This window comes from Anser brachyrhynchus, assembly GCF_964034855.1.
Source record: "Anser brachyrhynchus genome assembly, chromosome: 3".
In the NCBI taxonomy this organism is placed as follows: Eukaryota; Metazoa; Chordata; class Aves; order Anseriformes; family Anatidae; genus Anser; species Anser brachyrhynchus.
The window spans coordinates 124,021,831-125,098,051 of NC_137696.1; the positions used below are offsets into that span (position 1 = coordinate 124,021,831).

General features: G+C 49.8%; 24 protein-coding genes and 9 long non-coding RNA genes across 125 annotated transcripts; 15 read left to right on the forward strand and 18 right to left on the reverse strand.

The window, feature by feature from the left end:
• Window positions 1–2,420: 2,420 nt before the first annotated feature.
• Window positions 2,421–3,733, reverse strand: LOC308192202. The gene is made up of 2 exons (XR_013948646.1): window positions 3,343–3,733; window positions 2,421–3,110 (listed from the first exon to the last, which is right to left on the reverse strand). It is a non-coding gene; the product is annotated as an uncharacterized lncRNA (long non-coding RNA).
• Window positions 3,734–9,046: 5,313 nt separating this feature from the next.
• On the forward strand, window positions 9,047–133,936 carry KIF13B (kinesin family member 13B). Of its 4 annotated transcripts, none has more exons than XM_080585492.1 (41): window positions 9,047–9,240; window positions 19,484–19,577; window positions 57,419–57,434; window positions 59,432–59,492; window positions 61,090–61,182; window positions 61,904–62,084; window positions 62,492–62,579; window positions 64,015–64,149; window positions 66,163–66,275; window positions 66,710–66,821; window positions 70,867–71,079; window positions 73,957–74,067; window positions 77,567–77,701; window positions 79,642–79,772; window positions 80,852–80,938; window positions 82,101–82,291; window positions 83,132–83,342; window positions 84,440–84,602; window positions 85,632–85,778; window positions 86,264–86,413; window positions 87,053–87,181; window positions 88,759–88,929; window positions 89,847–90,004; window positions 91,363–91,495; window positions 92,465–92,611; window positions 95,252–95,281; window positions 96,746–96,845; window positions 97,174–97,300; window positions 98,837–98,892; window positions 100,193–100,317; window positions 101,072–101,248; window positions 102,981–103,073; window positions 104,006–104,158; window positions 105,130–105,207; window positions 105,873–105,926; window positions 106,897–106,917; window positions 113,705–113,822; window positions 114,742–114,875; window positions 124,153–124,215; window positions 125,789–126,812; window positions 129,268–133,936. In XM_080585492.1, the coding sequence occupies exons 1-41, from the start codon at window positions 9,186–9,188 to the stop codon at window positions 129,558–129,560; spliced, it is 5,871 nt and encodes a 1,956-aa protein (XP_080441618.1). In that variant the 5' UTR covers window positions 9,047–9,185; the 3' UTR covers window positions 129,561–133,936. The 4 variants fall into 4 exon arrangements, with proteins under 4 accessions (XP_080441618.1, XP_080441619.1, XP_080441620.1 ...); XM_080585493.1 differs by having other exon boundaries at window positions 57,422–57,434; XM_080585494.1 differs by lacking the exon at window positions 106,897–106,917.
• LOC308192203 lies at window positions 11,266–18,925 on the forward strand. The gene is made up of 2 exons (XR_013948647.1): window positions 11,266–14,094; window positions 15,096–18,925. It is a non-coding gene; the product is annotated as an uncharacterized lncRNA (long non-coding RNA).
• LOC308192201 lies at window positions 23,389–41,983 on the forward strand. Of its 2 annotated transcripts, XR_013948644.1 has the most exons (6): window positions 23,389–24,818; window positions 26,183–26,483; window positions 26,887–27,952; window positions 29,369–29,535; window positions 30,187–30,391; window positions 30,954–41,983. It is a non-coding gene; the product is annotated as an uncharacterized lncRNA (long non-coding RNA). The 2 variants fall into 2 exon arrangements; XR_013948645.1 differs by lacking the exon at window positions 30,187–30,391.
• A 2,602-nt stretch (window positions 133,937–136,538) lies between the features above and the next one.
• On the reverse strand, window positions 136,539–255,572 carry HMBOX1 (homeobox containing 1). Of its 25 annotated transcripts, none has more exons than XM_080585729.1 (12): window positions 255,393–255,571; window positions 213,428–213,511; window positions 212,181–212,264; window positions 200,388–200,867; window positions 198,344–198,429; window positions 188,314–188,424; window positions 181,232–181,385; window positions 161,213–161,295; window positions 158,940–159,035; window positions 157,140–157,234; window positions 156,799–156,930; window positions 136,539–153,409 (listed from the first exon to the last, which is right to left on the reverse strand). In XM_080585729.1, exons 4-12 carry the CDS (start codon window positions 200,852–200,854, stop codon window positions 153,272–153,274), a joined length of 1,362 nt encoding a protein of 453 aa, XP_080441855.1. In that variant the 5' UTR covers window positions 200,855–200,867; window positions 212,181–212,264; window positions 213,428–213,511; window positions 255,393–255,571; the 3' UTR covers window positions 136,539–153,271. The 25 variants fall into 25 exon arrangements, with proteins under 25 accessions (XP_080441855.1, XP_080441871.1, XP_080441872.1 ...); XM_080585745.1 differs by lacking the exon at window positions 212,181–212,264 and adding an exon at window positions 240,451–240,525; XM_080585746.1 differs by lacking the exons at window positions 212,181–212,264; window positions 255,393–255,571 and adding exons at window positions 240,451–240,525; window positions 255,243–255,275.
• A 393-nt stretch (window positions 255,573–255,965) lies between these two features.
• INTS9 (integrator complex subunit 9) lies at window positions 255,966–325,075 on the forward strand. Of its 4 annotated transcripts, none has more exons than XM_080587823.1 (17): window positions 255,966–256,076; window positions 259,949–260,076; window positions 264,849–264,909; window positions 267,354–267,416; window positions 270,495–270,634; window positions 272,365–272,451; window positions 277,193–277,313; window positions 279,116–279,250; window positions 284,223–284,334; window positions 290,100–290,280; window positions 292,809–292,869; window positions 300,851–301,022; window positions 306,149–306,273; window positions 308,410–308,577; window positions 320,418–320,516; window positions 322,548–322,685; window positions 323,625–325,075. In XM_080587823.1, the coding sequence occupies exons 1-17, from the start codon at window positions 255,987–255,989 to the stop codon at window positions 323,799–323,801; spliced, it is 2,058 nt and encodes a 685-aa protein (XP_080443949.1). In that variant the 5' UTR covers window positions 255,966–255,986; the 3' UTR covers window positions 323,802–325,075. The 4 variants fall into 4 exon arrangements, with proteins under 4 accessions (XP_080443949.1, XP_080443950.1, XP_080443952.1 ...); XM_080587824.1 differs by lacking the exon at window positions 255,966–256,076 and adding an exon at window positions 258,827–259,069; XM_080587826.1 differs by lacking the exon at window positions 255,966–256,076 and adding an exon at window positions 259,357–259,416.
• A 4,845-nt stretch (window positions 325,076–329,920) lies between these two features.
• EXTL3 (exostosin like glycosyltransferase 3) lies at window positions 329,921–461,727 on the reverse strand. Of its 11 annotated transcripts, none has more exons than XM_080587816.1 (11): window positions 437,609–437,701; window positions 423,489–423,752; window positions 423,262–423,384; window positions 421,108–421,174; window positions 382,380–382,477; window positions 362,067–362,191; window positions 355,558–358,176; window positions 337,416–337,543; window positions 334,442–334,586; window positions 333,944–334,072; window positions 329,921–333,247 (listed from the first exon to the last, which is right to left on the reverse strand). In XM_080587816.1, exons 7-11 carry the CDS (start codon window positions 357,703–357,705, stop codon window positions 333,038–333,040), a joined length of 2,760 nt encoding a protein of 919 aa, XP_080443942.1. In that variant the 5' UTR covers window positions 357,706–358,176; window positions 362,067–362,191; window positions 382,380–382,477; window positions 421,108–421,174; window positions 423,262–423,384; window positions 423,489–423,752; window positions 437,609–437,701; the 3' UTR covers window positions 329,921–333,037. The 11 variants fall into 11 exon arrangements, with proteins under 11 accessions (XP_080443942.1, XP_080443941.1, XP_080443944.1 ...); XM_080587815.1 differs by lacking the exon at window positions 437,609–437,701 and adding an exon at window positions 422,284–422,377 and having other exon boundaries at window positions 423,489–423,740; XM_080587818.1 differs by lacking the exons at window positions 423,262–423,384; window positions 423,489–423,752; window positions 437,609–437,701 and adding exons at window positions 442,401–442,490; window positions 461,538–461,726.
• On the reverse strand, window positions 338,203–355,551 carry LOC308193303. Its single transcript, XR_013949527.1, has 2 exons — window positions 352,401–355,551; window positions 338,203–352,273 (listed from the first exon to the last, which is right to left on the reverse strand). It is a non-coding gene; the product is annotated as an uncharacterized lncRNA (long non-coding RNA).
• Window positions 461,728–466,978: 5,251 nt separating the features above from the next.
• FZD3 (frizzled class receptor 3) lies at window positions 466,979–527,340 on the reverse strand. Of its 6 annotated transcripts, XM_080587829.1 has the most exons (8): window positions 527,256–527,340; window positions 521,758–522,269; window positions 497,081–497,277; window positions 495,164–495,320; window positions 494,303–494,377; window positions 474,015–474,163; window positions 472,033–472,266; window positions 466,979–471,395 (listed from the first exon to the last, which is right to left on the reverse strand). In XM_080587829.1, exons 2-8 carry the CDS (start codon window positions 521,944–521,946, stop codon window positions 471,182–471,184), a joined length of 1,215 nt encoding a protein of 404 aa, XP_080443955.1. In that variant the 5' UTR covers window positions 521,947–522,269; window positions 527,256–527,340; the 3' UTR covers window positions 466,979–471,181. The 6 variants fall into 6 exon arrangements, with proteins under 6 accessions (XP_080443955.1, XP_080443956.1, XP_080443953.1 ...); XM_080587830.1 differs by lacking the exon at window positions 494,303–494,377; XM_080587827.1 differs by having other exon boundaries at window positions 494,303–495,320.
• LOC308193305 lies at window positions 474,170–486,619 on the forward strand. Its single transcript, XR_013949529.1, has 2 exons — window positions 474,170–485,343; window positions 485,493–486,619. It is a non-coding gene; the product is annotated as an uncharacterized lncRNA (long non-coding RNA).
• Window positions 527,341–527,805: 465 nt separating the features above from the next.
• On the forward strand, window positions 527,806–568,680 carry FBXO16 (F-box protein 16). 11 transcript variants are annotated; one of them, XM_080587847.1, is made up of 13 exons: window positions 527,806–528,463; window positions 528,919–529,095; window positions 530,183–530,239; window positions 530,765–530,882; window positions 532,346–532,403; window positions 533,629–533,770; window positions 538,454–538,489; window positions 546,527–546,754; window positions 548,141–548,305; window positions 549,145–549,350; window positions 555,605–555,710; window positions 560,189–560,414; window positions 562,660–568,680. In XM_080587847.1, exons 6-13 carry the CDS (start codon window positions 533,675–533,677, stop codon window positions 562,725–562,727), a joined length of 1,131 nt encoding a protein of 376 aa, XP_080443973.1. In that variant the 5' UTR covers window positions 527,806–528,463; window positions 528,919–529,095; window positions 530,183–530,239; window positions 530,765–530,882; window positions 532,346–532,403; window positions 533,629–533,674; the 3' UTR covers window positions 562,728–568,680. The 11 variants fall into 11 exon arrangements, with proteins under 11 accessions (XP_080443973.1, XP_080443972.1, XP_080443971.1 ...); XM_080587842.1 differs by having other exon boundaries at window positions 527,808–528,463; window positions 532,346–532,480; XM_080587841.1 differs by lacking the exon at window positions 530,765–530,882 and having other exon boundaries at window positions 527,808–528,463; window positions 532,346–532,480.
• ELP3 (elongator acetyltransferase complex subunit 3) lies at window positions 553,851–653,240 on the forward strand. Of its 2 annotated transcripts, XM_080587834.1 has the most exons (16): window positions 553,851–553,855; window positions 568,701–568,755; window positions 569,736–569,835; window positions 571,322–571,460; window positions 572,711–572,781; window positions 575,026–575,089; window positions 576,986–577,054; window positions 578,308–578,462; window positions 597,233–597,394; window positions 600,690–600,816; window positions 617,251–617,444; window positions 622,548–622,638; window positions 626,188–626,253; window positions 631,424–631,651; window positions 634,003–634,084; window positions 652,717–653,240. In XM_080587834.1, exons 2-16 carry the CDS (start codon window positions 568,737–568,739, stop codon window positions 652,791–652,793), a joined length of 1,644 nt encoding a protein of 547 aa, XP_080443960.1. In that variant the 5' UTR covers window positions 553,851–553,855; window positions 568,701–568,736; the 3' UTR covers window positions 652,794–653,240. The 2 variants fall into 2 exon arrangements, with proteins under 2 accessions (XP_080443960.1, XP_080443959.1); XM_080587833.1 differs by lacking the exon at window positions 553,851–553,855 and having other exon boundaries at window positions 568,685–568,755.
• Window positions 634,095–644,356, reverse strand: LOC308193304. The gene is made up of 3 exons (XR_013949528.1): window positions 641,237–644,356; window positions 640,071–640,154; window positions 634,095–639,626 (listed from the first exon to the last, which is right to left on the reverse strand). It is a non-coding gene; the product is annotated as an uncharacterized lncRNA (long non-coding RNA).
• Window positions 653,241–660,295: 7,055 nt separating the features above from the next.
• LOC308193300 (serine/threonine-protein kinase PDIK1L-like) lies at window positions 660,296–670,856 on the reverse strand. 2 transcript variants are annotated; one of them, XM_080587848.1, is made up of 5 exons: window positions 670,519–670,856; window positions 668,264–668,873; window positions 666,982–667,198; window positions 665,097–665,347; window positions 660,296–663,022 (listed from the first exon to the last, which is right to left on the reverse strand). In XM_080587848.1, the coding sequence occupies exons 2-4, from the start codon at window positions 668,807–668,809 to the stop codon at window positions 665,112–665,114; spliced, it is 999 nt and encodes a 332-aa protein (XP_080443974.1). In that variant the 5' UTR covers window positions 668,810–668,873; window positions 670,519–670,856; the 3' UTR covers window positions 660,296–663,022; window positions 665,097–665,111. The 2 variants fall into 2 exon arrangements, with proteins under 2 accessions (XP_080443974.1, XP_080443975.1); XM_080587849.1 differs by lacking the exon at window positions 670,519–670,856 and adding an exon at window positions 668,956–669,474.
• A 5,624-nt stretch (window positions 670,857–676,480) lies between these two features.
• On the forward strand, window positions 676,481–686,339 carry PNOC (prepronociceptin). Of its 3 annotated transcripts, none has more exons than XM_080587851.1 (4): window positions 676,481–676,668; window positions 680,115–680,251; window positions 683,720–684,137; window positions 685,188–686,339. In XM_080587851.1, the coding sequence occupies exons 2-4, from the start codon at window positions 680,132–680,134 to the stop codon at window positions 685,235–685,237; spliced, it is 588 nt and encodes a 195-aa protein (XP_080443977.1). In that variant the 5' UTR covers window positions 676,481–676,668; window positions 680,115–680,131; the 3' UTR covers window positions 685,238–686,339. The 3 variants fall into 3 exon arrangements, with proteins under 3 accessions (XP_080443977.1, XP_080443979.1, XP_080443978.1); XM_080587852.1 differs by lacking the exon at window positions 676,481–676,668 and adding an exon at window positions 676,695–679,632; XM_080587853.1 differs by having other exon boundaries at window positions 676,486–676,668; window positions 683,720–686,339.
• A 1,534-nt stretch (window positions 686,340–687,873) lies between these two features.
• Window positions 687,874–702,898, reverse strand: ZNF395 (zinc finger protein 395). Of its 2 annotated transcripts, none has more exons than XM_080587835.1 (10): window positions 702,573–702,898; window positions 697,063–697,303; window positions 695,057–695,244; window positions 694,621–694,733; window positions 693,779–694,014; window positions 693,587–693,687; window positions 692,564–692,828; window positions 691,678–691,770; window positions 691,485–691,588; window positions 687,874–691,203 (listed from the first exon to the last, which is right to left on the reverse strand). In XM_080587835.1, exons 2-10 carry the CDS (start codon window positions 697,291–697,293, stop codon window positions 691,092–691,094), a joined length of 1,443 nt encoding a protein of 480 aa, XP_080443961.1. In that variant the 5' UTR covers window positions 697,294–697,303; window positions 702,573–702,898; the 3' UTR covers window positions 687,874–691,091. The 2 variants fall into 2 exon arrangements, with proteins under 2 accessions (XP_080443961.1, XP_080443962.1); XM_080587836.1 differs by lacking the exon at window positions 702,573–702,898 and adding an exon at window positions 701,344–701,427 and having other exon boundaries at window positions 690,881–691,203.
• Window positions 702,899–707,383: 4,485 nt separating this feature from the next.
• Window positions 707,384–714,781, forward strand: LOC308193680 (uncharacterized protein; the record flags this gene model as incomplete). The annotated part of the gene is made up of 6 exons (XM_080588615.1): window positions 707,384–707,417; window positions 707,738–707,787; window positions 709,354–709,451; window positions 710,601–710,881; window positions 713,000–713,203; window positions 713,861–714,781. The coding sequence occupies 6 exons, from the start codon at window positions 707,384–707,386 to the stop codon at window positions 713,962–713,964; spliced, it is 771 nt and encodes a 256-aa protein (XP_080444741.1). The 3' UTR covers window positions 713,965–714,781.
• Window positions 714,782–717,064: 2,283 nt separating this feature from the next.
• On the reverse strand, window positions 717,065–722,442 carry LOC308193301 (uncharacterized protein). The gene is made up of 5 exons (XM_080587850.1): window positions 722,359–722,442; window positions 721,096–721,191; window positions 720,843–720,909; window positions 719,859–719,910; window positions 717,065–718,478 (listed from the first exon to the last, which is right to left on the reverse strand). The coding sequence occupies exons 2-5, from the start codon at window positions 721,179–721,181 to the stop codon at window positions 718,018–718,020; spliced, it is 666 nt and encodes a 221-aa protein (XP_080443976.1). The 5' UTR covers window positions 721,182–721,191; window positions 722,359–722,442; the 3' UTR covers window positions 717,065–718,017.
• Window positions 722,443–738,422: 15,980 nt separating this feature from the next.
• Window positions 738,423–740,545, reverse strand: LOC308192212. Its single transcript, XR_013948649.1, has 2 exons — window positions 740,054–740,545; window positions 738,423–739,508 (listed from the first exon to the last, which is right to left on the reverse strand). It is a non-coding gene; the product is annotated as an uncharacterized lncRNA (long non-coding RNA).
• A 3,552-nt stretch (window positions 740,546–744,097) lies between these two features.
• NCOA1 (nuclear receptor coactivator 1) lies at window positions 744,098–910,744 on the forward strand. Of its 6 annotated transcripts, none has more exons than XM_080585501.1 (23): window positions 744,098–744,539; window positions 792,619–792,787; window positions 846,485–846,587; window positions 851,044–851,210; window positions 872,153–872,247; window positions 877,114–877,291; window positions 880,114–880,293; window positions 881,344–881,439; window positions 882,607–882,747; window positions 883,626–883,773; window positions 884,463–885,825; window positions 890,658–890,832; window positions 892,598–892,783; window positions 895,928–896,054; window positions 900,116–900,284; window positions 902,746–903,063; window positions 903,223–903,324; window positions 904,419–904,818; window positions 905,807–905,981; window positions 906,928–907,111; window positions 908,028–908,117; window positions 909,151–909,207; window positions 909,301–909,441. In XM_080585501.1, exons 3-22 carry the CDS (start codon window positions 846,502–846,504, stop codon window positions 909,193–909,195), a joined length of 4,425 nt encoding a protein of 1,474 aa, XP_080441627.1. In that variant the 5' UTR covers window positions 744,098–744,539; window positions 792,619–792,787; window positions 846,485–846,501; the 3' UTR covers window positions 909,196–909,207; window positions 909,301–909,441. The 6 variants fall into 6 exon arrangements, with proteins under 6 accessions (XP_080441627.1, XP_080441626.1, XP_080441622.1 ...); XM_080585500.1 differs by having other exon boundaries at window positions 909,298–909,439; XM_080585496.1 differs by lacking the exon at window positions 909,151–909,207 and having other exon boundaries at window positions 909,298–910,744.
• LOC308192213 lies at window positions 802,219–825,371 on the reverse strand. Its single transcript, XR_013948650.1, has 2 exons — window positions 803,399–825,371; window positions 802,219–803,338 (listed from the first exon to the last, which is right to left on the reverse strand). It is a non-coding gene; the product is annotated as an uncharacterized lncRNA (long non-coding RNA).
• Window positions 910,745–911,952: 1,208 nt separating the features above from the next.
• PTRHD1 (peptidyl-tRNA hydrolase domain containing 1) lies at window positions 911,953–913,313 on the reverse strand (the record flags this gene model as incomplete). The annotated part of the gene is made up of 2 exons (XM_080585522.1): window positions 911,953–912,319; window positions 913,107–913,313. The coding sequence occupies 2 exons, from the start codon at window positions 913,311–913,313 to the stop codon at window positions 912,149–912,151; spliced, it is 378 nt and encodes a 125-aa protein (XP_080441648.1). The 3' UTR covers window positions 911,953–912,148.
• On the forward strand, window positions 913,219–920,740 carry CENPO (centromere protein O). Of its 2 annotated transcripts, none has more exons than XM_080585516.1 (7): window positions 913,219–913,342; window positions 914,834–915,044; window positions 915,520–915,689; window positions 916,043–916,154; window positions 916,940–917,199; window positions 917,715–917,886; window positions 918,881–920,740. In XM_080585516.1, the coding sequence occupies exons 2-7, from the start codon at window positions 915,014–915,016 to the stop codon at window positions 919,027–919,029; spliced, it is 894 nt and encodes a 297-aa protein (XP_080441642.1). In that variant the 5' UTR covers window positions 913,219–913,342; window positions 914,834–915,013; the 3' UTR covers window positions 919,030–920,740. The 2 variants fall into 2 exon arrangements, with proteins under 2 accessions (XP_080441642.1, XP_080441641.1); XM_080585515.1 differs by lacking the exon at window positions 913,219–913,342 and adding an exon at window positions 913,369–913,486.
• On the reverse strand, window positions 919,836–933,730 carry ADCY3 (adenylate cyclase 3). Of its 2 annotated transcripts, none has more exons than XM_080585503.1 (20): window positions 932,744–933,730; window positions 929,411–929,560; window positions 927,163–927,293; window positions 926,707–926,818; window positions 926,290–926,417; window positions 925,812–925,970; window positions 925,560–925,722; window positions 925,323–925,481; window positions 924,998–925,140; window positions 924,761–924,922; window positions 924,578–924,665; window positions 924,224–924,340; window positions 923,691–923,950; window positions 923,522–923,603; window positions 922,970–923,128; window positions 922,511–922,657; window positions 922,300–922,413; window positions 922,099–922,225; window positions 921,870–921,994; window positions 919,836–921,545 (listed from the first exon to the last, which is right to left on the reverse strand). In XM_080585503.1, exons 1-20 carry the CDS (start codon window positions 933,416–933,418, stop codon window positions 921,363–921,365), a joined length of 3,384 nt encoding a protein of 1,127 aa, XP_080441629.1. In that variant the 5' UTR covers window positions 933,419–933,730; the 3' UTR covers window positions 919,836–921,362. The 2 variants fall into 2 exon arrangements, with proteins under 2 accessions (XP_080441629.1, XP_080441628.1); XM_080585502.1 differs by having other exon boundaries at window positions 923,522–923,606.
• Window positions 933,731–935,526: 1,796 nt separating this feature from the next.
• Window positions 935,527–942,337, reverse strand: DNAJC27 (DnaJ heat shock protein family (Hsp40) member C27). 2 transcript variants are annotated; one of them, XM_080585514.1, is made up of 7 exons: window positions 942,122–942,337; window positions 940,702–940,784; window positions 940,142–940,211; window positions 939,273–939,437; window positions 938,710–938,832; window positions 938,317–938,477; window positions 935,527–937,070 (listed from the first exon to the last, which is right to left on the reverse strand). In XM_080585514.1, exons 1-7 carry the CDS (start codon window positions 942,206–942,208, stop codon window positions 936,938–936,940), a joined length of 822 nt encoding a protein of 273 aa, XP_080441640.1. In that variant the 5' UTR covers window positions 942,209–942,337; the 3' UTR covers window positions 935,527–936,937. The 2 variants fall into 2 exon arrangements, with proteins under 2 accessions (XP_080441640.1, XP_080441639.1); XM_080585513.1 differs by having other exon boundaries at window positions 941,978–942,337.
• Window positions 942,338–942,390: 53 nt separating this feature from the next.
• Window positions 942,391–981,270, forward strand: EFR3B (EFR3 homolog B). 8 transcript variants are annotated; one of them, XM_080585507.1, is made up of 24 exons: window positions 942,391–942,753; window positions 943,060–943,104; window positions 956,052–956,128; window positions 956,737–956,864; window positions 959,741–959,891; window positions 964,103–964,224; window positions 966,302–966,451; window positions 967,638–967,772; window positions 968,113–968,191; window positions 969,390–969,525; window positions 970,040–970,201; window positions 970,785–970,896; window positions 972,699–972,750; window positions 972,980–973,152; window positions 973,854–973,929; window positions 974,667–974,828; window positions 975,247–975,378; window positions 975,468–975,535; window positions 976,277–976,404; window positions 976,773–976,864; window positions 977,386–977,434; window positions 977,731–977,837; window positions 978,031–978,080; window positions 978,369–981,270. In XM_080585507.1, the coding sequence occupies exons 2-24, from the start codon at window positions 943,089–943,091 to the stop codon at window positions 978,472–978,474; spliced, it is 2,463 nt and encodes an 820-aa protein (XP_080441633.1). In that variant the 5' UTR covers window positions 942,391–942,753; window positions 943,060–943,088; the 3' UTR covers window positions 978,475–981,270. The 8 variants fall into 8 exon arrangements, with proteins under 8 accessions (XP_080441633.1, XP_080441632.1, XP_080441635.1 ...); XM_080585506.1 differs by having other exon boundaries at window positions 942,406–942,526; XM_080585509.1 differs by lacking the exons at window positions 942,391–942,753; window positions 943,060–943,104 and adding an exon at window positions 943,119–945,625.
• Window positions 978,655–986,444, reverse strand: POMC (proopiomelanocortin). 2 transcript variants are annotated; one of them, XR_013948648.1, is made up of 4 exons: window positions 986,138–986,444; window positions 984,164–984,321; window positions 982,074–983,334; window positions 978,655–981,567 (listed from the first exon to the last, which is right to left on the reverse strand). XR_013948648.1 is itself a non-coding variant. In XM_080585512.1 (3 exons), exons 1-3 carry the CDS (start codon window positions 986,427–986,429, stop codon window positions 982,705–982,707), a joined length of 1,080 nt encoding a protein of 359 aa, XP_080441638.1. In that variant the 5' UTR covers window positions 986,430–986,444; the 3' UTR covers window positions 978,655–982,704. The 2 variants fall into 2 exon arrangements, 1 of the variants encoding a protein (XP_080441638.1); XM_080585512.1 differs by having other exon boundaries at window positions 978,655–983,334.
• An 8,959-nt stretch (window positions 986,445–995,403) lies between these two features.
• Window positions 995,404–1,008,540, forward strand: LOC308192216 (techylectin-5B-like). The gene is made up of 6 exons (XM_080585524.1): window positions 995,404–996,790; window positions 1,001,116–1,001,338; window positions 1,004,306–1,004,443; window positions 1,005,771–1,005,987; window positions 1,006,766–1,006,961; window positions 1,007,373–1,008,540. Exons 1-6 carry the CDS (start codon window positions 996,395–996,397, stop codon window positions 1,007,517–1,007,519), a joined length of 1,317 nt encoding a protein of 438 aa, XP_080441650.1. The 5' UTR covers window positions 995,404–996,394; the 3' UTR covers window positions 1,007,520–1,008,540.
• A 1,615-nt stretch (window positions 1,008,541–1,010,155) lies between these two features.
• On the reverse strand, window positions 1,010,156–1,016,657 carry STMN4 (stathmin 4). Of its 6 annotated transcripts, none has more exons than XM_080586083.1 (6): window positions 1,016,540–1,016,654; window positions 1,014,013–1,014,070; window positions 1,013,471–1,013,566; window positions 1,012,666–1,012,871; window positions 1,012,203–1,012,394; window positions 1,010,156–1,011,490 (listed from the first exon to the last, which is right to left on the reverse strand). In XM_080586083.1, the coding sequence occupies exons 2-6, from the start codon at window positions 1,014,023–1,014,025 to the stop codon at window positions 1,011,431–1,011,433; spliced, it is 567 nt and encodes a 188-aa protein (XP_080442209.1). In that variant the 5' UTR covers window positions 1,014,026–1,014,070; window positions 1,016,540–1,016,654; the 3' UTR covers window positions 1,010,156–1,011,430. The 6 variants fall into 6 exon arrangements, with proteins under 6 accessions (XP_080442209.1, XP_080442208.1, XP_080442206.1 ...); XM_080586082.1 differs by having other exon boundaries at window positions 1,012,666–1,012,874; XM_080586080.1 differs by lacking the exon at window positions 1,010,156–1,011,490 and adding an exon at window positions 1,011,501–1,011,956 and having other exon boundaries at window positions 1,016,540–1,016,657.
• Window positions 1,016,658–1,021,526: 4,869 nt separating this feature from the next.
• Window positions 1,021,527–1,026,609, reverse strand: TRIM35 (tripartite motif containing 35). 3 transcript variants are annotated; one of them, XM_080584135.1, is made up of 7 exons: window positions 1,026,232–1,026,609; window positions 1,025,062–1,025,509; window positions 1,024,019–1,024,150; window positions 1,023,393–1,023,623; window positions 1,023,216–1,023,238; window positions 1,022,608–1,022,729; window positions 1,021,527–1,022,266 (listed from the first exon to the last, which is right to left on the reverse strand). In XM_080584135.1, exons 1-7 carry the CDS (start codon window positions 1,026,465–1,026,467, stop codon window positions 1,021,701–1,021,703), a joined length of 1,758 nt encoding a protein of 585 aa, XP_080440261.1. In that variant the 5' UTR covers window positions 1,026,468–1,026,609; the 3' UTR covers window positions 1,021,527–1,021,700. The 3 variants fall into 3 exon arrangements, with proteins under 3 accessions (XP_080440261.1, XP_080440260.1, XP_080440259.1); XM_080584134.1 differs by having other exon boundaries at window positions 1,024,019–1,024,114; window positions 1,025,062–1,025,569; XM_080584133.1 differs by having other exon boundaries at window positions 1,025,062–1,025,569.
• A 180-nt stretch (window positions 1,026,610–1,026,789) lies between these two features.
• On the forward strand, window positions 1,026,790–1,050,111 carry LOC308191595 (uncharacterized protein). 6 transcript variants are annotated; one of them, XR_013948161.1, is made up of 6 exons: window positions 1,040,782–1,041,538; window positions 1,044,994–1,045,101; window positions 1,045,938–1,048,042; window positions 1,048,795–1,048,996; window positions 1,049,150–1,049,253; window positions 1,049,499–1,049,517. XR_013948161.1 is itself a non-coding variant. In XM_080584136.1 (5 exons), exons 3-5 carry the CDS (start codon window positions 1,048,850–1,048,852, stop codon window positions 1,049,713–1,049,715), a joined length of 468 nt encoding a protein of 155 aa, XP_080440262.1. In that variant the 5' UTR covers window positions 1,040,782–1,041,538; window positions 1,044,994–1,048,042; window positions 1,048,795–1,048,849; the 3' UTR covers window positions 1,049,716–1,050,111. The 6 variants fall into 6 exon arrangements, 3 of the variants coding, with proteins under 3 accessions (XP_080440264.1, XP_080440263.1, XP_080440262.1); XR_013948162.1 differs by having other exon boundaries at window positions 1,044,997–1,045,101; XR_013948163.1 differs by having other exon boundaries at window positions 1,044,997–1,048,042; window positions 1,049,499–1,049,516.
• DRC1 (dynein regulatory complex subunit 1) lies at window positions 1,027,261–1,040,555 on the reverse strand. 4 transcript variants are annotated; one of them, XM_080584131.1, is made up of 17 exons: window positions 1,040,353–1,040,555; window positions 1,038,772–1,038,865; window positions 1,038,429–1,038,541; window positions 1,037,022–1,037,205; window positions 1,036,676–1,036,813; window positions 1,035,860–1,035,946; window positions 1,035,505–1,035,627; window positions 1,032,033–1,032,172; window positions 1,031,466–1,031,600; window positions 1,031,112–1,031,341; window positions 1,030,480–1,030,733; window positions 1,030,182–1,030,271; window positions 1,029,240–1,029,326; window positions 1,028,447–1,028,538; window positions 1,028,048–1,028,191; window positions 1,027,537–1,027,639; window positions 1,027,261–1,027,422 (listed from the first exon to the last, which is right to left on the reverse strand). In XM_080584131.1, the coding sequence occupies exons 1-17, from the start codon at window positions 1,040,538–1,040,540 to the stop codon at window positions 1,027,306–1,027,308; spliced, it is 2,319 nt and encodes a 772-aa protein (XP_080440257.1). In that variant the 5' UTR covers window positions 1,040,541–1,040,555; the 3' UTR covers window positions 1,027,261–1,027,305. The 4 variants fall into 4 exon arrangements, 3 of the variants coding, with proteins under 3 accessions (XP_080440257.1, XP_080440256.1, XP_080440258.1); XM_080584130.1 differs by having other exon boundaries at window positions 1,028,447–1,028,631; XM_080584132.1 differs by lacking the exon at window positions 1,040,353–1,040,555 and adding an exon at window positions 1,039,022–1,039,205 and having other exon boundaries at window positions 1,028,447–1,028,631.
• Window positions 1,050,112–1,068,529: 18,418 nt separating the features above from the next.
• LOC308191596 lies at window positions 1,068,530–1,069,777 on the forward strand. Its single transcript, XR_013948164.1, has 3 exons — window positions 1,068,530–1,069,042; window positions 1,069,197–1,069,300; window positions 1,069,548–1,069,777. It is a non-coding gene; the product is annotated as an uncharacterized lncRNA (long non-coding RNA).
• Window positions 1,069,778–1,076,221: the final 6,444 nt, after the last annotated feature.

A 1,076,221-nucleotide genomic window follows, 5' to 3' on the forward strand; every position in this document is an offset into this window, starting at 1 on the left:
GGCAGCACCACCGACCTCTGCAGCGTTTGGGCAGACGGACACGGGGCTCGTGGCAGAGCTGCCACCTAAAAGGGGAAAGGACCATAAGGCATCGAGAGCCTGAGGGTTTCCTTTTACTCTCAAAAACTAAAAGTTAGGTCTTGTGGGCAGCTCAGCTGCTTGTATGGCGAGTCACCCACCTGGCTGTCCAAGGGAAGGCAGCTAATGGTTTCGGAAATTATTTATTTTTTGATGGTTTTTAGAAACTTTTGGGGTTTCAGCAAAGCGTTCCCAATATCCTTCTGGACAAAACGTCCAGCATAAGGCTAGACAAATACGTAACGTGATGGGTGAACAATTGGCTGGTGGGGCTCTAAGGGTACGGAAAATGGGGTCACAGCATTTGGGAAAGGCTCAACGTGCAAAGCCCTGGTCTATGTACGACAGAGGGGTCAGAGAGCTCAGTGCTCTGTCCTGGCTTCAGGACATATCAGTAAAGGCAAACTCTGATATGGGACAAATCTAGGTGTGCTCTGGCAAGCCTAGAAGCACCCATTCCAGCATTTCTGGTCCTGCTGCGAATTCATAAAAGCAGGCTTCCTGTGCGGGGTGATTTGTTAAGCTAATTCGTGTGAATATTGACTTTGCAGGTGTCTGTTACAACCCAAGTCCTGCCTCAGGTGCGCGTGCAGCATCGCCCGTGAACGCCGATGACTTGTACAGGGGAGAGCAAGGGGCGGCTTGAAGAAAGAAAGGGATGTGCAGAGCTTAAAATAAAAGAGACCCCATGGCACAAAGAGGCAAAAGCCCCCACTGAACTCTTGGTTAGCAAGAGGGTTTCACCTTCTTTTGTATTTTATTTTATTTATTTATTTTTTAAAATGCTGACAGCTCATTATTCACAAAAGCCTAGCAGTGATTTGAAAGGGAAGCTCTTAACACCACAGGAGACATCTCACAAATATTTGGGGCAGTTAGGGCTGGCTGCAGCCAGCAAAGCCCCATCCACATCATTTCCATGGGAATTGCCAAACACAACTGTCACGAAACAGCTGCATCGGCCCTAAGACTTGTTAGCCAGCTGATTCTTCCTGATCCCTTACATGTTGATGCCTTTATCTGGCTTTCTACCATTCTAATTTCTCAAGGGAGAGAAACTGGAAAGTCAAAGAACCGAGGTCCTGTACTGAGCCCAAGCAGGATTTCTGCATGGCCTCAGGGCTATGAGATAAAGATTCATAAAACTCATATTTTGCTAAATTTCCACCAGTAACATTTCATGAAGAAAAAAAAAAAAAAAAGGAGGTGGAGGCAGAAAAGTGAACAATTAAGAGGAAAAAGCCACCGGGCTGCCTGTCACCCTGGAAAACCTTTTTCACTCTAGAACCACCTTCTCCAGACGCAATTTTTGATCCTGTATTTGCTGGATATATCGCCAATGACATCATAGACATTAAGCTGTGGAAGAGCTTCTTAAGAGACAATATCCCCTCCAGACGAGCAACGGGCCGTAGCCTGTACGACGAAACTCTGCAGGAGAGGGATGCGTCTGCGGAGAGCCAAGTCTGGGAGCTGAGGGATGGCGGAAGGGGGGACTTGGTCCTTCTGGCAGCTATGCTCTGCTCCTTGCTCCAGCCTTGTGCTGTGCTCAGCAAGCTCTCAGCTCATAATATCACGGCTCCTTGCTTTTTTGAAAACTCTAAAAAGTTACTGGCACAAAAACAGTGCTCCTTCCCAGATAGTATCACTCAGGAGAGCTCAGCTCTTTAGAGAAAATATTTATTTATTTATTTATTTATTTACAGAATGACTGAGGGACCGGAGTACCATGACCTGGCCCTCCAACAAGCCTCCCCTGCTGCATGTTTCCAGTTAGATACAGCACCAGTGAGCCCTAAATCCAGACGTCACCGGATGAAGCAGAGGTCTGGAGGCAGAGGCAGCAGCGAGGTCCAAGTATCAGAGCTGGGTTTCATTTTCCCACTAAGCTGAACCAAAATGCTTAGACCCAAACTTCAGGCTGGGTTCCCTCTGCGTAACACACTGAGATATCCATCGGTACGTCAGGCAACATGTAACATCAGGGCTTACCCACACGGAAATACCACGGGGACCTTTGATTTAGGAGCCAAGCTGGGTTGTTTGTTCCATGGGTTCTTCCCAGCAGAGCTCTGTGATGCCAGTTTTTAGCAGCACGCGGCCAACACTTGACTTTTTATTAAAGCCATGGGTCAGTGAGTGATACAATTACCTGGGCATTTCCATCTTCATTTTTAGCAAGTCCAAAATAAAGTTCTAACAAAGTGCATTTAGTCCTTCACCAGTGATTGCTACCTTATTTTTTTAATACTTTCCTTAAGGTAGTTACCATTGATAGTAGCTATCAGCTCTCGTTTAGCTGAAGATATTATTAGGGTTATATTCACACTAGTGGTCAAAAATTGTGTTTCTTTTTCTTTTTCTTTTTCTTTTTCTTTTTCTTTTTCTTTTTCTTTTTCTTTTTCTTTTTCTTTTTCTTTTTCTTTTTCTTTTTCTTTTTCTTTTTCTTTTTCTTTTTTTTCTTTTTCTTTTTCTTTTTCTTTTTCTTTTTCTTTTTCTTTTTCTTTTTCTTTTTCTTTTTCTTTTTCTTTTTCTTTTTCTTTTTCTTTTTCTTTTTCTTTTCCTTTTCCTTTTTCTTTTTCTTCCTTTTTCTTTTTCTTTTTCTTTTTCTTTTTCTTTTTCTTTTTCTTTCTTTTTCTTTCTTTTTCTTTTTCTTTTTCTTTTTCTTTTTCTTTTTCTTTTTCTTTTTCTTTTTCTTTTTCTTTTTCTTTTTCTTTTTCTTTTTCTTTTTCTTTTTCTTTTTCTTTTTCTTTTTCTTTTTCTTTTTCTTTTTCTTTTTCTTTTTCTTTCTTTTCCTTTTCCTTTTCCTTTTCCTTTTCCTTTTCCTTTTCCTTTTCCTTTTCCTTTTCCTTTTCCTTTTCCTTTTCCTTTTCCTTTTCCTTTTCCTTTTCCTTTTCCTTTTCCTTTTCCTTTTCCTTTTCCTTTTCCTTTTCCTTTTCCTTTTCCTTTTCCTTTTCCTTTTCCTTTTCCTTTTCCTTTTCCTTTTCCTTTTCTTTTTTTCCATATATTCTTTAGTGTAGTATAAGCAATACCTAGAAGGCACAAAGCAACAAGGAGCCCCTGAGTAATTATCACACTGATAACCTCCATTAACGTGTTTTTTGTCATATTAGCTGAAATGTAGGTAAAAGAAATCCCATCTCGTGACCACATGAGCACAAGCCCTGAGCCTATACAGGCCCTGGGAAGAGCCATGTAGGAGTTGCAGTGAGGATCGGCAGAAATCCTCTGCCCAAATTCAGGCTGCCAGGACCACATCTTTACCTCCGAGCTCGGCCAAGTGTTTTAGGAGGCGTGGGAGGGTTGCCAACATCCCTTTACGCTCCCTGCTTCTCCCCAGAAGAGCCGGTGCAGGGGAATCAGTGCCACCAGGCAATGGATGCTGATGCTACGAGGCTGGGGCAAGCACCCTTCTAAAGCATGCAAGAGCAAAATGGTTAATAAGGACAAAAAAGAGAATTACAATTAGACCCAATTTTATGTTGCTCCTTAGCCACCGGGTGTCACTCTTGTCTATAGAGTCAGAAGGGATTTTTTGGTCGCTGTTAAAATCTTATCAACAGATTCTGCCGCTGCCAGCGGCGACAGCAGCGTCCCCATTTATCACACTTTCCCAGGTTTCAACATCAAATCACAAGCTTATTAAATCTGGGGATATTGGAATATGTCATTTTAGCCTGCAGTGCTGTTTGCCAAACACAGGCAAAACACATTAAAATGTTTTTTTACTTATTAGTAGTAGTGTAAGTGCAGCTGGAAAATTTAGATCTGGGTTTGGATTGGGAGCTCTGAGGGTGTCTGAGGGTGTCTGGCTCACCAGGACTTACCCCAGGTCTTCACAGCTTCTGGAGGGAGGGAAGGGGAAGAAGAAAATGTGATGGGCAGAAAAACCAAAAAAAAAATGTGGATTTGCAGGCCTCTCCTCTGCAGAACTGGGGCAAGACGGACAAGATCCAGCAGATGAAGCTGTCACATACTCCAGTCCTTGAAGTCGAGGCAGTTCAGCTCTCGCAGCTCCTGTGTGAGGTCCTAGGAGATAAATGCTGCAAACATTGCACAACTCTGCAGGTATGCAGGTTCCAGCGCAACAGCGATTGTCATTGCGCTGGGTTTTTTCATTTTCCTAGGACTACAAGCTTGTCTTGCAATCGCTAACCCTGTCTGCTAATTTTGTGTTTTCCAAGTCCTCTGGAGATTCTCCTCTTTCTCTAAAGACAGAACTCTGTTTTGTTTCCAAACAAATGAAATCCAACGCGGAATCTTTGTCTGAGGAGAGCCCAAATAAAATGCGACGCGGCTGGTAAAACCAGTTGCTTTGAATCACTCTGTATCAACAAACCCAGCAGCCGATAAGAACAATAAAGATTTGTAGTCAACAGGAGAGAGAAAACTCTCATCGGGCCCTCACCCAACAAGCACGGGAATTGCTAACGTTGCACGGCCCTGCTTTGCCTTCGTGGCGTGAATATGCGCTGAGATCCCACTGAACCAGAGCAGCACCCCATGGCTATAGGAAATCTCCCTGCCAGGGTTTAGGGAGAGATCAGGGCCTGGCTGTTGACTCGGGATTCCTTCAGGTAATACGGGAAGGAGCGTTATGCCCTGTAACGCCACGCAATTTATGACCAGGACTTTGAACTTTGGAATACCATTTTTAAAAAGGGAGGGAGGCGATCTACAAAAACTTTGTTTCAGGCTTTGCAGCCCTGCGTTATAAACTAGTACAGCAAGAAGACTTCAAGAGCTCATTTATTTGCCTGTGGACGCTGTTCACAGAGAGGGCAGGAGGCCACACTCAAATACCTTTGAAAATCCATCCTAGGATCAGTAAAAAATGGCAGTTATCCGTGACCCTGCCTGATAGGAACAAATCCCTTGATTTTAAAAAGTTGTTATTAAAATAATCGAGCACAGAAAGCAACTTGTTGAAGCTAATGTCCCCTGTACCTGCAGATTTGTACAATAATAATTGGTAAATAATTATTGTACAGATTTGTACAATAATAATAGGTGATGTATAAGAAAATTCAGCAATTCTTTTAAGGGAAAAAAAAAGAAGAAGAAAAAGACAAAAAAAACCAGAAATGTTGATGACACGCAGAATTTTGATACAACTGATTTGGAGAAATTCATTTTCTGTTTTATACAGACTTCCTGACCTGTTCTTAACAGTGGTTTCCCAATTTATAACAGACTTATCTTAGCTTTTTGCCTTTAGGTTCCTACAAATTTCTATCACATTTATATATTTGAATATATTTCCAGATGGAAAAAATAAACCTGAAGACGAGATTAGCATATCCCCAAAATACTCAGCATCGACATAATTACCCGTGTTATCCCAGGTATTGAATTAAAAAAAAAAAAAAAAAACACTGTGAAACATATACATCAACAAGAAGTCTTGTTTTCTAAACATTTCAGCCCACTCTTCTGTGCTGAGGACGAGTTCACGGAAGGTGCTGAAAAGCTGCAGGGCTGCCGGGTGCCCCCAGTGCCTCCCAGTCCCATCAAGGACTGTCCCAGTGGTGCTCAGCTTCTTGCAAAAGTGGACGCCAGTGATGCTTCAGAGCTGACGTACAGCTAAGATGACAAGATCCTCTCTTTGAGTTTTCCAAAGCCTGAATGATTTATGGGCAGAAACTAGGTCTCCAGCAAATTCATAATTGATGCGTCTCTTTTGATACACAGTCTAGCAGATGAGAAAATGGATTTAAAATACACCTGATCTGTTGCTTGTTATGGTTTGGAAGAAGAGACAGACAAAAGGCTGCCATGTTTTCTGGCTTTCCCTGAGATACCATCGTATCTAGATGATCTGAGATGTGTTCATACCTTCACCTAGATCAAAATGAAAGCCAATCTCTTCCCTCGCAGCCTGGTGATACGCACACCCCAGGCATCACAGTTATGTGGGCCACGTGAAATCCTTATGCCTTGGCTGCTTCTAAACCTTCTTAGTTGCTTATGAAGAAAGGAGGTGAAGGGCCCTGGTCTTCTCCTCTCCGCACTGCTGCTTTAATCCCTGCTGTGACCAGGTAGGTATAGCAACAACGGTGGCTCCTCGACCTGATGAAAATAGTGTTGCATTCAGAAAACTCGATAAATGAATGGGAGGGACAAGCAATGCCTCCCCCCCAAGGATGTTTTGTTAATTAAATTAGCATTTAAATAGCCAGAGCAAATCTGGGAAGTCAGCCCCTCATTACAGTAACTAGGAAGGGGGAAAAGAGCTCCAGACAATTCCCTACAAGACGGGGTTAAGTTGGCGTTTCACAAACTATTTGCCCAGCCTGTCCCTCCCAAGTGAATGCTGCCATCCCCCCCCTTCTTCCTCCCAGCATAATTAGCATGTTCCAGTGCTGTGAATGGAAACAATATCCTCCCTCCAAGCTGTGCCCCTCCAGGGAGATGCTTCCCACAGACTGTGAAACCCCGGGCCAGGGAAAGGGCTTGTCGAGGAATTCACAGTGGGGTAATTACGCCGAGGTAGCTTGTGCCAGTGCGAGTTGCGTTACTGTAATTCATCGCAGGAGACAGCGGCAGCGTAACGAAAATGTCCACAGGCACAAACCGCAGAGAGCCATGAGAAGTTACTGCTCCGGAGCCCTGGGAAGAGTTGATGAGGAAGGACACCCAAGCTGAGGACGGGTCTTCGGGCTCTGAGGATGTCTCCCAGATTTTGAACAAGTTTGCAGAAAGCAGCAACGATTGCATAAAGGATGTGTGCATGTGAAGTTTCTCTTTGGCAGTCAGAACTCGAGTAAGGCTGAAAGGGAGATTTTTTTCAGATTTTAAAGTAAATTCATTTGAAGCAGAAAACTGGAGGGAAGCTTGCAAAATGGCATGCTTGCATTTCGTATTGCTCATGCACACTCAAAACGTGCTGTCACCTTTCTCTAACAAATGAAAAGATGGATATAATCCTTTCCCCAAATGACTTACTGTTTCATTTTACATACAGCAGAGAGACCAGTGGCCGCTAATACCGGAGGAGAAGATGCAGGAGGAAAGCAGAGCCTGGATTTGGGTCACACCTGCTATCCACAGCAGTATGTACATCTGGCCAGTTTCATCCCATTTGTTTAGATCAGATTCCAGGTGACTCAACCCTATGCAAAAAACCCCTCCACTTGCTGCAAAGCCGAGATTATATTTATCTCCATCGCAAAGCACTCGGTTTCAGAAGACGTTGGTGCGGTTTGCTGAGGCCCCAGCTGGAAAATACCACAAGAAGTTCAAAGCCCGGTTTCATCCTGTAATCGGAGCCTCAAGTTCACAAGTGCAAGAACCAACTGTGCAGGCTGCGAGGGGGACGCCCCAGCTCCCGACAAGGCACCGCACGCAGCACAGCTGAACGCAGCACACCGAGGAGTCAATGCATTCTGCTACTACCTGCAAAATCTGTTTGCATTTCAAAGCTTCGGCCACCCTGCTTGGTTTGACCTCCTCCTCCTGCTGTTGTTGTTATTATTATTATTATTATCTACCCTCAAGACAACTTGCTAACCCTCGCGTGCACTTAGGATGCTCTGGCACTCGTGTTAAAAACGTGGGCATTAATCCCCATGTCAGTTAAATGCCAAGTTAATATTGGTATTCTCTCTACCTTGACGAGATATTCTTCTGGTCAGTGAGGCGTGAGATGATATACATTGAGTGCAATTCTTCTGGGCAAAAAGTGCCCTTCTGAAATCTTATATCAAAACCTCTCAGAAGAGGGTGTTATTTATCCTGTCACTGTCACAAAGCCTTGTCCCTGTCCTTGATGTTGATGGGAGTACAATTCTGAATATTTCTTTCTGTCCTCGCTGAAATCTGGCCTTTCAAAATACCACGGAGAGAGCCCTTGTTTTGAACTAAAATAGCAGTGACAAGGTTTTCCAACCGTGACCGTTTAAATGAGATTTTGCATCTCCGCATTAGTTTCATTCTTGCTCTTTGTGGGCAGTGGCTGCAGTTGAGCAGTTGGGCCGTCTGATGGGGAGAAATTCTAACATCATTCGAACAATTATTTAGTTATTATTTTGGTGAACTGCCTTCACTAAGCGAGCTGCAGCGAGCCAGTTAATGACGTGGCCGCAGTGTGTTGCTCTGAGAAGCCAGACCTGACCATCGTTAAATCCACAGTCTCTACACTGGGTTGTCGTTCACGATCTTTAATGTGATGGGATCTTTAACATGATTTTTAATAGCCAGAAATCCCCCACAGCAGCAAAGCAAGGCCATGCTGCTTCATAGAGTAAATCTTGTGGTGAGGTGAGGGTTTCGTCTCAATCCTGTCTCCTCACAGTGGGTATGCTCCAAAATAGTAGATAACTTGAGATTTTCAGGTTTGGTTTTTGCACCATTATTACCGTGAATTCTTGTAATGAATACCAAGTTATCAGACACACAACATTAGCTATCACGTCAAACATTGTCACCTACACTCAGATACGCCCGTCTTCATCCACGTTCATCCCAGCACTCAAAAAGATATAAAACTTTTAATTTTTTTGATAGAGATGGCTTGGTTCAGTCACCAAAGCTGCAGTTTTGCTACCCGTGAGGGTGCAGCAGGTGAACACGAGAGGCAAAGTGACCAGAAGAGACATGTTTAACCCCAAAAGCGGTGTGGAAAGCTGTCTGTGTGCATCACGAAAAATGATTGTGTTCCCCTCAGAAGGTCCCAGGGCACTGCTGGGGACTGAGGTGTGATACCGCTCACTGGCAGCCGAGTGGCAGCGCCTTGGGGCACCCCGAGACCCACCCTGCCAGCACCCAAAACCACAATTTGGCCTCCACTGAAGACCTCTTTCCCCGAGGACTACATATCCCAGCATGCAACGCCACCCCAGGCCGCGACGGCGGGGCCGGACTACAACTCCCATCGCGCATCGCGCCACTCCACCCCCCCTTCTCCCGGCCAGCCCGCCGCGCTGCACGCTGGGGGCTGTAGTCCGGCCGGACGTTGGTCAGGCACGGTGCCTCCCTCCCACCGCCTGCCGGTCTCGCCCCGCTCCGCGCTCCTCCCCGCGCCGCCGCCGGCTGTCCCTCCGCAGACGGAAGCCGAGGAGGGGCCGAAGGGGACCGAGGTGGGCGGGGGGGAGGCCGGAGGGGGCGCGATGGGGGACTCCAAAGTGAAGGTGGCGGTGCGCGTCCGCCCCATGAACCGACGAGGTGAGCCCTTCCTTCCCCTCCTCAGCGCCGGGCGGGGGGGTGTCCGTGTGTCCGGGGTGTCCGTGTGTCCCGGTGTCCCGGGTGTCCGTGTGTCCCGGGTGTCCCAATGTCCGTGTGTCCCGGTCTCCCGGTGTCCGTGTGTCCCAATGTCCCGGTGTCCCTGTGTCCCGGTGTCCGTGTGTCCTGGTGTCCCAATGTCCCGGTGTCCGGGTGTCCCAATGTCCCGGTGTCCGTGTGTCCCAGTGTCCGTGTGTCCCACTGTCCCAGTGTCTGTGTGTCCCGGTGTCCGTGTGTCCCGGGTGTCCCAGTGTCTGTGTGTCCCGGTGTCCGTGTGTCCCAATGTCTGTGTGTCCGTGTGTCCCAGTGTCCCTATGTCCGTCACGGGCTCCAGCTGCGGCTGTCCCCTCAGTAGGGTCGTGCAGCTGGGGGAACCTTCCCCCCTCACACCTCTCTGCCACCTCCCTCCTCAAAACCAACTTATTTCTCCTCGTTCCGCCCCGTTTTAGGGCTTTTTGTGGTGTCCCGGGTGCACGCCTCCCGCACCTGTTTCACAGCCGGGCCCTGCCCTCCCCCAAAGATCTTGTCCTTCTCTCTGATTTGGGGGAAAATTCCTCCTTTTCTGTATTTTCCCTGCGCTAGCCCTCTGCCGTGTCACTTCTTCCCCTCGCCGGGATGGAGTTGACCGGCTGACAGAGGCACCACAAGGGAAAAACAAACGTGGAAGAGGAAGTGTGAACTGAGGAGAGAAGGTTTTGCTGTTTTGTTTTGTGTTTTTTTTTTTTTATTTTCTTTTCCCCTCTCAACGAAACTTGCCTGAGGGTTTTGTTAATCACACCGCGGTCCGGGCATCTGCTTAAATGTTTATGACTCGTCTTAATTAGGAAAACTTGCTCGAGATTACGAGGAAGTAAGCATGAAAAGGGAACTGCAGCCGGGGAGCGGGGAGGTGAAGAAGGCAGCGGTCCAAGGAACGTATAAGGTTTTGTTTTCCCACATTCTCACAGAAGTGTGCCAAGGCCTCCTTCTGGGGAAAGGGGATCGAGGGAAGGCAGGTTAATAGCTGGAGCAGAAAGGGAAGGAAATATAAAGCCCTTTATCTCCTATCTGATCGGAAACAGAATAACTCTTTAACTCCTTCCAGTGAACAATAATAATAAGTTAAAGTCACTGAATAAAGTATTTCCCTACCTTTTAAAATAAAAGCAGGGGAATGTCAAACTATATTCGCAAGAGCTGTCAAGAACCTTGTGCAAAGTAAAGGAGATGGTGTTGATATCCCTATGGTCTGGTGGATTAGGTCAGCTGAGGATAGTTTGACCAGAATCTGCGTTTTTAAAATATTTTTTTTTAAAGTTGTGGCAACGATGCTCAAAACAGAGGGAGGACACGTCCTCCTTGTGAGGAATTGATGGGCGAAGGGAGAGGGACAGGGGGGATGAGATGTTGGGAGCTGGCATCAAATGGGTTGCCCAGGGAGGTGGTGGCGTCACCGTCCCTGGGGGTGTTCAAGGAGAGGCTGGACGTGGTGCTTAGGGACATGGTTTAGGGGTGACATTGGGGGTAGGGGGATGGGTGGGCCAGATGATCTTGGAGGGCTTTTCCAACCCTAATGATTCTGTGACCTGGAAGGTGGTGCCCCGTTTTGGGGATAGTCACGGTCTTTCCTCTTGCTCACGTCCCTTTCCTGTCATAGATCATTTCCTTGCCTGTGACCCAGACCTCTTCTGTGTTGTGCTCTTCACTGCCCAGATTATGGGATCGTACAGCAATTCAGGGCGGAAGGGACCCCTGGAGGTCTCTAGTCCCATCCCCTGCTCAGAGCAGATCGAGCTTGATGAGGCTGCGCAGCTTCTGTCAAGTTGTGGATCTCCAAGGGTGACTAACGCGCCTTTCCCTCCCGGCATATGTTTTGCATATGTTCAGCCCCGACTTTGGGCACGTGTAGTGGTCTTCCAGCTATTTCCAGATAGACACTGAGATCTGCAGAGAATGTACGTGGAGGTGCTGGAGGACGAAGTGGTGAGAATAAAGGGGAAGAAAGGGGTGGAAGGGCTGTAGGTTTAAAGATGTACATATTTGGGAGAATAAGGGAATGTATTGTTATCAGAGCCACCTTATTCTCTCTAAACTTAAAATGTAATGGGCTGAGGAGACAAGCTGGAACCTTGTTATGAGGTGGCTCATCCGGGAGCGATGGATATCCAAGTATCACCCTTGCTGTTGACAAGAGAGAAAGGGGACTCGAATCCCATATCCTGCACGTAGCTCGGCAGTCGGGGCGTTACCTCTCCCCTGTAGGAACAGCTCTGCACCTGTTAAGCATCCCGTTATTTTGTGAGTGATAGCTAAAGCCATGCAAGTCTAGACTCAAAAATCAAATTATTTTTCCTCCCCAAAACAAACTGTCCTGGAATAATTTATTTACTTTTTTAATCAGGTTATTTGCTGTGATCCAGATGCTATAGGCAGTTTTAAACAACTGATACTTGTGTACAGCATTTCTGATGTTCGTAGAAGTTGTAGAAACAGACAGCGAGAAGAAGCCTATTTGTTTTCTCACCGCCACGATGTTAAATTTAAGAATTTGTGTAACTGATTTTCTTACGAGTCATCTAGCTGTAAGACTTCTGTGGCTTTGCTTTTTTAATCAGCCGTGAGGTAAGAGGCGGCTTTCTTGGAAACTCTTTAATCTGCACTTTGTTCTTAATAACGTTTGTATGAAGTTCTGGGGCTTTGGACCTGAAGCAAGTATTTGTTTTCTTCAGGGTCACGAGTAATGTTCTTTCCCTCCCTCTGAACCGAAAGGGCTTAAAACTGCAAACCTGTCAGATGGCTCCAACTGTAGGAGCTGAAGCTCTGAAATATATTCTCAGCGTTTACTTGTGGTGGTGGTGGTTGTCTGTAGCGTTTGAATTATGAATTTCTTAAGGCGAGGGTTTATTAGGTTAATAAAAGCGGTATGTTTAACGATTACTAATTTATACAGCTCATAAAAGTGTAATAGGTTCTGCATGCGTGTTGGAGGGATTTCTACGTCAAATAGTTGGTTAAAGGACTTGCATTTCAAGGTGATCTTATTGAGGGTCCTGCTTCTGTTTCATGCAAAGTGGCAATCCCTTAAGTAAGCTTACAGTACTAATTTTTAGCAGTGAGGGGAAGCATTCATAATTGTACTTGAATTATTTTTTTATTTAGGCTTTCTTTTTTTACATCTTGCTTCAAATTAGACCCCAATCCTACAGGCTGTGTATGGAAGCCATGATTTATAAAACAACGTCTGGGTCTTTTCACCTGCAGTGTCACACTTCCGAAGTTGTAAGCCCTTGTAGGCAGTAATCGGGACTTCTTTTTTTGTACTTTGTGAGCAGAGATCTCGATTAACATGCAGTTATAAAGGAAATAGTTCAGCTTGTTTTATTTAAGAAGACTCTTAAAGTCATTTTTTCCTTGGTTTTATTGCAGTACGTCATTCGCTAAAATATTTCCTAGTGCACCACTTGTTCAGATGGGTTTTTGACACCACTCGGTGACTTCAGGTGTTGTATTTTAGGGTTGCAGCGGGTTTCCCTTTATCAATGTTGTCAGTGCTTCACTTCACTTAGCAGATATTCATTACGTTTCAGGTAAACGCTGCGTAGAGCTCAAGCCATACCACGAGGCAAAGCCAAAGACAGCTTGAGGCTTTTTATTTAAGATCTGTCTTACTGAATATTTTGGTTTCGGGTGACGTTGGCGTACACGCATCCCATAAGCGGGTTCAAATCCTTGCGTTTGTGTGTCTGTGAATCAACCGCGCGGAGCGTGGGCATCCGCTCTTCCTGCAGGTTTGTGGCACCGTGGCACGGGGTCGATGGCTTCCAGGGGAAATCTCTGGGTTGCCTGTAAATAGACGTTGGCGTCTATCACGTTGAAGCGTGTTCATCTGGACTAGTTTCTGGGTTCAGATGCTGCTCGTTGACGATAAAGCTGCTGCATGCAGCGCTTGCGAGGAAGGAATTTGCTGCCCTGTCTGTAAGCTGAGGGCGGTGTTAGGTGCTGGTTTGCTGTCCTCCTGCTCCCTAGAGGAGGTTGCATTCCCAGTCCACTGAAATGGAGACAGGGGCGGTTCTTCTGTGTTTGTTTGTTTTTTTCCCCAGCAAAGATTACAACAGAAACGTTTTATCTATAAATCGGGGTTTGTGCAAGCGGTCTTATAGGGTTAATTATGGTATTAGAGTAAACGAAACGGCACCTGTTGTGTTCTGATGGCAGCGTACAAAACACCAGGCTGTCCTGCCCTATAAACCTTGTGATAAACGAGCACCTCGACTTTTTAGTGCTTCCTGTTGGTTGTTGATAACCTATGAAATAGTGTTTGCGGTGTGAGCCGGATTAACCTGGAGGAAGGGTGACAAATGGGCAAAGCACGCAGAGTCGGTGTTTCACCTTGCATTCCTCAGCCAGGCAGTCGTATTTTAAGGACTCCGCAGGTGCTACGAGCTTATTCCCCACCGCCAGAGAAACTGGTGAGACTACCACGCACTCAAACGTGGATGCCGCAGAAGGCAAGCAATTCCTGTGCTAATTATATCTTTAGAGCTAGCCGTAAGTGCAGTACGAGGTTACCTTTCTGCTCTGGTTTCACGTTTTGTCTTCACGAAGCCAACAAAAGATCAGATGCGCTCACTGCGAATAGTTCTGCCCTGGCTTTTAGTGGCAGAGGAAACGTTAGTGCATTTCGTTCCTGGTGACTTTGAAGGTGAAACAAGAAAGCCACCAAGAAGACAACAGAAAGCCACCACCCCGATGAAATCGCCTGGTCCTGGGAGCTGAGCAGCGCACGCAGCACTGACCACGAGGCAGGTTAATGTCCAGGTACACGGAGCGCCATCACTGAAGCTGTTTGGCAAGCTCTCTTCTTGCAGAAAACGAAACAGCGGAAGGTCAAATAAACAAACAAGCAATATTTACCCTTTGGGTGAAGTAGCCTTAACAAGCGAAGGGCTTGCTTGCGGCCGTGCTCATGCGTGAGCTGACGTACGCCTCATCACGGAGATAATACCGTGTGCCCCGCCAGATGCGCTCATGCATATTTGATGACCTCTAATTGCTGCAAACTGAAAATTTCATGATCGATATTTGTGCAGTGAATGTATAGCAGAGAAGCTTGAAAGGTGCCTCCTTAGACTTCACGTAGGCTTAAGGGACGAGTCAAATCAGTGTAGTATTTTTGTCCTGAATGTGTAAATTAGTGTGGCTTATAATTAATGTCCTAAGAGTGCTATTAGGCTAACTATTTTTTTTTTTCCATTTAAGCTCTTAGCGCTGTCATTTACTTATAAGTTATTTTTGCTCTCTGTTGTGTAGCCAGTTGGTTTTCCCTTTTATTTGTGTTGGCGTCTGCATAGTGAAGGGCAAAGAGAAAAATCACTCTTAAGGCAACAAACACTGGCAGGGAGACGTGGGGACCTGTTGTGTTTGAACTGGCTTCCAGCTTTCTGAAAAAAACAGCAACAAAAGCAAACAACAGCCTCGTGGGTTGTTTTTTTTAGCTGACTTTCACTTAGCGTGCGATAAATATTTTTAAATGAGTATTTAAACATTTTTCAGTGTTCTTGCTGTTTGCTTTTTCGGACCGAGGAAGGCAGAGGAAACTAATTTCTTATTCAGTGCCACTTGCAGGCACGACATTCCGGTTCTAACCTTCAAGGGAATGTTAAGCTTGTGAAAATCTGCTGGCAATTTACAAAACACAATTTCTGTCGTCTCGGTCTTTACAGGAGATTATTCTGAGCTGTTGTATTTGGGGCCAGTTTTGACTTACGAGCTTAGTACGTGCACTTTAAGCCTTTCATGTTTTATTTTTTTTACCCCAGTTAATTTCTCTGAAGCCCCAAGAGCAGCCGTGCTGGCTCCCAGTGACTGCCGACCCCAATGTCCTGTCTCCGAGGGGACCTTTCTGCAGCTGCCCTGCACCCAGTAGTAGGACCAGGAAGAATCTGGTGCAGGTTTTATTTGACCTGGCTCGTAGCACCAGGTTCACATGTTTGTTTCAGTAGGATTTGGGATCAAATAGTATTCAAAAGGGCTGAAAAAATGGTCAGCCATCAGAAATAAGAGTTTCTTAAATTGAAATCTGGTGGAAAAAAAGTTGTATGGAAATGAAGGCTTTTGATGGCTTGGTAAGTGCTTTCCCTTAGTTTATCTTATAGAATGTGGCAACAAGTCAAGTATGTAAAGAGGAAAGTATAGAAGGCCAAATAAGTCGCAACAGACATTTCAGCTACTCCGGCTGTTGGACTAGAAGCCGTTATGCCGCGGTCCCAACCACCAATTTAATAAATTGCAGACAAACTTACTTACTGTATCATCTTTCCTTTTAAGATCATCTCAAACCTCCCGGTGAAGGCTGTCGCCGAGGATCATTTTGTCTGGTAACCTTTAAGGGGATGACTTTTTTAGGGTAGTGGCTGTAAAGCCCGTGGGATCAGCACGTGGAAAACACCATGGAAAAAAAAAACAACGTTAAAAACTGTTCTGGAAAATCTGCTGTGCTGAGTTTACAAGTACCAGAGGCGTGACAGCTATTACGGAGGGAATGGAAACTCCTACCTGTCTTTGGGAGCATACCAGCATATCTCTAGCCTGCTGAATCCACCGTGGTGTGCAGTGGTATGCTGCCCCAGGGTTTGCTTTTCCTGCTCGCTCTCGTTTTCTGACTTTTCTCTACCCTGTCTGAGCCATGCTGAATTTCTTAGGTTAGTGAAAAAGGCCAAAGTGTATGGGTGGTGTGATTTATTTAATTTTTTTTGCAATGCCCGTAAGGCTTATCAAAGACATAATGATTTAGGATTTGCACGTGAGTATGGTTTCACCTAAGATCTGCGTTGCTTGAATCCCCGTTTTTATTGTCTGAGGAAACTTTTTGTAAGGAGTAGAGAAATCAAGAGAAACGGTAAGGAGAGTGGCCTCCTTCAAGGCCCAGCTTCCACTTTGACAAGTAAAATAAAAAGTCAACTCTGTGAGTAGCTTGGATGCACATGGCTTGACAACGAGTTTTGTGCTCAGCCCAGCTTCGCTGAGCAACTTCTACAGCTCTGAAACGTAAACGTGGAAAAATGATCGAGATGTTACCCGTTTATTATGGATGTCACAATTCCCTTACGCTGCAGCAATGGAAGAAGCTTTCGTTCCCCTCAATACGCATCTCTTGAGATGCCGAGAGTTTGAGTTCTGATTTTTTGGAAGGCAATTAGCTGATGAGTTTCTTGATTTGATGAAGCAAATGAGCAGTTGATTGTGTTTGCTCGGGAATTAATGAGTGAAGGTAGAAGAAGGTTAGGAATAATAATAGGTGAGATTTTTAAGTCTTGGTGGTTTAATGATGAAAACACAGAGCCACGATGATTTGTGATAACACTCTGAAGTTTGACTGTGTGAGCCACTTCTGTCATCGTTTCGCTCCTCAAAGCCGTGCTGTCTGGAAGAGAAAACCAACAAAAAACTTATCTATGTCTGCGTGGAAAGAAACAATAATCCCCAGCCCTGACAAACGACGACTCCTCCTCGCTGCAAGATGAACTAACCAGGGGTTTTGCTTATCCTCTTGCTTTGATGCAGCCTGATTGTGCTTGTTGTTCAGGGGCAGCAAGAGCACTGCTTGCTTGGGAGATGCTGAAACTAGTAAAAGTAAGGGCGGAGTACGTGTGATCGTATGAAAAGGAGGAGGAAGGTAGTTTCTCTATAAGACTAACCTGCTTTAATGACATTGAAGACTTAATGAGGTGGAAATGATGATGATAGGATTTGCAGTACTAGCTAATGTAAGATTCATCTCTGAGCCTACCGGGATCGTTAAAGAAATCAGAAATCAAAGAATACGCTTTGTGATGGAGACAGAATTTGTAAAAAGTGTACGATGAGCTATGGAAACAAGTTTTAAACTACTTTTTCAGCAAAAAGAAGAGCTGCCCTGTGAAACTTTTGCCCAGGTAACTGGAATACGTGTCCGGAAGGGGATCTGATAGCTAACCCAGCTTGGAGGCTGAATAAAACCCTCTCTTAGGATTTATTCCCCGGGACACCGTGAGCTGGTGTAGCAGTTCAGGCTCAGCCAGGAGAAGGGCTTGCTCTTCTGCCTCCTCAATCCCCCTGTACCCTCTTGTTTGCACTGCCTTTGGCGCTCTTCAGACCTCTCACTGGGCTGATGTAACCTTCTGTAGTGCCCGAACACATCCCTTTTTTACCGTTGGGTGGTTTTCTGCCAAGGGAGCGACTTAATGACTTGCAGAGGAGTCCGGCGAGCACGGCAGTGGTGGCAGGTAAGCCGCAGGCACATATAGGCAGGAGGACTGTTCCCTGCCTGGCAATAGCTGGCTGTTAGTTCAGCTCACCTCATCTGTGCCCTGCGTGTACGATCCCCAGATAAGGGATTTTAACATTATCTTGCTGATGGCAGCAGGCAAGGTGTGCTTTACACGATGAACTGGCTTTGAATCGTCCCTCTTTTCCTGCAAGGGCGTCACTCTGAGGACCTCCTGTATCCTGTCTGTGTGCTCTCCTAGAGGTATTTCACAAAGAGATGTACAAGACCTCGAGTTTCGTGGGCAGTCGCGGATACAAGACCTGCCATCAGCATTCTCTCTCAGGAGGTAGATTAAAAAAAACGTGACAGCGACCACAGTGCTTACGCCCAGAGCGAGCCTTCTGCTTTGCATAAGGGAAGTAGCATATAAAAACCTTGGTCCGTGGTTGAGGAAAAGCAGGTCACTGCAACGCAGAACGTTAATCACTAACCAGCCAGGCCAAGATAAAGTGGCATGTCAGATCTGGGACGTACGAAGAGTATAATTTGAGCTAAGCAAGCATGCGTTGCGTATTAATGTTAGGTAAATTGGCTTTCAGGGTGTGGAGAGAAATTAAAATAAACAGCAGCTTCTGAAACTTGTCTGTCTCTTCCTTCCACAAAAGCGGAGTTTAATAACAGAGGAGAAGTTTGTTCAGAAAGAATTCCAGTTTCAGTTTCATGTGGCTGCTTGCTCTGACCTGGTAATCTTTGGCTTTCTTTGCTGTCTTTCAAATAGTGAAAAATGTATCACATCTCGTACAAAAAGTCAAGGAAAGAAACTTCCTCTTGTATTATTTAACAGTAGAAAGACGCCTGTGAGGTGCCCTGCAATAAATTAAACCTGTGGTCTTTGCCTGAGAGATTTGCAGTGTGAGTTTATAAGGTGCTGCGAGGTAAAAGAGCAGGCAGAGGTGACACGGAAGGAAGGAGCAGAGATGAAGGAAGGTGAGGATTATAATTAACGTGATTAGACGGGAGCGTATTTCGGTGATTCAGGTGAGGTGCTGAATCTTTACGGAGGTGGTTGTGCGTTGCCTCTTGCCATCACAGCGCTCGAGAGCACTCGGGGCGTCCCATTTGTGTCTCCTGTTTGTAGGCACCAGCGTCTGGGTGCGCTTTCCAGGCTCAGCATCGGTGTAAGAAGACAGGACTGCACCGGTGTCTGTAGGCAGGGACTTGGGTTGCAAGTGGCAGTTTGCTTTTTTATATCTAACTCCCTCTGTCATTGGGTGGATACCCTGCACGGTTGTCGGCGTTATCTGAAGCTTTTATTTTGTTTTCCCCGCCTCTTCCGCTAAAGAGTGGGATTTATTCTAAATATTCCTATTACTCATAGGTCATATCCCATTGCTTAGCATCGTTTGGAAGAGTTGGCCTTTCCAGCTTCCTTGGAGCCCGTGGGGTGGGCTAAGCCCCTTTCTGCACACTCAGACCAAAATTATTTTTGATGGGACTTGAATTTCCCCGAGCAGGTGCCCCGGGCCGGACAGCTGGCACGGGGTGCTGCGGTATCACACGAGTGGCCGGGAAAACGTGCTGCAGATGGTCGGGGCAGCTTTCCTTCCAAGAATTGAGTTGTCTCGGAGGGAAATGAGGAGAGTTGTCCAAGTGGTCCCATGCCTAACGGTTCTGTCCCCAGCAGAAATTTCATACCGCCTCGTATCCGCTGATCGTCCTTCAGCAAAACCTAAAGCGCTCCTTCTTGGCGTGAAAAGAGCGCGTGCTTTAAAGCTGGACAGAATCCATCCCAGCAGAATATCTCTACGAGAGGAATTTGGCAGTAGTCCTGTTGCTATTCTCCAGCTGATGGGTGGCTGTCAGGCTGCGTGAATAAATTTGGTGTCTGGAGGAAGTAATGGTGGATATAATCCGGGAGCTTTGAGAGCGGCACTTGACACTTTTCTCATTTCTTTATAGAGCTTGATCTGCATACAAAATGTGTGGTGGATGTGGATGCAAACAAGGTTATTCTTCACCCCGTAAACACCAACCTTTCAAAAGGAGATGCCAGGTAAGATGTTTTGAATGAGAAAGGTCAGGTTTCATAAATTAAATATGAGGCTAACAACTGGGAAACGTAGGCCTTGATAGAGGGCTTTCATATTCCTTCTGCTATGTAGTTACCAGCATCTATAAGGTAAAGCTGACTGTGCCATGCTGGGAAGATGCTTTGAAAAGCAAATACTGCCTTTTAAAATGAGTGTTTGCTTCCTGCTCTAAACAATGTGCTAGCAATTAATGGGTCTGAACTGTTTTCATTCCTTCTCGTGCGCTATTATGGGACTGGAGATATTTAAATCTGCAGAATCATTTGAGCAGGGCACAGTTTGTCGTTTTGGAATGAAATCAATCTTCACAGTTATTTTCTCATCACGGGCTTGAACGGAATAGCGTGTATGAAGGGGTATAGGGACATGCTGGAGAGGTGTAGCTCTCGAGGGTCGTGACGGCGGTGGGGCATCAAAAATGCATCAGAAATACTTGGAGAGGTGGCTAAGGTAGGGACTTGTGGAGTAGGGTTTGTGGAGGAACGGGCATAGATTTGTTAAACTTGTGAAACTGAAAAGTCGTGTTGTTGTTGGTAGGGTTCAGGTTGGGAGCAGTTAATTTATTGCTTGTTTGCAAGGGAAGGAAATGAAAAGCTTGTGTGCGTGAAACAAAATAACAGGGGTCCAGGAAAAGGCAAAAGCTGTTCCTGGCCATGTACAGTCGATCCTGATCTGTTTTCTGGTAAGGAAAAAAAAAAAAAGGGGGGGTGGAGGGGTGACAGAACTGAGAGAAATTCAGCTAAACACACAGAAGAGCTTTGTTTAAATGCAACGTGTTGTAGTTTTCACGGAAAAAAATGTTTTTATCATGTTTTATCATGTGAAGCTGCGCTGTACATCACAGATGGGGTGAAGGACGCTGTTAGGCTTCACCAACCCCAAGTGGTAACATGCCGAAAAGCCAACATAATCAACTGAATCAATTGCAGTATGCATTTTCTATTGACACCAGCTAAAAGACTTACTGCAGACAATGGGGTTGGAGCTTTAAGAAGGTCCTTAAAAATGGCTGTGTGGGGCGGGGTGGTTTTGTTTGTGTTCATATCTGCCTCCTCCAGAAACACGTGTATTGTTCAGCTGCCAAATACCTGTGCTGACTTGAGCCTCTCAAACCACGCAAAATGGCAGGAAAGGGAGATTCTCAAAAGCCAGGTTAGTCAGCGGTATTAAGGACGTTATCCGGAGTGTCTCTGAAATGTGGCAGCCGAGCGAACGCTGCGCAGTTTATCCTCACTAATGTGTGTTTGCAAATGTTCATACTGCAGTCGTGAGAGAATAACGTAATGCAAATCGTGCCCCCCGGCGAGGGAGGGAATCGTTTGGCAATCGCCTTGACTTCCCAGGCAAGGTGGTGAGTCTTGTGTGAGAACCCAGCGCCCCGGACTGAAGAATGGCTCATTTGCATTTTCACAAATACCCATTGCTAATCTAAGCAGCAAGCAGGGTGAATTTATACGGGGTGATTACTACAAGGGGGAGAAGCGGAGGCCCATTAGCTGCCCTGAAGATTTGCCTGCAAACAGGGAGACAACGTATCGCAGAAGCATTAATTTGAAGCAGTGAGGATTTGGAAGAGGATCCTCTCCAGAATGTAATCCCCTCGAGAGGGGCTGCCACTCAGTTGCCTTGGCTTCTGCAGCTCCATCAGAGGAATCTCGAATATCAGCTCAAGGAAGAAGTTGGTTTTAATTATGGTTTTCTAGGTTTGGGGTTCATTTGTTTTCAAATTCTGTGTCTATTTCCAAATCTACACTCAACAGCTTTGCCTTGTGCTATAAAATCATTTTGATTTTAGGCTTGTGTAGTGCTCAAAGTGAGTTCAGGGAATTCTGACACATCTCATATGCTCTTACTTCGCAGAGAAAAGAAAAATAATACTGTAAATAAACTACTTAGATGCTTGCAAAGCAGGGTACATTTGAAAACCTTAAGACCTTGTCTACATTTCTCATTAAGATGCTACAGTCAACTTAGGAACCAGGAAAAGAATTTGAGGAGCAGAAATCTGCTGTTCCAACCCTGCTTGTATATGACTCAGCCAACAGTTGCAAAAACAACCTGTGACTTTGGGAAACGTGTATGTTTTCCCACTTCCATCCTCTCTGGTAGAAACCAAGTCTGGGTGATGGGTAGGTATAAATAACCAGTAAGTGAATTAGCCCGGGTCACAGGTAGGTATATTTGTTGTATAGGTTATAGGTATATTGCTGACAGTGCTGTTAAAATGGCAAATACCTGACACAATGTTCTCCATCATCTCTTAGTTAAAGACAAGAAGTAGGTTTTGGAGATCCTGAGTGATATACCCACCTGCATCTGCTTTCCTGTAGGACCCTGGGAGGAAAAAAAAAGTCAGAAAATCCACTTTCTATGCACTTCATGTTTTGATGGATACCCAGCTTGAGGTGTGTGAGACCTGACTTGTGGAGGCAGCGAATTGTGTTGATGTAATCGCTGTTGAAACATTTTCAGGTCTTCAGAAAAAGAGTCTGGCAGCTTCAAATTTTCCATTAAAAATGAAGGAATGATTTGGAGATCCAGGTGGCAGCTGATCGGCCTCTTTTTCTTCTGTGTCTACAAACTGAATATAATATTTGCACATTTCTCTAGGGACTTGAGGATTAGGAAATGCATGTAAAACACTTGCTCTCAAAAAAGGAAGTTTGTTTTTGTACAACTTCAGAAATCTAGCATCCTTGTGTTAGTTTTCCTTAACCAAGAAATGACCTTTCTTGAGACAGAAATGCAGCCAGTTGTGGTATTGAGCGATCGCTGATAGTGCTCCGCTGGTTTCAGTGATCTTGTGCAGAAGATCAATTTTAAAATTGGATGACCTCTGGGCTGGGTAGACTTTGTTACCAACCTTGGGATATTGGGCTTGGGTTGGTTGAGTTGTGGTTTCTCATATTACAGTTAAAATTGTGCTGCCTGGAAATGGACAACCTTTTCTTCAGTTGCTTTTATACAATGATTTGCCACAGCGCCTGGAGTTTCATCACACGTTTCCCCAGATAATGACCTTTTAAAATCAAAATCTCCCTTTTCAAGGATGTATGAACCTCCAGGGATTGGGTATAAACGAGCAACATCACCAGCGTGACCTGTCTGCCGTGTGTAGTTCTCTGTTGCAAATGTCAGGGCTAAAGTTTATCAGCACAGGATTTACTGTGACTGCAGAGGTTGCTCAGAACATGGTTACTTGGTGGCTAGGGCTTGAAAGAGGCTCTGAACTTATGAAATGAAGAGAGAAATCTGACAGCAACAATTGGAATATTTATACGAATTCTTTTGAAAAACATCTAAATAGACTCTAATTACTTTAGGTTCTTCAATTTATATATATATTTTTACTATCAATTTGCTTGTGTTGTGATTTTACCTTTCCCAAAATAAACCTATTAAAAAGAACTATTCTGATGGGTCAGAAAAAGGAGTTTTATTATATACTGCAGGCAGAACTGTAGTTGGTGTGTAGTTGATGAAAAGCTTTGAAATCAGCTGTGTGTTGGTCCGGAGCAGGCTTGTGAAGGAGCTGGGATATTTGTAAAACAAAGCTTTAATAAATCTGCCCAACAAACCAACGTTGAGCCTTTTTTTTTTTTTAAGAGAATATGCTTAAAAATGAAAGGAATTGGAACTTCTGTGTACTTTAGTCTTTATTTCTGGTTTATAGAAGCTTTGCTTCTTACTGTAGATGCTTTACTTCTACAGAACAGAGCGATTCCAAAGGCTGGAAAAACTTTCCAAAAGGAACTTTCCAAAGTTTCCAAAAAAACTTTCCAAAGGAACAAGTGCAGCTAACTGAAGTGGACAACTACGTTAAACCAGGCTGGGTTTCCCTGTTTCAACTATATTAATATCTTCAAGTAGTACATTGTAATAGATATTTCAAGAACTGAATATCTTCGTAAATTTAAACACAAGCAGATGTGTTTTTTACTTTTAAGGTACGTGTTCCAGGATTTAAACTTTTTTGCTTGTGAAGTTGAGCTACAGAAAATCAATTTGATTGTTTTCTAAGGAGTCCTGAGAACTGAGAAGGGGTGTGCTGGTATCGTAGTCAGACTTGAGGATCTTTGTAGCCTTTCAGAATCTGAGCTTGATGATTTCTGCTTTGAGGAACTGGATAGAGCCCAGGTATGTTTTATTTCCAGATGAATACTTTTATACATTTAGAAAATTCTATACCATTTCAATTCCACCCCCACCTGTTTTTCTTGAGATAAATGACAGCCCTGAAGAAGACTTGTGGGGCAAATGATTTTGGACTACTTTCTTTGCAGTTAAAACAAGATCACCTTTCGTGGTTACCTTGTTGTGGCTACTAATATTCAACAATACTTCAATTATAATTCAGTAATAATTCAGCAAAGAGAAAGTTCTGAAGTTCCTCTGTAAGTGAGGTTGAAGATTGTTAAGAGAATAAAACCAATATCCATAGAATTTAGGAAAAAGAACAATTAAAAAAATCCTACTTATGCAGTAAGTAAGTAATAAATTACAGATTTCAGGTGAATGATGGAGTTCAGGCGTCATTTAGGATGAGATAGTCCAGTGTGTTAATCTTTCCATAGGTCATCTTTGGATTAAAGGTTTTTTTGGTTTTTTTCCCTCTGACAAAGCTGAGGGACCTTTCAAGACTTTTGAAGAAGTGAAGATTAGGACCAAGACAGTGATCTTGATGTTGGAAAAAATGGTACTGGAGAACGCTAATAAGGGAGTCTCAAAGACCTAGTGCCATCAGTTCACTCATTTTGAAGGGTTAAGTGTGAAGTGAATGAATGCTTATAACCATATGGAACCCCTAAATTTAGAAAAAATGCAATAAAAATAGGTGTGCAAGTGTTTACTAATTACAAAAGACTAATGCTGTGGTCCAGGGAGTTGAAATATGTATTGTGAGCCAACCTTTGTGTTCTAATCTAACTGGAAAGTTCATAAAACGCCTAGATACTCTGTGAAATAATGAGTTCAGCACGCAGAGCTTTTGCCAAGCTCAGAAAGTCTGTTCAGAGCTGAATAGGATCTTATCAGGTCCTGCTCTCACCTATTCTTTGCGCAACTACTAAGAGGCAGAAGACGGCGTCTGTGCAAGCCCACGCAAGCTGCCCCTGCTCGCCGTCAGCCTGGAGCCTCGGGATCGCCTTGCCAGGGCGTGCGTGCTGAGAGGCAGGATAAGCTCCTGCGTGGCTCTGCCTGAGCAGGTACACAGCTTTTGGTCCACGCAGAGCACAGGTGAAGCCATCTTTCAGCTTCCTGCACTGCCTTGCGTGGCTCGAAGTTTCTTTAAAGCTTACTGAAAGCTGAAAATCAGTTAGGACTTATCAGCTCTCGCCGTGCGGAGTATTGCAGATCTTGTGCTCGCTTGATAACTGGGGAAAATACCAATCTTAGAGTAGCTGATCGCATGGGAACTGCCTGAACAGCGAAGTGGCAAAACTTGCACGTAAACAGATTGCATTTCCAAAAATCTAGAAATGGGTAGAGCGCAGGTTTGGGAAACTGTACACCAACCAGTGGAAAAACTTGAATTAACCAATTATAAATAAATTTTGTGAAGAAGCATATTATCACTCGTACAATTCACTAAAATATTTGATATATGTGGAACAGTAGTCGAAAGCTTCGATTTCAAGATGGGTTAGCAAAAAATATTGTGATCCTTTTGTCTAGGTCGTAGTATTTTGCTGCTCTTGTGCAGTTGTTTCTCCCCACGTCTTCCAGAACAGCGTGCAGACATTCAAGGTGCCCAGAGAGGAAAGGCTGATGTGATTATGTTTGCATTCTTGGATGTGTGTGTGTAAATATGGACTGGAAAAGCTGACCACGGGGGTAATGGAAATACCGACTTTTAAAAATACTGTATGTTAGTGGGAGTGCATGGGGATGCATGCTTCAGTTGCTCTGCCTTCGGAAAGAATGTGCGTAATCAGTAAACGGAGTAAAAGTATGAATGCAGCGCTATATACGGAGTTAATCTGCAGAACTCCTTGCCCCCCAAAACCAGAGGCAATTACTGGTATATATTTAAGGAACAATACACACATTTTCTTGAAAGCACACCGTAGCCCTGCCTGCTGTTAGGTAAGACCCACTTGAAGAGCTGCCTCGTCCTAGGCAGTGTTTTGTGCATGCGTCCCCAGCTGTTTCACACACACTGCTTAGAAGTATCAGCTGTTGGACACAACCAGAAATTGAATATTGGGCTCGGTGGGGCATTTGTATGATGTGCTGTGGCTGCCATTTGACAGCAAAGCAATTCAAATGAAGAAATATTATCGTGTTTGAAGACGGGGGAAAGCTGACTGCGCCGCATGCTGCTCTGCCTCTCCGCATCGCTCCTGGCATCGTATTAATGCCTGCTGTGCTAAACTGCTTGGGATGGGAACAAATCGGATTGGGATGTGAGTGTGCAGAGGCAGCATTAGGCACAGAATTGGCCCTGTTACCTCCTGGTGCTGAGGGGGACTCGCTCGCCCTATTCCTATTAAGGGTTCGTACTGATATCTAAAGCTCAAAATGAGAACGAAATTTTGGGGTTGGATATTAATTCAGCTTTGTCTTGCAGAGAGCAGATCCATGCGAGGTTTCGTAATGCAGAAACGTTCCAGGAAGTTGTGGGGGAGGGCGAGAGAGCGTGCATATTCCCAAGGCTGCCAGCTGACATGCAGAAGAAAGGGAAGCCTGCCTCTGTCTGCATCCAGACTGGTGCTTTGTGGGCGCAGAGCAGCTCGGAGGAAATTCAAGTTTGCAAAAGCAGTGCCGTGAGATTTTCCTGTGTTGCTGACTCTGCTTGTGCTGCTCTGTTGCATCTGTGCGTGCAACTTTCACTTCAAGCATGACACTGGTCCGTAAAATCATTATTTACGGTGAGTCCCCTGACGTTAGTATTGCTGCATTTATTTATTGATTTTTTTATTGATTAGCCGATTTATTGATCAGCTTACTGAACAGCCTAAATACATTAGAACAGGAGGGAAAAGTACACTGAAGTCTCACCTTCGAAAATGGACAAAGTTGTTTAAATGGTTGAATAAAATCCTGGTAAAACCGTTACATCTTCAGTCTATTAACAGAGTTTATTGTGTAGGAAGCCATATAAAACTAGATTACAGAGCACATTCCTTTATATACAAACTAAAGCTGGACTACGTTCAGCTGCCAGTCATCTGCATTTCATTGCAGAATGCCTTCTGATGTAAAATAAATTATCTGCATAAAAATGTCTGATGAGTTGCTGCAGTACCTAGAAATCATCATCTTTCTTGGAAGTCTGAAGGGCAGCTTGTCCTGGAAGGATCTTAAATCAGAGCGGATCTGGGACGGATGGAGGATTGGGATGATGCCTGGAGGAGAGCAGGGGTAAGCAGCTAGCCTGCAGGGTGCTGTCACTGTGCACCTCTTGAGCCCTCGGTTGTTTAAGTGAGGTGGTATTACACTGCACGAGGAGGTGAGTGCTTGCTGTGTGAAATACTTATCTTGGGCAAAATTGAGAGGTAGGAGCTCTGCCGGGAGAGAAGGAGGCTGCTGCACTGCAGGCCGTGCAAGGAAGTGTACTTGCCACAATGCGCGCGCTTTGACTGAGTAGAAGTGAGAATGGGAGGCAGAAACCGTCCACAGATCTTTGGTGTAAACTGAAATGTTAACAAAGCTTTGAACTGTACCTCCAGCTTGCGTGTGTCTGTGCACTTAGAAAAGAACTTTATCCCATTTTATATTCCTTAAGGAAGTAAAACGGCGAGTCTGACAGATTTTTAAAGACAGTCCCCCGCCCTCCGGTCGGGTCACACCTATTTATTTCTATCTTTTTTTATGGCTGATATAGCCATAGTAAATTAGGATTATCTGTTATTTATAAACTCTGCCCATATTGTAAGTGAAAGCTACTTTTAACACAAGCTGTGTCCTCTTGAAAGGCAACCACACCACCACTAGCAATTGTTGTTGGCCACCTTATATTGCTTAGCTGAATATGAGAGAAGCTTCTTTCAGTTGCTGCTGATCTGGCAGAATTGGTCCCAACCTCCTGCACTTAAGGGAAAGACTTTTCATAACAGATGAAGAATTCATTTGGCTCACATGCCACGTGACGTGAAGCATAACCACCTACTTGTGTCGGATTCCTAACTTCTGGTCCCTTTCCTTAAAACCTAATACAGCTGGAAAGTGCCTGCAACCTCAGTTCTTCACTAAACTGAAGGATTTTACAGCAGCGAGCTGCGGAGTGCCCGTAACAGGGCTGAGCTGCCTGCAGACAGTGTTTAGAGGTGGATGCTGATAGTTGCTAAGCAGCCTGTCCTTCACCAGACTTCGCTGGACTTGGCAAAGGCTTCTGATTGTGAGTTATCTAAGGAGTGGACTTGTGCTGCAAATAGAAAGCAATTTGCAATCCCTTCCCGTAGCAAACCAGCAGTCAGGGTCAGTTCCCAGAGTGCAGAAAAAATAAAAAAAAAAAGAGAGGAGAGCCCTTTTTGTGGCGTATCAAAACTACAAGAATGAACATGTTAAATATTTCACTGGAATGGAGCTCTTATCTCAATATTCGCAGCAATTTTGAGAGAACCATCTACAGTTTAGTTCTTAAAGCCAGGCTGTTTTAAAGTCAGGACACTGAAGCTTCAAGGAGACTATGATGAGTTAATTGTCTTTTGACTTGTTAAATGAAATGCCCAGGTTAGAACAGACAGATCCGTTGGCTTTGGGAAGAGTTGGTAGCAGTATGGCTCAAACTTCAGTTTCGATGGAATTAGGATCTGACCCAGTGTTTTCCGGTTTAGCCCAATGGGGTTTTTTGACTTCACTGCAGTGTAAGTTTCTCTCTTATGAAAATAATTTGAAAGGGCATAATGTTTGATTTGACTGTAGTAATTCTTCAAAATGGTAGAAATGGAGTGAAAACTGAATATATGAAAATAAAGAAGCAACACTAGCAAATTGTCCTGAGCCCTTCCGACAGCGTGAACAGAACAAAATGCTGGATAGATGATGAAAGCTGAGCTTTAAGTTCAAAATATTTATTTATTGTGTTGATTTAATAGGTTAACAGAAGACTTAAAGGCTTTAAAGCATATTTACTGTTAACAAATCAAGAAAGATAGGGCCATACACTGCAGGAAAAAGGAACGGGTAGGGGGGCAAACCCCAGGTGTGCCTGCAGTGCTGTGAATAGATGCTGCAGCTGTGAGCACTTTTGTGGAATTATTCCTTCTTAATTCTCAACTCTTCAACAATAATGCTTCATGAGGTTAGACTATAAAATGGGTTCTGCATGCTTTCATGCTGGTCAAGTTACCAGTTTTAAGAGCAGAACCTAAATAAACATATTTGTAAGCATGCTAAACTACTTAAACTATTTTTTTGCCTACCAATTTTCTTCTGAGGATTTTAGAGATTAAACTCCAAAATCTCTATCTCAGATGCATATATTCATGAGATATGCAAGAAAAAATATTTTTGCAGTAGCCAGAATAACTTTGTTCATGCTGAACATTTCGTAACCGTCTTTGTTGCAGTCAGTTTAGCTTGTGTAGATGTATCCCTCAAGCTAATTTGGGATAAGCTAATCTGAGTGTTGAGGTTGAGTATCTGGCATCCCATGCTAACCCGAGCTTTGGTGGTCTTCTGAGAAGCTGGTTAAATAATACATCATAAATATAATAAATAATAAGTCTCATGATATTAGTGGTGTTGACTTTTATGGTCAACTAGAATACATAGGCAGACAGTACCACATTGACTCTTCTCAACGCCTTAGGTTTTGGAGAATGGAATACAAAAACTGTCAGGGTTTGCTTTCTGAACTATTTATGGTCTTGATATGGGAAGTGAAGAAAAGGAGAAACCTCGTACCTTTTAGTCTCTTATCATCATTGTCCTGAGGAACTTTGAACAAGTTTTTGGAGTTGTGTGCATCAATTTGAGGTAACTTTATTATTATAATAATATGCTATTATATATTACTATAAATTATTATTATTTTGCGGTGGTGGTAAATTAGAGGTGGAAGTTCAAAAGATGATGCATACAGCTGATGCTGAATTACGTTTAAAGGGGTTAGCCTGGTTCAGTCATCATCTTACGGCTCTGCACGGTTGGAAATAACACTGCTGAATTCAGAGGAAACCGCTTCTTCGTTTTCAAGCTTTTACAATAAGAGAAGGGAAACCTGCAATTGCTGCAGCACCTCAAGATTTGCTTTTCCAGTTGATATTTACCAATTTTAATTTCAGATGGCAAAGAGCTAGGAGGAGATGAGAAAGCAGTCTCTGGTTCTATGAATCAACATCTTGTCGGTATTTTTGTTTTTGTTTTCCATGAGCTAGGGCTGCAGGAATGCAGCATCTGCTGCTCTTGCACGGGCAGCACCCATCCCCGTGGGGTGGAATGTCTGTCCTCCTGGAAGGGAGCAGCAGAGGTAGGGCAGCTCGTGGCCTCGTCCTAAAAGGCACTCTAAGCATTTGTTGTTGTTGTTGCCTTTTCCTATTTATTTTTTTAAATAGAGATACTAGACTATTCTCCCCTGGTTCTGATTTACGTGAAGATAACTTCCCTTTATCTGTTCTTTTGGTCTAGGGCAGGATAAAGTTGGATAATATCAAGTGTGGCTTCCCATGGACTGTTACGGTGTGAGTTCAGCATTTGGTGCTGTGGGAATATGTGATACAACATTTCAGTTAGTACATTTAACTTTAAGACAGCTTGGATAAGCACATACCATCCTACAAAAAAGCAAAGCACAATTGGCCGATGAACTTTCCTTTGGGACAGAAGCCGTCAGGTTAAGTAGTGATGTTTTTTAGCCAAATGAATGTAAAGGAAGAGAGCTGAACTTTTAATGTGCCTGGGGAGAGGAAGGATGGACTTCTCATAAGGGCAGGGGCTGCACTCGGGGATTTGGGTCTCAGCTCTGCTCTGCACTATCTGGCTGTAGGATAATCGCCACAGATTCCTTCTTTTTCCGTTTGCAGGCCCTAAAATCTAGCATTTTTTTCCATTTTCTTGGTTGATACCTAATGTGAGAAAGGTTTTATTGTTTGGGGAAGGTGGTTTTTTATTGCTTCAGGAGGGTGGTTTTTGGTTTGGGGTTTTTATTTTTTGTCTTGGTTGGGTATTTTTGTGGTGTGCATTGTCTTTTTTGGTTTAAATGTAGGAAGCTTCTTGTGCTGGTATGTAACTAATTAGGTCACATAGCTCAGTTGGACCAGAACTTGGGGTCTATATTGTGGTAGTGCTGAAAAGAAACCCTACAAGTCAATGTGTATTGTCTGAGGTTTTTAGGCTAGGCCACTTACTTCCAGCCTTTTGCAAAGCACAATCCAATTTTCTTTCTTTCTCCTCAGGGTTCACAGACTTTTGCCAGCATTTTGTTCTGTTCTTCAGCAGAAGTAGCTCTACAGTGCTGATCAGATTAACAAAATGAAGAAATAGGATATCCACCCGGCGTTTATCTGAATAGCCCTTCAGTGATGAGCCTTTCAGCTCTGCATTTTTAAGTGTTATTTATACATGTTTATGATCTGAATTTCATTTATACTTGGAAACAAAGGTACTTGTAAAAAAAAAAAAATTTACCTAATGAGAATAACGCTGATTAAAAAGGGAAATATCAGTGGTTTTATTCTCCTGCCCAGTCTTTTCCTGGCGTGAACGCTCTCTGCTCTTCTGAGCTCTTTGACTGGCACGTCTCCAGCAAGGCTTCGTCTCGTAGCCCATAAAGCTCTGGTTTCTTTGTGAAAATGCAGCTGGAGGTGATGACTTTGCAGAGCTTGCAGCTGTGGTACCGCAGGAAGGAAGATTTACGGTGTGCCGAGCAGAAAAATAAAACACTTTAGAGGTGTGGAGGAAGAAAAAAAAACGCATGCAAACTTCGTGGCAGAAGAAAGAAATAGGGATGGTTCTGGGAGGAAGCAATTAGCTGGTTGCTTTGCTAATCCACTGAAACCACTTAGATGAGACTTACAAGCGTCTCTACCGCCTACAAGCTCGCTAACTTAGTACCTGCACTGCCCACAAGTAAGTCATGCAGTAACTTCGTGCTAAAACCTTACATCCTTGCTTTGCTCCAGCGTGCAACTGCTGCCTGCAGAGTTTGCACAGAGTTGTTATCTCTTCCTGCCACCACTAAAATACCTTTCTTTGCTGCTTCTAAGAATTTAATCCAATTGCAGCAATGGCAAGAAATTACAAGAATTACGCCAGGGTGGCAGAGCCGTGACGGGTTCATGTTGTAATGCAGGGCTATGAGCGGTGCGGGGTGAGCACGTTTCTGCCTGCTGAATCACTGCCGCAGCGCTTCGCCACGGGTCTGGGAGCTGGCAGAGCAGCGTCCTCCCTGCCCCAGGCTCTGCTGGCGATGAGCAGCCTCGTGCCGATGTAGGATGCACGCCTCTGAAGGCAACACAAGGGGAAACAGTTCAGTAATACGGGATGTATATCCTGGCACAGCCTCTCCTGAAAAAGGTGGTCAGCTCTCGAGCTAAGGATGTTGCATGGTTTGTAATCAAACATTTCCTCACCTGTGTTTTCCTTCTCTGCGCTCAGTCCCCGCCGAGGTTTCTGGGGTTGTTCTCTCCCAGGTAAGGTCCTGGCACCGATTCCGTCCCAAAGGATGAAGGTTACTGGTCCGAGCTGGTTAGGGTTGGCAGGGACCTCTGGAGGTCATCTGGTCCAACCGCCCTGCTCAAGCAAGGTCTCCTGGAGCTGGAGCACGTCCAGATGGCTTGTGAACACCTCCAAGGGCAGCTCGTGGAGCTCTGCCCATGAATAAAACCAGAAGTTGTTTGTGGACTGTTGAGGAGCGAGCTTATTCGGAGTGGTAGACTTCAGAAAACACCTACCTTGCAGAGATGTGGCGACCGAGCTGGCAGTACTCTATGTAAATACCAGCTGTCCCTGTCTAATCGTACCTATAATTATGTGGAAAGCGAGAGGTTCATTCTCAAGGCTGTAGCGATGCAGTTAATTGTAAGTTAATTTGGAAGGGGTCATTATAAAGATGGAAGTCTTAACCTCTCGGTAAGTTATAATTAATTGCATCCATCCAGAAACTAAAAAGTGAGTCATGATCATGAAATGTAGACATTGAATTCCTTTTTTTTTTTTTTTTTAATAAAAAAGGAGTTGATACCTCAGTCTGGAATGGGACCCAAAGAAATTCCAGCTCAAGCTGAATGCTTTTGCCTCAGTGATGTTTGTTTCTTGTCTCTGAGCTGTGGCTGCTTTGGCTCCTGGACAAGAAAAAAAAAAAAAAAAGCTTTGAAGGAAGGGAAAGGTTTCAGCCTTTCTAAGCAATGGTGATGGGACGTTGATCCATTGGTGTTTTTAATCATGTATCATGTGAGCAGTTCCTTCGGTGGCAGAGATCCAGCATCTCAGTTGTCTGCAGACTTGGCCGAGGAAGCATCGTGAGACCTGCTGGGTTTTGAATAGAGCCCGAGCAGGCCTTAGTATTGTGGATATCATGTGAGATAGTGCTGATGTTCAGAGGCTGAGATTTCATGTGGGGAGTACGCAGAAATGTGGGGTTTTTTTGCTTCCACAGTAAATGTGGAAGTAGCTTTTGTTTCCGGAGGGGAAAACCAAATTTCCTATTTCTTCCCTCCATCAGTTCCTAAATTCAGTTACCTGCTCCAAAATCATCTTCTTTAGCACCCAATGTAAATAGCATGTAGATTATTCTGAAAGTCACTAGCTGGGAAATAATTCGTAAAAATACCTTAAATTAAGCTCTCGAGCTTCCTTGACATGCTTGCATTTGTAACGACGGTATTGCAGGTGGTGCTGTCAGGGTTGGACGTGGGCGACAAGCAGCCAAGGTTTGCTTTCGTGCAGGCAGCTCGCAGCAAAGCCATACTGCCCTGCTGGGCTCACAGTGCTGGGTTTGCAGTCCCCAGTGCGTCTCTGGGGTAATTCCTGCGGTCGTCTTGCCCTAAATGATCACAGATTTTTCTTTTTTTTTCCCTTCCGTTAGTTGTCAGCTGAGGAGGAGACAGTATGCCTGTCTTCTAAGGTAATTCTGAGATTTCAACCTTTAGCAAAATTTGCCATACTCCATGTTATAATGGAGTTGTCTTTTCTAATAATAGGAATATTTGTGTTATAGGTGGTCAGATATCTTAGTCCAGAATGAATGCATCCCCAAACCTTGCGATAGAAGGGAGGGAGATATTAATAACAAAATGTAAGAGCCCAATTTGATCGTGGATATTGAAATACTTTGCATTTTGAACATTAACTGCCGCTTGCATTCTTGAACCTTGCCAATATGCCAGACATCTTCCTGTTCCTGAGAAGATTTGCACGGGATTTTATGCTCCCTAATAACATATTAGCAGTGTTTGCAGCACTGAATGCACCCTCTGACTAAGAAAGCAGCCTGCCCCGCAGCAGCTGCTGCTCACAGTGCCCGGACAGAGATGCTTAGATCCTAATGCAGAGCATTGTACTGATACCTGCAAAGGTGAAGTCTGTACCTCCAAAAGCTTGTAGGATGAAGAGGCTGTGGAGCAACGTGTTAGAAAGGAGAAGCTGGAATTGGAATATGTTCACTTAGATGCTGCGGGTTAGGTAGGTCAGCATCTAGGAATCCATGGGGTTTGTTCAGGTCTGTGCCTTAGATTTGCTGTGAATTTCAGCAGATTTTGTTCTGAAGATTTTATTGGCTCTAACAAATTCAAAAAATGTTGCCAAGCTGCACAAAAGTCATTAATCCTTGTTTATTGTCAGGGTTAATGCTTAGGAAGAGCTTAATTCTTTGGGGAAGTGCGTTAACGAAATCCATCCTTGCAGAAAAATGAAATTAATTTTTATCAAAAAGAAACTGATTTGATAACTTAGTCCGTCCTGGCACCTCCAGGCCAACTGGAAACTAATTACAACGTAACAGTGGTTTCTCTCTTGCTGTCTTCCCCATCTGTTTATTTAAAATAATAATAAAATGGCCATAACTTAAATCTCTCTGCTGTTTTGCGAATGATTATGATTGAGATTATAACTGAAGGTTTTGAGCACATTTTTAATCGGTAATGTAATGAAATATAACGAGTTTATATTCAGGCTTGAAAATTATCTGTTTATGTGACCTCAAACAGGAGCAGAAATCATATACTGAAGCAATTCCTAAATTAATTGTGTTTTAAACCATGCCATGTGAAGACCTTTTAAAACTTATTTTAAAAATTCAGTCCTTTTAAATGCAGTAAGTAAAATGTATGATGAAGATAGGAGTACAGCAGGAGATCTTTGTCCTTCCTCGAAAGGAAACCTCATTGAATTAGCTGAGTTCCAAGCCGTTGCAGCCTGTTCTAATGGGAGCCTCATGCCATTGATGCTTGCAGGGAATCTTTTTAATTGCTAAACCAAGTGAGTATATTTAAATTATGGCTTCCCCTTTGCAATACTTGCTTTGTAGCCTTTTTCTCGTCCCGCATGCTAAACGTTGCGAGAAAACCCATCCTGATGGTGCATCTGAAGGCACCACAGGGTTTCTTCCCTGTTGTCAAACCCTCCTGTTCAAGGTGTTTGAGTGGCAGGTGGGGAAGGACCCCGAAATATTCTTAAAAGCTCACTTTGGAGTGACTTGTGCTTTTGTCATGGTGTTGTTTTTTGACCAGGTGGCTGAAGCAGCCTCAACACAAAGCAGATCACTCAGGATCGCCTGCCTGGTTGAACTGACTCGGCAGAGTGGCTGTTTTCTGAATTGGTTGTGAACTTCGACATTTTGTTTTATTTTGTATTTTAAAGGTGTTTAGTCCAGTAGTGTGTGCTGTGTAACAAAAACAAATACCTGGACCGTTGTTACCTTTAAAAGCAATAGGAAGGAATGACAGGAGAAGCAACAACTTATTTAAATCAGTTTCTTACAGTTGCTCGCAAGAAAGGAAAGAAATAGCTTATGAATGGTGGAAGCAAAGAGCAGCACTGACCTTGTGGTAAGGTATCACCTTCATTTTTGGACAATTGTGTTACTTCAGGAATAAAGTTCTGCAGAATTAATTCCTATGCATATACTTTACCCTATTAGGGGGATGATGCACCATTTCTTGGTCTGTGAAGGAGCAGCAAACAACTGCTTTTTCTTTCCTATCTTAAAAAGAAGATAAAATGCTGTGTATTGGTTTGTATTCACATATCCCAGATCTTCTGCAGGTTATCTTCTGCTTTGCTGCATCATCAAGACTGCAGTCGTCTTTCTGTAGTGTTGCGGGGAGCACAGATCTCATTCCTGCTGAAACGTTCTTGTCTGCAGATCAGTTACTAATTTTAGGGGTTGGAGGCAGTTGTTGAATGCTGTGCTGTAGTTGTAACACCAAGCCAGTGCGTGAGGCTGGCCAGGAGGTTTGTACGTTGTCCAAATTTTAAAGGAAGTAAATAGTCTCCTAAGCTTTTCAGAATGGCTTTGGGAAGGATGCCCGTCGAAGGAACAAGGATTGGGAGGAACGCCTTGGTTGGGCTTTGTCTCACCCAACATCTTGGCGATTTTCTGATATCCAGGTTTGGGCTGCTCCTGTGGTTCCTGAGGTGTGTTGCACGCCCCATGCTGATGAGAACCATTGCTGTAGGGGATGTGTATATATATATGTACGCATCCTATACCCCTCCAAACCCCTGGTGTTACCTGTGGTCTGTAGCCACTGTTTCACCGCACATCCTGCAAACGTGATGGGCGTAAGCTGCCCATGCTTGTGCCTCTGAGCGCTGCTTTTCTGAGCCAAGTCATCCCCTTTTTGGCCTTTACTGAGTCTGAATAGCACCTTTCCGCCCTTGAACTTCCATGTATGGGGTGCTTATTTAAGTTACAGAAGACCAACCCCAACCTTTAGCATTGCCTAGGAGAAAACAGCATCTTCTGTCGTCTTGGGTGGATTCTCCCTTTTTGGAGGACACAATTCCTCTGCCCCGATGTGCCTGCCTTGCGTGACCACAGGTGCTGTTAATGTTTTAGTAATTTGGAGCTACTTAACCAATGATTTGGAATCCTTCATGGAATCAGCAGAGGGAAGCGAGTACGTGACAATTCTGCCTGCTGGCTGACACCTCTCCCTGAAGCTATAAAATAGCTGTGAGTCTTGGAGGACCCCCCCCCCCCCCCCGAAAGTTTGTCTTGCCGTTTAGCAGTCGGAACAATGCAGCCGTGGAGAACTTCAAAGTGACTTTGCTTTGACAGCAGTAGGATCCAGGTTCCTTCCTGTAAACACTCACTTTTCGTGGCTCAGATCCCTTGTTTTTAAAAGCGCTTTATTATAACCCACCTCGTATTCTCTGCCCGGGAGTTTGGCGGTGTGCGTGATCCTCCTGGGCTGCGCTTTTCTTCACTTGTGGGGAAGCCAGCTTCATCTCCCCACGTGCTTCGTGCGACAGGCTGGATTGAATTGTTTTTACATTAATTTTTTCTTTTAATGTCTCCATGTTTTATAACTTATTTCCAGCGATTAAAGGGAGGCCTTGCACGCAGAGGCAGCAATGCAAAAATACCACGCTTATCTCATCAATCGCTGCTTCGGGATAGCGTGCTCTGTTTTATCAGGGTTTTAATTAGAAGCGGTTGAGGATCTGATGTGGGTAGAAACCGTATTTTTTGATCGTCGCAGACTACTTATTGCAGTGGGAGACAGGCCACTGATAACTGGTGCCAGCCCAAGGCGATGCTGGTTTGACATCGCTCGCTTCAGCTGTGAGTCTCACGTGGGAAATAGGGGGCATTGAGTTGTTTGAAACCACAGCGATATTTTCTAGCAGTTTACGCAATATTATTTCATTATTTTCCCTTTTCTACCTTATCCTGCTTGTTTACTGATGTTGTGTGCTGATCTGCTGGCACTCCAGACTGGTCTGATACCATAGAGGATGGTCACTGATCTTTTGGGGTTCCCTCCTCCAGTGGGGTATCGCTGTTGCCCTGTCCGTGGCAGAAAGGTGACGTGCAGGTTGGCAGACTTTCTATCTAGCCAACAACCAAAAACTAGAAAGAATTTTAATTTCTAGCCTTTGCTATTTGAAAGTGAGGGGGGTTTGTTTGCTTGGCACCAGTCATTCTGTGAAAAGAAAACTGTTTTCTGAGCTGCAGCCTTGCGTAGCTGCTCCTTGCTGTCTGTGTTTCACTCTGGGAATTTTTTAGAATTGTTCAGTAAAATATTTAGTCCCCTGATGCAAACCCGATACAAAACAGAAGTCTTTGTCACATAGTTTTAGGTCAGTAATATTAAATAGCTTTAGCTGCTTATCCTTTAGTTGTTTTTTTTATTATTTTTTAATTTTTATTTTGGATTTGCTTATTGATGTAAAGGTTTAGAAGTAGAAGACCCCTTACCATAAGGTTGAGTATACAATGTGATGTTTTGGGTATGATACCTGCTGACTGCATGTATTTGTCCCACTGCTTAAATTACTACTTTTTGCCCAAATACGTCTTCATGTCATAGGCTTTAGAGACTGAAGGGTCTCTTCTATGCACATAATGTAAATGGTGAAATACTTCTCTTGTTGGAGCTACCACGTGGCTTTCTTGTAAGTCTGGTCATCATCTTGGGAAGTTGTGTTGTGAAAAGGGAAAGATATCTTAAGAACTAAGTGCTCAAAAGCCTGAGACTGGAGAAACACAAATTAGGAATTACACATGTGTTTTGTAACGGCAGAGGCTACGGGCTGTTGGAGCGAAGTGCCGCAGGGAGCGGGGGGCTCTGGTTTGCAAGCAGCAGAGCCTTGGCCAGAAGGAGCTGGGGTGGCCAAGCACAAGGTGAGGGGTATAACCGTGCGGCTGGTGTTACGAGGTCAGCTTACCTGTCTTGCTTTAACATCTGTCTAGCTTTAATTCCTCTGAATATGTCGAGGACATGATGGGTAGTAGTTTTACAGGGCCGTGCGTGGTTACAGAGCAGGTATGAAAGGTAAGTGGCGTATTGAACGGATTCAGTTTTATTGCACACTGAGTCGTGAAAATTGAAATCAGCTTTTACGCAGGCTGTGTGACCGTGTCTAGCATCCTCCTCGAAGCCTCTGTTCATCCCCGTTCGACAAGCTGGTTGTGTTGGCGTCAGCGAATGAACCTCAGTTAACTCGGCGGCTGAAAGGAAGGCTTGATTTGGGAGAAAGCAGGGTAAGCACTGCTACGAGGTCCAAGAAATACAGCCTCCCTCCTCCTGCCTTCTTTCTAAAAGCTCTTAGATGCTAGACAAAATGACTGGTGTTGTGAAACCCTCTTCCTTAGATTGGCATGACAGGCCATAAAACATGTAGTGGGGAGGGAGGATAAAGGAAGCCTCCGAGCTCTGTCCCTGCTGCCAACAAACGCGGCCTCGGGTAAGTTACCATTCCTCTTTATCAAAGCCATACAGCGGGAACAATGCAAGAGGCTTCAAGAGACTCTCCGTGCTTTTCTGTTACTGAGAAAGGAAAAAGAAAAGCTTCACATTTAAATCGTACGGGTTTTCGTGTGGTTTGTGATAAAGCAGGTAGCTGGATTAACGCCGTTGAAGCAGGTGACAAATGCACTCACAGACCCGGCCGCTGTGTAATGGAAGCTTTGTAAAACCTGAATGTAGATTTTTTTGACTCATGTCTATATGCTGTGATAGTTTGATAGCCACGCTTAACAACCTAAAGCATTGCACAGCAAGCGAGTTTACTGGGCGTGAAAGACAGCTTGCTTCAACGTGTGCTGCCGGCTGATAAATACAATCTCCAGGCTCATTAATTAAACTAAGCAGGCTTATTTTGAATTAAGGCTTTCTTTGCATGAAATACAATCACGTTTAGAGGTGTACTTTGTGGTTTTCATTCCAATGAACACGTGCTACGAGGGGTTGTGTGATATTTGAGAGGCTTTGAGTCTCTCTGAAGTGCTCCTAAGTCACTGGAGAAAATCCATTTAGCAGTTGAACTTAAGGACTGTCCCCATTGGAAAAAACTAGATAACTTGGTGAAGATGTTAAGAGATTTGATTTTCTGCTGCTAATTTCTGATGGGTTTGCTCGGTGATTTTGGGCAAAGGCAATTGCCTGATGTCTGAAGGGAAGCCTGGGCTTGGCACAAGCTTTGAAAATCTTACAGAAGGGCTCGAGAGTTTTGAAAGCTTTTGGTATCAGAATCCTACTTGAAACCGTATTGCAGCTAAAAATCATATCAGGTATTCTTCGAGTTTCTAGTGCGTATTTATTTCCAAAAAGCTGTGGGGAGTTGCAGCGTTGGCAGCCTTTCAAGCGATCTCTGACAATACGGCTTTATGCCTTCTAACATATTTTCGCTTCCTTTCTTTTTGCAAGTCATGTTTTAACCAGATTTCTTTCCTTTTCAACTCTGGAAGGCAAATGTACTGTTTGAAGCAGCGTGTTGTACTTGGAGAGGCTGCATTTTCCTCTCATTCTGGGGAACAATAAATGGAAACTTGCATGTTTGGCACTGCACGGCCCAGCTCTTCCTCTGGGAGCGTTCAGTCGTGAAATTGCTGATGGGAAAATCAAAGTTCAAGGAAAAAAATAGAGGGGTAAGGAGGGAGATGGAAGCAAGGGAAGGTCTTTTCAGGTGCTGGCTTTTAACATACAGCCAAACACAAACAGCGTGGCTTGAAGCTCTTCTGCGTGGGCCAAGTGTGTTTGAATTCTTTCCTGCACAGACTTCGGAAAGCCTAAAAACCTCTTCGGTTTTAGTATCAGGCTCACACCTGACTCTGCGTGGTGCCAGACAGCGCGATCAGCTGGGAAGGTGAAGCTGTATTTCTTCGTGCCACGCCAGATCTGCAAAAATATTAATTTTTGGATTGTATTTTGTGGGTGTTTGGGGGGGAGAACTGTACAGAACCTCTCCCCTCCTTCTGATTTAGAAGCGTAGCGTTTCTGTACGGGTCATTGTTCACCGGGGACTGAATTCCTGGTCACTTCTGTTAACCAGCACAATAGCAGCAGTGCATTGCATTGTCCCATTCACTCCAACGCTGCAGGAACTAGAGTGAGAGCAGGTCGCTGGCGAGGACCGATGCCTCTGCTTCTCCTGTGCTTGTCCTGGCAGTGACAGCTCACGTTGCAGCCCTGCGAGCAAGGAGTTAGGACAGCAAACTCCACGTTGCGCTGCGGTTAAGTGAAGCACGGTAAGAAGCTGCTATCGATTGTTACTTACACAAAGCACTTGGGTGTGACGCCCCATCTTCACACTGCTCTTCTCCATCCTGTGCCTAAAATAGCACCGTGAACGTCTGCGTGACTCGGTTCTTTTGGGAGCTGGTTATGAAACCAAGCTTGAACTGTTCTGAGAGCATGGACAACGCTAGCACGGTGATAACCGTCACCGCAGTACCTGCAGAGGGAAACTTTATCACGGTGTCCTGGCTTTTGTAGCATCAAATGACAAAATTGGATATCCAGCATCTTTTCTCTGTTTGTGGTTATGCTTGGACAGCCTCATTCAATCAGCTGCATGAGCGAACACTTAGGGATTTTCTAAGCCAGAGTGACCAAATTATGCTAATTAGACATCTTGTCTGTTTTGTTACGCTGGCTGCAGAACAGTAATGAGGGGAAGGGAATACCGTCAGGTTGATTAAGGCACAGAACTGACTTACCTAAAAGCTGTCATCGTTCTCCTGTATATGTCTGAATACTTAGATTTTAGTATATCCTTTCCGCGTATGTTTGGTTTCGTGTCACTTAAGAGGTAGACATAAAATACACGGCCCGGTGTGGAAGCTATATGAAGGAGCCAAGCAGGAGTTTTTTTGCAGTTTGTTTCTCTTTTAAATGCTGTCAATAAATTGACAATCTCTGACGTTCGTTTTACATAGTTGCTTTCCTGTAGTGGTTCTAGAAATGCAACACCTCTTGTTCTGCAGGGTACAGCAAACACACACATAATATTGCAGAAAACTAAATGCAATAGAGAAATTCATAACTTCTCAGGGTATTGCTGCTTGTGAATTCTCCTTTTGAGCACAGCTGTCCTAAGGCAGGTTTTCTGTACAGAAAAATAATTGTGTTTACATGGCTGAGCATTTCACGTGTTAAAGCCTCATAATTGAAGGTGGTTCCAAGAAAAAAATGCTGGTTAAATAACCCCAAAATCAGTTAAGATAGCTCATCCATTAAAATCAAGCAGTAGCTGGGGACAGCAAGGCGATATGCTGAAGTCTGGTTTTTGAGGAACTTACTCGGCTGGAGCATGTGATCTTTATATGAATTTCCCTTTGCTCCTCTTTCCTCTTATATACTTTGTCATGTGTTATGTTCAGTTCCTGTGATGTCCACAGGCTTTTATCTGAACGTCTGATACTAATTTCACATGTGTTTGGTGGTTTTTATCAAAGCAAGCTACTAGGTTTTGTCTTTTTGCAAAAAATGCTGGAGGGAAAGACTTTTTTTTTTTATTTCAGGGCTGTGTTTTGGGGAACACAACTGCTAACAAATCGTTTCTTTAGCAATACAGGCTTCATCCCAGCGCAGCTGACCTTGGGTAATCTCCCCACCTGCCTGCGAGGTAACAGATTCTCCAGTCGTGTTTCCTGCTGGCAGGCGGAGGAGGGATGAAGAAGCACATCCAAATGAGTTGTTTTCAACCTGGGTTTTTAGGACTGATGGTAAGAGGTGGGCTTGAGTATCGTGCACGGCTACTAAAGGGTCTGAAGAAGAAAGAAGGTCTACTGGAAACCATTTGTAGGTGCTATAGTAGCTAAGTAACTTGACTTCTTTATCACTATAGCTCCAGCCATTGGCACTGAGGTTTGCATCGTGCTCTTGCCAGCAAGAGTGGGGAATCTGGAAAAGGAAAGTACAGACAGGGCTGTTTAAAATGATTTAACCAGGGGATCTGTGTGTCTCCCGAATCTCAGCCCTGGGCTCCAGATGAAATAAACAATGCGGTAACTCTCCAAGATAATTTTGGCAGACCTTCTGGCTGTCGGGTTTCATTTGTTGTGTGTTTTTTTTCCTTTCCTCCCCTTCTATGCCTTCTATGTTCCGTTAGGAAATAATAACTACATGTTGTCTTTTCCTTTACGCTGCAGATTTTCAGTTTCTGTCTTAAAATACCTGCTAGCTGGCGGAGTTGGTGGGGTACAAAAAACTTGTTTGTGTGCTAATCACAAGTACTGTTTTGTGGTTTTCGTTTTTTTTTTTTTTTTTCCCCCACCACATTAATTGCTATTATGAATTTTTGGTGTTCTGTAGCGTTAGGGAGTGTGAGCTCTGTGGAACAGCTGATCTGCAAACACACTCCAGTTTATTTTTGGCGGGGCCACCAGTCCACTTTCATGCGATAACTTCCTCTTGGAGAGCCCTCTTTCCTTTTCCTAGCCTCCACCAAAACACAGGTAGACCTTGAGGATAATAGTTTCCTTTTAAGCAAGTTGTGCGTGTGGCTCTTTTTTTATTTTGTACGGAAGTGGCATGCGACTTGCTTGATACATCTGCACAGTTTGGGAGAGTTGCAATTGGGAAAACATCCAGGTGGAAATGAAGACTTGGATTTAACTGATGTACGTGGTCTAACAGTAAGGAGCTGCAGCTGCTGCCCATCTGAGTTTCTGTGCCTGCCCTATGTAGCATTTAAACTTGAATGGGAAGGGATATAATCTTTTTGGTTACAACCTGCTTGTTTCTTATTGCCAAATAGTTTAACTGGTAATGATACAAATTGGAAAGAGGACGGCTGACTTTGAAATTCCACGTTGAGTTATGTTCCCAAGCGCTTCGCTGGTTGTTTTTTTTTTCTTCAGTCTGTTCGGGAAACTGCCTTGTGAATTCTGGTGGATGATCCAGTAACCACGGAATCCAGCCGTGACATTTCTAGAAGTGTGCATTTGATTTATGGCTCACGATTTGTCATCCCGGACAAAGTATCGTGCATTAAGCATTAGCCGTATTGTGTAGTTTCACACTAACAGAAATCTTGGGTTTTGGCTATTGGCTTCTCAGACTTGTCTGATGTCTTTTAGATTTGGAGAAACAAAATGTGTGTGTGTTGCTTCAAATTGTTGGAGCAGAAGTAGGTCCTGTTCATCCACTGGGATTCCAGAGCCTGCCTATTTCTCAACGTAGATGCTTATAACTGCTTTTTGTAATTCAGATTAAATGCAGGTATCATTTAGCATATATGAAATCTCTAAATTTGGTTTATCATTAGCAAAAATAATGCTTTTCTCAGTTATGTGCCTATTTAATTAAGAGTAGTTCTTGAGATATGTGTAGGAACATCTGTTTTTATTATTTTTTGGAGGAATGCTACTGTGAAAAGTGCTAAATCACGATTGTGTGCTATCGAGTGCTTTTGCATGTGCTGTCCCATATGAATCGCAGGCAAGCAGGCAACAAGTTGCATCGAAAAGCAAGAAGTTTCTGGGAGACAACCAGCAGGGAATTTAGAAGTTCAAAGGTAGAATTCAGCAGAAACCCTCATTTGGCTCCTCGGGACATGTGAAAGCCCTACATCTCCTTATTGTTTATGAATACCAGCATCTGGCTGTGAATCGTACAGCAGCAGACTTAAAATAGCTCCTTCCCAACACAGACCTGGCATCAGGAGCCGACGAATGTGGTACCACTTCCAGGTGTGTTTGAGGAAAAGACAAGGCTCAACTGCGTACATGAGACTAATGAATTACCATGCTATTATGGAAATAATCACGGAGACCACAAAATATTAAACGCTTTTCCGCGTGGCGCATCCCACACGCTGTATCCCAAACAGAAAGCTGGGAAAGGAAAAGAGAAGCTTAAGCGAAACCAGCTGATTGCTGCTAGCAAGTATCTGCTGTTAGAGGCTACTGTGAAAGACAAGAGCAGTGCATGGAGGTAAACACTAGTTCACATGTGAGGTTAGAGCTGACATTTTTCTTGTTTTAGGGTTTTGGACTTCCAGACTTTCAGCTTTTTGCAGAGAGTGTTGTACCCACCTCGAACATATGCTGCATCTGCATTCACTTCATAAAGAAGTAACACAGCGTTTGCTTGTGACTCCAGGCTTTTAGTAACAATAGAATTATTTTTAAGAGTTGCGCATTTAGAAGAAGAATTAAGAAGTATGAGCAATAAATTTTATAAGGGTCCAACAAGACAATGTGGTTGATCCACTAGGCCCTTGGGTTCTTTCCCCCCTTTAATTACAATGCCTTATGGCAGAATTGACTGGTGACACTTCAGAAAACCGTTTTCTCTATAGCTTTTACAAAGAAGGTGAAAACCACCTCTGTACCACCAGACCAGAAGCTATTTCGAGAGCAGATTCCCCCTTCTTCTAGAGCACTGACAGTTTTAACAAATGAACGTCTTACAGGGCTGCAGGACGCTGGCAGCGGTGAGACGTGAGCTATTCCTACGTTTTCTGCAGCGCCTGCGCACGCGTTTGGTGTTCATCATTCCTGACAGTGGGAACCAGCACACGGGTCTCAGTTTCTCGGTGATTGATCGCTCAGTTCACTAGGACTTCATGTAAAGCTATTTTATTATGGCAATGTTCCCAGAAAAGCCAAACAGTTGTTATTAGCCAAGATTGGACGTTGTGGATGCTTTAGCCCAGAAAAATCTTCTGAGCTTTGAATTCACGACTGATGCAGCATCTGTCCTGGAGGTGCTGTGTGTTTGTTCCCTGTGGCCAAATTAAGGTTTGCTCGTGCAGTATTTTGTGTCAGCCAGCTCCGTGGCTCCCTGGTTTTCAGGACATTTTTGCCAAATCCCTTTTGAGGTTCTTTCTATGGTAAGTGGAGGGATCGGTACCTAATAGCCTCGTAACTCCGTCCTTGGAGCCCAGGACATTTGAACACACAATGAACTTTTAATTAGCCTGTGTCATTCAGCACACATGTAAGTCTGTCATGAAAAGGACTTCTTTTTAAAGTATCTACAGCCACGAATGCTTTTTGCTTCAGAAACAGCGTTGTGAAAAGGTCGAAGGCTCCTTTTTAGGCTGACAGCTTTTTGGAGGGAGAGGCGTTGAAAGGGATTTCAAAGGAAAAGGCCTGCTGGGGAGATAAACAGCTCCGTGGTAAGAGGAGTGCAGGAAGCAAATAGATGGTGTTGCCTGTGAGAAGCTCTTAGAAGTAAGTAATTAGCGATAAGAGCGAGGAAGGAGGAAATCTGGTTGGCAGCTGCTGCGCGCTCAGCAGCGCCTCTGACCTTGGCCTAGAGGTGCCTCGAAGCAGCTGGGGGATGAGAGGTTTGCTGGGGGGGGGGATCACAGAGTTGTAGGGGTTGGAAGGGACCTTCAGAGACCATCGGGTCCAACCCCCCTGCCAAAGCAGGTTCCCTAGAGCAGGCTGCCCAGGCAGGCGTCCAGACGGGCCTTGAATGTCTCCAGAGAAGGAGACCCCACAGCCTCCCTGGGCAGCCTGTCCCAGCGCTCCGTCACCCTCACCGGGAAGAAGTTCTTCCGCATGTTGGTGCGGAACTGCCTGGGCTCCATTTTGTGGCCATTGCCCCTGGTCCTGTCCCCACAGAGCACTGAAAAGAGGTTGGCCAAATCCCTCTGTCTCCCACACTTCAGGTGTTTATACACATTGCTAAGATCCCCTCTCGGGCTTCTCTTCTCCAGGCTGAACAGCCCCAGGTCTCTCAGCCTTTACTCACAGGGGAGCTGCTCCAGGCCCCGTATCATCTTTATGGCCTTAAGGGATGAGAGCTTTGCTGCTGGGTTTGCCGAAAATCCACGGGCAATGCCTCTGGGTCACTTCTCATCGTGTGTCCTGTGTTCAGGTATTATTTCACGTACGTATTCCAAGCCGATACCAGATCGCAGGGCTGTTGTTGGCACTGTCTCGGTGCCTGCTAAGGGCACTGGGAGCTGTGTCCCCATCCCAGGGGAGCTTTTTCCTCCCCCTGCAGCAGGACAGCCCCGGAGCTGAGATCCCACAGGTTGTTGGCCGGAGTCCAGAGCGCAGGAGGTCGGCTGGCAGGAAAGCACCTGGTGGGGATTCAGTCTGACACCGTTTATTTGGGTAAAAGGGATAACTGGTGGCGCACGGTGCGTGTTTCACCTTGCTGAGTACCTGAACCCGTGCCAAATCTGCGAAATGATAACTTAATCCGCAATTGCTCCCTACAGCGCTGTAGGCGATACTCTCTGAAAGGATGTTTTGTCAGCCAAAACGGATATATATAGCGTTACCAACCTCAGCTACAATGCCTCTTCCAGCTAGGTAATTTCTGAATTAATTTGCGGCCAGATGCTTTTACATTATCTGCGTTGTGGCTTCTGCAATTGGTACCACTAGTTGTGCGTCTTTGCTAATCCACGTTACTGATTTATTTATCGTTTCAGCATGAATAAATTACCAAAAATAGTGTACAAGCTTTTAAGCAACTGCCATGTGTGGTTTTGAAGGTGATGGGTGCTGGTACAAGTGTTCAGTGAAAGATTTTTTTTATATATAAATAAAGGTTGTTGGAACAAGAAGTACAGAATAAAAGATTATTCAAAATGACCTTCCCTGTTAAATATTTCAGGATTATCTGGCTCCCCAAATGAGAGCTTTCAGCTGGAACGCAGTGGGCATGAGAGAACTGCAGTGCTTTGAAATAGTTACGCGGTGTGATGAGTCAAGAATAGTTCACCAAATATTTCCAACACTTAAAAATGGCCACGGAGATTTGCTGAGGTGGGAGGGAGAAGAATAGACAAAGCAGATAAGTCAGTTCCTCTTTCGGACAAAAGCTGAATTTAGGAAATTTAAGGGCATGGGGAAATGCTACGGCGAATTGGTAGCACTCAGGCAGAAATAGTTTGGGCTTCTCCCCCCAGATGCTGAAGAAATTCTGCAAAGAGAAAGAAATGGAAATGCTAAGTACCCAGGCGGTGTTTTAGTCCTGCTAAGGGCTGCAGCACCTTGGGGCTGTGCCGGGGCTGTGGCTGTGCATTCATCTGCCCCTTGTCCGTGCCGTACACATCGCGAGCCCGCAAGGCTTTACCCTCTAACCTCCAGGGCTCAGTCTCCCATTTTCACTCCAAAGACTCTTTTTTTTGTTGTTGCTTTCAAAACAAGTTCTTTATACTATTCGCTTTTGTGCAGCTCTAGGTTTAAGAGAATTAAGTGTTTGCCTGGAGCACTATGACATTTTCTTCCAGCAGTCCGGAGCCATTAGCAAGGCATATATGGGACATGGGAGCTGAGCTGTCGTGGGGAAGGCTTGCCTCTAATTTTCATAATACGCTGCATTTTCCCTTCGCTTTTCAGCAAGCAGGTCAATTACAGCTTATTCTCCCCAAAGACTTCCCACCCACGTGCTGGGAAAAGAGCAGCTGATTTCCGAGTCCTGGAGCAGCTCGGGTTGGAAGGGACCTGCCTTAAAGCTCATCCCGTTCTACCCCCCGCCAAGGGCAGTGATGCCACCCACTGGGTTTGAAAGCTGCACTGAGGATGAGGATTTCTTTACCATGGCAGGCAGAAGAGCATCTTGATGCAAAAATATTACCCAAAAAAACAGACAAAAAATTTATTTCCTCATGCCAGGTAATCTAGTAGTCAGGTTGCAGTCCTGAGAGAATATTATAGTTTGGAACAATGTCAACAGAAAATTATTCCTCCTTTTCATAGCAGGATTATGGGTAGGTGAGGGAAGCAATCCCTTCTTAACATCTTTTGTTAACACTGACTTTGCAGCTGCTGAGCTGTTTGAGTGAATTTGGATAGAAAAAGTACTGCGTAGAAAGGGTTGAAATCTTCGTGAACAAGAAGTAACGTATCAGTGCATGCCAAATATTTCATGTTTCTGTTGACGTTCGGCATCTGGCAAATGTCAGAGCAGGTATTGATGGCTGCCTGCTGTATTATCGTGCTGTTATCAGTGAGTGGAGCTAGCCGAAATGGATCGGGGGAATATAGACACTACTGAGAGGGTGGTGGTCGGAGGGGAGGGGAGGTGTGTAGTCTGTTCTCTTGGGAAGAGCAAAAGGTAGTCTAACACTTTTTGTTTTGAAAGATATGAATGCTAATCTTACTGTAGGCAAATGATCGAAGCTCCTAATACATGAAGACTTTCTTAAAGTGCTGTTTTTGAGATGCCGGTGTGTTGACAAGCTGCTGTGCTCAGACTGCGTTTTATAGAGCAGTTCAGACACGTCGTGCTGTTCTTTTACCTCCCAGGCTCCTTGGGCATCAATGGGCTGATAGCGCATAGAGGTTGTGCAACAACCTCTTCCTTATCGCTATCATCGTGGAATGTGTACGTGCTGAAATAAGGAAATTCAGGCAGTTACTGAACCATGGAAGCAAGACAAGTATCTCTTATGCTAATGACCAAACCTTTCTGCCTGTAGCCCTTCTCTTCCCCCCCCTACGCAAATAGATCAACATCATTTGTGATTTCCAGCATGCGTGTAGTTTTAAATACTGCTTGACTCCCCTAACGTGGAGCTGGATCCAAAGCACGCCGTGCATAGACTTGCCAGTTGACAATAAAACCCTTTGCAGAGCAGCTGCCTAGTTCTGGAGGCACCGAAAATGGCTCCGAGGTATAAACTTGGGCACCGTGCACGTGCTCTTGAACACCCAAACACCCAGTGATGGTGAAACTGCACGGAGGTTCAGAAACTGGATGGTATATCCAACGAAATTCCCAACCTCGGAAATACGTTGGGTGTGCACCCAGCACACCATTGAGGTTGAGTTCTTCACAAAAGACGGCCGCAACAATTTTCTCTGTTGAACTGCAGCTCTTTCAGATGTTGTCTGCTTGCCTCCTCAGATAGGCATCCCCTCGAGGAAGATGTTATTTGAAGACAAAAAGGTAAATTTTTGGAAGTGGAAGACAAGGTGATGGAGGCAGTATGACTTGCTGCTTAGCCCACCAAGCTGGAAGGTGTTTCCTCAGCTGCAGCCTTTGTGGCTATCTAATATGAACCGCATGGGTAATCATGAGATAAATGACTGAGTTCTTTTGGGATGTGGACAACAGAAAATGTGTAATAGTAGGTATTAGAATATGGAGTTTATTCATATCTGAGGGGATTCAGTGGAAAGAGGAGATATGGAATTAGCAAGCACTCAGATGCACTTAACCACAGAATAGACACCTCTTCTACAAACTGTGTTTAGAGGGAGTTAGTGAACATTTAAAACAAACAGCAAACATTACCAAAATGTAATGTTCTGCATGTACCACCTCTGCATTGAAGAGACCTTGTGGCAATTTCTGCAACTTGCAGCGATGGTGAGGGGGGAGAGCTGCTCGGCTGCTCTGGAGGCTTGGTGCCTGCATGACTCCAGATGCTTTCGTACTGCTGTGAGTGGCTCGTACTCTTTATCACAGGCTATTCTTTTTTTTCTTTCCTGGTCTGAGGCTTGAGAGGTGTAGATTATTATTATTTTTTATTATTTTTGGCAAATGATAAGGGAAGTGCATGTTCGTGCTCCTATCTCTGTCCCTCTTTCCCACCTTTATTTTCTACTCCCAGCTACCCGTAGACTCTCCGTAGAAACTTCTGTGGATGTCAGCAAGTTTTCCTTTCCGAAGGAAGGGGGCATTGATATTTCTCCAGCCATGCACAAGGGCAGGGCTGTCCCATGCAGTTTCTATCTCTCGGTGGTACAGACATCACGGTGGCTTGCTCCAACTTTCTCCCTTTTGCTGAGTCTTTAAGAAAAACCGCCTTGCATCAAGGAGTTGCGGTAGGCCTTGAGATAATTTTCCAGTCAGAAGAAAGGCAAATCTTTCCAAAATGCTCCAGGTGACTGAAAACGGATGCAGAAAAAGTTGCTTTGAAAGGTTTTTCCCAGGAGAGTCGGTACTGGGTCCTCTGTCTTGGTGGCTGTGCCGTAACGAATGCCCGTGCTGAGGTCAGAGATACGAGGTGTAGACATATGGCATGGCTGCGTGATGCTGGGAAGGCCTCTCAGGATGCTCTGTGTTAAATTTATGGTGAAAATGCTCTTTGTGTTTAAAGTCTTTTTCCCCTCTTTGAATATTCTTGGTGTATTTGATTGCAGAGTTGAATAAATTGTTGATACAGAATTCAAACATTCGTGTTTGTCATGTGAGCTCTTGTGAATCCCACTTGCCACCCAAGGAAAACATATTCCTTGTACTTTTTCGAGGAAAAACCTACAATTTAAAGGTGGGCACCTTAAAACCTGACAGTGAAGAAGGAAGAGGTAGGGAGGGCTGAACACAGTTTTTGCAGCGTTTCCTGCATGGTGAATTGTCAACTTGCTCAAAAAAAAAAAAAAAAAAGCTAAAAATATCCCAGAATGGTGCTGTACTGACATCGGGACTTCGTGGCATGGTTTCTGCATTCATTGCAGGTTAATTCTGCATTCTTTTTAAGTTAATTCTGGACATTGACAGGAACTAGGACTACCGGTGTGAACAAAGCTTTGAGCTGGAAGGCTTAGATCCTCTTAGAAACGAGAGCTTTTGGTTTGGGGAAAGTGAAGGGGACAGGCTGAGAATCATCCGTTTGGGAAGTAAAATGCTTTTAAAAACAAAAACCACCTTCACAGTCGAATGAGAAGCTCTGCACGTGGATGCTTTTAGGCAATAATTGAGTAAGGAGAGAAAAAAATAAATAATTAGCTGTTAGATTCTAATGTCCCAGCCAAAAGGGATTTCTGGTTTTCGAGGGAGGAAGAAAGCAGAGAGCCAGCTGCTGGGTACTGCAGTGTTTGGGGCAGCTCTGATGAAATCCAGAAGATTTTCACGTGTGCAATGCTGTACACACGTAAGTACACCCCCCCCGAGCTGTGTGCCTCTTTGGGAGCTCATCACACAGCTCCTGGGCTGCTTTCTTGGGATTTAAGCAATTTGTGCAGCTGGCCCGGAGGCAGGAAGGGTTTTTCACCACATCCCAGACCCGGGAGCTTGGTGTTCCCATCTGGAAATCCATCGGTGGAGTTAAAACGCCGCCAAACCACAAGAGGTTTCTTCCCGCCCCCCCCTCCACCGGTTATAAAATGCTAGCTGCAGCAGGCTTTATTAAAAAATAGTCCAACGCACAATGGTAATTGAAAGTCTGGGTACTGGATGTTCACCAAACATTCTCCAGAGCACAATAGCATCCTGACATCCAAGTGTTTACAAACAGAAGGACCAAGTTGTAATCCCCTTGTCATAACACGGCTTTATGGGATGCGCGCACCGCTTGAACGTGGCCGGGACGATCCAGGAAACTTAGCTCTGACTGGAAAATACCCCAAACCCACAGAGCTGCTGTTCTGCCCAAGTTCTTGTTTTTCAGGCCTTTTTTTTTTTTTTTTTTGGGTGAGCTGGCAAAAATGAGGTTTGTCGGTAGAAACCGCCAGCTATGCCTGGAATGCAGTGAGGCACCGGAGGAATTTTGGAAGTAACACTGATTCCTTTTGTTCCTTTTAGCCACAAGAGTTTAAGCTCTGAACTGTGCATGCTCTTTCACATTTTCTTTTGACGTGTTTGGGGATTTTGCTTTAAAGGGACTATTTCTGTTTGCTGTAAAAAAAAAAAAAATAAGAAAAAAAAGCATGGTTTTCAGCCAAAGAGGTCGGTATCGGTATGGACATCCAATTGAAACTCCCTAGGAATAGGATTAATTGTAGGGTATCATCTAGAAATTGGAGCAGTCTAGTGGGACACAGTGTTTTAATCCCCCTTGGTCTATGCGTAGAAGTGGGGGAAGAATATTTATAGGCTGTTAAACCCAACAACCTTAAGCACTTCGTCTTCTGAAACATTCTGGGAAAATGGATTGCGAAGCATTGCGGTGTAAAGAAGCCTGAAGTGATCAGAACTTGATTTAGGAGGCATTTCCTCTCGTTGTATAGCAGCAAAAAATGGTGCAAGTTGTATTTGTGGGATGTGCGGAAAGAGAAGAAAACTTCTCAATTAATTCTACTTTCTCTTATCAGTTGTCATTACTGCTGCCTTTCAGTTACGTCGCTGCTAGACAATAAATTTAATTATGCTACTCAGTTTTACTTTGCCATTAACTGGCTTTTATGTCAGGAAAGAAATTCTGCAACCCCCTTAACACTGCAGTGTCTTTTCTAACCAACTGCTGGCTCTTCAAAACCAACTTGTCGTGGATCAGATAGAAAAGAAATGCTACATTTCGAGGATCTGCAACTGAAAGATAGCCAGGCTCCCAAGCTTCAAACAAATGCAAGATCTTCCTGATATCTTTTTGTGCCTGCCTCCTTATCTGGTGTGCCTGAAGTTGTCTGCCTCGGGACTCTGCTAGAGCTGCTCGATAATTCCTGCACCTTATCAGCCTCTGCACGCTAGGAAGCTCCTGTAGGACAATGGAGGATGTATTTGCTGCCTTGTGGAGACGGTAAACTTGGAAATCATCAGCCTCGCTATTCCAAAATATAAGACTGCAGAAATGTTTGTTAAATCCTGCCTCCCGTTACAGACAGAGATCTGATGGTGGGGCAGCGTGAGCAACGCAGAGCTCCTTGTGGTATTCAGCTCCATTCACGCCCGGTATTTACCCTCAGAGATACAGCTCGGGGTCAAACTCAGAAGTCTGGTTTGGAGGATGAGGCTTCTTGAAAAGCCCTTCGGTCCATGAAAGCCATTAACTTTTAACCCATTGCTCTTCAAACAAGGCCCACGTTGGCTTAGTAAAGCCCTGTGGGAAGGTTCCCTGAATGGGATATTTGTGTTTCCCAAGCATCCTTCCCCGGCTGTTTGTTTGTGGTTTTTTTTTTTCTAGAGGTAAGGATATGAGTCTCAGTGGGAAAGCTCGTGGCAGGTGAATGAGCGAGTTACTGAACTGCTTTTACCTGTGATATGTGCAAATTGTTAATAAAATATCCCCGAATCACAAAATGGCGGCAACCATTGGAAGGCACCTCTGGGGACCTCTGGAGCTCATCTGGCACCCGTCCTGTAGGTGCTGTGCCACAGGACAAATGGGGCTCGATCCTGAGACCACCTCTGGGTCCTGCTGTGCTGCTGCTCCCACCGACCAAGGGGGAGGAATAGTTAAAACACAGCATTTCTCCTCCAGGTTTGTGTGTGGAGGCCCCACCACTGTGCCATGATGGGGGCTCTAACTGTGGTACAGACAAATTGCCTGGTGCTAGACTGAAGAAGTCTCAGAAATGGAGCGACTGGGATCCGTACAGACCTTAAAAACAATAAACTTGCTATAAAGCGGAGTCCTGTTGTCCAGAGGATAAGTTACTGTGGCACACGATGCCAGCTTTACTTGAAATAAGCTGTGAATACGAATTGATTTAAGGCAAACCAGCCTTGGCAGCTCCTCAGGAGCATAGCTAAGGATGCGATAGTGCATTGTGGCTGTTGGGAGATGCCAAAACCTTTCGGCTGTTAAGCTCCGAGTGGTTTTTTCCCCATCAGTATGTTTTTCTGGTTGTCTTCAGCTACTTTCTGGAGCCTGTGCTGAGCAGTTCCTGCTGAAAGGCCCAAAACAGCTCCAGTTATGTTGGAATCTGATATACTTATTTTTGCCATGGTTATGGAAGATTAAAAGTGGAAAGCAATAAAAATTTCCTGGGATTTTTTGGGACTTCCCTAATTCGTGGTTATTGCTGAAATTGTTCCCTCTCCCTTTCTCTTTTAACCTGCAAATTATTTTTTCCAGAAGCTTCTGAAAGTGTTCAAATGTTGTGGCACAAATCCAGCTTAGCCTTGTGCTGGTGAGCAGTATCATCAGTTTATAGTTTGGATCGTAGAAATCACAGAATCATAGAAACACAGGGTTGGGAAGGGCCTATAAGGTCATCTAGTCCAACCGTCCTCTTATCACCAGTGCTGCCCACTAAGCTATTAAATCATACCTCGGATGCTGTGGTTGCTACTGACATAGGAAATGTCTTTTTTTCAGGGAGAAAAAAAAATCCTTCCTTGTCAGATGATGTCCTACAGCCCCTGTACCCCTTCACCCCGCTTTCTGACTTGCTGTCCCCCACGTTTCCCCTCCCATTTGCCCCATCCGCCCAGTCCTGATCTAGGCAGAAATGTGCTGTGACTGATGTAGGGCATGTGCTGATGTGCCAGCTGGCTGCTGTTTCCAAGCTAAGGAGAAAGATAGGTCTGAGCTGTCCTTGCCTCTCCCCAGGAATGTTTCACCTCGTTTGCTGTGTTGTTTCCCCCGCTAGATTTGCAAAAACTCAGATGTAGTTAATGTCACTCCACCTTCCTTCTCTTGAACATGGAAAGCCAGAGAAAAAAAAAGTGATTTAAGAGACTATTGGAATAGCACTAATAACGAGGGCTGAACAGAGCAGTTTATTCTGCTTGAATATATGATTTTAATTATTGGGGATTCTGCGCTTTCTCCTGTTTAATATGCAATAATCTGGTATTGCAGGAACCCGAGCTGCATTAGCTTGCCCTACTTTGGGATTGGGTTGAAAGGAGGGCTGGCCAAGGCAAATCCTGTCACTCTGGATTCAAGTGTAAACGTGAAGCTGAGAACATTTTAGTGACAGCCTTCAGTGGCCAGAAGAGGAGCTTTCCCTTCCTCTCCTTTCCTGGAGCTTTTGGATCCTGTTGATGGAAGTTTCGGTGCTCAGCCGAGGAGTGGCAGCAATTCTGCCCGCACCTCCGAGCTGGGGGCGGCGGTGGTGGAAATGTCCCATGATCACCAAACTGCCCGAAAATCACCAAGATAATTCACGATTCATTACAGGCTGTCATTATTGGAATCCAATGGGATGGTGGTTTCTTTTTTTTGTGATTTTTTTTGGCTGACATCAACCACGTAGTGGACAAGGAGCATCCTCTGAACACCCGGCGTTTGCAGGGGGTGTTCGTGGCTCGCTGACTGCTCGGGGGCTTCTTCCTTCTCTCCCTTTGTTTTCTGTAGGGTTTCCAATTGGGCTGAAAATCTTTTCCTGGGTTCCTGAGCCCGGCTGCCACAGCTGCAGGATGACGGGGCCATGCACGGCGTGATGCTGCGGCACATGGTGGGCACCCTTAGTGCTCTCCTTAGGGAGGCGTTTGTCAGATTTATTTTCTTTTTGGCCCAAAGTGCACAGAGCCTGGTACAGCTCTAGGTAGTGTGCTGAATCCTAAATTCCATGCACTGCGTTCCTTTGATGTAGGGCTCCCTTTTGTGTCTGTTTGGTTAAGCGGGGCTGCGAGACACGGTTTCATGTGTATATGCGGTTCTTTAGAAAACGAGACGCTTTAAGACCTTTAGTCTAAACTAAGCTTGATGATTTACATAGCCTAGTGTAATCCATCCTCTTAAAGCTGCATATGGGATAGGACTTTGGAGATGATATCCTTCTTGCTGCTTTAATCCAAATGCTCAATAATACGTGCTGGATCGAGGGCTGGAAAAGGTCAAGTGCGTCGTCGTGGTGTAATCCTGCCTTGGAACGGGGCTGGGGAAATGTGCAGGATTGCTTTTTGAATTATGGGCAGGGTAACATACCTGTGTCCAAAACTCATGCTCCAAATCCCAGCTTGCTATTTGCTTTGCTTTTAAGGTGAGTGGTCTTCCTGTAGGAACAGGAGCGAACCTTCCTCATAAACCAGAGCACCCCTACAAGCCTCTTAGCTGTTTTCATGAAAGCACGCTGCTAGCTTTTCAGAGGTTGGATAGCCAAAGTAACGCTCTTGCATCTCCTAAAGTACTCCAAATCATTATGGGAGCAAATCTCCTGGCTTGTTGGTGCCTCCTGTACCTGAACCGACGCCCTGGTGAAGGCAGTCCCTCGGTCGCTCCCTGTCCACAACCTCGCTAGGAGCATCAGAGACCATGGAGAGCCCGTGCTGAGCACGCTGCAGGGACCAAGGGAGAGCTTTTGGTCAAACGTAGCCAGGTGGCAAGGGGAAAAGCCGTCCTGTTGGGGCTGCTCGCTTGAATGACCCCGTGGTGCGGCTGCCATGAGGTAACCTTGGCTTAAATAATCGTCCTGCCGCTGCGAGCCAAGGTGCCTGTCGTTCTCGGTGTGTGAAACATGTATTCATATTAGATTCAAGTCTGAGTAAAGAGAAACAGTGGATTTGAGTCGTGAATAATGATATTTGAGAGACAGTGCTGACAAATTGTGATTCTTAAACTCACTTCTCAAGCCACATGAGCAGCAGGAGCGTGACCTCTTACAGCCCCTGCTCTGTCCAAAGGAATCAGCGATGCTTGCTGCAAGACTTTCCTCACGTCAGGAGCTTACTGATGTCCTTTGCGAGGTCCGGGACGAGGAGAGCATCGCTTCCTCACAGCTGGGCTTGCTGGATTTCTCCGGCCTTCTGTAGGGGAGGATGCTGCCAGGCCTGCTGCCAGTTTCCATGTCCGAGGTGCATGGGCCGGTGCTGGGCTCTGCTTTTAAAGGTTTTTCTTGTTTTAACTCCGGTACTTACCGAGTTGTGTTGGAAAGTTTTAAACTATGCACGTAACAGAGTAAGGGGAGTGCTATTCTCCACTCGTTCTTTTAAGAAAACATCTCTTTGCTGGGCTGTCCCAGCAGCTGTGAGAAGCCAAGTTGGGCACGTTCAACAGCTGGACTCTGAAATCGTCTCTTGAATAACTCCTGTGCAGGTGTTCTTGGAGGTTTTCGTATTGCTTGGGTACTTTTTAATTAAAGAGTTTTTAAAACAAAACTATAGAGAGAGGTGTCACAAGAAAATAAATTAGGAGAGAGTGAGGTAGAGATGGCAGCAGCATGAGGGAGAGAGTGGCTCCGAGGTCAAAATCAACTTGCCCAGAGCGGCATCTCCAGTCCTACGCTTGGAAAGAGTTGCACGTTGGTTCATAAAAATATTGGGATCTGTCAGCAAGGGGAGAGCTGGGGAAAGGAATGAACTTTTTAAATAGTGTCCCAAATAGGAGGTATTAACGGTAGAGTAATTAAGCTGAAATGATTGTAGCTAACCATCTTTGGTTTTCTTTTGTCTTTCTCGCCCCGCGCTGTACCACATCCTTCGTGCTGGTGATGCTCTGGGAGCAGCAGGACCCAACCAAAGGTAAGGGCCGTTCCTGAACCTTCCCTCAGTGACTGAAAATTGTCCTTTCCTTCAGCCGGCCGCGGGTTAGCCAGATATTAAAAGCATTTCGAAACACAGCTCTGCAGTTGATCAGCTGTTGAGTAAGAAACTCGAAGCATTTCCTTGCTGCAGAAGAGCCTCTGTAAAAGCCTCTGCCAAAAAAATGAGTCACAGGAACAAATGAGAACATACATGCTCGGCATTACAGGCCGGGAATGGGAGACTGCTTGTTGTCTGTGGGTTTTTTAAAGCCTTTTCTGGTTATTAGTGTTAGAGCAAACTCATTTTGTTGTTACAGCTTACGATCCCATGACTTTGTATTTGGTGTGCAGATATCTATCTCTAGCCTGGCGCATTAGGAGTCAGCTTTATTGATGTGGTCGTAGATCCAATGATGTTTGGTTAAATGCTCTGAAGTCTTGGGACGTTGTGACAATCTGGGTAATTGTCTAATAAATTCAAAGAACAAAAAAAAAAAAACCCCTTAACTTTAAATACACCAGCTGCTATTTCCACAACTAGAGGCTCTAAAGTAAATCCTTTCATCTCTTGATGATATTGTTGTACTTTTAAAAAAAAGGCAATGTATTTCTGAAGATAAGTTGTTTAAATTCAAAGGATTTTGCTATATTAAACATTTCCATAAATGTAAGTAGTAAGTTTGGCTGTGCTGCTAGTACAGATTTTCAACTCTTGTATAACTTTTCCAACTATTTTAGTCGGTATAAATACTCGAGGAAGATTTTCTTTATTGCTCTGTGAGTCCTTAAATGATTTTTCATATTCCATGACACAATCCATTAGGGGACGGAATAACTGAGTTCATTTGCTACAGACTCAGTATTTCTCTGTAGGCTTTTCCTATTATTAATGTGGATATGATGCAACATATTTTGTTCCTACAAGCTTTACTAAATAAAAAGTGTTAGATGTGATTTACCTATGCAGATGCTTGCGCATGGTTAATGCCTTTAGCATACAGATCACAGCCTTCACCAAAACTGAACGTGGAAATGGGCTAATGGATAAAAATGAAATTTTCAGAAATAATGGGATGAAGGTCAGAAGGTGGATGTGGGACATCTAAAGGGGAAGGAGCAACCTTAATTAAACTTCGATGAGAAATAAGCAGCCAAAGAGCAGCCCATGGCACTTCCCTTTTCCTATAGCCTACAGAGTCGGTTTTGCCCATGTGAATATAAATCAGCTGTTACCCAGATCTTTGTTTGTTTGTTTGTTTCCTTACATATACATAGCCAGGGGAGATGTTTCGCAAACATCTCCTTTTGCAGCCTGAGGTGCAGGAGCAGGCACTGCCCTACTGGAGGTCAGCTGGGATGATGGAAGGTGCCTGCCAGCCTTTAAATGGATTCACCACAAAACCAACCCTTTTTTGTTTAAAAAGGCCACAGCATTGCTCTCCTAGTGATAAAACTCATTTGCTCCATATTGTTCTTTACAAGACTCTGGTGACGGCTGCTTCTGCTTGGCTTGTATGGAGAGAGGTTCCTGCCCTACGGCGTGGTTTTAATTTATGCAGACAAGAAGCACGGGGGTGGCAGGCAGAAACAGCCAGGGGACATCTGTCAGTTTGCAAAATAGAAAGTCTTGTGAAAAATGAATCGCGAGGATGGGTTTTTAAAGGACGATGAGGAGAGCTCCTTGACATCCACGGGCTTGCCGCACGGGCAGCTGTTGGAGAGCGTTGAACAGGATTCACACAATAGGAAGGAAGAAATAAAAGCAAAGAACGAATAAAACCAAGGAACAGGCTTGCAAGCAGGAAGATAAGGTGTTTGGGTTTAGGTGTTGAACCCATACAAAATAAATAATTCTGCAGGAATGTGTATTGTATGTCAGCATGGCCCCAGGAAGCATCCTGTTAGCCAACATAATGCAGCACTGTCACAATTGGGATGATGTGTTTGACGTGGCAATGGTTTTTATAAGATGCCCTCCTGCTTATTTTTCTGCAGGTGTTTGCTTACGATCACTGCTTTTGGTCTATGGATGAATCCGTCAAAGAAAAATATGCAGGTAATATTTACTGGAGCTTTGTGCGTGTTGTCTCCAAGAACAAATGATCTAATTATAATGCAGTATTTGCTAAAGGGCACGGACCATATGGCATGGAGGATCTTTCCCCTATACGGCTGCTCGTTGTCAAAAGAAAAAGGAAAATCTTAAATCATTCCTGTTTTTCTTTTCTAAAGACGATGATTAGGATAGCAATAGGCAATGCTACCCATCTGCAGTGCAGGAAATTGAGAAATCCATCACAATAATGGGTTACTCATATTTACATCTATAGTTAAAATACTGATCCAAGGATATCACTTGGAAAACATCAAATCCATTTCCTTCCAGGATTAGAAGAATATTGCTAAAATACACCTTCTTGTTTGCCAGTGCGGATGGGGGGTTGACATAATAATAGAACTTAGTAAATGGAGTATTAAAAAAGGTTAATATATTATTTTATATATATCATATGTATTATACATATTACATACATCTTATATATAATATGTATATCTTTGTGTGTGTGTTATGGACGTATTTTGGCAAACATGGTAAAATCTGAAATTTATTGACTTACCATTTTGTGATCTTTTCGTTTTTTTCATACTTATCTTTTAAAAATTGGATTCATTTAAGCTTGTTTCCATGGATTTAAAAGAAAAATCAATAAAATCTATAAGCATATGAATCTTTTAATTTCCGCAACAAATAACTAATGAATAGAAATCTAGTGAGGACTTGAGAAAGTCTTGAGTCGACCTGAAAGTAAAGTTATGGACGTAATGAGAGAAAAGAAAAGCTTTCAGGAATGTTAACGTTGTGGAGAAAGGATTTGTCAATCCATGTAATTCCATCAGGTGTTGTTCAGATTTTAATTTCTCATAAATTCTGAAAATACAGGTTTGCTTTATAACAGAATCACAGAATCATCTAGGTTGGAAGAGACCTGCAAGATCACCTAGTCCAACCCCTGTGGTTTGGTTTAAATAAATAACACTCAAATATAGTTAGCATTTCTTCCTCCACGTGGAAAATGAGCCAAAAAATGTTCATGCAGCTTTAGTTCAATTGCAAAAAGAAGTGTTATACCCTATATTTTGCTAATACGTTATGTCTTCCATATAGATGTGATTCCTTCTCTGCAAAAATATCATGGAATTATTAAATATTTTGTGCATACACAGTGAAATTATTTAGTGCTCAACCAACAGCCCTAAATTAAAACCAAATGGCAGTTGTTAGAATGTATGGGTTGAGTATATTTTGAAGTTCTGTCATTCACCAGTGGGAGAAATTCTGCAGCTGGTGGTAGATTTTGTGCTGCTGAAACTTCGGAGTACGAGCACTGGTAGCACGTTGCTGTAAGTGCACACACATGGATGCATGATAATCACACTCTGATTTTTGTGCTGGTAGAAACCTGGAGCACACCTACCAATCCATGTCCATGCTCCTGTAAAGGGAGTGGGTACTGGATGCTAGGTGATTTATTTAGGCAAGAACAGCCAGAAAACCCCAAGTGTTTGCTTTTACGTAATTACTGAAGAATCCAAATCATGAAAAAACCCACTCTCTCGCTTCGTTACATTAGCTTGCATGTTTTATTTCTTAGGTCAAGATGTTGTTTTCAAGTGCCTTGGAGAGAATATTCTTCAGAATGCCTTTGAAGGCTATAATGCTTGCATCTTTGCCTATGGGCAAACTGGTAAGTTCCTCCAGAATGTAAGCAAAGCCAGCACTGACGCAAAAGGCGTTAATGTCCTGACCAGAGACTCCTTCCATGGCTGTTTTGACATTGTTTCAGGACAAATGCCTTGCAGCCAGCATTTTTAAGTTGTGCAAACATAAGAAATGATGTTTTGTAACATTAGATCTGAGGTGAACAGGGTAAGAAATGAGATTTTGTCTGTTGCTGGCTACCCTTATTTCTCACGCTTCTGATTGTCATCTTTGGAATGATCGTGGCTGTCCTTGAGTTCAGTGCATCACTTGTATTTTCTGCCTCTGCAGTTAGAATAATCTTTAATCATCATTTTAAATTTAAAATGCAAAAATGAGTATGGTAGTGCAACAGATTTTTCTTGTTCTGGCAGGTATTTGGGTGTTAGTGGGTTGTTTGCTACAGTAGGAGTATCCATCTGAAAGTCTTCTCATTCAGTTTAACTAGATTTCTTGTTTTCCTTTTAATCAAATAGTTTTTAGCTAAATGGTAATGTATTGGTTGCATTAAGATAGAAAACTGTACAAATATCTGTCACTGAAATGTCTTTTTTTTCTTTGCTTCTCTCCATTTCTTTTCCATGTTTCTCACAATAAAATAAGATAAAATAAGATAAAATAAAATAAAATAAAATAAAATAAAATAAAATAAAATAAAATAAAATAAAATTGTCGCATGTCCACTAATTATCAGTTCAATCACACAGGATCAGGAAAATCATACACAATGATGGGTACTGCTGACCAGCCCGGATTAATCCCCAGACTTTGCAGTGGACTCTTTGAAAGAGCACAGAAAGAGGAAAATGAAGAGCAGAGTTTCAAAGTAGAAGTATCCTACATGGAGATATACAACGAGAAAGTCAGAGATCTTCTTGACCCAAAAGGGTAAGTAATGTGCCTGTGAACAGCACTGTAATATGTTGCCATATCCTCTCTTTCCACATATCAATTTGCTGTAGTGGATCCCCTCTAAGGCATTTGGGATGCCTAGGATGTTTTTTTCATCTGATCTCAGCGTCCTTTTATTTTATATCAAAATAAATTGGTAAGACTGAAAGCTTGGAGTCAATTCACCCTAATGCCAGCTTTTATGAAGTGACAAAAACGTCTGTCAGCATTGTACATGTAGACATAAGGCTTTTCAGTTTGCGTTACAGTCTTTGCTCTGTGCTTCATTATGGTAACTGTAATACCATCGTGTTTGAGATATGTCAGTGAGAAATGGATTTTCTGTAAATGTTGTCTTACATCAGTCACGTGCTTATAAATAAACTTTTTTTTTTCCCAACCAGAAGCCGTCAGTCATTAAAAGTTAGAGAACACAGTGTTTATGGGCCTTACGTAGATGGGCTATCCAAACTAGCTGTTGCTAGCTACAAGGTAAGGATCAGTTTTGTGAAGGACTTGTGTCGACACCCTGTACAGTAGGGTACTGTCTTGAAAGCAGGACAACTTTATTAACTTACTCCTAATTACCATGGCAATAACATGGATTTTAGAGTAAGAGAGCTGTATGATTGTTGTATTGTGATCACTGGGAAAACAGAGTTAATAGCAGAAACTCATCTTCATCCTTTGCTCTTCACTAACTCTGACAGTCATTCAATTATTTAATGAAGCAGCTTTCCTCCCAAATATAAGATGAGTCTAGCCTGTATCCACGAGAAGCAGCATTCAGCAATTAATTACAGAAGCAGCAGTTAGCAGAGACAGGCTTTCAGTACCACACCTTGTCACTTTTTGGCTGTCTTGCTATTGCCTAGTAATTTCACCTGCAAGGAGCATATAATTTCACCTACAAGTAGCACACAGGCATGCTGGAAATATAAACAAATGGTTGTCTACAAGACAAATACTTGACAACATTGCCTGAAACTTGCTTATTGGGGAGTGCTATAGTCAACTGGACAAGAAGCATATATATATATGCATATTTATCTATATTCATTTGCAGAATGCTGTAATTTTTAAGTAGTATTGATGTACTGTGGGAAAAATTAGTAAATATGGGATACAATTCTGTCATCTTTAGCAAAATATAACAGTGTAGTCCTTCCTTTTCTAGTCTCTCCATGTATTTATCTCTCCATCTCTGGTGGTTTCTGTTAATAAAAGACACGTTGCATGCATTTCTGTTGCACGTTGCCCAGCAGCTTTGCATAATTCGGCATACAGAGTCAGAGCGGTCTGTGGTGTGCTTCTGTTTAATTGGTTTTGGTTTTCTTTAGCGTGATCCAGCTCGATGAGTAAATAAAAGTCGAGCCCAGGGCTCTGAAGTTTTAACTGTTTTACAGGATTGCTGTAAAACGCTGAAGCAGGGGAGCTGCCTGTCTCTTGAGTATCACAACGTATCAGATGGCTTTATAAGCTTTTATAGCTTTTTTTTATGTGCAAGAGGAACGTAACCTGTTCCACAGTGTTTCTGTTATATAAAACAAGCCCGGTGTCAGTATTACACTTTTCAAGAATATGTTTGACAACTGAGACTAAAATGTTGCAGTGCTCAAACATGAACTGCTGTTTCCTCACGTTTTTCTTTGCTCTCAGGTATTTTTATGTGCAGCCAGGTGCATTAGTTTTGTTGGTAATTTAATAGCCAGGCGGAGGTAGTGGATGAATAGGCACGTAACAACATTGTTTAATTTCTAAGCTATGAATGGAAGATCACAATATTTCGTTCTCACATTCTATGAATGAACAGTGGGAAACCTGGTGGGAAATACTCGCTGTATTTTACCAAAATGAGATTGTTTGGGTAGATAATCAAAAAGAATGATAATGCAGATATGCTTATGGCTGTGAAAATTGTATCTAGGACATCGAGTCCTTGATGTCTGAGGGCAACAAATCTCGCACAGTGGCTGCAACCAACATGAATGAGGAGAGCAGTCGGTCCCATGCAGTCTTCAAGATTATCCTCACCCACACACTCTATGATGTGCAATCAGGGGTAAGTAAAACAAGTTACGAAGTCCAAATGTTAAGCTTGCATGTGTGCTTCTTGCTTTAATTGGTTTCATAGACTCAGAGAAATGCTGGGGGCCTCAGGAGGTCTTTTGCTACAGTGTCCTGCTCATGTGCACTGCTAGCACTGGACCAGGTTAGCTGTGACCTTGTCTAGCACAGTCGTTGTAATGCTCATGTGCCCAAAAGTGGGGAAATCAATTTTAATAGGTAAGTGAAGTGTGTTTTTTGAAATGGAAAGCAAAAATGCAGGTCCAGACTTGCAGCAGAACTGCTGGAGGGCAGAGGAAGCATCTCCTAATCCTAGAACCTAAACTAAAGAAACTTATTCTTAAGATACAATTTGTAGTACAGACTTGGAGGAGAAAGTAGAGACATAATATTTAGATGGAAGATTGAATTACATGAAGAACATCTGAGTGTACATCTGGTAATCTCCTTCAAAGGTTTATTTCATGCAAATACATGTAAACAATCAACTTCACAAACCAAAACTTTTGATCATTTTTTTGCATTGTGCCACATGCATTTAATATTTTTATGTACACTAAGTGTTGAAAAGATATTTAACTGTGGAAGTATTTTTCTCTACATTTCCTTATATATAAATTTTCCTTGGAGGGGGTGTGAAATCCATTTCTATGTTAATATTATTTAATCCCTCACAGAAAATGGTGATAAACTAAAATTGAAATAGATCTCTGATACAAGTTCTAAGCTTATGCTCAGACAATTCTTTAAAGTCTCCAAAGCCTTGAAGAAATTTTGAATACTCCTGGAGCAAATATAAGGCTTGCATGTGTCTAATTATTGAATTAATGGTAAAGCATAATTAGCATTTGTATTTTTTTCCCCTTCTCACATCTCAGTCTCCACCAATCTACTTAGCCAGATAATTTTCTTGGTTCCCTATTTGGAATTTTTTTCCCATTTGCACTTCAAATCAGCAGTCAAACTATGCTCAACTCCTTGGCTTGCCAGCATTTGTTGTTCTCTTTTTCCTGCGGCTGTACTGCATACTTAACTTTCTGTGGTCAGCCTGGATGCAGGGCGGTAATTCTGATTGTTTGTCTTTTCTGTAATCGGGCAGTGACCGCTGTGTGAGTTTCTGGAATAGATTCCTCTGGTTTCCTGTCTGCTGGTCCTTTCAGTCCTGGAAATGACCATTTTGGAATGGCCTGATGATCACATAGTATTTTGAGAGGCTTAATGTTTTTGAAAGCATATTGATTCTAAAATTATCCTGTTCGTTTAGGGCAATGTAGCACTTTGCAACGGTGATACAGATGCACTTCAGTCGTAGATGCTGCAGAAAAGCATGATGTAACGTCGCTGTTCTCAAAGGCAGTGCTAGCTCTTCAAATGCATATTGACATAGGAAATTTATGGAGTGTTTCAGAATGTCATTTCGGGTCAAGTGAGATAATTAGCAAGAATTACGAGGAATAATGGGGATTTATTACAAAATCTGTGTTACGGGATTGAAATACCCACATAGCTTGGATTTCTTTCTCAGAAGCCGTTAAGGATCTAGGAGACTTCTGTGATTTTTAGTCGTTTTGATAAATTACAGCATGCTTCTTGTCATGTTCAATCCTACTTGCTGAAAAAAAAAAAAGAGATGAAACTTATGGTATAGAATTTGAGATTTTTAAGCTGTTTTCAAGATTCTAAGGGCAGAGACTGTAGACCCAGTGTCTTTTTATGTGACTCTGGCTTGTATTCCCTCTACATTTGTTATTGCTTTGAACATTTAACTAATGTGCCCCATATTCTGCTCCTCTGGAGATTGCTGGGATGTCTTGAAGATAGCAGTGTATCAGACTTCAATTCAAATCCTCCTGTTATTTCTGGAGCAGCAGCTCATGAGTTAATGCAGAATACCGTTCAAGTCTACACCAAGAAAAGCAGCTTGATTTTTTGTATGAAAACATATCAAACTATGTAATTCAGTTTAAGTGATGAACTAACAGTAGCTCTTCTCTGGTTCCTTCTGCAGACGTCAGGTGAGAAGGTGGGCAAGCTGAGCCTGGTCGACTTAGCAGGTAGTGAAAGAGCAACCAAGACTGGTGCTGCAGGAGACAGGCTGAAAGAAGGAAGCAACATTAACAAGTAAGACTCAGTGATTATTTCTTTCCCTTTTTTCATCAGTGCAATCACAACTGATAAATATAATATACTACTGAAATAGGATAAAAACAGTCTAAGCTTTTATAGCCAGTTTTCTTCTTCCCCCCTCTCTGCTGTTCCTTCTGACATTCAGAACTCAGCTGTTTGAATGAGATCTCTGCCTATTTAACACGGTTGGCATTTCTGTGCTTGTGCTCCTACAACTACCACATAATTGCATTGTGGAGATGTGATTATTAAGGCTGAAAACATAGATTGAAAATGAGCGGTAGAGATTCTGTGATGACAGAATGATCGAAACCGTACTAGGAGCTTTTTCATCGGAGCTCATTTTTGGAGAGAAAGTGGCTGTCTAAATATGCATGTGACCTATGACTATTTACATTTGTTAATGGCTGCTTGTGTTCTTGGTGCAGATCCCTCACAACTCTTGGTCTGGTTATTTCTGCCCTGGCAGATCAGGCTGCTGGCAAGAACAAGAACAAATTTGTTCCTTATCGTGACTCTGTGCTTACTTGGTTACTTAAAGTAAGTAGTCTGATCTTTTGGATTTTAAAAGAGAAATAAAAGGGAGGAAGGGGGGAGAAGAGTCCCATTCAGTGAAAAAAACACTGTTCTTTTGCCTCATTTTCTGTTTTTTATGTTAACCACACTTGTCTTTGGAAAATTAGCTGGCCGGAAGCCAGAAGTATCTCCACAGACTAAATATGTTCTTTGTCTTCTGCTGACCTGCAATGGCATAAAGAATAAGGACTTTTTTTTTTTTTAAACATTATCTTTTTCTGTGTCAGTTTAGATACAGCTTCACACAGAACCTTGGGGCTGATTTAATTTTATTACCACATGTAACTGAATTTTACATACTGGCATGGTTGGCTTTGAAGATTTTGATTAAGACTATTAGCTTCTTCCTAATTGTCTAATATATTTGCTAATATACTCTGCTTTTGTCAGCAGAGTGTAATTGCGGAACATTATCCCAGTTACAGTCTAAGGAACAGGTCAGAAGAGTTTGTGCATCATATTCATCTGAAATGTACAGTTAAATCAATTTCTGTACTGTGTAGGACTGATATTTTCAGGAAAAAAAAAAAAGAGCCTTTATTGTGGTGACCCTTGAACTGAGATCTGTAAGATCTAAATGAAAAACAGAGTTGATAAATATGACTCTTATGTATGTCAAATTAAAAGGCAAACTCTTATTGTTATTGTGCTTCCCACTTCCTACATACTTAGCAAGTTTCCTTCTGCTCCTTGTGATTTATTGTTATGAAGGAACAATTAAGATATTTGTTAGTAGAAAAATATAATCTGACAAGAAATTGATTTTTGGTACCAGTCGCCTTGTTCTGTTTTCTTACTACGTAGGCCAGAATTTTTTCTTCTTGAATACTGTGCTGTGCTTCCCAACTTCGTGAACCTTTTAGCATTACTACTATGAAATGATTTATCTGTTCTCCCCAGTATAATCACATACAGGACATCAAACGGTACAGTCAGGGGCTGTCTAAAAGTCAGATGTTTTAACAGAAATAGTGTGTATTCTCTTCTACAGTAAAATAAATCACATTTCACAGAGTTTCTTGCCCTAAGACTTTATTAGTGCTTAAATATACTTTTTCCTGTGAATATTTTGCTTTTATACATTTGTGTGTGTATGTAGTTTTTGCTTTTTTAAAGAAATAACTAATTAAACACATGCTTTTGGCTCTCTGACCCTCTTCAGGGCACTCCAGTGTGCTTAGGAGCCCGACTCTGTAATAATCTGAGCGAGCAGAAGTGGAAACTTTTCTAATGCATTTCTAGCGTTATTGTTGGAATTAGTTATGCTGTTCCCTTTCTAAACAAATCCAGCAAGCAGACCCAGATTCCTGTTTAGCACCTGTCTGATGCATTGTAGGCACGATGGCCATGCACAGCACAGGCTGTAGCTCACAAACAGAGGCGCACTTTTGTCCTGCCGCCTTTCAGGCGAAGCTTCTTTGTGTTTTTAACACCCAGCTATATTAAGTGCAAACAAAAGATTTGGGGCTTTTGGATTTTATTTTTTTTTTAACAAACAAGCTCCCTGAAGAGAATTCCTTATTTTGAAAGGCAAAATTTTAACAATTCTTAATTAAAGATCAAAGGAGGGATTTATTAGTTTAAAGTGACTTATTTAGTAGAAGCTATGAGATGGTGGGCTATCTTTTTTTTTTCTTTCTTTTTAATAGCTTTCAACTTTTAATTATGATGCCAAAGTGGAGTAAATGTGTTCTAACACATACAGAGTTTCTCCCCAAATCTGAAAAATGAGTAGAGTTCAGGAGACCTCGAGAGCTAACACTTCGTGTTCAGTTTTGTTGAGGATCTCTAGACAGAAGTACCAGCTGAAAAAGCATTATTGCAAGAAGAGGCTTGATGAGTGGCATCATGTTAGGTGTGGGAAGCAAAATAGCTTATCAGCTCTGTAAGCTCTTAGCTTTATGGAATTGGATTGGCATGGACCTCTTGTTTTCCCATTTTGCTCAGAAGCCCTGCATATTTTACTGGTGGCTGCTCTTAAAAATATAATTTCTAAACTTTACGATTTATGTTGTTGTCACAGTGATCTTGATGCTGAAGAGGGGGCTACCTTACCTTTAGAAACAACTAAATTTATTTATTTCCATTCTGTCCCTGTTTTTAAGGCATGTAAGGTCAGCCTTTCCAGGGTAATTTGCAGATGCTGTCTTCACTAATGAGAAACTGGTTTGCTATTTGTCTACCTTCTTGCTTAACGTTAAAGAAACCATTGAAATCAGCACAAAAGTTTTATACAGAACTTTATCAGCCAGCCTGGCACTGGGCTTGAAAAGCCACAATACAAGAGGAACTTTCTCCAGCTTATAATGGGTGTATTGTGAATTGCGGTGTATCACTGTAACAGCACTCTCAGCTGCCTGCGTAGTGGAGTTGCGATTCAGATTGTGAATTAATCCTGTTTTGGAGCTAATTAGTGCAGTGGATGGAGGTTCCCAAAGTGCAAACTGTTATCTGGAAGCAGAGTACCTGGCCAGCTCGGCGGTAACTTCATCTTTTGCGCAGAGCAGGGATTGCAGTTGCAGAATGCCACCTCTAATTTTTAGAAGCTGTCGATGGATTGAAGAAAAGTCCTGGCTTCTGTAGAGACAGAAATCCTTGTGGAGTGAGTCACAGGCTCTTGTTAGGCTTTTTAAAGTTTTCAGTAGACGCTTTGGAAAAAACGTTTGTGTTACAGAGCGGATCCTCCCAAGCCATGCGTTTATTGAAGTAAATAACGTCTGATCCTCATGCAAAAAATGCAGGGAGCAGCCAGAAGGCAGCTCTTTCTGCATGACCTCTCCATAAATACCGTTACCTGCGAGTCTTAGCCATGCTAGTGTACCACACTATGCAAATGGATTTAGATTCCCTTCCCAAAAAGCTGACAGCCCCTTGCATGAGCAGAGCGAGCAGAGTGCTGCCAGGGCAGCAGCGAAGCAGCAGCAGTCGGTGTGGCCAGCCGCTGTCAAATTAGTTTTAGGCATCATGCAGAAAAAAAAAAAAAAAAAGACAGAGAGTCTTAACGAAATACTTAAAGGGGCGTTTTAATGATTGCTAGGAAAAGCTGTGTGTTTGCTTTGTGATTGAAATGGTTAGACAAGCACGCTAATGTAGTCAGATTGCTCTAATGGCAATGCGTGACCCAGATTTCATGGGTTATTGAAGATGAAAGTTAATAGTGTGGTTCTTCTCCGAAAGGGATATTGGGTACAAAAAGGGGGGGGAGAGGGAAGAACAGATCTGCTGCAAACTTAAAACAAAATATTTTATTTTTTGGCCTGGCTAAAATCGTAAAGCATAATTTTGTGATCAATACAAAGATGGAATTCTTCCTTCCTTTCCCTCACCCCCCCAACACATTGCTTTGCAGGAATGTGGTTTCACGCCCTTCTTCTGTCAAACAGATTCCAAAAGGGCAATTTCTTACATAACTCAGTGTAGATTTGTGAGCTGGGTATGTAGGGGGGGAAGGGAAGCACCCGATTCTGAAACGTTTATAAAAATAAAATCAACTATATTGTTTATGAGGAGATCTTCAAGTAAGTTGAGTAAAACACATATCAGAGACGTTACTTCCAGTCTTTAAGGTATTCTGAATTTGTCATGATCTTTCCTGAGCTCCTTCAGCAGTATCTGAGAAGTCTAGTGCTGACATGCTTGTGTTTCTAGTTTATAAACCTAAGCAGAAACATGAAAGTAAACCTTTCAAACCCTTACTAAGCACCATAAAGCACAAAGCAGGGACTGTGTTCATTCCTGTGATTCTGAAGCCAAGAATGACTTTTCCTGAACATGTTAAAAAAAGAAAAAAAGGAAGAAAAAAAAAGGACAACTGAAAACAATAACTTTGCTTGACTTATAGGGCTTAAAATATTAGTTTTGAACGGAGGAGCTCTGCCAAAAACATCGCTGTTACTAGTTGCCCCCATCTACTACCAACCCTTAGTTATTGTTTGTTGCATAAGTTCATTGACAGGATACAACCGAATAAACCTTCTGTTTTAACTTGGTTACCTCTACCACTTTCCAGGATAGCCTTGGTGGCAACAGCAAGACTGCCATGGTCGCAACAGTAAGCCCAGCAGCAGACAACTACGATGAGACCCTTTCAACGCTTCGGTACGCGGACCGGGCCAAGAACATCGTGAACCACGCCGTGGTGAACGAAGACCCTAACGCCCGCATCATACGGGAGCTCCGTGAGGAAGTGGAGAAGCTCCGAGAACAGCTCACAAAAGCAGAGGTATTTTAGCCTTGGCTAGCTAGTAAGTCCTGTAGACCCCATTGTCTGAGTTTTCTTACTTGGCTCTTGAAAAGAAATGCCACAGGATGCTACTGCATGATATCTATGCGAAATCTCCCTTTATATCACTGCATTCCAGTTTTCTTTAGGTCAGTGTTGGAACATGGGTCATAACATGAGATACCAGATTCCCTTTGAACACACCATTGAGCGATCATGTTTTTATTGTGGGATACAGATCAGAAGAAAGAGGACTCAGAGAGAGGAATAGGGATGGAGTCTTCAGATTGTGTGGTTTATAAGTAGAGCTTTGCCCATGGATTTTAAGAATTCGATGCAGCTACATCCTGCAAATGTGAATTTGGTTAAATAATGCTTGCTTGTTTACAAGCTTTAACAGTTCTAAATTGAAACTCTTACAGGTGTTAAACAATGAACTTCAATAAAATTGTGAAGGCAGCATGGACTAAACGTTAGATGAAGGTCAAGAATTAGAGTAATGCTGAGTTCTGTTCTCAAATGTGGCAGAGCAGTAGTGATATAATCTGTGTGTTGTAATCACAGTTTTTCTGAATTGCACAGTATTTGCCTCTTGAGGTTTGCAGGGAGTGCTGGCTGTGATAGTACAAATGACTAACGAATTTTGGACTGTTCTCATTTGAGCTACCTAATATGCGAAGCATCCAGTAAGTGAAAGTTTCTTTAAGGTTTGATCTCAAGTTACCTAATACCTAACATTTCCTCTAAAATACAAACTGTGGACTTCTCAGTTCTCTGAGAGTATTCAAGTACTCCCTATTTGTTTCATTTGTGAGCATTAATGCCAAAATAGTGGCAGCTGTCCAAAGCAATGAAGTAGTGTTTCCTAAATATGAGGTAATAAATATTTCCCTTCCTAAGTATTAAAATCCCACCCCAGTTGTCATCTGAATGGCATTGACAAGGAACATGGAAAAATGCTTTTAGTTTGCTATTAAGCTAAACCAAAAAAAAAATGGTTTAGTTTGCTATGGTTTAGTTGGCTCTACAGGAAAGGTCAAAAAACACATTCATTGTCTTGGTCTCCTTTGGGTTTACTACATTTGTAGCCCATCTAATTGTTCATACAGAAACGGTGCGTAATGGTTCATTTTTTAAATAAAAAAAAGCACTGACCCATTATGATAGTCAAGTTACATTTTCAATGCTCATTTCTAAATATAGAGATTACCAAGTTGAGTTTTTTTTCCTTTTGGTGTCAGTATCCTCTTTTTCTCCTAAATCGCTGTGGCAAAACAGAACTTGACAGTTGACTTTTTTTTTTCCCAGAAGAATAAGGCTTATCCTCTTTTCCCCTTTTCTTTTTTAATCCATGCATTTTGATCTTTTCTTGTCGGAATTAATATCACATGTTTTAATTTGTCTGTGCCAAGACCACCAGCACATCCTTCCTGAGCTGGGAATTTAAACTGACTCCAGCAGAGCAGTACACCTGCTGGTCTAGTTGGAATTAGGTCTTTTTTTATGGTTTCCTTACAGATAAGCAATGGAGGGAATGAGGGGAATTACCTACCTCATTTTACAGTTGAAGCATGTGAAAATGATGATCTATTTTGCCCCGGGTCCAAATAAATAAACAAACGAGAACTTGAGAATAACTTGAGAATAATCTTCCTGTCCTGCTCCATCGTGTCCAGTGCCCTTGCACTGATCATATTTCATTGGGCATAATTTATCTTCGGAGGCTGCGTTGCCCTCGCTTTCCTTCCTGGGTTCCCTTTTACCCTGTATTTAGGTATTTGGGGTATTCAACCAGAAAAAGATGACACAGGACACATCAGCTGGCAGTTCCTAGATTGCTATGTCTTGAGGCAGAGGAAACTCCTGTCTTAAAACAGGATTTTCCACTCCTGACAGCTGCTCCTTTTGAAGATATTGCCCTGCAGTGAGGCCACTCTGTTTGATGTGGATTCCTGGGAAGAATTGATTTTTGTGGTAAGGGAACTCTCTGATGGAGAACGATACTCGCACAGGTTGGTTGGGATTGCATAAATACCTGCTAGCCAAAAACGCTTCCGTGTTGTTAGCCATAATCAAATAACGACGTTCTGTTCAAGGCAGTACAGAAAGAATATGCCAATACTGAGACTGGAGGAAGTGAACATGTATAGTATAAACACTTTTATGTCTTTACACTTTTTGGATTGTCCGATACAGGGTGGGTTATTTCCTTATTCTCAGGCTAGTCCTTGGGCCTCTTGCTATTTCAGAAAAGAAAATTAGAGTTGTGGTGGATTAGCAAAAAAATAGAATTCCCATGTCTGGAAGTACATCATAAGACTTTTTTTGATACCAGTTTTATGAAATGCATATACAGAGGTCTTGATTTTTCTGTTTTTTCCAATAGAAATTTCCAAATCAGGCCATATCAAAACCAATGTTAAAAACATTTTGTTGGCATGGCTGGGCAAATGACAGAGATGCTAGCTACCATTTAGAGGAAGAGAAAGCTGAGACAATGGTGGTTATCTAGATCAGCAGTATGCAAGATACAGATTGTTTCATTTGTGAGTCTTTTTGGAAACTCACATTGATATAGAAATGAGATTAGCTTGTGTTTGAATATCTTTTTGCAAATCTGCCAGTATCATGTAATTGGTTTGCATTAAAGTATATAAACTTCACTTTAGCATCTGTACTCAAAACTAATTAAACTAAGTTTTTGATGGATTCTGCATTTATGTGCAATATGTATTTAAAACAACCCTTTACTTACTGATCAAGTATGCCTTGTAAAATGAGTAATGATATGTTTCCTTTTTCCCCATCTGTGTGAGAGTGATGTGAAAGAACAAAGCACAATAAGCTTTCTTGTTTCCTTTGCTTTACTTTCTGCAGGCTATGAAATCACCAGAATTAAAAGAACGGTTGGAGGAATCAGAAAAGTTGATTCAGGAAATGACGGTGACCTGGGAAGAAAAATTAAGAAAAACTGAGGAAATAGCACAGGTTTGCTGCTTTTTTTTTTTCCTTTTGGTGTTTATAAACAATAGGTTTGTTTCCTTTGTTTGTCAGTTCATAGCAATTGTCTGAATCTCTCCCCACATTTATGGGTAAGTAGGTCAAGCTTACTGCCATTTAGAAAAGCTTCACTTAATTCCTGTGATAGCTGGATGCCTCTCAGATTACTATTCTAGTGACAACAATAAATTGTCATTCAATGCCAGCTGAGAGATTGTTTAAAAAAATCCATGGATGAGAGGATTATAGGGATTTTATATTCTTCGGACAGTAAAATTGCTGTTTGTGATGAAAGATGAAGCGTTGAGAGTGTTAAATGCAAGTTTATGTATGGAGTGCCTTAATACTAAAGGCAAAGAGCATTCAGAATATTAAAAACTAGAACTGTTCAGATCTCCTGTGTGTTTTAATGCATCTTACACCACTATTTAGAACCTCAGAACATAATTGAAATGATGGTTACACTGAAAAATTGTGCAGGTCACCATGATTATTGCATGACACTTCCAATTCTTACCACACAAATGCTGATGTATATATTTGCAGCGGGGAGCTTTGGAGGGGGAGAACTATTGAAAGGTGATGAATAGCTTGTAAGAAAATGAAACCTCCGATACAAAGCCCTTTTGTAGATGACTTGATCAGAATAAGCTGTTGACTTCAGTTTTATACATCCATTGTGAGAAATGCTCCTTCAAATAAGAGGGCTTCCTGGCTTTCAGTGCAGAGTCGTACCATGGATTTTCCTCCTTGTGTATAAGGGTGAAATTTAATAATAATAATGATAATAATTTCTGCTCCCACCTTACACAGTAGTGTCTAGGCATAGAAACCCCGAGTGTGCAAGGAGGTTGACGAACCAGAGTAATGGGATCAAGGCTACAGAATAAATTCGCCTTGATGCTTGCATACAGCTACTTGGTTTTGCTCTCCTCTTTGCCTCTAAATTCTTAACGTCATATAGCGTTATGGAGGTGGCAGTTTCATGAGCCTTGCAGCTGTAGAAAAGAGTGGTTAGAAAGCTGCCTGGCAGAGAGGGACCTGGGAGTATTGGTTGATAGTCAGCTGAATATGAGCCAGCAGTGTGCTCAGGTGGCCAAGAAGGCCAGCAGCATCCTGGCTTGTATAAGAAGCAGTGTGGCCAGCAGGGCTAGGGGAATGATTGTCCCCCTGTACTCGGCTCTGGTGAGGCCGCACCTCGAGTACTGTGTTCAGTTTTGGGCCTCTCGCTACAAGAAGGACATGGAGGTGCTCGAGCGAGTCCAGAGACGGGCAACGAAGCTGGTGAGGGGTCTGGAGAACAAGTCTTACGAGGAGCGGCTGAGGGAGCTGGGCTTGTTCAGCCTGGAGAAGAGGAGGCTCAGGGGCGACCTTATCGCTCTCTACAGGTACCTTAAAGGAGGCTGTAGCGAGGTGGGGGTTGGTCTGTTCTCCTACGTGCCTGGTGACAGGACGAGGGGGAATGGGCGAAAGTTGCGACAGGGGAGGTTTAGGTTGGATGTTAGGAAGAACTTCTTTACTGAAAGGGTTGTTAGGCATTGGAATGGGCTGCCCAGGGAAGTGGTTGAGTCACCATCCCTGGAGGTCTTTAAAAGCCGTTTAGATGTAGCCCTTAGTGATATGGTTTAGTGGAAGACTTGTTAGTGTTAGGTCAGAGGTTGGACTCGGTGATCTTGGAGGTCTCTTCCAACTTAGATGATTCTGTGATTCTGTGATTCTGTTGAGAACTAGTGTTTGTGCAGTACAGGGCTGTATCAAGCCAGTGGAAGGAACCTTCTGACATCTGTGGTAGGCTTGTGCAGGCCCAAGGTTAAAGGCGTGTACATTATGGCCTGTCAAATGATTTTGTTCCAGTCCAGCCTCCACCAATGTCTGTCTTTCAAACTTCAGCAGGGCAGGTGGGTAGGATGGAGAAAATCTTTGAAAAAAGGATGATTCCTCATAAAGAATAAGTGCCCCGGAAGAGGCACTTTGTAGTGATGGAGAGTCAATAAGGGCTCAAAGCCCTACAGACAAACTCTGTAAACAGGCACTTTTTCACATTTGCAGTGAATATTTGACGTACTTTTAATGTATTTTGAATTCTTAAGTTAATTAACACTAGGTCTTGATCAAAAGTTATCAAACTGGCTCATTTTCTTTAAGCGACTCCTGTGAGTTTTAGATCATGGGCCAAGTCCTCCTTTGGGCAACAAATTCTTTATCTTTGAGTGTAGATAACAAGGAGTGATGTGAACATCAGAGCCTGGCACTGATGATTAGAAGAGAGATCTTTGACATCACACTGCCGTTTTCCTCTGTTCTTTGTTTTGCTCTCTCTCACAGACACATGAATTTTCCTTACAGGGACGTTATGTTGGTTTTGTAGGGTGTGGGGAGACAGAAAAGAGAAAATCAAGAGGTAGTTCTGCTCGCTATTTGCAGTTTTAATCTTGGTTAGACCTGATAAAACTGATGCTAAATGAAGAACTGTACTTGATACTATGACATAATAAGTTTTAAATACAGAGTAAGCTCAAAGGTGAAAATCAGAGCCCTCATAAACTTTCCTGCATTATCCCTGTATAATCTCTTTTAAATATTTTTGTAAAGTCTCAGTGTCACAGGTGAAGCTGTTGCAGGTCTCATTTCTTTACTTATTGGAGTGTTTCTACTTCTCTAATAATTCCATGAGAGGCCTCCCATGTTAATTTCTTTTTTATTTTGTTTGCTGTTGTGGATAGGGAATCTCATTTCACTTTCAGTTTCTGTATGATCCTGAGAACAATTCTCAGCATTTCTACCTCAAACTTTTTTATAGAAGAACCCCTTTTTTTTCTCAAGACAGAAACGTTTAATGTTCCTCTTTCACTGCACTAGTCATCACCCTACCACTTCCCTTTGAAAGATGGACATTTTCGCACAGTAATGCTTTGTTGTTGACTTCTGTGAAGTCCATTGACAAGAACAAAACACCATCCCAAACGCCACTGCTCTTGTTTAGCAGGAAGTGTTATTTGCATCGCTTAAACAGCAGGTTGTCAGTTTTTTGTCATTTTGATTTCTAGGGAATAAAAGATGGACGTGGAATTCGGCTTGGCGGGGAGTTGACTTAACTTGTTGCTTTTTAGCTCGAAAGAGAAGATAAAGGGCTGTAGAGATGGCTCTGGAAGGACTTGCTGTTCCAGTGAGGTCATGGAGAAGCTCCCACAGTAGTGCAGTGTGCTGTGCTCAGCTGTGGTCATTTTTCACTAAAAGGATGCAAATACATGAGCCCATGGCACGTAGCACTCTGAGTCCAGAGGTAGAAGGACCGGAGAAATTACAGATATCCTAATGTAAACCTTGATAAAATTAAGGCTTTTGTATCTAATCATTGCATAAGAAAGAGCTACCTTGTTCAGGAGTAGCTGTCCCTCGTTTTGTCTTGTGGTTTTGGACAGGTAGGAGTGCATTTCCTACCTCAATCATCAGTCAGCCTAATTTTGTGATGGCTACTCTCCTGCAGGAGCGTCAGAAACAGTTGGAAAGCCTTGGCATATCGCTGCAGTCTTCTGGAATAAAAGTTGGGGATAATAAGTGCTTCCTGGTTAATTTGAACGCAGATCCAGCTCTCAATGAACTTCTGGTGTACTATTTAAAGGTAAAAATAAATATTGATATGTATATATTTATTTATTTAACAGAAGTGGAACTCTAATGCCATTGGCATAGGTGTACTTAGGGAATGTTATAAAAAATGCATATCTGAAGCATTCTCTGCTATTCACTGCTTGATTAAAAGTAGTACGAATATAAACTTTTTATTTCAGATTTAATTGTGGCAGAGGAAGGTCTGGGGGTTTTATTTATATATATATATTTTTATTTTTATATATGTAAAAAAATGTAGAGGTGTTTTCTGTCATAAATTGTCTTCTGTTTTCCAGATTTCACAAGGTTTTACCCAAAAAAAGTGATTTATATAAAAATGTGGTCGTATCAGTAATCAGCTTGCTTCCACATGTGTAATCAGAGTACAGACTTCAGTTTATAAAATACATTTCTATTCTTTTATACACAACTCACCACGAGTGAAAATCGAGTTCTGTTCTGCCTTAGCACTTCTGCTGACGAGCGGTCCCCATTACTGATGTTAAACATAAACTGTGTAACACGACTTTTGGACTTTGCACCGAAACAACCGGGCAGCTTGTTCTGGTGTAACAGACTTTGCAGATGTGATGTAGAGACAGGGAGAGAATGAGATGCAGATCTTTTTAAGTCACATTTTAGAATACAAGCTCTAAAAATTTAGCAGCACAAAAACTTTGGCAGTCTGATCTTCACGTTAAATCATTCTCTTTGAAGTGGTGCGTAGTAACTCTCAAAGCAGCCACAGAATTAGCAATGGGGCCGCAAGATGGGTTTGTTTCAACCTGTCTTCCTATAAAAGAAGATGTGTGATCTTCTTTTATATCAGTCATCTTATCATTGCTCCGTGATATCTCAGTAAAAGCACAGGAAAAGTTTTCATTGTTTTCTCTGCTAAAAAAAAAGACAAAAGAGCTGAGGTTTTGGGAGAACACGTAGGTGTCCAGAGTGTCACTCAAGCTGCTAAACCAGCTTCAGCACTGACAACTATTGAAGCAGAACTGACTTTTTGTGGTGTTTGTTGTGATTATATGACGATATGTTGATATGACAAGAACACAGTGAAGTCAAAGCCTGTTCAGAAGAGGCCTTAACCCATCAGTACCAACTGAAAAGTCTCAGGTGGCACCATGATACTTACCCTTTCTAGAGAAAAATCCCTTTGCATGGGATAGGGCTTGTGTGTTTCAGTTTATTTTTATTTTTCCTTTAATTTTTCTTTTGTTTTGGATAACATGAGTTCATTTTGTTGGGAATTATGGCGTAGAAACCTCCTGAGTTTTGAAATTCTTTAGATAAAATGACTTGTACCTGTTTTGCCTAAAATCCTGAAATTAAGCTCTCAGTTCTTACAGTACATAGCTTGCCTGCATTCTCATTAATACTGAGCTCCAAACGTACTCATTCTTATAAAAGCACTGAATAAGAACTTCATCCCACTTATCTAAACTGTTGTATCTGTTTCTCAACAAATGCTGAGAGGTGCCTCAAAAACAAATAGATGAACAAATGGAGTGATTCTTCCGCTGCCAAACTTCTTGTGCCTTGAGTACTTTGGGGATTTACAGAGGATAATCTAGATGGAACCTGTGCAATAACCGTGGGTCTAACCACCACGAACCTGTCTTAATTCCTCTTTAAACTCCTTTATTCTTTTGGCTTCTGCAGTGTCCTGAGGCACTGAATTCTGCAATTTAATTATAGGAACTTCTTCATTTTTGGATCTAACTGTTGCCTGTAAAATTTCCTGTGTGCTCCTTACTTGTTGCTGTAAGAAATAGCGGGGATTTGTTTGCAACGTTTCATTGTCTTTTTTTCCCTTTGCAGAAAGTATTGAACAGCTTTCAAATTTTAGAATTAGATGAGAAGATCTATCCAGAAGGAGAATGGATTAGTTAAAACTAGTGAACCTTTGCAGCCCATTGCTAACGCCTGAATTAATTTTCACAGGAGCACACGTTAATAGGATCAGACAACTCTCAAGATATCCAGCTATGTGGAATGGGAATTCTTCCTGAACACTGCATTATAGACATCACCCCAGAAGGACAGGTTATGTTAACACCTCAAAAAAATACTAGGTAAAGGAACAAAATACAGTTCTAGCTGTGTAATAGCTGTAGTTTTATCTGGTATTTTATGAGCAGTGGGCAAGAGGGTAACCAAAAAGGGATGTTTTTCCAGATAATAAAAGTAAGAAAATTCTACCTCTTGTATTCTGCTTCTAGTCTTTGTTTGAGTTATCTACCTTTCTGTTAACTCACATATTTCATTCTAAAGAGATTTCTTTCAGTAATGGCATTTATAGTCTGCTTTCAAAGAGAGGATGAGTAAATTGCATATGCTTTCAGCAAGTCGATGTGCACTGATTTGCAGCTGTGTAGATTTAACTCTATCAAAATCTGAATTAATTTTATAGGAAATCTGTTGATATGCAAAAAGCAGCTGAAGCATTTGTTGCTTTATTTGATTAAGTAGCAGTACTTGAAAAGCAGATGGTATGTTCAAACTGATCACAAAATGACATGCATCGTCAGCATCTCCAGTAATTTATTGTTAGGTTCACAGAATTCGAGAATTTCATTTTCATCTTAGTTCATAGTTGGTCCTGCTGTGAGCAGGAGCATGGACTAGATGACATCCTGAGATTCCCTTCAAATGTGTTATCCTATTTTGACTGATCCCATTTTCAGGCTTAATCTAACTCTGAAATAAAGTAGTTTCTTATTACTCAAATTAGGTTATTGTCTTTAAGCTTTATATATACCAAAAGTTCTCCAATGCCATATTCGAATATTTATATTTTGTGTCTGTATTTCAAAGTAGAGTGAAAACTACTTATTTGCAGTGACATCTCTTTCAGGCCTCTCATTTTTAAGCCCTAATTGTACTCCCCAGACGTAGCTGTCATAATATCCATCCAAAAGTAGTGAATGCCATAGAGCTTAAGCAATCAAAAGAAGCTGAGTTTAAGGAGTTTATGAAGCGGCACAGAGTAGATGAGTGAATTTTCTGGGGATATTTTGCCTGTTTGTAATCCATAACCCCGTTTTCCTACCTTAACAAGCTACAATAAAGCAAATGGTACTGTAACAAAATAAATAAAAATTCAAAAAGCTTTCTATTGGTGGCTTTGCTTTAGCTTGTTGTCTTTTCACAGGACGTTTGTAAATGGTTCTGCTGTTATGGGTCCTATCCAGCTACATCATGGAGACAGAATACTGTGGGGAAACAACCACTTTTTCAGGTACAAAAGATATTAAATAAATTGCAAGTCTGAACCAGTTTTTTTATTATTATTATTATGAACATTGAGGTATAAGGAAAAGTAACAATGGAGCACGCAAGCTGCAGGAGGAGGTGATTTCTTTTTACTTTGAGATTATAAAGGCAGTGCTGATGAGTGGATGTTCTCGAACGCTGGATGTCATAGCAACTGTGCATAATTTTAATTTCAGAGCAGTAGGTTGACGTAACTTCTTATGTGTTCAAGGGAAAGTAATCTTACTGATGAGGACCTTGCTATCGGTTATCAGGACTGTTATCTCACTGAGGAGATTTAATTCTTGAGGTGGTAACTTTAATTTGGTTCGGTAACGAAGAGTGTTGTGCAATTTGGCATCACGCTAATACTAAGCACCCTCTTTTCCATGACGAAAATATCACACCCAAGCTTTAACTCGGATAGGTTGCCTTTCAGATTTAGCAGCTAAGGTGTTAGATATCTGACCGATGTTGTACAGTGATCTCAGTCTTACAAGGTCGCTGTGTTCTCCCTTCCTTGGAGTTCCAGACTCCAGCTGAGACCTTCCTGTGTCAGACAGGATCGCTGGCAGATGTCTTCTGTTTTCTGTGAAGGGCTGCATGTGTGAGAGCCTGGTCTGAGATACCTTAAAGATCAGTGGATTTAAATGATAATTTAAAACATAATTGTTTTCTTCTATGCTCGAAAGAAACATCCTCATAAAAAATGAGATATGATTTCATTATTGCCTCTATCTTATTTATGTATTTGTGTTTTTGTTTATATATAAAATACAGAATACATAAAATACATTATTCAGAAGTTTATAAGATATGTAATACAAATATATATTTAAAAACATTTATTTTTATATTTCATTGCCTCTAAATTCTTTAGCTATGGGAAGACTGAAAAAATCATGGTTATATAAGCTATATGATTAGTATTTTCAGGTGCTCTGCATTAGTAGAGTGTAATATAAATTAGTTTGCCTTGAAGTCCCTTATTTACTCTGAGGAAAATTTCACTCACAAGATAAACAGATTTCAAAAGGGAAAAATCGACTTATTTGGGTAACCTACTTAATATAAATCATTTTTTTAAGCAACCCATTGCTTCAGTGTTGATCAGTTAATAGCTTAAACATTTTCCCCTACTTCTGAAGGCTGAATTTGCCAAAGAAGAAAAAGAAGTCGGATCACGAGGATGAGGAACGAGACAACTCTATGAAGTACAGTAATAGTGCTGAGCAGCTGGATGTGGATGGAGACAATTCCAGTGAAGTGTCTAGCGAGATCAACTTCAGCTATGAATATGCCCAGATGGAAGTCACTATGAAGGCACTTGGTAGTAATGGTAAGAAGCAACGAAAAATTATTGGAAATACGTACAGAATATGAGGTTACACCTTCAGGGACTCTTTACCGCACGCTCTTCCCCTTGCACCTTCCTACTGGAGAATTCTTCTTGTGAGTGACTCGTCGTGGCCATTTTTGCACTGGAGGGGAAAAACACCCCTGCAGAATGTTTTGTTTGGCAGTTCTTGTTGAGAAAAAAGCCAAAACTGGAACACTGGTGGAACTGCAGCCTCAAATCAGGGTGTTTTCACTTCACTGTTTATTTTTCTTGTGTTATGTCTCGCTCAGGCATTAAATGTTGTGATTTCTGTCTCTGAAAGCACATTCTTTATTTTTTGTGGTCTTACACAGCTGCTCCAGAATGGCTTTATTTTGGGACGCAGGAGGAGGTTTTTTTCAGTGTGGTCTTTCCCTTTTCAAAATTCTCTTAAATCATTCATCCGATGTGTTCTGGCAATGTTTATTTTGCTTCATGTTCAACAACATTTTTAAAATATGCCTTACAACAAAAACATACTCTCTTCTTCCTCTTATGTGATATAGTGCTTTGTTTACTGTATAGGACATACTTCACCGTGGATCTCAGTGGGCCATTGCAGCCTCTAAAATGGACCACTGTAGATCTAGATTGGGGAAGCAAAGTACCAAAATATAGTAATTTGTACCTTGCCCAAGGTCATATGGAATATTTGTAGCAGAACCTGTGAAAGAGTTCATATTTCTAAGTCCCCGCTCCCTGCCACATATTCATGACATGACTTTTTCCATTTAATTTTATGCTTACTAAGTATTTGACCCCCAGAAGTACTAGCTTCTTCATTTTTCAACATCTGCCTAGATCCAATGCAGTCAATCTTGCAAAGTCTGGAGCAGCAACACGAGGAGGAGAAGAGATCTGCACTTGAACGACAGAGACTGATGTATGAACATGAACTGGAGCAATTACGAAGGCGATTGTCACCGGAGAAGCAGCATTTCCGCAGCATGGACAGGTTCTCCTTTCATTCTCCCAGCGCTCAGCAGCGTCTACGACAATGGGCAGAGGAGAGGTGGGTAATCAAATCTGACTATCAGGAGTGTTCATGTAAAGTTCTTTAGTGCCAGTCAATTTTGTAAGACATAAATTGCATTGCACACCTCTTCCAGCTTTCTGAGAAGACTCCTGCAGGATGCTGGGGAGGACTGAGTGAAAATACTAATCTAAACCCAATCAGACCATTAATTCTGAGGAAGATTAGAACGGAGGAGTGTCTGTTTTGTTGTTAAGGAGAAACTCTGTCCTCACCAGCATTAAATATGAGTCTCTTCTGTGGATTTATGACAGCTGCTGGAAGGTTGTTTTTCCAACTGACTTATATCCATATGTCTGACCTGGGCAGGTTCTGGCAGCCAGAAGAGTGCAGAAAGAAAAGGGAGTAAAGGAATGGTAAAGGAGTTTGATCCAGAGCATTGCAGGAACTGTGTAACAACCACAGAGGGGCCACAGTCCTCTCCTTCTTCCTAGACAATTGCACTGAGGATAATTTCTTCTGCCTCTAAATGGTCTTTGCCAGTATTACTGTCAAAAAGAGCAGCTGCAGGAGGAAGATTAAACTCTCCCTAAAACAAGGAGCATGGTGAAGATGTTGTAATGAGAAAACGGAAATCCAATTTAAATAGCTTAAGAAGCATCTTCTGAAATAGAAAATACTTGGGGCAGTCTAACAAGGTGTTAGCTGTCTGTTTGGAACATTTTGTGGTCCCAGATTGCTGCACTGCACAGTTGTCTCTCTGATACACTTGCCTGGGAGGCCAGTGAGCAAGTGGGTCATGGGCTTTAAATAAATCTTTCTCTGTAAGACAGAACATCCACATCTGTGGTGGGAAAACTCTGGAATAAGCCACACAAGTGCTGACTGTTCAGCAGATGCATGGAGAAGTCTCTAAAGCTGGCAATATGCTAATGTTCATACTACTAAATTCATACAGATAATCTTTTTTTTCCCCAGAGGAAATGCAATTTAATTTGTTGGATTTGTGTGTTAAATAGCTGAATGTCGACTCCTTCGCTGTCAAGTGATCTTGTGCTTCGCATTCAATTTCAATACCTAAATGCCATGATTTTTTCTGTCTCCCCTCCTCCCCCCAACAAATTGCCTTCTTTTAGAGAAGAAATGTTGACCCACAGCCTGAGAAAGCTGCGAGAGCAGATTGTTAAAGCCAATTTGTATGTGAGAGAAGCCAATTTTATTGGAGAGGAATTGGACAAGAGAACAGAGTATAAAGTCACCCTCCAGATCCCAGCTTCCAGCCTTAATGCTAACAGTAAGGTAATGTAGCCGTAATGGAACTAAATCTTTGCTCATTACGTTTGCCCCTCAGAGTTCATACTTGTCTTGTTCTGACTCTGATGGTCCAAACAGTTTGCCTTTGTATTCACCTGCATTAAACATGGCTGAGTTAGCGGTAGCTACGTCTTTATCTTATTTAGTTACTGTGGAAGTGTTATGATATGCTAATTTACTGATAAATCTTACCGTGCAAGTCCTTTCCACTGATGTTGAAGTTTTGCTCATTTGCTTCTGTTGCAGAGTGGTAAAACCCATGTAGATTAGGTAACACCTACCTCACCTATTTGCCATCGCTTTATAGGCATTTGCCTTTCGATCATGCTAGTGAGGTGAGAAAATGCTGTCGTCCCCATTGTACAGGGAGAAGCTGGAGCAGAGAGGATTTGGATGATTACTTCCAGACATCTTAGAAATTTTGAAAGGAGGGAACTGAACCCAGACTTCCCTGTTGCAAGCAGGCTACCTAAGTTGTCTTATCCTTTCTGTTCTTGAGGTCAGCTCAAAATCTTGGTGCTAGTAAAGCTGTCATTAGTACAGTAGATGTATTTTATCCCAGGACTAGAATTCTTATCTGTTGATTTAGAAATGTCTCTCGTTTACTTGTTTTTCTTGCAGTCTTCTGGCATATCTAGAAACAAGATGGTAAAGAGTATTATGTGTTTGCAGAGCTGAAAAGTTGCAGAGTGTAGTAACCTTAGCTAGAACTCTAAGATACTGTAAATTGAGAATATTTGTGAAATGCTTAAATGTTCCTATTTATAACATCCGTGTGAGGTGAGGATCCACGGAAACTACTGCCCGTGGGATGAGACGCTGCAGTTAAACTGAATGTGAATGTACTGTGACAGCCAAACAATCTGTCACACTTGCATTTGTTGATTAAGCTGGAATAAAAAAAAAGAAATCCCAACTATTTGCAGAGATGCTCCCGGTTTTCAGTTGCTCTAAAACTATTTTTCATTGTTGTGACACAGGTTCTGCATTAATGTCTCTTTACTTGTTTCTCAGAGAGGTGCAATTCTCAGTGAGCCTGCCATTCAGGTGAGAAGGAAGGGGAAAGGCAAACAGATTTGGTCACTGGAGAAGCTAGAGAATCGACTAGTAGATATGAGGGATCTTTACCAGGAGTGGAAAGACTGTGAGGAAGACAACCCAGTAAGTAAAAATTACTCCAGTTACATGCCAGTAGACATACATTCCTATTAACTTTTTTGTTTAATTAGATGTGAGAAAGTCTTCTGGTTCAGGAGGAGTGGTGGTGGAGAGAGGGAGGGAAAAGACAAAGAGGTAACAGGTTTCCTGAGGCTTTTTTTTTCCTGAAGCAATCTTCAGTATTCCATCAACCCTTATCTCGTCACTTTGATGCTTGTTTGCACAAATAGCTCAATGCAGTAAGTAAACACAGTAGGAGTTGGGGTTCAGACTGACTTCTTTGGATCTGACACTGTTAAAAAAAAGAGAACTTGCTGAGGACAGGCCTTATGCTCTGTGCAAAGTAAAAATCAAGTTTCCATTCTTCTTGTGACCTAATCTGGCCTCTTGCTTGTGCCCCTTTTTCTTTTGTTAGGCTAGTTCTGTGACACTTTGGAAACTGTTGTGAAAAGTTTGTTTTTCTCACATTATTCTGAATTTGGTTGAAGGTGATGAGAGCTTACTTCAGACGAGCCGATCCGTTCTATGATGAACAGGAGAACCACAGCCTTATTGGAGTAGCCAACGTTTTTCTTGAGTGCCTGTTCTACGATGTGAAGCTGCAATATGCTGTTCCAATCATCAATCAGAAGGGAGAGGTTTGTTATTCTTCTATAATCTATCCTTACTCAACTGTTTAATTACAGCTTGTGGATCTTAATACCAGTAAATGATAAATATTTTCCAGTTTCTTGTGCTAACAATCTGGGATTGTGCAAAACCCACAATACCTTACTAGAGTTGTTTAGGCTCCAAATCACAGTGTAGTGCCTGTGAAAGGAGAAAGCACCCCAAAATACTTGGTAGAACCAGCATGAGATATAGCTCTGCTGCCTTTCACTGACTGTCATCAATTATAGACTCTTAAATACCATAAGAAAAAATTCAAAGGCAGCTAGAGAATACATACTCTGTGCACTCTGTCTCACGTGCACTTTGCAGACTCTCTAGAGACTGATGGGATGGTGAGTGAGACTACAGCATGCTGTTCCCAAAGTCACTCTAGTGACTGATTTTTTTATTTATTTTATTTTTAAATGCTTTTACAACAAAGGCTCTTCAGTTTTTGCTCCAAGCATTCTTAGTCTGGCTGCATTTCTTAGTGCTATAAATGCATAGTGCAAGACGATAGGAAGGAAGATGCCTGCTGACAGACAGCAGTAGTTTTAGTTATCTGAAAGGGGTTGAATATGCACTGTTCTCTGGCAAACAAATAATTTGTACTCCTTTTTCATCAGGTATCCGGACGTCTCCATGTTGAAGTTGTTCGGGTGAGTGGAGAGATAGACGACAGGTTGGTTGGAGGTGAGGATAGTCCAGAGAATTCCAATGAAAATGACACTCAGGAGAGAAAACTTGTCTGCAGGGTGAGTTCCAGATATATCCCAACCTCGTGAGTAACCTTCTCCCTTTTCATCCCATCTTAAAATAAAGAAGTCCCTGGTGTATTGGCTTCTGGACATTAGATACCTCTTTGTAACCTGGTGTGCAATGCTCACTTCCAGTATTCGGCTACACAGGCGGAGTCCTGACTCTAAACTTGTTGATAGACTACATAAAACTGTACTAATGTTTCAGGATTTTAAAATTAAAAAATAATAATAATAAAAAGCTGTGCCTTAGTGGCATGTACAGAGCTTAGTACTTTGGCTGTATTTGTTTTCATGGCCTTTTGTTATGTCCCGGGGCCCAGCATTTGTCCTGAAGTACTTCTGTGTGGTCTTTTCTCATAATATTTTGTTTCTTAAGTGGCTGAAATAATGCAAGAGAACTAGATGGTCTTTGTTCCCTTCAGTCTCCATGATTTTTTTGAAGTCTGCAAAGTATTCATTAAACTATATTTATATGCATGCAATCTTACCCCAGACAGTTTTCTTGTATTCTTAGAAAACATGGAAGACTTGTGTACCAAGAATGAAGCTGCAATATCTAAATCAAAAGCAGTCATGGAATCTGATAAACTCCCTTTGTTCTGTGAATGTCTCTCTGTCTTATATTTTGTGAAACATATACAGATGTGTTTATTAATAATAAACAGTAAGTTAGCAAGAAGGATCTACTACAATTTCTGAGTGGTAGTAAAATGCAAAGTAGGCCAAGCTCCAAACAAAAACAAAATAGGGAGGCAAAAAGCACTAGAGGGAGTAAAAGCTAAACTTTGCTGGCTTCTAGACAGTACAAACAGTTTGAGAGTAACAGTGCTTTTTTTTCCACTTGCTATCCTGTCCAGTAGAGCCCCACGTGCTTACAAGCAACACAGGGTGAAACATTCTCCTGAGGGTCATGAGCGGTGCCTTACCAGAGGAGTCTAACTCACTTGGTCTTAGTATGACAGATGGAGAATAGAAATGTATAAAATTAAATGTTGTTAATATGATGGTTGTGTTTAGAACAGAAGGTGTATTCAAAACATTCTTTTTCTATTTGGCCTACATGTTTAAAAAAAAAAGAAGAAGAAGAAGGTGGCAGGACGGGGTGACTTCTGTGTTGTTGGGGCTATTTTTGCGTTACTTTTAGCATCACATAAGGACAAGTAGTATCTTCAAATAAGGAATTTGCAGAATAAAGGAGCCCACTTTGGTAGAAGAATGTGATTTTTCATATGTTATTAAATTATAATGTTCAGTGCATCTCTCCATTATAAGGAAACAAAAGGGTTTAGCGAGTTTGTAAAATTCATCCTGCTAGTTTTTATTCCTAAGAAATTTGTGCTTGGTGACATCTAGTGGCAGCGTTCAACTGATGCACTCAAAATATTTTCTCCAGTGTATATCAACGCAGAAATGCACTACTTGTAAAACTTTCTTTTCCCCCCAATTTTTTCTTAGTTATCCTTTGTAGGGAAACAGAAAAACGTTGTTCTAACAAAGGAGCTTTTTAAATCTATGAATACAATTTAATACTGATGAATAAGTTCATTTCCTTTGCTTCTCGTCTCCTCTAGATCAAAATACTTCAGGCAACAGGTTTGCCTCAGCACCTCTCCAACTTTGTGTTCTGCAAATACACGTTCTGGGATCAGCTGGAGCCAGTTAACGTTGCACCTGAGGTGGATCCTTCCTTATCTCCCATCAGCAAGGAGCCGCGGTGCATGGTTGTCTTCGATCACTGCAACGTAATTTTTTTTTCTATTTTATAAAGGAAACTGTAGCAGGCAAAGCAGATTCATGCTTGCATAACACTGTTAGATGCTTATTTGCTCTCCTTATTATACTTTGCGGGGCTGATACCATTATGCCTTTTTAGTAAGAACTTGAAACCTCTTCAGAGACCTTGTACTGTACAGTTCACTTGTACAAAAATCACTGAAGATGATGAAGGGGATTAATGAAAGAAAGCAGTCTGTTTGGCAAAGAGACTTATGTTAGTTTACTCAGTACAAATACAGCTGAGAGTGAATGGAAGTGTGATATCCATCTGAGTATATTTTATATCTGTATCTGATTGCTTACCCTGCACTGACATCAGCAAAGAGAAACAAGCAATTCTGGGACACGATACCCCTCATCCTAATGTAGATGTTGAAGTTAGGTCAGGTATCTTAGAACAGGATATTTCTTTCTTTTGACTTTAGAACAACTAAATAAGTGGAGACATCTTCAATAGAGATGTCTAAAGTCAGGTTAGATGAATCCCAGACAATCATCCGAGTTCTCATCTTGTTCTTCCTCTCATCTGTTATTACACTGAGCAGTTTATTCCACTTACTTGTTAAGTAGATATAATATCTTCTGATGAGTTTTAAATTTGATCCTAAATATTAGAATATTTGATTATATTTTATTTATATATTTTTAAGATTGGATCAGGACTTGGAACAGCATGTGGTCATTTTTCAGCTTGTTACGGACTTTGATTTTCAGCCTGTTTTTTTGCCTTGCATCCTGATTCTGCAAATGGAAATGGCAGTTCTTCCTTTCTTCTGTATTGTGTCTCAGGCACTACATCCTTATATTAAAGTCAAGACAGAAAGTCTCTAAGACTAAGTCAGTGTTGTGTGGTCACAGTCATTAACCAATTTGTCACTTGCAGGAGTTTTCTGTAAATATTTCTGAAGACTTCATGGAACATCTGTATGATGGTGCTTTGGCAATTGAAGTATATGGGCACAAGCAGAGTGGTGACCGGAAAAATCCAACCCTGTGGGATTTGGGAATAATTCAAGCCAAAACACGAAGCCTTCGTGACAGGTAAATACAGAAAGTAGGTCATTGGTTTAGAATTCTGAAGATCACTGTCTGAAGGGCCTAATTTTGAAGCGGTTTGTGATAAGTAGTCAAATTTTGAACTGAAGAAAACTGAGCAGGTGTGTAAGACTATGTCTGTTAGACTATTGTAGATAGACTATTGGGAAAATACCATCAGATGTGTCAATAGGTTTGTAAAAAAGTGAAAGAGGAGAAATGCTCATCCATGTTTCAAATTAAACATGGTAAAACTCCAAAGACTTGAAAGTCCCTTTTATTTAGGCAAACCCATGCACATTAGTAGTGGTTTTAGGAAAGAGCAGAAAATAGGAAGCTGAGTATTTTCTGTTACATTGCTATGCTGGCCTGAGCCAGATAGAGCTATCAAGTCTAAACCAGCAAGATGGTTGTTCTGACTGTGTGATGATGTATTCAAGGTCAGACTCCTGTTCATTCTTGGCCATGAAGTGTTATCACTGTAATGCTTCCATTGGAAGAGCTGTATTACTAATTACTTCAACTGGAGTAAATATACAACAGTAGAGTAATTCAGGCTGAAGAGGGTTAGTTTTTTGCTGGCATCCATTTGTTATCCCCAAAGTAAGCTTAGTAGTATTTTCTTAAATGTGAGTCATTTTGCCTCTCCTATTTTAGAAGACAGCTCTGCCCCTTACTTTATTGGCAGTTATTTCTCTTTTTATTTCCAGCCTAAGATTGTGTTGAACATGTTGAGTATTAAGCCATATATGGAGAAATTTAAATGAAAAAATCAGGCAAACAGAAGCTGGAAAAGGGGTGTTATAAAATAGTGAGTTACGTTTGGTAGTTGAGTAGTACCTCTTTCCTTCTTAATTTTGAGTTAGTAAAAAATGTCCATAAGAATTTAAGCTCTTGGAAAAATTTGAGAGAAGCCGGTAGTATGGTGAAATTCAGGAAGGTGTTTTCAATCTTGGAAGCTTGTGAAACGATGTCATTTTTTCATTCTGGTATCTTCTGTATGGACTTGATTTTACTGACAACACTGGGCTTCTGTGGCAGTATTTGAGACCAGAGCTTAAATATTAGAATCTAGTGGAATTGGTTTTTGTATTACAACTAAGAAAAGGCTTATTTCCGATGTTTGACTACAAGGGTTGTCAGTAAAATTTATAAGCATTGCACAACTAATAACCCTGGGTGGTCACAAATGGCATCTACAGAAGTGTTCTTTCACTTCTTCAATCTGCAGTCTGGGCCAGGGATTGGCTTTTTCTTTCCTTCTCTCCTTTTTTTTTCCTTCTTTCCTTTTCTTTCCTTCTCTCCTTTTCTTTTGGTTTAAAAAAGGAAAAGACAAAAGAAACAGCATTTGATGTGTTTTGCAGGTGGAGTGAAGTAACCCGAAAAGTCGAACTCTGGGTTCAGATTCTAGAGCTGAATGAGAATGGGGAGTACTGCCCGGTTGAGGTGACTCCTGCCAAGGATGTTTGCACAGGAGGCATCTTTCAGCTCAGACAGGTACAGTGGCATGTGCAGGATTTCAGCTGTGAAAAGAGTCTGCAGGAAGCTTAAGAAGCCTCTAGGTTTTTTTTTATGGCAGAGGGATGGTGTCCAAGGAACTGTCAAGCTTAGACACAAAATATGATCTTGTGTAAGTGGAGTCCCTCTGTGTTTTATGAAACTCCCATTGTGCACAAATTCTCAAGTAAAGATGATCAAAGGGCTACCTGTAATCTTTTTACTATGTTCTGTTACCTGTTCTGTGGTAGTGTCTGGTAGAAACTGAACTTTTTTTTTTTTAAGAGGTCCAGAAATCCCCCTTCTTTGATCTTTTCAGCCAACTACTCCTTTTCCTTTGAATTCTACAGGCATTAAATTGTTAATGCTTAACTGAGCACTTAACATTTTCAGTGACAAGCTATTGCCAAGATAACGCTCGGAATTAGTAAAGGTTAGATACAGGCTGCACCTCTGAACTCAACTCCTTTGATTTTTTTTCCTATGGATTTTCCTAAGGAACAGTTACTTTGCTGCATTGATAGCATCAGTAGGTGGGTAAGAATTTTCAGTCAAGGAAACCAGAGTCAGGAAGAGTTCTCTTAAACAGCTCCAGTAGCTCACCAAGTTAGAGTATTTTCTTTCCTCTTCTGTGGGTGGGGAGGAGATCCTATTCTCAGCCTTCAGAAGTACTAAAAATACAATCCTCTAATTGTATGTTTTGAAAATCCACTAGAAAAAGTAAACTGAATTGCTGAATGCTGATTTTAAATACCTAAATCCTGTAAACAAATCCTTGCAACAGAAGGGGTGTCTCCTGGATACTGGGTCATTGAGATTGCACTACTCACCACTTTGTTCTTCACGTGATAATAAAATATTGCTTGCAAATGACTGCCAGTAGAGGTCTCTCTGTCATTAAGCTTTCAGTATTTTATACCTTTTTTCTTTTTTTTCCCCTCAAGTATTTCAAATTGTTCTTTTGGGCAGGGACAATCTCGAAGAATTCAGGTTGAAGTGAGATCTGTACAGGAATCCGGGACCTTACCACTGATGGAGGAATCGATACTATCTGTGGGAATTGGTTGTGTTCAAATAAAACATGCCAAGTCACAAAAAGTGCCTGAAAATTATCAGGTAAGTCTGAATGTTTCTTAGCAGCAACCCGTATTTCCAAGACATATGAAAGCATTAAACGATGTCCCAAGTTTGCTGCAATTGGAAGCAACTTCATTGGTTTCAAGTTTTTGGTTTATTTACGTCAGGTAGGGGAATGATGAGAAGAGGGCATTATTGAACCTGCTACAAAAGCTTGTAAAGCAACAAGAAAAATTGTCAAAATTGCTTTGATGGTGGTATTGTGGATTATGCAGGATAGTCTAAATCCAAATCTTTCAGCAAGTGTTGTGGAAGATCTTCCTCTTAATCAAAAATCATTTTCCATAACAAAAAAAATATTTGTAATGCTGTCTTCTCTGTCTCTTCTGGGGTGTTTCCTATCCTTAAAAACAGCACGGCTTTAGCACACCATTCAAAGAAGGAAAGAAAAAAGCCCAAATTCCTAAAATTCTTTTGGAGTTTGTCCAGTAGATTTTGCTTCAAATATTAGATGCAGCAGCAATTTTAAGTAAGCATTCAAGTTAGAGTGAATCAATGGAACACATATTCAAATAGTGTGTGTTACAAACATCAGAATTGTGTTGGCACATATTAAATGTTGCCCATTTTCTGATGACCTCAGAAGCACTGCATCTCATCGTAAAGTGCAGGTATTTTTATCTGGTTGTAGGGAGCAGGCTTGACCTGGTGCTTATCTGATGGCTTATGATGATGGCACATTGGCTCACTTGCCCTTTTTTAGAAGCTTGTCTTCTTGTGGTGCTCCGACCTGTTTTCTAGTGCGGTGCTACTTTTTCCCTAGCAGCTAAATTAAATAAAATTCAGTCACTCAGAGCTAGCAAGCCAAAATCTAGTGCAACAGAACAATCAAGTCTGTGGATTTGCCTGATTACCTGCCCTGCTTGAGGTAAGGCCAGCTAAATGCCAAGTTGATTTTGGGACTTCTCCCAGCTTTCCATAATGCTTACCCTGTTGACAGAGTATGATTCAATGTGTGTCTGCTCCTCTTTTTTGCTTAACCAGAATTGTTTTTCCCTTTGTGAGGTCTGAAGTAGTTGGCTTTGTTGTTGTCTCCTAACCTGGGGGTTGGACCCGATGATCTTTCGAGGTCCCTTCCAACCCCTACAATTCTGTGATTCTGTAACCTCAGCAATCCCTTGCCTCTTGTGTGTCAGGATCATATTAAAGGGATTTTTTTTCCACCTTTGCAGAAATCTCACTTTTTAGAATATCCTAGGCAGATTATTGCTTTTATTTCCCCATTATGCCTATGACTGTGACTCTGCCTGCAAGTTTCCTAGCTGCCCTCCCATCACAGCAGTTCCTGATACCCATGTCCTATACAGCAAGGAATTTTTTTTCTTTCCTACTTCTGAACTGAGCAAGTTTTTTAAGATACTCTTCTCTCCTGAGGCAGAATGATGATTATTTCTGGCAAATTTGACTTGAAAGCTGTGACTGTTACGCACCCAACACATACACACCACTTACCCAGATTTGTAAGGGAACGAGTCCCAGGTGAGCATGCAGTCTGTCTCACCCTATTTCTTCCCCATTGAACTTCTGAGCTGTTGGCCAGTTTCAACCGTATCAGGCAGAGCTGGCAGTGCACATAATAGTAAATTCTTTCAAGAAGAAAGACTTAAGCTCCCCTTGAGGGAGAGACTACTGAGCTCTCTCTGATACTGATAACCCACATGGGAAAGAGCTATTGAAAAACATGTTTTATTAGTTCTGCTGCTTACAATAGCCCTCTGACTCGAACATCTGGATTTTTAGTCCCCTTATTAGCATTTCTTTATCTCAAGTCAATCACTATCTGTGGAACGTGAAAGATTTTCTAAAGGACTTGAGCTAAGAAAATGCCTCTTTCTATATGGCTTTTTAATTTTAGCTTAGCTAAGTTTTTGCTTTCATTACTAAGATACAGAAGTAGGCTCCAGTGGCTTGTTATTACTTAAATAGATGAGTAATCGCTCAGGATTGGAGTCCTCGCTGCTTTCCCATTCTCTGTGCAGGAGTGGCAGTTGTGCTTACTCTCACTGCGAATGGTTCTGCTGCATGTCAAGAATGAAAGGTGGTGTCTCCCGTCAGAAAATAATGGAAATCAAAACATCTAAGGTCTACGTCGTGGCTGCTGGCGTGGCAGACAGTTATTCTACCTCCCTAGCAATTAGCTTAAATGTTTACATTTTTCTCCTCTAAATGCTACAGCAAACTTGCCTTGAATCCTTTGTGTTAGACTTTGATTTCCAGTTATTTCCAACATAAATATTTAACTTTCGCAGATAAAACAGCAGATCTTTATTTTTCTGTCCCGGATCAACAGGTTTCAAGTTGTTTCACTTTACCACCTGTCTCTTTCTAAGGGCAGTTTGAATATTCCACTTTCTTCCAATTATGATAAAGTCTAATAACTTTATTTCTGTGAAATTCTTCACTTATTTTTCAGTTGGATTGGTTTAGTTTGTGTTTAGACCAGCAGATAGCAGCAAATCTTTGGGATGTCACTGTGTTTTCATTCTATGGCCTCGCCATTGCTAAGCTCAGACTTTTACAGGAGACTGCTAATATTACTTAAATTAGTAGCACTTTTTGCATTAAGTGTTTCCTGCTGTCAAAAAAATTAATGGCATGATTTTGCATCTTTTGGCCTAGGAAGAAGAGGATGAAATGGACAGTTACCAGGTAAAAATAATTTCTTATTACAAATTCAGATATTCTCAGTTAGAGAGACATGTTAGAAGAGGAACAGGATTTTATCTTTGCTGTATCTTTGCTGCATGTAAAGAGCCTTTCCTCTGAAGAGACTAAAAGCTTGAGAATTGCATAGACCGTTATGCTACAAAGCCGTGTGGTGGATTAGAGAGGTAGACGGTAAAGAACAAGACACCTTTAACCATATTTCCAAAACAAGATCCAATTGTGTTTCCTTTTCTGTTTCGAGAGAAGGAGTCCTCCTTTTTGACAAGCTGTGGTTAGACTGAGATTGTCTGCGTTAAGAATGAGATTAGGAACAGTGGCGTTGAAGATGCAGTCAAAATACTTCATGCTGTTTCGTATTATGAATGTGCTATTTATGAGACCCGGAATATACTGTAATCAACCCTTGGGCCAGCAAGGGGGATTCTGTTCCTAGGGCCCTAAGATGGCAGGGAAAAAACTACTTGAAATCAGCCCAGTGATTTTTGGTTAATGTATGTAATGCCACTGTAACGTGAGCCTTACAGGAGAACTGATGAGGTACAGTATCTGTGATATATTTTTCATCTTCTTGTGAGTAACTTTAACAAAAGCACATCATCATCGTTGTAGATCTCAACTTCGTATAATGTGAGCGACAAGAGATTTAGGTTTAATGCTTCCTGACAGGTTCCAGCATTCTTGTAGGGGTCTGCAGGTGAGCAATACAAACGTAGTTTATAGTCTTGCAGCCACCCATTTTCCTTGACAAAGTGTTTGTTATAGTTTGATGTGGAATGAAACTGAGCTGCTATTGCCATGAAAGACGCTTCCCTGAAGGCATCCCAGAGCGGATAGCTCATCGTTGTGGCACTCAACATACAGCATGCAGAGTATCATACATCATTTCTGAGCATTTCTGCGCCACAGACAAATGAACTCAATGTTCTTGCAGATGCAGAGGTGTTTTTTGAAGGACACAGGCACTTAAAAATACGTGAAAAGGCTCAGGCACAAATGCCCTAACTGGGGATAATGGCATGATACGGGGTTAGGAGCAGATTCCTAATATAAGGCTGCTGAACACTGAGCATGAATGGTGAGCTGTGAATATGGACAGGGGGTTCCAGCTTTGCCACAAGGTAATGGTTAGTCAGTTTTAGATTAGATTTAGGGCAAAGAAGATGGGTGAAGTGAAATATGCTCAGCTAAGTACTGGGTAGCACAAAATAGAGAAAAAAAACCTCCAGAGGTCCCTTCCAAGCTCAGCTATTCTGCATTTCTCTTTGGGTTGTGCTCTACAAAAGGAAAGCATAGAGAAGAGCAAAGTGATTCATCAGAGGTCTGGTCTGTCTTACCTGATTCTTTGGTACAAGATGAGCAATAGGGTTGAGGAAACATGTAAGCCACAAATAGGAAACGCTGGCTTTCCAGGGTCAATATTTAATATGACTTCTTTCCTCTGTACAGGATAGGGATTTGGAGAGGCTCCGTCGGAAGTGGCTGTGTGCCTTAACAAAGCGTCAGGAATATCTCGATCAGCAATTGCAAAAACTCGTTGGGAAGCCTGGTAAGGAAAATGCTATTAAAGGTAAAAACAGCGATAGGTTGAGAGACACGCACAGACACTTTTTAACTTAATATATTGTAAGATAGAAAAGAAGGCAATGGAGAGTTGAATCTCTGAGCTCACCACCACTTGGCTTTCAGTGAAACTAAGTTAGAGAAGCCTATGTAAGATTTTATTGTTTTATTTACGCTGTGTGCTTCTTTGTGTGCTGAATTTCAGAACAGAGTGGGTTTTATTCTATTATGATGGTATAAGATCATCGACACATGGTAAAGGCAGCGTGTAAGAAATGCTCTCTATTGTCCTTACTGACATCCTGCTTCTCCAGATAAAACAGAGGACGATGCGGATCGGGAGGCACAGCTTTTAGAGATGAGGCTAACACTCACCGAAGAAAGGAATGCGGTGATGGTGCCTTCTGCAGGCAGTGGGATCCCTGGAGCTCCAGCAGAGTGGTATGAACATACATTGCCATATGCAAGAATGGATATAAAAATGATGCACGGCTTGTTCCTGGCTTGGATTGTTGCCATTTCTTGCTTTCCTTAATCTGGATTCTGTACACTGCATGAGCAAAGTTGTTAAAATTAGGGCGACTGCTTAAATTATTTTATTAGGCTGTGTATCTGAAATCCAGAAATGCTATTTAGTAAACGATACTGTTATTGATCAGAGTGTAATTATGACCTTCTGAGGAAACGGAATCAATATTTATTACCACTGCACTTACCATTTAAAAAAATTAGCTAATATGTTAATTACCTAGTTCATTCACTTAAAAGGCTGCTCTGTCATAATAAAAATGCATCTACAGGAGCATTTTGTTGCATTCCTGGTTTAAGCTCAAAGTCTGTTTAGTCAGCAAGTGTTCCATGTAATTTTCTAAACATTAAAAATAGTAAATTACGCTAGACTGAGCTTGCCATACTGTAGCAGCTGTGAGTAACAACTGCAGATAAGGAAGTAAAGCTGTTTAGTTTCAAACCTCGTTTTCAGTTGCTTTCAACTTTCTGCAATGTTTTTCTGAGCAAAACTCTAACAGTATTTATAGATGGAATTGAGTGTCGTGGCGTTTTAAGCTGAGGTTTGTTAAAATTAGTACTTCTGAAACATAAAAATGGCAAAAGCTTTATTGGAGACATTCACATTAAAGTATTTGACTAGGTTTGAAAACAGTAGAGCTGCAGGAAACATACTTGAGGAAGAATCTATTATGAATGCATTTGCACCAAAGGAAGTGTTTGGTGTGACTCCAGCACCAAAGTACACATTAAATAAGATTCCAGCCTGCTCTTGTTCACTACAAAATTCATTATATCCAAGTTTGCCATGAGATGGCTACAGCCTTTCTACAGCTAAGATTGCAAAAAGGCATCTTTTAAAACGTCTTCAGTGCTTCATATTACATCTTAGTACATCATTAATGTTGTAGCTTTAAAATACAAGGCTACAGAATATTCAATATTATAAACAAACAAAACACCACCTATGTTATCTCTTCATCCACCCTGTGAAAGTCATGGCTTATGCATCCCCTTGGACTCTCAGATATGTTTAGCAAGACAGATTAACTATTGTGCAGCATCGATAGTAGCTTAAAATATTTGCTGCTGGATATTCTGACCAACTCTGCTGTCTTCACTGATATCAATAATGCAGAGGGGTTTGCATTTAATAAATGTGTATGTCAGAGTAAATAAACTTAATTTTGCTATTAGTGTTTTAGAGGGAGAAAACATTTCTGAAAGCAGAGGTCAAAGAATATAATAATTGTAAGAGAGCTGGTATAAAAGAAGTATCAATTTAGTTGAGTCTCTCTGAATCTGCAACAGTAAATTAAAATAAAGCTGTTTGCCAAGGTTATCATTGGTCTGACTTGGAATTGTAGTTGTACTGAATGTAATATACTGTGAGCTTGTATCATAAAGTACGTGTGCTGGGTAAATCTGCTTTAATTTAAATGCCGCCATTGTCACTGTCTTGCATTTTAGGACTCCCGTGCCTGGTATGGAAACTCACATTCCTGTTATTTTCCTCGACTTGAATGGTAAGTGGTTCTTAAAAGGACAGAGTACTTTGAATCAAACTTTGTACAACCCAAGATATTATAGAATTTAAGCAAGCTAATAAAGTGAAGAAATGCCTGGAACGGCAGGTAGATTAATTTGAAACAGCACATTTTTCACTGAACCGTATCACTTAATGTTTCAAAACACACAGCATTATTTATGGAAGGAACCAGGCATTTTGGTAATCCTACTATTTTGCAGATATTTAATATGTAAAAGAGAGATAGTAAAATGAGTCTACCTGAGAAGGTGAACATCAGTAGATGGTGCAATGAAAACTTAATCATTAGGAATTCTCCTTCCGAGGTCTTGCAAGGATATTACCCTGGTGCTATGTAATGTCTTTCTCAGTCCATTAGAAGAAAATGTGAAGTCACTGGTAGTAATGTCTGCATATCAAAAATAAATGCTATGATAAACTCAAGTTTATCTTACACAGTGCAGTCTTCTGTATTTCCTTAATGTATGTATATTTTAATGCATCCAAATACAAGCTCCAGTTTGAACAACATGCTTAGTAGATACTTTTCTTGACTATAATTTTCCCATCTGTGGTACATCAGCAACCCTAAATAGACCAGGGAGCCAGCAGTGCTTAATCGGTTGAAGAAATCCTTGCTATGATGTTTAGAAGAGGGTTAACACTTGGATTAGAAGCATCAGGTGAGAGAGGAGAGGTGGCATTCTGCCTGTGGTGATGAGGTTCTTGCTGCAATGCTCTACATTTATGGCTTATTTACCTCAAAAAGTGTATTGATATATCAAAGGGCTTCAGAGAGGAGCTAGTTAATAATTCATTAACAGTGAGGGACTCGAGCCAGAGCAGGTTGAGCTTGTTCTCGAAAACGATGCTAAAGATTTAATCATGATCTAAATGTACCATATTTTTACTTGTCCAGCCAGCAGCTTTCCTTTATTTCAAAAAAAACCCAAAAAATCACCTAAGTAATTATGCCAAGCAATGTACTTGGTTTAATTGAGCAGCAGTGCTCAAAATATACCCTGTGGGCAAGGAAGGGGTATTTACAGCTGGGGGATTTTCCTGTCCAGTGGAGAACTTCATAAGGCACACTTGAGTCTGCACTCCCAAATTTTTGTGCACAGTTCTGTATAGAAACGGTTCTGTTTGAAATGGGGTGAGCTTCTCTTGTGCAGGTAGAGTATAAGGAGCCAAGCTGCAGAGGTGGAAATGTGAATTCATGAATTGTTGGATGGATGTTTTTAAATAGGATAATTGCGTTGTCTCTCCTCACCTTCTGCATTCCCTTTTGTTTCCAGCTGATGACTTCAGTTCCCAAGATAACCTTGATGACCCAGAAGCAGGTGGGTGGGATGCTACCCTTGTTGCAGAAGAAGAGGAGGAATTTTTTGAACTGCAGATTGTAAAACATCACGATAGTGAGGTAAGCAGAGGTATAGACCAGTATATTTTAGCTCAGGAGTCTTTTAATTGTTCTCTGTATATATTAAGATATGAAGATACTGCGTCAAAGATGACACACAAAGTATACAATGCTTGTTTCTTATAAAAATGACTTTTTTTTCTAAGGTATATTTGCTTGGAGTTGAACCATAATTCAATTGAGTCTTCCTTCATCTAAACCCAAACGTTACAGAAGGTTGAAATTCTGAATGTGTGTTTGGGAAAGAAAAAAAACAAAGCAAAAACAAACAAAAACCAAAACTCCTCAGAAAAGCAGAGGATATTCAGCCTTCAGCTGAAAAACAAGCAATCTTAACTATGGTTATGGTTAACATATTTAGCTGTGTGTTGTGTAGTGTGATGGAAGATTTTCACTGCAATCTCAGTTGCTCTCTGGTTTATCTCACTAAAGGCCAAATGGTCCTGTAGTTCTGCATATTTTAAAATTTATTTGCAATGATCTTGGGTATTCAAAGATCTTTTTTTCAAGAGGAAATGTTCCAGAGGTTGAGCAAGTTGGCATTTTTAATCCCAACGTCTTCATTTGGCAAACTAATCTTGATTTTTAAATGGCCTCTTCTAAAGTGCATGGATTTTTCTTCATAGGGAGTGAAATGGAGAAGCTGACTCTCAAAATTTATGTATTATGTATTTTTGTTAATTATGCTTAATTAATTACAGTTAATTATACACCTAATTATGCTTATTAGAGGATACATTTTTTTCCTTTGCAGGTGAAAGTAGAGGCCTCGTGGGATTCCACAGTCCACGACTGTATCCAGCTCAGCAAAGGAACAGCAGCAGATGAAAGAGTTTACCTTATTGTGAGAGCCACCGTCCAGCTCAGCCATCCTGCGGAGATGCAGTTGGTGTTACGCAAACGCATCTGTGTCAATGTTTATGGCAGACAGGTATAGCTTCTGCAATCCTTCCTACTTTCACTCTACCCTGTGTTTATCGTTGCTCCAAGAGGGGAAGGCTGTGGTTTGTGCAAAATGCTGCTGCTGTGTTTTCTTGTAGCTGCCTTCCTTTCTACCTGAATGAAGCAACATATTAATGGTTTGCACAGAGGCTTTAGGCTGCCAAGTAAATTTCATAGTGTCTTTTTTATTGTGACTGATAATACAGCTTATTTGAAAGGTTCAATGGCAATTTAGTATAAGATTCGGCATTATTTGTATTAACTATTGACTAATTGCTTTATTCCCGATCACTGAAAAAAGTAGAAAGAGTTAACTTGTTATGAACTTGTGGTTAATGTTTCGCATAAACTGTGCATCAGGATAAACATGTTTCCTTGCTCCTATAGTGCCTTCACATGTTACTGCTAACTATTTCTATTTATATATCTATATAAATATCTATATTATATATCTATAAATATATAAATATCTATATTATATATATTTATCTATTTATATTAATATTTATATATATATATTTATATATTTAGAGTTAAGCAAGCAACAGCTGGAGCAGAGCAGAGGTCCCTTTGTGTAATTTCTCGAAGTTAATCACTCTTGATCTTCTACGTTTTCCTGTTGCTTTGTGCTCTTGATACTGTGTAGGTGAGAGCAAGGTGCTCGGTAAATGGAAAGCAGAAGATATTATTCCATTTATGGCAACATGTCCTGAAACATATTTTATTCTTGAGAGGATGGTGAGGAAGAAGAGAGTTTATTCAGCATTGTCTCAGAATCCAGCTTCCCTTAGCAGGGATGATGACAAAGCAGGAAGCCTGAATTGTTATTCTATTTGCACATCTGTAGTTAAAATCAAGAGCAGAATTCTATTTGCACATCTGTAGTTACAATCAAGTTAAAAGCAAGAGCAGAAGAGGTGTGGTCACACCCAGAAACCGTGTAGGCAACTCTAACCTGCTTTTAGGTTAGAAACAGAAGAACTGCAGCTCTCGATGCTTTGGTTAGTTAACAGCTATTTCTCAGAAAGGAAACAGTGATTTTTTTTTTTAATAATACACAATGGGAGGAGTTTATTCAATAGATGGAGCCTGCCAGTAATTATAATTGTGTTAAGTCTTCATTAATTCTGTTTTCTACAGGCTTAGTCAATGATTTTTATTTTTTTTTACTGTTATCCAACACAGAATCTTTCTTGCTAGCTTTCTGGCTAGCTTTCTTGCTAGGTTTCTAAAAATCCTCGTCGATAACCTTTTCTGGGTGTTTGTCTCAGCAGCATCTTTGAATGACTCATCTCTGCATTAATTCAACAGTCCAGTTCTTAACCCTGCAAGGCGCCAAGTCAGCATAAACAATGACCATGCCCCCTTAAATCATTCTTCATAACGATCTCTTTGGTCAAGAATTTAATGCCTGCACTTGTCAATATTCAAGACAAGTCACCTACGGCCCTGTAAAGAAAAAAAAAAATCTAGAACTAGCAAAAGTATTGTGTGCTGGTTAAGCAGTCACCTTGCAATAAAGGAAGTAAATTCTTTTTCTGTATTTGAAATACAGACAAGCAAACGATTTGTCTCCAAGATAAAATCTTTGAATCTTAAGTATTTGTTGGCTAGTCTCTTGGGTTTGGGCTTCTTTCTTTGTAAACTATATTTAGTTCAGTTGAATACGTTAAAACATTTTTTCCTTAAAGCAAGAAATATTTTCTTTTCCCTCCCCACAGGGTTTTGCACAGAGCTTCCTCCGAAGAATGTCTCACCGAAGCTCCATTCCTGGCTGTGGTGTCACTTTTGAGATAGTCTCAAATATTCCAGAGGTGAATAAGAATTCAAAGTATCTGAAATTGGCTGACAGTCTCTAACTTCCTGATTTTTTTCTTATGGTTGAGCATGCTCGTTCTTGCTGCTGAAAGCATAAACTATCATTCTTATAAAAGATTAAGCAAATTTCTTTACATGTTCTGACTTAGCAACAGTGTGTGTCTTATCAGTGTCACTACGTATTTTGTTGAGTGAGCATCCATTTGCTTAGGTCCTTGAAGAAATCTTTTAAAGAAAGAGAAAAAGGGGAATAAAGATGGCTAGGTGAAGTGCCTGATGTAAGGGACATGCAAATATGTTATAGAAAAACAAAATGCACGCAGCCACTTGGCTTCTTATAAGTAATGTCTTAATGTAACCCTTGATTCCTGAGGATGTTCGTAGTTGGATGCTAATCCCTTCCTTCCAAACAGATGCTTTATAAGATCACTTGTAAAAAAACATTAACACGTGAAGAGCCAAAAGGCTGATTGCTGCCTGACTCTTTTATGTTCTGCTGTGTTTAATGCTCTGTGTTGAAATGTTTCTCAAGTGATGTGTTGGGGTTTTTTTGTTTGTTTTGTTTTGTGGGTTTTTTTTTTTTGCAAGTCACTTGAAATTTTGTTTTCCTCGCAGGGTAGATAATACCCCAAATGTGTTTGAGTACTTTTTAATTACAAAATATCTAAATGCAACCCTTTAGCTAATCAATGGCAATGTCTCACTGTGAGACTCTCTCTCAAGAACAAATAATAAATGAAAAAACAAGTATATAGCTTGAGATGATGCTAAATATGCCTTATCACATTTAACAAGACATTTGAATCTACCCCGGAGTTTAAGGGAAAACAATTCTGAATCAGTCCTGCATGTTTTAAAAATACGTTTTCTTGTTTTCTTTGTTCATGTTTTTATTTTAAAAGGTTGCCATTTCTTTTCTTCTTCCCAGGATGCTCAAGGAGCCGAAGAGAGGGAAGCACTAGCCAGAATGGCAGCAAACGTCGAAGATGCAGATTCAGCTGACTCTGAAGCCTATATTGAGAAATACTTGCGGAGTGTGCTGTCTGTAGAGAACATTCTCACCTTGGATCGTCTGCGCCAGGTCTGTTTTGACTCTAGCACTCAAAGCAGTGTATGGCAATGCAAATGTGTTCATAAGTGTTTCATAAGGCTGGCAAACCAAGACCACCACCTCAGTGCATACCTCAGCTTTGCAAAGTGTGCCTGTGGCAAAAGGCCAAGGAAGCAAATGCAGCTCGCTTTGCAGAGATGTTCTCACTCTACCTGCAAAATGGATGGATCGGACTGGAGGCTTTATATTAAACGCACTGTCTCTTATGGGATCCTTAGTTTGAGATCATGCGTTGCTAATTATGTTTCAGAAAGAGCAGTTATGGGTGGTGTTAGCTTTTGCTTTCTGAAGCTTAGGCTTTAATGCAAGTTTCTGGAGTTGCTAGTAGAGTTCTTGTCATTTTGCTTGTGTTCAGCCTTGAAGTAACCCAGCCTGTTCCGTTGATAACTAAGACATTGATTGGGTTAATCTTAAGCACTCTAGCTTGACCTGTTTACCAAGAAAACTATGGAAGAGAAAAACATTTACTGAAAATTGTTCTCCTGGATATAAATTATGTAGGCGCAAAAGAAAGTTATGCAAAGCAAGCCAGAGTATGTGCCTGCCCACTATAAATTAATGGTGAAAGTGCAATGTACTCGGAAGTATTGAAAGCAAGTTCCGTGTCATATATAATTAGTTTAAAGGATTAAAATAGGAGCTCAGCTAGGAAAAGGAATCTATCTTCACATCTGTAAGTCATCTCCTAGAATCAGTACAAGCTCTAAGATCCTACGTGTGTCAATCAGCAAAATACTGGATGTTAATGTTTCTCCACTCGTGCACTTCTAGCTGTGTGATGTACAATTTTTAGATTACGGTACACTTCCCAGATGGGAGCCTGTGCAATAAAGCTGTTTAGAAACATTTTTCTTGTGTAGACAAAGATGGGATGATTGGAGCTTGGATTCTTGCAAAACATGCACAGTATTTTCTGTTCTTTGCTTCTGTATGGTTGGCAGGAAGTTGCTGTAAAAGAGCAGCTAATGGGAAAAGGAAAACTCTACCGGAGGAGCCTGAGCTCTCCCAATGTGAATCGGGTGAGTATTCCACACCGACATCTGCAGTGTATTGAGGGCAGCAAGTGCATCTTTCAATTGCAGATCCCTATAATGCCGGAGTCATCGAGCATAGCAATACATTTTCTTTTGTTTGACCCTTCTGTTCATCTGTGCTATTTGTGTAAATCGCTAAGTAGAGACAAAATCTGCATATATTCATACTTTCATCATACAGATTAGCGTGCTTTAGAGTACCCACATAAATCCAGATCATCTGAAATAACGATGTAAAAAGAACTGCAGAGCACTGAAGGCTTTTCACCTAGCTATCATCTTGGAGACTTTTTTTTTCTTTTTCTTTAGAAGATTTGAAAGCAAGTTACAAGTATTTGCTGTTTTTAATTTTGTAACAGCATTGTTTTATTATCTTATATATTATCTTTTTCTTGATTAGTGAATAAGAAAGAAAAGACACTTCTGCTTTCTAACATTTTTAATGAAATGCTTTGGTAGAACTAGTAATGAAAAGTTGTTAAATTTTTCCCCTTTTAGGTCATTAATTGGGGATTCACCTTTCGTCTCTTGGCTTTTAGTTCTGCTTTAACTGCAAGATGATTTCCTTTCACCCTTATGTCTGTCAAGGCACATATTTATCAGTTTAAGTTTTTGTTCAGAAATAATTCTGCCTGCCTTGACCATTTCAGCTTTCTGGAAGCCGCCAAGATCTAGCTCCTCCTTATAACCTGAGCAGTAACCGGGTAAGTATCTGAAGCTCTCCTCAGAAATCTTTTACAGAAGAACGGTTGCTACCATGACTGCTTTATACCAGTTACAGGGGCATAGGTGGGAAATATCCTTAAAAATGAGGCACACCTGTGTGCTTCTTGTGTGCTTGGGACTATTCACTGGCCATACTAGCCTTGTTTGTGCAACCCTGGACGTCTCTGGGAAGGCTCCCAGGCCTTAATCAGTCACGTAGCACTGCTGTTAGTGGCTGTGGCATGTACTATGGCAGACCTGAGTCCAGCAGACTAGATTAAATGTAGCCATCCTTCACGTGGCGGTGCGTTTTTCAGGGGACGTTTTCTCATTGTTAAAGTTTCAAAGCTCTTCCAAAGCTTTCACCTGGGTAAGGTGCAAACCTTCTGGGTGTAAGGGACGGATTTGGGTTCACATGTAAGCTCAGGTCCACCCTTAAGACAGAATAATATGCCGTGAGCCTCTGCCCTTCAGAGGGAAACGAGCAGTTTTAAGCTTGCAGTGGGTGATTTGATAATTCAGTCCATTACACTCCTTAAAAATAACAGCGTAGATCAAAAGCATTTCTTTAAAAAGTGAAAGATTAAATTTAAGCTTATTTTCCAAAGCCTAGATAAACTAAAGGGTCTTCTCATGATAGATATTCTGCCCAGTGAGCATGTAGTCATTTTAAAAGGGAGCATCTAGTGGTGACAAGGCATTTTAATGCATAATGCAGTTGCACGGAATAATAGAATTTTGATGTAGTGCTCTAGCATTGGTTGCTAAATCTGCTACATCTGATCCATGTAGAGAATGCTAAAATATGTGCAGGTGATAAAGTGCTTACAGCAACTTCTGCTTGGAGAGAACTGTGGAACTTGTCAATATTGTAGGTTTTTTTAAGTGAAAATTAAAGTCCAGAGTCCTTAATGATTTTTGTTCTTCTCTTCCCCTCCTCTCAATGATTTCCCTCATTGCATGTTTCAGAGTCCAAAGGTCCCAGCAGAGGTAATGCATTAGGTCCACCTAATGAGTGGGATAATAATTTTATCTCACTATAAAGTTTATTTTGCTCACTTAAACGCTTTTACTTCCTGCTTTGAAGATGCTGCTGTTGGTGTCTCATTTGCATAGTAGGCAGCAAATGAGTTTTTTCCATTGAAAAGCCTGTCATTAACACAGTGTGAAATTGGTACAAAGGAGAGAAGATTCTCCTTCTTCGGGGCATCTTATGGTTTGCTACAAAGCTATAGCTGTTTAGATGGCATTTTTCCGAGTTCTTTGGACAGGGTGAAGTTATTTCAGAAATGACCCCGTTTTTGCTTAAAAAAATAAAACAGACATAAAAACAAACAAATGTGTGCCAACCATGTGCAGCCTGGAAATGAGATAAACGTTGAAAATTTCTTTCAAATCTTTCTCAGGCTTTCTGGCTTCAGATAGTTCAGTGGTAACAACTCTTGATTTCTTTCAAAGAGTGAATTTAAATTAGCAGCGGGCCAATGGAAAACTACGTTTGTCCTTCTTATCGTGTTAACACTCTCAGAGGAATGACTGTGTGCCCCCTTCGTCGTACCAAGCTTTGGTTAACCGAGTTCATTGGTAGTGGTTTGCATGGGCTTTTGCAGCTCTGCCTCCTTTGGTGTAGCCACTGACAAGTATGTTGTAGCATTGCGACTTGGGGCTGAGGCTGTGTAGCTTACCTCCTTGCTTGTAGCATGCTTACTTTAAAGTTGCTTGTTGCTCAGGACAGTAATAGCGGCTTATTGGGGGATTACAAACTCCCCTCTTAGAGATTTCTCCCCTTAGAGATTTCTTAGAGGCCTCAGGTTCAGTTTCTATAGGGAGATGAATGGAAGCTTCTGTAATCACAATGAAACGTTAATCAAATTCTTAAACGTTCCTGTAGTGCACACAAAGCACACTGGTAACAGCATCCCTATGTATTTTAGCATAAAAGATCCACGGACGGTTTCGTATGCTGATTTTTAGCTAAGTTAGATGTCTTTTGTCACTTGGAGGGCAATTCAAGTGGAAAAAGAAGTCTTCTCCAGCAGTGATGAATCATTATTCTTCTGGGAATTTGTTTTTGTTTTCAAGTGGCTATAATAGGCTAATCTCAAACAAGTGGTGTATTGTATCATAAGAAATGTCAGTCACAATATAGTAATTGCATCCTGAATTGGGTGCAGGACTTATCTGCCAAGCCTGTGTATGTTAATATTAGTGGAAGCCTTTACTTATATCAGAATCTTCCTCTCCTTAGCTTTTATTCCATTACTTCATTTTCCTCTCTAATTTTAATGTTGTTATTCCTGGCATTGCTGCTGCCTTCATCGTGGATCTTAAGCTCTGTAGGAAGGCTCCTGAGCCTCATTCCTGTATGTAAAGCACTATTCGTACTGGTAATGTTGTGAATGTGGATTCTACTTCAGTTTTCAGCACGATGAATAGCCAGAACTCTCTTCTCTAAAAAGTTAGAAAAAGAAGTAACCGTAGCGTAGGTGCAACTAAACCAGGCAGGCCAAAAAACTTTCCAGAAGTAGGGTCTGGACTCATCTTGCAGCTGTAGCTGAATCTTTGTTCCTACACGTGGATGGGTGGTCACGCTTCCATGAAGAGCTAGAAAAGCCCATCTCCAGGACTGCAGGAGACGTGTAAGTTTGGTGTATTTTGAAAAAAAAAAACTCTAAAGAATGTCTTGGTGTATTGATACCACAGAGAACTTCCAAAGAGCAGGCCAAACCTCACAGTGAGATACATGTTTGTATGACGTATTTAAATCGCCACTGGGATTTTTTTAATAACCTGTGAGCTTACCTAATTTGATGAGAAGACAGAGGGATGCCTTCTAAATTAACTTCAGAAGACAGTCTTACAAATGTTAGGTTAACGGGATAGCATTTGATATCACCTCTAAGTTATAAGTTCTTGCTTAAATGAGCAAAAGCCAGTTTTTACTCCTATCATCACTACAGGTATGGTTATGGGAGAGTGAGATTAATTTTGTTTCATCTTGCACGTCAACACGAGTATCAGGTAGAAGTATAGAGTCCCTTAGTGCTGGTGTAAGGTACAGAGCTGGATTTCTACATTCCAGAATACTTGCATTGGAAGCTTAAAAATTCTGTTGACTTATAAATTCCGTTGACTTAAACTGATGAATCAGTTGCACAAAGAATGGAAGACACCTCTGACCTGTTTTACAGCAGTTGTTAAGGCTATAATCATATGCTGATGAAAAATTTCACGAGCTGTTCTTAAAATACCTTTGCACAATAACCATTCTGTCTCTGACAGCTGTCTTTCCTTTCCAAAAGGCCCAATAGTTCGTAGCTCAAAAGCTTTGTATCCAAAAGCTGAATAAGACAAGATTGTGCTACTTAACCTTCAGATTTCACAGGGGACCAGAGTTTTTTTTCATCAAATTGGTACAATGTAAATAAATTTGAATACTCTAGTTTTGTGGTTCATGAGAACAAGTGCCTTTCACCCAAGCTGTATGCTTAAACGTGTGCTACCTTGTCACTTCTTCCGTAAGTCTTTTCTGAACTGCTAAAATAATAAAACACAAGAACTGTTCATTTCTCTTACCCGGTGGCAGCATTTTAACGGTCTGTCAACTTCAAGAAGGAAATCATTGTCAGGTAAAGCCTGTAGATGACTTGGGTAGTGATCACCCATATTTGCTGTAAAGATTTTATGGGTGCCAGTGCTGACCTGAACCCTGGTGTTTTTAACGGGGCATGAGTGAAAGAAGGGGATGCAGTGGACAAGAAGGAGAAGGTATTATAGAAACAACACACTTTCTGAACAACTTCGTATCAAAATGCATCAAATGACAAGTGTTCTTCTGGTGGCTATTTTTGATTTGTTAAATTAAGTCACTTGACCTCTGTTTGGTCACTTGGCAGAGACCAAATATATTCATGAAATGATGGCTCCTCAGGGCGAATGATTTACAAGCTTCCTTCCTTCTTCTGACCACCCTTCTTGATAGAGGAAAGATTCACAGCACTTAAATAATACCAATTGCTTAGACTTAAAGTGTAAGTGTTTCAGTTAGTGAATGCACAAAGCAATCATCTGAGAGTGCTACGTAACGTGCATATGTGAAACTTGGGAACTGTATCAAGTTAATAAAGTTAATAATTCTTACATTTTTTTTCTTTTGAGAGATTGAGATGGGTTATCTTTCAATCCAGTTTACTAAAAGCAGTCATTCATCAACTACCTTTTGCCTCTGCAGATTCTTAGCACAACAGTTGACCCTTTCAGTTGTCTCCAGCATTTTCTTTTGCAAATAAGTTTCACCATGTGCTCCCCCAATTTACCTGCTTCTTCATGGTTTGTTGTCATCTCAGATTTGAGGGTCACATTACCCCTAACGTGTGTGAGCTACAGTCTAAAATGATCTTTCCTCTCCAAAACAAATTATTTATTATTTGAAAAACCTAAATGCTTTAAGAATATGGCCAGACAAATCCTATTCACAAGTGCACATTCCTGTTCTCAGGATCTGTATTTTATTTAGTCTGGCAAAATACTTAACATTATGTAGGACATGTAGTCATCCATAATATCAAGGCTGAAACTAAATTTACTAAAGATACTTAGAAAACAGTTTTTTTCCTAAAGAGAAAATCACTAAATCCTGCTGTTCTTTCTGTGCAGGATGAATTCCTTGGAAGTGTTTTGCTCTGTTCCTTATCTACTCTGATTTTTTTTGAATCACTCTTCAAACAGGTCTAGAAAGCCAACATGCTTGCCTGAAATGATTTTTGTTGGAACAGTCAATGAAGGGCACTTCTGACTCAATAAATCGTGATTCAGAAAACGATTCAGTTGCTCCTTACCTGCATTGAGCCAGTGTTGTAGTAAGTTAGAAAACTTTCCCCACGTAGTCTATTTCTTATCTCTCTGTGGTCTCCAGGAGCCCTGTAGGCTTGGCCTGTGAGTAGAAAATGATTAGGACCTGCCACCTTTGTCCATTTGTCTTTAGTAAGTTGATCATCATTGTAAGATCAGAAAGTAACTCTAAGTAAGCTTTAACGTCCTCCAAAAAAGAAGCTTTCAGATGTTTTCCACAGTTGCATAGTTTTTTTCTTAATCTGATGCCAGGCTAATGTCAGCACCAGGCTAATTTACCAGGCTGATGGCAGTACCAGACCCAAAGGTTACAAAACCAAATAGTTTTTCAAGATTCTTTGAGTCTTGTGACCATATCCCACCAAATATTCATCTACTTTCTTTAAACTCCTTCAACACCACTGAGCTGGTGCATGCAAAGAAGACTGAATTACACCAAGATGTTCTTCTGATCTGGATATAATCTGAACTCTTCTTCCATTTTGGCTTTCCTCTTGCAAACTAATCAATCAGTGGGAGCCAGAGGAGACTTCAGAAAAAATTCCACACCCCTAAGAGTGTTGCATTAAGTCGCTGGATGTTTCCATGGCTGGCTTTAAAAATCTACTGCGGAGTGTGAAACAGTCACAATGTCAGGATAAGAAAGCAGACTTTTGAATGGATGCAATTTGGGCACGACCGCAGGCAGTCAGGCCAGCTAAAAGAAATCAGCACTAGTTGAAATGCAAGACAGCAAACCCTGGGTAAGAGTTTCTGTGGAGTGGAATAGGAAAGGCTGTCTGATAGAAGCATTTCGTGGAAAGAATTTTCCAGACACGGGCAGGATTTTTTGATGCGTGCAAGACGTGAGAGTTGCAGGTCAAAGATAACGCTTAAGTTCGAGGCTTAAGGTAAAGGTAGAATAGCTCTGTCATCCACGCTGATAGGGCAGGAAGCTTTCAAGAAGGGCTTTAAACTCCAAAGTCCTCAAAAACACAAGACTAAACAAACCCCTGGAGTTAACTGCTACTCCCAGCCTGGGTTACATCAGTTTTGACATTCGGGATGGCTGCCTCCAGTCAACTCAGACACCCACTACTCTTTAGGTATCCCAAATGCTACTTCACAGAAACTGAGCCTGTTGTCTCTACATCTAATAACGTAGCTGGTAAAGGTCTGAAGACTCTGCAGAAGTGCACGTTACTTGCTATTCAAAGCAGGAGAGCTTCTGTGGGACTAATTTATAGATCCAAATGGAAACGATTTTTGCTCTGGGCTGCTCGCTGTGACCTTCAACCCATTGGAGAAATCTATTCCTCCTATCCTGGCTTATTTATTATTTGTGAAACATTCACGACTTCAAGTTACAGTTGAGATTAGTTTCGCTGCCTGTCATTTTTCTGTTCAAGGTCAGATTATTTGCTTGCATCCTACGGTGTGAAGCTTCTTGAAAAGGTGCATTTCCCTTCTCTTCCCCTGGAAAACTACCTAAAACCTGTGGTCTGGGGTGTAGCAGGTCTCTCCTGCCTCCTTTCTAGTTTGTCCACTGTACCATCTCACTCTGCAAGTGTTTCTGTTACATCTTTTGAAAGAACCAGCACGATACAGACACACTATAATGAAGACAAGGGCAGATATTGTGCAGACCATAGCCCAACCTCTTACCAGAAGTGTGGTCAGGGTTTGATGTATGTCAGGTTGGTTGCCTTACCACTGTCCTGTCTTCACAACTTGTATTTCTGGAAAAGTGCAGCTTTTTTCCTGGGGGCTCTTTGCTCCTGACCAGGACAACGCTTTTCCACGAGACACTGAGACTTCGCAGCATTCAAGACCAGGCTGTTTTCTCCCATAGACCCTCTCAACATATATTGGATTGCATTAAGATCTCCACATAAAACTTTTAGCAGCAGCTTCCTCGGATTCTCTTTGGCCAGTCGCTAGATTTGTCTGCGATGACACTGCAAGGTGCTCTAAAAGATTTTACCTATGATAGAGCTAGGAAAACAGGAGTTTGCCACTTAGATTCTCGAAATTGCACTGGTGGGAAATGAGAGCTCAGTAATTCTCTGTATTCACCGAGAAGCTGTTGCCGGGCCAGCCTCTGACTTACAAGGTTGGGGTGGAAGATGCAAAACCCCAGTGACCCCATTGTTCAGAGAACTCACACCCCATGATGTGTGGCTCCCTCCCTTGGGATCCGTGTGGTCAAAACCCACCCAGGGGCTCCTGGGCACCCGCGGAGGCAGGGGGCCTGCCGCCTGCTCTGCTGCTGTTTCTTACCCCTCATCAGTGCTCAGGCTCTTGCAGGTCTGCAAATCGTCATCTTTCATCTTCATAACCACATCAAAACTCCGACCTGTCTTTACTTAATCTTTTTCTTGGCTCCTGGTATCTACAATTTGTTGTCATGTGTTCCATCTCTCTCTTTGCCAGGCCGTTAAACAGAAATGCAGCTACCACGATCATTTCCTCTTGATCTGATCAACGCGGCCACATCTGACCCTAGGCACTAACGTCCAGCCTTTGGGTCTAAGATCCTATTTCTCTTCTTGCCCAGAGCTCTGTCTGTCCTCACCCCTTCTTTCTGACGCTTCATCCACTTCTCGAGCAGATACACAAAATAGTTAGGAATTTGGGGCAGTACTATTTTATTTTCACCTGGTCGTAATGTGCTCAACTCCCAAATTGAGTGAAATATTGTAGTTTTAAGGTCTCTAAGCAGGCTTTTTTTGTGCCTTGATGCTGATGGGAGCTGAGGGTGCTTATCTTTCCAGGACTGGGTGTTTCAACTAAAGGTGCCTCGGGGAAGGGTCTTTGCTCAGCTCGGCCAATTCTGAACTTTGCAAAGGTGCTGTGCAAGCTGGCATGGTGTGTAAGAATTGCTGTACTCTTGGTGCTGTGCTAACTTGGAAAAATGCAACTTTTTTTTTTTTCTTTTTTTCCCTAGGGCCGATGGGAAAGTCAGCAAGATGTATCCCAAGGTGCCGCAAACACCAGCAGAGGCATTAGTCCATCTCGTACCTCTCTGCCAGGCTCTGGGCAGCAAAACCACTCTCCTGATGCAGGTACGGGCTTACCTACAGCTAAGACAGCTCTCACAAAAATGGAGTGAAATCACCCCAGCTTCTGAGTGTCAAACAGAGCTGAGGTGCTTTCAGAGATGCAGAGAAATGTCTCCTCCAAAGCAGTGTCTGTGCAGTTCTCTCTCTGTGAGCATTTAGCCGTTGTGACTAAGCTGCCTGCTCTAACTAGCCTTGCCTTTGTCCGACGCGAGTTCTGCTAAGTGACAAATGCCACGTGTTTAAGTTGTCTTTGATTTCAGAAGATGCAGTCTTTATCTCAGAAGCTCAATTTTTAAAGCCAGAAGTTAGCTGTGGGCTCAGAGCACGTTATCTGTTGTGTGGGTAAAACAGCAAAGAACAGGGCTACTAATGTTTTAGAAAATAACCAGCGCTGGAATTGAATGGCTATTTTGCAGTACATCTGCCTAATGTGCAGCTGAGAGTGCAGTGATACATAGTGAGGTTTTTTTATGTCTCACTGGTTTTTCTCAAGGGAGAGGAGAGTAGAAAAAAATGCAGTATTAGCAAGAAGAGTTGGATGTCCCAAACTTTTTTTCTTAACTTGGATCTTTTCATCTTTTACTTTTGGCAAGCTTTGTTATTGTCATCAGAATCGTGTGTTGTATCAACATCTTTTTTCACTTTTGCTTCTCGATTTTTTCCTACTTCTGCAAGTTATATAGCATTTTATGTTTCCAATGGGAAAGAGCAAACTTTTTCACACCATGTGATGAGAAAAACTTTCTGTATACTGGGGCCACAGATTAAAACTTATCCAGATTCTTATATCCCTTTCAAGGGAGGAGCAAGCACTCGGTGCTTTTTCTCAGATTGACCACTGGAAGAAGTCATTTTAGAACTAAAATGATTATTTTTTTCCTCCAAAAGCATAACTGTTCACATTTTTCAATTTTTCCAACAGGCCTTGGTAGCCTTGCTGCTTCCTACCTGAATCCTGTCAAGTCCTTCGTGCCTCAGATGCCAAAGCTGCTGAAGTCTCTCTTTCCTGTTAGAGATGAGAAAAAGGGCAGGCAGACCTCTCCTCTTGCACAGCAGGTAAAATATGAAATCAAATTGGCTATGCAGTAATACTGGTGAGTGCTGTTAGAGTTGCTGGCAGAGTGCTATTTTATATGTTGTTGCAGAGCAAACCAAGCTCTTGGTCATAGTAAAGCCCTGTGATGCATTTCCCCTCCGTTCTGTCCAGAGATAGTGGAGCTGTTTAAACTTATTGATACACTCAGCCTGCTTGGCTTTTTAAAAGTGCCAAGTACACTACCAGCATGATTTATGGTAATACCACTTGCAGCAACAATAGTAAAATTTATGAAGTGCACTTAGGGTTGTTTGTGTATTGCCAAGTGGCAAATGTAATTCTATTTTTAATTTTTTATTTACCATCTTCCTCCTCCCCTGCCCCATCTCATGTCACATTTTTCCATCCTCTGCTATGTACTTGGGACAGTTGCTTTTGTTCGTTCTCTTATTTATTACACATGCCAGAGAAGTATTTTGTTTTGTTTTGTTTTTGCTGTTAGTGGTGGCAGCGGTGGTTTTTTGAATGCTGGGCTCCAAATGGGGCTTCTGTGCTGTGAGGGGCAGTTAATGCATGATCAAGCAGAGTACAAAACACTACTGTCTTTTAAAGAAAACAGATGAAATACAGACTCACATTATAAATAATATTCTCTTTGAGAAACCGTAGTTCATAAAGGAAAAGCCCTCTACTGTGTAAGTCTGGAATATTTAAACATGATTATGAAGATAAATCTGGAGCCAGATCTCACTTGCTAAAGTTTGTGGAAGTCCATTTGGTCTGTGCTTTGTTAAGCACCCAGCTATCTCTTGGTAGATGGAAGCTCCTTCATTAGTCTGGAGTTTTGGAAGCACACTGTCTGTAAACTTAGACCTTTCTCACCTCTTCACATGCAGGCAGATGTTTTTAGAGGGTGTCTTTCTAAAGCAAAACAACAAAAATATCCCCAAGCAACTATTTTTTATGGTTGTATCCAGACATTCTATTGAATTGCTTGTTACAAATAGGTCTGCCATTACAAGAACATCTAAGGATTACAAGGAATTTTGTCACAGTAGAAATACAGTGAAATATTAAATAAATAAACAAACCAAAACCAAATACTTGTAAAAGTATTTAAGTTTCGCTGTAACTTATGGCAGATCTAGTACAAGTAAGAAATAAAGCAAATTTTAAACATTTTTACTTTCTGTTTTATTCTCCACAAAGTAATAAAATGAGCAAGTTTTACTCCCAAATCTTACGCAACATTATGCTTTACATTTTTCATGTTGCCTTTTGCTTACGATAGGTTTAGTGTGGAGTCTGGAGTCGTGTAACCTTCCTCATCTATGAGATTTAGATTATTAAAATTAAGACAGTGACTTTCTTAAAGGTATTTGGGTATTGAAAGATGCAAATAGGTGCTCTTTACAATTGCACTGAGAGCCTTTCACCACTTCTTGAATTCTTACTGAATCAACGAGAGCTGAGATTAGAAATGAGGTCCAATTTCCTGCCTCTAGTCTAACCACCTGTTCCCACTCCTTCCTACTGTTCAAGATTAGTCTTGCATTATTTGCCTTGAAGTCTGCTTTTAGACTACGAAGACATGTACTTTAGAGAATTTTTAAGTGTATTATGGATTACTATGGAAACTCAAATAATCAGGTCATGATCACAACAGTTTCTTTAATGGGCAGGAATGCTATTTTTGATTTGTTTTTAAGAAAGAAAAGCTAATGTACAAACAGAAGTGTGTGATGTTTTAATCACACACAGAATCCCAGAATGGCCGAGGTTGGAAAGGGACACTGGAGATCATCTGGTCCAACCCCTTGCCAGCAGGGTCACCCAGAGCTTGTTGCACAGGATCACATCCAGGCAGGTTTTGGGATATCTCCAGAGAAGGAGACTCCACAGCCTCTCTGGGCAGCCTGTGCCAGTGCTCTGTCACCCTCACAGTAAAGAAGGGTTTTCTCATACCCATCAGGAACCTTCTGGGCTCCAGTTTGTGCCCCTTGCCTCTTGTCCTGTCACTGGGCACCACCGAAAAGAGCCTGGCCCCATCCTCTTGACACCCTCCTTTCAGATATTTGTACACAACGATAAGGTCATCATTAATGCATGTTTGTATTAGAGAGCAACCTAAAGTTTTCCATGACCACGGGATCAGTGTAATGAAATGAAATCTTGACATTACTTGGTGCTTTTAGTTTTTTAATAGAAAAAGTCAGATGCGTTACAAATACAGTGGTTCTCAGTGGTTCGAGAGATTTATAGTTATTCTTCCCAGCTCTATCAGTTAGCAAACTGGGCTTCTGCACTCCTGTTAGCAATCACACTGCACAGAAGAGAGCAGAAATTGAAGGAGCTGCTACAGGATTCGCTTCCTCTGCGCAGCACAAAAAATAAGTAAGTGCTGTTATAGTGGGACTGGCTTTAACATCATAAATATCATGTCTCATAATCTTTCTTGCTGTTCCCTTATAATGGCCTGAGGATGCTAATGTGGTCATAGGCATTAAAAACTGGCCCGAATTTCAGTGGTGGCAGTGATGAATGGCTGCGTGCTGGGTGGATGATGGGGCTGCTGTGGGGTCAGTGTTTGGCAATCAGCTCTCACACCTTATCGCTAACCTGTCGGAGTAAGGCAGCGAGCTCGTAGTTCTTGCATAATTGTATGAAACTGCACGGCGGAGAGAACACAAAAATGGGATTTTTGCATCTCAGAAAACACAAACCAGTACATCTTAGTTCTGTGGAAGGATAAGGCTTTGATGCAGAGTGTCAGGGGACGTAACTGAGTGTGCAGGGTGAGGGTAGGCAGTAAACTACAAAAAGGATAAGGGGGAGGTGAAGCCGAAAAGGTATTTTGACTGCAATTGCAAAAGAGCCTGGCCACTTAACAGGGAATTGCTGGATTTCTGTTACAGTAAACAGCAAATTTAGAGAAGTAGTTTCAAGAACAGAAATGACTAAAGAAATGCCTCACAGAGAAAACAGAAAGATCTAAATCACCCGTACCTGGCTAAATGCAAGTGAGTAGATAAGTAATAGCAGGTTACTGAACAAAAATACCAAATGTTTAATAGCAAATATACCAAAAAGCTAAGTGAATCCATGTAAATGAAACAGAATTTCCAAAGTTGTTGTCCATCTCACTTTTCAGTGCATTTTCCAGTACTAGGGTGTACTGAGTTATCTAACGTCATTAAAAATATGCTGGTGAACCATCTCGAGCTAGATGGCTGCTGCTGTTATTAAACCTCCGATTCATTACAGGTCAATTATCAGGGCACATGTCTGCAGAAAGCAATGGCTTTGTTGTGCTGCATCTTGTAAGCAAGGTCTTGCGGCTGGGCTGGTTTTAGTGCTTTTGAGCATCATTTCCAAGGGAGCAGTACTTAACCTTTTTCTGGAAGTTCATAAGAGAAGTTGAGTTCATCGTGACCGAACAGCTCTCCGAGTGGATGTTATCAGATCTCAGATCCCATGCAAGTAAACAGGAGACGGACTTCTCCTCACTTGTTCTGAAAACACCTTTTTTTTTCTCAATTTATTTCAATCACACCGCTGTCGCTGAGGCTGTCACCAATCTTAAAGTAAGCACTATCCTAACGAGCTGGTCTTTCCCAGTGCTGTTTTTGTTTGTAGCCCGTTGTTGCCTGAGTTTCTGAAAACGCAGAGCCATTCCAGTCAAGGTGGTGGCAGCTAACAAAATTGCTGTCTTTGACCTTCTGATGCAAGTTTAGTAACTAATCTGGAGAATAATGAACCGCAATTAATGAAATCTGCTCTCGTATTCAAGTGTGTTTCTCAGACAGCACATAAAATAATTGAAAGAACTTCCTGCTCTCTAATTAGTTAGATTGAATTAATTTGGCATAATAGGATTCTTTATGTAACTAGCAGAACGGCTTCCGATGAAGCTGTTTATGTACCTAAAAGATGGGTTTCTGATGAAGCTGTTTATATACTTTTAAGTTAGAAAATGCCTATTTTATCAGTTATCTGCTGCCTTTCAATTAATTGCCAGTACTCTGTAAATAAAATAAAAAAATAAACCTTTTGGATTACTGCAATTGCCTTTTATTTTCCTAGTTTATTCTTTGAAAGGCTTGGTACCATAGTGTACAAGATTTAAAGCCTTACCAACCCATCGTGCTGATCAGGAAAAGTTTAAAACACTTGCTTAAAATATGCAGGTGGATGGGAATCAGAGTTTCATCTATCTTTGCTTAATTATATTATGTGCGCGCTCTTGAAGCTTGTCTTTTTTATTAACATGCTGAGGCTTTCATAGTGTGCACCAAGCAGAATTACTGCTCTTTACCTTATGACCCTGTTGATCTCCAGGAACTGCCCGTATAATTTCATTTTAGGGCATCATTGGGTGCTGGCATTAAAAATGTACATATTTGTATTTCAGTTTCTGGCTTTTGACATGGCTGTGGCTCATACCTGTGACCAATGTGCATTTCAGAAGTGCATTTTGGTCACCTTCATAGTCAAGAACCTTGTTGGATGGTCAAATGTCTTCGTTAGCACATGGCTTAAATGAGAGATCTTGAGTCCCAGCTGTCTTAAAATGCACACTTGTCTTTGAATTTCCATGTGCTAATGTACTTCATGTTTGTTTTATGGTATAGAAATGCAGACGTGACACAAGAATGCAGCCCTCTGTTTGTTCTCTTTCACCTTCCAATGCAGTTACAGTAATTAATCTAAAAATATATAAAAATTAAAATTAAAAATGTAAAAGTAAGGGCAGTTAATGAAAAGCTATCTGAACAGACAAAAGCCTTTTCTGGAAGTGCATTAAAAAATAGCGGCGGTTTCATGGCTGTGCGTGGTGCATAGTTAGTATAATTGCTCAAATTTACATTCCTTAATCAAATGTAAATAATGTGGCCTCAGAGAACCCTTTTTAAAATCTAGAAGGCTTTTTTTCACTGTTTCAAATAAAGAATCATTTGGATGCTATAATCAGCATAGCTCAATAGATCCTTGGTGGCCGTCTGGGCTCATGTATGGCTGGATCTTGTGGCTGAGTTGCTAGTGTTTTGATTTCTTTCTAAGTTCCGTTTTCTCTATCCTGCTCTTACAAATAGTTTTTAATGAGTACGGGAAGCTGGCCTTTTCAACTTCCTAGTGAAAACCTCCGAAACTTCAATATGAACTCACTTGAAAATGGTTCCGAATTGCCCTTTTCATCTTTCTGCCTGGACCTAGAATGAGATAACTGAGAAATAGTGTATGTATACATTTTCCACAAAGTGTATTAGAAAAGCAGAATGCAAAAGTATTATTACCAGCTGCAATCTTCCGTGTTTAGAAGGTGAAATAAGAAGGTTGGGTTAATATTTAAATATACAGTGCCTTTAAGAAAAAAAAAAAAAAAAACCACCACCAAACACAACTTGTGCTGGATTTCAGCTCTCCTTGTGGTGTCCAGGTTTATATCTGAATGACCGGTGACTTTAAAAATGAAGGACAGGGAGGAATATTTGTGGTTTTGGGGGGTTCTTTATAAAATGGACTGTTTGGCTTTGTGCTAAGGGATTGAGAATTCTTCCTGCATTGCTGTGCGCCTTGTGAAAGCATTTTAACCCAAGCGCTCAAAACTGAATTAAATCCACATTTAATGAAGCAACTGCTATGCCCTGCTGGAGAAGTTTCCAATAGCTTCTTTTAAATGGTGATGTGAACATAATACTGTCAGGCTGGCAGTCCTTGAGCTCAGTCATTCCTGTCTGCGGATGGCAAAGCACAGACAACGGCAGTGGAAGTTTGCTGATAATGTCCTTATAGGACTGCTGTAACCTTGGCTGGACCATTTCTGGAGCTTGGAGGATAATCCTTGGACACACGGGCCCACTCTGTTAACTACCACTGAACTTCCTGCACGTTGTGTATTAACGCTGAAGGATTTTCATCTGATGACATCAAGGCAAAAGGCTTTGTACTGAATTCATCAGGCACCGTCATAGAATCACTTACAAAATGTTTAATGGCAGTGAAATACCAAATGTATTTTTCTGAGTCCATTGAAGAGGTTGCCATTATATACATGTACTATACGATATGGAAAAAAACTTAAATTGGGGTTAATTTTGCTGCCTCTGTTAAATGGGGTGAGATACACATTTACTTTTTGCATTCAAGCCCACCAACACACTGGATTGATCTTCAGATTTCTCTAATCACTCCTAATAATGTGGCTTTTGGTCACTGAAAGCATGTTCAAACTGACCTCGAATCTGACCAGCAAATGCTGTGCGAGCACGCCCTTAGAAATCCTTATGAACTCACCACGCAGAGTAGCAGCTCTTAGGAAAAAAAGACAATTTTTGTTCTACAAGGGTTCAGAGACGCTTTAAAGTGGATTGCTTTCATGTTCTCTCTTACCCTGTATTTTGTCAGCTTGGTTGAAGAAACTGTGCCAAAAATTATCAGTGTAAAAGGGTCATGTGTTGCCATTGGGTAAATATATGTCTGCTTTAGCAGTCGATATCTGCACACGTTTAATGACAAAACTTGGCTCTCGATTCAGAAATATTTTTCATCCAGTAAATGTCTTCACAGAGAGTCAAACACACTGTTTTAAATATCCCCCCTCAAGTAACTTCACTACATTTTACGACCAAGATTTGTTTTAGTACCTTTGCTACCCCAATGGGGGTGTTTCTGCCCATCTGTTTCTTGTCGACACCAAAGTTGGGCAAGTGCCACTTCTCATAATTGCTTTTTTCTCCGTGTTTTTCTAAACATTGCCTGGCAAAGTTATTGTAGGAGTTTGGAGATTTGTCATCCTTTCACGAGGAGAGCATCGTCTTCGCAATTGATGAGGAATGATTAAAGTGTAACGGTTTTATTCAGATTTTAGATTTCATGGATTTACATGCTGCAAGACTGAAGGGTTTTGAGAGAGGAAAAAAAAAGCAAACAAAAATAATTTCTTCTGTTTATTTGTTTACAAAGGAGGAAAGGATACCAAAGGAACTGAGAAATATCATTAAATATTTTTTCTTATTCTAATTCCGAGTGCTTGTCTCTCATAATAATGCTTTACCTTGGAGTGCTTCCTGGAGGTGGCGTGTATACAGGGAGAAAATGGGGCAAAAAGATCGATTTCATTTATGGTGCCGCTGTAAGATCTTTTGTTCCTGGTACGAGGTCTGCCGTGGAAGAAGCTGTTGCCCCTCACACGCAGTGTGGAAACAACAGGGACGGTGGTTTTTCTTCACACATCCTTTCTGAGATGCCCAAATGCAGCGTTTTGTGTTGGACCACGGAGATACTGAACTGGGATTATCTGGATTCGAGGGCCTTGGCTACTGGCTGAGGTTCAGATCCACCTCGGCAAAAGGTTTGAAGTGCTGTGTAAGTGCCTGCCTAGGGATTAGCCCTAATGCCTTGTGCCTGCTGATTTTTCTTTCATTAAAAGGGGACATTTAACGGCTTGACTTCGCACTCCCTTCCAAGATGGGCCAACCCATGGTTCAAAGACAGCTGAAGAGGAGAGAATAAGTGTGCTGCCAAGTACTCCGGGCACTTTGACACTGATAAGCCTCTGTTACACCTAAAATGTGCTGTGTTTACTTAGAAGAAAGTTAATCCCTCTCCTCTCTGGTTTACATTAAAGCGAAGCATTTGACTGTTAAGACAATGAGGTTCTCCTTGCACGTCCAAGTTAGTACTTGGCGCAGGTCACAGCACTCGTTGAACCTCCTTGCTCGAAGATATCTCCGAACTCAGACACAAGTCAACATCACAGCCATTTTCAGGTTAATACCGTTGGCTTAGATTGCCACTTTATTCCAAAGGAAGCTGAAATTTTGGAACACGAGGTGTGTGACTCAAAAAACACTGGACAATGAATTGTAAAGCTGTGCTTCTTTCAGGCTTCGTTGGTTCGTCCTGGTTCTGGACACCCCCTGCTCCCAGCCCATGTCACAGCGAAGATCTCAAAATGTGAAGATCACGGTGAAGATGTCAAAATGCTGATACCTCGGGCACCCCAAAGAGAGCCAGCTTGCTCTGCTCCCCACTTCAGCGGTCTGCTTGCAATTAGCAGGTGTAAAGACGAGCAACCCCCCTCCTGCTTTCTTTCAGTGAGCTGAAGCTTTAATGTCTACAAAAAAAAAAAAAAAGATTTTGATCCGCTGCGAAGCTGTTGGGTTTTTGTCTGCCTTTTGTCTTCAGTTTTACTTTGAACAACCGCATTATTTAATGCCTAGCGATCTCTGCATAAATAATAGCCGTTTTTTTTCCCCGGTGTTTATCTCTTTTTGGGAGAGGACTGGTCGTATTCCTGCTTTACTTAGAAAGGATGCAAGAGAAGCGTACCTTTCTCTTCAGTTGGTAAATTTTGGTTCTTTAACCAAGTTGTTGAGTTCTAGAAATAGCAGCCTGGAGATCAGCACGGCCTGCAGAAGAGTTCTCAAGTCCCTAAGAGAGAAGAAGAAAAAACCAGACTGCTCCCAAATTGTATAATACATTGCCCTTACAGAGCTCTTTCCCTGAAAGCATGAACTTGAGGTTGCAGTACGTTACTTACCACTGCTACAGAGAGCTGCTTGTTTTTTTCTCTTCTTCGTGCTTCCTTTTCAGAAGGTCCCTTTCCCCAAACACAATTTGTTACTGTCGGAGGAGACGGCTTCAAGTGATTATTTCATATCTTCAAAAAACAAAAACAAAACAAAAAAACTGAATGCAGAGCAAGTGAGGAACATTTGCTGTCAAAGGCTTCATGTCAAACCCCAAGCTATAAAAGAGAAGGTCCTCTGGAAACTCAGAAGTGGTCCTGACACAGGACCAATATATGATCATTAGCAAAGGGCACGTGTAGATGTCACTCTGATGGTGTCCTGTTTGAAAGCAGGATGCCCAGATCTTCCTTCTTGCTGCTTCTTCGGGTTAAACAATGCTAAAATCTTAACTGAATTAAGATATAGGAGATGGAGAAAGAGTTTTGGAGAGGGACTGAAGGTGAGGATTTCGCTAGCCAGACTAGCGTGACCTCAGACTTTGTCATTTGGTTGCTCAGTGGCGTCTTCCACCACCTCACAAAAGAAAACTTTGTATGCTATGAATTTGTACTTGTAGTTGCTTTTCTAAAATTCAGGGACGCCTCTGTTGCCTTGGTTGATGTTTTTACTTGCCCCTTCAGAGGATGTCAGCAGAATGCATTAGGGTAGCGATGCTCCGTCCTTTTTGCCAATTCTGAAATTTCAAATATCAGTCTTAATGTTTACCAGCTTGACAATGTTTAACCCTTTAAGTGAACGATGCTCTGTTTTTTCATTCCTGCAGTCTGTCCCGCGAATTATGGTTCAGTCTGCCAGTATTGATGCCAGTGCTGCGAAGATAAAACAGGTGAGCACGCCCTGGGATGTTAAGAAACAGCTTTCATGTTTGCATCTCTGCAAACCAGAGGCAGTAAAAGCTGCTGCTGGGATAGTTACTTAAAACCTGTTGCACTTTTAGTGCTGCTTCACTGTGAGATGATTAAATGCATTGTATTTTGCTGTGTTTTCTTAGGTCCTGTGTATATTGTTGTGTTTTCTTAGGTCCTGCTAAAGTCCTCCCTTACGTTGCTGGTTGCATTTCTATATCTGAAAGCCTGGCTAATCACATGATTGCATTTGCAGTTAGCTAGCTGAAATTTAGCTGTTGTGGTGCTTTAAAAGACAAATTGCTAGGCTCTGATGCTTTCTATAAACAGAACGAGTCTGTTATTCCGAGTGCTGAGCTTTATTCTTGATTTTACATTTCAAGCCAATTCATGATATCGGCGTGAAAAAAGGCTCTTGCTAAGCTGGATGGAAAATAGACCTTATGATCTCCCACAGTTCAGCAGAACTTCAGTCTTATGAATAGCAAATCAGCTTTCTCCCACTGCTTTTATTGTCTTAGCAAAATGCGTGTTATCTGAACGCTCACAAGGGAAAGCCCGAAGCAAGACCAGAGCTCCAGAGCCCACATGTGCAGCACCCACCCCATAGAAAAGCAAAAAATGTTTTTAATCTGCTGCATCATTTCAAACAACTTTATCTATATTATATTTCACTTAGCAATTGCAAGCTAGCCTTTGGTTCTGAAACTCGTAATTCAATCAAATCCCTCTTTCTTCAAACGCCACTTAACCTCCCAGTGGAAGGAATTCAGAACGAGGTGAAAACCCCGTTGTTTGGGACACTTTACCACTAAATGGGAAAAACGCAAAATTTTGAACAGTCAACAAAAAATGTACACTCGGGAGTTAACAGGGAGGATATGCACAAATCTGCCTTCCTCCAACCACTTTTTTTTTCTTCGTATTAGCAGCCTCCTCCCTCCCCCCCGAAGAGATTTAGAGACATCCTAATCTTTTAGAGTACATGTGCTGGCAAAAGATATTGATCTATCAGATTTAGTAAACTTTACAGCCAAGAAATACATCACTAAAATGGGCTGTTAATCTCACGAGGTGCAGTTAATTTCATACTCTGAGAGTGTGTGGTGCTGGCAGCCCTGAGGTGGGAATGGCATTTGGAAACGGGGACGTAAGTGACAGTTCAGTTGGAAAGGGGATGATTTATCAGTCCTGAAAGTTAAGCCAAATAACGGAGAGAGACTTATGGATCGTGGCCGTTTTCAAATTCCGTATAAATCCTGCTATTCAAACAGCAAATGACCATTCCTGTAATATAAATAATTTTTCAGTAAATATTGGGGAGCGTATTTCTTTTGGTTGACACTTTGCTTATTAATGGAAGAAATAAGCTGACAATCCTCCCAGGTTTGTAAAGCTGACTTGAGATCAACTTGCATCTTCTGGAGATTGCAGCTATGGAGGGATTTAGATTTGCTGGAGGCCTTAGTACATCCCTGAGGCCTTAAGTCTGTCCTTTTAGCCCAGATATTTCGGATATCAGAGCTCCACGGTCACTATCCTCTTCTGTTTCAGATGAACCAAGAGGAGGTAGGGAAACGGCCCCTCGAAGCTGCAGTACAGACATCGGAGGCAGGAAAGAGTCCCGAAAAGACGCCCAAAGTGCCTTTGCAGCAGCCCACGGGAGATGCCCAGGCCCAGGACTCCCAGGAAGCGCCTCCAAGCCCTCTGAGTGAAGCCTCCAGCGGGTATTTCTCTCACAGCGTTTCGACAGCCACCCTCTCGGAAGCCCTCGCAGCTGGAAGCGATGCCGTGGTTCAGCCGGGGGGACAAATTCCTACCTCGAGTGACTTCCCAGCTCCTGCTGCGGCCCAGGCCTCGTCTTCTGACGTGCCAGGGCACTCGGACAGCTCTACAGAAAGCCGCCTCGGCAGTAAGAGAGAGATTCAGCCCATCTCCGGCCTTCAAAGCGCTCACACGAGACCAAAAGACAGCCCTGAAGTGAATGGCAACGAGGCTTTGAAATCCAAATCGTGTGCATCTCCTGTGACTCAGAGTGAGCAGGCAAGTGATGCCCTTGTAGGCAGCGATGCAAAAAGCGCCTTTCCTACCTCCTCTCCAAAGAAGGAGCTATCCAAACAGTCGGTGGAGTCAGCAGGACAAGCCCTGAGGAAAAAGGAAACAGCTTCTGGGGCTTCTGAACTGGGCTTTCCCAAATCCCAAATCCATCCCGACCAACCGTCCCAGCCCGCTGTTGCAGCCTCCCCCTTCAAAATCCAGAAAGTCAAGACTTCAGAGCTCAAGTCCTTTACGAGCATGCTGGGGACGGATCCCCCGTGTCCTCTAAACCCAGAAGAGCAGCAAGAAGGAGAAAAGAGCGCGTTGGCCGCCCGCGGGCTGAACCGTAACGGATCGGAGACGGCAGAAGAAAAACTGGAAGTGATTTCCGACTCCGAGGACGCCAATGAAATTCCCGAGTGGCTGAAAGAGGGAGAATATGTCACAGTCGGTGCAAACAAGACAGGCATCGTTAGATACATTGGGCCCACAGACTTTCAGGAGGGAACGTGGGTTGGTGTGGAACTGGACTTACCCTCAGGTAAAATATCCTCTAGGGTGGGTGCAAAGTAGTGTTCATTTTAATGCTGCTTTTTTCTAAAAGGGTTTCATTGGCCATTATTGGGTAGTCCGAGAAGGGAAATAAAACAGGTCCCTCTCTGCTGTAATCTTTTTACAATCTGCCCTTGTAATCCTAGTCTCCCTGCCCTCTGGGTTGTGTCCGTTCCCAGTTACTTCACTAGCCTCTTGCAACAGAGGGAGAAAGCTCATCTGCTTTTATAACAGGGCTCGTTAATCTGCATTTTGCAGTATTTGTGTCCTAAGGGCCTTCTTCTGGGCTTCTGCTCTGAGGATAAGGGCGTCCGAGGCACAGCAGGAGCTGTGGGACTCAGATGAGCAAAGGAATTTAGGCTAAACAAGACGTCAAGTCTCCTAACAAGTTACTTAGTCTCCCACAAGCTCTTTTAAAATAAGCAGTGAAATTACTAAAGATATATATATATAAAAGCAAGTATGAAATAATTGTACGTTGACTGCCAGGAAATACAGGTGATTTAAGGTTTCTTTCAGCTTCTCATTTGCCATTCTTGTCTAACTCGTACCTGTACAGCTGTAGGCTTCCCAGAATTGATGTGACACTTCATTTTTAGGAGCAAGGTGCCATCCCTGGGGAGGTTTGCTCACATGTGCCATCGTAGCGTGGTGCAGAAAAGCTGTGGTTTCAGCACAAGCACTTTAAAGCGAAGGAGATGAGAAAGCGGGCGGTGACGGCTGGCATTTGTTCTCTGCTGGAGCCCTGGGCTTCACAACTCCTTTCCTCGGCAGGTTCACGCCAGCTTTCGTGGTGCTCATTTTCTCCTTTACCCGAGAGCAGGCAGGACGGGGGAAGCCAGGACGTGCTGGTGGCAAGCTCAGGAGGCGAGCAGGAGGTGCCACTGCCTCTGATAGCAAGAGGGTTTGGTTTACCAAGGGCACTTAGAGCTCCTGATTTCAATTCTTTTAACCAAGCTGTAAAACTCCGGGCTATGTTTGGTGAATCAGCACCTCCCTAGGAGTTGCCCACACTCATCTCTGCTGCACAGAGCTGTTCGCCAAGACAAATGGTGTGTGGGGGACCCAGAAGTCCCGTTTAAGTGAGCAGTTACCTTTCCCACACACGGTGTGCTCATAAAAGGTAAATTAGGCTGGTTTTTTTAGCAGCTGGTTACTGAAAACCACCTGGCGTTTGCCACCCCAGAAAGCAAACGGTAGCCCTAATGCCTCTGAAAGTTGCAGTCCCAATTCTCAGTCCTGAATTATCTTAAAAACAGATGTATTTGTAGACTCCCATTTTCAAAAGTCACCTTCTCTCCCTGTCTGGCTCCTCTGGCTCGCACTGCTGGGGCTGTTGAGCTGGTTGTACACCCCGGGTAAGCCTCCATGGAAGATATCTGATGGCTATGAGATTTGGGGTTGGCCGAGGACTCAACCGCTGATGCTACTGAATATTTTACCCAAGGATTGGGTCCCTGACTTAGAACCATAGAATATCCCGAGTCGGAAGGGACCCATGAGGATCATCGAGGGGAGGTAGAAGTCCAACCCTGTCCTCATGAGGACGGATCGGACCCGGAGCTGTGGCGGCGGCAGAGAGGAAACGTAAAACAAAGCGGGTGACCTTTTGGTGATGAAGAGCTATTGTACCTCGTGGTGTTGCCTTTGCAGACAGAAGCAGTCCCAGGACGGTGTTTGTGAGGCTTTTAAATGCTTTGCAGGGAGAAATAAAAAGGTAACGGCATCAGCATAAAGAGATCACGCTTTTCTGTTTTGTGGAGGTTTTATGGCACAGAAACTGCTCTTCTCAACTTCCAGAGCTCTTTTAATTGGCTTTTTCCTTTCTTCCAGATACTTTGCTTGTGACAAACTAATGCGTGTATTCCTTTTTTTCTTTTTTTTTTTCTGTATTTCAACACTTTTCCTGAAATAAAGGATTCCCCAGAACAGCGAGAAGAGAGGAAGCATTGGGAGCATCCCGTTCAGGCTCCCTGTCCCCATGCAGTGCCAGGGGCTGCCCGAACCACCCAGCCTTCTGTATAACAGTTTCGAGCCTCCCACCATCACGGTAGCTTTTACTTTCAACCAAGCCCTTCTTCCCTGCGGCGTGACAGCACATCTTTCAGCACAAGGTGCTGTGGTGGCTCCTTGGTTCAGTTTTTCAGCCACATCCCTGCTTTCGCGACACCCGGCGCGCCGCTGCGTGCGGGTGCCACCCATCCGCCTCTCCAGATATCCACACCACCCTCAGCCACGAAACAAAAACCTAGTCTGACAAAATCTCTATTTACTCTAACCTTGTGGCGTTATGCTTTTTTCTGTCACCTTTATTTATTCGTTCGAAGTTTAGGTGTTTTGTAGTCGTGGCTCAACGGCAGCGCAGTTGGATCGCATCCCTGCTGCCGTGCCGGGACCCTGAGCGCGCCCGCGTTGTGTCACCTTCCTTCCTCTTCTTGCCCCAGGTAAGAACGACGGCTCCATCGGCGGAAAGCAGTACTTCAGGTGCAACCCGGGCTACGGATTGCTCGTGAAACCGGGCAGAGTGAAGAAGGCCACGGGACCGGCCAGGAGACGGAGCACGGGGCTGAGGGTGCAGGGAGGAGCGGCCGCCGAGAACAGGAGGAGCGGCAACTTCTCCGGCTCGGCTTCCAACCTGGCGTCGCTCACAGCCCTGGCTAAATCGGAAGGAGGAGCCCCGCTTCGCCTGGAGAAGAGCCAGAAAAACGCCGAGAACAGGAAATCCTGGGCAAACTGAGACAGCCCCCCCACACACACCGCAGCCGCCTGCACCGCAGCCCGGGGAGCAGATCTGACGGCTTCGGGAAGCTGAAGCATCCCTGCGAACTCCTGGTTTGTGGCAAACACTAATGAAGGGTCTTTTTTTTATTCTGCTTGGGGTGATTGACACGTTAATTCTTTGCCTTGTCACGGTGCTGGATCTACACCCGGAGTTTCGTGATGCTTGGGTGTATGCCCGATGGCAGGCAGCGAAAGCTGGCGGCGGTGGGTGGTTGGAAGCTCGACTCTCCTCCACCTTTCGGGGAGGGAAGAGACATGAATTGTTCCAATTACAGCTTGACTTTCCAGTAGCTACAAAATACTACCCACGTGCTAGTGCTTCTCAAAGTGCGACTGGCAATTCTAAAGAAAAGTCCCCAAAATAACTCATTTTTTTAAAATAATTTTATAAGAGCTGTGTCTGTCTTGCATAATACATAATGAAAGGGCAAGGTAACGATTCCGGACAGGCAGAGAAGGGAACATAAAACTCTATTTGGTTATGAAGAACCCCCAAACCCCTTTGTTAAAAAGCTAGGTGAGCCAGGACCAGGACCTGCTGTGATTACTGTCCTGCTGCCCTTCCCTCCTCCTGGGGCAGGCAGCACAACCCGATTTATTGCTGCTGTGTTGGAAACGAGATGAGTCCCGTGGCCCGCCCTGCAATATTTCTGATCCCTTCTTTTTTTACGGAAGAGGGGAGTTGGGCGAATTTGCTCTCTGTGATCTACTCAATGTGCTCACCAGGCCAGGATCCTCTCTCCCCCTGTCCTTTGGGCCAGGAGGGTTTTTGCAGGGACCAGCACCGCAGCGCTGCCCCGTTCCCAACCCGACCCCGTGCCGCTGCTGGAGGCGGGAGCACCCTGCCCAGACTATTTTTAACCCAGTTTTGCAAAACAGGATTCTGGTAAGGGGATGAATCCAGCCTATTTATTTGTATTTATTGTTTTAAAATGAGAAATGTTTGCGCTTTACAATCGCCCGCCGCCTGACGTTGCACGAGGGGCTCCGCCAGCCCCCCCGCCAGCATCGCTCCCACGAAGCAGCACACACGAAAACCAACCCGGTGGAAGAGCTGCTGGGTCTTCCCCCAGACCAGTCTTTTGGAAAGCGGGAGGTTTGGCCTGGCTTTCCTAACAGTTGATTTTATTTTTGGTACCCCCTCGCTAGTTTTTAACATCCATGAATTCCGTGTGGCTGTACGCGTGCGTGTATACGTGCGCACATACCGGCGTACACGCACTCCTTTTCCTAACAAACCAAGGAAGACCACAGGCTTTTGTGTTCTGAGCTGTTTATATCTCGTTTAACTAATCACGGGGGGATTGGACAGCTTGAGCAATAGGCGTTTTATCTACATGGGGAATATTTAGGATGCCGAATTCGTGATTAAACTTTAAGACGTAGCTAGTCTCTGTCCGTGTTGCACGCGGGTATCTAAGTGCCTTAGCCATCTGGTTCAGAGGTCCAAGGGAGAGATACATTGTCATCAAAGGAGATCGGGATGCTTAGTGAAGGAGATAATTATGCTGATTTACTGTAATTAATATCATTTATGCAGAAGGAATAAAATTAAAATAGAAACTAATCTGTAGCTGAAATAAGCGGGACGGGTTACAATGCAGCAGGCGTAGTGCTGCCAGGGACTCGTGTATCCTTTCGGCTTTATGTAACTAGCTTCAGCGTCTCCTAAATTTTCATAGAGAAATCTTAATATATAATGTACAGACCGGCTTTTAAAGGCATTTTTAGTGTACAGTTTTGTTCTCCTTTCCCTTTGCACGAAGCTCCTGTCCTTTCAAGCCCAGACGATGGGAGAAATTTAGTAGTAAGGAATTCAGATGCTAAAACCTCGGGTGTTTTTTTAAGATTATAACTGTTTTTATAGACGTGATCCATGCAAGGAGACAACATTTTGGGGTGTGATGAGTCTTGCTGATGAAAGACCACCCGCTAATTAACACGGCGCCTCTTATACTGCCTTGTGTGTTTTCTAAACCCCATCCTTAAGGTTTTTTTCTACTTGCACTTTGTTCTGATGTGCTACCGAATGTTAGCTAATGTGAAGCAGCCCCCTAACCGACGGGTTTTTATAGTCTCAGCATTTCATTTACTGGATTTAGGGATATCTTTGAAACTCGGTGTCTGCGAGGTGGCCCCTTTGGGGGGGATAGGAGGGAAAAACCTGTCCAAGTCCTCCTGAACCCTCTTCAGGACTGATTTATCGAAGGTGCAGCAGTGAAAGGGTGAAGCAGCAGCAGCTGGGCTAACAGTTCGCTGTGGATTCTACCCGCTATAAATTCCTCCGGCCGTATTTAACTACACTTTTGACTCTATAAGGACTTATTTAAATGTTTGCACATCTGGGGCATGTGCTTGGAGGCTGCAGCCAACTGATACGGGGTGGATTTCCTCTTCCACCCGCCCTCAGTCGTGTTACAAAACCGTGCTGTACGTTTGTAGAGGGGCACGGAGCCTGGTCTGAACAGCACTTGCTTGCTGCCTCCTCTGGGGGAAATGGTCCTGGAAGCAAACATCCTAAATACGGCTTTTGGCTTTCACCGTCTTGTTTGACTTTTGAAACTAAGCCTCTCCTCAAATCCCACCTGCCCCCCGAAAATGCAACTATCCCAACCAAATCACGGCACAAGCTCCCCAAAGCCAGACAAATCCGATTTGGCCATGAGGACGCTCTTGGAGGACTTCTCGGGCTCCCTCCTGCCCCCTCCAACTTCCCCAGCCACCTGAGGTTTCTTCTCAAGATGCTTCCCTCTGTTTGGGCACAGTGAGTGCGCATCCCTCTGCTCAAAGCCATCTGTTGTTCTGCACCAGCTAACCAGAAAGCATCAGTTTAAACCATGATGAAGGTAAATTTGTTATTATTTTTTTTTTAAATTGGTAACTAGCAATAGAAACACTCTACCCTCAGCATAAAGGAGGAGGTGCTCTTAACTGGAACAGCCCAGCCAAGAGGCTGGCGCATTAATAGCTATGCATATTTTTTTCCAAGATTTTTCATGCACTTTATACAGGGAAGAATACTATTTAATGCAGGAAGTGTAATTTGTAGCAAGTGTCTCATCTCCTGTGTCTGCTCGGCTGTGTCAGCTTGCTTTCTGTATCTGTGAACTGTGGTCGAGTCTCGGTTTCTGGGGGTAGAAAATTGGGTTGGTGGGGCGAAAACGTGGCGGGCCGCCCGTGTCAGCAGCTCGGTACCCCCACACCCCTGCACGTGGAGCAGGATTTGGCCGTGCGGGGTCGTTTGCTCCAAGTCAGCCGAGAGGATGCTTTTCTTGTGGGGCGTTTTTGTGGGTTTTTCTAAGCCAAGCCAAGACTTTTTACTGTGCTATGCTCAACACTCTTGCGGTGTTCTGATCTTTTTGGCCAAAATAATATCTTTTCGGCTCAGGGGCCTTGGCTCTTTGCTGTTCAATGATGTAGTTTAGCTGAGGAAAACTAAGAGAAACGAGTCCCACCTGGGAGTATTGCCCACGTCCTTAAAAAATAGAGCTGTGCAGGGGCTCAGACCTCCCCACTGTGCTGCTGCCTGGACGCAGCTGCCCAGCCCCAGGCTGGGAGGCTCAGCACCTCCTTGCTCTGCTACGAACCAAGAGCCTCCAGCTCGTTGTGCCTGGTGGTCCCGAAAACTGATCCAAAGCGAGCTTGGGCGATGCACGGGCCTGTTCACGCTGTACCAGAGCTGCCGAAGAGTCTCTTTTCTATATCGGTGCTTGTGTTGTCCTCGCGCTGGCACTGCCAGCTCTTTGCACAAGAAGTTCAGTTTTCGCAGTGCCTTATCCCCGGGTCAGCAACTAGTGCAGCGAGGAGGTTGATTCGCACTGACCTCGAGTCTCTGTAGCTTCTAGGGAATGAAGATCGTGGTAGGTAAATGTGCAGACTGGTCACACTACAAAACCCTCTTGAGCTGGGGTGACAAATAAGTGTCTTGTTCCTGTATTTCTTTTATCCATCCCTCCTGTCCCTGAGGCAGGAGCCGCGCTCCCTGCTTTGCCCCAGGGCACCCCAAAAGTGCCCCGTATGTGCCTCTTGCAGCCCCTGCACGTTTTGCTTTTCCACCCCCACTCATGCCCATCGTGTCTTGGGAGCCTCTTCCCGCTCGTCTTTCCTTCTGTTGATTTTTTTTGTAAATGTAGTGGGTCTGTATATAAGGAGTGGATATTTACACTGTGGTATCACGTGTTGATTGGTGTACTTTAAATGAGCTAAAAATCCAAAGATACTTTGTAATGAGCTGTAAAGTTTTTAATTATTTCTGTACAATACTAAATTACTGTAATATTGTATTATACATGCGATGCAGCCTGCAGTACCTGAATAAACTCCTTCTTTAGAGCCCGTTTGTCTCTGCTTTATTGATCCAGCTCGCATCACCAAAACTTTCAGATGCGTTTCCCAGCACTACGACGGGAGCGCCGTTCCTTGAGGGTGCTGTGGTCTGTCACCAATTCAAATGAGGCTGTTTCCCCCTGTTTCCTGTAGTGTTTCTTGCAACTTATCTTCCCGTAGACAAGCACAAAGCCACGGCATTGCTTCCCCTTCATCCTGCCTCCTCTACGGGGCCTGGAGAAATACCCCCTTACCTACAACTATTCAGGTGTGGGAGCCCTCATCACAGCCTAATGGCCAAGGAGGAAAGCTCTAAGACTTCCTTGTCCTCACACTGACTAAAAGCAGGTGTTGTGCTCCCTCCCCGGGGCGCTGCAGCCTATTCAAGGGGCTGTTGATGCTGCTCCTGCCCTTCCTTGGCCACAGCAGGGATTTCTTTTCACTCTGCTCCTTCCGTTCCCCAATAAGTTGCAAAAGTCCACTGCTTGCAGCCTCCCAAAACTGGGGGGAAAAAAAGCACACAACAAAAAAACTCTGCCCGTTGCTCAAGAGCTCTGAGTGCTGCTCCCCCCCCCCCCCCCCCCCCCCCCCCCCCCCCAGGGTCTGCCCCACGTCCCCGGGCTCGGGGAGCTCTCCAAGGAGCAGCCCCCGGCCCCTCTCGGGGCAGCCTGTGCCAGGGCTCCGGCACCCGCCCGGCCCAGCAGTGCTGCCTGAGGGGCAGGGGGAGCCGCCGGGGCTCCGGGCTGGGCCCGGGGCCTCTGGGCCCGGCCCTGGGCACCGCCGAGCAGAGCCCGGCTCCGGCCTCTCCGCACCTCCCTGCGGGTCCTGACGGCCATGGGGGAGCTCCCCCGGAGCCTCCTCTGCTCCAGGCCGAGCAGCCCCAGCTCTCGCAGCCTCTCCTCACAGCACGGGGGCTCCGGGCCCGGCAGCACCCTGGGGACCCTCCATTGGACTCTCTCCAGTATGTCCATGTCCCTCTTGTACTGGGGGGGCCAGAACTGGACCCAGCACTCCAGTGCTGAGCAGAGGGGCAGGATCCTTCCTCATGCCCTGCAAGGCAGGGCCCACACGGAGGCAGAGCAGTTGGTACATGGGCTGTGGGGAAACGCTGCTCTTACCAAACCTGCCTCCCAAAAGGCCTCATGGCTGTGAGAAACCCAGTGCACCCAACCAGAATTTTAGACTGCCAAGAAATCCTTGAAACTCACTTCCTAGGTCACTTTTTTTTTTTTTAAATAACTTTATAAACATTTTTTTCCTCCCAAATAGAGCTTCATGTTGAAAACAGCTAGCAGCATTGTTTTTGCTTTTTATTGTGTGTGTGTTTTTTAAAGCAACAAACATCGTGTTGATTCCCCAAATCCATGCTGAAAGTCATTTAGCAAAGGATATTTTTATCAGTGTCTTGCAATCAGTGCGCAGATATACGGCTTTTTTTTTTTTTTTAAGCCGATCTCCTTTAATGTTTTACCTTCTGAAAAAAAAAAAAAAACAAAACACCTTTTGCTGAAACACAGGAGCCTTTTGAAGTGCCGTCGCTTTGTTGGAGGCTCGCTCTTCCCGGAAGGGGGGTGTAGCACCTTCCCGCACCACAACCGCGCGCTGCTTTGTGTTCTCCAGCCAAAGCTGCTTTTAAAAGACACCGATCAAAACAAGCAAGGAAGCAGAAAAAAAAAAACACACACACACATACACACTTCTTTCCCCTTCCTTCCTTCAAATTAATACTACTTTCACTGTCCTCGTTTGTCTCATCCAACGCGGCCCAGCTGCCAGCTGATTTATGTGCCCAAGGGGCTCCAACCCAGAGCCCTGCTCCTTGGTTTGGGAGCCTCCATCCTGAGCAAAGCACCGAAATCACCCTCCAGGCCTGGCTGCACTCACCAATTTTAACCAGTTACAGAACCCAGAAAGCCTTTCAGTGAACAAATCGATGATGCTGAGCACAACCGGGCCAGGAGGGAAGGGCGGCCAAAGCGTCCTCTTGCCTTTGTGGCTTCTCTAAATGCGACTTGTGCTCGTTACCTCATCGTTTTGGTTTTATTACCCAGGACTGCTGACCTCCAGCAACTCCTTGGGCACCTCCTGGCCAAGGCCAGGCTGGATGGGGCTTTGGGTATCCTGGTTTGGAGTCCCTGGCGGTGTCCCTGCCCACGGCAGGGGGTTGGAACTGGATGGGCTTTCAGGTCCCTTTCAACCCAAGCCAATCTGTGATTCTGTGACTCTAAGAGCCCTCCGGAGTAGGGATGGGATTAGAACAGGCTCTTGGGCAGTGCTGCGAAGACAAACGGCTGCTTCCTGCAGCACGTGGTGGCCCCATGGCCGCCTGCCCCAGCCCAGCCTTGCCCCAGGCTCGGGAGAAGCCTCACAGGGACAGGAACAGGGGCACAGCCGCCCAGCACCGCACAACACCGAAGCACCGCTGTAGCATCCAGCCCCTGCACCCCCCAAAGACATCCTTACAAAGACGCATCTTTCTCAAACAAACTCATTTATCCATAGTTTGAAAGGTAAAAGACACGTTTTTTGTCTTGCTCGCGTCCAAGGCCTCTCCGGGGCCTTCACACCAGACAGCTTCGTACACAAAGGACTATAAGAGAAATCCATCTTTGTTGAGTTATACATTTTTATTTTCTAATAGGTACAATACTAAAATAAACACAAATTAAAAAAAAGTTTTATTAAAACAAAACTGTACAAAAAAGCAGTTATACTACATTTTAATTACAGAACAGTCTACTGTCCAAAAGGCACTAATCCAGAATAGGAGATACAATGATACAGGACTCATTTTAACTATTTTAATCAATACAATAGAGCACTTGTTTCTCTGTCCATTCACATATAGAAACAAGGACTTTTGCTACAGTCATTACACACTGTTATAAATATGAGCCCTACATGTAAAGATGCAGTATCGCTCTCCCTGGGCCAGAATTCAGCTCAAACAAGGCTAGAAATTAAAAAATAATTACAAAAAAAAAAAAAAAGGAGAGAGCAAAGGACACAAGGGAAGTAGTTGATACTTCATAGTTTCGCAGTACCTGCTGCCTACGGAAGATGTGACGAGTGTTAACCTCACCTTCGTTTTGTGGCTGGGAACTGAAGCACACAGAAAGGACCGGTTTGCCTCCAGGGTTTGCAGCAAGTCTGTGGCAGAACTGAAAGGTGAGCTTACAGCACCTGATTCCCAAGGCTTTGCATTTTTTTCCCGCTATAACCTGTTTTATCCAGGCCTCCCATGACCCTCTCATCCCCTGGACAGGTCTCCAAACGATAATGCATAAGGAACAATCCCCAAGTGCACAGTCGGAGAAAAAGGAGGACTTTTCTCCTTGCAGCAAAACGCGGAGCAGACCCACTCAGCACCTTGCAGATAAAGGCAGTGATTCAGAGAAGATTTTAGCAAATTCTTCTTAAAAATCAGTACCTTTACTGCAAGGGGATCGAGCCATGAGAAAATGGACCTCGTTTGCTGCAAGTGCTCTTCCAGCAACGCACCCAACTGTTGCAAAGCCACCGGAGACGCGTGGCTCGCGTGCAGCTCCTGCTGGGGATGGAAGGGTACGTTGGAAGTGGCACAGGGGAAGTGACAGCACTCGCTTGCCGACTTGCCCTCCTGAAAGCAAAAATACGCTTTGGCAGAGCGCAGACAGCTGTGGGGAACACGAGGTCCCCAGAGCTCCTCGCTCCGTCTTCCTCCGTGGTGGTGTTACCTGAGATGCGCTCCCCTGTGATGTTCACTGCTGCTTCCTGGCCTTTTCTTGTCCGCTACAAGGATCCGCTCGTCCTCCCTCCCAGTCTGTGCTACTGCTTTCTTTTCCCCCCTGAAATATCAGGCTGAGGAGCAGTAGCAAAGATGCTACAGACCGTGGATGGCGTGGAGAGCGTGCTTGGAGAACACGCGTGTGCAAAGCAAGCAGCCAGCGCCGAAGATCTGACGTTACCGCTAGGAGCAGCGACACAACGTGCCCACCAAAAGCCAACGAATAAATACCACGCTCTCGGCTGAACAAGCAGCCCCGGTTAAGATAAAGGCCTAGGCACGTCTGCAGGGCCGTGATGAGGATGAGGAGCATTGCCCAACGCTTTCGAGGTGGACGAGGTTTAACACGCAGGCGGGAGAGGGATACTGCACCTTTCGAACAGTGTCATACACATAAGACAAAGACAGGCATCTGGATGTTAACAAAAATAAGTAACAAAGAAATATGATTAAACAAAATCTCTTCTCACATCATCCTATACTACATCCTCCTTCTGCTTAGCAGAAAATTGTACGTACACAAAAATACAAATACACAATTTTGTAGAACAGTCTGATTTTAATATATTTATATATATTTATATTTATATGAGTGGCAGGTTAGTTCATTATATAGAGCTTTTTGCACTTTTGGCTCATATGCAACAAGGCTTTATAAATTCAGCTTTAGCTTTCATTCAGGTTTTATAGCTTCTTGAACATTTGTTTTCACATTTAAAGCAGCATCCAATTTGCAAGAGGAGTTGGTGGTGGCTACAGCAAGGATCAGGTCACGAGGTTACTTGGGGGCGAGGGGGGAATATACATTCCAGTGTGTGTGTGTGCGCGCTAGTGCTAATGGAAAAAAAGAAGAACAGACTGTGACCGTATGACTCCAGGATACCATGTTTACCTCTTGAGGTAGGCAGAACACCTACAGCAGATGAGACACGGGTGCGGTTTTCATCAGGGCACGCGGCGCGAGGAACGGACACGCGGGTGGAAGATGCCGACAGAGGGACGCACGGAGACCTAAGAACCTGCTGGCGAGTTGTGCTGACCAGCAGAGGCTGGACACAGCTCACCTCGTATTATTTCTGCATTTAGCAGACCCATGAAGGCAGCTGCCAGCCACCCGGCACGCACGAGACCACTTCGCTCCCACCCTGCGCCCACTGCGGCCGCGGAGCGAAACGAAGACGCACAGAACCTGAAATGGCAAACCAAGTCCCCAGCGCTTGGCTAGGGCGGGCTTTTGGTCGGGGCCTTTGCTTTTCTTTTTCTCTTTTTGTGCCTCTGACGCTGTTCCGTTGTCTTTTCCCTTCTAGGTTTGCAGCGCTCACTCCTACATTAATCTTTTTTCAATTACAACCGCGGTTATTGACAATCGCTTTGTTTAGAAAAAAAAAAAAATCACAGTTTAAAAAAAGGCATCTCTAGAGCAGGGCAGCAGTACAATGTCAAACGGTCGGTGTGTGTTATAGGCTCCACAAATGCTTTATTTTCATTAGTATCCCAGCAATAGATTCCCATTTGATCATTGCTTGTATCAACACCCATCAACATCCTACAAGCTAATTTTCTGTTCTCTGCGAAAGAGATGTCCTTATAGCTTTTCTTGCCAATAGTAATTTCCTAGGCTTTCCCAACTCATGTGTTATTAAGTTGTCAGAGTGAAAACAACATTTTGTTACTAATGAAAAATAAAACATCTACATATGGATTGCTTTCATTTTCGGAATCCTTAAGTGGTACTAATACATCTTAATAGTGTTCTGTTATTTTTATTTCCTTTTACTATGGTCAGAAGAAATTCTTCAATGCAATTTTTTAAACTAGCATCGATATCTATCTTTTCTTTTACCCACATAAAATTCTCCTGTATGTTTACAAAATTATAACCACCTGCCAACAGTTAAATTACTTTGACAAAAACGCTTAGCAGGTGCCGCTATTATAAGCCTAGAAATAATTAAGAATATAGGAAGAAACTGCCTCTGTGATTCCAAAACGGGGTGATTAAATATGCATATTAGCCACTTCTACCCAGAATCTCAGACGTACGGGCATCCAGAGATGCATGATTAATGCATGAAGCTATTTGCATCTGTAATCCAAGAGGCAGCTTCCTACCAAATTCTCTCCAAGCTTCCCCCTCTTCCCCGTCCACCCCAAGCTGGAGATTGCTAAGGTTAGGCTGAGGAACAAGATTTGTTAAGGAGTTCCCCGCCAACAAGTTTTAGGCTGAAAATCGAGGGGGGCAGCACGGGGAAGGAGTGGAGATTTCTTTCCAGCCGGGCTCTGCGGGGCTCCGGATCCCTGCTGCTCCTCGGGAGCCTCACGTGCGGAGGGACTGCAGGGAGGGCTCGTTTCTTAAGAGGGAAATGAGGTCTAATCCTATTCCTCCAGCTCACTCTGGAGTCCTGTTACTCACTTAGGCACTTTTTAAATTGACACTAAGAAAAAAAAAATTAATTAAAAAAGTACTGCACATATTTCACACTTCCTGGGCTTTCACGGGCCTTGGGAAGATCGTAGAGACCAAGAGGGAGACAGCCAAGGCGATCCGTCAAGAAAATAGTGCTCCCCATGGACACAAGTGACTTTTACTTGTCACCCTCTGATAGAACTGCTGTTGAACTAAATCTAGTCTAGATTTGTTATTCCTGTATTATCTTTAAGGTAAAAAGCCTGTCCTGCGGTGGTCCTGCGGCACTGTGCTAGCACGTTATCGTACTGGAGCTGACACCTGACTTCCAGAGAGGCATGGGGCTCTCCCAGTCCCAACCAGTGGCGCTGAGCACCTGTACTGGTTTGAGCCAGCACTGCCCTTCGCCTCCAAGAACAACCCTGATGGCAAAGCGAGGAGGGTCGGCTGCTGATGAGATATGGAACTATGTTGCTTACACCACGGCTAGATCCAAAAGTCTTGTACTGCAACGGGTGATGACATGGAAAATCTGTCCCCCCTCCAAAGAACTACGGGGCTCTCACCCCAGAGAATCTAGAAACGAGTCAAAAGCTTCAGGTAGCACAAGTCTCCACATGTCGTCTAAACGTATGCAAAAGGCAAAGAGAAAGAGAAAATTCAGTGGATAATGCTGAAAGACGGGCAGATTGAAATCCAATCTATTTTCATTATTGTATCTATTTGGAGAAGCCATTTCATTTCAAGTTTCTCTAATCACCTTCAAATCTAAAACAACTTTAAAAAAAATTAAAAAGCAACTGTGGCTGCCGCAGGTGATCCCCAGCCCTGGCTGAACGCCGTGACAACCAGTACACAGCCCCTTCGGCGAGGCTATGCAAATCCGTGCATCCTCTCCCAAACCCTTGCAGTAAAAAAGCAGGCAACAACACACTAACTGTATCAATTAATCCAGCTTCCAACAGTAAGTGCAAGCAAGACAAAATAAAATTGAAGGAAAAAAATTGCTACTACCTCTGTTAACCACGGTCCAACACTTGGAACAACGTTTTTTTCACGTAGGAGGCTTCAAGTAAAAGCCTGCTGTAAAAGGATTGAATATATGAACTTTTTTCTTTTTAAATGGTCAGAGTGGACTCTGGAAAATGTTTCATGTTCATACTTCACTACGGACAATAGGTAGCTGGACTTCAAGTAGGCAACTGATACAGCACCATCTAATAGGCAGAAGGAAAGGTGAATCTGAGATGACTTGGACTAAAGTATTAAAAGAATTTAGAAAACACCTAACTATAAATACACCGCCTGATGTTGCGAAGGTAATAAAGTGCCTGTAGAGGAAAAGAGAAGAATGAGAAAAGGGATGAAATTCAAATGGCAGAAGTCAACAAAGACTCTGAAAGGGGAAAAGGGGCACAGAAAGCAACCGGTTAGCCCCAGCAAGAGTGGGAGAGGCAACATCCAACAACTAGCACAGGGAACAAAACCAAACGGATAAACCTGAGCACTCTAACTGTGCAAGAAATGTCAAATTAGCGGGTTACGAAGAACGGCCACATCTGTGAAATACCTGTATTTTCCCAAGTTAATTTGCTAGAATATCACTGAACATCTACTGAAGTGCAAGGCGCAGTGCCAGTCTTCCCAGTAAAAAAGACAGTCCCAACATTAATAAAAAAAGATTATACTTAGAAGTTACTCTGTCCCTGATTTGTTGACCTAAGCATCAAAACTAAAAGGAGGGGAGGGAGGAGCGCTGCTAACCATGCTGAAAAACCCCAAGGTCTTTTGTAGAGCAAAAAGCTCAAAAGTTTTCAAAAGATTTGGAACCAAACCTAAAATTCAGTACTGGATGGCTCTGTTATTAGCATGGAAATCATATATATCACTTAGTTAGAGACCATATGACTACTGGGTTCAGGTTAGAGCACATCAGTGTAAAAAAACCATTGGTAAACCAGGTAAAACGGATTACCGAGGCGAGAAGGAGCTTGGATGAAAGACAGAAATAATCTCCATGAAGCAGCACAACTAAAGTTTGGGAAAGAAATGTGTGAAATTCGGTACCAACAAGAACCGGCTTCAGAAGAAAGTGAATGACTTAGAGCAATGGAAGGAGGTGTAACTCAAAACACTCATCTGGAATTCCTTCAGGGAAGCATAGGCTCAGTGTAAGAACTTATTTCAGGAGGAGACATCAGTTCAGCAAGACGCCTTCTGGTGGCTGTGATATTTTTGAAGCGCTCTGGCAATTGATAAAAGCATTTGTAAAAACAGTTGCTTGAGGCAATGCAGCTACAGGAAATGGTCACGACTGATCAACGTTTTTTCATGTTAAATAATTTTACGGTGAATCTGCCCAGGTAACAATAGAAAACATCGCAAGGTACCCTTAACAACTGGAATTCATGTACCCAAATGTCTAATATAGAGAATAGCAACAAAGAAGTTAAGATTAGAAATTCAGACTGACCTGGTCTGGCTTTTGGTTGGGCTCTTTTTTGCTTTTACACGAGAAGCAAAATACAAAGGTTGAACAGAGTAACGCTGTTCCAGAGCTACCACAGCTGCTCAACAAGGCTGGGAGGATGTATCGCTGTCTCAGTAGAACAGATACACTGAATCTGTAAGATACTGAAGCAAATCTAAGTAATACAGCAGCATACATAAACCACCTTTTATCAAAACTACATTTGTTTGATTCCCATTACGGCAGAAGTACAAAGTGTAAAAAGGTATTTATCATACATAACTGGAACTTCCCGTGGTTTAAGGCACAACATGTTCTCTGATGGAAAGTCATACTTTTTAAAAGAAGTTCGTACTGCAGAGAACCCCTCTAGTACTCAAATCTCTACAAACGATTAAATACTAAGAACAGGTTATAACTGTAAGAGTAGAAGACAAGTCTACCTCTTTGGAATCAGAGTTTTACAATTAAGGCCAGAAGGGACCAGTCTATCACCTACAAGGAGACCCTGCTTATCATGTGGGTTCTCAAATGTCTGATGCAAACTTCCTACTCTGTCTTCATCCAGTGGGATGAACGAACCATCCTGCCCTTCCAAATGCAAAAAAAAAAAAAATCCCCTAAGGATTTATAAACATAAACAGACTTCCCACCCCAACACATTTACAAATGCCTTCTTCATGTCCATGGATACTTCACTGACTTCTTTACTCCTAATCAGAAGCCTGATTTTCAAGCTTGTTTCACTGAATTGAATTACTGACAATGCAACCTCAGGACAGTTTTGTTCCTGCTCTGCTGTAAATCTTAGCAGGAATTAACTGAGTGTTGTTGAAATCTAGGGGCAATTCTCAACTGGAGTAAACTCTAGTAGCTCTGCAAATGGGAGGATCTGTTCCCTAATCTCAGATAGTATTTATTGTCTCCAAACACCTGGAGAAACAGGGCTGTGACTTGAAAGAGCTCTAAAGGAAAGGAAGAGAGGCAGAATGAAACTGTTACTGCCCAGCGAGCAGCTGTGTGCTTAGCTAAAGTGACAGGCAGCTACCCCTACGACAAACAGAAGAAAAGCACGTCTCAAATTCCAACAGCAGCTCCTCATAATGCTATAAGGTGTGCCTGGCCCAGAGAAACATACGCTGGATATCTCAGGGCATTTAATAAGCTGCTTCAACTATCTCACAGAATCACAGAATCACCTAGGTTGGAAGAGACCTCCAAGATCTCGTCAGTAAAGCGTCCAAGATGTTTACCTTTCTCAACCAGTAATCACACACTTTGCACGGCGCACCTAGTCTTTCTCAGCATCACATTTCCCCTTTGCCATGCTGAACCCAGTGTAGCTCCATCTAAACTCAGAGCAGCCTACTCAGTGCAGAAAGGTGAAATGTTCTCACTGCTACTTTCCACTCCAAAATTTCATCAGACCTTTTGAGCAGAAGGCAGCTGGAATGTGCCAGGGGAGTGTCTATGCCGTTTGGTCTTGTAAAGATCTGCTTACTTGCCGTGAAGTGTAAATGAAAAGGTTTGCGCTCTGGTATAGGAAAAACTGGACAGTGAATTGATATTGTGAGTCCCTGGCTCTGGTTAACTCCTGAATGATGTTTTCAGCACTGTCACTACAGTCCTGTCAAAGAGAGATAGCAGCAATGTTATCAGCCGACAGGCAAAAAAATCCAACGTCAAATGTGCTTTGAGGAATGGAATATACGCTCAATATTCTTACTGTAATATATCAAGAAGTATTAATTAATAATTTGCTTTCATTAAGTCTTTGTCCTCCTTGAGCAATTTGACAGATAAACTTCGTAAGTAAAATGTATTTTTAAATCTCCAATGATGTAAAATACATCTCAGAAGGCTGAAGTCAACCTCTTAATTACAGAGGTGGGTTATTTAAGCTACATATGCCATCTTGCCATAGAATGGAAGACTTTAATTAGTTCAGGAGAAGGGGCGAGAAGAAGGATAGGAAGCTGTATCGAGGCTGGTGACAGCAGCAAGTCAACACCCCAAAATTTCTGTCCTAGGAAAGAAGTTCCTACCATTGCTCCTGTGAGTAAGTACCACCAGTGCTAGCGGTGCTGGAAGAACCAAGTACTCAGGACCCATAAATCTGTTCTGAACCACAGTGACAAGGGATGAGATTTGCAGAAGTATTTCGGTACAAAGAAGCTGAAAAGTAACCGAAAGATTTAAATAAGAGCCTAAATAAGTTAAGTTCCTAACTCCTTTGCAAATCCATTGAAGCTAGGAACATGCTGACTTTTCTAAATGTGACCAGGAGTCTATATATGCACCTTTACATACCGAAAAGCTTCAGAAACTCATCTGATAAGTAGCTACAGCAGGAGAATAGCACTATAGAAAAATATGGTCAAAAAGTTTACAGGCAAGCTCTGCAGTGCTCGAGACTGATTGGCAGATACCGTTTTTCAGAAAAACAGAATAGAAAGGCACCTAACACCCTACAACAGATGCCTTTTCAGAACCCGGCCATGTATCACAGAAAGATGATGGTGTAATTAATTACAGGACATCACCACAGCTCCTCTCCTGCTGTATGGCAGAATACTCTTGAGGCAATTATCCAGCTGCAGGCTCCTTAGAGATTTCTTAAGAAAGAGGTGAGTTAGCCCCTAACACCACCCCATGCTAAGCACAACAGGAGACAGCAGAGAGCTTCAGGACAGCACAGCTACATACTTGGCAATGACTGCTGGTAAGGCTTTCGAACTGAGACACTACAAAAGATGACGTCAAGTGGCACAAAAGAGCCAGCTACATTCTCCGCTTCGGGAACTGGAGGCTAACAGTGCAATCGGTACTCTCCACCTGCAGGCAGGGTCAAAACACAGCACCAGTAATTCAGTGGAGGCCTGGACCATGGCTAATCTTCCTTAAAACAACTCTACAACCAAGTGGCAAAGCAAGAAGAGCTGATCAAAAACCTGGGTAATTTGCAATCACACTGTCACGCAACTAAATGTTAGTTTTGTTTCTAAAACTAACCAAGGAGAAGTACAAAAACAAGAGGGGGGAAAAAACACAAAAAAAACCACCAAAACCGTGAAAAATAGGAGAATCAGCTTTGCATAGAAAACTAAACTCAGTTTCAGTCCCTGCTGCTATAAGGTACCGCTGGGAGCAGGTCATTATTTAAGTTTACGAAGTAGCTGTTCCAAGTGTCACTAATAACGCTGGTATTAAAGAGAATTAGGGGGAAGAAGATCTTCTGTTTTCAATCACAGAAAGACAGAAATCCTTTTAATTATGACCATGCCAATCCACATCTTTCTAAAGCAGCTAATTACATGTCAGGAGGACACCCAGTCATTCAAAAGACCTGCCATTACTTTCGCTGCCATACACTTAGGCATTTATCTAACCATCCCAATTACCCTGCCTGCGATTTGAAAGGATTTAGCAGAAGCGTGCTGGATGTTTTGATCAGCAGAACACACCCGCTTCCATTTAACAGGAGAGGGAAGAGAGGGAATGAATGGTGCAGAGCCTGCCAAGCCATCTGAGAGTGGCACGGCACATACAGAAGCACGGCAGGGCCATCGCGCAGCTCACCCCAGCGCCATGGATTTGGTTCATTCGTGCTGAAGCTGTTGGCCAGAGCACTCCAAAGCTTACTGGGAAGGACTGGGAAGAGCCCAGCATGACAGCAGCCAACCCAGTTAGTCAGTTTTCTTCTTCAGCCTGATTAAAAGGGGCATTTAAAGTGCGTTTGGGGAGTGTTCACCAACCAGACCTAAAATGGCAAATCCTTGACATATCGCCCAACTACTACGCCGATAAGCACCTCGCAGACATCACAGATGGTATCTTGAAAGAGCAAAATGTATTTCTCTACTTCTCCCAGTCAGTACGAGCTAAAGCACGACCTGGATTTTCACAGGGTGCGTGACCTTACCAAAAGCAGAGCAGTTTGTCCCGATTGCTGTAACGGTGACAATGCCGTCGTAGCTACTGCATCACCTGCGCAAAAACAGGCACAAACAATCCCAAGCTATTTTTATGTGGCAAAACCTAAGGCCAAGGTTAGCCATGAACAACTCTTCAGAGGTTTGAATTTTTCTCCTTACATTTGTTTCACTGGTGCCACCGAGAATACTTGCATTTATTTCATTTTCTTTGTATTTGCTGGACAAAAACCAATATCAAAATGCTGTCGGCTTACCGACAGCCCTCAGAACGACCACGTCCACTTTTGCAGTTATAACACATCTCACCCAAAGGAGAAAAATAATTTTTTGTGTATTTTAAATTTGAATTTATAGCTGCCATCTCTAGAATGCCTCGTGTCATTAATGTGCAATATCTTTAATTGGACAGTTCAAAGCCTATAAATTAGAGGACACTCGCAGAAACTAAAATGAAGGGTTTGGGGCTATGCTTTTCAGCTTGCCAAATGCCCATTGGCCAGTAACCAACTCAAGGAAGGTCCTGAGAAAAAATCCTAGCTGCAAAAAGGCCCAAGGGGGAAAGTTTTATTTTGAAATGTCTCCGCAACTCTTCTCCTTCGAAACTGCAAGGTACTTTTGGCCAGGCCATCAACCTTCCCTTCCAAGAAGTCACAGTGAAAATGCCTGACTCCATGAACTTCCATTCAATTAGCCAGTATCGTGATACAAACCCGAATACTCCTACTAAGAGGCATTAATTCACACACGCACAATCTACAGCTGTCTAATAAGAAGAGGCATATGTTAGGTCAATGACACAGAGCACATTTTTTCAAGACCAATCCTGCCAACAAAAATTCCTGCCAAAAGACAAATGCTACACTAAACTCAAGATTATTGCCTACAAGCTTAAGATTTTGCTCAAAAGAATATTACCAAGTCAAGTAACTTCAAAGAGTGCAAGAGCTACTTGGGTGGGAAGCCCTGTCTAAAATAGAAGCAAAGTTTATTTTGACATAAAAAAGTAGAATTTGCTGGTAATTATCCAACGAACTTGAAAAAAGCTGATGAACCCTGGGGAATGAGGGCTACACAGTGATGTGGCTGGGGTAGGAAGAGGAACAGAAACCTTATGGTAAGAAAATTATTATCTGAAATAAGGAGAATTCCAGGGATAAATGGGGGAAAAGTATATATATATCCAAAAGAAAAGAAAGGAAACAAACAAACAAAAAAAACCAAACCATCCACAGTTTGCCCACAGTACTTTGGGCAAAATCTATCTCTGAATCTTAGTAATTTACAGAGAAATGTGTGAATCCAGATTTGCAACAGCGTTGAAATTACACACAGTGAAACAAAATCCTGTATTAAATGCATTAGGGGCAGCATTTTTGAGTTTTGAAAACTCTTACCAATTTTGCCAGTTTTATCTACGTAAAAAATAAAGGACCTTCTTATGAAATCCTGTTACAACCGCCATGTGTCTCTGCGTGACTCAATGACCCAGGTGAACGGCCAGCATGATGCTTTCATTTTACTTCTTTGCAAGCAGCAACTCATTGTGAAGGAAAACCGTTACACTACGTAGGGGAACTGAAAATCTTGAACTCATCTCCATGTTCCTCTGCACCTTAAAGGCAGGAGTCATGCTTGGGATAATGATTCCATGCTGTTCCGTATTGGCAAACACCATCACGAGTTCTTTTCAAAATAACATCTAAATCAGACCTAAAATCTGTCTAGTAGAGTATATTTTTGTTCTGTTTTTTTCTTTCTTTTTTTTTTTCCTAGCAGTGACCAACAGCAAACCCTTAAGGAAATAATATAAGGCTCTAAGTATAGAAGATCTAACATACCAGACCAGATCCTCTGAAAATCACCATTTAAAGATCTACTGAACCAAAAATTTCTAGCTTATCATAGTGATCACCAGTGGGCTTAAGTTAAATAATTTTTTTCCTCAAATATGTTCAGCTATGTGAAAATTTTCAAGTCTACACTCACAGCAGCAAGACAATGAAAAATCCTCTCAAAGGCAAAAAGGAATCTGCAGCAAGTGTTACAAAAACATGGAGAACTTACCAGCTTGATGTAAGCCAATGAAACAAACAAAATCATTAAAATATCCCTGAAGAACTGTGTAAACAGAGCAAATAATTAATGACATTTATTACTTGATTTATGGCTTGATTAGAACCTGTAGCCAGACCCTGCAAATAAAGCTCATCTCTATTAGGAGGATACATGAGATAACTTTTTATGAATAGGCAAAATAAAAAATAAGAATTAAAAAAAAACCAACAAGCTAACAGAATTTCATTAAACAAGTGAACACGTATGGATCAAACTCCTTGACCTGAGCAGGCTTACACAGAGTCATAGAATAAATTAGGGCAGAAGAGACCTGGAGGTCTCTAATCCAATCCCCAATCTTGTCCAGTTGAGTTTTGAATATCCCCAAGGATGTGGTTTCCACTGCATTTCTGGGCCATTGTTCTAGCACTGTCAGTGTGAAAATATTTCTCTTTATACTCATCTGGGATTCTCCTGATGGAAATTTGAGCCCACTGCCCCTAATATCTTCACTACGCACCTCTGAGAAGAGTCTGGCTCTGTTGTCTCTAAAACTACCCATTAAGACAGTTCAAAATCAAAATAAGATCTCCCCAGAACAGCCTGAAAAAAAAAACAGCTCTCTCAACACTCATTATGTGACATGTGCTCTGGCCCTCACATCTCAGCAGCCCTACGATGGACTCACTCCTGTCCAAAACTGGACACAATACTCCAGATGTGCTCTCCCAAGTGATGAACAGAGGGGCCTAATCACTTTCCTTGACCTGCTGACAGCTCTTCCTAATGAGATTCCTTAATTGCTGCAAGGGCACGCTGCTGACTCATGACCAACTTGTTCACGTCCAACGTATGAGTAATGGGATCACGCTGTACCAGTATCTAAGCTTACAGTGTTATTAGATGGCTCTACAACTCTAGGACATCAATGGATAATATGTCTGTTTGCTCCTATTTTTTTGTATGTTTTTGTATGTTATTTTTTTCCAACTCATACTGCTTTTGTACGTATCTGGGATCTCATACTTCAGGAAAAAGACATGGAGAATTCAAAACAAAACCAAAAAAAGAAGTAGAGGTAGAAATTGTTGTTTTAAGAAGACTGTTAGAGACAACAACTCAAGTATAAGGACTTTATCGGCCACAAAATAACAGCCAAAGTTTACCCTACAAAGTTAAAAGCAATCTGTGCCCATCACAGAAAAGAAGCATCTTGAAAGATTTCTTCTCCATTCACAGAACAAAAAGGTAGATCCAGCCTGCCACCAGATCCATTACACGGGAATCCACGTGAGAACGAACTGCAGTAATTCCTGGTTGGCTACAACAAACTGCCAGTGGATTGCAATGCTACAAAACAGACAAAAAAAACTAAACAGGCTCAGTTATCAAGAAAATCCAGATCCAGAAAGACAAAGACAACTTCCCATACTACAGCAGAAAACCTAGAACAAAGTCTAAATCCTGGGATGCTTTCTCCACCAGTTCTCCCAATTACTCTAGATCTAATCAAGGTGCAGTTCTTCTGAAATCATCGCACCAGCATCTGTTCCACTCATGTCAAACCAGAAAATATTTAGTCAACTGCAAATTGTCCATTTTGAGCTTTCAGAATAAAGGAAATAGGCTGCCACGAGCATCCTGATGTCTCACTCTTTCCTCGTACCTTTTGTAGACAGGTGCAAACCAAGGTGAAAAAAATTAAACATGCCATGGAAATCTTTTAATTTATTTTTTTTTAGGACAACTGATTGCCTAGTTAAGTCATTTGTTATTTCCTCTGGTGAGAAGATGCTGGGGGAGAGCAGCAAACTGATATATACCTGGAAGCTACAGACAAGGAGAATCTGGCAATCTCCAGTTGTTCATAAGTGGTTTATCTGTTTAACCTTCATATTGGATATTGATGCATGATGAGACCAGCAGCTACCTGACACTGACAGACAGAATTAAGGCCAGATTGTTCTACATCAGATGGTACAGACATACGATTTTAGTGGTGTTACTTTGATCCTGCATCACATGGACCAACAATCAGGACATGGATGTTTTAGTACTATTTTTATTTTTATTCTTTCCTATTGCTTTAAAAAGGCAGTGCTTGAAACAATGACTTTTTTTTTTAAGATGCTATAGTAAGCAATATTTCTTTTAAAATTGCGGCTGTCCAACAGTTTGAGCCTGTTCTTTTTAAAATGAAACAGCCAAAACAAATGGTGGTGGCAATCCCAACATAAAGAGGCCATCGATTATTAAAATCTCCTTACTATAAATCGTGGATGTTGCTTGTCAGCTTGGTGTGTGACTGTAGTATGAATAAGAAGGTAAAATTCCACTAAGGCTATAGTTTGCTTGATCATTCTGCTGTGCAAAAATAGAAAGAAAAGCTCTCCTCCCGTCCTTTCACTCCTTAGTACCAAAACATTCATACACACGTTAAGTAAAAAACTGCAATGGTGCAATGGTAGCTGATCCAATTCCTTTTTTTCCTGAGTCTGCCCTGATGCTACTTACGAATTTGCCTACTCAAGAACTGCAATAAAACAGAAAAAGACGGCTTCATTCTGCTTCAGTGATCTATACCTAAGGAAAGCACATAAATTTTCCAATGAAATCCATAAATGAAAGACGAGGCCAAGCTCTACCTATTTATCTTCGAAGTTACGGAGACAAAGAGGTGCCAACTCTGTGCCCTCTGAAAGCACAAAATCTCCTCCACACTTACCTAAGCAATTTTTGCAAGATTAACAGATGTAAAGATGATCTAGTTAGCCTACACCTTGAAGGGGTTTAGGCTGCCTGAAAACCTGCTGAGGAACCACATTTTAGGAGTTCACAATGCTATCGGAGAGCTATGCATGAGGAAGGGAGGGAGGATGAGAACAAACCAAGTAATTGCAACTTCCCTTCATCCCCTCCACCTTCAGAAGTGGACGAGAGAAAAAGGAAGACCATCCTTCAAAATTAAGCTATTTTCCCCTCTTAAGCTATTCCCACGTAAACGTAAAAAATGGAATGTTGTGGAAATACTATGCAAATTTTTATATATCTATATACAAAAATTTACATAGTTTTTTTTTTCTTTTTTAAACGTAACGCAGTCCTGCCCGTCTCTAACACTTCCCGTGCTGTTTCCATTGAAATGTTTCCTCTTACCGGCAGCAACATATCATTTTATCAGGATGCCAGGAGATCATTTCCACACAATGCCAGCAGATGTAATTTTCTTAGATGCACACACAGTTCATCATTTAGATACTAGATGACAAGGTGATCGCAGGGTGACTCTGTAATGCAAGTTTGCTGTTTGGCATTTTGAATTCTCAAATGATAAAAAAAAGACTTATCAAATATAAATATCTTTAAGAAAAAAGTAACAAAAGTGCTACATATGATCAAGGAAAACAATTCCATTAGTTTCTGCTACTTAAAGTAGGTTTGCTTTACAAATATTACCACATCCATTATCAGTATGGCTTCCAATTATTAATTAAATTGCTCGTAGCAGTATAGCTTTCTCACATCTTAACAAGGACAGAGTAAAGAGAACACAAAACATTCACACCCCATTTCTCAGGTAAGAGATCCTCCTGCCTTTAAGCAAATACAAAAGTTCATATTTAGGAGAATATTTATGCTATGATGGTTAACTAGCAAAGGTCAGATGCAAAAGTTCTCCAATAACCCTTCAGGCTAGTTGGGGTGTAGGCAATAGTTACACAGACGTGTAAAAATTCACTCACCCATTTCATGACTTTAATACCTTCCTGGAAAACATTGCTTTTGAAAGTGGCAAAGTGGAGAGGGGAGTAGGGTGGGGACAGAAAAGGTGAGAGGAAGAATAAAAAGTGAACTTGTTAGTGACAGATCAATAGAGTCTAGACCTCTTCTGAGCAGGCACTGCTAGCCATGCCAAATAATGAATAGTGGTTTTGAGAAGTGGACTGTTGTCCATTAGACATTCAGCTCATTTTTCATATGATCCCAGGCTGGGCTTCAATCATGGTCCCAGAGGCAGAAGGCAGTACTTATCCACTAAGCCACGCAGCTTGTGAGAGCAGAGGATGTCTGTGTTGAATATGTGAACATCAACCAAAATATGTGAATGTGTTTCCAATGGACATTCTCAGCACAGCACCCAAAAGTATATCAAGTCACTGTATGACCAGTGAGGCACAGCTTATTGCAGCTGGAAATCATTTATTCCCATGCTGAAGTGGGGTTTCTAGTGTTCTTTTTACTCTCTGTTGATAATCCCAATCTGGTGTCCATCGACCCTGTGCCACTACCTCAGCTTGCATCCTTTCAGTCTCAGAGAAGGAAAAGCATACAGACTATTTTTACACGATCTCTAAGGGTATCCAAGATTTTAAGTGTAGCCTAAGACTTGTAATTGAGGACTGTCTAAAATACCTGGAAGCACTTTGAATGCTAAGACAGAGCAGCAAGATTTTTCTAGCCACTGGGGCTGGGAGAGGGAGGTTGGTTGGTTGATTGATTATTTATTGGGAATTAATACTGAGAGAGTATATGCAAAGGCTGAGGGCACCATGCCATCTTCACAGAACAAGACCCTAACAGCTAACTGACGTACAAGAAACTGCAAAGTTATACTGTAAGAACACATATTAAGGACCGAGGAAAGTCTGCTAAGGTGCTACGTCTAAAACTAAGTTACTTCTCGCTCTGACCCTCCCCCTTCTTCGTATCAGTCGTCGTCTAGAGCCTCTGTCTTGATCTCGTTGGCTCCTTGCCGGGCCAATGCCAAGATGGTGTGGTTTACCGCTGCCATTTCCACGGCTAACGAGATGGGGTCTTGGTGGTCACTATGGCTAGTGCTGTCATCCTGCGCGGGCGGAAACGAGAAAAGAGAAGCGTGGTTACTCCACAAGCAGAAAACCAGCAGGAAAAAAGCTAGGGCATAAATAATGGGCTAGGGGCAGCAAACTGCACGTTTGTTGCAGGGGTACAACATGAAAGGAATTCACACAATTGACTTTGGACTGATTTCCCTCACTGTGCAGACAAAGGTAAGCAGGGCATGGGGTGACGCACCTGATTTTCGAGAAATAAATTTAAGGCAAAGGGTGGGAGGGGAGAATATTCGGAGCAAAAAAAATAATTATAAAGATAAAAGTGATATACAACATATGTCAGGAAACTAAACTAAGGCAGAAACTATTACCCACTGCACAAATTCATGCTATGCTTACATTTTGACTACTGCATACAGTTCTGGTCATCCCGTTTAAAGAGGAGATAGCAGAACTAGAAAAGGTAGCAAGATTGGCAGCCAGGAGGAACAGAGGCACGGGGTGGCTCCCTTACAAGGAGGGAATAAATAGAGCTAGACTCCTCAGCTTGGAAAAGAAATGGCTGATGGTTGATATGGTAAATGCTTATTACAAATAATCAGTAAACAGGGACCAATTGTTCACTACTTCTGACTTTCTAATAAGCAAGGGTGCTCACTGAAATGATGAGATAATATATTCCGGAGCAGCGACAGGAAGCAGCTCTTCACTTATCACAGACTGGTTGTAGGATTCACTGATTTTTAGATTAGCCAAAAGTAAAAATGGCTTTAAGAAGTGGGGTTAGATAAGTTCATGGAAAATTTGTCTACTGGTAACTATCAAAAAGGACGTGGATACACTGCCTGGCTCAGGAAGTTCCTCCAAACTACTGCCTTCTAGAACCTGGAAGCTACTATAATAAAATCAGTCTATAATTGTCCTATTCTTTAAAAATACTTTTTCCTGAAATACTGTTACTGACCTCACTCAGAGATAGGAAACAAACCTAGCTTAGCCTTTGGTCTGAGGCACTATCCCATGAAGAAACTGAATTCACACGGGAACTGGGAAAAAGATGCTGAAAACCTCCTAGACAGGTAAGGAAAACAGTGCAAGGATTGCAGGGGACTGGAACTACCATAATTCAAATATCTGGGTGAACATCCTGCCAAATTCGCCAGTTCACTGAACTGAGTGCCATGTATTTCTTCGTGCTTATTTTCTAAAGAGCGTGGTCTCTCAGCGGTAGAAGGACCACTGTGCTGATGACTATGATGCTTGGTAAGCAAAACTAATACAGGGGAAGCTGATGCTACAGGACTGCAATGAAACTTTTAAAATCAAGGAGCAAGAAGGGTTAACTTCCACGGGTACATAATAGCCACAGATTATCAGACCTAAAGTCTGATTGTTCTAGCATAATTTTTATGTGAAGTGGGCATGTTTCTGAGTCTAGATCAGAAATAGAGCTTGGTTTAAAATAATAGGAATGAGAACGAGCAATATTCAAAACTAATTTCAGCTGTCAAATAAATTCATCTGGGACGTTGGGCAAAATCGTGGTGTTTCCTCTCTTTAAAACGAGGCACTAATAGTGAACACACAGTGATTTTGCCATTATTATTTTTACAGAAAGGAAATGATAAACATTTATCAGTCTTCCAACAGCCGTTAAGTGATGAACATGCAAAATTTAAATTCTAAAATGTGCATTACATGTTTTTAAATTAAGATGACAGGTGGCAAATGCTGAGGGAGACAGAAGAGACAGGATTTGGTAAAATCCTAAGTTATTTAAACGAATGCATTCACTTCCAACAAATATAGGGCAAATATTGGGATGTCATCTCAGTAATCTTTACCATGGTAAGAAATACGAAGTTTCAGAGTCCTAGTCACTTCATTAATATTTGGATGAACTTGGTATTTTGAAGTTTTCTAGAGTTTAAGTGCTACAGTGGAAAACAGATTTTATGGTTTTAACAGCTAAGGGATGTTAAATGGTCATCAGGAGAGCTTGCCATTTAATCTGCTAATGCCTAATTATACTTTGTAGAGGAACCCAGCTAGGTTAGTGAGAAATGTAAGTTTTAAGGACTCTAAACTAAGATCTTTAAATTTTAATTTCCAATTTATTTCTGTTTTCAAAGCATTTTGGATAACACACAAATAAAAATACAGTTTGGGCGTCTAGATAACCCTTCATCTCCGTATCCAGTTCCTGGATCTAACTGATAAGGAATTAACTGCACTCGACAGCAGTTTCAAAATATTTTCTAACGGTCACAGAGCTGACTCTCATCATCTAGAGCTAGCAAGGCTGGTTCCACCAAATCTACTGGCGATGACCTATTAAGGTCCTCTTAATAACCATCAAAGCCGAGCGGCTGGGAATACCTCTGCCAGATATCTGTCGTACTGGGCCACAGCCAAGGCTGCTGGGGACTCATTCCAGGACATTCGTTGCTACTACACTCTACCAGTAGCCCCTACAGAGGGAGACGTATCTATTTCTCCCAAATGAGTCAATTAAAACACAATCTGCCCACCCCAGGTGTTGGGCGTAGCACAGAACGGAGCTAATATCAAAGCCAGAACCAAGTAAATGAACTGTTCAACAAGTCCAGTGGTGCCAAGCACACACATCCCTGATGGGTTTGGGCTAACACTGACACCTGAGGGAAAATTGGGAAGGGGATGCAATACCTGTCAGGAAGGTGTGTGAAGGAAGGGTCACCAACTTTAGGGTAGGTGAGGGCTCAGAGTGCGGGAAGGGGTATTCTTTTGCTAGAGAATTTAAAAAAGAAGTTGCTGTCAAGGGTTAAAAATAACCAAGAAAAATAGAGAATAGGCAAGAGTTAAAATGCAAAAAAAGAAAAAAAAATAAAGACAGATAATATGTAAACAATCCAAATAGTGGCACATTGTCGCAGAACAATAGGAAGCAGGTATGGGGCCAAATAAAGCTTTAGTTCATCACATCCCTTCCCCCCCACCCTTCCCACTTTGTCTGTCAGCGTCTTAGGGACTGATCCTGCGCCACTCCTCAAGGGTGCTCCCACAGGCAAGCACAGGGAGCTCAGCACCTCACGGGAGGGTGCTCAGTACCCTGTGGCAAGGTTGACAAAAGGGCTTAGAAAGCATACCGGGCAGGGGCTTACTGGTGCACGTGTCTGGGTGCCAGATAAGCAACTCACAACAGCTGTAACACAGACTATAACGAAGACATTTCTTGCAGAAAGAAAGAAAAGGTGAGAGAGGAACACACATGCCTAGTTTTGCAGGGAAGCATGTTGGTGCCTGGTATATTGGAGCAATTGTTAAAGACCTGTACATCCTTTCTGGAGGGTGGATAACTAGCACGGTGCCAGGGGGAAGGAGAGCTCAAGTTATGCATGGTGCACTGGGTGAGTTAACACTCTCCTAACATTTTTCATACATTGCGTGTGGCGTGAATGGTGTAACTTGCTTGTTTGGAGCAGATCCTCCTGTCTTCTTCTACCTTCTCTGCTTCTCTGCCTCCCTCTGAACATCTTCCCTCCTCCTCCCCATTGCGTACTTGCCAAGTGTCCTGTTGTATGACAACAAATCCGTGTGGGTGAATACTGGTTGCTCAACACATTCAAACAGGGGAGCTGTGCTCTTCCACTTTCCCCATTACAATTACAACGAAACAAAACAAGAACAAGAGACATCTGATTTGCACGAGGCACAGAGCCTCCTTCATGTGTCATGGTAACTCGCCCATATGGGGACACGCGGTCGAGCCACGAGGCTTACCTGCTCTGAATAGTCATTGCCATCAACGTCGTCACTGTTGGAATGACCTCCCGGACTCTGTACATCTATTCCATGGCTCTCCAGGATTGCTGCTTCTTCGAAAAAAGCAAATGGATCCCTAATTTATCTGATGCATTAGAGTAATTAAAAGTAACTATTTTTTTTTCAAGAAGTTAGAATAACTGGAAGAACAGAGTTAGCTCTTAGCCTCTTCCTCTTCACTCTCCAGTATTTGGGAAGGTAGCACATGTACAGATACTGGTTTGCCTGAAATCCTTCCCTGCCAACTAACAGACTTGTTTGCGAGTAAGAATCCTTGTTTTCCAGCCAGTCCTATTAGAAATTAGTTTAATTTCTAATGCACTGGAGTGGCAAAGGCATTCCCTGTAGATCTTCCCACATAGTTTGGACTGGCAGGACTTGAGGGGGGCGGGGAGTGTCTGAAAATAGATGGAGAAATTTTTAAAAGCACTTAAGGGATTTAAAAACAATACATCTTCATCTTCCAGCAGGATCCATGCATCTAAAGCTCCCTTTAGTTCTTTCCAATCTCTTTCCAACCCTCCTCCCCATACAGTACAGATAACATACAGTACACATAAAGCTCCAATTCCACCCATCTTTGACTACCTTTGCTTTGTCCCCCCCCAGTTCAACGGACAGGTTTCATTTAAAAAAAAATAAATTTAGATGAAGTTTCGGTACTACACCAAATGCTGCAGAAAGAACAACTACAGCAAAAAGCCACAGCCAGCAAGATGGCATAACACACTTGACATTTGCAAAAATACTAATTAACAACAGGCAGATACGGATCTGCACTCGTCTACACCTTGCAAACTCAGTTCTGCAGAGTACCTCCGTGCGTGCATGAAATTTTGCACACACTGCAGAAGTTTGTCAAGCCTTGGCTGCTAATGTGAGCTTATTCTCATTAGAATGCCTTGTTCTTATCCACATTAGAAGGTCTACTTAGAAGTTCAGAGCTGCTTCTAATTTCCTTACGATGAGGTATTCGAGCAAAGAACCCGCAGGGCTAGCTCTGTGAAGTGACTTTTGTTTTATCCTGATCATCAAGCAAAAATTATGACTTTGTTCCAGCCACTTGTCACTGTGCAACCCCACGGAAAGCAATAAGGAGCACAGGTGTAACCAGAATAAAAAGCTGGCTTGCGGCAGAACCTTTGGTCCTAGTGGCTGTATGTGAGATGTGTAACAACTCATCTGGACTCTTAGATCCCTGTGGGGTCTCAGGGATGGCGGTAAGAAAGACAACCCCACGTTTTGGCTGAAAAAACAAGTGCATTTCAGAGGGACACAGACACAAGGAAACTTACAACCCCATAAAAGCTCCTCACAACCACCACTTCTCATTTCAACAGCACACTAAGGTTCTGAACTCGCAGTAGTCTCCATTTCCCTTATTTCCCATGCAGATATTTTCAGGTTTTATTTCAGATTTTATTTGGGGATACCCCAAGGAGCCTGAGCATAGGGAAATATGATTCTCCCTCCGCTAGCAAAATGCTTATTTTGGTTTTAAAAACGCAGTCTTACAGTAAAACTTCATAACTGCCTCATTTTTCCTGCACTGATGGTGGAATTTCACTAATTAAATTCCTACCCATACTTGAGAAAAAATCTGGAACAGCAAGATTTCTTTTTAAAAAAATGATTCCACATTTCTATTAAGAACGTTGGAGCCTCTAGTTTCGTCGTTAATACAATCTCACATAATTTCCATCTCTCCTGAGCAAGTCTATGTACTGAACCTTGAAAGCAGGCTCTCTGATACATTACCGATATTGGCTCGTCTCTTGATTTCCTTTCTTCTGTTGGCAAACCAATTGTACACTTTAAGGGAGGTAACTCGCTCCAAATCCGATAACTTTTTTCCTATGAAAGTAACGGGGAAAAATAATAAAAGATTGTGCTCACCGGGTTCCAGAAATAGGCAAACTACCCCTATACATCTGATAAACTCCTGAAATACAGACAGCACTGACAAGTTATTATAACTGAGAATGAAGAGAATTTTATGCAAACCAGAATACCGCGCCCAGATGCTATGGTAATAAATGCCAAATATCTCTCTAAAAACAAAGTAGCCTTTCTTCTGTTTTTAAAATCTGAAATACGGGAATTTCTTTGCAGCTTCAATCACCCAGATCCAGAGCCGTGGGAGAATAGAGGGCCGCTTTTCTAGTTCAAGCACAAAACTGAGATTCAAAAAACTCAAATTCAATTCACAGCCCTGCCACAAATCGCATACCCTTGGGCTAGTTTTCTTGCTATGTGCCGCGAGGGTACAGTTCAATGACGTGTTTTCCTCGGCAGCAGCAAACTGAAGGAAGGAGTTTTGCCCCCCTCCCTTGATCTGCTTTCCTTCTTCTCCACCAGCCGCTGCTATCGTGCTCCCACAGCACTAATCACAGCCCCTCGATTCTGCCAGGACGCCTTCTATCTTTTGGGAGAAGAGGCTGGGGGATGTTGGAAACCAGATCACTCGAGTGTTACAGTTAAACCAGCAGAAATCCAACCACCACCACCACCCAGCTACAGCAAACAACGCCTTTTCTTGATCATCAGCATAAAAACGGAGGACAGGAGGGATCCAGCATTGCAGGGACATGATGGAAACTGGCCCTAACACTATTTAGGGTGTTCAGGATAAGATTTTCAGTCCTCTGCAGCCTACACAGGGATGAAGCCCCCACCGCGTGCTTCAGACTTTCTCAAAGTTTATTTATTCAGTCTGTGGAAGTCATCTAATGGCAGCAATCAGCATCTACAAACTTCAGTAAGTAAGGAGAGATGAAACGAGTGAAAGAAAATTCTGGAAATAGATACCTATGCTGTTCCCTAATGCTGTGTATCTGTACCACTCAATGTTTTACGCATCCTGAGACACTCCTTTTAAGCACCTTCAAAGTTGCTAAACCCACCAGGGGCACTGCCAGCACTAAAAACCTGAACTCTTCGGTCCTCCAACCACTAGATCCTTCTGCTTCCACCATGAAAAGACAAGAGGAAACACAAAAGTTGCAACAAGGGGAATTCTGACTAGCTATTAGGACAATGTATTTTGCCATGAGAGCTCTCAGCATTGGAACAGGGTTCCAGAGAGGTGGGAAAAACTTTGATTTTGGAGATATTCAAAACTGACTGAGGCAGAGCCCCTGAGCAACCTGTTCTAAGATGCTCCTTATTGACCAGATGATCACTTTCAGCCTAAATTGCTCTATGATTCTGTGCTATTCTGTGACTGCCTCAGCATTCAGGAGTCATACTTAGCTTTGTTTTGCATGCATTTTTATTCTGGTTATATAAAATCTAAATATATCCAAAGAGGTTCTGAAAACTATGCAAATCTTTGGTAAAACTAAGCAAGGGCAGGTGTGTCCTGAGCGTGGGCTCACCGAACATTGCTGCTGCTCTCCCAAGTATGACTTCTCAAGGAACAGGGAAAATGCAACTTGCTGACCCAAATGCGAGGTCCTCCATTAACACAAAGATTCTAACGTGAGAGCCCTGTCTAGAAATTATAAAGAACACTGAAAGATAGGAAAGCTGTGTTCTTTAGTCCTCCGAGGACCTGCTGCATGATCTCCACCAGGCCTCAGTCTGTGAACCTAAGATTTCCCACCTGTAAAACAGAGCCAGTAAAACCCACTTTGGGGGAGTGCAATGAAATTCTCAGATCACTAAGTGCTTGTAGAAGTACTTAGAAATAACTGACCTTGAAGGATGAAAGCCTTTCAGAACATGTCTATTTTCATAGCAATGCTGTATAAATGAAATGTTCAGATGCACAAACTTGTATTTCATATCTCAACTGGTGGGAATTTAAGTTTCAGACACAGGCATTTAAGGCTGAAAATTGCATTGACTTTCATGTTCATCCAAGTATGGCAGCTACGCAAGCCAGGGAATGCTCGAGAAGAAACCTACAACTAGTTGAGAACCCTAAATTGTTAGTAATAGCCATAAAATGAGATTTGCTGAATTTAGCAGGAGATGGTGAAATCTAATTGCAGTTGCCTTTGGAAAAGACATCGTGATCAGCTCCTCACCTGGCTTTTGTATAACTGCATTACAGGCGTTTGCAATTTCTTCTCTCTTTGCCTCGTCAGGATATTGATTCTCATTGAAGTAACTGCAAGGAGGGGGAAGAAAAAAGTTTTTTTCAGAAATCAGAGCATGAATGCTCCAAAGCAGCTTCACTAGAAGGTGTCAACTGCTAGTTTATGCATCGCTCTTACAGAGATAATACAGACGCGGTAAATTTTATGTCAACCTTTATATGCATATGGTAGTATCAGCATGCACTCATACCCACTCTTTGGAAACTTCCCAAATGCCTCAGATAATTGAATGTTATCTCAGCATTTGCAGCATCACCTAAGCATTCAGAATATCGTAGTAGGAGATACAACAAAGGAGGCAACGCTACGAATATCGGAGTTAGGACTGTCAACCGAAGCATCGTGTTACAAGATCTCATAGGCCATGCCTCTGCCTTTTTAATTACCATTTACTTTTTTTTTTTAATTTCTCACCCCAAGCTCAGGCAGTGTCCTACAAATGAAAGAGCCGTTCAGTGTTTATTTTGATCACTGGGTTAATATATACACACATATACAATATATATTACACACAAACACACAGAAATATTGTGGATTTAGACAGATGTTATTAATATTGTACAGACAAAACTACACAGTAATACGGTAAGATTTCTAGTCTTTTTTGTTAAATCACAATGAAAAAAAATTAGATCTACCCCAAAACAACATACTCCGACTATAGCATATTTTAACAGTATTTTTCTGAGTAATTGTGATTTTATTGTACTTTATATGCAGTAAACATCCTATAAAAGTTAAATGAAGTAAAAGAAAAACCAGTTTAAGTGCTTTAAAAATTTTAATGAACTGATTTACATTCTACAGATCTTATCAGATCCGCATTAAAAACACCAAACAGAGTCCTGTTTACTTCAGTGGACTCTGATAAGCAAGCCACAGGCAGGGACTACTCCATTTTTCTGTAGATTGTCCATAATACATAATCCTGAGAATTCTTTGATCAGCTTTGATCAGCAGCAGGTTCAGATGTTGGACAGCTGCTCTGGACTAGCTGGATGGTTGGACTTTACGATCTTGAAGGTCTTTTCCAACCTAAATGATTCTACGGTTTTCCTTTAATTGCAGACCATTTGCTAGTAGGAGAGTTAGGCATTATTAGGCATTTATTATTTTCCATGGTGATATTTCTCCTCTGGTGGATCTGTCCCAGCACAGTTGCTCTCTATGGAAACATGCCCTCTGGTCACATAGCAATTGGTTCTTTCCAACCTTCCTTTGAATAAGTGGTGCTAATGCAGATCCCACTCTTTCACTTCCAGCTTAGAACCATCCACTGGAAATACAAATTTTGGACATGAGGTTTGAATTCTACGTACTACTACTTCACCCTGTTGTTCCCAGCGTTATTTTCAGCTACAGCTATGCCCACCGATGCAGTGCTGTTTCCAAGTTGCTCTTCATTGACTAAGAGAAATCACACATTAGCACTGCTAGTTGCACTGTTAATGTACTTCCACTTGATTTGGCAGCTTGGAGAGCAAATGAAACCACAGAAACAGCTCCATTTTCACCAAATGATGGGCAGGCTGTGTCTATGCTACTAATTTGGGCATTGGAGGCAATCATATTTACAAATAAACATCTACGTCTTCCCTGGACCTCAAAGAGTTGCTTTTATGAAGTAGGTCCTGAAAGTCTGCCCAGAACTGTAATTCCCACTAGGCTTGAACCTCCTCTGAAAAATAGCTGAGATTTCGCCATTAGATGTGAAGAAAACACCTGGTTACACTTAGGTTACTGGAAGCTTTGAGTACAGAGCACTTTTATCTCTGGCACTGCCACCAGCAGGAATGCTTCCTGCACCAGAGACTTTCTTCTCACCCCAGAAATAACCCCAAATTCCTGGGCATGGCATTTTTAAAAGTATATTCTTTCCTCTTTCAGGTATCATCCTTTCTATTATTATATCCTTTATAGTGATATATGTACCCATGTAAACTTGAAAATTCCTGCTTAAAGGTGTGATGTTCAGCAGAAAGCATTTTTGGAGAAGGGAAAGTTGGAAAACAGCCTAGAAAATGCTTTTTCTTGTAGTTAGTGCAATTGTCTCATGACTGTGCCTCAGCATCCCACCTACAAAATAGAGAACTCCCTTCTCTGCCCACAGACGAGAACCATTTCCTCTTCTGAGTGCCATGAAATGAAGGAAAGTCAGGACTATTACTTATATGATTATATCATGTGCACTGGAGTTGTGGTCAGGACTTCAAGTCATCACTGTGTATAAAAATTAACTCAGCAAATTTAGGTATTTTATGGACTCCCTTTGCCAAACATTATTTCCTTTGTTTATGGAAACTCATCAGAAGTCGAGAACAAACACCACGCAACAAAATGCCATTAAATTAGACAAGCTGATGGATCTACACGATGAAGTACTAAAACCAAAGGGTAAAACTCTGGTATCACGTGCCATTACGGATCTAGATGGTCTGTGGTCACAGAGATGCTAGACAATGCCCAACTTCACTGAAGAAATGACAGAAGATGCAAACTCCAAGAAACGGTGTACATCTGAACTGCCCATCCTCATGTTGACGCAAGAAACAGGCACCAATTAATCAAGACAAGACAATGCAAGAGCCACGGATGACCTTTCTCTTGGCATGTAGTTAAACACTAGGCTTTTAGCAAGCCACTGAGTGCCATACACTTTGGTTGGCACAAACAAGAAAAAGGTCACATTTATTATTAATAACAAAACTTAGGTCAGGATTACAGTTCTCTGAGATAACATGAAATCTCTTCTTAACTTTCAGAACTGGACAATGAATAAGACATCTCTTAAGGCAAATGAGGAAGTTTTCTTTGTGTATTTCGACCATTTTTGTGATAGAGAAAAACTCTCAACTGAAACAGTAATTCATATCTACACACATGAAGACAGAATAAACTAAAAGTGTTTTCATTTTGATGGAAAAATGTATTTCGATCCAATCTTCTTAAGCATTTTCTTTAAATATCTTTTAATGTAAATATTTGACTGCTTCTACAAGTTGATCCCTGCTTGACAATCTGAAACTGTTTTCATCCCCACACCATGCTTTATGAAATAATACTAAAAATTTGATAAGTTTTCAGGCAGCTCCCTTAGGTAAACAAGGCTCTTTCGTGAAGACCAGAAAGCTAAGGAGGTATCAGAGGGGGGCTGGAAGGGAATTACCTGAACAGGTAAATTTAGTTTCTGTAGCTGGCACAGTAACCTTAGTACCTTCCTCTCCTTCCACCAACTGGCCTATTCCTCATCCATGTTCGTGACATGCCTCCTCCTGCCCTCATGCACTGAAGCTGCCTATGGACTTGTCCAACCCTCAACTTAGGCTCCCCCAAAAAGTACGTGCCCCCGGATTTCTCCTGAAAAAAAATCTTCCCCATCACCATATTTTTTGGTGATAACCTTTGACAGAGATTCTCAGCTTTTTTTTATCAGAGAAGAGATCACATTCAGGAACTCTGTTTTAAAGGAAAAGGTCTCATAGCTACAAGTGACTGAAAACATTACACGACTGCAACTCTTAAGAGCTGATTTTCATCATCAGCCTCCAAATTCTCCATTCTACTACCACATCATGTTTCTCTCCCTTCACTTATTTTGAGATCTTAATAGGATCTGTAGGTGACATGCCATGACACAAACCACATTTAAAGCCTTCCCAATGTTTCTGGGAAGTAGCTAATAGCTGGGTTTTCAAGATAGAGAAACCACTAAAGAAAAATTAAGACTTCGTCATTGATTGGTTTGGTTTGCTCATGTAGAAGTCGTGAACACATTGTGATTTTTTTTACTCCAGTTCCTCTTGCAAACTGCAAGTGAATTAATCTGCGCCCAGCTCTTTTTCTAATCAGTCAGACGTACTCCTGCAGGAGACAGGGAAAGAACTCAGGACATCTGAATTTCTCTTCACAGCTACAAACCACAGCCTGTTCACAAACCTGAGAGTTCCTGAAAACTACAGATGAAAAATATGAAGCAGTATGAACTTCAAAGGAAAAAAAAAAAGAAAAATAGCAGGCACAAGTAAATCCTACAAAGGCATCCTGCTTTCTAGACAAAGGGCAGCTGTCAACTGAATACCTTCAGTGAAGAAACCAAATGATCTCGTTTGTGGAAAATGACAGTGGAGGATTAAAATGAAAAGTGGCCAAATAATTTACATGAGATGAGAATCCATATGATGGTAAAGAATGTAGATATCCTTGAAGCAGTTTCATTTCAATAACACTGAAGCCTAGAAAAATTGCAGATTCAGAGAAACCCTCTTTCTTTCAGGGATAATGTGCTTAGGACAATGACAGAGAGAGAATCCATCTCAGCCCCGGGCTCTGTAATGGAAGTTAACGCAATTCCTCCCCTCTTTACCAAGGTGCCCCTATCTGAATTCCTGCAACAGTTGCCAATCTTCTTTGCTCGGCTGTACGGCTTCTGTTATCCAGGCTGCGATATCAGATGCATTAAGCAATGCTTTGGTAGTGTTCCTGATAATCCACAGTGGAAGTTTTGCTGCTCCCTATCAGCTTTGCAGCTGCCGGGGACGTGTCTGAAACAAGCCAAGCTGCAGAGCAGCCGACGGATGGCCGGATTCAGGGTGTTTTCATGGTGCTGCATGTTGGACATCAGCAGATAAAAACCCAGCTCAGCAGACCCCAGGGCTAGGGAAAGGCTTAGGTTAAGGCATGGCACAGCAATTTAAGTGCAGGCTGAAAGGGATGGTCCTATCCTCTCCTTCACTCCCCTTTTGCAGAAAGGTTTTCTGCCCAACTGCTCCTCTGATCCAGCTTCCTACCCACACCAAGAGCGGTGTTTGCACAGCTGAGGGACGTAGGCAGGAGCTGGCAGAAACACACAGCTGGAACCGGTTCCTCCGGTGGCAGTTCAGATATATCCTCTTAAAATGATGCTAAAACCAAAGCCTGAGCGATGAGCTTGTGGACTGGCCCAGAGATGCACGGGGAAAAAATAAAAATAAATAAATGAATAAATGCCCATATTCCCCAGGTCCCATCTGACCCCTGCTGATGAAAAGAAGATCTTCCTGCCACCAGGGACAGAGATCGTTGCCAAACCCTCCGGAGTCTCAAAATACACGAGAGCGCAAGCTGCTCTTTTGTCTTCGATAAGACTGCCTGTAATTTCAGCTCCCTATCTAGTTTCCCTTCAAACCTTCCCTCTGCTTTCCACTGACAAGTTACACAAAACACTCGAATACAGTTACCTATTTTATCTCTCATTAGTATATTTATCAACCTGGTATCGCCCAGTAGCAAGAGGTCACCGCTTCAGTCTTCGTGGCTTTTAACAGAACTATCACTTGGGCTGTCAAATCACTGGAAATATTCCTGAAGTTGGTCTGTCAACTGTGCCCGAGATCTTATCTCTGCATGGCATGAAGCAGACTGTCAGGGAAGTGACATTCAAAGCATAATCTCATTGGAAATTGTAATTACTAGTTTATTTCTCAGTAAATACTGGCCAAGAATATCACTAATGCTATTTTCATCGGGGTCAACAGATGACACTATCCGTTTTATCTACTGCTATTTCTACAGATCCTACAGTAACGGGATGTGTGTCAACCAACCAGTGCACCCCACAACACACACTGCAAAATTAAAGCTCAAAGATACTATCGCTACCGATAAACTCTGGCAGAACGGAGAATTACTCCAAAGTTACTTCCTTCTCCTTCCTCCAGAACCACAAAATGTGAGCAGCAGTGGAGTTGCTACGGGGAACATCTGGTGAGCCACTTTTGCACTTGAGATCAGCCGAGGATGAGAACTGCTGCTCTGGGGGTGTGAGCTGATGGACTTGAGTCTACGCAATCCTTCGGCTCAACTGGATCTTCCATCCAGGCAAAAGAGAAGTTAAAAAAAAAAATCCAAAAATCCCCCAAAATACTGACAAACACAACTGTTGCAGCTCCCTACTATTTTCCATATATGACTATCATTTAGCTAGGGGCTCGCAGAGGTCCTTGGATTTTAAGGACAAGAAACCACTGTGGGACTCCAGCCTGACCTCTTCTACAGCATTGACCCAAGGTTTCTCAGCGATTCTGACACTAAGCCCTGCTCTTCTGTCTGACCTTCAGAGACATTCAGCCCCAGTGTAAAAATCTTGCATTCTGCCCAATGGAGAACTACCATAACTTTAAAAAAAAATGCTTTGGAACCAAATTCTAGGAATACTCACTCTTTAAAAATCTGCGTCTCATTCCTAGCTTTAGCTTTCAACCCCAGTGGACTGCTGAACTCTAAAAGAAGAGAACAGTCTTGAACTCTCTCATTATAACAGAAGTTTCATTCTCATACTTCTTTTCACGGAAAGTGCAAATCGGGAGGAGAGATCTCAACAGGACTTGATTACTTACAGCACCAGACATATGTAAATTGTAATTGTTGTTTTGCACGTTAGTCTCTGTTTGTGTACAGAAATTGCATAATCATGTCAGTACACATTTTAAAAACTCATACACAAGGGTCGATTATTTACCCTGGTTGTACAAATCCATGGCTAAACTCAAAAAGTCACTTCACTGATTTTTCTGGGCAGGAGCAATCTCCATAACGTAGATTAAAACATCAGAAATACACCTTGCACTGGACTGTGTAAAACTCTGACCTTCAAAGCTACTATAGTATCAACAAGTTTCTAATTTTTTAAAAGTCATTTTCTTGATATTTTGACAGCAGTCTCAAGCACCAACACAACCCTATCAAGCTATTAAAATTATCCCCAAAATTGTTGAAAACCAGAACTAATTGATAATAGCTCTGAAAGCCTCATACTTTCAAGAGACAATCTATGCCTCCTAATCTATAGCACCCTACCGTCGAGATAATTAACAATTAAAATAAGAATAGTTAAGACATCAGAGGTGGCGATTTACTCTTCCTTGTAATTGGATTTGGTGATAAGAATATTTTTGAAATTACGCAACAGCTGTCTTCTGAGCAGAGAGATTTGGACTTTTTAGCAATTTGAAACAAACACATAGGTACGTTCTGCTTAAGGCACCTTGAAGACACTGACACGCAATGGCTAAATTTGTACGACTATCCTTAAACTTAATGGTGTCCCAGACTCCTAAAACTAACATACCTGGCTGAATTGGTCACAAAATAAGAGGGAAAAAATGATGGATTTTTTTTTTTAAACCAGCAACCATCACATCAAGACATGATCAAGTGAGAATTATTCTGTAATACTTCCACAACCACTTGGTGTGAGCAAATGGCACCTTCAAAGCTCTTCCTAACAAGGCATCTAAGCATAAATAACGTGTGAGTCTTGTTCTGCTTTATTTACCTGCAATTTTTAAATTGAGACCTACACACTAGAAGGCTATTTATGCGCATTAAATCCTTTGGGCTTAACCCCACGATACACCAGACCTTTGTGAAGGCATCTGTGAAACAAACATCTCATCTACAATTTTGAACTTTGTACAGGGGAAGAGTTATTGAAGTTACATCCTCTGGATTAGCCGGTGCTCACAAAGCAGGGTCAGTCGATGGATGAAACATCTCCAAGAAGTGATGAGACCCTACAGAAATCATCCCTGGCACTTCAGCAAGAGCCTATCCACTTTTAGGGCATGTTTTGCTGCTTGGTAAGCCCAGCTTCCCAGGGGGATACACCATAACCAAAACTGTGGCTATTAGAAATATGACTTGCAGGACAACAGAGGATTCCAGGGGTTTACCCGGCAACACAAATAAATACAAAAACGTATGAACTGAATTTTACATTACTCAACCCAAAACTTCATTCTGTTCTCTTTCAGAAAATACTGAAGAGTCAGAATCCTGAGTTTTCTGCTCATCTGAAGTAAGGTATTTCTAAAAGTATAGTCTATCCTTGCCTCAAAACTGTGCTTTAGTGGTAAGTTCACCACTGGATCACAAAAAAAACATATATACAGAATGCCATGTGTAAGCAGCAAGGTCCCCCAGGTTTTTGCTAGTTAAGTCTCGGCGTGCTCATGGTTTTCAGAATTTTATACTCCTCCTGGCTGTGAAGCTTTTAAGTCACACTTTGTCCTAAGCCTCCACGAGAGGAAAAATACCAACCATGACATTTGTGATAAAGCTTAGGTTGAGCTGACAACTTCCTGTGCACTGCTAAATCACTAGCCTTTTCCCCCCAAAGGTCCACAGGTTTTTATTTACAATTTCTAGTACTTGACCGGACTCAGCTTAGCTTAGCTTTGGAGGGCACGGCCAGCCATCATTGTTGCTGCATTTTCAGGAAATAAAAATTGATTAAACTAATGAAAGGACCCTACAGAATCCAAAGCCTTAGGTAAGGCCAATTCTTGCAGGATATCCAGGGCATAAAGTCAAGAGGCTGAGGATCAAAGCTTCTGATTTTGGACTTATCACGTGTATTTTTCCTAATGCCTGGTACCTTCAAGACCTGGACCAGAACTATTATTGCATTAAGTGTTGCACAGACACAAAGCAGAAAAATGAATTTAATTTTCAGATATTAATAGAAGAATTTAAGAGTGGGAGAACAGCAAAGTTAAGAGATACACACACAAGAAAGCAGCTGCAGAGCCATGAAATAAATCCACAGCTCCCGACTCCTGGATCTGTACTCCATAACATGAGCTGTGATTTCTACCATGTACTTCCTCTTAAATGTCACTGCCACTGCAGCTCAGAAAAGCCAAGCTCCCCGGGGACAGCCTCATCTGCTCTTTAGGAGGTATGACTAAAACAGCACTGGTAGTAATACTCTAAAAGCAACCGAGGAGTTCTTGACTGTATTTCTCTGTCTAGAAAAATCAATTATTCTTATCATTTGGGGACTTCAGCAAAGCATTTGATACAAGGACAAATGGAAAATTATTAATAATAATGATTCGTATAATTATGAGATAGTTGCCTTAAGAACTGGACTGAAAATTGAAAATAACGGCTTGGAAGGAGGTTATCGGTGGAATTTCTCAAGTATCATTGTAGGAGTACCTTAAGAATGAAAACACTTAGTGATCTTGCCACGAAGTCTGAACAAGGTAACGCAATCTGCTGATGACAAAGTCAGAAGCCATGTCAATACAGAGAACTGGAGCATCATAAAAAGAAACAGACAAACCTGAGGGCAAGAACTAGAGAGAAATTTAAGAGTCCAGTATGTAAGGGTACAGTTTGGGAACAACAGCAGCTTCTTATGTACACAAAAGTATCACCAGCTGGAATAGAAAGATCGTTTCCTGTTAAGTGACTGTAGTATGACTGAAAGACACAGTGCAGCAAAACCACCAAAAAAGCAAAACCTGGATATTTCTATCAGCATGCTGGCTATTTCCAGTACAGAAAGAAAACCATCACACGACCTCACCTGGACGATGCACAGTCCTAGTCACACATTCAAGAAAGGTGAATTTAAAACTCATCAGACCACAGAGCAATCAGGATAGCAGAGGAATGGAATTCTCTGTCTTGCAAGAGATACAGCTTGTTTTACCTGAGCAAACCTCAAGGCTGAGATGAGGTTATGGTTTACCATAAATACATCAAGGATGAAGAGGGTCAACACTGGAGACAAGAGCTGGAGGTCAGGATCTATTCTAGTTAAATGATAATATTGATCCAAGAAGGATGGGTACATACTGGTTACAGACAATCTCAGGAACGTAGATTTTTAACTGCTGAAAGAATAAAAGCCTGCTGGGTAGGAGTCTCCCAGTAGGCTTTTGTACCCTTGGCAATATCTGCTTGTAAGATAGAGAATTTAATCAGTTTCTGAAAAGGATATAATAAAGGTTGACTGAAACGAGAAGCTGGACATGAAACAGGAAGTCCCAGCCCAATGCTCCTGTGATTAAGAGAATATCAAGGAGCATTTAGAAACCGAAAGAGCGCCAGCCTATGTACATAATCACCAACAAATCAGATGACCTTTTCTATATGTTTTGTTCTTATGTACCCTATTTTCTTCTTCTTCTTCTTTTTATTTTTTTGTTTATAAGGAAATCGTATTAAAAAAGCTCTTTGGAACAGCTCCACATTTTCTATTTTGTTGACAAAGTTCCTCACAAACAGTGCAGTATTCAAAACAGATTAAAACTTATGCATGCTCTGAAGGAAACTCAAGCAAAAAAAAAGGTCAATTGTGCAATCCCGGACTAGAAAAAGAAAAGGATAAAAAAGAATCTAGGATGTGGTAGTGACTTTTGTGGTTAAAGCCCATATGGTTCCCTGATAACACATTCTTTTTAGTCTGTTTAAAGTGCTCCACAGTCTGACCAAGAGCCCATAAATACATGATGCAACATACTTAAGAGTTTTACTTAGGAATTTTGCTCCCTCACTTCTCCTTGTAATTACTCTGTTTATTACTTGTATAAAGACCTCACATCTGTTACTAGATGGCACAGAATTTCCTTTCACTGAGGTAGGTTTGGACTCTGTTCAGAGACTAGCTGCAGCGAGAGTCAGCACAAAGAGTTTGCATCCTTCTAGAAACCAGAAATGGGCACATCCAGCAGTGAGCTGAGTTGGACAGTGCTCATGGGCACCCCATGCTGACAGCTGGCTGCATCAAAATACGAAGTGACAAGGAGCCAACCTGATCACTAATTCCATCCGAATGCTCAAGATGTTAATTTTGTAATTCATTTAAGTGGGTTTACTCCATGGATAGTATTACACGCGGGTCAGGTAAATCTCCCTGTGAGCGATGACTGTCCCTTTTAGCTGAACTTGGACCTGCAACGACCCTCCTTGGCAGGTTTTGTCTAGTTCATTCTCAGGACGTTAAGTAAGCTGAAAAAGAGCCAAAAAGAATGATCACAGCTTTACGATCACTTGTGCTCGTTACTGCCCAGGGAGCCATTTGCTGTTGCACTATCTGCTAAACTTCCCAGAAGTTTGCTGTCAAAAACTGAGTACACTCCCCAGCACTGTCTCAAGATCTCTCAGTACAGACATGGAAATAGTAGAGTAAAACTGTTACATCCTCGTACCAGAGCACATCCAAAGATACAGGTAAGAAAATAATGGTGTAGCTAATTAATACGAGCTTTTTGTTACTATTCGATCCTGCGTACTTTAAGCAGGATAATCATAGGAAGAAGAATTCCAAGAAGTCTAGTGCTGGCATAGAAGAAAGCTCACAGAGAGAAATCCACAGCGCAGGACTTTAGTTTTACACTGCACATAGAGCAAGCAGCATCTAGAGGTCTCAGCATGACTGTAGAGAGCCCACTGTAGAACGTTCTGTATATGAACAAAATATAGTCCTTGGCTCAAAGAAGTTGTGACCTAAAAAGATTGTAATTAAAAGTGGCATTACTTAATGTTCTGGAAAGTAAAAGATTTATTTTAGATACAAATAAAGCAGATCATTGCCATAAATTTCAGAAATATCTAAACACACCCACAATTGAACTTCATTAGCTCTCTTTGCAAAAAGCAGAGTAATGCACACAGTACAGAACAAACTACTCATGTACACCAACTGGTTCTAAATTAGTTATAACCATTAAGGAAAATACTCACAAATCATTGCGGACTACTCAAAGGAAACATACTTACAATCAATATACAAAAATGATCAGCAAAAATCAGCTGTTAGGCTGAAGGTCAGAGAACAACAGGAATCAGATTCTGCTGTCTGTATAAGTTGGAATATTCCCTCTGGAAATACAGTAATCAGTACTGCTCCAGTCCTTTCTCCCCTGCCCTGCATCACTAAAAATTAAAATGCAGAACCACAGAATTCTGTAATGGTTGAGGGTGGAAGGGACCTCTGGAGGTCGCCTGGTCCAACCCGGCTGCTCAGGCAGGGTTGCCTAGAGCAAGTTGCTCAGAAGAAACAGAAAAGGTCCAGAGAAGAGTAATAACGTTTGTTATTAGAGGCAAGGAAAGACTTTCCATATGAGAAGAGGTAAGAGAAGGAATGTTTAGTGCAGACTGAAGATAAATAAGCAGTACATTAATAGTAGTATAGAAAATGAATGATCATGGGAAGGCAAATGCCATGTAATGCAACGTTCAGATTCCTTCTTCTACTCAGGCAAAAGGGACCTCCAAGTTTTTAAACATATTTTAGCATATCAAATGGAACTAGGTACTAATTAGTTCTCATGAAGTACCCTGAAGACCTTCACAGCATTTAGAAGGAATTACATATTTATGTGAATAATAAGAATACCCACAGCTGCAATAGCAGGGTTTTAAGAAAATTAGAGTAAGAGAGAAGAGGTTTTGTCCGCAAATGTACGATTGCTAGACATGTGTGAGCTAGCTCCTGACCACAGAGGAAAGGTAGAAAGAATGACAAACACCATCATCATCATCACTGCGTTACTGCCAAGCCTCCAAGCAGCAGCCAGGTGCCAGAACCCCGCGGTGCTCAGCGCAATACAGGCACACGTTGCAAAATCAGCCTTTGTGCCAAAAGATGGAGCTGGAAAAGGTGCACAAGGACATGGATGCTCTTTAACGAGGCTGACCTGGGTGGTTATTACGCAGCCTATCATTCAGGGTGGTCTATCGGACGTGCCATGACACATTTGTGTTCTCCCAGCAGGAACTCAGGATGAATTGAGGTTGCCTGCACACCACTCCACATGCAATGCCCCGACACAGCTCTACAGGCTGGGGATGCTCATGTGAAATCAAAGTGATTCTATGAGAAGACAATGACATAGCTTAGGGTGAGATCCTGCTCCTGACCTTCATGAGCAGGAGACAGAACTCTGAATATCTCAACTGGCCCTGCAGAAATGCAGAGTATCTGGGCTAGAGAAGAATTCCCACTCTTGAAATATGGGCTTATTGCATCAGACAGTGCTGTTACAGGTCAGACTGACAAGGCTCGCTTTGCAAATGTTGCTTTCAGTTATTTTGACCTTGGCAAAAAAAAAAAAATTACCCGGAGTCTGCTGCAAGGAGTTGCCCCTCCCACAGATCTCTTTTATTATTATTAAAAAAGGAGAGGGAGAGAACAAAGATACAAAAAGCACCTGAGCTCCCTGAAGAAGAAAAATAACTCATTAGGTGCTGGATCCTTCAAGAGACCAGCGGCTGGTGAGCACTTTGGACAGACATCCTAGTATTACATTTTACTGCGTGCTTTCTGCCAAACAACTGGGATTTGCTTACAGCTGATTAGAATAGGAAGCTTGCATATTATGCATGTCTAAGAGGGAACGTGGCTTGATCTAATGCAAAATAAGAACAATGCGGTGCAGTAAGCATAAAATGGCTGCTCTTGCATTTTATGAAGACATACAGCAATGACCCCGAGTCGAACCACTTGAACTTTCAGATAATAACATGATCTTGCTTGTGCCTAAGTTGTAAAGCGAACTTTGCTGAATGCCTCTGCAGAAGTGTCTGTACTCACAGATCTCAAAGCCCTTCAGGAGCATGAACAGAAAATAAAGATCCTAAAAAAATTCCCTTCCCAGGTCTCAAAGGACTTAATGAAGTTAAACCTCCCACTGCGACTTGCTGACTAACAAACACCTTATAATAGAATAGAAGGAGCTGGAAAGTAATGCAAAGAAGTCACTCGACGTTTCCCTCTCCGCTGAGATCAAGTGTATCAGAACAATCCTGACAGGTTTTTCGCTAATATGCTCCTCAGAAAGACTCCATAATTTCTGTGGATAACCTTAGTGCTCAGCCATCCTTAAAGACAGAAAGTTTTTCTTAATGCCGAACACAAATCTTCCTTGGTAGCCTGAAGGTTATAGGCTTTTAGCTTCTTGCTCGTACCTTTGTTTGCTCTGGTGCAGTCTCCCAAACAGGTACCAGATATTTTACAGTCGAGAACGGAGTCAGAGAAAGGTTCAATGACATCCGAGGGGCAGCGGCACAACTCTCAGCGCTCGCTCCAACAAACCCGAGGAAAACGAGCAGAATTTCCGAGCCAACTGGTGGACGTCGTTACATTGATGAGAAACTGATGGTCTGGTTTTAACAATATACGAGCCTAATGGAAGAGACCGAAAGACATTACTTCCTGCTCTGTTGTCAGCCTGAAGAGGGAGAAACACAATGAATCCAAAACTTAAATCTCCTCCAAAGCCTTGCACAGGAAACTTAGATCCCCTATGGGGCCGGTATTAAGGTTCTGCTAGAAGACATAACTAAGAGTAATGGGATGAAATTAACTAAGAAAATTTCCTAACTGAATTTCAGGAGCTAATAGAGCTCTCATTTTCCCCGGGGAAGCTGTGGAAGCCCCAGCGCTGGGGAGAGCAGCAGTAATAGCGCTTTCACAATCGGAAGAATTTCTAATAAGGCATGTCAGCCCTGATAGCGCTCGGGGCCAGAACCATGCACAGGGCTCCGCTGGCCCAGCCCAGCGCCGCCGGGCTGGGACCACAGCAGAAGTCGCTTCTTCAGGAGGACAGGCAAGGCGAAATGTCCTGCAAGTGACCGTGCAGCTGATGGAAAAACAGCAGGGGCTTGGTTTGGGCACGAAGATGACTTTCGCAGCCAGCTTGGGCCTGATGCAAAGAGGGAGCAAGATTCCAACGTAGTTGAATCAGACAACAAGTTTGGCAGCGACACCAGGGTAACCACAGAATTGTAGGGGTTGGACGGGACCTCGAGAGATCATCGGGTCCAACCCCCCTGCCAGAGCAGTTCCCTAGAGCAGGCTGTCCAGGCAGGCGTCCAGACGGGCCTTGAATATTTCCAGAGAAGGAGACCCCACAGCCTCCCTGGGCAGCCTGTCCCAGCGCTCCGTCACCCTCACCGGGAAGAAGTTCTTCCGCGTGTTGGTGCAGAACTGCCTGGGCTCCATTTTGTGGCCGTTGCCCCTTGTCCTGTCCCCACAGAGCACTGAAAAGAGGTTGGCCAAATCCCTCTGTCTGCCACACCTCAGGTATTTATACACATTGGTGAGATCCCCTCTCCGTCTTCTCTTCTCCAGGCTGAACAGCCCCAGGTCTCTCAGCCTTTCCTCACAGGGGAGCTGCTCCAGGCCCCGTATCATCTTTGTGGCCCTCCGCTGGACTCCTTCCAGGAGATCCCTGTCTTTTTTTTGTACCAGGAATACATTCCTGCTCCTCAGCAAAAACCTAAGTATGCATCTTCAACAATGCCAGCGCAACTGCCAGGATGACCACGCTTTTAACCAACTCATCCAAGTCCAACCAGACAAAACCAGAACAAAATACAGGCAAGCAAACCAACAACAACAATAATCACAGAAAATTTGTACATGTTTCTGTTAAGCTCTCCCTTCCCTGCTCTCTCCGTCGTGCATTCCTGTCGTTTGCCCTGAGCCAGTCCTGGCATGCCCCCATTGCATGGCAAGCTGAATCAATTCACTGAAACGAAGGGAAAAAGTATTTCTTTTTTCTGAACCGAGCTGAATTGGCTGGTATTTCCATCAGGCAAGAAACATATCTGGCACAATGCAGGGTGGCAGGAGTAGGGAAACTGAGGAGGAGGAATCGAGAAGGGTGATGAGACAGGATAACACCTAAAGGATGAGATGGTGACAAACTGTTAATTCAGCTCAGCTCTATCACGAAACGATACCCTCCGTATCTTGGGAAATCTAAACCCATTTCTTTTATGAATAAAGTTGCCGTGGATCACAAAGCCAAGTGGAGCACCTGACTCCATTTTGCCACCTGTGAAATGGGGATAATAGGGATCGGTATCATTTAGTCTTATTTAACCTAAATATTTCTTTACATCTTTGCTTTGAGAGCAAAGAAAAGTGTTACAATAAATATACAGACACGCAAATCAAAGCAACCCTCAGCCAAAAGAGTCCCTCCTCTCCAGACAAACTGAAATATTTTCAACTAAGGAATTACTCATTTTGTTTAGAGCAGAATTCATAGTTATTTCAATTTAATATTTGGATAAAACATATACTTAAACAACACTCAAGCCCTCCCCCCATCAGTCTGCACTGGCATTCAGCAAGGGTGCCTTAAAACGGGTATAGCCATTGATTCTGCTGCCAATCTTAGACGGTTTTTTAGCAACAATTTGCCTGAAAAAGAAGATAAACCTCAACTGCAACATACAATTATAGGAGAAGCACAAATAACTTAAAGAAGGAGAAAAAAAAAAGATAGACAAGACGACACAGCTTCATTAAAAAAGAAAAAAACCCTAAGGGGATTTTCAATTTCATAGTTCTAACGAGAGGGGTTGAAAAGAGGTAAAGCAGAGGGAAAAAAAAAAATCTTTGGGACAAGATGTGACAAAGGAGAACACGAAATTGAACCAGCAACAGACTTTCAAGTTTAACCTCCGGTTTCAATGGAAAGGACTGTTGTAGTCGTAGCTCTATTCCCCAAGGAGGGTGAGCCACACAACAACATCACCGCTCACAAAACTCAGCATATTTCATGAGGAGGAGGCTCAAGAAGAGAACAGGTCAAGGTTGATATCACTAGCACAGCAGCAAGAGGGAGCTTGCACTGCAGTTGTCTGAACCACACCTAGTCTGCAGTTAAATATAGAACTTTACTTTCTGGAACTATTGCTCCTCTTAACCTTCAGAGCATAAATATTCGGAGCGATATTAAAAAAAAAAATAGAAAGGAGAGAAAGGGAGAAAGAGACCTTCTGAATCTATTGTCCGAAATCTAAGCCTAGCGACTAATAAACCATCCTGGGAGAATTTCCAAAAAAGCAGTAAAGATTGCAGAATTGAATTACAGGAACCGCAAACAGCGTTCTGGAAATCCAGTATAAACCAATTAGTTTCTTTAATACACATAGCCTACATACAGACACTTATGCACATCAGACATTTAAATACGTGCGGTGGCCCTAACTATAATCTTAATTACATCAGGTTGGCACCGACGTAATAATTAATTGCGTTGGAATTAGCGTTGATTTGCATCTTTAAAAACAGAGGAACTAGCCTTCAACCCTCACCCTTCTCAAGCAGTTCATGGACCAAATCCTGAGCGGTGCTGTGCGTTTTCAGTTGGAGAGCCTGCTGGAAGTGAATCTCTCTAATTTTTGCAATCACATTCAGATTCTTCCCTTGAAGTGCTCTCAGCTGCTTTGACACGCTGACTTCTACCAACTGCATTTCATACCAACTGATTCCAAGTCAAAAGCGCATCCCACAATTAACTCACATAGCAGCCCGAGACTTTGATCCTCATCCAAAAACTGCTTATACAGCTTCACAGCCACTTTTCAGAAGTTTACGGCAAAAAGTAGTTCTGCATCACCTACACAGGAGTTTCCATTGATGTCCAGACTCAGCCCTCCTTCCTTTAGGCACCTAGCTGAATCACCGAAGTTAGGTGTCATTGCAGAAAGCTTCTTTCTCGTAGCTAGAAGGGCTCACGTACCCCTCCTGAGCTGCAGCAGAGTGTTGGAATTAACTTCTAGATCCCTGCTTCTCGTTGCTGAATAGCCAGACAAGCACTTTGCTGAGATACCCCAAAAAGCAGCTCAGAATTAGATGCCTAAATCCCTGCATGCACCCAAAGCGCATCGAGGTGCTGCTGGACATAGGAACACAACACCATGAAGCACATTTAATTAAGGACTGTATCCCATCAAAGCGAGTAAGATGCCTCCACTCCCAGTCAAAACCTAATCCTTTAGAGGAGAACGCAAATTACCAGCTGGCACCAGACCACACGCAATGCCCAACACTGTTTTGGGGGGCCAGATGTTGCTTCCTGACCTGATGGCACCAAGCGAACCTGAGCCGCTCGAGACATCTGCGGGTCTGGTTACCTCCAGCCTGGCCGGGGCTCCGAGGCGTGTTACTGGAGGACTCTGGTGACTTGTAAGAGAAATTAGCTAGCTTCTCCCCAGGGCTCCCACGAGAGCGTTTTCCTCCCACTGTTTCAAAACTTGTCACATAAAAGAGCTCATCCTTACGGCTCCGCTAGGCCTATTAAAGTCGCACAGTTAAGCAACCATATTCCCGACTTGCTTTATGGTGTAGTTTTATTGCCATACAAAGCTTTTACCACGGCTCGAGTTTACTGTATTCTTGCCTCTAGTAAAACTCTCGGCCACGCTTTCCAGAACCTACACACGAGGTTGTGAAACGCTGTGCCTGCGGTGACCTCTCAAGGGCTTGGCGAATGATGATCAAAGCCAGGATTAAGGCAACGTGGCAGAAGTCTCCACGTAACCACAGAATAAGAGACCTCCGGCAGTCTATACCTTACAGAGCACGAGACAAGATGCAGTGAACAAAACCAAGAGTGGCTAAAAGGAGAAAGAGAGCAACTAAAAATTAGATCGGGTGATTACGTATCTGCATACAGTGCTTGATGATTTCCAACATCAACACCGACTTTGCTTCTTTTAATACACAAACCTTTCTAACGGACACGTACCAAACCAGTACAGGTTGTCTGACTTCGAGTGTCACAGCAGAGACTGGGTTTAGGAGAGATCTGGAGGAGGAAAGAGCAGTGCTTGCTTGCTTGCTTAGCTTTCTCTTTCTGCTCTGTGTTTCCACAGCACCTAGCACAAAGAGTCTAAGGCACTATCACGATGCAAACAGCAAATCACAGTAGTAATTGCAGCTTAGGGCAGGCAGAAACCAAGGAGAAAAACACCCGTGCCCAAGAGGGCTTTAATTCTGCTTCAGAGCAACCCAGTACTTCACACACACAGGGTTAACAAGAAGATGGCACTGTCCAAAAGGTACACGGAGCAGTAACGTTTTTGTCATCCTGCCTCTTGCAATCAGGGCAGTCATACAAGCAGTTCGAAGTACTAGCCATTGCACATCATCCCGCCCGTGCAGAGGGGGACGCCACACAAATGCAGACCCCTGTACTACCAGGGCACTGCATTAGCCGGCTCTAATAAGGCAGAATGAATTTTAAACATTTACATTATTTCCTTTGGGGAAACGTTCAGCCAAAGCTGAAAACACGGTGCAGTGCCAGGGCAGAATATGGAACAAACACTTTCTTACTGGCCTCAGCCCTGCAAAGCCCCTGTGATGGCCTGTAGGCTCACAGAAGTATGTTCATGTTGCGTGTCAAAAGGCTCCCGAGGGAGCTCAGTATTTTGGTAGGTCCAAAGGAGACGCCCCCTGCTCCTCACCAGCTCAAAAGACCCTCGTGCAAGCAAGAAGGAGCAGCAGTACGGAAACGGCACAAGCACACCCTAAAAATCTGCTGGCCAAGGATTCAATGGAGTTGCAAACCAGGGAGGAGTAGAGCACACACAGAGCATCATCTGGTGCTGTCAGGAAAAGGAGGTTCCTCACGCTCCTGGAGGGAAGAAAACTCCTCCCAGCCATTTAGCCTTTAACAGAAATAAGCATTCATCCCTAAACTACGTTTGAGTTCACTAGCCCTTTATTATTATGTGATATTATCCACAAAAGAGAGATTACTGTAAGCAGAGGGAAAGGAAAAGCACGTCGGCAGCCAGGAGTCCAGGCTCAGAGAGTGCTTCGTCTCTGCAGGACTGAAGAGCTGGGAGCTCTAATGATCACCTGCCACTCTGCATATGTGTTTGAAAGATCCACTTTGCTCTGTACTGTTCCCAGCTCATGTAAAAGGGTTGTAAGAGCCTTTTTGGATAGGGAATCTATTGCTTCTTAAGCAAAGTTCTGCATCCTGAACAATTACGGTGCTGCTGAAATGCCACTCTCAAATATAAAATAACTTGATACGTTAGCAGGATAAAGCAGAGATTGGGAAGGAGAAATGTAAAGAGCGTGCAGAACCCCACCAAGACAGAGCCTGGAATAGACTGGATGGAAAGGTACAGCAGCTTAGCAGCTACAGAATATGAGATAATGTCCAGAGGAGTACATCACTTTTTTTCAAGCAACAAAAAGGCTGAAATAGCTCCTCCTACTCTACCGCGTAAAATACCATGATCAACACTGTCATTGGCAAGAGCGACGCTAAAGCACATCCATGAAAATGAAGCCAGCAGGTAAAAGGATATTTGCATTGGCCTTAAAATGCCTGTGTGCAGAACCCCGAAGCGACCTACCTTTCCATAACAGCCAGGCACTCCTTTCTCCACGTGAACCGACTGCCTCGCCGTAGTCTGAAGGTCCCCGAGGTAGCTGTGACTGGGGGAGGCGTCTGTCTCCATTCTGGCTCTTCTATTGGGATAGGAGCGGGTCGCATGCTTAACGTAGCCCCTATGAACAATAAATACTGCGTTTCCTAGTGCACTAAAGATCAGGCCCATTTTCTCACTCCTGCTCACGAAAAAAAAAAGACAAGACAGATGATGAAACCATTCAAACTACACATGCAAAGCATCATCAAACAAAGACACCTTAAAGGCACACAAAGCCAGCTGGAGTCCCCGTCCCCAACCTCCAAGCCAGAGAGCCAAAAGGTGACCACGGATATCTAAGGGAGACGTAACAGCTTGTCCTCTTTGCTGACAGCCACTCTGGAAATGCTGTTCGTGTCTTCATCAAGAGGAAAAGTGTCGTAAAGAAGGGGTGAGCCACGCCTCAGCTGTGATATATTCAGGCTGTGCTTTTTTTGGCCCCAAAATGGGAAATAGCAGGTTTCTATTTAATTGTACAACCGTCTCAGGAAGCAAAGGGTAAATTCATACCAAAGGTATTTCAACGTATCCAAAGAGCTGAGTAAATACTTAAAATAGCTCCGCCGATAGAAGCATGCTCTGTGACCTGTGCAAATAAGGGCTCCTGAGTGCCAGGCTGCCTGGAAAAGTCACTGAAAGCAGATTAACATCACACCTCTCCTCTTCTGTCCCCTTTCTATGGATATATTTCTCCTTTCAAGAAGCCTGAGCTGGAAAGCATCGAGTGAGAGACAGGACTCGACAGTGTCCTCAGGAAAGGCCCTCTGAAACTCGCCCCCGATTCCTTCCACAACGGGCTCTCTGTTAATAAATCAAGATAAATCAAGACACACCGGGGGAACAAACTTTCATATATCCCGTGGTGAGGATGGGAAGCTGGTACAGGATGTGAAACAGGGTATGTATGTCCTGCAGGACTTGCGCTCACTGACTACCTGGGGGGTAGAAACAGCTGCTCCTCTAAGCAAAAATAAATATTAAAAAGTCATATAAACAGCTAAATCATCGCCCGTAACAAAAAGGCACATGTGGAATTCAGGCGTTGAAGCAGGCTGGTGGGTAGTTTTTCCAAGAGGATGGGAAGGGTGCAGCACCGTGTGTGTAAAAGCAGGGCTGAGACAGGAGAGCCCCCTGGGACCCCAGCCTCGTTCAGAATGGTTAGGATTTAACCGTAAAACCATACCAGGTTAGTAAAACACCACAGCTCGTTTAATTTATAGCAGGGTAAAAGGGGTTAAGGGAATTTAGAGCTTATCCAATAAACGAATTCCTACGGTTAAAAAGCAAGGAATTAGCTATTTCTGCATTTGGCTGCGTTCCTTTCCAGAAACGCACAGTGAATGTTTTCCCTTCTGCCAGGGGCTCGCATCTGCGTTAGGTAGCGGAGTCCAGAAACATTTCAAAACTTTCCCCAGGAGCAGGCTGTAGGAAGCGAATCCCACAACCCCTGCCTTGCCTTCACGAGGGACGGTGACTCTGAATTCCCAGCTACGCAGCCCGCACAGATCACTTGGTTTCACTGACACGTTAAATACTTCCCACATTGCCGATTTATTGGGAATTTATTGAATTTATTAAATGGGGCCATTTCAAGGAAAGTTCCTTATCTATTATTTCTAGTAGTTGCACAGTTTGGAGGGCTGGGTCAGCATCTGGCTGCTAGGCTTTAAATACGCACCCAGAATTTAAAAAATATTATTTATGTATTTAAGAGTCTAGGAGAATGGGAAAAGGAATTAGTTTTCCCTTCACTGTATTAGCAATGGACTGTCCCCACCTAAGAATTTTATTTTTATGCTCTCAAGAAAAAGGGAGAATATGGAAATATCAGGGATGCTTAACATAAAGATAAGAGTAATTATATTAAATGTCTGAGATATTGCGGACAAAGGTTGTAAAAACACCTGCATTTAAAGCACAAATTTACTCCTGCGGCTGTGGTTCACTTACCGAAGATTTTTTATTTTTATTTTGCTTTCGTAGCCTTCCCAGATCCATTTCCCTATTTCTCTTTTCCAAGGGGTACCATCAACAGCAGCAGCAGCAAAGAGAGAAGTATGCTGCGAATTACAGGTACACACCACTGGCTTTGCACACACACGACAGAAGCATCCGAATGCACAAAGAGGCACGAGATGTGCTCGGATCTGTCTGGGAGTAGCGAAAGTGGTCGACACGTGCTCTGCTGCCACATTTGCTAAGGCAGCTCTGGAGTTTTTCTTCATTTCCCTCAACTAAGCAACCACTCTGGGCTCCCATTTCCTCTGCTCTTCCAAAGCTTCATTGCAATCCTCGCCCCGCCCAGCTTCTTTACAACTTAATAAGTTACATCCTCGCTGCCAGTGCAGATTATTTTTGTTGTTTTTTGCATAAACCCCTCAAACGGCTTTTAAGAAGTGAAACTTTTCTCCTCCGCAGAGCAAGCAGAGCAAATGCAGTATGGAATTTGTCTCAGTGTACGCATCGAAAAGCACGAATCTGTACGGGGTGTAGAGGTGAACCGTTTGGGAAGAACGCATTTCGTAGAGAAAAAGGCACGGTGCCCTCTCCTACTACCTGCCAATGCTGAGTACTTTTTGTAACAGCACAGCGCTAGCTCTGTAATGAAAATCCTCGTGGCAAAGGCCTTCCTTCTCTCGACACATCCCAGACACCATCCTGCTCTCCAAAGCATCCCGTACAATTGCTGATCCACGCCCCAGAGAGGCCCCGCAATTCGGGGGTGATGCGCAGAAAGGCTGGAGCCAGCCTCGAGCCTTCTCCACGAAGCCATTCGGGAGCGAGCCCTTGCAGCAAGCACCTACCGTACATCACCCCGGTAAGAACAGATGTCCCACGTTATTTTTAGCCAGACTGACCTGCGACCGCATGCTAAACACCTTCCAGTCACTACTGAGCCAGGCTGGATTGGGATCAGCAGCCTGCACAGCAAAACGCTCCCTACCCAGCTCACTGCCTGGATGGAAAGGATCACAGTAGGAACAATTTTCTCTGAAGCTCTGTAAAATTGTAAATCACTAACAATACATTTCCAGTGCAAATCTCGTGGGACATCCAGCCCCGTGGTGTTTCGTTTTTTTTTTGTAAGCTTTTCTTTTATAGCTAAACAAGAGCTGCTGTGGGAATAACACACGAGATGCTACATCTTGATAATCACTACCTTTCTTTTTTTCCCTTTTGCTCAAGGAGAAAAAGCACAGGGGTTTCCTTTGGAGGTGACCACAGCTGCCTTCCTGTTAGGGAGGCCTGGCAGAAATATAACATCCAGCCTAACTGGAAGCAGGCCACATCCATCTGCAACTTCAGCCCATCATTTCTAGGTGCCAGCTCCAGTTTGCAGTGCACGGAGGCAAAAGAAACGCTGAAGTTACTCCACGACAAACTTTCCACGTTGCCCTAGACCCAGCGCCAGCCAAACCAATCAGGCTAACTACCAGCGTAAAAAGAAGTATTTATTTACTTAAAAGACAGGAGCTCGGAAAAAATCATCAGAACGCTACAGGACTCAATGCGGTCATATGCTGGCTTCTGAAATATATCCTATTTATCTACTGCCAAAACGCTCCCAGTCCTCTACGAACCACGAGAGACGTGGTGCCTGTCCAAAAAATGCCCGATCTAAATGAATAGTATCCCCGTTAATTGGATTAAAGATCTTTCAAACACTAGTATTTAGCGTTGACTTCTTCCCCTCGAGACAAAAACGCCTTTCACCCTAACTGGCAACTCTTTCCAGAAAAAAGTACGGTCACTGGTACATTGGAATTTGCAGCATTGCTGTTAACTTTGACATTACTCCTACCAGGAAAACATTGATCAAGACATTTTTGAGCTCTGCCTACAGCAGAAAGGTTTTTTCTTTCCTGATTCATGAGACTCGGTCTCTTTTGCACCGTTCTGACCTGCTGTTGTCTGAACAACTGCCACCGAAGATACGAGAAATACAGGAACTATCCATGCAAACAAGCAACCAAAAGCAAGAAAACAACAAAGAGCATGTTCTGGAGGCCAAAGCAAGCTGGAAAATAATGGGATTGGTGGAACTGCCGAGTCCTTTCTGCAGAGGAGCAGCATCTAGCAACGTCTCAATAGCAGCAGTGCCTCAAAACCGTGACACGAAGTCCTTCAGTTAGCAGATGCAGGGCTACTGGTGGATGATTTGAAAGCGTTATGCGCCACCATCGTGTATTTGAAAAGAGAAAATGAAAATCTCTTTTGATGCATTTAGAAGTTATTTTTTGTCCCATGTATTATTAGAAATTCCTGGCTCGGTGCAGTAAAAGCCAGCCCCTGCTGTGAGGACCTTACAGGCAAGTCACGCACAAGAAAGTCTCATCTTTACCTAGCAGAGGGGAGAGTGCGGTGCAAACGGGAAATCGTTTGCTAGAAGTTGTACAGAAAACTAGCAGAGCCAAGGAAAGGTCTGCCAAGGGATCTCCAGTCCTTTCCTCATAAAACAATTCTTCCTTCGCAGTTCACAAATTGATTGTATCTGGTGTCGTGGTCCTGCAAAATTGTCTCAATCGTAAGTTTTCTTTTACTTGCTACACAAATGAATTGTCAGAAAATGGACTTGGTCTGAAGGCCCCCAGAGTCCAAAATAAGGATTAAACAAATGAGGAAACAAATGAGGGAACTAAAAGTTCCCAGAGACCTGACTTTGCCCTTGGGTAACTCACACATGACGTGCTCCTGAGCGATAGATTCCAGTTCTGCTGCACAAAGGAGAAGGACTGAGATTTTACTCCCAGAAGCTGGAATCAAGAAAGATGGGACATGAGACCAGAAAACCAAATGTCTTGGTACTTACTTCTGAGTAAGTCAGCAACTAGAAAAAAGTCATGCCGCTCACTTAATGACTTAAGTTTTTATCAGAAGACGGCAGTCTTTTGCAGAGGGTGACTAGCACTGCAACAACTATTTCCCTTCTTTGTGACTCCAATGACTTTCTCATTTTCTGATTCTAAAGAAGGCAACCAGAAGAAAGAATAGCCAGTCTAGTCCAGGAATTATAGGATACTGCAACTATCATCCAAAATTTAGGCTCCAAATTCATTCCGTAACAGTAATTTGAATCCAGGACTCTTTGGACAAGGTTGGTATCTTCCACAGCACACCGCATACACTTGCACATCTGCATGCTAATTGCACGCTCTTGGCTGGCCAGTCTGACCCGCAATATAGTAGATGGCGATAATTTAAGGAAGTGGATTAACCCAAAATAAATAAATAAATACAATCACATTTTCCTCAACTAGATTTCGCCAACAGCTACAGGAAAACTAAGCCTCCCCACCCTTACCTCAGCCTCTAAAAATAAACCAAGCGCTATTTGGTTCTGAAGAGAATTTAAATGCATCCAAATAATCCCTTGGCATAGGCAGAGGAGCCATTCTGCCGTTTACACTTCTTGAAAATGCTGTCTAATACCTCTGCCTTGAAAAAAAGGTTAAACTCAAATAACCACTCTTCAAGAAATTTTCCCATGTGTGCACAAAGAAAAGTGAACCAAGACCTCAGCGACACAGTGCGTTAGACAAGTAGAGGTTAATGTCGATTCGTCTCAATTGAAGCTGTAAACTTCAGCGTTGCTAGTTTCCCTTCCTCAGACACTTCTCAAGATTGAAAGGACAAACAAGACGTGAGCTTGTGGATAAAGGGAGAGAAAGAAGGCTAGGAGGGAGAAGTAAAGACTTCAGTACTGAGTTTGTGCTAAGGATTCTCTTTTCCCAACGCAGAATACCAGAACACTACTCCTTAAACAGCTCCAAACAACACTGGAAAGAAAAGATGCAAAGTTGTAGAAAAATCCATGCAGCAGTTTTCATTGCTGGGAGAGGAAATTTATTATTTTTTTTCCCCTAAAATACACCTTCCGAAGAAACCTCCAGTTTTATCCACTACTTTGGAGGTGTTATTTTCCGTCAGAGGGAAATGGCTGAGAGTTAATTCATGGGGTACAACACGAGGCTTACAAAGATGCTGGTAGTGAAAGGTTTCCAGGACTTTTGCTGCTCCTTGGTATCAAAGTTTCGAGCACTGTGAAAATCAAGGCTCCTTAGCGATCCCTGCAGCTTGTCAGCACTTCACAACCCTTGGCACATTCATTCCTTACAGCATTTTCTAGATGCTTAACAGAAAGGACAGGCTTGGCTCTGGCTTTGAACCCACCCAACTTTAAGCTAGAGTATTCTCAGGCCAATTGACAGCTGGAGCCTCTTGATTTACAGCTCACACACAAAGCAGAAGTCTTGAGGATCTGTTTTCACTGGAATTCTTCTTAACAGAGTTCTGGATATTGAAGCCAAATTCATGTTAGAGAGGCTAAGTCTTAAATTCCATGAAACAATTACAGTTAATTTAATCATACCATTGTTTAAAGAAAATTAAATGTAAATATTTTGATCTTCACAACAAAACCATTAAAGGGAATAATAAGAATTGTGGTCAAACAAAATCTACGGAGAAAAACAATGCAAGGAAATTAATTCAACTGATTTTGAAGATTGTTGGTGTGTCACAGACAATGCCGAGCTTTATTTCTTGTTATACATTCAAGATCTGTTTTGAGATTTGGAGAAGCAGGTGGGATTCGAGAGAGACATCTCCAGCTATCAACGTATCCCTTCCACGAGCTTGAGCTACAACCCCAAACCCTCTGAAGTTATCCCAAATTTCCTCTCAGCTGAAATGCTTAAGTTTGCTCAGACTTTATATTATGGAGCCATTATTAATGTTTTCTTTCTGTTCAACCTTAAGCCAGTGGTGAGACGACAGGGCGAGTAACCATGTCAGAGCAGCTGGACAGACACCTATGGACGGCTTGGTTTTAGGTCAACTGCTGCAAGCAAAGCTCAGATTTATTCCTAAGGAGCAAACTGGTCAGAGGGAACACCTCGTCAGTACACCACCAAGTAAATGATCAGTAATAATCAAAACCAGTGACAAAAGGCTTTTTTTTTTTCGTAAATAGAACAGCAGGAGCTGTTTAGGGTGAATTTATTTACCAGGATTTGTCTTCTCAAGCTGGTACCATCTGTAAAATGCCCTTTTCTTTTGTTCACTCAGGTCCGACCCCTGCTGCAACAGCCAATGGGAGATCCGGCTCTGACTGATACCTGGAGGAAAAAAAAAACACAAAGAGGAAGAGAAAACTTGGTCTTTTCAAAATATTTAAAGTGGTTTATATACCGACAAAAGGTGTTGTCTTACAAAGCCTAGAAACTCAATGTTAATGGCTCAATCACAGAAAAAGTAGAGTTCAAGCTTCTTCCCCCATCCCTAACCGCTTCAGCTTCTCCCTGTTGCTATCCTCAGCCCCGCTCAGGATTCACCCCGGGCTCAGCACAGTCAGCCTCCAGGCAAGTAGGGCACAAATTGGGAAGCCGAATCTGCTGACGACTGAATTGGCCAATTCTCAACCACAGCTTCCCCGGTTCAAAAAGTTCTTCGTCTGCGAACTGGGAACAAGTCCCTTACCCACTATTATACGCAGGGAATGATCCTTGGGAGATTTTTATCATTCAGTGCTAGAATAAGGAGGGAGATAAATGCAGAAACGGTTTATGTGATATGGATCAAATCACAGAAATGCAGCGAGGCAGCTAGCAGCTGCTGTAACAACAGCCAGGAAACAAAACAGAAAGGGCAGCTGCCCATCAGCAAGGCAAAGCAGGATTCAAACCCTACATATCCAGGCAGGACTAGGGACAAAAAGTTCCAGAATTTTTAAAATAAGACTTCTAAGAAAATAGTTAGAGGGGTAAGGAACCTGGAAGTTAACGCCACTGTTTCCAAAGTATGCCACCAAATGAAAGATCAGTGCAGAAAGGGAAATGTAGCGATCGGGAGAGGAACCAAATAAAGCAAGAAGTTTAAAGGTGCACTAGGAGGGGAACTGTATGTTCATTTGAAAATTATTTGCTGAATAACTGCAGCTATATCCCAGGCAGTAGGGCTCCCTGTGCTTCCACCAGGCTCTTCAGCTCTCAGGAAGGGTTAACAACATCTAAACTCTCCCGAGAATTCAACTTTTAGGAGGTGCTCCGAGTAACAATATATTGCTGAGCACCACCTGTGCCGACACCTGCTTGGTGCCAGCGCTAAGGCAGGTAGAAGGCTGCTTTTCAGGCAGAAATCAAACCGCCTCTCCCCTCCTGAGATGCGCCAAGGTTTTATTAATCATAATATGATTATGAGATCTTTCTCATAATCATATTTAACTCATGAAAAACAACCCCCTGTAGCTTTACCGCTTCTAATAAAGGGTTTTTACTATGCTTTCTTTGCACTGAACACAGAATTTAGTTAACGTGAGAATGATTTAACTCAAACCTCAGGTGCCGTATTCATGTGGGTTTACTCCAACCAGATTTCCAGAATCACGGGGCTTTATGCTCTTAACTGCTCTTTGTTACAGCGAATCCCAGAGCCTGTGAAGTTTTAATTGTCCCATGGAAAAAGGATAGGTGTGTTTTAAGTACAGAAGCTGACTGCTGTTCAGCAGAACTCTGCCCACGAACATACCCTGGTTTGGTTTGGTTTCCTGTACATCTAGCGATGGTCTCAGCGCCTGTTCCCCGAGATGGTCTTTGGCTGATGTATGAAGGAGTTCAAACAACAGGGGCTGCTTATCCCCTGGGCCCATTCCGGGATAGATAATTGGGTTTGTACTACTAGGGAAGTGGAATTAACCAGTCAAATACAAACTTTAGATTCTGACAATTTAAATCACGTAATACCAAATATATATATAAAATATATTCCAAATATATACCAAATACATGCCAATATATACCAAATATATATACACTAACGCCACACATAAATCAATATCAATTGACAAAACTCTCTGGCCCAAACTGAGGTGCCGGTCTGGTTGAAATCATGCAATCCAGACACCTGATTGTCAGGAAACGGACTAAGTTTTGTAAATTTGCAGCTCCCCACCTACTGTTACGGTTTTTAAAAGCCATGTCTTTAATGCAGGGCTATGGGACACAAATAGTTGTGTCTCACTGCTTTCGGATGCAGGGCTCCTATTAATCAATGGGTTCCAGCACCACTAATTTACTTGTTTGCTACGGTCCACTTACACTTATTGCAGTGAAGTAGCGTTCGTTGAGTGTTTGGATAACAACAGAAGATACAAATGCAAAGCATAATTAGATAAAAATTATAAATAGAGATTAAGTATCTTCAACAAGAGTGGAAGAGTGGAAAACTCAAATTCTGCCCAGGAAGCTGCTTGATACTGTCACGAAGTGGTACAGATGTTAGCCACATCAGGCAATGTGCTGGAGACAAAGCAAAGGAGCAGGAGCCCGAAGATTCACGCTGAGAACTGCCCTGTGTACTGCCACGTCCACGCTGGACTCCTCGAGAGCCCTCTCAGTTTACAAAATAACTTCTGCAAAATGGAGCGCTGCTACAGGACACGAGATGAACAGATGCGAAGATTGCAAAGACTGATAAATTCTCAATACATTCCTACTTTATTACAGTATCTCCTGGGCAGCACTGCAGTCCGTGGCACTTTCTGCATCAGTAAAAAGCCCATAGCCAGTTCTGCTCTTTGGCATAGCAATGCTACAAACCCAGCAGCACTGCGTGAGGTATGGCTTAGGCAGCTGACCTTACTCTTGTTCATAGGGATGCAGACCTCCAGAAGCCCCTTCACATCACATTTTCTATCACTTCATCCTGGTTTTTTATTAGTCTCTTCCCCTCTCTCACAGACAGAGTGAAAGCTGAGCTTCTTAAAGGTGTTCTCTACCTATGCCACTCCTCTTTTTAAGACAAGATATTTGTCATTTGCTCATCTGGAGCCTCAATTTAGAGGATCCGTACAATCCAAGGGTGATGATTCAAGGTCATGTGCAAAGTCAGCAGCAGAAAGACGGATCCAGTCTCCTGGATCCCAGCACAGTGTCTTAATCACAAACTCACCCTTCACCCCTTTCAATTAAAATCCCACAGATCATCATGTTAGAGTTTCTTGCATCTCACGTGGATTTTGTACAGTTGACTCACAGGGACAATGACTAGTCCTACCACCAGTGCCATCCTGTCACATAGGCTGTAATCATACTACTTTAGAAAATTGCACTGGCAGGAAAAAAGAAATCATCCTGCTGCCAGAAGCAGATTAATGAAAGAAGATCTCTGGAGTAGTGAAAATCCAGCTGCCTGTAGGAAATTCACCCTCCAACTGAACTACGGACCTCAAGGAAGTCTGACGTCCTCTGGGCTCAGGATCAGCAGGGACACGTTGCAATGAGCACCACTAGCTCGCTCACTGAAAATACCCAAGAAAGAAGTGGTAATCACAAAGGATTGTATTAAATCAAAATGCTGACTTGTGTCACACGTCACTCCTTCCCATAGCAGGTTACAGTTTGTAATTGTACAATTACTATTCGCAATTATAAACAAAATGGAGATGACAGTACAAGTACACTTTCTCCTAAATAAATTATATGGGGAAGAATTTTCCCTCCCATATACATAAAAGAAATGGCAAAATGCATCATCAAGGGAAGGCAACTGGTATCGACAGTACAAATCTGCTCAGACACCTCAAACCTGCCATTCATCAAGTCTCTGGTAACTGGTTTTCACCTTCACATATAGATTTTTTCAGTGACTCTGTTTTGCATTTCTTTAATGTTTCTTTCAGGAGAGATTTTCAGAAGCACCTGGAACACATCAGATTTGGAGAAGAAATATCTGACAGTGTCTTAATTCTTCAGTTTGTAAGCAAAGTCCTGGAATCATATAATACGTGCTTGCAAAGGACATCTATCAATTTAGGAGATTAGCAAATGCTTGTTTACAGAAAACCTGCAAAGATCAAAATCATATAAAAACAAATCTTTCCCTCTATTTTCATGAATATTAAAAAAAGGAAATGTTGGTTGGTTTGTTTTATTTTTACATCTAATTTCTCACCACTTCTGATCATCGGTAATTCAGTAATTTTCACAATTCAACTATTTAAATTTCACTTGGTCTGTATTTGTATTTGCTGAGCACCCCTCTGTGTAGGTTCCAAACCTTCAGGGATTTTATTCACGTTACAGCACTGCTTTGAGGCTGCCCTCCACCGCACGAGATGCTCTGTGTCTTTAGCATAATACAAAGCTAAGTCCTGAAGATCTCATATCAATTAAGACAGAGACAGAAGGACAAGCCTGAATTGTACAAGCAGACTAACAGGGAAGGGTAGCAGAGCTGCACACTAACGAGTTCCATTATGTATTTTTTCTGAAAAATGACCTCTGCATTTTATTATTCTTATTCTTTTATTGTTATTATTATTATTTTCTTTACACACAATAGGTTAGTGCCATAAAAACTAAGCTGAGAATTGAGAAATCTGAATAAAAATTCCTGCTCTACCACAGATTGCTTTCATTGTGACCTCAGGAAAACATGTCTTTTTGTTCCTTTGCTCCTTATGTGTAAAAAATGGAAAAGGCAACACTTCCAAACCTTGCAGAGGCATCATCCATCAAAGCTTTTAGCTTGGCTGCAAAGGGCTCATCTCTGAATACTCCTCCCTCTCTCCTTTACTGTAGTACACAGCAGAAAGATGTTAGTATCAGAAAACATTTCCCCCACCCTCCTTCTACACCTGGAGCCTAAATCAAGAGCCAGCGTCGCCTAACAAGGACGCATTTATCTCTTTAACCTTCGACTTCTGACCGTAGCTTAGTTGGTGCCCAGAAACAATTCTGGTGACAACTAAAGCAAATCGCACTGCACGACTTCAAATTATTGTTTGTCAAAATTTGGCATCTCACCTGCCCCACGTAGGGCTAAAAAGCTACCCCCAAGTAAGCTGCAGCTATGTTAAAAGGAGCTTCAAACAACAAGATAGGAAATTCAGCAGGAACTATTATTAGCTCCTGTTTATACTGTCATTTTTCTTATCAGTAGGAGATTATTTATACAGAGCCCAACCCAAGTGCTTCTTGTTTATCTTATTACAGACACCATTAAAAAAGTTTCTATAAAAAGCAGCTCCCGTATTTAGGACCAGCACTAATAAGTGTTATGCTAGGTTTTTGCTTCTTATCAATCATTTCTTTATTTCCAAGTCACCATTTAATATTCTGTTACTATTTTCCAGTCTGCTCTCTCCTCTCAGTACACAAGGCAGCTCTGTAGAATGTCTTCCAGGTTTAATTTTCCATGTCAGATTCATTATCTAAATGACTTTAAAAGTTTCTGGTAATTTTATAAAGACTAAGAGAGCCTAAAAAATTGTTCTACTGCAACAGCTGACTTTAACCTTCAGCTCCGTGTCCCTCTCTTGCATATCCTTGACCTCCATCGCTTCCCACCCACTTTCACTGCAGCACAGGAAAAACAAAAGGAAAAGCAGTTTACAGTTGCAGAGGCTGTAAATGCAAGCCTGTTCGGTGCACTTTGTAGGACTGGGGTTGATATTCCGCGAGTGCACTGCAATATTAGAATTTAGAAAAAGAAGAAAGATAGTTTCGAATGAAATCCTAAGTGCCTTGAAGAATTAACGAAATTAGGTAGAATGGAAGTTTCGAGTTGCAGAAGTTGCAGTGGAAGTTCCTGCACCAAGGACAGAAAGATGACAAGATACAGAATGGGGACAATAATGATTGTAAGCCCAGAGGATGCAGTACTCTCTGATGAGCTAATCCAAGACCTGCAATTTGAAGACATGCAAATACATTTTTTACCTAATGTTCATCACTTTTACGTCCAATTCAGCCAACTGCAAACCCAGCAATAATTAAGAAGAGGAAGTTTTAGGTTCCTAGCTAAAGGTCTAAGATCATTCTGGTTCAGATACACTTTTACTCCTTTCCTCTCTCCATGCCATTCTCCCATTTACATACTCAGCAGAATTTTTAAAGTAGCATAGAAACAGGTAGAGACTGAAAGGAGAAAGTTCACAGCATGGGTAGCCAAGTCAAACAACTCTCCTCCTGGACAGAGCCAGCCATACATTTTTCATTTCATTTGTTTCTTGCTCCTCTTCCCAGGGCAGAAGAGATGAATGGTAAAAGCTGAGCTCGTAATATTCTGCATTTTATTTCAAGTGCTAAACAAATGATTTCCAGCTGATGGAGGGTGGCAACCAGGGGTTGGGCAAGTCAAATACACCCAACATCTGACATCCAGCCTCCAGAAACAGCTTGCTGTTTGGATTTAAACAAATGGTGGTGAAGGATGCCTGGAACTGGAGAGGAGTGAGAGCATCACGACCTACGTACTGCTACGCCACCACCGGGCTGTGAGCACAGCAGCCTCTCTGGGTGATCTGGCTGATCTGTTCCTGCAGAATTGCCTCCTTTCACATGCTTTCACAGCCCCTTCACCGACCGGAACAGGGGTCCACCTTGATGTGTAATGCAGTGAAGAGGACCCCGAGATACAGATCACTGGAAGCTGAGCAGTAACCTGGAGAGATACCACTTCACACCTTTCCTGGGCCATCTGTTAGTGACCACTCTCTGAATTTTATTTATCTTTTTTTTCTCTTGTTTAATGAATGATTTACAGAACATCTTTACCTGGAAGCCTGTAAATACTGAGACGATAACATCTGGGATCATATATTCTGAATGGGGAGGGGTGATGGACATACCTGAAGAACACACAAATCAGCTAGCATTCATCAGGTCTAAGACAAGTCTGGAAGTGAGAGCCCTGGGATACATGCCTTCTGCTCTGGGTCTCTGTCCTGAAATATTTTCAGTCACTCTTTACTGTACCGTGCCTTTGAAAGGAAGCTGATGTTTCCCCTGGTAAAGCATGCCCTTTAACCTGGTCCCTTCAATCTCCTTGAGATTCACTACAGCCATAATTATGTATTTAATAGTGTCGCTTAAGTGCTACCCATCTGCATACACAGGGCTAAGGGTTGCCTTTAAAACGAATCAGCTCCCGTAGACCTTCCCCCAGCAAATACATGGAGGATAACTGTTCAACTGCAACGGGTAGCAGGGGGAAGACTCATGCAACACCGTATAGCACAGGCCTTGCAGCTACCTTTGCTTGAGAAAGTGCGTCAGGTGCAAAATTCACTTCATTTTTGTATCTGAAAGGTCCACGGAAACACTACGGGGTTAGCTGCAAAAGGACGTAGCCATTTAACCTTTAGAGCTACCAGGCTTCCCATTGATTTGCCCAGAAAACAAGATAATATTGTAGTGCCATTAGCTCGGTCTTCGTTCCGTCCCACTGCCAGGCTAGAAAGAGACATGTAGTAATATTTTCTCTGACCACCATGTGCATGTGTCCTGGTCTCACCCCTACGTAACACTAACACATTAGGGTTGAGTGGGTTGGGTTTGAGACTTAGTCAACTGTATATGAAGAGGATGGTGCCACTGCAGTGGTGCACCTCGAGTACTGTGTTCAGCTTTGGGCCCCTCACTACAAGAAGGACATGGAGGCCCTGAAGTGTGTCCAGAGAAGGGCTACGAAGCTGGTGAAGGGCCTGTGAGGAGCGGCTGAGGGAACTGGGGGTGTTTGGTCTGGAGAAGAGGAGGCTCAGGGGAGACCTCATTGCTCTCCGCAACTGCCTGAAAGGAAGGTGTGGGGAGCTGGGGGTCGGCCTCTTCTCGCAGGTAACTAGTGGTAGGACTAGAGGGAATGGCCTCAAGTTGTGCCAGGGGAGGTTCGGGTTTGAAATGAGGAGACATTTCTTCTCAGAAAGAGCAGCCAGGCATTGGGACAGGTTGCCCAGGGAGGTGGTGGAGTCACCGTCCCTGGGGGTGTTCAAGGAGAGGTTGGACGTGGTGCTTAGGGACATGGTTTAGTGGTGACATTGGTGGTAGGGGGATGGTTGGACCAGATGATCTTGGAGGTCTTTTCCAACCTTAATGATTCTGTCCTTCACTTACAGGAGGAACAGCCTGGCAAAGACAAGGCAAGCTCCCAGAGGCTAAACACTGACTCCCCTGAGGGAAGGCCTCATCGCTCTCTACAACTAACCAAAAGGAGGTTGCAGTGAGCAGGGTATCAGTCTCTTTTCTCATATGACAAGTGATAGGACACAAGGAAACAGTCTCAAGTGGCAGCAGGGGAGGTTTAGGTCGGACATTAGGAAGAATTTCTTCATGGAGAGGATGGTCAAGCATTGGAAGGAGCTGCCCGGGGAAGTGGTGGAGTCCCCACCACTGGAGGAACCGCAGATTGCTGGAGTTGCGTGGACATGGTTTAGTGGTAGGTTAGGTTAATGGTTGGACTTGGTGATCTTGAAGGTCTTTTCCTGCCTAGATGATTCTACGAGTCTGTAAATGATTAACAACTGAAATCCAAGACAACAGGTTGAGGATGGAAGGAGCAAAATGACAGGTGTGAAGAGACCGATCTTGACTTTGCTAGGGTCAGCCTGCAAGACAGAGGTATCAAGATATGCACTGAGACGTGGTCAATTAGATCAGCTCCTTTTACTGATACAGACCATCTTAGATTTGGCACAGCAATTCTGATTTAATGGCCCTGCATGCAGTAGTCCAACTGACTGAGGGGAAAAAAAAAAACCAACAAACAAACATTTTCTGCATTTTTTTCTCTTTGCACTACTTCTCTTGAAGGGAAAGGGCAACTCTGACTTACTGTAGATGTGAAGGGTGCCAGAATTTTCAGAATCAGTCTTTGAGTCAGAAGTTTTTCTGTTTGTGTCAGAAGTTTGTCTGCCCTCATAAAAAGCTACGCAGTGGTTAATTTAGATGTGAGACATTTCAGGACCATATTCAAGCAAGAACTGCACATAAGTAAGGGACTGACCCACAAACTGCCAAAATGTCACAGTTCAGGTCCAATTCAAGCAAGCAGACTTAGCATTAATTTTCTGAAGTACTAGTGCTAACATCTGATAAGGCTAATAACATTCCTTAAAGTAATACAAAATGTTAATCTCATGATTTTACAGATGAAACTGAAACCAGGAAAGGACAAGTAATTTGCCCAAGACCACAGATGTGGAAGAAATTCCTGGCTCCACGGCTCAAGCACCCGTTTCTGCCTGCCTACCTCAACTGCTAACACACACAGCGTCTGCAAACCCAGATCTCCCAGACAGATGGGTTCTCATGACATTTCAAACACTGGAAATATCAAAAAAGAACAACTTCCCTCCTGTTGGTTTGGCATTCCTAGTCATTGAGGATCCTTAAAAAGGATCTATTCCAAGGTCTTTATTCAAGCTTGGTTTTAAAAATGAATAGATGTTATAACTATGATATGGGACTGAGCTGTTTATTTTTATCATCGAGTCTTCATCTAAGTATGCTGCTAGCTACACTGGTCTGGACAAGCAGAATACACCTGTAAAGGAGGACTAATAGTGCCTCATGGAGCAGCAGCAGGATTAGTGTTTTTAAAGAGCTCTGGAAATACACCAAAGGAGTCAATGGTATCACTGCAGTTTGCTCACTTGTCCTGAATGTGAAAGAGAGAAGGTACAAGGTAGAGGGTAAAAAAGAACTGCTTCTCCTTCTGTGTAAAAATCTACCAAAATGGTCATCCCCCTCAGCCTCACATCTGATTTTCACTAACTGTGACTCAAAGATGAGCAACTGAAAAAACTTTAAAACTATCACAGACAGCTGGACGTAGTGATACCAGCTTTAGCTGTGTCTCCAGACTTTTTATATGCATTTTACAATATGAATATGTATTATATACACCTCAATCCACAGAGATGTAGATATGCATCTATTTGCAACAAATAACTTAATAATTAAGGAAAAAGGTTTCAGTTTAAGATAAAAACTTTGGGCTTATTATAATGCTGTAAAATAAAATCTGCTAGCATAAGCCACAAGAAAAAAAAAAAAGAGAAAAGAACAAGTGATTCACTGGGGAAGTTCCATGATGTGCGGGACAATGGGTCTTAAATCAAAGGCATACATTATCATGACTAAGCTGACAGATCTGCACTGCAATGCAGAAAGCCAAGCAATATTCCAGCATCTGCACCATGCACACATAGGCAGTTAGACACAGTTTCCCAAAATGAAGAAAGGACTCCTGAGCTCTTACCTGTTACCTGTGCAACAACTGCTTGGGAAATTCTCCGATTGGCTAGGAAGGCTTTGATTTCCTCCTTTATCACACTGCTGTCCCTCCTACCAAAACAAAAAAAAAAAAACAAAAGAGCACAAAAAAAGACAGACAGACCAAAGTGCACTTTGAAGATGCAAAATGGCTTTATTTCCTTTATTTAGGGGACGAGGAATGGGGAAGGCAGGCATTAAATAGGCAAAGTGCCTCACCAGTGGACACTTCTTTTAACAAGTGTCACGTTTGAGCAAAGTACCCTAGCAGGAGAATAGATGACTCATGTCCTATATAATTCATATTAGGTGCAGGGCTGCCATATGGAATGTACAAAGTTTCATTACACAGGGATGAATAAATCTCTCATACCAGCATAAAAAACTCAGTCATAAAAATGAGGCACAAAAATAAAAAATAAAGGATAGCAGGGTCTGCATGGTTAGCTACACAAATGAATACACATACACAAACCTTCTCCAGCCTTTCAAGGAAAAGACCCAGAGGAGAAAGATATTGCAACCTCTATCCCCCATCCCTACCTCCCTAGTCCACAGCTTGCACTGAATGAACAAGCACCAGTTATTAAAGCCTTTGTAAGATTTTTAAAAGGAGCACAAAGATAGTTCAGAAGGGACTGTGCTAAAAGGGAAATAATTTGGCAATTGCATAGGGACTGTGATATACAGCAAATTTCAATTGTGGAAGGCACATACTTTTCCCTCCCGCTTCCTCCCTTCTTCCCTGAAAGGTGCAGACAATTAAAGTAACTTTATTAGGCTTTATTATTTGGTGATCTCCCTTCCCCTCCTCCCCTGCTGCCCCAGCAGCTTCCAAGGCAGATTTAAGCTTGTAAAAAGCAAAATAAATGCTATGTTGGGGGGTTCATTTTTACTTCTGAACCCAACACTCATCCTCCATAGGTCTGAAAAGAGGTTTCAGTTTAAATAAACACTTGAGACTTAATTCAATAGGAACCCAAAACTCAACGGAATAATTAAACCCTCAGCAATGGGAACTTCTGCAAACTGCTATAGTAGCCATCTTCCTGTATTATTCCATTATCCTGAAGTTGACAGGGAACAAGGTTGATGGGCTTTTCTTGCTGCTCATCTCTAATCCTCTCCCCTGAAGCCACACCTTTACCCTAAATCTCCAAACATATTTACATCCGGGAGATTATGGACCCTAGTTAACCCATAAGTATTTTATAAATGTTGCAGTTTCAGGGGAAAAGCAAAAAAACAAAAACAACAACAAAAAAACAACCTCCCCAAAAAAACAACAACAACATTCCAACATTATAATCCAAATAGTTTTGAGACGTTTGGCCTTTTCCTATATTTCTTTTTGCTATTGAGCCCACCAACTCCATCTTTCACCGCAGTGGAACAGCCCCTCCTTTAACCTTTGCTATAATGCAAAGGAAGTGGCTAGAAGTAAAGGAAGGTCAGTCTGGAAAAAAATAAGACTAGCTCTCACTAAAGACTTCTGCTTCTTTTTTTTTTATTATTTTTATTTTCCTGCACCAATCTGCAGACTGTGCAAATGCAAGAGGGAGTCAGCCCCTGACACAAACTCTAAACAGATAACATACATGCACTGCAGATCACAGCGGAAATCATTAACCAAGCAGCCTCCCTACTACATATGGAAGGAAATTCAACTGGTATGAATTATGGGAGGAAGACTCATGCGAATTGAGACTCAGAAGTCTTCTGAATAAGAGTAGGGTGGAAATTTAGTGAGCTAGTGTGAATTTTAATCTTTGGTACAGCATGGGAAAAAGCATTTCAACAGGAAAACAGCTTCTGGTACATCTGTGTGCGGCCAGGGATTGTCTACACAAGACTAAGAGGCAGATGAGAGGTACTGGGATAGTGACCTTAAGGGAACTAGCAGGGGAACAGCTGTCTAAAGTTCTCCTGGTAATACCTATCAGTACTAGAGGAATCCTCCAACACGCTGATTTCTTCTGAGGCACTTCTTACTCTGCCTTTCCAACCTCTTTACAAAGACTTCTACTAACCTCATCAGTTCTTCCACTTTGTCATCAATGTCCAAGTCCTCTTCAGAAGCTTCAAAACTGTACGACCTTTGAGCCAAGCTGTTTGCAAGCGGGTAGCGGGTAGGTGACATCTTCCCGTTGAATGCAGACAACCTCTCGTTACTCTCCCTCCCATTCTGATTAGTAGTGCAAGGCTGTGGGGAGGTGTCGTAACTGTTGCTCGGTGATGGGGACATCCCAGAATGCTGGGTCTGTGTTGAAGCTGTGGCTGTAGAGGAAGATGCTGGGACATTGTTGGTGCTGTTGCTGTAGGAACCGCCTCCATAGCTAGACCTTCTTCCAAATTTGTCACTATGCTCTTGATCAAGACGATCCAAGGTTTCCAGCGCGTGAAGGATTTCATGTCTGGTCATTCCTGTACGTCTCAGGCGCTGAAGCAGGTCTATCTGCTCTATGGTAAATCTTGGTTCGTCTGTGTAGTGAGACATGGTTTCCAGCAGACTGAAAACAAGGTGAAATGCAAAAGCAAATATTTCAGTTCAACAGTTCTCTGTGGTACACGGTTAAGTACCTTACTTACAGGAAAGCCCAACTCTGGTCCGACATTAAGCCATGCATCTCCAACCAAGCTCAGCATGAAGCCTCCCATGACTGCTAGCCTCCCTACTTGGCAGAAAGGTTTATTTCTTCAAAGTTTTCAAACAGCATTTCTCTTTCCTACTAGTATTCCTTCCACCTCCTCCACTAAACCAGCAGTTACTACTCATCCGCTTTCGATAAACCTGTTACAGAGAGGCAGTGGCTGGTCAGTAATTAAGGCTGCAACCAGATTTCAGACCAAATTGTGCTTGTTGCTTACTGTCCAAACAGAAATCTCACGTTCCCAAACTGACCAGCTAGGTCCAAGGCCAGAGGTGAAGTTTTTGCGGAGAAATTTTAACTAGTTATAACATGAGATTTATGAATCACAACTCTTTTGAATGTGAAGTACAAAGAGTTCCAGTTGCCCTAACTTTTTGTTGCTACCTTGAAAAAAGAAGATAAAAACATGCCTAGCGGAAATTCTAGTGGCCTGTAGGACCAAAGTTGATTTGACTGAAGTCCGATTTCTGAAGTTAGAAACTTTTGAACCTGGAATGTTGTCACAGATCGCCTGCCCTAAGAAGGAAAGTGCAGCACATCCAATTACTACTGAGCTTTCATTTAAAGAAATAAAGTCTGCTGCTTTTTTCCCTCCAAAGGCAGGCTTTTTGTGTAACTCCATCAACATGGTGGCTCATCAAAAGATTTTTTTAACTCCTAAACTTCCCAAGGTATCAGAACAACGAACATCCTATGACTTTGCTGCAGAGCCCAGAAGTGAAAAAAAAGCACGACGTGCTCCTTTGATCTCTTTTCCTTCCTAAATCTCCTCACAACAGAGCCAAATGGCATACAAATGACGAGATCACCTTCAGAACTCAAGATCTGGAGAAGGGACAGCAGACGGAGGGCAGACGGACCTTGGCAAAGAGATCGGGGCACTCTCCAGCCTTTCTGTGAATCTCCTTAAGAGCCAAGGGTTTATTACGGTTCCTGCAGGAGAGCAGGGTGAAGAAATCACTCAAACTCCAGGAGACATGACAGAGCTAATGCAGAATCCTTACGAGCAAGGGCAGACAAAGAGCAGCCTTGGGGAAGTCAAGCAAGAAATCGTGGAAAACCACAAGAAGGAAAACGGCTCTCACGACTGTACTAGGCCTTCCAGGAACAGGGTCACCTGCCTCTCTCCACAGATTTTGAAGATTTCTCCTCTTTTCCAGCTCAGCACTAGCACATGGGAAGACCCCAATGGCCTCCATGGAGTGAGAAGCCTTTTTCAACCGCTGCATTTACTGTCTTTCAGAAAAGCACATCACAAAAAGCCAAATTTTGGGGGGGTAGCAACAGGATCTATTCAAGGTAGCAACATCTCACAACACCAGAAGCCACAAGTACGGTGTTTCGGTGCAGCCACCCAGTTTTTAAGGGTAGTCCTGTAGCATGTATGTGCCCGGATGGCCTCAGGGCTGAAGAACAGCCCTGAGAAGTGGTTTGCTTAGGAGAGCTGTAGCTAGACAGTAGCAATGTGAACGTGGTGCTACAAAACCAGGATGCATGCGTCCATGAAAACAGCATTTGCAGCCTGGAAAATCCAAAAATGATAAGAAGCTCTTATCTTTGGCCACTTACAGCTAGCACTGAGTCCCTTTTATTGTTTTAGCATTAGAAATGTGTACGTAGGAAAAGGAAGCAGGAGGATAATACAAGGGGATGACTCCCATCCAAGAAAATGACCATCTGTGAAGACAGACGGACTACAGCCATTTGAGTGCTCCGTTCCAATAGGAATGTGCTGTCCTTCGGGACAATCAATTGCTGAAAACGTACGAGCCATTTTCAATCTTAAAAGACAAGCACCCAGATTATTCCGCTAAAACGAGGGCACGGCAGCCAACACAGCAGCGTTTGAGCAACTGACTGGAATCGTAACAACTGAAATTTGGAAGTTGAACCTCAGGCCGAGACGCTGAGAGCTTGACGAGGAGCACTTGTAAACAGACACCATGCGCTGGGTTTGGCCTCTGGGTTTGGGGAGGCTCAACCTTTTTATCCAGCTTCGTGAGAAGTGCCACGCTGACTTACTGACTCACATCACTAACCCCTTTACAGCCCGAAAGTTCCCCCCATCAGCTCCAAGCAGCACACTTTTCAAATAGAAAATCTCTTTTTAAATGTCTGGACTCGAGATTGTTTTCACTAGATATGCCGGCTCACGTTTCCTTTGAGAGAAACCCACATTTGCCATCTTTTTTACCTGTCTTTCTAATGTTACAATTTCCTGAATTATTTATCTGTCAACACCAAGTTTCATGTCCTCAAGAGTTTCATGTCCCCAAGTACTTTGTTGAACTGAAGGATTTAGTGAACCACTACATTCACGCAGAATTACCTCTAATAAAAATTCCTACTTTACTGACTCTTCAAGTTTTAATACCAAAATATACTTCAGATTATCTAGTTTAATTTAATCTCCAGTTTGTCACAGACCTAGCAGCCCAAAACTTTTGTCCTTTTAGTCTCGTGAACTGAAAAACTTGCATCTGACAAAAGGGCGACTTTCCAGATGGCTTCAAAAATGCCACGCAATGTCAAGAACCTAATGTTTCCTGCAGCGGTTTGTGGACATGGGGCAGAAATTCCCTTTAGGATCGGGGTGTGATGCCATCCTTAATTTGTCTAAAATGTCAGGGCTCAGCTTCTAGATTTGTGTTCTTGAGCCAAATTAAAAGTATCCTTTAATACTACTAATTAAACCTCATGAACTCCAGTGTTCTCATACACACAAGAGAAATAAATGGTTGACTTTCTGTGATACAGGGCATTATGTAGGAAAGTGATCTGGCCTCCACTTTGTCCCATGTTGATGCAGCAGGGATCTGCTGTGCATGCGCAGTGATTTCAAATGCACAAGGATGTAAAAGTTGCTGCACAAGGCCATGAGAACAAGATATTCAGCGACCTCCAACTCGTGGCCCATGGAGTCCTGTTAGTCTGTGCACTGCTTCTACAAGGCCCACAGAAGGCAACTGAAGAACGGTAACCCTACTGTTAGATTAAATCCATCATACTGTGGTCAACGCAACTACTGGAAAAAACATTGGCAATTTGAAAAAAACAAAACCAAAGCCAATGAGTCCACCAGTCAGTCTGCCTGTGCAAGGTATTCTTCCAGCCCTCTAACCTTTCTAGAAGACTTTGACCCCATACAACTTTTCAACGCTTCAAAAGAAGGTACGAACACCAAAATCATATACAGAATCTCACTGCTGCTCTCACCGATGTCATGTACAGAGGTAAAAACTCCCTTGCTTATAGCTACATGCACAGCATATATTGCATCTGACCTACTTCTTACTGGTCTTACGTCATTCACGTTTTCATGTTCTGCTCTACACAACCGTAACATCTAGAAACAGTGCGTCTGAGACAGTTTTGTGTGTTGAAAATAACTGCTGGAATTGGGAATTTTCCATTAAAAACCTAAAGCAAATATTGCAAAACTTGGTATTATTGAACATGTTCCAACGCTGCCAACTACCTACCATTTTTTTAATGAATAACCCCACTAACATTATTTAGAACGGTTATTCTAACAAGGCTTCAGTTATTTTCCATTTTCAAAATATTTTAATAAACTTATCCTGTTTAAAGATCAATTTACAAAGCAGTTAAGTAAATCAACCATTTTAGAACCATCTTAATTTCATTCATCTCATTAATTAATGGATATTCTCTACTACTTCCTCTCTCCCCACCCTTATTACTATAAGAGCCTCTTATCCTCCTGAACTCCTCTGGCTAGCTATAATCCAATTTGCTTTCCCCCCTCTTTTTCCTTGGGAAAAAAACCTTCAAATGCATAAGCAACAAGAAGCAAAATAAGATAGGGACACGTAGAACGATTGGGGGTGTGCAAGAGAAAAATCAAGGCAACAAAAATTGTTTCTGGGAACAAGACCAGAACAGGCAGCTCTGCTGTGATCAAACTTCAGCCAACTTTGCTGCTGATGTGGCAAAATATCCTCAAAACTAGCAGATCTTAGTTTACCAAAGCTCCCACCAGTCATGATGAGGAAATGGATGAAAAAAGTGCCAACCAGGGGAGAATCGACATGCATTTGTCTCCCTGAAATTTTGAAAGCAAGACTTTTGTAAAGTACTAATTAAACGCAAAACTAAAATTGACCAATTTTGCAACAACTGAATCTGGGTCTTAAAATGGATCAAGCTTACTTAGATCCTGATAGGGGGAAAAAAGAAAAGTAGTTTAAAATATCAAACTTATTTACATTTCTTACATTAAGTTAGCCGTCATGCCCCATGTAAGATGGCCCAATTCCACCTGGTATCTATAAAGCATTAAAACTTCATGCTTGTATTTTGTGCCTCATCCCAGAGGAACCTGAGGGGCCTAAACACCAGAGTGAAGGGAGACCTAAAGGAGATAAATTAAAAAAAAAAATCCACTTTTTTTCACCCCCAAATCCACAGAAATAAAATATCCAGCTGGTCCCAACCAGTAAGATTAGTAAGATGCAGCATCAATCATTTCTACTTCTAACACCACTTTGTGAAATGAAGGCTGTCTGGGGACACAGAAGCTGTTTAGTGACATTGCTCTCAACACCCTTTTCCCTGTCATACCACCGAGAGGTTTTTAGGTTTGGTTTTTTTGTTTGTTTGGTTTTTTTGGTATTAAGTTCTCCCCGTAGATATGGGGCTCTCCCCCTCTTTGGAAGTCCTGATCTTGAGCCAGGGGCATGTGGCCAAACACTGAGGTGTTCTCTCTCATGGAGAAAAATAAGGGAAAACACAAGAGGATTTCCCCACCTACTACCATGGCTGAAAACCATGCAAATTCAGGTATCATTTACCCAACACTAACTTTCTAGGTGGTGAGCACAGCAGAATAATCCCATTAAAAGGCCAAAAGCAGGAAGTGGAGAACTCCATGTCCAATTGAACTTGCAGAAGTTCAAAGCAATTCAATTACCCAGTTGGGAATAAGGCCAGAACACTGGCCTTAACACCTCGAGCACTTGAGAAAATGGCTCTGGACTCTTCAATGATCAGAAGAAATCATTTTTTCCTCTCTGCTACTTACTGTACATGAGTAGGAAGTACTCCAGCATTAGTGAAGAGATCCTTTTCTGCAGAGATCCCTCTCCACATCTCTATTAAAATTCACTTCTTTATCTAATAAGCTCTGCAAAGCTCAAGACACTTACAAAACCAGTTGTGCTTCCAGATACGAGACCTATATTTGATATAATTCTGCATAATATGGATGTGGGCTAGTGCCAAAGTGTTCAGAACAGGATCCCAGGTCTGGTAATTGGTTTAAGAACCATTCTGATAAAGTCACATCAACTGTGGCAAACAGGATGGGGAGAGATGCCAACTTCCCCCTTCTCCGACATATGGCATGTCCTGCCGGTGCAGGGCTGGCAGGGCACTTGTAAGCTTATCTTTTATAACACCACCACTTTTGGTCGCATAAAACGCACCTTCTTGCTGTCACTGAATGCGATCTTGAACTTTAAATAAAGGTGCGCACAAGGTAAAGTTGCGCAAGTTCAGCTTTCCAGCTGTAGTAAGTTACCCATCAGTATACAGCAAAGAATTGCCTTTCTACAACTAGTTAACCAAACGCATTTTAATTATCACAGTGTTTCCATAGCGTGAACTCCTTAGCCTGTGAGTTTTTCCCTTCGTGAACATGCATATAGTACTGGTGAGAGGTGCTATCGGACCACCGTGGAGACGTACGTCCTCTGGCTGTCACAAACGTACAGCAAGGATCCTTGTTCGTTTTGAGCGGGCTGCTACGTTTCCCTGCTACATGAGGTCTCTGATCTAGACAGCAAACGAAAATGGATATTCAGCACAGCACTGCTTTTTCCAAAGGTGATAGGACTTCCTTACCAAGCAGCCTGATATTCAGCACCCTGAGTCACATAAACTATGGCTTCAAATATTTCCCATCAGAACCAGTAACTACAACGGAACTACAGTAACTGCAGTAACTGCAACGGAATTCCACTTCCAGCTGCCCAGTTTACTTGTTTAGCCATGCTTTACATTGTGTGAGCTTGCTTTTCTCTCTGTACATTTTTGCAAGATCCAAGCACCCAAGCGAAGTTCCGTTCACTCCTTCCCTTTACACATTTCATCCCACTGTTACCCATCCGGGATGCAGCTGGTCCTTACAAGATGCCGGAGGTGGAGTTTCTTTCTGAGCTAGAGCTGTTCCACAGCCGCAATGGTTGACGTGCATCACAAAGTGAGCGCCACACACCCAAGTTCAGAGGCTAAGTCTCCGAGACCCATCAAGCACAGCTTTAAGACACTGATGGAACTCAGTTGGGACATTTAGGGCAGAACGCTCTCTCATCTTCTGAAATTCAAGCTTTGCCCTTTTCTGTTCTTATTTCAGAAGTGCATCTCCTTTTATTCACAGCCAATTTAAGCGCTTCAGAAATGCCCAAAGCCTTGCACCACATTAAGCAAGCCGCCTTCAAAACACTAGTTGATGCTATGAATTTTGGGTCCCAGAAGAGGATTAAGGATCTGACTCATCTGAGCCAACATTTATGCTTATCAGTTGCAACTCCAGTATTTTCAGTGGAGTTGTACCAGTTTTCAAGAGGGGGAAAAAAAATCAGGCCTCAAGTGTTCATCATGTCAACGAACACAGAGCCATCCTTATCCATATGTTAGCATAATTATCTCCTGCACTCTTAGTTCTGATTTTCAAAGAGGACTCTACTCCCATTCATCCTGATTCACAAACAAAATGTAATGCTTGTAATGACTGCTCTCATCCCAGGCAAACGAAAACCTCACTTTGCAGCAAGGAGTGAAATCAGACTACAAGCTGATCTATCGAGGTTAAACGTCACCGGTTCTGTTTATGAATGCAAAACACCGTCTTATGAATGCAGAACACTGCCATACGCTTTCGATCAAAATGGTGACAGTTAATAAGAGCAGCCTGAAACTTCTGAAAATAAATCCAACGTAATCAAATACTCACCGCTACACAAATTACAGAAGGCAAGCTGAGAGCAGAATATCAACATATCATTTCTTCAGGAAGCTTCAAGTTTCCTAGCTAGTTAAAGAGCCCCAAACCCAGACACACTTCTTCTACATAAGCTGTTCTTCCACTCAGCCTTTGATATTCTTTGCTGCTGATAAAATATTTTTTACTGGATGCTGGCACACTGGCAGCAAGCAAACCCTAGCAGTTTTGCCACTAATTCCACTTGGGTGCGTAACTTGCTGTCCTTTATAGTATCCACTTTACATCTTTGGAAAAGGGAGAGAGAACTCGAGATCAACCTTACAAGGGAAAGATAGAATATAAATGCCAATTATTGTCACAATCCAAGTCTTACAAAAGGCACTGACCTCTGACTAAGCATAGGGCTGGCAGCCAGATACTTCTGAATTCTGCTCCAGGCCCAGACTGATTCACACTGACACCTTATCTGTCTAACCCTAACGTTCCCTACTTCCACAACGAGGGCTTCCTGCTATTGTTGCAATTCTCCAGCAACCAGGCAGGAATTCAAACTCTGAGGCTGGATTCAAGGGCAGAACGAGGGATCGGCAGGACTGACACACACACAGAAAAGCCCAAGTGGCAGCTGAGCGCCGAACCAGGGCCCAAAGCCCAAAACTGTGCCAAGAGCAAAGGAGGAGCTCCTAAATTTGGAAGCCAAAGACCAAACTCCAGATACATAAACTCTGTAACAGAATCAGGGCCGGATCCATGTGTTTGAGTTACACAGTTACACAAATCTCTCAACACAGTGAAATACTGTCTGTAACTCACAGGAAGAAACAGAGTTACTGTGGTAAAAAGCCGTAAAACACCACTATCAACTGAGACATGGGTCTAACCTAGACATGGGCCTACCTGACACGGGCCTACCTAACATGGGCCTACCCAACATGGGCCTAAACTGGCAAATCCCATATTTTTTGCTGTCAGGGTTACAGGGGTAGAAACAATGTCATCTTCTGTTTCCTGCAGATCTTGACCAGTCCTGTATTAAAAACATGAAAATCTCAGAAATTTTCTGTATCAGGTTTGGTAGTTGGAATATCTGAATACTGGAAACACCTTCCCAGTGACCAAGGGACAAGAAATCAATACTATGCTAATTTTTGAGACTGAGAGCTCAGAGAAAGAGACTGGCCTTCGGACAAGATGAAATGACTTGTTCCAAGGCCCAAAGGCATTCTGCAGGAAGGCAGACCAAGCGACGGGCCAAAACGTGAGCATTTTCTCACCACACGAACAGTCATCCTACATGATCCATCTGTAGCATCAGATATGACAAGGTGTAGGACATGCCTTAAAGGATGCCATCACCAGGATTTCCACCACCCCTCTTCCACATGTGAAGAGAAAGAGATGCTCTGAAGTATTACAGGCACCTGCGTTCTCCCACAGGATGTATCACTAGCAGTAACAATAAACAACTTCCTTATAAGAAAAAAATGTTAGTTCAGAAAACTGAAGTCAAAAACCAGCAAATACCTAAAATTTACCTACCCCTAATTTTGTGTTCAACTACAAAGCAACTTTTTCCCCCACTAGAAAACAGTCCGCAAACAGAGTTTTACTGGGATTCAGTCTTAGTGAAGACAGACACTATACTTGGAGAACAACTCAGGCATAGATTACCAGCAGCTCCTTGAAGAATATAAATCCTAATGGCAAAAACATGGGCTTTTGTCTACATTTGCTTCCATATTAGAGTTTTACTTAAAAGCATTTTAAAAAGAAACACACATCCTATTAATGCTCTTAAAGTAACAGACTCTCATGTAGACCAGACCCAAGCTAGGGAGATTTCCTCTTATACAACATAGAGAAGACACAGTTTGCATCCTCATAATAAATCCAAATCTTTATGCCCTACTCAGAGCCGGAGGAGAATACCTCAAGACACAAGTCCTGAGGGTGCAGATGCGTGATGGAGGGTGAGCTGACTTCAGAGCACACAACAACAAGAGTGGGTCCCTTCCAGCTCAGGATATTTTATGATTTTAGATCCCTGCAGCAGGGGCTGGTCCTGCTCTTCTCCCCTCCTGCATAGCTTGGGGGAAATCTCCACAAACCTGCTCAGTTCACTAACCCAGCAGGAAAATAAACCCACCGATCAACCCATAGCTAGTTTTCTTGTATGGGTAAAGGAGCTGATTTAGCCTAGAGAAGGCTCTGATGATTGCCATCACCAACCACATGGGGATGGGTCAATTTGGCCAAAAACAGAGGAAGGCACACAGGGAACAAGATTCCTTGTTTCTTGGGTTAGCTGCCTGTGAAAGCATGGATTAAGTCATCTGGCTTATTTTAAAAGTAAAACTAAAGGCTCAGACAAGACATTCTTTCAGTTACAGAAGCTTAAAATGTCAACTGAATGTTTCTACAGCCACCAGCTATTTACACTACACCTTGTTGTGACGAGAGATGAAGACAGCAAGTTAGCTGCAGCCTCTTTCACCGAGGTTTAATTAATGTGCTTTGTGTCACATTTCAGGGAAGCTGGACAGTCACCGCCGCTCAGCCGGACGGTGACTTTCCGAGCCGCCATAATCCAATGGCTGTTCTTCAGAGCGTGCCAATTTTGAGATCATTCACATACTTGTTCTTTTCTTTGTGCTGTTTTTCCTAACTGATGACAAGACTTCAGCCCAGTCCTTTTTTTCATCTGCATTACTCACCCTGATTTTCTTTCCACTCAGCAGGCTTTTACTCACTCCCAAAACAGCTCTGTCATTGCTGGCAGTTAGATCCATAAGCACCAGCCTGACAATTCAGGTAAACTTTAAATGGCAATGCTAAAACTGCCCAGTTCCATCCGAAATCGTATTTTGAGAGAGACCTTGAAACATGCAACATAAATACTGATGGCCAGATCTTACCATTAACACACATTAATTAATCTATATTGTGATCCTGTGAGGTACAATTGCTCCCATTATATTTATGAAGAAACCAATACAAATACACTCGCATTAGTGACAGAAAGACTTAGTTTCAGATAAATAAATATATATTTTGAGACCAAAATCAAGATTCTCGTGTTCACATCATGCCTCAAATTCCTCTCAAGTACTCACTCTCACCCAACTGGAGATAAAAATTAGGTAGGTGAAATGGTAATTGCAGCCAGCTGCCTACTTTGCTCTTCTGACGGATAATGCTGCCCCAGGGTACGGATAACCAAACTACCCTCTAACCATGGCAGTTCTAAGCCTGATTTATTCATGTAAACCAACTTTAATTTCAGCTTGTTTTAAAACCCTGGCCTGAAAATTGAATGCCTCAGACATTGCTTTATAACCTACTTCACCTCTGTTGGAGAGGTGAGCACACAACTGGGGGCAGTTGTTATATCAGCTGTTCCATTTTTATCTTACTCGGTATCTAAGTTAAAACTCTCATACTGCTATTGCTTATTACTTTGAAAAAAACTCTTTCCTGCTTAGAGGGCTGATCAAAACAAATTGCAAACTGCATCTGAGTTCTGATCTTCACCGCAGATTTGGTAGTTGTATTCCTGCTCTACATAGCCCATGCACACTTTTTTTTTTTCAACAGTCACTACAAGCAGATACACCTGATGGGTCATCATTTCACAATGGATTACAGGCTGGGGGATGTGATACTACTCTGTTTTTCTAATGACTTTTCTTTTTAAAAAGATATCTATAGTTTAATCTGGAAACTTTAAACTGAATTGGGTCATCTTGGGCCACTTCCTCTAATTTAATACTTTCCAACCCCCTCCAAATAGCTTCACTCCAGCTTTCACCCAGTCAGAAATCATTCACCTATACTTATATTGCATTCTTGATGACTGTGTTAACTGCACATACACTGGAATCAATCAAAAAAGCAGCTACCTTTCTGATGGGGGTGGCAGCTGATTAACACCGCACGTCAATGTGCCACAGTGATTCCAAAAAGCAGCAGAATAATGTGATATCCTACTAAAACTGCACAGGGGCAGAACACACCTAATATCTGGCTAAAGCACGAGAAATTTAGACTATATAATTCATTGCTTGGAAATTTGTTAGAAGTCCGATTCAAAGTTAAGGCTGCTAGACTGTCCTCGTGCTCATACAAAGCACAGAGGAGCTCTAAGATCACTCTGCAGACTCAGAATTACCAGCATAATAAAGACGCACAGGGCATTGTGGCCTTACCTCCAGGTTTCTTTCCTGCTGTGAACTAGATCTTTACGATTTCAAGTGATGGCTACTTAATACTGAAATCCAACATATTTCCAGCTAAAACAAAGAAGAGGAGGTGACTCAGGGGACTGTCAACAGGGTAAGAAACCACTAGTTTCCAGTGGAAGACTAAGTCACCAGCAACAGAAAACAACTAATTAATGGTTGTGTCAAGAAGCCTGCTTGAAGTACGTTGGTGGTTTAGTTTCCAACGTAAACCATTCTTTTGTCAGCTGCTACTCTTTGCTGTGGCTCTACGCAGAAGTCTACAGTTGCACTGCCACTTGCACTATGAATGTCCACATGCTAGCTGAATTATCTTCATCCTTGAAATAATCCATCTGGGACAACTCTGACTGCATTCACGGCAGCCCACTGTCTTGATTCTGTTCTTCAAGACAGGATTTCTCTTTCTAACTCAGTCTGACAGAAGGTAAAATCAGAAGCCAAGAGGTCAAAGCACCTCAAGAATCTGATTGCCACTGGACAAGCATATAAGAGGTATGGGGAACAGTGATACAGGACTGTTCAGTGAGAGAGATGGATGACAGCACAGTAACAGGACCAGCTGCTCCTTTTAGCCTGACAAGCTTCAAACTTTGAATTCATTTGCTTATTTATTGAAGAAAACAGGATGGGTACCAATTACATTTAAGATTCAGTAAGACACTTAAAAGAACAAACTAATAGGCTCAAATTCAAGCATGAGATTTAGACAACTTCACTGGGATTCACAGTTCAGCAATTGTGGCTTGAACCAACACATTTAATGCTAACGTTAGCTATGCTAGGGGTTTTTTTTGCCTTTGCTATGCAACTTATAGGGCTTACTCATCTCCTTTCACCAAGTCTGTGGTGGTGCTCAACTCTCTTACACAGCTCTGGTATCCCTCTACTTTGTTCAGGAGATGTATGGAGAACTCCAGCTTTTAATGGCACCCTTTCTCTGATCAAGGCTGAGTTTCTAAGCACTGCACGATTTTCCTTCCCTTTCAGTGACACAAAAGCAGAAGTAGAAATAACGTATCAGCCAGACCAAGCAAAGAACTTAATGCTACTGTTTGCTGGTCTAAACGTCAAGCAAATGCCAAACCAGCAGAACTATCCAGCTTAGCAAACTGCTGATTATCATTGCAACCATTTCACTCCTCTTTCCAGACAAAACAACAGAAAAATATCTCTCAGGGTATCTTTCTGTTTTGTTTTTAGCTTGTACTTACACTACTGGAAAAGTTCTGAGCATACTTTACATGGGGATGGGACGTTATAAAGCCTCTTGGGGGTCTTCAGTGTTATTCACCATTCTGTAAGACACAAAAGATATAAAAACATTAGATATTTCTGTGAAAGACAAATTCTGACTTCTTGTTATCTGGCTTACAATTATACAACCAGCTTACAGAGGGCAACCTTCTGGCTGTTTCACCAGGCAGTAGCCCCAAATCACTTCACTTGCCAGTAGGAAAAGCAAAGATAAGCTCTGAAGGATTCTCCTCCATCACCCAAATCCACCTTCTGTTGAAAGTGATGTGTACCAACCACTAAATATAAACACGATTAAGAAAAATGCTCCCTGGAACCACTGAATTTTCTTCTTTCAATTTCTATGTTTTATTCTGTGAACCGTGAAAGCCTCGTCCGCTTTCTTCCCTTTGCCTTCAGTAGAAGCTTTGCCATGGCTTGCAACAGACCCATGGTTTTAAAGCCCGGTAAATAATCCTTTGTACCCAACCACCCTATGGACTACAGTGACTCATGTTACACATGAACGCTTTACAGATCTAAGCAAGGCCAACCAGATGAGTATTCTGAGCTTGTGTACACCAAACAGATTAAAACCTGGAAATGATGACTCACATTACTCTTGATAATCTGTAACTAATCCAGATCCGTACAATCTATATGATCGATATAATCACAGACATATGCTTCAATGCACCTGGAAGATTCCTAAGGAGAAAGTTGATGTCTGGTAGCGTAATCAGTCCACAGACAAAAATTTAAATTACAATTGATTTCTTTCAGCCACAAGTAAATTAATCTGCGCAATCATTTAGCCTTATGACAGTTACCTACCCTTTTAACTCACAAAAGCTATTAAAAGGATTATTTGGCTAACATCCGCAAAGAGCTCAGAAGACAGGTACTATGTTCCGAAAAGGAATGACCTAATAGAAATTTCTTCAGCTATCACCACTGATGTCTTTCTCCACAAACTAACACAGACTGAAAGTGCTTCGAAAGTCAAACTATTAACCAACGGGAAAGAGAAAGGCTGGATATTAGATCCAGGCAGATGTGGAAAGATCTAGAGGGAGTATTTACACTTCAGGCTCTGTTCTGTGTTTACGTGAGCTGGAATAGAAAGCAATTGGGTAGAGAAGCAAGGGGATTTACATGGAATAGTTTACTCTGCTCCAACAAGGGTTTGTCTGCAGTATTAGCACCCAAGCCTCGTGGCTGGACACTCCTTGGCTCTTCTCAGTGTTAAATGTGGTCCAAATGCTACAGCGAGGATCTCCCTTTATCTCACCCAAGGACCTGCTGAAGGCTGTGGGGAAGAACTGCACCTCTTCTAGATGGAGCCCACTGGGCGTACACAGCCTATACCAGGCTCACTAGGTACACACCGCATTATTTAAATGAGCTTTTGATTTTCTGGTGAAAATCTTTGGAAGTCTCAGAGCAACAAGCTTTTCCAGAAGGAGCAGCAGGCAGCTTCTGGCCACCAGCTTCCACCAGGGCTTTAAATCTTCCCCCTCCAGTTGCTCACACCCAGGTTGGCAAAGGCAAGAGCTGGGTGTTTTCAGGGAGGGGAGCTGGCTGCTACCACTTCCACACCAATTCATTTGGCCCACATCTAGGTCTCGAGTTGCCTTCTCGCTCTCCAGGAATAGAGGCTGCCAAGAGCAAGGTCACAGACGAGATGCGTGGTCCCAGCAGACCACGGGTCACGTACCGTGGCCTAGGAGAGGAACCTTGACACGGGAAAACTGATGGATGGAAAAGACAAACACACAGGTCCCTTGCAGTCTCAGCCACCCTAACCCTTTTAAGGATAGTTCTACACCAAAACACTTCTCGGTTAAATCTGTTAGCAGTATTTAAAACATTTTCCCTGAAGCAGTCACCAAAAAAAAAAAATAATGAGATCATGCAGTTGACTTATTGCCAATTTTTGAGTTTAATACAGAGAACTGTTTTGTTTTCCAAAGAGGAACAAATTAGATTTAAATATATACAAACTTTCTGAAGGTCAGAGAGGCTAGTGATAGAGAACTGGATTCTGCAGAGAAAGATGTGCTTTGAGGGCGAGGAGTGGGGAAGGAGCAGAGAACAAAACCCACAAAGGAAAGAAAAGATCACCTTCCATCATCATGAAACACAGCATTAAACTGGAACACGAGGGGATGAGATATAGAGAGCCAAAGAAAAGGCTGCAGTAACTCAGGTGTGAGATGACAAAGGCAGGACAATGATTTTAGTGATGCTAATGGAAGGAAAAAAAAAAAAAAGGAACAGGCTTCAGATGTTATAAATGAAGAGCTATTAGGATCCAGCCCAGATCTGGGATGTGAAAAGAGCAGGGAGAAGGAACTTTTCCAAGATACTCCAGATCTGTGAGTGCAGACAAAAAGGATGGTAGAATTTCAGCAGAAATAAACAAGAGAGAGCTCAAAAGAAAATATGAGACATTCTCAATTTGTGCTCCGTTAGAGGTTGAGGTGGCACTATTGCAGTCTGGATGCAATCGTAAATTCTCACAGAAAAGCCAAACCATAAGGCAGGTCAGGGAATCCTCAGGCCTGCCTCGGCAGCTGGAATTGCAAAAGCAAATGAAATTAAAAGAGGAGAAGAAACCAGCGTTTCCTGCGTCTGCTGCCAGAACAGAAGGGCAGCTATCGAAAAGGGTTACAAACAGTCTCAGGCTCAACGGTGATCTGAAGTTCAGTGCAGAAATACCCCGCTCTCCCTGCACCCCTACTAAGGGTTAAATAAAATGGTCTTGTGATTTCAGACAAGAAACAATCCCTCACCTATGATTTTAGGGGAAAATTTCAGCCCAAAACAGCGTAACTTCCACCACCACCACCAAATGATGATTATAAGATCATCGATACTCCTCTTCCTCTCGGTCTACTTTAGCATAAAGCAAAGCACCAAACCAGGCTTAATCCCAGCACAGGTGTCACCACAATCTATGGCTGATATGCAAGCAAGAACGCACAAACCTTTGCCCTTTCCGCATTATTCATTAAATACATTATCTGCTAACCCAGGGATAACACACTACCTGTTCCCCTTCCTTCCTGGGGCAGACAATAAAAAAATTCAATATTAATATGGAAATCATGGCCACAGTTGTAGAATCGGTTGTAATGAACAATCTTGTCCCCGGCTTAAGTTGCTATAAAGGCAGCTTAAATTTACAATGGATGAGCCTTCATGGCAATCTGTTTTTCAGATATTAAAAATCTCATTTTCTCGGTGCCAAGGACAAGTGGATGTGTGAAGCAGTGGAGTATCAACTCTGCATTTGTCTCACTTGACATGAAATCATTCTCATTTTAGTTTAGATTTTTAATACATTCTTGGGATCCACTTCAGTTTTCTTCATTTCTCACTGTATGCAATTAGATGTTTTGAAGAACAGTTCACCCTGATCCACCACACTCTGCAGAAGCAAGGAAGTCACTTGGTAAAGATGAGGCCCATATCACTTATTTGGAAAAGAAATTGATTTTCCTTTTTAATTTCTGAGTGAGTCACATAGTAAAAAATAACGGCACCGCTTTGTATTTCACTAATACCTCCCTCAGTAAGTTTTTAAAAAAGGCTTTACAAATAAATTAAGAGCCTTCTGTCCTTGGGAAAGAGAAACATCACCATTTTGTCAAAGTAAAATACGGACAGAGGGGCTTAAATCCTGGGCTTCCAGCCACCCAGGAGAGTATCAGTGGTATCTGCCTGAGGACACAGGCCCCAGACTGTTATGCTACCAGCTACTGACATGCTGAAGAACCAAGTTTCAGCTTGCTCGTAAACGTGGTCGCTGGATGGTGAAGGAAAGGACAAACGATGAGTGCTTATGTGCATTTCTACAAATGCGAGCCACTTCATTTCAGCCAATTCACCCTCTCTACGCTGAAGCCAATGTAAAGCGACACAAACCTGTTACTGGCTTAATTCATGTCCAAAAGACATCTTTGCCTCAAAGACAGCAAGAGACCAAGGAACCATCACGCCCTTTGCAGTTCCTCCTAATGGTTAATCGCCCTCCCCGTTAAAAATTTGTGCCTAATTTCTACTTTGAACGTGTCTGGCTTCAGATGCCAGACAATAGGTTCTGTTAAGCCTTTCTTTGCTAGCTTAGAGTCGTTTATTCTTGGGATATGTTCAGACAGGCTATTGTTTATCCAGGCTTTTAAAACTCCAGGTACTGTATTTGTATCAAAACTTAAAATTCATCTGGGTGCGTGTACAAAAGTAGGACTAACGTCCAAAATACTAAAGCTAATCTAGGACTCTCTAGCCCATTTTCCCAAAATAGGCCTATTAGAAAAAAAAAATAAAAATGCTCTGCCATGTGACTTGAGGATGTGTTACATTTGTGCCCTGGAAAGCAAGGTTAAGAACCTTCTCTAAGACCTGTCACCTCCCGAGCGCGCGCTGTGGCTCGGCAGCGTGCAGCATCCACTTTCACACAGTCGGCGTTGCCTTTTAGGTCTCTAGGGTCGAAGTTATTTAAATATTATTGCTTTAAGTTAGTGCATTCATCTGTATCCTAAGCAAGGTGTCGTGCAGACCCTAAGGAAGGTGCACAAGCAGCTCTGGCCAAGCACCGCCGCTAAGCAATGCTGCAGCTTTGGGTTACCTCAAAGTGCAGTTTGCACAGAGGACGTTGGCTCAGCCACGGAGTAACAAGGCACGAGTTGCCAGGGCAGAGACCTTATCTTAAGGATGTGACCTCCTAATCACAGAAGAGATTGGAAGGGACCTCCAGAGGTCATCCGCAGCCCCGCCGTGCTCAAGCAGTTCTACCTACAGCTGGTGCCCAGCACCACGTCCAGACGGTTTTTTAATATCTCCAAGCAGAGACTCCACCTCCTCTCTGGCCAACCTGTTTCAGTAAATTAGAAAGAGATCAAAGGGAGCAAGAGAGCGTATTTTCCACAAACAAAAACTCCTGAAGAAACTGCTCAGAAGTTACCTCCAACCAAGGGTTTACCGAGCCCTTTACACTACGATGCAGGAAAAAGCATTATTTGGGGGATTATGGTGAGGGAATGGAGGAGCATCCTGCCAAGTTTACAGTAAACTTTTTTTGACACGATCCTCTTCTTCCTCAGAACTCTCTAACTGAAGGGAAACCACCAAAACAAGCCTTTTCCCCTTTAGAAAACACATGCCTTGATCTTATGATAAAGAAAGCAACAGTTGGTGCGCTTAAAAAAAAAAAAAGAATGTGAGTAAATCATTGCTTCCACAACGTGCCCTGCAGCAAAGCTCCACAAAAACAATTGGCTATTATTTCTCTTCCCTTTTCCCTTCCCAATCCCACACAAAATCAGCACCCTTAACCAAATGTAGCGGCTTTGCCCAGCGGGCAAGCTGGAAGCCAGGCTCCATTTTGAAGCAGATCCGAAGCTGCTCCTCTCCTCAAAAAGACTGAAGTCGCAAAATCAGTTTCCCAGCCCCCCCAGAAGGCTTCCAAAAAGTTGGTCTGTATTTCACTGGAAAGGACCCCAAGCTATTCCAGAAGGCCCAGAGATGCATAAAAGGCAATGCAGTCCAAGCAGAAAGACACAATTTAGTACGGGTTTTTTCCTCAATGGCAGTTGGAACACGAAATGCTGCCCTCAAGACCCATCTCCAGCAGACCCCAGGTTCTATTTCCATTACTACTTACAAATAAGTTTCAGGACTTAATGTACCAAGCACCTATGCTGTTATATATCCTGAATTTCAGTACATTGTCCCCTCCAACCATGTCAAAAAACTTGCCTGGAACCAGAAGCCAGAATTGACTTAGCCTTGCTGCCTCCAATTACAAGTCGATCCCTAGAGGGGAAGAATGACAGCAAGGCACCCAACTCCTGGCTAACAGCGATAGCTGGCAGCTGCTGCAAAGCCTCAGGGATCAAACAGGTCACTGACCAAGTCAGATCACTCTGACTGAGCACCGAGATGGACGAGGAAGAGATGGTCAATTGGGGGAGAGAATTTAAGGAGAAGGTGGCTCTCAGGTGAGTGGTTCAGTCCAAAGTCTGACCCTGCAGCCGAGCAGAAGCTGTCACAAAGTCACACCCTGACGGAGAACCAAGATTCAAGGCATTTGCACGCCAACAGTCCGGACTATACCTTGAACTCTTTGGATATGTACAGTTATACACCTTAATCTGGGGAAAACTGGGGATGGGGGATTGCCAACCTCTTAAATCCAAGCCTGGGCCAACCATACAATAAGTGAGGGGCTCATCGAAAAGAGATCTCAATTAACGCTAATCACCTTAACCGATTTCTGTAGTAGCAGTGCATATGCCAACTGACACGAGATTCAACATTGCCAAGCGAAATATGTCTGCACAGAGCAAGCAGACCTCTGGTGCAGGACACAAGCAGCAGAGGTGCTCGCGCTGAGCAAAGCATCTCCAGGCACGCCCACGTGCAGCCCGTACCTGGGGCTGCGGCCATAATAACACCTCCGTTCAGCTTCTCACCAGCTGGAACTGTTCAAAGGAATTACTACACGGTGTGTTGGGGCAGAACTCGACTTCCCCTCTGACCTCCCGAGGTGCCCTAGGGCTGCCAGCTCTGCGAGCGCCACGCGGGGTTTGGGCACAGGGGAACAACCGCAGCCTGCCCGACTGCAACATGCGGGCAGCACCACGCAGAGCAAGCACGCGACACCCGACAGTGTGTGCTAGGAACAAAAAAGAAACCGTTGTTATTATGGCCTCCAGATCTTCCTTTTTAGCAGAATTCCAGAAATTGCGCTTGGCATCAGGTCACTTGACAGAGGGAAGATTAATTGCAGGATAGGGGCACAGCAAACCCTTGGCAGGCACAGAAAACTGCCAAGAGCCTACGTGAATAGCAAAATGCCCAGTGCGAGATGCCTGGATATTCAGCTGAAGTGAGCTGGGAGCCTATGCCCAGCTGCTGACCTAGTAAAAGAAACCAGGAGTTTATCTGCTGATCAAATATTTTATTTGATCTCTAGTACCGGGAACAGGCATGGAAGAGAAAATCCCTTAATTTTGCACTGCTGTATGGCACAGAAAAGTATTAAGGGGAGTGTGGTATCACTTAGCAATAACAAGTTCCTACATAAAACTTAAGAGAAGTATTAACTCTTTAAGATGCTCCAGATTTTCATCAGGTCCACCTCTACATGCATTATCCACGTGGAGCGGTCGGATCCACTCGCTTCTTCTTGTTCGCATGCTCTGCCAGAAAGCCCGCGGGGCCCTCTCACCCCTGCAGAAGTACACAGTCCAGCAGATGCAATTGCAATATTTTTCTGTCCAAGGCAAAGCAGGTACACTGGTAGATTTATTCTGTAGACACTACATCTTATTTTGTCCCACTGACTAGTTCAGAAGATACAGAGATGGCTTGGGTCAGAACACTGGCAGCAACAATGGTGCTCTGGCTATATGTGTTACGAAAAATAAAAAAAAAAAATGGGGCATTTAGCAATATGCTTTCATAATTTCAGGCTTTGCTGTTTGGAAAAGCGTGCTAGGTAAGGAACGATACCTGACCATGAAAAGGAGGCTTTTTAGGTGTTTTTCTATGTGGTTACTTATTGCCTGAACAGCCTGTGAAGGAGAGTAAGTGATCAGCAAAGTACGGGGCCTCACTGCTGCAAGTTCGCCCTGTACAGGAAGCTCCCACACTCCAATGCTTCTGTCCAGAAAACAAATAAATTCCTAAGCACCTAACAGAAGTGGCAATAACACTCAAGCAAACCTCAAGTCGATGCTCCAGCAGGACATCCTAACAGCAAGCACCTTTCCTTCCCCTGCCCAGCCTTTTAGTCCAGGCAGCATCCCCCAAATCCAGATCATTTTTCGGCTCAGTATTTTTGCAAGGTCCTTCTCCTGCTTAACACGTTCACGGGGATTTATACGAGCGACTGTCTGGAACACTGCTTAACAATGCTAATAGCAGAGTTCCAAGAAATCAGTAGTTTGGCAATTACAAATACGGCAAGACAAGCTGAAATATGTGCTCATGCTTGCTAAACCTGTAATCCGAGTTCTCTCTTTTTTTTTTTTGTTTGTTTCCCTCCCCATAATAAGCGGTTTAAATTTAGTATGAGTGATTCACTCGGCGCAGGTTTACGTGTTTTATTTATTTATTTTTCACACTTGGGATCCATCTTAGATGACATCGAACAGGAAAAGCCGAGGAGGGAGAGGGACTCTGGCCTTCTAAAGAAAAGGCAGCCAGCCCACTAAATGCAGCGTCTGCCCCAATCTTATCATAACTTATTTATCTCCACAACTTGGCAACTTCCTCCTACAAAAACCAGTAGATACAGGGTGGACGCTTACCCAGTGGGTATTCTAGAGCTTCTTTCACTCTAGGCCGAGCACAGGCTAAAAAAGATCCCTTCCCTATGGTCTGAAGGCATCCCATCCCAAGACTGCTCTGGCATCACAATCCAAGTAGAGGAACACGTGCTGCTCCCACCCCAGCTGAGCAGCACCTTTGCCTTGCGCTAGCCAGCCTTGGGGGCAAGGAGCATGGACACATTCGCGCATTTTTGCTTAAAAACTCATAATCAGAACATCGGGGATTTTGTTAAGTCTCCATTTACGACCTCATCCCTAACTTTGGGGACTTCAGGAACTCGTGATCTTCGCTGCAGATGGAGGAATTAAGCCAGGTTTGGGCAGGCTGCACTGACCAGCGAGCAGCGCAGGGGGAAAATGGGGCTGCTTAGCCTCCGTCCTCTTCCTCCTGCCAAAACTAAGCCATACAAGCGGCAGAAAGCTTTGCCTACAGCTGCCCAACTCCGGCAGGTGGCTTGTGACGCACACAAGGTAACGGGGAAAGAGGTAGGCAGAAGAGCAGATGACACGGGAAGCTTTGGGACAGCACTGCACGACTGTTACAGCAAAACCTGGCTAAATATATCTGCAGCGCAAAGTAGGTGGGTCAGAACATACCTCCAAGAGAAATCCGTATTTGGAACCGCAGCCCAAGTGGCAAGCTATACGTTCAAAGGAGGCATAAACACGAGCAGAAGGGCTTTAAGCAAGAGCACTTGAAGGATTTGGAGTGTCCCTCCTCCCCACCCGCCCCATATATATTCAGACAAAAGCACAAAGCAAGCCTGCAACGTGAAATACCCCTTAGGAAAGAGGCCAGAAAACCAAACCTGCACACAGAGGTGAACTGACATCCAGGGTCTCAAAAGAAATTATTTAGCAAGCCTGGAACCAAAATTGAGACCGAGCTCTACAGCCTAGAGCCCTAACGCAGAACGCTAATCCCAAAGTCAAGAATCTAATACCACGAGGACAAGGAGTGGAAAAGTTTTATTATGGAGAATCCTGAAAAACTGATGAATTTTGTCGGGCTGCGATAGCGTTCTGCTGAATTCTCTCAGAGCAGGAGCTCTCCTAGAGCTTCAGCTGTGGGAATGCATTGGAAGTGTTGATAAAAGCCAAAATTGCAGAACATTTAGAAATGCATAATTTAGTAGAGGACATTCTGTACAGATTCATAAAAGGAAGGTCATGCCTGACAAATCTGCTGAAATCCTTTTTATTATACGACCAAATCGTTAGGTTAGACAAGAGTGAAACAGTGGACATAAGTTATCAGTATCTCAGGAAAGCATTTGATTTTGTACCACTCAGGCTGATTTACAAAGTCATAAAACATCATCCGAGGAAAAGGAACTGAAATGGATTAAAGCAGGTTTTAGGGACAGGAACAAAAGCAACCCAGCGAGCAGGAGGAGCCTGAAACAGAGAGGTGTAAAGGTCAGACAGTTGCTAAACACATTGAAATGGGCTCCGAGAGTGGTAAAACCTCTGCTTGGCTACTGTTTTAGGGGCAAGAACACAAGTCTGGTGACAGAACTAGGGAAGAGCGTTACTACAGGTTGGGAAATGAGAAGGAAACCAGGGGTAAGATGGATGAGCAGGGTCTGCCGCTCGACAAAAGGACACGAGGGGTGCTGCACCAACCTGTGGGATTCGCTGGCACTAGAGGCGACGTGGGAAAGGACCTGCTGGCTGCGAGTCTGCCTTCCTTTCCAAGGGGATGCCACAATTTTACGGCCATTAATAAAATCTGCAGCTATGCGTGTTGTGGTAATGATATGGGTAATTAAATCCGAAGCTTCTGGGAATTAAGCTGATAGCCTGAAAGGGTCAAAAAGAAAACTCCCTCTTGTACTCAATCAGACGGATAGCTCTGCAAGCTGGGTAGGTGCAGTAATTGTCCCATACTGACCCCGGTTTGATACCCAACGCTACATTAAATGGACCTCTATACAGACCCAGCTTTACTCTCCAGAAATATTGCTAAGATTTCATGTTGGACACACCGAGAGACACAGTCCTCTTGAACCTCCATGAAACCTGTTCAGTTTGGTTCCTGTATAGCTTGTTTCAGACAAAATCCCTTCCAGTTATTCTTAGATTTTGGGCGTTGGGAATATCATCACCCCAAAACTGCCATTTATTCCCATCTCTGGTAGACTCGAGATGAGCTCTGGGCCTTGATGATGGTGACGCAAGAAGTTTTTATCCTTGCCTTATCTTTCCTAAGAGAGCAGTGACTCTTTCCAGTGCCCTCGTGAGCTTAGGTGATCTCCTCCCCAGCCAACTGAGCCGCGGCAACGCGCTCCTCGGCTCAAGGTGACCCGTGCTAGAGATGAGAAGAGGAGGCACATCTCCTGATCCCTCCACTTGTGCCCTCAATACCAGGGCATCGTGCTGCTGCCGCCACCTGTGGGGACGGTCTTTCAGCCTTTAAGGCTGTCAAAACCCAGCGGCTTCTCTAAGCAGCAAAATTCACTTTAAATAAACTTCAGTTTAAAAAAAAAAATAAAGTTACGGGAGAACAGGTGGACTCCTGTGACACCAGAGCTCTTCAGTGCACAAAGCATCTTTCATCTCCCTGTTCTACACGGCACCTTTAAATATTCTTCCACATAAAGGCATGATATGCAAGAGCAAAAGAATAACTGAGAAACCAGTAATCCCTAACAGATCAACTGTGCTTTATCTACACAGATTCTGCTTTCATAAAAGCACAGAGGAAAGAGGGGGGAAAAAAAAGGAAGAGTACATTCGTATTGTTTTCTGAAGCTTAAAATAACCACAAAGTGAGAAAAATCAAAGCTGTTCCATAGAACAACTAGAAAAAAAAAAGTCTCGCTGAGCATTTGAGAAAAGACGGCAAATGGCAGAAGAAGGAATTAGAGATTTTGAGAGTGCTGTGGTCACCATGCTTAGATCCTAAATTTGGTCTGTGCTGAAACCAGTGTGGTTTAAATGGGAAGCATCTGCTAGAATGTATGTGCCCCACATATAATTATAGCTGTCGCTGGCAGCCAAGACCATGGTTATGGCTACCATTACATACTCCATTTTCACTTGCTAACTTCTCCGAAAACTTCCTTCAAATCTAACGCTGCTTCTTGCAGAATCTTGCTAACGGTGAGGCAGAAGGCAAGGGGACGGGAAGAATCAGAAGAAAACATCATCCATGCTGAAGACAGACTGAGTTGCCATCAGATCATTCTCGTAGTTGATTGACCACGGAGCTTTTCCTTTTGCAGAAACAAGCAGAAAATGCTTTATCAGCTGGAGCTGGTTTCAAACCAAACAACATCGGTGCTTGGTCTTCACGCAGGGGCCAGTCTGGCGCTTGGGGAAGCAGCAAGGAAGTGCCCAAAACTAGAGCAAAGCTTTCATCTATCCTCACATTCAGACATTTCACCTTTTCCAAAGCGTTAACCTGCATCCTCTTGCTCCCCAGACAAACCAACGCCTCGTCCAGGCTTTGCGTGATCCCTTTTTTCTCCACCTGTTGCACCGACAAAACCCACGACCACCCCCCTACCCAAACACAGCTTGTTTTCTAAAACCCCTATGCACGAGCATTTTCTTGGAGCTGTTTTCCTGAGCTGAGCTCCCTACCCTTTCATGCAGGCAAGTGGCCTTAAGGTAGCCACTTGCTCCTTTCCAAAGGGGTCAGGCACCTACCAGCTCCAACAGCAGTTCAAAGGAGATTGTCTCAGAGCAAGGCTGACTTGCCTTCAAAGCTGCAGACCACTCTGTTGTGCACTGATAACACGATGAACAAAAACCATCTGAAGAATTATTCCAGCCCTGGCTTTAATAATTTCTAGACGTGCCTTCCTGTTACTCCGGCTCCGTGCTACACAAGATATGTTCAAAGATTGGGGAAGATTCTCTGTAATTCACCATTCAGGCTTCCAGAGGTTTTCTATCTTTATTTCTAAATATTTTTATCCAAACGCTTGATACAGTTTGTTTGGGTTTAAAATAAAGTCCATTCACCTCGTTCCATTCGGCCTGACCACTCAAAAAGGAGCTGTTGGGGGAAAAAAAACAACAAACAAACAGGACCTCCACAGTTCCTCACACACACATAATCCAGGTGTGAATTAAAGTTAAGATGGTCGCCAATTAAAAAAAGTCCTAAGACTTTCTGTGGGGTGGATGCATGCTTCTGTCCTCTCTGTTGCAGCTGCTGTGGTACAGGAGAAGCTGTGGCAGAGTCCTCCCTCAGCACCCTTTGGGAAGCACAGCTTTCCTGCTGCCCTTAGCGAAGGGCTGCTGCAACACATCGCTAACGAGTTTCTACCAGCAATAATTGAAAAAGGTCTGACATTTCTGCTGTGTACTGGTGACACCAGCAACTGGCAACGCCAGCGGTAAGCTGCTGTTTTAATTTAGCCCTATTATACATGCTACGAGCCTACAGCTTTAAGAACAAGGCCAGAAGAAAGGTTTTTAATTCATTCATTCATTGGATTCTGATTGTGAACTTGTAGATGAGATTCCTGGCCGTCCCAAAGCATGCGTATGTTACTCAGGGAAATTCAGCCCACTCAGAGGTATACATACCAAAAAGCAGAGGCGAATTAATGCAAAGTATTTCCTATAGAGGCTTCTAGGCCTATCACGCTCCTCGTCTTACCCTTCTGCTTTCAGCTGGCTGGGTAATTGTCTTGCAACGTTTCTCTCCCCATTTGAGAACTGAAAGTTTTGAAGTTACTCAACAGAAGCATCCAAGTTTGGAAATTGGACCTCCACCAGAGGACTGGAGGATACATAAATCAACACATCAGTCCTAAAATATAAAAGCTACCGTTTAATGCAACATGCCAAAAATAAAATGTGAGTTCCTCTAGACAGTCTGCAACAAGCAATTATCTAAAAAACAATTTTTCACAAAGTTCTGCACATTCTTGCTGACTAACAATTCTGCTGCCAAGCACAGGAGACAGTGGGATGAGAGGTTTTTTTTCTTTTTACAGTTAGTTCTAGGAATATTATCCAAAATACTGACTTACATAAAAGGGGCACTTAACTTCATTTATTGCTTAAATCTTTATAATTCTTTACATCCAGTTGGTAACGTACTGGCAGACTCACCAGATACATAAATCTCTGCCCCCATCCACACGAATACTGTTTGTTAAGCCAGTTTAATGCCCCACTTAAACACGGCTTACCAGTGAAAACACAGCTAAATTCCCATAATTGAGGTTAGTCATAATTTAAAGCACTCCTGGAATACTTTCCAAAGTTGCAGCAATAAGACTGCTGCAAGATCCTCTAAAGAAGAAAGCAAAACAGCAGTCTCTGAAGCTGTTTAGAGACCACGGACTCCATTTCTCCCTCAAATTTCCTCCTTTCTAAACTATTTTCAGGATGGAAATTAATGCAAATTCACTGGATGCATCAGTTACGAGTTCTCTCCCCTCTCCATCCAAAACTGGACGGATCTTCTTACATTTGCTCTGAATTTAAAAATCTGATTTTCCTTAGCTAGACACAATGGAAGGGATAACAATTACCTGTAAGAAGATGCTAGACACCAAATACAAAAAAAAAAAAAGTATTTTAAAACAGTTATTTTAAAAGCAGAATCTTTGGGGGAAAAAAACACAACGGTGAGCTCGGTGACTATCGTGACAGCCTGGGCATGCTATGACAGCAGTGGGGCTGAGACGCCCCTCGTTTGGGCAGCTCACAAAACCCTTTCAAGATTCCAGCAAGCAAATGGAGTGGGAGAAGTTACAGCCCAATATTCCCTAAGCCTCCAACCCAGGCCCCTCCACTCAAGTAGATTACATTATATTAGGATAACCTCCTCCCCCGTCGCTTTATGGTAACACAAAGGTGCTTTTATTGCTACTCCTACAGAAACAGGGGAACAAGTACAGTGAAGTAAGTAATCCCTCACTGTGTCAACACTGCCTTCTATGCAATATTACTATTTCAGGAGAAATCATCCTTCCCCTCCATCAGCACAGCTACACAGCTAAACCTGTCAAACCCAGGCCGTCAACTCCAGAATTTGAGGACGATGCTTTTACCTTGTCCCCACTTGCTGGCACTGGGAATCCTGGACTTTGTGTAACAGGCTCTAGGAGAGGAGTGTGCTGGATAGAGCAAGCTGTCTCCTGAAGTTTAAGAGGCTGTGCTTTTACCCTTTGGGGTCAATACCTGGGTCATTGGAAAGGGTTTAAGCCCAGAGATTGCTCGTTGATCCCCTGCGGTTCTCACCAAGGACTTGCAATAATTGAACCCTTTCAAGATTTGAAGAAGAAAACTAGAAGAGGGATAACTGACAGACTAGAGTCCTTCTTTAGAAACCAAATCAGAAAGTAAAACATCCTAGCAAACTCTCCCACTGCCCTCAGTCACAGTTAGCATTTGCTCTTCTTTAAGCTCCAGCTCCTAGAGTCAAGTGATGGGAAGCGCAAAAAGGAATGCTGAGAAACGCAAAGTGAATAAATACATCCTATAACCTTAAGAGTCAACGCCTTCACTTCACCAAACCCTGATTTACTAACATTTTTTCCTATGTTTGAGGCTGTAAATAACAAACATCAGTTAATTTCAAATGACTGCTCGTGCCTAAGACCTGTGAAACTGGGACTTAGGCACATTTTTATTGAACTTAGGCTTGTCTTAGACTTCTTTGGCACACAAACACAAAAAATCTGGGCTGGTTCAAAGGAGTCTAACATTTTTACGGTCTAACACCTTCACAGCTTCTAACCTGTACAAAGCAGTTCAGAGCTACTCTTACCTGTGACAGACTGATCAGCCAAGAACCAGCAAGTGGTCTTGTTGAGAAGAGCTGCCCAGCAGATGAGCTGCAGGAAGCAGGTCAGGCAAAGCAGGCTTAGGGAGGAAACTTAAAACAGAAGACAGAAATTTGGGCAGGGCAGAGAAGGGACGTCGGATGGCAGGAACTCTGTCAGTCATAAGACATGAAGCCGAAACCCCGAGCAGGTTTCTGCCTCCTTTATCAACCCTTCTTCAACTGCAGGGAAGAGGCTGAGTCGCTGCAAGCACTATTTTTACTGTAATCAGAGATTGGGTACCGGGCTAGTCTGACCGTCAGTCTGACCCAGTAGGGATATTATGTTCTTAAATGGCCTGGGCACAATTTATGTACAGCCGTTCGGCGAGCCAGAGCGCGTGAATGTATTGTAAAACATGTTACATCAGAAAAGCCTCGCTCCCCATCCACAAGGAGAAAACTGACACCGTAAGTCACCATCCAGTTGGCTGGGGAAGAGGGAGGGATGACACACGCATACATATAAATGGATTAGATCACAGCCTTACGGCTGCTCTAAAGTAATCTATTAAGATTTACTTCTAATATTCTTAAAATGCTTCTGGTTTTGAAATACAAGGCATGAAAGTGCCCCATTTTTCACGAGCTGAAGCCAAACTCGAAATAACAAAACAGTCTGAGTAGTTAACAGGCTACAAAACTCACCGCGATTTCCAGTCAGCGTTAGAGAGGCTCGCAGAGTAACACTGTGTACCCATTAGCTCCAAGTCCACAATTTGGCCAGAATTTGTTTTGCTGCATTACAGCCAAATCACTTTTTGTGTCTGTCTTCCTCCTACGTGGGATTGCCTTAGCAGAACAGGATGCCAACGCTGAAAGCACTGACTGTCTCCGACTTTACCATCTTTGATTAAGAAGGCCCTTTTATTGCAGGATCACTTAGACTTTACAGATAACTGTTGCTGCATTGAGATGAAGCTACTGGCAGGAAAAGCCTACAGCAACTCCGGGACGAGCAACCAGAATATTAAAGCTGCGCAAATGAGCTATTCCAGCATTCCAGCACAGCTAGAAATTACTCGCCTAATATCAACTTTTTGCAGAAAATCACATTGACTGCTTCTTGTAGTTCCTACAGAAGACATAGAAAACAAAGTATTCCTCATTTCCTTACAAGAAATTCCCACTCAGGTTTGAACAAGTGGCAAGTGGGTTTCTAAAGGTTTCGCTTTAAATCCCTTCACCCTTTCCTTCCAGGGCAGAAATCCTCCCACAACTCAACGTTACCTCCTCATCCTTTTGCTGCACTATTTTCAGCTTCTGAATTATCCTCCCAGCTTCTCATTTCCAGTCCTGCTCCCGCTCCACGTTCCCATCCCGGTTTTGGTTGCCTGTCCCACTGCGCGAGAGAAAGCCCGTGCTGCCTGATTAACGGGGGGCAAAGATTGCTCATCTGTCGCTCCCATGCCCACTTTTGGGGGGACCAGACCTGTAACAGCATCAAGAACCGGGTTGTGCACACAAACAGGCAAGAAATCCTCGTATTTTATCAAGGCTGGCACATGGCCTGAAGGGTATCCTTTTCCACTTTGTTTTATTTACATCTAGCAGCCTTTGTGTTGGTGAACAGCACTTATCGCTCAACTCCTCTTCACCATTTTGTATTTCCATTCTGCCTCCCTTTGTCTTTTTTCTAAATGGATGCCCCGATGCATATCAACTGATTGAGGATGTACTACCAGACCCCAACTTCCGCTTTGTCTTCAGATGTGTGCAATTTAAATTTATTTTTTTGAGAGATAAGCAAATTAAAATCTAATCCAGGACGTGGGACATAAGTACCCAAGGATGTAACAACAGATGTTTCTAGTTTATCATGAAATCACACACATCGTTCTGCTGCCTCCTTCCATTTTACAGAACTGAACAGCAACAGCACTTGGCGTTCACATCAACTTTTTCTAACTTACTAAACAAAGCTGAGCATCTCCAAAAAGGCCGGTAAGGGTTTCATTTTTTCATTTCCAGCAGCAGTCACTCGAATGACGGAAGGTAAAGCTATTTATCACAGCATCACCAACACACACGGCAGCAAACAAACGACCTGGCAACACAGAATTCAAGCGAAAACAGTGACAAAAATGTTGGGGCCTCACTCCTCTCCTTGATTTACAGCGTGGCACATTCAACAATAGAGTGCTGGTAAATCATCGTGGTGAGGTATTTGTTTTAAGCTGGTACTAATTCTTCAGAATGTACTTTTCTCCTTTAATAGATTTTCTTTAGGAAAAAGGGAAGCCCTGCAGAGCTTCCAGCCAACCCCTGACGTGGTCCTTCAGCACGGGTCTGATGCTGTTGAGGAGGACAGGGAGACATCAGGAGCTTCACCCCGAACTGCTGCCTTTCTTCCTAACCGTGACCACTTACGCAGCGCCTGAGAACGCAGAGCAATAAGCAAACACTTAATTACCAAAGGAATTAAGGAGCTCTTTACAACGAGATTCATCACCACATCATCCCATCAATTTGAATAAAGTATAATAGAAAAATCTAAACAGACCACGATCTCTCATCTACTCTTATTCAATCTTCATTATAACTGCTCTAGGGCTTCAACAAGTGTTGTGGTTTAGGGACGGCAAATAAAAGTTTGAAAGACTTATTTTCTATCAGAGGAAAGACAGAACTGTGTCTGCCTGCCTCCTTAGCCTTGTGAACCTAAAGTGACCAAACCATTTGAACTTCTCTACCAGACACCCTCTGCATTAAAAAAATAAAAAAACATACAGATGGAAATGTGCTAAGTCCTTCAGAGAAAAAAAAAAAAAAGACATTCAGCATGTATTCCATGCTGAAAGCCAGCTTAACATGTCTTTCAGCTTGGTTACTAAAACTAGATTGCACTCACCATTAAAAAATGCTTGGAAAATATCTGTATTCATCTTAGATTTCATAAGGGAAGACAAAAAGAAAGATTTCTGAATTGCATTTTTAATGGACTTTTTTTCCAAGCGTTTGTCAAACATTTTGACAAACTACTCCAAAGCATAGCTCCCTACAACATGATTAAAAATGTCATGTAAATAGTTCAGCAGCAGACAGCTACTGCTGACTTGTGGGGAGGTTAGGGAGGAAGGGGAATGTCAGCTCTGAAGGGGTGAAAGGTACGGCACGAACACCTGGAGGAAGCGGAGTCTCAACTGCTAAACCACTTTTTGCCTTTTTTTGCACATATAAGGAGTATTTTGTTCATTTCGGTTTATTCATCTAATTCATTTCAATGCCTTGTTCATTCAAAAGCTGAATAACCAACTGGGAGTTTAGAAAAAAAAAGAGAGAAGCAGGAAGGCTTGTTTTCCCTCTTCTAATCTGTGAATAAAAACAAGGTGAGAGAATAAGATCCGTCAGCTTTCAAACCTTGAAGGACATGGTATCCAGACACAGTTCAGTTCATTAACTGCAGATAATGCTTTCTTTGTTTAACGAATCAGTTTCCAAATGTAAAACATTTCTGAGATGTTTTTGTCCTTTTTTTTTTTTAACTGGCATTTTAAGATAGCAACATACAAAAACAAATTTCAGAACGGAGAGGGTTTTTTTTTTCCTTACACTTTCAGTTCCAGGCCTCATCTACATAGAGCTCATTTGCTATTTCTAGAAAATGTAAATATTAAGAACTTAAATAAGGACTTGTTCAATTATGTACCTGCCTAAGGACACGTTCCTGCCCCACTTACCCTGCTAGTTCAGCATTACCTCTCCTGCCCAAAGAAATTAAGAAATTAACTTAAGGGCTATAATTGTTTGCAAATAAACATGCTTCAAATAGTTACCAGCCAATGAAAATCAACCTTCTAGGAAAATAATGAAAGTACAATCCCAAAACGAGATTAAAATCAATGATCTAAATCAAAGCTTCCCTCTTGCTGATGTAAATCAGGGTGATTTAAATCACCAGTTTTGATCAATTCACTCATTTGCATAACCTTGATCGCTTATCCCTTAAAATGTCATCTTGGGGCCAAAGTTAGTTGGATGTTCCTTGAAATCTCAATTCACCTACCGTAAACAAGGCTTTTTTGATTTTACTGAAAAATTTATAAAATTAACCGTCTACTAATTCATTTCCATAACTGATGCCTAATCATATTTGGGACGCTGGAGTGGTTTAGAAGACAAATGAACGCACATCCTGCAGTAAGCCCAAGTAAAACTAGAAATATATTTAGAGCTGCCAGCGGCTCCGTAGATATCCTTACTGTCAACAAATAAGCAAACATGCTGATGGGACAAACAAGTGTTTACAAGATGCCCTCAGCCCATCAATTACCTTTAATACAGTTGGGTAGCCGGGGGCTATCGATCTACAGTGGTAAATTTTCACAGCAGGCTGTTTTCCTGCATTGATCATCGGACCAAAGCATGGATTAACATAGCGTAGGCTCTGCTTCATTACAGAAAAACTGCCTTTTCGAAGGGCAACAAAACCGTTTGCTAGCACCTACCGATCTTTGGGCTCACGAAAGCTGGATTCTCCTTCCAGATCAACCTGGCTTGCTTCAGGGTTGCCTACATGAAGCATTTCTGATGCCACAGAACTGCAGCATCACCGAATATCCCCAGCTGGAAGGGACCCACAAGGACCCCTGAGGTCAGCTCCTGGCTGCACCCAGGACTACCCCAAAATCAAACCCTATTTCTGCGAGCGCTGCTCAAAATGTCCTTAGACCTCTCCCAGCAGCGGTAATTTCTGCCTGGTTTCCTCAACCTTCAGGCTCTTCACCTGAACTTTCTGCTGATTCAGGTACTGCCCAAATCCTCTTGTAAATCGCCCTTCAGAACAACTCTGCTCCAGGCTTTTACCTTCTTTCCTGCATCCTCTTATTCCCACAAAGAGGAGGTACAACAGGGGAACACCAGAGAAACTGGAAGGGGATCTCAGGATCATACAAATCCACTTAAGCAGTTAGCAAGTAGAGCAGGGACAGCAAAGGACCTGCTACCACAAATTCAGAGGATGCTTTGAATGCGTGACATTTTACACAAATTGCAGCTCTCAAAAACGGGGAGTAAACACTGAGGGCTTCTACCTTTTTTATTGGTATATAAAAAAAAGGCAAGATTATCTCCGGAGTACGAAGTGGAAGTGTTTCTTTGTGTTTTGGTGTTCTTTTGTTTTTAACCTGCAAACATTTTAAGGCAATAGCACAAAGCTAATAACTACCGTGGTCATTTTGATCCAATTACAATACGTTTTAGTTTAAAACACCACAGTACTTTGAAGATGAAGTAGTGCTGCAACTTGCCTTGGTTAGAGAACGCACAGTCCTCTTTGTACTTTTCCACGCAGGAGTCAAAGTGGATTTAGCAGGATTACACCAGCCTAATTCAGCATTTTGGGGGTCAGAGCTTTAATGGCATTTCCGACTCATGCACCCCCCACAAAAAAATGAAGGAAAAAGGAAGCTGTTCCCAGTAAACCCATGAAGCAATCGATCCTCGGATGCTTTGTGCTTTTGACTTCAAACTATGAGGGAAAGAATGAAAACTAAATGTTCTGCACTTTACTTATAACAGTTTCACCTGACTCTATGCATTTGTAGTTTATGCATTTAAAACCAACTGGTAAAAAAGAAAAAAAAAAGCAAACTGCTATGAAAAAGACCATTTCTAGACGGTACAACCCAGATCATACTGAAGGCCTGCTAGCTGTCTTCTGTTCTGCTCTTGGTTTCCCAGGCACTTAAAAAAAAAAAGACACTTTATAAATATTAAATTGCTGGGCTGAGTCCTAAAATACCCTACCTGAACAAAGAAAAAACCCTACTGCAAATCCCCGCACAGAGCAAAACACCATTTTTCTCCCCAGGTATTGTGAAAAGTAGACAAAGCTTGGCTCATTTTAGGAAGGAAAACAGTCCAGACATAGGAGTAGGAAAAGTTAGTGTTCTGAAAGGAGAGAAAAGGAAGCTGTTATGGCTGTGTACAGGCATTTCCTGCTTCAAGATTTGAGAATTTCACTCCTCAACACACACAGAAATCCAGAGTTGCCATAAACTGATACCTAGCTTTGTTTCCCAACTTTTTTTTTTTCCCCTTCATTCCTCACAATTTATTTTTAACTCCTGCGCAGAAGCTGCATCTGTTGAGAATGCTCACTCTGCAGACCGAGCTCCTGCTCGTGCGACTGCAGGGCACCTTTCCTGCCCTGCCTTCACGGAGCTCAAACCATCCCTTATTCTAGGCACTAATTCCAACTTCAGCATTTCCATGCTGCGGCTCGGCCATCCTCTCAAGACCCACCGCTTTCAGTACCAGGATGTACTTTTGCTGTCTTTTAGGGCTCACGTGAGCTTGGAAGAAGGATCTGGTAGGAGTAGATGGTCTATGTTTACCTTGCATTTAAAGCCTTTAAAAGTTAAGAGTACTATGAATGATGCCAGGGCAAGCATTATCTGAAAAGATAAACAAGCTTAAAATAGCAGGCAGAGAGCCCCGCTACCCGGCGAGCATCCTGCCGTGAACGTATATCCTTCAAGAGAAGCAAATTTAGCAGTTCCTCTCCAACGATATTCAGAGACTCGTCCTAAACACTGACGGGGATGGCACAAGAGGAAAACCAAACCAAATCCCACCATGAAACAGCTGAAGGACTTTGCGTCAACGTTCTCTTAAGAAGATTCCACTTGGGAGGATGGGAAATAAAAGCTTTAACATCACTTCCCAGCAGGAAATAAATCTACAGAGCGAGTAAGATACGTACACAGCAAACGTTTTACACTGGAAAAGGGCTATCAAGCCAGTGAACTAGTGGAAGTCACTTGGTGGGCACGGGGAACTAGTGCCCGATTAAACGGCAGACCATCTTTCAAGCCGTCTCCTTGCCTGCAAGCAAAAAGAAAATGTTTGTGCTTTTGTAACTCTGCTTATTTAGCTCAGTTCAATGACTACCGCTTTCAAAGTTGAGAAACCAGTTGGGAATTCAGACAGCAGGAAAAACAGTTTCTTGCTTTTAAATGAGGAATAAAACTGAAGTGAGTTGATGAGCTCTGCCAGCTCTATGTTTCTGAAGGGCACGGTAACCAGAAATTAAGTGAAATTTCCTTTTCACAGACAAGACTCACTGTATTTAATCAGTTTACTTTAAAAGAAAAACTGCATTTTGACATGACTGCAATAGCCATAATGCCAAGTAAGACTGCGCTTTCAATTGAATCCCAGTTGCCATCCACACATTGCTTGACATGATTTATAAACGAGAATCAGCTGGGAAATATGCAGAGAATCAACTATTTTCTAATCCCGCACGTAATAAATGTATAGGAAGCCAGGTAATCGCTTAGGTTTTCGTGACACCTGTTAGGAAAGTGAAAAGTTGCCAGCACAACCCTCCTTTTCTTTCACAATAATGAAGGACTACATGTGCAAAACAAAACTAAGTTCAATTATTCAGCCCACGGTTTCCTGCCTGCTATTGAAGGCGCTTTGATTTAAATCGATCCCCGCGCCGCAGTGCCAGCTCCGACAATCGACGCGCTGGGACAAACACGCGCCCTCTAAATCCACGCATGGGTCTGTCGGGGCAGGAGAGGGGCTGGGAGGTACCTCTTGGATCCTTCACCTACCTGGGAGGCAGCATTTTGCTGTTCGGATGAACGGCTTACAAATATTTACGCCCAGACACAGGGATACAGCCACCATCAACTTTACGCAGTGAAGCCAGATGTAAAGGCATTCATTGCCTGCCTCCCGTGACACCGTCATGCAGCACTGGAGGAGCCCAAGCTTTTCTTGTGGTCAGCTTTCTACGCTTGACGGAGATAAAACTAATGGAAGCATTGGATTGACAACCATTTCTATGATACAAACTGGGTAAAAACCCATTAAATACATGAAATTCAAGCAAACAAGAGCAATCCATCGCCTTTAGGGAGAAACACACAAATAAGAAACTAGAGCACCTCCTAAAAACACAAATTTGAAGGGGCTGGAGCTGTCGGCCTTGGATCACACTGGACATAGAGGAAAGGCTCCAACAGGTCTAATAAATTGTTTACGAAGGATTAAACCGAGCTTTGAGCAGGCAAAGTTGGTCACTCCCATCCAGGGAGCAACAAAAGCAGCATCAACAGCTTCAGGGCAGATTTACGCTCTGCCAAGAAGTTTTAGTCTGAATGAGGAGTAGGAGAAGACAACTGATGGGATTTCCTATCATACCCATTTCGTACCGAGCCGATTCGGGACACCAAGATAAGCGGTCAACCCTACCGCAAGCCAACGCTGAGCGCCAACGCTATCCAGCAACCGGTCCGGCCAACAAAGAGGATGAACAGCTTGAACTTTGGCCAACCCAACAGGCATTTCACAGCAAAGTTTGTTTTAAACCAAAGGAAAAGTACCTTGCAACCTTTTCACACCCCAAGAGCCGCGCTTGCTGGCAACGCCACAGTCAGCAGGGCTCGGATGCGACCGTCCCAGTAGCACCAGTGGCCAACAGCGCAAAGCCGCACTGGTCTCAGGGATGTTCTCCATCCGCCTCGACTGCACGAATTGGAAGGGTTATACCAGACCTCCAAGCCACTCCAATAAATCTGCTCAACCACATTGTCACCCTGCCTTAACTTGGTTCCCCGTCAACGTAAAGTTGTTCCTCCCCGCGCAGGAGCTCTGCAAGGCGCAGCAAGGTGCCACCCCTCGCTCGACCTCCAGCCACCACCACGCGTATAAATAAACGTGATTTATACACGGCTATGATTTTGCACATTGTAAATTACCTACCGAGACGAGCATAAATTGCATGTACATGCAAATGCGCTCGTGTGATTGTGTATTTATATGCACAATCCACCACTTGTGCTCCAATGCTGAAAGTTTCTCCCAGCCGTTCAATAAACCTTACAACCAGAACCAGACACACTTTGTTTTCTATAAAGTCTGCAACTAAACCTTAAAATAAATAATAAAAAAGGTTATAATTCATCATCCTGACATCAAATCACCAGATTGCTATTTCAGTATATCAGAGTGATGGATACAGACGTGTTTTAAGTACAGTTTAGTCTGTGTTATTACCAGAGCATTTATTGTTGCCTTTAAGACAGTTTCCTTTCAGATGTTTCAAATAACATCAACACTAATTCTTCCCTCCGCTGCCTGGATCCGAGTCCACTATTCAGAGAGGAGAAAAAAAACACAAGAAAAAAAGAAAAAAAGTTTGTTCCGCCCCCCCCCCCCCCCGCCCAGTCATGACTAAGCAACAGGACAGTGGATGCTCAAAACCAAGATTTCTTATTGTTCCACACTTCTCTTTAATTTTGACTGGGGTCAGACAAAAGATGCTACTTGTTCCTCAATGAAAATTCTGATCTGACATCAGATGCTATTCAGTAAATGACTACACACTCTCAGTTTTATATTTCAGCCATCGGAGCACATGGAAAGCTCTCGGTTCTCGTTGCAGCCCTAGGTGGTGGCAATACGCACCCCTTCACGGATGGCAGGTCCAGCGCAGCCGGGTACACCCAAAGAGGATGGATGAAGTGCCGCCCAACCTGCGTGCTATCCACACCAGCCTCCCTTTGCCTAAGGCTAAAAGACCACGTTTTGTCCTCTCAGGAGGAAAAAAACAGTCCAGCTTTCTCAAAACAATTCCCTGGGCCACCTTGTATCCCACTAACACAGATGCATGCAAGTGGCAGAGTGATGAAATCGTTAACTCTTTCAGTAGAACTTCTTCTTAGCTAAAAGTATTGATTTAAAAGAACTGTTTCCCTTCAATTTATACTCCCCAGACAGTGCTGGGAAGCACCAGGTCCCAAACATTTGGGTTTGCTGCAGTTATTTCCCAGGGCACTTCCTAATGCCCTGCAGATCACCAGCTCCCCCTGACCCATCATAGGCACCTTTCTGCCAGCCCCTTTTTCGTGTCCTTTCTGTAAGAATACTACCGCAGATTCTTCAGAGTATTTATAAACGGGACTCTTCTCATCAACCACACAAGCTAGGAAGCCCCCACCATTCCTGCTGACTTCACTTCAGGTGTAAGCTCACATGCAAGAGGTCCCAGGTATGAGCCTGTAAATACAGATATATGTATTAACGAAGCACTCGATAAGCAATGGTGCAAAATGAGGCCTTAATTCCACCGAGCACAAAAGCACGAGAGTAACCCCAGGAAATGTGACTGTACATATTCCCACAAATAATCTCAGCCTGGGTCCTGACACTAATACAAGAACACAGCCGTATGGAGCTTGAAATCTTCCCCCAGAGAAACAACTTTGCGAGAGCAGAATGAAGGAAACATAATGTGGAGAAAAACACCCTTGTAGCTTTGCTTGCTATTCAAACCAGGCTGATTAATCTTTAAGATCTAGCAGCTCTTCAGATTTTTGCCTTCCCTCCCTTCTCCTTCTTTTTAACAGGGCTTTAAAGTAACACCATACAGGGCTAAACTACACCCAGGACTTGCATACACCAAACCCATCAAGCAAAAAACCAACAGATCACATAAAAAAACAGCCAACTAGGATGGGTCAGAAATGGAATACAAGGCAAGGAAGATTTGGCACGTATGAATCTCAAAGAGATGCCTCCTTACGAGCAACCCCAGCCCTTCAGAATCCACACGGTTGCAAAGCTTTATACCTGCCTTCTTGAATTGGAACCACTGGCGTTCACACCTACAAGCTTTTCACTGAAAAACTGAGATCTTAGGTCCTGGCAAAACATGAGATTGCTGGATAGTGTTGGTTCTCAAAGCTGACACATTTAGAAAAGAAAAAAACTAAAAATTTGATAGAAGATTCCAATATTTACAGCTTGCTTTCTTTCATGCTGCTCTGAAGTATGCGGCAAGGTGGGAAAGGAAGAGAAGAGGAAGTTATTCGGAAAAGAAATATGAATGAAGAGAAAGCACTTGTCAGGAGATCATTTCTGAAATACCTGGAGTGAGGGCAGCTTTGTTCTCAGCAAGGAGCAAACACACCGAAGACAAACCATCCCCTTCCTGGGACAGCCTCAGGTACCTACACTTACTTGGGAGGTGAAGAAAAACAGCAGAGAATCACACCACCATTCATCAGGGCGTCCGAGGCTGCTTTCCCACACCTTGAGTCCAACCGCACTATCTAAAGGCTGCCTGCCTTTGCTAGGACAAGAATACTTACATGAAATACACAGATGCAATGCATACGTTCCACCAAAAAAAAAAGTTTATACAGTAAGGAGAATGGATATTTGCTTTGATCTCAAGTTGCCCCATGAATTTTTAATGACGGCTGTAAAGCAGAAATCTTTGGATAGAAATCAGCAGCGGAATTCGAGCACGCTGCTCATTGCAGGTTACGAAAATCCATTGCCAATACGTTTGTATCAGAACTGCTCCCAACTCCATGCAAGGAGAAATGCAAATTTCATTCAGCATTGTATTTGCAGATCATTCTCTTCAGCCTACGGCTTTCCTTTGCCCTCTCCAAAACGGAGGGAGGAAGGAACCGCTCAATCTGTTTTGTCATCTCTGCTCCTATTAGCGGAGATGATGCGAACTTCAGATATTGCTGTCCTCTCATTTCGTGTTTCACTGCAAAGACGTCTTGATCTTTTTTTTCCTTCCCCTACAGAGAAACTGCTAAACTAAAAGTACAAAAGAAACTGCTAAACTAAAAGTACAAAAGAAAACACTTTTCTACTACGCACCACAAATAGACTACAGTTTCTAGTTCAAGTGCAAAGGGACAAAGATACCGAAATGTTTTTATATGCATACATTAAGATAAAAGCAGGAAAGATTAACATCTGGAGAATGATATTAACCCTTGTGCTGTCAGTGAAGCAACTGTGGGAACCTTCACTTGCAGTGCCTTCCCCCATTTAAAGAGCTAGCACTGCTATATGGTGTTTGGAACTGTATAGTCACACATACCTGATACAAAACTAATGTTTTAGGTAAATTGAGAGGCTGTCGGGCTCCAAAACACTGAGGCTATTAAATAAATACCTAGGGGAAAAAAAAAAAAAAAAGGAAAATGTGAAAATCCTTGTTCAAGACTTGAACATCTCTTACAAAGACGATCGCAGCCAAAAAACAGTCTCATGTGGGAATTTAAGAGAAAGTTTTTGGAAAACACAGTATGGAGAGACAGGAAGAGTGTGATCCAACAGTATTGGGGGCAGACAAGAACACAGATGACTGTGGTGCAATAAAATGAGCACGAAGAAGAAAAACTTCATGGGATCTAGAAGTGCACACACTGTAGATGGCTTGCAAGGTAGGGAAATGACGAACAGCAACCACACCACAACAAAAAGGTACCGACAAGAAGTGACAGCTTATAAATAAAGGCATTTAATTTAAAATTTATTTATAATGACCAACAGGATCTGAACTCAGAGCACCTCGCTTCGCGAAGGCTGCCCAGCCTCCAGGTATGGGACATTAAATAGGTGGCAAGGACTGCAGGGGGCACAGCTCGGGGTGGCCACTTGTCCAGACAAATGGGCTACTAAGGATTTAACTAGCATACACCCCTTTTGGCTGGAGAAGGTGGGATGCAAAAGCTACACTGAAAGCCTGAACCACGCTGTGAGGATATCTGCAAGTACACAGAGGCTTCAGTGCTGGCCCTGTTCTGGAAGTCTGTCCTCAGCATCCACAGGTGTGAGAGATAAGCAAACTCCTGATGTGACCAGCACAGCCTTTCATTTATCAACCCGATTTTAACTGAACTGACCCTTCATGTTGTTGTATTTTGCAACTCTTACGTAAATCCTATCACACCGCTGCCTATATTCAGGGGCAGGAATTAGGATAGCCCTGCCATCACCCAGATCAGGGCCTGGCTTAAAGCAATGCCTTAGAGACACACATACACCCTTATTTTTAGAAGTACCACATGCATGCAGCACTGCAGCAAAGCAGGAACCTCACTGAAGTCACAATTTAAGAGCCTGCCATGTAAAACACCAGTTAAACCCTGTTTAACTGGGTTTAACTGGGCTTCTAAGCCTCCCTTGTGCCAGCCACGGCGTTAAATCCAGCAGGGCACACATCTGTAAGAGCTATAAAAGACTTCAAAAGGTCCACCTTTCAAAAGCAAGGAGGGAAGAGAGAACAGGGGACAGGATGAGAAGTGCAAGGATTTATCCATACGGAACAATTATTTTCATTTCCCCATTTGAACGCATTGCTGAAGTGCTGAGGTGGGAAGGCACCTCTCAGGCCCCGTTCCCCACGCATGCAGTTTTCCAGCGCAACTGGCTCAAAAATAAATGCACAGGCACACGATGACCCACGTGGATTTTGGCTGGTTCTGGTGCAAATGGACTGCAAAACCACCTTTGACGACAACCTTTCTCAGGGCTGTGAGGTAGAGACACGCACTTTTTGGCCTGGTGGCTTCAGGAACCTGAGAGAACGTCGCTAAATTAATTTTGATCTGTGGTTGACTAAGGCATGAGCTAAGAAGTTAGTTAAAATGGGTTAAGCTAAGCTTTCAATTGGAAACTACGACTGCAAAAAGCTTAAGAACTGGTAAGGAAAAAGATCAACAGGATGGGCAAGAAAGAATCCAGATGCAGCAGAAAACATTAACTGCAGCGCCCCTGGTTTCTGGGCACTGCCGTCACGGACCAAGGCTCTCCTCAGGGGCTCTAAGCACACTGAGCTCAGCCCCAGCTCACCCAAAACAACACAGGAGGGTTTGGAAGAAAGCACTGTCACACAATCACACCTCACAAGTCACCGCCCATAACCCCTTCCTTTAATATTTACGAAAAAACTTACACTTGCAGCCAAAACGTGCTGATAGTACTGCAAAGAGAGCATGGCCCTGAGCCTGCAGTCTCTTCTCAGAAATAATTTCCATCAGAAAACTGAAGGGGAGTTCTGCTCAGTCAGTAAATTCGGGGCATTTAACTCATGCTGTTAATGAGAAGGCTGGCGTTAGGGACTTTGAGGGTAGGCAAGGAGACCAGAAGCACTCCAGTCCCACCACGGAGCGGTTTCCTATCCCCAGGAGACCACCACAAGCCCTGTCCAAGCCACCACTACCACGAAGGGCAGGAGGAAGGCTGCACGTAGGAAACTCTCAAATAAACTAGAGGAAGGGCCAGCAGCTCCTTTAGAAAGTAGACAGCAAAAGGCTGTCAAAAAGCAAACACAATGGAGAATTAAGTATGAAAGGACCTAGAACTCTGCTCACCTGTTAATTAAAAAAAAGGAAATTTCCTTGGTATAATTCCAGTTCAGTTCTTGCAAAAACCAGAGAGCACTCCCCCTGCCTCTAACACTCACTGTATCTTGTTTTAAGGACTCACCTTCAAAAAGCACTGAAATATAATGGAAGTTACAGATATTCAGCACTAGTTTTATTCCACACTCATAGATGTGAGCTCACGTAAAACACACAAGAGCCTTCATCAATTCACTGTTTTAATAGGTTTGAAAAAAATCACAGGAAAAGTAAGTAGTAAACTAACTAAAACTTTGACAGCGTAAAGGAGAGCTCCTTGAAGGCAGCTTTGGAGGGTTTAAAGAGGTAAAGCTTTGTGTTTCTGTTAGCTGGTTGTCCACAGGGTAAGAGGCAGAACACAGCCCTGACGTGCAAGCAAGACAGGCAAGGTCAGGGACAGTCACACTTCAGCTTTTGCTTCTCCCTTTCCATGAAGATGGCAACACTGGAAACTAAACAAACACTCCTTAAACTTCATTTCTGCTGCCATGTAACTCGTGCATTTCATGAGGGACAAAAAGAAACAAGCCTTCTCCAGCCTACTTTTCCCATACTGTTTAGCAAAATAGGGAGTAAAAAGATCTCCAGGAAAAATCAGGATTTGTAGGCATCCTGCCATGGCTGGAAGATCCGCAGCCCCTCAGAAAGAGTTCTTTCCTCACAGTGCGCACAAGCCATCGATAAAGGGATCCACAAAAAACCAGCATGATGGACAGGGAGCCATCTGAAGCAGAAAACAGATAACAGAAAGGAGAATCACAGGCTTTAAATCCACCTTTCTGAAGCGAGGTTCCTCAGCGTGGGCTGAAGGGAGGCAGCTCCATCGCATCAGAGCTGTAAGACTTGTAATATCCCAGCTGCAGCGAGGTGCTGAGTCCTTCAAGGAAGAGGAGAAGCAGAGATGGCCATCACTGCTTCCTGGTCACTGCCCTCCTGTCAGCTCGCAAGTCAAACACTTGCGAATTATGAGGCACATCGAAATCACTTGTGGCTTCAATCTGCCCCAGACATCTAACACTGCGTGCCCTATCCCACCCAAGAAGCGACCAGATGCTCCATTTTTAGGAAATGGGAGTTTCTCCCCCTGAAACCTGCATTTTTACACTGAATTGAATTGAAAAGACTGGAGATAACTTCACACTCCAGCAAGGCAAAGGCCTGAAAACAGCGTACCTGCACCTCAGTTGGGACTGCTGGTCATTAGCCAGGTTGTTTATAAAAAAAATGGAAAATGCCAGCTTTTATATATCATAGTTTTAATAATCTTGAATGGTACATCCTATGCACTGTATGCATAAAGAGGGTATGGAAACATGGTCTGCATTCAAAAGTGATTTAGCGAAAACAAATGAATTATCTTTATTAAGTGCATTGAACCTTGCTGTGTCCTCCACTGAAAGATTTTTGTATTTGTGAATGCATTCCGCATTGTGTGTCGTCCCCCCCCCCCCCCCCCCCTTACATTACAGGAGGGAAACGAGCATTTCTGCATCTACAAAATCATTTGGGATCTGAATTAGTTCAGTTCACAGACCACTTATCTGAATATACTGAAACGAAGAAAACATTCTCTCTGCACTGTCAGAAGGTGGCTTACTACTTCTTCAGTCTGGTTCCATGTGCTCAGCCAGCAGTGACCACCATCACTTCGCTGGTTTGGCTTTATTTGAGACCCTGGAGGTACAAATACACCGCCTAGATTCTGTTCAAATCCGCTGCAAGAAGTGCAGGCATTGCATTAGATGTCAGTTATATACTTACCTTAAACATATATATAAATTTTAACCTATTAAAATTAAAATATATATATATTAAAAAGACAATTCTTGAATCCAGGTTACAAACACAAGTTTAAAAGAGAGCAAGTGCAATTGCAAAGAGAGGGTGGAGATGCTTCACTGCCGTTTTATTAGCTAACTTAACCAACAATCTACTTCTACGCTTATCAAAGCTAGATGCATCCGTTTGCTATTAAACGGATCTGGATCTGTTCTCTGCAAACTAGGCAGAGCTTCCAGGCTCCAGATAAGCGGCGAATTTGGCCCTTCAGGGTCCTGAAGTGTCCGAGCAGAGGAATTTTAACACCTTCTTGGAGCTGTATTTAAGCTGATCGTCAGGGGAAACAGCCACAATCTAAACGGATGTCTTGGTGGGCAGTAAGGTCTGTGGAGGTGAAGAGCTGTCTCCTGCCTGTGTGCTTGTACCGTGCTTAGCACCTTGGGGCCCCAGCTCCGGCAACGCTCTCCAACTGCAATCACGTCACTCTAATCTTCATCTCAAGTATTTTATCAGCGATTTACGAGCAGGCTTAACCCACGTAAGCAATCAAATATGAAGACCTAAAAAACTGGATCCCAGTTTTCCAGTTATAGGAGCCTCGGGGCGGGGGGGGGGAATACCTAAAGAAATGACACGTTCCAAACCCAAAATTTTACACGGAGGAAGGGGAGGTTGGAAGGAGAGGAAAGAGATGAGCTTCCCATAGCACTGCAATGCCACAGGAAAGCGCCACGTTTAATGTAATCAAGCTCTACATTGCAGCCATATGGAAACAATTTCAGTCAATAAACAACTCCTGCAAGAAGACAGCAGAGGAACAGAAAAATCAGATACCGATTTAGCTAGGAGGCAGGAAAGCCATTGGCTGAGCTCAGAGGCTCGCACTGTAAGAAATATTTATGTCCAACAAAACAGCATACGTTTTGGAGTCTGTGTTATTTGTCTTAGACATCCACTGTGCCACACCTCAGATTTCAGGCAGCAGAAACAGCATTTTTTCCCTTTTCCACTGTACCTTTTCCAGCCTCCCCAATCCTCTGCCTCAGTTCTGTTCCCTTTCTTCCCCCTTCCAAATCTTTTTTCAAAGCCTATCTCTCTGGCAGGTTTCCCGCTCGATAGCCAGAAAGGAAGCAGACGTCCCAAACTTCAGATACGCGCCTGACCCCTTGGCGTTTTATCTGACTGGAATTCGCAGGTTTCAAAACAGGCACTTTCTCATGGAGCAAATCCTTTCAAACACCTACCTTAAAAAACAAAAACAGGGACAAAAAAACCTAACCTACATCATTTCTTACAGACAAAGGCATTTAAAGCAGGTTTGGTTTCAGGATCCTAAAAAGCAACATGATAAATATTGCCTAACAGAAAGAGACATCCGTGTACGCTGCAACACGGAGGGAGTAAAGAATCAGTTTGGGAAAGGAAAAGGGGAATTCAAGGGAACAGCCAGCAAGTGAGAAGGCAAGTTGCTATGAATAACACAGAATTTACCTGAGTGTGCCAGAGGGCTGACACCAATATTTATCGGAATTATGCCCGTGGAACGAACCGAAGGATAATTCACAAGTGTTGCCCCAAGTAGCCACTTGTAAAGGTTACGAAGGTCTTCGCTTCCACAATGCCATGAAATCTGCCAGCAGATACACCACAGCCTCCCCAAAAGCATTGCACTTGGGGACGTTCAGCAATAAACCATCTTAAGATGTTCCTCTTACTAACCAAAGTGCAAGACTGAAGACCTAGAAATTTATATAAATACCTTAAAAACCAGAAACTTTCTAATGGAAGAACTGTGAGCAGTTCTTTTGGGACAACAGATTTTCATCACATGAACTACCTTTGAATTATCAGTAATGGGAGATGAGTTCCAGCAAATCCTTTAAGAGGGAGCTATTTTAGATCAGCTAGAAAACACGCACTGACTTTTTGCAGTCTTGTATGGCTTTTCTCCTTTTTTAACCGAGGGACTCTGGGTCCATGCTGGGTGGATGTTCATGTTACAGTAGTGCTCAAAAAGGGGACAGAGCAAATCTGGAACGGTCAGCTGGGTACCAGTCCAGGCAAACCAACATAAAACGAGATTATCCCAGTGAAGAATTAGAGAACAGGGGCACCAGTAGTGCCAGTCAACATGTTTTAATGGGAAAATGTCTCGATGAAGGGCTACCTTCATCCTCTGAGATTACAAATGTAGGCTAGCAGAAGACAGTACAGGCACAGGGCGTACCTTGGTTCGAGTGGAAATCCACATCAGCTGCTCCGTATCGACTGGTGCTTTCTGAGAGCTGTCAGTTAGCCAGTTCTTAATCTACTTCCTGGTATTGCATCATGCTAATTTTTTTTTTGTCACTAAATTTAAGGTCTGATGCAGTTCAACATTTTTATCACTGCAGATAAAAATTTGTGACTGACACCACGACTATTGGAACAGCACGTTATTGCGAGGAGAGGGCAGCAAAAGGAGTCTGAAAATCTGGCTTAACTGCACTCAGGAAAAGCAAAACACAGCTGAAAACAAATTTATAATCTAAGAAATGCAAACCACAACTACCAAGGGGCAGACTTTACTAGGAAGAACCTCAGTGTGAGAGCAGGCTCACGAAGAGGATTTCCCTATGCAAAAGGGGTACCACGAACCTTTTAAATAGCTGCGTAGCAAAAGAGGTCATCGCACCTTGGTAGTTGGCGTGGATAAGAGGCAGGCTGGAACATTTACCATTTTTGGTTGCCACGATGTTAAAAATAAATGGAGACCATGAAGAATCACCGGATGATCTGAGTGCTGGAGAAAATGCCTCAGAGTGAGACTTAAAAGCTCAACTCTGCTTCCTTATCAATCGAGTAACTTGATTACAGAGTGTAAGTACCTCCATGGCAAGAAAGTAGGGGATACTAAAGGGCTCTAATCTTGTCAGGAAAGTCGTAACAAGAACCAGCGGCAGAAGTTAGACAAATTCAAATGAGAAATCAGCCACTTACTTTTAACAGTGAGATGGCACAAACTACCAGAAGTGATGAGTCTGAAATTACCAATCACGGACACTCAGGGCTGGAAAGCTTTCAAATTGTTTTTAGCCAAACATCAGTTACTGGTCTCAGTTTCAGAGTAAATGATTAAAATTTAAAGACTCGTGATATAAAGCATATAAAACATATCAGACAAGGCGATTTAATTGCCTGTTCTCGCCTTAAATTTTATGAATCTCCAATATGTTAACATCATTCTACTTCTATGGGTGAGGAAATTAAAGAGGGAGGAATAAGTTTCAAGTTCAGCAAGTTCCCTCTTTCTCAGATTGCTGTTCTTATCGCTACACAGCACTGCTCCATCGAGCAGACGGAGCCCCCACGAAATGCAAACAGACGGAGAAAAAAATGAGCATGGCGTCTGGAAACAATGCATAATACAACTTAGCTGAGAAAACTGGTGATGAACTACTTACCTCTCCCATCTGTGGCATGAAAAAAAGTTAGTATTAGCTTAAATAACACGTTCTTATTCTGTGTAAATACACTTATGTTATTCATGTTTATGCTATCGAGAGCAGCACGCACTAACACCCGGCCAAGAATCCTCAAATATTTTACAAACATGAAAACATCTCAACAGCCCTGAAAGGATTATATTCATATTACACGCTGGTACATAGGCAAGTCAAGAAGTTTGCCCTGGGTCATAAAATAAGACTTATGGCAGAGCCTAGGAATGAGAGCCCAGTGAGATCTCCCTGCCAGGAAGAACTTTCCTTTTCAACACTGGAGTGCTACTTACACGTCAGAGCTGCTGCATCCCAGTTGCTCAAACTCCAGAGCCCTGCCAGTTAAATCACAAAGAGATTGCTAGTGAAAGCTGACATTGTAATCAGAGAATCTGATCATGGCAGAGAAAGTGTCCAAAATAAAGGTCAGAATAAATATCCAAGGAGAAACAGCGCTTGTATTTTATGAACTAACTAAATGCTTTCTGCTTCCATTAGTATTACAGTACCACTGAAGAACAAAAAGCAGATTCAGGGCTTGCTTCAGAGCTCATAAGAAATGGGCAGTTCAAAATGCAGGAAATGACTATATGCTACACTTCCTAATTGATAGGACATAGGCTTATCAGAAGAATAAAACTGGCCGTTCACAATGCTCGCTGAAAAATAGCCCACAGTATTGTTTCGGCAGCAGGAGTTGTTTTATTGACCAACTTAGGAGTCAGTGGCATGTTTTCAGAAAGCGAAAAGAAAACACGGCTCCTTAAATAAGAAGTTCAAGAGTGGAGAGGAAACCAATGCCAGGAATTTAAGGCAAGCAAGATTCAGCTGGGGGTATTGAGAACCAAACAGTAATTAATATATTTTGCATGCCTGGCTTGCAAGTTACTTCCTTAGCCCAATATTAATACCTCATCTACCACCACAGCAGTGAATAGGATTCCTATAAACTTAATCTAGCCTACACAGACCCCTTGCACGTACAGAGAACAAAAGAATACCTCCTTCATGTATGAAGCAGGTAATAAAATTTGTTTTCCTCCAGCTGCAAAAGGTTCTCACGTAGATCCGAAAACACTCATCCCACCAGGCAACTGGAAGCAAGCACTTGCCAGCATGCTGCAGACACACACACGAAGCTGGGTCTCTGTCAAGTCACACACAGAAGTCTTTTGGTGTATGCGTGTACGTAAAACCTGATGAAGGGCTACGCTTGCTGGCACATTTCAGGCCAGCAACTGCACTAAAACCACCGTGAAATGCTGAAGCAAACACTCATCCAGAAACTCTGTAGGAGAAGGAGTTAACTGCCCTTCCCTCCATTCTGGGTGGCTGCACCGGAAAGATAAAGCAGCATACGCTCTGTCAGAAGCACTCCCCTACAGCAGTTCCCAGTTTGAAGAGCAGCCCAACTTCAGACTCGGCATGCAGCTTTGATTAAGAACTGGGAAAGGGAAATCTGCACACGGCCAAGTAGAGTAACCAGCCCCAGAGCATGTTTTGTAATTTGTAAAATTAAAAAAAAAAAGGGCACATCAAAACAGTAATTGTTCAGCCTTTTGGTGTCTCTGTTAGCATGGTGCTGAACCACAACTGGAACAAGGGCGCGTGGGCATCCCTGAGATGGATCTGAAGTCCGACACTGAAAAACTCCTATTAAAGCAGAAGAAAAGCAACGCAAGAAAAAGGGGCCTTGTGAGAAGATGCATCCCAGTGGTTCTTCTGGTCTGATATTTTTCTCCCTTTCTAAAGCAATAAACTTGAGAGAATAAGTGAGGATGACAAGTGTCAAACCACAGAAGTCACTGCAACATGGGAAATCGTCCCTTCGCTGTAAAAAAAAAAAAGCATCTCATTGACTCAGGTATTCTTATTGAGCACATTAGAAGACCGGGCAATAAATTCTGTGTATGGTTAACGTGTCAATATATCACAGGTGTAAGCGTGCAATAGGTGGGGAACAGAGGTAGCTGTGTACAACTGTCACTTACTCACTATCTGACCTTGAGCGAGTCACTTGGCCCTCGTGCCTCAGTTTCTCTATTTTTAAAACACTGATAGCCCTGTAAAGCACTAAAAGATTTACAAATGAAGGTACAAAGTATTATTTTATCGCCGAGTAGTAAAGGAGAAGGACAGTGGCTCAGCCGTAATGAATCAATCTGAAACATCAGAGCCCTACTCCACCAGCACACCACACAAGTTGCGGCCATAAATCGATCACTTCTGATTAGGTTAGGCTTTACGATGCAGTAATTGTGATAGCAGCAGTTTCATAACTGTGAAACGAGCACTTTGCTCAGCAGCACATTATGCAGGAAGCCTGCATGAACAACGACCTTTTTGGTCAGCCCGAAACGGCACTGAACAGAGGCATCCCAAACACAATAGACATTTTTGTAAGGTTATCTATCAGAGAAGCTTCTCTACCTGCTTTTATGGTCCCAGGCGAGCGGGAAGGAAATCAAACAATGCCATTTTTAAGAAAGACCAGATTTCAAGCTCGTATCTCTCTTTTCAGCTGGGGCAACGCAAAAAAAAAAAAAGATGTTTTTCAGAGTTGCAAGATGAAATTTTCAGTTGGCCAGCAACTCTCTGCTCCTTTCTGTGGACCACATGACTGCCTCAATACATAAGAGCATTTTTTGTGCCAGCTTGCAATGAAGACCACATAGTTAATAGTTTGCAACCTCCTTTCCCCCAGAAGATCTTCAGTGTTGAGTAAGAAAATTCCTCACATGATTTCAATGAGAGGGTTCACTTGTCAGAGGCTGCTTCGAGATAGTATCATATGTCAGGGAGGTGCAGCTCAGAGGAAGCTTTCCAACCCTGCACTTTCAAGGCTCAACTGAAAAAGAAAAAAAAAACACTTTGGGCTATAAAGTTGGAAACTGGAAGAAAGAAAAATAATCTCTAGATGTTATTTTTAAAACGTGGAAGCGAGCCAATTAACGAGGGGAGGAAGAAAAACTCCGATTAGAGCCCTGACAAACTCTGCTGATCACAGAGCGATTACCAGCTCTGCCGCAGACTCCGTGTAGGAACCTGAGCAAGTTAATCCCTCTACACCTTAGTTTGCCACCTGCAAAATGAAAAATAACACTTTCTTTTCATATCCTGTTATTCCTGCTTGCTTTGTTTCCCAAATTAAAAGCACTTGTCCAAACACTTACCTTTAGCATTCACGCTGGAAATTGCGTTCATAGCTAACATTCAATCAGTTTGCGTGGCTGAGTGTTCAAATACAAACTCTCAGTATGCTTGGCTAGCCAGCTGCCCTAATCTCTGTACGTTGCAGAAGGGAGCTTCATGCAATACAGCAATATCTGAATGCTAACCTACAGTTTGTTAGTAATCTAAGATATAAAGAACGGCTTTAGGGATATGAGTTCACCAAAAAAGATCTATTTCTCCTCGTTATCTCCTAAAAATCCCACTCTAATCATGACATTGGTCTCACTTCACTGATAATCCACAAGATAATATTATCAGCATAGGTATAATTAAAGGGGCAATCCCACGAGGGCCTGCACGCAGATCCAATGCCTGCTCCATTAAAATCAGTATGAAGTGAAATCGACTTCAGTGACTTTAGAAGTGTCAAAGCTGCATGAAGTCATCAGGAGGAGAAACAAAGGCATGCTCTTTTGTGGTAGGAACCTTATGTTGACAGCATCCCTTCAAGTGCTTGATTTCAAAACCTAAACTCTGCAGAAGATGAAAAATATTTGCCACAGATCCCAAAGCTGCCAGGTGAAATTCCGTGCTGCCACTGAAAGCTCAGCACAGAAATCGCTGTAAAGCAGAAGTTGCTTTCTTCAGATTCAAACGTGCTGTCATTTCAAGCAGATCTGTTTATCCTCTAACACACACAACCAAACGTCTTCAGAGATGCCTTCATGAAAGAGACAGTACAGGATTTTTCAATTCCCGAGTCTTAGTTTCATCAATTCTTGCAGTTCCCCTCCCAAACACCATATCCTAAAGACCCAAACTGCATCGCTGACATTCAACAAAGCGCAGTCCCAAAAGTTAATGACGGAACAACTCTGGAAAATCATGCTTATTATAAATAAAATTCAAAACAAAAAGCAAATGACAGAACTCCATCATCTTCCCAGCTCCAGATACCAAGGAGAAAACACGTCAGACACTTGCATGAGCTTACAGATTAGCAGTATAAAGTAAATGCTTCCTAATAATTTAACTTTACAAACACTGGACAGCCGTGAACTTTTAACACCCCTTTGAAAGAGACCACTAAGACCCACACAGAAACAGCAGCCTCAGAAGTAAGCTTTCTGCAGCAAACACTGGTTACTAATTCTACAGAATTACCAGATCGCACTACTAGAGAAGACGCACGTTTTCTAGAAAGGTCAACAAAATAGAAAGGAATTGCTCCTGACTGCTCGATAGAGTAGGTACAGAGATAAGCAGGCCTCATCCACCCAGGATCTGCTTGAAGATTTCCTTACCACTCTTTGAAAAGCCTGCAGTTTCACCTATGGGAGCACTCCTGTAACACAGCTGGCGGTCTGCATACCACAATGTCGTCTAGACCTGCTCGGAACGGAGTTGGATGACACAGGAGTAAAAATGCTGATGCCTGTTCGGGTGCTTGCACCGGTGCTAAAGGAACGATAGGAGGAACAGAGTGAAACACAAGTTCCTTGTTCCCAGCCTCATGCCCAGGCTCGTCAAACAATTCTGTCAACCCTACAGAAAAAGTTGTGGCTGTCACGGGGCTACAGAATAATCACATAAGGGGGAAGAGCGTTCCCAAAGCCCAGTTTTCAGACATCAAACCCTGCTCTTTCACTGAGCTCGGCGCTCCTATGGCATGCAGATAACAAATGCACCCCTGCACTATAATATTCTATCCGTTTCCCACTTCTCTCCTACTTCCCTCCCCCCATCTGTATGTCAGAAATGTTTTCTTAGCAATTTGGAAGAGAAATGACAAAAAGGGAGACGCAAAACACAGAAATAAATTAAGTTTGATCTCTGCTGTTGAAGGATTTGGCCCTAGCATGATGGGAGAAAAAAAAAAAAATCTTAAGAGTGATAAATCCATATATACCTACTCCAAACTACACCCGACATCCCAAGGGACGCGGTATAATGGTAAATAAATATAGATGCAGTTCCTACTAATGAGGCAGGGTACAGCAAGGCCAAAGAAAATGCAATCATCTCGGGGAAAAAAACTGCTCAGGACTCCTCCTCTCCCATCCATGGAGGAAATCAAATGCCAGCTGCACCATCCCAGGAAGGAAGCAGAGCCTGTACCTGATGAGCCCTGCAGAAATGAGCTAGTCATATCACGGGACACAAGCAGGCACTTCAAGGTTTTGCGAGCCCACAAACCGACTGCACAGCACCACTCCTTTCTCCAGCACACTATATTTTACACGCTATCCTTCATGCAAATGGCAGTTTTTTTCCTCCGGTTTCCTTTCCCTCCGTCCCCGTTTAGTTTGGAGCAGGGGCACGTAGCTAGCGTCTGTCAGATCTGCTCCGGCAGCCTTCTCCAGCGGGTGCCCTGGCCAGCAGCTTCATGCTTTCCTCCCCACAAAGTTTAAATCCTTCCAGCTGTAGTTCACGTGCATTTCGTACTTAAAGCCACTTATCTGTCCTCCCAACGTTACACGAGCACGAGAACAAATTCAGATATACCCGACTCCACGGACGAGCGGCAAACATGCTTACAATCTTCATTTCCTCTTCCTTCTTCCCTCCCCACCCCCAGAAAAAAAAACAGTTTTTGTCCCTAACAAGAAGGGACTAGGAAAAAACAGCACGCATGACCGAGGCTTTTCTCAGACCTATTGCAAAGGGAAAAAAAAATGCTCGCGAAGAAGTGCTCTGCAAACATACCATGAGACACTCTTAAAACAACTGAAAAAAAACCATCAGACAAAACTGGGGTTGAAGAACTCAGCTCAGCCTGTCTCGCAGACGTATTCTGCGCCGAAAAACACGCAAGTCTTGGGTTGTTTTAACCCCAAAACCGAGGGGAATGGGTCAGCAGCATTCCCTACCCCTTCCTCCGACCGGTCCTGGGGGGCAAAGGCGCCGTTCTTCGGGGAAAAAAAGACCCCGGGCAGAGGCAGAGAAGCTCCAAACCTCCTCTCCCCCATCTCCTCCCGAGAAGTACCGACCAAACAAGCCGTGACACCCCACCCAAGCTCTTCGCACACATTTGGGGGAACGATTTCCCTCGGGTCCCCCCCTCCTTCCCCCAACCCCCCCAGTTCAACTCCCCAGCAGCCAGAGCCCTTCGGACCCAGCCCAGGTCCCCCCAAGACCCCCTGGAGCCCCCCCCAGCGGGGTGACATCGAGATCCCAATCGGGGGGCCCTCCCGTGGCCCCTCTTCCACCCCCAAAAGCCCTGGAAAAGCCCCAGGAAGGAGCCCCCGGGAGCCGCGGAGCCCCCTCAGGCACCCCGAGAGGGAGAAAGGGGGGGGACAGAAAGAAAAAGGGGGGGGGGACAGGAGGAAAGGAGGGGGACAGGAGGGCCCCCACCGCAGCCTGTGAGGCGGCAGCAGCCCAGCCCCAAACTCAGCGGTGAACAGCACCAAAACAACCCCCCCCCAAAAAAAAATTAATAATAATAAAGCAAGCGGCAGGCAGCACCCACCCAGTCTGAGGGGACTCCGCCGCCGCGAGTTCGTCCTCCCTCACGCCCGGGGGAGGGAGGGAGGGAAGGGAAAGGGGGGGGGGGGGGGTTGTAAAATACGAATAAAAATAAAATAAGGAGGTCCCCTCCCTTCCCGGGGGGGCACTACCCAGCCGGGGGAACCTTCCTGCCGCCGGGGGGGGCTTCGGCGAAACGAGGACCCCCCCCCCCCCCAAACCGCGGCTGCAACTCCGAGAGGGGGCTGAGGGGGGCTGCCCCTACTCACCCCCCCCCCCCACCACCCCGGCCCCAGGATCCCCCTCAGGTCCTCAGGACCCCCCCCGAAATCCCCAAGATCCCCCCTCAAGACCCCTAGACCCCCCCTCAGCTCCTCACGATCTCCCCCCCTAAAGTCCCCAGGACCCCCCCCCCCCCCCCAAGACCCTCTCAGGACGCCCCCAACGACCCCAAGATCCCCCCCAAGTCCCCAGGACCCCCCCCAAAACCCCAGAACCCCCCTTCCCATCTCCTCAGGATCCCCCCCCAAGACCCCAAGACCCCCCCCACCCCGAGACCCCGAGACCCCAAGACCCCCCTCACGCACCCCTCGCTGCCAGGCGCTCTCCCCACAGCGCAGCTCCCCCTCAGGCAGAGCGGTACCAGCAAAGGGGGGGGGGGGGGGTCCCCCATACCGCCGCCCCCCCCACACACCCCCTTCCCCTTCAGCCCGCCCCCTCCCCTCCCCGCCACTCACCTCCGGGTGCCGGCGGCTCCTCCACCACCTCACCATTTAACGGCAGCCGCAGGGGGGCTGCCCCCCCGCCCGCCCCCGCCCCGGCGTGAGGGGAGATGACCGGGGGGGGTGCACGGGGAGGAGAACAATAGCGGGGGGGGGGGTCCCTCAGCTGCCGACGCCCCCTTCCCCAGCCCCCCCCAGGACGAGAAGCCCCCTCCCCCGTCTCGCTCCCCTCCTGCCTCCCCCTCCTCCTCTCCGTCTCTCTCTTTTTTTTTTTGGCTCAATCACACCAGGCTGACTGTCTTTGTCTGTCTGACAAGCGCCATGTTGATATCAACATCCAAGCTCCCACCTGCTGCAGCTGTGAGACCCTGGGACTTGTAGTTCCCCCCTCCCCAGGGTGACGGGGAGAGCCGCCGCTCGCGGACTACAACTCCCGGCGTGCCCCGGCGGCTCGGCACGCCAATGGAGCGCGGGGCGAAGCGCGGTGCGGACTACAACTCCCGGCATGCCTCGGGAGGGAGGGGGGTGGGCAAAGAGGGGCGGGCTCGGCCATGACCTCATCGTGGGCGGTGGAGGGAGGGGGGGAGAGGCGGCGGGACTACAAGTCCCATGATGCTCTGGGGGCGAGGCGGGGGGGGGGAGCAGGAAGGTGGGGGCAGGATTGTCCCCGTAAATAGAGCCGGGCGAAGCATGAAGCTGGTGAGCGGGGGGGGGGCTGGGGTCGCCCCTGGGCTGCTGGGGGGTGGAATCGGGATTTGGGGTGCGTTATATGGCCGTTATACAACAGGAGGGGGCGTTAAGTGGTTGGAGGGGGGGGGGGGGGGTCTCAAGCCCTGGCTCCCTGCCTGTGGGTGAGGGAGGAGGAGGAGGAGGATGAAAATGAGGAGGAGGAGGAGCAGCAGCAGCAGCTCGCCCCCAGCCCCTCACACGTGTGGCTCCCCTCAGTGTTGATCCCCCCAGGGCCGTGGCACAAATCCTGCTCCTCCTACATCCCTGTGCTGGTCCATGCCCGGGGAACCCCCTCTGAAGGGGGTGCTTCTCTAAAAATTCTTCCCTCCAGTCTTTTAAGGGGAAGATTTTCAGAAAGTACACAGCCTGTGTTGTTGCTCTCCCTTTTCAGCCCTTTTAAGTTTCCCAGAGACGTGGATTCAGCCGCTAATTTATTTTCCAGGAAGGATTTCCTCGTTGCAATTAAGGCGGTGCAGTTCTTAGGAGGTGAAAGCCCGAGCAGCTCTCAGGACATCCTAGCATAACATTTGATGCATTTCACCTGTTGTTAAACATAATCTCAGCTCTTGGGTGTGAGACGGAGAGGTTTGTCATGAGGAAGCTTTGTAGAACTGATCTTGGATTTTGGGCTTGATTTTAGACTTCCAGTAACTCCCCGTCTGTGGTGTAACTGTAAAATTAGTTCCTCAGGCGGGTGGTTGAAGGGTTGATTCCCCCATAATCGTACATATGTAATCAGGCTTGGCCTGGATGAACCCTAGCAGTGGGACAAAGCACTGCTGGATGTGACCGTAGAGACTGACGTAATTTAGGGAAAAACTGCAAACTTTCAATCAGACACCTTTAAATGAAGCCCGTAGTGGAAATGTGGACTTCTTTGATGTGTCTAGAGCCTTGTGTAGGGATAGAGAGAGGGAAAGGGCGTGGGGTGGACATGAGAGCTGTCTGCCAGCTCTATTACAACATTTTTTAGATCTGCATACGTGTTTGGGGAGTGGGGATCATAAGACCAGATTCTTCATCTTGTCTTTTGTCTGCAGTTACGACTGAACCTCAGGGCTTCAGGAGGGAGGAGCTGGGTGCTATGTCATCCTCTTTTCTCATATGTTTGGTTTGAATTCCGAACAAGGCAGAGGTAACAGCCTGCAGGCCTGATTCCAAATCCAGTGAAAATGCTGGACTCCCACAACTGCAAATGTGCTGTGGTCTAGGCAGGTCCAGACTCCAGTTGCTAGCATGGGATATTAGTATTGGAACAATGCGCTGCAGTATTTGTTGGCTGCAGTCACAACTCAGAGCACTGGCTTTAACTTGCAAAACGTGGAATGTTTTGGAGCTGCTGGCGTGAGACGTCATCTCTTTTCTCTGTCCCCTTGCCATCCATGAGATCACCAGCAGTGCTCTGGGCTGGCGAGCGCTCAACGTGAACCAGATGTCTGCTGAGAACCTATCGCTGCGAGGGCTTCAGCCCCTCATCTTCAGCCCTTTGCCAAACTTTCATCCCATTTACGAAGCCCCCCAAGGAAGTTGTGAGCCGAGATGGGCACATTCGTAGTCTTTTGTATATGTTTTGTGACTTTTCCATCGTTATTTTTTAATTAGGAGATAAGGCACCTAGTATGTTAGCTGCGCTGACCTTTAGTCATCAGGGAGAAAAAGATGGAAGAGAATAGATCGAAGAGCAAAAAGGACTTGCGATTTAGCCTGGTCAGGAGTATTATTTACTGGGATCTCTGGATCTGTTTTAACCAGTATCAGCTATGAACTGGGTAGGAGTAATATAAAATATCACACTTATAGTGCATGTAAAGATGTAACAGTGCAGGCATTCGCTATTCCTTGGATTCCTAATCTAAAATTCTAACACAGACACAGCCCTGGAAGTGTCACATGTGCAAATAGCTGTATAGCATATATGAGTTGCTTTTTTTTCTTCAGTTGCTTTATGTGAATCTGATAGAAAGAGTCTATTGACTCCCAGGAATCCATTTGCCATGGTGTGACAGCCACAGATATAGATTATTTTAGATGCTTTTAAAGACGAAAAAAGGAAGATTTTCCAGTTAGCTTGTAGATGTCAGGGTCACGATCTTACTCGTGATTCTTTAAAAAAGGGAAGAAAGTGTTTTGCTGATAAAAGCGGTGATATTTCACCGCCTTTTTGAATTACTGTTAGTTTAAAAGCTACAAAAATAATTTAGATTTTATTTTTTCTTTCTTTCTACGTACTTGGGTTTATAGCTTCAGTTGCCAAAGTTCTGGTCTGGTGAGAGCCTAATTTCACATGCGTATTTGACATTCACGAATAAGACACCTGAGCAGGTGTTCATGTGTACACACTTCTTCGCCAGCTTGCTATTTTAAGGTTTTCTTAAACTTTGGTAATAGCAGGCAAAAATGTAATGTTGCTCCGTAATAGTTAAGGCTGTATGAATTTAAAACAAAAGCCTGTGATAGTCTTAATTTAATATTTGGGGGTTAGTAGCGTCTTAATGTTTAAATATAATTTAAAAACATCTTTTTGATGAATGTGTGTGAATATTCTCCTTGGGAGTTGTTAATTCAAACAGTTGCAGTCCCGTGTTAGCATACCGTGAGCAGAGGCAGAAAACGAAGTGATTAATCTACCTTCTTGCCACCTTGTGAAGCGCAGAAAGCAAACGCGAGGTATAAACGACTGAGAGAATGACTGAGTTTTTAGTGCGGTGCGTGGACAACCGGTTGATATTTTTCATTTTAATTGACAAAAATTGGAATGTAAAAGCGAAGTTTGACCGCCTGAGAGTTACCGGGCTACCAGATGCCCAGACTTTGAGTTGCAAAAACTCGCGTTGGAGATGCAAAAACCTCCTATTCTTGCAGTCCCCGAAGAACCATCGAATCCCTCCTCGAGGAAGAGAAACCCTCACGCTGAGTTGGCCTTGCTCTATGCAGACATTTGTTTCTAATCTCACCTTTGAAAGGTAGCATTTTTATTCACCCCTCTTCTTATGCAGAGCTTCAGCTGCTCCTGCGCCTCGTTAAATGTTTGCCACTCTCCATACAAGAGGCGGCTGCATCTCAATGATGCCGAAGTGCCCCTGTACAGAACCTGCTCGCTGGCTCATTAAGCTTGCAAAGCATTTGGGATTTCTCAGTACACAAACTGTGCCATTCAGGTACGGTGGTCCATTCCCTGGTGTTTCCTGTTTGCGTTTTGCAAGACAAAAAGCAGGTGAGAGCATGCCCCAGGGCTGCTGCAGCGCACACACTGACGGCTTCCTCTGCTGAGCTGTGCCAAGCAGCCACAGGAGCTGTGGGCTGCACCTAGGTTGTTTGTTTAGGCTGGTTTCTTAAGAAATAAAACCTGTGCTCCTGCAGGAATTCCCTCCCTCCGTTTCCACCCCCAAGGAGTTTTCAAATTCGCTAGACAATTTCAGCCAAGTTTTGCCAGGAGGACTGAGTTCTGAAGATACTAATTTTCTAAGAGTGCTTTTTTTTTTTTGTGAAAATAGGTGGTTATTAGAGGAAAGAGATACTATAAGTGTCCTAAATTGGAGAGAGGAGCTATGTCATCCTCTTACCCTTGTGATGAGAAAACCTTGCCTGAAGAAAATCTGAACTTGATGATCCTTTTGGGTCCCTTCCAACTCGGGATGTTCTATGAAATCTGCCTCTTAATACCCTGATGCGGGGGAATTTCAACAAGCACACACAGTTTTGAGACAGAAATTCATAGGAAATCGGGTTTCATTCTAGCGTGTGTGAAACTGTATATAAAGAAGAGGAAAAAAGTCAAGTTTTGGGGAGGCGGCCGTGTTGGTAAAGGTGATGAGTATCTCATCCTCATGTTCTTCTTTCAGTACTGCCTGTCGGGACATCCAACCTTACCATGCAACGTGCTCAAGTTCAAATCCACCACCATCATGTTGGACTGTGGGCTGGATATGACGTCTACCCTCAATTTCCTCCCGTTGCCGCTGGTTCAGAGGTATGTTCTGTGGCCTGTAAGCACTTAGGCTGCGCCTTCTTGGGTTGCAGTTGGAGTGCTCTGCATGAAATGGTATATTGGAAGGAGTGAGGGGATGAGTACAAATGAACTGCATCATCTGATATCATAAATAGACTTTGTTCACTTAAAAATTCTCTTTATCAAAATAACGTCCTTTGGCTCAGTAGACGGAAGACATTTTATGGATTTATTGATTGGTTTTTCTAGATAATTTATTCTAAGCTTCAGTAAAGTATTGCTGCAACTGCTCAGCACAAGTGAGGTCACATATCTGTCATCTTTCTGGCTTCTTCATGCAAGATGAGATAAATGGGTAACTGAGATGGAGTGTGCAGAGCCCAGCAAGTACTGTTTAACCATCGTCTTCTCAGGCTTTTTGTCAGAGCACAGACTAATGCAAAGAAAAATAGCACTTAACCGTCCTTGTTAGTTGACTTGATAGCATAATTGTTCCATTTTAAAATTTAAATAAATAAAAGTGCAGTGCAGCTGGGCACAGGAATGGAACAGCAGTGAAATGAAAAGTAGTTTAGAAGACGATCCCAAGATCAAGACTTCCCGTCCTATGCCCTAACTACGAAGTAGTCTTCTCCCAGGCTTGTAAATGGACTTGAATATTCAGTTAGGGTGACTTATGTCACACATTAAATGGAACAAATTATGGAAATGGTGGCTTGGGAAGGTGGGAATGAGTAACTCCTGGTGACGTGAAGCTAGCAGGAGTTTTCACAAAAAGCCATTTAGTAACTTCGATCCAAAACGAAACAAGTGAGGCACATTGTGGGTTCAGGGGGGGCTTGGTTGAAAGGGCCAGAATGTGACTGGGGAAGAGAGTTTCATAAGCAACCTAATGAGCTTAGAGCAGTTGACCGGCACTTCCTATGACCTGTTATTTATGGAGAGGAAAAGCAGGGACAATGTATGCATTATTCTGCAAGGATGTGGAGATCCAAGATCTGCTGTAGGGTGTGCAATGGACGCCTTAAGACAGACTGGCATGATTGTTGATTTTTGTCCTGTTCCATAATGTAATTGCTAACTCCAATATTTAGGGGCAGTAGTAGATTCTGAGGGCATCAAAATACTTGGGGAAATCCAGGTACAGACAGAATTGCCTTGCCTTAGCTTCTCCCCACCCCCAAGAGAAAAAGGAAATAGAGAGAGGAACAAATAGCAAAACTGGGTGGTTGAACAAAGGCTTAAGAGGTTCTTTAGAACTGCAGGCATCAGTGCTTCCGGGGGATATGCCAGCTTTGTCTGCTGATAGCAGGCCCTGGGAATGAACAGCCAAATTGCAGGTCACAACCTGGAATTCCCCAAGTACCTCCAGAACGTCTGCACTAAAATGACTCAAACTCAATAAGAAAGAATGTCAGATTTGACCCCTAATGGCCCAGTGGAATCGGAGCAAACAGTTGGATTTAAATCCAATCAATCTTGTCGGTAAGGTGATTGAACGCCCCTTGCAGCAAGGATTGTCCTAAGCACATGGACTTGAGCAAGTCATTGATCTCTTTGGTGTTCTACAAAGCAGATGTCCTGCAGGGAGTTGTGGAAGTGAGTGAGAAACTTGAGGAGGAAAGTGGCTGCCACTAAAAAGTCCTTCTCTCTCTGTAGTGCTTATTGTAGTACCATTATATGTCTGGTCTCTGTTACCAGGATGTCTAAATACCTCTGAAACTCAAATGTGCATTATTAATGTGGACGGGTGATAGAGAGCTGACATTATCATCTTCCAGAGGAGAGACTAAAAGATGGACCGACTGCCTGAGGTCTTACGTGAAGCTTGTAGCAGAGCAAGAATTTGAAGATCTCAGGTCTCAGGTTATTACCAGCTGTATTTCCTCTCAGGAGTGCTTCTTCTTGCAGCTAGGCTGAGATGGGCCAGTGTGAAACCCTGACCGGAGAGGAGCTATGCTTCTCTCTGCCGTCTTTAAACCAGAGATCCCCAAAGTAGGATCCATGAACCACGTGGGCTCTGCAAGTCTTTATACGTGGCCTGCAGAAATGCCCCAGTTGTTACCTCTGTGGAGCATAAAGGTGTGATATTGGAGGATTTTTTGCTATGCAACTAGAGCCTGTGTCTTACCTGACATGGGACCTCCTTAAGCAAACATTTTGAGAGCCCATGCTTTAACCTCTAAGAGCGGAACGTGCTGTAGTGTTTGATTCATTAAAAGGACTGGACATTTTTTAGAGTTCTTTGCTCTTCGAAAAAAAGCCCATCAAAAGGTATTTAGGATTCCACCTTGCCTGGGAAATGGCAGTCCTTGTTCTCACCAGCCCATGGAGCATGTGCGAAGCACTGCAGTTGCCAAGCTCTCCATGCCAGTTCGCGTACTTTAAAGGAAGTTTGTCAACTGGAATTTTCTCCCCTGTACCAAAGTCAAATGCAAAACGGTGAAATGAACATGTGGGAAGCTCTTAACCTTTCCTGTCTAGCCATGACACACTTGCTCACATTATTTATGTGACAGTTCTAGCTATTTTGGATTAATCAATCACTCTGTTACAATGTCAAAACTATGTCGGCAGAAACCGTGTTACTTCTTGGCTTCAAGGTAGAGTCCTTTCTGTCCTACGTTGCTTATTCCACTTTGACCCCCGTACAGGAGCCATCTGCTAATTTTGCCTCTCTTGACAAGACTGTATGCTCTTCAGCGGATGCCAGCTTTAGCACAAGTCCATAGAGCTCTCTCATCATGAATACGGCAAAACCACACAGTAAGCTAAATTAGGAGGAGTAGGGCCAGCAGATCAAGGAAAGTTCATTGCTCTCGGCCTCGTGCTGGTGAATCCACAGGTTGATCCAGGTTTGGATTCCCAGCTGAAGAGGGAAGTTGAGAAACTGGAGAGGGAGCTCAGGGGGCTCTGAGACTGCTGGGGTTCAGAGCCGGTGACTGCACAGAGGGGCTGAGGAGCCAGGTTTGTTTGATCTGGCAGAGAGGAGGCTAAAGGAGGAGCTAATAGCAGTCTGCAACTACCTGAAAGGAACTTACAAAGACAACAGAGCCAAACTCTTCTCAAGTGACAGACAGCATAAGGGGCTAGTGGCCACAATTGCATCCTGAGAACCTCAGGTGGGACATTAGCGTCTCATTGATGAAGTTTTTCTTAGTCTAGCACTTTCACCCGTCCCCAAAGAGGCCCTAGAATCATTCTCCAGGGGTTTGCAAGATGTGGTGAAACAGAACTGTGACTGACCTGGTGTAGTGTTGGCTCCAAGATGTTGAGCTACAGCCCTGCAGGTGGCCCTTCAATCCTGTTTTTGTCCCTTTTCTGTCACGTTTGTTGCATATTGGGGTGGCTTGTTCTTGCATTCTCCCAACTTTTCCTTCAGCACTTTCACTTGCTCTGCAATAACTTTGCCCACCCCCTCAGTCTCCAAAATACTGAAGCTGTGCTTTTTAACATGTCAGCTACGAGCACATTTAGCCGCCTCATCTTTTATATCAACAGACTTCTTCAGAATTGCTCCTTATCCGCAAAAAAGAGTTACACTTTTCTGGTGTAGCTTCTCCTGCTGCTGCTTTATGACACTTCCTTCTGCTCTCACCTCTTACCTTCCATCTTCACTTCTCGAGTCTGTATTTCCCCCTTTTTCTCGTGACTTGATGGGGAATGCCAGCTAGGATTCGTTCTCTTATACTGATGTTATTCTAAACACAAGATTCCTCCGAGCCATTGAATCACTTCCTATTTTCAAGATCTTAAATTCAGAAGCCCTTACAGCGTATTCCCCTCTTGGGAGTTTAGTGCAAAACGCTTGCAGATTTCATTGCAACCAGGTTCTCAAGTTCTGTCTCCGAATTTTAACTTGTTGCAGGGCTTGGTTCCAGGTAGGCTTCATTCTCTCATTTCCTTGGCTTGTCTGGATTTCTGTGGGTATGCTTGGGTTTGGGTTGACGACGGTTTCAGAGCTAAATTATAGGCTCACATAAAAGTCACATGTCACTGAAGTATGGTGACATGAAATGCTGTGGCAATTCCTGCTGTAAACTCAGGATTACAATGTTATCCTTGAAGTGTCTTTATTAGCATTTTAAACTTTTTTTTCTTAAAAAAAAAAAAGAGGGCGGGAGGGGTGACTGCTGTTGCCGACTGGTACCAGACCTGCCAGCATAAAACCTGCAGGTCACAGCAAACCCTGCTTGCTCCTTTCTTCTTCCATCACAGGTAGACGCCCTGTACAGATGTTGGTGTGGGTCTTCAGGGTGAGAGCTGAGCATAAAACCGTGGTTTATGTGGATACGAAATCAAACCACCTGTGTCTATAAATGACTTGGGCCACAGTTTTCGTCTTTCCCTGCCATTGCTAATGTGACTGTTTTTCTGTCATCTTCTGTCCCAAGGCAGATTCAGTTTTACAGTGCTTTTGTATTGTTTCAGACATAAAGTTTTCTGCTGCCCTAATCCTTCTTCCATTTATACAGCCAGTTTCACCTAAGGCAACTTAAACAGTACTGAGCCTTTTTGAAATTCTCACCATAAATGACTAAAATCAAACTCCCTGCATGTGTCACCCTCTTTTTTTTTTTAAGCATATAAGTGTCATAATCATGATTTGTAAAAGTCATTTCAGTGAACACTTAAACACCATGAAACTGTCTGTCTGTTTTATGGAGATTGTTAGCTCCCTGAGACAGAGATGGCTTTCTCTTCCTGTATGACACCAAATAGAAGGTCTGTGCCTAATGAGTGATAATGGTAGAATTCATTTTTCAATGTATTTTTTTCCTCTCTTTTTGCAGCCCCAGGCTGTCCAAGCTTCCTGGTTGGGTTTTGAAAGATGGAAGCACATTTCTGGACAAGGTACTGTACTGATGGTTAGAATTTTCTTGCCATGTGAAAAGCCAACTGACAGATGAGGAGCTTTCACTACAGGAACAATACTTCCATGCTGACTCATCGCAAAGGTTTCTATGTGTACCGTTACTGGCCTTGGTGTCCTTGTAGAGCAGAACATTTTGAAACAAAATGCTAATAGCAACTCTGAGGCTTTCAGTCTTCAGAGGTAGGCTGGCTTTTTTTAAAAAAAAAAAAGCCTTTTAAAATGCAGAAATCATTTGTTTGAGTATTTTCTTACTTCGCGGAGCTCCATAAATAATAGTACTTTACCTTTGTAGAGTGCCTTTTTTTAATTCAACAGTCTCACTTTTCTGCCACTAAAGTTTCATAACTTGCTTGTAAATGAGGTTGGTATCGTTCCCTCTTTTAGACAGGAAAACCGTAAGTAAGTGAATGGTTTGCCCGTGGGAGGTCTCTTACAGAGGAAAAGCATGTCTTTGGCCTCTGTTGAAATCAACATGTGTTCTGCCGCTGGACATAGCAGGGAGGATTTTATCTCCAGCCTCTGAATTCTAAGACACAGGACTGACTCAGCTACATGAGAGACGCTTTTTTTTCTTTTTTTCCCCCTCTTTTCATTACATTAGTTTTGTAATGAGAATTTATCTGGGGCTTCAACCGAAACTAGGCACTGCAGCATTCAGCTTGATCTGCCATAGGGGAACAATGAACACAAAAATATGTCAGATGCTAGTAAAATAGGCATACTTTTCAGATGTGTGCAACAGTAGATATCGGTAGAGAAAATACTGTTTTAATAGACTGTTCTCCAACTATGTGAACATTAAAGGACAACAGTAATAATAGTTGCTTTTGTAGAGGGCTTTTGGGCTGATCTGATTTTTACAGGCAAGAGAGCTGAAGATTGTAGATTAAAGACCTGAGTTTTCTTCTCACTGGAGACAAAAGAAACTGTATAGGCAGCACTTCTGTTAGTAAAATAGTAACAGCTCTATTCAGAGCACATGCTAACGGGGAAGCACAGAGCTACAGAGGCTCAGTGGCAGGAATTGAGTTACCCAGTTCGAATGCCCTGGAATTTGTTTCTCCTGAACCCCATTCTTGGTCTCGGAGCCTTTGGATTCTGTTTTATTCTGACGAACGGATGGGCTGTCAGTCTATTTCTAAGCGATGTATTTACACTTCTGTGGTGCTGCTGCAGTGTGTGCACAGGAGAATCTTCAAACTTGCACAGTGTCAATGGAAATCATGCGTTAAAAATTCAAAGGCAGCATCTCCTACCTTCACCTTGACCGTTGTAACTGCTTGGAATGGTAAATACTTTGACCCGTGCTGGAAAAAGGCAAAGGAAAGAGTCAAAGGAGGATGTTTTATCATGTTGGGTGGACATTCCTGTTATAGCACTCTCTGGGTGACAGTTATAAAACTTACGTCCTGGAGAGGCATTGAAATTTCCTGCGATCTAGTTTTAATCATTTTGAACTCCCTTGAGATGAGGTTAGGAGACTTCTGCCACTAGATGTAATTGCTCATTCGTTATTAGTTGGCAGGTGCACTGTAATTATTAAGAATTGGATTCAATCTTTAATTCTATCAGTCTGAAGCTGGCTGAGACCACTCACTTTAGGAAAAGCAAAAGAAGCATCTGTGAAAGAAAGTGTGGGTGATTGCTAGCCTGTGATGCATACTAGGATTAGAGTTGAGAATATTTTTGTTTGCTATTTTCCATACTGAAAAATGTCACTTTTCCGTTGACAAAAACTTCTGATGTCAGCCCTTGAAAAAGGGGAAGAAAACAGGACTAGAGATCGAGTAGGGGTAAATATAATTAGAAGTGCCACATGGAACTTGAAACACCTTTTGGGAATTTATCAAGTGCTCTGAGACGGGCTAAAAATTGCATTCTGCTACTAGTAAGACAGAGAAAGTTTGATGTTTTTGGGAACCAAAACTAAATTGTGAATTTGTAAGATAGCTGGGACACTATAAGATTGCTGTACAGACCTTCCAGGTTGGGAAAGCTGCAGTTCCAAGAAGAGAGGTCTTCATGACCCACCTTTCAGATCATTTTACTTCTGATTCTGGTAGCCGGACACCCTCTGTTTTTAAACTCAGCTTCGTAGGACAGCACCTCTTTAACTGCTCCCTTTGTAGCCTCAGCAAAACCAGCCAGTGGTTACCACAGTTTTTTCTGCACTTACCAGAGCGTGCTGCCTTCGTTCCTCTAAGTGGGGATCTGATCCCTTGAAGTGTACCAAGCAGCCTCACTTCCCATGAAAGCAATTTCAGCAGATTTGCTTGCACCAGGTGATGTGTAGAAGGGGAATAAACATAGTGCAGTAGAGGATTGGAAAGTGCCAATGATAAAGAAAAGGTTTGAAAGCGCAAAACTCACTGCGTTGGAGTAACACATTGTTTTTTTGTCTTCTGATTTGTTTTTCTTGCAGGAACTAAAGGAGTGCTCTGGCCATGTGTTTGTAGACTCTGTGCCTGAGTTCTGTTTGCCAGAGGTGAGTTTATTCCAAAACATTACTTAAAAATCTGACTACTGTTGTGTGGGAGAACTTTGCTAAATTATTATGATTAGCAGATTCATGCTTATTTATTACTACTCAGTAAATAATAATACTGAAACCTCATAGTGTTAAGGTACCTCTAGTATCTATGACACGGGAAAAAGAATGGAAACATCCCTTTTCAGCAGTGATTTTGGGAGATTTGGAAGGTCTCCTTGAGCAGCTGAATATCTCACAAAAGAATAAGAAAGACCTAACTGTCCTTTTTATGGGCCCTCCAAAGACAATATAACTGAGCTGGACTTGATTATGACAGGATGCGTGTGCTGATCTAGATAAGGGCAGCTCATGAAGACAAGGAAAGCTGCTTGTCTCTAACCGCGGACCCACGGCCTGCCTTTTGGAGCTCCCCTGGGGGCTGTGGTTAAGGCACTGTTTGGTGCTGCTGGGTTGCAGTCAGATGTGCTGACCTGTCGGCAGCAAATTTAAGTTAAAAAGTTTTACTGCCTTTTGCACTATTCATCATTGGGCCTTCAAGGGAAGAGCTGTGCCCTCCTATCCACAGTCATAGCTGTGCAAGTAGCTGCTGCTCAGGCTGGTTTTGCCAAGAATACCTGGGTTTAAAAAAAAAAAAAAAGAAAACAAGACTATTGTGCAAGTGTTTGAATTAACTGGGCTTACCTATCTGCAGGAGAGCTGAAAGAGTGAAAAGCTGAAGCAGAGAGCAGTGAGGATGAATGATGGCGAATAGCCTGGGAATAGTATCCTCTTTCCTCAGCTGTGTTGAGGCCGTGATAACATCAGTTCTTTCATTTCATGTTGGGATTGCTTTTGGGCAGGGATTTTTTTTTTTCCTGGGCTTGTTGACAGGAACTGCAAATCTGTCTTGGAAGATTGCTGTCAGCTTGCTGGGGTTCTAGCCAGCGGTGTTTATGCCTGTTGATTCCATGAAGCGCACCTTTTGCAGGTTCTGACTTGTCATCTTGATTCTTCAAAGCCAGTTGGCAGCTCTGGTACTGATTTTGGGAAATTATATCAACAGATCTGTGTTTAATTGTTTGTTTTCCCCAGCAGGAAAGGATATAATCTGATCACAAAATAAAAACACTAATTCTGTGTTCTTGTGTGCTTTCTGGTTACTGTCCTGTGGAATGGCAGAGGTGTAGGAAGCATCTCTATGCCCAGAAAGTGCCATTATGTCCCAGATCTTGGAAAGTTTCTGGATTCCATTTGGAATTGAGGCAATGTGAAGGAATGCTGCACATGTACGGGACTTCACAGATAGCCTCTCACATGCTTTCATTCCCTGGGTTCCCAACAGATGCCAAGTCTTCTCCACAAGCACTAGGATCAGATCTGCTAGTGATATGCAGCTCACATCTCTAGCTTTAAAGGCTGCTCTGTCTGGAGGAGGGTTTAGAGATGTTGCTGGTGTTCAACAGCACAGCATAAGAAGGAGCTTGTGTGAAAACAGTTTTGTCTTTCTCTCTTTCCGTGCTGCTCCTTTTGAAGAAACTTGTCTGCAAAAGCGGTTAGAGAATCACGGTATCATTTCCAGGAACACCACTGCCAAAGAAAGCCAAGTTTTGAATGTAATCCAGAAGCCACAAGGTGATAAGAGGCTGTCTCAGCAGCAGAGTACACTTCCACATGTCAGAGTGCAGAGTGCGGCCCTTTCTTTGCTTGGCAACCTTCTGGTCTCTCTCCCTTCACATTCAGGAAACATTTTTAAACCTCTTCACTCCGTGGGCACTTTTAGTGAGATTGCTGTGAATCCCAGGGAAGGTTTTACTTTGTTTTGGTTTTGACACCCTTTCATCCTATTAGCAAATGCTTCCAGAATGCTGAGACGTGGGACATTTAAGCTTGGAAGTGATGATCTGTATCCTCCTCCGCCTCCCGATGGCTCACTGGGCTGGAGTGACTCCCTTTTTGGTTCTGTATCACCTGGACACAGCTGAAAATCAAACGTGAAGGACCAGCTTGGTAGGAGCAGGCATCAGCAGGCTCTTTGATCCCACGTAGTGAGTGTACTTTTGCCTGGCAAGCTTTGTAAGGTAGAAGGTGTCCTGCCTTGAACTGGAGGATAGTGTTTCACCTGCTGTGCTCAGATTGGAGATCATGCCTCTGAAATCAGCTGTGATCATGGATTGAAACCATGAATGCTTAGTTTTGAGTTAAGCAGCTTGTCACCAGAACACCGTGTCAGCCCTCTGAAAAGACGAGTGACCTACTTTCTTGCCATTTTTATTCAAATTGCTGGACCAAGCCTTGTAATCAGATAATATGTGCTTGATGAGTGTTGAATTCCATTAGCTGCTCTATAATAACTGAGTTAGAGGTCATATATCTTGTAAATTTCTGGCTTGACACCATTTGTGTTATAGCATTACCAGTAAATATTTCTAATTAAAATTCCTTTAACAATGTGTGAAATCTTCTCCTTTCACTCTCTGAACTGCTGTCTTAGCTGTCACATCAAAACAAATTGGACCCACCCATCTGTTTTGTTGTATCATATGAATGAGCTTAATCTCTAGCTGTAGAAAATGTGAATGATAAAGATGCCAAGCATTTAGATTGGGAAAATACATGAATTATTTTAAGCATATGAATAAATACAATCTGCATTCATCTCTTTCTCCTGGGGTACTGTATCATGTGCAGCATGAAAAGTATGAGACCCTCTGCTAAATTGTTCCTGCAGAAGTTTTGGTGCCTGGCAGTGTGCCTCACTAAGGAAGTAAACGCATCAGTTCTTTGATAGAAGTGTAATCACAGCGCTTCTCTTAGCGGCAGCCATTTCATTGCGTGAAACAGACAAACCCAGGACATGGTTTCCTCTTCAGATTTGAGAAGGGAATAATTTTAGAGGGCTTTTTAATAACTCTTGTTAATTTAAAGGAAGCGCTGGTCTTTGCAACAACTGACACATGCCCCCCATTATTTTTTATAAACCAGTTACTTTTCCGCAATATGAAGTTTAAAAAATAAAGAACGAGAAGTTTTTCTGTCATTGTTTCAACTGCACGAAAGGGTTACGTGTTGCTTATCTCTTTCCTCTCTTTTCAGACTGAGCTGCTTGACCTCTCCACGGTAGATGTAATCTTGATCTCCAACTATCACTGCATGATGGCGTTGCCCTATATCACGGAGTACACGGGATTCACTGGAACAGTGTACGCCACTGAGCCCACTGTTCAAATTGGCAGGTAAAAAGACCCGTAATATTCTCTACTCCTCTTTCATCACTGCTAAGGAAAAGGTGTAAAGGACAATATGGGTAGAGGAGTGGTGTCTAATGTTCCGAAGAGGCTCTTAGGCAGTAGCTGAATGCCAGCCAAGTCCTTAGTGCTGAAAATGTGTTAACTCAATGTTTCCCAAACTCTGGAACCATCTGTCATTTGCAGCAGGTGCTTTGTGTTGAGCCCAGGCAGATGTGGGATAGTAGATCTTGAGTGGGCTGAGACGTCTTGAGCAGCAAGTATCATAAAGCCAGCTTCAAACCTTCAAAAACCATGAACCAAAGATCTCTGCTGCTCCTCTCTGTGCCCCTCAAACAGAAGAGGAATCACCAGTCTTTTAAACAGCAAATGCTTTTAAGGTTATTGCCTTATAGTTTTTCAGTGTTTGAGATTTGTACCAGCCTCCATACCATGGAAGGGAATTCAAGCTGATTTCATTATAAATGACAGTTGAGATTCTCTCCTAAGCTCTTAACTCCAAAGAGAAGTGCTAAATTAAACCAGCAGAAACATGAATCACGGAATGGTTCGGGTTGGAAAGGACCTTAAAGATCATCCAGTTCTAACCCTCTGCCATGGGCAAGGATGCCACCCACTAGATCAGGTTGCCCAGGGCCTTGAACACCTCCAGGGATGGGGCATCCACAGCTCGTCTGGGCAACCTGTTCCAGTGCCTCACCACCCTTACAGGGAAGAATTTCTTCCTAATGTCTAAACAAGTGGAAAATTTGAGAGTTGTTTCCTGATTGGATAGGTCAATTCCAGCTAGGAAGGGTTGCAAGTTTGGTCCTTAATGTCGTCTAACTGGACTTGAGTATTTCTCATGCAGAACAGCTGCCATTAGAAAACAGATTGGGCCATGGTATCTGAACTTCTGCTGTAAGCTCTTCAGGGCAGGAACCTTTGTTTATTAAAGGTCGTAAACAAGCTTTCTATGCTGAAGTAATTCTCCCTTTGTGTAAAAACAAACAAAAACTGAAGGCACTTGAAGGAGAAAGGAATTATATAAATATGAACTAGTAGTAGACCTTTGGACTATTGCTGGTCGATAGTTGAAGATAACAAGCATAGTATAGTTGGAAGGTGGACTCTGATATGGTTCTCCCCACCCCAAGTAATTCTAGATACTATTTGTCTGCAGTTAAATCTGTCGCTTTCTACCTTCAAGGGGAAGCATGCATGCTATTCACAAATGCAGTTTAGTTTTAGGCAGTGAAATCTCTAGCACCAGTTTTTAATGCCTGACGTACATTTCTGTGTCAAGTACTGTGTTGTGCATTTGTAGATGAGGAGGGTTCCCTCTGACATTGTGCTTGGCTTCTCTAAGTGATAAACAGGCATCAGCTAACAAGTTTTCTTCATGTATTTTGTCTCATCCCATATGGCAAGCAGTCGGTAACGTAGAAATCACCTTGTGCAGCAGGTGGGATTCTCTCTTGTCCTTCCACTTTCCAAATAATCCCTAACTCAGTAGGCTGGATCCTTTGCTGTCCCAACCAGGCAGACAGAATTGGACTAGCTAAAGCCAACGTACTCAGCAGGGTGGCACTGGTAATTGCTGTGATGCCTCTGCAGGAAGAGCCCCTCTTTAAAACAGCCTGATGGCGTTACAGTTTGTGTGATATTCTGAAAGCATTTGGGACAAAGTTATGTCTTGCCTTAAAGGCTGCAGTACTAATTTAGTTATGTCTTTTCAGACTTCTCATGGAAGAACTGGTGAATTCCATTGAACGTGTGCCAAAGGCTCAGTCTGCCTCCATGTGGAAGAACAAGGAGGTACAGAGGTAAGGAACAAGCCACCTGGATAGGCTGACTGTCCCCAAACGCTAAAACTAACCAAAGTTTAGAATTCAGATGGGCCACCTGCCATCATTTGAGATTTGATTTGCTAGTACCACTAAGCAGAAATAAAAATACCTAACTGATGTACAGAATCCACACAAGCTTGATTCTTGGAAGAAGAATCAGAAAGACACGTGCCTGTCCTGTTCTTCCTTCACATAGGGTAGCTCCATGATGAGAGGTTTTTGTGTTAGCATCATAAAAAGTTGATGAAGTGAGCAAGCTATTTAAACTTAATTATATTGTATTGGAATACTTTTAATATTAAATTTAGCTTTTCAGTAAACATGAATGTAAATAAAGAAATGCAACATACTGAGCTGTTGGAAGTCACTGGGAGCCAACCACAGTGCGGTGCTACCTTTCTTCCCAGGGGTGCAGCCTCTTTTATGCTTGAACAACAGAGAGGTGTTTTCTTTTTTTCACTTTCGTTTAAAGCTTAGAAGCAAATTGAAGGCTGAAAGAAAAAAAAGGTTAGTTGGAAACTCCCTCTCTGTTATTCCACTTATACATAAAAACAAGGTGCTCGAAAGTGAGATCTTCTACCTCTAAAATTTCTGAACTCTGTATAATCCAAAATTTTTCCTTATGGCTTACTAATTGCAGATAATGCTCTCCTTGGAAGTACAGACAGCTTTAGGTGCACAATATGTTCTACAGAGGAGACAGTTTCATTGGTAGCACATTTTAAAGATAGGACTGGTTAAAGAAAGTTATTTTTAACAACTGTTTTGTGCATTTTAATTGATCTCCCACTTGCTATTCCTAATTCTTAATGTGGCTTGACTTAAAAGTTAAATGTTAAAAATGAATTATTTAATAAGTTATAAATATAGTGTTGCCATTTTTTCAGTATCGCAAAGCAAAGAAATCACACATCCAGATATGTTTAGCTATATATTATACTCCCCTGCTGAGCATAGGAGCAGTCTTTTCTCAACACAGGAACTGTCTTTTCTGAAGAAGACAAGTGAAACGTAGATGTAAAGCAAAACCGAAGATAATAAATTTGTTCATGATTTTGTGCTGGTTGATATATACTCTCATCAGAATAGTAGTTTTTAATTTTGGAGTCTGCTGGCCTGACTGAAACCACTCCTGAAGCTCACAGTGATGTGACGAGAGAGGACTGGAGCCATTATTCTTGTCACACTAGCGCCTGTGTTTTGTATGCATGGTATAAAGGAGGATCATATATCTTAGAGCTCATTTAATGTCACTTTCTTGGTGGTCGTATTTTAGAAAAAGTGCTGTCGAGCACTTTGCGTGTCGTTGACTATTCCAGAGGTGAACTCAGACAGGTGATCTTTGTTCTGATTCAACTGATCCAGAAAGCTAGTCTTTTTGCTGGAGCTCTATTTAAAATATATTTTTCTGTCTTATATTGCTCGGGAAATACCCTAACGTTGACAATTCCTCCTTGGTACTATCAAGTTGCAGTTATAATGAGGTACCTACTGACGGAGGTAAGAGGAAGGTAGAGGAGGACAGACTGGAACAACCCTTCTGTCCCACTTACAGGACGTCTGTGAGCAGAGAGCACTGCCACAATATAATATATGGCTGGGAACCTCGATCAGGCAGCAGGTTCCCCAACTTCTAGAGGTAGAAAGCACACCTTGCCTAAATAAGAGACAGGCGGAGCAAAGAAATGTTGATGATAGTAAGGATGGCTGAATGTAACTGATAGCCCTGCAGCTGTTTGGTAACGTAAGTCATAGAATCATAGAGTATCCTAAGCTTTAAGGGATCACGAGGATCATCAAGTCCAACTCTACCTATCCTAAACTCTGTCTTGAGGCCGGTATGAACCAGTGTTGTCTGTGAGCTGGAAAAGGGACAAATCTGAATTCCCTTCCCAATTGTGCCTCACCTGTGCTCTGAGTTTCCCCCTTCACTTCCCTATGCCTCTGTAAAATGGAGCTCCTATCCTCCATACAGGCTATACAGGGACTTAATTAATGTTTGCAAAGTATCTTGAGATTCCTGGTGACAAGTGTCATGCAAGCGTGAATGGAACTGATTATTATAGCATGTGAGCAAACATCCACAAATTAACACCTGGCTAATAGCACACGCAGGGTTAGACTGACATCCATTATTTAAGAAAATGTGATCCTTGGTGTAATTTTTTTAAATACTTGTCTGTTACTGGAACAGAATACTTATTACTTCCGAGTCTAACTTTAATTTTTCAGGCTGATCAATCACCATTTCTGCTTTACAGTTCAGCTAGTTTTACTCTGAATAGTTGGTATAAAACACAAAAGTATTATCATCTCATTAGATAAAGCATTGAAGCATTTTAAATGCAAATACTGTATAAAATGTAATAAGTTCATTATAGTGGCTTATGTTTTTCCATTATCAGATCCAGTCTGAACTAATTGCTTAGCAAGTTTTATTGCCATTGGTTTTTATTTTAAATGTGCAGTTTTGTGGAAGCTCTGTAGATGCTCAGACAGGATATTTTTCAGGCTGATTAGGATTCAAGAGGGCTAAAGAGGAAGTTTGCCTAATGAAAGACACTTGGGTGACTACCTGTTTGATTGTTTCTTATGTCTTCCTATCAAGTAGCTGAAACAGAGTGTTTCCTGAGACAAGGTAGTGGACAAGAGGGGCCGGTCTTCTAATCTATTTTGGTACCTACACCCTCCCTTCCCTTCAAACAAGAACATGTTACACTATAATATACTGAACGTTAACCTTTGCATTGAACAGAAACAATTGCTGTGTGCAGATGCCCAGTTGAGAATACAAGTCCCTGAATCACAGAATCGTCTAGGTTGGAAGAGACCTCCAAGATCACCGAGTCCAACCTCTGACCTAACACTAACCAGTCCTCCACTAAATCATACCACTAAGCTCTACATCTAAACGTCTCTTAAAGACCTCCAGGGATGGAGACTCAACCACTTCCCTGGGCAGCCCATTCCAATGCCTAACAACCCTTTCAGTAAAGAAGTTCTTCCTAATATCCAACCCAGAAGTTGGATAACCTAAAACCTTGAGTTTCTCAAGGTTTTATATTAACCACTAGACTGAGCATCTTCACGATACCTTCCTGCTTATGGCTGGCCCTGCCTCTGCCCATGTACATCTGCTTGTTACGAGGTGATCCACAATAGGATCTTGCCACAGTGTTAGCAGATTCACTCCAGACTTTAAAATATCCTCCAATGACTACCTGTACAGATTTTAAAAGTTCAGGTGACAGGTCGAATGCCAGCGGGGCCACATCTGAGGAACCAGCAAAGAATGAAGCCCACTGGTCTCTGTTAAGAATCCGAGTATATTTACAACATAGCCACAGAGTCAGGGCTAATAGGAACTTACTCCTGTCACCAAGGACAATTCCCCACTTTCCTCCATTACCTGGAGATATATTCTCTCCTTCCCAGAAGAGAAGCTCCCGAAAGCATCCAACAGTAAATGCTTCTTATGGTAGGTTAAAGGCTTTTACAGGCAATTTGCTTCAGTGCAGTGGTGGACAACTATCCACATTGTTTGGCCTTTTGTTGCTTATGACTTCCCAAAAAAGACCTTGAACGCTTTGTTTGTTTCCTTAAGCACAGTATGCTTTCAGCCAGCGTGTGTTGGAATTACAGTTATCACGCTAGACCTGTACAGCACTCTTGGCAAGAGCTGGTCTTAATCCTTTCTTCAGTATCTTAAATTATGGAGGAGTTCAGTGACCTAGTAGATATAACAATAAATTAAATTCCTTTAAACAAATTGATCAAAGAAACTTGACCAATTTCCATAAATCTTTTGAAATTGGTTTGAATTAGCCTTTGATTTAGCATTGGTTTAATATACAAAAAAAAAAAAAATCCTATTCTTCTTATGCATTTGGCAGCTGTTCTGCTTCCTGCCTCAGTTCATGTTGCTCAGGCAGATTTATTTCCCAGAAGTTAGCCATCTCTCTTGCAGCCTGTGACATTACGGTTCACTTCTTCCCTTGACAACACTGCCCAGCTAACTTGCAGCGTCTGTGGAGAGCAGAATGGATGGATTTTTTTTTTTCTTTGGTGTAAAACATCTTAAATACTTCCGTGTAGGGGACCTCAGAGTGCTCTGCAGTGTCAGCGAATGTCTCCTTGCCAGTGCACTCCGAGGGCAGGCAGGGTATCTGAGCTGAAGGCGAAGAAGTGGAGGTCCCATGCTCTTGTAAGACAGGGGTTACAAAACTGAGAGCGGAGGGCACATTTGTTCATGATCTGGTACCAATATTTGAATCACAAGGTTGCAGCTTGCTTTCGTTTTGAAATTCTTAGTTTTAGAACTGGGACGTGCAAAACAGACACTGAACCAAGGTCCCAGCCGTGTCTACCAATTCGAGCAGTGCATTTCGTGTTGACGTGTCAGATCAGCCAGCATCTTTCATAGGTGGCAAAAATACCCCAGGAGTTGCTATAGCACCTTTATCACAGCTACTTTGAAGGAAAGGCTGGGTAGGAACAACAACAAAGAGAGCAGAAGGAGAGCAGACTTTGGGATGAGGCAAAATCTGATTCTGCTTCTGAACAGGCAAAAGGCCTTGCTCCTCACTTTGAAGCACCAGGCATATTTAAAAGAAAAAAAAAAAAAGAAAATCTAATATCGGGAGAATAGAAACGGAAATAAAAGCTGGTGGTCCATCAGGAAGTTGTGAAAATGCCCAGATCCTGTTGATCTTTGCAGGTTGCTGCCAGCCCCCCTGAAGGACGCAGTGGAGGTGTCTATGTGGAGGAAGTGCTACACCATGCCAGAGGTGAACGCTGCGCTCAGCAAGATCCAGCTGGTGGGATATTCCCAGAAAATTGTGAGTATCTGCAAAGCTTTCCTCAGGTCAACAGCAACAACTTGTTGCTTACCAGCTTTTCCCCTAGAAATGACTGAGAAACGCCCTTCCTTTTCTATTTTCCTTCTAGATCCTGTGTAAGATCTAGCTACCCTAACCTGGGAAAGCAAAGCAAGATTGTATTCAATGTACCCCAGTCTGCCTCCCCGGAAGGGTTGTTGTTTGTTGGAAATCAGGGAGTATCCATTTGTTTCTCCTCTTCCTCAGGGGAGGCCAATTTTAAGGCGTACCTGTGAATTTAGAATTGACGGCTGGCCCACTGAGAGCTGGGAGGATGTACCAAATGAATGTATCCTCTCTGTCTGTAAGCCACATCCCCTCCTGAGTTACTGTATCTCACTTCTGGGAATCTTTTGAGTGCTTCAGCCTCCTCCACTTTCTTTTATATAGCAAATTAGGAATTGTAAACAAAACCTAATGGTCCAACCCGAACTTCAGACGCTCCTTTCCAAAGGTTCCCAGCTAAGGTTTGTTGTTTCAAATGCAATTAACTATAATCTGGTGTAGTTTCTAGAATGATCTGAACCAACAATTCAGTAATCTGAGATACCTAAGTATCACACGTAAGTAACAGCTGCAGCTTGGTCTAACAACCGGGCAGGTTGAGGGTGCTTAAACTTCTTCAGTATTGGTGGATGGTTAATGTTCCTTTTTGACTGCCTCCACAGTGTGGATGCATCTCACTTTATTTTAGATTTGTACCTTCAAACCAATCGTTCTTTTATAGTTACTGGAATAAAGGAGACATTTCTAGAGCATACTTTATCTCTTCCCAAAGCAAACTTATAAAATAATCAGAGCCTAATTACTCAGCTAACCCAAAACATGGCAACATCAAGAATGGTTTGGTGTCCATTTTACATATCTGCGTGTCATCAGAATATAGAGCCTTGGTTTACAAACTCTGAGGAGTAAAAGAATAGAGACCTTGTTTTGTTTTGAGAGGCATCCAAATATATATTGGGATACTAGAAAAATCATTAGTATTGCATGAGTCCAATACTTGTTCTATTATTCAGTAACCAGAAAGTAGAACACATTAGTGAAGTATACATGGATGCTTATTTTCCTTTCTCAAAGCAAGTATAGCCCGTTGCTGTGTACAGATAAAGCAATACGCTTTCCAATGACATGTGAAAAGGAGAAAACTGTCAGGTTGTTTATGCTCAGAGCTGAAACTGAAATTTGAATTGAGTTTGCAGGGAGTTGTTTCTAAATCACCTGTAGATAGATTTTATAAAGAAATAAAGCTGGTGAGTGATAAGTAAAATCAGAAAGTGATTGTGTTTGTCTTTAATTTTACATTTTCTACAGCAAAATATGTGACCCAAAGTGAGTTTTCTATTAGTACAGAATTACTTGCCCTTCCTTCTTTCCTACTGACCAGTAACAATAAAATTTGCCTAAGGGGGTATAGTCTTCAAAGATGTAAAACTCCTACAAGCTTCCCCAATACAGCAAAGCCAGCTAAACCACGGATAATGTGTCCAGTGAGAATTATGGTGCTGTGTGAAGTCAGTTAGACACCAGACGGTTAACATGGAAGAGTCTTGATGAAAGCCAAACCTCAGGAAGTTTTTCTCAGAGCATGTGTCCTGTTAGACCTGAGGAAATAAAAACAGCAAACGTAAGACAAACACCATCTTCATACAGGCCTTGAATAACAGAACTAATTTTTAATTGATATCACTGATGATAAAATGACCTGTTCTGACTTCTCTCAGGGGCTCTCTGAAGGTAATATCTCTTGCTGTGTGTTTCAGGAGTTGTTTGGCGCTGTACAGGTCACCCCTCTCAGCTCAGGCTACGCTCTTGGAAGTTCCAATTGGATTATCCAGTCGCACTACGAAAAGGTTTCCTACGTTTCAGGATCTTCTCTGCTTACAACACACCCTCAGGTATAGGCATTTTTGTTAGTCTTCTATACAGGGAATTGCCTTTGCCCCCAAAAAAAACAAAAAAAAACAACAACCGTAAAATTAAAAAAAAAAAAATAGAGGCTCACCCAGATGGGATCAGGTAGAAACTGTCAAACACACTTCTTTTAGCAGCTGGCTAGACTTTGAATAGGCGTTGAGAAGATATAACACCCTGGTAAGTGGACAGGTATCAATAGTTGCTAGGGAAGGACAATCAAAATTCTTTGTTATTGATGACTTGATGTTAACCTACTCACCACCTGTGAAATTCTCTCTCGCATTAAATAGGAAAATTTCAACAGAGTTAAACAATAGACCATTAGTGACTTTTTAAAAAATCCATATTTCACTAAAGAGTCTTCACAGACAGTTCGCAGACTGCTTCTATATCACTTCTGAAACATCCTTCCTTGGGAGAAATGATAGCTAACTGGCTGCCAACATTTCCACCCTGCTCTGCTAAGGGCAAAGTCTTTATAGTGCTGTAGATGTAATTTCCAGTAAATTAATTCTCTCTAGATCCATAAATTCTTAGTGCAAAGAATGTCTTGAAGTTTGCAGTACTCTGTGCTTCAGAAGTTGTCAAAATAGTTGAAAGCAATATTAGCAGGAGGTATTTAAAAATAATTTAGAAAATGTGTCAGGTTCGTGATCAGTAAGTAATTTCCCCCAAGGTGAATATCTGCTAAAGAGTATTGCTTCTGAGCATCCTTCATTTAAAAGCTTGATCTCAGGAGCTGAAAAACTACAGTAGATAAACCATCCTTAATAGTACGGCTGTACTTAGCTGCACGCACTGTATCAGAGTCTCCAGATCCTTTTTTCTCGTCTGCCTCAGACTGGCCTGGGCTATCCTGTTTCGAGACCTAGTGAAGAAGCAGCAGTAGTATTTGACAAGACGTGAATATAGTGTTTCAGTGAGGAGAAACTTTCTACTATAGGAAGTGGTTTGGTAACTGAGAGTGTTCTCTGTTCATTGACATGAAATGGTGATTCGGTTTATCGAATTAGTCCGATCGTGTGTCATCATTTTCCAAAAATGAACGTTTGTCTGCACCGCTGGTAAAATCCCTGGTTTAAGGAAATGACCCTGCTGTGGCAGGGAATGGGTGTGAATGATCTGCCTGGTAAGAGCACAGCCCACGGGCAGCAGATTCCACGCACTCACTGCAACCTGCAGGAGAAATGGTAGCAGTTAGGCAGGGCGGTTTCAGCTTTAACAAGTGCAGGAAATGGTACTACAAACCCACCAGAATCCCTGAGAACCTAGTCTGTTTGCTAACAGGAGATGAGGGCTGGACAATTCACTCTGCGGATGTTGTTTCTTGTCCCATACGGTCACTGAGATTCTCATTTTTATCATGCAGTCCATTGCACTCTGCATTATTTTATACTAAGGCATAATTCGAAGGGATAGCAATACCAGGTAGTTGAGAATGCGTTCAGATTGCCCTCTTCTTGTTACTCACCACATCAGAAATGTTATCAGGTATAATTTGCATATCAGATATCACCTTTGTCTTATATTTGCTTCCAGATGGCTGTCGAAGACAATAGACAGATTTTGACCTAGTGTTAATCCCTGTGAACACCACTACAAGCTCCTACAACATGGTGATTCTATAGTAACTAGTGTGCTTTGAGACCTACCAACGAGCTCTTCACCTATTTAATGTGTTGGACAGATATTATATAGTGATAACAGTATCTTGAGTAGTACAAAGCCTAAATTGTGTTCAACAAACGAGCATTTTTTCTTCGGGGAGTGAAAAGTTGTTTGTCTGACCTGTTTCTCCATAGCATTGTGGTGAGCAGTCATAATGAAACTCCAGTGTCAGACACTGCATTTTCTTGGTGGTGGTGTTTGTTGTTGCTTTTTAAGATAAAATATTTTTAAGATATGTAAAAATATATTCTGAACTTTTTGAATAACAGTGAAATCTTAGCACTTCTCCAGCCTTCTGGAACTCCCTCTGTAATTATCAAAAATGAGTATCAGGTGACCAGGCTCTCATCAGCAGTTTGATAAGGATGACATGACACAGATTATTTGGACGTACTACTGGAAAAATGCTTCTTCTTCTTGCATCTTGTCTAATATACACAGTAACAGCCTGGAGAGCATTTCCTTTGCTCAGTGTGCAAGCAAGATGAGGTTCATCTTACCCAACTCAAACTGCCCCCAGTCCCACTGTCCTTCCCCCATTTCCTCCCTTCTGCCAGCACTGGGATTTAAGTGCTGGCGTGGTGGTGGCGGCAGCACCAGGTGGGAATCAGCAGCCAGGGGAAGAAGAGTGGGATTGTTTCTTTGGTATAAATTGCAACTTAAAGTTTTCTTGAATTTTTAAGGTACACAGAGGTTACATTTATCATCAGCAGAGTTACATTGCATCTGTCGTAGGTCACTGGGTATTACAACAGATAGAAAGTGAAGCAGTTAGTTTGGACAGTTTAGACATGTCCCAGGATGTACAGACAGCTGAAATTGGATGCAGTGAATGCTGACTTTTGGGTCCATCTTCCACATGACACCATGAATATCTTGTGAAATCCTCAATGGGTCTTTGTAAGAAGTGCGAGAGAGGGATTCGGCAAGGCTGTATTGTAGCTGCTGAAAATAACTCAAGAGCTTTGAAAAAGGTTTGTTTGAGAGTTAGGTCTGGCACCATTAATTGTTCTCTTTACTTCTGTGTTTTGGCAGATGCTCTCTACTGAAAATTTTGCCTCATCCTCTGGTGAGGATAGAATTGACACCATTGCCTGTTGGCACCAAAGTGGAGAAAGGAGTTGACAGCACAGGTTCAGACATGTCACTAAAAGCCTTTTAAGACATATTCTTTACATTAACCCACAAAAATCGATGCGAGCCCTCTCAGTGCAATAGCAGCTGAAATTATGTGTATCTAATATGGCATAATCGTTATGTACATTATCACAGACAGATTCGATATTATTTTTTATTGCATTATTGGCATTTCATTTTCATGGACACGCTATGGAGAGTCAAAGATTGCGATAAATCTCATGTAGCAAGTCTGGTCCTACAAGGTGATACACTGTGTAAACTTCTGTTGAAATTGGTATGAAATTCCCCTGCACCTTTGCGAGTGCAAGGTCTTTCTCAGCTAATCAAGAATGGCACTGAGGGACTGTGAGCAAGGGAACTGTGCACCGATCTTCTGAGTTCAGTAGAGAAAATCTGTTCATCAGTTCTCCTCTGGTAGAAAGGTAGAAATCTTTCCCAGTTGGTGAGACCAAAGAGGGTCTATTGAAAATAAAATAACCATAAAATACCGTGCAATTGGCTGCAGTTGCCCTCCTTCGCTTGAATAGTAGTTGTGGGAAGTGCATCCCAGCCCAGAGCAAGGCTAAAAGTTAACTTTTTACTATGGCCATTCTATGTCTGCAGAGGGAGAAGTGGATTTTGTCTCTTGAAGATTGGATTATGCTGGATTTTGGGTATCAAGAATATATGAATTTAGTATCAGGTCACACTTATGTATAATTTCTGATTTCTACTGTATGTTTGCTGGGGAAGAAACATGAACATGCATTTTCTATTCTGCGTTAATAAAGTGCCCATTTAAAGTATGTTAGTGAAAAAAGTGTGAGCTGTTATGCACAGTCAAAGCAGAAGCGATGTTTGCTTCAACGTTATGCAGCCTGCCAGTGGCCAAAACGCCACGCTATTTCCTCGGACCATTAAGTCATCAGTCCCTCTGCTCCACTTGCGAGCCACAGGATGGGCTGTGCAGGGGTGACCTCCTCTGGCCCCCAGGAAGCAGACGTGGCCTGGGCAGAAAGCGTGCAAGATGATCCTCGTGATAACTACCCTCAGCACTAACCACACAACCTAGGGCTGTACCTACGAGTTTAGGCTCTCAGTACAACATGTGCTGCAGGGGATCAGAGGTCATAGCCCTCTGAAGGCATCTATTTCACTTTGATACAGCTTAGCCTCTAGCACAGCCTTCAAAGAAAGATACGGGGTAAAGGCATAGTGCTAGTCAGGTTCACAAGGGGAGGTTGGTAAGGCAAGTCATGTTTTCTCTATCAGTTTAGCTCTGGTGTTGCATTGGGAACACTGCGTTGTGTTTTTTTTGTGTAGTTGCATGTGTGATTTTTAACCCGTTTTCAGCTTCTGGCTTTTAAGAAGATACTTGTATGTTAGGCATGATATTACAGCTACATTAGATAAGTTAAGTAATTATTTCTTAGATAAATAAGCAAAAAGTATCAAATTAAGGAATCTAAAACAATTTCTTATTTCTACCTGCAGTAGTCATTTCCTGTTTCACCAGATGACTTCTGAAAAAGCCTGAACAGTTTTAAGTGAGAACTTGAAAGTCGTGGTTGTAATACTGCAAGCAGAAAAGCAGGCTTCACCATCAAGGGAGAGCCCTATGCTAAGTTGAGTTTCATACACAAAATTGAGAGCTTCAGGCCCAAAGTCTTTTGCCAATCTCACCTCTTTCAGAGAGAATTCACTAAATGGTAAAATTGGGGGAAATGGTGCTGCCCTCTGACAAGACAGTGGGCACTGGAAATCAGTGCTGACACCAGGATTTGCGAAGGCTAGTTGGAAACCGGTGCAGCCAAGATAGGAACACAAGCATTAAACCCTTCCTGACTGCAAGGAAGGGTTGTCTTTTCAGTTGTTCAGCTCCTAAGGCCATGAAATGATTAGTCTATGGAGAATACCACTTTGAGTTACATCCAATTACAGTTCCATTGCTTGCTTTGTGCTGTAAATATGCAAGTAAACGGTTGCGTTTTTATTAACTCCAGTTGCATTTCCGCAGATAGAGGGACGTTTGGTTTAACGTGTTCCATTCGTTCTCCTTCTTGATCGCTGTATCTTTTATGTGTTGCACTTTTCTTGGAGCAGAGCAGAGAAACCTGTGTTACGACTCCCATGTTATTCATTTTGTCTCACTGTACTCTGTTTCAGCCCATGGACCAGGCTTCTCTTAAAAACAGTGATGTTCTCATCCTGACGGGTCTTACACAAATCCCGACTGCGAACCCAGATGGCATGGTAGGAGAGTTCTGCAGCAACCTGGGTAGGTCGTTGGAAGAAGGCTTCTGCGTATTTTATCATCTTATTCATTGCTTTGGGTGGGAAATAATTCTGAGATTCCTGGAACTGAATAAGTTGTCCAGCTATAGCTTCTGGCATAAAACTAGCTGTTTAGATTTTACGATGTGCTCCTGATGTCATTAATACAGTAAGTGCTTAGAGAGACACAAGTTGTACCTAAAATGTTTTGGAATGGAACAGGTATTACAAGATTTAATCATCTGCTGCTCTTGGTTTGCTAAGTATGTCACTTAGCTGCCAACAGGCTATGTGTTGCCTAGGTTTTGGAGATTGTTCCCATCTGAGATATTACTATTTCCTTCCTGTATATAAGCCAGTGTAAAATCTTTACGCTTTTTTGTGATTTTCAGTTTTGAAAACAAGCACATCTGCTTCCCTTCTTACACCTGATTTTTAAATATATCAAAAGCAAACAGCACAATCTCTGTTTAAAAAAAAATATATCGAGATATATTTATAGTCCCCAGAAATATAAAACCTAATCAGACGCTTTCACAGCTGGAAAAGCTGATAATTGCAAAGCTGTGATAGCAGTGTGAATGGCAGCATTTTCCAGCCTGTTTGGAATGTCACATCCAGTACTGTTCTCTCCTTTTCTCCCCTTCCTCCACCTCAGTTCTTCTGTACTCTCAGGCTTCTGTCATCAAACCACTTTCTCAGGTCTGTCTTGTTGTGTATTGCCTGTTTTTTGTCAGGTATCTCCTGTTTATTTTAAACTAACTACCTTTTACAAAGAAGACTGAAAACCTCAGGATAGGAGGATTGTTACAAAGATTTTTAAAAGCCATTAGAAGTCTAAACCGGGGATCTTCACCGTAAGCAAGTGTTCTGGTCCCTGCTGCACACCTGGGAGAAATAGGAGGTACAGTATTTAGGTGGCTTACCCGAGGTTGCAAGATAAAGATGAGAACAGACTGAAGTGCAAATAATTCTTAGTCTTACTCCTTACATATGAATCGACTCTTGAAGAAGAAAAAAAAAAACACGATATTTTCCTTCTTCAATTTTTAAATCCTTTTGCATAATCACAGATGCTGACTATCTGTGTACTATCTCACAATCCCAGTATGGAGCTGCCACAGTTGTGGTAGGGAAATAATGCAAGGGATGTGGTAGATTCCTCCATCACCCGCCATCTCTAAATCAAAATCAGATATCCCCAGTGAGGACATGTTTCAGTTCAAACAGGGGTCATAGGGCCTAAGTACAAGGTGAAATTACATGGGGTTTGTTTATCTGAAAAGGTGAATTACAGGGTCAGGGTGATTCCTAGGGATAAATATACCTAATAACAGGGTGTGTTTTGGCATTTTATGAAAATAATGATCTTGGGATATACCAAAGATCCTGTTTGCCAACATCCTGGCTCCAGCAGGGACCATGAGCAGATGTCTAGAGAAGAGCAGAAGAATAGAGTGAGATTATATGATACTTTCCCCTCGTAATCTAATAGCCTTCAACTATTTTTATTTCAGGAATTTCCTGAATTGAACGTGGTTTTTGCATAGTTAATGCTCAGTGGACTTCTCTTCCAGGAACTTGTTCAACCTCTCCTTGAAACTGTAAATTCTTAACACCTGTGACTTCCTTTCCTAAATGATGCCTATGTTTGTGTGTGTCTGTGTGTTACAGGCCGTGTTTTCATTGTTTTCATGCATTGCTAATTTTATTACAAGCTGGCAGACAAGTTTTGGTGACCTTGTTATGCTAGATCCAAAGCTGCTGCCCTTCTCTGCCCCTTCTGGACCTTTATGGGGTTTACTGTCCCCCTGATTGATGGTAACATGATCGTTTCTATCATCTTATATTACTTAAACCACCAAGGAAGCAGATCTGAGCTGAAGTGTCAGCCTTTTTACTGGAGAGGCTGAGGAGCGGTGCATGTTGCCCTGCTACCAACTCTGCTGCAAGTTATCCACCAAATGTGCTCCTGCAAGCAGCTTGGTGGTCACTGGTTTCTTAAACTGCAACAGCTGTTTGCTAAGTAAACAATAGCGAGGCTGTTGTTAATTAAAATGCTTTTAAAATATTAAACAATGTCTTAAGGCTGTAGCTTGGGCCAAAGCAAAATCCAAAAGATGGATGCGTATAAATAAATGTGTTACATTTGTAGATACAGGTGGGGGTTTATCTGCACAAGTCGTCCTGGTTTACAGAAACATCCTGAACTATTTTGAGGGTTTTGTAGGTCTTCAAGCCAGCTTCAATCTTGAAAGAGATAAACTCAGAGAAATTAGAAAACTATGAAACATGGAAGGAAGATACATGCATAAAATGATGCCACTGTAAGGATCTGGAAATTCATCAGTATTGCCAAAAAATGCACTCACCTGAAAAAAAGCAAATAATTCTATGAACATTGCAGTGGTAGGACTGTCACTTATCAGCAGTATTTACACATCTACCCCAACATCAGGAGAAGAAAATAGTGAATCCATTTTCTTGCAAATGTGTAAAGTCCAAAAACCAATAGGTTACTGTGAAAAGCAATATTGGAGGCAAGCTGAGCACAATAGCTTTCATATATTTTCCCATTTCCAGAACGATCAGGGGACTTCACAAGAAGCTCAAAATACACTTGGTAGAGGCAGACACTGCAAATTTACCAAAAATGTCTATCATAGGGTAACAGCATGTTTGTGAGTAAGCGTTGTTAAGCACAGAATTGAAAGTGTGAAAATTTCACCTTGATCTCTGTTTTCATCCCAGCATGTAGAGTCGTGGACGCTGATTCCCATTATTACCAAGACACATGCGTGATTTGCTCTCCACATTGTGTGTGCGCCACTGAAACCATACTTTGTTGCGTCTCCGAGCTCGTCTCCGTTTAGCCCAAACCCCTTTTTTTTTGGTACAGCACTGCAGCACCAGCACTCTGCAGCTTGAGGAAGGCAGTTGTATTTTTACATTGCTTTGGGCATCATCAGCGAAATTGCCAGACTATCTGTAGGGACAGTTTTGTGATATTTTGCGTGCGTGTGCGGTCGTGCCTCTCTGTGCGTGTGCACATGTTTATATAAAGCAGAAAAGAGCACAGTTTGCTTTTTAGGTGCCAACTTGACCTTGTGGTGGCAGCTGTTGGAAAAGCAAGCATCTCTTTGTGAGTTGTAAATTGAACAACTTGTTATGGAGCTACTGAAGGGGACTAAATTTGAAATGCCAAGATTATTATGCAACTTTTTTCAAGAGAGTGCAGCCATCAGTCACAGAGATAAATTGGGCTTTAAACAGCTTTCAAATATACGTGTCTTCTTAATGACAAGTGTAGAAAGTTGTACAAGAGAGCCAGATTGAACCTGCCACTCGCACGGAAAGCGATACGCTTGTACAGGCTTTCATCCCTGTTTCAGAGAAGCTGGGAGGTAATCCTCATCCCTTTATGAAAACACCTCAGAGCACCACCAGGAATTACTGCCCAGCTGTTTAGATCACTCTCTGTGGTCAGCAAAGACAAATAAACTTGCACCAAGGAATGAAGTAGTACATTCTAAGCCCAAAAGTTGACACACACAGTCTTGTCAGGGTTGTGATAGTTGTATTGCTGTCTTTTCCTGTCCCGAGGCCTAGGCCAGGCTGAAAGGTGCATCACTGTGCAGGCAGGAACGTGAAATTTAAGGTGCCAGCAAGCCTGGGTCTGTGGCCTGGTCTGCAGGTGGAAAAGTGTTCCCCTCACCAGACAGTGATTTTATATTAATTATTGCTAGCCAACTCTCTAGTTTTCCTGGGAACTGAAATTCAAGTTGGCATCTGCACAGAGGCCTTACCCACCATCTTGAATGTCTGGTTTTCAATCGAAAAGGCCTGAGGTTCGTATAGTGAACCAATGCCTGCAGGGAAGGGAGAGCTACAAATTCAAACTCTAAGGCTTAAGAATGAAACCCCGATTTTTGTGGCCTGGGCAGATTCTTTAACCAGTCCGTTACGAGATGAAAGCTCTTCCTGCTGCCTCCTAAAATGGGGGAGTTCAATATTTGTCTTAACTGGGTGAGTCGATGCCTGAGTGAAAGAAGAAGGACCCTGTTCCAAGGAGACCCACACCTCGCTGTTTGAGCCAGTATCCTCATTCAGGATGGAGGCAGAGGTGCAGACATGTGCCTTTCCTCAGGGTTTCACACTGATTACTAATGCACTCTGCCTCCTCTGCCTCTGTCCGTGCAGCATTCGTGCTGCTGTGGATGTAGGTACTTATCTTTCCTCTTTGTGGAATTTCTGGGTGTACAACGGAGCAATGTAAATTCTGCTTCTGGAGCCAGAGGCTTAACTTTCAGCCCCCACATGGTTTTGAAAATATCATTCTTAATCTCCTCATTCCTCTCTTCACATCCTGTTTACAGATGGGATAGGTGAGGCTTGGACGTGTAAGAGGGATAATATAACGCATTGCTGGGATTTCTTGTAACATCTCAAGTTGTAGGCACACGTAAAGTATTGCTGTTCATATTCACAAATATTTCAATGGTAGAGTTTGTATGTGACCTGGAGAAAACCTAAGCAATAAATTCACCTTGCTGTTAGTGTTGTATAACATAGCTCTGATATAGAAGGTGCTTTTGACCACTGTTTGTTGTTGAGAGATGCAGCTAATAGGTACTGACTCCTAAAAGGAGTTAAGCACCTAAATGTATGTGAAAAATCCCATCATGGAGTCTGTGCATTTCCCTAGACTCCATAAAACCTTGAAACATTCAGCCATAAAAATCTTCTTTGAGCATTTAGGTGGTGCAAAAAGACCCTTTAATGTTCTAGATCTGTACCCTATCAAAGCTTATCAATAAACTGCAGTCAAGGAAGTGATTATGGCAGGATTTAATATATGCATTTTCAGGCTCTTTCACAGCTTTTTGTGTAATGCCTTGATGCGTAATGTTACTGCTGCTGCACTGCAATTAACAGCGGTAGATGGTTTTACCCCACGACCACAGATGAAATCTTAGTGAGGCAGCCACTGCTTAGTGAGCTGGACAAAGTATTTCCTCTTTCTCATAAAGTACAGCATTTTTGTAATTCATCCTGCCGAAAAGAACAAAATGTTTGCTGTTGTGCTTGCTTTTGCTGTTGCACTTGGATCTGTCTCGATTACAGAGTAAACCTATTTTTCTTTTTTCTTTTCCTCATTTTTTTTTCTCGAGTCTTGTGCTGTCTACAGCTCGTTGAGGTTTTAAATTTTTCTTGTTATGTTGAAAGGGCACGGAAATATGTAGAGCTTTTGAAAAGGAGAAGCACTCCCCCTGCCCACCTCTACCTTTGAGGGCTGTTTGAAATACCTGTATCTTCAGCCACTCATCCAGCATCCTGAAAACACCGTGTACAGAACAGCTTACCGTGTCTAGTGCTTTCAGCTGAGACCTGTGAGCTGTCGTCCTTCACCTCTCGTGGACAGCTGATAGATGGAGCAGGGTTTATTTTGATGGTAGGGTGTTTTGTGTCCGTTTGGGCATTTATCTTCATGTGCCAGTGCAAGATCGCCCTCTCGTGTCAGGAGTTTTGCATGTGCTCCCCATGTTGTGTGCCCCCCAGCTTATGGAGTATATAATAACTTCACTAAGCCAGGAGAAAGCAGTAAATAAATATGTTTAATGATCAGAAGTGATCTCCCCAATTCATATGCATAAGATGTTCTGCCAGCTCGTGCAGCAGCTTCTTTCTATGCCTTATGTTTGGATTAAAGGAACTCTATTAAAAAGTTTAAATATGAACCCCGTTAATTGATTTTTCTCTCTCTCTTAGCTATGACTGTCCGGAATGGAGGAAATGTGCTGGTTCCCTGTTACCCGTCTGGAGTAATATATGATCTGCTGGAGTGCCTGTATCAGTATATTGACTCTGCTGGACTCTCCAATGTCCCTTTTTATTTCATCTCTCCCGTTGCCAACAGCTCCCTCGAGTTCTCCCAGATCTTTGCTGAATGGTAGGTGTTAAAGGGCTGCTTTATCAGGCTCGATTCACACATTCAACTATGGTAAATAGACATACGCAGTTTATGTCTACTTGACATATTCTGATTTATACTTCATTAGAATTGTGCACGTTTCCTGTGTCACAAGGGTGTGCGTGAGTGTGTAAGTAGATGTTCTGTAATTAAGGGAGCATCGTTTCCTGTAGAACATGCAAACTCAAATAGTCTGTGCTTTTTGGTACTTGAATTGGTGATTCAATGATGGACCTGACTTGAGTGGCTTTTAAATATTCCTTTCTGCAAGTCTCATTCAATGCCCCCAAAATGAGAGCCATATTCTGTCAATATAGGCAAAATAGATTTTTCAGACTTAATTTTCCTTAGTCAGCAGTGCATTCGCAATGCAAAAAAGGCCAACACTATCCTGGGCTGCATTAGGCAGAGCATTGCCAGCAGGTCAGGAGAGGTCATCCTTCTCTGCTCAGCACCAGTGAGGATACATCTGGTGCACTGTGTCTAGTTCTGAGTTCCCCAGTGCAAAAAAGATACAAGTGTACTGGAACGAGACTAGAACAGGATCACAAAGATGATCTTTCATGTAAGTAGAGGCTGAGAGAGCTGGGACTCTTCAGTCTGGAGAATGGAAGGCTCCAGGGGTATTTTCAATGTGCAGAAAAACCTGATCGGAGGAAATTAGTATGAAGGTGCCAGACTCCTTTCAGTAGTGCCCACTGACAGAACAAGAGCCAATGGGCACAAATTAAAATGCATGAAGATCAGTCTGAACAGAAGCAACACACTTTTTTTGCCACGAGGTGGGTGGTCAGTGGAACAGATTGCCCTGAGAGGTTGTAGAATCCCTGTTTATGGAAATGCCAAAATCTTGGACAACCTGCTCTAGCAGAACATGCTTGAACAGAGGGTTGGAATACATAATCTCAAGAGGTCTCTTCCAACCTAAATTAGTCTGTCGTTCTAAACCATGGAAAAGAAAACCCAACCATTGATTGTTCCTAAATTCTTACAAACTAAGAGGTGCTCTGTCTTATTAAGCAAAGTAAGTTAGCTTTTCCTTCCTTTCTTCCTCACCAGACTTTTAATCTGGAGTTCAGGAAAGAATAAAGAGGTCCCGGAAATCTGAGGTGAATTGATCCCTCAGGAGAATCTTAAAGAAACTCAAAATACGGTGAATTTTAACACATTACTTTTAGCAAAAGCAGAAAAATCAAGCGTTGGTGTCCTCACCAAACTTCAGTGTGTGACCAAACTGGCATGTGTTGACTCATATAGTTTATATTTAAGCTGTTAGGGTTTTTTGTATGTACGTGGTGATTTCATTTCAGTAGTAGCTGAAGTGGTAGCTGCATAGTTCTTGCTATAATAATTCTTTTCAGCTCGATATTGCTGGTCAGGGTAGCAGGAATGTTACGTGTGCTGGTTGGGTTGTAAGGCAGCTCTGAGTGCAGTGTGCAGGTGAAGCTTCTGTTTTGTCTGCTGTGTCTAGTTGGCCCAATTCAGCCACCCAAGTATTCAGACACCGTTTACTTGAATTCTGCTTGTCTGTGGAGTATTATTTTCAAAAGTCAGCACCAACATTAGCTAATCTCCAAATACTTGTGTTTAGAGTAAATGTTTTACTTAGGTGGAAGTGGAGGCAGAGGTTGTAATGTGTAACGTAGACATTTGGGATCAGAACTGGTGCTGAAATTCAGGGATTCCAGCCTTCCAATTCCGGCAGTTAGTCATCTAAAAGAAATTTCCTGTTCTTACTATCTCTTAGACTTTATCAAATTTAGTTTGACCAAGGCTTGTTGCTTAATAAATAAATAAATAAAGTGAAGAATATATGAGAAGGGTAATATTTCCCAGAAAAAGCCAGTAGGACAGTGTCACTACAGATGATTGTAACATCACACAGACCTCTGACAAAAATCTTCTTTTGTCTCCTGTAATAGGATGAATCAGGACTCTGACTAGGGCTAATCAACAGCTTTCAATATTTGTGTTTTAAAAATAAATGATTGATAGAAAATAGCAGGGAACGGTAGGCATTATGCTGTGGTCAGAGGCAGTTTGCCAATATTAGAGCTGCAATAATGAAATGCATAGGAGAATTAGATTATAATGAACTAAAGGACTAAGTCCTTGCTGAGAATTGGGATGAGGCAAGTGGAATTTTTCTGTTCAAGGATGATTTGGCTTTGGAAAAATTGCTAAAGTCTTGCCTGTGAAATTACATGGATGTTGAGTTACAAATTTGTTTACCACAGCAATGGGATCTGTTACATACTGCGTACAAAATTACTTGCAGCACTTTCTCTTAGTGATCTTGCTATGACCAATTCATCATGTCCAGTAGGTGTTGGTCTTCTAAACAGAAAGGCTGGAAGCAAAAAAAAAAAACGAATTAATGACTTTGCACCTGATACCACAGCCATGAAATGGCTTTCTCCAGGAAAAGTTTTAACAGTAGATGGCAGCAGATACTGCAGGATGTTCTGCAGCTCTCTAACCCAGCTTATTTTCCTTTTCTTGTAAAGGTTGTGTCATAACAAACAAACAAAGGTATATCTTCCAGAACCTCCTTTTCCCCACGCTGAGGTAAGTAAACCACGGTCTTGCTGTTTGCTGAGATCTCAGAGTGAGTGGGTTTCTGGAACGCAGTCCTGTGGCTGTTGTTTTTCTGGTGATACGCCTATTCCATAGCTTTGCGGCATTATTCATGCAAGATTTTTTTTCTCTGCTTTCCGTTGATTAATTTAGGAACCTGGGGGAGGAATGAATGATGGTGTTCCCTCAACTCAAAAATTATCATGGTGTTTATTTCAGCGTATAACTTACATACGCTTGCCTGTTTTACTTCTTCCCCCGCAGAAGGCTATCTGGCGTACACATGGACGAATGTTGGCTCTTATCAGACTGCAACCACAAATATTCCCTTTGTCCAAGCAGTTTATTTCAAAGTCTGTAAAACTAAGAGCTTGTTATCAGAGTCAGCTTCGCCATCCCAGCTCCTACCTCCTTAGCTGAAACAGGCACCATGTTGTCTGCTGATATCTTGAAATAGGGAGTTGATATAAGAAAGTTAAAGCTTGTAGTACTGCGTGGTGTCACTGGCAATTGTAAATTAAATGACTTGAGCTAGCATCTTTGTGAAGCAAAGAGGAGTAAGGTGGGGGGATCTACCCTGAGTCAAAATACATAGTTTGAGGGGAAGTTCTAGCCATCCAGACAATAAATAAACATTTATGCCTTCAGAGTTATCTCTCGTATGAAGAAAGGAAATCTTGTATTCCCCCTACTGGGAACAGGTAGATTTCTGGCTGAAGTATGTGGGAGGCAGGCTGGGAAAGGAAGAGATGGGACTGAGAAGTAATTTTGGCTAAATCCTACTCCTGCAAGACAGTAAACCACTTGGGGCATGCAGTTTCAGAAAACTGGCTCTTTTAGTTCCTCAGATCAAAACGGTTTGATAGGAGGTGGAGTAGCCATTGCAGGTTTAAGAGATGAAATGCTTTTTCAGGCATTGTTTTGTTTTCCTCTGAGGCAACTTGTCCAGGGATTTGTTCTGGTAATTGCCATTGCCCATCATATATATATCATCTGTAGATGATTCAAGGGCATTGTTAGAAGTAGGATCTGACCAGAAGCCCTCGCTCTTTCCACATGCTTGAATGCATTTCAAGGAGGATACGCAATGAATTATGAATAATCTGTTTCCAAGAATAATGCAGACTGTAGGGCACACCTTTCTTGTAACCAAAAATCTCATTCACACCAGTAAATCAGTCCCAAACCATGATCTTTCAATAGGAGACTGTAGCCATGTTGTTGGCTATGCTTTCTAATTTCCCCCTCATTTCTGCTTTCCAGGCTATTCTTATTGATCCACGGTATCTTTGGTTTCACTGACTCCTATGTTTTACCAAAAGCGTTGCTTCAAAATTGTACTTCACAATGTGCACTGGAACCGGCAGGTTTAAGTGAAAACCCTTCCAAAAATGAGAAGCCAAACATGTGCTGTTAAAGAGTGGATTAATTAAGCCATTGTACATGATGGGTCTTTATGTTTGTAGAGTGACAACTGTCCTCTAATTTTTAGGACATTTTATGTTCTCCAGAGGCCTGTTGATAATGAGATTTTGCCAAATAATTGTTTATCAGTTGAGACATTCCTCGGTGCTTCATGTGTAGATTAAGGTAATTATCTAGGAAAAGACTCTCAGGGGTGGATAACAGATTGGCTTCCTCGTGACAAAATGAAGAGCACAGAGGGAATAACATGACTGTTATAGGTACAGGCTTTGCTTGACAAGGCCAAATCATATATGTTATGACCCACAAAGCTAGGGACATTTTATCATGAGATGCACAACCAACTTTATTTAAACCCATGAATGTCATTTCTAGGAAGCCATCCTTAGGCTTCCTAAATTTTTGCCTAAGGGTTCCTTTAAATGTGCTAAATGACACCAGGCAGCATGCATCCACATCCTTGTGGCTCCCAAACTATTAAATGACTATTAAATGCCGTTAAATTATTAAACTATTAAGTACCCTTAGGCATTTCAGTGCTGAATTGCTGTCTGAAGTAAGTACTTCGCATTTCACAGCACGTCATCAAACGCCGCAGAGATGATCTGTTTGGGTGCTCACTTCCAGCTGCTTTATAAACACTGGCAAGTGGAGAAACCTACACTGCCCCCCACCCCCTGCCTCGTGTTGGACTAAATGACTTGCTAGTTCCTTTCATTTTTAATTCCTGATATATACTGGTGCTTTGCAAAAACAATTTGTATGATGGCAGGCAGCGGCCCTAGGCACATAGCAACGCTCTTTCAAAAGCTTGGCTAATAGCAAACCCCAAACCAAGTAATACCTAGGCAAAGGAGGACTGAGCCTGCTGTTTATTTCATTTAGTGCTTTTTCTAAGGTCATAACTCAGAAGTCAAGACACGCTTGAGAACACGAGATCATATTGCTCCTCTGTTCTATGAGATGCACGTTTTGGTTTTAAACAGTCAAAACGTGGAGATGTATATGGATGACTGACACACAGCACAGGTGTAATTTTGCCAAGCAGAATGGTCTTAATATAGACCTGGACTGAATAATGTGGCCACGGCCATACTGTCAGTCTAGGAGGGAGCATGGACTTGGGCTCATGGCTTCTTGTTATTAGGCTAGAGGCATAGCCAGCAGTCAGCCTTTTTGTCATCGGTAAACCCCCTCACTTGAAATCTGTGACTCCACGACCTCACAATCAGCAGCTCTGCTCACTGACACTCGAGGAAATTTTTAATGAGCATCAGAAACAGACATTGAGCGATCGTGTCTATTGGATAGGTTGTTAGTGGAGAATTGCCTTACTTTTTTTTTCAAATTAATGGTAGGCTTGTGCTACGTAAACTGGATGGAAATTGTCCATCGTGAAAAGACGTGCTTAGTGCTCACTTGTTGGAAGAAAATAGGGAATCGCTCAAACGTGCCCCTTAGTTATTAGCAAGCATTAATAACGTGATACATCAAAGAGGGAGAGGCCAGGATGTAAGCTGCTAATTATCTACAGAACATGTCCAACCCAGCATGCTTTCTGGCCCTGACATTTGATGCTAGCTTTATAAACAAGATTTAGAAACAAACAAGGAAGGAGTCCCCCGGCTTGTTGGTAGAGTCTCTTGTAGCAATGAGTTCCAGTGGTGCCTCATCCATAGCATAAAAGAGCGTTTACTTCCTTTAATCATTTTTTTTTATTGTATTGTAACCATTATTACAAGAAGATAAATAGGTATCTTTGTCTTCTGTATAACAATTTCATCTTACTCTTCGCTCCCTACTAAGTTGTTTGAAGCTTTTCCTTCTCCTAGCATGAAAGTTTTCCAGGTTTGTGATTTCTGTTACCTGCTCTGAACTCACTCCTTGTTCTGTTGTGGTGAATAAAACCTGACACGCTCAACTCTGCAGAGAACCCAAAACTCTTCTACTCCTTCCACATTACTTCTGCTTTAATGTAGTAGTAGGTGTTCATCGTATCTCCTCCCATGCAATCACTCTGTAGAATTTATTGCCTTGGGGGGGCAAATTGTTCAAAATTCCCTATTTTAGGTGGAATTTGAGCATCAATTCTTATTAAAGTTCAGATGAATGGGGTGTCCGGATTCTCAAACAAGCTTTTGAAGTCTCATCTGCAGACTTTTGACTGGTGCGCCAGCTAAAAGGTCTGCTTTTAAAGGCGTTTCCCTGTGGTCGCTGGGGTTGGAGTTGTTGTGACGCTGTTGGATGGAAGTTAGGATCCGGAGTCAAACTAAATTCCAGCCAGTGATTTCTCAGAAGGAAAACAGGAGAAATGGAGTGGAGGAAGTTAGGGAAGGGATGGATCACTCCATGGATTGCTCTCCCCTATGCTTAGACAACGGTGGAAATTCAGTTTTTCACCAGCAGGTATTGTGATGGGGAAGAGAGGAGAAGGAGCTCAAATTGAAGTAACAGTGGAAGCTTCTGCAAAGTTGAAACCTTGAAAAAAATTTAGCTGAAACCAAATGATTGTGAATCCAGTAGGCTGGCCAAGGGAGGTGGTAACTTTCACATCCAGGGCAGAGCATCAGTTATAAGCTAAAGTCAAGTGTCTAAATAACCTTCAAGGTCCACAATGGCCAGCTGAAGTGCTGTGGAACATAAATCAGAAATTTGTTTTGTTTAGAAATGTTAATCTGGTATCCCAGAACAAACTCGAGAGTGTTTCACCAAGTTTCAGGAGGGTATAGGTACATCCCATCCTAACACAGCCTCAGCTAAGGAATTAGCCATCTCCCTGACCATTTTAGCGGGAACCACGGATTGTACGCTCTGCACCGTCCCTTTTGTGGAGGCAGAGGCTTTATAAAAGAACAGCCAAATTGTTCTCACAAAGCGAAAGGAGAAGCTTTCACCCCTTTTCCTTTCTGCTTAATGTTTACATTGCTAATTCCAGGCTGTAAGATAAGTGAATCCAGAATTTATGGTATTCCTCTAAATAGCTGCAACAGAAATATTTGAGAGGTAATTTATATGGATCGGTATTTGCTGGTGGAGGAAGAATTTGGATTTACTGTCCTCTTCATAAGAGTCTTTTAGCAACACCAAGGAGAAATGGCTAGGAAAAGGCTATTTTTTTTGACTGAAAATAGCCAGGGTGGGAGTAACATTGATTCTGTGGTCTTAAATACTAGCATTTGTCTTCTTCATTTTTCCCTCCTCCAGACACCAGTTCCTGCATTTCACATTCAAAGCAATAAATACCTGGAACAAAGTGATTGTATAGCATTATATTTTGTCTTGTTTTACACAGAAATAGGCCCCTGTTAGCACTGGTCTGACGAAGGGAGTGAGGGAGGCGAAGTAAGCCATGCATCCCTCATTCATCGAGAAGAACCGGATCTGTTCCAAATTCTAGGTGCAGAACACATGCACACAGACGCACACAGTAAATAGCAGCGTACATTGGCTCACTTCAGCAAAGGATACACAAAGGCTCTGCAGATTTATCCTGTTTATAGCAGCAGTTGCTGACCCTGTAAATCAAATCTACTGCTTTAAAGGGAATCGTAACCGTTTGGGATTTAAAAAAAAAACCCACAGCAATCCTTAGTCTCAGTTCAGTGCTTTACCATCCTCTGTCTCTTAAGCTTTCAGTCAATAACCGTTCTTTATGTAGAAACGCGCGCTGAATGTTGTTTCATGTTCCCAGAAACAACTATTTTTGAAAATAGGGCTTGGCTAAATGCCGGGTGCTGGTCCCGGCCCCGTCTTGGTGCAGGTCGGCGTTGTGAACGTGGCACAGCAGTGACTGCTGTGCTTATATCTACAGATGAGAGGGGTTGGGTAAAAGACCTGCACAGATCATTACCGATTTAGTCCCCTTGATGATTTGTGAAATTTTGTTGGACCTGTTTTGCAAGTTCAGCTCCATATATTTTTGATAGGGTAATTAGAAAAGATTTTGCTCTAGATACTAAAATCCACCAGCTGCTTTATCGCTGGAGTGAGCAGAATGTCTCTAAACTTGTTTAGGTAGCCTTTCACCCCTGCTACATCCAGCTGTGAGAACTGAAGATTACGAGCTACAGTACAGAGCTTCTGTGGACTTACCAGAAAAAATCTTCTAAGATAATAAAAAAGATAAAAAGAAGAAATCACCACACCTCAGGAGATGGTGCTGAGGATTCAGCGTATCCCTTTTCCATCCTGAGTTAGCATGCCAGCTAGGAGCAATGCACCCCAACATTATGCTCAGTGTTTTGGTGCTGAAAATAAAACAGCTAAAAATAAAAATAAAAATAAAAATAAAAATAAAAATAAAAATAAAAATAAAAATAAAAGAGTGCACACACACAGAACCCAAGGTCCTAAAATAGATCAGAGATCCTGTGTCTCTATTCAAAGTAATAGGAAGGGACTTGAAGCTGCCATAATGCTTTAAAAAGAATACAGCTTTTTATGTTTATAAACATACAAGGAACACAGTTTTTATTACTGGAGCTAACTTCAGATTCTAACTATTGCACTCCAGATGTGTTAATCAGAAATCTTTACCTGTCTTAATTACAGGAATGTTCATAAGATGGAGTGCATATTGACTGCCAGAGCATTAGTGGATGTATTTTCAAATTCCCCTTTGGAAGACTAAATAGAAATTTGACATTACTAGTAAGTTGCGGAAACTGTAGTGCCCTGGCTTCCGCCTTCATGATCTAAGGATCCACATGGAAATAACGGGCTGTATTACTGTGGAAACCTACAGTTTCCAACTTGTGTCAACCCCCAGAAGGAATGCTACCAATCCCCTTCAATTGCAGTCATCCAGGTACCGTGTAGCGGTTTTAAGTAGGATGCGTGGGAAGTCACATGCAAAATCACAGCAAAATATTTGCTGCTGTGAATTTGAAGGGGATCGTGCTCAAGGCTGCAAAGGAGAAAGAAATATTTACACCTGTGTGCAACCAACTTTCTGCTGTTGAAAAGGTATTGAGGTTAAGTTTGTACATTACCTGTTCTAGCACCAAAACAAACCTTTAGGTAGTGACAGCTAGAATGTGAGTATAAGAGGGTTGATATTCTGTTCGGTGATGCTGATTTCAGTTAAGAACGTAATTGGGTAATAACCTTAAGTTGTGAAGTGCTGCAATGTGCATTTGTTGCAAAGAGGCTTAAAGACATCCCAGATTTCTCAGCTTTCCTTCATTTCCATGTGGGGACACAATTTGAGTTAGATCTGCCATGGTAAAGAGAAGCAAGTAGAAGAAGATCTGGAAAGATGAGTTACAGGTTTGAGAGACCAGAACAGTTGCTTGTTATAATGTTCATTTTTAGCTCCTTTTTTGAAAATCAAGTCTGCTGCAATGAAATGTCTTGAGATTTCTGCACGCGTCGTGTTACGACTTGTAGTGAAGAGCATGCTGCTTGCTAATTAGTGGCGCTGTCTGGGGTTTCACCGTACAACAGCTGCAGAAATGTGTTCCCGAACCCAACATATGTGAATTTTGTAGTTTGGGCAATGTTGCAGTGCATGGCAGGAGACAGTAATGTATGGAGGGATCTTTGATGAAGAGTCCCACCTCCATTAAAACTGGCTGGCAGAGGAAGCATTGCTCCTTGTATTGTGTTTTTTTTTTTCAGTTGTTCAGCATGTGATTTCATTGCCTTAAACCACATACCTGTAAGGAAACCATGTTTAAAGCCATGTTTAAATTTTAAACCATGTTTAAAATTATTTTCAAGCCAGGGATGGGAGCATATACCTGCCAAGAAAAGACCAGGAAAATCTTGCATGAAGTGCACAACACGCTAGTCTATTAAATTGCTTTCTATGTTGAAGCTTGCTTTACAGATTAGAGACCAGAGGCAGGAGAAATAAAGCAAAATTCTTTTTCAAAGAGTGCCTTGGGAACTAAACTTCCCCACCTTAGTAAAGAAATCTGCTCTGCATGCACAGCACGCTCTGGTTTCCACTTCGAGCGACAAGTACTTCTTTCTGTTCATTTGTTATTACTAATTTCAATGATAGTTAAGGGAGGAAAAGTCAGAGTCTATTTTTTTCTTATGCTTTTCCAGAGGATTTGGCTTTGTTTGAACGCATTTCAGCAGTGAAACTCATAACAACATACCACCGAGGGCAAAATTGCCTGGTACTAGTGTGATGTAAGAAAACCAGGTTCAACATCAGTGCCCAGAGCTCTTTGTAGAGGGGAAAAAGTAGCTTATTTTGAATTTGGCAGCTGAGCACTCTGTTCACTCCAGGAAACTGCAAGCAGGGAATGTTTGCAGAGTTTCTTCTCCGTTACCATACTGCTGGTACCACAGAAAGGAGAGGAAGGACTTGGAGGCACCTGGCTCCATGCTCTAATTTCCTTTTCATAACATTTAGGACAGTAATGACCAAATTTTCTGGAAAATCTCAGGGATCTGCAGGAAGGGACTCTCTGATGAATTATAAACAACCTGTGGAATATTCCTGATCGCATGTCAATACACACACTGAGCTACAGAGCACAGGGGCATGAAACGTTTGTAATGTCTGAATTTCTGTTTTTTTTTTTTATTTCAGCTCATTCAGACAAACAAATTAAAACATTATCCCAGCATCCATGGAGACTTCAGTAATGACTTCAAGCAGCCGTGCGTCGTGTTTACTGGACATCCCTCTCTGAGATTTGGGGATGTGGTTCATTTCATGGAGTTATGGGGAAAATCCAGCTTGAACACTGTTATATTCACAGGTAAGTGAAATGCAGTTATCATTATCAAATTAGCAATAGGCTGTGCACTCTGGTGAACTGTGGCCAGACCCTAGGGGCTTTGCTCATTTGTTCCAGGGCAGAAGTTTCCGACTTTGGTAGGAACTCGTTTAAATTAAGACCCCAGTATTGAGTGTAGTGACGAATGTAATTATTGTGCCATTTAATTCATTTTAGCCCTGCAGAGCCAACCTTTGCCATGCAGAGTCAATCCTTGCCATTTCTAAGAAAAATCTTTGTTGTGCACAGCAGTAGAATGCCTACAGGAAATTAATTTTTGGATTAAAAGCAGCTGCCTGCAAGTTAAACCCAGGCAAGACCTAACTGATGCTGATCAGAAAGGAGAAACACTTCCCCATATCCCATTGGAATGACAAACCTTTCCTCATATCTTCTCCTTCCCTTTCTGCAAAACCTCAGACTCAGGCTTGACTCTTTGGTAAGCTTGTACAACCTGTCTGTTTCTAAAGATATTTCTGACATGTCTGCTGTTTCGGAAGTGTGCACCCCGTGCAGGTCTGGCAGCCGTGATCTATGCCATCGCTGCCTTGTGGTTGAGCTTTTTTTTTTTTCAGACACCTTTTAGCTGACAGCCACATTTGTATCTGAAGCTGAAGGTACGGCTCCAGCTAAGAACCTGGGGAGCTGTTTCCTTTCTCAGTAACTCAGGCTGCCAGGGGCACAACAGGACCATCCTTTAAGCTCCTTCACTTCTCCCAGTATGTTCCTAATTTTAATGGATTTAATAGATCAATCCTATCCATCTCAGAATGAGCTGTGGTCACTGATCCACAGGGCAGCCGCATCCTGGGACCACGGCAGTCATTAACAGCAAGACAAAGTGTTTAAGAGAGAACATAAAGCTTCTGAGAGATCCAGCAAAGGGAGTATCTTCTAGAGTTTGATCTTCTTTAGAAATACTTCAATGCCTTCCCTCAAACTGATGTTCTGTCCAAGTGCCTCCTCTTTATACCCAACATGTCACCCAAACAGAGCCTGCAGTGGGCACTGTTCAGACATGAGAAGGGAAATCATCTTTCGAGCCACTGCTACTGATTTGATGTGGAAGGAGCTCTATTGTAATTGGGAGAGGTGTTACACACAATTCTCAGTCAGATAAAAAAGGTGTGGATTTTGGACGAGGACAAAGTAATTAGAAATGGGAAGGAGAACTCTGAGTAATTGATCAAACCTACTCCCACAGCAAGGGCATGACGGGGTGGTCCAACTGTTAAGCCTATTTTCATCCTCTTTTTAGTGAATAGGACTGCTGGAAAGCACATAACCTCCTAAAGCAGACGGGACTGGGAAAGGTATTTCTTGCCTTCTTTGTTTTTTAGCTGTAGACTTCAGGGTAGTGCTGGGCAAGTCCTTTTGACTCTTTCGCAATATTGGTATGAAATCATGTCACAGTATCATGATACTGTTAAACCGATTTGGAAAGCATATTGGTAGATGTAAAGCAGTGTGTAGTTAGTATTATTGCAAGGAGAGGGAAGATACAAGGGAATCCCTGATGAGCAGGTAAGACACTTAAATCTAAAGACTGTTTATGCTGGAGAATGGTGCATGATACCACAGCACTAACGTAGCCGTTACAGTACCCATCACTCCTGTCCTTTGGGGTAGTTTCAGGAAACATGCCCTAATTACAGTAATTGGTAAAACTGCTGTATAGACGTGCGTTATTTTGGAAATAGTGAACCTTACTTCAGTCGGGACTTCAATTAGAACCAGAGCATGCACACCCTCTGCTGGGTTGTGTATTTCATGAACTTTCAGGAAATTGCTGGTGTTAATCATGCTGTGAAGGTGCTACCCACCATCAGCCAGGGTGTTGGAAACTGGCCTTTAATGGCAAAAAGTCTTATTCTGTGCCTTCTTGTAAGGACAGCTAATTGATCTTTCCATATTCAAATGCATTTTTTCCGTGAAATGAGGAAACAGAGCAGACTGCTATTAGAACCTGGCCCTGGCAAGCTGTTAAGGTGGCTGAATGGAGGTTGTACCAACCTGTGGATACATTAGGTCATGGTCTTTCAGGTTCGTTCCCAGTTTATACTTCCTACAAAACTTCAGTTGAGATCTGCTTTGGCTTCAGTGACCTTGGAGTGCTCAGTGATTCCCGGCACTAAGAATTCAGGTTTGTTACCTAAATTTGTCCGTGGCTTTTTGCCTGCAGTGTCTATCTCTGTCTGCAGGCAGATACACTCAGCAGGATGTTCCTGCTTCCTTGTGGCCGTCTTAGCTGGAGCAAAGACTTCTGTGGCTACAGAAGTTCCTAGCAGATTAAATTCTTCTGTTCTTCGTAACTCCAGTGGAAAGCTGAAGCACCTCCGTTGCGTTCCAGGATTTATATTATTAAGTTATCTAGCTTCTCCTGTTTTGAGATAAAGTCCCCCGTAGTTATGAAAGAAATTTGCTCCATTGAAGCAGGTGACAGCAGGTCATGTTCTAGCTTTTCCTGTCAAAGGCTCCAAGTTTCTAGTGATTAGGCCCTTTAAACTACAAGCCAGTCGGTAATGATGACAGTGCTCGTTCAGTCCACAGGAGCTAGGTGGTCTCCGCCTTTCCAATTTGTAATGTAAAAAACAACTAGAAGAGAATACAGACTGAAACAGCAGCTGCAGCCAACTGCCAGGACACCAGCTGCGAGGGAGCCGTGGTGCTGCTCTGCTTGCTTGTGTCATCTGCAAATGTTACAGCTCAAGCAGTATTGAATAGATTATTGATCAAAAATATCGAATACCAGTAAGCCACAAAGAAATTCTAGAAGAAAACATGGTAGAAGGAAGTCTGCTTCTCGCTCTCTCTCTGATAACAGCAGTGCTGTAAAAACTAACTCCCTAGGAGATCTTAAAATGGCTCGTGCGTGCCACATTAGTGCCGTACAGTGGAACATTTCGTTGCTCGGTGTCACACAGTAGTAAATCTGATGTCTTGGGGAAAAAGCTAAAGGTCTGTAATTCTGTCAGGAAAAAAAGTCAATACGAAACCTTGACAAGTGCTGTCTTCCATCACACAGTTGAATTCTGGTTTGTTGGTATCTTCAAAACAGCAGTTGCTTCATGTCACAAGTTCACTGTAAGAAGCTCAAGTTATGTTTTCTCTGTGTTCTAGATTTTGGAAGTCCCGTGTCAGAGTTACAATTTCTGCATTAGAATTTGTGCATTGAAACTTCTCACTTTTCCTTCGCTACTTACGTTCTTATTAGTCGTTCAGAGGGACCATAGATTTGATGCCGTTTTGGACACTTAGATACAAAAGTCCACGTGTTTAGATTATCTGAGCCTATTGATGCAAAAATATTCGGTTTGAATAGGTGCTGCCTCGTCCTCAGAAACAGTCAAATCTCTGTGTCACCTGCAACACCAGATGGGGTGCAAAAATTCTCTTCTGATAACTTTTTAATTTACTGCATGCAATTTTGTTGTATGTCTCTAGTAGAGAACCTGACTTGTTTTCTTTTTTTCCCCAATGTATTTTAAAATGTCCTCTGATTTAATCCTAACTGACTACTGATCATTCTTCAGCTAGCTACTGTCTTAAGTATTCTTATTTTTTAAATTTCTATTGATTGCTGTTATACTTACTGTCACTATCTGACTGTTTTTATAGTGATATTCTTGGGCTTTGTTTCATTGGCACTAACACACCTGCTTTTACCTAGCAGGCTTTTTGCCCAGTATAATTTTTATTGTTGCCGATTCACAGCTTTTGGGTCATCCAGTAAGATGTTCTTGTACAACTATCATTTTTTGTTAATATTTCTCTTTGATGTTCCCAGGCAGTTACACTAACAATTGCTTTAAACCCAGCTAAATTTCCCCTTTGACAATTCCAAACATGTATCGTTGGTTGATGCTATATCCTGGCCTCACAGGGTAAATATAATAGTTCAGAATATAAATATAATAGCTCAGAATAGCCTAGCAGATAAGTCTTTCTTGTACCCCCTTCTCTTTTTCCCATTCTGTACTTATCAAACTAATACCAACGTGTTTTTTTTTAGCGTTCCCATTATGCAATTTATCCAACAATTATGTCAGGTAGCTAGTGATCTAGTGGAGTGTCCCTTGCCCATGTTGGAGCTGGATGATCTTTACGGTCCCTTCTAACCCAAGTTATTCTAGGATTCCACAATTGCATGGCATAAACCTTTCCATATCATTCAAGACAGTGGTCACCAGAGTCAAGTGGATCCATGTATCCTTCACTGTGTCATGTATCAGACCTTGCATTTTTCATTCACAGATAAACGGTAAAAACAACATTCTAGCTGTTGTATTACTCTGTATGAGTAAAAGTACATTCGGTTCATGACTTTGCCCAGGCAAACCACTAATCTCATTTTCAATTCTAAAATACAAAGGGAAATTGAGACTTACTAGGTCTAATAAAGGTACTAATAAAGTTATCACAGCCCATCTCAGCTTCTGGGTAGCCCCTAAAAGGAGCAGCCTTCAGTTCATACTGGCCTGGCTCTGCTGGCATAACTATAAAAAACCCAATTGCCTCTGGCTTCAATGGGAGAGCAGCACCCTACAAATCCTCTTCGGTTGTCTTAAAATGTAGACCCTGTGTTTTCCACCAGTCTAAACCTGACACTTAGATTAAAATAAAAAAAAAAGTACTGTAAGGAAAAGGGGGAGTTGGGAGGTGATGTGTCTGCAGCAAGGGACATTTGTACAGGTTTATCAAGATACAATCTTTGTGCTGCATTTTTCTCGTAGTGAAAAAGAAGCTGACATTTGGGTTACCTTGCAATACCAAACATTTATACATCTTGCCTTCTTTTACAGGATCTGATTAAAAATAAGAGATGATGTTTTTGTCCTGATTAAATTTGTTATAAAAATCATGCAATAATGTGTTTAAATGAAATAGTATTGCTCTGTTGCTTGATTAAGGTTAGACTAATTGTGGGCATAATTTTCATCAAATTAACTGAAAATATCAGATGGGGGAAGGAAGAAGGGAAAAGAAATCTATAACAGAATTAACATTGCTCAACAACAGCTTGTCTAGACTGGAACGTGGGATCAGACAGGAACTGGGCCATTTTTTTCTCAGTAGGCATTCAGTATTTTCAACATTTCTCTTTTCAGAACCGGATTTCTCTTATCTGGATGCCCTGGCTCCTTATCAACCTTTGGCCATGAAGTGTGTTTACTGCCCCATTGACACAAGACTGAATTTTATTCAGGTGTCTAAATTACTCAAAGAAGTCCAGGTAATGAATTTTTGTTGCCTTTTCTTATATTTCTTCACACATCCTTAAAAAATAAGTAAGTTGACTGTGACTGTTACATTAAACAGTGGCCAAATCAAGACAAAACGCAGATCTTTTGTTCCATGAGAGAGCACACAGCATTCATAGAATCATGGATTGGAAGGGACCTTCAAGGTCACCCAGTTACAATCCCCTGCCATGGCCAGGGACACCTCCCACTGGGTCAGGTTGCCCAAAGCCCCATCCAGCCTGGCCTTGAACACCTCCAGGGATGGGGCATCCACTTCTTCTGGGCAGCCTGTGCCAGTGCCTCACCAGCATCTGAGTAAGAAATTTCCTCCTAACATCTAACATAAGCCTTGCCTCTTTTAACTTAAAGTCATTCCCCTTGTCCTATCGCTATCTGCCTGGGTAAAATCCCTCATCAGGATGAGAGCCGGTGAGCATAATTCTTGTAGCTGAAGCAAGAAGGCCTCGTCACCAGGCTCCCCTTGATCAGGTGGCCTGTACTAGACCCCAAACACCAGGTATCCTTTCATTAGTCCGGTCCTTGATTTTTACCCACAAGCTCTCAACCTGTTTGTGGCTGTTTTTCAGAGGCAGCTCTTCACAATCTATCAATTTCTTAACATAGAGGGCAATACCCCCACCCCTCCTTCCTTGCCTCACTCTTCTGAAAAGCTTCTAGCCCTTGACTGCGGTGTTGGAGCTGTGTGATTCATACCACTGTGTTCCCATGATTGAGCTCTCTTTTATCATCCTGCTCCAAAATAAGTATGAAATGACTGCCAATGTCTGCACAGAGCGGCTGGAGGATCCCTAAAAGCTGCAGAGCAAATGATGTGTACATTCCTTTCTTCCTTTTTAGGTATATTTAGTCATAATCTCCTTTTCCCCTATTCTTTCTCTGGTTTGTTTAAATACGCCTGTCTGCGTCTCATACAGCCTTAATGTAAGGGGTACCAGGTGCTGATTATCCTCAGCGCCGTCAGCTTTAACCATCTCCTCCTTGGCTGTAACTTAATCCTGCAGTTGATCCTTGCCTTGGTTATGGGACCACTGCTTTGGAGTCCCACTTGCAGGTTTCTTCCAAATCCACTGCTTTCCTCTCGCAAGATCTGGGCTTCTGTGTAGGCAAAAGGGCAGAATTTTCATGTAGCCTCTGCTTCCCCCCTTGGCTCTTCTTGGCTTTAGTGGCCTCTCCTTACCCATCCAATTTGTTTCTACTGAAATTTGCTTTCTGACTCATGACATAATTAAAATAATACCCAGTATTTTTTCTGGCTGAGCTTTTCTCTTGGACCCATCTTCAGCTTGTCAAACAGAAAAATGCATGTTCCTCCAAACTTCCTAACAATGCCTGCATCATCTTATCTCATTGTTCTGTGACCTGGCTTGTCACTGCACAACTGATGGAAGTTGACGTTGCCTTATTTTCTGACAGGTGTCTTCTTTCATATTACAGCTGAAGCATAATGCTGTTTCCAATGCAGAACCTTCTGCAGCTTGCAGAAACACTGCTTTGTCCTTTGGCTTCCTTAAGTCCTGGGGTGATCCTCGTAGTCAGCCTGCTCATGCTTTCTTAATACACTGCTGACAGGTTGTGAAAACTCAGAGTTGCCTGTTTTGCTAATGTATTTGCAGCCCTGCGTTTTGATACATCTAGAATCACAGAATTTGATAGAATTCTATGATTCTATAGATCATAGATTTTATTCATTTTGATACGTCTACCTCACTCTGTGCCATTTTGTGATGGTCCCCACCACTACTGTCACTTGCTTCCAATTTAAATGACAGGCCTTTGGAAGAAAAAGCTATTGAATATGTTGATTTTTTTCTCAGTATGGCAGCTAACACGACTGCTGATACTGAACTGGTGATTAAGATACAAATTTGGGTCTTGGTACTCAGGGCACTGTTTGTATACAAAGCAAAGACCGCCTGCTCCTTGGGCAGTTTGTTCCAGTCCTGCCTGGACCTTCTGTATTGCATCTTCTGCATGGTGTTTTTATACGAATGAGTTATCTCGCTAATGTCAATCTGCAGACCTCTTTATGGCAACGATTACTGTTGTAGGGCAGAGCATAGATATAAGGAGACGTTTCTGTAAGTCACCGCAGTCTTCTTTTCCAGCCTCTCCACGTAGTCTGCCCGGAGCAGTACACCCAGCCACCGCCCACCCAGTCTCATCGCACAGATCTGATGATAGACTGCCAGCCGCCACCCATGTCCTACCGCAGAGCAGAGGTGCTGACTCTTCCCTATAAGCGACGCTACGAGAAGATCGAAATCATGCCAGAAGTAAGTAGCAAAAGGCAACAATGGTGGCTTCTGCTCATACAGATAAATTCAAGTAGCTTCAGTAGCTGCTTTATCAAGACGTGTCTTATGTCTGTGACTTACCGTTGACTATGGACACGAAAGCGTTTTCCATCAAGCGGAATGCTAAGAAAGAAGCATTCCTGAGAGAGAATTTAATTCTGTAAATTAATAAGAATTGGTTAAAAACCATTCTGGGCAAGCAGAAAGTATGTTCAGGTTAATTATCCTTTGCAAGGAAACATCACATTTCAAAATACAGAGCAGAGGGCAATCTCTGCTAGCCAGCTGGGAGGAAAGCCAGTCGTCACCATTTTAAATACGAGGAAGCAGAGGCACTGCAGTTTGAGTTGGTGGTACAGGGCCACGGAAGGGAGTCAGAAATAGGGAGTCCATAGCCAGGAGTTGTCTTTCTGCTTCCCCAGCTGTACCTGCTGTGAGAAAAGCCCTTCCTTTGAGGAGCGGGATTTAGCTGGATGTTAAAGACATTGTAGTAAAATGTCTCATTTGTGTTAGAGCAGTTTCAGTGAATGGTTAATTCCTACAGACTCCTAACATCCAACAGGTTAATGGGTTGCTTGTAGCCATCTATAATGTGGACTACTTATGCCTGTAACATCTATTAATAATTGGTCAACCCCATAAATCATATATAAATGTGCTCACGATACAAAGGGTGACCCATTTGTTAACAGATATGATCTTAAAATATTTTTCGACAATCCAATCAGCACAAGTGTGTCCGGTGGCATTTTACAAGCGGGTGTCACTGCCTTTTGCAAACCATTGAATATGAGAATCTACTTTTCATCAGAGTAGAGGGAGGAAGTACCCTTAGTTAAGCCAAATGTGAGGTACAGCACCGGTACCCGTGTAACAGAATCCCTCAGCCAGTCCATAAAACCCGTTTGTACCGTTTCACAAGTGCCTATTTTGCACATCAGTTCTTGCTAGGAGCCTGCCCAGCCCACTGGTCAGAGGACTGCCAGAGACAAGGAGGGTCTTTTTAATTAGAAAATATACTTGGATGCAACTCCATCATGGCATGTATATTTAATTGCCTTGGAAATTTGCATATTTATTGGATCCTATTAAACCTAAGACTAGTAAAACATGGCTTACATTCACCAGCATGACCAAAACAGATTTTATTTCTCTGTACCTGTTATTTAGATTCTGCTGAAGCTATGGGATTTTCCCTGAACTGTGAAGGTGTAATTGAGCCTTTGTATGTGAGCCTGTCCCGTGTCAGCCCCGTGAAGAGGGTGGATACCAGCTTTTCCTGTGAACAGAATGCAAATTAACACAGATGCTACAAATGAGCATTCACCAGCCCTCATACATTTTGAAGTTCCTGTCAGGGGGAGAGTTGTCTAAAAGATAGCTAGGTGGGTCCATGGGAGTCACAGATTCACTTTCTTGCTCTGTCAGAGTCTTCTTGTATGATTATCACAAATCTAAAATACAAAATGCAGCTGGCTCTGGAAAGGGGGAGCACAAGCACAACCGAGGACTGCAGAGTTCCCTGGCAGAGTTCGTTAGCCTGAAGGCAGCGCTGTGCTCATGGGACTGGAGAGCATCAGGAAAAAAGTCAGTGCTTCTCTTGCTGGCTTGGCTGTTTGCAGCAAGATCCCTTAAACTTGAAGCTCAACAGGCCATGTGGATTCAGCCTCACTGGCAGCCACCAGTATGAAAATGCTTTTCGCTTCTCAACCCCAGATGTTCAATGGCTTCTAGATGCCATCTCTCACTGAAGTGAACAGATTCTTTCTATATGTCTGGTAAAATGGTGCATGGAAATAATAGCACTTCCCAAAACTGCTGGTATGTTGGAAGAGGGTGGGTGGTAAACAATGTGTTATTCACCAAGGTGGGAATAGGTATCAAAGAAGCATGCAGAAAAGGAGAGCAGGTGTCTAATGCATTCACTTTAACTCAGTGTTTGAGCAGAAAGATGTACATAGAGCAATATTGAAAGAAAAAAAAAACTTTTTCTCCTCTATCAAATACATCAAATTATATTCATGCAGGAGTCCCAGTTTCAAAGCTATCTGTCTGCTCAGGGAGTGGAAACATCTCTTGTTATTTGCCATGTCCAGATACTCTCCCTGGGTTCCAAAGCTGACCTATCAACTTGATGTAACAGGCTTCGTGGCATGTAACCTCTCCTAAAAAGGTTAAAATGGTTAAAAAACATATCTCAGATCCTCTCTGAGACTCAGGAAAGCTGTTGTCGTTCCCCTTTGGTGCCCAGGGGGTAGTGTTCGCTTGCCTCAGGGGGTTCTTCGAAATTCAGACTATTAGTGGGGGTATGCAGGGCTGTGGTTCAGGGCTGTTAACAGGATGCCATTCCCCAGCACTGAGATATGCAAATCACCCTCAAAAAAGAGATCTTGATCATTCTTTCCAAGGGAACTTGTTAGAGGAATAGTCATGCCAAATTTGTAGTGATCACAGACCGTCTCCCCAGAACAATCTCTTTTTTTCAGCAGGTGTTCATCACATCACCGTTTGAGGCCGGTTTTTGCTTCCAGCTTGACCTGCAGAGTGGTGATGAGGCGTGGGAGGGATGGTACATCGTCTCCTGCCCTTTCAGGCTTTGGTCTGAGTTTCAGCAGCATAGCTGATAGCTGCTGCGAAGTATTAATACATAATTTCTCCTATTCTGTGCAACCAGCCACAATCCTAAAGGATCCCTGTTTGATTTTTCAAATAAATCGGGGACAGTCGAAAGAGGACTGTCTATTTTCAGGGCCTGTATTGTCTTCGATGCTGACTCCCTAAATAAGCACAATTATACGTTCGTACCCCCCAAATAATTTTTATGTGACGTGCTAGGCTTTCCTCATTCTCTCTCCCAGCAGAAAAGCCCTGTCTGTCTGTCCCTTTGTGCAGAGGGTCATTAGGATGTTGGTTTTGAGAGGCTGAAGCCGGTGACTTGTTGGTTTCAGGCAGGGTTTATACAGTGGTGGCAAAAAGATGGCTGTAACTTCCCGATCTGCTGGGTGGGTTGTGCAAGACAGGTCTGCAAATATGATAGATGAGGTTCCCTAATGGAGAGTATTTGCTGCTTTATGTCCCCTTTTCAATAGTTTCATCCAGGAAGACTTGAATGGTGCCTGAATATATAGATTTTCTGTGTATTTGTTATTTCTGGGCATTTGTTTCAAACGGGCTGCCATCATCTCTGGAGTTTTGACAACTGAAGTGGCAACTGGAAATGTTATTTTACAGCTCCTGGCGTATCTTGTGAAGGTTTCTTGTTTGTCAAAAACACATTAAGCAAACCATGTTACCAGCCAGCGAAGTTCTGATCAGGGCCCTCTCCTAGCATCCACTGTCCTTGCTCTGAAACGGAGATGTGTTCAAGCCCATGACTCAGTTCTTAGAGCTTTTAAAAACCAAACAGTTGGCTCAGCATGGTTTTAGTCACTACAGACTGACAGTGTGGTGGCGTGAAATTTCCTTTCCAAAACCCTATCAGTGGTTCAGGTTCTGATGTGTCAGACTAATGCAAATTCACTGATACTGCTGGAGCTTGTCTACATTTCAATCGCCAAAGAGCAAAGTCAGATCAAGCAGGGCCGTTGTATGTTAATGAGATTTACACTGGGAGCAACCTTTGTTTAGAGAAAGGTTTTAACAGTCCCAAGGCACCAGGCTGAAATGGCTCTCGGAGGTATTGCGGAAGCCTTTACACTTTATTTGTTCATCTCAGCGTTTGCCTTTCGCTTTAAAAAATAATAATAATCAAAAAAAAGGCTGCTTCCTGGAAATTGGTTAGGCATTGTCTATTCACGGGAGAACGATGGGAAAATGGAAGACACCTTCTGGAGCAAACAGATAAATTAAACCGTAGTGTTTGAGCAAATAATGTGCCTCCAGTTTAATTACAGCTGAACAATGGTGCGGATCACTTGACTTCAGCAGCAGACCGACTTCACCGAGGGCTGTGTTTTCAAAATACCCTATTTGCGAGTTCTTCAGGACACGGGCCAGTACAGGAGAGCGTGACTGTGCAATGCACAGCCCAACGTGAAGTGAAATTATGAGGAACTATTGCAGAGAAGAATTAGGATAGAAGCCACTTGGCAGCCCATTATAATTATGTAGCTTTCATTCCAGCCTTCCCTTTTCCTGTCTTGACTTCTCTTTCCACGCAGAATCGTGCCAATTCCCTTTTGAGAGAAAGAGAGGCAATACATGGCTTCCATCTTACTTCTCCAACTCTATTCTATGTTTTGGGGACTAAAACGTTTGATTTCTAAAAAGTTTCTTTGAACCCTCAAACTTATTTCGGTGACTTCACGTCACCCAGTCTCCTAACCTCTATGTTTCTTTTCCCCTGACTATTTCTGCCTGTAGAAAGATGCCACGGGCTCACATAACATAAAATTAAGATAACCATCCTGCTTGCTTCTGCTGCTTTCATTCCTCCCTTCAGCTCCAAGCTCACTGAATCGGCTGTCTGTAAAATTGCCTGGCCCTCCCTCATGCCAGCATAGGCCCTCTCTGAATTTGGCCTTCACCCCTGGACATTGCACTGAAACTGCTCTTGTCCCTCTTTTTACCTTAGACAAAACCAGAACTACCCTAGCCTGCCGTCTCCCTGATTTACATCATCACTGCTCAGTGCAACCAGCTCTTCTTTTCTCCATAAAAACCATCTCCCACCTCACTCCCATGCCTCTTCTCTCCTGGCCCTTCAGCCTCCCATTGCTTCTGCAGAGAATTCTCCTCCCTCTTCTCATCTTTTGTGGGCTTTGAATATGTTATCCCCCATTTCCTTCACTTTTTTTCTTTTTTTCTTTTTTAGCTGCACCTTTTCTCTGTTTAGTCCCATCCACAGATTGCTCTATTTAGATCAGTGAAACTCACATTTGCTTTTCTACTCCCACCTTGGCTTTGCAAGCCCACATGGATATCTGGGTTTGTTTCTTCCTCGTTTTGTACGGCTGGCTGTAAGGTAACTCTTTTCTAGTCAGACACTCACCTCTGTTTTTTTCCCCAATAAGCTTCAACAACAACGTTGCGTTCTGACCTGGTTACTATATTTTGAATATTTCGATTGATGCCTTTTTTATGTCTTTCAAATGACTCATCTTTTACATCCGTAAGCTGCCTGCCTTTACTTGGAAGATATTTTGCATCTTCGCGTGCCCTACCTGTCATTTTTCATTCAGGTTTGAGGCTAATTTCTGCTCCTGATGGTTCCGGCTTCCGCTGTCCTCTTGTAAGTTCTTCAAAAATTTGTTTCCTGCCTGCTCCCAGCATACTGGGGAAGAGCTTCATTAAACAGCCATAAATCTACTTCATCATACTTCTAAAATACCTCCTTAGAGCTGTCCCTTGGCACAGCGGAGGCTAAAAGCCAGGGGTTAGCGACTGCTCCCTATAATCCCACCCAGGATTATTTCCCGTTGGTTTCTCAGGACATACCCTTCAGTTTCATCTCCACGCTTTTGGGGCAAAATTCATCACGTTGCTCTGAAGCCCTGCTCCATTAGCCGGACTTTCAAACGGAGCAGAAATGCAAGAAGCAGTGGTAGGGACGACAGCTGCCTGGACCACGTGCATGGAAAAGGAGGGATTTGTTTCGTTGTCCAAACACACAGGAACACCCCGTCAGCCTCCACTTTATTTCTCCGCTAGATGTTGGCTCTGTGGAAGAATAAGGCTGACGTACAGCAAGCAATGACATCAAAACCTTTAGATATTTACGGCATGATCTGCCATCCACTGAAATTAATGAGACTTTAAAATGTGCTGCAGAGAGAATTGTAGCAGACCCGCAGGGACTGAGAGGGCTGAGAAGTTAGGGTTTGTTCAGCAACCCTGTCATCCCATTTAAAACACCTGGATTCTGTAAAATCTGAGGCTGAAATCCCAACAAGGCATCACTCAGATAACCCACTAATGATTATATAGATGCCCTTAGTTCTGTGATATTTGTTATCCTCTGTTGGAAATGCCCTTGTTCCTTTAAGTCTTGTTAGAAAGATCCCCCAGGTAATTCCCATTCTACAGCACCACGGCCTACAGCATGCTTGTTACCTTGTTTAATATGCTTCCTGGTCCATATTTAAATCTCTAGACCCCTTCCCTTCAGTGCATATATACAACCTCATATCTTTTTTTTTTTCCTCTGCAGGATCCGATCCTTGCAGACTTCCTGCACTCAGACTCTGTCTGATTTAGCAGATGGTGTAAAGCCAAAGCTGGGTCTGTGTGCTACGTTGGCCCACAGAATAATCTCCTGTGCATTTCTCTGTCTGGTTTCCAGTGACTCGACAGCAGAGCTTCTGGCATTTCAGTAGTGAAGGGATAAGAAGAGGCAGGGAGGTAGGAGGTGAGGTAAATTGTCTTCCTTTCCTAACATTGTCGCCCAAATAAAAATAAGTGACAAGGTAAAGACAATGTTTTTTAATTCTGTTTAGAAAACTGACTGTATAGGTCTTGGCTGCTTGTAAGTGAAAGGGGTGTTTTACAGATTTTAAGCATGTGGAGTATTTGGGCACTGTGTTCCTACTAAAGATAAACCGTGAGAGCGCTCCTTTGCGTGTAATGGATATCAGAAGTGGGGTTTGATGTGTGCGAGAGGCAAGGTGAGTGGAGGGATGGAGGATTAAGCAGGTTGTTCTCTGTTCATACTTTGCTGAAGACAAAATATCGCAGCTCCACTGAAGTTTTTAGAATAACTAGGAACTGGTGACTCCCTCTGAAGAGAGGAAGGTCTTAAAATCTTCGGGTTTCTCTGATAATTCAGAGAGGATATTTTTCTGTCACATGTAAATTGCATCCTTTTTAGGGGCTATGATGTAGGTGGGAATCTCTTCATACCCGGCAAGCTCCAATACTGTAAGCAATCGTTTGAACCTAGAAGTGGAAGAGCCCTCAATGGGTTACATGGTCAGAGCCCAGCCACAGTTAGTAACAGTGTTTAAAACATGCGTCGTAAAATGGAAGGCACCACCTTCAAATTGTGAAGATTTTTGGCCCTGCTGTTCCTACTAGAATGTTATTTAAAACCCCACAGTCTCTGATGGCTAGAAACATCCTAATTTCCAGCCTACATGTATTCCTGCCTGGTCTGCACATACTTACTCTTAACATCATGTTTTAGCATAAATACATTTTCTCTTTTGTTGGTGTTTTCCCTGTGGTGTTTATGTGCAATAATCAAATTCCCCTTTTGGCTTTCTTTTTGCCAGGCTAAACAAGCCAAGATAATTTAGTTTCCTCTTACAAAACAGCTTCTCCTACCCTAATTTACCCTTCAGCATATCTTACTTGAACTTAAATTACCCACAATTTACAAGTAGTTCAGGTGAGATCTTGCTGGGCCCAATGTAATAGCAGTAGTTCATCCCTGCTAGAACTACCTGATACTTTCTGAAGTTGCATTTGGGTTTTTCATGGCGGTGTCACATCTGTGACTCTCATTCCTCAGGGGATGGACTAATAAACGTGGACCCTTCACCTCTATCATTTCCAGCAGCTGCAGCTCACAGCAGAAATCCTCAATTTTAGCCCAGTCCCTGGCCTTGCATTTCATGCTACTGAATTTCATCTTGTTTTTCTGACTCCAGTTCTTGAGGTCATCTGGTTCTTCCTCTATGATAGCATGATTTTTCTTTCCATTAAGGGTACCTCTACAAACTTCACTGGGGCCTTCTGAACACTCTCTGTTCTGTACCAATGTCAATAATAAAAATTGGATGGGACTAGGCTCAAGACTGACCCTTGAGGAATTGCAGCAACAGCCCCGTAGTTGTCTGGGGATATCTTTCCTTTAACCAGCACTTTTCCCTCCTCAGGACTGCTGTAGAAATCCACAGTTTGTAATTTCCCATGCGGTGCCTTGCCAGTGCTTTGTGAAGCACAAACTGTGGCTGCTGTGCTTCCCTCAGCAGTTGTCTTATCAGAGAAGGTTGTTATATTAGTTGAATGCGATCATCTTTTGAAGATTTCTTTTAATTTTCCTTCCATTTACTATATTACTACAGCATAGTAGCTTGTCTAATGGTCCCCTTAGGATTTCTGAGCACTAGGTATTGCACAAGCACTGAACAAAACCGATCCCTGCCCCAAAGAACGTATTACAGCTTTATTGTTTATTTTCTTTTTCTAAAGATTTGCAAGGTGTTGAGTTCACAGTGTGTCTGTCCTGCCCAGCGGTGTCACAGCTCTATTTCACGTCTTTCGTTTCTCTGGTTTGATCCAAAGTTGCAACCCTGGGTCCTATTTCTCATAGAGAGATGGTATATATTTATGGACAATCTGCAAATCTGGAAAATACAGGTGAAATGCTGATGTAAAAAATCAGCTCTGTCCCTTTCTAAATACACGTGCCGTAATCTTTCATACACGTCATTTCTAGTCTTAAAGGGATTTTAGTTACTGGTAACCTTTGATGTGTTCCTGCTACTTTACCTTCACTGCAGTCATGGAGGGTGAAGATCCAGCTCATCTCACCCAGCTGTTCAGCCTTAATTTGTTTTTGACAGGAGGAGTTTCAGATCCCATCGTCAGTCACTGGTTAGCTCTTTGTAGCCAAGAGGAGATTTTTTTGTCTGGTTACTGAATACAGCACGGGACCTGAAGTCCAGGGAGAGTTGTCCTCAGTGAAGGAGTTAGCAGGGACTTCAGAGTGTGACCTGACCTATGTGCGTTGTTTTTCTGCATAAACAACCATACATAGTTGGCTAGCAACAGTCTTTGGGTTCACGTAATATGTGTCAGATCTCATTTTGTTGGGGAAAATGCAATCCTACAGGAAAGTTTCGGCTGCGGTGTACGGTAAGAATGTATTTACTCTGTAAGGACGTAGGCGGACAGCTCTGGTCATGGAACAAAACTTCCCCAGCTGACTCCTCTTTCCCTCGGCTGTCGCAGGGTTCGTTCACGTGGTTGCACCTGAAACCAACACTTGCGGTTTCAGACGACCGAGAGTTACCGACTTTTGCTTTTTGCTTGGTCTCTTTTTCAATCTTTGCTTAACAGGAGAGAATTTAAGAACTGAAGCACACAACGTACGTATGCAGCCACAGAGGTTTGTCTCAAGGCAGTCCCAGCGCTCATCCATATGCAGGGGACTGATTAAAGTGCTGTTAGCGCTCAGCGCCGTGCGCCTCTGCTTTCGTGACTTTCCTGATGCCAGCGTGCGGCGTTAGACTTGTGATAATGACTGGAAGGAAGAAGCACTTATTCTTGCATGGTGGGGGGCTTTTCAATCTCGCAGACAAAGGCGTAACAAGATCCAGCAAACTGAAAGCTGGACAAATTCAACCTTGAAATAAGACATGGTTTCCTAGCTGCAAGGGGAATTAAAGTTTGGAACAGCTTGGCGAGAGGAAATGGTGGAGTTGCCGCTGCTTGGAGCATAGACAAGATTTGCTGTCTCTCTGAAAAAGGTTTCTTTAATCCAGCATTTTGGGAGAGCTCTGTGATTTGTGTGTGCAGGAGGTCAGTCGAAAGGAGGATAGCAGCGCTGCCTGGTGTTGGTGGGTGAATTACTGGATGTGATTAAATGACCTTTTTGGTTTGGGTCAGCGAACTTCTATAATAAAAGGATCGGCTGCAACATGGAGAGGGCTGTGAGATGAGGCAATAGCTCAGAGAACATAAAATTAAATGTCCATCTTACTGCCTTTTTGACTGTTAATTATTAAAGTATTGCTATTTACCAACTGCATGGTTAAAATGTGCATAAATGTTAATATCAAAGTACTTCAGGGGCAAAAGAGGACTTTGATTCTAGGCATCTCTCTGTTTTTTAAGGGTCTTTCTCCCCACAGTGTTTGTCATTTTGCCGCGTATGCTTCATTACAGCCCATTTCCTATCAATCCTCCTCTGGAAGGCTATGGGAATGGAAAGTGCCTTCGACCACTGCAAAATGCAGTATATCACCCTGCTGCAAGTATTTTTAGCTCCCAGGAGAAATCTGAAGCAATGATTATCATTGTATTTTTATTCTTCTTGCCTTCAAAACCAAACTGTAAAGGCTGTATTACCTGCGTTAAAGATCTTGAGCAGAGTCCCAGAGAGAAAGCAATCGGAATTGCTGCCACTGAAGCCAACAGAAAAGCCTTCTCCGTGCTTTGATGGCAAAAGGATTAGGCCAGCAGTCAGTGCTTTTTGAAGTAAAGTTGACTTGTTTCTCCGTTCACTAGGATTAGAGCTTCGTAGTAATACAGTAATCACCTACGTAACTGTAATTTACAGCAGGCAAGAGTACTGGGCAGTCAGGTATCGGTACCTGAAGCTTCTGGAAAAGCGGTGTGATTGAGTTGTTTTGTCTGTCCTTTGCCTGGTTTGGATCCTGTTGAAAATTCACTAGATGGCTTTTGATAAGGAATTGAATCTTCCGTTGCCTCAGGTGGCATAATCGCCAAAATGGGAATATGCCGTGCTTTTCTAAAAGCCATTCAGTTTCTCCTCCTATTTCATGTGTGTGAGCTTTTGGCAATCCAAGGAGAGCTGGTGCTGCCTCGCTGCCAGGGGACCGGCGATAGCTGGGTCCCCAGAGCTCCGATCCATTGAAGCGTGGCAGTAGATAGCTGACGTTTCGAAGAGCTCCTGTTCCTGGAAGTTAAACCCTTCACGTCTGGCTCCAGCTGGAGGTGCTGTGTGACAAAGGGGAATGGGGTTCAGATGAAGATGGTCTTGTAGAGGCTCTTCCTTCTTGAGATGAGATGATGGAAGCTGGGGAGCTGGTGGTACAACTGTTGGGAACAGACCAGCAGGTTCAGTCTCTTTAGGCGCTGCCTGCCTTTGCAAGTGCAAAGCCCTCCCATCCACTGGTGTAAAGCGTGAGCCATCTTAGCCATATTTATTTCATGAGGCACTTGCAAGGTTTCCTCCCAGACAGAGCACACTTTGGGTCTGCAGCAGGTAATAGGAGCATGCTTGGCTGGGAGTGATCCCGGGAGACTGCTTGGGCTGCTGGCCCTTACAATGGAAGATAATCTTTAGATTTTAGATAATCTTCCAAGGTCCCTTCCAATCCCTAGCATTCTGTGATGTGCCCATGGGTTAGGGCTAGATCCTGGCTGCAGTCCTGGGCTGGACTCCAGGGCACCTGGTGTGTTGTCATGCAGAACCTCCTCCGAGGGAAAAAGGGAATAATTTTTGTGTTCACGAGCACCCTTTTCTGAAGAATTCCCTTGGAAGCCCGGCTGGGAAAGGTGCTGCCCAGCTGCCCGCTCCATGTGGAGTGCCAGTGCTGAGGATCTTGGGAGGCTGCCACCGAAATTCAAAGCCGGAGCCAAGCCTAAATTTCATTTCAGAGGAGAATTATGTAGAAGTGGCAGAGTTTCTGTGCAGTGTTGTAAGAAAAAATGTCACACCAGTCAAGGGAGCCAGTGGGTTTTTGAGGACAAGCTCTTCTCCCAACTGTTCTGTAGTCTGAATGCTGCAGCTCTAAGGAACTGAAAAGAAACTGGCTTTGATTTGTCACTGTACATCGAGGTAACAAACAGTAAATTATGCTCAATTAGATTGAATTTTTCTAATCAGAAATATTAATAAAGTAGTTAATGTCTTTGGAAATGAGATTTCTCTTTAATTGTCTTGGTTTGTGTGACTCGCCCTGATTACCGAGAACCTCTCTCTGCTCTGCTCCCATAAAAGCCAGGAGCTGTGAGAGCCAGGAGGAGGGATGGGCAGGTAAGAGGAGCACCCTGGCATTGTACCAGTGGGTTGGTGTTTACAGTTCATTAGTCCATGTTTAAAAATACCACGCTGCCAATTTAAACCACAGCTGGGTTCATACACATTTTGAGGTTATCACTTGCTGAACACAATCCTTCTTTTGCTTCAGCTTGCAGATTCGCTCGTGCCCTTGGAGATTAAGCCTGGTATTTCCTTGGCAACAGTTTCTGCCGTGCTGCATACTAAAGACAACAAGCATGTGCTGCAGGTACAGTATAATGGGAAAGGGAGAAGAATATCCTTACACAGGGTTTCCTGCCATCTGGGACCCCAGCTGTTCTCGTGAGGCAACCCCTCTAACAACTCCTTCCCCAACAGAGCGGCGTCCTTGTCGGCTGCCTTGTCCTGGCATGTGCAAGGGAGGAGGAATTATACTTGGAGTAGAGAGTGGGATGCATATAAATCTCCCTGCTCTTATTTTATTGGCCGTGTGCCTAGCTAAGATAAAAGGGGAAGCGAGATTATTCAAGAAGAGAGGCCACAAATCAGACTGCCGTCTTCCATAACCTGTACATCAGGATCAGCATCAGCCAGCCTCTCGGGGACTTGGAGTGGAGGGTCAGAGGGGAAGGTTGACCTAAAAGATTACACCTGTGAAGGGACTCTCTTCCTTAAGTCGCCCTGTCCCCCAGGAAGCAGATTGTGCATCCTCGTACGAAGTAGGAGCGAACTCCAAAGGTTAGATGAGGAGAAAATCCCTCTCTTCCCACTACCTGCTTTAGGCTGGCACTGCAGTTCCTGGCATTAGTGCTCTGCAGAGGGAAGTGATGTCTGGTGGACCTGCAGAGCAGTGGATGCCCCATCACCTTTCTCCTTCGATGCATGGAAGTGCAGGAGCTCTGTGCATGATGCTGTAGGGCTGGGCTGGGCCCACTGCACCTGGGGAGAGGGCCCGACACGGTAATGTCATTAGTGCAGGGACATAAAGGTTGGTTAAAGATTTATATCCGTGCACAGCAGACAAGCTGCCTTGCTTTTTCCAGGTCAGTTCCCTAGATACACTAAGCAATGCTAAACAAATCAAGGTATTACAATGTGAGTGGGCTGAGTCTGCTTTCTCCTTCGTGTGTTGCTCGTTTGCTCCTTTCTCTGCTCTGATTCCTGATGCCAGTTAAACTTAGAGCTAGGTGCAGTCTGCTGGAGCCCTCATACTGGTTCAGGTGAACCAGCACAGGGGTATCTGTCAGCACTGCCTGAGCCTGGGAGCTCTCAAAGGTACAGAAAACGTGCAGATGAGCTCTAGAAAACTCAGTCTATGAACACAGAGCCACGTGAGTGATTCATGCCCAAGCAACATCCTACGTGCACCTAGACTCGTCAACTTCAGGGAGAATGGTTGTTTTTGTAAAGCGACTCAGTGCGAGCCTGTTGGTGGAACTGGAGGCCGAGCAGGTAGCATTTCTCTCCCACGATGAAAAACAGCCTTCTTTTTCTGCTGAAGGAAACACAGGGACAGCACAGCAGCAGGTTCAGACACGATGCCGCGCGGTGGGAGAGGCACGGAGCTGCGAGGAGCCCAGGCTGTCACCTGGAGCTTACAGAGCGCTGCACAAGGCTGCTTCGGGCTCATTCCCTGCGCGTTGTGCAGACACGTCCCTGGCAGATGGTCTTGCCAAAATTTGGGGGAAGTTTTCTCCAGCACCTTTTTCCCAAGAACTGTGTTGCGAGTTCACTGGGAAAGCCCAGTGCTGATACTTCCCCGGCGTAATTAACTTGGCACAGGACACGTGAACCTATTTGACACAGTAATTTCCTCACCGTGCTTTATAAAGCAATCAGCTTTTCAGCTGCATGAAATGATCTTTCAGAAGGGGGCAGTTAACCCCACATGGTGCTGGGTTATCTACCGCTGGCCGTGCTCACCCCATCTCTCCCTCCCTGCTAACGGAGGAGGCTCTCAGGAATGAGTTAAGGCAGATAGCTTTCTGAGGCAGCTCAAAATTATACCCACATCACGCTCCATTGATTTTTCAGGCACTGCAGCATCTGTCTTGCCTGTCTGTATTCAAGTTCGTCCTAAAGGCTAATTTTTTTCCGAGGCCAGTGAGAAATTACCCATTTCCCTCATTCCCCAAGTCGCTGCTTGCTCTGAATTTGCCAGTTTCCCAACCTGTTGCATCTTCTAGACTGTGATTTTTCAAGGCATTGACTCCTTTAAGCTGTGGTTCCTAGAAAATATAATAAATGATAATAATCTAGTGTGATTCACCGCATTACTGTACATCTTCTCATCCACCAGCTCCCTCCAAAGCCTCCACAACCCCCTGCCAGCAAGAAGAGAAAGCGCGTGAGTGAGGACGTCCCAGAATGTAAGCCTTTGAAGCCGTTGCTGAGTGGCTCCATTCCTGTGGAGCAGTTTGTGCAGACGCTCGAGAAGGTAAAAAGTCTGTGGTGGCAAGCACGGTTCAAGTGGGTTTCTGCAGGTCTCAGAAATTTGCTGCTTTTCTAGCAGAGAGAGGGGAAATAATTTTAGGGTGGCTCGAAATGGAGAGAGGCGAGTGGGCTGTCAAAAGAAATACTGGAATGTGGATCCCTGCACTGAATGCAGAGGGAGTATTTCCCTGTGGAGGCATGGCCTGATGTAGGGGCTTCGTGTCAGTCATTCCTCCTGGCTTCCCACGGAGGCAGAGCTTTTAGGGTCACTCCGAGTGACATGTGTCAGCTGATTTCCAATACATACGAACAGTGGAGAGGAGATCTCAAAAGTATTTAAGTTCCTAAAAGTTTTGTGAAGGTGATGTGACTGAGTGAAGAAGAGATGCTGGAAATGTCTCCACTGATGGAAGAAGCTTTCTGGAGAGCTGCAGGGTGAGGGGATTGGTGGCTGAACTTGGAGGCAATTGGGCACTGCTCTGTGGAGCCCTGTTCCCCCCTGCTTGACACCGTGGAGAAAGTGGATGGGAAAAAGGGCAGGACTGTCTGTGAGGAAGGTTACCGTGGGATTTAGTTGGTCTCCACTACCCTCTGCTTTGAGGCAGCGATGTCAGCAGGTGCGTGTTTCTGTAGTTAAAGGGGCCGTTTGTCCTCTTTGTCTCTCAAGAGGTTGAGGTTGGCAATTGCCCATGAACTGGCATAGCGGAAAATATTGACTTTAGCTTCCCCGTGCTGTAGTTAAGCCTTCTGTATAATGAGGGTCGTAGTTAGCTTATCCTGTGAGTGTTTCCTCTGCAGATCCCAGAGATCTAGGATATCTGCAGTGCCACACTGCATTTTGCAGATATTCTTCCCCTCTCCTCCTCCCTGTGCCCTGAGCTTTCATCTCCCTTTGCCCGAGTTGTTGTAACATCTCTTTTTTACTCCCCAATGCTGTGTCTAGCATGGTTTCAGTGACGTGAAGGTGGAAGACACAGCCAAGGGCCACATCGTCCTCCTCCAGGAGGCAGAAACCCTCATTCAGATCGAGGAGGACTCCACACACATCATCTGCGACAACGACGAACCTTTGAGGGTGAAGCTGCGTGACCTGGTTCTCAAATTCCTGCAGAAATTTTAGCCCAAGGACATAGAGCTTTTCAGAGGGTGTCTCCAAAAAGAGAGAATTTCCTAATTCGGAGAGACCAGAACCACCTTTCCCTTCATGGAAAAGCAAGGGAGTATTTTTTAATATCTCTATATTTTTTTAATTTAATTTTTAACCAGTTTTGGAATACTTTGGAGGGGATTCCTGTGCTGTAAAACTGTTTGTTGGAAACTTAAAGGAGATGTGGATTGCAGAGTAAATAAATAGTGTCTGTTTACAAGGTCAGGGTGAAGTTGTGTGCAGGCACAGGCATTTCTGTGTGACGCCATCAGTCAGCAATGCGTGCCCCAGTCCTTTATCTGAGAAAACTCCACAAGAACATTGAAACAATGGCCTCAGATATTGAGAGACTTCGCTTTCTCCCCATTGTTTCTTTCCAACCACCAGATCCAGTTTCCTGTCTGTCCTCCGTTTACACTCTTCGTGCTTGTGTCTTTCAGTGGACGTGGCACAAAGAGGAATGGGGAAGTTGGGAAGGCAGAAATTATAAAAACCAAAATAAAAAGGGGGGAGTATGCTGGACATGTACAATAGCTTCAAATTGGCAAGAGCGTAGCTGTTCCCCACAAAAGCAGAGGGATTTGGGGAAAGCTCTGTGCTTTTTTAGCAGTTCAAGGTGTTTACTGATGCTCGCCTTCCCTGTTAGGACCAGATTTGTCCACCGAGCTCTAGGCTCTTTGACAAGGCACACAAAAGACTGTGTTCGCCTGGGTGCCTCCATCACCAGTGGAAGAAGTACCTCCAGCGGGATTGCGATCCGAGGGAAATGCCTGGCTTTCCCTCTGTGCCCTATTTCTCTCTTGGCTGTTTTGGGAGCTGATGCAACTTCGTTCCTGTCTTAGATGCTTCTGTTAGGTATGTAAAGGTAAGCAGCACAAATTTGGGACCCAGAACGGTAACTGGGAAGGGAGGCTTTCAAAAGTACAGAAGTAGTTAAACTCCCAGTGCTCATGCAAAACCTTTGAGATTTAAGTGCCTCTTGTTTGTACCTTCCAAAAACCTGTCCTGTCAGCCCCCACATTCCAAAATCTTGGCTGAAATTCCGATAGTCACTTAGACAAAGCCATCTATACTGCAGACGAGGATTTTCACTCTCAGAATCATGTATTCGGGGCGTAAACTTAGTTAATGGTATTGATTTTAAAAGCAGCTGATTTCTCAGATTTACTGCTGTTTTGTTTTTTTTTTTATGGAATTACTTTGTATTTATTTGGTGTTAAAAATAAAAAGCATAGTAATGCCAAGGAGGAAGCACATTCTGTGGTTTATAAAAGCATCCGCATGCCTGTTCCACATCTGCCTGTCTGTGTGCATCTACACATTTGTAAGATATAACAACTTCAGTTTATAGCTGTGGGGAGATTAAGGCAGTGGAAGAAGAGCTCTGTAATAAAAACTATTTGCTGTTGCAGGCTCTGCACCATATTTCCTACACATTAGGGATTCCTGGGTGGTTGGGTGTACAGACCCCAGCATCCATACCTTTGCTTTGTGTGTGTGTCATGGGCGGGAGAGAAATAGCGTCGTTAAAGTGATAAAAACCTCGTTGCAGTAGCATTAATCCTAATAAGAGTTTACAACGTTTGCGGTGCTTCAGCTTCTTTATCATCACTCGAAAACGGAATAAAAGAATCGGACATATTTCACCTTGTAATTAAATCTCGAGGAAGATTTTTCTCAACACACAAAGGCTGCGTGAGAAACTCGGCTGAGCTGAGTAGGCCGGGGGAGAAGGAGGGGAAAGCGTGGGCCTTGTAGTACGCGAGTCTTTAGGAGTCTTTCTCCTCATTAACCAGACCAGCTTGAATTTGCGTTTATAGGGGATTTAAGTTGTCACCCTGAGAACCCAGAGCCTCAGGCCCGAGCCTGTGCCTTATGCTCGTTGCATTCACCTTTGAGGAGCACGGGCAGCCTGGCGGCATGGTGGTGGGCAGAGGTGAGGGCAGTGGTTTCGGCTTGCTGAGGCCGTGCTGGAGTGGCTGAGGATTAGGAAATCCACGTGAAGGGGCTGCTGTGGAGGTCACAGTCAGCGTCACGATCAGTTCGTCACGAGGAGGTTGCTTCGGGGGCTGCCACCGTGCGAAGAGCGAGGCCCTGCAGCACCAGGGCCGTGCGCTCACTGACAGGATGGGAGGGGAGAAAAGCTTCCCCATGCACTATACACACAGTCAGATTCAGCAGAAAGGTTTTCTACTTCTCAAGGTCTTCAGGAAATGTTTAAACATGAAGCGTGAGACGGCCTGAGTCAGCCACAGCAGCTGCCTCACAGCAGTGACTGGTCCTTACGTGGGCCAAACAAACCCCAGTGCTCCGAGCCCCTCATGGAAACCTCTCCGTGCTGCCTAAACTGACAGAACTGGAGGGCTCCCGTCTGGTCCCGCCTCTGACGGATGGTTCTGGACTTGTTCCTGGCTTGGTGCCTCACTTTCCCCTTATGCAAAACAGAAATCGCGCCATCCTCTGCAGGCTGCCTCGAGACAGAGCCGAAAGCTGCTGCAGCAGAAGTCGTATGAAAAGCACAGCGGCGTGAGGGTGATTCAGGACCTGGGAGGGGGCTGCTGCGCGTATTGACAGAATTAGAATTGCAGAAAAGCGGTTTTTAGCTCGGTTTACTGCTGATGCAATTGGGCTGTCGCACAAAAGCCTCTCGGTTGGGGTGAAAAGCCGTGACCCCTGCCTGTACCAGCCATGCTGATACTTTTAGCACATCATCGGGCAGCCAGTGGATTTCCAAAGGCCTTGCCACCCCTGGAAAAAAAAATAAAAATTAAAGTTTTCACATCTTTCCTGTTGTAATTTTGGGCAGGAATACTCCACAGCGCCAGTCCAGCAAGTGAAAACTGATTCATGTCTTTCTTATAAACAGGTTTTGCCTGCTGGAAAAATAAACACATGGGGGGAAGGGGGGATCTTTTAGTGAAAAGTCTTAATTAAACTGGAAAAATAAGCGTTTGTTCATTCTGCACAGAAGAAGGAAAATAAATAGCGTTTCTTCTGGCTGGGTCAGTCCTGCAGAGGTAACCATGGCAGCCCAGGAGAGATGCGAATGGAGGGGGAGGAATAAGATGGATGCCAGAAACATTTTAACCAGAGACGCACGCTTTGGTGGGCAGACACCAGAGGGGGTTTCTGTATCTCTGCCAGAAGGAAGGAAGTCTCCTGGCCACCACCATGCCACGTTCACTGTGCTGTGGCCATCCGCAGTCCCTCTCACTAGTTAAGCCCAAGCGGTGCTTGCAGCGGGGCTGCTCCTCGAGCAGCCGATGTGCGGGGCTGCACCTTGGCCCCTGGCAAGGGATTAATTCTCGGTGTGCTTCCTCTCCTGCCAGCCAGGGCTCCGTCACCAGGCCGGGGGATAATGGGGAGAAAAGGTTAAAATCAACCTTCCGCACTGGTGGGTTTTACGGAACGGGTATTCCTGGAGGAAAGAAGTCTGCTATGATTTTGTTCCATTAATTACAGCCTTAATAAAAGCAGCTGGACCAAGTCATTAGGCCCCAGGTTTGTGCTCTCCCACACTGTGCCCAAGTGCAGCCAATGTCCTTGGGGCCGGCGTTAGGTCCCCGTTTACCCATCCCATTACCACCGCAGGACCTGCCACGTTGCCCATGCCACTTTGGGGACCCACCACCAAGTCTCGTGGCCCACGGGGACCAAAACGGCTCTGACCAAGGCCACATCCTGCGTCTGCCCCATGGTCAACTGGTGGCTCCACGGCAGGCTCCTGCCGCTTGGCCAGGAGGGGTCCCCTCAGCCCCACGGCGCAGGGATCCTCCCAGACCCGGTTCAGAAGTCACAGCAGATGTTTGCTGCTTTATTGTCAGGGCTAAGGACTGTATTTCAAGCCTCTTTGCCTTGTTTCGCATGAAAAATTAAATTATTCCCCATCTTTTCTCCCCCTTGGCCCTATCCTCACCCCAAGCTCGTGGGGCTGATGTCTGCATCTTGAGCCAGGTGAGGCCGGGCTGCTGAGGGCCATGGAAGCTGGCAGAGCGAAATGCCCCAGGCTAGCATGACTAGGCCAAGCCTGAGGGTCAGCGTAAGCTCAGCTGAGAAAACCTTGAGCAACTGCTGGCTCCATCGCAGCGGTAATGCAGTAATTACACCCCAGGTGTAGGCCCCGGCCTCCCTCTTGGTCCTCCTTGGCGCTGTTGTCTTGCTGGCAGTGGGTTCCCAGTAACAAAACGGGCCAGAACAAGGCTGCCCCCGGTCACGGGGGCTGCATGGGCAGAAGCAATGCCCCAGGTTCCTGCTCCCAGCCCAACCACAGTGAAATCCACCTCAGTGTGCCTCTGATTTTTGTTGCCATCATCATGTTGGCAACCAAGCAGGTGTGGGGGCAGAGCTTAAACCCAGCGACACGAGAGAGCCGGGCCCCGGCTGAGAAGCGCCTGTGAGAAGAGCGTCCCAGAGGCGGTAGGAACTGGGTTTACACCTCACTCGTGGCTTTTCTTTAATTCTTAAAGGGAAAAAGCGAAACCAAAATGTTGGGGTGTCTGCCACAGCACTGCTCCAGGACGTGCCCCTCAGGGGGCAGGGCCAGCCTCCAGGAAGGCACTCACAAAATGGGTGGCACTTGCTCTGGGGTGGATTTTGTTTGATTATTTTTGTGTGTGTTTTTTTTTCCTTCTAGATTAAATTACTTAGTGGCTTAAAAACGCTCGGTGACAATTATCCTTCCCTTGCAGGCACAACACAGAGCGCTGCGCAGGGCCTTCATTAATTGCCTGCCTAATAACTGCTCGTTTCCCTCTGACTGCTCTTAATATTTACCAGCCCGAGCCTACAAATCAGCCCATCCATCGCCAGCGCAGTCACCGGCGGCTGCGGGTGCTGTGCTGCAGCGCTGACTGCCTGTTCCCCTTCCCCAGCCCCCTCTTTATAGCTTTGAAGCCATTTGGCCGCTCTGTGGGGTAAAACTCTGCTTTGCCCAGGGGGTTTAGGGCAAGCCCAGGGCCCCCAGGTGCTGTATGGCACCGTAGTTCCACTGCCCGAGTCCCGTTGTGATGGGGCTGAAAGCAGGAGCCGGGGCACGAGGTGCTGGGCCCCGAGGTGCTGGGCCCCTCTCTGCCCTGCACGGCCGCCCTTTGCCTGTCAGCCCGCTAACAACACCAAGAAAATACTGCCTCTAAAACCCGATTTTTCTTCCCAAAGCCTTCCACGGGCCATTGCTGGCAGCGAGCCGGGGGCATAAATCCTGCACATCGCTTAGCGCAGGCCCAGCGATGCTCTCTGAAAAATGTCAGGGCTGTAGGGATTTATTTATGGCATCGCCACAGCAGCGGCACCCACCTCTCACACACCCTAATCCCGCACCCCAATCCCACACCCCACACAGCCACGGGCCCTTCGGTTTACGGCTTTTGTTCTCCACGGCACAGCACTGCTGGGATATGCAGGTCTGTGGGTGGAGAGGCGGGGGGGGGGGGGGGGAGCATCCTTCAGCTGGGCTCCTGCAGGAGCTGCCTGCTTTTAGGGCATTGCCGGGCAGAGCAGAAGCACGGGAACAACTTCTGTTATTTTTAATAATCAAGGAAGACATCAGATGGAGTGGGAAACGGAGGGCACATTTCGCTGGTGCTGAGCCAGCTTGCAGCCAGGTCGGTGCCTATCGAGTTCCCATGCCCCCGCTGTTAGCACCATCCCTGCCCGCCAGTGGTGTTTTGGGGCGGACTCCCGGGAATTTGGGCACCTGGGGCAGAGCACCCACCTCCTCCCTTCTGGGACCAGAAATTTGGGGTTCCCTGAAAGCTCTCCCGGAAATAAAACCCAGCGCAACGCTCCCAGCGGAGGCGAGCCTTTACCCGAGGCAGTAGGGACATAAAGAGCGCATTTCCCATGGGGCAGGCAGCACGGAGGCGAATGGGCAACTGCAGAGGAAGGCAGCTGCTGGGGAGGAAAGGGGAAAAAAAAAAAAATAAAAGCAACAGCAAGGGAATCCTCCAGCTCCGTTCGTCCCCTCTGCTCCTCCCCATTTTGCAGCTGGTTGGGATGGCCATGGCCAAGGCTCCTGCCCCGCAGGGCTCAGCGCGCTGTGGTGTGCCCCGTCCCGCTCCCAGCCCCCAGCAAAGCAGGCACAGGGACGCGCTCCGTCAAGTTAAACTCTCCATTTATTGGATCCTTTTACAAAAACCTCAACATATGAATATTGTGCTCGTGTTGAAGGAGTGTTTCCGGTCTGTGTTTTTCTTTTTTTTTTTTTTTTTTTTTGTCTTTAAACCTGGTGCTCACGGAGCAGGGCGCAGGGGAGGGCAGGGCTGGGCGGCGAGACAGGCTCGGTGGCACCGCGGGCGATGTTATTTACAGCGAACGTGGGAAGGACCCTGCTCCGCACCCCGCAGCCGAGCCCCGGTCCCAGATGAAGCAGCAGAAATGTTGAAAAAGGGGAAAGGCCTCGGGAAAGGTGCCGCCACCAAGGGACCTTCCTGCCACTGAGGGGTGACGAACCGCACGCCCTACCCTGAGCTTCGGAGTTACCCGGGGTCCCCAAAAACCAGGGGAGCGAAGGGCGATGGGGACGGTGGCAGGGCTGGGCTCCCGAAATGCCTCTGTGCTCCCTGCCGATGGAAGGAACCCCGTGGGATGGCTCAGGAGCAGAAAGTCGTGGTGTGAACCAAGGACCTGTACTCCAGAAGGGTTCCCGTGTCTATTTAGGCAGATCTGGGACAGCTCCAAAGCGGCAGCAGACTGGGGCAGCCCCAGCTCTGCGGGTGGGGAAGGGGATGTGGCATTATTTTCCTGACCCTCATCCCTCCCACCCACCTGTCCCCACGCAGCGCCCATCTACCCCTCGGCCCCAAACCCTTCCCTTCGGGGGTGGGGGGGGCTCAGCAAGGGGGAAACCCTCTCACGACCCGGCACGCAGCCTCTCCCGGCCGCGCCGCGCTCCGCACAACCGCAGTGCTCCACATTTACCAGGGATCTTCCAAAAAAAAAAATAATAATAAACACCACCCAAGAGCTGGGTGAGATGGGCAAGAGCTGAGCGTGCCGAGCCCCCGACGGCAACACGAAGCCGCCACGGCCGCAATTCCCAGCGCCACCGCACCAGGACAGCAACATTTCCCCTAAGGTTCCTGGCAATGAGGCGCAGGGAAGCGTCTCTCTCTCTCTCTCTCTATTTATATAAAGTGCAATCCACAGCTGCCTCCACCCGTGGCTGGCACCAGCAACCCGTGCTGCGCACAAGTGAGCGAAGCGCTGCTAACGAACCGCCGGTTAACGAGGGGGGAGCGAGCGCCGGCAGCAGGGGAGCTTCGTGCTCCTCAGGGACCGCGGCGAGGGCTGCTGGGGCTGGTGCAGCTCTCCCCTCCGAGCAGGGGCAGAAGGCGTGACCCCCCCCCCAGGTGTTTTGGGGCCTCGCTGAGCCCCCAGTTGTGTTCGTACAGACACTGCGAAGCTTCACGTGGTCTGTTCGAAGCGCCCGATGTTAAAACAAGAAGGGAGTGGGAAGGAAAACACGACGGACACAAAGAGAGGAGACACCTGGGTCCTTGTCACTGCGGTCTGCTGGTGAAGGCAGGAGCCCCTCCATCCTTCCCAAGGGTCAGTGCCGTACCCCTCTGGCACGGTGGGCACGACAAGCTGGCTGAAACGGGGCTGGAGAGGTCACAGCACCCCAAAACGTGGTGAAGGCTACACGAGGGGGGGGTGCAGGCCCGAGGAACGAGTGCAGGAGCCGCCAACGGAGCGGCCCTGGTCCTGCTTTGGGACACACAGAGACACAGACGGGTGACAACATCCCCCTGCTGCATGGACACGGGGCCAGGAGAGCCGGGGACACAGAGGTTTCACCTCCCCGTGTGCCCAGCAAGAGCTTCCTCAGGCTGCCCTTGGTCACGGGGAGGGAGCGGGGCCGAGCACAGAGCTCAGGGACCAGGCTGTAAAGGCCTGGGGGAGAAACCAGCCCTGAGCACAGAGCCATGAACGCGGTCCCAGTGATGTTTCTTGGTTCACTCAAAGGGGGAAAAAAAAGCCTTTGTGGGGTTAACGAAGCCTTTGTGGGGTTAACGAAGCCTTTGTGGGGTTACCCTTCGAACACAGCCCAAGGAGGATGACGTTTTAAGGCAGTTACGTTGAGGCCCACGGGCAGACCCGCCGGGGGCACTGCTGCGGGATGGGGATCGATGCGGAGCAGGGACTCCGGCCTGCCCCGAGCTCCAGCAAACCCAGGCTGGGCCGGCGCTTCGCTTCGGTGCTGCCCGTGAGGGTGGCCGATCCCAAGAGGGGGCCCCAAAAGGGCCCCCGATACCCCGCTGCTACCCCCGAAAGCCCAGAGCAGGCTCGAAGCCTCTCCGCAGCTGCTCTTGGTGCTGGAGCTGATGTAGAGACCCACAGCCTGCTCCAACACACGAGCCTGGGAGCGTCCCCAACCTCAAGCCCCGTCTTTGAGGTCTGGCAGTACCCGCGGTGGGAAAGGACACCGAGAATGAGAGCACAGCAGCTGAACGCCCCCGTGGCTGCGGCGCGGGGCCCGGTGTGGTGCTGGGAGCCGGGTCAGGACCCTCCGGGACCAACCTCGTCCTTGCTCGCCCCTCGTGGAGCTGCGGGAGGCTCAGCACGGTGAGCAGGGCGCTCATCAGCGGGTGACACCTGGAAGTCCTCAGCAGTGGCCACGGGGCGAGACGAGCCTGGTGTGCAGGAGGGGAGGAGAGAGGGAGAAAGGTACGGGGACAGCATCGCCGGAGCTGCCTCGACGTGGGGAGAAACCTCCGCAGTCAAACACCTCCGACCAGGCCTTGCCACGGCGCCCCCCCCGAGAGCGCAGACAGGTCCGGAGGGGGTGGGAAGGGGGGAGGGAAGAAAAAAAAAAAAAAAAAGCCTCACGCGGCAAATCTAAAACACTTTCATTTTAAATAACAATAATTATAATTAAAAAGAATGGTCGCCCTTGGCTAGCGCGGGGGCGGATCCACTAGCCAACGCGCCATTCCTCAGTGTACGATCCTAGGGAGCGTCCTCGCGGGAGCCGCGAGATCCTGCGCCCCGCCGCCTGGTCTTGTCGCCGTGGGGAGAGCAGGACGGGGGGGGGGAAATGTGCCTGTCCCAACCCAGGACGTCCCTTTTCCTCCGCGGGAGGGAGGCCGGAGTCAACAGCAGAAGGCTTTTTGCCCTCGGAGCCCCGCTGAGAAGCCGCCCTCCGCCCTCACCCGCCTCGGGACGAAGTTCGGCGAGCCGAGGGGCGCCCAGCCGCCTGCTGCCCGCTGCTTTTAGATGAATTTGAAGCATTTTGTCTTGTCGTGGGGCAGGCGGGTCTTGAAGAGGACCGAGTCCACGCGGAACTGGGTGTAGAGCAGCGGCATGTACCCGTACACCTTCACGAAGAAGTTGATGCACTTGTGCCGCTCGTGGAAGTGGGAGTCGTCGTGCGAGAGCGCCTGGGGGCAGCCGGGGCAGCGGAAAGTCCAGCGGGAGGTCACCTGCAAGAGAGGGACAGGGATGGTCGCTGCAGCTGTATTCAAAATCAGCAATTTGGGGCGCACCTTGCTTTAGGGACCCAGAGCAAGATCTCTTGAGGGGGCTCTGGTTTTCTGGGGGTGCTGAGGGGACACCCGCAGACAGCCGGGCTGCCCCTCGGGCTGGGGAAAAGCCCACCCGTCATATTTACGGCCAAGGCCCGTCTCCGAGGCAGCTGGCCTGTAACGGTGAGACACGCAGAGCCGTAAAGAGCAGTCTGCCAGCAGCGCTAAAGAGAGGAATGGTACACACCCGAAATTCATGCCCAAAATTGTGGCGGTCGTTTGTTAGCACGGGGCAGGGGGAGCCCGGCTGGGGTTTCGTACCAACGGCCTTCCCCGCACACACGAGCATAAATGTCTCTGCAAAGCTACGCAAGATCAGCCAGGAAATCTTTTCTACTCATGCTGTATGCTAAGGGAGGAAGGAAATCTGTCTTTCAGGACAGGAAATCTGTCTTTCAGTTTGGCCAGGGCAGTGTGTGCTCCTGCGCCAGCGAGAGGACAGGCGCTGGGTTCCCCCCCCCCCCGGAGCCTCCAAACTGCTCGACTGCAGCCTCGGCACGCTGCTGCGCTCCTAAGACACGAAGCAGATCGCCGTCGTTGTTTTTTCTGGAAACGAGGAAAAAAAAAAAACAAACCACAGTACAAACTCCCTACCTTTATGGGAGGCTTTCTCGTGAGGTGAGAGACGAGGAAGTTCATGGCGATGTCCTCGCAGTTGATGTACTCGTCCACCATGTCGCGGATGGCTTGCGGCATCACGTAGGAGTACAGGTAGGCGTAGTACTGCAAGGGGAAGAAGGGGCAGCGTTGCTCGAGGGGACACCGAGCAGCACGCGCTGCCTCGGCCCCCTCAGACCTCGCCCTCTTTGCTACCGCGCAGTCAGCACGTCGCCAGCAGCTGGGGGATCCCCTTCCCGCTTGACAGGACAGCCCAGGACTGTAGGAAAAGAGCCCGTTGTCTTCCCAAGGTCTGTTTGCCCTCTGTCTCCCCTCCCATAGGGAGAAGCGCGTGTCCCGGAGCCATTTTCTGCCCCGCTCCCTTCCAACAAACAGATCAGAGCTTCTTCTTAACAAACAGATCCCAAACACACAAGCTCTGGTTGCTCTAGGAAGGCGAGGAAGGCTCCAGGAGGAGCGGCCACGCCATCTCACCTTATGGAAGAAGGCAGCACCAGTGAGCACCATGGAGAGCTCACACGAGTAGTTGGAGTTGTAGAGCCAGGACTGATGGGGGATGTCCCACGCGTGGTAGCGCCCCGGGAAGCCAACGATGCGGTCCCTTGCCTCCCTCCAGACCCTGCAAACACAAAGAGCTTGGATGAGGCCCCTGGAGATCGGCACGGCTCTGCCCGAAAACCTCCACGTGAAGCCGGGCACGACCGTGCCCCCGACGCCAAGGGACCTGCTCCCACGGAGGTGTTGCAAGTGAGGGAAATAACTGCATGTAAAAAAAAAACGGGGGGGTTTGCTGGTCCAAAGAACGGCCAAGATACACCGTAGTTTGGACAAAAAGAATAAACACCATTAAAATGTGCAATTGCTTTGCTTTAAAGCCATGGGCTGTGAGTGCGGAGCAACGCTGCGTGCCACAAAGCTGGGTTTCTCATGTTGGTCCTCTTCCAGGGGGACGCTCCGGTCGCTTATTTGCAGGGGAAGAAAGAACTAGTGACTCATACACACGGGGTTTTCTAACTCATCGAAGTTGTTCTGCGTGTTTAAAGGACAGCTAACGAAAAAAGCCCGACGGCCTCAAGTTAGTCTCTGAGTTACAGAGAGCACGGAAAACTGTGAGCTCAGGTGAAAGGGCAGGGAAAGAGGTGGGGAAAGCCAGCGAGATGGGAAACTTTGGTTGCCACGCGCGTGGGTGCATCACCAGCACTGCTTCGGCTTCCTCCTACAGAAAGTCCTGATAAGGGTAATCCAGCCTCTGCCCCTAAACTCCCCGGGACTTCCCCCAGAGCTCCATTTCCTCCTCCACAAGGCAAAGGTAACACGAAGCTCTTTTCAGGAAGGCTGCAGAGATGCTAAAGAGCCCGGTGTCTTCAGAGGGAAGCCACCAAACCCTGCTAAATCTTCGTCCTTCACCCCGAAACGCCGCTGGCCCCCGGGGAATTAAACCGCGAGGCTCGTGTGTGAGAGCATGGGCTCGTTCAATATTCTGCTCTCAGCTGCAGCTCGCTCTCCTCAAGTGCGATCCCCCAGGAGAGCTGTGATGCTGTCAGGAATCATTAAGACAAACGTCAGTGCCCGGTGTCTAACCCGGGAAACGAACCCAGCCTCCACGTGCGGGGCTGCCCCGGCTTCCTCGGGAGCTTCTGAGCCGAGCTCACGTGTCGGCGCCCAAGCTCGGAGACTCCAGACTACAAGAAACAAGTCCCAGGTGGGAGCCCGGTGGACCTGGGAGGGTTTTCCCTTCGTCACAGGCACAGAACAAGGCAGAAAGTGGCCTTTTTCTGTTTTCCTAGGGCGGAGGAGAGCCGCCACAGCTCCTTTGCCTGCTGAGAGCTTCAGAAGCGACGGCTGCAGGGTGACGGCAGGCTGCTGGGGAGATGAAGTTTCCAAGGGCCCTGGGCGTTCATTACGCTTCCTAACGCAGCAAGGAGCAAAGATAGGGTTGTTGTTACGGCCTCGAGTCCAATTAATGAAGCTCCGATATAAGCTGGTAATGAAAAGGGAGTAATTAACAGCGCCAGCAGCAGCCCTGGCACCGTCCTCCCAGCAAGCGCTCGCTGACTGAGCTTTCTCTCAGTGTTTTGGAAAGCTGGAGCAGAAACTGCTCGCCGCTCCTCGCTTCTCCCACGTCCTGCTTCCACACGAACGTGACGCTTTCGTGACAAAAAGCTGGGTTTCTCCGGAGAAGGGTTTTGGCCGTGCTGCTCGGAGGGGGTTTGCTCCCTCCAGCTCACTGCCGCGCGGCACACGGAGCAGGACAAGGCTCGTGGCCCCAGGAATCGCAGCCCAAAGCGAAGTGCAGACAAAACGCAGGTGTTGTGGGCAGGGCTCAGCCGCCGAGGCACCGTCCCTTCCCCGGCTAAGGACACAGGGAGGCTTTGTGGGGTCGAGGTGTCTGTGAGCAAGGCTTGGGGTGAGAGGAATACCGGGCACTTGGAAAGCAGCTTTCACTGGAGGCTCTCTAATCAATAAAGCCTCCACTTGACGAGCGAAGGTGAACGGAGACCGAAGAGGGGGAAGAAAACATCCAGGCTCAGCTGAAGAGCCCGTAACGGGGCCTGGGGGGGGAAGCCAGGAGTCCTGCCGCCTACTCCCCTCTGCTGGAATCGCTTTACACCTCATTTCTCAGCTCTCGGAGAGAGCCTCTTGGCTTTCCAGGCATTTTGTGCCTTTTCATCTTCCCGGCTCCCGCCCCCAGCCAGCTGCCAAGAGCTCTGGGATTAGCGATCCCCCCACGCCCAGCCCGGCGGGCTGAGGAGCCAAAACGAGCGGCAGCGCTCCTTCCTCGAGCCGTGCTCGCACCCCAGCACCTCTTTTATAGCCAGCGGGAGCCTACGGACTGCTTTCTGCCCCCCCTGGACTTGTAATCAGGGAGCTTTTGGCCAGGGAAAAATTAAGGGAAGACGTAGGTGCTGGAGCAGAAGGAGGTGGGAACGGGAGCAACCTCTTCTGTGCAATGTTTCTCTTTTTCATCCTCTAGAGAGAAAAATGCTGAAATAGCTGCCACATCCCAGCGTCGCACAGAGCAAACGGGACGCTTTGCCCAAGCAACCAAGTCCTGCAGGGGCCGTGACCATCCTGGCCTGGCCAACGTGAAGGATGGAGCGCAGAAGCCTCTTGGATTTGTTTTCCAGTTTTCTTCCTACCCATGCTGGAAAGCCACGGACCCTCAGGAACATTACGGGAAGGTTATCAGAATTGCAAAAGCCAGAGAGTGAAGGTTAGGAAGTGCGAGAATGAGGGTTGCCTGGACAACCTGGAATCGGCCCGCCTGCAGCCATTAAACAATTCATTAGCACACGTTTCTCCTCCAAGAACTTGAGCTGGAAAGCCCCAGGAAAGGCTGTGCTAGCCCTCGGCCAGGCCCTCGTCTTAACCACAGGGCCACAAGCAGCGCCTGGATGCAGAAAACAGCAGCGTGGGGCCGAAGGCTACGCCCTCGGAGGCCACTCACCGGAACCCGAACATGATCTCGTCGTGGCGAAGGTGAGCGTCGTCATCGATGGACAGGATGGCCTCCGTCTCGATCTCATCCCACGGCAGGAAGCGGTTGTTCAGGCTGTTCTTCTCCGTGCGCACGACCTACGGGACAAACACTGGCGTCACGGTGTGCAAACGGAGAAGGTCTCACCTGCCCCGGCAGACCTACGGGCAACGCCGCTCCGTCCCGCCAGCCGTTTCTCTGGCTCTCCTCTTGGTGTCACAATCAAGTCTGGCCTGGTGAAAAGAAGGCGGCGTCACGGCCGTAAAACGCCATTAAATGAGATTATGTTTGATCACATAAAAAAGCCCACGCCGCAGCCATGAACAGGGGAAAATATTTGTATCGGGGACCCGCGTGACAGCTGGCGCGATTAAACTCCCGCTTAAAGCCCGTGTTAGTGCTTTCATCTGTCAATAGAAACAACTGGGGGCAAAAAACGGAACGTTCGATGAGAAGGCATTAAAATATTTCACTGGAGATCCATCAAAAGCACGAAGGATTTATTGCAGGGAGGGGAACGAATGGCGCAGCTCTAAGCGGCGGTGGATCAGGGCAGAGCCGCGCCGGCAGCGCTCCCAGCCCAGGAGGGCTGCGGTGTGAGCAGTGCCCGCAGGGGAAGGCAAAGTGGAGACAACACCAGAGCAGGAATTTCTCCCCCCTCTCCCTCTCCGTCGCTTGCCGGACTGGGAGGGCTCTTTGGCAAACCGATGTGGTGCCAGGAGCCACGTTTTGGGATGAAGCTGCCGCTGAGCCTTCACAGAATCACATAATCACTAGGGTTGGAAAAGCCCTCCAAGATCACCTGGTCCAACCACCCCCCTACCACCAATGTCACCCACTAAACCATGTCCCCAAGCACCACGTCCAACCTCTCCTTGAACACCCCCAGGGACGGTGACGCCACCACGTCCCTGGGCAACCCGTCCCAACGCCTGACTGCTCTTTCTGAGCAGAAATGTCTCCTCATTTCCAACCTGAACCTCCCCTGGCCCCTGCTGCTTGAAGGGCCACCAGGAGCATTGGGATCCTTGCTCCAAGGCGGGCAGGGCTGAGGCAGAGAAAAGGACTGGATGACCTTACGTACAAAGCAAACCCCTGCGGGGGCTCATCTACAGGGCAGCCAACCAGACCTTGGAGGGGACAGTGAGCACTTCCAGAGGGACAGGACACATACAGGGCCCCTCCAGTAACGGCGGCCCCTATTCAGACCTGTTCAGCACTCCCTCCAGCTTGGTGACACCATAAAATGGGTCTCAGGCCCTCGTGGGTGTCACGCAGCGCTTCTGAAAGAGGCACCAAGAGGCACTGTTCCTGACGTCTTGTGGCCACAACCAGTTTCTGAACGTCTGCTTCGCCTCCTGTTGCTGAGCTTGCCCTCTAGTAAGGCTGCAGAGTTATTAAAAGCAGCGCTGATACATAATTTATCCTCCTGCTTAGGAGCACACAGCACGCCGTGCCTCTGCTGGTATGGTGGCATTTCCTCCCCGAGGCTGATCTCATTGAAGTCCGGGGGTGTCTGACTCGTGAGGATTAGCAGAAGTTGGACCCAGGCCATCGGAAATGCTTTCCAGGCAAGGTCCCGCCTGCAGCTCCCATGGGACCAGCTGAAGATGCATGGATAGAGGACAAAAGAGCAAGAACTGGGGCCGAGCAGCAGGAAACACTTTCTGCCCCATCAGCACGCTGAGAAATGGGCACGGTTTTACATTTAGCAGACTCCTACTTGCTGTGGGTCCTCAATTCAGCTTCTCGGGAAAGATTCAGGTTGAACATTTGCAAAATGTCAAATTATTTCCACTCCCTGAAGCTTCAAGAGGGCAGCACAGAGGGTGGAGAGATCGGTGCGTTGGCACGAAACTCTTCCCTAAAGAGAAGGATGCTACAGAGGAGTCAGATGCCTCTGAGCCTCGATAAGCACATTCATCACATGAGCACAAGCGAAAGTTAGAAGCAACTTGAAGCTACTGCCTTTGATGCCTTGTTTTCAAAGGAACTGTCCCAATTTACAGCGCTTTTAGGATGCGGCTAATTGGCATCAGCCATCTAGTCAGTGGCTTCTGTAAATCCCCGCGCTTGCCCCTGGGCAATTGCACCGGGAAAGCAAAGTGGGATGTGCAGGCAGCGATTCGAGAAGGGACCAAACCTTCCTCCTGTCTCTGCCCTCCTGGGACGGCTCAGCACGGTGCTTTTTCCCCCGGCAGGACCGGGTTTTGGTCTCGAACACACACACTGCATCCCGAGCTGGGGAAACAAGGGCATGGCGTTATTAGATGAGAAATATAACTCTTGAGAAAGAGAAAAGTGAACCTTCGGGAAGGTTTTCTTCTTTAATACAAGCGGCTAATCTTGTAAAAACAGGTTGGGGGGAAGGGGAGGAGTATTCGAATCGGGGACTTGAAACATTCCTATCTCTTCGAAGGTTTTTCCGTTTCAATAGGCCTCGGAAAACACCAGATTTCTCAGGCATGAAATGGACTTTACGGGCACAAATGCACTCAGAAACTTATCAGGCTAGGTGAAAAAGGAAGGGTTATTACACCAGCCAAGTTTAAAGAAGTCCGTTCCAGAAGTTTTGGGATTTACGGACCAGGGGAGGCGGCCTGCTCACCCTGTGGGATCCCCTCAGGCAGTGGAGCAAGGCCTCGAAGCGCGGCTCTTCTCTGGAAGATTCTCAGCCTGAGGTGCCATAAAGCTGCTGGGAAACACCAGCTCGACAACGTTACTGGGAGACCAAACTTCACGGCACTGGTTGATCTCCAAATGCTTTCTGAAGAACCAGCAGCGGACGGCTGGTGGGGTCGGTGGGGGTAAGCCAAGTCACCGACGGTAGCCTCCTGAATGCTTCCGCTCACAGAAGCCCCTTCTCAGACCTGACCTGTGGCCGCCTACGGTGTCTCTGACAGAAAGGAATCCCCGTTGAAGACATCAGGAGTGGGGGAATCCGTCTTTCCTCTGAGTGTCCCTCAGGATGTCCAACCTCAAAGGCCAACCACTCGCTCCTCCGAGGGATCCGCCGCCATCAGCTCCCTCAGCAGGCCTCTTCCACACAGGACCGGGCGGTGCCATAACCAAACCCTCTCGGTTCGTGTTCAAGCAGACCGAGCTCTCCATCTCTCACCCGGGGCCGTTTCTCCTGCCCTTCCCTCACGTTAATGACGGCTTTTTAGCATATTTCTCAGGGGTTGTGAGCCAAGAGCTCTGTGAGCACCCACCAAAGTTCCCTCAGCAAGTGTGAGGCGTGTGCTGAAATGCTGAGCTCCGGCAGGCAGCCACTCACCAGTAACCTTCACCCAGCGAGATTCTAGCACTGGGGAGCTCAAAAAATCCCAAGAGCTAAAAGAAAGGCACATAAATTCGCCAAAAAGCCACCCTCCCCTGCAGGGAACGGGGAGGCTCCAACCACAGAGCACGGCACCACTGCTAGGACCTGCACGCAAACCCCAGCCCCTCCAGCCTCAAACCTGTCCCAGGTTTTGTACTTCTGGTTGCCTTTATCTTGGTTATTTTTGGCTTTTCCTTGGCAATTTTGCTTCAACACCTTTGCCACCAGTGATATCACCAAGTGTGGTGCTGTACAAAGTCGCTGCCGTGGCTGCCAGCTCCAAATCATGAAACCCCTCCAGCAGTTGACACACTTAGGAAGCTTGTCTTAAAACTGCAAGACATAAAGTGCTTCTCAGCACCATACACACCACATTAGAAACTTCTGCTCCTTTCAGCAACCTGAGGTGATTTCATTCCACAAGTTTCTTTTGACTGAAGGAGCACAAAACCCCAAAACTTAACCCAAACCTGTTTAATACATCCATTTGCTCCTGGCGTTGTTCATGGCCATGTTGGCCAAAAAGATTGTAAAAGTGTTAGACAGAGCTAAAACAAAGCATGAATCTATCATCTGCCCAGCAAGAATGCTCCAACCAGTACCAATATTTTCTATTTATACAGAATATTTATACATAAATACAAAAATTCAGCAAAATCAGTTTCTTCCAGCAATCTCTAGTGAGGCTTCACGCCTAAGCTTTAAATTAAGCGTCACATATAATTTGATGGCGAAAACATGAAGAATGTCTGTGCCCTTGGAGAAATTCTGACAGCTCAGCTTAGTGAGCCAGATTGATTTGTGGGCAAAGAGCAAAGTCTGCAAGAAAGCGGGAAGCTCATTGCTCATGTCAGGTCTTCATCAGGAAAAAACCAAAAGGGCACCCTTAGGAGAGCCGCGTAATCTGGGGAGACAAAGAACGAGTTCTCGGGAAAAGGATCCACTTCCACCGCTCCCAAAGACATGGGGAAAAAGGAAGAAGCAGAGAGCTGCTGCCAGCACAGTCCTCTAGGGCCGACGCAGATTTACAGCCCTGTCAATCCTCTTCTTGGCACCGGCTCTTAAAGTTTTCAGTAAGATCCAGAGAAGCAAGGCACCGGCCGCGCAGGGAACACGCTCGAGGGCTGTGCCCTCTTGCCTTGCTGCCATCCCAGGGACTGAACCCACGGACGAACCCTTCTAAAAAATGTACTTTATCCTGATGGCAGCATCTGGGGGCAAAGATCCCAACCGAGGACACACCGTTCCACTTCGCATGGATGAGCCAGAGGGATTTGCAAGGTCAGAACCTCAGCACTCCAGCAGAAGAGGAACAAGTGGCACCGGGAATCCCTTCACCCTTACCTGAAACTGTTCTGTATCAGGCCACTCATTTTCAACTCAGAGGTCGGACAAAATCCGGATAATCCCCCGATGAAGCAACACGCCCAGCTCAGCCCTTAAGACCTGCAGACTACCAGACACAACAGCACGCGAATGCTGGGCTGGCAGGTTATTTACAAGGCAGAAAGGGGTTTCCTTCTCAAGGGGGTCGCGTGCGCGTGCGGATTCACATACACATGAGCAGGATAAATGGTAATTTTTAACCTGGTCTGGCTCGTCCCAGGAGCAGCAGCATCTTCACAGCTTTTTTGGGAGCGCAGCTGTCAGGACAGGTTTGTACTGACCAGCCAGAACTCACGAGGGATGTTGGAGAGGGATTCGGCATGCTGTAAATATCACTGGCTGTCGCAGGAACTTTGGCATCGGGGGAGACTCCGTGTGGAAGCCACACACCTCAAGTTCGCCCTCATAAAGGTGACTTTGATCCCAGTTTCTCTCGAGCTCCCGGTCATCTTCCCCCATGCAACATGGCAGGGAGCTGCAAAGGGCAGAGCCCGGCCCCAAGACCTCACAGGTGAGAGCTGCCTGCTCGACGAGCTGCCAAGCCTTCCGTGAAGAAGCCGATGAAGACACCAGCATTGCCACAGACACCACCACAAATCCCCTGCAGCACTGAAAGCCTCCTGAAAGCACACCACCAAGAGCCCCTGGGCTCTGTCCTGCCCACGCAGAGCCATCTCCTCCTGCCAAGCCCAGCTCCCACCACGAGAAACCCCCCCTGCTCTGCAGAGGACAGAAATTCATCCAAATTCAGCAGACCCCAGCCCTGAGGACATCACTCCGGCACGGCACAGGACCTCAGGGCAACCTCGGGGAGAAACTGCAGCCCTCTGCTTTGAAACAGGCGTAAACGCGGTGTAAAAGCGCCTTCCAGACACATCAAACACCGTAGGATCGGTGTTTGGTAAAGAACTGGATGCTCTTTTGGTTGTGTTTACGATACCTGATGTTTAACCGACTTTGGGGCACAAAAGCGAAATCAGAAAGGTCTCCAAGGTATCTGTCAGGACGCCGATCTTCTGCTGTCATCCCAGGCAGGGCTAGGATCCTAGGATGCTGGGATCCCGAAGATGCCAGCGAAGAGGCTTTTTGGAAATCCTCTTCGAGGGATGTTTGTTCAGAAGCCGTCCGCCTCCTCTACCCTATGAGATGCTCCTGCTTTTTCCAGCGGCTCCCTCCGGCAATTCTTCACCCTTTTTTTTTTTTTCCCTTCCCCTTTTAATCTTCGCTTGTAAAGATGGATTTCAAAGTTACCGTTATCCCCTCTCCCGTGGGTTAATTATCCTGCTGCTCCATCCCCGGCGCTTTCTTCCTCGCCTTGAACCAGTCGCAGCCCCCTCGCCTTTATGCCCCGAACCAGCCCAGCCAGGCTCCAGGCTTCCGTGCTTTGCCACCTCTAATTCGGAGGCATTTTCAAGGTTTGGATGAAAAGATCTCACGGACTATTTTAAAACTCATCTCCAGAGGTATGAGAGAGTTTCACTGGAGGGGAATTTAGCTGCAAAGCTACCCGAAGGCTGCGTGCAGTGCACGTAAACCGGCAAAACAGATGCGTTTTTAAAACAGGCGTAATTAAATGATGCAACATAAAACCAAACGTAAATTATCCCCCCCGTGAGAACAAAACCACACAGGAAGGTACTAGTAGAAATCCCTTTTTAAAAGCGATACGGCGCCCATGGACATCACCTGTGCCAACGCTTGGGCTCTCTTTGAACCACGCGAGTGGTATCCGTGGGCTGCTCCTCTCCGAGCTGAGAAAACAGCTTGCGACACAAATAAAGCTGATTATTTATTCGTTTTCGTACGGGTGCAGCTGTCACTTGGTTCGGAGGAAGCTAAGGGAGAGGCGTACTTATTTTAACATTAAAGAGATCCAGAGCCTCGCTTATTTTTATTCTCCCTGCGTGTCCCTGGTAGCGGCTGCGCAATTAAAGATGCGCGTTGAATTGGTGGCCCGCCTAGATTTATTTACAGTTATTTGCAATTATTTGGCTCCGAAGAACATCCTTGGGACAACGCGCTGTCGCTTGCGGCCAGGGTTTTAAATACCTCATAGGCGTTCTCCCCTGCTTATTATTTTTTTGCAATTAAACGGGCACTATCCGAAGGCATGGAAGTGAAGTGTTTCTTTATCAGTGCTCTTCCGAGCCAGGCAGACGTCACAAACCTGCTTCCACCTGGCGAATCCCCTCTTGGTATTCAAGGAAGGAAATCCAGGTGAATTTATTCTGCTTAGGAGCAGCCCCGGAGATCACAGAACATGCTGGGGAGAGCGGGGGCAGCAGCAGGAGCATCTGCAGCAAGCGAGCGCCCTGATTTAGCAAATTAGGGGCACACAAATGCAACTCGTTGTCTTCGGTAAGACGTAAAGGCAAACAAGTAAATACCTATCTGCTATCCCAGCTCTCTGCCAGGTGCCTGCTGCCATTTAAAAGTGGCGGTGTTTAACTGGCTTGCAAAATTAGCATCTTACCAGGTGCTGACCGCTGCTGTGAGGGTTTGTGCCTCCCCTGCTGCCCGCAGCTCCTGCAGGAACCCCTGGGAGGAGGCCACGCGTGCCCTGTATCCAGCGTCCTGCGGGGAGGACAGCGATCCTACCACCTGGATTGTGCCAGTGACGGTGCCAAAACGCTCGTGCTAACAGAAATGGATTCTTAGAAAATTCTCTGCTTTCTTCCAGCCTTTGCTTTACCCTTTCAGTCCTCAAGCTGTTGCTTCTGGCAGCCTGTCTCACCCTGAATTTCGCCCTCTCTGCCCCTTCTGGCTCTCCGAACACCCCCTGGCAGCTCTAGCAATCATCTGAGGCTGCTGGATGAAGCACCTTTCCCTTCCAGAGCCGGGGACGGTGACAGATCGCAGTCTGGAAAGCACTGGCAGGTTCCAAGCCAACGCGGCTGCGCTGAACGCACCGGGGCTGCCTACCCGGCCCTCGTCCTGCAGGGACTGGTCAACGTTCGCTAACGATGCGAAGATCTTCGGATAGAAATAAACTGGAGGACTTTCGGAGGTCAGTCCTGTATAATGGGAATGTTGCCCTTCCAGGCTCTGGAACACGTCTGGACCCAAGGCTGAGACCTAAGAGGTCGTTGCCTTACGCTGCTGCGGGAGGAGCGCAGCTCTGTGTTGTTTCATACAGAAGAAAACAGCAGGTTTGTGCCAGCCTCCCTGTTCCCCCTGATACATTTTATTTGCACTACAAAACCCAGCCCAAGGGGAAGCTTCCTCCTGCTATTACTTTCCCAAATCATAGCGGGAGCTATCCAAAACCAGAAGCTTTCCAAAACCAGGCTGGTTAGATGAGAGCAGCTCGGGAACTGATGTGCACGCCACCAGTGAGCCTGGGAGCAGAACCATGCCTCTGCTTCAGTTTTAAGCCCAGTTTGATGCCTAGGAGTTAGCAGTCTGGTTCTGCTAGCACGGGAGCTGCAGATCTGTGCAGCATCCTGCCCAGGCCACGCGGGCAGAGCATGAAGGCGCGCCGGACAGAGGAATCACTGCTCTGAACCAGCTTTCAACTCCCAGGCCTGTTCTGGGTATCGTAGGGATCCCCGGAGCACGCGGCGCAGAGATGCACAAGGCAGGTGCGATACCAGCAGCCAGGACTCTGCGCGCCAGGCTGGCTCATTCGTTTGCAAAGCAAATTGCAAAATTCCCAGCAGCAGAGCTGGAACAGCCAGGAACGAGCCCACGGCCAGGACCACACTGTTCCTGCCCTTGAACCAAGCACAGAAGCACTGCGAAATGCAGCCTGTACGGACAAAGGAGAGAAACCCAACCAGCTCACAAAGGAAGCGACTGGGAAAGCCTGACCTGATTCTGTAAAAATATTCAGTGTTCCTGCCTCGCCTTCCCAGCCGCGCTACGGGGATGGAGCACTCAGCACGGATGTGTCGGGAGCTGTTCGGGGCCAGGTACAACCTCAGTACCAACCTCGGTCTTCCTTGGAGGAGCCATACTGGAGCTAAAGGAAGATGCGCACACTATAAAGCCTTGTCCTTACTAAAGCAAACAAGCAAAACCCCAAAACTTCTGAAGTGTTGAAGTCCAGATCTCTCTCAGCCCTTCACTCTTGAGAAAACCCTGCTGGCGAACTCATGCGCTCCTAAATTCATTGGAAAAGACACGTTGCTGGTCCCTGGGACTGCGCCGAGAAGTCTGGCGGCAAAGGGACTGAGAGCTCAGGGATGGATCTGAGAGAGGCTGTCACATCTCATCTGCGAGACGGAGAGCGTGTAAAAAAAACAGCACAGCAGTTTAGGAGCACCCCTGAGGTACGCTCTTCTTGCCAAGCCATCAGCTGCTGCGCAATAGCGGGTCACCAGCAACAAAGGGAAGAAAACGCACAAACGTCCACTTGGAAGACAGAGAAACACACAGTGGAGAGTGAGAGCGTCTCCAGCGGAAAAGGAAAGTGCTGGCAACCCAAGGGATGCCATCCCAGGGGATTACTGGGAACATCTTTTTTCCCGTTCACTAAGAGGCAGAGCTTATCCTTCCACACGTTGCTCTCTGGCTGATAGCCTGGCTGCTTTAATTAACAGAGCCTTCCGTCGGTGCAAATCCTCGGCGTTGCTGCACGATTACTTCTTCTGCGGGTTCCCTCTCTTTCTGCGAGGCGTCTGTCAAGCAGGATTTCCACGACGGCTGCGAAACAGAACACCCGGCAAAGCAGGTGCAATTATTTTAAAATCGGTTAAGTTCGGCGTGTCTCAGCAGCTTGAACACGTTGCGTTTAACGATGCTCGAGGACGTTCAGCACCGAGAAGCTGCTGTGTCCCATCCTAGATGCTCTCGTGCAGACGTTCACGTCTGGGGGCAGGAGGTACCAAAACGAACGTTATTTCTCCATTCGTGGAGGCAGGAGCTGGGGACAGACTACTCACAACTCACAGAGCAGCTGTTGAAAAAGCTGGAATAAAATCTGGTGTATAAGCAAAACCCCGATGCCGTCAGCTCTGCGGGCAGGTCATTTTTTGAGGAGAAGAGGACAGAGGATAAATGGTTACGGCGCTGCGAGCAGTGAGCGTGAAGAGCACTCAGACCTGCACACCCAACTTTTGGCTTCTAGGTTCGCTCCAGACTAAAAGTTTTCCAAGGACGTCAGAATTAGAGAGTTGAGATCTCACTGGGGAAGTTCTGATGGGTCTGGTCTGGCTGAAGCGACGACAGCTTTGTGCCTGCAAGTCTGTCCTCAACCCCATTACCTAGCGATGAGAGCTCTCGTCTGTAACGTTAGAAGAAAAGAACTAGCAAATCCATGCCACGGTTCTGCAATCAGCATTTTATCTCTCATTTCTCTCTAGGATGAGCACAGCTTATGCAGAAAAGCAATTTCCATCAGCTCGAATATCAGAGAATGGGCGGGATATTGCCCTGAATGTGGTCAAATAAAGGGGAAAGGCAGTTTGGGAAGATCTTCCCTTCGCTCACAGGTTCACCTGCTCCAGGTCCCAGGGCTTCCAGGCAGAGCCGGGGCAACGTCCCGTTCAGAGCTCCGCTCGCGCTCAGACTCTTAATTCGGGGTGATCTGTTTAAGCTTCTCCTGCTAATCAATTAAAACGTAAAATAAAATCAAGGGGGAACAAATGCTTTCAGCGAATGGCTCAGAAATAGGTGGTTGGGATGAGGAGGGACTAGCAAAAGCACCCCCCGCAGCATGGGCTGGGAATTAAGGACCGCCACGTGCTAGCAATTACAAAGCTCACATCGATTAGGCATAATTAAAAACAATTCCTTTTCCAAAATCTTTCCACCTGTTTCCACCAGCCTGGACTCCGGGCAGTCGGGGAGATCGGTCCCTTCGCACTGAAGCTGCAAACGTCACCTCCCTGCCCAGGATGCTTTAAAAATTCAATGTCGAGCACAAAACCCATTTACTTTTCCTACACGGACCTCAGAAAAAAAATCAGACTTCAATTCAGATAAGCGTCCAGACACCCAAAGACTTTGCTGAACTATTTGGATCTGAAAAATGTTATCTGGGAGGCCCGAGAATGACTTCACCAGATTTCCCATCTTTTTGCTGCTAATAAATCTGGGAATAGGCAAAAATAGCTTTCTACAGCGTTTCTGCGAGACGTACAATGTCATGCTTTGGTGGGCAGGCGTCATTTTCTGCTCGCCGTGCCTTGGTTTCTCTCCAGCTTATTTCCAGCATGCCCCTGCGTGCCGCTCACGGTCTTTGTCCCACATTTAACAGCTCTGGAGGAGGGGAATCCGGAGTTTATTTCAAGAGAAGTGAGGAAGCATCATCCGTCAGACGGAAGGGAGAGATTCCTTGTGGGGAAAGGGGTAAAAACGTCCAGGAGATGAACAACTTTGCGGCTGCTGTGCCACCGCCAGCTCGGGAGTAAGTTATCATCTACCTGAGAGCTGCAAGGTCGCTGCTGATCGATCCCAATGGGTTTGGGGAGGCATCTCCGAGCTACACCGGACACGAAGGAAAAAGCGGAGTGACAAAAACCTCTCTCTTGCTCCTCATTTCTTTCTCTGCCCTCGTATCCAGGCGTTACCTTCCTCTTTATAACCTTGATATCCTAATGCCCCGTGAGGTCCCTCCTCTTCCAGCAAACACCACAGATTTTCCTTTGCCCCGGCTATCTAATACCCAAATTCATGACCTCAGCGACTGCAGCTCGCTGCTTCTCTCCTGAGCCTCGGGGCCCATCCATTTCTTGAGATACAGCCCCAAATTAAAGCTGCTTCGGGTGACGCGACTGCCCTCCCTTCCCAACTACAGCAGCCTGTACGGATGCAAAAGCAGATGAGAGCAAAAAATTGGGAACGTTGGAAGCATGGGAAGAAAGGGAAATGCAGGTACCTGGCCTCTGGGGCTTTATAAGAACAAGGGGACAGCTTGCAGGGAAGTGAAGTCAGCATGCAGTGCCATATAAACTAAGTGAGAGTTGCACTAGCGGTCCCAAAAAAAGGCAGAGAAGGTGAAAAGGGAAGAAAAAAAAATGCCTACACACTCAGTTCTGCCCCCGACTTGTTCCCCAGCACGGAATAATTTGCTGCTGAAACAGCAGCAGCGTACTGCAAGGGTGTGGGAGTTAATATTCAGCGTGCAAACCCCCGAGAAGTCGGGCTGCTTGTTACGTTATCGGCGGACGTTCACACCTCACCGCACCTTGGCTTAGGCCCCGCAGGGACAAGCATCTGGATTTTAGCAGCACGGGTAAACCGAGCAGCAAGCGCGCTTAAAAAAATATTCAGAGAGGCAGCAAGCTCCGAGGGGTGGGAGAAGTAAGGCAGCTCGCGGCAGCATGCGGGGCTCCGCAGGCAGCAGGTGGTGCTACGAACCCGGCAGCAGCACAGGAATATTCGGCAGCGTCGTCCTGCCTCTGGAAACTGCTCTCATGGAGAAATTTTTTAACTCGTCTACCTTTGGTACGCTGCCGCTGAAGGCGGTGCGCTGGCTGGGTCCCGTCAAACCCACGGGGTTTTATTCCCCTCCGATGCACGCTCCCGCTGGTCCTGGCTCAGGACCGCGCACACCACTCCAGTTTACTCGAGTTACCGGTGTCCACGAGCTGCTGGTGCCCGAGCTGAGTTTGTCAGGCTGGCTCTGCTCTTCCCAAAAACCAAGCACGAAGTCGCAGGACAAACGCAGACGCTGACGCTACAGACATGGCACGCTACAGCTGCCCGGTACAGGGCTCTGCTCCTCATCCTCCGAGCTAGAAACATCACCTGGGAGCTCCCCGTGCTCCTGCTGTGGACATCCCAGGGCAAATTTGAGGATTTCTGGCAGCAAATCGAAGGCATCAGGCCTTCAGCAGCGGGCTCGGCACAGGACAGCTGTACAGACGCTGCTCAGACAGAAGGGAAAGTCCTGACGGCATTTCGCCCCAGGCTGCTCCCGATCACCCAGTGCCATTTCAAGGGGCAGGTCTGCACATTTCAGCGGCAGTGCTGCCGGATTCGAAATTTTCCAAAGATTATTCCTTTTCAAGGAAGCAGCTAAATTGAATAAGCTTCCTCGGCCGGCCACCGAGCCAGCAGAAAAGGACACGACGCCACTGGAACCGGCTGCGGAGATCAAAGCTAGCTACTTACCCCCTAACAAAGCTGAAGGAAAGGATTAGTCACTGTCGAAAGCCACAGGAGCTGGCATTGGCAGTGAACCCAGGCGAATTGCTCATAAATGCCTACGAGCACACACAACCCCGGAGGAAGAGGAGAAAGCAAACTGCCGCAGGGCTTTTCCAGCCGCGGCTCGGCGCCGAAGGAGCCGTGCGCCACGGAGAAGAAAGAAGAGTCAGAAGTTTGGGTTATTAATTCTGAGAACACGAGCACAGGCTAGGAAAATACTGGTTTGGGATGAGTATGATGTAGCCTGTGGATCCACGGGTCTGCCCATCCTACGGGATCGGAGGCTGTGCTCCAGGCACGACGCCAGCACCCTCTGCAAAACCCCGGAGCTCCCCAAACTGAACCAAAAACCAGGCAGGCATTCCTGGGGCAGGGGGAGAGCTGCCACGCGGGCTCGAAACAACACAACCGGATGATCCTATCCAAAAACCCCTCCTAAAAACACTCCCCTACACACTCCAGGTCGGTACAAAAACCTCAGTTACCAGCTCACGAGGACGAATTTTGCTTGTCTTGTTCCCAACAGGCTCCATGCTCAGAAGAAGCGGATGGTTGGAGGTGTTTGCACGTAGGTCACCGATGGCCCCGAACTTTCAGGTGTCACCACCTCTCCCAGCCAACACCCGATGGATGAGACCGTCAGCATTGAGTTGTGAGCGAAAAAAAGACAAGCCGCAAGAAATAAAGGCCAAGGTTGCCTGGAAATTGCTGTGCGAGGCTGACACACCACTGCAAGTGGAGCCATGAAGCGTCTGTCCCCACGGAGCCGTCCGTCTTCCACGAACCAGTTTCAGGAGTTGCTTGGACCCGTGGCCTTTGGGAAGCAGGGATGTGTGCGGCTGGCGCTGCGGTACAAAGCCCTGAAAGCCAAGGTTCCTCTCTCTTTGGCTGGCAAAACTTTAACTTACAAACGAGCTGCTTTCTCATTAACTAAGGACAGAACGTGAAAAAATGATAAAAATGCATCTTTGCCCTGTTTGAGAGACAGACAGACCCGAAGATGCTGGAGTCAAGGGCCAATGGGGCCAAGTTTTTTTATTTTTAATTTTTTTACTTGAGATTTTAACCAAATTTAGGGCCCTCCTGAGCTCAGTCCTCCCATTCCCGGTCTCCAAGGCACGACCAACAGGCCGAGAAATGTGGGGAGGAAAAAGCACGCGCGGAGGAGGGAAGGGGAGGATGCTGAGCTCCGTTTGCTTTCCTGGCTCAGGCTGCAGTCCTGGGGGGCTTTAAGTAAGTTTCTGCAAGGGAAATGGATAATTTAATTGCTGCATTAGAGGATCTGCGGCTGTTTTGAGTGCAAGCTGCTCCAGAGTTTAATCAGCTCGCTGGCTGGGGCTTTGTGCATTCTCTGCCGAGCTGAGGGCATACGCAGCGCCGGCAGCCTTCTGAAATACATCTTAAGCAGGTCTGGCTGTCCAAACACTTTGTTTTCAGGATTAAAACCAGACTAGAAAGAAGAGAAATGACTCCTGTTCCCCTTTCCCCAGTCCGTGCCCTGCTCAGAGCCACACGAAGGCAGTGAGCCAGCTGCGGAGGAGCAGAAACCACGCACCTTGGTCATTCAGCATCGGGCTGGGCACACTGCTACGCCAAAACTGGGATGAGGAGCACAAGCAAGTGCCCCGCAGCCACCAGAAACCAGCAGCACACCGGCGCCTGAGCGCAGGGAAAAGCGCAGCGGGATCTGAATCGTCTTGGGTGCATCTTATTACCATTTGTGTGGGCTGCCCGTGTGGTTTCCTCGGTGTTTTGCCTTGTTTGTTTCCCTTTGCTTTTATTCGTGCGGATGAAAACGCTGCCAGGGAACGGCAAAGCGAAGAGCGAGGTTCTCCTGTCGTCACCTGGATGTTATTTAGAAATCCTCAGCACGGAGAGGCTGAGCGGGGAAGTCTCCGTCCCAGGACCGAGCCAGGTCTCCTTACCGACTCAGTCTTCATTCCGCTGCTGGAAATCCTTCCAAGGTTAATGCAGGAGCCGCAGCCAGTTACCCCTTATCACTCAAACCCTGGTGCAGTCTTTCTGCCTGTTCAGAGCAGAGATTTAATCCCAATCCCTTCTCCCTTTTACCCCCCAGGAGCACAGAAACAGCAGGAGCACTCCCTAGCGAGGTGCACGCAGGAGAGCTCCCACCCTGCCCGAACAGAGCCCACCTGCTGGCACCAAAAGCAGGCACTGGGTGGCCCGGGCAGGCTTGAACTCCTTGAGGATATTTCGGCTTTGGCAGATGTCGCGGCCATCTCGAGGGACAACCGATTGCTGAGGTTCAAAAGCCAGCTCAGAAGGTAAGGGACGGCCGAGACGTCGCTGACGGCACGGCTGCGGTGACGCTCTCCAGGCTCTTCTGTTTGCCAGGTTCACCCGGTGAAGTGCTACAGATGCAAACACTTGCGGGAAGGAAGCTTTCAGGCTTTCACAAACACGAATACTCGTTTGGAACCTTGTTTTTTTTATCTCCTTAATGTGAGATGGGAACAATCTGCACGGCACAAAGGCACTTCAAACTCGAGGGCAATCCATCTACATCTGTTCTAAGGGAAACCTTCAGTGACTACACACAGCTTTACAGCACATTGTATCTGCACCTAGCTCAGCACAGGACCAGAATATGTTATCGCAGACACTCTGTGCAGCTAAGGAACCTTGCTGGTTTATCTACTAAACGCTGCCATCGCAAGAAATCTATACCGAAATAAAATAATTTTAAAAATCAAATATATTCTGTAGCCCTGTTTATCTCATTATCCACGAAAGAGTCAAAGAGCCAACGCAGCTTCAAGCTTTGCTCTTGCCAGCCCACCAGGGAAAAGAAACCACATAACGTGATTCTTAAATCTGAAACCACATAACAGGATTTGAAAACTGAGTTCCAAGGAACTGTGGCAGAATCGGGGAATCACAAAATACCCTGAGCTGGAAGGGATCCACAGGGATCATAGAATCATTAAGGTTGGAAAAGTCCTTCAAGATCATCTGGTCCAACCATCACTCTGTGACCAATGTCACCACTAAACCATGTCCCCAAGCACCACGTCCAACCTTTGCTCATCGAGTCCAACTCCTGATCAACAACCGAAGGTCAGTCCAGGCTGAAGGAGGAAGCACAACTCTCCTCCTTGCATCCTGCCAGCAGAAAGCTGCCCAGCAAAAGCACAAAATGAGGTTTTCACCAGCTCCAGCAGCACCTCGGTGGGATTTGGGATGCACCAAGCAGCCCGCACGCTGGCCGGCTGTGGGGACGTTACGGAGCGTATTTGCTACACAAGGATACAGCGCCGCTCGAAGATCTGAGAGAATTGGATATTCCCCATCAAAAGACGCTTTTTTCCCTGCAAGGAGATGAAACCCACAGCTTTGTAGTTGCTTTCAGCAGCAGCTGAAGCTGTAAGGGCTGTGTTTCTTACCACTGCCTCTTCCCCTGCCTGCGGCACACCGCGTCTCCGCTCTGCTCCCCAGGTCCTTGCGGCGGTGCCTCTTAGGACGCGTCACCGTTTGATGAAGCCCAAGTAAGTTTTTCTCCCACTGTCATGCCAAACCGGGGGGCACAGTATTGAGGAATACTTACAGGCCCCCAGCACGATCTAACCAGACGGTCTGGAGGTGGACGAGCATGTTGCGAGATGGATGCCTGGAGGCTGCAAAGGGTTAGGGCTCATGTAGGGGATCCTGAGAGCCCGAGGCTCTTCTAAAGCATGGCGTGTAGAAAAACTGTGCGTGTGAAAGGCTTGTGCGTGTCAAAGTCCCCAAAAAACAAGTGGGACCCCAACACAGTAGATGTACAAAAGAGACCGGAGGAAAAAAGGCAGCGTCCATCAACAGAAACATATTTTTCTCGCACAAATAACACCCATTAGTGACTCCAAAGAGAAGCAATTCCCAACTCTTCAGCTCCGGAGGAGTGCATGGTTTTGAAGCAGACACAATGCGAAGACTTTAGAGAATTCAAGCATTCAACAGGACTAATGTGAAAGATTATTTCGCAATTATCCAAGCAATTTTCTCTCCTCATTGTCCCTGGACCATAAGGGTTTTTAAATGTGAACAGAAGGATTTATTCATCACAATAATACTAAAACGAAATATTAAATCAATGAATCTCCTTGCATGAAGCATAAAGCTCACATTGCTATTAAGCTTAGCGGCGTCCTGTCACATAAAGCACATGCAGTTTGCGTACTTAAATACCATCTCCCTCTTTTATTTTTCCCTTCCCTAATTTGTAACGCATTATCCTTCCATTTGTCCTCTAAACATGACCGGATTCAAACAACACAGCGCTGCTTCTTGTTACTGCCTTTATGCTTGTGCTCTCTTTCCGAGTGCAGCTGGAGATTTATATTTAATATTGATCACTAACAATGGCCAGTGCAGAAAGTCATGCGGAGACTACAGAGAAGTCCTAAAACAAAGAAATAAATATTAATTAAGGGAGAATTAGCTCACTAAAAGCAACGCTGCCAATATGCAAGGGAGTAGCTGGGCACCAGAAGGCACATTGGTCTTTCAAGGAGTCAATTCTTCAGTTTGGCTGGGAAGAAATCAGCCCAAATCTGACCCAAACTCACTACGACAGAAACTCTCATGGTTACATAGGTCTTGGCTAATGCTTTCCCCCATTTTCCCTTCTCTCCTCCCTTGTAATACAACATGATAAGTGCCTTTGGAGGCCCTTATCTACTGCACAGCACAGCTTCAGTGCGTCCCTCTCTTGTTTTTGTAAAAGATTTATCAGGTAAGGTGCAGCAACAGTCACTATTTAGATATTTATAAGGTGCCACCTGTCCTCACAGTGTGATATTTGAAGTGCCTGAGCACAGATTCTCAACAAAAAGGGAATCTCTTACCCTTAATCCCCGGGATTCGTATTGGGCTCCACGCACGCAATTATTGTTTCCAGAGTGCTAAATACCTGGCACTGCAAAGACCCCTTACTTTTACAATTCCGACCGTTCTGTGTATCAGCTCCCGCAGCCCGTAAGCCGAAGGCTGCAGGCTGTCTCTCACGATACCAATTCATCTCGCCCGAGTTCACCCACCTCTGAAGTCACGGAGAGAAACGAGCCTTTCCAGAAGACAAGCCATGGCGTTCTCACGCGCGCACCTAAAATGGGTCAGCTGAGTCATAGCTTTCATCTCCCTGTTTTTCTCCCCGATAAAGAGGCCAGATCAGGTACAGACATCCGCAAAGATGCGAGATGAATGCTGTCCCAGATGACTAAGCCGAGCCGACGCTCTTCAGAACGGCTACAGCCAACTTTAATACACAACCCCCCCCGGGAAGCGAGACCACAGGGTCTACATCTTTCTTACCATGATCGGGACGCCAATGTCTGGCCACAAGAGATCCTCGGAGGGAAGCTTGGGAGAGTTCCACACTACCACCACTTTATTTAAGTACGGGAGACCATTGAGCCTTTCTAGGGAGTTCATCAACACTTCCTCCCGCTCGTACGTTAGCATCACGACTGTGAATTGCTCCCGGGGGACGTTGCCACCCAAAGCAGCCTGGAACTCCTTCCCAGAGCCACCTGCTCCTCCACCTATTGGTCGAAATCCAGTCCCAGACCCTAAAAACTTTGCTTCCGACGGTAAAACAGGGTCGAAGGGAGTATAGGGGAAGAGGTGGAAAGGCCCTGGAGCAGAATTCCAATTCCTGTAGATGTCCATTGCGGTGAGGGTGAAATTGCGGAGATATTTGGGAGATGCATAGGGTGGTTCGGTTTCCACAGGCCCCAAGTCCAGGTCGCCATTGTCTGCCATGTTGGGGTCTGTGCCAGCAGCTTTGCCCGACCGGTGGGGGATCTCCACCGCAGTTTCTTCTCGGATAGGAGCAGCCGGGATTTGGATTCGAGTCCTTATGATAGCTAAGACTGTGCTGAAAACGTTGTCGGAGGTGGAGAAGTAGGTCTCCCACAAGAAGCGGCCCTGCCTCCTCATGGCGAGCAGATCGTTGTCAGAAATGCTTCTCAGAAGAAAGTGCACTTCTGTGATACGTGGCTTTGGTATGATTAAGGCTGCCTCGTTCCACCGGATCACATCGTTATAGGGTAGCTGAACTTGCTCTCCGAGAACCACCGGGATGGCTCCGACTTCCAGAGCCTCGAACAGTCTCATGGCACACCCAGCGGAGATCACTAAGCGGGTGTCCCCCGGGGTGATTATCAGTGCAAAAGTAGATAGCTTCAGTAGCTCTAGTCTGTCGTCCCTTTCTCCACACAGAGCCCACTCAGTGGGCAGACTCGCCTTAGGCTGGTTCTTGCACGTGAACTCCACCAAAACAAAGTCCAGCTTGCTGTCCTGAACGGCCTTCAGGGTGGTAATGATGCGATCGTCGTAGTCAGCTGGGGCATTGCCTTCTATCTCCTCTTCGAAAGAGCGAACCTCTTGCAAGCTGGATCGGAGAGACTCAATCTTCTCCCCCTGGAAACTAAACAGGTATTTACGCTTGACTGGCACCTGGGGCGGGATTTCTAGGAAGTTGGGTTCGGACATAGCGTGGACCAGGGGTGATACCACAATATCAAACCCTGGTCGGTACTGCACGTCGTAAAAGGTGGACTGGGCAATCATGGCACGCCCCGTGCTGATGTTGTAAATAAAGTTCTGCGTTTCCGATTTCCTCGATAAATTGATGATGAGATGGTTGTGTCCGTCAGTCCTCCAATATGGCAAAGAGTGCAACTGTTGCTCTAGTTCAGTAGGTTTTGGCATTACGGGCTCTTGCATTTCCCCCACTAAAATTATATACACACAAGCAATATTTGCATTTTCAGTAACATAAACATTAGTTCTGACAGTCGCCTCAAAGGCTTGTTTAATTAAAGGGTCTAGGGAGCTACCAAAAGGGTAATCGTCACTGTTGTAGACGTAGACTGGAAAGCCAGATGTCAGCGGGCATCGTGAGTAGTCAAAGCAATTGTGCAGCCTGCAGTTCCGGTTGGATTTTGGCAGGGGGAAGGTCACATCGTCTTTGTCTGGCAGCAGCCGGATTGGCAAGGAAAGCTTTGGCTGGTTCTGAGCCATCAGTTCTTTGTAGGAATGCTCCGTCTGGCTGATGACATTCTTCAGCTGCAGCAGGTCCTGCTTGGCGTTTTCAATGCTCTTTTTGCAGGCCTCGATCTTCAAGTTGAGCTTGGCGATCTCGCTGTTGAGCTCCTGCCGCTTGGCCTCCAGCTGGAGCAGCTCCTCGCTGACCGACTCGCGGATGCGGCACAGGTCTTGCACGTGCTTCACCTCGCACAGCTCGTTGCCGGTCCGAGGGCCGAAGATGCGCTTGCCGGCATCGTCCGCGTCGTCGATGGTGGTTAGGTAGTAGTGCGCGATGAGGGGAAAGAAGACGAGGATAATAAAGAGGGTGAAACTAAGCCAGGTGAGCCGGATCCGACTGGACCACCTCAACAACCACGGCTGGCCTCCGTTCCCCACTCCCCCATTCCGCAACATCGTATATCCGGTCATGAGTTCAAAAGTCACCGCGTGCCCAGTCACGTTGGATCAGTAGCCATAACCAAAATGGGTTTTACAGCAAGTCTCTGCAAAGAAGGGTTACTGTGCCTGCTTAACGAGGAGCCAGTAGAATGGGAATTTCATTGTGTCGCGACGACGGCTCTCCTGCAGTCGTTTTGCTGCCGCCGCAGCTTTCGATCCCGTTAGCCTTGCTCGCCGACCTTCTCACCCACCCCAGCCCACCCTCGGTCTGCGGGCGAGTTGCTGGAAGTGTCACAGCGTTGTCATGGCGATTCAGAAGTCTCAGCCAGCAGGGGAAGAACACAACGGGCTCAAGCCAAACTCCACCGCTGCTCTCGACATCCTGCATTACCATCCGATGAATATGCAGAGGCACCAGCCATCGTGGAGGCCGAGCCAGGAGAGACTCGTAGGAACGTCAGTCTCTTTCATCGCTGCTGCACGGCTGATGCTCTGCCATTCCTGCAAGAGAACAGGCATACATTCAGGCAATGCCAACAAAATGACCCCGTAGTGACCTAAGACGATGCTCGTTTTTAAAAGCAACTGTCCTCTCTTTCCGAAGAGCAACCTTTGTACGTGTTTAACACCTCCAGGGTTAAGAGCAGTAAACCTGAGAAGGTGATGGGATTCATCAGGTGCAGACACGTGGCTCTCGCTGAGCACTCTGCTTTTCATTAGGGCTGCGTGTTTCGGCGGCCAGACCAGAAAATCCCAGCCCTTAGATCTGGTTTCCTTTTTCTGCCACTGTCTTGCTGTGAAATTTGGGGAAGCTGCTTGACATCCGCAAGTCCCTGTCCCCTCACGTACAAAAGGGGGATGTTGACGTACACCTGCTCTCCCTACCCGCCTCCTAATGGCATGTTGTGATCCGGGGACGCAGCAGCACTGGGAATTTGTACTGCATAACTGAGTGTAATCACTATTGTTCTGCTCTAGTGACTAGAGCTGATGAGGAATTTTTAGATGAAGTGTTTTGCTTTCATTTCCTGCTGGAAAATTTCGATTCACTGCCGCAGAAGGTTTAAAGGGAACGTACCTACTGCGGTTACGACCACCTCTGCAGGCTCTTACTGCACGTAAGATAAAACTTCTGGTCGAAACTGGAAAAAGGGCTCCTGTCTATGCTGTCCATCACAGCAAAGATGCTGGAGTTAGGATCTGCGTGGCACCATGCCACGCAAGTGGTATCAGCTTGCTTAGATATGCCCTTTTCGCATGGAAAACTGCTGTGGCATTGAATTAGGAGAATGGCTACCTCAAATTTGCATAAAACACAAGGATGTGGCCAATTCAGCACTGAGTCTTGGCCAGGTGATTGTGTTGCCACTAGAAACTTTCCTTCCTTTTTATTAGTAGCATCTGAGTTACCCACGTTTCTGGGATATTTTTTATATACTGGCCTTCCCACATCACTGATGAGTATAGCGTTGGGCACAGCGGCAATTCTTGCACAGCCTCACGAGAAGCTTATTCATTTCCGCTTCAATTTTTAATTAAAGTCACCTACAATGGTGACAGTCATTTTTTCACTACATCTATTTCGTACTCCCCTCATCTCCTCATCGAGAATTAGCAGGAAGAAGGCGAGGAAGCAACCTGCAGCTAAAACAGAGCTCTGAAAACCAGCCAAAGCAAGCCAGAAGTTCACCTTAAAGGAGCAGAGATAAGTCATGAATAATTTTTCCCTGCAGTACACAAGTTGTGTCAGAGGAATAAACTGAAGATTCGACTTCAACCAGGAAAAAACTGTAACCAAAGGGAAAGAAGTGGACTAAAAATGCACAGTTCCTAGGCCCCTTTTGTTACAGGGCTCTTTGCTGTTGGTAACGTAATGCTGCATGATTGAATGAGAATTTCCCCCTCGCCCCCCCAGCACGACCCCCAGTCGGGAGCTGCACAGCAGTTAAAAACGAAAGCAGCTTTTAAAGTCATAGCATCGTCTGGCAAACGCCACTGGTGTAAATCTCAGAAAGCTGGGCGGATAAAAAGGGCTAAAAAGTCAGGAAAAAAAAAACGAAATCAGCTTTCTCCGATCTTGGCAGCGTCGTCGGTGCAGGCAGATGGGGGAGGCTTCGGCTCTCCTGGCAGAACATTTTAATGCTGCTCTCTGTACACCAACCTCCATTTGCTGGGGCTGCGAGAGGCTGGTGATGAATGTAAATCCCCAGCTCTGCTGCGCGGGGCTGTCACTCAGGCACAGGGAGCCCTGGCAGGAACAGCACACTTGCATCGTGCCGCTGGGACCACTGCTCTACAACAGCAGGATTTTTAGCATGCACCAGGGTACAAAGCAGCCGACTGACTGAAGGCAAAAAGAAGTTTTTAAGGTCTGTATTATTTATTTATTTTTTTTTTAAGCTCTCTCCAGGAAATGAAGCTCATGCTGTCACCATCCGTGCGGACTGGTCGGTCCCTGCAATTTCAACGCTGTCTCAAAGGGGCATCAAAGATCCTAGAACTGCTACCAGTTTTCTGCAAACAGCTGGCCAGGAGATGAGAGCCGCTCTGTTAACACTTCTCCTGAGGGAAATGCCAAAGCACATGCTCACTGGAACGGCAGCGAATCTGAAAAACAGCTCAACTTCAAGGCACGCACGGGAAAACCAGCTCTGCTGTTCTCTTCTTTGGGGGTGCCGTGGATTACATGCAAGGCGCTGAGACACGACAGAAATAAAGGAACATAAACGTGAGCAAAAAAGACAGAGGAGGCGTGTGCATGTGCTGCTTTCCGACTGGCCAGAGAAAACTGCAGCCCCCCAGGAAGTAAACACAGTCCCAAAGGTTATCAGTTATGACTGCATCTAAATCTTGTTCCATTTTAGCAGCTCTGCCCTTTTACGGGCCCCAAAACAGCGATGAAGTGGCAAACTGGACTCCCTAAAATGGCAAATGGCATCCTTGGAAAGCTAACTCCAGGCCATCACCCCACACACGATCCCCTGCAGCTGTTCTGCCATCTAATCCTTCCAGTGGCTCCTCTGGTCCCTCTACTTCAGCTGATACAGAACAAACTTTATCCTCCTGCCCTAAAAACGTGGGCTGTGAATTAAAAAAAAATAATCCATATGCTCAGAAACCCGAAGCTGACAAATGAACTCTGCTGCTGGCTTAGAGAAGACCACACAGGAGAGACTAGAGGAGGCTGGGGAGGGATTTGAAATGCAGCATGCGTGGCTTGGGATCAGTTAAAAGTATTGACTGTCAGCATGAAATATGTGCTGGTGATAAAGAAAGCACTTTAGTAACGAAGGAGAGTCCGAAAGAGTGTCTAAGACTTTATTCCTATCAAGTAGATAGAGCTGGAGGTTGTAACACATTGTTATTAGGACTTAAAATGAAAACCCAATCTGTGGTCTTACCAGGAGAGACTTCAGAGTTTTATTTAAGAGAAATGAGCAGCCCCGGTGAAAAAGGCTGCTGATTTCCGTATTTCCCCAAAAGAAGTTTGGGAGGAGGAGGAAAGTTGCTGGGCTCTGCAGCCGACCCATTCCTCCCCCTCCCCAGCACCATTCAGTCCTTTAAACTGATCGAGCCCCTCACCGAGAAACTCTTGTTGACATAACGCAGCGTTGCTGCCCGACAGACCTAATTACCCGCACACAAAAAGAGGCAAGGAGAGCTCCTGGGAAATCAGAAAGTCGGTAATTACCCCAGCCTCTTCCCAAACGCCAATCTGACCGACTTCTTTGGCACGCCTCGTCTGCACGCTGCAGCTCCTTCGCCCTCGGCACGGGGCTGCGGGACTGAATTGCTGTTGGTGCACGCTGTCACGTCCTGCTTCAAATCCAGGGATATTTTCCCAGCTTTCCTCACCTCCTCGGGGCTCTCTGCGCCAGTGAAGTTATGAGAATATTGGGGGCTCTCGCGCTTTTTGCATTTCTAGTGGAAAGAGCCAGGCTGGTCTAATATGGGGGTGCCAGCAAAGTCATGCAAATGTTCAGTAACCAAAGTCCCTCTGCAAACACCTGAGCACTCCCTGCTTGCACCTCCTTTTGTCCATTTCCCTGTAAAATTAATGAAATATTGTCCCTTTTTCAGCATATTTGTGAACAGAGCCCGGAAATTTTAAACTCATGGTCGTCCAGAGAATCCAACAGCATTAAATAACCTAGAGGTGGATTGTCCGGCAGAGCGTGGTGCCACGGGTGCAACACACCGAGCTCTCCAGGAGGACAATCTACAAATCTGTGCCTGCTAAATCAGAGCTCCCAAATTCTGTGTGTGCACCCACGCCCATCCTCGCTCCCCTTCCTCATCAAGTGACGAGTCTGCGGTGTTATCACGGCAGCGTGGTGGCACAAACCTTCCCTTTGCTGGCCCTGTTTAAGAGGATGAGCCCCTGCACCCACCTCTGCCATGCAGGCTCCTTCCTGGTGATCTGCGAGGTCAGGGAGCGTGTGCTAGTGGCGTCCTTGCTTTACCTGGCCAGCCTTGAATAGACGGTTTCTACTGCCACGTTCCTTTGTCACCAGCACTAAAAACGAAATCAAATAGAAATCACTTATTTTTTTTTTTGAAGCAGGAAGTGTAAGCCCTTTATCTTTTTGCTAAACAAAGAACAACATATTCCTCCCCCTTCTCTTTTTTTGACAACGAGGAACAGTGTTTCTGGTGAAAGGGAAAAGAAACACACACAAAACAACCCTTCAGCAACGATAACTTTCTACCTCCTAATTCCCTTAAAGAATAGGATTACCCCCCAAATCTCCAATCGTTTTGGGAACAGGAGCATTTAGAGGATTCTCCTCCTGCGACTGAACAAGGAGAATAAATCTATTAGGTGTGTGCTTTAGGTGTGTTTGAGAGCAGATCTTTACAAGCAGCAGATGGAGAGCTCACTCTGAAATGCTTCACGTGCCTCAGGAATCAGCACGGGGGGATTTGTGCCGCCCCGAGAGCTCGCAGGTACCGAGAAAGTCTCCTAGGCGAAGATCAACGCCGCTACACGCGCAACCAGAAAAAGGTCTTGTAAGCTGTAAATTCGGGGGATAAAGTGCATCCTCTGCTTTATAAAGCTTTTATCCCAGCCAAGAAACATTTAGCACGCGGAGCCAAACCCGCCTCCCGCCCACGGGGTGAAGCAGCCCTGGGCAAACACTCAGGGACAGCCCCTCGGCGTCCTCCCTCCTGCAAGGAAATCACCTGCACTGAAAAAGTCAGAGGCTGACAGGCATTAGGGGGAAGTATCATGCATGTTGACACTGTTCCTGTGCTTTTTCCTCCTCTCCAGCCAGGCTTCGTCCTGCCCTGACGGCACAGGAGACCCCTCTTCGAAGTTACAGCGCAAGAAAACCCCAAAGAAGTGTCAGCAGCTGACGGACCCGGGCAGGCAAGACCCCATAAAGCAGCTGGGCTCGTACTTCGGCTGATGCTTTTGAGAGCTTACGATGGATCACCGGGGAAAACCCCAAAGAGACGGCAGAACTGACCATCCCAAACACGCAGGTAAAACAAATTGCTGCCTCGAGGATGAGCTGAGACGCCCTCCAATGCCCGGGGGGTCACACAACCTCCACACCTCCTTTTCCCTGTGTACAAAGCACAGGAGAACTCAAAACTGCTTCGAGGCACGCAAGTGGAGATCTAACAAGCTGGTTTACAGCCTTCTGCTGCCTGTCTGGGGCACGGGGACGAGAGCAGACCCAGGGAGATGCTCAGCATCGTGCCTAGCAGAAGCCAAAGAAAGCTCTGCCGAGTGTTTCCAGGTACCTGCCTGCTCTGCCCTCTGCACAAGGTGGTTGCTGGAGGTCCGTCGTGCTCCTCGGCTGGGGCTCACCAAGTGCTTCAGGAACATCCATTTATTCCGAGGAAATCCTTAGACAGGAAAACCGCAGCCAGGTTTTCCAGAGGAGGTAATGGAGGCAGGGAGAAACAACTCGCCCAAGGTCACTACAGGACCCGTGCCAGCTCGGGATTCAATCCACATCTCACTGACCTCTCCGCAAAACCGTCCATCTCCCCAGCCTGCCTTCTGCCAGAGGTTTCCCTCGCCAGCACCTTCCTGCTTTCTGCATAATGCATTGTGAGATCTGCTTTACATACAGACCTTTTAGTTTCTAAATTTATTATTCAGCGCTGTTTTCTGGCGATGAAGCAGGGTATTGTTTTATTTATTCTTCCACGAGCACGAAGAAACGCACAGCTTACAAGCGAATCCTTTTACGTTCTGCAGCACCGAACGGCAAAACAACCTGCACACAAAGTTCATCACCCCCCAAATCTCCGAGCAAGTGATCGCGGAGCTTTACAAGGAACTTGGTAAACACGTACAACCGCTGACGTTGTACCGCTCCCCGTGTCTCCATTTATAAAGCGCTGGAAGATTTTTTTGGTACTTGGGAAGCAAAGCGAGGAGCAGGTGCCTTGCTCCATCGTGCGCGCAAGCTGCTGGAGGAGTAGGTGCATGGTCAGCACCTTGCTCAGCACTGAAAGGGAGAAATGAGGTGTGGGAGGCGGGGAGGACTGTTTTTGAATACCTTGAAGCAATTAACGAACAGGAACTGTCTGGAGGTAAAAGCACGGAGAGGAGCCAGGCACCTTCTGCCGTGCGAGAGCAGCATGCAGAGGCAGCTCAAGTGCTTGGTGTTCATGGTGGTTTTCAACCCTAGATAGCTAGGGCACGTTGTTTTCCCCAGGGCGAAAACACAAACCTCTCTCACCTCCCTAAAAGAGCATCCTCACCACCTCCTTGCCAGCGAAGAACCACGCGGCAGAATTCAGGCTCCTCATCTCTGACCTTCAGGTCATAATTAAGCACAATTTGACAATTTCTTTGTCCTGGTTAACTCCTAAGGAAAAGGTAACATTGCCTGAACAGCACAGAAACGTACACAACGTTTAGCATTATCTCACGCAGGGGAAACATCCCGTCCCCAAGGGTTTTCTGGAAAGGCTGCCCGTTTCCCAGACGCAGGGGAGAAGCCAGTTCTGGAGACAGCATCCCTGTCGAGGGGCTTCTAAGGAGCACAGAAGCGGACAGGCAGCCTCCTGTGGACTTCAGCAGGCCACGAGATGGGTCAGCAGTCAGTCCTCAGCCCTCATAGCCCAGGCACGACAGGAGATTTACATCCAGAGACAACCTATAGGAACTGGGGAACCCCACCTGCTACATCTGGGCAAGGAGCGGTGGCGTTGTGCTCGTCAGCACCGCAATGCTGAATTATCCAGGCTCCAAACGTCCCTTCCCTCCCTGTACCAGCCCTTTCACCCTCTCCTCACCTCCCCGTTCTTGCCTGTGCTGCTGTGTGCATCCCACGGCAGCTTTCCTCCTCCCCTCTGGAAAGGCTGCGATGGGCTCATTAGCACTGACAGCCTCCTGCACTTTTTGGACACCGCTTCATCACCGGGTAAGCGGAGGCTGCTCTGCTTCAGACAGCCCGATCGATCACGCCAAATGACTAAATTACCTGCCGGACCCTAATCACCCACATTTATACATTCCTACCCGACACAGTTCATTACAAAGCGAACTCCAAATTCAGATGCGCAAACACCACCGTTGCCAGCTCTCTGTTCATTTGGAGCGGGTCCCCGAGGGGAAAAGCCCCTTTCTCGAGACCAGACGCTCAGCTCACACGCTGCCAATTAGGCGGGGGACGTTAATTGCCTTTCTGCTGCACTCACGGGTGTGTAACGCAGCGGGAACCCGGTGGCCCACGTAAGCTGGCATCGCCGCTGCCTGCAGAAGTTTTAGGAGAGAGATGTCACAGGAACCATGCCACACATCACCGTGCCTCCATGGGCTTGTCTAAAAGCTTTCCCCGATAACTCCGACACCTTCCCAGCCTCACCACGCCATCACTCTGCTAGCCGGCAGCACTTCTGCATGGGCAGGCTTTGGATCACGGCTATCCGTGGAGGTTTGGCCACGTATGAGAAGGGAAACGTGCTATTCGTGGGGACCGAACCTTGGTACCTGCTGCTGGAGAAATCCCCCCGCCAGGAAAAGCCGAGTGCGGAACAGAAGGGGCTGCAGAGCCGGGCGGCCTGCCCCAACCTGGCGCAGAAGGGTTAAGCTTCAGTCCGGCTACGGGATGAAAACAAACCTCACGGTGCTCTGCCTTTCTGCAGGCTTTTGGGAAAAGTTTGTGAGTGTCCTGCACCATCCTCCCCTGTCACACAAATGCCCCCAGATTTACTGGTCAAAAGAAAGAGAGAAAGAAAAAGAGAGAAAGAAAGAGGGAAGGAAGGAAGGAGGGAGGGAAGGAAGGAAGGAAGGAAGGAAGGAAGGAAGGAAGGAAGGAAGGAAGGAAGGAAGGAAGGAAGGAAGGAAGGAAGGAAGGAAGGAAGGAAGGAAGGGAGGGAGGGAGGGAGGGAGGGAGGGAGGGAGGGAGAAAGAGAGAAAGAGAGAAAGAGAGAAAGAGAGAGAGAGAGAAAGAGAGAGAGAAAGAAAGAGAGAAAGAAAGAGAAAAAGAGAAAGAAAAAGAGAAAGGAGAAAAAGAGAAAGAGAAAGAAAGAAAGAAAAAGAGAAAGAGAGAAAGAGAAAGAAAGAGAAAGAGAGAGAGAGAAAGAGAGAAAGAAAGGGAGAAAGAGAAAAAGAGAGAAAGAGAAAGAAAGAGAGAGAGGAAGAGAGAAAGAGAGAAAAAGAAAGAAAGAAAGAGAGAAAGAGAAAGAAAGAGAGAGAGGGAGAGAGAGGGAGAGAGAAAGAAAGAAAGAAAGAAAGAAAGAAAGAAAGAAAGAAAGAAAGAAAGAAAGAAAGAAAGAAAGAAAGAAAGAAAGAAAGAAAGAAAAAGAAAGAAAGAAAGAAAGAAAGAAAGAAAGAAAAAAGAAGCATAAATTTTGGTGAAAGAAAGAAAGCAGCTAATTACTGCTAATTACTGTCAGAACCTGGCAGGGTGACTCAAGCTGGGGGAGGCCAGCCCAGCAGACCAGACCCTTAAGGAAAGGCTGTGCAAGACACCTGCACGGCACAGGTTGGGATGTGCGGATGTGGAAGTGGCCAAACCCGGCAGTTAAAAACAAACAGAGAGAACAAACCGCGGTGCCTGAAGCCTGTGGGCGTGCATAATGAAGTTATTAACCGGCAGAAGAGTGTCTGGTAGAAGATAAGCGCCAGCAGACTGTACGAGAATTAAATTTCTACAAAGCAATGTTGTGGCTCGGCGGTGCCCAGCGCTTCGCCTCCAAGGCACCATAAGGAAACACAAGCAGCAAACCTAGCCCCAAATCCAGAAGACTGAGGGCACCCCCTTCCCGAAAGAGGCAGGATGGGAGCCCCCAAAAGCTGCTGTGGGCTCAGCACAGGGACTGCTCTCCTACGGGGTCGGCAGAAAGACACGTGGAGAACATTGGGGACGTCGGCACGTGGTGCAGCCCGGTTGTGAAGGGCAAACTTACGTTGCTCTGCTTAATGAAGGCTTAAGAGGGATGTCGGGGGAAGGAGGATCGAAGGAGCTTGGCCGTGGCTGGAGGCGAAGGAAGGAATTAACTTTTCACCTGCACAAGCGAGATTCAATCACGGAACAAGATTAGATGGGGTTTGGTAAGGCACAGGTCATAAAAGTTAAGCTAAGGGTTAGACTGAGGCTGCCTAGAAATAAATCATTAAATTAAATATCACCAACGCGCCACGTTTTTAATAACTACAGCTCTGTAGCAGGGATCGGGCAACCAAAGGAAGGGCTGTGTTCTGGGGCAGCATCCTCCAGGAAGACTGGCTCCCTGTAGGCATTTCTTAATATCTGAAACTTAGAGGTTTTGGGGTTTGGTGAAAAAAAACAGAAGCCCTAATAGCAAAACTCCCTAGTTTTATAAAACATAAACACAGCTTACATATTGTTCCTTGTTATTTGGACTCTTCCAGTTCCCTGCTCACGCTCAAGGCTCCGGAGGCATCAGCCACCCGCCGTGCTCCAGGAGCACAAGTGTGACCCCATACTCGTATTTTCTCCACTCCCAGGTGCCATTCTGTATGTGCTGCGTGTTCCTCACCCAAATGCGGCTTCACACCGCTGCGCTGCCCGCTTCTTTGGGATCCTTCCTGGAGCTTTGGGATCCATCACCTACAAGGTGATGCTGCAAACTCTCGGGGCTGGAAACTCGGGGATATTAGGACCAGTAAGGCAGGGCTGTTTAACGGCTGCAAACTTAAGTGAGCAGACGCAGCACTTCTTTTGACCTCAAAAATTACTTTTTAGGATGAAAGAGAGGAGATCTTAAAATAAAAGAGGCATAATGAAACGCTTCCACCAATGGCTCTGCAGCATGGTAGGCTGTTCCTTAGCATCCCAGAGCAGATGTGCTGCACTCAAAATGTCTTTGTCTATTAAAACTGTGTCAGCTTCAGAGCCTCCAAATCTCCCTGTGGCATAAACAGAATTTCTAATGAACAGCTGCAGGATGCAGGAGTAGCCGCGCAAAATGCAGCTGCCGAGATCGCTTTCTTTGCCACCTTTACTCCGCTGCCTGCATCCTACCTTCCCCGTTTCAGGCCCTCCTGCCTTCCCCTTCCCACACCTCCACCTCCTCACCGTGCCATAAACTTCAGCCTCTGCAGAGCTTTGCTGCTGTCTTGCCTGCTCACACCAAAAAAACTGCAAAAGGGAGAAATAAAGGGAGAAATTATCATGCCAAAGCCTGTGGTTCCAACATGAGCAATCCTAAGGGAAGGATTTAGGCTGGGTAAGTTGAAACCCGCTAAGAGAGCTTTCAGCTTCAATGCTGCCTTGCAGGCCAAGGCATCAAAGCATAACTCCTTGGGTGAGTTACGGGTGAGTTTTTTGGTTTATATTTTGTATTTTTTTTAAATCCTCTGCCTTTGAAACCCAAAACCCACCAAGAACAGAGCCTGGTCCGAAGGCACTTCCCAACTGTGCTCCTAAACCTAACGGTGTCCCGTTAGCTAGCTGGAGAAACAGCTGGAATGATGATTCATTTAGTCTGGCACTTTTATCAGACCCTGCAATGCTCAGCATTGCACTCGGGGAAAAATAAGATCTGCTCTCTCAGTGTACCCCGAACAAGTACTGCTGGGAACACCAGCACACATGAATCACAAAATCAAAGAATCGTCTAGGTTGGAAGAGACCTCCAAGATCACCCAGTCCAAGCTCTGACCTAACACTAACAAGTCCTCCGCTAAACCATATCACTAAGCTCAACATCTAAACGTCTCTTAAAGACCTCCAGGGATGGTGACTCAACCACCTCCGTGGGCAGCCTATTCCAATGCCTAACAACCCTTTCAGTAAAGAAGTTCTTCCTAACATCCAACCTAAACCTCCCCTGTCGCAACTTTAGCCCATTCCCCCTCGTCCTGTCACCAGGCACGTGGGAGAATAGACCAACCCCCACCTCGCTACAGCCTCCTTTAAGGTACCTATAGAGAGCGATAAGGTCGCCCCTGAGCCTCCTCTTCTCCAGGCTGAACAAGCCCAGCTCCCTCAGCCGCTCCTCGTAAGACTTGTTCTCCAGACCCCTCAGCAGCTTGGTCGCCCTTCTCTGGACTCTCTCAAGCACCTCCATGTCCTTCTTGTAGCGAGGGGCCCAAAACTGAACACAGTACTCGAGGTGCGGCCTCACCAGAGCCGAGTACAGGGGCACAATCACCTCCCTAGCCCTGCTGGCCACACTGCTTCTTATACAGGCCAGGATGCTGTTGGCCTTCTTGGCCACCTGGGCACACTGCTGGCTCATATTCAGCCAACTATCAACCAGTACTCCCAGGTCCTTCTCTGCCAGGCAGCTTTCCAGCCACTCATCTCCCAGCCTGTAGCTCTGCTTGGGGTTGTTACACCCCAGGTGCAGGACCCGGCACTTGGCCTTGTTGAACTTCATGCAGTTGACCTCAGCCCATCGCTCCAGCCTATCCAGATCCTCCTGCAGAGCCTTCCTGCCCTCGAGCAGATCGACACACGCACCTAACTTGGTGTCATCTGCAAACTTACTGAGGGTGCACTCGATCCCCTCATCCAGATCATCGATAAAGATATTGAAGAGGACTGGCCCCAGTACTGAGCCCTGGGGGACTCCACTAGTGACCGGCCTCCAACTGGATTTGGCTCCATTCACCACAACTCTTTGGGCCCGGCCATCCAGCCAGTTTTTAACCCAACAAAGCGTACGCCAGTCCAAGCCACGAGCAGCCAGTTTTTTGAGGAGAATGTTGTGGGAAACGGTGTCAAAAGCCTTACTGAAGTCAAGGTAGACCACATCCACAGCCCTTCCCTCATCCACTAAGCGTGTCACTTTGTCACAGAAGGAGATCAGGTTCATCAAGCAGGACCTGCCCTTCTTAAACCCATGCTGACTGGGCCTGATCGCCTGGTTGCCCTGCAAGTGCCGCGTGATGACACTCAAGATAATCTGCTCCACGAGCTTCCCTGGCACTGACATCAAACTAACAGGCCTATAGTTCCCCGGGTCTACCCTCCGACCCTTCTTGTAGATGGGCGTCACGTTTGCTAGCCTCCAGTTGACTGGGACCTCCCCTGATAGCCAGGACTGCCGATAAATGATGGAAAGCGGCTTGGCCACCTCCTCCACCCAAATGAAGCCAAATACTTACTGTCTGATGTCTTCAGGCATTCATGGGGTTCTCCGAAACCCGGTAAAGAGCCTCACTTCTATTTCTAGGGCATTTGCACAGAGTTAATGCCTTGGTGAGCTGTATCCCTCTCATTTGAGTGAAAACAGCTGATGGGTTCAAAAGTTACGTGTTTAAAAATGTGGCACGGATATTGTGGCTGAAAGCTCTGCACTTCAGGGATTGCCCAAGTAATCCCAGCCATGGATTGCCCAAGTAATCCCGGCCACGGATTGCCCAAGTAATCCCGGCCATGGATTGCCCAAGTAATCCCAGCCATGGATTGCCCAAGTAATCCCGGCCACGGATTGCCCAAGTAATCCCGGCCACGGATTGCCCAAGTAATCCTGGCCATGGATTGCCCAAGTAATCCCGGCCATGCACAGCCCCACTGCCAAGTCACAGCAGAAGGTGAAGCGAATCCAGATGTTACCAGCGGGGGTACATCTGGGAAGGCTGAACTTGCTTTGGCTGGGATGCACCAGGCTTAAAAATACTCCAGGTAGCAATCTGCAACGCACAGCAGCTGCTTTTGCTGGGTAAGCGGGGCCAAGTATCCTCAAAGCGTCCCAGAAATGGGCAGTGGGACACTGCCAGCCAAGCGCTCATAGAGGAAGCAATTGCTTCCAACACAAGACGCTGCCTCCCAGCCATCATCCCATAGATTAGGCCACTTGTAACTCATGCCACCTTCAGGAACCACTTGCAGAATAGCTGCTGAGAGGTCCTAATACACGAGGAAGCCATAAATGTCTCTTCTGGCCATTTCCATCAGTCATTATGGACAGGAGGGCAGGGGCAGCATCTCTCACACTGTGCAGCCTCAATATTTCCTCCCTGGGAGCCACAAATGGCAATTGATCTCAAAAATATAGCAAAGGACGGCACGGCTTCCTCCCTTTTATGCTTAACAGCTTAATACGTTGGCTAGCGTGCAAGTTAACTATTGTCATCCACTGGACAAAAGCTGCTCGTGTCCACAGCAAATACCTGATAACCAGCCAAGAAAAGGAGCCGTTCCCAGAGCTTGGGAAAGCTGCCTGTGAGCACACGCTTTGAAGGGCTCAGCAACACAGCCCCCAACTTCACCATGGCTGTACCATGCAGTCACGAGGCATCAGCTTGGAACGAAGCCATTCAGACAGCCACAAAATTCACAACTCACATTGACCACTGTAGAGAATCCCATAAAAATAACAAAAAAGCACGAGGATGGTTACAGTAGACCAAACTATAGTACTACTATAGGTCAAACTATAGACCAAACTACAGTACTACTATAGGTCTACTACAGACAAACTATAGTAGACCAAACTGATCTACTCACTTCATCCCCTTACTCCTGAGTGCCCATTTCCAGCTGCTTTGGTGCAAAATACTCAGATCAGAATCACAGAACAGCCTAGTCACAACAATTTTTCCCTCATCACTACAAAATAGAAGTTGCACGAGCCTTTGCAGAACAAAGCTTCTCACCAATAATACATTTTTGGAGCGATCAGTCATGTACATTCTCACCTGTATGAGGTCTGAGCTGTTAAAAACAAAAAAAGGAAGAGGAACTGCCACCTTACCTGCTCTAAGCGGGGTGACATCCCACCACATGCTCCTCTCTGAAGCAGGCAGGAAAATCTCTTCAATCCCTGCGACCATCAGTGTTGGCAGAGAAGTATGATAAGGCTCCTACTGCCAAGAGACAATTCCAGCATAAATTTGCTCCTCCGCTATTGTCTCGTCCTTCGTGATGGATATCCTGCTTCTCCAACACACTGCTTTTGTCGACTGGCCCTCCCTCTCTTTTATCTGAAGTCCTCTGTAACATCTCTGCTCTGTTTCCATTCCAGTCATTTCCCAAATTTGGGCCGTTTCTTTTTTTTTTTTTTTTTAATTGCTCTCAATATGTCACTCTATATTACTCAACGGCAGATTTATTTAAACGTGTCAATGCTGTTGCTTAGCAGATCTGAATGCGCGTTACAGTTTAAGCCTGCTTCAGGATCACATGCTCTGCCTCCCGATGCTCCCAGCACGTCTGGACCATCAGGGAGACTGGGCAAAGAAAATTAAGTCCAGCTCTACAGGCAGTCCACTGACCTGTCTAGGACGGTGTCATTAGCAATCCATGTTAAAATACAAACACCAACAACAGAAAACAAGACAAAAAATACCACAAATCACCAAAAAATACCCCAGGAGACCTGGGATTTTGCCAAAAAGCCCACCCGATTTTCATCTCAGTCGGGAAGCGGCATCAGATGCTATTTGTCTTCCATTTTCTACCTTGTCCCTATGAGCTTGAATAGGAGCCCATCAAGTAAATGATCATCAAAAGCTCTGAAAGGAGTCCTAATACGGAGCTAATATCAGCTTTCCCCAAGCAGCAAGCTAATTTTATGTAATGGCCTTCAAATGCCGTATAAAAGGCCTGGAAAGCCCAGGTGAGAGCACGTTCTGACCTCTGAAATTAGACTTGGGTCTTTGCTGAGAGGGAGAAGATAATGTGCTGCTAAATCACACCCACAATGTTTTCTGCTCGGGCTTTCCAAGCTCTCCGACCAGCGGTGGCACAGGCTTTGTCTCTGCCCCCCAAGCCCCCCTTGAACATTCACAGCTCAGTAACCAGAGCACCTAATGGCTCTGCACAGCACCCGCAAGCACGAATTCATCCGGAGACGGGAGCTGGCCCAAAATGTTTATGAAAAAGTCCGCGCAAAGCTGAGGAAAATGCCATCTTCCTGCGAGGTGCTGAAGCAAGCGAATTGCCTCAGAAGGCACCGAAAGCCGCGGCGCGGCCGCTGACAGGACTTTTGTCCAGGCTTCAAGCAGGAGGCCTTCTCCACAGGCTTGTCTCCACCCTTGGTGGCTTCCACGTGTCGCCTGGGGAGAGTGGCTGGAAAGCAGAGGGAAAGGATCTGGGGTGGTGGTTGATGCTCTCCTGAACATGAGGTGCCCAGGTGGCCAAGAAGGCCAACGGCATCCTGGCTTGTGTCAGGAATAGTGCAGCCAGCAGGGCCAGGGAGGTGATCGTCCCCCTGTGCTCTGCTCTGGTGAGGCCGCACCTCGAGTGCTGGTTTCAGCTTTGGGCCCCTCACTACAAGGACATCAAGGCCCTGGAGCATGCCCAGAGCAGGGCTACGAAGCTGGTGAAGGGCCTGGAGCACAAGTCCTGTGAGGAGCGGCTGAGGGAGCTGGGAGTGTTTGGTCTGGAGAAGAGGAGGCTCAGGGCAGACCTTATTGCTCTGCAACTGCCTGAAAGGAAGGTGTGGGGAGCTGGGGGTCGGCCTCTTCTCACAGGTAACTAGTGGTAGGACCAGAGGGAATGGCCTCAAGTTGTGCCAGGGGAGGTTCAGGTTGGAAATGAGGAGACATTTCTGCTCAGAAAGAGCAGTCAGGCGTTGGGACGGGTTGCCCAGGGAGGTGGTGGAGTCACCATCCCTAGGGGTGTTCAAGGAAGGTTGGACGTGGTGCTTGGGGACATGGCTTAATGGGTGACATTGATGGTAGGGGATGGTTGGACCAGATGATCTTGGAGGTCTTTACCGACCTTAATGATTCTGATTCTACATTCCCATCCTCAGGAAGTGATGCCACCACGGGAGACAGCCCAACTGAAGACAAAACTTGCAGCAGGACCTGCCAGAATGGCTGCTGGGGGGCTCCAAAACCAACCCAGGTCCCTATGGGTGGTGCCTGATGTCTGTTTGCTTGCAGGCATGTATAAGAAGCCCTCCCCATTCGGATCAATGAAGAGGGCCGTCAAAGAAAGACCCTCATCACTCCACACACAAGACTAAGTGAGATAAAAGTACTTCTGAAAGGCAGCAGAGGGAACAATCCCACGCTGGCCCCGAGAGAGCCAGCTGGATGGGCCTAATGATTCTTTTCCAGCAACAGCTATGATTGGGTTTATTTCCATTTTGCGTGATTAAAGAGAGAGACAGATAAAAGGGAGAACAAAAAGTCCAAGATTTCAAAAGGCACTAAAAATAAAACAGTTTGTATTCATTTGGCACCCTACCTTGATGGCATTTTGTACGTTATAGCTAAGCAGTCCTCAAAAACCCCAAAAGGAAGACGGAAACAATTTCCAGGCAGGGGAATCAAGGCACGGAAAGGTTAAAATACTCAGAATCATCAATAAAATCATCAGCAGTAGTGGGTTTAAAGGGCAGGCACTCCTGGCGCACCTTCCTGTATTCATGGCCAAGACCCCTCTCTATTTATTCTTCACAGAGCCAAGGTAATTGTTTCCATCGCCCGGCAAGCGTAAATCGATGCAGAGGAGCCCAGCGGCTCCTCACGAGGAGTTCCAGTCCATTGAGCTGATACCAGTTAACTGTTTTTTTTCAGAGCCTGTTCGCACCTCAGAAGGAAAACAGACTTTCTCAAAATTAGGATGTACAAGTTTAGCGGCGGGATGCCCGAAATTAATCCCTTTATTTAAACACTAACAACCTCAAGTGTCTCTAAGCAATTGTAAAGGCTTTATTAGCGAAGGCAATGAAAGCGTGTGAGCAGCCAAGTCAAGAAGAAGCCAAGGTTATCCGCAGTAAGTTTCCAAGCACTAACTTTGACAACAGAAGCTCACTCGAGAACATCTGTAGGGCTGAAGAGGAGGGCAAGGCAGCCGGCGAGGGATGCCAGCACCAGCTTGGGGCAGGGATGGATGGAGAATTCTCCTGGGAGCCTTTCCCGTGGCCATGGAGGGTGAGAAGGTGATTGGGAATGGCACGGGCATATCGTGGGCAAGTTGTGCCAACCTCCAGAGGTCCCTTCCAACAAGGCTTGTTCCATCAGTTAAACAAATGCCAAAGAGAAGTTGCAGGTTGTTCCTGGAGTTATCTGAAATGGATAAGGCTCTAATGTATAATGAAAAAAACTCTTCATAAGCTCTTCATTAAACTGGTGAACGGAGACGGGGAAATCTCAGCATTTTCCTCTCCTCTAAGGTTTACAGGTTGAGAGAGGAACGCACCTGGTCAATTAAGACACATGCACCAATTTCACGTTAAAATTCAAGGTGCTCCAGTTGTCGTAAGACTTGATGCCTGCAGGAGGTGATAACCATTCACAAGAACAACAATGTGTGATTCGATGGGCTGGATCAAAGTCAAGAGACATTTTAAGAGATGCTCCTTTCAGGATTCCTCTCCTGCCATCTCTCTGCTCAACCACTACATAATCATTTCCCCAAATCTTCTCATGTATCCAGCGCACAGAGACACACACAGGGTGTGCATATCCTAAACTGGATTCCTTCTGGTTACTTCAGCAGGAGGGAAAAAGAACGGGTCAGACACTTCCTTTGAATTCAAGGTGTCACTAAGTGACCAAAAAAAAAGGAAAGAAAAAGCTTTATCCCTCTGAAAACTCGGTACTGGTTCCTGAAAGGAAATCAAGGAATTCAGCTCTCTGGTTCTCACTGGAAAGCACAACTATTGAGTTTCTCCACAGCTGAAAGCTTTCTTCAGTTCCATTTCCCTTTCAGCTTGCTCTAACAGCTGTCTCACCGACATCCACGGCAGACAAAAATCTATAGTTCCTAGCACACCCATTTTGAAGGAGTTTCAAAGCGGAGAGCACAGTTTTCATCCTTTTATGGTCTATTAAGTCACAAGGCTGTCTTCCTGATTTCACAGGTCTTGATCCAGCAGAAAAACAACGCCAGTCGCTGGTTTTACATCAGCAGCCTTCAGGGGCACAGCGCAACACTCAAGGCTGGAAGTGCCAGGTGCTGGCTGCTCTTCCCTTAATTCTCTAAACCTCTGCAGCTCGATGGGAGCAGTCATTTAAGTGCTGGTAAACTTACTTTTAGATTTATTTTTGTGAAACCGAAGGTCAGCGAATCATTTTGTAATTAACGCTGCCACATACTTCCCAGCCTGATGCATACCACAAGCCTAATCTGCTCAACGAGTAGGCTTCAGGCAAGGGCTGGGCTGCTAATTTTGGGGTGTAAGGTGCCCCACAGGTCACCAGACCTTGCTGACAGATAGCTCAGAGCAAAAAACGTGTTTTACAGCCTCTGGAAGCCCCAGCTACCCCGCTGCAAGCACCCACGCCCCTCTGCAAACCTTGGCCATGTTTAATGAAGAGCTGGCTTCTGTCCATGCCTTGACCCCGTACAATCCTTCTTCTTCCTCCTACCAGCACCAGCTCACAATTGCCCTCTTGTCCAGGGTGGTTTTGCAGATCAAGGCTGATCAGTCACATCGACTGCTTCTAAACAAGCCATCTGGGCACCCGAAGTGCTCCTGACTCTCTCCGAAGTCGACCTGAAGAAACACGCTGGTCTTTGGGGTGTGGGAGGAAAGTCTTTGATATGGGGAGGTCATCCCAATTCCAACCAGTGGGGGGCAACCACACACATACACAACAGCCAGCACCCTACTGCCTGATGCAGGTAGGAAATGCCCTTTCTTAAACTCTTCTGGTGGATGGAAGTTGCGTGTTAGCTTTCCCATTCTCCCTTATTTCAGTCTGCGCCCTTCCTCACGACGCCTGAGCAGCATGCCATGAATATGTACAGTATACTCACTTGAAATTGAGGAAAAGAACCTAAATTCCTCGCATTCCCCTGCTCAGCAGCAGTTGCGCTGTTCTCACCATAAAGGAGAAGGACCAGCCATGCCTCGCAGAGCAAACCATGCAGCAGAGAAGAAATACTTTCCGTGTTGCATTTCAGAATGTATGAAAGCGGACAAAATTGCTGGAAAAGTTTCACCACTTTTTTCTTTTCCAGATATGAGTGGTACGGGGCTACCCAACCTATGCGATGGAAAACAGCTGTGATCCAGCACCTGGCAGGTCTTCAACAAACAAAAAAACCTCATGCAGCTAAGCACCACGTGCAGGATATAAAGGAAAGAGGCAGGTGGAGGCCACGCAGGTCCCACTCCAGGTAAGCTGTGGCACTTCCAGCTCTCAGAAGGCAGAGATGCAGCCCCCCCGACAGCAGCTTCCTTCGTGCTATGCTATCTGGAGACAAAAGGCTAGAACAAGCTGTTATCTTCCCAGCTTTGACAACACAGCAACCCAAATCTAATAATGCTTTAGCGAGAGGTAATCCAATAGTTTCAGCTGAGCAATTGTTTCAACAGGCGCAGTGTTCTGGTACAAAGGGAGGTCAGGAATCAATATTTCTTCAGTCCAACCCAAGTAGATCTTAAGCAAATGGAAAACAAAACGCTTGTTTTTCCTTCGTTGTCCTGGCAAGCTCAGAGCCCTTCCGCAGCCTAGCCAAGCAAGAGCATCTGTGCCCCAGCCAAAGCAGAGCAGGAGCAGAGCTGTGCCAGCTGCAGCAACATCCCCCGGCCCTTACCAAGACAAGTTGGGCACCGTACCTGCAGGAGACCTCAGGAGAGGACATCAGTCACAGCTGGTCATTTGGGCACTGGAAGCAAGGAGCCTGCACGTGAACTGGGTGTAAATAGTGAAGGATGAGGGATATTTTCAACAAAAAAAAGTAAAAAATAAATAAAAAAAAAAATAAAGTCAACAGCCCAGTCACCTCTGATTTTTAAGGACATCCAACTTTTCATCCTAGTTATGTTCTGTCGTGAAACTCCCTTTAAAATCTCTGCTAATCCAGGATGCCCAGTGCCATCATTTCCTGGGGAAAGGTTGTTGATAAACAACTGCTAAGGAAAAACGAAGCAAAAAAGAGCGAGCCAGCCGAACAGATGTCAGTGCTCTTCCTCCTCTGGCCTCCAATGGATCTTCTGCTCCCAAAACCGTTTTGGCCACACGGTTTTTGGTGGGTGCACCAAATGTGCTGTGCCACAAGACCAGTAAAGCCCTGGGGCTTTCCAGCTGGTCCCAGTGGCCATGCACCCCGGGGAGCAGGCTGTCAGCCCTGGCACTTCACCCGTGCCTGGCCTTGACAGCCCACGGCAGGGGAGGGATGTGAACTGTGACGTTACGCTAGCTGACAGCGTTTAATGATGAATAAATGCCCACGAAACACGTGGGATGGGTTATTGCTTCAGCATGTACAAAGGAGACATTGAAGCATCAGGGAACTTCTCTTCCCACCTTCAGAGGGGGTAATACAACCCAGCAGAGCGGAAAGAAACGCAGAACATCGTTTTATCAAAGCAGCAACAGAATTTTCTGTCAAAGGGAAGATTTCACAACACGGACGCTCTTGGCACGGGTGGATTCCTGACAAAACGACGAAGCGACGTGAGCGATGTCCGATCATCTCCTCGCGCGGAGTGCCGGAAAGCTTTCTGGAGCTTTATGAAAATCAGAGCTGCTTATGTTTAACAGCCGAAATGAAAAGGTGGGGGGGGAGAGCTTCCCCCATGCAGCTCTCTGGAAGCGGAGCTGATTGTGCTCAGCGTGAAGCACGCTGCTCGTCGAGCACAATCGTCACCTTCCCTCCCACCGAGCCGCAGGCACAGGAGCAACTCAACAATTTGCAGAAGAGCGTCCCTGCTTTTGTTCCTCTCGCCTCTCTCTCCACCCCCCCCTTTGACACAGGCACAGACGGAAAGAGTGACGATAATGCCAATTAGGTGATTTGGAGCCGGGCTCCGAGCTCCTCTAAATGCAGCCGCACGAAGCAGCAGGATTCTGCTGGTGACATTTGGGCCACAAATGAAGTCCCCCAGAGTAATAAACAATCAGGTGAAGGAATCTGGGAAGAAATTACCCGGCACACCTCATCTTCTCGGCCCCCATGAGATCCATCTAAAATGTGTTAATGCATCTGATTATGATCTAAATTATGTACAGAGGCTCCTGCCAAGTGCTCTGCGAAGTTTCTTTATTGTTAAGTTGGAAGCTGTTGAAGAACGGCCCAGTCATCAGGTTTCAAATTCGATTTGGGAAAAAAAAACGTTCTCCTGCTTCATCGCTGGCTCAGGACGCGGGGCTGCGGGGGAAGGTCGGTGTGTGGTTTTGCTCTGCTGAAGTAAGAGCAGGAGAAGTGGTGACAGGACTAAAGAGAGCCAGCCTACATTACCTGGCTGTGTGTCCTAACCGGAGCCGAATGGATTTTCTGTATGCAGCCGTGCCAGACAGTGACTGCAGTTGCAGCTGGCTTTCTGGAGGTGTTTTTCCTGAAAGGGGGCAGAAACACCGGGGCGTTCTCACACATACACAAGCCCGCGTTCCACAGGCCATAAAACCTTGAAATAGTTCCTGAAAACGGTAAGTTTGATAAGAATGGCTTGGCTTGCAAAACATCGTGCGGGATTTCTCCCACGCCTGTAAGGGCTAGCTTAGCTGTCACTTACTCTGCCAGGTTAGCCGGTACCCACCGCCCAACTCACTGTGGTCCTTGGAGGCAGGCAAGGAAGCTGTTTTTCTTCCCACTGTGCCACACCATCACTGGTTATTTAAATAAAAATAAAATAAATAAAATGATACACACCTCCCAGGGATATACTCAGTATATACAACTTGGGAAGAGCGCACAGATTTTTACAGGGCAAGCCTGACAACCCCACTTGCAGTCGGAGCTGCAGACCGACCCAGCCTGGGTTTTATCTTCTGCTGGCATCCGACCAAGCCTTCACGGCACCGACCAGCATCCGCTTTCCACCGCAGTGCTGCTTTCCCCCGTTAGAAGCAGAGCCAAGGTCACCTTGCTCAGGGAAAAGCAGGTTTTAAAAGGAGGGTCCCATATATTAAAGGTCTTCTGGCTATTACCTCTGCCCTTCCAAACACAGTTGTAGCAACGACTGCATAAATACAGGCTAAGAGGGGTCCTAAGGGAGACAGCTAGCATATAATACCTCTAACATACTTATTTTGCACTATACATATATCTATGTATGACATATAGCTGTCTGCATCTCCGAGTGCACAGCCTGTCATCAGTATGGGGCTTCACAATCCATATTCATTGCTAGTGCCCAGCGTATCAGGCATTTTAAGGTGGCAACTGACCCCTCCGCTATGTCAAGACGGCCATCTGATACGAACAACTGCTGGTCAGAGCTAATACTGCTCCACAGGATGACATTAGCATTAGATAGCCCCACTTAAGGTTGCATTGCATGCCATACGTGCTCGAGCTCGGATCTGAGCAGCTTAGCTTCCACCTCGAAAGGCCCAGGGTGGGCAGAAAGAAACAAAAAATGCGGATGTGAGGTCTAAAATGTTCACCTGAGATGTCCTCGGCCCATCTTTTCGTGTTTCCTCCTAAAAAACCTGTTGGCGATGGTGAGCTGCGCTCCCGCCTGCAGTGAAATTCGGTGCAGAGACCAAAGCTGGCAGCGAGCACGTGCGAAACCCGGCCCGAGCCGAGCTATCAGACCTTGTCATCAGCAGATCTGCAGGAAATTAGGGATCAGAAGTACCACTGTCGTCTAGGGCTTTAAACACCAAAGATGCTTTAATGTAGGCTCACGGGCTGGATCTCAGCCAGCCAAGCGCACTGCTTGGGAAGGAAGTATTTATCGCGGCGAAACACTTCCTAAACGACGTGCTAGGTCCTTGAAAATAAAGCCGACACGAACCGACCAGATTTTAACCTGAAATTCTGTACGCCGGCATTCCCTCCTGCCGCAGGTAGGGCTGATTCCCTTACCCAGCACGCTGATTTTCTCTCCCCTCTTTTTTTAAAGAAGAAAAGATTTTTCTCTTTCAGTTTAACTTTGAGGCAAGATGGAAGACCAGAGCCTGGCCTCAAAGAAGTGAGAGCTTTTGAACTCCAAGTCAGCAGGCTCTCACGGGAGCTGAGCTCGAGGGCTGCTCTGGAATAAATCAAAAAGGATTTACTCTTTCACTCCAACAAGGCAGAACCTCCTCTCCCGCCCCAGATGTACGCAGACAGGCAGCTGGGGGCAGGGAGAGAGCTAAAAAGACACCAAACAAAACAAAAAGGTAACTCAACAACAAGAAGGGAGCTTAAACGAGCACCATTATGGCTCGATCGCCACGATCCTGTGAGCTAAGCACCATCCTGCAGGGCTGGATTTCCTGGAGGAAACCAGCAGCGCAGTTGCAAAGTCTGCTGGAAGCAGCTCAAGCCAAGCACACCCGGAGCAGATGCTCCGACCACGACACACAAGGACACACAGAGCTCCTGGAGAGATCTTCTGACAGCAAGTCAAACCAGGGGCTTGAACTGGTCCCGTGTCAGCAGGGCTGCAGCTGTGAAAAACCACAGATTTGTAGAGTTCAAGGCCAAACGGGACCTCCAGAGCACCCAGTCTGCTGCCTGCTGTCTGGGCCGTGACACTGCAGCCAGGTTTTCCTAGGAGCAGGACTTGGATCTGGCAGCCAAACCTAACCGTGGCGGCTCCCAGTGACAATCCACGTGCAATTTCCAGGCGGCTGGAGCTGGAGCGAACAGCTTTGCCTAGGACACAGCCGCCTTTCGGGGCCCTCGCGTCCATCTGGCGGAGCACGACGCTCTAAAAATCGCTCAAAATCAGCGGTTTTGACAATACCCCAGGGTCTGCCTCTCAGCGAGGGACCCAAATTCCCATCCTCTGGCTCCACTACAGGAGCAACAGGAAAAGTGGAGGAGAAACGTGCTGCTGGCAGCGGTCTCCAGCCTCTGCGGTGCGATTGCCCGTGCTCCCCTGTCAACCACACGCCCCAGCATCAGCAGCCCATGGACTAACCCTTACACGGCAGACCTACCTCGGTTACAAAGCTTTTTGGGACAAAAATCTGCTCAGCGAACGAAACTAAAGAAGAAAAATTTTCAGATCACACATGTGGTTTCAGATCCTCACCCCCCTGCTGTGTGCCAGGATTTGGGTCCTGAGGCACGCAGACGTCAAGCGAGCGAGCTCAGACCTTTAGCAGCATCCAGTGCTTCTTTTAAAACCAGAATTTAAACTGCTGGAATCAGAACCTTGTGAAACACTGCTTCTTCCCCTGAGGTTCTGCCAGCTGCAGTTGGCGAGGACTTTGAGTAAATAAGAAATGACTGAATGAAAGAGTGGACGGCCAACGGATATAAGGGGTCGACTAAGACTCCATGGTGACACTGCCCAACTCTTACAAGCTTTCCCAATCTCTCACCGTTACTTTAATGTGTATGGTGAGAAGGGAGAACGGTGCTGGAAAACCGCAGTGAGGTTCTGGTACGTGGTGTTAAAACACAGCAAGGGAAGAACCAGTTTCAAGTCGGGCACGGAGCAGACCGGCGCTGCAAAGCTCGTTTACGCCTTACCTTGTGCACCGCTTCTTGGCTCGCAGCTGTCCTGCATCACATCAACTCCTCCTCTTCTGTTCCTCTTTCTCTAAGTGTTGATCTCGAGGGTTCCTCTCCTGTTTAATATAAAAACACAAACAAAACCACATGGACTTAAGAAACACATTACCCATCGCCTCGAGGCATCGTGCAAGAGACGCTGCCGAACAGCACGTTGGCAAAAACTCTCCTTCCAGGCCACCTCAAAACAGAAGAGATTCCTGCAGCCCGAGTGCTCCCGCGGGACTGACCCCAAGGGGAACATGAGAGGACCAAGATAAAGGACACCTCCTTGGGTGCTACAATGCCCCGTTGCCACTGCGCGCTCCTCAGCATGGCAGAGGCTCGGAAAGGGAGCGAAGGGCTCCCCTAATTAAAAGCTGCTCAGCTTTGTAAGAGCTGTAGACCTGCAGTAAACGATCAGCACGCTTCACAAATACCGCTGCTGACGGCTCTCCCTACGCCAGACAGCCACGAGAAGGGATATTTCCAGCTCCTTGCAGCTAAGCAGGACGAGATGTGGGTCGCCAGCTCCGCGCTCCGCCAGCTCCAAGGCGGCTTGCGGGCGTTCTCAGCTCCCTTACCAGACAACATTTCCATGACAGCACCTGGCAACCACATCCCTTCGACTGTTTCCCACCAAAAAAAAACAAGTCAACTTTATTCCTTAAGGGCCAAGGTCAAAGGGGAGCACCGCGAGCCGCCCAGCCCAAGCTGTTCCGCGATGCACCACGAGCTCTCCCTCCAGCTCCAGCCCCAAGCCCTGCAATTCCCAACGTTTCCTCAGCCAGGCTCAAATCCCACTTCAGCCACGCTTCTGCTGCGAACAACGCCTGCTCTGAGCAGCTAAACGCACAGCAAACTGACCCAAAAGCCGGTACCTTTAGCTACCCGAGGTCCAAGGCTGCAGGACAGCCGTTCAGCAGCGGATGCCTCTGCAGCGGGCGGCATCTCCTTTTGGCTCAGCGCTGCCCATCGGGGCCATCCGCATCCTGCCCCTGTACTCCTACACAGTTCTCAGTTCTGGCCGGTCGCAGTTTTGGCGAGGAGCGCGAGCAGAGTTCCCAAATCTCCCTCTTCCCACCCTTATTTTCGCTAATGCTTTCCATCCTCGCAGCCCGAGCTCTGCCGGCGCTCCCCGCGGGGAGCGAAGCGGAGCAGGAGCATCTCGGCTCAGTGCTGGGCTCCGGCGACGGGACTGGCAGCTGCTTTTAAAAGCTGCCTCCATCCTCTGCACTTTAGCTGGCGAAACCCTTCCCAGTTCCTGCATCTCTGAGCTCCGAAGAAGTAAACATACCCCGTAGAGAGCTCTTCTCGCTTGGCAAGCCGCAGGACGTGGCGCGTTTCCAGCTGCGCGAGGCTCTGAGATGTTTGCAGAAACGGGAACTGCGAGCCGTGACCCCTACACCCCCGATTCCTCCCCGGATTGCAAAGCCCTTTCCAGAGTTCCTCGGAAACGACGAGCGAAGATGTTACCCAACAGCCGCAGCTGAGGATTTCGCTTCTCCGTGCCCCACAAAATCCACGCTTCGGGGCTGAACGACACCACACACAGCCCCGGCTGGCTCCCCGACCGAGCTCTGGCAACATTTTCGGGGACCCCAGTTATTCTGAGCCCCTGAAACCCAAGACATGTGGGACCTAAAAATTCAGAACACGCAGAAATGGCACAAAACCTTTAGCCCCCACTAAACAGGATGCCCAAATTTGCATCACCCAAACCAACCTCTCCCCTGCCAGCTCGGTATTTCGGAGCGTAATTCTAATGCAAGCTCTGAACAGCGTTAGGGTGCTCGTGGGACAAACAATACCCGACGATAAAAGCAAAGCCCCTTCTCCCATAACCACTGTGTAACATAATGTGAAAATTACAAGATGCATTAATGCCAGGGATCAGAAAACAACATTAGCAGCAGTGAGGGTATATTACTGCAGCTCGGCCGAAAAGAAAGGCCGCTTCGCTCTCTGCTCCCCCTCAGAGCAGCGGTGGCAAGGAGCTGTTACGACTCCGTTTTATTTTTTATTAGTTTTTACAAGCTAGCTATGCTAAAAGGTTGCACCAGTAATTCAAACTGCAGTTGTCAGCAGAAGTGAAGGACATCGTGGGATACGTTTTATTCCAGCTCTTTTATTGCCTGGCTCCTTGGAGCGATTCAAGCAGCTGAAGGATTTTAGAGGTACTGTCACAATATCCGTCCCTGAGCAAGCTGCTGTTTAACAAAAAAAAGAGAAAAAGCACAAAAATAAAAGCCCCAGCCTTTAAAGAACTGGTATCTGGCATCGAAGGAGACCCGGTGCCAGTTTGCCTCTCTCCTTTACCGTCGTTCCCCAGGTGGGATGTGCCATGCCCGTGATCGGCACTCGCCGCTTTGCTCGTGCTCCCAGGCGAGGGACAGAGGCCAAACCTCCCGAGTGGCACGGCCCACACCTCAAACCTCTTGAGTGACACACGGCACAGCTCACGGAGGTGCCGCTGCGCACCACAGAGCCGTCAGGAGCGAGGTGGGGAGCTCGGCTCCTCCAGCTCCGATCCCAGGAGCCGCCGCGAGCACCAGAAGCCCTGTGGGGTTTGTTTCGCCACGCCAGCGCTCAACGTGGAGGTAACGCCATCCCCGTGCTGGGCCCGTCCCCGGAGGAGACGGATGTAGGGCTGGAATGCGACCTGGCTGGCAGACGAAAGCCTGAAACAGCGCTGGCAAAAGCAGGAGTGTTTTGAAGACTCCCGAGCCGGCAGGCATCTGCTTTTCGTCCAGGCACCGCCTCGGGGTCCTGCTGGACTCCGCACTACCGACGATTAAAAAGCGATTTAAGTTTGCGTCAGCTACGCCTTCAGCTTGTGCACCAGCCCGACTGCTTCTCACCCCTGGGCTGGGCTGGATGGAGATGCCGGTCCTCGTCCTCGTCCAGCTGCCCCCAGCACCACGGGGACGCTGCTCACATCCCCCGCCTGCCTGCGCGGGGCTCACTTCCACCTGATCGTGAGAAAAATGGAAAGGCAAAGAGAACATCGCTTTGGGGAGGGCAGAATGACCAAGGCGGCCATCCTTGGCCAAAGGGGCGCATTGCTTTGACAAACCTCAGCTGGAAATGCACGAGGAACTGCTCCCTCATCCCGATTCAGATCCTGATTCGGGTAAGAGGCAGCTGAACCCGGGGCGCCCGGTGCTCGGGGCGCAGGCGGAGGCAGCCTTGCCGGCTGCGGATCTCGGTTTCGCCGCCAAGTTGCGGCCAGAGCCCAACCTCCGTAACCCGAGGCAGCTTTATTTGGTGCCTCTAAAGCACCTCTGCTACAAAGGTGAGGGTTTCTGCAGGAACCGATGCTCTGAAGGTAATTTATTTGCCCTGCAGAGACGGAAGCCTTAGAAGAGACTTTTCAGCCCCGCACCAGCAGCCTTAGAACCAGGCTTGGGATTTTTAAGCTTTAGGGTTTTTTTCTTGTTGTTTCTTTTACCGTATTAAAAGCGTTTCAGGTCACCTTTGATGCAAGGAGCCATCCAAAAGGAGGCAGCTGGTCAGATGGCCTCTCAGCACGGCAGTCCCCATTCCCTGGGCACGGGCTCAGAGCCCCACGACACCCCCCCCGTGCCATCTGCACGTTGTGTGCCTGTTGGCCAAGTCCCACGGACGCTGCTTTGATGTGTTATCCGTCGGTGAGCTGGGGCTCCTGGAGGTCTGTCGAGACTACAGGGAGGCATCCGGGCGGATCGACATATTTAGTGCGAAACGACTCCTCCGGTCTTTGAAACACGAGTTGTTGCTGCCGTCTTTTCTTTAAAGAAAACTAACAAAAAAAAATTAAATTTCTTTTTTTTTTCATGTCGCTCTATCCTTGGTTATTCTGCTAAGCACCGCCGGCCTTTAACCGAGAGCCTCACCGCTGCTGGCCGCGGCAGGAAAGCGAGTGGCAGATGTCTGCCGCAGAGAGCCTCAACACGCCTGTGCTCACCGAAGAGCTCGTGGAAGAGTAAGGATCGCTTGGAAAAGCAAAATAAACGTGGTTGGGTAGGGTGAAGCTACGTCCCTGAGCAATAGGTGCTGGAGACGGGGGAAATTCCGGCACGGAAAGCGCTGGAGGTGGGATTAAACCCGCCCTTACGTCCCAAAGATGGGTGTGTTTGGACGAGAGAGGTGTTATCAGGGTCCCGTGTACGACAGGCAGGTCAGGGCGTTGTGCTTTTAGGGTGCTGGGCCGGAGGAGAGCAGCAAGAAGAAGGCTCAAGGCAGAGCAGGGCACGGCCGACGCAGGAGAGCGGCTGCGGAGAGCTGCCCAGGAGGGCTCCTCTGCTCCCCGGGGGATCACGAGAGCTACGTCCTCCTGGAAATGAAAACCCAGCCGAGCTCTCCTTCTCCCCCCAGCAGGGACCAGGGATGGAGAATTTACAGCCCCAGGGGGCCTTGAGCATGACGTGTTAGCGGGGCTGGGAGAGGGCAGGAGTGAAGCGCCCAGCCCTGAATGGCATCGGGGGATATTTGACTACGCCAGTTTGCTCTTCTGACCTCCTCTCTTCCCTCTTCTGCTGAATTTGGCCATTTTCTTTCGCTATTCCTTTCGGTGCCCACTGAAAAGCTTTTACCTTCGCCCCTTGGTCCCAGAAACATCACGATCTGCTTTCATCTCCCCCTCTCCGTCCAATTATATCCACTTGCTTCCCTATTTTCTTTTTTTCAAAGCTCTCATCCCCGTCTCTTTTTTCCTTCATTCATCTGCCTGTACCATCATTATTTCCCACACTGTCCGCCCTTCTATTGTGCCATCTAAAACCTGCTTTCAGCGCGGTTACTTAAGCTCATTCTCCTGCACTACGGGAGCTGAATACTGCCGCTGAGGCTCCTACAGCAGCAGCCTAACACAGAAACACACCACCGGAGATCGTCCGAGGGTGCAACGCCCCAACCTGGTGTGGGCAGAGGGCTGACGTGATGAAGACGCGGCGCCATCCGTCGCGCAGAAGGCATTCCTCGTGCCTCCGCACCCCTGAACGCCATCGAGGAGATGCCGGAGGCCGCTGGACGTTCGGACAACGCAAAAGGTGAACCAGAGCTCCGCGACGTCTCGGAGCAGAAAGTTTCCCAGGCTGACGCAGGCGACGCGTGGCGTAGAAGTGGCGACACAACCAGCTGGGGCCACGATCTGCCCCTGCTGCAGAGCTCCGAATCCTTTATGTCTCATTTGAGTACAGAGGCTGCCCGGTGCTTTAATCCCCTGGAAAAGCAGATGCGAAGCACAGCTGGAAACGAAGGAGTGTGCCAGAGTTACGATGCTGCCTGCAGTGGGATAGGGCAGGACGGGCACAGGGGGGAAAAAAAAAACAAACGAAAAAAAACTGAGGTCTACATCTAGCTTTCTATTTAGCAAGAAACTCATAAAAAAAAAAGTGAAATTAAACCCTGTTGTAGTGCAGAGGCCAAGGCAAAGATTTCATGATCCCACTGCAAGGACGGAATTTTAGGTTTGTGCACTTGTAATTGTACGGAGAGGGGGAGATGAAAGCACCTTGTGATGGTTTTGGTACCAAGGGGTGAAGGCAAAAGCTTTTCAGTGGACACTGAAAGGGACAGTAAAAGAAAATGGGCAAATTTAGCAAAATAGGGAAGAGAGGAGATCAGAAGAGCAGACTGGTGTAGTCAAATATCCCCCAATGCCACTTAGTGCCGTGCACTTAAAGCAGGTTTGTGAAGAGCAGGGCTAAACTCAGTTTCTGATGCCAGCTCACAAAAACAATTCACTTCCCAGCAACGAGCTGGGAAATGACTTTTTTATTCCCAAAAGTCCCGCCCAACCCTGCCAGCAGGGGATCAGCTCCTACGGCGTTCTCCTACCCTTTAACTCCAGAGGCTATTCCAGTCCGGGCTCGGACTCACCGCAGGGGGTCAAACAGCTCCGAGATGCTCTAAGAGCTGCTCCCGTCCGCTGAGTCAGCGGAAAGAAAAGGGATTCAAGCTGATAATTCCCTTACAGCCGAGCAGGACCGTGCCCACGCACTGTGTAGCTCACACGCTGGAGATGCTCACCTGCAAGGTCCGGGTGTCCCCAGCACCCACTTCAGGAGCTCCAGCGTCCCTTGCAGGTCCTCTCTTCCAAGACAGAGCAACTACTGAAATCCCAAACTGACCGAGGTCCCCTTTAAAACTCCCTAAATTCCTTCCGCGTGCTCTGGCCTGCCCACTGAGCTGACAGGACGATGCCTAAGGAGGGCTTCAAATAGAGAGAGCGGGGCTTGGCGTAAAAAAAGGAGCGAGGGGATGCTCGGTGCAGAAGCGGGGGCGGATGAGGACAACAGGACATGTTCTGGCACTGTCAGTCCCAGCGTTTATCAAACAAGGAGTAACAAAATAGGTGTCAGGACCTCTTACTCTTACCTCTGAGGAAGGGAACGGCGAGGAAAAATTCTTTCATGTGTAGCTCAGAAAAAAGCTTTCACAAAGAAGCTGTTTTGCACATGCAGCTTGTGCTCAGGATGACATTGAGGGATAAAAATGGGACCTCCACATGAAGGTCCTCCGCAGCTGGCTTGTGCCGCGCTCCCTGGAGTCATGCAGCCCCCCGCTGGAGATGTTACCAACCCTTTTCACAGCAGAGCACTTGGGTGGCACGAAGAACGAGCGTGCGAGCAGAGGGATGCTCGGCAGGGGCAAATGAGCTGCTTCCAAGCGAGGCACGTCGCAGCCTGACTCGGCACAGCAGCCCTTCCCTGCTCTGCAGGCCGATAACGCAGCAGAGCACGTAGAGGTGGGACTCGACGATCCTCGTGGGTCCCTTACCAACCTGGGATATTCCGTAAGGTAGCAGCGCTTCCCTTTTAGAAGATTTCCTAAGCGGTGGGAATCCATTCCAAGGGAAGCAGTCCAAGCAAAAGCTTCCAGCGTTTTCCTGGGCAAAGCCACTCTTTCTTTCGGCATTTTGCTTTCGCAGCAAAAAAGGTCCTACAGGATTCTGCTTTCAGAAAAAAGGGAACGGAAACTCCCTCTGCAAAGCGCAAATACCCGGTTACGTGTCCCCCAGTGAGCCCAGTTACCTGCTTTTAGCCAAAGGACAGCTTCCAGAGCTGCATCAAGGCTTGTCCAAAGAGAGAATCCAGTCCTTCCTGGTCGTTTCCTCCAGGGGTCCACCCCAGCACGTGCCTATCTCATAATTTCACCTCCGATAGCCTCGGCAGCATCCTGCACCCTCTCCCCCTGCAAGGGACTTGCGTTTTGTCCTCCCTCAACCCACCAAAGGCAGCGGGAGATTTAAAGAATTCAAGCCCAGCTATTTTCTCCCCCCTCCAAACACTGCCCCGCTGCTCCTCGTGCACTTTCTGCAGCTTTTCCCACGTCTATTTTAACATACGGGTAGCGGAGCTAAATAAGCTAGCCCACTACTATTTCCACGCAAGCAGTTTTTGGAAGTGAAAACATCCTTTGTTTGTGTTTCCCAGTCCCTGCGTCCACAGATGGCACCAGTGGCTCCTGCACTACTGGGAACTGGGAATTGTTCTGGGAACCGGGGCGGGCTCGCTGGGCTGCCCCAAGGCCCCGCGGCTCCTCGTGGCATCTCCAGGGCATGCCCTCTTCCTCGGGCACGGTGCGCGCTGCTTGCTCCTCCGCGGGCAGCTTTGTCCCGGGTTGTTTCACGTACGATTCGTGGGAGCGCAGTTTACAAGTCGTCTGGCTTACCCCGGGTCGTTTATCGTATTGCACTAACGCCTTTAACTCCGGCGGTTTGGGGGAAACGCCGCGATTTGCTCGGCACCAATTCCGTACTCGATGAAAGCCACGCGAGGAGCGGGGACGCAGCTACTGCTACGAGCTACCACGATCACGTCCGTAGCTTTATCGCGGCCTTTATGCGACTTATTTCCTACGCTGCCAAAAATAAAAAGAAAAAAGAGCAGAGACGCGGGCTTACGCTGCCTTCACAAGAGCTCCGACACTGCCTAGTGACACAAAACTGAATTTGTTCGATTCCCCCAAGCTCACGAAGAGCCCACCCCACCCCTCTAACGCAAGACATCACGCTCCATTTCCTTTCGTTACAGGCAAGAGAAAATGAATTAAGTGGGAAAAGCCATCCTTAAAAATACATCTGCTCCTCTGCTGACCGTCAGATGAAAATAACTTGGAAAACTGGCGAATTTAAGGATTAGCCTACGAATTTAAGACAAACGCATCTTTCTAGGACTCTCACGCATTTCTCCTCCCATCCAGGACTCCTGCAGGTCTTTGCTACCACCGGCAACTTTAATTTTAACACGCACAAACTCGAGGGAGGTGTTCAGCGATGCTTAAGCAACGCAGCTTTTCTCCTTCCTCCTCCTCCTCCTCCTTTTCTCCTTCCCCCTCCACGTTTCCAAGTTGGCTCCACTTTGGTGGATTTTCATGGGAACTGCAGAGGAGACATCTGCCAGACGTCAAATCATTGCTCCCAGGAGTGGGGGCATGGGAGCTTTAAAGGGAAACAGTCACCGCGCTTTTCTTTTTCTGTTTTTTTTTTTTTCTTCTTCTTTATTTTTCTTTTTAATCGTTAGAGCCGTCTCTTTTCTCAGCCTCGTACTCCAAAGCAGCTGAGCCGTTTTCACTGGAGCCTTCCCCAGAAGCACATCTCCTGGCAGACAACTAGCTGGGACGACAAAACAAAAGCGACCGAAACCAGGTTTTTTCCTCTCTTTTCCTCCCCTTACCCACCTTTACCTGCAGTTTTTGTTTTGTTTTGTTATCCTGTTTAGGCCCCTTTGCAAGAAGTCCTCAACGCTTTACCCATCCGTAAAAGCTACTCAGCACCAGCGCCGCTTTGCGAACACAAACATCGATTTTAAGGTGCCCGTTTCACACGGGCACCCTAACAAGCACATTTTAAGCAAACTTCTCTTTAAACATCCTTCTGTTCGTGCGCGGGCCACTCGCAGCAGGGCTTCTGAGCGAGCCGAAGATAAGCGCTCGTTGTGACACGCGGCGTTTCCACAATCAGGGCTTCGCATCATCCACGAGCTATTTTTTTCCTTCCGAAAGTCTCCAGGAGCCCCTGCAAAAATCCCAGACACCTTGCTGCCTCGCATCACCCGCTGCCTCCAGCTATTCCCCAAATCCAAGCTGCGCAAAATCCCATACTGCGCAAAATCCCGTACTGCACAAAATCCCACAACACACAAACCTGGTGGCGTCCTGACCAGGGACCAGCTGGTAAATTCTTGGGGTGTTTAGGGTGGAGCACGTGTGCTGTCATGCGGGCACACTTGATTCCCAAAGTGATAAGGGATTTTTATAAGGGATTTCTCTGAGCGCATCCCATTTTCAGGCGAAACCAGCCAGCAACTTTACGGCCGCTGAGCTACCTGGGCACAGCGAGAGCTTCAAATTCTTTGTTATCGACACATTCCCCGTATTAATCTTCCCCAAACGATCCATAGTGGGAATTTATGGGTGACCCTCTATCAAAAGCCCCAGTAACTCTTGCTATAAACCTACCAAAAAAAAAATACCTACGCCTTAAGAGACTGCACATGGGGAAGGACAATCTGTTTTCGTGTGTGCTTTAGAGCATGTTTTTGCAAATTAAACCTAAAATAGTTCCCAGATGGAAGCCGTATCGTTCCAACCTCAACCTTAAAAACACTTCTCTTTTTCCTTTTTTTTTAAATTTATTTAAAATGCAAAGCTTCAGGAAATCTGGCCCCACGGAAAGGCTGGCAGTTTGCGTGCTCGGAGGCACGGCGTAACGAGCCTCGGGATTTATTTATTTTTTTTTTTTGGTGAAAGATTGGAATAATAAGGCGAAGTTAGCGGCAGCGGAGTTTGCCCTTCTTGCTACAATGCGTGCAGCAGACTGTGGAAAATTTCTTTACAAAGCTCCAGGCATCCACAGAAGCAGCTGGAGTGGGGAACGGATTCCCTTGCCCGCCGTGCGCTAGTCCACTGACTCTAAGCAGCTTTCTTCTGCAGAGCACTGAAATATATTGTATTTATGATTTAAAGTGTCCCGTATAGATGTAACAGGGCTCTAATACTCTTCCAAGCCACAGCTTTTTACCGTCTAAAGCTTGAATTTAGCTTTACATTTGCATCAGCGATGCCTAATGCAGACGACAGCCCGGCTCAGCCCTTCATGCTTGTTCCGGTGCTGGAGAGGGAACAAAAAATGAGTATTTTCCCCAAGAAAACTCATACTTGAAAATGGAGAGGATGGGAGGAGATAGGGGAGACGAAAGCAGGATCTTTGCTTATTTGTGACAGCGCACGAGGGCAGGAGTGCAGTCAGCGCCTGGCTTTATTTGCTTCTCCCATGTATTGAAGGGGTTTTATGTACGCATAACGTGGGAAGGACAAACATGGAAATGGTTTGACCTACAGGACCCCAGGGATGGAAAGGTCAGCTCATCGAAGCCCGCGACGGCGTCAGAAACCACCACCAAAGCTCCCGCTCTGCCTGCTGGAGGAGAAAACCCTCTTGGCCGTGATGGAGAGGCAGGAGGGGAAGAGAAAAGGTTTGGTTGTACCAGGAACGCAAAACCAGGGGGGAAATCGTGTTGTCAACACGAGCAAGGCCCCCCGGGCTGGCAGAAGTTCTCCCTTTTCTAAAAACTTCAGGCAGCACAGTCAGGAGCACAAAGGCCAGCTTATTCCACACTTGGTCCCTCCTAAAATTCATCCTCCGAGAGGCACAGAGCGGGCTCTGGGCACCCTGGCACAGCTCAGCCAGAAAATACAGGTTTCAGCATCAATTTCTGCTCGTTGGAAAGCCCAGAATGATTACAGATATTTAATGTGGTCCTTTCAGAGGCAATTAGTAAACCTCCATCTCTTCCGGATAGGTAAGCTCAGAACAATCGAGTTAAAGGCGATGGGGCTGGAGCACGCGGTAAGATCACACCGATCCCATGAAGGGAGCTGGGAACGATTCCCGCAGAGCCCTTCCCCAGAAAGCAGCCCCATTTCTGCACCTCCACACCCACACGGAGGACGGGTGGAATTTATTATCTGTATCTGGGAGCAGCGCCGGAGCCTTTTTATTAAAGACACGGAGCAGAACCAAGTCCTGGGCACTGGCAAGGGTTTAGTGGAGGTGCTGAGGCGGTCCTGCAGCAAACGAGGAAAGGAATAATTGGAGTCCTGGGTGAGAAGCAGCATGGTCCTCCCCTACCCAGGTGTACGATAGAGAATTGTTTGTACCAGAGGTAAGGATCCAACTCTGGTGGGAAATACCTGCAGCCGTGCGCAGTTGGCTCCGTGCTCTGCCCTCTGCTACAGGCAGCCAGAGAGGCTGGGAAGGATCCTCGCACACATTTGGGACGCTTCCACCCCACGTCCTAATATAACAGCGAGAAAAAAGGTCACGAGTTAAAAGAAAAAGTCGTTTAGGACAGCGAGTTGTGGGGAAAGGGGGAATTTAGGACTTTCCCCAGCCATAAATTTCTGCTAAATTTCTCTGTGGCCCAAACCTGTTCAGCATGGCCTTGATGTTTCCAGCCACTCGCGGAGCTACAAGAAGCCCCACCAAGCCTGCTGGGCCATGGGAAGGGGATTTGGGGACGGCAAAGCTCAGGCTGCCAGCGTGAGAACGGGCTGATAAAGCCACGCTGCAGTTAACGAGGATTTCCTGCTTCTGAAGCTGCAGAAACAGGGGTGGTTTTTTTCTCGGAAATTAACTAAAAGTGTCAGTCTGGTGAGCGCAAGTCGCAGGAAAAGGAAGTAAAAGTCAAATACGAAAAAAATGCAGTGAGATCACGGCACGCAGCTTCTGCCGTGGGTCCGATCCTGCCCCCTTGCCCGCCTCCAGCCCCAAACGGGATGCCTCAGAGGCTCGTCCCGTCACCCGGCTGCTGAACCCAGCCCCTGTGCTGAAAGCTTCTTGGTCCTGAGGCCGGCCCCAAGCTGAAGGCGCCGCACAGAGACCCACAGCACCCTCAAAACCAAAACAGCCCGAGGAGAACAAGCCGACAGACATCAAAAGCTCAAACCCCTTAACCCGGACGCTCGCAGGGCGCTGCCTTTTCCCCTCCCAGGCAGGGATGCTCCATCACGTTGGATAGCCATAAACCTCACAGATCCTCAAATATCACGCACTGTAGATATGCAAAAAAAATAAAAATAAGTTTTTTTATGCTCTAAAGCTTTCGCTCCATCATTTCAAACCGTGGCGAAATCCAACCCGGGATTCTGAAGGCAGCGAGGACCGAGGAGGCGTTTCAGCGGGCGTCACGTCGATAAACGGATGACAATAAGTTTGATTTCCAGTCAACGGGGCCACGCCGGTACCGCCTGCTGGCACCCGCGCTGAAAGGGGCGAGCGACCCCGCGCTGACAGCCAAGCCTCGTGTTACGGGCTCGGCCATCGTCGCCTGTGAGCTGTCACAACAAAAACAGCGAAGAGGAGTTTTCAGAGGAGTTCTGCTGTTCACCTGGCTGCAGATTACCAGGGAAACGTGCTGGAGATTTCCCCTGTGCAAGGTGAGAGATCTTCCTCACCGTACCGCCAGCAGCACTGATTGTAAGAACCTGCAGACGCTGGGAGGCGGTAATTAGGCGAATTAAGGCACGGAAGAGCTAAACGATTTGCCCAGGGCCACCGAAGGCAGCGACAGAGGAATGAGGGGTGTTGAGGAGCCTCCTGCTCGCAGCCTGGTCCCGAAGCCCTAACACAACCCCGCGGGACCACCTCCAATCGCCCCGGAGATGGGGTAACTAATTAAAAGAGAGTCATGGGATGTACACGAGCAGTTAGATGTTTAAGTTAATTACTTCTGCCTCAAAAGCATCCCAGAATTGTAGCAGCAAGAGCTGCTCCTTGCAGCATCCCCCTCGTACAGCTCATTACCTGCACCCAGCCCCCGGTGCAGCTCTCCACGTCTCCGGCAGCAGAGATTTCCTTGGGAGAGGTTTCTGGCAGCCCAGCTCGTTTTTCGACATTAGGAGGTAATAAAAAAAAGGAAATTCATGAATTGGCTGCAGCAATTTGAGGGAGATTTGTGGCCATAGCAACATTACTCCGTGCCGCAGGGAACGGCAGCCACTTCGATCCTCTTCTTCCCTACCTTCTCCACACCCCAGCGAGGCGAGAAAACGTCCCCCAGATGCCCGTGGGTGCTCTTCCCTTCGCTGTCCTGGACCTGAAATCACCAAAAAGTCTCAAGGGGACTTCAGGAGGTCGTCCAGCTCCTGTGCCACCAGGACGGGCTCCCCCAAGGGACCTGCACCCCCTGGAAGGGGGCCGCCCACCCGCCCACCGCTGCTCCCAGCGAGGCGAGCGCACGGCGGCGATTCTTTGGCTGAGGACGAGCTGAGGGCACTAACTGTGCTAGCGGCAGCTAATAAACTAACTCTTTGCACAATGTCAACCTTGTAAAGCTGTTTATTGCTGCCTTACGGCACGCGGCTGCTGCCTTCCTCCCTGTCAATCTTAAATTCACCCACAGGGCCTGGAGAGGCCCCCGCGACGCATCCATTTCGTGCCCGGCCAGCGACCTAACGGGGCTCGGAGCTCCCCTGGGGCCTGCGGGGGCTCCGGAAACACGAAAAGAAGAAATCCAAAACGCCGAGAAACGAAGCCACGAAGCCGCCTGCCCGCACCCTGCTCCGCGTGCCTCCTCCGAGCTGCGGGGAGGCGCAGATCCGCGCTCACTATTTTTAGCTCTGCGCATCGGGGGGGAGCCGACTCGTGCTTCCTGCCCCCCGCGCCACAACATCTGGGCTCTTCACGGTCATCCGAACTCTTTTTCCTTCCCCCCCCACCACGACACGGAGCCTGGAACGCGGCAAGGCGGAGCGCCGGAGGGGAAGAGGCAGCAAACTTCCCGAATTAGCAGCAAACTGAGCAAGGCTGCAGCAATCCCCCAGATGGGACAGCTCGGCGGCGGCGATTGCCATCCGCCCGCTTAATTTGGCCCCGCGGTTTCTAGCAGGAGCACGCTAGGAGGAAATTCTTGTACGGCAGTTAAAGCAAGGCGGGGGGGGGGGGTGTCGGATGACTGGGGTTTTATTCCCAGCTGCATCTCAGACCTCCTGCGCAACCTCGGGGGATTGGCTTCATCTGCTCCAGCTCCCCCGCTCGCAGCATTCCTCGGTAAGCCACGAGGGACCTCACGGGTTACGAACAGCAACCGAGGCTGGAAATATCATCGAGAGCGGCTTCCCGTTCGATAGGATGCGAAGCGTCTCACAGATTCGCCTGTAACAAGACCAAAGGACTTCCTTACACCGAATTGATCTAGCCCGTTCCTTTTTTCATCCCACTTTTACAGGGGTGAAAGGGGACACCCACACCGTGCCCAGAGCCCCACGCCCCCCAGGAACCTTATTTCAGGATTTATTTCCCTAAGACGGTCTCAAACAATGATCTTGGGAGACATGAAGGGAAAATAAATAAATAAATTAAAGCATCTTGGCTGGTCTGGCTTAAATTATTGCCTAAGTCTGCCTCTGAAATAAAACCTGAGCGTGGGAGCGAGCCGTGCCAGGAGCATGCAAGAAATCTTCGCGGAACCCTCCTGACCCCTCTGCTTCAATCAGACCCAAACTGCAGGGTCCGAGAAGAAATAAAAAGAGAGGGATGGCAGGGCACGGGGAAGAACGGGTTAAATACAACAAAAGAATAAAAGCAAGGAGGAAAGGGGTGCTCATTCCTTAAACCTCGCTAATGTAGCTCTGAAATTCAAGATTTAAGATTGCTCGAACTGAAGGCATCCTAGTGCTGGGGTCTTCTAGTTTTTTTTTTTTGCAGGGGGTGGTATTTCTTTGTAAAATGTTTGGAGATGCTCAATCAGATGACCAAAAGCAACCCAACTTGTGCACCTTCCGGTTCAAAACTCTCGCACCACATCGACGGCAAATTGCTGGGACAACGCACTCACTCCTCGGAGTAGCTTCAGTGCCAGAAGAGTAATTTGGGGGTAACCTGGCAGCAAAAGATGCAGCAGCACCCGTTATCGGGCGTGCAACCGCCTCGTCTCGTGTACCCATCCCCACCTGCAGCACGGCGATCCGGTCGCTCGGCCTCTGTGCTGAAGGGTTCGCAGCTCGGGGCTCTGCCAGCTCCCTGGAAGAAGAAAGGCAGCGGCACCGCAACGCTTCGCGCTCCTTTCAGCCAGCGGCGAGGCAGAGCACACAGCGCCGAAGCGGACAGAGAACAGACAAACAGCGAGGCTTTGCTTTTGGGGGCGAAGTGTCACGAGCACCTCCCCGTCGCGCTGACCTACTTTGCTCCTGGGCTCCCGCTGGACGCAACTCCTACAGCTCTGAAATCTCTCTGAAAAAAGAAATTATTTCTTCAAAAATATTCTCTATTCAGAATACAGCACGGGTAGGGCTTTCCAAGACCACTCCAGCTTCCGCTAAAATAATTGCTATTTTTGCTGCTGGATCCGGTGAGGGCAGGATCGGAGCGAGGCTTAGGAACGCCCACCATGCAACTTTTGCCTTTCCTACAACACCTCTCGGCTGATGTCTACCAAAGGTTAAAATCTCTGTGCTCTTTACAGGATGAGAGGGCAGACTTCACTTCGCAGGGTGGAAGCTTTCCCGTCTGCAGGAGTTTTTCCAAAAGTTATCGTTCAGGCTAGCCAATCCAAACGGAAACCCCACAAAGTACACGGGAACCGTCACAAGAAACAGGCTGTGCGGTGCGTGGCACTGCACGTAGAGCTGCGGCAGAGCAACCTTGCTCAAGCCAGAGCCTCTGCTCGAGCGATCCACACACACACACACCCCACAGAAAGTCAGGGCAAACAGCGCGGTTGTTGCCTAAGTCCCTGCCAAGCCTGCCTCCACGTTTATAGCACCGTGTGTGGTCGAAGCCAAGGCTCTACTTGAGTCAAACTTCTGCTTATGGATTTATTTCGAGTCAAATTCAGAGATCTAGTACTGAATTAGAGTTTGCAAAGGGCAACAGGCTAAATGCTCCCTCCCTAATAACGGAGAGCCAAGGAGACTGATACATTTGCAGGGCAGCAGTGGCACAGAAAGGCAAGAGAACCCCTGGTTCCCACCGGTCCTCAGACTTCCCCCGTTGGCAACGTCACCGAACTCTTCCTAGGACCAGATCCTGCTGCACAGCCCCGTTTTTAAGCACAGGGCTGGAAGCCCAGCAGACCGACCTTCTTTCATTTTTAAGCAAAGAACTTCATAAACTTTTTCAAGCCGAAGTTTCCCAAACAGCAGCCAGGACTTTGAATCAAGACGCCGGCAGCAGATTCCTCCTGTAGGCCAGCCGTGGTGTGATGTCTCCACTTGCCAAACACCTGCTCGTCAGAAGCGAAGCCTGGCGCTCCGCAGCATGAAACAGACTCTGCAAAAAAAAAAAAAACACACGAAGGAACCATGCAAATGAGCCATTTGTTCAGGCTCCCCGTGCAGCAGCCCGTCCCTCGGTGGATCTGATTTTAGACGAGCAGCTCCTGGGGATCGCATCAAGGCGGAGAGGAACGACCGGAGTCCTAAGAGCTTCATCCAGTTGCTCCATCCCGGATTCTTCTACATCTTGTCCTCCAGCGAGCTGCTCTGATTCATCCCAGCACCAGCAGCAGGGCCGTAATTAGGGGATGAGAGCGCTGGAGAAAGCACACGTATGAATCAGTGGTCGCAAGTTGACAGGGCCCCCGCTCCCCCCAGTCCCAAGATCTCAGAACTTCCACGGCAGCTGGCATTTAACTGCTCCGATGCGCCACGAAGATGTGCGGTGACAAGCAGCTGCGTGCCAGTAACATCTAACAGAGCTGTCTTCAACTACGGCGCCTCCATTTCATACCGCACAGGGAAGCTCTGGGGCTTCTTTCATTTTGCACCACGCATTTCGTACAGCGCAGGCTTGTCCAAAGCCTTCCCATCGAAGAAACCCAAGCTAGGAAGCACAGAAATTTTGGGAGAGGCAATCATGTTACGGATGGCAGGGTGAGATTAATGTAGGCTCAAACGAAGTCTTCACTTGGGGACCACAAACCTGGCTCCAGGCTTCATCCAGACGCAGAAGCTGATGCCTGGTGAACAGACTTAAGCCTCGTGCTTTGACTTCTTTGCAAACCATTGCTTGTTGTTGTTGTTTTTCTCTAAAATATCAGCATCTCCAGGGATGATCAACACGGTCTGCTAAGCGGAACAGCCTGAACACCTGTACGTAACACTCACATAATAATATTATGCACAGGTACTTCATTCCCTCACATTTATATGCCGACCCCAGAGGGTACTGGTACACCAGAAGCGCTGTATCGACACCCAGCAGCTTGCTCCTTCAGCCCTGGTTGTTTTTTTTTTTGAAGTATGGGTGTAACGAGAAATGCGCATACATGAAAGGCAACTCAAAGATATCTGGCTGACCTAAATAATGGTAATTTCCTGGTAATTTCACATAACAACTTCGGAACTTGCAATACCTCGAGCAATCACCGCGCGCTGGGCACGCAGATAAAAGCTGGTCGCTTTTAACTTCGCCGTCTGAGCCATCCCTTCTGCCGTGCGCATCTCTGATAAGTACCCAGCTGCTGCAACGGAGAACCACAAGACCAAAGTCTCAGATATCCTTTTGATTTTATTCAGCTTCTGCGAGGACAAACTCTCCGGCCTGCCAAAATGATGGAGAAGCACTACAGGGGGTAAAAAAACGGTGACTTGCTTTCATCAGGCTGCAGGGTCCTGTATCACTGGAAGAAACTCCATCCAGGAAAGGTGCACGTGGATGCTGGAAGTACGGCGTTATCTTAGGGATCTGGATTAATAAGGAGGTGAAGTTCTGTTTGCAACTGGGAACTGAATTATTAGACATGAATGGGAAATCCCTACTGACAGTACACAGGAATAAAGATATCTGCTTTTAGCACATTTTGTCTATTACCCTCAACCGCATCTGGTTCTGCTAACACAAGATGTTTTACATGCCTCAAACAGGTTTCGGTACTCATCTTGTGTTTCTCAAAACAAACAAGCAACAAAAAACCGAGGCCCCCACAACACCAACATTTTTTATCAGGTATTCAAGTCCTCAAGTCCTGGTCACAGCACAAAGAAACCCAGTTAACAAGGTATCACCTAAGGCAACCTGGTGCTTTTTAACTTCTCCTTTGTTCACAACAAGCAAGCAGCCTCGGTCCCTCGCCTTCAAAATCTTAAAACAGGAGGGATTTCATTTTTGAAGCAATTTAATGGATTAAATTTGACAATTACACCCCCCACCTGCCTCTGCCTTTTGGCTCCAGTGCTCCCAGCACCCCAGCAGCGTGCTGAGGCAGCCCGGTCCCTCTGGTGGTGCACAGACAATGGGTTTCCATCGGCACTGCGCACCCGGCCCTGGGCCAGGGCTGCCTCGTGTCCAGAACTTGGAGATAAAACTTTCTGGTGACACACTTTGCTTGGCTTCCCCAGGTTTTCGCTCCACATTAAGCACTGAACACATGAGCAGGGAAGGGGATTTGCCAGGATGACATCGATATTTGCAGACTGACATCAATAGTTGAGGGTGCAGACATGCAGACAAAGAACCTGTCTTGTGACAGGCAATAACACAAAAATCAGAGTTTTAAGGTGGCAGAAAGGACGAAATGAAACTAGAAGAGAGGCAAATCCTGCCATGGGAAGACCAGCTGCTATCAGCAAGCTGAAGGACGACACTGCTCTGCACCACTGCAGCATGACCAGAGATGGCCCCAAGAACACGGTCCCATCTTGGAAGAGTGCCTCATCTGGAAGAGTTCAGCCCCTACACAGGGAGGTGACAAGAATAAAGATGCACAAGCGGATAAATAATAGGAACAAGGACTAAACGCAGTGCCTGTGCCTACAGCAGTAAGTTAAATCATGCCTGAGCTGACCCAAACAGCCCCGAGGTAAGGGTCAGGAAGTGGCACAGGCTGGGGACTTCTCCCAAAAGAAGCTGGGTCAGGGCTGTCCTCACGTGGAGGCTGTTTAACAACGCGATTGTGTCCAGATGGTGCCAGGAGGGCTCAGGCCAGGGAACGGGTCCTGGCACCAGCCAGTGCTGAGCTGGAGGTGCTGAGGTTTCCAACAGTCTTTGCCCTACTCACCAAAAGGCTCTGTCTCAACGCGCCGAAGTTGCACCACTGTTTGCAATAGTCTCTCATTTCAGAATGACCCAAGAGTCCAGATTTAGCACCGTAAGAAACGATGATGGGGGAAGTTCCAGGAAAATCTGAGTGCACTAAAAAGGCAAAGGGAAAAGGCTTTCCCCATCCCCATCCTCCCCAAGAGATATGCAACACGTTAAAGCATATTTTTTTTTAAAGCAGCAGCATCTTAAAACTGCAAAACAGATGGAGGAATAGGATCTAAGAGATCCAGAGCTCCCTACTGTCCCCTGATAAGGGACCAGCAAAGAGAAGGGTGGCAGCCCTCAACAGAGCTGCACCCTGACCGACCAGGGGAAGTGCTTGGGGCTGGATGGGGAGGAGACAAACACTTCCATGGGGGTAAATCTTCCAAATACATCAACGTTTTGAGTGTCTGCTCACTTAATACTGGAAAGAAATGTGTGAACTCCCTGTAAGAGAGCACACGGAGCTGCTTCACATCCTCTCTGGTGGGCAGGAGCTGCTCTCTGCGGGATTAGCACTTAGCACCTGCCCTGCAGCGACCCGCGCGCTCTGTTTGATCCCATCACGAAGAGAAGAAAGTGTTCCCTGCAAAGGTCCCTGCCAACCGGCCACCGTCGATGACTAAAACACACTTTATGCAATGAAAGATTTGAGAAAAATCTGTTCTCTGAGCAGTTCAGGAGACACTTGAAGGCTTCTCTATGGTGCATATTCCAGCATGGCCACTGGGACACCTCGGCTCGAAGGAAGCAAGCGCTCCTGACCCCAAGAGCTTTCAGCTTCTGACTGATAATCCCTGTCCTCTTGTCTGGGGAAAACACTTGACCTACGGGGAGAAGAAATTCCTGGCTTAAAGAAAAAAAAATACACATTAATGTTTTTCTTTCCTGAAGTGCTCTGAAACCAACGCGTAACACCAGGAACCAGCCCACTGCCCGTCCCCACGTCCACCATTCTGAGTGTCCCTATTTTAAAAAAAGGCTCTTGGCTTTGGTGTCTGCTCCTGGCAAAAAGCGAACGGGTACCCGAAGGTTTCCCGTTGTATTCACTTCGTGAACTCAGCAAAATGGACTGAAAGAATAGAAAAATTTAAAATTGAAAACGCGGGTTAACAAACTGAATCGTCAGGCTAATTAAACCCCATCTAATAAGCCCGTCTATCCTTTACCTATAATTAAATAAGGAATTCATTAGAGGGGAGCGGTATGATTTTAACGCCAACAAAGGAGCATTATCACGATGCCTGTGACCGCTGATAACCGCATACAAGGGCCGTGCAACTCACACAAGCTTCGTGTATTTACTCATGGGCTCAAACCAACGCTGAGACATTAATTCTTGATGCAAATAAAAGCTGCCCAAATGAATTACAGGCACAGAAAACCTCAGCCTACCAAACAGAAACAAAACTACATAATTTGTTAAAGTTCTGTGACGTGTTTCAGTAGAAAGGATGACTTCAAGATGCAATATTACGGGGTCTAGCCTTAAAAGCACATCGAGGTGCTTTTACAGAGAAATTGCATTTAGTCTGCGATGCCTGAGAGGAACTGTGGGTCTCTCACTCCTGCTCACACACCTACCTAGCAGCCATCTGCCGGAGTGCAGCTGGAGCCCAAGTGTTCCCCTCCTAGCAGAAACTGGAGGATGAACACGACTTTAAACGTGAATACACAAAAAGAACAGCAGCTTGAGAGGAGGAAAATCACTCAAATTTCATTGCTTCCAAATGTCTGCAGAAGCAGCATCTTTGCCCTTCGCTCAAAGATCGTAACACTTGCTTTTCTTCTTTATCTCCATGTATTGACTTTACAAGGAAAACCAGGATCAGAGCATTTGCCAGGAAGGATGAATTATGTGCATGGATTCGAGAGGTTCAAAGCAGGCTTGCCCTGAAATCTGAGAATCAAGTTCTAAGCAAGATTATTCAGCCTTTAGTACCTCCACAAAGAAAAAAATCCATGAGAAAACAGATTCATGAGCTACTCAAGCTTTCCTTTGTTTTTGACCATTTTTGGAGCATCTTTAAAACCTTTACATTTCACAGAAACATTAACTTTCTCATCGAAGATTTCAGAAAAAGGATAAACAAAAATTGCAATTTCCTAAAAGCATAGAAGCAGTTTTTCTAATTTATTGCTTTATTGCTCTACAGGATAAAAAAAAAAAAGGCACAAAGAAACAAAAATATTACTTGGTTTAAAGTTATTTTAAATTTAATCCAGCTCTGCTAGACTGAAGTTATCTTACTGTGTAGAGGGACAGGAAAGGCAGATTCCTCCTGATGATGTGGTAGGTTTGCTGTGCACCCCAAAAACAAACACAAACGTGGTGAGACAGAACACCCGGTACCCAGTCAGTATGCCCACATCAAAGGCAAATAAACAGGGCATGAATAAAAGCAAGCCAACATCTTGTGACAAGAGCAAGAATCCCTGGGTGCTAATCCAGTGCTCACCTCACTATGAGGTCATTTGGGGAAAGCTATTCTAAAAGAAGTATTCATAAAAAAAAACCAATCAGCTCGACCATACTACACCTCTATTTACAGAAGCGACCTCTTTCAAATTGGCTTACTTTTACTCTGGAAGTAAATTAAGGCAAACCTTCGGGCAAATTTCATTCCGAGTAAGAACCAAACTTCACGAACTTCAAGCAATTGAACCAGGCAAGTTGAATTCAAATTAGTGCGCTTGAATATGCAGATGGACTGTGAACCTCAAGGCTTCAATTCTTCCAAACATCCTGTGGCACCCTCAGCCCTGCTTTCTGTTCCCAAACCAAAGGCTCAGCATCACCGTCCCTGGGGGTGTTCAAGGTTGGACGTGGTGCTTAGGGACATGGTTTAGTGGGTGACATTGGTGGTAGGGGGATGGTTGGACCAGATGAGCTTGGAGGGCTTTTTCAACCTTAAGGGTTCTACGACACCTTAAAGCCCATGTGGTCCCAAAGAGGCCCCACTAGGTGACCTGTTTGGGCCCAGGCTTCCCTCAGTCCCATCCAGCCTGGCCTTGGGCCCTGTCAGGGATGGGGCACCCACAGCTCCTCAGGGCAGCCTTTGCCAGGGCCTCGCCGCCTTCATCGTGAAGAGTTTCTTCCTAAAATCTAACCCCAATCTACTCTTTTAGCTTACCATTACCCCTTGTACCCCCAAACAACCCCAGCCCTCAGCCTTTTTTCCCAGGAGAGGTGCTGCAGTCCTCTAAGCCTTTTTGAGGCCCTCCTCTGGAAGGGCTTCTTCTAGACCGCCTTGCAGTCGATGATCATCCCTGTGCCTCCCGGACGGCTGTATTTCCGCAGAGCTGTGAACATACAGCTGTCTGGGGCTTCGAGATCCTGCAAATGGAAAGCATTACACGATGCTCAGGGCTATTATACTTGCGCGTTGAGTGCCGTAGCCCAGCAGCCAGCCGTTAAGAGAAAAAGTTGACAGACAAAGCTCTCACAAAAGAGCTCAACGGGAGGTTTCTGATCAAAAAACGGGAGACTAGGGAATTGGAAAATATTAAGGAATAACAAATTCATCTTCCAAGTTCATTTCACTGCATCAACTCTGTTAAGCAAAAAAGACTGCTTAGAGGATATGAATTGAATTAAGCACACCAGTTGAGGGAAAACAACACGGCGGTGAGGGGGAATAACTCAGCCGGCTTCAGAAAAGCAGATCTGCTAGGAGAATGAAAAGGCCACCGGGGCGGGCGGACAGCAGAGGTCAAGCATGAAGAATGGACTTCCAGCGAGCTTTTAAAGTGAGGGATGACTGAATACCAGCTCAAGTTCCTGAGGCGCAATTCAACAACTAAATCCAGGCCCAAAGGAAAGGCCTACAACAAGTTCAAGTAAACAAGATAGAGATGGGGAAAAAAAATCCTCAGAAGTGCCATATTCAAGACATACAGAAGAAAACAAATCATGACAAACTTGTTGATCTCTTCTGATCCAGGCACAGAAGAGCCCCAGAGCTAAAAGTAGCTAATACGCAGCTGGGAGAGCGCAACACGTACGATGGCTCCCCATATCTGAAGAGAGAGGAATTATCTGTCAATGGTACACAAGGCTGTGCTTGGAATGACAGAACTGCAATTTCAGAGGCGTAATTTTGAGCTCTCTTCAGATGAAGCTCTGCTGGAAGATCAAAAAGACCCCTAAGAGCCGGAGTAGGAGTCCCATTTTTCAGCAAGAGAAGCCCAGGATGGTGCACAGGGGAGCAAGGTTCAGGCCGACGGTCTCCCTCGTTACTCATCTCAACGCGAAACAAACTTTGTGTGAAATTTCTCTAGTTTGCTTCATTTCTTCTTACAAGGCCCTGCTGGAAGCCACCCACCCTTTATTTCCCCACCCAAGGCTGCTGGTCCTGAAGGACCATTGCCACAAGAGCTGCGTGCCCTGCCAGAAACGGGGCACAGTCTCCTCGGTTGGGAAAGGGGGTTAGCAGGAGGCAATAACCATAAATATAAAGGGACAGTGAAGCAAAATTTGTTTCCAAATACCAGGCAACACTCTCCCTGACATTTCTCAAACAAGCATCGTGCCTGACATTTCTCAAATAAGCGTCACGAGCTCTTTAACACAAGAAATAACGAGAAAGCCTCCTCCGGCTGAGGCCTGCTTTGGGAATACCCCTCCCAGCACATCACAGGCAGCCTGAGGGCAGCTGGAAACACGGCGCCCTAAGCTCAAACCTCCACGGTTGCGTAAAGAACAAATGACTATTAGGATGCTCAGATGAGCTCATCTCTTGTTCTCAGACCTGTTGGTTAAGTCACTGTTGACTCAGAGCTCTTCCATTCCCTCTGAAGGCGTCAGGCACAGGCCAGCAGTGCCGGGCTGCATCGCAGCTATTGCTGTCCCTACCCAACAAATACCACGGATTTTGGTAAGGAGCGAAGTGCAGGCAACACGCTGGGATTTATTGCTTGAAAAACAACTACACGCTTGGCAGAATTCAGAATTCTCTTCTAGGGAGAAGAAAATTTTCTACATGTTATGTGGGAGTCACACAAGCCTGCTCCCATAACGAAGTTCACACTAGCAAACAGGGACACAAATCTCCATGAAGTCACACATCTCCCCCACCCTAGCGGGAGCCAGGGATGCTCGATTCAATTTGGAGCATCACATCCCTTGAGCCAGAAGCATCAGGCAGCAGAGAATAAGCACATCACATCCTGCCATGTACTCTGCAGTGTGTGGCTTGGGATCTGAAGAGGGGGAAAAAAAAACAAGTTATCACACCGCATTTCATTTTTCTGGCTCTTAAATCCTTGCCAATAAGACAAGAATTTGTCACTAAGAGCTAGCTCACTGCCCAACAGAGATGCACGGGGTGGGACAGACTCCAGCCTGCTCTCCCACAGCATTACACTGAAGAGCAAACAGGAGCAAGGGTTTAAGTGCTAAAGCAAACAGACCGAGCTTCAGCACGGGGGCTGATGAAAGTGGCCGTACATAGCTGCTCTTGAAGTGTTTTTGTAGCCTTAATTCCCACACATAATTATGAACTTAAACATTCAACGACTTCAAATGATACGTTCCACTTCCTTCAAGCTAAATAAATAAATCAAGAAAGTCTCATACGCTTTTAAGGTCAAGATTAATGAATCCTCAGAAGAATAACAGCAATAGTTAAACTTTCCTAAGTGGTAGACTTGTGGGGGTGTTCTGGAGCACCCAGTTTTCCTAAAACCCACTTTCCTACATCTGTACTTCCCTCGTAGGCAGCCCGTGAGCAGCCTACCTACAAACTCACCTAAAATTGTGCTGTGCCAAACACCATCTACAAGGGCACGCCGGGATGGATGAAGGCAGCCAGATGCAGCACACAAGGACCCAGTCCCACTACAAGTATCAGCAACATTGAACTTATTTCAAAATGGAAATACTCTTCCCATTTTACACACATGTGCTTAGGATCTTGTAGAAAGGCTGTAGCAGAACCTGGGCTGAACCTGTAATTTTTGAGTCTAAGAATTGTTAGGCTTAATATTATTCTCTCAGAAACTATGTGTATACCCAAGCCTTCCTTTAAAACTAAATTTGAGTGGTATAGATTTTTAAAGAGACCTTCACAAAGTACTTCTAGCAATAAAATCAGCATTTAGAAGAACAAAGCTGTAGGTCTTAGCTACCCAAGTGCTGCCACTATGAACTCATAGGAACTCGAGTCCAAGGGATGGAGGGATTCATCTGGTATTTCACATCCACCTCAAAATAAAAAGTGACAGGCCATGTTTTCACTCATTTCCCTACTTTGTGACCGGCACGCTGCCCAACCTTGGCCAAAAGACACTGGGATTTGATAAATGATGACAATATAAAAATAATTATAAAAGAGGGAAAAAAGAGCCCCCACCAAGGGTATGTAACATGGGACACAAATAGTTTGTGATGGAAAAGAACAGGTTTTATTCTCCCCTCCAAATTTGGAGAGCGTGCTATATTTTGCATAGCGAGTGTGGAAAAGGAGTAGGGGGAAGAGAGTATCAAAATCAAAACAAGTCACAGGGCATCAACAATCCCTTGATGACAGGAGAGTAGTTTTTGTTGGCACAGCTCACGACAGCTGGAGGAATAATTGCAAAGCTGAGCGAGAATGCCTCGAATATATTTCGCCTTTAGGTTCTCAGATGAAAGATGCTATCCGCAAGCACTTTGCAAGCGTTAATTAAACCCACATAGCCCCCTTTGGCAGATCAAGAAGTATTTATCCTTATTTTGCACAGAGGAATGAGTATGTCTGGCACTTTCAACATAAGGTATCTACTCTTTCTACTTACGAAGTGCCCCACAGATATACACGGCATTAAAGCACAAATTAACCTTTCCAGCCCAGAAGCTGTCCCCAGTGCACAGCCAGGACAGAGCAGATACCTTTTCCTTCCCTCTGCCACAACAGAAATCTTGACTCTAGAGGAAAAGCAAGCCAGTTCTGGCTGTGAAGATCAACAGCAGAAGTGAATACGAGCACTGTAAAATGCTTTAAAACACCACCGTCCCTTTATGAGTAGCAAAAAAATGAATTAAAATCCATCATCTGCTCTTCATCTGGTTTTCTTCTTCATCACAGGTGATTTGGAGACTGACTGAGCTTCAGGCTGTGAAATGTCTTCCCCATTTCAGGTAGTCCTTGTGGGACTGCTGCTTTTCAACACCACTTTATAGACGCTCGCCCCTGTGAAGTCACAAATCAGGGCAACGTCCCGTGCTCCTGTGCCACTCACCTACGTTCACGCTGCCACTTCAAGAGCTCCCCTGCAGGCAGGGGAAACCCCATCGTCGTTACCCCCAGCGATCTGCCTGCCATACCACCAGCTCTCTTCTGCTGTAAGAGGAGAAATATTTCCAGCCTCTCCCCCACGCGATGCTCCAATTAAGGACCCGAGTCCTCAGCTTTGGCTCGGTTCCTCCTCACCGAGCCCGAGGCAAATGCCTGCGAATCCAGGAACAACCAGGTTTCATCCATCCTCCCTCTAATTAGACATTAGATCAGCACACAGAAGCATTTCGAAATAGCTTTATGCCCAGCCATCAGCAACTACTGCTACTGTTCCCAACAGGCTTCCTGTTCTATATACGGATAGAAGTGCACCGCTCTCCGACGTGATAAAATAAAATACTATTAGTGTAAATGTATTCCAGCGGGCTGCCTTACAGCAGGGAGAACCAGTGGAGACAAAGAAAAAAAGGGGCAGTGAAATATTTACCAAAAAAGCAGAAGAGGCACGAAGAATTTGAGACACCTGCGCTGGCGGGGCAGTTTTACTGCAGGAAAGATCTCATCCCCAAAAGAAAAGCAGTCAATTACTTGCCAAAATTACATGGAAAATGTTGTGTTTGACAGGAGAAGGGTCAGTGTGTTGGATCTGTGAAGAGTAGCTGAGAACATCTGCAAGGGCAGGAAGAATATGTATAAACACACAAACGTGAACTAAAATGCCCAAACCCACAACGGCTGAGATCTTACCATGAGAATAAGCAGATTTGGAGTTTTTCCCTCTTTAAAGATGCCCTTAAGGCAGCTGATTATTTACGTATTTCATATGGAAATACATCTAATGGTGTGATTGGAAAGGGAACCTAAGAATAAGCGGAGCACATCCAAAGACTTAAAGCAGCAAAAGGCAGAAAATCTACAACTTGTGAAAAATGTCATTCCGACAGATGCACGGCCCAGGAGAAGCTTGGATGCGAACACGGTGTAAAATAGATGGTTTAAAACCTCGTTCTCATTTTCATTTCTTCTCTAACATGGACTTGATGAAGATCCCCTTCTGCCCTACTGCTGAACATGGAAGGAGGACCTCGGAAGAGGTGAAGAGTTGTCCTTCCCCACCTTGAAGCTGGACAAACACAGCTCCTGCACTTGGTACTGCAAAACCAGGAGGAAAAACAAGCAAAACCACGTGCAGCCAAGCGTCTCAGCTCCCCTGGACATGCCAGCTCAGTAGCAATTACAGGTCCACCAGTGTCCTATATCCCGAGTACAGAGTTAAAGCGTTCTTTGGCCTAAAATACTTGCCAAGAAATACGAGTCAGGGGATACAAATTGCCATTCAAACCACCTAGTCTCACAGTCTAGACTATTTTACCCAAATTCAACGTTATTCCAGCCATTTTTTCCTACAGCAGGAGGTGAGGCCCATTTCAAACTGACCATCCCAACTCCAACTGCTCCCTAACCCCACTTCACCGGCCCCCTGGGCCAGCCTGCCTTGCTAAAAACCCATCTCCCAGTATTTCTACCCATAGCGTAACTAGGTTTTAGGTATATAAACCCATATACGCACACATATGCACGTATACTGAGATTTTAGGATCCCGTTTACGCTTTTAGGATCCCAGCAGGGCACGGTGACCACAGAACCCAAGAATCATTAAGGCTGGAAAAGACCTTCAAGATCATCTCGCCCAACCAGCGCACAGACCAGGAGCTGGAAAGCTTTCCCTACGCTAATCCTCTGCCTCGGTGGCCTCTCCTGGGAGCTCGCAGAGTCGCAGCACAGGGCACGGTTCGCAAAACCGGGCTGCTAGGTGCTGCAGCACACCGGGACCACCGCTGAGAAGTCGGCTTAGCGCCCACCGGTGCGGGGCACTGCCGATTTCTCTCTGCTGATCCAAGGCTGAGACCTAAGACCCAAGTAAAGCTGAAACTTGGCCAGGGAAGCAGGTACCTCGTTGTGCAATTCCCGTGTTTGCGTGCTGTTGCAACCTGGCACTGCCAGGAGACGCCAGAAATGTTTTGGGGTGTAGGCAGCAGGTGTTTGCCGCTGCGTTTAGTTACCCCTTCTCTGACCCCCTGCCCTTGTGGGGTCCCCCAGGAGCTCTCTCCCCACCCTGCCTCGTGTGCCACATCCAGCCCAGGCTCTTCCCACGCAGCCAGTCGCTTCCTTTGCTGCTCACAGCTGCTCCTCCAACCTGCTCGCTCGGGATGAAGGTGACAGAGGGGTTAAAATAACGCATCTCAACTGCACTGTTAGTTTTCAGTGATAAGAGTCCACATTTTTTGGCCTGAAATTTCATCCCTGCCCTTGGCTTCTAGTTAAATTAAGGCTGCACAGGGTGAGGTAGATACAGAAACATTTTTAAACGTGACCATTACGCTCAGAGCGCTTCCTGCAGAAATATATGCATTTGCAGCACGCTCCATCTCGACGACGCCTCCGAATCCAGGCAGTTCCAGATGAGAAGTGCTGTTTTAACACACCGCCCCGTGAGGCAGCTGCACCGACCCTACCTGGCTGCTGTTCCGGGGTCCTCCTGACATAACCTCGTGGCTTTTGGTCTCATTTTGGACATGCACTGCCCTCGGAAGACACAGCATCGAGCAACACACCGCACGTCTTACCTGTGCTGAGTCTCAGCACCGCAGGCTGCAGGAGGACGAGAGCTGGCAGGGGTGGGTACCCCGCTGCGGGCAGGGGCCAGGCCACGTTATTTCACCCTTTACGATAAGGGGCAGGGCACATTTTTGACCTTCCCACACAAATCCATAGTTGCGCGACTGCCAACTCTTTATCGCTTCCTATTTCACTTGTTTGTTTTTTTTTTTTTTTTTTACAAACCTTGCCCAAGGTTACACTCGGTAAAGGTTTCTCCCTTGAAACGCAGCATTAAAAATATTATCACAGCAACATCGAGAAATTGCATTAAAGACCTTGCTGAGCAAGGGCTGCTTTTTCAGAGGGCAGAAGAGCAGCAAGTTCTGCTCCAGCTGCAGGTGCGGCACCTCGCAGAGGCTGGCAGGCTGTCCTCCTGAATTCCTACAGACCGATAACCCCCCCCTCTGCTCACTCTCTCCTGCCCACAGGAGATGAACGCAGAGCATGCATCACTCCCTAGCCTTGAGAACCCTGCCAGCCCGTGGACACGAGCACGGGACAGCTCGGGACCAGGCACAGCAGCTCAAAGCCCTCTGTCGAAAGCAGCAAACCGTTTCAGAAAGAGCCCACCAGCTGTTTAACTCACCCCCTTTTTTCCACCCAAACTTCAGAAGGAGGCTGGAAGCCTTCTCCCAACTCCCAGCTGCTACTTACACGCGGCCTCACGCCACCGTTTTCCATTTGGGGACTGACATTGCCCTTTAAAATCAAAGGATTTTTCCCCTCTGTGGTGCCTGCACTACATATTCACAGGCAGTAAATATTTAAGTGATATTTCCCAACCTTCCTGCCCGCCCTTCAGCATCCCCAGCGCTCCCGTTACCACTCTGCAGCTGCTCAGGGGTGGCTGCCGGGGCCCCTTTCACAGCTCCTGTGCCCAGGAAATGTTTCACACTTGGGAGAAGCAGCAGTTTCTTACAGGCAGATCCTTCCAGATCATCCTTCACCGAGCCTAATGACTCTGGAAAGATCCCTGGGGAGGGAATGCTTTGCTGCCAACGAGCTCCATTAAGGATCCAACAACATCCAGCAAGAAACAGCAAAACGTTTTGTTTTTTTTTTGGTCCTCCTCTTCAAGTTGGCCCTAGCACAGAGAACATCACAGAGCATATGCTGCATAAGCGACCTGCCCACAATTCTCTGCACTTTTCTTTCTTTTTTTTTTTCGAAGCAAGGTGGCTGCAAGCAAATGCAGCTATTTCCAGGAGAGGTGGCTTGACTTTGGACAGCAATGCGATGCAAAAGCTCTGCTTTTAGGGCTTGCCCCACGCATCACTTACCCCAGGAGCAAGCAGGACATCTGCAGACACCGTTGAAATACCGACACGTACTGCTGGTGGGCAGCACTCCGTCTAGGAGGTGGTTTCACGCTGCAGCTCCGCTGATCTAACGGCCTCTTGCTGCCGAAAAGAGATCTCGTTCGTGCCCTGCTTCCAAGCCTGCATCCCCAAGGAGCTGACTCGGGGAGCTAAGCTGGAAGGAAACCACCTCGGCCGCGAAGGAAGGAACCGGGTGCACATCAGCACAAAAAAGAGCAGCGGGAGCGAACCCTTCCCTCGCAGCGCCGGTTTGACGTTGTACCGGTTCAGCTGCGACGCAGGAGCGCGCTCTAAATTTAGACAGCTTTCCACCTCCAAAGCCGCACCTCCCATCCATTATTCCTCTTCCACCCCAGGCGTGAGCCGTCCCGTTATCGTGACAAACGCTTTCGTATCGCCACCGCCCTCTCCGCCCTAGGGGAGCAGCCACCAGTCGTGGTTAAAGCGGCGCCGTTTTTGAGCGCAGACAAAAGCTGAGGCAAAGCTGGTGGCGGCGAAGGACGGGTTGCCCAGGGAGGGAATGACCACGGGTTTAGGAGGAAAGGGGGAAAAACCTGCAGACGACTTCCCTGCGCCTGGCTCATCGCTCGGTGAAGCTCTGAAGAGTCACTTCACAGGTTATAAATTACGCTGCTCTTGGCTTCCCCACTTATTATCCACCTCAGACAGCAGCCGAGTCCTTTTCACGCACACACGACCTAATGGGAACGCTTACTCTGAATGAAACGACCAGGAGGAAAAAAAAAACAACACAGGTGCAGGAGATGCCACGATGCCAGCAGGTTCCCCCGCTCCCTTCCCTGCCTCCTTCCATAAGTTTCCACCTCCTCCGCAAGGGGGAAAACCTCTCTGAACACAAGCTCTGGGCTGTGAGGGCAGAAGACGCGGCTGTTGATACTTCTCTCTACCCCCTGCTGTTCCGAGATTCCCAACAGACCTTTCCAAAGCTTCTCCCGTTCAGGTTTTGCTCCATTTTACCAAGTTTCTGGAGCGCGTGAAGGCAGACACGGAAACCTTCCAATTCCGGCTATTATGCAGAACTCGGTGTTCAACAGCCAGCAGCCAACTTCTGCCCCTTTTTTTATTTTCTGCCTAATTATGGCTTGAAAAATTATGTAGCTATAACACACACTTCTTTAAATACTTAGGAATGTCTTCCTGTATTAAAATAAAACACAACATCAGACAATAATACGCTAGTGACATCTATCAGGGATGGCAAGGGTGAAGTTGGTCTCTGTTCCCACGCACTTCATAATCTCACGGCAGTATTGCTGATAAACTCAACTAATAATAATCATAAAAAAGTTTTCAGTCTAAAAGGTTACGAGTTGAAAGATTCCAGAACTGCTGAGAAAGATCAACAAACCCCAGCTCCGACCGGAAAGGCCGAAACGTTCGCTTTCAGGCCAAATGTTTTGGCAGCTCCCCCCCCAAGCTCCATCCTGCAAAGGATTCGGAGCCGTGGTTCGAGCCAGCAGCAGAGCTGACAAACCATCACACCCTGACATCCCAGAGGCAAAAGCGCAGAGAAACAAAGACACACTTGACTGGCAAACCCTAGAGTATCAGCGTAAATTAGCTCCCAGGAGACCTGAACGAAGGCTTCTTTTCCTCCTCAAAGGCGTCAGCTCCGCGATGCCTCACGGTGAGCGCTCGAGGCAGAATGAAAAGGACATTAAATCTGTCCACGGGGGAAGACAGCATCTGGACGGGCAGGAGGAGGCAGAGCATCCCCTACGTGGGGCAGGAGGGGAAAGGGAAGCAGTGCATCCTCCTTGCCTCAGGGAGGGTTTCAGTGCAGCAATGAGTTCATATTTTTCACAGGAACTGCCTTATAAGACCCATACTACACCTGTAAGACCTAAAGCATCCAGAGCTGCAGCTACCCCAGACGCTTGTAGGGAGGGTCGAGGCACCGTGCAACGCCCCCAGACTCATTCCAGATCCAGACGACTTCGCGCCAGCCTCCCACACCCTGCTCTTGCTTTCAGAAGTGGAAACACCACCAGGCAAGAGAATATCCTGGCTCTTCGGAGATTATCCTTAAAGATTCAAGTTTCCAGGTACGTTCCCCTGTCTAAAAGAGGTCCAGGCTGAAGCCTGCTCGTAGAAGCAGAAGGGAAACCTCTTCTGCCCAGTACTTGTCACGGCGAGGTAAGCCAGACCCCCCGCTCACCTCTCTGCACCAACATTTCCTCTTCCAAAACTTCAAGCAGCATCCCCGCAGCGAGATGCCCGTGACCCCCAGGGCTGGTACATCCCACAGAAAGGCTGGCCTCGGATTTTAGCTCGTGTGCCGCTTTGGAGGTGGCACCAGCAGAAGGGGCTGCAAGAAACGAGCGTTGTCCAGCCATCGGCATCACCAGCAGCGGGTCTGAGCCCTACCGAGTACAGGAAGCACGGGCCAAAAACATTTCCAGAAGGGAAAAACGCAAAAACCTCGCTATTATTTTTGGGAGGTAACGTTGATTCCCACTCTTCTTCCTCTGATTTGCAGCAGGAGGAAGGAGGAGCACGCAGGAGGGAGAAGCAAGATGTTCGACCAGCAGCTGTTCCATCAATACCGGCACGATGGAGTCGCGAGCATCCTTCTTGTCAGAGCAGTCGCTGCTGAAGTGAGAGCTCTGCCTTTTGAAGAGGGCTTTAGAGCCTCAAACACGAACGTCGGGCTAGATTTTCTTCCCAATCAGAAGTCAATGATCCTGCTGAGTGATGACAGAGCAATCCCACAAAGTAAACCCTTTTCCTATCAGGGCCTCCCGTGATCCGATCGCACCGGAAACTTCCTGGCTCATACAAACGCGAGGAGGATTTCACTCGTGCTTCCCACGGCCGTCCCCAGGGGCCTTCCTCCAAACCTTCAGCGGAGGAAAAGCTTCGTCTGACAACACGAGATGAGGTACTTTTATCCAAACCGAAATTTCACCGCTCAATCTTTTAGCGAGTCCGAGGCTATCTAGAGAGTGTTTACCTCCAGCTGTCTGTAGATTTTACTCGCAGAAGCAAATTAGCGCTACCGGCAAACATTACTTAACTTGTTCCCTGCTCCCTAATCGTTACTATAGTAATGCAAACCTCCCGGAGAGTCCCTTTAACACTTCTTTAACCGCTCTGAAATAGCTTTATTATGGTAAATAATCGCTGGAACGTTTTCCTATCACGAGCAAGTTATAAGCTGTCCTCAGGCGCTGGCCCCTGGAGTATTCGCGCTAAGAGCCGGCGACACCGTTCTGTTCCCGGGTGCCAAGGTCGACACAGAGAAATGGCTTCCACCACGACGGGCTCCCACCACCCCGATTTGGATAAATGAATGAAATTGCACTCGGGAGAAGCAGGGGGAGGCCAGAAGGTATTAAACAGAAAGCTGGCCGATCCCCACGCTGCTAAGCCCGTTCTTCCAGCGCAATCCTTTAACGAGCACAGGCGGTCAGCTTTCAAGCTAATCTACTATCCATACACGACATCCTTTCGGCAAATCTAGATGTAACTCGGGCTTATTTACCTGGCCAGGGCGCAGGCTAGAGCCAAGGTAGCCTTTAGTTTGCAGGGAAGACCCCGTGTCATCGCACAGGTTCACTTAACCCAGCTTTTCTAACTCATCCTGCAAATAACATTAAGCAGACCTTCCCAGGAACGGTTCGGGAATGAACCCGGGAAACAACCCGGAGAAGAGCAGCAGGGGAACTGTGGAGCCACAGCCCAACAGGGGACAGCTGAACTTCGAGATTCAGTGCTGAAAAAAAACAAACGCTAACACCAAGTGGACAAGATGGATGGAGAGCCGCAGACCTGCACCAACACGTTATGGAGGATCTCGTACGCGACGTGCTGATGTCAGCCTCACTTGAGCTCTCTTCCTCTGACCAACCATGGGATTCAACAAGAACTGGAAGCAGAAAAGAAGCAAACACACAAACAGTGACTTATTCTACCTAAGTGTGAACCAGTTCCTGGAGGGGAAGGGAGGGGAACAGAACCCGGACTGATACTACAGGCTCAGCAAGCGGGAGCACTCCGCAAATACTGCCGGCTTTGTACTCGGGTCACAAAGGCCGCCTGTTACAGCTCTGCCATTACAGCATTGTCCCACGCAGCCTCAAGTCCAGATCTCAATGGCCGCATTAAAAGAAAAAGCCCCCTGGGTGCTGGTTGGCTTCTCGGAGCTCCCCACGGAGAGCACGGCGCCTTCCGAGCGTCGCTGCATCCCAGCGGGGATCCCAGCGAGGTCCCCAAACCTTCCCTCGCTCCAAGTCAACAGATGCAGCTTCCCCCCCATGGAGCCTCTCCGTGACAAGGGGCTTTTCCTGGGCAGAGCAGGATATTATTCAGACAACGCACTAGAAGAGAAAAAATAAACTGTTCCAGTGCTGCCCAGGAGGAGCTGATCCCTCTTTCGGAGAGGGGCCGACGTCTGGCGCATTTACACCCTGCCCAGCAAAATGAGCATCGAAATCAACAAGAGAAGCAGCCAACGCGGCTGTTCTGATCCCAACCATATTAAAATCACTCTCGATTTCCTATCTTGATAAACTGTACCTGAAATTGTTACTGCAGGTTGCCTGCGGGGCAGGCTGGCCGGGTGCAGCTTCGTGTGAGCACATGTAAAAAGAAGACCGAGAAAGAGCCGTATATATATAAAGAGGGCAAGGAAAGAATGAAAAAAAACCTCAGGCCAACAGTTCACCCCTGGGACAGCCTGAGTACGGTTACTAATGGTAATCAGCATGGGTGCAAACCCCTTGAAACAAGGGGCTGGTGAGGCAGAGGGAAGCCGATCCCTACGGCTTCTCTTAAAAAAAGCCACCAGCAGAGCACAGACAAGCCTGAACAACTGCTTGGGCTCTTTGGTTTTAAAAGCAGATACGAAGAGGAGCATTGGGGAAGGCAACGGAGGGGAAAGAAGAAACGCCCAAAGGCAGGAACAGCCGTGAGGCTGGGAGAAGGCAGGGAAACACCGCTCCGATAGTCTGCAGAGCCCCGGCTCCGTGCTCAGGAAGAAAACCACCCAAACGTTCCCTGGCTGAACTGAGGACCAGGTTTCTCAGGCTGACCACAGAGCAAGGCTTTAACCACGCTTGTGGGAGCTGTGATTCACCTTCGGGCGGCACAAAAGCCAGGGACATGAGTCAGGGCAGATAGACAAAACCACAGAGCTGGCTCAGCCCCAGGCGTGCCGTGGCAATCTGCAGACCGGGCGACTACAACCCCGGGTGTTACAGTTTTAATCGTGCCCCATTTCAGTTCTACTTTTTGGAAGCCAAAAGTAGAAACCAGCAGTTTGTTAGTCCCACTATTTATTTTGCTAGTCCTACTAAAGAGTAGGATTAACAAAATAAGACTTACGCAAAGCACAGGGGATGGAGGAGCATGCCCTTCCCTTGCAAAATCAGTACCTGCTTGTTGACACTGCTTGATGTTTATCTAAGTAAGAGCTACTCACTCTTCTGGTATCTACTCACTCTTTTGGCATCCTTTTACCTCTTAACCGACGGAGCGGGAGGAGAAGCTTTAACATCCAGAGCGTTTCTTGTCCCCATTTGCAAGACGCAGCGCACACGAGCAGCCATTTCGTTTCCCGAAACTGCTGCAGGATACGAAGATACAGCTCATATCCTGGCTGACAGCTTGAGCACAAAGCCACACAACGTCTGTCAGGACTCTTTGTTAAATACTATATTGTCCTAGTGACTCAGTGCGCTGGAATGCATCAGGTTTATTCATAGCTTTTCTGATAGAGTCTTTAGATTAGACACAAACTCCTGCTTTTTAGAAGAAGGAAAAAAAAAATCTATGGCTCATTATTATGTGGAACACACACAATTCCTGGCTTCTTTTCTAGGATAAACACAGAACTGAAACAAAAAGGATGGGCCCTCAGAAATCTAATGGCTCTTTCAAGCTTCTAACGAGGACGACTTCGAGAACGTTCGAGAGAGGAAAACCAGACGTGCACCAGGACCAGAAGCCAGCGCCACGAGGAGAGGGGGCGGAAGAGAAGTGAAGATGGTCAGAGACACGGCACACCACCTGTAAGGAGGCCAGTCAGAGTAGATTTGGATCCTTTTGTCTGGAAGAGATCTCTGGCAAGGGGCATAGCAGGGACCTACGGAACCCAGAACAGCATGGAAGAGGCAAACACACAAACGATTCCCTGTACAGGAGCTTAGTACATTAAACCAGTTGGCAGCAGCTCAGTTACCAGAAGGAGATGGTTGATCACAGTTATAATTGAATGTTGACACGTCCAGCAGCAGGACAGAGGCCAAAAGCCCGTGTGGGTTCAAACAGCAGCTAAATCAGTTAATGAGAGAGAAAGGCCATTTCCACCAGCCACTGCTGGAGAGAGGACAGACCTGTGGCTCAGGTGTTCGTTTGCTGTGGTTTGAGTTTCTAAGAAAGCAGGCAGAAGCCTGTGGCTTCTTCTGGGAAGATCGGCAATGCAGCCTCCCCCAGTACTTAGCCGGGGTTGAAAGTATTTTTATATTCCACCCCCAGCCCAGTTATCTAGATACTTAGTGCTACAGAGGCTTGTATACAATGACTTAAAGACTCTTGAAACCAGTTATTTTTCCATTTTGTTCTACAGCAACCACAGACAGACCTTGTTTCTAGCATCTCTTCTGTTCCATCCCTCTGCCAAGATCCCTTCGCTCAGCTGTCTCCTACTGACCTAAATTCACACGCGCAGCCTTCTTGCTTTAATCACAACCTTCGGCCATACAAAGGGCCTCCAAGCCTCAAATCCTCGTCTCCAACATTCGTTCTTCCAGCCATCAGGCCCACAAACGTGTAGCGGGTTCTGAAGGTCAGTGCTGAGCCTGCCACACAAGACACCAGCCGTAACAGATGCTCTGCAGGCCAAACGATGCCCTCAGGGAAGCCCACGCAGCTCTGGGGCGTGCCGCACATTGCGGGGCTGTCAGGCTGCAACTTTGTGTTCTCCTTAAGCTAGGCGAGGAGAAGGAGAATTCAATGGTATTGACTTCTTTTAGCTACTGCAGTCAGCAGATCTGACTCTGAACGCACCCTGGGATTAGATCTGTCAATTCAGGCCACGGCACGACGGCACCCCTGATCGATAGCGGCAGCGTCCGCTCTTCGCGCGACCTCTCTGCTACTTTCAGTTTCAGTATTCAGCCCCACGTTTGGTGCAGCAGCTCCCGCGCCAGCTGAGAAGGGAGCCCCCAGCGCGTTTGGCACATCCCAGCAGTAGGGCAGAAAGATGGTCCTGGATCCAGAAGTAAAACGAGCTGAATCAATGCCGCAACAAGCACGAGGAGAACACCTGAGCCAAGGACATCTCGCATGCCACGCTACACTGGTCAGGCGTAGGAGATGTTAAGAAGCCACAAATTAGAAAGCCTCATTTTTTTCCTCTTCCTGCACAGGAGGTACCAGAATTGACTGCCCTGCACCCAGGACTTATTTACACCAACCTGCTGACATGCTCCGGTTTCCAAGAGCGTGATTTCGTCCTTGTCTTTTGTTAACGAGCACCTTCAGCTTCAAAATTCATCATCCCGCGTTACCCTCAGGGGAGTCGCCTGCCAGGATTGTTACAGTGAACTTAATTGTGCAGCCGCCTCGGTCAGTCAGAGCAGCCCCCACACTCACCTGCTGTGCCCGTGCCAGCATTTTGTACCCAAAAGCGGAGCGTCCTCTCAGCTTCCAGAGGCCGGGAGTAGGCAGTTAACTATTTCAGTCTGGCTACGCACCAGAAGGGCCAACGTGTTCCAATTAACCAGTATTTATTAGCTCGAGTCCCTCGCAGTAGCAAGTTGCACAATATTTGTAGACACCTCATAAAGCACAGGCTCGTTATTACAGCCCATTAGCATGCATGCGAGATATTTTAATGTGTAAAAATTCCCCGTGAAATACGGATTTTCTCCTTCGCTTTCAGAAAAAGCCTGCCGTCCTTACCGCGTACTAAGGCGACACTTTCCACTACTTTTTTTTTCTTTACCCCTTCCATCCCACAAGTAAAACCAAGCCTCATTTAACCAATTTTACCGCACGCCTCTACAAGGAACTCCTATATTCGCTGTGGCAGGTCCCTCAGCCTCCCTCCCCACTGAGTTCAACACCTCTAACAAGGCGGGTGACCCCTTGCTCTCCTGCCCCTCGAGCCTCCTCTGCTCTGCTGCACAGGGAGCCAAACGACACATTGCTAAATTACGTGGCAACACCTTCGGTGCACCTTCCCAATGCCTCAAGCAGGTACGAGGCAGAACCGCACTGTTTCTGCGCTCTGCTGAAACGTGCACACCGCTGGAAGTGGGATGCAGGCAGATTTACCCCCTTCGGATGGAAGGAGCTGGAGCTGTCAGCTTCCACTTCCCTCGAAACGAAACAGGAGGTAAGCCAAGGGAGCTGGTATTTGTAGGACGGTGTTGTCAAAGTACGCAGATTTAGTGCTGCTCCCCCGTGAAGCCAAGTTTTAAGCCAACATTAGGCAGCACGGCAAATCTCATCCTTGAGACGTCAGGGTACTTACTGTACAGGGTGATCAAGCGGAATCTGCCTCTCCTCCGTGCCCAACTCCCCGCTCATTTGTCTGGATCCTATTAGAGGAGAAGAAAAGCTGTAAGTATAGACAAAGTGACACGTTCAAGAAGCCAGCTAAGGAAAGAAAGCAGAACAGACACCCCCCAACACCGAGGTCGAGAAGTGAGAACGCTGGTAAAGCTTGGAACACGTCCTAAACAAGAAATGCCCTACACAAACCAGAAATGCCCTAAACCAAAAAACGCTGCGATGCCTGAAGTCAGCTGCGGCACTGGTGGCCTCCAGAGGCTCTCAGAAGGTCAGACCTGATCCAAACCAAGAGCAAAGCAAGATATTTATGTAAGAATAACACCAACAGCTCCACAAAAGCAGTTACTACAGGGATGGCGAATCACTCCTCCTGAGGCACACTGGTCACCAAGGCACCATTACATGAGCTCATGCTGTTACAAAGGCCTCCTCGGTGGCCGCCGAGACAGGAATTCCCTTCCTAAGGCACGGTCCTGAAGGCTCAGGTGGCTGCACCCTGCATGCACCAAGGAAATTCCTTCAATAGATTTCAAATTTAGAATTTTAACCTTATCCCCTTAATAAGAAGCCACTCAGTTTGTGCTGAAGCCCATTCTGATGAAGCAAAAAATTACCTACGGAACAGTTACGATGCGAAGAGAAGCAAAACGCATCACTAGACACGTCAATATACGCCGCACGCAGACCGATTACGCTTCAGGGACACATTAAATCCCCCTTCGATTAATAGAGACACCTCTTAAGAGGGGCATTAAATAATTCCCCACCGTGCAGCGTGACAGCTGGCTACTTCAGGAAATCGGAACCGAGGACTCCACGTCCCCCAGCCCAAAAACCCCAACGAAACCGGCCCGAGGAACAACAAGGGGTCAGCAGGGAGGGACGGGGGGCAGGAATGGCACTGCCGCAGCCTTACTGTGCGCTCAGATTAAAGGCTCCTCATCAGAAAATTAAACGAAACGGATGCCTTTCACGTTTATCAATAACGGAGCTAACGGTTTTTATGTAAATGCCATTACTCGCAGGCGGATCTGCACGAGGCTCAAGCCAGACTCGCCGGCAACTCCCCTTTGGGCAGCCAATCTAAATGCAAATTATCATCAAATGGCAAAACCCGGAGTTTTCTGGGCCATACCAAAAATTTACAACTGGAGATGGAGCACACGTATCTGGGGGAACGGCCCTCCTCTCAGGCAGGAGACCTGCTGATCCCGGGCTGCTTTTTCACCCTGAACATATACAAAAATGAAAGGTGAACGTATATAAAAATTAAAGGATAACTCTGTTCTCATTTGCAGCCATGTTATTCACATAATAATATCTGTAAATATATTATAAAACAAATAAAACAAAGAGCACTACCCTCTTCCGTCCCATCCGTGTTAATACAAGGGGAATTTTTTAATTTAATTTTATTTTTTACCAAGCTGTAGAGAGCTGCTGCCTCCCCCAGACGTTTCCCCCACCCCAGGAACATCCCATCAGCACGGATATCGAACCGGAGCAATGTCAGAGCCCTGCTGGCTCTGCAGAACAAGCGGCACTTCCACATTTTCGGGGGGGGAAGCTTCTCCTCGGCACGGAGTTATTTGTGCAAGCCGGAGGAAGGAGGTGGTACTGCGGGATGGCTGATAGGAGGCAGGGATTTCAAACTGCTGTCGGCACAAGGAGAGCCGCCCTCGTGGCCTAAAAGCTTTTCTGAAGGACCCTTGAATCACGACGCCCACCTGGAGAACACATCACACGAGGCGCTTCGTCGGCGCTGATTAAAACGGGGCGCTAATGGCAAACCTGGAAATAACTCCTATTAGGAACGGCGCCGCTTGTTAAGCAGAACGCACAGAGGATAATAAAACAAAGGGCAAAACCGTGACAGCCGAGCTCGCAGACCTGTGCCGGAGTGGGTCTCGGAGGGGCTGCCCCTGCCTACCACCAGCAGGTGCCCACCAGGACCACCACCCCCTGAGGGGGCATCCTCAGAGGGATGCAGCTAATTAACATCGCTGTACACACGCTCGTTACACGGGTGAAGAGCTTAGGGCGTTGTATGTTTTGGAAAAGCGTGCTACGGGAATATTCACCGAGCTGAACCTCGCTAATTAACGTTACTAACCGAGGGACCGCTGCTGCAGAGGGCTTGGTTTTGTGAGTTCTGCCTGAATTGCTCGCTGCTTTGGGTGTCCGCGGTTCAGTAATTCCTCCTTGGGCCTCGCTGCCCACGAGTGAACGCGCAAGTCTGTAAATAAAGTACCACTTATTATGTGTGGCCCGGCTAAACCTGATTACGAGGGTCTGACTGCCCATCAGAAGAGGGCATTACAACAGCACGCCCCTGGTTACCTTCCCCAGAAGCTCTTCGAGGGCTGGAATTTCTGAAGTCTCAGTTGACTCCTATTCCAACAGCTGTTTTGACTCACAGAGCTGTTGTTTTATAGATTGAAATAAAACGCTGGCTTTCAGTCCTTGAACACAAGCCGCTAAGGCTCCCTGCTTCTCCTCCTCTTCTTCCAAGCCCTGGTGCAGCGAGCGTCCGAGCACGGCCACGCGACGGGCCTGGAGCATTCTCCTTATGAGAAAAGGCTGCGAGACCTGGGGCTGTTCAGCCTGGAGAAGAGAAGACTGAGAGGGGATCTTAGCAATGTCTATAAACACCTGAGGTGTGGGAGACAGAGGGATTTGGCCAGCCTCTTTTCAGTGCTCTGTGGGGACAGGACAAGGGGCAATGGCCACAAAATGGAGCCCAGGCAGTTCCGCACTGACACGCGAAAGAACTTCTTCCCGGTGAGGGTGACAAAGCAATGGGACAGGCTGCCCAGGGAGGCTGTGGGGTCTCCCTCTCTGGAGATATTCAAGGCCTGTCTGGACACCTGCCTGGGCAGCCTGCTCTAGGGAACCTGCTTTGGCAGGGGGGTTGGACCCGATGGTCTCTGGAGGTCCCTTCCAACCCCTACAACTCTGATTCTCTGGCAAAAGCTGGCTGGGGCCCCATCTCAGAGCTTGTCATCACTCCAGCCACATGCGAGGTCAACCTGTGAGATGCGAAAAAGCCTTTCCAAACCGAGCACACAGCTTCTCGTCCCAGGTTCGGACACCCTAACGCTGCAATTCGCAGTCCAACCCTGCCGTGATGTCCCGGCAGAAGCGGCGAGCAGCAGCACTGGGACACAGACCCACGCTGAGGCACAGGATCTCAGGGAGAGGCCCCTGCAGCCCCCAAACCCCCATCGTGCAGCCCCACAGTGACCGTGGCTCTCAGCCGCCCGGGATTTCGCACGCGGCCGCCACGTGCAAGCGTAATCTGATTTCGCAGTCCGACTCGGGCTGCGAAACCACAACCACAGCGCGCTGCTGCAGCAACGTGCCTGAAAACCAGAGCTGTTCCTGTAGCAGAGCTATTTCCCCCCGTAACTGAAGGTTCGAAACCAGACCCCACATACCCGTCCTCCCGCAGCGTTTTGCACGCCCCGTTCACCGCGCGCACGTGGCTGCGCGCAGCGTCAGCCGAGGGGCAAGATGCTGGCGACACAGATTGCCCTCCAGTTGGTGGAAGCTCCCCAAAATCACCTAATTCTGCCATCTGGCAAAGGGGGGGGGAACAAAACTGGAAATGTTTCCACTTCTAAAGCGCTTCCTAGCGGCTCCTGTTCTTAAATATAAGCTCAACACCGCGCTAAACTTACTCAGCACTCACTTTCTCTCCCCAAACGCTTTCCGTCATCGCAACCCCACAGCCGGCCCCACGAAAGCTGAGGGTTTCCCTCTGCAAGAGTTCGGGGTTAAGCACGCCGCAACGGCCCGTTGATCCTCTTCCCGCCGCCTTTTGTGGCGGCCTTCATGCCACGACGGACGCGCGGAAATGCAAAGCAGAAGCCCGCACAAAGAGCAAGCCAGTGGGTGAGGTGGTTTTGTCTTCAGAAGGGAAGCAGGAATGACTTATTGCCTCATTGAAGAGGCCTCGGTCTGCGTTTTTATTAGGTATGTTTAGATCCTAGTGGCAAAAAAATAATAAAACAGGGAGAAAAGCAGTTGTATTCTTAACGTACGGACCTCGTTAATCACACGGATATAAACTAAAACACAGCAAATTCTCCCGACGCAGGCACAGAAATCGTTTCCACGGTGCATACGGGGACCTGGAAAATTTCAGCTCCTACCAACCCACACAAAGGTGAGGCAAGATTTACCTGCTGCAGGACCGTGCCTTATTCCACGGTATTCCTTTCCCCGTGGAGGAATTTCTTATCTCGGCCGTGAAACTGGGCCAGTAACACCCCAGCTCTCAGCCTCTGCCTTAGCAAGGCTCTTCTGCGGCCCTGCTGCGGCTCAGCATCATCCTGAGAGCTCCCCGCTCACGCTGCGGCCTCCGTCCCGCCAGCAACCTGCAGCTCCGAAAGCAAGCTTATTTCCAAGCCTCCCGCAAACGTTAGCTCGCGTCCTCTGGCTTGCACAAAGCACAAATTACTACCCTAAGTGATACCTCCCCAGCTCAGCAGCGACGATAAACCACGGCTAAGGCCGCGCGCGGACACTCGCGCTGAACAAAACAAGGCGGCACGCCCCGAGCAAGCACGCTGCTCAACCACTGAACACACATTTCTGTGCCCTACGTGGGCAGCGGCTGCTGCCCAGAATGTTTTCACAGCGCGAACTGCACCGCTTGATGTGGAAGGAAAAGAAAATAAACCCGGAGACATTTCTTCCTTATAGTTAAGAGCGCAAGAAACAAGCGGCGTAATTATTCCCATACAAGCAGAAGGAAAATAAAACTGAAGAACGCCCAGGAGGAAAGAAACGGGACTAAAAAAATGGATTGTCAAAATAGTCCAAGGGTTTCCGTGCAGGGCCATAACCTCACACAGCAGGAGTCAGGAAGAGCGGAGGCTCCAGCACCCCGCAGAGCCCCCAGCTCACCGTCCCGAGCCTGCAGCACCCATCCTGCTCCTCCTGGTTCCCAAAGTCCCTCAGTGTGACGTTTGCTGGCTCCATTTCCGTCCCCACCAGCCACCCAAAAGATCCTGCAGCGCCCCAAAACCAGCAGGGAGCCTGCAGGAGCAGCACCCTGAGCGCTGCCCTGCCTGAAATTCGGTCTGCACAAGTCACCCTTCCCAAAACGACCCCAGAAAGCAAAACGCAGACGCCAGCGGCAAACATCCATGCACCCACCTGCCTGGGGGTGCTCCCCGAAGGGCCGCGGCTGCACCCCAAACCTGCTGTGGGGGAACAAACCCTTGTCGGAGGGGAGCCGAGCCCCACCGCACCTCCTCCGGGCAGCCACAATCGCTCTTTGCCAGCAAGTCAAAGCACTTCGAGGAGGGCTTTCCTCCCCTCCCTTCACTTTGTTTTAAAGGGCTGAAGAATTTCTCCTGAATGCTCCCGATCGCAGGCTCACGCTGGGTTATTTTTAAGAGCACAGAAGCGGATTTTCAAGACCCTGAATGAGGAAATGCGAAGCTTTTATTAAGCAATAATAGCCCAGACAATGGTCACGATTTCCCAAGGGTCTGAACACCGCAGCTGACAATGAGCTTTATTCCCCCACAAAACCCCCTTCACGGGCTTGGAGGGTTTGCTTTGTGTGACCCAGGCTCAAGTTAGAGAGTTAAAACCAAAAGCTCTGCGGCCGTTTTCAGCGCCATTTCCTCCAGCAACGCACATCTGACCAGGGATACAAAAATCACTGGGGAAAGCCTTTATGTTACCCCATTCCTCTCCGGGATAGCGGGATAAATCCCCCTCCAAGGTTGTTACCAAGACTTCTCCCCGTCCTACCCGCAAGAACCGGCTGATCTTTCCAGGGTTAGGGGATTGGGAAAAAGCCCTTCAGCTTTCTGCGTGGATATTTGCACCACCACGCCACACCTCTCCCCCAAATGGCCAGAAATGTGCCGCCACCCCTGACCTGCTACCAAACGGGCGTCTCAAATCCAGAGGTCACATCACCCCTTCCTTCTTCCGAGGAGGAGGAAGCTACACCTACGAGGAGCTCGCTTGTGCAGCCTCCCGAGCTGCCCAGCACCGAGGTCTGGCCTTGTGCGAGCCACTTCTCGTTCCCAGAGCTGTTGGGGTTGGCCCTGGACGATCACCACCGCACCTCGACCAGCGGATCCGGCTCTCCCTGTAGCTGAGAAAAGCAGCAGGCACTTCCAGGGCACATAAAACTTGATTGGTTCAAGATGTCTGCTTAGGACGAGATGAATTGTGCCGCACAAACGGCTGTTGTTCTCCACCGGCTATAAAGCAGAGCTCGGGGAAATAAAGGAAGAAAAGAAACGGCTTCGTTACAGGCAGCTACAGCTGTCCGAAGGACTCCCAGCCTGAACGTCTCCTGCTCGAATGCTGGCCTCACCCTAACAGGTTAAAAAAAATGAATAAATAAAGATTAATACCACAAGTTCATTAGCTCTTAGCTCTTCAAACCAAGATGATGATGATGTCAGGATGTGCCGCAGGAGTTCCTTGCTCTACCACCATCTCTGCTCTCCCGTGTCCCCGTGAAGGCACGGCGTAGCACACAGCAAACCAAGGTCACAGCTCGGCTTTTTATATTTATTGGTCTCAATCCGATCAATTCCCAACCTGGTGCGCCCCACAGCCAGGAGCGACAGACCACACGCGGCCTCTTTTCTCCAGCTCACGACACCTTCAAGGGTTTATGAAAACGTTTCCTAACTGCCTGCCTACCTGCCAGCCCGTGGAGCTTATGTACCCAGAAGTGGGCAAGAAGAGAAAACGAACGCCTCAGCGCCCTGCCCGAACATCTGCACCGCCGGCGCAGCCTCCCCACGACAGCCACCAGCCTTTATCCCCCTACACATGAGCCTTCAGGTAGGGATAACCTTTTAAACCCTACCTGTACAATTAAGGCGTACAGCAACAGCGCCTCTCATCCTTTGTCTTTTTTTTTACCGTGAGCTTCAAGGTGCCTGGACCCGGTGAAATCCCTCAACTTGGCCTGAAACACTCCTGAAAAAAAAGCAAACACCTGCTTGGGTGCAGGATGGCTGTCCACGCGACGCAGGCAAGCGGCTGCCTGCCCTGTCCGAAAGAGCAGGCGGGAATTCAGGATAGGCTCTGAAAACGGACGTACTCGAATTAAGGATGCCAAACACACGCAGGAATCGCCAGGAGTGAGACGAGGGAAGAGCCCACGGCAGCCGGAGGAGCCTGCAGGTGCCAGCGGCCGCTGCCTGGGACACAAACGGCACCGTCCCCATCTAACAAGGGGGATCAGAGGCAGATGCTTGTAGATGAGAAGCCAGAGGGACTTGAATACCGCTCGGACAGGCAGCAGGACTAAAAATAAAGAGGCAGCCTGGACAAGAAGCGTGGCTTCAGTTAACGAGCTGTACTTACAAGGCCGGACTCCGAAACGCTCCTCGGCCATCTAAGCTGAGCCACAGCATGGTGAGAGAGACGCGGGCAGCAGCTGGCTAACACCCAGCCAGGCACCACAACCACCCGCAGACATCCACACACCGGCGGGGATGGTTTGAGAGGCTCCTCGCAGCCCGGCGTTCCCCGTGCCGAGCTCAGCTTCACGTCGTGGGTCAGGGGAAGGCGGGTCACAGCCCACGCCACGGCCTCTCCATCGCTCTCTTTCCCACTCGCGCTACGCAGCGAGCCATTCGGGCAGGGGCACCGACGCCCTCCAGCATTAACAACGAGCCTAGATTGCTGCAGCCTTAATGGAAATAAGATCGCAGAGATTTGGTCCTACAGCTCTGCAAATTACTTACATCGGTCAAGAGAAGTCCAAGGTTAAGTCTTCCTTTCTGCTCTGCCCTTCGTGCCTGCCTCAGAGCACACCCAGAGTTAAATACAGAATTAAACGCATTAAATTTCAGCGTAAGTTACGGACCGACCCACAGAGGCTCCAAGCACATGCCTCAAAAGCCACGTGCCAAGGCTGAGTTACCCCAGGTACTTTAGGAAGACGCAGCTCTCCAAAGAGAGCGGTGACAGAGCATCTCTGCGAAGATTCAGGGCTGTATTGTACCGAGCCTTCACTGCTCTCTGTGACCTTTATGGCAATATGATAAATATTTCAGCATATAAAGCATTTGCTCGCTGGGCTAGTGAAGAACTGGTGAGCTGTGGGCACAAAGCTTCCGTGAGGCTGAAGGCTACAATGAAAATCTTATCACCCACAACATAAACGGCGCCGAAAGGCCAGGACAGCTCGAAAACAGGGGGGAGAAAAGAAAAAAAGTGTCTTAATAAAGACGGGCAGGAGCTCATCGTTGACACCAGCTCCCACGGGATTCACAGCAGCAGCGACAAGATCCCTGCAGTCACTCAAGCAGGACCGCTCCTAAAGCTGCGTCCTTACTGTTTCGAGGCCCTTTTGAACAGCTTGAGATCCCTCGGACCCCTTTGCATCTCCACAGCAGCATCTCCCAGAACACCTGGAGCTGCCCATGCAGGACAGGAAGGTCCTCGGTGTCTTTCCAGAGTGCACAGAGTGAAGCTTCCACGGAAGAAATGACGCCAGCAGATCCCTGCGTCCTGTCTGCTGATCTCCGCAGAAACCTCGGCCAGCCTCTTTTTTCTTTTTCTGGATCTCACTTTCAACAGATTAAGAACATCCCAGGGGCACGGCAAGGGACCAGAGCATGAGAGATCGTTTCAAGACATCCGTAATAGCGCGCAGTTAACAGCTTCTCCTCAAGTTTGTCTTACGACCTCATTCGTTAGCAAGAGTTTTTATCATATCCCCAAATAACGCCTCTTCTAACCACCCCCCACTCTCCTTACTGCCACCGAAAAGCTTGGGCTCCTCTTCCTTTCCCCCTGAGAAGGGTTCAAGGCAACATCTTCATTCCCCTACCGCCCATCCACAACGAAGCTGCCTACACGCACGTGCGAAACGAGCTGGGTTTGCTCCACCGCGAAATTTCAGCCAAGCCGGCTCGCGCCACCGACCAATATTTGACTCCGCGAGGACTGCAATTTATTTCAGTTCAGCGCATCGTGCCCACAGGAGCGGATGCAGCAAAGGACGAGGCGGCAGGACACGCTGCTCGGGGTCTGGGGACAAACGGGGCACCTCCTGTCATCAAAAGAGGGGCGAGGGACGAGCAGGACCTTCTGCTGTCTTCTCTGCCGCTCCGCAGCTGGCGGAGAACTGGAAAAATTCAGAGAAAGGGGAATTCTACGAAAATAAGGCCAAATAGGGGGGAAGGCGATGGAAACAGGAGGAAGCCGAGTCAGCGAGGATGACAATAATAAATTAAAAACACATCAGGCACAACTTCACCATAAACTGCAACTCTCCTACTCCTCTTACTCCTGGTTTTCGACAGAAACCACAGGGAAAAAAATCAGTAAGAAGCCGTCAGTTGCAGGCCAGGCTCAGCTTCGCGTCCCTTTCTGCGGTTTTTACGAGCTTCCAAAACCCAGTTGCTTACAACGAGCACAGGCCAGCAGATATCGATGCTGTGAGTCAGCAACAGCTCTCCACAGATGTGATCTCTCCCCAAGTGCTTGTTTTCCAGAGAAACATCCCCGGACCAAGCACAGCATCAGCGCGACTCCGAGTTTCGTGCCGGCACAGGCAAGAAGAATAAAAACTGCCGCAGCCACAGCGAAGAAACAGGGTGACCCCAGATTGTGTCAGCTTTCACGTGAAGACCGCCAACATTTTTCCCCCTTTCAATATAAAAAGCTAGAGGAAACGGAAGCAATGGCATCTTCTCCTCTTCCTCCGTGGTCACGGGGGGATGCAAGAGCTGCTGGATCTCACTCGCCCTGCTGCATGTGCTACTTCATCCTAGCAGAGTCCTTTGCTTACAAAAAGCCTTGCAAAATGGGGCCAAAACTGAAGGTTAGAAGGAACAGATCACTGAAAAATCCCAACCAGCAGGGCATCACAGGGAGACAAGAAGAAAACCAAGTGCTGACCAAGCCTCCCTCTTAAATAACCAGCCACAGAAGCCCTCTCCTGATGGAGAAGACCCGAAGAACTGCTCGGGTCAGAGGTGCCACCAGCAGAGAAGGGCGCACACGAGAAATAAAGCTACATGTGTGAACACGAAATGCTCCTCGTTTACTTCTTAACTGGGGGAGAGGAGAGGCCAAACACCAAGAAAACAAAGAGGAAGCAAACCCAGGCTCAGAACAAAATTGGGAAAGGAGACCCAAAGGCAGCAGGGAGAAGGACAAACACCTGGGGAGAAAACTGAAGCAGAGCAAGAGTTAATTGTAGGAGGTTGGATTTTCTGTGCTGTTTGTTAGCGGCTTCATTTGGAAAGCAACCCAGGCACTGCAGCCTCTCTGCTCTCGGTAACTTCGGAAGTCAGTGGCCATTTCAGCCGAATTTCGCGGGCAGAGGAGGTTGACGCTTCCAGTAGCAATTGCACAAATCAAAATAAGGCACCGCTCACGCTACAGCCAGGCGGAAGCCTCCTCCCAGGGGCCTTGCACGGAGCTCACCTTGCTGGGCGAGAGGAAGGTGCCTGCAAAGACAAGATTCAAACTCGGGAGCAGCCCCGTTTTGCAGCGCTGCAGCTCAGGTGGTCGGGGGTTTAATTCTGTCGCTGCATAAAAAGATAGAAAAGGTTTGTAGCGCTAATTAACAGCACTTTTGTCGCACCTCTGGACGTACCCTAGTTATGGGAGCCGAAGGAAATCACCCCACGAGCAGACATATGTATGTATAATTCACTGAAAGCACAAAAAAAAAAAACAAGAGCTCTACTGAACCTGGGAATTAAAAACCTGACAGATTTAACCCCCTGACAGATTTAATCCAGTTCACCCCATGCCACATTAGCTGCTGTTTAAACATGGCTTGGGCACTGCCTTGTCTGTTTGCAGGGGATTATTTTTTTTTTTTTTTCCCAAGCTAAACTGTTCTCGTGTTCACAGCTTGAGGAACGTCACTTATTCCTAAGAGGCTCAGCAAAACGAAGGGGGGCGGATCAAACTCTTCGCAGGGGCCCTGCGAGCAAGGAAGCGCACACCCGAACTGCTCTGCAAGTTCCAACAGCGTTAGATTTTTGTCTGGAGTTTAGCAGGGAATTCAGAGCGCCCTTCAGGCCTATCTAGTCAGATTTAAGGATGAAAAGCCCACTTTTGCCAAAAAAGTTCAGGCCAGCAGCGTGCCCTGGTGCCCAAGAAGGCCAACGGGATCCGGGCGTGCATTAAAAGGAGCGTGGCCAGCAGGTCAAGGGAGGTGATCCTCCCCCTCTGCTCTGCCCTGGTCAGGCCTCACCTGGAGTACTGTGTCCAGTTCTGGGCTCCCCGGTACAAAAAAGACAGGGGTCTCCTGGAAAGAGTCCAGCAGAGGGCCACAAAGCTGATACGGGGCCTGGAGCAGCTCCCCTGTGAGGAAAGGCTGAGAGACCTGGGGCTGTTCAGCCTGGAGAAGAGAAGACTGAGAGGGGATCTCACCAATGTGTATAAATACCTGAGGTGTGGGAGACAGAGGGATTTGGCCAACCTCTTTTCAGTGCTCTGTGGGGACAGGACAAGGGGCAACAGCCACAAAATGGAGCCCAGGAAGTTCCACACCAACATGAGAAACGCCTCCTTCATGGTGAGGGTGACGGAGCGCTGGGACAGGCTGCCCAGGGAGGCTGTGGGGTCTCCTTCTCTGGAGATATTCAAGGCCCGTCTGGACGCCTGCCTGGACAGCCTGCTCTAGGGAACTGCTTTGGCAGGGGGGTTGGACCCGATGGTCTCTGGAGGTCCCTTCCAACCCCTACAGCTCTGTGATCTCCACTGCCTGCCCTCCTGCTCCACCGGGACAGTTCTTTGTAGGCTCATTTTCACCTGAGCCAGGCAGGTCTCTGTGGGTGCAATATTGCTTCTCAACATTTCGCAGAACCCAATTTTGTACCTCTTCTCCACCACTTGTTTCCACGGGGCTTCCTCTCGTGCACCCGAAGGACCAGGCTCTCTCCACATAGCTTTGAGAAACGAGGAGCAGCAGGCAAATGCTGTGTGAAACCTCTCGGTTGACCCTCTGATCTCAAGAAGGGCCAGATTTTAGATAGGAAAGGGGAGGAACACCAGACAAGATGCCTCAGAAGGGTTAAAGAAGAAGCCGTTGGGCTGGTCCCCAGGAACGGCAGGTTTTCTGCAGCCACACAGTTCATGTGAAGCAAGGTCTAAAGCATTTGACGTTTTCAGACATACCGATCCCACGGTGGCCTCTGACCACAACCCAGCGCATCCAAGGAACGAGATTTTACGAGGCTTTAGCTAAAGCCTTGCAAAACAAATAAACAGATCCTAAACCTGGCACGGTTCTGTAGCTTAATCATGTTACAACTTAAGCTAAAAACAAAATATAGTGACAAAAACCCAGAGCTCTTTCATTGTCACAGCTCTAGACGTTCAAGAATGAAGTGAGGATGTTCTCCGTAGATCGAAAAAAAAATAAAAAGCAATATTTTGAATAATGGGCAAGCAAGGACAAGCAGTTTGGGCTCCAAGAAAAGCATCTCCATGAGAAAAAAACCAACAAAGTTTAAGAAAAACGCCATCTGCGGAAGTGCTGTTAAAGATAGCTTGCTCTTTGCAATAGCCAGAGCTGCAATAAACACGGAGGAACGGGCTTTGCTGTCAGAACGTAATTAAAAAAGAAACCAACAACAAAACAGCTCCATTCCCTTCTACACGCACTCAGCCAGGGGCTGCTCTGGGAGACAGTCAAGCAAACTAATTTCCACTCTGAGATTCCAAAAGGTCACTGCGAACAATTACCGAAATGCAATCCCGCAAGCAACACACGCCTTCCCTTTTTTTTTAATCTAACGAAGTGTCTTTACAGCTCTGGTTGTTACGTGGATCAAGGAACAAGATCAAGGAGCGCGCAGCCAGTTAAATAAGGATACGGCTACCAGGGAACCATCAAAGCTGCGTTTTAAAGCAAGGAGGCTACACCGCTGCGCGTTTCCTCTTCTTCTCCCTCTCCTTTTGCACGAGGCTGGTTCCCAAAGCAGATCTCATCTGCTGTTAAACTGGGGCCAGAACGAAGACATTCCTTGCCATGTATGGGAAATAAGGGAGATTATTAATTTCACTTCTCATCACAGAAGAGCAAAAGTCGGAGCCAGGAGGCCTCGGGATAAGAAGCCAGGCAATGAGAAGAAGCGCCCAAACCTCGGAAGATTCGCACCAGCACCACGCGCCTTTCCGCTCGTCCCTCTGCCAAGCGGCCTCCAAAACGGGGCGTTTTCTTCTTTTAGTGCCACTCCGGTCCCCGTTAACAGGGACTGCGTGTGGCAGCACAGCCCCGTGCCCCCCGGCAGCACGCAGGGCCTGAAAAAGGAGCATCCTCCTACTCCAGTGACCTTCCTTCTTTTGAGAAGCAGCAACAGGCCGGCTCCTACCAGGCAGCCATCCTGCACGGCCTCGCGGCAGCGAAACTCGGCACGCCGGAGCGTCAAAAACACAGAAATCCTCCCAAACGAGCGGTCTCCTCCTCCGGCACCGCCAGCGTTTGCATCTCAGGTCTTCGGAGAGCCAGGTTAGGCTGGAGACAGGAATATCCTGCAGCGGGGTAATTAAGACAGCAAGCTGACGGTGAGAAAAGGCAGGGAAGGGTGCCCAGCAACCTCCCCCCGGGGCCTAAAAGGGGAAGGAAAAAGCAAACAGAAAAAGAACAGGAGCAGTTTGCCTCTGGGTTAGCAACGCTGAGTCTCCTCGTCATGGAAATGGCAGGGACTGGGAGAGGGACAGGGCCCGAGGCCACCTCCTCCAGCAGCCAGGGGATGGGTTTGGTCCAAGCCCTCCCTCGATAGGCGCACAGGAGATTGAAGGAAACAGGCTAAGAACAGGCCCAGGGCCAGCACAGCAGGGAGCGAGACACCCCTGCAAAGCAGCAAGAAACGTTCACAATTCCAGTTTTGAGAAGAGGAAACTCGCTCTTTTGATAAAGCCAACCCCATTCCCTTTGTCAAACCGCGGCCACTTTCTGTCCCGGAGTCAGGACCCAGCGGGATCGCCGCGCCGGCGCACGTGTTATCGCAGAGGCGTACGGAAACCGCCCCGAGATCTGTCTCGAGACCGCACGCCGCTCCTCCAAGGCGAGGGAATGATCCGAAGGCACGAGTCCGCGCAGAGCCCGGCTCGCCCCTGGGTAAACGGCTCCGAAAGACGCTCCGGGCCTTGCTGCGGGAGTAACGCCGCCCCAAAAGCGAGCTCAGGAACGACGCAAAAACATTTCCCTGACACCTCCTTCGACAAGGAAGAGGTAATTGCGCAGCTCGGCCGTTCTAATCAAGATCGTCCTCGTATTTTTCAGAGTTATTTGCGGAGGAGGAGCAGGTCTGGTTCCTCAAGGAGAAAAATTAGCTCGTGGACCAAGCCCTGAGACACCTGCCAGCTCCAGCTCCTAACTAACCGCACCCCTGAGACACTTGCAGGAGCCTTGGCGCCGTTCATCACTGCCACGGAGTGAAAACAAAGCCGGCAGACCCCGGGGGCAAGCGTGAGGAACCAAAGGTAGGAGTTCTTTCAACCTTTTTATTACTTATTAGCATTAAATCTCGTTTGTTAACAGCTCTGAGATTCACATCACCGCCGCCACTTGGCACACGGTACCGACTCGGGGGTTTTCCACGAAGCGGGGACCTGTTGCACGGAGAGGGGTCGTGGGAAGCAACAAAGCCGAGCTCCTGGGGTGCCTCGAACCCCACCTGCTCCCCCAGCACGGCGCCGCGCCCCACTCCTCGCGGGAGCACCAAAATATCCACCACCTGGGGCTTCAGTTTCTCCTCTCCACAAGACCATCGCAAGGACAGCTCTTCCCTCCCGCCGCGTCCTTGTTTTTGTTTGAGAGCTCGCGAGGGAAGGCTTAACAGCGGCTAATTATTGTCAGCCGCCACAGTAATTAGTGGCAGCCTCCCAGGGCAGCCATCTCAGGCTGCTTTGCCCATCGCTGGCTCCTCCTCGAGCCCCACGTGAAAATCAAGGTGCGGCAGGTAGGCGGCGGATTCATTTACCGAGCTCTTCCCAGGAGAGACGCCTAAGGGAAGAAATATCTTCCCAAAACAACGCACGGTCAGTTTGGGGTTGTTTTTTTTTAAGCTTTGTGTTTGTTTTTTTAAACCATCTGCTGCGGGACTGCTATCTTTATGAATAATCTGAGGACGGTGTCAGCCCGCTCGCTGACTTACGCTGTTAGACGCTCGGTGCATTTCTGGGAGTCGGTGGGCGCCCGCCTCGCGTGTTATCTCCGGCCAGCAGCTTCCCTCTAAACGAGGAAGAGAAGGATTACGCTGCCCTGCCTCCTGCCCACCTGCTGGTTACACATCACGGCTTTGATGTCATTACTTCGCCGATACCACAGGATTTCGGCCTCTTTACGCACAGAACCTTGCGAGTTTCCCTAGCGAGTTCAGGCCAGCTCTGCTTAGACATCACCGAGCCCTTAAAAGAAACCCAGGGAGCAGCTCACGCCACCGCTCCGCAAGTTTAGGCTCCGAGGCTCCCCCACTTGCTTGGCAGCTCTTCTCGTCACAAGCTCCAGCACTTCCACGCCAACCTTTCCCGGGCGTCATCTGCGTGGCAGCAGCCCTCCGCCAACACGGTCCCGAACACAGCGCTTCCCACCGCGTGCCTGCGGAGCAGGCCTGTGATAAAACGACCTCCTCCTGCCCGGAACAGGAACGCCGAAAGACGCGTACGGATTTCATCCCGAGGCACTCGAGGACAGGGTAAAGCAAAGCACGCCTTCGCACCGGAGAACCGAGACGTGTTGATGGGACCACATAGCGGAGGGTGTTGATGGTTTTAATTGCCTTAATATAAGCAAAGGACCCCATTTCTACACTAATCACAGAGTTGTAGGGGTTGGAAGGGACCTCCAGAGACATCGGGTCCAACCCCCCTGCCAAAGCAGGTTCCCTAGAGCAGGCTGCCCAGGCAGGCGTCCAGACGGGCCTTGAATGTCTCCAGAGAAGGAGACCCCACAACCTCCCTGGGCAGCCTGTCCCAGCGCTCCGTCACCCTCACCGGGAAGAAGTTCTTCCGCATGGTGGTGCGGAACTGCCTGGGCTCCATTTTGTGGCCATTGCCCCTTGTCCTGTCCCCACAGAGCACTGAAAAGAGGTTGGCCAAATCCCTCTGTCTCCCACACTTCAGGTGTTTATAAACATTGCTAAGATCCCCTCTCAGGCTTCTCTTCTCCAGGCTGAACAGACCCAAAAGTTGCCAGACAAACCCATCATCTGTTTGACTGGACTTAGGAAGTACTCGACCTGCGATAAAGTGTCCCCTAAGGAAGGCAACAGATGCGTGGAACAACTTATTTCCTGCTCAATGACATTTCGGCTTTCAAATAAATCGAATTCACTTTCAAACGAGTTCATAGATGACCAAAACGCTGGCACGGAATTGAGATGACACACGTAGCTCCACAATCCCTTCGTGCAGCACGAAAAGGCTGGCACAAAGCTCATCCTACAGAGCCAGGTGTCAGAACCAGCTCGTGAGCACAGCAGCACCCTTACCAAGATGAGACAGGAGCGGGATCAATCTGCAGGCTGCCTGCACTGCCAGCATCCCCGAGAAGAGCGTCGGATGGGAAGACACCTGTAAGTATCCTGAATCAGGAAGAGAAGCGTTTTATGAAACGAGGCAGGGAAAAGGCTAACCAGCTGGAAACTCTGCAGAAAAAAAAAGAAGGAAGCGTTACCTACACAGCGGGAAAGGTTATTTAGGATTTCGTATTAGAAGAAACCTACGAGGGTTTCCTACGTTCATGGGTTAAGCCCACGTCCTGCTTTCAGGCGGTCGTTTGCACCTGTAGAAAAATGACGGCCGGTTTCTTCATGTGTCAAAACTCACGGAAGGGGAAGGAAGGGCAGGGGATAGGCAGAAAAAAAAAAACATCCACACCCGACTCCATGCGACGAGATCCCAACCTTTAAAGAAACCGGTAGGATGGGCAGAAGTCCTGAGACTAATTAAAACCACTTCACAAGTTTCCCAGGGAGCTTTTACATCAAACCAACAGATAATCTCTAGTCCCTAATGGGAGTCTTAGGGTTCCCTCCCCCCAGAGGGGCAGAAAACGTTAATTTTCTTGATTTATGAGTCTCAATTCTCTGTATTTCAATCAGTTTCGTTAACAAGAGAAAGGCCATTTCACAGTTTCAACTGCACGTATCAACACAGCCTTGAGAAACCTACTGCCAGTCACCACGAGACGGGGGGGCAAATGCCAGCAGAGGGAGCACAGCACACCTATGCACTTTATTTATTTAGATTTATATATATATATATATATATAAATAAATAAATATATAAAGATATTGGAACTTTCTTTATAATTAGAATAATCTTGCAGGGATTGTCCAAGAATTGTAGCAAGTCAAGCTACAAAACATGCTTTCAAAAAACCATTTGTGACAGATTAGTCAGCCCTCTAAAACTGCTCTCGCTTGGTAATGGGCATTAATTAACTAATAGCAACGATCTGAGAAAAATGGGGAGTTCGATTTGCCCTTCAAGGCCTGCAACTGCTGTGTACTGACATCAATTCACCTGGTTGGCCAGCACTCAAGGCTTCCTACACCCGGGCAATGCAGGGATCGATGAGCTGTAAGCCACGGAGCCGTACGTGCTTCTGTCTTCATCCTTCCTAACAAGCCCCAAAACCTCAAATTGGCTTTGCACCTCTTTGCAGGCAGCATCCACCAACATCCACCTGATTTGCATCTGAGAATCAGACGTCTAGGCTGCAGGAGCCAACTCAACCACGGCAATCACCGGTAAACAGTACTTTAAAGTCTTCTCCAAGGAGAAAAAACCGTGGGCTCCGCTTTTGAGGATACGTCTAAATTGCAACCACAGCGCTGCAGGCGTACTCAGCCCAGCCAGCATCAGCATGGGTTGTATGAGGCAGCTGGACATCCCAGCTGCGTATCCCAAATCCCACGTGAATGCTACCCCTGCATACTAGCAGAGAGACTCCTACCTGCCTTAAATTGTCACATGCTTAAGCGTGCATATGAATACCACCTGTCTTTTTCTCAAGGAAACATGAAAACCACACGTATTTTGCTTGCTAGGTGGTTAGGACATAAGGATCCCAACCTGGGTTAGAATTAATATGTTAAAGTAACAGCAAAAAATCCAACCTGGGTTAAAATCTCAGCGTTAGGAACTGCTTCACAACGTTCAGTCTGTTCCTGAGCCAAGGAGGGGTATTTAGCACAGGTAACAGGTAGGGAAGGGAGACAACAAGAACCAGGAAAACCAATCTGCTGTTGAGACTGGATCCAAAGATTGCGAGGTCCCTTCCACTTCTGTTTTCCTGGGGGGTTTCCAAAGCAGAAAGGTTGCCTCTGGACTAGGAACCAACCCGCATTTGACTGCTGTGATCTTGCCTTCAAACAGCCGGCACGCGCGGTTAGCTGCACTTCCCACCCCAGTGAAATCGTTGTGGGAAGGAGAGGGAATGCCCTGGGAAAACAGGCAAGGCAGCTGGGATGGGTGACAGCAGTCGAACAGCAAGGAGGAAAATCAGGCAGCGGGGGGGGGGAGAACAAATACACAGACAGAAGAAAAAGAGACAAACTCTAAAGAAAACGTAAGATTTTCATGGGATTTCAAAGCTTAATAGTTGTGGAAAACAGACTCAAGATGGTGTCTAGCTCCCCATGTGCAAGCAAGCCCTGGGAACGCTTCAACACCATTTAAATCCTTGTCTGAACAGTCCCGGAGATCCACGCTACAAACATTGCACGGAAGACGATGATCTCTCCCATCCCACCTTAGCAGCACAAGAACAGCCTTCCAATTTTGCAGTTTATCACTGAGAAACAGCCTAAACCACAGCAGTCCAACAACCACGTTTTTCTTGTTTTTTGTATCTGCTGCTTTTGCTCTGATTTACCAACTGCCAAAAGCCGTCCTCACGTGCAAACGAACACGAGAGCTAACAGTCTCCGCTTGCAAAATTAGAGAACTTCAGAAAACTATTTTGGACTTCCCTTCTGCAAAAAGACAGAGAGGAGTTCGAGGGCTGTCAGTACCACAGCCGAGCTGCCAGAGGAATTTGGCTGTACCGGGCTCAAATGAAGGCAGTCAATTACCCCTGCTCCGGGATCTCTTAACACTGAACTGAACCGATGCAAAGTCTGATTTCTGGAAAGAAAAACCCGAAAAGAGACATCGCAAAGTCGTATCTGAACACGGGTAAAGCCGCGCGTAACACCAGGACCCGTGGGTGGCACGTGAGGTTAGGGGATTTGTGAGGGGAAAACACTTCTCCCACCCCCACATAATCACACTGCAGCCCATTTGTGATTAATAGAAAGAGGTTTTAGGATTATTCATCGCTTGATGAAGCGTGACAACGTACAAAACACATTCCACGTGACACAGTACCTCAGATACATGACAAACACCGATCAAAACACGCCTGTGACAGACTCTGGCACCTCACACACGCAGATTTCTCCCCAAAAACAGATAGTTGCCTGCATGTGACACCCACTTCAGGAAACAGACTTATTTAATCTCCATTTTTTTACAGATTAAATGGCCTCACGGCACAGAAACCAGCAATTTTCAAGCCAAACTACCCAATGAGGCCACCGGCCCACACGAGCTACGAATTTTGACAACGCGGCAGCGGAGCAGCACCTCTCTGAAGGACACTGTGCTTTAGTGAACCTTTAATACTAATTTAATACTAATTTAACCACTTCTGGCCCCTTCAGACAAAACTGTTTCCTTGGGGACCAGCACAACTGGGTGTCACGCAGGCGGCGGTAATGCGTTAACCGACATTAATGTAGTTTAATTCCACTAATTTAGTTTAATTCCACTATTCAGCGGGATTTTTTATTAGGGAGAGACCCCTACATTTTAGGGGAGAAGAGCTGGAAAAATAACATTTTAAAATAACTAAAAAAAAAAACAAAAACCAAGGATACCCCCCCCCCCCCCCAAAAAGCCCTCAGGGGCCGTGCCCCCGGACTGTACCACTCCCCTCACACGCCCTGCCCCGCCATGGGGGGGGATCAACGCCCCCCCGCCCCCCGGTACGTGGTACGGTCCAGCCTACCTCTCGGCGCCCTCGCTGCGCCCTCCCGGCGGAGCCGCGGGGCCGGCGGGGGGCGGGGGGAGCCGCGGCCCCTGTCTCGCTTTGCCCCCGCCCTGCCCTGCCCCGCTCCCCCCCCGGCCCCCCCCGCCGTCGGCGCGCAGTTGGTTCGTTCCGAGCGGCCGGCCGGGTTTCTCCCCTTAGACCGCCGGCTCCCTCACGTCTTCGGCCATTTCCGACCGGACCGGCGGAAGTTGCCGAAGTGGCGGCGGAACTTAACGGGCTGAGCCGAAGGGCCGGCGGAGATAGCCGAAGCGCTGGCGGAACTTGCCGAAGGGCTTTAGGGAGCAAGGAACGCGAAGGAGGAGGCCGCTCCGGAAACTACCGAGAATTGCCGAAGCGCCCCGGCTCTGCTCCGTCACAAGGCGAAGTGCCCGAGGCCGGAGAGCTCCCGGCCGCTCCACAGCCGCCCGCTGCCGGCGCCGAGCGGGGCGGCCGGCCGAGGCGGAGCGCTGGCCCTTTAAATGGTGGAGGGGGCGGAGCGGCGCCTCCCTCCCTCCCCTGAGGTGGGCGCCGGCCAGTGCGCATGCGCGCTGCGCCCAGGCGCTTTTCCCGCCTAAAGGTGGGCGCGAGGGGACGCCGTGAGGGGACGGGGTCCTGTCAGTGCCTGGCATGGCCCCCGCGGCCCCAGCTGTGACCCAGCAGCCCCCAGCTGTGACCCAGTAGTCCACAGTTGTGCTCCACTAGCCACCAGCTGTGCCCCACTAGCCCCCAATTGTGCCCCAGCAGCCACCCACTGTACCCCAATAGACACCAGTTGTGCCCCAGTAAGCCACCAGCTGTGCCCTAGCAGCCCCCAGTTGTGCCCTGGTAACGCCCAGTTGTGCTCCAGCAGCCACCCATTGTACCCAAATAGCCACCAGCTGTGTCCCAGTAGCCCCCAGTTGTGCCCCAGCAGCCACTGATTGTACCCCAATAGCCAGCAGTTGTGCGCCACCAGCCACCAATCATGCCCCAAGCAGCCCCCAGTCATGCTCCAGCAGCCACAGGTTGTGCCCCAGCAGCTACCCATTGTACCCCAGTAGCCACCAGTTGTGCCCCAGAAACCTCCAGTTGTGCCCCAGTAGGCACCAGTTGCGCACCAGCAGCCACCGATCATGCCCCACAAGCCCCCAGTTGTGCCCCAGAAGCACCCAGCTGTGCCCCAGCACCCCTGTGAGGCAGAAGGTGCACACATGGAGCTCAGTCACCCCTCGGCTCTGTGGTCAAAACTCCACTGGGACTGCAAAGGTTGCCATCAACCCCTGGAGATATATATAGGTGGTTTCTGGTAAAAGGGCCTGTGAAAATAAGTATATGCTGAGATGCTGATACAGAGATGTAAAAGTGATTACAGACCCTGCTTACTGGTACTACACCATCACCACCGATTTCCTTTCATTACCAAGTTACATCAAGGTCCAATCTGGACAGTTTGCATTAATATCACAAATTATGACTCAATCTGGACAAAAGAGGTTTAAATACTATAGCGGTGTAAAACGTCATTCGTGGTTTTAACCTTTGTTTTCTGACTAAACAGCATTTACGCTGACAACAGCATTAACGCTGTTAAGTAAGAGCAGCTATGTAAAATGTAGGCTGACAAGTACCAAACATAGCAAAAGATGGTGACTGAAACAAAAGATTTAGAAAAAAAAAATAAAAATCAGTGAGGAAATACAGGGGAGAAAAAAGGCAAGTGATGGTGCCAGTTATCATCTTACAAGAAAGCCAAGCCAAACGGAGCTTCAGTACTTTTTATTATTTTATGCACTTTCATTTTGCATATATATTGGGGCCCCTTGAGAGGCAATCCTATCTACTGGAATCAAGTCTCACCCCAAAGCACCCAAATTGACAACTTTTGGGGGACTAAAGAATGTGACAGAAGAAATGAGGTTTTATCTCCATAGGAGTGCGTAGGGTGGCAACTGTAGCGTGTCTCCAGGAATCTCAGCTTTAATAAAACATGAGCACTTGAAAGCTGCAAGAAACCACTTTTCCACCGCTCTGCACTTTTTAACAGTCATTTAACACATGTGTAAAGAAACTAACTTTTATACCAAGATGAAAAAACCGTAGGGGGTGAGGGGGAGAGCAGGTCTACCTGTTGTTAAAGAATACAAAGGGAAATCTCACAAACGGAATGTGTGTACAAAAGGGCAGGCATAGGTACTGCACGTTCAAAGGATCTCACAAACAATATTTTATATATTCCAGGAAAAAGAAGACAGATTATTAAGGCATTTCCCAGTATAAAGGCAAGGTTATCACCCAAACTGCTGGACACAGCCTTGTTGTCCCAGCACACTCGTGTACCGACACCTGCCATGACATGAGGTGACGCTGTCCATCCTGCTCTACCTGGAGTTCTGCTCGAGGATGCGAGGTGACAATAAATCCCTTCAGGGCCTGGCTGAGGAAGAAATACAGTTGGAGAACTTGTATGTCAGGACACAAGGCGAGAGACCAATTCTTATCCCGGCTCCCAAAAGGAAACAAGCTCTCAGGAACAGCAGCCAGCATGGCAAATGCTTCTTTCAAAGTAGTCTCAAAGCTGCTACACATTACATTGATGTAGGCAGCTTCAGATTCAAACCCCTTCTCCATGTACTGACCCCTTCTTATTCCAATGCAATAGGAGCTCAGCATAAAAGGGGAGTTTTCCGTTTCCCTCCCATCGAGCTAAAACTCCTCAGCTGCCTTACGTGTATCCCAACAGAAATATTATCGTGTTCAAACATCCTCATTTCCCACCCTTTCTGCTATCAAGGCTTTTGTTTTCTTACAGCCTGCTCATACACTATATCCAAGAGCACACGTAAGGTATTACCTCAGAAATGGATCCTAATGGGCAGTCTCTAAGCTGCGATGAGTAACAGTTTAAACAAATATAAGTTGCATGACTCCTTTCCTAGCAGAGGAAATGTGGTGAGGGTCTGTGCTGGCACGCACCCCAGGAGTGGGAAGAAATACTGTCCGTCAGAGGCTATAGGGTAAAGCCAAAATCTAAGAAAAACTGGCTTCATTATTCCCTCTGCTCACAGAACAACTTATTTAGACACCTGTGTATAATTTCATGCTGGCAATCTCCCTTGTGTTACCTTTTAAGTAGCTCTACAGTTGGCAGCTGCAATTTAATACAGTGGATGCCACCACTCCTTTGTGTCCTCTTTTTCTCTATTTCAATAGTCCGCACTTGACCTCTTTCCCTCACCTTCACCAAATTCCCCCTCTCATCCCACTCGTGGTTCTCGCATCCAACACACCGATGTTTCCTCTGTGCTATAAATTACATCGAGTCATTTCAAGCAGGTATTAAGGAGTTTCAGAGCCAGCCAACACACAGATCCATGGCACGCTTCCATGGCCTGGAATAAACCTCAGAAAAACATCCGTTGATCCTCAAGAGAACAACAGTCGGAGGGGAGGACCCTGAACTTTCATCCTTTCCCTACTTATGGGCCTTTTGGTAAACCTTTTTTTTTTAACTTCTTTCTCCTCCCTTCCACAGGAGGCGGCACCAAAACCTGAACATCTGTGGATTTCATGAGTTTTGTGGATTTGGACTGCACTCTTAACCTCAGACATTCCCATCAGATTTCATAGGATTCAGTCGCTTGTTAGCCCCCAGGGTGCTGTAGGTGCTAAACAGGTAATAAACATCTCTCAGCCCCTATGGAACAACTACACCTACACGGCAAACCTAAATTTTCAAGCCTGCTGAGCCTCTGTCCGCTTTTGTCCATCAGATAACGCACGGCACACTTCACAAGAGAGGAAATCTTTATCTGGAATACTGGCCAAACTCCAGTTTAGGTAGTTACATTCTGATGATTTACAATCTCCCCTGCAGTTTTTAGTGGATATGGATTTTTTTTTCCCCTTACTTTATGTCCTAAAAGTAGTGGCCTGGTCCTGCTTATGCTGTTGAAGCAGTTGCCAGGCTTTGCAGTGTAAGTAGCTGCATTTCAGGGGTAGGCAACATTTAAATAAAGCACGTTACGTTGAAGACCCCATGGGCACAAAAAGTACTTCAACAATACACCCTACTGCTGGGCATAAAGCAAAGCAAGGGCTAGAGCATGTAGGGAAACTCAGCAAGAACCCGAATAATACTGGAATAGTAATAATAAACAATAAAAAAAGGGAAAAATTGGCATAAGAATGGACACATGGACATAAAGTGCAAAGACTTTTTCCTCCCAAATACTAATGCAGGCTTGGACCCAGCACAGCTCCAGCTGGAATCCGAAGAGCAAGGACAAGGAGCTCTCAGCGTCCTGCACAGGGAAAGCGGATCACGATGGCAGGAGAAAGTAAGTCTATAAACGCAGGGAAAGCTTTCAGCAAGGTGCTGGGGTGCTAGAGGACACTGCCTGGTAGTAAAAAGGAGTCAGGAAAAGAAATGTCCGTGCCCTTGTTACTGAAGGCCCATTTTACATAGCTACTTGAAAGAAAGAAAAATCGAGGCAAGAAATGGGGTAGAAGGTTTTGTTTTAAGGCGTAGTATTATGGATCACACTCAGAGTATGTCGAGTTGCACCGCCACACATTTTATTAAGAGCAAACATTCTAGATAAATTCATTAAATGACTGCATTATGCTTTGTTTAGAAACCCCTACATAACCACGCTATGTTATTATCTTCACGAGAACCACAGGGCCTAAAAGGGCAATTTTCATATTTCAGCAACAATGAAGTTAGGAGAGATTAGGACGGTGGTTACAAACAAACCGTGAGAGACCAGATGGCTCAGAGGATGGGTAATGAGACATGCAGCTTTCCCTCCTCCCACAGCGTGTCCCAGATCATTAGCGACTGAAAGCTGTTACTAGCACTGGGTGAGTATTTTTCACAAGTAGTTTATTGACCGAAACGTGGGTTCGCCCGTCCCCAAAACCACCGGCAAACCAAATTCCGTATGACGAGTCCCTCCAGGCTTTGGTGGAGCTCAATGGTGTGCAAGGATGAAGGCAGAGGGTGCTGTCTTCCTGCCCCACGTGCCCATAAACCACTCACAGCAATTCCACAGCAATTTTGTGGACCTAGCCCTGATTTCCTTTGCCTTTTTTACGGCTACCTAAAAAAATGAAATGCTTTGAGTCATTCAGAGTCACGACTCAGTCAGAGTGTGTGAATCAAGCCTAACCAGGTGAATTAACAGCAAGTTGTTACTCCCAGCAGCCTGCGTGACGGTGGTACCCATGGAAGAAAGGTGCTCCGCACAAGCCAATAAACAGGTGGGTTCATGGCACAGGAGTTTTTTGTACTGAATAACTCCTAGACTAAATTTGTACTAAATAACTCCAAGACTAAATACCCTGCTGAGCTCCTTTATCCGTCCTACAAAGGGTTATTCCTCTCCCATCCACACCTCGGCCCTTGTGGGATGTGCAGCAGGGAGAGCAAATTTGCCCGAACATGCTACGCTCATTTCTCTTTTTATCTAGACTTAGCTCTTATCACTCTAAAAGAAATAGATGAGTCACCCAGCATCAAAAAAAAAATATCTAAGATGTGTCTAAATAAAATTTATCTACAGAAATTTTTAAAAAAGCAAGTTAAGAGATGTTCATATCACAATGCTCCTGGAAATTTCAGTGACTATTAATAAAGATGGGCTTCGAAGCAGGAAGCAGCAACCCGGACTGGTGACAGCCAAGCAAAGACCACGCTGGATCTCAGCTACGATTGTGACACAATCCCTTGGTCAAAGCTCCTTCAGCGCCTGAGCCCTGCTGTGCCAAGGGCTCTGCCGCATTTCTGTAGAATTCCCGTGAATTCTTTAACCGCTACAGCTAACCATGCTTCCCTTCATCTCGGAACAGATGCTTTGAAGTTTTCCAGAGACACCCAAGAAAGAAGACACATCCAAATACCTAGACTACCCCCAAACTCCACCCTGGAACAGATGGCGAGGTTATAAATACAGAAGCATCTGGTAACTACTGGTATGAAAAAGCTGGCAAGCCATGGCTTATTCAGTTCTACTAAATATTCCGTAATTTGAACTATATTTAAACAGGAGTTAACAAGAAGCAATCGTTTCATTTGTATCTAGCAGAATCCCTAACCACCTACATGCTGGAACTGCAGCGGAGCTTGTGCATTACGCCCTCGTCTACCAAAAGCACTTTTTTTAATTAAGCATTCAGCAGTATTTAAACTCAAATTAAAAGCGACTGCAAAACAAGCCGCTCGGCCCCTCCTCGGTAAAGCACAAAAGCATCATTTTAAGCGTGTGCTCTGTTGCATCAAACAACCAGACTCGAGGCCACGAGTTTCCAGCACTTCAGCTCACCCTCGAGTCCGTGCAATTCGAGGGGCTTTGACAACCTGCCAGATTGCCGAGAGTGCTTCAAGAGACAGAAAACTCCGGGAACCGAGACTCCGCTGGCGCAGACCCGCGTGCTTAAGCCAGCTGTTTCATTTGTCCCCGGGTTCAGCTGCCACAGTGGAAACTGGAGATAATACTTCCTACATGACCGTTAGAAAAAGATCTGTTCGAAATTATAGTCAGGATATGTTGAGGAAGGCCAGTAAACACATACACATGGTGAAAAACACAAAAAACACCTCAAAACCCCAAAGCAAAGCCAGACCTGAGTGTGCACGCTACACATGTAACCCAAAACGTGCGATCCCAAAACGCTGCTTAAATAACGTTTTGGGACAATGCTGTGCAGCCGAGTGAATCAGCTGGGTTTGCTGGAAATCCAAAGCGATAGCATGCATGAAACGATCAGTCCGGATTAAAGTCACTTGGGGAAAAGGCTGCAAAAGGCTGTCTACCGGGATCGTGTTAGAGGTCCGCTGGAGACCCCACCGTCACGTTTGGATGTGTGCAGAGAGCCTTTTAAAATGACGAGAAAGAAATAGTCCTAGGAATTGGCTGATAAGGGAGCCTTAAATTCCAGATATAGAAGGAAGAACAAATACTAACAGCGGGGCCCTGCGAGCCCTGGATGTAAGAGCTGACAGACTTCCCCACAAAATAGGCGCTGAACAAACAGGAGGTGATGCTGCCGCAGACTTTTGGCAAATAGCGAGGATGTGATAATAAGAGCTGCTCGTGATCACTCAATTCAAGCCTCCTTTCCACAAATTGGTTCGGTTTAAGCAAAATCAAAGCGGGTCTGCGAGGTTTTCGGTTTCATAAAGGGAAGTTGAGGTAATTGACTGGTTTGTGAAGCTGACCGGGCTGCACGGCTGAAAGGCTCCAACGAGGTCTTGAAACCAAAGAACAAAAACCATCTGCCATTTGCATCCTGAATGAAGGAGCCGAATAAAAAGCACGCATGGGGATGCCAGGAGAACACACAGGCGATTACGGGCTCAAGCCCCCAGCCTTAATAAATGAGCTGCACCACCGCTCAGCCACGGCAGCACAGGACAGCAGCATTTCAACCAGCTCTGCGCAACACCTGAGCTAAAATTCAGAAATCTTTGTAAGCTGGAACGAACCTCCCCAGCCTGCGTTTGAGTGCCCATGTGCACATTGGGTGCTCTCAGCTGTAACAACGCGGCACACCATCAACGCCAGCCCCCTCCAGCCAGGGGTCCTTGCAAATTGCAGAGGGCTCCACGCAGGATTTCTCCGTTTTGGGACGAAGGACTGGAGCAAGCAGCACTCGGGGAAGCCATGGCATCAGCCGCACACAAGCCTCGAGGACAGAGTATGAATGGAAACATAAAAGGCATGGAAATATGGAGCGTAAAACGCGCCACCAGATCAAAGTTACGTTGTGCTAAAATAACTCGGCACCTGCCTTCGATAAAATAACGAGGCTCTTTGGCCAAAAAGGCATTCGATCTTATTTATTGGGATTTTAGCAAAGCGGCAAGAAATCTGGGGAATTATTGGTAGAGGGGGGAAATGGGGATCAATAAAGAGAACGACAAGATCAATAAGAAACTCTAGCGAGCACTAAGTGCTGCAGGTTTTTTAGAAAGCATCATTACAAAGTTAAATAATAATAAATGTCATCTTTTTAAGCACAATCTATTTCAAGGCCTAAATTTACTATAAGGTACCAAAATGATTTAAATTGGAAAATATACATATATATATATATATATATATATCTCTAAGCACGACAGGCCTGCTGCCAAAAATCGACCACTAAAATAGGGAAACAGTTGCCAACTGTGCTTTTTTGCAGGGCAGAAAGGATACTTTCTTCTTTCCACAGCTCACTCAGTTCTATTATTAGTGCATTAGAAATGCAGAAACCAACTCAAAGCTGAATCATTTTGCAAATATTTTTTTTAAACAAAAACTTTTTAGCTTTTTTTCCTCTCACCTGCAGGATCCTTAAGTATATTTGCAAAAGTGCGGGACAGAAATCCTGAGCCTGATCCCTTAATGCTGAAGTCAACGTCATTGCATAATGCCATTAATACATTTATCAGGCTCCATCTTCACAGCAATCAGGTTTTTAGCCCGTTACACAATTCCCATTAGAAGGCTATTCAAGAGCCTCACTTGGTTTGAGGCTCATTCTGCTCATTTCCAGCCTTAACATATTCAGAGCTGTTTGTTCTTGTGCCTGAATTGTCATTTAACTTAAATGACTCTTCTCCCTCTCTGGTGTTTATGGGAGTGTATTTATAGAGAAGGAATATCATTTTTCTCTGCCTTTTTTTGTCACTGGCTTACCATCCCAGCTCCCCTAATGGGGTTGTGAAGCAGCTGCTCTGTTCTCCAGATCATTTCCAGCAGACACCCTTCCCCTGCGCGGCCAAGGAGCACAGAGTACGTTTTAAACAATACCTCACTAACACCTTCTGCAGTGGCCTTCACATTTCATTATCCCTAATGGAAATAATTTGGATGACAAACGTGATCCCGGTACGTATCCTTGGCACCGGTACATCACAGTTCTCCTATCCTATACGGCCCAGTTCCAATATAGGAAAACCCTACTTTGCATCCGAGCTTGCGCTATGTCCCCTTAACACAAACAGTCCTGAACTCATTCATTCTTTTTATGCTAGATCCCATTTTTCCTATTTCGATGACCTCTTCAAATACCATTAGTTTCTGCTGTTCCATTTGTTGATACATTAATTAACAGCGGTCTTGAGACCCGACCTTGAGGATCGCTGCTGCTAACTTGCCCGACAACCCTTTTTCAACCACCCTACCTTTTCTCCCGTGACTACAGGACTTATTGATGCAAACCAGAGAAAATAGTTCAGTTCTAAGTGACTGATTTAAACTGTCTTGCTTTGTATTTTTAGTCTTTTTTTTTTTTTTCCCTTACCAAAGGCTGCCTTTTGCTGGAAAAGAACAACAAAGGGCTATTTCTCTGTAAATCAGGCCTTTGGCTAACTGGAGAGCTGTCCTACTTTCTCAGCTGGGCATTTGTATAAATTAATAAAGCATGCAAGTTCACACGTTTTGTGTTAAAAATGGTAAACGAAGTTTCTTAATGACTAGCCTGACTTTTTAATTGTACTTAGGATTTATGTCACAAATAAAAAAAAACAATTAGAGTGTAGGAAAACGGCATGTAAAATTTGTAGTTAAATAAAATTAAGCTAAATGTGCTGAATACATGGTTTAAATGAAAACAAACTGTTCCATTGCACAAAGGAATTCTGCAGCCTATATATAGAAACAATTTTATCTATTCAGCATGTCTTCAGGTTTTCAGAACTTGAAACGAAATTAATTTCTATTCTCATGCAAAGGACAAGATGATCCTAAAGTAAAAGGAATGTGGCAAAACCTCTTTCATTAAATGTCTTCCTTTAACCCAGATTGCTCCCACAGCTCAATTTGCCCACCACCTGTGTCATGAGCAGATGGAAGGAAGAGCAACACCAGTGAGCAGAGGTGGAAGGGGAGCACACGACTGCTTCGGCCAATGTCAGTCCTGCCGAAAATGCCTGTGGAAGCACGCTCACGGCATCGGAGAGGATGCAGACCATACCTGATGCACTCTGGTAAGCACTGGGCAGTTGAATTTTCAGGTCTGAAGAGCAAGGCACTCAAGGAGCTCATCAGAAACTCTGAGACTGCCCAACAGGTGGCAACGCACGTGTTTAATCAGTACCAATACTGGCTCCCAGGAGGGCAAGAAAAATCAGTAATTTGCTCTTCCAGCTACAGCAATGTTCCACCGAAACCACTGTGTGGAGTTTTAAAGTCGTTCCAATTTAAAGACCACAGAATCATAAAGTATTCCGAGTTGGAAGAGACCCACAAGGACCACTGAGTCCAGCTCAGGAATAAGAAAAATGCTTCGTCTCTCAAAATCCTTTTTTCCCAGTGTAACAGAACAATACTACATCTTGTCCTTTTTTTAATTAAAAAAACAGGTTGAACTTCAGGAGCGTTACTGTACTAGAAGCAATAGAAGAAGCTGAATATAGCGCATCATAAAAAGATGCCACCGGGATCTGTTAAAGCCAACAAAATTGAAAACACGTAGAAGGAAGGGAGCCAAAAGCTCGGAGCCAGATTTCAACTTGGCGGACGCTGTGGCCGAGGGCCAGGGGAGGACGTGTACCAGGAGCAAGGAGAGGGAGGGCTCCTGCCGCAGCCCACAAGCCAGATATTGAGGGCAGACAACCCGGTGCCATCACCTGGATGGAGCGGCCGGGGTGAGAACAGCGAAGCGATGCCCGTTTCAGCTTGCTGGGGCTCTCTCCTGGCGTATCTAAGCTCAGCTGTAAAAAAATTCTCCTAGTAAGCCGTACCATTAATAGCCACGGAGCTGTTATACACCCCTCGCCTTCTTCAAAGGGCTGTGAAACCAGTGACTAATCCTCACAACCACCTCCGTAGGTGCAGGAACTGCTTAAAGATGGAAAGAGAGGCAAAATGCCAAAGTCATCTGCCACAGCTCCTAAAAGGGAACTTTAAAAAACCGACGAGCCCAAGGCAGAAATGCTGGGCTCCCAGTCACTGCTCTATCACACGGCAGAATTTCCTTTGCATTTCCTGGAGACACCTACTACCTCAAATATTTCCCCCAACACCCCGAATCCCTTAATTTATAGAATTACTTCTCAAGTGGGTGTGAGACTGCTGCTGTATCTCCTCTGCACAGGCAGCGATGGGGCAGAGCAGCAGAGGAAACAAAGCGGATGCAGTGATAGTACAACGGAGATCAACAGGAAGTTTTGGCCACTAACTTGCATTTCAGCTGATGTGGTTTAACCAGGGCAAAAGAAACCCAACAGCAACGCGCACGAACAGCAGAACCTACTCATCAGAGCGTCGGTAAATCACAGTCCTAAAACTCTCATCTCCACCTTTGGTACCACCCTGGGAAGATTCCCAGAATCGCTCCATACCTCAGTTTTTCCTCTAGCAAATGGAATTGCCTCAAAATTTTCAAGAAAACTACAGAACGAGGTCAGGCTTATAACAAACTCTGGGAGGAAAGGCAACGTGGAAGTACAGAGCATCTCCATTACTAACGCCCCACTCAGCAGAGATCTCCGGAGGAGACCAGAACTGGAAAAATATTTTTTAAAAGTGCTAGAAACAGCAATATGTTACTGAAGGGAGAATAAACCCGACACACTCGTGTTTTTAAGCACCTTAATAACATTATCAATAAACCCCGATGCATCCTCTCCGCTGACAATTGATTCAAATGGGCGACACGTCAGTAATACGCCTGTTTGACTCTCGAGCCGAAGCAGATAAAAAATTCAGAGATTGCGCTTCCTCGGTATTTGTATGCTAATACGCACAGCTTTAGGGAAATTGTTGCGACTCAGCCCTACAATTCATTCGGTGCGGTCGGTGACATTCAAGTACCCACCAGCAATTTTCGGGCCGCTCGCAGTGTTTCCTGCGGGCTGTCATCAGTCTGATGCGTTATCTTCTCTGCAAAAATCCGTCATGAGCACCAGGCAGCCTTCCCCTTGGCTCAGATAGGCAGGATTAGAGCTGACTCATCCTCTTTTTTTTTTTTTTTCTCCCCCTTTCCTGACAATTTGTAGAGGCTCATTTTCAATTTAGTTTTCCCATGTTATGTGAGGAGAAGGTGCCTGGATGCGTGCAAGAGACGATTTGTTTTTAATCTCCAGCTATTCCTCTTGTTAACAGTTTCTTCTGCTTCATCTCCTTGGAGGTATTTTATTATTAAAATCAAATGAATTCTCATTTTGCCTCTCGCTTTTGTTGAAAGGAAACAATAGGACTTGCAAGAAGCCCATACAGAAGGACCCGCTCGCCATCTCGCGTCCCGGGCTGGCCGAAGTCCTTCGCTGCGATTCCCCAGGAGGCAGGCGAGCAGCCACGCATCCCGCAGAGCCGCACAGCTCCCCGGCACGGCCAGCTTCTTCCAGAGCCACTTCTGCCCGAACCACCACCACATTTAAACGAAAAACATGTTTTCCTCTCAGTACAGACCCACCATGGTCCCTCGTGGGCACTGCCAGGGATCTGCTCTTGCAAGCTGGAGCTGCTCCTCTCCCCGAGGCTCCGCAGGTACCTGGGTTGCCCCTCGGGCCTGTTTGCCATCATCTTGTGCAGCCTTAATTACCCTTGCAGACCTGCATCTCTTCGTCAGGGCTGACTGAAATACTCTGGCAGGCTCCGAAGTTATCGGGGTGGCGCAAACGCACACGCCTGGTAACTTCGAATGAGGCTGAGTCTAATCTGGTAAGAAAACAACGTGGATGTTGATCGCAAGGGCAAAACAAGGGAGTGCCGCCGTGGCTCCGAGCAGAGATCACCCACGGAAACAACCTACAGGTTTCGGCACGGGCACCCAGAAAAAACAGTACTCGGATGTACTACGGAATAAGGAAATTTCCAAAATGCCACATTTATAAAGAACCCCCTAACTTTCTTAAGTCCCTTTTTTTTTGCAGATGTCCACTCCAACATCTCCAGGATCTCTCCAGACTACGATTAAGGGGTGCTGAGGCTGTAGCACGCAGAGGAAAAGCTCAAACACATGAATTCCTTTATTTCTTCAATTCCTCTCGTTTCACCACCACTGTGAATAAGTTTTGCTGGGCTCTCCTCCTGATGGGCTTTCCCGGAGACTTGAAAGGCAACGGACACGCAAGCCAAAAAGTCCTCAGGTGGCCAGAGATGCCTTACAACAGGCAGATGCGCTCCCTTCAGCCTCTCTCCAACCCCCGCTTAATCAAGTGGCTTGGTAAATTGATGAATTACAGTTAAACGATCTCGCTGCGATGCCTTCTGCTGAGGGATGAAGAATACCCTGCCAGAGCCTCCCGATTCCGGGTGATGGATTTGAGCCCAGGCTGCAACACAATTCCTTGGGGCTGACAAGCTCAGCTATTTTCACTCTTAATCTTTGGAATATTCGATTGAACAAATCCAAGCTCATAATTTCCTAGGTGGGCAAGGTTGTTCAAAACACCAGCAGCCCTCCGATTGTTTTTAACTGCAGCAGAAAAAGTGGAGGACGTTCGCAGAGGAGCTGGAGAGAGCTCAGCTCTAGTGCTGGACATACCTACACCCAAAGCACACCTTTCCTGGAGCACGAACGAGCAACTGTGGAGTTGCATTCATCATCTCACGGCCCAAAGCTCGTACCATGCAGCCCCTGGGGACCAACATTTCTCATCTTCGGTCACAGTCTGGAAGGTTTTTTCTTTTTTCGTGTTTCCGATTTGATAGGAGGCAGCTTGGCTGGATGGCAGCGCTTTGAAGACGTGGGAAGCAGAGAAAAGATAACAATTAATTTAGATCATTTGCTCCCAGCACATACAAACACTGTAAAATAGGAGGAACCTCGGAGCTCCCACGCTTGAGCTTTAGAGAGTACAAAGTCTTTGGGGACGCAACATGAGTTTTCCTTCCCGTTTTCTTCTCCTTACAAAGGCTCAGAAGGGAGCAAAGCCTTCTCCAGCCTGGCTGCACAGAACTTTCACACAGATCTCTGCAGAGCTTCAGCTGGATCGAAAGAGGTTGTGGCATGTGCGAAACCTTCCAGCACTTCATTGTGCAATCTCCTAATTATTTAATGTCTAGTCTCCGCAGTTCTGCCGCGCGATTTCTGATGTAGCATTTGAACTAGCTCTCCCTTAAATCCACGGACGAGGAACCGCGGAAATGGTTTTTAACCCCCACCAAATTCTGCAGTCGCTGGTTAAAAAAATCCCAAGGAACGAGCAAGCTCCTCCAAAAGAGGGATTTGGGAGAAATTGTCCTTTCCCACCCCCACCAGAGCAGCAGAACTGTCTTTTAAACAATTCCTCTCTGCCACTAGGGAACAATCCAGCCAGCTCTTTGCGCAATGTCACCATTTCGTCTGGTTCGAGGGATATAAACCGCGCCGTCGCATGCCTGGCCGTCCCACCACGGCCGGGTGCAGAAGAGGGACAACAGGAGGAGCAGGACACAGACGGGCCCCGGGGAGCAGCAGAAGGGAGGCTGCTGATGCAAAAGCCAGCGGCAGCGCGTGGACGTCGTGGGGGGAACCAGAACAATAGAAGGAAACGCTGTCGCTGCTCTGGCTGCGGTCCGTGCCGTCGAAACCGGTGTTTGGGGATGGAAAAGCCTTGGGAGGGAGAAGCAGAAAACATCTGGGGATAAAGGGCTTCACCCCTGCATACAACTTTCCAAGTGAACTGAAGGAGAGAAAAGCCTGGAAATTAAGATGAGTTTGGAGGCAAATGACTAATTTTAAGGCCAAATGAAGCTAATCCCCCTTTCTCCCCGAGAACGCGATGCAGGCAGCATTAAAAAGGCCTGTAGGGTGAGCAGTCAGCACCCATGCTGGTGGCACGCGCTGCTCTTACTGGTCGGACAGGGGTTAACTCCAGTTGCTTGTGCTCCAGCAAACAGTCCTATTTATCCCCTCCTATACCTCCGAGTGCGTATGCGCATGCTGGATCACTTCCACAAGTATTTAAAAAAATACATTTTAACTCCAGGCCGTAGGATTTACAAAATAAAATAACCCACACCCGCTATTGCAAGAGTTGCAATAAAATAAGGACCACTGGTGCCAATGCGTTATAGGTGCCCTAAAGAGGCGGGACAATGGGATCTCTCCGCGTTTTGGGATCTCTCCGCATTTTGTTTCCTCGGAGGTAACCGCATTGTTATCAGGAGACGCAGGATATGAGGCTCTGCCACGGCTGTGCTCTGATTCACGCGCTGGAATAAAGCAGCCGTTTGATGGCATCTGCATTGCTGACTCAGTCACGGCTCTTTGGTGCTCATCTTGTCGGTGCCGGGAAAAAGGATCTGGGGGGGAGAGCGCTCTTCAAAGCCCTACGCAGCGGGCAGCGCGGCCCCGGCTTCGCTGTTTTGCCTCGGGGTGTCACCAGTATAAACAGGTAAATAAAATAATCCCTGCCTCCATCCCACATCCACCAAGGCAAGGTTTTCAGCTCTTTTTCTCCACCCAAAGTTGGCAAAGCAACTTGAAAAGAAATCCCAACTGCCCCGCTTGCGGAATACACTGAAATTACAGCAAAGGCAACCGTGCCCCGTCTTCTCCCTGCGCTTCACACCCATTCAGCCTCAGGAAAAGGTGGACGGCAAAAACACTTCCTCGTTGAGAAAAGGGGCTGTTGCCAAGCTCTGGGTTTTCTTCCCCCTAAATTTAAGCTCTGGCACATCTGGTTTGCTTCCTTTTGGAGAACAGACAAGAGCAGCAGCCCAGCGGGCAATGAAACAGCTTCTCCTCCAACTCTTAAAGCACCGAGCTGAGCCCAAGGTGGTGACAAAGAAGACAAATTAAGACCTGAGAGGCTGCTAATAACACGTGGGAGCGGTGCTTTCCAGCAGGCAGGCAGCTTTTGCCTCTTCTCCTGCTCTGGCAGCCCACAGCGAACATCCCCAGCCCCACGTGCCAGCCCCCCGCCTGGGATTGCCGCTTGCATTCACCTCCTGCCGTGTCCATACCACCCGCAGCTGACATGGACGAAGCTCCCCAGCCTCTCTCCTTCTCCAGAAGCACGGGGTTAGAAGACTGTGTGCACCTAGAAGTGGCCTATTTAGCCCCAAAAAGCCTGCAGCTGGGTCTTTATCCCCACGGCATGACCCAGGTTGGACAAGGATGATGCTGGAGGGGACTGGTTGTGCCTCGTGTCCCTTTCGGTATTTTATTCACTGTGGGTGTAAACAAGGTGGTAGGAACAGCAAGGTTGGGTCAGACTAAAGGCCTGCTATCCTGTCTCCAGCCAAGACCGTGTAGGAACCCTTCCAGCGAGGCTCACCTGAGCCCTACCCGATGCCCACGCTGGCTCTGGAGACCTTCAGGCCGAGCCAGCAGGACAGCAGCTCCCTGCGAACTGCCATTTCCCAAACTTTTCCATGGGCTGGCGAAGAAGCCGAGGCCATCCCGCCCGGCCTGCGACAACAGCCTCACCAAAACCGAGCGCCAGAGGAGCCGGAGGATTCGCAGCCAACACCAACAAGCCCGGGGTTGGCGGCCTCAGCGCCTGGTGCCAGGCCTGAGCGTCCCTTCCAGGAGATTCGTGTCTCGTCAGGTGCGAGCCTCCATCCAACGCCCTTCCAGGCCGAGACACGCCGAAAGGCCCTCTCTGGTTTTGCCGGTGACTAATAACCCCTGAGAGAACGTGGTCCGAGCACCATCGGAGGCAAACTGCACCTTGCAAGGCCTCGTGGTTTTTGGAGGCCACCTCCAGGAGCACGCAGAGCTCCGGGCGTTCACCTGCGGGGCTCGATTCCCCATCCCAGTTCAGCCCTGCTCTTTTATTCACCTCAGACAGAAATCCAGGGGAGGGCGGCAGCACACGGTTGTTAAATAAAATATAAACACCTCATCCATCCTTCGCATCAGGTTTCATCTTTGCTGTTTCCACTCCCCTCTTTTCCAGGCGATTTGCAATTTCTTTCGGTTGCTTTTTGGGAAGGGAGAGTGCAGGGCAGTGCTGACTTAGTGCTTAATCTCATTTTTTGATCTATTATTAAACTCCTGCTTTCTTCTTTTTTTCCTTTTTTTTTTTTCCACCTTTTCTTTAGGAAGCCAGAGGCCCCAGCAGACCTTACAGCCAGAAAGAAAGATGAACCGTGAAACGCAAGCTGGGGGAGAACGAACTGCTCGGGGGGTGGGGGTGCTTTTTTTCCAGAGTTTTCTGATCTTCAGCTAAAAGAAGTGGCTCCGATGCCAGCCAAGTACGAGAAAATATCCTGGGAGTGATGGAAATGCTAAGTATTGGCCCTGATCCCACACGTGGCCCCCCCCTGTCCCCAGCCAGCACGTGTGTCCCCACGGGATTCCTCTGTGGGGTCGATTTTAAAACACAAACGTGCTGACATCTCCTCATTTTTATACCAGCGTCGGCAAACCTCTTGCAAATCCCCGGGCCCGGGGAACGACGTGGCGAGCCACGAGGCCGCACGCTCGGGATTTCAAGTGATGGCAGAGCCACGAGGCACTGAGAGCCTGGCATGGGACTGCAGAGCCCAAGGCGTCCCCAAAAAAAGCATTTTTTTTTAATATATTTTACCGTTTTTATCAGAGGGTTTTGCAGGACCACAACGAACCACGATCGGGAGCTGATGCAAATACAACGGAGCGCTGGGAAGGTGCAGCGGGGTTCAGCACCCGCCGCCTTCGCCTCAGGGTGCTGTTTAACAGCTTTGCGATTATTTCATCGCTTTCTCCTCACCCAAATCACGGGGTTTACGCCTGCCCTGCACCTCCGGCCTCCAGTCAAGGCGCCCGCGGAGGCCGCCCAGGCGCGGAGCTGCCTCCCGGCAGCCCCAGGGAAGGGCAAGCGCTCGTTAGCATCTCCTATCGACCTCCCTTGATTAATTTAAGCCTTTTCCTATTAATTTCCTACCGCAGACATGTCGTCAACTAACAAGAGAGCTACCCCCTAACCGGCAGGAACACAACCCAGCATGAGTCTCAGCGCTGCTTTGGGGGGAAAGAGCAGCTCCCGGAGCGCCTTTATTTTTGAGGAACATCCCACGCAGGCGGCTGAAGGTTTCGCAGCAGCTCCGGGCAGGTTCAGACCCACGGCGGAGGTAAAAAGCATCCCGAGGCCGCGCTGCATCGCGGAGCTCACCGGGTCTGCCCTGGTCCCGCTAATTGGCAGCAAATTATCAACCTCCCCCCCCCAGCCGATCACCTCCCGGGACCCACGGAAGAGTGACAGGAGATGTAATAAAGACAAACACCGACACAGGGCTGGAAATCCCTTTCCCAAGGGAGAGCGGGGAAATAGAAGAGATTAAGGAAGCAACCATGAGCCTTCAATCATAACGCACCCCACGGCCACAAAACCCTTTTCAGGATGCTCTGGCTGTCCCGGGGACCGAATCACCGCTGCCACGAGCACGGATGGAGGTGACACGGGAGCAGAGGGTCCCCCACGCTCGTGTTTCAGCCGTATATGACTGATTTGGGGGCAGGAAAGTGGAAAAAAAAAGCAATGACAGGAGCTAAAACAGAGCAACGCCTTCATCTGCTGCTAAACGTCAAACTTTTCTGCAGGGATGACGACGCTTCCCCCTTCCCCAAAGCATGCAGACCGGCACGAAGAACCCAAAAACGTGTCAGAGAGGACACTGGATTGCATTTAACGAATTACGCCGCTTTAAAGCCTCAGCCAGGGGCTCTGCGCTGGCACCGCTGCGTGCAGAAGCCGCAGGTCCCATCACGATGGGGTCAGGGGCCTCGTGCCCCCTTGAGTCCCCTGGAAGCACGCATTGGGGCAGGACATAGCGTTTTTGGTTTTTCCCCACTGAAACGCCACTTCCCTCAGTATCCCAGCTCTCTGCCACCCACCAGGACCATTCCAGCACCCTACAAACGATGGCACCGGTGCCTCCAGCCCGAATTCCCAGGAATTCCTGGTCCCGGGTCTACAGAGGTGGGGATGGCGACAGGGAGAAAAATATCTCAGGGTTTTTGTGTTTTTATGGGCGCCCTTCCCAGGGGCACGACTTACACCGCCTTCCCCCACGGACAGCATCCTCCAGCCCCCCTGCTGCGGAGTCCCTGACACAGAAATGTTTCCTTAGCAGGGGGGTCATCCAAATCTCTGATTTTTAGACAAGAAACCAACCCAAAGCGCAACGTGAGAGAGGTGGCAAGTCCTGAGCAGCCCCGGGGAGGCAGCGCAAGGGCACCGGGTGCAGAGACCAGAGCGAGGCCGTACCGGGGAGGCCAGGTCCTCCCCACTTCCCCAAATCCTCCTGCCTCCCCAAACCCTCCCGACTGACGTCCTGGGGTGAGGAGGAAGCAAAACAAGACCACGGTGAGACACCAGGAACACCGCAATGGGCACCCATGGGCTCCTGAGGAGCCTCACCCTGGGGGAGCCCACAGAGGCACGAGCCTCCGCTCCGGGGGATGCTCACAGGGGGCTCTGAAGCCCTTTAGAAGCAACCGATTTTCCCCAGATCACCAAATTCACAGCAACATTCACCCCGACTGCTACGCCTACACGCAGCAGGACCTCCAGGCACGAGTTAACCCCAACTTTGCTTGTTTTTGACCCAAAACCATCCCAGGAGCAGCAGCCTCCAGCCCTCGCCCCACAGGGGGCTGCGAGCACCCAAATCGACGGGGATGGGATAGGGACGGGAGGGGGAAATGTCCAAGGGATGGGTGGGGGGAGACTGATAATAAAGCATGAGAAATGGGGTGAAATAGAGAAAGGAAGAGAAACGGGATGAAATAAGGTAAGAGAAAGGGGGTGAAATAGATGAAGTAAGAGAAATGGGGTGAAACAAAAAAGTAAAATAAAGGGGGTAAAATAGATAAAGGAAAAGGAAAATGGGTGAAATAACGTAAGAGAAAGGGGGTGAAATAATTAAAGGAAGAGAAAGGGGGTGAAATGAATAAAGGAAGAGAAAGGGGGGTGAAATCAGGTAAGAAAAAGAGGGTGAAATAGACAAAGTAAGAGAAAACGGGTGAAATAAAGAGAAATTGGGTGAAATAAAGTAAGAGAAAGGACGTGAAATAAATGAAGTAAGAGAAGCTGGGTGAAATAAGGCAAGAGAAAGGAGGTGAAATAAATGAAGTAAGAGAAGCTGGGTGAAATAAGGCAAGAGAAATGGGGTGAAATAATTAAAGCAAGAGAAATTGGGTGAAATAAAGTAAGAGAAAGGGGGGTGAAATAGATAAAGGAGGAGGAAATGGGTGAAATAAGGTAAGAGAAGTGGGGTGAAATAACTGCAGTACACTAAGGAAGGCGAACTGCCGATAAATGCAGTGAAATAAATAAAATCGGGCAAAAAAGGTGAGGTGGGGAAAGTAGAGTAAACAAACAAATAGCACGCAAGAAGCGGAAAAAAGAATTAAAGTAAAAGGTCAAATTAAAAACTAAATTGGTAAATAAATAAATAGACGCAACAAGATTCAGAAAAAAAAAAAAGAAATAAAAGCGGGGCCGGGGCCGCGCTTACCTGGGGCGGGCGGGGGCTGCGCGGGGCTCCGCGCTCACCCCGCGGCCGCGGCCCGCCGAGCGGAGCCGAACCCAGCCGAGCGCTTCCGAGCGGAGCCGAACCCAGCCGAGCGGAGCCGAACCCAGCCGAGCGGTTCCGAGCCCAGCCGAGCGCAGGAGGCGCGCGGAGCCGCGGCCGTCCCGCTGCATTGTGGGACGGCGGCGGCGAGGCCGCGCCGCCAGCGCCCTCTGGTGGCTGAACCACAAAATGGCGGCGGGGGGCGGAAATTAGTGCTCGGGGGGTAATTAGTGGTGCCGGGGGGTAATTGGTGCAGCTGGGAGGGGCAATTAGTAAAGCTGGGGGGTGATTAGTGCAGTTGGGGGGTATTTAGTGCAGCTGGGAGGGGTAATTCGTGAAGCTGGGGGGGTAATTAGTGGAGCTAGGAGGGGTAATCAGTGAGGCTGAGAGGTAATTAGTGCAGCCCGGGGGCAATTAATGCAGCTGAGAGGGGTACTTCGTGAAGCTGGGGGCAATTAATGCAGCTGGGAGGGGTAATTAGTGAAGCTGGGGGTAATTACTGCAGCTAGGAGGGGTAATTAGTGAGGCTGGGGGGTAATTGGGGCAGCCGGGGGGCAACTGGTGCAGCTGAAAGGGGTAATTAGTGAAGCTGGAGGTAATTAATGCAGCTGGGAGGGGTAGTTAGTGAAGCTGGGGGTAATTAGTGCAGCCGGGGGGCCAATTAATGCAAATGAGAGGGGTACTTAGTGAAGCTGAGGGTAATTAATGAAGCTGGTAGGGGGTAATTAGTGCAGCTGGGGGGCAACTAATGCAGCTGAGAGGGGTAATTAGTGAAGGTGAAGGTAATTAATGAAGCTGGAAGGGGTACTTAGTGAAGCTGGGGGTAATTAGTGAAACTGGGGGGTAATTAGTGCAGCCGGGGGGGGGCAACTAATGCACCTGAGGGGGTAATTAGTGAAGCTGGAAGTAATTAATGCAGCTGGGAGGGGTACTTAGTGCAGCTGGAGGGTAATTAGTGCAGCTGGGGGTAACTAGTGCATCTAACAGTAATTAATGCAGCTCTGGGGTAACTAGGGCAGCTGGGGGGTAATTAATGCAACTGGGGTAAGTAGTGTAGCTGGGTAATTAATGCAGCTGGGGCAATTAATGCAGTTGGGGTGGGTAATTAAAACATCTGGGGAATCGATGTAGCTGGGGGCAATTAATACAGCTGGGGTGAGATTAATGCAGCTGGGGTGGGTAATTAACGCAGCTGGGGTAAGTAATGCAGCTGGGGGATAATTAGAGCAGCTAGAGGTAATTAATGCAGCTGGGGTGGGCAATTAATGCAACTGGGGGTAATTAGAGCAGCTGGGGTGGGTAATTAATGCGGCTGTGGGGCAAATAATGCAGCTGGAGGGGGTGATTAATGCAACTGGGGGCAATTAATGCTGCTGGAGGGTAATTAATGCAGCTGGGGAGGGGAATTGGTGCATCTGGGGGCAATTAATGCAGCTGGGTGAGTTCGTGCAGCCAGTGTAATTAGTGCAGCTGAGGACAATTAGTACAGCTGGGTGGGTAATTAACGTGACGGGGGGAAAATTAGAGCAGCTGGGGTGGGTGATAGTGCAGCTGGGGGGCAATTAGTGCAGCTGGGGGCAATTAGTGCAGCTGGGGTAATTAGTGCAGCTGGGGAGGGTGACTAATGCAGCCGGGGAGAGGTGATTAATGCAGCTGGGGGGCAATTAGTGCAGCTGGGGGCAATTAGTGCAGCTGGGGAGACACAATCTAAGAGAAAGGGGGTGAAATAGGTGAAGCCAAGCCTGCGAGGAGCCGCTGCGCTCCGCCACGCGCCGCTGGGGCAGCTCCCGGGGACCCGGCAGGGAGTTTAGCCTTTTCCCTTCGATTTTAGTCTTTTCCCTTTGATTTTAACCTCTTCCCTTCGATTTTAACCTCTCCCCTTTGATTTTAACCTCTTTCCTTTGATTTTAACCTCTTCCCTTCGATTTTAGTCTTTTCCCTTCGATTTTAGTCTTTTCCCTTCGATTTTAGTCTTTTCCCTTCGATTTTAACCTCTCCCCTTCGATTTTAACCTCTCCCCTTCGATTTTAACCTCTCCCCTTCGATTTTAACCTCTCCCCTTCGATTTCAACCTCTCCCCTTCGATTTCAACCTCTCCCCTTCGATTTCAACCTCTCCCCTTCGATTTTAATCAGCTCGTCAGTGCCAACAGCGGTGGCTCCTGCGGGATCGGCCTCTTGCCCCGAGCAGAGGACGGTGACCACGTCGCAGGCCTGGTGGCTGCCTTGTGCCAAACCCATCCTCCCCCCGTTACTCGGGAGCGTTCGCGGGCTTGCAGTGCGGCGTTGGCTGCTCCTCGCCTTCCCCTGAATCCCCGGAGCGGCCCGGTGAGTGCGTCGTGACGCCCGACCGGACCCGAAGGGCCCCACAAGCTCCCCCCTGGAAGAAGCGGCCCTTCGGTTCGCGGGTGGCATCGCCGTTTTCCCCCCCACGTCCCCTCCAGAAACGCACAGTGAGTGTTTTCCCCTCTGCCGGGGGCTCGCACCTGCGTTAGGTGGTAGCAGGGTCCAGAAACATTTCAAATCTTTCCCCAGGAGCAGGCTGCAGGAAGCGAATCCCACGACCCCTGCCTTGCCTTCACGAGGGACGGTGACTCTGAGTTCCCAGCTACGCAGCCCGCGCAGATCTCTCGGTTTCACTGACACGTTGAATGCTTCCCATATTGCCGATTTATTGGGAATTTATTAAATTTATTAAATGGGGCCATTTCAGGGAAGGTTCCTTGTCTAGTCCTTCTAGTACGTGCATGGTTTGGAGGGCTGGGTCAGCAGCTGGCTGCTAGGCTTTAAGCACGCACCCAAAATTTAGAAAATATTATTATTTATGTATTTAAAAGAGTCTAGGAGAACGGGAAGAGGAATTAACTTCCCCTGCACTGTCTTAGCACAGGACTGACCCCTCCAGAGCAGGACACGAAGCAGCGGAGGCGACCGCGTGGTCCAGGAGCCGCTTGCCGGCCACCGGCAAGCCAGGGAAGAGCAGAAAACGGGGAATTACTCCCACCCCAAACGCCCTCCCGCCCGGAAACGTCCCGAATTTGACGCAGTTTCTGCATTTTCGGTGTTTCTCTGCTTTTAGCGGCATCCCTGCAGCCCCCGGACGTTTCGCGCATCGGGAGCAGGCCACGGGCGCTGCGGCCACGGGCTTGGGAATGCCACGGGGACGCCCCCGTCACCCCCTGCCCCTCTGCTGCCGCCCCCCCGATGGCCGCATCGTCCCCCCCCGGGGACTTCGGGCCCCCCGGTGCCACCGCCCCGCTGCGTTGGGGTCCCCGCGTCGCCCACCCGCGCCCTCGCCAAGGCCACTGGGGCCACCGGTGCCACTCGTGGCTGCAGCCCGCGGCTCGCACGGCACACGGGGTGGCACTATTGCATCGGAAATCCCGCCGGGCCTCCGCGGATGGTGCTTTTTTTTTTGGGGGGGGGGAGATGATTGGGCTTCCCCTGGGACCCCCCAACCCCATGGGGGTCCCCAGGCCCCCGCGCACGCTGCCCGGATGCGCCGCCGTGGCTCAGCACCTGCGGGCTGAGGCCTCGTAATTGCCCGCAGCTCGTCTCCTTTGGGATGCGCCCGCACCCAGCTTGCTCTAAGAACTCTTTTAAGAGGCCCCCCCAGCCCCGTGCTGCCCCAGGAGGGAGGAAAGGCCCTTAAGGAGGGTTCACGCTTGGGGAAAAAAATCGCTCCGTGATTTTCGGGGGCTCTGTTCAGGGAAGGAGCGGAGGGCGAGGAGAGGGGCTCAGCGATGCCTGGAGCTGCTGCTGGGTCCACTCCCACGCTGTCCCCGCTGCGTCCCCTCGCTGTGCTGAGCGATCTGACCGACCTGATCAGCCGTAGGGACTTCGGTTCGCTGCTGCTGCAGCGGGGGGAAATGGAGACGACCCTGTGAAAGCCACCCGTGCTTCTCTCTCCTGGGATGCTCTAACTGGGATCTCTCTCTCCTGGGATTTTGATGTCCCGTCCCCGGCAGTGCCCAAGGCCAGGCTGGGTGGGGCTGGGGGCAGCCTGGGCTGGCGGGCGTTCGGGGAGGTTTAATTTGGGCGGTTGGGAAGGCATAAAGCCGGCATCGCGGCTCAGATGTGCCCCAAATACTTGGCCAGCACCGGGTTTTGTGGCCTCTCCGAGGGGCCGGCGACATCCCGCTGTCCCCAGGGGCTTGGCTCCCCTGGGGGAGCACAGGGAAAGCCCCAAAACCCTGTGCAAGGGAGAACTGGCGCAGGAGCGGCTGCCTTTCCAAAAAAAAAACCCAAAAAATAAATTAGGAGCAAAGTTAGCTTTCATTTAATCCCATTTTTCTGCAGCCAAGCAGATGTTTTGCGTCTTTTGGCAGAGGCAGAGCCTTATCTGATCGCAGGGCTGAAACAGGGGAGAGCAGCGGGCTTTGAAGGCATGGCAGGAGCGCAGCGGAGGTATGTTGGGGCTCGTTGCTCCTGATGGGTTCCAGGTGGGATTTGTAGCTGGATTATGTTGCAATTCAGGGCCTTGAGGGATTTTTCAGCACGCTTTGCAAAGCCCGGGAGCCCTCCGCTCCATCGCTGGGCCAGCACACAGGAGCAGCAGCGCAGGATGTGCCTGCACCGAACAAGGAGGATTTAACAGCCCGCAGGAAGAAAACAAAAGGATGTTTTGTGCGTTCCAAGACAAAACACCAAGAAATAAAGTCAGTAGTTGAAGCCGAGCGCTAAAAATGTTTCCTCAGATGCTGCCCGGAAGCAGCAGAGCGGATCTTCCCACCTCCCCCTAGACCCAAAAGCGAAGCCGGACTCCTCCTGGGTTTTACTTTTCCTCCAAGAATGAAGATTTGTTTTACAGAAGCAACCTGCAGCAGAAAGGCCGGGTTGGTCCCTACAGGGGAGGAAGCAGCAGCGACCTGTGTGGGTTCCAGGGACGTGTTTGGGTCTCATCCAGCAGCTCCTCACCAAAGCCAGGGCACGCGACGCCTTTCTGACCTGGCAGGAAGGGATTCGGGTCCACGACCAGGAGCCCGGAGGGAAACCATCGCCCTTGCTGTGAACAAACCAAGAGACAGCACAGCACCGAACCCCAAAAAAGAAAGCCCAAAGCCCCGAACAGCCCCGTTCTCTCCTAGCCCCGGAGCTGTTCCTTAGCTCGCTGCTCACACAGCGCTGGTTTTGGAGCTCTCAGCTGCTCGGCGAGGGTAAAACAAACCAGAGCCGGATCCTGCTTCATGGTGGAAGGACGCCCGGCACCCGCGACTACAGATCCTACAGGCACATTAGGGCTAGGAAGTGTTTCTTATTCAGAGCGCTGCTTGCTGGAGTGAAATCTAACACAAACCTCGCGCTGCCTTCGCCACAGCTGCCTCCGAAATGGGGCTTTTAAGGGGGACATAGTCTGACGTATCAGAGAGCTTTCACGACGAGACTAGGATTTTTACATGGTTTTATTAAAAACTTTCAAAGGGCTAAAATTAAAATCGTACACCCACTACGACGTAACCAGTTTGTACACTCACAGGTAAAGTGCTAAAAATTAAACGTTACGAAACCGACACTGGACTACTGTAAACAAAGCCTACCGGGAGCTGAGCGCGCGTCGAACCGGCTCACGTCGGGTGCCCTCTACGCACGGGTCTCACGAACACGAACACTTCCTCTTCTCACCCAGAAACGAAGTCACGGCACGTACACGTGCCAGAGCAGCCACCCACGGAGACGGCAGCGCCGTCGCACGCGCCGCCTTCCCTCGGCACGCGGCCCCTCCGGCGGTTGACGCGAGGCAAAAATCCGCGTGCAACATCCCACCGCTCACGAGAATAAATCCCGATCTGTTACAAAATGCGTGCATCGGCGTAGGAGTGAAATTTCACATTCAGGTCTACATTCGGTCGTTCGGGCTGAACCGCCGTGCCCCCCGCGCAGGGACGCGCCGCTCCGCAGCCCCGTTTGCTCGCTCGTTGGGGTCCTCAGCCCCCAGACCCGCTCCAAGCTCCTCGCCAGGCTCCTCCTGCAGCCCCCGAGGGGTTTCGGTGGCAGAAGCTGCCCTTCCCTCCTCGCTGGGACGATTTGGCAGCGGTGCTGGATGCCCCGCTCCCAGCCGCGGCGCAGGCGCACAGCCCACATCTGGCAGGCATCGAACGCGCTTCGTACGGCCAACAGCGAAAAGCTTCTGCAGCTAAACTGAGCTCTGCACGCTAAGAAAAGGCAGGGCAATCGAGCAGAGGAACAAATTCACATAAAAACGTGGCTTTTTGCTGCCGCTGGGCTTTGAGGCTTTGCAGAAGATGAGCGCTACCAAGCCAGCAGGGAGGCGGATGCCGTGCTGCGGAGCCAGCCTTTTCCGTGCAGCGACCACAGCGTCGCTTCGCGGGGTTTGGTGGCTGGCGGGAGCCACAAAGGGGTTAGGACAGAGCGAGCATCACGGCCTCGGGGACTCTGCTGTCGCGGGGCCGGGGGGCAATGCCTGCACTTTCTGAGCCCTCTCCTGTGCCCCTGGGCAGTGCTGACCCCGAGCAAAGCCCACGGTGCTGTCCAACGGAGAGCCCTTGGCACTCGCCTCGCCAGGGCAAGGGCGCACGGTTTGCAACGGGGAAGAAAACGGAGATTCGGTTCCCTGGGAATAAGAAGCCGTGGGTTTTGCTGGAAGCTTTGGCAGCACGATCGCGCAAAGCGGTATTCTCGTGCACCGGCCGCAGCATGCATCTGCTAGGGAGGGACAAAGGCCGGCTGTTCGACCCGCCGCACACGTGCTCAGTTACAGGTACGTGGGGCAGCCGACGCTGCAGCTCGGGGAGCCGCTTTCGGCTGCGGGGGGGATTTAAACACTGGCACCAGTCCCAGAAGGCAGGCGTCTGGGCCGAGCTTCTCACCCGCTAGCAGCGGGTGCTGAAAGCACCCCAAAAACGTGCCCAGGTACAGCGGGCAGAGACAGCACCTGGGCTGCAGTCACACTCGGAGAGGCTCCCGAGCCCCCAGATGTGAGATCTGGGAGCCCGAGCCCTGCCAGGGCAATCTCACCCCTGTTTCAAGGCTTTTGTGAAGGGCTTTGAGTCCCGGGGAGGAGGAATGCCGTGCAGGAGCACAGAGCAGCGCGCTGATTCAGGGTTGGAAGATAAAAGAGAGGGGTTGGGATTACAGGGGTAGGGATAGCAAAAAAATGCACCCAGAACTGAGTTTTCCGTTTTAATCAGCTCCCTGGGTGGTGGGAGTGCTCTGTGCTCACGCGGGGGATGTACGAGCAAGGAACAGCTTAAACACACCCACCTGGAACAATGTGGGGATTCAACCTCGCAAATTAGCAAATTTCTGGGAGGATGTATTTCAGACCTCCATCATTCCCCTCCTGACTCTAAGCACGTCAAAGCCGGGCTCCCATTACCAAAACACAGTACTGGAAGTTTAGCCAGGAAGATCAACGCAACCACTTGACCTCCGTTAGTTCAGTGGCAGCGTTTACAAAAAACTGTAATCCGGCTTCTTTTGCGGATTCAGATTCCTAAAACTATCATCCCTTTGAAGCAGTACGTCACTCAGTAGAAGCTGAATTTGGGGAGCGAAACAGAAGGGGAGGTGTTCACCTTTGTGCCTTGCAGGGAACTGTCGTGTTTTCAGCAAACCTCACTGGAAAGTGCTCGCATGCCCACGTGCCCTGGAGGAGGTGACCGGGCGTACCTGGGCGCGATCCCTGCGCACGATCCCCGCGGCAGCTCCCCAAGCAGGCAGGGAGCTGGGGGCAAGCACAAAGCCCGGGATGCGCAGCGCCCCCGAGGGTGCAGAGCCCTCGCTGAGCTTTGTTTTTTTGTTGCTGCTTTTGGTTTGTGCTTCTCCTTTGGAACAAAAGCCTGGTGGAAGCAAGAAAGATGATTTACAGTAAATATCTCTCTAAAAGACACCACGGCTCCCCGAGCAACCTTTGATTTCAAAGGCTGCACGGTTACGTGCTTTGCTGTTGTGTCATCAGCTACAATTAACGTGCCTAATTGTAGCGCAGCTCAGTTTCTGCCGCTCAAAAAAGCCTCTGAAGTGCGCAGCATCGCGGTTGTTGCCCTATTTCTGCCCTCAAGGTTGTGCCATCTAGGCATGTGCAAAGGCTTTTCAACACGCCTCAAGCAGGTCAAAGAGGGAATTATGTAAGGGCAATGAAAAAACAGGTATTCACTTCCCAGCAATGATCTGCAGTAATTACTGAGGTAGGTTTAATCGCAGTCAGCGTTTCCTCGCGCTGCACGAATCTTACAGCAGATGCTTCAGGAGGTCGCTGCGCCACCCGAACCATGCCTCGACTTCTGCCTGCGGTGTCAGTGAAGACTTGGACTCCAGCGAACTATTTACACACCAAGAAAGCCCAAACCGAATTCTCTGCTGTGAATCTACAGGAGGGAATGAAAAGGAAATAACCTAGAGCGGAGGTTGATCGTGAATGCGAGCTCGAAGGAGCCAGCGGGTTGTGGTGGATACCTGTCTTCCCCTTGAGACAGCGACGCAGAGGGCTCTCCGGCTCTGCTCCTGCCTCGATTTGTGTCCCCCGTGTCCAACCCCCTGCTCGGTGCAAAGCAACCCCCAGGAAACAGCCGGGGTGGCGCAAGGAAGGCGGGCAGCCGTCCCTGACCGAACTCCTCGCGGCCGTTTCGGCCCCAGCCCTCCTCACCTGGACTGCAGGATTTGTAAACAGGATTTGTTCTGCTTGTAAGGAACGGGCTGCGCGCCTCCCAGTTCGGGTGACAAACCCAGCTTTTCTAGTCTCTCTTTAAATAGATAGGAACAGGCAATCTCAGCTTCTGTACATCCATCTAAAAATAACTGGCTGAATAGTATCTAGATAACTGGTTTTAAAATCCATCTTTTCCTACATAAATTGTAAACAAGTAGAAAATTTAAATAGTATTTTGTAAAAAAGCAAGGACAATACAAGTTATACAAAAATCACTCTTCCCTGCCTCTTGCCTCCCCCCGCCCTCCACCCCCACCCCAACAACTGAGCCTAAGCAGCTCCGGGAGGAGCCGGTGATCCTCGGCACAGTTTCATTTCCTTCTGCAAAGCGCTCATTCCTTTGTCGCATTTCCAGTGTTAACCACTTAAAACTGCCTGCTGTGTGTCCTTTATACAGTGTTTAATACGGGGCCCTCCCCCTGGGCTCGATGAGAACACGGATCAGTTTGTTATCTGGCCAGGGACCGAAGAGCTGCGTGGAGGAATCCCTTCAGCATTCAAGAGCTTCCTTATGCCCACCAGGAACGCTCTCGCCGTGGCCCTGTCAGGGAGATTTCAAGGGTGACACCTACTGACACGCAGACGCATCGGAGGGAGGGGAAGGTTTTTCTTTAAACAAAGAATAAGGAATTCAGCAATGGTGTATGCTGGGTAAATAGTTATCAAATAAATAATTACCTACAGGTAGGCTCAAACGAGGCAACCAGCTTTTTACTCGGTAATTCAAGACTCGCTGAACACTCTAGCTCTGACGCAACTACAACAACTCTGGCTTCAAATCGGAGAAGCCCGTTTCGGCTTCCTGATGCAAAGATCAGCACCCGCTGAGGGGCACGGTACCACTGAGCGTTATCGCGCCGCCGAGGAACGGACTGCGAGCCGTACAGCCCCGGCGAGCCCTCCTTCCCCAGAAAAGCCGATCAAGCGCTGGTCCCGTCCTCTTCGATGACGCGGTTCATGCTGGTGCCGTGCGTGATGTGTGTCATTGGGTTGCTGCTGAGGTCCCTGATGCTGCTGTGACGCGACTGCTCGTTCAGCCGGTGGGAACTGCTGTGCCTGGAATGATCAGTCAGTCGTGACATGCTGCCGTGAGGTAGTCTTTCTTCTACGCCTCTGTAGCTGCAGGGAGTGTACCTGATTTGGAAAAACAGAGGACAATTGTTAGCAGCACTGCAGGCACGAGAGAATGTAAATAAATCTCGGTGCGTGTGCACGCACACGCACACGAACCCTCGGCTTTTATGAAGAAAGGTTTCCCTGCTCCGTCGTTTAGCTCATGCAGCCTCAGGCAAGTTGTTCCAGCTCCTCGTGCAGCTCGGTTCTTGCCACAGCGCTGTGCGGAGTATTGATAATTAGGTGAGTAAATACTTGATGATAAATGGTGTTATAACGCTTCGCTACTCGAGTTAGAGTGGGTAACTCTTAGTACTGTTTATTTCAGCAGGGCTATGACTATTCGCAGAAACCGAAGCCATTTACGCGCAGCCAAACACAAAAGTGCCAAACTGACGGTGGGACAGCTCTGTTTTCCCATGCACTTGGTGCAGCACAGATCGCTGAACACAGGCTGCGCAATTCACTGGCACTGACACAGACTCCGAAAACGCCACGGTGATCTATCTGTTAACCTAGACGCTAAAAAGGAGAGGAGATGCGATCGGAGACCGTAAACACCAGCAGAACTTCCAGTTCTAGCAACACGGTGGCCAACCTCCCGGCTCGCAGGGACTCGCCCAACTTTCCACAAGACTTTAAAGAGAAGGAAACGCACCGGCCATCACGTGAGCGGTGCAGGCTGCCGTGGTAGCTGCTCACTTTGCTGTGGACGCTGCCCGCTTTGCTCCTTTGGTCGTCCATCATCGCCAGCTGGGTGGAGGAGGCGTGGGTGGAGGTGCCCTGGGTGGAAGTGCCTCGGGACTTGCGGATGATGGGGGTATTTGGGTCTCTCAGAAGAGACTGAGCAAAATCCGGCTCTTGCAGCACTTGACGACTCTCATTTACAACTCTGTACGAGACGTGCAATTTGAATAGTTAATGTTAATTGCTGCAATAAGAGGCATGAAAATGATCACAGCAACAGCACTAGAAGCATTTTACAAGCAGAACAAGTCAAATCTTACAGCTTGGCAAGTCAGACCGCTTATTTACATTATAATGGCTCTATTTACCTAATTTCGAAGCGCCCCTGCACTTGGCTATTTCACTGAAGTTCATGTTCTTGTCTCCTTCATACTCCCTGTATCTGATCCTCCAGCCTAGACACGCAGAGTAATTGCGGGGTGTTTGCTTATGGCCTTAGCCCGCACGTAACTGTCACAAGAATCTCCTCGGGACAGCGCTGACGCTCAGCACGCTCCGATTCCCCGGGGACCTGCCTCTCAAGGAACAGGAGGAGCGGCTTCCTCCCTCGGGTGAGCATTTTACATCTGGACTGAGACCAGCAGCGGGAAGGGAACACCAGCTGGAATACAAGCTATGTAGCACGACATATATAACAAGGCAGGAGCAACTGGCTGGCAGCCCGTGGCTCAGCGGTTACAGTCCCACAGCCCTCGGTTGTGAAATCCCCTGCTGCGAAGGGGTGGCGGAGGGACACGTGCTCGGCTGCTCTACCACGGCGTGGTGGAAGGAGGTGCTACCACACCTGCAGTCCTTTTTTTTTTTTATGGGGATGTTTCTTCCTCTCATCCCGCATTCTCTATGTTACTCTTTCATGTCCAGTTTCCTCCATCTGCCCCGCTTCTCCTCCTCATTTTCTTGCAGGTCCAAGGTAAGACCGCGCTCTAAAACAGCCTCCTCTGCCTTTGCTAACTCTATTCCTGTGTCCTCTGTCCACCAAACGAGTATGTCACCTCCACGTAAACCTCACCTAAATGTATGTACACGTCTTAAAATCCTATTAAATTGTTGTTAATCCCGTGCATATCTTACTGGGTTATCTTCTGAATAAATACAACTCTGCTCCAACTCTACAGGAGGTATTTTTCCTTTAACCTCAGCGCAAGGCCAGTTCTGCTACGGATGGACAAGTCAAAGTCACGGAGCAGATCCTGCACCACTTGAAGGCTTGCTCTGCGTGTGGATCTCGTTTGAAACAGCTGCTTACAAGACAATATTTACCATTACGAGAATAGCTATTCACAGCTATCACATAACCAAATGGATTGTCCCTAAATTTATGCCATACCTCAGTCTACGTTAATTTCAGCCTTCAGGAAGCTATAACACATTCTCACTGTAATTTTATCAAACTGCTTTGGCACTAACGTCTAATGCACACGGGAAGATTAAAAGCAGAGACAATTGCTTTTAACTGCAACCATGGTGAAAATAACTTAGGTTTACTTTCAATTTAAAGGTTTGGTTCAGTTGGCCAGATAGGTACCTTCACAAATGAAAACTTCAATTGCACCCCTCAGCATAAGGCAGAGCAGCTGTAATATTTAACCAAAACCTAACTCTCATTAAAAAATACTTTGAAAACAGAGAGAACAATGTAAATTGGTTTCTGGGACTAAAAAATAATCATGGCAAAACGTGTGACAGTTCTTCAGGTTTTTTTTGGAGCTGTTTCTTGTCCTGTCCTTCCTTGCTCCGCTGTAAATAACGACAGATTTCCAAGAAAGCTGACCCTATCTGCTCCTGTCCTTGCCACCATAAAAGATTGATCAAAATACTACGTCAGGACAATGAGGGAAGAGGAGTTTATTTGCCCATTCTCAGCTGGTTTATCTATTAGATATCAATACTCACTCTTTTTTCCTGCGTCCGTGGAAGAAGCTAGCCCACTCAAAACAGGTCTTTTTGCTTCCAACCCAGAAGACAGAGGGTATCCCAACTACCAAAGCCATGAGATATTTCATGAGAAAGAGAATCAGATCTGGACGACTCATCTGAGTGACCTACAGAGAGAAAAGGAGAGAAAAGAACGTTACACAGACCATCATAGTTCGCTACTGCGTTTATTAACTCATTTAAAATAACTGTCTCTGCCTTGAGCCAAAGTAAACATCAACAGGGTTCCTTTGTTTCGTGGCCCTAGAGAGCATGACCGAACGTGATGTACAGCCCACTGTGGAGTGAAACAAAAGACTCAGCTGCTGGGAGGTCTTGGCCTTTATTTGTACTTCTGGTCTTTTGTCTGCGCCCTGAATAACTTGTGAAATATTTTCTAGTCTACAAGATATAAAGACTCGTTTCTTTGACAGAATTAACCTATATAAAACCAGGTGCTACGTATGCTGTTGGGAAAGAGTCCCACTGAAAGGCTTCATGGGATGCTTAACACTGGCCCTTTATTCCTCACCGTTCAACGGAGGGTTTTACCCTCGCCTTCCCCCCCTTGGGAACTCGAGGCGTCAGCAAGGTACTCCTGCACGATTCCTACTGACCCGGCAAACCTCCGGCCTCTCCCCTTTATTTGACGGCACCAACTGAACCTGAAAAAGCTCATGATGAAGATTTTTGCAAATAGCCATCCAAAAAATGAGTTGTTTGGAAAAGGGAAAGAAAAAATCCAAAGACGTTCTTTCTAGGAAGGCTGTAAGTCGTTTTAATCCAAACAGGCATCGAGGCACTCTTTTGAGTCAACAACCCAACCCCAAAATGACTTCAAGGACAAATTTTGAAGACCTAAAGCGCATGCCTGAAACACACCACGGTCTTCTTAAAAGAAGGCTGTAGAAGGAACTAATGGCTTATTTTGGTGTAATTTAGCCCTTTGTAAGCCTCTGCGGGACAGTTACTTACACTTTCCCCACGGAAGGTCCTCTAGAGCTCAAACGCCCGCTGGCTGTCGAGTGATTTGGGGCCTAGCAAGAGGTTCCCTGCTTTTTGCCACATCTGAGGGAGTGCTGACCAGAAAACCTAAACGAGGCTTCAGCCAAAAGTCTCAGCACAGGCAGCAGCCAGGCAGGGCAACACGACTGCCCGCAGCGAGCAGGAGCCTGAAGAAATGGGTGGCAGCGCAAGGTTCCCACTAGAATGGTTTTACGATGCGTAACGTTGGCTGGGAAAGATGTTTAATGAGTGGAAATTCAACTGCTCTTCACATAAATTCTTCTGATCGCAACAGAAACGCAGAAGGCACGTAAGAGGATAACTAAGATACCCAAATGGCTCAATGGTTAGTATGGCAGGAAGGTCTGGGGCTGTTTAATCGTGGGGAGACACTCACAAAATCAGGTTTCTTTGCAGCAAGAGGTACCTGAAGCAACAGCTTTGAGACTGATGCTGGCGCAGATGATAGAAATGAATGCTTTGGGTAGGTTCTGGCCTGCTTGAAACGGAAAACAATTCCAAACAAGCTATTCCAAGCCAGAATATCACTCCTTAAGGTACGAGTGAGACTGAAATACTTCGTGTGCTTCTGGAAACTCAGTTCGAGTTCATCTTTCTTGAAAGCCAAGGAGATACATGGACAGGCCAGCAGGATATCAGGGGACAGGCAGCCTGTCTGGCAACAACGTTGAGCCTATGAAGGCTCAAAGGTGAGAGAAAAATTATTGCTGCAGAGCATGAAACAACAAAATGGAAAGCAGTAGGAAATAAATACAGCTGCATTAACCTCGGAGAAATGCTAGCTGTACAGGAGCAGGATTTTGGAATAGCTCCTGAGCAGGAACTGTGGGGCCTGGCTTCTTTTAAGGGTGAGTGTTAGTAGTTAACAAAAGATGTTGGGGTTAATGGCGACAGCCAGAGCCTCCCCCTGATCCTATGAGCCTATATTTGATGTAGAAACACATCTACAAGCTCCTAAAACGATACCATCACCTTTTTTTTTTCCCCCTCAAACTGAAAGTCTGAACTTATTAGATAGTCTCTGTGTCAGGATGGTTTACCAGAAGCAGACTGGCGTGTGACGGGTTTCCAACCACAAGAGCACCTCACTGCTCAGCCAGCAAAATGGGCCAGCAAAAATACAGCAACAGTTGCTCTAACGCATTGTGTTACTACGCATTTTTGACTAACATCACCATTGTAGATGAGAATTTAAGTGCCTTACCCAAAACCACACAGCACAACCGTGGCAGAACAGAACACGACCAGAATTCAGGACCATCAATAGTGGTCTTCAGAAAATAGATGCCAATCTTTCATAATGGACACAAAATTTAATTTAGAAGCATCACGAGCATTATTATACGGTATTTCACCAAGCTCATCTTTGCGTTAAGTGGGATCAAGGCCCTCCCCACGTCAATTCCTTCCTCAGCACTGTATTATCCATCAATTTATGCCCCAGGAAAAATGCTGAAGTTGTAGATCTTTGGCCAACCTACAGACCTTTCTGTGCTTGTGTCCATTTAACCATGCAAAACGAGTTTTCTAGGTGGTTTTGTAGTCGTTCTGTGAGGTTTCACCCAAGAAAAAGATATTAACAATTACCCAATATAAAACTACCCACCAAAATTAAGCTCTCAAAAATTAACCTTATTATCTCGTTTCATAATGTGCAAATGTGGCGTTAAGTGGAATAAATGGTGCAATCCATCACTTCTTAATCTAGGTAATGCTCAGGTAAATTTTTTTATTTACATATAATGCTTGTCTGCTGGGCCAAGCCATCCCCAGCGTAAATACCTGCCTGCCTGAGGTGAATTTAATTGTAATTCTTGCATTAAGAATAAAATTGCAGTTCTAGCACTAAAACTCAGAGTTGCTCAGTGCTCTGAAAGGGCATTTGTATTTCTTGATGGAGTCTGACTGCATTGTGTCAGAGCCATCAGGCGCTGTGATGTGCGGTACTGCTCATACTGAAGATAGCAGAAGCCCCTGCTTCACTAAGTAAAATATATTATTCCCACAAAAATATTTTATTAAATCAATTGATGTCAAAACTTCTGGCCTGGTATATTTGTGCTGGGTGTTACAAATAATTCCAGGCAAAAACAGAAATAAAGAAATACTACAAATACCTTCAGGTGCAGGGAAGCAGATCCTGCTCTCTGGCAAAACACGTTATTAAACATCACTGCGCACGTTTCTCGACCATGAGCTTCTTTGCACCAAGCCAGCAATTCACGTAGGGGCACATATGAGACTCAGAAATCATTAGAACTGAAGTGACTGCACCTGCTTTAAACAACCTCTACCTGCGGATTATGAGACATTTACAGCTATTAACATCGGAAAAACCAAAGCTGAAAGTACTACTCCAGGAATATAAAACTGTAAGTATCAGGTGCTTAAACCCAAAGCCTCCGAGCCCCTTTCCAAGAAGTCCTGATGTCATTCCAAGCCCCAAACACTGCCGTTTTCTTTCATTAAACGCAGAACAGGTTGCACGGCTTTGAACAGCAGGGAAACTGCACAGATCTCCCTCGTGTTCACCCGCTGAAACCCAGGGGATCCCCACTTTTGCTATGCTGCATGGCTATCTGGGAAGAGTCAAAATTACAACTTACAATGCAAATATTACCAACTTTGACACGGTTACATATATTCCTGATACATGGAATTATAATTTCACCTGGAACATCCAAACTTCACCCACTCCTTTAGTCAAACGCAAAACATTCTCCAAAAGCATCTGCTAACTTGCTCTGCTTTACTGCCCAACCACAGCACTGAGAGTTGTAGAAATACGGGTATTTATTTATAGTAAATCCCAGCCGACGGCGAGTATAATGCTGAGACTGTTTCAGCAGCACTTCTAATTTAAAATTATTTTTCGTATGTGCTCAGCTTCCAAAGCTCAGCTTGCCTCTTGCAATCCGCATGACTGCTGAGAGCATCCAAGTCCCTGGGACCACGGAGCCAAGGCACCAGCGGCAGCAATTCCAGCACCACCAAACGTCTCGCCCTCCCTTACAAGCCATCCAACTTCTACGTGTGCAAAGACGACAGTGAAAACTGGGCAAGATCCTCAGTTTCTCTTTATCTTCTTGGAGAAAAACGATGAAGGGCATATATAATATATCGTGCAGTCCTAGGGGCTGCAGACGACGACCCTTCCCTGTCTGCAGAGATGATAACGTTCTCCTCTTCTCCAGTTCACCTTTCTGTTAGTTCACCTTGGGCAATTCTCTGAAGAAATCCTTTGGCAAATTTGAGGCTAGAGAGAAGTCACCCAAATTTGGGGTGAAATGAAGAAAATTAACAGAGACACCCAGATCTACGGTGCCTATACGGCACTTAATGAACTTTCAATCTGCATTTCAAAAAAAAATCAGGATATAAGCAAATGTCTTTGCGTTTAAATACACGCACACTTCTTTAAGCACTACTTGGGTTTATATGCCTCCTTAGGAGTGAGGAAATTAGGAAACTGTATATATTAAGAAACTGTATATATTTGTTGTTCTTTCTTCTAGAAGTATTTCAACTTAAGAATGGAAAAGGACTGCAATTTTGAAAGTACCAACACTGAAGTCTAGCAGAATATATAGTTTGGGAATTGAGAAATGGCAAGAATAAGAAGTTTTTCTTTTAAAATTGTATTCTCAGAGAAAATCTCTCTCTAGTAAGAGGTTGTGAATGAAAATGTGGGAGTCCTTTTATGAGAACAACTATGAGATGGGCGAAAACTACACCACTGATACTGTTTGCTACAAACATCAAACTTCATTCCAAAAACATCCCTGAAAGCTAAACTATTGGTGTAATTAAACAGAGAGAAAGAAACTGAAACACGGCTTTTGAGAATTAAAATGTGAACATACAGCTTATTTGAAACTTCCCTGGCGAAACTTGATTTTACCCTCCCAAACACCCAGCTGGACGACGTTTAAAGGTACTCCTTCAAAAACAATTGCTGCATAGTTATTCTGAACTCGTACACAAAATATTTCCCAAATAAAGACACCTGGAGTTACCCTCTGGATATCTACGCTGACCAGCCCAGCAAAGGCAGCCTGTCGCCGTTCGGCTCTGCTTTGTAAGTGCATGCTATGTACTTACTGCAGCTGTAAGCATCAAGAAGAGATTTAAGAATATTTTAGTAAGGTGAGTTGAAGGTGTCCTTTGTTACATTTTTGGGTTACAAGATGCTGATGTACTGCAGTCATTTCCGTATGGTAACATGCTACTTCCCTCCACCCTTCAGGCAGAGACGGGGAACATCCTCACACCCTTCCCCAGTGGAAGGGGATTTAGTTATTCAGCTTCTGAAGCAGGTATCTAAGGGGGTACTTGCTCACAAAATACCCTTTGCAACTGCAGCACCATCCAGCTCACCTTAGCTGCCTAATTTTAGGAGCTCAGTGTCAACCACAGATGACGCATTACACTCATTTCCCTCAAAATCAGATCTGCACAAGCATCAACTTCAACTCTCAGCCTTGTTCTGTAAGCGATCCAAGTTGCGAAAAGCTAATAAAAGGTTCCACCGTGCATCTAAAAATAGAGGGCGACTATTTGAGCTACAAACACTGCTCCGTGTAGCAGCTCTCAAATACTACTTTTTTTGGCACAGACGGAGAAGCATGAATCACTTCAGAAAAGCGATCCCTTCAATATTTACAGATTGAGCTCCGCTGCAGATGCAGCCAAAGAGGAAGAAACCTCAAAGTAATACTACTGGACAGGCCTACAACATGTTATCAGCAGAAACAACTGAAGGTCTACCAAGTGATTTTAATTCAGTCGTTTCTTCGGTTTCCCACTTGGCACTGTTGCTGGCCGCTTGGCATCGTAGGCAGCGTTGATCGCTTTTGAGCTGAGCTCTCCTCTTCACCACGTTCAGGAGGCCTCCAGAACACCTTGTTGTGGTTCAGCTGGCTCAAATCTAGAGACACAGCTCTCCTCTGGACCTTACGGAGCTGTGCTAATGCCCTTCTTTCTAGGTTAGGGCCTGCCCTGCAGGCACGCTCGACATTGGGAGCCGCCTTCCCTTGGGATATCACAGCAGTGGCAGCCAGTGGCCATGGCTTTTGAGATGAGAACCTCTCCAAGAGGACAGATGACTCTGGTGGTGCTGCTCCATCCTCCCTCGTACCTGATCGCCCTCCTGCATTCACAGGAGGGGCTCACGCACTCCAGCAACGCAACTCGGTGTTTGGCAGAGCCAGCAAGATTCGGCTGGCGTCGTCCTTCAGTGGCAGCCTGCACATGGAGCCTGCAGCCGCTGCACAGGCACGATGACAAAATCTCAACAAGCTTCACGTGGGTTCCCGTGTGAACGCGGGATTGTAGGGATCTAAGCTGAACCTGCCTTGCTGTGCAGCTCTAGGTCTCCAGAGGCTTTCAGCTAACAGGAAAAAAAAACAGGCGGTGAGATGCAGATGCAAGAGGGGTTGCTGTGTTGAGACACGTCCCGCAAGCAGCACGGGTACCGCTGTTTCGCCCAGCGATGAGCAGCCAACGAGTTCTGCCAGGTACGGAGATCGCCCAGGCGATAGCGAGGCTCCGTGACCCGCTCCCGCGGCGAGCCGGCGCGCTGCCCTCGGTGCGCACGAGACCTCGGTGTCAACGCTTTGTTTCCCCGCCGAAGCTCCCAGTAGCAGGTGTTCGGAAAGGAGGTTAAAAACATCAATTTCAGCATTCCTCCGGGGAAAAACAATGCCGCTTTGTAGGCGCACTGTTCGTTTAAGATGCTTATATAACTAATTTCTGAATATTTTCCCCTCCTGCCCCTGAACGATCAATCACGGCTGCTTTTTAGTGGCAGAGCCCAGTGGCCTCTTCCCACTGCAATGTATGAAATCACAAATTAATGAGCTTGCTGCACATGTGAAGTGAAAGCACAAACCCAACACCTGTCCCCCTCCTTTGGGGCACGGTTCCACAATAAGACCGATCATTCGATATTTCCCTAAGGATAAAAAGCAATGAAATTCAAATTAACCCGTCCTTTTGTTGAGGATAGGAGAAGTGGGGGGAAAGACCAAAGGGAACGTGATCCAGCAGTCTCGCTTTCATAACCATTTCCATCACTGTCATTGCTTTGAAATTCAGAATATTACACTGACGCTGCTCATTTCCCAGCAAAATGCAGCGGCATTTTTCTCTGCAAACTAAAATTATTTTCCCAGTTTATTAAAATCTTGCAACTCTCCTGTTTTACCCAACAAGCAAACGAGGATCCATGCAACCGTTCTGGCTGCCAGGCAACACAAGCAGGAGAATTGAGAAACTAAAAGCAACTGTAAAACAGTAATGGCTAAGCTGATTTATTCCTCGTTTAAGAGCTACTGAGGAAGCCAGCACATCCTTCAGCAGCTTCAGAATGGTGCAAGTCGGGGTGAAGCAGTCACACCAGGATCAGGAGACCTCCCCGCATCCGAAAGAAACAAAAGGGAACTTTTCCGGCTCTAAATACCAAAAGCCACACGGCTCAGATGGCATCTAGACTATTCCGAGCAGAATAAACATGAACATTCAGGGCCTGGAGTGCCGAATTTCCGAGGTCGCTGCTATCACACGAGAAAACTGCTGCCCCTTGTTTCTTGCTCCCAACTGTGCTTTCCTCAGCTGCAGAGGCATGAAAGCACCATCCATCTACTTTGCCCACTGGCTCACAGTAAAACAATTAAACGGTTAGAACAATTACGAAAAAGCATTACAAACTCTTCTCCAGAATTACTTAATAACTACCGAGTGGCTGTACAACCAGAGTGGAAATGAAAGCAAAGCGATCAGCCTGTGCAGGAGTGGGGCCAGTAACAGCTCGGAAACCTCACGCAAGCTAAAAGTAAATAAATAAATAAGGCACTGTAATAAAAGCTGCAAAATTACCATCGTAATGGGCTATCGGCTGTTCTGGAGGGAATTTATTCACCACAGAAGTTAGGTGTTAGCTCGGGCACTGCAGATCCATATCAGCGTGCTGAACTCGTCTAAAACACTTCTTTTTTTTTTTCAGGAATTCAATCTAAGTGCCCCAAAAATGCATCCTTATGAAGACTTTCTCTACTGTACAGCTAAAATGCAATGCATTTTAGAAGGATTTCACTTGAATGCAGGAGGCTACAACCTCGGCGAAGATCTTGCTGCTGTCTTACAACAACCTCAGGACACGCTGGTTCTGCGGCTCCAGGAAACAGCTTCTGGGAGAGCATCCCGTCCATCTGGGGAAAGCTGAATCTCAGCAACGCTATCAGGAACGTCTTGTCGTCTGTGGCTTTATCTTGAAGCGGAAGACAGCATTCAATCACAGCAACTAATTTTTTAAGTGCTAGCTATGGTTTGTAATTAGAGAGATTGCCCAAGCACCTGCCTTCTGCTTTTTACCCTTGCGAGGAACCGCTATCACAAGTTTCTTAGCACTAAAGGCAGGCATTAAGCGTCAGAAAAGTAAGGCTACTTGAGTGTACCACCATGAGAGAACTGTCCCTTCTCTCCTTCTCCTGTGGTTGGATGAGCTGAAGTTGGACATGCTCTGCAGAGAGAAGAACAATCCAACAATTCCCCACCCGGCACAATTCATTATTCATTTTATTCCTCTTGCCACTGGAATAAAAGAATCATGTCGCAGTTCCCAGGCGTGTTCCTCACGCTGGGTCATTTCAGACCCTTTCCCGAGCACCCTGGGAGCTGTAGCTGATGTAACACCTCCAAGGAACCCTTTTTTTTTCCCCCTTGCAGACCTGTGGCTAAGGCAGGGATTAAAATGACAAGGTATCCCTTCGAGTCGAGGCACGACTCACCCAAAGGTGTCTAACGCATAGGATGAAACAAATATCTTTTTCTTAAATCTCGGTGTTCACCAAAAAGCGATGTGAAGACAGAGGTTGTGGTTGGCATGGGCTAAAACGGGGCAACACATTTTGAGCTGAAACAATGATTTACCAGCAAATGCTGGTTTACTGGCACCCACCACACTCTGTTCCGTACAGCTTGAAGATTAAGGCAAGATGAAGGAGATGCCTACCCAAATTACTGGGAAACCTCTCAGATCGGGGATACCGAGGGCTCACTGCGGTGGTTTGTCTGCATTTGGCAAATTTGTCCCGTGGCCAGAGAGGCTGGAAGCTCACCGTTGCCATTCAGAAAAACAAACAGCATTCTGACTTCAGATATTAGCACTTAATTTAGAATTAAACAGTGAGTCAGGAAAACAGAACAAACCAGAAACCTAATGAACCAGAAAACCTGATTTCTGTCAACACAGCTGCTGACAAGCTATTTGGATTCAAATCTTTGGCATTATAGACTCTTAAACTTATTCAATTCTTGCAAGACAAAATTCAGCAACCTTAACTACAGCCAAGCTTGGAACCCATCCCCACTCCCAAATCCCCCTGCCTGAGCAGAGACACTTGGCATTAAGACGGGCTGAAAGGAAGATCCTTGGTCAGGCCAAGCCCTGAGCTGCAGCAGGCAGCAGTGACACACGAGCCATTCTGTAACCCACCTCCATCCTGAAGTTGTGAGCTCCTCCCCGCCTCCAATTTCTCACCTAATTCTCTCCTTTCCAATTCAGTTTAATTCACAACCACGGTATCACCCTGCCAGCACTGCCATTTGACCTCAGTAGCTCTTTTCGTTGTCCATCTGGGTTTCTAAAACCCTAACTGCATCCCTTCTTTTGCACGGCTACGTACACTCTTACACCCTCCTCCTCCAAAGCAAGCTCTAACAGAGCCGTCTTTCTGGCACCCTTTCATTACTTTTCATTTATTTTCTTGTTTTCTTTTTACAGCCTTTTTGGAGCCAACACAATGCAGTCAGCCACATAATGCCGTGCCGGAAGAAACTCGCTGCACACGAGGCGCGATTTGTTCCAATGCTGGTGCTGAGTGAGTAATTGCTGCGCTGTGAAATTGCTGCAGATGAAACCAGAAGCAACAGATTAGTGTAATTTTGCAAAGATACAAACACTAGCCAAACCACAGCTTCAAGCACAAGCACAGAAGTTTGGGGGAGAAGAAACAAATAGTTTTTTTAGCGCACGTGATTTTATAAAATATTTCCCTTTTTCTCCACAGCCAGAAACTCTGCGTGTGTTAGTCTGGAGGTCTTTTCCAAATTATAGTGTGAATGGAATATTAACGATCATTTACATGAGCAGGGCGCTTGGCACGACAGACCCGCAGCTCCTTCCAGCCTCAGCTACTCTCAGGTGCAACACGAAGAGCTGTTAATGCTCTATTTCACAGAATCATTAAGGTTGGAAAAGCCCTCCAAGCTCATCTGGTCCAACCATCGCCCTACCACCAATGTCACCACTAACCATGTCCCCAAGCACCACGTCCAACCTCTCCTTCTACACAAACCTCCTCTTAGTTCTCTCCCAAAATAGCTGCTTCAGGATTAGAGACACAAGCCTTTCAGATACCCAAGTTGAGCCGTTAAACACATACAATAACGCATTTTTAGAGAGACAAATCCCGAATTTCAACCAGGAGCCGCAGCATAGTCTGCTCAGAGCCCTGCCACTGGTTTCGGGAGCGTTCTGCTCCTGGCAGATGACGCACATCCTAAGTTTTGATATTGCTTATCAGTCTGGGCACTTTCCAGTTTGGGGTTCGTACTTCAACTCTCTTATGGTGAAAACGTTGTGAAATGGCCCTGGTCTTGGCATTTTTAGAACACAGTAATTTTAACATAACTCAGCGTTAAAGATAATATATACTAATTTCATGACTTAATATATACTAATTTCATAAATTAATATACACTAAATTCATAAATTTCATATTAATAAGGAAATAATACATCAACAAGTAAAAATCCGTATTACTAAGAATATAAAACATGAATGGCAAATGTGAATAAAACGTTTTTTTTAGGAAACCCAAATATAGTCTTATTTATATAAGAAGATTATACAAAAAAAGTATTCTTATGTTCTTCAATTGTATTTTGAAGCCGCAGCTGATTCTTGAGCAGGCTCAGCTGGTGTGGAAAGCAAGCCTTCAGAGATGTTGGGAAGAGATACTGGGTACCGTACCCTCTGGCTGCATTTACTTTTCTGGGAATCAGAGCGATTCAGAGAAGCAGTAATTGGAGAAGGATGATGCTGGGGAGCACCGTTTGTTCACATGAATAATTTAAAACTCAAACTTGAAACGTGCGAGTGCCTTTTTCCTTTTCTCTGCATTTTCACGCTATTTAGCCCCACCACGGCTAAGCCAAGTGGGTGTGTCACAAGATCAAGGCACAGAGAGAGCATGGCAAGAAATCTGGACAAGTCCTATAGGTGAACTTAATTTACATACCTAATTGCATTCCACCATGAAAATAGATCTGTTGTTTTTAAGTACAGTCCTAGTAAGATTTCAGGCTTAGAAAAAAAATGGAGAGAATAAATATTTTTCTATTTTCTATTAAATATCTTTCTACTTACAGGTAGTATTCTGAACTGGATTACACCAAACGATTGAGCAAACCTCTCAACAACCCTGACGGTGGAACTGAGCTGGCTGCGCACGTAATCCCGTGGCACTATGGAGTTGGTGGCTGGAGTCACATCTTCCGGAAAAGCTGAAGCTTTCAGAAGAAAAACTATTGTTAGTGGCATAACCGTCAGAGCTGCTAGCCCTGGGACCAACGATATTGCAATGTGAGCACCTTCCAGGACTGAAGTTTTAGAAATTCTTTGAAAACAAATAATGAGATGATGGAAACCCAAATGGGGACAGGACTAAGCGCAAAGAGGTGCACAATCTCGTGCCTCTGGGCTGGCAGGATGAGCCCTGCAGTAGTCAAGGGATGCTACAGAGAACCCTACAAAAGCCACCTGACTGAAATTCACTTAGATTCGCTGACATTTTGGCAAAATGTACAGTCAACGCCAAACTAAAGATCTATCTGCAAGCTCGTCTACAGCTATTTCAACAGCACTGTCCAAGATCTCAGCGCGACTCCAAAACCCAGTGATGGGAGTCATAATCATCACTGAACGCATCATTCTTTAGAATTTTCAACACAAATTATATGCGATTTCCTTTAATTTTTTAGCTAAATCTTTGTTGAGGTGGCTAACGCATGTACTGCAACATTAAATTCTGACTGTTACCAACGACTGGTGCCTCAAAACCAGAGAAAACAGAGCTCCTGACTTCATGGCTTTGCTGCCTTATTAATAGCCGTGAAAACCATCAGTGGAAAAAGAGCGCTCCCCTAATAATCAGAATTAAAAGCTGCTATAGACATATAACATGTTTATTATAAAGAAATTTGAGTGAAATTGAAAACTCAAAAGCAGCAAGATCTGACCTCCTTGGGCAAGCAGCCTTCAGCAAAATAGTGAATAAAAACAAAATCTACAAAAAAAAAAGAAAAGGTGACCTTGAGGAGTCAAGCAGGGACATGGCCAGCTCAGCCAGTCTGAAGATAATGGCTGAGAAGTCAACGCTTCTTTGTCTCTAATTCAGCCAACCCAATTAAAAAAAAAAAAAAGAAATGACTCACGTGAATGAAATGATTGCTTTCACTCAGTATGTTAATTGACTGGAAATCATATGCATGCCAAGGTGAGATAAGAGAATACACTGCATCCTTTGCAGGATTTATCAGTCCTCTATGTGCAAGGAGCGAGCACTGATTTACTAAGCCTAAAAATAAAGCTAAGAAATTAGCTGGAATATATTCTTTTTCCTAGGTCTGTAAAACAGGAGAAATTAACTGACTCACTCCTAGAAAACGATGTAATCCTGTGATTACTACTATTCTTTTGCTGAGCTGACATTACTTTTGTTTTTGAAAGAAGTTGAGTTCGTAATTCGGATTTGCTCAGTCTCTTCTGAGTAAACAGCAATATGGAAAATATGTTTTTACCTCGCTTTTTTTTTTTTTTGGAGGACAGAATAATTACATTCAACAAGCAAGAAGCAACTCCTTAGGGCGGATTTAAGCAAATCCATTACCTCTTCTAAGAGGAATTCTAAACAATAACTAATGAAAAAAGAGGGAGGAGGAGAAGTCTAGGTTTATAGACATCTCCAAATATATTCTCTTTATGCCTGTGCCACACACAAATGGTGCTAAGACATTTCTCAACAAAGCCTCTTTTCTTTATCCAGCTCAGAGCACTCCCCCGCATGTTTCTGAAGACCCACTGTAACGCAGATGGTAAAACAGCTGAGACATTTTGTATTTAAAAAGATCACGGTAAAACCCCCGATTAGGGAAGAAAATTGCAAAACCCAGAAAATGCAGCGTATTGCTGCAAAGAAAAATGGGGAAACTCCATCCCAACGCAATTTGCACCCCAAAAAGCAGGCTCTGCGTCTCAACAATTACTTCTTGTCACTGTTTTTGGCAAGATGTTTGCAAGCCCCATCTTTTCTTCTCTTTGGTCCGCGTGTGCAATTGTTCTAAAGCATTTGTGCATGAAAATAAAGCCTGTGTCAACAGGGGTTACACTTCACTCGCAGGGCAGCCATGGGAAAAGACAGGCTGCTACAAGAGCATTTCTTAAGTGCATGCGAGTCAACTTTGCCATTGCAAAATTTTAAATCCTTTCTGTAAATTCAAATTCCTATCAAGATTTTTTTGGGGGAAGAAAAAAAAAAAGATTATTCTGCGCGTATAAAAACCAAATACAAGTACAGGCTGCAAAACCTGACCTGAAAGTTCAGCAGCACATCTCTGGGTCTCTTTTGCTGCTGTGCAATTTCTTTCAAAGACAGCACCACGAGCTGCGAGGCTGAGCGGAGGGAAGGAACTGCAAAGCAGACGACTAAACGCTCCCATACATACACCTGGCTCGCAGCCTACCAGTACTTTACCACCGGGGTCGCTTCACAGTTGGCACCCGTTCATAAGAAAGCTTCCCCGTGTTGAAAGGGTTCTGCAAGAAGCTATGCGCAGTCTCCGGTTTCAGTAATGTTCCTGCGGTGTTTGTTCAGGGCACCAGGCGGAAAGGAAAGGAAGGACGAGCCCACGCCAAGAGGGAATTAAGCTCACTTGGAAGCGTTTCCCCCACCCCCGTTACGCGGGCAACCTTTAGAGAAGGATGCAAAACAAGCAGATAAAGCCATTTCTAATTGCCAGTGATCCAAGAGGCTGAAATGGAGAGATACTTATCTGAAGTGTTAATGTCCACACGTCTAAAATGACCTCGAAAATTTACAGTAAAAAAAAATAAAATTGATTAGATCAAAACATTTTTGAAAATGGGAAAAGGAGTCAACAAATCCTTGAACCTAAAAGCATCAGAAGCTGGGATTAATGCTAATATTAAAATCAATTTCTCTGATATTAACTGTCAATGCATTAAAATAATCTGTAACGTGGTTCAACTTAAACATTAACAGAAATATATTAGCAAGCTTTGTTTTCCTTTGTGCCTGTACTAGATACATATAACTGCCACCGACAGACAAGAGGCACTATTAAGAAAACATTCCTTCCTTTTAAGCTGCTGGTATCTTAGGTAACCACAATTAATCCTCTCTTTTCTCTCTGACACCAGCAATGAACACAAGTGAGTGGGTGAGAACTCCCATGGTCGGGAGCAGCCCATTTGACATCGCTGCATGGCGAGACTGGAGCCTTGTCTCCGAGTGCAACAGATAAAGCAGAGAGGAAAAAAGAGCCCGGACTGACCGTCTGTTTCTGTTGCTGATAGAAATGACATTCAGCATTACATCTTCTTAAAGCATCGCTCTTACTAGTTAACTCCCTAAAAAAAAATCAAGGAGGTTTTAATTTTTTAAAGCTAAGACCACAAGGAAAATAGAAAAGGCTTGTAGAGATAGGCACAGTAACCAGGGAAAGGGAGGGACACACACAAAAAAAGCAAAATCCCAACCTCTCCTCTCCCTGCCCCCAAAAATAGCCCTAGAATTTTCCAGCAAAACTCCTAACATAAATATATTTAAATAAGAGCAAATGTGACCTCTTCAACCACGCAATAAATTAAGGCAGGGTACAATTCATCTGAATATCCAACGAATCACTCCAAAAGTGCCCATTCCTCTGCCTCAGGTAGAAAAGGAAGCGAGGATGACTGGCTCAGATGGAGACATCTGAAATTAGATACATGGGGATCAATGACGGGTCCCCATTATTTTTCTTCTGAAATTCCACTGCTTTATATGAGGCCAAGCCCAAAAGCTAACGAAACAGATGACAAAGCGGGGCAGACGTTGTGCACATGCCCAGTGCTGTTCACAGGTTAAGTCTGTCGGAAACCGACTCCACAGCTGGATATCTGCATTTCAGAGCCTTCCATCTCTACATGCTCTCTTGTCACTACTTTTCCTTCTGGTTCCGGGCTTAGGAATCTACCCAGAATATACTGCAACAATGACTGGACATTCAGCACCCAGCACAGAACCCAGCTCCTAATGAAAAATAAAAAAAAGAAAGTGAGTTTACAACACAAAACTGAACTTATCCTGCTATCAGGTCTTCCCCGTCTACAGTAAATCCTACGTGCTACCCACATCTCCCTCCAATCTTCTAAACTTCTAAATACCACCGACAAGATAAGCAGGCAGCACGACGTTTACTCTTAGTTAGCACTAAGGTGTTTCACCCCAACGAAACTTTTTGCCCCCATGGGTGGGCAAGTTATGCATATCACGTCACAAGCAAAGATAATTCCTGTTCCATTTCTCAAGGACTCGCAGTAGGGTAGCGAATGTCTTTGAAATATCTTCTTTCTTTCTTCTCTGTAATATCTAAATGAGACGTCTTTCCCACCAGCGCAGTGCCTAGCCCAGCCCTGAGGCATTTGCGAAAGCTCCGGAGAGTCTGTTTACACTCGGATTGAACAGAAACGTACCTTAACTCAAGACCTTCTTTATTTTGCTTGAAACCTGATTTTGCGGATCAGTCCAATTAACCTTTTCAGGCCTAAACTACCTTAGGCAGTTCAATTATGCGAGTAATAAAAGAGGTAAAAGCTTTTAACATCCATTAACTGCCACTCCAAGAGAGCCAGGCCGTATCGACCACGTGAACTCCTACTTTTCATAGGAGGAATGTACATTACAACCATGCTTGGAGACAGCCTTACGTCGCTATTTCACTTTTTTTTTGTAGCCAAATTTATCTCAGTTTAGAGACGTATTTCCATGGATTGGGGCAGGTCGTTGTGTCCCAGTTTGATCGCCTTTGTCATTGCCCAGAGGAACAAACCTCTGCCGGTCTCCTTGTACAGAACAAAACGCTGCTGTGCCTGGAGATCAAGCGTATGTAACGGTGCCTGTATGCACCTCAGCCTTTTTTAATCCTTTTACCTTATCTCAGATATATCTGAGAACAGATTTCTGATGCAAAGGTGAACTTCCAGCTTTTATATCAACAGGAATTCAGACCCCGACTGGGCACAGTCTTGGGTTGACCCTGCCTGAGCAGCAGGGTTGGAAGAGGTGACGTTCAGAGCCTCTTCAACCCAATGGATTCTGCAATTCTGCGAAGGGACTGGCCAAAATCACATCCCAGCCCAGCACCTGAATTTGGTACCGAGACACAGCACGCTCCATCAGCACACAAAGTGGAAATTGCAATGTAACAAAGGAAAGAAAAACCAACAGCTAACCTTTGGGTCAGGATTCAGATGAAAAAGCCAAGGCAACAGCTACAACCTGCTAAGAATGGTCAAAATTATCAAAGACAAGATGATGAAAAATAGTCACGTTGGACATTTTCTCAGTGATAACAAAGGCTTAAAGCTTGACTCTGCGTTGCATTAGGAGCACGCAGAACCTCACCTCCCCAATGCCCCACCTGGAGCCCAACGTTACGGAAATCCAGCGCTCGACTCTGGGGCTGAATGACGCCATCGGCAGAACCACCTCTGTTACAAAGAGAAGCAGCAGGAACAGCAGAAAAGCACGTAATCGCAGCAAAACAGATGACTAGACGGGATTATTTCGTTATTGGGTTGTGTCATGCTTCCGTGCTTTTTTCCCTGATTTCTGCACGTTATCTCAATACCAAATTGTACTGTACACTCACAAAAAAAATAATATATGAGAGATCAGATCAGAATTTTAAGGCACACAGCCCAGCTACAGTGCTCCGTGTTTATGATGGGGGTACTAGGTTCTATAGCTAGTGAAAATTAATTTTATTTTACGTTCTACAAACTCTTATTCCACAAAAACAGAAATCCATTTTTTGAGGCCAAGCGTGAATTTCTTTTTTAAGGCACTGAGTGAAAAGTGGGATATCAACAAAAAAGTCAGCTTTCATTCGAATATTACTGTGCTGAAAGTAGATTACAAAGGCACTGCCTCCCCCTCAACAAAATGTAAGTACTGACCTTGGTGAGATTGGAAGGGGACGGGCTATGACATTTTTAGGCTGCTGTGAGCAGGTAATTCACAGAGGAGTAACACTGACTGCAACCAGAGCACATCATTGCAATTACTCTGAATAGTCCTAGCATCAGAAGCCACACAAATGAATATTTCTGGTAACTACTTACTCAATTTGCCGTTATTCATACTGAAAGATGGATGATCTAACACAGAAACCTTGATATTTTAAACTCATTTAAGGAATTTGCCCAGGCTGACACAAAACTCAACTCCCTGAGTTCTTCGCTCTCCCAAACCTGTTTAAAGTCGTTAGACATAAAAACGGTGCATATACCCTGCAGTGGGCAAAGTGCGACTAAATTTCTTAATCCTTAGATACACTGAATGTACTGTAAATAAACCCAACCCCTCAATGTACTAGTTGGCTTTTCCTTGCTAAAGGAGACTCGAGGAAACAATATTCGCTCTGCTCGATTTTTGATGGGTCATCTTGGAGCTCACCTGAGCCTCACAGGCCAGGTACGAGAGGGACAACAGCTGCCTTGTTTTTTTTTACCTGCACTTGCTGCCCAGGCTGCAGATTCAAGCTCCTACCTGACCTGCAAATGCTAGAGAAATGTGAGGACTGGGGTGTGCTCATGGGGAGAGAGCTGCTGCTTGCTTTTACAAACCCTCCGCATCCTTCCTTGTCTTCCCCAGCACCTTGGAGGGGCACGGCAGGGTAACACCAGCTCCTGTTTGCCCTGCACCTCTTCCTCCAGGAGAGGTAATATCGATTTCCTGTCTTTGTGGGGAAAAAAAATAAAGATTTATTTATATGGGTGAGCTTTACACTGCTCAGATTAACGGAAACAGCAGGAATGGCACGAATCTAATCCTGTAAGGCTAGACAGAAGAACAAAACATTTCACAAGGCAGATGCCTCCCAGATCCAACACCGTGATACGTGGCCAGGTCAACCCAGGAAGCATCCAGGCTGCCAGAAATCAAGGTCAAAGCATAAAACTATCTTTTCGCTTCCTCCATTTTGGGGAATATTTAGTTCCAGGTGTTGGAAAACCTGTGCCAATGCAAGCAGAAGATTCCAACTACCACAACTCCATCTAAGCCATGCACATAAAACATACGCCCACTGTGAAATCAACTGCTACTCTCAATTTAGGATTTTTTTTCTTCTTCTAATATGGAAGAAGCTGATATTCTAATGTCAGGACCCAAAATTCAAATATTTAAAATTAAATACCATCAAGGCTTAAAAAAAATATGGTGCTATTTTGCAAGCAAGTGATACTCTCTAGGAAGCTTTAAATTTTCCCCTCATTTAGTAATCTATTTTACTTGCACGAACTAAGCATAAAATGATTTTTCCCCACTGCTTTGGAAATTTGTTTTAATTATAAGTCTGGGTAGTGTAATTGGGGAAGCACGTTTAGCTTACAAAAAAAAATTGGATGGGTTAGAAGAAAAATCCTTCTAACACTCCCCAGGCTCTACGGGTCCTTCAACCCAATTTGACGTGAATGAAACCATTATTGTTCTTTTGACTCCTCCTGAGCCATTATGTTAACGGTTTTCTAGAGACTTGGGTAGCATTTTACTACATGTTTTCATTATTCCACCAGCCAGGATTTTGGTCCTCAGACAGCAGAGGTTTCAATGTTTAAAATACTCTTTGTTCTACGTTCTGAGAAAGCAATATGCATTTTAGACTGGCATATGGGTGGGTATTTGGAATTAACTGAGAAAACTCTGTCCCTCTCTTTCCCTCTTTTTAGACATCAATCAATTTAACATGTTAAGAACTGCAGCAATGAAGAGTCAATCAAGCAAATGAAACTGAACACACCCACTGACAGATATTTCCTGCCATAAAAATGCTCACACATTGGATGGAAGAGTCACACCCTAATAAAATTTAACAGAGAAAACAATAAAAAGGGTTAAAAGGTAATAAAAGGATTATTATCAAGCTACATAAACTAAGCCAAACCTTTAAGTGATATTTTATTGCATTAAAATGCGAGCTTTGATGACCCAGCTGGTGTTTTAACTGCTTTAGAGCAAAAATACTAACTTTTTTTTTTAAATGCTTGTGCAGCTATGTAATAAATGGTTGCCATACAATCCTCTTGAAATTAAGTTATTTTCTGCATCTTATTTGACAGCATTTAAGAAATACCATTCCAAAACCAATTCGCTACTTTGGCTCAAAAAAGGCAAGCAGGATTCAAGGAATTGATACTTACACAAATACTTTCTTTGCAACTGCACCAGCGTAACAGTGACGTAAACTGGGGACAGTTTGGTATCTAATGCTCTTACCGTCTGCTGTTCTGTGACAACTCAGTTAAACACAGAGTAGGTACGTGTAATTTTCTTTACCAACAGCACTGATGAGCTGTAACCTCTGGTTTTCTTCAGCAGACATTTCAAGTAAGATTTTATGTTTCTGACACATTCATAGATTGCTTTAAAATGAGCACAGAACCTGTAGGCTGATCAAGGCAACAAAACCATTACAGGAGAACAAGCACTCGAAAAAGCAGTAAGGAGGCTGACGACAACTGAGCTTAAATGCCAAACTCCTTCAGAGCAGAACTTCTATCACATATCTAAAGGCCAAAAATAAACTCATTAAGATGTGTTCTTGAAGTCGGTTTAAAATAGCGTCTTATATCCTGTGTAGGTTCCATATGGACCAGAAACTCCAAAGCTATTAGCTATAAAAAGAAGCACCACACAGCTGATGCAAACCTCCAATTTCCCAACAATACTTAGTCTTCCAGAAGGCCCAACACATTATCCAAATACCTTGAGACTGGTAAGAAACTTCCCTTGCAGAACAGCAGCACTTTGAGTTAGGGATGACAATTAAGGCTTAGCATAACCCCTCAACATCCAGTTTTTGCACTCCTCAACATGTCATATTGATTTCCTCACCTGGTAGGGACACGGGATGTGATATTCCCTGCAGCGTTCTTGAATCCACGTCGTCTCCCACACACCTCGATAAGCCTGCTCATAGAAATAGCAGCCAATTACAACCAACAGTGGCACGAGGTACAGAACACTGAACACGCCAATCCGGATCATGAACTTCACTAGCTTGTCCTGGTTCTCTTTTTCTAATGGGATTTCAATGCGAACCCGATTGAGAGAGATAATGCCAGCTAGCAGAAGGGAAACTCCGACAACAACATAGAGGCAGAGGGGTGCAAGTACAAAGTATCTTAATGCATCCACATCATAGAGGCCAACAAAACATACGCCGCTAATATTGTCACCTTCAATTTTATTCATTGCTAAGAGGATGATGGTTAGAGTTCCTGGAATGCCCCAGGCACTGGCGTGGAAGAGCAACGCTTTCTTCTCGATCGCTTCGCTGCCCCATTTTGGCACGGCTGCCAAGAACCACGTGATGGTAAGAATGACCCACCAAACACTGCCAGCCATGGTAAAGAAATAGAGTACCATGAAAAGCATGGTACAAGCTTTGTTGTGAGAGCCCTGGGTCACTGTGGAAGCCTTGTACTGGGCAGGACTCGATGCGTTACACGCTACTCGGTCTTCAAGCAGAAAGCCAATGAAGAAAATTAACGACACCATCATGTAACAGACAGCATAAAATATTATCGGTCTTTCTGGATAGCGAAATCTTGTGACATCGATCAGAAAAGTTAAAAAAGTAAACAAGGTAGCAGAAAGGCAGACGATGGAGATCACTCCGATGAAGTAGCGAGCAAAGGAGAGCTCTTCACGACGAAAGTACATATTTGGGCAAGGAGGGGAACAGTCCCGTACCCTCAGGAAAGAGTAACCCAGATCAGGGTCGATTTTCAACTCTCGAGGACACCAAAAGCCATAATCCCTCTGCACTGCCATTGGGGCCTCTTCTGTGGGCTCCCCACCTAAATTGAGGTCAACAAGGCGAGGATATGGCTCATCACAATCCGGGAATCTAGAAAGTAAGAAAAGAATTATTTACAAGAAATACACTCTGCAAAGCCCAGTAACATCATTTATTTGTCTGATTTTAGACACATGGACTGGAGAGAAAACAATATTAATCCAAATAACGGGTAATGAGTGAAATACCACATTATATATAAACAAAGTCTAGAACTTATTTTCCCAGACTTCAGTGGATGGTGAAACTGTACAATAGGTTTAAAAATAGAGAAATAAATGGGCAAGGTGCCTACTGGAGCCTTAAGCATAAAGGTGAGGATACAAAATCCATCTCAGGAAGTCTCTAAATTTAGGTTTAGTGTAAACTGATGTGCCTAAGGAAGAATGACTTTATCATTTTAAACCATTTCCCTACGCTACTGCATTAGCTATCAGACAGGACAGTGAGCGAGTTAGACCAAAAATGCAGCCTAGCACTGCTACTGTCATTAATAAATGAAATTATGATGAAGATACTCCTGCAGTTAGGTAAAACTGATGGCAGGTTAAGGGCAGCTGGAGATGCAGTCCAGGAGAGACTGGAGGGATTCCACGCATAGCTGCCCGGTTCCCCCCTCTGCCAGATGTTATCTCCTCAGCAAGCACAGCATAAGCTAAGCGTGCAGGTTCCTCTGCCACAGTTCATTTTCTGTCACTCTAACAGTAACACAGCAAAGCTTTGGTAGCTTTATCTGTGGGTTTGGAATTTCACTACTGGTGTGGGCCGTACGTAGGAGGACCTGAAGGACCCAGGCACCTGTTTGGAGCACAGACTAAGAGCAATCTTTGACCCAGATTATCAGCACCTAGAAGCATCCTCTGACTTTACTCTTTTGCTAAAAGAAGTTTTTGATTGTTTTTCCTTCTCTCCTATCCAACTGTGAGAAACTATTTTTTTCTGATCGTGTTCCTGTACTTTATTAGCTGTTACAGTCACTTATTAGGAAAAAAAAAGCAGGAAGACATTGCTTTCATTTACATGTATATTGTGTGTTTCAAATAGATCAGAACATCACTGAACGCTTTGCTATAAAGTTATCTCACAGAATCAAAGAATATCCTGAGTTGGAAGGGACTCACAAGGATCACAGAATTATAGAACATCCTGAGCTGGAAGGGACCCACAGGATCACTGAGTCCAACTCTTGGCTCCGCACAGGACCACCCAAAAATCAAACCACACATCTGAGAGAGTTGCCCAAATGCTTCTTGAACTGAGGCAGGCTCGGTGCCATGACCACTTGCCTGAATTTGTGTAACTTAAAGCTGAAAATGTCTTTCCATACATGCTCAACGAGAGGTAGAATCTCTGAAAACAGAGATTTTATACGCTCTGCAAAACCAGCCGGCTTCCCCTTCAGAAAAAGGGGCTATTAATCTCCAGCACGTGTAACTTTGTATAACTCTCAGAGGAATTTAGAGCAGTATCATCTGTTCTACTTTGGTACAGCAAATAAAGTCAGGTCTGCCTATATGACAAAGAAGAGGAAAACTAGATTGGTAAATTCATTCATTCAATATGCATTAACATTTTAACATAACATTTTACAGTAATTGCCTACAGAAATTTTCAACTCATCTCTTGGGCAGATGATAGAAACATGAATTCAGCTTCCTCCCCAGGAAACGAGCTGTGACACAAACGGAAGGGAAAATAAGGGCACTTGTAATGGAACACATTTCAGCTGTCTGTTTTAGTATGATCTGGGATGTTTTATGATCTGAAATACTGCTCCGGGATTCCGAAAGAAACAAGACAGGTTTGCTCACCTGGTACACTCCATATCCTCAGGCCAAGAGACCCCAAACATCTCCATGAGTTTGGAGCACTCGCTGTATGCTCTTTGACAGAGCCTGCGACATGGCAGAGTGACACGGCCGTACTCCATGCACACGGGAGCGTAGAGGGCACACAGAAATGGTCGAAAATCTCTGGAGCATTCCAAATTCACCATCGGATGAAATGGCTGGAAAAGAAAAGGGAGAATTCAAAAGCTTCAAACGGCAGCTTTGTAGAACATTTCAGCAGGAAGCTGTAATTTGACTAATGAGGTGTTAGGGCTTTCACAACCATAACCTTCTTTTTCTGAACTTTTCCTGCTGGAAGAACCGATCATCGTAATACAGCACTTACGCATTTTAGGAAGGCAAGCAAGTAAGAAGCCTGGGGACAATGACAAAGACTCACAAGGGACATTTATGTACTCAATTTGCATCAAAATCGATGGGAATTAGACAGCTAAACACCTTTGAGGATTCAGGCTCAGACTCGCACTCTCCAATAAATGTCGTATGAACTTCTTTGCATTGCTTGTTTAAATGACGGACGTCATGAATCGCTAAGTGCTTATTTAGAGGGATAATATGAAAAAAAACATTCAATTGACCAGACCACAATCTGAGGAGTATCAGAAAATGTAAGACTCCTTCACAGTATGGAAATAAAACATACTGTGATTTTTTCAAATACGATTTTCAGATCCCTACAAAGTAACCATAAATCCTGTCTCTATTTCTTAAATATTTTCAGCAGGTCTGGGTTCTTTATTTTGATTGTTTCGAAAAAACACAAACACGGGACATTTTCCATTACGTTCTTCCCGCAGCATCTTGTCCAACCGAAGAGACCAATCTGTTAAAATCTCAGTTCTGTCCTCACCATTTATTTGCAGATAGAAAACAGTCCCACCATACGCGCTACCCACAGTCACACAGGCTCACAGACCCAAAACTTCCTCGCTTCCAGCTCAGGGCTGTAAGCAGAGCGAAGTTACAGCAGGTATGCCTGTTCCTGCCTAACCAACAGAAAGTGCTGTGAAATGAAAGCTTGAAGGAAATTAATGAGAACAAGGAACCGGTGTCTTGTGCTACTCGTTGCCTTGTAACAGGTTTAAGTCACGGTGGTATGGCGATAGAAGCACTTGGAAACTCTGAGGGAAAATCGACCACGAATAGCCAACGTGTAGCTGTTCTTAAACATTTTTGAAGGTGAGAAATAAGGAAAGAAATAGAACAGAGACTTGTAACTTCATGAAAACTGGTGTACGCTGATAATCCATGTTATCTTCTTATTATCCAGCATGGATTCATTTTGTTCTTATGGCCCTACAGCTCTTCAGGAGTCAATATGTAATTCCTATCACTGACCACTGCCCAAAGCCTCACCGTATCTTTAGATATCAACCTAAGATCAATTACATTCTGTTAAGAGTAACTACAGAATAGCAAAATACATACTTACAAGATTAAAACAAAAACTAGAACGAAACAAAGCACTATATGAATGTTCAATGACTCTGCTACCTCCAAAGTGCAGAACCAGCAGTGGCCCTCTCGCAAGCCCCTTCTTTTCCTTGGCTTGTATTTCAAATAAAGCTTGAAGGGAAAAGCTGACAGTTGCTTGGTCAAGGCAATACTGCAGGGTAAGCTAACACGAACTCTCTTCCAGATACATTTTTCTAACAAGCCCATTATATTGAAACCAGTCCCCTCTCCACAGCCTGGCAAGATTAGCAAGAAATCTAATCTTCAGTCTGCTGCAGCAGCAGAAGCAGAAATGGACCCGCTATATATAGAAAAACCTAAATCTTGCTGAAGCTGAAGAGTAGGCTGTTTCGAGAGCTAGAAAGATTACATTTTTAGCAGCAGTTTCCTGGAAAGTATTTTAAACCAATTCAACGTTTCCTTTTCCCAAACTACAGGGCAGAACAGACCACCACCAAGAAAGAGGTCATCTTCTGTGACTATATAAGTGAGAATTACCAAAAATAGCAAGGCAAATCTTCAAATATCAGTTCTTTCTTATCTCCTCCTTAAGACGGCCCTTGCAAGAGGTTCATTTTGGGAATACAAGACACAACCACGTTGGGATTTTGTTGAAGTTTTAAAATATAACTAGTATTTACCAAGCCGATTGAATTCTCCCCAGTGCTGCACATTTCTGGAAATGCCGTCACATAACAACAGAGCCGTAACTATTTGGCAATAGCTTACCTGAGGGGCAGTATAAACCTCTGCAGCTATCGAGGAGGAAAAAGGAAGCAGCAGTTGGAAAATATTTACATTTACAAGCTCATTGTTACCCACGGAAAACTTTCTACTCGACTAAATATTTACTTCAGACGTGCACGCTTTTATTTTTAAAGTTATCGCCTATAACACTGATAAGCCTAGTGTTTGGAAACAAGGATCCACGAAATTGCTTCTGGATAGTTTTGACACCTGACACGACTGGCAAAGACAAAATAATGTCATCCTTTATTTGCTGCAAATGGAAAATGAAAACGAAAACTCCGCTTTTATTTTGGGGAGGGTTTAACTTCCCTTCTTTTCAAAGGACCTAGGAAATAAGAAAACGAAGTGAGTTCTTTATAAAAGTAAGCTAGTGGCTAATGCTTGTTCCCCCAAAGGCCTGCCTCCTGCTGCTGCAGTCTCGCACGTACCCACCCTTAAATTGCAAGTCGTCCTGCTGAATGCTCCACCGCACTTCTCTTTTCCATGAAGATGTTTCTGAAATTTCTCTTCTCCTGCTCACCCTCACTAAGGATGCGTTTGGTTTGCACAAAGCTCCCTCCTTTAGGAAGGTGCCAGCTTACCTCAAGGTGTGCACATCGGAAAGCGGGGCAAAGCCAGCTCCAGCACACAGCCACCGCAGGGCAAGGACAAAGCAGGGAGGCAGGCTCAAGGGAGCACAAAGGCACCAGCGCTTCCTTGCACCCTGCTCATCCTGCTCTGAGCTGGTGGCTGCCGTAATGGCCAGTCAGCCCCAAACTTGTGCGGGATTTGCTGCTCCACCTGGATGTATACATGGGACCTGATGGGATTCATCCCAGAGAGCTGGCTGGTGTCATCGCGGGACCTCTCTCAATTATTTTTCAATGGTCTTGGGAATCCAGAGAGGTCCCCATTGACTGGAAGCTGGCAAATGTGGTCCCAATATTCAAGAAGGGCAAGGAAGAAGATCCTGGCAATTACAGGCCTGTCAGGCTCACTTTAGTACCTGATAAAATTATGGAGAAGATTATTCTGGGAGTTATTGAAAAACACCTAAAGGACAACACAGTTATTGGTCAGAGCCAACATGGGTTCACTAGGGGAAGGTCACGCCTAACAAAATTGATTTCCTTCTACAAGATCACCCAGCTGGTTGACCAAAGGAAGCCAGTCGATGTAATCTTTGTGGATTTCAATAAAGCTTTCGATGCTGTCTCTGGACACCGTCTACTGGACAGCGCCAGGACCCAAGGGAACGGCATGGAGCTGGGACAGGGGAGGGTCAGGCTGGGTTTGAGGGAAAGGTTCTGCACCCAGAGGTGGTCGGGCACTCGGACAGGCTGCCCTGGGCAGCGGTCACGGCACGGAGCTGCCGGAGTTCAAGAAGTGTTGGGACAACGCCCTCAGACATAGGGTCTGCAGAAACTCACCCCCTTCTGGCATGGCAGCTGGGGCTGGGATGAAGATGCTGGAACATCTGAGGTAACAGTGGTGTAATTGAATCTTCACTGGCAAAGTCCCTTGTGCCCCAGAGGGCACGTTAGCTGCACTTAAGGTTCTTTATCCCTGCAAAGAGCAAGTCTGTTTTTGAGTATGGTCTTGGCGTACACCTCAAAAGACAGTACAGACATACTCACCCCAAACTACACGGAAGAAATCTACGTAAATAGGAATAATTTAATAGGACTGCTCCACTAGTGCTGGCTGTTCTGCTTCTCAGCAGCTCCAGGCCTCTCTCGCACCGTTCTGTCTCCTGAAATAGCAACTGCAGGCAGACAAAAACTCTCTTATGAATTATATCAAGTCCATTTATTTTAAAATCATGGAGAGGCTACACCGGACAACAGAAAATGAGAAAATTCGACAACCACTCCTTGTGAGACTGAGGAAGAGAAGCTTTTTTCAACCAGTAACAGCAGCACCGTGCCCGTAAGCAGCCTAACTCTAAAATTATCTTACTCCTCCTTTGCAGCTCCTAAAATGAAAAGTCACTTCCATCTACAGATCATGTTTTTCACTATTAAAAATGAAGTCAGGGAGATTGAGAGTTTTTTACGATCTTGCCCAGGGAAGCAGCGCAAATGATGACATTTAGCCCATACAGCCCCAGCTCCACTTTGGCTCCTAACAAAAGGCTCTCTGTTCGAGGGGGTTGTGCTTTTGAAGACTGCCTGTTGAACAACTCGACATGCAGAGGAAAAGGGAAAAGAACAAGGACAAGAGGAGACACAACAGTCAAACAAATTTCAACGACTCAGGCCAAGTCCTGGGAGATCCAGGAAAGTGAAGAGAGAAATGGTTAAGAAGAAATAAACACCTGTGTTGCTCCTGAAGGTACTTAAGTACTTAAAATAAGCCAGATCACCTAACGGAGTGATGTATCTGAAGTTGTACACCCCCTGGTCCTTCTGCCTCTGAGAAAAATCTTTATGACCATCCAAATTCCCTCAAGGCCAGTGACAGCAACTGCCTTACGAGCCTGACTTCTTTCAGGCTGAATAAGTCCCCTCGCATCCCTCCCCTGCCCTGCCACGCAGGTGTTGTGTATCAGGTAACATATCGCTGCTTTTCTCTGAGCTCTCCACCCTGCAATGCAACCGTATCAGTCTCTTCTTCCCCTTTTCCCCAGAATCTTCTTATTCATTTGCATAGGTCCTTTCAGAAATCTCCCCACTCCCAGCAGCGTGGCCCCGGGTCCTTCTGTCCCTACAGTTCCTGTCTGCTGAAAAGACAAAGCCTGGGCAACGGTTGAATGGCTGTCTTCTGCCAGCGAGCAGAAATTGCCTGCTTGCCTTTGTTCTTTTGGTTTTCTGGAGGGGATGAAGGAGAAAGGAAAGCCACAGAGATCCGTGCAGGTTCTTCCTCCTGTATATATAGCAAATTCTCACTGCCAATTACAAAGCAAGAACAGTAACTCTAGCTATAACAACAGCGTGGAACTGTTATTACCGAGATAACAAACTATTCCACCCTTTATTTTGTACAGCAGTAGTCATTGAGCTGGCTTGTTATTTGGGAAGTGACATAACTGCAAAATTTAAACAACAAGATTTTGGTGATCCTTCTCGACTCTGTTCGGTTATGTATTCCTTTCTCTTCACACAAACCTAGCCGGGAAGCATCCTCACAAACTCACAGAAGGAAGGAGGGAAGCTTCCTCCCCTCAGGCTCACGGGAAAAGAGCGATGCTCTGACTATCAATTGCTGTTGCAATTCTCCAGTGGCAGCAACTGCCTCAGGGCGAATCCTGTCCCAGGCCAGCCACAGGATAGCATCCGCTCTGCTCCTTCTGTACAGATCCACCCTGCTCCTTCTGTCTGCCTTGCCCTGGGTTTGAATTTAGCTTGCTATTCATTGGAACACAACTTGGAATTGCATCTCAAAGGGCACGGGCAGCAGTGCTTCCCAGGCTGCCTCCCCAGCTGGATTTAACTCTTCGGACAACCGCTGGCTAGCCCAAACGTGGTCCTGCCTCCCGTTTGATATCCACACTTCTCATCCGACTGCAGGGCTCTGAGAGCAGAGCAGCTCGTGTGAATGCTCTCCAGAGACTGTTTTGGGCAGAATTGGTTTACCTGGGGCAGTAGCAGTTTGTTCTCTGATGGCTCCGACCTCTGCCTGCTCCTCTGAATCTCACCAGACGTCCTGGAGCCTGTACCCCACAGGTCCCTGCACCGAAGGGATGCTAGCAGTGACTTGTTGCAAGCCAGTGCCCGGGGCTGAGCAGCTGCTGGACCACTTCAACTGCTGCCAAGGCTGGACTTCAGAGTCCTGACCTAACCTAAGTGGTGTTTCCTAAAAAACGGGGGGGTGCAAAGAGCTGTGAGCCGGGGCACTGACTTCTTCAGAAAGCCACAGCAGGATGTGACAAAGCTGCTGTCACTCGGGTTAGCCTTGAGCTAGAGAGCACCACGCTGCCACGTGAGAAACGGATGCAGAAAGGTCCTGAAACGAGCAGCCAGGTGTGTAAGAGTCCCTTCATTTCTTTTAGAAACAATCCACGCCTGCTCACCTTGAAGGAATTATGGAAGGGCAGCTTTATTCCACAGATCATATGTTCAAAGGGCAGCAGGCTCATTTATTTGCCAAAGCCTACTTTTAACGCACAGTGCCAAGACAAAGTTTGGGTAGAAAACTTAGCGTCGTGTACATTCAAAGCGTACCTCACCATCAACTTCCTTGTCTGGAGAAACTCAGTGCACTTTTTATTTTAAGCTTTACAGAGCGATGCAGGTATGAAAAGGAGAACGGGGTCACAATTCTGGCCACTGTTCAGCACGGATGAAGGATATTCTCGTATTTTCTGTGTGAACCGTCACGAACCACCTAACCCACAGCCCCTGATATCCCACCTCACGTACTTTGATGGGAGCTGGAAAAACTCTGGTTGCGATGAGGATTATACTGACTTGGTATTACTTCAGTTACTGGGAAGTAAAAAAAAAGACGGTTTTAATTTAGTACTAAAAATAAATGCCCATATTAAATAAGCTATCGAGTCATTCCAACAATAAAAATGCCAAGCAATGAGTATGCTTGTAGATTATATTTTTCTCGTGTTATAGACTAAACCAATCACCCCGTTATTCACTTCAAAACCTAAGTCCAATTATTTCACCCGGCTTACTTGTGAGAGGGCAGCAATGACGCAAACCACCCTAAGCTTCCTGGTCTGTAAACAGACAGCTGAGGTTAGCTTCTCAGCTACAGGAAAAAAAAGATGTAGATGAAAGTAGTTAAAGGGCAAAAAATGACATCAATCTCTGTCTACATGACTAAAAGGCAATCTGTTCTCGTTTTTTAAAGAGGTCTCCTGCTTCATTTTAAATTCTGAAGTTCCTTTGGAAGACACTGGAAAGATGGCATCCATCTGCCAAGCTGCACTTTTCCTAAATGTGATCTTTCTGTTTAGGAGCTGACGAATGCAGATGGGTGGCCCTGGAAACAATTTCCATTTGCAAGAAGTGTTAGTTTTTATAAGACAGCTGAGACTGCTCGGACTTCCTCCTTCCTCTCCATATGCCTGCTGTGCTGGGCTTGGGAGAATTCCAGAGCATTACAGAGAAATAAATACACAGCCCTTTGGCCAGTGCTTTAGGCACCATTAAGACAAGACACTGTCAAGCACACTTGCCTAGACAAGCAAGAGACTATTCGGCAGGAGCTCTAAGTCCTGACAGACCCATAATTTCAATTTAAATAACACATTTCTGTATCCTGTGGTTGCAAAGACAACCTTCCAAGTACAAGCTGAGCGCGATCGATGCTTTGATGCTTGCCGAAAAACGCTCCGAGTGCTGTTGTCGCTGTGGGAAGGAGAAGGATATCCATTACGAGAAGTGGAGCGTTAGCGATAACAACCTTCTCTCTCTCTCATCTCTGCCACTGCAGACTGATCTGCATGTCAGGGACTCACCGACTCCTCCTGCCAGCTCCAGGGAGGTCTGTCTCCTTGAAGAGTAACAGGAGTGAAGAGGATAAAAACGCGCTGTTGGCACGGCGCTCAAAAATTTATCTTGCTGAGTGAAGGAGGGAAAACATTTGGTATCGAGATCTGTTAGAAGACTTGACACTAGCTCGAGAGCGCACAATGAATTCGGTAGCAAGATCAAGTCCTTCAGAGCTTATAGAAAGGGAATTTCTAAAAATAGGGAACGCGAGAAGAGATACAGTAAAGGCATAGCCAAGCTTCAAAAACCCAGTCGGAGTAGCTTCACCTTTTTGTTTTTACTGCCAGAACAACAGTGTCTGCCACACGACAAACCCCACAGACCCTGCAGAATAAAATTCGGCAAGCTGGACTTTTAAAACACAACTTAACCAGCGCTGAATACTCCTTCAATTCAAGAGAAGTTCTTCCCTTTCTCAAAGACTTGATGTTTTTTTACTACTTCATGTGTGATTCTGCTAGCCGTGGTTTCTTACACAGCTAACACAACATCTCAGAACTCAACATTTCAAGCCAATGCAAACCCCAGGAAGCTTAGCATGTTTTCCACTGGGATGAGAATGGGAGAAGACTTCTGTTTTCCCAATTCCAACACGCAGGCTGAAGTGCTTCTTGACAAACTACTGAGGGGAATCCACGGCGTGCTGACTCCCCTAGAAGTGACCGTGCACTGTGGAGTTGCCATCACCGCTCTCCTACACGGCTGTGAAACGAGGACAAATTCGAGTTGTCACCTCGGGCGCCTCAGGGTGCAGCTTCACAGCAAGCCCAAGTTAATCAAGCCCTGCCCTTTCCCCTGCCACCAGCCTCCTTCGCGCTGCCCCGGGTTTAGGATTGGTATGAACTGGCCATGAAACTCACCTCAAAGCCCCGCGTGCTGCCCTTGGACCAGCAGTAGTGTGAAAAGTCGGGATAAGGTCCTCAATGAGGAGACCTGTGAGTGTTGGCGTCTAAATATTCTTCCCCTAGTCTCAGCACTTTCTACAATATATTTCGGGTTGATCAATTCATGCTTTCTAAGGGCAGTTTTTTGCTGCTTTAGCACCTTAATAGCCTTACAGTGAGCTTGGGAAACTCCAGTAGCAATGCAGGAGGTGCAAAACGGAGACGTTACTGGAGGAAGAGCAGGGCACAGCTACGCTGACCTTACAGCCAGTTAACATCACACCCTGAGCTGTGGTGCTCAAGACACGCAGCGTGTTCGTAGCCATCTGTAACAGAGTTCAAGTGCCCCGCAGCCAGCTGGACACAGAAGATGTTACAAGGATGTGTTTAAGGCAAAGCCCAGAGTTTTAGATCATTAGCTCCATGAGACAGAAGACAAAGGCTTCTCGCTATGGCTGAGAGCGCGTGCTGACACCGTTAAAACCCAGGAGCACAGCCTTCAGGCAGGAGGCTACGGGGAAAAACACACCAGATGAATTCAGGAAGTTATCTGCTACTCCCCTGGTCGCCAGGCTGCTGTGAACATCCTCCCACAAAATCCCCCTACCCGCCAAAACACCCCGTTTCATACACGAAAGCAGGAATTGCCGTTCCAAACCTCTCACGCCTTGCCTGCCCACATGGGATCGGCATCCCATCACAGGTTAAATGACTAAACTTTACTCCTATAAAGGTTCACAGTACATCTAACCTAAATACTTCTTCCAATACCTTGCAATATCCACTAAGACTATTCACCGATTTGCAATGTACTATTATAGGAAACAAACAAACACGTTCCCATCACAACTAGCGATGCCAAAGGGATTTATTTCCATATGCATTTGGCTGCCCATGGTGGGAACTCTTCTTGGCTCTGCCCAGTATTTATTGTCCAAATTGAAAGTCAAAAAACACTCAGGTAATACAACAAAGCCTCTTTAGAAATGGAAACGTGAGGGTTTTTTGGTATATAACTTGGAAAGAAACAGAGCATGACACCAATCCAATCCAGCTACGTATAAATAATAGGATGCAAACCGAAATAAGAACATAATCTGCTGGATTAATGCTGTAAGAACTATCCTGCACAGCAAACAAAACCTATCTGTATGTATGCTAATATTTTAACAGCTGTGTCTCAATCTAACATTACAAGCCATCTGTTATATCTACATACCAGCAAAAATACATGCACACGGAGACACATCAACAGTTGGAGAGCAGGCATTTACATCTCTGGGCCTCAAAATTAAGGGTATTTCAGACAGTAATATTTAAAACTTACTGTCTGCTAGCTCGGCAATGCTTTTCTTCTCCTCACACTTAATTTGCAGAAAGGCCAGGCTATCAGTGTAGGGCAGGGGCTGCTCTGCCCTGCCGTTAGTTCTAAAGCCCAGCAGGCTGCTTCGCGCGCACAAACAGCGCGGGGCGGTTCTCACGGCGGCGGGGTCACGCTCCGCAGCCCTGCCTGCATTTATCACAACGGGATCCAGTCCGAAGCAGGCTGGGCTGCCTCCACATCAGCTCGGCGGCTCCTTCTGCCTCATCTTATGATCATCCATCCCTCTCTCGTGCCCCAACGACACGTTCACAGTACTTTGATTGGGAGGATTCTCCGGGGATCATACCTGTGTTGGTGATAACTTCAGCCAGTTTCTTAACAGGAGAGAAGTAAAGCTGTAGTAGGTGGTAGTCTTCACATGCATTAATTGGGGAGATATTGGATGATGACCTAGATAAAATCTAGATTTTATTTAGGAAATCTGATGCATTTACTTGAATACTTAATTTTAAAAAAAAGAAAACCCCAACAGTGACAGCAGTGCATTGCCCAGTGCCTGCCAGGGGCTCCATGTGCAGCTCTCCTGCGCCGCTGGCTGCACGGCCACGAGTACAACGCCAACAGCTGGAGGTGACCGAGCGAGCTGAACTCCTGGATCAGCTTTCTACACGTTAGTATTCCACACAAAATTCTTCTTGGGTGCTATCTGTGCAACTGGACTCGAACACTGGGAAAACTGGGTGGCATTTCTGGAAGGTCTCGGTGTCTGAAAACACATTTTTCTTTCGTTATCATCACTGCAGCAAGCGTGCCTGTTCCGAGCGAGGCTACAGCAAGCCTACAGCAAGTCTGTATGTCATTATCACCCCTGTGACTCTGTATGTTCTGATCAAGCACCGAATCCATTTATTGGGATTCTTTTAATTATTATTTTTAAACTTTTTAAAGAGACTGTCCACCCCAACCTTGCACATAATTACGGAGGAGCAAGAGGGCACTAAATGGGCCTTTTACTTAAGCAGACAGTAATAAAGAGGAGAAACAGCCTGAGAAACCCTCAATTTACTCCAACGTATTAAATGAAAATCGATTTCTGGTCCAAATAGAAGCTTGAAGATAATTAGTTGGTGACTTTAATTTTAATAATTAACTGCTTTTTAAAAACATGTCGGAGCATAGCAGCTGCAAATTAAAATTTGAGATTCATAGGGGGACTCTACCCCTCCCATTCAGCGCTAAGTTAATGAGGTCACAAATGAGCCCTACAGGGGAGGACAGGGAAAGGGAATTGGAAAAACCTGCAGTTGTGCAAACTTGGGCTGGCCAGCAAGCTGTTATCTGCTGCACAGGCATCGGAGGGCCCAATTCGGAAAGCCCGAACAAAACTGTCAAATTAAGAACCAAACCAGGCTCCCCAAGTTGATTTTTCTTTAGTTAATAATTCACAAGATAAATATTTGACAGAATTCCCACAGTGCCTCTGCTTATTTGTTTCTGCGGCACCCTAAAAGCACGCTTGCTTCTCTCAAAATAGATTAAGCAATATTTTGCCCTCAAAGGTGCAGAAGTTTCTCCATACCGTTGTGCCTAGTTCTCTGTACCACCATCAGCTTTGGGAAGGACTGCTCCCACGGCGTACGCTGCGTGTCTTTGAAACGCTCTGGCCAAGCAGGACAAGGCATAACACAGTAATAAGATTAACAAGGCAGTGGGTGGAGAGAGGGGACACAGCTGGATGGGAACGAGAAGAAAAAAGGATTGCCTGGCTACTTGGTGAGCTCCCAACACAGGGAGTACACCCAAATTCTTACCCAGTGAAAGACAGAATAAAGAGGAGCAAATATCAGCAAGTATCTATTGGTGCAGCAGTACATCTTCAAAAAGCATCTCAAACGGAGAACTATGCTCACAAGCACTGTAAATTTACTCAACGTGTCAGGTTCTGCACAAAATCTACTGCAGGGATGTTTGTAGCTAGGGAATATATGCAGAACAGAGTAAGTGGGATCAAACTATAAAAGAGAAGGTCAGATAACTGGGAAAGACTGCTTTAAATTGCTGGGAGATGCAAGCAATCAAGGCTGATGCAAGAGACAAGAGGGGGTAAGCGTGTTTTCCCATTGATTGCCTGTTTGAATAATTGCCTGACACTGCAAAATCCCTTTTATAACCGTCTGTATTTAAAGGGAAGGAAAATTGCATCACATGAAGACGAGGCACAGGGCTCTGAGCAGGCAGAGCATGGTGTGAGCGCTGCTCACCTGGCTGCTGCCTTGAGACCTGTCAGAGGGTGCTTCTGCTCTGCAGGACCCCAGGAAGCCCGCAGACCACAGCCGGGATCCCAGATCCCTTTGTCTCTTCAGCTTCACAAGGAGCAGGACAGGGGATAGGAGTGCACGCACGTGTTTGTTAGTGTTTCATGATGAGTTCTGCTCAGTAGCCCTTTGCTGATTTCACTCACGCTTACCTCCTGCGACCTCCAGCCTCACGGATGAGGACCAACACGACGCAGATCAGAATTGTGTCCTCAGATCCACCACGCTGACTCCTCTCTGGTGGGCGCCACAGGTTATGTCAGAGGAACCCGCTGTCCCTGTAGGAGCTGCAGATCTTTTACAGCCCTGGCTTCAACTCAGCACCCCTTTCGAGTCCCCTCCACGACCCTGGCTCCTAACAACAACTAGACCTGAGCAGGGGGGGGCAACGAAGCCCGAGCTTTAGCAGCCTGGAAGCTCTCTCCTTGCAGACAAAAGCAACTGCCTCCTGTTGTGTCAGGGAAAAAAGTAACTGATGGATCTGAAGCATTATGTTGGCTTTTTGTGATGCCGCTTAATTGAGGTTACTCTGAGCAACAAGAATAATTTGCCTGTGATTTCAAATAAAACTAAGGAAAACGTCTGTGATTCTGTGATACTCTTCAGAGCGAGATTTTTCAGCATTTTAGTTGCCAGATTTTGTAGAAGTGCAGTTGGAAGACAAATTTTCAAACCCAGTCATTTAAGCGAGTTTTTACCTCTTGTAGAGGAAATATATTTCCCTCTAAGGACCACGGACTTGTTCATTTGAAAAGCCAGCGTGGAAAATCTGAAGACAAAGGAATGTCATTGTTCTTTAATTAAAGTTTGGTATAAATGGAGTCGTTCAATAATAAATCACGTATGCTGATAAAACATCACAAAGGCACTTAACTATTGTGTGACGCTGTTTTCTCGACACTTCTTTGTTATTGACAATAAGCATCACGCCTGAAATGGAAGCCCAAGCTTCAGTCTCAGTCTGCCCTGCAGTTACGTCTCCGCACCGCACCTGCCAGGGTCAGACACCGGTGCTAAAACAGTGCCAGGAGCGACCCGAGGAATGCCCGTCAGCAGGAGCTCCACTAAGGGGTCTAAGGATTCTGAGCTGCATGTTTGTTCTCTCCTTCACAAAAAAAAAAGGATTCAGAGGCATCAGATAAAGGACAGTACGATCGATTTACTGCGTATTCAAAGAAGTGCATATTCAAAGACATTTTCAGAGAACACATTCAAATATGAATGATGGATTTGGGCCAGGAGAGGGGAAGACAGCTGGGTGAATGGTTGGTCAGAATTATCTTTCTGGATTTTAATCACAGAATCACAGAGCATCTGAGTCGGGAGAGACCCACAGGGATCATCAAGTTAAAGATGCTTCTCGCTGCCACAAACACGACAACTTCTGTTCCGTAAATCGAGGAACGCAAACAAGCCCACAATTGACAGCAACTCCTAAAAGCTACATTTTGGATTTCCAGCGTGCAGCTGAGCTACGAGCAGCCTTCCTTCCTCGTTCAAATTCCAAGCAGCCAAGCCTTTGTGCCGCTGCTCTCAGCTCCTCTCTTTTCAAATTTCCTGCCCCGTTACCAGGGCAACCCCTGGCTGCTGAGCCCCGCGCAGAGCGGGGCCGGGGGACCGGAGGCGACGGGACCGCGGCCACCCGGGGCGAGACGCGGCCGTTTCAGAGCCAAGAGAAACGAAGCCTCACGGATGAAAACAATTCCACTACCGCTTGGACGTTAAGCCGACATCGTTGCTTCAAATCAGCAGATTCTCAAACGCAGCGCAAGTGTTTCGTGCTTCTCCTGGAAAGATGCTGAATCCTCCCTGCGATGTCAGCGGGCTCTGATGGCACCCTCGGAGGCCTCCCGGACAGCTGGGAGCAGCACGGCTTCACGGATATCAACCAGGAGCTTCACACGTGTAACCAGTCTTCAGCAAGGCTTGTGAGATGTGGAGGAGCGAGCCCAGGCCTTGAGGTTACTGCAAGAGCGGGGTTATCCACAGTAACATGGCGCGATGCTCACACACTACATAAAAATACAGGGCGGGCACACTTTTGTTCTTGTGCCCCCTAAAAGAGACAACAGGAGGATGAGGGATGAGGCCGGTCTATAAAACCCTACGTGAGACTGAAAGGAAAAGCGTGGTCCTGCTCGCTGCATCTGCAGCACAAAAAGGCAGGGCACAAAACCAGCGGGTGGGCTGTTGGAAAGGAAAAACCCAGCGGCAGCCAGCTCCTGATGAAACATCTTTAACTCGCGCTAACTCCTTTGCCACTGACTGCTGAAGAAATTTAAGGGCCATACAAGTTGAGGAAGGCGACCGACAAATCTGCAGGATGGGACGAAGCACGGGTGCTGGCACACTCATGAATTTAAGCAGATTTATCCTTTGAATTTTAAAAACCTGCTTTGATAAATCCTTCTCACGCCACAGAACACAACAGCTTTGCAGCCACCCAGGAACATCTCACTGATAGAAAAATTATTCAAATCCAGGGAAGGCGTCCTAACTTTCTCTTAAACTCCCTATAAATCTCTCCCAAAACAAATGAGGAAAATGCAGCCACAGCAGCAAGACAAACTGTAAAATTTATGACAACTTCTCTTTGGTGTTTAAGTTATTTTATACTTAGTCTCGTCCTGTCGGCCTGCTGTGGCTTTGTTTTTGAACCCAGCCATCCTGTAATTGGAAGCATCACCGCACACTAGAGAAAACGAGGAAAGAAACACCACTTCCAAGTGGCCAGCAAAATGAGAAGTCCACGCTAGCCAAGCCTCATGGCTTTAAACAAGTCCACAGTCATTTACATCACTGCCAACTTCTCGCGGGGAGAAACACGCTCGGGAAGAACGCTAAGTCAAAAGGACAGAAAACTAAAGAGCTTTCAAGCTGGTATGTCAGCGAACAAGTTGGGCTTGAAACACCTAAATAACCTCGGGAGAACGTAACGGGGGGAGAGAAAGGTCTCGGTAGGGAGGTGGGCTATGAGGAAGCGGTGATTCCCTGCTGGGGGATGCTCCAAACCCTACCCACAGCACACAAACGTGGCTCTCGTCCCACAGCAGCTGCCCCAGTGGAACCAGATGATTTTAATTAAGGTAGAGAAAAAAAGATGGGAATGAGTGACTACTCTTGTGGGAGGAGGTAAATATTAAGACCGATATTCCCTCAATGCTCTGGCACCACATTCTCTTGCCTCAGAGTTTATACTTGCACGTGTAAAGCTACAATTGACCAAAGCACATCGTCATCTAACTATGCAAAATAAATTAATGTGTCCCACCTTCCCTAATAACTCCTCTTTAAGCCTCCACCAGCTGCTACAGAATTAGCCCCAACGCAGAGCCATCTGCCTGCATGACCCTGAAAACAAGCCCACTGTGAATAATGTTGATTAAGATGTAGATCGTTCACTTTAAACTCAAAACCCTCGCACTGAACTATTAAGGCTGAACTTCATTTCCATAGCTCCAGTCCAACAATCCTTCAAAATTCCTTTCCTTTAAGAAAACGGGAACACGGTGACAGAGTTCATCTTCAACGCGCAAGCAGGAGTTCAGCGGTTTAACAGAAAAAACCTACTCTTCATTTTCTCACTATTAGCCTGCATTTTGAAACTATTCGTGGGGCATTGTGTCCTCATTAGCGCACATAAAAGACGAGGGAACACTATTGCTGAAGTTATTCTCCGGAGAAAGCCTGTAGCCAGGCAAAGGGAAGAGCAAACAGGTTGCTAACACCTGCAGCCAGCTCTGCTCTTTGAGCACTGATGAGCTACACAAAAGTTTTAACTCTTAGGTTAAAGGAAGTGCTCTTCGGTACTCCAGTCTTTCCTGCTGCTCCACACTAAAATTCCTTTATCTGGTGCAAGGATATGGCCCCTGGAGGGAAAAAGATCAGGGGTTCCTCGCTGGGACCGCTCGTGTTCAAACGCACGTTGTGGTTTATAGCCCCTTTGGTTGTTGTCCAAGGACAGACCGCACGCTTGAGTAAGCTCTAGGTCTGCTGGGGGACCTGAAAGCTCCCCGATGCCTTTGGTTTGCTGTTCCCAATCTGGGTACCCCTGCATCCACAAACACCTTCCTCCTTCAGTCGGGATTTCAGAGCTGTCAGAGCTGCAACGCGCTCCCAAACACACCACACGGCAGCCACCTAAAACTCCATCTCTCACCGAAAAACAAAGCACGCAACTCCTCCTGGGTGCTACTCGGCTTGGGTTTAAGACTTCCAAAGGTTTCTAGTCCAAGACGAGCCTCTAGCCCTTTTTTTTTCCGTATTTAAACCTCTAGAAACCTCCAAGTAGGCAAATAGGCACAGCCCGTGCTTCAGCTTCTCTCGCTTGTGGCTCCTCTTGCTGTCTGAAGATACTGAACACTTCCGTCTTCGCTGAACACTTCATTCAGATTATCTGGAAGTTCACTGGAGCTTAGTGTGAGACGAAAAGGACTGACGGTCCTCAGGTGAAAGCCGCCTTCCTCAGAAGCCTCCTTTTGTGAGCCGAACTGCCAGAGCGTACTACTTTTTGTGTACATCATCTTGGGAACATAACAGCTCTAGTTCTTCCCAACTAGGTCTCGCCCACTGGGGATTTCTACCACCTTCACACAATGCTCGTGCCCTTTACAGGTCAAAACCGAAGCCATAAACGGATGGGTTTCAAACAGACAAACCTCAGATTTCCTAAAGCAAGAACTTCTAAGCACTACTTTATCAGCAACGTTAGCTCTGCCTGCGCTCTGCAGTCACCTTTGTAGTGCCAGCTTTGAGACCAACATTTGGGTTTAACAATAAAATAATTTAAAACACTTACATGGCGATTTCGAAGATAAAAATCTGGAGTAGGGATAGGAAAGCCTAAAGTAAAGGAAGGAGCAGGCTTTAATCAGCTGGCGCACAGCTTGCTTTCTTATGATCACGTACAGCTCCATTGTTCTGTGGCACCATAATCTTACACACTGAAGAGAAGATTAATCCTCGCTGCAAATTAAAGTCTAAGATTAGGGTGCTTACACAACACCAACTAATTAAAACCTACTTTTCCACCAGCTTTACGTTCTTACGCTTCTACAAGTTTTGGATGCAGGACTGAGGAATACGAAGAGCCCAGGAAAACTGCTGAGATTTACAAGGGGAGAGAGCATGGGCAAGGCAAAAGAAACTGAGGGACAAAGATGGAATTTAGGGGGGAAGAAGTTAAGGATCTACCGCCCTACACTCTCCCCACCCTTGCTGCTCAGCGGGAAATAAAGTCAGTTCCCACATCTCAAAAGAAATCACTCCGAAATAGGAGAAGTGGGGCAGCACTAACCGCAGGGCAGGTGGGAACCTCACCACGTGAGCCGACATCAGTGAATTCGGCACCATTCTCCCTGGTCCTTATAGAAAACAAGGACTGAGAGAGTAGTCTGCTCTGAGCCCGCCTGGGAAGGAACAACCGCACGTATCAGTACAGGCTGGGGGACGACCTGCTGGAGAGGAGCTCTGAGGAGAAGGACCTGGGGGTCCTGGTGGACGACAGGTTGGCCATGAGCCAGCAGTGTGCCCTCGTGGCCAAGAGGGCCAACGGGATCCTGGCATGCATTAAAAGGAGCGTGGCCAGCGGGTCAAGGGAGGTGATCCTCCCCCTCTGCTCTGCTCTGCCCTGGTCAGGCCTCACCTGGAGGTACTGTGTCCAGTTCTGGGGTACAAAAAAGACAGGGATCTCCTGGAAAGAGTCCAGCAGAGGGCCACAAAGATGATATGGGGCCTGGAGCAGCTCCCCTGTGAGGAAAGGCTGAGAGACCTGGGGCTGTTCAGCCTGGAGAAGAGAAGACTGAGAGGGGATCTCATCAATGTTTACAAATATCTTAAGTGCAGCAGACAGAGGGATTCGGCCAACCTCTTTTCAGTGCTCTGTGGGGACAGGACAAGGGGCAATGGCCACAAAATGGAGCCCAGGAAGTTCCGCACCAACATGCGAAAGAACTTCTTCCCGGTGAGGGTGACAGAGCACTGGGACAGGCTGCCCAGGGAGGCTGTGGGGTCTCCTTCTCTGGAGATATTCAAGGCCCGTCTGGACGCCTGCCTGGGCAGCCTGCTCTAGGGAACCTGCTTTGGCAGGGGGGTTGGACCCGATGGTCTCTGGAGGTCCCTTCCAACCCCATCAATTCTGTGCTTCTGTGAGTCCAAACCCTGGTATCTCAATTCTGTAATAATATGCCTGATGGAAAAGCTATTTGAGAAACACTGCCAGGAGCCACTTGAAACTTGACGTACCAGCAAAAGCACCTACCCCAGGTGCTAAGAGCAGGGTAGCAGGGTGAGAACAAAGATAGCCACGTCTTCTGTCGATGCCGTGTCTGGGTATGCTTTTTCACTTCGAAGGGAAAAAAATAAACTAGTTTTAGGACTCCAAAGATCACCACGGAGAGAAGAAGAAGAAAATATACTGCCACAAAAAACTGTGTTTTTTATATATATATATATATATGCAAAATATCTTTTAAAATGATATATATATATCATAAAAATGTTTATGATATATATGCACACACATCACATAAAAAATAAATCAGAAATGCAGCCAGCAAGGGCATGCAAATGTTGTAGCAGGTACTCTGTTCTGCAGCAGGTCAATAACATCACCTGCAAGAATTCATACAGCAAAAAACCACTACGCCTGGAAAAGGGGATGAAAAACCAGATGTCTTCACTTCTGTAGTTGTCTGTTCCATGTTAAACCCATCAACTATTCACTGACTTTGCTTCTAAATATTCAAAGCTCAACAACCACGCTGCTGAACCCTGCCGCAGTGACATAGAAGGAGCGGATCAGCGTTGCTGCTCTGCCCTTCTGACCGCCCCCCTCACACCGCAGAAAAACCAGCTGTGGGTAACGTTACTTTGCCATTCCCCCCCTTGCATCTCCCACCTACAGACCAGCCAACCTTAAAATGGTGCACCCCGAAGTTATCCCACTGCTGCTCCGCTTTGATATGCAAAAGGGGAATGGAAGTTGCGAGCCAGCAGCAAGCAGCAGCACGTTACCTCCTCTGTCCGCACGGTGAATGTATCGTCGCTTTTCTGGAGCGTTTCACCTCCGGTTTGATCCCAAAGGGAAAGCTTCTGCACGCACCCAGAGGGACCCATTCAGGCCTCATCTCTGTCTGCTTCCTGTCCCCTGATCCCTCGTCTCATTTGGGAGGTCCCACAAATGTCATGGTGGGGAGAAGGAAGTGCTGGTGGTGTACTGAACTGCAAAGAGGCTGGCAATCATCACGTTAAACCACTTTTCTTCATCAGGAAGAAATGCTTTGATAACGTGCTCTCAATCTCCAAGCTACCAACATTTACATGCTCTCTGATAAAAAAATATATATATATTTGATTACAAAACTTGTCTTACAGCAGCCAAAATCACTGCAAATCCCTCAAGGCCAAATGAACATTAAGTGGAAAAGGGAGGGAAGAGAGTTCTCCATGTTACAGCAATAATAATCCAAGGGGTGAGTAAGCAAGATGGGATTCCTCAGGGGAACGGGGCTAATTTAACTTCCCTGCTGCCACAGCCTTGTCCAGCACGCGATCTGCGTAACACAACGGAAGCAGCTGACAAAACAATAAAAAACGAGCACCAGAAGTAAAACAGTAAAGACCAGCACCCTAAATACTAAAATAATTGTCATAAATTTTGTTTTAAATTACCGACTAGTACTGAACTCTAAGATCAGACTGTCGCCCTGAACCTGAAGTCCCACAGCACAGCAGACAGACCCCATTAGACGGTCCCCCTAAGAAACCACCCGCTTACAGATCACGGATCATTTGGAGAACACCCTGAGGCAGCGCGAAGCACGGGGAACCCTGCGGCGGCCAAGCTGTGCAGAACTGCAGGGCAGGACAGCTCCCGGCGCCGTGAAGCCTCTGCGAGCACCATCTCACGGCCCTGGCCCCTGTAGTGAGCAGGGCGCTGGTCTGCCTCATCCAGCAGCTCCTTTAGAAAGAAGGAGCGGGCGTGGAGCAGCTCCCGTCTGGGCTGGAAAGGAGGCAAGCAGATGTTATCGGAGGATGGAGGGCGGCTGGTCCCCTTCTGAGACAGCGGGGTGCTGCGGGCCTCTGGGCGCAGAAAGCCCTCGCTCCAGGCTCGCCGGGCTTTGGGGGTGTAGCACAGCACCAAGTTTAAGGCCTGGCCTTTGTGAGGAGTAAGGGAAGGCACAGCAGCTGGTTGTGGTATGAACCAGCACGTAATAAGAGGGAGTAATGGGTAACACGCTATTTTCCGGGGATTAATCGGGATATCTTGTACCAATATTGCTGGAACGCAACAAAACACCGATGGCATGACTCATTCACTTTTCTTATAATTATTGAGGAATTGGATTAGCATAAAGACTTTAAAAGGCAACTTGATGATTTGGGGAGTTTTTGAGAAGTATCGGTAAGTTTAGGTTGGAAATGAGGAGACATTTCTGCTCAGGAAGAGCAGTCAGGCGTTGGGACGGGTTGCCCAGGGAGGTGGTGGCGTCTCCGTCCCTGGGGGTGTTTAAGGAGAGGTTGGACGTGGTGCCTGGGGACATGGTGCAGTGGGTGACGGTGGTGGTAGGGGGGTGGTTGGACCAGGTGATCCTGGAAGCCTTTTCCAACCTTAATGATTCTGTGATTCTATGATTCTATCCTATATTCTATGATTCTGAGTAAGGTTTCAGCTGTTCCTCCAGTGAGGCAATCAATGGCAGGGGAAGAAAAGTACAATGAATGTACCAATGGCAAGACAGCAGCTGCAGGAATTCTCTTTTCTACTTCACATTCACTCTTTCTTGTCGTGGAAGCCCTTACAAATTCAGCTTATAAAAAGCAACTGACGGAACACTAGAAACTAACACCCTAAATACTAAAACAAAATTTAAGAGAGTTATTTTAAAGCACCCATTAGCATTGAAAGCTAAAATTAGACTATTTTCTTCTAATTTATCTGCTGATTTGGTAGTCACCAAAACAGCAAGAATGGCATCACAGGGTACTCTCACAGCCAGAAGAAAGAAATCCAGAGTATGAGCTGAACTCCTCTGACAGTTTTTATTGGAAATTGCTGTGGAAAAGCGCTCCTGAAAAGCCGAGAAACGCAACCCCCCTCATAAATACACAAGATGAATCACACAGGTCCTGCTGCCTTGTTCTTTCATGCTCCCAGCAGTTAGAGGAGACTCGGAAGTGAGAGCTGTTTGCCAGCCAGCATCACAACGCCAGCTCGAATAGACTCGATTCAGCTCCGAGCGCTCCAACCATACGACTGGAACATTAAGTAACATCTAAGAAGCCAAAAACTAAAAATCAGCTTCCTTCCTGCTAAATACGGACTTAAGGGGCAGCCTAGGCTAACAGAAGCCAAAGTGTACTTACGCAAAGCCGGAGCTTTCCATCCTTCTTCCTGAGCAACCCCTGCAAATCGCCCAGTGGCGGTGTGGGCGTCTGTGTGTCTGCCACCCGAGGACAGCCGTGCTTCCTCGCCCAGCCCTCCTGTTTCCCATGGGGCATTCAGACGTAGCCCTAGCCCACCCCAGGCACGAAAAAACAACCTACACGCTAATCATATGGGCAAAGGGAGAGCTATACGTATCCCCAACGCACCCACGCCAAGTTTAAGTGTGGCTTTGGCACTGAGCTGCTGCCCCAGCTGCAGCCACGGCGTTTCACGCAGCTCATTCACCCTGTGAAGACGAGCAGAGCAGTAACATTTGCGTCTCCACTGATTCCCTCGCCCTACAGAAAGCTACTTTATGAAGATAAGAACAATTGCAGCAGTTCTTCTTGCTCGGCCTGCGGGTCTGTACAGCCCGCTGCTCTGCTTCCAACAACGGCCATAAAGAGGCTATTAGGGAAAGTGAACGGGATATTTTGACAGTTCTCTGAAATCAGTCGTTTAACATGCAACAAAAGCCAGAAGAAAAGAAAACACAACACAATGTTGGCCATCACCAGCACGTTATTTGCAGCAATGAGCACGACATTATTCCTGGGGAAATCCCTCGCGTGCCCACATGTGGAGCAGTGTGCCATTCCCATCCCCGCGCCTCGGCAAGGACCGAGCTGGAAAAGGGCAGCTGAAGCGAGCCTGGAAGGAAGCAGCTGAGCTGCAAGAAGAAAGCCCAAACAGCTGGAAGAATTCAAGTTGGAGAGGAAAAGCGCCCCGGGGGGTAAAACTGAGGTTTCCAAAATCACACGTGCAGCAGGGGGGTTAACTGCAGAATACTGGAACAAAAGGGTACTGAATGAAACGAGCAGGAAACTGGTTTACAACAAGTTAGAGAATAACCACTTCTTGATTTTCAGTGAAGGGGGAAGTCAGTATTACATGTGGTTTTCTACCTAGCCACCACCATTGGCATTCCCTGCCAAATTCTGGTCCAGTCCCCACAACCTTTTACGTCCACAATATTCTTCAAGAGTTTCACAGCTCTTCTGCAACCACCTGAAGGATCTTTGGTTTGACTTAGCTTCCAGCAGCTTCGTCTGATGGAGCCTGGCTCCTGCGCTGGAGGAGACAGAGCTCTGTAAACCCCCACAAAGCTCTGCCTGCCACTAACGATGGCGGCAGCTGTTTTCTTCTGCTTTAAAATCAGGCTAAAGCATCTCACCACAGTCCAACATTGCTCACAGGGGACACGTTCCCTAAGCCACCATTCTCCTCTTCTCTGGACCTCTTTCAGTCCAAACGCGGTCGTTGAGATAGCCCAGAACTTCCCAGCGCTCCAGCTATTTGGGAACCATGGCACTGCAGAACTCCACAACAACAGCTGGCCTTTATTCTTTTCCTTAATTACTCCCAGTGTCTGACTTGCCTCTTTGCTTTCGTACTGCTTTGTCAAGCTTCCAGGTGAGATTTTAATAGGACAAACCATCACAAGTCCAAGAAAATAAGCTAACCCCCACTGATGTGATGAGCATTATTCCCCCCAACACATAAAATATTTATTATTTTGACTGTCCTCCAGAATTTTATGGCTTAGTGCGGCTCATAAATATAACCAAGATCTCTATAATACTTCATTCTGGTTTGGCTTTAGCTTTAAGTTATTCACAACAGTATCAAGAGGCTCTCATCACACTGCTAACCACCTGCTCCTACCACCCTCACCAACAGAAACTCACCATCACCACACCTCTGCGAGCAAATCCCAGACCTCTTCAACCCACTGGGTTTCCACCGATTCCTTCAATATCCTAAGTTCCACTTCTCAAGGAGGCAATAAATACTTCGTCACACAACTTGCTGTTCACATTTTTATCATATTAATCTTGCTTCGGCTCCATTTTCCTCCTTACAGGTAGGATTTTCAAAGGTCCCCGCTCAGAATTTACCTGCATCATTTCTAAAATCACCTTTGCTCCTGTTGCTACGTACCTGGTACAACTGGAATCCCTAGCCACATCCAAATGAATAGCTGAAATGCAAGCCCATAGTTCTTTCAGACAAAGCAAATGGAAGATTCTCTATTTTCTTCTTGCAGTAAAAAGCTTGTTAAGTCTGGTTCACAACCCTTCCATGGAACGATTATATAAAGCCGAGGCTTTTTGTTATTTAACAGCAGCAATTAAATTAAGTTTCGGTATTGTCAGGAAAAGCATTCAAAGATGAAAACACGACTACTCTTTCTTCTCTCTCTGTTCAGCACAGCGTATCTACCGGCAAGGACTCCTCAGCACTTCAAAAATACAAACAAGCTTGTTTTGCACAGATCTCTCACGGAAATATTGGAAGAGGCTGGAAGTGAGACGTGCCCAATATTCTGTATTTCTCCCCCAGTTTTAGGCATACCGCAGAACACCCAGCAATAAACCCCATTGGCGGGACATGCAACAGGACGGAGAACTGACTGCAGTGAACATAGGTCTTCTATAAACCAGACTGTAGAGGAAAAGACCAAGCATGTGGCTGAAGCCCCATCAGGAGAGTTCTCCAAAGATAGGTTAGACAAGCACCAGCAGAAATGATTTTTAGAATATTTAGATATTTAGATATGATATTTAGAATATTTTAATATCCTATTATTTTCGTGGTACCTCCCATTGTTCTCATTTTCTCCACACCAAGTTTTAAAGGAGTATGAAAAAGCCAAACGCTACAAAACCACCAAAGAACACAGCCTTCAGAACTGGAAGCCTTCTCTTCATTGTTCAGTATGCTTTTCCTGGCATTCAGTGCAGCGTCAGACCATTCCAAATATACATTCTCGATCTGTCTAAATATTTCAAGTAACAGACTAACACACAAACACATCCAGAGTGTTTCATTCAGTTATACCCAAAAAGGCTCATTTTGTAGTCATAGAATATTTTAGTATGCATTACAATACATCTTTTCCAAGTGGTGCTTGTTTTGGTTTTTTTATATACTTAAATATACTGATTTTTTCATTTTTATTTCTAATATAGATAACTTATTATCTTCTGTTAAAAACTATTTGGCGATTAAAGGCCCAAACCATACAAAGTGATGAAAAGCCTGTAGCCCTACCTCCATCGCCAACGCCGCTGTTTGCTGGTCATAATGATTCAGGAGATTAGGCATAAAGGTGGTGTTGTAAGGCAGATCCTGGCACATCCGCAGGATGATGGGCTCGCAGGAAAACAAACTGTGCCCTCTCGAGCGCCCCACCAAGGCATCCAAAAGCCAGAGGTAACAGAGCATCCAGCTACCAGCCATCCTTCCACACCGCGGATGGGGCCAGTTACTGAGCCCAGTCAGAAAGCTTTTTCGACTCTTCTTGTGCCTCCCGATTTCACTCCAACAGCAGTATTTGCAGTCCTTGTTTAAGGCTCTTCGAAACTGGAACTCTCTTTGTGCACAACATTGTTAGCTTGGTCCCAAAGACGATGCAACTGAGCGAGGCATCTTGCCTTTCCTTTTCACGGCCTTATACACCACGTATTACGTCAAGGAATTAAGACGTTTAACCACATTCCCACACGATTGACCCCATCCTGACAGAACAGCAGCCAGGTTACATTCTTCTTTCGTCAGGTCCCCTAAGACGAAAAGAAAACACAACAAACAGCACACGTTACAAGTCCTGTCATTGATTAAAATATTTCAGCTGTAAACAGCCTGTCAGGCAAATCGCTTCAAATTCCCACGCAGAAGACTACAAGGTCCCTTGGCAATTTTTAATCCTTGTTTTAGAGTTTTTCTGGTGGGGGAAAAAAAAATAGCAGCGTGCCGTAAAACTCTACCTGAAAAGGGGGGCAAAAAACGTGTTTACAACGAGGAAAATATCTTTTAGGAAAACCCCACGCTTTACATTGCACCGTGTGAGCAGTACAAGTCGTCGGCCACGCTGAAACCAAGCTGTTTATGACTCAGCCCCTCCGCCGGTGCATTCCCAGCGATAGCATCTTTCGGTGCAGGGCCACAGAACTTCTGCTGAATAATTACCAAACAAAAACAAAACAGTCGCCACCACCAACCCGCAAGTCCCAGCTTGCAGGACTGCAGGGAGCTGCTCTGCCCGACCAGCTGCGCTCGTGGTTCGGCTAGCTGCGGCCAAATATGCAGTTTTAGCCCATATGGAAGCAACTCGTTGGGTCGTCTCTCACCCGTTTCACTTGCACCTTTCACTTCACACCTTGCGCCCCTGAAACCATCCCAGGAGCTCTGGATAAGCCAGGGGACAGCCTGCTCTGAGCTTTCTACACACACCAAAAGATGGAAAACACACGGGTGCTACCTCTCGTGGTCCTGCTGGCTCCATTTTGCCTACAGAGAGGATCTAAACAGCGCTCGTTGCCCAGCCTGGCTCCGCGTTTTCTTGGTGCTAAGGTGCTGGAGAAGAACAGGACCTCAGCACACTGCACCCAGCTGCAGAACAGAGACTGCAACTGGTGGCTAAAGCGTTGAAAAAGCTGACAGAGCCTTAAGACCACAAGGAAGCCCTTTTGTTACGGCAATTTTGCTTTACAGCAGTGAGTTTGCACGTTTCGGTCTCTGGCCAAGTGCTTTTAAAACAATTACGGCTTGCAATGAAAGGTAACAGAAAACGAGAAATACTGCTTGAACCAGACAACCCCAAGTACTCCATCAGTATTCCCCAGAGGAGGCGATCACAAATTTGAACAGACTTCCATTAACCTCGAGAGATTAACGGGTTTTCTTCGACATGCAGGAAGGGAACTGAATTCTACGAGTCAGAGAGGGAAAAAGTTTTCCCCTTTCTCCTTAACTATGTCACACCTATCACTAAGTTTGAATTAACTGGCAGTCTTCTGCTGCTATCAGCTGACCACAACAGTTTTATAGGCATATTTTTGTGTACACAGGCCCATCTTATGGTCAAAAAAAATTAAACGCCGTATACCTCTAAACCCTCATACACCTTGCGGGTTGGACTAGATAATCCTGAGAGGTTCCTTCCAACCTAAACAACTCCACACTTCTCTTTAAGATCATGTAAAGCAATGGTTTTGGCTGTAGCTGCTCTAGACAGGCTGGTAAAAACAAACAGGCAAGCAGGAAAAAGACCAAAATGTTAAGCGCAACCACATGAAATTAGGATCTCTGACAGCCTGCTTCCACAGGCTGCCTCCTCTCTCGTAGCTCCTGATGGGGAATCCATGTCTGAAGCTGCACTGAAGTACTTAAAGTACACAAAGAATAAAGTTGTTCCAAACCTAGGACATCTAAAGTGACAAAAAAAAAAGCAGAAAAGGGAACTGTCTAAACTTCAGGTAGAACCTGCCAACACAGACCAAATCAAAGCCTCTTGCTCGTATACTGAAGCAAGGAAGCATGGCTGCGAAGAGCAGTCAACGCGCTGAATTTAAAAGACCAAACTCAGCCAAAATAGTCAAGATGTGCTACATCTAACCGCACCTCATTTTCACCCAATTTCAAAGTCATATGGCCTTGATAATCTATGTCCTTCTGGCCTAAGGAAGCAATTTCTCAGGCTTATTTTTCAAGAACCTGGTACCTCTTTCAGAGAAAGAACTAAAAAACCAACAAAACCCGCATGAGCTGCTCCACCTTCCAGGCGGCATTACCTAATCCTGAAGGTTTCTGCATATTCTCACCTGATGAGAAAATCCCAAATTACAGTCAGACAAACCCAAATCCTACCTCGTTTTGTAAGAGCTGCCTAACCCCCCGCGAATCTAGCCCTTTGGTTTTAACAGCGGTTCCCCGAGTCGGGAAAAGAAACCTTTACAGTTTGTTCTCATCTCCAAATCCCTGCTTCTAATTTATTTATTATTTTTTTTTAAGACTTCAGCCACCAACTCAGGAAGACTCCATTAAACTACTTGAGAGAAGCGAGCTTGCAGCATGGATTAGCAATCGCCTTTTTAGCACGGTTCCTATAATTCAGAAGCTGTTCCAGCAGCAACCAGTAGCTAACGCTTCCTAAGAGAGGTCCAGAAGCAACCTAAAATGAACTCCCACCGGGTCTCGTGCCCAAGTGTGAAGCACAGACACTGGGCAAACCCGGGTCAGGATCTAGAGCCTTGGGAAAAACTCCAAGAACACTTCACACAAATCATCGGATTAATGACATTCTGACTCCAAACAAATCCACCCATCCTCTTCCATCCCCATAACCTCAAACTGAAGAAAAAAAAAAAAAAGCACGTATACATTCAGACTTAATAAGACATGAAAAGTTTTAACTGCATAAAAAATTTAAAAAAATTCATCGCATCCATTCAGGATTTTTCCATTTTATGCTCGGGATCCTATCACCATATAGCACCGTAAAGAAAACGAAGAGAAAGTTTAGTGGAGCTACAAAGAACGTCAAATTATGCAGCCCAGTCATCCAGCGCCTTTTCATGGGAAAAAAAGAAACAAATCTGGGTGAAATTCAGAAAAAAAACACGACCGTACCATTGCGAAAGGAGACGGCAGTTTCGCAAACCAGCATATAGATGACCTATTAATTGGTGTAGACAGACGAATGCTGTAATAAGCAATCTTCAGTGTCAAGATAGCTTCTTACCACAGATCCAGTTCTGGGTACTCTTTGTTAAGCCTCTACATATGAAATTTTGTGGTTATTTTTATATGTACATAAAAACAAAACCCAACACTTTTGGTGACACTGGGGATAAAAGAGGAGGAGGGGATGCCTCCCCATCCACCCCAAGGCACCGCAAAAAAACTGCGGGCAAAAGGGGTAGGAAGCAACTAGTTTGTTAGTGTGGTTATGCATTTATACGTTATTTATAATCAGACAGGCCCATCCAATGCCTGCTGCAAAGCATAAATTAAGACATGCAGAGAAGATTATTATAAAGAATGGAAAATCATGAAAGGAAAAGGTTGAACCCCAGGAGTATTTTCATTTTTGAAGACATTTCTAAGTTACTACTACAGTAGGAAGGGAGCAATGAGGAAAAAAAAAAAACAACACATTTGTTAGCAGGAGGCTGTGGCTGTATGTATTCAGGGTTACCTCTCCCGGAGGCAGGAGGCAATACAACAAACCAGCCTCCCCCTGTCCGAGTGGGAGGACGAGGGGAGAATGTCACCTTCGTCGTTCCCCACCCAGCTCTGAGCGGGGAGAAAGAAAAGGAACTCGCGCATCGGCAGTGCTCCCCCAACCCCTTCCCACCCACACCGAGGCACAAAAGGAGAATACGTTATTCTCCTCGCTCCATTTTAATTAGTCAGTGGGAAAGAAACTCCAGCGCTGGACTCCCCTTGTGCTACGGGCTAAGGGAGAACCCCAGCGTAACCCCCACGTCCTCTGCTCCGGGGAGAAAGGAGGGCACACGGCAGCGGCCCCGCAATGCTCACGCTGCTCCCCGCTGTGCTGCAAGGGCAGAGGGGGGAAAAAAACGGACAGCAGCTCCTCCGCTCGCCCTCCTTCAGGCTGCGGAGTCTCCTCCGGAGATATCCGAAGCCTGCCTGGTGCCACCCTGTGTAACACGCTCGGGGTGACCCTGCTGGCAGGGGTTTGGACCAGACGATCTCCAGAGCTCCCTTCCAACCTTGGCCATTCCGTGAGATCCTGTTGGAGAGTCCGTGCGTCCAGAGGGACAGCTCTAGCATCTCTCTCCATCTGAGCCCGTGGTGAGCTCAGGGAGCTGGAGGGGATCTCCCCTTGCAAGGGGCAGGGGATGCCCGAGTCCCCCCCCATTTACCCCTGGACCCTCAATGTGCTCACACAGGGCTCAGCACCCTCCAGGGGTCCTGCTGCATGGGGAGGGGAAGGGAAGGGAAGGGAAGGGAAGGGAAGGGAAGGGAAGGGAAGGGAAGGGAAGGGAAGGGAAGGGAAGGGAAGGGAAGGGAAGGGAAGGGAAGGGAAGGGAAGGGAAGGGAAGGGAAGGGAAGGGAAGGGAAGGGCGCACACAGCTCCTGGCCTCCCAGCTTCACCATACAGCAAAGGGACGGGGCTGGCACCCCCCAACCCCCTCCCAGAATCCCCCCAAGACCACTCAGGACCCCCCCAGGCCCCTCAGGACCCCTCCACATCCCCCAGAATCCCCCCCCGGCCCCTCCCCAGACCCCTCAGGACCCCCCTCAGGCCCCCCCCCCCCCAGACCCTCTCCATGACGGGAGCAGGGGGGGAGCCAGCCCTGAGGAGAAGAAAGGGGGAGAGCGGAGGGAAGGACCAGCATCAGCCCCCCCCACCTTCCTTCATCCTCCTCCTCCTCCTCCTCCTCAGGGCGCTGCCAGGCATCGCCCCCCCCGAACCCCCCTCAGCAGGGGGAAAACGGGGAGGGGGCAGCGGGCACCGCGGCGGCGGGAGGGGACGTTTACGAGGGGAAAGGAGGGGATACGAGGAGAAATTGAGGGAATATGAGGGGATATGAGAGAACACCAAGGGGATCTGAGGGGACATGAGGGGATCTGAGGGGACATGAGGGACCCCCCCCTTACAGGACGCCCCCCCCCCCCAACACCGCCTCCAGGAGCCGGTGTCCCTGCCCCCGTCTGAGCCGCAAAGGGGCAGAAGGGGCACCGCCGAGGGGACCCGACCCGCGTTGTCCCCCCCTCCGTGCCCCCAGCGCCGCCGTTACCTCAGCGCGGCTCCCGCCGCCGCCGCCGCCCCGCTCCTTCCCCCCTCAGGTGGCGGCGCGAGGCACCGGCCGCGCCCCCTCCCCCCGCCCCCGCCCCCGCCGCAGCGCCGGCCCCGCCCCTCCCCGGGCGGCGTCACGCCCCGCCGCGCCCCGCCCCGCCTCCCTTCTCCCCGCCGAGGCGAGGGAGCCAATCAGAGAGCGCCGGGCTGGGTTGCTAGGTAGAGGAACGCAGAGCGCTCTGCCTCCCCTCCTCCGCTCGTGATTGGAGGCGAGCGGTTGCCGTGGCGACGGGATGCGGCCGTGGGGGGGGGGGGGGCAGGTGAGGGGCGGCGCGGCCCGGCCTTGGGGGGGGGGGGTGCCTGGGGAAACCGGGGGAGGTCCGGGGGCAGTGAGGGGATCTCAGGCCCAGGTGGACACCGAGGGGACACTGAGGGACGTTGGAAAGCCGGGGGGGGGGCGAGAATTGAGGGGAGGGGCGCCCTACAAGGAGCGGGGGGGGAGAAGATGGCAGCCCCCTGGGGTGGGGGGCGTGAGGGACTGGGGGGCTGCAGGGCTGGGGAGGGGGCATCGGGTTTGGGATGGGGTCCTGGGGCTTGTTGGGGGGGCGCTTAGTGTCCCAAGGGAAGGGGCGTTAAGGTGCTGTAGGAGCCCAGTAAGGGGGGGCAGCAGCACTGGTTTGTACTGGTGGGCGGCTGGGGTGCGCTGCTGGCCTGTGAAAGGGTTGGGGGAGCCGTCAGTGTATGGGGATGCTGCAGGATTGGGGGGTTGTGGGGGGCTCCGAAGTGAGAGCATTGCAGATCGTCCAAAAATAACAATAAAAAAATGGTTGAGATCGAGGGTAGAAAGGGAAACGCTTCATTTTCTTGCGTCTCCGTCTCTGGAGAAACCCAAAACCCGCCGGGATGCCGTCCTGAGTGATGTGCTCGGGGTGACCCGGTGATATCCAGAGCTCCCTGCCAACCCCAGCCAGGCTGATTCTGCGAAAAGGGACCTGCTGTTGTGTGATTTAGGGGCGAAAAGGTGTTGGGAATCAATACCCGTCAGTTCCCTGGGTGTAATGTCCTAGGGACCGTGACAGCCCCGGGGAGGACGTCGGCCCTGCAGGACACGAGGAGGCTGCTGTGGAACCAGAGCGTGCGTCGGTGCCTCGGGGCTTGGAGCAGATCCCGGAGGACGTCCGTAACGTGGACACAGAGGAGAGCAGGCAGGTACCAGAGGGGAGATCGCTGGGTTTACTGATGCTCTGGAGACCAGAGAAGGTCCTTTTGGAGCCGAGTGGGGAAAAGGAAGGGGGTTTGGAAATTAAAGCACCACAGCAAGGGGTGAGGGGGCAGTGGCATGGCAGAGCACAAGGGATTTGGGGTCGCTGGGCCAGTGGAGATGTTTCTGGGATGGGATATGGAGGTACTGATTCCTCAGTGGGCATCAAGGACCACGGAGAAATGCGAAGTTAGCTACTCACTTTCTGTGGTAAGGGGGATCGTAGGGTTACTCGAGCCTTGGGTTCTTGATATGTCTAGCACGCTGTGGCAGGGGTAAGGGTGTTAGTCTAAGGCCGTGCAGGCTGCACAGAGGTGGTGATGTTGGGGAGACCCAGAAACATCAGGTGCACAAGGTTTTGGGGGTTATTGGTGCTGTGGAATGCCATTTATTGATCCTGTAGCACTGGTACCACGGCGAGCGTGGAAGCTAGCAGGGCAAACATCTGTGCCAGGGTCTCAGTGCTTTCTGGGGCCCTGGGGATAACCGAGAGAGGACTGATGCTGCAGTGAGGAGAAATGGCAATATCACGCAGTCAGAGCACAAGTGTTAACTGAGGGCATCGCCGCGCCAAGAGCAGGTAAGAGACGTGGAAGGTCAGGTTAATATCAAGGCTTTGCAGCCTGTGGGCTAAGGGCTAGCCCAGGGGAAAGGAGGATTGCAGTGTTGGCCTCCATTTTGTAAATCACTGCATGTGTGCGCTTAGCCTGCTGCCCTTCTCCTCTTGCCATCTTTCTCAGAGTCCCTCTAATATGAGTATCTGTTTCACATTATCTTTTCCCTCCAGACCTGCCCTCTCCAATTCTTCTGTGCTGAATGCCCCTTAGTTTGGCCTGTATCCTAGCCCACTTTTCTGTTACTACTCTTTAAAGCATTTCTTCCATGGCATTAGTCAGCAAACTGTTTATTGGCAATAAACTAATTTACAATAAAAATGACTGTCTTGCCTGAGCTTTAGATTCATTCAGTCAAATTCTGTTTATTCAAAGCTGAATTCGGCTGCACCATCGATTAATGTGATTAGACTATTTCCCTGCAAAATGCGTTCTTAAACCTCTGAGTGCACCAGGCTCTGTTGAACCACAAAGGCTTACTGCTACACAGATGTGGTCAAAAACATTAATAAAGTGGGTCTGCTTCTGAAGGGCTTGTTTTGAGTATGGTTTGTACAAACCTCTGGAATGCCGTTCCAGAGGGTTAAGCGGAGATTAACCCAGCTAAAGGGAATGATTCCTGTGCCCTTAGTTAATATGATATGATCATTATGTATTGCTAATCTTTCTGAAATGTGATCACATTTTTTCAAGCCAAGGGCTTGACCCAATGTGCACTGAAATCAGTGAAAGTATTTCCATTGGCTTCAGCTGGTTTGCGATCAGCCTTGAAATTGTCTTGCTACTTTAGACAATGCCACTCACGTTCCCTGCCCTATGGAATTAATGTTTGCTGCCTTCACACATCACAAAAAGCACAAACCTCTTGGATGCCCACTCAACACGTCCTTTCATTCCAACTTTCATTTGAGCCATTCCTAGGTACTCTCTGGCAGTAGTAACCCGTGCAGAAGTATCACCAAAGCCCAGTTTTATTTGCCTGCTTGTGAGAATAGCAAGTTAATCTACGTCAAAGGATTGAAACTAAGATATATCATCAATTTGTGTTCACAGGGCCTGTTGTAGAAGGAAATCAGATTGATTTGCACTATTTCTTCTTGACAAATAAAGGTTGGTTCTTAGCCCTCTCCTTATTACCATCCAGTTAAATTATTACTTTGGGAGTTCTCTTAGGAGCTGGGGATAAGTTGTCCGATGCACAGTTTTCCTGCTAGTCTTACCCGTTTTTAACACTTGTGCTCTGCCAGGCCCACATGCTCTCTGTAAATTGTGTAAGACAACGGCTTTGAAACAGCTAGAGACCTCTAAGCATCCTGATACAAAGTTAGTCAAATGCAACCAACCTGAAAACATTGCATATATTCACAGAACTTGGTCTTTTGCCAGAATTTCCCCCAAATCTCATTTGCATTGCTACTTTGTATGCCTGCCACCCACTCCTAGTTTGCCTTTCTAGTTTTCCTATTAGAAGGATATTAGATATTTTTTAGCATCATGTGTCAATAGCTTCCTCTCTGTGGGTAATGAACATTCTCCTTATATATATTTAAAGCTTGATTTCTTGTTAACATCATCTCATGTCTCTTGCTGGTTGAATGTTTCCAAATCAGCTGAGCTTGATTAATTTCATCCCAGGATACGTGAAGAACAAGCTGGAGCAATCTCTGGAATGTTATTTTGGGCAACCAGTCCAAAGATAACGACTATTACAGAAGAAACGTGGGGCCCTAGCTAAACAGCCTGACGATCGCAGGTCTGCACACCACACCAGCTGCTTTTTAGTGCACAACGAACAAGCTGCTGCAGCCACCTCAGTGTCATGTCACAGATTAACTCTGATCAGAGTTACCCTAGACTCTTGAAGGAGCAGGATTAGCTGTTAATCCTGCCAGGGATGGGGAGGACTTGGGGGGGGGAAGACAAGAAGTGTAGGTTTTCCTTTGGAGAACAGATAGCTAAACCGTAGTCAGTGAACCAAAGCTCTTCTTAGAAGGCTTGTAAAGAGCTTGCAGTCCAATGTTTGGGCTAGCTGCATGTTAGAGGTGAAATTCTTCTAGATTTTCTAATGCTTCTGGGTTTTCTGCTGACTACTCTGATGCATCCCATGAAATTCAAAGCCTAGTAAGTGAACCAAGTCCCAGCACATACGGCATGGCATGCCTTTGAGGAACTCAAGTAAAACATGTGCTCTAAAGTGACACTGTGCAGTCCTGACTTCACCAAAGAATTCATTCTGTAGACACATGCCACTGAGCTTGGACGTGGGGTTGCTGCCACATTGATTGCTCCCTGCCTGCATCCCCTCATTGTGATTTCAAGCGTAGCTGCAGAGACGAGGAGCAGAGCGGGCGCTGTTTGGGTGCTTCTTTTAGGAAAGGGGTAGCGAGTGAGCGATAGCAGGCTGGCACTTAATGTGCGAATGTAAAAAGTTTGGCTACGCTCACCTTCTTGCCTGATGGTACCTGCCTTTGCAGCCCGGTTTACATATCAGGCTTGAACGTTGACTGCAGTTCAAGAAAACAGCTTTATAGCAGGGACTATGACTTCTGCCAGCTGTGCTGTGAGCCACAATTTCGGTACGTAAGGAGCACAAGAGGGTCCAGAGGCACTGCTGTTTCACACGCCAGCTCGGAAAGGTGCTTTGTGAGCGCAGCTGTTCCAGCACCAAGAAAGCCCTGCATGCACAGGGGAGGCAAACTGGAACATGAATCCAGGGCTGGGAGTGTGCTGCAGTGACAACTGATGTTTTTGTGACTAATGTAGAAGGTTGTCCCTGAAAAACAGGACATGGTTGCCTGAACCTGTTTTTTTGGCAGTGGAGCTGTTTCTCTAGCTCGTGATGTCGTATTTCTGTGCATTGAAAAGGGCAGGGGCCTTGAAGGGAAAACAAAAAAACAAACAAACAAAAAAGATCAACAAGAACAACCCAGTAAGTGATCCCATCATAATGCATACCCATAATGCACATACCAAATTGCACAAGAAGCCTCTAACGTTTGCCAACTACAGAATGTGAAGATTTGGAGCCTTGGTAAGCTTTTTTAGCTTTTAGTGGCTTCTCTGTGGGAAGTTAAAATTCCTATCTGCATAGAACAAAAAAAAAAAAGAAAGAAAGAACTCAGACTCTTGTAATGAACTTATTTTCAAACTATGGTCCGTATTACATCACCAGATGCAGAGAGAAAAATATAACTGATTGATTTTTTTTTTCTTTAGACTTCTTTGATTCCAAAATAACTTAAGAGAGAAGAGGAGGAAAAACTAATCAAAAAAGGTGATGTGCCCAGACAGATCCTGCAGTGCTTTTTTGAAGATTAATCTCCCATTGATATAGACAGGAATTTTGCCTGGGTAAGGAAAGAAGGACTGGGCTTTCACGAAAGTGTATTTTGTGAGCCTTAAAGCCGTGTTAGCTGTAAAGGTCTATTTGCTGTGTAGGTTTTGAGGTGCTTGGATTCAGGGTAAGCTGGCAACATAACATTGGAGTTACTTAATGGAGTTACCTTTTCTTTCATTCCCAATGTCCTATTGTTCACCTTGCCACCATGAAGCTTTAAAACAGTCTGAAGTGTTTACAGAACAATTACCTAATATCTGTATGAAGGAAACAGAGATATTTTTTAATGTTACTTGTAAAGAAATGACCTGGTTTTCAGGCTGCTGCAGTTTAAACCTCCAGTCTGGAAATTGGTTTCCTGAGGTGAGCAACGACATTATGCTGCTGAATCCAGCTGCAGGATACAGGATGAAGGGGGAAAAAAAAAAGCTTTTCCTATTTTGGGCAAACAATTATGAATAAATGGCTTAGCCTGAACAACGTCCAATTATTTGGTTTCACAAAAGGCAAGGGGAAATTTTCTTAAATGCCTTATTTACTTCACCTAGGATTTTTTTAGTTTTAAAGAGCAGCACAGTCAGTTCAGATGTCAAAACCAATCTGCCTGACGACAGGACGCTGAGAGATTTCAGTCAATTCTGAACCATTCTGGATTTCATTCGTTCAGTTAAATGTGATAGAAACAAATTGGCCCTCGGAGACCTGGCATTATATGCCCATCAAAATCAGTAAAAACCCATCTAGTGTCACTTAAGTAGATGCACAGGCTATCTCAAATTTTCAGTGACAACAACTGGAAAGAGAAATCGAATGTGCTTTCGAGCTTGCTGCAGATACCCTGTTGTGATCATTTATGCAGCAAAAATCAAAGGCATATTCAATAACGTTTGCGATGAGAAAGACCTGCTTAATTATTAACTATTTATAATATATTAATGCACAGAGGTTCCATCAGGAAATCTGGGCTTTACGGTCGCTGTTACTGTGGGTGCATAAAATAAAATGCAGGCGTTACTCCTAACTGACTTTCAAATAATTCTGCTTGTATTGTAGCTGTGCTATGAAGTCATTGGATTACATCTTGAAATGATTTGCTTTTCACTAACGTGTAATGGAGTAGCACAGAGATAATGCTGGTCTTTGTTCTGTCCAATTGTTGTAGCCATTGGTGCTGAGCAGACGCCAGAGATTCCCCATTTCACACATCTATGGCATTTGCACCTCCTAGAAACATGGATGGCCCCAAGCTACAAACCAAGATGAGCACGTGGACTCCGCTGAACCATCAGCTCATGAATGACAAGGCAAGTTCCATGCAAATGGGTTGGATTCATGGAATCACAGAACTGTTGAGTTTGCAAAGGACTTCTGGTGATGACCTAGTCAAATCCCTCAAGGCAGAGTGAGCTAGAGGATTTGCTCAGGACCTTTTCCAGTTGGGTCTTGAATATTCGCAAATCCTAAAGCAAATTCTGTTTCACTTGGCAAATTCTCAAGTCCCAGAAAAAAAATAACTTATGGTTTTGGCTGTGTAGGTCATGAGTAATAGAATAAGAACTTAAAGATTTTTTTTTTTACTATTAGAAGTACATATATATATAGCATACATAGTCTATATATACATATACACATGAAACCTCCTATGTTATGTAAAAACTGAAAGCTCTAACCTTTATTGTTTAAAGCACATAAGTATGTAGTTCAAGTATTGCTATTTTGCCAAACAATTGTTTTTAAACAAACAAATATGTATTCATTTCTTAGTGAAAGTGGCTAAATCACTCTTTTTCTGCCTCAGAAGACTTCAGTTTAACCCCAGAGCAAACTGAGTGTCAGTGCAAGTGTCTGAGTGGCCAGTGAGCTCCAGCTCAGTTTGTAGGAGAGATCTTAGTACCTGTCTCCTCTGCTAAGCCTGGCAGTGATGAGGCCAGACTGATATTTTGTTAGCTGAAGTGATGCACTCAATTTATAAATAACAAGATGCATTTCCTAGTCTCCCACTCTGCATACTATATCTGGGATCTGCTAACGTCTCATGTGTCAGCAGGAGCATATTCCTCCCTCAGAATTCAGTTTCAATTTCTGTTGATGATTCACAGAATTTAATCCAGAGTGGGCCATTACATCACATGGTATGACTTCCTGGATTTCTCAGTCCCTCATTTCACACAGTTCTCCCTGTCTGGAGCTCCGTAACTTGAATTTGGCTAAAATATATCTTCCGTGAGGGTATCCAGTGTGCCTCTGGGATTATCACAAAATGAAAATTTCATCACTTCCCTCAGTTTCTTTTCTCATTGTTAATCCTCCATACCATTAAAAGATTAAACCTTGTCTTTTGTCTAAATACCTGTAGCATTAGCTACCATCATTTAAATCTTCCTCTGCTAGCTTATTAAACTCTTTTGTAACCAGCATTTTTTCCTTGTGGAAGTACTTTTACTCTGCTTCAAGCCAACACTTGATCTTTTCTTGATAAACTAAACAGATTGAGCTCTTTGAAGTTTTCTCAATCTGGCAGATTCTCCCGCCTTTGAATCATTTTAATGTCTGTTTCCTACACTCTTTAAAACACATTTTTACAGACGCACATCACTGTGCAATAAAGTGTGATTTGACTAGCAGTGAGTGCGTGGGTAAAACTGCCCTTTCCCAACTTCTTACTCCTCTGCTCCTTAAGCAGTGTGATGTTGCATTTAGCTGCAGCAAAACCTTTAAAAGCTCATCTTGGATTGTTGTGTACTCCAGCCCTTAATGATGTGCCAGGTAGGAAAGAACCTACCTCCTACTACCTCTGGTCAGTGATGAAGTTTGTGATAAAACGTCTTTACTTGTTTCTGATCCAAGTTTTATAGCACTGACCTGCTTGAAACTCTTCTTCATTTATCACTGTGCTACTCCCAGCGCTGGCTCTACCGACTTAGCAGAAAACAAAAATATTGCTGACAGCTGAAATTGGGAGATAATCCAATTGATATATATAAGGAGCCAGTGAGTGAGAAGGTGCCATTTTCATACAGTCATATCTCTGTTCATTTCTGCACTCGAGTGAAGGCAAAGTGTGAAGGGAGAAAAGAGTTTATAGATAGAAGGTATGTGAAAAACAATGAGAGGATAAAAGCATAGAGAGAAGAGGTGCGTAAGAAAAGAACTTGTTAGTTGAATAGGAAATGAGGGACAGCAGTGGTGAGAATTTAGAGCTGATCCAAAGCGGTAGCATTTAAGCTCCATCTAAATCATTGCTAGGAGAAGACTCAATAGCAGATAGCAGCGTAAATTTGCTACCTTTCTAATTTTGGTTAATCCATGTGGCGCTTCAACAGTAGTTCCTGCAGGTTTCTCTGGATTTTTATATATGATCAGGAGTGCACTTGCCCGCATTGTTGGCAGGACCCAAGATCTTTCCTGCCCGTTGTACATCCTGAATGTTGTAGCCTCCATCTATGTTTTTCTGCCCTTACAGCAGCTGTCAGAGCACATCCAGGGTGTTACTACTGGGCCGTGGGCAGCTACGATTGCTTTAAAGCCAGGATCACCATCAGGGACAGACTGAAGTCAAGAAGCCAGAATTAGGAAATGATGAATTATGCAACGTTCATGGTCAGAAAACCAGAGATGGGTCTTAGATATGCCAAGGGTGTGCTACAGCTGAGGAGGTAGTAAAGGCAGGAGACAGGGCAGCATGCTCACCCTCAGCAAAACTGGGCAGACTTCAGTGTCAGTCTTGCCTTTAAGGAAGAGATGATTTCCCTTCTGCTAGCAGTGGGGTAGAAGAGCCCCCAGTGGCATTTGCAGCAATGGCTGGAGGGATTCACCAGGCAGCCTTGAACTTGAGCTTGTTTTAAACCACCTAAAGACACGGATGTGAGATGGAAGGTCTTGGGAGCAATCTAGGCCTTAGGCTGCATCCAAGGCCAGCCAGCTTAGGTACTCCATAGGTATAACTTGAAGGCTTTGGAGGAGAGGACAGTAAACATGGTCTTGATTAAGTCAGTGGATGATTATACCAATTTGGGGCCATTCTATTGCTAATTAGTGCTTCCAAGTGCCTGGAGTAGGCAGAACTTTCTGACAAAGTCGGCTTCAGATGTATCTCCAAGAATGCTGAAAGCAAATATGCGTCTTTCTTTGATCAAAGGCCATTAACATTGCCTTCAGTTATATAAATAGCTCACTGCTTCACTGGAGTTATCCAACCCAAAACTTAGATCTTTGACTATTCATCACTTGCTTGTGGCAAATCCTTTTCCAAGTTCAGCTTGTTAGAGTGTTTTGTTGTTGTTGTTGTTGTTGTTGTTTTTAACTTTGCCAAGTGTCCCACATGCAAATAAAGCAAATAATAACTGACAACATGCAAACAAAAGAAATGACATTTTCCACCCCTCACGAGAGACACTCCTGCTGAGAGAGACAGAGCTAACGCTGACAACTGCTGTCCCAGACATCAGCACTGATAATGTCTTTCTCTGCAGGAACCTTCTTTGCAGGCTGTCAAAGCAATAACATGTTTGGAGTTTATAATGATCAAGCGTGTTTTCTAGTTGTGGTTAATAGCTGTTTTTATGTGCAGTTATAAGCTGGGCTTTTTTCTCTTTGATCTGTCTTCTGGAAAGAAAACACATCTACAACATTTCCTCACTTGCCAGGTCACAATCCTGAGTGTAAAGGCAGTTTTGTGGTAGTGGGAAGCCACGTGCTGGTGCTTTCAGATCTAGCTCCCTATGGATAAAGGTCAACATCACAAGTCCTCCGCTGTATTTTGATACCGATCATCCTTCTTGTTAGTTGTCACTGTAAAGTGCCTAGGCACAGCATGAGCCATAAAGACTGGTCTTGCTCTTACTCCTACCAGTCTCACTGCATTAAGATTGAAGCCATTGCCAGGGCTGTATGATAGCTACTCATGTTGTGTCCATTCTAGGAGCTTTCAGGCACCCAATATCTCCAACTCAGGAGAACTGAAATCTCTAAAATAAAGATCTAGGAAGCGCAGCTTCTGGTCTCACCAAAGCACGTGAGACACCACGTGTCACTGTATGCCCAAGAGGGCAGACTGCTAGGGTGAGCTGCAAAGAAGAGAAGTGAGGCAGCACATTGCAGCCAGTCTGCCGGAGCTGTCCTTCGTAGGTGTGCTCACATAGCCCTTGAACTTTCAGGAGTATCCTACAGTTAAAGGAACAACCTGCAGTGATAAAGTTCAGGATACCAAGAGGAAAGAACAAAGCAAATAGCAGGATCGCAACCCTGGACATGAGGAGAGCAGACCTTGACCTCTTCAGTGATCTGCTTCGAAGAATTGATTGGGATAGGGTCCTGGAGAGACGCGAGGTCCAGGAAGACTGGTTGATTTTCAGACTTTAATGAGGTTTTCTATGCTGTCTCCCATAACATCTCCCCAGGCAAGCTGGTGGAGTGTGGACTAGAAAAATAGACAGTGGGGTGGACTGAAAAATGATTTACGGTCCTCAGAGTGTTGTGATCAGCAGCACAAAGGTCAGCTGGAGGCTAGTCCCTGGTGGAGTACATCAGGGATTTACACTGGGGCCAGGATCATTTAAATGAACATTTCATTAATGACTTGGATGACGTGGACACAGATCCAGACTCTTCTTGGTATCATCCAGGGAAAGGACAAGGGGCAATAGCCACAAATTGAAATACAGGAAATTCCATTAAACATAGGATTTATTTTTTTTTTGCCATGAAGGTTGTCACACACTGGAACAAGTTGCCCAGAGAGACTGTGGAGCTTTCATCTGAGATGTTCAAAACCCAGCTGGACGTAGCCCTGAACAATCTGTTTCTGTTGACCCAGCAGGGACTTTGGACTAACTGATCTCCACAAGTTCCTTCCAACCTCACCCATTCTGTGATTCTGTTTATATTTTGTAGGTTGCACAAACGTTTTTTCAAGCTGTATTTTTTTCTTCAGAAATACTGAATCCTCTTTAAGTATTCATTTTTATTTGTGTGTTTATGTTTTATAGGTATTTGAAGAAAGAAGAGCCCTGCTTGGAAAATGGGTAAACTTTTCCCTTTAAATATATATTTAAATACTGTTGGGTTTCTGAATTAATCGGGAGATTGCCGTAATGAGAGTATATAACATATCCTATTTTGAAAAAGGGGTTCATTTGCCTCATGTGGATGTGCAAGTGAGCTGTGACTGCTGTACTTTTGATGAAGTTAAAGGTGTAAATTTCCTCAGTGCCTTATTTCTGTAAGTTCTGAACTTGGGAAATCATATTTCATTTTCAAAATGATCTGAAATGGGATAAGAAGCCCTGGGAAAAGTCTGTGAAGTCTTCAGAGAGGATACTGGATGTTTAGATATTGCCATTGCCTGCTAGCAAGTCTTTAAAGCTGGTAATAAATGACATGTTATCTACTAAGTGCACACATAGGGCTCCTAATGCTGCAATCACTGAGCATCTCGCAATCTCTCACTGTCATTATCTTCACAACTCCTATGTGAGACAGGAAAGTGCTGCCACCCTGTTTTTGACGAAAAAATGGGGCAGAGAGAGACTTGAGATAGGATTCGTCTGCCCCAGCCACAAATCACTGCGAGGTTGGCATTTAGGATGGGTTTTCTCTGGCTGAGTGTGCATGTCTGAAACATAGATATTTAAGCCTGGCTGGTCTGGTCATCACAGGCTCCATGTACAGTCAACAGAGAGAAAGAAAGCAGTGCTTCCAGAGGGTAATTCATCTCACTTAATGTGGGATGAAAGAACAGCCCTCTAGAGATGCCTGTTTCTTTCTGTAGCCCATGAAGGGAGTTGTAGCTGGCAGCTTTAAAGGAATACAGCTCTAAGAGACCTACCTGGGAACCTGATGGCAAAGCACGCAGTGGCACAATATTTGCCTTAGTCCTAAGCTCACACCTGAAATATCACATTGTGCTTTCTCTTTTATGAGGCAAAACCTATATAAAGACCTTTATGAGAAAGCAGCTGTAATCTGCTTAGTCTCCTATGAAGAGAGGAACACAGACTCAGTGAGTTTGTTGCAATAAATGAGTGAATGTATTAAAAGGGCTCAGTAGTAACTGCATGGTTGAGCCCTATGCACATCTTTGTAAACGGAACCAAAGAACCAGGCGTGTAGTCACATATCACACACAAGCTAAATTGAAATCTCATTGAAACTAGATGATCTTTAAGGTCTCTTTCAACCCAAGCAGTTGTATGATTCCATGATTCTATGAAGTACAGAAATGATGCTCCTTATCAGCGCTCTTTGATAAAGAGTATTTGCACAGTTACTTTACTTGAAATATGGTGCTTATTCTTTATGCCCAGTAGGTCACTCATGTGGAATTTATTTTGCAAATGAACTGGCTTTTATAAACAAATATTTTGATTTTAACCTCATACGAATTATTCATCTTTATAGGAAATATGCTTTCCATAATTTGTTGACTTGCATGCATTTTGATAATAAGGGATTTCATGGAAACCAAGAAAACACAATAATTGAATGATCATTGTGCAAAAGCCATTATTATTATTAAAACATATCTTTTAACATGATAGTCAGTAACTGACAGACCTAAAACCTGTTTCTTGAAAATTGGCGGATGCTTTATAATGCCCATGGGATGTATGCTGGCAAAAATGCAAAAGCATTTTTATTGGAACCCCATTTGAAAGAGTCAAAATCTGGAAACAACCTTCCCCCAAATGCAATGAAGAGTGCTGAAACATCTTCTGAAAGGTTAAATACCTAACACTTCTATGTCACTCGATCAGTGCTTGTCATCATGTTCCTTCAGAGTTAATTCTCCTTGTGCTTCTGCCATCCATCATGCCAATGAAAAGGGTGTGGAAACACAAAAAGCACAAAAAGCACAAAAGCTCTTCTTAACTCCCTTCAAAGCCTTTGGCATTATGATATGTGGTATGCAAAGCCTAGGGCACTCGGAGTTTGGGAGAAACTTTGTCAAGAAATCACAGTGCTCTTGGCAGGACTTTTTCCACGGATAGGCATGGCCTTCTTGTAGTGCTCTCAGGAAGTATGGACTGGATGCAACTGCTGAAGGGTGGGTTTGTATGGCTGGGAATCCACATTCGGTGTTGTTACAAGTGATTTATTATGAAACTGGGAGGCTGAAGTCTGTCCCAGATCTAGAACCGTTCGGTATTTTTGGTGATGAAATGGAAAGTACACACTGATTTGCAAGTGATATCAGGCTTGGAGTGATTTCATGAACTTTGGAGATCAGAAATCAAAATGAAATGATCTGCAATTTGATGAGGACAAGTGAGAAGTGCTACAAGTAAGAATGACATTTACAAAAACTGCAGATATGAGAAAACTCGATTATGCAGCAATTCTGCATAAAAATTGTTGGGAGTTATGATGCATCACAAACTGAATACAAGATGACTGTCTTATAATTGTAAAAAAGGGGAATATCCCAAAGGGCTGTCTGAAAGGCAGAGCTATCCCCAGTGCCGTTCAGTGCATTTTAAGAAAGCTGAGGACCAATTGGCAATGCTTCTGAAAACAGGTAAAGGTGAGAATGTTCTTAAGTCCAGAAAATTTGAAAATGATCTGTTCACTCTAGGGAAGATGAATAAAAGATGTAACAACATCTTTCCAATAACGCACAAAAATTCCCCACAAAGAGAATGGGAATAATCTGATCTCCATGTTTACATTGGGTAGGACAAGAAATGGGCTTGAATCATAATTATTGAGATACGATTTAGCCACCAGCAAAACCTACAGGTAATTCACTGCCTGAATAACTTGCCTTGAGGGTTTTGGGTGGAAATCTCCAGTGCTGGAGTCCTTTGAGAAAAGGTTAGACAAACACTTGTCACGAATGGTCTAGGTAAGGTGCCTTGCAGTAGGAGATGAACTAGTGCAGTGCTTCTGAACCTTTTTAAACTGAAGGACCATCTAACCTTCTGGGAAAGCAGAACTGTTTCCTTGTGCGGCGTTGCCAGAGTGGTGATCCTTTACAGCCAGCCAAAAAAAAAAAAAAGATTAGATTAAATGTTCTAAGTTTATTGTTTATTTTATTCCTCCTCATTTTATTTGCATGCATTCAGGGACTATGCGTGTGTGTTTTCATTTTGTTATTTCTATGCAATTGTCTCACAGAACATCTTTGATGTCTCCCAACCTATTGTGGTCCCTAAAACGCAGGCTGAGAATCAATGAACTGCGTGACCTGAAGGGATTTCTTTCCTCTGCTTCTGCATGGCTGGGCAGCCCCAGAGGGTGTGGGACTAGCTGTGCTGTCACCTGCAGTATTCAAGACGTATGACGGGACCCTGTACAATTTTTTGGCTGGCTCAGGTTGCTCTCAACTCATCGGGGTATTCGTGGAAGCAGCGGTAGTGCGTGGTGGCAGGAGGCAGCCTGTCCTATGTAGCTGTTCCCGTGCTTGAGTATTTGCAGGCTTTGATCTTACGGGAGGCATTTCTGCTGAATTTCTGTCACACTAAATCCTTAACCCCTACACCTTCCAGAAAAATATTAAAGATAAATTACGCTGCTGACTTTCAGCTGAAACCCTTTTGATGATTGCACTGGGAAAGGGTTAACATTTCTCTGCTGGTTTCTTCTGTTTTATTCCAGTTGCTATTCTATACTGCACCTGGGGCAGATGCCTTGACGTGCTCCCTCTCAGCCTCCCTTTCTGCTGTCTTTCAATACTGCAAGCCAAAAATTCCTCCCATTAATTTACAATACATAAAAGCATTTTGCTCTACCTTAATGCTTAATGCTATCATGCTGACACCCGGGTTAATATGTTGACAATGAGGCTGGGGTTGAACTTGTAGATTAAGACACCAAAGCTTTAGTGTCTCCAGGTGATCTGAGCATCGCAGCTTCCGCTAAAGCCAAATGAGATGTAGACAAGTCAGGGAGCCCAGACAATGATTCAACTCACCCTGTGGGCTACATCTTGTCATAGTAATTTATACAGCGCATCTGAATGTTCCCAGGTCCTGGAACTCGCTCATCCACACCACGAAATTGTTAGCACGCTCCCTGGCACAGTTTTGGCCTGGGCCGGTAGCTCTCTTCCAGGCATTGTTCAGACACGGTTTGGACATCAGCCTCAGCCAGGAACCGTGCCAAAAGAACAGGGTGGATTCAGCCACCCTGTTGTGAAGGGTGAGAGCATGATGGTACGGACATGTGCATCGTCTGCCTCTTGGTGTCATCGCTAGAAAATGGCCCTGGGCACCTTTATTTACTGGGGTAGAGGCAGCAGTAGTGGCTGCTCAGCTGAACTGGTGTTCTCCAGGCTTCGCTGACGGCATCGACTGCACCATCACTGACCACGGTGGGAGCTGGGGCATTTAGGGCAGGGTTCAGGAGCACAAACTGAAAGTCCCTTAGGGCCATCTGAAACATCCTGGGGCAGCTGAGGCACTTGTACAGCACGGCAGATCAGACACAGGACCTGCAGACAACTGTCACCCTTGGACAGGTAGCTGCAGGCTTCGCAGGACACCCACAGCCCAGGTCAGTGGTGTTTGGGCAGCTCTGTCCCAGACCCTACAGCCCCCACCCTTGGACACCTCTCTACCCCGTGCTGGTGCCATGGTGCAGAAGCAATGGCTCCAGCTCCTCATCACCCAGCTGCTGGCTTTCCGTGCCCCTCAGCGGCCTTCCCGGGAGTCTCCTCCTCCAAAATTTCAGGGTTAGGTGTCGAAGTGCAGTGGTGAAAGCAAAAAGGAACAGATCCCATGGGCTAGTCATTAATTCCCAACAAGGAGCCACTTGACAGCAGTGACGTTTAGGGTTTTGCTGGCTGGACCCGTGTACAAGGTGGATCGCAGGTGCCTGCCTGCTTCATCCCTTCTCTTCTCAGCCATGTTCAGGGCCGGGAGATGGTTGGGGGGGAGGCAAGTTGCTCTGCCGAGATGAATCCTCTCCATCCACGTGCACGTTGTTCTGCACTTGGGGTGTCCCCGGAGAGCCTCGATGACCAGGGGACTCGGTGCTACCCTCGCAGAGCACAGGGGTGCCTGCATGTAGTTGTAACCCTGCGGACTCGTGCCAATATGCCGCCTGGGAGGCAGGATTATGTCCCGTTCTAGTACAACCGGCGTCTTATAGAGGAGAGGGGCCTCTTTAGGTTGAGCAGCAGAGCTTCTGTTCTTCGCCACCGAGGTCCCGGGCTTCCCCCTTCATGTCCGGCTGCATCATTTGTGTGTGTGCACTCAGGGATTAATTGTAAACCGATCGCGGGACCGGTGCTGTGGCCAGCAGGGCCTTCTGTCCCCGGGGAGAGCCATTGTTCGCCGGGGCTGGGGGAAAGGCAGAGCGAGGGAAAACCCTTCCTGGCTGCTGCGGCTGGGGAAGGCGCAGCCTTGAGAAGGGGAATCCAGTCTGACTGGTTGGATTGCCCTCGGCACAGGCACGGAGCAAGGCAGCCAAAAGTGGGATGGGGACACGCTTGCGAATGCTGGAAAAGAGACAAATTCTGCCTGCTTAACTACTCGGCTGCTGCCGAGTGCCACGGAGAAGCTGCGTGTCCCCGCGCTGGTGGCGGCGTGACGCTGGTTTGGATGGGGTTTGCCTCGTGGTGTGAGCTCAGGAGGAGGATGCTGGGAGGAACTGCTTCGTTGCAAAGCCGTGGCTGGGTGGGAAGAGTTAACCAGAAGCAAATATTGTGCCCCTTTGAAAGAGAAGCTATTTGCTTTGATCAGCTCACTTCACCTCTCGGTGTGGAAGAGAGTGATGAGCCAGTTACCCCCTGCAACATATATGGCAGAAATTTACCTGCAAACTGGTGACTGCAGATTGTTTTAATGAGACGAGGATGTAGCTGTGATCATGAACGAGTTCACCGTGTTAAAGAAAAAGCCCTTCATGTCCAGACCCTCTCTGTGGCCCCTGGTGCACCCTGGTCTGGTGGGGTGGTCCCAGGGGACGTGGTTCCCAGTGCCGGATCCCAAAGCCCTGCGTGAGTTTTTGCTCTGCTGAACTTCACTAGAGGTGAAAGTTATACGCAAAATAGGGATGGGAGGGAAAGGGTGTATTCCTTAATTCCCTGTCGGTTTGTGTATGAAAAGGCCTGGGCATTTGGGAGCTTTCTTCTTGGCTTTTGTCTCCGGGATCTCAGGAATGCCCACTGCGCCCTTTCTTGTCCTTGCTGACCTACTTCAAGGTCCTGTAGAGGTGTCTGCAAGGAGAAGAGCTATTTACTTCTTATAGTTTATTGTCCAGTACTGGAATTAAATACATAAAATAAAATATAAATAAATAATAAAATATAAATAAATAATAAAATATAAATAAATAATGAAATGTAAGTAAATAAAATATAAATAAATAAAGAAAAAAAGGGTTCATTAAAATGATCTGGAAATGAATTACATCTCAGCTACTTTTCATCTGCACAGTCTATTTTAGACCATAATTCTGCTAGTCCACCAGTTGACCGTAATTTTTTGGTGGGGAAGCAGAGGAAAAAAGATCTAAATATCTGGTCTGCTTTGTTCTGAAAGGGAAAGAAAGGGATGTAAGGGAAAGATATTCTGAAAGGAAAAGAAAGGGAAGGGCATTGGACATTAAACAATTTACTCAGCTCTTCTTATATATATATATATGAATCTTCATATATAGAAGATTATATGTAGGGAGCTGGATAAATTGTTTAATTATATATATATAATTGAATCTTATATATATTATATATATTACATACATATTATATATATTAAATATATTATATATATAATATATATTATATATTTTATATATTATATATATTAAATATATTATATATATATGAAGAGCTGCACTTTTTTTAAATTATTATTATTATTTTTAATTTGTGGAGGTCATGTTTCAATAAGTTCTTTAAATACCCCTGAGGTTAAATGCAGAAATTACTATGATTTGACCCATGGAGAGCCAGTAGTTGGTTGTGGAAAGCTGGCTTCAGGAAACAGAAAGACGAGCGTGTGTTATGGCTATGGGCAAGAAGAGAAGAGACAAGCAGGGGAAGGCAGCGCTCCCCAGACAGGCCCAGCACCTCAGGAGCTTGCCCTTCGTAAGGAAGGTGAGCTTGTCCTGCAGCTGATCCTGCTGCAAGAAGCTGCTAGGAAGCAGGATGAAGCGGGACTTCACCAAAATCTGCATTTTGCCTCTGGAAGAGGACCTCTATACCGCGCCGTTTGCTGCCCTATTGATGCTGCCGAAATGGTCCCCTGAGACTCCCTCCCTCCTGGCACCCTGCGCTGCCCTCGCAGCCAGGACTGCTCCTGCAGGTTTTGAGGCAGATTGCACAGATTGTGGCGATGAGGTCAGTCTCCTCCCAGGAGATTCCTGCTGACGGGGCCCTTTCCAGCCCCTGCTATCAACACAAGCTAAACACCGGTACCGCCACCGTTGCTCCCACCCTGTTTACACAGCTCTGCCCCACTCTGCGTCCCACTGGTGCCGTTGCATCAACAGCACGTGTTCGCCTGGTTACCCAAGTGCTTGCTCCTTCCCACAGTGAAGTCCAACTCTTTTAATCCTCCTCTTTAGGTGTCTGGCATAAGGACAGAAATGCCTGGAAAAATCTCTTTTACCGTGCTGCCGGATCTGCACCACTGATTTTCCTTGTGAGGGGTTGGCAATTGATTGAGTTTCTCTTTGCTCCAGCTCTCTGTAAGGCAGTGGGGATTTCTCTCCGGTGTGAGAATAAACGCTTTGCAAATTGTGAGGCTCCCAAATCCTGCAGTAGTGGGGGCCATAGAAGTGTCAGGATAGAAGAGGAAGCAGCAGTCAGCTCAGGACCCAATCCTGTAAACACACATCTGAGCCTCTTTCTTTCCACGAGTGAAACCAAGTCTCATAACTGGTCCCAGGAGTCTTGTGAGCATGAGTGTGTCCTCGACTAGGCCATCTGGGATCCTTTGAGGATTATAAATCATATGTTATGTGGCTTCAGAGTTTCTTTTAATGTAGCTTTTCCATTTGTTCCCAGTTCCTACGTGCTTTGCTATTGAGTGAGTCACCAGAAGCTGCTGCTTATGCACTTTCCCTTGCCTTACATGCGTGCTTTATTTTAACAAGCTGAATCTCCGGTTTCTCAGAACCTGAAACTCCTTTTTCAGTTTGACAAGTGGACAGATGGTCAGAGGCGGAAGATCCTGGTGGACCTGTTGGAACGCTGCTCCCTGTCACAGCAGAAATTCTGTGCCAAGCAGCTCCAGGATCGAGTTCCCACCGAAGCTCTAGATTTCACCAGCAGGCTCCCCAGAGTGCTGTCTTTGTACATCTTTTCCTTCCTGGACCCACGGAGCCTCTGTCGATGTGCACAGGTAAAAAAGCCAACACATACTGGGGTTCAGAAAGTCAGGTCAAGCTAGATAAAAAAAAAAAAGAAAAAAAAAAAAAGAAACAGCACTAAACTACTATAAAGTTGTGCCAGTGCTGTCCTGAATAATGCAAGAATGCTTTCTGACCTTGCAACCCGGTGCCATATGCTTAGTGGCACTTGTGTGAGATTGGATGCAACACTTCCCCACACCCTAAATGAAACCAGATTGGCTGAGACTTATGAAAGGGAAGAGTAATTTGGGGTGCTCTGCTCTAAGGCATTTAATGCATGGCGCTTTAGAAGGCTGATTGTTCCCAAGAAGGAGGCCTGGCACTTTCTAAAAACCATGTTCTTTTAAAGTACTTCACACAGTGTGCAGAATCATTAGTTGCTTTGAAAAGTGTTGCCCTGTGTTTGTTGTAAAGGAGTGCATACAATGCTTTCAGAAAAATAGTGAAAAACAGATCCTTTAAAATGCTCGAAGGTAAAGCGCTGGCTGTGGAGAAGCAGAGAAGTTATCAATGTGCTTTTGAGCACAGTGTCTAAGGATTCAGTCTGCTAAGACTCCAAAAATGGCCTTTCATGCCTTAAAGTGACACCCAAGGTAGTTATGAATGAATAAGCTTAGATATTGGTGACAGCAATATCTGAAAAAAAACCACTAAAGCTTAAGGTTAAAGCACTACCATAGCACTCTGTAATATAATACCAATACATCAAGATCTCAGCTTGTTTAAAACTTGCTTTAGTTTCTTTCTCCAGCAGATTGTATTGAGATGAAATTCACAGTATTCATTCACAGACAGGGAGCAGATAGGTTAGGATATTAGGAAGAAAAGTCTTTACAGTGCTACTTGGGTCATATCATTGGATGGCTGCTGTTATAAGCGTGGTAGTACGAGTAGATGATGCTTGCCCTTAGGCTGGAGGAAGCATTGGATGCAAGGTGACTCTGTGATGGGGCATAACAGCAGATCATGGCTAGGAAGAAAACATTCAGAACGTGTCTATCAGATCGAGGGTGGGGGGATATTTTTCTGTTTTTGTCAGTAGACACTAATAAAGCATTTATTTCAACATCTGTGTGCTTATTGAGTAAAAATGCAGGCAGTTGCTCCAAATAAGCTGAAGTCTTTCCTCTTGGCCAGTGATTTTTAGAGTATTTTGCCGTACACTGGAGTTCAGCCAACGCTTATACATGAGCACATCATGAGGAAAGACCTTGAATTTGGGTTTAAATGGAGCGTAAACAGTGCTGAAGAATTGTACTAGTTTAAGGACACAGGGGAGCTGCATCCACAGGAGATAAGTCTCTAGATATAATCTTGGATGCTTGAAACCCCAAGGTGTTGATCTGCTCTTATACGTGGTTACTGGGCATCCGCAGGTGAGCTGGCACTGGAAATACCTGTCTGAACTGGATCAGCTCTGGATGCTGAAGTGCCTGCGCTTTGGCTGGTACATCAACTTCTCTCCAACCCCCTTTGAGCAAGGAATCTGGAAGAAACATTACATTGAGATGGTGAAAGAGCTGCATGTTACAAGGCCAAAGGTATATTCCTACCAGTGGGAAAATTCTGGGCTGGCAGAGTTCCTAACTCTTTAGCTTTCTCTGGTCTCCCATTAGTAAAAAAGAAGACACACAATTTTAAATTAGAATCTAAGCTCATGTGTTGCCATGTGCTCTGCTTTCCCTTCTTCCATCCTTGGGGGGGGTGGGGGAAATGAAAATCTCACTGGTGAGGAGAGAAGCAATCACCAAGGTCTCTCTCTCCTCCTACCCTTTCAGGGTGTTCCCTTCTCTTCTTCCCCAGGTTTTACAACATATGATAGCCTGTCTCAATCTGATAAGCAGGAGTGGGGTGCCCAACGTGACCCCTGCTGAAGTTTCAGAATCAGTCTAGCTGGTGAAAAGGAAAGAAAGCAGAAAATCTGCCTGTTACAGCCTTTGATGTTGTTCCCATTCTGTCTTCTTCAGAGGTGGCAGGGCCACTCTGGGAAGGTGGAGCATCACTCCATAGCCATTGCTTTCTCCTGAGTTTCATTGATCTGGATGCCTGGTTTGTGAAGCTGTGAGGGTAGGAGTCTCTGCCCTGAATTCAAAACTCAGATCTCTAATTCTAACCAAATTCCCCTGTAGGCTGTTTCCGTAGTCAATGGATGAAGCCAACACATCTCAAATGGAGCTCAGCTCATCTAAATACAGCGTTCAGGACATGGACAATGTCATGCACTGTCTGGGCCCCTATTTCTGCCCAGTGACCAAAACAGAGCCTGGAGAGACTAATTTTGAGTTAATACCTAATTCTCACAAGTCTAAAGTTAGGCAAAATAAATTTAATTTTCATTGTAGGATGAAATGTATTATCTTCTTTTCATGTCTCTTATTAGACTCCTCCAAAGGACGAATTTGTAGTTATTGATGTGCAACCGGTGAGAAGCAACATCCCAGAGGCAAAACCTCCTGTGCTAGGAAGGAGGATGAACAAGGAGAAAAAAGAGCTCCCACCGTGGCGTTCGTCAGACAGACATCCTACAGACACCATCCGATTCAACTACCTCGACAACTACGATCCCATCGAGCAGGCGAGGCAGGCGTAAGAGTCTCTTCCCTTTTGTCTGTTGTAACAGAGTATGTCCACGTCCTCTGCACGCTCCCTCTGCCTGTGCTCCGAGCTGCCTGGAAGCATTTTAGTGCACCAGCCTGGCTGTAAACCCAAGCTAGCATGCAGTGCTGCCCTTTTCCCTTTTCTCTTATTGATCTTGGTCCTCTTGTAGTTGCATTAGTTTGTGTCCTTTCGGCGCAGAGCATTTGCCAAGCTTGTTACTGTCTGCCTATAAAACAGGCTGTAACCCCTGGAGAAGTTACACAGCTGTAATGGGAAGAATCAGGACAACAGTTTGTTCAAGAGGTTTTAAACAAAGCTGCAAGGATGGGAGGAATATGCAGTTTCTGCACGGAAGAGGAAGAATGAATTAATTGTGATAAAATATAATTCTATCAGTTCAAGGATCTTCTGGCTGAAAAGAGATTTGGATGTTTAAAAGGGGTGCAGGTATAAAAACATGCATGTGTGTATATATACTATATAATATTTAAGTAATGAGTAGTGTTTGTATCCACACTGCCTGGGATAGACTGCCCATCTCCATCAGTTCTCGGGCTCCCAGAATTACCTGGTCAGCAACTGGCAAAAGAAAGGCTTTTCTGACCCAAAGCGTAATTTTGCACATTCCCTTGCGTTAGGGCCATCCCATGGTTTCCTTTGACACATCTGGTGGAAGATATTTTCAGAATCTCATGTCTGTGGTCGGATTTCTGTACGTTAACAAGCACTGGCAGGAGCAATAGCAAGGAGGCTGTGGTAGTTGCCTGGGTGCAGGATTTGGCCCATTTCTCATTTAAATCTCTGCCGCCTCTCATTTTTTCATGGGCATGCTCACAGCAGTTACCTCGGTTCAGCTGATGTGTAGTAACTCATGAAATCGTGGTAATGTTATCATTAATCTGAGCCTGGTTTAGAGGTAATGGATTAGCTTGACCATTGCCTCCTTCCTGTGCGAGTCCCCGTGAGAAGGGCTGCCCAGATTCTCACCCAACCGAAATTGCAGAGAGGAGGATATTCCTCTTCACTGTGCCAACAAAAACCTTGGGAACCAATTAATCCACAGCGAAAGTAGCCAGACTGTACATTAAGTAAATAACCGATAGAGCTGAGATTAGCCCTGTGCACAGGAACAATCGAGCCCTGAATTACCCCAGCCCGGTGATTATTTGGCTAAGCAGTAACGCACTTGCACGGGTTCTTTCTCAATGCGATTAACTTTGCCGGACCCACCGCTCCTCCGGGGTGTTCCGCAAAGTTCCCAGTGTCTGAGCAAAAGCCTTTTATGAATCATTTTTTAATCCGCGTCCCCTGGTCCCTGGATACTGCAGCACTTCAAAGAGCATTCCAGTTTCCACCTCACCCTCTTTCTGTGGTATGTTTCCAAACTCTAGTGCCATTTTAGGTAGAGTTCTTTGAGGCTTTTAACTAAATATTTTGCCAAAATGCCTCTTGTTGCAAATGATGGTGCTGGTTTTATTTTTCAGCTGTGCTAAGTGTTTCCACATAGCCTTTCCCAAGGGCGTAGGTGAGGTTTAGGGCTCCCTGGTGCTGGTCATGGCTGAGCAGCAAAAAAGGGACAGCCCCTGTTTGAAACGTTTAAAAGTCACTTGTTCCAGCACGGGGATGCAGATGCAGCTGACGACCATATGCAAACGATTGATTTGCTAGTGATACAGTAAGCACACTGACTGTTTTCTTCTCCTAAGTGAGATTTGAGCTTCTATCCTTGTATGCAATGGAGAATATTTTAATGCCTAGTGATCTAGCAAATCTGGCGTTTATCCATAATTACAGGGGATTATCGCAAGGAGAGGAAAATGAATTCTGCGAGATTTACTTGTTTATCGAGGATCTCCCTTTAATATCACTTAAGCTGAAAGTAATTGCTAGTGTGTAGTCTTGTCTGTAATGACTCTTATTCAGCAATACGGGTGTGCCGTTCCAGGTGCTGACCCAGCTACCTAAAGACGTTCTGGTGCTTCATTTCTGTGGTCTGCAGCCCCTTCGCAGACGTCCTCCCACTAAACCTCTGTGTCCTCTGTTCTTTGTTGGAGGCAGCAGCCTGGGGACCTGGTCTTGGCACCCCACTTGGCTCCCTGTCCGCGGTGCCACGTCGCATGCCAGGTTTGTGCTGTCCCCAAGCGTGGGCATCTGCTGGAGGTGGCAGTGGCTGCCAACCAGCAGTTTTGGCAGCTCTTGGCTGCCTGACAGTGGCAACACGGTCAGCGTGCCCCTCCGTGATGCCAGGCTTTGTTCTGGACTGCTGAATGCAATGCTCTGCGGGTATCTAGTCGCCTGAACGAGGGAGCGTACTGCGAGTGCTGTGCAAGCTGATCCACCTTACTGCAGCCTGCAGGCTCAGGCAGACCCTGCCTGACCAGTGTACAGGGTTGTAAAGTAAAACAGAGAGCTGAGATAAAAATCTCTGCCCCCCTAGGCTGTGTGAGGTGTAGTTATTGTTCAGATTAGACGAATTCTTGGAGCTCAAGGGCATAACATCCACTCTTCATGTAAAGCGAATGTCAGAAGTAGTGAAATCTATGTAAAATGAGATTCCTAAAACAATAGGGTTGATTTCCCATAATATAGGGTTTTGCAGTGGTAGTCTGGGAGCGGAAATGAGTTTTGCTGCAGTTTGAATGCACACAGACAGGAACAATTATTTTCTTGAGGCAGGTTACAAGCATGCATAAAAAGACGCAGCAGAACGAGCAGAAAAGCAGCAGACAGCCGATGTGACGGCCGAGAGAGAAGGACAAGAAGGAGCTTTTGTTGGCGTGCAGGTTGGCTGGAGAGCGACGAGCAAACAAACCATTCTTTCCATGTGAGTTCTGCTGCGTTGAGGAAAGGGACTTGTCGAAAATTCCTTGTGAACAAACACGATTACATCAAAGGAATACCTGACGCCATCATCAAAGCAGTGTGTGAGACTAGTCGCTGGCTACTTCTTTGGATCAAAGTTAATCTGCCTAATGTCAGGTTAAATTTTGCAGAATTTAAGAGGTAACAAAAAAAATATATATTTTCTTTCATGGCTTCTGAAAATGGCTGAAATCTTCTCTGAGCCGGAGGTCGCTCTATGATTGTTTTCTGGTCCAAAGAGAGGAGAGAGCTCTCCTGTTCATCATAACAGGGTGCCTCTGCAGCCAAAATGCTGTCATTTCAATGGCAGGGCCGCCATCTGCTTCTTTGTTGATCTTTACAGAGGCATCATTAGCTACAAGCGCCCTTCCTCAGCAATATCAGAACTACGCCGCTGTGAATCCGTAGCAGAGAACTTGGCTTTGCTTAGCCAAAGCGAAACACGGGAGGCGTACCAAGCTACGCTCAATTTTCAGTTTTGCAGGAGAGTGGAGTCAATGGAAGTCCTAAAAGATGTAACACAAAATATGTGCTTTAGCACATAAGACCTAAAATGTGTTCTTTGGCTTATAAGACCGTAATTGGGCATTTACCTTTGAAAAACAAATAAATAAATTTCTGTAGAGCACTTGGGTGAGGGTTTGGCCTGGCCGGTGCTGGTGCTTCACACCACTGGGAAGGAGAAATCCTGCTGGGTAGTGCCGGAAGGACAGCAGAAAGGGGTTAATTTGCAATCTGGATGATAATTGAATCTTTTTTTTTCTTTTTTTCTGCTTGCTCTGGAAGGCATTGAGCTTGTACTATAAAAACAAAATGGCACTCGGGAGCCTCGCTGGCAAACCTGCCCCAGCTACTTTGAAGGAGCTGGGACAGCGATCGGGGTGGATGTTCGCTGAAAGTTTATTTGCTTTAGATGGGGAAGTGTGGGAAAAGCTTCGCAGTCACTGAGCAGTGAAATTAAGCACAGCGATGAGCAGATGCGTAGTCGAGGGAGTGGCGAGGAGATAGAGCAGAGATACAGACGGGTAGAATTACAAATTGCCTGGAAGGGTTTATCAAAATCACTCGGTAGAATTATAGCAGCAGCTTTCAGTGTTGCTGCACGTATGCGAGCAATTTATCATAAAGGCGAATTCTTTTAGGTCTGTTTTGTTTTCTGCCCGAACTGTCCAGGTAGCTGAATGCAAACAGAACAGAGACCAGCAAGGACGGGTTTGTCTCTTCAGGAGCACAGAGCAATATTGCGAAGGTGAAATGAAGCATTTTTATCTGCAGTGTGGGGCCAAGTTATAAAACTCCCTCTGGGACCCCGACCTGCCTAAAAAGGACCAGGAGGGGGGTTTCTTTCCGGCCGTGCACGTACGGTTCTGCTGGAAGGCATCTGGTGGTGTGCCGCTCGGTGCCGATAAATCAAAAAGCCCTGCCTCCCACTTTATCATGACTAATGAATTCTGCTTCTAGCCCAGCGCTGGACCCCCGCCAAGATTGTGTCCTTGTGCCTCAAGGAAGAGCCCTGCTCCTCCTCGTGACAGCAGCTCGACCAAAATGAAAGCTCCTTTCCCCCCCTGCAACCAGCCGTGGCTCCTAGGAGCCAGCGCTAATTCAGTCGGATAATTTATGGGCAGCGGCCGGCTCTAAAAACAGTTGCATATTGTACTGGAGTGTTTACCCAACGAGAAAATAATTACGTTCAGTAATTGTTCTGTCATCAGCCTAGGCCCAGTTTCTGACAAAAAGGGGCTGGTTTGCGTGCGAAGGGCATGCTGTCTCACTGCTCTTCTGAATCCTCACGCCTGCCTCTCGCTTTTCATGTCTCTGAATAGCCAGCCCAATACTCTCTTGTGGGAATTTAAAACCTTCGGCTTGTGGGAATTTAAAACATTCCTTGAGAGAGAGAAGTGGGGTGAGAAACACCGAGTTCAGCACTGGGAGTGAGACCTGAAGTTCCCAGCTCAGCTCTGACGCCGTCTTCCTTTGCAGCGCTGAGAAACTCATCCTCACTGCTTATTTTCCTTATTTTCCTGACCTGGAAGTGAGATCGTGGTGAGGACCTGCTGCAGAGGGATGCTCTGACACCGTGGGCATGGACGTTAGAATACAGCAGTAGAGCTTCATACCTTAATTTACGACCAGAAGCTCAGGTTTGGCAGGTTATTGGTATTTTATCTCTGCATAAATAGTTCATTTTTTTCAGTTCTCTAAGTGAACAGGCTTATGCCAGTGCTGTCACCGGACTCTGAAGAATGGAGTCAGAGCCTCTCCTTTACCTCTTCCAATGCTCCCAGTTGTAACGAGGGGAGATCATTGCATGTGCTAACTCCTTCTGGCAAGGGACCGTGTTCTATCTAACGATGAGCAGATCGTTCCCTACAATAATATTTTGGGTTGAATTTTCTCTCTTGGCTGTTAGTGAAGTGCTTACCAAGAGATGGTAATTTTCCTCAAATTGCTATTTGAAATAATTTGTCTGATTCGTCTTTGTGGTTCTTGATCTGCAGCTGGTCTGGGACTAGTGAATAGCAGACGTAGTGGTGTTGGCTGCTTGGGAGGACGTGCATGTTACGCGGCGTGGCCCTGTTTTTTTTAGGATGTGTTGCTTTTAGAATCTGTTTCCACCCTGTGAAATCATATATATTTTTTTCACAATGTGCTTTTTAGCGTTCTTTCCAAGAGCCCGGAGATGCTGGTGATGGAGCTGGGAGATGAACCCAGAGAGCACACAGAGTCACTGCTCTAAATTTACTGCTTCTGTAAAGTTACCTGTGATATGCAGAATTGGAATGAGGAAGGGGAACAAACACCTTCCAAGCAAACCTGAGTTCCTGAAGAAACTTTCTCATAGTACTGATTTTACTCCTGATATTGGAATAACGTGACAAATGGCCATAATCCGGTGTACTTCACTTAATTTTCATACTCTGGAATATTCCCAGTCTGCAAGTTAATTATATTAACTTTAATAGTAGCTGCAAACAAATTTATATACATGTACAAGAAAAAATATTTGGCTAAAAAACAATGAATAACTTGAGAAGCAGTCCTCTAACCTTATGGACCTAACTGACATGATTTAGTGAAACTTCCCTCTCTGTGAATTCCCTTAAGCTGATGTAACACTGTTTATGTGGATTTAGCTTAAATCCATAAGTCTCAAGCATTTGAGTGCTGTGAAATTATCATTACTTTAAAAAAAGGCAAGTTACCACTCTTCTCTGAGCCACAACTGATTGTGCGCTCTTGGTCTCCTCCAGGTACAAGATAAAATGTATTAGCTTAAGCCATGTCTTTTTGGGTGGCATATCATAAGGGATTTTCTTCTTCTCAACGCCAGGGAACCAACTCCATAGCACTTGTTAATACTGTTCGGTTCTACTCTGCAGGAGAAAGAAGGGAGGAGGAGAGACCCCAGACCTCAGCCGGCAGGCAGCTGAGAAAAAAAAGAGAGCAGGTCGTGGATCTAATAAGCTCCGGAAGGCAAAATCACTGGTAAGTATCACCGGCTTGTAATTATATCAGCTGGGGTCCGGTGTCAGTTACACCCAGGAATATTTTAGTTCAGAGCATTTACTTAACTTCGGTAACTGCAAAACTTTGCTCCTGACTGTAAGGAGGCTGCCAGGCGCATTTTGTGCTTGTCCTCAGGGGAGATATCTGGCCAGAAGCGACGGAGGCATAAGGAGGACACAAAGCATGCCACGTCTGGCTGCTCCAGGGGCAGCCTCTCTCTGCAGCCTAGACACAGTCCATCTGCCTTCGGTGGGAAAAAAGAGACAGCAACCGGCTGTGTGCAGGCAGTGATCTGGCTGTCTGCTCCTCCCTCGCTTTGCTTACTGCTCAGTATCCTGACAACCAGTTTCCACGCCCTACAAAGCCCTGGATCAGTTACGACGCTCGCATCTTTCCCCAGAGCTGCTCTTCCGTGCTCGCGACTTTTGATTGTTGCAGTCTGAAGTTAGTTTATGCTTTGTTCATTGGGCTGAGCCTGCGCAAGCAGCCCGAAGGTCTTAACACTGAGGATTCTTTGTGCTCATTGCGGGTAAAATAGGGCATCCTCACATGAAAGGAGTCTAGGGAAGTCAGGCTTCCAGAAAGCATCATGGGTCTAAGCTTTTGTAGATATGGCAGCAAATAGCCGCCAGAAGAAAGATGTGCTCACAAGCGTATCGGGGGTTTTTGCAAACCTGGAAGCATGTTTCCCAAGCGACGAAAGCCAGGGAACGCATGTGAGTTGAGCTAAAGAAGGTTTACATAAAAGAGAGGCATTGTCTCCTGAGATTGAGAGGCATTCTCCTGACCCAAATACAGCCTGTTTGCTAGGAAAGGGATTCAGTCAGTGTCAAGGAACAGAAAATATAATTAAAGTTATGCAGCCCGTGTCTTACAATTTCCATTCTCCAATGGCTTCCTCTGTAGCCCTTAGATCAGAGGGCCCTGACAGAGTTTCATCCCACCATGGCTTCTCATTTCAAATTTAAAGCTGTTTTATTGTCAGTACAGAGGTGAAAGGATCTTAGTTCAGGGTAGAAAGAGATGAGTTTGATTTTCTTTCCCTAGAGTTTAGGAACTTGAAAGTTACTTAACCTGCAGCCCAGCAGGGCACAAGCACCTAGTCTCATTCCCAGCATCAAGTCTGAACCTTTCTACATAAAGTCAGTGGGAGTTTTTGCTATAAATTTCTCTAGTACAGGGTTGAGTTGTGTTTATGTATGTGTCCCCTTCTGTTGGCTGCTCATAGTTTTAAAGAGACGTTATTATTCCTGTAGCAAATAGTCACCAAAAAGTATTCAGCTGACTCAAAATGCTACGTCTCAGGGAGCACACAGAGTTAGTGGGTACCGCATTCTCTCCCCACAAAAAGCCCTGGGAAGATTCCTAAAGCTACTGCACGCTATCGAGGCCTGACAGGTCCACCATCCTTCCTTGGTCCCTTCAGGCCAGTTAGGACAGCGTAAGCCAGGGTTAAGTGAGCTCCATGTCTTTATCCTGTGCAACCTTGGAAGCACTGGCTTCTTTTTGTGTTAAAAATCTGGTATAGTCTGTGCTGCATCACTCTTTCCTAGACCTTTACATTGAAAATACGCTTGTATTTGCTTTGAGTTTAGAGCTGTACAAATTTCAGCACAAGGGCCGTGGTTCTTATCCTCTGTGTAATCACAAAGTATAATCCTGCTGTTACGCTGGCCATTAATGATTACAACACTACAGGACAATAAAAGTTAGGTTACAGTAGGCTGATGCATAGAAGAATATGTATAACTCACTAGGAATCATCCAAAATTAATTTCCATTCATTATTAGGGTAGCGCTGGAGAATCTTGTTGAAATGAAGACCTGTGAAAAGACTCTTACTTAATCAATTCCAAATAAAGCAGCTTAATACTCAAATCTTTTAGTAAATCCTTGGAAGAAGAATAGAATATGATGAAAGAATAAGTGCCCCAAGCAAGCAAACATCAAGTCAAATTAAAATGAAGCTCTTAAATAGATCAATGATTCAAGGGCAGAAAGTAGATGAGAATAAGGTATATTACAGCCAACAATGAAGATGTAAAAAGGGCTATTATATGGAGCTCTAAGCTCAGGAGACTAAACAACAACGCACCAAAATAGAAGAAACGTGTAATTAAGGTGATGACCTGACTCCTGGAATTACCTCCACTGGCTCCAGGTTTGCATATGGTGAATGAAGTCTCCTCCTGGTAAACTTGTGGGGTTTTGGAGTTTATTAGTAATCACGGAAATAGTAGTAGAAAATGTGACCAGACTCACACTTAATTTACAATAAATTAAAGTAAATTATCTAAATTACCTTAAATAGTGCATTACAATAAATTGAGTTAATTAGGTGTCTGAATGAAGGGCCACTTTCTTTCATACGCATGTCCACACAACCTCCCCATCTCCACGGTGGGGTGGGAATGCCTGCTCTGTCTTTACGCAGGGAAATGCCTTACACTAAAGATAAGTACAGTTTCCTTGTCAATTGTCTCTTTAAGCACTTTTTTGGATCAAGGCTTTGTGGCTTGCCTGTACCACCTTGATGCTTACGTTGCCTTCAGCGGCTGCTGTCCCAGTATCATACAAAGGAAAGTGAAGAATGCAATGGGTTCAGTGACTCATTTGGGCTTTTAGCAGGCCAGGCGTGGAACACACGGCTGTGTTTCGGGCCACTGTTTCATCCCTCCTGTTCCTTCTGGCATGGAGCTGTGCTGCCCTGCTGTGATTCCTCGGTTCTGACCCCACAGGTCCCTTCACAGGTGTCACCGCTGCCACATCAGTGTTCTTTACACAGGCTCTCTTCCCTGGAGGACTCCCGATAAGGAGTTTTCTGCAGCTCTCAGCAAAAGAGGCAGCTTCATGGCACATCCCCTTCAAATGTCAAAATTCACAGACACTTTATGAGGAAGGCAAAAATCCATCAGGTTGATGCTTTCGACAGCTTTGCAAATGACTGCAATGTCAGCAATTAGGGGCTGGTTTTGCCTTTCAGCCTGCCTGCTTGGTTCTGTTGGAGACACTGCTCCACCCTCACAGCTGTTCTTGAATTACTGACTTATTTTTAGTGCATACTAAATAACATTTTTTTTGACAGGATCACTCATTCTTGCCTCACTGCCTAAGGTAGTAAGATTGCAGCATTTGAAGTCAGGAATACATTATCCTATGACATATAGATAGGGAATTGGTGTTTTGAGGATGGATCACATCTACATTCTGTGTGGGTATATCCCACATGAAGATCCAGGGCTCTTGGCAATGCAACACAGTCTGGTCCAGTGTACATTTACACCACCTATATTCTGCAAACCTTATTTTGAATTTTACGGATTCATACAAGAAATCCTGTTGAACTACATGGGACCACCCCTGAGAGTGAAAATAGCTCAGTATAATGTCTGGAATTCAAACCCAGCTTATATATGTCACTCTAATTTTAAAGGCATAGCCTGGCTTTGATACTCTACCCATCTGTCCCTATAAACTCTAAAACTGAACCACCAAAGACACAGGAGCCGAAAAGCAAGGTACAGTCAGATCTGTGCTGCAACTACTCCTGCTTCTGTGGCATTGTGCTTTCCTCACTAGGACAGAAAAGCTGCAGCTGCTTATATTACACCATCTCTCTGTTACACATCAAGTACTGCTAAGAACCTGGAGTATTTTAGCCAGTTGTATAATCCCTGGCCTTCCCTTAGGCCGATATTCAGAAGTTGCTGGGTTGCTTATTTATTACTAGACAATTAGACACGAAGCACCATATATCTGCCACTGCTGCCAATTCAAATAATGGAAAAGGGAAAGAGGCGGGCAGGAACTGCAGAACAGCATCGACTTTTCTGCACAACCGTTTTACTGTGGACTCTAGTTTCACAGAAGTCTATCTGCCCGTATTGCTTTTTAATGAGTTTCTACGTCGATGTCTGGTTTTGTTGGTGTTTGTTCACTATTATTACCAAATAATTTGTTGCAGTTAAAAAAAAGCCAAAGCTGTTGGTATGCACAACCTGTGTTTTTTGGATATTTGGGATCTTTTTCAAGGAAAAAAAAACAATCACTGTGTCATTAAGATTTTATTTTTGCTTAACTTCTGTACTGCTTAGTAAAATGCTCATTGAACAGTATTTTAAAATAAACGTTATCCCTTACACTGTGAGAATTCAAAGAGCAAGCAAGACTGGAATCAGCCACAGCCATATGCACAGGGGAGAATTTGTGCATTGAGATACCAATTAATGCCGAGAACCAATTAACATGGGTTTAGCTCTACTAGCATCAATTTCTAATTGGATCTTTTTGTCCTTAAGGTAAACTCATAACAGAACACAGGTCACTGCAGTAAGACATGCTTGTATCATCGTTATGAGTTTCATTTATAGATTCAAGTTTTCAACAGCCTCCAACATTTTCAGTCCCTCTGAGACTGTTAGGATGATAATATGATACTTACTGCCTTCTCTTCCTAGCTGTCACTTACTGCAGATCTCGAGCCTGTTCCCAAACCACCGGTTCGTCCCAGCTGGGCCACTCGCCCGTCAGCCGGGAACCTGACCCCCAAAGCAGCAGCAAAGACCCTAGCCCAGAGCTCCCAGTGGAACGCCGGGATACGGCCAGCGCCTGTTCGAGCCCCAGTGCCAAAGCCACGCGAAAGAGGAAAGAAAGACTTCACGAGGACGAACGCCAGGTCTACACGTTAGTATACCGCCGTGTCCCGTGCGGAAGCTCATTGCAGAGATTGCTGGTACCCAGATTTTGTGCTGGGAGGGAAGGAGATGGTGCTGGCAGTACATTTCCGTGGGCGAAGGAGAAGGCAGTCATTCTGGATGGTGGGAATCCAGATGATGGGGATTTGGTGCCTCAGAAGAGAACATATGGCTAAAATCTTCTCGCTTCATATCTAGCACTTGCTAGATCCACCTTCTGCCATGATATCGAACACTGGCATGGGCTTCACGTGGGTTTGACTCACAGATATTCAGTGGCAGAGCAAGAGATCTTAGAGCGTAAGTGGCAGCAGGGCTCAGTCCGAAGTCCATGAGCTCTGCCAGGCCCTGGACAGATGCCAGGAGGAACTGGTACCAAGCATTCAGAAAATTAGGGGGTAAAGCAAATCAACTCCAGGGAGACAACAGCTGACAAAACAGCTGATCTGTGAATGCCTTCCAAAAATAAGGAGGCAGACCGACACCATCAAAACCGGTTTTATGCCATTTCAGTCTAGGGTTGCCTAGATTCAACGTAGATTCTCGGTGTTATTCATCCAGACCTCACCTCTCGATAAACCCAGCATCTCCTTAAGGCCCTCGGTGTCTGCAGCCTGCTGGGAAAGCATTTGGTATCTTTCAGAAACACACAAATTTTTGCAGATTTTGGTAAAAGTCCTCTTAGTTCACAAAGGCTTTGTCCACGTAAGGACTGCAGGCTGAACCCTGGTGATTTTTAACAGCACAAGGGTAGTGGATAAAGAACCTGGAGTGAACAAAGGAAAAGAGACCTCTGATGTGAAACTGCTTAGGATTTTCAAAGAGAACACAGGAGTAGGATAAGAGGGTAGCTCCTGGCACTTGGCAGTGACTATCCAGTAATTATTAATGGTCCCACCTAGGGGAAGGTTGAGCACGCTGGGACCTCCATCAGCCCTTTGGGTCTCCCCAGCATTTAGTGTTTTTAGCAGGTGCAGAGCCCCCATGAGGAGGGCCCACAATGCAAGTGAGCGATCCCAACTCCTTCTGTGGCAGATGAAAGAAAGGATTTAAACACAGATAAGGGCACTGGGGGAGGCACTGGAAAGACTGCTCTGAGGCCCAAGGAAAACACTTGAAGACTGTTTCATGTAGGAAGCTGTACAAAAATACATCCTGGTTAGAAAAGCCAAGAGAGGAAAGCATCAAGATTAGGGTAGAGGGTTACAGTCCTTCATAAGTTTCCACCACAAAGGTCCTATTAACTAGGGCCCTCACCCTGACGTAGCACTGCATGGACAGAGCTTTAGGAAGGCTCCACGTGGGACTGGGGCCAAGTCACGAAGAGTTATGCGTAGGCTCTGGGCTTGGCTGCGTTATTGGTTGTTCCAGTCAGTCCAGGGAATTTCTGCTGGTCTGGCAGCGCTGCCGTGGCCTCCCAGGAATGCGGCGCTCGGCTCCCACCGGGAGGCACTGGGAAGTGTCTTTCTGCAGTCTCTTGCGCCTGTGAAGCGATCTGCAACTGCTAAGATGTAGTTTGGTGCTGTCAGAGAGGATGTGGGGGATGGAGTGAGGGGAGCTCCTGCGGGGAAGTGGCTACCCAGTGGCTATGAGCGATTCCAGGTGGGTGGAGAAGGGAGCGTGCAGGGATGTGCAGCATCCTGCCTGACCCCTGCTGCATCCAGCGTCTTCTGCATAAGAAATTTTAAAACTGTGCACGAGGGAAGGGCTTCGGATAGCAGGGAACAGGTGCTCGGAGAAACATGCGAGCTGTTTCTACCACTGCTGTTGCTGTAGCACAGAAACGACCAAGGTAAATTACCCCTGACGGATTGCATTTGGATTAGGGGCAATTTGCTAGGCAAAGCTATGTATTTCTTGTATCAGAGAGAGAGACAAGTCGGGTCTTAATTCCTTCAGTGACCTCTCCAGGGCCTTGCGATCTCTGCCAGGCTTTTCCCAAGGTAAACTTACCAGCTTTAGATAGTGCTCCATGGGCTGTCCCGGCCGTGTTTGCAGATCATCAGAAAGCTGGGCAGGAGAAGTTTTGATGTTTTGACACGATTATTTTCTCTGTAATGGATTAATGAAAGGAAACTAACCATTCAATCCAGATTTGTAAAAGTATTTGAGGTATTAAATACCACCAAAATCCCAAGGTTTGGCTGGGTACCTATATATGTTTAGAATGTGAAATCTCTGGCTAAATTAATCTGTCTGATTCTCACGTTTGTTTTTTTTTCACCTTCATCTAGCATCTCCAGTGTTTGAGGCTCAGCCCTGGCGCATTCCTCCATCAAACCAAGGATCTGATACAGAGTAAGGGAGGATCCAGTGTATCCTTCATCTTAGCAGAACAGAAGCTTATCTGCCTGGCATTGGGGAAACAGCAGCAATGTTGCCTGAGTCACAGGCTGTGCTTGGTGAAGAACAGCTGCTTTTGAGTCGTTTGCAAGGACCCAGTTTTAATTTTTTTTCAGCTCTTGCACTTGAAAAGACTTTCTTCATTGACCTCACCACGTAAAGAGATGAGCATGAAGGTCCTGCATCCATTCTCACTTAGGCTGTCCAAAAGAAAACTTAACTGCCTTGCAGCCAGCTTAGATAGCAAGGTGCTGGAGCAATGACTTTGTATTTTTTTGGAAGTACAGCAGCTGATGCAATGACTCCTTCCTGCCTTCGGATCTCCAGGTGGGATCTCCTGTTTCCAAGCTGGAGTCGGAATGTTTTCCTGATGTGTTTCTCGGCCTGGTTTCGTGTTGCTGCTGCTCTTGAACTGGTGCTATATCCTCTTTTTCTTCTGGGTACGTCGTCCCTGCAGAGTTCACCTAGACTTTTGACCATGCACAGAAAACCCTTGTGCAGATCCCTGCTACGGTTGCTGGACCTCAAGGGCGCTGAGCTTGCCTGTGTGTTGCTCAGACACCTTGGGGTGCATCCCACGGCCTGAGCTGCTCTGTGATGCTTTCCCCGAGAATGATGGAAGTTGGCCTGCCTGTGAGCAGTGGAAAAGAAGCGAGGACTACCAGACACCTTCATCCCCCCTACAAAGCAAGTGGTTTGTCACCAACACTAATATGATCCTTCAGCTGTAACCTACAGTCCCTGCCAAATCAGCTGGACTGTGAAGGAAGCACCACAGAATTTAAGGGAAAAGCCTTTAACATGTGGAAGAAAGGAGGCTCAGGGAAAATGCTTGAAGAAAACCCTTGTTAGTGCTGTACTGGAGACGGAACTTCTTTCTCTTGTTAAACAAGGCAAGCCCATCATATCAATCATGTTAGTGAGAACGTGTTAGTGAGAATGAAATCAAATCCCACGCTCTGGATTACAGCATTGCACGTGACTCCTGCGGGGAGCTGACACTAGTTTAATTATTTAAGAGACTGTAAATCATGAGCTTTTATTTGTCTTTTCTATAATTAAGGAAGTATCCAGTAAAATGTAAGGAATAGGAGTTTTTAAGGATAAGGGGACTGAATGCACAGCAACTGCAACTCATTGCCTTATCATAACCCAGACTGGGATAAAGCTAAAACTTCCCATACATTAGGATGAGCCACAGCGCACCCATGAATTCTCAGCCTTTTTTAGACCAGAAACCACGCTTCAGAGCAAATGCCACCTACTAATTGACAAGGATTAGGAGAAGCTTTCCCCTCTGTGAGCAGATTATTCTGTACTGTGTCACTTGAGGATTTCAAGATTTTTGGCACAAGAGACACGGACATTGGACGTTGTCAAGACCAGGCACTGGGCACAACGCACCGTGGATCGTAACTGAAGGGACAGCCTCTGCCAGTAGACTCTGCTCCTTGGGTACTTGCTCAAACACCACATAAATCCCAACTCCCGAGCAATGATTAGCGCATCTCCCTCTCCCTGTTTTTGTCCTTTCATTTTTCTAGCTGCTCTGGATGCTTGGAAGAGGCAGTTCGTCTCAACCAAAATAGCGGCCTGAGAGCTTAAGTCTAAGCAGGTCACCTCTGAAATGATTAGCTGAAATGGGAACTTGCAGATGGCAATTATCTCTTACATCATCAATTACGCAAGAGACTGACTAATTTCAATTAAGAAAGCTAACTTTTGGGCACCAGAAATCAGGTAGGATAAATCCCACCCAAAACGTTCATCGACATCCATTCCCTGGTACTGCAAATCTCTCCTCACAAACCTCTTCCCACAGAAAATCAAGTTAAATGGATTGCTTCGTGGATGTTTACGGCTTCTGAAGTCCAAACTGTTGCTCCAGCCTCCTTTTTGTTCCAGGCACTGGGTAGTTTCCTGGGCATCAGTTCAGTGCTAGGTCTTTGTACCAAACGGCAAATGGCTATGCAAGGAAATGATGTAACCCTGCCTCAGTGGCTTTTCTTTTCTCACCAGTGAGCATACTCACTCAAAGGGTAACGTTCCCAGGGTCTTGGAGCTGAGTGCTCAGGCATTACTGCAGATACTGTGCCTTTGCTGCAGCAAACCAAGCATTTTGAGTGCTCACTGTACATCTTAAGGCTCAGGCTTCTCCGATTTATAACGCTTTTGTATTTATGATGCCGTGAAATAATTAACAGCAACATTGTCAAGGAAACTGCCGAGCCCAGTAGCCTATCCTTGAAGTAACAGCAGACCTGTATAACGAACGCCTTGATGTAACTTCTACCAATTATAGTATTAGAATAAAATACGTGCACTTGCAACACACCTTATAAACATTCCTGAGGTTGCAGAATAGGTCAGAATCTGAAAGAGAAAGAGTCAGAGAGACACACTCCCAGCCATCTGCCTCTGCCTCTGTGCTGCTGGCTGGCCTCAGGCAAGCTGCATCACCTTCCGCGCCCTGGGCTGCTGATCTGCACGGGCAGATGGTTATTTACCCACCTTATAACGCGCCTCGAGATGTGTGGATAAGAAATTGCTAAACAACTACAGAGGAAGGTTGTTATGCCTGTGCCGTTCCTTGTAGATGCTCATTTCCCTGCACTGCTTGGTATTTCCAGATCCTGTACAACTCTGATTAGCCGTAGCGTTTGATTAAAGAAATGAAAGTACCTTTTAAACCCCACAGGCCAATGAATCAGCACTGCTGCATCTGAATTCCACCAGTACAAGCAAGATCAGAATGTGAGCCCTAGGCTACAGCCCTGCTCAGATGTGGTGAACAAACCCAAACATGCCAGCCTCCTCTTACCCAAGGTTTACCATCCATTTCTGCCAAAAACTCCACCTGAATTTACCTCATGTTCCTTGCTGGGAGCAATGGCAGAGTTTGGTACTGTAGTTTTTTAGCCCAAATGAAGTTTTCCCGATTATTGTTCTTCTGAGCTAAAGACAGAGCCTTGTTTGGGAGAAGGACTACGTGTAGCTGAAGATGATAGGAGTTGCAGGTGGGAGCACAGTTAGATTAAAACCAAGGATTTTTGGAGACATCCAACTCGTGTGGCACCACAAGGGTTGTAACAGGTTAAGAGATGGCTACAGAAAGCACGGAGACCTTGCGGCAAATGGAAAGTAGCTGATGATAGTAGCTACGTGTAAGATAAAAAGTTGCTGTAATAGGTGGATGAAGCTGATAACAGATGGGGAGCACAGCTCAGCTCACGTAACAAAGGGACGGGGAGGTGAGCAGTCAGTGTGTAGGGCTGTGTTGGTGGGCGTAAGTGCTAAGAGAAGGGAGAGGGGTATGAAAATCAGCTTGAAATCAATTGCCTTGTCTCAGCTGGCACGCTTGCACTGCCTTACCGTGTGTCTAGCACAGACATCCTACCTCTCATATGCTCGTGTCCTCTTTTAGGGGATGAACTCAAACAACAGAGACATCCCAGGCCTCCTCCAGATGGATGCTTTGTAGTGTGTGCACCCCCAAATAATTCAGGGGAAGGAACTGCTTTCGTGTCCCAGGTAGCCCAAAGCATGGGCTAGGCAAGCAGACAAACTCTGACAGTACAATCGCATCTGAAATGTCCCCTGGTGTGCAGCAGCTGCTGCAATAGGTCTGAGAAAGGTGATGGCAGGAGGATAGACACCTGGATAGATGCTTTCTAACCATTTGCGCAGCCCATATCCTGAGCACAACCACTCTCCAAACCACTCATAAATTGCTGTTTGGCACAGGATGCTTGGGAGACCCCCTGGGAGGTAAAACCACTGGTACAGACAGGTCCAGGCACTGCAGGGCACTCCCAGCACAACAGGGGGAAGGAAACTGAATTTGGCTCTCCAAAAAGGCCTGAAGGCACCAAGAGAATGGTAGCAACGGGAGCAGATGGTCTAAGCTGCGTTTTCAACCTGTTCCATCCTGGGATCTTGCTTTGAACGGGCAGGAGGCTGCCAAACCCACGATGGGGAGGGCAGGATGGTCTCACACACATACACTCTGCTACAATCTACCTGCAAGATTGCGCATGCTGACCTAAGGCACCAGGGCAGGCTCTGCTTGCTTCATAAACCAACCCACACAGTGGTAACAGCCGACCCGCGGCAGTTTCTGTGTGCCCTCTTCCCTTCCTGCAAATTTTGCTTCCTGTTCAGTCCCCAGATGTGCACCAGCTGTAAGTGTGATGCTGAAAATCTTCCGGTCAGCCCCAAATCAGGAGGTTTTCAAATAAAGATTTTTACCAGCCCATAAATCACAACTGCCAGCATCTCTTTCTTTCCTCCTTTTTTTTTTCTTTTCTTTTTTTTTTTCCTGATTTTCTTTTAGGTGGCCTGTTTATTTTTTTTTTTTTTCCTTGCTGCCTGTTCCCTCCTTCTCTGCAAAGCATTTTTCTCGCCCAGGCAGCCTCTCCCCTCTGCTCAGCGGCAGGTTCCCCTAACTCACAAAGGGATCCTCCAGAACCTGCTGGCTGAGCAGGAGGCCGTGGGCAAGGAGACGCTGGAGCTGGCAGGCACCAGCGAGGCTCTGGCTAACTGCAAGAACAACAAAAAAAGCAGATAGATGGATACAGGTTAAGATACCAGGGGTTTAAACTAAAAAAAGGAAGACTTAGATTAGACATTAGGAAGAAACTCTTTATTGTGAGGGTGCTGAGGCACTGAACAGGCAGCCCCGAGGAGCTGTGGGTGCCCCATCCCTGGCAGTGCCCAAGGCCAGGTTGGATGGGATTTGGGCAGCCTGGGCTGGGGGCAGGGGTCCCTGCCTATGGCAGGGGGCTGGAACTATTTGGTCTTTAAGGTCCCTGCCAACCCAAACCATTCTAGGATTCACTGGTAGTTCCTCATGCAAGACGTAATTCAGCCATGGAAGTCCCTGCCTCAAGAAGTGGCAGATGTTGAAGCTCACATGGGCTCCAGAAGTAACTGGAGGTTCACGGAAGGATCTCGTACGAAATCGGAGCCAGGGGCTGTACCGGCTGGAAGAGGCGCAGGGCTGCCCCACCTTGTCAGCCACAAGCCTGAAGACAGCGGTGCTTGGGAGAGAGCTCCCAGCGGCTCGGAGTTCACTCTGCCACCAGCTCTGGAGGTAGCCAAGCGCTGGCCATGTGGGGAGCTCTCCTTGGACTCCAGTGGGGGAAATCAACAGGACCTCAAAGGGACAGAAGCATGTGTTTGGGGCCACGAGGCAACACATTCCCCGCTTAATCATAGAATCACGGAATCATTAGGGTTGGAAAAGCCCTCCAAGATCACCTGGTCCAACCACCCCCCTACCACCAATGTCACCACTGAACCACGTCCCCAAGCACCACGTCCAACCTTTCCTTGAACACCCCCAGGGACGGTGACGCCACCACCTCCCTGGGCAACCCGTCCCAGTGCCTGACCGCTCTTCCTGAGCAGAAATGTCTCCTCATTTCCAACCTGAACCTCCCCTGGCACAACCTGAGGCCATTCCCTCTGTTATCTGTGATCTCGAATGTCTTTTCCAACCCTAAAGATTCCCTAATTCTGCTGCTCCCCTCGTCTCCCACAGGCCTCCTGCCTCCCCCCTGCCCGATCCGCGCCGCCCCTCCTGCTCACAGAGAGACTTGGGGCTTTTTGTCAGATTTGAACATTTTATTTATTATTGGGATTTCGCGTTTAAATACTTTGCTACCACCTAGCGCCGGAGGGGAGAAGGGCGGGGGGGGGGAGCCAGGGCCTGGCTGCGCTGGGGCAAGCGGGTGCGGTGCGGCTGCCGGGGGCCCCGAAATGTCACCAAAACCGCTAAAACAGCAAAAATCAATAAAGCTGAGTGAAATGTGACAAAACAAAATAAACTATGACTAAAAGGCAGGAAAATTTCCATCGAGAAGCAAACGCTTTACGGCAGCGCTGCCGGCCGGGCGACGCTTTCGCGACGGGGCGGCCTCGCTTGGTGGCAGCGGCTGGGGCCGTGAGGGAGCGGCGGGGCGGCGGCATGGGGCGGCGGCGGGCAGGTACCGGCCGGTGGTGGTGGTATCGGTGTCGGTATCGGTGTCGGTATCGGTATCGGTATCGGTATCGGTAAGGGTGAGATCGGGCCGCCCGGGGAGCTGCGGGTCCCCCTGGCAGCGCCCAAGGCCAGGCTGGATGGGGCTGGGGGCAGCCTGGGCTCGGGGCAGGGGTCGTGGCCACGGCAGGGGGCTGGGATTTGATGAGATTTAAGGCTCCTTTTAACCCAAAATCGCTCCACCATTCTGTGAGCACCTCTCCGGTGCTGTGCCTTGGCTTGGTCAGCTCGCACAGGCTACAGCTGGGTGGGCAGGAGCGTGCTCGGCCAGATCCCCACTGGTGGGTTTTCTGCCCAGTTTGGTGCCTGGTATTTTACTGCGCCAACACTTCCTGGTGTAAAGCGAACTGCACAACCTAAAATAAGCGTGTCTGGGGTCAGATCGCTTAATAGCAATGCTTCTCTTCTCCCAAAGCCGGTGTGGAATAAATATAACGAAAATATCCAGCGTGTGCAGCACTAACCCTCTTTGCAGCCCTCAGGGGGGAAGCTTCGAGGAGCTGGCTGCTGCAGCAACCCCCTGCGTGTGTCTGATGAGGTTACGGGGTTATCTCCTCACCTGGCTGCTCCACCGGCCTCCAGTGAATGCGTCTTGTTCCTTGCCATGTGCACTGGCAGCATCAGATTAGCCTGCTGATGGCATTTAGCTTCCGCGGACTTTTTGTTTGTGGCTGTTGTGCACATCACTTTGATGGAAGACCATAGAGTTTGTCCTAAAAGCCAAAAAAAACACGATGATAGGAGGCAGCGACTGTCACTTGCTGCCAGTCAGGAGTGATGCGCAGTGGCAAAATGTCCTTTGGAGGGAACAATGCCCTGAAATTGTGGGAAATACTGAAAATGAGGGACAGAGTGAATGCACCTGGATTGTCACAGGCAACAAGAAAGCAGTGGGTATACACATGGTTTGTTTTGTTCCCCTTTCAGGAGATCTCAGCCATGCAGAACTGATGATGATGACGATAGCCGACATCATAAAACAACTAATTGAGGCTCACGAGCAGGGAAAAGACGTGAATCTGAATAAGTAAGTCACTGGCGGATGACACTGAGGAGCTGCTCCACCAGTGTTGAACATGTTCTGTACAGTTGTTGATGCTTGGCCTTTAGTTTATGTTTTATTTTCACAACCTACTGTCATTTCTCTTGCCATTACCTGATAATGCCCATCACAGAATCATCATAGAATGGCTTGGGGTTGGAAGGGACCTCAAAGCCCACCCGGTTCCAACCTCCTGCCATGGTCAGGGACACCTCCCGCTAGATCAGGTTGCCCAAAGCCGCATCCAGCCTGGCCTTGAACACCTCCAGGGATGGTGTGAGAAGTATCTGTGATTCTCACAACGGGGCATGCACAACCTCTCTGGGCAACCTGTGCCAGTGCCTCACCGCCCTCTGAGTGGAGAATTTCCTCCTAACCTCTAATCTAAATGTCTCCTCTTTTAGTTTAAAACCATTCTCCCATGTCCTGTTGTTACCTGATGGAGTAAAAAGTCCCTTTCCATCTTTTTTATAAGCCCACTTCGAGTACTGAAAGGTTACAACGAGGTCCCCCCGGGGCCTTCTCTTCTCCAGGCTGAGCAGCCCCGGCTCTCTCAGCCTTCTCCGTAAGAGAGGTGCTCCAGCCCCTTGATCATCTTCGTGGCCTCCTCTGGACCTGCTCTAACAGCGCACTGCTGTCCACCAGAACCCCCGGGTTTCTCTCTGTCCAGGGAGATGACATCGGTCGGTCTGCCCTTGTCAACTGATGCAGTCACTAAAGATGCCAAGATCTGCTAATCGTGGTGATTTGAATTTACCCCTTACTACTTCATTGGCAGACTATAAAGTGGTGAAAAGCTCAGGGAAATTTGTCATCGTCTTTTTGTGTTTCCACCTGTGTGGAATTCGTCCTGATAGTCCCAAAGCCAATTCTATCAGGGAAAAGAGAGGTTAATTTATAGATAAAGTTTACATTGAACTTGTTTAGCAGCGTCCCATGAATGAAGTTGCTGTTTGCAGAAACTTCTTTCTTCTTTACCTTTGTGGAATAATAAAAACTGAACTTGTCCCAGCGTATCTCATTTACACGTATAATTGTAAACACTTAGCTGGTGCTGGAAATAATTTATATAAATGTTTTAGAAATGAACTGAGTTAGAGCTTGCAAATGTAGATTAATCGGATGGAAATCTTAGGAAAAGACTTAAATCACTGGAAATGGGTGAAGACAGCCTCTGGGCACCTCTGACAATGTTTTGGCAAAACCACATTTAGGAGTAAAACGTACAGAGACTCAAAACATTGGCAGTTGTTGTTAGTTGACTTTATTTGGAGTTTATTTTCTGTATCTTAAATACCCAGAGCAGCTGTTGTAAGGAATTACTGTATTCAATAAGTTACCTGGAAAGGCAAATGAGGTGAACCCACCTAGGTCCCCAACGAGCTGAACCGAAGCAGTGTGATGGAGCTGCTGTGGGAATGGGTACAAAAATCCGGATGGGGTCATTAATTGGAGGTATTTCTGCTTTCAGGCTGAAAACCAAGACTTCAGCCAAGTATGGGCTCTCGGCGCAGCCACGTCTGGTCGACATCATCGCTGCCGTTCCGCCGCAGTACCGCAAGGTGCTGGTGCCGAAGCTGAAGGCCAAGCCCATAAGGACTGCTAGCGGGGTAAGCATGTCGTCGTTCTCTCCATCCACCCCCGTCCTCCCCTGCTCTCATTGATAAGTTATCATGGATTTAATTATTTTCAAAGAGGAGGGCATTCAGTGTCCAGAAACTTCAACGAAAATGTGCTGGCTGCACTGCCAGGTTCCACGTTGTCTTCTCTGATGTGCCTGCAGGGCTGTTATTTGCAGAGCATTTGGGAGAAGAGAAAGAGGTGTGGAGGTTTTGTCTCAGGGTAGCATATCTAGCTTTTTAGTTGCTGTTAGAAACACTGCAGCTTAATCTGCAGGCCCTCTTGGTGAACAAAGGTGAAATGTTAGGATTTAACATGTTCCTTGGAAAGGTATTTCAAGCTGAAAAGAATAATACAGGTATAAGTGAGATTCAGCTGTGTGTTTTCAAGCTTCTCTGCTATATAGATAGCATGCTTAAACCAAAAAAAGCCACCACCCAACCACCAGAAACCAAGATCCCAGAAGTGTTCAGTTTTCATAACTATAAAAAAAAATCTTAATTTTGTTACTTTCCTTTTTTCTGGCTTTAGAATATTTCATTAAACTCTTACTCCAACCGGAATTTCTGAAAATTGGAAATGTGCTTTCCAAGGCGGAAGCCCCGAAGCAGTAAACACTAGAAAATCTTAAGTGTGTGTCTCTTTTCTTCCCCTTGCTCCTGCAAAAGGGGAAGGTGGCATCTTGTGTAGTGCCTACATTTGATGTGTGAAGAGCTGCGTGAGACCAGCCTGGAAAAAAGACTCAGCTAAGGTGGAGGGAGGAAGCTATTTTTATTGTGCTTCTTTATGTCTTTTTGCTTCTCTTCATCTCCCCCTTTTCATCTTCCAGATGGTGTTCGGGGTGCTTACAGGCACATTCTCACCCTTGCGCTGTCTTAGATGCGTGCTAGATGGTCCTGGTGAATACCTGTGTGCCAGTCAGGTGCCAGTCAGCGTGTCTTTTTGGCAGGGTGGTTAATCAGATTCGATATGACACCTGGGTCTTTATTGCTCACTGCCAGTTTATTCTGAATTACGAAAATACTTAATAATAGGGTTCCTGCTTCTTGATACATTTGTTATCTTCGTTTTCTCAAGAGTTAATGCACAGATATTTGAGGTGGCAGACTAAGCAGAAAACATCTTTAAATAGTGTCTTGCAGATGCGCATTTTTACGTAGCCATCCAAGATGCATTTTATTTTTGTAACTTCAGAAGCAATTACTGTAATTTCTCTCTGCTGTAATTCTGCTTATTTCAGATTGCTGTCGTGGCTGTGATGTGTAAACCACACAGGTGTCCACACATTAACTTTACGGGCAACATATGTGTGTAAGTATGACTCGGGTGACCTAAAAGAGAGCTCTTTTCCAGTATTATTTGTATAATTTTGTATAAATTGCAGGAGCACCGTGTTAGGGACAGAATACTTTTCTGCACAAGTGCTAAGTTGCAGATTGCTGATACCTGCACATTACATTACGAATTCTACTTGTTTGCAGGTTTCCTTTAAGCAGAAAACCTTCTTCTTTGACGGGTGAAACTTTACTTACCTCAGTAATTAGAAACTTTTGTGAATGTAGTAATTAGGAGAATATACTAACGATCAGATACAAGTCGTATTACTGAGACGGTGTGTGCACGTGTTGTGTTTGTGAGAGTAGGCTGGGTGCATAAGACAGGAGAAGACAATTACAGAAAGGAAGCAGGGCTCAATCTAAAAAGTTTGAAAACTACTGAACTGAAACCCACCTGAGGAGGTGCAGGTGTTGTCTATGAAAGACTTGCTTGGTGTTGGCTCTGCCTGGCTCTGGAACGAAATGAGAGCACAGATGGAAAGCCTCTAGCTGCCAAGAGCTTGCGGTATTAAGGGAATAGCTTCTGACTTTTATTTTAATTGAGAAAGCCAAGCTCAGTTTACCTTGAAGTATATTGCTTCTGTTTGCTTTAAGAGTCTGCGCTCCTGAAATCGCATGCTTTTTGTTTTCCCTGAGCGTATCAACTCGTCTATTTAAAAACATTGCTCCTCTTCTCCACCTTGTCACTTCTGAAACATCAGCGTGTTTCACTACCAGCTGCCCAGCAGAGCGAGCTGGCTCCGTGCTTGTTTTTGGATGAGCAGCTATTGTGTTTGAGATGTTCCAGGTAATTATGTATGTGAAATCTCTTCAATTGGATCGCACAACTTTCGCCAGCCAGTTAATTCGGCCATGGTAATTTGGTAATTAATTTTTATAATGGTGACAGATGATTTGGGTTGAGCGTGCAGGGCAGGCGATGAGGAAGCCAATCAATTATGCGGGGAACAAAATGTGTCCTCCGATTTGAGAGAGATGGCGTTATCTTAGTCTCCGTGCATTGAAGATCTGCACCGTAACAGTGCGCTGACTGCTCCTTTACCATGTTCAGTGCACGCAGCTCGAGCTGGCGGGGCTGCCAACCTCCCCGTGTCAGGTCACGTTTGAACACGCAATGGCAGTAGGTTGGCCATTAACCCTCAGAAGAAAGCTGAGGATACTTCGGAATAAATTTGTGTTCCGTTAGATCGCCGTCTGCCACGTACCAGTCCTCTCCTTGCTAGCTGTCGTGCTGGGATGGCTGCAGGTCTGTCCTGCTGCGTCAAAGAATGAGCTCCAAACCAGCCTCTAGGTGCAGGAATTGTCGTTTAACACCAAGCTACAGTTAACCAAAGTAAATGGACTGTGTTCTTCTCAAGTAGCCCTAGAATGCTGCTTAAAATGTGAGTATTTATTAGCTAGCGTGTTTCTAAGTTCAACAGACAAATTTGGATAAGCTTTCTCACCATCGAGATGGTTAAATTCAATAAATACATGGAAAATAAATGCAGATTGTGTGACTGGATGATGTCCATATTTTGTCTTTCCTTGCCAAACAAAAAATATTTTGCATCAGAGACAATTTTTTGGATGGAACTTTTTGAAAAGCGTTCAAACTGTTTATGACTGTAAAATTACTCTTTCTAAAATCTAATTATCAGCATGTAACAATCAGTCCAGAACTGTAGGGCAGCTCCCTACAATAATGCCATGTTCCAGAGCTATGTTCACAGTTTGTTTTGCTTCTGTTTAGTCTTGTCAAGTTGTTTCATGTAGTAATTCGACAGATCTGAGTTGGTTTTTTGACTTCTTTCTCATTAAAATTAAGCGATCTTGTTTTGCAGTGCTCTGTATACCTAGCTTTTGTACATGTCTAGCCTCGCTTCCTCGCAGTGTTAATGGATATCAGAAAACTCTGACCAGTTGTGAGCCAGCTTTAGTCCGGGTAGCATTAAGGTACCACAGTGGTTGAGCCAGTAAAGGCTTCCTTTTGTGGATTTCTCTTTTTGTGCGTTTGTATTTGTGGATTTGAGAGCTCTTCAGTGCCAGGAGAGCTGCTGATGTGCTGCTGTGGTCAGGTTAGGTGGAATTTGTGTTCCCCTGCCTCTCTGGTGAGGGATGGGGTAGTCAGAGCAGTGTCTGCTCAACCTGCACCCTCCTCTATATCCATACCTCGGGCAGATTAATTGTTGCAGTTGCATGAGTTTGATGCCTGTTTTCTGTCTTTTGATATTTGCAGGTACTGCCCAGGTGGGCCTGATTCTGACTTTGAATATTCAACGCAGTCTTACACTGGATATGAGGTATTAATTACTTCTGTCTGCCATAATGCGTTGCCTACACCCTGTAAGATTGGATTCGGCTGCTCTTTAATTCTACAAATTCACCCGTGCTGCAAGAATAAGAAACAAAAGCAGATGGCAAACTCTGAGCTCCAAAGCAGCTCAACTACAAGAACGGAAATTCTTCCGAATTTTTGTAGCAGTTGCTTCTTTTTCCTCACCTTGCAGCTGTTCATAGTGTTACACGTGTAATACGCTGTGGAGCAGCCTGTGATTCTGAGCAGGACGAGTGCAGCTCCTGTGCTGTGGCTGCATGACCTGCTGGTGTGGGAACAGCTGTTAATTTGAATTTCCAGCTGTGGAAAGTGATGAGTGAGTAAGAGCAGTTGAAGGTGACATCGCTGATTCCCAGGGGACGCTGCTGCATGCGCTTTGTTTAAATGAATACTGGCTATGGTTCCTGCAGGAGTTATCAATCTGCATCAAAATTTTCCTAACTAAACAGTCCAGCAGAAGCATAGATGCCTACTTGTACTCAGGAAGGGCTTCAGGGAAGGGTAAAAAGAAGTCAGAGTTGTGCCCCTCCTCGAGCTGCCCACTGGAAGGATGAGAGGCAACAAGCACGCCTTGGAACATGGAAAATTGTCGCTTACTGTAAGAAAAGAATGTTAAACATGAGGGTCATCAAACACTTCAGTAGGGTTCCAGAGAGCTTTTGGCATCTCAGTCCTTAAAGAGACTCAAATATTGACTGGACAGTGACCTGAGCATCCTGCTCAAACTGGACCTGCTTTAGTCCTGTCCAGCCTACAGGAAAAAAGCCCCTTATTTAGTTGTTAGTGCCTCTGATATTGCATCCGTGCCCTTAGAATATCCTGGTCTGAGAGTATGTCTCTGCATCTGCAGTGATATCTCACTAAATATGTAGAGCAGAAATAGGTCTCTCTTGTCTGCTGACAGCATAACACAGCAGAAGATCTCCCTGTGACTAAATTATTGTCACTGGTTTTCACAAAAAACTCAGGGCCATTGCACCGATGTAAAGTAGCAAAATACAGTACAATACATTCTAATTAAAACATTCAAATTAATCTATTTGGGAAATGGTGAGGTGGCAGCCTTTTCACATGGATTTTGTCTGCGGTGATCCATTTTTGGTGTCGTGAAATTTGTTTCTGAAATGTTAGTGCAAAGAAGGAAAGTCCTGTGTATACGTAACTGCTCTGTAATTCATGTTGTTCGGGATATGTTTTATTCATTTGTTTAGTACGAACAGCATGTGGGAGTTGTGCGTGATTAAAAGAGTCCTTATCCTTCAGAGCTGTTCATACGACATGAGGAAATACCAAACAAATCCAGGATACACAAGATACTTCAAAATCTTCTCTCTGAGTCTTATTAATGGGCTTACATCAGCCAGTAATATAAAAAGTAATTTGGGGTTTTCAAATGAAAGATTACGTTAACTTAAAGAATATTTGAAGTTTAAACTGAGCTCTACAGGACACTCCTTGGGTAACGTGTGCAACTAAAGAGAAACTAAAACGAGGAGGACAGAAAAAAAATGGTATTTTGAAAAACATTTCACTAGTGATTTTTGCAATGTTTTTTTCTGAATCGTCAGAGATTCTTTGCATCCTGCTGTAATGCACTTGAAAAATTGTGTTTTTTCTCATATTGCCATCTCAGTGGGCTAAAAATGTTTTTTTGTTGTTGTTATTTTTACAAAATTAAGGAGCCAAATTAAATTTACAGTGAGATGGGCTCTCTAGTTGTGAGTTTGAAGACTTCAGGGTCGAGTTCTTATAAAACTGAAGCATCCATTTCAATGCTGAAAGTTGACTTTTGTTCTTTTTCTCACTGTCTTTAATTGTGTTAACTTTTTTTTTTTTTTTTTAATCCCTTTGTGTTTTTTAGCCAACATCCATGAGGGCCATTCGGGCTAGGTACGACCCCTATCTCCAGACGAGACACAGAGTGGAACAGGTACAGTGAAAGGGGAGCGCGTTGCGTTTGTGATCCAAATACCAATAACGCTTTGAATTGCCTGAGCTGGTGAGTGGGAGGGGTTGTGATGAACGGCACCGAGCCCAGCTGGAGGCCGGTGACTCGCGGCGTGCCCCAGCTTTCACTTCTGGGGACTCTGTTAGCGGGAGCATTGCCAGCAGGACGAGGTAGGGGATCCTTCTCTCACCTCAGCACTGCTGAAGCCACGCGTGCAGAGCTGTGTCCGCTTCTGGGCTCCTCAGGAAAAGGCCAGGAGGTTCTGTTTGAACATCAGGAAACGCTCTTCGTGTGAGGGTGACTGAGCACTGACACAGGTTGCCCAGAGAGGTTGGGGAGTCTCCGTCCTTGGAGATACTCGCTGCCTGCCTGGACACCGTGACGGACAAATTGCTTTAGCTGACGCTGCTCTGAGCACAGAGGTTGGCCTACGTGACCTCCACAGGTCCCTTCCACCCTCAGTTTTTCCATGATTCTGTAATTCAAAGTTAGCCTGACTTGATCCCCATGGAGGAATTATTTTTAAACCTTTTAATTGTCTGACTGTCATTTCCACTAAATAAATAACAAGTTTTGCAACTCTTATGAGATGTTATCTTTCCTGAAGGGTACTTAATTACTGATAGGAGGCCCTATTACAACAAGATTGTAGAGATTTTTGGCAACTGCTAGTTCTTGATAATTGCTTACATTTAGAATTTATTACTGGAATAGTGTCTTTCCTACCAAAATGATTTTTTTCGGTCTTTGCTGGAAAATTAAAAGATGTGATTTCATTCTTAGTCCTATTCTGCTTTTACTGGTTTCCTGTTTATCTCCAAACCCAGTGGAAAATTCTCCGTGGCTTCAGCGTAGTCCTTTTCTCCCACAAGCTTTTAAGGATGGTTCTGCATGGATTGAAGCAGAAGTGAAGAAACTTCTTACTGGCCATATCTATGTTAGCTTCAAATTGGAACCTGCGTAACTACGTTGGCAAGCTGCTGTGCTCAAAGTACTCTGCTTTGTCACGAAAATCTGCACTGGGCACAGAGTCTGTACTGTGTTCTTGCAGTAGAGAAGTAATCCCTGGGTTTTGGAGGGGGATTATAAGAAATCTGTACAAAAGCATTAATAGTTTGTCATTTATAGAGGATAGGACAACTGGTGAAGGAAACTATTATGGTGTAGGAGTGCCAGGGCTTTCAGAAGAGTCTTTCAGCTAAGTCACTGGTAACTTTTCACTGGCGCTTTTACAGCTGAAGCAGCTGGGCCACAGCGTGGATAAAGTGGAGTTCATCGTGATGGGCGGAACCTTCATGGCCCTGCCTGAAGACTACCGAGATTACTTCATCCGAAACCTTCACGATGCCTTATCGGGTCACACTTCCAATAACGTAGCAGAGGCTGTCAGGTAAGTGCTTTGATTTTCTTTAACGTAATCACTTAAAAGTATTCTCCAGCTGCTGTTAAGAACAGCAAACACTGAATATTCGTGTCTCATTTTTTTGAAAGGTAGCGTTTATCCAGTTAAACAATTTTAGGCACAGAATATTTGTAGCTCAGCCTCCAGCATTACCGTGCATACTGCGTAGCGCCGTGGTTTTAGGAAATGCTAAGCTTTTCCTAATTCTTTGGCGTTCCGTCTGGACTTCTACCTTTAATGCTTCGTCACCTTGACTTGAAGTTGTGACGAATCCCATTGCCGTGGGATTTATTTCCTCTAGCTGGGAAGGGGAACTGATCCTGGTTTGGAGGAAAGCCAGACGTCAGCTCCCGTAAGGGATGACTCACCCCGAGAGCGTCAGTGCTCAGGAGCTCTGAGCCCCTTGCGGTCTCCAACGCAGTTACCCTTGCAGTATTTCTGAGTGACGGGGAGATGTTCTTCTTCTCCTTGTACAGTTGGTGAGCCGAAAATCGGAGACTCTTGGAGTTACATGTGCTTTGGTTCGTTAAACCCACAACTTTCCAGGTACATTTTGTAGGGTGAAACTGAGAAGCAAATTCGAAAAAAAATGATATTTTGGAGCTGTTAAAACTAGGCGACCATCCCTCTAACAATTTTAGTTGTCACCTTGTTGTCATAGCTCAGAGCAGTGAATTTTCCTCGATACCACTGTCATCCACTAAAGAAAGCAGTTTTAAAGCTGGTTAGGACCAGCCCTTGTCTAGCTTCATGTCTACCATCATATTTTAAAGCTGTAATTTCATTTGGTTTTCCTCTGGAGGGCAGCAAACGCTTCTACTCTCTTTTTTCTTTTTTTTTTTTCCCTTGTCATTCGAAGACCAGACAAAAAGTGCAGTGCTGCTCTTTGCAAGAGCAACGATCAAGGCAATAAAATAGCTAACAGGTTGCAAAAAAAAAATTGCTTTTCTTTTGCTCTAGCACGCCGGTTGTGAGCACTTAAGGACACCCAGCTCGCTCTGGAAGAAGGGTGGAGTTTGCAGGTGTCTGCTCAATTTGGCGCTGTGCTCGTACGGGCGTCAGGTGGTTCAGGACGTGGCTGTTCAGCGTCTTCTGCTGCGGGTGCCTAGCTAATTTTACTGGAGACAAAATTGCTTTTCGAGTAGTCTGTCCCTGGCTCTGCAGATTACCGAGGAAACTAATTACGACACAGACTGTGTCACCAAGTAATTTTAAGAGCATGCGAAAACTAAGTGACTGAAGTCAGTGTGCTGCCTTGCAAGCACACAAACGGAGCAGTGTGAGAAAACCCGCACTGACAATGTGGTTTTTTTCCAGCAGATAAATAAAGCGATATGTATTTTTAACATAAAATTCATGTTAAATGCTTAGTAAATGGAAGTATGTGGGAGTTATTCATGTTGCGTTTTCTAAATATTCCAGAGGCAAGAAAATTGTGTTCGAGATGAATCAGACCTTTTACTTTTTATGCTGCTTGCATAGAGCTGTTGTACTGTGTCACTGCAGTGCTGTTTGGAGATGGGCAATGGCACTTGGAAGAAATAAATTCAGCTTTGCATGCTTCTCTTTGTACTTGAGGATTCAGCCTTTCCCCCTCGCTACTTCCGTTGGCAGAAGCCATGCTACGTGGGGAATATTGACAGTATTTTATTTGTTTTATATTGTACTGTTTTATTTGTTGTATATCGTACTGCATTTGGCTGTAACCTGGGATCTGGTCTCTCTCACCCCTTATTTTTAATGGAACCGTGCCAGCTTTGAGAATTTTCCTTCTCATGAAAATAATTGGTTAACTTTAGATTTTGTACAGCGATCCCCTTCTTTGGGAAAAGGACCTTCAGCCAGAATACTTTTTTTTGAAGCCTTTCTATGCATGTCCCTTGATCAAACCAGTGCAGCATCTATCTATAAAGGCTTCAGTCCACCTAACTGTGAACCCAGCATTTTTCCCTTAGTCCAGCCATTTCTTTTCTTCCTCCTAAACTTGAGGTCCAGTTCCATGTCAAATGTTGTCTTTCCAGTGGTATTGGTAAGCTGACCTTTACTGTCTAAATTACGCAGCATCAAAGGGCTCCTCCTCTTGACGTAATCTGGAATTTTTCTTCATCTTGACCATCTCAACCACTGTAGCTTCTGGTCCCAGTTCATCAGGTAAGAGGGATGTGACCCTGTGCAGGTTCCACCAGTACACTACGACTGTGGCCTGCCTCGGAGGTATTTACTGTTCCTCACAAAGCCAGCACTGCAAGTCTGACCGAAGGAGTACGTCCTCAAACTGTGTTGGCTCTTGGACTCCTGGTGATGATCTGAGTTGCCGCCTGGCTTGCTTAGAGATTTAAAATCTGGCCACGTGGTAGATCACACAGCTGCACAGCCAGCAGTGCCTGTGTGACAGAAGTGACACAGGACTGGAGCATTTTGTCTCAGGGAGGTGGGACACTGCTCCCGCCGGCTGCTGTGGAAGAAATAAACCTGAAACCAGGTCTTTATGGTCATCTTCATGGGATGGCTGAGAGCATCTAAGCTAGGTTGCTGCTTTAAGCTGTTTCTAGGTAAACTGGGGCAGCTAACTTGGGAGGTGTGAAGATCTCCTTTCATATCCGTACTTACAAAGCACTAGGGAGATCCTTTATGAATGAATGGACTTGAAGTGGGTTCAGATTTTTTTTTTTAATGGATGCCTGAATAAAGCATGAGTTTCCAAGTGACCCTATTTATGCACAAGAACCGGTCAAGCAAAAATGCGATTTAAAAAAGATAAACGGAGCAACTGCTGGGCTTTCGTGGCAGCGCTGCTGCGAGTGGAGGAAGGAAACAACTTCCCCCAGAAAGTGTTGCTGCTGTTTAATATTCCTGCAGTACCTTCCTATTGAGGTAATAAACACTTCTTAGACTATTCAGACAGAAGTCTTTGCTGGAGGCGCTTTGGTGTGCTTGAGAAAGAAGCTGGCTGATGAATGAGCAAAGAATAGCAGAGCCAGAGGGGATTTTTGTTTTGCAGAGTGTGTGTGACAAGACCAAGAAGTTCTAACGTTTATGTGCCAAGAACACCACGTAGGAGATTTCAGTGCGTTTCTGGATGTCTATCAGCACGAGGTTGTGGACTTGGTGATAAGCTTCCCTTCTTTACGAGGGGAGCTGTAGTTACTGCTGAAGAAATGCTATAAAATAGATATTTTTTGTCACTACAGAAATGCATCTTCCTCCGGGAGTTGTTCCCATCAAGTCAAAGCGTTGACTTGACCACTAATTGCGGCTGCCTTTGCTCTTTTGTGAGGACAAGGAAAACAGGAACCGAGAAGGTGTGAAATACACATGCAAATCAAAGTGACTTCTCCCCATCGTTTTGCTCCTCTCACCTGACCCGTGAGTCATTGGAGGTGCTGGGCATATTTAACTGCAACAGTGACTCACCGCATAACCCGAGGGCTGAGCACCTCTTCTCCGAGCCGGGAGCTGACTTTTAATTAGTGATTGAGGCCCCACGAGAACTCGCCTGTGTTCAGAAAGGCAAGTGTGGAGAGGTCTCCCGAGTCGACGCACCCGGGAGCTCCTTGGACTGCACCTTCAGGCCTGCCTTCCCTCAGAATATTTAAAAATGCACAGGAAGTATTTGTAAAATTTTATCACATGGTGTTTATTCTGATGATCGATCATGTCATCGTGATCTTGACGACAAGGGAAGAAGAGAACAAAATTGCTGGAGTCTCATGTTCTGCAATTCGAGCATCTCCTCTACCTGGTATTTCTGTAGCAGTGTTTGGGTGCACAGCAGACACGATAACTATTTCCCTGCTAGGTCTGTAATCCAAGGCTCATTTTCCATGTGCATCAGCCTCTGACATGCAGAACTTACAAAACTGTTGGCCGTACCGGATTCCTTGCGGAGAAATTCTCTGGTTCTATGAAATGGCAGCTCCGAGTGTTGGCCAACACCGTGGGAGCGCCTTTCAGCCCAGCCTTGTCGTGGGTTGCTTTTGCCAAGCGTCCTTTTGTGTTTTCCCTCTCAGCTGGGCTGGTGAGCAGGCAGCAGCGCTTCCCTCTGCCACAAATGTTTTCATTACGAACGAGGAAATTTCCTGTAGGTATCCCAAAAGCCACCTTGACCTTTTGGCGAGCTGTGAGCAGATGGATCCAGCTACTTGAGAGCCTTCTCTGGAAGAGAGGGCACAGGTTTTAAATAACCGCTGTTTGGGGCTGGCTTATTGTGTGCCTAGTTTAAGTCCCATTAGCCCATCTGAGGAAAAAAAAAAAATAGAAAACGAGCTCTGGAGGTTTGAGCAGCGCTTGGTTTGATGTGTGGAGCTCCTGATGCATTTTAAAACCCAGCTGGAAGTCACTTGAATGCACCAGATCTGGGCAACCCATGAAGAATGTGTTTTGTTTGGTTATCAGATGATGTGTTTTCTGGAAAGCTCCGTATACTCTTTTCTCAAACCCCCACATTAGGGCTCGTGCATCAGTAATTCTTCTAACAGGAGCTGCAATTTCTCTACAGGAAACAGCGATCGTGCAGGCTGACTGCCGCTGAGCAGCTCCTCACTTTGCTTTTCAGTCTTGAAGAATAAACCTGTCTGTAAAAGGCCACCGTGCCAAAGTCAAAGTCTGTTCAAATTTCCCCTTCTTAGGACTCGAGGAGCCTTGGAAGGTGCAGGTTTCTGCAGGTACGTCTTGTCTTACTGCCGCAGTTTACCAGTTCACAGACGTGGTGAAGTGACCCAGGGTGACGCCCGAGCACGGTGCTCCTGTGCTGCTGCAGCTCACCTCGGGCCAGCGAGATGCAAACACCACTTGTGGGAAATTCTGCTTTACCGGGAATCTTAGGAAAAGAGATTTCAGCACACGTCCTTCCCCGTGGGGTTAGCGCAGGCGAAGAAGATGCTCTCCTGACGTCCAGGTGGCTCTGCTGACAAGCGGCGCTTGTTACACTAATGTATCTTAATTGTGCTTTCCCAGTACGAATTGTGACTCCGGCAGAAGATGACTGAGGGCTTTGACTCACTGGCTCCAGTGATTCATGCAGGAGCGATTTGGGGAGGTTGCTGTTCTCCTCCATCTACCTTGACCCTCTGCTTGAGGTTAGCGCTTCCAAAACAGGCAGCTAAACGCACTTGTCCACCCTTCGGCCGCCCGCGTTCACCCCGTGGCAAATGAATATAATCTGGAGCGGACAGAGAGTCGAGAGGATCTTGCTGCTACTTCGGCTGCGGGAGCCCGGCCTGGTAAATTGCCCCGCGACAAATTGCCGAAAATTTGATAGTCGCATCTCACCTCTCGCCTCGCCGTAATGAGAGGGTACCGCGACAGGTAAGCTCTCGCAGCCCGCGCGCAAAGCGCCGTAATTGCCAGCTTAAGCTCCTCGTCGAAGGGGGCTGTGGGCACTTATCCTGATCCGCAGCACCCCCCCCCGAGCAGGCAGCAGCTTCTGGCGGAGAGGGAAGCGAATAGCAGGAGGCAGCAGCACTGCAAATTACTGTGGCTTGTATCCATCAGAGCTTGTCTGTCAAATCCCTCGGGGCATCTGACTGGGCAGTGATTTTTCTGTGCCAGGCAGGAGATAACTGGCTGTTGTTTTAGTGCCAGATCGTTTGCGACAGAGATTCTGCCTAAATTTCCTTTTATTCCCCGGGATTTGGAGGCTGGTTCCTAATGTTCTCGAGGGGCGGGCAGGTTTTCTTTGTTCCCAGCTTTCGACGCAGCTCTCCAGTGGTGCAGAAGCAGCATTTGCCATTAAAACCTATTTTTTTTGCAGCGTTTACCCCTAAATGCCTTCAGTATGGATACCATATTCCCTGCTGGCAGAATTTGAGGAAAATTACCCCAAAGTCGGCTGGCCTTTGTCAGTACCCTGTTACTTTTGAGTTGCTTATTTTCTACCGCAAGACCCAACTTTTAGCTGCTGAGGTGTGTTATTTGGAAGATGCCAAAGTGAAAGTCGTTTCATCAGATTGTATCCTAATCTCGTTAGGAGTAGCTGTTTATCTTTCTCCTCCCGTAGCTACGGAAAGTGATTGCCTACCCTGTTATCTGTCCTGTTCAGTATTTCCGCAGCGGTTTCATTTGGATGTAAAATATTCAGGTTTGCGACCGAGCGCTGGCTGGGGAAGGTGGATTGAGGAATCCGTACCCACATGTTTCTGCCCACGTGCACCAGGACATCTGGCGTTAGGTGACTTCGGGTTTTCTAAGGTAGATGTCGGTACCAAAAATATTTTTGGCACAGGTCTGTGAGGTGGTAGTGTTCATTCATAGCAGGCGTTCAGGCTACACCTAATGGAAACCCGTTTGTAAGTGCTGTTGATCTGCATTTTTCCTGCCTGGGCGGAAAGGACGACGGCCCTAGCGGTCATGACATTGTCAGAGCTAAATAATGAATTTCGGTGCTTTTTTTTTTTTTTTTTGTACATTTTCAGCAAATTACTGCTGAACACCTGCCAAAGGGAATACTTTTCTCATTTTTGCTGCTTCACTGCTGTGCGTGTGTAATTTGGCAAGCATAACAAGTTCTCCGGTGACCTGCGCTAAAATGTTAATGCTAGGATGGGATCCGAGTGGTCGGGTGGGATTGGGGACTGGAGACGGAGCTTGATTCACAGCTTGGTCACCTGTGTGAGCAGGAACTTGGTCTGTTTATTACACAGTTCTAGTTCAAGTCACGCTGGTGATCCGAAGGTAATGCCACAAAGAGAAGGTGCATCGTGCGCTAAATAAGCTTTCAGGCTTCATTTCCTAGGGCCTCCCTAGCACAGGCACTGTCACACCTTCCCGGGCATTACGGAAGCATTGCCTTGGTTGCCGTCGCGTTCCAGTTTTCCAGGTGCGACGAAGATCAGACTCGCTTTGGAGCTCCGTAAGGGTGCGAGATGGCGAGCATCTCTTGGGTCTAGCTTGGGCTTCTGCTCCCTGGAGCTGAACTCAAAAGCAATCCCAAACCACTGCTCCCGTGCCCTGGAGAGGTAACGTGCAGCCTGCACTACCTTTTCTCCTCCTTTTCAGCAGAGATTGCTTTCCAGCCCGAATTAAAATGTGCTGGTAAAATAGTGAGCTGCGGTTTATAGTTCCCTCAGCTGTGCTGTACTTGCCTCATTGATATTGTAAGCTGAGACCCACTGCCTTTCGACAGCGCTAAATTCCCTTAAAAGAAAAGCCATTTTCCGGTAAAACGGCGGTGCAGTATGCATGCAGGCAAGTGGCAGGTTTAATTTTCATCCTCTTACGGAAAGATGTCAAGGAGTGGTTTTCCTGGGGCGGTTTTTGTGAAGGCAGCACCGAGCAGAGCACAGGCTGTTTGCTTTTGAAATACGCCTTCCTGGGATGTGTTGCAGCTGATGTGCTGTGGGACTCTGAGCCTCCTCGCGGCCCGGCGCTTTGCAAAGGCAAGTACTGAAAAGCGAGGAGCCGGCAGAGCTGGGGGAACCATAAACCGCAGCTCACTATTTTACCAGCACGTTTTAATTCTGGGCCTTGGATTATGGGGTCGCCTGCAAGACCTTCGCCTGGTTTGCCTTCCGGGACAGGCTGTGCGCTGCTTGGGGTCGTTGGGTTTGTAAAGTTGGTGGGAAGCACCCTTGTGGCTTCAATATCAACTGACTTGAGCCAGTTTTTGAGGCAAGAGTAGCTTTTTACTTGTTCCAGTGCTCGTTCCTGCTCCCTTTTCCTCTCCAGGTCTTCTCTTTTTTTCCCCACCTCCTCCTGTCCCAAGCCACCTAAGACGAGCGGTCACCCTTCCTCTCCTTTCCTTGCACACTCCTTTCCCTTGTTTTATCCTCTCTTTCCTCTGCTCCGCATTTATCTCAGTGCAAGCCAGGAGTGCCCTTTGCAGGGAGGAGGAGCCGCGGGAGGAATCCAGCAGCTCAAAGCTGAATTACTTCTCCAAAGCGAGGAGCTCGATCGCTCCTTAGAAGCCCAGTAGCTGTGGGCACCTTGCGCTGCGTTGGAGCCATGATGGTGACAAATGGAGCCCGGGAAATGGCACCGGAGAGGTCTCGTAGTCCGTCGCAGCAAGCGCCTTCCCAGACATGTCCTTTTACATGCTCAGAGGAAACAAATGCGTGTACGGCTTGGGTAGCACTCTTTTGAGAGATCATATTGGTGCTTTATGTACGAGGGAGTGAGTTTGGCGAGATAAAGCAGGGCTTTTCGCTGGCAGTTTTGGCTGATGACTGCTTTTTATTAGCTCTGCTTATCATTTTATTGGTACGATCTCGTTGCTTCCTCAAACTAGCAATCAAGCTGTTTTCCTTCCTCCAGCCGAATGTTTTCAGAGGGGCGTCAGGTGGGGGCGAGATGAATTTCCTTTAATAGGTTAGATGCAGGAACTACAAAGCAAGGTCTTCGCTGGACACCGTCTTTATGCAACAAGAGCTTTTAGGGCATTTAGCTGTCAGACGTCTACGCAGCACCAGAAGCGGTTATTTTCCTCAATAACAGCGAGGAAGTGGTTGTTACTAAGAATATGCAACTTTCCCTAGGCCACAGTGAGTCAATATCAGAACTGAAATTGGAACTAGATTTTTTTTTAATACATATAAGTCTCACCTAGTGCAGCCTTTCTCATCAACTGCAGCGAGAAAAGCTTCAGCTCCGGCTTAGATTTAATAAAAGAGCCTGTCACGTCATTTCTTTCTTAATTTTAGACCTAAGCATTTTTCTCCCCAGTCCCTTTTTAGCCCGTGTCTGTAACCGTGTATTGACTATTCCATGGTAAACTGCCTATATAATTACGACTTGACTGTTGGTCGTATCGATTTGGTCACAGGCATTTAAATTTGTTGTTCTTTCAAGTTTCCCTCGACTAAATCGCACCGCAAGGATGTGAGGAGCCAAGGGCAAATGTTGGGCACCTCCTCGTGCAGGTTTTGCTCGTTGGGCTGCATGCGGTGGGCAGACGAGGTGCTGGCTCTTCGGTGTCACTGCTCCGACGTCGTTTGTTGCTCCTTGCGTCGACTTCAGGACGCTCGGATGGAAAGGGAAAAGGACGTGGAGTAAAACCTGTCCCGTGGGAGTAGCTGGGATCGATTGCCTGGCGGAGGTGGAATTGAACTAAAGGTCAAATAAAATCGTGCTGGAATCCGCGTAAGGGACAGTTAAAATTGGACTAAAATCCACTTCTTTTTTGATTGCGTATTGCTTGGTGGAGGGATACCTGAATGGCAGAACTGACCAAAATGGGGTATTAACCAAATGGAGCCTGCAGCTGGGCCTTCTGCCTAAATCCTGTGTGGGGCAAGGCCACCGTGCTGCACAGAACTGGTGCTCAGAGCCGAGAGTGGGGCTGTATTTAGGGTTTGTCCCTCAGTACCGGGCAGAATCTCCCAAATTACTGCTAAGGAATGCATTTGGGTCTTTCTAAAACTTCATACACTAAAGTGTCTCCAGTTTTCTCTCCTTGTGCTGAGCTTATTTTTTTTCCCAAGCTTTTCTTGTGCGCCACAAAGTGGTTTTGAAAACAACACGGGGCTTGGTGACCCTCACGTGTGGGCATTTTTCTCACTTCGGAAGATAACTGCGTGATTTTGGTAGCACAGGAAGGTATGTTATTACTTGTAAACTATTTTCTTTTTTTCAAATAGGAGAGGAGCTGCTGTTTGGCACAGGAAATCTTACCCTGTAGCGAGCCCAGATCTTCGTAATGCCTTCAACCTTCTGATTACCTGAATCTCTTCTTTTGTAGCTCCTTTTGCAGTTCTGTCTGAAGTCTTTCAGGATTCATGGATTCTTTTCTCTGGTTGCCATTTCCAAGTGCTATTAATGGTAATCAAAGGAGGCGTAAAGGCCGTGCTAGCATCCTGGAAGCAAGGATAGGGGTTTTGGAATAGCTGGTTGAGTGCACGGGTAGCCCACCTATGGTTTGACCCGCTCATTGAACTGTCTTGGCTGCTGAAATCCAAGCTGGAATGATCAGCATGGCTTGTAGGACTAGTTGCATCTTCTACATATACAACGCATGTGGTTTTTTACTGGCATTCATATATTACTCTGCAATTCAAAGTATCCGGCTCATATTGAGGGGAATTATGTACACTCCTCATCTAACAGATTGGGTATGGGCTTAAGAAGTGGACATTTTACAAGGAAATTACCTATTTTCTTCTTGCCAACATCTTGGGAAAAGTTGTGTTTTGCTCTCAGTAAATACCCTGATGTGTTGGACCTCAGTGTCTTTATTAGGGTAACTTTTTTTGTTGTCTCACCTGCTAAAACAGCAAACCACCTCCTCCTTGTGTAGAATGAGAGAGAGGTTCTTGTTTTCTTGGTACAAGTTTTCATCCTAGGGCAGATGGGCTCTTTTCCTCTGGCTCAACGAAACTTCTAGGCTGTAGTGGGTGCCTTTGAAGCGTCTGACAAATAGGTGAAACTACCTAGATTTCCAAAAGTGAGCTCTTTCACCAAAGCATCCTAAAAAATTACGGGATAAGACTGAAAGTCTTGCGTGCATTAAGAACTGAAGGAAGTTGGGAAAGGGAACAGGTCATCAATTTTCACAAGAGAGGGAAGTCATAAGCGGTGCCCCAGCGGAGTCTGTGTTGGAATCTGGTAGGGGGATGCGTAAATAATCTGAAAAGGGTTGCTGACACCATTTACTGTGGTGCTGGATTATGTGGAGCAGTAGCAATGAGCTGCCAGCAGAGAACTGTAGAAGACCTTCACCATGCTGAGTGGGTGGGTGGTGAGGGGCCAGGGGAAAATCAATGCAGAGGAAGAGCAATGTGTGTAAAAATAAGAGTTCTCCTTATTTTCCTACAGGACGGTGAGCTCCAAGTTGGCTGATGGCACCCAGGAAGAAAGCTTTAAAGTCGTAGTAGGTGATGGTGAGAAACCCAGCCTTGATGCTCGGTTTTAGTTACAAGACCAGCTCAGTGTGAGGGTTCGTAATGAAGGGAACAGGGAGCGAAATGGGAAATATTGTTATGCTGCTGCATAATTCGGCAATGTCTTCACAGCTTGAACTGTGTTCAGTTCGTTTTAAAAATCAGGGAGGGAGGGAGGAGAATGACACTGTAGAACTGGGGAAAACATCGTAGAGTGATATCGTAGAGGCTCTATAAAATCCTGAGAAGCATGGAGAAGACCAGGACCAGGTTTGAGAAGGGCAAAGAGCTAGCATAAGGGAGGATGAGATAAGCACTCTCCTTCCCATTTAAGGCTTATTTCAGTGTTTTTTTTTCCCCCTAAACCTTTAGCTTTGACAGAGGTAAAGCAGAAGTTGCAGCTTTGCTCCGGGTAGAACCGTGCATCTGCGATTTTTCTTGTTTGAAACATTTCGCTTTAGCATATGCTTATTCGTCCTGGTATTTTCGCTTACAGCTTGCTAATAACTTGTTGCAGGGAAAAAACAACAAACATTATCTATATTGCCGTTGCCTCCAACTTGATGGATGGGAGCTGGCTTACAAAATCAACCGCCGATGTTAGAAGGTCCTGCCGGGGTTCCTGTTCCGTGTCCTTTTTTTTTTTACCTCCTGAGCTAAGAAAAACCTTCCAGGCCCTGCTCGTGTGCCCTCTGAGGACACGCGGTGGCTTTTGAAATAATTGTGTGTGTATGAAGCCAGCATTGCCCAAGTGGAGGTCCTTCTCTCCAGCCTCCCTGCCCGGAGCTCCTTCACGCGCTGGTGCTCTGTGAAAGCTGTGAATGGTACAAAAATAAACCACGTAACCCCCTCCTGTCCTTCCCTCCAGAGCCAGTATCGTTCCCTCCCCTTCGTTAGAGCCAGGCGGTTAATTACTCGGTGCCAACAGCCCTGTTCGGGGTGGGTCCACAGTGCCTTAACGTAGGTGGGCTGCCTCTGCTCGTGCTGAGCTTTTTCTTCCGAGGGTTTTCTGATGTCAGATCCATTCATTGTGGCTGCAGCTTGGTAAACAAATTAAGAAAGAGAGCAAACCAGTAAGTTCTGGGGTTTTTTCTTCAGAACAGATGCTATTTTAAACGCAGACCCTATCCTGGATTTCACACGGGTTACCCAGCAGGAGGGAGCGTGTTTACGTGTGACTTAACTGTTAGTGGCGTTTCGGGGGGAAAGAAAGATTCGTTCTCACTTATCTTTTAGCGGGTATAAATACTGTTACTTTATCAAAATCGGGAAGTTATATTTTACCCAATAAATTACTGTATTTTAGGTAAATGTAAGATTTCAGTACCTGAGAGCTGAACCTTGGGGACCTGACGCTGTTAAGAAACCAAAGCAGTCTGTCATACTCGCGGTGGCGGTGATAAAGAAAACTCTGAAACGTTGTAATAAAAAGGGAGCTGCAGAAAGCCAAATAACTGGCATTTGAGCTTTCAGAAATACCTGCTCTGGGCAATCGTCAAAAATGCAACTTTTGAACCCCGTCTGGTGAGTAAGATGCCACCTGTCCTGTTTGCTAGCAGGAAATTGTAGCTGTTGAATTAATTATTGCTAGCTGCGTCTCAGAGAGCAGCGTGGTAATAAAGCGCAGCTAGTAGGGATCGGGAAAAAGGAGGCCATTTATGTAACGGGTGAGGATGCAGAAGGTGCTGGTGTGCTTTGTTATCAGCAGGTTCTTCTTCAGAAAGCCGGGGTGTGACTTTTGGCATGATTCCGTATGCGCAGACATCATCGTTTGCCTTGCACACGTGTGGTTTAGGGTTCCTTTTGGGCGATGCTCCTTAAATTCAAGGGCACAAGAAGTGCTTTTTTGGGAAGAAGTCACGCTTATTTGAGATGCTGGACATTCGCAGCCGTTGTTGCTCAACTTCGCGGTCATCGTTGCTCCAAGCAAAACTTGGAGGCCAGCAGCCTTCTGCTGAGGGCTCCTTTGGTCCCTGATTAAAATTCTTCATTTCCCACCCAGCCCTCCAACACTTTCCTCTTCCCGCAAGGCTCTGAGCATCTCTCCTAAGGCAGGATTTCGTATTTAATTTTCCTTGGAGCAGGCTGAGGGTAGATGAGCAGCGGTGCTCATCGTTTTCCCTTTCTAGCCGAGCTGGGACTGCCGACTGGGACGTGTAAGAGCTCAGAGCACCATATTGTGTGGAAATCGCTGCTGCTGGGTAACGCATGAGCAACAATGCTGATCAAGTAATGCGAGCAACATCATTATTTACTTCACCTTAAGAAGGTTTTATCTGGCTTTTGAAGTCACATTGAAACGTCCTGGAGGCACCTTTTGGGGGACTGTTGGGCTGGGTGAGTTGCTCTGCATCCCTCCCTTCCTTCCCTATAGCCAGGTTCACCTCAAAACTTCTTGCTCTCGGTGATTGTTTCTCTTTGGTGCTGCCCTTCAGCTGCTTCAGCTGCTTTTTGTGTCTTTTTCTGCTCTTTTGCCTTTCTGTTTACCTCCTCTATAGGTAGTCTCCTACTTAGAAATCTGTAAAGCAGATAAATGGTTTAAAGGCATGCGATGACCATGCTGCGTACACAGTGTTAACTCGCTTGATTCTCACAGTTTTTCTTTTCTGAGCTTCCTGGGACAAGGCAAGTCTTCTTGTATTGTCTGGCATCCTGCCGCCGATCCCAGCCAGGGAGTTTGGATGCTGCTGTGGGATGGCTCGTAGGTAATTGATTCTTTGATGTTCGGGTCTCGGAGCTGATGAGACTTTTGTCTCTAGACCAGAGTTGAAATGAGAGAGAGCAGAGGCTTTGTTAAAGGAGGTTTTCTTATGTCAGGACTGTGCCATCTGTTTTTTCTCTAAATGAGAAAGTACCTGCAAGCCTATGTGAAACTGCTGTGTCTGGTGGAGAGCGAGGTGCTTTTTTGATCTAAAATCCCTGCTTATTTAAGAGGCAGATTCTGATTTGAAGGTCTGTTTTATGTACTGGCTTTCTCTGCAAATCCACTCAATTATTCTCTAATGATTAAAATTAATAGTCTTTCTTGTGCCTCGTCTTGATTCAGACAGTTCTGTAATCATGCAGAAAACTGACTTTTTACTAGCTATGTCTGTGCTAATCGTAAGGTTTGTTTGGATCTCATTTGCTTCATTTGTATGGCTTAGCATCTCTTTCATTTGTATAATTCATCTCTGTGGTTAGTCTGTTATTAAATTTGCCCCACTGTCATCTTGTGCTGTATACTTATCTTGATTTCTGATTGCTCTTAGAGCGTGACAGATTTTGGATTCTTATTTGGGATTCCTCAGCACTGCTGTACTACAGATAAAAAGCAAGACGTTTGTAGGTGTACCTGTCTGTAGGGAAGGAAGGGAGGGATGTAGAACCACTCACCCAACCCAACAGTCCCCCAAAAGGTGCCTCCAGGGCATTCCAAAAATTTGACTTCAAAAGCCAAAGGAAATCTTGAAGGTGGAGCACTAAGACTGTTCCATGGAAGGAGGTGAAATACCATGAGGTGTTTGTTGCTGCTTGAGAAGATAAAATCCATTTCCACCCTCAGATTCTGGAAGAAATCCAGATCACAAACATTTAACACCAGAATGAACCTGCAAACCTGCTCCGCTTGTACATACAAGACCACAAAATTGGGTGCAATTTTCGGCTCGTTGGGCTCATCTCATTTTTCAGGACTTTCTGTGTTTTACTTCTTCTGGTCTTCAGTTAATAATAGTTTTGTTTGCCTTAGTCATCAGCAAGGTCATCTTAACCTCTTGTGACCAAATATCCTGCAGTCACTCTTTTCAGAGCTATAGCTATCTGCTTTCAGCCTGTCTGCCTGCTTGGATCGCGTCTGTTCCCTCTTAATGTGTGCCTTGGCTAGCGTGCCATTCCTGCAGGATATGTGGCTAGATGTCTGTTATTTTTAAAGATTAAGGGAAGTCAAATCCATCATTTCCATTATCACGATAAGTTACTGGATCCTGTTAGCGAGCTTACGGGGTTTTGGAAAAGTTGAGCGTAACGTGCTTAAACTTCTCCAAGAGATTTGGCTTGAGTGCGATATTTTGACGTTAAAATAGAGACTAGAACAACATGTCACTCATTACATTGATTTTCAAAACAGACATTGCAGAAAATTATTGTCATTGACCTGAATGGTTTCTAATAGGATTCTGTTGTTTTTGCCTCTGGGCCTCGCGTTTAATATTTGTGTTAAAATAGTAATTTCTGAGGGTTGGCAGATGCTATCAATATTGGAGATGGGCAGAGAAGGGATTCATCTGTATTCCATAGCATGTTGTATACGAGCAAGTTGGGTACTTTGTTATGGGAAAAAAATAAAGCTGTTTTTCTAGGAATGGGGCAGGATTCTATTCCGAGAAGCGGCGAAATATCTAGAAAAGATTTAGGAGTTAAGTCACATTATCATGAGCTTTCTGTATGATTCAGCAGCCAAATTACCCTTGACTGTATAAATAGTGGAAAATTGGATAGGAATAGGCAAATCATATTCCATCTGGATTTAGCACTGGTGTGTCTGCAAAGTTCTGTGGCTGTTTTTGATATCAAAGGCAACAAGAAGAATGCTTAAAAACTGGAGATAGTGCTGAGAAAAGGCAAAAAAAAAAAGTGTATGTTTTAATCCTTGAATGTAATGAATGATACACAAAACTTCTTCAGTGTAGTCTGACACCCTGATACCTGCAATATGGTGGAGCACAGTTAATTTGGGGGATTTCAGTATGTGGTATGGGATACCCAGGAGGGATACAAGCAGGCAAGGAGGGCACGAGGAAAGCTTAGCTGGAGCTGAAACTCCAAGGGACTGCAGAGCAACAAGAAGGACTTCACTTCCATAGGTACCTTGTCAGCAAAGGAAGACCAGTGTGGGTCTGCTGCTGGATGAGGCAGGGCAGCTCCATCGGGAAAGACCCAGGGAGAGGTAGGCAATAAGCAAAGTCAGTCTTGAAATAGCTAATCTACTGCAGATCATTACAGAAATCATTGCTTAATAATAAAAACTAAAAAAATGTGACTTGAGATCCACAAATCAGGATTAGATTTCAAAGATATACTTTTTTTTTTAAAAAAAAGCTTTCTCCACTCAAAAAAAATAAGTAAAGTATTAGTCAAGTATATATCAGTTTGTCATTTCTTTTTCTCTGTTGGCTGTTACACATTTGTCTCAGATCCTGACAGTGTTTTGAAATAAGAAATACTGCCATGCTGGTTTAAAAAAAAAATTCAGTCTCTGTCTCAGTCTAAATCCAACACTTAGTAGATAACCTTCTAAGTAGTATTTTCTGCCTTTTTAAGGCCCCCAAGCTCTCTTTTATAGCTCACTGTTGGCCCTTTCTATGAAAGCCTGGCTGGCAACGGAGGTGTTGGCCATGCATAGGGAAACGGTGAGCTTCAGCGTTAAATACTGGCAGATCTATTTGTCTAAAAATGAAAAAAATTATCTTAGTTGTGTAATGCAGCTGTATGCGGCGTAATAATAATTGCTACAGTTTTTATGGGTACTGATTGATTACTCCTTCCATCCAACACCAGGTTACATAAATCTAGTAAAGATTTTAATCGATGTCCACTTCTGGTGCTCTCTGTTTGGCTTCTTAATTCGTAATCTTGCTATTTGTGCCTTCCCTTAGTTTTAGGATTACATTTCAAGTGGAATAGAGCCGCTCTTTTTGCAAATGGAAAAAATGGTGAATATCCAAACGAGTGTTTCAAGTTCAAAAGTCACGAAAAGGGAGCAGAGAAGTCAAGTTTATTCTCCTCTACTCAGGAAATGATAAAAATACGTTGCCAGAAGTGCCTTCGGTGGATGGCTGACGATCGCGTGCTTCTTTCTCCTTTCCAGTTAGTTGAAGGAAGTTTGTAGTCTTAATTAAAGGGGGACCACTCGATTCAAGCTTTTATGTTAATAAAGCAAAGTGTTAGGCTGTGCTCTACCTGTCCGCTGCATAAAATAATAAATAAAACGTAAAATAAATAATAAAACATAGTTAAGACACGTGTCTCTTTCCAGCATTGAATTGGACAAGAGAATTTTGCCAGCCCTGGCACCATTCTGAAACCCTGTCGGTGCCCTCAGTAGGTGTTATCATTTTGGGGTCTGCTGGTGTTCGTTAGATTCAGCATCTTATAACTCAGCTATAAATTTGCTCCAGGGGGGGAAATATAATTACTTTTGTCTCCCCTCTGTATTTCCAGCCATGATTGCAGGTGCTTAATACAAGCACGTCCCCTCTGGCACGATGGCTGAGTTATCCGGTGACTTATTTTTTTTTTCCCTTAGCTAAAATTTCTCTCTTTAATTCTTGCAAAACACGGCGTCTTTAAAAGTGAGCGTATTTTTAGGCTGATGTTAATGAATCTCACATTGGCAGTGTTTTTCTTGGCACGATAAACACTTGTTCTGTTAGTCTGTCAGATCAGTGAGCCACAAACTCTGAAATGTTTTATACTTTTCTTTTTTTTTTAAAGATGCTTATTTTGACAGCCATTATTGTCTACCCCCCCCAATATCTTAGGCTGTATCAGTTAGAATGGAAGTTTTGCCCATGAGTCTGAATCTACCTGTTTTTTTGCCTTTTTTTTTTCCTCTTTTTGGTCAAATTGGACCTCTGCCATGCTAAAAGTTAGACTCTCCGGAGCTTTATTTTGACTCAGAAGTCTCCAGCCATCCAGGGCCAGAAACCAGGTGATGAATCCTTATAAACTACCTAATAAAGAACTGAAGTTAGTCATCCTGGTGGCTTGTGGTGTGCAGTGCTCTTTCAGGTATCAGCGTAACGTCTCTCTCTTACTCAAGGTGTCCTCTTTCCAGCAACATTTAATATGAATACCGAGATCTTCATCATTGGGGAGCATTAAAGAGACCGATGCTCTTCTCGGAGGGCAGCCGTTAATCCTGCCCACATCGCAATTTGGGAACTATCCAGATTACCTCCGCAGTTTCAAATGGCTTCAGAAGAGGAAGTTTCATTCTTCTTGCTGTAAATCTTCTGCCCTGTGCTGCAGTCCTCTTACACAACCACCGTATTCTGCAGGAAAGGTGACTACTGGGTGGGGGGGGTATGTGAAATGGTTCTTAAATGGAAATGAGTATCATCTCTGCTGGTGGTGTAGGAGTTCGTCTTGATTTATGGTTTCCTGTCGCGAACTTTGGTTCAAGGCAGCTTTGGATTCCTTTTTCTTTTGTTTTACTCCCTCGTAGGTCAATAACTTACCATTTGTCGTCAGTAGAGGATTTTTACACTGGCTGGAACAATTAGTCTCTGGTAGACATCCAGTGATAAATGGGGGAGAGGAGGGAAAAAGGCTACCAGTGAGCTCTGTTTCGGTGTTAGACTCAATGAAGCTGAGAGCCTGCGACTGGCTCAGAAAGGCGATGATTTGTGTAGTTTTTCATGGCTTGTATGTTTTCAGATCATGGCTGGCTCTGGTCCTAATCCCTGCGGTCTATCTGTGTGCTGTAGGAATTGATCAAAAATGTCCCTGCTATACCAAAATCTCCCTAACGTGAGATCCTCTGTGGTTGTAAGTGGAAACGAGTGCTCACACCATCCTTGCTCCATCCCCAAAACCAAACCCAATTCTCATCTCCTACTCGGACTTCCCCTTTTGCTCGGGCGATGCTGAGTACCGAAGGCTCACTCTGTTCTGCAAGCGTCTACCGAGCTGGTGTTGTTTAAAAACACCCTGCAAGGCTGTACCAAGGTCAGCTCTTCTGTGCACAGCAAACCCCAGCCCTTTACTACCGTGTGTATTCATGTGTTGTTTCAGGCGCGTGTTGGAGTGAGGTCGGCAGCCCCCTGCCAGCTGGGATCATCGTTTTTTAAACCTGGACTTTAATTCTGATGGAGACTGCAAAGAACTCACCTGGAAGACATTGGAAACTTCTCTGGTCACCTGCGACAGCTTCACAGTTTTAATAGAGGATGGTTTTTGTTGCAGGTACTCGGAACGAAGCCTGACAAAATGCATCGGGATAACAATAGAGACCCGGCCCGATTACTGCCTGAAGCGGCATCTAAGTGACATGTTGTCCTACGGCTGCACGAGGCTGGAGATCGGAGTGCAGAGCGTGTATGAGGACGTGGCCAGGGACACCAACAGGTGAGAAGGAACTTGCAATGCTCGTGGTATGCTTTTTGAAATGCTCCGGAACAGCAGCCCTATTTGAACACCCATTTAAGATCAAATATTGAAACATTTGGCTCGTTTCCTTGCTTGTGTGGCCGTATGTCTGTTAAGAAAAAGTAATAAACTGCAGTGGCTTCATGGAATTTGTTGTGGCATTGTGTAGACCATGTTATAACAAAATGGAGTTATTTGTAGTATTTTAAACTCAGGATCTTTTCCTGCACTGTATATTTCTCTCTTTTTGTTGTTGTTGTTGCTTCATAAATAAATGCAGTATTGTGAAGGAGAAAATGTGCCCGGAGAGAACTTGTAATTCTCATCCTACATAATTCACAATCTTTAGTCTCGAGCAGATACAATGCAGTGTAATCTATGGGAGGCTCTTTGCCAGCAAACAGCCTGCTCTCTGCACCAGACACCTTATTCTGCTGAGCATGGGAGAGGAGAAGTGACGATGGCAAGTACAGGGGGTGAGACACAGTGAGAAATGGCACCTGTTGATGGATTAACCCCAGTCATTCTGTGGTTACAACACGTCTAGGGATGGCAAAATAGGTTCAGAAGAAGCCTGTGATTTATTCCTTGTCATCTTGGACCTGTGGCCAAAAGCACAGCTGTCCTACGTAGGAGAGTGTGCAATACATTGTTCATCCCATCCCTTACAGGCAAGAAAGCTAATCTTTTTCTTTCATTGTACTTCCTTTTTTTTTTCCTGATAATTCTGATGATATTTTGAAAGAAGTGATTCTTCTCTTGATCATTTTTTCACATCTGACATTTGTACAACTTGCCTTCGTTGTATATTCCAGTCACCGACCAAAGACATTTAATAACCATAATCATAGATAACGACAGAAGCAGTATGGCTCAATAAGCAAAACACATTTTTGTTAATACCTACCTTAAAGGCAGTAGTGCAAAACTGAAAATGTTGGACATTTTCTTTTAGAGGCTTAAAGTAAGAATCCCAAATGAGTTTCTTCCTGCGGGTTGAGCCGTAGTCTTGCTTGTGCATGGAAGCTCAGGACGTCACTACTATGAAACAGTCAGGCTACTGCACTGGAAAAGCCATTTATTGAGTAGTCCAAGAGCAGACAGCTCGCATTTATAGGTGGTATTTTCCTCCTCTAGATGTCAGAGCTTTCCAAAGGAAAAGATCCATCCTGGGCTAGATCTTACTTTTCGACTAGTTGTATTCACTACTGGTTACTTCTGACACATTGTAAATTTAACAAATCATTTCTTTTCAGCTTTTAAAATCTTTTTTTTTTTTTTTTCACAAGTTCCTTTTAAAAGGTGCCCTATCCTGAAGTGGAACTGTAAAGCTCCACTTAGCGATCGCTGCAGTCATCTTTGGGTTTCCTGTGGTTTCTGTGTTAGATCAGAGCTGGTGCCATAAATCATTCAGAGCCGCATGTCACTTCTGGCTTGCGAATTTGCTAATGAACCCTTGATTTCCTGCTGATGAATCAGAAGAAGAATGAAGTAGTATATTACTGACTATTTCACTCAGAACTAATCCTGTATGGAATTATGTTTTTAAATGTTTTTGACATTCTCAAAGCTGCTTGCAGAATTCCTAAAAGGCTTTGCTGCAGGCTCTCACAGCAGAGCCAACACGGGCTGTTGGTTCATATGCCCCACTCCAACATTTCCGAACAATGAATTGGCATATAGTTGTAGAGAAGAGTGATTCAAGTTTTCTTTTTCTTCTGAAATGACCTCATTTTGCTTCTGTTCTCCTACTTTGTGGGGGATGTGTTTTGCTTCAAACTTTTAATATTTTGCTTGTAGCAAAATGTCAGATTACAACCAATTAGGCTAACTGTTTGGAAATTACTTTCTATTATGTTCCATAAGTCATTAGTGAGGTTTCTGAGTGCTTTGGGTGGCTGTGAGGCAGAAAAATATTCAAGAACAGATCTAGGCATCAAATAATCAAGTTATTGATGCAGCTCAGATTCCACTTCTAATAAGAAAATAATTTTTATTTATGAAGCAAGTCTCCCATTTACTCCCCTCAGGCTACTCAAGGTCTAGAGTAATACTGTCCTTGAACAGTCTCGGAAAAACACCATAATACTTCTGAAAAAAATCATTAATAAAACTGTAGTTGTAAAAATACAGGTAGGGGTTTAACAGAGGAAGGATCTACCAGCGGAGAGAAAGGAAAAGGTCCTTAAAACAAGGGAAGTGGCTGTTTGCTTTGGTTAACATCAGGTCTCGGCAGAAGGCAGGCGTTCGTGGAGATGCCCAGATGGCATCGATTTTTCATCCAGAAGACTCTCGAGGAGAGGAAGAGCCGCCCGCTGAGCTGATCCGTTGGCGAGGAATTCCAAGAGGCAGGGTGAGCTGGTGGGCGAGCGCCATGGGAGGACGACGGCGGCAGATGCTGACGGGGCAGAAATGGCTGCAAGTGTCAGCCAGCGCCGGGAGAGCCCTCGCAGCTGGGCGACAGCAACAGCAAGGACGTCGTGGGGAGACTGATCCCGTGTGATGGGCACCTCCCCGGAGCTGCTCACAGTCAGGGAGGTCGCTGTTGCGGAGGCAGAAGAAGGCTCCTGAAGCGTGGAGGATGGAGAGGTTTGCTAGAGGCTGATGAGTGAGGTGTGATTCAGCCTTTGCCCCTGCAGGCTCCCACTCTCTCCGAGCTCCTGCAGTGCAAGCCTGAGTTGGTGTGGTTTAATGGCAGGGAAGAACATGAAATCCTTCCCGAGTCCCGGTTCGGTCTATGTCTTGGAGGTCTGACACCTCTCAGAACCTGTGAAGAGTTCCTTTTGCTCTAAAGAGAGTACCTGAAAGTTTGGCAAGCCTCTTGTGAGGACGATTTTCTAACCAGCTGGTTCTACGTAGCCCCCATCCTTCTCCTTTTCTGTTGCTTTTGTTTCTGGTTATAGTTTATTCTGATTATACAGAGTCTTCAGTGCAGTGTGTCCTAGCTTGTGCTGTGACATCTCCTTGTGTCATCACTTTACACGGTATTTCAGCAGCTTTTGGAAGTTTCTCAGGCTGGGGTTTGGAAAGCTGTACTCTCGGGGTGGTTCACCTGCTGCGGAAACAGCAAACCCGACTGCTTTTAGCCACTAGCTTAATTTACCTTAATAGCAGCCACGTTCCCAGACTTGGATGGTGATAAACTGATAAAAAAAACTCAGCCCTGCTCATTTCCTGGAAAATAATCTGAATTAAAAACGTGTCTTTTTCTGTATGACCTGGGTTGCCTCTCTTGGGTGTCTGGGGCTCTAAATCTCTCCTTTTCTCTTCCCAGAGGTCACACCGTGAAGGCTGTGTGCGAGTCCTTTCACTTAGCCAAGGATGCTGGCTTCAAAGTGGTGGCACACATGATGCCCGACTTACCAAACATGGGGCTTGAAAGGGACACGGACCAGTTTGTTGTGAGTATGGCTTAGGATCACCAGGAGTTTCTGGTTCGTTCCAGCTGTTCCATCTCATTCTGCCTCTCTTTCTTAGCTCAGCTATTAGTTAGGAACTGGGCCGGAATTATTTCTTAAGGACAAACAATTTAAAATTCATTTTTGAAGGTGGAGGGTAAGAAAGATTTGTTGAACTACTTCATCCAGAAAATTATATCCTTGCCTCATGAAAGACTGAGTCACTCAGGTCTCAGTGGAATATAGCTCTTCCAATGCTAACTAGGGCTCTTACTTTTTTCCAAGATGGTTTTCTTTCCTTGGCTTTACAATAGTGCATGTTTCAAAGTTAAAAGCATGCTATCTCGAAGGTAATTAATTGCAAAGTAGAGTGTATAGGTGTATTATATAGCATCTCTGTTCTTGGCTCAGCGCCGCTCAATAGCGTTATCAATGATGTGGAAGAAAATATAAAATTATTTCTAGAGAAATTGAAATGAGAAATAAAGAGCAAATGGTAAACATCATAGGGAATTAAGCACCTTACCTGATAATGCGGTAGATTTTTTTTCATGATCTCATTATTTTAAAGTCCAAGTGGGTTGTCTTTTTAAAATAGTTCAGAAATTGCAGTCACGATGTAGGAATCACAGGTATATTTCTCTGCAAGGTCAGACTGGGTGCTTTCTGGCACTAAAAAACTATCAGCGCAACAGAATGTATTGATCAGAAGTTCAGGCAGGAAACAATGTTTTTTCCTGGTGTGCTGCAGACAGACACTTACAGAAAGAAGCAATCCAGAATGCGGCTGTACCGCACATGGAGGAAGTTCTGAAACCTGTGGTAGGTGCTTTTTGTAAGCGATCTTGTGCAGATTCCTCGAGCACATCATAAACATAGATGGCACTTAGTGAATACTGCGTTCATGTGACAACGTGAGAAGTCTGGGGCAAAGCAATTAGGCAACACACAGAAAAGGAAGGATGAAGTCAGTGACAGCTGAAAGTGAATTCAGCTCAAAATTCATGCCCCAGCCTCTGTTGCTCCTGGATTACTTTCTTATAATGCTAGGGGAGAGAGAGGGTAGGAGTGGACATCAAATTAGCTGTGTTTTCCTATAATTACTTGTGCTGCGGGGTATGGCAAAACCCGACTCAATACCTAGTGAAGTAGCAGCTGTAGTTCTGGGTTCTTTATGGGCCTGTCATTACTTGGAGTAGTATTGGGCTGGGGAGGATTTATGACGGAAGAACAGCAATACCGACTAAAAGATTTAAAGAGCTGTCCTTGGATGAGACCCAGCAAAGGGGACACAGTAATCTCAAGTATTTGCAAGATGTAAAACTGAAGAGGGAGGAATTATTTAAGGCAGAATTTCAAGCTTCTATAGAAAGGATTATTTTATTTAATTATTACTATTCTCTGCTGCTTATCCATGACAAATGGCTAGGGCTTTCCCACAGTAGGATCTGGAGTTGCTTCTCTTTTAGTGCACAAGCACTCTGGAAGTACTCTTCCAGCACTGCTTAACTTCAAGTGATGCTCAACTGCCTGCGATACGTGCAGGCTGCAGGGCTCCCCTGCTTGTCAGGGGAAAGGGAGTGCCCTGCTGGATTTTCTCCATTTATTACTGACAATTGTTGCAGAAATAGAAGATGCAAAAGGCGAAGTCCTCAGAAAGAGGGGACAAGAATGTGGTGAAAAGGCTGGAATTGCAAGGGGGGTTAAAAAAAAGCTGGGAAAATAGAGGTTAGCATAGAAAAGCAAGAGGAGAAAGCAGAGTAGAGAAGGTCAGCTTGTCTAGAATATCTTTGCAGGACAAGCCTCAGCTTTAGGAGCTGGGAGGACATCAGAGTTGGTGGTATGCCAGCTCTGGAACATGGCAGGAAGGAATTTGCACGTTGTTGATGAAGAAATCATTGGTCTTAGAAAAAGAAGGGGTAAGACCAGATCAGAATTTTGGTGTGAGGGGTTGGAATCAGCCAAAAAGCTGGCTGGAGGGCAAGAGAAATGCAAAGCCGTGGAAAAAAGAAAACCAGGTGATAGCTTAGGAGGGGGATTTAAGAATGCAGAGAGGGCGATGGGGTGGCCAGCTCAAGCGACACCTCGTTAATGAGTTCAGAAATTTGAAGCAGGACTCGCAGATCAAATTAAGATTGGATGCCAGCGAGTGTAGAGATGAGGAGCTGGAGGATGAGTAATCGGCGTGGAGGATGAAGCCCTCAAGAAGCAGTGTGAATGCTGCAGAGTGAGGAGGAGAAATAGGACACGGAGAGGCAGGCTGCTGGGGAAGAGGTGCTCGGGCACCGCAACGTGGAGAGGAATTATACCGGTGTTGGTTTAAAGAGAGGAAAGTCTGAGAAGGAAGAGGAGGAGGAACCAAAATGCACGTGTTGGAGAGGTGCACAGGGTCTGCACTCTGAGACCAGCCAGTGCACGGAGAAACCTGCGTGAAAGAGGCAGCCGCGAGGCTGATGGGCAGCTAAGTGATCGCTGTGCCTTTCAGGAGACGGAGCTGCAGGGAACGAGAGTGGAGAGGTTGTGGATCACTGTGACACGTTTCAAGATGGAATGGTAAACAAGAGGCATCCTTTCCATTTCCCTTCCTCCTCAGCCCTTCTCATCCTATCTTAAATGCCTTATAATTTATTTTTAAAAGATGCTCTGTCTTAAATAAGAGAGAGGAGAGGGTGAAAACAGCCGTTCGTTTTGTTTTGTTTTTCCACAGCCCTGCACTGGCAAACGTGATTGAAGCAGATAGCAATGCCTCCTTTCCCGGGGATTCAGCTAGAGAGTACGCTCTCTGTTTCCTACCCAAAATTTTCTATCATAGCTTTGAGTTGTTGGAAACAACTTATAAGTTGTGCTGTGTAAATGTTAGTCCACGCTGGTAAATATTTAGACACTTCTATTGCATAAAACTAATGTGAGAACAAAGAGAGGAACCAAGAGGAGAGCATCTGTTGTGTTCTTGCAACAGCACCAAGCTGTTCGCGAGGAGGAGTGCTCTTTTACACAGTTTGTGGTTCTTTATTCTCCTAAATCACACAAATATGTATCTTGCTATGAGCTACCTCTGACTTTTTGGGGACAGACACCTGCGCCTTGTCAGGGATCCTTACAGATTTTTGCTTCTCTGGTAGTTCCAAATAAGCTTAGAGAAAATAAATTGCTGCGATTCTAACTTCCTTTCTAGTTGTGCACTTTTCAGACCAGGGAAGGGTAGGACAAAAAGGGACCCAGATGACTTTAGAAGGAGGTCTAAACACTGCCTCCATTACCAGTTGATAGATTAAACGTGGAGGTTTCTCCTGGGAAGATAATAACTTGCTGATTGTGCTGACTGCATACTAAAAATACTGGGTGCTTCTTCAAATTGAACAGGTAATTATGGTTTCAAGAGTAACATTGCTTCTGTCCCTCATGACCTATTGATTTTGAAGTGTTACCTGCTTCTTCCATCCAGCAGCTCTGATGCCCATCAGTTCCTCTTTTGCAAGCATATCTGTGTTTTCAAAGTTTGATGTGAGTATAGCAAATGTACTCCTGGAAAGTGTTTTCATGATTATTCAAAACTGTAATTTATTGATAGGAGTAAGTATATTAGATACATCTTTTATTATATGTACATATTGTCCCTTTTACAGTGAGGGGCAGGTGGCTGCCTTTCTGTCTGTCTTCAGTATAAAGATTACTGCAGCTCCTTTTTTCAACCAGAGTGGATGTACTGGTTCTATGTACCAGTTATGTTGTGCTTCTCCACCCTTCCTTCCCCCAGCATGCCCCTTTTTTCCCATTACTACAGATGCTTTTTATAGCCTCGGAGGATTTCCTTTCTCCTTCAGGTCTTTTCACCCCATTCCAAGTACGGGAACACGCTGCAGGAGGGAGCATCCTCGGCTCCCTCCCACCGCCCGTGTCCTCGTGTCAGGTAGCGTGCACGCGTGCACACACATGCACTCTGCTGCTTCTAGCTCGCAAATGCAAGCAGAGCCGATAAGACCGCTTTGCAGTGCCTCACGTAGCAGGTGGTCGGAGAAAATAATTAGAATAATAGCTAGAATAAATCAAGGGCTCAGCGGGAATAATGGAATTGTTACCAGAGCAGACACCTCATTCTGTGGAACGCGATAAACACTCAGCTTTGCTGTTGTAGCACGAGAGGGATGAGGTGACTCTAGGGGTAAATGGTTGGGAGGATTCATGAATCACACTTGCCAACGGGGCTACCAAGCAGAACTTTGGATTTAAGCAAAAACTTTAGGAGGCTAAAGAATTCCCAGGATGCTGTTGCTAATTCCTCATTCTGTTTCTGCAGAGTCACTGAGTAGCAATAGTATCATCGACAAGCTGGATCTCTTCTGGTATAAATACTGCTAAGCTAGTAACATTTACTAACGGAGAAGGCAGGGCTGTTTGCTCTATTTTTTAGGGGTCTTTTCCCATGTATGGTTTACCGTTGTGGTTCATTTTGGTCCTTCAGAAGGGATGTCTGTAAGCCCATCTCAAATGACTTCAAAGACCCTGTGTAGATGAAATAAGTTGGGGGAACAGAAAAAGGGAAAAGGAACAAGAAGGAGGGCCAGAAGATGAGGAGTTTCAAGTGTGGGAAGGGTCAGAGGAAGTGTCATAGCAAGTCATTGGCAGAACCTTCCTTTTCCTTGAGGTGATCAGTAGGGAGGTTTTCTGGCCTCATCATTTCCAACTGAAGTCTCATATAAATAAAAAGCTGATGGGAAAAGCGTAGGCAGGACCATTTACTAGTCTGTATTGGAGACAAGTATCAGACTGAAGAGATTTGGTTCGATTCATTAGAGCCATTCATACGGTTCTTAAATAAAATGCCATCGCTGAATTATTTTAGTCTGGTAGAAAATTCCTTTTCTTACACTCATGTGTCAGGCTGTATTTTTTTTCTCCTGAAGGAATGGCTAAATAAGCATGTATCAGAAATAGACTAATTTTAGTGAAATGCCTGATGCATCCAAGCTTAAGTTAAGCAGAGGGCTACGGCTTTATTTTGGCGTGTGAACATCAGAGAGAAATATAGTGGTCAAGTAAGGCAACGGGTAATATGACTGTTTCTCTCTGTAATGTATTTGGTGTTGTAAAACTTTAAATACTGTTGTATCACCTTTAGCTGTAAATAAGGAGATAGTTTTCCGGAGGGCTCTCATTTTTATTAAGGAGTTGAAATTCATAATGAAGGTAATTTATTACAGCGCTATCAGGAGCTTTTAATAAATGTAATAAAAGATGCTTAAACTGCTGATCTCCACTGATTTTTGTACTCTTTTGGGAAGACAATTATCTCTGTTTTTAAATATATCTCTGAAATGTTTAGTGGGGTAAATGATTCTCCTTTCAGTTCCTACTAAACGTCTCATTGAAACACTGTTATTGGCAGGTAGCCAGCATTACCTCTGAAAATTTCTTCTGTTGTTTTTTTTTTTTTTCTTCACGGGCACATTTATAGAAACAGATTAGGCAGTGTTTAATGATCAGTCCTTCTGAAACAGTTACTCGAGCTTCTCTTGGAGACTTCCTAAACGTTAGAGCTAAAAAGCTCTTCAGTTCGCAAACAATTATAGTTTCATGAACTGTGGCCAACGCCATGGTAATTTTTTATGTTAATGGGAATCGTGGTAGTAAGGAGCGGGCTATTTTTAGAAACTATTTTCACAGATAATTGCACTCATATTTCTGGGGATAAAATGTGTAGATAAAGGCCCGGCTTGTGCCCACTGCTGCAGATGGTCAAATTGCGTGCACAAAGCTTCTCTCCCTTTCCACTGTCTGTGTGGAACCAACTTTTATTTGCTCACTGGGTGTGTTTGCAGCAGCTCTGGATAGGTTTCTTATAAAGCACATCAGATTTCTCTCTTTGGATATGTGCAATGTGAGAACAAAGTAAAGTTAGTGCTGCAACCCTCCGTGTGATGATGTGTGGGAAGAGAAGAGCTGAATCAGTTGAACAGTACAGGTAAAACTGGTCCCTTCTCCTCTGCGTGACATGGGTAAGGTGTCACGACTTAAACCGGAAAATGCAGAGGGTGAGGATTTCAGTGGCGGCGTGAGCGCCGCTGCCTTGCATCGTGCTGCCCAGACACGGTACGCGTTGCTGTACCTTTTAGTATTAACGTGATGATTTGCAAGGCTGCGTGGAAAGACTGCGTTTTGGATTGCTTGGGTTGCTTCCTTTGTCTTTGTGAATTAGTATTTTGTCCGCACATAAAATTTCCTCCGGCGTGGCAGCCGTAAAGGTTATGCTAATAACCATCGCTATCTTTAAAATAGCTTCCCATTCAGAAAAAGCTTCTGATAAGTGTAAAGGTACAGTTGAGACCCTTTTTCTACCCAAACTAAAAGATCGGTTTGGAACTTAACAATCCCCAGACAACTGTGGGTTGCGTAGGCTCATGCAGTTGCGCTATCTATTCAAGTGGTGGTTTTCAAGCCAGCATTCTGAAGTTGTTTTCTGGGCTTCTTTCACTAAGGCCCCTTGCTGCTGAAGTCAATAATGAGCATATGTCTGGGAACATAAAGCCAAATGGAAAAGCAGTACAGGAATAAAAGGATGCGTCTTGGATAGAGTGCAAATTTGCTAGGCATTTAGGCAAACAAAGCATCATTTAGTAAAATATGTATTTTAGCACAGCTCAGCAGCAGCAACTGTATGCTTACTATGAGGGTGGTAAACCGTGATGTCCAAATTAAATCCTCAAGGACTTGATTTTTTCTTTTCTTTAAAGCATAATGGAAAAGCGTAATGGTTTTGCTGTGAACATAATAACTGAGAGAAGCTTTTGCAGGGCTGAGTCGGGTAGGAGGGAGCATGTGGTTGTGTTGATGCTTGTTATGGAGAGGAGAGGTCTGATGAAAGAGGGTTAGATTATCAAAAAAGATTGTAGAGTTGCTGGTCTCAATGATTTGTAGGGTAGAAGACATTCTTTAAAGTGATCTGTGTCGCAAAACTTGTGTTTTAACTTAAAACAATGAAAAATGCTGTATTTCCCATACTTAGCCCTAGGGGAAAGCCGACCCTTCCAGCAACGTAAAGGCCAGAGTCCTGTGCTCGGTAAAAGTGAAGGTGAAACTTCACAGCAAATTTATTGAGGTATTCTCATGGGTTTCTCCAGAACTGCGTAATAAATGGAGAGTCACTTGGAGCACCTGCAAGACGGAGCAGATGGGGCTGCTCGGTGCAGTGAGCACAATCTGGAGAGACTTGTCTGGTGTTCGCGTAGATACTGTGTTCAGGAGTCAAAACCACGCTCCAAGGTCATGCTGCTGATGCCCAAGGCATCTCCCAAATGTGAAATGTCTCTTTCCTTATTGAGTTGTATTGTAGTGGTGCCCGGGACTGTCATACGCTAGCATCTCCTTGCAGAAAGCGACTATCCGACAGCGTTAGACAGGAGGCAACATGCAGATCCGAACAGTCCAGGGATACAAAAAGACCAGGGAAGGTATGGGATGGCAGGCAGGCATGTTCCCTCTTCGGCCAGCAGCAGCAATATCCTAGAGTTAGGGTATTTATGAAACTGAAGTGCATAGCATTGGTAAATAACTCACTGAAGACAACACCTCATCTGTGGGCTAAATGCTCCTGTAAATTAGGTCACCTCCACTATGACTGTTGTGTTGCACCCCAAGAGTGGTCTGGTTATGTTTAATGCTTTCTTTCTGAAGCTGGATAGTGCGAGGATTAGCTTGTGTTAGACACCTGTGGAAAAGTTCCCTTTGGCACATGGACTTCATGGTTTGGGTGCTGCCAGGGAAGGGTGGAGGAATAACAGCTTTTGCACCTTGAAGGGTGAATTACAAGGTCTTTCATGGTGTTTTCTCCAGACATTAACAGGCCAATCCACTTTTCTTATTTGGCATTCAAAGGCTGTGTATGAGGCACTCTGGAACAACCCGAAGTGAGCACATAGATTATTCCATTAAGTGGCAACCAATAAATACGTTCTCGTTAACTTGAGCTGTTGTAATAGTTCAGTACGAGACATCAGGGTCCTCTGTGATGTGCTATTGAGAAACTTCTCGAGTACTGTGAGCCTGTACCTTCAGGAATTTAAAGACTAGAGAAATGAACATGAAACAAACTTTTCTGGTCCACCTACTGTACGCTACTGTGCTACAGCGTGCCCTGATGTGCTGTTTTCACGTTAATATATACTATTGTTGAAGAAATTTGCAGGCAGATGGGCTAAAAAACGGTGTTAATAATAGTCACAGAACTGACCCTTTTGTGGCCGAAATGTTGGGTTTTATGGCACTGTTTTCTTGGCTTAGTAGTTTCCAAAATCATATTTTATGTACTCTGGTGAAATTTGACAGCTTCAGTATGTCAGGAACTGAAAGGATTTTTATTACATAGCTGTCAATAGCCAGGAAAATTACAACGTTCACCTGGAAAATGGCCTTTGCTCCCTTGATTGCAGGATGCTTTACAGCTACCTTCTGGAGGGCTGGAAGTTGGGATCACCTGCTTTAGAAACTTTTTGTCCCATGGTCACGTCTGTAGGAGATCTGTCATGATTTTGTCATGAGTGTAGACGTAAAGCAGAAATGAGTTGCTCTCTCTCTGCTTTAAGCCTGCCTTTGAATGAATTTTACAGAGATTCATGATACCATATATATTGTAACATACACGTTTCAGAGGAGCCTAATTAAAAACGTTGCCACCTTGTAGTGTGTTTGCATCAGACATCACTGACGCAACAACAGGATTTACTAATTGCAGCGTAGAGTCGTTTCCCCCAAAAACCTCTTTGTGCTCTTTGAGGATAGATAACGCTCCCCTTCCTCACAGGCCTCAGAAATAATGTTATATTTGGCATGAGTGATTTCAGCATACCATCTTCATATAAATGCAAGGCACCTTTGGAAATTCCCAAGGGTCTATTACAGAAATATTTCAATTGTATTTTAATTATAGGTATTTAAAATAAATGCCAGTTAAAGATACCTTGGAGAGTGGGTGTGCACAGTCAGCAGAACAAGCTCCAGCTTGCCGGAGGTGAAATACTAGAGAGCTTGCTTTTCCCTTTCATAGCGGGCTCATCTGCCTTATTGCCACCGAATGTTCTGCATTGTCTTTGTGCTCATTTTGCATGGAAGGCACGTACAGAGTTAGGGAATGGTTGAGGCTGGAGGCACGTGTGGGTCCTCTCATCCCACCCCTGCTCCAACAGGAACACCCAGAGCAGGGTGGCCAGCACCACGTCCAGGTGGCTTTGGGAGATCACAGGATCCCAGAATGGCCCAGGCTGGAAGGGAGCTCTGGAGATCGTCTGGTCCAACCCCTCTGCTTAGCAGGGTCACCCCGAGCACTTTGCACAGGATGGCATCCAGGCGGATTTTTGGGTATCTCCAGAGAAGGAGACTCCACAACCTCTCTGGGCAGCCTGTCCCAGTGCTCTGTCACCTCACAGCACACAAGTGCCCTCTCAGATGCAGATGGAACCTCCTGGGCTTCATTTTTTTTTGCCTGTTGCCTCTTGACCTGTAGCTGGGCACAATGGGAAGAGTCTGGTTCCATCCTCTTGACAGCCTCCCCTCAGATATTCAGACCCATTGATGAGGTCTCCCTTTGGTCTTCTCTTCTCCAGGCTAACCAGGCCCAGCTCTCTCAGCCTGTCCTGGTGCTACAGCTGCTCCAGTCCCCTCATCATCTTCGCAGCCCTCCTCTGGACCCACTCCAGTAGCTCCATGTCCCTCTGGTACTGGGGAGCCCACAGCTGGACACAATACTCCAGGTGTGGCCTCACCGGGGCTGAGTAGAGGGGCAGGATCACCTCCCTTGACCTGCTGGCAACGCTTCCAACTGCACCCCGGGATACTGTTGGCCTTCCTGGCCACAAGGGCACGTTGCTGGCTCGTGTTCACCTTGGTGTCCAAACAAACCCTGGGGGGCATCAGGCCCGGCACTGCTGCTGGTCGAGGGAAGGGATTGTCCCGCTCTGCTCTGCCTGCTGCCGCCTCACCTCGAGCACTGGGAGCGGTTTTGGGTGGTACAATATCAGAAGAACTTAAAACTACCAGAGAGTGTCCAAAGGAGGGCTACAAAGATGGTGAAGGGTCTGGAGGGGAAGGCGTGTGAGGAGCAGCTGAGGTGCCTGGGTTTGTTCAGCCCAGAGCAGAGCAGGCCGAGGGGAGGCCTCATGGCGGCCTGCAGCTCCCTCACGAGGGGAGCGGAGGGGCAGGCGCTGAGCTCTGCTCTCTGGGGACAGCGACAGGACCCGAGGGGACGGCGTGGAGCTGGGACAGGGGAGGGTCAGGCTGGGTGTGAGGGAAAGGTTCTGCACCCAGGGGTGGTCGGGCACTGGGACAGGCTGCCCAGGGCAGTGGTCACAGCACCGAGCTGCCGGAGTTCAAGAAGTGTCTGGACAAGGCTCTCAGACACAGGGTCTGGTTTTTGGGGGGTGTTGTGTGGAGCCAAGTGATCCTCTAGTGGAAGGTGTCCCTGCCCTTGGCAGGAGGATGGAACTAGATGATCTCTAAGGCCATTTGAAACCCAAACCATTCTATGATACGATCCTTTTGGGTCCTTTCCGACTCAGGATATTCTGTGATCCTATGATCACAGTGTATAACACACATGCAATTCGTAAAATGCATTACAGTAATCATGATTTTTTTTCACCATTCTGTCACTGTGTGATAAAACTGTATCCAAAAATGTCTAATTTATCAGAATTCTGTCTACAGAAAGGTGGTGTCCAGAGTAGCTGCAAAGTAGCATCTTATTATTTCCTGGTAACTTCTTAACGGGACGACAAAGGTCACACAATTGACAGATATTGATGTTAAGTGACTTTAAAATGACTGTGTCTTGGTTCGCTGTTGGCACTGCATTTCCCTGCTTCCCAGGTGACATCTGGTAGCTGACAATGTATGTAATCGCAGGCTGTACCAAAGCGCAGTAAAAAGGCATTACAGTCTCTACTTCTCGGTCAGTAGGCCATTGTAAGTATCAGTGAATGCAGATCCTATCATTACATTTTAATTAGAGCAGCATTTACAAGAAAGAGGGGGGAAAATGCAAATTCCAAGTTAAAATGGAGCCACATTTTTGAGCCACAAGCTTCTATTAATGCATATAATTAAACTGCTAAGTGATTGTTCACTCCCTGTAGAGCTGGAAGTGTCACTCAACGCAGTAGCTTTCAAGTGTTACCACTGTTAATAGTTATAAATAATACGGCTGATGGAGATAAGGAATGCTGCGATATGGAGAGTTAAGATACCATTCATTTTAATGCAGTCGGACATGAATTTAATCATCTGTCTAATGCAGGGACTATAGCAAAGGAACCAATTCAAGTTTATGGAATCAGGTTGAGAGGCACCTCATTTCTAGTGGACAGTCATTAAAAGCTAGGTTTTGGTGACCTTTATTTTTAACAAAACCTGACATTTTTGTAAAACGCATAACATAAATTGCTTCGCTTATCCTATAACTGATATCTCCTACAACAGTCGAACTTCTTGAGAGCAGGAAGATTAAAGATGGCAACTGAATCTCTGTTTGGTAAGAAGATGAAATGGAATCCAATAAAAATATTCTCTTTTTGGAGCGAGGGGAAGAACTACAGCTTTTGGGTCTCTTCAAAACATTTCTGTTTTTTTTTTTTGTGCTTAGAGTGGTCAGTAAAATCAGATGAAAATGGAAAGATGAAATTTTTAATATTGGCTGATGTGTGCTATGGCCAAACTTGAAAATGGGACCAAACCACTATGTAGTCTCATTATGATTCCAAATGATTGTGACCTTTCTGTTGCGACTGTGAACAGATAGCTGGTTGACTGACAGATTTATAATTCAAAAAGGTTGTTGCAAACACATAAGAAAGTGAAATATTTGAGCTCAGGACTTCACCTCCAGATTCCATCTCATATTCTGAGCTTTTTTTTGGTTCACATTAGTGTTATGTTGACTTTTGATTTTTAACTAATGTCTGTTTTGTTGGACAACAATTACAGTGTCATGCAATTTATAAGACTCAAAGCAATTGATGGGAGTTGAACAAAAGGATTCCATCATGCACTTTGATACGTCTGCCTTGATGGAAAAATCATCGGCTTCTTGGCATCTAAATGACTAACTTTACACCCGTCGGACCCTGATTATTCACAGTGGCAGTGAGTTTGTGAGGTGGTGGATGAATGGATCCTGCAGACGCCATTAGCTTTAATAACAGGGAACTTCTACAACAAAGGCATATGCTAGTAAAATCAATTACTATTCTCATAAAACATTTTAGCAGCTAACTTGTATAACCTTGTAGCCTGAATGTGTGCTGATGGGATCTTATTAAGATTCATTGTTTGTAGTTCGTAGAGCAGCTGTTCCTACAAGTAAAGTATGTTTAATGGAGCTCAGGTGAAGCAAAAAAAATTGTGAATTCCAGGTTTTTCTGGTTACTCAATATATTATTTGCTGTGAAAGAGTACTCAACTTTTCTCTCCTACCACATAAATTGGCCAAGGTTATGACACACATTATTTTAGGGTATAAAAATGCTCATGTTTATGAACCTCCAGATCATTAAAAGCTTTGACTGATCTGAATTTATATATATGTATTTATTATTATTAAACCACCATGACAATCCTTTACATCCTGTCCATCATCTACGTACACAAATTTAAAATTTTACTCCAGCATCCATCTCTATTATACAAGAAGTGTTAAGTGCTACTTGGATTACAGTCTTTAGCTAGAGGGGAGAGAACTGGAAGTTCAAAGAAAATTGGTTTAGTAGCTTTGAAGTTGTATGTGTTTCCATTTAGAATATTCATGCGTGTGAGAGTACTACGCCGCGTCCTCAAGTGATTCAAAAAGACTGGAAATGTGTAGGGATCCTTTCTCTCCAGGTCGTCGTTAGCCTCTTGCGTCACAGGGCATTAGCAGAAGTGGATTTAAGTCTTGATCGAGTGCCTGCCTAGACCTGATGGAAAGCCTCCTGTTGACTCCAGAGGTGCTTTGGATGGTGGTCTCTGAACAGATGCTGCACAAGGGATTAAATTTGTTTTGGCAGTAAGCTGTTCTGAGCGTTTTTATCAGTTGAAGACACCTTTTAAGGTGTCTAATTAAAAAAAGGAAAGGCTACAGTTACTACTAAAGCTTCGAATGTGTTGGCATTTTATAGCTCCTTTTGTTTCATGAGAGACTCAATCAAAACTGTTTACAAATGGGAAAAGGTTAAGCCTTTAAACATTGGGATTTATGGAAACTCTTTAAAGTTTACCACTGAAAAAAGGGATTCTGGAAGAAAGGAGATGCTGCTTTGTTGTATTTTTGAAATTATTTCAAAAAATAATTAATATTAATTAAACTTGAGGAATATTTTGAGAAATTATTTAAGAAATAAATATGAAACTTGGCTTTTTTAACGCCAGTGCTACTGAAATATGACGTAGCATTATCAGCTGGCTTTATATAATGACAGAAAATACACAGTATGGAGAAAGTGGCAAAATTCATGATGTGATTAGAAACCTTAACTTTTGACCTTGCCTTTGACTGCTGGATGTTTTTAACCTTAGCACTGTGCTGATGCGTTTGCCTTTAATCTGCAATGTAAATCAGGGAGTGTTTTAAATATTCTGCCTGATGAATCATAGATGCTTTTGCATTCAGCTCAGTATTGTTGCGAATATTAATACATTGCCTATCTGGAAGCTTTTTTGCTTGCTGGAGTGGCTTATTTACCTTTCTGTATCTCATTGTGGAAGCGTCATTGCTTTCTTACCATAATGTCTTTCTCTTCTTCAGCTCTACTTGGCCATATAACTCCTCTCGTTAGAGCAGTCACTTCTTACAAGACTGTCTCATTCCTTTTTTCACAGTTGCTTTCTTTTACATTAGAGCTCCTCTAACCACCCACAGAAGGGGGGAGGCTGTCCTTTTGGGTTGGTCCAGGACAACGCTTTTCCGACTTATTTTTCTGACCCCTAACATGTTGTATGATTTTGGATAACACCTGCTTCAGCTGGCTGCTTCGAAAATGAGCCTGGTGAATTTCATTTTTTTTCCCTCTTTGTGTCCTGAGGGTCGGATGCACACTGGGGCTGGCACAAAAGAAGTGAGGAGAGTGGTTGGCCAAGGGCACACACGTCTGCCTTCCCTCTCAGCCACCAGGATGGTATTTATGATATTTATGATTTAGGATATTTATGATTTATGGTGTTTATGATTTATGATATTTATGATTTACCTGCAAAGTCAAACTGAACCCTTGGGGCAAGGGGGAGGACGAGCCCTTCTGAGGGGTGCTCTAAGCAGACCCAACACCTGGGGGCAGATCCTGCTTCCACCACTTCACCTCTGCTGCTCGATAGGCTGCTCCGTAACCCAGTCCAACGCCGAAACAAAAGTATTCTCCCCAAAATGCGTTCTCCCACATCGGTGAGTCATCCTGGCCGAGGGTCTGCGGGAACTGGAGCTGGCAGGAGGCGTGGGCAGGGCAGGGAGCCATCACGTCCGCTGCCTGGGGAGCGCGAGCCAGCCCCGAGTGCCTCCGAGTAAGTCATTTACGTCCTCGCCTCGGAGATGATGGTGATGGTGATGATTTCACGGAGCTGGCAAAATGAGTGTTTTTCCTCTCCCGGTGGTGATACGAGGCTCATGATGAACAGGGGGGTTGTATAGAGTGCACAAACAGCTGGGAAAAGGAGAAAACCAACCTTTTTTACCTCTTTTGTACCCACACGCACTCCAGCGTGAGCGCCGTGATGCTAGGGTCCAGTCATCGCTTTCTGTCTGTGTTTGGCTTGTTTCTCTGCAAACCACTCACTTCACAAGTAGCACAGCTTAGTGGGACACACACAAGGTACCTTGTCCCTCTGGGGTGCTTCGTGGCCTTGTGTCTTGGGCACTCTTTGAGGAGAAATGCAGGATTTGACAGTTTTTTAGTTTTGCAGCAGCAACGTGGACTTGATCCACAGTCCGTATCTTGTTTTGTGTCTTAGGCTGAATCCTCGGTTGTGCCGGTCTCTGTTCAGATGTATACAATGGCTCAGGAGGCGGCTCTGCCTGAAAAAGGTTTTTTGACCACTTTCATTTTTACAGATGTATTCGCTCTGATGTGTTTTGCTCTGGAGCCGCCCAGCAGGAGCAGCGGTGTGGGCGTGCAGGACAGAGGCTGCTGGAGCTGGCCGGGGCTTCGGCAGGGCGCCTGCTTGAGATGGCCCAGGCCGATGTGGTCCTGCTGCTCCTCTCACCACGCTCCCTTCCTCCCATCTTTGTGCCGGATCTTGCACGCATTCGAGCCCGTGCAGATCTATTTTGGCGCGCTCAAGCCAGCAGCAAACCATTTGCCGTTTCTTTGAGCAGTTAAAGGATGGGTTTGTGCAGCAACAAAGCCGCTCGGCGCTGCCGGCGCGGGGAGGTCCTGCTCCCAGCAGGCTGCTAATGGCACTTTATTCCGGCGTCAGGGCTTGCAGGAGCGCTCCGGGAGCTGGTTTAACACACAGCAGCGGCAAGAAACCTAGCGAAGTCGCAGAGCGGGGCCGGGCCACGTGAATGCGTCGAAGCACTAAAGCAAAGTGCTGGGGAGCACCAAAGCTGGCGCAGCAACTGGTGGGACCGCAATAGCCGGCCGTTAACTCAGCTTAATAAACTTGAGGTTTATTTATTACAAGAACACTGTGCTGGAGAGGGATCAAGCTGTAGATTTCAAGCGTTCAGTGGTCTAATCCAATATTATATTTAGCCTGGAGATGCAGTTAGAAGGCCTATACCATCACTTAAGTCACTTTAATGGCTGTTCGGTTCAGGGTGCCTTACATGTTGTTTTTTTAACATATTATTATTGTTATTAGTAAATTATTTTAATTGTCATTACTGAAATTTAATCTGAAAAAAAAAACCACCGTGATGGATGTGTAGTGCGAGCTAGCGTTGTTCAGTTTGCAGCTCTCCGCTGCGATTTATTCGCAGAAGTTAGCAGGAGATCCAGCGTGTCCTCCCGCTCTCCAGGATTGTTCAGAACCTCATTGTGGAATAAATCTGTTTTTCTTCATTGCTATTCAAATGATGTGTCCCAGACACATTGATTAATCTCTAAATGTGGTCTGCTGAGATTGAAGATAAGTGCGCTCATTTCTATTGTTCTAATTCTGAGCAGAGTCTGTTACAATAAATGGAGCAGTATCTATTGAATTCATGCTGAAAGGTAGCGGCAACGCACGGATTTGATTGGTAGCATTGTCATGTGGATTTTTTTTCTTTATCGGCTTTCCCTTTAAGTCTATAATATACTTTTATTTCTAAAAACGCCGTGAACTGATAAATACTGAAAATTCGATGTAAGCCAGTCATTCCTAAGCCACGCTTACAATTGTGTTTTACAGAACCCGTCTTGAAATTAGTTTTGTTAGGGCATTGAAACCTCAGGAGATCTGGTTTGTTTCTCTCTGACTCACATTTTTGTTCCACTTTTGCAGGAGTTTTTTGAGAATCCTGCTTTTCGCCCGGACGGCATGAAGCTCTATCCAACGCTCGTGATCCGTGGCACTGGCCTGTACGAGCTGTGGAAGACTGGAAGATACAAGAGCTACCCCCCTAGCACTCTTGTGGATCTGGTGGCCAGAATCTTGGCTCTCGTCCCACCGTGGACACGTGTGTACCGTGTTCAGAGGTAATTTTCTGTGGTGGGCTTTGGGTATTGATTTATTGCACTTGGAGGGATTCTTGCTTTAATCACAGCCAGATCTGACTCGGCCTGTTACTATTTTTCAGTCGCAATCATTAATGCACTAAAGATTTTTAAACTGCCTCCTGTCTATTCAGAATGGGAAAGGCCAAGTAGAACGAGAAACCATTTAAATTGAACTGCCTCTCTAATACACCCAGAAACTTCAGGATTTCTGGAGGCCCCATTTTCACTGCCAGCATAGGATGTGGCACACGCAGTACTCTAATGATAGTGATGGATAATTGCCTCTTGGCTGTGGGCGAAGTTTCCTATATTTATTACAGGAGCTACGAGGCTTTTTTTTTTCCTGTTGCTCTAAAGACTTCCTGTCTTTCCCCATGGGCATTGCAGGGTTTTCATAAGTGTATTATGGTAGTGCTGCTATTTCCATTCAGAAACCTCCCTTCCCGGGGCGGTAAGTAATACTTGCCCTAGCATTGTGTTTTCAGTGTGGGGTCCTTCTTGGATTATTTTTTCTGCTGTTATCTTGTACGTGTCTGATAGTAGGAAGGGAGGCTGTAGCACACTTACCTATTTTTGCATGTGCAGGCACTACTCAGTTGGCTTCCAGCTACACGAGCCAGAAACAGTGCCAGTGCCTAGCTCTAGAGTGCAGAATGAGAAAGCCTTGTGCTTTACACCTCACCTGGCTGGACTTCTGTAGGGTACTTGATTTTTGTGCCCGTCTGGAAATGTATTACGGGGCAGGGATAAGTGGAAAAACAAGGCAGAGAAGAAAGTTGCTGAAGGCAAGAAACACCGGGTAGCCTTGACGAAGTCTGGATGCAGCCTTATCAGTGGAATTTCTCAAACATCCATTTAAAAAAACAGTCTTGCTCAAAATTGTATTTATTTACACTAATACAAAAAGTAATAGGGCACTGAGGAAGCCTTGTGGATGGTGCAAAGCATCACTGAAAGAGAGGATGCACAAGCAGGATCTGGTGGAGTTGAAGCTGGAGTAATAACGAGATGCACTTCAGGCAAGTTTGAGATCAAGCTCTGAGGAGGTTGTGCTGCAAACTGGGAGACTGCCATGTGAAAATAGCAGAGGAGGAAATGTTTCCACTGCCTTGGTCCATAATATAAATAAGCCACTGGTGAAAGCAGCTGTGGAAAGCATTTTTTTCCAAGATAACTTCTTAGAGACAGAGGTATTAATGCAGACTTTGGTAAGCCCTTATCTGGAATAATCCCCATCTTCAAGAAAATGAACTGTGGAAGTGTGTGCACAGGCGCATCAGTCTTCTTTTTGAAGGATAGAGGTGGACAGAAAATCTCTGCAAGTTTATGAGAGAGGGAAAATAACCTTCTAAGAAATGGGAAGATTGATTTGGGCACGGAACGAAATGGGAAATAGCCTCGGATAAAGCGACACAGGAAGCTGGAAATTTTCTGTCAGCCAAAGGAATGAGATTCTGGAGCTTTGCAGAGTTACCGAAGAGGAGGAGAAGAAAGTAGGAAGACAGTAAAACTTGATTAGGCTGATGAATGTGAGCACGTTCCAGCACTCTGGTAACATGGATTCAGTGAGCAGGAGATCCTTCCTGCAGATCTCCGCTACTGCGAGAGACTCGTGGCTGTAGCTCTGAGAAGAAGGTTGTGATGCTGATTAAGAAAGCAAAACACGTCTTAGAGGAAATACCTACTTGATATTCCCCCAGGCTGTTCACATCATTTGTCGAAGCATTATTAAAAGCAAAACTCCTGTCTTTTCCCTCTGTATGCTCTTCTCCCTCTTCCTGATGGATTCCGGTACAGATGTAGTGGCCCTTTTGTTGGTGATGCTCTTACCATAGGTTGTACCTGAAACAAATGGCATTATTCTTAGAGGAAAGCAGAAGTCTGCAGGTCATCTCCTGAAGAACGTGGGCCTGGCAAAGGGTTTGCGTGGTGTGCTGCTTTCCCAGAGCCTGATGACGGGTTTCTTCTGTCGGCGGCAGCAGCCCCCGTCCAGCTGTCATCCAGCTGTCAGTTATTATGTTCCAGTGGAATAGCTGTTTTCTTGCTGACTGCCTCAATGTTATCTGAAACTTGTTCTTGGTGATTACAGATTTTTACACCTCCAGTGCAAAGTCCAAAAGCTATTACTTTGATCTAAATTGCTTTCGGGGTCATTGTGTGACTGTGCAGCAGAATAATGAACAAAGCCAGATTTCTGAAGGATTCGTGGCCTCTTCCCAGCACTGCTTCGCTGAGGACAGCGACCGTTTCCAGCTCCCCATTGCAGCCCCCTGCAACATTCCCTTTCCACCTCCCTCCTGTCTGCTTCCCCAGCTCCTCCCTCCTTCACCTCTTGCATTTCAGGCTCTATTTCTGCCATCCTTCCAGTTTCAGCTTGCCTTCCTGGAAGGCAGCTTGTGCTGAGCTCCCTGCACGCTGCCTGGCTGTTTGGTACGTGCATTGGGTTTTGTACCAAGCACCACCAGAAGAAGGCTGAGCCATCCATCCCCTTCCTTATTAAGACCACCGGGTGAGATCTCTGGTCCCTAGTAGCAGGTTTTCAGGAAACACAAGGGACTTGATATTCTTGTGGTCTGCCGCATGTTCAAAATACTCAATTTAACGACCTGGGGGAGCACAGGAGAGGCGTCCCTGGCAAAACACCGCGGAAAGATTGAGATTTTAATGGCTGGTTGGAGGGGAATAATTCTTCGTGGTTACTTCGTAACTCTGGAGATGCTTATTGCTGTATTTGTCCTGAATGTTTGTGAACCTGCGCATTCGACAAACAGAAGATGAAATAGGCCCCGTTGAAGCTTCTGGCAAATTGCACATGAACTGTAGTAAGGTCAGGATTTAATCCCCTGTATCCTTCAACTTAGTTTGCATTTTAACAGCTCCTGAAATCAGTACATTGCTGTCTGGTGGGTGTTCAAAACAGGCCATTAATGTGTACACTAGTGATGCACACAGGGTATTTGTTTAAATACTCTGCCCTCATTTGAAGTGCAGCTAGAGAAGCTATTTCTTGCTTGCTTTTTATTAAAAAGCTTATTTTTCGCATTTATATTTCAATTTAATTTGTTGCCTAGCAGGGAGATGAGAGAGGCTCAAGTTACTGTATCTTGTAATCTTTCATTTATTTACAGTAGATTATCTGCTCTTTCATAGCTGACTCTGGATTTAACTAAAGACTTGGTACTGGAAGATGTTAGGCTGTTTTATCTACGTCCCTCTAGGAGAAATACATACAGTCTGACTTTTTTGGAGTTGTTCCATAATTAGAAAAAAGGCATTTTAGTTAGATTATCACTGTAGATCTAACATGCCCTGGTGAAAACGCTGTTCTCCTCTAGTGTGTCCTTTAGTCACAATGTGAAGTGCTCATTTCCTCTAATTGAAGCTCTTTGAAGTATGTTGTGTTGGTTCTACAGCGTCGTATTTACTCAAAGAAATCCACGGAATAAATGAACTGGTTGGCTAATTGCATTTTGCCTCAACATTTTGGCGTGCGAGGGTCAGAGGCGCGGAATTTTGCATGGATCTTTTGGCTTCTGGAGAAAGAAGAGCAAGGAAAACAGGGTGGGGAAGCAAAACACAAACCATATGCTGGAGAAAGCTGTACTGGAACTGGTGGTGTGTGATGCTGAAATGGGAAGAGAATGGTGGAGTCTGAAGCACTTGTTTCATTCTTTACAGTAAAAGAAAACTCCTTTTCTTGCCCCCCTGCCAGTGTCTCAGACTTCTGTAAGGCAACAGCAGCACAAGGATCAAGTCTTTAGGACCCTTGAAGACCTTTCTCTTTTATACAGCTGCTGCCAAACCCAGCAGTCGTTCATGGTGGCCGTGATGCGACTGCAAGTCCTCAAGGAACCGAATAGATCAATTAATACATTTTAAGAGGTCATCAGACAGCTGCTAGATGGTGATGACTTTCAGTCACTACTGAACCAAGATGGATTAAGCTAATTACATTACCAGTTCCCTGAACCATCTCATTCTCTGTATGTTTTTGTGATACTCTGTGCTTTACTCTTTTGAACGTTTGTGTAGACAAAGGAGAAATACTCACCAAGGAATGTCTACATATTAAGACCAACCTATTTTACAACATGCTGAGTGTCTTTCACACTTGTATAGCCCTTGGTTCTTTGTAGAGGATCTGAGGGATTTTGAATTTTCCAGTAGAGCACTTGGGTTGGTGTGTTATCAGAAGGGCCAGGGTGGAGTTTGAGCAGGAGGAGGGAGGAGAAGCATTTGGAACCGCTGTGGAATGCTGCATTAAAGAGAAGGTGTGTGTGGTTGGGATGTCCTTCTAATCGTCATGCTTCTTTCTCAGCTTGGTCTGGGTGCATAAATCCTCCCTTCCCTAGGGATGGTATCCTGCTTTCCTGACGTCAAGTGGGACAAACTCCTGTGGAAGGCAGTGGAGAGGCCAAATCTGGTCTTCCTTTCAAATTCAATTTTAGTACCTGCCTTGGAGAGCTGAAAGAGGGCGTCTTGCCATTCGCAGGCTCACTGATTTATATTCCCACAGGAAGACCCTCGATTTTCTGGCTGGGCTTTGCTGCAAATCATCAGCTAAACAAAACTTTCTCACTTTTAAACAGCAAGCTTCCCAACGTAAAAACGTTGTCATTCTGATGTATTTTCCCCGACGTGCATTCAGCTCAGACCCGGCAGAAAGGTGTGCTCTGGGTCCCAACCCCTGGTCTCCAGCAGCAGGGACCATGAAGAACATCTGACATGGAGTCCAAGGCTAGGCACAGCCTGGGCTGGGTGATCCTTTTTTCAGTTTTCCAAGTGAAGAACCGAGAGCAAAATTGTAGCTTATTTCTCAGGGTTGTAAAAGCCTACTTTCGTCTTCGGTCTTTTTTTACTAAAATGAACTCTATTGCTTTTTCCCTTCATTTTCCTCCTGCTTTTAGTTGATTTTTGCCTGTGTTATTTCTTGTTCAACCAAATACTTGAAACAAAGGTAATTCAGGTACGTTCTGTGGTCAGCTATTTGGGATCATGGCCTAGGTGACCATAATGGTACTTTCTGGTTTATTGCCTGCTAATGCAGTTGTTTGAGGTTTTTCTTTTTCCTTTAACACGCAGAGATATTCCGATGCCACTAGTGAGCTCCGGAGTGGAGCACGGGAACCTGAGAGAGCTTGCCTTGGCCAGGATGAAAGATCTTGGGACACAGGTAAAATATTTGTCACTTGGTGTTGAGGGAGAGCTGCTTGGTAATTTCACACAAAGTAGCAGATCCTTTTTGAGAAGAAAGTAGTGACCAGAATATGATGTGATGATATCTTGGAAAAACTCTTTTTGTTTGACACATTTTGTTGGTTTTTAGTCTAGAATTTGCCCCCGTTCCTGAAGGTACTTGATAAATATTTTCTGATATTCAGGTTTTTAATGGAACGAAACCTTTTAAACCAGAGAGAAGGCAGGAGTGTTTATTTTTAATTTATGCTATTAGAAATTCTTCTTCCTTTCTCTTTCCCACGCATGCACTTACTTGACTAACAATTGGAAGAAAAGCTCTCAGGCTGAGGCCAGACAAGTCTTCAAAGAGAGATTTCAGCACAGACAAATGAGACTTGATATTCTTGATATTTCTAAGGTCAAATAAAAAATATGAGCAGGAATGGAGAGGAGAGGAGGGAGGAAGTGCAGTTATACTTGAAGTCAGAGGCAGGTATGCGTTGCCAGCCGTGATGCTCCTCAGGAGGTCACTGTGGCAGTCACTGTTGGCTGTGCCCCATACAGTCTGCTCAGCCACAGTTTGAAGATCCTGCAGCCTCTGGTGAAGTTATGCCTGGGTTCTGCCTTTCTTGGGACCGGGACACCCAGCTCCATAGACGAAACATCACACAAACCCCACTCTCCTTCACACAGTTCCTTTAGGGCTTTAATTGCTTTGGTGTCCTGGTGCAGAGGCAGATCTTCCCCACGACTGTTCCATGCATGTGTATTGTGATTTAGTGCTCCCTCCCTCTAGCTCACCTTTCCTTAAAGAGATTTTAAGGTGTTACTGCATCCAGCAGGATGGGAAAGAGGCAACCCAGACTATAGTGAGAGCCTTGGTGTACTAGGAGGGATGCGAAAGCCAAATCCGGATGTGTGGCTGCGTGTGCTTCTGGATGAGTTAGATTTTGTTTTATTCTAATAAGGGCACATGGGAGGAGAGGGGAAGGCTTTGGAAAAAAGAAAGAAAACAGAAGTAAAGGAATGGTTTGAGGCCGTACAGTAATTACAGCTTTTGCAGATGTACACAAGCTAACCTTTAATCTCTTTGCTTAAATACCAAGGATACCGAAGAAGCAATAATAAAGGTTTCATCTGCTGTGCTGCGTATTGTGTACCTGTAGCCCCACATAAACTCACGCTGCTGAACTATGTTGTTGATGTTTAACACGGATTGTTCTCTAGGCTACATGTAGCTCCCTACTGCCTTTGCCATCTCCCTTGGATCTGGCGGTTGCGGTGCAAAAGATCAGCAAATAAACTCCAGACTGTCTTCCTTCCAGCTGGGCATTCTCTACCAACTTAATCTTTCCTAAGCTGATGCCCTGCACTTTCTCCTTAAATCATTCCTTCCAGACTCTCTCCAGTAGCAAGCCACGATTTGGCAGACAGCTTTTCTGGCCGCAGAAGCTTCCATCCCTCCTGCTGGCTTTTCACTTCAAAACCAGGCAGGGGGGACAACCTCTGTGCTGCAGCTAAGCCTTTTCAATTGAGCTCTTTAGGGCTAATAGTGAACTCTTCCCTGGTTTTGATGCTAAAACCACTTCACTTGATCTGAACCTGATCAAGACCAGCTGGAGAAACGGGGATACCTGATCCATGGCGGTCAGGGCTGAGCCCAGTAACTGAGCTGAACCATTAAAGGGCTCGTCAAGCTGGCAGTCATCGCTGTGGGAAGACCCAAATCTGTAAAAAAAAAATTGCTGCTGTGCAGATGATTATAGATTTTAATTTAGTGAGGCAGAAACACTGCAGCTGGTGGAATGAGGAACCAGGCAGTCTGCTGCAATATAGCTTGAAATACAAGGTACTGGTGTGATTTCCTTGTGTCAGAGGAGAAAACTAGAAACGTGCTTTGTCCTTTTTTCTCTTAGCTTGGAAAAGGAGAGAAGGCCAAGATGAGGAAGGGACTTGCAGGAATCATATATATATGCTCAGTAAAGATCAGCCAGCTGTGGCAGTTCTGGCTTATCCTGTCTTTGCAGAATGTCTCGGTGAGGAGTTTTTGAGGGCTGGGGATCAGGCGCGCCAACACCGCCACTGGTGTTTGCGATTGCTGGAAAGAAATTATTCCTGAGCAGCCTTGTTGGAGGCACAGGGTGCTGGCCTTTGTGCTTGCCAGCCACTGGCTGCAACGGGAGACGTGCAAACGATAGATTGGGACACAGAATTTAAAGCCATCATCCAAGAATACATCGTCCTTTCTCAGGTCTGTGGCTCTTAATGAAGAGAGGGAAGTGCCCTGCTTTTTACTGTGCTGTTTGGGTAGTCAAACAATTGTAAAACAAAGAAGAGTTTGCTCTAGAGTCGTGGCACTACAGTGAATCCCAGTTTTGGCATAGCCCACTGTAACAACAAACAAACAAAACCCACTTTCTCCTGCTATTTGTGAGATTGTTGTTCTACATTGATAATGGTATTTAAAAGGATGGAGAAGAGCACAGGGCATAAGATAGAGCTGTGCTTGTTGTGGACGTTCCGAGTTACTGTGTGAATTGGATTTTGACACCTTCTTTTCCTGTCTAAAAGTCTGGCTTTTGGAAACATACGGACAGGTAGGTGTCGTTGCTGATGGAGCAATTACAGCCTGTTGGTGAAGGCTGGCTTCCTTCCCTCCAAGTACAGCAGTGAGCAACTGAAACCCAGCTGCTTTGGGTAAAAGCGTTGTGGCTGTGCTTGGCTGACAAAAGTTGGATTAACCTTTGCATTGGACTTGACAGTAGGCCTGCTAAGACGTGAATTCACACAGTCTCTGCACTAGGAGTATCACAACTGTTCACTAACACGAATCACTGCCAAATTGCTCAACTTCCATTGGTTTTGCTGATAAGCGCAAAAGGTTATGTGAGCTGTAACCCATCTCTTCAGCACTGAGCGTGGAGCTTTGTCTCCTCCTCTGTGTGAGTTCTAAGGAAGAGAAGATCTCTTTTGGCTGTCTGTTTTCTACTTTCTCTTGGACCCAAGCCTCTGTGGAGGCCAGATCAGCGTTAGCTTTACTTTCTTATATTTGAGTAGGTCTTCTGCAACAGTTCTTGTGCGATTGTTTAAAAGCAAGAAAAGGGTTGCTGAAAATCATAAACTGACTAGTTAAGGACTCTGGTGCCTTGGCATAGATTTTGCCAGTGTTAGATCTTTCAAGTGTAGGGTGAAAATGGATTATGCCAAAGTCTTTCTCTGCTTTTCTTTTATGGATGCTGACTTTCCCTCCAGACCCTGCTGTTTGTGAATCAAAGGGTACTTTTCCTCACGAACCATAATGGTTGCTCAGGGGATTGATTTTTACCAGCATGTCTTCCCATTTAGTACAAAGACCTCTTTCCAACATGTATCAGGGATGGACTGGTAAGCGTTTATATATTGAAGCCTACCCGTTTGAAATTCAACCTCGCAACTTCATGCTATGTCAGCTTAGTTTTGAACCCAACGGTTGGCTGGAAATCCATGCGTTTCAGATCCTAATATTTTTCTCCCATGTATTTTTTCTCTCCCTTTCTTTTCCAAGTGTCGTGATGTAAGGACAAGAGAGGTTGGAATTCAAGAAATTCACCATAAAGTGAGACCGTATCAGGTAGGATTTGTCTGCTTTATAAGAGCTTGCTTCAGACACAATTTGTTACTTGCATTTAATATGGAGGTTTTGGGATCCATTTGTTGAACATCCAGCCCTGCAGTTTGCCTTTGAAGCTGGATCCAGTTTTCCATTTATTTTCGCAGCAGCTTTGTATGTCTTCTGTTTGACTGCAGTCACATGTTGGAATTTATGGGCCACCATGTTCAACGAACTGACTACAGTCACCAGTTATTTGAGTATTTGCACTGCTGTAAAAAAATAAGCAATTCTTTTTACCACTTCTCAACCTTCCCTTTTCTCCCCCCCCCATTAAAAAAAATGGATTTGGAAAATAGCAAAACCACAGTATGTGCATGCTGAACAGGAATGAATATTTAGCAAGGTGAATTTACAGCCTTTTGTGTGAATGTGTATGTTTGTATAGGCAAACAGAGCATGTATAAATCCACTTCTGCACATCTATCTGTATATATTAATGTCAGCAGGTCCATTGAGCATATAACACACGGTGTATTTTTCCTTCCTGAAATAGTTCACAAAGAGATTGCCGTGCTTATTTCATAGAAAGGAAAAGATACACTGCTGAACTTCAGGCATTCAGTTCAGGAAACTAATCCTCCATCTCACTCCAGTTACAAGAAGGGATCGATTCTTCCAGAGAGTGGCCAGGACGTCCATGGCCGTGTTGGGACCAAGGAGATGAGCTTTCTAACATCACATCGTGTAGGATCCATCTTAGTACGCACGTATGCTGTGCCATATAAATGACATCCTGGAAGTATTCTCTTCCTGTTCCTTTGCTGACAGCAAGGAGAGACTGCAGTGATTACAGAGTTTGTCCATCACATATTGTCTCTTCTTTCAAACATGAATTCTTTGTGCCAGACAGCAAGTACTGCCTCTCTCAAGTAGAAAGCTGTCAGAATGACACACCGTGCAGTGGGCACATACCCACTTTCTAAATGTGACTGACTAAACTGGGACTAATCTATGTGTCAACACAGAGATTCCTAGCAGAGGTCCTCTCACTTGCGTTTTGGAAGCTCTGCTGAGTGTTTAGGCGTCAAAGAGGCTCCAAGTTAGGTGCCAGAAGTAGCATGAATATTCTCCGAGCTTAGTATCTGAAAGATGTTCTCACTTTGCAAATCAGAGATTACTGGGAGCCATATTCTGTTTTTCTCCTGCCATTATGTAGAGTCAGCTGGAGTGGAATATTTCCCATCTTGCTGACTGCATAACAGAAATCCAGCATGGAAATCTATAATGATCCCAAATAAATTATCTTGTTCTTAGTAGGTTTGTGCTGAGGCTGTACAGACTCATTTGTACATAGGCCATGCAGCCTTTCTGCTCTTTCCCCGTTTCCTAATCTGTGGTCATTTCACAAAATATCTTCCGAAGATGCCTGTTGTCAGCAGTGCTAATCTAATTTAAATTGTAAATTTCTTGAGTAGTTAGCAAATAGCTTATCACAGGGTTTTCAAAGCAACATTATGTTGAATATTCCCTTTGTTAAACTCATCTATCTGAGTGGCAGGAGGATGTCATTATGTAGTCTTAGCAAAATTTATCATGACAGCAACCAAGAGAAAAATTCAGAAAATGGTATCATTTTTCATGAGCTTTAGACTAATGACAAGGTATGATGTTTTTCTCGGCTTTGTAAATAAACAACATATTCTCTTGATAAGAGAGACTATCATGTCAGATGTAAAATAAATTAATCGTTTCCTATAATTAATTACACTTTATGCAACTTCTTTCTGTTCAGGATCAGTAGGCTGTATGTATTTTTATAATGGTGATGGTGTGCCTGCTTTTAAAAGTCTTTAAAAAAAATCAATTTGAAGTAGATTACTTGCCTGTAGCTGGTTATTTACAGAGCTGTCTCTAAGCTCCCTTTTCAATTAGTGGCATTTCTCCATTGCAGCGGAAGGTATTCGCTTGCTCTCAGGATGGTTAAAGATGTATAGTGCTACGTAATAGCCTTAAAATGCTCTGGTGGATTGTTGCTGTAAAGAGAGGTTGGACTGACGGTTCTTGAAAGGCAAGGGGCAATGACAGCTCTGTTACAATTTCTGCTTTAACACTAATGTAGGTTCATATCTGTAAGAAGCTGCTGTTTCTGCAAAACAGGATTTTTTGTATCAAGACAATGATCTCAGTGTAGAGCCTTAGTGAGGGTAAGGCAGACTTTAAAGCAGGGAGTAGCTGCTTTAGGTCAAGTGTAATCTGCACCTGGGTTTTCCCTTTATTTGTCAAAGTAAGTTTCAGACAGACTGTACCAGCCATTTAATAGGTCTGCATATCGACACGGTCACCCACCCTAATGAGAATTATTCTTCCCCAGCACACGGGCTGGTTTAGATGAGGGACTGACATAGGGAATTGCAGCGTGCAGCATGTGGCTGTGCACCGCCCGACCAGGAGGTGAGCAGGGCTGACTTTTGCCAAATTTATACCGGTATCCCAGGAGGAGAAGGCTTTGTGCATCTCGTGAGTCGCTGCAGACCCTTTAAGGGGATTTTTTTATCCTAGGCCCCTCTGTTATGCCCAGTGGGGAGTACAAAAGACTTGATCCAAGACTTTTCTGAGCAGATGAGGCTGTCCGCTACGTGCTTATGATGCTATTAAAATACAAATAGTATAAAGCTGCCTGGTGAAGGTTCCTGCAGTCTTACTTCGTCTGTCTACCAGTGCCTTTTGGATTGGATAATGGCGTAACTTCTAGGCCTACTGGACAACAAGCAATGGAGCCACGTTTACTAGTTTTTGTCCTCAGGAGAACTCAGAAGTCCTCAAATCTTGCTGCTTTGAACTCTCAGTATAGCAGTGTGTAATAACATTGTGTTTTTTAAATTAGCGTTAAGCTTTAACCTAACTGCTTGTCTGCAGTGGGTTCCCCATATGACACTAACAGCCCAATCTGGGTATTTCAGAAAATCTCATGCTCTCTTATTTTCCTGTACATTTCCATTTTACTCGTGGTGTTATGTACACAGGAGTAGATCTGGATCAGCCTGCGCCAGCCGTCCTTAGCAAGCTGGAGTGTAGCTGTGCTCCCAGAGAATTTGGCACATTGGCAGACATCTGTTCGGGCACTTACCCTGTGAGCTGTACGTCAGTGCTGAAATGAGCCCTGCTTCTGTAGTCAGTAAGGGATTTAATTGTGAGCTGTGTTCACCCAGGCTTCGTCATGGAGTAGAGCAGGCAGGCGACAGAATCCCTTATGGCTTTTCTGTAAACAAATCTTTAATTCATGGTTTTCTGGGTATTAGAGGATTTGCAGAAAAAAAAAATACAGATGTCATTTGCTTGAGTCTCTATAGTAGTACTGGGAAGAGCATGGCCAGGTATACACGGGAATCAATCCTGTATTGTGCCACCAGGAAGGAAAGGTTGGATACACCAGTGCCACGTTTGTGCACAGGGCATCCACTCCTGTTGGCCATTCACATTTGAATTCCTAAAGTTAAAGGAGTCTTTCAAAGTTGTGGAGTTATGTCTACACCATGGTTTTAGTTTTGCTCAGGGGTAGGCTTTTGAAATAAATGCTCTGATCATCAGTCCCTAACTTCAAAACCATCAGGAAACACAAAAACTTGATTGCTTTCAGATTAATTTAGAAGGTGCCTTCTAGGAGCACACCTAATGTACACGAGACATTAACGGGTGCCTAGTTCGCGGGGTGAGCCTAGAACTGAAAACCCCCAAACATGTTGTGTGTGGGCATCAGGTCCTCAATACCACAAGCTAAGCAAGGGCTGCTGCCGCTCATCTGTTGAGCCAGGCAATGTGGGCAATAAGTTTGGTCTGCTTAGCAGCTGGTTGTTGCACGTGGGCAAGGAAGTCCCTGCAGCAAGGATGGGTCGCTGTTCCAGCCGCAGATCAATTCAGGGCACAAATAGAGTGACTCTCGTTGCCAGAGATGTGACTTTCGTATCATCAGCAACAGGATACGTCAAATTAACTCAGTGCTAACTCTGCTACAAATAAGCGCAACTACCGTTACGTGAGATTTGATCAGGTCTCGTGTTGCCGTGAGGAAGCTTAATTTTGTGTAGCTTTTTGGGTCCTGGGGCAGCTCCTTGATGATGGTAGGTCATGATAACATGAAAAAGACATTTTTCCTTCTTTCTACTTTCTTCTCCGTCAGTTACTTTTTATAGCTTCTAGGTGCTCTGCAGAACCAATTTCTTCTACCCAAGCACGATCTTGATTGTATTCCCCACAGTCAGCTCTCACTTTGCTTTTCCCTTCCACTTGCTGTGATCTTCAGAACCGCCTTTATGTAGATCGTTAGCAAAAACTGGATTTGAGGCAAGTGGTGTGTTGTTACTGGTCAGTTCTCAGGGTACCCGTCAGGGTCGGTTCGGTGTCTCCGGTACAATCTAAATGAGTAAGCAGGCACATCCTGCTGATTCCGTAAAGCACACATAATTTATGATGTGTTGCAAAGATTTCTGGAACTCAACAGACACTGTTTCAGATCGACTCTTGTTGCAGTTTGCTCGTGTAGGTATATCCGGGGTGTTTGCTGGGAAAAAAAAGCAGCTGATAATTACTAAAGTTGACTGCTGCTTAGAAAACCCATGCTCTGTAGACAACTCAAGCTTTTTCTTGTGCAAATCAGTAAAGACATGGCCCTAAATGCAGATTTAGTGAAGGCAGATGCAAAACCACTCATTCTATATTAGCTAAGTTGTTATTGGAACTGAATTTCAATTACAGCAAGTCCCTTGGTTAGTCGAAAGAGTTGCTGCCCCCATTGATCTTGCAGTAATTATGAAAAGTAACTTAAGAATCACAGTTTTAGGTTGCTGACTTACAAACTGGCAGCCATGTGGGTTACCAGCCCTTCTGGAAGCATGCAAATAGGCATAGAAGACTAGTTCTGTCCCATTGTCAAAAATGTTTCTGTTAAAGTGGTCCGTGTTTTTATCTTTAATGATTGCAGGAATATCAGTTCTTATCCAGTACTGCTAAAATCCATCTAGAATTAAATTGGCCTTTAAGAAAGCACTTCATGTTTTCTCTGAATCATAATAGTTTATGGATCCATGAAATTGGTTTCGGTCTGTTCAACATGTTGCTTAAATATTTTGAAGTTTTTTTTTCTTTTCTCTTTTCCTCTTTGTATTCTTCACTGCTTCTTCTCTTCGACCAGATTGAATTGGTTAGAAGAGATTACGTGGCTAATGGTGGCTGGGAGACCTTCCTGTCCTATGAAGACCCAGAACAAGATATTCTCGTTGGCCTTCTACGACTGCGGAAGTGCTCCGAGGAGTCCTTCAGACCCGAGCTGAAAGGAGGTGTTTCCATCGTCCGGGAGCTGCACGTGTATGGGAGCGTGGTCCCAGTGAGCAGCCGGGATCCTTCAAAATTTCAGCACCAGGTACCTCAGGCCATCTTTATTTTTCATCTGTGCTTCTTTTTTGCACCTCACCCCTCCCAGTTTAATTAGAGAAGAATTTAATTTCATCTCCGAGGTTCATTCTTTGTTTGGAATACAGTCAACTGCAGTAAAAAAACAGAATCGAATCTAAGCTCCTTCTTGCATTTCTTGTGCTGAAATCCTGCTGTTTCTGAGTTTTTGCTAGTGTGATGGTGTTTAGGCAGTCGCTACTGCTCTGAGATAAAAAAAAAAAAGCATGGCTGAATGCTATCGGCGTTACTCATGCCCATACAATACGAGAGCTCATTACCTGCTGCTAATTTGGCTTTCAAGTGCTAAGCAGCTCTGGTTCTGAGGTATCTTTCCTGTGATATCCTGTACTGTATGTACATCAGACTTCACTGCAAACTGAGTAAGAGCAAAACAAAGGGATACATCCATTGTGTCTTTTTATTTCCTCCTAAAATGGATCTTGTTCAATAGATGAATTTCACTTCTGAAATCGAAAGTAATTACAGATGGGAAGGCGAGATTTTTTTGGTCCTTCCCAGTTTTCCTTCAAGGGAACATTTACCGAACGAGAGAATATTTATCTTAAAATGCAAAGAATGGAGTGGAAAGCTGTGTTTCTGATTCCTTGCAGTGAGTTGTATGAAAATTGCACATTATCCTTCTGCTGCATGTAACATGCTGTGGCTTGCGGTGAGCAAAAATGTGAATTAAATTTTGCCCTGGTAGATTTTGAACCTTTCAACTGAGCTTTTAAAAAAGCAATCAGTTTGTCCTCGGTGCCAGAACTGCTCAGGACTGATGTTTTAAATTAACTTCCTTGTATTTATTAATCTTTCCCTGAGTATATGTGTTAAGATGCGGTTTCGTTGGACGCTGATGACATATAGCCGTAATGCAGTGGCTGGTTTAAAAATAATAATAAAGGAGCAGTGAATTTATCCACTGCAAAACAGCTAACATTTCAAAATTTTGGAAGGAAAAAGTGGTCATCAAAAAGTATTAAAAAAATAAAAAGTAAAAAAATCAATTGGAAGTGGCCAACTGCAAACCTTAAAATAGGCTGGAAATTGAAATTTCATGGCATATGACGCACTGATGTTCATTCAGAGTTGTCAGCGTTCAAGAGGTTAAGCAGAAAACGTCTTTTGCTGTTGCGGGGACAATTTCTGATTAGAAGAACATTTTAGAATGAAGAATTTCTGTGTGTTATTTAAAAATGCCTGTAAGTGTTAAGTGTTTTTAGAATTAAATCACATCCACTTCGGTTTCAACACAGCCTGAGTCTGTACATCGTGTCAGGAAAAGAGATGAACAAAGAGCCAAGGATAGTTCCTGCATCCTAATGTTAGAAGTGAATTAATCCCATCAATTATTGCCAGATATATAAGACAACTAAGTTGTTAAATAGAGTGGAAAGGCTCTTCCCTTGTTTTGAAGCATTATTTTGATTCCAGTAGCACCCCTGCTGTGCAAGATTTCCAAACATAAATAGAGGTGTGGATCTGGTCCAGAATATTAACGTGATCTTCCGTGATTCTTTTTGCTTTGGCATCTTTTATTTCACGAGCTGAGCCTCGTAGGTGTCCCACGAGCTCTGGAGGGCGGTGTGGGTCTGCAGGAGGCACGCAGGTGACTTGATGCAGGCCTTGACACTCAGACAAGCCTGGTGGCCACTGCGTGCTTCAGTTCTTCAGCCTGAAATGGGCACGGTAACAGCTCCTGGCTCCCAGAGGGGCAGTGGAAATTAAGATTGTGAGGCACTAAGGCAACAGTTATATCAGAAAAGCCAACAGCAGCTCTAGGCGCATCCACTACAACCGATGTCCCTGGCCAGAATTGCACTTTGACAGTATAGGCACCTGCATCCAGTGCCCGTGCTCCATATTTAATCCCTAGCATTAGGCCAGGTCCAGCAAGGCAGCCATCCAGATGGATGGCTGTGTTTGGGCTTGGTAATTTCAGCAGGATAGACTCTGCAGCACGAGGAGTCATGGGACGCGCACCAAGTTGACTTAACCTTCACTGCATTTAACTTCATTCTGTTTCTGCCACTGCGAAGCTGCCAGGCACTAGAGCTGCGTGTGGATAATTTCATGTTCTGAAAAAGAAAGAACCGAAAACTGGGAAAGCTGCACGGTAACGTTCAGTGTTTGTACACCTCTGTGCAGGACTCTTCCCAAGCCGCTGTACTTTGCCCTCTCCTGCAATAAGATTCTGATCATTCCTGTGCCTGAACATAGGTCTGTTGGAAATGTACTAATGCTTACATCCTGACCTTGCTTATACTTTTCTATTTTTACAGAACTTATATTTTCTTCCTGTTATTTCTCCTGTTACAGGGATTTGGTATGTTGCTCATGGAGGAGGCAGAAAGAATAGCCAAGGAGGAGCATGGGTCATGGAAAATTGCTGTAATTTCAGGTACCTTTGCTTTATCCTTTTTTTTTTTTTCATCTTAATCTGAAAATAAACCCACTACAGCTAGCACCACTGCTGTGAACATTCATCGTATTAGCTTGAAAATGAGCATCAGCAGATGCTTCTTAGTAATGGAGTCAAATTCCATCATAGCTTTGTCCAGTACAATACTATTATCGTAAGCAGCATACCAGAGGATGCGCTGCAGGGATCCATCCTGCTCTTAGTGCCGAAGGAGACAGACTGCGTGACCATGGGTGGCTTCCTCCTCCGAAGGCTGCTATTTCTGAACTCGCTGATTTGGCCCCGTCACAGGTTGTTATTGCTGAGGGCTGCTTTCCAGAGTTTGTGAGGATAGAAAATTGCCAGGCTCCATTTTCGAGCCTTTCTGCAAGTACCGTCATTAGGGTGGACAGATGTGCTTTTAGGATACATTAAGCATTATCATGAAGAAGCGAGCTGTATAAGAAAGAGCTGCAGCCCTTTCTCCTGTTTCATTTTCAAGGCATTGTGACTAAAAAGAGTGGCATCAGCTCATAGTGTGTGCGCGCGCGTGTGTGTGAAGTCAAGGTCAGAACTACCTTTGTGCGTTAATTTATTCCTATATTAGCAGTTACGGTAGTTACAGAAAGCTTTTACAGGTTCTATAACAGAGGAAGCTGGTAAATTGTATGGGGAGAGAAACTCTTATTGGCCTAAGATTCATTTGTGCTTTGGGACTTGACAAGAAGAGCTGTAACTTAGGCCTTTTAAAAAAAACAATAATCCTCTCCCTCCTCACCAAACGCCACTGAAAAGCAGCAAACCACAGATCTGATCCAAGCTGCCGAGTGCTGAAGGGAACAGCCTGTGTGCGTGTTTCCAGCTGTGTCATGTCACGGGGTGTAGGATAGCTGAAGTGAGCTGTCTCAACAAGTACTTGTGACGAGGGCCAGAGCCTGAGTGAGGACAATGCGCCGGCAGTAGCCAGATGCTTCAAGATAATTCTGTATTCTCTAGATTTCCCTGTTCCTTCTTTTCTTAAGACACAGGCCACTCGTGTTTCCCTATGGCTGCTGCATAGGAGTCAGTTTGAAAATTTGAACTGGGAATTTCATTTGGTTAAGAAATGTCCGTACCAGGTAGCTCCTCAAGTGGAAATGTTGGTTTTTTGGTGTTATTTTTGCCAGTAACGTCTCGGTTTGGGATGCATGGAGAGAGGCAGCCACAGTCTCTCTGTGATGAAGAACATTTAGTTCATCAGGAACAGAAAACACATAGCAATTGCTAAAAAATGATCTGTTGAAGCATTCACGTTACTAATTTTAGCTGTATTTTAGGAATCTGATACGAAGAATGTATTCTTTGCATTGAAATGCAGTGCAAGAAGTCTGTCTTGCTGCGTGCACAGTTTGTGTCATCTTACTAAGACCTTGTCTGTGATTTTTAATATTTTTTTTTCCTGAACTGCAAAGTACGATACGGTACAATTTGTCTCTATAACAGAATACTACAGCATCTGCAAAGAACAGAAGTTTTCCAGCTGTTTCCTTGGAGATGATTCCACTTGAATTTCAGTTCTCCTGTAACTTTTATCTGAAATACAAATGCAGACAGAAGTTCTTTCTGCATCGGAGGATGAACTTGTTTTTGCCGCTTTTGGTTTCGGAATAGATTTTAAATCTGAGAAGCCATTGAGAGGTTAAGTCTCCAACATACTGCAAAATTTTCACTACTGTCTAGAGAGAAGCCTGGAAGGGAAATCTGCTTTCAAAATGTCTCTCGCAGGGCTCCCTATCTCATTAGTACTACATGTTTTTATTAATGCTTTGTTGCAGTGTTTTCTTTAAGTGTCCTTTCTTCAACAGTATTTTCCAGTCTGGCATTCAAGGGCTACATCAGTACTAGTTAATTAAATAGTGCCAGAACGTCCAAACTGCCTCTTCAGGGAATGGTCCCCGATGCATGCTCTCTGCCAGAGAACTATGTGGGTCAGTGCTAGTCCTTCTGGACCAAAACCTTCCCGAGGCTCTGCTGGTAAAGTAACAGAGTGAATGGCTGAGTTTCTGTACTCTGACAATTATTATTTTGCAAATTAGAAATACTTTTCTTCTCTCTTTCATTTCTTCCAAAAGAAATGCGTGAGGTTTTAAGGTAAGGCGTTACAAAGGATTGTGATTATTGGCTATAGGTTAGGGCTCATCTCTAAGATTCAGGTTCAGCTCTGGTTAGAAATCAGCAGCAGTCATCATCTGCGACTGTTCCCTGCCCTGGCTTCTCCTACTGATTTATTTAGGGCAGCACGTTTCCTTGGGCCCCCAAGCGGCAGGGAGTCCCCTGGTGCCCTGCTGCTGCCAGGGAGCCTTGCTCTGCTCTGCCCATCACTGAAGATGTTTTCCTCTCTGCACGCCAGGAGTCATGCGGCTGCTCTGGGGTCTGCTCACCCTGTAGAGGAGGAATCGGGGAGCCAGGTATGTCCAGAGGGCTCCAGGAGTCTCTGGCAGGTTCTTTGCCACAGCCTTGGACTGAAGCGTGGCTTGAAGTTACCTCGGAAATGAATTTAATTCAAGGCAGGTTAAGGTCAGTTCAAATGAAAGTATCGATGTACAACATCCAAAACAAGCAGTGCTGTCACAACTGTTACGAAAAACAGGGAAGAAATAAAAAAAAAAATCATGGCTAGTCTGTTTTTAGCGAGGTTACAGCAGCAATATCTCTCTCCTGTCCAGGTGGTTTGCTGCCCTTCCTGATGAAGGCGGTAGCCAACATTTCCTGACATCTCGGGCTGTGGCCATTAGAGCTAGGAAACCACTTGCTAGGAAACCTCTCTCCGTGGAGGAGCGTGTTAGCTGCCAGAGCCAATTTTCTTTTGTCCAGGCACCCCAGAGGACTTCAGTCACAATCTTTTCCCCTCTGACTCCGCTTCCTTCCCACGTGTAACCCAGTCAATGCTCTTAATTAAACAGTATTTCACTTCCCTGCAAGCTCGCATGTCCCCTTCGCTGGGTCAGGCGTCGTGTCTTGCACTTTCCCATTTCTTGCTTCCAGGAGGGCAAAAATTCCTTCCCCCTCAGCAGTGAGTCAGTGGCGTATTTCACCGTGTTCACATTTTTATATGCTGTATCAGGCGGTACTGTAAAATCACTTGATACAAACATGTAAATGGGAGACAAGTGAGTAAGTCGTGATTGCCTCCTGATTAAGATCGCTAGGGCCATAATAATCAGCTTGGGGTGACTGATCCCAACATCTTTCTCCTATGCATGCTGCAGCAGTCAGGAATCCACAATCACAAGGCTGCGAATAGAAATTAAACTAATACCACCTGTTTTCTGTGGTCTCCACGAGAGATAAAATCGTTCATTACAGTCGGTGACTCATCTCCCAGTCTGTTGGTGCTGCTCGAGCACACTGTCTCATGTGTTTAAGGAAACTGTGCCTTTGCCTTTTGCAGTTACGGAGGTTCAGAACTTTCTAAAAGTAAATGTGATGCATCATACCGGTGTTAAATTCACCTGCAAGGGAAAGCGTTAAGGGGAGAGAAACTGAGCTGGCACAGAAGTCAGAGGTAAAGTTTCAGGGCACATTCGATGGTACTCTGAAGTATCTTGATTTGCTCATGTAAATAGCCTTTTGGTCACCTTCGAAGTAATAAATTACTCGAGTAATCAGTGCCTCAGAGTTCCTGTTGGATGTTGATTCATGGGCTGCCTCGGAGATTGCCAACTGGCAAGGTGCACTCAGGAGACCATAGGACGAGGCTCTGAAGTGCTGCGAGGATTGATGGGGTTTGCTAGGGCTCCCCGGAGTTTTACTTCCATTGCTGGTTGGATATTTTTAGAAACGCCAATCTTATTAGCTATTAATAAGAGAAGAAGTGGCCCAAGATAAGTGGAAATACGGGGACGTTAATGAATTGCCTCTGTGATGTTTGTCTGCTTTAGATTGATGGCCTTTGAAAAAAAAAATTAATTAGGTGGATTTGGGAGAAGCCAAGGATAAACCCGTGCTAGTGGGTTGGTGCTATGGAATAGCTACTGTGTACAATCCCCTAGTTCTTAACAAACTTCACTTTTGCAGGTTTAAGAATGTAACAGCTTTGAAAATAGGCTTGATACTGTCTTAACTGGGATTTTGGTACGGGCATGAACAGGAATACTGCTGTTCTTAAGCAAGGACACTGCTGCAAAAAACAGCATTCTGCAGGCATGTTTTGGAAGGAAGCTTTTATATTTTTATAAATTCATATATAAGTGTATAGTTTCATAAAATATATAGTCGTGTGGCCTTGCTTCTGTATAATACACACCAGAGACTCTTGGCTGGCTTGCATCTGTCCCAGGTTCCCACTTCCTAAAACACGTTCAGCTATATTCATTCGGTAAGGCTTTGTGTATATGGACATCCCACAATCTCCAGGCAATGCTGCACTGAGATACCTTGTTGTTTTTCTGTTTAAGTTTTGAAAATCTGGTCAATTCAGAGGAGTGTATCCGTCTGACCGTTCCGTGCATGCTTTCCTTGCTAGCGTGTGCTCCATCGTGTTTTTTCCTGTCTCCATCTGCAGGAGCTTTCCTTAGAGCGGGCCGAGGAAGAACCAGTAAGACAAACCTGACACAGGGGTTGAATGTATGGGGATACCTTTTGTGCTCCCTCCATCCTCAGCAACTCTTTCTCCAACCTCAACCCAAACAATCCCCTAGTTTATAAAACCCAAACAGCTGGGGAAAAAATACCCACAAATTGTGAGGCTGGCTTAGGCAGGAAGTATTCAGAGATCAGATTCATGAGGAAATGGAGGTGACTTCCATGCAAGCGACTTGTAATACGCAGCGGTATAAATAGCCTTGAATCAGAACTGTGAGCAGTTGCAGTTTTTAGGGATTTAAAAATAAATATAGTTTTCTTTCTTAGGAATCTTCCTCTCTGACCGCCAGTGTTCTCACACTGCCCACAAGTGGTAATCCTCCTTTTCAAGCCTGCACAGGGGTTAAGGGCTTAAAGCTTGTTTTTAGCCAAAGCTTTGGGTTTGGAATTCGTCAAGTCATGGGTTTCATCTTTTGTCGTGTTTACAACCCAAATTTTGATGCAGGTTCGCAGTCCACCTTTTCAACCGCTGCTTCAGCCAAGAATTACTTCTGGCTTAAGGCAGACTTATCTCCAGTGCACTTTGCCCACTTCTGGAGGCTGGTACAGAAGCAGTAACTCTGCTCCCTGGTTTACTGGTTTCACCCTGTGGGCTGGGGAGCATCCTACGTCTCATCAGCTGCGCTCGCCCTAAGCAGAGCAGGGTGAGGTCCTCTCCCTGTGCCAGGAGCTGAGGTGCTCGTCAAGCAGTTAGCAGATTTTCCTTTTCAAGCACATACAAACCAGGACTGTGCAAATGAACGCCATCAGTTCCTGCGCTCCTTCAGAGTACATTAGTTTGTACTCCTAGCAAAAAAAATGTCAGTGTTTCCCAGCAGACTCTTTCCACGGTATTTTGTTCTTGCTGTTCTTGGGGTAAACAGGTTCAGCTGAACCTGCCTTCTCAAAAGCTGTCTCTTTGCTCTTGGAGATGTTTAATCTGCAAGCAGACAAGGCAAAAGATGCAGCAGGATTTAACAGGATCGCCATTACAACGGTATGTAAAACCATGCAAGGTTACTCTCAAACAAAGGAAAATCTGAGGTCCCCTGCATCAGGCACCCAGGAGTCATCGCAGGCAATGAACCGGGGAATGATGCACAAAGCAAGCTCGGCTGTACAGCAGCTGCCTCGTGGAGTATCTAGTTAAATATCACTTCATTTGAAGAGGGCCGGTGGGAGAACTGCATTTAATTGACTATAGAATCAATGACAAATGCACTAGGAGTGCATTTGCAAGGCAAGACGAGCATTTGCGAGCCGGGTTAGGACGGGCAGTTTGGATTCTGGCACTGCATGGCGAAATTCGGGTACCGATGGCACGGGAAACGAGAAAAGCCCTGGATATTCTCCCTTCGTGTTTTACATGGTGCCGCGGTGATACCTCTGGTACTGCCAACATGCAGATTTCTCCGAATGCTCTTTTCAAAGCTTGCCTCCTTGGATGCTGGTGACTGCAGTCTCAGCCCTGGGTGTTTGACCAAACAAACCAGAATTAAACATTTGCAGCAACGGGGCGGTTTGGGGGCCTGCTTGGCAGGGTTTCTGCGCAGAGCCAGCAGCGTGCTCTCTGCTCCTCAGTGGTAGGGAGGAGGTGCCCCCCACCACCTAAATCAAAGAGCAAAGTAAAAAAGCAAGCGGCTTGTTTATCATGAAGTCGTTGCTCATTTAAGGTAATTTTCTGCATGAGTGGTGCCTTTCTACTCTTCTGATGTGAGTAGTATATTAGTATGCAGGCTTGGGTAGCTGAATGGTAGACCCTGGAGGCATCACTCTATTATTCAGAGCTCTGGGGAGGTCTGATCTGAAATGTCTGTTTTTCCATTTTCCAGCATTTGTAATTGCATGTGTGTTTTCTTTGCCTTTTGTTGTTTTTTTGTTGTTGTTGGTGGTGGTGGTGTGTGTTTTTTTGTGTGTTTTTTGCTTTTTGTGTTTTTTTGTTTTGTTTTTGTTTTTGCTTCTACTTGTACCTGCTTGGAATTTGCATCTTTTTCCCCTTTAATAAAGCCCCCCCCAAAACCTAAATTACACTAAAACAATTTCAAACACGTTCCTCCTCTGATATCCGCATGTCTTTAGGCGCTGAAAATGTGGAGGAAAAAAAAAAACAACAACCTTGGTGTTTGAGACCGGTGGATGGGCCAGTAGGCTTGTTGAATTTGTAACTGCTTCTTCCTTTTTGGCAATAACTAGGTGCTCGAGTTCTGCATTCAGCATTTTCTCTCCTTTTGGAAGGATGATGCTGCTTCAGTCCCTTCTGGGGACTTCTGGGGACCACTGAAGCAGCGGACAGGTATCTGTTTATTTAGGGTGGGATTTTGGAGAGCTCGATGTGCCTCTCCCATTTTGCAGCCCATAGGTCTTGGCACTTCCTTTTGGGAGTCAGTGAGGAGCTGTTGCATGCAGTGACTCAACCAGTACGTGTTTTTTTTTTTTTTTGTCAGAAGCTGCACAGCGTTCAGAGGATGATTTAGAGCAAACAAATGAGCTCTGTGCTTGTTACCCGTGTTCCTCCCAGCCTGCGGCATAAGCACGGCGCAGCCCTCGTACCTGTTGTTCTTTGATCCAACTTGCAACGCCTTTGCTCCAGACTCTGCCTCCATCAGGACATGAGCGCGCTGCAGCGGGGCAGATCAATATGTCATTTCTGACACGGCCGATGCTGGGTGTCTGGGGAGGGGAGTAAAGATCGGGTGAGCGTACAGACGTCGTCTCGCTCCCCAGCCGCGTGTTGCTCAAGGACTTCTAAAGTCAGAGAGAGTGCCTTTGTATCCGATAGCCTCGAGGGACTTGCTGCCTTGCCAGTCTGTCTGCCTGCAACAACTGATAAACTTCTCTCCCCATCCCTTTCCGCGAGCTTTCTAGTGTTGGTTGTAATGCCTCGCTGGGTTACCTTGAGCTTGGGAGAAGTCATCCTTCAGCCTAAGTGACGGTGGATGAAGGGCAGCCCTCTTTAAAACCTTTCCCGTTGTCTCCCTGAGTATTCCTGTTACCATTATTTTGACTTCGCTGCTCGGCATCCCATAACCAGCCCCATCTGACCCTCGTCGTGTAGCAAGTACTTCGGGCAGTCGTACGGGGATGCACACACTAGTGACCCAAGGTAAGATAGCTGGGCCTGTGTTTTTCACTGTAGTGCTTTGGTTTCAGGAAAGTCACGTGTTTAAAGAATTACACTTTCTTTAAAGCAGCACCAGTGATGAGCATGTGAACGTAGCATATAACGTTTTTAAATATTGGAAGTCCAGAGTCCTCCCCCCCAGATGACAGAAGCATAAAGCTCCTGCCTTGATGTACTTACACAAATTCCTCCGTTATGGAGCCTTTGTTTTTCCTCTAAGCATCGACTTGATTGTTCTGTTGTCATCCTCTCATTTTGGTGGCTGGCTTTTGCAGTAATGATGACCAGAGAGATTGAAGCCAGTGCTTTCCAATTACTTGAAGCATCTGAAAAATAAAATTTCAAGACTGAGACCTTCCTCTTCAATGTGCGATAGTTACACGTGATACTGAAAGACATGTAGCAGGAATGTTTCCCTACTTCCTTTTCAAATAACAGTTGTGCACTTAAATGATGTGGATGCAGGTGCAGCTCTGAGGAAGTTCCCATCCCAAATGCTTCTGTTCTTTTAACGCATGTGTCGTTCACTTCAGCCATCTAGGAAACCTGGACAGAAACTATCAGCAGCAGGTCTACAGGGACAGAAGGGTGAAGATGGGTGAACGTGGCAGCGCAGCGATGGCAGCAGCACACACACACACACTCTCAAGCTCCCTCCCAAGGACTTAGTGCCCCTGGAATGGCCCAGCGCCCTGGCAGATACCTGAGCAGCTCTGGCCAGCCGGTGCCAACACACAGTTTAGCAATAAATGAGCACGAGACATCCATGCGTCACAGCTTGCCCGTGCCCAGGCAGCCTGGCTTTACGCTACGCTCCCCTGGCTCCGAGCACGATCTGGGCTGTTATGCTTTGCTAGCTCCTTGCCAAGTCCTTAATCGCGTGCTCCTCTTTGTGAGAAGGGTTGGGGCTGTGCCAAACCAACATCCTGTCCTGGCACCGAAATGCCTTGCTTTGACTCTGGGTGTAATATTGATGTGTGGGGTTTTTTTGTTTTGCTTTAAAGGATGTGTCCCCTCCTGCCTCAAGGATAGCCACTGATTGTACACGTACGTTTCCAACGGTATCATCTCAAAACACTGGTTGTGCTGTCCGGCACTGCCTCTCTGTGCCCTTCACGTATTTACACACATCTCTGTGTGACAGCCACTTTCCTCTAAGCTTTACAGCACTGGCATGTGCAGAGCCCTATCGGCACAGGGTATATTTCAGAACAAGCAGCTCCCTCCACCTGTACTTACTGTAGAGACAGCAGAGATCAGCAGGTTTAGTACCAGTGGCATCTAACAGTGACAGTACGTGGCTTTTTTGTTTTACCTCTGTGATCCAAGGTGGGGCTGTGACTGAGGACTCCTTTTATTCACAGCAGAGGAACTGAAGTTATCCAGCCGCCGAGTAGCTGTCTCTGCCTCTACCTACCCGTCTTAAATCGGCTGCCAAAAGGAGACAGACAGCAACTTTCTGCTGCCGTGTCATCCTTAACGGGTTGGTGTTTCACTCGCTGTCCTTGAACAGCACGCCGCTCGCAGCAGGTGAGCTGGCTCCCTGCTTTAGTGAATCTGAAAGCGGAGGTGCCCTAGGTGAGCCTGCTGGTGACTCCAAGGGCAAGGGCCGGGAATGAGCGGACAAAGTATTTACGTGTTGTAAAGACTGTAAATTACTTTTCGAACAGTAAAAGCCAGCTCTATAAATACAGTGCTCTTGCACGGAAGAGCTTTTTCAACTGCAGTATCTGCTGTGACGTCTGTCAGCGTTATCTGTTTATGCTGGCATCGGAAAAGCAGGCTAGCTTGGCTTGTACCAACAGGATTGTCTCCTTATCTCTGTGCAGAAGATGCTTGTTCGGGAGGGGTGGGGGATGAGATTGAATTCCCCTATCGCAGGTGCTCGCCCTGTTAAAGCCAAACACACAGAGGTCCTTTAATAAGCACCCTTTCCTTTTTTCCTTTGAAGTGCAGGCATTTTGTCACCTGTGCCTACACCATCCCCGGTTGCCTTGAAACGCACCTCATTGATAATTTACTCCGAGACTGGAGAGGTGGCTGGAACAGCAGCCAAATCCGCGCCGGCACGCCTCATCTTCTGAAGCAGTAGTTTAATGTCTCCCTGCAGCGAGATTTCGCTGTAGCCTCGCTCCAGCCCCGTGACGTAGCAGCCTTATCGCGGCGGTGTGGAGGTCTGGCACCGCCGCCGTTCCCCCCCCCGCCGCTGTAAGCTAATTACTATGCGGCAAGATGATCAGTTTTCCCCCAGACCAGGTTTCTATTTGTGTTCTGTCAAGTAGAAAATTAACGTGGACGCAGGCCAGGAATGCTTCACGCCTGAGTGCGCGGAGGGTGAAGGTGGCGACGGGAAGGCAGGCTGGATTTCTGAATGGCGGGTGTGGAGGATCAGGTGATGTCAAGCGTCGCCGGCCTGCTTCGTTAGCTGCATCAGCAGAGGAGCCGAGGAGCTGGGGAAGAGCTGGAGAAAAACGCTCGCAGCCCTCACGAGCCGCCCATCCCCGTGCGCTTTGTTCAGAACAAAGCCAAGCGAACGGTGTTTCTGCAGAGCAGGTAAGGGGTGATGCCTGCACAGTTCTAAGCGAGAGGCTAGGTAGCCTGTGTTCATTCATTAGCTGCCACGCTGGAGCCTTTTAAGCACCTCCTCGCACTGCAGAGGTACAAATGTGTTAATTGAGTGACTCCGTCCACTTGTGGCGCTCCTGGGCTCCGCAACACACAAACTTTTAGGAATCGTCTCAGGAATTTGCAAGAGGGGCAATAAAGCAAAACACAGGCAGCAATGAGGTTAAATCCTGATGGATTTTTCCCTGCCTGGTCATTCTCACTTCTCGTTAATCAGTAGCAGTGTATTTTGGAGTGTCTCGATGCATTTATTAAAGGTGTCCGGGGCAATAACCTTCAGGCAGAGCCACCTGAACTGCTGAATGTGCCTGTCGCTTACGGGAACGCATTGCAGGGATTCCTGAGAGGTGTGGGGAGCCTTTCTGCTCTCTTCTTTCTGCTCTTTTCTCTCCCTCCTTTTGCTCACCAGTGGTCATTAACGTCTGATTGAGCTCTTCAGCTCTAGATCTGTGGAAACCTTTTCAGTTGCTCCTCGATACAGACATTATGTTTGTACCGCTAATGGTCTCCCCCCGGTTCTGATGAGCAAGAGAGAGAGCTGAGAAGCAAAGGCTGATTTCAGACCCCACCTTCCTGCACTGGGCGGCTGCTGAAACTTGTTTCCGAAGCTGTCTACTGCGTGGGGAGAGCTTCCTTGGAGAGCTGCTATGGGATGAGGTGGGTGCTCAGGTAACGCCAGTTTAATAACTGGTAGGCTAGCTCTCGAGATTGCTGAGTGTTTCTTCCTTGGTGCTTAAAATCTCGTAGGCCATAGGAGAGAAAATTGATCATGAATTCCTCTGGTGCCTGGTGAGTCATCCTAAATCCCCGGTCTCTCAGTAATACTTTACCAGATGGGTTGAATATTTCAGCAACTATCTCTGGGAGAAGCCTCAAGACATTACATAGCCTGTGCATCTAAAATCTCACAAACCTTTAACTTGACAAATTTGGGGGTTAGTAGCAGAAACGTTTCGCTCTCCCTGTCTCTCTCAATGCCCGGTGGCCACACCAGTGGCAGCACTTCGTTAAAGTGAAAAAGAAGTTATTGTATTAGGTCTTAAATATTTCATTTTGTTTGGGGTAGAGTCGGAAGATCTGTGAGCTCTGGCTTCGTCTGTCCCAGTTAAAGGCTTTCCCTCTCCCGACCGGGGCTGCTTTCAGTGCAGCTGGGTTGGGGCAGGCCGGTGTAGTCATTAATGAAATATTGCTTCTGTAATAAGGAGATCAATGAGATGGAATCTCACCATCTGGAAGCTCTGGGATGGTTCTTAACTGATTTCTAAACGGCAGGTCTGCAAGTAGAACCAGGGCACCTCCTGTGTGCTGAACGGCACCCCGAAAGTTGAATGCTGCAAAACCAGTTCTTTAATGCTACCACTGGATTTATTACTTATTGCATCACTGGTGACAGTCTTGGGTTTGAGACTTGGCTTTAAGAACAGATCAGCCCGAATGATCAATTTGTTAACAACCTAAGGCTTTTGCTGTGGTTTTCCTTGTACATTTACCCACAGATGGTTCTTCAGTGGGACAGGGTGAGAACAATGGGGTGTATCTTCTTTGCTTTAGTAAAACTTCATAAGCGGTTCACTAAATCATTCTGTCAAGGTACTGAGATACCTTTCCAGAGCGGGGCTGGTGCATCTGTGTCTCACAAAGCACTCGGGCCTACGAGGCTGCGGTCAGACTCTTTGCTGGAGCCCACGGGACTCCTGCTGGCACCTCCAGCCTCCCACCTCGTCACTGCGGGAGCTGGATGAGGGGATGCTGCCTTTTGTGCGGGAGATGTAAAAGAAGAAAAGAGTTTTTCAAATTAGCCAGGTCATAGACTAGGCCAAGCCATCATAGATTTAAATCGGATTAAATTAAATTAAAGGTGTACGAAGAGCAGGTTGCAAAGGAGGGAATAAAGGTTTCCCTTGGCGTTACTTAGAGGTGAGTTTTCCATCAATTTTATTTATCAAGCAGAAGCTGAGCGCAAGTTGGAGGAGGGATCAACATTATCAGAAAGGGACGGCATCTCTTTGCATTCGCATCAAGCCCCCAGTGTTGGTTCTAACGTGGATTTTCAGAGCAGGGACTGGATTTGGCTGCGGGGACGCTCGGGGATATGCGGGGCTTTCCGCTGGTGGGTCACGGCTTCAGAAATAATCCAATCTCAAATATGAAAGCTATCGGTGTTTTGTAGCAGAGAGGTGAGCTGGTGAGCTGATGAAGAGAGACGCAGGCTTCAAAATGCTTTTTATCACAGCCTTGATTTGTGATTTCAGACAAATTACCCAGCTGCCTGGGATCTCGGCTCTTCTTCTGGGACGTGGTGATGACAGTACCTCCCTGCTAGACAGAGGTGTTGTGAAAATAGTAATTTAAAATCGCTGGCAAGCAATCTGTGCAGGAAGAAAGCACAACTTTCATTTGACAGAAGAAAATAGAGGCTTTCAGGTGCGGATCTCGCTTCCAGGTTCAAAAAACGGCAACGCACAAACTAAACACAGGTTAGGCACGATCGCTGCCGGTGCCTTTGGTGCTGTTAATCAGCCAGCCCTTACAAGAGCAAGGCTTGTGAAGCCCTTCACGCACGGTGGTATTAAGAGTTGTGTAAGTACATAAAGATATATCTAAATCACAGCTCTAACTGCGACGCTAATTAGCTCTTTGTGGTTGCTGCAGCAGGAGGAGGTCACGAAATACTGAACTCTCCCATGCCTGCCTTCAGTCCCTCCAGAGACGGCTGAAACATGGGAAGAGTGGCTCTGTTAGAGCTCTGACATGCTTAGAGATGCAAAATGCTTTAAAATATTAAAGATGGTTTCAAGTGCTCAGTTTTTAAAGCTGATGTATACTTTCATTGATCTTCTTTTTTTAAAAAAATAATATTATATTCCTCTTTTCCATTTGCATTTCCTGGATTATGTTTTCTGATGACTGCCAGAGTACGCGTAGCTCTCAGTAATTCTCAACAGAATCCGCTGTTTCAAAAGAAAAGTGAGCATGTCTGTGCTTCCTCTCCATGCTATTTGGAAAATTGAGAGTATCACATTTGTGAGACACTGGGTAATGTTTCCAAAAGCCCTTACTGTTATTTTTTAATCTCCCAGTATCTTTAGGAACTTTGGGGAAATAAGGTGACAATTATCCAATCTAAAAAAGAAATCTTTGCTGCAGGGATTGATGTAAGGATTGTTCGTTGGTTTCTTAAATTAATAATGTTCTTTCTGATTGCTCTGAAACGCTCGGGTTTCCTCAGCAATGTTAATAATGGTGGTTTTTTTTCCCATTTCCTGGGTGCTGATAAGGCATTCTGGTTATCTCAAATCCTTCGCCTTTTCCCCATTGTTACCGTTCTCGGCGGTTGGTTGCTAGCGATTCACACGAAGCAGCCTTGTGTTTTCCCTGAAGACAAAATCCAGCATTGTGAAAACTGTAAATGCCAAAGCAAACTAATCAGAGGTCGGGGATGGATGTTCTGCGCATTCTTAACTCATGTATCATTTTGGAAACGCGATGTGGGTTTTTTTTAGTTAGCGTCCAGTACACAATAGACAAGAAAAAGTTCTTTCTTCTCATCTTTCCCTGCCACTCTTAAGTATTTCAACCCATGGTTTTGACCCTTCCTCATTTAAGCAGGTCCTACCAACTTGAAGAAGTCTCTTTGCCCGAGCTCTGGATGCTCTGAGTGGCTGCCAAGTGCCATTAAATGTCAGCTTTGCTTTGAAGTCCTGCGTGGAGACAAGACTTTGAACAGCAGTGGATTTCACAACGAGGCATTTTTCTTTCGGCCAGCCAAGTTTCTTCTTGGACTTGGTGGAGGTCAAGGCAAGAAGCATAAAGAAAAACCTAAAACTTCTCTTTTACTAGCAGTCCAGAGTCTCCACCAACACTCATGGGGAAAAAGAGGGTTGTGTTTGCTTGCTCGCCGCTGACATCACGCTCCAAGTCACCCGACCCCAAGTCTTGAGAGCTCCAAAATGTGAGCTTTGTGATCCATGAAAGATGGCCTTTGAATGCTCCTAGCGCTTTGGCAGCAGCAGTCCGATCACGGGAGACGTGCTTGGAGACCAGGGAGACCCTCCCAGCACTTCAGTTCCCTCTGCTCTTTTAGCTGTGTTGAAAATTCAGATCCTTCTGGGCTGTCCTGTGGCTTCCAAGCCCCCAGCCCAGCTCCGTGCAGCCGCTGTGTTTTTTGCTGATGTCCCTGTGAGTACTGTGCGTGCGTGGAAGCATCGGTCTCTTCCTCCTCTGTGCCATTTGGCAACCACAAAAATGACATCCCAGCTGTGGCAGAATCACTGCCTGGCTTCAGATTCGCTGCTGGTTCTGGCAAAGTTCATGGTGCTTCGAGTGTAGGGTCTCCCTCTGCTGCGCTAACCACGAATCCCTCTCGCAGCACCCTTGGAGGACGATCCTACTCGACAGATCCTACAGGTGATGCCCGCACAGCGAGCCCAGAGCTCCCTCTTCCCAAGGCAAAGCACCGAGCCTGGTAGTTTAGTCCCACAAAATTTGGAAGAGGTTTCGCTCTCGGCAGAATTGCGGTCGGCACGCTAATGGTTGGAGGCAGTTTGGGAAGTTCGGCCGATTCGGGTTCGGTGCCTTGTGCTGCCCCGTGGCTGCTTCTAAGAAATGTTCAGAGGGGGAAGGAAGCCGTGAGCTGTTGTTCGCCCCGACCGCGCTGCTTCGGGAAGGATTTCGGTTGCTGCCAAAAGATGTGGAGGCCTGCGTGGAGACAATCCTCTCGTGTGCCTCAGTAAGTCTCTGCTATGGAAATTTTATGAACTATTAGGAGCTCTTTAATGATCCTGAAAACAGTCTCATTTTCACTTAGTTCTGTGACCAGTGAGCCATGGGGAAGGAAGCTTTGAGGATGCTCGGCCTCTGCTGCTGCACTGCAACATTTCCGTGTGGCAGAGTTGAGTCAGAAGAGTGTATTTATGGGCTCTGCACAGAAAAGGGCACGGGCAGGGGGGCTGCACGTGGGCCATGACAGCTGATTTCCACCGTCCTCCTCCTGGGCCAGAGGAGTGTTTAACCCTGGCACAGCGGTCACCTTTCTCCATCCCCTAACACAGGCGAGCTTTTTTTTTTCATTTATTTAATTTTGCGGTGTAAATGTTATGGTAACAAGCCAGGCTCGGGGGTTTTATCAGTAGGCTGCGCCGTTATTCAGCCGCTACCAAAAGAAGAGAACAAAAGGCTGTGAAACGAAGCGGCAGCCCTTGCCAGGGGATGTGTCACTGGAAGATTGCAGCGAGGGACGCTTCCAAAACACCTCAGCTGGCCCCGAGCCGTGGGTTTCTGTCCAGGTCGGTGTGCCGAGAGCCCCATCCCCTCTCCCAGCCACCGGTGGTGCCTGGAAGTGGTTGTTTGAAACCTCTGCTGGCTTCAGGCTCTACTCGACCATGTAGTTTGATGTGGAATATTTAAAACCCCATTTTAAAAAACCTAGAATGAGAGATGCAACTAATCCTGGCTTAGAAGGTCAGACAGCTTCCTGGGACAGCTTCCGGCCTTTCTCTTCCATTCTCGTGTGATATTTCTTTTGTGGTACATCTCAGACGGTGCCTCTTCTGTCCCGTGAGTGCAGGTGCAACTTCGAGTGGGATGCGTGCTGCCCTGGATCCAGCTGGCCCACCCTGTGTAGGTGAGCCCTAAGTCAGAGCAGCGAGGATTTGGGAAGAGACGGGTGCCTTCCTTTCCAGCACGCTTTATGGATAAGTACCGTGTGCGTGTTAGGCATTGCGGGCTGCTTCTCCAGCCCTTAGCTTTAGTGTGACTTGTGAGCAGCCGAAATGGCACGTAGTTTTAATACCTGTGATTTTTCTTAACTTTTCTTACGTTGATACTCTCCCGAGCAGAAGGCAGCAGCATAGTCCTGCTCCTTTGTCTGTCGTTTGGGCTTTGCATTCATACGAAGTTGAGATAATTTCACAACGGAGATGATTTACCGGCAGTTATTAGTGCCCCACGGATCTTTTACTCCATGTAGCGGTGCCTACTGGGTTTTACTTCTCTGGTGGATGAAGAAGGCAGAGTGGTTTCTGGCTGCCAGCCTGCTTTTAATTCCACGTTCCAACACCCTGTTTCTCTTCCAGTTGTGTCACGCTGATCGCAAAATGTCCTTTCTCCGTAGCGCCCGTGATTTCCTGATAGGCTTTGACTACAAAGAAAGGCCTTCGTGTGAATGGCATCCTGGTGGATCTTGCAGGCTGGGCTGGTTAGCCTTTGGGTTCAGAGCTGAAGCGAAGCCTTTGCTCGTCCTCCCGTGCTGCGCGTGGGTTTGTTTCACGGACACCTTGCTGCATTTCAGCGCGGTTCCTTTCAGAGCAAGCTAAGCTCCAAGCTGGAGATGTGCAGCAAGGCAGCCGTGCTGTGCCTTCACCTCAGCCCTCAGCTTGGACATCTCCTGCCTCCTCCCCGTAGAAGACTTCGCTGCTGAAGGACGGTAATGGTGCGAGAAGTTGCGCCGCGAGCACGGCTGGGATGACGACGGAGGTGCCTTGCGGGGCAGCGCCGCGTGGGACCCCGGGGGCACGGGGCCGGCCGACTGCATCATCCGTCTTGTTAATGGCTTGAACCCATCGCCCTCAAATGAGAAGAAGTTGGCACTTAACTAGCGCCTCCTAATAGCTGCGAGATTAATGGAGGCAGCACACAGTGCTCCGATGCAACCTCCTCGGCTGCCTTCTTTTAAAATCCACGCATCTCCCAAGATCTTGGGGGAAGAAAAGGGGAATTTTAAATAACTCTAATCAAGGTGGGTTTAAGACCATCACCTGAATTACTCCAGTTGTTCTTTAGCTTCAAGAGGACTCTTCTTCGGCTTAGATTTCGCTAATCCTTTTATCTGAGTCGTGCCACCGGTGGGGTGGCTCTGCTGTTTTACTGCCAAAATCTGCGTGTCATCTCCCAGCATCTCTGCTAACCCAGAGGGTTTTTAGGCAAAATACTGATAAAGGGGATGGTTTGCTGCGGGTCGGAGATCCCGACTCCCCTGGGTAGGGATCAGGAGGAGGGAGTGGAAGGGTTGCAGCGGGCTGGTGTTTCTCCTTGCCTCCAGGCTCGTGCTGAAGCCAAGTGAATTCGGATCCCTTCAGCTTCAGCCGGAATGAGGGGAGACGAGGATGTTTCACGCGTCTCTTCCCATGCCGAAGTTAACGTAACGCTTCTCTAGGATGTTGGCTGGGCGTTTACCTGGAGCTGGGGCACTTAAGCAGCTCGGTAGCTACTGCAGCGTGCACTCAGGAAGCACCTTGGGGCTCCTTTCCCCGAGTCTGCCAAAAAGGCAGAGGCTGAAGCTGCCGGAGAGGGAGCGGCGTGGAGTCCGAGAGGGTCGCCAGCTGCACCGGGTCACCGCCTGGCGGAGATGGCAGCCGACTCCTGGAGAGCCGCTTCCAAGTGCCACAGCTTCCAGGAACCGGCCGGAGGGGTGAGGTTAGAGGAACGAGGGGCTGCTTTTCTCGTAGGGCTGCGTCCTGGCTGTCCTCCTGTCCCTGCCCACCAGCTGCGCTCACAACGGTGCCGCGATGCCAAATCCTTCCTCCCTCCTCCTCCTCCTCCTCCTCCTCCTCCTCCTCCTCCTGATGACTAATGTCTGCATCTGTGAGTAATTAGATAAGGTGAGGGGGAAGGCTGCTCTAATGGACCTGTCCTGCTGCAGGGCGCTGCGGGGAAGGCAGCTGTTTGTGGGGCCAGGCTCACCCCGCGCTGCGCCGCTGCGGGGCCTCATTAAGAGAGGAAGGCGAGGGAAGAGGCCGTCTGAGAAGGGAGGCATTCGGAGGCTGCCTTTTCAACGAGGAAATTGGATTTGTGGCGGCGGGGCCCACTCGTCTATCTGAAGTGGAGATGAGCTCATTTCTGAGAGCGATTGGACAGAGTTCGCCGGGCTTTAGAGCCCTTCAGTTCCTGGTAATGGTGCCTGCAGCTGGGCTGCTTCCTCTCGAGAGCCCGTCTTTGGTTTCTGCTGTACCTGGGGTGCTCCGAACTCCTGGCTCTCAAACATGTCTCGCTGTTGTTTTCTTTCTCTTTCCCTTGCAGCTCGCAGACTTTCCCAGGACAGAGGACAGGGTGCGTGATTCAGGGTAGAAAGAACAGCTACGTTACATCATTTTCTCCCTCAAAAACAGCATTTTTAGTCCAGGTGCTAATGAGCAAATATCCCTACCCTGGCACAGCAGCCAGGGAGGTCAAAGCAGGCAGCTCCTTTTGGCACCATCCCTCCACATCAGTGACTTCCCTGCCTGGCCCTGGCTTCTCAAACTGCTTTGTTACCACCCTGAATCAAAACTTTTTGTCCTTCTTGCAGGTGTTGGCACAAGGAACTACTACAGGAAGATCGGCTACGAGCTGGAAGGGCCGTACATGGTGAAAAGGCTGGACTGAGCCCCGGGAGGCCCTCACCCTCCAGCTGCCAGGAGGAGAGAGGACGACACCAGACTCATCCTAGGAGGAAAGCTCACGGTGCTGGATTGAAGCTGAAAACCAAAGCCTGCCACCTGCAAAGGACTTGCTTATGCCAGAGCCCACGGCAGCAAATGGGGCATCTCCCCTGGAGCACACAGTTCTCCTGAGAGCTGCCCCTGCCCCAGGAGAGGCGATGGGCATGACGTGTGTCTTGTTACCCACGTCAGCCTGCCGGATATCCGGGGCTGGCTCTGAGGCATTGCAATACAGGACTGAAGCACAGGTGAACTGAAAGCTCTGAATTTGGGGGCCCTGTCAGGCAGCCTAGTGTGAAAAACGTCCATTATTTCTCTGATGCTATCTTTCGGGCTTTTAACGTGCGTTGAAATTGCGTTCAAAAACGAATGAATTCCTTCTCTTTGCATATCATTTCTGCTGCCTTGGCTGCTTTCTGTCCATCCCGGGACGTGCGCGTCGATCCTTGTGTGGTGGGAGGCCACTGAGGATTGAAAGCCAGTACAGTCCTTGCTAGTGGTAGGATTTGGGACTAAAATGTAACCCAAACCTCTGCGGAGACACACAGTCGCACCTCCGAGGTCTCCAGGCCAACCTCTCCCTCAGAGCAGGCTCGATTAGCTGAGGTTGCTCAGGGCTTGGTCCGGCCAACGCTTGGATATCTCCATGGTGGAGAGCCCACACCCTCCAGGTCCCTGTTCCAATATTTGACCACCTCTAGTGTGAAAAAGCTTTACCCTAACACCAACCACCCCGGTGCCCTCCACTAGGCTCAATCCAGTTTAATCTTCATTTTCTGCACCCAGTCTTCTATTTCTCTGTCCCGTAGCTCACAGATTTGGGCACAAGGTGCCGTCTGCCAGTGGTGCCGGAAGCCTTGCCAAGGTCAAGGTGTACAGCATCAGCTGTCCTCGTCCCCACTGCTGTCACCTCGCTGCTGAAGGCAGTCAGGCTGCTCAGGCACGATTTGCCCGTGAGGAATTCCCGAGGGCTGCTCCCGGCTGTTCCCCTCCTTTCTGGAAAGGGCTTTGGGGAGCATTTGGGCCCTAACTTCCCCCAGGACGGGATTCATTCAGCTGGAAAATACAGGAATGTTAAAGCTTCCTTGCACAAACGGAGCGAGGCGTGAGAGAGCTGTGCCCCGGGGGAAGAGCTCAACACCTTCCTCGCCTCCTCCCAGCCCTTTGGTGGGCGAGGAGGGTGCAGGGCGGGTGGGTGTCCAGTGTCATGAGCAAGTCCAGGTTTCAAAAAGCACGGTGATGCTGCCTGCTTGGCTTTACCAAATCCGTGGGAGCCACGAAGCAGAAAGGTGCCGCCGCAGCAGCCGGCACGCTCAGAAAGCAGCGGCCGAGCTCTGAACTCCTCCGCTGCTTCCTCGTAGCGCTTCAATCAAAAAATGGGGTAGAAACGCGGAGCAGCGGCTTGTAGAGGACTTGACATTTGGGGGAGTAAATATAACAAATGACTCTGCCAGGAGCCTTCTGGAAACTTCGCAAATAACGAGCCTTCGGCCACACGTGATTAACTCGGAGCAGCTCCGCGAGGAAAGCTCGGGCGGGCGCGGCGCGGCGCCGGGCAGTAAATGCGCTTCTGCCACCGTGATCTATTGCTGCTCCCGCACGGCGGCTGCCGGGGTCAGCGGCGAGCACCGCGCTGACGTCTGCTGACGCACGGGCTGCGAAGGCAGCGGGCTGCTGGGCAGCGCGTCCCTTCGGGGGGGAGCTGAGACACCTGGCAATAAAGGTTTAATGTTCGAGGGGAGGCTCCTGTGCCCTGCCTTTGAAGGGCTGGAGGGTGAAAACCTTGTTGGGACCCAAATCCTGCGCGTGGCCGAGCCTCGCGCCCTCTACGGATGGCTTGGTTTAAAGAGGGGAGGCGGAGGCTGTTGCTTCTGGAGGTGTTTGAACTGCTTTTTCTTCCTCCGAGCCACTGGTAAATGGGGCATGTTAAGCTTCTGCCACTAAAAGCAGAGATGAAAATGGATGTGCTGCGAAGGGACGCGATCGCTGTGCAGCACCGTTGAGGTGCTCCGCGGAATTTGGGTGTTCTGGTACCAAATTATGACTCACGATGATGCTTTCAGCCCTGCCGGCCCCGCTCTCAGGTACCCGCCAGAAAAACTCAACGCTTCCACATGTCTGAAAGCTTGGCCCTCTGGCAAAACCAGGAAATACCGGATACATTTATTTAAGGCCATTTTGAGCTTACTAGCCAATTTATCAAGAAATAAAACTTTTTTTTCTGGCTCTTATTTTTAGCTTTCCTGTTCTTCCTGTGTCGCTTTTGTGCTGCACTGGCTCAGCGTTGCGCGCAGCCGGCGCGCCGGGCTGGTCTGCAGGGGCTGGGGTTGGTTTCTCCGCGTGATGAATCGATGCGACCGGGTGAGGTGAACGCAGCCGAACGAGCAGTGCCTTTGTGCTTCAGCCTGAGCTTTTTCTTCCGCTGGGCAGGGGGAGTTCCTCCAAATCCCGCTCCTGGTGTGCGCCCTGCTTGCATCCACCCTGGGCTTTGCGGGGGCTGATGCCCCGAGTTGCTGCTTTGTGCGTCTGCCTGGGCTCAGAAATACGCTGGGACGTGTCCACTGCCTGCAGGGAGCCGGCCCTGTTAGCAGGTGCCTTCGGATGTGCGAGGTCTCAGCGGGTTCGAGCAGAGCTCTGGGGCTCTGCGGTGCCTGGACACAAGCCTGGGCACGGCCGCTGCCTGCCCTGCACGCCGCAGGCTGGCGGGGGGGAGGCGAAGCAAAACCACGCTTCCCGCTGCCGCTGCGATGGGCTGACAGCGTTCCTGGGCTTGAAGCACACCGGGAACAACCAGTAATAAATCCGTGATGGCCAGGAGGGCTTCACACAGCTCTAGCTGCAAAAACGGAAGGAGCAGAGGCAAAGTGAGAACCTGTGGGAGGAAAGGGGCCGCTCGGAGCCTTGTTGTGCCGGTGCTTGAAGCACTGTGACCGCCCCTTGAGCTGCACTTAATTAACGCTGGGCGGGCAGAGGGGCAGCGTACGGGACCTGGTACCCAAATAACAAACTGGGGGGGGTTCAACAGGCTCCTGGTGGGGCTATGGGCGCACAGCATCGACCCCGTACAGCAGGCACAGCTCAGCTGTACCCAGAGCTGCTCTTTGCACCGGGGCTTGTAGGGCACAGCCGCGGTCTTGCTCATTGCCAGGCCAGTTCCTGCTCGCTGTTTTGCCGTGTCGCCGCTGCTGCCTTATAATGGATTTCACACGGGCAGGTGATGTGCAGACGTCTGAGCTCCAGGAGCCGGGGCTGAGGCTGGGCGAGTTGGGCTGGCTTGTTCCCGGCCGGGCTGCTGGTCCTCGGGGCCAGGAGGCGGCTCGGCCACAAGGAAGTTTTTTTTTCTAGTTGTCCACCTATGTATTATTTGCAACGCTCCGAAAGTCGGGGATATTACACGAGTTTGGTTTTTCCTTCGTTAAAACAACACCCGTGTCAGAGCAGGCACCTCCTCCTTACCGAGCTGTGCTGTAGGAAGTCGGCTAATTGCATTCGGCAACTAATTGCCAAAGGCAGCGCTGCTCTGAATGCCAGGAGCAGTTCGTGCTTCGCTCGCCTGGCTCGGGCAGCACGGCATTTTAGCGTGTTGCGTTTCTCCTGGGCTGTCGTTTTTGGGATGCTGATGCTCCTCAGCGCTGGCTGCAGCGGGGGGACAGGCTCAGGAGCTCAGGTGCAGCGGGAGCAGCAATAACCAGCTCGGGGCAGGAGCACCGGGGCGCGCGCCCCGCTTCCGTTGCCGTGCTTTTACGTTCGCTGATGTGAAAAGCAGCCCTGCCAGGTTCAATATTTCTCTTGCTTCTATTTATACACCTCCTTCCTCGTTGCTTTCAAATCCTCTTCTGCCCCTGCCTCGGTAGTGATTAGCAAGAGCCTGCTAAGTGCACCCACCGCTCCCGCGGTGAGCTCGGGGCTGCAGAGCAGCTCCTGCTCTCCCCGGCTGCAGGGAGCCGCTCTTCGCGCGGGATTGCTGCTGCCAGAGGCAGGGGGAGCCCTGCTGGGGCTGGGGGGTGCCTCTGGCCGCTGCTTACAAGGCTTCCTCCTTCCCCAGGGGACCACGGGGGCTTTTGCCCTTGTTTCTTGCCACCGCTGCCGTGCATCCCAGCGGTGCTTGGCTGCCGGTGGGGGGCTTGGGGCTGCTGCCGGCGGGCTCAGAGCTGCTACCAGGGGGCTTGGGGCTGCTGCCCACGTCATGCAGGTGTCCGCAGGTGCTCACCCCAAGAAGAAAGCACGTTCTGTGCCCGGGTAAAGCGTGCCGCGAGCCCGTTGCTGAAGGACGCCGCTGCACCCGGTGCTCGCCCCTGCTGCAAGCAAGCAGCGTGGAGGCAGGCAGGGCCGTGCCTGCGCTCCTCGGGCAGGTCTGAGCCCTCGGTTTTCTTCCCTGCGTCAGCACCACACCGAGGCGTCCTGCGTCCATCGGGCCTGATGCTGCTGCGGTGCTCAGCCCAAGCCTGCAGGACCCGGCGGGCATCGCTCTGCTTGCACGGCTCTGCAGCTGAAAAAAAGAAAAGAGCTGTTCAGCCCCCTGCCCTACAGAAACCCACGAGTGGCCACGTGCAGCGGGCTTGCTCGCTGCCTGCCCTGGTGCCGTACCTGCGCTGTCTGCCTGCGGCTTTGCCGGCTGAAGTGGGTCCTGCTCCCAGCTCCGTGGGTGAGCGCCCAGATCAAACAAAATGAACGAGCTGGCCACGATTCAACCTTTTCGTAGAGAAAAAGCTGTTCCCAGGAGCCACGGGGCGGGGGTCTGACGCGCTGATGGCTTTTGGCAGAGCGTCGAGCGGCTCGGGACAGGAACTCCGCCGTGAAGGGCCAGCTCCAGGGGAAGGGCGTCTGGCTGCAGCCCGAGCAACCACAGCAGGGAGCTGGGGATTTCAGGGCAGCTGGGGGATGCCACCCCAAAAATCGAGGCGTTCAAGCCTGATGAAGCGTCGCTTGCGGGAGCTGAGCCATAAAACAAGAGGCCGCCGAGTCTGCGATGAATGTGGTACGGGCAGGAGCGGCCGAGCTGCTCTGCTGACATTGCTGTTGGGGGCGATTTGTACAGCGACGTTTGGAAGGGCTGAGTTTAGCAGAACAAATGTCGTTCAGCTGGGGGGGAAATAAAGAATCTCCATTTTCAGACTCTGGTTGGCACCTCCTGTGTCCAGCTGGTAACTCAACGCCGCGGTTAGCTTTCCAAAACCCCGGCAGCTCTAACCAATATCAAAAAGTGAACTGGAAAAAAGAGAGAAATAAGGAAAGAAAAAATACACTAACCAGAAATACCTGAAGACACCAGGTAGGCTCTCTGGTGCCTGCAAAGCCTCGTGCCCCAGCAGCTCGCTGGGTGGCCGGGCTGTGCAGGTGCCCAAGGACCGAGCCCCTCCTGCCAGCTCGGGTTTTTTGTTTGCCTTCTTCGCTCGTGTCCGTGGTGCAGCAGCAGCGGGGGCGGCCTCCTGCCTGCAGGGCAATAAGCCAGCACGCCGGGGGCTCGGGGAGTCTGCAAGAAAAGGAGAAAATTAAATCAAGAGAAGCAGGAGCCAGAAAGGAACCCGAGTTAAAAAAAATAACAGCAGTCGTGATCAGGCTGTGCTCATCGGCCTTGGTTAATGAGACTAAGGAGAGAGTGGTTTGAAAAAAAAAACAAAGGCAAGGTGAAACAGCAGCACTCAGACCACGGGTAAGCAGCAGGAAACCTTTGGGCTCCTCACTGGGCCTTTGCCCTGTGAAAGGTGAGGTCTGACATCGATTTATGGGTGCTGTCACCTCCCCTGCCCCGTCTCAGCCAGGGGCACGAGTTTGTTCAGGCCCTTTGTGGCTCTGTGGGGTTTCATTCCCCAAGCCCCCTTCTAAAGACCACCAGCCTCCGCTCTGACCCCCCCCCAGAGCTGCTTCGGTGGGTTTAAACTCTTGAGGCACCACAGCTGCCTTTATATTTTTTTCCCCTATTTCGGTCTGTTAAAAATTGCGGGGGAAAAGTCGAATGCAGTGGTTTTGGCCTCGATCTTTCACGTAAGCAAAAAGCTGAGGCTCCTCAGTGCCAGGCTGACAGCTGAATTCATCTGGGGCTTGTCTGCAGCAGGCATTGGTGAGAAGTAAACGGAAAAGATTTTTTTTTTTTCTTTTTTAACCTGAAGTCAGTGTGTACAAATTCCTCTGTGGGTGCCTGTTTGCCTTAGGGAGCATCTCCGAACCACTCTGCAGCCATCAGCCCGCCTTTGGTAAGGCGCCACCTGTGATGCTTTCCCCCAGAACTTGTGCAAATCAAGTTTCACCCTTAGCAGATCTCCCCTCCCCTAACACCGGGATTTCAAACTCCTGCCTCATTGCAGACAGAAGTGCTGGGAATTTGTTTCCTGTTAGTATATTTTTAAGTAAAGCCTGATGCTGTTTGGCTTGGCAAGTTCCCTGGGTCTCTAGGATTAGGGGAGCCTGTAAAAACAAGGTGGCAAGGCCACGAGACCAGGGGCTTGATCCCAGCAGAGCACAGGGGGATCCGTGCCCTCAGTTATATGGGGCTGGGACTCTCAGCACGGCTTGGAAGAGATGAAAAAAGCCAGGATCGAAACGGCTTTCTCCAAAACTTAACAGCCAAGTGTTTGGAGGGGCTGCAAGAGGGACAACAGTGATGGGTTTTTGGGTACTACACCTGTGTCCTGCTGCCACCGTGGAGCACGTGGTGGGACCACAGCCCCTCTCGCAGGGCAGCCCGGGGGCTTTTCCCTCTTTTCCTTCCAGGCACTGCTCGGCAGGGTGAATAACCCCAGCAGAGCGCACGTTGCTTCCATTTAAAAACAATTTAATCTAAAGTCTCTGATCCTGCGGCTCCGCGAGAATAAAGGCGAGCCAAGCAAGCCTTACCGGGCGCGAACCTCTGCTTCCGACTTCAAAAAGCCTCGGCAAAAAAATCAATTAAGGGCGCATGAAGAATCTTGAAAGACCAACAGAGACTGACAGCTCGAGCCGTACGAGCTCGTTACCTTCTCAGAGCCGAACTCTTTACGATGGTCCCGCACGCCGTCAGCCGGGGCACGTGGGTGTCGTCACACGTTGCCTGCACAGGAACCCGGCACGGGGAAGAGCTCTCCTGCTTCTGCTGCGTGGCGAGACGTGCCGGGCCCTGTGATTAACGGAGGGTTCTGCTGATGAATGAGTTGGACACGGTGCTTAATTTTGGAGACAGATAGACCAGCGTTAACTGACTTCATCCTGACCGGGGCCGCAGCAAGTCTTTAATTCTACCCTTGATAAATTCTGCCCCCGGCTATCTCGCCTCTCTGTGAGCGATGTTATTTCTGTCCCACTGGAAAAAAAAAAAAAAGTTAACTAGTCTGAAGCATCCTTAATCCAAAGCAATCAATTTCAGTGCCTGCCTCCGACGGACAAATGGCATTTGGAGGCGATTCTAACGAGCTGCTCGGATGCACGCACGGCTCGGCGCGGGGAGAGGAGAACAATGAGGAACAACTCACACATTTTTCCCAGTCGCAGCAGAAGGGCGAAGCTCCACGCTCGCTAGCTGGTGAAATACGAGGCTGAATCACGGCGCCGCGTTGCTCTCCCTTCTTCCATCGTTTCGGGAGATTGGGACCACAGGTAATCAATGGCGTGGCGCATCCTTAGTCACTGAGGTTCGTGCTCGGACCCGGAGGAGCACCAAAGCCTGGGGAGCAGGGTGCTGAGGCACCCGATTTCAGCCCTGCCGCCCAGCGACGCGCTCAACAGCGCTGCTCTCGGCCTGAGCACACCGCAGTCACTCGCTGTCGCTGTCACCATCACGGGCCTTTCTTGCCACCAGAGCAGCAGCTTTAACCAAGAGCCAGCTACTTTACCCCAGCGCAGGAATTCCTAGGGGTTGGTGCTTTAGGAAAGCAGCCCTGCTGCTCCGCCCGATGCCTTGTACCTAAAGAGCCAGGAGGACGGAAAGCTGTAGGAGCAGGGCGCCTCAGCCCCAGCAGCAGCTGAGTTTAGGAAGTCCCTGAACGAAAACTTGCTCTAAATCACAGGCCAGTAGCCACTCACAAATTTATCTTCTAAAAACTTTAATAATTGGAGCCCTCTTACACACCTGCCGCCAGCAGGGCGTTCAGCAGCCCGGTTGGGCACCGTGCCACATCTCCACAACCCACGCATCCCCCAGCTCCCGTAGCACCAGGAGGGAGGACCAGGAATCCAACGACCAGGAATTCATCATCTCCATAACAAGCAAGCTCCCAGCCTCTTCTCCCCAGCCCCCTTTTCCAGTTGTAGATCTCTGTCCAACTCTTCTGCAGCTTTCCCTTCTTCTCCACCAAAATATCGTTACAATGAGAGCTGTACCCAGCTTTTGATCCCGGAGGATCCCACAGATTCCTTCCCTCTTCCATTTTATCCCGCTCCTTCCCTGGTGCAGGCATTACGTGCACCCTTTAGATCACTTTTGAATCCTGAGCTTGTTTGCAGAGAGCCACAGCCAGCAGCTCCGGGATTCTCCCCCACCTTCCCGAAGCAGTCAGTTAAATTAGAGGTTGTCATTGCAGAATTTCATTTACCAATTCAGCCGGTATTAGAGTAAGACTTACTGAATTATCGTACCTAGAATCACGTATGGCACTTAAAAAAAAAAAAAAGCAGATGCTAAGTATTACTGCACTCTGATACATCAGTAAGAAAAAAAACCAAACATTTTATTAATTTATAAAGCACGGAGATTCGAGGGATGTGCAGAGCGCTAAAAACAGCAGCAGCTGTGAGGATACACTGCTAGACAGCAAAATAAGAAAAAAAGAAGAGTAAACACCCATTTGTGTGCCCCACGTTTGTCCACGTGCTGTGAGGGCGTGCAGACCCATCGGTATTCCAGAAAAATGGAGCTGGTCTCGAGTAAAAACACTCCCGTGGGGCCGGCAGCATTGGCCTGCTCTGAGAGCAGACGGCAGGGCAGACGAGGGAGTTGGAGCAGCTACGGGAATAGGAAGAGATGAAGAAACCGTACTTCAGAGGGGCAGCTCTGCAAAGCAGAACGACAAAAGGTAGAGCTCAATTGCTGCTTGTTTGAGCAGGACGACCAAAGACTGAATTTTACAGCCTGGGGAGCAGGTGAGGAAGCGTTGCACCTCCCCCTGGAAGGCCGGGGGAGCCCCTGGGTGAAGGCAGCGCAGGAAGAAAGATGCTTTCCCTGAATCTAGCTCGTATCGCGCTGCTTAAGGACCAGCCTTCTTGGAGTAGGACAGGGTGGGAAAAACATAGTCAGCCAAGGTCTTCTGTGTGGCAAAGGAGCTCCCTAAGTTATCTTTTTTTGGCAGTTTATTCCTCTCCTACAGAAGGAAGCTCTCCCTGAAGGGCACTATTTCACCCCTGCACATCAGAAGAGCGTCGGAGGAAGCTTCCAGGATCTCCCGGCTTCTTAAGAAAAGCAGGGATCAGCAGTAGTTTGCAGATACATGAAAATATTTCTCAAACAGGGCACAAATTAGACTCCCCGTTTACCTGCCAAGATTCCAGTTCAGTCCTTCTCGTTTCCCTTGTGAGAACAGCTGGCACAAGCAGCTAGCACAGCAGGAAGCACGATTCCTTAAGCTACTTTAAGTGTTAGTGACGCATACGTTCTAATCAAGAGTTGGCATCTTTAACATTCTTTGTATTTATTTTAAGAAAGCATTTTAGTTAATCTAAGCAAGAATATTCAAAAGCTACTGGGAGGAAAATACATTTTTTGTTTCTGTTAAAACTTTGCAGAACAGACACCGAACGCTCTGCCAGCTCGCTCCGCAGCCATCGCTTAGTTACGTGGCCCAGCGACGCGGAGCGAAGAATTAACACGAAAAGCTCCAAGTAAACCTGGTAAAGACAACTCCTGCCTTCTGCGCCAAGGACACGCAACGGAAAGCAGGTTCAGAAACTCCTGTGCGGCTGTGCCAAACGGTTCAAGGCGTCCCAGCCAAGCTCTGACCTACCTACTGGCTGCATAAAAGAACACAAGTACAAAAAGCACGGGGGGGGGGGGGGGGGGGGGATGTTGCACAAAAATAAAATATTTGTAGTTCTCTTAAAATTACTGTACAAATAAATAAAGTTATCGTCCATTTAAATACAACCGTTTGGGAAAACCGGAAGCCTGCAAGGTTGGCGTCTCGTTCTTTCCTGATCCGGCCACTCCTTGCGAAAGAAATCAGTCGTTCGCCGTCTGCGAGGCCCCCAGACCGTGGTGGGACACAGCGCCTACGAAAGAAACGTGATGAAGTTACAAAATAATACGCTTGGCAAGGGCACCGACCATACCACAGGTCCCCATACCCACTGTTTATGGGAAAAGGTGTGCCTTGTTTGGTTCAAGAGGTTTTTTTTCTGAAGGCCTTGCACTGTGAGGAACCCTACCCCGGTTCTGGGCTACTCCTGATTTTAGATTAGGAAACGATACGGAGAGGATATGAAATGGGTCTGTTTTCTGGGCTGGAGCACCCACAAATCAGTGCCTCAGCGTTTCCAACGGCTTGGGAACGGCGCCGTGTGGCACGGAGCGCTGTGCCACTGCACCGGCTCAGAATGCAGGCCCCAAGAAGGCAGGGCAGGTATTCACATCGTACCCTACCTAACAGGAAAATAAGATAAATTAAGAGGTTTGAGGCAGATCGATGGGGCTTTTCAGGGCAGTCTGTACGCCCCGGCTGTGCCACCCTTTTTCTGCAAGCCTGTTTCCCATTAAGGGATCGTAATAAAAAAGGAAAATCAGAGGAAAATGGAGAGTACTAAACCTGACGCCGCGCCGTTACAACCTTTTTACTTTGTTCTTTCAAACTCCCGTAGGACAAACCACTTCGGGGCTGGCCTGCCAACTAGTGGCACTGCTGCTAGCACAGCGCGCCAGGCCAGCCGCGGGACGGAGCCCCCAGAACCGCCGAGCGCAGCAGGCTGCTGCTCGAGCAGCTGTCGGTGACAAAAGCGGCGTTCCTGGCTAAGCAGCGTTGGGTTTGTCCACTGAGATTTCCGGAAACGTTTGATGTAGCACCGCTCGAGAAAGTATTAGACAAACAGGAGAAGACTGCAATTAGTAAAGAGGAAGACGCGCGGCAGCTAACCTGGCCCAAGGGAAAAACTGAAGTGGGTAATTTGGAAACGAAGACACCAGAGCAGAGCTTTATCAAGATGGGCACTGGGAAGAGGCTTGTTTAATTAAATGCTTTCACTAACATCCGATGAGCAATTAGGAGTGCACCAAGGCTGAGGTGTTATGATTACAAGAAAGGATGAAGACAGTCAGGGTCGTTCACCTTCGAACTGACAGGAGACGAGACTGGGTAACAGAAAACAGAAGGTTACGCATCTGCAAACAAAAGTTTTTACTGTAACCCAGATGTTATTATTTGAAAGGACTCAGGTCAAGAAGGGCCTTAGGATACAAAGTAATTAGAAGAGGAATAAGCGATACAGGTGTGAAAGAGGAGAGGTAATTCTGGAATACATCGGGAGGAAGACTTCCAGGCTAGTTCATAAGTACTAGTGCTTTACAAGGACCTAAGAGACTTCATTGCTACGATGCATGCAACAAATTCAACCCCACGATGCCCACGACGGCAGAAAACAGGAGCTGAAAATCTGGAAACTCCCTTCTGCAAGTCCATGTCTTTGCTGTTAACTGCTCAAAGACATGAAATCCAACAGAACGTCTTGGATTTTATACTGGGCGTTCAAACCTCCATCCGTGTAGGGACTAGAGGTCACCAAAAACTCAGAAGGATTGGGAATTTTGTTTGTTTTTTAAAAAAGTGGGCACGAAAGTGAGTCAGTGTTGTTGCAAGGCTGGATCGAGGCCTTTGTGTTAACGAGCCCAGGGCAGGAGAACATAAAAAACACCTAAACATCCCCAAGGTGCACGCCTACAGACATACAGCAACTTCACCCACCTTGGGTTTTATTTCATTAGCAAATACATCACAAAAGGGACAAACACAGCACAGGGAAGCGCTGGAGGGATGCCAGAAGTCTGCCCCCATTTATGGAAGCATTTGAGATTTCGGATGAAGGACAGGCAGACCGAGGAGCAACACGGCCAATTCCCTGATCGCACACCGTTAAAGAGACAGAGGTTTCTTTGTCAGAGGTAATTCACCCAGACTTCCCACACGTTTAACTTAACGAGGTGGTTCCTTCCCATCTGACTGCACCCTTCTGGCGCTAAGCGTTCAGAACTGCCCCGGGTCACGTTCGATTTTAGAGGGCTTTGGCCAGCAGGTCAGCAGCTAAAAACCCCGTGAACCCACACGGGGAGCGAGAGGGGCCTGGCACAGACACTGACCTGAGCGCCCTTGGTCTACGAGAGCGAGCGCTGGCGCTTCTTGCCATAGGAGATTTGCCTGATGCGGGCTTCCAGCTGGAAGGCGTCCAGCCTTTCCTTGGGGTTGAAAGCCAGCATGTCGTGCAGGAGCTCGCAGAGATCGGCCGGCATGGACTTCTTGTTCTTCAGAGGGATTTGCAGCTTCATGTTGGGGTTCTCCAGCAGCGCCTCGCCCAGAGGAATGAGCTCCTTGCCTTGGCAGATGTAAGTTCCTGAACACAAGGTAGAAGGAGTCGGCTTAAATGAGGGGAAAATCTATGCAAAAGGCTGCCACGCGAAGCAGGGAGAGGCAATCTGGAGGACAAAACATCTGAAAGATCACCGGGAAGATCACTGCTCGGGAGGCCAGGTCAAATACTGAAAGGAACCTCCTCCATCTGGTCCTGGTTCACCCCGACAGCAGGCCTGGAAGCTCTCGAAGGGGGAAGGAAGGGACTGAGCTTGGCTCGGGCGACTCGAAAGAGTTAAAGACAAACCCTATTTGCTCAGCAAGTCAAACAATTTTCAATTAAAATGACAGCGCACGCCATTTGCCGTTCGCCAACTTCTCCTCGGCGAGATTAAGGAAGGGAAATGTAAATTTACTCCCGGCCATCTAAATAATTTCACCGCTTGTTGAAAAATGATTAACCGGCTTCCCAAACAGACAGTGAAAACAGCTCTGCTCGCTCGGGCTGCTCTGCCCCTGCACCAGGCGAAGAATAAACGTTTCAAAGGCAGCGACCTGCCTGCGTGGGGAAAAGGTTGGCCACGCAAACTCCTTATCTCGAGTTGGTGGGCGGCTATTTTAATGAGATCTGTTCATGCTTTGGTCTCAGCTGCAACCGCTTGCTTGCTGTTGTAGGCAGGAACTAAAACGTTTATCAACGTTTGGCGTTTTAAAGAGAAATAAATAATACAATTAGAACCGAGCCTACTCAAAAAAAAAAATAATTAAAGGGGTAGCGCAAAAGCTTATCCAAGTCCCTGTGTAGAAATCCCTTTTAAGTTTAAAATTTAAACGTTTAGGAGACGGACAGGTGCTCTACGATCTCAGAGCCAGGGTAGATGCCTGCAATTGTTATGCTAATCTGCATGACCGGCATTCTCTGCTCTCGAGATGGATTTTCCCACCACAATATACTTTTCTGAAATCGTTTAGCACCACGTATTCCAAGCGCGCGTGTGTGGGGGGTGGGTTTGGGGGTTTGGGACAGAGCAGGCCATCGGGCGAGTCATCCCTGGGAGAGTTTGCACCTCGAAACGAGGAAACTCAGCCAGGGCGCAGCGAGGCTGATCTAAACGTCCCTGCCAAGTTTATAGCTTGGCTCCTTAGAGCATCCTTCCAGCGCTGCCGTCCCCTGGACGTGCCAAGTCAAGGGTAGAAGCAAATTCCTAAAACCAGTTCCGGGCAGGGCAGGTTTGGGTTTTGGGAGCATTAGGAGCGCTCCTGAGCGAACGGCAGCCTACAGACACGGAATGCTCCGCGAAGACCAAGCGTCACCAAGCGCTTTCTGTCTTAAAACTCCTTGGTGTCCACCGGGGCCAACCCCACTCTGAGCAGAGCTCCTTGGGGTAAGGAAAGCCCGGCAGCAAAGAAGACAAAAGCAATCTTTCCCATGACCTTTAAACCCCACAAAGTGTTTTTGGGATTAAAAAAAAAAACAACAGCCACACACATTCACTGGCAGAAGAACGACCTTCTGAACATAATAATTTGCAGACATAAGAAGTGTTCCTTCTGCCTTACTGATACGTTTTCAGGCCCTGGAAACCCTACGCGAACAGCAGCCACTTCAGGAGAAATTTGCGCTAGAGAGAAGGGATTTCGCCCTGCGCTTTTGGGGCAAAAAGCACCAGTCCTCACCGAGCAGCTCCTTCTCGGTGTCCCCGTCCCGGAAGGTGATCCGCTCGACCATAGCCCAGAAAATGATGCCGAGGGCAAAGATGTCAGCCTTGGCCGTGTAGTGCCCTTCCCACACTTCGGGAGCCATGTAGAAGTTGGACCCGCAGGCGGAGGAGAAGCGGTGCTGGTTCACGTTCCCCTTCCCCTGACACACCTTGCTGAGGCCAAAATCTGCCACCTGCGAAGAGGAGAAGGAAAATGAGCTCTTCGCAGACACCAAACTCCCAGGGACGTTTACAAGCAGCGGCCCGACAAATTCCAGTCAGAAATCCCCCACAGAACCAAGAGCTGTCGGGTGGCACCCCTCGTGGAGAAGAGCTACCGCGTCCTGTCCTTTAGGTGCCCGTCCCTTGCCCCTTCCCTGATGTTTGCTCCCCTCCCTAGGGAGAGGGAACCAAATATCCGATTGCTCTGTGTGCGAAGTTCGTTCCGACCAAATCTGACTGGGCACAAAGGTACCTGGAGCAACAGCTGAGGCAGGAGCGGCTCTTACTGCCCCACGGGGAGCGCACCGAAGCTCTGGCCTTGCCGTTATCGTCCCGTGATGAAGAGGGCATTGATTTAAGCGTCCCTCGATGGCTCTCCGGGTCCGAGCACAAATATCACTATTGATCTGAGCGGCCAAGACGTGAATTATCCGCGAGGCACCGAGCTATAAAATTACGCCCGGCTATGGAACTCTTGGGACCGCGAGTTCAGGAGGAAGCCGGCTCCCAGCTTTGCAGCTGCTTCTCAGGGCAACACAGCCGAATTTCACGCCGGTGCTTCCAGAAACGCAGCTGGCTCACCTTTACCTCGATCGGGCACCACCTCACACGAAGCCCGAGCATTCCCCACCTCCCCTTAAGCTGAGAATCGCGTGCTTGAGGCGGCGATACTGGAAGCGTTAGCTGTTGTAACAGGACTGTGTGTTCTTAAGGTTCAAGGGAAGAGAAAACATTGCCTCGTCTTTGGCTGATCTCTCCGATTATCTAGCACGCAGCAGCTCGACAACCCTGAGCTGCAGCTCTCCGCAGGACGAGCAGGGGACGAAGGACTTGAGAGATACAAGCCATCATGAGCTCCACTTCCTTCCAAAGCTCTTAAAACCCAGCCCACAGCGGACATCAGATGCTCTCGACGCCCTTATCACGAGCTCTGAGGAGAGCTTATCACAAAACTTACCAAGAGACCGCTCCCAAAGACGGGACCGTGCGAGCGTGCGGACGACAAGCTGGTCTGGGCAGAGCTTTTATCCCCTTACCTTCACTATGGGGCTGCCACGCTTGTGGGAGATCAAAATATTGTCGGCCTTCAGGTCCCTGTGCACGATCTGGTTCCTGTGGAGGAAGGCCACGGCGCTGCTGAGCTGCCGCATGAAGCTGTTGTTGAGCTGGGCGTCAGGGCTGCGCGACAGCAGGTACTCGTTCATGTTGCCGCCGTCGCAGAACTCCATGACGAACCAGAGGAAGCAGGCGGCCTTGGGGTCCATGCACCTCCGGCCCTTCAGGCAGGTCTCGATCAGCAGCAGGTGGCTGTCGGACTTCCTGAGGCGATGGCCGATGGGCTGGAAGGCCTGCCCGTTCTGCAGGACGCACTCCTCCAGCTGGATCACGTTTTCGTGCTGCCGCTGGATGCTTTGCAGGGCCCAGAACTCCTGCAGAGCCAGCTCCACGTTCTCGGGCACGTCGCAGTGCATCCTTTTCACGGCCACTTTGCTTCCGGTCTTATTAAGGACGGCCTCGTAAACCACCCCGTAGCTCCCTCGGCCCACTTCTCGAACGATGCTGTACTTGGCTTCCGTCGCCATCTCCCGCTTCGGCCCAGCAAATCAGGGGAAAACACCCGGAGTCATGACAATCCGCAGCAAAACCCTGGAAGAAAAGAGGATAAAAAGCTCAAAACTTCGCAGCACACCCAGCTGCCAAGTGCGAATACTTCCAGGGACATCATTACGGGATGTAGTTGCACGAGGAGGGCTAGAGCAGGGCTCTGAGAGGAAGCCCATATCCATGGTAACTGGGAGGTGTTATCGGGTACAATCCTGACCGCACAGCGGGGTGCGGCAGCACGGGGAGCGGCATCGATTCGTCCGCGGCAGCCCGAGCTCTGTGGAAAAAGAAAAAGGGCCAGGCGGACACGTTCGCCGAGCGGGGCAGGAAAGGGAGGAGGAGACCTGCTGGGGAGCAGCCGAGCTCGCTTGAGCACAATTGACTTTTAGAGAAGCAAAGCGAGACAGAAACGCCGGTTTGGCACGAGTTCTCGCAGCCCTATTTTCCCCCCGTGTAACCGTACCGATCCACCGAGGGATGGAACATCTCCCTGCGCTTTGCCAGCCGTTTTCCTACCAGCTGTGCTCCGGTCCCAGATCCCAAACCCTTCATGTTTTCACCCTTTTAGCTCCCCTCGTGTCCCAGAGCTCCCTCCCCGTGCACCTGCACAGGTCAAACCCACCCCAGCTCCCTCCGTACCCCTACTCCTTTCCCAAAACTTCCATTTTCTCACCCAATTCCCCCCACTCCCCCCAGCCCAACCCCTGAGCTTCCCCCAGACCCACCCCCCCAGCCCAGACACAGCCCCCCCAGCTCCATGGGCACCAGCCCTGCTCCTTCCTCACCCCAGGCCCCTCACCCCCTGCCTCTCCCCTCAGGGTACTTCCCTACCCCAGGACCTTCCTCACCGCCCTCAGGCCCTTCCCCTCCCCAGCCCCTACTTCTCCCCTCAGGCCCCTTCCCCTCCTCAGGCCCTCTCAGGCTTTTCCCCACTCCAGGCCCCTTCCCCCCCTCAGGCCTCCCCCAGGCCCTCCCCCCTCCTCAGGCCCCCTCAAGCCCTCCCCCCCCCCAGACCCCTTCCCCTCCCCAGCCCCTGCTTCTCCCCTCAGGCCCCTTCAGGCCTTTCCCCACCCCAGGCCCCTTCCCCTCCTCAGGCCCTTCCCCACCTCAGCCTCTGCTTCTCCCTTCAGCCCCCCTCAGGCCCTCCCCCACCTCAGGCCCTTCCCCCTTCAGCCCTTTGCCCTCCTCAGACCCCTTCAAGCCCCCCCCCAAGTCCTCTTCCCCTCCCCAGCCCCTGCTTCTCCCCTCAGGCCCCCTCACAGTCCCTGCCTCTCCCCTCAGAGCCCTTCCCCACCTCAGGGCTCCCCCAGGCCCTTCCCCCCCTCAGCCCTTTGCTCACCTCAGGCCCCCTCAAGCCTTCTCCCCCACCCAGACCCCTTCCCCTCCCCAGCCCCTGCTTCTCCCCTCAGGCCCCCTCAGCCCGTTTCTCCCCTCAGGCCCCCTCACAGCCCCTGTTTCCCCCCTCAGGGTCCTTTCCCCCCTCAGGGCCCTTTTCCCCCTCAGGGCCCTTTTCCCCCTCAGGGCCCTTCCCCTCCCCAGACCCTTCCCCACCTCAGCCCCTGCTTCGCCCCTCAGCCCCCCCTCATCCCCCTTCCCCCCCTCAAGTCCCCTCAGACCCCCTCAGGGCCCTTCCCCCCCTCAGGGCCCTTCCCCACCTCAGGGTCCCCCCCGCCCCTCCCCCCCTCACCGCTCCGCTCCAGCCGCTCGCGCCCGGCCCCGCCGCCGTCACAATTCCCGCCGCCGTCCCTTGGCCCCGCCCACCGGCCGCTCCCGGCCAATCAGAAAGGAGAAGGCGCGCCCCCGCCAATCAAGAGCAGGCGACCGCCTGCCCGGCCACCCGCCGCGACCAATCGGCGAGCGGTTCGCTTTCCACGGCTCAAACTGGCCGGGCGGGGAGATGTGCGCATGCGTGGTGGAGGGGAGGAGGCGGGAAGAACTACAAATCCCAGCAGGCTCTGCGGCAAGGAACGGGTGCCTGCTAGGGACAAAATTCTTCAAAACGCAAGGGAAGGCGAGGAGGGGGTCCTGGGGCTGAGTTTTGGGGGGTACCCAAAGGGACCCGACCCCCTCAGCACCCCAAAAATCAGAAAGCTGAGAAATAAAACATCAAAAAGAGGGGAAAAGGGCGGTGTGCCCACCGCTGAGCATCCTTTGGGGGGCACACCGCTTTTGGGGGACACCGTGATGGAGTCAATTTTGGGGAACTCCCACTGATGGCACCACATTTTGGGGACCCCACTGATGGAGTCGCTTTTTGGGGGACCCCACTGATGGCACCAATTTTTGGGGGCCCCCACTGATGGAACCAACTTTGGGGGACCCCACTGACGGAGCCAATTTTAGGGACCCCACTGATGGCACCACATTTAGGGCACCCCACTGATGGCACCACATTTTGGGGACCCCCCCTGATGGAGCCACTTTTTGGGGACCCCCCCCAGCACCCCACCGGCCGACCTTCCCCTCAGCCATTCAGCATGAGGGCGGGTTGTGCTGAACCCCATCCCCTATCCCCATCTACAGCACCTTTTGGTGGTAAAAAAATCACTTTTTGGGTGCGTTTACACATTTCTCATCCTCCCCGGTGTCACAACAAGCAGAGGGAAACACCTGAACCCATGAGAGGTTCAGCAGGCCGTGGGGCTGCGGGGTTTTGGCTTCAAACCCCACAGGATGGGGTGGTCACGGGAGCGAGCGCCTCCCCCCCGCAAATCCCACAAAACCTCCCTCTAAATAAATTAGTTAATTAATTAATGAAGATTTATCAAAACGGGAGCCCGGCAGCGGGATCGCCGAGGGCCGGGCCCAACCGGGGCAGTTCGGACCCTATTAAAAGGCGCTGCACATCCCGGTGACTCAGAGCCTTTACGTGCGAAGGCGACGGTGATGTGGCAGTTTTTCTCTTGGAAAGCACGGTGATGTGACAGGATTCGGGTTTTTTTTTTTTGGTATTTTGGGGCCAGGCCCCTCGGGAGGGTGCTGGGAGGCGTGGGGGGGAGCGGTGGGTGCTGGGTGGGACCAGAGATTTTGTGGATGCCAAGTGGAGAAATCCCTTATAGTCGGTTTTCTTTCTTGACTGGAAAACCTGTTTCATTTAACTTTAGGGTTTTCCTCCCCGGAGTGAGCCCGGGTGGAGGAATTTGGGGTTGTGCCAGTTGTCCGGATCCGTGCTGGTGTTTTGTGGTCAGAGCTGCCCTCTGCTCTCACGTGGTGTTGTCTGCACCTCGAAATCCTGATCCTGACCCCAGATCCTGGTCCTGACCCTAAATCCCAATCCTGCCCTGAAATCCCAGTCCTGCCCCCAAATCCTGATCCTGCCCCCAAAATCCCAATCATGCTCCCAAATCCCAGTCCTGATCCCAAACCCTGATCCTGCCCTGAAACCACGATCCTGTCCTCAAATCCCAATCCTGCCCCAAAATCCCAATCCTGCCTCAAAATCCTGATCCTGCCTCAAAATCCCAATCCTGTCCCCAAATCCCGGTCCTGCCCTGAAATCCTGATCCTGCCCCCAAATCCCAATCCTGCCCCCAAATATTGATCCTGCCCTGAAACCCTGATCCTGACCCCAAAATCCAGTCCTGCCCCCAAATCCCAGTCCTGCCCCCAAATCCCAGTCCTGCCCCCAAATCCCGATCCTGCCCCAAAATCCCAATCCTGCCTTCAAATCCTGATCCTGCCCCCAAACATCTTGATCCTGCCACAAAATCCCAGTCCTGCCCCCAAATACTGATCCTGCCCTCAAATCCTGATCATGCTCCCAAATCCTGATCCTGCCCTGAAACCCCAATCGTGACCCCAAATCCTGATCCTGCCCCCAAATCCCCATCCTGCCCCCAAAACCCAATCATGCTCCCAAATCCCAATCTTGCCCTGAAACCCTACAGAAGGAGAGATTAATTCCCTCCCCCCCAGGCAAGGCTGCTCGGTCACAACCAGCCCAGCGAGTGTCCCCACATGGGGACAATATAGGGTTTGGGGGTGCAAGGCAAGAAAAAAATCCCCATATAGAGCCTAAACCCCTTTTTTTTCTTCACCCCATAACAGCACAGAGCAGTAGGGACCGGGTATGGTGGATTTGGAGCTGTTTGGTGGATGGAAAATGGGTAGGAAATGAGCGTCCCATGTTCATCGGGGACTGTGGGGTGCCCAGACTTTCCTTGGGGATGATTTATTTTGTGGGACGGAGCTCGGGGTCGGGGGACGAACGGGGAGATGCCTTTGACACCCCTGACCCCAGTATTTGGGTGCTGGCCCCAGTGGTGGAGCAGAAACCTGGCAATTTGGGGCTGTTTGGGTGGGTTTTGGAACCCAAAAGCATGTCCGTGTGTATTTATGGACGTGGCCTCCCCAAAATTTCCCCTACAAAACTCCCCCTGCCCTGAAGCGCTGGTAGGGATTTGCCTAAATCTAGGAGCTTTTCCCCCAAAAAGTCAGCGCTGCGGGGCGGTTTGGGGGATGGGTAAACGGGGGCGATTTTATTTTGAATAAAGCAGGAATTTGGGGCGAGGTGGCACAAATCCTGACCCCTGTGCCTTGTGGGATTAGGGCAGAGCCCGGGGGGATTGGGGTGGGTGCAGTGGGAAGGGTCGTGGTGGTGACACAGCGAGGTTTTGGGGTAAAATCCCCTCGGATGGTAAATGGAAGGGTGTTTAGGGGAAAGGCATCGCTCCTTTTTGTTCTTTGCAGGGGGTTGAGACTCCAAAAGCAGCACTGGCGGAAGGATGGGGGCTGCACGTCGATGCGCAAGCAGGGCAGGTTTTGGGGTGTCGGGGGGTGGTGGTGGGGTTTCTGACCCCTGCCTTGGTCAGGAAAGTTTGGGGAGGTGGGATGGGACCTCCTGGGGGGTCCCCAACTGGGGCGACCCCAAAGCACCTGCCTGGAAGGGGGCTGTGCCCCCGTCCCCATCACAGCCCCCCTTTTGCAGCAGGTTTGAGATTTTGGGGCAGGGTCGGGATTTTCGGGGTAGGATCAGGATTTTGGGGCAGGGTCAGGATTTTGGGGCAGGATTGGGATTTGAGGGCAGGATCGGGATTTGGGGGCAGGGTCAGGATTTGGGGGCAGGGTCAGGATTTGGGGGCAGGGTCAGGATTTGGGGGCAGGGTCAGGATTTGGGGACAGGATTGGCTTTTGGGGTCAGGATCATGGTTTTGGGGCAGGATCAGGATTTGGGGGCAGGATGGGATTTGGGGGCAGGATCAGGATTTGGGGGCAGGGTCAGGATTTGGGGACAGGATTGGCTTTTGGGGTCAGGATCATGGTTTTGGGGCAGGATCAGGATTTGGGGGCAGGATGGGATTTGGGGGCAGGATCAGGATTTTGGAGCGATTGCTCCCGCATGTGGCCCCCGCTGTGGTTAAGGGTTTTTGACAGCAGGGGGGCTACGGGGGGGATGCACAGGGTCAGGATCCTGCCCTCGGGGCCGTGCGAGTCCTGGTTGGGCGGGAGGGGGAATGGTGCCGGTCCCCATGGGGTTTGGAGAGCCTTCGTCGTGCTCATCCTCACCCTGGTGGGTGTATTTTGGACCCCCCCTCGTCCCCAAAATGTCCCTGTCGGGGGTAAGTCAGCAGCAGGGGAGCGTGGTCACCGCTGGCACTGATCAGCACCGGCTCGGGGGCAATGAATCCCCCAAATCCCGGTCCTGACCCCAAATCCCAATCCTGACCCCAAATCCTGCCCCAAAACCCTGATCCTGCCTCCAAATCCTGGTCCTGCCCCCAAATCCCGATCCTGCCCTGAAACCCCGATCCTGACCCCAAAACCCGATCCTGACCCCAAAACCCAATCCCGACCCCAAATCCCAATCTCAAATCCCAGTCTCTCAAACCCTCCCCGCGCCCCCCTCGCGCCGGACCCCATTTGCTTCGTGTCCTCTTTACAAAAAGGATCGCCGCCTTTTGGGGTCCTCCCACCCCGTCCTGCTGGGGCTGCTCTTTGCCTTGAGCGACCCCAAAGGATGGAAACCGCAAAAATCCTCTTCTTATTCTCCAAAGTGGGCAAATCCTCCCCAAATCAGTTCCCTTTCTCACGGGGTTTAGGGTGCTGGACTTGGAAATGCAGCAAACCGGGCATCGCTCCTGCCTGGCGTGCTGCCCCCAGCTGCCAATCATCCCAGGTTAATTACCGGGACCTCAATTATCCCCCCCTGGTTAATTACCGGGACCTCAGACAACGTCACACGATTCGCGGAAAACCAACGTGCCCCTAATGGCAACCCAAGGCAACCCGAGTGCCGGAGGAAAGCCTGAGCGATGGAAATATTAAAAAATAAATAAATCAGCTTTTTTTTTCCCTTTTTCCCCACCTCCGGCCCAGGAATCGCTTCGCCCCGCGGCTCCCCAGGGGCAGCGCCGCCGCTTTTTGGGGGATTTTTATGGATTTTGGGGGGTTTTGACGCCCGCCCGGGCGCGCACGGAGCCGAGGTGTCGGGCAGGACGCGAAACGTGCTCGCTCAGCAGGCGAAGCAAAAAACAAAAGGAGCCGTGTCGCTCCGACAGCCAGCCCTTCCCGGGGACTTGTTTCGGGGAATTTCCGAGCCACGATCTCAGCGGTGCTGCAGATTTTGGGATCGGGACGTGGGGGCAAGCGAGGGATGCTCGGGGCAGCGAGGGATGCTCGGGGCCGTGAAGGATGCTCGGGGCCGTGAAGGATGCTCGGGGCCGTGAAGGATTTTTGGGGTGGCGAAGGATTTTTGGGGTGGCGAAGGATTTTTGGGGTGGCGAAGGACGCTCGGAGATCCGAGCGGGGTGATTTGGGACGTCACCTGGCTGGGCAAATTGGGGCGACGCTGGTTTGTGTAGGGAAGGTCCAGAGGTGGCCGTGTCCCCGAGGTGGCAGCGCGGGGACTCACATTATTTGGGAAGGACCCGACGGAGCGTGCGCCCCTGTGGCTCAGCCCTATTTTCGGGCAGGGCCGGGGGTCCCCTCCCTTTCCAGCGCCTCCCAATGAAAAGTTTTTTTTTTTTTAATTTTCCCCCTTCGGCTGCCAAGCCGGGAATCGATTATTCACGGCCGCCCGCCCGCGGTCGATGCCCGTCGCGCTCATTAAGCCGTGCCGGAGCGACGAGCTCCGGGAACCCTCCGACCCCCCTCTGGGGCTTTTTTGGGGTCGGGGGGAGCCCCGTCCCCAGCCTGGGGCTGCACCGGTGGAGGTTCGGAGGGTTCCTGGTGGAAATGTGGTGGGTTTAACCCGTTCTGCCCTAAATGAGGTTGGGAGGGGGGGGATGGAAATGGGTGCCCCCCAATGCCCAGGGCATGCTCCGGGTGCTGGATTTGGGGAGCTGGATGCCCCCACAGCCCCCTTGGGCATCCCAAAGCCGAGCCCCCCCCCTCCCCAGCCCCATAACCCCCCCATCCTCCTGGTCCCCAGGGTGCTTGGGGACACCGTGCCTTGGTTCAGGCTGCGAGGCACAAATCCAGCACCCCTCTGCGGGTCCTTTACAGGGGGGGTGCCCCCCCTGCGCCCCCCATCCCCTCCCAGACGGGGATCTGGGGGGCCACGCACACCCCTTATCCCCTCCGGCACCCCCAAAATCCCGCCGCGACGCCGGAGGACGCCTCGCTGGGACGATGGGGACTGGGTTTGTCGGCCACGGAGGGACGGGGACAGCAAAGGGGTGGGTGGGTGGGGGGGGGACACACACAAATCCCTGGCCCCCAGCTGCCGGGTGCCGTCTCAGCCGGCAGCCCCCGGGGGTGGGCTCAGCAGCGCACGTGTTTGGAGGACGGGGAGGGAGGTGTGGGGCCGGGTGTGCACACCGTCTATATATACCACCGTGGCACCGGCGCCGGAGGAGTCACGGAGCAGAGGAGCCGGCGGCTGACAGCACACCCGCAGGTAGGAGATCTCCTTCGGTTTGCATCCTACTTGGGTTTGGGGGGGAAATTTTTCTTCGTTTTCGTGTTTTTGTGGTTTTTTTTTCAGTCCGTTTTTTCAGGCTTCGATGCGTTTGGGAGATGTCCCTCTCCCCGCCAAGGGTTAAAGAGAAATATCTGCCTGTAAAGGAAAATATCTCGGCTCGCACGAGCAGCCCCTCCGCGCCGTGCTCGGCCGGGCGAGCACCTGCCAAAAAAAAGTTTCACCTTCCCCCAAATTGCCCCTTTTCGGACCCAAGCCGCCGAGGGATGCAACAGGAGCCGGCGCGAAGCCGCGGGCGCGGCAGGTGAGAGGCGAAGGGGTTTTGGGGCTCGCCCGCTGGATTTAACCAAAATCCCCCCGTCTTTGTGCCTCCGTCCCCGACGGCCTGCGGGGAGAAGCAGCGGAGCCTCCACACCGCAAATTTCCCCTCGCGGTGTTTCTGCCCCCCCTTTTTTTTTTTTTTTTTTTAATATCCAGGACAAAAGGGGAAGGGAACTTCGCAACTTGGGCACCGCGGGATGCGCCGGGGGACGCCTGGCTTGGCAGGCACCTTTCCCCCTCCAACAGAGCACAAAAGGGAAGAAAATGTGGTTGGTTTTTTTTTTGAGGTTCCTTTTATTTATTTTTTTTTTCCCCTCGCAGCCCCCAATGAATGGCTGAGGAGCGGGGATGGACAGGGGGAGAAATTCTCTCCCTGGGCTTTTTACCTCTCGGCAGCCTCCCGCGGTCTGTCGCTGCCCCATCTGTGTTTATCGCCTCGCCGCAGTGTGTGCAATTTGGGCCAATTATGGCCAATTACCTGATCGAGGGGCTCAACAAAAGGAAGAGCTCGTTTTTTCTGCCGAGCTCCGAGGAAGCAGGGAGGGGGGGGGCTGCAGCCCCGACCCCCCCCCCCGGCTTCCCCCAGCATCTCCCCGAGCCCCCAGCCCCTTTGCCGCTCGCCCAGCCGCCGGCACAAAGGTTTCGGGCGCCCTCGCGGGAGCCGTAGCATCGTGCTCCCCTTGGCTTCTCCCTTTTTTTTTCTTTTATTTCTTTTTCTTTTCCGATGGCAACTTTGCATTTTTTTAATGCTGGAGGAGCCGGAAGGGAAGCGTTTTAGCTGGTGCCAGTGGGGGACACTGTTGGACAATATTGCGCCGCTCGGCCGGACCCCTTCCATGCGGCTCCCACCCGGCCGCCTCTCCCTGCCCGCCGGGTCAGGCCTTGCTTTGGGTTGGAAGAGCGGGGATTAGGAGAAAATAAAATAATAATCAAAAAAACCCTTAGGGCCAGCTCAGCTCCAGGCATGGAGCTTGTCCCCATACAGCAGGACTGATCCTGATCCCAAAGCACCGCCGCATTTACACCTGCGGATGCGTCGGCGATGCCGGCAGCAGCGTGCCGGGACCGTCCCCGGCGTTAGGATTTCCCCGGGGAAGAGGACGCGGCACCTCCCCGAGCAGCCCCATTTCGGCTGATTTTCAGCCCAAAAGCCCCGCGCCGCCCATGTTCCCGCTCGGCCGAAACCCAATCAAAGCAAATCGAATGAAGGCGAGCGCGGCGCGGCCGGCACCTGCTTCCCCTTCCTCCTCTCCTCGCGGGTTATTGATGTCCCACCGGCTCCGTCCCGGCCGCTGCCCCCCGAAATTAATCCCTCTAAACATCTGCACCTCCCGCGTCCTCCCACCCGGAGCCATAAATAAGAGCCGGCCGCCTTGACGGATAGCCAGACCCTGCTGTTATCAGGACTGCAGGCTGCATTGCCAGCAAATCCCTCTTTTTTTTTTTCTTTACCCTAATACCAATATTAATGAGGATAAGTCAACTACGGACGAGGAGCCCCCGGGGGTGCCGTAGCGGCGGGGCTCACCGCAACGTTTCGGAGGACGCCACATCCCTCCAGCCCCAAAAAACATCCAGGCACAATCTGTGTGTGCCCAGGAGCTCTTCTGATGGGCTGGTTGTGTTTTGGGGTTTGGCTGAGCACTGATGCATGGTAGAGGGGGTTTTATTGTCTTTATTTTCTTTATTTTTGGGGCTCGCACCCTTCCCGCTCGATAACATCTTTCCATTAAGCAGCCGGGCTGTAATCCCTGAGCCTGCCCCGGCCGCGGTGCCACAGCCAGATGAGCCCTCCTGGGGACACCCGGACACCCCCTTCGGGGACATGCGATAGGGTTTGCAGCCCCGCTGCGGGGCCGAGAGATTTTCGGGGGGGGGGGGGAGGGGGGGGGCTTGCCCTCTCCCAGGAGCATCCTGCCAATCCTCTGACTCACGCCGGCAGCCAGTTTTAATGAGACTCAGCGAAGATTAAGCCTTAATTCCTGCTCCTTATCAGCTTTCCCTCCAGCAAATGACAAGCGGCTCGGCGAGGCTCTGTGTCACCGAGCTGGAAGGTGACCGTGACACCGGGCAGCGCGTGCCCTGCTCCTGTTGCAAGATGTTCCCGTCTCGCTGGAAAATAAACGGGAATGAGCCCTGAGCCCTGCCCAGCCTGCAAAGGCAAAGCAAGCCCACCCTCAAAACCCCCCAAAGTGGCCCAAAATGACAATGGAGCACGGGTTGCGAAGCCACCGCTGCTGCCACCGAGGTCTTCCTCGCCTGCGAGCATCCCACGCCGGGGCGAAGCCGCCGGGCACGTGGGTTTTGGACCCCATCAGAAAATTGGGAAAAGCCGGGAAATCATTTTTTTTTGAGGGGAATGATTCCTCACCTGCTCGTGGCTGAGCTTGAAGAAGGATTTTGGAGATCTCAGCCACACCCTTGCCCAGGACGCGGCTCACACGAAGGTGCCACCAAGGGCAGCCCCGACCTCCGCGTCACCATTTGGCTCTGCTCCCGTCTCCTCGGCACCCCCCCAGAGGGCACAGTGCCCCCGGACCCGCTGTCAGGCACCACGGAGACTTCGTGTCCCTCTTCCATGGGCGCTGAGAGCCACAGGGAGGGGTTTGAGGAGGACCAGAGGTCCATGGGGACGCATCGGGCTAAATAATCCTGATACGGGAGGAAAGCGCTCGCCGCTCTGCCACGGCCACGTCGCTTCACCACCACGTGCCACCGATGCCCGCATCGGTGCACATTGGGACCTCCCGAGACAGGGACAGGGGTGGCAGCACCCAAAACGCCCCTTGAAAATGGATGGGGAAGGGGAAATGGAACAGGGAAAGGCAGGTGGGGAGCTCCTCCTCACTCAGCCCCGGCGGTGTCCTGCTCGGGGACAGCCCCGACGTGCCTCCCCGCCACGTCCCGGCGCTAAAATAAGCCCTGCCGGCACTCGTGTCATGGGATAGCCTGGGAAAACGAAGCTGGGCGGGGGGAAGGAGGGGATCGTTTCCCAAAAAAAAAATAAATAAATCATTTTGGGGAGGGCTGAGCGCTGCTCCTGCCCGTTTAGGAGGTGGCAGCGAGCACGTGCCGGGGCTGACGGGTTTTGTCTCCGGCCGCAGCCGCTGCCGTTGGCACCATGAGGGCCGTGCTCTGGGACCTGCTGCTGCTCTGCCTCTTCGCCCGGGCACGGGGCGACTGCCGGGGGGACTGCCTGCGCTGCGACCGCCAGCTCTACAGGGACAGCTTCGACGTCCTCGTAAGTGCCCCCCGCGCCGGGTTGGGGCTTTGGGGTTCTTGGGAAGGGCGCCGGGTTTGTGGGGTGGTTGGGAATGATGAGCACTGAGGGTGCTGGTGTCGTTGTCCCTTCTCCGTGGGCACCCAAAAGTGCTGTGGCCATGCCCAGGGACATTATCAAAGCCTACGAGGTGGTCCCAAGGAAAGGGGCAGCTCCGAGAGTGATGGCCCCAAGGCTCTGATGGCCACGGGATGGAGCACATTGTGCCGGGGAGGGTCCAAGACCCCCCTCATCCCCAGCTTTCCTGCCCTCGTGGCTCACGGCATCACCACCACGCACCCTGCCAGAGGCACCAGCACCCAAAAAGCCACCAAAACTGCCTCTGAGCCCCAGCAGGACCAGCATTGTGCCCCAGCGGGGCTGCAGATACAAGCTGGGATGTGATATTCCAGGGGGGGCAGCCAGCCGAAGGGCTGCCGAGCCCAGGGGAGATGCGGTGACGGCGAAAACGTCACGCTGCAAAGGGATGAATCAGCCCGTCCCTGCCCGTGATGCTTTCCTTTCCCCTCCGCTGAGCCGTGGCCGGGCTCTGGCCGGGAGCTTTGCTTTCCTCCCCGTTCCCCCTCCGCCCACGGGGAAGCATCGGCCGCCTCCTCGCTGCCGCTCTCCTCTCCATCAGCGATAAATCACGGCCGGCTGTGATGGGGAAAGCCCCCGGGGGTGGGAAATGGGCCCCAAAACAGCGGGGACCAGAAGCTCGGTGGAGATGCCGCAGCCACCCCATTGCTAAGTCCCAGTGGATGCAAGATCTGGGGCATGATCGCGCTGATTTGGGTCCAGAATGTCGTTTTGCAGTTGGAAAGGGGCTCTCCCCTCATGCTCTGTCTTCCCCGGCACTGGTGGCCAGTGAGATGGGGAGGAAATGGGGTGGTCGGTGGCTCATGGGGTCGTGCCTCTGAGGAAGAGGAGCCCGGGGACCTTGGAGGCTCAGGTTCAGCTGGGGGAAGCGGCTTGTTGGGATTTGGCACAAAGCCCCCCATTTCCAAAGCAATGGCCAAGGAAATCCCATCAGCGAGGGGCTGATCCGTCCTCACCCAGGACTCTGGAAATGTCCACGTAGCTTTCCAAGGGCTGCAGAGCCAAGACTTCAGCGGTAGGTACAAGAGATGCCCTGAAGTTACTGCTGTGCCTGCACCATCGGAGCTGCCAGGGCAGGACAGGGACATCTTGGGAACATTGAGGGGACACAGGACAATAAGGGGACACGAGGGCTATCTCAGGGCCACCTCAGATACACCTCAAGGCCACCTCGGAGACATCTTGAGGCCAACAGGGACTCTTTGAAGATGTCTCGGGGCCACCTTGGGGCCACCAGGGCTACTCTGGGGCCACCAAGGCTGCTTTGGGGCCACGAGGGCCACCTGGGAGCTACCGGGGCCACCTGGGGACCACCCTGGGGACACAAGGGAACACCTTGGGGACACGAGAGCCATCTCAGGGCCACCACGGCCCCCTCGGATACACCTCAAGGCCACCTCAGGGACTCCTTGAAGATGTCTTGGGGCCACTTTGGGGACATCGGGGCCACTTAGGGGCAGGGCAGCTGGTGGAACTGGTCTTCAAGATGCCACCTAGGGACGTGCAAACCCACGGTGGCACCGTTAATGCCAGCCCAAGGTGGGAGGTAGCCTTCCCAGCTACTTTTGCCTCTGGACATGGAGGAGCGTTGGTCCGTGCTTGCTTGGAGGACTCCCAAAGCACCACGAGGAGGCAGAAGCCATTTCCATGTGAACTAAGGCAACAGCATGAGGGCTGAGGACCCCGAGGTGACCGCGGGGCTGTGTTGTGGATGGATGGCAGGACACCGATGGCCTCCAGCTGGACGCCCTGGATGATTCCTCTCCAAGCTATCAGCTAGAGATGCTATCTGCATGCAATGTCCTTCAGCCTTCATCCCCATTTGGGACATTGTCTGGACACCGAGCATCTGCAGGAGGCAACGACAAAGGTCTGGAGATCCTGGGGGCAGGACCTCAGCTTGGCCCAGGACACCCACACAAGGACTGCTGTGGGTGAACGAGACCCAAAGTCACTTTGGGACAACTATTTTTCTTTTTTTTCTCTTCGTCCGAAGAGCCTGGTTGGTCTCAGGCATGGAAATTGTGAGTTGCTGCTGAGTCATGTGCTTGAGCTCCACGTGGGACACCACGTGGGGACCTGTGGCACCTCTCACCCAGCAAAATCAACAGACCCATGGCAAAGAGCGGTTCTGCAAGAGTTTTGGCCTTGCAGATGACCGTTTCTGAAAGCTATGAGACGGACACCGACATGTTTCGGCCAGAGGGCTCCTCGGGTTGGTGTTAAGCATTTGGAAGAGCCCGCCATGAAGCCAACTTGGGCTGGAAAGACGAGGCAAGGGAAGACGAGCCCTGCCTTCCGTGCCCTCCAGCCCCAGCTCTGGATATTGATTAATTTGTCTCTCCTGGGATCTTCTCCTGGCTGGTTTCTCCTGGATGCTATCCCCAGCTGGCTCTGTGCCCTGTCTTGGTGGACCCTTGGAAAGGGATGGGACATGGCCACGGTGGGACGCGCCCTTGCGTGCTGAGGAAGCCTGATGGCTTGGTGAAGTCGCTCTTGATGGCTCAAAGGCCACATCCTGATGGCCTTTGGAGGGATGTGGTGAGCAGGGCAGGCTCCTGGGGACATGGAGAAGGCACTTGTCTCTTCTCGGGAAAGAAGGCACGAAGGAGGATCTGGGGATGAGGCTGGTCCGCCTCACCTCGGTCCTGAGCGTCATCCTGGAAAGCATTTCCTGACACGTGAAGGAGAAGACAGTCAGCAGGAGCAGCCAGCGTGGATTTATGGAGGGGAAGTCATGCTTAGCCACCCCGAGAGCTCTCTGCAGGGAGACGTCTGGCTTCTCTTGGCTTTTATAAGGCTTTCGGGACTGCCTCCCTTGACGTGGCCGTGGACAAAGCGTGGTGTAGATACCCGGCAGTGAGTTTGGCTGGAACCTGGGATGGGACGGGAGCCTGGGCTTCAGTGGGGAAGTTGGGAAAGGTGGTGGGTGATGGGGTTTGGGATGTGGAGCTGCCGTGGCAGCATCTCCATCACCTCTGGGAGCCTGAGCATGGCTAAAACCCTGGATTTGGGACCAAATGATGGCTGGCAAGTGTTGATGAGCTGCTGGTGACTTTCTGGGGTGTCTTCCAGAAGGTTGGATGGGCTACAAGTGGGGGGATGCCCAAGGACCCAAAGGGTAATGGTTTTAAACTGAAAGAGGGCGGGTTTAGGTTAGATGTTAGGAGGAAATACTTTACGATGAGGGCGGCGAGGCCCTGGACAGGCTGCCCCGAGGAGCTGGGGGTGCCCCATCCCTGGCAGTGCCCGTGGCCGGGGGCTGGAATTTGATGATCTTTAAGGGCCCTTCCAACCCAAAACATTCTGGGATTTCTGATCCGAAACCCGTCCCCGTGTCTCCCCGCGCAGGTCTGCATCCTGGAGTGCGAAGGCGAAGCCGTGCCGCGGGCCACCTGGGAGATGTGCGCCGCCTCCAACCGAGCCGCCCCGCGGCGGGAGGCCACCGGTGCCGGCGTCTTCGGTGCCGCGGGGCCGGCGGAGGCGGCGGCGAGCCCGCTGCAGGTAAGCGAGCTGCTGCGGCGGCGGGACGCCGAAGACGGAGGCGCGGGGACGGCGCCGGGCGCTTTCCCGTCGCGGGACGAGGACATTTCCCGGCGGCTCGGCGGCGGCTTCCCACGGGGGACGCGCGGCTCGTGGCCGGCGGCCCGAGGGGTGCAGAAGCGGTACGGGGGCTTCATCGGGGTGCGCAAGTCGGCGAGGAAGTGGAACAACCAGAAGAGGTTTAGCGAGTTCCTGAAGCAGTACCTGGGCATGTCGCCCCGCTCCAGTGAGTACGACATTGCCGGCGACCTCAGCGAGCACAACGAGATCTAGCCGGCCCCGCGGCACCCATTTGGAGGTGGATCTGCCATGGCCAAAAAAGTCAACCCATTGTCCCCCCGCCCCGAAACCTCCGTTAGGAATCGCGAGCCGGTCCCGTGCGTGCCCGGTTTTCTCCAGGAAGCGATGGCTGCTTTATTTTTAATTTTATTTTTCATTGCACCCCCCCCCAAAGTGCCATAGTTTTGCCCCATAAGACCCCACCCATCCCTGGCCCCTTTTATTTCTTTGTTGGTTTGTTTTTTGTTTTTTCCTAGTAGTTGGGTTTTGCCCCATAAATGCCGTTTTCGCCCCGCTGAATGGCGATGCTGGATCTGGGTGGGGATGCTCCAGCGCTGCATTCCCCATTCCCACGGGTGCAAATTAAAAATGGGGGGAAAAAAAATAAAAATGGCTTGAAAAGACCAAGCCACGAGGCGAGGCTGCATGTCCCTGGCTCGGTGACAGCCCCAGGAAAGTCCCTTTGCCATCGGTCACACCGGGATGATGGGCGAAAGGGTTTTGTCCCCAACACCAAACAGGTACACAGAATGTTTCAGCCCCCAAAAAGCAGGAAAAAAAAATCAAAAAAAGCCAAACTTGTTGCTTTTAGAAATGAGATGAAGCCTCCCAAAAGCTTTGTGTTGGCAAAAACTAGCAGCGAGTGGGGGGCAGCCCCCGAAAAGCGGTGCCGGCGGGAGGAGAAGCCGGGATGGTCGGGATGCTCAGAGCCCCCAGCGCCTGCCCTGCACCCAGCGAGGCCACCCACCTCCCAAAACACCCAAAACTGAGGATTGGGGGAATTTTTAATTCCCCTCCCCTTTTTTATCTTTTTTTTTTTTTTTTCCCCCTCTTCTTTTTGTGCTGCGAGGCATCTCCCTAACTTAGGGGATTTCTCCCCGGCCCCGCAGCCCCCGGGACCGAGCATCCCGGCCCCTCGCCCGCTCCGCTCTCAGCTACATTTCTTTTTCTTTCTTTTTTTTTTTTTTTTCTGTTTTCTTTCTGTTTTTTTTTGTAGCGTTCCGGCACCGCATCCCGGCACCCGCCACCAGGCACAGGCAAAATTAGCCCTGCTCCTGTCCACCCAAGCAGCCTCCACCTCTCTCTGACGGACCCCAAAGCGCTTCAGACTCGCACGCGTTCAGAAATCACTTTTCTCCCTTCTGGGGAGCAGCCACCTGGGTGCCCGCCCGTGACCGCTCTTCACTCGGTAGCAATTTAAAGCCAGGACGGGAAGGATTCGGCCACCGCCGGACACGGGAGCGAGGACGGCGGGGAGGGGGACCACCAAAAAAAAAAAAAAAAAAAAAGAGGAAAACGGGATTTTTTGCAAAATTCGCACCTCGCTCGGCCATTGGAAACACCCCACACGTTGGACGCAGTGGAAAATAGTGATTTTTTTTTTTTTTTTTGGTTTTGTTCCCCCTTCCCCCCCCTCAGATTATTATTTCACGCTTTTGGGCATCCCCTCCCAGCCCCAGCCCCCCCACCAAGACCCCGGCCGGGGGATTTATCCGCACCCCCCCGGATTTATCCCCACCTTTTTGGCTGGGGGATGCTGAGACACCGAGAGGTCGCATCCCGCCGTGGCTCGGTCCCCGTGCGCCCGCAGGAGGGGACCGGAGCACGGTGCAGCACCCAGGGCTGGGTAGAAAACACCTGGAATTGTGGTTTTATTTTTTTTTTTCAATATGATTTATTATTATTATTTTTTTTTTGCGCTTTCCTTGAGGTTTGATAAGGACTCCGGGGTTGACTTCTTTGCTCAGCAACACAGCCGCGCGTGCGTCTCTTGTCGCGTCCCCCCGGCATGTATCGCGTCCCAGCTGCCGTCCCCGCCGGGGCGCCTTCCCGGGGCTCCCAGCGTGACCCCGGAGCCGTGTGTGTCCCCCCCCCCCAACCCTTCTGCCTAATTTGCTGCCCGAAGCATGTCCCGCGTGCCCCGCGCCCGGGTCTCACCCGCAGCGCCGCCCCTTCGCCGTTTGTACAAAAAAAAAAAGATAATAAAAAACCCGACGCACCCCGTGGAAACAAACAAAACAAAAAAAAAACAGCAAAAAAAAAAATCTCGCCCCCCCCTCCTCCCCCCTGTTCTTTTTAATTGTTTCATACAAAGATTTCTCCATTAAACTTGTACATAGCAAAAGGATTAATAAATTAGTTTACTGTTTCTACGATCTCAGTGCGACTGGCGACCGTCACTTGGGTCAACGCTTGCAGCGCAAGGTCCCTGCCGCCCCCCACCCCGGGGGGCTCGATCCGCCCCGCTCAGCTGGGAAATGGCGTGGTTTTAGGGGAAAAAAATGAGATTTTTGTAAATGTGCATGATTCCCAGCAGAGATCCCCCCCCGGTATGGGCTGCGACAGTGCTTTAGGGGGCGTCACGCCATTGTACACGTGTCCTATGGGACAAAAAGGGGTGGATCGGGGGGGTTATTTGGGGGGAAAAAAGGGGATTTTTGTAGCTTAAGAGAGGGAGGGGGAATATGCACAAAGCAGATGGAAAAAAAAAAAGAGGGAGACACCAGGAGATGCGGGTTAGGCTGAGACCGTGCCTGCTCACTTCGGCGATGTCCCCTACAGCGGTGACCCCAGTGCTCGATGCCAAACTTCGTCCCCGGGGTGCCGAGCAGCTCCTGTCCCCAACGCCACGTGCCAGCCTCCCTTTTCGGTCAGGGCGATGAGGGATCCCACACTGGGATGCTCCAGCCTCTGCCGTGCTGCATCCCCAGGGGAAAATTTGGGGTCTGGGCTCCCTGCCCCGCAGGGCACCGCCAGCCCGGCCACCGCTCGGTGGGTGGCACGGTGCCAATCCCCGTCAGATTTGGGGAGGTGGTGGCATCGCGGCTGGTGCCGGGTGGGTTTTAGTATCGTCACCGAAACGCCGTGGCCGGGTCTCGCCGGGAGGCTCGGGGTTAATCTACGGGGGTGCCCCCAGTGCCCCCAGTTCGGTCCCAGTTTGCAAAGCCACGGGGGTGGCGAAGAGAGGGGACTGGTGCCGCGTTTTTGGCCGGTGGGCATCCATTGCTTTGTCCACGTCCAGCTAGGAGCGGCGGTCCCCGCGTCCCTCCGCTACGGGGCCACGAAACCCTGCGGACCTGCTCGGAATTGCATCCACTTGGTGCTCCCAGATGCAGTTTTTATCCTTTGGATTTTTTTCCTCTCCTTTCCCACGCAGGGCAGGCATCGCCACCTGTTGCATCCCCATTCGGCCCTTCTCTCCAGATTTCAGCCTCTCTTCCCACCCTTTTCCGCGTCCTCTTTCGCCTCCGTGCGCAAAAAAAATAAAAAATAAAAACCGTTATCCAGGCTTTTCGCAGCACAAGGCAGCTTCTGAGGTCAACGGAGCGACTTGCAAGGGGCTGCGAGACCTTGCAGAGCCCCCCGCAGCGGGACACCGCCTGAAAACCCGCTGGGGTTGGCACGCGCCGACCTCCCCTTGCAGCTTCCAGGCTGAAACTCGATGGGTTTGGGGTTCGGGGGAGGAAAACCACCACCGAGGGAAAAGGAAGCGGAGCATGTGCTGCAGGAGGGAGAGGCAGTGCCATCGGCGGGCGGACACTGCTATCTAGTGGTGCCAGAAGTGGTTGTGCCAACGGGGAAGAAATATTCGGGGCTGAGCGCGAGCTGGGCAGAAAGTGCAAGGGGAGAGGGACGCGACGCGGGGACACGGACTGCAAGGACGAGGCAGAGCCAGCAAGGCGTCAGGCAACTTTTCTTTTTATTTCTTATAAAATATATTTCATATTGCTGCTGTAAAAATTACATTTCACATTTTTATTTTTTTTTTTTAAATTTCTTTTTTTTTTTTTTCCCAATAAAAATAATACTTGGAAGACAGCCGAGAAAAGCTCCGAAGAAGACAGAAAATTCACCGATACGGCATCATCCCAGCCCGGCCGGGCAGCGGGGGCCCGCAGGAGCATGGGGACGAGCGTCCCCAACCCCTTTTCCCCATGCCACCACCGCCTGTCACCCACCCCGATGTCACCCACTGATGGTGACGGGGAGCTGGGTGCCAGCGCGGGGCCACCCTGTGCTACGTGTGCTCGGTTTTCCTCTCGGGGTGCAAGCACCCTCAGCAGCAGCAGGGCGTCACCGTGGCCGGGCTGGAGAGGGAGAGCAGCCTCCAATTAGTGCCCAATTAAGAGGTTCCTATATACATACATACACGCGGGAGGCAGCCGGACCAGGGAAAACTCTCCTAGCTGAGTTTACAGGCTGGGGCTGAAGAGGAGTTGGCTGAGAGCAGAAAAGATGGTCGGGAGCTGGCTGGAAGTGAGTTCAAAAATAATGAAGGGAAGGGATGGGAAAGGGGAGAAAAGCGAAATAATGAGACGCCAGCCGCCCCGACAGGCGCTGTGGAAGCCTGCTGTCATCGCTGCAGAAAGACGAGAAGGCTTTTCTGCTTTAAAGTGTGAAAAAAAACAAACAACGAAATAGTCCCGAACTGAAAGAAAAAAAAAAGCAACCCTGCACCAGTTTCTCCATTAAAAAAACAAGAACAAAAAAGGAAAGAGCCACGAGCAAAAGGACGATTTTGTCCAGTTAAGTCTGTACCGCAAAAGCCCTCAGAAGAAAATCAGCTGTAGGCGCCTCCCACCCCCTGGATAAAACACTGATACGAAACATTCCTGTGCAGGAAAATCCTGGCAGTAAGTGCTATTCCCTGGGGGGAGGAGGCACTGCACGGGCTGGGGGTGGCGGGGGCAGCATCCCCCAAATTTTGGGGGGTCCCACCGTGCCCCCGTCTCACCCGGGGACCCAGCACACCACGCGCGCCTGCTTATTCCAGAGTCATCGACAGCTTTTCATCCTACAAAAATCGCCTTTAACAGAAAGTTATTTCCCGTTTCCCAAACCCAGGCTCCCGGCAGCGAGAAAAACCCTGACCCGAAGCAGAAGAAGGGCGAGGGGTTGGTGCGGATTGTCGGACGCTGCACCCTGCTTTGGGGGGGCGAAGCCCCGGGGCGGCGATGGCCCCGCAATGGCTTGCGTGACGTTTCCTGAGTGATGGGGACCCAAACGGGGCCCCCACCTCCGTTTTGGGGCAGGAAGGGCATGGGAAGCAACAAGGGAGAACCTCTGGGTCTCTCTTGAGTCGCGGGAGCAAAGGCACGGGGGCTGAGGGAACCCCGAATTCACCCTTTTTGCGATTTTATGTCCATGCTCCGGGTGCTGCTTCAAGGCTCTTAAAAATTTGGGATGGGAAAACGCGGCGAGGTGCGGCAGGGGGACTTCCCAAAGCAGCACTTTGTCACTTCTGGACGCCCCCACGGAGAGCGACCTGCACCTTCAGCATCACCAAAAACCCACGGGACAGCCGCGCTGGGCTGCGCGGGGCAAAGCGGGGACGGCCAGCGGCAAACCGGGGGCCTGCTGGCTCTGCAACCCAAAGGTCAGCTGGCAGCGAAGGCCTGGGGGCGTTTTTAAAAAGAAAGCAAACTAAAAGCAAGTTTCTGAGTAGTGCAAGAAGCCCACCGCGCAGCTAATTGCCACCAGGACGCAGGGCACGAACCTGAAAACCCGCTGCTGCAGTGAAGCGCCAGCCCCCGCTCCAGGGCCGGCCGATGCCAGCAGGAGAGGAAAGGGCTTTTCCAACACCCCAGCATAATGCAGGCTCCAGGAGGAGAGAAGAGAGGTTCTGGAATGATATTCTGTTTATATATACAAAATTATAGCACAGGAAAAAAAAAAAAGGTTGGCAAGCACCAGTAATATCTGTATATATAAACCCGCCTCGCCTCCCCTGTCCCCTTCGACGGCAGGGCTCGCGTCCATCCAGGAGCAAAATAATTTGTCAGAGCCACACGGTTTGGTTTTACGGGGGATTGTAGTTGTACCGCGTGGCCCTTAAAATCACCCCAGGCTCGGGCCTCGCGCCGGGATCGCTCTCGGCTTGGCGGCTGCGGGTTAGGGGCCGCGAGTAAGCCGCCAACACCGAATAATATCAAAAACGCAGCAAGAAAAAAAAAAAAAGTCCCGATTCCTGCCCCGCTGCGGATGGGGTGCGAAGCAAATTTTGACGTGGCTTGCCAAAACGGGAGCCGTGCTGTGATGCTAAGGGAAAGCCCTTCCCGGTCCTCCCAGCTGCCTTTACTGGTGAAGCCAGAAGTTCTTTTAAAAAAAAAACCAAAAAAGTTTGTTCAGCCTGGCTTCGAAAGACGCGGTGAGGGCCACGATGTAGGTTTTCACGGAACGAAGCAGAGGTACAAAGCCTAAAATGAGAAGGAATAGCTGCTTTTGCTTTAAAAACCCCGACCGTTTTCCTGATCGCAAGGTTTTTCTTCCCTCCAAACCAACAAACTGGAACCAGACGCGCGCAGACCCGAGCTACCGTGCGATGCAGCGCGAATAAAGCCCACATCCACGTGGGCACCGGGGAGGGAAACCCGTGACTCCCGCCCCGAGAACCATCCCCGCCCTGCTAGCAACGGCCCAACAGCATTTTTTTAAAGCTCTCATTGTTACTGACACCATCCCTGAAAGGACACGAGGGATTTGCGCTTTCTAGGTAGCGAAGGGAGAGGGAAAGCTGCCTCGACGCCTCGCCCCGGCCGCGGTGCTGGCGGTTCGGGAGGCTTTAGTGCCGACCTGGGAAATGCAGGGAGCTCTTTGGTCCCCAGATCACCTATACAAGCTCCCCCCGACCGCCGAGCCGCCGGCTTCCTCCTCCCAGCCCCGCTTTTTACTGTACAAAGGGAGATATTCTTCATGTTTAAAAAAAAAAAAAGTTGGAAAACGTTTTCCTTTTTTTTTTTAAAAAAAAAGAGCAAACCCAGCTGATGTACAATATACAGAAGGAGGAATTTACACGCAGCTCTGGAGGTCTCTTCTGGAGTCCCAGGAGGTGCCTCCAAGGTCCCTGGTTGCAGCAGTGAGGGACTCCGGTGCTCCCCGGGCGGGAGCAGGGAGGGAAGGCTCAGTCCAGGAAGCGCTGGCAGGCTTTTTTCCACCGGCAAGCCGTGCACCACTGGTCCCGGTGCTCGATGCCGTACACCTTACGGCACTTCTTGGCTTCACCGCGGACTTTCCTGCGAAGGGAAGAACCAAAATTTACCCCGAACTGCAGAAATTTCAGGTGACATCTCTGTTGTACCTAAGGGCAAGCCCCGTAACCGCCGCTGAGCGGCATTTTCATACAATCCTAGCATCATGAAGGTCGAAGAGGCCTCCGAGATCACCTGGCCCAACCACCCCACCACCGATGTCACCGCTAAACCACGTCCCCGAGCACCACGTCCACCCTCTCCTCGAGCACCCCCAGGGACGGTGACCTAGGAACACATCCCTCCTGCTCCGACGGGACCCTCACCTGGTGCTGAGGGGCACGCGGGGCGGCGAGGCGACGATCAGGTGGGACTTGAGCATCGGCGTGGGCGGCTGGGGTTCGCTGAAGCTGAGCGACCGGCTCCGCACCTGCGGGGACAGCCAGCGAAGGGACACTGAAACCCGGGAGCGAGCCCTGGGAGCTCCCCAAGGAGCAAGGGGAAAGGACGAGGACTCACCGGTGACAGGGACGGGAGAGTCGAGGTGGCGGTGGCCCAGCTGATGCTGGTGAAGATGTGGGGGGACACTGGGATCTGGATGGAGGGCAAGGCCTGCGGGGAGAAAGGGGGGAAAAAAGGGGGGTCAGCATTAGCCCCGGGGGGGGTCCCGTTCCCACGTGCTGCCCCACGGGCGTTCGCCTCCCTGCACAGACCAGCATGGGGCACCCCCAAAGTGGGAGCACTGGGGGTGGGAAGGAAACCCCTGGTGCAAGCCCTCCTTTGGCTCCTGCTAACACAGGACGGGGCACGTGCGACGGAACCCTTTGCTAGGGCGCAGCTGCTTCACTCCTGTGACTGCGTGTGCTTGCAGGGCTCACGCCCAACCCCAGGCAGCAGCCTACATTGGCTTGCTTTCTTTTTTTTTTTGCACCTGTTTATGTAGGCTCCAAGGAGCTTCCTGCCTTTAGTTAGGCTGGCAAGGAGCTTTCTGCCTTCGGTTACGTATCCGCTCCCCGGGGCGGGAACGGAAACGGAGCGTATGGATCTGTACCCCCCACGCTCAGCTCTCCAGCAGCCCCTGCAGCTCCGAGGACACCACGGCAGGGGACACGGGACAGGGATCGGGGACGAGGCCACCGCCCCGTGGCGTCTCCAGGTTCCCCGAGCGGCAGGGCCACGCAGGATCCGGCGCGGCCGCATTCCAGCCGGGCGCTATCTGCCGGGAGCGGGGCGTGTTGCATACCACCGCCGGGTAATTGCAGGGGAGCAGCGGAGGCCGACAGCTCCGCTGGCCCGCCAACAGCCTCAGCGGCAGCCCCCCGAGCCCCCCAACCTCAGCGGCAGCCCCCGAGCCCCCCAAACCCCCGCCCGGCTGTTGGCAGGGCAGGAGGCGGCAGCAGCTCACCTGGTAGGCGTGATCGGCCTGGATGTGCCAGAAGGAGCTGGGCGCAGACTGGCTGAGCGCGCTGCTGCCCAGGGCCGGCTCCAGCGCCGGCGGTTCCAGCAGCAGAGCCTCCGGCTTGGCCAGGGCTTGCTGGATGACGATGGGAGCGGACGCGGATACGGACGTGGGGCTGGCGGCCGCCTCCGGCGCAGGCTCTTCCTTCACCTGCACTTCGGTGTAGTAGAAATCCTCTTCCCGCTTCCGCTGGTCGGAGTCGGCGCTGTCTCTGCCAGGGAGAAAAGGGGGAAAGGGGTGATAAAGGCAGCTCCTGGGGCGGGGAAGGGGGTGCTGCAAGACAGGACGGCTCTGCCTGCAGGCACCGAAGCATCCCCCGTTGGCTGCGCCTGTGGCAGCACCTGGCACGCTGAAGGAAGGTCAGCGCATCCTCCAGCACCTGCAGGAACACCGGCACGGTGAGCAGGCACTGCTGAAAAAACCCTGCTTTCTCATCGATCTCATTTAGCGTGGCTGCAGGCGAAGCCCTGAGGTTCGCCCAAGAGGAAAAAAAAAAAAAACAAGCCCAGAGCCTTTTTGGTTATTTTCCCGCTGCGTTTCTCCGGCACTGGATGGCAGTCCAGCGCTGCCGCTGCGCCACAGCACTCTTCCCGGAGCATTCGCATTTGCAAGAGAGGAGGAGAAAAACGCGTAGAAGGACAAAAAAACGGAGGCTGTGGTGAGGATCGCAACAGCGAAGCCGCTCCCCACACCCTAATCCGGTGCCTGAGGCAGACCCGAAGCTGCACAAACTAACCCTGGGCACTTTCGCCCCTGAAAATTTCCAGTCCTGAAGCCCGGCTCCTGCTGCAAGGAGGGGGACAAGCGACAGCAGGCTGAGAGCCGCCAAGCTCTGCGCACAGAGACACGGGGCACCTCTGGTTCTGGGGTTATTTAGCGCAGGAACCGGTGGCTCCCGGCGCGCTCAGCACCAGGGCACGGCGGTTTGGAGGCCGGGCAGGGGCTGAGGAGGTGAAACTTCGGCCTTACCCCAGGTGCTGGGTCCTGACGTGCCGCTTGATGCCGACGATGGAGCGCAAGACCTTGCCGCAGCTCGGCCACAGGCACTTGTACATCACCTTCACCGAGTTCTGGGGGGACAGAGAGAGCCCGCGTCACCCCCAGCCCGGTGACAACGGCCCCTGGGGGGGTTTGTCCCCGGGGTGCCGGCGTTTCTGGTACCTTTCTCTTCCGCGGAGCCGGCTCGTCGAGGAGAAAGGGGTCGGAGTCGGTCTCGAAGCCGTCGTCAGCCGGCGGGGAGCTCAGGGCCTCGCTGGAGTGCTTGGGGCTGCCCTCGGGGTGGGGGGGCGAGGGGGTGGAGATGTCGCTGCCCCCGCTCCAGTGCCCGCTGGTGGTGCTGCTGCCGCTGTCCGACACGTCGCCGCTCTCCTTCCAGGGATCGCACGCTGCCCGCGAGGCTGCGTGGAAGGGACACGCAGCCACCGTCACCGTGGGGAGGACAAAAGGCCCCCCCCCAAGGGGGTTGAGAGCACCCCCGAGGCTGGATATAACCGCGACGACATTTCCCTTCTGTTTTTTTTTTTTTTTTTCACGTTTTTAAACGAAGCCTTTGCACCTTTGCTCGGTGCCAGCTCCCCCTTTTATCCCACTTCCCCATCCTCGTCCGAGGCGGGGGGGGGGGGCACAGCCAGCAGGCGGCGGGCGGCCGGCGCTGGGGCACGCACCATTTCCCACGGCTCCCAGCTGCTATTTTTATCCCCTCGGCTCCATTTGACTCCTTGGGAATGAAACCGCCTCTAAAAAAAGGAGCAGCCGGGCGGTGCTCCCCGGCCCGGGGCTCCCCGGCCCCCCCCCAAGGACGGTCGCGGAGGGCAGGGTCACCCCGTCTGCACGGTCCCCAGCGGCACCAGCACCACGGGCTCCTCTGGGGCACATCCAGCCCAGCCCAGCAGCTGTTTGGTGGCACCACGGCCCGTATTTCTCCATTTTTGAGGGGAGATGTCGTTATTCTTATATAAGCGTTTTTTTTTTTGTTTTTTTTTTTTTTTTTAATGCACACTCACGGGGGATGCCGCTGTCGCTGGCAGGAGGGCTCTGCACCACGGGGCTGCAGGAGAGGCTGGTCAGCACCATGGCCGCCACCATCTCGTCCATCTCCACGGCGGCATCGTCTTTCCTGCACCGCGGGGTGGGGGTAAAGAGATGTAAAATACATGGAAGAAAAAGAGCCACGAGCAGGGGAGCCGCAGCAACCTGCAGCAGGCTCCCACCAGCACCTCGCAGACTCGGGGTCATTTTTTAAGCCAGCAGGAAGGACGTTTTCTCCCTTAAAAGCAGCATTTGCGGGAAATAAATCCCCTTCATCCTCAACTGCGCCGCTCTCAGGCTAACCCACCCTTCGGTAAGGCAGGGATATCTCCCCGTCACCTCTCCCTGCTGGCAGAGAACCGAGCGTTACCCCTTCCCACCGGGCTGACGCCGCCAGCCCGAGGCACGTACCTCCTGGGGACGTCGATGCTGCTGGACACCGATCTCCGCAGCGCCTCAGCCGCGGCCGGCCGCACGTCCCGCGCCCTCCAGCACGCGTGCAAGCCCTGCTCGGGCTGCAGCACCTTCACCTTGTCGCTGGGGGGGTCGTGCTGCTCCGCCAGCCCCGCGCACTCCTGCCCGCTGTAGGCGACGAGAACCTGAATAAAGGGACAAGGGGAGGTTTGTGGGTGCCGTCAAGGGTCCTGACCCGTGCGCGTGATGTCCCCAGAGCAGGGGGATTTGGGACGAAGGCTGTCTCAGAGCTGTCCCAGCAAAGCAGGGGGGGGTGCTGGGGCTCACCCCAACCCCACTGCGGAAAGCTCTGCCCCTCCCCGGCGCGTGCTCCCCGGCTCCGGCAACCTCACCGTCAGCTGCTTTGCAGAGCATCGCCCCTTTGGACGGACTTTTCCCCGGTTAATTTGCCTGGCTCGGCTTTGCTTGCGTGCCACCCTGCGGCACGGGCGCCCCCAATTATTACAACCCCTGGAGAAAGCACGTAGATGAGAGGACGGAAAGCCAGGGAACGGAGGTCTCCTGGGGGCAGCGACCTTACGGCCGCACCTCGGTTCCTCGGGCAGGAGGAGGTGTTCGGGCCTCACCTCCTCCTCTTGTCACAGCGGCTCGCTTTCTTCTGACGGGGCTGCTCCGCGCCACTACCAGCCCCGAGCCTATTTCTGGTAATGGCAATGTATCCGTGTCTGCGGATACGTGCGTCTGCGGCTATTTTTAGGCCCAGGAGCCCTCTTTAGAGAAACGCTGCGGCGGTGTCACACCGAGGGACCGCTACGGGACGGGCACACGCGCCCGTACACCGACCGGGGAAAGCGCCCGAGACCGTCCTGCTGGGACATCCAGCAGGAACAACGGGGTGGAAAAAAAAAGCCACGGGGGCAGCAGGGCTAGAAGGACGAGCACCAGGAGCAGCCTGACCTCCCTCGCAGCCCGTACCCCTTCCTGATGCTCCCCGAAACAAGGAGCAAGGCTTCCCCACGAGCACCATCTGTCCCCTGAGCCGGGCACCACGCAGGGAGGTGGCGTCTCCTTTGCTCTGCGAAGCCACCAGGACAGAATCCAGCTGTGCTGCTCAAATCCCACCCCCCCACCCGCAATTAGCTGCTTTAAAGTCATTTCCAGCAGCAAAGCAAGCGGGCAAAAAACCCTCCCCGCGCTGGAGCACGTAGGAGAAAACAGCTCCCAGCGTCCCCGCGGCTCAGAAACACGGGGCAGGAGGAACCTGCCCTCCCCGCAGCGCCGTGCCGGGCGCAGGAGGAGCCAGAAAACCCACCAGGGGCTTTATTTGCACAACCTCCGCCCGGAGAAGCTTTTACAGCTCTGCAGGTAGGAGCCACGAACGCGCGCTGCTCCCTGCCGCAGGCCAAGGCACGGCCCTCGGGAGCCCAGGGGACAAGACCCGGGGGTGTCACCACGTCTGGGTGACGTTTTGGAGGAGCTGTCACCCCACCCCGTCCTCCTTTCTTCCCCAGGGGCTGCCTCCCCAGGTAGGTCCTTACCTGCAGACCCTAAATCCTGGGGCAAAAAGCTGCCGCGGATGCAGCTCGAAGCCCGAGCAGGAGCTGGGGGGGGGGAGCTCCCCTCCACCACGTGGGGTGCCTTCGGGTGTTAGGATGGATTATGGGGAGATGGGAGAAGCTCACGGAGGAGCAGTCCTCTGGGGGGGGGGGGGGGGGAAACGAGGTACGAAACCCGTCTCCTTTAGCCTCAAAACGTTTGGAGAACACCGGAGGGAAGCGTCCGGTCTTCTCCAGACACCCACTTTTAGGATCGGAGGCAGCAGACGGGGCCCTGCGCGAGGCAACAGTGACCCAAACCCATCAGGCACAGCCGGGGCCAGGTGCACCAACACCCATTAACAGCTCCCCCAATTACAGATCCCCCTCGGACCTTTAATTAGGGGAAACCCCCCAGGTTTACCCCCCACCCCCCCATTGCCCCGAGCCAAAAGCCTCCTTACGCACTTGCTGCCCGGCGCAGAGCTGGTGATGCCCGGGGCTGGGGAACCTGGGTGCCCGGCTGCTCTCCTCCGCCGGCTGCGGGCAGGATCCGTCCTCTGCCGCGTGGGCTGGCGGGCGGCCGAGGTCGGCGGGCAAGCCGTGGATCTGGGGGGCCGCCAGCACCCCGTCGGGCGCCGAGACGCGGGTGCCGAGCAGGGAGCGCTTCCCCAGGCGCCTGGACAGCACGCTCGCCATCTCGGCCACGCTGCGGGGTTGGGGAGGGAGGGGGGGGGAAAAAGACACAGGGAGGTTATCTCCGGCACAGGACTGCAACGCGCAACCAGCATCCCCACCCCAAAAACCCGAGGGGGTGCTTCCCCCCACACCGTCATCACCCCAGGGAGCCAAAGCCACGGCTCGGCGATGCTCTGACATCTCCACACGCCCGGGGGCTCAGGCACGTGGGGATGGTGCCCATATAAGCCCCGTTTTTGCCGATTCCACACCAAAAGCAGCCCCCCCCCCACGATGCTCTCCTTTCCTCCACGCTCCCCTTCTCGGGGCTTTTGGGGAAGCTTCCCGCAAGCTCGCACCTCGTGCCCTGCACTCCCAGGGTCAAGGAAACGGCCGCGTCCTCCTGCCCAGTTTTGTTTAAAAATGAAGCTTTTGGAGCATTTTGGTCTAAATAATCCTCCTGTAACTATTCCTAGCCTATTTTTGCTCAGGTTGGTGTGACTCTAGCAAGCACGTGCCGACAGCTGCCTTCCCTGGCTTGTTTCTTTGGGCTTACAGTTTTTTACTGCTGTTTTCAAAGAAAAAAAGTGGGTTTAGGGTTCCTTAAAACCAAGAGAAATCCAGGCACGGGGACAGGCAACGCATCCTGGTGCAGCCGAGGGCTGCAGCACCCACTGGGACTGCAAAAACTCATCCCTTCCTCTTGCCAGCATCTCCCCCGTGCCTCGGGATGCACCCCAAAAAAAAACCCCTCACATCCCTCAGGGTGCCAGACCCGGCCATGGGGGTTTGCCGGTGGCCGGCACGGGGGTTGAGGCAAGAGATGCTTGGTTCGGGGTCACAGAGCGGCGGCGTTTTACTGCAAGACGCGAGGATTTCGTTACATCTGGGCCAGGCAGCGCTATCGCGCGCGCCGTCCCGGAGAAGCTTCCCGAGTCGTCCCGGGCAGGGTTAGTCCAAACCCCGTCCCGCTTCGAAGGACGCCCGGGATTTCCGAGCTGCTTTAGGAACGACCCCGCGTGCTCGGCTCGCTCCGTCCTGCCCCGAAATCCGCCCCGTCCCCGAGCAGAAAACGAACGGCGCCTTGGGAGCCGTAAAGCGGGCAGCAGGAAGGGAAGGAGGCGGCGCGCGGCGGGGACGTCGCCGCCGTCCCGCGATGGAAGAGGACGCGAGCGCCAGCGCGGCGCCGGCCCCAAAACGCCAGCGCCAGGCCGCGGCAAAAGCCCTCGGCCTCGCTCCCTTCCAGCGTCCCCGGCGTCACCACCGTGCGGCCGGGATTTGGGGAGATAACACGGCGGTTTGGCTAACCGCTCCTCGGAAGGCTGGAGGGTGGGAGTGGACGCAGCGCCGCTGCTGCTCCCGGATGTTTTAGCCCTAAATTTCGGCTTGCGGCACGCGTCGATTTCCACGCGATGTCCTTCCCGGTACGGGAAAGGGGGGGAAAGAGGCGCGGTGGCGACCAGGAGAAGCAAAAACCCTCCCCCCCCCGTCCCCCAAAATCCCTTTTCGGCCTTGGAGCCACATCTGCTTCCAGTAGACCCCGTCCTTTGAAGGCCGGATCCCGTTTCGGCGCTCCGCCCGGAGCCCAGGAACACAAAAGCGAGGCGAGGAGCGGGCGCCGGGCTCGCCGCTGCCGCCGGAGCCGCCTCGGGCCCTCCCAGCTGTTTGCAATCACGCGCCGCGGGGGTCAGCGCCGGCACCGCTCCCGAATGATTTTTCTCGCTTCAATGCCGGGCGTGCATTTTTGGGACGGCGCCGTGTTCCAGCTCCGGCCGCGCGCGCGGCACGTCAGCAGCCGGGCACCGGAGCGGAGCCCGGGGTGGGGGGCGGGGGGCAAGCGGCCGCTCGGCAAACGAGGGGAGCTTCGTTTGGCCGGCGGGGAAGGTCGGGGATGGCGAAGCCAGGAGAGGGGCCCGGAGCTCAGTACCCGGGTGCCGAGCTTCGGGTCCGCAGCGGGAAACGCTGCTGCTAGAGGCGCGCGCGGCGAGTCCAGCAAAGCCCGGTTTTCCCCCTTTTCTTGAAAAAAAAAAAAAAAAAAAAAGGGAAAAAAAAAAATACAGATGCCAGGTTCCTTCAAACGGAGCCGAACTCCCGCCACAAAGCACCGCAGACGAGCAAAGCAGACCATAAAACCCGTCTTTTAAGAGCCTCTAAGTGCCGCAATAACTGACAATAAAACCCTCGCTTTCCAGTTTCAAAAAGCCCCTCCTCACCCCCAAAACGCCCCCAAAACGCCTCCTGCCAAACCGCAGCACGGCCGCGCGCAGACGACCGGGAAAGAGATATCCGCACGGAGCGAACTGCGAAGTTTGGGCTTTTATTGAAAAAAAAAAAAAAAAAAAAAAAGGCAGCAAAAAGCTACTGAGAGAGGTGGCAAGCGGCCGGGAGCAGGAACGCAACAGCTTGGTGCGGCGCCAGGATCCGGAGCAGGGAGCACAAACCCGTACGAATTCCTCCTCCCTCTCCGCCCCAAGCTGCCATTTGCTCGAAAAGCAAAAGCGAGCGGCCGGCGGGGAGCCGTTGCTGGGTGATCCCCGAGGAAAACGCTTTCGGAAGGAGGCCTAAAAAAAAAAAAATTAAAAAAAATAATAATAAAAAAAAAAAAACGCACTTCCCGGCGCGGGGAGGAACGCGGGCGGCGAGGCTTTTCCACGCACACCCCCCGGGGGAAAGGGCCCCCGGGGCTGGCGCTGCGGGGGGAGCCCGGCCCCGCGGGAAGGCGGCCAGGAAGGAAAGGGCGGCAGCTCGCCGGGTCCCGCGCCGCCCGAGCGCGCCTGGGAGGCGTCGTGCGTGGGTGTGCAAGAGTGCATGGGTGTGCAAGCGCACGTGGGTGTGCAAGAGCGTGTGGGTGTGCAAGAGCGCGTGGGTGTGCAAGCGCGCGAGGCTGCGCGGGCGTGCGGTGAGGCTCTGCAAGCGAGCGCGCGCGCGGCCGTGCGAGCGCGCACGCGGACCTGCGAGTACGGACGCGCGTGCGAGCGTGCACGGACGTCTGCGTGAGTGTGCAAGGGCGTGCAAGGGGCGTGCAGGGCACGTGGGGAAGACGGCAGGGCCGGAGGGCTCTGCGAGTATTTACACGCGTGGTTGTGCGAGCGAGCGCACGTGGGGCTGCGCGTGCGAGCGCGCACGGACGTCCGCGTGAGTGTGCAAGGGCGTGCGAGGGCCGGGCAGGGCACGTGGGGAAGACGGCAGGGCCGGAGGGCTCTGCGAGTATTTACACGCGTGGTTGTGCGAGTGAGCGCACGTGGGGCTGCGCGTGCGAGCGCGCACGGACGTCCGCGTGAGTGTGCAAGGGCGTGCGAGGGGCGTGCAGGGCACGTGGGGAAGACGGCAGGGCCGGAGGGCGGCCCCGGGCGGGACACGTGTGCGTGGGGCGGGGGGACACGCACGGGGACCGGGGGGGGGAAAAAGGAGGGGGGGGGACACGCACCGGGCAGCCCGGGGAGGGCGGAGCGTGCAACGGGGGGGGGGGGCGTGCAAGGAGGGGGGGGGCGTGCAACGGGCATTCCCGGGGGGCGGGGCACGCGGGGGGAGCATGCAAGGGGGGGGCGTGCGATGCAAAGGGGGTGTGCAATGCTAAAGGGGGGCGTGCAAGGCAAAGGGGGGGTGCAAAGCAAAGGGGGGGGCGTGCAAAGCTAAAGGGGGGTGTGCAAGGCAAAGGGGGGGGTGCAAGGCAAAGGGGGGGTGCAAAGCAAAGGGGGGGGCGTGCAAAGCAAAGGGGGTGTGCAATGCTAAAGGGGGGGGTGCAAGGCAAAGGGGGGGTGCAATGCAAAGGGGGGGGTGTGCAAGGCAAAGGGGGGGGTTGCAATGCAAAAGGGGGGTGTGCAAAGCAAAGGGGGGGGTGCAATGCAAAGGGGGGGGGTGTGCAAGGCAAAGAGGGGGGGGGGGGCGCTTACCGGGGGCAGCCCAGACCCGAAGGACTTTGGAACAGGGGGGAGGGAACACGGGGGGGGTTCCCCCGTGGCGCAGCGCGGGCGGGAGCCGGCTGCCGGCCCCCCCCCCACCTCCTCCTTGTCCCCCCCTGGACCCTCCGGTCCCTCCCCCCCCCCCGGCCCCCCCCCGGACCCCCTTTACCTCGGCGGGGCCGCCCCCCCTCCCCCGGTGTCCCCGGCGGAGGCCGCCGCACGTACGCGGCCGCCGGCCTGGAGGGAGGCGCGGCCCGGCCGGGCGGGAACCGCCGCTCCCGCCCCCCTCCTGCTTTTCGCTTTTTTTTTTGTAATTATTATTTATTTAATTTTCTATTTAATTTTTTTTTCTTACCCCCCCCCCCCCCCTCCCGCCCTTCCCGGTTCCCCTCTCCTGGAGGCCGCTCAAGGGGAGCGGGGATCCCCCGGGAGAAGAAAGGGGGGGGGGGGGACCCCAAGAGCAAGGGGGGGGGGGGTCCTAGGAGCAAAGGGGGGGGACCCCCAGGACCAAGGGGGGGAACCCCCACGAGCAAGGGGAGGTCCTAGGAGCAATGGGGGGACCCCCAGAAGCAAGGGGGGGACCCCCAGAAGCAAGGGGGGACCCTAGGAGCAAGGGGGGGGAACCCAAGGAGCGAAGGGGGGAACCCCCAAGAGCGAAGGGGGACCCTAGGAGCGAGGGGGTGGACCCCCAAGAGCAAGGGGGGACCCTAAGAGCAAGGAGGGGGACCCCCAGGAGCAAAGGGGGGGGGACTCCCAGAAGCAAGGGGGGACCCTAGGAGCAAAGGGGGGGGACCCCAGAAGCAAGGGGGGACCCTAGGAGCAACTGGGTGGACCCCCAAGAGCAAGGGGGGACCCTAAGAGCAAGGGGGGGGTCCTAAGAGCAAGGGGGAAGGACCCCCAGGAGCAAAGGGGGGGACCCCCAGAAGCAATGGCGGACCCTAGGAGCAGGGGGGAGGAACCCCCAGAAGCAAGGGGGGACCCCCAGAAGCAAGGCGGGACCCTAGGAGCAAAGGGGTGGACCCCCAAGAGCATGGGGGGGACCCTAAGAGCAAGGGAGGGGGACCCCCAGGAGCAACGGGAGGTCTCCAGGGGGGGACCCCGGGAGCAAACGGGGGACCCCCGGGAGCAAAAGGGGGGGGACCCCCAGGAGCCAGGGGGGACCTTAGGAGCCGGGGGGGACCCCAGGAGCAAACTGGGGACCCCCGGGAGCAAACGAGGGGGACCCCCAGGAACCAGGGGGGACCCTAGGAGCAAGGGGGGACTCTAGGAACAAGGGGGGGGGACCCCTAGGCGCAAAGCTGGCTCTCCAACGGGGGACCCCCAGGAGCAAGGAGGGGGGGGGGGGGTGTCCCCGTCGGCCTCCTCCCCCCCTCCCTCCCTCCCCCGGGAGCTACTCACAGCGCCCCGGGGCCGTGCCTCCCTCCTCGCCGCCGGCCGGGTTAAAGCTCCCGGGGCCGGGCTGGTGTAAACAACCTCCCCACATGCTCGGCCCCTTCCTGCGCATTGGCTCCGCCGCCGCCTGCTCCATGCACGCCCCCGCCGGCCGGGCCCGGCTGGGAGGGAAGGGGAAGGGGAAGGGGAAAGGAGGGGATGGGGGCACCCGATCTCCCCCTCCCCCGGTCCTCCCCGGGCCGGTGTTTTCCCTCGGAGCCGGCCGGCAGCCCCCGGGGGGAGGCGGGGAGGTCCCCGCTCCTCCTCCGGGGGGGCACCGGAGCTGTGTCGAGCCGGGCGTGGAAATGGAGGGGGGGGGGGGGGGGAGAGGCGAGGCGTGGCGGCTGGCAGGGCTCTCGGTGAGGCTCGGTCTCTTTCTCCGAGCTGTGTTGGCCCCTGAGAGCCGCTTCGTGGAAGGAAAATGAAAAAGATTAAAAAATAATAAAAGGAAATGTTAATGTTAAGGGAGAGCGCGGCGAGGGCTGAGCGCGGCGTGCCCGGGCTCGGTGCGTGCGCAAGGACGGGGCTGCTCCGGCCTCCGCTCCGCACCAGCAGCCCCCAACCCATGCAGACCCTTGTAGGATCCCACCAGGACACCACAACTCCTCATCCCCTAGCCCCCAACCCATGCAGACCCTCGTAGGATCCCACCAGGACACCACAACTCCTCATCCCCTAGCCCCCAGCCCATGCAGACCCTTGTAGGGTCCCACAATTCCTCATCCCCTAGCCCCCCACGCATGCAGACCCTTGTAGGGTCCCACAGCTCCTCATCCCCTAGCCCCCAACCCATGCAGACCCTCGTAGGATCCCTCCAGGACACCACAACTCCTCATCCCCTAGCCCTCCACACATGCAGACCCTCGTAGGGTCCCACCAGGACACCACAACTCAACCTCCAGCCCCCAACCCATGCAGACCCTTGTAGGATCCCTCCAGGACACCACAACTCCTCATCCCCTAGCCCCCCACGCATGCAGACCCTTGTAGGGTCCCACAGCTCCTCATCCCCTAGCCCCCAACCCATGCAGACCCTCGTAGGATCCCACCAGGACACCACAACTCATCCACCAGCCCCCAGCCCATGCAGACCCTCGTAGGATCCCTCCAGGACACCACAAGTCCTCATCCCCTAGCCCCCCACGCATGCAGACCCTTGTAGGGTCCCTTAGCTCCTCATCCCCTAGCCCCCAGCCCATGCAGACCCTTGTAGGGTCCCACCAGGACACCACAACTCATCATCCTCCAGCCCCCAGCCCATGCAGACCCTCGTAGGATCCCTCCAGGACACCACAACTCCTCATCCCCTAGCCCTCCACACATGCAGACCCTCGTAGGATCCCTCCAGGACACCACAACTCCTCATCCCCTAGCCCTCCACACATGCAGACCCTCGTAGGATCCCTCCAGGACACCACAACTCCTCATCCCCTAGCCCCCCACGCATGCAGACCCTTGTAGGGTCCCACAGCTCCTCATCCCCTAGCCCCCAACCCATGCAGACCCTCGTAGGATCCCACCAGGACACCACAACTCAACCTCCCGCGCGCTTTTGGGTGACTTTTCGCCGGCTTTTTTCAAAAATGAAAGGTTTTTCGTCTGCCAGGGCAGCTCCACCGCATCAGGTCAGCAGTAACGAGAATTCAACGAACACCAGCGATGCTCCGCTTGGGTTTATTTCGCTATACGGTGAACGCAGCCCCGCTTTGTCCCCTTATAGTGCAAGTGCTTTAGGGCAGGGATCACAGAATCGGACTCCACTCGGGACCCCCAGCCTAATTTGTCAAGAGAGGTAATTTGGCCAATGAGGATTATTTAGTATCAAAGATAAAATGGACCTAAATCAATCAGCGAGGGGGAAATAAAAAAGGGCACCTTTGGCGCAAGCCAAGCCCCTGGCTCTTCTTTTCACGCTAAAAATAAAGAATAACTCAGCCGGCAGCGGCTGCTGCTTGGGCAGGGGCTGGTGGCGAACGTACAACTGTCGGTGCAAGGTGTTTATCTCGGGGATGTGTCCCGGACACGCGAGGGAAACCTCTTTGGGTATCACGGGGTGCCCTCCGAGCTGGGCCACACCAGGCATTTTAATTCCTGATTAAAAGAAAAAAAAATAAGGAGGAAAAATAAAAAAAAATGAGGAAAAATAATTTTCGGAAAGCACCATCTTCCTGCCCTCTGCTCCCAGGGCCACTCGTACCGTTACAGCCTCGGGGCAGGCAGGACGATTCATTTTAACCCAGAAACGTGTGTTTCTGCAAGCCACGAAAGAATTACCGGAGAGAAGTCAGCTGGGATTTTAATACGGAATTTTAATACGAAGTTCTTGGGACAGGAAGGGGTCATCGCCCACTAGTCGTATAAAAATTTAAGATTGCCTACTTCAGGGCTCCAGTAGTTCTTATCGACACGCGTTACGTATTTATGCGGCCAAGTACCTTCTCCACAGCGCCCGAGCAGGAGCCAAAAGCTTCCAGTGACAATTACACCCCGCAATTTACTCCCGAGCTCCGCAGGCTTAGGTTTCCGAGTCGCCTGGGCGCTTGCTGGAAGGCATTACGGACGTTAACGCACGGGGGGGGGGGGATGAGGACAGGTGCCTGGGGGAGCCCGTGCCCGGCTCAGGAGGCACGTCCGGAGGCGGCTCGCTCAGGACAGACGTGCTGCCGAAGCACGGAGGGGACGTCCCCGCGCTGCCATGACACGGGGACGCGTGCTGGTGTCCCCTGGGTGGCAGGAGGGGGCTGGGGACGCCGTCCTGGGTGAGCCTCCTGCTCTGGGGGGAAGGAGAGCAGGGGTGGCATCGGGGCCAACCTCAGTGCTGTCCTTGGAGGAGATTCCGGGCACCTTCTCTGTCTCAGAAGCCGCCGTGGTTGCCCTCCACCCCTCACAGCTACCCGTCACGGCCAGTCTGCATCCTTCAGACCACCCCTCGCACCCCATGGCCACCCCTCACCTCCTCCTGATGGCCCCTCACACCCATGGCTGCTCCTTGTCTCCTCACGACTGCCCCGTACGCCCCACGGCTGCCCCTCCGCCCCCTGGCCACCCCACATCTCCTCATGACCACCCCTCACACCTCATGGCAGCCCCTTATCTTCATGGCCGCCCCTCAGACCCCACAGCCACCCTTATCTCCACACGACCACCCCTCAGACCCCACAGCCACCCTCCTCTCCTCACGACCACCCCTCATGCCCCACGGCAGCCCCTCACACCCCACGGCAGTCCTTATCTCCTCATGACCACCCCTCACACCCCATGTCCTCCGTGGCTGCCCCTCAGACCCCACAGCCATCTCCATCTCCTCATGACCACCCCTCACACCAGTGACTGCCCCTGACACAACACAGCTGCCCCCCTCTCCTCATGACCACCCCTAGTCCTTCGCGACTGCCCCTCAGGCCCCACAACTGCCCTTATTTCCTCATGACCATCTCTCGCGCCCACAGCTGCCCCTAATCCTTCATGGCTGCCCCTCACACCCCACAGCTATCCTCCTCTCCTCATGACCACTTCTCACACCCCATGGCAGCTCCTAATCCTTCATGGCTGCCTCTCAGACCCCACAGTTGCCCCCCACACCCCATAGCCACCCCAAATCCTTCATGGGTGCCCCTCAGCCCCCAGCTGCCCCCCTCTCCCCATGACCACCCCTCACACCCCATGGCTGTTTCCTCTCTTCACACCTGCTCCTCTCACCCCACGGCCACCCCAAATCCTTCATGGCCACCCCTCACACCCCACAGCCACCTTCCTTTCCTCATGACCACCCCTCACAGCCCATGGCTGCCCCAAATCCTTCATGGCCACCCCTCACACCCTACAGCTGCCCCATTCTCCTCAAGACCACCCCTCACACCTATGTCCACCCCTTAGACCCTACAGCCACCCTTATTTCCTCACGACCACCCGTCACACCCCATGGACGCCCCTAATCCTTCATGGACGCCCCTAATCCTTCATGGACGCCCCTAATCCTTCATGGACGCCCCTAATCCTTCATGGACGCCCCTAATCCTTCATGGACGCCCTTCACAGCCCCCAGCTGCCCTTATCTCCTCAAGACCACCCCTCACACCTATGTCCACCCCTTAGACCCTACAGCCGCCCTTATTTCCTCACAACCACCCCTCACACCCCATGACTGTCCCATATCCTTCGTGTCCACCCCTCACACCCCACAGCTGCCCTCTTTTCCTCACAGCTGCCCCTCACACCCCATAGCCGCCCTTAATCCTTCATGGATGCCCCTCACAGCAGCCCCCAGCTGTCCTTATTTCCTCATGACCACCCCTCACACCCTATTGCCACCCCTAATCCTTCATGGCCACCCCTCAGACCCCCACAGCCACCTTCCTCTCCTCACGACCACCCCTCACACCCCATAACTGCCCCATATCCTCCATGACCCCTCCTCAGACCCCATAACCCCCCTCACACCCCATAACTGCCCCATATCCTTCATGACCCCTCCTCAAACCCCATAACCCCCCTCACACCCCATAACTGCCCCATATCCCTCGTGACCCCTCCTCAGACCCCATAACCGCACCCCTCTCCCCGTAACCGCTCCCACACCTCACGACCACCCCTCACATCCCATAACCACCCTATGTCCTCCATGAGCCCTCCTCAGACCCCGTAACCACCCTCACACCCCGTAACTGCCCCATATCCTTCATGACCCCTCCTCAGAGCCCATAACCCCCCTCACACCCCATAACCGCCCTATATCCTCCATGAGCCCCCCTCAGACCCCATAACCGCCCTCAAACCCCATGGCTGCCCCCCCCCTCCGGCGGTTGCTGGCGCGTGCCCCCCGCCCCTCCCGTCCCCGCCCCGCCCCCGCGGGCACGCCGCGCGCCCCCCCCCCCCCCGCGCGCTGACTACGTGCTGTTCCCCACGTGGAGGCCGCGCGCGCCCCCCGGCCAGGGAACAGCCCGCGCCGCACGTTCGCGCCCCCGCCAGCCAGGAGGCGAGGGGAGGGGGGAGCTCCGGGGGAGCGCGGCCAATCGGCGGGCGGCTGAGGGGCGGGATCAGAACCCGGAGGGACCAATGGGAAGGGACGGCGCGGAGAGGCGGCCAATGGCAGCGCGTCCCGCGGGGGAAGCCCCGCCTTCCGGCGCCTCAAGCGGGGCTGCGGCCGAGCGAGGCGCCAGTGCGTGGCGGGCGGGCGGAGGACGTGGGGTGGGTTCGTGCTCTGCTCAGCCGCCCGCGGGCCTCGGCTCGGTGCCCTCCCGTGAGGGGAGCGGCGGGGCTGAGGGCTCCCGGGGCGGCCCCTGCGGGCTCCTGGCCCGGGTTGGCGGTGTCGTGTGGGGGATGGACCGGGGACAGCGGCTCCCGGGCCGGGGAAGGGGCTCCTGAGGCGAGCCCCTGTCAGGGCCCTGCTGAGGGGGCGGGAGGCCGGCGGCTCGCCCTCAGCGCCCCGTGGGGGCGGCGTTTGGGTTTGTTTCGTTAAAAAAAAAGGAAAAATCCAGGTTGAGGGAAAGATTACTGTTCATTTATTTGTTTGCTTTAAATTTCTCCACTTGGCTCTTTTCAGGAGGCTCAGTGGCTGTGGCAGGAGCTGTGTCCTGGCAGCGTCAGGCAGCGCCCTTTTAAAGGCTGGCTTACAACCCATTAAAAAATGCGTAAATTTGAGTGAATAATTAGTTGCGCTGATGAAATATCTGTCCTAAATTGAGCGCAGCTCTTTAAAGACTTTGGAAAACTTTCACCTTTCGGAATACATTTATATAAAATACACATAATGATCTCTCCAGGTTTAGTAATTCTCATTTTACTAATTCTACCTTTATTGAAAGAGTTTGGGGTTGAGGTCAGGTGAAATCTTAGGCGAAATTAAACTGAAGAAGCTGAACTGGAGTTTGGTCTGAAGAAAATGAGAATTAATAGTACTTGTTTAAAACTGGTCTAAGGGTTTGGTATAGATGTAGTACTATATACTGTTCAGTAATAAGATGGAGGCAGTGTATGTGTGCAATCTAGCAGTTAAACAGCCCAAATGTGTAGTCCTGGGCAGTTAATTCCTTTTTATACCAATAAAATGAAACATGATCAGTGCAGGCACACAAAGCTCATCAGCGTGTCCATGTGCCTGGCCCCCAGACAAGGTCCACCTCTGCCTTTGGAGCTGCTGCTCCTGCCTGACCGCAGCTGAGGCCGTGAGCAAGCGTAGGAGCACCGGTGGTGAGAGCGTGGCACGAGAGCAGCCTTTGAAATTGTGCGCCGAGATCATCTCGTGCAGGGCAGAGAGCTTCCCCGCAGTTAATGGCCCACTTTTAATCTGAAGAACATCAGCCTGTGGTGTTTAATAGCACTAGTGCACCCCGAATCCATTAATTTGTTTAGTCCCTTTTGAACTCTTTTAATTCGCTTGCTCTCCACGGCATCCTGCCCCAGCAGGTTCACCTGTGGCCGAAGCGCTACGTGAAAAACTTGCTTCGCCTTGTTTGCCTTGGGATTTCTTCGGTGTCCCCAGCTTTTGTCTTAACCGTATGCTGCGTAACTATTCTTCAGTCTTCCTCGCAGTATCCGTGACTCAGGAGCTCTTTATCAGATTCTCCCTGCCTGCCCCACCTGTCACGTAGTTTGCCAGCGTCCTCGGCTTTTTGGTCTCCTCATGCAGGAGCTGACTTCTCCTTCTGGTGCTCCGGGTAACCCTTCCCTGCGTCATCAGAACGTGGCGCAGCACAGATTTAAGCAGCAACGTACTAACGTTTGCTACTTTGCTTTCTGTTCCTTTCAGGATAGCTGCCAACGCTGGATTTGGCTGCTCCTGAGTTTTAACCAGTGCTCTCTTCTTGGAGCTATCGACAATAACCCCCAGGTCTCTTTTCCTGAGAGGTAATAGCTGAAGCTATCAACAATAACCCTGAGAGGTAATAGCTGAGTTAGAGCCTGTAACTCTGTGTATGATTAATTTTTCCAAGATGTGTTACTTATCGACATTAAATCCCGTCTGCTGTTGTATCCCCTCATCGCGCCGGCTGTGCGATCTTTTCCCTGGTTCTGGGCACAAGTATTTGGGATAATTTTGTCCTCCCTGTGAACGTTGTCACCTCGCCCCTCCCTGTTCCCTGTTTGTAACCGTGCTGACCAACAGGTAGCCTGGTCCAGATGTGTGAGGGATCCCTTCTGTTAGCCCCTTTCCTTAGGGAGTGCCCGTGAAACTGTTTATTCCTGCACTATGATTTTTTAAAAAATTAACCAGTTACCTACAGGAGAGGCTTCCTTTCCTGTCCCCAAAATCTTGCTCTCTTAGAATCAGTCAGGGAATCTTGGTGAATCTCCAGGAACACCTAAGTGACAAGTTCCAGCTGAAAGTATTACGTGATAGTTGAGTCCGTTTTATGTAGGTAGAACTAAAATATGCTGGTTTCTGTTTTCCTGACTTCGTAGCGTCCCCTAACACAGAGTTCCCGTGTCACTACGTATGCAGCGTGAGCAGCTTGCCCAATTTTTTAAATTACTGTGCAACACTTTGAAATGAGAAAAAACACAACGGAAAGAAAAATCCTGTACATAAAACCGTGTCCACAGGACGATCGTTAGTCACTTCTTTAATTTCGGTTAATATTAAACGTTTAGTTTGAGTCTAACAGCGCCGAGCGGTTGAATAAGCTTGGCTGGGTTTTACCTACCCATGGCTCTGCCTGGCGTTTCGCTTTGGCCTCTGTCCCTCAACCTCAAGAGATTATTCATTTCTGAGTACACAAGCTCAGGATAAACTGCTTAACTGACATTTTGAGTCTATTAATATCATTCGTTTTGTTTTGGTACGAGAGGAAGCGGGGCCAAGCCACCAGTACCAAATTAACCAAACAAACAGGAGTTGTTTTATTTATTTTTTTTTCATTTTTTATTTTTAACCAAATCTTGCTGTGCCATTGATGTTGTAAAGGAACCGGTGTGTGCTGTGACCTGGGCAACTCCACAGTGGGAAAATCAGGGTCTCAGGCTTAAAGTGATTTATTTTTTTTTTAACCTCCTCAGCTTGTGGGATCAAGCAATTTGGGGAAGAAACGTGAGGAGGAGAAAATTAAGTGAATTTCTAGCCGCCACGCTTGGAGAAAACCGTGATGTTTTCCTGAGAGGCACCCTCCATGGCTTCGGATGCTCCCAGCTGGGTTTCCTGAGGCAGAAACTCGTCTTTCTGAAGGAGGACGTTGTGCTGCCTCGTGCAGGTTTGCTGCCTGTCCTTGCTCTCGTCCTCGTTCCCAACTCAGGGGTCTGCAGAAGAGCTCGACGCCTCTGCGTGGCCTCCCAGACTCCAGGTGCGTGTTCCCCTAAAGACACATCTCGCCAGGGCGATCTGGAGGGGGAGTTGGGTCTAATGATACCATACGATACCCAAATACCTCCTGTATTGGCTCGTATTTAGAGATCATTTGCCTAAAATCCTGGCCTTACGAAATCCATTAGGATTTGGGAGGGTTTTTCTTATTTTTTTGTGTATTGGCCTCAACGTCGAGAACGATGTGAGTGAGTTTAGCAGCGCTAAGATCTTGAGACCCGGTCTGGCCACATCCACGCTACTGAACGTGGATTTTTAGCCCCTCAAAAAGAGTTTCTTTATCCCCCGCTCCGTTCTCTTGCTCTGGAACGGCGTTGTACAATTCTGCAACCAGCTCTTTAAAATCCCCAAAGCCTGCTAGGAGCAAGGGGTGACGGCTGCGACTGCCCTGAATATTTTCCACGTGTGCCTCCCGCTCGGGAGGCACCCGGGCGCCTTCCTGCCTTTAAAAACGAGAGCGATCCCACGATTAAATCCATCGTGTCTCAACGGGACCTTCTGCTTGCTCCACGTGATGAGAGCGGCTGATTGCCTCCTCGAAGCGAGGCTTCCAAAACCCCTTCGTGCAGGCTGGGACGGCTTTCGTCACGGCCGCGCGGAGGGGTTTGCCTCCCTGCCGTGGCTTCTGGCGAGCCGAGAGCGGCGAGGGGAAGCCGTGCCCGAGCCCTGTCCCCTGTAAGTGCCTCTCTCGTCTCGGTTTTGCGGAGCCTTAATTTCTTCTGACGTATAGAAAAGCTTTAATTGGGCCATCAGACGATGAAGTTCTTGCGTGCCGCTGCTTCGATGAGGGTTTCTTTTACGGCTGCTGTTCTTTTTGCTCTGCCTTGCGGAGTTTTCTCTTTTATTATTTTTTTTTTTCAGCTCGAGCAAGGCAGTTACTTCACCATGCCCGTCGCAGCGCTGACGCGAGAGCTGGCACTCCGAGCCTCGTGCGGTTTTAAAGCACTTTTGACGGCTCCTCCACGTGGGAGCGCGCTGGGTGCTGAGCACGACGTTTGGAGGTGCTTGAGAAGACAAACCTCAAAACGAAGCGATGGCTGCTTCAAGCGCAGCTTAAAACAAATCCTTTTTTCTTTTGGGGGATGCGGGGGTTGTTTGAAAAAGAAGGGAGCCCGGCTTGTTGGCCACGCAGAGCGCAGCAGTGGGCTTCCCGGCTGCTCACCCTTCGCAGTGCTGGGGCTGTCACCAGGTTTTTTTAGAGCTGGGTTTTCACCAAAAGGGACGGTTTTTGTCCAGGTTTTGCCCCACACGGCGCGGCCGGGCACGTCTCTCCCGGCGGATGCAGCTCGCGAATCGAAAAAATTCGGTGTCTTATCCTGCTGGAAGCAGGAAAACGTTTGGAAACGTGATGCGAGCGCGCCTTGAGAGCCTGATTTAAAAAAAAAAAAACCCACTGGGGTCAAGCAGAAGCCACCGAACGTGTCTGTGGTTGCACAAACAGCCTCGCGCACAGAGCTCGCACAGTTCCCGGTTCTGGCATGCCCGACGCCGGGGTGTTGCACGCTCGGGGCTGACACAGCAGCAGATGGTTATCCCCCCCCGGCCCCCCTTTTCCCACCATCCTGGCTCCTAAAATGAAAGCCGGGTGCGTGGTGGACCCGAGCTGCTGCTCGGTGCCCCATCGCCACCCCCTTTTTTTTTTTTTTGGCACCACAGGTTTCCGGCTCGTGGCGGGCTCCTCTGCTCGGCGCAGCGGTGCTGCCGCTGGAAATTCCCGGCTGTTTTGGGTGCGCTGGCACAGCAGAGCCTCCCCTCCCCGCAGCCGGGAGAAGCCAAGAGGGGAAGAGACACTCACGAGGTTTCCTTTTCTGCTCTTTGCCTCCTTATGCTTTTTTTTTTTTTTCAAACTGTCCTGTTTGCTTTGTTTGCTTTTTTTTTTTTCCCTCCTTTGCCTTTAACTCTTTGCTTTCACTCCCAGCCCTGCTCTTCCCTTCGCGGCACCGACCCAGCTTCGGCAAATTCTCAAGTACCCTTTAACACCCAGGTCCTCTGCCAAGGGTACCTTGTTTTGTTTTTTTTTTTTCTTTTTTCTTGCATCTAATCTTGGCTAGTTTTGGAAGCTGAGCGGATCCAAGCTGCTGAAATGTGTCGCTCCTAGGAAAAAGCCAAGGCGTCGGGGGCTGTGTCGTAGATGGGACCGATGGAAATGAGCCGGAGCTCCTCTACGGCCGGGGTGGGCAGCCCAGCGTGGCCGTTTCGGGGGAAATTTTCTTCTTTGGGGAGCGTGATGAAGACCTGCTGGGGCTCAGTAAAGCAGATGAGGACTTGGTGCTGCTCCCCGAGCAGCTTTTTGGGACCTCAGGTATTTATTCTCGGGCCTGTTTGTGTTTAAACCCCGACCTGCCCGTCCCCGCGGCCCAGGGCTCGTTCCCCAGCCAGCCCTGGCTCTTCCCCTCCGCTCCATTCCAAAGGGAAAATTAATAATTAACCGCCTCGTCCTTTGGCATAACACCTGCTGCCCGCTGGTGACGCCGGCCCAGACGTAGCCTGGCGCCTGTTTGCTTTTCCCACCCACCGTGTTTTCGGGGTGGGATCTCTTCCTCTGCCCCCTGTCCCCTTGGTGGCACCGGTGTTTGCAAGGTCCTCTCGTCCTGGCCTTCCCCTTCCGCGCGCCTCCCTCCACCCCAAATGGCCTCGCTCCTTCCCTGGGGGAACTTCAGAAGCTCATGCTGCCCTCCTCCTGCCTGGGTTGCGTCTCTCGGGAAGCGAAATACGGAGAATATTCCCCCAAACCACCTGTCTTTGGCTTTGGTGGGGTCTCCCCGGGCGTGCCAGTGGGCCGCCAGCCCCCTGCAGCATCCCCGCCCGCTGCTGGGGCTCTCTTCCTCGGGTTGTGTGCCACGGAAACGGGGCGAGATGCCGCGGAAGATGTGTGGCTCGGTTGGGTTTTCTCCTTCTGCTCATTTTTCAAAGACACAATTGAAGTTTTGTGAAACTTTTTTTTCTCTTTTTGTGACAGATGCTTTGGTTGCCCAGAGGGACAGCAGAGAAGGGGAACCCTCGGTGTTTTCCCATCCCAAGTCCGCTACAGCCCAGGAAAATCCCCATTTTTTGCTGCTTTAAGAACGCCAACCGAGTCTGGAGAAGCCAAAACCGAATAGTTCCAGCAGAACCCGACGAAGAAAACCGTCTTCCCTGAAGGTTTGCCCTTTCTGTTGGTGGGTGAAATGCTCTGACTGGTCCTGCCTCTCCATGACTCTCGGCGAGATGCCGCTGGCTTCACCTCTCCACCCCAGCACTAACGAACCCATGGGTTAATATTTATTAGGGGCCGGGGAGCGTGCCAACACACGTGGCCCCAGTGATTTTGGGGGCACCGCAGATCCTTCTGCCCCCTCATTTCTACCCGTCACCACCCAGTGATCACAGGGGACCTGGCCCAGGTTGGGACGGACCCGAGCCAGCCCCAGCAGCTTGCTCTGAGCCTTCGGGAGATTTTTTCTTTGCCAGACTCTGCTAAAATTGAGCAATCCCTCGGCGCTCGCCGCCTGCCCCGGTCCCGGCGCTGGAGCGGCTCTCAGGCGCCTTTCTGCACAGCGCTGCCCCCGCCGCGCTTTAGCTGCTCATTCAAGCGGCGTTTCCTCTTTCCTCATCTCTTTTTAAGGGTATTTCACCCAATTTTGGCTCACATGCGCTCTTCACGCAGCTGTAAGCGGCTTCACCACCCCTTCACGTGCTGGGTGGGCAGCGGGACTCGGACGCTGCATGTGTCATCGCCAAAGCAACCCCGAGATAAGAGGACTAGGGCGCTGTTTTTGCCTTTCTTCTCCATTTTTACCGTTCCCATTTAGGCTCGCGGGCTGAGAAGGGAAAGCTTCTGCTTTAGCAGAGTCATCGGTGCTCAGAAAGCAAGGTGCCAGCACCGGGAGCTGGAGATTTTTGATGGCGCAGCCCAAAAATGGGGGCTCAGCCTCACGCCTTGGGTTTTGGCGGCCTCACGAGCGGGGGTTTGGCTGCAGCAGCGCTGCTGGGGACGGGGCAGAGCTCAGCGCTGCGGCCAGCGATGGAGAGACATGGGATAAGGGTCAGTGCCCGGGCTGCATGCTCCCATCTTGGGTGCTCAGATCTCGAATGCTGGGAAGCTCAGAGACTTGGATCTTGGGTGCTCAGATCTCAGATCTCGGGTGCTGGGAAGTTCGGATGCTTGGATTTTGGATGCTCAGATCTCGGCTGTTTGGATTCTTGGAAGCTCAGATGCTCAGGTCTTGGATGCTTGGATGCTGGGAAGCTCAGATCTTGGATCTCAGATGCTCAGATCTCGGATGCTGGGAAGCTCAGATGCTTGGGTCTCGGATGCTCAGATCTTGGATATTTGGATTCTTGGAAGCTCAGATCTCAGATGCTCGGACGCTGGGAAGCTCAGATCTCGGATCTCAGATGCTAGGATCTCAGATATTCGGATTCTTGGAAGCTCAGATGCTCAGATCTTGGATGCTTGGATGCTGGGAAGCTCAGATCTCGGATCTCAGATGCTCGGATCTCGGATATTTGGATTCTTGGAAGCTCAGATGCTCAGATCTCAGATGCTCGGACGTTGGGAAGCTCAGATCTCAGATGCTCAGATCTCGGATATTCAGATTCTTGGAAGCTCAGATGCTCAGATCTCAGATGCTCAGACGCTGGGAAGCTCAGATCTTGGATCTCAGGTGCTCAGATCTTGGATATTCAGATTCTTGGAAGCTCAGATGCTCAGATCTCAGATGCTCGGGCGCTGGGAAGCTCAGATCTCAGATCTCAGATGCTAGGATCTTGGATATTTGGATTCTTGGAAGCTCAGATGCTCAGATCTTGGATGCTTGAATGCTGGGAAGCTCAGATCTTGGATCTCAGATGCTCAGATCTCGGATATTTGGATTCTTGAAAGCTCAGATCTTGGATGCTTGGATGCTGGGAAGCTCAGATCTTGGATCTCAGATGTTCAGATATTGGATATTTGGATTCTTGGAAGCTCAGATGCTCGGACGCTGGGGAGCTCAGATCTCAGATGCTGGGAAGCTCAGATCTCGGATCTCAGATGCTCAGATCTCGGATATTCGGATTCTTGGAAGCTCAGATGCTCGGGCGCTGGGAAGCTCAGATCTCGGATCTCAGACGCTCGGATCTCAGCTCTCGGATGCTCAGATGCAGGGCAGAAGTTGGCCACCTCTGGGAAGGGGAGTTTAAAACCTCATTTGCTTGCAAACGCAAAACACCCGTGGTTTTCCTCCGCACAGGCAGCCCGGCTGGCTCACCCCGTCCCAGGCAGCCGGGATGGGCAGGATGCGGCCCCCACAGCCCCCACCCGCCCGGCAGCAGGGTGGCACCGAGGGCAGCTGGGTGCTGGGGTGCTGCCGGCAGCGCCCATGGGCAGGTGAGCCTATAGGGAGGTGGGGGAGCCTATAGGAAGGTAAGTGAGCGTATAGGAAGGTAGGTGAACATATAGAAAGGCAGATAATTATACAGGGAGGCGGGCGAGTGTGTAGGGAGGTGGATGAGTGTATAGAGAGGTGGGTGCATCTGTAGGGAGCCAGAGGAACATACAGGAAGGCAGGTGAGTATGTAGGCAGTCAGCTGGACATATAGGAGGCTGGAGGCGCATGTAGGAAGGCAGGTGAGCATATGAGGTGGCGGATGACTGTATAGGAAGGTGGGTGAATATATAGGGAGGCCGATCAGCGTAGCAGAAGGCAGGTGAATATAGGAAGGCAGAAGAGTGTAGGAAGGCAGGTGAGCGTATAGCATGGCAGATGGATGTATAGGAAGGCAGGTGAGCATATAGCAAGGCAGATGGACGTATAGGAAGGCAGGTGAGCGACACCAGCGTGTGCCAGAGGTGGTTGTCTCAGCGCTGCAAATCGTGCTGTGCGTGTGCATTATTGGGGAGCACTCAGCACACGGACACCTCCAGGCCCAGCAGTGCTGGGATTTGCCCCCAGCGAGCAGACGCCGAGCCTGGCACGGCCCCGTGGTGAGCAGGGGGCACCGCAGCGCTCCGCGGGGCAGCTCCGGTGATGCCCAAACAAGAGGATGAGCAAAAATCCCCAATTTCCCCCGGCTCTGAGCTCCCCGGACCTCGTCTCGCTGCTGGGGCCATGCCGAAATGACTCAGGCTGCCGCTCGCCGCAGCACGCCGCCAACAATCAACACGTGAAAATAGAAACGTCCCCGGCTCCCGCGCCAGGAATAACGTTTGAAGGCTTTTTCTTTTTTCTTTTTTTTTTCCCCTTTAAAGTGAAATCCCTTTCTGTCCCGTCTGACTCAGCCCCAGCACAACCGCTGTGCAGAAGCAAAGTAAAACCCAGACTAGGGGCAGGGGGACGCGATGCTGCATCCCCGTGGGATGCAGTTTGGCATTTTTTTGGGGGGGGAAAAAATCTCTGGTGCAAGGCACGGGGATGCCTCGGGCTTCGGAGGACCCTGAGCAGGGGGTTGCAGCCATGCGGGGACGTCCCGGCAATGCACACAGGAGTTATCTCGGCTGCTCCACATAACCACTGCTCTCTGTGCGCGCTGCTCCCGGCCTCCTGGGGCTGCTGCCGGTCCTTCGGGGGGAGATAAGCCGGGTCCTGCCTCTATCGGGGCAGCTCAGGCCTGGGGTCGAGCAAAACCCGGTGCTGCTTCCCCTGCGGAGCCCTGCCAAAGGGCCGGGGGAGGGAGCAGGGTGCAGGGCATGCATTGGGCAAAGGGATTAAAACGGCAATGAGGGAGCGTTCACGCAGCTCCCCTTGCTGCTGGGAAAAAAAGACACGCTCTGGGTGTTTTCCTCGATGTTTATAGGGAGGAAAAGGTGCACGGAGAGCAGAAAATAAATTAATGCGTCCCCTTCGCCCGCCAGCCGGCATCGCCGTGTCCCGAGCTTCTCCAGAAAGCAGCCACACGTTCCCCTCCTGCATCCCCCGGTGTTTCAGGCAGCATTGAGCCGATGCCACCGGTTCCTTTGGGCCATGCCCTTCCCCGTGGCACTTGTCGTCCCTCTTGCGCCCAAACCGAGGCCACTGGTTCCATCTCATGGGGCAGCCAGTGCCCCGCCAGTCCCGGGGGATGCTCCACGCCTGCCCGGAGCAAACCAAATCCCACCACAAACCTTGCACGAGCCACCCAGGCTCCGAACTCCTTCCGAAATACCTCCGTCCCGTCCTACAGGTCATCGAAGCGTTTCTCCGGCAGCGCCGGAGGTGCCTCCTCCTCGGGCTCGGGGCCGCGGCTGGGCGCTGAGCGCTGCGGGGCGCGGGGCGCTTTGCGCACGCGGGCGTACACGGGGCAGGGGCTGCCGTCGCCGTACGGCTCCTCCTGGACCACCAAGCCCTGCCCGGGGTCCCCGACGTCCCCGCCGTCCCCCGTGGCACCGCAGGGCTTCCTCAGCCCGGCGCTGAGCTTCCTGGATTTGTAGCGGATGCTTTCGTAGATCGGCCCCTCGGCGTCCCGCGGTGCCTCCGCCGCGGGCGTTTGGGGATCCCCGGGCACGAGCGGGAGCTGCCGGTGCCGCAGAAAGTCGGGGGTCCTGGGGGTCGATCCGGGGGGCGCGTGGAGGGGAGGTGGCCCGGGGACACCCGGGCCCCCCGAGCTGGTGCCATCCGTCCCGCTGCAAGAGGAGGCGCCTGCAGGGAGGGAGAGGGAGAGGCTGAGCAAAGGGGGGGGGGGCACCCCGCTAATTTCGGGATGGAATATCGATAATTAAACGCGAGGAAATGAGAGCTGTGGGGCGGTTCCCCCCGCCTGCCAGCGTCGATATTTCTGCCCCCGGCTCTTTGCTTTTTGCGAGAGCTAAAACAAAAAGCAAAGGCGAACCCGGGCGAGCATCCCGGGGCTGCCGACGGGGGCCGCAGGGTCCCCGGCACGGGGCCAGAGCCGCCTTCCTGCGCCGCTCCAATATTTATTTAAGCAGGGGGCTCCGCTGCGTGCGCGCGGCCTGGCAGCAGCCGGAGCTGGCAGAGCGCGGCGCCGAGCCGCTTGGTTCGCTCGGGAGGCGACGGAGGAGGCTCTGGAAGAGAGCTTCGGTGCACGTGAGCCGCCGTTCCTCTTCCTGCTTTAAAGCTGGGGGGACGTGGGGTTCGGGGAGCGGGACCCCGGCCGGCGGCGGGTGCGTGGGCGGGGAGGTGCAGGGCGGTGGGCAGGATCCGGCCGCGCACGGGCTGGGTCGTGTTGCTCGGTCCAGGCCAGCGCCTTGGCCCCCTTGCTGCCTGCCCCCAGCGGTGTCCTGGTGCCCCGTAAGCGCCCCAGTGGGAGCATCCTAATGGGGGCACCCCGTGTGCGAGCATCCTAATGGGGGCACCCCTGTGGGAGCATCCTAACGGGGCACCCTCAAGGTGAGCACCCCCAGCGTGAGCGCTCCAACAGCATCCCAAAAGAAGCGCCCTGGTGACCTGGTTTCTCTCCTCGGAGCTCCGCGCGTTATTTTTGTTTGATTTTTTTTTTTGTTTGTTTTTTTGTTTAATGCTTTCTCCTTTTCTCCCCTGCAGGAGGACGCCGGAAAACAACCCACGGGGGAGGAACTGGCACCTCCCCGGGCGGTTTTTGCTGCCATGGGGCATTTTCGGGGCCGGAGCTGCACGGGGGCAGCGGCCCGGCTCAAAGGTCCCGCGGAGCCCCCGGGGGCTCCTCCAAGTTCATCAGCCGAGCAAATCATTAACGCTCGCCGCGGCTGCTGCGCCCGGGGACCTTCGGACCGCGGCGGGGCCGCAGCGCGCGCGGGAGGGCGCGAGCACCTCTGCGCGCTCGCACGCGCACGTGCAAGCCCCACGTTTGGGCACACGCGTGGCGGCGTCCCCCGCCCTGCATGGTCCCAAATCCTGCCCCAAACGTGGGGGGGCTGCCAAAAGGTCTCTGCTGCACCCCCAGGAGCCCCCCCCCAAGGAGCAGGGAGGTGGCAGCCGGCACCCAGCACCTGCGGCGCTGGGCGTGCGAGGGGCACGCGGGGGTGGCAGAAAGCCACGGCCGCCTGTCCCCTGCCCCGTCCGTGTCCCCACGCCGTGCCCTACCTGCTGGCTGTGCTGCTCCCCCCTCGCTGGGGCCTGGCTCCGAGAGCTTCACCTGCGGCAGACACAAACGGGCACTGGTGCACCCCCCCAGACACTTGTGCACCCCCCCCGGACACTTGTGCAGCCCCCCCGGACACTTGTGCATCCCCCCGGACACTCGTGCACCTCCCCAGACACTTGTGCAGCCCCCTGGACACTTGTGCGTCCCCCTGCACACTCCTGCATCCCCCCCCCAACATTTGTGCATCCCCCCCCCAAAAAAAACAAACCTCGTGCATGCCCACGCCACTCGTGCCAGCTCTTTTTGGGGTCTCTGCGGGTCTCGGGACCGTGGAGGGGTCACCGTGGGAGCACGGGGGGGGGGAGGGGGGGGGCAGCTGCTCTCTGCCGGCACCCACCGGCTCCATCCGCCCCCCCCCCCCTTGTGCCCCCATCCCGCAGCCCCCCCCCCCATCCCCGCACACCCCTGCTCCCCATTTTTGGGGCGCCCTGGGCTCGCTGCGCCCCCAGCCCCCAGGGGTCCCCCCCTCTCCTCCCCGACCCCCCCCCCCGCGAAGCCGGGACCCCCCCCCCGGGGGCTGCCGCTGTCCCCACCGGGGTCACCCTGATGATTTTGGGGTGGTTTTTTTTGGGGGGGGTGTTGGGGAGGGGGGTGGATCTCGGGGCCGTTCCCGGAGCTGTCGCTGGGGGGCTGTCCAAGCCCGTGCGACAGCCTTGGGGACAGCGACGGCGGGCCGCGACGCCTGCGAACGGCCCTTCGTTTTATTTTTGGGGGAAAAAAAGAGAAGATTTGGTCCATGGGGCCGGGAGGAGGGCTGGGGACAAGGCGCTGTCCCCTCGGCCAGCCTGCCCCCCTCCAGGGGCGGACAGGAGGGGTCGTCACCGGAGCGTGGCGGCGGGGACGAGGGGACACGGAGGGGACACGGAGGGGACACGGAGGGGACGAGGGGGGGGTCACGGCAAAGCCCCCCCCCGGGGCCTCACCACGCTCAGCACCCCGGGGCTCGGCTCCTCTCTCCCGGCAGCCCGGCTGGACCAGCGCCCGCTCGCCCTGCGGAAGGATGCGGCCACCGTCAGCGTCCCCGCGGCCACCGCCGGCCGCGCGCCGGGCGTCAAATGAATCCCCACCTCCTGCTCCACGAAGGATTTAGGCATGGGAAGGAGGGGGGGGGTTAAACGGATGCGTTAATAACGGCCTCGCCAACTCCCCCCCCCCCCCGGCCCCCAGGGCACGTACCTGGGGAAGAAGGCGCAGAGGAGCAGCAGCAGCAGGAGCCCCCCGGGGACGGCGATGGCCAAGCCCCACGGTGGCACCGGGGCCATCGAGGAGGAGCTGGGGGGGGAGGAAACGACAACGAGCACAGGTCAGGCTGGGCTTTGGGGTCTGGGGGTGCTCTTTTTTTGCAGGATTCCCGTCCTTTACCCCCCCCCCCACCGGGATGCTCCGTCCCCCCCCCAAGCTCGGCCTGCGGAGGATTTTGGGGTGGGCTGGGGACACGCAGCGCTGGCACCAGGAAGCCGTGCCCCATCCCGGATTGCTGGCATAGCTGCGCCGTGACACGGCGGCGGCACACCCCGGCTCACCCCACGGCTTTCGGTCTTGCTGAAAAACGCCGCGTTTGGGGGCTGCTCTCCCCTCTGTGGTGATAAATAGATGGGGGGGGGACAAAACTGGTCGGGGCAAGGGGGCTGCATCCCTGCGGCCATCCCCCCTCTTCATCCTGCTGCATCCCCTCCTGCGTTCCTGCTGCATCCCTGCTGGATCCCCATTGCATTTCACCGCATCCCCACTGCACCCCACATCCCTCCTGCATCCCCCCTGCACCCCACTGCACCCCTGCCAGACTCCTCCGACCCCCCCAGGCATCCCACAAGGCTGCCCCACCCCCCCCCATCAAACCCATTTCCATCCTCCCCTAAAGCCCAGCCCCATCTCCCACCAAAGCTCTGCCTCGCACTGGCTTGGGGCCCCCCCAGCGGGGAGGTTTTTGGGATGGGAGCCCAGCAAATGGGGCCGGGAGCTGCCGAACAGGCTGAGCCCGCTCTGCCAGCCCGGACCCAACCCTTCCTGGGTGCTGGCAGCGCCGTGCTGGGCCCCCCCTCCCCTGTGCCCGGATGCCCGGAGTACCCTGTCCACGGTGCCAGGATTTTACTGGGAGGGGGGGAATCGTCCCCCTGCTTGGCTGCTGCGAGCGTCCTACAGCAGTGCCACCACCCCCAGGGCTTGGCACCACAACGGGTCACAGCCCAGAGGTGGTTTTTTTCCTCTAGCACAAGGTGAATCGGGATGGGGGGGGCACCCTAATTGTCCCTCCAGCCTAACCCTGGGGCGCACAGCGGGGTGTCCGCCACCTCCCACCCTGCCTCAGTTTCCCCAGCTACGTGCTGAGACCGACCCCAAAGTGCCTGCACCCCCCCTTAACCCAACCTGGGGTACCCCAAGGCTTTGGATATCCCCCTGTGCCCCCCCTCTCCCCCCCAAGGGCGCAAAGCCGCTCACCTGGGTGCCGGGGGACCCCCGGGGCGCTGCGGGTGCCGCCGGCTGCTCGCTCGGCTCAACTTTGGCCGGGAGCCGTGGGTGGCACCCGCCGCGCCCCGGCGGCCTCCTGCGCCTCGCCCGGCCCCGCCGCACGCTGCCAGCTGCTGTGGGTGTGCACCGGGAGCCCCCGGCCCCTAAACCGGCACCCCCAGGAGGGTCCTGAGCCCCCCCCCAGGTGCCGTGAGACCCCCTCGGTGCTGCCGTGAGGACCCCTGCCCGCTCCCCCCCTGTGCTGTGCGCGGGCACCCGGCTCTTAGCCAGCTCCTCTGGCCCCGGTGCCAACCACGTCCTGGGGACCCGGCTGTCCTCGACGTCCTGCTGGGCTGGATCCCCTTCTGTCCTGGATTCCCAGCTATCCTGGGGCCCTGTCCTTCCTGGATCCCAAAACGTCCTGGATCTGGCCACTGCGGACCCCCCTCCATCCCAGGTCCCCTCCATCCCCGATCTCCTCTATCCCATATCCCCCCAGTTCTCCATCCCCCTCCATCCCGGATCCCCCTCCATTCCCAATCCCCCTCCATCCCAGATCCCCTCCATCCTGGATGCCTTCCATCGCGACCCCCTCCATCCCTGATATTCCTCCATCTCAGATCCCATCTGTCACGGATCCCCTCCTTCCCAGATCCCCTCCATCCCAAATCCCCTCTCTTTTTTGGGAGCATCACAGCAGTGTTACGGCTCCACGTGATTCAGGCACAACGCCTCCCCGAAAGGAGCCGACCTCTGCACTGTCACCCCACCAGCATCCAGACACCGAGGCACATAGAAAGCTGTAAAATGCTGTTAGAAGCCAAACAGGGAAGGGAAAAAAGGCCGAGCTCAGTAACATGAAGCTGTTGCTTCGAGCAGCAAATTACATTAAGTTATTTAATTAAAAAGCGAAGTGGAAAGCCTGTGAACTCCTCCCGGCCTCGCATGGCCACATGTCCCCTGACCAGTACACGTTGGAGAGGTTTGGAAACTTGGGAGGATTTGCTGAAATGCAGCATGGGCCATGGCAGAAATCGGCCTTCCCTTCCCTTCCCTTCCCTTCCCTTCCCTTCCCTTCCCTTCCCTTCCCTTCCCTTCCCTTCCCTTCCCTTCCCTTCCCTTCCCTTCCCTTCCCTTCCCTTCCCTTCCCTTCCCTTCCCTTCCCTTCCCTTCCCTTCCCTTCCCTTCCCTTCCCTTCCCTTCCCTTCCCTTCCCTTCCCTTCCCTTCCCTTCCCTTCCCTTCCCTTCCCTTCCCTTCCCTTCCCTTCCCTTCCCTTCCCTTCCCTTCCCTTCCCTTCCCTTCCCTTCCCTTCCCTTCCCTTCCCTTCCCTTCCCTTCCCTTCCCTTCCCTTCCCTTCCCTTCCCTTCCCTTCCCTTCCCTTCCCCCAAGCCTCAACCTACTCAACCCCATACCATTTAATGGCACCGAATTTGGGACAAAGACGGACATTTTCACCCTCTGTGGCAGGGAATTTGGGACATTTTCACCCTCTGTGGTTCTCTCTCACCAGCATCCTCCCACGGGAGAGCCCCAAAACGCAACCCAAAGCGCCGGACACGTCAACGCAGACCGGATCCAAAAAGACAAATAACTTTTTGGCCAAGGGCTCGGATCCAGCCGCCTGCCCCGTTGGGCTGGGGCAGCCCCCAAAGCCCCTTTGCATCGCACCCAGCAGCACCAGGAACATTTTGCTCCTTGCGAGCCCGCCTGGACGGCGCCCGCGTGTTCTGCAGAGGGCAGCACGACCCAGGAGTTCAGCCCCGACTCGTTCCCGGTGCCATTTCTGGGTGCAAATCCGCGATTTTCAGCCAAGCGCTTGACGGGCAATTCCCATGTGGACGAAGCCTCCTCGCTGCCAAATTGCTTTACAAAAGCTCTTTATGAAACCACAGCTTCTCTGCCTGGTTATGGAAACGGGTAGAACTTAAACTACTTGAATTTTTCTTCCTGGTTTGGGTTGGGGACCTCAAAACCCGCCTGGTTCCAGCCCCTGCTGTGGGCACGACCCCTGCCCCCAGCCCAGGCTGCCCCCAGCCCCATCCAGCACCCATCCTTTGGGTGCTGCCAGGGTCGGGGCACCCCGGGGTGGATGTGGGTGGCTGTAGGATGCCTCGCTTGCTGGGGGTGCCAACACGACCCGGCTCCTTCTCCAGCCCAAGTGCCGCGACACGAAGCCAATAATTGCACAAGCAATGGGCTGAGAGAGCTCACGGGTGCAAAAACCCCCACCGAAATACTGCGCTTACGGACACCAGGCTGCAGAAGACGGGGTAGCAGGGAAAGGCGAAGTGCTCCGTGCAGGAAGAGCACCCGGACAAGACCCGGAGCCGTCCCACCTGCAGGCACCGGCGCTGCCTCCTCACCAGGTCCCACCAACCCCGAGCACCCGGGGTGGAAAAGCAGCCCGGAGATTTCGGCACGCCGGGCCCCGTCCCGCGCCCTCCGGACCTGGGAGCGGCGGTGACACTTGACGATCCCGGCCTGCTGCCGTTGGTAATTAAGCCATGTGTCTCCCGCAGTCATTTGTCGCCCTATTTTAAGCCCGCGGGAGCTGATGTGCCATTCTGACGTTCTCACTTAAAAATTTAATGACTTTTAAAATTTTCCATGAGGCCGAGAAATGGACGCGGCGTTCCGTACCGCAGCTCTGCGGTGCTGCCGGGGCGCGTGGCTGGCTCTCCTCCTCCCCCTTTCCACTCTTACAGCTTTTGTAGGGAATTACCTTAAAAGCAGCGTGACCAAGAGCTGGTCACCTGTATTTAAAACCACCAAAAATGCAGGAAATGGCATCTTCAGGGCGATTGGAGAAAGCACGCGGGCAGCCCAGAGGGGAGCTTTCGGCACGGCGGTGGTGCCGTCGGCGTAGCCATCCTCGGTGCGATGCCACGTGCGAAGTTGGGTTTGTGCCTTTCTGTGCCTAACTGGGGGGCCTGAAAGGAGCAGCTCAGATGGGGCACGGTGGTGGATGCTCTCTGGGGTGCTGACGCTTCCAACTGGTACCGGTGCATCGTTTGGTAAGGAAACACCATCTTCATATGGAAACGTCATCTTGGTGTAAGGAAGAATGTTATTTTTTTCAGGGAGAATGATCGGTCGCTGGCACAACCTCCCCAGAAATGTGGTGGAGTCCCCATCACCGGAGGTTTTCCATCACTGCGGGTGCCGGAGCCCTGGCACAGGCTGCCCCGAGAGGGGCCGGGGGCTGCTCCTTGGAGAGCTCCCCGAGCCCAGGGCCGTGGGGCTGGGCACCCTGCTGGGGCAGGGGGGGGACAGGGGCACCCAGGGGTGCCCCCAACCCAACCGTTCCAGGACTCTGTGAACTGGACAGGGCGCTGGGTGATCTCGCCTGGGCTTTCTTTTCCACCCAAGATCGCTCAAGGCCCCTTCCCGCTGGGCTGCTCTGGGAGTCTCTTGACGGCTGCTGCCAGACACAACGCTGGGAGCAAAACCCACCTGAAAGCCAAAGGAATGAAAAGTCCTTCCCCACCCTCCCCTCCTGCTTGGTGGATAGGGAGACCCAACCCTTCCATCTCTCTGCCCTGCCACAGAAAGCAGAGGGAACTCAAATTTGCAATTTTTGGCCCTTTAGGCAGTTTTTGAGCACCTCCTCCACCCGAGCGTGCTGCATCGCGCCCTGGCACCGTGGTGCCCTCGGCCAGCTCCGTGCTCAGCTTTGCTTTGAGAGCACGGCCCCCTCGGCTCGGTACCTTCAGGACACACGAGAGGGGCACCGAGCAGGCAGCCCACGGAGCTGGCCGAGGGGTGAGCCCTCCAAAAAATCCCGCCCGGCCAGCGTGACTCGGAGCAGCCTGGCCAGCGGCCAGCAAAGCACTCAAGCGCACGCTCAGCCTCAAGCCTGCGAGCCCTTCCCAACACCCTTCAGTGATCTGCTGGAGCAAAACCAAAGTTTTTAGCACCTTGCAGCCTGCAGCCTCTCCGGCGTGTGGCATCAGCGACAGGCAAGCCTGGATTGGGGTGAAAAGCTCCCATTTTTTCTCTCTTTTCCCCCCCGAGGGAGGTTTTGCCATGAGCGCCCTGGAGCCCAGCCCCTGCAGCACGGGGACAACAGCCCGCTGCGTCCTTGCAGTCCTTCGCTCATTAATTCCATGGGCCAGTTTTTGACTGTGCTTTTAGGGGTTTCTTCCTTAAGCATTTGTTTAATAGAACATTAATTTATTTAACAGAACTTCATTTATTTAATAGACTTTAATAGACTTTTACTAGACACCATATATCGACAAGGATATTTTGATTTTTGCACCTTTTCTTTGCCCATTTCTGACCAACAATATATACATATAACATAGATACTTCTATGTTTCATTTTTCTTTAAACACAAGCCCCATATGCACGCACACACACATAGGTCCTGGTACATATGGGTGAAGGAGACATTTTAAAGCTCCTTTCTTTGCTCTTTGGGTCGACACGAGCTGCGTGCAAGTCCCCCCTTTTCGTGTTGCAAATTCAGAAGGAACCGGTGGGTTTGCTTCTGCTTTTAAATGCCAAAATTTAAATAATTCTAACACAGCCCGCTACTTTCCGACTTTCAGGTCCTCACCACGCTGGGCACTAAAATGCAGTGATTAAATGTATGAATAATTTAAAGTTGAACGAACAACACAGCAAATGAATGCTCGAATCGAGCAGGGTTAAGTTAAGAATTTAAGACGAAGCAAGGCTGCTCTCAGAAAACTTCAGAAATGCAGAAAAGGCAGACAAGTGAACGCCAGGCCATCAGATCACATATTTTCCTACAGGATCTTCCTTTTTCCTCTGCAGACGCCCCAAGCATCAGAGGACTCGGGGATAAACGTTTTGGGCCACCGAATACTCCCAGTTACGGACAGGAGGTGTATTTGTGCCCAGATGGAGGGCTGGGAAGAGCGGGGAGCCTGGCTCCACCACCAGCTGCCGGTCTTCACCGTAACGTCCTTAACTGCATCTCCAAGACGCAGTTCAAATGCAAAGGGGCACAAAGATGCTGAAAATTTGTTTGTTTTTTTTAACCCATGGTCTGCAGGAAGCCCGCGGCAGAGCCGTTCATGGCAGAACCAGGAGGAGAAGCAAGCTGCTGAGCCCCTTACGCAGCAGCGCTCTGCTCTGAAAGAGGGGATGGATGCTGATCAATAACGGATGGACCGATGATTTTTAGTAAGAAAAAAAGAAAAGTATTCCAGAAAGACTGAAACCAAGTAGTAAAGATCCCATGCAACAGCCTGATGGTTTTATATGAGGTGTTTTCTAACCATGAAGAGCAGAGAGTGGGGTTGCCCATCACCTAGTAGCAGGATCATGGACCATGACGGAGAAATTTCCAACGTGTTTTATGTCCAGTCTCACTGCACTGGGGGAACTGGAGCAAAACCTGATGGCCACATCGCTGCCAGCAAGGGAAATGCTTCCCTGGTTTGGGGCATCGCCTGCTGGTCGTGGGAGCCCTCAGCCTTTGCTGGAGTCACTGGGAGGTGCGGAGAGGGCAAAACCAAAGCCTTGGTTTATGTTGGGCAGCCCAATTCCACCTGAGTCTGATGCAAAACCCCAGGCCTGTCGTATCAAAGGGCTTAGGGAAAACACCACCAGTCCCCATCCCGCAGGACACAGAGAAGCTGCGATCGTTTCATGCATTCGTGGGAATGAAGATGCCGAGTGTTTCTTCGGGCAGGAAGGTGTTCGTGCACGTAATTCACTGCCGTGCGAAACCAAAGGGCAAAAGATCTGAGCTCTGCTCTCATTTTGAGCAGCAGAAATCGTTAGAAATCAGCAGGAATCAGCAGGAATCGGTGCTTCTTCGTGCTGCTGGGGATGCGATCCGGACTCTCGCGTGCGTAGCCGAGAGCAGAGCCCAGCTCTGCTGCCGGACGGGTTTGTGACTCACGGTGCTGCAGCGATAGATGCAAAGTCAGCCACAAGCACGGCTCCTTAAGGTTCTTTCAGCGTTCGGGAGCCATCGCAAAACTGGCCGGGAGTTTCGCCCTCCACATGGCATATTTAGGCATTTTCCTCCCTTTTTGGGAAGCCAAAGTGCAGAAACCGAACATGCAGCATGGTTAAAGCGAGCTGGAGCTGGCAGGAGAGGGGCGTAAAGTGAAAAAGAATGGCTTGGAGACTGGAGAGCGTGCGTGCGAGGAGCCCGGCAGACAGATCTGACAAGACAAGAGCAAATGAATGCACGAAACCTGAGACTCCTAGGGAGCGCAACAGCCCCAAACAATGCAGAATTGTTAAAGCAAAAAAAAAAAAAAAGGCAACAAATAAGTTCCGAGTGGTCAGATTTCTTGCCAAGAGCTTTTTTTTTTCACGCGGCGGAATGTAATAAAATAAACTGTTGGCAGAACTTCTGCCCGAAGAGGATGGCACGGAGGACGAGGTGATGGCACGGAGGACGAGATGATGGCGTGGGGAAGGAAGGGGGCAAGGAGCGCCAGGGCTGGGGACACGGCGCTGGGGCCACCAAACCGCTTCGTGTCATTCTCCAAACGCTGCCTGGGGAAGCCCCCATGCCGGCAGGGCCGTTAAAAGCGACCGGGGGCTGCGGTATTGATCTCAAGTGGAAAATATGCAGTGATGTATAGCACCAGCAGCGCCCGGCCTGCCGGCGGGATGAAGGGAACCGTTCTCACAAAAGGAACAGCGAGCGCAGCAGCGGGTCGCAGCGGCTGCGCCCGCTCCTCGATGTCACACGCGAGCTCGGCTCCGCTCCGTCTGCTCCGAGATCACAGGAGGAGGAGGAGGAGGAGGAGGAGGAGGGAGGCAGAGCCACACAGCAGGCCGGTTTTGGGGAGGGATGAGGCACATGTGGCCCAATTAGGAACATCTGCTGCCTCGCCGAGGCACGCAGCGAGCGCATCCCCTTCGGTGGCGCCGGAGCCCAGCATCCCACCCGGCTCTGGAGCCTCCTGAAGAAGGGAAGCCCAAAAGGTCTTGACTTTTCACTCTTACATCCCTATTTCCAGGCCTTTTTGCAACCAAAAAATGGGAACAGAAGGGGATTTTTCCTTAGCAGCTGGGCTACAAAGGACCCTTTGCCCGCTGGGACCCTTGAACACAGCATGTGATGGAAATGAGTGTGTTCAATGGGAGATGACAGTCTCAAGTTGACCCAGGGGAGGTTCACATTGGATATTGGGCAGAATTTCTTCATGGAGAGAGTGGTGAGGGACTAGCAAGGGCTGCCCAGAGCACTGGTGGCTTCCCCATCCCTGGAGATGTTTAAGAGGCGTGTGGACATGGCACTAAGGGACATGGTTTAGTGATGGGACTCGGTAGCTCAGCTTGATGGTTGGACTCGGTGACCTTGAAGGTCTTCTCCAACCTAGGTGGTTTCCATGATTCCATTTTTTCCATCCATCAGGTGCCAACATCTGGGCTGGATGCTGCTGTCCGTGCAGCCGGGGCACGCAGCGAGCCAGAGCCGTGCCAGAGCCGGCTTATCCCGGAGTCACCCTGCGCACCGCCTGCAGCGGGCCAACAGGAAACGTAATTAAAGCAAAAAGAGAGGATGTAGCTGGAAAGTGCCCGTTTGGCCCCGCTGCTGAGTTTTCCCCGGCTGCAGAAATTCACGTCTGCAGCTCTGACCTCCCAAAGCCACCCTGCTTGAGGTGGCTCTGCTGAGGCGGGGGGGAGCAGAGGGGCCAGAGGTGCCCCCAGCCCCATCCGTGCTGTGGTTCTGGGATTCGTCAGGAGAAATTTCTAAAGAGAGATTACCCATACCTGCCTTTTCCAGGCACAGCATTAACCACAGACCTTCCCCAAAATGCAAGGAGAGGCAAAATGTCACCGGCAGCCTCTCCTGGTGGGGCAGTGCCTGCCCTTCAGGTGCATACGGGCAGGGTGATGGTTTTAATTTCACTCCAAGCGATGCCTCAGGTTGCTTCCAAGCCCCCAACAATCACAAACATCCCCGGGCTTCCCAAATTTTCCAAGTTTCCAGGTTTTTCCAAGCCCCAGCAGCACCATGGTGCACGCGATGCGGCCGGCAGAGCTGGGGCAGGCGAGAGGGCAGCACGGGGTGAAAGAGGCTCCAGAATCCAGAAAAAGTCCTGCAAAAACTTCGCTAAAAATGATAATTGCTTTTATGAGAGCTGCCAAGGATCCGTTGGCAAGGGACTGAAAATGAGGCAGAATAAAAGAGGAAAGGGAACAGCGCAGAGAATAAATTAATAGTGGGAGTGGAGCCTTTTCACATTTAATTCTCATTTAAAATTTGCTGTTAGAAGCGGCTGTATTTCGAGGGGAATTCATTGATAGTGACACTTCACACTTTTTTCTGCGACGAGAGGATCGAAACCGCTCGCCCTTGCCACATCCTTATGGGAAAGGTAAATAAAATTATCCCCCTTTCAACCCCAGGTTGTGAGGGCAAAGCCTGGGTTGGCTTGGTGGGCCAAGGAGGTCGGGGTGTGCGGGGATTCGCAGCAGTTTGCACCCTCTGATGGCTGAACTGCCGTCCCCAGGGCTCGTCCGACAGGCATGAGGAGGAGCCAGGAGAGGAGCTAAGGAAATCCCAACTCCCGCTCCGTGCTGCGGGCAAAACTCCCAGTGATTTCAGTGGAAATGGGGATCCCGTGCCCCGTCACCACCCTGCTCCCGCAGGGCCCAGTCCAGCATCCTCTGTGAACTGGTCCCAGTGCTTCAGAGGGGCCCGGGTGGGGAGGCGGCAGCTTTGCTTTCCCCATTGCTGTCACCCCTTTGTGGACCCGGGCCCAGCGGGGAGAGCCCAGGCCGGGGCCCCCAGGGTGCTGCCGGGCCCGGAGCCCCCGTGCTGTGAGGAGAGGCTGCGAGAGCTGGGGCTGCTCGGCCTGGAGCAGAGGAGGCTCCGGGGGAGCTCCCCCATGGCCGTCAGGACCCGCGGGGAGGTGCGGAGAGGCCGGAGCCGGGCTCTGCTCGGCGGTGCCCAGGGCCGGGCCCAGAGGCCCCGGGCCCAGCCCGGAGCCCCGGCGGCTCCCCCTGCCCCTCAGGCAGCACTGCTGGGCCCGGCGGGTGCCGGAGCCCCAAATACCAGCCGAGCTCGGGCGGCAGAATCAATGAGCAGCCCAAAGATTCCTTCACAGCAAGGCGCTTTCTCTTTCGGCCTAGAATTTCAGGATTTCCTTGTCATTCTCCTGTGGGTCGCGCAGCCCAGACGCCGCAGGCGGTGACGGAGGCTGCCCTTTGCATGTGTTGTTTAGTGGCATCCGCTTGTCTCCTGACTGTACCCAGCACGACGGTGTCTAGGGATGCCAAAAGAAAAATCCAAAGGGAAAAATCTAAAACCAGGACTCGGGCACTCCGCTGTTTCTAATCTGCAGGATGTTCCTTTTCCATGGCACTAATGATTTTAAATACCCAAGCCTGCTGGCCCGTCGGCTGCTGATGACCCAGCCCCATCACCTGTGGACTCGGCGATGCTGTGGTTCATGTCGGATTGCTGAGGGTGACACAAACCACGTCCCAACATAAATCAGGACATTTCTCAGCTGTTTTTTTTCGTTAGGGTCCCAAGAAGCATCCTGAAAGCCTGGGATAAAGAGGATGGAGTTATGCTGACCCCACTGGCCTCCTTTAACCATGATATCCATTAGGTGATGTGAAAGGGCTGGCACTCTCTCCTTGGCTCCCGCCTGTTAGCATGCAGCCCCCAGCCTGTTTTTTACCCCAAAAAAGGGACAACCCCCCCCAATCACCAGTGGAAATGCCCTGTTAGGGTTGCTGTGAGGTTGTGCTGTCCGCTTGCCAGCGGAGCATCCCCCCAGACCGGCCCTGTGGAGGTAGCCCTGGCCTGAGAGATTTGGGCATTTTTTAGCATTTTGCAAATGCCCACCAGCAGCTAACATGCCTGGGCTGTAAAATCCAATTTTTTTTTGTTTGTTTGTCTTAGCATTATTTTTATATATATATATACATATATACATATATAATATAATATACAAAAGCATAGATTGTCTTAGCAAAATGGCAAGGTGTGTGACCTGTGTGATGCTGAGAGCGGAGAGAGCACTGACCTGTGAACTATGAACTCCTGGCGATCTTACCCACACAGGTTGGCTTATGAGCTGAAATCACATCAGTACAGAGCCTTTTATATTAGCACAGCACCCCTGCTCTTGAGCTTTGCACTAACAAATGCTAAAATCCTCTGCCTGGGTGAGGTCTGCCAAGCAGCGTAGATGGTCCCAGACTGACGGCGCTAAATGTAGATGGTCCCGAAGAGCGGCTTGGGCAAAGCTTTGATTCATTCCCATTCGTGCAGCCTGGCAGCACTAAACCAACAACTTAAATATCAGCACTACCAGGTAATTCCGCAGGTAATGCAGTGTTCGCTTCATGGGAGGCAGGGAAATCAAGGAACTTGAAGAAAAGCAGCAAAACTCAGTGAAACTGGCGCTAGGCAAAGAGCAGATCCATGCGCTGGACCTGGAAATGCCATGTCTGTTGCATTGCTGTTAGCTGCAGGGAAACGAAGAGGATTTGGGCGTGAAAAGCTGCAAGTAGCTTTTGTACACTGAGCTTCCTGCTGCCGGGACTTCCGTATCTCTTGTCATGCATTGACTTGGATCTTAGGGATGAGGTTTTAACACCTGAACCTGTTCCCAGTGCCAGCACGTTTGATAATGCAGATAATCATAGAGTCCTGGAATGGTTTGGGTTGGAGGGGACCTTCCAGATCATCTGGTTGGCTTCAGGGAGAGGGAACCAGCACTTCTGTGAGTAAACACTGGGATTTTAGGGTTTGTAAGGCATCATGTCCCCATACACCCACTAAACAAAGAAGAGCAGTAAACAGGATCACTCAGAGGGGGAAAACTGAAAGTCCTGTTCCTCTGACCTCCAGTCCCATCCCCAACTTCCCTGTACTTTTGGCAACGCTGCTACAATCAGGTGGCAAAGACATGGGTGCAGCTTGGCTGCATGTGCTTACAGAGGAGCTTTGAGGCAAGCCAGGCACCCTGCCTCCCTCACTGGCTTGTTTCCACTTCGAATTCAGCAACTGGAGAACTATTATTGGATATTTCATACATAGCAGATGGCTCTGCATTTGCTGAATCCTAAATGAAAATCACTAAGCCAGCAAGAAAATAATATTCCATTTTTCACTGCCCTTGGACTTGCTGCGGTCTCTCTGGGAAGAAAGCAGAGCTTCCCCGGGGAGGCCAGCCTCACAATTCGAGAAGCACAGCGATGGCGAGAACAAAAGGGAGGGAAGAAATAATAAGTATTTCTGGGACGTGAAATGTTAGATTAATTTGTCATCTGCATGGGCAGAGCGAGGGCTGCATGGCTGCAGCAGCAGCGCTTCTCTGATGTAGAAGATCAAGTACAACGATGAGAAATGAAGCCTCTGCGGGAACAGGGAGGTTGAGTTTTATTTAAAAAAAAAAAAAAAGGAAACCAACAAGAAAGAAGGTGAGAGGTGTCAGGGGGAAGCCCTGACACACAGGAAAGTTTTTTCCCAGAGCTAAGAAGCAGCACTGCAGAACCATGTGTTTTCTCATCACCTTTCACTTTTCTGCCAGGATCTTAAAGCGCCGTGCAAAAACAAACTACGCTTTGCAGTCCGGTATTTTGGGAAGAATTGTTCGCAGACACAGCAGACTTCGGTTCAGCACCATCCTCAGGCTGCCGAGTCCTGTCCACAGCATCCATTGTCCACATCACCGGACCCCAGCCCCGTCCTTCCAACACAAAACCTGCCCAAATTCCGTGAGTTCATCCCCCAGCCCTTTACAACAAGACAACACCACGAGGAAAATCTCTTCCCTCGCCGAGCACAACTCAAAGAGCCTCCCAGCAGGGCACAAGGACATGCACACGGGTGGGCATGGCAAAGCCCTGATGACCCAAGCCCTCTAATTGCAATTTTGGTGACTTCCTCTGCCGTAATTCTCCAGCACCAGAATGTCCCGGATTATCCCAAAGCGTCTTCATTAAGATGGCTTAATGGTTGCACAAGACTTTGGGGCAAATAAGTAACCAATGTGGGGACATTTCCAAATGTGTGGTGTTGGGTTTATAATCCAAATTTTATCTGCTGTGTTGCGGTCTACTTAATTTTTACTTTTTAGGCCAATGTCGATGTGCACGTTCCTGTGCGGAGGTGCTATGTCAGTAGTGGGAGTGCCTCAGGCTTTTTTTACAGCATTTTCTTTGTCTTTTCAGCAGGGCAAGCCCTGCAAACGAGGCCCATCCAGGACAAGAGTGTGCTTTCTAAGAAGCCAATCGACAGCCAATCGATTTTTCCATCAGTGGGGTTACCCCAGCCAGCTTTTCCCGAGGAGAAAGAGGACGATGCGTGACTTCCAAAAGCATCTCACCTCCTCCCAGGCTGGTGGTGGTAAGTGCTGCCTGATTTGTTTGTAAGGGCAGGGCTAAAACCACTAATAAAACTTGCATTCAAAAAAATTGAATGAAGAAGTGGAAACTCTCCATAAAAACAAAGAATTGCTTTATGGCCCCTCTGGGCTTTCCTTCTTTTTCTCTTCCTATTCTCCACTTCTGTTGTTGTTGCAATTTTTCTCATTTACTGTGTTTTCTTCGGAACAGTTTCCTTCCCTCTGCTTCTTTAAAATGCTCTCAGTGAGACGCACGTCTTCTCTGCCTGACCTTTAAGCCTTCGTATTTCTCCCTGTATCCACCACGTCTCCACCAGCACAGCACCCAAACACCTCCCGGTCATTTCCAAATCCACCCGTACAGTACCCCTACGGAAGAGAAATTCTGTTTTCCCTCTTTGCAGACAGAGGTGCGAGGCCCCGGACATCGCATGCTTGCTTTCTGCACCGCTAAGGTCTCTCCTTCCCTCTTTCTGCGTCGTCCTGTCGTGGTTTTCCCCTTTCCCTCGATGTCCTAACAGCGGCCGGTCTGTAGGAACTTGGGTCAGGGCACAGCTGGAGCCGGCAGCAGGGGAGTAGCTGCAATCCTGCCCCAAAATGCGGCTAGGAGACAAAAGGTACAAATAAACCTCGGGTTTTCACCTTTCATCCAACATTACAGCAACGTGTAATTCTGCAGCGGGTCTAGTTTTTAACGCATTGATTAAAAACCCGATTGGGAAAGGGCAGTAAGGATAGGACGCTCAGGCGACGTGCTGTTATCTACGTTGGGGAACAGGCAGACAGGAGGCGACCGGATAAAACTATTCAGAATATTAGACAACCTGTGAAGACAATCCCATGTCATTTTGTTAGAACAGAGGCTGACGCTGAGGCTTGAAGGGGGCAACGCCAGGGTGCTGAGCCACCTGCAGCACCGCCGGGGCTTTGGGTGACCAGCTTTCGAAAAGCCTGCTGGATTTCTAGCTTCATAAAAAAGATTTCTTGCTGGGACTCAGCCGTGATTCTGCTCCAGGGGTCCCACATGAGACAGCTTGGTGTGTATTTTACCCCTTCAACACGTGCACAAGAGGCATTATGCACGGGGGGGGGCAGCTGTTTGAGGTGACCCCCACCGCAGTGGATGCACCGAGCTCCCATCCCACGTGTCCCATACCCAACGATCCCGAACTGCCCGGCGGTGCCCCGTTATCGTCGCCTCATTGGGAGCACCAGATTTTTCAGGCTTGCCTTTCAGTGGGACCTATTTAATTCCGTTTTTCCGCAGTGCATTGCTAGAGCTATCAGTTCACGTTACCAATCTATTGAGCTGTAATATTGAGTAACCATAGCGACTGGGAAATCTTTTGGGGTAATGCGAATGCAGCCTGCCCATACAGGCGTGATTTGGCAGCCACCCTTTCTGTATGCATCATCTTAGCTCGCACGGCTCCTAATATCATGGTCCCGTTTCATTTCCAGGATTGGAACTTAAAATCAACCTGGACACCAGTTTTTAGATAATATATGTTTATGGCGAGAGGTATTTTTGTGGTATGAGATCATTACTGGGAGAGCCTCCTGTGCCGTCAACAGCAAACAGCTGCAGTTGGGTACAAGCATCAGTGATGCTAACATTGTTCTCCGGTTAATCCTTTCTCTTGTAAAAGAAAATAGACGTTTCTCATGCTTTTTCCTTATTCTATGACCCCAATATGACGCTGTTGAAGTTTCCTTTGATCCCTAAACCTGCCTGTCACTGCCGTGTGGCACCTCCTCGTTTCGGCAGCTACCGGTTGGAGTTTCCCTGCCGAAGGAGTTAAAAACTTTGGGCTCATAAAGCAGGATTGCTTCGGCCTCTCGCAGTGCTGTACACCGTTACACCCAGCCCAGCCTGTAGCCTATGCTGTAAATATTTCCTTTACTTCAGGGCCACGTTTCTGCTGGACTTTGCCTCTGAGAAAAAGGAAATTATTTTTTTTTTGCGTGTGTGCGGTGGAACAGCGGGACACCCTGCTGCCTCGTTGCCACAGAGGGGAAGCCTTGCATTGCTGAAACGAAAGGTTTCTCCTTTCTCAGGAAGGATCCCTGGTTCCACAAGAAAAGGGCTGTGATCTGAGCACGTCTCATTCCCGGTTTCTGTTTCCACTCCGCTCTGGGATTTTACGTTTGGTTTAACCTCAGGGTGTGGTGTTCTCCCTTCGCATCGCTCAGGTCACTCAGAAATCCAGGCCCCCTCACAATTCGTCTCATTTACATGAATTCGACCATCCAGAACGTGGACAGCCTCTCCGAGCCAGGTTGTTATCATTTGTAACCCCCACACAGGGCCCTCATGAAGTCAAAAAGCAGGTGCCAGCCCCCCAAATTTCACAGTGTCGGGGATCCCTCACAACAGCTTGCTGCAGAAGGGGTTATGGTGATCACTAGCAGGAGGCGCACACAGCAGCAGGGACACTTGTCACGTTTGAAGCTGGAATCGCCTTCAAATGGGATCTACTTCCCCTGCCCTCGCTCTGCTCCGGTTCCTTTCTTGCTCCTGACTTCAGCCACAGCAGCTGACCAACAAGGAAAGTTATTAAATTTGCACAAAGGGGGAAAGAAAAGCAACCAAAGCAGAGGAAAACAACACGCATACGCTCTGGCTCCTCATTCCTCTGTGCTACCTGTGGAGGACAAAATGGAGAATATTTTTTTTCGTGATCTGTAAATTTCAGGTTGTGACAAGGGCGCCCATTTCCCCTTTGTACTTCGCTGATTTGATATGACAAAGAAGTCATCCCATTTCACTACAAGCACTGCTTCCCATTTATCCTGCAAATCGTGCTCCTAAAGCACCACCTTTACCTCTTTCTTCTCTCCTTGATTGCTTCCCCTGTTTTTTCTTGCATTTCTAATCACTTCTGGTGCGCCTGTTATCCAGGTTAAAGCATCTGCCTCTGCGGGAGGCTGCGGTACAAGTAAGGACCTAATTAACCGCACAGGATTTCGCTGAGGCATCTCTGGGGGATAACAAGAGTACCCAGGATAATTCATAACAGAGGTCAACAACGTTTTTTTGGAAAAAAAAAATATATTTTATTTTTCCTTCCACCTCATGCTCTGAGGTGCAGCACTGCTCCTAGGGGTTAGGCAATGGGGTGGATTTGGTGTTACGCCTCCCTGGGTGGGGATGGACACGACGGAAAGCCGGTGCTTGCCGTGGTGGCATCAGCCCCGTGGTGGCACCCGTCGTGTTGTGAGAGCCCAAATCAGTGGGGAAGTTGCTGTCGTGGCATCGGCCCTCTTCTCCTTTCCCTAACGCACAGGGGGGGAAGGGAGAGGGAGGCGTAGGAGCAGGAATCTGGTGTCGAGTGCTGTCGGAGACAAAGGAGTGAAGGAGACGGACTGACAGATCTGTCGAGCTGCGGCAATTCTTGTGTGCCTCACGGAGCTGCTCATGGGTTTAAAAGTAAGCACTTAAGTGCCTATTGGCTGCACGAGGGCTTTAGTGCTCTTCAAACTAGTGAAGCAGACGATACTTCAAAGGCATCAAAAGTAGGTTAAGGAAAGTATTTCGCAGACCGAGTAGACATCTGAATAAAACTGACAGTCTTTAAGTGCAGATGAGTAAATAGAGGGAGTTCTCAGTGGGATCAGCTCGGTAGGGTTACGGAACAGCTCTGGTTTATTCCCTATTCAGTGCCTGGTCTCGCCGGCGTGATTGCCAAAAAAGGACAAGTTACACCAACTCTGATGGGAGTTATCACGCCACTTACACGCAGGCTGCAACGATCAATATATTTTTTTTAACACACACACAAAAAAGTCAGAAACAAACAAAAATCCTTTCAGGAAGGAACATGAAAATACTCTCTTCTATTTCCAGTATTATCCAATTAGCCAAGCGCATTACAAGCAGAGCTGAATCTCAAATATTGCCTGCTGAGAACGGCAGAACTGTGGCGCTGGCACCTACCTGGCCTGATCCTGCACAGCTCTGCGGGACCTGGTACCTGCACCGGGCTGAAAGGAGCTCTTTAGCCCTTGCCCCTTAACCCTTAATCAATACGAAACACCACCGTAGCCTCTGATTTAAGAAGTCCACTTTAAAGGGCTCGGAAGCATATTGAAATGCATTTTAAATTACGTTGTACTTCTGTGATTAGTAATACTTGAGATGACTAAAACCGAAAAAGTGCATTTCCCCACCCCCTTTTTTTAGCCTTTTGCTCAGATGAGATAAGGAAATGAGGTTACTTGATTTCCCTTTAGAGTTTATAATCAGCCACACTATTTTAATAAATTTCCTTTAGTTCCACTTTCTGTTTCTTAAATGCTAGCACAATGCGGCCGTGTTTTGGTTGCAGGCTCCATGGGGAGATGTTCCAAATGTCAACAAACACGATCACCACAATTTTTTTTTTTTCATTATTATTATTTTTCTAAATGTCATGGAATAGGCCTACCAACGCGAAGTTTTGTAAACCTTTTTCAAAGTAATTTAATTTCTGGCCTTAACGTTGGGCATTAAAAACTGGCTTTTAAAAACCACTCCTAACTAGCTCGAGCAAACTTTCAAGCCGTAAGAGCGGGATCCACGAAATCTGCCCCAGGAATCGGTCAGCATGAAGCGCTACGCCTGGTAGTAAATTTTTGCAAAGCCTGGTATTCCTTGTGGCAGCGAATATATAGTCTTGGCATCGCTGATTTCAAATCAACGAGGTTCTGTGTAAGCGTGTCTTCCAAAATGAGTATACCTACACGTAACAGGCAGTATTTCTTCTGCTCAGCGCAACGTTACAGCCTCCTTTTTGTGACCAGCTGTGTCATTAACTTGTCCAGTGTCATGAGGAATGGCATATTTACCCTGTTAAAGATAGCAATTAATAACAGTTACAATAATAACTTCAGTTAAGTACATAAATATAAACACGTTATTAATCATTAACAGAAATCGGCCCATTCATAATGCTTCAGAGCTCTCTGGGAGAGGAACTGTAGGCAACAGATTTCCTCTATATTTTAAAGTTGGTGCCTTGTTCTCCATCTTTATTAAACAAAAAAAGTGATTGTTTAGGAAAAAATCTGTCGCTATTTTGCATGGCTGTCCCTCTTTGACACCATCTGTGGTCAGATTAAATGCTGAGATCTGAATCAACATCTCCGCGTTTAATCTCCTGTTGATATTTCTGTAGATGGAGAGGTAAAAAAAAAAGAAAAAAAAAGATTACAGGGAGCTGGCCGCTTGTACAAGTTTGAGTTATGCCAGCACAATCTTAATGAATTTCTTAAGTCAAATGTAATTATGAGCCTGGAATGTGGAAGCATACATTTTTGCTCTGTGAGGGCTAATAAAAACACAAAAGCTTTCTGTGTGGTTCGGCACGGCAGAAGAAGTGCTTTGCAACATACCCCCGGACCCTGGGCAGCTTCTGAAGCAGGGATTGAAGTACGCTGAGTTTCCTGCAGGACACGAAGTGTTTTCCTCCGAATTGTTTACAATTTGCTCTCTGCTGTGCCTGCGCTCGGAGCCGATACCATAAAAAGCCACCGACAAACCCAAAGCGGTTCCTCTGCAGCCAGGAAGGCAGGGGAAACGTGCGCGGGGGGCTTCGCTCCTGGCGGGCAATAAAAGCCCCAGCAAAGTTCCAAACCGCACGCTCCTGCCCTTGCATCGAGCGTAAAATAGGTCACGGCAGAGAGAGGCTGTGGCTTTAAGCATTGCCCGGCCTGAGCCGGATTATCATTAGGTTACGTAAGTGCTGATGAGCTGCTTTTCATTAAGGCTTCCCCAGCGAGCGGGGCTGCCTCCACCAACCATCCCGGGCAAGGATTTCCTCCCCGGAGCTCTGCAGCCAGGCCACGGTGCTCGCATCGGCTGGCACGGGCTGGACGCGAAACCATTCACTCACCTCCACGAGGCTGGGCATTAATTTTGTCTGCAGCCCGTCTGTAAGGTCGTTTAAGTTAAGGGGTACGGAAAAGGTGTTAAAGCAGGGTGTTTAAAGCGTCCTGCTCTCGGTTCTCAGCACAGTGCACGCTCTGCTGAGTAGAAAGCCAAGCCTTCGTACCCTGTGGAGGTCTGAAACACCAGCAAAAAGGCTGTCACACAGGAAATGATGGCCCAACGTTGCAGTAAATACATAGAGCACCTGCACCTGAGACCTTGGAAGGGGGGAGAAAACTTAGAACAAAGCTGGTTTCGGTCGTATTCTTGTACCCACGTGCGCAGAGGCGCCAAGCGGTGCCCAGGCAGTCCCTGCAGCCTTCAGGCACCAAGGTGCTTGCGCCTGGGGCTCTGCCTCATCTTGCAATGAGCTGGATATTCATCCTCAGGTTTCGGTTCTCCTTCCACATGTGAGATTTTACCATGTTTTAGTAGCTGGTAGCGACGTTTCACCCCGTGGGGACACCTACCCCCAGGTCGCCAGGCTCCCTGCAGCTACACCCACGCTGCAATCGCTGCGACCTGCTGGCCCAGATGCCATCATCGAATAGCGCTCTTGTACCCTTCTGCCATTTGTTCCTGCTGCTGCCACACCCAGCATTCTTGTTCAACCCCCACTTGGACCAATTTTACCATTTCTGCTACCTTTTTAGTGAATAAGCAAGTCAGTAGTAAGGGGGGAGCTCTGCGCGCACCGGGGGCTCAGCATGAAACAGAATCAAGCCCATATTCAGAAAGTATGCAGAGCTCTAAAGAACCGTGCTCGCCCTAAATGCTTGCAACACCACCATCAAAGAAAATATTTATTACTTATTACAACGCTGAATTTGGCCAAGAAGCTTTTAAACTCCCTACAATTAAAGTTACCTTCTTGGGTTAATGACTGTATGGTGGCTGCTTGTGACTTACAAGAAACTCTTAAAATAGCCTGCTTTGTAAACCGAAATAAAGCCTGAAAATGGACTTTAGTCCAAGTGAATTGTATGGAAAAAGAGGCTGCTGGTGACAGCATAACACAGAGGGAACACGACAAGCAGAAAGCCTCGGCGCTGGTTTGGTTGGCGATTCCACTGCTCACTCGTTGCCTGACCTCCACTTCAACCTCTTAAACACTGCTGTGTAAATGTAACATGAAGATAATCATATCATCTTGTTTTACAAAGTGCTTGGGCTGGAAAGATCTAACAAGAGTGAATTATTTGTCATTTGCAGTCAGCTGGAAATTAAAACTGCTCTCAGATAAAGCCTCACCCAACGCGGTCTCACTTACCTGGTAGGGGAGGCCTTTGTTTCGGATTTAATTCTAGGAAGTTTTAACGTAATTTCATTCTACTGATGGATTTCATTTTTGCCATGTGTATTTCAATGAGACATTTAATCCCTTCCATAATGCGTTTTGAAGTCTCATTCATTTAAATTGTCACAGCCTGACAGCGCTGTAATGTACTTAAAAATGGCATTGTTTATACCCGCATTCCATTTAAAAATTAACTCGCAGATTAAAGTAATAAAAATGGCTTTATCCTTCTCAGTGTTAATATCACTGAAAACTTAAAAACGCCCCGACTGCCTGAGATCAGCTCATATATTCCTTCCTCCTGAGGAATTAATGGAGGGGAATATTGTAACATCGAGCTCTGCGACTTGGTATTAGTCGGGAAGGCTGAGCGTTTTCTGCCCGAGTAAAAGCGAAGTGGGCACAGCCTGCAGAGGCAGTGGAGAGCTGGCAATTCAGGAAAAGCCAGGGACTTTTACACAGCTTCCTGCCCCTGCTGCTGTCACGAAGGGAGCAGGACCAGGAGGAATCTGGTAGCACTTCCACCTAGATGTGTTGCAACAAAGGGTCATGCAGCAGCATGCAGCGGCAGCTAGCGTTGCCTCAGCCCCTGTGAAGTATGCAATTAAAGGGGAATCAGGAGTATTCCTCCGTAACCTCGCAGGCAGCGTGGGTTCTGCAGCGGGGAATTTGTTCTGGGTGCACGATCACGGGTCGCTACTTTTCTTAGCATTTTCCTTCACTGTTTTCCCACTTATTTCAGTGCTTTCATTTACACATACAGGCCCGAAATCCTTTAAAAAAAAACATTAATTACTTGCCTAGCTTAAGGTGGACAAAATACACAGCATTTTAGATACGAATATACCTGCAGATAATCGTGCTGGTATGAATTAGCCCATAAAAAGTCCTCTTGATGCCCAAATGAGGGAAAACAACAAACACGATCAATGTCCCCTGGCCCTTTACCTTCCAAAGAGTTAATTCAGGCTCAGCCTGCCCATCCTGTTCAAGAGATAATGAGGCAGTTATGAAATGCACGCCTGCACAGGGGTTTTCCCCTTGGGAAGCAGAAAACCTCCGAGGTAACCATGCGGGCCCCCCCAAAAAGAAGCCGAAATCCGGATCAGACGTCGATGGGGGTGACTACGCCGGGTGGATTTGCGATCTTGTGCGTTTGACTGGGCCTTTCAAGGCCAATTTGTTTTGTTGTAACAAATGCACTCTCAAGCCCCTGGGGAATAAAGAGCCCCCACGGAGGAAAATGAGCCACCTGAAGCTCTGGTTTATTTTAACCATTCAACCCATCGAGTTGTTTTGCCTCGTGACACGTAAGGTGTTCGGGGATTTCACAGCTCCACAGAGACGATGAATAATGTAACACCACACAGCCTGGATGCGATAAAACAGTTGATAGAGCAATTGCGGCTCTTCCACTTGCAGCACTTTTACGTGGAAATAGCAGAAAATGCTGCCGACGAGACCCAGCGCGGGGAGGCCTGCGCGGGGCTGCCTGTCACTCTGTACCCCTCAGTGAACTTTTTTGTTTCAGTGCCAACTGAAAATAGACGTTATTTAGGAGCTTTGGCTGCCTCGGAGGAGAGCAACGCTAACGCAAGACGTAGGGCGGCCTTCCTTTAGCTCTTCCTTGAAGCCTCCGCAGGGGAGGCGACTGGGAAACCCAACCCGACAGGTGACTTGTGGCACAAAATGCCTCCGCTCCGCCACGGCGCTGGCGAGCAGGAGGGAACCGCGAGCCTTCGCGAGGCCGTGGTGCTAACGGAGGCCGAGGCCGTGCTGGGTGGGCACGCGGAGGCCGAGTCGGTTGAGCCTCACGCCAGTGAATATGTACCGGAGGATGGTTTACGGTGGTGGGGCGGACGGAGGCAGCGAGGCACCGGAGGCACACACAGAGCTGCACCCAGCCCCACAGCGACATGGGTGACACAGCCAGAGGGCTGCCGGCCTCTGCGCCTCCCTCCGAGCCCCCCACCCGCTGCGGGCAGGCCCCGGCCGCCCCCTAGGCTGCTAAGATGGCGCCTGCCTCCCCCCTTTCCCCCCTTCCCACAGCGGAGAGGAGCCTCCTGGAGGCGGCCTCCCCCCACCACCCCCCGGCCACCGCCGCCTCGCAGCCCGGCCTCCGGGCCTCGCCGCGCCGCCATGGGGCGGGGGGCGGCGGGGAGGGGGAGGGAAGATGGCGGCTGAGGGAGGAGAGGGAGGAGGAGGAGAGGAGGAGGAGGAGGAGGAGAGGAGGAGGTGGCTTCCACCGACACCGCCCCCCTCGTCCTCCGTGCCCGGCTCCGCCCCGTCCCGCCGGGAGGGCGAGCGAGCGGAGCCCCGCAGCCTCCAGCGCGCCGCCGAGGCAAGGGGCCCCGGGTGCCCGGGAGCCCCGCAGCGGGGGAACCGGGGCCCCCAGCAGCAGCAGCAGCAGCCTCAGCCTCCCTCCCTCCATTCCTCCTCCTTCCTCCTCCTCGTCCTCACAGCTCCCAGCCTCCGCCAGCCGAGCCACAGCCTCCCCCCCCCCCCCCCCCCCCCGGGGCCGCCCCCGCCGTCTCTCGGCCGGGGGAGTCGCTGTCGCCTTGAGCGACCGGCGGGGGTGGTGGTGGTGGTGGTGGTGGTGGTGGGGAAGGGAAGAGAGAGGCCGGAGGCTGCTGTCACCCGGGCAGCGGCGGCAGGTGAGCGGCGGCGGCGGCGGAGGGGAAGGCGGGGAGGGAGGCCGGAGGAGGGAGGCCGGGAGGGAGGGACGGAGGCCGGGGCACGCCGCTGCCCCGCCGCGCAGGCGGGGGTGTGTCGGTTGGGGGGGGGGACGGGGACGGCCCCTCCGCAGCCCCCCGGCCTCCGGGGAGGTGCAGCTGTCATGGCCGGGATGGGGGGGGTGAAAGAAGGGGGGAGGACGGCGACGGTGGAGGCACGGCCTCCCCCTGCCCCCCCCCCCCCCCCTCCCGGGGCTGCTATGGCGGCTGGGGGGGGCCCCCCGATATCCACGGGGGAGTGGGGGGGGGGGGGGGGCTGTGAGGCCGCGAGCCTCCCCCCCCCCCCTCCAAACACCCCCCCCTCCCTTTCTCTTTTTTTTTTTATTTTTAAATAATTCTTAATTTTTGAAAGTTGATTCAAATAAAGTGGAAAAGCAGTTTGCAGAGCTCGTGCCCCCCCCTCCCCACCCCCCCCCCCCTCCCCACACCCCCACCCCCCCCCCAACCTCCTCCCCTCCACCGACCTCCTCCCCCGATCCTCCACGTCCCGGGGAAAGATGGCTGAAGGGAAAAGGAGGGCGCCGGCCTCCGGGGGGGGGGGGGGTGGCTCGGACCCCCCCTCGGGGAGGCCGCGGGGCTCGGCGGCGCTGCCGGCGGTGACAGCTCTTTGTTCGCCCGGCGCATCTTCCTCAAACCTCCCCCCCAAAGCCCCAATCGCCTCCTGCACCCCCCCCCACCTAGGCTGCCCCCCCCCCCCCCCGGCCTCCTTCCCCTCCCGGAGGTTTTTCGGGCGAGGGAGTTGGGCGCCGGTGAGGTTTGGGGGGTCGGGGGAGGCTGGAGGTGGCGAGGAGGTAGCGAGGAGGTAGCGGGGGGGCTTTTGGTGTGATTTCAGTGGGAAACGGGTCAAGTGCTGCGCGCTCGGTTTTGGGGGGGAAACGGCCGCCTCGCCCCGGGGAGGGTGCGAAGGGGGCGCAGCGACTTGGGGTGCCCGTCGCCCGCTGCCGGCACCCGCCGCGGCCCAAACCTCCCTCGGTCGCCTCCGTGGCCTCCCGCAGAGGCCGGCAGCGGGTTGCGAGCGGTCCCGAATATCTGCGGGAGGCAGCCGGGGTTGCCCCCGGCCGGGTTCGGGGGTCTCGCCGGGGGAAGATGACATTTCGCGGCAGAAAATCCGTGGCGGAAAAGCCGTTTCCTTCCGACGGAGGCTGGCGGAGGCGCTGAAATCCTCCAGTTTCCTAGGTGCGCTTTGACCTTTCGGCGGCTGCGAAGTGGGTCACGGCCGCGTTCGCTCTGCGATGCTCTCCCGGGTTTGCGCCCCCAAAGATCCCGTTTTTTGGGGGGGGCGGGAAGGTGTCGGGGGGAGCTCCCTGCGGGCCGCCCTTTCGGTCCCCCGGGAGCTCGATCGGCGTACGGTAGATACCCAATTTTCACTACCCAAATAGGGCATAGCCAAAAAAAGAGTGACACAGCAAAGTATATTGTAACTGGAAATTCGGACTCGTGTGGGTGGTGCTTGCACGTTCCTTAGCCTGTCTCAGGGCTCGTATTCTTTGTGTTGCTGGTTTAATCTGAAAAAAAGACCTGGTTTGTGTGGGCTGGCAGGATATACATATATATGCGTGTGCGTGCAATATTTGCATGCGTGTGTATGTATATTTATATATATGAATGGAAGGGTGGTATACCTGGGTGCAAGACGCTAGAGGTATGTGAAGAAAATTGGTGCTTTATCCCCTCTTCTAGGGGCACGCCGTCCCATTGCAGTTCGGAGGCTGTGTTCTTCTGCCTGTATGTAATTTCAGCGAACACCCCTGTGCTCTAAACGTCAGCTTGCTTTTAGGTAAGGGAAAGTTTTAAAAACGTCGGATGCGGAGCTGTCTGCGGTAGGCGATGCACGTAGAGCGATGAACCCAGGCCTCTGGCCCAGCAGCAGGGTGAGAAACGTTGTAAACCCAGGAAAAGCTGGGGGTAAAGCTACGAATTTCCTGGGGAGCCGGGTAAGTGGTGAAGCGTTCCCACTCCGGAGCACTGTTTGGTGAAAATGATTAAAGTTCAAGTTGCCACTTAAGGGGACAAACAGCTCTCGGCGGTAGATAATAAACAGTAGTAGCTCTGGCAGCACCGTACCTGGCTCGCAGCCGATGGGCATGATGAAATGTTAAATCTCGACTTATTTGCTCAAGATGGGTATCTGGTGTTTGAAACGTGTTGCCAAACAATATGGCAGCGCAAATCCCCGCTTCCAAAACAAATAGGCTCCCTGGGAAGGGAGCAGGGGGGCTGAGCGCCGGGGAGGCGGGAGGCCTTTGCTTCTTGCTCACAAGTGGCTGACTTTGATTTTCGTGCTCGTGTTTTTCCCTGAGCCGTGCCCTCCGATAATGCTAAGACACATGCTCACAATTGCATGACTAATTCACGTAATTAGTCATCCAGTTCCACTCTAGATTTATTGGAGTAGTGTCAGTGTCATTCTCACGTTGTAAAAGCCTGCGTCGGGGAGCATGTGCCCTCTGTTGACTTCCCTGTGGTCTCTCGCCACGGTTATTGGGTGGGCTGCTGACAAATACGTGGAGCCTTCAGGACTGCTCGCCTGCGCTATATGAGCATATTTGCAGCAAACAGAGCTGCTGGAGATCAGCACCTCGCCGCTTGCTAATCGGAGGGGGGTAATTTGCATGAGACTTCGCAGGGGTTGTCAGAAACGAAGGTGCGAGCGCTACTGCTAAAAATATCCCGGCTCCTGCATAAATAGTTTGCCAGTCGAAAAACAGTATATTTTGTATAAGGAAACTATTTATACTACAAGTTATTCTTGTTTCGCTTGGTTGACTGTGTTTTCTTTGAAGCATGGTTCTTATCTCGTCGATCAAAGAGGAGGAATTGAAAAAATGGTTTTTAAAGTTAGATTCTTCCTTTAAAGAGAGGGTTTTGGGGCAGGAATGTCTCGGAGTTGCAGGTAAATATTTTAACGAGGTATTCCTGAAGGGCCGAGGCAGCGTGTAATACCCAGTAGCATGTGGCCACCCCTCCTGTATATACAGGCTTTAATTGTTGGCAGATGCAAACAAGTGATTTTTATTGGCGGTTATATGGTTATATGTTGTTTGTATTGCTGCAGCACCTGGGAATCCTGGCCCGGGTTTGCAGTGGGGATCGATGTAAAAAATAAAGAAAAAGTGGGCGCCACTTCCAAAAAACTTTTAAGTCTGAACCAAAGGCAAGAGGTGGAGGAGCAGAGCCGTGATGGGGGAGCAACTGGATGGTGCTGGGCAGCAGGACGGTAGTCCCAGCAGCCTAAATACCGAGTGTTTTGGTTTCATTTTAAGTAATGTTGCAGCACAAGAGCTCTTCGTGGCCCGCTGGGAGGCAAACACCGGTGCTCGTCGTGGATCCGCAAGGGACGGTGCAGAAGAAGGGGCAGGAGGCTGCTGTGCGAGCCCCTGGCACCGTTTGAGCCCATCCGGCTCCTTGGGCCGGGGAGGATTCGCACGAGCGGCTCTGCTGACAGGTCAGAGGTGTAGCAGCGAGTGTCGGGGAGGCTTCAACCTCTTCCCCTGATGCAGCAGGACCCAGAGTAGTTCGTTTTCCTGCAGCCGCAATATTAAAAGTTCAGGCTCGCTCGTAAGCGCCGTCACATTCTGCACCCAGAGCCCGGCGCGTGAGGGTCGGGCCGGCTCAGGAGGCGTTTGTACCACGGCAGCAGCGTCCCCGCGTGACGGTGACCGTTCGAAATGCTGCGGCTTCGGTGTGGGACGGAACCTAAAGCGCTCGGAGGCTTCAGAGCCCCGGCCTGAGCATCAAGGATGTGTCAGCGCCGCGCGGTTTGCCTGCGCCCCTGTCATTTACAAAAAGAAAAATCTGCTGAACTGGTTTGGAGGTTCTGTAAGCCTGAACTAATTTACCTGACTGGGAATGTAGGTTAGAAACTAGGCTTCGCTTGGCTTTGGGCTAGAGCCAACGCGCTCTGCGGGGAGAACGCAGGCTCCATAGCTTCTGCGCCGCTCATCCTGCGATGCTTTTCCTCCTCTTTCCCCCGAAAGACAGGTAGGCTGTCGTGCAGTTGACCCGGTTGCCTGGGAAGCAATATCTCGGCACCAGGAGCAGTGGGACGTTTCCCTTCGGTGCCCTTGGGGGAGCGTGGAAAAAGTCAGGACGTGGTTTTGGGAACGGACCTTGGATGTGCTTGGAATGGCTGTGCTGCTCCGACAAGGTCGCCTTGCCTAAACTAGGTAGGTTTGTAAACCAGCGTGGGTAGATCTGCGGCTAGATGTTCCTAAACCTCTTTAAGCCTGGTTCAGTTTGTTCTGTAAGCTGAGGCAGGCTATCCTGGTGGTCAGTTTTAAACCGGCGTGTCCATGCAGAGGTTTGCCTTGTCTTAGATGCAAGTTGGAGTGGCAGGAAGGTGATCTAGGACATGAAAACAGCGCAGGCAACATCGAAGTCAACAGTTTGCTGGCTTGCCTTGGTTAGCGGACTGTCCAGCACCCATATTTTGCTCTAAAGAATCCATAAATTGTCAGCTGACAGCTTCTACAGATGAGTGGAGTGGTTCTGGGGTGTGTCGGCACTCTTCTGCAGAGGAAAAAAGGATCCTGAAACACCGGGTCCTGCTTTAAACAAGTGTCAGAAATGTCCCAGCCGAGGCTGATCCTGCAGCTAGCTGTTTTGAAACGCAAATCATTAAAATGTCTATTTTTGAGCTATTTATGTGTATTCCGTGTTTATTTTGAATGATATGTCATGGAATATGCCATGAAACGAGCTGAGCACTGGGTTTCTTTGGATTCGGTTTTTGTTTTCCTTTTTTAATTTGACATCTGAAACTCCAAGGGTCTCTTTCCTTGGGGTTTGCAGAATGCAACGACTCGAAAAATAAAGCGATGTGGCAGGCAAGGCAAGAAGGCTTGGTTCTTGTATTCCTAGGCTGAAAATAGGGACGAGGAACTGTTTCAAAATCAAACAGATCAGCAGCTTTCCTACATACGTGAAGCTCAGGTCTTGATTATGAACAGAGGGATGTGTTTAGAATCACAACACTGCCCTGATTTTTGAAAGGTATCACACAGCCTCCAAACGGTTAGGTGCTGACAACGTTACACACCTAATATGAGGGTTTTCTCCTGTGCACGGCGTGTGCTGGCTTTGGGAAATAAGGGCCCCAGGAGGGGGGAGAGCATCCAACCCCCAGCACAGCGATCCGTTCCCTGTCCAGGGATCTCAGAATAGTGTTCGAAGTTTCAATAATAAATAAAAGATAAAGTTGGTATTATAATTTTTCAGTGGAACTGTGCACTGAGGGCTTAAAAATGAAAACTGAAAATATTTTTCTCTCCTTTCTCCCCTTTTCTGTTAACGTTGTATAACTCCTGGATTGAAAAAAAAAATAGGAGAGGAAAGCCCTGAACTTTTCAGACCATTAAATCAATTAAATTCATGTGTAAAGTGCACAAGAAATCTCACAGCTTGGACTCCTTAACTTCTCTTTCTTCTTATTTCTTGTAAACAGCATACTTCTAACCGATCCGCCCTCTCTTCTCTCCCCCAGAGCCTGTGTTTTGCTCTTAATCTGAGACTTTACATCCAGTTTTATCAACACACTTCAAAGGTCTCGAAGAAGTTGAGAGATGAGCTTTTTACTGGAAGTGCTATTCAAGCCTCCGTCTTTGAAGTTCTTGTTTAAAAAAGTCTGACTAACCTGCAAAGGATTTTGACACATGCTTGTGACCAGTTATTTTAAATCATACTGGAAAAATTGTGCCTGGAAATAAACAAGCCAGAGTTAAACCTGTTGCAGGCTGGGCGCGTGAGCTTCACCCCTCTGTCTTTCTTGTGTTTCTTGAACGTGGTTGCTGACAAGGAGAGCCCTGGGCCTTGTGGCTAATTCTGTAAACAGCTGGCTGCTTGTTTCTCTTTTATGAGCGGAGATTTCCAGGCAGACTTGGAGCAGGATGAGTTCCCCAGACTTTCTTCCATGCTCCCGTTGCGCTCGGCGGAGAGGCGGATACCAGACAAGTAGTTTTTAATGATGGGAGATGCTGCGTTAGGATTTCAGGCGTGATAACTGGACGCTCTGGAAACATTTACAGTAGAAACATTTATAGGAGGAGCCGTGCTGCATTCTTGTACGACTCCTAAGTTCAAATTTAATAGTGAAGTGCTGCGTGCATGATACTGTTAAGCGTGAAACTTGAGCGTTTACAAGGTGCTTATATCTCAACTTAGGCGAAGCTGAGCGCAAAGTCCCAATGTTTATGGAGATGTAATCAGTGTGAAGCCTAATTGTCGGTAGTCAGAATTTCCTGGAGTGGATTCGATGTACAAAATATCTCCGTTCGTGTCTCCAAATGTCATTTTAAGGGTGCTGGTTCATGGGACAAGGGAGAGCTGCTGGTGAAGGGTCGGGTGAAGCACCGCGGTAGGTACGCCTCTGTGACTCCTGGGGTAGGAACAAGGACCTGAACTAGCTCTGCCTCGGCAGCACACAACTCTTGCTTTCTTTTAAATTAAGGCTGTAAAAACTCATCATTCTAGAATATGCTTTGTGTTTGTACTGTCTGCAGGCTTTCTTGGTGCTCTCCCATCTATATCCTAGCGTCCACACGATTATTTTTCAGCAGAGGTTACTCTTAACTCTTCTTAGTAAAAATACTTGTATGTGAATTTTCTCTGGGTGTGTGAAATTGCATTCGTAGGTTCGTATTTTGGTGTAATCAGATTATGTTCAGGGCATGTTGCACACCAAAAGCAGTGGAAGCTGTGCTAACCCAGCACCTCTGACAGCTAGATTAATAGTCACATCCTTAACCTTTAGAGCAGTTTGCCCAGACTCGACGATGTTGGCATGAAGTTCTGTTTTTTCGAAGATGCAGTGGCGATAATCCCTTTGAAGGCCCAAAATAAATAAAAGAAAATGCTTTAACGAATTCAAAAATGTCATTGAAAATAGCATTTGGCCTGATTTTACACTTTTATTGTAGTTGGAAACGGAAGCAGTATTGTATATACAAAGCTTGCTGTATGGAAAATAACTACATGGTAAGTGTAACTTAATCTGGTTTATTTTTCATATTCAGTGAAAATGAAAAAAATAAACTACCTAAATTGTATTAATTAAGTCTCTTTCTATGTGACAATGTGATAATTTAATAGACTTTCCTGGTACTTCTGTGGATGAAGTATGTTTAAATATGGCATATAAAAAAACAAACCAAATTTGTTATTGCAATTGTTATTTGTTCTAGTCAGAACCAAAACCTGGGAAGTTTAAATAAAAAACCTATCTAGTTAGTAAAGCTGAACATTTCTAAAGTTAGGAAAAACAGATGCAACTGTAATTATAATTTTGTAGCCACATGATATTTTTCCATAGATTCTCTGACTTATTCACTGTATGGGTTGGACCAACAAAGTGGAACGGATTAAGGTTGCACAGATGATCATAAATCTGTTACTCTGCAATTTTTAGTGCTCAGTTTTTTGCAACCTACTTAATTTTCTTCTAATGTTTTTAGATGATAAGCTGCTTCATGCTGTTAATTTTTGATATGAACTGCGCATCGCACGTGCGCTGGCTACGTTTTGTAATGCCCCTGCAAGACAAAAAAATAAATAAATCCTGGTCTTTGCTCCCATTTTTCAGGTGAATAAAACAGAATCATGGAAATTTAATAATTTACCCAAGTAGCAGGGTGTTCCTGAAAGGTAAAAGGCACTTGACAGGTTATTCTCAAGCACCCGGAATGCTCGACCACTCCAGTTGCGTACGTGGATTTATTAAATTGGGTGCAACTTTCCTTGAGTTTGCCAGCAGCCCTCAAGAGGCTTGGCTTCAGCAGTCTCCGCATTGCTGACAAGTGGCCCTGCTGACAGGCATCCGATGGCTTTCGTTCTCGAGAGCAGAGGTTCCCAAACTGCGGCGTGCAGACGCTCCTGGTACACAGAGCGCTTCAAAATGGGGCGTTTTGGGGATATGGAGGGGGTAACTCCTGATTTTGCAGGACCCTCGGCGCAGGTTTGTCCCCGTCGTGGCACCTGCGGGGAGCCTGTCCTGATGTCTGTGTCTGGGGGGAGTGAGGGTGGGGATGGGTGGCGGGGACGTGGGGCTGGGGGATGCCGAAGGAGAGATGGTGGGAGCCAGGCTTCGTGTCCTCGTTTGTGGAGAATGGCGCGTGCTGCTCGGGTGGGGTGGGGACAGCAGCGGGGTTCTCGTTTTGGGATGTGGAATCACAGAATCCCGGAGTGGTTTGGGTTGGAAGGGACCTTAAAGATCATCAAATTCCAGCTCCTTGCCGTGGGCAGGGACACCTCCCACCGGCCCAGGCTGCCCCCAGCCCCATCCAGCCCGGCCTTGGGCACTGCCAGGGAGGGGGCACCCACAGCTCCTCGGGGCAGCCTGCGCCAGGGCCTCGCCGCCCTCATCGTGATAAATTTCTCCTTAATGTCTGATCTAAACCTCCCCACTCTGAATTTAAAGCCCTCCCCTTGTCCTGTCCCTACCCCTGACACAGAGTCCCTCCCCAGCCCTCCTGAAGCCTACTCAGGCCGCTGGGAGGTCTCCCCGGAGCCTTCTCCTCCCCAGGCCCAACACCCCCGGCTCCCTCAGCCTGGCTCCAGAGCAGAGGGGCTCCAGCCTCTGCTCGTCCTCGGGGCCTCCTCTGGGCCCGCTCCAGCAGCTCCACGTCCTCCTGGTGCCGGGCCCGGAGCTGAGCTCGGGGCTGCAGGTGGGGAGTGGGTGGGAAGGTATTCAGCCAAGTCCTGCCGCCGAGAAATGTCATGCAGCAGGAGGGAGGATCTGCCTGGGGAGAAGGCAAAAGCAGAAACCCGTCGCTGCTGATAATGGCCTCCAAAAAATCCCGACAGCGTTAGTTCCCCAACGTGGAGCAGGCCCGCTCGTCGCCGTGCGGCTGGCGGACCCGTAGGTGTGCGTGCGGGGCTGCGTGTGAGGAGGGCTGGGTGCCTGCATTAGGGCGCTCGCCACAGAATATATGATTGCAGAGATGCCACAGACTTCTTAAAAACAGTATTAAATAACCCTGAAAGCGTTTTAAGGAGGCGTATTAAAAGCAAGAAGTGCGCTTTTCCTCTTGGATTTCCTTCGGATGCTGGAAAAGACCCGTGTTCGGTAATTCACGTGTTTCGCGTGCAACTGGCAGGCTGGAAATACACTTTCTGGGGTTTGTAAAAACACTTTAAATGAATCTCCTTAAACGAGCTTGAAGTTTCGTTGCGGAGGTTTAAAGTGCGAGGGGGAAATACACAGAACAGCCATTAAAAATTAAAACCAACCCGAAAAACCCAGCCCAAAACCAAAGAATACCAGCCTAGAAACATTTTCCTCCCCCCTGTGCCGCCCATTAGCCTGCTGCCCGGGGAAACCTCGGTACTGAAACTGCCAGGGGTTGCTGCAGTCTGGTGCCTGGTGGCGTCGCGCTGGCAGGACGAGTGCCTTGCTGCACCTGGACTTGTCTTCCTGCAAATTTAGGAGCTTTGAGAGCTCCTGCTTGTGGAGAACAAGCCTCTCGCCGTCCGGAGTCTGCCGGGGGCTTTTGCAAAGTGTCAGCACCGCCTCCGCGGGGTAGGAAGGTATTCCCATTTCGCAGATCAGCACAGGCCTGTCCAGCTTGCCGTGGGGAAGTACGGAGCTCCGGTGTTTGACCTTTGTACCTGCGTGTAGGCTTCGGTTTAAGTCTCCTAATCTAGTACGGCAATATAATCTTAATTGGTTTGCTACGAGATTTCTTCAGATAGGGCTCCCAGAGCGCGAGGAGTAAGCAACAACTGCTTGAAGACAGAGGAGCTGAGTTTGGTTCGAGCTGTTTGAAAGCCTTCAGTTCACAGATAAGCGTGTATTTTACATCCTGATCAGCAAGTTATAATGAGATTTAGAGCACTAAATGAGTTCTCAGCTAACCCACAAAATGATGCATGTGGCTCATCACAGAGCCATTGTTCTCAGCAGCCTTTGCCGGTGAAATAATTTGGGGAATTGTGATACGCTGCAAACTGGGTTTAATCAGCAAGTAGTTCCACCTTCGGAAGATGACTTAAGTAGATAGAAGGCATTTCTCAATGTCCACAAAGATTTCTGCATAAGGGAAGTAGCCCTTGTGTTCCTAGCAGGGAAAAAGAGCTATCTGGAACTTCAGACACGTGAACAGGCTGTAGGATTAAGTGTTCTCTGGTGTGATGAGTGGGAGCCGTGTCTTCCAAGTGCTGGAAATTTCTAAAAGGCTGTTCTGTTTCTCCATCAGGAGGAGATAATGAAAGAGCACGGCCGAGGAAGGGTCATGCTGGAGAATACAAGCATGAAGAGCAGAATAAGAGCTGCTGCTTTCATGTTGAGCAGTGAAAAGGGGATGGACTTTACATGAGGGCTGAGAGGAGCCCTGCAATTTGCTGCACCGGTGGCAGGGTGCTCGTGCCCTGGCAGGCTGCAATGGAAGTGTCTGCTGTTTTGACTCTTAGACATATCCAAAGTCAAGGATTTTAATTTTTTTGTCATGTGTTAGCAGAGGTTCCTTAGTTCCTGGGATGGCCGGAGCAGTCTCCTGACGCAGCAGTTGGGTTCTTGAACTCTGTACGATGGGGTCTGGAGAGCACCATGTGGCAGAGATGGAATAAAATAGTATAAAACAGCCAGGGGAAGGCTCTGTGATGCTTTGCAAGGGTTTGATCACGTAGGTAAAAAGGCATCAGAGGCTGTACATTTGTATGGTAAAGGCTCCTCGTCTGAGCCTTCAGCTCTTCCTGTCCCTCCTGTTTCACAGTAGATTGTCAAAACTGATGGTGGTCTTTGTCCTCTTCTTCAATCTGTTGTGTTTTCAGAAATGGCTTTTTTTCTTTTATTTTTCCCCGAGTATTGAAACCCAGCTTTGTTTATTCCAGGCTCATTTCCTACTTTGCTGTGTAAGGCTACCACGTCTTCGGTTCAAGGTCCCTGAAAATGTTATGAATAGTCTTATCTCTGCAGGCTCCTTGAATACATCACAAGTTCTGTATACCTGGCCATTTTGAACCTCCTCCTCATTAAAAAAAGAAATAAAAGCCCTTATCTTTCTTTTCTGAAGTGACCTATTAGAATTCTCCTGTGGGAGAAAATTAGTATGCGTGGACTCGGAGTCACTCGGAGATGTGCCTGCCTAATGCACGGGCACAGATTTGCTAAAGAAACACAGCTAGCCGGATCGAAATCACTAGATATTGCTGTCTATAGAACAATTTATCTGTTTTTTTTTTTTTTTTTTCCTTCTCACTGCTGGGTAGAGCTGTTGGACCTAATTTTAATACCTATTTCAGTCGTTTATGCTATGAAATGATAAAAGGATTATTAAAGCGTTATCTGCTAAGTCAATAGGGGAGGGTTTGAACTAGCTGTGGTGACTGCTGGTGTTCAGACGGGGGATATGCTGCAATTTGATAAAGAACATTTTATGTTTCGTTGCTCTGAGATGGCTCGAAACCTGATTTTTCAGCTTATTAAGTAATTTTCTCGTCCTTCGTGATTTTTCTTCTAACAAAAACTAACAAGTATCTCACTTCCCTGTATCGAGGATTAATAAGCTGATTGCAAAGCACTTGGAACAGAACTGCAAAACACGACGAGTGGAACCTAAAGCAAAGTCCTTGCTTTTCAAAGGGGGAAGAGTGGAACTTGCCTCCCCCTTCTCCCATCATCAACGCCGCTGGGCTTCGCACCACCATCAGCTGCCCTCGTACTGCTCTGGGCCAGGGCTCGAATGGATTTCTTCTCCTTTTTTTCCTTCTACCGAAGGAGTGGATTCTCCCTAAAAATCAAGCCCTCGTTAGAGAGGAGGAGAAAGTCTATAAAACACTGTCTTCACGCTCGCTTTGGAATCACAATTGCTCCTGCTGAGCTTCTGAGATAGACTTGAAAAGGCATCTTGGCTTGCATTATAGGTTAACCCAAATAAACGTTTAGTAAGTAATAGCAGTAATTAGTATTTATAATGAGGTAGTAACAGGCAACCTGAATTAGCCCAAGCTCCCATTGTGCCTGGAACTAAACAAACAAATAAGCTACTTAGGGAGGGACTGCCGTGATTCAAGTGTATTTGTCATTTCTTGTAATAAGTCTAAAATATATTGTAATGTGATGCTCAGTACACCTTTTTTTTAGTCACGTAAGCGTAATCTTTATTAATATATGCCGTCTGCTTTTTACTTACCTTGATCCCTCTTGGGTTGTCATACCCAAACTGTGCTTAATTTCAGTCTTCAGCTGCCTTTAAGTTCAAATACTCCTCGTTGCAAGGTGTGGCGTGCTTGTGAGATGTCACGTAAGGACTTAGGGACTGCAGCCTTGCCTGCTGCTAGCAAGCTTGTCATTAAGGACTTTCAGATTGCAATTAAATCAGCAGTTTTTATAGGCATGAAGCGTTGAGCTGAATATTTGAGTAACAATCTAGTGAATATTTGCAGTAAAAAAAATCAGGAAAAATGGTTGAACGCCTTCCTTTTTTTCTCTAACAAATTTTTCTCCTTTTTCAGTCCTAGTTACACTTTGCTGTTAGCATGGGTAAGTCTTTGGACCGTGGGTCTTAAGCAGCCACAATGGCTTAGCAGAAGTTTTGAGGAAATAATATTTCAATATTTAGACCTTTGTTGTGACAATTGCTTTGGGTGAGCTGTGTTCCACAGCAGACCCTTAGTCACGCCAGCCACGAGCTGGGCAAATACGGCCGTCACGGTATCCACATAATTGTAAAATCTGGCATTATCGTTGTGTTTTCATGGGGGTTCGTTCAGTTACTACCTAGCCACTTCTTTAATATGTGCTACATAAGTACCGGGAAGTATTTTAATAGTCAACTTGAGCATTATTAACTATTTTTCATGCAAGCCTAATTTATGGAAGCTTGTGCTATCTATTAAACAGCCGAGCACTTACAGCCTGTCCCAGATGAGTAATTTATGTCCGTGGCACAGAGTTCTAAATATTTAAGGCTGTCCATAAAAAACGTTGCCTAAATAATCTTCCTGCCTTCCTAGTGCCGAAATGCCCGAGCTGTTGCCTCCACAGGCAGCTCTTTCATAGTTGTAAACACCGGTGTGCAGTTGTGGATTGGTTTTATTGCATCAGGACACTTACCCTACTCGGAGCAGTAGGAAGGTATGTAGAAGGAGAAGAATGTAGAAGGAAGGACGTAGAAGGATGAAGAAGGAAGTTGAAGGATGGCACGAGCCTTGGTCAATGGCTCACTTTTGTTTCGTGTCCTCGCTCGCTGCATGGGCTCACACTCAAGCTGTTGCACTGAATTTGAAATTCTCTGAATTGCTCCATTGTTTTTTTCTACAGTCCTTGCAGCTCTGGTATCTTGAGCTTCGCAGTCGCTAAGTTCAGTTGAATTTACCTTTAGTATCTCTTGTGAGATACGGAAGCACCGCAATTTCTGTTGGGTAGAATAAAGGCCCTACTAGTTCAAGGCCAGCTCCGGAAATTCAGCTGTTGATGTTTTTTGGGTTTTAGTTTGTAGACTTTCAGGGGCTGTTAAAGAGATATTTGTTGTGTTTTCCTTGTGTTTTCCAACCAAAAAGAAAAAAGTCCAAACCAACTCCAGAATAAGTTTTAGCCATCAAATCTGAAAATATTTTTTTTCTTTAAAAGCTGAATTATTTAAGAGTGATGAGAAGATGTTAGATTGGAAATGGCTTCAACCATTGGGATTGTTTCCCAAGAATTAAGAGAAGTAAGGCTGTCTACCCAAGCGAACGCTGTGAGCTAACCGTGTCGTACATCGGTTTATTTGGGAGTAGTTATCTATTTCCAGGCTGTAAGCGCTGCGGTTCACTCTTATCACAGAACGACTCTCGGATTCTAAAGGAAGAGAGTTTTTCCTGGTTTGGTTGAACCGGACTTGCTCAAGATCTTAGAGGATGTTTATGGCAGAGCTGAAAATAGATCCGAGATTTTCGGATGCATGCTTGAACCGCAAATGGACCTTCCTAGTCAGATCCTGGAGCTTCAAATCCAAAGTTGGCCCCGTGGAGCAGGTCACGGCTGAGCAGTAGAATTGCCTTGCTTTTTTTTGTAATGGTTCCCCCAAAAGCGGATACGTGAATATATGTAGATAGAAAAATCCCTGCTGCTTGTTGAGGTCTGTATGTTTAATAGTGATCCTTTGAAAAAAGAAATGCTGTAATCCTTGAATCGTGCTGTCACTACCTAAAGAAGGAATGCCTGTTTTGTTAGAGGAAAGCACTGTTAATTTGCCTTGGCATGCTGGCACGATCCCTGGCATGGATGGGGAGCTCTCGTTTCTAATGATGCTATTAAGACGCTGCCAGTAATTACCATCTTTTGAAAATCTGGTTTTGCGCTTGGGCATGAATTTATCAAGAAGACGAGGGCTGGGGAGGAAGGGCTTCCACCTGCATCCCGAGCAAGGGTGCTGGACAGCTCGCCGTGGCGGTGGGCTGTGGGCAGGCATTCGCGTTTCCATTAAGACACTTTAATGACTTAGAAATATTGATGGTGGCTGACGTAACGTGTGAGCCATGGTTGGCGGAGCGAGCGGCGCTGCGGCGCTTTGCCTTGCTTCCAACTGCAAGCTTGTTTTTAAATCTCCGGAATTTATAGGGTATTGCTTTCCGTTAGCTCCTACAGCCTCGCTTTTTGCTGCTTAAACTCACCAGCTGGTGGCCGAGCGGCCTCGGAGGTGCAGGGAGCAGAGACCCAAGAGAATTGCAGGGCGATTCTGCTCCATCGGCCGCGTGCTGCTCGGCGTGGAAGAAGCGAAGAAGCCACGCGTCCAGGGCTGGGAATACCAAAAATCATGGCACTAGGGCTTTACAGCACCCTCGTCTTGGGATGGACATGAGCACTACCTGACCCACGAAGCCTGAATTTCTGCAGGTCCTGGAGGAACGGCTGCTGCGTGCTGTAGTTACGTGGGCAGGTCTGCTGCTCCCGTGTCGTTTGTCAACGCTGGTGTAAATGTCTTCATAAAGCCCTCGCCTAATCCTCTTAGTCAAGCTAAAAATATGCAGGGCTTTATTTTTTTGTTTATGAAGATTTTATCCCGGGCAAGGTTGTGTTTGCCTCCAACAGATGCATGTGGTGTCCATCTGTTTTTTGTTTTTTCTTGAAATGTTTCGGCAACGTTCGTTTAGGGTATTATGCCCTATCGGGATCTCTGGAATTGACTAATTCCTACTTGAAGTGGTTTCAATGCCATTTCTGCTCCAAACGTAATGGACGTGCATGTGTTATGCAAAAGCGCTGACAACTTATTTTTTTTGCAAATTACGTCTGAAAGAATGATGTAAATGATTTCTTATTTATTTTATTTTATTTCTTGTATCTGATACCGTGCTGGGAAGGTGACCATGATGGTTTGAGAGTGGGAAGCATCTCCAAACTCCCAGCGCGGGGCCGAGCCGATGAGTGCTGGAAAAACCCTCCCAGGGGAATCACAGAAATGCCAGGGCCGGTTCCTACCTGTTTCCATTACGATGCTAAAGCCATAACTTGAATTTTTAGGGCTTAGTGCAGTGAAAGTTTCAGCTGTTGTTGTGTCTACTGTGGATGGAGGTTTCTTGTTTCCCATTTAGCCTGATCTCTGGGTGAAAGCCTCTTGGAAGCCCTTTATTTGGCACAAGGCGGCAGCGCTGCCACTTGCAGCCTTGTTTGAAATGACCAAGAACCTGTTTAAAAATCAGAATAGCTACGTATCGAACAATGAACAGATCTGTACTTCTCAGGAAGCCTGGTACATTTTTTTTTATAACTGGGATCGTAGATCGTGTTCTCAGATGGCGTGAATGACGTTGAGTTTCTGTTCGTTTTCCCATGACCCGGTTCACGCGTTTCCAGGAGAATATTCTTTCACTAATTTTTTTTCAGTAAGGAAAAAAAAAATTCCAACTCTTTGTATTTCAAGGACTTTTGAAAGACAAAGCCCTATGGCTGTGATAGCCTCACCAGCAGAAAAACCCTACTGGTGAGAGTCCCCAAAGCCAAAAGGTGGACGAAGTAGGGTTAGGGCTACGGAACACCTTGGGATCTGGACACACAGCTGGTGGTGCTGAGCCACAACACCCCAAAACGTGCTCCGTGCTCCTCACCTCGTCTTCCCTACGGGATCGCCTGCGTCCGCTGGCAGATTTCGGATGTCCCTCCATGCCAGTGGCAGCCGGGGGCTGAGCGCTGCGCCAACTTTTCGAGAGAGAATTAATTGCCAGCGGCGGCTGGAGGCGTGAGAGCATGTGCGTAGTCGCCCAGAACGGGTTTTGTTTGCAGATGGTCAAAGTCTACGTTCTGCCGACTTTGTTAGGGACTGAGAAGGTAATGGGTGACTAGCTGGGAAAGGAAAAGGGCAGAAAACCTGAAGATTGTCTCAAACGTAATTTTCACACCCTTTCTTCATAAGGTTTTGTAAAATGACATGAAGCAGGGCTCCGGTAGCTGATATGATGTTTAAAAATAAGACTAATGCGTTGGAACCTTACCTGAAAACGACGTTTCTCAGCCTACCAGCAACACGGTCAGTCCCAGGGGAATAAAGCCTCGTGCAATCTGGCTTTGGGGTGTCCCAGATGACATCTAAACGGAGCTCGGCAGCACGCAGCCAGTGGTTTTCTGCCTGCGATGCTCCAACACCCTTCTCCTTGTCTCACCCCAACCCTGCCGACGGTGCCTGCATCCCCTGGGGTGTGCAGGTGTCCTGCCTCGACGCTTCCACCACGAGATCGACCTTTTTCCCCTAAAGGAAGGGTGGTGGGTGCAATGCACAACCGGGGGAAACGCTGCAGGCGCTTGCTGGGTGCTCCGTGCTGACTTAAATCGTTCTAATTTTCTCGCTTGCTCTTAAGAAAATTAATTCACTCGCTGAGATGACAGCCTAAATGACTGCTTTTCAGTGGATGAAGAAAGGGGTTGACTTTTTTTTTTAACAAAGTGTAATTGAAATGAGTTTCGAGTTTTCTCTTGGCTTATTTTTGAGCACTTAAACCACTCCTCGATGAACGTTTATTTAAAAAAAAATGTATAGCAGGCATATATTGACAAAGGGATGCAATGAAGTCTCTGAATTTAGGCAATTTTTCCTCTTCCGAAAGCGAGACCGAGTTGTTAGCCCAGCCTGATGTTTACGTGGTTCAATCTCAGCCTGGGGCGGGGGGGTGCAGAGGAACTTTTTTTCGCGTCGGTGTCGGAAGTAGGCTGGAAAACAAACAGGAAACCACAGCGCGTAGCGTGAGGAGCCCGAAGCTGCCAGAGCCCGGGTGGCTCGACCCGTTATTTCGAGAAATCAGTAGAAATCAGACGATCAGAACGGCCATCATCTTGAGAAGCTCGCATCACGAGTGCTAGCCGGGGAGAAAGGAAGGATGCTTCTGCTCGCTGCGCTTCTTCCAGGTGAGGGGCTGCGTGCTGCTCGCCCCTCCGGGGTGTCCCGGGCTCCATCCCTGCGGAGGGGCCGTGATCTGCTCCTGCTCCCCTGGACAAGGGCGAGGGGATGCTCCTCAGCAGGGAGGCAGACCCAGCAGGATGGTTTTCTAAGCTCTTTCGGTCTGTCGGAGAGAAGTTGGTGGCGCCGTGGTGAATAGCTCGCAGCCGACGCGGTGGCTCTAAGGCGCATGTCCTTGCAGAGCAGCCCTTGCCAGGAGGAGTAAAATAGGGAGCAGACGCTGCTTCGTGCAAGGTGATGCTGGCTGTGTGCTCTGCAGCCACCCTGTAGGATTATACTGGAAAAAAACCCGTGCTCATCCCCAGTGCTGGTTCCTCAGGGCTGGGGGTCGGAGTGTGTCCAAGCTCCTAGGCCACCCGCACCCCTCTGGGCAGCTTCTTCAGTCTGCTTCTTCGCTGCTTTCTGCTCGTTTTCCTTTTTGACTCTTTGCTTCTAGGATTATTAATGCTTCTGTGTCTGCAGAAGGCTCGGGATCAGCACCGCTTTTGTTTCCTGTCCGCAGCAAGAGCTGAGGATGCTCCCGACCCTGTGTTTTCGCACGAGCTGCCCTGTTGCTGGTTACATCATGGGAACAGGATAAAACGTGGCCTCGGAGAATCATATGAGCAGATTGTTTTGGCTTTCCCTGCCACTGCTGTTCCTCGGTATCTTCATCACAACCTGAGAGGTCCTCTCTTGGCTTAAGCCACTTTGGGAGTTTGTTAAAACGTTGGCTGGGAACCAGTATGCCCAGCATGAACAGATTAGCTAGCTGTGCCAGCAGTGCCTGCTGCTCTTGTCGCAGGCTGTCTAGCTGTAAAAAAAAAAAAAAAAGGGTAAGGAGAGCTGTGGGGTGGTTGTGCTGCTGTAGAGGAGAGCAGCGTTGGGGCAGCTTGACCACCAGGCATCAGCGAGTCTCATCAGCGTGCAGGTTGTGCAACTGGTGTGTCAGGAATGCCGGTTATCTATACGCCGTCTCCAGCCAGATGCAAATTCTATTTATTTAAACTGATTTAGATAAAAAAAAAAAAAAAAAGCCCATAGCAGTACATCTACGGGCTCGCTGTTCCAGTTAGATGTGTAGCAAGAGCTCGATTTGGTCTTGACCGTAATCTCCTGCACGGGAGCACGATGTACCGACAGCAGCCCGCTCGGGAACTTGTGCAAGCAAGGCAAAACTGCTGAAGGAAACTTTTACAAAGGTAAGAAGTGTTTTAGAAGGATAGATATCGCTTAAAGTTGACGTACATTTAGGTTAAACTCGATTTGTAGTGCACAGAAGTATGGAAGCGGTGCGGGTACCGTGAGCCAGCAGCCCCTGGGTGCTTTGCCGAGCTCGGGCACGCCTCGGCCGCAGCAGGGAGCTGCTGACGGAGGAGCCGCCAGCCGTGGTGCTCGGGGTTGCCTGCAGCCTCCCTTCCCTCTGGATTAAAATGTTGTGTGGGGTCTGGGCTTTGTGCTTTCCGCTCCTGGAAACTCAGAGTCGTGGTGGAGGCGTTCAGGAGCTCCTCCCGCGCTGCCTTGCCACGCTCTGCTTCCTGGGACGCATCTATTCCTTCTCTTTAAGTTTCACAGGCATTGCCGTGAAAAATATTTTACGTACCCTGCAAGGTAAATTATTAAGACCATTAACAGGAGAAGCAAAGAATCACACCAGTATTTTAATGTTGGTCCTCGGTTATTGTGTGATTCTGGCTGCTTGCTTTTGGCATTCTCAGCGAAGCATCTCGCCTTCTGCAACTCCTCGTGCTCCTGGTGGCAGAGCCCTTGAGAGAGGAGAAAAAAACCACAGAAAAAGCCACCGCAGGAGCAGACGGAGCAGCTTCCCTGCGGGAGAGGAGGCTGCCTTCGCTCTTCACACCTTGCTCCGTTGTGGGGAGGAAACGAGGGAGAAGGAAGAGGGAAGAGGGGAGGAAGGAGGCTGGATAAAGGTGTTAGAGAGGAGGAAGGGAAGAGAGAGGAGTTGGCCTGTTTTAATTACCTTTCTGTGAGGTTTTGGTAGGGCCATGCAACACCACCAAATTATTGCGTGGCAGGTTTTAGTGCATCAGATCTAAGTAAAAGCTTTACTTCGTTATAGCAGGGTCGGGATTTATTTTACAACGCCTTCAGCAAATTGTGTTCCTCTCCACTTTGTGTTTTCCTTGGTAGCCTCGAATCAGTTGCTCGTTTTCTAGAAGCTTCAACCTCTATTCATACACTTTTTTTTTTTTTTTTTTTTAAGGCCTAACTAGCTATTAAACACAATTTTTGTGTAGTTGCAGCACGGTGCTGCTTTGAGCATCGCCAACCTCCCTTGCCTCGCCTTCGGAGCCTGGCTCTTTGCTGTCCTATTTAGTCTTTTATTCGAGTGTTTCGGCGCTCTGGCCAATACCGACGTTACAAAGTCCTCTTGGACAAAGCAAGCCTGCTTTTAAACAGAATAACCTCCGTGGAGGAAGGAGTATGGCAGGAGAGGAATGGCAGAGCGCGTGCAGTTCTGACAGCATTGTTTTTCATTTGGTAATAGTTTCTTCTGACTTCACCAGGGACTCCAGCAGTGATGTCAGCCAGGATACAGTTTATGTTCTGTCTGTCACCCGAGTGATAGATTGCACTAAGTCGTGCCAGAACCATAAATTGCCTGGGAGATTGGAGTAAGTCGTTGGTGGAATTCTGCAGAGCCGGAGCCAAAGCTCGAGAACTTCAGGAGAAGCCTCGTGAAGAGCGATCTGAGGATGAAATCTTCCCGTTGCCTTGGGAAGTTATGTAAAGTCCCGTCCCTGGACATCAGAAGGGTGAAACTACTTAGTCATGCTGTAATAATTAGGGCATCATCACCGCTTCCAGTTGTCACGCTTTCAAAATGTTGTCTCAACAGGTTGCATAATAACACGGTCCGGACCATCGTAACTACAATAAGGCCGTAAAATTATTTATTTAGAAAAAGCTCTAAAGGGGAGGTTGCAAAAAGGGAAAACAGATGCGGTGCCAGCAGTCAATAGGTTTTATTTGGTTTATTTCTTTTTTAATCAGCGTACTAAAGTGTAAAGATGCCGTTAAATAAACTTTGGTTTGCATGGAGGGAGCTGTGTTGGGTGTGAGGACAGCTCGGGCTCCGAAATGTGCCCCTGGTACTGGTGGCATGTTTTGATCCAGATACTTGCTGGATCTGCAGAACTGGGATGCGTTATCCCGACTGGTGATGCACCCGAGGGACTGCTCCGGGTGGAGATGTGCGTGGAGAGGACCGGGGAGTGCTGGAAGATGTAGGGCAGAGCCGATAACCAAAAGGTGCCGGGAAGTGCTCACGGAAGATCTCTTGTGTATTTGGACAGTGGGTCCGTAAGGAAACGAGGCTGATGTAAACCCGCATCATCAGGGTGAGATTCACTTGGAGAAAAGGCAGCCTGCCCCTTAGCCCGTGCGTTTCGGACATTTGGGATTCGAGTCCTGAAGCAGGAGATGTGGCAGCGAGGCTGGGGGTTGCTTCGGGTCTTAGCCAAAATCTGTTTTGGTAGGAAGTGCCATGAAACGCATTTGTCCAGACTTCTGTTTTCAAACTAAATAAATTCTGTTGTCTCAAGTCGTATTTTTAAGGTGGGAAGTCTGACACTAAGCCGAAGAAGGTGTGAACTGTGCAGAAACTGATACAAGGGGAAAATAAGACAGGGAAAGCTAGGATGGTTGAGAGCAATTAACAGGTTTTTAGTAGCGAGGAATTTAAAGTGAACTTCCGGCAATTCTGACAATTTGTCCGCAAGATTTTGTGGATTTGGAAGAAAACAAACCAGCTTGCACGGAATAGCTGTTAAACACACAAACCCTCTTGTCTAAATTTATAATACGTGTAAAGTAAAGATTTCCTAATAGGCAATTTCATCAGTATGGTGGCAGAGGCTTCGCTGCCTCATTTAACAAAGCGCTCGAGAATGGGCTCCGGGAGCAGCCCTGCTTCTGCGGCGGGCAGGATAAATTCACAGAAATTTCCCCTCTCACATCTGCTTCCTCCGAGTTCCATTTTCTGCTGTATAAACTGCGTGTGTGTGTGTATATAGGAAAAAAAAAAAAGAAGCTGTAACGAAGGGGAAATGTCAAATGAAATGAACTGCTCCGAAATGCCTCTGTTCTCCTGCCCGAAGCTGCCCATCCTGATGCAAACCCCGTCGATCCTTTTCTTCAGCCGTCTTGGCACCTCCAGCTTGCGGCGTGCGAACCCCACCCCGGTCCTTGCTGCAGAAAAAATATAATAATCTTATCGCCGGCCAATATATACGGCCCAAAGAGGAAACTGGGATTTAATTCTGCACAGTCAACTTCCTGTGATGTGTCCAGACCCGTGCAGCTCCTGCCTGCCGCCTAACCCAGTTCTTTTCAGCGCGGTTGTGCTGACCGGACAAAAGGCGGCTCGGTCGCCTCCTCGCTTGTGGAATAGAGATGAGACGCACGGAAAAATCAGCAGCCGGCCAAGATCTTGAGAAACGAGGGATCAGAAGGCGGCGAGGGGAAGAAATTCAGATGGTCCGGGCTCTTTTAGTTGTTCCCTCGTTGAAATCTCCCTGCGACGTTTCCTTCGACCGATTCAGCACTGCCTCGGAGCTGAGCCCCGCAGGCGCTGAGTGCGCAGAGGTGGGTGGCTCGGCCTCGGCACGAGCTCTGGGAAGCAAGTGGCAGCGAGGGGGTCTGCAGCCCCCCCAGCAAGGCAGGGGGCTCTTCCCCCAAGCCCAGCACATCCCGAGGTGTGGAGCATGCTGCCAGCCCCGGGTGGGCGAGCTGGGTTGGCGGTGACCCGCGGCTCGTCCTCAGGGTTGTCCTGGTTGGTGCTGGGCACTAATCTTGGAAATGGTTGTGGCTTTGGTGGCAGGAACACCCCACTATCAACATTATCGAGTGGTTGTATGAAGGCACTTGTATCTCTAAGGTTTCCTGCTCTAATCATAGAATCACAGAACCATTTGGGTTGGAAGGGACCTTCAAGGTCACCCAGTTCCAACCCCCTGCCACGGGCAGGGCCACCTCTCACTAAATCAGCTTGCCCAAAGCCCCATCCAACCTGGCCTTCCTACCTGCCCATCCAACACCTCCAGGGATGGGGCACCCATAAGATCTCTGGGCAACCTGTGCCAGCGCCTCACCACCCTCAGAGTGAAGAAATCCCAAAACCTTCCTTCGAACGGAGCATGGTGCATGGGTTGCAATGTTCAGGGTTGCTTCTTTGACTTTCTTATTTTTTATTTTTTTGCTAGAGCTGCAAAGTTCATCCATAACATTGTCAGTATACCCCCAGCAATTTGATGGTGCTAAAGGGGTTTGAATGCTGTGCTCGTTCCTAATAAAATAATGGAGCTCTAGTATCGCACCGCTTAGACCACAAGCTGTCTTGTTGCAAGTCCCTTTCAAAACACGCTGAAATAAAGATGTGTGCGGTATTCTTAGTCAAGGGGATTAATATTTCAAAAGGAGGGTACCCCGTAAATAGGTAGCGAGATCATTTTGTCGAGCAAACACTCAACACCATTCTTGGACAGAAATGAGCGCTCGGAACAAGGAAGAAGTTAAAAAGAGGCAGGCTAGGTTTGTAGAAGGTCATGTAACCTCAACAAACTTGTTTAGCCTCGGTGAGAAAAGAAGAAAACCAGGGTAAGAGCCTAGAAATAATTGGCTTTAATCTTCAGGAGGCCTTAGATTGTAACCTAAGTCGTTCTTACACTGGTGTGTTATGCTCGACTGCTTTAAAAAAACCCTTTTCGGAGGGATCTGGATGACTGATAACAAGCAGCAAGTGTGGAAACCATGACCAGCGCCGTACTCTCACTACAAAAGGAGGAATTAAGAGATGTTTCAAGAGCCTGAAATGCGAGGTTGTAACCAGAAGAGAGTGGCCACAAAACCTCCCTTGACAACAGAAGGCTTTAGCCGAGGCAAACCAACACGGCAGCAAGGGCTGGGCAAATCGGTGTCGAGAAACACCGGTGGTGAGCCGGGGGCTCCCGTCTGCTGGTCCGGCACGAGGGCGAGGATGATAAAAGGGGAGAAGGGTAAGTGTCTGTCTCCGGTGATCTGTGGCTGTTCAGCATCGGTATTTTTTCTGCCTGCTCTCCAGAAGGTTGCAGAATTTTTTTGATCCACTGCTTCTGAAGTCTTGCCTGGCTCTTTGGATGGATCCCACTTCGCGTTTCCAACCCTGAGCGCGGCACCGGGGGCTGCTCTGGGTACCCGTGACCGGCAGCTATTGCTCCGCGTGCTGACCTACGTTCAGATCTGTTTTCTTGAAAAAAGAAACCAACGGTTTCTTGGGACCCGCAGAAACCGTCGGCTGCACCCAGCGCCTCGCCTCGTGCTGCTGCCGGAGCACAAAGCCGCGTTTCGGTGCATCGCCACGCATGCTGCGCAGGCTTGCTCCCATAGCCGGGCTGGGAGCACCCTTGGGTGATGCTGGGTGTTCTCCAACCCAGAGGGACGAGGAGTCTTTCCTGGAGAGCCTTTGTTCCAGCGTAGGAAGCTCGTGTTGCTAGGGAGTTGGCATTTGCGTTGGGCTTGAACAGCCCTCGGTTTTCTGATCTCCTGAAAATTTCGCTCCGCAAACCTGCTCTTGTGCTGGAGGGACGAGCGCGAGCGCTGACTGGCGTTTTACAAGACCCCTTAATGAGTAGAAATGAACCTTTTGTCATTGCCAGGAGACCGGCTCTCCGTTAATAGCAGCCCCATCTCCCTCTGATGTGCATGCACGCACGCAAGTGCGTGCGTTGAGTCAGAAGGATGACAATAATGGAGCCAGAAAATCCCCTTGTTCAAAACGGGGGGGAAAAAGACCATTTCCTGAGCTTTTGCTGCTTCTATTCATAGGGGTCTGGCTGCCGCGCTGGAAAGCAGGAATCAATTAAAAGCGCGTGCGGCTCTGCCTTGTGGAGCTGGGTCTTGAGGGATGCCAGCCTTTCAGATCGCTTTGTAGCCCGGCCGCGCGATGCCGGCCGAGGAGGAAAGCTGTGCACGCGTTTGTGGTCCCGGCCCGTAATTACACCGCGGCAGGAATGCTTCTGCAGGCACGTAGAGCCGCGGCAGCGCCTGCTGTGGGGCTGTTGCTGCCGTCCACACCTCCGTTTAAAACCAGTGACCTACTTTGCGAAGCGCAGGGCCTCGCCGCTGCTCCTCAGGGCTGCCTTCGTGCTCTGCTCCTGCTTCGGGGCTGGGCTGAGAATCCGCGAGGAAGAGCGCGACCTCGCGGGTAACAACCCGGCACCGGTGCGTGCTGCCCTGAGAATTCACAGGCTCATCACATCAGCGAAGTAAAAGCGAGGGGTGAGGTAAGAATAGGAACAGGCACGTTGTCTTTTGGGCTCGCTGCCTGCCCGGCCTCATCTCAGCCCCTTCGTTTCGTCCCGCTGGAGACCAGGAGATGCGGAGGCTGGCGCGCCGAGGGGCTGCGGGGATTTTGGAGATGCTGCGGGGGACCACGGCTTCCCGAAGGCTGGGATCGCGGCACCACGGGGAATTCTGCTCCGTTCCTCGTGCCTTTCTCTCGCTAGCCTCGTTCCTCTACCAGCTCACACCCCAAATAGATGGCGCTGGGAGCGCCCGAGCTGCGAACACCCCTTTCCTCCGCATCGCCCCGTGAAGCTTTTAGAATTTATCCAGGCTTTCTGAGTGCCAGGGAGAAATGTTTGTTTGGGGAGCTTTGTGCTTCCAATCGCCCGCATGGGCCTGCAGCACGCGGCCGAGCCTTTCAGGTATTGTTTGAACCCGGGGTTCCCTTTGGGAACTGTTTTCCCTGCTCGGGAGCGGAGCCGCCTCTCGCGGGGCCTTGGCGCGGGGAAGATCGGCGCGCTCGTGCCGAGGCCTTCTGTAAACACGCGGAGATGCTTACTAAGCTGCTCGCCTGCTTGTCTGCATAACAAAGACGAGAGTTATGTAGTGGGTGTAGAGAAAGGGTGTGACGTGTACTTTAACCTATTAGGCTTGCTAAATCTGGGGAAAAGGGCTTTTGCTGTATTCATCGGGAGAGCTCTCCGTGTGCCGGGGTCGGCTTGGCGGGCACGACGCTGAACGTCTCGCGAGCCGAGGGCACCGATGGGCTCTGGGGGCTTTGGGAGCCGCGGCACGCCGACTTCTAAGACTTTGCTTTCTCATTTTTTTTTTCCCCCTCATGCTTTTTATTTACTTTGCAAAGCACCGAATGAGAACCGGCGAAATGATAAAAAGGCCGCAAACTTTATAGCGTGTCCTTACGGAGACCTGTAACGCCCGGTGGCGAGCGAGCCGGGTGTATGGGGCCTTCTGGCAGCCTCTCCTATGGTAAATACCGCCCCAGATCCCATGGTAGGTTCTCACCTTTATCTTCTGACCCAGCGTGCCAGGCCTTTTCTTTTTTTCAGCCTAACTTATTGTAAATGACAACCTTTCAGAGATGGCTGCTAACTTTCCCCAAAGTTATTTTTCGGCCGCTCCTGGTGCCGTGCCTCCGCCTGAGCAATCTCACGGAGAGGCAAAGCCTGGGTGAAAGTAATTTATTGTGGAAGATTAGGGGAAATTAAATCAGGGCTAACTGCAGCGAGCGGGCTGCAAAAATGAAAATCTCCAGTTGCTGACTCAATTAGGATGTCTGGGGGTAATTGCTGGAGGTCCTGGCGTTTCTGAGAAAGAGCCAGTTTGTTTTGCGGGGTGATGGTGAGCGAAAAAGTCCTTACTGGGCAGATACAGGGGCTCGTTGCGCAGTGCTTCCATGCGAGACCCGCTGTCGTGGGTTCAGCAGGGCTCCTGAAGCACGGGTTGTCTCGTTTGACCTGCTAAACCACTTTCCTCTGTTTGCGGCCTTGGGGCTGTGCTCGGTATTTTTTAAGTGGATTTGTTCAATGATTTTCGAGATAGAAATACGCATTGTGGTGTCCCGGAGCCTACTGCAGTTTTCTTTCCCTATAAAGATCCTTTTTTTTTTTTTTTCCCCTTCTGAAGGGCTTATAAGTTGTCAGTGACTTCTGGTTTATGTTAACGCGTGAGATCTCTTTGTAGGAGAACACGACTTTAAATATTTTATTAACTAGTAACACAAACCGTCGTGGCGTTCCGTAAGAAGAACCAAAAGCAAAGTTACCAGCTAAAGTAAGTAAAACAACAAAAAAGAATAGTGCATAAATGCGTTTAATATGCCCGGTGCTGTAATGAAGGATTCTAATGGCAGAGCCTTTGCTCCAAAGCGCGACGTATATTGACATTGAACTCCCAGGTGACTTTACCAGGCAGGCAGCTAAGGAAAAAAAAATAGAAATGACTTGCAAGCTGAGCAGATTTGACAGAAGTAAGGCAGAGGCAAGTAATTTTGAACATACGGCTGCATATTAAATTTGGTTTTCTTTATATGCTGGAGGAAAGCGCTTATGGATTTGCTGGAGCCTTGGGGATCGTTTCTCCCGTGGTTGCGCTGAGGACCCGGCGCCATTACCTTTTGTCGCTGTTGACCACGTAAAATGCTCCTGGCATGGAAAGGACAAGACCTGCTCCTAAACCTACAACGGAGCAAGGGGCAAGCTCTGGCCTGGTTGCTGATTGAAGGGAGCAGGGGATCCGGGGGGGCACGCCGAAGCCCCCAGCCTCCGGCACAGCGCTTCAATTTTACATGCAGCTTGCTCAGCCAAGGCTTCTTTTTTTTTTTTCCCCCTCTTCGAGTCTGTAAGTGAAATAATTTAAACCAGTATTTCATGCCCTTGAATATTTGTTCCGTCAGAAACAAGCTTATTTTTTATTAAGCTGTTTGATCTATTATGTATTAGAAAAACACACAGTATTGCTCTGTAGGAGCAGGCTGCTGCTGCACAAGCTCTTTCCTCCTCGGTGTCATTCCTCTTCCATCCGCAGATAAACTGGCAGCGTAACTTCTGCTGTAGTTAAACAGGACCACGATTTGCACTTGCGTGCTTTTGCTGTAATAACGTGGTGTCTGAGAAGTCGATGGGCACAGCATTTTTGTTCTTGGGTAGCCTGAGAGGTTTTGTTCGTTTATTTTGTGAAATTACTTCCCTGTAGTTTCCTTTTTTTCCTTCTCTCTGCTCATCAGTTCGACTTTGAAGGCCTGGTGCGTGCCGTGGTCCCATCCTGCCGCGTTCATGCCCATGGCTGGCAGAAGCAAAATGCGGAAACCAAGTGGTTTGAACCTTGTCACCGTCCCCGGGAGTCCAGCAAAGCTCCCCGATGCGCGGTTTGGGGCTGGGACCGCAGCTGCCTCTGGAAGGAGCTGCTGATTTTTGGTGGCACGAGGCCGTGGTGGCCTCCGCATGTCTGAAACTGTGGCAAATTATTTGGTGGACGGTTATGGACGTGACGGTTTGGTCCTGCAAAAGAAAAACCCCACAAAACAACCCCAACCCTACAAAGAGCAGGCTGGTGGGCAGCTGGAAGCGGTGCGGCTGGGAGAGCTGGCTCGGCCTCATTAGCCCGGGAGGTTGTATGGCTTTTTGGTGTGTCTTTACCCAATTTTGAGTGAAATGCACTTGGTGGTGGTATTTTTCAGCAGTTCTTGCAGGCATTTACATGCTCGAAGGAGGGAGGATGGAAACGCTGAACAGGGGCTGAGATGAGATTTCAGGATTGCTGCTGGCTCCCATCAAAAAAACGATTATTTCAGCGTATCGTGGGGAGAGTTTAGTGGATACGAATGGCTGGAGGAAGCCTTGAGGGAAGAATAACCTCAAAAATGTAGCATGTGCGTGGAAAATCTCAGGGCGTATTCTCATAGTTGGGAATCGTATCATTTCTGATTTTACCCCCAACTCCCTTGCTGCGTGTGATAGCATGAGGTCTCGGCGTACGGGCTTCTGCCAGCAGCATTTGCTGTAATTTGCAATAGCAGCCTCCAAATGCTTCTCTGCTTCGGCTGCGTGGAGCTGGCCACAGAATACATCGGCACAGAATTATTAAAACGAAGGAGAAATGAGTGAATAATCTCAGTGCAGCGTTCCTGCTGCCGAGCCTGTTGTGTTGCCTGTTCGGTTCCTGCAGTTTCATTATATCCGCATTACTCCGCGTCCCTGCTAACCAGACCTGCTAGGATGGTTTCATGTTCTTAAGGAGATGTGAAGTCTTTGAACAAGCCTAGAATTACGGATGATGTCAGGCTGCATTGTACCTCATGCACCTTTTTTTTCCCCCCTGCAACACAAAAAATCAGAAGAGGGTGAAGAGAACATACTCTTGGCAGTCGGAGCGCCTGGCAATCTGGAGTTATTTATATGTTTGCGATGCAGAAGAATGCAATCATAAAATATTAATACCGCTTTATAAAAAGAAAAAGGAAAACTCTGTAATTTTAACGGCGAACAAAAAGGGGAATTTATTCAGAAAACGCGAAGCAGGCTGGAACAAGGATGTGGAGTGACTGGCCACCAGGTAAACCCACTTGTGCAAATCCTCGGTAGCAAGGCTCGATCTCGAGGGGCTCCACGCCTCGGGGAGACATCGGGGTGCTCTGGCAGCTCTGGTTTCTTTGGAGCTGTTCTGGGGCAGGATCCTTTCCCTTTCAGGTCTTTCCGTTTAGCACTAAACAAATATTTGTGCTAGCGTTTATCTTCGTGTTAGAAAATTCGCGGTGGTTCTGTGCCGTTGGTAATAGTGCTTTTAAGCAGATTATGGTGTTGGTGTTTACACAGCGTGTTTATCCTGGAGAATTGGTTCCATCTCGGCTGGGCTTTGGCGCAGCGTGCCATTGGCATGCTGTCCTACCGACTTGAAAGGCCCCAGGGCAAGCACCAAGCTCGCGGTGGAAATGGGTGCTCGCTCGAGCTGCGCTGCTTGCGGCTCTGGTCGGAGGAGAGGCAGAATAGGTTTCATCCCTGTTCACGCAAGAAAATGCAACACCCAAGCTTTGTTGGATTTCCTCACCCATGTTTTCAAAGAGGGAGAAGGCGCTTCGGTAAGCTCCCAGTGAGAAACTGGGAAGAGAGGCGTAATGTCCAGCATCTGCTGTGGATTTTTTGGGAGAGGAGCTGCTGGGATGGGAAGTCCCAGGCATTCCCAGGTTCTGATGAGGGATGTCAGCCCTTGCTTCGTGCCAGGACTTTTGGAAGCGTAATATTTTTGAAAAATGTCGTTTCTATATGTTAATCTAGGCATTTGAATCCAATCTTTCCTTTCTCCCCTTCCCCAGCTCTTGGATGGGGTTCGCCTCAGGGATGGGTTATTGAAACGAAAGCGCCTGCCAAGCAGGGGAGGTTCGGGTCAGGGCTGAGCTCGGCCACTAGGGCCCTTGTTTTATGGTCAGATTTGTGAACTGTCTCTTGTGCTCAGAGCCTAAAACGACAGGGACTCATATCTACGCTTGTATGAAGGGAGAGAAAAGCTGGAAGTTCTCCCTTGGAAAAAATAACGTGTTGCTAACAATTTGGCACTGCCTTTTCGGGGGTCAGCTCAGCTGCGCTCGCAGGCTGCTTCCCCCACTTGGGGTTTTTGGTTGGGAAGCTGGAAGCTCCTCTTTGCAGGACCATGACATGAAGCCTTCCACTGATGCACGTGGCTGTCATGCAGTGGGGAATACGTGGGAATAGCTCAGGGGTCAGCAAAATCCCCTTGAAAGAAAATTACATAAAAAGCCCTAGAATGCGGAACAAATTGTAAGTTTTCGCTGGGTTTTGCCTCGTCCCTTGCGCAGAGCTGAGATGACGTATCTGTAATCTTTTATGTGCCTGCTCCACCGGCTTTGCAGAAGAGCAGGATCTTTTTGGGGAAAAGTCACGGCACGGCAGCAGCTCTGGCAGTGTTTCTTGTGCCTGGCAGGGGGCTCTGGGGGCTTGCAGCCTGTGCAGGGAGCGAGCCGGGGCCGCGGAGCTCCTGGCACGAGGCTTGCTCAGAGCCCTCTGGCCTTGCACTTAGCACAGAGAAAAACCAACCTTGATAGACGAATTAAGCAAAATGATTAAGGGCAAGAAGCTCAATGAATGGTCGTAGAAAATTGCATATTAAATGGAAAATTAATTTGCTGCAATCATCTGACCCCTGAACGCCCCACAGCTAAGGAGAAAGCAGTACGCCAAGAGGAACTGAAGAGCGAGGTGAGACACGAGTTTCATCTCGAGTACATTATTCTGATTAGAAATTAGGAAGAAATCCTTCCTCTGAGGGCGGCGAGGCCCTGGCGCAGGCTGCCCCGAGGAGCTGTGGGTGCCCCATTCCTGGCAGCGCCCAAGGTTGGGCTGGATGGGGCTGGGGGCAGCCTGGGCTGGGGGCAGGGGTCGTGCCCATGGCCGGGGTGGCACTGGGGGGGCTCTGAGGGCTCTGCCAGACCAAACCACTCTGGGATTGTATTTGTGATTCTAAGATGATGGCTTCTGCCTGTTCCTGGGTGGGTGACAGATGCCCCCACGCGTACCGATGCCTTAGCTATGGTGTGGCAACTTCCCAAATGGCTCAGCTTCAGACCCGCTGGTCCCACAGAATGGCCAGGTCTTTTACCCCAAATTAAACCTCTCCACCTCACCTTGCCCACAGGGTCTCTAATGCCACTGGTTATACGTGTCATTACCCAGGTTGAGTCTTTCTCCCCATGTGGAGAAGGTCCGTAAGCTGGGAAGCATTCATTGGGTTGGTGCAGTGGACCCAGTCTCTACCCAAATATTAGTGTTACAAAAATCTCAGGCCTGTGTTTAAGAATGCATTTGCGAAACGTTGCCTCTTGCTGATGTCAGTTTGTTGTTGTCCATGAAATTAAACAAATTCTCAGCTCTTGACCTCTGCTCTTGGAAGAGAGGTCTCTATCTTCGCTTAATCTTAGCTTAATTCTCACATAATTAATGAAATAGCCGTTCGAGCCTGGGGCAAATGTTCTTTGTTTCATCAGTTGGCTAAAGCGGTGTAGTTGGCTGCAAGCACATCTTCGAGGAGAGTTAACAAGACGCAGGCGCTCCTATCGGAGCCACCATTTGCAGGTTTTCCACAACTATGAAGCCGTGTGTCCCGTATCCCGTACGTCCTATATCCTGTATGTCCCACATCCCAGCTTGGCCGGGATAGTTTCATGTTTTCTTGGGAGACAAGTCTGTGTGTATCCCTTTCCAAATTCCGAGCACGTGGAAGTGAAGCCAGGCTACGTTTGTAGATGTTAAAAGAGCTTTAGGCACATTATTAAGCAAGCTGCAAAAGATAACAGTATCTCCTAGCGTGTTATTTCCTATGGAGAGAATAAAAAGGAAAAAAATACCATTCCCAGAGGGTCTGAAGCCTGCACGGAGGAGGTTTGTGAGCTGTTTCCCATCTCTTTTCCTCAGCAGATGAAGTCCTGCTCTCGCACAGCCAAGGCAGCTTTAGGAGGACGGCTCCGACATTTGCCAGATGGACGTCTGCAGAGCTCGCGTTTGGATCCCAGTCCTTGTTTTTAGTATTTTAGTAAATAGTATTTGCTGAACTTAGCTTCTGGATTTTGTAGCAGTTTGCCTGCCCTCCCACCCCCCTCCATTTGCTTTCCAATGTGGATTCTTGTTGACAGTCTCCATGTAGCCCTATACATTAGTCCAGAATTTCTGTGAGATGAGTTTTCTGTACTTCCATCGGTTTTCACTAGCCTCGTGGATAGCTTTCCAGAGGTGGCACGATCAGCTTGAAAGTCACATTTCTACATGGAAATAAATAAAAAAAATATTGTCCTTTAATTTGCTCGTGTTGGGAAATGAGTACACTTTGTATGTAGCCAAATCCTCCTAGCTGAGCTTGTTTCTTCCTGCAAGCAGATATTTAAAACCATGTTAGGGTTTACACTTGCTCAGCTTCAAATGCTTATTTCTACAAGAGGACTCTCGAGGTGTGTTAAAGTTTAATTTCTATCTGCCAGGGCGGTGTTGGTCTCTGGTTTGGTGCTCCACGTTTGTACCCTTTTGTTTTGCATCCTTAAAGGTCTGTGAAATAAAACCTCGGAGAGGTTAGGGCCTCTCTCCCGGGTGTCCGAAGCCTCGCCTCGGTTTGTGGAGGACTTTGGGGCTGGTTTCTGAGCACTTGGGGGTCTGTCGGGGAAAGGTGAGGGGAGCAGAACCAGAAGCTGCTGATGGCGAGTACGGCGCAAAGTGAGCGGCACAACTGAAGTGAAATCTCTGTGTGGAGAGGTGGAGGGCATTTTGTGGCCAAGGTGGTGCAAATTTTATACAGATTTAGTGAAAATTTGAGGAAACGAGGGGGGGTGTTTGGAAGGAGAGAGGCAGATAACCGCGGGATGGAAGGGAAGCAGCACGCGGCTCGTTTCTTGTGGTGTGTCTGAGGCTGGCCTGCTTGTGTGGAGCGCGCTGGCGTGTCCTCGTCCTGTGGGGGCAAAGCTTTGCTCTCCACACGGGGACCTTCTGCAGAGCCCAGCGAGGCTGGATATCAAGTGCCTCCTCAAAAAGCCTCTTGTTGTTCTAACCTAGGAAAAGCATCATTCCCCAAAGCAGTGTGCTCAATCCACAGGCAGCTCTCGGCTTTGGCCTGTGCGGCCTAGCGGGAGGCGCGCAGCGGAGAGCCTCTCAGACAGCCTGCTCCAGGAAGGACTTTTTTAATGCCGTTTGCCCTCGTTTCTCCAATTTTCAGAAGCTTCCACGGTCTTTTTACTAAACAAGTTCTTCTGGAGAGAGCTATCCGAAGCGGAGAGGAGCCTTGGCCCCGCCGCCGGCTGCCGCAGGCAGCTACTTGCAGGCGAGAATTGCGATGGAGCGAGCTCGCCCCGGACTTCAAACGGCAGGGAGGCGACTCGCTGCGGCACGGCTGGAAGCACAAACTGGTTGCGGATGGGCTGCTCCCGGCGTGGATGGCTTCAGCAACTGCTCCACGCTCTCAGATCTCTTTAAAAAGGTGCAGGTGTGCTGACATGGTGTCCTCGTGTGGTGCCGGGCTCCTCTGGCCAAGCGAGGCCAGAAGGAGGCCGGTCCCGTGGCGCTGCCTCCCCCCTCACACCCAACCAGTGCTGGGAACCTCGAAAGAAAGAAAGAAAACCAAAAAAATAGTGAATAAATCCCTTCAAAAGAGGAAGCATCCTTAAAATGTTTGCTTAGTGTTTTCCCTGGCCAGCTATTTTTAGATCCCTGTGTGGTTTTGATCACAAGGAGCTCTTGTTTAGGATTGATCTGGAAAAAAATAAATCGTTTTTGAAGCGTATTTTGCATATGTTAGTGTTTTGCAATGTCTTTTATTCGGTTAAAAAAATATAGTTCCCTTTCATCTGCATATATGGCTGTTCTGTAGTGTGTTTTCTTAAAATCAGCGCTTATCTGCATGTCCTCAAAAAATGTCCCGAAGTAGGGAGACTAAATTTGCACAGTATCCAAACGAACCTTTGCTTCCAAAACTCCATGGGAAGCTGTTTTAACTTAGGGGAATATTGATGTGGTCGAAACCTCCAGCTCAGCCACGTCCCAGCCATCTGTTGCACGCTGTGTGCGCGATAATGCCTCGAAGAGAAACCGCTCCGTGCGACTCCCACGGGCGCCGAGGCGCGCGGCACCCAAGTGATGTCTTTATCGCAACAGCCGGATAAGTTCGCGATTTTCCTACTGCCTCTTGGGGGATTAAATCGTCTTTAATGCTTCTTGGCCCCGTGCCCAACGAGGGCAGGGCTGCAGCAGTGGATCCCGAGGAGGATCCCGCTGGATCCCGGGCTAGGGGGTCTCCCAAATGTCTTCTGCTGGCGTTCAGGGACCCCTCGGGGGCGGCAGTTGGGCAAGCCCGTGCCCCTCTGGGCTGGCTGGCTTTGAAAATGACTTGCCTTTCATTTGAAGAACCGATTCTCTTGAAAGCAGGGATTAAGATGCCTCTGGCAGTTTGAGGAAGATAAGTAGGGCTGCAAATAACAGGGGCGTGTAACTCATTTTCTGTGTCTTAATTCCATTTTAGCACACCCGTAGTCCCAGTCAGGTGGGACCGAGACCTTTCAGATGAACTGTTCGCCTGCTCTGCCTTACCTTTGGGGGGATTTTATTTACGCAGTGTATAGGGGAGAGAAAGAAGGGGCACGGCGTGGGTATTTGTGGGGTGGGAGGATTGAGGCTGGTAGGGTTTGGTGGCTCTTGGTGTGTGAAACAAGGCAAGGCTGGCTGCTGAGCAGAAATAAATTCCAGCGCAGAAATGGGGCCGCTGTTCATTGTACCCGAGCAGCTCAGCTCGGGCTGGATGTGACCCATTTCGCTGAGCAGAATGTGTCCTCCCGACGGAGCAGCTGATGTTCAAGCTCAGCTCTTCATCACACATTGGCATCCCTTGTGAAACAGTATTCTTTTTCGTAGAGCACTTAAAATAAATCTTGGAGATGTTGGTAAAAAGACATTGGTATTCCTTGAACTACTAATACAGAAATCCTTCCCAGGTGAGAGTTTTTCCATAAGTGGTGCTGAGCACCGACAAGTCTAATTTGTATACTCTTCAGGGTTTTATTCTTTGGACTGAAAACACCGCTGCTTTACCTTGGTTTCCTTCAGAGCTGGCAGGAATCATTAATACCATTTAAATGCTGCTGCGTAGCTGTTGGCCACAGTTATGGATGCGGGTACAGCCCCTGACTTCTCTTCGAACATCTGGAAAAATCTCTTTGATCCAATCGCTGTCTCCTCCGGTAGAAGGATGAAATCTTTCCTCGTAGCCTTGAATTCACGCTATGACTTTGCTAGCTGTCAAAATTAGCTCGACGTTTTATACAAATGTATGCCGTATCTCCCGATCGCATGCATCCCTAATGCGGCTCGTGTAAACTGTAAAAGCATAAAATTAAGTTTTGGTTAGGACTTAATACATAATGGATGTGATCAGAAAAACAGTGGCTAATGGTATGAAATACTTTGAGGCAAGAACGGAAAAATCTCTTAAATGCTCATAAATGGCTTCGGAAAAATAAGTGCTTAGTCCCGTCTAATCCATGGTAACTTGCATGGAGGTAACCATGGAAATTTTATATATAAAGCTCATCCCCGAACAGCCGATTTTAAAAATGTCTCTTGCCGCAGACCAGTGCTTGCTTACCAGCTCTTACCAGCATGTGGTGGGACCTCAGCGTCATCCATTTGTATTTTATGTGTTTGACACAAAAAGAAAACAAACGCCAAGAGCTCCTCCAACCAAGCTGCAGCTCGGGTTATGTGACAGTCCGACGAGTTTGGCTGCCGATAAATGAAAATCTTGCCCCCGAAATGAACCGCAGATGCCTTTCTTTGTACCCGTTTGCATTTTGGGAACGTGACCAGCAGTCCGTGCTGCGAGCTGCTGCCTGCCGGGACCGGGGCAGGACCACGGTTATTTTAGCACTCAGCTGCTGAAAGTCAGGAGCGCCTTGATAGCGGGTTGAAGATGGAGGTATTAAGTCCAAATTACACTAAACTTTTATTTTGACTTAAGCCACCGGTGTTTACGTTATTCATGTGATTTATTTTCGCCGGGGAAAAATCTTATTTCCTCTGGCTGGCGATCCAGCAGCTAACCTTTTGATTAGCCATCTGCTTGGATTCGTGCAATTTCCTTTCCCAGATCGGTGACGGTTTTTCAAAGTCACTCGTGTTGGAGACGCTGCTGCTCTGCAAGGCGAAGCGAGCAAATCACACAGCGCTTCAGAAGGTGCCGGTGCCAGTAATTCCCATTGCGCACCTGCAGAAAATGAAGCAGGAGGAAGCTCGTGCGGCTTCCCAGCCTCTCCTTCTCCCTTCTCTTTTATGCACGTGCTCCTGGTTCGTTTTGCTGCCGCGAGGAGCGATAAACGCCGCCTTGCTCGGGCGCCTTTCCTTCCACGCAGTGAGCAGGACGGAGATGCTGCAGGGAGGTCACTTTGGTTGCCACCTGTAACGCGGGGCTGGCCGCTTTTTGCTGGATTTGCAGTTTTCTCTTCCTCCCCACAATGTTTCTGTGCAGTGGACTGCAACCTGGGTGCTCTCGTGGAAACGTGGCCGGAGGATTAATCCACATTATATGGGTGCTTCAGCCGAGATGTGTTTTTCTAAGCTCTCTTTCTAGGTATGTGAATGAAGCGGAATTAGAGACGGTCAGAATTCATGGGCTTGATGGAGGAATCACCGGGCCACGTTCGGGGCTGCTGGGGACCTGAGGGAGCTTCTTCCCCACCCTGGTGTCTTCTGCCCAAATATCTCCACTTCTCGCCACGCTGCTTCTTCTCTTCAGTGCTTCTTAGGAGATGGGTCTGCAATTAAAAACAGCCCTGGCAAGCGGGGTTTGGCATTCCCTGAACGTGCCCGAAGGGGTGCTGGCTGGGATGCTCAACCTCATCCTGCCCGTGGTTTTCTCTCCCGTGGCTGGGAGCACCCGAAGGGTCCGGAGCCCTCGGCTTCTTGCAGGTGGCTTCACCAAGAAACACGCTGCCCTTCGGCCGCTGCTGGTGGATCAAAGGGACGTGGAGGTGACGCTTCCGAATTTCTATCTGAGCTGTTCGCTTGCCAGAAATGGGCACATCAAATTCTGCCCTCAAATGGAGACACCGAGTTATTTTTTTTTCCGGGAGATGCAGCCTTTCCTGCGGGAGGCGCGGTATTTTTAGGCAGGAGATGTGCAAGTTTCTTCAGCAGAGCGCATCTTGGTGCCACCTCTTGGGTAGCTGCTCCTTATTTCCTTCCTGCTGAGGCTTCGGAGCAGGATTGGCTCAGGAACTGCTGAATGCGTGTGGTTGCGGAGCTGCTGTTGGAAAAGGAGAAGGAAATTCCCCGCTATGGCAAACCTGGGATCGGATCGGAGTCCGGGCTGTAAATCTGAAAGCCGTGCGCTTCGGCTGGAGAGCGACGAGGGACATTGGCTCTCAGGAACTTAGATAACTGCTCTGCTTGCACGCGCTTTGATTCCTTTACCATCTGCTTTTCATTCTGAAAAGGAGTCGCAGTGCTGTGGGGCGAGTTTGAGGGGCTTCGCAGCAGCGGGGTTGCTCGGGGTGCCGCGAGCCACAGGTGGAAGCCCTCGGCCACGTCCTCTGATGCCGGAGCCGTGCTCGCTGAAGGGCTCAAAGCAGCGGGGAGCTTGGGCTCGGAGTCAGGGGTGGAAGAAGCTCGAGCGGAGTGGGCTGGTTCGCCCGGAGCGTCTGGATTTCTGACAGCTTTTGCAGAAAACAGTTCTCAACACGTTGCCTTAGAGCGGTCTGTAAGCAGCATTTCCCCCCTCTTTTAGACCATTGCATTCACGCTGCGTGGCTTCCTTTAGGAAATGCTTTTTTTTATAAGCACCCGTCTTGGAAAGGGCCTTTTCCAGCCCTGCCTGTGCCTGGCTGGGATCGCAGGCTGCCTGGAAAAGCAGCGAGATGCTGCGCTGTGATGGGGTGCTGCGCTGCGATGGGGTGCAGAGGGCTGGGGACCTGCACTCTCCGGTCTGCCTTTGGGGTCGGAATCACCTTTTGCTGCCATTTGCTGAAATCACGGGAAAGCAGGCTGGGCAGCAGGGGTTTTCATGAGCGATTTGAGGAGAAAGGGGAAGCGGTGGTTGGCCCCTGGCTTTTCTGCTGCGGCTCCCTCTGCTCCGCAGGCTCAGCCCCATTAACTGCCACAGATCTGCTTTTCCCCCCCCCAGCCCTGATGGGGCTCGGGCCTTACATGTGGAAGTTACGGGGTGATGGCCGGTGAGAGCAGCAGGGACCACGAAGCCTTCCCCAGCAGGGCAGGGCGTGCGGGGGGCACGCAGCGCAGTCAGTGGGACGGCGGGCTGCAATGCTGCCCCGCGTTCCCCATTTGCAACGGGGATAGATGCGGGCAAATCATTCAAATAGCCGAAATGGTGACTGCAGGTGAACTTAAAACATTGTGAAATTGCTGTTTTTTTTAATATATATATATATTTTAATTTTTTATTTTTATTTATTAGAAAGCACGAGTACATGGAGATGAAGATGCAAAGCTGTCGGGTTAACTTCATCTCTCCATGAAGGCAGGCACCCGTTCCTGGTGATCCTCTTATTTCCAGAGCAGCAGGAAGGCAGGCTGCTGGGTCCTGACTTTGAAACCTCCCGCAAGTGTTCTTACTGCTTTAAGTAATTCGGCTTTTCACAAAGTCTCTTTTTTTTATTTTTTTTTCCAAGCATCATACTGAAATAATCAAACAGGATAAACACATTTTCAGCTGTTGAAACAGCATCGTATTTTAGCGTGCAGTAACGTAGCAATGGTGCAGGTTTTGCTTGACCTTTTTTTTCACTCAGAATCCCCCAAATTACCTTTTTACTACTGAGTTTTCTTTCTGTATCCGTAACTACATATTCTTATGTGGTGCATATATGGAATTATTGTATTCCGTAGTATACGGAGTTGGAATTCCAGCATAATTGTTTTCTTAGCATTAATAGGCTTTGGGTTATTTAATGGGCAGCCAGGGATTAGGGTAAATGCAGTACCCCTGGATGAATATCCAGTCTGTTATCTGAGTTATCTGCGTTGTATCAAAATTTCAGCTGCAGTGACGTGAGTAATGGGGGCAGAGGGAGCAGCGCAGCTTTCCACATCTCCAAGTGCCAGTTGTTTCTGAAAGTCTCCTTCACTTCTTTTTTTCCTCTCCACCATCCCAATATATTTAATCGTTAAGACGTGGCACTTGAGACGCGTTGAACATCCTAAAACGATTCCAGCAGCTTTGCTTTTTAAAAGAAACCCGTTAGTCAGCTTCTCTGAAACTTCCAAACTGCTTCGGGTATAAGGAGCTCTGCCACAGTTTGGCTTCAATAAAGAGGACGAGATACAGATCTGAAATCGTGGGCCCGAGGACAGGGCTGTTTGTGTTAGAAACGCGTCTGCTTGGTGCTGCAGAGTGCGTTGCATCTTCCACTTAAGCTTGCTTTGGAGCCGAGAGCTCTCGAGGGCTCGAGTGACCGCCCTGCTGCCGAGCCCGGCCGTGGCTCCCCGCACAGCTCCTCGCCTGAGCCTCCTTCCTTGCGGGTTTTTATTCCCCCCGCTGGACGTAGTTGTTATTCTGGCTGAATTACGTCTTTGCAAATGTATGAGGAGCTCCTGAAGGTGTGGACTACATGTTTATGTTGTCGGTGCTGGCCGGGAAGATGTATCCCCTTGGTTGTGCCCTTTGGGGATGGGTATGAGGAGGCATCTGCCGTGGAACACCTGTTTGGAAACTACTCCCCTGATATTTTTCCCATCAAACAGCATGGCCCAAGCCCTCGGGAAAGGATGTTTGAGGTCTGATTTAGGTGAAATTCTGAAATCCTTGAAATCAAGATAATTGGGATTTCCCGATGTCTAAGGGCCTCCCTCCCGTGCCAGGGAGGATTGGGTTCGATACCAGGACGATAAAGCATCTTTAGCGTTGAAGAGCATAAGATGGTGATGATTAAGAGCTAGAAGTCCAGATGTGCAAATTAATATCAAAGTTGTGTCTGTTGGACTCCAGAGCACCCTCACTGTGTTAACAAACGAACTAAAATTGTTGAAACCTCTCTAATTTTATATACAATATCCGTGGTCTGTTTAAGACACGGTGCCCTTTTCCATTAGCTTTTTTTAAAACTGCATTTTGTGGCGGAAGAAAACGAGGCAAGAACATCTGTCCTAGGCTGCTGGTGTTTGTTATTAAGCACGTTTTAATGAGGGATAGGAAGAAAGTAAACAGTTTAAAGTACCGCACCACATCCTTGTAATCCAGCGCACAGCTGTTGGAGCGATGGCGAGGGGCCGAGCGCAGCGCCGTGGTATATCCGCCGTGGTATATCCGCGTGCTCGGGCATCGCTTCGCCTTCGCTTGCCTTTGTCACGGGCTTTGAGCAGAGGGAGAGAAAAAAGGTGGAAAAGATTGAAAAGTCAGCCGCACGGTCCTCGGAGCAGGATGGTTCTTTGGGGGAGAACTCAGATTAATGATTTTTATTTCATTTTTGGAAGCAGCTGGGTTTGTGGGAACAGGGACCTTGTGGCAGCTTCAATTCCACTCCCAAACATGCGCCGTCTTTGCAGCACATGGCATTAGCATTTGCACGGCTCTTCAGAGCAGTTATTCTCTTCTGTACGAGATCGTCTCTGCTGGATTACTTAGAGATAGCTCCAAGTAGAGCCCTGTGGAAACGCAATGCCATCGCAGCGTTCCCAAGGAGCTGACATCAGGAAAGCGAGCGGTTATCGCCCCTTGGCATCGGTCTGACAAAGCAGTTTGCCGATGACAGCAGACGCTTCTTAAGATAACGGTTAGGCTCGGGAAGAGAAGGGACCCGAGCAACGCAGGAACACGTAGCCGTGTAAATGATTATTTGTGTGTCGTTTGGCTGGGAGCCAAACGGGTCCTAATGAGAGAAAGCGAAGGTTCTGGGAACGCGGACGCCGTCCCAAAAATTAGGGCGATATCTGAGCTCCACAGAGCTCAGCCTCAGCCGGTGAAGGAGGAGCAAAGGCCGATCTAATCTCTATCAGGAAGTTATTACGAACTAATACGAAGCGTGCCGTTAGGGCGGTTAATGACTTGAGAGTATTGGGACGCGAATCTGGTGATCCTCGGGCGAGGAGCAAGCCGTGGATTGAGTTGGCAGTCACCGAGCAAAACGTAGCGGACGGGGTGCCGGGTGGCGCGGGGAAAGGAAAACGCTTTGGGTTTGGTTGGTTTGGGGCTTTTCCTGCCCCCTTTAAGGCACGCTTCTGCTTTCGGTCTGCCTCCGTCTCAGCTTCCTTCAGTAATTAATGAAGTTCCTGCCTTAGCTGGCAGGCGGGAGGATTCATCTCGGCTCTCTGATGTCTGGTAGTTTGACGGTCAGGATTTGGAGTGCCGAAGATGTTTCTTACCCCGGATTCCTGCGTTTTAAAGGACGTGCAGAACCGGAGTCCCGCTGGCGGGCGCGGTGGCAGCGACGGCCGAAACTCCCTTGGGAAGCGTTGCCCCCTGAAGAGCTTTCTGCTTTCTCTCTTTGCAGGGTCCTGCAGTAATTTTGGTGCTCCCCGGAGCTCAGAGGGGTAGATAATGGCCAAGTTGTGCCAAGGGCGAGGTTTGGACTGCTGTACCTCCTGCCTTTTCGGGACGGGAGCTCCTGAAGCGTCCCGGCTGGGTGACTGGGGCCAGCGAAGCGCCGCTGGGGGTTTGCAGCACTTGGGGAGTTTTGGGCTGGTTCGGAACAACAGCGGTTTGTGTAGACACCAAAAGCGGCAACTCTGAGCTCTGCATTTCGATGAGGCGGGTGGAAGGCTCAGATTTACGGCGGGGTGAGCATTCGTGGGCGCAGGAGGCGCGGAGACCCGCTGGAGGATGTTCCGTACTCGGACTCGAATGCACGAATGTGGCTTTTCCTTTCCCTTGATGATGTTTTTCCTTCTTTTTTTGCTCCTCGCCCGTCTCTCAGGAGGTCGAGCCCCACGTTTCGCAGCGTGGCAGCCCCTTCAGCCCCGCCAGCATCCCCAGGAGCAGGAGCCAGCAGACAGTTCATAGGGCCCGATCGCTGTCAGCAGGAGCAATCCGCAGCTGTAACTCCAGTCGCAGCATTGCCTGTCGTTATCAATTGGCTAAACTAACAAAACCGATCAATTTCTTTTTCGGATTTCTTCTGAAAAAAACATTTTACACTTTCTGCTTTTCATTTAAAGCCCTGCAGTCGCTGCTAGGACAAGCAAGATCCCTGCAAAACCTGGCAGGCGTTCAGAAACCTAAGAAGCACAGAGAGCTGTTTATTAAACTTCCTCATGAGCAGATAAGACAGCTCACTTTACTGGAACAAAGTTAATGTTTTTTGTTGTTGTTGTTGCTGCCTTCTTAGTTGTGTAAAATTATTCTTTCCAAATACAGCGATTGTTTTTCTGACCTTTTAATTTGCGACAGCGGACTGGCAAAGCAGATTGAGCCCTCTTGCAAAATGGCTCTGCTCTCCGTGTCTCCGCTTGGTATCGGGTATAAATCAGGCAGCAGCACATGAAAAAGGAGATAAGGAGAAGAAGAGGCTTTCCAGATGCTCAAAAACGTTTAAGTTTTTAAGCAAAATCAAATTTAAAGGGCACCTGAAAGTGGGTGCGTTTTTTTTGGGGGGGGGGGGGGAGGTAGTGAGTGTTAGCATTGCCTGGAAACTGCTGCCTGAGTGTCTTCACTCCAGGGAGATTAAATACAGCTAAAAAGGAGGTTTTTACACTGGCCCAACAGCCTTGGAGTGCGGAGGAGCCGCAAAAAAGCTTTGGTGCAGCATCTTTCTCGCAGGCAGGCTGCTCTCCTGGTGTCCTCGCTACGCACAGCCCAGCAGTGAGCAACAAGGAAGTACACGAGGGATTTTGTCAGCATACGACCAACAGTAAATCCTCCTTAACTCCTCCCTGCTTGCTTTTTTATGGCAGGGTGTCATTTATTAGCTAGGAAATATCAGTGAAACATTTAAAACGCGACTGAAAGATGCCTGCTTTGCGCGGTCAGCGCTGACCGCTCGCTGGCCGAGCCTCGTGGGGGCTCTGGCTGAAAAATCCCGTGGCTTCGAGGGGCTCTAAGTGCTGGCGTGAGCTGAAGCTGAAAGGTTTGGGGCGAGATCTAGCCTGGGCTGAGGGTGATGGAAGTTGTTCTTCTGGCCGCTGGAACATCTGAGATGGTTTAGTGGATGTATTTTACTCAAATACGTATTATCGGTTGTTCTTGGGCTTAAACGCCGTGCTAGACCTTAGCCCCTTTATACTCTCCTCTGATTTTTTACACTGATCAGCACAGCTTCAAAGTAGGCGCGTGAATGGAAAGCCTGATGGGCCCAGCAAGGTGCCAGGCACTCCCGTGTGTCTTTGACCACGTTTTCAAATGCACGGTGCAGTCCGTTGACTTACATCGGGTATTTCAATCTCTCTTTGTTGGGTTGCGGAATTGGGGAAAGATGTGGCCGCTTTTAAAACCTCACTTCACGCCTTTCAGTGGAAGGTGTCAATAGTGTGAGCAAGAAACGCTGAGCGCAGGATTTTGGACGAAAATGCAAGAGCAAAGATCACCAGTCAATGCGAGCTTTATTGAAAGGACTTTTTTTTTTTTTTTAACGTTGGAAGTCTCTAAATGCATATTCCTACTAATTAAAAGGCTTTCTGGTGAGGGGGAAAATATCCAGTGCTGTTGATGCATGTAACCTATGGATACGTATTTCCTCTGCCTGTCCTCCAGGTGTCTTTATATCTTCAGCTGAAAGCTCGTGCATAATACCACTTGTAAAGTGACTTTTATTATTGCCTCCAGGTGCCGTGCTCTGGGAAGGAAAGCCAAGATTCAGCTCTTTTAACTCTTTTCTGCCGTTCCCGGGCTGCTGGCAGTGGGACGGCCGCTTCCCCTGCTCGTGGGCTGCCGTCGACTCATGGAGAGCAGCCCTGCAGCCTCCCCGACCTGAGCCAGCTTAGCAGAATCGCGTAATTCAGGGCGAGAAAACGTGCCAGGGTTTCCCCACCTCTGGAGAAGGAGAGGTTGTTGTTGTTACCTGCCGCGATGCCCTGTACGAGGGGCTGCGGGACCTCCTGGCTTCTGATCTGTTTGAAACAGTGGGCTGGGGGTTGTTGTTCTTAAATATCCGGTGCCAAAATTGATTGGTGTAAGGTCGTCCAGTTGTTCTCACTCCTGAATTCCTGCACCGAGTGTCTCGTGCGACCTTGTCAGCACGGTGTGTGGCTCTTGGCTCCCTGGTTTCTTTTACCTCTTGGTCTGAATTACCTGGTGTCTACGTTTTTCTCTGAAGGTGGGCATTTACAGGTGGCGATGCAGTCACCTCTAATCTTCTCCTTAAAACCTTGGGTCTCTCAGCGTCCTTGCAGCCGCTTGCGTTGTCATTCGTGAATCTCCCCGGTTTCGCTGTGCTGCTGTGCCAGGGGCAGGGCGACGCAGCCCCCACGGTCTCTGTTCCAAAATTACTGCTTTACAGTGATGTTTGCTCTTCTAAGGATGGCATTAAGGGATCTGCATTGACTGGAGCCGGTTTCTATAAGTGCAGCCTCCAAGAGGATGCAAGCACTGCAGGACACTCGCCCGGCTCTCCAGCCTCTGCTCGTTTAACGTGGCCAGGACTCTCTCAGCCAGAGATGATTTCCGTCGTATTTAGCAACCACCGGGGGATTTTTGCTCTGTGGCGTGTCCAGTCCCCCCCCCTCAAGCTCGCACAGCCTCTCAGCGTGCACAACATCCTGTGGCGAGGAGCTCGAGCACCGCGCTGGGTCGTGTGCGAAGAAACCTCCGTTTCTGGTTTGGTTTTGGACTCGCCACCTGCTACTTTCATTTGTTGCTGCCGTGTTGCTGCACCAAGCAGGCTGCTGCTAACTTCATCCGCTGTTGGTGCGTCCCTCCTCTGGCCTGGGAAGGGTTTCTGTTCCTAGACGCAAGTTTGCGTTTGTTGATAAAGATGTGTGACGTCTTTGCTTGTAGTCGGCGTGGTAAAAGATGCAGATCTGGTGTCCTTTATTGCTTGCAAGCCTTTGGAGTCGGCGTGAGCTTGAGTTTTGCTTGTGACCTGCAGGGAAATGAGTAATGTAGGGCACGAGAACCGATCCCGCTGGGATTTCAGCACGAGCACGTGATTAATGATGATCTAGTTAGATTTTATGACTTGTCGCTTGGCCAATTATTAATCTATTTAATATATCCCGTGTTATGTAATGCAATTCCAGTGACTTGAGAAATCATACTCTGCAAAGTTCAATGATTTACAGAACTCCAAGTACGTTGCATCAGAGCTGGTAGGGTTTGCAGCCGACCTTGTAATCCTGGCGAAAACAGCCACAAGTGATCTGTGCTGATAGACATCAGTCATTCGCTTCCTCTGATTCCTGATCGGGGGTTATAGCAGCAGCGTGTCCCTCGCCTGCCTGGGATGTGGGCTGGGCTGATCGCTTGCTGCTCTCTTTGTCGCCCTCCTGGTGGTTAAAATATTGGCCCAGCAGTGTTTCCTTCGGTGCTCTCAGTCCTCCAAAGTTAAAACTTGCTGAAAAGTGAGATAAATGGTGCTCGGGGTGAAGATCTCTTGAAGATCCAGGTGAAGATCAATTGCTTTAAAATGACCAGCGCCGATAGCTGTTGTTTCCCAGCTGCCTGAAATGCTGTTTGGAGTAGGAAACGTTTCCGTATCATCCTGCAGCTCGCCTAAACCGTCGGGTTCCTTTCTTAATTAAAAAAAAACCAGGAATATTTGTTGCATTCTTCTGCCGTTCCCGTGATATCGCTGGTAGCTGCTCTGGTCCCGTGCAGCGACGGTCCTCAGCCCCTGCCTGAATTCCCTGTTCCTAGGTAGTGTGGATACCTCGGTGCGCTCAAACCCACGAGTACCGTGTTCTTCTCGTGCCTGTTGGCTTCTCTTGCTCTTTTGTATCGCTTCATTTCTCATGGATTTTAATATGCCAACAGTTTACTTGTTCTTCTCTCCGTTTTATATATATATATATAAATATTCTATATAATATAATTATAATAATATATACTATAACAATAATATATAATATATGATATATTGTATACGATATATAATATATAATATATAATATATAATATATAATATATAATATATAATATATAATATAATTCTAATATACAGATTATATATATAATTCTAATATACAGATTATATATATATATAAATATGTATACATTTATATATAATAAATATATATTCTGATAGTTGCTTTCCTTTCCATTGGGGCCGGCTTGAGACGGGCAGTTTATATTTTTAAAACACAACCAACTTCCCTTTTTACCCCCAGGAGCCAAATCCCCGCCCCGCCACACACCTCACCCCGGGACTCTGCAAACACGTACTCACCGTTGCCGTCAGTATTTATGTTTTCCTGTTTTTAACCCTCCCTCCTTCGAACCATCCCATCTCTTTGTCCTAAGGGAGGTGAGCGCAGCCCTCCCAGCACGCTGAGGATGGGGGATGTTGCTTTAGGTTTTGTTCTAATGAGCAACTTGGTGGAAGCGATTTCAACAGCCACGGCCGCTGCTGACTTCTAGCTTTCATCGCAATCCCTGTGTATGCTCAAGAGCTGTCGTGGATGGCATTAAGATGCTCTTTCTTCCTCTTCTGGACCTTCGTGCCCATTCCTGTGCCCGTGTGTATGGAGCGGGGGGCATCAGGGGCATCCCCTCTCCTTGCGCCGTGCCTTTTGGGGTGCAGATCCCTGCGCTTCCCGAGCCGTTCCTTGTCAGTGCCTCGGAGATGCTGCTGCTGGTTTCGGCCTCCCTCCTTTTGCCTTCCCTGATTTTGCGTGAATAAATCATAACGAGTGACTTACAGTGGTCGTACTGCTAACGATGGCTGCGTTATTAAGATCTAACTCCATACAAGCTGGAGCTAGAGATCAGCTCCATCCGACTTCTTTTGTAATAGCGGGAGCAGCGATGGTGCTGAGCTAACGGTGGTGCTGCCCTCATCTCACCGCAGGTGCTGGGTTTGGAGCCCTGAACGTAACCTAGAAGTGCCGTAACCCTGTGTAAGAGAGAGGAGGGAAACAGGCACGTCCTGGAAGTAATTCCTCGCCCTAATGTGGGCTCTGGACTTGGCGGTTCCTTGGGGACCAAACCCGATCCCCCTGCTGCCTCCTCCCGTCCCATTCCTGGCCCCACAGCCTAACTGTGTTTCTGACCCTGGGCTGAGCCAGCAAGGAAGAAAAAAAATCAAAGTAAGGCAATTAAAACGAGAAGGGTTTGCTGCCAGCCCCGCGTGCTGAGCTGCGATGTCTGGGCACCTCCACGGGCACCTCCGTGGGGTGGCTGCAGAGGGACCCCACAAATACACGTCTGGGTTTCCTATCAGCTCTTAGGTGGCTCAGGCTGATGAAGATTAATTGCATCCTCTAGCTGCTACAAATAAAACTTAAAAACAATGTTGTGACTTGTCTTGGTGGTGGCCGGGTAGATCAGATGGAGCCTGCAGTGCGTGGAGTGGCTTGGAGGAGATTTTCCGGAGCTCGTCTCTGCAGTTCTTGGCTGAAATGACTTTTTTGTTCAAATACTTCGTAATAGGAAGAGCACAATTTTATTTTTCAGCCAAGCGAGGACTTTGCAGGCCCTGGGTTTGTTAAAATAACCTGCGCTGGCATCAAGAGGAGCAAGGTTCCTCTCGATCCGTGCCGTGACTTAGAGCAGAGCGGACGGCTGGAGCGCGCGGACGCATCGCGGGCTCGATGTCTTCTTACAGCGTATGTGCCTCGGGAGGGAAATCGTTATTTATGCTCGTCTCGGGTTCAGAGGCTCCCCGGCTTATTGAAGGCGATGCAGCAAGTCTGCGGAAGAGGAGGGACTTGAGAAATCCCCTTGATCCAGATCTAGCTCCATGCTTAGTAACAACGGCAGTTTACTAGCAGCGCCTTTGTGCGGCACCGAACCGTCTAATTATCCCGGCGTTTTACGAGTTCGGTGGTGGTCTGCGGCCTGTTGCCTGTAAACACCCGCTGCAATTTTCTGGTGCTGGTTTTTATCTCCTGGCTTGTGCGGATGCCGCCTCGCGACGGCGGATTTGCTCCCAGGGCCGTGCCGCCTTTTCCTGGAGGGTAATCTTCACGTCTGAGGAGTGGCGCTGGCAAGGAGGGAGGGGAGAATTAAAAATGCACGTTGGTTGGACTCTTAAAGCGTTCGTTTACTTTATTCCCCCAAGAAACTTACAGCGTGAGGAACCTTGATGAATTCTTCTACAAAAAAATAATAATAAAAAAACCCTCGCAAATGATAGCGTTGAGAAGGTCAACAAGCTATTAATGATGCTGCTGCGAATTAGCAGTTGACCTTAACTGCTGTTTTCCCACTCGAAGCGCCGAGAATTGCATCGTGTGAATTATTTGGAAGATAATGCAGACAAATTGTCTTCTCCTCCGCAGGATTCGGTAATTGATGCTGGTCCCCTGTCTGAAGAACTCATGCGAAGGCTGCCCATGGACGGCCGATGCCCGTGTTTGCTGAAGCCCTAGGATTCGCCGGCGTTGCTGTTTAATCACCTGCAGAGTCCTGTTTTTCCCATGAACCATCTTTCACCTCGGGAAGGTAGAGGTAAGGTTTCAGGTCTCTGGTTTTTTTCTTTCCTCTGGCAAAAATATGTTTAAACCTGTTGTGGAGGTGGCTTTCGCTGGAGCACCTCTTCATGTGGAATTAATTATTGAGAAAGCTGAAGGCAAAAGTCACCGTTTCTCTCTGTCCTTGGCTTCCTTTGGGTTATTTTCCGTACGTGAGGTGTGCAGCCAGTCTGCCTCGCCTTCGGAGCTACAAGAGTTGCTTTGAAAGCTCGTAAAGATGCAATTATTGCCTGAATCAACCGTTCTTTCTCAATATGTTTTGCAAAATTGAATAGCTAATTGCTGTGGTGGCAGAGTGGTATGCGGAGGGCTTGTGCTAAAGAACAATGCGTGGTTTTGGTAAGTCATTACATTGTAGGCTGGCTCGCAGCGTTCAAGGGCTTCTGATCAGGTGAATCGAGTCCATAACTGGAGAATTTTAAAAGTCGCCAACTTGGGAAGTCAGAATGTTTTATGGCAAGGACTAATACAACTTCGAGAGCAAGAAGCGTGTGCTCAGCATCCTTGTAGCACTTACTAGCTGATGCATGTAACGGCTTGAACACTTCTGTGGTTTGCCCACAGCCGGCAATATCTTCAAGGAAAATAGTTGTAATGGAGCGGTAACTTGGAAAGACAGTAGAATATATTTAGAAATGAACGGAACGGTGAAAACAAGTAGCAAGAAGACGGGTTGGCTGCAGCAGCTGCATGGCTGCGGGATTTCCAGCACGACTGGGAGCGCTTGCTGGGAGCAGGGAGGACCTGTACCCCTAATTCCATGGGAAAATTGGCTTCGACTCGCATGCCGTAAGGCGAAAAAAGGCCAAATGGCTGCGAGCCGTCGCGCTGCTCCGTCTGCCTTTGGAGCTGTAACCCTGTCGCGGTCCTGCGCTTCGGGTAAGCTCCGCCTGGGCGTGATGGCTTGGCTGTAAAACTCATTATTGCTTTGGTGGCGCTGTGCCTCGTTCCTGGCCGTCACCACGGGTCATCCGCACGACTCCGCAGCCCCAGTTCCCCGGGGGGGATTTCTTGCTGGGCATCTCCCTCAAGCCACGAGGCACCAGCAGAGCCCCGGCGCAGCGCCGGACGCGGTGCGCGCGGTTAATGATTAAACTGCGCTGGCGGACTCCTCCGATGAACAAACAGGTGAATTCAGGCTTTTTCACCGCAAAAAAAGATCACCTTTCCCTCTGTACATAACAGCCACTTTTTGATTGGAAGCGGGGAAAGCATATCACAAGCAAACAAAAACCCCCAGCTCCTGCTACTCTTGAGATTTCTTTAGCTTTCTCTCCGGCGCCTCGACCAGATCCAGCCTTCGGCGGGGTGACCTTGCAGCGTGCTTGGCTCCACATTTTTCTTTTTCTCCCCCCCCCTGCAATCTCCCCAAAGCACCGAGCACAAATAAGGTGCCCGGCCGTGGCCGTGCGTGGGCTGAGGCAGCTCCGAGAGCGTCGGGCTGGCAGATGCAGCCCCGCCGGGGGAAGGGTTAAATTCCTCCTCCTGAAATCGGATAGCTGCGGGCAGGAAGGGCTCTAGATGAGTTTTAAGTGAGGTGCTCTGGATTTCCCCTGATATCGGGGGCTGGCAAAATAGCCCCCGCAGTTGTGTGTGTGTGTGCGGGGAGCCGGGGGGGGCTCTGCCTTTGTCCCACCTGGCACCTCCCATCTGTTTGCTCTTCTTTCTCCCCTCCACCCCCCCGTGTTATTAAATTTCATTCTTTCCCCTAGCAAATGGACATTTTGGCGTTGCACTGAATCGCTTTGCTCTGGTGGAGCTCCCTTCCCCTTTATCCCGCGATGGGGCTTTGAGATGAAAAGCTGTAAATAACGCTGGCTGCGCCCGCCGCCTCCCCGCCCTAGCCCTAGGTCTTTGCCGTGCTGAAACTCCCTCTTTATTCCTTAATGATCCTGTTCCTTCCACCTTAAATAGATTTCCTGCTGTTAACGAGGTTTTCAAGTGTGGCAACGCTTTATAAAGCCTATCTCGCTTTATAAAGCCTATCTCGTGCGAGGTATTTGCCGGAGGTGAGCTCTGGAGTCGGACGGACACCGGCAGCAGCGGCGGCGCTTTCACCTTCGGTTGCTTTTGGTTGTTTCAGCCCCACTTATCCAGAGAAGCTCGCAGCCCTTTGGGAAGCAAGACCCCCAGGTTTGGCTCTCCTGACGCCTGCTTTTATTGAGCAAAGAGCGCAAACGAGGCAAGCCCCCTGTAGCCAAAGCTCCCCTGGCTGCTGGCCGAAGCTCGGTGGCTTTGCAGAGGACACGTGCCAGCAGCGCTGCTTCTCGGAGCTGGGCTTTGTGGGCCCTGCACGCCCACCTGCGGCCACACTAGCAGCGGGTAGATAATCTAGAATCTCTCCAGATTGCTAAACAAAAATATTCAAGACTTTTCTTTGCTGTCCTTTTTAAAAAGTTAGCCCGGGCGCGTGGGCGTGCAGTCTCCCAGCACGTTTCTTTCCGTGCTCGTAGGGCAGACGTTGCAGCCAGCTGTCCCTAGCAAAGCAGTTCTCATTGATATTAACAGCATCCGCACTGCTGAAGGTGTTCGGGTCTGAGCTGAATCCCCCCTCTTTGTTTTTATTTGATCATTTGATGCTGCTGCTGGCCGTGTTTGCTTGACGTTGAAGTTGTCCGTTCTGCTGGGTGTTTGTTACGTGCTGCAGAGGTGTCCGCGCAATGCCAGAGACAAAAGCTTTGGGCTTACGTGGAGAAGAAAACAATTTATGGGGTTTGAGATGTCTGCTGGTGACTTGGGCTCCTCTGTAAGCGAAGGAAGGGCGGTGCTGATGGGGGAGCTGGCTGTAGTTTCACATCTGAGATCTTTCTCTGTTCCTTTTTTAAAATCCTAAAACACCATCGGATGCTCTCGTAAATCCTGTAGTTGGGTCAGCTTGGGTGCGTGGCTCATGCAGGAAGTATTTGGGACACATGCCTCCTCCATTAGGGAGAAATTTTTGGTGCTTAGCCCCTTCAAAACATTAAAATGCCCGAGTGAGGATTTGCTCATCTGGCGTTAAGTGTTGGTTGCCCAGGAGCGTTGCTTATATCCATTTTGGTTGCTTCTATCCAACTTCCAGACTTATTTTGCTTCCCTTTTGGAACAACCCACTTTGTCAATTTGACCTGCAGTTCCTAGAAATTTTACGCAAATGCGTTTTTTTCTTAGATTTTCCCATTTCTGCTTGAATCCAGCCTAGTCCTTGGGCCGCGCTCAGGGGCAGTGACGCTGAGCATCGTAGGGGCTTTGTAGTCTGCTGGCTTCTCTGCTGCCCCGCAGGAATTCCTGCTTCCCGGGCCGCAAAGACGATGAATCGTTTAATTGCAGAGCACGCTCGAGTGAGGCCGTGCGTTCGCGGGACCTGACGACTCGCCGTCCTTTGCATGCTGTGGGATTTGCTGCGGATAGGTGGTTGTAAATCCCTGCCTGTTTGGTTCTTCCATCGTTCCAGCTATTTTGGTGGCTCTTTGTCGGTGTCGTTGGCTACGTCCCCGAGCCTCTCAAGGACGCCACTTCGGTGTGGCTCCGCTTCTCCCGGAGCTCAGCTGGGCGCTGACTCGGAGAGCACTAGAAGTGTGCAAAACGCTGCCTGTGCTCCTCGGCGGGACCACACCGAGCACCCCTCCATCCGCTCTGCACGGAAATATTTAGGGAAAAAACAGCGCCAAGTAATAAAGACGTGGGGGAGCGTTTGGCCTGCAGGGCAGCGATGCCTCCCCATGGGTGCAGGACAGGGTCGTGGTGGTGGAGGGAGAGAGGAAGGCGAGCGCAGGTCCTGCAGGACACGCTGCCCCTCCATGGCTTTGATGGGAGACGTGGCACAGCGGGGTACCCAGAAAGACGCCCTCTTATCTTCTGAAAATACCAAATAAACCTGCTCGGAGCTGCCTTTGTGTTCGCTTCGGTGCTTTTGATCTGTCTGCGAGAGCGGAGGATTTGGAGAGAGTTAAACCCTCAGTGAGAGTGTTTGTGCCTTTAGTTACGGGAGGGTTTTTTTTTTTTCCATTTATCACCCAAATCATTTTGCAGTGCTGATGCGAGTAACCGCTTGTCAATAACGCAGGGCTGGGAAGATCTGTTTCTGGGAAACTTTCAGAAAACAAACACAGACCCCCAAAGCCACCTCTTGGCTGGCAAAAAGTGCGAAGAGTTTCTGTGCCGGTTTCTGCTTCCTCGAGGAGCTGTTTTTGGATGCTTCGCGTACGTGCCAGCGAGGTTTTGCTTGGTGCGGGGCTCCGTTTGCTTCTCTGGAAGCAAGCTCTCGACGCGCTGATCCTGCTGCGTGCAGGTTTGCACCTTAAAATGCACACGTGCCCGTCTTCCAGATCGCAGGGAGCTGTTCTGCTCGCGTCGACCAAAATTTGAAGCATTTCCTGGCCATTTTGCCTGAATACTGGTTTCTGTGATTGTTATTTACGGGTGAGTCAAGCTCGTGAGCTGAAGGCAGTGGCGTCGTCTACAGCTGTACTTTCCTAGAACCAGAAGTGCTGGTACATAATTGTCATTACGAGCGAGCTTCAGGAGCACAGCAGCCACGAAATCCTGGTGATTAGGGATGCAAATCTGAATTTTGCTCCTCCTCGCTACGCGTTCCTCCGGTCCTTGCCCTGCCGGCCGTGCCAACACCTCGGAGCACCTCGGGTGGTGCCGAGCACTTCTGAGGACGTTGCAGGCAGGAGCGACGCCACCGAGAGAAATCCAGCACCCGCAGAGCACGGTGCAGAGCCCGATGCCCGCTCCCCTGGGATGGCTCTCACCTGGGGCTCACCTGGGGTAGCTCCTACGTGGGAACTCCCCCGTCGCTCTGGCGGGTGGAAAGGTGAGCGATGTTCTTCCTAAAATCTCCTTGTCCCCTCCCCAGTTATTCCCAGCCCTTGCTTCCTTATCTTTACTTCCCTTTCGGGGAGGCGAGTTAGGGGCTAGGAGAGCGGCGGCGGCTGCGAAGAGGCCGAGGTGGCAGGAGCAAATCACAACCCCATCGATGCTTTCGCCTTTTATTTCCGTAAAGACCTCAGCCTCCCCTTGCAGATTTCCGGAGCCTTGTGAGGTTGATAAAGCCCTGGCTTTAACGTGCTTTCCCTCCCCAGCCCTGCTCCCTTCCCCTTGTTATCCCAGCCTTCCTTTATCCCGTGAAAGGCACACATTTGTTTAATGGAGCTGTCACAAATCCCCGCTACAGATGAACAGCGGAATGTATATTAAAATATATTTTGAGAAGTTAAAATGAAATTCAAAATCAAAGGCAAATTGCCCCGTTGCTTGTTACAGTTGATAGCAAAACGTCACCTGGGAGAAAGCGCGCTCCTGGTAGGAGCGTGAACGGTTTGCTAAGCAGGGAGCGCTTCATCTGCGGGGAAATGCTCCGCTGTCTTAAGCCCAAGTGTGAAGAGTGGAAAGGCAAACTAATTAGCGAATTTTAATAACAAAGTAACGCTATATCAGATGGATTGTATGTCTTTCAGCGTTAGATTTATACGGTTGAGCAGTTTCCGTGTTTCTCTGAATGTATAACAAATGGAGGGAAAATCTTTTATTGAGACGCCGGAATAAAATTGGGAGAGGAATGGGATGTGTTAAAGGCAGCGTTAAACATATGGCAACTGTACCAGGAAGCGGTCCGGAGACAGAAAATGAGTAGAAGTGGATGGATTAACAAAAAAACCCTTCAACAAACACAGATCTGAATGGGCAATCCAAACCCGTAACCGCACAAACGAAAGAACAGCAAAGAAATCGATGTGTGGGAACGGATCGTTCGAGATCTTCACAGAATCACAGAATCATCCAGGTCGGAAGAGACCTCCAAGATCACCCAGCCCAAGCTCTGACCTAACACCACCAAGCCCTCCACTAAACCGTATTACTGAGCTCTACATCTAAACGTCTCTTAAAGACCTCCAGGGATGGTGACTCAACCACTTCCCCGGGCAGCCCATTCCAATGCCTAACAACCCTTTCGGTAAAGAAGTTCTTCCTAACATCCAACCTAAACCTCCCCTGGCGGAGGTTTCTACTCTTGATGGAGTAGAAAATATTAGCCCAAACAAAGCAGAACGGTGCTGGTGGGGAGGGTTATTTCTGGTAGGGGGTCGTGGACCGGCCGCTGTGGTGGGCGGAGGTTTGCACAATTTTTGCAAAGCCGGCACGAGGCTCATGACTGTTGATAGACAATTAAAATAGGAATTTGCTAAAATTCATAGGAAATGCCTCATGGATCCATGCATTACCGTTGGTACAGCATAGAAAAAACTTGTCTAGCAAGGCAAAACACTTGTAGTGCTCACACAGGTGGTCAGCAGTTGAGTTTCATGAAATTAATCCTAGCAAAAACCCTTTTCCCTCGCAGATAGACCGGCACCGTGGGCAGGTGCAGCAGGGGGAGCAGCAGTGCCCCAGCACCGGGACCAAATTGCTGACCCCGCGGCGCTCTCCTCGCCCGCCTGCAGTGCCAAATCCCCACCGGGGTTTCCGTGCACCTTTATTTAACCGCAGGGCATCGGTGCTTCCCCCTGCTTCGATCGCCCCAGCGAGGAGTGCAGTGAAGCTGCCGATTGTCGTTGGCTTCAGTCTCGCCCGAACCTGAGGCTCCTCCAAACTTCTTGCATTTGTCTCCTCTTTAATCCCTCTCTCCTGCGTCTTTGGTTCATAAAAGCCGGTAATCAGAGACCGAAGCACATGTCAGAGTGATGATGTACAGATACAGCTGCAGCATTTTTGCTTAAATGTAATGGTGTAATGTCACAATTGAGCCCCCGTCGCTCGATATTTCTCCAGACTCTATCTTTGGATGGAAAATACAGCCGCGCAGCAGCCTCCTGACCGATGGAGAAACAGGCAGGAAGCTTCTCCAGTTGGTGCAAGCGTATTATTGCTGAACGTACCCCGAAGAACGGCACCGCCGCAAAGCACAATGCTAATCCCATCGTATCCCTGTTTCTCCAGCCGATGAAGTAACTTCGGTACAATTAGACGCTGTTTGCTTGTTCTTCGGGTATGCAGTCACACTCCAGCCCTCTTCCACCCTGCCGTTACTAATGCCAGTGTTGATGAAGAGCTATTTCGCCAGCCCTCGCGCAGCGCCGGGGCTGGGTTTTGGATGCTGCAGCGGTCTGTGCAAATGATGGAGTAATAATGGATGAATGACAGGGTAGGAGCAATCCAGCAACTGTTCTGCATGTTGAAGATGAAGGACAGATAAATTTTACAGCTGTTAGCAGCGATGGGAGCATTTGCAGACAAGTAGATAAGTCACGAAAAAAATTAGAAATCGCTCCGTGTGCCACTTACCATCCATTGTCAACACCGTGACTATACACGGGGTAAATGATTTCCGTAAGTACGGGAATCGTATTAAGATTTTTAATTAACTCATCAGCAGGCTGATACATATTTCACGACAGCTAGCTGAGGGCTGTAGTTCGTGAGAGCAGCGCCCACCTTGGCCGAAAAAAAGCCCTTCGTTGTGGGTGCTTGCAGCGAGTCTTCCTTCCTGCAGTGCAAGGCATGCGAAAGCTGGGCTGTAAAGAAAAGAACAGAAATCAAAAATGTGCACACCGGCCTGATTCTTTGCTGTTTCTAAGGGTAACTCAGTGAGGGAGGCGACTGCTGTGGCACAAGGCTGGGGAGTGAGACTCACCCGTTAAATTCTCACTTTGCTCCTCGTTCATCTTGGCTGGGCAGCGGTGCTCACAACGATGTTGGATATTTCCCTCAGCATGGCGTGATGTTATGAAATAGGGTGGCGATCCATTGCCTTTCTTCTTCTTCACTTCTTTCACGTGAACATTGATATAATTAGCGTGATTCCACCGCGAGCACCCAGCACTGCAGCCTCCCTGGGGTGAGCGCCCGTCCCCAGCCCTTAGCAAGCGCCGCGCTGCAGCTGAGGCTTCTCGGTGCTTTGGTGCTTTAACTGGGGGGAAAATAAAAGTCTTACTTCTATAATCGTGTGATGGCATCAGGAGAAAGCAAGCCGCATCCTTGCACCGGGGCAAACTTCACGCCAAAGTGCTTGAGCCGTCGGATTTGCCGGTGTTGGTTGTGCTGCTGAAGGCACCGCGTGCCTGGGCGGCTCGTGGTGGTGAAATGCAGCCCCCTGCGCGGTCACTCATCCTCGTGAGCCAAGCGTTTTTTCTTAACGATTTACCAAATACTGGGCACTTTCTTTTTTTTTACAGCGAGCTTCATTTTCCCTTTGCAAAAAACTGCGCCGGCAGCTTGAGGACATCGTTGCAGAAACGTTGTGCAGTTACACAAAGAATATGTTTGTTGCGTGCGCAACGTTACGTAAGCTGGCCTTCAATTTTTCCAGTTTGCATGGAAGATGCTTTCTCTACTGAATTCCAGGGGCTGCAGCCAGGTAGGCTTTTCCCCCTAGCTTTTTATCCCAGTTGAAGTTTTCTTTGAAAGATTGGGTCTTCCGCTTGCATTTTTGCTCTTTTGGGAACCGTTTAATTCATTAGTAAAGGTTCATGGACAAAACAGGAAGCCACATCTCTGGAGCTCTGTTCGAGTGACGAATTTTGGGGGAGAATTCAGCGGGAATGACACTGGGTTACTTATAGCTCGCAGCCCTTTGTCACCTTTGTGCAATCCTGTGCCTTTCAAAAGATGTCCTACTTTTCGGAAACGTTACGTGGAGCAGCCCAGCCTTTCCGCTGCGTTTTCCCCGGCACTTGCCTATTTTTGTGCCGTGGAACCGCTTGGTTTTAAGGGCTGCTGAGTAGCGTCGGTGGAGGGATTTGATGTAATTTTCCTGTGTGAAATGGGGTTTGTTGCTTTGCATCGGTGCTTCAAGGCCACCGCGCACCGCAGCGTCACCCAGTGACACCACCGCTGCCCCAGGTGACCGAAAGGAAGGGGTTTTAGGGTGCAGCTCTCCCAGAGGGAGCTGGGATTTGGGGTGCCTGGCTCACCACGAGGAGCTGGGGTCGTGTTTTCCAGCCCTCACCTGAGAGCAGATGGCAAACACCATGGCTTCGCGCGCCGGGTCCCACCAGCTGGAAGCTGCCCTCCGTTTTAACACAGCGGATAATCGTGGCTCTCTTCCGCTATTAATATCTGCGATTTAATAGCATCCTTTTGGGCTTGTTTCTGCAGCACTTGCCTCCTGGAACTCCCCGTGGCCTGTGCGCTTTAATGAGTTTCGCCTCACGTTCCCTCCGTGGGGGAGCCGAACTCCCTCCGGCCACTCCTGGTTTCCCCCGTTCCTCCGTGCAGCCGCGTCCTCGCTCCCCTGTGCCACGCAAGAAATGTTCATTTTTCCTTTACCCAGGCACACTTACACCCATTTCGGCGGTAGGAGATTACCCCTTTTCCCCCATTTAAATTCACTCAATCACTTCTTTTTTTTTAACCCCCCCCTCCCGTATCTAGGGCATGAGACATTAAGTACCTGGCGCAGCATTTTTCTGCGCTTCCTTGAAGCAAGGGTATGGTTTGTGGTGCTGCCCCATCCCTTTTCTTCGTTCTTAGCACTCATAATTACAGTTCTCTGTCCTTTTTTTTTTTAATGCCTCTCGTTCTGCTGTTTGTTCCATTAGTACCTATTGTTTTAGCCAAGCCTATGATTTAGCAGGCAGCGAGGAAGCCTGGGTGCGTGCCCGCAAAGCGCGCGCTCGCGGGGATGCTGGAGAGCAGGAGCCGATCCCCCTCTCGTTAGCCCGTTCTTCGTTACACACGCACAGCAGGGGCCTGCCGGGGTGAAGTGGGTGCAAAACTCTGTCATTTTAGCTTAGCTGCATCTCTCACCTGGCTCCTTTCGGGGGGGGAGCAGCTCCACGGGGAGAGGACGCCGTGCGGAGAAGCCCGTGGCGTTTTTGCCTCTTGCGCGCACGCCAAACAAACCGGCTCGTGGCGCTTCTGTTTAATTTGGAGGCGACGCGTAGGAAAGGTGGGACGAAACGAAGCCCTGTCTTATTTTCTCCGCGAGCAAATTAACATTTTTTTTGGAGCATCTCCCAGTGGGCCCTCCCGAACTTCGAGTTTTGCAGGCTTCCCGTTGCAGATGCCTTTGTTGCAGAGCTAACGCCACGGGAGCTCTCTGCAGCCTGCTTCAAGGAGAAGAGCCTAAAGGAGAATGTGAGTAGCGATTATATAACGAAGAAATGGATCGGGCTTGCTACGGTAAAGCACAAAAACAAAGAGGGAAATGGCGTGTTGGGTAACCGAAGCGCCGAAGGGCTGCCCCAGCACCCCCGCGGTGCTGCTCGCCCTCCGCAGGGAGCAGGATGCTGGTGCTGAGCCGTGGGAGCTTCTGGAGGGAGCTTCTGCTCGGAAATGGAAGGTGGTTTCAGGGCTTGGAGCCGGCTCTGGGGGCAGGTCTGTACGGAAAACAAACAAAAACCCAAGGACCTTTAAAATGCTTTTGTTCCTCAAATGCACCGCTTAGCAAATCTGAGCGGGGATGCGGTGTGCTGGGGGAATCGGGGAGGGGATAAACCAAAAGAAAACCCTCATATGTAGATAGAGCTTAAAAAAAAAAGGGAAAAAGTGGCTTTTTACTTGTTATGGCTAGAATAGCACTAGGCAGTGATGTGTTTCCAAACTGCATGAGGGCCGAGGGGCGTCCTGTGGGGCCGAGGGGTGTCCTGCGGGGCCGAGGGACGTCCTGTGGGGCCGAGGGACGTCCTGCGGGGCCGAGGGGCGTCCTGCGGGGCCGAGGGACATCCCGCAGGGCCGAGGAGCAGTCCAGTTCTCCCAGCAGCACCCAGATCCGTGCTGCATGTTCACCTATAACCTTATAAAACGCGTTGCCTGTAGCTGCGCTTGAAAGTTCTGTAGCTCAATAAGCTCGGACATGCCTCGAAAAATTAAAGCGATCGCAGCATTGAGCAATCACTTTTTTTTTTCTTTTTTTCCCATTTGCAAAGCACGTATCTGAGGAAGTCACGTTAAGCACCCATCTTCGGGATCCCCTGCACCATCAGCTCTATGGGGCACGAAACCGGATCCCCTGCACCATCAGAGGCTGTGGGGCGCAAAACTGGAGTGAAAGGGGGCGAGGGCAGCGTGCGCTTGCCCCAAGTAACCTCCAGCTGGGGCTGCTGCAGGGACGGCAGCCGAAAGGAGGAGCCGCTTCTGCGCACGTGCCGGGCTCGCTGATGTAATATTTGCTCTGCGTGCACGCACTTCAGCGTTCCTGTGGCGTGGTAAAATGCTGTCAGTAGTGGCTGGCCTTAATATAAACAAAATAACCCGAGCTGTGCGTGCCTCGCGCTCGCACTTCACCGGGGCACTGCGAAATAGGACTGCAAATAGTTGTGAGTAGTGGCAAATGCTATTTGTGCGCGGGGTAGGCTTGAGCCCGGAGCTCTCAGGGGGGCTCTGAATTTGTTCCAAAGGTACGGAGCACCAGCAGCTTCCCCTGCAGCCATCTGCAGCTCGCTTGGCATCGCTGAGCATCAGGCGCGAGGCGCGGGAGCCGCACGGGCAGCGACACAGCGGGGCACGTAACCAGCCCGCTGCTCCCCGCGGCCGTGCTTTGACCACGAAGCTTCCAGCTCCAAGCACAGCACTTCGCTTCTCGCCAAGGTTACTTCGTGGTAACGAGAAGCAGTAATTAATACTACATGGAACTGATAAGTTTTTCCTTCCTGCTGCGATTCATTTTCGTTCGTTGAGTATTCATGTGATGACTGAGAGCGTGGTGGTTATTCCTGTTCCTAACAGGCTGGCGTTTCACAGCAGAATATTGCTGCGTGCTATCGGACGGGCAGTCAGATGCTATCTAGAGATTAGATTGCAGTAATTTAGGGTCAGAAATTTGCTTTACCGCAGATAATAGTTGATCTCGGGCAAGGAGCCTAAATTCTCTTCCTGGTTTTCTTCTCTCAAAGTCCGTATTCATTTCCCTTGTCAGAATGGCAGAGCTTTATTTGAATCCGAGTATGAGATTTCGGTTGTATTGTACTCTGCCAGGCCAAAGTGTCCGTATGCAACATGCCCTGCTCTCCTCCATGCTCGGTGTTGATTTCCATTTCCTCTCCCGTGTCCCTGCTCCAGTTGCTCACGGGTTTCAACCCCAGGGAGCATCTGAAGCCGGCCTCTCGTTTCGTGGCGCGTGGCAGCTGGCTTGGAGCTTCCCAGCGTCGCTCTGGAACAGCCCGTCGACTCATTTCAGGAAGTGGACATATTTTTATCACCTTTTTTTTTTATCACCTGTTCCAGGCTAGGGGAAGCCAAGCCCTCTGTGCTGCCCTGTCCGGGCTCAGCAGCCTCCCAGGTTGTCACCAGGCTGTTGCTGTAAGGCGGGAGGTGAGCAGAGGTGGCATATGTCCATCAGAAGCTGCCTGTGAACATTAACTACTTAGCTCTTTTTTTAATTAAAGGTCTCCATACCATTTCCTTAACCCCTCTGTCTTCAGCTCCCTCAAAGTGGCACCGTCGGTGGTAGGGAGCAGGTAACGTCCTCGCGTCCTGCTTTGAGGCAAACAGCTCCTAAAATAAAACGGTCTGGAGGAGGGAGAAGGGTTTGTCTCCTGGTTCCCTTCCGAGGAAGAACTGCAGTTGGCCCAGGCTGGGCTGGTATGAGGATTTTTCTGCTCAGGGGTGTCACCAGCACTCCCAGGTAATCTGCTATTAACCAGAAGAATACATTCTGCTTTTAAAGCACAGGTTGTTAATTAAGAAGGTGTCATTTAGATTCTTCCCCGTGTTTCTTGGCAGCTTCCAGCAAGCCAGGCTCTGTTTGAAATTATTTTGGGTACTCTTTCTGCAAGCAATACCTACCGGATAGATGTGGCCCCATGCACAGCCCCTTCCCCGTCCTGTTTGGGGAACAGGAGGGCACGTGCGCTCGATTTGGAAAGAAACCGCTTACCGCGCTCCCTTTTTAATAACAAAAAGCTAAAAGCCAGACAAACCTCAAGTCCCTTCCAGGCTGTGCTCCACTGGCGTGAAATCCTCCTGCAGCTCCTGTGCCTCGCTGGTGGGCTCCATCCCTGCAGCACCAGAGGGGGCTGGCACCCCTGCACCCCGAGCCCTTCTCGTTGCTTGTAGCATGTCCAGGGTATTTCCCGTGGCCGCAGGATTGCCAGGGGATTTTTGTCGCCTAGCGAAGGAACTCGTCCAATCCTGCAAATATTGCTGAGCGTGAGCAGTTGGCTCGGAGATTGGGTGAGGTATCGCTAAACTTTGCCATGGTGGGGCAATCTCCTGGGGAGAAACGTGCTCTTTTGGAGCGTAGGAGAAGCCTTGTGTTGCCCTGAAGAGCTTGGTTTTTGGCCCTAGGGTGAAAGTTCCCAAATCCTGCCACGTCACTTGGACCCGACTGTGCTTCTAGCCAAAGATCTTCAGCAACTGCTGTTCACAAATGTTCGTTGCATTTTTTCCCCTTTTTCCTGAATTGATGACCTTTCCTTATCGACTGGACCCTATCAGTTCCTCACCACGGCTGAGCGGCAGCCGGTGCCCCTCCAGGGAGGACGGGGGGGTCCCCAAGAGCTGAGCAGTGGTGTCTGGCCACCAAAAGGTCTGGGGGTGTGGGTTGGGGTCTGTGGGCTGTGGGTTCGCTCCTGGGGTGGTCAGCATGGGGTCACCAGGTGGTGTAGGGCACCTGGGGCACGAGGGGAGGCCCTGGTCCTCACAGCAGGCCTTTCGTCCGTGCTAGGGGCCACCTTTAGGCTAACCGTGAGGAAGTTTTTGTGTATTCATTCAGCTGAAGCAGGTATTTTTTTATTTATTCATTCTTTAATGTCTGCTTCTGCAAAATGCAGTTTGTTTTGTATCATTAGCTGGAAATAGGGTGTTTGACAGCTCTCTCCTGGCCATCGTCTCTTGTCGCAGCGTGCGGCATGTGGGCTTGTGGGGAAGCGCGGCCTGGGCAGGCGGCGAGGACTCGCGTATTTTTATCACACCAGAGCACGCCGACTGTTTTTGATCGCCTTGCTGGGTGTGCTTTTTCATGAGGTAGCGTGGACAGCCTCGTGTGTTGGGAAGATGGCCCCACGTGTGTTCCTGAAGCACCTGGCCCTCCACGAGCAAGCCGGTGCCGTCCTTTGAGGAATTGTGAACTGCCGGCGTTTCGCAAGGCCATGCTCCCTGCCAAACCTCAGAAATTTCTTCCTTTAGCCCATCCCTCTCGAACTGAAGGAAGGGAGCCTCTTAGCATTAACACCCACTAGCTAATTACCGAGGCATTAAGGGCGTCGTGGTGGCTTAGCTCGTGGCCAGGAGTGCCTCACGGCACGGAGCTCCAACAAGGCCGAATCCGGCCCTGGCGGCGCGATCGCCTCGGCCTTGTTGTGCCCAAGAGAGCTGTAGCTGAGTGCTTAAAGATGGAGTCACGACAGAGAGTGCTCAAAAAAGGCTTTAGCTGAGTGCTTAAGGACAGAATCACACCGGAGAGGGCTCAAAAAAGGGTGATTAAGTGGCGTAGTGCCAGGCCCTGCACCCCGGATGGTTGGGGCTGGAGGCACCTTGGGTCGCCGCCCCGAGCAGGGCACCCAGCACCATGCCCGGGTGGCTATTGAAGAAACACCACAATTAGCTCCAGAAATAATGGTTTTTAATGATTAATAACAACGGCGACCCTAACGTTAAACAGGCAGGCAAGACCAACTCAGGCTGCTCCCTGCAGGCGTTGCCTGGGCCATCGTGTGGGAGGATGGCGTTCGCTGTCAAATTAAATTGAAATGCCGTTTTGACTGAGTGATGGAAAAATGGGTACTCCTGAAACTCCCGACAGGTAGGGATTTTTTTATTTATTTTTTTAATTCTTTTTACAGACTGCATTACAACGGCAGCCGCTCCGATCGGGCGCGCTCCCCATTTTAAATGCTTTAGCACTCTTCTGCCACCGTCTCAATTGCCGAGGTACTGAGATAGCACTGCTCCGTGATGGGTGTCTGAGAAGTTCGATCAGCTCCTCATGCTTCCCCTGTACCTGCCACAGCTCAGTGCCTTGCCACCGCGTTCAATGAGTTCATCGCCGCGCAGATAAGCCCGCATTATTTTCTAGTGCCAATTATTAGATCAGCAGATGCTCGGGGGAGTACTTATTAGAGAATGTCATGTTAGCAGTCCCAAGGTGTAATTACGCTTGCAGATTTCTCTTGCTTTAGCCGTGTTGACAACATGCTTAGATTAAGGAGAGGGGGAGGAGGGAGATGAGGTGTTTTGTGCAGCTGCTCTGCTCGGCAGCGATGGAAGAAGGAAGTTCACCTCCCCGCCTGCTCTTTGCACAGAGCTGAGCACGCTCGGCTCCACGGGGCTCGTTTCGTGCAGCGTGCTCCCTCGTAGCATCACTCAAGGGGTTTCGCTTTTGCTGTGCTACCGGGAGTTAAGTTTGTGGATCTGTTGGTAGGCAGTGCAAAAATAGCTGCGTGAATAGGAACGGGTAGACTTTTATCAGGCAATCTCAATTAATAGTTAAGAGTATTGCTTTGGAGAAGTTGGCTTTGGAAAAATAAACAAAGCCCGAGTTGTGTTGTTGGGGTTTTAAGGTATGCTATGCAACTAAAAAAAATACCCAGATAAGAATGGGGATCTTGCAAAGGCCACGTTTGGAGCAAAAACAGGATTTTAGTGAAGGGCTTTTTAGTGTTTGAAACATCGAGCACCTCTAAGAACGGTCTAATAATGTGAAGTGGTGAATTTCCGTATAAGCAGGAACAAATGCTCAAAATGTATTTTAAAGTATTTTGACAGGTACGAAGGTAATCAGCATGAAAGTTAATAATTATCTTCTGTCTATAATTTTTAATTCTTTATGTAGCAGGACCCCTGGTAGCTGCACGATAAGAAGCTTTTCTGTTCCTCTTGGTCTTAAATTGAATCTCAGTAAAACACAATTATAGTTTTGTGGGTTTTTTAACCACTGTGTACAAATGGATGGAAAACCCTTATTCTGTTGTCTCTGAAAGCCTCCACACGATCTTGTAACTCACTTTCAGAGTACTTAGATGCTTCCTAAAGCTTGGAAATAGCATTTTCTAATTGGGACGAGAGCCAGTTTAAGTTAAAATTAGCCGTAGTCTCTACCACTTATTGCTCTTCCCACAAAAGGTGCATGAGCAAACTGGAATTTAGCATCTGCTTTCTGTAGGATTTTTGGTGAGATGTCAAACTTTCAGAAAGGGAGGGATGCGGCCTCAGTTAAGGCACTGGCCCAAGCCTAAACCTTTAGCCAGCAAGAAGAGTAATTGCTGTCAGCCGTTGGTTTGCATGTGGATTCTGAATCTGAGTTGAGGTGTGCTCCAAAAGGACGCCTCGCAACTCGGTGTCAGGTTAGCTGGTGAACTTTTAAATAAGTAAATAAATAAAACCAGCAATTGTGCTTCACAGCTCATAAGGAGACTTTTCGCGTTGCAGCATCAGCCCCTCTGGGCTCGTCTCCCTGCATCAAACTGATGCGCTTGGAAAGGTGTGGAGGCAGATACACTGTTAAATTATAACAATACTAGTGATAATAATACTAAATTAAACGCAGAACTACCTATTAGGATAGAAAGATTTCTTGCTAATGTCAGGACTGGAGGTCCACAAATTGTCCTAGGTGGGAGGGGAGTGTTGAAATGTAAGAGCAGAGACAGGGAAGCCATCAGCCAGATGTGCAAATTGAGAGGAATTAAAAAAGGGAAAAAAAAAAAAACCACACAATTTTGTAGGATTTATTCAATGAACGTGGTTTGAGTCTTGTGAGACCTCTCTGCGCTCACAAAAATAAAGTAATTTGGCCTGAGAAGGCTTTAAAGGTGATGGAAACCCCAGTGAAAAAGATGAGAAAAGGGGGGGAACAAAGTAAAATTGAAAGTAAAATAAAGGAAACGCACTGAAATCAAGCAGAGCTCGCAGAGTCTAACTTTAGCATGGAAATGGGTCAGGTAAGAAAAAAAACCTGCAACCACTCGCTGCGAGCACTCGCCCATTGGGTTTTGTCGGCTGGATTTCCCCCAGTTCTCCCCTATTTCCCCCTTCTTCTTCCCCATGTTTTCCCCTGATTTTCGCCCTTTTTCCCCATGTTTTCCCCCGTTTTTCCCCATGCTTCTCCCTTCCCCTCGGTGCTCCCCCACGGTTTCCCATTTTTCTCCCAGGCTCCGAGGGGCGGTAACGCGGTCGGCGTTGACCCTGCTGTGACGTCGCAAGTTACCTCTTGTTTGGAGAGATTGATTACGGTGTAAAACGTGTCGTTTGTTACGTAACTGTCCGCTGTAATTTTAGGTTTTGCCTGAAAAATCTATTTCATTAGGACACGAGCTGCTGGTATTTCAGGACGTACTGAACAGGAACGTGATCGATTCTCAGGCTCATCTCTCGGTGCGGCGGCGCTGAGCTATTACAGGACCCAAAACCGTGCTCAGTCCAGCGTCTGGGTGCTGGGTTTGGCACAGCCCGACCACTTCAACCAGTTCCCAACCCCAAAGTCAATATCCCCGCGTCAGGGTGGGCTTCTGCCACCAGCCTCAGCAGCATGTGGCCAGCATCGGTTTTGTTTTGCAGCAGAGGCTCGCGTAAGCAGCGCAGCCCTCCGGGTGATGCAGTTGTTTTGCTGGGTTTGGATCCTGCAAGTTCTCCGGGCTATTTTTGGGGCCGCCATCATCTGGTTTGGGGTGGTGGTGGGGATGGGTGAGGATCTCCGAGCAGATACAGGTTCGTTAGCGGCGTGACAAAGTCGTGGAGTGCCCAACCTGTGTGCTCTGCGAGCCGTCCTCTGCTCACACGGAGCCACCACGCTCTTCTTCCACGCCTTCGAGTTCCCGGAAAGCTGAGTTTACATTTTTCTGATTTATTTGATTATTTTGGTTTTTTTGCTTACCGAGTGCGTTTTCTGACAACTTCCTCGTGCTGGAGAAAATTCAGGCTTGCAGCTGGGAGAGCCGGGGCTGTCACGCACGCGCCGCCCGCTCCCTTTCCACCCGAGTGCCGCGACCCCGAAGGGAATTCCTCACCTCGGAGGTGGAAGGGGGATAAAACCAAACCTCTGCTCCGAATTGGCCGATGCTCGTTTGTGCTGTCTCTGGACTAATTGCTGCAGAAATAAGTAAGCTGGATGGCATTTTGTGTTAAAATTCCTCCATTCCTAGGTGGAGAGAAATGCCTCCTGCGATGTGCTCCTCCAACAGCAGCGAGGCAGGAGCCTGGGCTGGGGTGCAGAGGTTGGCCAGCACCGGTCCTTGGGTCTTCTGGAGCTGATGCTACCCGTGGGTTGTGTTTTTGGAGCCTAAATGGGACCCGTGAGGGCGCAGCAGTGGGGTCGCAGCACTGGGAACCCCAGTCCTGCTGCCCACGGGGAGAACAGCCACCGTCGCGAGGGGCCGCACGATCCGTGGCTGTTGAGCTGGAGCTGCAAAAAACCCCTTGGTTGCGTGATTAATGAGCAGTATCGTTTTAAAATCACGGCAGGATGTGCTGCACAGAGAAAGCAGCGCTGCCGCGGTCACGGCCGGGACGGATTCACCAGCAAGTGAGCTCCAGCCCGGCTGCAGCGCGCTTGTGAGCAGCGGGCCGGCGGCTGGGGCTGCTCGCTCGAAACAGCTCCGGAGCTGCAGAGGTAACTCGGAAATGATCCAAAGGCCACAAAATTTGCATACAGGCTTGCAGGCTCTTACATAAGCAAAGGAAATAAGTATGCGCAGGTATGTTTGCTTGAACTTGTACCTTCCTTCTTCGAAGAAGCGTCGCTGCGGGTTTAATTCCCCGGTGTTGAAGGCTGGTGCTGAGGGATGAAGCCTCTCGTCCGCCCGCACCCACGCGTTCCCTCGGCATGCAGCACCGTCTCCGCGCCTCGCGGGAGTTCCTGCAGGCACGGCAGGCTCCTTCTGCTCCTCTTTCCCTGCGCCACGCTCGTCTCTTTATTCCCTGTCCCTCCTCCTTGCCGGAATACTCGCCCTCTGTCCTCACATTTCGGGGCTTTCCGTCAAAGCGAATGCATTAACTAAGGAAGTGCAACTGTTGTGTGGTTTGCGTTTCTAAGACTGATCACCAAATGGCTGCTCTCTGCCTGCCCCTTCCCACCGTCCCTTACTCTTTTTCCCACCTTTTTCCACCAAATCAGCCTCTGCCCCGCCGAGTAGCTCTGCCCTCGGCTGTCCTTTTGGGGCGTGACTCTCCGGGGATGCTTTAGAGAGCCTAGGCGAGGAGCTGCGGGGGAGGCACCCGCGCTGAGCCCGTGGGGGGCTTGCAGGGAGCACCGCTCGCTTCTCCTGGGGGTCGCCACCGCGCTGCAGCCCCGGACCTCCGAACCTCGGCGACCGGGAGCACGAGATGTGCTCAGAGTGATTAGAGTACCTGGCAATCAGGGCTACCTCGAACTGCTAGGTAGACTTTGCAGTGGAGTTGCAAAGTACGTGATTGACTCCGATTTCTCTTTTCTTTTTTTGGAAGAAGAAATAGCAAATTTCTACTACCGGCGTAATTGCGCTTTGATTCCCAAGTATGGAAACCGTCTCACCCATCTGATGTGTAGCTAGGCTGCTGTGAGTTAGAAAGGAAGGCGTTTCGGTTCTCGGGCTGAACGAGGCAGAGAAAGAAGTTCCCTTGCTGGTAAACTCAAGTATTTATTTGGAAGTGCTTTGCAGGAGGTAAGGTGAGGTTTAATCAAGTTTTAAGTTGTGAGCTCAGGTCTGACGGCCAGGGATCTCCGTACCCTGGAGTTACGTGGGCTTTGCTGGGGCATACCGAGAAACCAAGAATACCAAGAAATCTCTGTTTCTTGGTATTCTTCATCAGCTTTTAAGTCTCCCCTCCCTTCACAGGGGGATAGAGCTCAGCCTTTTCCACTGAGCAGGTAAGTAGCAGATAAGACAGCCTCCAGATAAATAGGTGTGGGGTTCGCTGTGCCTCTCTGCCCCGCTCATCCGCCCAGCTCACACATCCTCCTGCGCTCCGCAGATGCAGTCCGGGGGTGTTTTCATCTTCCCCAGCGCGGTGACACCTGACACACAAATTTAACAGCCTGCTAATTACATGCTGAAAGCCAGCCTGGCTGCTTATTCAGGTCTCCACCTCCAGCTGCGGAAAAGCATCCTTTAACTAATTACCCTCGTGGATCTGTCCCTCCCCGAGCCCTGGTGGTGCCGAAGTGACAGCCAGCGAGCCGCCCCGCTGCAGGGACAGCGTGGGGCTGGCATGGGGCTGGCAGGCACGGGTCCCGGTGCTGGTCCCGGTCCTGGTGCCAGCATGGAGCAAAACAGGCTCAGCGCTGGCGTGCAGCACCCCAAAGCAGCACCGCTGCCTTTCCTGCGGCTGCTCAAAAATAGAAGCTCCCTATGGGGCTTTTACAGCCCCTGACACGTATATTTTTTCAAAAAGGGGCACTGTTTAGGGAAGAATAATGTGTTTGAAGTAGTGGCTTTTGCCTTGTGACCGTTTTCCGTGCACAGGCTCATGCAGGGCTGGCTGCGTGGTGCCGCACCTCTGTGCAGTGCCGGGTGCAGTGTGGGGCATGGTAAAACTGCTAATTTTCCCTTTTTCTTGGCGTGACCGCCTTGTGACCGGGCTGCCCTCGTTGCCGTGCCCTGCTTTTGGTTTCAGCCTGTTTCAGGAGAGTTTGAAAGCCCGCGGGGAGGAGCAGCGGGAGGGCGATGCCAGCTCGGTGACCGCTGCGATGCCATCCAGGGCCGTGAGCCTGGGTGATCCCGAGCCTGCTCCGTGACACGTTTTCGCCCCAAAGGTTTCCCCATATTCCCCGTATTCCTCAAAACGTGGGAAAAGCAGCGACATTCCTCACCCGTGCCCTTGCTGGCACGGACGGCAGCGTTGAAAGAATGATGCAGGGGGCAATTGTCGCCTGGGTTTGTAGGCGTTGCTCAGCGAGCGGCGGTGTTTGCAGAGAAATTCTTCTTCTCCTGGCCCTGCTGAGCTGCGAGGAGCCGCTCCGGGTGTTAACGTTTGTGGGTACGGGAATTAAATCGGAGAGGAAGGCGATTGGAAGCTGCTCCTCTCATTTCTAGGAAGCAGGGTGGAGGGTGCCCTGCTTTGGTGCTCACACACAACACCTGCTTTTCCGGATATTCGGTGGAAATGCATCTCGTGCCAGCTCACGTGTGAATCCTCGAGTCCCCTGAGACTGACTCCTCGAGTCCCCCAGCTCTTCGTGCACATCCCTGGAAGCTGGCTCGTGCTGGGGACAGCCCCACGGCTCGGAGCATCGACACGGACCTGTCTGCAGGATCAAGCCCAGGCTAAAAATAAAACGAAACCAACTCACTAACATGTAGCATAAACGTGTCAAAAAAAGGGAAGTACTGTAAAGGGGCTGGAAGCAAACCCCGGCTGAGCTAATTTGAAGCATTTACGAGCTTAGTCTGATTTCTCCGGTATAATTTCTCCCTCTGTTTTGGGCACGAGAGGAGTTGTGTTGATGAGGAAGCCGAAGACGTGCTGTTTGGGAGTGCCACCGAAATTGATGTACACGCATAATATTTGGCTAGGATGTGAAGTCGTCGCGGTACAGCGGCTCCTCGGGAGCCATTAACAAATTTTGGAGGAAAGACTTATTTTTGTTTGTAATGGAACAGTAAGCACCTGGAAATAGAAAAGCTCTTAAAAATGTGGTTAGATTTGAGTGTGGCTTTACGTACCAGCTCGCTTTTGGTTTCAGTTTCTGGGGCTCCCAGGAAACACGATATTTTTGGACTTTAACATTAAAGCAATAGCTAGAAAACGATTTCGGCAGTCTGCGCAGAAGCCGGCGAACGAGAGGAGTGTTTCTCGCCTTGCCGTGCTCCAGTTGCTACCAAAAGCACCGATTTCTGTGCAGACTTCGAAATGCGTGGCTTTTAGCTCGCAGCCTTCAAAACCAAGCTATCTGGGGAACCTTCGGTGAAAAAGCAAAAAGCAAATTCTAGGATCTCCGTGTGCCCGGGAGGACTTGTGTTCGGGGAGCCTCAGGCAGATGAGCAACGGGAATTTGTTCTCGCCTTGGAAGCGCTGGGCTTTACCCAGATGTGTAGCTCGGGGGAGATGGGCTTGGGGGGAGGTTTTGTGTTGGTTTTGGCCGTGCTGCCTTCATGCCTATGCTGGGTTTTGGTGCTAAAAATTACAGAATGGCTTCTCAGGAGGGACGGTGTCTGCCCCTCCCTGAAGCAGGAGGCATCGGGATAAAGCCGGCGGTGGGTTCCCAGGGGATGCTTGGCCGTAGGTAACGTTGGGCTTCTTTGGGCAAACAAAGCCACGCCGAGCAGCGTGGTTGTCACCGCACTGAGATCTTCCTTGTCCTTATCACCCGAAGCACTTGGCACTCGTGGTCGCCAATTTCCAGCACAACCTCGTGCGATCCCAAGTGCGTTGCTCGCTCCCGCCCCTGCGGGTGCAGTTGTAGTAATCTCTGCAAGGTGAAACCCGGTGGCTTTCAAGTCTCCGTTGTTTTGACTGCGTGATTGCAAAGGGCATTTTTAGGGACGGGTGTTTACAATCCGGGAAGCACACGGACGCTGAGGAATGCCGCCAAGGTCGCGGTGCTGAGCACAGCACCTCCCTCCGCAGCGCTGCTCCCCCGTACCCCCACCCGTGACCGATCCTTTTGGGGCTGAAATCATGGCCCCAGCCTCTCGTCCCGAGCTCTGGAGAAGCCGCAGAGCTGTGGATGGCCACGGGGGCACCTCGCCTACACCCCGTCTTCTCGGCACGCTCGGGCCCGGAGGGGTCTTGCTCAGCCCGAGGAAAATGTGGCAGGACTTGCTCTGCGAGTGCGTGCGGTGAGCAGGGGGAATATCGGGTTCTGGGGAGTTTAACTTGCAGGCAATAAATATATATAATAAATACGCGGGTCGCTGTCGTGGGGGAGCACGGAGGAGCCTGGAGCATCACGTTGACCTCCCCAGGAGACGCTTCCCCGCCGGTTCTTGCAGCCACGGAGAGCCCCGCACGCCGCGGGCCGCGGGAGATGTCGGCCACGGGTTTCTCCCTGCCGCTGCCCTGGATGCAACGTTTCAGCTCGTTGTGGCCTGGACGTGATTCCCCGTGCTCGCGGGCACCGTGGTGCAAGGCTGCTGGGTGCCAAGAGCGGGGACAGAGCTCCTCAACCTGGGGTTTCCTTCCCGCGCCTTCGCAGCCGCCGCTCATCAGCTCCTCCGCACCTGGGGCTTAATCCGTCCGTAGCAAAACCAGCCTCCTGTGGCCGAAAGATGCTTCCCCTCCCTGAATTCCCCCAGGACTTCGCGGCGTGCAGGGGGGTGTCCCTCGGAGCACCGAGTCTCGGTGCTGCGGGTGCGGGACCCCTCGTCTCACCCCGAGCCGAGGGTGCTGAGCTGCTCCCCTGCCTCGTTTCGTTCACGAGAGATGCTCGCTCCTTCCCACACACGCCTCGCATGCTTTTTTTGGCGAGTCCCTTGTCCGGGACGAGATGTGGTTTCCCCGTAAGTCGTGTGCGGTCACGTCACCTGCCTTTAGGTCGTGTTACATCAGCTGAAAGCGCTGTTTTGTGTCGTCTGGGGATCGGCGAACCGTTCACACCCCCTCGTTTCCTCAGACCGAGACCTGTCGCGCATTCGGTGGCGCGGCGGACCCAGGGGACAGCCAAAACCCCAAATCTGGCCCGTTTTCTTCCTGGGAGCAGGGCCTGCACCGTGCTGCTCTTCAGCACCAGCGGAAGCTCACGGCAGCACGGCACCGCGGATTGTAAAACCATCGCCGGCTTCATGGATCAGGCTTCAGGTTTTTAATTCTGCTGTATAAATACGGTGTGCAGGTGCTGCTGAAATGCCCCCTGATGGAAGTCTGGAGATCCTAGATCCTGGGCTGGCTGGGACTGGGGGCACCCCTGGGTGCCCCTGTCCCCCCCCCACCCCAGCAGGGTGCCCGGCCCCACATCCCCGGGCTCGGGGAGCTCTGCAAGGAGCAGCCCCCTGTGCCATGGGTGGCTTCAGTGGGAGGTGAGGTTCTCCTCAGACCTCCTCGTGGCCTCGTTGGTGCTGGGAAGGGGAGAAAGGAGAAAAAGCTTCCGTCTCAGAAGCATTTGTACGAAAATGGCAGCGCTGATATTCTCATTAGCTTTATGATCTGCTCGATTTTGGGTACCTCCTCGTGCCAATTGCTTGCTGCTACACCACAGCTCGTCGGGAAAAACGCTTCTTTTATCTTCCTGCAGGAGACCGCCGGGACTTTCCGCGCTCAACGCGCTGCTTTTCAGAGTTGAGACCGAATTGTTTCCTCGTTTGCCTTGGGACAATCGTTCCAAACGGGGACACGCAGCGAGCTGGGTGCTGGAGGTGGTTCCCCTGCCCCATCTCCCGAGCGGCTCCGTGCCCTTCGAGGGCAGGGGGCTTGGAAAAACCAGCAGCCACCCCCGGTTCGGGGCTTTGCCGAGCGGCACCGTTCCTCCCAGCTCCTGCTGGGGCCGTCAACCCGCCACAGCCACTTGGCCCCATGCTCCTGCGCGCCCTCGTTCCGGGGTGGGGGGGGGGGTGCAGAAAATTGGGCAGGGTTTTTTTTTATTTCGGAGCGCGGAGGAAAGGATGAAGCTCGGGTGTGTTCGAACCTTTCGGAAGGTAATGAGGTTGCGATCCCCAAGGGTTAAGGTTTTCAAGGTTTCCTGCGAGTTTTGGCCCTCCTTGCACGTGCCTGCTTGCCTTCTTCAGCAGCCTCTTCCCTAGCGCAGCTATTTTATCAAATTGCTGTGCCGGCAGCGTATAATTTTGAGCTAACTGCTGCTGATGGCAGCGCAGGGATGAGCACTGGCGCACATATTTTCCTTTTTTAAAATAATTCGTAATAGGCCAGGCTGGCTTCTTTGGGATGACGGACGGGTATAAAATCACAGAACCTGGAATAATTGGGGTTTTCAGGGACCTTAAAGCCCACCCAGCCCCAAGCCCTTGCCGTGGGGACCGGGGTCATCGTATTCCCCGGTGCAGACCCGTGTGGGGCCCCGGTGGTCTGGAGACACGAGAAAAGATCTGTGGGCTTCCAGCTGGGGATCTTGAGAGCAGCACCGGCATCACCAAGTCCCTCGCCTTCCCTCCGTGCCTGCTTGGGGAAGCATTTTTCCTGGAGAGGGAAGGGGGAAGGAGGTCACCGTACAGGTCCATCTCCGACACGGCCCCTACCACCAAGCCTTAATCCCAAACCTGCCTTTTTTAAACTATTGTTATTATTTTTTTTTTTTTGCATTTTCCTGGTACAAATCCTGCTGGGTTCTGAGGGCCGCGTCCCGCGGGCTCAGCTGGCTCCCAATTAAGCCTGGTTACCTAAGCCGGTACAATTAGATACGGATAACAAAGGCCAAACATTTTTCCGAAGCGAGGCTGAACCCAGGGTGTCTCCTGATTGTTTTCTCTTGTCACGTAATTGAACCCTCAGGACCTCGCTGCTCCGTGGGGGGGGGAGTTATTTTCATAACTCGTTTGTAATTATTCCTGTCGTGGGACCTCTCACGAGGCGTTAAAACGAAAACGCGGCGAGCGGCGAGGCATCGATGCCTTCCCCGAGAAGGGAGGGTCTGCTCGTAGCACGCTGCTTCCGACTGCTTTTGGGGCCAGAAAGCGCCCCAAAATGTGTGTCACGGCGTGGGCCTGGTGCTGGAGGAGCCCCGCGGGGAGCCTGCCTGGGGGGGCTGCCCTGCTTCACCTGGGGGGGGCCTGCACCATCTGTCTGCAGGCATCCGGGGTGTACAGACACGTATACCTTCTGTACGACGTATATTATGTGATGTGATGCTGTATGTTATACTTCATAGCATGTATATTGTTAAATATATAGTATATATTATATATAACATGTATAATATAATATAAATATATATATAACATGTAATATATAATATAAAACATAATATATAATATATAACATGTAATAAATAATATATAACATGTAATATATAACATATAACATGTAATGTATAATATATAACATGTAATGTATAATATATAACATGTAATATATAATATATAATTATTTTCAGTACCAGCTGGGCCAGCAAACGAATCACTCATTTCTGAAGGTTAAACACGCTTACCAGTGTTAAAATTACCCTTTTCCTTCTTATTATATATCACGATATAATACAATAATATATAATAATATATAACAATATAATAATATATAACAATATAATAATATATAACAATATAATAATATAATGTAATATAACTATACTATCTATTATAACATATATATATATATACATATATAAATATATATATATCTCATACAATATATACACCATATAATATATATATCCCATCCCTGGAGGTATTCAGAAGACGTGTAGCTGCGGTGCTTAGGGACAAGGTTCAGTGGCAGACTTGGCAGTGCCGGGTTCTCTGTTGGACCTGATGATCTCGGAGGTCTTTGTCAACCTAAATCATAGAGTCCTGGAATGGTTTGGGATGGAAGGGACCTCAGAGCCCCCCCACTTCCAACCCCCTGCCATAGCAGGGATGCCGCCCACCAGATCAGGTTGCCCAAAGCCCCATCCAGTCTGGCCTTGAACACCTCCAGGGATGGGGCACCCACAGCTTCTCCGGGCAGCCTGTGCCAGTGCCTCACCGCCCTCTGAGGGGAGAATTTCCTCCTAATATCTCATCTCTACCTCCCCTCTTGTAGTTTATAACCATTAAATGATTCTGAGTCTATTCTATATAAATATATATAATACGAATACATATAATATGAATACATGTGCATAATAAGACATACACGCATTATGTAGTGCAGTGGCTCTTGCTGCCGGCTCGGGGAATGCCTCCATGTCTTTGCACGAAGAGGAACCAAAACTGAGCCCCAAGCTTTGCGCCCACCCCCGCCCCGTGCCACCCATCGAGCTTGTCCTCACAGGGACCGAGGGTTCGGTCCCCTCGCAGGGACTGAACAAAAGCGAAGGCTTTTTGTCGGTCTGGGTCTGAGCTCCCTCCTGCATCCTCCCGCACGGCGAGCCCGTGCTGGGCACGGTGAGAGGAGGAAGTTTGCTGCTGCCTCTGGTTTTGCAGCCGTGCCCCGATTTGTAAAATTCCGGCTTCGCCTTTGGATTCCTTGGTGGCTGCTCCGAGCTGGTGGGGGTCTGCTGTGGGTGGAAGGCATTTGGCACGGGTGTTTTAGGGATTTAGGGGGTAGAAGCCTGCTGTGGTATTATTTATTTTTCCCCCCCCCCGAAGTTTGCACTTCTTTCTTCGCGCTGCTGAACATCGAGATCGCACCACTGCGGAGTTTATAACACACGCCATCCGTTCGGAGGAACATCTTTTGTTTTTGTCGCTTAGCAATTCCAGGCTGAGCTTCCATTTCGGCAGCGAAATTCACCCTTCCCTTACCCGGAGCTTGGGGAGCTTTCGCAGCGGCAGCCGTGTTTCCTGGCCGAGAAGGTACCACGAGCTGCCTCCGCGTGCGTAACGTGCGCGTGTGCGCGCGCTCGGCTCTCCCGGGGCGAGGATGAAACGGTGCCCAGGTGTGCCGCGCCTGGCCCGGGGGCAGCTCCCGGAGAGAAATGGAAACGCTTGGAGGTCCTGGCTGAAATCTGGAGGAGGTGGCGTCGCTCGGGGTGTTGGCGGTGGCTGTCCCCGCGATTGCCTCCTCGGGTTCGTCCTTTGTCCCCAAGGAGCCTTCCAGAGCGGGACCCCAAAGCCTCCAGGTGGACGCGCGCAGAGGGATTCGCAGCTGCAGATTTTGGGTGGGTAGAAGGAAAAATGGTAATTTTAGCCCTGGTAAGCATGTTTAGCAGTCAGCAACGAGCCATTTGTTTGCTGGCCCAGCTGGTGCTGAAAATAAGCGGCAGCCTGTTCCCTCGTAACTTGGGTTTCACTTTATTTCTCGCAGCGCCCTGTAACGCCGGTCCCAGGTACGCGCACCCCATGGGGACGCAGAGGTCCCTTCCCTTTCTGGAGCGGGCTCAGGACTTTTTGGCTGGGACTTTGAACCCCAAACCTGTCCTGAGCTGCTTATTCCGTGCTTTGCTCGTGGCCCCGAACCCCACAGCCCCCGGCACCCGGGTGTTGGCGTCTTCGTGTCTGCCCACCCCGAGCACCTCGCGCTGCCGCAGGGACCCCAGCTGGGTGCAAAGGACGCGGAAAGTTGAGGAGAAAGGATGAGAAAGTTGGGGCTGGATTTTGTTCTGCCGCCGATTTCTCCCTTAATAAAGCCAGCCTGTGGGCTGGGACGGATTTGGGGACTTCAGGCAGTGCGTTTGTGTCTCGGGGCTGGTAGCGCAGGGGCCGGGAAAAGCATCTTGCTCACGACCGTGGCTGGCGTGCCTGAAAGAATGCGACACGCTTAATTAAGTTCAGTTTTTATTTAGAGTTTGCTCTTTTGGATTGGAGTAAATAGAAACATTAAGTGCTGACAGTTGCTGAAACCAGACGTTTACCACGAGCTTCATTTCCTAGCTGCAAACAGAACCCGTAACCCGGTGAGGTCTTCAGCTCCTTGCAGCTTTTTTAAGTGATGGAGGGACACCGGGCTGCAAGATCCTGAATTTGCTGCCTTCAGCACGCACGCAGGCGTAAGCCCACGTCTTATTTCCGTGGCTTTTCAAAACAAAACGAAGCTATTTTGTCCCTGCTCTCCCGTTCAGACCCTTGCCTCGGATGCTCCTTGGGTGCTTCCTACCTGGAGCGGGCAGGGAACCTCGGTGGAGGTGGGATGTCATTTTCCCTCCCTAACCTGGACGCGGCACGCTCCAGGTCCCAGCGTGCTCTTTCTCCTCCTTTTAGCACCCATTTAAAGCAGATTTATGATCGCTGGGAGCAGAGAGCTCGGGGTTGCTGGTGCTCGGGAAGGCTCTCAGCCACACGGGGACAATTTCGGGGCATTGAGAAGGGACCCGAGGACGTGTTGCTGGTTATCACGACACTTCAGATTTGCCTTTATATAAAAGATAGCATAAAAGAAAGCTAAATCCTGGCTCTGAGTACCCTGGCGAACCACCGTGGAGGGGTATTTGACAGAAGAATAGCTTTCACCTCTTTTTTAATTCATTTTCTTGAGTTGGGGGCTTGGTAAGCTGTCGTGGAGCGGTGCCTTGGGATTCAGGAGGTGCCAGTGGGTTTGGAGGGTGGAAGGGCTGGGGCGGAAAGGTCACTGAAGTTGGAGTGGGACTTACCCTAGGTGAAAGGTTTGGAAGCTTTTCGCTCAAAACCTGTGCTTGATGCAGGAGAAATCGTAAAAAGAACAAGCCTGGCCGTGCCCTGAGAGCTCAACGATGGGTGAATCGCCGCGGGGCTTCGTCTTTTTCTAAATTATTTTACAGGGAACCGTTCTCAGTGTCCAGTGTTGATTGGCGACTATTTTTGGGGAAAAAGAAAGACGTTTCAGCAGTTAACGTGTATTTGGAGCCTGGCCTCAGCGGGGGTGGCTGCAGGTGAGTCCCAGCTGGGCCGGGGGCTGCGGCGGGGGGGATTCGCTTCCCCCGCTCCCTCGCTTCCTGCGGTCCTCGTAATCAATCACGGCGCCCAGGAGGACGGGCAGGAAAACGAAACGTGGGCTCCCCGCGACCGCTCCGTAGCTCCTGCAGATTCTTCTTTGTGTCCCAGAGCCTTTTTTTGTCTTATTTAGCTCTGTGCCGGGAGCAGTGCTTTTCCGGAGCTCACCTCCCTTTTTTTTTTTACGGAGACGTTGCCATCGGTCGAGTGTTTTTACGGAGGCGTTTTATCGGGGTGCATCCAACTGCCCGGGCAAGGCTTGGGCTGCTCTGTTCTGTATTTTACGGACGAGGAGATGGACTGAAAAACCTCCTTCCTTTCTGCAGCCTCGGGAATACGCGGGGTAGCCAGGACGCGACATAATGAAGACAAAATTTGTTGTTCCGCCCAGGTTAACAGCAATGTTCTCAGGCACTGCTCCGCTGCCGGAGAGGCAGATGCAGCTCTGACAAAGGCGTCTATTAATCATTCATTTAACACAGCAGCTGTAATCAAATTCATTGCTGGAGCCGGGCCATGCCAGAAAGGGTATTTTTGCTGCCGAAGTCATAAAAAAAAATGAACAGCTGAAGGGGTGGAATTTGTTGGTAAACTCTCGAAACTTACCATATTCTCATTTTTTTTTGGGATTTCTATTAGACGCTTACCCGTTCCTCCAAGGAAATGGGTGTTTTCCAGCAAAGGCAGCCAAAGGGTTAAGCAACAGCAGGAGAGATTCCAAGACTGCAAAGAGTAGAAAAACTGGAAATATCCCCTCTAAAAAAAATAAAAAATAAAAAGCTTTGCTTTGAAATAATTCAATCAGAAACTCGATTTTCGAGCAGCTGGTCCAGGTTTAGTCTTCGGCGTAGTTTGTTCGAGGGTGCGGAGGAGGCAGGGTTTTCACCTGGGTGTTGGATTTTGGGGGGAATTTCATCCCTCTCGCATTTTTCTCCTTTCCCCTCGTGCTGTCTTTGTGCAGCTGGAGCCTGGAAGGCCCCTGCGGTCAGCGCTCGGGGCTTTATTTATGGCACCGGTCTTCGTGGCTGTAGCACCAAATACTTTTAATACCCCTCAGTGCTCTCCCCCCGCATCCTCTGGTTTTCCTCTGTGCATTTTGCCATCTCTTCTCCTGGGCCACCCCAAGCCCAGGGTCCTGACGTGTCCGTAACAACATCCTACCTGCAAAGGATGCCCCCGGACGTGGTGCCTTAAATAAGTTATTCTTATAGTAGAGGCTCTGAGTCCTCCAGGGCTTCCTCTCATGTCTATCTCGTGTTTTCCATCCTTTTTCCTGTCTTTTTTTAAAAAGTATTTGGGCTTTTCAGTTCCCTGGTAAACACAGCTGCGGTGGGTTCAGGTATTTTCTCCTTGGCTGCTGTTTCCTGGAGCTCTCCGTCACGCGCCTTTCAAGTTTCTCCCCGCGGTTTCCTTCCTCCACGGCTTTCTGAGGCTTTCTCCCTCTGTTCTTCGGCGTCTGTCGCTGGTCAGGGCAAGAAGTCCCATCGTGGTAACGATTCATCCGTGGGGTTGACGAAGGGAATTTGAAATCCGGGCTTCCTCCTCGAGCAGCACAGGGCAGGGGCAGTGGTCGTGCTCCCAGCTCGGGGCGCCACGAATCACCCTTTCCGCTGGCAAAGAGATGGCAGAACTGCAGCTTTTTGGCTCCGCATCAAAACAGCCATTTTGCGGCCCAAACATCTTAAGGTTCCTCTGTTTACTTCTGTTTACAGTTCGGTCAAATGACTTCCAGACCCCGGCCGCGTGGGCGACGTGACTCGCGGTGCGCGGACGCGGCGAGACCCTGTCCCTCCCGCGCTGCGGACCACCGGGGCACGCGTCCCTTTGGGGGAAGGCAGCGGGGTGACAGGAGTCTGCTGTTTCCCAGGGTGGGTAATTAGGAAACGAAAGGCTTGGTTTTCGTCCTCGTGCTGCCCCGATTGCGAGGAGGGTGCGGTGAGGACCGCTTCTGTCCACGCGTGCGGCTCCTTAGCGGGCCAGCCTGCGCGCATCCCAAATTTTAGCCAAACTGGTACTTGTCACCCTGGTCTCGTCCCACGGTCACCTGCTTGCAAGCCCAAGGTGACGTCTGGGGAGCCCTTTTTATAGAATCAGAGAACCACAGAATCAGTCATAGGATGGTTTGGGCTCGTAGGGACCTTAAAGATCATTTTCTTCCAAGCCCCTGCCCTTGGAAGGGGACGCCTCCCACCGGAGCAGAGCCCCCAGCAGTGGAATAAAAAAGCTGCTTGTGCTCAGAGCAAAAATGCCCCATGGTGTAGAGGAGCAAAATGTGGGTCTGCTGATGGCTTTGGGTCGTTTTGGTCACATCGTAGCTTTTCCTCCCGTGGAATGGTAATTCTGTGTGCCGCGGGAAGCCGAGCTCGGCGGGGCACACGCAGCCGTGAGTTACAGGGATGCACGTTAAAAACCTGTCTGAATTAAAAATTAAAAATAAAAAAGTAATTTCAAAAAAAAAAAGTAAAAAAAAATAATAAAATTGCAGGCAGTGAGCGTATTGCTTTTGATTTTTATTTCTGAAAATCAAACAGAAATCGGGCATTTTTTATTTCATTTTTTTCAAACGGGAGCCCGTAGGACCGCACCAGCTCCGCTTTTCATCCAAACCACGAGCATCATCGCTGCTTCCTTCCCCTCCCTCCTCCTCATCCCCCCCCGGGAGCCATCCGTGCGGTCACAGCCACCCACCGGGTGCCCCCGGTGTGTCCCCCCCCCCCCCGGGGGTGGCGCAGAGGAGCCCCCCACCCGGCCCTGGCAGCCCCGCTCGCGGGCGAGCGGCACCGCATGGGGCGAGCGCGGGCACGAGCCGGGCACCGCGCAGCCTTGCACGCCCGGAGCAGGCAGGTAAGGGGCAGGGGGTTATCGCCACCCGGCATCGCCACCACCCAAAATTTTTGGGGGGCCGTGAGCGGGGGCGGCGGCTGCGTAGGGGCGGCTGCAGCGCGCTCCCCGCCGCGCGAGCTCCCCGCCACCTCGCTTCTTTCAGGGCTTTTACGTAACAGCGCGCGAAGAAAGGACGGGGTCCGGCTGCTGCCTGGTGATATTTGCATTTTCCGAAGCTGCCTTCCCCCGGGCATTTTCTTTTTACCGATCGAACTTCGCCGAGGCCGTTTCGGGTGGCGCGGCTCCCCGCCGGCGCGCGCCGTTCGCGGCGCTGAATAAAGCCGCGCACCTTGAGGATAATGCGCGAAGGAGAGAATTACGTGGTTCAGCGGTGACCTTGAAAAGCAGCGTGCAAATGTTTAAGCTGGAGGGATCTGGCAAGAATCCTCGCAGCGACTTGCAGAAGTAAGGACATTACTTGTTGTTTTTTTCTTTTTTTTTTTAAAAAAAAGAGAGTGTTCCTCGTTAAAAGGAAAAATGCTGATTGCTTAACATTTGTTAATCATTGATGGGAGAAGTAAAAGCAGCAGATGAAGTTAATGATTTCACATGTGTACGGGGGGAGGTTTGGGTTCTCCTGAGCAAAGCGTTGCACAATTTGCAGGAGCTCTTCCCCTTGCTGGAAGTTCCTGGGGGCTGCGTGGGGGCTCACAGCATGATTCTGTGCTTGAATTTCTCCTGGCCTTAAAGGCTTTGAAATATTTTAATTTTTTTCTTAAACAAACAGCCCTGTGGAGGCAGATCTGAGGAGGCATTTCATGGCAGAGATGCACACCTGCTTTGGGGGAGCGCTCCAATTTTCACCGCGTGTGTGCACGGCGAGGTTGGGCAACCTGAACTCAGGGCTGGGTCAGGAGCTCACGCGCTGCGCTCGGCGGCTCCTCGCCTCGCGTCGGTGCCGTGCCGCGGCTCCGAGCTCTGCCGGTGCCACGGGGACTGCGCAAAAACAGCAGGGGACGAACCTGGGGTCCCCATCCCCTGCCGAAACAAGCGGCTGTGGCGGTGCCGAAGGCTAAATTGTTGCCGGAGGCACTGCTGCACCCCTCCTGCGTGGCAGCGGCAAATTTACCGTTTCCAGACCTGGCTCTGTCTTTTTTTTTCTCCAGTTGTTTTGTCTCTGTTGCCGTCGGTGCCCCGCTAAGCAGCGCGAGAATAACGCCCAGGCGCTGGCAGCGTGATGCTGCTCCTCAGCCTCGCATCACCCCTGGGCTTTCAGAGCGCTTTTGTTTGCCCTTCTTCTTCCCCGTGTTATCTGTATAGGTCTTACATAGGGCACCCTTGCACTAAAAGAACCTCTTTTTCATGAAAAACTTAGGATCCACCCAGTCCCATCCTGGGGCTCACCAGGGTTTACCCTCTGCTTTGTGTCTCCCAGCCCGGGCACCCCGGCACGCCGCAGGGGGGTCTGTGCTGGTGCCTCAGTGACCCGATAACCCGGGTGCCATCAGCGTCTGCCCTATTTCCAGCCCTGCCTCTGCTGCCTCTTCCTCCTGGCCCTTCCACACCCAGCGTTCCCTCTCCCGCAGTCAGACCAGCCCGAACGTTAGTGGTTCTCCGCAATTCGGAGAGTTCCCCGGCCCTGGATGTGGAACTGGCGACGTGGTTTTGTGTCCCCGAGCGTGTGACCTTCAGCTCTGCTGCTCGGGGAGGGCCCCCCGGCCTCGGGTGGTCCCGCCTGGGAGGCGGGCAGGGGCCGTGGCGTCGTTACAGGCTCTGCATGGGGTTAAAGAGGATGTGGGATTCGCACCGGTGCCGGCTGGGTACCTACGGGAAGAGCCAGGCACGTTCGTCGTGGTCGGACCCGTGCTCGCAGTGAGGTTGCCAACCACGCCGGCGCCGAGCGCGGCAGCTCCGGTGGCCCCGACAGAAATACGGGGCTTTAAAACGTGCCAGCTCCCCGTGCTTTGGGTTTTCTGGTGGTGACGGGACATTGTAGGGCAGCCTTTGTGCGGGGAGGGTCGGTAATCGGGCAGCGGTAGCTCCCGGCACACGGAGGGCGCCCACGGTGTGGGCTCAGGCTCTGCTGGGTGCCCTCATGGACCTTTTTGGGGCCGTGCCCATGGCAGGGGGTGGCACCGGGGGGCTCTGAGCTCCCTGCCAGCCCAAACCTCTCCGAGATTCTGCAATTCTGTAGGAATGACAAGCAGCACTGAATTCCTTACATGAAAAGCAGGCGGGTGCCTGCTTGCAGGATCAGAAATGTTTTTAAAACGGGCTCTTTGCTCCAAGTCAATCCCAAGGAAGAGGAAAAAGCGCGAGGAGCTTTTGCACCATCGCGGCTGCTCCCAGAGTGACAGCAGGGAGGCGAAGCTGGGAGCTGCGCGCTTCCTAACAACTTGTCAGACTTCTTAAAATTTTCACACTCCCTACCGTGGGCATGTTCGTTGCTTAATTAGCCTGACTTTCGTTATCCTTCCTGGCAAAAAGCGTCGGGATCCAAAGGTCGTTCAAAGGGCACGAAGTGATGCAATTACTCCTGCTCCTTTTTACCCCTCCTAACAGGTCGGTCTCTCTGACACCGTCCTCCGGGGAACGCGGTGCTAAAACGTCCCCTGCTACCTTGCTTTCGCTAATGGTTGTTGTCCTCCTGCTGCTGGCGGAGGCGTTTGTTGCGCCGCCGGGCGCGGCGGCCGTGTAAGCGCCGTAATTGTCACGGCCGCGCACCTGGAGCGCGGTTAGGAGCGCAGCCACGGAGGTGAAAATAAACGTAATTTCCAGCGGTGCCGCTCCTTGTGGCAAATTGTGGCTGGGTACGAGGCTCGCTCCCTTCCCTGGGCACTGCTTTGCCACCCTGGGGCTTCGTTAGCGAGCGGCGCTCGGCGCCGCTGGGTCCCTCCTGGTCCCCGCGCAGCCCCAGCCCTCCAGGCGCCGCCGCAGCCGCGCTTCTCCCTCTTTACGCCTGCTGAAAACGAGGATCTCTACAGCCAGCAGGGCTGCAGACGAGGGGATTGGCTGGAAACCGTAATTATCAAGGCTGCTTTTAATTAAATGCGGAGCTTCGACCGTGAAAGCAAAATCTTGGGGGGCCGCGAGGCGCTGCGGACGGCGTGCCTCCCGGAGAGGGTGGCTGGGAGCGGTGAGCGCGGCGCCGGGCCGGATCCCTGCCACATGAGCTGCTGCTGCTGGGCTCCGTCGTGGTGCTCGGCACGCCGTCAGGGGCTGCACCCCGTCTCTGACCCGTGCGAAGCAGCTCGGCCTTCTCGCCGCGTTTCGGCTGCGCCAGGTAGGCTCGAAAAGTTTATCCTCTCTTGCACGATTTCAGCAAAACGCCGTGAAAGCGGGGGACGCGGACCGACGGTGCTGGCTGCCTTCCTTCTCAGCTCCCAGCTCCCCAGACAGGGAAGGATCCAGCTCCAGACCAAGGGCGGGCTGCGTCTCGGTGGGGAATTTCCTCTTTTCGGACACGCTGAGCGAGACGAGAGGTAGAGCAGAGTGCCTTCCTGCGCCTTGCCTTCGGCTCCTGAGCTAGCCAGGTAGCTGTCAGCTGCTTTTGCGATCCATCCCCGTGTCGATTTTCTCTCTGCTGCTCCGTGGATCCCGGCTGGGATTAGCACATCCGTACAGAAGGGGGAGGAACGTGTTGTGTGCGTGTATTTTGTGATTCAATGTGAATTAACTGCTATGGGATGCCGTGTGGGTGAGCCGCCCAGGTCTGCGTGCAGCGGTGCCGGGGCACCCGCTGGCCGCAGCCGTGTCTCTGCTGGCACCCACCTGGCGGAGTTTTGCCTTTGGCTGGTGTGACCTGCAGTGTTTTTCACCACTGGCGTCTCTACCCATGGCAGTAATGCTTCAGTTCATTGATTTTTGCCTGCATCGGTGCAGGGTGGCAGAGCAAGCACCCATCCGTCTGCTCGGGCGGCTCCTGGAGCCGATCCCCGCGGTGGCGCGGGCTGAGTTTTGGCGGGGCTGCCGTCACCCACCCGGAGGGACGTTTACCGCAGGGCAGCAGGGCTTGTGGTCGGGCTTCCCCCTCGTGTTGCCCCTCTGCTTTTGAAGGGCTGGAAAGCATCTTTGAAAAGCACTGCCTGGCGCTGCAGAGGGGAGCGTTTGTGGAAGCTGCGAGTCCTGGAGGCGAACAGGCTGCGGGGCTGCGCCCGAAGTCACGGAGCGACTTCAAAGCACGGGCAGAAGAGGTGTCCGGGGAGGATTAGGGAAATGGAGCAGGTGTAGGGCGTAGCGCCGCTGCTCCGATGCTCTCCAAGTCATTCTGCGCCACGCTGCCTACTCCCTGCCCTATTGAATCATTCGCGGGGCAGATGGATGGATGGAGGGAGCTGGAAGCAGGGCTGGAAGCTGGAGGGAAGCGCTGGTGTCGCTCACAGAACCCATAGGATGCCCTGGGCGAGCGGGGCCACGTCCAGCAAGCACCCCAGGCCAGATCCTCGTGGCTCCCAGATCTGCTGCTGCCATCCACCTGGTCAGTAGGGGCGGAAAACGAGCCGCTCTTGGCTGAAACCGGGAGGAGCAGGGGGAGCATCCCGCCGGGCAGCGGCTTCAGAGGAGGCAGCAGCAGCAAACGGGGCCGGGCGCGGGGATGGGATGCTGCCCGCCTGCTGCCGAGATGCGCTCGAGCGCCAGATGGCTTCCAAAAATAGCGAGTCCAACGGTTCGTGGGCACTTCAGTGTAAAATAGGGGTAACCTCTGCAGAGCCGCTGAAGTTCATGGTGCCTTTCTTCCCCCTCCCTCCCCACACCGCGTTCCCTGCTGCCTTGTTTGCCTCTTAATTATATTGCAGCTCGCTGGGTTTGTAAGGACCTCAGGGCAGGGATCCTCCTGTTTTGGAGGTGTCTGCTGCAGCTGGGAGCGCTGGTAATAGAGGATTAATAATGATGTAACAAGCTCTGGCTTTGTCTCCCTCGTGCAGCACTGCTGCTGTGTGTTTTTTTTTTTTTTTTCCCCTTTTCCTCCATATGGTTAGTCGAAAATATCAGCTGAGAGGAGAGGGAGGTGTTCGGAGATCCAAGCCTTACACAAAGGAAGATAACTGAGGATGGGGAAAAAAAACAAATCTGCGCTTTTGGAGCGGCATCCCCTCTGGTGCGTCCACTTCTTCTCTTCCCCAGCCTTGCGTTTCATCCCTCCTCACTCCGCTTCGGCTTCCCCTGTGTCGTGATAGCTGCTGACCTGCGAAGCTCACGGGCGGAGGAAGCACCTCGGGGGGCTTGCAGGGGAGCGGGGGGACCTCTGCCTCCAGCCTGGCCCGAGGACGTCACCCGGGGCTGGTAAACGGAGGCTTCGTGGCGACCTACCCACGTCCCGCGAACGCAGAAGTGAATTGGGCGGAAAGCCAGAGCCCCGTCGCCGTTTCGGTGGTGGCGGCAGGAAGGCAGCAGTCGTGCTCTGCCCGCGGAGCTGAATTCGCTGAGCCCGACTCGAGCGTTCTCCTCCTCCCGGGGCAGGTCCCGGCCTGCCCGTGCCCTCCGACACACTGCTGCGCGGCCCCCGGCGCATTCTCCGAGCGCTTCGCGAACTCCTCCAGGCGGCGGCTGCCGCTTGCTCCCCGCCGAGCCTCGTGCGATGGATCCCCGGCCGTGCCCGGGCCCTCTAGGTATTGCTCTAAAGCAAACAGAAGCCGAGCCGCCTCCTAATTTATGAACTGTTGTTGCTCGCTCTTCCGCGAGTTTCTAGAAACCCCTTTCTTTTTGTACTCCGCCTACTTAGAGATGCCTGAATATTTGTAATGAGCGAGAGCAAGCAGCTACGCTCCCGAGACTTGCTCGGGCATTTTCCTGCTCCGCCGCAGCTCCCGGCTCGCCTGCCTGGGGTGCAGCAGGGCTGCGGCGGGGGGGACCGTGCCATGCTCGCTCGGGAGCGCCGCGCCGGGCTCAAGGTAACGAGATCCTGGCTCCGCGGGCAGGGCTCAGCCTCGTGCGGGTCGCGGGGTGGAGGTGGAGGTGGCCGGGGCCTCATCCTGCCCCCCGTGGAGGTGGAGGCCTCTCGGTGCTGGCCCTGCAGCCGGGGGGGGGGGGGGTTTCTGCTGCGGCACAAGGCGGGGTTGGGGTGGTCGATTTCTGGAGCGAATCGTTCCGTGGTTGCTTTCACAGAAGTGGAAATAAACCTTCGGTTGTCTTCTTCCCAAAGCAGGATCCCTCTCCGATTAGTCTGCCCAGTCCTTTACCTCTTCCACCACGCTCCCTGGGAAATTCCTGGGCAATCTTGCTTTTCCCTGGTCAAGATTCATCAACCTGGCTCCTCTTGGCCTGAAAATCTCACCCTCTGCAGACCCGCAGAGGACGCGATGTGCGGTTCGGACCTGCTCAAATCGAGCCGCTTCTCCTTTTCCCCGGGGTTCGGCCAGGCTGTACACGCTCTGTTGTTTTAATCTTTCCCTTTCAAATCCCTTTAATCGCTTTGTCATCCGCCCTGCTCTTTTATGACCAATTGTTGATATCGTTCTGCTGAGAAGGTGATCTCAGCTGTGCATAATTCTCTGTTTGGTTAGCTAATTACGCATAGATAGCTACTGATGCTGCCTCCAAACCTGAACCCTTCATTCTCCATGCTCTGCTGACCGTGTCCAAATAATCCACGAGCGCTGCTCCGCCACTGCTGCATTTGGCGTAAGTTCACGTGCGATATCTTGCTCCGGATTATCACCATCTCTGATTAACGTGAAGTGTTGAAAAACCCAACCACAGCACCCCCAAATCCGGAGAGGTGCAGGATGAGCCCCTTGGGCAGGCAGCTGGGGTTATCTCCCCCCGGGGCTATCGATCGGGGTTGTGTTTGGCTGGGTTTCGTTTTGTTTCCTGCCCGTATTCCTCAAGTCCCCGGGTTGCTTCATAATCGGTTTTTTGTTCTCGGGGACGGTTACGGCTCTTCCGAATCTCGTATTGTATGCAAATTTCGATAGCTCTCTGATCCCTAATTAAGTTATTAAATACAAGAAGGCTTAGCAGATATCCTGCGAGCACGCCGGCAGCTCCCTGCTAACGCCGCTGGGCGATTCGCCGGCTCCTCGGCGAGGGGCCGAGATCTTTGTTGGCCGATGGGAGAGGGTCCGGCGCCCAAACCACCTCGAGCCATGGGAAGGGCTCGGCTCATCCCTGCCCAAAGCGCAGCTCTGATGTGATATGGAGGCTGTCTGCACCTGTATTGTGCTCTGCTCGGGGCGGGGACGGAGCACAACGCACCGCGCATCGCCTACTCGCGCTGCTGCGGCTCGGGGACGTCGCTCTAACACCAGTAATCCAATTAGCCAGGAGTTCCTGCGCCTGGATCTTCAGCGCCTTCCACAAGGGTTCGGCTTTATTTTGAAGAGGCAGCTAATGCTTCGTTTCTTAAGCCGCATTCTTCTTTGTGCTTTTATTTTTTTCAGTATCTCCCTCTGCAGACTTTCAAAAGATTTACTTTGCGCAGAAAAGAAACCAAATTCACTGGCTTTATTTTTTTTATTATTATTATTCTGTCTCACTAATGGCTTCTCTCTATTTAAAAAGCTTCGGCACAGCACTTAGCTTGTCTTGCTGATACGGTTGGTTACATGAGGGTAGGACGTTAATAGCGGGGGTGAAGCGCTTGGTTGCTTTGATGGATTGTTTGCTTTGGTCGCGGGCAAATTAATGTTCAGGTGTAAGGTACTGGTGAGTGAAATTCTGCGCTGGGGCACCACTGGAGAGGGATGCTCCTCGCCGTGAGCATTGCCAGGTCCTTTGGAGAAAGCAAATAGAGGTTTCCGTCTTCTAAATGCGACGGGCAAAAAAATGTCTTTTCCAACAGGAATTTGTTTAAATACTCGGGATGCACTGGTCAGGCAGGATGTAGCTCACGTCGCGGAGCTGAGCTGAAATCCCAAGTTCTGGACTCGCCAACAACCCAAGGGGCTACCCAAGGGCTACCCGAGGGGTGCCCAAGTACAGGGAGGCGAACGCTTTGCTCCAAACGTGTGCCCGTGCCGCGTGGTGGTGGTAGCTGTAAAAGCAAGGGACCACCTCCGGGTCCCTCTGGTCCCCTCCTGCCCCAACGAGGCCACCCAGAGCTGGGTGCCCAGCCCCACGTCCAGGCGGCTTTGGGAGATCTCCGAATGTTAGTAACACCTTCAAATCCTGCATTAATTGCCTGATGGAGAGGGCGAAACACGGATGTGCGGATGGCGTTAGGGTTGTCCCCGCTGGCCGTCGATGCAGGGGGTGAACGGCAGCAGGTTGGGCGCTGCCCATCGGTGGCCGTGGCCGTATCCTGGCTCGGTCTCGTGGCGCTGGTGGGAGCTGGTGTTTGCTGCGGGAGGAGGAGGTTGGCAGGAGATCACGTCGCAGCTTCCAGTCTGTAACTGGAGGAGGGAGGCAAAGAGGCACGCACGAATTCACCCGGTCCCGTCGCGACGTCCCCATGGGAGTCGTGTCCCCGTGCTCCCGAGGGACCCTCCGGGCTGGGAGGCACAGGGACCTCTGTGCATCTCCACGCCATCATCAGGGTTCTGAGTGTTGGTGTGGTACCAGAAGGATATCAACGGGTGGCTTTGGGATGGAGAATTGGGTCCAGAACCCACAGGGGTGCTCCTGAAATGTGGGGAAGGACTTGAGGGCGCAGATGGTTACCGCAGCTCCAGGTAGAGGCAGGCAAGGTGCTGTCCCAGGGGGACATTTGCCTTGAAGATTTTCTAAAGTTTGGCTTCAGCAATCAGAATCAGATTTTTTTTCTTCTTCTTCTGTGGTTTACAAAAAATGTGCATTTGTGCATTCTGTTATCTTTTAGCAAAATCTTAGAGATGACCAACACTGTGCTGCTTGTCGCGGGCGGTTAAACCAGGATGATCTCCCCGCCTCCTCTGCTAATCCTGAGATAATGAGAGATCAGGCAGAATTTAACTAGTAATGCTAACTCGGATTTTATAGAAGGCTAGTGATCAATGGGTTAAGAATATATTCTTTTATATTTTTATTTTTGGTGTGCTCGCTGCGGCTCGGTTAGCTTCGTGTTACATGAGCTCTTCGAGCTGGCGCCTTCCAGACTTCTTCCATGGCAGGCAGCCTGCAGCTCGCCTCTTTAGGAGCGGAGCTGTCGGTCAGGAATTTAGCATCACATCTAATAAAATTGATTAATTTATTCACAGGGAAGCCACAGCAGGCTTTTCAGACGAGCTCTGTAACGCACGCCTTTGTTTTGGTGAGCACAAAATTCTCTCCGGCGGATAAAATGTCATCGTTTTGGAGACGACATGGGAAGAGTTTTTCCTCTGACTTCTGCTTTCCCTGAGCGCGCAGAGTCCTGAGGCTCGGGACACGGAGGCTGTCCTCGGCCTCCTCAGCCTCCGGAGGACATGTGTTGGCTTGGCCACCTCCGCGAGCGAGGTGGCAGCAGGTGGCACCGTCTTGAGGCCCATCCAGTTGGGGAGCGCGTTGCGGCTGCTCCCCCAGAACGACCCCGCTGCTTCTCGGCGTCCCTCTGGCTCTTAGAATATCCCGAGTTGGAAGGGACCCATAAGGATCATCGTCGATCCCATAAGGATCCCATAAGGATCATCGCTGATCGTTGATGATCCTGATGATCCTCTTGGCGTTGGACATCCGTTGATGATCCTCTTGGCGTTGGACATCCGTTGATGATCCTCTTGGCGTTGGACATCCGTTGATGATCCTCTTGGCGTTGGACATCCGTTGATGATCCTCTTGGCGTTGGAAATCTCGGTTTGGTTCTTCCCGGCTCTAGCAGGAGCCTGGCCGCTGAGCTCGGCAGGGCCGTGCCGAGATGGCAGCGGTGAGAGCTTCTCCGTGCCGTTGTTCTCCCCGGGGATGTGGTGTTGGTGGGAAAATTCACACCCCACTGAGACAAACGGGTGTCAGCTCCTCTCGGGGTTACGCCTTGCTCTGGTTCCTTTGGCCTGGCTGCCTCGCCCTGCTCTCTCCCAGAAAAGACTTCCCCGAAAAGACTTCCCCATCAACACTTCCCTCTTGCACCGCTCCTTTTCCCCAAGTCCTCTCGCGTTTTCACAGCTCCGGTTTGTGATCCTCCACACTCCGGCCTCCCTCTCCCAGAGGAACTGAACCTGGAGAGTCCTAGAGGAAAAAATAAACCCAAGGGGAGTCCCACAGAGGGCTTGGCAGGAGCAGGCAGAGGAGGAAAGTGGAAAGCAGAGGTCGTGGCTATTGGCAGCAGGCTGTCCGCAGGGACTTCTGTCACCTGGTGCCGGTGGCACCTGCGAGCGTGCTGCTGGTGGGGACGGCAGGAGAACAGAGGGGAAGTCCGAAGTGTCTGAAAGTAGGGCACATGTGATCAAACGAAGCAGGAGCAAAAGCAGAAGGGGAGAAGATGACGTTCCTGCAGGTGTAGCAGCCTCCTTTCGGCTTTCTTCAGAGGGCAGCTCCGAGGTTAGTCATTAGATTTGAGGTCCAGCCCCCCAAAAACGCCACTTCTTAGCATCTCTGGTCTCGTTAGCGGCTGTGTTGTTGAGTCAGCAGATGGTGCCTGAGCCACCAGGCCCCTTGCGATGGCCAAAGCTCCTCTCGCAGACACAGAGGCACGGCTTAACGCCCTGCAGGCCCTCCAGGAGCTTCCCCCACCGGGGATGCTCCGCGCTCGGTGCCAAAGGACGCAGCGGGAGCCCTCGGAGGGTTTTGCTGGGCTTACAGCTGAAGCTGGCCCCGATGAAGGCAGGCGTGGTAGGCATCAATTGCTGGGTTTCAAGGAGGAGTTTGGGTTTGTATCGCTGCAGCGTGAATGCTAATTAAATACGCTTTGTGCTCCAGAGGGCTGAGTGGCTTGGCAGCTGTCGGGGCTGCTGTTTGGCACCGTTCCTTCCCCCAAAATGTGTGCTTCTGATGCACGGGGGTGCTGGACGACCGTCGCTGGCACTACTTGGCTCTTACCGGGAGTGTTTGCCGGCAGCTGCAGGCCAGAGTTCCACTTTTAGCAACTTTAAGCATATAGCAAGGAACTGCCTCCCGTGTATTTTTGCTGGAAGTCTCCAATTTGTGATTGTGGGACGTTATCGCCGTTGCTGTAGCACAAGGGAGGCCCCAAATGGAAGCTGAAGCTTCTGTGCGAGCTGATTGCATTCACTCATTTTTGCTGCCGGGCCCTTGGCCATCATTCTTTAATCCATGCATCCGAGGTAGCTAAATTATGGAAGCACAGAAACATTTAATGAGAAAATTAGAGTCGTGTATATGTATGTAGATATATATATGTCTGTAAATATTGCATATTTTGGATAGAAGGGACCAAATCCCCGCTAGAAAAGGACCACAACCAACATGACACGGTCCCGGTAGGTTCGCACAGCCGTGGAGTCCGAATCCCCAATTTGCTTCTCAAAAATTTAATTTTTTCCAGCTCCGTCCTGCTCCTGGTGTCAAAGGTGCTGAGACCAGGGCAAGCTGAGGACTTGCAGCTCAGCCACACCGCTGGCCAAGTGCCTTTTCTGCTGGCCGAGGCTCCCGTAATGTGTCCCAGCTCAGGATTTGTCCCTGCGCTGCTGCTTGCAAGCGATCGCGTAACCCAGGCGGGCTCACGGTGCTTCTCACAAAGCCGCATGTGCTTCCACCGCAGTTTAATTTGAGTTACATGAGAACCTGATGTATTTGTACGTTCTGCCAAATAATTTATTCTCCCCATAGAGAAAATTGTGTAATTGCAAAGTGTAATTCACAAACGTAATATGAAACTAAGTGTGTAATGTTCTGTGACTACAGGGGAATTAGTGTTATTTTTTCCTTTCAGAAGCTGTATAAATTAACCCACTTTTCCTATCAGTTACTGGGAGAAAAGGTTACGCTTCTTGCCGCCGTGTTTTCTATCTTATCTCTGCTGTAAACATTGCCAAGTGATCCTCGCTGCCTTCGAGACACAAGCAGCTCCACGAGGAAGGCTGCTCAAGGATGGCAACGAAATCGTCTCTCCATCTCTGTTCAGGCGAGTCAGGGGCTTCTCATCAGTTTGTGTTTGCAGCGTATTTCCATTATTAGGGCAAAGCGGTTGCAAAAACCTTTGGTTTTGTATATTGAAAGGGCAGGGTTCCTTTCCACGCCGGAGAAGCGGCTCCTTTCCCATCGTGACGGGGGCAGAGCTGTGTGTTTTGCTCAGCATCCTTTAGCGAGAGGTGGCCGAAGCAGAGCCCCAAGCCCTGTGGTGCCCAGCAGCAGTGTGACGATGCTCTGCTCCCCCCAAACTCCGCTCGGGTCAAAGTCCTGCAGGATTTGCAGCGTCAGGCTCTGGACTCAGTTCTGCCTGGATTTGCTCTTGGTTATTAAATTCTGGCTCAGCGCTGAATCCCTATCATATTTTTGGGGGGGCAGCTGCTTGTTTTTATCATCCTGAGATCCAGGTTTTTTTTTGTCATCCTGGGCTGATCACGGGGAACTTCGTGGCCCTAAGAGGGTGGGTTTGGAGGAAGGGGACAAAAAACAAAAATGATTGGAGCGATGCATTATTAAATTGTGCACGCCTAACCTTGCCTCACCTTCTCAGAGGGTTTCTTCCATCACATGCTCTCTGACACCATGCATCCACCTACCTAACCTTGCTAGCAGCCTCGCTGCCTCCCAAACTTGTCACCACGCATGATGCAGCCTTGGGGGAACGGTAAGGGTAGAGCAGATGTGACTGCTGCCCCCTGCTCCCCCTCGCCTGTCCCCTCCAGTGTTCGGGGCAGCTCCGAGAGCACGCAGTTACAAAGGGGAGAGCCTGGGGATCTTCCCCAGGCTCCCAAATACAAAGCGGTGCAGAAACTGATGGAAAAAATGAGGCTGCTGCACGAAAAGCATCTGCTGGTGCTGTCAGCGCTCGTCCCAAGATGAAAAATAGTTACATCTGCGTTGGACGGCACTGAAGTCCAGATTTTAGGGAGAGGCGTAAACCTCGCAGCATCCCGCATGACCCCGGTCCCCTTTGCCTCTCCTTTTCACTATAAATCTGCAAAGGAGGGTCTTTGGTATTTGTGTGACATTTAGGCCCGATTTTGCTTCGGGGTGGCGTGGAGGCTTGAATGCCAATAAAAACGCGTGTAAACAAACCTTTGTCGGTTTTCTTCCGTGACTCGGGCAAATTCGAAGCGGAGTTTCCACTTCTGGTCTTCGCCTTGCAGGCAGAGAGGGCAGGCACACGCACACGGACACGCTTTGGGGTTGGGGACGAGCAGCCCCGCAGCCCCGCTGGCGCGGTTCTCGCCTCCCAGGGCCGCTGCGCAGCCGCTAACAGCAACCAAATGTGCAGAGGCCTCTTCTCCGGGTTTCGTAAACGGAGAAATGCATAGATGCAAACGCTCGAGGAGGACGTGCTGACGCTCGTGAGCAGCCCTTTAGTAAGCCAGTTGGTGCGTTGTGGGAAAACAGCTGGCGTAAGGAGAAATTTGAATTTCTATTGGGCTTTTAATGAGTGTAAAAAACAGAGCGCCTTTAAGACTTGGAGATCTTTAGGTGTTCTTTTAACATACCCGCTCTGAGTTGTTTGCAAGGGAAGCGTGCCGTCGTCCTTCCAAAAAGGCTTTTTACCTGTGTGCTCATGGCGAGGGGGAATAACTCAGCTGGTCCAAAATTATGAGCCATAAAGATCTCAATTGCAAATAGTTTCAGGGTACCGTCGTACCTGGCCATCTCCCTCTTAAATAGTGCTCTCCTTCCCTGGCTCCTGGTGCTGGGATGAGCAGGGCTGTCCTATCCGGGGCTTTGGGTAATCCCACGGCAGCAGTGGGATCCTACCCCAGCTCCTAGTGGGATATCCATCTAGTGGGACGGGGAACACTGTGTCGCTCTTGTTGTCGTTGTTTTTTTAAGTGTAGGCACTCTAATGTCCTCGTGTGTAGCTACCGTCACTCCTGATCTCTCGAGTCAGCAATGGAAATCGTCTTCTGAGCAGCCACCTTCTCCGGAAAGCCTCTGAGACAGGGAGGTTTAGCAGGAAGCACTTGGGCCGACGCATCGAGTCGCTAATGATTAATCAGAAGGATCTCACTGCGCCAGAAACTAATGTGGAGAGATCAGGTGGAAGGCAGCACCTCATGGAGCTGGTGGGCTCCTGCAGGGGGCAGCAGCCATGACAGGAGCGGCGTGGGGCGGCGAGTCCTTCCGTGGTTTCCTGTCGTTTTTGGAATGGAGTGGAAGGAAAAGTGGAGTTTTGCATCTTATCCCCGTGACTGGCTTGGTTTTGGGGCCTGGTCATTGCGGTGAGTGATCTGAGAGCAGCCTGAAAGGTAAATCCTAGAAAGTCAGGGCGAGAGGCAGAAGCTGCTGGGTCATCATTTACTCATCTCTGGGACTTCCTGCAAGTCCCCTGGGACGCAGCACTGCTCCCCGGCCCTGAAAGGGCAGCGGGGTTCTTACCCAGCTAATTTTCAGCTTTTGGGGTGTTTGTTTTTGAATTCCTATTCTCCAGCCCTTTATTTGCAGTGGTGTCGCTCGGCCTGCCAGGGGACTCGTGGCAGGAGCTAGCGCCGAGGCGGCGCGGAGATGCTGGGGCAGAAGTGGGACGCGGCGGTGTTAGGAACCCACGTGCTGTGACAGCCCCTGCCCCGCGAGTGCGTGATCTAATTAAGGCAGACAACAGATGGCTACGACAAACAGATGTGGGTGAGCACCAGGTAACAAGGAGATGATTGCAATTAGTGTAATAAGCGGCACATCAGTTATCTCGTGTCTGTTGTGTTTTAGCTGAGGCGGGTTTGAAAGAGAGCTTGGGAAAATAACAGAGTGGCATTGTGGATTTCCAGAGGTCTCCTCAGGCATCAAATATTGATTTCCCACAGCTGGATTATTCATTTTTGTAGTGCTAAGGCAGAGCCCTTTCCCACATTTTCCCATTCATTTGCAAAGCAAATTGGCTGCTGGAATTATCCCTAGGCTAAGGGGGAATGACTGCTGTGGGTCTGCGAGTTGCAAATACAATATAGATGATTGGTGTATTAAAATTCACCATTTCTCTAAGCCCTTTGGACCGTTGTCTCTGTAAGGATGATGCTTAGTCCGCAAGGACTTGGATTTATATACATCTTCCCCTTTTTTGTGCTTTTCGGGTGTCAGACATGTAGCGAGCGAGCACTTGTTGAACTGCAGTTGGAGCTGACGTTCGGCTGGCTTGTGCTTTCCTCCTCGAGGAATTCACTTTGATGTTTATATTTCTGTTTGTTTCCATATACAGAATTACCTTCCGCCACATACGTTCGATTTTATCGATTGTATGGCCCGTGCTACGTTTCCAAAGCAAAACATTTCTTGTGGGTAAAAGAACAAGCGGTGGAGGAGCCTGAATTCGGAGAGCAAAGCTCATTTTCTCCATAGGGTGGTCACAGAGGAGTTTCTAGTGCTCGGAATTAAAATTAGGAGAAGAACCACGAAGGGAAGGTGGGGTCAGTCTCCTGTGTCTCACATTAGTATGCCCTTCATCCCCTCCTGCTCTGCGGAGGACACAGGTCTACCCGCTCTGTCAGTGAAGGACTTCAGCCTCGCTGCCTCAGTGAGGCTCGAGCAGGGGCTGACCCAGCCGGTGGGCTCTGATCTTCTTCCCTGACTGGAATTTTCCACGTGATCCCCTTACAGCAAGTGTGGTTAACATAACCACCAGCTTCGGCACTGCCCCATCGCCTGCCCAGCTCCTGGGTGTTCAAAGCACTGGGACCAGTTCAAAGCACTGGGACCAGCACCGAGAGAGCTGGGCCCGGCGGGGAGAGCCCAGGCCAGGGCCCCCAGGGTGCTGCCGGGCCCGGAGCCCCCGTGCTGTGAGGAGAGGCTGCGAGAGCTGGGGCTGCTCGGCCTGGAGCAGAGGAGGCTCCGGGGGAGCTCCCCCATGGCCGTCAGGACCCGCAGGGAGGTGCGGAGAGGCCGGAGCCGGGCTCTGCTCGGCGGTGCCCAGGGCCGGGCCCAGAGGCCCCGGGCCCAGCCCGGAGCCCCGGCGGCTCCCCCTGCCCCTCAGGCAGCACTGCTGGGCCGGGCGGGTGCCGGAGCCCTGGCACAGGCTGCCCCGAGAGGGGCCGGGGGCTGCTCCTTGGAGAGCTCCCCGAGCCCAGGGACGTGGGGCTGGGCACCCTGCTGGGGCAGGGGGGGACAGGGGCACCCAGGGGTGCTCCCAGCCCCAGCCATCTATGAAGGTGCTCAGTGGGAGCAGGAGATGCAGAAAGGACCTCCGGCCATCCCACCAGCACTGGTCCTTTCTCCTTAATGCAAACAGCTCTGGAAAACCTTTCTGGGAGGGCTTTGGCAGCGCGAGCCTGTCCTCCGGGTCCCCCTGCCCACGGGGCGAGGTAGCAGGTGGGTGCGGATGCGCTCGCACGCTTGCTGGAGAATTGAGACCGTGGGCTTTCGCTCCACCGCATCCCCGAGCTGACAGCTTTTATTAGCCCGCTGCCTCGGCAGAGCCGGCGATAATTAAGATTTCTGCATGTCCCACTTACCTCGTAGGAAGGGAAGCAAACACCAGCCCTGCAGGCACCGGGGGGCGCGGGGCGCAGCCAGCGAGGGGGGCGCAGTGTCTGTGTGCAGGGACGTCAGAGCGGGCTGCTCTGCCCCCACACCAAAAGGTGCCCAGCGCTCTGTCGTTGGAGGCCGGTGAAAATAAATCTTCATCCATCCTTGAGCCCTCCTGGCGACCTTGAGCTCCTCTCGGTTAGTCGTATCTCGAGATACTGGAGCCTTTGAATTCTGCTCGTGTCAGTCGGTCTCAGGTGATGATTTTTGTCTCTCCTTGCCTGGATCCCCGCACGGAAACAGGTGCCGCTGGGTCCCCTCTGTGGTCCCACGCAGGAGAGCCAAGCTGGCATCCCTGGAGGCTCTGAGTGCTGCACCAACATCATCGCTGTAATAATAATAATTAGTGCGGTAATGATACAAGGACTGGAGAGGCTGATCACTTGATGTCAAGAGGGGATGTTCAGGCCAGGATGGGTAATGGGAATGAAGAGAAACCCCGTCGTTCGCATTTCCTGGGCTGTGTAATGTGCTGTGGGGTGGCAGGGCACCGTAAAGGTGAACTCACCACCAACGCAAACAGACGGGATTCCTAGAGGAAGAAACCAACTTGCATCTTTTGCTGCTGGTTTTTATTTCCACCTTTCTTTTCTGCACCGCTTCGCTCGTCTTCTGCCAAAAACCCGGGGTCTTTCTTATTCAAGCTGTTCTTTCCAGGTAGGGTTCGATGTCCCGGAGCCAAAGGGTCCATCTGTCGGCATCTCGGTGGGGCTCGGGCAGGAGACAGAGGCTGACAGAGGGCTCGCAGGCTGCGGGAGAGACAGGAGGAGACAGGCAGGGAAATTGGGGTAAGGTACCAAGAAAAGAGGATTTCGTTTGAAGGCAGACGCGTCTGCTGGCCAGTGCTGGCGTGGTGGCATATGGATCCAGGGATTTTTCCCCCCCCTCAAGGAGCGTTGCACAAAACAGATGCGACATTTGTTTTTGACAACTTCAGCAGCCGAAAGAGCGGGGCTGGAAGTCTCTCCATTTTTTTTTTTCTTTTTGTTGGGGATGAGGTCAGGAAAAGAAGTTTGAAAGAAAAAACCCAAACTAACAACACATGCAGCGTGTTAGCGAGTGACTCACTCTGTCTCACCCATCGCTTCCCCGCTAGCCACATTGAGGCTTTGTTGTTTCTCCCGTAATCTGCAGAAGTTTTTTTTTTTGTGCATTTTTTTTTCTTTTAAGTTAAGTCTTGTTCTGACCCCAGTGCTCGGATTAGCAGCTGGTGATGAACTTGTGAGGGTGACGATATAGATGTATCCTTATGACATTCCGAGTATGCTCTTAATTACCTCTAATTGAGGCTGTGTAGGCACAGATGGGTTGTATTTTACTGATAAATGGGTGTAATATGAGGGATTTTTCCAACACTGGAGTTCTCTGTAGAGCAGCCTACTGATTGTGCCTCTCTCCCGTAGATGTCAGCAGTATTTTATAAGCAGTTTTTTTGGGTCAAACTCATCCAAAATGTGGGAAATACATTTTAGAAAAAGGAAGTTCTGTGAGAATTAAGGGTTCGGTGGTCAGCTCTGTCTTTTTTTGCTTTCAGTGGTTGTGGGCAAATCAAAATCACAGTTGGTGTTAGTATGACAGCACAAGCACTAAGCCTCAGCAATTCACATGCTTTTTCTTTTTTTTTGTTATTTTTTGTTAATATGGAAATTGTGTTCTTGTCAAGATCCCTAAGGTCGTGTTGAAATATTGATGTGGGCTGGGGCTGGAGCCTCTGTGTCCCGGGTGAGCAAGGCTCTTGTCACTGCACGGATGTTCGTTAGCATCCGAAAAGCAGCAGCTTCTTCAGGTGGACGTGCAGGATCGATGAAGGAGGGGAGAGCGTAGGGTTAGAAATCAGAGGTGGATTCATCTGCATGGCTGTGGGAGGTGACGTCAGCTCTCGTGCTTCTGATCCGTTCCCCTCTCCAGCTTTTTTTTTTTCTTCCAATTAGTCTCTCTGAGACAAATTGTCCCCTGCGAGCAGATGCAGTGGTGCAGCGGGGTGCTGCCAGCAGGAGGAAGCAGTGCCTGGTGCTGTGTCTGGCTCCATGGGGTAAGAACCACCGTTGAGAAGTTTTTGCTCCAGACCTTGCCTGCTGCTTGAGTTTAGCCCCGGTCTAGCTGGCAGCGGGGAGCTGCAGTTTGTGTCAGAGGAGCTTTCTTTGCTGCTACGTGCGGGGTAAGTTGCAGCGTTGCTCCTTTACACCGCTGCTGCAAGATCCCTGATTTGTGCATAACAGGACCACACGTGAAGCTGCAAAGTGCAGTGACTTTTTGAGAACGTCCACACTTACAGAAAACATACGCTCAACGTTTCGGGTTTGCAACACGAAGCGGATTTGTGTCCGAGCGGTGGGCTGGGGACAGCTGCGATGTCTCTGGGATGAGGCTTGTTTTTTGGAGAGCCAAAAACCGTGCGTCGATGCGGCGCTGGTCGTGGGTTCGTGAATAGCCCCTGAGCATCCCCTGGGTGAATCAGCAGCGTTTGGTGCAGCCCCTCATTGCAGCTCTGGTGGCAAACCTTAGTGACAGCAAAGGAGCAGTTGTTTTACCGGCCAGCTTTGCATCAGGGACAACTCATACAAAGCCTGGAAACCGCTGCCCCTGCTCCCCCCCCAGCCGAACTAATTAGCTTGTTTTCATTGCCGTCATGCCGCACTTCATCTGTTTCTGTTTGCTTTCCTAACTGAGCAGAATATTAACATTTTTACAAGAAGTCGGCGTTTAGAAATCAGGTTTCCTGCGAAAATGCCCCGGCGTGGTCTCACCAGGAGCGCAACCCTTGCCCTTATCCACGAGGGCTCGTGGGGCTCAGCTGCCTATTTTTAGACCAGATTACATTTTTGGCCTGTCCGTCCTGGCAAGATTTGGTGTAAAATAAACTACTTTTACAATAAAAAGAAACATTGGATGCATTACATCAAGGGCTTAACGCAAGCCAAGGATTTCAGCTAAGGCTGCAATTTTGTCCTTAATTCACCTCTCTGGGGCATCTGGTGGCTCTTGCCAAGGTCACTCATCCCAGTGGGACGGTTGCCTCTATCTGCCACGTCCCCGGTCCTAAAGAACTTTTTTTTTGTTTTGATTTTGCCGCTGATAAGGCAGGATCAGGGCCTGGAGGAGCAACACGAGTTATCAGGACTCGGTGTTTTGGTGGGGGCAAGTTAAACTTTTAATGTCAATATTGATGGGTTTTTTGACCTGTGCACGAGGCAGATGTTGACTGCAAGCCATGGAAGGCACCAGGCTGCCGGTTGCTGTGTTTGCTGTGGAAGGAAAGGGTTTGAAAACCCAGAAAACGTGTCTGAAAGCCCAGCAACCCCTCCTCACCCCGAGCAGGTGATGCATCACTTCTAGTTTTCGGATCACCAATTTTTTGAAGAGTTTACCTTTCCCCCCCGCCTATCTATTTGCTTTGGCATCGCTCCTCATTTCAAACACGCCGAATAGCGGGGAATGAACTCGGCCCCGTGGTCACGGCCGCCTTGCTGGCATCTGCTCAGGGTTCCTGGCTGTGGACGAGCCGTGGAGCTCACCCTGCTCCGCACAGGAGGCGGCGTCGAGCGGCGGCGCTGGTATCGCCGAAATGACTTCAGGAGCCGCTCTCACCTTGGTAGTGGTGACGCAGGCGTTAGCAGAAATGGCTGCGTGCTGCAGAAAGAGTTTGCTTTCCTTTATTGCTGCTCTGGAAGCACAGATAGTCCCCTTATTTCGGAGGAGCTGGTTTAAACGCTGAGCGCAGAGATGGGTCGTTGGGTCGGTCCGGAGCATCCCTGTCAGAGGAGGCATCCAGCCGCGCTTTCGGGCTGGCTGAATAAAGTTCTTTGGTAATCTGGGCTGTGGAAGCTATGAAAGAGTCTTGTAGGGTTTGTTTTACAGCTCTTCGTCAACGCTTTAGTGCTCGTTAAAATTCCAGCTTTTGGAAAGCAATGTAAGAAACGAAGGGAACCAACTTTAATAACTCGGTCCCTTTGCTCCCTACCCACACAACGAAATTCTTGTGTGGGGTCCCATTACTTTATTCCTCAGGCACTGTATCTTCTCACAACGCTAAACACTCGTAAAAATTAGAAAATAAATGAAGAATTTGAAGGGTGGCAATATCCGGAATTGAATTATTGCTGTTACTGGAAAAAAAAATCACTGAACAGCTTCAGGAAAGCAAGAGAGGCACTGTGCGTGGCTGATTGCTTTCTGGATCAGCGGTGTACCTTGGTTTGATGTCTTGGAGGGGTTTCAGCCCTGTAGGAGACAGGTTTGGTCCCATCTGGGCAGCCCGAGCAGGCCGACTGGGCTGGGCTGGGTTCTTGGGTCTTTGGCCAAACCCCTTCAATGCAGCTCAGAGGTGAAGGGTCCAGAGGAGAGCCTAAACTGGCCTCCTTGCCCTTACTGGCCTTACACATTCCTTGCCCAGCTTTCCTGCAGGCCCCCGTCAGGTTCTTTATCCGACATCTCTTGAAGCTACGCCCTGGAAATAACCGTAGGCCGTCCGGGCGCTGAGGAGAGCGGGCCGGGAGGTGCCTCATGGAGGGAGAGGCCGAGGGGGGCTCTCGGCCACTCCGGTGGGTGGGAGGGTGCCGTGTCCCGCTGTAGATGGGTCATTTGGCAGCTCTAATTAAAGTCCAGGCCCTGTGCTGGGGGAGAAGGAGGTGTGGGGGGAGCCGGGATGTGATTACGAGGCGGGTGGCAAGGCCTCGGGAAGCCCTGAGGCAGAGGGACCAGGAGGAGATGGCGCCGGGGCTGAGGATGTGTTAAAAGCTAAAAGGCAACGCTTGCAGGAAAAGGAAAGAAAACAAAAGGGATGAAATGCGTGTAAACAAAGCCCTTGGAAGGGCCAGGAAGCCCAAATCTGCAGGGATGCAGGGAAGAGCTCAGGCTGTGGTGCGGCGGTGCTGATGGTGAGGGCTCGCCTGGCCAAATGGTGACCGAGGGACACCAAAAGGAGGGTAACGTGACCAGTTGTCTTCTCTTCACACCTTTTCCTTCACAAACTGCCGAACCGAGGCATAAATTCAATCGGGACAACTTGCGTTGGGTTGATTACCTCTTCAGAGCTGGCTTGGTTGATGTTTTCTGGTGCTGCCACGTCGGGACCAACCCTGCGGTTGCAGAACCCTTGTCCTGACCCCTTCTCTCTTCATTTCCAGGTGCAAAGTAGGTCAACATGAGCGGCCTTGGGGACAGTTCAACGGACCCTGCCAACCCCGACTCGCGGAAGAGGAAAGGCTCGCCCTGCGATACGGCCCAGAGGTACGTGTGCCGCTCCGGATCCGTCCCCTGCCCCGGCTACTTTGTCATTCTGACGGCGTCGTTTGGTCCCGTCTGCTCGAGCAGATGGAGCCGGGTTTCAGCCACTCGTAAACGTTCACACTTCCCACCAGAACTTCGCTTTGCTTTTATCAGTGGCTGCGGTGGAAGATGGAGCATGATGGAAATGCAGCTCCCCATCTGCTCTGCTTGTTGTTAGGTGGCAAATGATGATTAGAGGCTTGTTATCAAAGTTAATGTATTGATTTTATAAATTGAGAGCACTCAATCAAGTGGAGGAGCATCAAGAAAGTTTTCTCAGGGTAAATTTCGGGCAGATACTTCTGTAAAGGGCAGTAGTGAGGGCTGCAGATGATCCCAAGCCTTCTGCCTCTTCATGCCAGATTCCCAAGAAATTCCTATTGTGTAATATTCAGGAACTTCGGTGGAGACCCTTGCGCTCCATGGTGCAATTAGGAAACAGCTTCCGTGCGAAGTATTTTCATTTGTCTGCTGATGCAGACTGCTTCAAAACTCAGCTCGCTGCGGAAACGCACCCTTTGCTAATGACTGAGCCTTCACGTCCCAGCTACGTTGCCAGCTGAGTTAACATTAACAAGTCCTAGATCCACACGAGTGAGAGCCAGGCTTTTGCTGGCTCTGTGAATCCTGTGCATCTTTTTTTCCATTGCAATATCATCTATTAGTAAGGATGAATTTACAGCGCTGCTGCTGACTGTGCCTCTACAGCCTGTTTGCTCATCGTCACAGAATATTGATGTACTGAGCAAACTCTGGGTGTATTTTTTGTCAGTTATAGCTCTACATGGTATGGTAGACAATAAGTGCAAAGGCTACAGGGTTCCAGTAGAATAAGGGGGAGAAATATTAAGTGGTTGTCTGAGGATTTCTGTTTATTGCAGTTTTTGCTCGTCACATCTCTCCTCCGTAGGGTTCGCACACCTCCTCACAAAGCCTCTGTAGCTCATGGCTTAGCTGTGCCATTAAAATGAGGAGTAATTGCGGAACACGTTTTGATAGCCCTTGAGGTATCTGCCTTATTCCTAACAAATGCTGTAGAGATCACGTGAGCTATTCCCCGTTTCTGGCTGAGTCACTTGAGTCGGTGCCTGTTTGAGTCAGAGCTCTGCAGCCCTCGCTGCTGGCTCCAGGCTGCTCTCGGGGCTGGTCCCCACCCGGGGACAAAGCCCCCGTGCCTCGAGTCCCCACAGCTCAGCCCTGGGGAGCAAGGTGGGCTTGCACCCCCTTCTTGGAGGACCTGCTCTAGATACACGGGCACGCACACCCGGCCTTGCTTTGTCTGGTCTGCCTCTGGGAAACGAGTCTCTTGTGTTCCGTTTTCACACCACTCAGCACCCCGAGAACAGACATCAGAAAGTTTTCCAGATGTGCAGGGTGAGGAACAAACTGGTCGTAGAGAAACAGAGACTTCGGGATGAGGGATTCTCCTTCCTTGTCCAAGCACAACAATTCTTTACGCGCACGAAGCACCTAAAAGCATTTTTAGAAGCTCGTAAGCCATCAAGCAGCAAGCAGTAGAGCTGAAGCACATGAGCAAGACCAAGAAGTCCTCTCCCGTGCTGTCTTTTGCTTTCATTAGGAAAGGAAATCTCCTTTGTGAGATTGTGAGAGTGGCACAGGGCAGGGACCTCGTCCTTCTGAAGTCCCGCAGACTGCCCAGAGTCCCTTCGTAACGTGGTCTGGAGCAAAGCGAACTTCAAACCTCCTTTGTTAAAACCGGGAAGGTTTAACTGTTGCTTTTGATGATAATTCAGAGTCATAAAGAACAGCCCACTGCTGTAATATTCTCATGATGCCTTTATGTAAGGAAAATTGGCCAATTCTCCCTCCTACAATTCGAAAGTTGCCACAGCAACAGCGACATTAAGGGTTTTCATGAAATGAGCTCACCCACAACAGAGGGATTTTTTTTTTTGTTTAAATTTATTTTTTTCCCTGCTATTTCTTTTCGGTTCGCAAGGCGAGCTAGGAATTAATTTGACCTTAACTAAAATACTCATTCAGCTCCTGCGAGGAGCACTTGCCTGCCCGTGGCTGGGTAGATCCTGAGCGCTTGGAGGCGTGACTCACCGCCGGCACGCTCGCATCCGTCCCGCGTCCGTGCCTCCGGCTCGGCGCGCCGCTTCGCTCGGGCTTTGCAATCGGTTCCCTCACTTTTCCTTCGCTTCTGCCGCTCCGCTTAGGGATTCTTCTTCTGTTGGCACCTTGCCTCGCTTCTCTTTTTGGTAATATCCAAAAAAAAAAAAGAAAAGAAAAAGCAAAAGCGCTGCTGGCCTCTTTACAGCGCGTCCTTGGGAGCTGGGTGGCAATGGGAGCAGCGTGTTCGGTACGAGCGAGGAGGGGGCAAGGTGACACTTTTCGGGTAGACCCATCCCTTCCACATACATCCCAGTCCCTGCCAAGCGCGTTAGGTCCCTTGAGGACGTGTGACTGGGTACGGCTCGGTGCTTTCCGCGGTGTAAATGGGTCGCTTTGGAGAGCACGCCTTGCTCTGCAGTGCTGCCTGCACTGACGCCCACGTACAAGAGGCTGAGGTCATGGCGGGGACCCCATTGCTTGTGCTCCGGTTGGGAATGCAGCCTGCCCCGCGGCCCTGGAGCTGCCTGGGCTGCCTGCGAGCCCTTGGACCCCGCAGGATTGGGAAGCAAGAGCTCCTGAGGTCACTGCAGGGGAGCTCCCAGGTGTCCCCCCATGGAAAGTCTTCACCGTGGGCTCCACAAGGCCGGTGACCTGAGCAGAAACACAGCTCGTGTCCTCCTCACCCTGCAGCTGGCTTTGCCTTGTGGATGATATTTCTTTTCTTTTATGGTTCTGCTGCTCCGCTGGGTGCCTTGAGTGCAAACCATTTCTCTTGCCCCCCTCGGCGGTCATGCCAAGGGGAGGAGGAGACTGAGGTGGTGTAGGAGGCGATGGGAGGCTCGCCGTGGCCTGTGGTCTTCAGATGTTTTCACCTGAGAACAACTTCAAGCAACAGCAAAATACCCGAGTGGCAGAGCCTACCTGTTAGGCCTGGATATTGAGCTAATAAAATGGCTGGAATTAAGAAAGAATAAGGAAACTGCCACGTAGGCTACCCAAGGAGCTCCTTGGAGGGGAGGGCTGGCGTTGTCTCACCGATTTTGGACAGATGTAATCACCCAGAGTTACCAGGGGATGTTCAAAGTCCTGATGCCCCTTGCACTCGCTACGCACCCCTGTTGGCAGATAAAGCAAAGCAGGCCTCCTCACGAAGCCTCCAGCTGCTAGCAGAGCTCGTTTCATCCCATAGCACAAGTCAGAGCCCATCCGTGATGGGATCCAAATTCCCTCTGGAAATGGGCTTTTGATTCGGCTTGGGTAAGTAGTGTTTTCTGGCAATGCTCCATGTCCCCCTCATGGGGCAGAGGGGCTTTGGAGGACCTGCCTTGTCTTCTGGAAACCCTACTCTAGCTTGCTTGGAAAATATTGCCCTCTTTGAGGCCAGAGCCATCCCATCGTGCCACGTGTACCTCACATGGTACGTCTTGTCGGCGTAATTTTCAGGCAGTAATTTATAAGATAGCATCTTTCAGATAGTGTGTCCTGCGGAGCTTACAAGAAAGATTAGGTGGCTTATTGAAAAAAAAAAGAAATAAATCAGATAAAAGGCATTGGTAGGTGGTATGGAGCTGGGGTTGGCATTTGGAGCTGTCCTCATTTCATCCCATAGTCGATACGGAGGAAGGTGCACTAGGGGAAATAGATCTCAGTTTGTCTTTCCCGTGTGCACAGTTTGTTTCGGTGACCATGCTACTTTGAAACTCTGTGGCAAAGGGATATGTTAGAGTGTCCAGGGTGGCTTTATTGCTGGCCACCTTCTAGCACGTGAATAGTTTGTCCTCAGCTCTCAGAATGTAGAAATAGTTGATGGGAGAGTGCTGGGGCTTCTGCACTGGCTTTGGGCTAAAAAAAATAAAAAGCGGCTTTCAGTGGGCAAAAAGTTGATCTCATGAATTATTTTTCATCTCGCCCTTGTCACTGTGACATGGTCGCTGTGATTTTCACTTCGGTGATCTCCAGTGGATGTTGTTAGCCTTTAGGTGTGAATTTAGGATTTAACTTGGCGACAGCTGGAGTGGTGGCTTTCGAAAAGCAAGAGGCAGTGTAGCCTTAAAACTAACTTTGAGAGAAAGGCAGAGTCCTGGATGTTACAGGTCTGTTTGGCTGGGACATGTGTGTCTTCCTTGGTGTTAATTTTGAACATTTTTCTACATATGAAACCAGATAAAGGCCTGAATGAACTCCCCAGTGTTTTTTTGGAGATGTTTGGACTATAGCAAGGCCAAGGCTGTGGCCAGCACTTGTATTTTTAGGTCCTTGTCTAGCATAGGTGTGGCTGGGCTGAGCAGTGGAGGGAACTCATTACCATGGCGTTTAATTTGTTTATTTTCTGTAACAGCAATGAAAAGCGGCGTCGGGAACAGGAGAACAAATATTTAGAGGAGCTGGCGGAGCTGCTGTCTGCAAACATCGGGGACATCGACACCCTGAGCGTCAAACCAGACAAATGCAAGATCCTGAAGAAGACGGTTGATCAGATCCAGCAGATGAAGAGGTTGGAGCAAGGTAAGGCGGCAGCCTCCTGCCCTGGCTTGTCTGAAAGCTGGGGAGCCTTCTCCCGGTGCGTTGTGGACCCTAAATTGAGCAAATAATCATGGCTTAGAGGCAGTTCCATGTGCTAGTTTTCCTTTTCCTGCTTTTATGAACGCGTTAATATGAAAAGTGCTTTTCGCCGCCGCCGCCGCTGAGCTTGTTGGAGGAGCCCCCTTTGTGTCCGATGGTGCTGCTGACTGCAAGGTGGCACCTGGCTCAGGGTTTGTGGTTCGTCCTGGTCTTATTCCATAATGACAATGAACAGAAGTACTTGTTAGGCTTTCAGGATCGGGCCCATGAAGTACTTATCAGCAATGCTGCTATTAGGGTGGACAGAAAACCCGTTTGCTAGCTGGGTAAGATGAAGGACAGCAAGGTCTGCCACACGCTGGGTAAGATTTCGTGAAGACCCATTTCCCCTTGTCAGATGCATTTTCCTGCCAACAAAACAGATAAGAGGGGCATGAATCCACCTAGCGCCGGTGAACGCGGGCGCTGCGGACGGTAAACAGAGAAGAGATGCTTGAAAAGCCATATAAAGGTTAAAATTCACCCCGCGCGTCAACTCGCAGGTTGAAATACGCGGGTCCAAAGGGCTCAAGCGACGCCCAGGAAAAGAGGCGAGGTGCTTAAAGGTGTGTGCGTGTCAGGGAGCAGGATTCGTCCTGGTCCTCGCAGCCTCAGCATCCCTCCCCGAGCCCGTCTCCAGCCCTGCGGGGGCGGGCACGCGGAGGCGATGTCCTTTTCGCACAAGGTGAACACCGCTCGTCTCGTCTTCGCGCTCAGAGAGCATCATCAGTCAAACGGGGCCTTTGCCAAAGCTCCTGCTGCACGCCCCGAGCGTGGTACCAGATGCTAAAGTTTTCCTAAACCCTGCAGCCGGGACCTGGGTGTGCACCTCGAGGCACTCACACGCAATTTACACGTCGGTGTGAGGTCCTCCCGGTTCGCTCTTAATTTAGGCACCGAGCTGCGCTCCTACGAGGAGGAGGAGACGCTTTGCGAAGCGTTCGGCGCACGTTGCTCGGGCTTCCCGCAAAAACGGGGCGCCTGCTTTTAGATTTCATTCACGTCGTGGCTGAGCTCCGAGAGGAGTTTGGTAGTGGGTGAGTATGCGGAGCTCCTCACTCGCTGCCGCTTCACCGTTCATTAGTTTTCTTGACATTGCACGGCAGGGCTGAACATTAACTAGGACAAGCACTACTTAAAAATATCGTTCCTTGAGCTTTGCTCTGTATTGCAGGCTTATCTAGCGCTGCACCAAATCACCGAGGAAGAGAAACTTCACCTGTATTTGTTCTTTGCAGTTTATTGCAGGAATGCTTTTCGTGAGGAGGTAGGAGAAACCTGGCTAAATGTCGGGATATTTGTCCCATGGTCAAAGGCAATTTTTTGTGTCCTCACAGCTGTACCGGCTGTTGGACGTGGTGTTTCCTGCCCGTGCCCTTCCTCTTCCTCCTCTCTGTTTCCCAGGCACACAACTAATCAATAGTTGCCAGCTATCCACGCTGAGTTTTTCTTGCTAAAGCATTGTCAACGATGAAGTATCCTGCAGCGTGTGGCAGCGATCGTGTCCATGCTGTGTTAGGAAACCCGCCTGTGGGCGTTATTTCACCCCCAGGAAAGGAGCCTGGGGGTTTGGGGTCGCGATGACGTGACGCGGCGCTCTGCGGACATCCCAGCACGTGACGACGATCAGCCAACAACCAGCAAGACCCACCGGCACCGGGGCGAATTGCACCCAACCTTGTAGCAGAGCAGCAGGGGGGCTTTCAATTAAAAAAAACAAACAAACAGGCAATGTCCCGTTATTAATTTCATTCGGAAAAGGTCTCTGTGAGACGTGGAGCCGGCCGGGCGCCCCGTGAGCAGGGAGGTGGCAGCGCTGGGGGAGCGCGGGGACGGGGACGGCGGCACGGCCAGCAGCAGCTCGCACGCGTGCGCCGAGCCCGTGCTCCCATCCCCCTGCCTGCCGGGCTGCTATTTAAAGTATGAAGCAAATGCTTTTAGAAAAAGATTCCTAGGTTTGGCCCCCTTCCAATGTTAGTAATGTACAGTTGGCAGAACAAGCAGTTTGCGGCTGTGGCAGCAACCTGAAATTCTTCTGCCAAGACGGCAATAAACGCAGCGGAGGAAGGGGCCAGGCAGTTAATTTTTCAGCGTTCATCTGTCCTGCAAAAGTTTTTCAGGGTTGAGTTTTTTTTTTTTTGGACGAGGAGAAGTCACCCAGGTAGCGTGGGGCTTAGCAAAGAGAACGTGGCGGCGAGCTTTCAAGGCCAGGCTGGATGGGGCTGGGGGCAGCCTGGGCTGGGGGCAGGGGTCGTGCCCATGGCAGGGGGTGGCACTGGGGGGCTCTGAGCTCCCTGCCAGCCCAAACCTCTCTGGGATTTTGGGATTCTGGGATCCTGTGGGGTGGCAGAGCCTTGGTGGGGCACAGCACCGTGTCGCTGCTTTGCGTCCAGATTTGCAGGGTGCCGAGCACGTGGGTGCCAAGGTTATTTTCCTCCAGAGCAAGGGGCTGGCTCAAACCCTGCTGGGCAGAGACCAAATCCCTCAATTTCCACTTTTCTTAACAAAAAAAAACCCTTCGTGTATTTATGGGCAAAAAAATAGGGCATTTTGTTGGCTCCAGAAATGAGCAGGGATACTGGAAATGCCGCTTCGGGGTGCGGACTGCCACCTGTTTTGCTTCTTTTCTGTGAAATGGTGAAATATGTTGTTGTGTTACGTACAAGCACTGTAGAGTTTGGGGTCTAGGCAGAGGTTTGGATGTGAGCAGCCACATGAAATTTTGGCGCCGTGGCTCTGTTGGAGATGGGTGAGCAATGGGCTTTGTGGTGCTGCCGAGGAGGCTGCTGCCGTGCTTCCCAGAGCTCTTTTCCTCTCTCCACCCCCAGTTTACCACCTTCAAGCACTCGCCGAGTGCCCTCCTGCCCTCCCTTTGCCCTGGTGCTGCACGCAGAGGGAGCTGATGCCGTGTTCCTGGCCTGGCACCCGGCCTGAAGGTTTCCCAAATTCCCTCCGCTGGCCCCATACCAGCGAGGGGTCCTGACCCCGAGCCCTGAGGACAGAGCGGGGCTGCCCCTGCCCCAAGGAGAGGCAGAGCTTTGGCATCCAGTGCCTCTGCAACGGCAGGCTCTGCAGTACGCCAGCTCAGGGAAGGTTTCTCCTTATTCCCCGGAAGAATTTCTGATGAAATGCCCGGTTTTGGCAGCGTACAACCTTCGGGTTACGGAAGGGGTGACTGGCACGCGGGGGTGTGATGGAGACGGGGCATGCGAGCCCCGTGCACCGTCAGAGGGGTGATGCCTCCTCCCCCGTAGCCCCACCAACCTTGGCAGCGTCCTTTTCAGCGCTAAGCCACCACGTCTTTTCCCCAAAGCCCTCTGCATCGATAAGGTCCTTCATTTCCTTCCAAAGCGGGCGGCGTAAGCGCAGCGCCTTAACGGGATAAATCAACCTGGCGCCGAGCTTTTCATTACGCCGCCTCCGGAACCCGACGAGCTGCCGAGGGCTGCCCTTGAAACACCTCGGCATGCTCCCAGCTCGGCCCCCGCGGGCGTCCCAGGGCCTCCTTCCCGCGTCCTTCCTGCGCTCGGCTGCTCCCGCCGGGCTGCAGGATGTTCACTCGCTGCCCAAAGCGCCGCGCGGAGCCGCCGGCGACCTGGCCGAGGAGCGGCTCCCGTCCCTGCCAGGACGCCTCGGGGGGGCTGCGTATGACTTGCCGGTCCTGCGAGGTCCAAAAACCCCAGCAGGTTTGTTCTGCTCTTGCCAGGAGAATGGATTTGTTCCCGGGCTTCGTACGGCTTAGTCTGACGGAGGCACCCGGCGCTTCTGCGCGGTGTAGAGCTGCTTGTGGCAGCGAGGGAGCCGCAGGAGTGACCCCTGACCCAGCGAGATGCTAAATTTGTACCTGTCAGGGCACAGGGGGGGAAAAAATCACATCTCTAATTGCTGCGGTCTCATTCCCTAACAACGGTACAGAATATTGACCTGATTTCAGGACGTTTTGAAAGGGCAGAGGGTTAAGAACGAGCTTCCTTTTCTGCACGTCGCTGCGTTAGCCCGCGAAGATGACCCTCAATTTGTAAGTCGAATTACTTTGGGCAAGGAGGGGCAGGAGGCTATTTCTTGAGCCTTTGGTTGAATGATTTTCAGGGGTTCAGGGCAACAGCGTTTCTCTCTCTTCTCAGACTACTCAAACCCACCAGGATTTGTTCTTCCGCTCCACGGAAGCGTCCCCTTCCAGGCCGTGGTGGAGGTGAGTCCTCCGGGCGGCTTCTGAGTAGCTTTTCCCCAAAGTGTGGCCGTACCCAAAGACACTAGGAAACACCAAACCCCAAAAGAAGATGATATTTAATTTATGGATACCCCCCCGTTCGTAAGGCAACCGACTCGGGGAAGTAATTTTCCTTTTGGGTAAATACACTGGGTTAATTAAGCGAAGTATATGGAATAATTATTGACTTTGGCTGCTCCGTTGCATACGATCATTGGGCTGTCAGTGGCTTGCCTTTAATTAAGTTTCCCTGCTGTCTTGTCATATGCTGAGATTCTGAGTCTTTGGCCCTGGATTTATTTTATTATATACATGTACAGCTTCTGGCACAGAGAGGTCCTGTGTCCTCGGGCGAACATATAGAAGCCTCTGCAGTATGAATACCGAGTTTCTTTTCGGGGTTTGGAAATGCCACCATATGGAGGGCTCTGAAAAGAAAACAAAAAGGCTTTGGTTTTGGGTTTAGTGGTCAGAAAAGGGTGGACTGGTGGCCTGCAAAGAGGCTTCTCCCCCAGCCCGTGATGGCAGCGGGGGGCGTTTGTGGGGCGGAGAGGAGGAGACCCCATCCTCGGGCTCGGAGTCGAGAGCCCCTTCTTGTCCCAGCGGCGCTGCTGGCAGCCGAGTGATGTGGTAGGGTACTAAAGATCATAAAATCGCTCCCATAAAACCACAAAGCAAGTAATTGCGTGTGGAAGCGAGTCGCAGAGCCGAGGCCCTTGGTGAGCTTTACCCCAGAGCAGAGGGACCCGGCGCGGAGCACTTAGGGGCTTTCTGCTGGGTTTTCTGCCCACGTCCGGGCTCCCCCTGACTTCTGTGTGCGTGGTCCCGGGGTTGTGCTCTACCTGGGCTCACTTTTGGTTGCTCTGAGGACAAATCTAGCCCAGGTCCGTGTTACTGAGTCTGCAAGCGGGGCTGGACGTCTCCAGTGCAGGAGCAGAAGGCGCCTTGGGGACCTTCCCCCTCCCTCGCTCCCTCCTCTCCCCAGGCTTTTTTTTTCCCTGCTTTTTTTTTTTTGCTGGGATAAGGAATTAAAAGTCTTGATGCATTTATTCTGTTTAGGATCCTCCTAAATTCTCTGCATACCCTTCTTTCACGGACTCCAATGTGAATTCATCTTTCTCCCCGTGATTTGAATGGGAGGCAGCGCTTCCAGTTTCTGATTGAGCTTCTCAGGTCCTTGGAGCTCAGGCAGTGCTGCCTCCGTGCCGCCGAGAAAAAATACCTCGTGCATAACGTGCTCTGTGCCTTTTTTTAGTGCTTTGAACCCAGGAGTAGGACACACTCATCCTGGGGCAGGGATGTGTCTAATTTCCTCCAGTTTTGCTCCCTGGTCTTTGTTCTTGCTAATTCCTGCTGTCGAGGTCCCGGTTTTCAGCAGAGTTTTATTATTTCTCTCTAAATGTGTATTCTAGCATGTTACATTTTTGAATTCTCTCTCATTTTGGTCCTTCCCTTTCCCAGTGCTGTAACCCAGCGTCCTCTTGGAGAAGTCTAACATTTTGTCTGGGCTCTGGCAGTCTCTCTGTCAGCCTGGAAGCATCTCCTTCTCCACAAAGCTTATTTCCATCTCATTTGGTGTCTTATAAGATCACAACGCCGATAATGTTGTTACTTGACAAACGGGCAGAACACTGATAAAATCCGTGGGAGGGCAGGATCTGGTGCTTCTCACTCAAGCTTTTCATGGTTTCCATTCGGTTTAGGAAGATTAAAGAATTCCTGCTGGGTTATTAACTCGGTGGCTGGGGCTGAAATCTGTCAGCCCCGTTGCTGGCAGCGTGCGTTTCTGGGCGCTGAGGCCAGAGGCGCAGCAGGATTTGGGCTGGAAGGGGCCCCGGGAGGTCTCTGGTCCAACATCCTGCTCGCAGCAGGATCGGCACAGGCTGCTCAGGGCTTTACTGACTTGGGTTCTGGAAGCCCCCAGGGATGGAGAGCGTGCAATTGCTCTGGGCAACCTTCTCCAACACTCAGCTGGGAAAGTTTTCCTCCTATCCCATCTGAACGCTTCACTCGTACCCATTGCTTCTCCTCTTCTCACCACGCACCACTGAAGAGCCCGGCTCCGTCCTCTCCATGCCCTTGCAGGCACAGGCAGGCTGCTGCCAGCTCCCCCCCATCTTGTAGGGCCGAGCCAAGCCCTTCCCTTGGCCTCCCATCCCAGGATGAATGCTCCAGCCCTGACCCTCTCGTTGGACTCCGAATGAACTTGCTCTGCTTTGTCCTACCCTGCCAAAGCCCTGCTGCTCCGCTAGCCCGGAAGAATGGAGACTGGATTTTTGGTTGGGAAAAGTGGTCTTGCATTCCTTTTGAGAAAAAGTTATGTCAGGAGGACACGCATCTCCACCCGCCTGATGAAGATGTGATGTAAAAGCTGGTCGTGGTGCCCGGGGTGGCCACGTGGAAGGAGAGGGGCGAAGACAGGAGCTGGAGCCGCTCTACCGAGTGCAGGTTGCCATCAGGAGGGACTCTGCATGTACCAAAGGCCAAGAGGAGAAGTTACGATGTGAAGTTCATGGGCAAGGTGGTCCTGTCTGCAGAAAAGACAAACGGTGTGAGGCTGGCAGGAGGTGTAGCGTGGCAGAAGCCAATGCAAGAAGACAGCAGTTAGCCAAATCGGAGGTTTTCAGGTGCCGACTCAATACAGGTCCTTCAGTAGACCCAAAAGAGGGCACTTCCATGCAGTGGAAGAACAATATTTGCATAGGTAGGAGCTGGAAACCCTGTTACATGGAAAACCATGAAACTGAAGGCTGGGGAAATAGCCCGAGCTGAAAGCACTGCAGCTCTGAGGCCGGTGAGCTGTCGTGCGCAGAAGTTTAGCTCTAACCTCTGAGGTTTTGTTGAAGAACAAAAGTTAGCAGCAGACCGGCATCTGAGGAGGAAGCGTCTTCTGGAAGTGGGGTAAATGAAAACCGCTCTAAGGGGTTTACGTTAATTAAAGGATTTGTAATTAATTAATTAATTAAAACCACATTAAGGTTTGTGTCAAATCTAAAATTAGATTGCTGTCTCTTCAGGCTACAACTGTCAGCCTGGTTCTGTAGGCTCCGCTCTAAACGCATCGACTTTATCGGCGTTACCCTGCTTCTGTTTGCGTTAAAGGAGGTCAGAAAGCGGGAGCTTTGCCTTCGTCTTCGAGTGGTGTTTTGCAGACCCTGGCTTCGTCCCCAGGGTCAGAGAGAAGCTCCTCGGCCGGTGGTGGTGACTCTGGGTGCTTGCAGGTGCTGGGGAAAAAACCTTCCTTGTTCCCAAATGTGGTGGTTGCGTTAGCCCCGCAGGAGCTGCTTCTTCAGGAGACTGCACTTCAGGAGACTCGTGCTACTAGGAGCATCTCTCACCACTTCCATCCCATCTCAGAGGCCAAGTTCTCACCATATATTAGAGAAGGAAAACCGAGCAAACCCTGGGGGCCAGATTAGACCCTGGCGGGGAGGAGGAATTCCTCCTTGGCTTCGGTAGGTGCCCGCTGAAAGCCCAACGGGTGAGGCTGATCCAAAGCAAACAGAGCGCAAACACATCCAGTCCTTTTAACCATTAAATTTCATCCTTGGGGGAATTCTTTTGTGCTAATGAAGAGGATCCCACTGCTAATTGGTGGGAGTGGCGGGGGGGGGGGTGTTGTGTTCCTGGTGCTCTCTGTCCAATTTGAGCATCACCACCGAGCTTCCCTCCGTGCGTGATTGGAAACCACCTGCTCGTTTTCAGTGGAAATGAGTTTCTGATCATTTCTCTGCCCGCGTTGCCCTTTAATTTAGCTTGTTCTTCCTTCTGTTTGGTAATTACCACTCTTCCCTAATATATTTGTAAGAAGTTGTCGCACTTGTTCTCTACTTTTGCTCAACTAGTCCAAACAAACCAAGCTCTCCTGGGCTTTGTGTCACATAGTTATGCCTTGCCTTTAATCAGCCTAGGAAGTCTTTTCTGTACTTCTTCCAATTCAGCTTCATTTATCTTGATTTAATTAGACCAGATGTCACAGTTTCTATTACTAGATCTTACCAATAGCGTGAGGTTGCTGCTGGTACCACCCCAGGCTGCTGGGGATGACCGTTGTCATCTCCTGTCACCTCCATTGAGCCATCCCCAACCTTTGGCCCAAGCTCCTGCTCTCGGTTGCTGAGTGCGTGACCTTCAAGTAGCAGAAGGTGGAAGAAATCAGCACAATTTGGCAGAGCAGTCCGGTAGTCTTCCTACCATTTGGCCCGCTTGCATGGTGATGGGTCAGCCCACCGTTGAGTTGGTGGCTGCGTGTTTTCTCCCTGCACGACTGACAAAACCTCGGGTGCCAGAGGAACGCTGCTGGCCACCTCTCCTTGTCCTGATGAACCCCTTTGTTCCCAAAATTGAGGCTTGTGGAGTTTCTGGGGAGCCTGTGCCACACCTGGATGCTACCCAATGTCTTCGTGGACGTGGAAGGAGGCGCAACGTCATTGCACGTCCAGGGGTGTAACTATGGGAGTGCCGGATGGATGGTGCCCGGGGAATGGTGCTGTTCGAGGAGACCTGGAGATCCTGGGAGCGAGGACGGTCGATGTGAACCCCTGATGAGATGAAAAGTGAAGTGGGCACCTCGGGGGTGACATTACGTGGGTGACATTACGGTGGTGGGACCCCACTGGAGCTCAGGCCCGGCGTCCACGCTGGGAAAAGCGGATTGCGAAGTCTGGAGGAGGCAGAGAGGAGAGCCATGAGAACGACTCGGGAGAAAAACGACTGGAGAAAATGTCTTGCAGCTTGGAAAGTTGAAGAGCTCTGCTGAGTGTATCCGGAGGAGTGGGGGCAGGCTGATGACACGGCATGAGCACTGTCAAGAACGGAAAATGCTGGCTGCCCAAGAGGTTTTTAAATCCAGCATAACAAAGAATGACTCAAAGCCGAAGCCAGACAAAAACAAATTAGGAATAGGGCCCAGATTTATAGCTCGGAGGGTGATTGCTTTGGGAAGGAGCTGCCAAGGGAAGCGGTGGATTGGGCAGCTCTTGAGGCAGGTCTAAGCCAAACAGAAGTTGAGGGCTCCTTGTGGTAGAAGTGGGTGAACTCCGATGGCTCCGCAGCGTTCAGGAAGTCAGGTTGGCCAATCTAGTGATCTCTCCTGGCCTTAAACGCCATAAATCTCTGAATTTTGAGGTCTCGTTTCCTGTGTCCTCTGAGCTGTAAACATGCACCGTGTAATTCACAACTCAGGCTGCGAGTTTGCTTTTACAGGCAGAAGTGACAAGCAGAAGTGATGTAAGGCAGAAATTGTTGCATGGCTCTCGATGCTGTTTTTTTTTTTTTTCCCAGCGAAATGGATGTGCTTTCGTTGCTCCCCTCGTCAGTGCAGGACAGGCCTGCTCTTTTCGATGCAGAATGACTCGGGGGTGAATAAAAACAGGGTATTTTTACGAGAGCAGCTAATTGCACCTCGCGCATGACACGCGAAGGGTTCCTCGGAGCCGGTTCGGGGAATTTCACGCCCTCCCCTTCTCCACGGTTTGTTTCGATGTGAAATGTTAAATGGGTTGCATCTCTGCCTACGCTCTCCACAGACGCTTGTGAAGTCTGTCTCTCCATATCCTCTGGAATCTGTTTTATATCAGGAATTGATTTCAGATACAAACTCCCCCAGGTCAGTACTATAAAAATCGCTGCCTGTGCAGTAACGCCAGGGAGCATCCTCTGTATATGTTTATTTTATGGAGCCATACCACCTACAAAGCATGTCAATAAAATTCTCATCCCTCTTCTGACAGTTTTAATCTAGCTGGCAGCTTAAATATAGAACGAGGGGAAGGGGAGGCTGCTAAGAATTACGCAGACCTCTCCAAACATTGCCTTTTTTTTTAACAAGTGAACATTTGGTTATTACATCCTCAAGCTTTTAAACATCTCACACTGTCAAGAACTAATAAATCCTTTAGCACCTAGCTGTAAGAAGAGGCTCTGATAGGATGTAACAGGCGTGTGGATCATGCAGAGAGTCATAAACCACCTGTAGAAATCACTCCTCCTCTTGCCTTCTGCTGTGCTGGATTAGCTTTTTGTTCTCCCCCCCCTTTTTTTTTTCCTCTTCAATTCTGTCTCGTTTTTAAGAGAGGCAGCAAATGAACAGGAAAAAAAAATCCTTTCCGTTGAAGTCCTTTATCCTGGACCACGGCACCCTTCCTAGAGCCAGACAAAACCCCTCAGATGATCCTTCTGCCCTCTAAGGCAACAGCAATGCCGTGCTGGCCACGGCACGGTGCCCAGCCTGGATTTTGCTTCCTATGAGGTTGGTGTCCCCCCTGCTTTGGACCCCATTTCATTGGGTTGGCGATCAGAAGGAGGTTTGGCCACCCCGTGAGCTGGCGTCCCTTTGGCTCCGGGGAGGGAAGGCGATGGAGGCATCCCGTCGGAACGGCTCCTCGAGCATCCTGTGCGTGGAGGGCACAGCTCGCCCCGGTGCATCCCAATTCCTGCCCCTTCAGAGATCCCGCATGCCCTCGGCGGCGTGAGCATCGCCCTGCTTAGCAAGCAGGACTCGGCACTGTCAGCCTCCTCCCCACGGGGAAAAAGAAGTCACTGGGTTGAGCGTGGGGAGGTGGCTGTGGAATTCCTTCCACTTTCATTTCATTTCTTCCCCCGACCAAACTTTTGTAGGCTCTAATCTTCTCAATGCTCCTGTGAGCAAAGGAAATACAGCAAGATTTGTAAAAAAGGAGGTAATAGCTTTTATTAGAACAAGAGAGATGGTTGGGCAAAGCAAGCAAACTCATGGGAATATGACTGTGCCTTCACGTAAGAGCCATGCGTAAGAAAGGTCTCGCGTCTCAGCAAAATGGGGAGAAATTATTCCCCAGTGCCCAGCGAGAAGCTGCCGAGCTCCTTGTCCAGCTTTTGGGCTTTCTCTGAGCCACACAATTTCATTTTGGGGTGTTTTGTGGCATTTGGAGACTAACCAGAGCCTGGGGGAGGAGCCGGTGGCCCAGAGCCTGGCCAAGCGAGCGATGTTATTGGGAAGGTTTTACATAATATTTGACACCTTTCATTCTGCCCTTGCTATTTAAGAAGGCGGCTTTCCTCCCTCGTTCCAAGAAGTGTTTTCATTAATTAATTAAGCTGCCAGTCTCAGCTAACTAGCTTTGAATCATGAAGTCAGTGTTACAGGGAGTGGGGCTGATGAGGGCTGGAGCAGCAGATCGGGTTCCCCAGGCTGATATTTGAACCAGTTTTGGGGCAGCTGCTGCACCGAGCCTGGGTTTTGTGCACGGACTGTTCCGTATGGGAGCAGGGAACGGTTTGGGCCATGCCAAATCTTTGGAATGATGGACACGGGGTCCTTAAAAACGTGGTTGGAGGTGGCTGCAGGAGCAGGGAACGGCTTGGGCCATCCCAAATCTCTGAAATGATGGACATGGGGTCCTTAAAAACGTGGTTGGAGGTGGCTGCAGGAGCAGGGAATGGTTTGGGCCATCCCAAATCTTTGGAATGATGGACACGGGGTCCTTAAAAACGTGGTTGGAGGTGGCTGCAGGTTTGCCCCGGGTGCAGAACCCCATCTCATCGGTCTCTGCGGTGCTTTCTGGAGGGCATGCAGCAAAGTGAAGGGTGGGTATGGGGTGTGCAGGCAGGCGGCCTTGTTCCCCAGTCTCCTGGGCACTCTTGAACCTACTGACTACACGCACACCCTACAGCCGCCCCTGGGCGCTCTTGCACCGCGCCACCAAGCCTTTTCCTCCGCCAGATCCCCTCGGCAGAGCGAGTGGATCCCCCGATGGCTGCGGATTGACAGCTCTCCCTCGGCGCCGCGGGAGAGACAGATGGGAGTCGCGAGAGCGGAGCCGGAGGAGGAGCGGAGCCGGGGTGGGGAGCGCTGCTTTGTGAGCAGCATGGGAAGTGTCAGCTCGCCCAGCTCGGCTTTTACATTGTCTGCACGCTTTGGCAGACGTCTCCTTGCCTGTGCAGTTAACATATTTGACGTGCCTGTGCAACTTGAGCGTGGAGCGGGTTTAGCAGTTGACACGAGCGAATTTTTCGTATTAACTTCGCCTGGACTCGAGCGCGCGCGCAGTGCCAGGGCGTCAAGATACTGCATATGGGGACGATAGCAGAGGAGAGGCAGTCGGTCTAATTCTTTGCAAAATTAATTAAATCAGGTCATTAAAAGCACGTCGCAATGTATTTTATGCCTGCAGGAGGGGAATAAAGGCTACACCAGGGCTGAATTAAAGCTGGGAGGGAGCTACGCGTATTCCTTTCTCATCTTCCCAGATTTGGCCATGCAGAGTTGACACAGTTTTTGAATGAATTAAGTTCTTCAGATTGAGATAGAAGGTTTTTTTTTTTTGCCCTTTCTTCCTCCCCCCGGTAAGATGGAGATGTTCTACCTGCTTGATCTCGGAGTTGACTGTAAAAAGTCTCAGCTCCCCGTGCCTGTTAGCTCCTGTCAGCATTCAGCGCTCATTAATTTTGCATTCACTCAGCACCGTATAATTTTTCCTGGCATTGTTCAGACAACCAGCCTTTTTTTTTTACTTAAGACATCTCTACACCATTAATGTTTAACTCTAAAAGGTGTGAAGACAGAAAGAAATCTCCCTTCTCCTTCTGCTTCAGTGGCAGCGTGCTTTGCTCTGCTCTTTTCGCCGTTAATCAAGGATTTTACCAAAAGCGGAAAAATTGACTTTTCCACATAAACTTGGCCAAAGGAAGCAACGTTTGTTGGTCGGAGCAGGAACCAGTGTCATGGTTCTTAAGCTGGATTCCTGGTGAATGAATGGTGTGCGATGCCTTGGTGCACGGTCAGACGTGCTCTTGTGGGTCCACCTGCAGTCCTACAAGAGGGAACCCCCTAACCCTAAACCAGGGGTGGCTTCGTGCTGCAAAGGGCTACAAGCGTTCGTGCGGCGTGTTGGGGCATCTCGGCTCAGAGGATGTCAACGAGCTTTTTAATCTGCTCCAGCAGGAGCTGCAAAAGCGTGTCTGGTTCTGCATCGGGCTCATCGGGCTGTACGACGGCAGTGTTAATGGGGATTAGCCTTGTAGGCTCGTTAAAAGCAAACGTGAACGTTGTCCAGCCTCCCTGAGGTCCTCACGTGGAGGGATGTCACGGCTTGCCGTTCAGTTGAGTCTACGCAGGTCGATCAGGATGCCTGCGACACCGAGAGGTGTTCTTTGAGGTCTGGAGCAAGAGCCAAATGGGTTGAAACAAGACTGATGCTTCGTGTGCGTTGTGTGGTCCTCCCAGACCATTTATTCCTCATTGTTCCCAGTACAGCAGCACTGGAGCGTGTCCGCCCAGCCAGGCCAGGAAGGAAGGAGCTCAGGTGAGACGTGGGAGCGCTGCGAGACATCCCCGGTGTCCTGCCCAACACCGACCTGTCTCCACCATCGGATCTTCTGGTGGCGGCCTGCCCTTGGTAGAGCAGCCACCAGCTCCAGCCCTCAATCCTCACCACCCACCGTGGCTCTAGAGCCGGCTTTTCTCTGCCCAGAGGGTTTAGTTTCCCTGCTCGGCTGCTTGGTTGGTGAGGCACATCCTCCTGGCATGTGTTACGGGGCAGTAAGGGTTCGTGATGTGTTTGAGGCACCACTTGGGGCCATGCAGGTGAGGATGCTCTCCAGGAATGCGTAGAAATGCTCAGAATGGAGGCGAGCGCTGCGCGGCCGGCTCAGGGGGTGCACGGCTTGGTTTTTCGGGGCCAGGATTGGGGTTAGGTGATGAAACCAGAATTTCAGTTCTCGGTGCAAATAAAAGGAAAAGAGACAGAGTAAAACCTGCTCGTCTCTCATGGATGCGGAGGAGAACTAGGGGGTAACAATACCCTAAAAAAAAACAAACACCACCAAACCGGAACTCCAAAATCAGGCTCAGAATAGACAATCTGGATTGGGTAGATCTCCTCTAAAAACGCCTTTTTGCCTGCTTTCCCCGTGTGGGAAGCATGAGGCGAGGAGCTCAGGTGGAGACGTCCCCATGGCAGCTGTCCCACGTCTCAGCCGGGTGTCGGGGGGCTGGCAGCGCGCTGCCTGTCACCACCAGGCCATCGCCACGGGGCTCTGAAGGAGCCGGGCTCGTTCCTCAAAGCCAAGATCCGCTCTTCTGTTTCTCACGTTGGGATTTCCAAGCTCTGAGGCTCGCAGGTTGTATTTTCCCACCTTTTTTGAAATCCGTAGATCGGGTAATTCCTTTCCTCCTGCTAGAATAAGAAGTTACACAACCTAAAAGCTGCCGATTTCCGTGCAGGGTTTTGTAGGAATCTGGTCTTGGGGGAAGTGAAGAAGGGAGGACTCGGGGCTGGGTTTTCGGCGTCTGCCTCGGTGCGAACGTGCTGACGTGCCTCAGGTGGGTGTCGGGCAATTCCCAGCTTCGATTCTGGTTTGTGGTACCTCCAAAGAAACCATCCTTTCTTTTCTCTGAGATTGTTGGCCCTGCAGACGAGGCAGGACGGCCGTCCTGGGCAGGGAGCTCCATCTCCCTCTGGAGGTCGGTGGGAGCTGTCGCGCAGTGGCTGCCTCTGGGAGCGTGCCTGGGCCCTGTGATCAAGCTACAAATGGAAGAAATCCCAAATCACCTTGTAGAGCAGGGGGGATGCCGCTGGAAAAGCCTTCAAAGGGGGGACAAATGGGTTTCGTGTCCCTGCCTTGCCCAGGGCAGCACAAACTGGCCCCATCCGTGCATGGAAGTGGCAGCTCCTTCCAGGGGGTAAGCCCTCGTGAGTCAGTAGGGTCACTGAGGCTGTTGCATGTGGCCCAAATTCTTTACCACGACGTTCCCCACCACGTTGGTCCCCAAACCTGGCCTCCACGTGGCCTTGGGCCCATACCACGAGCTCCTGACCTCGGGTCTCGCCGGGTGGCCGAGCCACCGCCGCCACCAGCGGCCAGCGATGCCCGGAGGCTTTCCCCAGCATCCGTCCCTAACCCTACAGAGAGCCCTAAACACGCTTTCTTCTCCGGGCACTGTTCAAAACCACCTAAAACTCTCCTTTTTTTACAGTCTGGATCCCCTCACATGCTGCTTTCCTTTATGAATGCCATTGTCTTTTTCTCCTCTCGTGGCTCTTTTACACCATTTATTTTCTGGAAGGTGCACGCAGCGCGCTCAGAAAACCTGCCAAGTGCTTTATTTTTATGGCAGTTTTTTTCCTGTCGGGTTTGCTGGCCTGATGAGCCCCGTAGTAGGCACTAATTAATGGCATAGCTTTCCGTCACGCTCTCGATCCGTGGGTGCACCGAGCCTGCTCCATCTGATTTTAATTAACTAAAAATCAAAGCTCCTCGTCGGGGAAATTGCAGATGTGGGTTCGCTCGCCTCGTTCCTCTTTTCACCAAGCAGCCGGAGCAGGTCTAGGGCCGGGAGCTGCCCAGGGTCGGCGGGCACAGCCAGGCAAGTCCTCGTGCCTGGGGCTCGTTGGGGTATTTCAGGCGTCACATCGGCTCCCCTGCACCCTCCTGTCCTTGTCCCAAGATCCCAGGCTCGGCTGCGGGGACCCTGCCCCGTCGTCCTCGGTGCCCACCGGGTGCCCGACCACCCCGACAGGCTCCAAGTCCTCTCGCCTTGGACGTTTGGTCTCCAAGCTATTCAGTTTTCCGGAACGAACTCAAAAACCCCAAGACTTTTCGGTCATCCGTCGTAAGAAACGGAAAGAGGACGTTCCCATGGAAATTTGGGGTTAAAAAGGAGCCCTTGGATGGGGCAGGGCGGCACTGGGCTGCGCTGGGTGCCGACGATGCCCGCGGCGCTCGGCGGGGGCTCCCTCGGGAGTGCGGCGAGCTCCTCCCGCGTCACTGCGGGATGACACATATGAAAAGCCTCCGCGCTGGGAACGGGGAAACTATTGTTCTGATTTTCTGGGTGCGTTTTGTTTTTTAAGAGCGCGACGCTTCTGAACAAAAACCCTGTTTCGCAGGATCAGAGAATATCCTGAGCCGGAAGGGACCCACGAGGATCAGAAGACCCACATTCAATGTATTATTTTTTCGTATTCCTTTCCCTGAAACTACATATTCTCGTGGGGAGAGAAGGAGAAAAAAGAGTTTCGGATGAAAAATTGTAAGGGAAGAGCAAAATCAGGCAGTTGTGTTCCTGTATTTTATTCTCAAAGGGCAGCTCTGGGAGGTGTCCCCAAGCCACCTGTGGTCCTTCTGTCACTCCGGTGGCATGTCCTCGCTCCTCCAGCCCCTTGGAGCACAATTGCTCTTCTCGCCACCAATTTTGTCACGGTTTTAGGTAAAATGGGATGGGTTAATGCTTTTTGAAGACTTGCTGTCGTGCCCTCGAGTGCCATGGTGGTGGCTCCCACCCTGCTTCTAGATAATGCATCTTCTCCCCGTTTTGGATGCCTGCTTGTGCCAAGGCACGTGGCTGTGGGTACAGGGGCTATGAAGCAGATGGATTGCAGGATCCTGGGCATCCTGTGTCCCCAAAAATCATGGCAGAGAAAGAAACGGACCTGCCAAAGGGATGGAAGCAGCAAAGCCAACCAAGGAGGATGGGTAAACAACAGAGCAGAGAGGGAAAAGAGGCAGAGCCTTGTGGAGAAAGGCGAAAATAGCAGTGACCCTACTGCTGACGCCTGGCGTGAGAAAGGGTGCCCTGCTCCGAGCATGGTTAAAGTCCAACGACTTGATTTTTTTGGCTTGCAGGGGATCCACAGCTCCTACGGGCTTCGCAGGCACCCGTAAGTCTCTGTGGCTGTCAGAAAATCAGGGCATCGTTTTAGGAATGCATTTCAAATTGCTCGTCTCCCTTTGTGCTGAGAGAAGACGCTGCTTTAATCACGTTCGAGGCAATTACATTCTAATCAGGGCCGTTGGTGTGCCTGACTTTTATTGTGTGCGGGGGATTTACGGTGCCAGCGGATGCCAAAGCCCCCGGGGCTGAATCCTGACTGTCTCCAAGGGTAGGAGCAACAGCGGCTTTTGTTGCTCGTGCTGGTTTGTTTTCCTGTCGATCTGTCCGTCCGGCCTCAGATTTGTAATTAAGTTAAAAGCTCCGGGGCCGCCGGGACCGTGACTTTGGCCGTATCGTCACGCCGGGACGCCTGGCCCGCCGCGGATGCTCCCCGGCGCTGCCGCAGCTCAAGCCATCGACCGGAGCATCAAGCGAGATGTGTTAAAAAAAGGGAAAAAAAAAAAAAAAAGGAAAAATGAGAGTAACAGGTTAGGGAGCATCACGGCGCTTCGTGGTGATGCATTCCTCGCAGCTCTCCCGAGGTATGGCTGCTCCAGACGATGCTAAAGAGCTGCGTTTAAGCGCATTGCGTTAAGTGCTTCGCCGGACGCGCTGCCGCTTGGGCTGAAGGAGCTGTGCATCGCCCCGGCGGAGGTGAGCGGGGCTTGTGCTGATGCTTCTGCTCCAAGAACTTGGCCAGTGGTCGGGCTGCAGGCGAGGGAAAAGACCCGCACGCGAGAGACGGTGACGGCTCCGCGCTCTGCCAGCTAATCCTCCCCGGTAATAGGCTTGGGGATGGCATATGAAACCGGTTTGCTAAAGGAGGAGGAGGATCCCGCAGCCCAATTAAAGGATTAGATCTGAAAGCCAGTGCATTGCCTCTAAGCACACGAATCTGTAAAAGAGCAGGAAAAAAAGAGCCCTTTCTCACGCCGTTTGGTGTTAAGGGACGGGTTCTGCTCAGGGCGCTGCCTCCCCGATGCCAGGGGTGAATTCCTGCCCCGGTGCCACGCGGAGCAAGATGCTGCCCGTGACTTTGGTTTCGTGGGGAACCTTGAAATGCCTGCAAGGTTCTTGGGCGCCTTCCCCGTGAGCCTGCTGCTCCCCTGGGAGTTGAAACCCGAGGCAGCCGATGGGCACGCGGGCAGGGATCGCGTTTGGGGCGGTTTGGATGGGGACATGCCCCAGCTTCTGCTTGAAACGGGAGAAATGGAGACCAGATGAGGGACCCAGGGTCCCTGTAGGAAAATTCAAGGTTCAGGTGTTGGAGGGTTGGAGTCTGACCATCACTTGAATATATGAAGTCTCTGCGTGCATCTTTGAGCTTACAGGAGAGGGCAGGAGCCGTGGCATCGCAGCCCCCAGCCAGGACAGAGACCAGGAGTGGGGCTGGCTCCTCTTCAGCGATCCCATGCCATCCTAAACAGTGTGTTTTAGGATTTCTTTGCTTTCAGGTGGCTCTAGGTGCTCGTCGCATCGCTCCCTCCCGTGCTGGAGCCTGCTGTCATCGGGACCGTGCAAGCAGGGAAGACGCGGCACTTCTCAGTTGATTTATTTGCTGACAGCCTCCGGGGGAGAGCGAAAGCAGAGGCAGAGATCACCTGATAAATCATCAGGGGAAGCTCGTGGCACGGCTCGGTCCTGCCTGAAAAGCAAACGCTTTCTGAAGCCTGCTCCCCTTAGAGCCCTTTTATGTGCCGTGCACAGGCTGAAGAGCAAAGCCGGGGAGGAGTGTGCACGGAGTGAGCCTGGAGAGGGGGGGAAAAGTCCTGGGAGGATGCGGGGGATGAAGTGTGTCAAGTGACACATCTGGAAGGCTTGCGAACGTGATTTGATGCTGAGTAATAAAACTTGCCACTCGTTAATAGGATTAGATCTCCGCGCAAATGAATCACAGCACGAATCTGCTGCTTGCAGTAAATATTACGGCGAATTAGACACTTCGCTGGTGACTCCGACGTGCTGGAAAACACTAAATGCAATTTGGCTCTCACTGAGGGACACAAAAACGATGGTGGGGACAGAGGGCAGCAAGAGGCACGGGGAGCGGAGCACTGGGTGGCCGCGGCAGCAGCCGGGGACACGCAGTGGCACCTGCCCTAGCCACGGAAACCCCATGGTTTGCATCTTCGGTGTGCCCGCTGCTGCTCTCCAGGCTTTATTCCCAAGAAACACCTCCTACCCTATGGAGATAGGCTTTTCCTCTGCCTGCTGTATTGATACACGGTATTTGGTTGATGGAGAAATGCGTCTGCTGACACACACACATGTATTTCCAGGGCCTACATGAGGCAAGACTTTTCTTTTTGCCGACAGGTCATAGCTGTACAGAAAGGGCACAGCTTTGTTTTCAGCTTGTGAGGTTGAATTGGCAGAAGTCAAAACCCAGGAAAAGCTTGGGAACAATGCAAGTATAAGAGAGGAGTTACCGGGGAGACATCCCAAGCTTTCTCAGCTAGCCACAGAGTCTCTCTGATTTTTAATCATCTAATTTTTAACCACCAGCTGCATTGAAGCCTTGCACGTGAGCTTGGACCAAGGATGCTTTAGGACCGCTGGGCTTGCTTTTGCATCCTGCGTGGCCGATCCTTCCCTTTGCCGGTTCCAACCAGCACCGAAGCGCAGTGTGTCATACCCTGGATCTTGCGTTTTCACCCGTGGATACCCCCTGGGGCCGGGTTTGCCGAGGCTGGAGACAGAGGCACAAGTGCGTGGCGGAGCAAACGAAGCAGCCCCAAAGCTCCAGCAGCGCGGTGGCTTGTGCTCACGGGTGTTATCACATCCCACTTGGCGCCCGCCTCTCGCCGCGGGATGCAGCCCACCTTCCTCAGAGTGGCTGCATGCAGAGGCTAGCACATTCGGGGGAGTGTGAGATAAACACCAGCATTGCTCTCCGACGTTTCGGGTCGGTTCCTATCCAGATTTTTGGGTTCTTACCCCACGTTTCAGGTTGGTTCTTACCCAACTTTTCAGGTTCTTACCTGACATTTCGGGTCAGTTCTTACCCGACTCTTTGGGTTGGTTCTTACCTGACATTTCGGGTTCTTACCCGACATTTCGGGTCGGTTCTTACCCAACATTTCAGGTCAGTTCTTACCCAACTTTTCAGGTTCTTACCCAGCGTTTTGGGTCGGTTCTTACCTGACTTTTTGAGTTGGTTCTTACCCAATGTTTCAGGTTCTTACCCAACATTTCAGGTCAGTTCTTACCCACATTTTCAGGTTCTTACCCGACGTTTCGGGTCAGTTCTTACCCAACTTTTCAGGTTCTTACCCGACGTTTTGGGTTGGTTCTTACCCAACTTTTCGGGTTGGTTCTTACCCAATGTTTCGGGTTCTTGCCCAACGTTTCAGGTCGGTTCTTACCCACATTTTCCGGTTCTTACCTGACGTTTTGGGTCAGTTCTTACCCGACTTTTCGGGTTCTTTCACAATGTTTCGGGTCAGTTCTGACCCGACTTTTCGGGTCAGTTCTTACCCAAATTTTCGGGTTCTTACCAGACTTTCTGGGTTGGTTCTTACCTGGTTGGTCAGCAGCTCTGCACCTCGGGCCGTGCCGGGTTTCTTTTGGCACAGCCTGCCCCTCGGGAATCCCCCCTGCCGGTGATTTATTAACGCATTGTCCAAAAAGTTCTAGCTCAAACACTGTAGCCCGTGGTAAACTGGATATCCCGTTTCCTTTTCAAAATGTTGATGTTGGATTTCTCTTTCTCCAGTCTTGTGCTTAAGATGATTTTTTTCTTCCTGCCAGTGGAGGATTGCGATCTAATTAGTGCCTTTATTTCACTAGGAGTAGAAATGACATTATATGTTCCTTCGAGTTTTTCCCCTTCACAGGGCCAAGGGATGACGTGGAAATGCCGAAGTGTTTTGATGCATCATGAATTGTCTGGGTGGCAGGAAACGTGAAGTCCAGCCATCGATGTTTTGTTTATTATTGGGAATATTTCAGTAGTAAAGTTACGGTTCTTTTGGCTGAAACGTCCCTTTTCCTTTGCTACAGAGAAAGCAGCCGATGATGAAGTCCAGAAGTCTGACATCTCCTCCAGCAGCCAGGGAGTGATTGAGAAGGAGTCGCTGGGACCTCTCCTGCTGGAGGTAGGTGCTGAAACCGTGCTGCCCACGCTGCCAGCCTCCCGCTGCTGCCGAGCAAAGCAGTGCACCCAGAAGGTAAAATTCAGAGGGGGGAGGCAGAGGGGGTGCAGCGGGGATGACAGAATCACAGGGTTTTAGGGGTTGGAAGGGACCTCGTGAGACCACCGGGTCCAACCCCCCTGCCAAAGCAGGTTCCCTAGAGCAGGCTGCCCAGGCAGGCGTCCAGATGGGCCTTGAATATCTGCAGAGAAGGAGACCCCACAACCTCCCTGGGCAGCCTGTCCCATTGCTTTGTCACCCTGATCATGAAGAAGCTCTTTCGCGTGTTGGTGCAGAACTGCCTGGGCTCCATTTTGTGGCCGTTGCCCCTTGTCCTGTCCCTACAGAGCACTGAAAAGAGGTTGGCCAAATCCCTCTGTCTCCCACATTTAAGATATTTGTAAACATTGCTAAGATCCCCTCTCAGTCCTTCTCCAGGCTGAACAGCCCCAGGTCTCTCAGCCTTTCCTCATGGGGAAGATGCTCCAGGCAACTCATTTCAGTCTTCAGCTTCAACAAGTCGTTCAGAAAGGGAGTCGTAACCAAGCTTGGCAGAGCACATTCAAAGAGCTGAGGTGTGTATATGAAGCTCTTGGCATAAAGTTGAAGCAGTTCTGCATAGCTTCGTAATATCAATGATAAAATCCTGAGTTTTCTTGAAGTGTGGATGAAATTGAGCTCGCAGCCTCATCTAGAAGTTCACACGGGTGGGGCATATGGGTCGTATAGATGGATGGCTTCCGACAGGTTCGCATCCTGCCGTCGTCTGAAAAGCAGGGAGAATGTGCTCCACGTTTCTGCTGGTTTCAGAAGATGGGGAACAACCTTGTGTGGCAGGAAGCCCCCAGCGGGACCTGGGGTGGTTGTTACGCGGACGTGCAGAGAAGGAGGCTGTTATTACCCCCGTGACGGGTGGGCATGCTCTAGCTGAGTGTATGACTTGGATACGATGTTAATCGTAGGTCCCAGAGACAAACTTTGAATCCTAAAGCGTTCAGCTGGTCATTTCCCAGGGGGTACCTGGGGTGGGGCTCCCCGGGAATGGGCAGGCGTGGCAGGACCTTCCTGCAGCCACCTTGCTTCGCTGCAAATGGCTTAGGACATCTCAGATCCGAAGACCAAAAGGAAACAACATCATAATCTGATTCATTTAGTGACTGCAGTAGCATAATTCCTGACGTGGCACAGCCCATATTCTGTGAGTGCTGTTGGAAGCCAAGTGAATAACTGGTGGGTGAAACACGGCATGTTTTTGGAGAAAGCAAGCCAGGCTGGGAGTCAGGATACCTGCATCCACTGGTGGTGAGCACATTATCAAACCAATCTGGATCCCGAATGAGGCACCAGGGAGGGAGGCATCCCCCACGTCTTTGGCCTCGGGGGCCATGGGATGATCTTTGCATTGCCCTGCATGGAGCCAGCACGAGAGCAATGTGAGCGGTAGCTGCAGAAGCACACGCGGAGGAGCACGTCCCTGCCTCCAGGAGCAGAAAATGGGTGCTGTGTGTAGCATTCCTGCCCCAGGAATGCTCTGGAACAGCGTGGCAGTCAAGGTGACACGTTTGGGATGTTCTGGCAGAGGGAACGAGGCTGTCTGAGTGGTGATGAAGGTTGGGATTTGCCTGCAGTGCAAGGGGAGATTTGGAAGAGCATTCCAAAACCTGCTTAATCTCTGCCCATACTGTGCTGCTCTTCCTTGAACCCTGGAGTGAAGCTGTCCAAATGAATAAAACTGCAGGAGGTGACACTGCAGCGGAGGAGCTAGCAGCTTGCTGTTCGGCTGGCACACCTCTCATCCTTCATCCACCCCTTGAATCCTGCGACGTCTTTTCCAGCCTCCCCAAATTTCTGTTGGGGTTCTGATGTGGGTAAGGTGTCTGCTTCGGCACTCCTGCAAGCCAAATGCACCCAAGCCATTGCAGAGATCGCCTTGGTGTTACCCTGGAGGTGAGAAAGCTTCACTTTTCCAGATGCTTCAGTCTTGGTGTAATTGCCTGGACGGTTTGTGGCTTGTGGTCGTTGATGGAAAGCTTCATTTGCTGATGCTGGGAGGCAGGACAGGCAGGAGGGCAGGACAGGTTGTATCGAGAGACTGCATCCAGCGGGGACAGTGCCAGAGCAAACACGAACTCTGGAGAAAGCAGCACCCGTAAACCTGCAGTAAATCCCCGGATTTCGTAGTGCAGCCCTGGGAACGTGCCTTTACCTACCACGTCCTGAAATGAGGAATGCAGGGACCGCTGGACGGTGCCAGCAAGTGGAGCAAAAGCTCCTCGGAGCATCCCCAGCACCCTGCTGGAGGAGTCGGTGGGCACCTGGGAGCGTCACACATCAGTGCCACAAACGGTGCTGAAAACCCTGAGGTCACTGCAAACACGGGGAAATTAATTAAATCAGCTCGTTCATCACCGAGAATTGTACACCATGCTTGTGCGGGGTGTCAGTCTATCCTTTCTGCAGGAAGGAACGCAGAGGTGTGTTGCTGTTTGGTGAGCAGTGCTTCGTAAATAACCTGGCAGGTACTTCTTGGTCATAAACGCCCAGTGGGACTGCAGTTATTACCCGCACGGGCGAGGAGTGATTTCCTTGTCGGCCTCCCGTGGGAGCACGAGAAGCGGTGCTGGACGTGGAAGCTGCGTTCCCCAGCAAAGCCACCCTCTGTCACCGAGCCTGGGGGAAATGTGCTGCTGTCCTCCATCAGATCCCTTGGGTTTTTCTTTTCCAGAGCCAGCGTGTCCAGCGTTTGGCTGCAGCCTTGGCTCAGGAGGGGCTGGGATGGGTGCTGGGGCGGAGGCACCGTGGCTCTGGCTTTGGGAGCAGCCGGTTTCCCAGCCTTGGGGACGCAGGCAGCACGTGCCCATGAAGCCTTTTGAGCTGGGGAGTCCTTGCCCCATGTCGGAGAAGTCGGTGTTACTGATGGTGGCTGTGCCTGCCGTCCCCGCAGGTGATCTTGCAGCTTTGGGAGCCTGCTCGCGCCAGGAATTTGCTTTCGGTCCGGATTGACCACAAGCAGCAATTTGTGGTTTCGCTGGTCCCCGAGCAGCAACTCAGCCTCTGCTGCCGAAAAACATTCCCGAAATGACTTCCAGCTCCGGGATGCCCTTGGCTGTGGCAGGGTTTCAAATCCCCAGGGGTGAAAACGCCGCCAGATTCGGGGCTGGGGCTCAGAGCTGCTGGATGGGGCCAGCACGCCCGAGTGGCCACCCCGGGCATGATGCTGGGGACACATCCAGCAGCACGCTTGGAACCAGGGGATGTGGAACGTGGTGGTGATATCAGGGCGCAGAGCTGCACGCTGCCACCTCCAAACCCTCTGGGACCCCACGGGATGTCACCTCGTTGCCCCTGCCACCAGGGCACCCCCCCCCAAACCAGCGGCTGCTGGGGAGAGGGGTCCGTGGGGCTTTGCCATCCAGCCTGGGTCTTTTTTTGGGCGCCCGAAGTGCAAAGGCTGGTTGTCTTGGCAACAGGCAACAGCTGGGAATAAGGAAAATTGCAGCCGATCTGCCAGAACCGTTTTGACAAAAGATTTCTTTCTTCTTTATGTCTCTTTTTTTTCCCCCCTTAAATACTTCCCCTTTCTTGCACTTGCTGTCTCTGCACAGCAAAACCTGCGTTTCGGAGCGCAGCCCGGCCGCTCTCCAGCAGAGCAGCTCCCTCCTGGCCAGGCAGGGTGCCGGGAGGGGGCTCGCTGGGGATGGTGAGGACAGACTTGGGGACATCACGAGGGACAAGTTTCCCATGTCCCTGTGCAGTCTGCGACAGCCTGGAGGGCACCTCCTGCTCTGGGATGTGGCCAGGTCCGGCTGCAGGATGGTGCGGGGTCAGAGCTCGCTGGCGATGGTAGGGGAGGTAGAAATTAAACTCCAGGAGGGTGAAAATCAAATCCTGCTCATGTGAATTCATCATTTCAGCTGATTTAACGAGCCTTAAAAAGAGTAAATCAGCGCTCAGCCTTCTCAAGGGCTCCTCGCAGGAACTCCGAGCTTATTGCAGAGCACCAGAAAGCAGGGAGCTAAAAACCTTCCTTGTGTCCTCGTTACAGGCAGCAGCAGAGCTCCCGTGCCGCGTGGTCGGGGCTGGCTCACGCTTGTCCTCATCAGCTTGATTGCAGGAGTTTGCCACTTGCATCCTAAATGCACGAAAAAAAAAAAAAAGTTGTTATTCTGCAAGACGCTAGGGCTCTGCTCTTCTCGGGCTGCAATTAAGTAAATCGGGCATATGCTTAACTTCAGCGTCGTGCCAGATCAGAGTCTTCCGGACAGCTCTGGCCCTCGGAAAAGGTTTGTTTATGGGCTGCTGGCACACGACGTGGAAGCGGAGACGTCCTCGGCGCGGCCTGCAGACCTCGGTACATGTTTAAGCAAACGCGCTGTTATTTGATCTCCGGCAAAGGACCCGCAGCGGTTACGAACTAGCTCGTTCCCGTTAGTGCCCCTCGGCTAACCGCAGCGCAGCTCCTCGTGTTCGCTCCTCTGTCCCGCCTGCGGACCGCGCGGGGTAGCTGGGCTCTGAGGTCAGCTCTCCTGATTGATTCGGGTGCCGCTCGCCCCTGTCGAGGAGCATCTAAAAAGGGGTGTAAAACACCTAAAAATGGGTGTAAAGCAATCGCTAATTGGGACAGAAGAGGGAGAAAGCAGTAAACAAAAGTGTTCGTTGTGCCAGAAGCCGGGAAGCCAGCTTCTGTGAGGATACAGGGTGGGGATGAGTGATGCTGAGAGGCAGAGGGAGGTTGCCCACGGTCACGGAGTGACTCCAAGTCACAGGACGTTGATGTCCAGTCCCTGGCTCACTGCAGGGACCCGCTGACCGCCTTTGCTCCCATTGCAGGCGTTGGACGGCTTCTTCTTCGTCGTGAACCGCGAGGGGAGGATCGTCTTCGTCTCCGAGAACGTCACCAGCTACCTGGGCTACAACCAGGAGGAGCTCATGAACACCAGCGTCTACAGCATCCTGCACGTGGGGGATCACGCCGAGTTCGTCAAGAACTTGTTGCCCAAATCCTTAGGTAAGAAAGCCTTTGAGTTGCGTTTTTCCTCCCTTCTTCTACAGGAGGTTTGTTCCATTTTTGGCTTTCAGTTCTACAGTGGCTGGTCAAGGTTTGACCTGGAAGGTGCTGAGCTCGGGCTGTTTCTCAAATTATTATCTCTGCCGACATCCATCCTCCCAGTGAAATATCCTATTTATGAGCAACTAGCAGTCCTAGTGGATGGCAGTCTGAAAGTAACCTTCTCTTTGCCTTTCGCTGCTAACAAAACCCGTGCGTTCAGTGCCGCAGCTCGGCGGTGAGGCTCCACGAAGCCACTCGGGTTGGAGCTGGGGAAGGACTGGGCTTTGTTTATGAGTTAGTGTAAAGAGCCCAGCCTGATCCCGTCGACCGCTAGGTCGCTTGCCAAAACGCACATCGCTTAATGGGCGTTTAAGCTCGTTTTTAAAATAATGTGCTTACTCAACGGCACCGAAATCCAGCTCCCAGCACGAGCCTCTCCCCCACCAGAGCCCTCGGCGGCCTTCGTGAAACACCCGGCTGCAAAAGCTTTGCCTTTGACGGGGCACTGCTAAGGCTGATAGGGCCGAAACCCAAACGAGGGGCTCACTTCTCCCAGTTCATTTAGGGTTTTCGCCCAGATGGAGAGGCTGTGGTCCCGGCTGCTTTCAGAACCCGTAAGTGCTTGGCATGAGCTGCCCTTTGGGAAGGCTTTGCTGGATCTACGTGGTGCATAGCCTCGGTGTTTCTCTGCCTTCTGTCCTCCACACCGGGACACCAACAGCTGGGAGGAATTGTCACCCCATAAAGGCACACACACAGTGTTAGAGGCAATCAAAGGAGAAGCTTTTATTCCTTGACTTGATGCAGGCGTCCTTCATCGGACTCTCAGAGGATGCTGTCGTGCAGCAGAGGAAGGAGCTGCAGTCGGCGTGCGCTCAGACAGGAATGCAGTTCTGCAAGCAATGCTGAGCTGAAAGCTTCAAGAAACAGCCTGAGCTCAAAGCAGCCTGAGCAGGGATTCAGGGCTGGTGCTGACCAACAAAATGCAGGGGCTGTTTTGCCTACGGAGAGGGGCTTTTCTCTGCCATCCTCCTCCTCCCCACAGCAGAAAGCACCCTGCACCCAGCGGCAGATGGGTAAGGCAGGGGAGGCACGCTGAGCCGCGATACCTCATCCGGCGACACCTTTGAAGAAATAACCATGATTATCAGAATGAAGATGAGCCTTTTCCAAATAGCTCAACTTAAAAATAGGGCTTTTTTCTTGAAATTCGCAGTTGCCTTCCTTCAGGGTAAATGCGATGATGGTTTTAACCACCTGTATATATGGCCGTGCGTCAGTTTGAGCCCGTGGAGCTTCAGGAGCTTTGTCTCTTCCCTGCGGTTACCCGGCTGAAGGCTGTGAACAGCTGTGTGTTTTCTTTTGCTCGGATGTTACAAGCCCCTTGGCTCTTCTTGCAGATCAGGTTGTACGAGAGCTTCATAATCTGCTGGTGGCAGAACCGCTTAGATTGAATATGGATATTTGCGGAGATGTTGGAGGGGTTTAGCAACGCGAGCCTTCCAAGAGGTGTCTGTAAGTTTATGGGGGAAAAAAACAGGTTATGGGAAAATATCAAAGCCAGTTCAGCAGCTTTACCAAAAACCAGTGGTTTGAATTCCAGATTTTTGTGATTCCGAAACAGCCAGGTAAAGTTAGCAGGATGTTTTGGTGCTGTTCTTCCCACCGCTACCGAGGCACGAGAGCCCATTCCAGCTCCAAAAGTGACTTTTTACAGCCCAATTATCCTCCAAAAGCACTGCTTGATAACAGAAGCATTGACCTGACTCTAACTGCATGGCCAGGAAACCTGGGATGTGCCACGGTGGTTAAAGCACTTCCGAGGAAAGCCAGGGGAAGTTTTAATTGCTGTGTGCTGCGCCGCCGTGAAATCGCGGCGAAGCTCCTCGTGGGCTGGAGGCAGCAGCAGCCGCTTGGACCGGCACCAGAAGGTCTCGTTGTGGTGAGAGCAGCGGGTGACTTGCTTTTCCATCAGACCCAGCAATGAGAAGGAAGTAAAGAGGAAATCCATCTCTGTGGGGATGCCCAGCTGGAAGCTGGCTTGCTGCAGACGTCCCAGAAGCTTCATTCAGGAGGATTTCAAGGAAAACGGCACAAGTCAGGAGTCCTCCCAGGCTCTGGAAGTGTCTCAGCCACCCGGTGCCTCAGTTTCCCTGTGTGTAAGATAGAGACGATGATGCCTATCAGCAATGGCTGTGTACAGAGCAATTCATTAACATCGGTGTGATGACTCTCACGGTGACGTTCTGACCTCAGCGCGGGTTCTAGGTGCTCTTATTGCCTGTCTGGGATCACGGACCTGTTCCTTGGGTCTTTGGCAGGCTCACCAGCCATCCCATAACTGGGTGTCCCAGGCTGCGGCACTGCTTCTCCTCCAGGCTGAATTCAGCAGAGCTTTTTCCTTCTCATCTGGAGAGTTCATCTGCAGAAAGCAGGGGCTGGCAGGAAACCCGGCCGTGGTTAGGCGGCACCCGCCGACATCGCTCTCTGCATATTCCGGTTCCCGGTGCTTTTGGAGGAGATGGGGACCGCTGCTGCCGTGCCAAGGTTTGTTGAGCAGGGAGACACCGTGCAGCCGTGCCTCAGGATCGTGATGGTTTAATATCCCCCGGGACTCTGGGGCAACGTGGGCACAGCCTGGGCTGGTGCAAACACTGCCAGCCTGAGATCCGCAGTAAGGATCAGAGCTCTGACCCGTGGCGCCTTGTCTTGGCGATACGTGTGCACAGATGTGGCTTGTAACACCCTCTCTCCTCCTCCTTTCTCCCTCTCCCCCCCAGTAAACGGAGTTCCTTGGCCTCAAGAAGCGACGCGGCGCAACAGCCACACCTTCAGCTGCAGGATGCTGATCCGGCCGCCCGACGAGCCCGGCGCGGAGAACCAGGAGGCTCGCCAGCGCTACGAGGTGATGCAGTGCTTCACCGTGTCCCAGCCCAAGTCGTTCAAGGAGGAAGGAGAAGGTAGGGCAGAGCGTCCCGTACTTCCAGCCGTGCTCTGGGAAGGGGGCGGGGACGAGCTGCCCCTCCAGAATTTTGCTCGCTCACCAAAAAATGGGCAGGCTGATTTTGAAGGGGCTTTGCTGAGGGATGCGGGGTCTGCGTGTGCACACTGTGGGTACTAAAGGTGCTTTGTGGGCTGCTTACAGCTCCCTTTCCCGCTGAGCGGATGCTGTCCAGCCAACAAGGCTTCCCTGGCTCTCCAGAAGCAGCCTCTGGTCTTGCTTAAGGAAGGAGAAATGCCTTTTCATTACCAAGGAAATCTCCCTGGCTGCACAACCCTTACCTGCTGAGCTTTTTCTCAGCAGGATGGAAAGGGGGAGGTTGTTGGGTGAGCCCGAGGTGTCATCACACCTTAATTCATAGCAAGTGGAGTAGGTGCCCAAAGACACCATCCAGAGCTTTCCCAGCCCCAGGAGCTGCCGAGCGCCGTGCTGCCGGCCTGGTTTCAGCCAAATTTCAGGTTTCAGATCCCCGCAGGGACTTGGGACAGGCAGGGTCGTCCCAGCAGCAGCAGCAGGGCTGCTTCCTTCCCACTGCTGGGGCTCGGAGCAGGAGAGCAGAGGAGCTTCCCTGCAAATGCCATAACTCTCATTTCTGTGTACCAGCTATTATTTTCCAGCACATTAGCTGAATTAATCCACTGCGGTTTACACAGGAGATCATGACTGGAAGGAATAAATTATGGTATTTTATGACCAAATACTTTGCCTGAAGCCGACAGTTGCTGGCTTTTAGCGCTGACTTTTATTGTGTGATACTGCCAGATCCAAAAAGCCTTTACAATTAATTTCTCCAAACACTGGGAACCTCTCTCTTCCAGCAAACTTTATAGAGTTTAGAGACAGCCTCCGTGCTTTGAAGGGCTGGAGGACTGCTCGGGGCAAACACTTCCAGGGCAGGACGTGGCAGTCGAGCGCTGCAGCGCTATTTTAATTAAAATTTGGAGTTGCAAGCGGTGGCTGTAAGGTCTGACTTTCACGTTCCTCGTCCCTTCTCCTTCTGCTTTGGCAGATTTCCAGTCATGCCTGATCTGCATCGCGAGAAGATTACCTCGACCGGCAGCTGTCGCCCCTTCCGAATCCTTCGTGACCAAGCAAGACACCACAGGTAATGCCCGAGCGGTGCTGCTGGTGCCGTCGGAGCTCCTCCTGCCTGGCAGCGTCCCTCCTGAGCTGTCCCTGCTGCTGTCCCCGCGTTGTGTCCCGAAGGATGCTCTGCTGCATCCCACCTCCTTCGCCGCAACGCGTCCCAGCGCTCTCCCAAGGCTTCGGGGAGGGTGCTGAAGTCTGGGAGGTGCTGGGAAGTGCTGGATTTGGTGCTTTCCTCAGCCTGCCAAAGGAAACCTGGACTTGTGTCCCTTGGAGGAGTGTCCGTGGGTGCAGGATGTGGTCCCGGAGTGGTGCTGGCCTGCAGCTTGCATCGCCGCGGGGCTTGGAGCAAGAGCGAGCTACGTATGGCTCCAACCAGCTGGCTGCTGGGAGCGTTGCGGTTGGCACTGGGACCTGGAGACATCCTTCTCCCCTCCTCGCCCGGGTTTTTGTAGCACCTCCTGGGGTTTTTTTGGCACCTCAGCCGATGGGATGTGTCGTACCCATTCTGCACACGCAGCCGCTCTCCGCTCTTTGATACGGGGGTGCCTTGAGGTTGCTGACTGATAGGAGCGAAACAGTCATCAGCTTTCAGGTTTCAGTTTGCTCTCAGCCAAGCATTGCTTTCTGCTTTGCTGTAGCCATTCTGGTGGCCTCCTTTCTGATAGTTAATCACCGCCGTGGACTTCCCTGCAGCCTGCGGATCCGTAATGACTGCTTCCCAGCTCTCTGCTGCCTGTCCCTTGCCGGAATACCAGCCAGCTTTGCAAGGCTGCCTGTTTTTTTGTCTTGGCAAGGGAGAAAACAGAGCGGGCACGGCTGGGGAGGGAGGCTGGCAGGGTGCTGGGGGTGAGGCCAGCTGCCCCCATGCCGCATTTGGGGACCCCAGGGGTGAGGGCGACTTCCCCCAGAGGTTTTGTGGGTGAGGGTGAGGTGTCCGTACTGGGATTCTGCTTCCCAGGGCCACGTTCGTGGCTCTGGTCCCCAGCGTACCTCCTGCTCAGCACCGGGGGCTCAGCCACATGCGTGCCTCGAGATCAGCTCCTACAGAACGACTCTCCACCCTCTTTCACAGTCGGGCTTCTGTGCAGGCACCCGTTTGCAGACCCCTTTGTGCAGGAGCTGAGGGATGTATTCTGCAGCGCCGCTGCGCTCGAGTTAACGTGCCTTTTCTCTCTCCACCCAGGTAAAATCATCTCCATCGACACCAGCTCCCTGCGAGCCGCCGGCAGGACGGGCTGGGAGGATTTAGTGCGGAAGTGCATCTACGCTTTCTTCCAGCCCCAGGGCAGAGAGCCATCTTACGCCAAGCAGCTATTTCAGGAAGGTAACAGGCTCCTCTCCCCGGCTCTCTCCCTCTCGTGCTGAGCGGCGGTAGCTGCAGCGCGAGGCTGATGCATGGCCCTCGTTGCTGGATAAGTGCTTTCTGGAAAAACAAACGCCGCAATAATAAGCGCCGGGTGCCAGAGGGAGAGGTGAGATGGCTGAGCAGCGCTGGAGGAGCTCCTCCAGCCGCAGAGGAGCAGAGCTGGCCCAGCAGGAGGTTCCCTCGCACCCTTCAGGAAATTACAGAATGGAGACACATTTCCACAGGCCCGATTTAGGCGTTATGTTGAGCTAAATGTGATTTTTTTTTCCTGTGCCATATGCAAATGCCATCCCCAGTGGCTCAGTGGAAGGAGTTTACGCTTCTTCATGCTCTGTCGGCAAGGATGCTCGCAAAAAAGGATGTCAGGACGGCAGGAGGTAGCACAGGCAGGTTGCCTGAGCTTCTGGAGAGGTTTCATTCAGGCAGGGCTGCAGTGGAAGCGTCCTGCTGCGGCTCCTGGTGCCTGGCTGGCGTTCATCCACGTGTCCGTACTGCCCGCTGGACATGGAGCGATGGCCCCTCTTAAGCTCTGAACGCTCGGGGATGGTGCTCGATGGGTTTAGGTGGGTGTGAAATGGTGAGAAAAGAGCTGGGAGAATAAGTGTAGCACCGTGGCCTGGCCTCGGGGTTATTCTGGCCTCTCTCACTCACTCGGAAGCAGCTGGGCCTAAGGGGTTAGCAAAAACGTAGCGTATGGTTTTGGGTTGCCGTGAAGCTGGTCTTGTCCCCGTGTTGCCCCGGGCTTTGTCTTCTTCCCCCGTCCTCTTCCTGGTGCTTTGAGTGGTTCTGCTCGGGTTCCTAAGGGGCCTTTCTGTCTTTTGGGCTGTCTCCCTCAGTGATGACCCGTGGCACGGCCTTCAGCCCGTCGTACCGCTTCACCCTGAGCGACGGCACGGTGCTCAGCGCCCACACCAAGTGCAAGCTCTGCTACCCCTCCAGCCCCGAAATGCAGCCCTTCATCATGGGCATCCACGTCATCGACAGGTACGTTCGCGGCACCGCCGCTGCCGAGCCGCGCTCGGGCTCCGTACCAACGCCCGGGGGTGATCTGGAAATGAAAGCAGCCGTTCCCTGCAGCAGCAGGAGGATCCGCTCATGGTGTTCGTGGTGTTGGTTTGGGGGTGTGAACCCCGTGGGGGATCCAAGCCACCAGCACAGCAGCAGCTCCGTTGGGTTTTGTCGATGATGGCCATTTCGCAAAGAGGCAGCGCCGGGCGTTCAGGTAGAGGTTTACAGACATGCCTGGGATTTCTGCCTTGCCCTGGAGAACTTAGACAAAATATTTCGGGAGGGAGAGGCTCGGAAGAACTGGCTGAACAGGGTGAGGTGAGGCTGCGGACCTGGGCTGTGCGGGAGGAATGGGAGGAGGTCGGGGTGGAGGGGAATGGTAGTGGAGCACGGAGCATGGGACCGGGAGGAGGCGATGCCTGCAGGACTGAGCCGGGAGCGGCCGTGCTCCAGTGCTGTGTCACCTTTCTGGGAGGTGGTAAAGCTGCTGCCCTCCTCCCACGCCGTTGACATGGATCCAGGGCTTGCAAGCTGCTGCTCTCCAGGCTTCAGATCTCTGCAGAACAAAACCAAAGAGGGTGGCGGGGACTGTCTGAGCGATACCAAAGGCTTGGGCAAAGCCTCCAGTGACTCTTCCTTTCCTTTTCCCCTTTTGTCTCCGGCAGGGATCACGGCATGCTGTCTCCCCAGGAGAACACTAACTCGGCGATGGCGCTTCCCCGGGTCAGCCCCTCGCTCAACCCCAGCATCTCCCCGGGGCAAGGCATGGCCCTGCCGCCCTCCATCCCTCCCTCCAACGGCAGCATGCTGGCCACCGCCGGCAACCAGCAGCAGCCCGGCGCCGGCCTCCACAGCAGCAACTCCAGCACCAGCCAAACGAGCTTTGGGTGTTCGCCTGGGAACCAGATAGGAGCCAACGTTGCCTTAAGCCAGGGACAAGCTGGTCCCCAGAACAGTAACCACACTTTAAACCTCAATAGCTCCCCCATGAACAGCCCAGGGATTACCCCGCCGCAGTTCATGTCTCCTAGGCACCGGGTCAGCCCGGGACTGGTACCCCGGCCCAGGGGGCCCAGCAATCCCTTCTCCCCCCCCATGCCCACCATGCACTCCCCCGTGGGCATGGCAAACAGCGGCTGCGGCGGCGGCAGCGGCGGCGGGGGCAGCGGCGGCGGCGGCTCCAGGTCCTTTCCCAGCGCCCCCATAAACTCTATGCAGGGGCTAAACGAGGGCGCCAGCACGCCGGTGGGCTACTCCACGCCGCCCCCCGTGCTGCGACAGCTCGGCTCCCAGAGCTCGCCCGGCCGGCTCGGCATGCAGCCCATGAAAACGGAGTCGAAGGACAGCAAGGAGATCGCCTCCATCCTGAGCGAGATGATCCAGTCCGACGGCGGCGCGGGCGACAGCAAGCCGCTGGACTCGGGCATGCTGCACGGCGGCGAGAGGCTCGCCGAGGGGGAGAGCAAGTGCTCGCAAGCCACCAGCCATAAGCTGGTCCAGCTGCTGGCCACCACGGCGGAGCAGCAGCTTCGGCACGCGGACGCGGACACGAGCTGCAAAGATTCGCTAGCCTGCGCCGGCGCCCCCGGCACCTTGGCTGCCGGCAACCCTCCGAGCAGCACCTGCCCCTCCTCCCATAGCTCGCTGACCGAGCGGCACAAGATTTTGCATAGACTCCTTCAGGAGGGCAGCCCTTCGGACATTACCACCCTGGCCATGGAGCACGAGAAAAAGGACAACGTCCCCAACCCCGCCACCACCCCCACGGCTCAGAGCCAGCTCCCGGGCAACCCGGAAATCAAGCTGGAGCCGGAGGCGCTGAAGAAGAAGGACGTCAAGGATCACCAGCTCCTGCGCTATCTGCTCGACAAGGACGAGAAGGAGCTCGCTGCCGCCCCGGCCCTCAGCCTGGACGACGTGAAGGTGAAGGTGGAGAAGACGGAGCAGATGGAGCCCTGCAACACCGCCCCGGTGCCGCTGGCCAAGCCTCCGGCCGCGGAGGAGGTCAAGCTGGAGTCCCAGGGCCAGGTGAGTCCGTGCTGGTGAGACAGATGCTCGCAGTGAGCATCCTCACAGCTTTCGGGGTCAGCGCTGCCAAAAAGGCAGGTTTTGGGGTGTTTTGCCCCATTGCGCCCCCAGCAGGAAGGCGTGGGTGAGATGTCACCTTCTCCAGCGGTGCCACCTTCTCCAGCACCGGTGCCGTGCCCTGGGGTCTGGGTGCTCCACATTGTGGCAACTCAGACCCTCGAGGCAATGCCGAGAGAGAAGGGAAGAGGCTTCGGCGAGGTGTATAAAAAGGAGAAAGAAATGGTGCTCCTTGCTGCAGGTGGTGGGCCTGAATGGAGAGGAGGCCACGTGCGCCTTGCCAAGTGAAAGGCTTCTTAATTCTGCATCTCTGGGCACATTCAGGGCTCGCGTCCCTGGGAATTTTCAATCTGTTGCCCTCTTGTTGGCTGAGATTAGCAATTATACGGGCCTTTTAGTTATCCTAAAAGTATTATTAAATTGAATAATCCAGTGACAGATCTCTGCAATAGAGATTTGAGCGTATAAATATTCATTACATGCGGCTCTGAATAGAAGAGATTTCTTATTTTTGAAAGCCAGGGGAGATGGTAACATTGGATAAGGCTGCTTAATCCTTTTTAAGCGACGAGAACAGAGAGGCTGACATTCAGAGCGAGGCTGATAGCCTGCTCGCCGACTGTGTCAAATGAGGCTGCCGAGCCCGAGAGATACGGCGCGAAGAACGGAGCACGCCGCGAGCCTCGAACGGCAACCGCACAACGAGGCTCTTAATAAGGTTACGGGCTCGCTTCGCCGGGGAGCTGCGGTCAGCGGTGCCGCAGGAAAATGGGAATCTCCCCCATTATCTCTTCCTCTAACGTGCTCTCCCAGATCCAGATGAGTTACCCAGCCTGTGCCATCCACTTCTGGGACGCTGCTGGTATGGCTTGCTGACGGCCCAGGGCTGCACCGTGCCCGCTGCGGGGCTCCAGAAAGCAGAAAAGGGCTTGGGCTCGGAGGACTTGGAGCCTGGCCGTGTTTATAAGCCCCTCTTCTCCGCTTTTGGAAGCGAGCTCGCGTTTTTGGACTTGTTCGTGGCTTTTCCTTTCCAAGTATCTCTCCCCAGACAGCTGGAGAATGTCAGACTTCTACGTCGGACCGTGACGAGTGCTTCCAAAGAGTTAATAAAAGAGGCTGGAGAGGGTTTGTGGAGTCTTAAAACGCGTGTTCGAAGGAGTGAACAACCCTTAACTGCTCAGCATCTGAGCGCGGAGTTCAGCCTCCACATGGTTTCTGTTAGTTAGATGGCTTCAGCGAGGCGTGGGGAGGGGGAGCTGCCATTTCAGATAAAATCTAGCACTTGCCTGGGATTTTTTGTTTTCATGTTTGCGTTGAAATAGCAATTAGGAGCGACACAGCAGTGGGGCACACTCCGCAGCTTGCCGCCGGCCTCCCGGCAATTATTTCTTTTCCGGATTTATCCGATAGAAACGCCACGGGTTAGCTGGGAGCCACCTGTTCTTGGAGCGAGAGCAAGAAACGGTTGAGCGGGGCTCAGGAAGAGACGTAGTCATCGCTAGGAGGGATTTCGAGAGTTAAAAAAAGTACAGAAGAGAAGACAAGGTTTTAGAAAGTCTCTTAGTCCTTTTGCTCGAAGGCATGAGCCGAGCTCCAGGTAGGTTTAGAGGGAATTCTCCTGCAGGTCAGCTTGCCTTCCACCTGCCCTCTGCACCTTGCCTGGGAGCACTCGGCTCCTCCACCCCGCCTGCACCGAGCTGGGGCCGGCCTTGGAGAGAATCCCAAACCAAAGCTTTATCTTCTCCATTTGCTTTTTGGTTTCTGAATCTTTACATTTCTCCAAAAGGTTTAAAAAAAAAAAAAAAAAAAAAAAGAGGCACGATAACAGTCAGAGGTCCTCACGGAAATCGGTGCCTCCTGGAACCAGGGCTTTGCAGAAAATTCCAATTAGCTGAAGCTTGCGATAAAATCGTGGGATTGGAAAAGAGGATCCCGACCTTGACGAATTTCTGATCGGATCCTGCCTCGTAATCATTCCTGAGAAGACGACCTCGCTCCTTTTGCTGTGAGGCACCCCGTGCTCCTCCAGGATGGCTTCCCGGGCTCACAGGGATGAGGATGCTCAGGGATGCTCTGTTTTGCTTGCAGCTCGCTCCATACCAGGTCTCCCAGCCAGCCAGAGCACTGCTTTATGCCTTTTTCCCCTCCGTGTGCCTGCTTCCCCAGCCTTTTGCTCACCCTGCTTGCTGGAAGAATAACCTCGTGCCCAGCCTGATGCCTCATCGAGTTGCAAACTTGAGGAACTCCGCCTGAAAATGGGGTTTATCATGAAAACCCTTTTGCAAGCCCAAGCAGAGCTCTGCAAACACGCCCTCCCGGTCTTCTAACTGCACCGATGGTTGGGGTAGGAGACACATTTTTTTTTGGCTCTCCTATTCCACCCTGTTTCTAGGCGTTAAGTGGCCTTCCCTTCGCAGCTGCCAGGTTACAGATGTGTGAGCTGCAAATGGGATGGCCTCACGTTAAAACTTGCACAGATATGGTCCCTGCACTGCACCAACCCTGGATACTGCACTGTAAATTGTGGTATCGATACCTGCCGCTCGTCTTAGGCTTTCCATCACCGGTGTTGCCTAAACATCATTTAATTCTCCAAATGCCGCTGGAGAGAAAAAAATCAGGTGCCCTGCCACGGGTATTAAAAAGACCAATTCGTCTGCGCAGGTACAGCCACGAGGCTGTAGAGGCAGGGAAAAAACGTGCTCAAGGTCGAGGAGGAAATCTGTGACATTGCTGGGGGTGTCGGGGGGTCTGTGGGGTCCCAGCCCCCCTGGGATCGTGGTTTTGGGGAGCATCTTGGGTTCAGGAGGGATGGAGCTGGGTGCCACAGAGCGCAGCATCACCTGCAGCTGCTCCAGCACGGCCTCTTGGCAAAACGAGGCAGAAGAAGGTTATTCAGTTGATTTTCCTTCGTGGAAAACATGCAGGCATGTTTTAATGCCTTTCCCTAGCGGGTTTCTACCTGGCAGCACTTCGGTGTTACCCCTTGGTTAGGTGCTTGATAAACCATTGAATTTTTTTTTTTTGGATGTGTCCTTCCTCAGAAAGGGGAGGGGAAGCAAGAGCTAATGCAGGCAGACAGAGCTGTCTTCCGCAGTTTTTCTCGCTGCACTCGAATAAATCTGGAGACGAGCCTTCGGAGCTGGGCCCGTGAAGAGCGATAACCTTGAACCCGCGCCGGGGAGACGCGGCAGAGCTTCGTCACCGCCAGCCCCTGCCCGCGGAGGACCCACCTGGCTTTTGTTTCCCATCCTTTTTTTTGCAGCTGCCGTGGCAGTCGCAACCCCCGCGGGCTGTTTTAGGGCTGGGTTATAAAACACGACCGAGCAGGATTTGGGAAGAAAGCTCCCGTCGGTGATGTTTTGCAGGAGGACCTCGCAAAACGGCTCCGTGAGCTTGGGAAGGGCGAAGGGATCCCGGGGCCAGATCCTGGCCTTGCCACAGGCTGTGCTGGGAAGCACGGAGGTGTTTTGCACCCCTCGGCCTTTAGGAAACTGTCTGCTATTTGTCCTGGGCATGGGCTGTCAGCCTCAGCCCCCCGTCTCAGCGGGCACGGGGCCATCGCCTGGCTCCTGCCGAATTTCTCTGGCTTCTCCCCACGGGAGCCTCAGGTCTTGTATCAAATGCAAAGGTTTTTTCCAGTGCTTTTGAGATGTCTGTTCATTACAACACGTTAATGGCTTGCCTTTCGGAAGGGTGGCTCATCAGGAAACGGCCCGTGCCCTTAGATTTTCAAATATTTGACTCCCCTTGAGACATTTTTCCTTTTAGCCGAAGCTCGTTTATCTCGGCCCCTTTAATCCCAGCCTGCCGCTCAACGGCACCGCCGTTACATCCTCCGGTGCAAATCCCTTACCCTGTCCCATTTATTCGAGTCCCCGGGCTAAACATCCACTCGGCCACTCTCAGGGATGAAGGAGGCAGGAAAAGCCGTGTGATATTTCAATATTTCACCAACCCACTGATGGTAATTGCCTGCCCGAGGCGGGCGCAGAAGTGCAGCTTCGGGCGGTGGTTCCGGAAAGTCACTTCTGCTTCTTGGGCCATTTTTTATTGTTATCATTTCAGCATCAGCATACGTGTATTAACAAAGCAAATGAGCTCCCGTTTTAAATTGCTGCCGGTTATGTATGGCCCTCTCAATACCGTGCTGCTGGAGCCATTAATAATTGTGCTAATTGCAGCGTGTGCTCCTCTGGAAGCTGCAGCCATAGATGAGGCTTGGTGGCGGGGCACGAGGGGGACAGTCCTTGTCCCTAGGGTCCGTGCCCTGTTATTTGTCCCTGGGAGGATGTGGCTTCGCCCAGGATTATCAGGACAACCCGACACCAGTCCCTGCTTTGCTTCGTTCCAGCCCGGTGCCGCCGTCCCCTTGGGTGTGGTTTTGATTTGAAAGCTTGCTGATGCCCTGTCCGTGTGATTTGGGGGCGATTCCTTCCCAAGGGGTCGAGTTTTTGTATTCTTTCCCGGGGGTTGCAAGCTAAACCCGGGTGACAGCGGGGCACCAAATCCAACAGGCCCTGGGACGCAGAAATAATCCCAGCCGTGAGCTTCGTACCGCACCGGGGGGGCCACAAGCACGCCCTGGAGAGCTCACCGAGCAATTTTGGGACATCCGAGGCTCTCGATGCTCATCACTTCTTTAAGCAAAGGGCTTTGCTCAGGGCTGGGGGAGCAGCATTTCGGAGCTGTGTGCATGCAAAAGCAGAGCTCGGTCCTGCCGATGCATCGTGGCGGGCTCGCTCACCGACCTGTGCTCTTCTTTCCTTCCTTAGTTTGCTGCCGAACTGGAGCAGCTGGACCAGCTCCTGCCGTCGCTGGAGAAGGCAGCCCAGCTGCCGGGCTTGTGCGGGCCGGAGAGGAGCGAGAGCGGCGTGGCCGTCAAACCCGAAATGCTGGCGGCCCCCCTGCAGCCCAGCGCCGCCGCCAGAGCCCCCGCGGGACTCAACCGTAGGTGTCCGCGGGGCAAACCCACAGCTCGTCCCCAAACCGGGTCCCTGGGGCGGGTGGGAGCACACGTGAGCTGCAGGCACCCAGGGGTGCTGCCGTCCCATTCCTGGTGTCAGGGGTGCGCGGGGGATCCAGGTTTGCCCCCCAAAGAGCCTTGATGTGAGTAAGAGGCCAGGGGTACAGCAGAGGTGTGGCTGGTTGCACGGGCTGAATACGCCCAGGTGTAGCACCAGGGCCAGCACAAAGGGGTTAGAAGAGAACAAAAATCCCTGATTTTTCCCCAAAGCCAGCAGTTTGACCCCCAGAAATGAGGATTTGTCTCCCAAAGGAGCCCACAAGCAGATCAGAAAATCGGGGTGTCCTGTAGGAGGAACACGTGGAGCCCGTGGCTGTGGCTCCTTGCTGTCCCCATGCCCGTGCCGGGGCTGTAACAGGCACAGCCTCCTCCAGCAAATGGGAAAAGCAAGATTTTACCAACGAGAGCACAAATTTACCTGTAAAACCGCACCCAGCAGACTCCCAGCTGTCACGGTGCTGTCGCTTGGAGCCCAGGAGCCCACGCTGTGCACGTGCCTCGATGGGCAGCCCCGCGCCGGCACTCACTGCCAGCCGTCCTCACCGGTCCCCTTCTGTCCCGTGCCAGTCCCAGCACAGAGTGCCAGCCTGGGCCGCTCCCCTGGGGCTTTTCCCATCCCACCTCTGATTTTTCCTGGTACACGGCTAAAATTGTTTGTCGCATCCCCGGCATCGCTGCCCTTCGTGCCGCTGCAAGCTGCGCTGAGCCCTGAAGTGCAGCTTCTGCTGAAAACCAGGCTCTGGGGGCTCCCAAATTCCAGCATCGGCTGCCCAAAGGCACGCGGGGTGAGGCAGGGCGGGATGGGTGCTAAAAGGGGCGAGGGTGACGGGCAGAAGCGGCACAGATCCCGGCAGCATCGGGGCACCGCGCCGTGGGGAGCGGGTCAAAGCTCATCGCTCCGGCCTTTTATTTCCCTGCCGAGGACCCGCTCGTCCCAGAGGCTGAAAGGCTCAGCACCGTGAGCATAACGGGGTGACACGGTGGGTGTAATGAGAGCCGAGCTTCTTGTCCTTGGAGGAAGGGGAATCGCCCATAGAACGAGGGCGACGAGGTGGCACGGGGCTGCTGGCAGGGACCCGACCGCGCGGGGCAGAGGTGATGCCACCGGCCACGGTTATAAATTCAGCTGGTGGCCGTCACCATGTGCGAGGCTGTTAGAAAGCGAGCCTCCTGCGTGTTGCAGCTGAACACGGGCGTTCGCTCCGTGCTCCCCGGCTGCAAGCTGCAGCCGGATTTGTAAAAAGCCGTGTGAATAGAAATGATCACGATGCGAGGCTTGACGCCATCATTTTCCCGTTTGATTTTAATTGATTTTAGGCCAGCAGTGCCCAGCAGATCACAGATGGTTCACTGAGAACGAATTGGTCCTGATCCCTTCCTTTTAGAGGTGTTCAGAACCTATTTTTATATATATTACAGATGCCAGCCCTGCCCCTCACCTTGCACACATCTGGTTTATTGCTTTTTTTAATGCCCAGCTGATTGTTGTTATTTTTTATGCCCAGTTGCTTATTTCTCACTGGAGCTGCTGCGACTGCTGCTTTTTTTTAGCTGGTTTTCAGGTCCCCTTCCTGGCGGGGCTGCAAATCCCTCGAGTGCTGGCTGATGTTGCGCCGAGCCCTTGGGTCGAGTTGCCTTGTTACTTTATTTATTCATTCGTTCGTTTATTTATTTTTACTGCTTCTCCAGCTCTGAGCAGCGGGCAGGGCGTGCAGCCTGCTCGGGCCCCCTTTGAGTTCTGCGACCCTCTGGAGCCGGCTCAGCTCAGACCCGTGGCTTTTCCTGCAACCAACGGCAGCAGCCCGCGGCCCCGCGCGCCGGCCGAGCAGGGCAGGGGCGCAGTGACGGGACCAAACCCCTTCCCGCCCGACACAGGTACGTGCTGCCACAGGTACCCGCTCGTCTCCGCCATCCTCAGGTCGCGCTGAGGCTTTCTGGCAGAACAGGCAAGGCAAAACGCAGCGTTAAAGCACTCGCCTGGGGAGCTTTTTTGGGCAAGGTCACCCCATCGCAAAGGGGAAGGGCGAGGAGCAGCGGTGATGCTCAGGCTTGTGGGTGCTGGAGAGTTGCAAAGTGGGCTTAAAAATGCCTCTGACGTGGTGAGGTGTTGTAATTCTGTCTGCTTTTTCTTCTTAAAATGTCAAAAAGTGACATGGGATGGAGCACGGGCTTTCCTGGTGCGTGTTCCTGTGTGCCAGCCCCTCCATCCCAGACATCCCAAGGTTACAAACCCAAACCATCCACCTCGATACAGCTGCTTCAAGTCGGTGGCTTGAGTGTCCCTGTTTGCTGGTGGCTTTCATGAGCAGAGAGCTTTCAAGCTCTGCTTATTCTTTTCTCCCTTTCTGCATCGTTATCTCAGGCGAAGGAATGACCTTTCTTTCCATACCAGGCCCGCAGAGGCAGGCAGAGGGAATGGCTTTTCTTGCCAGAGCCTCTTGGCCAGGGTTGGGGTTGATTTCCTCGAAGCCTGGAGCTCCTGCACTGCTTCTGGGGACACGGAGGAAGGTGACAGGGTGCGGTGACTGGGTCCTGCTCCTGCCCAGCAGCTCAGCCGAGCAGGTACGAGGGCTGCAGGCGCAGCAGCCTCACCTCGCTGTGCTGAAATCGCCGTGTCGGCACCCACGGCAAAATGCCACCCGCCTCCCTGTGCCCCCTTCCCGCAGCCCTGCAGGGTTTTGGGTGCTGCTCGATGCGTCAAGCGGTGCTAAATGGGACCTGGAAGAGGGACCTCGCAGAAACCCAACGGCCCAGCTCTGCTCCTTCCACGATTGTGCAAGCCACAGCGCGTGCAAGAGCGCACCAGCCCCAAATCTTTGCTTTGCGCTGTGCCCGTGCCCCTTTATTTTTACATCCAAGTTTTCCTCCCCCAATGGATCCCCTCCGGGAGAGGCAGGAGCCAGAGCTGTGCTCGGAGTCTGCAGAGGCTGCAGCTTGCAGCTATGTAATATTAGCTCACATCAGAGGAAGCTTGCCCTTCCCTTTTTCTTTTTCCCCCTGTCAAACCGTATTCCTTCCCATTTTTCGGACACTGTCCCTTTCTTTCCTCGATGCTCCCAGCCCGCTGAGCTGCTCAGCCCTACGTTTTTCCTCCCCGTTCAGTGCAGCGCCCAGCGCCAGCCCCGCGCGCGCCGCGGGGTCCCATCCGCGACCCGGCTCTGCCTTCCCCCTGCTCGAGGCCGATGCGCAGCCGCGGGATGACACCCGGACTTCGGGACCACGTGCGAGCAGCCGGGGCCTGATGTTCTGCTCGGGAAAAACTGCGGTTTTCAGCAAAAAAACAAAAAAATCCAAAACGGGGAACTGTCGTCAGGCGAGCGGGGAAGGGTTGGAGCAACCGCACCGCGGCTGCGCCGAGCCGGCCCCGCCGGAGCTGCTGCTGCTGCCACTGCTTTTATCCGCCTGTTGCCAAGCAACCTTAAGGCTTTTTTGAAGACATTTCGAGAAGTAAAGGAGCGCCGCCGTGCCGGATGGAGCTCTCTGCGTTTCCATCCCAAGAGAGCGGGCTCGGGGCTCTCGGTTTTGGAAATAAAGCCCCCAGCCCAGGCTCAGCCTGGTCGCCGTCATCGCCCCACGTCCCCTGCCCGGACCAGGCCGGTCTCGGGGTTTCTCTCCTGTTAGTTTGGGGAAGCTCTGCCGGTGCCACCTCGGCTCCTGGCAGCCCTGTGATCGCAGCTGTCCACGAGAAAATGGTGTATTTGTTGGGAAAAGAATCAGCTCGGCTCAGCTGTGTCAAAAGAAGAAAGGTTTTCAACTTCGGTAACCACCTTTTAAGCGTTTTCCCTACAAACTCGGGGCCTTTGGCATAGGGTTGGCCACCCGTGGCATATTCCAGAACCAGACTCATTCCCCCGTTTCCATCTGCGCGGAGCTCCGCGGCCAGCTGAGCCAAGACGCCGTTTGATCTTCAGTCCCAACTCCTATTTCGAATGGGATGATGTCAGGTCTCCAGCTGCATAAATCTCCCTGTCCTGGGCTCGGGCTCCAAGTTCTGCTGAACTTAATCTAATTGCGTTGGCTCCCTGCCCTGCACAAATTAACTTTTCTCCAAAACAGAGTCAGAAGATGCTGGTGGGTGGGTGCTGCTTCACCTAAAATCCCCGACAGTAACCACCGGCCTTCGGGAATGAACCCTCTGGCTTGACTAGAGTTTGAAAACCTTGCTGAAAGTGTTCTGAAAAGAGCAACTTGGATGGGGTGAACATTTCCAGAGCGTTGGTAGGTGCTGGGTAGGGCCTTACGGGTCTGGTGCGTGCCCAGCAGCTGCGTGGGTGCTCACCCCGAAGCTCTCAGCAGTGACCATCACAAATCCACGGCTGGCAGCTGTAGGAGCTCCAGCAGGTGACTTCTGGCCCGAGGCTCGATGCTTTGGGGACTTGTCACGCGTTGCACAAGCTGTGTGACTTCGTGTCTCTGCTTCCTGATAGCTCCTGACACTCCTTTTAAATCCCTAAGCCCTCTTTTCCCCTCTTTATCATTTTTTTCCGTGCCAGCGAAAACGATAAAGCCCCCGCGTCGTCCCTGACCCGTCGCAGTGCAATCAGCGGATTGCATCATTAACGGGGGCGGTTTTGTGCTCCCAAAGCTGGGTTCAAGGGTGCTGGGGTGGGACGGGGTGCTCCGCAGCATGGTGCTCAGTCTCTGCAGGACCGCGTGCTCCCGCACGGGTCCGGCACTGTTCCTTCTGGGGCTGCTTGCTGCTCTGCACTCGTGCCCTGGGATCGGGACCGAAACAGGCAAGGTGAAAGATTTCCTCTTGGTTTTCACCCCTCTGCCTGTGAAGGTGCCCAGGTACCTCTGGGTACGGGGCTGAGCTCTGTGTTTTGAAAAATTACGGCTCCCAGAGAGTTTAGCTGCAGACATCACAGCGTGATGGGCACGGGGACGGCGCCTCGTCGGCGGTTTCGCCCCATCCCCGGCAGGTCCGAGCACGGATGGCATCTCTCTGCGCATCCTCCAGCCGCGCCCGAGCCCTCCCCAGCGCCCTAATCCCCCCTCTTCCCCTGCTTCTCCCCCCAGGAATGTCTGAGCTGGAGATGGGGGTGCCGGATCACCAGTTTGGACAGCCGGGCATGGGGGAGCAGATCCCGTGGACGGATAACAGCATGGCACCCATGAACCGAGGCGCGCTGAATAAACCCGATGAGTAAGTACCGCGCCTCGGGCGGCTTCCTGAGCTCTGGCAAGACACTGGGATGCTCTGGCGATAGCTGGGATAAATAAATGGGATGTGCCCCAGCTTCACTAAGGGTCTGGAAACCCAGCAAGCACAGGCTGGGAGGCACTGGGGCTGGGGAGGTGCAGGGTCTGCTGGTTCTCTAGGGACACCCGTGTCAGCAGACGCAGACGGTGAGACATGCACGCTGTCTGGACCCGTATAATCCCATATATCCATGCTGCAAGTCCCCGCTGGCCAATATTTGGGTTAACATTCTCCAGCGTCCTTCCTTGCTGGGGTCAGCGGTGGCACCCGGAGAGCCACGGGACGGTTTTGTGCTTTCACGTGACCGCAGTTCTTTGCATTCCCGCGTGCTTGGCTTCAGCTGAAATAACTACAGGGGTCGAACAACCCCCTGAGGACCTCTGGCCACCTCTTGTGGTCATCACCTGCCCGATGTGCAACCTTACTCCTTGGTAGAAATGGATGCAGGAGCCTGCAGTTATTTGGGGATGGGAGGCCAGGAGGGTGCTGTGGGTCAGTTATTTGGGGACAGGAGGCCAGGAGGGTGCTGTGGGTCAGTTATTTGGGGACAGGAGGCCAGGAGGGTGCTGTGGGTCAGTTATTTGGGGACAGGAGGCCAGGAGGTTGGGGAGCCCCGCTGATGGAGCTCCGTGCTTGCTGCCCTGCCACGCAGGGGGCACCTCGAGGTGCTCTCCAAGCCGTCAGCGCTGGCAGCAGCACTGCAGGTGGTGGTGCCTGGACAGAAGGCGAGTCCTTCCCCTGGCCCAGGGGTCCTGAACCTGCCGGGTGAGGAGCTCGGCGAGGATCCTCTCGCAGCTCCCGCTGCCCAAATCCGTCCGTGGTTTGCGGAGAGGCGAAACTTGCTCTGCTAATTAAGCCGACGAGCACTGTGTTCCAGCCGTGAAGAGGATGTGTGTAAGAGCTGCATTTGAGCAAGGCAGGAGCCAAAGATCTTCTTCTCGGGGCTAAATCTGGATTAATTTCTAAAACCTCGTCATTCAGCCCAAGGAGAGAGTCGCCTAAGTGGGCTCTGCCGCTGCACTTGGAGTTCTGCTCGAACAACTCAGCTTCTCGTTGCTGGAATGAGATGGGAGATAACATAAATCCCCGCTTAACTGAGGAGCAGCATTTCCATCAGCCCAAGCCCTTGCTGCGAGGAAGTAACTCCCCTTTTAAACCCTGGCGCTGCCATGACTTCGTCGCTGGCGCGAGATCCGTGGGGCAGATCTGACGAAGGGCAGAGCAGCTGGGAAAACCGACCTTGGTTTTAAGCTTCGAACGCTCCCTAAAATGCTGCTCTACTCGCTTTATCGGGTAAAAATGACCTTCCCTTACTCAGCAGCCTTGCTCTCCAAGCACTGAGTCAGGCAGCCGTGCTGGAGTCATTTTTTTCTCCCCAGCCAGCACAGCTGCGAGGAAGGGAGCTGGATTTTCTCCTGGCTCGCGCAGCAGCAGCAGGATTACGAACTGAGTCAAAGAGCACGGCCCAGGCCGGTGCGAAAGGCTTGGGACGTGCACGGTAAGGTCACACCTCCGGCAAGGTGGCGAACCTTGCGCAGTCCCTGGGCATGCAGAGTGGTTTGAGTGGCACCAAAAGCCTGGCTAGAGTTTTGCAAGTCGCTGTCTGCTTTTCTCAGCCTTGAAGGGGTCGAAAGCAAGCAAAGAGTTGCTTGCAGGGCTGGCTGCTGCCTGGCGTGGTTTTTTCACGGGTCCATCATCAGGTCTGTGCTGAAAAGCCCCCAGCGGCAAAGCCAGGCTCCCCGCGTGGTGGGTGCCACCAGTAAAGCCAGGACACGGACTGGGACCCCGAGCTGGCAGCAGGACGAGAGGTGGAGAGGGCTGGTTGTGGTGGTGAGCCTCCGTCCCTCCCCGACTTACGTCTCCAGGGGACTTGGCTGCGATCCGCACGCTTCCATCTAGCGGCGTAAACTGCAAAAACCCGGCTTGGGCTCGAGCTGAGAGCAGGGGCGCTGCCAAGGAAAAGCCTCCCGGCTGAGTTTTGCACTAACAATGTGCACAAACAGAGTTGCGCTAATAAATATTCGCTAACGAACTTCAGTTGGGCTCCAGCCGGGAGGTGCCCGCAGTCCAAGCAGCTGCTGGGTCCCTGGAGGAGACCCCAGCCGGAGCAAGCAGATCCTGCGGGGCTGGGAAATGTCTTCAAGCTATGGCAAAGCTGCCACACGTGTGTGTGTGTCCCAGGCTGCCAGCTCTCTGCTGGCCTCCTCGTTTTCTCTTCAAGTGGCCCCGTTAGGGCTCAAGTGGTGAAAATTGCCTCCCTTAAGGGTGCTACCAGCAGAGCTTTCGCCCGGGGGGGTTTGTGGAGGTTTTCCAGCCGCGAGGTCCTTCTCAGCTGGAGCCTGGCCTTGTTCAGCAAGCTGGTGGTGCCCAAATCTCCTGCCTGGCCACGGGGAGCCTCCTCTTCGAGCTCTCCCGTTCCCCAAATCCTCCGGGTCTTCGCTTCTTAATCAGGCAGGACAACGACATCCCCTCTTCTGCGCTCGTGTCGCCGGTGGGAGCGGGGCACTTGCACCACGGAGCGGGTCCAAGGCGCCTTGAACCGCGCCCAGGTCGCTGCAGGCTGCTCTCACGCACTCCTCTAATCCTCCCCCCGAGGTCAAGGATGCCGCCCGGGGCGCGAGGCGGTGGCCTCGCCGCTGCCATCCCGTGCCAGCTGAGATGCCCGAGGCGGCCGGGGCATGTGCGGCAGGCGGGAGACCTTTCGGAGCAGCGTTCGTGCCGGGGAGGCGTTTTCTGGGACCTCGGGCAGCATTCGCTGAGCAGCCGAATTCCTCCCGCCCGGCAGCACGGGGCTGAGCCGCGCGGGCGAGTTGGGCGCCCCACGTTGCGCGCCCGACGCGTGCAGAATCAGAGTTTTCACCGGGAAAAAAAAGCCAGAACGGTCGCGGTGGGTAGAAAATGTCGAAACGCGAAACAAATGCGACTGGGGTCACCTGCCCGGGGGTCGCCTGAACCCGTCGGAGGTTTATTCGCTCCCTACAGGCTGTGTCGTCCCGCGATCTCTTTATAAACCATCTGCCACCCGTGCGCAGCTCCGGCACGGGCTGAAGAGATGTTGCCAACCTGAATTTATCCCCTCGCTGCCTGTTAACCTGGAGGAAAAAAGTTTGTCCTCCCCTTTCACTGCAAGAGCGACGCGTTTGGGCATCGAGCTCCGTTCTTTGGCCTCGGGGCTTCGGGTCTTGGTTTGACACGGAGCAGCAACCAGCAGGGACCCCGGCTGTAGGGCAGGCAGCCCCGCTTTTCACCTCTGCCCCCCTGCTTCCCTCTCTGCCCCTGCTCTGCGATTTAAGAAATCCCAGCGCCGAGTATTCTCTTCCCCCGGATTAAACTGCGTGTGTTGGCTGCAGCGCTCTTGGTCAGGTTGGCTCCAGTTACTTACTGTACATCTGGTCCTCATCTGGAGCTAAAAGGATAAACATGTCTGCTGCTTGGGAACCGCTGGCATGTTCGAGCTCTCTCCTTTGTGCCTCCCCGCGAGCGTGATGTGCCACGGCTCCCTTCATTGTGTCAGACCCGGCAAATCCGATTGACTCCAATTAGTCACGTCACTGGAATGTCTCTCATTACATATTAATCTTATTCCCAAAGAATATCGAGCGAGCTTGTCAGAAATGTTATTTTATTTTATTTTTATTTTATTTTTTTTTTGCAGCTGGAAGGTTCCCTTTGCCTTCAGCTGCTTCGCTTCCAGCTGTCCCAGCGCCTCCCCAGCCTCCCCGCTTTCGTGCCTGCACAAGTTTTGCCCTGCCCAAAGCTCCCGCGGAGCAAAAGCGCAAAGTCGCACTCCAGAACCCACCCGAAGCCCGCTCCTGGCTTCGTTCCTTGGCGGATTCGGTCCTGGCAAGCAGCTCGTGGTGCTGCGCGGGGCGGGAAGCCGGCAGCGCCCGGCGGAGCGAACCCCGCGCCTTGGGGGCTCAGCGCCGCTCGGGTTCGGCAGGGCCCGGCCCCCGTCGCCTCTTGGCAAACGTTCACGTGTCCCCCTCGGCTTCTTGTCCCTGCAGCCCCTGCATCACCTCGCAGCTGGACGAGCTCCTGTGCCCTCCCACCACGCCGGAGGGCCGCAACGACGAGAAAGCCCTGCTCGAGCAGCTCGTGTCCTTCCTGAGCGGCAAAGACGAGACGGAGCTGGCCGAGCTGGACCGAGCCCTTGGCATCGACAAACTGGTGCAGGTAGAGAGGGAGAAGGGCTTGGGGCCGAGGGGGCGGACGGGGCCAGACGCCGAGGGGCTGACACGAGGGTGAAGGAGGGTTCCCAGCATCCGCCAACAGGAGGCCAGATGTGAGCGGGACCGGCAGATTCGGAGAGGATACCCGATACGGTGCCGTTCCGCTGGAAACGTTGGAAAGCAGCCCCGTGAAATCCAATAGCCCGCTCTCGGCTTTTTTTTTTTTTTTTTTATAAATGCAGTCCCCCCCACACACACACACCCCGTGAGAAAAGCCAGCCCGAACGCTGCCGGCCCCTCGCGGCTCATGTGTCGGGGCGTGGGGAGAGCTGGCGGGCCGTCCCGCTTCCCCGCCGCGCTCGGGGGATTCGGGGCGCGGAGGAGCCTCCCGGCTGGAGTCCCGCGGGCGGAGATTCCTTCAGCCTTAATTGTGCTGCCTAATAATATATCTTAACGGCCTGGCTGGTATGAAACCCTGCGGCCCTCGCTGCCGAGATTGGCTTACACTGCAGCTGCCCCTCTGGCCCGAATTTAACCGCAGAAACAAATGCCAGCTTCGCTTCGGTGTCGCCGCCGCCGTCGTTTTTGGATGGTGCCGTGGCCCCGGCAGCAGGCGTCGGCGTGCGTGGAGGCGTCTGAAGGGGCTGGGTTTTCGTGAATACCGGGGCACGGCGCGGGGGAAAGCCTGCCTGTAGGAAGAACAGCAAGGGAGGCGGATGATGAGGTGGATGGCTTGGGATTTTTTGTAGCGTGGGTTCTTTTTCCACGCCCCGTAGTGCTCACGCTCGGCTTTTTCCAGAACAGCGAACCCAACCTGTTAATAATGGCAGTGCCCTAAAAAAGAAACCTCTGCGAGCAGATCCCTCCTGGTGCTCTGGGCCTCATCCTCCGCTGCTGAAGGCCGGGGACATCCCAGGAGGTGGCACGTCCTTTTTTCGTGAGGGACCTGGGGGACCCGCCAGCGATTCCCGAGCCAAGCATTTGCCTTCCAAAACCAGGTCTCTTCTCACACCGTGCATCCAAAATCAACAACTGCCTTTTTTTTTTTTTTTTTCCCCAAGAGTGCGCTTAGGGGTAGGGAGTTCGGCCCCTCTGGTCCTCCCAGAGGTGCTCTTGCCAAAGCTGGGTGTTTGCACAAGGACTTTGCAGATGCTGGGTTTGAGATGTCCCCGAACATCTCCCGGCCGTCCCCGCACCGACCCGGCCGAGGAGCACCCGGCTGGGAGGATCGTCTCGTGTTTGGAACCGGCCCCCCCGGGCTTTGCTCCCATCCAGTGATCATTTCATTAATGCGAACCTCGGGCTTTTTCCCCGGCTTCAGATGAACCTCAGAAATATTTTAAGTAGCTCCACGAAATATTTGCTTGCGGTACACGTTTAGAGAAACGGCGCTGTCAGCATGCAGGAGGGAAGCGTGCTGATAGTTCCCCTCCAGGAGATGTTGTTGGCAGGTGGGAGTTCGCATCCCCCTGGGGACAGCTCGGCGATTTACTCCGACTTCAGATTTTTTGCTTTTTAGGCCCAGGTATTTCAGGCCCCCCGCCAGCACTGGCCCTGAGGGCCAAGCACAGCTGCCTCGAGCCGCGGGCTGGGCTCCCGCAGAGCGGTGCTGGCACCCACAGGCAGGCACGCGGTGGCCTTGGGGACACTTTGCCACGTCCCCGGACACGGGTGGGTTCTCTCACCTTTCCTGAGCCCCCTCCTGTGTCCAGTCCCCCCCCACTTCTCCTTGCTGCCGCCGACGTGGTGAGAGGAAGCGCCGGAGGTGTCTGCGCCCCGTTTAATCAGGAGGCGGCCGCAAGCTGGGGATTTTGGGGAGAGAAGAGTGAAAAAGCCTCGTTTTGGCAAGCCTGACTTTGGGCTGCTGCTTTATGGCCCGAAACCCGGTCCTTGAACCATGCAAGTTCCATCTGAATTTCTGGAAGGGGGAGAAGACCAAACTATTTCCCGTGTTCAGGTCGATGCTCCGAGCGGGGCGCGATGCCGTTTGGGCCCTGAGCCCTTCCAAAAAGCCTTTTCTGGGGTCTCTGCTCCAAAGCAAGACAAATCAAATCATTTCTGTCCCTCTGAGGTCTGCAGAGCCCTGGGGAGCGGGCGTTCAGCCCCCCGGGGGTTAGCGCTAGCCCTGCAGCAGCCCGCCCTGGCAGAGCAGCATCTTTCAGGGCGCTTTGCTGGGGCCGTCCCCCACACCCAACCCTGGGGCCGTGCACCCAGCCGAGGGATGGGGTTGCAACGCCCAGCACTACAGCAATTTCTTGGAAATTAAGCGATTTACCGAGACAAAGCCACGAGTGCAGAGCTTCGAGGGGCACAGCTCGCACAGCACCGGGCATCGGGGGGGCGGCGCGGCGAGCATCCATCCGTCCCCCCCCCCGCCAGCGGTCCGGGCTCGAACTCCTCCGGGCTCCACCGTAAAGGTTTTTTTGTTTTGTTTTGTTTTCCCCTCCCTCTTTTTCCTCCCCCAGGGCGGCGGGCTGGAAGCCCTGACGGAGCGGTTCCAACCCCAGCAAGCCAGCGCCCCGCAGCTCCTGATGGAGCAGAAGCCCGGCATGTACCCCCAGCCTTACTCCTCCGCCTCGCCCAGCGCCAACCTCCCCGCCGCCTTCCCCGGCATGGTCCGCCAGAAGCCGTCCTTCGGCCCCGTGCCGGTGCAGGTGCCGCCGCCGCGCGGCGCCTTCCCCACCGCCATGGCCATGCAGCCCCGGCAGGCGCTCAGCCGGCCCCCCACGGCCCCCAACCAGCTGCGGCTTCAGCTGCAGCAGCGGCTGCAGGGGCAGCAGCAGGTAAAGCCTCCCTCGGGGGCTAGGAGGGGACGGGGGGACGGGGATTTAGGGAGCCGGAGGGTGGGCGGCTGCCGAGGGAAAACGTTGCTGTGGCGTCCGCATTTTTAGCTGGCAGATCTTCCTGACCCGTCCTTTTCTCTCTCTTTTCTCCCCCTCCAGCTGATCCACCAGAACCGGCAGGCAATCCTCAACCAGTTCGCAGCCAGCTCGCCGGTGGGCATCAACATGCGGGCGGGCATGCAGCAGCAGATGACACCCCAGGTAAGGGGGGACACGAGGGACGCGGCGCGGTGGCGCGGTCCCCGTTAGCTCAGGGTGACACGATCCCCTCCGCTCGCTCGCTGCGCACGGAAAAACCGCCCAGCGTGCCGAGAGGTGGCTGCCAATGAGCTGCTGTGGTTTATTTGTTTCTTTATTCCATCCCCTCCACCTGGGTGAGGTATAAATACCTCGTTACCGCTCAGAGGCGGATGTGCCAACGCGGTTAATTGAGAAGGGTCTCTGGGAAATAGATGGCGTCCTTTAAATACCAGGATCTCCAGTGAATCTTCTTAATGATCCTGCAAATCCCCGGGCCCTAAAGTTCTCGCTTCGCTTCGAACGAAGCGGATGAAACATCTGCTCGCTACAAGGAGGGGTTGGGAAGTGTAGCCGAGTTCGGGTAACTTCATTCCACGTCGCCTCTGAATTTCGTTAGGCGTCGTGGCGTCCCTGGTGCGCCGGGGGGGGAATATTACCCGAGGGGACCCGGCAGTTTCCATCGCAGCTCCGTTTTCGGCTGCCGATGGCTTTGCCGAGCTCTCGCCGGCCGCGCTGCGGCTTTCGAAGGTGCTGGACGCGAGCACATCTGGCTCGGCCCTGTGGGGAAAAAAGCCCGGCAGGGAGGGGAGTCTCGGGGGAAGGGTTTTGGGAGCGGCACGCAGCCGAGAGACGGAGGTCGGAGATCCTGAGCCTGGGCACGCGAGTGGCCCTCGCCGGGAGCCCAAGGAGAGGGTTTTAGGCACGAGAAGGGGGTTTTGCTGCACCCCTCGAATAAAAGGATTGGCCCGATAACGGGGCGATCGTGGGAGCTTCCCTGGCCGCCTGGGGGACGCGGCCTGGATGGAGTCTGGTCCTTTAACGTCCCCCGCCTGCCCTGCCTCTGATCTGCGCAAACCGGCAGATTTTCAGCACTCCCCCCTTGCCCCTCGGGGCTGCTCCTCGCTTTTTTTTCCAGCTCCCCCTCAGCAAAACGAGGACGGACGCCCCAAGCCGAGGGGGAAGGGGAGGGCCGGGGGGGGGTCGTTGCGAGCCGTTTGCAGGGGAGCGAGGGGGGGCTAATTCGGGCATCTTCCTCTCCCCTCCCCACCCCGCAGCCTCCCCTCAACGCCCAGATGCTGGCCCAGCGTCAGCGCGAGCTCTACAGCCAGCAGCACCGGCAACGGCAGCTCATGCAGCAGCGAGCCCTCCTGATGAGACAGCAGAGCTTCGGCAACAACCTCCCGCCCTCGGCCGGCCTCCCGGTGCAGATGGGGGCCGCCCGGCTGCCCCAAGCCCCCCCGCAGCAGTTCCCTTACCCCCCCAACTACGGTACGAGCCCCGGGAACCCCCCCACCTCCACCAGCCCCTTCTCGCAGCTGGCGTCCAGCCCCGAGGCCGCGCTGGCGAACCGCGGCGGCATGGTCAACAGGGGGATGATGGGCGGTGTCGGCGGGCAGTTCGGCGCCGGGATGACGCCGCAGATGCAGCAGAACATCTTTCAGTATTCGGGGTCAGGTAGGTGAGGCCGGAGGGGACGGCGAGCCCCTCTCGGTGCCGGCGTCCTCGGCGGAAGGGCGGCGAGGGCGCGGGGAGGCACGGCGAGCTGGAGGCGCGCCCCGAGGGACGGGAGAAACACAAAGATGCTCCCGGGAAATCCGGGTTTACCCAGGTTATCGCCAGGACCGGGGTTCGCTCGCGGTGTCGTCCTTGGTTTTGTCCGCTCTGCTCGCAAAGCGGTGCGGGGAGAGAGGCGGAGGGCACAGCGGTGACCTCAGAGGATGCTGCGGCACCGCGGGCTTCGCCGCCGCCGTCTCACACCGTGTCCTGCTGTTCTTCCTGCACACCCCCAGCGAACCTTTTCTGGTCAAATCTAAAAAAAAAAAAAAAACAAAACACCACCGTTTGGCCAAACAATTCATTTTTTTGTTTGTTTTCACTCTCCCCACCAAAATCAAACGGCAAAGCACTCCCCTGAGTTGTGCTTCCCTGAACGCTTACGCTCGGGATCAGACCAAATCCTTGCCAAGACATCCTAAAGGAGCTGCAGACAGCTCCTGCTTGTCCTGTGGGCACAGAGCTCTTGTTAAATCCCTGAGCTCGAGCAGGAGGGCGCACTAGGTCGGGTGCTTGGAGGTCTTCACGCCCCGTGCGGGGTCTCAGCAAGGCGCAGACGGCCGCCCCAGGGTGCGGCAGCCGTGCGGGACGCCCTTAGCCGCGACCTTATCACTGCCCCGGCCGTTTCCCATGCGGGTGCGGTAGGAAATGGGGCCACCTGCCGATGGAAACCGCTGGGGGAAGGGGGTTCCCCGCTCGCTCGGCCCTGAAATATTCGCAAATACGGGAGCGGTGCAGCTGCTTGAAATGAAACCCAGGGACCCTGGGACCGAAAGCCGCGGCTGATTCTTCTGCCTCGATACCAGCAGCTGCAGGGGGAGGAGGTGGAAGGGGGGGGTACCGACAGCATCCCGCCCCCCCCCGGCTGATGCCCTCTGTCCTTCCCCAGGCATGGGTCAGCAAAGCGAGCCCGCCTTCGCCCCCTCGCTCAGCCCCAGCAGCCCCCTGATGTCGCCGCAGCTCCCCCCGTCGCAGAGCCCCATGCTGCAGCCGGCGCCGCCGACCCCGGGCTACCAGTCGCCCGACATGAAGAGCTGGCAGCAAGGAGCCATGGGCAACAGCAGGTAAGGTCGCGGGGATCCTCGGGTGCTTCGGGTTGGGGGGGGGATTTTTTAGGTCCTCCGGTTCCGACCCCGATGATCCAGGCTGTTCGCCCAGGCTCAGGGGTGGCCAGGAGCCCGCAGCGCTTCGGTTTAAATCAGTGGGCACGGGTTGGAGACGAGGCACGGAGCAGGTTTTGGCTTTTGATGGTGGCTTAATTATGTGCCGTGAAAGCAGGTGGATTTAGGAGACGTGACAATAAAGGGAGCCGTGCCCGGCAGTCCCAGTGAGGCCCGCGCCGGTGCCTCTTAAACAAATGCATCCGGCTCTGACTTGGGGGGGGGGGGTGAAATAGGAAATCGCCGGATTTGCTGCCTTTTTTCGTGTGCGAGTCAGGTTTGAGCTTCGGATCGCCAGAAACAGGAAAAAACCAAAGGAAACCAAACCAAAATTCCACCTGGATGCGTTGCTTTGTATCTGTGCGCAGCTCCGCTGACCTTTCCTGGTCAGGCAGCAGCGAGAGTTTGGGGTCACCCAGACCGGGGCTTCGCATCGCTCCCAGGCTGCCCCTCGTGGTCCCCCCTTGCCCCCGGTGTCTCTCCGGCCCCGCCAGGCCGCGCTGAGCAGCCTCCAGCTGCAGCAGGAGCGGAGGGCAGATGTTTCCACCCTGCTCACCAACCCTCCAGGGCATCCCCGGGCTGCTGCGGCCCCTGTAATGCCCCCCCCGCGCCCCGTCCCTCCCTCCGTCCCGAGGACCTGGGTCCCTGCTTTGTGCAGGGAAGAAAGCGAGGAGGCCGCGGGAGCGAAGTTCTCCCCCTCGCCCTCCGTCCCACGCCCCCCCCCAGCTGCACGCGCAGCCGGTGCTGGCCCCGGGGGCTTGATCCCACCCGGAACGGGCAGAGAACATCCTCCCGAGTGCCGTGAACGCCTGGCTAACCCTTTCCCCCCCCCCCTCTCTCTCTCTACCAGCGTGTTCGGCCAAGCCGGGCAGACCCAGGCGGCCCCGGCGCAGCAGGGGATGTACAACAACATGAGCATCACCGTCTCCATGGCCGGAGGCAACGCCAACGTCCAGAACATGAACCCCATGGCGGGCCAGATGCAGATGAGCTCGCTGCAGATGCCCGGGATGAACTCCATGTGCTCGGAGCAGGTCAGTGCCGCCTCGCCCCTGCCCCCCGCCACCTTCCCCGGGGTGATTTCCTTTCCCCCCAGGTCCCCCCCCGAGCCGTGGTAGGTTAACGTGGTTTGCGAAATCCCCCCCACACCCTGTTGACGAGCGCCGTGCATCCCAACCTCCCGCTGCCCCCACGGGGAGCTGCCCCTGCCGTGGGTTTAGGGCCGGGGCTGGGCTTGCAACATTTTCCAGCATTTATCTTCCCGAAAGAAGCGAGGGGAGAAGCAGCAAATGCCTCTGCCTCCACTGCCGCCGTGCCAGAGCCTGGCCAAAGTGCCCTTAGCAGGGGCAGAGCACCCGCAGCACCCCAAGCCCGTCTAGAGCCGCTTTGGCGAGGTGTTTGGGGTTTTTTTAGCAAATTTCCCAGTGTCTGTACCCAAACCGAGGGGCTGGCGTGGAAACCTGCTGCTCCTTGGCTATTTAAGGCCAGGATGCTGCCGCCGGCACCATGGCTGATAGATGCTGCGTCCTTCCCGGCCAGCCCGAGATGTCTCCGGGTGTTTTAGGTGCTGGGCTTCGTCTCGGTGCCACGAAGCTCCTTGGAGCTGCTCTTGGCTCACGGGGTTTGCGTGGGAGCGCTGCAGGCCAGGCCTTGCAGCCTCCCCAGGGGCCGAGCCCGTGGCTTTTCCCCCTCTTGTCAACGCGTTCGGTGACATTTCGCGCTCCCTGGAGACGTTCCCAGAGCTGGCAGCAGCTCAAGGCAAAGGTGCAGGAGGTTGGGAGAGAGGCAAAAAGGTCCCAGACCCGCTCCCGGTGCCGGGAGGACACCGGCGCTGCCCCCCACGCGTGGGCTCCCCCTCCCCAGACCCACCCAGGCTCGGCTCGAGAGGGTGGCGAGTGGCCCGGGGACCTCCGGGAGCCCTCGCTGAGCCTTGGTCTTCGCTTTCGACAGGTAAATGACCCGGCGCTGAGACCCGCGGGCCTTTACTGCAACCAGCTTTCCTCCACTGACCTTTTGAAAACCGAAGCAGATGGGGCGCAGGTCAGTAAGAAACTGCTAAGCACATCTCAGGTACAGAGAGGAGGTGGCTGTGCTCCCAAAACGGAGCGATCCCGGCCGGGTCGTGGCACCACGCTCGGCACCGGGCAATAAGATTTCGGTCGGGGCCAGCTCTGGCTCACGGGGCTGGGTCTGTCCCTGCCGCCGCTGGCGCTTGGGGACCTCAGAAATCCCGCTCTGCTCTCCAGCCTCGTCGAGCCCAAGCTCGCTGCGCTGCTCAGAGCGCTTTAAAAAATCTTGCTGCTAGTGCAGAGGAGCAGAAACGCTGCGCCCGAGCTGGGAAAATAACACGCTGGAGGCAGGAGGAGCTGAACCCCTGCCCGGCTCCGTGAGCAGCCCCAGGGCGAGGGCAGGCGGGGAGGATTTCTATCCTCGGCTCAGATTTTGGGTTGGAAGGATCCGTCCCCGCTGCCCAGTGCCGCCGCAGCGCGCCCAGGGGCCGTGCCCACCGCTCTCGGCCATCGCCGGGGCGGCCGCGGTGCCGCCGGCGCTGATCCGGGGCAGAGCGAGGGCATTCGGAAGGGGAAAGGGACGGAGGGACCAAGGGAGGCTGCGGGACGGTGTCCGTCCGTCCGTCCGTCCCTCCAGGCAGCGCCGGCGGGTGCTGCCCGTGCCTCGCAGCCTCCTCGCGGCGCGCCGAAACCGAGCGCCGACGCCTTTGGGTTCCGGGATTTGCCTTTCACGCCGGGAGCAGCCGATTAATCGCCTTCTTCCCAACCACCCCCCTCAGCCTCGCCTCTCGTCTCCCCCTTCCCCGTAGCGCGGCGTTGGTTTGCAGAGCCCCTAGGGAACACGCCGCCACGCGCCACCGCTCTTTAATTTCGTAAAGCAGCCGCTCCGGACCACGCCGCTGCCTTCCCGTACCGCCAGCTCCCCGTGCCCAGGGGATGCCAGGCTGGCTTTTTTTTTTTTTTTTGTAATTTTTTTGGTTTTTTTTTTTTTTTTTTTTTGGAACGAGCAACGTGAACCTCGCAGAGCTCTGACCCGAATGAGTGCAGCGGTTTTCTTTTTATAGGACAAGAAGACAGAAGAGTTCTTCTCTGTGGTGGCTCCAGACTAGAGGAAGTCTCTAGTGAGTTTCCACTTCACGTAGTACCCAGTCCGTCGCCGCCGGCCCCTGCCCCATCCCCGCTAAAACCCCCTCTTGTCTTTTGTGTCCCAGCAGGTACAGCAGGTTCAGGTGTTTGCCGACGTGCAGTGTACAGTGAATCTGGTAGGAGACCCCTACCTGAACCCGCCGGCTCCCCTGGGCGCCCCGAAAGCCGCCGCGGTGCCGCCGACCCCGCAGGGCCAGCAGAAGAGCCTCCTTCAGCAGCTACTGACTGAATAACCGCTTTTCGAGGAATGTGAAATTTAAATAATAAGACGTACAGAGATATATAAATATATATATTATATATTTTTCTGAGATTTTTGATATCTCAAACCGCAGCCATTCTTCAGCTCGTAGTGTTTGGAGCAAAAAGGGGGGGTTTTGTTTCGTTTTGTTTGGGGGGTTATTTTTTTTTTCCCCTTTTTTCCCTTTTTTTTTTTTCCTTTTTTTTTTTAAAAAAAAAGCGTTGGATGTTGGCGAAGCGACGAGGCGGGACAGTCGGTTTCTTGAGCCAAAATTACAGATGATTCTTATTTTTGTAATCAGTTGCTGGCTTCTTAATCTGGACGAAGGTTTCTCGGGGAGGCGGGGAGGGGAGAGGGAGAAGGCAGCTGGAGGACTGCGTCGGGAGGAGGAGGCGAAAAAGGAGGAAAAAAAGGAGGAGGAGGAAGAGGAGGAGGAGGAAGAGCAAGCTCAGTTTCAGCTGGATCTGTCACTGATCACGTCTCAGCGTGGGGCACGGAAGGGGTCGACGCTGGACTTCTGCGAGAAAGGCCGTTTTTATTCATGCTTAAACAACAACAACAAAAAAAACCTTCTCTCCCCTCTGCCCCAGCCCGCTTGTGCGTACAATCAGCTTTTTCTAGCAATCGTGAGTTTGTCGGTTTTAAAGAAAAACAGAGTATTTTGACCCACCATTTTTTCCATGTTTTATGCTGGTTTAAGGCCTCCTAGCGAACAGAGGCTACGACGTGTATATTACAACCGGAAAAAAAAAGACACACACACACACAAAAAAAAAAAGACAAAAAAAGAACAGTTTGGGGAAAAAACTGCAATAATTTTTAGGGGGAAGGATGGGGGGGAGGGGTCTGTCAATTATTGTAGATAAAATTTTCTGATTAAATATTAAATAAAATTAAGCAGTCGGTTCTTTCTGCTTTGATTGTGTTTAACAGCTGAGGTAGCTTAAACTATTTAAAATAATAATAATAAAATAATAATAATAATTGAATTCTCTGTTGGGAGATAGCTTATTTTTTTCCCTCAAGCCTGTCACTGTAAATAGCTCTGAGCTCTGTATAAATTTGTTTTCTTCTCTTTTAGTTGGGGGTCGCTTTTAATATTCACTGCTGACTTTTATGGGAGCGGGGGGCTATGGGGTTTTTTTTCCCTCTCTCTAAAATCGCGCTGGTGTGTGGAAAAAAAAAATAATGTGTAGCTTTGTTGATTGACATTTGCAAGAGTTAAAGATGACAAAAAAAATGGAAAAAAAAAGAAAAAAAAAAAAGAACCGGAGTTGCCAGCTAACGTTTCGTTGTCTGTGTGCCGACGGGCGATCCGGCGCGGTGCCGCAGCCCCGGTGGCTTGGGGTGGGGGGAACCGGGCCCCGATGCTCACGGCTGGCGGAGGGCCCGCTGGCAGCCGAGAAAAGCTCGGGGTTTTGGGGTGCCTGAGCGTTTTGGGGGAGAGGGGAGGCGTTTGGGTGCTGAGCTGGTGCCCCAGGGCTGGCGGTGGGTGTCTGCCGCGCTCCTTCTGGGTGCTGGAGGCGGAGGGCGAGGAAGAGGAGCACCGCTGGGGTTCTCCGTCCTGCGCTTCTCAAGGGTTTCTACTAAACCTCAGCGGGCAGCAACAACAGCTCAGGTTGTTTTTTTTCTGAAAGCCCCACAAGAAATGGCTCAGGGCGCCCTCCTAACACCCACCAGGGGCTTGGGCAACAGGGAGATTTTTGGGGGCTGCACGGGCAGGAACCAACGTGGTGTTAACAGCGTGACCCTGCCGGGGAGCCGCGGGGCACTTTTAGCCAACAGCGATTTATTTTTTATTTTTTAACAAGAGGGGGCTGCTTTTAAAAATGCGTGTAAAGAGGCAGAAATCAGCAGGCTGAGGGCCGCAGCGATCCCAGCTCGCTGGCCGATGCTGCCGTCTGCTGTTCGCGCGGCTCCCAGCAGGGTTTTGCAACAGCTTGGTGCAAAGAAACTCGGGGACTGGCTTCGGGAGCTCCCCAGGTTAACCTGACCCTGAAGGGTGGCTGTGGGGGTTTTTGTGTTTTTTTCAGGCAGGTTTGGGTCACCTCCTCTCCCTGCATCAGTGGGAAATAAAAGTGACAGACACCACCTGTGCTGCAAGGCAGCGAGCGTGCAGCCCATCCTGCACAGAGACACCAGTGTCCAAGGGAGCTGCAGAAATGGCAGGAAGCTCAAAGCATAAAGCATTTGAGCAGCTGAGTGAGAACACGGCGAATTAAAGCCACCACAGAACTGAAAGGCAGGAACAGCAGCACCGTACGTGCTGTATCCAGAGCAGAACAGGAGGGATCAGGTAAAATTCAAGCTGAACGTCATATAAAACATGATCTAGTCGTGGAAGAATGTCACCCCTAACACACACCAGAGACATTTCCAGGTGTGGCAGACCCTAAAAGGTTGCCGGCTCTGGCAGGGTGAAGATCTACAAGCACACTGACTGCACGCAGACACAGCAGGCCCGTATAACAGAGTCACATTCTGCACAGACAAATATTTAATCCTCTCCACTAAAGAGGCATTTTACACTTTTTAACCGCTATCCCACAAGGCTGATAAGCTTTAGCAGCGCTCCCGAGACGCAGCAGCTTTCCTCCTGGCGCCTGTCTGGGGGGCGAGCTAAGCTCTGATTCAGGAGGAGAGCTGCCCACGGCCATCCGCAGTTAGAGCAGAGATCACTTCAGCAATTTGAACTTCTTCAGGTGCTGGTGCACTTGGTCCTTCGGGTAGGGCCTGAGCGCCAGGCAGGTGGGAACGTTCTCGGGCTGCTCAGTCCATACTTCGTGGTCAATGCTGTGCTGCTTCAGGGTCTCTGCCAGCACCGTCAGGGCGGCCTCATCTGGAGCCTGGGGAAGAAAAAAATTTGCAGTAAGGTGCACGTAAGAGCCGCAGAGAAACACTGAATCATGAAGGTTGGAAAAGCCCTCCAAGATCACCTGGTCCAACCACCCCCCTACCACCAATGTCACCCACTAAACCATGTCCCCAAGCACCACGTCCAACCTCTCCTTGAACACCCCTAGGGACGGTGACGCCACCACCTCCCTGGGCAACCCGTCCCTGTGCCTGACTGCTCTTTCTGAGCAGAAATGTCTCCTCATTTCCAACCTGAACCTCCCCTGGCACAACTTGAGGCCATTCCCTCTAGTCCTATCCCTATTTATCTGTGAGAAGAGGCCGACCCCCAGCTCCCCACACCTTCCTTTCAGGCGGTTGCAGAGAGCAATAAGGCTTCCCCTGAGCCTCCTCTTCCCCAGACCAAACACCCCCAGCTCCCTCAGCCGCTCCTCACAGGCCTCACGCTCCAGACCCACGTTTTTTTTCGTCAGGTTACCACAGTGACCACCACCAGCAGGGGATTTTAAGCCCACACAGGCATTAAACCCCTCAAAACACCCCTTTTTCCCCCAAATCCTCCTCGGGCTACCACAAACCCCTCTGCCCTCCCCCACGCCCACCGACCCAGCACGAAGCCACCACTGGGGGTCGGGGGGGGGTCCCCAGGGAGCGGGGCTGGGGGGTCCCCAGGGAGCGGGGCTGAGGGGTCCTGGGGGGTCCCCCAGGCACCGCCTCAAAATGGCGGCCATGGCCCCCCCTCAGCGCGGCGCCCCCTTCCCGGCATGCCCCGCGCACCTCCAGCACCACCGTACGCATGGCGCCGCCCAGCGCCAGGTAGGCGCCGGTGTCCGGGTGGCCGCCGTGCGCGTGCGCGGCCGCCAGGGCGGCGTGACAGGCCTGGGCCACCACCGCGCCCAGCGGCCACGAGCGGGCCAGGTCGCCCCGCAGCACCACGTACTGCACCAGCGCCGCCGCCGCCGCCGCCGCTCCGGGCGCCGCCATGTTGCCGTACGGCGCCGCGCAGCCTCACGGTGGGGGGGGGGGAGGGGGGAGCGTGGCGGTGCGTGCTGGGGGCGGAGAGGAGAGGGCGCCGCCATTTTGTTGTACGGCAAAAAGGAGTTGGGCGGGGGGAGTGACGTAGTTCCGGCGGGGTCGGAGCGCGGAGTTTGAGCGGGGTGAGAGAGGGGAGGGGGCGCGGGGGGGTCCCTGGGTCCCTTTAACCCCCCAAAATCCCCCCAAAATCCCCCCAAATCACCCAAACCCCTCGAGGGGCTGTCATTGGGCTGCCCCTGACCCCCACATCCCCGTTACTGGGGGTCCCCGGGCCGCCCCCTGACCCCCCCCAAACCTCTCGGGGGGCATCCCCCGGCCGCCCCCTGTCCCCCCCCAAATCCCCCTCACGGGGCGTCCCTGGGCTGCCCCGCGTCCCCCTGACCTCCCCTCAAAACCCTCGGGCCCCCCTTTGTCCTCCTGCCCCCCCCCCAAATCCCCCTTCGACGGGGGTCTCCGGGCTGATCTGTGTCCTCCTGACCCCGCTCCAAACCCCTTGGGGGTGTCCCCGAGTCTCCCCGTGTCCCCCTGACCCCCTCACCCCCATCAGTCGGGGTCCCCATGCCACCCTTTGTCCCCTTGACCCCCCCCAAACCCCCTTTGGGGGCGTCCCCGGGCTGTCTTGTGTCCCCCTGGGTCACCCCGTGTCCCCCTGCCCCCCCCAACCTCTTGGGGGGCGTCTCCTGGCCACCCTGTGTCCCCCTGACCCCCCTGTCCCCCTTGATGGGGGTCCCTGGATTGCCCCGTGTCCCCCTGCCCCCCCAAATCCCCCTCAGGGGACATCCCTGGGCTGCCCCGTGTCCTCCTGAGCCCCCCCAAACCTCTTGGGGGGCATCCCCTTGCCGCCCTGTGTCTCCCTGACCCCCCTACCCCCCTCGACGGGGGTCCCTGGGCTGCCCTGTGTCCCTCTGACCCCCCCCCAACCCCCCTTTGGGGGGCTTCCCCAGGCCATCCTGTGTGCCCCTGACCCCCACGTCCCCATCACTGGGGGTCTCCAGGCCACCCTGTGTCCCCCTGGCCCCCCCCAACCCCCCTTTGGGGGGCTTCCCCAGGCCATCCTGTGTGCCCCTGACCCCCACGTCCCCATCACTGGGGGTCTCCAGGCCACCCTGTGTCCCCCTGGCCCCCAATTTGGCCCCGTTCCCTCCTCAGCCCTTGGTTGTTTGCCCCCCCTGCCCCCCCCCCAAATTTGGTGGCCCCAGGCTGCCCAGCTCCCTCTCATCCCCTTGACCCCTCAACAGGGGTCCCCAGGCACCTTCAGTGCCCTGCTTCCCCTCCCTGCCCTCCCTTGGTCCCCCTTCACGGTGTCCCCAGGTGTCCCCGCCACCTGCCTCCTCCCCGCCTCCGTGTGGGGACGACCCGAGGGGTCCCTGTCACCCCCTGGGGTGCGGTCCCTCTAGGCTTGGGGTGTCAAATCTCGTCGCTGCCTGTGCTCGTGGGAGGCTTCGGTGGTTTGTAACGTGCCGTTTCAGCCCTCAGGACATCCTCGTGCTCCAGTCTTGGAGCCCGACCAGCCCCCGGGGCTTCTCGGAGCCCCCTTCCAGCAGCGCGAGGAAGAAGAGGCCCCGTGAGGAAGAGCTCTCACCGCCGCCTCCTGGGACAGAGGAGGGCTGACACCTGCGTTCTGGCTCGTACCAGAGTCGTGGAGGAAGATGGAGGAAAGGAAAGCGTACTCACGGGATGGTGAGCTGCTGCTTTGGGGTGTAGAGTGTGCTGTCCCCCGAAGTATGCTCTCAGAGGAGCGCACCATGAAGTGCTTGGGATGAGGGCTGACACCCTGACTCGCCCAGCCACGTTGTGGTTCAGGGCAAGTTTAGGGGACGGGGACATCAGACAAGCTGCTCTGGGTTAGGAATAAAATGGGAGGTTGCAGATCCCGTAGGATCAGGACTGTCCGTTTGATAGCTTGTTTTGCTTCTCAGGACATCAGCTAACGAGTATGGGGCCCCCTTGGTACTTGTTGCCTGCTGGCATTCAGGCTTTCTATTTAAATTCCCCAAGGCCCCTTTAGGAGATGTTTGCTTGTCCTATTCCCCTTTGAAAAGTTGTTGTGAGTGGTTCTTTAAGTATCTATATGGACCCATTTTGGTTTGGGTAATGCTTGCAGACGACTAATAATCATAGCTGGATTTTGGAGCCTGTCGTGCTCTTCCTGCAGGGGTGTTAGCTCACCTGGAGATGCTGGAGGCACAGGCTCACGAGCTGGCCCTGAAGCAAGAAGAAAAGGAGCAGCAAGAGGAGAAGCTGGCTGGACTGAAAGCCAGGGTGCAGGAGCTGAGAGCCCGGAGGGATGAGCTGCGGGCGAAACTGGAGCTGCAGCAAAAGCGGGTGAGAAAGGGCTTGCTGCAGAGGTCTGGCAGAGGGCTCTGTCATTCTCCCGTAGCATGGAATTACTGAAGTTATTAATTTAGAGTCAACTACCGTTTTGTATTTTCCGTTTTTAAGCAACCTTCAGTCCTGCTGTCCCTTGTTTTCAGTACAGCGTAGTCCAGGACTGCTGGGTCTACGTACTTGGAGACTGTGGGGCTATTTCTGAACTCTTTTTTCCCCCTCTTCCCCTTGAAACTCTGCCTCGCTTTTCCCAGAACTGGGTTGTTTCTCTGTAGCCTGGCTGCATTCCCTGCGGGCGACGAGTTCGGTGCTGCTGACTTCTGCCCTCTCTCTTCTTCTGGTTTTTGTAGCTTCTGGAGAAAGGAGATGCCGAGACGCATCCAGAGCAGCCCAGCGCTCGGGCTGTTCTGGAGTGGAAAATAAAAAGCGTTGAGGCCCTGCTGCAGCTCTTTTACCTCACAGGTAACGTCTCCGGGTTTGCGTGTGTTCTGCTGCTTTTGGGGCGTAAGTCCTGAAGGGTGGATTTGATGCGAAGTTCAACTTCTGTGGTGCTTGAAGCCTTTATTCTGAAAGCCCAGCAAAAGCAGTAGTGTTGTACTTCCCTGCCTCTCAAAAAAGGCCTCACTGATGTTGCAGAAGCTGTTATTTACTGAACTGCACCATTTGGACTGAGATCAGATTTTGGAAAGTGCGTAACACCTTAGTGCTAGCGAAGCCTTTGGGAATTAGGTAGTTACACGTCCAGTTGGTCCGAGGTGCTCACCCAGCACCTGATTTTGATCTGTTCCTGAACTTTTAATTAATTTTTTTTGTAGTTTCCGATGCGAGTTACCTGTGCTCTGTGTTCTGGTCCTTAGAGGGACAGTGTGGGGATAGTTCCCTGTGTTGTGAAAGCGGATTTAGCCCCTGAGCCCTCTTGCCGCTCTTTCTGGGGCAGTGAAATGCTGCTTTCCTCCCCTGGGAGCAGCCTCTTCTCCCTGTCACGTGGAAGCCAGGACCGTTTGGAAGTACCAGCATAACCCAGCTATTGGGAATTTAAGCTACCTTTAGTCTCCTTGAATTTATTCAACGCCCCTTATGAAAAATTGCTGGCTTTTACATCCCTGACCTCTTGCAAGTCCTTGCTCATCCCAGGGACCTCCCTGGGGATACAGCCCCTCCTGCAGTCCGTGCTGCCCCATCAAAAGTCCCTTGTGGTGATGAGTTTTGGTAGCACTGAGTAAAAATTCTCTCTCTGGACCCAAAAGGGATCAGCGGGAAGCTGACCAAGCGGGGAGTGTGCTTCTGCATCAGCACGGCTTACGAGGGCACCTACCTGGAGTCCTACTACCTGGACGTCCTTACCAAGCCAGAGGTGCAGGTTCAACGCCACTCTGTCCCCATCTTCATCCCCCTGGAGCAGATCGCCAAGAAGTACCTGCAGACGGACATCAGGCGCTTTCTGTCTGTCCTGTCGGACCACCTGAACGCTTACGCTGCGCGGAGGTACCAGGCGGACCAGTTACAGGTACCAGGGGCTGCAGCAGCGATGCTTCACTTGTCCTTTTGCCTTTTATATACCAAGTATTACGAGGGCATGCACCTCTGAAGTGCTGGGGGGAAATCTGGGCAGGTTTATTTATACAAACCACTCGCAGCTGTGATTTTCAGAGCTTAACAGACAGCTGTGTGACTACAAACTCTACTGCCTGTTTCTCTGGCATTCAGATATTTGGATGTCTTGCTGTGGCTCAATTAAAATTTGCTGTCAAACGCGAGGCAAGCTGTCTCCCCTCTCTGAGGTCCCTAAGCTGAAGGAGCTGAGCTCTTGTAAAAGGCCTCTGGAGAACGTGGCTGGGAGGCGTAGACGAGCACTTCTTTGTTTAAGTCTTTCCCTCGTGGGGTTTGCTGACAGAGCAGCCACCCTGGGGTGTACGGGCACGGTGCAGAGGGTGGGGGATCTGTGCTTGGGGAGCTCCCAGCCCCACGCTGACGGGCTCCTGCCCTAAGCTTCGCGTTCAGAAGTTGTCTTTGTCCGCTCAGGAACGCTTTTCAGACTGCCTAGAAGGGACCTTGCAGAGGAACTCCTTGTGTAACTTGCTGGTCTTTCATTACAACGTGCCAAGTGACGGCAGGAGCTTTCTGTTCACCGCCAGGCTGCTTTACGCAGATCCCTGTTGCAGCCTCCCTACCGAAGCCATCGTTTCGTGCACACGTGAGTGGACGCTGCAGGTGCCCGGTGTAGCTCCACGGATGGGTGGGGATTCCTCCTACCTCAGTCTGGGGACAGAAAGGAGCAAGCTCTCGTATTTCTGCAGGAGGAAAGAGCTTTCTGTGGGATGGGGTTAGTTGTAGGGAAATAGGACGGGATCTCTTTAGCGTCAGGAATTTCTCGCAGTGTAATTAGAGGAATGATTGATGAGGGTTATGCAGACCCTGAGGCCTGCTGTTGGGATGTCTCGCGTTGTTCAGCCAGGCTGCAGCTGCCCCCATTGCACCATCAGGTGTGCGGGCACCTCCTGAAATACAGCGGCACAGAGGGAGGCAGGAGTGAGCTTTATGACCCCTTTTAAGGTGCCAGCAGTACTGCAAAATGCTGCTCGCCCTCTGCCAGAAAAGCTTTCCTGACACCACCCGATCCCCCTCTTCTGTAATGCGACCTCCTCCTGGGGTCACAGGCAGCGGTGCTGAGCATCTTCTGCAGCGACGTGTCGGGGCTTAACCCCGATCTGTGCTGTTTTATGGCTGGTGACCCCGAACACCAAACTGGGTTGAGTCATTTGCCTCTCTGGCCCCCGTGGTGACGGAAGGCTGTGGGCCTGCCCCAGGCGTGCAGCGTCCCACTCGTCTGCCCCCCCGGGCTGGCTCGGCTGCAAGGTTTGTGGACCGGCGTGCAGCTAGATGGAGCTCCAAGCGTTGCAGCTCGGAGCTCATCATCTCCTTCTGCCACCAGCCGTGGTCTGAGGCCCCCTTGTGTGAGCTGAACCCAGCCGCAGGGTGGCCGAGGTGCTCCCTCCCTGTGGTCCTCTGCAGCTCTTCAAATCCCGAGGGGGAAACGCAGGGCACAAAGGGTTAGGAAGGAGAGAGAAGGGTTACAAGAAGGAAAACTGGCGTGGGAGAGTAAAAGCTCCCTAGGGACAAGGGAAGAAGGAGAAGCAAATAGTTCTGTGCTGGTAAATCTGTTCTCCCCACCTACTTCTGCCCACCAGCCGACGCTCCCGCGGCGCTAGCAGAGGTGGCAGCAGCTCACTCGGACGCGTTCCGCCGCGTGGCTCTGCACAAAGCCTTCGACTCGTTCAGCAAAGCTGAAGAAACCCAGGACGAAGCACTGATAAGTCCCCCTGGCTCTCCCCAGTAACTCGCCTCCCCTCAGCGCCCCTGCCTGCGGGGCCTGCTCTCAACATGCAAATGCTTCCCACGGGCCCGGTGCTGTTGCTGGGATCCCCCTGAGGAGCACTTGGCCCGTTTTGCATCTTGAGAGCAATGTTTCCTGCAGGCTTCTGGGCGTCTGATGCAGGTAATCGTTCCTCAGCGCTGTGATTCTGCGCGATTTGATGGCTGCTCGTCATGCGTCGCTGCGGCCGGTGCCCCAGAACTCTGTAGCTGCAGGAAATTTTTGTGATTATAGTGAGAAACTAATACTGAGACTTCAGCAGCTCGGTGCTTTTGGAACAACAGCCCTACGGATCGCCTCTGCGCGTGTATCCAGGCCTCAGAAAGCAGGGAGCAAGCAGAGGAATCTCTGCCGTCCTTGCAACAGCCCGGAAAGGACTTAAGTTGGGAACTGGGAGGACTGGGGGACAGCTGTGGTTGTTAGGGCAGCCCCCCCAGCGCATTAACATCAAACTTTCCAGAAGATTTCACACCAGCAGTGGCTTTGGACATTCTGTTCCTTCTCTTTGGGCACGGGACAGCTTTCATGGTGTCCTGCCTTTGTGCTTCTGAGTTTAGATCAGATCTTAAAAAACTTGATGTTCTTATAGGAGTATTTTTAAAACTTGGTAATTTCAGTGACATAGAACTTTTGTGGTATTAAAAAAATCTATTGATTCTTCTAGCCTTATAACATGTGGGCTGAGCAACAGGATTTTCTTCTGCCCTGTTTTTGTGCCAGCCCCACGTGGGATAAGGCGTGTGGAAATAGCTTTGTAATTTGTTTTTTAATTGTTTCCGTAGTTGTTCAAGCTCTTTGTCCAAACCAAACCTGTTTAAATGTAACCCCCAGTTTACAAGGGTCATAACTCCAGGTAGCGATTCCTGCCCGTGATGGTCAGAGCTCCTCAGGGAGGAAGGCTCACCAGGCTGAGGCTGCCGTAGAGGAGCTGACAGGTCATCAGGGCGCTTGCAGAAGGCCCGTCACCCCTCCGGGTTTATATCCTGGGGTGCAAAGAGCCTCAGCTGCCTGCATTTGGCAGAGGCTGCAGGTTTCTCCCTGCATCAGCATCGCTCCTGTTCCACGTGGGTGCTGCTTGCACCAGCAGCCAGGTCCTGCGAGTGCAGGGACAGAACGGGGAACAGCGCGGGCTGAGGATGGGGATTTTCTTTCCTTTTGTGGGATGGGGTGGAGGTTAAACTCCTGTATCACTCATATTGCGGTTCCCAGTGTTTTGGGTCTCTGCTGCCAGAGCCAGCTGAGCCCCAACAAGGGAAAGGAGCAAAAGCCACCAAAGGCATCGTGCTCCCCTTTGGGGACCCCTCCAATATTCCCTTGGAGAGGCAGCCAAGCCCTTCTCACTGTACCTGCAACCCCAGAACACAGCAGACGCAGAACCAGGCTTTGAAATTCAACTGCTTTCTATTCAAGAAACTAGTGGCGTAATTACACTCTGGGTGTGCCTCCTCTCCCCCAGCCCCGGCGGCGTCAGGCTGAGCACAGCAGTCCCTTTCTCGGCCGTTCCTGGTCCTCTCTTCCATCAGGCAACAGCAGCGTGACAGCAGCCGACCCCAGCGTGTGCGAGAGGAGCTCTGCCACGGGGAGCGAATGGGCACAGTTAAAAATATAAATGTCAATCTGTACTCTTTTATATATATATATATATATAATATATTTATATATCTTAAATACACAATATTGGTTTGTGTTTGTTTTTCTTCTCTGAGCCAAAGGCAGTACTGCGCGCGCTCTCTCTCTCTCCCCAGTCTCCTAACTATGGTTGGTTGTGACGAGGATGGACTCGGTATGGACTAACAGCAAACCCCAGGCGCTGCGGTGCGTGGCTGCCGCTCGCGGCACGCAGGAGAGACGTGGTGTCTTCCCATCCGGCCCTGAGTGTGATTCTCCTCGTGCCGAGCGTGCGGTGACATCCGGGGCCCGCGATGCTACTTGAATGCCATGCTGTCCCCCGGGATGCCCGGGGAAAGGCGGCCCCGAGCCCCGTGCCCGCCGGGGGCTGTGAGCTTGTGTGCGCTTGCACGCGAGCGTGAGCGGCCGGAGGAGCCCGCCGGGGCAGCCCCGTGTCTCCCTCCTGCTCGGCCACGGGCGCGACGGGGCAAAGCCCCGCTAGAAACCTCCGGCGGGGGCTCGGAAAGGGTCGTGCGAAGGGGTTGGTTGCTTGAGTTTGGTTTCAGATCTGGACTTTGGTGGGAGAGATGTCCCTGGCGGCCGTGGTGGTGGGCGCCGGCCCCCCCCCCCAGACGCCCTGCTGGGTGCTGGGCAGGCGGTGGCTGTGCTGGCTGGTGGGCACCAGGCCCTCAGGAGCTGTCCACCACCTGATGGGGCAGGGTGACAGACGACCCGTTGACGAAGGAGCCTTGCTTCTCCCGGCCCTTGAGGAAGAAGGTGAGCAGCTCCCCTTTGCCCTTGACGTAGATGGCCCCGCGGCGCACAAAGCGGAAGCCGTACTCCTTCAGGATGAGGTGGGTCTCCTCCACCACCTGCGGGGACAAACGGACACAGCAGGAGGCTGGGGGGGCCCTGCCCAACGCACAATGTGGGGAGCAGGGACCCCAGCCTGATGCTCAGGCAACAGGTCAACCTGCCAGCCAGGCTCCTGCCCCGTTGTCCTGCAGTGTCCCAATTTTAGCACCCCCACGCTCTGTTCCCAGCTCCTTTCCCAGCCTGGAGGAGCCCCTCAAGCAGCCCCAGCCCTGCCGGCGGTGCCTTCCCCTCCCATGCGCCGCACAGGGCATTCCAAGGGCTGTGACCATCCCTTGGCTTCCCAATTTGTCCCCCTCACCACCCCAGCCGGGCTGCCCCACCTGTATGTTCCCCATCACGCCGGTGGACTCCATCCTGCTGGCCACGTTCACCGTGTTGCCCCAGATGTCGTAGTGCGGCTTGCGGGCGCCGATGACGCCCGCCAGCACGGCGCCCTTGTTCATGCCTGCGCAGGAGCAGGGTGGCTGTCACCCCCGTGGCACGGGTGGGACACCAGGGTCAGCTCTGCGGGACCCCCCCAGCCCTGATTCCCCACGCTCCCGGACTCGCCTATGCGGAGCATGAAGTTGTTGAAGGACTGGTAGTTGATGTTCATCAGCGTCACCTTCATGGCTAAGGCGAAGTCAGCCAGATCGGCCAAGTGCTGCCAGCGCTCCTTATCCGAGAGCGTCTCCTTCTGCAAGGGCAGCAGGGTCAGGCCTGTCCCCCCCCGCCTTGCCCACCGCCCCCCGTGGCACAGGGACCCCTCACCTTGGTGCCGTAGCCGTTGGCGTTGGCGTCGGGGGTCACTCCAGAAGCGGCCATGTAGGTGCTGCCGATGGTTTTGATTTTGGTGATGCAGCGGAACTGGGGCTCGTCCAGGAGCTGAGCCGTGGAGACAGAGCTTCAGGCACCCGGGGGGGACACACAGGTGTCCCCAAAGCCCCGTGCCACCCCCGTGGCCAGCTCCAGTCCGACTCACCGCGTCGAAGTCGGAGATGATCTCGTTGAGGAACCGCAGGCACTCGATGCCCCCGTTGTTGATGCTCTCCTCCGTGTAGAAGTCGGCGAAGTTGGGGAGGGAGGCGAACATGACGCCGATCTCGTCGTAGGACTGGCTGTACAGCTCCTGGGGATGGGGAAGGGGGGTGGTCGTGAGCCGGGGATGTGCCTGCACCTCCAGCAAACCCAAACCCTCCTGCAAAGCACAACCCGCCTCTCTTTTCCCTGGGCATGTGCGAAAAAAGATGAGGGTGCTCTGCAGTCCCCCTTTTGCATGGCCAAGAAATGACCTCTATCCAGCCAAAGATGCTCAGCTGGAGCCTTTGGCAAATTTCTCTGGATCCAGGGGCCATGCACAAAAATTTGGGGTGAATCACGAATCCTGCTCCGCAGGATGTGCTCGTGGGACAGTGGGGCTGTGGCCCTGGGTGCCCCTCACCTCGTCACGCTTCTTGGAGCCCAGAAAGTGCCGGGCCACGTGCTCGGGCAGCATGTTGGTGACCAGGGCCTCGTTCCAGCGCCGCATCTCGTAGACCCGCTCCTTCTGGTCGTGGACATCGATCTTCCAGAGGAAGAGGGTCCTGGCCAGCTTCTCCACCTGCAGGCGGGGGGAGATGGGTGCAGCGGGGATCCTCCAGCATTGGGAGCATCCTGGCTGCTGTGGGGCTGCTCCAGGCTTGGATGGCAGCTCTGGGGCAAGGTGAAGCCCTAATGAGAGACGCGGGATTTGCTCTGGGACCCTCACAGAGCAGATGTTGGCCTTGGGGCCACCATGATGCCGCTTGCCCTAAATCATAGGGGCAAGATGGAGGTGTTGATGTGGTCCTGGGCTTCCATGGTGGGCTTCCTTGGACAAGAGGTGGAGATGGTTCCGCAGCTGGGGGCCATTAATGCTTCCTCGGAGCGTGCAAAAATTAGGGCAGGGGCCTGGGGGGGGGACAACACAGAGGGGAGTGAAGCAGGGAGGCTGCCAGGGGGCTGCGTCACTCACGTGGCGAGAGAAGTAGTAGAAGCTGAGCATCACGATGAAGATCATGGCCGTCATCGAGTACTTGGAGGGGACCAGCGATGACCTGCTGGGAGACACAGCAAGGTGTAGGTGGGGGGGGGGGGGGGGGCTTGGCCGTGCCCCTCGCGCCGTGCCCCCCGCTGCCCCTTACGCGCTTTGCTGGCCACGGCGGCGGTCATACTGGTCGAAGATGTGCTCCCAGGCGTAGATGTTGACGGTGCCGGCCGCCCCGGTGATCAGCACCATGAGGGTCAGCTTGACCATGTGGCTGACCTGCACCAGCATGATGGTGGCCACCAGGGCCAGCAGGGCGATGTAGCTGTAGTACTTGGGCTGCTCCCCGCAGCCGCCCGGCCGCGGCGGCACCGTTGTCCCGTTGCCCATCCCTCCGTAGTCCTGCCAGCAGCTGAGCTAGGGGCACGAGGGTAGGGTGAGGATGGGGGACACGGGGTGGTGATGTCCCCCAGGGCTGCAAAGCCACCAAAGGGGTGCGGTGCTTTGCAGGAGGGAGAACGACATCCTAATTGCTGGGTGCCCGGCCAGTTCCGCTGCTAAAATCCACCTCCCCGTTGCAGTGCAGCCTGAATTGATTTAACGATCGGCCGTGCACGGGGCCGTGCACAATTATGGGCTCTGGGGATGGAGAAGGTCAGAGCAGGTTCCCGCACTGCCCCCATGGCTCACCATGTCCACGATGTCGGCCATGGTGACGATGATGATGGCAGCCATGGCCCAGGTGTTGCGTGCCCAGCGAGTCCTGTCAATCCAGGTGGAGAAGGCCACGAGCTTTTTGGGGAAGACCTGCAGGGAGAAGAAAAGGGGCTTCACCTGGGTGGGACACAGCAGGGGGACATCACAGTGGCTGTGGAGAACCCTAACTGGACAATGGGCTGGCACAGAACCCAGCTGGGGAAGGTTTTTAGAGGCAGAGCAACCCCAAACCTTATCCAGCCCCATCCCTGGTGTGTCCCCGCAGCAGTGGGGACGGGGTGGTTACAGCTCATCCCACTCCATGGGCCCCCCTCTCCCCCCTCTCACCCGGGGGAAGATGGCTGCCAGCGAGCAGAGGGTAAGGATGAGCAGCAGGATCTCCCCCACCACGAAGGTCACGTAGTTGGCCACCAACCTGCCCAAAAAAGACCCAAGAGGGGACAGGTTTGAAGCCCCGTGGGACCAAAGATGGGCTGGGGCCACCCATCCCCCGTGTCCCCCCCACCATACCAGGGGTCAATGAAGACCTCCACCAAGGCGGTGAAGAAGAGGACGACGCAGGAGCAGCTGAAGGCGGCCCCGCTCTGCTTCTCCTTCTCCACCGAGTAGCGCGTCTCCATCTCGGGGTCGATGAAGCGCATGGAGAGCCGGAAGGTGCTCTTCCCCTTCAACCTGCCAGCGACACAGCCATCAGCACCCCACGGCACCGGGGCCATGCTGGGACGTGCCACCAGCCGGATAACTCACGCCTGGACAGATTCGCGCTCCAGCAGGGCCTCGTTGAGCAGCTTGTTGAGCTCCTGCTCGTTCTGCGACGCGTCGATCACCCGCTCGGCCAGGTCCCGCAGCCGCAGCCGGCGCCGTGGGTTGGGGAAGGAGGGGTTCACCGCCTGCGCCGTGAAGCAAAGTGTCAACAAGAATGTGCTGGCACAGGAGCTGTGGTCAATGTGGTAGCCCCCCCCAAAATGCAAGCGAGCTGCTGGAAGGGGCTGTGGCCATCTGGTGTGGTCAACGTGGTAGTCCCCCAAAATGCAAGCGAGCTGCTGGCTGGGATGCTTCCCCTACGCCGTACCTCTCCATCCTCCTCCCCGCTCTCCAAGGTGCCCCTCGCCCTGGCGTCGGGCTCTTCGGACTCGTCGGGGCTGGCGCAGGCCACGCTGACGCTGCCGTTGCGCTCCTTGGTGTTGACGAGCAGCGGGGAGCCACCGTGGGACGAGGTCAGGGACAGCTTCTGCAAGGAGAAGGTGGTGGCTCGAGGCGCGCCGAGGACGCCCGCGGCGGTGGCGCCGGTGCCTGCGCCGCCACTCACCACCCCGTTGATGCCGTTGCGCAGGGGCTGCTTGGGCACCACGATGAGGTAGGTGACGATGCCCTTCTCCTTCAGGTACTCGCAGCGAGAGCCCCCCTCGCCCGGCTCCACCTCGAACTCGCCCTTCAAGCAGTCCATGGTGCTCTGCGAGATGTGCACGCGCCTGCGGGGGTGCAGGGTGCCGTAAAGCAGGGCCGCCCCAGGGCTATGGCACGGGGCCACCGCGTCTTGTCCCCAGCAAGAGATGCTCACCCCGGGATGCCTCCTGCCTCCATCTTGTTGGCCACGGTGACGTCGGTGGACCACACGTCGTACTGCCAGCGCTTCTGGCCCAGCACGCCGCCCAGCACCGTCCCGCTGTGCACCCCCACGCGCATGTCCACCGCCGTCTTGGTCTTCTCCCGCACGTAGCTGGGGGCAGAGGAGTGATACGGGAGTCAGCCACAGCCCATTATGCTCCCACGCTTCCCCTTCGTTAATTATTAGCCCCTTCTTAATGTAATGCACTTGGCACAGGAGGGGAGACCCAAAGCCCCAGGGTTGTGTCTTGGCTTGGAGAAGCCCAGCGGGGTCACCCCCTGGTGGAGCACCAGGAGCCCCTGCCCACACCAGCACCCACCACAGGGACCCCCCCCCCCCCACTTTCTGCCAGACAACCCAGGGACGATGACAAGGACATGCTGGGAACGATGACGAGGACACCCTGGGGATGACGACGAGGAGCCCTTACGAAATGGCCTCCACCATGGCGAGCCCCATCATGATGGAGCAGACGGCGTGGTCCTCCCGGTAGTCGGGCAGCCCGCAGATGCAGTAGTAGCAGTCGCCCAGGATCTTGATGCGCAGCTGGTGGTATTTCTGGGGAGGGGGGACCACAACGTGAGCCCCCTCCCCACAGCTGGGCCCCTCCGGCCACGTCACCACCCCCATCCCTCTCCTGGGCAGGGCTTGCTCCACCCTTGACCCGTGCTGAGGTCTCCCGTGCCCATGAGGGACGCAAATAATCCGATTTTCCATTCCCTCCCCGCCTCCCTGGAGGCTTGGCGGGCCCCTACCCCTTCCCAGCTCTATTTTTGCAACGCGCGACGCGGGGCAGGGCATGTCCAGCGTGTCCCCGGTCCCCTCGGTGCCGGGCGGGGGCACTCACGGCTGCCAGCTTGTCGAAGCGGGCGAAGAGCTCGTTGAGGAGCTTCACCAGCTCCTGGGCGCTGCAGGACGAGGAGAGCTGCGTGAAGCCCACGATGTCCGCGAAGAGGATGCTGCGGGGAGCGAGGCCAGCGGGCGCGTTACAGATATGCTGTGCTTGGGGGTGATTTGCGGCGAAAACTCCTTTTCCCGTGACGGAGATGGTCATTTCAGCTATGTCCCAAAAGGCTATTTCGGGACATGGCTGAAAACGATGCTCTGCAAATCACGTCTGGAGCAAAAGGCGGCCCCAGGGCATTGCCTGGCTGGCAGCCAGCCCCCATCACCCTTTGCTTTAGGCACAGCAAACCACCCCGATCTCCTTCTAGGGCTCTTCTGGTCACTGCGGGACCGCCAAATACAACAAATTGGGAGTTTTTTCCCCAGCAGAGCTAGCACGGCGGGGAGGCGGCCCTACCTGACGTTCTCGTGGCGGTACATGTACATGGTGTTGAACTGCTGCATCTCCTTCTGGCTCGGGTCCTTCTTCATGTCCTTCAGCATCTCATCCGCCACGTGCTTGGGCAGGATGGAGAGCATCAGCCGCTCCTGGGGGGACAGGGCAGCAAAGGGAGATTGCCACGAGGTGAAGCCAAGCCTGTGCCAAGCACGGTGCAAATGCACAACCTGAATCCACAGTGCAAAGTATCTTCTCTTCTTGCCCCCCAGATCCACCCTTTGCTGCCATTAGCAAGCCTATTTCCAAATCAGGCCGATATTTGGCTGCTCCCAGCCTGGTGCCCGAAATCTGGGCAGCACGAGCATCCCTGCAGCCACGGGTAGAGGCAATGCTGTTGCCATCCCCACCACCCCATTTTCCAAGTTGGCATCGAGAGGTTTGCAAGTGGCAGCACGACGGTGCCCACCTACATCCCAGCCGTGTGGAGGACCAGGAGGGGGCAGGTTCTGTGCTCGGTGCCGTTGGAAGGAGGGACGGTCCCGCACACGTATTTTTGGCACAGGCAGAAGTGCTGCAAATTTGCTTTTGTAACCTGGAGCCCTTCTGCAGCAGCCGGGCGTGCAGCCCAACACCTCCCTTGCAACACCTGGAGCTCAAAAATTAAAACACACCGGGTTTTCCAAGATTTTAGCGGCCCAAAAACCCTCCCTGAGCCCTGACACGGGGACGGCCTCAGGGATCCTGCAGCGATGTCCCAGACCAGGTCCCTGCAAGCTGCCCTGGGGGTGGGCAAACCATGCCAGGGGGCATTTCTTGATTTAAAAGCACTCTGGGTCCCTACAGGAGGAGCAATCCCATGGGGGACATCGTGCCCCTCGCTGTCCCCGGAGCTGGAGAAGGGACGAACCCCCAGCGGGCTGCCCGCGGGGCTCTGCGCTCCGTGTAAGTAACGCTGTTAATGAAGTGGGTTTTCCCCCGGGCCCCGGGGTTTCGTCTCACGGCAGAGCCGTTGCTGGAGGAACGGCTCCGCTTCTCTGCCCGGCGCCTTTCAGCGCTGCAACCACGCAGACGGCGTGCAACAGGCTGCCCGGCACGGCGAGCCCCCCCCCCCCCCCCGCGGTGAGGAAAAGGGGCCGGGGACTGCCAGAAAAAGGGGCTGGGGGTCAGGGCTTTCCCGAGCCAACCGCGGGGGCTTGATGCTGAATACCCCCAAATTCACCTAATTGCTCAGCGAGCTTCAAAGCTACGGCTGGCCCCACTGCATGGGGCATCCCTGGTGGGAAAGAGGCCACGAAACGCTCCCTGGGCTCGGAGCCTGGGATGGGGGGGTTTGTGCCCCGGCAAAAAAGCAAGGTGCTGGCACGGGGCTGGCCCCGACACGCGTCTCTGTTGCCATTGGGAGCAAATTGCTGGCAGCGGCTCAAGCAGATAAGAGATGGGAGACAGGGAGAGAGGCCCCAGATAAGGCGCTAAAATTAGCCGGGCTCAGAACCGGACGGCGGCGGGAGGAAACGAGGCTTTGGGGGCTGCCTGCTGTCAACAGCGCGCCGACTGCTCCTCTCGCCAGGGCCTCCCCGTGGCAGCGTCACCGCCCCAGCCCCGCGGCAGGATCAGCCCCGTGGGAAGCGAAATGGCCGGGACACTGATGGGGACGTGCTGCACGGGGATGGGGACACGCTGCGGGGCCACACGTGGGGACCTGGGGAGCTGTTGTGTGGGCATCGCTGGGGACAGGGAGATGCTGCATGGCCTTACCCGAAAAAATGCCACGTGGCCGTGCACAGGAGCAGGGATCTGCCACGTGGCCGTGCGTGGGGACAGGGAACGGCCATGTGGACGTGCCTGAGGACGGGGACGTGCCTTGCGGCCATCCCCAAGGATGGGAACCTGCCACAGGGCCATGCCCAAGGACAGGGACCTGCCACGGGGCCATGCCCGAGGACAGGGACCTGCCATGGGGCTCCCTCTGGGGACGGGGCCGTGCTGCGGGGCCGTACCTGGGGACCTGCCACTTGGCCGCACATGGGGATGGGGACCTGCCACGTGGCCGTGCCGGGGGACCTGCTGTATGGCCCCACACAGGGACAGGGACAGCGTGGGGACGGCTATGCCAAGAGCCACGAGGTCCTGCAGGAGGACAGTCACGCGGAGAGTCCCCGTACGGGGACAGGGTGCAAAACCACGAAGATATTTCCCACCTGGGTCCTCCTGTCCCCTCCGCCACCCGCCCACGTCCCACCCTGCTGCCCCCGGCCGTGGCTCCTACCTGCTGCTGGCTCTGCTCCTCCAGGTTGAGCTTGACCTCGAGGGACTGCCGCGCTTCGAGGAAGGCCTTGCGGTGCTTGCGGTCGGCCATGTAGTACGACATGGTGCCCACCGTGATGGCGCACAGGTAGATGGCCACGTTGGACAGGAGCTGCGGGGGCACGGAGAGGGAGACGGGGGTGAGAGGAGCCGGGGGGGGGGAGCCCGCGTGGCTTGGTGGCACTCGGTGGCACCGCGTGGCTCTGTTTGGGCAGCAGAGCCTGACCAGTGAAAGTGGAAAAAAACATTTGTGTTCTGGAGGAGGACACGAATTCGAGTCTGGGGGTGAGCCACCGGAACACGGCCGTGGTTAAGTGCTGGGGTGACTCGCCGGGGACCGTCACGAAGGGGTGGCGCTGCGGGAGGGGTCCGGACGAGGGTCACAGGAGAGCTCGCAGCCCCTGCGGGCTGACTCCACCTCATTAAACCTTGCGGAGGTGTTTTGGAAAGCAGCAGCAGGTCCGCAGGGGACGGGGGCAGCCCCAGGGAGGGCTGCGCGGAGCCTCACGTGCCAGCCGTGGTGGGAAATGCGGGGATGCTGAAGCGCTTTGCAGCAGGGAAATATTTTTGGGGGGAGAAAAGAGCATGAGGAGCCGCGGGGAGCATCAGGGACCCCCAGACCCCTCCCCGGGCTGGACTCTGCCCCGTTCCCAGCCCGGCCCCACGGCCGCAGCTCGGGATTCCCGGGAAGCCCCAGCACAGCAGCTGGCAAGCGAGAAGCGTCTGGAGGTGGGCACGGAGAAGAAACCCCCAAACAAGCCGCCGGTCGCTATTTTTAAGCAGGGTTGTCATGGCAATGGACCGCTCTGCCGGGCTCGGCACGGCTCGGCACGTGTAGGGCCGCTGGGCACCCCGCCTGGCCGGGGACCCGCTCGCCCAAAGACCCCGCACAGCACGGCCCCATCCCGCCAAGCCGAGCACGTCCTGCCCAAGGATGCTCGACCCTAAAAACATCAAGATGTGCTCCAAGATGCCAAACACGTCCTGGCACCCCAAATGTCCCCGTGCAGAGGACGTGGCCCCCCCACCCCCGGCTGGGTGAGGCTGTGCACCGCAGCGGAGCGATGCTGCCCCATCGGACCACGCACGTCTCCATCCATCCCCGACGGTGTCCTGCAGTCCCTGTGTGGTGTGTGGGGCCATCCCCATTGAGGACAGGCCAGGAGCTGAGCCCAGCAAGCGGTGATGAAGCCACGGACGGGAGACGGAGACCCCGCTCCGTGCCCAAGCCGGGGAAATGCTTTGCAGCCGGTTTGTGCACGACTGTACCCTGCACATGGGGCTGAGTCGGCATCGACCACCACCGAACCCGGACCCCCGGTGCCATTCAGCCTCGGGGTTCCTCCTCGACAGCCAGGACAGGGGCAGAAGCTGCCGGCGTCTCTCGTTAACCCCCTGAGCCGCTCCGGTCTGAGCGGCACCCGCCGGTCCATCCTATTAATAGCAGTTGCCCTCAGGGAGCCGTACAAACGTCTATAATAATAAAGCGTATGATGTTTATTTCTGGACATAATGTTCCTCTTTTGCAGCAGGCAGAGGCTGAGGCATGCGGCGTTGCCAAGGTTTTGCTGGCCCCGGACTCGCCGTGCCACAGCAATGATTAACGCGGCCGCGGCGCATGCCTGCCGGGGGGGATGCCCGAGAAGCCCCTCGGCTCCGGGCACGTTGGCACCGGGCACTGTTGTGGTGCTGGGGGCGAAACGAGGAGATGGAGCCCCCGTTGCATCCAGCAGCCTGCTCCTGGAAGCATCCTGGAAGCATCCTTGGGGCTGCGAGAGGTTTGGAGCAGCCACGCGCGATGTTTGTGTCCCACGTCAGGAGAGAAACCTGGGAAAGCCGCTGCTGCACGAGGATTCGGCTCCCGGTGTGGTGTCTCTGGCCGGGCATCACCGCACCGACCCACGTGCTCCAGAAATTGTCCCAAAAGTGCTTCTCCTTGCACGGTGTGACACCAGGACGTGTCCCGTGGCAGGGGTGCGGGCTCTGGCCCCAAACCACACGCCCGAGGGGCAAGGAAAAGTCAGCATCTCGGGGGGGCTTTGGAGAGCAGGCTCCATTTCCAAGCTCCTGGTGCGATCGGGGACTCAGCACTCCCCAAACCTCCCCAAAAGCAGACAAATCCCCCCCCTGCCCCTCCTCCCTATCCACCTGTGAGCAGCAGGAGGTCTCCCAGGACCTGCCCCAGAGCATCCCAGCTTTCCGTAGCATCCTCCCACGGCGTGCTCGCGGTGAACGGGCAGAGCCAGGAGCTTCCAGCAGGATTTCCCCCCCCCCCCCCGTAAACAGCCACCGGCGCACGAGTTCTCGGCGCTACCTTTTTTTTTCCACCCCCCCCGAAGAAGGCCGTGCGAGATGGATGGGCCAGCGCGTCCCCGTCGGGGACATCAGCGGGGACACAGGCAGGGGAAGGGGCTCAGCATCGCCCTTCTGGCTGCAAACCCACTGATTTGGGGCGGCGAGAACGGTCCTGAGCTGCTCCAGGCAGGTATTTCCCAGGAAATATCGAGGCTGCCCGTGAGCCCAAGGAGCCGGGGCCCGTTCTCTCCCTGCGTTCCCATCCTTCGCCGCCCTGCGTGAAATGGCGGCCCGTCCCTAGGGCTGCTTTTGGGCTCGGGGATGCTCTTTCCTCCGGTTCTGGTTTTGTAGGAAATCAGCCGCAGGTGTCCCCGGGCTCTGCCCCACGCCGAGCGGCCCCGCAGCCCGCGCCCCCACATGGAGACCCGGCCCCACGGCGGGGGCGGTTGTGGGGTTGGTGCCTGGCAGGGCTGGCGCCCGCGTGGGGCTGCCCGGCTCTCCTGGCTCCGGCCTCCTGGGAACGCTCCGGCGGCTGTTTGCGAGCCTGGAGGAAGGCCCACGCTGGGCTCGTGCCACGTTTTGGCCAAAAAAAAAAAAAAAAAATGGCCATTTTTAGCCGGTTTTGCAATTCGAGGGGAAATTGGTACAAGCGGGGCCGCCAGGCGGGGCGGGCAGGGAGAGCCCCCAGCCCACCGTGCCTCAGCTTCCCCCGCGGCCAAATTTTAGCCCACACATCCACGCACCCCAGGTAGGCTCTTGGGGACAAATCCGTGTTTTTTGGGGCCGGGTCTACGTCCACGTCCCCCAGCCGTGCTGGGGGCGCACCCTGCTTCCGGCGACCACCGCGATCGGCTCTCGGTGTCCGGACCAAACCCAGCTTTAGGGTCAAGGCGCGGGGATGGGAACAGACCCCGGGATGAATCCCGCAAACACCGAACGGTGACGATTCGCCCGACGAGGCCGCCTGCCCCGTGCCACCCCCCCCCCCACGTCCCCGTACCTGTCTGAGCAGCGCGCCCTCATCCAGGGCGTCCTGGCGCTGCTGGGCGACGGTGACGCCGAGCACCAGCGTGTGGATGCCGCAGGAGACGGCGGTGATGAGCACGATGGGCGCCAGGCGCAGCGGCAGCGTGATGAAGAAGGAGAAGACGAAGAAGGCCTGCCAGCCCACCGTGTCGCTGGCCTCGGGCGAGCGGGAGAAGTCGAGGCCCAGGTAGCAGAAGATCTGGGCCAAGATGAGGACCCAGAGGACGGAGGGGAGGAAGCGGCGCGCCGCCCGCTCGGGCAGCAGCCGGTACTTGCAGAGGGCGAAGAGCAGCACGTGGGCGGCCAAGCCGGCGGCCGCCGCCAGCGCCGGGGCCAGCTTGTCGGCGGCGTAGACCGCGGCGCACGTGCCGAGGACGTAGCAGTCGAAGAGGGCGGCGAAGACCACCAGCACCAGCAGGGTCTCGTGGCGCTGCCGTCGGAAGTAGGTCTGGTAGAGGTTCTCCAGGGACTCGGGGGCGAAGGCGAGGCGCATGAAGCGGGGCAGGCAGAGGCAGGGCCCCGAGCTTCGCACCGTCACCTCGTGGGTCCGACCCACGCCGTGCTCGGGGTCGGACGGGAGGCTCACCGAGTAGTCGGCCGAGTATTCGGCCGAGCACTCGGGCTCGGAGAACGCCCTGTGCCGGGGCATCGCTGCGCATCCCCAGGCTCCGGACCCGGACCGAAGCGCTCAGCGGGGCATCGCCCGCAGCATCCAGCTGAGCCCCGGGGGCCCTTCCCCTTCTCCAACACACCCCCCCCCTCCCCTCCCCAGCTGGAAAACGGCCGGAGGAAGGCGAGAGGTGGTGGGGAAGGAGAGGGGAGGGGGGGGGTTTATAAATAGCGGCTGCCGGGAGCGGTGCCGAGCCGGCCTCCCCAGCTCCGCGCCAGCTCCCTCCCCAGCCCCTGCGCACTGCCAGCGGAAAAACGTCGCGCTGCCTGCCTTCCCTGCCCCTCCTTCGAGGGCAGCCGGCTTTCGGGGGCGACCCCCCGCAGCCCTCCCCCCCCTCCTCGGTCCTCGGAGCCCCCCCCCACCCGCCCCGCTCCCCGCCGCCCCGCTCCCTCCCTCCCGGCTGCGGCAGCGCAGGTGCGGGGGAGCATCCTCCGGCGGCCCCCGCCGCCCTCCTCCTCCTCCTCCTCCTCCTCCTCCTCCTCCTCTTCCTCCTCCTCCTCCATCCCCTCGGGGCCGGCAAGGCTCGGGCCCCGGGCCGGGAGGAGGGATGGGGAGGGGAAGGGGGCTTTCCCCCCCCCACCGGGGCCGGGGGGAGGGAGCCCCCCGCCGGCTGTGCCGGTCCCGGTGCTCGCCCCCCGCTCCCGGTGCGTCCCCGCCTCCCGTAACCCTCTCGCTGCCGGAGGCTCGGGGGGTGCCCTGCTGCTGCTGCCGCCGGTTGTGGGGGGTGGGAATGGGGTGATGGGGTTGGGGGAGAGGTGGGGGGGGACGCACGGATCCCGTGGGGTTGGCACCGTCGCGGTCCTTGCGCGGTTTCGGGGATGCTCGGAGAGCCCGGGGAGCTCCCCGGGGCGGTTTTGGGGTGCGGGGTAGCTGGAAACGTTTCCCTGCACTGGGGTTCCCTGCGTAGCCCCCTCCCGCATCCCAAAATCTCCTCCCCACCCCAGAGCAGCGGGGACAGGGCCCCCACGGGGGGACGTGCGTGTCGTGAACCGAGCGCCTTCCTCAGCCTCGCTGGGCACCAGGGACCCCGACCCCATTTCCCAGACGTGCAGGGTGCCGAGCCAGCCCCCTGCACGCCCCCGGATCCTGCTGACCCGTCCTGGGGGTGCCAGCCACCCTACAGCATCCCCACGGGGAGCAGAGAGAACCCAGACTTGCCCCCCCCACGTGTCCCCCTTTACCCAGGCCGCCCGAATCGCCCCAAGGAGGCTGAGACCCCACGGAAACCTTTTGGGAAGTTCCCCCTCCTCTGCCCCCACCTTGCAGCTGCTGCCTGCTCCCCTCGGGCCCTCCTGGAGGTGGTTCGGAGCTGACGGAGATGCCCTCGATCAGCCCTGGACCTCTAACGGGAGGCCGTCCCGGTTGCTCTGCCAGGAGAAGTAATTGCTTCTGTGCGGTAATTAATACCAAAATGAGGGCGGCGAAGCCGCAGCTCTCCGGGGGCTGCCGGAGCGCTCGGGGTTATCGCTGCGGCGCGGCCCGGGACAGCTGTGGTCTCGTCCCAGGGGGAAGGTTCAGTCCCTGGGCCCAGGCGCGTACAGGGAACGAGGCTCGAGCGGCAAAAAGCTGACCTGGCAGCGGCTGCGGGGGGACGGGGTACAGGGCCAGACCCCAAATCCCGGTGTTTTCCCCACGTGCCGGCCCCGCCGAGCGCTGGGAAGAAGGGGGGGGCAGTACCTGCAGGCACCCCGACGGAGGGTTTCTGTTCTCGAGGCGGCTCCCGGCTGGATTGCTGGATGCCAAAGGGAAATTTGGGAGCGCGTGAGGAGGCACACAGCACGGAGATGTGCGCACAGGGGGCGAGGACGGAGCCGCCACCCCTCCCCCCCCGCCACCTCTGGGTGCTCGAGGTCCCCTGAGGGCAGCCGGGGAGGGCTGCGGGCCCACATCACGTCCCCGTGGGGCTTCCCGAGCTGCCCCATTCCCTCGGTGCCTTCGCCCAGCTCCCCGCTCTGCGGGGTTGATTCACGACCTCCGTCACCCCCGAGGGCAGCTCTTTGCCACCAGCCTCGGCCGGAGCCGGCTGGGGAGGAGAGAAATGAGTCAAAGGGCAATTAAACATTAACAGCAAGCAGCCGCGGCGGGAGGACAGCTCACAGGGCTTCCTTTGTTCCAAAGAGGTGGTTTTGGGGGGGTGGGGGGGGTTAATTTATAAAAATAACACAGCTTCGAAGGTCACCGGCATCGCTCGACGTGACAGGCGTGGGTAAAGCGTCGCCAAACATCCGGGCAGCTCCGTAAAAAGCCGGGAGGAAACCCCCCGAGCGGTGGGCAGAGGCACCTGAGGAGCGAGCACGGGGGGGAGCGAGCGGGGCTGGAGAGCCCCTGAGCAGCGGGAGCCGAGGCAGCCTTTAAACAACTCGGAGAGCTCGCCCTCAGAGCGAAGCACGCCGTTCAGCAGCAGCGTTGTTTGCCCTCCTCGGCGGAAAAAAAACGCAGAGAAATAGGTTCGGTAGGGATACGCGGAGCTCTTTTACACGTTAACCCTTTGCAGCAACACCTCCCCTCGGCTACAGCTGCACCGGAGGAGCAGAAAGCGCTTCCCAGCAGGACAGCTGGTTTCTTCTGCCCGGAAGAAAGCAGAAACCGAAGCAACGCAAAATGACGTTGGCCTTGAAGTTCCTTAACGCTTCCTGCTGAGGAGGGGATCTGCTGCTGATTTATGACACGTTTTGAAGGGGAAATACAGAAAAGCTGCCTTGAGTGAAGAAATAAATAAATAAAAATTGCACTGACCACAGGAAAAATAAAAAAAAAACTGAAAAGGGTAAGTCTGGGGGTGGGTTAGGGACACACACACACACACCCCTGCACGCTCTCGGTGGCTTCTGTTTCACAGCTCGGTGTCCTGGCCTTCCCTGCCAACCTGACACAGCAGCAAGGAAATAAAACGGGGTCCTGCCAAAACCACGGGACCCCGAGGGATCTCCCGTTTCAGTCCAGCAGCCGTCGCGGCCATCACCTCCCTCAGAATCCCAGCAGGCAGATCCCAAGCCCCTACAAGCACTTTCTGGGGGGTGACCAGCAACGAACGCCAAAAGGGAGTGGGGGGGGCTGCATTTTTGGGGGGGGGCTGCCTTACCCAGCCATGTCTACCGCATTCCCATCGGGGGTGTAAGCCGAGAGCAGGGAGAGAGGGAGCGCGTGGCGGGAGGGACCGCAGCCTTTGGGGCTCTCCCTGACAAGTTTAGCTCGGGGAGAGGGAGGGAGGTGCTGTGACGGGGAGGTGAGCGCCAGGGGGAGAGCCCTCGTCCTGCCAAAGGGACCGTCCTTGGTACCACAACAGTTTGGGGAGGAACTGGACTCTCCCCGGAGCCAGTCCCTTCCCGCAGCAGCAGAGGTTTCCTCGAGCAAACCCCTCCTCTTCCTCACATTGCCATCTGCGCCCTTGACAACACATCGCGAGCACGCTGGGGTCTTCCTCCCCTGGTCGGTGCTGGGATTGCCTCTGTCTGGGAGGAGGAGGGGAAGGTTTCCAGCTCCGAGGGGCTCTGCTCCCTACTTGATGTTTTTGAGGAGCGCAGTCCGGGCGTTCACCACGGCTTTGAAGGCGTCTTCGCTGCCGGGAGCCACGCACTTGTCGGGGTGGAGCAGCACGGCCAGCTTCCTGTAGGCTTTGTTCACCTCGTCCCTAGGAGAGAGCACAACGGCGAGGACAGTGAGGGGAGCAAAGCTTTGGCTCGGCTGGCAAAGCACGGTAGGGTGAGGAGCTCCCTGTGCAGGCGCTTCTGAAGCCCTCCCTCGCCGGCACCATGGTTGTCCAGGTTTTGAAAGCGATGACGCGGACAGGGAGCTGAAGAAAAGCTCACGGGGCACTTCTCAGCAGGGCACGAGCAGAGGAAGAGGAGGAGAATCCCTCTCCTGGGGCAGGCACCCACCCTCTCCGCCACGGGACCGTGCGGGCACGAATCCTCCCGTCAAGCAGCCACGTGCCTGGGTGGCACCCCGGGAGCAGAAAGCTGGGAGACAGCGTGGGGGCACACGCACCCTGACTCAGCTCCGCATCAAACCGCCTACGCACCGGGGCGAAGGCACTGCACGGCCCTGCAGCCCTTTAAGCCGTGGCATCTAGGCCAAGGACCGTGCAGAGATGGGGGGCACCTCGTGAGCGAGGCGAGTCCGCCCGCGCTAGGGGTCAGAGCACAAACTGCCCTCGGAGCTGCTGAACTCTCCCCGTGGGTGCAAGAGGAGGGCTCTGGCTCCACACCTACCTTTCGGAGAGCTGAGCCTCGGAGAATGGATGAGTCCCGAGTGACGTTACCCAAAAATCTACTCTCCCAGCCCTCTACAAAGTGTACGCAAGCGTCATTCTCGTGTTTCAAAGAAAAGCAAGTAAGACATAGCCCTGGGGACTTGTTTAACTGGGAGATTCAATACCCAACCCCTCACACGAGCAGTGACCAATTCCTAGCTAAAAGTTCTCTGAGGAAGGCAAGAGAAAGCCCATCTCGTGAGAGAACCGTTCCTAGGTGGAAAAGCTGCCATCTCTCTTTGACAACGCGGGCAGCAGCCTTGCGGCAGCCTAAAAGCTTCTCCAGACCTGGAGAGAGCAAGGAAGGTAAAGCTGGAGCTGCTCCAAACATGCTGACCAGAGACAGCTCAGCCTGGCGGCAGGATGTGGGGCTGGGCAGCTGGAAGGGCTGGAAGTCCTCATGTTCATCACTCTCCACTTACCTTCAGCTTGGCTTGGCTGCCAGAAGGGGAAATTTCGCGCTCAGGACAGAGGGTTTCTTTTACAATGCCCCGATTTTGTGGTTAAACGCAAACTACTTGTACCTGCCTGCTACGCAAACCAAGGTGAGCCGCAGGCAGCTCGCTATGAGACCACAGAAGCTACCAGAAAGATTACGGACTGTTGGGCACGAAGTCCCCCTCACCTGGTGGCTCCAGGCTTGACACCCAGCATGTCCCAGCTGTCCTTGCTGTTGCGGATCCTACGAATGGCGTCCGCCTGCTCTTTGGTGAAGCCGACCCCCATGCTGGAGGGGGGGCGCCTCCCGCCGTTGTCGCACAGGTCGATGATGGCAGAGTAGAAAGTCTGCAGACGCAGGAAGGAGTTAGCAGGAGGGAATGCTAAAAGTTGGGGGGGGGGAAAAAAAAAGGGAATGCTAAAGGGAAAGCTGCAGCTTTCTTGGCGTGGCGCTTCCCTGCAAAGTTACCTCCAGGGCAGGGGGCTAATAGGTGTTGTGGGATTCAGGAATTTCGGAGGATGTTCTGCCACCCTGGGTCAACGCAGGGTCTGTGCCCTCCTCGCCTTCATCCCACGTTACCTGGAACATCTCGTTGATTCCCTCTCCCGTTTGTGCCGACGTCTCAAAGTAAAGAAAGCCCCGGCTCTCTGCCCAGAGCCGCCCCTCGCTTTCATCCACGCTGCGGTGCTTGGTGCAGTCAATCTGGAACGAGACAAGAGGCAAAGGTCGGAGCCTGGCTGGGGTCTGCGGAGACAGCTGGAGGAATAGAGCTCTGAAGACAATCATCTAACGATGATCTGGTTGGAGAAGCTGATTGTTTATCCTGAAGGGATGGAGGCAGCATAGAAAGAAAGCACAGAAAATAAAAATAAAGAAGTCTGTAAGAGTTTCCATGGTACAGATATAACGTAGCCTCTGCTTGATCCCTTTCTGACCGATGTGTGGTCGCCACATTCTCAAAGCCCTGTTCGTAAAAGGTCTCCAGTACTCCTCAAGCACAGGGCTGGCTCTTAGAACGTCTTCTCTACAACCACCTATCAGCATTTCCCTTTTGGAGGGACCTCAATAGCTTGGCTCACGCCGGGAACACAAGGAGCACCGACTGCCTTGCGCCACAAACTTGTCTCCCTACCGTGCCCTACCTTGTTTGCACAGACAACGAAGACGACGTTGTCCATGTTCCCGTGAGGGCCCAGCTCCTGCTTCATCTCGGCCAGCCACGCGTCCAGCGCGTCGAACGACTCCTTTTGGCCGACGTCGTAGACCAGGATGACTCCCTGCGTGTCCTTGTAAAACTCGTTCCTCACCTGCAGGTCCAAAAAGCAGGGCCAAAAGCAGCTTTTTTGTAGCAGCAAAAGCTAGGCAAGTAATACCTTACTGGGCTACTCACAGGAGAGCAGTCAGCCTATAAAAGACCAGTCTTTTACTTATATATATTTTTTTCTTTTACTTTTTACCTGGGCAGATAATGATAGGACAAAGGGGAATGGTTTTAAACTAAAAGAAAGGAGATTCAGATTAGATGCTAGGACGAAATTCTTTACTATGAGGGTGGTGAAACGCTGGCGCAGGCTGCCCCAAGGAGCTTTGGGTGCCCCATCCCTGGCAGTGCCCAAGGCCAGGCTGGATGGGGCTGGGGGCAGCCTGGGCTGTGCCCAGGGAAGATGTGTTGAAACTAGATGAGTTTTAAGGTCCCTGCCAACCTCAGCCATTCTGTGATATGACTCTATGAATCTCCGCACACACAAAAGAGCAGAGGCACAGTGGCAAACAAAGCATCAGACCAATAAATGGGGAGACTGTAAGGTCTGGGAATTGATTGAGAGACCCATTTGTGCGTGTTTGTGTGTCCCTGTGGACGAGGCAGCAGGGCAGAGCGAGGATCCCGTGCCAGGCACTGGACCAAGCCCCTCGGGGATGCTGAGGAAAGCTGGCAGGAGCCAAATGCCTCGGAGATGGGCAGGCTGAGGGCAGCCCTGCAGTGCGCTGCCCAGGGCCGGGGCTGCCTTACCTCGTAGAAGAACGGGTGCCCCGCCATGTCAAAGATGTTCACTTTGATCTCTCGGTCTCTGATCTGTACTCTGAAAGAACAGGAAGGAAAAGCTTGAGAATGCTCTGCCTCAACCCTCACACAGGCTGTACCCCCAGAGGAACGCTCTTCCTCTGTGCCAGGGAAAGAGCTGCGTGATCAGGGCCAGAGAAATCAATACAAAGTTCCAACTGCATGGTTTAATGGCCAGAAAATTGCCCCAAGAGCTGCTCGGACATGGAGGACAGCACCAGCTCTGGATGTAACACGGCAACGGGGCTCTGTGCTACCAGAGGAAGGCGAAATGCAGATTATCTGATGTGTGAAACTAACGCAGCAGAGCGTGGTTGCAGGTCTCTGCCCTGTACTCCACAGCATGCCCAGCTCAGGGCCGTGTGGTCAGCCAGGAGCAGTGGGACACAGGACAGGCCCAGCACACATTTTCCCTTTGTCCCCCGCAGCAGACACCTCGCTGACCCCCCGGCAGCCCCCACACCACGTGGCTCACCCCTCTCCCAGCTCCTCACCACGAAGGTACTCACTTTGTGACGCCGTAGTCGATGCCGATGGTCGCCAGGTATTTGGGAACGAACCTCTTCTCGCAGTAGCGCTTTATAATGCAGCTCTGGGAGGAAGGAAGAGGGAAAGTCTCACCAGGAGGACACGGCACCGTGGGGCTGGGATCACACGGTCACATTAACGCTGAATTAGTCGACAGCCTCCGGCCTGCTAGGTGGCTGCAGAGACATTCTCTGCCCTAAGTCCCTAAACCAATTACTTAACTCATAACCAAAGTGCCAATATTTACCAGGAACAGTTTTCTTTCTGCAAAAGGAAGGAAAATCTGGGATGCCACCCCTGGGTGTTTGTTATTCTTTAAGCGTTTGGAAGAGAAAGCTCAGATCCCCAGGGCTGGCCTCAGGACACGAGCTGGCAGCTGAGCGAGAATGAGGGAGCTGTGGGTGCATCAGAAGGGGAGATCTAAGGGAAATTTAAGGAGATTTAAGGGAAAACCACACTGTCCAGGCACCTCTTTAAGAGAAAACCACACTGTCCAGGCACCTCTTACCTGGCAAAAGGTTCTGCAGAGCCAGGCAAGGGCACGTCCACAGCTTTCATGGCTGTGCAGACTGCAGACTGCCTGTCTTGGCAGGTATGAGTGTCATAAAACTCTGCGGGGATTTATTCCCTTATTTAAAACCCCAAGCCTGGACGAGCCGTTTGTTGATGGGGAGAAGCCAGACCCCCAAAATCTCGGGGAACACCTCACGCTGCCTGCTCGGGCTGCCAAAAAACGCATCTAGGGACCCAACAGGCTCCCTCCAGCCCCAGTTCTGCCCTGACTGGCGGGTGGGACGTTGTTTGTGAGAGGAATTTAGCTGCTGTAGGCCTCGGAGAGAGAAATGCCCCAGGAAATAACGCCTGCTCACGCTGTTTTGGGGAAACCTTCGAGGTTTTTTGCTCCCTGCGAGGCACTCGTCTGCCCCGAGGGGACTTTGAGGTGTCAGCCGTTTAAAGGACTTTTATTTTATTTATTTAACACGGAGGGAAGGCAGCACTCGGGAGAAGAACCCGAATCGGAAGCGGGAGCCCCCCGCCAGGGCCTGACCCTCAGGGCCGCGGGGTTCCCTCAGACGGGGCCGGGTGACGGCCGCTGGGCCTTGGGTATGGGCACCGCCATGACACCCGCTGGGCGCCGCCATGACACCCGCCCGTAGCCATACAAGCCCGCCCCCCTCCCTCCCACAGCCAATAACCGCCGCGCCTCCACGCGCAGCCCCGCCCCCACCGCTGTCAATCACGAGGCGCCACCCCAACCTTCCGTACGCAGCGAGCCGCTCTGATTGGCTCCCCGCTGCCAGCGCAACGGCCAATCCGCGGCCTCCTTAGCGGGGCAGCCCGCCCCCCGATTGGCCAGCGGGCCCGTCCCTCATCGCCCGGCAGCCAATCGCGCCGCCTCACCTTGCCCACCTCCGCGTTGCCCATGGAGATGACTTTGATCCGCAGCGCCTTGCGCGGCTCCTTCCGCTTCGGCGCGTTCGCCTCCATGGCGGCGGAGCGGGCCCGGCTGCAGGCCGCGGCGGGGAGCGGGGCCGGGGCCTCCTCAGCGCCCTGCGCCGCCGCTCGCGCGAGACTTCCGGGTTCTTCCCGTCCCCACAGCAACGGCGGCGGGCGGAGATCTCGCGAGATTTCGCGGGGGTGGCGGCTCGCGCCGCTCTGACGGGGAGGGGCGGGGCGGGAGGGGGGAGGGGGCAGCGGGGTCCCCTCAGCGCCCCCTCAGCGCCCCGGGGCTCCTTGAGCTCCCTGCAGCTTTTTAGTACTCCAGGGGGCTTACAAAAGAGATGGGGACAGTCTTTGCTCAGTCAGGTGTTGATAGGAGGAGCGGGAAGGATTTTAAACCCGAGGGGGAGGTGTAGGTTATGGGGCTCGGGAGGGAATCCTTCCCTCAGGGGGTGCTGAGGCGCTGACACGGGCTGCCCGCAGAGGCTGGGGATGTCCCGTCCCTGAGGTGCTTTGAGGCCGGGTTGGACGAGGTGCTGAGCCTCGTCTGCAAAGGAAGGTGTGGGGAGCTGGGGGTCGGCCTCTTCTCACAGGTAACCAGTGGTAGGACCAGAGGGAACGGCCTCGAGTTGTGCCAGGGGAGGTTCAGGCTGGAAATGAGGAGACATTTCTGCTCAGAAAGAGCAGTCAGGCGTTGGGACGGGTTGCCCAGGGAGGTGGTGGCGTCACCGTCCCTGGGGGTGTTCGAGGAGAGGTTGGACGTGGTGCTTGGGGACGTGGTTCAGTGGTGGCAGTGGTGGTGGGGTTCAAAAAGAAGGGTCTGGTCTTGGTTAGGGGCCGTTGGGCAGCCATCCCCAGGGCCCCGTGTTGTAATTAACATCTTTGATTGCTCGTTCTAGGCCCTGCCGAGAAGGAGCAGCTCTGCATCATGCCTCGAAGACAAGGTAACAGGAGGGGGACGCGGCGGCTCCGTGGCTTCACCTTCACCAGACTGGGTGACACCAGTGAGACGGGGGATTTATGGACACCGGCAGGGCTGCGTCCCCCTTAGAGGTGGCTCATAAGGAGCTGCTGGGGATTTTGAGCCCCCTTCCACAATCACCTCTTGGTCAGGAGATCCCCAGGCAGGGGACGCATGATCTGAGCATCTCTGGGGGCTTCATGGTAATGTACACAGTTTAACCATCTCTCAGCTCTTTGAGACTTCACTGTCACAGCAGAGATGGACCCGAGAGGGTTTTCCTCTCCCAAACTCCTGCTGGGAGCAAGGGTCAGGCTTGTGAGAGTTCCCGTCTGGAACAGGGGGTGGCAGGGCACCCGGAAAGGTGAGGAAAGGGATTTTATTGCGCAAAACTTGGGAATACACTGACCGCACACGCTGCCACCACCTCCTCACAGGCACTGGGGCTGTGGTGGGGATCGCTGGTGTGTGCCACGGACTGCGGGTGGTGGGTGTTGAGTCCTCGCTGTCTCTTCCATCTTCCTCCTGAGTGGCAGCAAGAAGCTGCTCTGACAGATCTGTTATGGGCAGTTTGGGAACCTTCTGCCTCATTATCTGTTCCCATAAATCTTTGCCAAAAGGGCCCCGCTGTTACACGTCTCCGGGTGTTTTATGGCTCCAGCTCTGCTCTTCATCTTCGTGTCACCTTATCTTTAGGTTTGTTCTTTGTTATCTTCCTTTTGTTCTTCATCTTCCTGCTGCCTGGCCGTTCGTTGAAGGCAGGCACACGACGCTCTGTGGCACTGTAAGCTGATCCCTTTCACCCTTTCTCCGTGGGTCCTACGCATCCATGTAGAGGCATTTCTGGTCGTACGGATGTTAACGGTTCTTACAGACCCGTCTGGGAGCTGGTTGGGGGAATTCGGCTCTTCCTCCTTGAGATGCCAGCTGGGACGTCTCAGCAGCAGCGTGGCAACGGGTTTGTGCTGCCCGCTGCCCCGTGGGGAGCGTGCGCTGCTCTGCTCAGAGTGGTGTGAGGAAGGGGGAAATCAGGATTTCCTTCCAGCATGTCCTTTGGTCTGTTTGGAACAGAGGCGAAAGAAAGGTCGCTTTATCTCCTTGTTTTGCTACCAGATATGAAGTCCTCTGTGGTTTTTTTTCTGGGCTGGGAGAGACAGAGCCCCTCCGTGCCTGGGCAGGAGGTGGAGGGAGACGGTTTAGCACCGTGCCAACGTCTTCTGTGGGTTTGGGCAGCGTAAGGGCTTAAGGCAGCCCTGATGCCTTACGGGTTTGGGATGCGGTACCAGACACCGTACCAACAGCTTTAGGGATAAACAGTTTATCTCTAAAAACGGTGCAGTAATGAATACAGATCAGCAGTGCAATTGCCCGGGTCTTAATGACAGCAAACCCGGGAATTCGCCGATACTGGGCTAGACTTCGTAGCCGGGCACGCAGCGACCGCGGCAGGAAGCAGGGCACGGCTTCTTCTGACGAGCGCCTGGGGCCAGCTAAAGATACGTAATGTCAGGAGCAAAACAAGTGAGAAACCCCTCAAGGCAAGGCTAACAGCTGGGGAATGAAGCGGGGTGCTGAATGTTCCCACGGAGGTGGGAGGCCCCCCTAAAAGGGAGGTCGCTGCCGGCTGGGTTTGGCTGGTTCTGAGCCATTGGGGCTGGGGTGCGGGAGGCAGAGCGTGACTCAGTTTCCCCACCTCGAAACCAGGTGTGCGTCTGGCCCCCGGGGGATGCGCTGGGGACCTGCTACGGCACAATCATGGTGGGTTTTGTCCTCCGGAGCTGGGGCGTCTCGGCCCGTCCCCGGGTGCCGTGCGAGCGACGTGGCCGCTGTCGGCACCACAACGGACGCCGGGTGCGCGAGGGCCGCCACGAACGCCCCGAGGGGCCGCGGGAACGGCTCCGGGGAGCCGGCCTGTGGGCGTGGGGTTCGGTTCTGCCCCGGGCACGTGGCTGGCGAAAGGATGCAGGGCTCGGTGCCGGAGACCCCACTGCGGCTGCTGCTGCTGCTGCTGCTGCTGCTGCAGCTCCGTGTCCATGGAAACAGCTGCGGGAGGAAGAAGGGAGCAGACGGACCGGGGACACACGGACGTGCCTGACAAAGGAGGTGCCCGGGGCGAGCGGCTCCCCGCCGCCGGCCTCCCTCCCGGCATGACCGTCGCCGCTCCGCGTCGCCGCTGTCCCCCGGTGCCCGCAGGCCACCTCCTCCCCGCTGGGCTGCCCCGCAGCGGGTCCCCGGGGCCCGGAGCAGAGCAGCCCTCGGTGCCCCACGTGCCCGCCGTGCTGAGCTCGGCACCCCGCTTCTGAGCCCGAAGCGGGGACAGGGCCGCTTGTCCCCACCCCGTCCCCAAATAATTCGGCTCCCTGGGGGAGAGGCCAGGGGTCGGCCGGCTCCCGGGCGGTGACCGTGCCCCGTGCAGAGCCGTGCCGGGACCCCCCCCCCACCCCGGGCAAGGCTGGAGTGCGTCGGGGTCCCCGTGGTGGCACGACCCGGCGTGGCGATGACAGGTAGGGGCCGACGGGGGCGGTGCTGGCGGTGGGGTGGGTTTGATTCCTCTCCCTCCTTTTCTCGCTCCGTAAATCCGGAGGAGGAAGGTCCCGGAGGCGGCCTGGACCCGCACCCTGGCTCTGGGCGGGGGTGCTCGTGTCCGGCCTGGCTCTCTGCGGCCGGAGCCGCTTCCAGCGGTGACAAATCTGGGGGTTCATGCCGGCCCCGTGTGTTTTGGGGAGAGCTGAGGGGACCTAGCGGTGACTGGGGTTGGGGCTGCGGCCGCCGCCAGGTCCCCAAAGGGCCACCCTATAGCGCTGTCCCGGCGACCCCCGTGTCCCTTCGCAGCGAGCCAGTGGTCCCAAATCCTTGCAAGCTGAGGGACGAGGCTTTCTGGGGACGGGAGGATTGGCCGCGTCTGGCTCGGGCTCTGCCCTCCTCGCCACGTTTTACCCCGAGGCTTTCGGTTTACGCCGGGCCGAGCAGCGATGCTCGGCAGCCCCGCACCCCGATGTGCCAACCCCGGGGGAACGGGTCCCCGCTCCGCCACCCGGGGAGCCTGCGGGGCGGATTAGAACTCCCGAAATGTTTTTAATTCAAGCGTTAATTTCCCCGCAAGCGGGATCGGGGGAGGCGTCAGCCGTCGCCCGGTTAGCGAGCCGGGGGGCGCGAGGGATGAGGTGCGGGCCTGGGGGGGGGCTCCTGCGGCCTTTTGGGGGGACCCCGAGCGATCAGCGGCCCCAACCCCAAAATGGGGGGGGGGGGGGGGTCTCACGCCCCCCTCCTCCTGCTCCTTCGCAGGGCTTTGGCCGAGCCGTGCCGAGCCGTGCCAGGGGCGGGCGCTGCAGCCGTGCCTGCGGGAGGAGCCGCTGCTGCGGTGCCGCCCCCCCCTCGGTGCCGCCCCCGAGCCGGCAGAGCCGGGCCCGGGCACCGCCGTTTTCAGGCGAACCGAGCCGGGCCGGGCCGGGGCAGCAGCAGCGATGTACGGTGAGTGCCTGCGGAACCGGGCCGGGGCCGTGCGAGACCCCCGCGTTGGGTTCAGGGCGCCTCGGCCGGGCTCTGCGCCCCCCCCCCGGGGTGTCCCCGCTCCGGTGTTTGTGGGGGGGGCCTCGTCCTGGACCGGCTCGGGGTCCCCCCCCCTTCCTGGGGGTGTCCCCTCTTTGGGGTCGGAGGGATCCCGGGCTTGTGTAGGGCCGTGCACCCCCTCTTTTTCTGGGGGTGCCCCCTCGGAGGGGTGGGGGGAACCTCGGTCCTATATAGGGCTGCGTGACCCCATAGTGGCTGGGGGGTGCCCCCTCTTTGGGGTGGGGGCACCTCCGTCCTGGGAGCACCCCCGGTTATTGGGGGGTGACCCTAAAGGCTTGGGGGGGGGGGGGGGCCTTTGGTCTTGTACAGCGCCGCGCGTCCCCCCGGTTACGGGGGGTGACCCCTCTGTGGGGCTGGGACACACGCGGTGGCCCCATAAAGGGCTGTACACCCCCTTTATCAGTGGGGCATTGCCCTGTTCCTGGGGGGGGGGGTCTTTTAACCTCCCCCCTCCCCATTAACCGCGTTAGCAGCCCAGGTTCCTGGGGTCGTGTGCTCCCCAGGGCCGGGAGGGAAAGCTCCTTTATGGGACTGCTGTCCCCGGATTATGGGGGAATCTCTCAGTCCTTTGTGTGGGGAAGCCTGGAGTGCTGTGTAGGGTTCTCCAGCTCCACCTGGTTACTTGGGGGGGGGTCCCACACCCCCCACCCGTAGCAGGAGAGATTTGGCCCTATATACGAGCACCCCCTGCGATGCTGGGGGCTTGCTGGTCCTGACGTAGAGCTCGGCCCTATATACCCCCACGCACCCTGGGGCGTTCGGACCTCGTCGACCCCAAGGCCGCCCTGGAAGCGCAGCGGGGTGATGATGCCAGGCGTAACGGGGAGCAGCTGGCCCAGCAGCTGGCCGCCCCCCCCCCCCCCACCCCGCGCTAAGCTGCCCGGAGATTTTTGGGAAGGGCTCGGGGGGGGGTGGCCGGGTGGCAGCGGGCTCTTAAATCCTCCCTCCCCGCTGCCCGAGCATCCTTCCCGAGCTGTCGGCGCGGGGGAGAGCGCTGCGGAGGTGGGAACCCCGTCTCCCCGGGGCCCCCCAGGTTTGTGGGGTCGCTGCTGGCTGAGCCCCCCCTTCCCCGCTCAGCGAGGAGCCGCGGTGCCAGGGGTGAGCACAGCATGGGCACGGTGCTTTCCGCCACCCCTGCGCGACGGGGTGCTGGATTTCGGGGGTGCTGGATTTCGGGGGTGCTGGATTTCGGGGGTGCTGGATTTCGGGGCTCTCCGGGGCCGCACGCGGAGCGGGGCCGCGTTGGGATGCCGCACGGAGGGGGGGGAGAGGAGCGGAGCCGGCGGCTTTGGGGAGTGGATTTCCACCTAGCGGGGCCGCGGGGAGGGAGGCCGAGGCGGAACGCCTGGTTTCCTCTCCTTTTTTTCCCCTCTCCTCCCCTCATCGCGGTGCTGACTCCTCCGTGGCCCTCCCGTTGAGTCATTCAGGTCTCCCAGCCGGTATTTTTCCACCCGCAGAACCGGGGGGGGGGGGACGCTTCCTTCCCCCTCCTTGCCCCGGGGCAGCTTGCGGTGTACGCACGGCTGCCGCAAGCCCTGGGGACACGGCAGCCCCTCGCTGCCCCCGATAGCCGAGCCCGTCTGTCTGGCTCCAAATCGGAGCTGCGAGACCCCAAAAGCCCCGGTGTCGGGCTTGTGGGGTGGCTGGGGGGTGACGCGCTCCGCTCGTCCCTCGGATGCCCGCGGGGAGGTGACCCCGTGCCACATCTGGGCCGCAGCTCCTCCGCTAGCGTCTCGGGGACGCCCCCCGCCCCGAAATCCGCGGTCTCGGGGACGCCCCCCGCCCCGAAATCCCCAAATCCGCGGCGTTTCCTCCCGGGACGTAGGGTGAGGAAGGGCAGAGCGTCCCCGGGGGACCTGAATGCGAAGCTGAGGACAAACGCCGGGCCGGTCCCTTCGCCCGTAGCGCCGGGCGCTGCTGCGGCTCGCGGGCCTGGAGAGCTTCCAGGAGCTGGCAAAGCTCCGCGGGACGCTTCGGATGATGCGAGGCGCGTTAGGGATGCGCGGGATTATCGGTATCTCTTTAATCTCTCTTTTAACCGTCCCTTGGCCTGCGGGAGGGATTAGGTGGGTGCCTGGGTGGGGGAGTTTTGCTCCGCGGGCAGGACGCTCACTCCATTTTGGGGACCTGCCTGGCTCCCGGGGAGGCGTTTTAGGGGCACGGTGCCCTCCCGCCCTGCACATCCGTCCCTCTAACCCCGCAGCGCTGCCATTCGTGTGCACGAGGCGAGGGCTTTCGGGGGAGCTCTGCCCGGCTTCTGCCCGCCTCTGGTTTCCTTTCCCAGCCGCCGGTGAAAATGGGAGAACTGAGCCGCGAGCCCAGCCCGGGCAGCTGGTGTCGAGCGAACCAGGCGCGTGGTTTTGTGAGCCCGGGCCTTCGTTTCGCTCTTCCCATCTCCCGTGGGAGCTCGCTGTCCCGAGCCGGGCTCAGGGCTTAGCTCCTCCTCGGGGTGTTTCACGGCACGGGAGCTGGGGTCCTGCTCGTGGGCTGGTGACCGAGCCTGGTCGCCCCGTGTCTGGGGGCTCTCTGAGGGTCCCGGCCTCACCGCCGAGCACCGCGGTCTCCAGGAGGCAGGGGCTGAAACCCGAAATCCCTGCGAAAGGCGGAGCGAGCCCGGTGGGCTGCGAGGCTGCGGGACCGGGTTCGCGGGCACAGCGTGGGGTGAGAGGCGGCAACGCCGGGGTTGGGATGGAGTTCGCGGTCCCTTGGGTGCTTCCCAGCGGGGTTTGGCAGCCGCAGGGCCCCGTCGGAGCCGCGGGGCCAGCCTTTGAGCTGTACTCAGCCCGGGCAGCCACGGGGTTTGTTTCCGCCACGCTCCCTCGCTGCGCTTTCTCCTCCCACACCGGAGGAGCTGGAAATAGAGGTTCCCTTTTTTCGGCGGCGGGGGAAAGGAGGCTTTTCGGCTACCCGGGGAGGAGGCGTTGCCGGTGGTGGGCGCCAGCAAGGTCCCTGCGAGCCGCCTGGGGCTGCCAGCGTGCCACCGAGCCGCAGCCGGCAGCGGATGGGTTTGGCGCTGAATAAATCGCGCTCGGTGGGACTGGATGGCTCAGCGGGGGAACGTGAAGCGCAATTAAGCTCTCCACAAATTAATTCAGCGCTCGTGGAGGAAAAGGGGCTGGTTGTGGCGCCGGGGGCTTTCCCGAGCTGCTCAGCCACAGCTCTCCTTCGGGTTTGTGCGAAGCCTCGTTGGCTGCGGTCGTGTCCAGGGCTTTATTTCGGGCACACGTCAGACGGCACCCGCGCGTCCGGCAGCGTTTGACGTCTGCAGTGAAGACGGGGACTCCTGCCCGGAGCGAGCGCCGGAGGTCGGGACGGTGCCAGGCCGGTAGCCGGCGTCGCTCACGTCGAAGCTCATCAAGCCCGACAGCTTGAGGGCTCTGCTAATTGGTCGCACAAGCGGTAATTGCACAAGCAGACGCGCTCCCAGGGACGCTGAGCTCTTCGCAGCGCCGTGGCTCTGTCGCAGGGCGCTCTGCTCCCCTGGCGCCTGGAGTTGTTCCCCCCCCCGGCCTCCGCAGGGGCTGCCGACAGCTCAGGAAGGATGGAGGAAAGCGTGGCCCTGGTGCTTTCATCTCACTTCTCCCTAAACGAGGCAGCTCGGTTACGTTTCCTGCCGAAACTGCAGCTAGCTGCGGGCTTTGATTTAGCAAATCTGGAGGAAACGGGGAACCACGAGAAGGCGTCCGGTCAGCCCCTCGCGTTAAACCTCGCCGCGTTTTTGTGAGGCGCGCGCAAATCTTTTCCTTCCCTTTCCTTGGAAAACCTTTCCAGCTTGCAAGCCTCCCCGTGTCCTCTGTGCTGCGCGGGGCAGGGTCCTGGGCTCCCGGGATGAACCCGCCTCTTACCGAAGCAGGTTTTGGAGGCCGTGGACCTTAACCCAGCTCTTAACTACGCAGATTTTGGGAGGCTGCCCCTGCGTGCGGGACCTGCACCAAAACCACCGCGTCCACGCCGTGCCCAGCGAACGTCCCGCGTCGAGGAGCCGGAGGCGAGCCGAGGCCGGAGTTTTTGAGTGAAATTTCCTGCCGTTTAAGCTCTTTCCTCCCCCAGCTCTCCCGCTGCCGTGCGTTGTGTAATGAACCCAGCCGCCCCTTAAGGCGCTTAACTCCCCTTCTCCTCCCCTCGGCTCGCCGCCGCCCGCCTGCCGGGTACCTGACGCCAACCTTCACGCGTGGTCCCCCCCCCCCCCCCCCCGATGCAGGGGGGTCGGTGTGGTTTTAACGCCCGGGTCTAATCACCGCCGGGGAATATTAATTAATCTGGCTGCCGCCGAAGCTTGGCGCGCGTGCCGCGGTGTCGGCCCGGCGGGCGCAGCCGGGTGGTGAAGCGTAAATAACGGGCGGCCAAATCCGTCACGGCTGCGTGCTGCCGGCGGGGCTGATTCGTGCCCGCCCCCACGTAACCGTGGGGTCGCCGAAGCTGCGTTTGGTGCCTCAGCACCTCGATGAGGCGACGATCCTTCTCGAGGTTGGGCAGGGCGGGCCCAGCAGTGACGCTGGGTGCTCCGCACCTCTCCGGGACGAGACCCTGGGGATCCGTGCGCGCGTTCCCAGCCTTTGGAAGCGGGGAGCGAGGAGGAAGCGGCAAGTTTGGAAGGAGGCAGCGCGTTTGGGCAAATCCGGGTGGGCTTCGGCCACGCCAGCCCCGAAACCGGCGTGGATTTGGCCGCCAAAACAGCTCCCCCGTAGGGTCGCCGCATGGGGGAACCGTCATGGGGCGACGTGTTGGTCCCCCCCCCCAGGCCGTGGTGTGTGCGCCCTGGTGGAGGTAAGGCAGGAGCAGGGTGCGGAGGAGCGCCGGGGGAAGCTGCAGGTTTAATTGCTCAGCTAAAAGGCTCTGCACCTTCCCCAGCTCTGCCTGCCCCGTTACGTGTGTCGGAGCCGGGGGGTCTCCCTCACCTTTTTATGGCCGCTCGCTCTTTGCACAGGGATGTCGTGGATGGCTCGGGCTGGCGTCCAGCTCCCCTCCTGGCTCAGGGGCTGCCGCAGCCTCACCCCGTTCCCGTGCTGGGTGCCACGAGGACGTCGGGCTGTGGTTTTAGTCGGTGCCTGGCGCTTTCAGGTCTCTTAAATGCAATTAGAGGGAAATTTACTGGCGTGCTTCACAGCTCTGCCGTCCCGATTTACATCGGGATCCGCCCTGGCTCAGCGCGGGGCCTGCTGGCACCGAAGCTGGGTTTTTGGTGGTGTTTTCCTGCTTCTTCACTTGGTGACGGGAGCTCACAGGAACGCTTAAGGGAAGCCTTTCCCTTGGGAGGGCTTCCTGCTGCTCCAGGGATGGTTTTTGGGCAGGAGCGGGACCCGCAAAGCGGTGCCCGACGGAGCCACCGGCACCCATCAAGGCGCCGAATCTCCGAATCCGCCCCTTCTCCCTGCTGGCATTGCTTATTTCTCGCCTTCCCCGACATCTTTTCCCCTCTTGACGTGACCTGGGGCTCCCAGCTCCATCCTGCCCTGCGGGGACCAGGACCGAAAGGTCTCCGGGCCAGCCCGAATATTGCTCGGTGACATTTCCAACAACATTTCTGACGCGGAGATCTCGTCCTTCGCCCCAGGCGGGTTTACCCGCCGGGTGCCGAAGTCCCGAGGGATTCGGAGGCTGGGCACGGAGGAGGCTCGCACGTCGGGCACGTAAATGAGATTTTGCTAAGCAGATTAGGGGAAGGTGTCCGCTTTGGTGCGTGGCTCGGGGGGAGACGGCAGCGGGCTGGCAGCGCGCTCCCTGCTTTTGGGCCCCAGTTCCCACCTGGAGCTGAGCGAGCGACCTTCGCGGCGTATTGGATGGAACGAGGGATTTTGCTTGATTTAAATAAGATTCATTTGCCATCAGTCGGTGTGCCCTTATTAAGGAAATTCCGCGCCTCGAATAGCGCGTCCGTGAGGCTTTCCGGCGGGGTTTATCGCCGGCCTGCCGCTAAAATGGGGAGAGGGGAGGGGGCTCACGGGGAAAGGGTCAAGGGCAGCGCGTGGGGGGAGAGTGTGCGGCCGTTACGGGCTGTGAGCTGTGTCCCGCTCTCCTCTGGCCGCTCTGCCAGCCCAAAAGCCCCGTTACAACCTGACTTTGTGGGTTCCCCGCCTTATTCCCTCCACGGGGGGGGGGTCACGTCGTGTTTCTCCGTGCCTCAGTTTACCCCTTCTTTAAGAAAACCTGTGTCCGTGGTTCTCAGAGCTGCAGGCTTGCCGGCGGGAGGAGGGCGTGCAGCACCGCGCGGGTCCGTCCCCGTGCATCCCGCATCCCTGGCTGCTCTTTTGGGGCCAGCTGCCACCCGCTGAGCCTCCGCCTTATTAGCGCTGCCCACGCTGCTCGTCTGCCAGCGACGCTAACAAGGGGCAGCCTTGAATGAGAGCTTTGGACCCTCGGGGACCTCGCCGGACCGACCCCTGCACCCTGTCCCCGTGTCCCCCCCCCCCCCCAAGGGATGCTCCCCAAAACGCCCGGCTCCCCAACCACCCCCGCGCACCCGCCGGCGGAGCGAAGCCAGCGCCGCGTTCCCAGCTGCCATCGGAGCCGCCTGGGTGACTCAGCAGCCGCGCTGAAAGCTCCCTTATTTATTTCAACGCCTGCTCCCGCTCGGCTGAGCATCGCCCCGCAGCGATGCTGCTGCTGCCGCCGCCGCCGCCACCGGGCCGGCCCCGCTCGCGGCGCTGCGAGGCCGAGAGCGGCGCCCCGAGCCCCCCGCCTTCGCCCCGGCCGCGATGGCTTTGAGCGGCTGGGTGCTGAGCCCCGCGCTGCAGCTCTGCGCCGCCGGCCCTGCCCGCTCCTGGGAGATGCTGCACGTGGCCGGAGCAGGTACAGTGTCCGTGTCCCCCCCCCCCCCTCCCAGATTGCTTTTTTTTGGGGTGCTGGGTTGGGTTTGGGAGAGGGGAGCCGCTCCTCTCGGCTGCTGGTGGCACCAGCCTGGCCGCGGGGGTTGTTGCCAGCCCTGGCGCTAAGATTTGGAGCCATCGGGGACATTCTGTGCAGCCCAAACAGCTGATACTGGGACCAGAATTTATTTATTTATTTATTTATTTATTTATTTATTTATTTATTTCTCTCTGGAGAGCCCTTAGGGGAGGGGAAATAAAGCGAGGAAAAAACCTTCTGTTTCCTTCAGGCTCCGTGCTATTTTTGCTCCGGTTTCTTCAAGGTTCGCGGTCTCCCCCGTCTGTGCGGACATTTTGTCCGTCCGGGCTGGGTCAAAGCTGACGGAAGGCAGGGATTCGGGACGGGAAAGTTCCTCCCGGTTCGATGCAAACGGGCAGGGTGAGAGCGCCCGGCTGCGGCGAGCTCAGCCCTCGTACGAGGCATCGGAGAGTCGTGCCCGGAGCTGCTGCCCCGATACGAGGCTTTGTCCTCCCTCCGGCTGGAGCTGGGCCCTGTGGGATCCTGCCCGCGGGTGTCCCGGCGTGGTTTTGGGTGCGGGCAGCAGGGTGCTGGCCTCCCCCATCCAAAAAGAGCCCCAAATGCTCCCTTTGGGGGGTGGCGGTGCCTGGTCCCCCCCCGGCAGGCACCTCGGGGCTTCGTCTCTGTCCTGCTGCTGCTCTGCCTGCAGGTGAGGCCTCGAAAAACCTCGTTCTTGGAGAAGAAAGGGTCACGCCGGGTGAGAGGGAAGGCACTGGCTTTAATTAAGTAATTATTATCGATGGAGCCCTGCCGGGTCTGCTCCTGGCTCCGTTCGTCAGGGCGAGGGCGGCAGCTTGGGAACGTGGCTGCTCTCCCAGGGTTCGGCCTGAGAAACACTCCCAAGTCCCGCAGCTGGAGTGGGGGATAAGTGCCCGCGAGGCTGCGGGATTTAATGGTATCGCTTACGGGGAAGCCCGCCGGGTATTTTGTAGGGTGAGCTGGTGGGCCCCGGGTTTATGGGGTCGCTGGGAGCCGGCGGGGTGGGGTAAGTCGTGCTGCTGCTGTCCCGGGCGAAGGGAAGGCACTAAAAGGATTCAGGGGAGAGATCGTCAGGCGCTCGTTTGTGCGAAAGGCAAACGAGAATTTATTACGAGGCCAGATTAAAGGTACTTTGGGGAGGAAAAGAACAATCGATGCGAGGCGGCTGAGAGGAAGGAGCGCAGCGGGTACGGCGACCTGGAAGCAAACCAGGACAGCGGAGGGCGTTGCAGGGCGAGCACGAGAAGGAAGGAGCTCCGTGCCGCCCCAGTTCCTGGAAGTGCTGCTCCTGGGCACCCCAAATGGGACCCCAAAAGCAAAGGGCTGAGCACGGCGCGGTGCCGCCTTCCGGCGGGGGCGGTCACCGGCTCCCCCCCCCGGCACGGCTTTGTCCCCTTAGCCAAAAAGCAGCCCCGCGTTGCTCACGCCTCCCCGGGGCTTTGGGGTGGCTGGCAGCATCCCGCTCCACGGGGATCCCACAGCATCCCGGTGACGCCGGGGCCAGGAAAACACGGGGCTGGAGCTGGGGGACCCGGGGGTGCGAAGGGCAGCGCGCCCACCGAGCTTTGGGGTTTGTTTGGTTTTTTGTTTTGTTTTAAACCAACAAACTCTGCAGGTGTTTCTCGGCGGCCAGCGCTGGCGTGGCTTCGTGCTTCCCCTTTAGCAGCTCCCCAAAAATGGAGCGGGGCAGGGCAACCGGTTTGGGACGTTTGGTGGCTGGGGCTTCGCTCCCAATCAAGGAGAGTTTAATTAACGCCCCACAAAGGGCGTTTTGGCCCTCGGAGAGTCATGGCTCATGCATGGGGAGACGAGCTGCTGCGGCGGTGGAGGCACCCCAAAAAGAGGGGCTGCGCGCGGTAACCCCCGGCTCCTGCCCCCGGTTCTGGGTGGTTTTACCTGGCGCTGTCACCGCTGAGCGCGGCGCCGTGGGTTGTGGGGTGGCACCGTGAGGCGCACGGGTGGCTTGGTGTCCTCGTGGGGGTACAGGGACTGCCGTCCCCTGCTGTCCCGCGGCCCGGAGCTAGGGGGAGAGTCGGGGGCGCTTGGCGGTGCTCAGCAGCTCAGCTTGGGGGCTGCGAGCGGGAAAACGCGTCTTCCTTTCACAATTCGCAACGAGGTGTGCCCTCTTCCTTTTCTTCCTTCTTGGCCCGAGGACCTGCGGAAGATCTGAGATACAGAGACCCAAATTCAAGGGAACTTTGTACCTCAGGGCGCTGCTTTCGTGGGTGAGAGAAGCAGCCCTGCGGTCCCACGTCAAATGGCGCTGGTCAACAGCCAATTCCCTGCCTCTCAGCTGCGGTTTTCTTCCCGGTTTTGTTTTTTGTTTTTTTTTTTGGCTGCAAAAAGCTGGGTTGTCGGCAGGCTGGTGCCCTGCGCTGCAAGCCGGTGCCGCTGAATCCGGGGATGTTTTTTCCACCAAGGGCATCTCCACGCAGGGCTTTGCCCAGGAGCTGAGGATTTTGGCCCCGCTCACCGGCTCCGGCTCCTCTCTTCCAGGTGTGTGCGGCTGCTGCGGCGCCCTGCGTCCCCGCTACAAAAGGCTGGTGGACAACATCTTCCCCGAGGACCCAGAGGTAAACCAGGCGCTGCTTCATGCGTCCGTGCTCTGGGGGGCTGCCCAAAACGGCTCCCGGGAGGCGGAGGGGGGGTGCTCTGCCTTCCTAAAACCGCGCGGGGAGGAGTGGTTTCACTTCAAATCCGGTTTGTGGAGAGGAAAAGCAGCTTCTGAGAGCGGGGCCCTCTTAAAGCTTCAGCTCGGAAGCTGCTTACGCTGCCTGGAGGCAGGGAAGTCGGTGCCCCGCCTGCTGCCCTGCTGAATGGGGGACGGGGATGCCCAAGGGCTCCGCCAGCTGCTCCGGGAGCATCCCAAACCTGGGCTCTTTGTCTCCGTTTCACAGCCGAGACGCTGCCAAAACGGTTCGGGCTGTGTTCACAGCGTGTGGGGTGCTCCGTGGAGGTTTCCGCCAGGGTCGCCCTCAGCTGTGGCACGTCAGAGGGCACTAAGCTGGGGCCAAATGCAGCCCCCATTTGCGTTCCCCAGCGTTCAAGGAGTGGGGAAGTGCTAGGAGGTGGCTGGGGTGCTCCGGGCACCTGCCGTCGCCGCCAAGGTTTGCTGCAGACGCTCCTGATGTTCGCTGGCTCTGGCCGGGAGGCCCTGACGCCCTGCCTTGCTCTCTTTCAGGATGGGCTGGTGAAGACCAACATGGAGAAGCTGACGTTTTACGCCCTGTCGGCCCCGGAGAAGCTGGATCGCATCGGTGCCTACCTCTCCGAGCGGCTCATCCGCGACGTGAGCCGGCACCGATACGGGTGAGGGCTGGGAGGCTGTTTCGGGCCCCCTCTGTCATCGGCATAAAGACGGGCCAGGAGATAGGAGCGGGGTCTTGGGTAAGGGGGATGTGTGGGGAACCCAGCTCGCCCGTGTGTTCTAGGGTGTCCCGAAGCTTTTAGCATGCTGCAGAGGGACTGCGGCGTGTCCTGCCTCCAGAAGTGAGATGTGGGAGCCCGCAGGGATGTGCAAACTCCTGGCAAAGTTGCAAGGGGCCGGGCAAGCTGGGAGCTGCGCAGCATTTCCCTGGGGTTGCGATGCCTCTGCTGGAGGGGTCTGCGTGCGTACAGCATTCGTCCCCCGCTGCAGGGCTGCCATCGTCCCCCTGGGACATCGCGAGGAGCCTGCGGCACCCTCCTGGCCTCCCAAAGCCCGCAGCGACGTTTGCAGAGCCAGCGGGAAGTCTGGCTACGGACAAGCGTGTCCGTGGTGGGGCTGCCCTTGCTAGGGGTTAGTCAGGACCCTTCTGGGTGTGCCGCAGCCCGTCCACATCTCCGCGGAGCCGCGCTGACGTGGCCCAAGCGGGACCAAGGATGAGGGGCAGTGCGCTGATGCTTTTCAGGAGAGCACGTGGGGGGGATGCGTTGGGCTGCCTGGGGATTGCCGTGTTGGCTCTGCCCGGCTTGGTCCCACCCGGGCCCCGTTCTCTCCACGTTCCCACCCCGCAAGGCTTTGCCGTGTTTACTGCAGGGAGAGGCAGCACCCGCCTGGAAATAGCTGAGTGCCCTGATTAGAAGCACCGGGGGAGCTCGGGGGGGTGGGTGGGGGGATCCTTTCCCTTTGAAACAGCTCCTGGATTGATCCTTGCCGTCTGCTGAACAAAGCCACGGCTCAGCTTCGTGGCGCGAGCTCCAGCCTGCCTGTCATCCCCGGGGGGGGAGAGAAGCCAGCAGCCCGCCTCAGAAGCGTGAGAGCTGGCAAACCTTCAAAGCCTCGTCCGCATTCACCCGTCACCGGGAGGGACAGGGCGTCCAAAGCTCTGCCTGGTGTTCCGCGGCTGGGCGGCTGTTAACGGGGCTCTGCTCGCGATGCCGGGAGAAGAAAGGCTGTCGGAGAGGTTTGACGTCTAATGGCAAGCCTCGGCGGGGGGACGTGTTCCCTCCCCGTCCTCCTGTGCGTGCAGGCTAAGTTTTGAAGCCTGGTTTGAAACGTCCCCGAAAGAGAAGTCACGCTGTCGCGGTAATATCGGACACGTGGCGTCGTTCTCAGCCTCCTTTCCTCCCAGAAAGGGGCTTGATGCTTCCTGCCGCTTGTTGGTCACCTCTTCCTGCCCTTTTTCCCTCTGGGCCGCTTTTAACCCAGTTTGACAGATGGGTCGGAGCCTGGCAGGCCCAGGAATACTCGGCTGCTGATTTTCACGGGATCTGGACGAGCTGTAGCGGTGTCTGAAGGACAGGCTCCACTCGAGCATGCAGCCAGGTTTCTCCACTTCCTGGGGCCTCGGGAGAAAGGATCAGTCTTGCTGTGTTTTATCAGCTGGAACCTGGAAGCTCAGGACTTATTCCTTCCCGTGAGAGGGCAGTTTTCCTCTCCAGCTGCCCTTTAATGTGCACTCGGGGCTGGCACGGGGCAGATCTTGTCAGCCTCCTTGTGAGCTCGCTGCGTCGAGCTGCTTCTGGGTGTCACCCGGGCAGATCTGGCCGCGCGAGGAGCTGGAGCACAAAATCGAGGTTGAAGGATGAATCGTGCTCGGGATAAAGAGCACAGGTCTGTGCCTGCCACCTGCTTCCTCGGCTGCGGCAGGAGATCCGGGCCCGATGCAAGCTGCTGTGATGCTTGATTCAGAGCTGCGCAGAAAGCAGGAGTCAGGGGGAGGTGGTAAAGAGACAGAAAGTTTGTTGTGCTCTGTGTCTTGGTGTTGGATCCATGTCAGGTGTTTGGGTACGTCGAAGGTCCTGCAGGAGTCAGAGGCACGAAACTGTGCAGTCGCTGCTTTTGTTTCTTTTTTTTCGCTTGACTGTTTTGGGCATCTTCAGCTGGAATAAATATCTGCTCGCAGCGGTCGGAGGTCGCGGTTTGCTTCTCCCCTGGGCTTTGCGCGTGCACGGGGGGCAGTCGGCAGCTCTGGCACAAGCAGCTCCGGCTGCTGCAGCGTTCCTGAGCCAGATGCAGCGAGCGCCGCAGGGCCAGCCTGCGAGCCGCAGGCTTCCCCGGAGCCGCCGCGAGCAGCCGGTCCCATTTGTCTCGAAGACGCGAAGTGCCACCCGACAAATCCCGCGATCGGTCGCCACCTCTGGAATGGGCCCGCGATTGAGGTTCAGCGCTGGGCACGAGGCTTTCCGGCTTCCTCTGGAGGCAGGAGTGTGGCAGGAACGGTTTAAGAAAGAGCCTGGGTCTAGCTCCTGCTGGAGGAAATGCTTCTCGCCCCAGGAACTTCGGTGGTCCTGGGAATATACTTTGCTGTGCCGAAATACGAAATTTTTTTTCGGAGCACGTCAGTCTGAGTCCAGCGGCAGTGCGGCCTCATCCTGTCCCTCCTCCCTGGCCAGGGCTGGATCTGCGAGGGCTGCTGCCCTTGATGCTGAGCCTGCTTTGTCCCAGCACTCCCCCGCAGGACGTAAAGACCGGCTGAAGGCAAGGGGAGCCCGGAGGGGACGCGGGGAGGGCTGCACGGTGTTGCTGGCAGCCCTGGTCCTGGGACAGCCGGGTCTTCCTTAGGAGGAGGGATGCTGGGGGCAGCCTAACAACCCCCGGAGGTTATTTAGGGTGTAAACTTTTCCCCGTTGGGTCAGCTGGGGCAGAAGGTGGGCGTTAGGTTGGCTTGACTGGGGAGCACCCGGGCGGTTTGGGAGGAGGGGGGAAGAGGGAGGGCCGTGGGGCTGCGCCCGTGCTGACCCCGACCTCTGCCCGCTCCCAGGTATGTGTGCATCGCCATGGAGGCCCTGGACCAGCTCCTTATGGCCTGCCACTGCCAGAGCATCAACCTCTTCGTCGAGAGCTTCCTGAAGATGGTGGCGAAGCTGCTGGAGTCGGAGAAGCCCAACCTGCAGATCCTGGGGACCAACTCGGTGAGTAGCAGCGCAGGGGGGGAGGCGGCGGCGCCCTGCTGCCCCTCTCCTCGGCCCCTGCGTCCCTGCACGGGGCCGGGGCAGAAAACCCCGCCGGGACAGGGGCGAGTGCATGTGGGTGAGGGTTTAGGATGTCCCCCCCGCGCGCGTCCTGCGGTGCGTGAGGTTTCTGAGCCCCCAGCAGCGCTGCCCGCGTGCCGTCTCCGCCGCTCGCTGCCTGCGATCTCTGCCGCTGTGCCCCCGGCTCTCGAATTCCGCTTTTCCGAAAGCAGCCTGAGGACACGGGGGGCTGTCAGCGGCCTCAGACAATAGCCCGACTTAGGATGATCCCCGCGGATTTGGGGAGCTCTTTGTGCTCATAAAAGGCCTGGCTTAATCAGAGCAAATAAATGGCTTTGCCAGGCCGGGGATGTGTCAGTCGCAGCCGTGAAATGAGCGGCGCGAACGAGCGAGGTGACGTCCAAACTGCTGATCCCGGCTGGCAGCCGGCGGGGATGCTCGTGAGCTGCCTTCCTGCTGGGGGACAGCTTGCTCCTTGCCGGTTTTACTGGGAGTACTGGGTGTACCTAAAAAAAAAAAAAAAAGAGGGGTTAGGTGAAGCCGAACCTCCTTCGGGCAGCAGGGTGGACGAGGCAAATGTCTTGAGTGTCTGGGAAATTCAGGGGCAGCTCAGCCCTGATCTTTCTTTCTCTGCTGCGTGATGGGAGAGGGACGGGCAGAGGCGCGGAGACCTCTCACACCCCCTTCTCCCTGGCTGCTGAGTGCTCCCGGCTGAGAGCGCTGGGAGCTGCCCGTCGGCAAACCTATTTATTCATCCTCAGCTCGGGGAGGAGCAGGAGCATCGATCGCCCGGCGGGACCGGGCTGCCTGCTGCCGACAGCACCTTGCCGCGGTGTTTTTACCGTGGCGATGCCACCACAAGCCCCAGGTTTGCTGCAGGGGGAAGCTCCTCGGGATGGGAGCAGGATCTCCAGGCATTACCCTCGTCCCTCTGCGCCCGAGGGTGCCCCGACACAGGCACCCCGGAGCAGGAGGCACCGTGTTTCCGTGGTTTAACCGTGGGCAGCAGTCGGTGGTGGATGCTGTAACGAGGGGTCCAGATCAGGAGTGACGATTTAACGGCTTTTCCTTTGGTTTCCCGGAGCGTGGCGGCGTTCGGAGGGCAAACAGCACAGGAACCCTTGCGGGCTCTCATGGAGGAGTGGGTAATGATAACGAGCCACTTCTCCCTGGATCTGCTAACAAGGAACGCGCCTCGGGCTCGGGCTTAATTAGTGGGTGCCGTCTTCGAGCAGCCTGCACAATAACGGAGCCGATGGCGAAGGCGGGAGGAGGTTGTTTATAGAAACCTGCTCCCAGTGAGTCATTCTGCGTGAAATCTCTCCTTCCACACACCTCCCTCCTCGCCGCGAGCTGCAGAGGGGCTGCCAGGACCGGCACGGCAGCAGCAGATAGCCAGCGGCCCGCGATCGCCACAGCCCCTCCTTGGGTAATCCCCGGGGTGAACATACGGAGCGGCAGCTCAAATCCACTTTGGTTTCTCATCCTCGTTCAGAGGCTGCCGGGCAGCGTCCCTGCTTCGGGTAGGAACCGTCTGGTTTCCAGCCCAGCGTCGTCCCCGCTTTATTTTTCCTCAAACCGTCACGGGTCTGTCGTTTAAGCGGCTCTTCCCCCTCCTCGATGTGCCTCTTCTGATGCGTTTGTGTCTGATGGACTTCCAGGCGGCAGCGTTACCCCTGCCCAGCCCCACGGCCCTTCAAACCACAGCAGGAGCAGCGTTGTGGTCCAGCGTTTTAGATTTTGGCGGTGGGAGATGGGTCACGGAGCCCCAGAGCCAGCTTTTCAGCTTTGTTTTCAGCAACGGATCTCGCACGAAGCCCTTTCCCTGAAGGTTTGGTGCCCTCCCTGCCAGCCTGGCTCTCGCTGGGACTTTTCCATCCATGCTTTTTGCCCCGGGGCACAGGTTGGCAGCGGGACCGGGGTGGGTATTTGCCCAATTTTGCCCACAATTGCCCTCGTAGGGGCAGCTTGCGCGTGGGCTGGGTGCCCCGAGGTGCTCAGCACCTGCAGGCAGCAGCTGGAAGGTGCACAGTCCTCGGCTCACGGCCAACCTCAGCCCCCTCTACCGAGGACGTGCCCTTTTTTTCCTTCCTTTTCTTTTTTTCCACAACTTTTCCTGGCCTTGGGGGTGCTCGGGACGGCTCCCCCGGGGAGCCCGGTTCCTGCTCCTCGCTGCGCATCCTGCCCTCGCCTCCGGCTGCACGTGGAGCTGCCACGAGCTTTAAAAAAAAAAAAAACAAAAACACCAAAAAAAACCCCACCACGTTGTGCTCCCTGCCTGGTACAGAGGTTCCTTATGTAACAGCCCTGCATTTTTCTGGTGAGTAAGAGGGAGTTTAGCAGCCGGAGCCGGTCCCCGTGCTCTGGGAACGGTTCCTGGCAGGGCTGAGCCAGCTCCTTCGGCGGTACAGAGCCAGCCTTTGCAGCTGACGTTATTAATAGCCTGGCGCAGCGGGCGCACGCCGATCGGTGCCTGGCCCTGGGTGGCAAGGGCTGGGACGGGCAGGGCTGGCTTTGCCAGCTGCGGGGGGGCACCGGGGGCCGTTTGCCCGCAGAGAGGAAGAAGAGAGGAGAGGCTGCCCGTAGGGTGAGGAAGGAGGCGCCGGGGGGGACAGGTAACCCCCTGCAGGTAAGTCTGATCCTCCCAGGATGATCGAGGCCGTCCCGAAACCTCAGCCCGAGCCTTCGCGCCGCCCCGGACGGCTCGCGTGAGTGCCGCGGGATCGCCCGGCGCCGCCGCAAAGCTGCGCCGCTGTCGGTGGCGGTGCTGAGCCAGCATCAGCACCCCGTGCCGCAGCCTCCCCGTCTGGCACGAGGGAGCCTTCCCGCGGCGCCGGCACGTGCCTGTAGCAGGAGACGTTCTCGCTCGGAGGGCCGGTGGGCGTGCGCGGCTCCGTCCTCCGCCTCCGCCGGCGGGTCGGGGCTTGGATCTCGCCCAAGGGCTCCTCTGTGTCTCTTGGCTGCTTTCCTCGCCTGCCAGAGGGCGGTTTTAGCGAGCGGCTCCCGAGCTCGAATGCAGCGGCGGCGGCGTTGCTCTCTCGGCGCAATTTGGGGCGGTTTGGGGGCGTTTGCCTGGACAGGGAGCATCCTCTCCCTTCCTGGCGTGTCCCACCAAGCGGCCTCAGCTTTCCCAGCCGCTAACGTGAGCGCAGCACAGGAGTGTAATCCAGCCAGCAGATTTCATCCCCCCGGCTCTCTGCCAGCTGCTTATTCCCTTGCTCCGAGGGGGAGGATAAAGCACGAGGTCCTGGTGGCACGGGCCAAGGGCAAACCTCATCTGTTCCCAGCACCAGGCGCTGGTGGGTGGATCCAGCCTGGGTCCGTGTCCTGCGTGTGCTCAGGCCAGGAGCTGACGCCTTGGATTTTGTGGCCACTCTCGTGCTACACACGTTTTACTTATTTTGCCCTTTTTTATTTACTCCTGGCGGCGTGACTGCATGAGCCGAGGTCTCCTCTTCCTGCTTGACCCTTTGAAGAAGTTTGTGAAGTCAGAAGGAAGCTTGAAAACGTAGTTTATCCCTTCTTCCCCCTAATTTTTCTCCTTGAAAGCCGAAACCCCAGCTCTGTCGGTCAGACGGCTTTCCTGGCAAGCTCCTGGCTGGCTCCTGGCAAGCTCCACGCCCGCTGGTGCGGCCAGACTGGAAAGAAGCCACGGCCGGGACCTTGGCTTGCCGGGTGCTGCGGGCAGACCTGGGGTGTGGTTCCACTTGCAGCTTGTTTCCTCCTTGTCATTTCCCAGGCCGTTTTCACCCCGAGGCCGTGTTTGGGAAGGTTTTTGTGCCAGCCGGGAGGCTGGAAAGAAGCCGGGGGCAAATTTCTCTCTCAGTTACCGGCGTGCACGTTAGAAGTCTTTAACTCAGGGCCTCGCTGCGCTTCTACGTGCCCTCTGCTGGGGCTCGCGGTGGGGTTGACAGCACCCAGAGCCGGGCCCGAGCGCTGCTGCAGCCCGGTGGGGCTGTGCCGTGACACGCTCCTGCTTGCAGACGTCCTGGGTGCAGCTGGTTTGTGGCCCTGAGCACGCGCGAGCTGCCGCGGCGGGGTCCTTTGTAGCGCTGCTGGAGCCCGGTGCGTGTCCGCTCTGATCCGGGGAGGTGTTTTCAGACTCTTTTTGTTGCGTCCTTTGTGCTGAGCCTCTGTTTCTCCTCTCCCAGTTCGTGAAGTTTGCCAACATCGAGGAGGACACCCCGTCCTACCACCGCAGCTACGACTTCTTTGTCTCCCGCTTCAGCGAGATGTGCCACTCCAGCCACGACGACCTGGAGATCCGGACGAAGTGAGTGCCACGAGCGAAGCCAGCAGCGGTGTCCCTGGTTCTGCAGGCACGCCGGGGGGCTTCCCTGTGCCCCCAGCCTTTGCCTTTCCTGGAGGAGCACCTCATTTTGGGAGCAGGTTGGATGCAGGCTGCACGGGCCCGTTGCTTGGTGCTGTGATTCCCCAGAGCTGGGCGCTCTCAGGCTTAAAATCGGCTGCTCTTCTCTCCCCTCCTTTATTTTCCCCACGTTAAGCCCTCCTGGCTCTACGGGAGGATGAAGCAGAAGCGTAGGAAATGCAGTGCAGCACGTATCCAGCTTCTGGTGCCGTGTGGGACGCTGTGTGCAGCGTTGCACGTGCGAGAAAAGACAGTTTGCGTTTTCTGTCCTGACAGCAGGGCCAGCTCCGAGCACAGCCAGTGACACGACAAGGGACAAACGTTGTGCCCTTGGCCACAGCACACTTGAAACTTCTTGTTTTGGGGCAGAACGTGGGCAGGTAGCACCCGGAGGCTGCCCACCCGAGCTGCCTCGGCGCCTCCTCAAGCGTTTCTCACCTCTGCTCCGGGGCTGGGCCAGAGCTCAGAGGAGGCGGCAAGGAAACGATCCTGGTCCCGGTTCCGAAAGGTGGTGATGCTGGGAAGAAGCCCAGTATTAAATAATTGCACGTTCAGAAAGTGCCTCCTGCAGCTGCGGGCTTTTATTTTCCACCTTTAAAGGTGGCCGTGTCTCTAGACAGCGCTGAGCACCGACGGGCTTTGCTGCGATGGGAAACGTGCCCTGAGGGGATTAATTAAGACGAAAGCAGACAGATTAATGTTGTTTACTGCTGCCAGAGCCAGGGCTCGCGGCGGCGTGTTTAAAAAGACCCGGCACTTGAAATGACCGTGTGCCTCCCCGCGAGGCGCTGATGGCACAGCACCCGTGGCTGCTGCTGGGAGCCTGTGCAGAGGAGGTGGCTGCTGCCAGGGGCAATTTTTGAGTGGAGCCTGGGCGTCAGGCAGCGTTTCTGCACAGCCTGGTGCTGTGCTGGTGCCGTTCCTGGAGCTGCAGTACCAGGGACCGGTCGCCTTCCGGAGGGGTGAGCCCCTGAGGTTTGAAACCCTGAACCCCTGAGGTTTGCTGCTCCTCTCCGGGGACTTCCAGCCTCCCGTCACCGCTGCAGACTTGCAGGTAGCTTCTTTTCCTTAATCAGGAAGTGATGCCAGAGGCTCGTTATTTCCAATTGACTTTTAGGGCCCTGCTGACGCTGTGTCGGAGACTGGAAGAAATTCTGCCTCTCCTGTAATTAAAAAGGAGGGCTCGGCGTTCCCGCGACCCTGCTCCTGCTCGGTGGCCCTTCTTCAAGAGTAGTGTCGTGGGCAGATTGTTGCCTTGACCGGGTCTGCAAAATGAGATAGGGAGACCTCAGAGCAGGTTATTCAACGCGTTTATTTCTGCAGATCAGCACACGCTATCTTCTTTAGGCATTAGCATTGGGTTTTGAGGGGCTGGTTTCAGACTTAGCTGCGTAGGGAGATTTTTATTGATGGCTTCGATTAGAGCAGAGTCAGGAGCTCTGGACCCAGAAAAGACACAGGTGTCAAAGCACATCGAGGTTTCCTGGTATCCAGCATCCCTGTGGGTGTGGTGTGGTTACTGGGAACAGAGGAAGCAACAAAAAACCCTCCGTGCATACCGGGGCCAAAACCATCCCTCGTCAGAGGCCGGGCTGCTGGCGCCACCTCTCCATCTCGGTTAGCGCGTGGCTGCAGCTCGCCCGGGGGCTTCCCAGGAAAGGCTGTGGATGGGAGCCGGCTGCTGCTGCCAGAACGATTTGGGCTGCTTCAGAGCCTTTCCTGCTTGGATCTGTCGGCTTGTAGGAAGCCGAGTGTCTTTGGGGTGCAGGGCAGAGTGATATCTGTAGGGTGTACCAGGCCCACAGCGGAGAATTGGAGCATTGTCAATGTGAACCCCTCCTGTGGGGCAGAATCAGCGCCTTCTCTCCAACTTCTTGTACAATTTCACCCATGTATATATATGTACGTATAGAAATGTAAAGTTCTACCTACGTATATAGATAGATAATATTCTGATGTCGATTTTTTTTTTTTTCCCCAGGATCCGGATGTCGGGCATTAAAGGCCTGCAAGGGGTGGTGAGGAAGACGGTGAACGACGAGCTTCAAGCCAACATCTGGGACCCGCAGCACATGGACAAAATCGTGCCCTCGCTGCTCTTCAACTTGCAGCACGTGGAGGAGGCTGAGAGGTGAGGGCTCTGCCGGCGGCTTCGGGGCTGCTTTCAGCCAGGTTTTGCCTGGGGGGGACGTCGTGGGCTGCTTCGTGCCTGCACCTCGTGTGAAAAAGGCCTCTGGTGGTCAGAGGGGAAGCCCTGTGAGTGTCCTTGCTGAAGGATGATGCAGATGGCAGGAGCCCTGCCTGTTACCTGCTGCCGGGAAGGTTATTGCTGTCTCAGCCACTGCAGGGCAGCATGGTACCTCTGGAGGAGAGCTCTCAGCACCGTCCCTGCAGTTAGGACGCGCTCTGTTTGCGAAGGCTCTGAGCTGCCTGCTCGGTGGGCTGAGCCCTGCGAGGATTTGTGCTTAAATGCTACCGAAGCAATTAGGTTAAAGCCAGGCAAGGGGAACGCGAGGAGCTGAAACAGGGCTCTGCTCCCTGGCCCTCCGTTCTGCCGGCATAACCCCCTGCTGGCTGCCTGCTCGCCACCAGCTGGGTGTCTGGAGGGGAATTGTTCAGCTGAGAAGCACAGAGTGGGGAAGCAGGCACGAATTTCTCCTGGGATTTTCCTTTTGAAGGTTAGGAGAGATGTATCAGTCCTGGGAAGATGGCTTTGGGCCGGATGCAACCCCCCTTTTTCTTGTAAACTGAAGCACTGAAGCGGAAAAAAGGCGTTTGCTGTGTCCCTGCGATGCCACACAGCCCCAGCGTGAAAATCGCCTCCGGGGTGTGCGTGTTCAGCGCGACTTGTGCTGCGCCACGCCGACTGCTGTGTTCTTCCTCCTCTGGGAGGTTGTGTCCCCCCCTGGGAGGACACTGTGCCCTGCGTCCTCACTGATAACGTCCTTCCCCCCCCGCCAGCGCTGAGAACTGAGTCTCCTTCCAGTCCCGGGGACATGGGGGCCGTTCCTGCAGGGAAGGGGGCCATCCCAGCACATCCCCCTGCCCTGCGATCCGTGCACCTGCGCTGCCTGCTGATCTGGCCCAAATCCAGCAGCAATTTGTGCCTGGGCTGTGCCGTGATGGAGCTACGCCACCTTCCTGGCGGGGCGACGTGTGGCTGCCGCTGCGCGAGGGGTAGCCCGTGGCAGCAGGGGCTAGAGGCAGACGCCACGACTGTTTTGCTGCATCCCCTCCCATCTGGGCTCCGTGCCTCTTCTCCCCCGCTGCTGCTGCACGCTCAGATCCACTCTCATCGCCCTCCTCTGCTTTCACAGCCGCTCCCCCTCGCCGCTGCAAGCCACTGAGAAGGAGAAGGAGAGTCCCACGGAGCTGGCGGAGAGGTGCCTGCGGGAGCTGCTGGGCCGGGCGGCGTACGGCAACATCAAGAACGCCATCAAACCCGTCCTCATGTAAGTTGGGCGTCCTTCCTTTTCGGCACAAGGGCACGGAGAAGCAGCCGACGAGGGCCGGAGGTGGGATGAAGGCACGTGCTCCTCCAGCACGGTGCTGGAGACGGTGACCAGGTTGCAGGCTGAGCTCTCCTTTTTGGATGCGTTGGGGAAGGTGGCACTGGATAGATACCTGTTGCTGAGAAAAGTCGCTTCAGAGAGCAGTTTGTGTCCCTGCTCTCACCCGCATCGCCTGCTCCCTGCTGCTCCTGCCTGTCCCTGGCTCCTGGGGCAGCTTTGCAGCACTGCGTGCTTCGGGGGACCTGCAGTCACCGTCCCCTCCGTTTCCATCTCTCCCCAGCCACCTGGATAACCACTCGCTCTGGGAGCCGAAGATCTTTGCCACCCGCTGCTTCAGGATCATCATGTACTCGATCCAGGTGGGGAGCTGGCGGGGGGGGTGGCTGTGGCCAGCGGCGCGGGCTGGGGACGCGCGTGCGTGCCCGGGAGCGCCCGGGGCTGGGCTGAGTCAGAGCAGCTGCCGCATTGCTGCATCCCGACAGCGCCGAGACCGAGCACTTGCGATGGGCTCAGCCCCTGAACGTGCCCCAAAACAGGCTGCAGACGGTGCAGCCACTGGGCTGCGTGGCAGGGCGGGCTGGGGGCCCCGCAGATAAAGGTCTGATGCTCCTTAGCCTCGCTTTGTGCCACCTGGGTGCGTTTTAGGGTGCTGTGCCTGGAGCCCGTATCTCAGTCCTGGCAGCGCCCGCCTCCCTCTCAGCAGAAAGCAAAGCCCTGCTGAATCAGGCGGGTTGGCAGCAGGCTGTGAAACGCTCCGAAGGAAGCGGCCTGGCTTTGGTGGGAAGCTGCCCCTTTCCACATCGCTGCTGTGGGAATTTAACCCAAGCTCCCCTGTCCCTGCAGAAAAGGAGGGGTGGAAAGTCCTTAGACAGGGACAGGCCCTGCCAGACTCTTCCCCTTTTCACCGGGAGCCCTGGCCATGGAAATGCCATTTAGGTAACCCCCAAAGTGAAGGAAAATGGCCCGTCCTTTCTTTTTCCACGCGTGGGTCCCTGTGTGATGATGGGTACAGTGCTGCTGACTCCCCATGGTGCTGGGGCTGCCCCGGACCCGCTGCCCCACTTCACCCCCTTGGCAGTTTGCTTTGCTTTTGGACTCGGCCAAACCACAGCTCTGCTTGGGGAACCAGTGCTCTGACGAGCACGTCGCCATCCCCCGCTCCCGTTTCATGTTTCTAATCCTGCAAATTGCCTAAAATCCTTTACAGCACTGCTAGATTTTATAAAATCCTGTTAATGCGTACTGGAGGTGTAGGGTCGCAATAACTCAGCGGGACCCTTCTCCCTGAAATCCCCAGGATTAATCGTCACAATGTCCTTAGATCTCAACAGCTCTTCAGAACATTTTTCCCCGTGCAGATTGCTCCGAGCTCTCATAAAACAGCCTTCCTCTGGGTGCCCTCTTGTTCTGCATCTGGAGCTATGCTGGAAAGAGCGAGGGACTCGGCACAGCTGGGCACGTGTGCAGGATTTGTCCTCGGTGGCTGCGTGGGTCCCAGAAGAGGGTCACCGCCTCGTGCACGTGGCACCTGCGCTGACGTTCCTGCTCTCCTTCCAGCCGCAGCACTCCCACCTTGTGATCCAGCAGCTTCTGGGGCACCTGGACGCCAACAGCAAGAGCGCGGCCACCGTGCGCGCGGGCATCGTGGAGGTCCTCTCGGAGGCAGCGGTGATCGCAGCCTCCGGATCTGTAGGTAGGTGCACGGATCCATCCTCTCCGTCCATCCTGCTGCCCGTATCTTTTGGTGGGAGATGTGAAGAGCTGCTGGAGGTTTGGTGTGCTCCCGGGTGTGAGCCGGTGCTTGGGGGATCTGGTCCGGAGCGTCGAGGAGAGCTGGGGATCCGTTGGGTGCCATTTCAGCGCACCCGAGCACGACACCCATGTACGGCTGGCTTTAGATGGCTGAGTGCGATGCCAGCCCTCGCCTCCACGCAGGGGGGCAAAGGGATTTTCAGGGCTCTTTTTCTGGGGCTCACTCCGAATACACCGAGCTGATGTTGCCCCTAGAAGTCTGCTTCTCTCCTGTCTTGACTGGTGGGTTTAAAACTTACTGCGCGTGTGGCCAGAAGGGTTTTCAGTCAGTTTATGGGGTAATAGGAGGCATGAACCACACCATCCTTAGGGAAACTACGGGCTCCAGCTCCCTGGGAAAAAGCACGGCTCTCTTCTGGCACAGCTCCCCCATCTCTCCCCTGTGGCTTTCGCAGGTCCCACGGTGCTGGAGGTGTTTAACACCCTGCTGAGGCAGCTGCGGCTCAGCATCGACTACGCGCTGACGGGGAGCTACGACTGCGCCGCGGGCGTCAGCACCAAGATCATCAAGGAGCACGAGGAGAGGATGTTCCAGGAGGCCGTCATTAAAACCATAGGTGGGGTGTCCTGCAGCGCGTGGCCCCCCGGCGTGGGAGGTTTCTGCCTTCTGCATCTCAGGGTGTGAAACAAAATCACCCTCGTCCTAAAAGCAGCGATGGGAAGTGGGATTTTCTCCCTTGCGTGGCGGGGGGTTATCGCCAGGTGGCATCGCAACCCCAGCGATCCCCGGCAGAGCTGCTGCGTGCGGGCAAAGCTGAGCTTCTCCCCGGGTAGGAGACCCTGAGGAAGGAAGGAGAGGAGGAGGAGAGGGCAGGTAGAGCCTGCAGGAGCTGGTGAGGGTGGGGATGTACCCCAAAAAGAGGGGTTGGAGGCAGGGCTTGGCTTCTCTCAACCTCGCCCTGCCTGAGCCTGGGGCTGTTCCTCACGGGAGGCGTTCGGATGGGTTTTGAATCATCCTGGAGGAGAAGCTGCCTGCAGGGACCAGAGCCGGGGAGGCCTTCTCCTATCCCAGCCTGGCTGAGGGCTGGATCGGAGCAGGGTGGGATGGCAGACCCCACAGCCCTGGTACTTTCAGGGCGGCAGGCCCTGCGGGTGGTGGGCTGTGGCTCACAAGTTGCCAGCGTGCCCTTGTCCCCGCAGGGTCCTTTGCCAGCACGCTGCCCACGTACCAGCAGTCCGAGGTGATGGTCTTCATCATGAACAAGGTGCCGCTGCCGTCCTCGCAGCAGTCCATCGAGGCTGGCAAAGCTGGGTGAGAACGGATGCCTTCCTCCCTCCTCTTCCTTTCCCCTGCCCTGCTCTCCTTGCTCTGTCCCATGCCTGGAAGCAAAAACGTGGGGCTGGAAGTGCTGGGGAGCTCCTGAAACTTCCCACCTTTGGGGACAGGGTGGGGTGTGGGTGCATTATTGGAAAGTCTGAACATCAACAGCTTCCGCCAAAGGAAGTTGAGGAACATGAGATCCTTGTTGAAAATGCTTTGCCGTCTGCTGCAGCCATGATTACAAGGTTTTGGGGTCCTTAGAAACACTGGAGCATTAAGGGGGAAAGGTATTTACAGGCAGTGATGCTGCAGCTGAACTCCGCTTTCCTTTGGGTACCTGAAGGATTCGGGTGAGGAGCTTAGTCCTGGGGGTGCCGTCCCAAATTAGCAGGGAAGAAAGAATAAAATTCAGGGGAGTGACTTCAGATGGGATGCTTAGGGCAGCAAGGCGGCCGCTGGCTTCTGAGAAGCTTATGTTTTTGAGAAGCTTATGGCTTCGTGGGACCAGCTGCTCCCTGCTGCCTCCCCACCCCGTGTTTGGCCCCTCCGAGCTGCCTCCAGGCTTTTATTGCCACTGGGCGGTAGGCGGTGTGTAAACCCGGCTGCGGGGGAAGAGAGGGAAAGGAAAACACCCAAACAACATAATCCCTTGAGAAGTGCTGGAACCGAGTCTGAGAGCTATTTGGAGCGAGGGTATCAGCGCTGAAACGTGGAGGTAAAGAGCGAACAGATTTTCATGCTATATTTGTCCTCGGAGTGTGGTCAGGCTCTTCCCACTTGTTTCTGGTGGGAGAGAGGCTTGGGCTGATAGGAGACGTGCTCTGCTCCTCGCTCACGTGGGGGTAATTCCTGGTTCGATCCTGATTCATGTCGTGAGAGACGTGCTGGGCTCCCCGGGCTGTTCAGCAGCTCTCTTTGCAGCAGCAGGATCAGGCTCGTGGCCCCTTGATGCCATTCACCAGCCACTTCTCAGTGCTGGCATGGCCACGCCAGGCTGTTTGTCGCTGCTCACGAGCTTCCTCCAGGAGAATTTCTGAATCCCACGAGATGCGAAGGATGGTGCTTGCTATGGATGTCTGACTGAACCCCGACCAGCAGCTTGCAGAGGAGCTGCAGCCTACGGTTCGGCCTCGGGGAATGCTGCCACTTGGGGTGTAGCCTAGTCCCTGGGCGGTGGTAGGCAGGGGTAGGCTGTGGGTTTTGGTGATGGGACAGTCTGGAAATGCCTCCGGAGCTCCATGCGTCCCTTTCTTCCAGCAGAAGGCTAGGAAGGATTGACTTCAGACAGTAAAGAATTCAAGATTTCTTCTCTTTGCATTAAAAAAAAAAAAAAGTTATACGTCCCTGAAGTGTAAACGTGGTGCACGGTGGCTTTGCAAGAAGAGAGATGGGAGCGAGAAGCAAAGGTACAGGAAGGGCTGGGCTTCATCTTGCCACTCTTCAGCAGCTTAAAGCGAGGGACCTGTTCGGATCTGGTGCCTGGCATCCCTCGGGAGCTGCCGGTGGGACAGGCGCGTGCGGAGCGGTTCGTCATCCTGAGCTCGCTTTGTGCCTGCTTGTTTCTGGTACCTGAGCTGGGATGAATTCTTTCGTGTTCATCCTTCCTTCGGCTGCCTTTTTACTGGCTGGTAAACCCTCGTTTTCTGGGGACTTGCACAGCACGGCTGTGTGCAGCGGTGACTCCCAGGACACTGCTCCTGCCCTTTGAGGCCTCTCTGTTCTTTGGGGGTGTGGGAGGAGGGTTGTTTTGTTTTCACCCGGGTTCTACCATTTCTTTCTTTTCTCCCCGGCAGGGAGAACCGAAACCGGCTGACGCAGATCATGCTCCTGAAGTCCCTGCTGCAGGTATGGAGGTGTCACTGTCCCTGCAGGAGTGTCCAGCCCCTTCGAGGCCTGTGACCAAAGGCACCTGCTGCTGTGGGGGCCCTGAGCTCAGCAGCTCTCTCCCCTTGAGCAGTTTAGGAAGAGCTCAAACTGTTCATAAGTTTCTCTGCCTGCATCCCCTCTTTATTGCTGCGTTTTATCCCCTAAGCGGCGCTTTCACGTTGCCTTCCTTTTTCATTGACGCCTGCAGGTCTCCGTGGGCTTCCAGTGCAGTAACATGCTCACGGCGCTTCCCAGCGCCTTCCTGGACAGGCTGCTCTCCTCAGCCCTCATGGAGGATGCCGAGATACGCCTCTTTGTCCTCGAGATCCTCATCAGCTTCATCGATCGCCACGGCAACCGGCAGAAATTCGCCACCATCAGGTACGTGCCCGGGGCTCCCCGGCGGGGCTGGGACCCGCAGACCCCACAGAGCAGGCTTTGGGAGGGAGATCTGCCGGGCTGAGGGTGCTGGCAGGCTTGGGAGCTGCTGGAAGGGTTGTTATTAAATCGGGTGCCAGTTCTGGGGTGGTTTAATGCTGCAGAGGAACGGTCTGCCGGGAGCCAGAGGGGTGCGGGGGCCTCTCTGTGCCCAGAGGGATGTGGGACCACGCTGCTGGACGTAACCATAGTTAGGCAGACTGGTACCAGGAGGATTTGCAGGAGCAGTGATATCCTCGAGGGGGTTCATCGACTGCATTGCATCCCCACAGATAGCCCTGCTGGGCGCTGGTGTCGCTGCGCTGCATTTAGCTAGCCTTACTCTGGAGAGGAATGAAGCTAAAGAAGGTGACTAATCTCACATGGAAATATCTCCATGGGGTTTGCGGTGGTCCTGCTAAAGTAGCCCGCGTGCATGCTGCTTCGTCAACTTGCCTTTGTGTTCCTGAGTGCCACTGCCTTGAAATCCTGTAGGGGTTTGGCTCTCTTCAATATCCGAATTGCTCACACGGGTTTTGAAGCCGCCCTTCAGCTTCCCCACCCTTGGTTCCTCCCAGAGGGCTCGTTCCTGGCCAGAGCTCTGCAGGCGAGTGGGAATCATGCGTCCTCCTCCTGTCTGAGTTTTCCCTTCCCTTTCCTTGCAGCACCATCAGCGACATCTCAGTCCTGAAGCTGAAGGTGGAGAAATGCTCGCGCCAGGATACTGTCTTCATGAAGAAGGTAGTGTCAGGGTCTGGGTCGAGCTGTCCTTACGCAGACCCGTGTGGGAACAGTGTCTCGGTTTCCCCAAGGTACTCTGGAGACCTGGGGTCCCATGAGGCCACTAAACCTGGGGATAGCCTCGGGAAAAGCCAGTGGGATTCAGTTTTTATCAGTGCTTCGCCCGTGGGCCTTTGTAGACCTCTAAATCTGCTATTTGCCCCGAGGAATGACTACCTCAGGATGTACTGGTGTCCCAAATGCTGCTTATCAAGTGATTTTCAAAGTTACCCGTTTTTTTTTTTAATTATTATTATTATTTTTATTTCTCCCAACTTTGTACCATGCCCGAAAATGTTTTAAACCCCTCTGGAACTAACTTCAGGCCGAGAGAGGGTCGGTTTATTCGCTTGCATGCCAGGGAGCAGCAGCGCAGCCCCTGGGCTCAGAAGAGCTGCGTTTCCCTTGCGACAGGGCTTGGTGCTACGAGCACCGTTCGCCTGCCCCAGCCTCTGCTCTCAGCCCTGCTGGTGCCTCCTCCTTGTCAGGAAGAGCAGCAGATGGTAAAACACCACCTGGTAGTCACAGCTCCCTCTCCTGGGGCTTTCTTCATCTGCTTGGTGATCCGAGGAGCTCTGGATCGTGCGTGGATGGTGGCCCCTTTGCTGGGCCCTGCTGCTTTTCTTTCTTTGTGTCGATGGAAGCGTTGCTTGCAGGGGGTGCTCAGTAGGTGACCGTGTCCCTCCGTGTCCCAACAGCACGGCCAGCAGCTCTACCGGCACATCTACCTGATATGCAAGGAGGAGAGCAACGTGCAGGCTCACTACGAGGCTCTCTACAGCATGCTGATGCTCATCAGCATCGAGCTGGCTAACGAGGAGGTTGTGGTGGACCTCATCCGCCTGGTGCTGGCGGTGCAGGTGGGCAGATGGGAAGCTGGGTGTGCTGCTGGTGCTCAGTGCTGGTGCTGGGTGGGCCAGGATGCTCCTTCCCCAGCATCTTACCCAGCCTTGTCCCCTCCAGACATAATCTCTCCAGATGTGGGCTATACTTGGGAAGAGGCAACGGAGGAACTGAAGGGAGAAGGGTTTATTTTGGAGCTGGGGTCTCTGAGCAAGGGGGGTGTAAGCTCCTCACCGGCTCTCGGCTTCTTCTGCCACAGTGGGATCAGATCTGCACTTGCAGGGGTTGATCCTAGTCAGCTTGCCAGCTTCTGCAACGCCCCAGCCCCTGCTCCAAAAGCTGGGATGTTTGCAGGGCGGTGGTGCTGGGAGGTGGATGGGGACCCCCCCGGGACCTTGCCTGTCCCCGTCTCACGGCTCTGTGTCTCTGCTGCAGGAGATGGCCCAGATCAACGAAGACAACCTGACGGCGTACAACCGCTGCGCGCTCTTTGCCCTCGGAGCAGCTTACCTGAACCTCATCAGCCAGCTCATCACCGTGCCCACCTTCTGCCAGCACATCCACGAGGTGCGAAGGGCTCGGGCTGATGCCTTGTCTGCCGCAGCTCCCCTGGCACCTGCGAGGTTTGAGCTTGGTTCCTTGCTTGCCTTCTGCAGGTCATCCAGATGCGGCAGAAGGAGGCTCCCTATCTGCTCCCTGAGGACGTGTTCGTGGAGAGACCCAGGTGAGAGCCTCCTCTGGGAACACCCTCTTCCCTGCTAGCTGATCCTGAGGACTCGGCGTCTGTAGGAGCATGGGTGGTAGAGTCAATCAACCCTTGGTGTGCCTCTGCTTGTCTTCCTTTCCCATCTGGGGATGGCACGGTGGGAAGGACATTGTGTTCTTCATCCTATTTTTTGATATGAGGAGGACCCCACGCAGTCAGGGAAGGGTCCAGCTGCCAAAGCCGGTGCTCACAGCTGGCCATACACCGGGATTGGCTCCGCTGGCTGATCCCTTTCCCTGCTCAGGGGGCAGGACGGCGTGCCACCATTTCAAAGACACCTACTGCATGCTGATCGTCTTGGGGCCGAGGCTGCTTGGGCTGTCCCACTCCTGCTGGGACAGCCTCGGCACGCTTTGCATCCCTCACGGTTGGTGGTGAGGTCCCTTACGGAGAAACCGCCCCGCTGAGTGCCGCTGTTGTCTCAAGGCATTCCCTACTTTGGGGTGGCGCTCTGCTGTTGAGCACGTCTGTGTCTGTCGTGATGGGTCAAGGGCGCTTCTGGTACTCCCTAGCTTTGTACCGGTGAGTCCAGAGATACTGTGACGTGTCCAGCTGTGGTGGCACTAAGCAGAGCCACATGAGCCCACTGTTTCTCACTGAAAGGAGCTGGAAGCCCCCTCCTTCCTGGTGCTGTTCCCTGAGCAGAAGTGCTGCCATCTCCCCTGCTTTTTGTTGTTTTTTTTTTTCCCATCCCTGTAGGCTGAGCAAGAGCCTCGACCGCCTGGGCCCGGAGGTCTTCTTTTGGCAGAGCAAGATCAGTGAGGTGCTGGGGGGCAGCGGCTACAACTCGGACCGCCTCAGCACACCCTACGTCCCCCAGCTGACAGGTACGTGCTGGGTACAGGAGGACCAGGGGGCAGGAAACCAGTTCCTCGTTCTGCACAGCGATGGGGATGTGAAGTTCTTGTGCTGCACGTGGGCCTGGTGTTTGGTCTGCCTTCCCTCAGAAGTGCCGTTTTGGGGAAAATGAGAGACAAAACTGTCAGGTGGGAGCTTTCTGGGGTTGCCAAATGCATGGCAGGCTGGACTGGTGGAGCCACGAAGCCCGCTGGGCTTGGCTTGGTGCTGCTGGGCCGGGTGAATTTGGGTGAAACCTGAGCAGACTGGCTGCTAACCTGGGGATGGGACACAAGGTACGTCCGGGGGTGCTGGGGTGGCTGCAATTAGCTCTTCTGTCCATTTACTTCCTCCCCAGATGAAGATCGCCTGTCCAAGAGGAAGAGCATCGGTGAGACCATTTCCCTACAGGTCGAAGTGGAGTCGAGAAACAGTCCTGAGCGAGAGCAGGTACCGTGATACGCCAGGCGTGTAGAAACTGCGTCATTCCTTTGGTGCTGTGAGCTTTTGGCAGCCTGGCAGTGTGCAGCTGGGTTGTAATTCTTCATTTGGCTGCGTGTTTGGCTGGCTGTGAGCACAGGGGTGTATAACTCAGCCCTGGTATGTCTGGCAGCAAGCGGGGGGCAGAAAATCCCCGTCTCCCACTGATGCTCCCCTCCAGGTGCTGATGGATCCCAGCGTGCAAGGGGAGCTGCACAGCAGGAAGGGTCTCACACTGCTTTTTGGGTGTCAAATCTTTATTTTCTTGGAATGCGTATTTCTTAGCCATGGGAGATGTAAAGCCAGGGTAGTCTAGCCTGAAAAAGCACTTAAAAAGTACAGGTTGTCGGGAAAGAGATCCCTGTTCTTTAAGGACGGGCTGTGTTTTGGTGCAAGGATGCAGCTCCTGGCACTGGTTCTGGGATGTTCTGATCCCCAAACAGTGTCCTGTGCTGTGTACTGAGCCTCCTCTGCTTTTCCCCTCCCTTTAGAGAGCACCAGCAGAAGAGATCACGTATGAGACGCTGAAGAAGGCAATAGGTAAGTGAGGGAGAGGTGGAGGCCGACGTGTTTTGTGGGTGGTGCGTGGGTACAGTCACCCCTCTGGGTGCGTACACCGTGGATCCACGGTGCGTTGCCACAGCAGAATTACACCCAGGTTGTAAGGTGGCCAGGCAGCTCCACCTCCCTGGCCCTGGGGTGTCCCTAAAGAACCATCCTCAGCTTTCTAGGGATGCCCACATCCGCCCTGCCTGCTGGGGAGGTGGGGGTGCGGCGCGGGGGGCCCGTGCTGGGGCGGGGGGGAGCACCTGAGAGCCATCTCCCCTCTGCTTCAGTAGACAGCGTCGCCGTGGAGGAGCAGGAGCGAGAGCGGAGGCGACAAGTGGTGGAGAAATTTCAGAAAGCCCCGTTCGAGGAGATCGCTGCTCACTGCGGCGCCCGGGTGAGTCGGGGCCGTGGCTCTCTAAACCCCCACAATCTGCTCCCCCCGGGAGAGGTGGACGGTGGCGGCGCAGCTCTGAATTTTGCCAAGCCACCCTCCTCCTTCTCTGGGAAGGCCGGCGGGGTGTTTGTCCTGCTTGGGCTGCAGTCCCTGGGGTGCAGCTGCACTAACACGGCCCCCGTGTCTGTTGCAGGCGACGCTGCTGCAGAGCAAGCTCAACCAGATCTTCGAGATCACCATACGGTGAGTTGGGGAGACGGCCGAGCACGCCGTGCTGAGCACCGCTAGCTGAGCATATCCCGCTCGTGGTGCTCGCAGGGTGCTGGGAGTGGGTGCTGGCCCGGGACTGGGGTGTCTCTGGTGGCACAGGGTTGCTGGGAGTAGCTTCTGGTTTGTTTGCTGCAATTCCCCTGAGCTATTGGGGCACTGGGGAGGTTTGTAGCGGTGTAAGATGCATGGTTTTTTACAGCAGGCTTTAGTTTTTTATGAAACAACTCTGTAAAACGCCTCCCTCCCTCTCTCCTCTTTCAGGCCACCACCGAGCCCATCGGGCACCATCACAGCTGCCTACGGCCAGCCCCAAAACCACTCCATCCCGGTGTATGAGATGAAGTTCCCGGACCTGTGCGTGTACTGAGGGTGGCTGTGCTGCTAGGACGGAGCCGCCCCTGCGCAGCCTGTGCCGAAGGACCTCTTGGGGGAGAGACCGCCGGCCCCGTGGGGACTGCGTCCTCGTGCATGTGACAGATAGGGACACGGACACTGAGGCTACCCCAAGATTCGTTGGCACCACAGACCTGTCTCCCGTACTTTCTTCCGTGACCCTCTGCAGCCACGTTTTGCGGCAGGAGGTGCCGGGGAGGTGTCGTTGCTCTGACCTCCCTCTCCGGTTTTGGTTTCGGGGAGGAGAGAGGAGAGGGTCTGGCTCCTGGTGGGCAGCATTGGGCACGTACATCCTCCCGGCAAAAAGCAAACCTGTTCCTTGGGGAATCCCTCCCCGCGTCATCTGTCAGCCACATCGAGAGCCCCTGGCGAGGGTGCAGGAGGAAGCTGGAGGGCGTGAGAGCGTAAAAGGCAGGATGGATGCGGGGCGCAGCGTGCCCCGGGGCAGCTGTAAAAGCAAAGCCTGCTGGAGCTCGTGCTCGAGGCAGGTCGCTGGGGTGGGTACAGTCCCCAAATCCAGCTCCTGGCCTGTGAGCCTGCGTCTTCCTGGCAGCTGCCCTGGTGCGGGGCAATTCCCCGGGCACTTGAAGCTGCCCTGATGCCCTGGACGAGGGGGTGCCCGGTGCGACACGAGGGTGGCAGTTGTCCCATCATGGATGTAGATGCTGCACGCAGCAGCCTGGCTGGTTCCAGGTCACCTGAAAACATATTTTATTTGGGAAAACGCCTTTTTTTTCTTTTTTTTTTTTTTGAGGAGGGGAAGTCTACAAGAGCTGTGCTTCTTGTCCATGTCGTCAGCAGGTTGCTCAGTCTGACGGCCCGCAGGCAGCGTGCGTGCAGTGGGGTACCTGGAGCCGTGGCACAAGGCATGAGGAGCGACCACGTTGGGATTATCAACGCGTTAACCAACCGTTTTCACATTTTTGGTTCGGGATTTCACAGTTTTGGGGTTACTGTCTGAAGACGAGATTTATTTTTTTTAACAGAATCCCTTTGATTAAATCCTGTCTTAAATCAGCAGAGCCCTAACCACGAAGAACACGAGTGCTGCGGGAAGGTGGCTGCAATGAGAGGTGTTTTATGGGGTCCAGCCCTCAGACCCTGCACCTGGCGGGCTGTGGATCCCACCTCTGGATTTGGACTGGGGAGAAATGCGGCTGTTGAGTTTTTCTTTAGACGTGTGATAGAAAATACCCTCTTGGGAGAATTTGGGATCCTTTTGGCTCCTACTGAACTAAAAGTGCAAGGTGAAGATGGTAGGGATGGGGAAGAAAAGGATGCCAGGGAGGTATTGAGTAATTTACAGGGTGAATCTTGCTCCCAAATGCCTTCCAAGCCTTGGTGCACTGCAGCTGTCCTCAGGGTGAGCTCAGGTGCACTCAGCCTGCAGCCTCTGCTGCCGTCAGGCAGGTTTTGGCTGAGCCAAGCACGGAGCCTCCTGCACCAGGACCGCTATAAGATCCTGGGGCAGCCCCTCTCCTTCCAGCCGGCCACACCGCCTCCGACTTCCCTGCGTGGAGAGGTGCGGGAGGGTCTAAAATTGGAGACGTGGGAGCTGCACGTGGCACAGGGCCAGCAGGGGAGCGCAGCCCCCACCCCGTGCCTGGTGGCCTCAGCACCTCTGCCTGCCTCCTGCTCCTCGTTTCGGCCACGCCACGTTTCTCTGCCACGTCTCGCTGCAGATCTTCAGGCAGTTATTTTAAGCTGTAATTACACATTAACATCTTTTTTTTTTTTCTGGTCTCTTTTTTTTTTTTTCTTTTTTTTTTCTTGGTGGCGGATACAGTTTGCGGCTGCCCCGAGGTCAGCGCTTGTTTGTGTGGTCGTCCTGTAATCCGGGTTTAGGAAATGACCTAGCTTAAGAGGACAGGAAAAACAAAGGGTGTATTTTGGTCCCCGGGGCTGGATTGCAGCACTTCCCCGCTCACAGCAGGGCTCTGCCTCTGCCACCCTGCCCAGCGCACGAGGCTGTCCCTTGCTGCTGCCCCTCTTCAGGGTCCCCCCATGTTTCTGTCCCCCACTCCCGTCCCTTTTTGCTCCCTGGATTATGCCCAGTCCCCCTGGAGCCTGAATTTTGGCTGGGTGAGGTTTTGGGGCTGTCAGCGGGAACACGAAGAAGCTGCTTGGCAGAGGAGGGTTTGTTTCCATTGCTGTCCTGATGAAAATGCAGTAGGAAAAGCAATGAACCCCCAGATTGTGTGCCTGGGGGGAAAACCCCTCCGAAACACAAAGAAGGGGGGAAGGAGAGCACAGGGTTTGCTCTTTAGAGCCTGCCTGGCCGAAAATGAGGAGCCGTGGGGATGGTACTGGGCACATCCTGGGGGGCCCGGTGCCGTTTGGGGCTCCCAGAGGCTGGCCTGCATGTTACCCCGTGGACAAACCCTTGGTGGGGGGATTTCCACGAGGTCCCCCCGCTCCCAGTGCTGATCCCTTTTGCTGCACCCCCCTCCTCCCTCCCTCCGAAACTGGGTGCTGGCTGCGCTCAGCATCGCCTTTCAGGCCCCCAGCTCCACTTGTAAATGTCCCTACCCCCCCGTGTAAGTGACCTGTTTGTACGTCACGTTTAGTTTAGATACTGGTGTATGTATAGATGACAAAGTATATTTCTATAAACTTGGCCGTTAGGTGCATGTGTGCGTTTCCATCTCTGTATTTCGGGGCACTGTGGGTTTTTTTTTTCGTGTGTAGCCGAGGGCAGGAGGGGAGAGGGCCGCGAGGCTGTCGGTGTTTTCAAACACACCCTCAAATAAATGTTGATGTTGCCATCTTACGGGGTCTGCTGTTACGGGGTCTGCTGTGTCGGCACGTTCACGGCACCTGGGTGCCACCTCTTTAGGGGCTGGAGGAAAGGGTGAGGATTTGTTATTCCTGTTCCAGGTGCTAGATCTTGCTCTTGCAGCACATCCCTGCAATTAAATGGCCTGATACTTCATCTCTGGCATCCTGTAGCCTCCTATCACCCATTATTTCCTCCATTTTCCCACTGCTCCCTGCAGTCTGTGGGGAAAGGTTTAGCAAAATGTGGGTCCTGGGCTCATCTCTGCCCCTGGTTTTGCTCCCTCGCGAGCTGCAAAAGTCATAAAATCAGTAAGGTTGGAAAAGACCTTCAAGATCCGTCCCCCTACCAACACTGTCACCTCTAAACCATGTCCCTAAGGCAGATCAGAGGCTGGTGGGCACCCAAGGGGGGCGAAGAACGAGAATCTCCCCCCGACCCTGTGAGCACGGACGGGGCTGCGCCCCGCACAGCGCCCCGCACAGCGCCCCGCTCTCGTTACCACTTCAGCACACGGGTAGAAGCGGGCACCGGCGTGGTTACGCCTCGGCACCAGGAAGAGTTTTCTCTGAACCCCAGCTGCAGTTTGGCAGAGGTTTGCTTTCCGATGAAACTGTTTGCAAACCTGTTATCCTCCCCGAGGGCTCTGCCCCAAACTGTTATCCCCAGCCCCGTGCTTTCGTTGCATCTCCGTGCATCAGCAAATGATTTAGAGACGCGACTTTGTAAATGATGCAGCTTTCCTTCATACCTAAGAGTCTTCAGCATTATCACTCAATGGGCAATTAATGACTTACCTGGTGAAGCTGTGCGGGTGCTTGGGGAGCCTGACCCTGCCAAAATGCAGCCCCACACCCAGTGCCCACGGCCAGGTGAAGGGAAACTCCCGAGCTGGCGCAGCAGAGCTGGGGCCGAGCCTGCCACCAGCAGCAGCTCTTCCAAAATCACACTTCCATGGCCCCAGCCATGCCTCTTTGCTTCCCCCCGCTGCAGGATTTGGCCTTGCAATTATTTTCTCCACCCCCCTGCAAAAAAAAAAAACAGCCCCAAAGACATCACGGACACCTGGCTAGCTTGCAAAAAAAAATTATTTATTTTAGAATCCTTTTAATCCGTCATTTACAGTATTGTACAGCTCGGTGAAAGTACGAAAATAACCCAGCGCGAGCACCCGCCGCTCCCCGGGGGCGCCCGGCGGCTGCGTCGGCGCCTTCGTCCCGGACCCGCTCGGCGTCGGGGTGGGAGGACGAAGTCCTCGGTCGGGGCGGGAGGACAAATCCCTCGCCCGGGAGCAGCGGGCGGAGGGGCGATAATCGACAAGACGACGAGCGATCGCTGTTCTAAGTGACACACATGCCGGCGGGACACTAAAGCTACGCGGGGCGGCGGCGGGGGGGGGGGTGGGATGCCCCTCGGGCCCTGCCCCGCTCACTGGCCCTTCTTGTAGGCGTTTTTGATGATGGCGTTTTTGAACAGAGTCACCAGCGGGGTCTGGCTGTGCTCCGAGGTCATGAAGCCGCCGTAGCGCTTGTCCTTCAGCGGCGCGTGCCAGCGGAAGTGGCGCATGCGGTAGGAGCCGCTGTCCTTCTCCTCCTCGCCTTCCTCCTCCTCCTCCTCGTCCTCCTTGGGGAAGCCGAGGGAGCCCAGGGGGGCGTCGGGCCCCAGCTGGCGGCGGAACTCCAGCGGGTAGCTCTCGGCCGACTCCTCGTCCACGCCGTTGGGGTACACCTTGATGGGTCTCCTCTTGCGGCCCACCGGCTTCCCCCAGCGGAAGTGCTCCATGGAGTAGGAGCGCTTGCCTTCCTCCCGCTCCAGCCCCGCTCCTTCCTCCTCCTCCTCCTCCTTCTCCTCCTCGGCGGGCCGGCGGGGCGGCAGGGGGACGCCGGCCGCCTCGTCCCGCTTGTGCCCGCTGCTGCTGTTGCGGCGGCCGAACTTGTTCCAGCGGAAATGGCTCATCACGTACTTGCGGACGCTCTCGGAGAGGGGCTGCAGGTGCCCGTTGCCCGGGTACATGGGCGCCTCGGCCGACAGCTCCGCTCGGCACGCCTTGGCGCACGCCTGCGGGGGGGGCCAGAGGGACGGGGGGGCTGAGCTGGGCCATGTGGGGACATCGGGGACATCGCCGTCCCCCCCCCGCCCCCCGGGACGTGCGCTTCGGAGCTTCTCGTTCCCACGTCCCACCAAAGTTTCTCTGTGGCGGTGCCACCCTGCACGTCCCCAGTGTACGTCCCCACCCAGGCACCCTACCCGCTCCGTGGGGGTGTGGAAGGTGCTGGGGGGCACAGATCCCCCCCCCGAAGAGGCTGCGCGTTGGGTCCCTGGAGCAAAGTCAGGCCCTGCGGAGGCCGAGCTGCGACAACCCTCCTGTCACCGCCATCCCTGCGCCAGTCAGGGTGAGCCAAACGCCCTCGGGCTCGGGGGAAGGCCAATACCCAAATCCTGGAGTTGTTCCATGTAGGAGGGGCGCCGCAAGCTCAAATGTTTATTTTTGCCGTTGTCACCCAGCGTGGAGAAATTTGTCGCGACGAGGGCGGCGAGGCCCTGGCGCAGGCTGCCCCGAGGAGCTGTGGGTGCCCCATCCCTGGGGGTGCCCAAGGCCGGGCTGGATGGGGCTGGGGGCAGCCTGGGCTGGGGGCAGGGGTCGTGCCCATGGCAGGGGGTGGCACTGGGGGGGCTCTGAGGGCCCTGCCAGCCCAAACAATTCCAGTATTCAACGCAGCCAAGAGGCAGAAGCCCACCGAACCTCTGGGTCATGGGGCCCAAGGCATCGCCTTGATGTGGTGACCCCACGGTGACAGCACCCCCGCCACCCCCTCCCCATCCCACCTCCATTTCTTGGGTTAGAAACCCAAGCAAGCAAGAGGCCCCCCCCCGTCCCCCCGCTTACCAAAACGCCGCTCTCGGTGGCCAGGTCCTGGCATTTGCCACTCTCCCAGCACGGGCCGCTGGCGGCGGCGGGGTGGCCGAGCAGCAGCCCCAGCACCACGGGCAGGCTGCTCCAGAGCGAGCCCCACATCCTGGCTGGCGGGGGATGCGGGCACGGAACTATGGAAAAACAGAAGAAGGAGAAAAAAAAAAAAAACAAACTTTTTTTTTCCTCCAAGTGGTTCAGGAGATTCCTCTGCTTCCCCCGTCTGCAGGAGCCGGGGCTCTCTGGAGCGAAGCTTCTTGAGGGTGGCATGGATGCAAGCCCCAGCGATGCCCAAATTTTGGGTGGCTGCCTCTGCCGGGGCTGCACACACTTGGTTTTCGGGGGGCAGCACACCTACCTCCAGCCCTCCCTGCATCCCTGCCCCTTCCCATGGAGCCGCAGCTCGGCTATTGCCACCCCCTGCCTCTGCCTTTTGCTTTCCCCTCCGAAATCCCGGGTCTTTGTCACCACCACGAAACCCGACATGCTGCTGACAGCTGCTGTCAGCGAGGCTCGCTGCCCTCTCCGGAGAAGCACATAAAGATGAGTTATGCTGCAAGGGGAAAGCGTGGTGGAGCTGCCTTCAGGCTCCATCCCCTGCTAACCCCTCGCTGCTCGCCGGCTGATTTGGGTATAAAATATAGTCTCACTCCTTTCCTCCTAACCTGCCCCCCCCCGTGGGGGAAAACTCCTGCGTGGTGGGAGGCAGGGCTGCACGTAAAATTAAAGTCGGATTAAAAGAGCACTGTGTGAAAAGTGAGATGTTGGCATTTTACATGAACTAGTACCCAAGCTAATGGCTTGGATTGCGGGAAGGGCTATTGTAAATGCAGCTGGTGGTTGGGAAACTGGTGCGCTCGGGAATGACTCTGTTGCCTCGTGAAGGATGGAAGCTGTGAAAAGTAGCCCAGGATCCAGCCTAAGCCTGGGTCATTGCTGTGCTGCCAGCAGGGATCGGTGTGGTGGGGTCAGGGATACCCACAGGACCCGTTCAAGGCACCCCGAGGACACCTGGGCCATGCTGTCCCCTCCAGGGCTGTCCCCTTCCCTTGTCTCAGGAGCTGCTGAATTGCCTAAAAATGTGCTTCCCCCCAGCTTGACAAATTAGGAAAAAAAGGAAAAGGAAAAAGCTGTGAGCCTGGGCTCTCCCTTTGGTTAAAAAAAAAAAAAAGAAGAAGAATTTTGGTGTCACCAGTGATGCAATGGGTAAGTTTCAAACATTTCTCTTCTGCTAAAACCAACACTTTCCTGAGTTTTGGTTTTTTTTTTTTTTGAACTTTGTGGGGACTCACGTGTTTCACCTTTCCCCACTCTGTGAGAGCTCCAGGGGAGGCAAATCCCATCCCACGATCCCAAAAAGCCAACTGCAGAAAATCTCCTCCTGGTCCAGAGAGCTGCTGGGTCGCGCCTGGGCGAAGGGAGACTTTCTTTGGCAGATGGGAAAAAAAAAAAAAAGCATTTGGGAGTTCTGAGAGCGAGCAGCGGCTCACGGGGGGGGGGAGAGGAGAGCGGGACAGAGCGACCCCAGGTATGGGGGGGGGGGGGAATTTTCCATTTTCTACCTGGTGGCAGCTGCCCGGGACCTCCCGGCTCCCCAGGCACAGCAGCACCGGGGGGCTCGGGCTGCGACCCCGGGGAGCACTCCCGTAACACATCAGCACACAATAACACACACACACACAAAAAAAAACAGACTATAAAAGGAGGAGAGAGGAGGCAGGGCTGAATTAACCATTTCGGTGTGCAGGGGTGTTTTATCCCCTCTCCCTTGCTGCCCGGGGACCATCCACCTACCCACGCGAGTAGCCCGCATCAGCCCGCCGTAATCCATCCAACCCAGGGTTTTGCAAAGTTTCCCCCCCCCAACACACACCCCGTTCACCCCAAAAGGATCTCCGTGCATCCTCTGGGCTGGTTTGGAGCAAAGGGATCGATCGGGACCGTGCTTACCTGTGGCGTGGGCTGGGAGCACGGCCGCCTCCGCCGCCGTCCCCGTCTCCCGCGCGCTCCCGGAGAGCGTCTGCGACTTGGCCGCAGCCCCGGCGCTTTTTATACCCCACGGGGAGCCTGGGGCGTCGCATCGCCGCTGTCTTCTGGATGGATGATGGCCCTTTCGGAGCCGGGGAGGCGGGGGGGGACACACACACACACACACACAGAGGGACCCTTCCAGGTACCAAACAAAAGAGGAGCGAGGGCGGCGAGGAGCAGGGCGCTTGCGGCTCGGACCCCGCAGCGGCATGGGGGGATTAGCATCTCCCTGCGAGCTAAAGGTCGTCAAGTTTTCCGGGAGATGCTGTTAATTGCGTTAGCAGCCTTGGGGCTGGGAGGGGGGGGGAAATGGGGGCTGTTTGTTACAGGTGTCGGACAGGAGCATCAGTCGGCTCTCCTTGGGCTCCGGCGTGGGAGGGCATCGTGCTCCGGCAAGGTGCTGGGGTTTGGGGTTGACTTTCCGGGGGGTAAAAGGGGATTTTAAACAGCAAACGTGGGCTGGGGGCACGGGCAGAGGCAGGGCTCAGAGCCACCTGGGAACTGCAGGTGGGTGTTCAGAGCTGGGCTGGTGGCACAGATTTCCAGGTGCTGGAGCCAGGTTTGCACCCCGTGTGCCTCTGGCCTTGCTGCTCATCGCCACGTCCTCATCGGTCTCACCAGAGAGCGGGGTCTCCTCCTGCGTGGGTGAAAGATTTGCTCCTATTTTGCTCAAGGCGTACGTCTGCAGGGCCAGGAGCCGTCTCGAGGGTGATAATCCATAACCACCACTCCTGGGGCGCACCAGTGACCCCCCCCCCCGGGGCAAGGGCAGGTGCTGGGGCACAGCTGAGCCCCCTCTTGCAGGCATCAGGGAGGAGATGCGCCATCCTCAGATGCTGCCTCCTGGATATGTCTCGAGGTTCTCCCCTCTTCCCAAGGGGCAGAGAAGCCTGGAGAGGCTCAGGGTCGACCTGAGGCAGGTGGATGTCCTCCAGCAGGCTGCGGACATCAGCACCGCCTTGCCGAAGGATGTTGGGGTGCAGCAGATTTACCCGAGTTCCCTGGGGTGAGACAAAAAAGCCCCAAAAAACAGGTCACTAAATGGGCAAAGCTCACCAGGTGCAGGGAACGCCTGGGTTGGTGTTGAGCTAGGTGCAGGGGAGAAGCAGGCAGGAGGCTCCTCTGCCATCCCCTGCTCCCTTTTTGCTCCCTCCAACATTTCTGTTGGGCTTTGTGCCTTCTGCAACCCCCCCCCAAGACCTCCCCAAATCCAGGGGACCTCCGCGGCTCAAGCAATCCATACCTCGCTGCCGTGCCCCTAACTGCATTACCTGCCTCCGTCCTCCCTGGCCGAGCCCCTGCTCTGCAATATTTTTCCATGACGGAGAGCTATTCTAAGATGCTTTATGGCTAAAACGGAACTATGATTCCCACTTTAAATGCTCGTTCGTCTTCGTTAGGCCTATCTGAGCCGTTCATTTTTATAAGGAAGAAATCTGCTTAGGAAATCGCGGAAACCTTGTTGAAGAGAGGCACTGGGATGAAGGATTCCTCCGCCATGGATGGTTCCATGCTCACCAGGCTCTTGCCAGTGATCCCTGGCTTCAGAGACCTCCCTGGGCTGCCCAGCTCCCACCTCGTGCAGCGTCATCCCCTCCTTCGTTCTGGGATTGGGGTGGGTTCCTTATGTCCCACCTCATCTCCAGCTACCCCAGATCCTGGGCTGGCTGGGGCTGGGCGCACCCCTGGGTGCCCCTGTCCCCCCCTGCCCCAGCAGGGTGCCCGGCCCCACGTCCCTGGGCTCGGGGAGCTCTCCAAGGAGCAGCCCCCAGCCCCTCTCGGGGCAGCCTGTGCCAGGGCTCCGGCACCCGCCCGGCCCAGCAGTGCTGCCTGAGGGGCAGGGGGAGCCGCCGGGGCTCCGGGCTGGGGGGCCACTGGGGAGCCCCCTGAGGATGCTTCTACCTGAGCACCCCTGGGGCACGCATCCTTTGGGGATGCCCTGTGCCAGAGCCGGTGGCTTCATCCCGACCTCGTCCCCAGGGCTGAGCAGGGGCGGTGAGGGGGTGCGCAGCCCATCTGCCACGTGAGTTCTGGCCTTTCCGCTTTAATTTGGAGAACAAATCTCACCTCGGTGTGAATGAGCCCTGTTCCACGGGTGCGAATGTCGCAGCCACGCTCAAATCCTGCGGGGCCGTGAGGACCTCCTGGCAGCCACGTAGCACTGCCCTGAGCCACACATCGCTCCGGCACCGCGGCTCTGCCCCGCAGCTACACGCTGCCGGCGGCTGGGACATCCCCACCCCTGTTATCTCAGGCTGGAGATTTCCTGCAGTGCTTTGCAGAGTTGACCTGGGGGCTATTTGGCACCAGAAAGGAGACAACAAATCCTTCCCCGAGTGAGCAAAGCCTCCTGTTTGTCTGCAGCTTGGTCTGAAGTCCGCTCCGTTGGGCTTGTCTTAATTCCCAGGCTATTTTATTTTTGGAGAGTCAGTGCAGGTTTGTTGGTAAGGAGATCCTGAATGTGCTGAACGCCTGCCCTTGGTGCACACACACACGAAAATCTGTCTCTGGTGTATCTAAAAGCAACCAACCCAATGTGCAGTTGTGGCCAGAAAAAGGATGCTGAAACAACGGCAGCTGCTCAGCCCAATCCTCTGTTTGCAGGGACCCAGGGGACACCCAGATGCAGCACAGGTGGGTTGGTCACCATGAAACTACCTCCTTGGTGGCACGGCTTGGAGATTTTAAAGCCAGAGGAGGCTTACTGATGGTAAATCTGAGCCTTGGAGCCAGCAACAGGCAGGCCACCCATAGGGTTAGGACATTTCTGGGTGTGTAAGTGGAGGCGGTCACCTCTGGGCACACACGTTGGTGGAATGCAAGCCATGCACCTTGCTTTTGGAGCAAAATGCTGGAGAGCAGCTCTGAAAGGGACCGGGCATCCCATCACCCAGGGGACCAGGTCGAGGTGGGCATGAAGGCACCTGAGTTCCACAGCAGCAGAAGCACGGGTCAGCCTCTGGGAGAAAAAAAAAAAATCATTTATTTGGCTGGGACACAGGACACGTGAGGGGTCTCCTTTTCCACGGGCTGCTTCCCTTCTGCTCGAATCAATTAATTCCCCCCACTGGCTTTAACAAAAGCAGGATCAGACCTCAAACGGATGAAAGAAACGGCTGTGGCATGGTGACCTGGGGAGCGCATTGCTGCTCGAGATTTCTGGTGCCAATGCCTTTTCCTCAGCACGATTTACATGCCAAAATCTATAAAGGTGCCTCTTCCCCTCTGGTTTCAACAGAAATTGGACACTGTGCTAGGAACAAGTGACTGAAGGTATTTGAGGCTCTGAGCCACCGTGCCCTTGGGCAAGTCAGCCCTGGGATGACTTCTGGTATTTTTTGCTTGTTTTCTGGCTTTTTCTTTTCTCCCTGACTTTTACAAAGAGCTTGAGCCACGTAAGCCCACTGGACAGTGCTCAACCAGTGGGTCAGGAACCAGCAGGAGCTGCGTGGGGCTGGATCCCCATTGACTTTTATCCCCTACAGCCCCCCTTGGCCAGGAGCTGCGCAGCCCATCTCAGGGCTCTGTAAGGCAGCGCCTCACTTCTGGACATCGGAGTGAAATTTCCAGCAGTGGACGTGTTTGAGAGGGTGCTCTCCACCACTGCGCAGCTCCTGGTGGCCCTTGGGGACCTCCCGGCCTCTTAGCAGGGATGCTTTTTTGGGGCACCACCTGCACGGCTCGCACCGCGGCAGGGTTTGTGGCACTGCACGTGCACCAAGCACGGCGCGATGGGGTCCCGGAGCCTTGGGGACCTTGGTGGCCATGTGGCAATCCCCAGCACCTTCTGGTTTTGTTGAAGAAGCGGCCAGTGAGCAGAGCCAAAGGCAGAGGGAGGGAGGAAGGCCGACACTGAAGACAGCAGTGCATGACCCACGGGATGCTGCAGCAAGGCAAGGCATGAGGGCATTTTGTCTCTCGAGGCCTTCTACAAAAACCAGCTTGTCGTTCAAGATACGCAGCTGGGCCAAGGAGTTTGCTCTTTCTTGAGCCGACTCGAGCTGTCTGAAGGGTTGAAGTTTTATTCCTCCTCTTTTATTCTTCCTTCTTTCCCCAGCAGCCCCTCGAGGGATTGGGGCATCCCCAGCGCATCCCCAGGGCTCACGACCCCCTCCTGGCCCCTGCCCAGCTTGGCTGCAAGCACAGAGCTGCAAAAAAAAAATTCACCGTCCTGCCCCCCAGCCACTGCAATTTATATCCCCTCAGCAAGAGCTTTTGAGGCAAAGATAGTTGTTTTATTTTCTTGGGAATGCAAGGGATGAAAAATATCCCAGCGCATCTCCAGTACGGGAGGGACATGGATGTCCTGGGACGAGTGCACTGCAGGGGATGGCCACAGGGCTCTGGGGCTGTAACCTCCCGCAGGGAATTATGGCTTGCAGAGGGATCAGGCTGTTTGCTCTGCGAAGGCTCAGCCCTCTCAGGTGGGGGCTGTTTTGAACCTGCTCAGAGCATTGGGAAGCTCAGGAAAGGGGCGTCCATGCACAAAGGGTGGGGAGCGAGGCAGCACCTTGCATGGGAAAACCTCCCCTGGGTGCCTCTCACTCCAGCCCAGATGCAGGTAAGGACAGAAAGCAGTAACTAAGCATCACACCTTGCTTTTAGACTGAATTCATCTCACTTCAGCTCCTGGATTTGGAACTGTCCTGTGCTCTGCAGTGCCGGGTTAGCCCAGGCAGGGCCATCCTGGGGGAACTGGGCGAGGTGGAGCCAGGTACCCCAAATTGTCCAATTACGTGCTTTATTCCTCACTCATTCTGCCTTTCTTTTCCTTGTAGAGCCAGTGGCATCCCCGCAGACACACACTCACCAGGCACAAGCGGGCTAGAAGAGCTGTGACACACGCACGTGCCTGCAGACGCTGCCCTGCACGCGCATTTGCACACCCGGAGCCAAATCCCCGATTACTGCCCATGCCCCTAAGAGGGATTACGGCTTCTTAGGGGGCAGCTGGCCGCGGGCAGGGGATTCCTTCCTGCAGCCCTGTGCTCGCACCGTGTTCCTGGGTCCTAGGGGGGTGGAATAGCGCCCAGCCCCATCTCCATGCCTGGTCCCAGCAGGGGTGGAGCACAGGGAGGCTGCCTAAAGCATGGTGGTGGCCAGAGTGATGCCGGCTGCGTGGCTCTGGTGGAGGACAGAAGGCAAAGCAGGTGACAAAGCCGGTGACAAAGCCGGTGGCCACAGCAGGGCTTATCGCAGCAGGAGGTGCAGGCAGGCCTCAGCTGAAATCAGCAGGGCTGAGCCACGCCAGCACGTCCTGGTCACTTTCTCAGCACCTGGGAGGCTCCTGGGTGGCAGATGTGTAGGGACAGCGATGCTCAGCTGCGTCCTCCGTCCTGGCAGTGGGTTTGTGGCTGGACAGGGATGGGTTTGGGGAGCCAGGAGAGCCCTGGGGCACTTTGCACCAAAGTGGTCCCAAATGTGCATTGCCTTCCTTGAGCTGTGCTGGTTTGTCCTTTCCAGGAGGCCAAGGCACAGTCAGGGGATGCTGAATATTGGGGACAGCTGGGGGACCTCTGCTCCACTGGGCAGGAATAAGAAATGGAAAAGTATTGTGTTTTTTATCATTTCTCCCCCCCAAAAAAGGCCATTGGTGGGCAGTTGGCACACCAAGGGCGTGTTGAAGGCTGGCCATGGGCTGATGGAGGCTGCGGTGGTGGTGGGGACCTCGTCTCTGCAGAAACGAGCGTGGGTAGAGGGAAAGGGGCAGATGTGGTGCTTGTCTGGATGCGATCTCCCGCACAGCTGTGCTGCCCGAAGAGGATGGGGACCTCCATCAGCTGTGCTCTGTGCGGATGTTACCAGAATTTGGGACCTGCAGGGTGCATGCACTGGGTAGGGCTGAGCCTGGGCAGTTTGGTGTGCATAGAACCATTCAATCCTAAAATCTTTAGGGTTGGAAAAGCCCTCCAAGATCACCTGGTCCAACCACCCCCCTACCACCACCGTCACCCACTAAACCACGTCCCCAGGCACCATGTCCAACCTTTCCTTGAACACCCCCAGGGACGGTGACACCACCACCTCCCCGGGCAACCCGTCCCAACGCCTGACTGCTCTTTCTGAGCAGAAATGTCTCCTCATTTCCAACCTGAACCTCCCCTGGCACAACACAGCCTGCACTGATGCTTCATAAAGAGTTGGCCAAGGGGTGCCAGGTGCTGGCTTCACCTAGTCTTGGGCCACCGGGGGAGGGTAGCAGCTGGCGTCCCCCCCAAGGATGCCGAGGACGGGTCAGCCGAGCGCTCAACCTTGGGCATCTCAGAGCTGCCGTCTCTCCGGTGACTGTCGCATCGCCCAGGCTCTCATTGAATCCCCGCCGCCCCCTTCCCGCTCCCCTCCTGGCTAAATGCTCCCCCGAACGAGGCAGACATCAATGGAAGGGAGCCGAAATGGCCGAGCTTTGTCTCCCTGAAGAGGCAGCTCCTGCCCGGCCACCCCGCGAGCCGCGCGCCGGGGCCCATTTTCACATCTCCCTTTGTTGAAGGAGCAGCCTTGAGCGAGACGCCACTCGAGGGGCATTGAACGAAATGTTCGGTCGCCTCTTCCATGTGGCACTCAGCGCCCCTCTCCGCCTCTGACGCTAATGATCCGGACGAGGTTTTTTCCGAGCATAATGGGGAAAAGAAATGAAAGGGAAAAGGGGCCGGGGGAGGGGAGGTCACATCCATTTAGGAGCCCAAACATTTACCAGGAAAGTGGCTCCTGAGTGGCGGCACAAAGGCCCGGCTGTGCCCGGCTCCATCCCTCCTCCAGCTCGCCTCCCCCGCCGCCCCCCAGCAGGACCAGCAGCCCCCGTCAAAGACGAGGATAATGGGTTGCATTATAGGCAAGCACGATAAATGTCTATCCACTCGTGTGCAATAAAGGGAAGCTGGTCTTTAGCTAATCGCGCTGGAGGAGCTCTTGGATGAGGCTCGAGAGCGAGATGTTCTCCTTGGTCCCCCGCCCCGAGACTGCCCCGCGGCGCCCCGCAAGGGGCTGTGGGGTGCGATTTGCCCCGTCCCGGTGTGGGTGAGACATCCTGCCATCGCATCCCCCCCTGTCCCCGCAGCCTGGGTCTCTCCTGGGGTGACCCTGGAGGGCGAACGACCACGTCTGGGCAGAGGAGAGGCTCCCACGGTGCTGGAGCGGGGTTTGCTGCTGCTGTGGAGGAGCCAAAGAGGAGCACCAAAAGCTCTCCAAGGCCATCGCAGGACCAAGGGGTGTTCCCAACACAAACCCTAGTGTGTGGCAGTGAGCTCTGTGCTTAGGTTGGATGTGGTGTGGGTAATCTGGAGGGAGAAACAGGGATGGAAAATGAGGCTCCAGTTGTGGAGCTTCCAACGTTTCATCTCCCCGAGAGCTGGTGGGGTTCAGAGCGCCCTGTTCCCAGGTGGGATTCTCCAGGGACTGGGGGTTATTCATGGCCCAAGAGGTAATTTTTCCTGCAGAGGCAGCATTTTCCCAGTGAACAGATGATTCTCAGCTCTGATACCTATAGTTTTAAGGGGGACAAAATAGCCCCATTTCCCCTACCCCAAGCCAGGACAGTTCCCTGCCCCAGGGGGGGAGGTTTGCACCCCTGCCTGGGAAGGGTTGGGGCCCCAATAACAGAGATAATGGAGGTAATATTGGCAGAGCAAACCCATTTTGGCACCACACCATCACAGGCAGTGGGTTTTGTGCCGTCCCCTGAGCCCTGCTGCTACCTTCCTGCACGGCCAAGGGCTGCAGAGCATCCTGGTGAGGATGCTCGTGGTCCTCAGTGTGCCGACGTGGGCTGGCAGGAAATTTGGCTGCGACAACTGAACTTCTCTTTTTGCCTTGAAACACCCTGTCCGGAGCAGAAACATCCTCCTCGGAGGCTCAGGCTGGGGGAGGCTGCCCTGCAGGTGCTGTGAGCACGAGGGTGTGGGGAAAGCCCTCGGTGCACCCCTGCAGCACTGTCCCATGCCCTGGGCTTGCGTTTCTCTGCTGCCTCCCTCCCTGCCCTTGCTGTGCGTCTCGGTGGGCTCGGAGTTCAACCTCTCCTCCCTCTCCCGCCCTCATCTTCTGCCTTTTCTCCCCCAGCCCCATTCTCCCAGCCCCTTCCCACGGTGTCCCTTCACACGGTGCCTCCCTCGCCGTCCCCGTTGGCTCCCAGCAGAGCTCTGTGGCCTGATCCTGGGGTGCCTCTCGCCTTTTTGCCCAGCACCACGGCCGGGGCTGTCTGCTCCCGTGCTCGCACAGCTCCTTCCTGCTCCAGGGATGATGCTCGCCTTGATGGTTTGCTCCCACAACAGGCTTTTGAAGCAAATCCTGGGTTGAAAAAGAGCAGAGTGCAGCTCGGGGAGGCAGTGCGTGAACAAAACGTGATTTTCGGTGCAAATGGGGGTCCCTGGCCCAGCAGGAGAGGTGGGCTGGTGTGCTTCCTGCCCTCTTTCTCCCCATTCATTAACAATGCAAAAGGGCTTGGGGGGGGGTGTGTCTGTTTGCCCAGGGATGCTTTCTTCTCCGAGCTGCCCCGGGTGGTGGATGCGGACAGACGCACGGACACCCGGAGGCACCGGAGATGGGGAAATCAGCCCCGTGGAGCAGTGCCATGTCCTGAGCTGGCAGGACACCTCCCTGCTCTGCCCCGAAACCCCGCAGAAACAAAGCAGACCAATGAAAACCCTACACCTAACATACACCTACACCTAACACCCCCCTCGCAGATGTCCACTAATGAATTCCCCCTTTTTCAGGCTTTCCTCTGCTGTTGGACCCCATCTGAGCTTGTTCAAGCATCTCGTTTGTGGGAATCAATCTGGGAACATCATCTGGAAACTCTTCATGAAGTGAAGAAAACCCCAAAGCCAATGCTTTTGTCCAGCTTGGAAATTTCTGGTTTCAGCTCGCATTCCTATGTCAGAATGATTAGCATATTTAATTAAGCAAGCTTGTTGACATTTCTAGCTGGGTGGATGATTACTCTTCCTTTGTACAAGGAGCAGACAGCATGATGGGGAGAAAGATGATAACTGCCAGCTTGTCCCCGGAGAAAGGCTTATGGGATCGGGTGGGATGGGGATGGGACGGGACGGGGACAGGAGGGACAGGATGGTGGGGATGGGATGGGATGGGATGGGACGGGACGGGACGGGATGGAATGGGATGGGATGGGATGGGATGGGATGGGACGGGACGGGACAGGACGGGACGGGACGGGACGGGACGGGACGGGACGGGACGGGATGGGATGGGATGGGATGGGATGGGATGGGGGTGTCTGGGAGCAGGGAGCCGTGCCCTCCTGCCAAGACTCCAGTTTAATCCCCGCTTGTGCTGATAAGGTCACGCCGGGACCTGTGCTCCTGCCTGCCGTGCGCCGTCTGGTGCCGGTGGCTCTCGGGGCCCTATTTATAGTGCGGTGAGAGGATCAGGGGGAATCAGCACCCAGCAGCCCCCGACACTCGCCCCGCTTCCCGCAGACAGTCCCCGCTTGCTGCCTGCTACCAGAGTGCCCAGCCGATCCTTGCCAAGGTACGTGCTGGCACCACGGGTGCCTGGGCAGCCGCGGTGTCCTCCCACGTCCCCATCCCCATCGGGGTTGGATTGGGATGGCTTTTGGCTGGGAGAAGCCTGGGGAGCAGAGCTGGAGCAGGATGGCACTGTGGGGAGCCCCAGCGTCGGGCAGCTCTGGCTGATTTCTCCGGATAAAAGGGACAAAGTTGTGTATTTGTCTTGTCCTGCTATCAGCCAGGTCACCATCCCTCCATCCTCCTTGGACCTGAGCCCACCTGGGACAACCGACCCACAGCCGTGGGGAAATTGGGCCAGGCAAGCCCAGGATGGAGGTGGGATGGAGGGCGTGGGATGGAGGTCTGACCCTGCCAGGGGTGTCTTGATGGTCTGGGCTCCCCACGGAGGTGGGCACCATGCCCTCCATGCCTCTATTTATGGCTACGTCTGCCCCAAAACCATACAGAGGGGCGTGGGGAGAGCCCCCAAATCCACGAGCTCCCTGGGGGGACTGGGGAGGTGGTGGGACCCCTTGGTGCGCAGCGTGGTGGGAGGGCTCCTTGCTCCCCTTTGTCCCCACCAGCTGCATCCTTGCTGTGGGTCCTGTTCCAGGGAGTTCCGGCGCAGTGGGATGTGGGGAAAACCAACGTGGTCCCACACGGGCACAAAGCCCTGCCCGAGGTGACGGAGCCATCCCTGGGGACCGTCCCCATGCGCCCGATGGAGCCCTGCCCCAGCACCGGCCCCGCCGGGGCGCCGTGGATGTCCCTCCTCCTGCTGGCGGTGCTGAGCGTCCCCTCGCTGCCAAAATCCCTGCCTGCGTCGTACGGTGACACCGAGGAGCCCCAGGAGGGCACGGGCCTGATCCAGTGCGGGGAGTACAGCAACCAGGTGCTGCCCAACGGGCGCTGCAGGATCGTGGCCACGCTGCCGCAGGGGGACGAGCAGCGGTGCCCGGACATGTTCCGCTGCACCGACGAGGTGTCCTACTGGCTCCACGAGAACGAGGAGCGCAAGCAGCAGATCCTGGAGCTGCGGGAGCTGATCTCGGAGCTGCAGGAGGAGCTGAGGAACCACCGGCATCGCATCAAAGTCCTGGAGCTGCAGGTAAGGGGCTGCCCTCGGCAGGTCCCCCCCCCGACCCCTGCCGGCTCCCAGCCGCTTGCAGGGAGGGGATGCAGAGGATGATGGCAAAATGCTCAGCGTTGTTCTGACCACAGGGGTTTATCCATTAAACCCCTCTTACTGTGCTGGCTCGAGAGCCTTCCAGGGCTGATCTTTCTTATCATGAGCTGCAAACCCCTCTGGTTTTATCCTGCTGTAGGAGGAAGGAGACCATCCCCACCGCCTCTGAGCCTGCCTAGGATGGGTTGGGGTCGCTGACCCCGTAGCGGGACTAGAGATGAAGCTTTAGGCAGCCAGGGCTGAACCACATCTCAGGTGTCCAAGGCTGAGTCCCCCGTGTATAATGCAGGGAAGGGGACGAGCGCTCTGGGAGAAGCGTGGCTCCAAGCTGACCACGGAGGGATGGCTCTGGGCTGCACTGAAGATTTGGCAGGGCTTCATCTGCCTGGCCGGGGGTGCCCCACGAACTGCTGGGGGTGTGTGCAGAAGAACCAGGGGCAATATCTTGGTGGAGGCTGGAAGCCTGTTGCGTAAATCTCAACAGGAGAGATGGGGCCTGATAGGGTCTGGCCCTGGGAACCCGTGTGACTCATTCGCTGTTTGGCTTCATTTTCCCCTCGCCCATGCTCTTCCCACGGGCTCCCTCTTTGCCAGGCTTCCCCTTCCCAGGCTTCGGGCAGGGTTTTGGGGCTTTGTTTCCATACCTCCCCCCACGAAACCCCCACGTCCACCCCACGCAGGGCAGAAGTCACTGTTCTGCCGTAGCCCAGGGATACCCATGGATTACAGGGCCAGGGGGGAGCCCCAAATCCACGTGGGCATCCTGGCCGCCCACTCTTTGGGACCACGATACCTCCATCATGCAGGGACGCCCCATGCAGACCAAAGCTCCCTCCTGTGCCCACCATCCCAAGGGAGCTGCGTCCCATCGGGCACGTTTGAGCACTGTGACCCCAATACCTTTGGGTGCCTGCTCAAGGCAGTTTGTGCCTTGGGTGACTTCTTGTGGGCGACCTGCTGCTGGTGCAAGGGAGCGGGCACATCTCAGGCTCCCCCACCACGCCGCCTCTCCCAGTCTCCACTTTTCCTCACCCTCTTTCCCCTCTCACCGGGACAAGCCGATGGGACAGCTCTTCCATCCTTGGCTTCTCGCATCCATCCCTGGTGACTCCTGGTTCCTCAGGGCTGTCTAACCCATGCTTCCCCATTCCCAGCCCCACAGCATGCAGCCCTGCTACCTGGAGCTGCAGCTCCTTCACGGAGCTCTCCAGCTTGAAGCCAAGGAGGGAGAGGGACAGCAGTGCACTAGATATTTTCCAGGCAGCGTTCATGCCCTTAATCCTGTCTTCCTTTCCAAGCTCTGAAACAACCCACGTAACACCCTGCCTGTTGTGTAGGGTCTCTGGGAGCTGGGAGAAGGTGGCAATGCTGCTCGGTTGGACCAGGGCACTGATCATCATCCTGCTGGTACATGTCCTGCTTATACAGGTCCCTTCCCGTCCTGTCTGCTCTCCCTTTTTGCCTCCCCTCTCACCCACTTGATAATTTCTGTGTCTTTGTGCTTAGTTTATTATCCCTTTCTCTGTTAATTGCTTTTTTTTTTTTTTTTCTTCCCACTGAGTAGTCCTTAGCCAGAGAGGGTGGCAGAGGGGATGCTCACCCAGCAAACCCTGGCTGCTGGTGGATGGGGATGCTTCTGGGGCAGCAGCTGGGGGGGGGGGTGGATTTCCCCTACACACCCCAGTGCCTTCCGTGTAATGGTTTCTGTGGGACCCAGTTGGTCTTGTAGGGATCGTAGAGAGCATCCCTCTCGTGGAGAGCCGTGAATGCAGTGACACAGACACTGCTCCTGGAGGAAGGGGTGAGTTGGGAGAACTCATTTCTCCTCTATGGGATCCCCAGTGAGCAGCAGGGAAGGAGCTGGGGGTGCTGCTGGGCTCCGCACCCTACAAGGATGCACCCAGGGGTCCTGGCGGGGCAGCCAGGTCCCCAACCCTACCCAGGTGTCCCCGAGCAGTTCACACCTTGGGGACAGTGCCAGCAATGCCTGTGCCACCAGGCTACAGCCGCACTCAGAGAGGGGATGTCCCCTGGGATATCTGGGATCCCTTCGGGCCATTTGCAGGGGGTTTCAGCCCTCTGTTGGAAAGGGCCCTGAGTGATTGCATTTGGCTTTGAACCCAGCCTTGTTTTCAGTGGGAAGCTGCGGCAGAGACCTACAGCAATTTCTCAGTTTTGTAAAAAGACCCTGGAATGTAAAGGGGTGGAAGAAGCACGAAGAGAACAAAGCCTGGAGAGCTCTGCAATGAGCGCAGCCCTCTGTCCAAGCGCAGGAGGGGGTAAAGGCAAGAAGCGCAGCTGAATGCGGGGTGGGAAACAAGGCCTTGCAGCTGAAACAAGGAAACCAGAAGCAAAAATGGCTGCTGAGCTGGTCCCCTACACACCCTACAGTCCCAGGGAGAATTCCACCAGAAGTTTTCCAGCTCTGTTGGTCTGGCCACTTCCCAACGCCTGTGCCCAGCCCAGCAGGCTGCTTTTCCCCACCTCCCCTTGCTGCCTCCCGGCCGTGCCCACCATCCAGCCCGGCTAGGGCTCTCCACTACCCTTCCTCCCGCTGAGGCGCTGTTGCTCCTTTAATCCATCCCCATAAATCAGCCTCCTGCTGCTTTGCCACCAGTGCTTCTCCTGCCGCTCGCTGTCGGCTCATCCACCCAGCACAGACGTCTCCCCGAGCACCCCAGGAGCTTTCCCAAGCGGGCTGGGAGCAGCGGCTCTGCCAGGTCCCAGCTCCTCCCGGGTTAACGGGGACCCCAAAATGGGGTCAGGGGAGGTGGCCCCTTCTCTGCCTTGTTTCCCTCCCCACCTCCTTTATTCCACCGTGGTTTAGGTGAGCAGCCCTATAAGGCTTGCACTGCCCCGTCACCCACGGAGCAGGACCCCGCTGCGCTCCGATGGAGAAGCTCCCTGACAAACCAGCCCCGGCGGAGCAGGGGGATGCGGCGGGGTCTGCTGATTAAAACCAGCCTGGCTGTGCTGGTTTTAATCAGCAGCAGGGGAAAAAAAAAAAATCTGTCGGCTGTGGAGGAGGAGGGGATTGTCTGGGACAGAGCATCACGGGTTTACGCGCAGAGCTGGCGCGTGGGTGCAGGCTGCTGGTGTCGGTCACGGCTCGCGGAGCAGAGCTGATTTACGGGCGAGCCAGAGACGTTGCGGGGCCGATAAGGAGAGCACCACATCGTCGCAGACCCTCGTTCCCAGCCTCGTTCCCCCTGCCTGTCTATCTGCTTGGGATTTGGGGATATGGGCAGGCTCATCCCGTGGCGATCTGGGCTTGTTGGCAGGGCCAGGCCACGCTCAAGTGGCATTGGGAAGGATGCTGTAGAGCTGCCATTAGTTATCGGTGCAGAAAACATCCTCTGGATGCACAAACCCCTGCCCGCAGGAGGAAATCCCCACACTCAAGCAGCATCGTTGTGGTTTTGAGGGTACCTGGGCACCCTGCACGCCTTTAAGGTTGATGCTGGTGGCGAGATAACAACGATATGGGGTCTGGGTTCACCCATACAGCATCCCGTGTCACAGCGTGGGGACATGGGGACATCAGGAGGAAAAGGAGAGGCAGGGGGAGAAGCAGCATCCCTCCAGTGCAGGGCCAGGGCCAGGGGTTGTGGGACCCCCGGGGTATGGGGCAGGGGGCTGCGCTGGCCAGGGGAGGGAGAGGATTTTCCCCAGGCTGCTGCGGGGTTTTGGAGGGGCTGCTCAAAGCCTGCTCTGCCATCTAACGGGCAGGGAGCTCTGAGCGAGGTGAGCACCTCGGCATCTGGAGCACGTTCGGTGTGTGCTGGTGGAGCTGGGGGTGCCCATCTCAGTGTGAGTCCCCCCCGCCGAGCTCGGGCACATATCCTACGTGGGATCAAAGACTGCACATCCTAAATACAGGTGGTAAAAGGGGCTGGGGCCCTGCATCACCAAGGTTGGTACCCGAAGAGCAGGAGGTGGCTCCTGGTGGCACGGGCAGCTCCTTGCAGCAGGGTGCTGAAAGCTTCTGTGGTCCGAGGGGAGAAAGAAGGGCGCTCCAGGAGGAAAAACCCAGCGGTGGTGGTGGGGTTGCTGGGTTCACCCTGAGATGCAACAAGTTGGAGGGGTATGGGGACGAATTCCATCTGCCACTTGGCTCACCTGTGCACGTCCCACCTGTGCCAGGGAACACCACGCAGGTTGTGGGTCCTGCCAGGGTCTGGGGGCTGCAGGGTGCCCCCATATCCCCCCCCCCACCCTCCCCATCCCAAATTTTGCCCTGCCCGCAGCACGAGGAGGCGGCCGGCCCGAACCGCAGCCTGGAGCAGCGCGTGCAGGACCTGGAGCAGCGGTACAGCGAGGCCAGCACCCTGCAGCACATCCAGGCCACACTGCTCTACGACATGCAGGCGCAGATCAACAACGTCTCCGTGCTGACCGACTGGGTCTGGCGCAACCCCACCTGCCTCGGCCCCGCCGACATGAGGCTGCAGGAGGAGACGCACCGGCCAGGTGATGGGGAGATGCCGGGGGCACCATGGGGGGTGGGAAAAAGGCTTTCAATCCCCTTTGCATGCAGCCCGATTTCACCCGAGCCTTCCCGAGGCTCCTCGGCGCAGTGGAATCCTGTGGGGATGTTTTCTGTGCAGCCTAGGAGCGGGTCCGGTCCCTTGGCGGCTCCTTTTCCTCGCCCCGGATGGTGTGAGATGCTCGCAGGGCTCAGCTTTGGCTTTGACAGCCCCGTTGGCATCGCTCCCGCCATTATTCCATCTGCAGTCAGCTGCAGGAGCCTTCCTCCCAGCTCCAGGGACTGTTTCCCCATCAGAAAAAAAACATAGAAGAAAAGAAAAAAAAAAGGAAAAGAAAAAAGAAAAAAAAAAAGAAAAAAAAAGATAAAAGAGCAAGAAATAATTTTGTCTCAAAAATTCATAACATGAAATTAGGACTTTTATAATACCCTTCAACTCTGAAAAACCAACAATTTTCCATTATTTCTCATACTCTTTAGATTTAATGTATGCATTTAAGTTTTTGCCAGTTTATTTTTGCTTGATTTCCTTGTTCCATTGAAATGTTTTATTCATTTTATTATTTTTTAGCAAACGTGGGAACTTCCAATCAAAAAAAGCATGGTTTTTTTTTTTTTTTTTTTTTTTTTTTTTTTCCTGCCATTCTGCCCCAGTTTTCTGCCAAAAAATCCCCATTGATGAAAACATTTTGACCAGGGCTTCTCAGAGCCGGGATCTGCACAGCTCCGCCTGGAGCTGCTGGAATTGCAGCGGGGTTGGCTTTGCAACCTTTTGGGTCTCCGGGGCCTTGGTAAGGGGGTGCTGACCCCCGTGCCCAGCCCCATCTCAGAACCCCAAAAGCCCCCGGGATGCCTGGGGGCACCCCCAGAGCTCACAGCAGAGGGGCTCCAGCAGCACCGTGGGGGCCCCGGGCTGGGCACTGGGTCCAGGTCTCTCAGTGCTGGGGGTCCAGGACTGGTCCCAGCACTCTGGTGCTGAGCAGAGGGGCAGGATCCCCTGCAGCAGAAGTCCAGGAGGAACATTAGGGAAGGATGAAGGGATGCTTCTCCAGAACAGTCCTCCATCCTGCCGTGCGCCTGGTCTTACAGATCCAGCACCTGCCTTCTCCAGAAAGGAGCAGGCTCAATCAGACGGCACAGACAGGAGCTGCTGATGGCTTTCACCTCCCAGCTTTGATCTGATTTGAGCTGGTGATGCCAGGGGGGAAGGCACATTACTTCTCCCCAGGCCAACTAATGTAAGAATTTTCCAAAAAATTGCATTAAAAAAAAACAGAGCGCAAAGCTCTTTTGACCATCCATGTTGTGGTGGAGGCAATGCCAACAGCTCTAACCCTACCTGCTGCCTTTGGGACGTGTGTGCTCCTCCCTGAGCACGAGCCGGGATGTGGAGGGGTGCTGGAGCTCCCTTCTACACCCATGGCAGCCCCCTCCATAATTTGATGTGACCGGGATGCTGACACCTCTGTCCTGGAGAATCACAGCCGCGTAGAGCTGTTCCCTGCAGAAGGAACGGGGCTCTGCCTGCTCTCCTGGAGGCTTGCAGGGTCTGCGTTGCCTCTCCCCGACCTCTGCTGGTTCCTCTGCACCCAGCTGGTTCACCCCTGCACTCTCTCCTGCAGCAGCTGCTTGGTGCCAGCCCCAGAGAATGTCCCCAGCGTCCCCAGCCTGTCCCCAGCCTGCAGCCACCACTCTCCCCAGTTGCTGAGCCAGGATGCTGCCACTATTCAATCGTCATTGCCCCCCCAGACTTATTTTCCCATCCAGGAGCTTTCATCAGCTGCCAACCCTGCAGCCTCTGTTTGCCTCGCGGAAAGGCAGTCTCCTGTGCTTTCTGCTCGTCCCCCCCGGGCCCCTGCATCTCCCAGTGACACCAGCCTGGTGTCCAGGCCACATGTGCTTGGGGCTGGCCTCGCTGGATGAGCGGAAGGAAGGGGAGCTGCCCGTGGGAGCTGCCTTTGTGTCTCTCTTTCTAAAGATGACAATCATCACACCAGGCTGTCGCCATCTGCAGGGAGGCTCTTCTCACAAATGCTTCATTTTGCGTGCCCACACGCACACGAGCTGGATATTTAAGATAATGAGGCAAGCAGTACATGGACTGAGCCAAGCGTGGTCTTTCCACTGCCCTGACTAGGTAGGGTCTCCATTCAGCTCCCCTTGGGCAGTCACCTAGTGCCACCTGAAACACCAGGAGCATCCAAAGCATCCCCCTAAGCCTGGCAGGTACAGGACAGGACCTACCTGGGACACCTGAGAGCCAGCCAGGATGCTCCCGGGCATCTCAGATGTCCCTGGGCACGTCTGTGCAGAAAACTCAGCCGAGTCCCTTCAGTAGGTGACGGGAGGAGACAGGGAGAGTGGATTTCTCTCCTCTCCCACGTAAAGCCAGGATGAGCTACCCTCTGCAGAAGCCTGTCTCTAAGGACACCAGCCGAGACCGCCTCTGAAGTATAGATAGCTCGTGCCAGACAAAATAAATCCCGCCTGGCACATCCTGGTTAGAAACATCTTTAGAGTCTTCAGAATGGTTTTGATCCCCTTTCCTTGTAAGACAATGCCCACAGCAGCAGTTTGGGAGAAGAAAAAAAAAAATCCTTCCTCTGCCCAACCGCACCAACAGCTGCTGAAGAACTTTTTGGGGTGAGGTGTAACCCAACAGACCTCAGGCCTGGCAAGACGTGTGACATTTCTGTGTTACTGTTATGTTATCACAAAGCCACGTCAGCTGATAACCCTTCCCCAGCCACAGCACCCTAAGTACAGACCCGCGCTAATGAACTTGATCACTAATGGGCCTCTGCACTTGGGCAGGAAGGCAACATAATGCAACGTAGAAGCTCTGAATTCAGGATTTTTGTCAGGCTCTGTGTTACGATGGCATGAAAATAACCCTTACCCTTTTTTTCTGTGTTGTGTACCAAATGTCGCATTTCTCTGCTTTCTTGCAGAGATGAAGCACGCCAGGAACTGCCCCATTGACTGTGCTTCTGTTTACTACAACGGGCTCCGGCGGTCGGGGGTCTACAGCATCATGCCCTCCATCGGAGGGATGCCTATCGAGGTGCTGTGCGAGATGGACACCGAAGGTACTGCGGGACCTTCACGATCTCCCAGGAGAGCTCTGGGTGGGAGATGTGTCCCTGTGAGCTGTGTCCTAGGAGAGCTACGTCTGGGTCACATCACGATCATTGAGAGCAGCATCTCCGCGGGGAGCTCAGCCTCTCTGCTGGCTAAAGAAGGGGATATTTGGATAAAGAGTTCAAACCAGGCATTATGGCTGGGAGTCAGTTGTCTAGATTCAGGCGTTTAGGGCTCTTTTACATCTCCTCACATACCCAAGGTATTTGCAAAGATCTAGTGGATACCACACAGGGCTTTGGGAAAGAGAAGCCCTTCTGGAGTAGCGGGTGGTCCCTGGGGGTGCCTGGAGCATCTCCGGGCAGCCGAGAGCAATCCCTAACTGTAGCTGTGCTGAAGTGAGAGGGGAGGGTATGCCCAGAGAGATTTTGGTGTGTGTAAGCGGGAGCAGATGACCACCCAGACCTTTGTTGTCTAAACATCCATACACAACACATATCCATCATCCCCAGGCACAGACTTACTAACAAAATCAGTTTGCGACACCCAGAGTTTGGAAGAATGATGCCAGTTGTTAGGGAACCGTGGTGGATTGTCAGCTCTTTGCCCCATGGGTGTGCTCCAGCCGGGCTGGACGTGTCACATTAACACGTTGGCCCAAAAGATCTACAGGTGATGGCGGCTTGTGGACATGAGCACTCATTAAGAAACAGGCTATTCAGACGATGTGGTCTGTGTTATGGCAGTACTATTATTTGCATGACCGTTGTCACAATCTTGGACACTGCCGAGTGACAGCCTGTACAAACAGCAAATAAAAACATGGCCCCAGTCCCCTCCTCAGTCTTACAGTTTTGGAATAAAATGAGAGAGAGGGATTCAGACAGATGGGAGAGCAGATGGAGACAGTGAGACAATGCTGGAAGAGAGCTCGTGTGCCTCTGTGGTGCTGCGGGAACAGTTCATAACAATCTCCAAACTCCAGGATCTCCAGTTCGTTCCAGTCCCAAAACATTTGCCTCCCCCAGACTACCACCGTACTCATCTAAAACCACCTGAAGGTCTGGAATGAACCCCTGACAGCTGGCAGGAGAACATCATCACGAGCAGACATGGGAGAGGTGGGAGCCCCTTTCCCTGAGCTGCGTTGGGCACCACGTTTGATCCCTGTAAACCAACTCACACCGTGGTTTGCCACTTGGTGGGAGAGGGCAGGACAAGGAGACACCTTCCTGAGCTGGAGGTGGAGCCTCCGAGGTGACCCCACGCCATGTGATGGTGTGGGGACTCATGGACATTCGCTACAGACTCCCCTTTTCCATTCTCTCCTGGCAGGTGGGGGCTGGACGGTCATCCAGAGGCGTCAGGACGGCTCGGTTGACTTCAATCGGACCTGGAACGAGTACAAGGAGGGCTTTGGGGACCTCAGCGGCGAGTTCTGGCTGGGCAACGAGAACATCCACAAGATAACGAGCCAAGGGGACTACTCGCTGCGTATCGACCTGGAGGACTGGAACAACAAGCACAAACACGCCTTCTACCAGGTCTTCAGGTAGGAGCTGGGATGGCCTTCCCTGGTTCTTGGTGTTTTATTATCCGTACCACATCAGCCACATCCTTTCTTAAGCAGGGGTGGCAAGGTCTGTCTAGACTGTCCCAGAAAAACTCCTTCCTTCTCTCTGCTGGAAATGTTTGTGGGTGACCACGGAGTAACCTGTATGGGAGGATGTGCAAGGCAGCAGTGCATGTTTGAAGCTTTGGGGCTTAAGGTAGACCTCAAAACTGCTGAAACTACCCGGAAAACAAAACAAAACAAAACAAAACAAAACAAGACAAACAAAAACACAAAAAAATATTGCTTGAAAGTGTCTTGGAGCATCTTCTGCCAGCAAACATCCTCTGAATGGTCACCCCGATTTTTCCCATCAGATGCCATGTGCAACAGCAGTCACCTTCAACCTTTGCTAGCCCAGGGGCAAATTACTAATTATCTCAGTCAAGGTGAAGGACAGGATGCTTGCTCTGTGGAGGAGAGGCGGAACTGTGTAATCAGAGGGTTTGTCTTGCCAAAGCCATCTCAGCCCTTTGATGTGGTTTTAGAGTCATGGTCTGCCCGGCTCGGACCTATAGCAAGTGCCCTGAGTCATGACAAAAGCATCCCACAGAAGGGAGAAATACATCGACTTTGGCTCTTAGAGGTGATGAATCACAGCGGGGAGCCTGGGCAGAGCAGCCCGATGATTGCTAGGTGCCCACACCAGGAACGCGGTCCCCAGACTGGAGAGGAGGCTCAGACACTCCCTTTTAAATAGTTTTACCTTTGCTGGCAGCATCGAGGACGAGGCCAACTACTACCGCTTGCACGTGGACGGGTTCAGCGGGACGGTGGAGGACTCCTTCGCCTGGTACCACAACAAGAGGAGCTTCAGCACTCCCGACTCGGGGAACATCTGTGCCGAGATCTCCCACGGAGGCTGGTGGTACCACCAGTGCTTCTTCTCCAACCTCAACGGGGTGTACTACAAGGTAAGGGGGGGACAGGGACACAGGGGTGGCACTCGAGGCCTGGGGACAGGGACCATACAAGGCCTGGGGCTGGAAGGGGGCTGTCCTCATGTCCCTGCAATCCTTCCTGGCTTGGCCAGCCTCTGCTCTTGGGGCAGGGCTCAAGGGAGCGCTGGCACCGGGGCAGCCAGGCCCTTTTGGTGCCAGGGATCAGACACAAGTATCAAGCCACCTCTGCATGCTGTAGTTTGGGGCCGTTTGATGGTGACTCATGCGGCCTGAGATGCCATCTCCACTGGGACCATCTGAAATATGTCGAGCTTTACGTGCTCTTCCCACTGCATCGCCGCTAAGCTCTTTGCCGTGGTGTTTGAGCGATCAGTTTTCTGATGACACTTCCATGCGTTTCCCATCCTTCTTTCTGCACCGCAGGGCGGCCGATACTCCATTAAAAACCGAAAGATCCTGGGGCCGGACGGCATCGTGTGGTACTCGTGGAAGGACACGGACTACTACTCCCTGAGGAAGGTGGTCATGATGATCCGGCCACGCACCTTCCGGCCCCACCTCTCCCCGTGAAGCAGCCTCGGGCCTTCTTCGATTCACCCACTGCTGGGAACAGAAGGCTGGAAATAACTCCTTGGGAGCAAAAACTGAGTCTGGGGATCTCTGACAGACTGAGCCACCATCCTTCTTGCTGCCTGTGGGCCTCGGAGAGAGCTGAACCACCAGCAGAAGCGTGAAGGCCTTCAGCAGTGTTTGGGTGGTGAAAGCTCTCCTCACGCCGCGGAGGTGGGCCATGAGAGGGGCCTTGCAAAGACGAGCATGGGGCAGTTTTTCACAGCAGTTCTTGGCAGCAGTTCTTGGCAGGATTGGGCTTCCCCAAGGCCTGAACCCCAGCCTGGGTGCTGGCTTGGACTGGGTGGTGGGACTCAGCACCACGCTGAGGCAGGAGCTTGTGTTGAGGGGAGATGTCGAGCGCTCTGGATGTGAACCCAAGAGTAATTTCAGACCAGCAATCCTGCATGTATTTCCCACATCTCTGGGTTCAGTGTTCACATCGCCGTGTGTATTTAGCACTGGAGGCCCACCACTTTAACCCAGGGATGTCCTGGGGTGGCTGCGAGGTGCTGAGATGGCCCTGGGGAGAGCTGGGAGACCCAACGTTACTGCCCAGACATCACCATGGGCAAAAGAGGAGGAAGATCTGCAGTGGTCCTCGCTTCTCTGGCAGGGATTGTGTAGTTGCAATAATTATGCTCCAAATAAAAGGATTTAAAAATCAAAATGCTGAAGATTTTCCATTTTCCATTGCGTTTTCACCTCTCAGTCCTTTCTCTGACAAATAACTGATGAATTTTCTATCCAGCTTAAAAGCGGTCTGCAGGAATGATAAGAGGTGATTTTAAGTCTTATTTTACTGCCTTGTTCTGGATAAAGAGGACTTGTTGTTGCTTTCCTTTAATTTCTGTAGGGTTTTTACATTTGTAGGTGCAGCTAGAGCCCCTCTTTTTTCTCCCCAGCTTGCCTCCTCGCAGGATCAAGAGATGGAGACCGCGGCCGTGCTGTGGCTGGTGATGAATTTTTAATTAAATTACCTTTTTCCTGCTTCATTTGGGCAGAAGAGTTCAGAGAGGGTTCAGGGAAGGGGAATGGCAGATGTGTTACAGGTTAACAGCAAGAGGAGAAAAATGAGCTCCCCGAGCCTCGCTGGGTCATTGTCCAGGCTCATCGGGAGCTGCGGCCTGGCGAAGGACGATCTGAGCTGCAGGTGGTTATGGATGGGATAACCTGGGATGCTGCACCAGGGTCCGGACACGGTTGGGTTTTTGGGGTGAGCATCCTGATGCCTTCTGCATTGCGCCTTGCTCCCCCCCAAACCTCCCTGGGGAGGCTCCTCCAAACAGCCTCCTCCTGGAGGTGTCGGTGCCACGACCTGTGCCCACACTGCCACCTTCTTACCCTCGGTGCCCCCTTTTTCTCCTCCCTTGCCACCCACTGGCTTCTCCCCGGGGCGAGCTGTGCTCTCCTGGCTCTGCTCCCCGTTTCTCTGCCGCCCTCCTCAAAGCTTTTGGGCGTTTTCCAAGACTCCTCGGAGGAAGCTCCCTCGGTCTCTCCCTGTTTCCCTCCTCCCCAGCCCAGCATGGGTGCCTCTTTCCATTGTGCCATGGTTCCTCCAGCCCTTCGGGCCCCGCAGTGCACACGCTGTTGTAGGCTGTGGCACAGGGCCCTCGGGTAGAGCAATATATTGTGTTATTCTTTGTTTATTAAAATAAAATGGACTGAACAGAGCAGTATTTTATTTGCTGTGGGTTTACCCAGCTCCTACAAATCTGCCGATGGTCGGCCCCGAGACTCCTGCTGATGTCATCTGCTCAAGATTTATGCCTCCTGCCCGCTCTTTGAGCCTGCGGCCTTTCTCCACTTCTTGCATTTAACAAAACCTTCTGCAGCCCCCTGCTCCTCTCCCACGTGGCTTTTGGGGGTTTGGTAACGCGCAGCCCACCATTTTGTGTGACCATGGTGAGCTCCACACTGCTGACTCCATCTCCTTTTCTGCAAGGCCCTGTGTGATACCCCCCTTTGCTGTTGCACTTGAGCGTGATGGGACCCCCCTGAGCATGATCTCTGCTTTCCCACGAACGACCGGATCCCCCCGGGATTTGTCTTAATGCTGGCACTGACTCCCACAGCCAGGGGACCACCAGCTTCTTGGTTGGACACCCACCTTCCACGACTCCTTAGGGTCAGGGAGGACGTCCTTATATCAGACCGGGGAGGACCAGGTTGGTGAGGATCTCCTTGGCCCAGGAGGAATGGACATTTGGCCCCTTTGGGAAGCTGGTCCTAAATTTTGGTGCCATCATCTTTCAGGGTGAGTGAAGGCAGGAGAGGAGTCGGTGCTGTTTCCTCCTTAGGGCTGGGGAAGCAGAACTCCCCCCGGCTCTCCTGACACCAGGGACACAAAGTTTTGTTCCACGGATGGACCAAGGTGGGGTCATCTGGCCTCAGTATAGACCTCAGTACATGTCCAGCCCCCTCATCCTCACCATGTCGGCCAAATCTCCTCTCCTCCCCTCCACGCAAACAGCTTCAATTTGGCTCGTGCTCCCCCTCTGCCCCCTTCCCCACCCCAGTGCAAGCAAACCTGGGGTGCCCCCCCCCAAAAAAAAAACACACACAGGAGACACTGCACCGCTCGTGAGAAAACAAAAGAAATGCCAAGGCAGTTTATTTACAACCGTAGTATACAAAAAAAGGACAGCTCGTGCCGCAGCTAGAACAGCCCCCTCCATCCCCTTCGCCCGCCGCCTTCTCCCGCGCTCCCGTTTTTGGCAGCCCCTCCTGGCCCGGGGGCTGGTCCCCCCCAGGCCTTGGGTTTGGGGCGAGCATCTCATGGCACAAGAAGAGACACGGCTCCCTCCGGACCTGAATCAGTGCTTGTAAAACCTTCTCTGGCCGTAGAGGAGACCGAGACCTTGGTTTGCATCAGGGTTAGAGGTGCCAGGGCCTGGCGGTACTGGGACCATTGTCTGCTGGCAACTGGGAGAGGAGGGGCTCTACACCCCCAGCAGAGTCTCCATCATCTCCTTCTGGGAAGGCAGGACCCCCTACCCTCCTCACCCTCCCTGGAGGCACGGATCTCCCTCCCCAAAGCACCTCCTGGGGGGCACGGCTCGGGACAAGCCAGCAGCGGGGTGCCACTCTGCCTCTCGCCCTGGAGTCACTCTGGAGCAGAAAAGGGGATTTTTGTCCAAGAGCTACCGAGAAGATGAGTCTTGGGAGAGTTCTTACAAAAACAAGCAGCTCTTTGGGAAGTCACGGGGCTTTTCGGTGTCACCCTGAAAAGGATCATCAGCATCTCCTACAGCCGGGTGAAGCCTTTGGAGCAAGCGAGTCTCGCTCTGACCACCTCCTGCGAGGGGTCTCCTCTCCCCCTTCCCCAGAGTGGTGCTGTAAGGTTTAGGGGTCAGTAACACCCACCCTGGCTGGGAGCCTGGAGCTGAGGTGGGAGGAAGGGAGTGGGGGTCACCAAGAGATGCTGCTGCCCATCGATGGCCAAGCGCCCGCCGGGGCAGGACGGAGCTGGAGAACCGCAGCTGGAGGGGGGCGCGCACCCGCCCGCCTGCCCAGCACCAAACGAAAGTCACACACGACGCACATTTCCCCCCTTCCCTCCCCACCCTCTCCATCCCCGGGGCCACCTCCTCCGCTTCGCCGGCCCTGGGCTGGCTCCTTCCGACCTCCTTGGCGGGCGGCGCACCGGACCCCCGTGGGGCTCGCGCCCCGAAGCCGGGGAGGCGCCCACCCGCCCACCCATCCGCTCACCTCCCTCCCCACCCTCCCCGAAACGACTAGGATGGCTTCACTGGTCAACTCTGTACATTCACAAACAAAGAAAGCAGAGGAACGTCCCCTTCCACCGGCCGGCCTTGCGCTGCGGCAGCCTCCGCCACCTCCCCGGAGCTGACAGTCCAAGCATCGCCTCTTTACCTGGAGGCCTCTTCCTTGAGCTCCTTGTTTTTCCTCACTTCTTCTGCGTGTTTGTCCTGTGGGGGGGGGGTGGGGGGGTGGGAGGGAAGGGGGGGAGACGCGTTAGCTCGCCGGGCTTCGGGCCCCACGGGCGGGCCAGCGGCTTCGGAGGGGTTCGAAGGCACGAGGGCGTTTGCGAGGCCAGGTTCATCCCCGGAGGGACACCGGTGGGTCAACTGCGTCCTCTCCTCCCCGGGGGGGCGTTTTAAGGACTGTGGAGGCACTCGGGGACAGACAGACAGATTGTCCTCGCCCTCTATCTAGGAGGTAGACGTCAGCCAGACAAGGCGGAGCGGGAACCCCAAAGGAGATGGGGCGAGCTCGGATTGTCCGTCATTATCTCGTGCTCTCTGCCTCTGCCCCAAGGCTGGCCGAGGCGTTTGGAGAAGGGCACTGGGCGAGCTCCTTGCAGAAGGGATGTTTTGGAGGGAGCTGGAGGTGGTGAGGGTGGGACCTTCCGTGCTGAGGCTGGGAGCAGACCTGCTTCGGGGGAGAGAGAAGAGGTCTGCACACAGCGGCGGCACGGCAGCACGGACACGCCAGGCCCGGTGGGGTCACCCCCGCCCCGGTGGGACCTTGATTTTGGGTAACGCCACGCGGCGGGAGGGGAAGGGGCACCCCCCCCTTCGGTGGTGTCCCCAGGGGGGGTTGTGCCATCCCACGAGCCATGCGGGGTGCCCGGACGGGTGTCCCAGTTCTTCCCCCCCTCCCTCCTCGCCGGGCTCTCACCTTCTCCTGCAAGCGCTCCAGCATGGCCGCTAAGTGCGCCTCGCGGTTCTCCTTGTTGGACTCCATCTTCTGCGCCAGCTTCTCTTTGGCCATTTTGATGAAGTTGTTGTTCTCCTCGATGGCCTTCTGGATGACCTCCCGCTCGTGCTCCCGCTTCTCCGCCAGGTGCTTCAGCAGCTCGGCCTCCTGGTACTGCGTGGGCAAAGAGGACACCGTGGCCATGGGCACCACGGGGGCCTCGGGGACCACGGGCACCGCAGGGACCACAGGGACCATGAGGACCATGGACACCACGGGGACCACAGGGACCACGGGTTCCTTCCCTCCCCGATGGCACCATCCCCTCCAAACTCATTGATGACCCCAGTGGTGGCCATGCCATGGGCATGAGGCTGTGTCCCCATGTCACATCCCCGTGTCACCTCCCCAGGCTGCACTGCTGCGGGCGACCCGCCCGACCCACCTTCCTCCTCTCCTCCGCCGCCTCCAGCTTCTTCTGGATCTCCTCCAAGGACGGGTCGCGCCGCCGGGGCAGGGAGGCGTTGAACTCGGGGATGCCGTCGAAGGACGGGGGCTTCAGGATCACCTCGAAGGACTGCCCCGAGGTGCGCTTGTTGAGCTCGATGACTTCCATGTCGGAGATGACGCACCAGGTGAGGTCTACGGTGTCTGCTGGGAGAGGGGCAAGGGCTGACTGCCGGCACGGGCGCATCCCACCCACATCCTCCCATGTCATGGGGCATGAAGGGACCGAGGGCAGCCCTGCAGGGAAGCACCTGGGGGTGCTGGGGGATGGAGGGAGCTGGCACCGTGCGCTTGCAGCCCAGAAAACCAACAATATCCTGGGCTGCATCAGAAGAAGTGAAGCCAGCAGGGTGAGGAGGGGAGGGTCCCAGTTCTCCCTGTATGTCCCAGGAGGACGTGGAGCTGCTGGAGCGGACCCAGAGGAGGCCCCGAGGATGGGCAGAGGCTGGAGCCCCTCTGCTCTGGAGCCAGGCTGAGGGAGCTGGGGGTGTTGGGCCTGGGGAGGAGAAGGCTCCGGGGAGACCCCCAGCGCCCTGCCCAAGGGGGCTTTCAAGAAATACGGAAAGACTTTTGGGCTTGTAGTGACAGGAGGAGGCGTGACAGTTAGAAGCTGAAACAGGGCAGATTTAGGCTGGCTTTAAGGGAGAAATTTCTCATGCTGATGGTGGTGAGACACTGGAGGTGTCCCAGAGAAGCTGTGGGTGCCCTGAGAAGGGGGCCCAGCACGCCCACGGGGCTCCTACCTTCATATGTGTACGCGGGTTTGTTCAGGGGGTCCGAGAGGAAGCAGGAGCAGAACAAGGAGACGAGAGGCAGCTCCTTCATCTTCTCTTTGTAAGCTGGGGAGAGAAGGCGGGAGTGGGGTCAGGGGGCGGGGGTCCTGCCAGGCGTCGGGCAGGGGCTGCCACGTGCTGGGGATGGGCTGGGATGGCGCTGGCACAGTTTGCTCAGAGGTTTAGAGCAGGCTGATGCAGGAAGGGTAGGCAAGGCGTGCAAAGACACCGTGCAATGGGGAAACTGAGGCACATGGCGATGGGGAGCCTTTCTCAACGCGGGTTATGCCTGTCCTGGTGTAGTAACCACACGCACGACCCCTTGCATGGCACTGCTGGGGTGCTGTGCACATCCCAAGGCAGGGGTTAGCTTGGGATGTCAGCCATTCCTGGGGTCTTTTGGGTGGGCAAGGGGCTTGGGGGTGCCCCAGCGTGGGGATGGGGGTGTCAGGGCTGGGTGCACGGAGCCACGCCGCCCCCTGTCCCCGTGGGACCCCACAACGGTACCGTACCAGCCAGAGTCATGGCGCGGCGATCCTCGGGCGTCTGCAGCAAGAGCGATCCTGGGGCCTGGGGGGGGAAAGAGGCAGGATCAGTGCGGGGGGGTCTGGGGGCTTCACCCAGCCCTGCCCCCCCATGGGGGGGGGGCAGCTGCACGCACCCGGCCTCACGTGCAGGCTGCTGAGATGGGAGGACACCGGTGCGATGTGGTGGGCACACGGCGGGGGGACGGGGACACGGCGGTGGTGCGAGGGGACACCGATGGGGTGGGGACACGCTGGGGTGGTGTAAGGGGTACCAGGGCGGTGAGATGTGATGGCACGCTCGTGTGACGGGCACACACCGTTGGGATGGGATTTGTGGTGTTGGGATAGGGGAACACCGGTGAGGTGGGAGGTGCAAACAGCAGGGTGGAGAGCGCACGTGGTGGGAAGCGATGGGCGCGCACTGGTGCGATGGGAACATACTGGTGTGATGTGATGGGCACACACTGGTGCAACAGGCACACACTCGTGTGATGTGATGGGCACACATTAGTGTGATGTGATGGGCACGCACTCGTGCAATGGGCACACACCGGTGTGGCGGCAGCAGCCAGCACCGTGCTTTGGGCACATGCAGCCCTTCCCTTTCCGTGCTGCCCAACACCCGCACAAGCCACATGCGTGCACGTGCGTGGCCGTGCCAGGATCAGCGTGCACCTGCACACACACCCACAGACCCCACCCCACGAACAAGCGCACCCCCCCCCCCCTTTGCACGGCCTCTGCTGGTGCACGAGCTGCGAATCTGCCCGTGCTGCCGCCCCACACGTCCTTCTATAAAAAAAGGGACCCAAATCTGTGCCTTCCAGCAACCTCCCCACGCATCCTGGGACAGGGGAGCTCTCGGGGAGGTGGGGGGGAGGCTCTGCTGGCTCCCCCAGCCGCAGCACGCCCTGACCCAGCTCATCCTGTGGGATCCCCCAAAATCCCAACACCCCCCCATCGCACACGATGCGCTCATCGCCTCTGCGTTTTCCAAGCAACCTGCCACCGCGTGGCAACGCTGCCGGAGGGGGGGGAAAAAAAGGGACAAAACGTGGTGGCAGCCTGCAGGGACACCTCCCTGGAGACGCCCCCCTCTCTTTTTGGTGACCCCCCCGGGGGCGAGACCCCTCTGAGGGCTTTCCCCATCGCTTGCCCAAAGGGTTTTGCCTTTAAGCAGCTGCTGCCAGGCGTGGAGCCGAGGCAGGGCGGGGATGCTCTGGTGGCTCGTGTGCCCACACGAGGCTGTGCGCGGGGATCTGGCAGCGCCTGGAAGCGTTCGCCTTGATCCTGCCTGGCAGCCTCCCCCCCCTCCTCGCGTTACCACCCCAAATCCTCATTTTTCCCTGGGCTTGCTTGGAGGGGGGGCGGCTCGGAGGCATTTTGGGCTCCAGAAGCCCTTCTTGCAGCCCTCCCGCGCTGGCTGGAGGATAAAACCCAGCAGATTTTTTTTTCCCCCCTATCAAAGCAGGGGGAGGTCGGGGGCCACCGGGCAGAGGGGTGGGGGCCACCAGCCCCGCTCCCCCTCGCCGGATGAAGGACCCGTTTTGGGGTTTGGAGGTTTCCACCCCGCTGAGCCCCGATGGCGGAGCTGGGTGTGGCGGGGGCTCCGGCGCCGCTGTCGCCCCCCCAGGCTGAAACCTCGCTCAAACCCACGGCGTGGAGGCGACGCCGGCGAGGCGCACGTGGCGGGGAGGGAGCCCGAGAGAAACCCAGCGGGGTGACACCCAGCAGGGCCGCATCGCACCCTGATCTCATGGGGGACAGCGGGGACACCCCACCTCCTGCCCCCTTCCCTCGCAGAGCGACGGAGACGGGGAAGGGGGGGGGTCTCGGGGGGGCTCCCCGCTCCCCTCCTCGAAGCTTTGAAAGCCGCGGACAGTTTTCCATCCATCTCCTCCTGCCCTCCTTCTCGTTTTCCCCCTGCCTGGAATAAATATTTCAGCGGGGCTTCCTGCCGCCAGCAATAATTCAGGCTGGCCCTGCCCTCGGGGTGCTGGGCATAAATGGGGGGGGGGGGGCTTCGGGGTGCCCCCCAGGCTGGGCGGGGGCTGCGGACCCCATCCTGCAACCCCTGCGCTTGGGGAGCGGGGAGGGAAAAAAAAAAAAAGGGGGTGAGGGGGCTGAAAAGGGGGCGCGGGGGGGTCCCCGGCTGCAGGGAAGGGGGCGGGGGCCCCGCTGTGCAGGGCGAGGGGGAACGCCAGGCTGGGGGGGGCTTTGAGGGGGGGGGGGGGTCGCTGCCCCAAAAAGCGCCCAGAGATGGGGTGGGGGCGCGCAGCCATCTCCCCCAGGTACCCCCCCCGCTGAGGATGCTGGAGGGTGACAAAGCCGGGGAGCCGCGTCCGGAGGGCGAAACCCCCCCCCCCCACGCCCCACGCCCCCCCCCCCCCAAATTTCTCAACGCATCCTTTTTCCCCCCCGACACCCCCCCCCACCCCCACATCCCCCCCCCCCACCCCCAACCCCCCCCCCGTACCCCCTTTTTTTCCCCCTCCCCGCCCGCTGCGCTCACCCCACCGCCGGCACCAGCGCTGCCGCTCGGCGCTCTCCGGGCTCATTTAACGCGGGCGCGGGGGGCTCGGCGGAGCTGCCCCCCCCCGGGGGGGGGGGGGGGGGGGGGTTGAGATGGGGGGGGGCCCGGTGCCCCCCCCCCCATGACATCACCTCCCCGGCCGCCGATTGGAGCAGCCCCGCGGCCGCGTTCATTGGCCCCGAGCCGTGCGAACCGGGGAGCAGCCCGGTGACGTCACGGCCGGCTGCTATTTTCGGGGAAAAAGGGTAAAATGATTTTAAAAAATTTAAAAAAAAAAATTAAAAAAAAATATTTGTAGAAAAGATTTAAAAAAGAAAATTAATGGAAGCGTGGAGGGGGAAGGCACGAAAATGCTTGAAAATGGGATATTTTTTTTTTTATATATAATTTTAGTTTTTATTTCTAGGGTTCGAGCCCAGAATTAGGCTGGCACCCAACGGGGGTCCCACTTTTGGCTGGGTTTGGGGGGCTCGTGCACGGCGAGGGGTGGGTGCCACCCGCCCCAGCAGGACACAGCTGGGCAGTGACAAAGTGACAATGGTCGGGAGCTGGAGGCTGCAGGCGGGGGGCTCGGGGACACCCCGCAGCTTCGATGTCCCCGGGTGGGGACAAAGCGCCCCCGCCGCCCCCCCCCCCACTTTGGGGTCATCGGTTATGGGGTGTCCCCTCCATCCTCCCGGGGCTGGGACACCACCCAAGCCCGGTGTGACCCATTTCCAAAGGCACCTGAGGACCAGTTCTGAATAAAACTGGGCAATGGGAGCTCGGCGAGGCCAAGTCCCACGTCCCAAAGCTATTTCGGTGTCACGTCCCCCCCCGGGCTCACGGAGGATTCGGGGAGCGCCTCCCAGGTCCGTGCCCTCCCCACGAGCCCGATCTCCTTCCCCCCCCCAATTCGGTTCACCCCGGCCTATTTACGCCGACGGCGGCAATCACGAGCCCGGCACCTCCGGGGGACATTGCGGGTAAATTTAGGCACCGGTCTCCTCCATCACACTGCGGGCGTCGGGCTGCGGGCAGGTGTTTCCCCCCCCCCCCCCCCGCCCAAAAAAAAATGCCCCCGGCGGGTGGCTTCGCGGAGCCTGCAGCCCCAGGATGGCCACAGATGGAAATTGGGGTGACACCGTGCGGGGGGACACCGCAGCTCGGCAGACCTCGGGGAGGTGACGCCGACCGTTTGGCACGAGCTGCCCTCCGTGTAGCGGAGACGTGGGGTTTGGTGTGATGGACGGACCCCCCCCCCCCCCCCCCCCCCCCCCAAAATTGAGCTGGCCAGGGCTGCCTCAGCAGGGAGCAAACTGGGGGAGAAGTGGGAGCAGACTGGGGGAGCAGTAGGAGTAAATTGCGGGAGCAGTGGGAGCAGACTGGGGGAGCAGCGGGAGCAAACTGGGGGAGCAGCGGGGAGCGGAGCAGGCAGAGGGGAGAGATGCGGGGTGCTGGCAGGGAGCAGGACACAGGATGGGGGCTGGAATTAGGTGGTCTTTGAGGTCCCTTCCGACCCAAACCAGTCCGTGGCTCCGTGGGGCGCTGGTGGAGATGGTGACGGGGGTCCGAGGGGCAGCACTGGCACGGGGCAGCACAAGCGGGGACGTGCCCCTGGCACCCCCCCCCCCCCATGTCCTTGCACACACTTTTGCACGCACCTGCACCCATGGGTGCACAGCACCGTCGTGTCAGTGCAGGGAAAAGGGCCCTGGGGCCTGATTCGTCTCATCGGGGGGCTTTTATAACACCTCCCGCTGCAGCTGGATGGGGCATCGCGTCCTCGGAAAGGATGCTCCCGTGCGCCGGCGGGAGGCGAGCTCCGCGCCAGAGCCCCCGTGGCACCCACGCAGGTGTGGGGGCTGTGGGACCCCTGTGGGACGAGGAGCTGCGGAGGGAAGGGAACGCACAGCGGGGAAGAATCGAGCTGTAGCAGCGGGCAGGGGGACAAACAGCCGTTGTGGGGACCACGCGGGAGCGGGACGGGCCCGGCCGCGGCTGGCACCGGGCGCGTGGCACCCCGCGGGGGGGGCTCTGCACAATTCCTCCTTTGAGCTCCCCACGGGTGCAGGCTCAGGGCACAAACCCATCCCTGGGGGGGGCACGTCCAGAGCCAGCCTCTCTCCGTCCTGCTTTCAGCTAAACGAGGCCCAGAAAAAGGAGGCCAAGGAGATTTGGGTCTAGCCAGGGCCCTGGGGACCGCGGGCTGCCACGTGCCACCCGCTTCCCATCCGCGCGGGGCTGTCCCCAGGTGGGACGGATGGGATGGGGGGGGTGAGGGGGGGGTCAGCATGGCACGGGGCTGTCCCCAGCTCCAGGTGGGACGGGGCTGGAGGAGAAGCTGGGCACGAAGCTGGTGGCAGGTGGGAACGAGCCCTGGCAGCGAGCCGAGGCCGTGGGAGAAGCCCCCCGGTCTGGCAGCACCTGTGTGCCTAACAACCTGCTCAGCACCCTGGTGCTGACACCCAAACCTTCCTGGCTATGGGGTCGAAGGGGATGGAAGGGACCAGGGAATGGTTTCCCCCTGGGCACACATCCTGCAGCCTCGGTGCAGCCACGGCTCAGCCCCCGATCTTTCAGACCCCCACCTTTGGACCCTCCTCGTTCTCCCCACGCGCGGCATTTACGCCACTGCCTAATTTCGGCTGTTCAGCCCCCTTTTTTTCCAGCTCCCCCCCTAGCTCCCCCTTCCCCTTCCCAGCTCCTCCCAAGCCGGGGTCCCCCTTGCCGGGGCTGGGGACCCCCCCCCGGGAGCGGAGGCTCCGTGCCTCCAAAAAGGATGCTGAGGGCTCCAGCACCAGCCCCGGGGCTGGGGAGGGGACGAAAAGCAGGGAGGGGGGAAGAGGGGGGGGGGAAAGAAAAATAAATAAATAAAATATAAAAAAGCACCGCCCTCCCCCAGATTGGGCAGAAATGACATCATCGCCCGGCCGCCAGCCAATGGGAGAGCCGCCTGCTTCTCCGAAATCTCGCCCGTCCCTATAAATCCTGGGTGCTGCAGGGATGGGGGGCGAATGGCAGCTGGGGGGGCTCCGAGGCAGCCGGTTCATCCCCCCCCAAGGGGGTTGCAGCCCCGAAACCCCCCGCCCACCCCCCCGGCACTGGGGAGCTCCGTGCCCATCTGGGGGGGATGCAGGGATGTGTGGGGTCGGGGATGTCGGAACGTATGGGGTCTATAGGGTTGGGGATGCCCCGCAGGGTTGGGGGGGGGGGGCATCGATCCTGGCCTGCGTGCGTTTGGCTGGGGAGCCCCCGGAGCTCCCACAGCCAAAAATAAGTCAGAAAGGGTGATTGAAAAGAAACGGGGAGCCTTCCGATTGCCGCAAGGAGGAAGGTTTGGGCTCGGGTGTTGACCACGCTCAGGTTTTGGGGCACAAACACCCCCCCCACACACACACACCCCCACCTGCTTTTCCCCAGTGGGTGCTCAAACGTGTGAGCCCGTGCTCAGCACCGGGGGGGGGGGACATCGGCCTCGCTGCTGGCCCCGGGGGGGGGGTCTGGGTGGGTGCGAGGAGCGGCGCTCGCTGCCTTGATTTCCACCTAAAGCCATTTCTCCGCCTCCGTGGGAAGGAAATTAAGTTCTGGGGAAGAAGCAGGTACCCCGATCACACTAAAAAAACAGAGTCTCAGGGAGCTAAGTAGTTCATTAATTGATATATTTTCCCCCAAACATTTTTTTCACCGAATTGGTCAGAAAAAGTCAGAACGTCTCACTTCTGCGATCCCCAGCGATGCCTCGTTTCACCCCGTAGTGCCATTTTTTACTCCAGACGCCGCAGGGAAGCGTTCCCTTCGGGCCTGACGAAGCAAAACAGCTCACCCCGCTCGAGCCCGGGCGGCTCCAACAGCCTCGCTGCCTTGCTCCTCGCCCCCCCAAAAACCGTGCTCCGTGTGCCCAGACGGGACGAGGGGTGCCCGAATTTCCAAACGCTGCCAGCTCGAGGCTGTGCCAAGGGGTGATGGGCAGCATCCCCACGGGGATGGGAGGGATACGGGGTGCCGACACCGATTTTCCCCGGTTCCCCGTACCAGGGACGCTGCTGGAAAGGGATCGCGTCAGCCAGCGTAAGCGAGGCGGAGGACCCCCGGGTGGCCCCCGCGCCGCAGCCCCCGCTCTGCCCTCCCCGCAGCGCTCCTCCGACATCTCCCTTTTGTTTTCCTGCCAGCAGCTCCGGTTCCTAAGGAGCATCCTATGCAAATGGTGAGAAACCATGGAAACCGGCGTTAATATCATCATCCTGCCCGCAGCTCCTGGACCACCGGGCGGCATGGGCAGGGCCAGCGTGCAGGGGACAGGGACCCGCCCGAAGAAGCCGTCCCGTTTTTGGGGGATCCGGTCAACGCTACAAGGCTGGGGGCACCCGGGTGGCCTTGGCACCAGGCAGGGATTTACGGGGGAAAACCTTTTTTTTTTGATGCAAAGCAAAAGTCGCTCAATCGCGGCGCTCACGCCCACGGGCGTTCAGGATGCTCGGAGGGGACATGGGGACAAGGGGCGGCCGCTGTTGAGTCCTCACCGCTCCTCCAGGCTTTCCCGAGGCTGGCGGCCCTGCTCCGGAGGAGCTTTTTGTCCCCTCCGTCCCACCTCTGAGCCTCCAAACACAAACTGCACATCTGGAGCCGGGGATTTATGGAAAGGTCCCTTGAAGTCCGGGGCAGGAGGGTTGGAAGAGAAGGGACGTTGCCGTCCCCGATGTCCCCACTGGCGGTTGTTCTTGCAGAGGGAAATGTGCACTTCTGCCCACATCCAGCCGGGCTCTGCCAGCTCTCCCAGCTTCCCCCCTTGGGTTGTTTTACCCACAGCAGGGAGTCCTGGAGCTCCCCGAGCTGCAGCACCACTGTACGAGCTCGGAAAGCCCCCGGCTGCTTTCGTTTTCTATTTACAGCCCCCAGTCTGGGAGGGCTGAGCTGGCTTGCTGGAGGAGCAGGAGAGGAGCCAGAGCGGTCTGGGGACAGATGTTGAGAAATGTTGACACAGCAATACCAGAAGAACTGGATGTTTATTAAAGATTAAAAAAAAACAGGCGGTACATACATAAATTCTTTTTTTTCCCTTTTTTTTTTTTTTTCCCAGGGAAAGCTTGCCTTAAAACAGCACCCGGGGAGCCCCGGCTGCAGGCAGAGGCGGCACAGGATGGGGGGGGCACGGCGGCAGCTACATGGGGACATCCTCGTGGACGCGCACCCGGAGGGGGCAGATGCGCAGCGCCTCGGGCAGCGCGCCCACCGGCGTGCCCCCCACGTAGAAGTAGGGGAAGACGGTGCCCCCGAATTTCTCGTGGAAGGTGTAGATGTGGGTCTTGCGGTCGGCGTCGTAGAAGGAGAGCTCCCCTTCGTCGCAGTCCAGCTCCACCCGGATCCGCGCCAGGTCGCCCAGCGCCGCCTCCGAGCGAGCCGCGTTGGACGCCCGGCACGTCTCGCCGTCCGCCCCGGGCAGGCGGTAGATGTACCAGAAACCGGAGCGGGCGTCGTGGTGGAAGGTCCAGTGGGTGCCCCCCCGCGGCCGGGCCACCCCCACCCGCCAGTTCGTGATGCCACCCAGGTCCACCTCCCAGGTGTGGAAGCCGGCGGAGAAGCCGCGGGAGCCCAGGATGCAGGGGGCCGAGGTGAAGCGCTCGGGGTTCTCCACCAGCAGCTTGTAGCCCCCGTTGGTGACGCTGGTGAGGTCCTCGGACACCGAGAGCCAGCCCGCAGCGGAGTTGGGGTCGAAGCTGAAGGGGACTGCAATGGGGACAAGCGTTAGGAGGGCCGAGCCTGGCGTGCCACGGGGATGAGCTTTATGTGGGGGGGAGCGCAGCCCTGCAAGCACCCACCTACCCATCCTTTCCTTTCTGGGGACAACCAAAGGCACAAGCCCCGCCCCTGCATGGAGAAATGCACTTTCTGGGGCTTCCTTTTTGGGGAGCAAGTGCCCCAGAGCACTCTCTTGCTCTCCAACCCCCATCTCCCCAGCCCCATCAGAGGCAGGCACAACTGATCCAGCACCCATCGCCCCCAGGCTGCCCCGTGCAAAGGCTGCTCTCGCCCTTTGGGAGGCACCCCCACGTCCCCTGGTGCCTCACCTACGGTGATGATGTCCAGCATCTTCTTCCACACGTTGTACTGCAGCGAGCCCAGGTACTTGGCAGCGTCGATGAGCATCCCTGAGGGCACGGCCTCCGGCTCCTCGGCTGTGCAGGCGATCCTAGGGCAGGACGGAGCCGGGTCGGGGTGGAGGCAGGGGCTGGGCTGGGTCTCCTGGCACCCCGGGTTTCTGCAGGGGCTTCCCTACCAGCACCCTGCATCTCCTCCTGGGCTGGCTTCCCCAGCAGGGCTCGGTGCATGAGCAGAGCAAGAGAAGGTCCTGCCCTAGCCCCTGGGCCCCCACCTTGCTCTCATCCCGGGGAGGGGGCTGCAAATCATGCTGGGAAGGTCCCAGCACCAAAATCCCACCGATGCCCCTCTTCCACTATCGGGGTTTTAATGCTTCAACCCCAAACCTGCAATGCTGCTTCATGTCTGGGTGCTTTCTCCCTGCCTGAGGCACCCATGGGGGCCCCCAGCACCTTGTCCCGCTGGAGCACGCTGCCCCGAGCGGCCACAGCAGGAGGGGACGTGCGGGCACAGGGCAGAGACCTCGCTTTGTGCTGTGGGCAGGGATACAGGGGACGCAGCCGGGGCCAGGACTCACCTGCGCTTGCGGTTCTTGTGGGTCTGAAAGAGAAGGAGACACCGGGCATCAAACCTCTGCTTGTACGGGGTCCTGGGGGCTTGCAAATGCCCCGAGGATCGCCCAGCGCCTCTGTGCCCTTGCTTGGCGGAGCCATGGGGACCCCAGGGCATGGGCAGCACCCCGGCGGGGCTTTACCATGAGGAAGGTGTAGTCGTCCTCCGTGAGGTCGGCCTGGAGCTGGCGGGCCTCGTTGAGCAGAGCCCGGCTCTCGTCCGACAGCCGCTTCATCTTGCCCTCGATGAGGCCGTGCTTGTGGCGCGTCTCCTCCTGCAGCTGCGACAGCAGCGCCTTCTGCTCGTCCCGCAGGAACTCGTGCAGCTTCTCAAACTCCCTCTTGATCTGCTCCTCCAGCCGCACGGCTTCCACCTGCCCGGAGTGGGGACGTCACGGCTTCCCCACGGGAGCCCCCGTGTGCTCAGCACCCCCCGGGCTCCCCTCCGTCCTCCCCAAAATGCTCGGCCAGCTCTGGCGCTCGCCGAGCTTCTCGCTGGGAGCTGCCCTCCCCAAAATAAATGGCCCCGCTGCCAAGGCGGGCGCCACCCCACGCCACCTCCGAGTCCTTCCTCCCGGCATCACCGTCCTCACTGGGGGATGGAGCAGCCCAGGACGGGTGCAGCCTCCACCCCGGAGCTGGCTGCGTTCCTGCCCAGGGTGTGTGTACACACGTGTGCCTGCGTGTGCATGCATGTGCAGGGAGCTGGGCTTGTCACCCTGCCGGGGGGGACCATGTGGCTGCCCCCACCCCATTGCCAGCCTCGCACCTGGTTGTGTTTGGAGATGGACTCGTAGGAGCGGTGCACGGCCCCGAAATCCTTCACCTTGTCCCGCAGGGAGGTCTCCATGTTCTTCAGCTTGGCCTGCGGGGGGGAGACGCCTTCAGGACCCTCGCGAGCCTACGCCCCGGGTTTCAAATGCGGAAAGACAAGAGCCCCAACCCCAGCAGGACGCGGTTAAGCAGGATCCTTGCTCAGTCCATCCCTTCCCCTCCTGCAGCCGCAGTCTGCCAGCGCTGCCCACCCGCACCTCGGGGCTGTGCACCAGCGAGGCGGAGGACGTTGGCTCCATGGCAAGTCCTCCACCCCGTTTTCGAGCCCTTTTTTTTTTTTTTTTTAAATGCACTGTCAAATCCCGGCCTGCCCCTGTGCCTATCACACCGTGGGCAGCCCGCCAAGCCGGCTCCGTGCGGAACAGCCGCCCCGCGACATTTGAAATCTGGCGTGCTCCCTGCGGGCTGAGTCACGGCAGCGGCGGGTCCTGGCACGGTGCCTGGCCCCAGCCCCGTCTCCTCCTCCTCCTCTGCAGCCCGCGTGGCTCCGCGGGGCTGGGCTCGGGGCTGCCTCTCCCGCGTCCCCCCCCCGGCTCTGCGGGGGGCCGGGAGCAGCCGGCTGGGTTGTGCTACCCCCCTCCCCAAAAATCAGCGCTCCCAGCCCCGAGGCGCTGCTGCAACAACCGGCACGGCTGGATCCGGCTCAGCCCGGCGAGCCAAAAAAACACGGGGAGCGGGCGGCTCTCCAAACCCCTCCCAAGCCCTCGGAGCAGCTCCCCTTCACCGCAGGCTTTCGGGGCGAAGCGCTGCGCCCTCGGGGACGGGGTGGCACCGGGCGGTGATGAAGCCAGGCAGAGCGTCGGCAACGGTGCCGCGGGGGCAGGAGCGGTGCTGGGGACCCGCCCTCGCAGCGTGGTGGCTTCACCCCGGCGGGCGCAAGCGTACGTGCCGGGGTGCGCGCGGGCCGCAGCCCTCCAGATGTCGGGGTGCTCCCCATGCAACCGATCCCCCCTCCTTCCCGGAACATCTCGCACTCACCCTGAAATCCGCGGCCGTCTCCTGCACCGGCCGCATCTTGTGCCCTTCGTGCTGCTTGGAGCTCTGGCAGGCGAAGCACGCCAGCTCCTTGTCGTCCAGGCAGAAGAGCTTGGCTTCCTCCTGGTGCACGGTGCAGAGGGCGGCCGGGCGGCCCCGCCGCTGCCCTTCCTCCTTGAGGATCATCTCCACCAGGTTGTTGAGCGTGTGGTTGACGCGGAGGTCGTCGAGCGAGGAGGCCTCCTTGCAGACGGGGCACACGTGGTGCCGGTGCTCCCAGGAGCGGCTCACGCAGCCCTTGCAGAAGTTGTGGCCGCAGCAGAGCGTCACGGCCTCTCGGAAGGGCTCGTAGCAGATGGGGCACAGCAGCTCCTCCTTGAAGGTGGCCGTGGAGGACGAGGCCAAGGCCACCGAGCTGCCGGGCGGGGTGCTGGCTCCCTTCTCCATGGCGCTGGGGACGGGGGGAAGGAGGCTTGGAGGGAGGCAGGAGCCGGGTTTCCGAGAGCCCCGACTGGAAAAACAGCCCCGCTCCTGATGCAATCGGCTTCCTGCCTCTGACTCACCCCCTCCGGCTCCCTTCCCGGCCGGGCACCGGCCCTGAGTGACACCGCTCCGGGCCACTGCCGGCGGCCCCGGGCGGGCTCCGGGATGCTGCGGGGCAGGAGCCGCCGGTGGCCGCATCCTGCGCGGGGCTCGTCCCGGTCCCGTGCCCGTGCTCGCAGCTCCAGCCCCGCTGCAGCCCCAGCGCCCGACCCCGGTAAAATCACCGCAAGCCCCCCCCTTATCCCCGGAAAGCCACCCCCCCCCCCCAGTACCCGCGGTGGCGTGCTCGGATCCCGGTGCTTTTCCCCCGCTCCGGATGCTCGCCCCCGGCGCAACCCCGGCGGCCGCTTCCCCTGCCCCGGTGCAGCCCCGGTGCAAGCCCCGGTGCTCGGTTCCTCGCCCCCGGTGCCCGCCCCCAGCCCCAGGTGCCCTGTCCGTTCCCCCCGGTGCCACCCCGGGGTCTGTCCCCTTACCCCAGGTGCCCCCCCCGCTGCCCAGACCCCCCCCACCCCCGGTGCCCGGACCCCCATCCCGGTGCCCGGACCCCCACTCCGGTGTCCCGGACCGCCACCCCGGTGCCTGGACCCCCCGGTACCCGGTGTCCCCCCCACCCCCCCGGGTGCCCCGTACCTTGCGGGGGGCGAGCGGCAGCGTTTGCAGTGTCCCCTCCGCCGTGCGGGGCGGTGCGGGGGCCGTGCGGGGGCCGGCAGCATCCCGGGGCCGGGGCTCGCACCGGGCTGGCGGCGGCGCGGGAGCCCCGGGAGGCGGAACGGGGCGGGAGGGGGCCGGGCTGCGGGGAGGGCTCTCGGCAGCCGACCCGGCCCCCTCCGGGCTTGCCGCTGCCCTGCTGCTGCCCCCCGGAGCATCCTCACGGGGAGCGGGGCTCGTCCCGGGGCTGGCGCCCCCAGCCCCGTAAGGACAGCGGCCCCATAAGGGGCATCAGCCCTGGCAGGTCCCCCGGCGGGGAGCAGGAGGAGGCTGAAAACGATTTTCAAGGGCACAAGATAGGCAGCGAGCAGAGGAGGGTGTTGTGCCGCTCTGGTATGCACGCGCAGTGAGAAAGCGCTGGTGCGGCGCAGGGGAGTCAAGGGTAAAGATAAAGGTCAAGATAAAGCCGGCCTGGACACCCGTGCTGGGAGCGAGACGTGCCTGGGGTGAAGCAGGGAGCGGGAGGGACGCGACGCGGCATTCCTCGGGATAATTCCTCCCCTGGCACTGCTTTGGGCTGGTATCGGCCCGGAAACGTGGAATTTGGGTACGGAGCTGGGACTGATGAGGGAAAAATAACTGGGGGTGGGTTGTTTGGGTGGAGTCTGCGAGGGACAGACCCCATAGGCCTTCAGAAGCTCTGGCAGGGATTTTCCAGCAGCACAAACACCTCCCCAGGGAGGTGCGGGAGCAGGCAGCAGGACTCTGGCCAAGGAGGACGCCGAGGGACCACAAGGTGGAAGGACTGGAAGGGGTCAGGGAGCGGGGTCCTGGCTCAGGCCCCCTGGAGGGGTCCCGCAGCCGCGGTGCCCCGACCGTCCCCGGCTCCCACCGCGGGAAACGATGGGCTGGGACAGCGACGCATCCCCGCTGCCCCCCAGCGCCTTCAGAGGTGAGAGGAGCGCTTGGAAGGTACGCGCACACACACACACACACACACTCACGCCTGGCCCAGGTGTGGGAGAGGTTTATTAGCCCCGGCCAGGAAGCCCTGGCTCACGGCGGCATCAGCTTGGGGCGGAGAAGAGCCCCCGGCACTCCCCGTGCTCCCCCGGGGCAGAGCAGCTCCAGATCCAGGCACTGTGCGGGAGGGGACGGCGGCTTGCTGGTCACCTGCGGGGAGAGGAACCCGGTGGTGACGGCGTCCAGGTCGCTGCCTCCACGTCCTCTGTGTGGGGACAGCCGGGGGACACGTCCCCGTGCTGCAGGGGGACGCCGCGCTCTCACCCCGGAGGCGCCGTACCGCTCCAGCATCAGGCACAGCTCCACGTTCTGCTGCTGCAGCTCGTCCAGCTCGGCGAGCAGGCTGGCCCTCCGCCTGAGGACGGTGCTGTCGCGGGGAGGGCAGAGTTAAGGCGGCCCCCAGGGACGGGCGGGGAGGTGGCAGCAGGGTCCCTGGGGTCCCAGAGAGCCCGGCGAAGCCCACCTGCAGGGATACAGGGAGGTGGGCCGCCTCCGCCTCCCCGCTGGGTGCCCTCGGGCTGCTCTCCGGCACAGACCCAGCACCAGCACCGCTCTCCTGCCACTGAGAGCCGGCAGCCCCGCAAAGGCAGCCCCGCACACCGCTCCCACTCACCCCCTCGGCCACCCAGGGGACGTCGCAGAGCTCCCTGCTGAGCCCCTGCCCGCAGGAGCAGCGTCAACCACGTTGGCAAACCCCTCTCGCAGCAAGGCCACGGGGTCAGCCCCTCCTGAGCTCCCCACCAGCCTGCCCCGTCCCCAGGAGCCAGGCGCTCACTAATATTCCTCCAGCGCCGCCGCCAGCGCGTCCCACAGCTTCAGAGTTCTCTCTGGGATAACGTGTGCCAGGGCTTCCCAGTACTCCCCGTCCTTGGAGCTGTCCCGAACCTGTAGCACCTCCTTTGCTGAGCCGTCCTCCTCCCTGAGGGACAGAGAACAAAGCCCCGAGGGGTGCAGACCTTCGTGGTGGGGGACAAACAGCCCCGCAGCCTTCAGCTGCGCTGAGCGCCTTCGCCATCATCACAGACCCCCGCAGCTGCTGTGGGATCAGCTGCCTCAAAGGCAATGCGGTGTCCCCCAGCCCTGCCCACACAACCCCAAAGCCCCTTGTCCCCTTGTCCCAGCACTGTCCGGCTCTCTCCCAGTGACAACTGCTCTGCCCTGCCCTTAGTCCTACCTCGGCTTGTCAAAGCCCTGAACGAACGCTTTCAGGATCCTTAGGACATCATCAGCGCGGATGTACGCAGACGGAAGGGAGCCCAGTGGTCTCTGAGGAGGTTTGAGCTCATCACTCTGGGCACCGGACTCACTGCCCACTCTGTCCTCCCCCAGATCCGTGACATCTTCTCCACCCGGGCTTCCCTGGTTGCGGAAGGAAGGTCAGCAGGCTGGGCACGGTGCCCTTCTACCACCTCCTCCTCCCCAAAAGCCACCTTGGGCTTCCAGCCACCCGCAGCTTTGTCCTCTAGCATATTCAGGGAGCTCGGGCAAGAACGCATGTGCAAGAGGCCCTGGGCAGCCACGGCAGAAGATCCTCACAACCCCTCAGCCTCTTTTTTTTACCCTAGGCTCTGCTTTGCGCCACAGAAAATGGGCCAGGGTGTTCTCCAGCTTGGAGGTCGACTGGCATTGCCTGGCTACATCCCTGGGGACACAATTGCTAAAACGAGGGACCTGGTTTAAATGTTTTGTTGGGATCCACCCAGCTCCACCTCCGCTACTGCCCTGCCATGAGCCCCTGGAAGGGCTGGGGCTGGGCGCGCTGGCCTGGTTTCCCCGCGCCGGGTGGGTTATGTCCCCGGGTGTGTGGCTGCAGGGCGGCCCTGGCACCGTTCACCTCCTTCCTCCTGTCACGGGGAAACATGTCAGGGTCACCGTAACGTTCCCTGCCCCAGGGGTTCAGGCGATGTTCTGCTTCCCCTTCTCCGCACCCCCTTCGGCTCTCCCCACTGCTGTCTCTGCAGTCCCACCTGGCTGAGAGCCGCCTCCTGGGCTTTGTACTTCAGGAAGAAATCCACCAGCCGGCGCAGGTCATCCTCGCTGTCGATCTCGAGGGCCTGGGGGGCAGAGGAACGTGGCTAGCGTCTCTGAGGCACCGTGGGAGGGGGAGCTAAACGAACCGCATGTTTCAGGGTGCCCTTCTGCCAAGGGCTGTGGCAGGACCTGAGAGGGGGGTAAGAAGGGGTCTGCGTGAGACAGACGGAGGTTTCTGTGCATGGGAGCGTCTGAGAACAGAGCAGGGGGGCCTGGAGGTGTCAACTATCAGCAGGACGGCCTTGAGCCACGAAGTACCCGGCCACGGTGCTTCCTGCCCTCCTGTGGTGCTTCTCTCCCCTCCCCGCCGCAAGGTGCCCCCAGCGGCCCAGCTGGACCTCCCTTGGGCGGCTCAGTCCCACGCCGCACGTGGCAGAGGCGCCTCGCCTGCCCTGCGCAACAACCCCGTGCATCTCTGAAGGCCGCTCTTGGATTTTGTGCCCCCTCTGTGAAGCGGCCTGACCGGCGCAGAGCAAAACACTGTGACTGCTATGACACCCTCGTGGCTACGCGTGTGACACGTGGCTTCCTTTCTCCCAACGCTTAGTCTGCGGCCTAAACGAACGGCTGCCTCCCTGGCTGGCTCCCACCCTTTGGGACACGGTTTTTCCGGCCTACATCTATTTGTCCCTCCCGAAATGCACCCAGTCATTTTTCTGGGGCCATTTCTTGGGCCACCGTGTCCTGCGTCCAGAGCTTTCACGTGTGACTGGCAGCCTTCCCACAGGAAATGCATCCCGGCAGCCCCTGACGGGTTTAGATGTAGAGCTCAGTGATACGGCTTAGTGGAGGGCTTGTTAAGTGTTAGGTCAGAGGTTGGACTGGGTGATCTTGGAGGTCTCTTCCAACCTAGGTGATTCTGTGAACTGACAACTCACCGAGAAGATGGAGTCGAGCCTCAGGAGGGTGCGTTCGTGCTTTCCCAGTGCGCGCAGCGGCCTCAGCAGCTTTCTCTCAATGAGGAAACCCTCGGGAGACACACAAAGAGGAAGCATAGGAACAGGAGCGTCTCCGTCCACGTCCGGAACTCAGCCCCCTGCAGCCAGCCCGTGGTATGGCTGCACCACCCTGCAAGCGCAGGCTGCATGGGGAGGGCTGGCAGCAGCTGGGCAGCGTGAGGATGCTCCTCGGCAGCCCGCCCTTCCCGATCAGGGCAGGTGCTGCATCGCCACTCACCGACTCGTCGCTCAAGAGCTCCAGGATCCTCTTGGCAGTCTTCCTGGAGATATTTTGCAGAGGTGTGACTCTATCCCCAGCCTTTGCTGTGCTTTCTTTTCTTCTTTCTCCGTCACTCACTTCTTCCTTCTCCTCAGCCTTTGCTATGTTTTCTTTTCCTCCTTCTCCATTCCCCACTTCTTCCTTCTTCTTCTCCTCCTCTTTCTCCTTCTCCTCCTCTTTGTCCTCCTCCTCCTCTCCTCCACTGCTGCTCTCTGAAACACAGAAAAAGGGTTTGCAAAAGTCTTTATATGCTGTGACTGTGCTCCCCAAACCAGCACTGAACACTGTAGGGACACCAGGGAAATCACAGCTGTTCCCTGAGACCTGGAAAGCAGCCCAAAGAGCCCAGGATGCGAGCTGGCTCTGGGGTAGCTCACTTGGAAGTGGGAGATGCTGGCTCCCCAGGCTGCCTCGGCACGAGCCAACTCAGAGCTGGACGCATTCCAGACCCTGGCTGGGCTCACAGAGTCAGTAAGATCCCACCTTGCGATGGCAAAGACAGGAGAGACAGAACGGAGAGACAGAAGGGGCTCTCACGGAGGAAGGTGAGGGTCTCCCAGTGCCACAGGGGCGCCGAGGCTGTGTCCCACCTGCCAGGACCTCAGCAGCCAGCTTGGTCGCCGTCCTCTTTGCCTTGTAACGCCTGAGGGGGCCGACGTTGTTGAGGAACCAGTACCGAGGCTCCTCCCAGGGCAGCCCCAGCTGCTGGGTGTGAATGATGCGATCTGCATCGAGGGCTTTCCGCACCAGCCGTTTGGCTTCCTGCTCGTTCATAAGCCAGACCTCCGTGAACTTCTCAGCGTTGCTAGCAGCGAAGTGCCTGTGCGGGAGAGAGAAAGCACCATGGCAGCAGGCCCTGTGCCCCAAAACGAGTCAGCTTCCCTTCGTACCTCACTCTGAGGCCTCGTCAGGGGTGGGTGGCCAGGCCCCCGCACGCAGCCCACCTCATCCTCTTCTGCACCTCCTTGCACTGCCCTGTGATGCGCTCGCAGTCAGCTGCCAGGCTCTGGTTCTCCTCCCTGAACTGCTTCTCTTGTTTCTCCAGTTTTGTTCTCAGGTTATTCAGTAAGCTGTGGAGCCTGAAGAGGGACAGCAAAGCTGGGGATTCCCGAAGAGGCACCTCCGGGCAATTCCAGCGTGGATGAAGGCTCCGGGACTTGGGGCTGCCTATCTGCTAGGGACTACTCAGTGCTGAGGCCTGACTGACCCTGACCCAGCTGGCAGAGTTTCCCCACTGCTAGCTTATTCAAACTGCTTTGGGGATGGCCCTGCCCTGGGATGGGCTGGGACAGAGGTCACCGGCCTGTGCTAGGTGGCAGTTTCCCCCCCAAAAAAAAAATAAAATAAAATAAAATAAAATAAAATAAAATAAAATAAAATAAAATAAAATAAAATAAAATAAAATAAAATAAAGTAAAATAAAATAAAATAAAATAAAATAAAATAAAATAAAATACTGGGAGGTGACAGTGGGTAAGGCAGAGCCCATCTCCCAGGGATGTTTCTGTTACCTGTTGATCTTCCTCTTCTGCTGGGATTTGGTGATGGTGTTCTCCTCATCCTGCTTCTTAAGCATCTGAAGGTTGTACTCCAGCTTCTCCTGGTTCAGCAGATAGGCGGCTTTCGTCTGCTGGAGCTGCCTCTCCAGGTTCTGGCATTTCAGAAAACACGAAAAGGAGCTGTGCCATGAGCAAAAGCCACACTGAAGCCCGGATCTTACTGAGTCTGCACCTCCAGGTCCCATCTTTCTACAATTTCTCCCAGCTAACCCCTCCTGCCTGGCTGGCCACGTGGCACGCGCTGGTGAGTGATGGAGATATTGGTTGTCCATGCTGCAGGACCATTTCTGGGAAAAGGAGAAGGGACTGAAGCTGTACCCAGCTTACACTCACCGGGGCACTAACACGGGCCTCGCTCCTCACCTTAGCTGCTGATTTTCACGGCAGTTTTAAGAACTGCGTGCCTTTGGGACCTCTGCCCTCCTGCCAGTTTCACTGAATCAGCCAAAAGGCGCAGAAGTTGGAGGAAGGCGCGCAAAGGAGTGACTGCATGAACTCCAGGTCTCGCAGAAACCAGAACAAAATAACTAACGCTTCTCTTTCTGCACTGACGCATTTGCGAACGTGGTGTCTCGCTGTGTAGCCTGGAGGACACGAAGCAGACAGCGAGCCCTCCCCATTACTCCACAGCTGGGATGGAGACATCTTTCTTGGCTTCTCAGCACCCCATTTGCTCAACAGCTGACGGAAAGAAGAGCCGCTTCCAGGGCTGATTGCTGCTGTCTCCCGGGGGTGCTGCTTTCAGCTGGAAGGCATCACACCCTACCTACGATTGCTGCTCTCTGTCAGCCCTAAATGCCATTCGGAAAGAAGCTCAAGGGGACGTGACGGCATGCGATCCAGGGAACCCCAGGCTCAGTGGGGTGTGGGCAGCGCGGCTGCGTGGATGGATGAGAGGCAGTGCTGGGGCCTTGCATAATTTAATTCATCAGTTTGAGCACGTTCCATGTGGGAGAGGAGGCAAAAATCTGCTACTGAAAAAATTTACAGCGCAGTGCTTTACTGGGGTGGCCCAGAAAGATTTCTTCCACAATAGAAAGTGATTTGAATTCAGCTGCTACGTAGCCCCGTATAAAAGCATCAATTACTGGCTCAGCTGTGCAGAGAAAGAAGAACAGAATCTCAGAATGGTTTGGGATGGAAGGGACCTCAAAGCCCCCCCAGTTCCAACCCCCTGCCACGGGCAGGGATGCCACCCACCAGATCAGGTTGCTCAGGGCCTCGTCCAGCCTGGCCTTGAACACCTCCAGGGATGGGGCACCCACAGCTTCTCCGGGCAGCCTGTGCCAGTGCCTCACCGCCCTCTGAGGGGAGAATTTCCTTCAAGGTCACAGCAAACTGCACAGCAGAGAGACCCAGCTCTTCACCACATGCTTAGGCACCCAGCAGCAGTCCCACTGGCCTGGGATCAAAGCTTGCCTAAAGAGATGATGAAGGCAAATCCCTGCAGGGACAAGGGACGTTCCCCTTGCAGCAGACAGAGAAAAGCCATGGCCCAAACCCCGCAATTAAAATGCTGACTACCATCTCATAAAACCGGGGAATACTAATTAGCCTCAAAAACACAGTCTTCATCTTTAGCTCTCGACTAAGCTCTGTTTCAGAGACACCTCCGGACAGTGACATCACCTGTTAATGAGGAAATTAGGTGTTTCCCACTTCTCTTTTCTTATCCCTGAGCTGGAAAGGTGAAGTCTGGGCTGTAAAGAGTTACACAAATCTTGCTCATCCCTCTGCCCCACTGAGGGAACAACTTTACCAAGCCAGGCCCAGCAGAAGTTGATTTATGCTATTCCTAAAACCCTGCATCAAAGAAGAGCAAACCAACGGCACTGACGCTCCTGATAACCACCAAGAAAATCCTTGCCATTTCTCGGCTTTCCTAGCTTGAAACCTCAAACCTTGATCTGAAGGTTAATTTACATCTTCCCCACCAAAACTCAAATCCGTAACCTTTACTTGCATCTAGTACAGACGCAGAGAAGTCGTTCTCCTCCTCCATCATACAAGACTGTGCGTATTTGCAGACAAATCTCCCGACACAAACCTCTCCCCTTGTCTAAACAGAGCCAGTCTTTCACCCTTTTATTACAGGTCATTTGTTTGCTTGCTCTGCTCAGGACTCTCCCCCCTACTCCCTCGCGTGTCGCCAGACCTGGACAAGGACACGTAGGTACAAAGCCGAGAGGAACGGTTACTTCCCTGCCTTACGTAAAACCCTCCTGAAACTGCAGCTAGAGACAGCAGGTGCATTTTTACAACAGCACCACGGTGTCATTTGTGAACCTTGATCTCCAGCGTGCTGCTGCCTCCCTCCCCAAGTGTTTCAGGGCTGTTTTTGGACGTTACACACTGTATCGCCCTCCGGGTTATCAAATGAAGATGAAGAAGGCACGGAGTCAGGACTGGCCCCCTGGACTTGCCCCTTCAGGCTGACAGGGAGCTTGTGACAGTAATGCTTCCCCTGTGGTTGTGCAAAACCTTCCAGACATCATCCCTAGCCCGCGTGTCCCTGGGCTTCCTAGGAGAACACCACGAGGGATAAACAACGAGCCTTACTAAAGTAAATTAACAACATGTCCCATTTCTACCATGCAGCCTGGGAAACGACAAATGACAGCGAGCAGGTAAGGTGTGAGCTGCGGCCGGGTCCTCTGCTGAGCTGAGGAGGCTAAAAAATGGTGGGGAAAGCCAAATCTCAGAGCCTAGGGCAAACACCGGGGTGCCAAACCTCACAGCCTAGGGAAGCACTGGAGCTGCAGGCCAGCAGGGTTGTGGAAAGCCAGAGGTGCGCTGCTTTGTTCCCACCGCTCCTCGCAGACAATTTGGTGGATTAAGAGGTGTCCGTATCTCCGGGAAGCCACGGCTCCGAGGTGTGGATGCCTAGTGGTTGCTCAGCCAGCGGTGTGTGAGGGCCGTGCTCTGCCACCACGTGCCTGGCTACCTTGGTAAGGGCAAACTCGTAATTTTTGTGTGATGTGGGCTTCAAGGGCATTAGAGAAATTGTGGGTCTGTGGTTAGATGTCAGAGGGAACAGCTCATACTTCCTCGGCCAAGGACCCCAGTAAAGGAGGCAATTAGTTCGATCTGAAACGATCTGGTGTCAGGACACTCATACTGTTTGATTCTCCTAGTGATCACGATCCCAGAAGTAACAAAGCACTCAGCCTTCCCAGCTGCTTCATACCTCCTACTTCACGTGCTACAGAAGCCTAAGAGCCAAGGGCAGCCGGGCACTGCAGTGCGAGTCCCACCGAGATGCGACACAAACAGCTCCATCACCCTGTTGATGTGGGGCTGAAGAGCTGCGATGAGCAGATACCAGGTGCAGCTCTCACTCCGGTTAGCTGCCCCCCAGAGCCAGCAGTACAGTGAAAAACCCAGGGAGAGCCGCTCCCCTGGCACGCGTCTGCCCTTTCCGTACCTGCACGTCATTCTCCAGCTGGATCTTCATGCTGTTATACTCCTCCTCGTCCCGCACCCGCAGCTGATTCAGCTGTTTCTCAAACTCTTCCACCTTCCTCACGCGGGCATGCAGGTATTCCAGCTGAGGGCAAAGGCAGAACACCATCCATTAACGGTGGCGGCTTCCTCCCACGATCACAGCTCCCTCAGCCAGTGCAAAGCAAGGTCGTGCATGGCTAATTCCCCAGCGGAGCGGTCTGAAAAACCGCCCCTCTGTCCGAGGGAGCCAGACGCCTCCCCACACACTTGTCTTTCACGGCAGCCCACTGCCGGACGGCAGCACTGGTCCTTTACGTACCTCGTGGGGACGTTACCTGTTTCGTGTTGTGGGCCTGGATGGCCTCCTCCCACTTCTTCCTGTTGCTGTCCAGCAGCTCTCGCCGCTCGAGCTCAAAAGCTTTCTGTAAAGGAGGCAGAGCCATCGTCAGATGGCGAGCCCTTCACCATCACCTCACACCAGTTCGCATCAGGAGAGGATCTGGCGCTGCTGCCCGACGTCTCCTCTCACAGGCGGAGACCTGACGCTGCGGCCCCACCGGCGCTGCTGCTAACAGCCACCCAGAGCCCAGAGGGGTGGACGCCTGTGGTGCCGGGTAGCCCCGAGAATTTGCTGGAAATCTGTGGGAAGTTAACTCAATCCCAGCCAGACCCAGTACAAAATTGCTGTCTGCAGGTTAGGAGTGGAGCTGGGTCTGACAGCCACTTGATTTCACCTAACGAGACGTTAAAGAGACGCCCTCGCTCATCAGCAAATACAAACTCGATCCGCGAAGACCTCCTGTGCTCTGCAAAAGGTAAGGCTAAATGACCCCAAGGCTCCTTCGGGGCTTTTAGGGAGACGGATAACCAGCCAGCAGGCAGCAACAGCTTCTACAAGCTCCCAGGTTGCTCTGTGCTGAACCACGGCCACTCGCAGCATTGTACAAACCAGCCCCGCAGCACTCAGCACCATTCTGCACTCTTGCTTAGCCACATTTCAGCCTCATTCACCAAAATATCAGCCCCACTGCTCCGGGCAGCAGTCAGCCCAGCCCGTGCAACGAGCCTGAGGCCTTTTTTGCCAGAGATGTGGAGGAGGGAGCGACTGCAGGCTTTCTAACTGGGCTCTCCCTCCCCCAACCGGACCGTACCTCAATGTGATGCAGTTTGTGACGGTAAGCTTTCAGCATGGTCCTGATCTGTTCCTCCATTCTCTCCAGAAGCAGGTGGATGTCATCTGACTGCTTCTTAATGGCCTGCACATAGTGCTCGTCTTTGCTTTTCAGCTCCTGGAGGAGGATAGGAGATGCTGAAATCAGAGAGAAGTATTTTTCTAGGAAATACCCTCCGGGGCTAACAGAGAATGTGAGACCCAGATGCTGCCTTTTGCAAAGAGGAAGAGGTGACATGGGCAAAGGGCTAGAGAGTCCAGGGATGGTTCCAGGGAGGGAAGGTGGGAGGAAAGGCAGATCACCACTGCCACGGTCCCCGTGCTACCTGCCGCAGTTCACCAATGAGCTTGTTCTTCTCCTCCAGAAGCAGCGCGCACTGCTGCTGCTGTTGGTTCAGCAGCTGCCACAGCTCCTGCGGGACCGTCACACCCTCAGCCGAGGCCCACTTGGAGGCGATCTTCTCAAACTCAGAGGCGCTGGACTTGGCTTCCTCCTCCAGCTTCCTCACCCTGCAGGCAGCGGGGAGCACAAGGCAAACGGGGCGCTGGGGCAGGGCAGCAGGTTATTCAGCTGCTCCAGACGCGGTTCAGCGGCCCGCACCGCGTACGGAGCCACGGGAGCACCCCCCTGCATGACTGAATCTGACAAGTGTCCTTCTGGATGTCAGCGGAGCAGCAGCTTCCCCGCAAGCCCAGCGACGCAGCCCGACCCAGTGCCCCGCACCTTCTGAGCAGAGCTGCCGGAGCCGCCAGATCCAAGCCTGCTTAGCCCTTTAGGTAACCCGTTAGGCTCCGGAGTCCCTGGAGCACCAAAGGGTTCCGCAACTGGAAGGAATTCAAAGCGCACTGGACGCAGAAATGCCCGTCTGAGGAGAAGGCCCTTCAGGCATCCACAGGCACTGCTCGGTCGTGCAGCTGGGCTGAGCTTCTCCCATGTGCAGCCCACCCTTGCCACCCCAAAACCTCCTCTACGGGCAGTTTCTGGGCACAGCACCTGGTTCCTTCAAAATTCCTGTTGGGAAACCGTCTGAAAAAGGGACAGAGCTCTTGCTACAGCCAGTTTCCCATAAACTGTTCCGACAGTGCCCTCCAAAGGCAGCTAGGAGCTCGGACTTGGTGTTTTCCAGCTGATCTCGGTGCCCTGCAGGCAGGGCTGAAAGAGCCAGTCCCTCGGAGACCGCCCAGCTCCTCCAGCGGAGCAGGATGTGTTTGCCTGGGAAGCCACACAGAGGGGATCAGAGAATAACCGAGGCTGGAAAAGTCTCAGGATCAACGTGAACGTCAGAGCAGGCTGTGCAGGGCCTCGTCCAGGCAAGGGCTGAGGATCTCCAAGGAGGAAAATCCCTACATCATCACCCTGACCCCACATCTGACCACTGTTGCTGTGAAAACATCAACATCCAGCTTCTCAGACTAGCGCAGCCTCACGTTTTTCCCACTCCTTACACACCAGAGCCCCGCGCGGCTGTCCCAGCACATCCTCACGCCTACGGATGGCGGGCAACTGCCGGAAAGAGGCCGTTTGCTGAGCCGCCTCAGCAGAGGGTGGCACCTCCAGGCTCAGGAGCGCTGCTTGGACGGCCAGGAATGAGGGCAGCTGTGTCCGTGCCTCTCAGGCACGGAGACCCCAAGTATGTGGCACAACATAACCATCCTGCGAGGTGCTCCGAGAGCTGCACCGACATCTGGACTGCTCCTTCCCAGCGGCGCAGACCCACGGCACAACCTCTTACCTCTGCTGCTTCAGCTCTGCCTCTTCTGCCCTCCTCTGCATTTCCCTCGAGTCGGCAGCCACCTGGATGTTCGTCACCAGCTGCGTGCCTTCGAAGAGCAGCTTGGCCAGCCTCTGTGAAGGAGGAGGTGCACGCATCACACCCTGAGAGCTGAGCTCTGCAAGGAGGGACACTCGGGATTTGCCCCAGGAATCACCTCCCCCCCGCTCCCGAGGAGTTTCTGTCACTGCATGTTTTCACGTAGAGATTGCTGTGACGCTGGGAACTGCACAAAGCTAGAAGGGTGAAAGCAAATGCCTACAGGTCAGGGACACGGGAGGACCTTCCTGTCCTAGTGCCACACCTGCTGGCTCTCCTCCACCTCCTTGTGGCTCCTTCTCTCCTCTTCTTCCTCCTTAGCCTCCTCCTTTGGCTCCTCATCTTCTCCAAGGGCTTGCCTGGGTGGAGGGGAGGAAAAGACAGAACATTTTGCACCACACCAACTTCCTGATGTTCAGAAACCACCTTGCAAAGCTTGCAGCTCCACCACACGGAGCTGTCTGGACCCATTGGGGGGTCATCACTGACCCCATTCTAGTCCCCTGGGATCTCACCTGAAGGAAAGGCTCTGAGCTCAGGAAGGGGAAAACGAGCCTGTTTGGGTGGAAGTGGACGTTACCGTTAAGGTTTGGCCCCATGGTTTGGCAACGGGGTCCCCAAGCACCTTGTGGTTCCCTCTCGGTTTGGGGAGGAGATGTTGGGTGCTGCCCACGACTCGGTCAGAGTAGCTCTGGCTCAAGGGGATGGTATTGCTGAGGCCTGGTCCAAAACTGCCTGGCAGGGAGGAAGGGGCAATGCCTTGGTGCAGTTCCAGCCCAGGGAGGTCCCCAAGTCCCAGCTGGGGGAAGATTGGGTCCCTGACCCAGCCCCAGGTCAGGGGAGGGGGGCAGGGTACTGCCACCTGCTGCTCTGATCCCACCCAGCCCGGAGGGACAGCTGAGGCTTGCAAGAGGACCTCGGTTCAGTCCTGGTTTGGGGGAAGGCGTGCTCCATCGCTGGCGAGTCCCAGTTTAAGGAACAGCTGGGGCCTGATCCAGGAAGCCACTGGTGTGGTGCTGATTTTGTCCAGGGGGCAGATGGTCTGTGGCAGTGCCATGTCCTGGGGCAGGGGGAATCACCGCCCCAGTGCTGGGCTGGGGACAGGACAGGGTCAGGGGCCTGGGGACCCCTGATGCAGGAAACTGACCTGGCCCTGGCCCGCAGGGTGCACTGACCCGCTCCAGATCCAGGCTGAAGCTGTCCTAACCCTAACCCAGTGCCACTTTGCAACTGGGACCCTGTGCCAACTGGCAGGGAGCGGGGATTTGGGGCAGTCCCTGACCCAGAACCAGCTGGGGGAGAGGTCCTGGACCCAGTGAAGGCTGTCACAGGCACGCTGGGTCCCTGCCCCCTGCCAGCTCATGGTCGGGGTGCTCAGGCCCAGTGCCCGTGTTGGGTAGGGGATATTCTGAGACCTGGTGCCTGCTCAAGGAGGATGGTCCCTGAGCTTGTGGGAGATCACAGAATCATCTAGGTTGGAAGAGACCTCCAAGATCACCCAGTCCAACCTCTGACCTAACACCACCAAGCCCTCCACTAAACCGTATCACTGAGCTCTACATCTAAACGTCTTTTAAAGACCTCCAGGGACGGTGACTCGACCCCTTCCCCGGGCAGCCCATTCCAACGCCTAACAACCCTTCAGGACAGGCTATCAGCTCAGGGTGAACTGGTCCTGGTTCGGGGGGTGCCAGCTCAGGGAAAAGGAAGCCATCCACGACCAGCCGCTGGATTTTGGGGAGCAGGCAGTGGAACAGTGGCGCTGTTCTGGGGGCGCTGCTCGGGTGGGAGCCGGGCCCGGCCCAGTCAGGTCCGCGGGAGGGCCCCGGGGCTCCCCGTTCCTCACCGGCGCTTGGCGTCGAGGCGGGCGGCGATGCGGCGGCGGCGAGCGGCGATGCGCTCCTCGGGGCCGGGGTCGGGGTCGGGGTCGGGGTCGGGGTCGTGAGGGGCCGGGGCCGGGGTCGGGGCCGGGGCCGGGGTCGGGGCCGGGGCCTGGCCCCCCGGAGCCGCCTCCGCGCCCGCCCTGCGCCTCATGCTGCCCCCGTCGCTAGGCAACGCGGCCGCTGCGCATGCGCGGTGCGGCGGCGGCGGGAAAAGGGGGGGAAGATGGCGGGGGGGGGGGTGAGGCGAAGGGGGGGGGCTGGATGTGGGGGCTGCAAGGGGGTATCCGTGGGAAGGGGTAACCGTGGGGTGTTGGTGGGGTTCTGGGGGCTCCGTCATGGAAACACAGAGCCAGCAAGGCTTGTAAAGCCCTCCCAGATCACCTGGTCCAACGTCCCCCTGTAAGAAATGGTCCAGCAATTCGTGCCACTAAGGGGTTTTGAAGGGTTAACATTGAGGCCTGGGTTTAGGCGAGAAAAGAACAAAGGGATTTCTTCGGAGAAAAACTGCTGACTTTGCACGGATGTGCAGTAACTTCTGATAGCCGGCCAAGAGACCACTAGATAAGGAGGAAGAATAAGAGCCTTCCTGTCTCCCTGTCTCCCTGGACCACTAGATAAGGAGGAAAATATGAGCCTCCCTGTCTCCCTGTTCGAGCGGCCCCTGAGAAAGTAACAGAGACTGATAAGCAGGCGACATCGGATTCGGGAAACCAATTATAATAACCCTGCCTCTTTTAGAAGTAGTAATAAATATGTATTAGCCTAGGAGTATAAAAAAGTAGATGCCTTACGTAACGGGTGTGCGTCCCGGTGGAGCAGAGACTCCCGGCGCACCCAGCGCTGTTTGCTTGCCTCTATTCATTTAATAAATTGTAAACTTTGATTGTAATCCTATTTGGGACTCAGTCATTTATAACAATTGGGGGCTCGTCCGGGATGGTCTTGGTTCCTGAATTCTGACTTGATCTAGGAGGGGCGCCCCCACCATTTGGTGGCTCCTGTTCGAGTCAGGTCAGGGCTAATGCCATCCTGAACCTGAATAAGGGCAAGCAAAGATTTAGATTTTTTTATGAGCTCCCTTTGCCGGCTGCAGCACTATATTTTGCCCGTAATTCTGCGCGCGAAGATCCGAACGAAGACGACGGAGTCGTAAGTATTTAAGGCGTATACCGTTCGGTTGGGTGGGTTTCGGTTGCCTGTGTGTGTGAGAGTGTGACTGAGACGGAACGTAGTTCCGAAGCGATTGTGGAGGTCTTCTAACCGCGGTTCCAATCTCCCGCGAGGGACTTGGCCGGTGAAGGACCGAAGCGATTCCTATAGGATTCGTGGGTGGGTGATAGGTCCTAAACCCCCTGCAAGACACTCTCACTAAGGCAACCAAGGGCTGTAGGAATTGCCACAGTAAAATTCCTAGATGGGTCAGACAAAATTGAAGACCCGGGACCAGAGAAAAGGGAGCAAATTACCAGACATACCACCAGAAAGTCCATTAGGGATAATGATTAGAAATTGGAACGATAGGGGCCCCAGAAAAGGGAAAAAGTAAATTAAAAATGGTTCAGTATTGTATGACAGAATGGCCAAAGGAGCCTTTAAGACCACATGTCTTTTGGCCCGTTTTCGGATCCTTTGAAGACTGGGTTTGCCAGGCCTTAAATATACATGTTAATTCAAAGGAACCTTTTAGCCAGGAGGAAAGTGATTATGCAGGATTATGGATCAGGATCTCACGTCCTTTTCCAGCCTCAATATTTACACTAAAAGCAGACGAGAAGTTTGACGAAGAAGAGAACAAAAAAATAAAAAATAAAAAAAAAAAAAAAAAAAGGAAAAAGAAAAAGATGATGAATGGGAGTCATTGGATAACCTACCACCTCTATATCCTAACAATCCACCCCCGGTGGTGCATCTTGTAATCCTGTTTTGTTCTTAAATGTTTTGACTGTGTCAAGGAGGAAGGTGGGAGCATTATCTAAGTAACAGTTTAGAAGTTTGGGTATATTCGCGGTGGTGTTCACTCAGTTTCCCAAGTATCGGGGGAGGGGGGCTGACTGATTATCAAAGTGGTAGAACGGAGAGACACTTCTTTGGTGGTTCGGGCCTGAGCCCTGGGAATTTGGTAAGAAGGGGGAGAGCGAATTTATTTAGGCCTCAATACCTTTTTAAACCCCCATCTTGACGGATACACAGGAGTGATTCCTTGTTTTGTGTAGGCTTACTAACAAAGTGCATGAGAAAAATTAGCATTTGGCTTGAAATTCGGTCTTATTGAAATGTAAATTTTGTGGAAAAGGTGTTATTGTTTGTCTAGAAGACAGAAGGCTGAGTGCTTCAGGTGTTTTTCCGAAGTCCTGCGGATTTATGATTGGAATGGGGCTCATTAATAATCTGAAATAGTAAAGTTTGTATGTGGAAAGAAGAGTTTAATCCCAGAGAATTGGGACATTTGGGAAGAAGATTAGGAAAAGATAGTAAAAACCTGCAATAAAAAGGTTTGCGTGGAAATTGAAACAAGGGACAGTAACTAATATAAATAAATAAAAGGGAATGGGAAATCAAGGAAAAGGGGAAAATCCAAAAAAAAAAGGCGTCCTAAAAAAAAAAAAAAGAAAAGCCTCCTTGGGTGCATAGTGGCACATTGGAAGGATATTGTTAGAAATGGGGGCACAGAAAGCAAGAGGACTTTCACTAAGTATTGCAATCAATGGTGGCCACTATATAAACTAAATGGCCACTTTATGGGTCAATCGACTATAACAGTGTCTTGCAATTAATGTTTTTGAGGAGAGAAGGAAAATAGGATGAAATGTTGTATAGTGATATGTTGTTTCAGCATGTTGGAGGGAAAAGGTTTGGAATTAAGTTGGCCCCTGACTGAGCCTTTGGTGTTGGCATTAGAAAAGTACAGGCTGGAGGAAGATAAAGGAAGTGTTAAAAGGATTGTTGAAGGCGTTAAAGGTTGTGTGGCATGTAGTATTTAACAGAGCTGTTTGATGCTGAATGAGCAGGGAAAGAGGATGTAGGAATGTTAATAGTTCCGCCTCAACCCGAGGCTGAGATCTCTAAATCGCGGGTGTGAACCCTCTGGGGCAGGGGGACCGTGATGGGTCCGAGAGAGTTGTCGTGGAAACAGAAAAGCAGCTAACTCTTGAAACAACCTGAGTTCCTGTGTGAGTTCAGATTGCCAATGGGACCGCTCAGGGAACTTCCAACGATTGCATTCCCCTGACCGACCCCCTCACTGAGACCCTAATCACCCCGGAAATTATGTAAATACCAAAATCTGGTTAAATTGGCTATTGGGAATTGAGAATCTGTTCCAACAAGGTCCAAAAGAAACCCCTATGGAATTTATGGAATTTTTGAATTTCTGGACCAACTTTGAAATGCAATGAAAAAAAAAAAAAAAAAAGTGGACCTGGCTTAAAAAAAAAAAAAAAAAAAAAAAAAAAAAGAGAGAGAGAGAGGCAACTGGCTAACCTCTTTCCAGGGCAATCAGCCCCTGATATCAGAAAGAAATTGTCTTAGGCTGCAGGACAAACAACAGTCAGGAATGATGGGGACCTGGGGCATCTACCCTAGCAGGTCCACTAGTTGAAATAAAGCTAGGAAACGAAGACAGGCTTGAATTTTTTGTTGGTTATGGGAGCTTCTTTCTCTGTGTTAATTAGGCTGTAAATGTAATAGGAGCAACATATTCAGTGTTAAATAGTTTAAAAGGACGATTAGGAACTAAGACAACTACAATAATTGGAGCCACAGGGAAAGAGGAAGAATGGTCATTCTTACGACCCCTTGATTTGCGTTTTGGGGGTAAGGAACTAACCCATAAATTTTAGTATGTACCAGAATGCCCGATGCCACTCTTGGGACGGGATCTATTAGCCAAATTAGATGCAACAATAACCTTTGAGGATGGAGAATTAATAATGAAGGTACCTGAGTCCAAAGTAGGCCAAATCCTAATGATCAAAGATAAACCCTTTGTTAATATTCCAAGAGAAGTAGAAAATGCAGTTATAGCAACAGTACGGGAAACAGATGTACCAGGGAAGTCGAAACTGGCACAACTGGTAAAGGTGGAATTAAAGGAAGGAGCCAAACCTGTTTGAATCAAACAATATCCACTTAAGATAGAAGCTAGGCACAGGAATGGTGAAAATTATTGACAAATTTCTCAAATATCAGATTCTGGAAGAATGTAAATCGGAATACAATACTCCAATTTTTCCAGTAAAGAAGCCGAATGGCGAGTATAGATTTGTACAAGATCTTAGAGCAATAAATGAAATAACAAAGGATATTCACCCGGTAGTAGCTAATCCTTACACATTGTTAACATCTGTGAAAGGGAAATATAAATGGTTTACCGTGATAGATTTAAAGGATGCCTTCTTTTGCATACCTCTTGATAAAGATAGTAGAAAATTTTTTGCCTTCAAATGGGAAAACATATTGAAGTTTTTGGACCACATATGGTAACAACCGTTTTGGAACAAAGGGGGGGGGGCACTGGTTATCACCCAGCTGGATGATGAAATATCAGGCAATCCTAACTGAACAAGATGACATAACCTTGAAAACGACTAACCTGTTATATCCAGCAGTATTTCTAGGAACCGTTCCAGAAGAAGGACCGTTGGAACACAATTGTGTGGAAATAATCGAACATACGCCAGCCACAAAGATTTGAAGGATGTACCCCTTGAAAGGTATTCAGTGGGAATACCACACTCCGTGGCACCCACAAAGCTCAGGGAAAGTAGAAAGGATGAATCAAACAATAAAACAACAATTGGCTAAGTTAATGATCGAGACACAGCTGCCCTGGACGAAATGCTTACCATTGGCACTTTTAAACATAAGAACTAAACCACACAGTGAGACTGGATTATCATCATATGAAATGTTATATGGTATGCCTTATTCTCAAGGGATGCCCCTAGGGAACAATGTAGTTGAGGATCATAGTATCCAGAAATACATAATTACCATTGGAAGGAGATTACAGGAGATAAGATAAATTGGGATGATGACTCAGACACCACCTTTAGGATTTGCTATTCATAAAATACAACCAGGAGACAAGGTCTTAATAAAAACCTGGAGAGAAGAATCATTGAACCCCCGATGGGAGGGACTGTACCTTGTTTTACTTACTACTGAAACAGCTGTGAGAACAGCAGAAAGGGGTTGGACCCACGCATCCAGAATAAAAGGACCAATAACTACCGAAGCCTGGAGGGTTGAGTCCACTCCTGGGGAACTGAAACTGAGACTAAAGAGGAACTGATATCCCAGCAATGAGGTTCTGCATGAATTAAGGGCACTGGATAAAGAGGACAAGGCTGAAGGGAGGAAAGGGAGAAGGCAAGACCGGGGTAGGACCCTCCACTGCGGCGTGTATGGTCTACCGAGGGAGGCAACCCCTATGGGTATTGACCACCGAGTGAGAGTGCCTCGACCGGACTTCTCCCACACCAAGATCAGTTTGTCCTGAGAAAAATAACATGAGAACCTTTTAAACCCATAATAAAATTGTGATTAGTTTTTCCAGGAGCTGGATCACCCTGAAGGGCTGAATGGTAACACAAGCTCTGAAAGCGGGCCCAACCCCATGATTGAAGGCGCTTCCCACACTCTCAAGATTGGACGGCGAAAAAGGCTTAAAATATGACAGGTTGCCAAAGAGAACTGAATTGTGACTGTAAGTGGAAACCCAACGTGGGAGCTTGGAAGCGTGCATATACGAGTACAAACGGGGCAGACATTGTAACAGGACCACTCGGTAACAAGGACACTCTGTATTATCACGCCCCAAAGGGTAAAGATGGATGGGATGGTCATTTTCCAAACGGGACGTGGGCCCTAAAGGGACATTATTGGGTGTGTGGCAAACATGCTTACAAGAGGCTACCTGGAAACTGGTCGGGAATATGCTATGGGGGGTACATAAGACCCTTGTTCTTTTTATTGTCACAAACACAAGGAAATCATTTAGGAATAAGATTATATGATGACCTGAACAGAGTAAAACGATCTATTGATACTTCCTTATCCGGGGATAGTGCCCAAAAATGGGGAAAGGATGAATGGCCTCCTGAAAGAATCATACAGCATTATGGGCCAGCCACCTGGAACTCAAATGAGTTGATATCAGGAGCCCGAGAACCTATTTATAATTTGAACCGAATAATTAGGTTGCAAGCTATCCTCGAAGTTGTAACAAATCAAACAGCGACAGCCTTGGATCTTTTGGCTGACCAATCCACTCAAATGAGAAATGCTATATTCCAACATAGAATGGTCTTAGACTATTTACTAGCAGAAGAAGGGGGAGTATGTGGAAAACTGAACGATTCTAATTGTTGTCTACAGATTGATGATAATGGAAAAGTGGTCAAGCAGATAACAAAGGAAATTAGAAAGCTAGCCCACGTCCCAGTACAAACTTGGAAGGGTATGGATTGGGATTTCTTTTCATGGTTGCCTGGTGAACCATGGGTTAAAAGGATGCTGTTTTTATTTTTATGTGGTGTAATGACATTATTGTTTATACCTTGTATGATACCTTGCTTTACGTTGTTGATACGGCGAGTAATAAATAGCACCCAATTTGTGATGACTTCAGTGGAGAGAAAAGGTGACGTGTCGATAATGATGCTTAAGAAGTGGACACCCCGAGAACTGACTGATGAAATCCAATTGTTACTGACAAAGGTTGAAGGAGAGACACGAATTGATGATTAAAAAAAAAAAAAAAGGAGGAATTGTAAGAAATGGTCCAGCAATTCGTGCCACTAAGGGGTTTTGAAGGGTTAACATTGAGGCCTGGGTTTAGGCGAGAAAAGAACAAAGGGATTTCTTCGGAGAAAAACTGCTGACTTTGCACGGATGTGCAGTAACTTCTGATAGCCGGCCAAGAGACCACTAGATAAGGAGGAAGAATAAGAGCCTTCCTGTCTCCCTGTCTCCCTGGACCACTAGATAAGGAGGAAAATATGAGCCTCCCTGTCTCCCTGTTCGAGCGGCCCCTGAGAAAGTAACAGAGACTGATAAGCAGGCGACATCGGATTCGGGAAACCAATTATAATAACCCTGCCTCTTTTAGAAGTAGTAATAAATATGTATTAGCCTAGGAGTATAAAAAAGTAGATGCCTTACGTAACGGGTGTGCGTCCCGGTGGAGCAGAGACTCCCGGCGCACCCAGCGCTGTTTGCTTGCCTCTATTCATTTAATAAATTGTAAACTTTGATTGTAATCCTATTTGGGACTCAGTCATTTATAACACCCCTGCCACCGGTGTCACCAATAAACCGTGTCCCTCAGCACCACGTCCAGCTGAAGCCAGGGATAGAAGAGTGGGGGCTTGCTTAATCACGCTAATGATTTCGGAATAAAACACTCGTTATTATTAAATCCAGGAATGGAAGAATAGGGGCTTGCTTAATGGCATTAAAAGTAGATATTGCTGAGTGTCTTTCCTTACTCGCACGTCGGGTAATAGGGAATATAAGGTTAGGATAAACTTTTACTGTGCACTCCTGCTTACAGGATGCCCAGCATTGCAATCGCAAACAAAATAAATAGCTTCACAGAAGATTCCTGCCTGAAGAAAATTGCTGAGATTTTTCTCACAACCCCGACAGCGAGTGAGTGAGGACAGGAGCTTTATTTGAGAATCCCTTGAGTTTTCCTGAGCTGCTCCTTCCCCGCCTGTTTCACGCTCCCCCTTTCTCATCTGGCTGGATATGGCTGTGCCCACCATGGGGCAGCTCCCTTCCCTTCTTAGAAGGGCTGACTCCTGCCGACCCTCGGCCACCAGACCCTTGACACGTGAAGCCGGTACGCTCAGATTTGTCCCTGCTGTCCCTGCATGGGGACTCTGGGTGCAGCTGTGTCCTGGGGCCATTCCACCCATTGTGTGTCAGTGGGATGGAATTGTTGCATCACACCCACGGCCAGCTTCGGTGGGCTTCAGGTGGCTTCGGTGGGCTTCAGGTGGCTCAGTGTCACTTTGTCTTTGTGGCAGTAAGCAAGAGGCAGAGCGAGCAGCCGAATTAGTGGCCTAGGAGTGTGGCCGTGGAGCCGGGAGAAGGAGCAAGGAGGCGGGTAGGAGCAGGCGGCATTGCTGTGGCCCCAGCCTCCCCTCCCCTTGGGTTTGTCAGCCTGCCCGGGGCTCCTTCCAGCCCTGGGTGCGCAGGTTGATGCTGCCAGACGTGGGGCTGGGCAGGGTGAACACAGCTGGGGAGGATGGGGACATATCTCATGCAGTTGTGAAAGCCTTTTTGTTGAGGAGGTGTTTGTGTAGGGAGAGATACTGTGCTCTGGGAGTGTTGGGATGAGAGCGTGAGGAGCCCGACTGCTAACCTCTGGTTGTGTTTTGGATGGCTCTGTTACACAGGACTGGGACTGAGCACAGGTCATTGCCTACCACGAGGTGCGGTCCCTGTGGCCTGATGGGGGTGCTCGGACAGCTGGCCTTGTGGTTCTTCATCGTCCAGCTGCAGACTCTGATGAAGGCGCTTGGCTTCCACTCTGTCTGGGGCCAAACCATTTCGGCAGCCATCGTGGTTGCCAAGTCCGTGAGGATGGTATCGCCAGAGGTAAGGAAGCACCCGATGCCCAAGTGCACTGCCCTCCTCCAGCACTAAGAGCTGCTCCTGGGCTCCTCAGGGCATCTGCCCCCAGGGCCAGGGGGTGGATCATGGTGGAGGGGAACTGTGCCCGGCTAAGCGATGCTTTCTGTGCACTCCCAGGGGACTGCTAAGAGGAGAAGCACATGGAGGAGCAGGAGGATCCGGCGAAGAGCCCTGAGGAGGCTCGTGGAGAGGCACGTCCGCAGTGGAAGATGCAAAGGGAGGTGGGTGTCATGGAAGGCGGAACGGCTGACGGAGGGCCAGGGTCGATCCAAGCAATGCCCAGGAGCTGCCTGCTGCTCACACAGAGTGCAGCCCCTTTGCTCAGAGCCCCCTCGTTGGGTGCCCCAACCCAGGGTCTCTCTCTGCCCAGCCTGGGTCTCTGCAGGGCCTCCCTGATGGGGTTTCGAGCTCAAGGGGGCCCAAAGGGAGCCCTGCAGTTCCTCACCACCTCCTTTCTCCCTCCCAGCCTGAGACAGAAGTGGCTGCGTGCTGGGCAGCCCCGGCGGTACTGGCTGCGGTCAGTGAGGAGAAGGGGCTGCATCTTCTGCGACCTGCAGCAGCGCCCCTCGGTGCCAACGGTGGCTGTCTCCGTGCCTGCAGGAGTGCCGGGTGAGGTGCTGATCAGCTCACCTCCATCGTCACCTGCACCTCACAGGGTGAAACGAATCCGCTTCGGGAAATAGTAATATTGCAAATAAAGGGGGGTGGTTCTTGAACATGGCCAGGAGTTTTATTTGAGAAACCCTTGATGCGATTTGTCCTGACTTGCTCCCTCCCCTTTCCCTCCCGTTTCACGCTCCTCCATTGTCCTCCTCGCAGCCACACAAACACCCCAATGGGGTGTGCAGGGGCCTGTCCGGGATCCCTGGTACAGTGCAGAGGAGAAGGGACCCCTGAGGTGCCCTGGAGTGGTGACAAGCCATCAGCCTGGGGATGGGAGCGGTGGGCTCCTGCCATGGCCACCAGCATGTCCCCAGAGGCCCATGGGGCGTGCTTGGTGGCCCTCAGAGGGAGGCTGGTGACAGCAGCCCCAGTGCCACCAGCACTGCGGCTATCACAGTGGCTGTTACCTGGTCCCAGTTGCCATCATAGGGACCTTCCCTGCCCGCTCCCCCACAGACCCGGGGCTGCCTCCTGGGGTGTTCTGCACCCACAAACCCTCAATGGAGGGGTGTTGGGGCAGCTTCCTCAAGGGCTTCACTGCCTCCTGCACCACTCTTTTGTGTGTGAACGTCCAGGTTGCAGGGAAGCAGTGACTCGGGCTAGTTCCCACTGCCCTGAGAAATATCCCTCGGGGAAACCAATAGCCTCTGTGGGAATAGAAATGTTGTTTTTGCAGTGTTACATTGTACAGAAGGAAGGAATGTGGTATTGAGATATGCTTACAGTGATAAGAAAGCTCAGCAGGTGTCCTCCTAAAATGCAGACAACCAGACTCCTTAGAGCAATCAGGTGAAAATCACTATGTTAAGTCAAGCCAGATAAGGGGAGAAAACATTACCATCTCAAAAACAGGCCGGCAACTGAAGGCCAGGCATTGTCTGTGAAGCATCAGGTAGATTGTGAACCTGGATTACCCACTCCAGTGGGGAAACAGGGGAGGGTCCTGTCATCAAAAAGTATATAAACTGTGTTTTTGGAACTAGTAGGTGCGCTCTCCTGCTTGTGGGGCGCCCGCCATTGCAATCGCGAATAAATTACTACTTCACTGAGCTCCTCGCCTGAGCCCAAGTTATTGGCTACGGAGTGTTTCTCACAATTTGGGGGCTCGTCCGGGAGCCAGTCACCTACCGGGGAGCCCCACCGCCGCAGCAGCAGGAAGGCATGCCCCGCTGATTTCAGCGGTCCTGTGCATCGACGGTGGCGGCTCTGCGGAGAGCTGACAGAGGGCCCGAGACTGATTAAAGAGGCAGGATCCGTGAAGGAGTGGGGAAAAGGAAGAAGGTAGGCACTCAGGGTTTTAAGAATTGATCCGGTAACTCTGTGCACAGACCAAGGTAAGAAATATTAAGTATTGCCTCGGGGGTCGGGTGAGACTCTGTGTGATGTGTGATGTGTGATTGAGACGTACTTTTGTACGGAGCGAGTGTGGAGTCCTGATCCGCGGTGCCGCAGCTCCGCGAGGGGCGCGGCCGGAGACGGACGAAGCGTGAGATTAAGGAGAGAAAGGAAGAGTCTCGGGAAATGTGGTGTGCGGTAATCCTTGCACGGGGTAGTGCTCGGAGTACACCAGGGAAATTTGGTGTGCGGTAAGCCTTGCACGGGGTAGTGCTTGGCAGTACACCAGGGAAATTTGGTGTGCGGTAAGCCTTGCACGGGGTAGTGCTTGGCAGTACACCAGGGAAATTTGGTGTGCGGTAAGCCTTGCATGGGGTAGTGCTCGGAGTACACCAGGGAAATTTGGTGTGCGGTAAGCCTTGCACGGGGTAGTGCTTGGCAGTACACCAGGGAAATTTGGTGTGCGGTAATCCTTGCACGGGGTAGTGCTTGGAGTACACCAGGGAAATTTGGTGTGCGGTAATCCTTGCACGGGGTAGTGCTCGGAGTACACCAGGGAATTTGGTGTGCGGTAAGCCTTGCACGGGGTAGTGCTTGGCAGTACACCAGGGAAATTTGGTGTGCGGTAATCCTTGCACGGGGTAGTGCTTGGAGTACACCAGGGAAATTTGGTGTGCGGTAAGCCTTGCACGGGGTAGTGCTCGGAGTACACCAGGGAATTTTGGTGTGCGGTAAGCCTTGCACGGGGTAGTGCTTGGAGTACACCAGGGAAATTTGGTGTGCGGTAATCCTTGCACGGGGTAGTGCTTGGCAGTACACCAGGGAATTTTGGTGTGCGGTAAGCCTTGCACGGGGTAGTGCTTGGAGTACACCAGGGAAATTTGGTGTGCGATAAGCCTTGCACGGGGTAGTGCTTGGCAGTACACCAGGGAATTTTGGTGTGCGGTAAGCCTTGCACGGGGTAGTGCTTGGCAGTACACCAGGGAATTTTGGTGTGCGGTAAGCCTTGCACGGGGTAGTGCTTGGCAGTACACCAGGGAAATTTGGTGTGCGGTAATCCTTGCACGGGGTAGTGCTCGGAGTACACCAGGGAATCTGGTAACTTATAGGTGTGCGGTAGCCCTTGCACGGGGAAGTGCTTGGCAGTACACCCCCATTTTCCAGGATAGGAAAAATGGGAAATATGAGTTCCAAGGGACAGGGAGATATCCCTGGGGGAGTGCCTCCCGACTGTCCTTTAGGAAGGATGTTGAGAAATTGGAAGAATAACCCCAAAACTAAGGAAAAAGATAGGAAGAAAATGGTTAAATATTGTGTATCAGTCTGGACGAAAGAACCAATTAAAGGAACTGCAGTATTTTGGCCAAAATACGGGTCTGACAAAGATTGGGTATGTCAGGCCTTAAATTTTTATGTTAATAACAAATTTCCATTTTCGGAAGAAGAATCTGAGTATGCAGCTTGTTGGATACAAGGAATAAATTTGGTTTTGAGCAAAATCAGAATAAAGAGGGAAAGAAAAAGGAAGAGACAAGTGATAAATGGGACCTTCTGGATAACTTACCTCCTCCTTATAACCCCCAAGTTGCTGCAGCAGCAGCGGCTGCTGTAGCAGTTCCTCCGAAAGAAGAGACAGGAACTATAGATAACATTAGCTCTGGGAACAGGAGGTACCCCAAACTGGTAAAAGAATTAGAACAAGGTAGAAGAGGTACTGAAAATTTTGCCTTCCCTGATACTAACAGCACTAACACTAACTGTGTATCCTCTTAAGTGAACTTCCCCCCCTCCTTACCAGCAGAGAGGTTAGGAGTTTCCTAGGACCTAACTTATACTCTTGGGGAGGGGGAATTATGTATATAAATATGTTGTTTACAGGGAAAGAAATGGGAATGATCAGGAGGAGAGCTGCAATACAAAAATGGGAAAGAACTCATCCTCCAGGACCAGGGGTAATACCGGCAGGGCAGAAATAACCACTTGCCGATCCTGGCTGGAAGAATAATAGTGTGCAACACAGAAATCATATGAGAGACTTGGGGTCAGAATGAGAAAGTACTTGGGGATGAATCCTGAGGACCCGGTATCCCAAGGGCTCTTGAAAGTTCATTTTGTGATTGAAGCCTGGCAAGATGCACAGAAAATGCTCCAGAAGGTGGGGGGGATGTAGTGAACAGTCACTGGGGGGCCCTCCTGTGGGAGGCCCTGAACGTGTGTGTCAAGAGGGGAGATGAGAAGGAAAAGCAGAGAGTGAAACTAATGGTATTGACAGTGTAGCAGGTAGTGAGGCAGAGGGTTGGAGAAAGAGGAAGAAAATCTTCAGGGGGAGTCAGGGCCAGGATGGAAAAGAGGGGAAGAGAGATGAAGGAATGGCAGGCAAGGAAAGCTACCCGTGTTGTGACCTGAATCTTAGCAGGGACAGGCTTTGATAGGATGTTTTAAGTGTGGGCAGGCTGGCCACTTCAGGTAGGAATATCCGGAGTGGAAGAAGGAGGAGAGAAGGAAAATGGGATGAGGGAGAAAGGTATGGAATTAAGTTGGCTAATGACTGAGACTTTGGAGAAAGTACAGGCTGGAGAAAGATAGGAAGAAGTGTTAAAAAGGGTTATTAAAGGTGTTAAAGGTGTGGTATGTAATGTTTGACAGAGCTGTTTTTTTGAATGAGTTGGGAAAGTTGAATGAGCAGGGAAAGAGGATGTAGGCATTATCTAAGTAACCGTCTAGAAGTTTTGGTATATTTGCTGTGGTGTTTGGTCAGTTTCCCAAGTATCGAGAAGGGGGGGGGCAGGGGGGGCAGCCTGCTCCACCAGGGGCCTCTCCACAGGCCACAGGGGGCTTCAGCTCCGGCACCTGGAGCGCCTCCACCCCCTCCGTCTGTGCTGACTTTGGTGTCTGCGGGGAGGTTTCTCGCTCCTCGCTCTCCCAGCTGCTGTTGAGCAGCAGGTTTTTGTTTGTTTGTATGTTTGTTTTCGTGGATGTGCTCTCACAGAGGCACGGACTGTGTTGCTCATGGCTTGGCTCTGGGCAGCGGTGGGCCCCTCTGGGGCCGGGTGAAATTGTCCCTTATCTGCTACGGGGTGGTTTCTGGATTCTCCTCGTGGGGGCTGCCACTGCAGCCCCCTCCCGAACTTTGCCATCAAACACAATACACAGGGGCAGCTAGGTCATTACTGGCCTGTAAAGTATCAGGGATTAAATTAACTAATGAAACCCTAACAAGTGATGGGGGTAGAAGGGGCTGGGGTAACAGTGCCACCTTTGGGGGGTACCAAGCTGAGACTAGGGGATAAAATGATCTCTGGGCAATTATTGTATGTACCCAAGGCAGGGACTAACTTGTTGGGAAGGGATTTGATGATGAAATTGGGCATTCAAATAGTAAATTGTTAGACTGGAATAACAGTGGTATTAATGGAGTGCTCTCAGGCCCTGAGAGCAAAGATATATTCACCTCTGACTGGAAAGACTCTGAAGTGGGGGCGGAAGCAACAATACATATGGACAGTTTTACCTCAGGGGTTTACAGGGCCTCTGATTAATTTGGGCAAAGTTCTAGAACAGATTTTGGAGCAATTCCAACCTCCCAAGGAGGAATTTCTGTTACAAAATGTGTATGATTGTTTATTGTCAGGACAGGAGAAAACAGTTGTGAAGGAAGCTACTAACAAGCTATTCAACTTTCTGGGAAAGCAGGGCTTGGGAGTATTGAAAAATAAATTACAATACGTAGAAAGAGAAGTCAGGTATTTAAGGCATCTAATGTCTGAGGGAAAACTGAGAATAAATCCAGAGAGGATTCAGGGAATTGTTGAAAACTAAGAAAGAACTAAAAAGTTTTTAAGAGAGATTTCTGTAAGGAATCAGGAGCCACGAAGCCTGAGGGAAAATGGATACTCCCTGATGGGAGAGAAATGCTGAATAAAGCACCAATGAGGCAAATATGATGTTTTACATCAAGAGAGTCATTGGGAGATGCAAGCAATGTGTGATGTTGTGCTAAGAAAGTATGTCTGTGTAGGAATATACACTTTAGTGAAGCAAATATGCAGAGGATGTACCATATGTCAAAAAGCAAATAAAAAGGTCATTTGTAACTAACCTAGAGGGAGACGGGAGCCAGGGATTCGACCTTTACAAAGTATACAGGTAGACTTTACTGAGTTACGTAAAGGAGGGAGATTTAAGTACTTGTTTGTCCTAATTGGCCACGTGACTGGATGGGTGTAAGCTTTCCCCTCTTATCTGCCACTGCAAACACGGTGGCTAAGGTATCACCGGAGCAAATAGTCCCTAGATATGGGATAGCTGAAAACATTGATTCAGATCAAGGAAATAATTTCACTTCACAAGTACTGCAAGGGTTAATGCAGGCCTTAGAGATTGAGTGGGCTTTTCACACCCCCTGGCACCCCTCCTCTTCTGGGAAGGCAAAGCGAATGAACCAGACATTAAAGAAGCAATTAACTAAATTAGTGTTAAAAACCCAACTTCCTTGGGTAAAATGTTTACTTTTAGCACTCCTCCAGGTTCAAACAGCACCAAGAAACAATATAGGAATTTCACCGTATGAGATGCTGTTCGGATTACCCTGTCTGGGCAGAAGGGATGAGATACCACAATTCGAAACAAGAGAGTTTTCTTAAGAACTGTGTTCTGGGGTTGTCCTCTTCTTTGTCATTTCTCAGGACCCGTGGGAAATTGGGTCCTGATTCAGACCTGGAAAGGATCAACTCCGGCCCGAATGGGAAGGACACTTCCAAGTACTACTAACCACTGAAACAGCCGTAGGAACTGCGGAAAAAGGTTGGACTCACTATACTCGAGTGAAGGCATCCGTCGACCCTAGTACCTGGGAAGCTGTTCCTACAGAAGACTTGTTGGAAGCTGAAATCGAAGAGAAAAATCTCATAGTGGACTCTGAGCGGGATAAGAGCTTGCGATTGTAAACTAACCTTTTATTTTCACAGGTAACTAATGAGTGTGACTTGTGATTGAGAGAAAGGACTGGCCTATAGTGAATTGAAGTGTTCCCAAGGGGGGTTTGTTATGGTAGTAGTGTATATCTTATTCTTTGTATTGATAATTATTTGGAAACCTAAGGTTTAAAAATAATGACAGGGAAAAATCAATTATTAATTTTGTTTTTAGTGATTATAGGCCTCAGAGAAAGCCTTGGTCAATTGGCAACTTGGAAAAGGCATGACCAGATAATAGTAAGATGGGATACCCCATAAAAATATGGGTGAATGTGACAGAGGGTTATGTACCACAATCTGTCATGTTTGATGTTTGTGAGGTGTTAGCTTGTGGAGATTTAAATGCCCAATGACAACTGAGCAGAGACAACAAATAACTGGGAGAGGCCCAACAGCCAGATTGAGAATAGCTGTATGGAAACAATCCTCTATTGCCATCAGAGAAAGGGAGAAACTCAAGGAGAAAACAGGAGAGAAAACAGGAGGCCCTCTTTGAAATGCGGCAGTTCAAACATTTGAGATTGAAACAGGGTATGGGGTTGTGAATGCCTGGATAGAATGGGTCAAATATACTGTCCAGAGTCTCAACCATAGCAATTGCTATGCTTGTGCCTCGGGATGACCGATTGCCCAGATAGTGCCCTGCCCATTGGGGTGGACCAAGGATTCCCAGGGAATGCGATGTATGATTGCATTGTACCAAGAAAAGACTGCCTGGGGAAATGAGGCCTGTAAGTCTCTCTCTTTGCTATTCCCTTCCTTGCATGATAGCAGTATCAGGGCTCCCCCTGTATTCTCCACAGCTATAGGTAACCATACAGCTTGCCTCTCACGGCAGGGTGTGAGTGCTACCTGGCATCTGGGAGAATTTGCCTTGTGCACGAGGACCTTGAATGCTACCGAGGACTAGATGGGAAACTATTCAAGATTTGAGATCCCCAGGGCAGATCTCTGGTGGTACTGTGGAGGGAAGATCTTACGGTCCACCCTACCATCTAACTGGGGAGGCACTTGTGCACTTGTTCAATTAGCTATACCCTTCACCCTGGCATTTGAAAGAGAAACATCACAAATACCCAGAAGAAGTAAAAGAAGCTTAGGAGTATCATTTGATGATAGAGCATACGTAGATTCTATTGGGGTGCCTAGAGGAGTTCCCGATGAACAGGAAGCCAGGAATCAAATTGCTGCAGGGTTTGAGTCACTGTTCTGGTGGGTAACAATCAATAAGAATGTGGATTGGATTACTTATATTTATTATAATCAGCAGAGATTCATAAATTATACAAGGGATGCGATACGAGGAATCGCTGAACAACTAGATGCCACCAGCAAAATGGCTTGGGAAAACAGAATAACATTAGATATGATTCTTGCGGAGAGAGGTGGTGTGTGCATGATGCTGGGCAACCGTTGTTGTACTTTTATCCCTAACAATACTGCCCCGGATGGCACAGTAACTAGAGCATTGCAAGGGCTTACCACCCTTGCCAGTGAATTGGCAGAAAACTCAGGAGCAGACACTTCCATCACAGGATGGTTGGAATCTTGGTTTGGTAAATGGAAAGGGATGGTAGTGTCCATATTTACATCCTTGATTGTAGTAGCAGGAGTTTTGACAGCCATTGGTTGTCGCATTATCCCCTGTGTAAGGGGACTTGTCCAGCGGTTAATTGAAACTGCACTTTTGAAACAAATGACCATGGATCCACCACCCTACTCAGATAAGATGATGATATTAGAGGAAATGGAAAGCAAAGAAAGTAAAGAAGAGGAAGACATCTACCAGATTACATCTTAGAGAAAAATTTTGCAAAAATCAACAAATTATAAAAAGAGAAAAGGGGGGAATTGTGGGAATAGAAATGTTGTTTTTGCAGTGTTACATTGTATAGAAGGAAGGAATGTGGTATTGAGATATGCTTACAGTGATAAGAAAGCTCAGCAGGTGTCCTCCTAAAATGCAGACAACCAGACTCCTTAGAGCAATCAGGTGAAAATCACTATGTTAAGTCAAGCCAGATAAGGGGAGAAAACATTACCATCTCAAAAACAGGCCGGCAACTGAAGGCCAGGCATTGTCTGTGAAGCATCAGGTAGATTGTGAACCTGGATTACCCACTCCAGTGGGGAAACAGGGGAGGGTCCTGTCATCAAAAAGTATATAAACTGTGTTTTTGGAACTAGTAGGTGCGCTCTCCTGCTTGTGGGGCGCCCGCCATTGCAATCGCGAATAAATTACTACTTCACTGAGCTCCTCGCCTGAGCCCAAGTTATTGGCTACGGAGTGTTTCTCACAATTTGGGGGCTCGTCCGGGAGCCAGTCACCTACCGGGGAGCCCCACCGCCGCAGCAGCAGGAAGGCATGCCCCGCTGATTTCAGCGGTCCTGTGCATCGACGGTGGCGGCTCTGCGGAGAGCTGACAGAGGGCCCGAGACTGATTAAAGAGGCAGGATCCGTGAAGGAGTGGGGAAAAGGAAGAAGGTAGGCACTCAGGGTTTTAAGAATTGATCCGGTAACTCTGTGCACAGACCAAGGTAAGAAATATTAAGTATTGCCTCGGGGGTCGGGTGAGACTCTGTGTGATGTGTGATGTGTGATTGAGACGTACTTTTGTACGGAGCGAGTGTGGAGTCCTGATCCGCGGTGCCGCAGCTCCGCGAGGGGCGCGGCCGGAGACGGACGAAGCGTGAGATTAAGGAGAGAAAGGAAGAGTCTCGGGAAATGTGGTGTGCGGTAATCCTTGCACGGGGTAGTGCTCGGAGTACACCAGGGAAATTTGGTGTGCGGTAAGCCTTGCACGGGGTAGTGCTTGGCAGTACACCAGGGAAATTTGGTGTGCGGTAAGCCTTGCACGGGGTAGTGCTTGGCAGTACACCAGGGAAATTTGGTGTGCGGTAAGCCTTGCATGGGGTAGTGCTCGGAGTACACCAGGGAAATTTGGTGTGCGGTAAGCCTTGCACGGGGTAGTGCTTGGCAGTACACCAGGGAAATTTGGTGTGCGGTAATCCTTGCACGGGGTAGTGCTTGGAGTACACCAGGGAAATTTGGTGTGCGGTAATCCTTGCACGGGGTAGTGCTCGGAGTACACCAGGGAATTTGGTGTGCGGTAAGCCTTGCACGGGGTAGTGCTTGGCAGTACACCAGGGAAATTTGGTGTGCGGTAATCCTTGCACGGGGTAGTGCTTGGAGTACACCAGGGAAATTTGGTGTGCGGTAAGCCTTGCACGGGGTAGTGCTCGGAGTACACCAGGGAATTTTGGTGTGCGGTAAGCCTTGCACGGGGTAGTGCTTGGAGTACACCAGGGAAATTTGGTGTGCGGTAATCCTTGCACGGGGTAGTGCTTGGCAGTACACCAGGGAATTTTGGTGTGCGGTAAGCCTTGCACGGGGTAGTGCTTGGAGTACACCAGGGAAATTTGGTGTGCGATAAGCCTTGCACGGGGTAGTGCTTGGCAGTACACCAGGGAATTTTGGTGTGCGGTAAGCCTTGCACGGGGTAGTGCTTGGCAGTACACCAGGGAATTTTGGTGTGCGGTAAGCCTTGCACGGGGTAGTGCTTGGCAGTACACCAGGGAAATTTGGTGTGCGGTAATCCTTGCACGGGGTAGTGCTCGGAGTACACCAGGGAATCTGGTAACTTATAGGTGTGCGGTAGCCCTTGCACGGGGAAGTGCTTGGCAGTACACCCCCATTTTCCAGGATAGGAAAAATGGGAAATATGAGTTCCAAGGGACAGGGAGATATCCCTGGGGGAGTGCCTCCCGACTGTCCTTTAGGAAGGATGTTGAGAAATTGGAAGAATAACCCCAAAACTAAGGAAAAAGATAGGAAGAAAATGGTTAAATATTGTGTATCAGTCTGGACGAAAGAACCAATTAAAGGAACTGCAGTATTTTGGCCAAAATACGGGTCTGACAAAGATTGGGTATGTCAGGCCTTAAATTTTTATGTTAATAACAAATTTCCATTTTCGGAAGAAGAATCTGAGTATGCAGCTTGTTGGATACAAGGAATAAATTTGGTTTTGAGCAAAATCAGAATAAAGAGGGAAAGAAAAAGGAAGAGACAAGTGATAAATGGGACCTTCTGGATAACTTACCTCCTCCTTATAACCCCCAAGTTGCTGCAGCAGCAGCGGCTGCTGTAGCAGTTCCTCCGAAAGAAGAGACAGGAACTATAGATAACATTAGCTCTGGGAACAGGAGGTACCCCAAACTGGTAAAAGAATTAGAACAAGGTAGAAGAGGTACTGAAAATTTTGCCTTCCCTGATACTAACAGCACTAACACTAACTGTGTATCCTCTTAAGTGAACTTCCCCCCCTCCTTACCAGCAGAGAGGTTAGGAGTTTCCTAGGACCTAACTTATACTCTTGGGGAGGGGGAATTATGTATATAAATATGTTGTTTACAGGGAAAGAAATGGGAATGATCAGGAGGAGAGCTGCAATACAAAAATGGGAAAGAACTCATCCTCCAGGACCAGGGGTAATACCGGCAGGGCAGAAATAACCACTTGCCGATCCTGGCTGGAAGAATAATAGTGTGCAACACAGAAATCATATGAGAGACTTGGGGTCAGAATGAGAAAGTACTTGGGGATGAATCCTGAGGACCCGGTATCCCAAGGGCTCTTGAAAGTTCATTTTGTGATTGAAGCCTGGCAAGATGCACAGAAAATGCTCCAGAAGGTGGGGGGGATGTAGTGAACAGTCACTGGGGGGCCCTCCTGTGGGAGGCCCTGAACGTGTGTGTCAAGAGGGGAGATGAGAAGGAAAAGCAGAGAGTGAAACTAATGGTATTGACAGTGTAGCAGGTAGTGAGGCAGAGGGTTGGAGAAAGAGGAAGAAAATCTTCAGGGGGAGTCAGGGCCAGGATGGAAAAGAGGGGAAGAGAGATGAAGGAATGGCAGGCAAGGAAAGCTACCCGTGTTGTGACCTGAATCTTAGCAGGGACAGGCTTTGATAGGATGTTTTAAGTGTGGGCAGGCTGGCCACTTCAGGTAGGAATATCCGGAGTGGAAGAAGGAGGAGAGAAGGAAAATGGGATGAGGGAGAAAGGTATGGAATTAAGTTGGCTAATGACTGAGACTTTGGAGAAAGTACAGGCTGGAGAAAGATAGGAAGAAGTGTTAAAAAGGGTTATTAAAGGTGTTAAAGGTGTGGTATGTAATGTTTGACAGAGCTGTTTTTTTGAATGAGTTGGGAAAGTTGAATGAGCAGGGAAAGAGGATGTAGGCATTATCTAAGTAACCGTCTAGAAGTTTTGGTATATTTGCTGTGGTGTTTGGTCAGTTTCCCAAGTATCGAGAAGGGGGGGGGCAGGGGGGGCAGCCTGCTCCACCAGGGGCCTCTCCACAGGCCACAGGGGGCTTCAGCTCCGGCACCTGGAGCGCCTCCACCCCCTCCGTCTGTGCTGACTTTGGTGTCTGCGGGGAGGTTTCTCGCTCCTCGCTCTCCCAGCTGCTGTTGAGCAGCAGGTTTTTGTTTGTTTGTATGTTTGTTTTCGTGGATGTGCTCTCACAGAGGCACGGACTGTGTTGCTCATGGCTTGGCTCTGGGCAGCGGTGGGCCCCTCTGGGGCCGGGTGAAATTGTCCCTTATCTGCTACGGGGTGGTTTCTGGATTCTCCTCGTGGGGGCTGCCACTGCAGCCCCCTCCCGAACTTTGCCATCAAACACAATACACAGGGGCAGCTAGGTCATTACTGGCCTGTAAAGTATCAGGGATTAAATTAACTAATGAAACCCTAACAAGTGATGGGGGTAGAAGGGGCTGGGGTAACAGTGCCACCTTTGGGGGGTACCAAGCTGAGACTAGGGGATAAAATGATCTCTGGGCAATTATTGTATGTACCCAAGGCAGGGACTAACTTGTTGGGAAGGGATTTGATGATGAAATTGGGCATTCAAATAGTAAATTGTTAGACTGGAATAACAGTGGTATTAATGGAGTGCTCTCAGGCCCTGAGAGCAAAGATATATTCACCTCTGACTGGAAAGACTCTGAAGTGGGGGCGGAAGCAACAATACATATGGACAGTTTTACCTCAGGGGTTTACAGGGCCTCTGATTAATTTGGGCAAAGTTCTAGAACAGATTTTGGAGCAATTCCAACCTCCCAAGGAGGAATTTCTGTTACAAAATGTGTATGATTGTTTATTGTCAGGACAGGAGAAAACAGTTGTGAAGGAAGCTACTAACAAGCTATTCAACTTTCTGGGAAAGCAGGGCTTGGGAGTATTGAAAAATAAATTACAATACGTAGAAAGAGAAGTCAGGTATTTAAGGCATCTAATGTCTGAGGGAAAACTGAGAATAAATCCAGAGAGGATTCAGGGAATTGTTGAAAACTAAGAAAGAACTAAAAAGTTTTTAAGAGAGATTTCTGTAAGGAATCAGGAGCCACGAAGCCTGAGGGAAAATGGATACTCCCTGATGGGAGAGAAATGCTGAATAAAGCACCAATGAGGCAAATATGATGTTTTACATCAAGAGAGTCATTGGGAGATGCAAGCAATGTGTGATGTTGTGCTAAGAAAGTATGTCTGTGTAGGAATATACACTTTAGTGAAGCAAATATGCAGAGGATGTACCATATGTCAAAAAGCAAATAAAAAGGTCATTTGTAACTAACCTAGAGGGAGACGGGAGCCAGGGATTCGACCTTTACAAAGTATACAGGTAGACTTTACTGAGTTACGTAAAGGAGGGAGATTTAAGTACTTGTTTGTCCTAATTGGCCACGTGACTGGATGGGTGTAAGCTTTCCCCTCTTATCTGCCACTGCAAACACGGTGGCTAAGGTATCACCGGAGCAAATAGTCCCTAGATATGGGATAGCTGAAAACATTGATTCAGATCAAGGAAATAATTTCACTTCACAAGTACTGCAAGGGTTAATGCAGGCCTTAGAGATTGAGTGGGCTTTTCACACCCCCTGGCACCCCTCCTCTTCTGGGAAGGCAAAGCGAATGAACCAGACATTAAAGAAGCAATTAACTAAATTAGTGTTAAAAACCCAACTTCCTTGGGTAAAATGTTTACTTTTAGCACTCCTCCAGGTTCAAACAGCACCAAGAAACAATATAGGAATTTCACCGTATGAGATGCTGTTCGGATTACCCTGTCTGGGCAGAAGGGATGAGATACCACAATTCGAAACAAGAGAGTTTTCTTAAGAACTGTGTTCTGGGGTTGTCCTCTTCTTTGTCATTTCTCAGGACCCGTGGGAAATTGGGTCCTGATTCAGACCTGGAAAGGATCAACTCCGGCCCGAATGGGAAGGACACTTCCAAGTACTACTAACCACTGAAACAGCCGTAGGAACTGCGGAAAAAGGTTGGACTCACTATACTCGAGTGAAGGCATCCGTCGACCCTAGTACCTGGGAAGCTGTTCCTACAGAAGACTTGTTGGAAGCTGAAATCGAAGAGAAAAATCTCATAGTGGACTCTGAGCGGGATAAGAGCTTGCGATTGTAAACTAACCTTTTATTTTCACAGGTAACTAATGAGTGTGACTTGTGATTGAGAGAAAGGACTGGCCTATAGTGAATTGAAGTGTTCCCAAGGGGGGTTTGTTATGGTAGTAGTGTATATCTTATTCTTTGTATTGATAATTATTTGGAAACCTAAGGTTTAAAAATAATGACAGGGAAAAATCAATTATTAATTTTGTTTTTAGTGATTATAGGCCTCAGAGAAAGCCTTGGTCAATTGGCAACTTGGAAAAGGCATGACCAGATAATAGTAAGATGGGATACCCCATAAAAATATGGGTGAATGTGACAGAGGGTTATGTACCACAATCTGTCATGTTTGATGTTTGTGAGGTGTTAGCTTGTGGAGATTTAAATGCCCAATGACAACTGAGCAGAGACAACAAATAACTGGGAGAGGCCCAACAGCCAGATTGAGAATAGCTGTATGGAAACAATCCTCTATTGCCATCAGAGAAAGGGAGAAACTCAAGGAGAAAACAGGAGAGAAAACAGGAGGCCCTCTTTGAAATGCGGCAGTTCAAACATTTGAGATTGAAACAGGGTATGGGGTTGTGAATGCCTGGATAGAATGGGTCAAATATACTGTCCAGAGTCTCAACCATAGCAATTGCTATGCTTGTGCCTCGGGATGACCGATTGCCCAGATAGTGCCCTGCCCATTGGGGTGGACCAAGGATTCCCAGGGAATGCGATGTATGATTGCATTGTACCAAGAAAAGACTGCCTGGGGAAATGAGGCCTGTAAGTCTCTCTCTTTGCTATTCCCTTCCTTGCATGATAGCAGTATCAGGGCTCCCCCTGTATTCTCCACAGCTATAGGTAACCATACAGCTTGCCTCTCACGGCAGGGTGTGAGTGCTACCTGGCATCTGGGAGAATTTGCCTTGTGCACGAGGACCTTGAATGCTACCGAGGACTAGATGGGAAACTATTCAAGATTTGAGATCCCCAGGGCAGATCTCTGGTGGTACTGTGGAGGGAAGATCTTACGGTCCACCCTACCATCTAACTGGGGAGGCACTTGTGCACTTGTTCAATTAGCTATACCCTTCACCCTGGCATTTGAAAGAGAAACATCACAAATACCCAGAAGAAGTAAAAGAAGCTTAGGAGTATCATTTGATGATAGAGCATACGTAGATTCTATTGGGGTGCCTAGAGGAGTTCCCGATGAACAGGAAGCCAGGAATCAAATTGCTGCAGGGTTTGAGTCACTGTTCTGGTGGGTAACAATCAATAAGAATGTGGATTGGATTACTTATATTTATTATAATCAGCAGAGATTCATAAATTATACAAGGGATGCGATACGAGGAATCGCTGAACAACTAGATGCCACCAGCAAAATGGCTTGGGAAAACAGAATAACATTAGATATGATTCTTGCGGAGAGAGGTGGTGTGTGCATGATGCTGGGCAACCGTTGTTGTACTTTTATCCCTAACAATACTGCCCCGGATGGCACAGTAACTAGAGCATTGCAAGGGCTTACCACCCTTGCCAGTGAATTGGCAGAAAACTCAGGAGCAGACACTTCCATCACAGGATGGTTGGAATCTTGGTTTGGTAAATGGAAAGGGATGGTAGTGTCCATATTTACATCCTTGATTGTAGTAGCAGGAGTTTTGACAGCCATTGGTTGTCGCATTATCCCCTGTGTAAGGGGACTTGTCCAGCGGTTAATTGAAACTGCACTTTTGAAACAAATGACCATGGATCCACCACCCTACTCAGATAAGATGATGATATTAGAGGAAATGGAAAGCAAAGAAAGTAAAGAAGAGGAAGACATCTACCAGATTACATCTTAGAGAAAAATTTTGCAAAAATCAACAAATTATAAAAAGAGAAAAGGGGGGAATTGTGGGAATAGAAATGTTGTTTTTGCAGTGTTACATTGTATAGAAGGAAGGAATGTGGTATTGAGATATGCTTACAGTGATAAGAAAGCTCAGCAGGTGTCCTCCTAAAATGCAGACAACCAGACTCCTTAGAGCAATCAGGTGAAAATCACTATGTTAAGTCAAGCCAGATAAGGGGAGAAAACATTACCATCTCAAAAACAGGCCGGCAACTGAAGGCCAGGCATTGTCTGTGAAGCATCAGGTAGATTGTGAACCTGGATTACCCACTCCAGTGGGGAAACAGGGGAGGGTCCTGTCATCAAAAAGTATATAAACTGTGTTTTTGGAACTAGTAGGTGCGCTCTCCTGCTTGTGGGGCGCCCGCCATTGCAATCGCGAATAAATTACTACTTCACTGAGCTCCTCGCCTGAGCCCAAGTTATTGGCTACGGAGTGTTTCTCACACCTCGAAGAGGGAACACCCCGTCTGCCTGCAGTGCCACTGGTGCTTTGCCGGCAGCTGCCCATGTCACAGGAGGTCTCCGAAGAGCCCCCCACAAAGGACTGTTGGGCACACAAACCACCAAATCCATCTGCTGTGGGAGTAACAACCCACAGCTCCGAGCTGGGTGGCCTTGCCAGGCACACACAGAGGTCATGCAGCCAGAGATGGAGACGGAGAGGCAGAGACAGCACAGAAGACAGCAGCGTTGGCTGGTCAGGCAGCAGAGAAGGGCTGGTAGGACCCTGCCCCAGAGGAGGAGCAGCTCCAGCAGCACCCACAGACAGCAGAGCCCCCTCCAGCCTCAGCCACAGCCGTGCTGCGTGTCCTCCCCTCTGCCAGGACAAGATGTCCGCCAAGGCGGCCATGACACCTCACAAAATGGCTGCCTTGTTTGCCACAACATGGCTGCTGGGCGTGCTGTTCTCAGAGCTCTTGCCCATGGCCGGACGATGTCTGGGACCCCTCACCGAGTGAGGTCCCACGTCTCCCCTGCCCCATGGGCACAGCCGCCCTCCCCGATGGCCCTGGACCAGCTGCAGGGAGCTGGGCTGGAGCCCAGGGCCTGAGGAAGGGCAGCAGGGTGCACTGCCTCCGGCAGCCCTGGGGCAGGATGGAGGACAGAGTGCAGAGGAGCACTGGGAGCAAGCAGGGGAGCACTGGGAGCAAGCGGGGACAGCTGGGGACACCAGAGAGCTCGGCACTTGGTGGCACCATGGGAGGGTACCACTGGCTGCCACCTGCTCTGCCATTTAAGATCTCCACACTGTGATGATGGAGAGAGTGCCAGCACTGACAGTTACCAGCAGCATGAGAGCAACATGGGAGCTCGGCAGAGAACTCAGCAGTGAAACCGAGACTTTATTGACAGAGTACAACAGCAGCGTCCTAAAAACATCCCCGAGAGTGACTCCAGTGGTGAATGAGGGTCTTGCACACTTGAAGCTGAGCATGGTGGGTCTTCAACAGCTGAGTATGGCAGAGAGTTTAGAAGAGAGCCCTTCCCTCCCTCATCCCCAATATACACAGCCAGAAATGCCCCAGCCCCAATGCACCTGGATGAGCACAAACCAAAGCCGTAAGTGAGACGGGCAGGGGGAGCTCACACGGTGACAGAGGCTGTGGCTCCCTGTGAGCCCCAGGGGTGTCCAGCCAGCAGCCGTGCTGGGTTGGTGGCCCTGGGAAGATGCTTGTGCTGCTGGATGCTTCCCTGCCTCTGTACGGGTGAGTTTTGGATGGGGCTCTTCTCAGCTTCTGAGTCAGTGACATGGTGCTGGGATGAAGAGGAATTATCGGCCTTCATCCCCACGACCCCCTGATGACCACCACCAGAAGGCACTGCGCAGGCGCAAACAGGAGGAGTTTATGGAAATGACTTCTTGGAGCTGATTTTAATTCAAAGCAGGGATAGGTTATGCATATGTATAGGTGTACTGGGAAACTTCGTGCATATGTAACCCTTTACTGCGTATAACCAAAGCAAGTTGCCGTGTTAGGGCGCGCATGCCTTTGGGAGCTATCCCACATGCGCCCGGCGCCGAAATAAACCACATACCTACTTTATAACTCATTTGCTTTGCGTTGTAGAGTTCTTCCACGAATCACAACCTTTCCCTGAACGCCCCCAGATGGTGTCTGTCCACCCCATGGCCAACATGAGGGCTCAGAGCCAAAATGAACGGGTAGGGGAAGTGCAGGGGGTGACAACATGCCAAGAGCTCAGACCAGTACGGGCCTGTGGTTTAACCTCGTCAGTCCCTGACCTGGGTGGAGAGAGAACCGGCCATAAAAGTCACCCTGTGAGAAACAAAGTTGTGTTTTTGCAATAGAAAGTGTTTTTGCAGTGGGAAATTCCACTAACCTTGCATATTCAAAAGTGATTGTGCGGCACAGCAGTGGGGAGTGTGTTAAGCAGATGAGGGGAAGGTCTCGCTGTCCCAGAATAAGGGGGATAGCTAAGAAAAACAGGATGAGCAGTACGAAATTAAGAGTTGGTCAAACAAAATTGTACATCTGTGGTATAGAAGTGCATCGAGTAGGTTGTGAACCTGCAGTACTCAGCCAGAGAGGAAACGGGAGAAATCAGGTGTCGGGTAATAGGGAATATAAGGTTAGGATAAACTTTTACTGCGCGCTCCTGCTTGCAGGATGCCCGCCATTGCAATCGCAAAAAGAAATAAATAGCTTCACAGAAGATCCTGCCTGAAGAAAATTACTGAGATTTTTCTCACAACCCCAACAGCGAGTGAGTGAGGACAGGAGCTTTATTTGAGAATCCCTTGAGTTGAGTTTTCCTGAGCTGCTCCTTCCCCGCCTGTTTCACGCTCCCCCATTCTCATCTGGCTGGATATGGCTGTGCCCACCATGGGGCAGCTCCCTTCCCTTCTCAGAAGGGCTTACTCCTGCTGACCCTCAGCCACCAAAACCTTTGACACGTGAAGCCGGTACGCTCAGATTTGTCCCTGCTGTCCCTGCATGGGGACTCTGGGTGCAGCTGTGTCCTGGGGCCATTCCACCCATTGTGTGTCAGTGGGATGGAATTGTTGCATCACACCCACGGCCAGCTTCGGTGGGCTTCAGGTGGCTCAGTGTCACTTTGTCTTCGTGGCAGTAAGCAAGAGGCAGAGCGAGCAGCCGAATTAGTGGCTTAGGAGTGTGGCCGTGGAGCCGGGAGAAGGAGCAAGGAGGCGGGTAGGAGCAGGCGGCATTGCTGTGGCCCCAGCCTCCCCTCCCCTTGGGTTTGTCAGCCTGCCCGGGGCTCCTTCCAGCCCTGGGTGCGCAGGTTGATGCTGCCAGACGTGGGGCTGGGCAGGGTGAACACAGCTGGGGAGGATGGGGACATATCTCATGCAGTTGTGAAAGCCTTTTTGTTGAGGAGGTGTTTGTGTAGGGAGAGATACTGTGCTCTGGGAGTGTTGGGATGAGAGCGTGAGGAGCCCGACTGCTAACCTCTGGTTGTGTTTTGGATGGCTCTGTTACACAGGACTGGGACTGAGCACAGGTCATTGCCTACCACGAGGTGCGGTCCCTGTGGCCTGATGGGGGTGCTCGGACAGCTGGCCTTGTGGTTCTTCATCGTCCAGCTGCAGACTCTGATGAAGGCGCTTGGCTTCCACTCTGTCTGGGGCCAAACCATTTCGGCAGCCATCGTGGTTGCCAAGTCCGTGAGGATGGTATCGCCAGAGGTAAGGAAGCACCCGATGCCCAAGTGCACTGCCCTCCTCCAGCACTAAGAGCTGCTCCTGGGCTCCTCAGGGCATCTGCCCCCAGGGCCAGGGGGATGGATCATGGTGGAGGGGAACTGTGCCCGGCTAAGCGATGCTTTCTGTGCACTCCCAGGGGACTGCTAAGAGGAGAAGCACATGGAGGAGCAGGAGGATCCGGCGAAGAGCCCTGAGGAGGCTCGTGGAGAGGCACGTCCGCAGTGGAAGATGCAAAGGGAGGTGGGTGTCATGGAAGGCGGAACGGCTGACGGAGGGCCAGGGTCGATCCAAGCAATGCCCAGGAACTGCCCGCTGCTCACACAGAGTGCAGCCCCTTTGCTCAGAGCACCCTCGTTGGATGCCCCAACCCAGGGCCCCCCTCTGTGTCCAGCCTGGGCATCTGCAGGGCCTCCCTGATGGGGTTTCCATCTCAGGGGGTCCCGAAGGGAGCCCTGCAGTCCCTCACCACCTCCTTTCTCCCTCCCAGTCTGAGACAGAAGTGGCTGCGTGCTGGGCAGCCCCGGCGGTACTGGCTGCGGTCAGTGAGGAGAAGGGGCTGCATCTTCTGCGACCTGCAGCAGCCCCCCTCGGTGCCAACGGTGGCTGTCTCCGTGCCTGCAGGAGTGCCGGGTGAGGTGCTGATCAGCTCACCTCCATCGTCACCTGCACCTCACAGGGTGAAACGAATCCGCTTCGGGAAATAGTAATATTGCAAATAAAGGGCGGTGGTTCTTGAACGTGGCCAGGAGTTTTATTTGAGAAACCCTTGATGCGATTTGTCCTGACTTGCTCCCTCCCCTTTCCCTCCCGTTTCACGCTCCTCCATTCTCGTCCTCGCAGCCACACAAACACCCCAATGGGGTGCAGGGGCCTGTCCGGGATCCCTGGTACAGTGCAGAGGAGAAGGGACCCCTGAGGTGCCCTGGAGTGGTGACAAGCCATCAGCCTGGGGATGGGAGCGGTGGGCTCCTGCCATGGCCAGCAGCATGTCCCCAGAGGCCCATGGGGCGTGCTTGGTGGCCCTCAGAGGGAGGCTGGTGACAGCAGCCCCAGTGCCACCAGCACTGCGGCTATCACAGTGGTTGTTATCTGGTCCCAGTTGCCATCATAGGGACCTTCCCTGCCCGCTCCCCCACAGACCTGGGGTTGCCTCCTGGGGTGTTCTGCACCCACAAACCCTCAATGGAGGGGTGTTGGGGCAGCTTCCCCAAGGGCTTCACTGCCTCCTGCACCACTCTTTTGTGTGTGAACGTCCAGGTTGCAGGGAAGGAGTGGCTTGGGCTAGTTCCCACTGCCCTGACAAATGTCCCTCGGGGAAACCAATAGCCTCGAAGAGGGAACACCCCGTCTGCCTGCAGTGCCACTGGTGCTTTGCCGGCAGCTGCCCATGTCACAGGAGGCCTCCGAAGAGCCCCCCACAAGGGACTGTTGGGCACACAAACCACCAAATCCATCTGCTGTGGGAGTAACAACCCACAGCTCCGAGCTGGGTGGCCTTGCCAGGCACACACAGAGGTCATGCAGCCAGAGATGGAGACGGAGAGGCAGAGACAGCACAGAAGACAGCAGCGTTGGCTGGTCAGGCAGCAGAGAAGGGCTGGTAGGACCCTGCCCCAGAGGAGGAGCAGCTCCAGCAGCACCCACAGACAGCAGAGCCCCCTCCAGCCCCAGCCACAGCCGTGCTGCGTGTCCTCCCCTCTGCCAGGACAAGATGTCCGCCAAGGCGGCCATGACACCTCACAAAATGGCTGCCTTGTTTGCCACAACATGGCTGCTGGGCGTGCTGTTCTCAGAGCTCTTGCCCATGGCCGGACGATGTCTGGGACCCCTCACCGTGTGAGGTCCCACGTCTCCCCTGCCCCATGGGCACAGCCGCCCTCCCCGATGGCCCTGGACCAGCTGCAGGGAGCTGGGCTGGAGCCCAGGGCCTGAGAAAGGGCAGCAGGGTGCACTGCCTCCGGCAGCCCTGGGGCAGGATGGAGGACAGAGTGCAGAGGAGCACTGGGAGCAAGCAGGGGAGCACTGGGAGCACGCGGGGACAGCTGGGGACACCAGAGAGCTCGGCACTGGTGGCACCATGGGAGGGTACCACCATGGGAGGGTACCACTGGCTGCCACCTGCTCTGCCATTTAAGACCTCCACACTGTGATGATGGAGAGAGTGCCAGCACTGACAGTTACCAGCAGCCTGAGAGCAACATGGGAGCTCGGCAGAGAACTCAGCAGTGAAACCGAGACTTTATTGACAGAGTACAACAGCAGCGTCCTAAAAACATCCCCGAGAGTCATTCCAGTAGTGAATGAGGGTCTTGCACACTTGAAGCTGAGCATGGTGGGTCTTCAACAGCTGAGTATGGCAGAGAGTTTAGAAGAGAGCCCTTCCCTCCCTCGTCCCCAATATACACAGACAGAAATGCCCCAGCCCCAATGCACCTGGATGAGCACAAATGAAAGCCATAAGTGAGATGGGCAGGGGGAGCTCACACGGTGACAGAGGCTGTGGCTCCCTGTGAGCCCCAGGGGTGTCCAGCCAGCAGCCGTGCTGGGTTGGTGGCCCTGGGAAGATGCTTGTGCTGCTGGATGCTTCCCTGCCTCTGTACGGGTGAGTTTTGGATGGGGCTCTTCTCAGCTTCTGAGTCAGTGACATGGTGCTGGGATGAAGAGGAATTAGCGGCCTTCATCCCCACGACCCCCTGACGACCACCACCAGAAGGCACTGCGCAGGCGCAAACAGGAGGAGTTTATGGAAATGACTTCTTGGAGCTGATTTTATTTCAAAGCAGGGATAGGTTATGCGTATGTATAGGTGTACTGGGAAACTTCGTGCATATGTAACCCTTTACTGCGTATAACCAAAGCAAGTTGCCGTGTTAGGGCGCGCATGCCTTTGGGAGCTATCCCACATGCGCCCGGCGCCGAAATAAACCACATACCTACTTCATAACTCATTTGCTTTGAGTTGTAGAGTTCTTCCACGAATCACAACCTTTCCCTGAACGCCCCCAGATGGTGTCTGTCCACCCCATGGCCAACATGAGGGCTCAGAGACAAAATGAACGGGTAGGGGAAGTGCAGGGGGTGACAACATACCAAGAGCTCAGACCAGTACGGGCCTGTGGTTTAACCTCGTCAGTCCCTGACCTGGGTGGAGAGAGAACCGGCCATAAAAGTCACCCTGCGAGAAACAAAGTTGTGTTTTTGCAATAGAAGGTGTTTTTGCAGTGGGAAATTCCACTAACCTTGCATATGCAAAAGTGATTGTGTGGCATAGCAGTGGGGAGTGTGTTAAGCAGATGAGGGGAAGGTCTCGCTGTCCCAAAATAAGGGGGATAGCTAAGAAAAAAAAGGATGAGCAGTACGAAATTAACAGTTGGTCAAACAAAATTTTACATCTGTGGTATAGAAGTGCATCGAGTAGGTTGTGAACCTGCAGTACTCAGCCAGAGAGGAAACGGGAGAAATCAGGTGTCGGGTAATAGGGAATATAAGGTTAGGATAAACTTTTACTGTGTGCTCCTGCTTGCAGGATGCCCGCCATTGCAATTGCAAATAAAATAAATAGCTTCATACTAGATCCTGCCTGAAGAAAATTACTGATATTTTTCTCACAACCCCGACAGCAAGTGAGTGAGGACAGGAGCTTTATTTGAGAATCCCTTGACTTCAGTTTTCCTGAGCTGCTCCTTCCCCGCCTGTTTCATGCTCCCCCATTCTCATCTGGCTGGATATGGCTGTGCCCACCATGGGGCAGCTCCCTTCCCTTCTCAGAAGGGCTGACTCCTGCCGACCCTCGGCCACCAGACCCTTGACACGTGAAGCCGGTACGCTCAGATTTGTCCCTGCTGTCCCTGCATGGGGACTCTGGGTGCAGCTGTGACCTGGGGCCATTCCACCCATTGTGTGTCAGTGGGATGGAATTGTTGCATCACACCCACGGCCAGCTTCGGTGGGCTTCAGGTGGCTTCAGTGGGCTTCAGGTGGCTCAGTGTCACTTTGTCTTCGTGGCAGTGAGCAAGAGGCAGAGCGAGCAGCCGAATTATTGGGCTAGGAGTGTGGCCGTGGAGCCGGGAGAAGGAGCAAGGAGGCGGGTAGGAGCAGGCGGCATTGCTGTGGCCCCAGCCTCCCCTCCCCTTGGGTTTGTCAGCCTGCCCGGGGCTCCTTCCAGCCCTGGGTGCGCAGGTTGATGCTGCCAGACGTGGGGCTGGGCAGGGTGAACACAGCTGGGGAGGATGGGGACATATCTCATGCAGTTGTGAAAGCCTTTTTGTTGAGGAGGTGTTTGTGTAGGGAGAGATACTGTGCTCTGGGAGTGTTGGGATGAGAGCGTGAGGAGCCCGACTGCTAACCTCTGGTTGTGTTTTGGATGGCTCTGTTACACAGGACTGGGACTGAGCACAGGTCATTGCCTACCGCGAGGTGCGGTCCCTGTGGCCTGATGGGGGTGCTCGGACAGCTGGCCTTGTGGTTCTTCGTCGTCCAGCTGCAGACTCTGATGAAGGCGCTTGGCTTCCACTCTGTCTGGGGCCAAACCATTTCGGCAGCCATCGTGGTTGCCAAGTCCGTGAGGATGGTATCGCCAGAGGTAAGGAAGCACCCGATGCCCAAGTGCACTGCCCTCCTCCAGCACGAAGAGCTGCTCCTGGGCTCCTCAGGGCATCTGCCCCCAGGGCCAGGGGGTGGATCATGGTGGAGGGGAACTGTGCCCGGCTAAGCGATGCTTTCTGTGCACTCCCAGGGGACTGCTAAGAGGAGAAGCACATGGAGGAGCAGGAGGATCCGGCGAAGAGCCCTGAGGAGGCTCGTGGAGAGGCACGTCCGCAGTGGAAGATGCAAAGGGAGGTGGGTGTCATGGAAGGCGGAACGGCTGACGGAGGGCCAGGGTCGATCCAAGCAATGCCCAGGAGCTGCCCACTGCTCACACAGAGTGCAGCCCCTTTGCTCAGAGCCCCCTCGTTGGATGCCCCAACCCAGGGTCTCGCTCTGCCCAGCCTGGGTCTCTGCAGGGCCTCCCTGATGGGGTTTCCATCTCAAGGGGGCCCAAAGGGAGCCCTGCAGTCCCTCACCACCTCCTTTCTCCCTCCCAGTCTGAGACAGAAGTGGCTGCGTGCTGGGCAGCCCCGGCGGTACTGGCTGCGGTCAGTGAGGAGAAGGGGCTGCATCTTCTGCGACCTGCAGCAGCCCCCCTTGGTGCCAACGGTGGCTGTCTCCGTGCCTGCAGGAGTGCCGGGTGAGGTGCTGATCAGCTCACCTCCATCGTCACCTGCACCTCACAGGGTGAAACGAATCCGCTTCGGGAAATAGTAATATTGCAAATAAAGGGGGGTGGTTCTTGAACATGGCCAGGAGTTTTATTTGAGAAACCCTTGATGCGATTTGTCCTGACTTGCTCCCTCCCCTTTCCCTCCCGTTTCACGCTCCTCCATTCTCGTCCTCGCAGCCACACAAACACCCCAATGGGGTGTGCAGGGGCCTGTCCGGGATCCCTGGTACAGTGCAGAGGAGAAGGGACCCCTGAGGTGCCCTGGAGTGGTGACAAGCCATCAGCCTGGGGATGGGAGCGGTGGGCTCCTGCCATGGCCACCAGCATGTCCCCAGAGGCCTATGGGGCGTGCTTGGTGGCCCTCAGAGGGAGGCTGGTGACAGCAGCCCCAGTGCCACCAGCACTGTGGCTATCACAGTGGTTGTTATCTGGTCCCAGTTGCTATCATAGGGACCTTCCCTGCCTGCTCCCCCACAGACCTGGGGCTGCCTCCTGGGGTGTTCTGCACCCACAAACCCTCAATGGAGGGGTGTTGGGGCAGCTTCCCCAAGGGCTTCACTGCCTCCTGCGCCACTCTTTTGTGTGTGAACGTCCAGGTTGCAGGGAAGCAGTGGCTTGGGCTAGTTCCCACTGCCCTGACAAATGTCCCTCGGGGAAACCAATAGCCTCGAAGAGGGAACACCCCGTCTGCCTGCAGTGCCACTGGTGCTTTGCCGGCAGCTGCCCATGTCACAGGAGGTCTCCGAAGAGCCCCCCACAAGGGACTGTTGGGCACACAAACCACCAAATCCATCTGCTGTGGGAGCAACAACCCACAGCTCCGAGCTGGGTGGCCTTGCCAGGCACACACAGAGGTCATGCAGCCAGAGATGGAGACGGAGAGGCAGAGACAGCACAGAAGACAGCAGTGTTGGCTGGTCAGGCAGCAGAGAAGGGCTGGTAGGACCCTGCCCCAGAGGAAGAGCAGCTCCAGCAGCACCCACAGACAGCAGAGCCCCCTCCAGCCCCAGCCACAGCCGTGCTGCGTGTCCTCCCCTCTGCCAGGACAAGATGTCTGCCAAGGCGGCCATGACACCTCACAAAATGGCTGCCTTGTTTGCCACAACATGGCTGCTGGGCGTGCTGTTCTCAGAGCTCTTGCCCATGGCCGGACGATGTCTGGGACCCCTCACCGTGTGAGGTCCCACGTCTCCCCTGCCCCATGGGCACAGCCGCCCTCCCCGATGGCCCTGGACCAGCTGCAGGGAGCTGGGCTGGAGCCCAGGGCCTGAGAAAGGGCAGCAGGGTGCACTGCCTCCGGCAGCCCTGGGGCAGGATGGAGGACAGAGTGCAGAGGAGCACTGGGAGCAAGCGGGGACAGCTGGGGACACCAGAGAGCTCGGCACTTGGTGGCACCATGGGAGGGTACCTCTGGCTGCCACCTGCTCTGCCATTTAAGATCTCCACACTGTGATGATGGAGAGAGTGCCAGCACTGACAGTTACCAGCAGCATGAGAGCAACATGGGAGCTCGGCAGAGAACTCAGCGGTGAAACCGAGACTTTATTGACAGAGTACAACAGCAGCGTCCTAAAAACATCCCCGAGAGTGACTCCAGTGGTGAATGAGGGTCTTGCACACTTGAAGCTGAGCATGGTGGGTCTTCAACAGCTGAGTATGGCAGAGAGTTTAGAAGAGAGCCCTTCCCTCCCTCGTCCCCAATATACACAGCCAGAAATGCCCCAGCCCCAATGCACCTGGATGAGCACAAACCAAAGCCATAAGTGAGACGGGCAGGGGGAGCTCACACGGTGACAGAGGCTGTGGCTCCCTGTGAGCCCCAGGGTTGTCCAGCCAGCAGCCGTGCTGGGTTGGTGGCCCTGGGAAGATGCTTGTGCTGCTGGATGCTTCCCTGCCTCTCC

Excerpts from the sequence above, each read along its gene's own strand:
- KIF13B (XM_080585492.1), top strand. The coding sequence starts at position 9,186 with ATGGGGGACTCCAAAGTGAAGGTGGCGGTGCGCGTCCGCCCCATGAAC. Across the intron at positions 66,822-70,866 it reads TGCTTACTTGGTTACTTAAA|GATAGCCTTGGTGGCAACAG; the intron begins GTAAGTAGTCTG and ends ACCACTTTCCAG. Across the intron at positions 100,318-101,071 it reads TAAAACATCACGATAGTGAG|GTGAAAGTAGAGGCCTCGTG; the intron begins GTAAGCAGAGGT and ends TTTCCTTTGCAG.
- HMBOX1 (XM_080585727.1), bottom strand. The coding sequence starts at position 213,450 with ATGCTCAGAACTTTTCCAGTAGT. Across the intron at positions 161,296-181,231 it reads TGCCTGGCTGTTATGGAAAG|TTACTTCAATGAGAATCAAT; the intron begins GTAGGTCGCTTC and ends CCCTCCTTGCAG. Across the intron at positions 157,235-158,939 it reads CAAGAGACGAGCCAATATCG|AAGCAGCAATCCTGGAGAGC; the intron begins GTAATGTATCAG and ends CTTTTTTCGAAG.
- INTS9 (XM_080587823.1), top strand. The coding sequence starts at position 255,987 with ATGATGCTCTGGGGGCGAGGCGGGGGGGGGGAGCAGGAAGGTGGGGGC. Across the intron at positions 264,910-267,353 it reads GAAGCACATTTCTGGACAAG|GAACTAAAGGAGTGCTCTGG; the intron begins GTACTGTACTGA and ends TTTTTCTTGCAG. Across the intron at positions 292,870-300,850 it reads CTCCTTTTCCCCACGCTGAG|CTCATTCAGACAAACAAATT; the intron begins GTAAGTAAACCA and ends TTTTTATTTCAG.
- EXTL3 (XM_080587822.1), bottom strand. The coding sequence starts at position 357,705 with ATGACCGGATATACGATGTTGCGGAATGGGGGAGTGGGGAACGGAGGC. Across the intron at positions 334,587-337,415 it reads GAGATCATGTTCGGGTTCCG|GGTCTGGAGGGAGGCAAGGG; the intron begins GTGAGTGGCCTC and ends TTGTGTTTGCAG. Across the intron at positions 334,073-334,441 it reads GTGCTGCCTTCTTCCATAAG|TACTACGCCTACCTGTACTC; the intron begins GTGAGATGGCGT and ends TTCCCCTTGCAG.
- FZD3 (XM_080587827.1), bottom strand. The coding sequence starts at position 521,946 with ATGGCTGGTAGCTGGATGCTCTGTTACCTCTGGCTTTTGGATGCCTTG. Across the intron at positions 497,278-521,757 it reads CAGCGGCGTTGGCGATGGAG|CCATTTCATCCGATGGTGAA; the intron begins GTAGGGCTACAG and ends TTTCTTTTCCAG. Across the intron at positions 471,396-472,032 it reads CACCGCTCACGTGATGGCCG|GTACACTCCCTGCAGCTACA; the intron begins GTGCGTTTCCTT and ends TTTCCAAATCAG.
- FBXO16 (XM_080587847.1), top strand. The coding sequence starts at position 533,675 with ATGGCATTTGCACCTCCTAGAAACATGGATGGCCCCAAGCTACAAACC. Across the intron at positions 549,351-555,604 it reads ATCGAGCAGGCGAGGCAGGC|GAGAAAGAAGGGAGGAGGAG; the intron begins GTAAGAGTCTCT and ends TCTACTCTGCAG. Across the intron at positions 555,711-560,188 it reads TCCGGAAGGCAAAATCACTG|CTGTCACTTACTGCAGATCT; the intron begins GTAAGTATCACC and ends TTCTCTTCCTAG.
- ELP3 (XM_080587834.1), top strand. Across the intron at positions 577,055-578,307 it reads CGAGACACAGAGTGGAACAG|CTGAAGCAGCTGGGCCACAG; the intron begins GTACAGTGAAAG and ends GCGCTTTTACAG. Across the intron at positions 597,395-600,689 it reads GTGGCCAGGGACACCAACAG|AGGTCACACCGTGAAGGCTG; the intron begins GTGAGAAGGAAC and ends TTCTCTTCCCAG.
- LOC308193300 (XM_080587848.1), bottom strand. The coding sequence starts at position 668,809 with ATGGCGACGGAAGCCAAGTACAGCATCGTTCGAGAAGTGGGCCGAGGG. Across the intron at positions 667,199-668,263 it reads GTGGCAGCCCCATAGTGAAG|GTGGCAGATTTTGGCCTCAG; the intron begins GTAAGGGGATAA and ends TCCTCTTCGCAG. Across the intron at positions 665,348-666,981 it reads CACCGAGAAGGAGCTGCTCG|GAACTTACATCTGCCAAGGC; the intron begins GTGAGGACTGGT and ends CCTTGTGTTCAG.
- PNOC (XM_080587851.1), top strand. The coding sequence starts at position 680,132 with ATGAGGGCCGTGCTCTGGGACCTGCTGCTGCTCTGCCTCTTCGCCCGG. Across the intron at positions 680,252-683,719 it reads GGGACAGCTTCGACGTCCTC|GTCTGCATCCTGGAGTGCGA; the intron begins GTAAGTGCCCCC and ends CTCCCCGCGCAG. Across the intron at positions 684,138-685,187 it reads GGGCATGTCGCCCCGCTCCA|CGTTCCGGCACCGCATCCCG; the intron begins GTGAGTACGACA and ends TTTTTTTTGTAG.
- ZNF395 (XM_080587835.1), bottom strand. The coding sequence starts at position 697,293 with ATGGCGAGCGTGCTGTCCAGGCGCCTGGGGAAGCGCTCCCTGCTCGGC. Across the intron at positions 694,734-695,056 it reads AGCATCGACGTCCCCAGGAG|GAAAGACGATGCCGCCGTGG; the intron begins GTACGTGCCTCG and ends CCCGCGGTGCAG. Across the intron at positions 691,589-691,677 it reads CTCTCCCGTCCCTGTCACCG|GTGCGGAGCCGGTCGCTCAG; the intron begins GTGAGTCCTCGT and ends CTGTCCCCGCAG.
- LOC308193301 (XM_080587850.1), bottom strand. The coding sequence starts at position 721,181 with ATGGCCCCGGTGCCACCGTGGGGCTTGGCCATCGCCGTCCCCGGGGGG. Across the intron at positions 720,910-721,095 it reads CTCTGCGCCTTCTTCCCCAG|GGCGAGCGGGCGCTGGTCCA; the intron begins GTACGTGCCCTG and ends ATCCTTCCGCAG. Across the intron at positions 718,479-719,858 it reads GGGAGCAGCACAGCCAGCAG|GCGCCTCCTCTTGCAGCGGG; the intron begins GTAGGGCACGGC and ends CCCTCCCTGCAG.
- NCOA1 (XM_080585496.1), top strand. The coding sequence starts at position 846,502 with ATGAGCGGCCTTGGGGACAGTTCAACGGACCCTGCCAACCCCGACTCG. Across the intron at positions 872,248-877,113 it reads TGGGACCTCTCCTGCTGGAG|GCGTTGGACGGCTTCTTCTT; the intron begins GTAGGTGCTGAA and ends CTCCCATTGCAG. Across the intron at positions 890,833-892,597 it reads AGCCCCCGCGGGACTCAACC|CTCTGAGCAGCGGGCAGGGC; the intron begins GTAGGTGTCCGC and ends CTGCTTCTCCAG.
- CENPO (XM_080585516.1), top strand. The coding sequence starts at position 915,014 with ATGGAGGAAAGGAAAGCGTACTCACGGGATG. Across the intron at positions 915,690-916,042 it reads TGGAGCTGCAGCAAAAGCGG|CTTCTGGAGAAAGGAGATGC; the intron begins GTGAGAAAGGGC and ends TGGTTTTTGTAG. Across the intron at positions 917,887-918,880 it reads AGCCATCGTTTCGTGCACAC|CCGACGCTCCCGCGGCGCTA; the intron begins GTGAGTGGACGC and ends TCTGCCCACCAG.
- ADCY3 (XM_080585502.1), bottom strand. The coding sequence starts at position 933,418 with ATGCCCCGGCACAGGGCGTTCTCCGAGCCCGAGTGCTCGGCCGAATAC. Across the intron at positions 929,561-932,743 it reads AGGGCGCGCTGCTCAGACAG|CTCCTGTCCAACGTGGCCAT; the intron begins GTACGGGGACGT and ends GTGCCCCCGCAG. Across the intron at positions 922,226-922,299 it reads CCAACGGCTACGGCACCAAG|AAGGAGACGCTCTCGGATAA; the intron begins GTGAGGGGTCCC and ends CTGCCCTTGCAG.
- DNAJC27 (XM_080585513.1), bottom strand. The coding sequence starts at position 942,208 with ATGGAGGCGAACGCGCCGAAGCGGAAGGAGCCGCGCAAGGCGCTGCGG. Across the intron at positions 940,212-940,701 it reads ATCGACTACGGCGTCACAAA|AGTACAGATCAGAGACCGAG; the intron begins GTGAGTACCTTC and ends CTGTTCTTTCAG. Across the intron at positions 939,438-940,141 it reads GGCACCCGTTCTTCTACGAG|GTGAGGAACGAGTTTTACAA; the intron begins GTAAGGCAGCCC and ends TTGGACCTGCAG.
- EFR3B (XM_080585504.1), top strand. The coding sequence starts at position 953,387 with ATGGCTTTGAGCGGCTGGGTGCTGAGCCCCGCGCTGCAGCTCTGCGCC. Across the intron at positions 956,865-959,740 it reads GTGAGCCGGCACCGATACGG|GTATGTGTGCATCGCCATGG; the intron begins GTGAGGGCTGGG and ends GCCCGCTCCCAG. Across the intron at positions 976,405-976,772 it reads CTACGTCCCCCAGCTGACAG|ATGAAGATCGCCTGTCCAAG; the intron begins GTACGTGCTGGG and ends CTTCCTCCCCAG.
- POMC (XM_080585512.1), bottom strand. The coding sequence starts at position 986,429 with ATGCCGCTGCGGGGTCCGAGCCGCAAGCGCCCTGCTCCTCGCCGCCCT. Across the intron at positions 984,322-986,137 it reads GCTCCCAGCCCACGCCACAG|TTCCGTGCCCGCATCCCCCG; the intron begins GTAAGCACGGTC and ends GTTTTTCCATAG. Across the intron at positions 983,335-984,163 it reads CCACCGAGAGCGGCGTTTTG|GCGTGCGCCAAGGCGTGCCG; the intron begins GTAAGCGGGGGG and ends CCCCCCCCGCAG.
- LOC308192216 (XM_080585524.1), top strand. The coding sequence starts at position 996,395 with ATGCGCCCGATGGAGCCCTGCCCCAGCACCGGCCCCGCCGGGGCGCCG. Across the intron at positions 1,004,444-1,005,770 it reads GTGCGAGATGGACACCGAAG|GTGGGGGCTGGACGGTCATC; the intron begins GTACTGCGGGAC and ends CTCTCCTGGCAG. Across the intron at positions 1,006,962-1,007,372 it reads TCAACGGGGTGTACTACAAG|GGCGGCCGATACTCCATTAA; the intron begins GTAAGGGGGGGA and ends TCTGCACCGCAG.
- STMN4 (XM_080586078.1), bottom strand. Across the intron at positions 1,012,395-1,012,665 it reads CGGCGGAGGAGAGGAGGAAG|TACCAGGAGGCCGAGCTGCT; the intron begins GTGGGTCGGGCG and ends TTGCCCACGCAG. Across the intron at positions 1,011,957-1,012,202 it reads TGGAGCGCTTGCAGGAGAAG|CAGGTCTGCTCCCAGCCTCA; the intron begins GTGAGAGCCCGG and ends TCTCCCCCGAAG.
- TRIM35 (XM_080584133.1), bottom strand. The coding sequence starts at position 1,026,467 with ATGCTCCGGGGGGCAGCAGCAGGGCAGCGGCAAGCCCGGAGGGGGCCG. Across the intron at positions 1,023,239-1,023,392 it reads ACGACTACACCTTCCTCATG|ACCCACAAGAACCGCAAGCG; the intron begins GTAAAGCCCCGC and ends CTTCTCTTTCAG. Across the intron at positions 1,022,730-1,023,215 it reads CACAAGAACCGCAAGCGCAG|GATCGCCTGCACAGCCGAGG; the intron begins GTGAGTCCTGGC and ends GTCCTGCCCTAG.
- DRC1 (XM_080584130.1), bottom strand. The coding sequence starts at position 1,040,540 with ATGAGGCGCAGGGCGGGCGCGGAGGCGGCTCCGGGGGGCCAGGCCCCG. Across the intron at positions 1,038,866-1,040,352 it reads CGCCTCGACGCCAAGCGCCG|GCAAGCCCTTGGAGAAGATG; the intron begins GTGAGGAACGGG and ends CCCTCCACCCAG. Across the intron at positions 1,035,628-1,035,859 it reads AGGCCCACAACACGAAACAG|CTGGAATACCTGCATGCCCG; the intron begins GTAACGTCCCCA and ends CTTTGCCCTCAG.
- LOC308191595 (XM_080584138.1), top strand. The coding sequence starts at position 1,048,850 with ATGGGGGTGCTCGGACAGCTGGCCTTGTGGTTCTTCATCGTCCAGCTG. Across the intron at positions 1,048,997-1,049,149 it reads TGAGGATGGTATCGCCAGAG|GGGACTGCTAAGAGGAGAAG; the intron begins GTAAGGAAGCAC and ends GTGCACTCCCAG. Across the intron at positions 1,049,254-1,049,498 it reads AGTGGAAGATGCAAAGGGAG|CCTGAGACAGAAGTGGCTGC; the intron begins GTGGGTGTCATG and ends TCTCCCTCCCAG.